Genomic DNA, 925,551 nt, shown 5'->3' with positions numbered 1-925,551 from the left:
GAACTATACAGAAGCCCTTACTGAGTTGTCTCTGATGAGAGGAATGTTATCAAATGATGTGCTCCAGCTACAAATCTTATAGTTTGATGACACTAATAAATAGCACGTTTTTTTTTTTCACCTGAATCCCATGCCAACAGAGAGAGGCAAAAAGAACAGAATTGGAAATCAAAACACTCCTTTTAACATTGCAAATGTCTAGGCTGGAAACATGGCTGAGAGATTCCAAACAGTGGGCTTCCTAATTCTGAACTCCAGAATTAACACACCCAGTCACAGGAAATGCAGGAAAATTTACCAGGCAGAGGTAAATTTCGCTGCCAGGCTTACCGCTGAGCCCAAGGTGACCAGAGGACATGCTCCTGTAGCTGAGACCGAGTGGAGGGGGCACAGTGCTCTACAGACTCAGTCTGTTATCCTCACCTGCCTGTCAGAGAGTGGACTGATATCCTTTCATATGGAAACACAAACTCAGGAGTAAAAAGCTACCCCAACCCCAAACACTTGGCATCTTTTTTTCTTTGCTTAACCCATTGAGCCAGCCAGCCAGGAGTATGGCCATCGTTGAAGGTACATTTGGGGTGCGGGTGGGGTGGAGGGAGGGAAGCCTGGATTTTCTGGACTGTCTTGCCACTAACTTTCATGGAGTCGCTCCTCTAATGCCAACTATGTTCTTTTGTGAACTATTTTTTAATCAACAGAGGTCAATGTTGATTTTGCTCCAGAAAGCTCTGCAATGGACCAGAAGTGTATTTAAATGGATTCTAAGCCATTCTAAACTCAAACCCTAACATTTACTCCCCAGTCTAATTCTGGTTCTGTATTATGTGCAGCCATATGGCCCAAATCTGCTTATGAGAGGTTCTCTTAGGTAGCAGCTAGGAATGAGTGGCCAGAGGGGAAATAAAGGCAGAACCCTCGATATTACAATCTAACAAGGAACTTAATACAGAAGGCTAGAAAGAAGCAAGAGGAACACATGTCCCACCAACTAACTCGGCAGTCCTGAGCTTGGTCTGCTAAGACTGCTTGCTGGGTGTCTGGAGCATTGCAAGCAAAACAGCACAGGAGGAGGGGAGAGTCCTTGGGACTGTGCTGAGAAAAGGGGCTTCTGTAACAATCTTAGTAAGATTGCCAGGTGTTCCAAACATCACAAGCAGGAATAACACAGGAGGGAAGGAGGGGAGTCCTTGAGATTCTGTGAAAGGGAGCCTTTGTAGTTATTTCACGAAGACAAAGAGACTTTACTGAGAAAGAAAGCCTCTGTAGCTGCACATTATTCCCAAGATTTAGAGGGGCAAGGAGGGAGAACCTAGAAGCCAGCTGAGTTATATAACCTCTGAACCCCAATAGTCGGTGTACTTAGATTACCTAAGTAGCCACTTGTAGCCTCAGCTCAAGTGTACAGAATAAACTTACTAACAACTTTATTTCCTCTATAAATGGGGCATTTAGATTAGCTGGGGGCCTGCTTGTAGATTTGTGCTCGTATGTGTTTCATAAACTCGCTGTCTCATCTCCACTAAATGTGCTTGTCTCTTTGACTGAGTTATTCTCTTGTGTGTGAGACAAGAACCAAGGCAGGAGAGGGAGTCTCTTGAGTCAGGTCTCTCTCTCCCCATCTATAACAGTTCTTAGACATGAAACAACTAAATTAAAATACTGCAATAAAAAAATGTCCAAAATATAATGAACACAGACTGCTTCTCATTTTAAAATTTGCAGGGTGAAATTAAAGACCAAAGATTATTTGAAAATTAAAATCCAAAGTTATAAAAATGGAAAGGAATTTAAGTACATCAAATTCCCTCATCCAAAGAAAACTACCCAGACATTTGTTTTTCTGACTTGTCTCATGGAGATTTCCATGGTGACAAATATGAAGTCAATATTTCTAGGACAAAAGCATTCACTGTTTAAACAATCTTTCTCACCTTTTTCTATTTAGGATAATTATGCCCAAGAGACAGTTCTATCAGACCGATATGTACCAGGCCAGAACTCTTCTTGTTCTTCCTGGAACATCTTTAATATGACTCATTTTCCCTGTGACTTCCTAATTTCTCAGGCATATTCCCTTAGGAATCAGGCAACATCTGTGTCCACACCTACAATAATTGTCTCACCTTGAAACTCTACAGCGAGCCAATGAGTCTTCTGTTTTTAAACAGCTTAATTGATGTGTAACATATGCCATATAATTCACTCCTTTACATTATACAATTTGATAGTTTTTACTATATTTACAGAGATTATCACCACACTCTAATTTTAGAACACTTTTGTTTTTGTTGAACTTTCTTGAAGGTTCCATTTGCCATGCCAACTTTTAATTTAGATTAAGTTCAATTTACTTAGTGTTTTGGTCATTTGTGCTTTTGGTATAGTATACAAGGAGGGTTTGCCTAACTCAAGGTCACAAATACTCCTATGCACTTTGTTTTGCAAGTACATTTTTTTGTTTTTATTCAATTTTTTTCCAATTATGTTTTTCATATTACATTTACAATATTATTTTGTATCATTTTCAGGTGTCCAGCATAGTGGCTAGATGACTGATTTTATTTTATGGATTTCTTAAGGTTTTCTATTTATAAGGTGAAGTCATCTGCAAATAGAAACAGTTTCACATCTTCCTTTCCATCTGGATGCCTTTTCTTTTCCTTGCCTAATTGCCCTGGATAGACTGTCCAGTATAATGTTGACTAGCAGTGTGAGTGGACATCCCTGTTTATTCCTAATGTGAGAGGGGAAAGCATTGACTCTTTCACTATTACATTTGATAGTAGTAGTATGTGTTTTGTCAATGTCCTTCATCTGGAGGAAATTCTTTCTATGCTACTTGTTTTATCATTAAAAGGTGTTGGATTTTGTCAAATGCTTTTCCTCAATCTATTTATATAATCATGTTGTATTTGTTATTCTCTTGACATAGCATACTATATTGATTTTTGAATGTTAAACTAAGCTTGCATTCCTGGGATAAATTCCAGGAATTTATCTGATAATCAAGAACTCTGAGCTATTTCAATTTCTCAGGTACAAAAAATGGGATAGGCATCAAGAAACAGAACAGGAGAGGCTGAGGGGCAAAACGTTCTGTTTATGTGCACTGTGCAGCAGGTGGGACCCCCCGAAGTTGTCAGGTGCAGAGACCCCACTGCGGTGTTGTGGAGAAGGGCTGGGCCCCCTACCCCACCGCCACGCGGATAACACACTCCTTGGTGCATCTTCTGCACTGTGCTGACTCTGTGCTCACCTGACATCTTTCAAGGGATTCAGTGTCTCTGGAAATCTCAGTCACTGGAAAGCAGATAGGGTTAGATACAATATCTACATAAAAAGCTACAAAAAGTCAAATCAAAGTTGAAGCTGGTAATATGACTAGAGAAACTGATATTTTTCAAAATCTGGTATTCAAAATCTGTAATAATAAATTATTAGTGAAAAGTCATCCAAATAAACACTGAACGTGAGCTGGGAGGAGTGCAGAGTGGCCCTCTGCAGAGCACAGGCTCCCCTCCCACGTGGACCCCAGGGAACCCCACCCACAGCCAGCCAGTAATCTGTTGTCATGCAACCATCTCCTCCAACCTGAGCAGCTTAAAACAGTAACAAATGCTGATTACCTCATAGTTTCTGTAGGTCAAAAATTCAGGAGTGGCTTAGCTGGGTGGCTCCTGCTTAGGGTCTCTTCTGAAGTTCTAGTCAAGATGGCGAGGTTCCAGTCGTCTCAATGTTAACGTGGGCTGAAGGGTCCGCTTCTAAGATGCCACAGTCACACTGCTTGTGAGTTGGGGCGAGGTACTGGCTGTACCTTAGGGCTTCTATGATGCCCTCACAATACAAGTATGGCGTACTCAGGGATAACTTACTTTTAAAAGAAAATTATCACTCTTGAAAAATTGTTTTTTTGTGTGTAAGTATTTTATTTCTTATTATGAGCCTCTTAGACACCAAATGTTATTTATTATCAAATAAGCCACTTATATACCATCTAATATAAATTAACATAAGCATGTATCATCCCTAAAGCCCTGTGGAGCAACTGACAGTTCTATAAACACAAAAACCAGACTTTATTCACAGCACCACCTTGTGCCCTGCTCCACACGGTATTTTCGATTAAGCACCAGCCCCTTAAGGCATCACTGTGACATTTGGTTAACAGAAACTGACATATTTACATCACGACAGCTGATTTTCACATAAGTCTTCACAAACAGTCTAGGGATTCTGGAAAATACTCTGTGACTTTGAAGCATTTTAAAGTTAGGAATATTTTCTTCAAGACTTTTCTATTCTCCTTCACCATTGAAAGTCATTTTCTAAGAACATCACCCAAGGGCCACTCTCTAGGCAGTGAGCTCCCCGAGGGCAGGGCCTGGGCCTGCTGCATTCGCCGTGACTCCTCAGAGCCCCGCAGGCTTCACAGTGCATTTCACGAACGCTGCGCCGTGTAGCTCCAGACTTGTTAGACTAATTTATATGGTCAGAATTTCTTATTGACCACTAGGTTACATGTCTACCAATGGAGACATTTCTCTTATCAGAACACCTTAAAATGTATTTTAACATTGAAAATGTTAAAAAAAAAACCCCAACCCAACAATAAAATGTGGTCAAGAGAGGTTCAGAGACCCATGAACGTCCTATCATTTGACTTAAAACCACCCACCTTCCACTCAGCTCAGTGTACTTGGAGCCCCACTCTGTTGCTCCTCCCTTATGATTTTGTAAAAATCAAATTAAATTAATCATTTTCTTTTTTTTTGGAAAAGACTATATTTTCAGGTTAAGAAAAACTAAAAACTAGTTTGTAAAAGTCTTTTATTGTATCCGTGCCACACATAGTAGTGAAAAATAACACTCCTAAAAAAAAGAATGCTACCTTTTGCACAACATTTTATTTTAAATAAAACTTCAAGTACTCTTACATAGGTACAAAAAAATTCTGATCTATTTGCCTCCAACAGGCCACCACAACACACAGTAGATAAAACACAGTGGTTACAAATGTCTTTTAAATTTATTTCTGAGGCAAGGCAAATGGGAGGGAAATGTTTCTATGAAAAAATACTGTGTGTGTAGGAAATTGTCACAATTTTATTCCACATGGATACAAATGATTATACTTTAATTTAGGCCCTGGTGGCTTAAAGTTATATAACAAAATAGAAAAATGGAAAAACTAATATCCCCTACACCCTGTTTCAAAGGCAGGCACTACCAAGATCAAGGAGACGCCACAGTGTCGGTAGAGGATAATTACTGTACAAGCTGTACAGCGATAATTACCTTCAGACTAAAATAAAATGCTACAGTCCTTCTAAGGCATAAACAATAATGTCTGCAAACAATATATACACATAATACATATTTAAAACAAGACTTAATATAAACAATAATGAACAGTATATACATGTCAATTTTTCTTCACTGTCTTGAAATACAATTTAACTACACAAGTGATGCAGCAACATATATATATATAAATGTACTTGTAACTCTACAGTAAAGTTTATTTTTGGTGCTTTTATAGCACATTAGTGTAAACAGTTTAACTTGGCTTTGTTTATATTTTAAAACATTCCTTGTTGTATTTTCAAGGTTTAAAGCAATTTTCTAGTTCTTCCTTTTCACAGAAAACGAAGATTCTGGATGTGGTTTAATCATAAATAAGTCATAAAATTAAATACATTCACTAAAAAATAAACTACAAAGTAAAAAAATGAAAAATAGATATTTATTGAGAGGGAAAGGAGAACCATTTCCCATGTTAGAGCTCTGGTGTTGAATATTCAGTGCGATTTGATATATTTTAATTGCTATTGCACTATAACACCCTTTCCTTTGAAAATTCTTTGGGTGTGCTTCCCTGTTCTACCTAAATTAGCTGATAAATCACAAAAATCAATAACCAAGGGTCTTGGTTGTTGTAGGAGTGAAGCCTTTAAAAATGGTATCATTCTTCTGATACTTTTTTTGTGATACTTATTTTAAGGAAAAAAAGTAGTTATGTATGTGCCTCGCACATTCATGTAAATATGGTTCACATTGCTGGTCTCATTTGTCCTTGTTTGAAAAGAAAAAAAAGAGCTCGATTATTATAACTTCAGCTCACTTTGAAAGTATCTGTCCACTTTTTTTCAAAATACTTCCTCATACTGTGGCCAGCTCTGCCTATGTCAGAATCATCTTCATTAAATGTTTCACAGTTGTCAAAAACAAGCCTGACATCCAGAGCAAAGGATTCAGGGTTCGGATACCTGAAAGAAAACACATGATTTAGAGGTTGCTTTTGTCAAATACCTTTGTTTTGTAACCAAATGAAGAGGTAATCAAAGGTAAAATAGAATGTAAAACTGAAAGGAAAAAGAAAAAGGTTAGGATAACTGCCTTCAAAGTGATTTAAAACATTATACCCTCTTATACATGGAACTTTTAAACTACATAGTTGCTTGTGGTCTGAACCAGATAGTATTAAAGATAGATGAAATGGAAAAACACATATCTCTAAAGATCAAGACACATTACAACAAACATTTTCCCCACATCCAATTGCCTGTTTGATCTGCACCACAGTGCTCAGTTATAGGACCCACCTGCTGAGTTTAACTCCTTTGACCAGTGGCATCACTTGTCGTAACCCTTCTGTCCACACCCCAAACTGTTTGGGTGTGCTAGAAATAACAGAAATGCTTCCTCTGAACTACAAACACTGCAGTTACCCTGTGGCTTGTACCTACATCCCAGGATAGGCTGCTCTGTGTTAAATCTTCCTCAGTTCCCATTTCTCTTCTCTCTTCAAATATACTCTTTTGCTTTGAATGTGATCCAAAATGAGCAAAAAGCATGCGCTACCCCTTTACCTGAGATAACATTTTGAGGAACTGACTTTCAACAAGAAGCACTGTGGCTTCAGTGCTTGTTTAGTGGGATCGCCCACTTCTCCTTTCTCTGTAAGAACATGAAGAACAGAACACAAAAGTTGAATCTGCCTTAATTTATTGGTAAGATAGGAGTGGTCTGTTTCAAGCCAACTGAAGCCAAATCAATACATTTTGAAAGAGGGCTTTTAGAAATTGAAATATAAATCAATTCTCACTTATGATAAGATAGATGTTAAAATAATTTTCCTGTTAGAAATATCTGTGAAGCATACACTAAAGTTATGAGACCTGATGAAAGTGGAATTATTTGATGAAATAGCTTGTACAGTTTCCATTCCCTCTTTCTTTTCTTAATATATGCAAAAAAAGAAATAAAATTTCTTTATCTGTAATGAGCTCACAGAGTTAATTCAGGCCTTATCTTACCTTATCCATTCCTGTTCTTCTGGAACTTTTTTTTATTGAGGTAAAATTCACATAACATAAAATTAACCACTTTAAGTTAGACAATTCAGTGGCATTTAGTACATTCACAACACTGTCCTATAGCCACATCTTTCTAGTTCCAAAACATTGTCATTACCTCAAAAGGAAACCCTTCATCCATTATGCAGCTACTCTCTGTTCCTCCCTATTCCCGCCCTGTGGCAGGCACCCACCTGTTCTGGATATTTCACATAAACAGGATCATATAACATGTGTGGGAATGATTTTTATAAAACACTATGAAGTTACTTTGGGAAACACTTATCTCTTTAAGCTGTTCCTTACTATAAGAAAAGGTTAATGATTAATGCTAGGTAGTCTGGAGCCCAAGAGAGAGTTCCAGATGAGATTCTAGGTGAAATAAGGGCAATACCCACTCTGTGCCCTTCTTTTATGGAAGGATGGGCAGTTGATGAAATCCAGAGTGTTTCATTAAAGTAGGCACTTCCCCCAATCCTCTGATCTATCCATTTATAGTTTAAAATTCTGAAAGGCTGTTTGTGGATTTTGGTGCCAGCACACCAATTTGGATTTAACTGCACAGAGCAACTTCGAGGAGACGGAGTGCACTGAACATGGCCCCCCACGCAGCCGGCCACACATGCAGGATGACAGGGACTGTTTCGCTCTCTGCCTGCCTCCACGTGATCTCCTCCAACCACCAGGATTCATTCTCAAATGGGAACGTCAATTACATAACTCTTTTGGTAAGTTTGTCTTAATGTGTAAGCCTTTTTGTTTTGGGGACTCTGGAGGCTGAGGTTCACCCTCTCTAGAAATTGGAGAATCGTGGAAGTTAAAGCCATGAGCTAGCTGACACACAAGTCAAGTCTCCCTGATAAGTCTGGTCCTGGCAACACTGCTGTCAAGTCCATTGTGCTGCCCTCTAAACCTCCGACTGATTATTTGGACATTGAGAAAAAGCAAGAGAACTAGTCCATATCTAGACCACAGCTTTTCCTGTTTGGTTCACATTAGAACCAATAGTTTTAATGATTATAAATGTTTTCTGAGTTTGGGCATCTCCTTTCTGTACTTTTTGAAAAATAAAAAAAAAGAAATAATCCTTTGAAAGACTGACATTTCAGCTTTTAAAGAAATAAATTAGTCATTTGGTCCATCATTTGCTATGGGAGGGACATTGATCATCATGAGTAAAGTTCTACTCAACTCTTCTAAAGTGAGTATAAATTATGGAGCACGGCAATTTTCACCAAAAGAATGCCCAGGAAGAACTAAATAATATACTGTATAAAAATGAGTATCATAAGAACAGCAACAGTGTGACTAAACTATATTTTGTAGTTATTCTTTCATGTAAAGTTCCTTCTCTCCCCATATTTCCTGTGACTTTGCTTGAAGTGATGGGCACAGGCTACATGAAGCTAGACCGGGATGTAGCATAAAGGGAGCAGGGGAGAATGGAAAAGGAAACACAGCTCCGCAGCTCCATTCACCCATGGGATGCCTTTGTGTGGGCTCATTCTGTTAAGTGAATGGCCCCATTCTTATGGCTCCAAGATGGGCTAGTGCCGAGAACCAGTTAAATCCCATTAACAGTTGCAAGTCTCTGTCAGGAGTCTGACACAGTCTAACAAAGACCATGAACTGTGGCAGATCATGACAGGAAGCCACTCTTCTTATCAGAAGAGATAGGATCACAAAGAGAATATGGTAGAAAGTAGCAAATAATAGTTTTCTTCCACACTTAATACATATATTTTTAGTTTTCTCAACAATTAATAGTAAAGCTTTAAAAAATTGTATTTATTTTTGAGAGAGAGAGAGAGGGAGAGAGATGCACTTATGTATGCATTTGTAGGTTGATTCTTGTATGTGCCCTGACTGGATAATGAACGTGCAACCTTGGCGTTTCAGGATGATGCACCAACCGAGCTACCTGCCAGGGCATTATAAAGCTTTTAGTATTTAAAATTTCCAATGATTTTCTATCTCTGCATTGAAATAATCTGAAAATATTACAGAATTAATTGTTAATAAATCCAAATGAGATGATGTCATTACTCCACTGATGCACAATACAAGCTCCAGCTTACATGCTACCTACCTACTTTGGGAGACTTCCTTGATACTTTTCTTTACATCCCAGGCTTAGTGTAGTGTCCTTCCAGTGTCAAAAGCAGCTTTATCACACTTCTCTTTAGTTGTTTAAATAATGTTGATTGACTTGTCATCCATACCACACCACCACCCTACCAAACATACACACACACCCCCGTGCACACAGACACACACCCCTCTCCAAAGTCAGGGCTTCTGTCCTGGATGTAAATTAGTGTATTTCTGGCTCAGTAGATAATTACCTGGCACATATCAAGCAATCAAAATTGAAATGAAAGGATTTACTTACTGTCCACTACTTAATTTTTCTCTAATTGTAGAAAAATCCATAGGCTTCTTAATAACTTTCTTATAACCAGGAACAAGTTTCAAGTTTACAGGAAGTAGAAAAGGCCATGCATCCTCATGAGTTTCCATTTCAGTAAGGATCATACTAAAGAAAATAATGTTTGAAATCAATATCTATGCTTTAGAATTACCTGTTTTGTTAAAAATTTAGCTTTTATAATCTTTCAAGAAAGGCAATGTAAATTATTTAAAAGAATACATTACACTATAAACTTTACATTTTCCTATTTGTCCAAATTTTCAGAAAGTCACCTTTAATATGGTAGAAGGTTTCTAAACAAAAAAAATGGGGTAACATGAATATAGAGTACATAAAAATTGAAGTAATACCTGCAAAGAGCTGAGTCCTTGGAGTCATCTCTTTTAGGTTTCTTAACAGAAGCAAAACTCTCCTGTTTTGACAAGTTAATGGAAGTGTTTTCCTCCATTTTTCTTTTTTTAACATCTTTGCTTCCTCTTTTTAGTGAGCTGCTTGTGGATGCAGAGTCTTCATCTTCGGTATCCCCTATTAAAGTTCCTTTCTTTCCTTTTTTTGAATCATTATTCTTTTTTCCTTTGACATGAAGTTTTTTGAATTTTAGAGTTTGACCACTTGCCTTTAATTTAAAAAAATAAATGAAGTATAACAAAAGATGTTGGAGGTTAATAATTTTATCATTTTCAAAGAGATCTATGATTTTGTTCTTTCACAATATAAGGCTGAAACCTGATAAACCATGAGAAGTTTATCTTAAGAAACCTTAAAAAACTTGAGGATGCTGATCTCATGGTAATCCATCCTTAGTGTAGAGCTTATCAGCAGTATTCCTTTAGTCCAGGTCACTGACTGAATGAGGTTAAATAATCAAAAGGACTATCTTTTAGAGAACAATATAATTAAGAACAAAGATGAACAGAAATAAAAATAAAAATAGAGCTTGTTACTAAGAAAGTTGAAGAGGTAATTAAAAAGCTAGGTTAAAACATAAAAATAGCTCATGAAGTATCACATAGAGAAAAAGTCCCTTGTAAAACCAAGTCTATTGGAAATTGATTTTTTTTTCTGGATAAAGAAAAAAGCATTTGCTGTAAGTAGATTATTCCACAAACTTGTGGTTCCCAGGTGTGAAAAAAAAGTGGTTGAAGGCTGAGGAAAAAAGAAGACAGAAAAGATGTCTGTTTTGAGGAAAACGATAAGGAAATAGTATAAAAGATTATATTTGGAATCAAAGGATATACATTCCAGCTATACTCTGTCAGTAACTAGCTATGGAACTTTGTACAAAAATATGTATGAGGCCCTATTTTTCTCAGTTACAAAATAAGCAACACAATCGGTAAAGTCATTCAAGTTCTCAAATTAAATGAAAAAAAAAAAAAAAAAAAAAAAAGTCAGTGAGGCCTGATGCAGGTAACCACAATTGATGTAACAATGAACCTCCCTTTCCCCAATTTAGAAGTAGGGAAATAAGACTGAATTTTGAGTTAAATATCATGGTAAAAATAATAGATTTAGAAGAGTGATATGCAAAGTCACCAGTAATACACAGTTTTTGTTTTGATTTTCCAGAATAGTGTTTATTTACCCTCTTTTAAAAATTTATTTCCTTTCCTACACAAACTGTTAAGAAATCTTAGATTAGAGAGTCAATATTTAATCTCGCCATAATTTAAAGTTAGCTATATCGAAATAAATTTGGCTGGAAACATGTCTTTGGAATATTTCATACCAATTTCTTTGAGGATCTCATGATCTCTTCTAGCAATATATTTTTTAAAGTTGCCCTTCATCAAGAAATTAAAAATATGTGGTTCTAGGGAACATTTTATAAAGTACATGGTTGTCTCACCAATGTGTTGTACACCTAAAACTAGTACAAAATAGTGTGAATGCAAACTAATTGAAAAATAAAATAAAATAAATCGATTCTCTATTGGGGGGATAAAAGTATACTTGAAATATTTTAATTGACTAAAATAATAAGGCAAACCATAAATCTAACAGCTTCCCCATACCATATCAAAGAATCACTACCCTTTGTCGCTAACTGAAATAATGAAAATGTTTCTCTTCTCCAATTAGTTTATTAATTTTTATGCACTAAAATTTTCTTACTTTGAAACTTTGTAAAACACTGAGCTTTTAGCACTCTGAAATTATAAAAGAGAATGCTTAATATAATATGAGAAAAGTACATTTAACTAAGATTAATGTTAAATGTACTAGGTTAAATTGAATAACAATTGTGTTACTTAAAAAACACAAAATTTTGTGAATTTTGGGCCAACACTTCTAGTTCCTACTTGAACTAAAATATTACTTGGGGTCATTTTCTAACAAATTAACGCTTACAGTAAGAAAACATGAAGTTTGAACCACGAAATCAAAAAAATTTTCTGATGTTTTAAAAAGACAATAAAGTCTCTGTGTTATTTCTTAATAAATGACATTTATCACCTTACCTCAATAGACCATGCACATACACATACTTTTAAAAGTAAGTTTTTATAGTGTTACTCTGTTACCTAATTACTTTGTTCTTGGACAAAGCTGTTCCCCTTGCCACCTTTTCTCTCTATTTTATTAAAAGCCCAAATTCAAAAAGGAACTGCAATATGCCTTAAGCAGAACTCATCGAATTACACACACAAGAAGCACATCTCTATTATGTTTGTATATTTATATACCAGAAGTTATGAACTGGTGGCTCACAAGCTGTAAATAGCCTACTGCCCATGCTTGCTGCTTTGCTCATATAGTGCTTGTAGAAATTCTGAATTTGTTGCCAACATTTACATTGAGAGGAAGTGCCTAAAAATCTCAGATCCTGAAGTACTGGAAGGTCCTGAACAATGGCCCATGTTGTCTCTAGGACAACGGTTGGCTGGAGGTGAGTGATGACTACCATTTAAGTGGGGGTGTGACTTTCCTGTTTGCCACAGTTCCAGCTCTTCTGTGCTATTCGAGTGGCTTTAGTAGGCAATGCAGTTTGAAACCTGTATGTGTGTTTGTGTGTGTGTCTATGAAGGTATATAAATATGTATATATTCAGTTTATGTACAACATCTATTTGAGTCTGTGATTCTGTAATCATATGTAAGTACAATAAAGTACCTATATATACTGGCATGCACACACACACACGGAGTAAAAATGATCACAGTGATGTACGCAGAAAAGCCACTTGAGAGTTATTATTGTAACTTCAGAGTTGTTGTTATTGTAAATAACAAAAAATTACTGGAAAGATTTTAAAACCTTAATTTTTAAAATCCTTATATCAAAATCAAATGTCTATAAATTGTTATATTGCTATAAAAAACATAACATCTAATTCACCACATTTACAAAACAAAAAAAAGCAGTGGCTTAGAAAGCTGCATTTACATAGAAGAGCTTGGATAAGATCATAGAACTGATATCTCCTACTCTGCTCCTTCAATGACAGATAGCGAAAATTCTAAATAAAGCAAATTTATTGTAAACAAAACCTCCTATAACCTGTCAGATATTTCAAACACTTAAAATGCCTACCAGATGATATCTCTAATACTTAATACACTGACTTGTTAATAATTCATAAAGTATTAGAGAGAAACTGTCTATAACTTAATAGTTATGAAACTAAAAGATAGTTTTCATACAACCAGTGAAGCTAATTACTGAATTACAATTATCTATACATAACAAAAATGATCAAGTACTGAGAAGTAAAAAGCCATTATTAGTGAAAATGATGCCATGTGGGACCTTCTGTTATTTTGTAAAATATAGTCTATATATACGTCACAGGTTTTCAACCAGTTCACATCCATGACCATATTTGATCCTCACAAATTCCCATAAAGCAGGTACTGTCCCATCTTACAGACGATAACCCTGAAGCTAAAAAAGCGCTCTAAGGTCGATAGATGAGGGCGGTGAGAAAATCAGTGAGACAGACTGAAAAGGGGCAAAGGCAAGAAGAAAACCGGGTGAAAAACTGGGTCAGTGGGGTTTCCCAGAAGCCACGGGGTTTCAAGAAGGAAGGAGTGTTCCCTTTCATCAACTGTGTCTGATAGGTCTGATGGGGCCTAAGCACCAATCACTGGACTGAGCAATAGGGATGTTATTTGTAGCCATGGTAACAAGAACTCTGGAGAAGCTGTGCTGGTGAAAATCTGACTGGAGTTCAAGATTGAATTGAAGGAGAGAAATGGGCGAGAATCAGGACAGAATTTTCTAGCAGTTTTACTGTAAAGGGAAGGAGAGAAATGGGGGAAGTGGACCAAGGAAGAAATAAGGTTAGAAAAGCATTTTTGTTTAGTTTTCTTAAGGTAGGAGAAGTAGTAGCATCATAGTAAGCTGATGACAAGAGCCCAGAGGAAAAAGAAAGATTGATGCAGGAGAAGAGAGAACTGCTGGAGCCACACTCTTAGGGAAGTGGGAGGGGATGGGATCTGAGGCACACCCTTGGGGAATTGGCTTCATAGTGGCACTAGCAGCTTATGGCAAGGGAGACACGGATGGATGCAATGATTGGGTTAGGAGAAATCAGAGGACATGAAGTGGTAAAGGGACCGTGAAAAGGTCTTAAGATAAATGCCTTGAAGGTCCTGTTGAAATCAGAGAATTGCTGAAGTGTTAGAGAGAGCAGACAGGAAAGAAGGCAGTGCACAGATGGATGTTTGAAACTGAGTTTATGAAGAGGCAGTAATTACTGGTAACGATCAGGTCAAGCGATTAAAAAAGACAGTAACTGAGGTAGGGTACACCCAGCAGAGTCTGGCCCTCCATACATGCTGACCCTTCCATATTTGTTATCTTTATAACTTTAAAACCCACTTTTTCCTGTTTTGTTGTATTGCTTCTCTTTAATCAATGGTGTGAGAGTCCAAAGGCTGGAGAGTGATTTAAAAGACCTAGCAATTCTACTCCTAGGCATATACCCAACAGAAGTTAAAACATATATTCATACAGAAACTTGTGTATGAATGGTCCTAACAGTATTATTCGTATCAGCCAAAACATGGAAACAACCCAAATGTCTATCAAGTGATGGATGGATAAACAAAATGTTGTATATCCATACAATGGAGTATCATTTGACTATTTTAAAAAAGGAAACACTGATACATAGTGAAACCCAGATGAACCTTGTACTAACTGAAAGAAGTCAGACACAAAGGCACATATTATTTGATTCTATTTATAACATAATGATCAGAATAGGAAAATTCATAAAGACAGAAAGTAGACAAGTGGTTGCCAAAAGCTGATGGGAGAAGGGGAATAGGGAGTGACTGCTAATGGGTACAAGGATGCTTTTTGGGGGTCATGAAAATGTTCTGGAATTAAACAGAGGTGATGGTTGTACAACTTCAGGAATATATTTAAAAAACACACTCAGTTGTACACTTTAGAAAGGTGAATTTTATAGTACATGCATTATTTCGAAATATTCTCATAAAATGCCTGTAATTAACATAGATAAACTCATAGACACAGACAACATATTAGTGGTTACCAGAGAGGAAGGGGAGTGGGGAAGGGAGAAACAGATAAAAGGAGTCTAATATATGGTGACAGATGGAAACTAGACTTTTGGTGGTGAGCACGCTATAGTGCACACAGAATTAAAATGCTGTCCACCTGAAGCTTGTAAAATGTTAGTAACCAATGTTATCTTGATTTAAAAAGAAGTTTTAGATCAGTCTTACCTTAGCAATGCAAGCTGGACAAAACCAGTCCCCATCTGGTATGGTTGTAATCTTGGGCCTGTGGCAGTAGGTATGACAGCCTTTGTCACAGCCGTCACATAGGAGGAGCAGTTCTTCATTATCTCCCTTTCGACAGATTTGGCAGTACTATAATACATGAAAAATCACTTAAAGTTAATATTCTGCTATAAATAATACTTATCGGGATATTAAACAAACCATAATTCCTAGTTTATATTAGTAATGAACATTCCGCTTGCTAACAAATATACAGTAGCCATACACATCTATGTATCTCTCATTACACAGATATGGACCACATGATGGGGTGAGCAGTTCAGTTGGGGTAAATGCACATTTCAGGTACACTGCAAAGAACAAAGCTAGAGGTCAAGTGCCTGCACACACTTCAGAAGCAAGTACACATTAACATATGAAATAATTAACATGACATTGGAGCACATAAAGCAATGAATAGCTTTAATACATGGTGTTTTAATTTTTTAATATATTTCATCTTTTGCTTATCTTAGCATCCTCATGACATCCTGAGAAAGAAATGAGTAAGAGTTAATTATGATCAAAATTAGAATTAGCATTAGTATCAGTTATATATAATAAAAATATGCCCCCATATTTTCACTACATTATCCATCTGTTCTTTGAAGTTGATTAAAAAAATGTATTCAAACTAGGAAACTTTGGATATTAACCCAAATCGAACATGTATCATGAGTGTAGAAGACGGATACTATAAAATGATTTCTAAGGTAAAAAATGATACAATAGATTAAATTAAAGAATTTAAGGGGTAACAATTTATTTTCTAGAACTAAAAATAATTTCTTCACTGATAAAGTTTCTAATACCATTAAGAACTTTAAAATCTATAAGAAGAGGATTTTTTTCTCATGCATACATATTCTGAATAGTAAGTTTTGCAAAGGAAAAGAAGGAATGTTAGACAAGTAAAAATTTTCAAATGGTTTTAAAAAATGGTATGTACTAACTAACATCATATTTTGACAGTAAATTTATATTCCCAGTCATAGTGGAAAATGTGCTGCAATCAACATATTTAAAATGAAAACACTTAAACTATAAATTATTTATACTAATTTATAGTTCTATATTTATGTACTCTTAATAACAAAGTAGCTTAACTGTTCTAACTCCATTTTTTTATTCTCAATACAATTAATCAGTTTGGGAAGGACTACAATAGTCTTACACAATATAACTCACTATATACACCAATGATAACTTAAGAATCTTATCAAAACGGCAGGCATGCACTCTTCAATAATAACAAATTTCTATCGCATACATGTAATAAATACAACACTAAAATTGGACTGCTTCTGAGCCTTTTGGCTACGATCAAGTACAACACTATAATCATTATGTGTACCAAGAGCAGCAGCAGCAGCAGAGTGTGATGTTCCAACAGTATTTATTTTATGATTTCGCCTAATACTACACTGTTAAATACCTAAAGAGGTGTTGCTTTTCCAAATTTAAGTTACATTTTTAAAATTTTTACTGTAAAAATATTCATTGAGAATTAATATTTGGAAGGCTATATTTAAATCCCTGTAACGATTAAATTTGAAAATCAGATTAATGAACATTAGGTAAATTCTCACTATTTTTATAATAAAATACTTTATAAAGTCTATCTAACATTTCACGTTTATGATTTAAAAATAATTTTTTTCTGACACTTATTAAGAAAGGGTGATAGATATTGATCTCCTAACACTTTTGAAAAATCACAGTAATGGCTCAATATGTTAGAACAATTGTATTAATATTTTCTTTTAACTCCTTTGCTCCTAGAGCAAAATACAGCAGATGGTACCTATTGTTTAACATTAACAATAATATAAAGCATATCTGAAGACAAATTATAACAGCCTCTTCTGTCCTAGTAAGCTTTGTCTCCTGCAAAGAAGGTATTTCTAAACATGGTGAGCACTTTAACATTTTGTTATGACTTCTTTTATGAGGATTATTAGAGGTACTGTTACATTTCTAATTAAAGGTTACAAACTGTTCATTAATCTTCGAATATGAGACTCTGCCCTCATTTTAAGGTAGTTTCATAGCAAACCATGTATTGTTAAGCATTAAGAAAAAGAAATGAAGATTATTAGAGATGTAGTTAAATAATGAAAAATGTATGTTAATAATATGGCAAAGGTTTATGAATGTGTAAAAACTGAAGTAAACCTTTAGATAGCAGACAGTAGCTATACTAATATAAAGGCAGATTTTGGTACAAGTTTTGGGTTCCTGTGTATAGGTTATAACAAAACTAACCACAACACAATGACTGTTTTGGTGTAGGTTAGAAAAATAACTATGAATTTAATTTTGATGTAGGTCTTCAATAGTTTTGACTCATTATAGCCTAGATTTCACCAAATATATTTGAGTGGGTGACTTGACAACTTTAATACTAACTTTTAGAAGAATAATTTTTACCTAGTAAAAATGCTACTAATGCCACTGGCTTTAAATAATGCCTTAAAATTTATGGTAAATTATAATCTGGGTTGGGAAAGATGTAAATTTGAAAATGATGTGAAAACTCCAGATTCAATATTTCATGGATATTTTAGGAAGAAGTGGAAAAGCACAGAAGAAACTAAATTTATTTGTACAGAATGAATAAGGCCCTAAGGAGTCTAAGCGTAACAGTAAAAATAAAAAAAAAGCTAAATTATTTAAGGATCATTTCTTTTCTTTGGTGAATGATTATTTTAAGTAAATCCTTAGTCACTCATGAAAACAAATCTTATATATTTGGATTTTAAAGCAAACCTGTAATTCAAAAGCAAATGTTAAAGTAATTAGTAAAGTCTACATATAACAGATATTTTTATAAATGATATTTAAGAGGAAAGAGGGACATGTATATGATTTAAAATAGTATCTCTCTGAAAATATATGAAAGATAGCTTTTATTTTGAACACATATCATTTGGTGTTTGGTACAAAGTAGAAGCTGCTGTTTGATAATAACTGATTGGGCTTGAACAAACACCACAAAAAGCCAGTTTTAGTTGGAGTAAAGAATAAAAAAGATCTACTCTTCACGTCATCTGCATCAAAGGCCAAATACATTATATCAATGTGTGAAGGAAGAACTCTCTGCCTGACTTGTGTTTACTTATCTAAGTATTTCTTTGGATTAAAAATATGAAAATTGATGGAAATATAAAGATATTTTGGGAGTGCAGTGAATATATGTAGCAGGTAATGTTACTAACTATAATGTTTACAAGAGTGAAAGGGCCCTCAAATACTTAGATTAACAACTGTTATGTTGACAGAATGTAGAAGACAACTTTAGCCAGAGTCATAAATAATATTCAATGGAGGGAGAACCAACATCTAAAAAAAATAAAAGATAACACATTTGGTAGGTTCCTTCTGAAAGCTCAAAATAAGGAAGAAAGTATTAAACTATGCAGGATAAGAACAAGCAAACTCTCAGCATACGTTATTTTGACAATAACTATACATAATTAAGAAAGATCTGAAGGTTGGAAAAACAGGACAAAGTAAATTAGTTATAGTATTTCTTAAATGAAAACACTTACAACTTTCATAATTGATTTTTCCCATGCTATTGATTTCTGTAACTGCTGAATGCACAGAGCTACCTGTGCAGCACTGCGAGCTTCTGACAATGCCCTTCTCCATACCCTGAGCCCTGGAGCAATATCCTCTTCAATTCTGCATTGAAATATAGAAAAATTAAGTAGGTCATGTCCACATTTATGGTCACTGAATGAGAACAATCATCACACTGAAAGCCAAGCAATGACAAAAACATGGAACAGCCAGTAAGTATAAGGTTTAAGCAACTAAATTCGATGTAGTGCACAGACTGTGGCTACGTGCCTCAACGCTTAGTCACAACCAGGTAAATGTAAGATCACTTTGCAGGATTATCAACGCACATAACAAAAATAATGTTTTTACAAAGCACCATGCAAAGAGCATGATCCATATGGATCAAACAGCATGATCCATATGGATCACAGACATACAAGAAGATACATAGATAACAGGCAATAGAAAATAGGCTCCAATTAGCAAAGAAGCACAATAATTTTTCAAGTTAATCTCAATAACCTACCCGTCACCATCACCACTAATGGATGGTGCAGGAGCAGGGACAGTAACTGTGCCCACATTATCCACTTTGATCTGAATGGTGGTACTTAAGGGGCTCTTCAGATACCTTCTTTCAATGTTCCGCTCCAAATCAGCCAGCCTGGTTACAGCTATATCTAGGGGGTTGTCACTCTTCCGTTCCAGTGCATGTGCACTGCTTTCTTCTTCGCCAGTAAATTCTCCATCATGCTCCTTGCACAACTTAGAGAATGACTTATGTTCAAAATATACCAAGTCCTCCCTTTCTGATGCAGGCTCTGGACACATCCAACCCTATATATCAAGAGAATAATGTTATTACGGTTTTTTCTTAAAGTCCCTGGTGGGTGAATTACCTTTACTTAAAAATACAGCAGCAGACAGCAGCAGATCTCAAGGACCTTTACTAAAGGTTTTACCTTGTGTTTCCTAATGGAGGTAGGTAGAAACAAGAACAAAAAAATTAAAATAAGCAGTTGTAAGAAAAATAAAAAAAAACTTTAGACATATAAAAGGTATAATGAAATCAGCAAATGTTTATTAATTTCACAGGACCATGTACATGGAAACTTCTCGGTAGTCTCTGAACTCTGCTCTTCCTTTTCATTTGCATTCCTTCCACCACTTTTGTACAGGTCCTTGTACTCACCATTTTTCCTTCAGCTGCAGGAGCTATGCACAAGCTGTTATGTTTGTGTTTATAGCTTTCCCCCATTCCTCTTCACCTACTTAACTTCACTCATCCTGCAGCTCTCAAGGTAATATTTACATCCTCAGGGAATCCTTTCCTGACCTGACCTGTTAGGAGGTAAATCTCCCAGTACAGGCTTCTCATAGGACCATATAATACTAGCCTTGTGATAGTCACAATTTTATACTACTGTTATTATTTAACATCTTTCTACCTCTAAATTCCCTGAGTGCAGGGGCCATGTGTACTTTTACTCATTTTATTTGCAACTCAGTGAAAACAAATAGTACACACACACACACACACACACACACACGATGGGGAACCTCAAAAATTAGAATTATTTTTTGGAGGGTGGACTCCTTGTAGTACAGGCTTCCTTTGCTGGGTGAGTGTTCTAGGAGCCCATCAGTATCAGTGTACGTACTGGCTTTGTTGTGAGAGGCTGTAATTGGTTTCAGTGAATTTTCTTTGACGACTCAACACGTTTGTTTATTTCATGATGGGTGATTTATGAGTGCACCTGCCCACACCACGCTGAGTGTTCAGCAGTTTTTGACAAAAAACGACATGACCCCCAGCTCCATGCCCTATCCTCCCTATTCCCCTGATTTTGATCTCAGCAACTTTTTTTGTTTCCCCAGATTAAAAAAAGCCCTGAAAGGGAAACATTTTACCAATGGAGAATAGGTGAAAGAAAAAACAGCAAAAGAACGAGAAGGCATCAGAATTGACAGGTTCAAAAACTATTTTGAGCAGTGAAAGAAAAACTCTCAATAGGTATATTACATCAAATGGAGAGTACTTTGAAGGTGACTGAAGCTTAAACATGTAATAATAAATACACAATTTTATATAAATAAATTCTGGGTTTTTTGGGTCCCACCTCATTAATATGTAAATATAAATGATATTATTGTATAACTCAGTTTGCTTATATTGATCCTCTAACTCAAAATCCTTCAAAGACTCTCTACTGTTTAACAAAATCCAAATTTTTACTATGACATGCAGGTACTGTGCTCTACCTTTTCTCCCATGTTCCCATCCATGCATCCTACATTGCAGTCAAATTCCATGTCTTGTCACTCCACAGACAAGTCCTGAGCTTTTTTTTTTGAAAAGAATGCTTTATTTTTTAATATATTTTATTGACTATGCTATTACAGTTGCCCCAATTTTTCCCCCTTTGCCCCCTCCACCCAGTACCCTCTTCGCTCCAGCAATTCCCCTTATAGTTCATGTCCATGGGTGGTGCATATAAGTTCTTTGGCTTCTCCATTTCCTATACTGTTCTTAACATCCCTCTGTCTATTCTGTACTTATCAATTTGTAGTTAATACCTGCACCTTTTCCCCCATACTCCCTCTTTCTCCTCCCAGCGGATAACCCTCCATGTGATCTCTGTACCTATGATTCTGTTCCTGTTCTAGTTGTTTGCTTTGTTTGTTTTTGTTTCTATTTTTTAGGTTCAGTAGTTGATAGTTGTGAGTTTGTCATTTTAATGTTCATAGTTTTGATCTTCTTTTTCTTAAATAAGTCCCTTTAACATTTCATGTGGTTATGGCTTGCTGCTGTAGAATTCCTTTAGCTTTATTTTGTCTGGGAAGCACTTTATCTTCCCGTCAATTCTAAATGGTAGCTTTGTTGGATAGAGTGATCTACGTTGTAGGTCCTTGCTTTTCATCACTTCGAATACTTTTTGCCTGTCTGTCCCTTCTAACCTGCAAAGTTTCTTTTGGGAAATCATTTGACAGTCTTATGGGAACACCTTTGTAGGAAACTCTCTTAAGATTCTTTCTTTAACTGTTGGCATTTTAATTATGATGTGTCTTGGTATGGTCCTTTTTGGGTCCATCATGTTTGGGACTCTCTGTGATACCTGGATTTGTATGTGTATTTCCTTCACCAAATTGGGGAAGTTTCCTTTCACTAATTTTGCAAATAAGTTTTCAATTTCTTCCTTTCTCTTCTTCTGTCACTCCTATGATTCAAATATTGGTGTGTTTGAAGTTGTTCCAGAGGCTCCTTAGTCTATCTTTATTTGGATTTTTTCTTCTTACTGTGCTGATTGAATGTTTTTTGCTTCCTTACACACCAAATCATTGATTTGAATCTTAGCTTCATCCCCTCCACTGTTGGGTTCCTTGTAAATTTTTCTTTATTTTACTTAGTGTAACCTTCATTTCTACCTGGGTGTTTTTTAGCTGTTGAAGTATCCATTGAGTTCCTTGAGCATTCTAATAACCAGTGTTTTGAACTCTGCATCTGATAGATTGATTATCCCCATTTTGTTTAGTTCTTTTTCTGGGGTTTTGTTCTGTTCTTTCACTTTGGCCATGTTTCTTTGTCTCCTCATTTTGGCAGCCTCCCTGTGTTTGTTCCTATGTATTAGGTAGGGCTGCTTTGACTCTTTGTCTTAGTAGCGTGGCCTGTTGTAGAATAGCATACCTGTAAGTTGGATGGGGTGCAGACTTAGGTAATTGCCAGGGTGAGGCAACCTGTGTGAACCAGTTGATGGAGTCCCCACTCTGTGACTCTGCATGCGGGAGGGCTCAGAAAAGGGACAATGGCCACTGCCTCGTTTCTGGAGTTTTGTCCAGAAGGAAGCTGTCCCTTGGCACTCATCCTGATGCTAGACACTTCAGTCTCTCCCCATATGCCACTGGTGCCCTTCCAGCTGCTGCTCCAGTGCTGGAACCCAGAGGCAGTGAGTCTCCTTAAGTCCTAAGTCCATTGTGGGCCATTTAAGAGGAGACATCTGAGAATCCTGCAGTTTCTTCTGCTGCCCTAACCCCGGAAGTTATAGGGACTTATTTTCCTGGCAATGGAAGCACAGGCTGGGTGGTCTGGTGGGGAGCTGGGATCCCTTGCTCCTGAGGTATCCCTCCTGATTTTTATCTATCACATATGGGTAACGGACTGTCTATTCCACACCTCTGCCCCTCCTACCTGTCTGGATGAACGTGATTTCTTTAATTTCTTGGTTGTCAGACTTCCATACAGCTTGATATTCTGATGATTCTGGGTGATAGTCTTTTGTAATTTAGTTGTAATTTTTGCTGTGGTTGTGCAAGGAGATGAGTCATGTTTATTTACACCTCCATCTTGACCAGAAGTCTCATGAGCTGAGCTTCTTGATCCTGGAACTCTGCTCATGCTGTTCACTCTCTCTAGTATGGCATTCCCTGTCCTTGGATTTTCAAAAGCTTACTCATCTTCTCAAATTTCATCTCAACTTCTCCATGAAAGCTCTCTGACATTTTCCATATTTCTACCAGAAATTGTGTATTCTTCTTCTAAATTCATGTATGATTCTACTTCTCCATAGAGATGTATATACATGTCTTATCTCCCAATCATATGCCCAGCTTTCTGGGGGTAGAAACCATATTTTTTAAAATTTTGTGGTGCCCATTGTCTGATGTGGAATAGGTACTTACTAAATGCATATTAAAGGAATGAACATAATCTTTTCTAAAAATTTTAGGAGATAGTTATTTTATCTTTATATTAGGATCAATTCCACATCTTTAAATCATCAGAACATTTGGAAAGTAAGGATGGAATTATGAATAGTACACAAAAGTACATTTGGCACATGTCACGTTAAACAAACCTCATTCCCATACTTTGAATACTAAATAGCTAAATCAAGGCAAGGAATCCTGTAAGCACAGTATATCTTGATTTCTACAAGGTAACTAATGAGACCCCCCCCACCCCCCAAAAGAAGACTGGATTACAGTTAGAGAAGTCTAAGTGGTTAAAAACTATATCTGAAGAATGGTGATTGATAAAGCTTGTCATCTCAGGAAAGGTCACTGACAATATCCAAAGGCTCTGTATTTGGCCAATACATTTATGAATAACTTGGCTGATGGTTATTCAAACTGCAGGAGACTTAAAGTTAGGAAGGAAGTTTAAGATTCTGTGACAGGACTAAGATTAAAATAGTTTTAAAATAATTTAAAATGTGCTGAAAAAGGTATCCAAATGAGGTTAATAGAAATAGAACAATGATAAATATAAATTTTAGCTTTGAAGTTTAAGCGACTATCACAGAAATACTACATGATAGAACTCACTTAAAAGCACTCTAAAAGAGGCCCATGGATTTTTTTTTTAAAGTGCGTACTCATGAAGCAATAGTATGATGTGAAGCTAAAAAGGTAACAATGCAGATAGCACTGACAGAAGTGTAGTGCTGAATTAAGGAAAGTAAAAGTCCCATGAACACCTCCAGACTTCTCCATGTACACTTACAGGTATAACATTTTTAGAATGGTATTGGCATTATTGTTTATTCAGAAAAGAAACATGGACATGTAAACCATTTCATAGGACTAATGGTTGAAAGAATTAATTATCCACTAAAAGAGAAAACTCAGAAAGGGACAAAGAATCTGTCTTTTGAGGAGCTGGAAGAATAATTAGGCTTTCTGTATACTCTTCAGCAATAGAAGATTACAGACTTGCAGATTTTCTTACAAATATAAAAAATTCCAAATTATTAGCAAAATAATTTCTATATTTTTACTAAAAATAAAAATGAATGTTCCACATGCTTAATGTGTCTTCACAATAGTTAGTTCCCAGTCTAAACATATAACTCTATTTTCTTTGTTTTCTTTTTTTAGGTAATTTTTATAAGTTTGTTTATCTGACCAAGCTGACAACATATGCTGGGAAGCAAAATCTCAGCGGACTGAGGAAATGCTCCAGAGAATGGCAGTTTTGTAGCTTGTTTTACACATTAGATTCAAAGAAGGAGATGCAAGGAGAGTTATGGGAAATCCACTGGTAGTAGATTAAGGGGAGGGAAAAAGCATAGTGAGGAAATTGCTAGTATTGGACACAAGGCAAAATGGAAAACTTACACTTCTTTTACACTGGTGGGTACGGATCAGAAAAAATTCACTAAATTTTTATTCATTGGTTTTAGGGAGAGGGGAAAAGAGAGAGAGAGAGAGAGAGAGAGAGAGAAACATTGATTTGCTATTCTGCTTATTTATGCATCCAGGGTCTTCATTAAATCTTCATAAGTGTTAAAATAATGTTTTATGGTTACTTTCATCACTTGTATTTTCAGACTCTTCAAGACTACTATAATTCATTTCTTAGAATGATACAGAATAATTCAGTAATGCCTTATTAATAGGATGTTAAACATACCCCACTTACACAAATTGCACTAATCTTAGCTACAGAGAACACAGCTCAAAAACATCTAAGCAGCCAGTAATATGATCAGGTCAATGCACCAAAAAACTGAGCATGTCTCCAGAAAAGCGCTTCAGGCCCAAGACGCTTGATGATATGCTTCCCCAACAAATAGCCAATTAGAATTGGAAAATTGGATGAGGGGGGTGTTGCAGGAAAATAGGTTTGGTAGAACCAATAAAATTAAACTAGCACATAGCAACAACTAACCACGAGAGAGGACAGCGACAGACTATAGCAAGCAGATGAAGTAGTTTAAAAAGCATTTAATGTAGGGGCAAAACCTCTTTGCATTTCCTGAGGGAATCATTTTCTATTAATTGGTCATCATACTGACAATCCTGTGCCACCACGATAATTTAAATCAAACTCATTATTCTTAATTTAAGAAGGCAGTGCAATGCATAACATAAGCCATCCAACAATCATGTTTAAAAATTATGGCACTAAATGGAATAATTTTTATTTCTCCAGAAAATTAACTTGTGTGGAAGAGTTCATTTGTTGAAGATGCCAGGCAAATGAGGCATTTTTATATTGTATTATAGTACCAGAAGGAGGATACACATAGTTTGCTGGCAAAATAGTTTCAGCAAATGATAAATTTTTGCTTCCCAAAGCTGGTAATTATGTTTGTGGCAAAAAAGGAATATTTAATGCTCTAGAAAATGACATTTTTTTGGAGATGCTCAGAAAGTTCCAAAGGACAGCATTAAAGTAATTATGAAGCAAAAATTTAATCATAGGAAAGAATAGCATTATGGTATATGTTTTTCATTCTGAGTAAATATATCAAATGTTTATTTAATATATTTATTTGATAATATATCAAATCTAATTACATGGTGACTACATTTTATAAAGCTTTTCAGGTGTCTGTTACACCCTTGTTCATCATCCATCCTTTTATTCTCAGAGATAATCACTACACTATCAACTGAGGAGAAAGACCTTTACACTGCTCTTTACAAAACTAAAAATTCTTGCACAAAAGTATTCTTTTGCCTGTCCATTGGAAGCTAGTTCAATCACTGCTTTGTGACCTCGTAATGTTCATTAGATAAATAAATTAATTAAAACTTTACATACATATATATAGTGTGTGTGTGTGTCATAATACAATGTACATTTGAATATCTCCATATGCTCCAAGTTTAAATTACATAGAGTGAAAATGCGACACATAATGTGGTTTGTATAGGAAGGGTCCCTGGTCCTATATAAAACACTGTTGTCAGAGTGTGATAAAGCTTTACATTTATAGTGGGAAAAACTGTGATATTCTGCTGTGGTAAAGAACTACATACCAGAAATGAAATTTGTGAATACCACAAAGGAGGTAGCAAGATTTAGTAAAAAGAACATGGGCTTTGGAGACAGATACATTTAGTTTGAGTCCACATTTAGCCACTTACTACACAACCAGTGGCAGGTCACTTTACTCCGAGCCTTGTTCCTTACCTGTAGCTGTAAGATGGGGAAAATTAATTCAGGGTTGTTTTGAGAGTTAAATAAGATAAAGTGAAAACACTTAGCATAGTAACTGGCACATATTAGGCATATAATAAATATTAGTTACCTTCCACTTTCCTAAAGACACATTTCATCCAAGTCAATTTTACCTTTACTTGCAAACTTGCTGATGCAACTCTCCTTTCTAAATCTTCCACCTGCTGAAGAATACTCAAATCCATTTCCATTGCTTGTTCTTCTACAGACCAGTTCTCCACAATATCTCGAGTTACCTGGTTTTCTTCATTTTCATTTAATTCAATAATAGCAACTACATTTGAAAAAAAATTAATTTTAAAATTGACTTTATCCCTTAGTGATTTCTTCCAGAACATGAATAAAATTCCAGAGATAACATGTACATGTAACTTAATACACAAATGTTACATGGGCATATGCATGCAGCTTACTCTTTTTTAAAAGGTTTTATTTATTTATTTTTAGAAAAAGCGGAACGGAGGGAGAAAGAGAGGGAAAGAAACACCAATCTGTGGTTGACTCTTACATGTCTCCTACTGGGGACCTGGCCTGCAACCCAGGTGTGTGCCCTGACTGGGAATCAAACAAGCAACCTTTTGATTCATAGGCTGGCACTCAATCCACTGAGCCATACAAGCTAGGGCTACAGCTTACTCTTAAAAGTAGGGATATTCTTTTTCAGAAACAAAACAATATGTCTGCAAGTTGTAAAAAAATGTAGGAAAGCAATACCAATTTAATAAATGTAAACAGTGACTGTTCAGCAAAATAGAAAAAATGAGCAAAATAGAATACATTAAGAGTCAAGACATACAAAAATATGTCTTAAAAGAATTAATTCTCATAACTAAGCAAAACAGCAGAAATCTCTTTTAGGTACATACCATCCTTATTCCTAATGCAGGCTTGAGTAATATAATCCAAGTGTTTCTGAATTTGTTTTTGTAATGCCTTTTCCCTTATTCCTCTGAGATGTAGCACTTTCAGCAAAGCTTTTAAGTCCTCTGGGTCAATAATTCTCCACCAGCCAAACTGCATTTCTAATTTAAGATAAATATGTAGATCTTTTACAAATATTTTAAAGATAAATTAATGGCACAATGCAAATAAAAAGATTTACAACTATATATAAAGCCATTAAAGAAAGATTTAGTTATAATATAGAAATCTGTAACAATGAAATAAAGCCGATGTACCTACCATCTCAATGTACCTACCTTCTGGAATAGGTTTTGGACTAGGAAAATCTACTGGTTTTGCCACTTCAACAGCTGCAGGTTGAGCTGAAGAGACTTTTTCATTTTGTGGTACTGGAGATTCACTTTTACTTGAAGCAACATTGGGAATCAAGAATGAATTACCATTTCCTTCAGATAATCCCAACCCTGCTCCCAGATTAGGTAAAGGTGAGGTAAATGGAATATTGGAAGTAAGCACACCAGTGGGCCACCCACACAACTGAAGTCCCATCACAGATACTCCACTTTTCATCTGCAAAAAATAAAATAATAAAATAATTTAAAAGTAGGATAATCTAAGAAGTTCAAAAAAATGTTTAGAATCTGAATTTTTTTAATTTTGAAAAAATATTCTTTCACTTATTACAATTACGGGAGAACTAAATATAATGACAATGTTGAATTCCATGTTTTTTTTATGTGTTCCACAAAGTAATTTCCTTTTAGATATACTATAGTGATAAGTTAAAAAGTAATTTAAAATGCCTGTCTTAAACTAGAAATCAGTAGTTTTGGCGAAGCTTGGTGATACCAAATCTGACTCTCCTCAGTTTTCAAACTGTAGCAAGGATAATATTACAAATATTCGACTGATTGCCCTTGAGTAAAAACCTTCATGGGGTCAAAGATTAAATAAGCAACATGAAAATGAGCTGCATTTAGCAGTACTAACCTGAAGAGGTGATAAAGCAAATGGATTTAGGCCAACAGGATTCTGGGCAGAAGATGATCCAAGAGGAGGAGCTGGGGCAGGTGAAGGTGACTTAGATGGTGGCTGAGATGGAGGAGTCACTAAAGAAGCAGTTGATATATCACCATGGGTAAGTGAAGTGTCGTCACAAGGGGTTCTTGGCAAAAGGCTAAACCACTGTCTATTCTTTTCAGTCAGTGCTTTTAACAACTGGTCACTGGGAAGAGGACTGTAGAACTTCCCTGGACCACCTGAACCAGTATTGAACAAATTATTAGAGTCTGTCTTTTCCACACTGCTTTGTGTTGCTGTTGATGGGATGCTGCCCACTGAATGTTTCCCACTATTTTGGTAAGACAGTGTGCAACCGTTTCCACTACTGTTTGGTTTTGAGGCCATTATATCTGACTCAGGGGGCATCTTAGCTACTTCTAAAAGCTTGCTCAGTTTTGAAAAAGAGCCAGGTTTTTGAAGAAATAGATTTGTGTTGTCTTTTTCTTTAGGCTCTTCTTTTTGTTCACAATGATCTGGATTGGAACAATTTAAAGTGTCCTCAGAAATCTCAAGTCTTTCTTCTTTGATCTGCATACTTTCTGCCTTTTTTAGTTTTTCTCTTTCCTTTGCAATTTCTTCTAGTCCTAGGAAAATTGAAAGGTATTATGAAGATCAATTATTCCAGATCAAACAGTACTATAATTATATTTTAGTACTATTTATCAAGTTACATTCATAAAGATTTTAACAAACTTTTCTAGATATTTAATACTTTACATTTTTTTCTTTTTTATAGACTAACTTTGTTGATCATTGAAAAATTAATGTGATTTTATAATTAATCATTAAAATCTTAAAATATAAAGAATATTAAAAGCCTTAATACATAGCAAAATACTATCAACATTTTTGTATAAATCCTTCCAGCATTCCTCTGTGCACACAGATACACACTTAAACCTACACATTTAAAAAAGGCAATCTTATTATATATACAACATTCTAATCTACATGTTTTACTGAACAATATTCTGTAAAGATCCTGATGTGTCAATTAATATATAATTACAACATAAATGCTAATGGCCACAAGTGAGTATTCAACAGAATATATTACAATTGAAATAATCGGTTTTCTATGGATGCCTGCTAGTGGGTCCCAGTTATTTATTAATATAAGCAATGCTTTAAATCATATCTGTATCTTTGGATTTAATTTTTCCTGATTTACTTCCTTAGAATAAATTTGTAGAAAAAAACTTACTGAGTCCTAAGATACATATTTTTTAGAGTTCTTGAAATATACTCTCAACCTGCCCTCTAGAAAGTCTGGATCAACACATATTCACACCAAAAATATGCACACAAGGGCATCTGTTCACCTAAACCCTCAATGAAACAGAACACTACATATATTTTCTGTCTTTGCCAATATCTAGGAGGTGAAAATCTAAATTGTGTTTTTTTCTGATCACTAGTAAGGCTGACTACCCTTTTACAGTTTTACTAGCATTTCTCCTTTGTCAACATCTTCTTCATATTTTTGACCAATGCTTTAAAAATAATTTATATGAACGCTCTTAAAAATACAGATCCATTACTTTATTCAATTTGAAAAGTAATATACATTTCAAGGTAAAATATTCGTAGTGAGAGGCATAAATTAAACCCATCTGCCCTACTCCCTCGGTCCCTATTTTCTTTAGAGGTAGCCATGGCTCATCAATCATTTCCACGTACCCTCACAGAAAGCGTATATGCATACATGTGACTATCATTTTACACTAGTACCAAAATGGCTACTGCTCTTTACTTTTTGCATCTTAGTGTAAAATCCACACTCCTGAGCAAGACCTGCAACCCTGTATGATGTAGTTCCTGAAAACCTCTACAAACTCTGACCACTTTTAACCTTGTTCTTCCTTTCTCCCATTTTTCAGCTTCGCCACATGCTGTTCTTTTCCCTCCTGGGGCCATTGCACTTGCTGTTCCTTCCTGCAGGACACTGTTTTGTTGACTTGCTCCGTATCCTTCATGTTTCAAATGGTCATTTCCTCAGAGAGGTTTTCTCTCAAAACCTTATCAAAAGTTGGGTCCCCATCCCATTCATCTTGTAAGTTCATTCTATATATTTCCTTCCCAGAATTTATCATTACACTCATACCAGTTTATTTTTTATTCTATTCCACACCCACATACTAGAATATAAATCAAAAGACACTACTTAAAGGCAGAGCAATGTTTGTCTTTACTGCTTATTAGATCCCAAATGCTTAACACGATGGTGCTGTAAAATAGAGGCTCAATAAATATTTCTTGAATTATAAAAGGATGAATTTAATATTTTTCTTATGTACCTTAGATGGCTTTCCATGACAAAACATATAACTGTACTTCCGTTTTCTCAATTGGCTACATAATATTCTACTATATGGATATAATAATAATTTTATAACCAGTCCTCTATTAACATTTGAAACAGCTCTCATGTGCTTCTCTTGAAAATAGTTTTTACCACACATTAAAATCTTATACTTCAGACCTATGCTTCTGGCCACTATGGAGTAACAGAGACTAAATTTACCCTCTCACATGAAACAACAAAAATAAACAAAATATATAAAACAACAGTTTGCAAGAAACTAGACATCAGGTAAGAAAGACAGAAAACTAATGCAGTAAGTCCTATAATTGTCCCGGCTTAATGCCTTGGCATAGTTTCCAAGTTTAGGGAGGAGGAGTCCAGGAGAAGCCTGGCAGAGTCCCTGAGCAAGGAGATGAAATGAGAGTCCATCGGACACAGAAGTGGCTAGCGTGCTCAGGGAGGAGTCCTACAGAGAAGAAAAAAATCAGAGAAATCAGAGGGACTCCTCAGGTATTCAGTAGAACAGTGACTAGTGCATATGTGTGAGGAACCTACCTGAGATCAGTGGGTGAAAACACCCAAAAGGATCAGAGGTGACAGTGTCAGGTGCTCATACAGGCTGGGAACAGCATTTGTTCCTTCAACCTCAAGATTCACAGGCATTAGGGAGAGAACTCGGGAGGATCTATTTCAGTAGTTAGGGGGTAATTAGCCTAGACCAAACAGTGTTCTAGTCCTGCCTAACAAATTTAAAGAGCAAGACCTGAAAAGATCAAACTTCCCCCAAGTAACTTAACTGTGTTTCAGTTAAACAGAGCTCAAAAATATTCATAGGAATTCAGAAATACACAGCACCTAACAAGGCAAAATTCACAATGTTTGGGATCCAACCCAATTTTAAAGGCATGCAAAGACTCAGGAAAAACTGCCACATAAGAAAAAAAAAAAACAATGAAAACTGCTCCCAAACTGACAAAAGAGTAGAATTAGCACAGACATTAAATTTGAAACAATAATGGCTGAAATTTTTCCAAATTTGATGAAAACTATAAATCACAGATCCAAAAAAGCTCAATAAACTCTAAGCAAAAGAAACATAACTACACCAACACATGTAATTAAACTGCTCAAAATCAATGATAGAAACATGCCATACCTCATATGATCTTTATGTACTTCTGCACATTTGCCCCAAAAAGACTACCCTACTTCATTACCTCCTATTAGATGCATGTGAAAAGAATCATAAATATTCTCATATACTATTCTCATATACCTGTGCTCATTAATTTACTTAACTTTCTACAAGTTACTAGCTAGCATGGAAGTACTATTATTTAGGCTGGATTAATTCTGTGAAGCAGTGCTCAAACACTATTGTCATATATTCAAAAGTAAACCAATCAATCAAGTAACCAATTTTCACAGGTTTGAGACCAGTAGATGACTTTCCATTTGCATCAACAACGTAGATTGAGATGGTGATATATTTTAATAGCTTATTTGTGGCTGTCTTTAACTTTTACATTCACATTGCTTAATTATATACAGCTACACCTCCAATTAAAATGTGAAATTATTTTTAAAAATTCAAAGAAATATATAGGACGTTTAGTATAAAAAGATTATTTAACAGATATTTGGAAAAAATGAAACTGCACCACCTTCTTACACCATATACAAGAATAAACTCAAAATGGACTAAAGACTTACAATGTAAGACTCAAAACCATAAAATTCCTAAAAGAAAAGCTAGGCAGTAAAATCTCTTCATAATATTTTTTTCTGATATATAATCTTGGGCAAGAGAAACAAAAGAAAAAATAAACAAAAAGGACTACATCAAGCTAAAAAGTTTTTACACAGAAAAGGAAACCATCAACAAAATTAAAAGACAACACACTGAATGGGAGAACATATTCACCAATGATACATCTGATAAGGGCTTAATATCCAAAACTTGTTGAGAACTCATACAACTCAATGAGAAAATAAAAACAAAAAAACATCTACACAATCCAGTTAAAAATGGGCAAAAGACCCACATAGACATTTCTCCAAAGAGGACATACAGATGGCCAACAGACATATGAAAACATGCTCAATGTCACTAATTATCAAAGAAATGAAAATTAAAACCACAACCACACTGAGATATCACCTCACATCTGTCAGAATGGCTATCACCAACAAACCAGCAAACAGTAAGAGTTGACAAGGATGTGGAGAAAAGGAAACCCTTGTGCACTGCTGGTGGGAAGGCAGTTTGGTGCAGCCACTGTGGGAAACAGTATGGAGGTTCCTCCAAAACTTAAAAATGGAACTGCCTTATGACATAGAGGTTCCACTTTTGAGTATATACCCAAAGACACCCAAAACACTAACTTGAAAAAATATATGTGCCGCTATGTTCATTGCAGTATTATTTACAACAGTAAAGCTGTGGAAGCAACCCAAGCACCCATGAATAATAGATGAGGAGATAAAAAAGCGGTGGAACATATATATAATAAAATATTACTTGGCCACAAAAAGAATGAAATATTACCATTTGGGACAGCATGCATAATTCTAGAGGGTATTGTGCTAAGAGAAATAAGTCAGAAAAAGACAAATACCGTATGATTTTACTTGTATGTGAAATTTAAAGAACACTATAAATAAACAAACAAAACAGAAAAAGACTGACAGATACAGGGAACAGACTGATGGTTGCCAGAAGGAGCGGGGTTAGGGGTTTGGATGAAAAAGGTGAAGGGATTGAGAGGTACATATTGGTAGTTACAGAACAGTCAGCAGGATGTAAAATGCATCATAGAAAATATTGTCAGTAACATTGTAATAACTATGTATAATGCCAGGTGGGTACTGGAAATATGAGAAGGACAACCCTGTAAAGCACATGAGGGTCTAGCTACTATGCTGTATACTGGAAACCAATACAAAATAATACTGACTGTGAACTGCAATTAAAAAAACATAAATTCTTTAATATTAGTTTTCTATCTATTTCACATAATCTCTTGTTCTTCCCAGATCTTGCTTTTTTGACATGTGTTAATAAGTATTTTCTAAACATTTTTATTTATTGATTTTTAAGGGGGGGAGTGGGAGGGAGGAGGGGGAGGGGGAGGAGGAGGGAGGGGGAGAGACAGACAGACACTAATTTGTTGTTCCACGTATTTATGCATTCACTGGTTGATTCGTGTATGTGCCTTGACCAGGGATCAAGCCATCAACCTTGGAGTATCGGTTCGAAGCTCCGACCAATTTAGCTACCCGGCTAGGGCCTCAATGAGATTTATAAACATCTTTAAAGCAGACTAAAGAAGAGGAAGACAAGCAAGAGATGCAACAGGGAGTGCTGTTCAGTTGATTAATTTTTCTGGCAGTAACTACAGCTGCATAATAACAAAGAAAATACTATCATTTCCCAATTAAAACAAATCCTAAAAGTAGCAAGTTTGCTATTAGAAAGAGACTATGTCTTCATGAGTCTTACCAGAATCAATCTGAACTCTTTCATTTCACCTAACAGTTATCACTGGATCCTAGGGATCCATCACTCCTATGTCAGGTGAAAATTTTTCCTATGGCTCTTCTTAGTTGGGTTGAAGCAGGCTAAAACTTTCTAATAGATTTTACTAAACTCTAAATGAAACAAATAAAGAATGAAAGGAATGTAAAAACACTGGCATTTAGAATATAGGTGTCCCTTTAAGGGCTTCCTCCCAGGACCCAAAGGTATAACCTTGGGTATACTTCCATAGCTCCTTAAGTGTATTTATGTCAGTGGTGCCACAACAACCTGGTTCCTAAGAGACATCTTGCTGTTACTGTGGAGAAGACTGAAGTAAAGCAGACTCATACCAGCTGTCTATCTAGAATATTCCTAGAATGTTCCTTCCTAGTGTGACCCACACATTTTTAGAAAGATGACTGATACCATAACACCTTCACCCTTTAGGTAAAATTCCCCCATATCCATAACAGGAACTGTTTTTTATTCTTATAGACCTAAGGCTGTAACACCTTGACCTAATGTCAAACAAAACAGTATCTTTCACAGCACAGTATATACATACAATTAACTTGTTTCATTTTCCTTTTAATACTGAGTAAATCTACTATAAACTAACATACCACAAAAGGTTAAAAAAAAAGATAGTGAATTTAAGGGGAAAATTCCTTGGTTTAGCTGAGTGACCACGGGGGCTTTCTTCTTCCCAACTTTCCTGAGGGCCAGAGGAAAAACAGCGGGGCCTTTAGAAGCTGCTGCCAACACCAGTCTCAGGGTCCTCAGTAGGCTCTGACTTCTGTATACACACCGGCAAGCACCATTTCAAGATCTGAAGACCTCTTAAGGGCTTTCTACCCTTTCTCACACTAACCCATAAGTACAGGGCAAGAAGGGGGTATGTAGTGTTTTGTCTCTTAGAGTGCTCTGGTCATACATCCAAGTCCTGTGGAACCACTATGGGAGCTGAGGGATCCGTGAACTGTTACTCCTCTGCCTATAAATTGCCTTCACTGTTAGACTTTGCTGCTATTAGCACTGTGTGTTATTAGAGGTCTTTGTGATCATGCATCTTATATAACAGTTGGTGTCCAACAAAGTCCTGATGTCACAGATTTCTGGAAGGGGAGCACCCAGGGGTGGAAGGATTTCACCTTGGGATCAGTGGTAACTCACTGGGAGTTAGGATGATCTCAGTAGTGTGCCCAAGGGTGGCAGATGCCTTAAAGTGGTACCTTAACAAGGGTGACTTGAGATTTTCATGAGTCCTGAGGAGGAAGGTGAACTAGAACAGATGGTGGCAGCCCCTTTAGAGGGGAAAGTGGAGAAAACACCTATCCTTCTGTTATATGAGGCATGTATGGGGAAAGTGACCCTGTGGATGTGAAGCCAGCAGTTATTGTGAGCATGCTCTGTAGGAGCCTGGGCGGGCACATCAGGTGAAAATCCAGCAGAATCAAGACTAAGCTAGGCTCTCAACAGATCAAAAGCACTCAGAAAGACCCTTAGAGGCTGGGCTTCCTTGTCTGTACAAGGAAGGGACAACAAATAGTGGAGTAAGGGGAACCACATGCCCTGATTACAGAATGAGCAGTCTGGGCTGACTAATAACGCTGGGACCGGCAATGCTACCCTATTTCCAAACTGATGCTTGGAAACATTGGTAAAACATATCCCATTGCAGTGGTTTTCCTGAGACTCTTGAATGTGAATTGGACTAGACCATACAGGATGCAGCTGCTCTGAGATTCTGGCTATACTAGCAAGATTACAAGAAAACTGAGGCCTTGAGAGTGGAAGGCCTGACAGCATGCCCTTGGTGCACTGAATACTGGATGATTAAATCAGAACAGGCCCACCTAAGTACACAAGGGCTTTGACTTTGCACTGTTAGAAATGAAATTGTACTTTTAGGTCATATAAGCCCCATATTAGGGGAGGAAACTGAAAGGGAGAGCCTAATAAGTGCCATAGGTTTCTGCACAAAATACATGAGAAAGGAACAAAGAAAGGAGAAGACAGGCTAGGGTTTTTTGTTTGTTTGTTTGTTTGCTTGCTTGTTTGTTTTTTGCAGAGGCTACCTCACACCAAAAAATAGAAGGACTGGTAAGAGAGAAGTTGATGGGTTGTGTAACCTTAGAGAGTGGGGATGTGGAAAAGAGGCCTGTGAGATTAGTGGTTGGTTCATAGGCTTGAAAAGTTGTTAGGAGAAAGGGAGTCACCAGAAGATTAGGTGGAGGAGATCTCTGGGAAGGGATCTCTTTCAGAGATTAGAGCTACAAAGTCTCAGTTCCACAACCTTCTGTAAGATCTCACCACCTCTAGATCTCAGAAAATGACTAGAAGAATAGAACCGAGGGAGTATCCTACATCTTCTTGGCTATCATTTTGAAATGAGTTCAAGGCTGGGAATACTCACAGTTATCAGCTCCATCATATGAGTTTAATTTGCCTCCTGAAGACAGGCTTCTCTGGTCCCCGATTAGGGATCTTTCAAACTCAAGGACAAGGGCTGAGCTCAGTCCTGGTCCCACTCCAGGAGATGGTGCTAACCATGCTCCTCAGTTCATTATGCAAGAAAGAAGGGCCTCAAACATTTATGAGCTTGCTAGAAACGAGGGACCAAGAATCTACTGTTTCAGAATGCAAATAAATTCCTTTATTGTGGTTGAGATTTGGTGCTATCTATGGCTAAAACACCAGTATCACAGTCACTGCAGAGGCTTTTTGACCTTTTGCGTGAACTCTAGTTAGGTGTTCCTTCATCAAAATGCATAACTGGCATGGAAAAATACTAGGGTATTTAAATTCTTCACAAGCATGTCCACCTATCATCTGGACATATTTATTGTGACCCCTACTGGCAGCTTCTATAACTGTTGACCAGGTATGTTGCCAAAACCCAGCTGTACTTTTAAACCTGCCAAGGTCGTGCAAGTGTTGCATACCTGAAGGAGAAAGAGATTGCACTTCTTAAACAAGAACAAATTCAGGAAAGGGTACTGAGCAACACCATTTCACTTCAGTGACGTTCTTTGGCATCCTGGAGTTAAAGAGAAGGGAAAAATACATGGTATGCCGGGCCCTCTCAGTATTCCTCTCCTTTGGTACCCGTCACAATTCCAACAGGTGGCTGGGAGGTTCCTGTTGTTCATATTACAGATGAATTCATAGATACAAATGTCCACATTCTCCTGCTTTCCAGATGATATTTGCTAGCTACACCTACAGGAGGGGCAATTTTAATTCTCTTTTTATTTCAGACAGTTCTAAATTTTTGTTGCATCCTCCCTCTATAAACAGGCCTTGAATGCCAGGTTACATACAGACTTATATCATCTTACAGGTGATAGGGAGTTGTTCAAGGTTTTAGAGTAGAGACATAACAGAAAGAGGGGACTGTATATAAAGAAGTCACGGACAGCTGAAGTAATGCAGGTATGTATTGATAAAGAACTGATTTCAGTAGTGTTGCAGGGAGATTGACTACAGACATTTTGAAGGAAAAGCTGATGCCTACGTAACTTCAAGTTTACGTGCCCAGGTGGCTGACAATGATGTGGCCCTTAACCAAACTGAAGAACATTTCATTAGTTTGGGGTACAGCTCAGGTTTTGTTTGTTTTTTTTTTTTTTAGCTTTTCAAATGATTCTTATAGCTAAGTTAAAGCCACTTGCCTGGACACTGCTTTACTTGTTCTTAAGTGTTACCATGGCTCTCCACCTTCAATGACTCACAATTTTGTCATTTTAAATTATATTTCTATACTAAAACTTTAATTTCATTTCAATCAAACTTCCTCTCTCAATTCTTCTGATTAAAGTACAGCAGAAGGAAATAATATTATAATAATGATGCACAGTGTCAGGTATCAGATTTATTGGGGTCATCATTTCATAAGTTATATAAATGTCTAATCACTATTGTACACCTGAAACTAATATAATATTGTATGCCAACTGTAACTTAAAAATAAACAAATATTAAAAAGGGAAAAAAAGTATCACAATTTTTCCACTGAGGATTAATTCATCAAATTTGCTCTGATTCCATTTTTCTTACATTGTATTCAATGATTTCTTACAGTAATTCTACCTTCAAGATACCTGTCTCCCTGTTTGTGCCTGAGTTCAGGGCCTCCACACTTCTTACCTAGGCTACTGGAATGGTCACACCACTGAGTTCTCCACCCCTTTTTTCCCCAATCCAATCTCTACTTTGCTCGCAGGTACTTTCATGTAGTTTCCCTGCCTAAATTAGTCTTTGCCTCTAAGAGCTCACTCAGTCTACTGGTAGAGATGACCATGTATGCCAAAAATTATAATAAAATACTAAGTAGGCTATATGACATTTCCCTGTTTTGATCCCTTTAGATGCTTTGACGGCTCTGACTTTACTTTCTGATCTGCTAAGTCCTAACATTTCTTAGAGTTGCCTCTAGAGCCACCCCTGGATTGGAAAGCAAGTATACAGGATAAGGGTGTATCTGGAAAGGCTAGAAGTTCCCCCAAATACGTCAACCAGAACAATGCTATTTTTGTTAGATAGTGGGTTTCTCTGTAAGATTTTTCATTTAAACAATTTATTTAAACTAATCACCCCCAAAAAGGTACAGTTTACCCATCCCACCCCCCCCCACCTCCTCCATCAATTACAACCAATCTGTTCTCTATATCTACAACTTTGCTTTTTGCTTTTTTTGTTTGGAGGTGGGGAGAACATTATGTCTGTTTTTTAACAAAAAAGATTCCACATAAAAGACAGATCACTTGGTATTTGTCTATCTTTAACATTCCATTTAACATAATGCCCTTGAGGTCCATACACAGTGCTGCAAATGGCAAGATTTCATTCTTTCTTATGGCTGAGTAGTATTCCATTGTGTGTGTGTGTGTGTGTGTGTGTGTGTGTGTGTGTATAATATTACTTTATCCATTCACCTGTCCACTCATCCATTGATGAAGGGATTAAGTGTTTCCATATCTTGGCTATTACAAATAATGCTACAATGAACATGAAGATGCAAATATCTTTTCAAATTAGTGTTTTGGATTTCTTGAGATAAATTTGCAAAAGTGAAATTGCTGGGTCTTATGGTAGTTCTATTTTTAATTTTGGGGGGAAGAACCTCCATCCTGTTTTCAACAGTGGCTGCACCAATTTACCAACAGTGCACTAGGGTTCCCTTTTCTCTACAACTCCAGCAATGCTTGGTATTTCTTGTGTTTTTGGTAACAGCCATTCTGACAAGTGTGAGATGATATTTCATTGTGGTTCTGATTTGCATTTCCCTGACGATTAATGATGCTGAGTATCTTTTCATGTACTTGTTGGCCATCTATATAACTTCTCTGGAAAAAATGTCTATTCAGATCTGCATATTTTGTAAATGAATTATTTTTTTGGTGTTGAGTTACAAGTTCTTTATGTATTTTGGATATTAGCCCCTTACCAGATATATGATTTGCAAAAATTTTCTCTCATTTCGTTGGGTGTCGTTTCATTTTGTTGATGATTTCCTTTGCTGTACAGAGCTATTTATTTATTTATTTATTATTTTAATTACTTATCATTTTATCCTTCTATACTTAAAACTACTTTAAAATATTTTAGATAAACAATTAAAAGGAAATACTGCACCATTTTGTAAATCAATAAGCTGACCCACTTACATCAATTTTTAAAAAGAAATAAAACATAACTGAAGCTTCCACGTGCCCTCCCTGATTATATCAGCAACCCCTGCCTAGGATGGCAGAGCCTGACTCACACACTCTCATACATGATCTCATACTCTTATTTCATATAAACTGAATTCACAGGAAATATATTATTGTGCAAAACAATAACAACACTGTTTACTGTATGTATGCCAATGCTTACCTGCCATCCAGTATTTTAAGTACTTTACATGCATTATTTCATTAACTACTGCCCATTGCCCATGTAAAATTTTTATTTTTAAAAAGGGTGGTTCCCTTGCTAAAAATAAAAAGCTTAAAAACAACTGCTTTGCATAAATTCTGTCTGATTAATCAATCCCCTCTCCCCTCCAATGGATCAGTAAACTTCCACATGGCATGGACTGCGTTTTATGTATATGTGAACCTCTATGGTGCCTAGAAATGCCTGGCACATCGTGGGTATTCAAAAATATGTTGAAGAAACTTTTGCCTCCTGGTACCACCATGGGGCAATAGCTGCGTCATGAAACCCATAAGCACTCATAGAACACTTTTGGCCATATCAGAATTTAAATATTTGGAAGTGCCCAGTCATAGAGTTCTGAAAAATTCAACTTAAGATTTTTTTATTGAGCACATAAATGCTCTATGTACTGTACTAGTTAATGAAACAGAAAAGAAGCCAGCGAAAGAATAGTTAAGTGGGTAGAATATCATGAAATGTGTGGTAACTGAAAACTCAAAAAAGGAGGAAGTTTAATGGAAAAGGAAGTGATCACAAACTTCAAACATGAGTAAGAGCTCAAGATGAATGAGGAAGATTAAAGGAGCCTCAAATTTGAGCAGGTTACCTCCAGGGAGACTGTCAGGATGGATGCTTATTGCCAAGGTTAAAGAATAAAGCACATGTTAGATAATTTGACAAATGGAGCAGAAGCTATAAAGGATAATACTGGTGAAGATCTTTGTCCACTAAGTAAAATAAGAATAGTGTATGTTTGATGTTGAAAAAAGCAACAAAAGAAACATCATGGGCAGAGAAGGAATATTTGTGAATAAAAAGGGCATTATGAGTTCAAAAGAAATATGAGTTGAAGTATTATAACATTATCCATAAAGCAAATTGGATTCTGGAAGCACAAAATATATTGAAGAAGTAACAGGGTTTCAAAGATACGATTTCTTATACTTTTTGTAACAGATTTAACATTTCCTACCTTCACCACTCTCCATGCCTTCTACAAAAATCCCCCCACACTGGGGAAGAATCCAGTACCGGCGTCTGTAACGATCCTGGCCGAACATCATGGAACGTAGAGAGTGAGAAGCGTCAAAGAGCTTCCTTCTGTACTGACACTGTTGCTGTTAAAAAATGATGCATATGGTTAACCTATGGGTGTTAAGTGCTTTAAAATTTAACAAATAAGTAACTTTACACTTATTATGCCTTTAGAGCAGATAAATTTCACTACTGGGAAAAGAGAGCAAATAAACTAAGTATTACATGTCTGATTTCAATTTCAGTAACATTTACATAGATTGAAATTATTTTGAGGGTAATTAGAATATTTTTGATGCCATGAAATTAAAAAGATAAGTTTTATTTTATCAAGTATCTTATGGTAGCATGTCCTATACTTGATAATAAACAATGTGATCAAATATTGAGATAAATTTGTGAAGTTAACATTGATACAATCTACAGGTATCTCATATTAATCTCATAATACTTTTAAAAACTCATTTTTTAACAAGAAGTTCATCTAAACTTCACTAATGCCACCAAAATTCAAGTTTTAATGAGAAGTACACAAATATGGTTTATAAATTCAATTCAAATAAAATTCAAATAGTCATGTAAAATAAAACATAAGATGCTGAAACTTCTACCATAAAATTTGAGTGAATTTTAAAAGTAATTATTGCTAAGAAATAAAACCACATATTTGTCGATTTTTAAAAAAATTTAAATAAAGAGCTGAAGACTATAGGTCCTGATTAAGTTTAGTGCCATGACTTAAGAAGCAGGCTTTTAACTTTGGCATTAAACTTATAAGGTTTAACTGAGAATGTTTCTAAGGTTCCTCATTTTAATTAATTATAAAAAGCTTGTTAGCAGCCAGAAAACTAATCTCATACAGGCCAGTTTTTAAAATACTGCAAAAAAAGATAAAAACTATAATCTGAAAGTGCTTACTTTACTCAGTTTTTCGATCTGCTTTTCTAGCTCTTCAACACTTGCTGCTTGGTCACCTTCATCCTATTCATAACAAAATACAGTGTAATTTACCCACTTTAAGATTTATTTGTTCAATCGATCAGCAAATATTTAATTAAAGCCTCCTATATGCAAAGCACTAAAACAGGCCCTATGGAAATGAATAGAGTCAGTTCTTGCTTTTTATATACTAATAATCTTTCGGGGAACACACAAAACATTATACTAAAAGATGAAAAGCACTCAACATTAGGAAGCTGTAAGGTCCTCCCTCAGAGAGGTAGGGATTAAGAATCAGAGAGTTCAGGGGAGGGTAAGATGACTTCTACAGGGAAATCTATACCAAGTGAGGCTATGTGGGAAAAGCTGTGTTTTAATTAGCTATTAAATAATGCTTAGGAACAGATTAATCAGAGAAAAGAGGACAGGGAATACTAGAAAAAGTTTGATATATCTTCACACAATAGGTAAGAATAGGTAATCTGGGAGATAAGACAAAGACGAGTTTAACAGTGAACCGTCTAGTGCTGTGAATGCTTTGCACTGATCCTTTGAGGGAGACTGAGCATCAAAACTAGCTTTGCCAAGATAAATATGGCAATAGTTCTAGGATGGCCTGGAGCAGGGAAAGGCCTAGAATTGGCAAATCTAGTTAGTAGATTGCTGCAATGATTAAATAGAGGGAAAGGTTGTGGGCCTTATTAGGGAAAAAGAAATAAAGAAAAGCAAATAAACATAAGAGATATTACATAGCTAAAACTGTAAAGCCCTGGCAACTCATGGACGTGAGGCAGAGAGGGGTGAGGGAGATAAAAAAAGGAGTAAATTATGATGTTAAGGGTTTAAATTTGGAAGACTGCAAAATATTAGTACCATAAACTGAAAAAGTCATTTTTAAAGATGGTTAAGTTATATTTTGAACATTATATATAGAACTAATTTAATAAATGGAAAGTTTACATCTGATTAAATGAAATGTTTCACTCTAGGCCATGAATATAGGAAAACTAACCCTAAATTATGTTTCAGAGGTAATGCATGAAGGAATAGAAGGTACATGTGCTTCTTTGGATTTCAGCCACACTATGTTACATAAGCAAATTATTTTACTCTTCTAAGACTTCCCTTAACTATAAATTGGTGATAACATTGCCTGTAACATGGGTTTTTGTGAGAACTAAACAAGAACAGATCTGAAATCAAGTAGCAGAGCTGTTGACACATAATGTGTAAATATTCTTTCTCAAACTGTACTTTAATGAGAAGCTTCAGGTACACCTTAGTTTTAAAAAAATAAGAACTTGTTTTTGATGTTCACCTTCTATGAGCCTTTTTCAAAAGCTACATTGACACAAACTAATCATAAACTGATATTTCCAAATCACTATGATTATTTCCCCTATAAAAGTGAAAGGAAAACCTCAGAAGTATTACTATTATGTATCACTTACCCACTCCTCATCCTAATTTAGGGGACCAGGTTACAAAGGTATTTAGGCATGTTATTTGTGCTAAAAGTAACATGATTTCTATTGGGGATTAAAAGAACCCTTAAAAGACAATAGCCTCAGGGACCCTCGAGTCTTGAATCTCACACATAGATGTTTTTATATCTATATGATTCTCAAGTGATAAATGTTTAATAATTTTCTCTCATAAAATACAATCCAATCTACAAATATCTGAAAGAAGACATCAGAGTTGCTAGGAATCAGCCAATTTAACTGACTGCCATTTCTAAGACTCTTCCTATGATGCAAAAGAAGTGAAATGTCTACTTAAGTTTACCACAGAATCAATTCTAGCCATGGTTCTCTCCATAGTTTCCCAAACAAAAGAGAAGGCCATTATATGCTCCTATATGTTGGAATTTACATGGCTACTTTCAAGGTTAATGCTCCCATAAGTTTCAACACAAATCTAAGTATAAGGGAAACTGTTCATATGTTGAATAGGAGTGAAGAGAAGAGGGAATCATCTTGAGACAAAGGGCTATGACTTGGTCAAAAAGGATACATGACTCTCACTGGAAAGGTTACCTGCAATTAGTTTTTTAAGTAGTTTAACAGACACTGTACCTATCAAGCAGCCAAACCTATTTTTGAAGGAATAATGTGCCTATTTTATCAATCAAGTTCATTAAATAATTAAAATTTTATTAGAAAATTGGTAAGTGAGCCCTGGCTGGCGTAGCTCAGTGGATTGAGTGCGGGCTGGGAACCAAAGTGTCCCAGGTTCGATTCCCAGCCAGGGTACATTCCTGGGTTGCAGGCCATAAACCCCAGCAACCGCACATTGATGTTTCTCTCTCTCTCCCTCTCTCTCCCTCCCTCCCTCCCTTCCCTCTCTAAAAATAAATAAATTAAATTAAAAAAAAATTGGTAAGTGGCTGCCAATTCTTCATTACAAAGATTACTGTATTTTTCAGACTATAAGACACACCCCTTTCCTCCAAATTTGGGAGGAAAAGGGGGGGTGCATCTTATAGCCGGAATGCAGCTTCACATTCACATTGGTGAAATATTATGATATTTATGTTATCAAATATTTTACCACATTTTTTGCTTCAAAAATTTTTTCCCTCCTCTAAAACCTATGGTCTGAAAAATACAGTAACTCTCAATTCATTTAAAGGAAATGCTAATTTGGCTTCTCAGATACCAAAATAATTATTATTTTTAAAAGTTTTAGAAGTTTTCTCATATTAATAATAAGATATACATTTGCTAGGATCTTCATCAATTAAATCCTACAATATAATTAACTCTATAATTCAACACTCATTAAAAAAACAAAACACTAGATTAAATGACATATCTGGTCCAAGAAACTAATACTTTTTAAATAATTAATGAGAATTTAGTCTTTATTTCCCTTAAAAAATGTACGGTTTGTTAATTCATGTGAAAAGAGGAAGCCAGATGAAACAATTTCTGTAAATAAATTCTAATTTAGTGGGATAACTACCCAGTGAAATACACTGAAATCTCAATGACATGATGTCAATTTATGAGTCAACACTTTAAAACAATTTGTATTAAGTGCTGAAAAGGGATGCCAATTCTGTGAAAAGCTTATTAACACTGATCAGAAAAGTTTAATTCCTGCTATGGTAACAGCTCCACTTGCTAAATAAAGTAGATTGGTTATAAATGGTATCTTTTGTTTGGATAATCACAATTTTAATACCCAAATTATATACCCTTCACATTATTTGCAATGGAATACAAATATATGATCAAGTGGTTTCAAAAGTATAACATTATGCTCTGGCTGGTGCGATCCAGTTAATTGGAGCATCCTCCCATAGACTGAAAGGTCTCAGGTTCGATTCCTGGTCAGGGAACATGCCTGGGTTGCAGCTTCGACCCCTAGTCAGGGTGCGTACAAGAAGGCAACCAACTGACTGATCTCTCTCTCTTTCTCCTTCTCTCTCCCTGCCCTGCCCTGCCACTGCTCCTCCCTCTTTATCTAAAAAAAAAAAAAAAAAGGTAAATGTCCTTGGGTGAGGATTTAAAAAGAAGTAGCACATTATGAAATAATTTCAGCAAGGAATTTCAATGTGATAATTAAATCACATTGGCTTTAATTTTTAAATCACATTTAAATCTGGTTTAAAATATAACATTGGGGAGGGATTTATTAAAATATTTTACATTTAATGATATTTTTACTTAAGGGAATTGGGTAGTATGTGATCTTACAAGTACCTCTATATTATTACCTAGATTCAGTCAAAAATTTGATTTCATATTTATCATTGGTCTTGATTAAATATTTTCACATATTGTACCAACAAAATTATCTAGCTATGGGTGGTGTGGCTCAGTGGATTGAGTGCCAGCTTGTGAACCAAAGGGTTGCTGGTTCGATTCCCAGTCAGGGCACATGCCTGGGTTGTGCGCTAGGTTCCCAGTAGGGGTCACTCAAGAGGCAAACACACACTGATGTTTCTATCCCTCTCTATCTTCCTCCATTTCCCTCTCTAAAAATAAATACACAAACAAACAAACAAATAAATAATTACAATCTTTAAAAGTTATCTATCCCAGCCCAGGCTGGTGTAGCTCAGTGGATCGAGCACGGGCTGTGAACCAAAGTGTCGTAGGTTCGATTTCCTGTCAGGGTACATGCATGGGTTGCAGGCCATGACCCCCAGCAACCACACATTGATGTTTCTCTCTCTCTCTCTACCTCCCTTCCCTCTCTAAAAATAAATAAGTAAATAAATAAATAAATAAATGAATGAAATAAAATCTTAAAAAAAAGTTACCTATCCCTCCAGGCCTTCTTCCTTTATTTCTCTAGCAGTACTGATTTGATGCAAGAAAGGACAAGAGTTGTTTCTAGCTTTCCTTAGCTTAATACCCCTGGCATTGAGGGCAGCAGTGATAGGCTGTATATTGTTTTTTGAATACCATTTTATAGCCTTATGAATATTTCTAGAATCCTTAAATTTTTTTTTCATTGACTTCAGAGAGAAGGGAAGGTAGGAAGAAAGAGAGGGAGAGAAACATAAACTTGAGGGAGAAATATCAATTGGTTGTCTCTTGTATGGGGCCTAACTGGTCACCAAAGGTGCAACCCAGGCATGTGCCCTGACCAGGAATCAGACCTGCAACTTTTGTTTTGAGGGATGGCAACCACCCAAGTGATCTACACTACCCAGGGCAATATTTCTAGAATTCTTTTTTGGTGAAAGGTAAATTTCAGCTTTAATCTCCCTTTTACACATGTCCATTTCCATGGCTTATGGTAGCTTCCCTCAAACACATACAGACATACACATACCTCTATAATCTTGCCTCCTTCCCTTTAGCCTGCTCTGCAAAGCTAGGCCCCGTTTACCATGACTGAATGTCTTCCACTAACTTTAGGGACTTATATCGTTAATTATTCTCTTCTTCTTTTGAATCTTCAACCCCCCTCTCTCATTTTATCTACTCTTTCCCTTCAACCAAAAATCATCTCCATCTTTCTACATCTGACAAGTCCTTGGTCTTTGCTCCCCTCCAGGAACCACCTTCCCTCCAAGGCACAGTGCCTGAAACGGCCGTCTCCACTTTCTCCCTTTCTGTTGTTTGAGCTCACAGCTTGGCTCACCCCTCTGATGAAACAGTGCTGACCTCTGTGTTTCCAAACCCACTGAAAACTTTCAGTCCCTGTCACACTAGACTCAGCTGCCTTAATGTTTGTTTATTATACCCTCATTTTTTGAAATGTTCAATTTTTCTTGATTTTTGTTATTACTCCACATGTAGAAAAGAGTTAAAATTGCAGACCTGACTATACTACCTTTTGAAAGGTTGGCACTCGGCTGGGGTCTGGAACTTGGATTTGAGGGTTCCCTGACCCCAGCCAGACCCTAATTGATAAAGTGGGCTCACTAGACTTACACTGTGCTAACAATGTGGTTTATACATCTACATTTCTTCCGGGAGTCTGGAATTTTGGCACATGCTGTACAGAAGGTGTCTTTGTGACCAGTCCCCTGCAAGAAATCTGGCAGTGAGTCTCTACTGAGCTTCACTAGTACACAACACGTCACATGTGTCACAACTCATTGCTGGAAGAACTGCTGTATGATGTCACTGGGAAATAAACTCTCCGAAGTTTAAGTCTGGTTTCCTCTGAACTTTGACTCATATGCCTTTTCTCTCTGCTGGTTTGCTTTGTTTCCTATTGCTATAATAATTCATAGACACAGCATGACTAGATGCTGAGTTCTGTGCATCCTCCTAGTGAATCACTAACTCTGGTTCTCCACAGGAATCTTCCACCTCTTTGTCCCATATTCAACAATAAGCCTTTTGGGCTCTCTTAAATATTCATGTTGCTAGGGTCCCAACCTCAGTCCACTACTTGATTCATTAAAGCAATTCTCTCATGCAAACTTATCTGCCTCATGATTTTAAGCTATTGTCTAAGCTATTGTTCCACATCTATATTTTCAAGACTGAATTATTCTTCAGTCTTCAGCTTCTTAAATCCAATTGAATGCTGAACTTCTGTATAGGTACCTCAAACTCAACATGTCTAAAATAAACCCACCCTCACTTCCTGTCTTCAATAACCTGTTCTTCCCATCATCCCCTATCACCTATCTACTCTGCTCCTCATTTCTCTATCTCAGGTAAGGGCAACAAGAGCATCAGTCTCTCAAGCCAGATAGGTGAGAATTAATCCTACCTCTCCTTCAACCTACACAGTCCATCTCAAATACTACTCATTCTTCCTCTGAAATATTTACTGAATCCTTTCCTGCTGCTTCATCCCAGCTAACACTGGTCTGGTTTCAGACCTCTTACAACTCACCCAAACTATTGAATATCTCCTGACTAATCTTCCCATCTCTGATCTTGCACTACCCAAATCTATTTTTATCTTCCACAGAGCTACACAGTGAGCTACTTAAAAATCAAGTCTGACATGTCATTCCCTTACTTAAAGCCCTTCAATAGCTTCCTATCACCACAAAAAGTATAAAATCCTAGTTCGTAGCTGGTGCATATAGGCTCTCTAGTCAAAACAAATCACCTGTAAGTCCCTTAAAGCAATAATCCCCAACCTCTTTGGCACCAGGGGCCAGTTCTGTGGAAAACAATTTTTCCACAGCCCAGGGTTGGGGGGACGGTTTCAGGATGATTCAAACTCACCTCCTGCTGCAAGGCCTGGTTCCTAACAAGCCTGGACCAGTCCCAATCCATGGCCCAGAGGTTGGGGACCCCTGCCTTAAAAGCACATTGTGGTTTCAGGTTTCTGTGTGTCTCTCCCTGGAAAACTCTTCCCTGTATTCCTACCCAGGTTAACATTTAGCCCAGCTTGTAGCCCCAGCTAGTAATGGGTCCAGAAAGCCTTTGTGAGAATTTATTCCTCAGAATGGTTAAATGCCTTTCCTTTCTATCGGCCTAGCGCACTGTAAATACCTCTATTGGAAGCAGTTAACACTTAACACATTACACTTTCTTACTGCAAATCTTCCTCAGTAAGCCTGTAAATTGAGAGGAGATTTTTAGTGCCTTCTTATATATCTTTGATCAAAAGTGCCTAAAGCTGGGCATATAATACTGGTGTTTGAGATCACCAGTGTTTGGTATCAGTTTCACAAAACCTGACAACACTTTTAAGGCATGAAGTATTGTCACTGGAATGAAAGAGAATACCCAAAATTAAGAATCAGCATAATTCTTTAGAGAACTCTCAAGTCATTCTATAAAAAGAAAAACTTAACTTTTTTTATTCAAGTATGTACCTGCTCTCTCTAGGCAGTCTATTCAATGTTTATTTACCCATCACAAAATACTTTATATGTGAATATTATAATATTCAGTATTCAGATGAAGAAACTAAACAAGTGTCAAAATGAAATTAAAACCCAAATCTGCTTCCGGCAAGATGGAGGAATAGGTGGATGCACCGTACCTCCTTGCACAACCAAGAATAGAACAACAATAATTTACAACAATAATTTACAGACAGAATTAACACCCAGAACTGACAGAGGATTTATCTGAATGGAAGTTGGACAGCCAAGAAGTTGAAGTAGACCCGTACATCCAGACCTGTAGGAGAAGACGAGCCGGGCAGGTGCGGGGCTGGCTCGGGTCAGCGGCTCGAGGAGGTCGGGGAAAATTTGGCTTGAAATCGGCGTGACAGCCATCCAGGGTGCAAGAACGCAGCGGTGAAGCTGCGGCTGGGGGACCCAGTGAGGCAGCGATTGTGGACCAGGGCAGAGCTCGCAGCCCAGGATCCCAGAGAAGGGTCTGAGCCCAGGAGAACGGAACTACCGCCATTGTTCCCTCCTGTCCCCATCCCCGTCCCCGCCCGCACATATAACGTAACAATCTAGCGACTGGGGTGCCCAGCCCCGGTGAACACCTAAGGGTCTGCCCCCCACCATAACAAGAGTGACCAGACTGGAAAAAAAAAGGAGAGAAAGGGAAAGATGTTTCCAACAGAACAGATCAGTCCCCCAGGACTCATCCTTTTGAGCGACTAAGAAATAGCCAATCTATCAGATGCACGGTTCAAAACACTGGTGATCAGAAAGCTCATGGAATTGGTTGATTTTGGGCGCAAATTAGATGAAAGGATGTAGGTTACCATAAAAGAGATGCAGGAGGATATACGGAGGAGAGCCAATAGTGAAAGGAAGGAATCTGAATCTCATAGTTAAATAGTGAAAGGAAGTTTTCCTTCAGTGGACCAGAAGGAAAATAGAATCAACCAAGCAGGAAAGCATGATGAAATAAGAATTCAAAAAAAACGAGGAAAAGCTTAAGAGCATCCAGGACACCTTTAAACGTTCCAACATCCGAATTATAGGGGTACCAGAATGGGAAGGGGAAAAGCAACAAATTGAGCACGTATTTGAACAAATAATAAAGGAGAACTTCCCCAATCTGGCAAAGGGAACAGTCTTCCAAGAAATCCAAGAAGCTCAGAGAGCCCCAAAGAAGTTGGACCCAAGAAGAAAAACACCAAGGCACATCATAATTACATTAGCCAAGGTAAAAACGAAGGAGAGAATCCTAGAAGCAGCAAGAGATAAGGGGACAGTAACCTACAAAGGAGTTCCCATCAGACTGTCGGCTGATTTCTCCAAAGAGACCTTACAGGCAAGAAGGGGCTGAAAAGAAATATTCCAAGTCACGAAAGACAAGGACCTACATCCCAGATTGCTCTATCCAGCAGAGCTCTCATTTAGAATGGAAGGGCAGATAAAGTGCTTCTCAGATAAGGTCAAGTTAAAGGAGTTCATCATTACCAAGCCCTTATTTTATGAAGTGCTAAAGGGACTTATCTAAGAAAAGAAGATAAAGAAAAGACATATATAGTAAAAGGACAGCAAACTCACAATTATTAACAACCACACCTAAAGCAAAACCAAAAGAAACTAAGTAAACAACTAGAACAGGAACAGAACCACAGAAATGGAGGGCACATGGAGGGTTAGCAGCAGGGGGGTGAGAGGAGGAGAGAGGGGAAAAAGGTATAGAGAATAAGTAGCATAGAATGTAGGTTGAAAATAGATAGGGGGAGGGCAAGAATAGTACGGGAAATGTAGAAGCTAAAGAACTCATAAGTATGACACATGGACATGAACTAAAGGGGGGGAACGTGGGTGGGAGAGGGGGTACAGGGTGGAGGGGAGAGAAGGAGGGAAATGGGACAACTGTAATAGTATAATCAATAAAATATATTAAAAAAACCCCTAAATCCACTTGACCCCAAATTCTGTGTTATGTTTTTCCGTTTTATTAAATTTATTTAAGTGACACTGGTTAACAAATTATACAGGTTTCCGGTGTACAATTCTATTACACGTCAACTGCACGCTGTATTAGGTATTCCCCAACCCAAGTCAACTCTCCTTCTATCACCATTTATCCCCCCTATACCCCTCTTCTGCCCCCTTCCCCCAACAATCACAACACTGTTGTCCATGTCCATGAGTCTTTTTCTTTTTTCACTTTTGCTCAATCTCTTCATCCCCCTCACCCAGCACTGCTCAACCCTTTGACAGCTATCAGCCTGCTCTCTATCTATAAGCCTGTCACTATTTTGCCTGTTCGTTTATTTTGTTCATTAAATTCCACATATGAGTGAAATCATGTGGCATTTGTCTTTCTCTGACTGGCTTACTTCACTTAGAATAATGTTCTCTAGGTCCATCCATGCTGTTGCAGAGGGTAAGATTTCCTTCCTTTTTATGGCCAAGTAATATTCCATTGTGTAAATGTACCATAGCTTTTTTGTCCAATCATCTGCTGATGGACACTTGGGCTGCTTCTAAATCATGGCTATTGTAAATAGTGCTCAGTGAACACGGGGGTGCACACAGTCTTTCAAATCAGCGTTTCTGTGTTATTTTTCAATGTTATGCAGTCTTAGTTAAATATTAAAATCAACCTAAATTTTCTTACCTCATCTTCACAGATATCAGCCTTCTTTCCTTTTTTGTCTTCTTTATCTTCTTCATCTTCATCATCTTCATCAGCTTGGTCATCACTGTCATCATCATCATCATCATCATAATCACTGTCTCCTCCCTTCCGTCTTCGCTTTCGCCCTGGAGTGGGTGTCCCTAATGGATGCTGCTCTTCTCCAAGATCAATGCCACCTGCAGTGTCTCTTTTGCCTGTTTTCTTAGCATGAATGATTCTGAGCCTTTAAATATACATAAAATGATGATATAAAAGGAAAGGCTTCTTTCTATGCTTTTTAAAGAGTTTTAAGCAAAAGTACCTAATGATATTTTATTTTTGTCACAGTAAACAATAAATCAATGATAATAAAAATTAGAATTAAAAAAAATTAAGAAATGGTGTTTCTAAAAATTGTAGAACATATTAACTTTCAAGAATAATGCTTTGGAATTAGAACACTTTAAAAAAAGGAAATGTTAGAAAGTTGGAAAGACTAATTCTAGCAATGGCCAAGTGACAATTCCTGATCCCCTACTATCAGATTGAATAAATTTCAATGCAAATTACCACAAAAAAACCACCTTCTTAACATAGAAACTGAATAATTTCAGCATATTTCCTGGCAGGAAGCTAATTAAGTTTTAATGCTGAATATATCTGAGTATGTTACATGCTCTATAAAAGTAAATTTTAACTAGAAAGCAATTAAGAAAAAGGGTGGTAGTTCTAAACAGATTCTATTTATGATAAAAGTAACCTGATAGCAACAACAATCTTAGAAAATGTAATTACTTGACTTCTTTGAAAGAAAAAAGACAAACGACTTTCTTCTAAATTTGAATTTTATGAGCTCAATAGATCTCATTATATCTTTTGTCCATTGCAAATTCTGGCCTTGAGTTATATTAATTTCATATCTTATCTTAATTTTAAGCTTTACCAGTTCTACTTCTTAGACAAAATAAAGTTTAAATTCTATCTTTCCAATTTATATGTTTTATTGGGGAACATGTACAAAGGGAAAGTATATTAATTTTAATAAAACAGGACTTACTTGCGAAGTTTACCTTCTACCACCCATTTATCTCTCCTCAAGTTTGACATATAATCAATATTCTTGTCAATTTCACTGCCAATGCAAAAAAATATTAGAAAACATAAATTATCCATCATGCAATACATTAATCTGGTAAGCAAATTAATGTAGTTTTTTAGTAAGTGAAAATGATGATTATCATGAATAACAAAAACAAGTGAAAAATTATATCAATACAGTATCATAGCTAAAATGTCCACCCTAATAGAAATACATGACTCTGAAATACTTGAATTGATCCTTTTCGTAAAAAGGTAAGGAATTAAAAGTAACATAATTAAAAACTGTAACATAGCAAAAACAAAATGAACTTGGATTTGTTCACCAAATCTTAAAATACTAGACTGGAAGGCTTACTTTGACTTTTAAATGCGATTAAGTATTTTTTAAGGTACAAATTAATATATCAATAAACTAATAATATTAAGGTTGCATTAGAGCATAATAAAGTAACAAGTAGCTGGATAATTCTGTGCATGCATACTAAGGAAAATTAGTAGTCATCTATCATTATAAGATGTCAAGAAAACAAAAATTCTGGATTCTTCCAACAGTGCTCAATCCTGGGACTATAGCAAGAAACATTATTTTTACATTTCAGTATATATATTACAAAATTATTAAATGAACAAAACAGGTTACAACTATTATATACAGTATAATACAAATTTTCTTTTCAGTAGACTACAAAGAAATACATTAAAATTTATTAATAGTCATCGCTGAATGGGAAGATTAAGTATAATTTTAATTTTTTTCTTTGTGCTAGTTTATAACTTTGAAATTTTCTATAAGCAATCTGCATTACTTTGTGATAAGACAAATTCAAAACAGAGAATAATAGCCGGAAAAGTCTGGCCATATGCTTACCTCACCACACTCTTGCTGCAGGCCAGTTCATTGATGAGGAAAGCCAGGACAGAGGCTTTCTGCGCGGGAGTGTGAGCTTGAAAAGCTTTGGTCTTCAGGCTTTCAGTAAGCTCTGTTTGTCCACAGTGGGCTTCCATAAAAATCTGCAAAATCTCGGAAACATTGTCTCGATTTACACCAACATTCAGCAAATGTTCTCCAAGAGCTGTTTTGGCCTACAAAATGTTGGCATTTTCATCAGTATTGGCATATTCATTCATAGCATAAGACAATATAACTTTAAAATGCTAGCATATAATTATATATTCTGACAACAGCTTTATTCACATTTTTGATCAAGTAGAGATAAAAATAGGCAAGAGATGATAGACGATTCATGTATTTGTAATCTTTCTATTCCTCCTCCAAACTCTTGCTTCAAAGTCAGATGGGGAGAAGAGTATATAAACTCACGAGTAGGAATCGTCTACCATACCTTCTTTCACTTCTTTCCCAAGTTTTTCCAGGCTTTATGTAGACATTCAGGACAGGGAAATAGGAGATTCAAAGCACTGTTATTGTGTTGTCTGGCTCTACGGTATCATGGATTTTACTGCCTGATACATGGAGTGACAGGGAGATGAAGGAAAATATAACAGGTGCATCTCTCTACAACACTACCTATAGCAAAGCTGACTGAAATATGTACCTTAATTGGAATTAAGATAACTGAATTTCTGAGTATACACTGAGCAGTACAGAGTCTTAACATGCTGGTCTGTAGGTGCCTTGATTAGCCTCAAGTTACTCACAGTGATTCAGAAGGAACACAGTATAATTTCAGAAGGCACGCATAAGTTCTAATTGCTTTATGATTTATGAATACTCTGTTTTTCTTAATATCACTTAGTATCTTCTTAAATTAACTTGGCTTTTGCTGAAAGAGGAATAAAAAGAGGAATTTGGGAATAATCTACATTCCTTAGGCTTTATAAAGCAGATTTTTCTAGGTGTGTGCCAACTGCAACTTAAAGCAAATATACATTTAACATCATGTAGAAAAAAACTGGATCATTCTGTACAAACTTCTGCTAATAAGTTACAACCAACTATCAATGCACTGATAATACAAATTTAAAATATACTTTTATATATATATATATATTTTTTTTACCTTGTATCCCGTAATTAGACCTGGGTCACATACAGCAGCTGAGAGGAGCCTCACAAGCAGGTCTTGCACCTCACCCATGCTGTCCCCTATGTTTAGCAGTCCCTCTTGAAGGACGCTCAGGTTTGGAACATCAATATTCACATCAAAGCCCAAAACTTTGCCAAAGTTTCGTAAGAACTGTACCACCATGAGACAGTCTGAAAATGTACTTCCAGAGAGAACAAGTCCTGGAATACGAGGCAACTCTGGCAAAGGCTGAAAATAAAGTAAGATTTAAAGCTGTGATTTAGTATCTTCGGAAGCAAATTAAGTTGCTATCTTTCTTTCTCTGGAGTTGCACCGTGGAGTTCCCTCTAGACTGTAAGTTCCCTGAGTATATTTCTGTAGCCCTATGGTATTAAGCATATGATGTTGACTTCAAGTAACCGTCAACAAGTTTTGGTTGAACATAATGTAAACTTAAATCTCTCTAAAAGAGAAGACTAATTTTAATTAACTTACAATATATTGATAAACCATGGGCTATATAACTGGATCAAAATTTAGATAACATTAACAAACATTTCCACACAGCCAGCAGGAAAGGGGGTGACAAGAGAGAGAAGATGGTAGGGGGATAAATGGTGATGGAAGGAGACTTGACTTGAGGTGGTGAACACACAATACAATATACAGATGACATGTTATAGAAATGTACACCTGACACCCACATACTTTTATTAACCGATGTCACCCCAGTAAACTCAATTAAAAAAAAAGAAATAAGCATTTCTAAAGTATTGTGGACATACTTAGTAGAGAAGATGTGCTGAGTGTAGAGACTAATTTATAAGTCACACTTTTGGATCGCTCAAATGAACAGTGTGTACCTGTGGGCTGCAAGGCTGGATGGAAAGACTGGTACAATCTTCAGCTAATGAATGCTGATAAATTACTAGGTCCACATGACCAGAACCTATGACCATACCAGGAACTGCTTTATACTGCAACTAAATCTTTAGATTTCCTGTACATAGTGCCGTGTTAATATTGTATTAAATTTCAGTACTAAAACTAGAAAGCTGCCTCTTCTGCTGCTTCTGAAATATGCCCACATATTAACGTTTTACTGACTACGTTGTAGTAACAGTTGTCATGGATGTTTGAACAATAAATAGGTAATCTAAATTAAAAATTTTTTTGTCCATGAATGATATTCAATAACAGTACTTTAAATTTTGATTGGAAAAAAACTGTGACTTGTGTTTCTATGTATCTAAATTGGTCCTTGTTCAGAAATGTCCCCCTACCTGGCACCTACTTGAATCAAAGACTTTTGTGCTAACATTGTGTGGGAACACAGCGCAGGACACCACTTCACATGCCCATTTGAAAACCATTTAGCTCTGAGTTTTCTTTCATTCTAAACATACACATATCCACATGGTTCTAAAAGTTTATATAACAAAGCTAACAAATCTAAATTTACAGTGGATTTATATGTTTGATATAGTGCATATGGATTTAAATAAAAATGAAGGATGCAAGAAAATAAAGCTTACTTAGGGTAAAAAAAAAACCACTCACCCTGAACTTTTTAAATGTGTTAACTAACCTATATACCCATTCTGTGCTTAGGAAATTTTATACATCCTATTGATTAAAATTAGTATGTATACTTTCATTTTATTTAAAAAATATTAAATAGAATATTAATTTAATGAAATCCCCAATAGGGTATTAAAAGTTTGCCTTAAGCATTTTAGAAAAGAGCTTACACCCTGGCTGGCATAGCTCAGTGGATTGAGCTCAGGCTGCGAACCAAAGCATCGCAGTTCGATTCCCATGGAATTGGGGCACATGCCTGGGTTGCAGGCCAGGTCCCCAGTGGGGGCCACATGAGAAGCAATTACACACTGATGTTTCTCTTTCTCTCTTTCTCCCTCCCTTTACCTCTCTAAAAAGAAATAAACAAAATAAAAAAAAAGAGCTTACATGAACCAAGAAACAATCATATTTGTGTATTAGATTAATATAGCATATAAGTACATATAGATACTTGATCAAATGTTAGTGAGACAGTTACAGAGACGATATACATTACTGATATAATTACCTAAAAATACAATTTCTTATTTATAGTCAAACATAATTGATTTCTCCTCTTAAGTGTGTAAAATCATGCCAGTAACCAAGATTATTTTGCTCTTTCTAAGTTTCATTTATGTATTTAGCAACATTGTATTTCTGTGAAACAGGATGGAAGAGAAACACATATGAGGTACTACAGTTGGATGTATTTCTCGGCTTTTAAGATGTCCTAAACAGGATGGACTCTGGAGTTAACAAACTGAGGCTTCAAACCAGGCTGATGTAATAGTGTGCAATCTTGGGCAAGTTCTTTTACCCCTTTGTGTCTCACTTTTCTCATCTGTAAATTGGCATAAATACCAGCTCCACAGGATTGTGGTGAGAATCCATATAAAGCACTTAGCACAGTGCCCAGCATGGAGTAAACATACTCAACCATTACTAAAGCATAGAAGCAGATTATAAATTATAAATTCTAACTTAAGTATCTATAGGGTGTGGGGAGGAGTTAGATCTTTCTGTATCTAAATGCCTGGGAATGACCAAATGGAAATAGAAACAATAAAAATCCTATCAACTTTTACAATCCACATTTGTAGATTTCTGTAGTATTTCTACTGAAAATTAAAATGGTTTACAGTACTCCACTCATATATTAAGAACTGCCACTATCCACACAAAAGCTCTAGAGAGGTTTATCGTTGCTCATCCAAGAAAGGCAAACTGACTTAAACTCGGAAATCCACTGTTCTAGTTAAAAATGAAAGGCTTTCATAATGGCAGTAGCTCTGGCCATGAGAATCAGGTGAGTGAGAACAGAGGAAAAGTTAAATTCATTAATAAAAATGTTTAGGATAGCTCTGGGGGGCATTCGGCGGGGGAGGCATAGAGCAAAAGAAAAAACACATGACTAGAGTCTGGTGGTTGCAGGGGGAGCGGGGTGGGTGGAGGTAGAAGAGGGTATAGCGGCGATAAGTGGTGATGGAAAAATACCAAAAAAATGGCTTACATAATAAATTACCTTTTGATCTGCTAGGCACATGTCTTCATTAGGCTTCTTTAGTTCCTTTGCCATTTCTAATTCTAATCTTCGTTGCTCTAGTTTACGCTCTTTATTTAATCTTTTCTCATCACGTTTTTCTTGCTTCAACCGTTCTTTCTCCTTAAAAAGAAAACCATGTCCACACATTTTCTTTAATGATGGTATGTGTTTGAACAACTCCAGTTAAAATTTAAAAAGTGGTCAAATTGTTACTATTTCCATCAATGGAATCCTCTTAGGAGATTTAGAAATACACTTGGAATTACATAGAAACAATGACATTAGTTTTCACCGTTTTCTCCTTCTGAATAATCTTATGACTATATAAATATAGAGTATAAATATTGTATTGAACACAGATTATTCTATTATGCAAAATTTATTCAATCATTTCCCAGGTTATAATACAAGAATAAAACATCTATTAATAAACAGACACATTTCTGCAATGGCTCCAGGAAGCAAGGGAGGAACTACAGAAGGAGAATGGAAACATCTTTGACTATGCAAAATTTCTTTCAAAGCGATTAAGTTGTTTTAAGACAGCACTTGTCATGAAATAAAAATGTTATTTACCACTATAAATGACATATTAAGAGAATGCAAAATGGGTTCTGAAGGCAATTCAAAGCTTTCAAAATATATTGGATAATGGCAACAATATGAAAATAATTGTCTTTTCACCCTGTTGTAAGGATGACATTCAGTAGGAAAACGTCAAGATAATACAATAATATCAGTGTCCTTACTTTATTGTCATGTCTCAAATACAATTCTTATTTATTTAGAGGAGAAATAACAGTAGAATCATCAGTCAAGTCAAACCAACCTCACACATCTGACACATTAATGATGGGCTTACTTTCATAAGGCTGATAATGTCTTTTCTTAATTAAAAGTTTTATTTTTTTATTTTTATCATAAAAAGTATAACTTCTTATTCTGGATTCAGTACTCATTTTTCCAAATTATCACTCATTTTTATATTTTGTAGATTTACATTTCCTGCTCCTGACCAACATCTCCCTTACCTCCTTATACTGGCACACCCCAGTCACAGGGTCATCACTCCCATCCTGCGCATCCAAGTCTTTGGGAAACATTACGCCCTCACCCCATTACCAAGTTTTCAAATTCTCACACTTCTTCCCTATGATTTTAACATTTTCATTGTTTTTAATATTTAAAAATTGTTAACATTTTTGTTGCTTCCTGTACTGTATTAGCATTTCTGTCCACATCTTAACCATCTCCATTTCAGTGACCACCAGTAAGACTGTATACTGACCACGGGGGAGTCCCGCCGAGGGGAACATGGAGAGGAGTGGAGCAGGATGTTCCAGGCAGAGAGCTGAGAAAGCACAGTGTGTTTAAGGAACTGCTAGTAGTTTCAAGACTGTAGCACAGGTTGCAGATGTGAATAGTTGCTGAATATTACGATACAGAGCCAGAGCCAGGGAATGAGAGCCTTTTTATACAATATACTCAAGCTAAATTAGTCATTTTTATTCTGCCTCTAAATTTTTAGGTTACTCATTCACGCAGACGTTTGGGAGGGAAATGATAAGAAAGCTATTATTATAAGATTACTGACACCAAAAAAGTTCTTCCATTAATCTTAGCAATTATAAACTAAAAGCAATTTCCAAGGGTTTGAAGGCATAAAATACACACAATTACAGTATATGTGACATTCCCACAACAGAGTATATATAGATTTTCACATCAAATTATCATGGGCAGAACAGAACAATTTTTTTCTAGAATTAGATTTTCATTTTTCAAGCACATGAAATGTTGCTTTAAGAACTTTTTCAAAGAAGGAAGACAACTTTTTGGCCACTCACCAGAATAATGAATTAAAATCATCAACAGAAAGAGAATATGAAATGTCTCTTACACATTTCAAAGTAGCTGGTATAAATTTTCCTACTATGTAGGACTAATCCAGAATTCTTCATTATGTTTATAATAGTAATAATAAATATAACTAAGAATACTCTACTATTCACTAAAAATTGCTGAAAATGGCTACCTTTTTTTTTCCAAAATGAGAGAAAGGACTCACATGACACTAAAGCTCTTTTCACTGTGCAAATTTCACATTGTTGACAATCTGGGGGTGCATAAAAACTTCAAGGAAATGTAGACAGGGAAAGAATTAGAATGCACTTAATGCCATGGGATAAACACCGCTTATACTCTTGGATCATTTTACTTAGTGATATATATTTCCCAATTAAAAAAGCACAGCTAGCCCTGGCTGAGTAGCACAGCTGGTTGCAGCATCATTCCATACATCAAAGGTCGCAGGTTCAATTTCTGACTGGGGAACATACCTAGGTTGTGGGTTCGATTCCAGTTGGGGCACCTATGGAGGGCAACCTACCAATGTTTCTCTATCTTTGATGTTTCTCTTTCTCTCTCAATCTCTCTCCTTTTCTTTCTAAAATCCATAAACATATCCTCTGGTGAGGATTAAAAAAAAAATGGTGCCCTGGCTGGTAGGGTTTAGTGGATTGAGTGCTGGCCTGCGAACCAAAGCATCACTGGTTTGATTCCCAGTCAGGGTACATGCCTGAGTTGCAGCCAGGTCCCCAGTAGGGGGCATGTGAAAGGCAAACACACACTGATGTTTCTCTCCCTCTGTTTCTCCCTCCCTTCCCCTCTAAAAATGAACAGATAAAATCTTTGAGAAAAATGGGTACAATATGAAGTAAAATGTAAAGTGACATCAGCTTTTAGGATAAAATGAATATTTCTAAGCAATCAAAGAAATTTGTAGGATATTTATTACTTAAAGACAATCATCCATTCTTGTCTACTATTAAGAGATTATTGTTTGGGAAGTTCTTTATCTGTCTAATTGTATGATTTTGCTGTTGGTGACCCTACCTTGGTTTTGAATATTAATTATAGCTTGCTAATAATAAAAACCCAAGTATATCTTTTGTTTCATTCCCAAGTTGTAGATAAGGTTGTACTTTATCTGTATTTGAGTTATTTGTTTAGATTAGAACCTGAGACATTTAATTTTCCTGCTTTTGTCAATCACTGGGTCATAAACGAGGTATGTTCCCATGACAGCAGAAGTCATCTGTTGTTCTCCTATGTACAGAGATAGGGCTAGAGTCCTGGGCTGAGCACAATCAGTCTAGAGCTTCATCTTAACTGTTCAAGTTGTTTATATATGTGTATGTACGTGCATCCATTTGGTATTGCTGTTACTAGCATTAGCAGAGAAAGCATTATTTTCATAACTTTATCTGTCCAATTCTAAATGATAGCTTTGCTGGGTAGAGTACTCTTGGTTATAGATCCTTGCTTTTCATCACTTTAAATACTTCTTGACAATCCCTTCAGGCCTGCAAAGTTTTTGTTGAGAAGTCAGCTGACAGTCTTCGCGGCGCTCCCTGGCTGCCTTTAAGACTCTGTCTTTAACCTTGTGCATTTTAATTATGATGTATCTTGGTGTACCTATGATGAATCCTCTTTGGATTCATCTTGTTTGGGATTCTCTGTGCTTCCTGAACTTGTATGCTATTTGTTTTGGAATTAGTTTTCTAAATAGGTTTTCAATCTCTTATTCTCTCTTCTCCTTCCTGAACCCCCATAATGCAAATGTTGGTACAGTTGAAATTGTCCCAGAGGCTCCTTACACTACCCTCATTTTTTAAAAATTCTTTATTCTTTTGCTGTTTTGATTGGGTATTTTTTGCTTCTTTTTATTTCAAATCACTGTTTTGAGTCTCAGCTTCATCTACTCTATTGTTGATTCCTTGTAAATTATTCTTCATTTCAGTTGGTGTACTCTTAATTCTGACTGGTCCATTTTTATGCTGTTCAGGTTCTCACTAAGTTCAATGAGCATCTTAATAAGCAGTATTTTGAACTCTGCATCTAGTAGATTGCTTGTCTCCATTTTCTTTACTTCTTTTTCTGGAGTTTTGTTCTGTTCTTTCATCTGGGCCATGTTTCTTTGGCTTCTCATTTTGACAGCTTCCCTGTGTTTGTTTCTATGTATTAGGTAGAACTGCTACATCTCCCAGGGTTGGTGGAGTGGCCCAATGTAGCAGGTGATCCACAGGATCCAGTGACACAGCATCCTCTATCACCTAAGCTGGGCACCCTTCATATGGGCTGTGTATACCCTTCTGTTGTAGTTTAGCCATGCTGACTGTTGTCATATCAGTGGGAGGGATTTACCCCCAGGTCAATTGGCTGCAAGGACTGGCTGTTTACACTGACCACTATGGAGGATCATCTGTGTAGGGTCCCACCCTTGGAGCAGGACTTACTTGGTGGGGCTCTGGTGTCTACTGAGTCCTCCCCTTGAGTGTGTCCATCATGGAGGAGGCTTGGTGGTGCTTCACTGTGGTCTGAAGCTGTCCACTGAGTGAGCTGGCTTTGTGGCCTCCCTGGAGGTACAGGCCAACGTCAGCAACTGCCTGGGTTCTGTCTGTAGCCTCCTGGCATGAGCTACCAAGCAATCTGCAGATGGGTGCTACTTGTGCCAGGCTTGGAGGCTCCCCCAGCAAAGCTAAGCTGTAAACCAGGGTTAGCTGGTGCTAGTGCCAGGCCTGGGGCCACTTAGTGAGAGGTATGAAGTATGCTGAGGTCAGATGCTGCTTGTTTGAGAGATTTTAGGAGAATCTGAAGCATGAGTCAAGACTGGCCACTCCTATGGAAAAGCCACTGGAAATTACTTGGGTGGGCTAAAAATTGGTGGGGCAGAGCCTCAAGGACTCACCAGGATGGGGCAAACAGTATGAGCCAGGTTGATGGAATTTCTAACAGGGAGCATGCCTACTGGCTATGTCAGGTGAAGGCTAAGGAAGGGAACAATGGCCTGTATCAGCACTGGTTTTTGGGAGAAAGCTGCCCCCTCCCAGCTCTCACCCTGATGCTGGACAATTCCATTTTAACCCGTATGCCTCTGGTGCCTTTCAAGGTACTTCCACAGGGCTATAGCTCAGATGAAGGGAGTCCCAGTAAGTCCACGCAGGGGTCCTTTAAATTAAGAGGAACTGCTTGGGACTCCAAAAGCTCTGTCTCATTCAGCCTCAATCCCCACTGATTTTTACAGCCAGATGTCACAGAAACTTCTATTCCTGTCAGTGGACCCTGGGCTTGGATCTAGATGTGGTGTTGAGACACCTCACTCCTCGGGCTGGGGAGGGGGGAGAAACCTCTGCAGGCAAGCTATCCCTCCCAATATTTATCCACCACACATTGGTGTGGGACCAGCCCATTCCTTGTCTCTGCCCTCCTGAGTCTCAGTGTGGCTTCTTCTTTAATTCCTGGTTGTAGGACTTCCATTCACCCGGATTTCCTGTGGTTCTGTGTGATGGTTGTTCTGTAGATTTGTTATACTTTTGATGTGGTTGTGGTAGGAGGCAAGCAAGTACCACATTCACCTACACTGCCATCCTAACTAGAACTGTTCATGAGCCTTTTCTTGACAAATTAAGTTACCATGCTTAATTTTACATCTAATTTCTACAATATATACATATGTATATATTTGTTTATATGTCAAATATTAGGATTTCACAATGGAAGTTCTTGATTTTGCAAGATCAGTTCACAAAAAAATGTGTGACCTATCAGAGATAAGACTTATTAAACCTAGCATAATATAAAATAAATATTAAAATGTATTTTACATTTCTAATATTGGTTAAATATTGGGGCACTAACTTAAGACTGCCTACAAATGACTGTAAAATATATCTCTTGATTATATTTTAGATTGATTATAAATAATTACAAGCAAATTAGTATGCCTCCTACTAATTGAGTTTTGGCCTTCATTCCCTTATACATCCCCCCCACACACAGTTTTATAGATGCAGGAATTCTTGAAATAAATGTTAATTATTGGAACATAAGTCCTTTATAATAAAAAATATTTTCATCATCTTAATTATGGTAATATAATTTTCTGTAACAAAATATTACTAATGTCTTAGTTAAGAAGTAACTTAAATTTCATTTCAAAGTTGAAAGCCTTTTGATAGCAAATATATTAATTTAGAATATCCTAGACAGCTGTGAATACATAGGTAAAAATTTAAAATCACTTTTTTATGTACATAAAAATATTATTTTGGACTCTAAAAGAATAGATGAAATACTTTTAGAAATCTACAGAGTAATAACAAATGTATGAAATAAATTTATTCTGTTTTGGAAATATAAAAGTTTGAAACCAAAACAATGAATGTGGTATAATGACCTGTTATTGTAAAGTTTTATGACTCATTGGATTGCTAAACAGGCCATTTTTAAGAGACCATGTTGCAAAGATGCCTATGATTTTTGCATTTTATGATTCTACTGGGCCTTTTAGGTGCTTGTTCTGAGCATAATTAGAAGAATACATTTCTTTTGACAGCAACTTGTACTTAAAATTTCAAAAACATAAATATAATTTAAGAGACACAGGTTTACCTCAGGGTGCAGGAGAATAAAGGTGTAAATAAGATTAATAATAAAGCCACTTATAGAAGATAAATCTAAAGAATAAAAATGATATTGTTTTATGGTCACATACTGAGTATGAGTAAATCAGGGCAATTTTTTAAAGGGGCCTATTTTAACATTTAAAGTATTATAAATACTATGAAAATTAAGTTTACAAAATGGAAAAAAATTATGAACACGTGACATACATTTATATGCATATACATATTTAATATTCACATGAGGATATATTTATGGATTTTATTTTATTTTTTTATTCTGATTGAGGATACTTTTTTTCATTGCTTCTTTTTTTTTTACTGTTTTGTAAGATTTTATTTATTTTTTTTTAGGGAGGGAAGGGGGGGGGGAGAGAGAGAGAGAGAGAGAGAGAGAGAAACATCAATGTGCGGTTGCTGGGGGTTCTGGCCTGCAACCCAGAATGTACCCTGGCTGGGAATTGAACCTGGGACACTTTGGTTCCCAGCCCCCGCTCAATCCAGTGAGCTATGCCAGCCAGGGCTTTTTTCATTGCTTCTTAAAGAAAGAGAGGAAAGAGGGAAGGAGGAAGTGGGGGAGAGACAGAGAAACACTGATGTGAGAAGAAATATCAACTGGTTGCCTTCTCATATGTGACCTGAACTGGGATGGAAACAGCAACCTGGGTATGTGCCCTGACCAGGAATCAAACCTGAGACCTTCTGGTCAATGGGATGATGCTCCAGACAACTGAGCCATACTGGCCAGGGCATATGTTTACTGATTTTTAGAGAGAGAGAGAGAGAGAGAGAGAGAGAGAGAAACATCGATATGAGAGAGAAAAATCAATGGGTTGCCTTCCGTATGCACCCCAACCAAGGATGGAACCTGCAACTGAGGTATGTGACCTTTTGGTGTGTCGGTCGGATGACACTCTAACCAACTAAGCACCTGGCCCGGGCAAAACACTTATTGTTCATATTTTAATAAAAATTATTTTATTTATATTGCAATTTACAGGTATAAAGTAATATTTAAAAAGAACCAAACCTACCAGTTATCATGTTTTCTTAAAATACACCAAAACATTACATTAAAATATGAACTTAATTTAGATTAAATATCTTTAAGTACTGTATAGAATAATTACTCTTATACAAATATCTCCCATATTAAAATCAAAATTATTAATAACTCCTGAGTAAAATAATTAAAGATTTTAATATTTAAATTAAATTGATAACAATTCTTTAAAGACTCTACTCCCTTATATGACATTTAATAGTTCATATAAAATATTTTTACATTTGTTTTCAAATATAGTTATTCAAGTACAATATACAAGTATGTCATATAAGTACACTTACTATGTTTTCAACTGAATAATAAATTGCTTAAATAAAACTGCCCATATATGTAATTTGCCTTTATCTTTTTATTTTTCACTAAGTAATCATCAGTATAAGATTATAAAATATTCTCATGACTTGAATCACTGGGGAGGGGGATATTATACATTATTTCTGCTTTCACATTTTTTATTAGATGAATTGTGAATTGTTGATTGGATGACTTCTAAAACCTGAACTACCCTCTTCCATTTTATGGTTCTGTTTTCTAAAGTGCTGACATACTCATTCTGTGATAGATGCATGTTTAACAACTTTTTGTAGTTTACTGATCCTTGGAGAGACATACAAAAGACTGTGTTACAATTCCTATGGCTGTTTATTCTGTTAATATGATTAAAGTGATTACAGTTTTAAGTTTTTATAAAAGAAACAGGAGATCTTGAGTTACTTTGTCACATTGCTTAAACCAAACTAGGTTTCCAGTGATTAGTAATGTTAATAATAAGAACAGGTATATTTTATGTTACTTGATTATACTTGGAAATAAACCTGTTTTATTTGAGACTAAGTAAGGACTATTCATTCTCACATTATGTTATGAAAGTAGTTATAAACTACTATGATATACTGATATTTAAAATTAATAAAACAGTAACAAGTAATTTAAATGTCTAAATAATATTACTAATTATAGGCTTATATAAAGAAAACCTATAAAAATTAGATTTTTAAATTAGGGAGCCAATAAAATTTGGAATTATATTTAGTAAAAATTATACTGAATTAATATTAAAAAAAAAGAACAGTGTAATATACACAAAGAAACATAAAAGTAGTGTTTGTGTTACCTTCTTTGATGGATACAGAGAGTTTCTTAGAATAATTTCAGATGTTACAGATCTTTAATTAACAAGGTGAAAGCAACTCATTTTTTAACATCGTGATTCCTTAAACATTACTCATAACTCATGTGCATTTTTGATTATCCTGTTTTTCTTTTTTCACAGTACAATAATTAAGTGTCTAAATGTATTAAGGTTTAGAATCAAGGGTTACACATAGGCCAATTCAGAATTCTGAGCTGATCTTGCTTAAGTATCACTTGGACTTAACTTTACAGTAAAGTCTGTTCTCTTAGTACAGGGAGAAAGATTTATATGATCTGAAGACAAGCCAGAACATATGTTCTTTTAATAGTAGTAACAGAAAAATTATAGATAGGGCTATTAAGAACTAACAGGAGACAGAATATGAAACCAACATATACCCATGATGGACATTAACTAGTTACATCATGTGCATGTTAAGAAATAATAAGGAAAGGAACAAGTATATACAGGAATGCTTTGCTAATATTCATTGAGGTGCAAATGTACATAAATGATTTGGTGAAAGTTTGGATTGTCAGTAAAAACATATGTCTAGCCCTAACTGGTGTGGCTTAGTGGGTTGAGCGTTGTCCTGCAAACTAAAAGGTTGCAGGTCCCTGGTCAGCGCACATGCCTGGGTTGTGGGCCAGGTCCCCAGGTGCGGGTGGACAAGAGGGTGATCAATGTTTCTCTCACACATCAATGTTTCTCTCTCTCTTTCTCCCTACCTTCCCCTCTCTCTAAAAACAAATAAAAAATATTTTTAAAAAGTATATCTAATTACTGCTTAACTATTTATACCATAAAGTTTTCTCTCTCTGATAAGCATCTTTAATATTATTTTGTTTTAAACATAGTATTTAATTTAATGCTGTGCATACTAGTAGTTTAAACATTATTTAAATATTTAGTTGATGACAGATGTATAGATATCATTCATTTAACAGATGAGCACAATTTAAGTTGAGAAAAACTGGTAAATTATCTAACCCAGTTCATGGGTCTATAGTTAGCAGAATATAGCAACTTTTTAAGAACTCAGTTTTACTTATGGGATTCTCTCCAACATTCTGATAAAAGATTATTTATGATATATACTGTTACACTGTTTTTTAAAAACAACAGTTCTATGAATGTTAAACTAAAAAAAATCTAGAGTAAAATGATTTCATTATTATTTAATTTTTATTGTATTTTTTCCATTACCATTTAGTCCCCTTACATCCCCTCCCCGCAGCAATCACCACAGTGTTGTCCATGTCCACGAGTCCTTTTTCCTTTCTGCTTAATCCCTCCACACTCCCTAACCTCCACATCCCCCACTAGCTGTCATCCTACTCTCTATCTATGAGTCTGTCCTGATTTTCCTTGTTAGTTCAGTTTGTTCATCAGATTTCACATGAATGAAATCATACAGTATTTGTCTTTTTCTGACTGGCTTATTTCACTTAGCATAATTTTCTCCAGGTCTATCCATGCTGTTGCAAAGGGTAAAAACTCTCTTCTTTTTTACTGTGCCCAGGAGAGGCCAAGCTGCAAACCAAGGCTGGTGTGGCTAGTGCCAGGCCTGGGGCTACAGAGCAAGAATTGTAAAGCATGGGCATGTCAAGGCCAGATGCCATTTGTTTTGAGAGAGTTTAGGAAAGTGTAAAGCCTGATCCTAGATAGTCCAGTTGTACAGAAACGTCACTAGATCAGCTTGGATGAGCCCTCAGGTTGGTGGGGCAGGGTCTCAAGGAATCACCAGGGCAGGTGAACAGTGATAGCCAGGTTGATGAAAATTCAGATATGTTGTCTGCCTGCCAGGTCTATGGGTGAGGGAAGAGGGTCTCAGAAAAAGAACAATGGGCTCTCCCAGCACTTCTGTCTAGGAGAAAGCTGCCCCTCCAGCTTTTGTCCTGATGCCAGACAGTCCAGTTCCTCCCATAAGTCCCTGGAGCTTTTTGAGCTGCTGCCCCAGCACTGGAGCTTAGAAGGAACATGTCCACAGGTCCTTTAAGAGGACCTCCTAGGACTCCAGGAGCCCTCCATGTCACTTAGCCACAATCCCCACTGGTTTTTACATTCAGAAGTTATGGGGACTTCTTTTCCCAGCATTGTAGCCCTGGGCTCGGGGCCTAGCGTGGGGGGCCAGGGGACCTGATGTTGGGTTGGGACTCCCTGCTTTTCAGGGAGGATCTGCAAAGCTGAGATATCCCTTCCAATTTTTATCGGTCACACATTGGTGTGGTATTGGTCCATTCAATGTCCCTGCCCCTCCTACCAGTCTCAGTGTGGCTTCTTCTTTGTACCCTTAGTTGTTAACTTGTGTTCAGCTAGATTTCAGACAGACGGTTGTTCTGTAGTTTAGTTGTAAATGTTGATACAGTTGTGGGAGGGTGTGAGCACCACATTTACCTATGCCTCCATTTTGACCAGAAGCCCCTTATCAATTCTAACTTACTAAATGCTTAGATCACTTGATAATCTTACAATCCTAGAAGCAGCTATCATTATCTCAAGGTTAAAAAAGAAACAGCCTGCTCTAGCCAGGTGGCTCAGTTGGTTGGAGCATGGTCCCATGCACCAAAAGGCTGGGGGTTCGATCCTCAGTCAGGGTACATATATGGGACACAACCGATCAATGTCTCATTCTCTCTTTTCTTCCCTCCCTCCCTTCTTCCTTTAAATCAATAAAAATATCCTTGGGTATGGATTAAAAATAATGAAATGAAATGGCCTGCAAAGGTAAAGAAAGTTGGTTCAGGTCCAAGATGGGAATCTGGGTCTTTTAAACTGTAAAACTCTAGTTATAATAAGCAATTGTTTTAATGCAGAACATATTCCTTTGTAACATAGCTTTTAACCTTTAACTGATTTGTATTATATTCCAAATGAGCTCATTTTGACTTATTTCAATAATTCTCTGTTAAAACTCTATTTTAAGGAAAGCACTTAGGTCTACTTTTACCTGTAGGACACCCACAATAATTCAGAGGGCAGAAGTCCATAGCTGGACTGACTAACATTTTAATGACAACACACAAGACTTGTGTAGGCATGTTGTCATATTAGTTTTGTGAAACTCTGATTACAGTGATAAATAGCTATTTTTATTTGAATGAATGGCGTTCTCTCCATTAAAACATGATGAATAAAATCTCAGTACAGAAAATTGACACATACACTGGATTCCTCCTTGTATGCTTTTATGTTCTCATACTTGATTACTATCTCTCTAACCTTTGGTTTGTTTATGAAAGCCAATAAATTCGGACAAACCCATACTCTGAACTTTCATATTCAGAAGAGCCAATGCTTTTAGAAAAAATATTAATTTATGACATGGCAATATTTTCACAGAAACTTATACTTACTTCTGCTTTCTTACGAGCTTCCATAGCTTTCATAAGCATCATATGTTGTCGCCTTCTCTCTCGTTCCTATTAGGCCAGATAAAAATAGGAAAATAACTCAGCTATTATTAATTTTCATAGTCTGATTTTCAAATAAAAAAAAAAACAAAACAGAACAAAAAACTCCATATAGCATGTTTAGCATTTATAGACAAGTCACAGTAAATACTAAATATATGACAAGAATGGCCAGTCTGTGCATGTTTTAGTTCAGGTTTAGAAAGCAAATACAAGAACAATCAAAAGCAAAAAGATAAAAGCAATGAACATGGAGACAGTGTAAACAGAAGCATACAAGATTTACTCATGGTCAGTTGTGATGCTCCTTCAAAAGCTGGCAGAACAAAAAGCATAATGGTTGGCTGGAACAGGTCAGTTACCTTACATCTGCTATTAGAAAAACCACAAATATGTACTGTAGCCAATTAAACTAAAGGTAGTGTTGTTTGTAAATTTTTAGATCAGGCAGAAATTGATTTTATAATCACTTTAACTTCATGATTTTAGAATAATTTTTATTTCAACTACACTATCGTTTTGTAAATCCAATATGTCACCAATAAATTAAAATTTTTAAAAAGTTTTTATGTCAATTTAAACTAGTCGTGGTTAATACACCAACACCAATGAAATGGGAAACTCCTATTTACTGATGTCTGCCACTTGATGCACTATTTAAAGCTACAAAAGCTGCACCATGGGCTAGTAAGTGGAATCTAAAGGGCACAGTATAAAAATAAGGTAAGCACCAGCTTATTTTGATAATCTCATTGTCTTAAAGGTAAAAAATATCAGTGATAAGATTTAATCAATTTTTAGTCTACACATGTGATCCCCTAAAGGGATATTTCTAAAATTAATTCTGAAATTTGTCTATTAAACCAGAATATATTTCATATTCTCTCATCAACCTAACTCAAAATTCCCATCATATTCAATGGCAGTTTTGTGTGTAGAATGATGGGAGAATATGGGTCATAATTGTCTCAAATTGTATAGGAATCTAACTTTCACTGTGACATCAGTAATGTAATTTTTAGACAGCAGCCTTATATAAGGCCTGCACAATTCGATGAAGAATCTTGGAAATGTACCGTACTTCTTTGTAGACAGACAAGCAGATGTATGCAATGCACTGTGCTGTAAAGCCATGCAGCAGTATGTAATATGACAGCAGCCAGTGCTACACTTTATGCATTGCTATGACAACCATATATCACAACCAAATCACAATGCGGTGTTAGATGTACAAAAATAAACATACCCATACCATATCTAGTCTATGCCTCTCCAACTCCTGGTAGAAAGAGTTGGCACAACATTATGAAACAGAAATCACAGAGTCACGAAACCAATTTTTAACCCCCCAAAAGACACCAATACCAAAGCAAGGCAATAAACTGTAAGATGAAGGAAAAACTTAGGCAGGAATTATATTGGAACTATTTAAGAAATTTCATTGAAGATTTTGTCCAAAATTGATTCAATAAAAATTATACAATGTACATTGCAATGTTTGTGTAACTGTATGTATACAGACCTGATGCTTCAGAAGAACAGCTTGCTGTCTTCTCATTTCTTTCTCCTTAAAGATAAGAAACTTTTAATATACAATTGAGGGAAGATTAAGAACATGTTACAAGTATTAAAAATTCCTTTTCTGAGATTCTGTAGTCTTCCATTTGATTGAAACATACAAAATCGCAAATATCCAATCATTTTTTAATTATAAAATGACAATTTCATGTGGTGACATAAAAACTGTATGACAACAGCAAAGACTTTCATTCAGTAGCTGTTTAAACTTTAAATTCAGTGACCTAATAGCGCACTTCAATGGCACATTCATTGAACGGACTAAGTGATGAGAACTCTCTAAACTCTGAATATAAGTTCCAAAATACATTCCACACCTCACAGCAGCTACATCATTTCTATAGACTGTATATTAGTGAGCGTGACAAGAGACAATGGGGTCAGTTTGAGATTTTCATGCCCACCTATGATTCAGGGAACCATCCTGAGGGGATGTTACTTAAATAAACAATTCTATGAATGTCACCAATTTAAATAGTTTTATAAAGGTAAGGTATGAATAAGAATAATGTTAAGGACAGCCATGAAAGGGGGTAGAAATCTAAGAAAAAAGTTGGAGAGGCTATGTGGAAAAGTAGCAGTTCCCTGGCTTTATAAGAGAGAGTGTAGTGGCTATTACCAGAACCATAGGATCACTCAGCTATTCTGTTTCAGTAATCAATTATTTTAAAAAAAAAAGTGGAAGGTAAGGAGTAGAATATGTATGGTACACGTGTCAAAGTCTCTAATACTTCATGCCAGAAAATCAAAACACACCCAAACACGTGAAGTTACAATAGTTAATAGTGGCTAATTTTATTATTGTAAACAATAGTTGATAAAGTTAGGTTTCCGTTTCTATAGCCTTTTCATTTTTAATCGTTAAAAAAGGACATTAACAGAGAAAATTATAATCTAAGGAGCGAATCAGATTTTGGACACAATTTTAAACAAACATAAATGACACAAAATAGCTTTAGAGAGATCATTCTTATCTAGCAAAAGTATACACAGGTATTATGCAATAGCTTGCATATCTGATTTGATTCTGCTATTTAAGGAGCTCAAATCATCACATAAGACGTGTATAATGAAATAAAAATACATGAACATACACTATACATACCATAAAAGCACACATTATACACATGTATCTGTGCTAAACACTTTTATAGTCATTTTGAGGAGAGCTATTTTTTTGTTGTTGTTGTATAACTGATACTGGTATAACAGCATAGTTTTTATTTTTGAAAAACAAAAACTCTCATTCTCATCTAAACTAACCTTTATTCGTTTTTCAGCCTCCAATAATTTGGCATTTGCCGCTTCTTCCTTCTTTTTCTTTTTCGCCTATGCATGCAAAACAGGTCTCAAAGTCATGCAACAGCATCACAACATCAAAATAATCTCAGACTTGAAAATGGAGCTACATGCCTCACAAGGCACAAAACAATATGCAACATGTATGTAGACAATAACGGATTTCCCACAGTTGACATATTTACAATACTAATGTTATTTATAATATATACGCATTAAGATATACAAAAAGTTCTTAAATTCGTAAGAGTCTGTCAGCTTTTCTTATCTTTTTTCTTATTCTGTTAACAGTCTAAAATGAATGTCTGTTCTGTTGCTTTAAAATTTAATCCCAGGAAAAATGATTCTGTCACTTACCTTTTCTTATTTTTAAAAGTGAAACATGATCACAATAAAAATTAAGAAAACATGACAGATTTTAACTGATAAAGGTGACTTAAAAATAATTAGTCATTAGAAAATTTGCACATATGCACTTTATTTAAAATTTCTTTTTTAATACTTGAAATCTGAGTTAAAGAAAGCCATTACTCAGTATCCTTTAAATGAAACATAGTAAATCTGATTTTCCCTAGCTGTACATTGAGGTTAAATTCAATTTTTTTTTAATAGAATGGAAATGCAATTTTTCGTGAAGCACATTTTGAATACCAAGATCATGCTATCAAATTTGAGCTTCAAAATCTTGAACATGAACTACTTAGTAGTTATTCTCAATATACTTTAAGATAGGAATACTTTCTATTGGAAGGGTTTAAATCAATGTGAAATAGGAAAGAGAAATATGTACCTATTTCTAGAAGGAAAAGCCTGTGACATGGAAAACTATCCAGACACCTCAGGGAATAAATTGTTCTATATAGCAACAGTTTCCTGACAAGGTGAGAGATTAATAACTTTATATATTAAAAGTTTAATTTCATTATTTTGGATGGAAATAATTTTGAGATGTGCTTGCTTAATTAGAGTACACTAAATATTTGGATTTTTCTTGCTGACTTTGGGCAATTATTCTAAACATCAGTTATTATATGCACAGTTTGATAGAGTAATGCTTTTCAACTATTAAATTGTTGACAATTGCTTGCTCTTCAACTAAAAAGGTTACAGACTGCTACTAGGCTTTTAAATTCTTAGGTATTGCTGGGTGGAGATTTTCTATTTTCTCCTTTGCTGCTGTCTTTTAGCTATGACTTTTGCTGATGCCAAATATGTTCTCTAGCCCTATCACTTTGTAGGGAAGAGGATATATTAGAAGCCAGAAAACCAAGCTGGTTAAACATTTAAAATCTACTGTTGTAATGTTTCATTTCTGAATTAAAAGAAAACATCTGACTATAAGTCCTCATGACTTTTCTAAAAGTAAAGAACATGAGTTTTAGCACATAGTCTTTATAATAACCATATTGTCTTTTCAGAAGTTTCCTTTTTCTATTTTCTCTTTTGTCTGATTTCCTTGATTTGCATTGCTAGGATAAAATGAGCTTGCTAAATAAGGTTCAGAGTAGGTCTTACTACATATACTATGTTTAAAGAGAATTTCTGATGGACATATTAATGTATATAAGAGAACAGGCATGTAAACTTTTTATTTTTGCAGACTTTAAACTATATAACTATATTACTTTATATTGAAATTTAAGAATTCTACCTCCAGAATTTGCTGGGCTCGAAGTTCTTTCTCCATTCTGATTTGTTGTATTCTCTTAATTTTTTCCTGTAGGAAAAATTATGATAGAGATAATAAACAAAATATCTAGATGAAAAGTATTTAAGTAGAATCAAATAGTTTATGATATAAGAATTACCAAAGGTTCCTATGGTGATAATATTTAATTATTTAGTTTAACATTATATATATGTTCATGTCAAATTAATGTGATTCTATAAAATTTTCAAAACAACTTATAAAATACAAGTGCTAAATAAGTATACACAAACTAGGTAAACCAAGCTGATTTACTGATTTAACTCATTTAACCTGTAGATCTTTATAAACAGTTGCAATTACAAATAATACTTAATTTGAAATAAATATAGGACAGAATGGTAGAAAAATGGTGTATCAGAAAACCTCTGCTAGTTCTGTGTGTTACTCTCATTTATCACATGGTCTCAAGCAAACAACTTCTCTTGTACGAGATAAGGACGGTTGCTTGCTCTTTCTCAGTGTGTCATAATTTAAAATGCTTTAACAAAGGATATGATGCCACACAATTGTGATACATTGTTATTAACAACAATTTCCATAGCATACTTTTTTATTTAACATGGTGAATGCCATGATAGCATCATCGCTTTTAACTATTACAATTAGCCAAATTCAGAAATAATCTGTAACATTATTTTAAATGGATTAATTACAATTGTATATTCTTTTTGTTTGTTTGTATTTTGTTTTTTTTTTAAATATTTTATTTATTTTATTTTTAGAGAGGGAGATAGAGAGAGAGAGAGAGAGAAACATCAATGTGCGGTTGCTGGGGGTTATGGCCTGCAACCCAGGAATGTACCCTGGCTGGGAATCGAACCTGGGACACTTTGGTTCCCAGCCCGTGCTCAATCCACTGAGCTATGCCAGCCAGGGGTTACAATTGTATATTCTAAAGAAAGATTCATATGAAATAATTGGTAGCTAGACTGTCTAAATTTAATGTATCAGTTATTGGTTTAGAATTTAGTGATCACTAAAATTTTCAGAACTTTACATTTTGAATAGAAAAAATTATCTCATATGCTATAAGCATATCATTAACAATTTCATATTCATAAACCCCTTTGAAGATCCCAAATTGGCACTGATGAGAATATAGGTTTTAAAAAATCATCCAAATTTTCCTACTTGTGAATTGCATTTGTCCTAGGATTTCCAGAGCCAATACATTTTATATTGCTGTACATTACAATACCTGTTCCAATTTTCAGATGCTAGTTTACCTCTTGAAGCTATACTTAAACTTGCTTTTAAACATTTCTTTTTTGCACAATGATGTTACTGATTCACTATAAGGGTCTGCCACAGGATAATAAGACTTCGGGAATTACTGTTTGATAGTAGAAAACTGATTACATTCTACAATTTTGCTGCTGGCAACCCTACCTTGGTTTTGAATATTAATTATAGCTTGCTAATAATAAAAACCCAAGTATATCTTTTGTTTCATTTCCAAGTTGTAGACAAGGTTGTCCTTTATCCGTATTTGAGTTATTTGTTTAGATTAGAACCTGAGACATTTAATTTTCCTGCTTTTGTCAATCACTGGGTCATAAACGAGGTATGTTCCCATGACAGCAGAAGTCATCTGTTGTTCTCCTATGTACAGAGATAGGGCTAGAGTCCTGGGCTGAGCACAATCAGTCTAGAGCTTCATCTTAACTGTTCAAGTTGTTTATATATGTGTATGTATGTACATATATTTGGTATTGCTGTTACTAGCATTAGCAGAGAAAGCATTATTTTCATAAATTATTATCATAATTGAGTACTGAACCACTGAACTGGGCACTTTACATAAAATATCTTTTGATCATGAAAAACCACATAGGAGTTGCAATTATCTTCTTTTTACCTAAGAAAAAAATGGAAGTTCCTAGAGAGTAAATATTTTGCCTAAACTGAAATATAAGTACTGAGTTGGGGTCAGATTCCAGTGCCTCTGTCCTTCTGCTTCATAATACTGTACTTCTTCTGAAAGCTTCCAGAAAACTACCTTGAGGACTGTCCAGTGATATTTTTGGCCTACTAGGTGGAAAAAATGACCCGGAGGATGAGAAGCACATGCCATCATTTTATTCCAGATCTAATGCTGACTTTAAAATAGGCAATATGTAATTCACTATGTAAGTAAACCTATGCTATACTTTGATTCACTTTGTTAGCAATAAGGAGTAAGTCAGATTGTATTCTGAAACTGGCCTCATATAAATATCTTGATGAGCATCTAAGATCAGCTCATTTGTATTAACGTTTATGGAAACTGGGACCTCTGTGTTTTTGGTGAGCAGCAAAAACCATGTTTACTTGGGTTGTAGCCATTTCAAGACTTTAGGATTATATACAAAGCTGGATTTAAAGTGCTGATGGGATTTGACAGGTCTCTAACCATTAGGATAAGATATTAAAATATAACAGAAACACTAATATTTAACTTTAAAATGAGATATAAACTTATGAGTGCATATATATTTAATATGTATGCTTTAATAAAGGCACTCATTAGATTACATATTTTAAAGATAAACTTACAATATCCTTAGCAAGAGCAATCAACAAACTGAGGAAGGAATTCACATTTACACCTGACTACTTTACACTGCAGTAGAAGAATGAACCACACCATTTGGTGTTTTATATTTGTCTTTAAAAAAGTGAGCATTTGCTTTGTGCCAGGGACTATATACTGGTAGGCACTTTACACTATTTCATCTGATCTTCAGATAATGCAGTTATGTTTCTTTTTTTTTTTAATATGGAGGAAATAGAGACTTAGAGGTTAAGTAATTTATCTAAGGTCTCACAATTCTTGAGTAGCACAGCCCATATTCAACTCTAGGCTGCCTGACTACAAACTCTAAATTCTGAATCTTAATTCTTTAGCAACTTTCTCTAATCATACTTCTTTATATCAATACTGGAAGGAACCTTAGAGATAACTACATCAAATCCAACCCAAGCCATTTATTTATCAGCTATTTATACGATAACACAATTGACTTCATTTCATATTCAAAAAAACTACTTGCTGTTTAAAATTTTTTAAAGAACAGTATTTTCCCCAATTTCCTTTCTGTTTTAATGATTATGTGACTATGTGGGAGATGGGAGAGCAGTTCACATATTCCTGCCTTGAATGAAGTTGAGTATCTTATTCTGTAATGCTTTTCCTATTCAGATTTAAAAGTTACTTCATTTACCGGTATTTATTTTTAAAACTACATAACAGAAGGATATTATACATCAATAGCAGAATGCTACATATCCTGAAATAATGCTTTCTTCATTTTTGTTGAAGTAGTAATTTATAATTCAATTTTTAACTCAGAGCATTCAGAAGCAATGGGTGCAAATTTTATTCTATATAACTTGAATTTAATTTGTTACTAGTATTTTACATATTTTAGAACAGCTTTTGTTACTGAAATTTTTATTCACTGAAACATTTAAGTATTATCCTTCATTACTCATACATTAATTTTTAAAATAATTTTATTTATTTATTTTTAGAGAGGGGAAGGGAGAGGAAAAGGGAGGGAGAGAAACATCAGTGTGTGGTTGCCTCTTGAGTACCCCCTACTGGAGACCTGGCCTGCAACCCAGGCATGTGCCCTAACTAGGAACTGAACCAGCAACACTCTGAGCCACACCTGCCTGGGCTGATACATTAATTTTAAAAGTTTGGTAGTTGTTCAAGATGGCAACTTACATTCAAATTCTATTGGGATATTAAAAGTACTTACACAAATTTATGTTTGGTAATCCTTTCTTAAAGACTACTTGGAAGTAAGAGATGTGGGTTTAAAAATAAGGTGAGTTTTAACTAACGGAAAATAAAAACTTTCTAAATAAGATATATAACATTAATATGAAATAGTTATTTCAGAAATCAAAATGAAACTAATGTATTACATATACAAATAGATTCCTAAAATAACACCTGTGTTGTTGTTGTTGTTTTTTTAAAATATTTTATTTATTTATTTTTAGAGATAGGAAGGGAGGGAGAAAGAGAGAGAGAGAAACATCAATGTGTGGTTGTTTCTCATGTGGCCCCCACTGGGGACCTGGCCCGCAACCCAGGCATGTGTCCTGACTGGGAATTGAACCTGCGATGCTTTGGTTTGCAGCCCGCATTCAACCCACTGAGCTAGGTTACACCAGCCAGGGCAACACCTGTGTTTTAAAAATCAATTCCAGTGTATAAACTTACCTGTTGTTTCATAATCTTTATCTGTTCTTTTTGCTTTCGCTTCTCCTCAGCAGCCATTATTGCTATGATGAAAAACCAAAGCACAGATATCATCAGAAGAGGAATAAAGAAGAGAAGCCTTTTATAATTTGCCTATTACTTACTCTTTAAGTCTATGTCATCATTGAAACCACCCACCTTGTTGTTTTTTAGCTTCTTTGGCAACCCGAGCCTGTTCCTGCTTTTGCAGTTTTCTCAAAAGCTTTATTTGTGCTGCTTGCCTGGCTATTTCTGAAAAACACAAAATTTCAAAGAACATCATTAACAACTTTATACAACTGCCAATCTAAAAACCACCTAAAAACTCTGTGAAACTGATATCATCATGAAGGACATAATTTTCAAGAAAATTGCCTAAGGTCAGATACCAAGTAGGAGAATAGTGTGGCAGAAAATGTCATGTTCATTTCCCCCAGAAATTACCAATCTATTTCATCAAATATGATCCCATACACTGAACTACCCAAAAATGATGCCTCTCTTCATTCTCATCACAGACAACAATCTAAGCACATTTTTTCACATTTCATGTAATTGCCACTTAATAGGAAAGTAGCTGCTAATGTGCCAAAAACGTGAGTTAGCTGTTCCATCATAAAAACAAAATGGCCCTGGCTTGTGTGGCTCAGTTTGTTAGAGCATTGCCTTGCACGCCAAAAGGTCACAGGTTCGATTCCTGGTCAAGGCACAGGCCTAGGTTGCAGGTTCAATCCTCAGCTGGGGTGCATTCAAGAGGCACCCGATTAAAGTTTCTCTCTCACATTGATGTTTCTCTCTCACATTGATGTTTCTCTTTCTCTCTTTCCCTCTCATGGGAATACCAATATAAAGCCATCCCAAACTTAATACTTTAATCAGCTATAGAAACGGTAAAGTTTCTAAATCCAGGGAAATTTTCATTTATGAAAGAGAGTGACTAAATGTCCCAGATAAAAAGAGCCAGGGCCATTTTTATCTGTAAAGGACAATTTTTCTTTCATAATTTTAAGGACAAATGTACGACTGGAATAGACTGATATAATTAATGATCCCAGTTCCTGATTGCTCCCTATATCCATGTCATTTGCCATATGACTTTGAAGCTTCTCTTAACAAGACATGGAATATATTTTCTTGCCCCTTGATCCTGAGTTCAGCCAAGTGATCTTCTCTGGCCAATAGGATGTTAGCAATTGTGATACAAGAGAAGTTTGCAAAGTGAACTTGTATTTTTTCTAGTGTTAGTCCTGTGACTTGCCCTTTACTACGAGGACACGTTTGGCCTGGGCTGCTGGGGGTTGCTCAAGGAGCCAGTGGACTCCCCACATGTGAACAAGAACAGCCATGATCAGCAGTGCTGCCTAACTCACCTCCATGTGATTCCATCTGCACAAGCAAGTAATGCTTAGTATTGTACACTGATGAGGCTTTGTGGTGGTTGTTTCCCAGCATTATTGTGGCAACAAGTAACATGCAAAAAACATGTAATATCATGCTTTCTCTGCTAGCAAAGTTGGTCAGAATACCTCTAACTATAAAAATGGTATATCATGATACCACTTAACATTTCAGAAAACACCACTTTACATTAGACACTGTTTTAAACTATGTAGCAAATAAAGTTTTAAGAAATTTATACATTATATTCATCAATAATGAATATGATTGGGATAACACCTGAATTACTTGAGCTCTATTAATAATTTCTACCACTTATTGAACATTGTATAAAATTTACATAATCTTGCTTAATCTTCATAACACCTTTATAAGACAGGTAACATTACATCCAGTTTACAAAAGAAATAACTAAGGCTTAAGGAAGTTAAATAGCAAAGTCAAGATATAAACCCAAGTTTTCCTGACTCCATAGTCTATATGCTACTACTTCTAAAAAGCTTTAAGAAAATCGGAACACCTTAAGATTTTGGATAAGAACTTAACTCTCTGTCCTTATGACGACTGAGGTGAAGGTGGTTACTATGGCTGATTTTCTATCGTCAAGACTTAAAAGAAAGAGGAGGGGAATGCAGAGTCTAATTTTATCTAGTACACTACCAGTGTTAATGAAAGATGAAAAGGAAACTGATGCTAAAGAGGAGCTTCAATCTAACAATGGTCATCATTAGGGGACTATACGCAGCATCAAAAATTTCTGAGCTACATAAAAAGGATCTCCTGTTCACTGAATACTCTGGGAAATAAAAATCGATAAAATGACCCACAGTCAGCGAACTCTGAAAACAATACACATCAGGAACTGTTCTCATCTCTGATAGTACCACGTAAATATTTAACATTCAAGAACTGAAAGTTTTTACTGAATTAGATTATAACTCAGTAAAGACCTAAATATGTCTTAAAATGTAAGACGTATTAAGTATACTATAATACATACAGGTATATATTTGTGTATGAATGTATCAGTTAATTTTAAACCCCACACAAGTACACAGTAATTTTTATTTTTAAACCCCTAGGACAGAAAAACATTAAAAAATAGAACTCAATCTTTTCACTTTAGCAAGGAAGATAAAAATGATACAATTTTGATTAATTGAAAAATTAGGTACCTTAAATTTTATATTACGAACAACAGAAAATGTGAAGTGAAAAAATGTTAAAAAATTAGGGACATAATGGAGTAAGAATGAATAAGAAACATACAAAAATAAATCAAGCTCTAAAGAATAAACTGTTCCAATCTTATAAGAAACCTAGAAAAATTCACTCAGCTCTGAGAAATCAACTGCTCCCATATTTTCTCATTTATTTGGTTTATTGTTACTGAAAATATTATCTATTATACCCATCTTTTGAAATATTAATTGAAAAATACCTTTTATGGTGGAAGAAATTATTTGTGTGCTTAGATTTTAAAGATAAAAGTTTATTTTCACACAGAAGTAGGTATTTTGAGTATAACACATTTCTGATTCTAAGACGTATTTTTAGACACATCTAAAATCTGCATATGTCTGATTTGCATAATCAAACTGCATCAGACTCTTATCTGTAATCTCAGAGTGTTCTGCTGTCACAATCCTTGAATAAAGGTTCAAAGTTTACATTTATTTTACTGTCCTGAACCTCAAATTAAGTCCAGTTTTTCAGTCTAGTTGAATCCTAGCAACATAATGCTACAAAACAGAAACATGTAGAATCTCCTCAGTTTAACTCCCCAAAGCTGTTAGTGTATAAATAAAAGGTGGTAACGTGATTCATTCCTATGCTCTTTTCTGACCAAGGGGGAAAAAAAGCATGCATATTATACCCCATATACTCATAAATATTAGTAATAATTATTCATTTACTGTTTTATATAAATGTTGAGAAAGAATACATATACACATATATACATAATAAGGTCAAAGGTAATCAAACTAGCAAAATGCAACATAATACAATAGAGGGGAACTACGTAACAGAATACAAACCAATTTGAAATCTAGGGGAGAAAAATCATTGGGTAAAAGATTATAAATAATTAACTTCTACTAAAATAACTAAATAACATTTAGTTAATTTTGCAAATATAAAGTTGCCATTTTGGACACTAAGTATTAATATTTGTATCAGACATGAAAAACATGCATGAAGAACCCATGTTTGGGGTATCGGTTAATATCAAACTTTCTTATGCAAACAATACACATTCCCTACTATTATACATTCTTCAGAAGAATCAGTGGCTTTTTGGCAATATTAACTTTAAAAACTCATCATGTATTGCTATATCTATTAATTATTGTAAAACTTAAAAAAAACCCTTCACTAGTATCTGTTCAAAGGAGATAAAATTCTTTATAGAAACCACACAAAATAACATAAGTATTTAACATACTAAGGCAGAGAAAAACTTATATAGGACATTAAGTTATATGCTAGCCAGTTTACTTGCATATCATTGTTAGAAGTGTAAAATGGTACCTTTTCAGAGGCAGTATTTGCCTGTTATTTACTAAGACTGAAAATGCACATATCCTTTGATTCAGAGATTCTGTCTGTAGGATTTTATAGTAAAGACAGCTATACCTATAGAAGGATATGAAGATATGTGTAATATATGTATTGTAGCGCTGTTTGTGATAGCAAAGATCAGAAAACAGCCTACAGAGTCATCAAAGAGAGATTGATCGAATGAAGTACGATAAAGCAATATGTGGGTATCTCTTACTACTTACTATTTAGTCGTTAAAAGCATAAAGTTGATTTACAAATGTTGATAGGGAAGGACGTTCAGGAAAAATTATATGGGAAAAGGGTCTGGCAGAAGTCACGCCTGCTTGAGTGTGGCTGGTAGGGGAATGATATTGGTGTAATAATTTATAGTTTTAATTTGAACATTTCACCTAAAATGTCATATGGTGTGCTTGAGTGTGATATTGTTATGTAACAGAATTACACGCTTATAATTTGGTAATAAAAGGGGCATTATTTGTGCAAGACCCTGTATATTGATATATATTCAGACAACCTTAAGAGGCTTCACATTTGTAACTTTTATAACTCAAACTCCTAGAAGCACTATTTTATTATGGTCAACATTCTCTGTGTGAGACATAACGAAAATTTCACGTTGAAAATTCACGTATAATTTTAAATTACAAATACATTTGAGGTTAATATGAACACTTTGTGCTTGATAAAGTGATAATTTTTTGTTGATCCTGAAATGATCACATTTCCATTTAAATCTATTAGCCGGGCATTTTGAAAATATATATAATATATCCAAACTACAGCGGAACCCAAACTAAAAGAAATTTCCAGAAGCACACTGGAAGGTTGTGCTTCCTTAACACAGAAGGTTGGCACAACCTTAAGGTGTATGCCAAGCGCTGGTTGATTCCTTTCTGTGTGAGTCTTAAAAATGTTTTGCCCACATTTGTGATTCTAAACACACAAAGTGGGATGTGTTTATAAGTGTGGCTCTTGAATGGAGCTTATCTAATCAAAGAACTCCAGTTACCAGTGGGACTCCTTATTTCCTCATTTTTATTAACACAAATACCTACATTTTAGAAATTCAGAGCAGTGTCAATCACTCATACATCAAATACATAAGAAACATACTTTTCAGTATGATTATTGCCATGCCGAATACATTGTTTTTTTACCTTGAGCTTGCAGTTTTCTCAGCAATTTGGCATCTGTGTTTTCTAGAAATTCAGCACTGCCAACGTTCGGAGGTCGACCCTTCCGCCGTCTCGCCCTGGATTCCTCTCGTACTCGCTGTCTATCTGGATTTGGTGGTCGTCCTCTACGGCCTTCCATTGCTCTGATGCGAGGGATGACATCCTCTTCTTTCAAAAGACACCACTGCATTCCCTTTTAATCAACATTGTAGAGAAACATTGTTACAAAATAAACACAGTGATCAATCTGTCAGAAAATTCTAAGTAAATTTACAGACATTTAAAAATTTATAAAGGAGGTACAAACCTCAGGAATTGTATTTTTTAAATTAAATTTACATTTATATTTGTTTATAGCTTTGCCTATATTTGTTATTCTTGCTTTAACGATTTGAACTTTAAATACCTAGAGAATTATATCTATATATATAAACATATAAAAAGATATATGTACCTTAATCACCATTTCTGATCTAGGATGACCATAATGTTGGCAGATAACTGAAAACACTAGTGTGATGAGACCTTATGGATTTTTCTCATGGGTTATCAGTACAAACATTAGGTTATTTAAACAACAGATTAAAGTTTCTCTTTAGAGAAATATTGTAGCCAATAAATCAAGAAGAAATGTAAGAGTTAAAATATCAGTGTTTTGCCATATCTGATGAACAGATCTAAGCATTAAATTCGAGTGGCCACCAATCACCAGAAAGAGACACAATCAGACAGACATTAGCTTCCTGACAGAAGTGCACTCCACCACCCCTCTAAATTAGTCTGGCCTTACCAAGATTTAATTACTGTAACTTCACAGGATAATAGGGTGAGAAGTGTATGTTAAATTACACATAAAACCCAGTCTCCAGGAAATTCTACAGATTACCCAGTTTCTTCAACAAATACATTTTAAGAAGTAAACAGACTGTAAGGAGGTTTACAGTATGTATTAAACAATCCTGAGGATAAGTGTGGACTTTATCTAGATACTGATTCAAACAAAAGTGGTCAGAAAGTTATAAAAAGTATGAGACAACTGAAAATTTGCACAAGGACTGATATTTGAGGATCTTAAAAATTATTATTTTAAAGTGTGACAATGGTACTATGGTACACTTGTACAAAATAACAGTCCTTATCTTCTTGAGAAATAAATTGAAGTATTTACAGATGAAATAAGAAAAATTTTTCCCAACAAATTATGGAGGAGGAGAAGCAGATGGGTGTATATATGTAAAACAATATTGGCCATATGATAGTTTCTAAGCTGATGATGGGTACACAGTGTATATTATTTTGTCTACTTTTGTGTCTATTTGAGATTTCTAATTATATGTTTCCTGACATAAAGACACACAATAGAATAATGCTACTGAATTATAGGAATATTGTTGCTCAGTGCATAGATACAATCTAAATCTGGTTTCCATTATTCTCCATTTGTCAATCAAACCAAATACAATGTTATATTACCTTACTTATAGTAATATATCCAAAGTAATATGTTCATATATAGAAAAGGTATCTTTTAAAATAATCCTTCTATTTCTTACTTATTTTTTTAAAAAGATAATTCATTTAGTATGAAGGTTAAGAAAATTCTGTAAATGTATCTTTTTTCTTAAAAGAATTGAAAACTAGGAATTTAACCTGAACCTCCCTGGGTAATTTTGTAACCAAAAGCAATAAAAAGTTCTTGAGTTCTATTTTTTGCCATAATTCCTAACCTGGGCAAGGAGTCTATGAATATCTCATTTAATGGGTACTAAAAATACAAATAATATTCCTGCTACCATAACCAGGCCACCTACATCCCACATTCCAAGCAGTGTGCTTTATTTCAGGCATGCTGAATAAATAACATACTTTAATACTAATAGAGCTACTAATAGCTCTATTAGTACAGTGCTTGTTGTACCTACAGTACAACTGGAGGAATTCAGACCTAGTGAGGTTAAATGATGTCCTGAGGAATGGAGGCAACAAGAAACAGAGCTGTGATTCAAATCCAGGACCGTTTCACTCCAAACCTGTACTCTTTAACTGCTACATGTACTCCTCTGATGTTACAAACATGTTCTTATGTTGATAAGTGACTGGTAACAAGAGACAGCCATGAAAGCACAACCAAGATTAGGTCAACAGAGTTGTGTCGGAAAAAAAAAACATTAAAACATAGAGTCCGTATCTACATGTTCAAAATAATAACTATACTAATTCTTTTTAATTATTTCCATGTTAAAAATAATTTTAAAATTAATTGAGGAAAATAAGACATTTTCTTCTGAGATTTGAAATGAAATCAATAGGAACAATAGTTGAACTAAGTGTATTTTTAGGCCATAAACTAAGAAGGAACCCATCAAAACAATTTTATGTTCACCAGAATAGGAAGCTTTTGATCAGTTTAGGTTTTCATTTTTCTATTATACTCTTAGGCACCAAGGCAGCACACATTACATAAATTGAAAACTGTAAAAGTGACATTTGTGTCACTTGGGATAAGAGAGAGAGGCTAATAAAAAGTGTCTGTCAAGGAATCTGCATTCAGTTTTTAAAGTATCTTATTAATAATAAAATCAACTTTTAGCCAAGATTTAAAAGGTTCAATCAATTTATCCTTTTTTTATACAGTTACAATTTTTAGTTATGTTTTTATTCATCAAGGAAAACATACTTTTGTTAAAAAAGAAATAGAATATTTGGGGCCCCAAATTTACCAGACAAATATAGTGACATTATCATTTACATTTTGCCCTTGACATTTATAAAGCAAATATTTTCTAAGGGAATTGCATTTATTGGGCTACATGTATAATGTCTTCTGACTCCTGGACTTTAGAAAACGAGAAATGGATTGTTAGAAAAATCAGAAGCTTGTATCAATATTAATCAACTTAGCGTTAATTCACTGAGTAGCCAAAATAATTGTGAGCATAAAAAAGGTTATTTTTCCTCAATAACATTTCTCTGAAAAAAGCAAATATAATTTATATCACTTGATTCATTTGCTATAAGCATTTCTATCAATTAAAAATTATGTATAAAAATGGTTAATTTTTTTCTTAATTTCTGAGAATAAGATAGCAAATGGTTCCCGAAAATAATATTTCTTTACTAAGACTTAAAAGATACAGATAAAAAGAAAATCAATGATCGACACTGTGGAGATGGTAACAGATTAATTCCATTATACCACTGTAAATTTCAAGACTTACTAATTTAAATCTTTAGCACTAACATATTCACTTTTATAAATACTATAAAGGGAGAGAAGAAAAAAGGGTTTATGTTTTATTTTAGAAGATTAAAAGTAATTAAGGTAAATAATTATATGAGTACACTATATACTGTCCACAGTAATACATTATAAAAGTACACTGTACTTCCGGCAAGATGGAGGAATAGGTGGACGCACCGTACTTCCTCCTACAACCAAGATTAGAAAACCAATAATTTACAACAATAATTTACTATCAGAATAACACCCAGATCCGGCAGAGGATTTATCTGAATGGAAGTCGGGCAGCCAAGAAGTTGAAGTAGACGCATTCATCTGGACTGGTAGGAGAAGACCAGCCAGGCGGGCGCGGGGCTGGCTTGGGTCGGCGGCGCGCGGAGGTCGGGGAAGGTTTGGCGCGAAATCGGCGCAAAAGCCATCCGGCGCGCAAGAAGGCAGCGGTGATCCCTGAGTACGCAAGCTGCGGCCGGCAGACCCAGAGGGGCAGCGATTGTGGACCAGGGCAGAACTCGCGGCCTGGAAGCCCAGACAAGGGTCTGAGTCCAGGGGAACGGAACTACCGCCATTGTTTTCGCCCGCCCCGCTCCCGCCCCCACATATAACGTCATAATCTAGCCACGGGGGCGCCCAGCCCCGGTGAACACCTAAGGCTCCGCCCCCCACCGTAACAAGAGCAACCAGACCAGGAAAAAAAAGGAGAGGCAGGGGGGAAAAAAAAATATGTTTTCAACAGAGCAGATCAGTCCCCCGGGACTCATCCTTTTGAGCGACCAAGAATTAGCCAATCTATCAGATGCGCAGTTCAAAACACTGGTGATCAGAAAGCTCACGGAACTGGTTGATTTTGGACGAAATTTAGATGAAAGAATGCAGATTACCATAAAACAGATGCAGGAAGACACGCGGAGGAGAGCCAATAGTGAAAGGAAGGAATATGAGTCTCAAAACAATACAGTGGACCAGAAGGAAGATAGAATCAACCAAGCAGGAAAGCAGGATGAAATAAGAATTCAAAAAATTGAGGAAAAGATTAAGAGCATCCAAGACACCTTTAAACGTTCCAATATCCGAATTATAGGGGTACAGAATCAGAAGGGGAAAAGCAACAGATTGAGCACATATTTGAACAAATAATAAAGGAGAACTTCCCCAATCTGGCAAAGGGAACAGTCTTCCAAGAAATCCAAGAAGCTCAGAGAGCCCCAAAGAAGTTGGACCCAAGAAGAAACACACCAAGGCACATCATAATTACATTAGCCAAGGTAAAAACAAAGGAGAGAATCCTAGAAGCAGCAAGAGGTAAGGGGACAGTCACCTACAAAGGAGTTCCCATCAGACTGTCAGCTGATTTCTCCAAAGAGACCTTACAGGCAAGAAGGGGCTGGAAAGAAATATTCCAAGTCATGAAAGACAAGGACCTACATCCCAGATTGCTCTATCCAGCAAAGCTCTCATTTAGAATGGAAGGGCAGATAAAGTGCTTCTCAGATAAGGTCAAGTTAAAGGAGTTCATCATCACCAAGCCCTTATTTTATGAAATGCTAAAGGGACTTATCTAAGAAAAGAAGATAAAGAAAAGACATGTATAGTAAAAGGACAGCAAACTCACAAATATTAACAACCACACCTAAAGCAAAACCAATGCAACTAAGTAAACAATTAGAACAGGAACAGAACCACAGAAATGGAGGGCACATGGAGGGTTAGCAGCAGGGGGGTGGGAGGAGGAGAGAGTGGGAAAAGGTATAGAGAATAAGTAGCATAGAATGTAGGCTGAAAATAGATAGGGGGAGGGCAAGAATAGTACGGGAAATGTAGAAGCTAAAGAACTCATAAGTATGACACATGGACATGAACTAAAGGGGGAAATGTGGGTGGGAGGGGGGTACAGGGTGGAGGGGAGAGAAGGGGGGAAATGGGACAACTGTAATAGCATAATCAATAAAATATAAAAAAAATAAATAAAAATAAACAAAAGAACTATTAAAAAAAAAGTACACTGTAAGACTAAAATATATTATAAAAAGTTTACTTATACATTTGTTGATGTACCTATTCTATATAAGGCATAACATTTTCTAAAAGTAAACTGCAGAGTCCTCTCCCCAAAAGGACCAACATTTTTAGCTAGGACATTAGCTTAGCTAGTCTAATACAGGTGGCTAAGTTGCAATGAATTCAAAAGGGAGTTTAGAGGCTGGGACACAAAGTTCTCTCCATTGTCTACTTACATGATGATGGTCATCTGGATTAGGGCCTGAGAATTAGAGTTAGAAGAAAAGGTGAACACATCAACCTTTTATAGAGAGAGGACTGCCAGGGTATGAAGGAAAAAAGTCTGAATGAAGACCAAAACAGTCTGAAGTAGTCTCTAAGCGACATGGGAAAGGGAAATGGTAGCATGGATTTCTTCCTGAACTAAGTTAAGATACAAGATGGAGAAAAACTTAAAAACTAGCAAATAAATTTATTGGTCTGTCTTTCACACTTTAAAAACTAAATAAAGCTTAAAGAAAATGTTTATTTTAAATGAATTACTTTTTAAATGTTTTCTGTATTCAGAAATTAAAAAAAGATATGGAATTTAATGTAAGTAAAACTTTCTAGTTTACATTTCTATTATTGTTCACAATGGACACTCTAAAGTATGGCTGAAGAACTCATGACCAATTGGTTTATTTTAACCTTATCTTATGGACCCAGAATGGTCTAATTAATTGGTTTTCCTACATATCACAAAAAATTAAGTAAATTTGTGGTTTACCAGAAACTTGTTTAGGTCTTATTGGGACGTATTCTCAAGTCTCATTCCTGCTTCAATTTTATATCCTAGATTGTCTTTTTCTTTTGTAGCTCTCATTTTATCTGATTTTATATACTTGTAAGTGAATTTACTTGGGGGAGAAAGCAGTATATAAGTAAATGAAACGAGCCAGTCCACCAAAAGCTAATTCACTGAACTATCTATTTGCCAAGTTACTGAAGATTTTTACTTTTTAAGTTTTAGTATCACTAAGACTTTGCTGCAGCAGTTTTCTGTGGATTTGTAGTTCTGGGCCACCATCAGTTTCTCCTGTTCACGTCTGAGATCGTAGTGCTGCTCATCTGCTCAATTTATATAAATGGAATGGAGTAAATGTTACTCATATTTTGTAGGTTGGGAACTGTGTACACCCCAGTGAAACACCTGTGGTGAATGTTTTACATCTGGGCTAAGGTATTTGGCCTGACTTTAGGTCTGTTAGTCATTCAGCGAACTGATCCTTTACCAAATAGTTGGGGTTAGATACTTTCAGTAAAATTCAACCATGGCTCAAGAAAACAAAGTTATTTTTCACTACCTTTCTCTTTGAATCCTTAACTTCTTAATAAATAGTTTACTTAAAAAATACTTTTAGAATTTTATATGTAAAAGGCAATTATTATTAAAGACCTTCTCTTATCTATATTTTATGTGTGTGTATGTATATATGTATATGTATACACAGACACACACACACACTCTTCATATCATAGAGGAGGAAATTAAGACCTAGAACAGTGGGCTTCAGTTTTCCAAAGTTAAACAGGACACTGAACTACCCTGCTAGGAATCTAAGAAAACTTTCAGGGCACAACAAAGGAAGGGCAACAAATAAATAGTTTTAACAGAACTTGACATTTCACATTGTAAGAAAAACATTCAAGTTAATATCATGAGAAAATAAAAATTTTGTTGGATTTCCTTACATCTATTCCAAAGTTTAGTATTATGCTTAGCTTTAGCTACTTTATGGTGCAAGAGGCAAGTAGTGAGAGTTTTATATACAATAAACTTTTACCATTAGAGATTTTTAATTTACTCTAATCATACAGCTTAGTACTATCATACACTGAATAGCATTTTAAAGATGTGAAACAGTAGAAGCAGCCATCTATGCTGAGAGATGGTTGTCAACTATTAAAAAAGTGGAGAAAGATGTGTTCTGACACAATCATTTCCACACTGCTGACTATGCTTCCCAGTTACACGCAGTCGTTACTTTCAAAAGTAACTCCTTAGCTCCACACTTGGATTCATACATTTGGCCTTCTAGTGTAGGCCTGTGTCTACCCATCAAAAATCCTACCTCGTAGATTAGTGACATGAATTTCCAGACTTTTAGATTTCTGGCTGTGATCTCTCATGTTCTCAGAGCCCCTCTGCCCACAGCTATGTTGAATTAGGTGTGACAGTTAACAGCAGAGCTGAATTAGAACCCTGGTTGCTGACTCTGAATCTTTTGTTCTTTACTTATTTACCAGCATTACAATCTTGCCAAAGATCACATGTTGCCTGCTTTACTGTGAAGACTTTATTCCTCATTAACAAAATCCTGACTTTTAGCAGGACAGCATTATGTGTAGTGTTTTGTCTTCCCCAAACAATGGGGAAGCAATCTCTAGGCCAGCAATCATAATTTCTATTTCTTTCGTACTCCTCAGTTTCTGTACGAAGACTAATTTTTCCTCAAAGTCAGTCTTTGCAGTTCATTTCTATAGTGAAATATGTTCACAATTTTCTTTATGGAAAATGTCTTTAGGGAAAATTTATTTGGAAAAAAAAATGCCTGGCGCATTAAGTATTTGCCACAAATATTTACTGACTAAGTGACAAAGAAAAAGGGCTCTTTCAGGAAGACTTATAGACATTTTTCTATTCTCATGGCCTTATGCCATTAAATAGAAATACCTTTTTTAAAAAAATTCTTCTTGAATAGAGGAAGCAATATTTTCTTAATCACTTTTAAATTCTACCTGTTTGTATCTCTCCTTTTCTTTGCTTTTTTAGCCTCAACACAGAAGATATTCATTACTCTATGCTTGTGAACTTCCTGGTTGAAAAAAAATAAACATAATTGTTATACTTATGTTTAAATGTTTTTCTTCTCTACAATTCACAGAAAACATTTTTCATTGTAGATTACCATATATTTCAAGATAATCTTTGTCATTAACAATTTATTTTGAAGCCTTCATATATACCTAATAAAATGTGAATACTTTTTACTTTTTTACCTAAGTATCATATTCACATAATTCAAAGTAACCCTATTTTACATTTACCAAAAAAAAAAAAAAAATCTAGCTTGACCTTACTTTCTATTACTCTGACACTCAAAAACAAAATAAAATAAAGAAAAGGATAAAAATTAAGCTAAATAAGTTCATTATAACATGATGAAAAGGTCTGTACTATTTATCTTACACCCTTTTCACTGGCTAAATAGTTACCAGTTTTGGTAGCAGGTAGCAAACCAGTAAAGCATGGATTTATAAATACTACAGAGTTCCTTTTGTTCCATGGAGTCTATCATCCCTATAATCATGGTTTCTTTAGAAGCTGGTGGGAAGTGTTTGCTGTCTGAATAGATACTGACAGTAGAGGATTCTATGTGTCACATTTATAGACTGAAATAAATATAACTGGTAATGACTAGATTAAAGTCCCACCCCCACTTCTTGGGTTAACCTTATCAATCTACTTGAAATAACAGCGTCTCTTTATTTATTATCTTTGAAGGTAATCATCAGATTTTTGTCCTACAGTTAATGATAAATTTACTTAAATTTCAATAAATATGAGCTCTTATACCTCTACTTCTAATATTATTGTATTAAACACTAAGTTAGCCAGTATTTTCAACAAATTTTTGCTGTTTGTAAGTATATGTGTAATTACTTTCTTAACCTTACAAATATATTGAGTAAAAATTGATTAACTTATACAAAACAAGTATGGTTACCTACTGCAGATATTATCTTCTAGCAGAGATTATCATCTCCTAAATTTCATTTGTAAAATACAAAGGTTTGAAATAGCAATTTTTGAAATACCTTTAACAAAATTAGAACTTGCAGGACTAATATTAGTGGGGGTTTTTGGTACGTTATAAAGAGAATGACAAGTGTTATGGAGAAAATATATTTTCCAATGCAAATGTTTTGTAAGGACAGTGATTAAGAATACTAATGAAGCCCTGGCTGGGTGGCTCCGTTGGCTGGAGCATCGGCCTATACACCAAAGTGTTACAGGTTTCATTCCTGGTCAGGGCACATACCCAGGGTACATACCTGGGGATTGAATCTGTAGGTTACAGATTCAATCCCCAGTCAGGACATGTATAGATATATCTCTCTCTCCCTCCCTCCCTTTCTTTCTCTCTCAAAAATCAGTAAACATATCCTTGGATGAGGATTAAAAAAAAAGAATACTAATGAATTTCTAAATATTGCATTTCATTTGTCATCAAACACCCGAAAAAGATATATGAAGCTTGGAAAACTCTAGCAGTAGTATTTAAAATCATTGTACACAGACCTGGCCAGGTTGCCCAGTTGGTTGAAGTGTTGTCCCATGCACCAAAAGGTTGCTGGTTCAATCCCAGTCAGAGCATATGCCTAAATTGTGGGTTTGATCCCCAGTTGGGGTGCATACCAATTAATGTTTCTCTCTCACATTGATGTCTGTCTTTCTGTCTCTCTCTTCCACCCCCTTGCTCTCTCTCTAAAAATCAATGAACGAATCCTTGAGTGAGGATTAAAAATAAGTAATTAACATAAAATCATCCCCATGAATTGGGAAAGCTGAAATATTAACCTTTATTGGATTATAAGGGATAGAGATATTTTTAAAATAAAAAATTGTTTTTCACATATGTAACACAAGCAAATTTTAGAAAATATAAGACACATAAGAATAGAGAAGAAGAAAAAGACCCACTGTACCACCAACCATTACATCCATCATTAAACTTCTAAAATATTTCCTTCCCATCTTTCAATATGCATAGTTTTGTTTTTCAATATATACAGGTGGTGCAAAAGTAAGCTTACATTTGTTCATATGGAAGATAATACAATAATTAATAAATAATGATATGAGAGTAATATACTCACAGCTGTGAACCTTAAATAATTTGTATGAAGGCACATACATTGTGAACACATACAGATAATCACTGCATGGTAACACATCTGTTCCTGACTTTATTTTACATCTTCTATAAAATGTAGGCCAATCAAAATTATTACACATCATATTTACTCTAATAAAATATACATTTGTTCATTTTCATAGGATATAATTATATATTTCTAATTAACTATATGCTTATACATATTAATCATACCATACATAGAAATGTGAATGTCTCTACAACTATATCACCTCTAATTAAGTTATTTTTTGGATTACTTACCTTTACTGATATCCTCTAAAAGTATCTTAAAATGAATCCAGCTAATTTTTTTTAACTGAGAGAAGTGCTCTTAAAACTGCTAATATTTTTCCTCAGGAGTCTGCTGCAATGTTGGCAGCTTAACTAATATATTCTGGATTTAGTAATTCATCATATTTCCTTGATTGGAACTGATGTCTCAACAAGACAATATGCATTTGGAAAACACTGATTATGTTTAATAAAAAGTGAATGGATGGCAAAGAATAGTCTGCTATGCCCAATGAGGCTTTAGAGATTAAGTCTAATTATCACTGATACAAAACTAAAAATCCTTTATGTATTGAACAGCAATTAGCTTTGCTCTCAGAACAAAGTCTATTGGTCTGAAAAACATGATGCTACCTTTGGCATAAATAAGTAAGGATTTGATAACAAGAACCAAAATATTAAAAACATCAAGAATTTTTAAGTAAAATAATTATTGCCTTCTAATATGCTTTGTGGTGAAGAAACTGATCCAGTATATACAGAGTGTGTTAAATACCACTGTGGTTCTAAAATTTGGAGAATCTGTTTGGTGACAGAGCTAGTCTGAGTAAAACTTTTTTTTTAAACATTTTATTTATTTTTAGAGAGGGTAAGGGAAGGACAAAGAGAGGGAGAGAAACATCAATGTGTGGTTGCCTCTTGGGCCCCCCCCCCGCACTAGGGACCTGGCCCACAACCCAGGCATGTGCCCTGACTGGGAATTGAACCGGTGACCCTTTGGTTAGCAGACTGGTGCTCAATCCACTGAGCCACACCAGCCAGGGATGAGTAAAACTTTTTTTAATTAAAAATAAAAATTTAAAAATATATGGAGTATATTTTCATAAAGATGTTACACCTCAGATAAATCCATTTTGGCATTTCAGAATTACCAGCAAAGAGACAAGTAGATTTGGACATAATTTGTTCCTTAAAAAAGTACTAAACAATGGAAAATAAGATATACAATGAATGCAAACAAACAGAAACCTTGAGTTGCAGTTATGTCCAGCTTGTTTGAGCCTGTGTGAGCTTGGAAAATTCCCTTAGTCTCTGAGCTCTCAAAATAAACCTCTTGCAGAATGAGGAATGTCTTTTCTATTTCTCTAACTATAAAACTAGAAGGTAAGATAGAATGGAAAAGCCTGCCTAATCACAGTAGAAAAATAATCAATTTCCAGAAAAGATTCTCTCTGTGAGCTATATTTGGCCAATGAAAGAAATGTTCAATCAAGAAAGAAGGTATCGACTTCAATTGGCAGAGCATTTTAACCCTTTGAGATATTTTCATGCATATTATCTCATTTTAATTTCACTATAATCCTATGAAATAGACATAAAATTATTATTGGCTCTATTTTCCAGATAAAGAAGTTGAGGGAAAGGGGAACATTATTTGTTGTTTGAAATCACAAAACCATTTCATGGATTAACAAGAATCTAGGTCCTACCACTCCTTAACTAGGACTTTTTTCAATGGAGCTGATAAAGTTAAAGGGAATCATGAGGATATGCAGCTGTATCCAAGTAAGATACAAAGGCAAAACAAAAGAAACGAGGTCCCCCAGTAGGGTTTTTGTTCTGATTAATGAGGTTGTATATTCAACTCTCAAGCTGAAAAGGAGCTGTGGTGATATTTTCAGAACTGCGTAAAATTAATTTAAAAATTCAATTTCTGCCCTGGCTGGTGTGGCTCAGTAGACTGAGTGCTGGCCCGAAAACCAAAGGGTCGCCAGCCAGTCTGATTCCCAGTCAGCGCACATGCTTGGGTTGCAGGCCAGGTTCCTAGTTGGAGACAATCAACAGGCAACCACACAATGATGTTTCTCTTCCTCTCTTTCTCCCTCCTTTCCCCTCTCTCTAAAAATAAATACGTAAAATCTTTAAAAAAATGAAATAAAAATAAAGAAAATAAAAATTCAATTTCTGTGGAAAGTAGAAATGTTACTTACCTAACATTAAGTTAATCTGTACCCCCCTCAAAATTACATTGTGAAAATGGATCATGTGGCATGGCATAATCAAATAATAAGATCATTCCCCAAAACTAAGGCATATTTGTCCTCTTTTAGTCTGACTTAAACAGCATGTTTTCCCTATTTAAATTAATTCTAAAAAATTTGTTTACCTTTCAGGGAACTAATGCTTTTCTATATTTCACATGAACATGCAGATACTTTTACACCTGTATAAACTATAAAATTATTAACAGAATTAACAAACAGGAAAAAGTTTACTTAAAAATTTGAAGAAGACATCTATTGTGTCAAAGCTCCTTGCTACTCAAACAGTAAATTGAGAACTCAGTGAGGGTCTACCATGAAGTTATATGAATAGCTATACCAATTAACTAACAGAGTGTAGTGAGATTTAATTCATGTAGGTATGGTACTACTTTTTGGTTCAAAGACTATACTTTTTAAAAAGTGGATACCTGCGGTCCATCTCTGGCTTCATAGAAGTCACCCACTCTTATTTTTGCACTGAAGCTGAAATTGTCCCTTGAGATATCCATTATTCCATTTCTGCTGAGATACTGAAAAAATCACATATTTTTCCACTTCAGGTTTTAATAATGACAACCCAGCTTTGATGTATAGCTATCTTCAGGACACTACTGTTTTGCATATTCTATCAAGGGGCTATTGATTTATAAGAGTTCAATTTAGGTTAAGTACATTAGTCCCATACAGAGAATATTTTGCATCAAGGAACTTATCTGAGAAAGGAGTGAACCTTTTTTCCGTAAGCATGCGTAATAGGCACCAAATATATGTTATTTGGTGAAAAGTATGTACCTTTATTACTTCAGGGTACTGCCTAAGTTTCTTTCCACATGGAGCATAATACGCTACTTCTCCTTGAAGGCGCCCTCCAAAGTTTCTTATTCTTGTCTCTCTCTGCCAGCTACACATAACAGAAATGAGAATTATAACATACTTATTTAAAAAAACTCCTAAAAACTAAAAACAACTTTTAAGAATACATGCTCTTTAGAAAACATGATAAGCACAAAGAAAACAAATATGAAATCCAGATTACACAACTCAGATGCATTTACTATTAAACTTATTTCAATTTTTAGGTAAGTAATTCAATTAAAAATTAATCAAAGATTCAAGTTACAAATACTAAGCTCTATTAAATTTTTTAGAAATCACAACTGGTATTAAATTGAGATATATTCAATAACATGTGTCAATGTTTTCCGATTTTTTTAATCTGAAAAGCTTTAAGGGAGAAGAGGAAAGTAAACCTGTTCTTGGAGAATTATGCACTTTCCGTGTGAAACGTCTCAGTCCCAAGTAAACCATGTTAGCCAAACTGGTAAAGTTTCCTCAGTCTTGCTCACAATGGCTTTCCCTGTCCACTGATTCTATATTCACAAAAACTGTATCACTCTTAACTGTGTTCCTGCCCTTTGCCAGATGATTTGCTCGTTTCTTTTTCAGTCATATTTCCACTTGGATGCATGATCCCATCCCAGCTGCCACATTTCAACAGAGCAGTTAGCCTTAATTTCAGTTTTCTGAAAAATCATCTTATTTGCCCTTTGTTCTATCTCTTCTGCTCTAATAAATACTATTAATATTCACTTTATTACTCACTTTATTGCATATTCACTTTATTAACAGTAGAGACTAAGAAATCAAGCATGCATAAAAACGTGTGGGAAAAGCAAAAAGAGAAATCTAATTTTCCATACCCATATTCCAAAGGAATGTGCAGTTCACGTTCATCTGTTACTCTTCTTCGTTTAGAAGTGCCTTTGAGAAAATTCAGTCAGTTAACATAAAAGACCAGTTTATACACATGACAACTTTTTAAATAGTTTTGAAGCTTCTCTTTAAATATCTTAATGACTTGGATTATTAGTGATGTTCTGCAACTTGTACATTATTTTTAGATGGTTCAACAAAACACACTGTACAAAGTAGAGGGGTTCTTTTTTATTTCCTTTGGTCTGCATGACAAAAACTAGTCTTCCTCTCCAACAAGAATACAAACCAAGGTAAAAATGTATAGCTTTCCTCTCATTTTGTTATTTAAAATTGTCTAAAATAGTAGGAGGGAAATAGAAGTTTAGACAACTATATACAGTCGTTTTCTTTGAAAATGAGTTTTAAGATGCTGAAAATTTCAAAAGCTGGCTCATACATTTAAAAATAATGTAATGTCTAAGTTTATATAAATCCGTAGTCTTAAAATGCTACTAATTCTTTTAATTAAGGTACAAAGGAATCGGTATAATCCGACATAATTATAATATTACATGTAAAATTTTTCAGATGACAACCAAGTTTCACAAATACAAATATATATATATCAACGCAGTGTTTCACTATACACCTCAATATATTCTTAGCTATTAAAATGAGAATAGAGGATAGTTTTAGAATATTAATGTAAAAACTTTCAACAAAGACCTCTAGCAGTTTATAAAAGGTCAAATAGAAAAATAAAGATGTGGTATGTTAATGAATAATAATGCTACCCACTAATACAAATGACACTGACCATGTGTTGGGCAGATATGCAATTGTATCTTAAGTAACCAAGCGAGCTCACTTTTTATAAAGGACAAAAGAAGTCCACTGTCAACCAAATACTAAATTCTAGAAGCATAAACTAAACACAGAAGCAGGAAAGAATTCAAAATCAAGAGCTGTCATTGAGCAGGTTCTAAAATTGCAAGCACAAAGAATAAAAATGGTAATGGGTCATAGCCTTTGAAAATACATGCCGACGTTTCTTAGCCAACCTAAACCTAACTGTAACTTGATTCCAATGAGATCATCCTCAGAATACTGTATAAATAAGAATTCTTGCTATGGTTTGCCTTCTACTTTACAATAATAAAAACAAAGTGTAGGTACCAGAGTGTGGACTTGAAGTAAGTGTGGAAGAAGGTGTGCCAAGAAAAGCAGGTGACTGGGATTCAGAACATAAGGCAGCAGGAGCAGAGCCTGGGGCTTTTGCTATGTGGAGGTTACGAGGTGTTGAGTGAGCTGTGAGACTGATGGAAGGGCTTTTGACAGAGGAGGTTGTTTTATTCAGTTTCATTGAAGTTTTCTCTCCTTCAGTATCACTATCTGATTCATCTTGGTCTTTATCATCATCATCATCTTCTTCTGATCCTTCTGTATCTGATTCTGAATTACTATCTGATTCTGGGAAGTAAAAGAAGCATTTGTATATTATAACTAGATTAATCAACAACAATTTTCAGTTTGCACCTAAATGGAATAGTTCAGGAACCAGCATCTGTGAATGAGAACTCAAATGAGCAATCTTCCTGAAGAGTAAATTTTTATTACTATCTTGTAAGCTATTAGAGTACAGGGTATGCAGCCTATAAATCCTCAAAATTCTTCATTAAAAGTATCCATTTTACTCAAAACTTTACTCATAAAACAGTTTTTCTCATATGACACTATTCACATGATGAGTTCTGCTTAGTGGCTGTAAATTACTTTTAATTTAATGGAAAAAGTACAGAGGGAATAGAATTGATTATTTAAATTAATGGATCCCAATAGGTTATGAACTATATTAGGTTTAGTATGAGGAAGAGATGGGGACTACCATCACCCTTTCATCTGGACTCTGAAATAATAGAGAACAATCCTCTGGAGGAGAGTCTTGGCTCTTTCGGCTGCAGTTACTTTACGTACAACTCCATCAGGCTTCTCAGGTTTCACAAAGACTAGAATTACTGAAATGATTGTGTGGGGTAATTTAATGACTCAGTAATTAAAGTTTGTTCTATCAATGTGGCCCTATAAATGCATCCATTCCTACAGATATGTAAAATCTATTCCTGGATTAAACTTGATAAACATAAGACTGATATTTGTACTGTATCCTAATGGTTTCCAGAACAACAGCTTTTGTGGAATTCTGTTTTGTGTAGTATTATCTGTATACATTAAAGTTCATTATAAAAGCTGTCTTTTAAAGTTTAATATTGACATTCATCGTCTTTTAGGTAAATTGTCTTTATGGGAACAACAGGAAAAATATTACAGAAAAAGTTGTTCTACCCTGAGCAAGAAGGTTGTTTCTACCTTATAGATACTTTAATTTGTATAACTAACTATTTTCCTATTCACAGTGGCAGTTAGAAAATTTACAAATGGATTTGTGGCTGACTTAGTAACAAACCCCAAAACTCTGATAATATATGTTTCATATTTGTATTTAAAATTTAAGCTATCTTATATTTTCAGTCCTCTGTGGAACAAGAAGGAAAGGGGCAGAAAAATAAAAAGAAGATAAAAACAACAACAACAAAACCCACGAAAACCAGAAAGTGAATCAAAATAAAATCAAGAAGTAGCCTATATGTTATTAAATAAGTTCTGTGTTGCTAATAGACACTCATAGGGATTTAGGTTTTTGGTATTTCTGAATGATGGTGACACATTTTATCAAGTAGCAGAAGAGATGAAAAAAGAAGAAATGAGTGGCCCTGAATTAAATGAAAATTAAGCAACTTTATGAAATTCATTCATCATTTATACTCACTTTGAAGTGTTATTTGTTTAATGTTAAGTGAATAACAAAGCTGAAAATTTTACTTAGGATTTCCAATTTCAGTTACTCCTATATGTCACTAGTTCACTACAGAAGCACACACAGCTATGTGAAACAGTGAATGACGTCAATTTTAAGGCTCTGACTTAAGAACCTCTTTAAAATGTTTTCTTTCATGTAGCATTTACTGAAATATTTTAAATTTTAAAATTGAAAATAACCTGATTGGCTGTCATCAGATTCATCATCTTCATCATCTTCATCCTCTTCCTCATCATCTTCCTCTTCATCTTCATTTGAATCTTCAGAATCTTTACTACTAGGAATGTCTGAATCTGTTCCTCTAAACTGTTCCACTAAAGATTTTGCAGGATGAGAGTGATGTTGTGTTTTCACTGGGTTCACATTATTGCTAACTGCTTTTTCCTTCCCTTGACTAGGGAGTACGGGAGAGGCAGAGGGCATTATAGCTGTCTGACTGCCAGGGGTCCTTCTCCCACCCATACTCAAATTTACAGGTGAGGAAAAAGGGGTACTACTTGCAGTAGCAATGTTTTCACTTATCTTACTCTGCATTTTAGTTTTGGTAGTAAGTGCTAGAGGAGCTTCTTGAATGACACTTTGAATAACTCCATTTGGTTGGTGATTACTTAAAAGTGCATTTGTCAAGAATGGATTAGGGTGGTTATTTTCTAATGTTGGTTTTGGATGTGCTGGTGAACTAGAGGTTCCTTTTGGATTTGACAAAGCTGCAATAACCTTCTTCAGGCTCTTGGATGACTCCTGTTTCTTTAACTGTGCTGGAAATGTCTGTTTATATTGTTCCTGTTGAAACATAAGTTAAAAGAACAAATCACTAATGTACTGTAAGAACAAAGATTACTTTTATTTTCCTTCAGTATCTGACAACCATGCTTATACACAAAGTTAAATCATGATTAAAACTGCTATAAAAGTAGTGCCTGTGATGACTAGCTGGTTGCTAAACCTTGGCTCGACATAATATATTTAAGTTCAATTAGCCTTTCTCTCTTAAGATGCTTCCTGATTCCCCCCCCCCCCTTTCCTATTGCTCCCATTTTCTAAATAATGCAAGACTGAAGCTCTAAAATCACCCTTTACTTTGCTTCAAGTCAGCCATATTACTATATCTTTTGGAGTCTTTCATTAAAATATTGCTCAAATTTAAGCTATATTATCACTTCTTCATAATCAACCCTCAATATATGCTATACGCTAATACCAATTAAATCTTAATGTAAGTCTAATATTATATATTAGCTCCCCAGTCAAAAGCTTTAGTGCCTCCTCCATCATTGCCAACTTTATAAAGCCTAAATACTTCTGATATACAGATTACTTTTTAGGTAGGCACTAACCTACCGTTCTAGTCTAACCAGACTGACTACCTGGCACGCCCTGTGCATGTCATACTTTTACTATGCCATGTTTTGTTACAACTATTTTCTCTGAATAAAATACCCTCTATTTATAAATATTAAGCTGACAAACTGCTGCTCATTCTTCAAAATCTAACCCAAGAAGCTTTCAATGTTTGTCCCAGCCAGAGGTGCTCATGGCCTCTACCCTTTGAGTATCTTGATTGCCTTATATTCTATCCTGTACAACCTATAGTACACATGATGCAAAGCTGATGGAAGTGCTGGCTTGGCATTCTGCAGGATCTACTTTAGAGTGCCTTCAGCATATTAGCATTGGAAAGAGTACAATAAAAGTTTAGAAAAATTATCCTTGAGAAAAGTTAATAATTTGTAAAGCATTAAGCCGTAAAATTTACATCTGTAAAGAAGGAACAAAAATTTACAGAATCTTCTTGAAACTAATAAAATCATATAGTTTTATTAAAATAAATTAAAATTATCAAAAGTAAACTGAAGTAGAATGATTAAAACATTTTAAGTTATAGAAACAGAAGGTAAAATTCTGTAATGAAAATTGTTGCCTTGAGCCCTTGCCAGATACCTCAGCTGGTTGGAGAGTTGTTCCAGACACCAAAACATTGTGGATTTGATTCCTGGTTGGAGCACATACCTAGGCTGAGGGTTTGATCCCCAGTCAGGGAGTATTCAGGGGAAGAGGGCAACAAACATATTGATATTTCTTTCTCATATAGAGGTCTTTCTCTCTCTCTGCCCTTCCTCTCTCTTAACATATCTTTGGGTGAGGATTAAAAAAAGGACCCAGGTTTTGGTCAAGGCAGCAAAGATTTATGGGGGCATTTCATAGGATAAATGTAGATGAAATGGCATACAAAATGACTTACTAAATATTTTAAACACAGGTACTAATTAACAGCATGCAATTCCTATACAAGTTTCTTTAGTATATTAATATCTTCACTGTATTAATTTAAAAAATTATTAAGATAATTCATTGTAAACAGAGAGTATCACATAATATTTGCACCTAAGGGAACACCTCAAAAAGAGAAAGTGTTTAATCAATATTTAATCACTGAATAAAATATGAAAATTATAACAAATAATTGCACTTACCTTTTAAAACTAATTTTATAGCAAGATTCTTAATACTTTAATATACTTAATTTTCATTAATATTTATGACCCATATTGCATGCTATAGCATACTGTATACAAGTATGTATATATAGTACTTAAGCTTCACATTTATATATGCTATTATAATTTAAATTTTCAGCAGATAAACTTGGTATATTTTCATTTCCTAGAACACAATTATGTCACATAATCATTTTGTAGTTTTTCTTATAGGTAGTAATTTTTCCTCTAACTACACAGGATCAAAAACAATCATGAAAACAAAACACATTACTTAAGTTTATATTTTATTTTTTAATTTTCTGAAATTGATCCTTACTTTATAGTTCTGAAGAATCTCTTCCCATATATTGACATCTGAAGGTTTTCAAAAATAACCAAAGGTATCTGCATTTTGTATCCCAGACTAATATCAGTTACTCTTTTACAGGAAACATGCTGTCATTTCTGATACGGGGTGTGGAACATAAACAGGACTACAGGAAGACACAGGTTTGAAACTCTCTATTCTGTCTCCAAGCCCTTGATCCTCAGCCCCTACCTGAGATTCTAAAGATGACAAAAAATCCTCCAGGCAAAACTGGTAAAGAAAATTCACTCCTGGTCTATATATCCAATTAATGTATTGGGTTGACCAAAAAGTTCATTTAGTTCTTTCCATATGATGGCTCTAGTAGTGCTTAGTTGTCTTTACCTTCATTTGAAACAATTTTGTTAGATTGTATTGTGACAGCTGTCATATCAGCGTGCATTTAAAAAAAGCTTATCAACATTGGTGAATTTTTGTGTAGCCATTTTAATATTAAACATGGAAGAAAATACACAACACTTTCAGCATCTTATGCTTTATGTACTCTGACTGATCGAATGTGTCAAAAGTGGTTTGCGAAGTTTCTTGGTACTATTGACATTCTGTCCACAGTTCTTTGCTGTGAGGCTGTCTTATGCATTGGAAGATGTTTAGCAGCAGCCCTGGCCTCTACCACTAGAAGACAACAGTGGAAAACAGTCGACATGCTTAAAACATTCAAATCTGTAAAGTTACTGGTGAAAATGGGCCTTGCAGATGCCACTGCCACCCCAGATCTTCCAGTGCCCAGCCATGGTCAACCTCACCATGTTCTTTGACATCGCTGTTGATAACCAGCCCTTTGGCCACATCTCCTTTGAGCTTTTTGCAGACAAAGTTCCAAAGACAGCATAAAACTTTCATGCCCTGAGCACTGGGGAGAAAGGTTTTGGTTACAAAGGTTCCCTCTTTCACAGAAGTATCCCAGGATATATGTGCCGGGGTGGGGGCTTCACACACCATAATGGCACAGGTGGCAAGTCCATCTACGGGAGAAATTTGTTGATGAGGATTTCACCCTGAAGCACGCAGGTCCTGGCATCTTGTCCACGGCAAATGCTGGACTCAGCACAAACAGTTTCCAGTTTTTCATCTGCATTGCCAAGACCGAGTGGCTGGGTGGCAAGCATGTGGTATTTGGCCACGTGAAAGATGGCATGGATGTTGTGATGGCCATGAAGCGCTACGGGTCCAGGAATGGCAGGAGCAGCAAAAACATCACCATTACTGACCACAGACAACACTAATAATGTATAATTATGTTTTATCTTACCCACCAGACCATTCCTTTTGTAGCCCAGGAGAGCACCCCTCCCCGCCATCTGCTGGGAATGTTCTATAATCTTCATGCTCTCGCTGCAGTTCATTGGGTTCCATATTTTCCTTACCCTTCCAAGTTGAGCTGGATTGCAGAGTTAAGTTTATGATTATGAAATAAAAACTAAACAATAGCAAAGAAGTTATTGGTGAAAATGAAAAACATCTTTTTTTCAATTTTTTAAAATTGCTGTTCAAGTACAGTTGTCTCTGTTTTCACCCCACCATGGCCTCCCACTCTTGAAGCTACCCCACTTTGGCTTTGTCCATGTGTGCTTTATACATGTTCGTTCATGGACCTTTCCCTATTATCCTTCTCCCCCCTCCTCTCTGGTTACTGTCAGTTTGTTCTTCATTTCAATGTCTCTGTATTTTGCTTGCTTGTTTGTTTTATTGATTAGGTTCCACTTGCAGGTGAGATCATATGATATTTGTCTTTCACTGCCTGGCTTATTCTCTGGCTTTTCACCACCTGGCTTAGCAAAATGCTCTCCAGTTCCATCCATTCTGTTGCAAAGGGTAGGAGGAGTTCATTCTTTCTTTTTGCTGAGTAGTATTCCATTGTGTAAATGTACCACAGGAAAAATATGTCTTTTATTTTATGGAAAAACCATATGGACTTTTTGACCAACATAATATATTGATTTGAATTAAATATCCACAGTGTAAGAGTATGAAAGGACCTAATGATTACATAGCACTTAAGAAAAGCATAGACTAGTGAGAGAAGCAGATACATAGTGAATATCATGAAAAAAATTGAATCCTTCATAAGAAATAAGGCAAAACTATTTTTATTAGACATTCATGTAAAGAAAAAGAGCTGATGTAGAAGAAGTATTTATAAAATACCTTTAAGTTAATACTAGGTACTGACAGCAACTAGATAAAGTCATTTTAGAGTTGAGTCTAATGTGAATGTCCACTCACATGAATATTTCCCATTAACTCCTATTATTTCAGAAACACTAAATTATTTCATTTTCATCATGGGCTTTGAAATCAGACAGCCCTTGGTGTAAAACACTTCTGCTCTTAAGTTGTTAGGTGATGTTGGCGAGTGGCTTAACATCTCTGAGACTTCATTTCTTTTTCTCACACAGCTTTATAAGGATTACATAAGACCATATATGTAGAAAGCCTAGCATGACTACATTTATTAAGCAAGTATTTAACAAGTGACTTTCTCATAAAGAGTCATATAAAATTCTTTAAATAAGACATTCTTTGAAGAAAATTAAAAAGCCTTTCATAATGCAAATATTTCTTGATGTTACTCAGTAAATTCATTTACCTTAAAGTAGAATATATATTAATGAGAATTAAAATACCTCCAAAATTTCTGGACAAGATAGCAGCATAGGTAAATAAGGCACTCGCCTCCTTCCACAACCATGTCAAAATTACAAATAAACTACTGAACAAACATCATTCACAATCACCTGAAATTTGGCTGAATGACAGTCCTACAAGTGGGGAATTAAAGCAGCCACATCAAGATTGGTAGGAGGGGGAGAGACATGGAACAGGCTGATCCCACACCCACATGTGATAGACAAAAAGTGGGAGAGAGATCTCCACTGCAGAGGCACCTTGAGGAGCAAAGGGTTCCAGCCACATACCAAGCCCCTCATCCCAGGGTTCCAGTGTAGTATCAGGATGAGAAGTTCCCATAACTTCTGGCTGTAACAAGCAGTGGAGATTTAGGCTGAGGGACCCAGGCTTCTGGAGTCTTAGGCACTTCCTCTTAAAGGACCCATGCACGGATTTACTTGGACTTACTCCCTTTGAGCTCCAGCACCATGGCAGCTTGTAAGGCACCAGGCATATGGGGAGAAACTGAATTGTTCAGCTCCAGGGTGAGAACTGGAGGAGCAGCTTTCTCCCAGACAGAGGTGTTGGCAGAGGCATTGTTCTTTTTCTAAGTCTTCCCCTGCACAGAGCAAGCTGATGAGCACCATAACTGAATCTCTATCAACCTGGCTCACACTGTTTGCCTGACCCTGGTGATTCCCTGAGGCCATGCTCCACCCAAATTGCTTCCAATGGTGTTTCCATACAAATGGCCTATCTTGATTCCTGCTTCAGATTTTTCTAAAATCTCTCAAACAAGCAGCATCTGGCCTCAGCATGTGTCAGACCTCTCACTAAGTGGCCCCAGGACTTGCATTAGCAGCAGTTGGTTTTAGTTAATAGCTTGGCCTTGTTTGGGCACCTCCAGGGCCAGCAAAAGTAGCAGCCATCTGCAGATAATGTACAGCTCATGCTAGGTGGCTGTGGGCAGAAAACAAGTGGCGACTGACCTTGGTTGGCACCTCCTGGGAGGCCCAAGAGCCATCGTACCCAATAGATAGCTTAAGACTACACTGAAGATCACCACCCAACCACCACCATAGGTGACACACTCAAGGGGTGGACTGAGTGGGAACCAGAGCCTCACTGAAGTAAATCCTGCTCAGAGGGGGTGGGCCCTTGCATAGCTCATCCTCCACCATGGTCAGAGGTTGTGGGTCACAGCCATTCCTTACAGCTAATCAACCTGGGGATAAATCCCTCCCACTTACGTGACAACAGCAATTAAAGTGAATCTACAACAGGAAGGTATACATAGACCACATGAGGGGTACACGACGAGTGCCCAGCTTGGGTGATGGGGAGGCTGTGTCACTAGAACACCTACTACATTAGGTCATGCTACCAAGCCTGGGAGATGTAGCAGTTCTACCCAATATACAGGAACAAACACAGAGAAGATGCAAGAATGAGGAGATAAAGAAACATGTCCTAAATGTAATAACAAAACTCCAGAAAAAGAACTAAACAAAATGGAGACAAGCAATCTATTGCACGCAGGGTTTAAAACACTGCTTATAAGGATGCTCAATGAACTTAGTGAGAACCTCAACAACATAAAAAAGGACCAGTCAAAAGTGAAGGACACACTAACTGAAATGAAGAATTATTTACAGGGAATCAACAGCACAGTGGATGAAGCCAAGAATCATTCAGGGATTTGGAATATAAGGAAGCAAAAAACACCCAATCAGGACAGCAAAAAGAAAAAACAACCTAAAACAATGAGGATAGTACAAGGAGCTTCTGAGACAACTTCAAGCATATCAACATTTGCATCATGGGGGTGCAAGACGGAGAAGAGAGAGTATAAAAAAATTGGAACTCTATTTGACAAAATGACAGAAAACTTCCCTAAGTTGGTGAAGGAAATAGACATGAGTCCAGAAAGCACAGAGTCCCAATCAAAATGAATCCAAAGAGGCCCACACTAAGACACATCATATTTAAAATGAAAAGGGATAAAGACAAAGAGAAAATCTTAAAAACAGCAAGAGGAAAGCAGTTACCTACAAGGGACCTCCCATAAGGCCATCAGTTGATTGCTTCTTGGCCTTTTGGCTAAGATCAAGTGTAGGATCTGTTCTTATCAGTTTAATATCTGATATATCCTCTATCTGAGGACAATATAGTGAATGGATTTTTGGAATTAGAAAATGGAATAGGAGCTTGCTTGGTCCATTCCACACATCAACCTAGTATTGCTGTACTTCCAGGATTGATGCAGACATACACACACAAAGACTGTCAGGTAATGTCTCAACAGAAACTTAGCAGACCAGACAGGAATGGCACGAAATATTGAGATTCATGCAAAACATGGACCGACAACCAAGATTACTATACCCAACATAAGTATCATTTAGAATCAAAGGCCATATAAAGATCTTCCCAGACAAAGAAAAGCTAAAGAAGTTATCACTACCAAACCAGTATCACATGAAATGTTAAAGGGTCTTAATCAAGGAGAAAAAGATTTTTTAAAGATAAATATGAATAATAAAATTACAATAAATACATATCTATCAATAATTGAATCTAAAAAACAAAACAGATGAACAAGCAGAACAGAAACAGACTCATAGATATAGAGAACATTTTGACAACTGCCATGTGGGAGGGGGTTGTGGGGAAATGTGAAAAAGGTGAAAGGATTAAGAAGTAAAAATTGGTTGTTACAGAATAGTCATGGGGTGTAAAGTACAGCATAGGGAATAGAGTCAATAATATTCTAATTACTATGTATGTCATAGGGTGCGAGATTTATTGGGATGATCACTTAGGTATATAATGTCTAATCACCGGAGTGTATACCTAAAAATAATAAAATAATGTATGTTAACTGCATTTTGAAAAATAAAAATGATTTGAAAATGGGAAAAAATTAAATAGCGCCCAAAATGTAATTTCTCATTTGCTTAATTTACTCATGTAGAGTCAATAATATGATGCCAGTAATAATACCATTTTATGATTGAACAGTGCACTACAAATTATCACATGCATAATGTTATGATACCATTGGTTATTCCATTTAGATCAGTGGTTCCCATATCTGGCTGTACTTCTGAATCACCTGGGAAGCATTTTAGACATGTAATACCTTAGTCTCAACACGAGAGATCCTGATTTAATTGTTCTGGGGTGGAATTTCTTATTTAAGTTTCTCAGGTGATTCTAATGTATACTTATATTTGAGAACTACTCATTTAGATTCTCAAAAAAGCCTGATTTGTTCAAGTCGTTTTTTCTTTGACTCTGTTCTTAAAGTATTCATAGTAAAGTAAGAGTTAATGGACTAGAACGTTGTGACCTTTTAAAGAAAGGCAGAATATCATAGTGGTTAAGAAAAAGCACTCTAGTTCCATACTCCTGGGTCTGAATTCTAGTTCTCTGACTGACTAGTAGTGTGATCCTGGGAGAGTTAAAGTTTATATATCTCAATTTTATCATCTGTTAATGGTCATAATAACACTTAGAGAACTAACAGATATTAGTATCCAATGAGTAAATGCAGGTTCAACACTTAAAACAATGCCTAGCAAACAGTAAGCGCTCTATCAGTGTTAGTTAATATTTAGCGTGTATAATAATAATTTTTGTAACCAAAAGACAGGATACTGTGTTCAAACATATATTTTTCCTCTCCGCTCATTCTAGGATAAAAAGTACTGATCATTTTATCTCTAGAATTCAACTGAACATATGGATATAGACTATATAGTGATATAAAATCAATACTAAGAAAATCAAGTTGGAAAACTGTCTCTAATAAGTGCTAATAAGTAGTCCTGGTGTTCATGTAAATAAAAGTTACTTAAAATATTTTGTATTTCATAATTCACTAAGTATGGCAAGCAAAGGAAATAAGTCTTTATAAAATATTTTTACACTTAAAATTGCTAAATTATAGAACTACAGAGGTAAATTACTGAAGAATCTATTTCTTTAAAAATATATTGATATTAGAAAAAAGGACACAGAATTTTAAACAAAAGTAATTGTGAAGTATGTCTTCGAACATACTTCTCCCCTTACTGATAAATCATTAAATCAGAGGAAGAATGACATCATTGTGTTGCCAAAATATATACTAAGCAGAACTACATGTAAATACAAAATCACAGAAATTTAGTTTGCTGATATGCATTTTACTTCCTGGTGACTTAAAAAAATAAAAGTAATTTAAATCTGTACATTATAAAACTATATGAAAGCTCTTTTTTCTAACAATAAAACTCTTCAATAAATAATTTTTAACTCACCCGTTTAGATCGCAATTCACTGGTCAAAGGACTAGATTCTTCAGAGGTATTTTTATTCCCTGCTTTAAGTACATCAGGAGAAGGAACTATGAGTTTCGTGTAGGTTTCCTTTTTGGCTTGATTTACCAAAGATAAAGGTTTCACATTGGACACCAATCCCGTAGACTGTATTACACTTGTGTGTTTGTTCACAGATTCCTCCTTTGCCTGAGAGCTTTGGAAAATAAATGGAAGCTGCTGTGACAAAACCTGAGGCTGCTTCTGCTGGGATTGGAATGATGAGTGAGTCTGGGATTCAGACACAAGAGGTAATGGCTGGTGTATTCTTTTTTCCTGGGCTTTTTCAGTTGCTTTCTGTCCATCTGCTTTCGGGTCTGAAATACCATGTAATAGCACCTGTAAATAAAAGTTAAAAGGCAACAATTTAACATCTATTAAAACAAAGAACACCAAGCAGGATAAAAGGAAATTTAAGGTTTTCCTAGTGACTTATTGTTACAGGGTGCAGCCAAGAGGGGGGACCCCAAATGGGCATTTAAAATGGGGTCCAGAACTCAAGGTGTCTAGGAGATTTTAGGATGTCTTCACCCCTCCCGCAGGGTGTGGGTTGGGGGAAGGGACAAATGGAGCAGGGCCTTTGAGAGCTGTTTGGCATAGCAACAGCCTTGCAGCTAACCTCTGGTGTGGTCATTTAACATACCTATAGCCTTTGGCTGGTCACTTAGATATGTTAAATAGCTGTGGCCACGCTCTGAGCCAGGGGAATGGAAGTAACTTCCCCACCAAGTTGTGACAGGGGGCAGGTCCCCCGAGTTACAGCACCTGCATGGGAGCTTGGAGATGATTGGCTCCAGGACATGGAGCCACACCTGCCCAGACTCATGATGGCAGCCCAGTAAAGCTGGAAGGATATGAGTTCTGGCATGTGAGGCCGAGTGTAGGAGGAGTCAGAAACAGGGCTGCAGAGGAAGACTGGTGCAGGGATTTATACCCAGAGGCGACAGCCATTGAGGAGGAGAACCGTGTGGCTGTGGAAGTGCAGAGAAGATCACAGCCATTGGGGAGAGAACCACACAGCTTTAGCAGAGTGAGGATTTCATAATTCGCTAAGCCCACAGCCCAGCGAGAGAGAATTACCATGCGGCTTTAGCAGAGAACGGCCACTCGGCTTTGGTGAGTGGCGACCCCCACCCCTTGCAGCCATTGTGCAGGGGGAGAAGCACTCAGTTTTGGCTGAGTGGGGACTCCCGTGGCCCTGGGAGAGAGAACCATGTGGCCTAGACAGAGTGGAGACTCCTGTAGCCTTGGGAGAGAGGAGCACATGCCTTTGCCAGAGTGGGGACCCCCACAGCTTTAGAAAGGGGAATCACCACCTGGTTTTAGCAGAGATTCCGGCGACTCAGCGGAGGGTGCTGGGAACCCAGAGAGGTCTCCCAGTCGAGATGGAATACTAACTGGGAAGAACCAGAGGACTGCCCGAGCCATGGACTTCTATTTCCTTTCCTGAGATATGGTACTCTGGACTGGGCAAAGGGGCAAGGAAGGAAGGAAGGACTGCGTCTGTTTGTGGGGGTCTTTTAAGGGACTTTAGGATTTTTTTATAAAGACACTAGGTCACTACTGTAAGTTTGTATAGCATTAAATAAACATTTCCTTTCCTTTTCACGAATCTCTGGCATTAAGAGACGCCCAGCCCCCCCCTTGTTTGTTCTGTAACATTATGATAGATATATAAAGCTCAGGAGAAATACACTAAATGCCTTTTTAAAAATGTTTTTCCACTTCATATTCCTTCTTTTGCAAAAGTAAGAACTAAATGCAACAATTAAACTTCATAGACTTTGAGCATCAGTATAAACAAGTTAATCCAAAAACATGAATAATGTGTGGATATTGCTAAGGGAAGTATTTATACCTGGTTGTTACTTTCATGTTGTGCTTCACTCTCTGAACCAGAATCATCATCTTCACTTTCTTCAATACTTTGATCTTCCTCTTCTTCATCTTCTTCTAGGTCATCTGAATCACTACTACTAATGCCTTCACTTGAAGTGTCTGATGACGTGCCCGAATCACTATCACTGTTGCTAGAACTTTCTATAGCTTCCTTCCTTGGTTTCTGGATAAAGACAAGATTTTTAGCAAGACTTTAATTTTGGAAAAAATTCAAGTTTCACTAAAAGGTAGGTTCTTTTAATTTTCAAATGATATTTTCAATTTCAAAATGTCATTTTAGGAAATAGGGGAAAGCCACATGTTATAAGGGTAATTATTCAACAAACCAATCAAACCAACTTATGTAACAGGAAGTCTCCAATGAAATATACAAGCTGTGACATGTACAGAGTACTGGAAGCCTCAATATAGTATATTACAAAATACAAAGAGTAATTTACAGAATAATAATTCCAAGTATAAGGGTTACATACATTAAAGTTCTCTATTTAGCTTTAGTTTTCTTTATCAGATAGTGAGTCAGTAATCAATTACTTATAATACATATAACAGGCCAAATACATCTTTCTTGGTCCTGGACTATAATTGTAGGAAGGTGCAGCCAGGTGGCACCCAAAAGAAGGATTTCTAACGGGGTCCAGAACTCAAGGTGTCCAGATTTTAGGATGTCCTCACCACCCACGCCCCCCCCATCCCCCGCCCTGCCCCAGGTATGGGTTGGGGGAAGGGACACACGGAGCAGGGCCATTGAGAGCTATTTTGCATAGCAACAGCTTTGCAGCTAACCTCTAGCATGGTCATTTAACATATCTATAACTTTTAACTGGTTGCATAGATATGTTAAATAGCTGTGGCCATGCTTTGAGCCAGGGAGAAGAGAGTGACTTCCACCCAAGATATAACTGGGAGGCAACTCCCCCTAGTTAGAGAGCCTGTGTGAGAGCTTGGAGATGAATGGCTCCATGACAAGGGGCCACTCTTGCGCAGACTCATGATGGAGCCCAGTAAAGCTAGAAGGATATGGGAGTGCTGGCAAGTAGAGTCGATTGTAGGAGGAGTCGGAAATGCGGCTGCAGAGGGAGATTGGCTCGGGGATTTAAACCCAGACTTGGCAGCCAATGAAGGGAGGATCGCAGCCAGTGCAGACAGAGCCACAGGGCTGTGGCAGTGGAGAAAGAACCACATGCCTTTGGCAGAGTGGGGACCCCCTGCAGCCATGAGAAGAATCACCACGAGGCTTTAGTAAAGAATCACCATTCAGCTTTAGCAGAGAACCACCACGCAGCTTTAGCTGGAGATCCTGGCAACACAGCTGATGGTGCTGGGAACTGAGGTAGGCCTACCAGCTAAGCATGGATTACTAGGAAGAACCGGGGGCTGCCTGAGCCATGGACTTCTATTCCTTTTCCTCAGATACAGTATCCCAGACTGGGCAAAAGGGGGAAGGAAGGACTGTGTGTGTTTGTGGATGTTTTAAGGGACTTTGGGATTTTGATGAAGACATTAAATCATTACTCTTAAGTCTGTATAACTTGAATAAATAACTCCTTTCCTTCTCACCAATCTCTAACATGGAGAGCTATAATTCTCTGGTGAACAGAAGGGTGAACCTGGTACAAGGGAACCCCAGGAGAAACGGGTGTCAATTCGGTAGCATTGTGGGACCCTCTTCCCTGGTGGCCAATCAGGGAAAATCATGGGAGACCACATGTGCAGTAGCTTTAAAGCAATACAACTACTTGTACATGTGCAATAAAAGCCCACCAAAACTAGCCAGGAAGGATCTTCCCTTTAAGAATAGAATCCCTCCAGCCCATGAGGTCAATCTCTGCTTGGAGTTGGCCTGTTCCCATGTTCCCTGCTATAAACTCTGGGTGTTTGGTTCAATTCTTTGTCCTGATCACCAAGAACCTGGCTACCTGTGCCCACCTGTGACAGTTTTATTCTGCTTTTATGTTATGGTACTGTGTTAGCTGCTCCAAACTACTGAATGTAATGTTTCCTTGAAAGACACACCTTCAATAAACTAACAGTGACCATCATTCCCTGAGCTATCTTCTCTCACAGCAAAACGAAGAATGATGAGGAACCAAAGCAGACATTAAAGGGAAAGAAAAGTAATATAGTAACATTAAACATACCATTTGTTAGAGAAACATCTCCATCCTTGTAATCAAAATCTGTTGTGGGTTTTTAAGCACCTATAGCAAGACTATGAAAATCATAAGAAATCTAAACTGAACTTATCGTTTTTGGCTTAAGTAGGGGCTAGCTATGAAAGGAAAGGAATGGGAGCCATAGAGATTTAACAGGGAGAAATAAACTCCCATTCTAATGCCCAAGTAATCTGTGTAGTTTTTATTTAAAGAGGGCACTGAGAAACAGGGCATGCACTCCACAAGAAAGGGGTTTAAAAGTGTGGATCCCAAAGCTTTACGGTGCATGGTATTCACTTGCAAACCTTGCTGCAACAAGCATATTCCTGTGTCCCAATTACAAACAGCACACAGAGAACTGCATTAACAAGCCCTTAATGTTATTCTGATGCAGGTGGGTTTGGGTAGCGTATTCTGACAGTGTGCAAAAGTCTGTGCTTTTATAAAGTAACAAATTCAATTCTTTTTTAAAAATCCTCACCTGAGGATATGTTTTATTGGTTTTAGAGAGAGAGGGAGAGACAGAGAGGCACAGGCACACGCACACACAGATATCTATTGGCTGCCTCCCATATGTGCCCGGACTGGGGATCACACCTACAACCTAGTATGTTCCCTAATCAGGGCAGAAGCCCACAACCTTTTGGTGTACATGACAATACTCCAACTAACTGAGCAACCCAACCAGGGCAAAATAACAACTTTAGAACCCATTAAAAAGAGCGAGATATAAGCAGACAAGTCAGGGATTAGGGGAAAAAAAACAAAAAGGAAAATGCATATCAATATCATCAATTTCATCTCCTTAGTTGCTGCATGTGTGTGTAGGTACTTCTTTTCTATTCGTAGATAATTAGGTAGGGTGTCTCTTTTATCTCATTTAAACATTTTAAAAATAAGGCTTAGATTCATCAAAAAATGATCAAAGAAGAGCTTATTCATCCACCCTCCCCCATCCAATCTGGGAAAGCATTTCAGAACCCTTGCTTTGAACTTTCATTTCACTGTATACTTCCTTCTCCCAATAACAAAATAAACACATATTCAAGGCTTTATATACCCAGTATAGTTGTTCTAGTCTCTGGGAATAAAGGGGTGTGACAAAGAGACAGCAATCTGCTCTAGTGGGACATGTGGGTGCAGAGAATCAACGAACAATATAAATCAGTGTTTTTAGAGATAAATACCATAACTAAAACAGGATAACTGGAGAGACAGTGTATGTCGGGGGTTGGGTGAGATGAAGATTTAGATGCAGTTATCAGGCAAGATCTTCCTCTGCTGAGACTTGAAGGATGAACAAGAGAAAAACCTTCCAAGACAGGAAACAGTAAAGGAAAGGAGTCTGATGTGTGTGGAGGAAGGAGAGGTCAGCTATCCCAGCTACATGGCATAGGGAACCAGGGACATAGCTCATATGTAGAGAGGGACTGGGGGGGTCTTATCATACCAGGTCTCATAGGCCATGGCAAGGAAACTATTTCAAGTGGGATAGGAAACTGTTGGAGGAAGTGACAAGATAAGAGGTTTTAAAATCCAGAAACCACTTTTGTCTTTAAAAGATTGTCTTGGCTGCTGTGGTAACAATCTTTTATACTTTATATGGCAGCAGTAGCGGAACTCACCCAACCTTGAATTGTTTTATTTTTTTCTCAATGAGCTGTACATTTGTGTATTTTAATTTGTGACTTATTTTAATTTAAAATATCTAACTTTATTCTGCCCTGACTGGTGTGGCTCAGGGGGTTGGGTGTCCTTGGTAAACCAAAAGGTCCCTGGTTTGATTCCCAGTCAGAGCACATATCTGGGTTGTGGGCCAGGCCCCCCAACTGCGGGCATGCCAGAAGCAACCAACTGATGTTTCTCTCTCACATGGATGTTCTTCTCCCTCTCTCACTACCTTCCCCTCTCTCTAAAAACAAATGCAATCTTTAAAAAAAAAAGGTATCTACTTTTATTCTAAATATACATGCAAAATGAATTATTTTGGGGAACTGGGCTTAATCAATGATTTTCAATGAGTAGTACAAAGCTGTGTGATCCTTCTGGTACCCCCCAGGAAGGATTATCAAAATTAGCTGAAGAACATTTTTTCAAACTGCACAAAAGTGCTAGTGAAGCAAATCAGTATTACGTGAAATGTTAAAGGGTTTTCTTTAAAAAGAAGAAAAGTTTTTAAAAGGATAAAAAATGAACAACAAAATATCAATACATACCTATCAACAATTTAATCTAAAAAACAAAATAAACTAACAAGCAGAAAAAAAACAGACCCACAGATACAGAGAACTATTTGATGTTTGCCAAATGGGAAGGGAGTTAGTTAGAGGGAGAGGTGAAAAAGGTGAAGGAATTAAGTATAAATTGGTTGTTACAGAATAGCCATGGGGATATAAAGTACAGCAAAGGGAATACAGTCAATAATAATCTCCCATCCATACCTGAGGGGCCCAACCCTGCTTAGCTTCAGAGATCAGCTGAGATCAGATGTGCTCAGGGTGGTATGGCTGTAGACTCAATAATATTCTAATAACTATGTAAGTCATAAGGTACGAGATTTATTGGGATGATCACTTAGTTACATAATGGCTAATCACTGGGCTGTACACCTGAAACCAATACAATACTTAATGTCAACTGTACCTGAAAATCATTTTTATTTTTCAGGTACAGTTGATATTAACTATTATAAAAATGATTTAAAATAAAAAATTAAAAAGAGAAAGCAGGGAACAAGAGGGGGGTGGTGGGAAGAGGAACAGTTAGAATGTGACCCTGAAACCTCTGTCTCTGGAAGGAAATAACCAAGAGTCCATCACATTTGTCGAAGGGCAAAGGGAGTGTTTGTATTGAAGCCTAAGTACAGTCCTGGTGAGTTTTCCATGACTGGGTACCATGAGGTTTCTTGGCTTTACCAGATGACCTTCCCCTAGGCACTTACATGTCTTGCCATATTCTGGAAAACATTTATTTTCTGTTAGACAGGGAAATGAAATATATATATAGAAGAAGTATTTCTATGAAATATGTAGGACAAAAGAAAAAAATCTTTCTTTGTTCTGTTGATCTTGTAGAACATATGGAGTTTGTGATGTCTTGGAGAAGAACAAGGAAAAGTTGACAAAATAGTTCCTTAGGATTAAAAATTAGAGCCTGGGTGGCATGTTGTTCAGATTTAAAGTTCAAATAAATGCTACTTATCATCAGTGGTTACCCATATCTGGCTCTTCTTGCTATAGTGTGTCAACAGCTTCCCAGTCCCCTTGATATTCCTGAGATGGTAGGAAAAGTGATGCAGGATCACAAGCTTCTGATGCTTTTACCCAGAAAGCCAGGTCCAAAGGTGGTTTTCATAAAATGTAGATGAGAAGAAGACATGGCTCTATTTATTATCTTTGTTCCCAGAATGTTTGCAATTGATGCTAAGCCTTTAACTCAGAATAAACCAAGATTTCTCAATCAAGTGGAAACTAAAAATGGGACCAAATTCACTGATAAGGGTGCACTTACTGAAAATTCTGCATATAATGTGTTAATTCATATATGGGGGGGACCCAAAAAACCCAGAATTTATTTATAAAAAATTGTGTATTTAGTCTTACATGTTTAAACTTCAGTCACCTTCAAAGTATTCTCCATCTGATGCAATACACCTACTGAGAAGTTTTTTCCACTGCTCAGAACAGTTTTTGAACTTGTCAATTTTGATACCTTTTCAGTGCTTCTGCCATTTTTGGTTTCACCTCTTCCACATTGGCAAAACATTTCCCTTTGATGACTGTTTTCATCCGGGGAAACAAAAAAAAGGTCGCTTGGGGAGAGATCAAGTGAATAAGGTAGGGTGGAGAATGAGAGTCGTGCCATTTTTGGTCAAAAAGTGATAAACACTCACCATGGTGTAGCCAAGTGTGCTTGTAAATTAGCCATCATGAAATAGGCAAATGTGTGGAAAGAGTCTTCAGAAAAATTCACTGAAGCTGAATGCAGCCTCTTACAATAACGCCAGCTGGTACACTCATACAGATGGGTTCTTAGAACACTCACCTAGCAACGGAAACCTGTACTACAAGGAGCCTGCCCTCCAGAAAATAATTATGGATTTTTCTGGGTCCCTTCTTGAAAATTAGGCATAGTAGGAGACCAACAATAACAAATAATAAAGTAGAACAATTATCTATGTGAATGTGGCCTGTCTCTTCCTAGTACTTTTTATATTTTCCAGTCCAACCCTATTCCTGAATCTGTGTAACCATCCCTTACTTGCAAAAAATGGTTGTTGTCACTTGTTTCAGGGGATCCCTCGCTGAAGGCTTTGTATAAGCTTGATATCTAGTATAACACATTGCTGTCAACTGGAACGTGTTTTTTTGTTCATATCTTCCACCCACAAATTTAATGTCTTTTCTCTATTTAAGCGCTTAATCACACATTGTGGCCATAATTTTTGCAGTTTAAGGCGCAACAGCAGAACTAGCACAAATTTATTTTTCCTTCACAATTTCATGAATAAAAGATCCATTTTACTATAGATGTTAGCAACCTCAGAATAATTTTTTTTTTGGTTTCTTATGTCAAGAGCTTTCACCTTTTCACTAAAAGGAAGCACTTTACAGCTTCTCTGTGGCATATCCAAATTGCCAGCATCACTGGTCTTGTACTTCAGGACCATTATTACGTAAAACAAGAGTTACGGAGCACAAACACTGGGACACCATGACAGTCAATTTGATGACTGAGATGATTATCCAGTGACTCACAGGCCAGCAGTACAGCCTAGATATGCTGTGCAAAGGGATAATTCACATCCCGGGTGGGATGAAGCAGGACAGTGCCAAATTTCATCACGTTCCTCAGAACAGAGCACAATTCAAAACTTATGAATTGTTTATTTCTGGGATTTTCCATTTAATATTTTCAGATGGTGGGTAACTGACCACAAGGAACTGAAACCACAGAAAGCGAAACCACGGGCAGACAAGGCAGGGCCTACCATAGTGAGCTGTCTGCTGGGATGCCAGTGAAGCTCGCTGGATGATGTGCACTACTGAGTCTCCTACACACAGGTGGCAGCCACAGCGTAAGAGCAGGAAGAAACACTGGAACCAGCAACAGAAACCCCTTCTTCTCCCAGTGATTCTCCAGGACCCCTGACTGACAATATCTAATATTGTGCCAACTGGCAAAAAATAAAATAGAACTGAGAGGCATTCAACTGATCATCTGTACAGTTGAAATGAAATTGTCCACAAGGTGATAGCTACTGCACCTGAATAATGGGTACATAAGATTATTATGTTATTCTGTCTATTCTGTATATTTGAAAATTTCCATAATAAAGGGTTTTTTTCCCTAAAGCATGGGATCTGAAGTCAACCCACTTGATGTCAAACCTTGACCACTAACTGGCCAACTGTTTTAGAGGTGTTCCCCATTTGTAATAATGGTACTTACCTCATTATGGGGAAAGGGAGGATTGAAATATATTTTATATACAAAGCAAGTAGTGCAGAGCTGGTATATTCTCAATAATCTTAGCTAGTATTATTATTTGTATTTTTGACTCGTGCTGACAGTTTCAATTTTTAAGATACATAACATGAGTACCATGCCATAAAAACAAACATCTGTAAATACAGAAGTTGGTAATTCATAAGAAATTATCTCACAGATTTGGGTGGTTTGACTTCCAGAATGCTACATATAGATCTGTTATAAATTTGTCCTTCAAAGAGTAACTTACCTTATCCTTGATTTTGTCAGCTCTAGCATCCAAAGGCTGGTTTTTGTTTTGATCCTGATTACATTTTCGATTTCCTCCACCTGAGCTTATACTTTTAGTCTGTCCCACGGAACTGGAAGCAGCAGTGGACAGTACAGATGTGTTGATACCAGACACAGATGATGTACTGTTACCATTTATTGACCCATTTACACCTTGAAAATAAAAATAAAGATGTTCATACAAAAGAATTTATTCAACCATATAAAAGAATGAAGTAATGACATATACTACAATGCAGATGATTCTCAAAAACATAATGCTAAGTGAAAGAAGCCATGTACAAAGGTTGCAACTGTATGATTCAATCTGTGAGATATTCATTACATATAAATCCTTTTGGGGTGACAAAATGTTTTGAAACTACATGGAGGTGATGGTTGTATAACAATGTGAATGCATTAAGTGCCACTGAATTATTCACTTTAAAATGGCTAACTTTATATTTATGTGATTTTCACTTTAATTTTTTAAAAATGTTTAAAGGATAATTATATGCAAAAATTCATCCTTTCACAACAAACTCCGCTAAATACCAACCCAAGCGAAAAGAGAGATAATAATAAACCATCTAAAATGCAATTATAATTTGCAAATGATAGCCTAACAACTGTTAACTACAGAAATATTAATGATCATTTAAAAGAAAAAAGGAATACTAGGATATTAGTCTTAATAAACTTAATGCCTAATTACAGTACAATAATTATATTGAATTATACAACAAGGTTAATGTGATACAAAGAAAAAGCAGTAGAGTCTGGAGTTAGAAGACCTGGGTTTAAATTCTGCTATGCTATGTCAATCTGTAAGTAACACTTCCTTGAATAACTTATTTAACCGTGGTTGCAAAAAAAAAAATACTAAGTGGTATTTAATGCTGGTTGCAAAATGAAAATACTTTCAGTCTTGAAGAGTTACTATAAGAATTAAGCAAGACAATGTGAAAGTGTCTAATGCAATGTTATTTACGTGGTGTTGAACTCTACTGAAAATAGGTAGTGAAACGTAGGATTTTTAATACTGCATTTAAGTTAACATGGATACCTTTTTCAGGACCATTTCGGTTACTTTTTCCTGAAGTCCTTGAATGGAATGAAGAAGAATCATGATTCTGGGTTGGAGGAGCAAACAGTGGTGGAATTCCCAGCAACGGTGGAAAGAAGGTTGCCCCTGTACGAGTATGAACATCTGTTGTTCGCCACCATTCTGCACCTCAAAACCAAGCACCAAACAAACACATGAAAATATCTGAATAAACTTTCTAGGCAATGCAACAATGCTTTTTATATTTTATTCTTCAAAAATAAATTTTATAGTTTCAATATGGAACAGAATTGCTGAATTATACATAGTTCTGATCACCTTTTTTTCCTGATCATCTTTCTAATTTTAGGATTGCTAATTAGAAGTTATACACTTATCATTACTCTCAAGGCAGTATCCAAGAATCTTCTTCACTAGGCAGCCTCTCTGGATTCCAGTTTATAAAGAACAACGGTAGTCTATGGGTTTAAAAATAAACTGGAAAACTGGAATATTAAACAATTATCTGACTCTTTGATGACTTGTACCATAATTTTCTAAAATAGTAGAGAAAAACAGTTAAGATTATACCAATCTATTTTAATACCTTAGAATTTAACATTACTATCTACAACCAATGATTAAAATTCCTCAAAATACATACATTATAGATCTGGCTCTGACAAATAAGATTGTTTAAACAAGGATTACCATAATCCAGTATATCTCAGTTGAATTTACGGAGGAAAATGTTCTCTTACTCAAAAACATAAAAACAGCAAAATCATTAAGACTTTTTCTTCTTTCTTTTTTTTTTTGTACTATGAATGAAAAAGTGCTCAAAGATTTCAAAACAAGTCACATTAAAACAAAAGATTTGTAAAGTTTCTCCCCTTAAATTAATGAAAAAGCTTAAATTTGGTCATACTTCCTTTCATAAATTATGAATAACAATCACTGTTTTATAACTGTAAAATGACTGAATGTAGAAAATCATCATATGTAATTTACATGCTCAAACTGTGGCTCTCAGTTAAAACTTTTAATGAAGAAGAGAAGCCAAGTTTTATAGAATACACTTTTCAAGGAAGGGTGAATATTAAGACCTGAAAATAATCCAAAGGCAAGCCTTGTATTGTCCCTTCTAAAATAATCAGAAACGATCTTTTCCAACTAATTAAACTGCTAGATTATCAAATTAGTTATAACCTTTGAGGCTAATCTTCCAAGATATAGGCAATATTTTTCATTGATGCTAACAACCATAAGGAAATTAGAGAGAAAAAAAAAATAATAATATAGCATGGGAAAATTTCAATATTGTCACTATACTATATTATATGGTCTTTAAAGCTTTTCTCACTCTACATTAAAAATATGATATAAAGCAATGTACACCTTCATTATCTAATGGCAAACTAATTATCTAATTATTATCTAATTATCTGTTTTAAAAAACAGACTGTTTTTTTACAAAAGTGAAACGTTCATGGCGGCTGCCATTCCAACAGGTTTAAAAGACAGGGTAAGCAGAAAACTGCAAAAGCTCTTTTGCACTGCAGGAAGGTGCTGTGAGTGAAACGACACCAATGTATATTCAGCAGTGCCTGAAAGACGGGAACTCAACCAAGAATAACTACACAAAAGCATTAATCATTTATCCACTGTTTAGATGAAAGAAGTGTATTTAGACAGGAAGAAAAACTGTGTGTTTTGGGCTTGTATCAGCATAGTTGGAATCTATTGTTATTTATAGGTTTAATAACTAGGTTCCACATAGCTGACATAAGGGGACTGAGGTTTTCCAAGCATATTTGTGTTATTTAATGTAGAGTCTATAATTAAAACATTGCAGTTGAATGTATAGACTTTGTAAACAACCAACAAATTGACAAGGTAATCAAAATGAAGTAAGATTCAAATATTTTAGACATAAACTCAGGAAAAACAGGAAAATGTACTTTAAAAAATACCAATGGTAAATAAGTACATGATAGAGACTAGAAACAAAACAGTTGGAAAAAGCATGTAATAAATAAGCTGACACCACAGGCAATAAAAACAAGTAAATAAGAACAACCAAATAAAAAGATAAAAATGGTAGGGCTTCCAACTACAAACTTTAAAAATGTCTAATATTTCATAGGAAATAATACAGTTTTTGTTAAATAAGAGCTTATCTATCTTCCAAATTGACAAAAATAAAAAAATTTAGTCACTTCCAAACTAGCATGTTTATACAGCTATACATATAAAATAAGGATTACACAAATCAGCACGTGATGAATTTCTAAATATATTGAAAGGATATAACCGCATAGAAGCAATATTTATAATATTAAATTGAAAGATTCTAATATTTTGGAGGCTATGCTAAATCTCAATTTTATCTAGAAGGTATAGTAGAATTTAAAATTTTTTCATACTCAATAGATCCAGATACTTCAAAAAATTCATGGTAATGTAATATGAAAATATAATAACTAACAGTTGTATATATTTTTAAAGAAATTAAAATGAAATACAATTTCAACATTAAATAAACATAATTTTTATTATACTAAGGTCCATTAAAATAGTGCATCTGCTGATTTAATCATCTGACATACAGAATAATTTACATGTCCATAAAATTTAAAAATAAAGTCTTACTCATTTAAAAATCCTAGTATTTTCTTCCTTGTGTGCTTTCATTTACTTATTAGATAATTTCAAAATTTTGGCATTTTGATTACTCTTGTAAATAAAGCCAAGAAATACACTTTGGAAAAAAAATAAAATAAAAAAAATAAAGCCAAGTACAGAGAATTAAAATTTGTTGTTATACCAAACCTACAACTGAAATAAGCCCTCTATAATTAGGCACAATCTCCATTCATTTGGCCAAACAGTATGCTTCTATAGGCATACGTTTATCATTAAACACTGTGACTTGTGACTGTTTATCCATCTCCTAAAAACTATTAACAACATGACATATACTATGTGAGTGTATTTCTAAGAGCCTGGCCCAGTGTACGAACACAGTAAATGCTCAAAGAATTATGTACAATAAATGAGTGAGTGAAAAGTTTATGGACAACAGGTTAAAGGAATTTTTTTTCTATACAGTGGAAGTATCAACAGTTTTGAAGTTCAGATGAGTAATTCTTCATACTTATTGACCATCATTCCAGTGCAGAACACATTGGATTTTAATAATACAGTAATTTCACTATGGTTTAGAAATGCTCCAAAGCAATACTATAATAAACCATAATGAAGCTATCAGTTAACTATCTATATTCATATCACCTATTTTGATTTTTATTCAGCAATCCTGTATTTCAGGAAATATCTATTGAATGCTCATCTTACTAAACAACCATTCAAGAAACTGACAGAATTAAATTTGTATTAGTATTTTTAAATCAAATGTTAAGGTAATTTAAGACTTTATTTTAACTTTCTACTTACAGTACCCCTCCCCACCATCCCTTCTCCTCTAGACAACTGAACTGAAGGAATACTATGATTCAAAAAACAGTACTTGAAATATATAGTTAACCATCTTCCCACCATACATATATGTGTGTATATATACATATATGTGTATATATGTTTATATATAGTCAAGTGCTTATATATGTACACATGAATATATATAAGCACTTGCCAAGTTATTACCCATCAAAGTGGGCAAGAGAAAAATAGTAACAAGTTACCAATTATGTGCTAATCACTGCATTCGGTGTTAAACAGGGCTTATCTCCTTTAATCTGCACAGGAATCCCAAGAGCAGGTACTATTATTATCATCCTCATTTCTCACATAAGAAAAACTGTGGCTGAGAGGTCAGATACTTGTTCAAGGTCACATAGCTAACATGTTGCAAAGGCAGATTTAAATTTGGGTTTATTTGTGTCTACAGTTATGTTCTAATTTTTAATATCCCTTACTAAAATTTATTAAAATAAAATTAATCACTGGAAACACTCAAAGTTTAGTCTTTCAAAATAATATAACAAGACGAATAATAGAATGTTTGTGTAAGTTAAACTTTAATTAGTGTCTTAGTAAACTCCTGAATTCTCATAGTCTGTAGAATTTGGGATAATTCTGGTCTTCCTGCCACATTTGTGGTATAAATCTATAGTTGTTTTGACTGAATATAAAAATACAGAAATTCCAAGCTTATCTTCCTGACAACGTACAGAGAAGTGAAAATTCAAAATGAAAGTACAGAGATACTCATTTTAAGAACTAGACTTTAGTTTTCCAACATGAGGTATATTTTCAAAATCAAACTGAAAAAGAATTCATCAAATACTACACTTACAATACATACACCTTTTTGCATATTATACTTAAATAAAAAGCAAGAGGAAAACTTAGCTAGTTACTCACTTTTGGTGCAGATGCCTATTTCTCTAGCCAAATACTTGAATACCTAATTAACAGCAATGCCGCCAAGTACATGTGCTATGGGTTTCTTTGCACATAATAAATAGGATTGAGCAAATTCTTGTACAAGAGTTTTAATATATCAGGCATTAGACTGTTCTTTTTGTTCAATTTAATAAACAAATTACTGCTTGAACATTTTCAAGCTTTCCTCCTTTCCTTGAACAGTTTGTAACAGATGTTTACCTGGAAAAGATGCTAGTTGGGGATGTGCGGCTAAGGCTGTGGGTGTACCAAGTGTCCCCAAACCACCAAATTCTGAATGCCCTGAGCTGGCTGAATGTAGACCAAAGACTGGGTGGCTGACCATTGGGAAGGCACTCGACACTGTGGACAGGTTAAACGGTTGATCCCCAGCTGCTCTGAATAAATGTCCTGGGAGGGAAAAGAACACACTTAAAGTTGTAGTATAAAAACAGGTCAGATTTATCTGATTTCAGCATTCACAACTTAAGAGAAAATCTGTAACTTCTTATATATTAAAATTTTATTTTACATTTTTTTTTGCATTTCTACTATTTAAACCCTATAGAATATGTTTCTAGAAACATTAAAGTACTCTAATAAACATAATTAAAATGAATGGTATAGCTGTATTTACTTTGAACTTGAGAAATGATGCTTTAAGTAAATAATGTTCACTAATTATAATAGTTTGACCTGCAGAAGTGAGGCAAACTTTGTCATGTTAATATATGTACATTAAATATATTGTCAATTCTTCAGTCATAAGGAAAATGAAAACATCTTATTAACATAAGGTTCAAAACCAATGAAATACATCCAGAATCTGTCACCAAGTCATTTCTCAAATTATCATACAACTAGGTAAAGTGCTTCCAGTTTCCATGTGCCAGAATTGAAGCTATGTTCTCTAATACCTCGTAGATGATGAGAGTTAATACCAAAAAGGAATTATATTCTAACCTAATAACACAATGTATAATACAACATAAAGATTTAATGAATATACTAAGATTATTTCTAAATACATTCACAGGTATTTATCAATATAAAAATCTTTTTTTCATTTTGTGGTGGAAATATCATATTCAATTCTAACAATCTCCATATTATACTCAATTCAAATGTGTGAATTTATAATCTCCAGTTATACCTTAAGCAGAATCTAGCACTAAGTGTCATAATCCCAAGTGGGAGTGTTATACCATCAAACACAAGACCTGTTTTGTATACTTTGCAGCGATTTGGCAGAAAATCTGTTAATACTTTGAATCTTCCTTTTGCTTCCAGGAAATAATTAAGTTTCCCTGGCTTGATACTACAAAAACAATATCAAACCCCACACTCCAGGCTATTTTAGGAATTCACCATGGGAAAGGTATTGCTCTCTGTGTTAAAATAAGAATAAGGCTTTCTTACTAACACCTGTTTATATCAGACTTGGTTCTGCATTTCAATTGTCACTTTTAACACAAGATATTTGAAGTAAATTTTAAAATATAAGTTAAAAATAAGTATGCTTTTTATTAGCTAGTTAGAAAGTACAAAGTTATGATTGACAGTCAAGGCTTCACTACAACAAAGCAGTAACCAGGTCTCACAGGGAAGATTCTCCAGGTCGTTATGACGCAGGCCCAGAAAGGAACTGCCAGAGGGGAGAACAGGAAAAGGACACAAACTGAGGTATTTTTCTAAGTCAGCCAGTCTTTGTTTCTGTTCACCAAAGCCTAAACAGAAAATTTGTGAATTTCATGCTTTTGCATTACCAGAGTTCAACGCTGCCTTAGCACTGAAGTGGAGTTAAACACAAACGGCATGCTACTGGGAAAAAGCATTACTCAAATACCACTATCTTGAAAACCAGTGATAGGCCTCAAGAAAGACTGTGTGGTTTTGTTGTTTTTTTTTTTAGAAAACTCTCTAAAATCCTGCTCCTTTCTTCCTTTCTTTCTTTTTTAAAGAGCCTGTACACTGTTAAGAACCAGTATTTAGGCTCACATGTTATTGCATATAAAAATCACTGATTCTCACCAAACCAACTGCCTGAATCAGGGGTCCTTAATCAAATGTTTTATTTAACACCCTATTATGATCAGTCACATTTCCTTCTATATCAGTTTTCTTGATAAGCAAGCTGAACTGAACACTCACTCTAGTTTGGGGATTTTAGAATCATTTGTCCTTTATATTTTACAAAGTAGCAGTTCTTGAATTATATTTGTTATAAATATAGAAGTGATTTAATACAAAGAAATTGAGGGATAAATGCAAAGCTACATAAAATATAAAAATTTATTAGAGATTAAAATTATGAAGGGTCAGAAACTGAGAAATAACTCTACCAAAAGCTAATAAATTAGTAGTATGCAGCATTCTCAGATGCATAGTCAAAACATTAATTTTATTGTGAAGCAGTCAATAAGCTAAACCTTGGAGACTCATGGACAGAAAATATGAGCAATACTTAAATAAAGTCACTTTGCAGCAACAATTAAGAACTAGTCAGTCATACACAATTTGGTAACAAAAAATTCTTTTTTTAATTCTAAAAAGAGTGACATCTAGAAGGAACTGAGTAGAAAATTCATACAAAATGTAAGTGTATTCACCATGGACTCAAATGGGGAAAAAATAAGTATAATCCTGTACACACAATTACATCTATGGCTGCCAACATTACAAAGAGGCTATCTTACTCTATTTTGTTATTTTTTCTTATAAATTTAATGGAGGAAATAAGTAAAGCACAGAAAGCATACAAGTAACAATGGAATATATAGGGCCTATTCCTCGTTGGTGAGAAAAGATTCACTTTTGTATTTAGTGAAGGAGACAAGGGCCACCTGAGAACTAGAGCGATACCATGCAGGGTCAAAAATACACATTAGAGACTTTCTCTGGTATATATAGGTAAAGCTGTATCACAGAAGGGAATAATTTCATAATACATCTCGTAATTTCTACTATTTTTGCCTTTATAGCAAGAATCTACCATCAGTGAAACAAAAAATATTTCTTATTAAAAGGCTCTGAAACACTATACATAATTTTAGTATTGTTCTACCTTTTAAGAAACATAGATACTGATTTCATTTAAAAATCTTCCAGAACTCCTGATATTTATTGAACAGATTCAGTAATTCAGACATTTCATAAACACACCTATTAAGTATCAGGTGCTACGTTTAGTCATCAACACACAGGGATGAATAAAAAAGTCTTTGACCTCAAGGAACTCATGGTTTGACCATAATTAGTATGAATATTTTTTACACTATAATGTACAAAACAAGTCAGTTAACATTTCATTACTATAAACTGGTACTATCATATACAAATTAAGTAATAGATTCCAAATATCTAAAAGAGTACATAATACATAATAGATATACATAATAAATATCTGATGAGCGAATCAATTCACTACTCATTAAGAGCAGAAGTCACATCCCTGCAACTGATTCCAAAGGCCTTCAATCTAAACAGGACGTTGTCTTGAATCTTCATGTAAATTTTGCAAAGATGTTTCCTAGTTTCCTTTCACTTTACTTCTCCAACTCTTCTTTACTGACTTAAAAAAAAAATTACCACTTGGCCCTTTGTTCCTCCTTGATTCCATTTAGACCACGTGTTGAATTTGATCACACAAAATTCTACCACCTCCAATATCTTAAATTCTCAAATTTCACTCTAACCACAGATTTCCACATTTCCATTTCCTTCTTTCTCAGCATGACCTCTGGTCTCTCCTAATTTTCTACCACTCTCCTGACCGTTCTCTCCTTTCCTCTCAATCCTGTCACCCCTCCCCTCCTCTGTGACCTTTTAAGGGAAAGTCTTACACCTATATATCAACTTCTTCCCCACTTCTCAGAATCTTTAATATTTCTGCCAAGTTTCAAGCCTCCCCTCCATTTCGTCTGTAAAGTGACTAAAGTTTTCCTAATCATTAGAGCCCACTAATCTTTACTCTTCTCATTCTTAACTCCTCTATGTAAATCTGGCATTGCTGATTGCCTCTTCTTATTAAAACCTTTGTTTACCCTTAAGCTTCAGATCATGGAACTATATTGACCCTCTTCTTAACTCTACCTATCTTTCAATAATACTACTGTCTGCTTTTTTGGATTTGTTTTCTACATGGAAGCATTTCTAAAAAATTTTGTCCAGCAACAACCTCTTTGTCTTCATGCTTTCTTCCTCAGTTATTTTAAGTTCTTTCACTGTTTTAACTAACACTTCTATGATGGAGTGAATTCTAAATTATGAGTTTCACTCCTTGAGAGCACACACTGAATCTCATTCATCTTTGCACTCCCAACACCTGGCATAATATGAAACACAGTAAGTAGTTAACAAATGTTTCCTACTGTTGGATTTTGGTCACATAATTTCTCCTACTTCATGCCTATAAAACATGCTCTTTGCCTATGTAACATGCTCTTTGACTTTTGCCTTTTATAATCCAATGTATTCTTTCCTAATCATCTATAAATATATATTGCCCAAGAAGTATTCCTGAATCTCTTGGACCAATATGTTTTGATCCTCCTTTGAAGACTCCTGATTATTTACAATCTGTGTGTTATCATATCATTACTGAATACAAGGTTATGATGAAAAGAGCCATTTCTTAATCATTTTTACTTTCTAAAATATATACTATGTAAAGCAAACCATATTCAGTTACAGAGACATTTCCTAATACTGCTGTGGACAGCTCTAAAATGATAGACTTTAATTTTATGTTTCTCTCTTCTTTTAAAAGACTAGAATAACCAGGAGTCATCCTTTAAAATGATTAAAAACACATCTCACTTTTTTCTCACCTCCAATTATAAATGGCATTCATAATGTTACTAAAAGCTCTCTGGGTAATCACGAGCTGGTTTAATGACATCCATGTGTGGCTTTAATATTTATACAACAGGGGGTGCTGTTTAGATAATACCCTTGGCTCCCCTGTCAGGAAAATGCCTTTAGTCTTCTTCGACTGTCTTGAAATTTCAAGCTACTGTTCATGGTGATTTTTTATCATAAATTGGTGAGGGTTCAGTTACTATTGTAACTACATTTAAAACAAAGCATATTCTGTATTAAGAATGGGACAAAATGATGTCTTCTTACATGAAACAAAACATGACACAAGTCAAACTAGCTATATTAACCTTACAACTAAAAAATAATTTTATTTGGATAGTGGAGCATTCCACATTTGGAGAAGTAACTTTTTTCTACATTAATATACCTAATATTAGAAGATGCTCCCAAATAAAAGCTTGTTAAAATTAAAACTCTTAAATTTTGCTTACAGAAAACACTTGTAAATTGATAAATTATATTGTAAAATGAAAATACCTTTAGAAAACCACAATTATTCTTTTTAACAGATATTAACATTCAAACATAGTTCAATATGTTGAATGCAACTTTTATTTTAGTTTCTGTTTTAAGTGATAGGTAATAAGGTACTCATTTTACATAATAAAGACTCATATACATCTTTATATCTAAGTTCTCAACTTATAATATGCTGAATACTTTTTATCAGAGTCAAATTCTACTAGTCAATCCGCGTATAAGCAATTAAATGTAGTCACACATAATAGCAGTGTCTCAGTAACAAGGCATGGTAACTGCCAGTGTCTTTATTAATGTTAATGAACTTCACGCCAAAACACAGTAAGGGTACTTTCTCCCACAAGAAAACCTAAACTACCAGTGAACAAAATCTCCCATCAATCAGGAAAAGTCCAGATAGCAAATTAAAACAAAATAGTTACACAGAATAAGAATGCTAAATCTTCTAAAAAAACCAAGGAGAGTGCTTCTTATGACAGAACTCCATATATGCTGTTTTTGTGTGCTAAAAATGTCTTTAAATGTTTTACTGCTACACCGATGTTACAATATGTCCTCAAACTCATCTCTAGCTCTTTAGAATTGTAAGCATAATTTTACAGCATTGTAAAACTAGCCTTTGGCATACAACCTGTAAATCCTCTAAAATGGTAGTGCATTAAAATAAAAGCCATATGACCACTAGTAACAACTGAGTATAATAATGAAAAGAAAGAGCATCAAAATTTCTATAAAAGAAATGCTCAAATTACTGGCTCACATATAAATATCCTGAAACTCAAAATCTACAAATTCTATAAACCTGAACTTTGATTAAAGAACATACAGAAATATATAGTTAATGGTGACAAAATAGTTTCTACCAAATAATCTTCATTTATTCCTGTATTCTTGTAACTTTTTCAGCCAGTTAACTTTTATATTTTAACAGATAAAAACATGCATGCTATGGAAATAAAGTATTTTACTTATATGTATTTATTTTGAGATTATTTTAGAATAAAAAGAGATACAAAAATAATCCAGAGTACTAACGTCCCCTTATGTTAACATCTTACCTGACAAAAACAATTTTCAAAACCAAGAAATAAACTTTAATTAACTAAAATAAAGAATTTATTCAGATGTTATTAGTCTTCCCACTAATTTTTCGGTCCCCAAATCAAATCCAGAATCCCACATTACATTTAGTTGCTGTGTCTCCTCAGTCTTGTTTTCAGGACCTTGATACATTGACGAGGACTGGTCAGGTATTTTACAGAATGTTTCTTAACGTGGGTTCCCAATGCTTTCTCATGATTAAAAGAGTTTAAGCCTTATCAGGAAGGGTATCCAATGTGCCCTTCACAGTGAGACAAACCCAGGGTCCATGACGTCGCTCTGCAGAACTGGTGCTATTAACTTTGATCACTTGGTTAAGTTGGTATCTGCCAGGATTCTATGTAAACTTACTATTTTCCTTTCAGTTGGTCTTTTTTTATTAGGAAACATGCCATTAAATGCCTAGGTAACCTTGGGAACTAAAATTGTCACTCTATAACATTGAACATGGTGAACAAGTTTTTGATTCAGTTCAGCAAAAGAGCTATCAATCCTTAGGGAAATGACCATTCTTAAAAGACAGAAGAAGCTTCTCTTTTAAAATAAACAATTTTTGTTAGATGTAATGAAAGGATTTAGAATTCTAGATTAAAATGCTAAAAATAATATTTTATACATACTTCTATATTCAAATATAGACGTATTTTATTTTGATAATGGAATAGAAAAATGTAACTTAATCCTAAAATCTTGTTTTGCTTATATTTTAATATATTGTCTTAATTTTCCCATAATGAACAAAAATTATTAAAATCAGCTTTGTACACATACTGGGCATATTGACTTGCTGGGGATGCTGTAACAGAGTACTACAAACTGGGTAGCTTAAAGAAACAGAAATTTATTGCCTCACAATTCCAAAGCTAAAATCAAGATGTTGGCAGCGCCATGTTCCCTCTGAAGGTGCTAAGGAAGAATCTGTCCAAGTTTGTCTCCTAGCGTGTGGTATCCTCAGGCTTTCTTCCTACATCTTCATGCAGGCATGTCTCTGTGCCCCAATGTTCTCCTTTTGTAAGGATACCAGTCATATTTGTTAGGAGCCTACACTAACAACCTCATTATAACTTGATTACCTCATTTTTACCTTGATTAACTCTGTAAAGACCCTATCTCCAAATACATTGTGAGACACTAGGCATTAAGGACTCCAACATATTTTGGAGGAAAAAACACAATTTAATTCATAATGCTGGCTTTAATTTTAAGAGCACTTAATCGATTTGAAGTCATTACCATTTTTTAGTAATTTACTGTTAAAATTCTAAATTAAAACTACAAACTTCTCAAAAGTTAAGTAAAACAATATTTCAAAAATAGTTGGTACCTTGTGATCAAACCCCTCATTAAATAAACTCACTGAGGGGGAATAAAAGCTAGACAATTTAATATTTGAGGGCCTTTACTTATAATTTATAGATATCTACAATTGTACAACTCAACTAAAAAAGTAAGTATTGTTATCATAGTTCATACCGTAACATAAATTCACAAAGAAACTAAAATACAACCTAAGCATTATCCCAAAAACTCTTAACAAGAGTCCTATTTCATTCTCTTAATGATTTTCTATAGACTGTAAACTGAAGCCCCAGTATCTTTTAAATAAGAAGTTCTAATTAAAAATAACTTTGGACTTTCAGGGTTTTACTTATTCACTGCCTCTTGAGTAAGGCCAATTGATCTTTTAAGATTCCTTATCCGATGGCTGATAATGTCCTTTTCCAACCAAAATTTGCATAGTGATTTGGTATTACCTGAGTAAAGCAGGTAATAGCTTAGAAAACTTATTAGAGTTAATTTATCATCTAATTTTCAGTCCTAGTCTTGCAAGTTCATCTTTCCTTACTTTCCTTTCTTCAACAATTATTTCTTGAGCATATATTTCTGTGCCAGGCACTTACTAGAGTCTAATAATAAAAGGAAACAGATATGCTCCCTGCCCTTTAAATGTAGATGAATAGACAAATAAGCAAAATGCCACCAAATTATAAATTATATAATTATGCCATGCATAATTATACATTATGAAGAGTACTATGAATGAAATTATTAGGTTCAAAAAGATAACAGTGTGGAACAATTACACAGACATTATGTATGAAGAAGACTTCTCTAATTAATGTCTCAGGACATTTAATCTGAGACAAAGCATAAGAAAGAATCAACCTTAGGAAGATCTTCCAGAGGGAGAACATATTTGAAATCCTTAGTTGCGAAAGAATGTTTGTATCTAAAGAAGCAAAAGGGCAGGGAGGCTAGAAGATAATAGAATAGAGTGAGAACAGTACCACAAATTTAAGTAGGCAGTGATTAGATCATGGAGGGTCTATCAGTTAGGGTAAAAAGTACAAAATCCCCAATTCAAAATTAGTAAAAGGTAAATGTATTGGCTCACATAAGGCAAAGACTTTTGGAAAAGACTGACTGAACGTTTGCCAGGATCAAACTTCTTTCTTCTTTTGGTTATACATCCTCAGATAGGCCCTTCCTCCCAGATTTGTGGGACTAAAGGGTATCCTTCCTCACCAGCCCCAATAAAAATCCCAGAATGGAATCGCTTTGATTCATCTGATTTGCACCATGTGCCCATTCCTTAACCAATCACAACTGTCTGGGAAATACCATGTTTGGATTGGCTACACGGGGTCACCTGCCATCCCTAGAGTTCTACATGAAAATTTTTTTTAAAGAAAAGTTACCTGGTGGGTTTGCCTGGGGTATAGTTGGGGGAGTGGTGGTGGTGGTGGTGGGGGGGGGAACACAGACAACTGTAATTGAATGACAATATAATAATTTAAAAATATAAAAAAGAATAAGGTGGGCTGGGATGGGAGTAAAAGACAGAAAACTGTGCTTGAACAACAATTAAAATAAAATAAAATTAAAAAAAAAAGAAAGTTACTTGTTTTGGGAGGACAACTTCAGATAATGGTGGAGTGGTAAGAAAGTAGTTGCATGAATCACCCACAGAGGATAATGATAAAAACTGGATTTAAAACAACAAAACTAAAGATACAGGAAGGCATCTAAAAGTAGAGAAAAGCCAAAGAAGGAAGGGGGAAGGTAGGGACTAGTTGAAAAAGGGGTAGGGATTAGTCAAAGAACATATACAAATGACCCATGGTCATGGGCAACTGTATGGGAATTGCTTTTGGGAGTGAGGCGGGGTCTGGGTGGAGGAGGGCAAAGGGGAATAAAATTGGAACAACTATAATAGCATAAACAATAAAATATGTTTTTTTTTTAAAGCAGAGAAAAGCCAGAGGAGAAATTAACCTGAAAAAATGGTAATGAGAAGGAGTAAAAAGTGTGACTTGGTGGTGTTCTGGTCTGCTAATGCTATCTAAACCTCACAGCTACAATCGCAAAATACAATGGAAGAAAATGAACAGGCTTATTAACTAAAGGTGCTACAAATCAGAATCCAGGACTGAGAAAACATCAGAAAATTTAAAGAGGAAATCCTGACAGTGAGGAAATCACAAAAAGCATGAGACCAATATTCAGAGCTTAAGCCATCCAAATGGCTAGCTGTAAGTACACTGTGAATGAATTGGGAAAGACTACAAGGACTTGGCAAAATAGCCAGCAGAGAACATAGAGAAATCTACTCTTGAAAGACAGGGCTACACACAGTAGAGTTGTTGAATTTGACATATTCCATTTTTAAAATTTTTATTATTTTTATTTATCCTCACCCAAGGACATACTTATTGATTTTTAGAGAGGGGGGAAGGGAGGGCCAAAGAGAGGGAGAGAAACACTGATCTGTTGCCTCTCACAAACACCCCAAATGGGGACTGAACCTACCATCCAGGTATGTGCCCTGACCAGGAGTTGAACCCACAACCTTTTTGTTTATGGCACGATGCTCCAACCAACTGAGCAACACTACCTAGGGCTGATGTATTTCTTAACTGAACAAATTCCTTCACTATGAATGGCTTAGATAAAAGAAAACCTTCAATATCAGAGTACAGAGTACAAAGCTGGCAGAGCAGCTGGAAATTAGAGGGTAATCTTAGAAGCAAGGAAACTACACAGAAAGAAACTCATTCTGCCTAAATTCTTGGCTAATGCAACAAATTTCACAGGCACAAAGAGGACACACAGGAGGACAGTCTAAAAAAAGCAACAGTGAGGAGCCAAAACACAGCACACAGACTATCATCAGTATGTTTTTAACCACAATGTAACTAAAATGGACATCAATAAAACAATTTCAGTATGTAGATTGGGGTGGGGGGGGTGTATAAGGGGACTAAATAGTAATGGAAAAAATACAATTTAAAAAATCAAAATATTTAAATGCTAAATTACTGATCTCTAAACAACCAACCAAAGAATTCATAAAGGAAAATAAAACACATTTTAACTAGAATAATGAAATGAAAACATACCAAAATTTGTGAGATATAATCAGAGCTGTATTTAAAAGGGAAATTTATAACAGTAAATAGATAATATGAGAAAAAGGAGAAAGGTACACACCAAATAAATATAAAGGAACCGAAAAAGATATTTCATGCAAATGGAAAGGGAAAAAAAGCTGGGTAGCAGTACTTGTACCCAACAAAATCAACTTTAAAACCAAGGCTTTAGTAAGAAACAAAGGATACTACATAATGATAAAGGTAACAATCCAACAAGAGGATATAACGCTAGTAAACATTTACTCATCCAATAGAGAAGCACCTAAATATGTGATGCAAATCTTGATGGACATAAAGGGAGAGGCTGACAGTAACGGAGTCAGAGTCAGAGTCAGAGTCAGCGACGTTAACACCTCACTGACTTCAATGGATAGATCTTTCAGATCGAAAATCAACAAGGACAGACACAGCTGCATAAAACAAACACTAGATCAAATGGATTTAATAGCTATCTTCAGAGGATTTCTCCCCAAAGCAGCAGAATATACACACTTTTCAAGTGCGCATGGAACACTTCCTAGGATAGAACACATGTAATGACACAAAGCAAGTCTTAATAAATTTAAGGTGACTGAAATAATATCAAGCATCTTCTCTGACCACAATGCTATTAAACTAGACAACAATCACAAGAAGAAAATGGAAAAATAGATAAAGAAATGGAAGCTAAATAACATGTTATTAAACAATGAATGGGTCAACAATGAGATCAAGGAAGAAATCAAAAGATACCTTGAAACAAATGAAAATGAGGACATAACAATTCAAAATCTGTGGAACACTGGGAAAGCAATCCCAACAGGGAAATTCATAGCATTACAGGCCGATCTTAAAAAAAAAAAAAAAGAAAAGAAAACGGAAAAGCCCAAATAAACAATCTAACTTGACACTTAAAGGAACCTGAAAAAAAACAACAAACCCAAAGTAAGTAGAAGGAAGGAAATAATAAAGATCAGAGCAGAACCGGGTTAGAATCTAAAATATATATATATATATATTTGAAAAGATAAACAAGATTGACAAACCTAATCAAGAAAAAAAGAGAGGACCCAAATAAATACAATGAGAAATGAAAGAGGAGAAATAACAACTAACACCAAAGAAATACAAAGGGCTGTAAGAAAATATTATGAACAACTATATGCCAGAAAATTGGACAACCTGAATGGAATGGATAAATTCCTAGGAACATCAATCTTCTAAAAATAAATCAGGAAGAATCAGAGAATCTACATAGACAGATTACACCTAGCGAAATTCAAGCAGCAATCAAAAAACTCCCAACAAACAAAAGCCCTGAACTGGTGGCTTCACAGGTAAATTTACCAAATATTCCATGAAGAACTCACACCTCTCCTTCTCAAAGTATTTCAAAAAATTCAAGAGGGTGAAAGGCTCCCAAACTCATTTTACAAGACCAGCATTATCCTAATTCCAAAATGAGATGAAGACACTACAAAAGAAAGAAAATTACAGGCCAATATCCCTGATGAACATAGATGCTAAAATCTTCAATAAAATATTAGCAAACCAAATACAGCAATGCATCACAAAGATCATACACCATGATCAAGTGGGATTTATTCCAGCGATGCAAGGTTGGTACAACATTCAAAGATGAACAGATATGATTCACCATCTATAAACAAAATGAGGGGAAGAAACATATGATCTCATCAATAGATGATGAAAGAGCATTTAATAAAATCCAGCACCCATTTATGATAAAGTCTCAGCAAAGTGACAGTAGAGGGAACATACCTAAGCATAATAAAGGCCACATATGACAAACTCACTGTCAGCATCATACTCAACAGGCAAAAACTACAGACCTTCCCCTTAAGATCAGGAACAAGAGAACGATGTCCACTTGCACCTCCCTTACTCAACATGCTACTAGAAGTCCTAGTCAGAACCATCAGACAAGAAGAAATTAAAGACATCCAAATTGGAAAGGAAGAAGTAAAGTAGTCTTTGTTAACTGATGAGAAGATTCACTACACAGACAACCCAGATCTAGCAGGCAGAACAGAACAGTTCTGAAGCCAGTTGTGTCAATGGCTCCTGATCACTGGTACAGCTGAAATGGTATGATTCATGGAGCCATCAGCCAGAACAGTGGTGTCCTCATTGAACCAGAGGTAGCTTCCTTAAGCAGTACAATTCAATAGTAATGCTCTGAAATCATTCATGGTGGTAAGGTATCAGCTCCTCAATAATTTTGTAAGTACCTAACTCCCTATATTAAAGCTTAATATAAAACTTTCTGCTTAAAACAGCTTTACTGGTTTATGTTAAGTCTAGCTGAACTGACTGATATATCAACCAACAACTCCAACTGGTGATAGCTCCCAAACCAAAGGATTCTTCATTCTATTACAAGTAGCTTGATACACCTGCCATACACTTTTCACATAACCATACACTTTTCAAAGTAATACTAATTGAGAGGTAAGTGAAATCTTAAAAATAACATGTATAACTTTGGAGGTAAAGGAGGATTTCTTAAATAGGCAAAAAGCATAATCATAAATTTAAAAATTGATAGATCTGACTATACTAAAATTAGAAGTTCAATTCATCAGAAGACAATGTAAAATAAAGATATACCATAGACTGAGAAAAAGATATCTCCCACACAGTGAAAAAAGATCAGTATCCAAAATTTTTAAAAAACTCACAAGTCCATTAAAAAAAGATAGACAACCCAATACATATATGCACCAAAGCCTTAAATAAACACTTCAATAATGAGGAAAGCCAAAAGGCTAAAAACTTATAAAAAGGCACCTTAATAAAACACTACTTCATATTCATCATTGAAAAAAATCAAAAAGTCTGGTAATGACAAGTGTTAGCATGGCTGATAAGCATCAAAACTTCTAACATATAGCTGGTGGGGAAATAAATTGGTACTAGTGATAAAGTTGAAGACATCTTCAGAAAAGGATGCTTATTTGCACTAGGATCCATGTAAAATAATGGTCATAATTGGTCATGTTTTTAATTGGCAAACGTTGGAAATAACTCAAATATTCATCAACAATAGTGTAGATATAAAAATGGATGAATATTCCATTCAAATGCAACATGCAAAAGGGTAATGAGCCTTTTACCCTTAAAACTTTTTTCTCCACATTTCTCATTACATCTCTCCCTCACCCAGTTGTTCAAGTCATGTCAGAGCTTCAGTCTCCCTCTCCACATCACTTCATATCCCATTAGAATCTACTCCCTAAATATTTTCTGGAAGCTTGCTTTTTTCTCCACCTCTAATAATTCCTTAATGTGGGCCCTCATCGTGTCTTACCCAGTAAATATGAGTACCTCCCTAAAGGCCTTCTTTATTCTAGTTTCACCCCCTTGCAAAGTGGTGAGCTACATGGTGCTAGAGCTGTCAATTTCAAAGTAGTATGATCATATAAAATCCCTCCATTTGATGACATATGAATAAAAATAATGCTTACAGTTTACTAGGCACCTACTATATGCTAGGCATCACTATAATGCTGCAAAGTGGGTGTTTTTATATCTAACTTTATACACTAGATGAGGCAATGGAACCCCAGAAAGGGGTAATTTACCCAAATTCACACACCTAATAAGTTGATAAGCCAAGACTCAATTTCAGGGCTTTACAATCAAAGACTCCTTGCTCTTTAATCAACACATTATTCTACCTAAATTCCTAAGCATGGTATATGAAGTTATAAATGACATAACCTTAGCCTACTCCTGAGGTTGAAATCCTGTCCTCTGTCCCTCTGTTTCACTTAGCCTACAGCAGATACTACCTATCCAGTCCCTCTTTTTCCCTTACTAATAATTTCTATTTTACTTAAGGCAGCAATACATTAATCTAAAAACTATTTTCCCTGGCCTCCCCTGAAGCTGATACTACCATTTACACAATTCCAGCAAAAGATATACAAGGCAGAAACTCTACCGGGTGGTATTTCTGGGAAAGCTCTTTAAAAGGGGTCAAAGCAAGCAGGCATGCTGCTTTTGCTGCCTCATGCCCACCCCTTCTTCCTTCCTGGAAAACAATGCTATAAGTGGATCAGGCCTCTTACAGACAGGAGAGACCCACGTGAACATCAGAGTTCCTTACTTCAAAGAAATGATTTAAAATTAGAAGTTCAGATTATGTGATGGCATAACCCACCCAGCACTGCCTATCTATGGGCTGGTGTGTTGATTTGCCATGTCTTCCTATTCACAGTCAACCACCATCATAACTGACACCTGCTCTTAGTTGTGGCCTTCCTGATTAACATGTGCTTTTCCCAATACACCATGATTTGTCACACTTGTGTAGAGATAGGTGGTCAGCAATTGTAAGATACATATGTAAATGGGTCTCTTTAATTTTAAAAAGAAAAGCAGGAATACTCCAGCTTTAACTAGAAGTTTTAAACAATTTACCTATTTTATTTATTCAGCATTTTTATTTTTATAAGCTTTGGTTTGAAGATGATTACCTAAAAAAAAAAAAAAAATAGAAAAACCACGGGTCTAAGACACAGCTGAACTATAACTGAAATTTCCCAAATTCCTATCTTTGTATGATTTCAAATGACCACAACTCTCAAGCTAATCCACTCCGTAAAGTTTAATTATGCAACTATGTTTAAATACTATTCTCTCAGCTTTCACTTAGAGCCAGTATGTGCAGTCTGAGTATCTGTGAAACTCGCAAGTAGGATACTGGGCAGCATTTGGTTTTTCACACAAAAGTTCTGGTAGCATAATTGCTACATCGCCCAAGGCCAGGATAAAAGTTCACATTTTCCTGAGGAACTTTCCTCAGGAAATGATATGCTGACTAGCACCAGTATATGAGATATATATGTATTTTTCCCTTTTATTCTTAACAGTTCATTTGTTTTTTGTTTAATATTGGTGGCTTTCTTTAGTTAATATCTTTTTAGGGCCTATCTTTTGATATTTTAGTTAATGGTTTTGTTTACTATGTCAATACATTTCCTGACAGCTGTCCCAAAATATTTATTAGAAGCAGGCAAGTTATTTTTAAATCATAACCTAAACAGAAATACTGTATTCCTTATATTCTGCTAAGGCCAACAAAACATATATATGCAGATGGCCTTAGATTAATTAATCTTTACTGCAGTGTTATTTTCTATCCAAGTTACTGTAATAAAAATGACAGGTGTTTTGTGAAAGGCAATCCAGCATGGTCCCTCCCTACATGTTACTACTGAGTACACCAAAAATTCAAGGCCTTGACCGCTCTTTAAGTAAGCCCTTTCTTAGGATTGCATTTGCAGTGGTCAGCCTTGAAGGATGAGGTAACATTTGCCTCTAGATAAAGGGTTTGTTTTCATTTACAATAAAAGCAGTGGATTCTCTAAGCTCAGTATTCCTAAGCTGTGACACAAACCCACTGCATGTACAAGATTCAAGATGGCTGGAACTTGAGAGGCATGGGAAGCCAGTGCCAACATGATGTTCGTGCTGTTTGCTGTGCTGTAAGTAATGAAATCTCTGACCCAGGAGACAGCAGGCTAACTTGTGGGTAGGTACCATCTCAAATCCTCACAAGGTACTGATTCCAAATAAATGAGTTAGTTAATCATTCAATGTTGAAAAGCAGGTTTGAATTATATCCCATGTAACTCAGTGGAATTTCTGTAGACATACCATTAATAAAGAAGACAGAATGGTCTATTAAAATAAATACTTAAAACAAAATTTTCTGGCCCTACTGTTGTGGCTCAGTGGATTGCACGCCAGCCTGAAAACCAAAGGGTCATGGGTTTGATTCCCAGTCAGGGCACTGCCTGGGTTGTGGGCCAGGCTCCCAGTAGAGGGCATGTGAGAGGCAACCACACATTGATGTTTCTCTCCCTCTCTTTCTCCTACCCTTCCCCTCTGTCTAAAAATAATAAATGAAGATCTACAAAAAAAAAAAAAGGAAAGAAAAGAAATGAAAAGAAAAGAAAAGGAAAGAAAAGAAAAGAAAGGAAAGAGAGTCCATCCTCCAAGGGGTCATTAAAAAACTGTTCAAGTTTTGACATTTTAAAGATGAAAATTCTGTTTGACTCTATACACCAAAAAAAAAGTGAGGAGAATCACATTGTTTAAGATAAAGAGGCCAAGGTCTATTATGACTCTATGATTTTATTTTAAAGTGGACAGAATTATTAGGCAATGAATAGGCTAAAAATATCACATCAAACAAGACAGAAAAATGTGGTAAACTGAGTTATGCTGGACAATTGAGCATTCTCTTACATAAGTTGTGCATTGGAAGTTAATACTATGCTTTACTTTAAACATAATCTACAACAGTGTGAAAATTAAAAACGAAAAAGCATTTTCCCAGTCAGTGAAAATGCCCTTCAATACCTAGTGAAATATAGGTATTCAAATGTGTTAATAGGTGATATATTTCTGAATAAGCATAGAAATAAACTATACTTTCATTCAATATAAGTAGCAACATAAAAACTCTACAACCTTTTAAACTGGTAAATAAATGACAAAAACTTATTCCTTTCCAGACAAGGAAATTTCTAACAATACTCAGCAAGCTAGCATGCCCCACCCACTTCTGCAATTCCCAACTATCACGAACAAAAAATGGTGTCCCAATGTGACTAATCAGAATCACAAACAATTCAAGCATCACCTGTGAGAAACAGGTGATGGCAAAACTTCCAGAAAACTCAGGGCTCTGAATTCAAATACAATAAAGAACAGTTATAAAAAGCAGGAAAGAAAAATTATAAAAGTACAACTCCTCAATCATTTAGACAAAGTCAGTGGAAGTAAAATGCCAATCATGGCATCATCTTTTCTGAATACAGCAAATCATCAAAGGCATTCTTCAGCTACACATCATTATCATTTTATACACCAGGGAAGTGTGGATCAGGTTGTTCAATGTTAACTTTAACCCAGATTGTATAGGGTGCAGGACAACAGAGATTTCATTTATTTACTTTTTAATGTTATGCTATTTTATTTTAGCTATTTTGTAATCACTAAGAAAATTTTAGAAAAATATTCTGATAAAACAATGACAAAATGGCATCCTTGTTGTTCCATTGATTAAAAAAAATCAAAATAATTAAATATATACTTGGCAATTTGCTAGGGTATTTGTTTGCAAATATTCCATATTTATGCATTTCACTTACCCCAAATTACAACCTAATCTTAAAAAAAGTGAAATACCATTTACTTGTACTTCTCATAAACATATAGAATAATCTATAAGATTATTTGAAAATATTTAAGATTAAAAAGCTTCCTATTGATAAAGAAATGAATTAATCAAGTTCAACTGTAAAAAAAAAAAAGGATGTATTCTACCAAATCTGTGTTTGGGCAAGAAGTGATTTGGCATGGTTATTAAAAATACCTCCTATGTAATTAATGAAAATTAAGGGTATTTTCACTTCTGAAATAAAGCTCTCTTTTTAGCAATATAAACTTTAGTCATATTTAAGAGAAACTTTAAAAGCTCTAAGCTTTTAAAATATTTTCCAACAAGTAAATGATCTAGACGCCTGTGAGATGAGACAGCTGGAGTTTGGTGAAGGTCATTTCAATACTGAAAGCAGATTTAGGGCAAAGGGATCACAGCATTGGTACCTTCTCCTATCACCAAGAATTCCTTTGTATTTCTTCATTCCCTCATGGGTGTAATGTTTTCAAAAGACTTTGAATATATTAATTTATTAATTGAAATGGTGACATTAATATGAAACTCACAAAGAGAGCTTCTAATAAGTATGAAATGCATGGAATAACCAGTGCTACCCAAGTGTCCTGACAGAATTCAAAAAAGCAGAGACTAGATGTTTAACGTAGCCATTGTTCCACAGGTCAGTGGAGGTAATGAGAGCAATTTATTCAGAGCTGCATAAAACACTACAAACACAAATTAGTAAAAGAATGGCATTCTAAAATTGAGTTAATAAGGATATTCACCACATGGGTTGATTGTAGAGCTAAGCGAAGCAGCTCCAGTGGAAAGGCCGCCTTTTGACACCGATGAAGCCACAGAAGGCATAGAAGAGGAAGTTGGTACAGTAGAGGAGGCTGTTGAGGATGGTAACCGTTCTCCAGACTCCATATCTACGAGAGGGAGAAAAATATTAGTTCTCAGTGTTAGACAGAGGAAGTATTCAAAAGAGTTATACACACTTAAATTAAGTCAAATATTTAGGTATAGTTTTTAAAGTTAGGAAGTTTAGAAGATGTATTCTTCAGAAACATAAAATATGGAATAAAAAAACAAAATAATTAAAAATACCAATTTATGAAATAAGTTTAATGTTAAGTATACCAAATCCCCTCTATTAGGATTGTAGAGTTTCCTTATGTCAAAAAATTAATAATGATATAACTATAGTAATTTCACACTTGTGCCACAACCTTAGGAAAATTAATATATCAACTTCTTATCTTCTACATCACTTTATTATCCATTCGCTTACAACACAATGCCCATATTGTTTTAATAAAACAAGAAAATACCATTACATTTCAATGGACTGTAACCCTGTCTTATTAATCCAGATAGAAATATACTTGTTGGACTCCAGAATCCAAGAATATGACCTCATAATCCCCAATACAGTGAGACCCTTCCTCAAAAGACAAATTACATTTCATAGTTTTTACTACAATCACGTTTGAAGGATGGCCTCAAAATGACCTTAATATGACCAATTTATTATAACCACCTCTAAGCATCTTCATTAATCTGCTTGGCTATTTTGGGTACAATACTACATTGATCTTATTGTAATAGTTTATGTTGATACAAAAAAATCTAGAATAGAAATGAGTGAAGGAGGTCAAAGGTACAAAATTTCCATTTATAAAATAAATTAAGTCATGGGGACATAATGTATTGCATGGTGACTAATATTAGTAAAACTGTACAGTATATTTCAAAGTTGCTAAGACAGAAGATCTTAAAAGCTGTCATTACAAGGAAAAAAAACTATAATTATGTGTGGTGATAGATGTTAACTGGGCTTACTATGGTGATCATTTCACAATATATACAAATACAGAATCATCATATTGTACAACTGTAACTAATATAATGTTACATGTCAATTATATGTCAATAAAAATTTTATCTGTATTAGTTTATGGTCATTTTAATACTCTCTGCATACCCTGATCCCAAAATTAAGCAAGGCAATTGTGAAGTTCACAATTTATAAGAAGAAACAAAAAAAGATACTGCTCACCTGTGAACTTAAAATTAACCAAGAGTAAACTTTCACCATTTAAATAATCTAAACATAAAAAGATATCTGTAGGGAATTCTACAGTCAATTCACATAATTACTATATATTTTCTAAGAAAAAAATAGTTTGATTTAATTTTAAATATTGACAAATTAAAATAATGCAGGGTTGATGTTTAAATATCGATTGAACCCATATGGTATTTAGATGATTTTTCTCTTAAAATAAATATGTATGGTAAAGATAATCTCATGGTGATACACAGGATCATTTGTAAGACAATTTCAATGAGTTTCCCAATCACATACAATTAAAAAACTTCATGTTCTGGCATTGTCAATTATCTCCACAGGGACGGTACTGCTGTAATGAGTGTGGGCATATTCTTACAGAACTTTTCTTACTTTGTATCAGCATTCATCAGGGAAAGGCATGGTTAGTACTGATGGGTACGTGGAACTAATGCTTAAAGCACAAGTTTTAGGTCTTTGATCAAATAGTAGCTAACGAGCTTTGAGGCATGTGACTATCTGATGGCAAGGCCTATAGGACACATCTTTACAAACTATTTTCAGCAACATCCCATTTCACTAAATACAAAAAAATGTAGATTTTTTACTTAAATAGATTTTACCGAAAGACTTTTTAAAAATTTATAGCTAATAACCACATTGTATACAAAAATTATAAAATGTGCTATTTATTGCTACTTTAAAATATTTTTATTTATTTTATTTTTTAGAGAGAGAGGAAGGGAGAAAGAGAGGGAGAGAAACATAGATGTGAGAGAGAAACACCGATCAGTTGTCCCTCCTAGGCACTCAGAACTGGGAACCCAACCCCAGCACAGGCATGTGCCCTGACCGGAAATCAAACCCAAAACCTTTCACTTTGAGGGATGCTGCCCAACCAACTGAGCCACACAGATTAGAGGTACTGAAATATACTACTATTTAAAAATAATAAAAGGTGGATTTATTTTAAAAATCGCCTTTGTACTGCACAGCAAAAATACCTTTGTAATATAGATAAGCACGTTAGCTGAGTACTTCAATATAAGAGCTAAATAATAGTCATTACTTTTTAATAAGATAATAAATTATACACCCTAGGTATATTTCTTTCTGTTGATATAACTTAATTCAGGACTATGGTTAAGGAAAACCCAGAAGGCATAATAAGCAGTCTCTATATATTGCTCACTGGAGATTACTTTTCCTGGAAATATTTATTAAGGTAAAAAATAAGCATACATTTGGATCTTACAATCTTTTAAGAATCTACTTTACGGATAAAGTACAAGTAGAAACTTTATTACAACATTGTTTAAAAGTCAAATAAACTTTAAACCTGACAATAAAAAATGGAACTAGAGCCAGTAGCTTGAGGTATGGGGGCCTCTTTTAGTTTCAATAAAAATGCAATTTTCTCTTATTCTTTGTTCTTTTTGTTCATATAAGTGCAAATGGGCTTAACTCATTTTTTAAATGTGTATGCAGCCATTATCCTTAGTTCTACATATACACTATTTACGTGTCATTTTATTTTAACTATTTTGATCCTAGATGTATATTTTCATTTTTTAAATTCTAAACCAGTGGTTCTCAACCAACCGTACTTGACGTTTTTGTTTCTATTTTTAAAATTATATTTTGTTGATTATGCTATTACACGTATCCTGATTTTTCCCCATTTGCATCCCTCCACCCAGGGCCACCTACTCTCTCGGGAAATCCCTGCACCATTGTTCATGTCCATAAGTCATGTGTATAAGTTCTCAGGCTACTCCACTTCGTATACTGTACTTTACATCCCCATGGCTATTCTGTAACTACCTATTTGTATGTCTTACTCTCCTCACCCCGTCCCATCTGGCACCCATCAAAATACTCGGCATATCCATGATTCTATCTCCGTTCTTCTTGTTTATTTACTTTGTTTTTTAGACTCAATTGCTGATCGATATGTATTTCTTGCCATTTTATTGTTCATAGTTTTTATCTTTTTCTTGAATAAGTCCCTTTAGCATTTCATATAATAGTGTTTTGGTGATAATGAACACCTTTAGTTTTTTCTTGTCTGGGAATCTCTTTATCTGCCCTTCAATTCTAAATGATAGCTTTGCTGGATAGAGCAATCTTGGCTGTAAGTCCCCACTCTTCATGACTTTGAATATTTCTTACCAATACCTTGTAGCATGCAAAGTTTCTTTTCAGAAACCAGCCGACAGTCTTATCAGAACACCCCTAGAAGTAACTATAGATTCTTTTCTCTCATTGCTTTTAACATTCTCTCTTTATTTTTACTCTTTATCATTTTAATTATGATGTGTCTTGGAGTGGGCCTCTCTGCACTCATCTTGTTTGGGACTCTCTGTGTTTCCTGGACTTCCATGTTTATTTTCTTCAGCAAATTAGGAAAGTTTTCTGTCATTATTTTTTCAAATAGATTTCCAATTTCTTCCTCTTTCTCTTTTCCTTCTGGCACCCCTCTGAAGTAAATGTTGGAACACTTAAAGTTGTCCCAGAGGCTGCTTATACTATCCTCATTTATTTGGATTCTTTTTTCCTCTTGTTCTGATTTGGTTGTTTTTTGGTTCCTTATGTTCCAAATCATTGATTTGACTCTCGGCTTCATCCACTCTACTGCTGTTTCCCAGTAAATTGTGTTTTATTTTAATTAGTGTATCTTTCATTTCTGACTGGATCTTTTTTATGCTGTTGAGCTCCTAAGTTCCTTAAGCATCCTTATAATCAGTGTTTTGAACTCTGCATCTGATAGATTGTTTAATCTCCATTTTGTTTAGCTCTTTTTCTGGAGTTTTAATCTGTTCTTTCATTTAGGCCATATTTCTTTTGTTTCCTCATCTTGACAGCCTCCCTATATTTGTTTCTATGTATTAGGTAGAACTGCTTTAACTCTGTTGTGATAGTGTGGCCTAATGTAGTAGGTGTCCTGTAGAGTGCATTGGCACAGCCTCCCCTATCACCCAAGCTGGGTACTCAAAATGCACTCTTTGTGTGGGCTGAGTACACCCTCCTGTTGTAGTTGAGCCTTGGTTGCTGTTGGCAGATCAATGGACAGGATTTACCCAGGCTGGTCAGCTTCAAGGATTAGCTGTGACCACTGAAGGCCAACCTCCACTGTCTGTGGAGGATCAGCTGTGCAAGGGTAGTGTGGTGGTACTCCGATGTGGTCTGCAGGTGTCCACTGGGTACACTGACCCTGGGGTTTCCCAGGTAGTGCAGGCCAAGGTCAGACCCCATCTGTGGTTTGCATGGGGCCACCCTGCCTGAGCTATAAAGCAATCTGAGATGGCTGTATTTGTGCTGGGCTTGGAGATTCCCAGGGGAAGCTAAGCTATGAATCTAGGTTGGCTGCTGATAGTCCCTAGCTGTGGGCTCATAGAGGCCAGCTGTTGCTTCTTTGAAAGGATTTAGGAAGTTGTGGAGCATGAGCTAAGACCAGCCATTCATACAGAAAAGCTGCTTGGGTGGATCTATAAGTTGGATGGGGCAGAGCCTCTGGGGATCTCCAAGGCAGGTCAAACAGTGTTAGCCAGATTGATGGAGCAGCAGATATGGTACCAGCTTGCTGGTTCTGTGGGCGTAGGATTTAGAAAGGACAATGGCCTCTGTTTACCTTGATGACAGACACTTCAGTTCCTCCCTTCATGCCACTGGTGCCTTTCAAGCTTCTGCTCTGGTGCTGGAGCTCAGAGGAAGTGAGTCTGAGTAGGTGAGTTGTGTGTAGGTTTTTAAGGGGAACTACTTGGGGCTCCAGAAGTTTCTTCTATGAACTCAATTCCTGCTGGTTTTTGCAGCCAGAAGTAATGGGGTCTTATCTTCCTGGCACTGGAACCCTGCAATGGGGGCATGGTGTGGGGCTGGGACTCCTCGCTTGCAAGATATCCCTCCCAAATTTTTATCCACCACACGTGGGTGAGGAACCAGCCCATTCTGTGTCTGGATGGATGTGGTTTCTTTAATTCCAAAGTTGTCAGACTTCCATTCAATTCGATTTCTGACATTCCTGAATGATGGTTGCTCTATTTTTAGATGCAATTTTGATGTGGTTGTGAGAAGAAGAGAGCTGTGTCTGCCTATGACATCTTGACCACAAGTCAGACATATTTTTAGTCAGTCAATATGACCTCTTAGGTAGCTGAGTATTCTCTTTGTATATAAAGTTCTTTTTTTTAATACTGGAACTAAGTTTAATTTTTTTCATGTTTTAATAGGAATTTTGAAATTCTAGTAGCCCCAAATGGTCAATTACTCTATGTTTATCTTTTACATATCTTTCTTTTCATTTAAAAAAGATATTAACAAGTCAACTTTAGCCTTTGTTACTCTAGAATGAAGATTGTTTATGCTTGAATTAACAAGGATTAGCTTTTTAGGCTAAATATTATTGAATATCCATTTTACTTACTATTGTGCCCTGCTAAATAAAGCACAAACATACCACTGGAAGGAACTCTAGTCAATAGGAAGTTAAAAGGTAAGAAAGCAATGCCTTTGTAACTGTGAAAAAGCCACAAAACAATCATTAGTTTACTATATTGTAAGAACTGGTCAAAGAAGAAGGTTTAAAATACATGAGCACCAAAGGATGCTAAAAGTAGTAGCGAAAAGTATGAGGAGAAACAAGATATTTGAATAGATTCAAAGTATAACTTCCCAAATATTTACAATTATAGGGCAAAAGTGAATTTCACAGTGGAGAAACTATATAACCTGTAATACAACATACCTTTTGAAGGGCATATCATTTCTGTGGTATTCTTCTCGATCACATATAACATCAGTCAAATCATGGCAAGCCCAGAGAAATCCAAGTTGAGAAAGTACATACACAATTATTGACTACTATTCATCAAGTGTCAAGATCATGAAGGGAAAGGAAAGACTGAGGAACTGCCACGGGTGGAAGGCTAAGGAGATACAACTAATGTGATATGGAATCCTAGGTTGGATTTAGGAACAAAAAATGGACATTAATGGGAAAACTAAGGGAATTCATATAAAGTCTACAGCTTAGTTAATAGCACTGTACCAATGTTAATTTCTGATTTTATAATTTCAATAGGAGAATCTGGGTAAAAAATATATGTGTATGTTCTGTTTTTGTTTTCTAACTATCTTTTATAAATCTAAAATAATTTCAAAAGAAAAGAAAAACAAAAACACAAAATCTGGCACATAGTAATCACATAAAAAAATACATATGCCTTGGGGCTAAAGAGTGTAAACTTAAACGTGAAAGAAATGAAGACAGATTACATATGACAACAGACATTATCTGGATTCAAAACCCGTGCCTACAACTTATTAGCTATGATCTTGTTGAAATTATGTAACTTCAGTGAACTTTTGATTTTTTCATAATAATATAAAGATATAGTTGGAAGGATTAAATGAAATAATGCAGGTAAAGTGCTAGGTACCTAGCATTCAACAATTGTTAGCTATTATTATTATTATTATTTTTTAAAGATTTTATTTATTTATTTTTAGAGAGGGAAGGGAGGGAGGGAGGGAGGGAGAGGGAGAGAGAGAGAAACATCAATGTGCGGTTGCTGGGGGTTATGGCCTGCAACCCAGGAATGTACCCTGGCTGGGAATCGAACCTGGGACACTTTGGTTCCCAGCCCGCGCTCAATCCACTGAGCTACGCCAGCCAGGGCTTGTTAGCTATTATTTTTAATAAGTGAATGTTTGTGGGTATGATGAGCCATGTGGCAGTAAAAGAAATTTAATGTACTTTTAGATTATGCATTTCAAGTAAATATTTTAGGGTAATATCTATTTACAGGTTATATATATCTTAGTGTGTTATTATATTTTTTACCCAAATAAATTTTGAATTAAGAATGAAAAATAAGGGCCTTGTGATTTAAGTACCAATGGTATCATGTTTGTGAAATTTTCAAAATAAGCTGGAACATAAATTTAAATAAAATATCATAGAGCCAGACATTTGGACATGTAAGTAAACATGCCTCAGCTCCTTGTACAACTACAACAAAAATTACAACTACAAAATAAATATCACTGAGAATCATCAGAAAATCAAGCTGCATGGAAGTCTGATAACCAAGGATTTAAAGAAGTCACATTCACCCAGGCAAGTACAAGGGGCAGAGATGCGCAGATGGAGTGGAGAGGTGTGGAGACACATGGAGACGCTGAGCAGCATGGAGAGGCGCGGAAATGTGGAATGCATGGCCCCACATCCACATGTGGTGGATAAAAATTAGGAGGGATACCTCAGGAGCTAGGGATTCCAGCCCCAGACCAGACCACCCAACCCAGGGTTCTCGTGCTAGGAAGATAAATCCCCGTAACTTCTGGCTGTAATACCCAGTGGGGAATGGGCAGCAGAAGAAACTGTGGGATTCTCAAGAAACTCTTATTATGTCATGACCCATGGATGTGAACTAAGGGGGTACTGCTAGAGGGAATGGGGGTATTGGGTAGAGGGGACAAAGGGAGAAAATTCAGACAACTGTAATAACATAACCAATAAAATATTTTCAGAAAATAAAAAGAACTAGATGCTTCTGGGAAAAAATCAATAATTTTTAGTTGAAAAACAATTACTCTATGATCATATGAGTTATTATTCAATATTGATGCATACTACATAAATCAGTGAGACCCATTTATTCAGATTATTTAAGAAAAATGTGTTCATTAAAATAAAAACAATTCAGATATCTAAGAACCATTTATTCCCAGATTTCTGTTATGGCTAGAACATCCAGATCTGATACTTGCACTCCTGGAATAGCCTCTCATTTTGAGGTTGTATATTAAGAATACCACTTTCTTCTAAGTTCCAAGTCACCACTAATCAGCTGACTCTTTTTGGCCCACAACAGTCCATATACCATGAGAAAAAATGAATAAAATATAATAACATGACTACCCCACCCACAACACATCCACCTATGGAAGAATATCAATTAGTGGGTACATCTTTTAGTTTAGGACATTTTTGAGAGTATATTTTCCAATGTATAACTTCAGAATAATTTACTTACAAAGTCAACCAGGTAAGATAAAGATTACTACAACTTACAATTAACGTATAACACTATACTAAAAAAATAAATAAATGCGTTGATGTGAACAACAGGGGAAAAAAAACATGCAGAAGATGATGTTGCAAGTGATTGGATTCATTACAGACCTTTCCCATGTTCTTAAGCAGTAGTTCTTAACCAGGGGTGGCTTTCCACTAGAAAACATTTTGCAATGTCTGGGGACATTTTTGACTGCTACAACTGACAGGGTGCTACTGACTAAATATCCCTTTTTTTCTATCCTCACCGAGGACATGCTTAGTGATTTTACAGAGAAGGGAAGAGAAGGAGAGAGTGAAAGAGAGAAACATTACTGGTTGCCTTCTCCCACATGCCCCGACTGAGGACCAAACTGCAACCTAGGCCCTGACTGGGACTTGAAACCATGACATTTGCATTTACGGGATGACACTCCAACCAACTGAGCCACACTGGCCAGGACCAGACATTATTTTTTAAATGTCCAACTCAGTCTTTAGTGTCTATATCACCTTGGGGCCACCAAGTGCTAACAGGTGAAAGGACGTGGGACACCTTTATGTGTATCAAGGACCCCAGAACACCTCTCAAAAGAGAATAAATCCAGTTACAAAACTTCTGTAGCAGTTGATAGGCATGGAGGAAGGGGCACTGTGTGTACAGAAATTTAAGGGGATATTGGAGGAGGTTCTTCAGCAATAGGGCATGGTCTTGCTGAAAAGGCAAACAAGTAGGGTCAGCCACTGATCTGGGCCCTCAGCCAGAGGGTAGATCTCTGTGACTTCCACCAGGGAAAGCGCCTCCACTGCAGTCTCCATCACCACCAACAGCAGCCTGACTCTGCCAGCTGCTACTGTAGAGCTGTCTGTTGTTGGTGCTGGTAGGTCTTGCATTTCTCCACAGGTTGGAGGACAGTAGCTCTTGCCATAGTTGGCCCTGGAGTGTGGCAAGAGCAGGGCTGTTTGCTTGTGTGAATACAGCACTGTTCTGGCAGGTCTATGGAGATTAAAATGTACAAAACTGCTGCACCCCCCACCCCCACCAAGAGAATTAACTACCTGGCCCAAAATGTTAGTAGTGCTAAGGTTGAGAAATTCTGATCTAAAGTATCAAAAACTGCATTACTTGGAATTCAGTTAACCAAAACACTATTAAGTAGTAATTCTATATAATTATTATAATAAAATGATTTTTGCTTATTTAGTACCACTGCAATAATTTAGAACATTCTATTCAAACTATCTTTTATGTCAGCATTCCTCTAGAGTCTATTGTTTTACACTTCATCCTAATTGTTTAAACCTGATAATGTATGACATACAATTTGTGCATATAATAATGCTCACTCATGCTGTGTAGCATTAATTTAGTGCATTTGACTAAGACGTTATTTATATAACAATTGTGAGAACAGACAAAAATCAGAATTGCCACAAACAACTATGGTACTTCCCTGCCTGATGCTTTTCTATACACCAAAAACATTCAATGATCAGTTATTAATGATAACATTGTTCAAATTCATGCATATCCAATGTTCTTTTTTGTGATCACGTAATTTATGAAACACTGACATCTGTTAGATGTAAACCTAAACAGGTACAAATAAAGAAGGGCAAGGTATGATGGCTAAGGAATACAAACACAGTCAGCTGCCCTGTGTTTCAATCACAGGATTCCTTCACTATTGAAAATATAGCTATAGGCCCTGGCTGGCGTAGCTCAGTGGATTGAGCACGGACTGGGAACCAAAGTGTCCCAGGTTCGATTCCCAGCCAGGGTACATTCCTGGGTTGCAGGCCATAACCCCCAGCAACTGTACATTGATGTCTCTCTTTCTCTCTCTCCCTCCCTCCCTCCCTCCCTCCCCTCTCTAAAAATAAATAAATAAAATCTTAAAAAAAAAAAAGAAAATATAGCTATAGAATAGATTGACAATTCAGAAAGGAAACATAAAAATAGACTTAGATATTTCTCCTGGAAAAAAGTTTTCTTATCGAGTGTCTTTATTTTTATTAACAACACCAAAAGTTCTCCGTGGGAGTTCAAAGCACACAAGTAGAGCTGGCAAACCCTTACTTCTCCTTAGAATGGAACCTCAAGTAAAAAAGAGTAACTGGGAAGAATATCAGGAGATAGTCACTATGCTTTCTCTTTTGGTTTAGTAGGACCACTAACAATAGTGATTTGGAAGTCTGTTATTTTCTAAAAGTTCTGACAAAGGCTTTTCTACAAGTATCTCTTCAGATACTTTTCAGGCAACTGAATACTTAGACAAATAATACTTTGATATTAAGTAGCAATACAAAAGTAAAAACCAAGCAACAACCAAAAATTATTCTGTTAACGGATTTTGAGAAATAGGAAATGATGAGGTAGAAATACCTTATTAGACAGAAAACAAAATTCTCCTAATTAACATGTTTGAGGGGAAAATGATACTGTTTATAAATTTTTTACTTACCTACATTTTCAGAAATAGTTATTTCAAGTCATTAATATAGTACATTGTAATTTAAAATATGAACATATAAAATTTCATTTGTTGTCTGATTCATTTTAACTAGCACTGTACGCAGTCATAAAATTATGTGTGCGTGTGTCCCCTCACCCCACCGCCAAGAACGTGGGCTGGCAACCAGGGGCTCTGAGCTGCAGCCGGTGATCTAGAGCTAGCCTCCTACTCCACTCAAGACCAGTTTCCTTCTCTGAAAACTGAAAGGATTGGATTATACCAGCCTTCAATAACTGAATTTTATGAAGTTGATGGTTAAAAAAAAAACCCTTTACTTGCATTAAAAATATTTAACAATTTAATTCTTTTTTCCTTGTCCTCCTTTCCACTGGCTTTAGTTCTACCTCTAAAAGATTTGTTAAATCTTTTAAAAATTTACTCTTGTCTTATTTATACCTCAAGAGACTTTATAATGAGAAAATTATCCAAGAGTAAAGAACTGATTTTCCCTCTGCTCAGTAAATGTCTATTCAGGGAGAATTTTTTTCCATCCAAAGGATTAAGTATTCTCTTGCAATGACGTATCTGTGAGAAAAAGGTTATCCTAAGGATGTAAAAAAAGGTATAAAAGAATATTAAAGAAGATTTGAGCAAGATTTAACATGTATGAATCAACTGAAGCATAGGTGGAATCTATAAATTTAAATAATGATTAGAATTAGAAATTCCCTTTTTAAAAAAATTGATTTGAGAGAGAGAAAAAAATGGAGAGAGAGAAGGAGGAGGTGAGGAGACAAAGAGAACGAGAGTATGAGAGAGAGAGAGAGAGATCTGTTTTTCCACTTAATTTATGCAATTCATTGGTTGATCCTTGTATGTGGCCTGACAGGGATGAAACCTGCAACCTTGGCATATCAGGACAATGCTCTAAGAAACTGAGCTACCCTGCCAGGACCAGAAATTTCTAATAAGGATACAAAGGTTAGAAAGATAAAAAGAGAGATAATGTCTGGTTAATCAATCCTTTCATCTACAAATGCAAGGAATCCAAAAGAACAAGCAAACAGACCTAAAGCTTTGCTTAAACTAAGAAACAGTGAAATTTCTAAGACATTCTGTACAGCAACTATAGCTGATGCTTAACAGATTGAGAAAATAAAGCAGGGTGACAAACAGAAATCATGTTACTCTTCGTAAGATATCCACACGTATTTGGAAGCCAAGAAAAGATGCCAAGAACTACGTAACTGATGAACTGGAATAAAAACTCCTTTTCAATGGGGAAAAAGCAGAGTTTCCCTAACAGAGAAAAAAAGACACCTCTTAAAGAACAAAATGAAGATAAGAGTTTGTGAATAACATGCAAAAAATACTTTTTGTCCTGGTAAATAGTTACTGGTTACTCTATATTAGGTTTCTCTTTCTAATATTATCACTCCCCATTCAAAAGTATTCAATTTATCCAAGAAATATAGTCATACCTATGGGTAAAGATAAATGTAAATGATATTTATTAAACATATTCATTGCAAAAGACTTTTAAAAACAAAATATTCCATCAGTAAGACATTGTTAATTTGTGGTACCTTCTTTAATAGAATAGTATGCAACCATTATAATATTATAAGTAGAACTATACTAGCTAATCTGTTAAAAGAGTAAAGTGGGGAGAAATAAAAACAGCACGATCTTATGTATGACAAAGAAAAGAGAGGATATTATCTTATGCCTGTGCTCAGAATATTTCTGGAAAAAATATATGAGAAACTGGTAACTGTTTATTACTTTTTTAAAAGATTTTATTTATTTATTTAGAGGGATGGGGAAGGGAGGGAGAAAGAGAGGGAGTGACACCTCAATGTGTGTTTGCCTTTAGCACACCCCATACTGGGGACCTGGCCTGTAACCCAGGCATGTGCACTGACTGGGAATCAAACTGGTGATGCTTTGGTTCACAGGCCTGCACTCAATCCACTGAGCTACACCAGCCAGGCCTGTTTACTTCTATATAAAGTGACTGGGGAAAGTCACTTTCATCCTAGATTGAAATCTAGGATGGAAAAATGCTTTTTCACAATATATCTTCTGCCACTTGAATGATTTACCATATGCTAGTACTGTTAACAGTTAAATTTTTAAAACGAGAAAGGCTTCTAATGGTTTGGTGTTGTCAGAAATTACCTTTCAAAATGTTCTGCAGAGAGTACAGGTTCAAGGTGATACAGTGGGAAGATCCTGAACCTCCCCAAACACTGAGTCTGTGGCTATGCATGGAACAATTTCCTGTCAATAAAACCTGAGGGCTGGCTGAATGATGACAACACGTCAGGCAACAAAAAGAAAACCACACTGGCATGGTAGGAGAGGCTGGGACACATCTGCACGGGACAACCCGTGGGCAGGGACAACCATGCTATAGGTGGCACCGATTAAACAAAGTCTAACCATTTATGGGAACATCATATGTTCAACCTTTCAGACAGCATTTATTAATTCATGAAGCATGCTAGGTTGTGGGATATAATGACACAATTAGGTTAAGTAGTCTACCTTAGGGTTTATAGTCTACTAGGCTGGAGCAATGATGGAAACCTGATCATTTAAATAATGAAAGGCCTACACACTAAGGCACACACCCAGGATCCAGGTTTGATCCCTGGTCAGGTGTGTAAGAGAAAGCAACCCAATCACGGTTTCTCTGTTTCTCTGTTTCTCTCTCTCAGCAATGAAAAAGATAAACGTTATTGGTGAGGATAAAAATATTAAATAATAAAAGATGCTATGATCTAATGAAATGCTCTCTGACATAGACATTTTAAGTAATAGAAACAGGGGAACTTGTTGCTGAGTGGAGATCATAAAGGCTGTGATCCTAAGAATATGCAAACTACAAAAAAGTGGGCTGGAGAAAATGTACAGAGAAGCTGAGTGATCTTGAGAGAAAGAAGGTACGAGTATGGCCAATCTTAGGTTCCTTTCCTTAGACATGCCTTTTTTATTTTCTCACATTCCCTGAAACTCCTATATGTCCTTTTTAATTTAATTTTAGTGGGTTACTGTTCCCTGCAACTGAAAGAGAACAGACAGTAAACTTCCTAACAAATGTCATGTTTAATCTTATCTTCTCTCTTCTTATCTTTGTTCATGCTATCTACACCACTGACCTGTATTCTGTTTTTCCCTCTTAACAATCCAAATACAAGCCCAAGAGTCACTTTACCCATAAAACTGTATCAGACTAATATGAGACCATGACTTCTTATCTATGAACTGTACAGCACTTCAGCTTGTACCCAGAAAGCTGCTCATCACATTGACTTTTTACTGCTCCTTCTTTGCTTTATGAATCCACTGTATAATTCAGCACATAGCCACTATGTCTCAAGTCTTAGTTTCAGAATCGGTATTATGAGGTTAATTACACCCACTTCAAAGAGCCACTGTAAAAACAGCATCTAGCACACTTCTGCTAGGTATTTTGACTTTATGTGATTGGCCAGAATTCAGAAGAAAATATATTTAATTTAGCCCTGGCTGGCGTAGCTCAGTGGATTGAGCACGGGCTGGGAACCAAAGTGTCCCAGGTTCGATTCCCAGCCAGGGTACATTCCTGGGTTGCAGGCCATAACCCCCAGCAACCGCACATTGATGTTTCTCTCTCTCTCTCTCTCTCTCTCTTCTCTCCCTCTACCTCCCTCCCTTCCCTCTCTAAAAATAAATAAATAAAATCTTTAAAAAAAAAAGATTAAAAAAAAAAAGCTGCTAGCATCTTTAAAAAAAAAAAAGAAAATATATTTAATTTCTTCAAACCAAATATACAAGAGTGAGAAAACAGCTCATTGGAAGTCAACACAGTTTCTTTCATAAGTTAAGTGTGAGCAAAAGAAAGATAAAAATGTCAAAAGCACTTACACTTCCAGGCAAATTTTTCACAGGTACACCTCAGAAGATGTTCAATAAGTTCATTAGGCTATCCCTGTCAACCTGCCTCTCAAAAGAGTGTTGTTATCACTAGTTTAACTGTAGAGAATAGTATAATTTAAACTTTTGTTTCAGATAACACTGATAATTTCAGTTCAGTTTTTGGATAACCAAAATAATAAAACTTTTTTCCTGAGATGTTCACATGATTTTATAACTTCCATGATTCAAAAAATTTTGTTCAGACTATAACTTCTCTTTTTACTAATTTAGAAACCAATTTTCTCCTTTATGAGACTGACCATCTCCAAAACTTCAGTTACAATAATACGCTCTACCATTCTCTTCACTATAAAATTTAGTCAAATCACCTAACTTATCCTTTCAAATATGCCTCTTCTACTTTTCTCCTAATTTATTGTTTTCTAAATATATCTAATTTGTCCATGTCTTACTATACTAATGGACCCAAATATTAATATAATACTCTTAGTTTTTATTTGGAAGATTCAAGACCCTCCAAAACACGGCTCAGAGAGAATTTAATAGCCTGCCTTCATACTACATGTCCTTAGGTACATTCCCACACATGTCTTAACATAACCTGTGCTAAACACGAGAACAATGAACAATTCAATACAGTGAAATAATGAATATAACTATGAACCAGTTATTTTAGTATTTCTGCAAAGTAAAACAAAGTACCTACTCAATAATGAAATCATTCTAAAAATGAGCATTGAGATGAAAAAAAAAACATGCTTTATAAATAGCTTACTGATTACTAAAATAATACGTGTAGTATAATGATAGAATGATATATGACAAGGTATGTCCAGAAAGTATCCAGCATGTACTACAAAAAATAGAAGAATTTACTGAAGAAGATACAAGATATAAGAAACATTGTACATAGGACAATGACGCCTTAGTCCCCTTCAAAGTAGGCACCTAGGGACCTCACACAGTTCTCCCAGTGTCTCCCACTGTTCAAAAGACTCTGTAAAATCCTTTGTTGGAATCACCATCAGGTGCCCTGTTGTATTTTCCTGAATCTAATCAACAGTCTAAAATCTCTTCATCTTCAAAGGTGATTTTAGTTTTGGGAAGAGCCTAAAGTTGCAGGGCACAAATCTGGGCTATAGGGGTCTGAGTCACCTGTGTGATCTGATGTTTTGCCCAAGAACTCTGCACAAGCAGTTTGAATCAAGCCATTAGCAGCTGCAGCACAATGTTCCTTCTGTCTGGTAGCAGAAGCCATGGAATAAATTTTGCCATCACTCGTTTCATGCAAGATCCTGCATCAAAATCTAGAACACAGTGGTATTTGGAATTCCCAGATCATCTAGTTCTGGCACTGTCAGTGGCTGATCTTTGTTGATTGCAGTATGTACATGTTCAAGATTCTCAGGTGTTCTGTTTGTTGCAGGCCTTCCAGAATATGGATGACTTTCAACAGTGTTGCATTTCTGCCACACTTTATATTTGTGCTGTATTCATGTGCTGCATTCATTGCATCACCCCAAAAAGCCTTCTGAATCATCCTAATAGTTTCCACGGATCGATGTTCCAGCTTAATGCAACAAAGAATGTAGATTCTTTGCTGTACTTGCTCAGTCATCTTGAATGGGATGGTCATACAGTACACATGCTCACTCAACAGCACCTACCACCCCCACTGACTAGTACAGTGAAGTTGTCATTACTCATGCATGCGTATTCCAGTCCACTCTCCTAGGCTGCCAGGTTACATCAATATCATGCAAACTGTTTTGATTACATTAACAATGGCTGAAGTTTTTCTGGGACAGACCTTGTGTACCTATTGGAACTATAAAACTGTCTGCACTTTAAATGCTCATCTAAATATTCCACCTCAAATATTCCAAAGTTAAAAATATCTGGGTTCCTCAGGGCATAGGTAAACATGGCTCACCTCCTCTCACAACGACATCAAAATTACAACTAAATTATAGAACAACCACCACTCAGAACCATCAGAAATATAGTTGAATAGAAGTCTGACAACTATGGAATTAAAGAAACCACATCAACCCAGACTGATAGGAGGGATGGAGATTGAAAATGGGCTAGTCCCACAGCCACATGTGATTGATAAAAATTCAGGAGTGATATCTCAGGAGTGAGGAGTTCCAGTTCCACTCCAGGTCCCCCAGCCCACAGTTCCAGTGGCAGGAAGATTAGTCCCTATAAATTTTGGCTGCAAAAACCAGTAGGGACTATCAGCTGATTTCTCAAAAGAAACTTTGCAGGCTAGAAGAGATTGGCAAGAAATATTCAAAATTATGAAAAGCAGGGACTTACAGCCAAGATTTCTCTATCCAGCAAAGGTATCACTTAGAATTGAAGGGCCGATAAAGAGATTCTCAGACAAGAAAAAAATAAAGGAGTTCATCATCACCAAGCCATTATTATATGAAATGTTAAAGGGACTTATTTAAGAAAAGGAAGATCAAAACTATGAACAATAAAATAGTGATAAATACATATGTACCAACAATTGAATCTAAAAAACAAACTAAGCAAACAAGAAGATGCCAGACAGACTCATGGATACGGAGAGGGTTTTGATGGCTGCCAGGTGGGAGGGGGTGGGTGATGGGTGAAGAGGTGAAGGGAGTAAGAAATACAGATAGGTAGTTACAGAATAGCCCTGGGGATGTAAAGTATAATACAGGAAATGGAGCAGCCAAAGAACTTACACACATGACCCATGGACATGAACAATGGTTGGGGATTGCCTGAGGGAGTGGAGGATGCTGTGTGGAAGGGGATAAAGGGGAAAAAATTGGGACAACTGTAATAGTATATCAGTAAAATAAATTTAAAAAAGAAAAAAAGGTAAGTAAAACTTGCCATTAAAAAAATAAGAATATTTGAGTTCCTCAAAAGGGTAAACATAGCATTACCATATGCCCCCAGGAAATCTTTTCCTAAGTATGGAGAAATGAAAACATGTTTTCACTAAAACTTGTACATGAATATGAAAATAACCCAAAAGACTCTTAGCTGATAAATAAAATTTGGTATATCCATACAATGAAATATTATTAGGCAATAAAAAGGATTGAAATACTGACTCATGCTTTGACTCTGAAGAACTTTGAAAACATTATATTAAGTGAAAGAAGCCTTTCACAAATGACCACATATGGTATGGTCCAATTTATATTACATGTCCAGAAAAGGCAAATCTATAGAGACAGAAAGTAGATTAGAGGTTGCCTTTGGCTGTGGGAAAGGAGGAAAAAAATGGGGAGTGACTGCCAATGGGTACTGGCAATGTGAAGAGGATTAGGAAAATACTTAGTTGATTCTGAGAATGGTTACACAAGTCTCTGAATGCACTAAAGACTGAATTGTATATTTTAGAAGGGTAAACTGAATGGCATGTGAATTATGTGTTTATAAATCTGTTATATATAAAAAAGAAAAAAACTAGATCTCATGTTGATAAAATGCTATTAAATTTAATCCATACTCTACTGAAAATTTAAAGTTAGTATTCTCAATTCTAGCCTCTATAACCAAAACTAAATGTAGAATGTCCCTTGTATGGTCTTTCAAACTCTCTCAAGTACTTATCCATTTGGTTAATTTTGAATCTCTCTCTCTTGTTCCCCATACACAGACACACACACACTAATACATTAAAACTATATTAATTCAGTTTGGGAATTAACAGGTTTATCAAACATTATAAATTTCTAAGTACTTACCAGACTTCTTCTACAACTTTATTCCAATTATAATAGAGGGATGTAGTAGAGATAAATAAGTCTGAGATTCTAAACCACACCAACTATTCACTCTCTTCTGCTGGTTCTGCTTCCTAAACAGCTTTTCTCTATTCCTACCTTGTGTTAGTAAAAACCTACACTGGGGGAGTTCCAGCCAAGATGGAGGCATAGGTAGAAAGAAACCCTTCACCTCCTTGCACAACTAAAAAGAGGATAACAACCAATTTAAAATCAACAAACAACCAGAAGCACCAGAAAAATCAAACTGCATGGAACTCCAACAAGCAAGGAATTAAATAAAAAATCAACCAATACAACCATACCTGTAAGGCGGCAGAATGTATGCACCCTGCCAGCTCAGAAACACTGAGGCAAAGTAGTAGACTAGATTGGACTGGTTGGCGGGGCTAGCTGAGGCGAAGTGGTGGACCATGCAGGTGGGGCTGCCTGAAGGGAAAACTGAGCCTCAGAGCTGACTGTGGACTACGGTGGGGGTTGCCACGGTGGGAGAAACTCCCAGTCTCACAGGCGAGTCGGGTGAAAGTGCGCTCAAGACAAGCAGGCGAGCTGCATTGTTCCTTCTCTGGCCCCTCCCCCACAGGCAGCACCTCAGTGCTGCAAAGAGGGTTGCCCCGCCCTGATGAATGCCTAAGGCCCCACCCCCCGTACAACTTATCAGGTGCACCAAGAAAGGAAATATGGCCCAAACAAAAGAACAGAGCAAAACTTCAGAAGGAGAGCTAAGCGATGAGGAGATAGCCAACCTATCTGATGGAGAATTTTAAAGCCCTGGTAATCAAAATGCTCAAAGATCTGATTGAGCTTAGTTGAAAAATGAAAAAACAAATGAAAGAGAGCCAAAATGAAATAAAGCAAAATATTCAGGGAACCAATAGTGACAGGAAGGAAACCAGGACTCAAAGCAATGATTTGGAACAAAAGGAAGAAATAAACATCCAACCAGAACAAAATGAAGAAACAAGAACTCAAAAAAGTGAAGAAAGACTCATAAACCTCTGGGACAACCTGAAAAATTCCAATATCCGAATTATAGGGGTGCCAGAAGAAGAACTATAGGGAACTGGTCCCTATGGCAATGGTGAATGTGGCTCGGCCCTGGTTCAGAAAACCGACAGGCCCACACATTGGCTTTCCCGTGGGGAACCAGGCCTGCATTATTTCTAGGCTGCTTTGAGGCTTGCTTTTCCTAAAACTCCCACACCCTGAGTTAAGGCAGCAAATGTTTAGTGTATATCTTTGAAGTAACTTCCTAAAGTCTATGCTAAACCTCCCAAGGAGGGAGTATAACCAGTTCAACCACTTTTTCCCTTGCATTTGCAAGTTCCTTTTCCTTGTTATCCCTAAGAAGTAATCGGCAACATCCTTTTCTTTATGTGTAAAAAGTAGTCACCTAAAGCAAACCTCTGCATAATGAATGAGGACCTTCCTTGATGTAATGCTCCCAGGAAAGCAATAAAAGCCTGTCCAGGCAAGGGCTGGGGCACTCTCTCACTTAGAGAGTGGCCATGCCATCCCTTTTCTCCACAGGACTTCTGTAGTCCATGTGAATCTGTTCATTGCATCCACAACACAGCTGGTCAGAGTCTGCATCAAAGAACAGCAAGAAACTGAAAACTTACTTGAACAAATAATGAAGGAAAAGTTCCCCAATCTGGCAAAGGAAATAGACTTCCACAAAGTCCAGGAAGCCCAGAGAGTCCCAAAGAAGTTGGACCCAAAGAGGAACACACCAAGGCACATCATCTTTAAGTTACCCAAGATTAAAGATAAAGAGAGAATCCTAAAAGCAGCAAGAGAAAAGGAGATAGTTACCTACAAAGGAGTTCCCATTAGACTATCAGTTGATATCTCAAAAGAGACCTTGCAGGCAACAAGGGGCTGGAAAGAAGTATTTGAAGTCACAAAAGGCAAGGACCTACATACAAGATTACTCTATCCAGCAACAAAGCTATCACTTAGAATGGAAGGGCAGATAAAGTGCTTCCCAGACAAGGTCAAGTTAAAGGAGTTCATTATCACCAAGCCCTTATTATATGAAATGTTAAAGGGACTTATCTAAGAAAAAGAAGATAAAAAATATGAACACTAAAATGACAACAAATAAACCTAAAAGAAAAGAAAATCAACAAAAACAAAAACTAAGCAAACAAGAACAGGAACAGAATCAGAGAAATGGACATCACCTGGAGGGATTTCAGTGGGGAGGGGGAAGAGAGGAATGGGGGGAAAAGATACAGGGAAGAAGAAGCATAATTGGTAGGCATAAAATAGATGGGGGGAGATCAAAAATGGTATAGGAACCAGAGGACTCAAAGAACTTATATGTATACCCATGGACATGAACTAAGCAGGGGGAATGCTGGAGGACTGGCAGGGCAGGGCAGAGGGGGGAAAAAGAGCAAAAAATTGGAAAAACAGTAATAGCATAATCAATAAAAAATGCTTTAAAAATAAAATAATCTTTGTAAAATAATTTAAAAAAAAACCCTACATTGGTTCTTACTGGAAATACTGCAATCACCTTCTAAGGAGTCTGTCTGCTTCTCTTTTTCTCCAATCCTCTTCTACACAACCATAATAATCCTATTTTTAAAGACAGTAATCCTTTTCATATAAAAGTCTGATCCTGCCACTACCCTATTTGAAATCTTTCAGAATCTTTACATCACATTTACAGCAAAATCCCAGGCCTTCTGTTTGTCATAATTAATGTGGCCTCTGACCTTCTCCTCAGTCTCACTCACTTCTCATACACTGAGTGGCCAGACTTCTTGCTGTTTGTCAAATGTGCCACGATATCCGTTGCATTCATGCACTGTATTTAGTACATGATATTCACTCTCCCTCAAATGTCCTTCTCTTATTTGCTGCCAAATTCCTGTACATATTCTAGGTCTCATCTCATGCATTACCTACTCTGGGGAACCATTCTGATCCACTGAGCAAGTTTTAGGTACACCTTTCTTATTGTTCTTGTATATTCCCTAATGAAAGCACATATAACACTGTACTATGCTGCAAATTTCTGTTTTTATATCTGGCTTTCTACTACACTGTGAGATCCTTAAGAAGCACAGACAATTGTTTATCATCTTCAGAGGTTTATAACCTAGAATACAAGATCTTAATAAAAGGCTATGAATGAAAATTCATAACTATCATTAAAATTTATATGTAATTTGTAATTTGCAAAAAAAAGTTTGTACATATATTCTCATTTTATCCTAAGATCAAATCTGAAAGGAGGAAGGTCTGGTATTATTATTTCAATTTCACAGATAAGGAATTATGAGTTAATATCTATTATCATCAATTTTCAGTCACTTTTTAAAAATGAGAAAACAAGATATAAAAAATCTCTCACTTCTTACACATTTTTAATAAGAAAAAATAAGAATAGCTTATTAAGTTTTCTAAATATACTTGTCAATAATTAAACTCCTTACCAATTTTCAATTTCTGAAGTGGAAAAATGTTGGCTAATGAGTCCTACATATTTTCTTTAATCTATCTTTCCAAATTAAAAACAAATATATTAAGGGTATGTAAATGGGACATACATTTGTCCATCACAATCCTAATTCTGAACCCACTCTATTTCTATTTGATTCTACTCTCGTTCTGTCACAACTATCACCTTTTTATTCTTTCTCATTTTTCTGATTGATGGTTCCATTTATGTTTTGCATAAAACTTTAGCTTCTCACAATAACTATTGTTTCTAATCCTCATCCAAGGATACATTTTTATTGATTGTAGAAAGAGGAAGGGGGAGAAAGAGAGAGAGAAACACTGATGTGAGAGAGAAGCATGGGTGGGTTGCTTTCCATATGCACCCCGACCAGGGATCAAACCCACAAACTTTTGGTATATAGGACATGCTCCAATGAATTGAGCCATACAGCCAGGGCTCCATTAATAACTATTTTAATACACTTACTAACTCCAATGTTTCCGGATGCTTTTATGGACACCTCCCCCATATCCTTGTTAAAATTAATGCAAAGTAGTCTTTATCTTGCATCCCACATCTTTCTCCATTAACCCAATCCCACTACCATAATAGTAGAAAAGTCACTTCGCCCTTACCCTGAAGCAGTCTCACTGTTGGGAGTATGAATATCAACTTACTCAAATGATCCTTTTTGGTCTTCTGTAATTTTGTACTTAGAAGCAACAAATTTTATCATGCCTTATGTTTTGTTACCCATATAAAAACCTAAATTTCTATTATGTGATTTTAAGTATTCTAAATAAATAGCAGAAAGGTATAACAATAACCAACCATATCTTATCTTCCTTTTCCCAAATAAAAGTGCCAAAAAACAAGGACAGGAAAAGCAGTGGGCATAAGGAGGCCTGGATTCCATTTCCAGCTATGGTACTAATTAACAGCATCTGACACTAGGCAATTTAACATCTTTAAATTATAGTTTTCCCACATGCTTTGGCTCTACTTTTTAAAATACATCTGTAATATGTTTTTCAAACCTTCCCCTGTAAGTTTAATTCAGAACGTGCAAATGTCTTATCACATTGCCTTCTCCATGAGGCATTTCTTGCCTGTATTATTTCAAAATCATCACCACATCACCAACACCATTTCTCCTTTAGATGATCCAAATTACTATTTTATTTTTCTTGTTTATTGTCTGACACTCTCACAAGACAATTAATACATCTATTTTGTTCACTACAGTACCTTCAGAAATCTACAACAGTTCTGCCACAGAGAATATGCTCAATAAATATTTGTTTAATGAATGAGTAAATGGCCACCCAAGAGGATTAACAAGTTGAGGAACTCTTTGATCCCCAAAAGTTACCAACCTAAGGAAGTAAATCAGAAAATCTTTTTGAAGAGTTTCCACAAACTGGTAAGGTAAACTGAACAACAACAACAAAAAAAAAGCAAAAGCATCACTCTTGATTAATACTTTTAACCTATTATGCAATAAGCCTGACTTATAAGCACACACTACAGATTCTTCGCTTGGCACTAAGACCTCTTCTAATTTTAATAAACTGTTAAAACCTAAAAATTTAACTTAACATTCAAGTCATCTATTTGTGCCATAAGCTCTTTCCCATATTTATATCAAACTTCTAGCATTCAAACTTCTCAAATGAACAGTCTACTAGTTCACTTATGTTAGCTAATTTTATTATAATTAAAACATAGCAACACCCTGGGGTCAGTTGAGTAACACTTGCTTTATGAGTCTTATATTGAACACCTTTGTTAAGACATATATCTAAGTGAGATGCCACTTAGGTTATACAACAAGATAACTTTTATATAAATATGAACTACCATTTACAAATATATAAAAGCACAGGACTAGAACATTCTTCTAACAATGCTTCACATGACTTTATTTGGTTCTGCTATTCAATCTGTATATATGTTATATTTTAAACAAAGGTGCAGAGAGCAATTGTTTCAAAATCTGCCTTAGTGACTACAACCTGATCTATAAACACAATAAATTTATTTTACATCTTGATAGACAGGGATAACATTACAAATATGACTTAACAATATCCTCAGATAAAAGTACTCAGCACACTACAAATGGTGTTCATCCACTTCGAGCACAATCTGGCCAATACCAGTCTTAATTTAGAATTTAGTGAAACAAGGAATGGGTGTATACCTATTTCAGAATAGAAGAGAAATCCAGCATAGTGCCTCCACCTATCAGGTTTTCAATATTTACTGTCAATATTTACTATCAAATGAATTCTTTACTATTAAATCAATTCTTTACCCTACATGACTTCATGCTAATAAATATAGAAAAATATATTTTTACTCAGTATTGTGGATCTTTTAGGTCAAAAGACATTAAACTGGAGAACACAATAGATATTTTAACTAACTATGAGGATCAGTGTATGAGCTAAAGATAGACAAGGAGGTTACCAGAAGGGAAGAGGGTGAGAGGAAGATGAAGAGAGTAAAGGGGGTCAGATATACGGTGATGAAGGAGACTGGACTGTGGGTGGTAAGCACGCAAGGCAATATAGATAATATATTATATAGTTATACAGATAATGTATTATATAATTATACACCTGAAACTTATATAGTGTTATTAACCAATGTTACCCCAAGAAATTTAATTTAAAAAACAAAAAGAAAAAAGAGTTTTACCCTACTTTTCCTTCAATGCAGTAAACCTCAATCCTGACTATCTATTAGAAACACCTGGGGGATCTTACAAATATAGGGTTGGCAAAAGTAGGTTTACAGGTGTGAGTATGCAAAACCCGAGTTTATTCATGTATTATCATTTACTTACTAATTATTGTATTATGTATTATTATTAATATTAAGCTACATTTGCCTATCTCTGTTATTTATACTTATGCCAAGGCTCCATGACAAACTAATTATATCAGAATTTCTGGGAGTGGGAGCTATGCATGAATAGTTCTGGAAAGCTCTCTGGGACATTTTAAAGAGCAACCAGGATTGAAAACCACTGCCATAGTACTTTAAAAAGCTTCAGTTCAACATTGCTATATTATACCAATTTTGAGTGGCAAAGAAAAATAATAATCAACTAATGTTCCCTGCACTGTTGCGCCAATACATAATATTAAGAATATTGTAAGACTGATTAAAATGATAACAGCAGAAAAACAGGAAGGAAGAAAAAGACCTGCTAAAATGAGATGTAAGGAGAGATTAAGATTAACAGAAGAAGAGAAAAATACAGACAGCCTGGATAAGAAGATCCCACAAACTTCTGGTCAAGATGGATGCATAGGTAGATATACTTTGCCCCCTCGTACAACCTAAGAAGGGCAACAACAAATTTAAAAAGGAAAAATAACCAGAAATGCCAGAAAATTGAACTGTATAGAAGTCTGACAACCAAGGAATTAAAGGAAAAAACATTCATTCAGATTGGTAGGAGGGGTGGAGATGGGGCAGCCAGGGTGAGAAGACACAAAGCAAGGCTGGGCTGGAGGACAGGAGCGGGCAAGGCAGTGGCTGGAGGACTGGGTGGTCCCACATTCACGTGCAGATGAACCAGGAGGAACAACTGGGGAGCAAGATGAATTACACAACCCAGGATTCCAGCACTGGAAAAGAAAACTTCTGGCTAGAAAAACCTATGGGGGCTGCAGCAGTGGCAGAAACTCCTAGCCTCATACAAGAGATCAATGGAGAGACCCACTGGGCTCTACAGAGTACACAAACCCACCCACCCAGGAATCAGCACCTGCAAGGGCCCAATTTGCTTGTGGGTAGCAGAGGAAGTGAATGAGTGCTGGCTTTGAGCCAAGCAAACAGCATTACTCCCTCTCTGACCCCTCCCCCACATACAGCTCTACAACGCGGTGATGTGGGTTGCCCTTCCCTGGTGGATACCTAAGGCTCTGCCCCTTACAACATAACAGGTACACCAAGACAAAGAAATATGGCCCAAGTGAAAGAACAGATCAAAACTCCAAAATAGAACTAAGTGATGAAGAGATAGCCACCAATCAGATGCATTGTTCAAAACACTGGCCATCAGGATGCTCACAGAAATGGCTAAGTATGGTTGCAAAATAGAGGAAAGAGTGAACGCTATGAAAAGTGAAATAAAGAAAAATATACAGAGAACCAACAGTGAAGGGAAGGAAACTGGGACTCAAACCAATGATTTGGAGCAGAAGGAAGAAATAACATTCAACCAGAACAGAATAAAGAAACAGGAATTCAAAAAAAATGAAGAGAGGCTCAGGAACCTCCAGGACAACTTTAAACTTCCCAACATTTGAATCATAGGGGTGCCCGAAGGAGAAGAGGAAGACCAAGAAATTGGAAACTTACTTGAGAACATACTGAAGGAAAACTTCCCCAATTTGGCAAAAGAAATAGACTTCTAGAAGTCCAGGAAGCTCAGAGAGTCCCAAAGAAATTGGACCCAAGAAAGCACATACCAAGGCACATAATTACATTACCCAAGATTAAAGATAAGGAGAGAATTTTAAAAGCTACAGGAAAAAAGGAGACAGTTACCTACAAAGGAGTTCCCATAAGCCAATCAGCTGATTTGTCAAAAGAACCCTTGCAGGCAAGAAGGGGCTGGAAAGAAGTATTCCAAGTCATGGAAGGCAGGAACCTACATCCAAGATTACTCTATACATCTAAAAGAAAAACAAAACAAACTAAGCAAAGAACTAGAACAGAAATAGAATCACAGAAGTAAGTGTACAGAAGTCAGTCAGTCAGAAAAAGCTAAGAACCATATGAACTCACTGATGATATGTGGGATATAAAACTGAAACCCAGAGACACTGACAGACAATAGCATGGTGGTTACCAGAGGGAAGGGGGTGGTGACAGAAGATGATCTGACTTTTGGTGGTGGGTACACAATGCAATATACAGATCATGTATCATAAGACTGTATACTTGAAAACTATATGACTCTATTAACCAATGTTACCACAATAAATTTAATTTAAAAAATGGCAATAAAGAAATTAACCAAATGACAAAATTACATCTATAAGAATATCGATTAATTCCAAGTATTAGGTAAAAACTAAGACTTGGAAAGATATTCTTCCTAGAAAAAAGCAGTGGTATCTCTAAAGTAATTTCATTTGAATTTCACATCTACTAGCTCCAGAAAATTCTAAGGCATTAAGTCTATTTGAACATGTGTCTGGTTTTGTATCAGGGATTAATTGGATTTTGGGAAATTAGATGTGTTTCTTTAATCAGTGCACTAAGATACTAGGAATCAAATTAGATCTAGGATTCATTTGAGCTTCTTACCAGATGACAACTCATCTAAAATTGAATGATAAAGGAATAATTAAAAGAAGAAGACTGAGAAGAGACAGAGTAGATAAGAGTTAGTTGTACTAAAGGCACAAATACTTTTAAAAAAGAAGAAACTTAAAAGTTAGAAAAACTGAGGTTTGAAAGGGATCATATTGCTTTTAACTGTAAGTAGAGAGATTCTGAAGTAGAAATATCTACTATAAACTATTAAACAGCCAAATAAATAAATAAATAAATACATACTCCAATCATTAGGGTTCAGCAAGTACCCTGAAATGAACATTGACTTTGGTATTTGTTTCTACCCTCTTTAAATTTTCTTTTTCTAAAAAAATTTAATTTTATTGTCATAGAAACACAGTGTGAACTCTACCCTCTAAAATTTGTAAGCATACCAGGCACTCCTGTTGCCTACAGGTACAGTGTTGCACAGCAGCTTTCCATAGCACATTCACCCTGCTTAACTAAAACTTTATGCTCCATTTCTCCCTCTCTTCATCCCTGGCAATGCCCATTCCACTCTTTGATTATGTAAGTGTGACTATTTAGATACCTTGTATAAATCAAAGTATTCAGTATTTGTCTCTTTGTGACTGGCCTATTTCACTTAGAATAGTGTCTTCAAGTTTCACCTATGTTGTTGCATATTGTAGAATTTTCTTTTTTAAGACTGAATAGTATTCCACTGCATTCATTTAACTATATTTTTTTTGTCATTCATTTGTTGGTGGACATTTAGGTTGTTTCCACATCTTGGCTATTGTAAATAGTGCTGTAATGAACATATCTTCAAGGTTTCCTGATCTGAATTCTTTTGGACAGATACCTAGAAGTGCAATTGCTGGATCATATGGTTATTCTATTTTTAATTCTTGAGGAACCTCTATACTATTTTATATAGTGGTTGCACCATTTTACATTCCCACAGATTGCAAGGGTTTCAATTCCTCCATATCCTAGCCAATACTTGTCTTTTTTTTCTTTTAAATAATAGCCATCTTAAAAGGTGGGAGATGATAGTGCATAGTGGATTTGATTTGCATTCTCTGATGATTACTAACATTGAGCATTTTTTCAAATGCCTATTAGTTGTTTATATGTCTTCTTTGGAATAATGTCTTTTGAAGTCTTTATCCCACTTTTTTAATCAGTTTACTAGGGGTCTTTTTTTTACCATTGTATTGTAGAAGTCCCTTATATATTTTGGAAATTAACCCTGTATCAAATATTACAAGTATTTTCTCCCCTTTGGTTAGTTGCCTTATCTTTCTGATTGTTTCCTTTGCTGTGCAGAAGCTTTTTATTTTGATATAGCCTCACTCATGTATTTGTTTTTTGTTGCCAATGCTTTTGATGTCATGTCCACGATATCATTGCCAAGACCAAGGTCATAAAGCTTTTCCTTCAAGTTTTCTAAACAGTTTTCCAGTGTTACTCTGATATACAAGTCTTTAATCCATTTTGAGTTTACTTTTGTGTATGGTATAAAGAGTCCAACTTCATTCTTTTGCATGTGAATATGCAGTTTTTTCAACACTGCTTGTTGAACTTTTTTACTTGTGTATTCTTGGCACCCTTTCTGAAGATCAGCTGACTATACACAAGTGGTTTTTTCATGCAGTTTTTTCAACACTGCTTGTTGAACTTTTTTACTTGTGTATTCTTGGCACCCTTTCTGAAGATCAGCTGACTATACACAAGTGGTTTTTTCATGCAGTTTTTTCAACACTGCTTGTTGAACTTTTTTACTTGTGTATTCTTGGCACCCTTTCTGAAGATCAGCTGACTATACACAAGTGGTTTTATTTCTCCCTATTCTGTCCCATTGGTCTGTAAGTCTGTCTTTATGCCAGTAGTATACTGTTTTGTTACTATAGCTTGAAAATATCTTTTGAAATTAGAAAGTGTGATATCACACCTGATATCCAGTCTTGTTCTTTCTAAAGACTGAGTTGACTATTCATGGTCTTTTGTAGTTCCATACAAATTTTAGAGTTGTTTCCTCTATCTCTGAAAAAAAAAAAAAAGCTACTGTGACATTGTAGGGATTGTACTCAATCTGCAGATCACTTTGAGTTCTAAGCACTTTAATAATATTGTTTTCTAATCCCCCTCTTTAAATTTTCTATTTCATTTATGTTTTAATCCCTTTACATTTTTACTTTCTTAGCAGCTCAGCAAAATCATTAAAAACATCTAAAATATTTTATTTAATTTTCAGTAGATATTCAAAATATTTAAGTCTACCATAATTTTGGGATCAACTGATTATTGTTTGGGTTTTTTATTTTATTTTCTTTTTATTTTTTGCTTTTAACCATGTGGAAACTTGTTTCCCAAAACTTCTTCCCAAGTCTAACCTTTACTGACCACTTAGAAACCCTATGTCATTCTCAGTTCCTATTTAGGTATGGAAAGATTCACTGGAATCAAATCAATATTAAGGCAACTTGCCTCAAGTTTGAACAAAGAAAACAAAATGATTCCATGAACTATACTGTGTCAATTTTCTCAAAATTGCTGGCTATTTTAAACTCCTTATGCATCGAGTGTTCCTTTGTATACCCTTTGATAAGAAATTCAAAGAAATCTTCTGATTAGTCATCTTCTTTATTTGCAGAAACTACTTTTCTGATGTGTTAGACAATATTCTTCTCCAGATGACCTATTATATCTGTTATTATTTCCATACTGAATCTATAAGTAATTCATTATTGTTTATGTGCTTGTGATATTATATATCTCTCCTACAAAAATTTGTAATTAGGTCAAAGCATTTCCTTATTCCAGAGTTACTACCCATTTCCTTGGACATATGGTCTTATCAAGCCAATAAAATAAGGCTGCCTTTTGGCTCAGTGATTCTTCACTGATCTATGAACACTGTAGTAAATGTTATTCCCCTAACTCACACTGAATTCCAGAATTTACACTAATAAGAGTCATCTTAAAAATGTCAAGTAAAATGCCTCTAGCCTCCTTTCAGACTTATAAAACATAAATGTTAATGTATAGTAAGTACAATAAACTAATATAAAATGATGAAAAGAATATATTGAGAATATTTTCCAGTTAGATATAGTAAAGAGTGATTTTATTTTATAGTACAAAAGGGAAACTAAAAAATAAATATCTTTAAACTGGGCAGAAATAATGTAAGTTGTACTAATTACTTGCAGAAACATCCATATTTACAGTTTTACAACATATTTCTATAGGCTGAGAAATAGAAATTTCATGACCACATTCTATAAAATATCACAGCAAAATTGGGACTGCATACAACCAGACAGCTTAATTATTTTATTAAAATTCACTTTAAAATGTGACTCTTTAGCTATATACATGTTCTCACACCTAACACACGGCTGATTCTTTTTTTCCTTTCAAGAAAAGTATATGGTATATACTGAAGCAAACATCCATTTAATCTAATTTTTATGTACTCAATAGTATATTAGAATAAAAATTAATGCTCAATGAAGGAACTATGGAAAAGTTTGATAGTTTTTCACAAAGCTAAATGGAAAATTACCACATATATGATCTAGCAGTTCCACTCCAAAGTACACACATATCCAAAAGAAATGCAAGCAGAGACTTAAACAAATATTTGTACATCTAAGTATCCATCAACAAATAAATGATTAAATAAATGTAATATACATATAAAAATATATATATATATAATTTATTCAGGTTTTTGAGCCCCAAAGAGCAACAAAGTTCTAGTATATCCTATACTATGCATGGACCTTGAAGACAAACACTATACTAAGTGAAATAAATGTGACACAAATGGACAACTACCACAGGATTTCACTCACAGGAGATACCTCAATTAAGCGAATTCAAGGGGACAGAGAGGACATAGATTCAAGTTTACCAGAGGCTGGGAGGCAGATGAAATGGAGAGTTAGTGCTTACTAGTAAGAGAGTTTTGTTTGGGATAATGAAAAACTTTGAAAATAGTGATGCTGGTTGTACAACATTATAAATATAATTAATGCCAATGAATTACATACTTAAAAATGATTAAAATGGCAATTTTTATGTTATATCTTTTACAACTTAAAAAACTTAACAATGTAATATACCAAAACCCACTGGACAGTACACTTTAAATGGGTGAACTGTGTGGTGTTAATTACATTTTAATAAAGATGTTATGAAAATTAATTAATGTTTGAAGTCCTTTAATGCTTGAAGCTTGGGTCCCTTTTCCTTAAAGGAGCCATCCCATATCACTTCTTTTATTGTCAACTCATGGTATATGACTTTATCTCACTCTTTTAGTAAGTAATTTTATCCTTCATTTGACATCTCTGGTATTTTTAAATTACTATTACAGAATTAATATTTGATGATGCTTTGTTTACAAAACTAAATTAGTTGCTTGAATTATCAAATCTAGACCCATATTTAATATTTGTATTTTGTTTACCAAACAACATAAGCAGTAGCTCAAAATGTCAAATCAGGACCTAGTCCTCTACCATTGTCAGATCATTAAAAATAATTAAATTTCACACTTGTACAAATACATTAAGTAAAAGTTTCTATACAAATGTTAAGAAAAAGCATTCTGGAAAAAAATAATGAAAACACTAAGTCCCCAAGCATGCTAATTAACCAGGATGTAATAGATTTAGTTCAGTATAATTATTAAAAATAGGCAATAATAAAATACTTCTGACAGAAAATTTTGACTGGCCAGTCATTTTTCTTTTTCTTCAACTGAATCAAAGAGAAAACACTGTCAAAATAAGAAATAAAACAAAACAAGAGAGAAATATACTAACACTTAACATACAGCAATCCCCCAATCCATGGGGGTGCACTCCCAAGATCCCTGTGGATGCCTGAAACAATGGATAGCACTATTTTTTCCTATACATACATACATACATACCTATGATAAAGTTTTTAAGCTAGGCACTGTACTAGATTAACAATAATTAATAATAAATTAGGATGATTATAACAGTGAACTATAATAAAAATAATGTGAATATGTTTTTTCTCACAGCAAAATAGCACAAATTTCTTCACAATTTCAAGGATAAAAAATTCATTCTTACTATAGACTTTACCAACCTCAGCATATGATTTCTTTCCTTATTAAGAATTTCACCTTTTTACTTTAAAAAAGCATTTTACGACTTCTCTTTGGCATATCTGAATGGCAACCATGACTCCTCTTGTGCTTTGGGGCCATTATTAAGTAAAGTAAGGGTCCTTTGAACACTGTGAGATGAACACAAGCACTAAGAGACCTAACAGTTGATCTGATGAGATGGTTACAAAGTGGCTAACAGGGGGGTAGCATATATAGCACGGACTGCTGGAAAAAAGGATGATTCATGTTGTAGGTAGGATGGCAAGAGATTAGAACACACAATTCAGAATGGCGCACAATTTTTAAATGTTTGTTTGTGGACTTTTCTATTTCATACTTTTGGACCACACTTACCATAGGTTACTGAAACCATGAAAAGTGAAACTGAGGATAAAGGGGGACTACTATGTACATTATTTATACTTAAGAAAAATTGTTCAGCCCTGACTGGTGTGGCTCAGTAGATTGAGCGCTGGCCTGTAAATCTAAAGGTAGTGGGCTCAATTCCCAGTCAGGGCACATGCCTGGGGCCCTGGGAGAGGCAACCAATCAATGCGTGTCTCACACATCAATATTTCTTTCCCTATCTTTTTCTGACCCTGCCCCTTGCCCTAAAAATAAATGAATAAATAATCTAAAAAAGAAAAGAAAAGAAAAATTGGTCAGGATATATACTTCTAAAACCTTAACAGAATTAACTAAAATATAAAATTACACAGGTACTTTAGTTACAACAAAAAAGGGTGTTTGGGGTTTGGGGAACTGGGTGAAAGAGGTAAAAGGATTAAGAAGTACAAATTGGAAGTTACAGAAGAATCACAGGGATGTATAGTACAGCATAGGGAATACAGCCAATAATACTGCATTAACTATGTATAGTACCAGGTGGGTGCTGGAAATATCAGGGGAACACTTCATAAAGTATGTATGTGATTGTCAAATTACTACATGCTATTCACCTGAAACCAATACAAAATAATACTGAAAGTAAACTAATTGAAAATTTTTTCAATGATTATTTAATTATTATAGTGATCTTAAAATAAGAGAAATGAATAAAACAGCACATATGAAGTAAAGTCATATTTAAAAAACAGAAATATAAAGGCTAGGTCAAATTTCCTACCTATATCATTAGTAGATACTTAAAAATGACCTTTTAGGCTAATTGACTGTTTTAATCCACAGGTTGGTTGTTTTTAAATCAGTACTTTTAAAATTGTGTAACATGTTTTTGCTAAAATATTTCTTTCCTGCAGAATGTTTGAATGACTTGCTCTTAATAGTGACTTTAAAACATAACATAAATGTAAACAGTATTAACTCACATGAAATTTAAGAAATAACACATATTTTGACCTAAAGGCAAAAGTGTTATGGTTTTAAAATATGGCATCATTACCTCAAAAGTAAATTGTTTCAATGAACACCTATATTTCTATTCCCTCCTGAAGTAGAACAACCTATGTAGAACAATCTATGTCACTTTTCCAGTGAATATACCCACTGGCACCTCAGAGAATATTGCTTTTCCAGCCCAAAACACAACTATTTATCAAATTCATTTCCCTAGAAAACAGCCAATAAAGGAAGCAAACAAAAAATGGTTTCCATCAGACAAAATAAGTACATGAGTTAAAATGCATTCTTCATTAATTATAAAATCCTCATGCCCTCAACCTCTGAGGTTTTATAATTTACATGATTCCAAAAAGCTTGCATGATGATCCCCAAGGTCACAGCATCTTAAGAGGAGGGATAAAGACGATGACAGCACCTGTAATTTTTTAAGCACATACTAAACACTGTAATGGGAATGGGGGCTAGGAGCGGAGGCGGTGTCTGTAATAGGTAACTGCATTGAAAACGATGCAGTAATTCACAAAACCAACAAACGGCTTGACTTCATGGTCAAGATCTATAAACCATACGTCCCAGGGGTATCACTCTGTTATGATACAGGCTAATGTTAAAAAAGACATTTTCTTGAAACCTTGTACAAAATTTAAAATTTTACAAAATTAAAAATATCATACATTTTTATTATTTTTATTTAATCTTTGTTATGATTTACATTTTGTTTGTTATGATTTAGCATACATTTTTAAAATAAGGAGCACAGACAACAGAGTCTAAAGACCTAGATTTTAACTCAAACCCATCACCTAATATATGAATGACCTTAGACAGTGTTATCTCAGTTTCTCCACAAATATAAAATGGGACAACACTTACCTTACGGCACTATGTTGTAAGATCAAAGTATGTAAAAGCATCCAGTACAACTCATGAATATAATATCCACTGGAACACTCTGAAAATTTAAGTATTCCCCAAAATTTGTTCTTTGAGATAAACAATTTTATTATTTTTAAATGTTATTACTTTTTAGATGTTTAGATGTTACTCTGTAGTTCATAATACATAAAGTAAAAAATGCCAAGATTCTTTTAAGTATATAGAGAATGTTCTCAAATCTCATCATAAAGCATCTCTTTCACTGGATAAATCCAACTCATCCTTCAGCCTCAATTTAGACAGTATCTCCACTGGAAAGCCTTCTCAAAATCTCTACTTGCATATCTAAGAGACACCTGAAAACTACCTCAGCCCCCAATTTTTATCCCAAACCCTACTTCATCTGAAAGCCTTCCCTATCTCACAGGTGACTGCAACATCCTTCCAGTTGTTCAGTCAAAAATGAGGGAGTCATCTTGTCTTCTCTCTTTCTAATATCCCACATCCAATCCATCAGGGAGTTTTTGGTTGTACCTTAAAAACATCCAGAATTTCACTGCTACCACTCTTATCCAAGCTACTACCCGCAATCACTTAGCTTACTCTAGCTTACTCCTTACCAGTGGTCAAAGCCTCATTATGATCTATAGTTGATCCTTGAACAACATGGGTTTCAACTGCAAGGTCCACTTACATTCGGATTTTTTTCAATAAATACATACTGTATTGTAAGTGTATTTTCTTCTCCTTATGATTTTCTTAATATTTCCTTTTCTCTAGCTTAGATTACTGTAAGACTACAGTATATAATATATGGAATACATCAAGTATTTGTTAATCAACTGTTTATATGATCAATAAGGCTTCTGATAAATAGGTTATTAGCAGTTAAGTTTTGGATTAAAGTTATACATGGATTTTTGATTTCACAGTGTTTGGTGCCCCTAGCCCCTACTTTGTTCAAGGGTCAACTGTATTCTCAACATAGCAACTGGAATGATACTTTGAAAATATAAGCCAAATTACTAAAAGCCCAGCAATGGCTCCTCTAAGTCCCTCCCACCCACTAACTCAGTCAATACCCACCCCCTTCTCCTGAACTCTGCTCCAAACACACTTGGCCTCTGTTGATTACTCCAAACACACCAGGTATGCTTCTTGCCTCAAGCCCTCTGCTTTGAAGGCTCTTCCCAAAGATACACACATAGCTAACTTCCTTGTTCGTGGCTCAAATACCACTTTTTCTTTTAAGTCCAGACTCTCCAACCCATCACCAACACAGCCTTCTTTTCCTGTTCTACTTTTTCTTTCCTCCATAACACTTGTCACCTTCTAACATGCTATATATTGAATATTTTACTTATTATGCTTATTGTTTATCTCCACCCCCACTATGATCCACAAGACCAGAGACCTTTGCCAGTTTCTTTACTGATATACCCCACATACCTAGAGCAGCACTCAAAAAATGCAAATTAAATACATATATAAAATAATACACTGGATACTTCTCTGTGTTTCCATCCTGTGCTCACCCCTGTTGTATCAGGTAACACACTGTACTGTGAGAGCCTGTTAATTTTCTGCTGCTTCCACTAAAGTGTGAGTTTCTTGAAACAATGAATTTTAATTTGCTTTCCAGCAACTAGTCATTCCTTATAGTGCCTGACATTTAGTAATCACACCATAATATTTGATAAATTAATGAAAAATAAAACCATGGAAATCAAAGGTGTAAGCACCCTTATTATCTCCAAAATATAAACACAATGCTTAAGGCATGACATTGAAGACTGAGTTCCTGATTCTAGATTTTGTTAGAACTGGTCTGGCTCTGGCACTGACTAGCTAAAAGACATTAATAAAATTATTTAAATTCCGCCCTGGCTGGTGTAGCTCAGAGGATTGAGCGTGGGCTGCGAACCAGGCATCGCAGGTTCAATTCCCAGTCAGGGCACATGCCTGGGTTGCAGGCCACAGCCCCCCAGCAACCACACATTGATGTTTCTCTCTCTTTCTCCCTCCCTTCCCTCTCTAAAAATAAATAAATAAAATATTTTTTTAAAAATTATTTAAATTCCCTACAACTATCTACTTTTCAGTGAAAATGGGTGTAATGATGTTACCTACACCTCAGGTGATTATTAGGAATATAAAGATAATAAAAAGTGTGCCCTTGGCCAGCTTGGCTCAGTTGGTTGAGCATCATCCCACAAAACAAAAGGTTGTCAGTTCGATTCCCAGCCAATGCAGGCAACCCATTGATGTTTCTCTCCCTCTTTTTCTCCTTCCCTTCTATAAAAACTTAATTAACTAATTAAAAATAGTAAAGAGTTCAGAATACATCACTTCATGCTGCTCTGGCATATTGACTATTTTTAGTTAAAGGTACTCAAAAAAAAGTGAATATAAGAAAAACACTCTGACCTTCCCCCTTTTGTCTTATAAGCAAGAAATGAAATTCTTATATGAAAGCTATACCAGAGGTAAAGTAACGTTCTTATCACCAAGGACAAAAGGTTGAAACCAAGAGAGTTCTACACAAAAAGACCTTGTTAAAATAATTCCTATCTTCCTTTAGGCTCCCCACATAGCTGAGTCACTTTTCCACAACTGCTTCTCTTTGTTCTACCTACCAGTAATATAAAACAAGCAGGTTTTGCCATTTCTTTGGGTCTTCATTCCTTATACAGACTCCTGGTATCACATAAAACTTGTATTAAATAAACTTGTATGCTTTTCTTCGGTTGATTCATCTTATATCAACTTAATTCTCAGGCCCGGCCAAAAAGAACTCTGAGAGGGTAAAGGTAAAAGTTTGTCCCTCCTACAATAGAATTAGCCAAGTGGTTTGCACATATTAAGTATTAAATAAATGATATCATTTGTTATTACGAATTAGACACAGGAACTACTATAAGTCCTACTTCAGTAACTTGACTAAACTAGAATATTCACTAATAAATCTTGAAAATCTCCGTAGAATGTGCCAGTAATTTTTATTAAAAATTACTGAGTTACCTAAAATAATTTTGATAATAAGCATTTGGGGGGAAAAAAGGGGTACCTTAACTCTCAAGAAAAGTAGCATTCTATTTATATTATCCCAAAATATTTTAAACTCTTTCTGGATGTTTGGTTCTATAACCATCTTCAGTAACTGCCTTCAATGTTTAATAATTTCATAATGTCTCCTTTAATATAACCAGGATACCTAATACTAGAGTTTAAAAATTACATACCTTACTATTTAGGCAAACTACAGTTAAAGGCTATAATAGATATACACATTCTTCCTTCTACTCTGAATAATCTCCTTCCCAGGACTAAGACTTTTGAGAATAAGTTAAATAACATAAATGTATTTGTGACTCCTTATGATCACCTCCAAGCTTTCCACCCCTCATTTCAGTCATGTAGCTAACAATATGTCTAGCCCTTTGGTAATGAGATATTAAGAACTGAGCATGACTAACAGTTCTGTTCAAAGTAAAAGGCCAGTTCCATCATACTTACTTTAAACTTTACTTTCTATTATTTTCTAAGTAATTTTTCTGTTATTTCCCTATCTACTGTGACTTCTAAATGTTTTCCTAGTCTATCTTCAGAGTCAGCTCTCCATCTTATAAAATACTTGTGAAAACTCATTTTCTATATAGTTTGTACTATCGTAAAGAAGTAAACAAACATACATATTTTACTTAGCACTCATATGAACAGCAGGCCAGGAAACTTAGATAAGCAGTTTAAATGACTGTCCTACAACCACAGATGGAGTGACTGCCAGCGTGAGGATTAACACTAAAAAGCTCATTATTCCCTGAGTACTTAATGCTGGTTTCACATCACAAGGATCACTGAACTAATTTAAGAACAATAGTTTAATAAATAAAACAATTATAAAAAATTATGGCAATATATGTAAATGCATTTATGAAATTTATTAAATAAAATATGATTACTTTATCCAAATATTCCCTGAATAAACAAATCTGATTGACTACTTGTTATTTTTAAGATTTTGCTTACAGTGCCAAGAAAGTAAAAGGTTAATATAATTTATCATTTCACTGCCTTTCTGAAAAGCTACTTGCTTTAACCAAAATCTACAATAAGTACATGAGAATGAGATAGTTGAGTTTGATACCAAACAAATACTTCCTTTTTTCATTAAAAAAATCCTCCAAACTTAAAACAGTAGTTTCTACTCTAATTGTAAACTTCAACTTCAGGATATATTTATAAGAGATATATCTGAGAAAAGACAATGATAAAAAGTAAAGAAAACACCAAATACTATTATTGCATTTACAGGAGAAAAAGACATACAGTGTAACATTAAGAGCTTACTGTAGAGAGTGGGTTTAATCAGGAAGTAGCCATTATCCTTTCGATTCAGAGCAGTGACAGCACTCCAAAACAACAAGCCGTGAAATTTTTCAGTTAAAAGGCATGAAAGAATACCTAATATTGTGTCCTAGCTGTGCTGACCCCAAAGGTCACCATATGTCTTTTATCAAAAGCTATCGTGAAAACATAATCCAAGTAAGCATTTACAATGCTGTATTTGTTGAAACACCTAAAATCTACCTAATACAACCTCTCTCTCTGTTACTCACAAAACATGGCTGTCTTATTCAGAGATTAGCAATTATTGTAATGAGATACTGTCGGAGAGGGTCAAATAGTACTTCCTGCAGTTTACACATCTTGATTTCCTGGCAAACAAACTGAAAGGCAGGTGGAGCACTTAGATCACCAGTAAACGTGAATGCTCACGTGACAAAACTAAAGCAGGTAAGGTGGACGTCTAAAGAAATCATTCTTAATTTTATTAATGTCAAAATAAACAAAGAGTTCTGTCATCCTTCCTTTTTTTCAAAGGATTGTTATTCGTGACAGGCATAGGCACCCAGTTTATACGGAATGCATGAAGAATAAGTCTGTTTAAACAGGTTTTAAAAATTACTTCTGGCAACTAAATTGTAAAAACAAGGCAATGCTAATAAGGTTAAAAGAAAACTAAGAACAACTGCTTAAAAACCAATATAAAACCTGATAAATATAAGGAAAAGTCTTTAAACTACTTCAGGAAAGTAGGTAAGTTTCTGGGTTAAAAATCAAAATTAAATTTTTAGTCAAAGCATAAGCCTATTCTTACTAGGACAAACTCCTGCAAAATATGACCACTTTATATTTTAAGTGGCAGCCTTTGAAAAAAAATTCGATTATATGAATCAAAAAGGTTACATAACTTAAAGCTTTCTTGTCACCATTTTAAATTCCTATTTCAAAAAGAAAATATTTACCAGTGAGCATTTAGAAAAATATAGCCCTAGCTGGTGTAGTTCAGTGAATTGAGTCCCAGCCTGTCAATGAAAGGGTTTTAGGTTTGATGTCCAGTCAGGGCACATGCCTGGGCTGTGGGTCAGTCCCCAGTAAGGGGCACGTGAGAGGCAACCACACATTGATGTTTCTTTCCATCTCTTTCTTACTCCCTTCCCCTCTATAAAATTATATATATGTAAAATTAAATAGATACATTTAGCTTGAAAACTAAGTTTTCTTGTCCTTAGTTTTGTTCCACAAACTGCTGTTTTTTCACTCTTTAAAATTTCTAGTATAGTTGAATGAGGGCTGACTTAAATTAATTAAGGGTATAAAACAAATACACACTCTATCAAAAGGATAAACTAATTCACTACTTCAAAAATATTTAGATTATTTTTTAATCTACAAAATTGCATTTATCTTAAATATTCTATATATATTAATGCCATTCACCTATGTCCTATTATGAACATATCTGCTTTGACTGTATTGCAAAGAGCTCTTAAAAGCCCTTTATGACAGTATAACCATATCAAGGCATTATTATTATACTACTTTAATCAGATTTATATTTACTCTTTTGCAAAATGAAATTCTAATATACTTAAAAAACAAAACAAAATGATGATAAAATCAGTAATTAAAACAATACCCAAGTAGATAAATAACAAGACTACAGAATCTCAGAACAGGTCTCATTATAAACTTAGTATGTATCATTTGAAAGGAGTATTTTTCAATACTGAACAACATTAATGCAAGTCACTAATCACAACCTGTACTACAATGACACATGAAATAGCAAATTTTCAGAAAACTATGACTAAGGAGTTACTTCAAGTTGGATTTCTTGGTCAGATTAAATAATTCAAATGTGTAGAGTTACCTGGAATGCTAAACATAGCCCTTTATTTCCTTTATAGAAAACTTAAGATATTAATTGCTACTAAATAGGTAGTTTTAACTATGTAATTCAAATACAAAAAACCCCACAAAATTTTAAATTAGAATATTATTTCAAATATCCATGGCCATCTTGGTTTCCCATGATGTGTCAAATGTATGGAATAGAATAAAAAAAATAGAGGTAAAGAAAATAAATTTAAAATTTTGTTTCACTCAAGGTAGCTAGCTCATCAGCAAGTTTTAGTATTTAGAGTTTTACAATTTAAAGAGCAGGGGGGGAAAACAGTGTCATATATATGATAACAAGAATCCCACTGAGCTGACATATAAGAAAAAGGCATCTTTCCCTCCTCTAGGATATATTTCAACCCCATCAGTTGTCTCAACGAGGCACTCTTTTGTAGGGCACACTTGGCACAACAAACTATACGTTGGTAGCTCTGTAAAGGCAAAAAATTTTGGAAAGGATCCCCCTTTCCGAAAGTGAGACCCTTTGTGAGACCCTAGCAAGTCTAAGATCTCACAAAGGAGATTAAGAAATTCATGCAAAATGAAGAAGGAGGGACAGGAAGCTCTTCATTGCAATACATAAGCTCTATATGGTTATTTATATCCCATCTTATTCCAAAATAATTTTAGGATGACTTACAGAAATATGAGTAGTACAACAGAATGCTTTCAAAAATATAAATTAATATAAATAAAGGGAAAGTAAGAGAAGGCAAGAAAGATGAAACACAAGATAAATATGGAACACAGAACATCTATAATAAAGCTTTGCACAATTGTAAGATGTAGGTGGTACAGCTCTGAGCTTTCTAGCAATCAAAGTGGGAAACAAGATCAAATTAGAAAATACTTTTGATATGATGTATTTTGTAAAATACATCAAGTATCAAAGCTCTTCCTAGTACTCAAAATAGAGGGGAATTTCGTGTATACTTTTCAATAATGCAACATTAGACAATACAATAATTTTCTCAATAGCATTTTATAAAAATGAAATAACAAACGTTACATGACAGTTTCTTTTAACATTTCCTCAGCACAAGTCGGGGCCATAACATTATGTAAGGTTACCCATAAAATAAACCGTTTTGCTAGGGAGACGTATGCAATTTGTCTAATCAGGGTCTTTAAACAAAAATAACAATCTCTAGGATCTTATTAAATGCATCATTTATTTTCATATTCCAAATTCATATTTCATTTTCTAAATGCAGGTTCTTCTGCTGGATAAGTAAAATGGGCATGTAAGTGATAACCGGCTCTAGGTTGGGTGAAGGAGAGAGGACACTGCTGCGTAGGTCCAGACTAGAATGGGACCTCTCTTTTTAATTTAAAACAGCTCCTCTTTTACTTGTTGGTGACCTTCTATGATCCTGCTAAATTCAACAGCTTGGGAGCCCAATATATGATGATTTCTATTCCTTCTCAGCTTGGTATTTCTAACTAACTAGATAAATCTGACTTAGAGTTTCTAGATTCCTATATTCTCATTCAGTCTGCACCAATTTAGATTCATTTTAGAGCATGAATGTTTGCATGCTTTTACAGCATTTACTTCTTACGTTAATAAAGAAGGGGGAGGATGGTGACATTAATATAAAGGTAATTTCCCATCTCCTATTGTATTATACAAGAAAAATCAAAGTCCACAATGGTAGTATCTCAATACACCATGTATCTGGACTGAATACTACTAAAATTTAATAATGATAAAATTTTATTTTCATGTGAGATAAATAGGTCACAGCAAATCATATCTTCTATTACAGCTGGGTTGGTCTCTTCCTTGTCTCCCAAAGATGCCAAGTATACATTCTCCCACCTCCCAAATTATGTTTATGTTGTTTCTCATTGCTTCCCCACCTCATTATCAGTTTAGATCTCATCACTTTCTGGATGTTCCTCTACTTTCACAGCTCACTATCTGGGCCCATAAAACCTCCTTCTCTACATGACTTAGCTCCATAGTACAACTTAATCATTTTAGGGATCTCCTCTACTAGATTTTAAAGTCCCTTGTTTTCTATTAACCACTGTGAAGAATAAAATGCAAAGACTTTAAGTACAAATTAACTCAATATGATGTGTTAGTAAACATACATATTTATAACAGTTCATATTTTCCCAAAATGAGCAAGATATTTACTAGGATTGGATCAAGTAAGCAAGAAGGCCAATTTTTACCATACAGATCATTTCTCAATGGTTTATCATCAACCCACAGTAAATAAAACCTTGGGCTTTTCTATTTTCAAGTTTGTCAAAAGAACTTCAGTTGTGAGGATAACTTTTGAGAACACTACCAAAAACTAAAAATACTTTATAAATTATTTTCAGACCTCAAAATAATTAAAACTAAATGACAATTGTTTGATCCATAATTGAACTCATATAAATAACCCAAAGAATCATGTAGTCTCTTAGTAAACAAATTCTTCCAAAGCATCCACTGAGAGTTGTTATTTCTGAATTTCCTATTTTATGAAAATTAAAAACTATTTATAGTAATCTTAACATACAATTTTTGCTATTGCAAAAGGTAACAGTATTTGCATTTGTCATAATACACTTGCTCAACATTTTTCTTGCAATAAGAAAACCACTGCTGACATTTAAAAATACGTTAGAAAGCATATGCTTAAGAAGTTCATATTAACATGATCTGAAATGAATCAAGATATTTTGTTTATTTTAAAAGTTATAGGATAATTAAATGATAACATTGTTAACCACCTTATCATTACTTCAGAGAACAACAGTAGGAAACACATCTGTAATATAAATTGAAAAGCTTTTGGACTAGTTTAACAACAAAAGAGAAAAATATAATGCAATTTTCTTTTTCTTCCTAAAAGACAAATTGAAAAGAGTAAACCAAAAAGAGCTACAAATACATATTTTTTCATTTATTTCAACATAATAGATACACACAGAGCCTGTGAGAAACAATATTCACTTTGCTGCAGAAGAACAGACATTGCATAACAATGAGATTTGCTAATGAAATCAACCATCAGCCTGGAATACATATGTATTAAACCAAGACCTCAGTGTCATTTTCTTTTTGCATCGTTTGTTCTTTCTTTCATTTTTTCTTGACCTTGTCAGTATTTTTGTCCCTTATATTTTGGAACTTTGGTGAAACAAAATCAAGACTATAATGGTATAGTGGACTGCTTTTTATTCATAACATTTATTTTTAATGTAAATCCCAACTGTTCTGCTTCTATAAGCACTATTAATGTACCTTCAGGGGGAAAAAGAAATCAATGGATGCTACCAGAAGAAACAAAGGAAGTTTGTTTCTACACAAAATTTTTGGGTCAGGTCCGAAAAAAACTTAATATTTGATGTGAATTTCACATGAAAACTCTTACAGTAATGCTAGGGCTTACTTAATATATAATAAGAAAACAATATATTTTAATTATAATTCCTCTAGCAATTTCTACTACTGATGAGTGAATAATATAGGGTGGATATAACTATCAACATGAAAATTATTCTGATATTTTTTATATAATAATCAAATCCCCCCCCATGCTCTACTCTCCTGGTCTACAAAGTTAATTACCAGTTTCCATTTATCAAAAATAAGCAATTCTGAGAATTTTATTAAAGATTTCTGATTTTAATTTATGATTTAGTTTTAATTTTCTATGTAAGACTAAAAGACTATGAAAGTAATATTATACATCTTAAAGAAAAGTATTAATGTCCTTCAGAAATTATTTAAATTTTTTACTATAAGCCATCTAACTAAATGTCTCCATGTCCTAGTGGTTATTTGCTTACACAAAATAGGCTTTGAATCATATGTGCTACAGATAAAATTAACAGCTTAACCTGCTGTGGTATATATTTGCTACTAATTCATGAGAAAAAGAACAGCTTTTTTAACAAAGCAGTACTTATACCAACTGAAAGAGCATTAGCTAAACAAATTTGTTTCCTATTTTTATAATACGTTAATGTCTAACCTAAAACAATATCCTTCAAAATAACAAAAAGTCAATCAGTAGTGTAATCAGTAGTTCCGTTAAAAAAGTAAACCCAACAGATATTTCTTATTAAGCTTAAACTCTCTGAAAGTTGCCAGGCAGTCTAACAGTTCTCAAGAGTAACTAATTTTAAAATCTTGAAGGATGATTTTAAGCAAAGAACCATATAATCACAGACCAATCAATCATTAGTCCGCACACAAACTATTTCCTTAAAAAAAAAAAAAAAAGGCCAGGTATTTCTAATTAAAATGGCAAAATGTAAACCAGACTGTAGAGAGACAATCTAAAAATTGTCTATGGCAATACCAAAAAGCTACATTTTCTAGGTTAAAAAATGTAATACTAAAATGTGGTGATAGGCTTTGGAAAGTCATCCAGCTCCCTGCTACTCAAAGTGTGGTCTACAACCAGCAACATTTAAATTGCTTGCCAGATATGAAGAATCTCAATCTCCTACCCAGATCAACTGAATCAGAATCTTATGCACATAAAACTTGAAGAAGTCATGATCTAAAAAATTCTTCAGCCTACCTAACAATTTTTCTACCAATTTCAGTAACTTCTGACATTCTAACTCCTCAAAAATCCATATTAAAATGTAGAATATTCAGAGTATAAATGATTTATTTTTTACACATAAAGCCAATTACCTACCATTTGCTTAATTATTTGAAGTCGTATTTGTTAGGACTACTGATTTTAACTTTGTGGTAATACAAGAAATAAAAGAGCAGGAAGAGTATCTTTTTGTAAGATTGACAAATATGTAAATAAATGGATAAAACTGAAAAGCATTTACACTCTCTTAACAATTATTTCAAATTATATTAGCAGAAGAGTCCTTTTTTAAAAAAATCATGTGAAAACACCCAGTATATGAAAAAAATAAGTGAAGGGCTATTCTTTGGGGGAGGGCAAGCACCCAACAGTAGTCAAGTCATCTCAATGGAACCAATTTATATGATTCTTGTGAGTAGAGGATGAAAAACTCTGACTTAAGAGTTACTTAAAAGTCTAAAAATAAACTGAACAACTGTTATATTAATCATAAATAAACCTTACTATTCATCAGAGCAAGTCCTAAAGGTCACTACAGAGAAACCCACTATTTAAAATTTATCCTACAGCGTTTTAAATACTAGATAAAATTCCATATATTAAGCATCTTTTTCTATTTCAAATTGATCTTTCCTCAAACAGATCTAATTGGTGAAGTGGATTTTATTAATGTTACATTTAATTAAATCATTATAATCAATAGTATGCTTACCATAAGCAAGACATTATATGAGTGCAACAAGGGCAATAGAGATGAATTGACAAAGCACTCTACTTATCACCTTGGATGAGTAAGACATATGCATGGAATGTAAGTGCTGTGAAAGCAATATACAGTTGACCCCTGACCAAGGTTTTGAACTGCATGGGTCTACTTCTCACAATTTTTTTTCAATAAACTGTACTGTAAATGTATTTTCTCTTCCTTATAATTCTCTTAATAAGATTTTCTTTTCTCCAGCTTACTTTATTATAAGAATACACTATATAGTACACATAACATACAAAACATGTGTTTATTGACTATTTAGATTATCGGTAAGGTTTCCAGTTAACAGTAGGCAATTTGTAGTTAAGTTTTGGGGGGGTTCAAAATTTATATATGAATTTTTGACTGAGCAAGGGTTGGTGCCCCTAACCTCTGCATTGTAATATGGGGCCAAAATTAACTGAGGATGTCAGAAAAGGCTTCACTGAAAAGTGACATCTTAGTGGGCCTTGAAAAGTGTGTAGGATTTTGAAAGGCAAAAATGGCTATGTGGAGTAACCAAGAAAAAAGGCATCCCAAGTGGAGGAAAAACATGTGCTGAGGACCAGAGAATCAAAAGCATTGGGTGTATTCGGATAATAGCTTGAGGTAGCTTGCAAGCTCCTCAGGAATCAGTTGTTCTTTTTATAGTGCTAGCTATAAAACTATAAAACCTATAAAACTCAAGTGTTAATATGCCTGCATAGCATAATAAGATCATGAAATATCTATGCTTGAATGAATTAATCAATAAATGAATGTAATTTAGTCTGGCCAACATATAGGGCATACGTAGAAAACAAGAGAAGACACGGCTAAAATAAAGTTCAGGACCTTACTGAAGACAAGCTTGGATAGCATATTAAGGGGTTTAATTTAACATGGCAAACAATGGTAAACTACTTGCATTAGAAATACTGATCCACTAGTTTTAAACAAAATGGACTGGAGCAGAAAGAAACTTTCAATAAGGATCTTGCAATATTTGGTCTGTTGCAGTAGTTTAAGCAGGAGGTAAGGGTTCTGAATTAAGGTGGTAGACTCAGAGATATGGAGATAAACACAAATTTAATAGAGAAGATAATTCAAAAATGTTTTTACTTCTTGGCTAGTCAAAACACTGCCAGAAATTTTAAAAAATTATTGTGATGTGAAATTTGTTGGGATTCATAGCAAGTTCTATACAGAGTGCAAAAATTAAGAAAATCCCAAAGGCTGGCAAAAATGTACAACAAGAAATCTCCTACGCACTGGGGGTGTAAAGCGGCATAACCACTGTAAAAAGAAATAAAGCGTAAATAAGCACTAGTATAGTGTAAATAAGCACTATAGTAAAACCAAGGCTATATGTAGTCTGTATCAGAGCGATTCCACCTTTAGGTATATAACCCAGTCAAGTTTTTATACATATGCATAAGGTGTCATATACAAACATATAAATTACAGCACTATTTGTAAGTGAAATATGGGAAAATGAATTAAAAGATTGTGATATGTTTATGTAATAAACATAGATAACAGTATACAGCAGTTAAGATGAATAAACTAGAGCTACACATTGTTAACATGAATATGTTTAATATATAAACATAGTTATTTGAGGGAAGTAAAGATTTTGTTTATCTGTTTAGTTATTTTGTTTTAGATAGGACAATCCTAAATAAATCAAGAAAGAAGATGTATATGTTTTATAATAAATAAACTTCGTCTCTGCAGTATATAGAAAAGAATAAAAATCAAAAGGCATGTAAGTTTTAATGAGGTATAACAGTCTTTTGTTTGCTTTTACCAGGACTTATTTTATAACTGGAAATTTGTACCTTTTGACCACCACCACTCATTTTGCCCAAGCCCCACCACCCACTTATGAAAACCACCAATCTGTTCTTTGATCTATGAGTTCAGTTTTGTTTTGTTTTAAGATTCCATATATGAGTGATATATTATGATGTGTGTCTTTCTCTGTCTGACTTATTTCACTTAGCAATGTCCTCATGGTCCATCTATGTTGTTGCAAATGGCAGGATTTCTTTTTTATGGCTGTATAACATTCCACTGTGTGCAAATACACACATGCACACACACCACATTTTCTTTACCCATTCATCCATCAATGTACATAGGTTGTTCCATGTCTTGGGGATAGAAGAGAAAGACAAAATTTTAAACTTTTTAATTTGAAATAACTATATACTTATAGAAAGTTGAAAAATAGTACAGTGAGGTCCCATGTATTCATCACGCAGTTTCCACCAATGATTACACTTTACATAACTATAGTGCAATATAAAAACCAGGAAACTACAAAATGTATGTATAATTCTAAGTCATTTCATCACCTGTGCAAACTCATATAACCAACAAGGCAACAAAGATGCCAGTCCTTTAGTCACACCAGCTCCTCTCCTCCACCATCCCTCACCCAGATAATCAGATTTGTTGTCGATCTCTGTAACTTTATCTTTATAGAAATGGAATCATGGAGTGACATTTTGAGATTAGCTTTTTGTACTCAGCTTAATGCCCTTAAGATCTCTCTGACTGTTATATGGTTCAATAGTTGACATCTTTTATTGCTAAGTAGTACTGCATGGTGTGGACACATCATACTGTGTTTGGCCATTCACCTACTGTAAGACATGTTGATTGTTTCCAATTCAAATAAAGCCGCTGTACACAAACACATACAGTCATTTTGCTGGGATAAATGCCCAGGGGTGTAATTGTTGGGTTATGTAATATGTGTATGTTTGTTTAAGAAGCTGCTGAACTCTTTTCCAAAGTGGCTATACTATTTTGCATTCCCACCAGCAATATATGAGTTCAATTTCTCCACATCCTTGTCAGTATTTGATATTGTCAGTGTTGTTTAATTGTTCTGATAGTTCATTTTGGCATTTCTCTGATGGGTAGTGATGTTGAACATCTTTTTTTTAATGCTCAGCTTTAATGCTCATTGCATTTTTTTAATGCAATCATATGTAGATTGACATCTACATATCCTCTTTGGTGAAATGTTTCCTCGTGTCTTTTGCCCATATTTTAATTTGACTGTTGGCATTTTTACTTTTGAGTTTTGAGAGGTTTTATATATTCTAGATATGAGTGAGTCCTTTGACAGATATGCGGTTTTTAAGTATTTTCTCCTAGTACATACCTTTTCAATGTCTACACAGGGTCTTTTGCAAAGCAAAAGGTTTTAGTTTTTATAAAGTTCAACTTACTGATTTTTCTCTTTTATGGATTGTGTTATTTGTGTTATGTATAAGAAATCTTCACCAAGGTAGGTCCCATAGATTTTTCCCTTATGTTTTCTTCTAAAAGTTTTACAATTTGAAATTTTACATTTAAATATATAATCTAAACAGATTTTGGACTGGAAAGGGGGTAAACTGCTAGATCTGTTTATCATAAGGCTTCAACTACTTAGTAGAGCTAATTTCATCATTTATTTAGCGTCTGCAGAGAGTATGAAGTACTTAAGATGGATACTAGCTATAGGATATAGACAGTACAGGAAACACAATCACATATTTTTGTTTCATTTTTTAAGTGCTTTGACAGAATTATACATCAGTGTACCTGACTAGCCATGAAGAGCTTCAGTGTTCCTGGAGAAAATTATGACTGTTCTAAACCTTTAAGAATGGAGAAATTAAGCTACTCACAGAGGGATGGCTGTGTCAGGAAGTAATAATAATATTAAACAAAGGCAAAAGGACTATATACCCACTGTCTGCTTTAAGGAAGTTTAAATGGTTTTAACATTAGAAAGCACTAAGGGTGGATGATTTAGGCAAAATTTTAGAAACAGGCAGGAAACAGAGTGTAGAAGATTTCATTTGCCCTGTAAATGAGATTAAATTTTATTTGTAGTGATGGGAAGCTAGTAAAGGATTTTAAGCAGGACAATCACCTAGTTAGGTTTATGGTATCAATTAAATCATCACTAAGAGGATGATGAATTTAGACTAGCGGCAGAGTTCCAGTTAAGAGGCTACATAATGACAGGTGAGTCATGACTCAAACCTACATAAAAATGTAGGCATTATGAATCAAGAGCAAAAAGTGGATTTGAGAAATACTTAGGAAGAAAACTGTAGTCTTCAGTGAAAAAGCAGGCAGGGAGAGGTACTGGCTTAAGGAGAGCAGAGAAATTATGAAACAGCAATTTTGGAGAATCCTTTTACAGTATTAATTTATAGTTAACCTTTAGGACTGCATAACAGCATTTACCATAAGACGCTTATTAAAGAAGGATCAAATATGTGGGAGATTCATAAAACACATCAGCACATTAAAAGATGCACAGGAACCACTGTTAAACCAAACCAAATCTATTTAACACTAACCCAATGTTTTGCAAACTTATTTGACCATGGACCCTTTTTTCCATACAATACTCACACTGTACAATCAATGCTCTACAGAAACTACTTTGGGGCCTTCTGGTGTAGCAACAGCATGGGCTTTGGTTAAGCTTAGAGCATAAGCTTTTTTCAATCTCCTCTTAAAAATAAAAAGACAAATCTGAAATGTAGGTGTATGTGAAATTTTTGTGGCGTCCCCTGTTACTCACTCTCCTTTATCACTCACGCCACTCCAGCCTTCCTTAGTGTTCTTGGAACATACCAAGCACAATCTCCCTCAGTGCCTTGGCATTTGCTATATTCTCTGTAATACTCCTCATCCAGACATATGCATGACTTGCTCCCTCACTTCCTTGAGATCTCTGTTAAACTGTCATGTTATGAAAGAGGCCTTCACTGACCATTATATAACAAATACTAACTCCACAACCCTGGCACTCATAATCCTTAATTTGTTTTATCTTTCTTCACAGTGTTGATTACCATCCAGCATACTGAATATTAATTTATTAACTATTCTTTCATTCACAGAGTGTATATCCCATGAGTCTAGAGTCTGTTTTCTTAACTGCCTATCCTCAGTGCTTGCATGGACAAGGCACTCAATAATTAGTTGTTAAATAATTTAGTAACCATCATTTAACCTTTCATCTGAGTGTATTTACTTCATATTAAAGTAGATAATAAGTGAATATTGCTAGCTACATAGCAACATATCCATAGACAGCTATAGTATTCTCTTTTATGATATTGTGGTTAATATTTTCCTTGCCTACATTCTGTCCTACAAGTCTGATCAATTTTATCCTTAAAAAAACAAACACACAAACAAAAAAAAACCCTTACTTCAGGATTTCAGAAGCTTTCAGCTTCTAACCTTTCCATTTTTTCTCCTAATCCAAAACAACTGTAAAATTGTTTTGTAATTTTATCTTAAGAAAATGCACAAACATCATTTTGTATAATTGTTATTAAATACCTCTTTAACTGTTCTTCTTTAGACACTGATGTTTGAAAGGCTATATAACCTGAAGCACTAAATGTAATAACCTTGACTCTCTAGAGCAAAGGGTTGTTTTCTTCCATGATATACAGTGCTTCCTTTCTATAACTTTAGCAATTGTCAAACGCTTTAGTAGGTTTTAGGTGTATAATCCTTCTAACTTTAACTTTAGCCATGACTTACTACTTTTCATTGTAAGTCAGCTGTCCAAGTGAACATACTCCACATGATAATATAGAGGAATATAATATATTCCTCCAAAAATTGAAAAAAGTTCTCACTGACATATGCAACAATTTTTCAAAACAGCCCAGTATAAAAGCTACAAACCTTTAAATATTTTAATATAAAATGCAGTATTTCTAAAAGAAAGAGCTTTTTAAAATACTCAAATAGGTCAACACAAGATATATATTTGAATGGCCCTGATTTAAACAAAATATTGTTTAAATATATTCTTATTAAGAAATCAGGACATAGCTCATGCATATATATCTTTGCAACCCAGGTATAAACATTCCATTTAACAAAATTTTTTTTTATACAGCAGTGTAGTGATGACAGAATAAAATGAAAAACTTGAATTATTTTCAATAAAAATGTGTACAGTTGAACAGTAAATAAAAGTCTCTCAAATTATGTACTATCAATATGCAGCTGTCATGAATAAGTAGATATATTCTGTGATATTTTAAGTTTTATTCAGAGAGTAGTTTTTTACCTTCATTACTAAAGATATTTTATATATATAACAAGTAATAATCTAAGAGTCATCTAATGTTCTTCATGAACTATTTTAGTGACTTTGGTTAAATCAGTCTCTGAGAGTTGGTCTCTTCAACTGTAAAATGAATGGGTTTGTCTAGAAATTTTAACATATTTTCTAGCTTTAATAATATGTGATTCTAAGAAAATATTTTTAAGCTAAACTCCATTGTTTTTACTCTTAGAAACTGAGAAATATTTCTGATACCAAAAAATTCATGTTCCCTTAAAAGCTTACTGGCACTTCTTTGGAAACTAGATAATAAAACATATTTGTTTCTCTATAATGAAACACCTCAGTTTGTTCCGAAATACCAGTACTGTTTATCTACTTTAGGTGAATAAAAGCTCAATTTATTAGAGCATAAGAGAGTCCTGAATACTAGAAGGTCACAGCCTGTGTGCTGAGCTGCTAGCAAAACATCTATGATGCTCCAAAGCTGCCATTTTTCTTCCTTGACAAAGACTCCATCTGCCACTGAGCCATTTACAGCCTCCAAGTCAGAATATCAATGATTTCCAACCATTCTGTAAGCCTGCTTTCACCTTGACATCACCTCTGCAATACATCTGAAGCAGATGATACATATGTCCCCAACTATACGCATGAAGCCTGTGCTTTATTTCACCTGATAGGTATTTAAGCTGCCCTCTAATGTGCCATTTTTATTCATGCTGAGTTGCAAAAGAATTTTAAAGTGTATATATTTGCTATAATTCTTGTTGCTTTACTTACATGCTTTAAATCAGATACATTTGTAAAACTTTAAAACCTGAAAGAATGTACTAGGTAGTTTTCAATAATGACTTAGTGACTAAGACAACAAAACTATATCATACTGCCATTTAATACAATCGGCTACAAACTTCCTGCATATAAAACATTTTATTTCCTTAAAAATTGAACACAGTAAAGCAATGAAGAAGTGCTGATAAAAGTTCTAGTTTTGTACTTGAATCAGTGTTCTTAACATTTTAAACAAGTGAGACTCATTTACCCAGCAATAAAACCCAAAGTATTTTCAATTTTATTCTATTTCCCACTATTTATTTAGTAAAGTCTTAGAAATAGATGCAAACTACCAAGAACTATTAAAACCTCCTCTTCAATCATTTTAAAATAAAATCAGTAAAATCTTTGGCCATTAATATTTATAAAAATAGAAATAATACCTTATCTAAAATAGTTCTACTTTTATCTCAAAGTAATCCTCTACAAGATAAAGAATTAAAGCCTTTTAGATGCTAAACATTAAGGGCAATATAAACAAGTTTAAAACAAGATTCTTGGCCTCTTTTAGAGGAAATAAATGCACTCATGAAAAAGACCTAAAAAGACAAGGCACTATTTAGTGAGAGGAAGTATGTTACACAAGAAGGAATTCTGGATTACAGGTTAGGAGATGTAAGTCTAATTATATCTCTGCTCTGAACCTTCCAAGTTCTCATGTTAGTCATTTAACTCGAGTAAAACTGTCAAGTGAAACCTAAAGTCTCTTCCTGCTCTAGCACTCTTTGATAATAGGATATCACGAACCCAGATGTGAAATGATTCCAGACAGCAAACTGCCCCTAGATTTTCTAGTGGTACTTCCTTTAGTGGGCAGTACTGAGAAGAAAATCAGATTTGAGTCGACTTTTGAAGGATGTACAGTATTTGAACATATATATTCAAAAGTAGTAAAAGAAACTTCAAAAAAAGGGAATAGTGTAAACAAAGGTGTGGAAAAAGAAATCATGACTTCAGATAAGTCAATATGGCAATGTTATCCACAATGAAAAAAGAAAAAGAGGCAAGAAACTGGAGGCAGAGAAATGAGTAAGTAAGCTAGTGTAGTGATCTACAAATGATCTAAATAGGGTGGTGGTAGGAATGAAAGAAAACAAAGGATATACAAGGCACTGAAGCTAGATCACAGGCCCTTTGAAATTTTGATTATCTAGAGCCAAGGAACAAGAGCAATCCCAAATGATACCATGTTCATAGGTTCATAGTTTTATGTAGAAAATAATGATACTGTTAACAGAAATAGGCCTGAAATGTGATACTCTTCCTAAAACAACAGTAAAAATAGAACGCATTAAAAAGAAATAAAGTCGCCTAATTTTCAGAAAAGAGCACTGAACACTGGGTTAGGAATCCTACGCTGATGCTGCAGCCTCTGCCACAAACTGGCTGTGTAACATGGTGCTAGTCACTCTGAGGTTTGGTTTTCTAAAATGAGTACCAGACTTAATGTGACTGTACATTTCTTCTTTTTTATACATAACACAGCACCTTAATTTCTGAGCAAAGTTGTATATTCAGGTAATATTTTGAAATAGATTTAATCCTGACTGGTTGAAGAGTTAACATATTTTTGCATATGTGAAAAGTTGAGAAAAAAATAACTTCAACCCAAATAATAAGAATGATTATATTCAGTTAACAGGTACAAACCAAAACACAACTAACAAAAAACTAAACGCAAAAGCAGCAATTTCAGAATGAATCGTAAATTTCTGATACTGTAGTTGTCACTAGCTAATTCATTAAACACCTTTTACTAGGAACTAGGGGAAAACCAAAAGAGGATACAGTTGCCATATTGAAGCATATAATTTTTATTTGTAAGATAAGATGAATATAGCCCTAACCAGGTAGCTCAGTTGGTTAGAGCACCATTCCAATATGTCAAAGTTGTGAGTTCAACCTCCAGTTAGGGCATACATAAAAATCTCTCTCTCTCTCACTCTCTCTCTCTCTCTCTCCCCATCTTCCCCCCTCTCTAAAATCAATTTTAAAAAAGATGAATGTGAAACAATAAAAAAATTTCTTTTTGATGTAGACTAATCCACATACCAAGGACATCATTACTTAACATCATTTCAAAGGAGAGATGAATCCAAACACATAATGTAAAAAACATAATGAATATGAACTTGGTTAAAGGAGAAAATATTTGTAGAGTGTTTCTTTTAACCAGTGAGACTATAATCAAATTAAAATTTTGTTTATATTTCACAGTCATTTTTGCGCATAATTACTCATGATTTCAAAAGAAAAAAACCCTCATTTTTATTCTGATGTCATGATGCAAATTATATGGAGAATTTATAAAGTGTGTTTCTGGAAGAACGTGTCAAACAAATAAAAATATTTCTCTAAACATTAAATTAGAATTTAAATCATACTCTTTAATAACTTATTTTCCAAAAATTATTCTGAAATTAAGTAATAACTAATTTTTTCATTATATTAATTATATTTAATAAACATATAAAAAGGAAAGTTAACTTCTAGTAACTTACCTTATTTCTTCCATTCAGTATGCTTATAATAAATAATTAAAACAGCATATTAAGGCTTATTAGTCTTAATTTCTTAGTACTTATACTGAAAAAATTAATTATACTGAAAGATATAATTAAACTGTCAGGTGCTGCACATACTACAGTACGGTAAATTTTTATTCTTTGAAAAAAATACCTTTATGCACTCATGACTTTGATTTCTAAGATGACTTATGAAAATACACCTTTATTTTATTTGAAGAGTAAGATGACTCATAATAAACTTTATTTTGCCTAGTAAGTCCAATATTCTGTATGTAAAAATGATCACTTTATAGTACTTCAAATAAGACAAAGAAAATGGATTAGAAATAATTCATGTTATCTATGAAATGCAAGTACAAACTCAGATAAGAATGAGCCCAGCTCGCTATAAAATATGAATATTCTTTTTCTCTTTGTAGATGTTTCCTGCATGATTTTCTCTTCAGTCACTGTTCACAGGACTAGGAAGCTATAAACTTATGCAGGCTATTCTCTTTTCATTATTGCCATTTAACTAAACTAAAATCAATTCTTTTTTCACCTTTCCAAGTAAAATCCACAGGAAGAAATGGTCTGAAGTTACTGGAATTGTCCGGCGGAATTTTTAGCCAATGCTGTCCATATCTGTGCAGCAAAAGTATAAATGAGTTATTGCTGCGATAGTTATTTGATCATTGTTTTGGTCCCCAAGTCTTAATATACTAACCTGTCTTTAAATGGTGCTTTAGAAAGAACAATTAATAGAAAGAACTGATTCACAGTATGGGTAAAATTGTATATAGATAGACTTGTTGGACACATGAGCAAGCAACTACACATACACATTAAAAACCTACTGAATCCAACAAATACTTATTGGAAACAAGACTGAGGGTATAAGTTCCAACATTCTGAACAGACACCTGAATAAGACAGTTCTCTCCACAAAGACCTTACAAGTAAGTACTATAAATTGAAATTTCTCAAGGAGTTTCACAAAATGCTTCAAAGTATCTGTATTATTAAATGAGAAAATAACATATTTAAATACCTATTTTAAATAATAAATAAAATGACATTTCTCAGAAGCACAAAGAATAGGCCAACAACCTTAAATACACATTATTTGTGGGGGTGAGTAACAACTGGATGATAGTGCCCACGATATAACACTTGTATCCCACAATGGAGCACAGACATAGGTGCCATGATGGCATTGCTTTTTTTACATTTCTTAATCTGTTACAGAAGAAAAGCATGAGATGAACTGATAGGGAAAATGAAAGCAAATGACATAAAAGCACAAAGTGAGCTGATAGGGAAACAAAAGCAAATGTGGATATAAAATGATAATTCACCAAATTCAGCCCAAGATCTTCACCAGATCCTTCAGTTGTGTTCATCTGATCAAAGTTTCTATATAGCACATCAAGAACTCTTTGTTATTTTGAAAACCAAAGTAAAGAAGAGGAATTGTAATGGCCATTCTTTTTATATGAAACCCCAAACGGGATTCAATGATCTCTTTTCTGAATTAAAATTAAAATTATAAAACTAAACCAGAATATTTACTGATAGTGTAAGAACAACACACACACACACATACACACACAATCAGCTGTTTCTCTACTCTAAGAGTGAACAACCCAGAAAGTAAATTAGCAGTTCCATTTACAATAATACTGAAAAAGAAAAATACAGTTGGAGGACTTACACTTCCCAATTTCAAAACACAACAATCAAAAAAAAATGTGGCACTGGCATCAGGGCAAAGAAAACAGTGTCACTGAGTTGAGTGTACAGAAGTTAAACCCAGCCCTGGCTGGTATAACTCAGTGGATTGATGCAGGCTGCAAACCAAAGTGTCGCAGGTTCGATTCCCAGTCAGGGTACATGCCTGGGTTGCAGGCAATGACCCCCAGCAACCACACATTGATGTTTCTCTCTCTCTCTCTCTCCCTCCCTTCCCTCTCTAAAAATAAATAGATAAAATCTTTAAAAAAAAAAAGAAGTTAAACCCATACATCCATGGCCAACTGATTTTTGACAAGGGTACCAAGACTATTCAATGGAAGAAAAAAAGAGTCTTTTCAAAAAGTATACTGGGAAGACAATATCTATATGCAAAGTAGTAAATAAAATTGGAATCTACCTCCTACCATATAAAAATTTTTTCAAAAAAGATTAATGACCTACATATGAATAAAACCATACAACTCTTAGAAGAAACACAGTGGTAAATCCTCATGAATTTGGATTTGGCAATTGATTCTTAGATATGAAACCAAAAGCACAAGTAACAAAGGAAAAGATAAATTGGATTTCAAACAATTAAAATTTGGGGAGCATTAAAAAACATCATCAAGAAAGGAATCTATGGCCCTGATTGGTGTGGCTCAGTTGGTTGGGTGTCATCCCATGAAGCGAAAGGTTACTGGTTTGATTTCTGGTCAGGGAACAAGCCTAGGTTGCAGGTTTGGTCCGTCAGGCACATAGGAGAGGCAACTGATCAATGTTTCTCTCTCACATCAATCTTTCTCTCCCTCTATTTCTCCCCCCCTTCACCTCTCTCTTTTTTAAAAAAAGTTATCTACAGAATGGGAGAAAGCATTTGCAAATCATACATCTGATAAGGTCTAGGATCCAGAATATATAAAAATCTCTTGCAATACAACAATACAAAGACAACCCACATTTAAAAAATAGGCAAAGAATGTGAACAAATAATGCTCCAAAGAAGATATACTAATGGCCAACACTAATATAGCAGTAATGTTAAAAAAAGAAAGAAATACTGGCAAAGACATGGAGAAACTGGAAAACTTGTACATTACTGAAGGGTAGGGCAGAATGGTTCACCTGTTGTAGAAAATGATCTGGTGTTGTATCTAATGGTTAAACATGAAAATAACACCTAATCCAGCAATTCCACTCCTAGATATATACCCAAAACCTCAGAAAACAGGTACTCAAGTACATTTATATGCATGTTCACAGCTGCACAATTCATGATGGTCAAAAAGTGGAAACAAACGAAATGTTCATCAAAGGATGAATGGATAAACAAATTGTGCTACATATGTAAAACAGAATACTATTCAGATATAAATTAGTATGAAATACTGACACAAGCTACAAGGTACAGGAACCTCCAAAACAAGGGAACAAAGCCAGTCACAAAAGGTCATATATGTATTATTCCATCTTTATTAAATCTTTAAGATAGGTAAATCTTAAGAGACAGAATGCAGATTGCTCATTCTGAATGGGAGGTTGGGAAGGAGAAATGGAGAGCAACTCATTAATGCATCTGAAGTTTCCTTTCAGGGTGGTGAAAATGTTTTGGAACTAGCTAGAGATAGTGGTTCCACAACATTGTGAATGTGCTACATTGTTCACTTCTAAATAGTTAATTTTATGTCATGAATTTCACTTCAATAAAAATAATTTTTACAAAATATTACTTAAATCTTAAGTTCTTTTCTAATGGGAAAAGGGAAAAATTACTCTGGAGTAGGAACACTAAAAAAATGCAAATTTTTTTTTTGCACAAGGAAATTTTTTTAAGATTTTATTTATTTATTTCTTAGAGAGGGAAGGGAGGGAGAAAGAGAGAGAGAAACATCAATGTGCGGTTGCTGGGAGTCATGGCCTGCAACCTAGGCATGTACCCTTACTGGGAATCGAACCTGTGGCACTTTGGTTCACAGCCCGCGCTCAATCCACTGAGCTACGCCAGCCAGGACTGGAATTTTTTTTTTAAATTACTTACTAAAGATCTCAATTTTGCCCTGGCTGATGTGGTTCAGTGGATTGAGCACTGGACTGCAAGGCAGTGGGTCACTGGTTTGGTTTCCGGTCAGGGCACGTGCCTGGGTTGTGGGCCAGGACCCCAGTGGGGGGTGCACAAGAAGCACATTGATGTTTCTCTCCCTCTCTTTCTCCCTCCCTTCCCCTCTCTCTAAAAATAAAATCTTTTAAAAAGTTGTTTTTTAATCCCATTTTTTCTTACCTCCTTGACTCCCCACCTTTCCTCTCCTCTTCCCTTTACTCTACTGGCCTCCCGTCCTTCCCGCATTTCTATATCATATATCTCTCCTATTATTTAGGTGTTATGCCTCTGGCAAGGTCCTGTAATCATCTCTCTCCTATTTTCTATTTCCTTTTACCTATTTTCCATGAGATGTCCTCAGTGTGATCTTGTAATCCAATGTTGATGTCTCTGTCATTTCTAATACAGGATTTCCTCAAATGTCTGATGACCCATGCCCATTCATTCATATTAGAGAGTGGAACTTGTAAAACCTAATTTAAAATTTTGTGAACCTGTATGGCACTTGTCAAGCATAAATTTCACTGTAGGGTGATCTAGCTAAGCCATTCAGTAGAGAACCTTGATGACGTTTCTACCTTTAGTTCATTTTTGCATAAGCCAAGAGAGCAAAGCTTACTGGGGGATCACAATATTCAGTACACAATAAGCTTTCACTCAGTCCACTTTTTCCTATGATTACTCTTGCCAACAGAGGTGTTTCATTTACCCAAGTCCAGAGATGCTCAGCTTTATACACTCCAGAAAATAAATAAACCTCCAGTTTTGTACTGGGCAATAGAGGCACCCAATTGTGTTAAGTAAAGAAGACCTAAAAAATACAAGAGTTAAATAGACTTTTTATGTTTAATGAATGTGCAGTAAACATTTTCTGTTTTCATACAGTCTATGTATTTAGAGCTTTACCTGCACCTGTAACTTTCCCCCTCCACTGCAGCTGCCCCTTCCAGAGATACTGGAACTGATCAGTTTCATTAAAAGGTTATGTTTCTTTTTTGCTTTCCTTGTTGTCAGCTGATTATTCAGTTCTGTTAATATGCTAAATCAGTTACCATTCATCTGTCTGCTCTCCAGGTTTCAGCTTATTTCTTTGGTTATGCCTTTTTTAAAAAAATGTATTCTCTATCAAATCAGTGGTACTTTAGCAGTTAGATGAAGTTAAGTATATATATTCAAGCCAGCACCTTACCCAGAAACCTGTTTCCTTAGCCTTGCAGTTTTTTTTCTACATTAAAAACCATCTACTATAAGAAGATGCTGGTCTTGGTTAAATATTCAGGTATAATTAACTTTAAGATCAATTTTTATTATAAAAAGACAATTTTTTTTAGTCCTTGCTATCCTTACTTGAAATTCTGCGGCTACAACTGCTAGTTTGCTATTTATACTCAGTCTATACAATACTGCACTGTGTTTTGATTCAATAATTAAATTAACTGCTAGAAGGAAATACCCCCTTCTCCTTCAGTTCCTTCAATACTCTCAGCACACTTAAATTACATTGTGCTGGCTTCATTTCTCTTCATGTCATACCCTAGCATGAGGGCACTCTGCATTTTTTTTTAGTAAGTTTGTACTTTCTCTTTAGGTGCCTGCCTACATTTCATACAGTTTAATTTTCTAGGAAACTTTCCTCTAATTCTAATCCTCCAAAAGAGTTGCATAGCATGGCTAAGTTGTCCTCACATTAATTTCATTATCACTCTGGTATGTATTATTAGTGAGAGCAACCTGCTTAATACTATGGTAGAAACATTATATATCTATCTGAAAGTTTGAATAGTGGAAAGATCGAAGCTCCCAGTTGAGAACCAACAGAAGACACTAGCACCAGCTAATACATCAATTTCCTTTTTATAATGACACCTCTCCTTCACAAAACTTCCCAAATTTGCATAAAGCCTTCCTTCAGAACCTTTTAAATGTTATCTTCTCTCCGCCTCTTGTACAAGTACAAAAGTGGAGGGCAGTGGGTGAGAGAAAATAGAGGAGGAAAGGGCAGCAGTAACAATGAGCACCGCTATGCGATTTTACCCTCCGCTTAGAAGAGAAATTCAGCTTTTTCACATATACTGAGTCAGATACCATGTACGTATTTTGCTATATAGGTGGAAACTATAAATTCTTTATGAAGATTTTTTGCAACATAAGCACCTCTGTACAAATAGTGATACCTAGTCTCTACTATGTTTCAAAAGCGAGAGAGAAAATCTTCCTAGAATATGCTATTATTGATGAGGCCTTCCTCATCCCTAGGGAACACATCCCTATATTCACAAAACGCTGTACAAAAGCCTCTACTATGGCATCTACGATGTCTGTGCTGACTGTTTTTTGTGTCTGTTTCACCACTAGACTGTAAACTCTTAAAGAATAGGAACAGTATATTCTCCATCTTTATACGTTTCCTAAATAATTCAAAAGGCATTATGTAATGTCTCTTAAATCGAGAAATAATGCATATCCATTTCCCTTTAAGATGATGGACCCTTCATAATTATGATAGCAAGGGCATAAAATTTCAGAACAAGATAGCAGAATGCTTCTAAAAATATAAATTCCTATAAGAGACAAATAATTTATTTAAAATGTTTTAATACCACCAATTTCTCAACATGGCTTCCTCCTTAACATCTTCCAACAGAAGAAAAGTTGTGGAACATTTTGAAATTAAAGATGGAATGCAAATGAAATCAACCTATAATCAATACTTCCAGCGACTTCTCTTCACATTAGAAAGTTCTAACCACTTTCGATGACATCTGATTACCTCTACACCGCCAGCTTGCAATGTTCTAGAGTCACTGGCACTATTTCCTCAGGTCCTCACGTGGCTGGCTCCTTCATTTCTCAACACTCTCACCACATCACTGAGGCCTTCTCCAAGTTTCATCTGTAAACTGCTGCCACTTCTACCCTGTCCCTCCCATATACATTACAACATCTCCCCCCCTCCTCTGGAACTCTTACCAATATATTTTTTTAAAATTATTGATTTCTTTACTTCTACTCCCCTACTAGAAAATAAACATAATGAAGAAACTTTGTCTTATTGACCATAGTGTCCCCAATAGCTAGACAGTGGGAGCTTGTAAGTCAGTGCTCCATAAGTGTTTGCTGAATGGATTAATAAATAAGTGACTGACAGAATGTGAAGCACATACTATATTCACTGATTAAATAAATGCTCACAATTCCTAGCTAGGGAATACTTTGTCAGGCAGAATCGTTCAGAACAAGAAACTTCCCATTTACAGCATATATCATGTCTCTTTTCTTACTGAGAATCAATATTATAAAGAGGTATACAAAAATGAAGGTAATTAAATAAAGGAAAGGTTGGCATTATATAAATTGCTTGAAGGATGAATTCAGGAAGTCACTTCAGGGTACACACTGACTGATACTATAACTCTCTCCTCCCATAATCTTGCTTCTGCCATTCAGTGAGCTAACAAATATATATTGAGCATTAAGCACTTTATTTCTAAATATACATACTAAGTTCATTTGGACATAAATTAGTTTCATAGTCTCTGAATACATTATAGTAGAAACTTCCTTGTCTTCAGTTAGAAAAACATGAATTTGAATCCAAGTTACTAATTTTGTCAACTTGGAGCAGTTATTTAATATCAATAATTCTAAGATTAAAGTCATACTTGGAAACAGTCTGGCATATAATTAGGTTTCACTGTTAATTTTCCTATAGAGGACAGGAATTGAAAGGTGGAACAAATCATACAAAACACATCAAATATGTTTGTTCCAACAGTCACTGTTAAACACTGAATTCACATGTTCACTGGAAAAACAAGTAGAGCAAACAAAATTAATATAACCATAACTGGGTTTGAATAGGGTAAAAATCACATCCCTGACTGGTGTGGCTCAGTTGGTTGGGCACTGGCCCATGAAGTGCAAGGTCAGCAGTTTGATTACTGGTCAGGGCACATGCCTGGATTGTGGAACAGGTCCCTGGTTGGGGGCGTGTGAGAGGTAACTGATCGATGTTTCTCTCATACATGGATACCTTTGTTCTTCTTTTTTCCCCTCCCTTCTCCTCTCTCTAAAAATAAATGAATTCTTTAAAAAAAAAAAAGGATTAAATCGCATCCCTCAAACACAGTAGACATTTAGTTATAATCTGTTGAAATAATAAAGCAATGAACAATTTCAAGTCACAAAAATTTCAGGGTTATAATTTCTTAAACATTTCTTTTTTTATAGATTTTATTTATTTTTTTAGAGAGAGAAGGGAGGGAAATAGAGAGAGAGAGAGAGAGAGAAACATCAATGTGTGGTTGCTGGGGGTTATGGCCTGCAACCCAGGAATGTACCCTGGCTGGGAATCGAACCTGTGACACTTTGGTTCATAGCCCACGCTCAATCCACTGAGCTATGCCAGCCAGGGCAACATTTCTTATTTTTAAGATTTTACTTATTTATTTTTAGAGTGGAATGGAGGGACAAAGAGAAGGAGAGAAACATCAATGTGGAAGAGATGGTTGCCTCTTGCACGACACCAAGTGGGGACCTGGACTGCAACCCAGGCATGTGCCCTGACTGGGAATCGAACTGGCAACCTTTTGGTTCACAGGCTAGCATGCAATCCACTAAGACACACCAGCCAGGCAAACATTTCTTAATTCATAAGAAATGGGGTAGTGATGATGTTAAATCAAGATGTTCCTGGATTATAGTCATCATTCTATCTTTTAATCATTGCACCACCTTAAGCAAGTTATTTAACCTCTGTAAGCCTCAATTAAAGTTGGGTCATTCACAGTTTAAGCTTCAGTTTGAACTTCAAACATTTCTCATTGTTCTTAAAGTAAAAAAATTCTTATCATACTTTATTGTGCCCTATATCTACTGATTGTTGATCTCAAACCATACTCTTTCTCTCTGTCCTCTAGCTACATTGACTGGCCTTCTATTCTTTCCTTCAAAGTATTATATCCTTACCTAACTACCTATGTAGTTACCTTTATTGGAGTTCTTTATTTCTTCTTATGACTTCTAGTTACCAATTAGCATCCTTTCATTTCAGCCTAAAGAACTTCCTTTAGCATTTCTTGTTAAGCCAGATCTACTAGCAACAAATTCCTTGTCTTAAATATGCTCAAAGAAGTAAAAGAAACCATGGACAAAGAACAAAAGGAAACCAGCAATATAAAAACAAAATAAAATATCAATAAAAAGATATTAATTAAAAAAGGAACTAAATGGAAATTTGACCTACAAAGTACAGAAAGTGAAGTAAAAAAAGTCACTACAGGGGTTCAGCAACAAACCTGAGTGGGTATTAAAAAGAACCAGCAAACCTGAAGACAGGTCAATTGAAATTATCTGGTCTGAAGAGCACAAAGAAAAAAGAATAAAGTGAACAGAGCCTATGGGATCCATGGGATACACTCAGGAGTACCATACATATGCTTTATGGCTATCTCAAAAGAAGAAAGAAGGGGACAGAAGTGATCTTTGAAGAAATAATGACTACACACTTCCCAAATTTGGGGAAAACCATGAATGTGCTCATCCAACAAAATCAATGTACTCCAAACAGGATAAATTCAAAAGAGAATCATATTAAGACACATTATAGTCAAAGTGCTGAAAGACAAAGATAGAAACTTGGAAGCAGCAAGAGAGAAACAACTTGTCATGTACAAAATGAAATTAGTAGCCGATTTCTTCTTAGAAAGCATGGAGGTCAGAAGGCAAATGGGTTTACATATTAAAAGTGGTAAAATAAAAACAGCTGTCAACAAGGATTTTATATCTGTCAAAACTATAGTTTTAAAATGAAGAAGTACCTGGCTGGCGTAGCTCAGTGGATTGAGTGCGGGCTGGGAACCAAAGTGTCCCAGATTCAATTCCCAGCCAGGGTACATTCCTGGGTTGCAGGCCAGAACCGCCAGCAACCGCACATTGATGTCTCTCTCCCTCTCTCTCTCTCCCTCTCTCCCTCTCTCCCTCTCTCCCTCTCTCCCTCTCTCTCTCTCTCTCTCTCCCCCTCCCTTCCTTCCCTCTCTAAAAATAAATAATCTTTAAAAAAAAACTTTAAAAAAAAACTGTGAAATTATCTATCAAAAAAAATGAAGAAGTAATTAAGACATTTCCCGATAAATGAAATGAGATAAATATTAATAACACCTAGCACCATGGATGGCATAAAGAGAAGCTGTACAGCAGATAGTTAAGCCCTATGTCAAAAGGCCTGGGTTTGAACCCTGAACTTCACTGATTAATAACCATGTGAACCGGGCCAAACTGCTTTACCTCTCTATAGCTCAGTTTTGCCAACTGTAAAATGAGGATAATAATACCTCCCTCATGAAGTTAGGATGATGAAATAAGTTAAAACAATAAACTCATGACTAGTGCCCGGTACCTGAATGTTGACTATCATCATCATCTTTATAGAGTGTCTAAAAATATTAGTTCTTATCCCCTTGAACTTCGCATATTTCTATGAAACAAATACTAAATTTTAAGAAAATATGACACAACAGTAATTTTTGGTAGAATTATGGATTAGGAAAATCACAAAGCATATTTTATGACTCATAATGATACTGAGCTAAATTTCTGTCACCATCTTTAGCAAATCCTCTTTTATCAGAGGTGCCAAGCAAAATACAGTAATTGGAGAATGTACTTTTTTTCTCAATGCTCAGCCTTTGACAAAGACACTTATGTTTCTATGGCACAGATTTATGTTTTTTACATCAACAATCAGCCCAGCACTACTATCATATCTGGGACAATTTCAAACAAAATTATTTAGCATTAAATATCTGGTCATTATATGTACATCTGTGTCATATAATATTTTTAAATTGTTTCTTTTAACTATAAACCATATATTACAATTGGCTTACATGTCTCTCAATCTTTTTAATCTCTAACTACTCCTATGCCAATCTACTGAAGAAAACAGGTCTTTTGCCTTACAGAATTCCCCAGTCTGGACTTTCCTTATTATATCCTCTTGTTATCATTTAATATGTCTCTCTGTCCCTACTATAGTTCTTATAAATTAGGCTCATTCATATCCAAAGGCTTGTTCTTCCTTCCTTTCTTTTTTTTTTAAATATGGATGGAGACATTCATGGTACTGGTGTGTAGCAAAATACATGTCTTTCTTACATAAAACAGGAAAGATAAATAAAGTTGTTAGAAAAATTAAGTAAGTTACAACTGGCAAAATGCTTAAATTAGTACCTGGCACAAAGCAAGCACTCCACAAACATTAGTTCTTATTATTACAGTGCATGTAGAGAATCAGTAGGATTTGATGTCAGAATAGATGACAGTTTTTGAAGAAGTAGTTGAAGATAACTAATATTTTTAGCTTTAGTAGCAAGTAGATGTTCATATCACTAACCAGTATAGAAAACATGTAAAGAGAGTAAGGTTTTAGGAAATTGGAAGAAAATGAGTTCAAGTTTAGACATACTGAATTTAGTACCTGTGGCATAGCACAGTCAGGAACCAATGTCACATACAGAGCTGGAAATATAAGTTCTAAGTTTTAAAAAGAGGTCTGTGGCAGAACATAAAGATTGAATGATAAGAGGAAAAGGAGCTCAGTGAAGGAAACAGTTATCATAAAAGACTACAAGACCACTTGAAGAATGCATTGGTATTGAATAAAGAGAAACTACTTCAAGAACATGAAATGATGTACTGTATGTAAAAAGATATGCAGACAAAAGCATCAGTATATGTTGGCTATAGAAGTGGTATGTCTAAAAAAACAGTCTACGTGTTAGAAAGTAGAGGGAAATGAAGTTATGTAGACAGGACATGGCTACCTTTGAATGACCATGAATAGGTAATTCAATTTAAGTGGAAAATAAGAAGACACTGAAGAAGTTAGCAAGACAAGTGACGCCATGCTATGGCAACATCATACAAAAATATACCATAATAGAGTTGGAAAATTGGAAAATGTGTTTAAATTTATGCCAATTTTACTTCCATCTAATCTAAACAAAACACTGCACAGGTACTGTGGCTTCAGGCACTGACCCAAAGGTAGGAGCTGGTGTCTTTAGCACCTTTCCATACCCATTTTCCCTACCACTCTTCTCTAGTGACTCTTCCACTAAGGAAGCCAGTACTCTGATGTTGCCATAATGTGTAAAACTACATTTTCTGCCATTGTGCCCTGTTTTGTTTCCTGAAGCATTCTGGTTACATTTCCACATTCCGTTCTGGCCTGCCATGAAATCTTTCATTCCCCCGTTGTCACTCTACCCACCCTCTGATTATCAAAAAAAGTCTTTAAAAATACAATAAAATTTCTCTCTGGCCTTTAAAAGATGTTAGACTTAAACTGTTTTTCCAAAAAATATTAAAACATAAATACAAAGATTGTCTATATATAAATTTACATTTCTGATAATTACTGCTTCTGTACTTAACAAACAATTAAAACAGGATTAAAGCAGATTTGAGTAAATAATTTACTCAAAAACTTTACCTATTATTTAAAAGTATTTTTCAAAAATGCTATAAAATATCATTATTATAATTGAGAATTTACTGGTTAGAATTTTATAATATGGAGGATCAAAGCATTAAAGATTTTCATTAACACATTTCCTTATACACAGTAGAAATTAACACTTTAAAATTAAAAAGTAAAAGTATCAGTTATTTTTTCAACAACTCTGCACATTTGGAAGACTTTATAAATCATTTAAATATCAATAAAAGTTTTAATTTTTTTATTATTGATTTTAAGGGAGAGAGAGAGTAACAGACAAAGAAACATCAATATGTTGTTCTACTTATCCATGCATTGATTGGTTGTTTCTTGTATGTGCCCTGACCAGGGATCAAACCGACAACCTTGGTGTATGAGGACAATTGCTCCAACCAACTAAGCTGCCCATCCTGGGCAATAAAAATTTTAAGTGAGAAACCAAAGAATCCTTTCAAGACTGTTTTGTTTTCACTCTAGCCTTAAAAAGTGATTACAGTATCAAATAATCTTATTTTTATAATTTTTCTAATGTGGAAGCATTGTAAATGTTTAGTAAAAACAAAAACTAAAAAAAGGTGATGTTCCAATTATAATTCACACTAAGTTAATAAAATTTCAGTTATAAATTAAAAGTAATTTTCATTTTAAATGTATTTAAAGCAATACTTTTAAAGTACTTAGTAACAAAAAGTGTGAGATGTGATTCATTGAAAATATAATGGTCAATTAGCTATTGAAAAAATAATCATATTTTAAAATTAAAAATATTTTCTAACTCAATTATCATTTTCAGAGAAAACAAAACATTCTTAAAAACTTAATTATCATTTTGTTCTTACTGTGATCAATGTGGTCAGTCTTGCGACATCACTGTTGAGAAAGCTGCAATAGGAAAACAGAAATAGAATTCAGCTGAATCATACTTGAGTAGGTAATTTCATGAACTAAAATATTTGTTTAGAATTTGTCTTTCTGTATGCCATAAGTCACACTTAAACTAATATAAAGTTGCCAGGATAAGTACAATTAGCACAATACAAATAAACATTAAATGCTTGAAGTTTATTTATAGGTCATTATTATAGTATGATAGATTATGTATTGTTTATAATCAGCAACACCCAGTGTTAACATAATATATTAGTAAATAAATGATAGGACATTTGAGTTTTATTTGTTTTCAACTATTTACAAGAAAAAATTACAGTATCTTAAACATACTACAGAAGACAGGTATCATTTGTACCTTTTCTTCCATTATTAGATTAGCAGCTCAGTTTATGGCCAGAATGTGATCTACTTATTATCAATTAATACGAAAAACTGCTTCCTGGCAATCCTTATGAATAGCGATAAAACTATTAAAACTTGAAAATATAACCCTGGCTGGTGTGACTCAGTGGATTGAGTGATAGCCTGCGAACTGAACAGTTGCTGGTTCAATTCCCAGCCAGGGTACATGCCTGGATTGCGGTCCAGGTCCTCTCAGTAGGGAGCGCATGAGAGGCAACCACACATTGATGTTTCTCTCTCCCTTTCTTTCTCTCTCCCATCCTATCTCTCTAAAAAATAAACACATAAAAAGTCTTTTTTTAAAAAAGAAAGAAAATACAATTGGGAAGAAACTATACACTATAAACCCAAGGAAAGTTAAGGTTCAAGTATTTCCTGGGTTCTCACTCACCAGGGATGCAAATAAAGAAACCTTTATTTGGGATAGTAAGGGAGTTCAGTGTAACTATAGGATACTCAGAAGGAGATGTTTCCCAACAACAGGTAGAAGTTGCCATTTAGAATAGTCCAAGATTTGTGAAACAGTCATATAAAAAAAGTACAATTCAAACTAAGAGTGTGGATGAGTTCACAAAGGGAATGAATATGGATGGAAAAAACACCCAGCAGAAACTGGGGGATATCTATAATAAATAAAGCTCATGGGAAACAAGAGAAGTGTTCGTGGTATTTATTTAGCCCAAGAAATAGAGAAATTGAAAATACACTGATTGAAGGCAAAAAGAAAGATTTCTATGGAGGGCAATGCCTTACATGACACACAGAGGAGTCGGAGAAGATAAGACAGGAAATTTACTCTCACTACCCACGCCCCCACTGTATCAAATCAGTTGGGAAGGCTACACAGATAAAACACATTACTCTCTATATCCAAAGACGTGTCTTTAAGAAACTGCTTCCTAGCATTATGCTCTTAACACAAAAAAAATCAGTGGTGGTAAAGTGTTAAACAAAAAGTTTTCTGAAAGAAGCAATTATACTTTCTCTAAAATTCTGTAATTTAAATAGGTATTAATTTTTAAAATTCTTACATTCAAACATTTGTTTGAATTGTAACAAAAATAAATTTACCTCTGCAACTAAAAAATAAAATTACTTCTGCAACTAAACAGACAAAAGCAAATGTTCCATTTTATATTTTATTTTGAGGGAAAAACACAAGATAATTAAAATAATCAATAGTTTAAAAATACATACTTCATTTAAAGCCCTTAAGTTTACAGTACAAAAAAACTGGTAAAAGCATTCTTTCATCATGGTAGCAATTTTTGCAACGATTTACTGGGTACTTGCAATTCAGAAGAAAAAAAGTACATGAAATTAAAATGACACTAGAGGTTAAAAGCAGACAAAAGTTAAGCCTCCTCATAAAAATCTTAAGTGATTTTTACATGAAAGGTAATTCTTAAAAGTCACCTAGAAATTAGGAAATATAGTCCAGTTATACAAAGTAATACTACATTTTATGAAAATATAGTTCAACTAATATATTGGTTATATACTATTTCTCTACAAATCACTGTTTCAGTAAATGTGAACAGAGAAAATCTCAACTCTATTTAGTCACAGAAAGCACCTACCATTGCTGAACTGTGTGTGTGCAGGGGGGGAATCTTAAGTCATGATAAACAATTATGTGAGTCTTTTACCAGTAACCAACATGTAACTCTCTTTAGGTTTCCTCCTCCTCTGTCAGAAAACAGAAAAAGTCTCTCCATATATAATCAATTTTAGCATACAAATCTTAACCTTCACTTGACAACACTACGTAAGTTTCAAAATATAGAAAGTAAGGATATTCATCCCTATCTAGCTTATTGAAGATTCAAAAATAAATAAAGGAGCAGAAAAAATAAATCTACCTTCTTTTTCTCACCTCACTCAATCTGAACATAGAAAGATATGCTAGAGTTCCAACCATGATGGAGGCACAGGTAGAGATTCTTCCTTGCACAACCAAAGAAAGGATAACAACTAATTTGAAATCAATAAACAACCAAAAGCCCCAGAAAATCAAACTGCTTGGAACTCTGACAACAAAAGAATTAAAGAAAAAGTCAATCAGAACAACCAGACAGGTAAGGTGGCTGACCACGCAGGTCACCTCATAAAAACCTCCCTGACACTATGGACATTGGGGGCGGAGCTGGCTGTCAAGCTCGGCAGACTGTGCAGGAGGGGCTGACTTAAGGGGACTTAAAAGGTGGCTGTGGGCTACACGGTTGGAGAAGCTCCCAGTCTCACAAGAGAGTCTGTTGAAAAGTGCACTAGAGACAAGCAGACTAGCGGCACTACTCCCTCTCTGGCCCCTCCCCCACAGGCAGCGCAGCCCAGAGAGTTGCCCGCCCTGGTGAATACCAGAGGCCCCAACAGCCATCCACAAGAGTTCAGCTGAGACAAGAAAAATAAATATAGCCTAAATGAAAGAACAGAGTAAAGCCTCAAAAAGAGAGCTAAGCCAGGAGGAGATCGCCAACCTATCTGATGAAGAATTTAAAGCCCTGGTAATCAAAATGCTCAAAGATCTGATTGAGCTTGGTCGAAAAATGAAAAAACAAATGAAGGATACCCAAAGTGATATAAAGCAGAAAATTCAGGGAACCAACAGTGACAGGAAGGAAACCAGGACTCAAAGCAACAATTTGAAACAAAAAGAAAAATAAACATCCATCCAAAACAAAATGAAGAAACAAGAATTTGAAAAGGTGAAGACTCTTACAAACCTTTAGGACAACCTGAAATGTTCCACTATCTGAATTATAGGGGTGCCAGAAGGAGAAAAGGAAGACCAAGAAACTGAAAACTTATTTGAACAAATAATGAAGGAAAAGTTCCCCAATCTGGCAAAGGAGACAGACTTCCAGAAAGTCCAGGAAGCCGAGAGAGTCCCAAAGAAGTTGGACCCAAAGAGGAACACACCAAGGCACATCATCATTAAATTACTCAAGATTAAATATAAAGAGAGAATCGTAAAAGCAGCAAGAGGAAAGGAGAGAGTTACCCATTAGTAGTCTAATGGGAACTCCTCTAAAGGAGTTCCCATTAGACTACTAGTTGATTTCTCAAAAGAAACCTTCCAGGCAAGAAGGGGCTGGAAAGAAGTATTTGAAGTCACAAAAGGCAAGGACCTACATCCAAGATTACTCTATCTAGCAAAGCTTTCACTTAGAATGGAAGGGCAGATAAAGTGCTTCCCAGATAAGGTCAAGTTAAAGGAGTTCATCATCACCAAGCTATTATTACATAAAATGTTAAAGGGACTTATTTAAGAAAAAGATGATCAAAAATATGAACAGTAAATTGACAACAAACTCACAACTGTCAACAAATGAACCTAAAAAAAAAGAAAAACAATGAAAACAAAAACTAAGCAAACAAGAACAGGAACAGAATCAGAGAAATGGACATCACCTGGAGGGATTTCAGGGGGGAGGGGGGGAATGGAGGAATGGGGGGAAGGTGCATGGAAGAAGCAGCATGGTTTGTAGGCATAAGGTAGACTGGGAGAGATAAAAATTGGTATGGGAAACAGAGGACTCAAAGAACTTATATGTACAACCCATGGATGTGAACTAAGGGGGGAGGCGTTGCTGGAAGGTTGGGGGACAGGGTGCAGGGGAGATAGAGGGAAAATTGGGAAAACTGTAATAGCATAATCAATAAAAATATTTAAAAAAGAAAGAAATACTGATTAATTCTAAAATTTATTTAAAATAATAGTCACTAAAATATGTAATCATTCATTTACATATCCATTTAATGTTTTCTCTGTGTTCTATGCTCTTTTCAAGGTGTGGTCTTATAATAAAAATTATTTTAAAAATCTGCATATGAAAACTAATCTCATAAATCATATGCTACTTATAGATATTTCAGTGCTGCAATCTTGAATTATACAGTGGAAAGTAAGTGTCTATCATTCTCTTTTTAAAGTACAAAAACTACATATAATTTGGCATATACTTTTAAGGCTTTTTAAAAATCTACACATGCGTCTACCATCATCTAGTTATTGCCAATTTTAACCATGTTTTTAATTACTATTACTTGGGGAAATTGAGAAGGAAAAAAGCAAAGGCTTTGATAAGCAATACTTCTTTGGGAGAAAATAAGCACACTTGCACAGGGAACCGTTTCGTGTAGCGTGGGAATGCAGCCCAGCTCCCACTAGGAAAAGCCAGTGGGAAGTGAGGCCCAGCGCACAGGAACCACGCCCACAGATAGGTTCTCCAGTGGGAAATCAGGCCTGCATTCTACCTAGGGTGCTATGAGACTTGCTTTTGCTAAAACTTCCTCACCCTGAATTGAGGCAGCAAAAGCTTACTGTAACTTCCTAAAATCTGAGCTAAACCTCCCAAGTATGGAGTGTAACCAGTTCAACTACTTTTCCCCTTGATCTGCAACATTCTTCTCTTTGAAGTAATTTAGCAACATTCTTTCCTTTGTTATCTATAAAAGGTAATCCCCTGCAGTGAACCTGTGTGTAGTAAATGAGGACCATCCTAGATGTAATGTACCCAGAAAAGCAAAAAAAGCCTGTCCAGGCAGGGGTTAGGGCTCCTATTCTAAGTGATAGCTTTGCTGGATAGAGTAATCTTGGATGTAGGTCCATGCCTTTCATGACTTGGCATACTTCTTTCCAGCCCATTCTTGCCTGTAAGGTTTCTTTTGAGAAATCAGCTGACAGCCTTATGGGAACTCCTTTGTAGATAATGGTCTCCTTTTCTCTTGCTGCTTTTAAGATTCTCTCCTCATCGTTAACCTTGAGTAATGTAATTATAGTGTGCCTGGTTGTGTGCTTCCTTGGGTCCAGCTTCTTTTGGGACTAAGCTTCCTGGACTTTCTGGAATTCTATTTCCTTTGCCAGATTGGGGAAGTTCTCCATATGTTCTCAAGTAAGTTTTCAATTTCTTGGTCTTCCTCTTCTCCTTCATGCACCCCTATGATTCAGATGTTGGAATGTTTAAAGTTGTCCTGGGGGTTCCTAAACCTCTCCTTGTTTTTTCTTAATTCTTCTTTCTTCATTTTGTTCTGGTTGAATGTTTATTTCTTCCTTCTGCTCCAAATCGTTGATTTGAGTCCCGGTTTCCTTCCCTTCACTGTTGGTTCCCTGTATATTTTCCTTTATTTCACTTTTCATAGCCTTCACTTTTTCCTGTTTTTCAACCATACTCAACCATTTCTGTGAGCATCCTGATTACCACTGTTTTGAACAGTGCATCTGATAGGATGGCTATTTCTTTGCCACTTACTTGTATTTTTTCTGGAGCTTTGACCTGCTCTTTCATTTGGGCCATAATTCTTTGTCCTGGCACTCCAGTTTAGTTGTAAGGGTTGGAGCCTTAGGTATTTACCAGGGTGGGGCAAACCACATTGCTGCATTGTGGTGTTGTGAGGGAGGGGTCCGAGAGGGTACAGTGCCACTTGCTCAGCTCTCCGCCAGCTTTTACTCACTTCTCCCGCTACCCATAAACAAACTGGGCCCTTCTGGAGCTGATTCCCAGGTGGGTGGGTTTGTGTACATCTAGGACCCTGTGGGTCTCTCCAACAAACTCTCCTGTGAGGCTGGGTGTTTCTGTCACTGCCATCATAAACCCCACAGGTTTTTCCAGCCAGAAGATTTGAGGCTTTATTGCCCTGCACTGGAATTCCAGGTTGTGTGGTCTGTCTTGTTCCCTAGTTGTTCCTCCTGGTTTATCTGTACGCAAATGTGAGACAATCTGCTTCGTGAGCCACTGCCTTGCCATGCGTCCTCTCCACCCCCAATGCCCATCTCCACCCCTCCTACAAGTCTGAATGAATATTTCTTCTTAAACTCCTTGGTTGTTGAACTTCCATACAGTTAGATTTTGTGGCAGTTCTGGTTGTTTTTTGTTTTTAAATTTGTTGTTGCCTTTCTTTTGGTTTTGCGAGGAGGCAAATTATATATACAAACGCCTCCATCTTGGCTGGAAGTTCCTCACAAAAAGTTTTATATATTCACCAACTCAAAGCCATCAATTTTGTTTCTGAATGTAACATTTTGACTAAGATCATCAAGATCATCAATGCCAAGGTTTTATACACCCACACTATTTGGCTTTGGAGACCTTACCAGGCTTTCTGGTAGGTTACATGGACACTAATTCAATACTACCTGCTGTTGACTAATTCAACACCTGTGGTTAGACTAATACTCATAACACCATTATCTATACCAATGATATTTATTAAGTTAGAAAACGATGACTCTACATCCAGTCTTCCAACAGAAGCCTAAAAATAAAGTAAATGACAGTTTCTCATTTTAAATCACTTAATTTGTCATATCATCACCTAAAACAAAGTGAGGCCCGTAAGAATGCTTTCCTTAATTACTAAAGAAAACCAAAAGCAAAAACAAAAACAAAAAGCATGTACAATCTTTTAAAACCTTAAAAAGATGATTTACCAGGATCCTCCTTTTTATCAACCTGTCCACAGTAACACTATCTCCAATGAAATAAACTCATTGTCAGCAATATTACTACTTAGGTAAAATTACATATAAACAGATGGCATTTAAAAAGCACTTCTTGTATTGGCAATGATTTCACATTTCTTATAAAATAAATTTACATTTCCATAAACTACTAAAATGTATCAATAATTTCACTAATCTTACTGCAAAAAGCTGTCATCCCCTCAAAATGCATGAGTCTTTATTTGTACACTTGTCCTTATTGTTCTGTGTGACTGAAACTTCTATAGAAGAGAATTCCCATAGGAAAACACAAAAATTTGGACAAGCAATATAAGCCATATAACATGAAATTTAGCAAGAGCTCAGATGGTAATTTCCTACTCTGTTGATAATAAAAACCATGCAAACAAAGCACAACTGTCTATTAGATTTGGTAAATTATTTAAAAGATTTTATTCATTTACTTTCAGAGAAAGAGGAATAAAGGGAGAAAGAGAAGGAGAGAAATATCAATGTGAGAATGAAACATCGATCCAGTGCCTCTGGCACATACCTTGACCATGAACTAAACCTGCAATCCAAGCATGAGCCCTGACCAGGAATTGAACTACTGACCTTTTGCTTTGTGGGACAACATCCAACCAACTGAACCACACTGGTCAGGGTTGACTTGGTACATTTTTTAAATAATTTAAGTCTCCATAAGCTGTGTCTCTTCCCAAACTTCATTACCCTATTCTTCCAAAAATGAATTAGCACTTCTCAACATCTTTGCTCACTAAGTTCATAGGTTTCTGCTTTGGAACCATAAATGGGCAACCGGTAGAGGAAGAAGGTGGTAGCACAATCAACATATGTTGAAACATTCTTGGGGTTAATATATACACAATATCCAAAAATGAACTAATCTTTTGGATGAAGTAATAAAGAGCTCCATTTCAGAAAAATCATATATTGTTTTAGCCATACTTTCATTTTTCTGACTATAAGTTCTTAAGAAATTCAACTCAAATTGAAGGAACACAGAAGTAAAGCTTTTAGGAATTACTATTAACTAAGTTAAAATGATCTGAACATAAAATATGAGAAAATTTTAATTTTTATCAAAATTAGAGTCCAGCTTAGTCCTGCAAACAAATGCCACATCAATCAAGCATTTGGTACTTATGACACAGCCTTTAAAGAAGACCATCTCACTTGAACAAGACAGCAATAAAAAAAAAAACATAAACTCATAATTTTATAAAGGTTTCATGTTCCATAGCTACAAGGCAAATGAAATTATTCCAATTCAAACCCTCAAAGATCCAATTCAGACTATGGAATGAAGACTGGTGAGGCAATTAAGCAATTTAACAATACACTGTGAAAAAAAACATTTAGTTAGATCCAATAACTAAAGCTGCCATAACCAATAACAAATACTAGGTTTCAAATAATATATATTTTACTCTATTCTATTAAAAGAACTTTACCATGAATATTTAGGGATATTAAATATTATTAACCACTATTTTTTCGTAGGATTCTTAGAATGACTTCATCATAAAGAAGAAATGCAGTCTAATATTTTCTACAAATGACTGTATAACCCTGGTCCTTATTCAGAATTTTGACACATATTCATTATGTACCTTAGATAATATCTCTTAGTACTTAAGTTTTCCATACCATAATTTTGTATTTCACAGGGATATTGTGTTTAGCTAACTATGCTATAAAAACTTTTGAGGTACACAGATGACAGGTGGAAGGCATAGATATAATTAATTGCTATGTACCTGATGAAAAAAATGCCACTTAAAAGCATTAAAATCAGCACAGGTGAATCTCAAAGACACTATGCTAAGTGAAATAAGTATGTGCTATAGACAATGTTTTTGTCCTTGCCTGTAATTCTCATGTTGAAATCTAATCCCTGATGTGATGATATCTGAACTCAGGGTCTTTGGGGATGATTAGGTCATAAAGGGAGAGCCCTCTTGAATCGGATTAGTGCCTTTATAAAACACATTCCAGAGAACATCTTGCCCCTTCCACCATGTGACAGCATAGCACAAAGAAGACCATCTATGAACCAGAAAGCAGGCTCTACCCACAAATCAATTCTGTCAACACCTTAATCTTGAACTTCCAAGCTTCCAGAAGTGTCAACAAAAAGGTTCTATTGTTTATAAACTACAATCTGTGATATTTGCTTATACCAGCCTGAATAAACTAAAATAGCCAGTCACAAGAGGACAAATATAATATGATTCTTGGAAGTCTAGTCAAGATGTTGATGTAGGCAGACATCACTTGCCCCTTTGCACAAACACATCAACATTACAACTAAAATATAGGACAACCATCACTGAAGAATGTCAGAAATTGAGTTAAATAGAAGTCTGACAACTGAGGAATTGAAGAAACCACATCCATCCAGACTAGTAGAAGGGGTGTGGATACGGAACAGGCTAGCCCCACACCCACATGGATAAGAATTCAGGCAGGATATCAAGGGAGGAAGATTCCCAGACCTGTATCAGGCCCCCCAGCACAGGATTCCAGTGCCAGGAAGGTAAGTCCCCACAACTTCTGGTTGCAAAAAGCAGCAGGGATTGAGATGGTGAAGGAGGTTGCTGAAGCCCTAAGCAGTTCCTCTAGGGGAACCCACACAGACTCACCTACTCAGACTCACTCCAAGTTCCAACACTGTAGTGGAAGCTTGAAAGGCATCAGTGGTATACAAGGAGAAACTGAGGTGTCTGGTACCAAGGCCAGCAGAGCCCACTGTCCCTCTGCTGAGCCCTCTTCCTACACAGCTCGGCTGGTGCCAAATCTGAGACTCCATCAACCTGGCTAACACTGTTTCACCTGCCTGGAAATCCCTAGAGACTTTGCCTCACCCAATTTATGGACCCACCCAAGCAGCTTATCCATGTGAATGGCTGGTCTTAGCTCATATTGCACAACTTCTTAAATCCTCTCAAACAAGGAATGGCTGGTCTCAGTGGGCCTACAGGCCTGGCACTAGCAACAGCCAGCCTGAATTCACAGCTTGGCTTCATGTGGGAATCTCCAAGCCCGGCACAAGTAGCAGCCATTTCAGATTGCTTTACAGCTCAGGCAGGGTGGCCCAGGGCAAAACACAGGTGGGGGCTGACCTCGGCCTGCACCACTGGGGAAACCCCAGGGCCAGCACAACCAGTGCACAGCTACAGATCACATCGGAGCACCATTACCATGCCCCTGTACAGCTGATCCTCCACAGAGGGCAGAGGGTGGGGATCAGTGGTCACAGCTGAGTGGCGTGGGTAAATTCTTCCCATTGAACTGCCAACAGCAACCAAGGCTCAACTACAACAGGAGGGTGTACTCAGCCCACACAAAGGCTGCACCTCAAATACTCAACTTGGGTGATAGGGGATGTTATGTGACTGGACCTTACAGAACACTTACTACATGAGGCCACACTACCAAGACATGAAGTCAAATCAGCTCTATCTAATACAAAGAAACAAACACAGGGAGGCTGCCAAAACAAGGAGCCAAAGAAACATGGCCTAAATGAAAAAAACTGATCAAAACTCCAGAAAAAGAGCTAAATGAAATGGAGATAAGCAATCTATCAGATGCATAGTTTAAAACACTGGTTATAAGGATGCTCAAGGAACTTAGTGAGGACCTCAACATCATAAAACAGATCCAGTCAGAAATGAAGGATACACTAATTGAATTAAAGAACAATTTACAAGGAAACAACAGTAGAGTGGATGAAGCTGAGAATCAAATCAATGATGTGGAAGATAAGGAAGCAAAAACAACCAATCAGAACAACAAGAAGAAAAAATCCAAAAAAAGAGGATATTATAAGCAGCCTCTGGGACAACTTCAAGTGTTCCAACACTGACCTCACAGGGGTGCCAGAAGGAGAAGAGAGAGAACAAGAAATTGGAAATCTATCTGAAAAAACTGTGAAAGAAAACTTCCCAATTTGGTGAAGGAAACAGACACGCAAGTCCAGGAAGCACAGAGAGTCTCAATTATTATGGATGCAAAGAGGTCCACTCCAAAACACATCATTATTAAAAGACCAAAGGTTAAAGATAAAGAGAGACTGTTAAAAGGAAGAGAAAAGAAGTTAGTTACCAGAAGGTTGACATATGAGAGAGGGTGGGGGGAGAATGGGTGAAGAGGCAAGGGGATTAAGAGGTACAATAGGTAGTTACAAAATAGCCACGGGGATATAAAGTACAGTATAGGAAACAGAGTAGCCAGAGAACTTATACCCATGACATGAACACGGTGGGGAGACTGGCTGAGGGAGTGGGGGCGCCGAGTGGAGAGGGGCAAAGCGGGGAAAATCAGGACAACTGTAATAGCATAATCAATAAAATAAAATTTAAAAATATGATTCTTATGATATGAGGCACTTATATGAGGTACTTCAAGCAGTCAAATTCATAAGACTGAAAGTAGAATAGAGATCGAGACCTGGCCATTGTGGCTCAGTTGACTGGAACATAGTCCTGTAAATCAAAAGGTAGGGGGGTTCGACTCCCAGTTAGGGCAAGTGCCTAGGTTGCAGATTCAGTCCCCATTCAAGGACCTAACGGGAGCCAACCAATCAATGTTTTTTTCACATCGATATTTCTCTCTCTCCCTTCCTTTCTCTCTCTAGAATATACATATTCTAAATATATGTAAATATATATAGAGGGTTCTTTTTTTAAAGAGTACTGATTACCAGAAGCTGGGGGAGGAGAGAATGGGGAATTACTGTTTAATGGGTACAGAGAACTTAATGCCACTTAACTGTATACTTTAAAATGGTTAACATAGTAAATTTATTATGCATATTTTAACACCATAATAAAAATTTAACAAGTGTGAAAATCAGAACATAAGTAACAAATCAACATTAATTTTTTAATCACTAATTCACTCATAAAATGTTAACCAAATCAAAGAATTCATTTGTTCATTCATTCGTAACTCTAAAGTGGCTTGTATGTGGCAGGTACCATGCTAGATCTGAAAATACGGCAGGAAAAAAAGACAGTCTCTGTCTTCACAGAAATTATGCAGAAATAGTAGTGGCTAAAAAACAATAAAAAAGTACAAAAATACTAACTTTCTCATAGTGTTAAGTACTACAAAAAGGAGGGTAAGGAGATGGAATGATGGCAATGAAGGCCTTCTCAGAGAAGATAACTGTCCTGGGACCAAGAATGAAGTAAGAAGAAACACTTGAAGTACAGAGAATAATAGTAAGTGCCAATGCCCTGAGGTGGAAAGGCTTAGTGTTTTCAGGAAAAAAACAGAAAAAAAAATGACAAAAAGGCACAAGACTGCTGTACAGTAAGTTAAAAGACAGGGGTAGAAGAATTAGATAGGCACAGATGATGGAGGGCCTGGAAAGTACCAGTAATATTTTGGATGTTATTCCAGCAATGTTGAAAGTCATATGTGATACTTTCAATAAGGGAATGATGTGATCTGATTAGAAAAGACACTCTAGTCATTATATTCCGAATAGTCTTGGGAATATGGAAAGAATCAAAATACAGAAACCATTTTAGAAACACTTACAGTAATTCAGGTGGAAATGACAGATGGCAATCACATGCTGGTGATAAAAAGTGGTTGGATATTTGGTTGCTGAAGAACTAAACAGGAAAAGAAACCATCATAGTCAAGGATGATTCCAAGATTTTGAACTGATCAATTGGGTCAGTAATGCTATTAAAGACTGAGATGGAGACACTGTGGTATGAATAGGTTTGGTGTTGGTGCTGGTAATTATATTAAAAAATTAAGCCCTGGCTGGTGTGACTCAGTGGATTGAACGCTGGTCTGTGAACTGGAAGGTTACAGGTTTGATTCCCACTCAGGGCACATGCCTGGGTTGTGGGCCAGGATCCCAGCTGGGGTGTGTGAGAGGCAACCAATCAATCTTGCACATATTTCTCTCCCTTTCTCTTTCCCTTCCTCTCTCTCTAAAAATAAATAAAATCTTTAAAAAATAAAAAATTTAGACAATTAAAAATCAAGAACTTGGTTTTGGCGAGGATAAATACCTAAGTGAAGAGTTCAGGAAAAATGACATGATCAATTGTGACAACTGCTACTGGAATAACACTTGACCTTAAGGCTGAGACATGACCATTGGATTTATTGAGGCAAATTTCACTGGTGCCCAAGAAAAGAATGTTGTCAGTGGAGTGGTGAAGACAAAAGCATGAATAGGATAAGTAAGCCAAACAAAATCTGATGAGGATATATAACTGTATATATGAACAACGCTTTCAAGCAGTTTTGTTATAAAGGTTTGTGGCAAAATGACACTGTACCTGGAGGGGAATGTCAGGTCTTGAAAGGTTTTTGTATTTAAGGGGAATTGTAGAACATGTTTATATGCTGATGAGATAATATAGAGAAGGAAAAAAGTATGGGGAAAATTACAGAAGGAAACTCAATGATTATTAAAGATCTAATAAATGCATGTCTTCCCTTGCTGCTAGAAATGCAAAGAAAATATAAGACATATAACTAATTTAATGATATATGGAAACTATATTGAAAATTGTAAAGAAAAATGCTATATACAGATAATTAAATTAAAAATCCTTTACTAAAAATATTTTATAAGAGGCTGCCATGTTAAATATTATGCAAAGCAATGTTGATGTATTTCATGATGTGACAGCAACATCCCTCTGATCTGCACATGTGCAGCTGCACAGTGGTAAGAACGATGCCAGGACAGCTTTCATCTCATCACGCACAGTGGGGCTCAGACAGGATCAGAGTTAGACAAAGAGTAAAGCTAGCAATTTTAAAAAAACACCTCTACTGAACTTTCCCATTTCCCTCCTCTATACTGACCCATTTTCACTTTTGAATTTCTAGAACCCTACTCTTTTATAACTCGTCACTTCAATCAAAAGAGAAAGCAATTCACATTTCAATCATTTACACAAATGTTCATTTCCAAAGTTCCCTCTCTCTCCTTATTACTTTCTACCATGTTCCCTTGCCCCCTTAAAAAGGTAAAATTAGATGGTTAAAAGAATTTGAAAGACATAAAGACAACTGACTAATTACATATGAATGCAAACTAATTTATATAAGTTAGGCATTTTGCATTTTAAGCTTTTTTCCCTTTTACTTATAAGATACTTTACCTTCTGTATATCTTTATACACTGTCCTACTCTAAAATAAGATATGAGGTAATATACTAAGATACATAATATACAAAAAAAATAAATTGACAGTGAGGAAAATAATATCAGGCCAAGAATGAGATTAGTTTCAAAACTGCATGCCACAAGGCCCAGGTACCTTCTGTTATTGTGGGATGAAATATATAACTTCGAGTTTCCTGATAACCACAGCAAAGAAGAAATGATTGTCATACGTAGCTTTTGTTTGTTTATATTATGTACAATATTCATGAAGTGAAAATAAATCAATCATTTTCTTAAAAGAAGCACCGCCCTATTTGTTACTGAGACTGAGGAAAGTTGTCCTACTGAATTGTCAAAAATATGCCAGCAATAAACAATTAGTTCTGAAAGACTACAAGACGAGACACTCCAAAAATGAATTATCTTCTAGAGGGTGAGCTCCTTGTAGTACAGGCTTCCCCCAGTAGATGGGTTCTTCTAAGAACCCATCTGTGTCGGTGTACCAGCTGGCACTGTGAGAGGTTTTGTTGGGCTTTAGTGAATTTTGTTTTCAAGATTCTTTCAACATGTTTGACCATTTCGAGATGGGTGATTTAAGAGCACAAGTGCCCATTCTACCCACTCAGGGCAGTTAGGCAGATTTTGACCAAAATCAGCACAACCCCCATGTCTTACCCTCCCTATTCACCAGACCTCCTCCTGAGAGACTTTTCTTTTGTTTCCCAAGGGACAAAAAAAAAAAAAATCTTCAAAGGGAAACATTTTGCTTCTGTGAAAGAGGTGAAAAATAAAACCCAGCAAAAACACTAAAAGGCAACAAAATCAATGAGTTCAAAACTGTTTGGAGCAGTGGAAAAAATATCCCAATAGGTGTATTGCGTCAAATGGAGAGTACTTTGAAGTAGACTGAAGTGTAAAAATGTTAGAATAAATACACAATTTTACAAATAAATTAGTTATTTGGGGGCCCCCCTCATACTTATTTCACATCCCTCAGTAACTGGTCAACGGCATAATACGTAAGCATTTCAGTCGCTAAAAAATATAGTTTAAGTATCTCATACATAACTCTAATTCAAGGATAAGATATGAAATATGCAGAGGAATATTCTATGTGTTTCATGTATTCCTCCCCCAAATACTATAATTTTAGAAATCACAACAAATTTTTTGACATGAAACTCATTAAATTCACCACTTTAGGGTACAAAATTCAGTGGTTTTAGTGTATTCACAATGCTGTGCAAACATCTTCACTATTACTTTCAGAACATTTTCATCAGCCCAACAAGAAACACACCAACTAAGCAGTCATTACCATTCTCTTCCCATTTTCCCTTCCAGCCCCTGGCAACCACTAATCTACTTTCTGTCTTTATGAAGTTCCCTATTCTGGACATTTCATGCAAATGGAATCATATAATATATGAACTTTTGTGTGTGCCTTCTTTAACTTAACATGAAGTTTTCAAAATTCATCCATATTGTAGCATATATCAGTACTTCACTCTTTTTTATAGCTGAATAATATTCCATGGTATGCACATTTTACTTATCCATTCATCAGTTAATAGACATTTCACTTGTTTACAACTTTTGGCTATGATGAATAACAATATGAACATTCATGTCAAGTTTATGTTTGGACATAAATTTTCAGTTCCCTTAGATAGACATGTAGGAATGGAAGAGCTACTGAAACATACAGTAGTTCTATGTTTAAGTATCAAATTTTCCCAAAGTGACTTCATATAAATAGCATTCCCACAAAATTTCCACTTTTTCACATTCTTGCCAACACTTATTATTTTTCCATTGTTTTGTTTTTATATAATAATCTTAGTAGATGCAAAATATTATCTCATTTGTGGTTTTGATGTATATTTCCTAATAGCTATATGATGTTGAGTAGGTCATAGCACTCATTGCCATTTTACATCTTCTTTGGAGAAATATTCAAATATTTGTCCATTGTAACTGGGTTATTATTTTGTTCTAAAGTCCTGTTCACAGTGAATCTTTAAAAACTGTCATCTGCTACCAGTTTTCAGCTTAAGAGTGACAAAGAGGAGATTATGATTTGTGCACATGAAGATGGCAGATCAAAACTACCTGGAGGCAGGAAAGAAATCTCACCTTATAAGGACCTGTTGTATAGTACTAACAGCAAACACTAATCCTTCCACTGCCTATGAATTCTCTTCCTCTTCACCAAAAGATGTATTGCCTACTAAAAGAACAGTTGGTATCTATAATGGGGCACATTGTTTTAACACTGAGCAAAAACTGGCAATGGTCAAATAATCAGAAAAAGAGGTAGATATTAAAAACAGCTTGGAGCATTGCAAAAGGAACTAACAAAATAAATGGGTTACAGCTTAACAAAGTAAAAATATATAACATCTGCATGCTCACAGAGTTCTTCATAGAGGCTGAACAGTTAAAAAAAATTAAAAGTGGGCCAAGATGGAGGCATAGGTAGACACACTGTGGCTCCTCACACAACCAAATTAAGGACAACAAAAATTTAGAAACAAAGAAACAAAAAAACCAACCAGAACTGACAGAAAGTTGAACTGTACGGAAGTCTGACAACCAAGGAGTTAGACACATTCATCCAGTCTGGTAGGAGGGGCAAAGTTGGGTGCCAGGCCGAGAGGGGTCGCCGTGAAGGCTTGCAGACCCTGGTGCACAAGGCAGCAGCTGATGGACCACGGGGTGCAGGAGGCGGCAAGCAGACCCTGGGTGCGGGGTGGCAGTGGGCAGACCCAGTGAGGCACACGGGGTGGCTGGCTGACCGAGCGGTCCCACATTCGTGTGCAGATAAACCAAGTGAAGTTGGGCAGCAAGACAGACCATGCAGCCCAGGGCCCCAGCTCTAGGAAATAAAGCCTCAAAATACCGATTGAAAACACCTGTGGGGGTTGAGGTTCGGGGAGAGACTCCCAGCCTCACAGGAGAGTTTGTTGGAGAGACCCACAGGGTCCTAGAACATACACAAGCCCATCCACCTGGGAACCAGCACTAGAAAGGCCCAGTTTGCTTGGGGGAAGCGGCAGAAGGGACTGAAATCCGAGAGAGAGGAGCAACCACCATTGTTCCCCCTCGGGCCCTGCCCCCACATAAAGTGCCATGACCCAGTGACTAGGTTGACCCACCCTGGTGAACACCTAAGGCTCCGCCCCTCATATGTAACAGGAACGACAAGACAGGAAAAAAAAAGGCCCAAACAGAAGAACAAATCAAAGCCTCAGAGTAAATACATTTAAGTGACGAAGAGATAGCCAACTTATCAGATGCACAGTTCAAAGCACTGGTGATCAGGATGCTCACAAAATTGATTGAATCTGGTCGCAAATTAGGTGAAAAAATGAAGGCTACGCTAAATGAAATGAAGGAAAACACACAGGGAACCAATAGTAATGGGAAGTAAACTGGGTCTCAAATCAGTGGAGTGGACCAGAAGGAAGAAACATCCAAACAGAAAAGAATGAAGAAATAAGAATTCAAAAAAATGAAGAGAAGCTTAGGAACCTCCAGGATATCTTTAAACGTTCCAACATTCGAATTATAGGGGTACCAGAAGGGTAAGAGAAAGAGCAATGAGTGGAAAAGTTATTTGAACAAATAATAAAGGAGAACTTCCCCAATCTGGCAAAGGAAATAGACTTCCAGGAAGCTCAGAGAATCCCAAAGAAATTGGACCCAAGGAGGATCACACCAAGGCACATCATAATTACATTACCCAAGATTAAAATGCAGGAGAGGATTCTAGAAGCCTCAAGAGATAAGGAGACAGTCACCTACAAAGGAGTTCCCATCAGACTGTCAGCTGATTTCTCAAAAGAGACCTTACAGGCAAGAAGAGGCTGGAAAGAAGTATTCCAAGTCATGAAAGGCAAGGACCTCCATCCAAGATTGCTCTATCCAGCAAAGCTTTCACTTAGAATGGATGGGCAGATAAAGTGCTTCTCAGATAAGGTCAAGTTAAAGGCGTTCATCATCCCCAAGCCCTTATTACATGAAATGCTAAAGGGACTTATCTAAGAAAAAGAAGATAAAAAACATGTATAGTAAAAGGACAGCAAACTCACAATTATTAACAACTACACCTAAAGCGAAACCAAAACCAAACTAAGCAAACAACTAGAACAGGAACAGAACCATGGAAATGGAGATCACATGGAGGGTTAGCAACAGGGGAGTGGGAGGAGGAGAGATGGGGAAAAGGTACAGAGAATAAGTAGCATAAAAAATAGACAGGGGGAAGGCAAGAATAGTATGGGAAATGTACAAGCTAAAGAACTTATGACACATGGACATGAACTAAAGGGAGGGAATGTGGGTCAGAGGAGGTATGCAGGGTGGAGGGGAATGAAGGGGGGGAAGTGGGGCCACTGTAATAGCATAATCAATAAAATAAAAAAATAAAATAAAATAAAAATTTAAAGCTCTCCCTATTTAAAGCTTTAAAGGCAATGCTGGTTTGCTTCTTTCCTCAGTAGCCAATGATAGGCCAGTACCTTAGTACTCAAGTCTGAATAGGCAACATTTTTCTTTAAAGTTCAAGGAACAGAAGATATTGATGATCAAACTAGCTAATCAGATTCAATCAGCAGCTGAAATTCATGGTAAAAATGATGTGAAAAGAACACTTCTAAGTTTCCTGATTGTGATTCTTAAAAGCCTGAACTTGAAACAAAGATAATACTGAATTTGCTGGGAGAAGAGAATAAGATTATGAAAGGTTGCCAAGCTTAATCACTGGAATATCCAAGTTTTACTAGATATAATTTTAATTCATTATTGTCCTAGTAAATAAATTTTATTATACCATTTACTACTTTTTTCCTTATATGAGGGTTTCCATGGCCTACCCTCTAACATTACTAGGCATAATCTCTGTTCTACCTAGTGATATATAGGCAGCAATTACCAAAAACAATATATGACCTCTATTCCTTAACAAATTATGTCTTTACTTGTAATTTCAACATATATTTATGACATTATCAATGATACATAAGTATTACATATTAATGCCATGAGCCTTCTTCTCAAAACAGAAATGATTTAAATAAAAAATAGATTCTTGTTCTCCAACTACCAGTAAATTAAACAAGCATTAAAATTAGTATATTTCAAAGAAAACAGCTGCCATCAGTTTCTAAAAATGGAAAAATACTAAAAAATGTGTAGACTGTATTCTTCCTTTTCCTATCATATACCTAAACAAAACAGGCAAACAAGTAAATATGCAATCAATAAAAATAGAGATACAGACAATGCTGTACTTCTATAATTATTCACTTCAGCAAGTGTTCTAATATTAAGCAGAAAGTATAAAAACATGTGAATGTGTTTGTGATATTCAAGTTGGTGGGACTTCCGGTCAAGATGGAGGCATAGGTAGACACACTTTACCTTTTAACACAACTACAAAAAGGAATTACAACTAAATCAAAACAACACCCAGGACTGTCAGAAAGTCAATTGTATGGATATCCAACAACCAAAGATTTAAAGAAGCCACATTCATCCAGACAGAAAGGAGGGGTGGAGACACAGAGATGGATGGAGAGGCGAGGAGACTCAGTGGGGTGCGGAGAGGTGGTGGCAAAATGGACTGGGCAGTCCTGCATTCACCTGAGGTGGATAAAAATCTGGAGAGACATTGGGAACAAGGGATCCCAGCCCCAGGCCAGACCATACAGCCCAAGATTCCAGCTCCAGGAAGATAAATCCCATAAATTCTGGCTGTGAAAACCAGTAGGGGTGGGGATGGAGGAAGGAACTGCCAAATATTGAGAAAACTTGGCTTAAAGGGCCCCAAGGTCTTAAAATATACACAAGCCCACCCACTCTGAGATTCAACACCAAAGCAACAGCTGGACAAACACCAGTCGCATATGGGAAGTGGATGAAGTGACTGGAAAAGGGGCAAGTGCCAGGCAAACCTCCAGAAGCCAGGCAGTGGCACAGTGCCCTCTCCAAGACCTCCCCCGCACACAGAGCCACAAAGGAATGAAGAGGGTTGTCCTAACCTCGTGATTACCTAAGGCTCTGCCCCACACATTTTATAGGTGCATTTTACAGGGAGTCAAAGTACCTCTCTCAAATACAAAGAAACAATACAGGGGCCTGCTAAATTGAGAAGACAAGAAATACAGCCCAAATGAAAGAACAGAGTAAACTCCCCACCAAAATAACTATATGAAACAGAAATAGCCAACCTATCAGATGCAGAGTTCAAAACACTCTGGATGTGTGTTTTGAAACACACAAATCAGGATGCTCAGAGAATTCAGGGAACCAACAGTGAAGGGAAGGAAGCTGGGATTCAGATCAACAATTTGGAATGTAACAAAGAAATAAACAGAATGGAAAGAAACAAGAATTCAAAAACACGAGGAAGTATAAGACGACTTTGGGACATCTCCAAATGTGCCAACATCTGAATCACAGGGATGCCAGAGGAGAAGAGGAAGACCAAGAAATTGAAAACTGATTTGAAAAAACAATGAAAGAAAACCTGTGTTAATTTCACAAAAAAAAACAGAGTGCAGAAAGCACAGGGAGTCTCACACAAGTTGGACCCAAAGAGCACCGTACCAAAACATATCATAATTAAAATGCCAGAGGTAAAAGATAAAGAATCTTTTTTATAAGTGGTATATTCTTTTATTTTTTCATATTTTACTTATTTATTTTTGGAGATAGGGGAAAGGAGGGAGAAAGAGAAGGAGAGAAATATCTATGTGCAATAGAGACATCAATAAATATGTCCCCACTTGGAGCCCTGGTCTGCAACCCAGGCCTGTGCCCTGGCTGGGAAATATAACCAGTGACCTTTCAGTTTGTAGGCTGGCACTCAATCCACTTAGCCACACGAGCCAGGGTGTAAACAGAGAATCTTAAAAGCAGCAAAAGCAGAGAGCTACCTACAAAGGAGTTCCCGTAAGACTATCAGCTGATTTCTCAAAAGAACCCTTGTAGGCAAGAAGGAGCTGGAAAGAAGTATTCCAACTCATGAAAGGCAAGGATCTACATCTAAAATTACTCTATCCAGCAAAGCTATCATTTAGAATGGAAGGGCAGATAAAGTGCTTCCCAGATAAGGTCAAGTTAAAGGAGTTCATCATCCCCAAGCCATTGTTATATAAAATGTTAAAGGGATTTATCTAAGACAAAGAAGAAAATCAAAACTATGAGCACTAAAATGACAACAAACTCACAACTATCAACAACTAAACCTAAAAAACAAAAACAAACTAAGCAAACAACTAGAATAGGAACAGAAATCACATGTAGGGTTATCAGCGGGGGCGGGGGGGGGAGGTGCGGGGGAGGAGAATGTGGGAAAAGGTACAGGGAATAAGTAGCATAAATGGTAGGTACAAAACAGACAGGGGGAGGTTGAGAATAGTATAAGAAATAGTGAAGCCAAAGAACTTACATGTATGACCCATGGTAGTGAACTAAGTGGGAGAATATTGGAGGGTTGGGGGTGCTGGGTGGAGAGGGATAATGGGGAGAAAAAAATGGGACAACTGTAATAGCATAATCAATAAAATATATTTTTAAATTAAATTAATTGATTTGAAGGCAAGCGCTTGAGAGGACTGGGCATTCTAAAATTCTCTGGTATACAGAAACTAACTCAAATGCTTTTCAAGTTCACATGATCTAAGATTAATCATTAGTAAATAAAAGCTAATTTAAGTTGGTTTGGTTCAAGTATAGCAAAATAAGTCATGGCTTTCAAGTTATTCATATTACATGTGATATTTATATTTTACTCAGACATTCCTTTTGAGTTATTGATATTATATGTGACATTTAGTTTTTACTCAGGATTTACAAAATAAATCCAAGTTAGTGATTGAATTTGCTGTGTATGAAATATGTTGCTAGAATTATAAAATATTCATAAATTTGACTGGATAGTTTTTATTAAAAATTGAAGTTTTTAGGGATAAAATTTGAATATATATAATTAAAACTACTAGGAATAACTTTAAGCACACCTCAAAAAGGTTTGTTTTCTCTTCTCACACCAAAGTATAGACCTGGCTGGTGTAGCTTAGTGGATTGAGCGCAGGCCTGCGAACCAAAAGGTTGCCAGTTCAATTCTCAGTCAGGGTACATTCCTGGGTCGCAGGCCAGGTCCCCAAGTAGGGGCATGCAAGAGGCAACCACATATTGATGTTTCTCACCTTCTCTTTTCCCCTCCCTTCCCCTCTCTCTAAAAATAAATAAATTAAAATCTTTAAAAAAAGTGTAAACTAATCAGGCTTGTTTTTTTCTTAACAGTTAACATTGCATGGGAAGCACTGTAAAGCAAGTAATGAAAAACTAAGGTATATTATATGGGTAAACAACAGTCGTAAAATAATTGGGTCTATGGGAAACTCAAGACAGTTCCCTGGCAAACTTCACTTTTCAGTTTTTATATTCCTCATGCATCACAGTGCATTTAAGATGGACCTAAATTATATGAGGGAACTTAGGAGCTGATATTATTTTCTTTCTTAAGATTTTATCTATTTATTTTTAGACAAAGGGCAAAGGAGGAAGAGAGGGAAACATCAATGTGTGGTTGCCTCTCCAGTGCCCCCTAATCAGGTCCTGGCCCACAACCCAGGCACGTGCCCTAACTGGGAATCGAACCTGAGACACTTTGGTTAGCAGGCCAGTGCTCAATCCACTGAGCCACACCAGCCAGGGCTGGAGATGACATTATTGTATGAAGACATCTTCTACTGTTGCCAAAGAAATTCTGTCTATTGGAAAGGGCATCGAATAAAAGACACTCTCCAATCTCTCTGACACCTCCACCTACAACAGACACCAAAGACTCCTCAAGGATGAGAAGCTGTGAATGTGGGAAGTAGACACCTATCCCAATACATTAGCAATTTCTGTATACCTATGGATTGATGTCGAACTCAAAAACCAATTGTTTGTCTTTATCTGTCTGCCAATGTTAGTCATAATAGTAATTACACTTGTTCTTTAGGTTTTTCTGTTTAGTCCAACTGTTAGTAATTACTATCAATTGAATAAGGCAACTTTTAATACCCTTTTTATGCTTATATAAATGTTATACTAGATGTACAATATAGAAAAAAAATGAGACAGATGGCAAAACTCAGGTGATACTTTACAAGATAGAATTGATCCAGAGTGTTTTTTCCCAGAGGGGGCCATAAGACCTGACTGCTTTCCTTTTACCTGCTGTCAATACTGAGACCTGCTAAGAATGAGTCTTACCAGTGCTGTGAGACAACACTATCTGACTCACCGGCTGGTCACCAATGAATGCATCCTTCTATGACCATAAATTCTTTTTTTTTTCATTTTCATTTATTGATTTGAGAGAGAGAGAGAGAGAGAGAGAGAAATCAATTTGTTGTCCCATTTACTTGTGCATTCATTCATTGGTTGCTTCGTGTATGTGCCCTGCCTGGAAATAGAACCTGCAATCTTGGTTTATCAAGCAGGCGCTCAAAACAACAGAGCTACCCCGAGGGGACCCTGATCCTAAATTCTTAACTGCAGGGGAAGCGTAATCAAGCCCCAGGCATTTAACTTCTTTAGGATAAGTTTTGTATTTGCCTTAAGCAAGCCCTGTCCATTGCTCTTATGCATCTAGGTTAACAGAGGTTAAACCTAGGCAACTAGGTTTAACACCTTTAAAATAACCAAGTAATCCTCTTACTCAGATCTCTCAACAGCCACGCTCAAGGGAGTACATAATCTCATTAACTATCCTGTACCTCACTTTCTCCCTCCTTCAAGTGATCTTCCCTCTTTAATTCCAAATGTATAAACGAAACTGCAAAAGTATGATTCTCCAGGGCATTTGAGATCTTGTTTCCCCTAATATCATCAGTTCGGTTCAAATAAACTCATAAGAAAATCCTCTACAGGTCTGGATGTTTCTTATGTTGACAGAATGAATCAAAATTTGGAGATTTAATCTAATCCTAATCAAAACCCAAAGGGTTATTTTCTCGAACTTGACAAAAAGGTCCAATTATACCTGAAAAATAACTAACAAAAATTCTGAAATAAATGAGCAAAGATGCAAAGTCTGCCCTAAGAAATATCAAAAGTTATATACCTAGCAATTAAAACTGAGGTACTATGCTGGCTGGTGTGGTTCAGTCGGTTGGAGTGTTGTCCTGTGGGCCAAAACAATTGTGGGTTTGATTCCTGGTCAGGGCACATGCCCTGGATGTGGGGTCTGTCCCCAGTTAGGACGTTTCTGGGAGGGCCACTGACTGATGTTTCTCTATCCTGTCCACAGGTGAGGATTAAAAAACAATAAAAATAAATAAAAATAAAAAATTTAGGAAATAAAAAATAAAAACAAGATACTGAGGAAGAAATAGGAAGACGAGAGAAACAATTCAGAGTGCAGAAACAATCCTGTGAATTTATTTAGTATGTATTTTAAAAATATATTTCAAATTACTGAAAAAAATAGGTATTCAATAAGTAGTGTTGGGACAACTGACTAAGAATATGAGAGAAAAATTACATTGTATCCATGACTCAAAATTCCACATTTCCAAATCAGACTAAAAGGAAACCATTTTAAATATCAGCAGAAATATTTTTATCACCCTAATACAGAATGACCTTCTTCTAGGCATAGCACCTGTGTCAGAGACTACTCTTTATGGCATCGATATCCACTTTCTTCTTTTATCTTAGTGACAGAACACCATCGACCCCAGCATTACACAAACACCCAAATTTTAGCTGGGCACTTCACAATTAGCTGTTAGTTTCATTCCCCAATGCTCACCTGTAGCCTTGTGAAAAAGTTCTAGATAACTTGATATGAACAAAGTGATCAGTACAACTTCCAGATTATATTCTTAAAATAGGCCTATCTTCTACTTCTTTCTCCCTTCCTGAAGCCGGGAGAAAGCAACAACCAGTGCAGCCACCTTGGGCTCACAGGTGGAATTCACAGGGTAGAACGACAAAGCTATCCCTGGACCACGCCCCTCTGGTCTGTTATGTGGAAGAGAAAGAAAGCTTTTATCTTTTTTAAGCCACAGCAGTTTGGTCTCTGTCATAGTAGTTTAGCCTATATTCTAACATCAAACCTGTAAATCACAGAGGAAAAGATATATCTTAGCACCCATAAAGTAAAAATCTTTCACATGGAATATGTATAATTACATTTATATTGTACAAAGTTAATTTTGCAAAGTTAAAATATAAACAATAAGCAATGAAAAATATGTTTCTATGTGATATGTGATAGCTATGTGGTAAAAAAAAATTTAAGTTAAAAAGGACATACACCCCAAAGAGGACAAAACAAGTGAGTAGGCATTTCTAGAGAAAACATAAAAACCAAAGAAAACTGACATGATTGTAGCTCTAATATTCTAATAAACATAAATCAAAATAAGATATATTTTTCTTAATTATATTTGTAAGGATTAAAGATACAGAAAAGTGGGAACTCACACACAATTAAAGAAAATACATATAAATTGGTACAACTTTTCTACAGGAAAATTTGCCAAAACAGAAAAAATTTATTTTTAAGATTTTGTTTATCTATTTTTAGACAGAGGGGAAGGAAGGGAGAAAGAGAGGGAGGGAAATATCAATGTGTGGTTGCCCCACACACCCACTACTGGGGACCTGGCCTGCAATTCAGGAATGTGCTTTGACTGGGAATCAAACCAGCAACCCTTTGGTTCGAAGGCCGGCACTCAATGCACTGAGCCACACCAGTCAGGGTCAAAACAGAAAAAATTTAATGTACATATTCTTTTATCCAACAATTCCACTTAATACTAAGGAAATAAACAGGTATGCACGTACATGTGAGCACATGTGTACATCAAGACAGATGAGAACTGAGAAACGACTGAAGCCAAAGAGGTCACCAGGGTAACTGGTAAGAACAGGTTCTGTGGAGTTGGTATGAAGCCAGATCAAGGGTAGAATAGTAGGAGAGCCTATATGTAGCAAATACATTTCTACAAAACAAAAAGCAGAGAATGAGGACAATAATAAGGGAAATGAAAAGGTTGAGAGAGGATTTTTTTCCCTAGAATGTTAATGGTAATAATCTGAGAAATGGAAAAATGATGATACAGGAGGGAGACATTTGAGTAATATGAAGGGACTATAGAAAAACAGAAGCAGTTATTCTCCAACTAATAAAACCCAGGTTGAGGTTTGGGGGGATCAGAAGGGGAGTATACTAGGGCTGCCCTCCCAGAGCTACCTCAGGGCAAATCTCTTTGAGATACCATTCAAAGATGGTTTAACTTGGTGTGGGTAATACTAGACATGTGGAACAAAAAAGTTTTGCAAAAGCAAATCTTAATGGCAATTATTTCTTTCTCTTTCCAGTAGGCCCCCAGAGTTTTGTTTCCATTATATGACTTGCATGTCCTAAGAAGTCTTATTTGTTCTTAAACCTATTAAGGCTAGTTATATTTGATATTGTATTTATGTAATTAATTATAACATAAAACAATGAAATGGGTGTAAAAAGAAAGGTTATTTCCCTAAAAATTAAATGTTACTAAAAAACTTGATAGAAGTGTTGTGGGTTTTTTTTTTAAGTTACTGTTAAATTAGATGTAGGTAAGACTAGTATAAAATATTGGCAGAAAACACCATAAAAAATGCACAGGCACTCTGCACACAGAAAACTTTGTAAATGTCCAAGTTCTTGCTATACTTTAAAGAATTGGACTTAAAACTATTTTGGAGGTTTGTGTTCAAGAAAGACATGGTGATTTCTAATTGGGGGATCCATCCTCAAAGAAAAAGCACTGGTTGGCAACCCCCATAAACAAATTTTAAAAAATAATTGCAGAAGCCCAGGCCAGATAGCTCAGTTGGTTAAGCGTCATCCTGATATGTCAAGATTATGAGTTCAATTCCCAGTGAGGGCACATACAAGAGGCTGCCAATGAATGTATAAACAACTGGAACAACAAATCCATGTTTCTCTTTCCCCCTCTCTATCTTTTCTTCTCTCTCTTTAAAAGTCAATAAAAATGTTTTTAAATTGCAAATGAATGTACAAGTTATTTAATGTTTACATTTATATGTATGTGTATTTTTATGATCTTCCATTTTGACCTTTTGATTAAATTAATAGCTATAAGCTCCAACTGCAGTGGCTAAGAAGTTTCTGTCCCTGTAAGTTCTGCAAATAACAGTTACAAGCCATTTTAAAAAATGTTAAGTATCCACATTAAAAGTATTTTAAACAAAATGATTAATAAAATTTCCCTTCTCTTTTATTTAAAGAGTCTGCCTTTTTTTCTGATACTCAGGATCATCTAACTAGGTAATCAACTAGATATTTCCAATGTGTTAGTTTTACAGCTATAGTACAGTGATGCCCTCATTGGATGAATGACTAGGACTTTGTCCCCATGCTAAATGGCGCCAGCCTAACTGCTTCCAAGTGTTCCAGCTCTCTATCTTATCACAAGGTTTTTCAGCTGTGACCTGTGTTGCTGTTTGAATGCTTCCTTAAAAATAAGTAAGCATTTTCACCATTACTGGCATAAATGATTTTTTTCTTTACATGCCTATTAATTCCATATTTTTACTGAAAGTCATTTGTCACTGCTTACTCAGAGACTTTAAGTATGAGTAAGGCAAATTTAATACTAGAATTAAATACAATAAGTCATTTTGTGTGGCAAAGATGCAGATTATTGTTCTGACACCAATATAATTATTTATTTCACAATTCCAGCCTTAACATTAAAATAACATTAAAACACTCAATGCAATGTAATTGTTACTTTATCAAAGGTCTAGAGTTTGTGGTAATTATATCATGATCAGAAGTTTACATGTGGCACAGCAAAAAAAGATTTGAGAGGATCTCAAAATTAAAAGTTATTATTTAGCTCTCGAAAGTAATCTGCTTTCATTCTGACACCCAAATAGTTCTGTTTGGTTTGGTTTTTGTGTAGATGGCACAGCAGATTATACACTAATCTGCTGAGTAATCAAATCACCTAATCCTATATAAAAGTCAGAATTTTTCTTGCAAATTACTAAGATTTTTATCTAGTTACATTAAAAGTGTTAACTAGGCCCTGGTCAGGTAGCTCAGTTGGTTAGAGCACTGTCCTAATACCCTAAGGTTGTGGGTTCAATCCCTAATCAAGGCACACTCAAGGCTAATAATGAATGCACAAATAAGTGGAAGACCAAATCGATGTTTCCTCTCACTCTAAAATAAATTTTTTAAAAATTAAACTGTCATAATACAAACTCTAGAACTAAATAATATCAATTAATGTATAAAAACTTGAATCTAGCTTTTCAGTTAACATTTTTATCCTACAAGGTCTTACATGTGTGAAATTCACTAAGAAATAACATCTCTTCTCCCTCAACTGTATCTTCCAAAACGCAAATAGAGATACCTGTTTTAAAACCTAAATGATTAACAATAATTATGTCTCTCACCCTTTCTAAAAACTTAATGAAAAGAACCCACAACTTTAATGATGTCTCATTACTTGCAAGTCTCTTCATTACTTGTCTAAGCTTTATCTTCTGACATTTCCTAGCATTTCCTGCAATACCTGAGTATGTTCAGTCTGCCTGTCCTTTCCTGCTTCACCCACCTGGACATACTTCAATTCACTCTTCAAAAATTTGCTAAGATATTAACTTGTTTAAACACTAATAATTATTGACTATATTACCAAGTTTAAAGTCTAGTGCTATGTGTTATAAATACGTAACTTCTTAAAAAAAGATTTTATTTATTTAGTTTTAGAGAGACAAAGGGAGGGAGGAAGAGAAGGAGAGAAACATCAGATTCTCACATGCCTCAACTGGGGGCCTGGCTCAGGCATGTGCCCTGACTGGGATTCAAACTTGTGACCTTTCAATCCACAAGCTGTAACTTAATCCACCGAGTCACACCAGCCAGGGCCTAACTAAATATGTAACTTTTAGATAAAAAGATGCAGTCTTTGCTCTCAAAGAATTTGACAATATGGTGACTTTCTCCCTAAAACCTTACCCTTCATAGAGCTACCTTTTTACAGTAAATCTCATTCTTCTGATGTACTTATCATACACTATTCTATTTACATGACTGTTGTCCTCTACTAGCCTGTGAACTAGGGGACAAGTAACTGTTGTTATTCATCTCCATTTTATCAGCACTTAGTCAATGAACTACCAACAGTAGTTGCTTAATGGTGCAATGAATTGTATTCAGTATAGCATGAACAACAACAACAAAAAAGCCAATGAAAGAAAAGTGTTTTTTACAGCCACATCTTATTATTTTAAAAACATATTTAAATCAGATTTCATTTTAATCTATAGCATAACTTTGGCCAAATTTTTGCATCTTATCTATCTATAAATCTCAAATGTACCTCCATTTAATTCTGTGCATCTAATTATTACCCCTTTTTATAAGAAAGTTCCTACAAGAAAAAATTGTAAAAGAGTATAACAAAGGCATAAAAAATTACTGATGTCTTATGTACAACATATTACCAAGTTACCTGTGTCTTTCACTTTTTAAAAATTTTGTTAAGTGTACATTTCAGTGGTACTAAGTATGTTCACAATGTTATACAATTATTATCACCATCCATTTCCAGGCATTTCACTGTCTTTATACTAAAATTCCCAGAAAGTAAATTAAAGTTGTAGTATGTTAAGGTTTTATGTGGTCATTAGAAAACAAGCAAAAAAAAAAAAAAACCTTAGAAAAACAAAGGACCTCTGAAAAACTCAAATTTGTGTAATTAAGGCAAGTCTTTAGTAAATTAGATGAATTTATAACTTTGGTTTTTAAAAAGTTATGGCTTTAACCAAACAAGCCATTTGGTTTTTAAAAAGTTATGGCTTTAACCTAACATTAATCACATACAATGTTTACAATTTTGAAAAATATAAATTCCTATGCTCAACTAAATTGAATCATTATTCTGGCAATTTTTTACTTCAACAGTAACTACATTTTTGTGCAGCTTGAAGATAATTTTTAAGATCTTTAGGTAACTTAAACATTGGACTGATATTAAAGTGAGTTAAATCACGATTATTAGATACCAAGATAATTTTTTAGTAAGATAAAATAGTGAAACACTGATTAGTAAGCATACTTTTAAGTTTATATACCCTTGTTTCTTATTTTAATATTAACAAGATGTAATTCTGGGTCAGGTTAATGGAAGTGTTCATTTTTGCCACTTTATGGTACAAAAAGGGAATGTGTAGCTGTAAAAAGTTGTGTTATGTGTGCTCATGAGCTCTGCTACTCTGATGAAATGCTGGTGTATGAGACAGTTCTCAATTCACCCCAAACATTCTCTCTGAAACAGAAATTAGTTTGGCTAAAAGTTACAATCAATGTGAGTAGTAGAGACTACACTAGGAGCAACAGTGACAGAGAAGTACAACGGCATATATGCATTTTATAAGAAGGGCTTTGTCCCAAAGGTGGGATTCTAGGGCTTTTTGGTCCCTTGACCCCTTTCCACTCCTAGAACTTACTGAGAACTCCAACAAGCATTTTTTTATGTGGATCACAGCTATTGACATTTACTACATTGGAAATTAAAACTTAGATATTATTTTAAACATTTATTAATGCATTTGAAGACAGAAATAAATACATTGCATATGAACACAAATAACATCTATTATTATGAAAACACTTTTGATCTCATAGATCTCCTTAGAAAGAACCACTGACCTCAAGTAAAGTATACATTTGTTCCAGAATATGAAAGACCTATAATGAAGGAAGGTCTTAACTTGGAAAGCAAATTTTATATGTCTTGATTTATAATAGCCAATTCTAAAAAGAAGTTATGAAACATTTTAAATTTTAGCAATTTCATTCAATGTTGATGGGTCAGTCTGCTTCCTTGGGGGTAACGATTAATACCTTCATCTTCAATATCAAAGGCTATCCTATACCTTCTGTAATGTGCCTAAATAACAGAAATGCTGTATCCTACCAGAATAATTTTCTGTGCTTTACAATGACTTTATTACATCCTTAACTGTCTAAAGAAAAAAGGAATAAGGGTTCTCTTACTTACAAACCAGTTGTTCATGAAAAAACCACAAGCCCCAAATGGATTCGCTTTGTGCTAATGCCCATAATATTAACACCCATAATACCGAACACAGATTTCATAACTGACCTAAATGTGCAGGAATTCTCCTTCATCAGCCTGGCCCTGGCTGGGTTGCTCAGTTGGTTAGAACACTGTCCCAGTACTCCAAAATTCTGGGCTTGATCTCCAGTCATTGCATGTACAAGTGAATGCCCAAACCAATGAATGTCTCTCTCTCTCTCCCTCTCTCTCTTCCTTTTTCTCTAAAATCAATGAATCAATCAATAAATCAATTTTAATAGCAATAAAAAAAATTGGTCTGGAATTTTCTGGTCAGTACCAATGAGGTAATTTGTCACATGGGCCCTTTCTATCTTCCCCAAAAGAAGCTGAGGCTGTCTGCTGGATAAAACTGCCACCTTGTCCTAAGGGAAAATAATCCTGTTTCTTCTGCTGATATCTCTCTTATCTGTCCAGTTTCTGCCTTTAAAAGTCTTCCATTTGCATAGCTTCTCAGAGTAACTCTCACTGCTGCCCAATTAGTGAATTATGCAATAAAGCTAATCAGATCTTCACAGTGACTGAATTTTTGTTCTTTAACACAGCAAAACTATTATCTTTTATGTTTATTTATATTGTTACTTTGACTAAATAGGTAACCAAAAAATGCTTTACATGCACCCATGATTCTACTTTATTTTTGCACTTTATTTTTTAAAGTTTTAATTGAATTTATTGGGGTGACATTGGTTAATAAAATTATATAGGTTTCAGGAATACAGTTCAATTCTACAGTACATCATCTGTATATTGTATTGTGTGTTCATCACCCCAAGTCAAATCTCCTTCCATCACCATTAATCCCCCTCCCCACGATTCTACTTGAATCAAGCTGCAAATCTTCCAATAACTCTTAATTTTCCATTCTCCTAATCATATCCTAAAAGTAGAAAATAAAAAACTTACAATATTACACCAAAAGTATCTTTGCAATTTGCCAGTGTGACTCAAGAAAATTAAAAAGATTTGTTACTTCTACTAGATTACAACTGCTAGAAAGAATTAGGTTAGTCTGATATGTTACTATTGTAAAAGCACATTAGATAAGTTGTCAAATCAAGACATGTGTCCTTCCTAGGTTAAGTTTGTATAGGAAAAGTGTTATTAATAAACATTTCAAAAATGTTATTTTGTGAGAATTCCCCAGAGATATGTCAGTGTTCTCATTGACCATTATATTTTTACCCTCAGGGGAAATACTGATCAAAATTTTCATGAGTTAGATACTGTACTCCAATAGAGAATTTTACACTCCTCCATCCTGATATTATAAATTCCAGTAATGAATTAACCACAGCCATTAACTCTCTACTTTTCACAGATAGCTTTTATTTTATTCTGGTGTTTTCTTGAAAGTTCTGCCACAACATACACACAACAGTTCGTGTCTTCAACAAAAGGGAGTTTCAGAGTCTGGGGAAAAGACTGTACCAGATACTTCAAACTACTGACACTCCAAAGATTAGAGTATCAGTACAGGCTCCTAAGGTGATATATACCAAACAACTTTAGGACCATCTTTAAGTCAAGATTTCCAGGACCCTTTTAAATTTTTTTTTAATTTATTGTTTTTACAGAGAGAGAAAGGAGAAGGGGAGGGAGAGAAAGATTGATTCATTGTGCCACTTATTTATGCATCCATTGGTTGCTTCTTTATGTGCCCTGAGATTGATCTGGCAACCCTGGCGTATCTGGATGAGGTTCTAACCAACCAAGCTAACCGGCCAGGGCCCAGAACGTTTTCAAGTCTAGAAGCAAATACCTTCATAACAGTAGTCAACTAACCCAATCTCCAGAGAAACAAAAACAAAAAGTACAGAGTACTGAATAAACTAACAATGAAAAGTTTATTTGGTCAGAATATTGCTGATACTATTTTAATGTTTTATTTTCCTTCTTCTTAGTCTACCTTTAACCACAACAATTTAGTAAACTCTGCTTCTGTAAACCAAAAAGGAACATTTGAAAACACTAACTCTCAGAATTCCAAAACTCTTTAGAGACTCTCCTTTTCATAGCAATAGAAATATTTGCATAGATTCAATAATAATTCATCCTCCTTTCCATCAGGATATATTTGGACAAACTTACTGAACAACAAAAGTTTTACCTGGAGTGTCACATTTGAGAACAATACTCAACAAAACACATATGACAAGGTACTTGTAAGGAACTAAGGTTGACTTTACTTATAGATCCAACACCTACAAAGCCATACCAGGAAAACTGGTCTGCTCCCTGGCTTACAGGGCCTCAGCCTTACAGGTGTTAAGGAAGGTCACATCCTGGCAGACCAGGAACCTTAAGAAGTTTGAGGAACATTTAAGGATACTACTGTAGGTAAAATCTTGTACTGTTCTGGGCTTGCTTTCCTAGTCTGAGAAAAACAAGTAACAGTGGCTTTTACATGTGCTAGCTGAGATTCCTTATGAAAAGTTACAGTCACAGTTAAGTCTGCAGCCTCAGTAAATATACAATAGGATATAGGTTACAAATATTCAAAAACAAATTCAAGGAACCCTTGCTGTACCTAAGAAAATAATCAGACATATCTCATAATGAAACCAGCCTTTTGTAAGGCTCAAGAAAAATCTTTGCCCTCACTGGTGTGGCTCAGTGCATTCAGTGAGGTTCCCAGTCAGGGCACACGCCTGGGTTGCAGGCCAGGTCCCCAGCTAGGGGTGCAAGAGGCAACAGATCAATGTGTATAGCATGTTGTTTCTCTCCCTCTCTTTCTCCCTCCCTTCTCCTTTCTCTAAAAATAAATAAAAATAAAATCTTTAAAAAAGAGAAAAACCTTTAAGATTATCATGATCACAAACCTATAAAAATCTTACCAAAACCATTTCTTCTAAACAATTCAAACACAAATATAATTTCTCAATAAACTTAGGAACATGTGGTTATCTACAATAATTAAATATATGCAAATTAAAATGAAATTATTCCCATTAAGAATATAATATTTTAAAAAAATTTTCAGAGTCCAGTGGCAGAAGTATAAAATAGTACAACCACTTCCAAAGAGCCTTTTGGGAAATATAAATAAATAAAAGCCTTAAAATCTGAAAAAGATACCATTGATCTGCATTATCACTCCCAAAAATTCACCAAAAAGGACCGAAATTAGTGAGTGAAATATCACCATCAAAGAAGCCAGGGAAAATAACAATATTATAACAAAACTGATTCTATAAACATATACCCCAAGAGTACTAAAAATGTACAGATTTTAGGAAATAAATGAGAATATTCTGTAATACCCCAATCCATAACTTGCAGAATTGAAGTTTAGGGAATGGAAGGCATATAAGAGAAGTGGGAATCACAGATCTTGGAACCCATGTTTCTATAGCAAAGAAAAAATCATGGGCTACCTTTGGCCTCATTGTTTTAATTTCCCTTAACCTATCATTAGTGCTGAAAAGGAGCCACCCAGCATTGCAGGTGATTATCAGATTTGAGTATACAGGCATAAGTAAGCACTGCCTCACCATACAAAACTCATAATCCATACTAGTACAGAGTGGCCATTTTCCCTCACCCCACCAGCTGCCGGTTTGCCAAGATCTCCATGAAGCAGGGAAACTCCAAAAATCAATGGTTGGCCCTTAAATATAAGATCACAGGTATTCCCATAACACAGACCCCAAGAGATTCAGAGGGAGAGTTGTAGGAGAAAATATATTTGAACTCTATTTTCTGTTGCCCAGCTCACCATGATGCTTACCTCAAATATTAAAAACCATCAACATCTAAGTGTTTTATGTTACAAGAGGTAGTAACAAAACAACAAAAAATTGACAGTGCTTTAAAAAGTTGATCATTGCTTAGATAACATTCCTTATAATAGATTTTACAGTATACAAATGAAAATGTGATACAGATAGCAAGTGCAGATGAGAAGCTGGGCCTTAACATGGGCATTAAAGAAGAGTTTTACTAGCAAAAAGGAACAGGAAAAAAAATCACATGTCAAAAAATATATACCATATTTTTAGGACTATAAGACAGACCAGACCATAAGACACACCTAGGTTTTAGAGGAGGAAAATAGGAAACAAAAATTTTGAAGCAAAAAATGTGGTAAAATATTTAATAACACACATAACACTTCATCAATGTAAATGTAAGCTACATTTACCAGCCAGCTAAGCTACATTCAGACTATAAGATGCACCCCGCTTTTCCTCTCAAATTCGGGTGAGGGGGTGCATCTTATAGTATGAAAAATACAGGTACATAAGAAGTGACTATAAAAACTCTGGTGAGGAAGAAACTTTTTCATCTTAAAAATAGAAAGAAAATCTTTTTAAAAGTCTAAGGAACTTATATGTTAATTTCCACATTTCTGTAAATAAAAAGCAGTGTTAAAATGCAAAATAATTATAGTGAATGTAAAAAAAGCATAATATTAATACTTAGAAGAATTTGTAAGTAGCATATATATTAAGATTTCAGTGTAATAACAGACAAATGTCAAAGACATAACAAAAAAGAAATATAACAGGTTAAAACACTGAAAAAAGTTTACTAAAATTAGTCACAGAAGTGCAGATTAAATAAGATACAATTTTTTGCAATGGAATTGGCAAGAACTAAAAATGATGAATATACCCAATGCAATAAAAGTATGGCAAAATGTATATATTTTAGTGAGATATAAATCCATATAATTCTTTCAAAATACATAATACATATATAAATAATACACACAAGTTCACAATACATGTATTGAGAGCTTTAAAGTATCCTAAGTCCTTTACCCAGTAACTGCATTTCTGGGAATCTATCCTATGGAATAATGTCAAACAATAACATATAAAAGCAGTATGCATTAAAATGTTCATTGACACATTATTTATAAAAGTAAAGGGAAGGAATCAATCAGTCTACCTATATGCACAACCATGCACTCCACTATTATTCTATTGGAACAGAGAAAAGAATCAGATGACCCTGTATGGAGGTAGAGGGTTGGGAAGATTTCAAAAAAACTAACTCTTCACAATGGCATTAGAAATAAGCAGATTTTACCAAGCAAAAAGAGAGGAAATAAGAACTGCATACAGAGTACATCAGGTACAGAATCATGGAGTCATGAAATTCTATACTCAAGTATGCTCTGTCTGTAATATGTTTCAAACATGCTGCCTCTGGTCTCCTAGTGGTTTTCAGAAACTGATGTTTGGCAGTGGTGTAGGTATATACAGAACAATGCACTCAAACACAAATAAAAAATATGAGGCTAACTGGATATGATTACTCATCCATATATAATTTGATATACCAGGAAGCAAGTAGAAGGGTTTTAAAAAACATATGAGAGTGTGTCTTAGGCTAAACTCATCCTGACATTGCATGATGTGTTAGAAAGAATATCTAACTACAAGCGGTAAGCCACAGCCAATCTCTCTAGTTCTCACTTGCATCATCTGAAAAGGAGGATATAATTGTCCAACTCATGAAATTATTGTAATAACCATACAAAATAGATTTGCGCATAAGATAATACAATCTCCTACCTCCCCAAACTAGTTCAACCTCATTCCTTTAAATTATTATGTACCTCATATTTATCCTTCTGCCCATTCACATCGCTGTTAGTCTAGTCATTAACTTCTGACAATTTCTGCAATAAGCACTAGTCTTGCTTTCCATTTAACAGATTTCTTCCAACTCTGTCTTTCTAAAACAACTTTTTAATCATGTCACATCTCTGCTTAAAAATCTATTAGCTGACCCAAATTTCCCTTTCTAACTTTGTCTCCCATTATTTTCAAACAAATTTTAGGTAGATTTCCTTCCATCCTCTTCTTTGCTCAGGATGTGGTAGTATCTACAACCTCCCTTAAATCCCAACTGAAGTTTCATCAAATCCTTGAAACCCTTTAATTCCAAACCTTTTTTTTCTTTACATTAGAGGATATCAATAGCAATATTTAAGCATATGCACTATCCTGAACCATGCTACCTTCATATACAGTAGAAACTCTTATTATTGGGAGATGGGGGAATATGGGTAGTCAGTAGATTGTATTAAAATATATTGATGGTAAATAAAATATAGTAAATATTATCTTTGACATGGATGACAATGGAGACAAATAATACTGTTTCTCAACAGATTCAACACAGTCAGTTTGACTACTAGTATTAAAGCAGCTATCATTTATTAAGCTCCAAATACCCATAGCTGGCCTGCATTTAGGAGCTATGATACACACAAAAAAAATATTTATATTAAAACCTAACAGCCATACCATACTCAGTGTAAGATGCTCACACTGTGAGAGCTACTGAGGAACAGAACACACTTGACTCATGTACCCACCTAGACCAGAAGTTCACTGATTACTATTAAAATTGTTTTCTTTCCCCATCCCCTGTTATTTTTCTAACATAAATAACTGAAGTTCCATGAGTTAAATTCACAAAAGATGAAGCTTCACTCTATGTACACCCTTTCTCTCTAAGTAAATTAAGAACTTGAGCATATTACAGTGCCATGTATTTTATTCTGGGCATGCTGAATTGTTTCTAGTTATTAAGATAGATGCTGACCTGATTCTTGTTCTCAGTTGAATGATCAATTTATTTAACTAACACTACTGTCTGATATAAGACTATCAGCACATCAAAAAGTACTAAACATAAGAAACTAAAAACTGCTTTATATTTGTTTCCATGGGTAACTAAAGAATATTTTTAGCTTACTTGTAAAATGCTAAGGTTGCAAATTCAGAAACAAACATGCCAGATACATGTAATTAGTTTAGTTGGTACCGCTGGACTTCAGCTACAACACATCAAATGCTACCAACTAAGAATAAAATATTTGCAATGAGTCACAAAAAATGACCTATTTCAAAAGGTGTCTCACATTAAGATGAAAAGGTCAAATTCAAGGTACTATATATCATAGAACACTTCGTTAAAAAACAAAAACTGGGAAATTCTGGTCATATTCTATTAATTTTTTTTCCTGAGCATACATTGCTTCTATCCTATTTCACACATAGTACAAAAGCATTTATACATTCTTTAAACAAATTCTTTTCTTTTATGAGCTTTGGCACACACACACACCTATGAACAGACTTTCTGGAGAGGGAAGGGGAAAGAGAGCATTTACCCAACCTGCCAAAGTTACTACATGTTCTCTTCCGGAACCAACTGTTTACTGTTTACACAGCCCTTCCCTAACCCTTTAACTTCCTACTTCAAGTCCCCAAGGTATGATTATAGAGTTATTTCCTCAACAAGCTTGCAGAAAATATTAATGACAATGTAAAGAAATTCAATGCTGAGATACTGAGACCACAATGGAGAAAATCTTGATAATTAATTATATAACAATGTTCCATTCCTCTTAACCTCATTTAAAAACCTTCATTAAAATTGTTTATCTTTTTTTTTGTTTCTACCCACCTCCTAACAACACTTCCATGCTTCCAACAGCCCTGCTGTAGCCCTTCTTTTAGAAGAGAGATTTGACCCACAACCTCTGTTAGTTACTGTTGCCTCACAGACTCTATTCCTTTACACTAACCCATAAAAGGAGAAACACATCATCCTTACAGGCTCTTTCTGATTTTTTCAGATCCTCATGATGGGCTTTTTTCTGCTTCTTATGTCACCATAACGGTTTATGCTGTCAATAATATTTTTGTAAGGAAGTACAGAACTATGTTTCAACAACCATGTCATCATAGAAACTGGAAAAGATATAAATAACTATGGCTTCTCTCTAAACTCAGAGGCTACATAGAGTTCTGTTTCCATTTGTTTCCATCTTTCATTTACCTCAAAAATCATCATATATACAAAATACCAAAAAATCATCATGTGACATAATTAAGGTAAAAGTTTTAAGGTTTTCTTCTTAACATCTCTTGCAAGTAAATGTTCATCACAATACAGCAAATAAGGAAAATTAGACACATTCCATTATCTTAGTGCATCAGTAATAGTTAGAAAAAGTGTAACCACTAAAAATTAAGACCTTGTATTTGAATTTTTTAATCCTTCCTTTTCTTTTTTTAAAAAAAATTTATTGTATTTTTTCCATTACCATTTAGTCCCCTTATATCCTCTTCCCCAACCCACCCCCAGAAAATCCTTCCTTTTCATACTCTCTATTTTTAGTGGAACTCAGGACTAATGTAATTAAAAGTAGAGACTACATATTTTGTTGGTTTTTGTCCTTAAGAATATTACTATTATTGCCTATCTTCATTCATCCAAAGGAAATGGAAAAAAAAAAGTAAGTTTTTTGAGTCAATCATCATCAAATTTCCTTGGAAAGCTAGTTCCTTACCACCAAATCAGAAAAAGGGAAACAGAGGTGATAGTCTCCCTGCTCAATGTTGTTAACAGGTGTGACCATGCATTAGAGTTTAAGAAAAAACATTTACAAAAGCACAGGAAAAGGAAGAAAAGGGGAGTGGTTCTGCATAATCCCACATGAAACACACCATTTGAATAACTCTGACCAGAAAGGGCCTTCACAAGCAAAAAGCCTATGAAATGGATAATCTGAAAGTGATTAACTCACATTCTCCAGAAAAAGCCAAGCAGTCAATTTTGAAAGCTATGAAGGAAAAAAGGATCCCATAACATTTTCTTTTCCTTCTAGAAGTGGTGTGAAATGGAGTGACCTCAAAAAGGCTGCAGAACCACAACCACTCCCGATGCCCATTAGCACTGGCCTTAATTTATTTGTCATATAGGGGACTCACAGTGTCTGTGGTTGGATCCTTTCTTCCTGATCTCCGAATATTCAATTTACTCATTCTTCTTGGTCTAATTCAATGCTTCTTAAACCAAAGAGCCTTTTCTAATGATTCCAATCAGAAGTCATCTGTGCCCTAGTCTGAGATTTCACAAACTTTTATCCACAGCTCTCCAAGAGTATGCTTGAAGACAGCACTCAGTACTAACTTGTTGAATAAAGGAAGCTGCCCCCCTTTTTCCTCTTTAATTAGTACTAAATGAGTATCAAATACCTGTGATTCTCCTGTGATTGTCATTAGTGGGTGACTTCATTTTTCAAGGAATAGCTAAACTGTCTACTGTTTGGTTGGGTTACTAGTACTTTTAAAACTGAGTCTATTACCTCATATTCCTTTTTATTCTAAATATAATAATCTCAAACAAAATCTCAAACCTTCATTTTGGTGAACATCTAAAGTCTTTCCTCCATCTGATCCATCAAGAAGTTAGGGAGGAAGGGAAACTAGATTTATTTGAATTTTACTTTCTTTTATTTCCTCATCTTATTCTGTGATGAGATGCCAATAGCTGAAGGCAGAGAAAAAGCGCATAGAATAATTCACAAAATGACTAATTTAACCTTGATAATGGCAAGTTAACTATATATATAAAGTTATAATCCTATGCAACTCAAAGCTAAAAGGTAACACATCGTCCTTTAATAACCTTTGAATTTATTATTTAGGAAAAAAGTGCAGCCTACTATCAGGTAGATTAAATTTGGCAATATATTCTGTTATATTACCAACATAGCCAGCCATTTGTGAAGCCAAGAAAGAGTAAAATGTACTCTTAGGACTGGTACTCAACCTTGAAGTACTGAAAGCTACTTCATCATCTAGTGTGGGGACAAACACATGTATGCACATGCAAACCTAACACCGTGTTGTGTGGAAAGCTCAGCATAATCACCATCATTGTAAATCACTCAGGTATCCACTCATTTTAACATACACAAATCAAGGCAGAGCTATTAGCTCCCTGTGATTGCCACAAGGATATCTGGAATCACATTTAACTTTTCTCCTCTCACTGTTCTCACTGAAAGCCTGGGATGGAGAGGTTTTCCCTCTACTTTTCATCCTATGCCACACAACATACAGGAAGCTCTCACAGCTGGACTAGTTTAGATATTATCATTTAAACACTGTAAGAGCACAGCTATACTTCATATTCCAGAAATGACCCAAACCAGAAGAGGCTTCTCATTAAGATTTCTTCTAAAAAATTAAGAACATCTTTCTAGTTTTAGGTTTGGCATTATTCTAATCCAATTATTATGTCTATTTTGCCTATGGCACTCATAAGCTAGAAGTAGTCACTTTTCTGCGTATTAGAATTTTTTACAGGCTAATCAATCACAATCTATTGCTTGTGTTGTGTCCTAAAACTATACATAACTAATAGAATACAATTAACAATACTTTCAAATCAAAGCTAATTCAGTTATTTATGGACAAAATCATATGACATATGACATTGTCATATGACAATGATCTCGTAGGAAAAAAAAAATCAAAATCTCTGCAGCATACTCAAAGTCTTGACACCATAATGCTTTCTTATTTCAGCCAATCAGATTGTCAGAAGTGACCTACTAGACGACAAAAACAAAATCATATGATTTTGTCCATAATTGTCCAAAAATTACAATGGCTATGTAATCTAGGTTTTGTTTTGGCAAAGATGAAATATATGATGGGTAATACATTATTGACCTTTTTACACTTGATTCCTTAAAAGCTTCTTCATTTTATTCAGCATTTAGTTTAAATTAAATATTTAAAATTGAAGCTGTTCTATGTTGCAAACACAGCTAAAATAAAGAGCTTCTGTAGCAGTGGTGACCAGATTTTAAATGCAGGTAGATCAATAAAAAAAAAAAATTCCACCAAGCACAGGCTCCATGTGTGAGTGGAATGGTTTATAATAGCTTGCAAATGACTATGTGCTTGCTGTAACCAGCTGTTCTTAAATTATGAATATGCAACCAATTCATGTTAAAGTCAAATCCCAGCACTATTTCTACAGAGAAATCCCAGTAGTTTTGCTTGTTCTACATGTTAGCTCTGTTAAAGATACAAATAGCAGTAAGCTTCGGAACAAATAGGACCAAACTATTGGCATTTCATGCACTGGGTCCATTATCACAGCAGGGGATGTCAATCATTGGTACATTCCTATAACAGCTCAGGCAATATGACAATGATCTCGTAGGAAAAAAAAAATCAAAATCTCTGCAGCATACTCAAAGTCTTGACACCATAATGCTTTCTTATTTCAGCCAATCAGATTGTCAGAAGTGACCTACTAGACGACTTGCATCGAGCTTGGAACATTTAAAAACATCAATCATAAAAACAAAGACAGGACATTGAATTATACAGTATTAACCTCCAGGGTTTGCATACAAAGACCTTAGATTTATTTATGTCCCAGTGAGTTAAGAGCTTCAGTACACCGTTCTTTACACCAAACTGACTGCCAATTTGATGAACCTCTCTGCCCTCAGCAGGAGTGCACTGTCTTTGATTAATGAGTGCATGCTTGTGGAAAAGTGTTAAGAGGAGAAAACAGAGGAAAAACACACAATTATGTCTACACATAGCTTAAGTACCAATGCAATGGTATCGTCAAACCAAATACTCATTTTTCCCAATATACACGTGCATACATGTGAAGACACAAAATTAGTAAAGTTTCTTATCTATAACTTTCATTATTAGTAGCATTGCTAACAATTTTTACTTTGAAAAAAAGGCATTCAAAAACCTAAGTACAAGCCAAATTTCATTTATTAAAAAAATACTATTTTAAAAGCATTATTTTAAGAAACAAATTGAAAGTACCCTGTCTTGCCCAGTAAATATTGAAATATGTGAGATAAAAACTATACTTTCACTTCACATTCTTACAGAAACCTATTCATTTTAAAAACTCAATGTCTAAAAACTCACAAATATCAGGACTACTAAATATTTTATATCTCAAATTGTACTAACTTGTCACAAATCAGATAAGATTCAAAACTGATTTAAAAATCACGTAAATTCATTTTATTTTTCCTTCAGCAAAGATATTGTATAATTCCATATATAACTGTAAATTAAATATATTTATTGCCTAATATGTCAAAGTTATATGAATTAAATACTTATGAATTAAAGTTTAAACTTTTTATGACTCTTGTGATCAGTACTTCCCCTTTAAGAAACCCAGTAAGGAAAAATTTCTACTTAAATTATGGGATACTTATTTGCACTACAATTAAAACAGTATTATCTCTAAAAGTAAGCTAAGCATTGAGATTTTTTTTTAAAAAAAGCTTACATTTAATGTATAGCTCAATTTACCACAATTTAGTTCATATGATTATCTGCCTTGATACAAATATGAGTAATATATTTCTTAGCAATTTTATCATAGGCTAAAGTAACAGTTTTCTTTTTAAGGAACTTTATGGCTATTATATAAAAGGGTGGAGAAAGCATATTACTTCAATGTAAATCTCAGTTTTATATTGAGATAATATTTAGTTTCAGTAATATATGATGTATAGACTTGATTTCAGGAAGTTAGTCCTGGCATCACTCAACAATGTATGATAAGTGTTTAAAATTTGTTTATATTGTATATTAAGTCCTTTTAATGGGATTTAACTCAGCAAATTATATACTCTAATCTTCAATTTCACATTTTAAGTATTATAAATGCAAATCTTTTTTGAAATTATAAAAATTTTATGGTCTTTAGAAAACTATTTAAATGCATAACATATTTATGATTTAAAAATTAAAAATCAATAAATATTTGGACTAGAAAAACCTCTTAAAAGAGTGATAAGCTACATTATATCCTTAAACTTATGATCCTAAGGCTTTTATACACAATTTTTTTTTAAATGTGGTTTTTTTCCCCTGTTGGGAGTATCATGGTTCTTCCTCTTTCCTCCTTCCTGTCTCTTCTCCCACCAAGAAAAAAAAAAAGGGCAGCAAATAATTAGAAAAAGTAGAACATGCTTAGGCACCAATGGAATGATCTGATGCCATATTATTACCACAGTTTGATAGGTCAAACTATCAAGAGAAGTTGTTAATGCAATGAAAATGATTTCAATTTTAAAATTAAATGATTCTTTAATATCTTCACCACCTTATGAAGAAAATTAAACACAAAGCTGCCCATTTCCTCAATAATTCTTTTCTGATTACCTTCTGCAACAAAAGTTTAAAGAAATATTTAATCAAATGAGTAAACATTAAATAAAACACAATATTTTAAAGACCTTATGGTATAAAATATTTAACTTTATAATAAAAAAAACTCTTAAAATAGATCTAAGTATTTTAATTAATACTTCAGGATACCAAGTTAAACTTTCTTGATGGTATAATTTCATCTTAGTCAAAATCACCACACTACTTCAGTTTGTGATAAATCATACCTTATTTTGCTAGTTTTAGCTAGGACTAGGTCAAAAGGCCTCAGAAACTATAACTTAAAGTCTTTTTGAGAAATATTTAAACCTAAAGGTAATCAAGTTCTAACACATACTTTCACTAATTCAAGGAGCTAACACAGAAAACATGAACTTTCATGCAACTGTGAGATCCTGCATCTTGTATAGTAACACAAAAGTAGCAACAAAGACATTAACAATTGCAGTTCAAGCTGGGAGTGACTGTTCTGTTTCAATTCAATGACACCACTAATGGCTTCTTAGCAGCTCCATGAAATCAACCAGCTGTCAAGTTGATGCATCAGAAGGAACAGTTATGCACTCCCATAAGAAAAAGCAACACATCAGGATGTTTGGCAAAACATCTGCTCCTTTACACTGTAGTTCTATAATAAACATGCAAACAAAGAAATAGGAGAAAGGGCAACAGAATTAAAATTCCAGGGTTCCCATTACAGTCTTATATGCATTTTAAATAAATGGCTTATAAAAATAAAAACAAATTTCTGCCAAGTTGAATACTTTAAATTACTCTATATCTCTTGAAAATGCTAAATATAATTATTCACATTCTTCTACAAAGGCAAAAACTACATAAAAATCTTTACATTTTTAAAAATTGAGAGTAAACTACATTCACCAAGTAAAATCATTGTTATGCATAAAACTCAAAATTACTAAAATATATCCTTCATTTAATAAGTATTTAGTAAATTATGTCAACAGCAAATTCTAATAAATGCATTTCCAAGACTGAGCAGTCTAAAAATATTTTTCAGTAGTGTTTGAAACAGTAAATGTGTTATATACTTCAATGCTATTTTAACATATGAAAATAGTAAAGATACTATTCTCTGGATTTTAAAATATTCACCTACTTCTCTCCAAATGTATTAAGTTCTCATAAATAACTTCTTATTTTTAATGCATATAATGTAATTTCATAAACACAAACTTACTTGTCTTCATAGGCTTAAAATAATTTTATATTCAACCATTCATTTCAAAAATTTGTAAAATCTTACTTTTTTCTATTGAAGCTTGTAAGTACCTCAATGTTCCCCAAATTATTGATTATGCAGCACAGTAACAATGTGTATAGTGTTTACAATAGGTGTGAGACATCAAATGTACTTAACTACCATTTTCTTAAACTGCTTATCCTCTCCTGCTTGCCATTTATAATCTGCCAAATCTTCTAGTCCTTTGTTGCATGTATAATTTAGAACCATCTGTTCTATGTGCTTTTAACTATTTAAACATTTTTTACCTATCTACAATTCACATAAATGGCAGACATTCAATTCAGTCAAGCTTTCTATATAGCATTTTACATAAAGCAAATTCCTAGATAAAAACCATAGCAGATAACACCAAAGAAGACTGCTAGAGATAAAAACATACCACATACAAGTTTTTATGCCTTAGACAAACCTTTTTCAATATATTCAGAATTGTTTCTATTAATGCTTTATTTTTTTGAGTTAATTGTAGTCAATGTTTTTCCCCCAACCCAGAAGACAAAGAGAATGCAAATTAAATACAGACAGTTTCATGCCCTTGTTAGAAGAGAAGTAAATATGCTGACTGCAAATGATACAGGAGAGATTCCCACTTTCCCATTCAATTTACAGTGCCTCTTATTTATATACCAGTCAGTGTATCATTAAGTTTGGTCATGTGACCAACTAAACTGTAGTGAGGTGAAAAACTATTTTAGACAAGAAAATTTAAACACTAGTTTTTACTGTTTATCTTTTCATAATGGCTGACAGAACTTACAGCTTGAGGTTATAAAATAGACTTTAAAATCAATTCTGCCTTTTTAAATACTAACCACATTTTCGCCAATCACTTGACTTTCTATCTGCTACTAAAATTTTAAAGTATCCAGTTTTTCCAAGTATTTTCAATAGTTTTTATATATTTTCGAAATGTAAACAACTATGTATAAAATGGAACATTTAATTACAAAAGGGAATCTAGGTAATCTAAAATAAGCATAGCTAAATATTAATAAAGCTGACTAGAGAAAAATCCACAGCAGAGTGAAGTAAATAAAAAAGGGAATACACTGATTAAAAATAACATCTGAAACCCTCAAAGAATAAAAAGCATGCAGACAAAAGGTAAATGTGTAACAAATGACACTATAAAAGTTTATACCATTTTTTTGCACATAATTTTCCACCTGTTACCAAAGCATAAAATGTGTAGATGTTGCAGGTTCATTTTGAGAGCAGGACACAAAAATAGCGCAAGTTATCGTTAACCAGTAAGTTATATGGTCCTTTAAAACACAGGAAAAAAAGAGAGAAATTTACTCTAGGGACAATTTCTCGATAAAGTTTACATGACGTCACTGAGCCCCCTGAACATTCCCTAAACTTTGAGTCTTATGCAGACACACTTTCTGCCTTTGTAAGGCTTCTTTCCCTTTCTCAAAAATAAAAAGGAGAGAGACTTGGGAATAAAAATTGCCCAAGATGGCGAAACGCTTGTTGTTTAGAGGGCAGAGGGGGAAAAAAATGGAGGATATTGTAATATACACAAAGGGATAAATTTCAACAACTCGGCCAACGACTGCAGCTGCTTCTCCCTTTATAAGGAAGCAACACACAAAAGATAAATACACAGAGCAAGAAAAGAGAAAATCTCCTAAACAGCAGGGACAACTCTGACTCTCCAAACATTTCCTTCCTTTCCCAAGTCCCAATTCTCGGGTTCGTGGAACTACTTTAAGGGGAAGGGAGCCACGAAAGGGAAAGGGGGAGGGGGAGAGACAGAGAATTAAAAGAGCGAGGAAGAGTTGAGAGCTGGCGGTTGCTCCCGGGGTAGGACTGCTCTGAGACAGACATTACTGTAGTAACAGCTTTGCTTCTGTAACCCAGTGTGTAGTGACATATAGATCGTCCCAGGTATTTTTCCCAGTCTCCCCTCCCACCCCATTTAATGTAAACTCTAGAGGTCCAAGCTGTGCAGGGCAAGAGCAAAAGAGGCCCGAATTGCGGGGAGGTAGGAGCAGCTAATCAGTCCTGGAGGAAAGAGGGGGCGGAGGCAAAAAAGGGCAGCAGTAGGCGGAGGGGGTGGGGGGGGGTAATCTTGAAACTACCCAGGCGAGAAGGGGGAGCAGTGGATACACCCGGGTAGGAACAGCGATCTCAGCTGTGCCAGAGATTTTTTTTTTACGAAGCAAAACTGTTGGCGGCGACCTGAGCGCTGGAAGCCGAAGGAAGAAAGAGACACGAAGCCAGGCGGCGGGGCAGGGAGGCCGGCACAAAGGAGGCAGACTCCCGGTGGCAGCATCTGCCGGAGCTGGGGAGGCACTGCCCGAGGCCCTGCTGGACCGAAGTCCCGCACCGGCAGCTAGGAATAAAGTTTACATTCGCCTGAGACCTCACCCCCCCACCTCCCACCCAGGACAGCGCATCTCCGCATCCTGCTCCCCCCTCCCCCAAACTCCACTCGGGACCCCGAGCACCACCCCAGCCTTGCAGCCAGCACAACAAAGAGACACACCGACCGGCGAGAGTAAACAGCCGCGGCAGGGCGAGCAGGTCCAGCAGGGCGAGCGCCTCGAGATAGCAACTCCGAGTCTTCCCAGCTCGCAGGAGCGTAGTTTCTCCTTTTCTGATTCAACCAGCTTTTTAACATTTGGAATTTTCATTTTCACCCACACCCCTCACACCCGAGGATTTTTAACTCACCTTTACTTTCGAACTGAGAGTTGCAGTGGATGGGATTTTTGCCTTCCCCAGATGAAGGTTACGATTTTGTTTTTGGAAAGCCCAACACCTCCTTATTCCTATTACTATTTTTGCAAGAAAAGTACAGAGTTGGAGGGGAGGTGAGATTTGTGATCGGGAAAGCCCTGGACTCCCTCCTTCTCCGTCTCCGTCTTCCGCCTCTCGCTCTCTGATTAGTTCCTATCCAGCAGCCGATTGAAGCAGGAGATGATTCTTCTCAAGGTTTGTTCAGCAGCTTCACTTCTAGGCGAAGGCTTCATGAACCAAGTGACGTCAACCAACAAGGCTTCTCTCTCTCTCCTCTCTCTAACAATGAAAGTTGCTGTTAACAAGGGAAAAAAGAGAGAGAATTGTTTATACCATTTCAGTTCCAATAATAAATGACCTATCAGCTCCTAAAGGAGCCAAGGGAGGGGAGGGGGTTGCTTCTTCCTCCCAAGAATACTGTAGCTTTGAGTTTGCACCATTCCTGGTCCCAGGAAAAAGTTAAGAAACTTAAATGTTTTGTTTTGCTTTTAAAAGTAGAGAAGACAGAAAATAAGATTGAAAATGGAATTTTTCAAACACGTAACTGGAGAAAGGGAGCATTAGACTAACCGCTTTCACCTAAACTTTTTTTGTCCGCAAACAAATTCGGTTGAAGTCCACAGACCAACTAAATTAATAAGCCAAGAATTCGTGGATGTTTGGAAATCAAATAAAATAAAAGACAGGACGCAAGATGGTCCAAGGATTAAATGCTACTGCCCTAACACGGACGAGTTAAACTAGCTGAAATGTTTTTGCACGGCGTTAAAATTTAAAACACGTTAAAATAGCCATTTTAAAATTACAAATTAAAACTTTAAAAGGTAATCTCAATAGTCGTTCCCCCTCCCCGCTCCAATTTCTGAGAAGTTAAAGGGAGGAAAGGGGATAGCTAACTAGGAATTGAACACTTGTAAAAATATCAAGTTAAGACTGGTAGCTCATTGCTCCATCTTTAAACTACACACGAGGTATGCTATTTGTCTACCCCCAGAATCTCTTCCAACTTTGTTTTTAACCCTACTATTTTTCCCAATTCCAACAGCCTCAAAACAGTAAAGTTAAACTAAAGGTAAAAGTACACTACATTCCCTGTTCCTGAACACCGCATAAATTCCTAAAAATGATTTTAAAAAGAAGTCTTTACCTAGGTAACACTTTATTCCAAGAATATACATAATTTTAAAAATTTTTCATTGAGGTAGTTCCCCCCCAATACATTAAAGTCTCAAAGCTCATATAATTAGAAATTGCATAACTTAATTTTTGGGATGAAGAGCAAGGGAAAGGCAAGCTTCAAAAGAATAATTTGACCATATATATTTGCGCATATATATGTGGATAAATATAACTTAAAAGACACTATTGTTTTCTGTTTCCTCTTCAGCCACTGGCTGTGAGTTTAATTGTGCTGGAGGATCTTCATTAGTATTAACACATGGGGAGATTTCACAAAGCTGCTTCATTAGGGGGAAAAAAAAAGAAAGCTTGGCAGACTAGGTCTTTTTGCATGCACTGAGAATGTCAGCCTTACCTCGGTCATTTGTAACATAATAAGTGCAAGTACAATGATTGCAATGCAGGAGCACTGGGGGAAGGGCAGAAATACTGCCTGTCTAATAGGGATATCTGAAAAGAAGGCTGCTCATTACATAGTAAAATATATGCTAAAAATTAGTGAAGATGATGTCTCAGGAGACTGATGCTAAATAAATTAATGTGCTGATATGTTTTTAATTATTATTTTTGTAGTAGTTTATTTCATTCTCAGGATTCACATTGAGCAGCAAAGCTGTGCTAGCACTTATTGATTTTTTTTCCCTGCCACATTCCCGGAATACAGATTTTAATCATTTCACTACACCACACTCAGTAATTTCATTAAAAACTGGAACCTTCCATCCCAGAAAAGCATTTAATTTCAATGACATACAATTTCTCTCTTAGCAGAAAACTGTCTGTACAGTAAAAGCTGGCCTAAGGTTCAAATGCATAATTTAATCCTGAGTTTTCCATGCTCTGCATTCCTTTGAAGCTATAATTTGAGTAACTACCTAATAACTGTAATAAGGACAATAATTTCCTTTAATATATTATTAACTCATATTTAATTAACTCCGAGGCCAAGCTCTGTACATGTATGTCTGGGTCAACAGTTCTATAATTTCAAAATTTACTAATAATGTTCCAGAAGAAAAATGAAGATTAAAATATAAGTATGAATGCTAGCATTTAGATATGTTGTTCAAAGCAACATGCAAAAAAGTTTGTAGCAACATGCAAAAAAACGTGTTTTTATATAATAGTGGTCATTACTCAAATAAACAGTATTTTAAAACAATTGTAAAAAAGGCTATTCACTGATATTTCTAAATATAAAGTATTATAATATTTCAACAATCCATTGCCAACAGTTTCCCTAATCACTAGCATAACTACTGAAAATATTCAGTTTTGAAAGGATAAAACATGGGCTAGATTCAAGTTGTCTCAATTGTCACAAAGAATTCCTTTAAAACATTTTTCTTGAAATAAAGTTAAATGGCATACTTAAATAACTAAGGATATATTTTACTTAATTGAATTTATTGGGGTGACACTGGTTTATAAAACCATACAGGTTTCAAATGTACAGCTTTGTAACATATTATCTTCATACTACATGGTGGACCCACCACCCAAAGTCTAGTGTCTTTCTGCCACCACTTATCCTCCATTTGACCACTTTACACCAAGGATGTATCTTTTACTTAAAGCCTTTAAAAAATATACTGCAAAGCATGAATCAATTTTTGGTTTGAGTAATATTCTGAAATAATATTGGATTTAAAAATGGCACATTGGTTTTCCAAACAATAGGTTTCATGAGTATATTTAATTTACAATGCCTGGTTTTTGAAGACAAACTCTGTGAGGAAAATATTTGACATAATAAAATTCACTTATTAATTTAACATTTAAATATATGCCTAACCAAAAGAAAAAAAGGTACACATATAATGAAAGTAATTAAATTATAAAAAGTTGTATTAAAAAATTTCAGGACAATTATAATTATATAACAATACAAAATAGGAAAAAATAATATTGTAGTAGTGAAACTGAAAAAAAAATCCCTACCATGATCCTGGGTAATTTTTAGACCACAGTTCAAAAAAGTTTTAAAAGACTATATATATATAATTTCATGTTGAAGCCACATACAAACAAAGTTATCTTTTCCTTTAAATAAATGATGAAGTAACTTAAAATAAGTGCATCCTCAAAATGTTGGTATAAAAATAAAAGTGATAAAAAAGAACTTGATTTTGCTGTCTTTAAAATATTTTAAAACTATATTTCTATGGTCATCAAGGGCTATTTATATAGTTTGGAAAATATTTTTGCAACATTCTCAACAATGCAGTTAAATAGAAATAAATTAATTAACAAAACAATTGGTAAATTAAAAAGCCACATAAATTGAAATCTAAAATTCATAAGATTGCCCTGGCAAGGTAGCTCAGTTGGTTAGAGCATCATCCTAATACCACCAAGGTTCTGGGTTGAATCCTGGGTCAGGGCACATAAGAATCAATCAGTGAATGCATGAATAAGTGGAAAACAATTCGAGAGACAGAGATGATATCTTGAGAGAGAGAGATGTGTCTCTCTCCCTCTAAATCAATCAATAAAACATAAATAAAATTCGTAAGATGAATTCCTATATTTCAACAAAATACAAGCTTCAATTTTTATACTAAAATTATTTGGCATTATTTGGTAAGTCAAATATATTGATTTTCTAACTTAATCTATACTTTTAAAAGAATCTTTATTTGTATTTTTTCCATTACCATTTAGTCCCCTTGTACTCCTTTCCCTAAGCAATCACCATAGTGTTGTCCATGTCTATGAGTCCACTTTCCTCTTTGCTCAATCCCTCCATCCCCCACTAGCTGTCATCTGCTCTCCATCTATGAGTCTGTCTCTATTTTTCTTGTTAGTTCAGTTTGTACATTAGATTACACATGTGTGTGAAATCATTAATCTATACTTTTAAAACTGACTATTAAAAATAATGGTACACTAAGGCCCTGGGATGGTAGCTCAATTGGTTAAGAGCATCATCCTGATATTCCACTGTTTTGGGTTGAATCTCTGGTCAGGGCATATATAAGAAGCAACCAATGAATGAAACAAGTGGAAGAAGGAATCGATGTCTATTTCTCTGTCTCTCTCTCCCCACCCTCCCTCTCCTTCTCCCTCTTTCTTTCTCTAAAATATCACTGAATAAAAATAGTGATACTCTAGAAATTTAAAACTGGATTACTTCAATATTTAATACCCTCTTACTAAAAAGTTGTGCTTAATTTTTTTTTGATATTCCTTCCCTTTTTTCATGTTATCACATTTGATTGTCTGAGAGATCAAAACACAGTCATAGAGTTAGGGGGGGAAATTATTATACTTCCAAAGAAAACTTGGCTCCCATATCACTTAATCTTCTGCCTAAGATCATCATCTTAATTATTACTTCATCATGTACAGAACTGGAAAAGAATTAAATGATCAAATATCTTTTTCAATATTACTAGTAATTATTTTTATATATGAGATATACCTATCCTTTAGACTAATTATCTTACCACTATAGATTCAATTGTTGCACTTTCTTCTTTAAAGCAGCATCTATTTTTAGGACTAAGAACTTCATAAATAAGTATAGAGGAAAAATGGAAATCTCATTTACAACTATAGGTATGGCACATGGATCTTCAAAGAGCAAGAAATTGCCATGTACAGAGAACGTCTAGGAATGTGGACTACAAAAAAGCCCAAAGAACAAGAAATCTAAATAGCAGAGCAAGCTGGCCACTGTCCTGTCTTATTTCTGTTTCATAGGTACAGACTAATGAAGCTCTGTTTTCATTCATTGAACAAATATTTGAGTGCTTGCTATATGCTATGCACTCTGCTAGAGGCTGGAAACCCATAAAAAGCTCACATTCTGGTTGATGTTGAAAGTGTGAAATTCCTGGGAGATTAGACACTCACATAAATCATATTATAAAGATACAAATAATAAAGTTTTGCTAGAATAAAAAAGATGGGGCAACTAATTCTGACTGGGAGTTTAAAGCAAAAAAAAAGCTTTATCAAAGAGAAGCCACTTGAACTGCATCTCAAATATAGAGAGCTTACCAAGCAAAAGGAGGAGGGGATGGTTTAAGTGAAAGAAAACATGTAAGTTTAAATATAAAGTGCTACTAGGTCTGAGATCCATCCAATTGTGAGAAATTTAGTGTAACAGTAATACTCAGTGTGAGGTGTAGAATAATATGGATGAAGGAGGAAAACGAGGCTGTGGCTGGGACATGAGAATGAAAAGTTTGATGTACCATTGATGGTAATGTGGTTGAATTTAACCTGAGAGCGAACTATGGTCAGCAAAGAAGTGACAGGATCGACCTTGTTTTTAGAGAACAACAACTGTGAAGATAGTGTTGAGAGACTGCTAAAGCCCTGGCTGGTGAGGCTCAGTGGGTTGAGCACCAGTCAAGGGTTTCATTCTCGGTCAGTGCACATGACTGGGTTGCAGGCCAAGTCCCAAGTTAGGGGCATGCAAAAGGCAATTGATGTTTCTCTTGCTCTCTTTCTCCCTCCCTTCCCCTCTATCTGAAAAATAAATAAAATCTGGAGGGAGGGAGAGGGAGAAGGAGGGGGGGGAGAGAGAGAGAGAGAGAGAGGGAGGGAGGGAGGGAGGGAGAGAGGCTATTTCTTAATAGTTGGTGAAAAAGATGGTAAAAGACAGTGGCAGTGGAGACTTAAAGCCAGGTATTTTTGAGGTAAAATGTGGACTTGGTGACCAACTGAAAACAGAGAGTGTAAAGGGAGAAGGCAAACTAAAGGAAGACAAGAGATTTCTGCCTTAGGGAATTGGGTAACAACTAGTCATTAAATACCGTCCATAATACATAAGGGGAAACAAATCACAAGGTAGTCAGGAATTAGAAACTGAATTTACACTGTATAGGTCATTTTAATAGGGTAATCAGAATCGACTGAAGAGCTTTTTCAAAATGTACATGCCCAGGCCCAACATCCAGAGATTCACTGGGTCTGAGGTGTGACTTAGTTCATCTTCTTAAAAAGATTTTATTACTTGGTTCCAGCCAAAATGGAAGCATAGTTGGATACGATTTGCTTCCTCACATAACTAGAAAGAAAGATAACAACCAATTTAAAAACAAAAAAAACAACCAGAACAGCCAGAAAATTGGACTGTATGGAAGTCCGACAACTAAGGAGTTCAAGAAACATTCACCCAGACTGGTAGGAGGGGTGGAGATAGATAGCTGGGGCTTCGAGAACATGGAACAAGGCAGTGGCTGGGGAACTAGGGTGGGCAGGGTGGCGGCTGGCAAATTATGATATCCCACATTCACATTAGGATAAGCTGGGAGGAACAATGGGGGAGTGAGACAGATGGCACGCTCAAGGGTCCAGCACAGGTAAATAATGCCTCAAAACCCCTGGCTGTAAAAACCTGGGGGGTTGCAGTGGCAGGAGGAACTCCCTGCTTCATAGAAGAGTCTGTTGGAAGGGCCCACAGGACCCTAGAATGTACACAAGTGCACCCACCCAGGAATCAGCACCTGAAAGAGCACAATATGCTTGTGAAAAGGGAGGGAAGTGACTAAAAGCGGGGCAAGAGCAAGCACATGGCACTGTTCCCTCTCTGACCCCCCCAACACATACAGTGCTACAATGCAGCAACCTGGGTTGCCCCACCATGGCAAATACTGAAGGCTCTGGCCCTTAAAACATAACTAGTGTGCCAAGACAAACAAATATGGCCCAAATGACAGAACGGATCAAAACTCCAGAAAAAGAACTAAACAATGAGGAGACAGCCAACCTATCAGGTGCAGTGTTCAAAACACTGGTAATCTGGATATTCACAGAAATTATTGAGTATGGTCACAAAATAGAGGAAGAAGTGAAGGCTATGCAAAGTGAAATAAAGAAAAATATACAGGGAACCAAACAGTACAGGGAAGGAAACTGGGACTCAAATCAACCATTTGGAACAGAAGGAAGAAATAAACATTCAGCCAGCATGGAATGAAGAAACAGGAATTCAAAAAAACTAGTAGAGGCTTAGGAACCTCCTGTACAACTTCAAATGTCCCAACATCTGAATCACAGAGGTACCAGAAAGACATGAGGAAGAGCAACAAACTGAAAAGGTATTTGAAAAAATAATGAAGGAAAACTTCCCCAATCTGGCAAAGGAAATAGACATGCAAGTCCAGGAACCTCAGAGAGTCCCAAAGAGATTGGATCCAAGGAGAAACACATGAAGACACATCATAATTAAGTTTTCCAAAATTATGGAAAATCTTTCCAAGATTAAAGATAAGGAGAGCATCCTAAAAGCAACAAGAGAAAAAGAGAGAGTTACCTACAAAGGAGTTCTCATAAGACTATCAGCTGATTTCTCAAAAGAAACCTTACAAGCAAAAATGGACTGGAAAGAATTTATTTAACGTGTGAAAAGAGACCAATAGAACACCAGAGAAAACTGAGAAATTGACCCAAGTGAATATGGAAATTTAACACCGATAAATGCTGTATTTCAAAGTGAGGAAGAGATGGCTCTTTAACACATAGTGGGATAAAAGTGTAGTCATAAGGAAAAAGATGAATTTGAATCTGTTCCAAAAATAAATTTTAAAAAGAGCAGATATTTAAATGTAAAAATTTGAATCTCGCAAGTACTAGGAAAAATTATAGGTCAATCCCTCTATAATTGGAGAGTTGGGGACATTTTCCTCACAATGGTCAAAACTAGATCTAATAAAGTAAAATACTGGTAAATCTCAATACATAAAGATGAAAAACTGCCCTGGCTGGCGTAGCTCAGTGGATTGAGCACGGACTGGGAACCAAAGTGTCCCAGGTTCGATTCCCAGCCAGGGTACATGCCTGGGTTGCAGGCCATAACCCCCAGCAACCACACATTGATGTTTCTCTCTTTCTCTGTCTATCTCCCTCCCTTCCCCTCTAAAAATAAACAAATAAAATCTTTAAAAAAAAAAAGATGAAAAACTTTTGTATGGCAAAAAAAATAATATAAGACATACTACAAGCAAAGTATGAAGTCAAACAAGAAACTGTGAAAAAATATTTGTAACTTACATGAGACAATTTAATAACCCTATATATAAAGAGTATCTAAAAATGCATAAAAGACCAACACCCTGATAGAAAAAAGGCATGAGAGATGAACAAATATTTTACAGAAAAAGAAAATGCAAATGTCTTTTAAATAGAAACATTCTCAATCTTGCTCAAAAGAGAAACGCAAATTAAGAAACACTCAGATATTATTTCTCACCCCCAAAAATGGCAAAAATCCAAACGTTTCACAACACAGCCTGTCACTGAGGCGCTTCTGGGAAACAGTGACACTCTCAAATATTGCTTGTTCAGAGTAAAAAGTGGAAAACCCAACAAGAGAGAATTTGACAGTATCTACCAAAGTTAATACATATGCATTTATTTTTCAACTAGTAAATCCCACTTCCAGGAATCTGACCAACAGTAAAAACTATGAAAATTGGTATATAAGAAGTTATTCATTGAGGCATTATTTGTTATAGCAAGAGTCTGGAAATAACCCAAGTTATCCTTTATAAGGAAATGGTTGAATTAATCATTGTATACATACACAGTGGAGTACTGTGCAATTTTTAACAAGGAATGAAGACTATAAGTAGTATAAAGTATTTCATAGTCAAGCCAAGCATAGGTTATTAAATTTAAAAAGCAAGTGGAGAAAAACACCAATGGTATGCTATCATTCATCTACATACTTGTCTAATTTTTAAAATGAAAAGAAAAATCAAAACCTTAAAAACAAACCATTCCTTATAAGGAGGAAGGTAACAGAGTAGTAAAGATAGAATAGTAGGAAGATTTCTCATAAAACTTGTTTTGTAGATATTATTTTAGAACCATATATAATCATTTACATAATTATAAAACAAATTTAATTTAAAAAGCAATGCCATCAAAATGAAAGCTATATAAAATAAATGAACTTAATTATATTTTGAGTTGCTGGCATAACTATACGGAGAATATTCCAAGTGACATTTAACACAATAATTTTTTAAAAAACACACAAGCAGACAGAGTAATCGAACAGCATATCCCTCATAGGATATATACTAAGAAAAAGAAATTTAAAGCAGCAGCAACAAAAGAGAAAATTAAATTGTTATCAATAACCATTTTTTGGAATTAATTAGTGTAATATTGTTGCATGTATAGACTGAGAAAAAGCAAATAAGTTATGTTTTTGGAAATTAATTTTCGGTATGTGACAAAAAAGAAACATATAAAACCAATGAGTTACATACAATACTCTGTAATCCTGAATTTGAACTGGGTATAACAGAATGAATTCATTACATATCTTATATTTCAAAATAGAAATTTGTTAATTTAGCCCACTGTACATGCTTTAAAAGTGACAGGGACCATTGGAGTAGCAAGAAGCAAATACCTGTGTATCCAGCTTATGGTTTCTAAACACCATTTACCCCTGAAAAGAATTCCTTGAAGCAAAGGCTGAGTCCAGGTTTGGGATAGAAAATATCTAATAAGCCTCAAATACCCTATGGTACCATTAAGCATGAAAACTATCAAAGATTATTGGGGTCATATATCAAGTCCTGAGAGCCAATCTGAAGAGGCCACTTGAAGTGTTTCCCACTGGTCAAAACTGAATAAATACAATGAATTGAAACATAATAAATATATCTTAATATATGAGCTCATAATGGTAGTTTAAAAATTCACCATTTACCTTTGAAGGACATTAGGAAACAAACTTATTTTGAAAATTGGTAAATCAAGGGAACAAATTAAGAATTATTCAATCTTTCCTATTAAATGTACCTTAGGGAACCTAATTTGAAATTATATTTGTACATACATATATATGTATATGTGTGTGTGCATTTCATGTGGTATACATGTATGTGTACATATATGTGCACACATATATATCTCAAGCATCCAACTTAAGATTTCATTTGTTTAGAAATTTTAAAATGTTACTGGTATGTACTAACAGATACTGTGATCAAGCATAAAATTTACCTATGACTTTCAAAGCAGACCAAACAAAGAAGGAATACAACACCATTATCCTTATCTGGTAAACAAAAAACTTAACCAATTCATTAAGTTAAATTCATTAAACTTAAAACATTAGAATAACATATCAAAGTTTTTGAAGTAATTTTATAGCAGATGTATAGGTATTATTTCTATGGTCCTTCACATAATAATCCTCCATGAACACGGGGGGGAATGATGAATATAATTACGTTGATTAAATTAACCCAACAGACTGTTGTTCACACAAGTCAATCTTATAAGGCTGTGTAGATTATACCCAGAACCACCCCATGGGCGATTTCAGCAATGTAGTGAAATCAAGGTCATACTAGTTCCTGAGAGACAAAAGTTAAATTTTCAGGTAATGACTATGTTGTCTGCTGTTAAACAGAGTCATTACCATAAATAAATATTTTCAAATTTAAATAACTGATATTAAAAATAAATACACAAAACTTATACATTTTATTTTTATTTTTGCACTTTTTAATCCTTGCCCAAAGATACATTTTTTAATTTTTTATTTTCTTAAAGATTTTCTTTATTTACTTTTAGAGAGTGGGGAAGGGAGGAAGCAAGAGGAGAAAAAAACGGCCACAGAGGCTGTACCCCCGCTGCAGCACAAGAGGCCGAATGTTCACGCTGGCAGTCTCTGGGAAGAAGCACACCTGACCCCGCTGCCCAGAGACACCTGGTGCCAAACCCTAGCGCGCTGGGCGCAGCAACAGAGGAGGCACCTGCCTATATCCACAGTGGCAGACACAGTGGTGCCAGGGCCCACTGGTTCTCTAAGAGGATGGTGGAGACACCCCCTAAGAGGACAGCTGCAGGGCTCAGGGAGTGAGCAATCCTCAGAAAGACTTAACTCCATGGGGACACTGAACTAGCCCTGAGAGTCCCTACCATCGATGACAGCAAAGAGTGAGAAGGTGCTGTGTGAGTTGCTGCTAATTGGTGAACCTCAAGGACAGCACAACTGGTGCACTGAAGGCGTAGGCCAGCAGCAGAAGGGCACTGGGGGCCCAGCAGTGAACTGAGGAACTGGACTGGAGACTGGGGAACTGTGAGAAGAGTGTGTCTCAGGAGGGGAGAAAAGTGAAACCAGTCCCCCCTCAGCCTGCTGCAGTCAGGAAGACCAGCAGAACTGGCTTGGCCAGTTTAAAGCCAGCAGGAGGCTTTTTTATTTTTTAATTCCTTCTTCCTTTTTTTTTTTTTAATTCTGACAAGTGAGATAATAAAACTTGGAACTGTGAAAGAACCAGAATTAGACCCAAAGAAGGGTCATCCCAACAACTAAAAGAGACAAATTTCACTTTTCTACTCCAGAGAACTTGCAGGATGTTGTATATTTATATTATTATCATTTCTCCATTATTCTTACATCTTTTTTAAACTAAATTTTAATTTATTTTTTTATTTTTAAAAATTTATTGTAGTTCAAGTACCATTGTCTCCATTCCCCGCCCATTACTACCCCCTCTGACCCCAGACACCCCCACATCCCTCTCTTGATTCCATCCCCCTTTGGTTTTGTCCATGTGACCTTTATAGTTGTTCCTGAGAACCCTTCACCCTTTCCCCTCATTATCCCCTACAACCTCCCCTTACATCTTTTATTTTATTAGAATTTTTTTCTTTCTCTTCTTTCTGTTTAGTCTTCTTCACTTGGTTTGTTAAATTGCATTGTTTGACTGGCTTCCCTTGTTCTCTCTTTCATATTGTGTTTTTAATTTTCCATCTTTCACTTCACTTTTGATCCTATAGCACACTACTCTAGGTCCTATATGTCCTATTCTTATTATTCAGATCACATAGATTCTGTCATATGATTGTTGCTCCATTACTATTGTAAATAATTGCTGTTCTATACAACTGTAAATACTACACAACACCCCTCCTAGATCTTAGCTCACCTCACTGTTTTTGGAAATTTATTAATGTTGTGGTTAATTCTATTCTCTTGCACCCTACACCTATTTTCTATCCTTTACTGCCACTATATCCCATAATCTCACCTTCCACAAGCTCACTGCTTTCTAGATCCAACTCATAATCCTTCCCCCGTCCAAAAAAGAGTCTTAACTTTTTTCCACCCATTCTAAAAAGTAGGTGGTTGGGTGAAATATCATGGTTAACACTACACATATCCAAAGGATTTCCTATCTCTTCTCTATGGGTTGGTACTTTAAATATCATAGAATACACTCCCACTAACTTAAACTATTTTGCTTTCCCCCTCCAACTAATCACAAAAAAGAGTAGGTGGGAGCTGTGAACACCAGTATACCTACTACAAGAGGAAACCCACCAACAAAGGAACCACCAACAAATAACAATGAAAGAAGGTGACGGAGAGAGTGGAAGCCACACTAACCTCAATCCAGGACCTATCTGGAAATACAACTAAATGATGGAGAAATTACCCAGAACAAACAACTGAACAAGAATGAGGAAGAAGCCTCAGAAGCTCATACAGACAGATGAACCAGCTTCAACACAACCTGTCCACACCTGCATAACAGAATACAAGATGTGGTGGATGGAGTGACCCTCAGTTAACCAGCTGAAGGAAAGGACCCAACAAAGAAAGACAAAACAACAATCAAAACCCAAAGACATACAGAGAGCCAACATAAATGACAGCCCATGACCCGCGAGCTCAGGAGATGAAGGAGACTACACCACTAAATCACACAGGTATTCTACCTCAGAAGTTCACACTATAAACCCAGGGAGCCAGAACAGATCAATTTAAGAAACTGAGGTTAACAAGATGAGTCTCACAAACAATAAGAAAACAAAGAAACAATCTCCAAATGAAAGGAAAGGTGGAAGCCTCAGAAAGAATCTAAATGAAATAGAAGCAACTCAACTATCAGATATTGAATTCAAAGCAATGGTTATCAGGAAGCTCAATCAGGTCACACAGAATTACCAAAAACTACAGAGAAAATTTAATGAACTCACTGCAAACTATATCAACATGAAAAAGGAAATAGAAATTATCAACAAGGGCCAAGATGAACATGAAGAATACAATTTCCAAACTGAAGAACACAGTACAAGGAATCAAAAGCAGGCTATATGAAGCAGAGGGAAATAACCAAGATCACAGCAGAATTAAATGTCACAGAGACTAAAAGCACAACTCTAAGGATCAATAAAACCAGGAGCTGGTTCTTTGAAAAGATAAATAAAGCGACAAGACTTTAAGCAGACTCATCAAGAAAAAAAGAGAGAGGACCCAAATAAACACAATCAGAAATGAAAAAGGACAGATTACAACTGATACCATAGAAATACAAAGGATTGTAAGAAATTACTACGAAGAACTGTATGCCAAGAAATTTGAAAACCTAGGTGAAATGGACAAATTTCTAGAAAAATATAATCTTCCAAACTCAATCAAGAAGAGACACAAAGCCTCAACAGACCAATAACAACTGATGAAATTGAAGCGGTAATCAAAAAAACTCCCAACACACAAAAGCCCTGGACCAGATGGTTTCACAGTTAGAATTCTATAAAGTACTTAAGGAAGAGTTAAGCCCTATCCTTCACAGATTATTCCAAAAAATTAAAAAAGATGGAAGATTCTCACACTCTTTTTATGAAGCCAGCATCATCTTAATCCCAAAACCAGATAAAGACATAACAAAGAAAGAAAACTTCAGGCCAATATCGCTGATGAACACAGACGCTAAAATCGTCAACAAAATATTGGCAAACCACATACATTAAAAAGACCATACACCATGATCAAGTGGGATTCAACCCAAGGATGCAAGGATGGTTCAATATTCGTAAATCAATGAATGTAATACATAACATAAACAAAACGAAAGACAAAAATCACATGGTCATATAAATAGATGCAGAAAAAGCATTTGATAAAGTACAGCACACATTCATGATAAAAAACACTTAGTGAAATGGGAATAGAAGCATTCCTCAACATAATAAAGGCCATATGGGAGAGACCTACAGCCAACATCTTACTCAATGAGCAAAAACTTAGAACTTTCTGAGATCGGGAACAAGACAAGGAGGCCCGCTTTCACCACTCCTATTCAAGGTAATATTGGAAGTCCTAACCTCAGCAATCAGATAAGAAAAAGAAATAAAAGGCGTCCAAGTTGGAAAGGAGGAAGCAAAACTGTCAGTCTGCAGATGACATGATGCTGTACATAGAAAGTCCTACAGACTCCACCAAAAGAGTACTCAACCTAATAAGTGAATTTGGCAAAACAGCAGGATACAAAGTCAACATTCAGAAGTCAAAGGCATTTTTGTACACCAACAATGAAATATCAAAAGCAGAAATCAAGAAACAAATCCAATTTTATATAGCAGCAAGAAAAATAAAGTACCTAGGAATAAATTTAACCAAGGAGATAAAAAACCATACAACACTGAAGAAATAAATTAAGGAAGACACAAACAAATGGAAGCATGTACCATGTTCATGGATTGGAAGAATTAACATCATCAAATGTCCATATTGAGAGGAGAAAGATGGTGGCGAAGTAGGAGGGAGCAGATTCCACTTTCCACTACACACGGGAGAAAAACCTAGTTGATATACAAAGGAACAGAGCAAACAGCCAACAGTACCCCATCATATATGAAAATAGGAGACCAAAAATTGTAGAGGACACTGAAAAACCAGATGGTAAGGAGAGTGCTTCAGGACAGTAAGGTCCCAGGGACCAGCGTGAGGACCAGAGCAGCTGCAGCCCCCAGGCCCGGCACCCACGGGGGTCTGCCACAGGGTCCTTGGAAGAGAGCCAGATCAACTGCTCCCTCCTCAGCCAAACAAAGTCTAAGCAGAACGGAGAGAGACCTGGTTGCTTGAAGTCTCAGAGAGGGGAAAAAGGACTAAGTGGCAAACACACAGGGGCTGTGAGCACCCATGGAGACTGTGGATGCCAGTTGGGGACAGTTGAGAGTTGGGCTATGATGGCCCCAGACCCCGATAGTCCCGTCTGGCTGGAGAATTGGGCTGTTCGGAGCGGTAGGCTTGAGTAGGAGGAATTTCTCAAAAAGAAAAAGTGAACAAAGAGACACTATTTGGGGAATTCTCCTGCAGCAGCCACTATGGCCTCCCCTCCACCCAGTCAGGCAGCGATCCTGAGGTTGTGCGGAAGGTTGCTTGGAAGGCCCTGTGCACCCCGATAGCACTGTAAAGGGTACCAGCCCAAAGCCATGGGGCCGAGACAGCCTGGCCAAGTGCCCTTACACCCGCAGCCTAGCCCACAGCAGTAAACCAGGGGAAAGTTCACTCTCAGGAGGGCCTGGATCCCACACCCATGGCACCGGGGAGAGGCGCCAGGCTGGCTCTGGGCTGATTGAGTGCAGATCTGGAGGTGAGAAAAGCCATACCAATCTCCCCTCAGCCTGCTGCAGCCAGCAAGACCAGAAAGACTAGTTTTGCCACTTTGAAACAAACAAGAGGCTTTTTTGTTTGTTTTTTCCATTTTCTTTTAAATAATTTTTTATTTTTTAATTTTTATTTTGTAATTTGTTTAATCTGTTTTTAATTCGTTACTTTTCATCTTTCAATTCCTTTCGCCTTTCTTTTTTTTTTCTTGTTTTATTCCTTCGTCTTTTCCAATTTTATCTCTTCTTCCTTCCTTCTTCTGCCTTTTTTCTTTTTTTTTTAAATATCCGAAAGTGAGACAAAAAAAAACAAAACTGGAACTGTGAAAAGACCAGAGTTGGACCCAAAGAGGAGGAATCCCAACAGCTAAGACAGCAAGATAAATTTCACTTTGCTATTATAGAGAACCTGCACGTTATTTAATATTTGCATTATTATTTTTCATTATTCTTACATCTTTTATTTTAATAGTATTTTTGTATTACTCTTCTTTCTGTATAGTCTGCTTTGCTTGGCTGACTATATTGTATCATTTGACAGGTTTCCCCTGTTCTCTCTTTCATAGTGTATTGCTAATTTACTGTCCTTCACTTCACTTGTGTCCCATTAGCACACTACTCAAGGTCCTATAATCCCTATTCCTGTTATCCAGATCACATAGATTCTGTCATATGATTGTTGATCTAATATTATTGTAAATAACAGCTGTACCATACAATTGTAAATACTGCACAACACCCCTCCCAGATCTTACCCTACTTCACAAGTTCCTGAACTCTATTACTGTAGTGGTTAACTCTATTCTCTCACACACTACATCTGTTTACTATCCTTTACTCTCACATTACCTCAGAATCTGACCTCCCACCACCTCACTACTTTCTAGATCCAACTCACAATCCTTCCCTCCCCAACAAGAGCCTTATCTTCTTCCCATCCTTTCTAAAGAGTGGCTAGTTGGGTGGAAGATCATGGTTAACACTATACATAGCCAAAGGATCTCCTATCTCTTCTCTACCAGCTGCTAATGTAAATATCATAGAATGCTTTCTTGCTGTCTTACAACATTTTGCCTTCCCCCTTCAACTGATCACAAAAAAGATTAGGTGGAAGTGGTGAACACCAGCATCCCCACTGGAAGAGGAAACCCAAGAACAAAGGAACCACCAACAGATAACAACAGAAGGAAGTGAAGGAGGGAGTGGAAACCACATAAACCTCAATCCAGGACCTATCTGGAAATACAACTAAATGATGGAGAAATTATTCAGTACAAACAACTGAACAAGAGCAAGAGAGAATCCTCAGAACCTTTCATACACTGAAGAACCAGCTTCAACACAACCTGCCCTCACCAGCACAGCAAAATACAAGAGATGGTGAACAGCGTGACCCTCAATTAACCAGCTGGTGGGAAGGACCCAACAAAGAAAGACCCAACAACAATCAAAATCCAAAGATAAACACAGAGCCAACTTAAATGACTGCCCAAAACTAGTGAGCTCAAGAGACCAAGGAGACTGCAGCACTGAATTGCACAGGTATTCTACCTCAGAAGTTCACACCATAATCCCAGGGAGCCAGAACAGATCAATTTAAGAAGCTGCACTGAAGAAGAGTCCCACAAACAATGGGAACACAAAGAAATAATCCCCAAATGAAAGGAAAGGTGGAAGCCTCAGAAAGACTCTAAACAAAATAGAGGCAAGTTAACTATCACATATTGACTTCAAAGCAATGGTTATCAGGAAGCTCAATGAGCTCACAATGAGCTACAAGCAACTACAGGGAAACTATAATGAACTCACTGCAAACTATATCAACATGAAAAAGGAAATAGAAACTATCAATAAGGGCCAAGATGAAAATGAAGGATACAATTTCTGAACTGAAGAACACAGTAGAAGGAATGAAAAGCAGGATCGATGAAGCAGAAGACCAAATTAGCGAACTGGAGGACAAAGTAGAAAAAGACACCCAGAAAGAGCAAGAAAAGGAAAAGAGGCTCAGAAAGAATGAAGAGGGGTTAAGAGAAATGCAAGACAATATGAAACGTATTAATATCTGTATAATAGGGTACCACAAGGAGAAGAAGAAGAGCAAGGGATAGAAAACCTATTTGAAAAAGTAATGATGGAAAACTTCCCTAATTTGATGAGAGAAAAAATCACACAAATCCAGGAAACCCAGAGAGTCCCAATCAAGAGGAACACAAACAGACCCACTTCAAGACATATCATAATTAAAATGGCAAAATTCGAAGACAAAGTGAGAATCTTAAAGGCAGCAAGGGAGAAACAGGAAGTAACATACAAAGGAGCCCTGATAAGGTTAGCAGCTGATTTCTCAATGGAAACGCTGCAAGCCAGAAGAGGATGGCAAGAAATATTCCAAGTAATGAGAACCAGAGGCCTGAAACCAAGGCTACTTTACCCAGCAAGTCTTTCAATCAAGATAGAAGGCCAAATAAAGAGCTTCCCAATAAAAAGAAGACTAAATGAATACACCTCCATGGCACTAGCTCTGCAAGAGATGCTAAAGGGACTGCTTTAAGGAAAGGAAGAAAAAGAGAGAGAGAGGGGAACACAAGTACAAAAATGGCAATGAATAAGTACCTATCAATAATAAACTTAAATGTAAATGGATCAAATGCTCCAATCAAAAGACATAGAATAGCTGAATGGATAAGAAACCACAGCCCACACATATGTTGCCTACAAGAGTCCCACCTCAGGAAAAAAAAGACCTACAAAGGCTGAAAGTGAATGGCTGGAAACAAATTTTCCAAGCAAATGGACAGGGAAAAAAAGCCAGAGTAGCAATACTCATATCAGACAAAACAGACTTCAAAAAAGGGCCATAAAGAGAGACCCAGAAGGTCACTACGTTATACTCAAGGAAAGAATCCACCAAGAAGACATAAACATTGTAAATACATATGTACCCAACATAGGAGCACCGAAATACATAAAGAAAATCTTAGAGGACTTCAAGAAAGATATTGACAGCAACACAATTACAGTAGAGGATTTTAACACCCCACTGTCAAAAATGGACAGATCTAGTGTCGCAGGTTCGATTCCCAGGCAGCGTACATGCCTGGGTTGCAGGCCATAACCCCTAGCAACCACACACTGATGTTTCTCTCTCTCTCTCTCTATCTCCCTCCCTTCCCTCTCTAAAATTAAATAAATAAAATCTTAAAAAAAAATGGACACATCTTCCAAACAAAATATCAACGAAGATATTGTGGCATTGAACAGTGCCCTAGATGAAATGAACTTCACTGATATATATAGAGCCCATCATCCCAAAGAAACTAAATACACATTCTTTTCAAATGCACGTGTGGTCTATGTTTTCAAACATAGACCACACGACAGGACACAAAACAAGCCTCAACAAATTCAAGAAAGTTGAAATCATACCAAGCATTTTCTCTAACCACAAGGTACTGAAACCAGAAACCAACCCCAAGGGAAAAAACCCAAAACACTCAAAATCATGGAGATTGAATAGCATGCTATTAAACAATGAATGGGTCAAGAATGAAATTAGGGAAGAAATCAAAAAGTTTCTGGAAACAAATGCAAATGAACTCACCACAACCCAAAACTTATGGAACACAGCAAATGCATTCCTCAGAGGGAAATTCATAGCGATATAGGTCTACCTAAAAAAGATAGAAACATTTCAAACAAACAACCAAACCCCACACCTACAAGAACTTGAAGAACAACAACAAAGACAGCCCAGAGCATGTAGAAGGAAGGAAATAACAAGATCAGAGCAGAATTAAATGTCATAGAGACTAAAAGCACAATTCTAAGGATCAATAAAACCAGGAGCTGGTTCTTTGAAAAGATAAATAAAGCGACAAGCCTTTAAGCAGGCTTATCAAGAAAAATAGAGAAAGGACCCAATTAAACACAATCAGAAATGAAAGAGGGGAGATTACAACTGACAGCACAGAAATACAAAGGATTATAAGAAATTACTATGAAGAACTGTATGCCAAGAAATTTGAAAACCTAGGTGAAATGGACAAATTTCTAGAAAAATATAATCTTCCAAAACTCAATCAAGAAGAGGCACAAAGCCTCAACAGACCAATAACAACTGATGAGATTGAAGCAGTAATCAAAAAACTCCCAGCCCTGGCTGGCATAGCTCAGTGGATTGAGCATGGGCTGTGAACCAAAGTGTCGCAGGTTCGACTCCCAGTCAGGGTACATGCCTGGGTGGCAGGCCATGACCCCCAGAAACTGCACATTGATGTTTCTCTCTCTCTCTCTCTCTCTCTCTCTCTCTCTCTTTTCCCTCCCTTCTCTCTAAAAATAAATAAAATCTTAAGAAAAAAAAACTCCCAACACACAAAAGCCCTGGACCAGATGGTTTCACAGAAGAATTCTATAAAGTATTTAAGGAAGAGCTAACCCCTATCTTTCACAGACTACTCAAAAAATTAAAATGATGGAAGACTCCCAAACTCTTTTTATTAAGCCAGTATCATCCTAATCCCAAAACCAAATAAAGACATAACAAAGAAAAAGAAACTTCAGGCCAATATCCATGATGAACACAAACAATAAAATCCTCAACAAAATATTAGCAAACTGCATCCAATAATATATTAAAAAGATCATATACTATGACCAAGTGGAATTCAACCCAGGGATGCAAGGATGGTTCAATATTTGCAAGTCAGTAAATGTAATACATCACATAAACAAAAGGAAAGACAAAAATAACATGATCATATAAATAGATAGAGAAAAAGCATTTGATAAGGTACAGCACCCACTTATTATAAAAACACTCAGCAAAGTGGGAACAGGGGGAGCACTCTTCAACATAATAAAGGCCATATATGAGAGACCTATAGCCAACATCATACTCAATGGGCAAAAACTAAAATCTTTTCCACTAAGATCAGGAACAAGACAAGGTTGTCCACTTTCACCACTTCTATTGAATATAGTACTGGAAGTTTTAGCCACAGTGATCACAAGGAAAGGAAATAAAAGGGATCCAAATCAGAAAGGAGGAAACAAAACTGTCATTATTTGAAGATGACATGATAGTGTACATAGAAAATCCTACAGACTCCACCAAAAAAGTGCTTGAACTAATAGATGAATTTGGCAAAAGAGCGAGATACAAAGTCAATATCCAGAAATCAAAGGCATTTCTGTACACCAACAATGAAACAGCAGAAGCAGAAATCAAGAAAAAAATCCTATTCAATATAGCAAAAAGAAACATAAAATACCTAGGAATAAACCTAACCAAGGAGGTAAAAGACCTGTATGCAGAAAACTACACAACACTGAAAAAAGAAATCAAGGAAGATGCAAACAAATGGAAACATATACTGTGTTCATGGATCGGAAGAATTAACATCATCAAAATGTCCATACTACCCAAAGCAATTAACACATTCAATGCAATACCTATTAAAGGACCAATGGCATATTTCACAGACATAGAACAAACACTTCAAAAATTTATATGGAACCATAGTTGACCCCGAATAGCTGCTGCAGTTTTGAGAAAGAAGAGTAAAGTAGGAGGGATCACAATACCTAATACCAAACTCTATTACAAGGCCACTGAAATCAAAACAGTCTGGTACTGGTATAAGAACAGACGCATAGATCAATGGAACAGAATAGAGAGGCCAGAAATAAACCCAAGTCTCTACAGTCAATTAATATTTGACAACGGGGGGAGAAACATAAAATGTAGTAAAAATAGGCTTTTCAACGAATGGTGTTGGGAGAGCTGGACAGCTACATGCAAAAAAATGAAACTTGATTACCAACTTATACCATATACAAAAATAAGTTCAAGGTGGATAAAAGACTTCAATATAAGTCATGACACCATAAAAGTCCTACAGGAAAACATCAGCAGGAAAATCTCAGACATTCCACGCAGCAACATCTTCACTGATATGTCCCCTAGAGCAAGGGTCATAAAAGAAAGAATAAACAAAAGGGACCTCATCAAATTAAAAAGCTTCTGCATGGCTAAAGAAAACAGCATTAAAATGAAAAAAGAACCAACTATATGGGAAAACATATTTGCCAATGATAGCTCAGATAAGGGTTTGATCTCCAAAATATATAAAGAACTCACACAACTCCACTCCAGGAAGACAAAAAACCCAATTTAAAAAATGGGCAAAAGACCTGAACAACCACTTCTCTAAGGAGGACAAACAGAAGGCACAGAGACATATGAAAATATGCTCAGAATCACTAGCCATGAGAGAAATGCAAATTAACACTACAATGAGAGACCACTTCACACTGGTCAGAATAGCCATCATAAACAAATCAGCAAACAAGTGTTGGAGGGTATGTGGAGAAAAGGGAACCCTAGTGCACTGTTGATGTGAATACAGACTGGTGCAGCCACTGTCATAAACAGTATGGAAATTCCTCAGAGCTAAAAATGAATCTGTCTTTTGATCCAGCAATTGCACTGCTAGGATTATATCTTAAGAACCCTGAAACACCAATCCAAAAGAACCTATGCACACCAATGTTCATAGCAGCACAATTACAATAACCAAGTGGAAGCAATCTAAGTGCCCATCAGCAAATGAGTGGATAGAAAAACTGTGGTACATTAACACAATGGAATTCTATGTAGCAGAGAGAAAGGAGGAGCTTATACCCTTTCCGACAGCATGGATGGAACTGGAGAGCATTATGCTAAGTGAAATAAGCCAGGCGCTGAAAGACAAATACCATATGATCTCACCTTTAACAGGAATTTAATCAACAAAACAAACAAGCAAAATATAACCAAAGACACTGAAATTGAGAACAGCCTGACAGTCACTGGAGGGGAGAGGGAGGGAATTTCAGGAGCAGGGGGCAAGGGTTGGAAGGAACTAGTATAAAGGACACATGGACAATAACGAGGGGGGGTGGAGACAGGAGGGAGGTGAGGAGGACTGGGGGGTGGGCTAGGATGGGGGCAAGGGGCAGAAAACTGTACTTGAACAACAATTAAAATAAAATTAAAATAGTCATTTCATTTTCATCTTGCTCATTTACTTAAACAAAAGTATCAATGACCATTTATGTCAGAACGACATTCTTCCACAATTGCAACTACAGGTGGGCTACAGATACAGCTACAGACACAAGAGTTTGGTAAAAATCAGCTTGAGCATTCTGTGATAATCAATTGGCTAAAGGGATTTTACAATAAAGTTTGTAACTTGTGTTATTATTTTTAAATTGTGCATATACATATATAAATATACAAGCAAATGTGTGTGTGTATGTGTGTGTGTGTGTATATATATACACACACATACACACATACATATAAAGCATAAACCTTTATTCCTAGCAAGATACGTGCCAGCACACCTCTGTTAGGGAGGACCACAATCACTAGCCCTTGAGGAGTGTACAGTCCAATTTAAAAATGTTAACACTCCAAAATACCTGATACAATGTGATAATACTCTAATACAGGTATTCAAGTAAAATGAGTACACCTGAAGAAGGAGTGATTATTTTTTCTGGGCAGAGACGGGGGAAGGAGAATGTATATACTAATTTGTGAACAGGTCCATGTCATAGTGATTAGTTCTTCTTTGCATTATAGTTTGTCCTGAATATTATTTTCATCATTAAACTTCATTAATAATTTGGCACTGAAGGACAGTATCAAGCTATTGAAGGTAGTGACACATGCCATTTGGGAAAGCCCTTAGAAATCACAGAAATGGTCTTTTTTAAGGTCACAAAGAAGTATTCTTATCTCATATATGATTTCAAAAATCCATAGGACTACTTCCCTCTTTCTTTTCAGCCATCATCTTTCAAATTGGAACACAAGAGTTTTAAATTTAACTGCTCACTTATTTTTATAGAATTCTCAAAAATATATATTCAAGGACCAAAATTCAATCAGAAGCACAATTTTCACTACTTTTTTTAAAAATTCTATCAAGATCAGAGTCCATTTGTTTATAGACAGCTGCACTCTGGGGATAATGCAGTTGGAGAAATAATATTCAAGTGTCAAACTTTAACTAGTATAGTGATGTTGTTGTTCCTTGTACTCTGCCTAGACTGATTCCAAAACATCTTTTCCAGAAAAATTTTTGTTTCACAATATAATCATAAACAAAAATTAAAAAATTTCTTTCCCTTTAGCATGGATATTTAGTGATTACAAAAAACAAACAAACAAATGAGATGCCAAGTACTCCTCCCTCATAAATAAACAGCACATGGGTGAAAAGTTTATTAGTATTCTCATATAAGTTTTATCCAACTGCAAAGCCAAGTATCTATTAGCATGTACATGTTAGAGTAACTGTGCTTTCCTATTGTATGTTATTGATAGTATAGTGTCCAAAGTATCATGTGAAAGGAATTTTGCCAGCAACGAATAATTCTGACTTCTTGCCAGACATAGTCATTTATTATTTTGTTGTTGGTTAATAAACTTGGCAACTGTGTAGTTTTGCATCTTCTTTTGCCCTGAGGAGTGCAACACAATTAAATAGTTCCTGAGCTTTACTGTCTTTTCCACCTAAGACAAAAGTACTGCAAAGCATTATTTTGTGCTTATTTTGAGAAGCTTTTAAAGCTTTGAATTTTAGCAGAAAAGTTTACCGAAAATAGTCATTAAATTTTGTGTAAGAGAGAGCCAATGACTTTAAAATATTCTTATCCCAAATAAATTTGAATTATTTTTCTTTCTTTTTTTAATCTTTTTAAAAAATATTTTATTTATTTATTTTTAGAGAGGGAAGGGAGGGAGATAGAGAGAGAGAGAGAAACATCAATGTGCGGTTGCTGGGGGTTATGGCCTGCAACCCAGGAATGTACCCTGGCTGGGAATCGAACCTGGGACACTTTGGTTCCCAGCCCGCACTCAATCCACTGAGCTACGCCAGCAAGGGCGAATTATTTTTCATAACTCCTCTCTTTCCCCCATTCTCACTGAAGAGTGGTAATCCAAAAGAAAGAGAAATTACCCTCTGAAAAGCAAAGCAAAAGACAAAAATCACCTGTAAACACGTTAATATAAACTGGATCTTTAAAAATTACAGAAGATAAATTTATAAACTGTGAGCTACTTAATATGGCTGAACTATGCAAAGAAGGGGAGACAATTCACCTGGAACTTTTGAGGCAGCTTTTTATTTGCAGCTTTTGTAATGGAGGAATTAGGTTCAGCTCTTTGAGCTTTTCTGTGGGGTTCATCCTAACTACTCATGAAACAACATCTTATTTCCAGAGGAAAATAGCTCTTGGGAGTTAGATCATTCCCTCAGTTCAGGAGTTCTGAAGTCTCTTTCTGCCAGGAAATCATTCCTAATCCTTCACTTTTCACCTTTTTCTTCATGTCTTCTCAGCAGATATTGATACTGTCACATATCAAGAAAAAAAAAAAAACATTGTAAGGAGACCCAAGACATCTATTCCTCTAGTATTTTAGGTACATTAATGATGAATCTCAAATTCACCATTAATCTTGAGACTAAGATCTACTTTTTGAGAGTAGATGTGGGGTTGGATGCCATACTATGCTTCAGCAAATCTTCTGTTTATTTCTTTGGCTATCATCTTTTGAAATCTATGACATGAGATTCTATCCTATTTCTCATTTCTGTTTACTGCTGATAAATGTTTTGTATTGCTTCCTCCCTCTAGTTGTGCTGTTTTTACTATAAAAAAAAATAGCTGTAGTTCTCCTATCATTAGGTAGCAGAGGGGGAAAACTCTGTAACTTCTACAATATTCACATAGGAGTCTCTTTTCTTAATCGAAAACATGCTTAATTGAAAGCATGTTAATTATTTTTACATGATAATGACACATAATAACAAAGCTTATAATCTAGAGAAATTTTTTGTTTCTAAGCCTAAAATCCTTTAATTACTATACGATACCATGTCTTTTCTTTCATTCGGTCATTTAATTGTCCCAGAAATACTTATTGAACACATATTATGTACTAGGTACTTGTCTAGGTGCTAGGAATATAGCAGTGGAAAAAAAAACTTGCCTTCATAGGGCTTACTTTATTGTGGGGAAAAACAGGTAATAAACACATCAGCAAATACATAGTGTATATCAGGGTCAGCAAACTTTTTCTATAAAGAGCCAAACAGTAAATAAAAATGTTTTAGGCTTTGTGGGCCACAAGTATTTACTCAAGTCTGCCAATGTGGTGAAAGATGTTGAAGGGATTAATGAAAGATCATTTATGTACACCCATAGACAAGGACAACAATATGGGGACTGGCCTGGGGAGAAGAGAAGATGGGGTTCTGAGGGGGTGGGGAAAAGGAGAAAAAGTGGGAACAACTGTACAGCATAAACAATAAAAATACAAGTTAAAAAATGGGGACAATTGTGATTGAACGACAATAAAAAAATTTTAATTAAAATAAAGGAAAGAAAAACCAGCCATAAGCAACATGTAAAAGAGTGTGCATAGCTGTTTTCTAGGAAAACTTTATGTACAAAAACAGGTGGTAGGTAAGATTTACCCCCACCCCCCGTTATATATGATTGTAACAAGTATTAAGAAAACAGTAGTGGAAAAGATGTATAAGAAGTTTTAGGAACAGTGAAAAAGGGCCTCACTGATAAGATATCTGAGCAAAGACTGTTTAAATAAAGTAATGGAATAAGCTATGTAGATATATGAAAGGGCTTCCCACACAAGAGGAAACATGATCTACAAAGGCCCTGTGGCAGGAATATGCTTAGTTTGTTAAAGGAACAGTAAATGGGCTGATGTGGTCAAAAACAAGAGCATCAAGGGACAGGGTTAGAGAGTACCATAGATGCTGCTATATTTTGTAGAACTTTTTAAGCCCTTATAAAGACTTTGAGTTTTTACCCTGAGTAGAAAACCATTGAGTGGTTTTGAGCAAAGAAATGACATGGTCTGACTTACCTGTGAAAAAATCTCTCTGGCTACAGTGTTAGAACAGGCTGTAGTGAAGCAAGAATAAAAGTTAGAGGACCATATATAGGAGGTTGCTAAAAATTCTAACAAGAAATGATGATATTAAGCTTAAGAACTAATGGTAGTGATGTAAGTAGCGGGAAGTAATCAGAATCTGAATGTGTTCTGAAAGGTAGGGCTAAAAGATCTGTTGATAGATAGGACATGTATTCATAAGAGAAAAAGGAGTGAATGGTGGCTCCATACTTTTTGTTCTCAGGTACTAGAAAACTAAAGTTAGCATTTATTTATAACTCAAAAATGCTGCTTTGGGTGAGGGAGTTGGGGGATTTGGTGCAAATCAATAAATTAGTTTAGTACTTGTTAAGTTGAGGATGCTAACTAAACATTCAGGTGGTTAAGTACAAAGATGGCTACATAAACTTGTGGTTCATGGAAAAGGTGCAGGCTGAAGAAACAAATTTGGTAATTACTTCCTTATACTATTTAAAGACTTTCTAGTGTTTATTGCTTTAAAAAGTCTTTCTAGTGTTTAAATATGAAATGATTGCTTACATTGTAAGACAGGTAAATGTCAAATCACTATGTTGTACCCCTAAAATTAATGTATTGTATACCAACTACACTTTAAAAAATAAAAATAAATTAAATTAAATAAATATGAATGGTTTTGATCACTAAAGAGTGACTTAAAAGTTAGAATTATGTGGAAAATTCAGGAAAGAAAATTAAGAAGTGACCAGTGAAAAGAACAGAAAAAAAGAGTAATATTCTAAAAATCAGGTAACAGAAAAAAAAATGTTCAAGAATAACATAGTGATGATGAATTATTTCAAGTAAGCATTGGTAAGCTGAGTAAAATAAAAATTACATGGCATAAAAACGGACACACTAGATCGATGGAATAAGTAGAGAGCTGAGAAATAAACCCACACCTATGCAGTCAACTAATATTCGACAGAGGAAACAAGCGTATGCAGCGAGCTAAAGATAGATTATTCAATAAATGGTGTTGGAAAAATTGGACAGATACATGCAGAAAAATGAAACTAGAATACCTTCCTACACCACACATAAGAATAAATTCAAAATGGATCAAGGACTTAGATGTTAGACACAAAACCATAAAAATCCTAGAAGAAAACATAGGCAGGAAAATCTCAGATATTCCTCATAACAGTATTTTATTGGATATATCTCCCCAGGCAAGGGAAACAAAAGGAAAAATAAATAAATCGAACTACATCAAACTAAAAAGTTTTTGCACAGCAAAGGAAATCATCAACAAAATAAAAAGACAACCCACAGAATGGGAGAACATATTTTCTGATATATCTGATAAGGGATTAATATTCAAAATTTATGAAGAACTTACAAAACTCAACACTAACAAACCACCCAATTAAAAAATGGGCAAAGGATCTGAATAGACACTCCTCCAAAGAGGACATACAAATGGCCAATAGACATGTGAAAATATGCTAAATGTCACTCATCATCAGAGAAATGCAAATTAAAACCACAATGAAATGTCATCTCACACTTGTCAGAATGGCTATCATCAATAAATCAACAAATAACAAGTGCTGGCAAGGATATGGAGAAAGGGGAATGCTTTTGTAATGTTGGTGGGAAAGCAATTAGTGCAGCCACTGTGGAAAGCAGTCTAGAGATACCTCAAAAAATTAAAAATGGATCTGCATTTCAACCCAGCCATCCCATTTCTAGGAATATATCCAAAGGAACCCAAAACACTAATTCAAAAGAACATAAGCACCCCTATGTTCATTGCAGCATTATTTATAGTAGCCAAGATATGGAAGCAGCCCAAGTGTTCATCAGTAGATGAGTAGATAAAACAACCATAGGATATTTATACAATGGAATTCTACTGCACCATAAAAAAGAAGAAAATTTTACCCTTTGTGACACTATGTATGGGCCTAGAGAACATTATGTTAAGTGAAATAAACCAGTCAGAGAAAGGAAAATGCCATATGATTTCACTCATATATGGAATCTAATGAACAAACTGAACTAACATGAAAAATGGGTACAGACTCATGGATGGAGAGCAGCTGACAGCTGGGGGAAAGGGAGGTTAGGAAGTACAGGAATTGAGCAAAAGGGATAAAGAATTCATGGACATGGACAACAGTGTGATGACTGCTGGGGGAAGAGGGTAAAAGAGGACTAAATGGTAATGGGAAAAAATACAATAAAAATTAAAAGCACATTAGAATATTTAAAAATAATAAATAAAAACTAAACATTACAAATTGACAACTAGATATGCAACACAGACATTATAGCTGGTTTATTGATGCATTTGGAGTTTTAAAAAATCATCTTTCAGTTAATTATAGGGAACTGTTTTACATGGCATGGGAAATGTAGCCCAGCTTTCACTCAAAAAGGCCAGTGGGGAGCAAGGTCCCAGCACACAGGAGCCACGCCCACAGATAGATTTTTCCGGTGAGGGGGGATCAAGCTTGCATTCTTCCTGGGCTACTATGAGACTTGCTTTTGCTAAAACTCCCTCACCCTGAGTTGTGGCAGCAAGCTCTTACTGTAACTTCCTAAAATCTGAGCTAAACCTCCCAAGTATGGAGTGTAACCAGTTCAACCACTTTTCCCCTTGATCTGTAACATCCTTCTCTTTGAAGTCATTAGCAACATTCTTTCCTTTGTTATCTGTAAAAGGTAATCACCTATAAAGAACCTGTGTGTAGTAAATGAGGACCATCCTAGATGTAATGTACCCAGAAAAGCAATAAAGGCCTGTCCAGGCAGGGGTTGGGGCTCTTTCTCTCGCTTAGAGAACGGCCATGCAGTCCCTTTTTCTTCACAGGACTTCTGTAGCATGTGTGAATTTGTTCACTGTGGCTACAACACATGGATCCTGCTGGCCAAGACCCGCATCAGTTAATGAATATGTCTTCTTAAAGGTTTTTTCCTATAGGTGTTTGGGAAATATATTTTTTCTGAGGTCTTGAATATCTGAGAATATATATTTCTCTTCCTTTCATACATGAAAGACAAGTCAGTTGAGCACAAAATTCCTAAATATCCTTACTCCTTAAAATTCTGTTTCTTCCACCCTGGTCAGAGTAGCCCACAAACCAAAAAGTCATGGGTTTGATTCTAGATCAGGGTACATGCCCAGATTGCAGGTTCAGTCCCCAGTTTAGGTATGTACTAGAGGCAACTGATCAATGTTGAGAGATCTAGTACAATGATAATTTTGAGCGTTAAGACTCTGTCAACTTTGGAAATAATGTTCATTTTCTCTTGTTCTATAACATGTTTTCCATAGATTGCTTACTAACTCTTTTATATATTTTTTCACCTTAATCAGGTGAAAGCTGTACCAGCTAAGTGTTTGCCATAGGCTATTGTACGAACTTCCTCTGTGCACACTTAAGTGATTTTCAGCTTCCCAGATTATCGTTCAAAAGCAGATTGATAAATATATTATACCTATGTGTTTATATATGAGTATATGGGTGTGTATACTTGTTATTCAATTCCCAGTATCAAACAGGTCTTCATCAAGTGTTGAAATCTTTCAGCCATCAGGTGCATTCACCAAAAATCAATTTATTCGGAGTTAATACTCTATTTACTAAATTATTGATTTTATAAATATATCAAACTTATTAACAAGTGGCAGTAGTTAAAAGCTTTAACATATGGAAGAATATGATAAAAATTCAGAAAATAAAATCTAAGTGTTTCATATGGAAAAGTTTTAAGATATTTTTAAAAACACTTTTTATTTGAGATTGGGCTAATTCTGATTTTTTTCAAAGCTTTGAATTTAATTGAATGAAACTTTTTAGTAATTTATAATTAATATTCCAACTTCTTTCTCTTGCCTTTGAATACAATTAAATTCAAAATCAAAATTTAAATTATTGCTAGTTCAATTTTTAGCAGTTTTAACTGAGATATACAAGCAATTTCACTTTGCACAGTAATGTGGGATTGTAAAAATGACTGTGCAGCCTTCACCAGGTAGCTTCTTGGTTGAAGCAACTTTCTAATACACCAAGATTGTGGGTTCCATCCCAGGTCAGGACATGCAGAAATCAACCAATGAATGCATGAATAGCTGGAACAACAAGTTGATGTTCTCTCTCTCTCAAATCAATAAATTAAAAAAAAATTTTAAATGACTGTGCAACTTGCAATATACAATGCTTTTCTAATAATTAATGGAAAAAGTATAATTGTTCTATAAACTCTCCAAATATTTGTCAAAACATTGAAAATTCTTACTGTTCACTGTACATTTATATGAAAATAAAACATATTAAAACCAATATTTATTAAAGAGTAATTTTTAAAAATTAGAAACTGAGATTAAAATGTTTTCTTACTTCCTTGTTAAAAAAAAAACTATTGAATACCACCTCACATCAGTGAGAATGGCCATTAGAAACAAATTAACAAACAAGTGTTGGAGAGGATGCAGAGAAAAGGGAACCCTAGTGCACTGCTGGTAGGAATACAGACTGGTGCAGCAACTGTGGAAAACAGTATGGAATTTCCTCAGAAAACTAAAAATGGAACTGCCTTTTGACACAGCAATTCCACTGCTAGGATTATACCCAGAACTCTGAAACACCAATTCAAAAGAACCTATGAACACCAGTGTTCATAGCAGCACAATTTACAATAGCCAAGTGCTGGAAGCAACCTAAGTGTCCATCAGCAAATGAGTAGATAGAAAAACTATGGTATATTTACATAATGGAATTCTACGCAGCAGAGAAAAAGAAGGAGCTTATATCCTTTGTGACAGCAGGGATGGATCTGGAGAGCATTATTCTAAGTGAAATAAGCCAGGTGGTTAGGGACAAATACCATATGATCTCACCTTTAACTGGAACATAATCAACAAAAAAAAAAGGCAAACAAAATATAACCAGAGACACTGAAATTAAGAACAATTTAAATATAGCCAGAGGGGAGTGGGGAGGGGACAGTGGGGAGAAGGGTTTTCAGGAACTACTATAAAGGACACACAGACAAAACCAAGGGGGAGAGTGGGAGCAAGCGAGGGAGGGGGGTATGGATGGGGTGGGGGGCAGGGGTGGGGAGAAAATGCAGACAACTGTAATTGATCAACAATAAAGTAAAAAAAAACAAAACAAAACTATTGAGTGGTTGGAAAAGTACCTGCCTTCTCCTCTTATAAATTAAGGTAAGGAGTGAGTAGCTTTTCTACACCTTGATGAATTTCACATACTTTTTATTTTATTCTCACCTGAGGACATTTTTCATTGCTTTTTAGAAAGAGAGGAAGGGAAAGAAAGAGAAACATCAGCTGATTGCCTCCTGCACACACCCTGACAGGGGGTTAAATCCACAACTTAGGCATGTGCCCTGACCAGAAATCCAACCTGCACCCCTTTGGTGTATGGAATGATGCTCCAACCAAAAGAGCACACAGGCCACAGCAAATTTCACATAATTTTAAAATCTGGATTATCTTCTAACATGTTAATTAGTTTTTACTGGATGATCACCTCTGGGATATCTTAATCCTTTTCGTTTTTCTTTTTTAAATATTTTATTTATTTATTTATAGAGTGGGAAAGGAAGGGAGAAACAGAGGGAGAGAAACACTGATGTGTGAGAGATGTATAGATTGGTTCCTCTTGCATGCCCCCAACTGGGGGCCTGGCCTGTAACCAGGCATGTGCACAGACTGGGAATCGACCAGCGACCCTTTGGTTGGCAGTCTGGCACTCAATCCACTGAGCAACACCAGCCAAGGCTCTTAATCCTTTTCATTATATCCACTTCCTTCATTTAAGTTGATAAATGTACCTTCCCTAAATTCCTCTGACTTAATACCTAGAGTCTTTTGAATGACAGCAGAATCAACATTTCCATGGTCAGGTATTTCACCTACAACTCCATCTAAAATTGAATAATGGAACCTAATCAACAAAACAACCAAGCAAGCAAAATATAACCACAGATGTTGAAATAAAGAATAAAATGACAATAACCAGAGGGGAGGGTGGAGGGGATAACAGGGGGAAAAGGAGAAGGGCCATCAAGGAACATGTATAAAGGACACATGGACAAAGCCAAAAATGGAATAGGATTGAGGGTGGGGGTGGATGAGGTGGGGAAGAGTGGTGGGAGGGAAATGGACAGCTGTACTTGAACAATAAAAAAATAATTAAAAATAAAATTGGGTAGGAGACAGACTTGTTTCCTGGGCCAATAGTAAGAGTAGCATCCATGATGATCTCTGAATCTCCTCTAGGGTCATTCACTTTTCTTTAAGAACAGCATATATTTGAAGTTTAATAGTTCTATGGTCCTGACCTGCAGAATCCAAGAAATCCTACAGTCATCCTTCATTCCATCCTGCTTTCAAAACTCAAACTGACAGGGTTTCTGCTAATATATTTGCATCTCTAATTACTGGCTTCTGCTGAAGTGGCTGAATAAATCCACTTGTTGCACCCATAATCTCTTCATCAAATGGTTGTCCAGCAACAACCTTAGTATTCCTCTCACAACGAGGTTTTCAGTTTTACAATATGGATAGCCTAAAAAAAAATTTCAATCTCCAAATTTTCATTACTTTTTGGTTAAGAAATCTATCTTCAATTCATCTCCCTCTTTTCACATTTTACAAGGAATAAGGACTCAAGCCACATCTTTATTACTTTGCTTAGAAAGCTTCTCTGCTATACACCAATTTTATCACTCACAACTTGTATCTTCCACAAAACCCAGAACATGATTCAACCAAATTCATAAAACTGTATCACAAAGACTGCCTTTCCTCCAGTTTCCAAAAACCTGTTCCTTACTTCCATCAGACAGCTCATCAGAATTGCCTTTACTGCCTATTTTTCTACCAGCATCCTGTTCATGATTATTTATGCATTCTTGAAAAACATGGAAACTTTAACTTTGACTCTTCTCTTTTCTTTCTGAGGCCTCACCAGAATGGTCTTTAATGTCTGTATTTCTAGCATTCACTTCAAAACTCTTCTAGTCTTTACAAATTACTGAGTTCTAAAGCCACTTTCACATTTGTAGATATTTGATACAGCAGGCACTCCACCTCTCCAGAGATCTCCAGAGAAATAGAACTAACACCATATATATAGAAAGTGATTTATTATAAGAAATTGACTCATGCAATTATGGAGGATAAGAAGTCCCATGATCTGCAATTGGCAAGCTGGAGACCCAAGAGAGCTGATGGTGTAGTTCCAGACCAAGTTCAAAGGCCTAAGAACCAGGATAGTCCGTAGTGTAAGTTTCAGTCCAAAGGCTGCTGGATCAAGACACCAGAAATGCTGAAGGCAGAAAAAGACATGTCCCAGCTCATCATCAGTCAGGCAGGAAGGGTCAGTCTTTTTGTTCTGTTCAGGACTTCATTTGGATCAGGGCCACACCCGTTAGGGAGGCAATCTGCTTTATTTAGTCTATTGATTCAAATGTTAATCCCATCCTGAAACACCCTTACAGATATACTGAGAATAACATTTCACCAAATATCTGGGCTATTATGGTCTTGTCAAGTTGACACATAAAATTAACCATAGCACTCAGCCAATTACCTTGTCTTTTGATGATTCATTTTGGTAAAGTGACGATTCATGTGGGAGGCAAAGAGGCAATACAAGTACATGCTTTGCTCTCTGTACATGAACTGAATATCAGATGCATGGTGAAACATCATCAATAGACTTTGAGAACAGTAGTAAAACTGATCACTGAACATAATGTGCATCTGTGTAGTAAACATATGTATTACCCTCAAAAGATTCCTTCCTCCCACTCATCTGTTACCCAACTCTGTGATCCCAGGCAACCACTGATTTGCTTTCAATCACAATAGATTAGTTTTCATTTTCTAGAATTTTATGGAATTGTTGTGGGAGATAGATAGCTTAATCATTAATATGGAAGGAAGCATATGAAAGGATGCTCAGTATCACTAGACATCAGAGAGACTCAAATTAAAACCACAATGAGATATCACTTTACACCAGTCAGAATGGCCATCAGAAACAAATCAACAAACAAGTGCTGGCCAGGTTGTAGAGAAAAGGGAACCCTACTACACTGTTGTTGGGAATGCAGACTGGTGCAGCAACTGTGGAAAACAGTATGGAATTTCCTCAGAAAACTAAAAATAGAACTGCCTTTCGACCCAGCAATTCCACTGATGGGATTATACCCTAGAATCCTGAAACACAATTCCAAAGAACCTATGCACTCCAATGTTCATAGCAGCACAGTTTACAATAGCCAAGTGCTGGAAGCAACCTAAGTGCCCATCAGTAAAAGAGTGGATCAAAAAACTATGGTGCATTTATACAATGGAATACTATGCAACAGAAAGAAAGAAGGATCTCCCACCCTTTGTGACAGCTTGAATGGATCTAAAGAGCATTATTCTAAGTGAAATAGCCAGGCTGAGAAAGACAAATACCATATGATCTCACCTATAAGTGGAACTTAATCAACAAAACAAGCAAGCAAAATATAACCAGAGACATTGAAATAAAGAACAAATTAACAGTGACCAGAAGAGAGAGGAAAGGGAGGGAGGGGGAAGGGGAAGGGGGAAGGGGGAAGGGAAAAGGTCACCAAGGAACATGTATAAAGTAACCAAGGGCAAAGCCAAAGGTGGAGTAGGATTGAGGGTGGGAGGTGGGGGTGGGAGGGGCAGGGGAAAGAAGCAGAGGGAAAATGGAGAAAACTGTACTTGAACAACAATAAAAAAAAAAAAAGGAAGGAAGCAAAGGGAATTGGATATTGTTGAGCCTAATAGGCTAGGGAGCATGAGCCTGTTTCCTTCACTAGGAAGCTACAGCTTCACACACAGCAAGGGGTCACAGCATTGTCCCTCTGAAGGGATTAACATCCCCTCCCCAACTCTGATACAGGGTTGTTGGGTTGGGAGCTTCTGCAGGTATGCAATAAAAGTAAAAATGGTGCTGGGGGAGGTGCTTGACCATAAAAGCCTATCTATCAGTCTAACCTTGGAAAGGGATCTGTTGGCTACAGGATGGACTTATCTGAAACCTGAAAAGCCTGGGAAGTTGATTATTTATTCTGAAAAAGGTCTTGGTCCATCCCAAGCCAAAGATAATAAAATATCAGGGAACAAAGAAGAGCTCCCTCTCAGGGACCAGGCCTCCACCAAGTGCTTGCACACATTCTCTCTCCATAACCATGGGACCCTAGCAGCCACATGACTAACTGCTTCACAGATTCCAAACACAGGGTCCAGATGGGAGCTTAGATACCACACCACAAGAATGAGTTGTGTCTGGGAACACAAGCTATGCTAGCCAGATGGTGAGAAAGACTAGCCTAGACTGGACTAAGCTTTAATATGCCACAGAAACTGTGGACACTGGTCTTTGTTTTGGCCTTGATGAAAACTAGACTGGACTTTTCCATTGTGGAACAGACAGAGATGGGCAAAAGGGCAAACTTCTACCCAAATAAATCTTGCAACACCACAGTCTCCCATGTGAGGATCCATGAAAGAGCCCCACTTCCACTGGCAACAGAATCATGCAGTATGTATTTTCTTTTCTCTGGCTTCTTCCATTCAGTGTAATTATTCATCAATTTTATTACAGATATCAATCATTCATTCCTTTTTATAGTTGTATTCTGTTGTACATATGTCAGATTTTATCTATTTATCAGTTGATTGACATTTGGATTGTACTAGCCATTTTTTTTATCTATTAAAAATAATGCTTTTTAACTTCCAGCCAAGATGGAGGCTTAGGTAGACACACTGTGCCTCCTTGAACAACGAAAAGGACAACAAATTTAAAAACAAAAAACAACCAGAACTGATAGAAAACCGAACTGTATGGAAGTCTGACAACCAAGGAGTTGAAGAAGAAACATTCACACAGACCAGTAGGAGGAGCGGAGATGGGCAGCCAGGTAGAGAGGACTAATGGCAAGGTGGCAGCTAGAGGACCGGGGTGGGTAAGGCAGCGGCTGGCGGAAACCCTGAGGCGGCGGCTGATGGACTGGGTGGTCCCACATTCGAGTGCAGATAAACCAGGAGGAACAACTGTGGAGCAGGACAGACCTCATAACCCAGGGTTCCAGCGCAGGGAAATAAAGCCTCATAGCCTCTGACTGAAAACACCTGTGGGGGTTGAGACGGCAGCAGGAGAAACTCCCAGCTTCACAGGAGAGTTTGTTGGGAGATGCACAGGGTCCTAGAACATACACAAACCCATACACACAAGAATCAGCACCAGAAGAGCCCAATTTGACAGTGAGTAATGGGGTAACTGACTGAAAACTGGCAGAGCGGAGCAAGTGGCACTGTCCCATCTCAGATACCTCCCCCCCATACAGCATCACAACAAAGTGACGTGGATTTCCCCACCCTTCTGAACACCTAAGGCTCATCCCCTCACTATGTAACAGGGGCAATGAGACAAAAAAAAAAAAATGGCCCAAATGAAAGAACAGATTGAAGCTCCAGGAAAAAAAATACAACTAAGCGATGAAGAGATAACCAACCTATCAGACACAAAGTTCAAAACAGTGGTAATCAGGATGCTCACAGAATTGGTAGAATATGGTTGCATATTAGAGGAAAAAACGAAGGCTATGCTAAGTGAAATAAAGGAAAATGTACAGGGAACTGACAGTGATGAGAAGGAAACTGGGATGCAAACCAATGGTGTGGACCAGAAGGAAGAAATAAACATACAATCAGAAAAGAATGAAGAAACAAGAATTCAAAAAAATGAGCAGAGGCTTAGGAACCTTCAGGACATCTTTAAATGTTCTGCCATCTGAATCACAGGGGTGCTAGAAGAAGAGGAAGAGTAAGAAATTGAAAATTTATTTGAAAAAATAACAATGGAGAACTTTCCCAATCTGGCAAAGGAAATAGACTTTCAGGAAGTCCAATAAGCTCAGAGAGTCCCAAAGAAGTTAGACCCAAGGAGGAACACACCAAGGCACATCATAATTGCATTACCCAAGATTAAAGATAAGGAAAGAATCTTTAAAGCAGCAACAGAAAAGGAGACAGTTACCTACAAAGGAATTCCCATTAGGCTATCAACTGATTTCTCAAAGGCAACCTTATGGGCAAGAAAGGGCTGGAAAGAAGTATTCCAAGTCATGAAGGGCAAGGACCTCCATCCAAGATGACTCTATCCAGCAAAGCTATCATTTAGAATGGAAGGGCAGATAAAGTGCTTCTCAGATAAGATCATTAAAGGAGTTCATCCTCACCAAGCCATTGTTATATGAAATGTTAAAGGGACTTATCTAAGAAAATGAAGATAAATCTTAACACTAAAATGACAACAAACTCACAGTTATTAACAACCTAATCTAAAGCAGAAACAAACACAAACTAAGCAATCAAGTAGAACAGGAACGGAATCACAGAAATGGAGATCACATGGAGGGTTATCAGCAGGGGATGGGGAGAATGGGGAAAAACGTACAGAGAATAAGTAACATAAACGGAAGGTAGGAAATAGACAGGGGGAGGTTAAGAATAGTATAGGAAATGTAGGAGCCAAAGAACTTGTATGACCCATGGACATGAACTAAAGGGGGAATGTGGGTGGGAGAGGGTGTGCAGGGTGGAGGGGATTAAAAGGGGGAAAATGGGACAATTATAATAGCATAAACATTAAAATATATTTAATAAAAAGTAATGCTTTTATAAAGTGGTCATGTACAAAATTTTATGTGGAGGTATGTTACCACTTTAACTTCTTTTGAGTATATAATGAGGGGAATGGCTAGAAAACACAGAAGGTATTATATATTTAATTTTTAAAGAAAATGCTACACTGTTTTCAAAGTGACTATACCATTGATATTCCGACAAGCAATGAATGAGTGGTCCAGATATTCCATGATCTAGCCATTACTTGGTGTCTATCTTTTCAGTATCAGTCATTTTAAAAAGTATATAGTGGTGTCCCTAAATTGATGTTTTCCTATGACTAATGATGCTGTTTTTTAAAATTTTTAAAAATATTTTATTTATTTATTTTTAGAGAGAGGAGAAGGAAAAGAGAAAGAGAGGAAGAGAAACATCAATGTGTGGTTGCCTCTTACATGCCCCCAACTGGGGACCTGGTCCACAACCCAGGAATGTGCCCTGACTAGGAATCAAACGAGCAACCCATTGGTTGATAGGCCAGCACTGAATCCACTGAACTACACCAACCAGGGCTTATAATTTTTTAATTGAGTATATTTTCATATGCGGTTTACTATGTTTATATCTTCTTTGGTGAAGTATTTGTTCAAAATGCCCATTTTTTTATTGGGTTGTAAGTCTTCTTATTATTGAGTTTTGAGTTCTTTACACATGCTGGAAACAAATCCATTTATTGGATATGATTTGCAAATATTTTATCCCAGACTGTAGATGGTCTTTTCCTTGCCTTAAGAGTATATTTTATTGTATTATATTTTCTTATGTAAAAATTTTTACAAGATTTTATTTTTATTTATTTATTTTTAGAGATAGGGGAAGGAAGGGAGAAAGAGAGGGAGAGAAACATCAATGTGTGGTTGCCTCTAGCACACCCACTACTGGGGACCCAACCTGCAACCTAGGCATGTGCCCTGACTGGGAATCAAACCAGTGACCCTCTGGTTTCAGGTCGATACTTAACTCACTGAGCCACACCAGCCAGGGCTTAAGAGTATATTTTAAAGACCAGAGTTTATTTTTCATCTTGATGAAAACTGATTTGTTAACTTTTAGCCTTACAGATCCATCTTTTGGAAATCTTTGTGGAAAATTATAAAAATTTTCTACTTTTCTTATGATTTCATTTACAAATTTTATAGTCCAGGTTTTACATTTAGGTCTATATTTTGAATTAGTTTTTACATATAATGCTAAGTGTGGATTAAAATTCATTCTGGCATACGGATTTTTTACTTTTCCAGCTCTATTGAAAAGACTATCCTTTTTCCATTAAATTAACTTTGCACCTTTATTCTTAAAGCAACAACATTTTTCTTTTGGCTTTTCTATAACTACAAATGACTTCAATTTAATATTTTAAAGATTTTTGCTGGGTACAGAATTCTAGGTTAACAGGTTTTTCCTCTAAGGATTTTAAAGATGTTGATCCCTGTTCTTGCTTACACTGTTTCTTATGATAAATTTCCTAAAATTCTTATGTTTTTTGCTCTCTAGGTCATGAATCTCTTTTCCTCTTTATCACTGGTTTTGAATAATTTCATGATGACCTATCTTGATGTAGTTTTTTTTTATGTCACATGGTTTTGGGTTTCATTGATCTACTGTTAATCCCATCCAGTGTGTTTTTCCTGAGTTAATAGTTACCAGCACTTGAAGTTCATTTTGGGTCTTTTCTCTATATTCCATTTTTCTAAGAAAGATCATTTTCATGTTCAATCATTCCTCTAGCTTTGTTTTATAAGTGGGATATATGTATAATAACTTTTAATATTCTTTTTTAAGTATGTTTTATTGATTATGCTATTACAGTTGTCCCATTACCCCTCCTTCATTCCCTCCACCCTGCACACCCTCTCCCACCCACATTCCCCGCTTTAGTTCATGTCCATGTGTCGTAAGTTCTTCAGCTTTTACATTTCCCTTACTATTCTTGCCCTCCCCCTGTCTATTTTCTACCTATCATCTATGCTACTTATTCTCCATACCATTTACCCCTCTCTTCTCCTCCCATACCCTGTTGCTAGCCCTCCATGTGATCTCCATTTCTGTGGTTCTGTTTCTGTTCTTGTTGTTTGCTTAGTGTGTTTTTGTTTTAGATGTGGTTGTTAATAATTGTGAGTTTGCTGTCATTTTACTATACATGTTTTTTATTTTCTTTTTCTTAAATAAGTCCCTTTAACACTTCATATGATAAGGGCATGGTGATGATGAACTCCTTTAACTTGATCTTATCTGAGAAGCACTTTATCTGCCCTTCCATTCTTAATGAAAGCTTTGCTGGATGGAGCAATCTTGGATGGAGGTCCTTACCTTTCATGACTTGGAATACTCCTTTCCAGACCCTTCTTGCCTGTAAGGTCTCTTTTGAGAAATCAGCTGACAGTCTGATGGGAACTCCTTTGTAGGTTACTGTTCCCTTATCTCTTGCTTCTTTTAAGATTCTTATCTTTAATCTTGGGTAATGTAATTATGATGTGCCTTGATGTGTTCCTCCTTGAGTACAACTTCTTTGGGACTTTCTGAGTTTATTGGATTTCCTAAAAGTCTATTTCCTTTGCCAGATTGGGGAAGTTCTTCTTTATTATTTGTTCACATAAGTTTTCAATTTGTTGCCCTTCTTCTTCTCCTTCTGGTACTCCTATATGCTCCGATATTGGAACATTTAAAGATGTCCTGGAGGTTTCTAAGCCTCTCATCGTTTTGTTTTTTTTTTTGAATTCTTGTTTCTTCATTCTTTTCTGATTGTATGTTTTTTCTTCCTTCTGGCCTACTCCATTGATGTGAGACCCAGCTTTCTTTCCATCACTATTGGTTCCCTGTGCATTTTTCCTCATTTCACTTATTGTAGCCTTCATTTGTTCATCTAATTTCCAACCAAAATCAACCAATTCTGTGAGCATCCTGATCACCATGTTTTGAACTGTGCATCTGATAAGTTGGCTATCTCTCCATCGCTTAAAAGGATCGGTTCTGGGGCTTTCATCTCTTCTTCTGTTTCAGCCATCATTTTTTCTTTTTTCTTTTTTCTTTTTTTTTTTGGTCTCCTCTTGCCTCTTATGTATGAGGGGCGGAGCCTTAGGTGTTCACCAGGGTGGGGAAACCCAGTAGCTGTGTTGTGAGCTGTATGTGGGGGTGGGGTCTGAAAGGGAACTATAGTGCTCGCTCCACTCTTCCTGGACTTCAGTCCCTTCTGCTGCTCCCCCCAAGCAAATTGGACCTTTCTGGTGCTGATTCCTGTATGGGTGGGCTTGTGCACCCCGTGGGTCTTTCCAATGAGCTCTCCTGTGAGGCTGGGAGTCTCTCCCTGGGCCTCAACCCCCACAGGTGTTTGGAATCAGTGCCCCGAAGCTCTATTTCCCAGCACTGGGATCCTGGGTTGTGCCCTGTGCCTGGCTTCACAATCGCCGCCTCGCTGGGTCTTCCGGTTTCTACCCCTCAGCTGAGGTTTGCCAGCCGCCGCTTGTGTGCCCAGGGTCCACCCACTGTGTTCTTACGCACCCAACGTTCTTTGTGCCATGCGACCCGTCTCCACCCGGCTGCCCGACTCTGCCCTTCCTACCAGTCTGGGTGAACAGGTCTATTTTAACTCCTTGGTTGTCCAACTTCCATACAGTTCAATTTTCTGTCAGTTTTGCTGGTTATTCTGTTTCTAAATTGTTGTTGTCCCTATCTTGGTTGCTCGAGGAGGCACAGTGTGTCTACCTATGCCTCCATCTTGGCCGGAAGTCAAATTGTATCATCTCTGTTAATCATGAATCAGTTGCAATTAACTGATTTATTTCTTCATTATATTCTTGTTTTGTTGCATGCCTAATAATTTTCTACTGTGTGTCATAAATTGTAAGTTTTACTTTGTTAGGTGCTGGACATGTTTCTATTCTCATATTCTCCAGGGTCCCCCCACCTTGGATGCAATTGAGTTACTTGGAAACAGTATGATCCTTTCTGGTCTTGCTTTCAAGATTTGTCAGGCAGGAATACATCAGCATTTAAGTTTAAGGCTAGTATTCCAAAGTACTAAGACATGATTAAGTATTGTACCTAATGCTCTATGAATTGTGAGGGCTCCCCTCCTTCTCCTTTACCTTCCCCTTTCTTTTCTTTCTTTTGTCTGGCAGGTGGGAACAGGCACTATTCATATCCCTGTGAAAGCTCCATACACTCTTCTTCTAGCACTTTTTGATGGTTCTTTCCCCAGCCTCATGAAGTTTCTTCATATGAATATACTGATCAATACTCTGCTGAAAACGTTAAGGGGATCCTCCGCAGATTTCTTGTAGTCACTCTCTCCACTTCAGTAATTCACCCTATGAATTCTGGTCACCTTTATCATCATAGACTCTCATAAATGTTTTCTCAACTCAAGGAGACCTCTAAGCTCTAAATCCATTGTCCTGTCCTATGAAAAAGCCTCGAAAGTCTCAGTGAAACAAGCTGAAGCAAGAGAAGGGCCCATCTTGTTTGATTCTTGTCTTCTCAGGAAACAATGTCCTTTGTTAAGTAATGTACAGTGTCTTGAAAAGCATTTTTTTGTATATTCTTTCTTTCCATTTATTTCAAATAGGAGAGCAAATATTGTCCAGTTACTCCATTTTCTTTGGAAATGATACATTTTTAAAACATTCCTGTTAAAAATCACAGTAGGTATAATCCTGACTACATAATGCTATCAAATTACTTCCTTTCCTCATCTCTGTGGAGAACCATATATCCAAGAATTCAATGCCCTTATTCTGCTAGTTACCTACATTGTGAATATAGAAAAAAAATGGAAAAGGGCTGGTGTAGTATAGGGCCATCTCAAAAGCAGTAATGGAATGGTTGTACAGCCTTCTAATTAAAACAAACCTCATTTCAATCATTCCCACATTTCTTCCAATGACTAGAACTGTTTTTTTTTTAAGATCATCACCCAAGGATATGTTTATGGATTTTAGAGAATGGGGAAGGAAGTGAGAAACATCAATCAGCTGCCTCTGGCTTGCACCTGGATCAGGAAATGAACCCACACCCTTTGGTGTATGGGATGATGCTCCAACCAACTGGCCACCCACCCGTGGCTAGAACTGTTTTTAATTTATGGAGGGGGGGCATATGAATTGTTTTCTCATTCCAGCTCACCCTAAATTTAGAGTTAGTGAATACACATTCTACACTGTGGTAATCACTCTACTGACAATATTAATTTATGGCACCAGTGTAGGTTTTCATGTATTGCTGTTTCACAATCACACTTGCAGGATCAGCTACAAAAGGGTTGTTAGATACATGCCATTTTTAGATGTTTTTAATTGGATTATAATTCCCTTGCCATAAAATTCACCCATGAAACTGTGCAATTCAGTGATTTTTAGCGGATTCCCATATTTGTGTAATCATCACTACTATCTAATTGCAAATTTTCATCACATTAAAAAGATACTCTTTAGCAGTCACACTTGCCCCAGTTCCTAGAAACCACAAATCATTCTCTCTATAGGTTTGCTTATCCTGGACATTATATTTAAATGGAACCATACATTACATGGTATATTGCGACTAGCTTCTTTCACACAGCACAGTGTTTCTGAGGTTCATAGTCTAGCATGTATCAGTACTTCATTCAGTTTCATTCTTGCATGGATATATATATATAACTTGCTTCCATGCTTTGGTAATTATAAATAAAGATACCATAAACATTTGAGTGCAGGTTTTTGTGTGGACAAGTTTTTAACTAATTTGGGTAAATATTATGGAGTATAACAGCTGAATCATATGATAAGAGTATGTTTAGTTTTGTAATAAACTGCCAAAGTGTCTTCCAAAGTGGCCATATCATTTTATATTCCCAACAGCAATAAATGAGAGTTACACTTGCTCCACATACATGTCAGCATTTGGTATTGTCAGTGTTTTGGGTTTTGACCATTCTAATAGGCATGTAGTGAGTGGTATCTGTCTTAACTTTCAATTTCCTAATGACAAATGATGTTGACCGTCTTTTCATATGTTGATTTGCCATTTATATATCTTTTTTGGTGAGGTATCTTTTCAGGTGTTTAGCCTATTTTTAAGTTGGGCTGTTTATTTTCTTATTGTTGAGGGGTTTTTTGATGATTTTTATTCACTTACTTAGAGAAATAAGAAGAGAGAGAAACATCAATGTGTGAGAGATGTGTCAATTGGTTGACTCTTGGGGACCGGGCCTGCAACCCAGACATGTATCCTGGCTGGGAATCAAACCCACGACCTTTTGGTTCACAGGCAGGCGGTCAGTTCATTAAGCCACACCAGCCAGGGCTTATACTTGAGTTTTAAAGAGCTCTTTTTATACTTCGAAGAGCATTAACTTATCAGATGTATTTTATAAATACCTTCTCCCAATCTGTGCTTTGTCTTTTCATCTCTTAATGGTGTATTTTTCAAAAAAAAAAAAAAAACCAACGGTATCTTTTTCAGAGCAGGTTTTAATTTTAATGATGTCTAACATATCTATTTTTTACATATGTTTTTCTTATTATATCTAAAAATTCACTCTAAACATAAGGTCACCTAGATTTTCTCATGTTATCTCATTGGAATTTTTGTTTCAAACTCAAGATGTAGGTTATGATTGATTTTTAGTTAATTTTTGTGAATCTTGTAAGGTCTGTGCTAGATTCAGTTTTCTGCCTGTAGATGCACAGTTGTTACAGCACCATTTCTTGAAAAGGCTGTTATTTCTCCACTGACTTGCTTTTGCTCCTTATTCCAAGGTCAGTTAACTACATATGTGTGGGACTCCTTCTGGGTCCTCTGTTCTGTTCCATTTATCATTTTCATCAATACCACACAGTCTTGCTTATTATTGCTTTAGAGTAAACCCTGAAACTGAGGAATGTCAATCCTCTGACTTTTTCTTCTCCTACAATTGTGTGTTGGCTATTATGAATCTTTTGCCATGCCATATGAACTTTAAAATCAGTTTATTAAGATGCACAAAATAACTGGCTAGCATTGTGATTGGAAGTGTGTATATAAAAAAAGTTAAGCACTGATAGCTTGAAAACGTTAAGTTTTAATATCCATGTACATGTATGTCTCAAAAACTTTGATCATTTTTTAAAATTTTTTTATTTTTTATTTTTTAAATATATTTTATTTATTATGCTATTACAGTTGTCCCATTTTCCCCCCTTCACTCCCCTCCACCCTGTACACCCTCTCCCACCCATATCCCCCCCCTTTAGTTTATGTCCATGTGTCATACTTACGAGTTCTTTAGCTTCCACATTTCCCATACTATTCTTGCCCTCCCCCTGTGTATTTCAACCTACAATCTATACTACTTATTCTCTGTACCTTTTCCCTCTCTCTCCTCCTCCCACTTCCCTGTTGTTGACCCTCCATGTGATCTCCATTTCTGTGGTTCTGTTCCTGCTCTAGTTGTTTGCTTAGTTTCTTTTGGTTTTGCTTTAGGTGTGGTTGTTAATAATTGTGAGTTTGCTGTCATTTTACTATACATGTTTTTTTTATTTTATCTTCTTTCCTTAGATAAGTCCCTTTAACATTTCATAAAATAAGGGCTTGGTGATGATGAACTCCTTGAACTTGACCTTATCTGAGAAGCACTTTATCTGCCCTTCCATTCTAAATAAAAGCTTTGCTGGATAGAGTAATCTGGGATATAGGTCCTTGTCTTTCATGACTTGGAATACTTCTTTCCAGCCCCTTCTGGCCTGTAACGTCCCTTTTGAGAAATCAGCTGACAGTCTGATGGGAACTCCTTTGTAGGTGACTGTCCCCTTATCTCTTGCTGCTTCTAGGATTCTCTCCTTCATTTTTACCTTGGCTAATGTAATTATGATGTGCCTTGGTGTGTTTCTTCTTGGGTCCAACTTCTTTGGGGCTCTCTGCGCTTCCTGGATTTCCTGGAAGTCTATTTCCTTTGCCAGATTGGGGAAGTTCTGCTTTATTATTTGTTCAAATACGTGTTCAATCTGTTGCTTTTCCTCTTCCCCTTCCGGTACTCCTATAATTCAGATGTTGGAACGTTTAAAGATGTCCTGGAGGTTCCTAAGCTTCTCCTTGTTTTTTGAATTCTTATTTCCACATTCTTTCCTGTTTGGTTGGTTTTTTTCTTCCTTCCGGTCCATTCTATTGTTTTGAGTCCCAGTTTCCTTCCCATCACTATTGGTTTTCCGTGCATCTTCCTTCATCTCTTTTATGGTAGCCTGCATTTTTTCATCTAATTTGCGCCCAAAATCAACCAATTCTGTGAGCTTCCTGATCACCAGTGTTTTGAACTGTGCATCTGATAGATTGGCTATCTCTCAGACACTCAGAAGGATGAGTCCTGGGGCATTGATCTGTTCTGTTTGAGACATCTCTCTCTCTCTCTCTCTCTCTCTCTCTCTCTCTCTTTTTTTTGGTCTGGTCGCTCCAGTTATAGTGAGGGGTTAAGCCTTAGGTGTTCACCCGGGCTGGGCACCCCAGTCGCTAGATTGTTACGTTGTGTGTGGTGGTGGGGGTGGAGGTGGGGGAGGGAGGGAACAATGCGGTAGCTCCATTCTCCTGGGACCTCAGTCCCTTCTCTGGGATCCTGGGTTGCACGCTCTGCCCTGGTCCACAATCACTGCCTCACTGGGTCCGCCAGCTGCCACTTGTGTACTCAGGGTCGACCCGCTGCGATCTTGTGCTCCCCAGATGCCTTACACGCTCCCGGTTGCCTTATGCGCCCAGTTCTCCCTGTTCTCCGCGTGCCACGACCCGAGCCCGGCTGCTCCTCTCCACCCCTCCTACCGGTCTGGATGAATGGGTCTACTTCAACTTCTTGGCTGTCCAACTTCCATTCAGATAAATTCTCTGTCAGTTCTGGGTGTTATTCTGCCTCTAAATTGTTGTTGTTCTAATCTTGGTTGTGCGTGGAGGTACGGTACGTCCACCTATGCTTCCATCTTGCTGGAAGTCTGATCATTTTTAATTTAGTGTTTTACACTTTTCCTCATGTAGATCTTAAACATATGATGAGGTCTGTCTAGAAGGTATCCAGCCATGTAATATGTAATATGACACAATTCTCCCAGCATCTCTTCCACTGTTGAAAACACTCTACAAAATCTCTTGTTGAAATCTCCATCAGCTGCCCCGTCAGATTTTCCTGAATCTCATCAACCATCTGAAATTTCCTCCCTTTCAAGGTGATTTTAGGTTTAGGAAAAGCCAGAATTCACAGAGCACCAAACCTGGGCTATAGGGGGGCTGAGTCACCTGGGTGATTTCATATTTCACCAAAAAACTCTGCACAAGACATGATGCATGAGCAGGCACATTATTGTGATGAAGCTGCCAATCACCAGTTGCCCATAGCTGCAGCCTTCTGAATTATGTGAATAGTTGCCATGGAGGAATATTCAAGTTTAATGCAAAATCTGGTGCAGATACATTGCTCTACTTGCTCAGTCATTTTGAATGTGATGGCCACACAGTACACATGCTCACTCAACAGCATCTCCTGCCCCCACTGACAAGTACAGTGAAGTTGTCATTGTTCACACATGCACTTTCCAGTCCACTCTCCTTGGCTGCCAGGTTACATCAATGTTGAGCATGCAGTGGGGCAGCTGATGGCAATTGGAAGAACTGTGTGAGGTCTCAATGTCCTTACTTTGAAGGAGATTGAGGCATCATTTGTCTATGTACAAAGTTTCTTGTGTCTTCTTCAATAAGCGTCTCCACTTTTTATATTACACATTATATATTACATGGCTGGATATCTTCTGGAAAGATCTCATGTTAACAATGGCTGTATTTTTTCTGGACATACCTTATATTTTGTTATATTGCATTTAAGTATTTCATATTTTGGTGGTATATAAAGCTATTGTGTTTTTAATATAAAAGTGAAAGTACTCATGCTTGTATAAGAGGACAATTGGCTTTTGTATATTAAGTTTGTATCCTTGCTATACTTGGTTATTAGTTCCAGGAGTTTTTTGTTATTGTTGATTCTTTGAATTTAAGAACAAAACAGTTTTGTTCCTTCATTCCCAACCTATGTATATTTTATTTTCTCTTCTTGTCTTGTATTAGCTAAAATCTAAAATATGATGATGAATGGTAGTGGTGAAAGTGAACATGTCTGCCTTCTTCCTGATTTTATGGGCAGGTACATAGTTTCTCACCATTAAGTATGGTGTTTGTTATCTGTAAATTTTTAAATACATGCTCTTTGTCAAGTTGAGGAAATTCCCTTCTATTCTTAGTTTAATGAGTTTTTATCATGAATGTACGCTGGAATGTTTCAAATTCAAATTCCTTTTCTGCATCTATTAAATGATCATATGATTTTTCTTCTTTAGTTTGTTGATGTAATGGATTACATTAGTTGATTTTCAAATATTTATACAACCTTATATAATTAGAATAACATCACTTGGTTGTGGTACATAATTCTTTTTTATACATCGTTGGATTCAATTCGCCAATATTTTCTTGAGAATTTTTGCATCTATGTTCCTGAAGTATATTAATCTGCCTTTTCCATTTTGTAACCTGTTTGTCTGGTTTTGGTGTTAGGTTAATATGGGCCTCACAGAATGAGTCAGGAAGTATTACTTCTGCTTCTATTTTCTGGAAGGAGTGATAGGCAATTGTTATAATTTCTTCCTTGAATGCTGCTACTCAGTTTATTATGCCTATTATTATTATTATTATTATTATTATTATTTTGTAATACAGCTTCCTGGAATTCTCCTGTATTTCAGCATAACTTAGTGGTCAGTCAATGATTTAGCCAGAGGTTTCGTACACATACTTTGACTTTATAAGGTACTTCCATTTACCAATTAATCTGTGTGTGGGATGCAGAACACTTTCAAAGAATGAGCCAACTCTCTAGTTTTCTTTGCCTTTTCACTTTCTACTAGGTACTCCTGGCCTTTCCCTGCATATGTGTAGTTTAGCCAAGTTATGTGCGGAGCTTACCTTAGCCCCTATATACTTATCTGATTTCCAGGATCACCCATCAAATTTCTGGCTGGTTCACCTCTGTCCCCAACTGGAACTAGAACTTCTGGCTAGCAAAATGGAGATTTCTGCCCATCATTTCCAACCTCATTTAGCAATTTTAGTGGGCACACATGGGTTTTTCCTCCTCACCTTTGAGTAATACTCTAATATCAAGTGTGACAGTTTCCATGACCAGTTAAAAGTTAGTAAAACTACCATTCTTGTCCACCAAGTCATGGAATGGGGTACAGAAACACTTCCAAATAAGAATGCCACAGCTTCCTACTATCAGCTGAAATTGTATTAGTTTCTCAGGATGAAGAGTTGCTCAAAGTATTGTCAGCTTGTCACTGATTTCCAGTACTCTGATATAGACTTCTAATTTTTTTCACTTAAAAAATTCAGCTTTTTTGAGGTATAATTGAAATATAAAATTGTAAGGTATTTAAAGTATACAATTTACATTTTAACCACTTTGAAGTATGTAATTCAGTGGTACTAAGCATATCCACAATAGTGTGCAACCAAAAGCACTTTCTATTTCCAGGACTTTTTCATCATCCCAAATAGAAACTCTGTGCCCATTAAAAAATAACTCCAACCCTCCCCCATAACCTCTATTTACTTTCTATCTGTATGAATTTTCCTGTTTTAGGTACTACATATAAGTGCAATCCATACAGTGTTTGTTATTCTCTTAGGACTTATTTTATTAGCATAATGTTATCAACGGTCAAACATGTTAAAGCATGTATCAATACTTCATTCTATTTTTGTGGATGAATAATATGCCTTTGTGTGAATATAACACATTTTGTTAATCCATTCATTACATGATAGAATTTGATTTGTTTCCAACACTTAGGCTATTATAAATAGTGGCGCTATGAAAATTTTCTGAAATTTCTTCTACAGTTATGTTTTCACTTCTCATGAGCATTATACTTTGTTTAGAATTGACCAATGTATGTTTAACTTTTTAAGAAACTGCCAAATGTTTTCCAATGTGGTTGTACCATTTTACATCCCTACCAGCAGTATAAATAGTTCCAATTTCTCCATATTGTCACCAATATTTATTTTTAAACAGCATAATTAAGGTATAATTAATATACAATAAACTGCATATCTAAAGTATATCATACGATAGTCTTGCTATATAAATATACCTACGAAACCATCAGGACAATCAAATAATGAATTTATCCATCACCCTACAAAGTTTCCTCATCCCCTTGGTAATTCTTTCTCTCCCTTTGCCCCATCCCTAACTCCAAATAACCATTTATTTACTGTCATATCAATTTGCTTGTATTTTTAAGAATTTAAATGAATGAAATCACATGGTATACACTTTTTTTTTGGCTTGCTTTCCTTCCCTCTATATTGCTGAGGAGTTTTCCATTTTATGGATATATCACTATTTTTTATCCACTAACCTGTTGGTGGGCATTTCGGATGTTTCCAATTTGGGGCTATTACAAATATAGGGTAGGCCAAAAGCATGGTTACAAATGTTTGAATGGAAAGTAATACAATAATTAATAAGTAATACTACAAGAATAAACTCTGTGTTTCTCATACTCACAACTATAAACCTACTTTCGCTCCACCCTGTAAAGCTATATACATTGTAGTAGAAGACTTCATGTAAATAATACGCTCTTTTCTTGTGGGCAAGTTCCTAAGAGTGGATTGGTTGAATCATATGGTACGTGTATGTTTAACTTTTAAAAAATTGTCCAACTATTTTTACAAAGTAGTTTTACAATTTTACAGTCACACCAGCAGTAAATGAATGTTCCAATTTCTCTACAATCATGTTAAAACTTGGTATGGTCAGGCTTTTAAGATTTATCCATTCTTATTGGTGTGTGTATGTTAGTTACTATAGTTCACAGAACATAAAATTAATTTTTTAAATTTATTGATTTGAGAGACACTGAGAGAGGAACATTGATTTTTGTTGTTCTACTTCATTCATTCATTCATTCATTCATTGCTTGATTCTTGTATGTGCCCTGACCAGGGATCACACCCACAATTGGTGATTGGGACAACACTCCAAACAACTGAGCTGCCAGGCCAGGGCCTAAAATTAATTAGTTTAAAAGGAATGATTCAGTGGCATTTAGTACATGTTCTGTAACCACCACATTATCTAACTGGAAAACATTTTCATCACCAGAAAACCCCATAATAACCAATTATTCCTTATTCTCTTTTTCCCCTTATCAACTCATAACCACTCATCTGTTTTCTGTCTCTGGATTTATACATTGTAGATATTCCATATAAATGGAATCATGAAAAACTTTTGACTTCTGGTCAAGAAGGAGATATAGGCAGACATGGCTCACCTTGTCACACAACCACAACAAAATTACAACTAAAATATAGAACAACCATTGCTCAGAACTGACAGAAATTGAGTTGAATGGAAGTTTGACATTACGAAATTAAAGAAACCAATCCCATCCAGATTGAGCCAGCAGACTGGTGACATACCTAAGATTCCCATCAAATAGGCTAACACTGTTTGACCCACCTTGGAGATCCCCAGAGACTCGCCCCACCCAATTTATGGGCCCATGCAAGCTGCTTTTCCATGTGAAAGGCTGGTCTTGGCTCATAATTCACAGTCTCCTAAATCCTCTCAAACAAGCAACAACTGGCCTCAGTGAGCCCCAGGCTCAGAACTAGCAGCCTAGATTCACAGCTTGGATTTGCCTGAAAATCTGCAAGCCCAGCACAAGTAGTAGTCACCTCAGACTGCTTTATAAGGCAGGGTGGCCCCAGGCAAAACACAGGTGGGGGCTGGTCTTGGCCTGGGAAACCCCAGGCCAGCACACTCAGTGGACAGCTACAGACCACATGGGAGCACCACCACATGCCCCTGCACAGCTGATTCTCCACAGACAGTGGAGGTTGGTGGTCAGTGGACACAGTCAGTCCTTGCAGCTGACTGGCCTGGATAAATCCTGTCCATTGATCTGCTAACAGCAACCAAGGCTCAACTACAACAGGAGGGTGTACTCAATCCCCATGATGGGCACACATCGAGTACCCAGCTTGGGTGATGGGGGAGGCTGTGCCACTGGACCTTACAGGACACTTAATATATTAGGTCACACTACCAAGGCATGGAGTCAAAGCAGCTCTACCTAATACATAGAAACAAACACAGGGAGGCTGCCAAAACAAAGAGACAAAGAAACATGACCCAAATGAAAGAACACGATTTCATTTAAACAGATTAAAACTCCAGAAAAAGAGCTAAACAAAATGGAGATAAGAAATCTCTCAGATGCAGAGTTAAAAAAAAACTGGTTATAATGATTCTCAGGGAACTTAGTGAGGACCTTAACAGCATAAGAAAGATCCAGTCAAAAATGGAGGATACACTAACTGAAATAAAGAACACTTTACAGGTAAACAACAGTAGAGTGGATGAAGCCAAGAATCAAATCAATGGTTTGGAACATAAGGAAGCAAAAAAGAATCAAACAGAACAAGAAGAAGAGAGGTTCCAAAAAAAAAAACGAGGCTAGTGTAAACAGTTTACATGAAAACTTTAAGCAATCCAATATTCACTTCAGAGGGATGCCAGAAGGAGAATAGAAAGAACAAGAAATTGGAAATCTATTTGAAAAAATAGTGAAAGAAAACTTCCCTAATTTGGTGAAGGTAATAGACATGCAAGTCCAGGAAGTACAGAGAGCCCCAAATAGGATGGGCACAAAGAGGCCCACTCCAAGACACACCATAATTAAAATGACAAAGGTTAAAGATATAGGGATGGGAGGTGGGAGTGGGAGAATGGGTGAGAGGTGAAGGGATTAAGAAGTACAAATAGGGAATTACAGAACAACCACAGGGCTGTAAAGTGCAGTATAGAAAACCGAGTAGCCAAAGAACTTACACACATGACCCATGGATGTGAACAAGAATGGGCAGATTGCCTGAGGGATGGCATGTGCTGGGTGGAGGGGGACAAAGGAGGGAAAATCATGACAACTGTAATAACATAATCAGTAAGATATTTTGAAAAAAATAAATGAAATCATACAATATGAGGTCTGTCCAGAAAAAGTATAGCCATTATTAATACAATGAGAACAGTTTGTGTGACATCAATGTAGCCTGGCAGCTAAGGAGAGTGGACTGTACATGAGTGAACAATGAAAACTTCACTGTACTACTTAGTGGGGGTGGTAGACACTGTTGAGTGAGCATGAGTACTGTGTCGCCATTGCACTCAAAATGATCAAGCAAGTAGAGCGATGAATCTGCATCAGGTTTGCGTTAAGCACGAACATTCCTCCATGGCAACTATTCAGATAATTCAGAAGGCTGCAGCTATGGGCAACTGGTGATTGGCAGTTTCATCATGACAATGTGCCCACTCATGCATCATGTCTTATGCAAAATTTTCTGACAAAACATCAAATCACTGAGGTGACTCAGCCCCCCAAACCTCAGACTTGGTGCCCTGTGACTTCCGGCTTTCCCCAAAACTAAAATCATCTTTGAAAAGGAAGAGATTTCTGACCATTGATGAGATTCAGGAAAATACAATTGGGCAGCTGATGGAATTTAGGAGAGCTGTATGAGGTCCCAAGGTGCCTACTTTAAAGGAGACTGAGGTGTCATTGTCTTATGTGTAATTTTTCTTGTATCTTCTTCAGTAATGGCTCTATTTTTCATAGTACATGGCTGGAGACCTTCTGGACAGACCTCATACAATTTTCTTGTGTTTGGTTTCTTTTACTTAGTGCGATTTTATTGAGGCTAATCTGTATTATAGCATGATTCACTACTTCATTCCTTTTTAATGGCTGAATAATGTTCCATAGTGTGGATATTTTTAAATCCATTTGTCTGTTGAAGAACATTTTGGTTGTTCCATATTTTGACTAGTATGAATATTTCTGTTTTTGTTTAAACATTCATCTATTAATGGACTGTTTTTCCCCACATTGTGGCAATTATAAATAGTGCTGCTATAAACAGTCATGTAAAAAAAGTATTTGTTTGAGTATCTGTTTTCACTCCTTTAGAATACATCTGAAAAGTGGAAGTGCTGGGTTATATGATAATTCTGTTTCACTTTTTCAGGAACTGCCAAAATGTTTCCTCAGCTGCAGAACCGTTTTCTATTGTCAACAGAAACTTACCGTATTTTTCGGACTATAAGATGCACCCCCCACCCCCCAAATTTGGAGGAATGATGGCTGTTAATGCTGCTGTTGAGTTCTGTTTACATTTACATTGGTGAAATATTATGTTATTTATGTTATTAAATATTTTAGCACATTTTTGCTTCAAAAATTTTTTTCCTGATTTCCTCCTCTAAAACCTAGGTGCATATTATAGTTTGAAAAATACGGTACATATAAGAGGTTCCTATTTCTTCACATACTCAGCAATGCTCATTTCTTACATTTTTTATGGTCAATCAAGTGGGTATGAAGTGATATCTTGCTGTGGTTTTGATTTGCATTGCCTTGAAAACTAAATGATGTTGAGCATTTTTGCATGCTTATTAGCTATTGATATATCTTTAGATATATGTCTATTCAGAACCTTTGTTTTATAATTGGCTTTTTTTGGTCTTATATTGAGTTGTAAGAGGTAATTATTCAAGAGACAAGTTCCTTATTATATATTTAATTTGAAAATATTTCTCCCAACTTCTGGCCAAGATGGAGGCATACTTGGATATACTTTGCCTCCTCACACAACCAAAAGAATGACAACAAATTTAAAAACAAAAAATTACTAAAACTGCCAGAAAATCAAACTGTGTGGAAGTCCCACAACCAAGGAGTTAAACAAGAAACATTCATCCAGACTAGTAGGAGAGATGGAGACAGGCAGCCATTGTGGAAAGGACTCGCAGAAAGGTGGCAAGGACTGGAGTGGGCAAGGCAGTGTCTGGCATCGAAGGAGGTGGTAGCTGGAAGACCAGGCAGTCCCACATCTGCATGTGGATAAACCAGAAAGAACAACTGGGAAGCAAGACAGACCAAGAAACCCAGGGCTCCAGTGTAGGGAAATCAAGCCTAAAAATCTCTGATTGAAAATATCTGTGGGGGTTGAGACAGCAGGAGAAACCTCAGTCTCATTGGGGAGTTCATTGGAGAGACCCACAGGGTCCTAGAACGTACACAAAACCACCCACCTGGGAATCAGCACCAGAAGGGCCCAGTTTGCTTGTGGGTAGTGGAGGAAGTGACTGAAACCCGATGGAGGGCTGAGCAAGCAGCATTGTTCCCTCTCGGACTCCTCCCCCACATGTATCACCACAACACAGCAATGTGGGTTGCCCTGCCCTGGCGAATACCTAAGGCTCTGACCCTTATTACGTAACAAGTGAGCCGAAACAAAAAAAATATGGCCCAAAGAAAGAATAGATCAAAGCTTCGGAAAATATACAACTAAGTGATGAAGAGAGAGCCAACCTATCAGATACAGAGTTCAAAACACTGGTAATCTGGATGCTCACAAAAACGGTTGAGTATGGTTGAAAAATAGAGGAAAAAGTAAAGGCTATGAAAAGTGAAATAAAAGAAATGTACAGGGAACCAACAGTGAAGGGAAGAAAACTGGGACTCAAATCAATGATTTGGAGCAGAAGGAAGAAATAAACCTTTAACCACAACAGAATGAAGAAACAAAAATTCAAAAAAATTAGTAGAGGCTTAAGAACCTCCAGAACAACTTTCAACCTTCCAACATCCGAATCATAGGGGTGCCAGAAGGAGAAAAGGAAGAGCTAGAAATTGAAAACTCATTTGAACAAATAATGAAGGAGAACTTCCCCAGTCTGGCCAAGGAAATAGACTTCTAAGAAGTCCAAGAAGCTCAGAGAGTCCCCAAAAAGTTGGACCGAAGAAAGCATGCACCAAGGCACATTATCATTACATTACCCAAGATTAAAGATAAGGAAAGATTCTTAAAAGCAGCAAGAGAAAAGAAGACAGTTACCTACAAAGGAGTGCCATAAGACTATCAGTTGATTTCTCAAATCAACTTTTCAGGCAAGAAATGGCTGGAAAGAAGTATTCAAAGTCATGAAAGGCAAGGATCTGCATCCAAGATGACTCTGTCTAACAAAGCTATTATTTAGAATGGAAGAGGAGATAAAGTACTTCCCAGATAGGGTCAAGTTAAAGGAGTTCATCAGTACAAAACCCTTACTATATGAAATGTTAAAGGGACTTATCTAAGAAAAAGATAAGATAAAAATATGAATAGTGAAATGATAACAAACTCACAACTATCAACAACCTAATCTAAAACAAAACAAAAACAAACTAAACAAACAACTAGAACAGGAACAGAATCACAGAAATAGAGATCACCTGGAGGGTTATCAGTGGGGAGGGACGGGGGGGAGAATGGGGGAAAAGATACAGGGAATAAAAAGCATAAATGTCAAGTACAAAATCGACAGGGCATGGTTAAGAATGGTATGAGAAATGGAGAAGCCATAGAACTTACATGTAAGGCCCATGGACATGAACTATGGTGGGGGAATGCGGGTCAGAGGGCAGGTGTCGGGCAGAGGGCAATAAAGGGGAGAAAAAAATGGAACAACTGTAATAGCATAATAAAATATATTGAAAAAAGAAAATATTTTCTCCCATTTTGTAGGCCATCTTTTGACCTTCTTGAAAATGCCTTTGGAAGTACAGAAGCTTTTATTGTTGATGAAGTCTAATTCATCTACCTTTTTATTTTTTTGGTTGCTAATGTCTAAGAAAAGTGTTAAACCATTTCCAAAAGTAACTGTACCATTTTACATGTCCACCAGCAGTATTTGAGAGTTCTAGTTTTGCAAATCCTAAGCAACATTTAGAATTTACATTTTTTTAACCTTAACAAGATTAATGAGTGTGAAAGGGCCTCATTTTGATTCATTTGCATTTTCCTGTTGTCCAATGATTTTGAGCATATTTTCATGTGCTTATTTACTCAGTCATACACCTCTTTTTGTGATATGCCTATGCAAAAATGGATCATTTGTCCTATTAATGAATTGTAAATGTACTTTTTTATCCTGGATTGCCTTTTCATTTTTTTAATGATGTGTTCAAAGAGCAAAATTTTTACATTTTGATTTCTAAAAACCAATTTATTATATTTTCTCTTATGGTTAATGCTTTTTGAGTATTACTTAAGAATCATTTTCCCTTTCCAAATCAACACTTTTCACCTATATTTTTCCCCTAAATATATATTAGGTTTACATTTAAGTCTATCATTCACTTTGAGTTAATTTTTCCTCATGATGTAAAGTATGATATAATAATTTTCTCCCATATAAATAGCCAGTTGTATCCACATCATTTACTGAAAAGATTATCCATTCTTTCACTGAATTACCTTAATACCCTTGATGAAAATTAGCTAGTTATGCATGTTTAAGTTCATTTAAGACTGAATTCAGTTCCTTTTATCCTTAGACCTATTATTTCACAAGTAACAAGTTATCTTGATTGTAGTAACTGTTTCCAGTCCTGAAATCATTATGAGTAAGTCCTCCTATTTTGTTTATCATTTAAAAAATTGCTTTGCCTACTCTTGCTTTTCTCTGCATTTCCATATAAATTTTAGACTCACCTTGTCACATTGTACTAAAACAGTGAAGTTTTGGTTAAGATTGTGTTGAATGTATTGATCAGTTTGGTTAGAAGTGACACCTGAATAACCTTGCATGTTCCAATCCAAGAACATGATATAATTCTCTATTGATTCAGCTGACCTTTTAATTCTCTCATCCATATTTTGCAGATTTTAAAAAAGATTTTAAGCCCTGGCTGGTGTAGCTCAGTGGATTGAGTGCGGGCTGGGAACCAAAGTGTCCCAGGTTCGATTCCCAGCCTGCGTACATTCCTGGGTTGCAGGCCATAACCCCCAGCAACCGCACATTGATGTTTCTCTCTCTCTCTATCTCCCTCCCTTCCCTCCCTAAAAATAAATAAATAAAATCTTAAAAAAGAAAAAAAAAGATTTTATTTTTTTATTTGTAGACAGTACAGGAGGGAGAAAGAGAGGCAAAGAAACACTGATGTGTGAAAGATACATCAATCAATTGCCTCTGGTACACTCCCTACTGGGGGCTTAGCCGGCAAGCCAGGTATCTGCTCTGACAGGGAATTGAACTGGTGAACTTTCGCACTCTATCCAGCACTCTATCCACTGAGCCCCACCAGCCAAGGCCATATTTTTTAGTTTTAAGGGTAGATGTTGTGGATATTTTCTGTTATACTTACTCTTAAGTATTGCCTTTTTTTGGCTCAGTTGTAAATTAAATTTTTAAAAATCTTCCAATTGTTTGCTACTAAAATACAACTGACTTTTGTATCTTAACTCTGTATTCTATAATATTGTTAAATTTTTTTCCTTTGTTCTGGTTGTTTTGCAGAATTCTTAGATTTTTCTAGTAAAAAATCTTACAACCCAAGAGTATGGACATCTTCATTTGTTCCTTTATGAAATTTATGCACATTATTGCATTATTATTGTTATTATTTGCCTTAATGCAATGCCTAGCACAGTGATACAATGTATAATACAAGGGGTTAAAGTGGTCATTCTTTCCAAGTTTTCAGAATTGTGAGGCAAAATATTCATTCTTTCACCACTAAATATAACACTAATTTAGAGTTTTCAGTAGAAATATCTCATCAGCTCAAGAAGTTCTCTATTGCTCATAGTTTGCTGAGTTTTATCATAAGCGTATATTGAATTTCATCAGCTGCTTTTTCTCACATTGAAAATGATTTTTTTCTGCTTTATTTTATTAACACAGTAAATCAGCACTGATAATGTATTAAATGAGAGGGTATAGATCTAGCCTTGAATCCCTGGACTAAATTTTCTTTGTTCATGATATATTATTCTTTTCTTTTTTTTTAAAAGATTTTATGTATTTATTTTTAGAGAGAGAAGGGAGGGAGATGAGAGAGAGAGAGAGAGAGAAACATCAATGTGGTTGCTGGGGGTTATGGCCTGCAACCCAGGAATGTACCCTGGCTGGGAATCAAACCTGCGACACTTTGGTTCGCAGCCTGCGCTCAATCCACTGAGCTACGCCAGGGAGATATATTATTCTTTTCATACACAATTTAATTTAAAATGCTCTTACTTCATGATGTATTTTTGTATTTAAATTCATGAGGGATACTGGTATGTAAATGTCTTTTCTGTAATGTCTCTGTAACATTTGGTATTAGGGCTATGCTTACCTAATTATGTTGGGCAGTGTTCTCTGTTTTCTGAAAAGATTATGAACATTCGGCACTAGGATTTCCAAGATTTTTTTCCTTGTATCAAGTTTGGCAAGCTACTTTCTAAAAATTCATCCATCTTACATAAGTTACTGAATTTGATACATTAAGTTGAAAAATATTCTCTTACTACTCTTTTATGTCCATTGTAGTGAAAAACCCTTTTCATTCTTTATATTGGTGGTTTTTAATTCTTTTTCTTTGATCATCTAGGTTAGTATGTATGAATTTTGGTTCTTTTTAATTTATTTTTATATATAGTTTTAAAGATTTTATTTATTTATTTTTAGAGAGAGGGGAAGGGAAGGAGAAAGAGAGGGAGAGAAACATCAATGTGTGGTTGCTTCTCACGCCTCCTGCTGGGGACCCAGCCTACAACCCAGGCATGTGCCCTGACTGGGAATCAAACTGCAACCTTTTGGTCTGCAGACCCATGCTCAATCCAGTGAGCTACACCAGCAAGGGCTGTTTCTTTTTTAAAAATTAGTTTTTGGTTTTGTTAATTTTATTTTTTTCTTTTTAGGTCTAGGTTTCTGTGGTTAACTTCTGTAATCTTATTCTTTCCTAGCTCTACTTACTTTGGATTTACTTTTTTCTTCTTTTTCTACCTTCTCAGTGTGGAATTTAGATGACTGACTCTAGAATTTTCTTATTTTCAAATTTAAGGAATTAAATCTGTGTTGCCTCTGTAAACACTGATTCATCTGCTTGCCCCAAATTTTGATATAATGTATTTTCACCATTATTCACTTCAAAGTATTTTCTAATTTCCCTAGTGATTTCTTTTTTGCCCTATGACTTGTTTGGGAGTATGTTATTAAATTTCAAAATATTTGATATTTTCCTGCCTTATTGTTACTAGTTTTATTTTAATTTTGGAGGCTAAGAATACATATTCTGCATAATTTCAATCCTTTTAAATTTGTGAATTTGTTTTATATTCCATCATATGATCTACATTTGGTAACATACCATATACATATAAAATATGTGTCTGACAGTTTTCAGGGTGTAGTGTTCTACAATATTCATTACATCAAGGCCACTCATAGCATTGTTTAAATCTATATCTTTACTGATTTTTTTCTAGGTGTTCTATTAATTACTGAGAAGAAGTTTTTAAAAATCTCCTGTCATTGTGGAAGCATCAATTTCTCACTTGAATTTTCTTGATTTTTGTTTCTTGTATATTCTTTGTAAGTTGCTGTTAAGTACTCAGACATTTCTAATTTTGTCTTCTTAAATGTTCTTTTTTGCCTTAAAAGGTGCTTTTATCATTATAACATATTCTTCTTTATCTTTGCTAATACTCTCTATCTTGAATGTTATTTTCTCTGAGGTTAATATAGTTATTTCTTGGTTTTCATACTTACTAATTGTCTGGTGTAGTTTTGTCCATTCATTTAATTTTAACCTATCCATGTGTCTTTATATCTAAAGGGTATCTCTTGTAAGCAGTGCATAGTTTGGTCTTCCTTATTTATTCATTCGGATAATCTCTGACTTGTAATTGCTGTGTTTAGAACTTAAACATTTCATATAATTATTATTACTAGATTTCATTCAACCACTTATTTTCTTTTTGTTCACTCTACTGTTGTATTGCTGTTACTCTTTCTTTCATATCATTTAATAATATAATTTAAATAATTTTTTAGTTTAATATTTCTACTGGCTTTTGAGTTGTAGCTCTTTGTATTTTTTTAGTAGTTTCAGTAAGGAACATAATATATATCTCCAATCTTTTAGAATTCAACCATAATACTTTTTCATGTAAATATAAACACCTCTCAAGCACATATGTTCCATTAATCATGTATCCTAGCAGTTTTATATATTTATTTTATCACCCATATATTTATTATATCCGCATACTGAAAACCCCAAAGGACAATGTTGTAACTTTACTTGAAACATCCATGTCCTTGTAAAATACTTGAGGATAAAAAAACTTTTTAAAATTTTTATACAGATATTTACCATTTCTAATGCTCTTCAGTTGCTCCTGAAGATCCAAGTTTTCTGTTAATATTCTTTTCTCCTTTGAAGAACTTCCATCACCATATCTTGTGGTGCAGGTCTGCTGGAGACAAATTTCTCTTAGTATAACATTTATAAAATTGTCTTGATTTCACCATCATTTCTGAAGAATATTTTCACTGGGTACAGCATTTTGACATTTGAATCATTATTGTTTTGCCTTCATGATTTTCTCATTATCTTAGGGCTTCATATTATAAAGTTGCTAAGGCACAGTTTTCCTCAAATAGCCCTCATGGTTCTAAACTGCACTTTAAGATGCCTCATCCCTTGATTTTCTGTTAAATCCAACATATCAGCCCTCTAATTCTGGTTCTCCCTTACTATCTACTTTTTTCATTCATAAGCTATCAATGTTGGAATGATTAGAACCACTGACTTACAAGTTGATGTTTCATAATTCAACTGAGACATCAGAGCTCCTTGGCAATACTTTAATTCTCCCAGAGGACCATTCCAAGTAAAAATATGCATGAAGGAGAGACACACATTAAGGCAGAAAAAAGAAACTATACAAGATTTCAAAAACTAGCCTCCTACAAGGCACTATGTCAGATTCTTTTTAAAGTAAATAGTATAATATCTTTTAAATAAGTTCAAAGGTAAAAGTTTCAATTTTTAAAAGTAGAGAACAGATCAGATTAGATAGTTATAATTTAAGGGGTAATTTTCACCAATTAGACAGCAGACAACTGTGCAGTCTTTCTGAAGTTATCAGCATCCTATTAGATTCATGGGTTATCATGAATCAGTAACATGAACTCTATTCGTCAGGGATACTTAAGATACTGGCTAAACTAGGAGAAACACAGTGTTCACATAGTCTTAGTAAATAATCTGATGTATTTATGTCTTTGAGATCAAAGGCCAGAAATGCTTATGCTAATTACTTTTCAGCATGTATTTTCCCTGCTAATGGCCACTTCTCAGGGATATATAGTTTGTAATCATAAAAGCAAATTCTTTTATAAAACAATTAATGCTAATTTACATAATATTGTTAAACTACTCTTACAATGGTTCTCTTGGTAGCTGCCCAAGGATACAGCCATGCTATCAGACTTCAAAGTGAACTGAAAATTAAAATTCTTCAACTCACGTTCATCACAGAAATGCTTTTCATGTTTTTTTTAAATATCGTTATCATGGTATAGTCAACATTACTATTTCATTTTCCATATAAGTAAACATTCTATATTTTTATGTGATATAAAAATAGTTCTCTAGGGGCAAGAAAGTAGTAATTTTTCTTAAAAATATAAGACTGCTCAAAATTAATAAAAAAATCAGGATTTATGGTACACACTTCAAAAATAAAGATGAACTGTGAATATACTTAAAGATTATAATTTAGATAATTTATATTATCTTACTAGTTAAATACACAAACTGTAACCTAAACACTAGTTCCAAGGGATCACATTCTACATAAACAATCTTCAACTGTCAATATTATCTACTTCTCCTTTCCTAAAGTTCTCTCAATTGAGAAAGATAAACACATAAAAATTGAATTGTATGCTTTCATTAAAATATAAAAGATAGAAACTTGATAACACTGCATCCTGTACAGCATCCTGGGTTCCTAGAATCCTCGTGGAAATACAGATTTGCCAGTGAGATATCCAAACAGTAAAGGTTATGCATGGATAAGCAGTACCTACTTTATTCTTGTGGAGGAAGGAAAGTGTTATATAGTTTTCTGACTCCTCCCATTGCTTAAGATTCTGGGGAGATTCTGACAGCTAACCTGGTATAAGTGTACAACACACACCTAGCATATTTCTGTGAGTTTATTGGAAGGCAGGTGAGTTACACACCAAATGCCAAGCTTTGTCTAAACCCAGGCCCCAGACTTCTTGAAGGTTCTCTTAATATACCTGCATCCACATTTGTATTTGGGAAGTTCTTACATTAAATACAGCTTAAGGACCATAATCACCAATCTGTTTCTCCACAGTCCATTTCTTGATCCTTGGTGAGTTATCATGTAGCCAGCAACAATGAAGTATATTTCTGTATTTTTTGTAATTGGGGATCATGGATACCGATAAATATATAGGAATAAATTTACTGAATATAGTTTGTTCCTTTTAAGCATCATCAAGGACTTAGGGCTTTTACAGATTCAACTGGTTCCAGTTATTATAATCATGGTCTTCTTTTTCATATTTTAAGTATCAATATTTAGCCAACAAAGGGTCTTTGAAGCTGGAATCTTTGCCAGTATTTCCAGACATCTTGGAAAGTATTCCTGCTTTCTCACAATAATACATTCCAGAGCACTATTATTTTTCCTGACTGCAAACATGAAAGAAGTATTCTCCAAAAAATTCTGGCTCATTGCAGTAGACAATAGTATTTGCAGAAAGCCAAAAGACAAAACATTTAAACCCAGATGGCTTTAGTTTCCTCTCTAAAAGGAGTATTTTAGAACACACTGAGCACCCATGGCTCCTTGGAAAAAATGGTTCATTTTTAAGTTTGGGAAAAAAATTACAAGACAAGCATAAAATATGTTTAAGACAGAGATTTTATTTATTTATTTATTGTTAGAGAGAGGGAAGGGAGAGAGAAAGAACAAGAAACATTGATTGGTTGCCTCTCGTAGGTGCCCTGACAGGGACCAAACCTGCAACCCAGGTACATGTCCCGAACTTTTGCATTGCAGAATGACACCAAACCAACTGAACCACGCTGGCGGGGCAAGCATAAAATGTCTCGTAAAGGAAAGAAATGAAATGCTCAAAAAATGAGATACCAATAAACAAATGTATCAAAAGAAGTGTAACTCTTGTACACTTGAAATGACAAATCATTGTCGAAAGAAATTAAAGAAGATCTAAGTAAATGGAAAGATAGCCACGTTCATGGCTTCGAATACTTAACATTAATAAAATGGTAATATTCCCCAAAGTGATAAAGAGATTCAGCACAATCCCCATTCAAATCTGATCTGTGTTCCTGCACTCCCACCCCCCAACCCCTGTCCCTGCAGGAATTGACAAGCTGACTGTAATTTCCATATGGAACCCTCAAGGGACCTGAGGAAACTAAAACCATCTTGTAAATAAAGAAAAAGGTTGTAAGACTTACACTTCCCAAATTTGAAACTTACTACAAAGCAACAGTAATCAAGACAGTATGGTAATGGCTTAAGGAAAGACATAGAGATCAATAAAAAAAGTTGAGAGACCAAAAATAAACACTAACATCTGTGGTAAATTGGTTTTTGATGAGAGTACTGAGAGAATTCAGTGGGGAAAGAAGAAATGGTGTTGAAAACTGAATACACACATGCAAAAGAATAAGTTGGACCTCTACCTTATACCGTACACAAAAAAATTCACTCAAGATGGATCATAGACTTAAAAATAATAGCTGAAACTATAAAACTCCTAAAAGAAAATATAGGAATAAATCCTCATGGCTATGGATTAGGCAATGGCTTCTTAGGTGCAGCACCAAAAGAGCACAATTAAAGAAAAATAGACTTCATTAAAATGAAAAACTTTTGTGCTTCAAACCACATAAACAAGAAAGTGAAAAGATGACTTACAGAATAGAATAACATGTTTGAAAATCATATACCTAATAAGGTATTTTTGTCCAGAATACATAAAGAACTTACTATTAAAAAAATTAAAAATAGGCAAAGGATCTAAGATATTTCTTCAAAGATATACAAATGACCAAAAAGTATATGAAAAGATGCTCAATATCATAAGTTATTAGGGAAATCAAAATCAAAACCAGTAAGATACCACTTCATGCCCACTAGGATAGCTCAAATAAAAATGACAGACAATAACAAGTATTGGGGAAGATGTAGAGAAATTTGCTCTGGCCAGCGACCTCATTTGGTTAGAGCATCGTCCTAGTATGCCAAGTTTGTGGGTTCAGTCCCCAGTCAGGGCACATAGAAGATTCAATCGATGAATGCATAAATAAATGGAATAACAAATTGATGTTTCTCTCTCTTTCAATCAATCAAAAAAATGAAAGTTATTTTAAAAAGAAAAGATGTAGAGAAACTGGAAACCTCATACATTGCTAGTGGTAAGGTAAAATGGTACACCTGCTTTGAAAACCAGTTTGTCAGTTTAACAAAATGCTAAACATATAGTTACCATGTGCCCCAGAAATTCCATTCTTATACCCAGAAGAACTGAAAACATATAATCACACAAAATCTTGTACATGAATGGTCATAAAAACACGAGTCACAATAGCCAAGACACAGAAACAACTTGTCCATCAACTGATCAATTAATGAACAAAATACAGTATAATCCATAAATTGGGATATTATTTGGTAATAAAAAACAATGATATAGCAATACATGTTTCTACAAGGATGAACCTGGAAAACATTAAGTCAAAAAATACCCATATTCCTACGATCCAATTTATATGTAGTGTCTAGAATAAACAAATCCATGGAGACAGAAATCAATTAGCCTAGCACTGGGATGGTAGAGGTAAGGAAAGAAGGAGGAATTGGAATGAGCAGTAGTTTCATTTTGGGGTTTGAAAAATGTTCTAAAGTTAGATAGTAGTGGTGGTTGTACAACTCTAAACATATTAAAACCCACTAAACTCTACATATTAAGTGGGTTTATTTTATGAAATTTGAAATGTATTTCAATAAAGCTATAAAAAATACATAATCTGAGTTTAATGAGAAAACAAGACAACTATAAAACAAGACAACTCAATTTTAAAGAAACTATAAAACAACTGGATTATACACTTCAAAAATGTCATTTTTCATAAAAGACAAAAGCTAAGGAAGTAAGTAGTTCAGATTTTAAAGACAAACAAGATATGAAAATTAATGGAATGTGCAACTATATATGAGAAAAATAATTGTTATAAAGAATACTTGGGACAAAAGTGACAAATGTTGAAAGAGAACTATATATTATTACATACCAATATTGTGTCAATAATGAATTTACTGACTTTCATAATTATATTGTAGTAATGTAAGAGAATATCCTTGTTTTCACAAGATAAACATTGAAATAAAGGGTCATGATACCTGCAGTTATTCTTAAATAGTCCAGCAAATTAATAACAATAATAACAATAATAATGTACATGTGCATAGAGAAATAAAGCAAATGTGAAAATGCTAAGTTATGAACTGAGGTAAAAAGCACAGAAGAGAAAATTCTTCCCTAAATTAAACTTTATACTTTTTAAAAAACAAATACTTATTATTTGAAAGATAAGAACTTATTTTCTTGTTTTTCTATAGTCAATTTTATCAAGTTCATTTTTACTATCATGGTTAAAAAAATATTTCCCCTTCTTAGATAATGCAGGAATTCATTCATGCTTTTTTCTAGTATATACATGGTTTCATTTTTTACATTTCTATTTTCACAGTTCAATTTGAAATTTATTCTGGTGTATGGTATGAGAAATATTTTATTTATAGCTTTCCCTATATGTCTGTCTAGTTTATCCCAATAATACTTGTTTAAAAGCAGTGACTTTAAATACTGTTTTTAGACATATACTTGGGACTAATTATGAAATTTTTATTGTATTTCAGTGGGCTGGAACTACTATTTCAATGACAGCAGCCATATTATATTGATATATCTTAATATCTGGAAATGATGGCCTCCCTCATTTCTCTTCATTTTCAGAATTTCATGATTACTCTTGTTTTTCTGGTTCTTCCTAATAAACTTTATAAAGCACCTTTTCTTGTTACAAACAAACAAACAAAAAGTCCAGAGGGTAGTTGTATTGAGGTTTAAATTTAAATTTATAAATTAAGAAAAAGTAGGAAAAATTTAGATGGTTTATATTCAAAAAATAATAACAGTGTGCTTTTCTATTGGTTCATGTCCTCTTTGGTATCTTTCTGAGGGTATTATATTTTATCTCATGTGGTTTTAGGCACTTTGTATTGTTTATGCCTAGATCTTTTTTGCTGCATTTTTTTTCTTGCTATTGAAAATTTAGTCTTTTAAAATTATGTCTCTACTTATTTGTGTTTATGTGATGTTGTTTTTATCTTTATTTTTTTCCATTACCATTCAGTCCCCTTATACCCCTCTGCCCCCAGCAATCACCACACTGTTGTTCATGTCCATGAGTCCTTTTTCCTTTTTGCTTGATCCCTCATATGTGATGTTAATTTTATGTTTAGTTTATAACCTTGTATTTAAATTCTCTCTCTCTTTTTTTACTAGTTTATCCACTTAATTTAAACCTTTTGGGGGTTTTGGGATATGGAATGACACCATCTGCAAACAGAAACAGTTTACCTCTTTTTCTTTCCAATATTTATGCCCATAAATTCTTAAGCATTGTCTAAAATTTGCACAGCAATATTAGGGATCCTTTTCTTTTCCTAGAATTACTGGTGATGCTATTGTTTTCCTATTGACAAAGGCATTTGACAGAGGAAATTAGATGAATACAAAATCGCAGGAAGGGCTGGAGGAATACATTCTATAAAAGACATTAAAAATGACTCCCAGAACAAAATCACTGAACATCTTGAACCTGGTGGCTAGTAGCAATAGCCAAAAGGAGCAGAAAGGTAGTCCTCATTCACTTCTTCTGCCTTCCAATTTTGCAGGAATGCATCTTCTTAGAGAGACCTAATGTGTAACCAGAACCTTAGCAGAAAGAGATTCAGAAAATGCAATTCTTAGCTTCTCAGTCTCTTCAGTACAAGAAGGCACAATAGAATGTAATTTAATAAATGCTGAAAAAGGCAAAGAACTCTTAGTTCTTTGATTTTAGAGTTGATTTGATTGCTCAATCAGAAACAGAAAAAAAATGTACACATTAGTGAACTATTCTCCATTTCTACACAAGATTGGATATGAGGGAGTGGGTTCAAGGTAAATAATGTGATGGCAACATAAATAAAACATTATAATTCCAATTATGAAACCTAAGAAAGTCCATCTCAAGAGACAGTAAAATACGATCAAGTAAATATTTTTCTGGAGTAATGAAGGTACAGTTTTATCTAAAATGATGTATAGAAAAATGATTCTCTAGATTTCCTGAAATAATTTAATTATTTCCCATTCTTTTTATATTTATGAACATATCTCTCAATAGAGAATATAAGGAAATATTAGTTTTTCCCAATGAAGGTTTCAATTATCTCTGTCTACCAGTATAGTTCAATTCATCCAGTTAGAATAAGAAATCAAGCTATTAATTTTATTTTTGACATATTATCTCACTTTAGTGCAATCACACATGGTCCAACACATTCAAATAATGAAACAGAAATAAACAGATGTTAGATATTGCTCTTCAAACATTATAGCCTGTGATGCCACACTTGCCTATGATCTCACTGACATAAAGCCATATCCACATCTCAGTGGCCACCAAAATATTCAGCAGAGCTGTTTCAAGCTACCAGTTTGAGCATTATTAACTAATTTTTTTTCAAGGTCTGAATAGCTATAGGTATTTCAGCAGGCATTGGAAGAGCAAGTTAAATCCTGGCATGGTGCCAAAATGTGGGCAATTGAGGTTTCAAGTAAGTCACAGCAGGGATAAACTGTTAATTTTAGTACAGAAAGTTCTATAATCCCTGTTCACTTGTTGGTCTATTTCTATTTAGCAACACTGGAATCTAAAACCTTTTATTAAATAATGAATCAGTAGCTCAGTGGATTGAGCATGGGCTGCGAACCAAAGTGTCGCAGGTTCAATTCCCAGTCAGGGCACACGCCTGGGTTGCAGGCCGCAGCCCCCAGCAACCGCACATTGATGTTTCTCTCTCTCTCTCTTTCTCCCTCCCTTCCCTCTCTAAAAATAAATAAATAAAATCTTTAAAAAAATTATGAATCAGGCTTAAATTTCCTCTTCAGAAAATTCTATATGTGGACAGTTAATGTTGACAGAAATCTTTCAAATTCTTTATTTACTCTTGTTCAGAAAAACCCAGTGGCTATGTCTGGCTTACAGTGCAAGCCCTTTTTTAAAAAAATTGTATTACTTGAGAGGCAGATTTTTAAGACCAGTAAAAATATTTTATACAATTTATTTGCTGCTTCAGTTGATATTTTTAAACAAATGTGACTTGAGTATGGCCTGAAACTGATAAATCAAACCTTTAAAACAAAACAAGTTTTAAATCCTTTTCCTTCTAATTCATATACCTCTATTTTATGTTATATTATTTCATTATATTTGTCATCAGGGTGTGAATAAAATGGGGATCTTTTTTTTTTTAAAGATTTTATTTATTTTATTTTTAGAGAGGGAAGGGAGGGAGGGAGAGAGAGAGAGAGAGAGAGAGGCATCAATGTACGGTTGCTGGGGGTTATGGCCTGCAACCCAGGAATGTACCCAGGCTGGGAATCGAACCTGGGACACTTTGGTTCCCAGCCTGCGCTCAATCCACTGAGCTATGCCAGCCAGGGTTTAAAATGGGGATCTTAATTGTCTATGTACGTTCTTTGATTTTTGTCTAAGAAAAAACATATCACCATACAAAACAATTCTAAGCTTTCTTCTTCCTGCAAATACTTGGGAAACACTAACAATGAATGTTTAGTGAACTTACTGATACTAGTGACTTATTCTTTGTGATGCTTCACAGCTATTTGTGTCTGTATTCGTACATAGTCCTGTTCAATTGTTTTATTTTATTTCTTCTAAATGACAACAGCAGACCTTAAATGTTTTTCATCCAAGTGGAAAAATTAAAAATATGCAGTCATTAGAACTGAGTCCTTCAAGCTAAATCCATACAGACAGAAATTAGATTAGAGGTTACCAGTGGCTGGGGGAGTGGGGAGTTACTCGTGAATGGTTACAGAGTTTCTGTTTGTGGTGATAAAAAAGATTTGGAAACAGCAGATGGTTGCACAACAATTTGAAACTTAAAACTGGTGAAAATTATAAAATTTATGTTATGGATATGTTACTACAATTTTATAAAATGTTTAGAATGGTAAATTTTATGCTACATATATTTAAACAGTTTCAAAAGTGGTCATTCATTTACAAGAAGGGTACCTCAGTTGAAAACTGTTACATTTAGTTAACTACAATGTAAATATTAAATGTATCATAGCCTCAGATCTCCATTTCTGAGCCAAATTTTACCTGAGAATTTCAGATAATTCATTCCAATTATGCTAGATAAATCTTTAAACTAAAATAAATATGGTAAAGCCCTTCAATTTTAGCTGAGTCATAATACTGAGGATGAGGCACTGAACAACTAAAAACCCAAGACAGACTCCTGAAAGAAAATGGGTGTCAGTCCTTATTGGACAGAAGTCCTGTACTGTGCTGCAAGGTAAGCTTCAACAGTGATATGACATATAGATACCAAAACTCATATAATTATCAGTAACCATGAACTTGCCTGAAAACTAGTAAAATATAAAATCTGGAGTAAGAAAATTCTCAAGAAAGAAGGCAATTTTAACTTCTGACTATATACATAGCTCCCTCATTTTAGCGATAAAAGAGAAAAATAAAACTCCTTCTCTAATTTTAAGTACTCTTTAAAAGACTGCAAAACAGCATGATGGTATTTCATGATAAAGCAATTCCTTAAAAATATGCTTAATGTTCTGTGTAGCTATGTTTTTCCTAATTATATGTAGAAGTCTAATATCATAACATATATCTTTAAAAAGAGGCAAATGATCACTCACTCTTTTTCATAGTATCAAAAAGAGGATAGAAAATCCCAAAAGAAATTGTGTCTCTTGTTAATTTTATTTCCCCTTTGTTGCTAAATTTTATTTCTGATTTCACATCTAACTTTAAACATCTAGCAGGACAAAATAAACATATAAAACAATGAATATCACATATTGTGACAATAGAGTCATTCAAGGAAACTGTAGTTTTATAACAAGTGTTATTTGAGCACAGATGACCTCATTCTTCATTCAGAAGCTTAATTTTTACTACTTCTAGATTACCATAACAGTTAGAACAATGAAAACAAGTACTTTTGTGGATTTTTTTTCTCTCTTCCTTTTGGGGAATTACGCTGAAGGCTATATCAAATTATTTCCAAGTACAAGAGAAACAACAAATGCTGCATTGTTCACATCCCCACCTAGTGGTCTAAAGTTGCTGTTCTGCATAGTATTAAAAATAAATACTTAAAATATAAAAACTCAAAACGGTTATCTGGCAAAAATTAAAACTAAAGCTGTACAGCTAAGAGAGATATTATTAGATTTTCTAGCATTACTAATAGGTTATCTAGTCTCAAGCTATTCCAGCTAGACAATGTAATGTTATATCAGGAACTATGTGAAGTCAAAAGGAAAAAAAAAAAAAAAACCCCACACAGCATGTTCCTAGAACATATATTTTACTTAATGCTATGTATTAAAGTAAACACATTTCTGAAGTAAAATGCTTATTAGGAGTATTTCAGTTTGAAAAGCACAGGATTCAAACCTCTCATTCTATAGAAAAAGAAGCTGATGACCTGAGCAATTAAATGACTTGCATGAGTTCACTCAAGCAAATAGTGATAGAAAGGTATCAATAATGCAGAAGTTTTATACCCTTTCCATTACACAATACAAATCAAGTTAATAAAACACAAAGTACTACCCCAACTGCCAAACTACTATGCACTAGGGTGGGGTTTTTTTGCATATAGAATTTTTCAGATTTTTTATTTTAAAATTCAGAATTTTCCATTTATTTCCTATAGCACATTTACAACCTGAAGCTAGCTCAAAATCCTATTCTACATTCTTTCATAACATTTGTTTAAAAATATAATATTAACTTGAGTTTTCGGAAGTAGTTATATACATTTTAACACATGTACAGATTCATGAAACTACCATCACAGTCAGCACACAGAACTCTCCTATCACTATCCTCCACCACCAAAGTCCCTTCAACTGTACCACTATAGGCATATATACCCATAATCCCTAGACCTTGACAACCACTGATCTGTTTTCTATCAATATAGTTTTGTCTTTTGAAATGTAGTTTACAAAGGGAATCAAAGAAAATGTAACCTCTTGAGATTAGCTTCATTTCAGCATGTTGCCTTTTAGATTCATTCAAGTTGTTTTGTGCATCAATACTTCATTCCTTTTTATTCCTGAATAGCATTCCATTGTATATATTATATGGGATGGTGTATAATGTAAAGAGGATACTGGAGTTTGTTTATATACTCATGCATTGAGGAACTTTTCAGTTGTTTCCAGTTTGGGGTGATTATGAACAGCATGTCCATTAGCATTTTTGATTAGGTTCTTTCTCATTTTTATGTATCATTTTCACTTTTTAAAAACTTTTCACTGATTTATTTTAGAGAGAGAGAGGAAGAGAGAGAAAGAGAAACACTGATTTGTTGTTCCACTTATTTATGCATTCACTGGGTGATTCTTGCATGTGCCCTGACCAATGATAGCACATGCAACCTTGGTGTGTTGGGACGACACTCCAACCACTAGGCTACGCAGGCATGGCTCTTTCTAATTTTTAAAGGTAGATGACTTACTATTAAGTAAGACTTTTACTATTAAAAGTCTTTCATTAGTCAGATATTTATACAGAAAGTAATAAAAAAAGCAACTTTTATAAAGTAAAAATGTAAATACTTTTTTTTTCAAAGATTTTATTTACTTATGTTTAGAGAGAGAGGAAGGGAGGGAGAAAGAGAGGGAGAGAAACATCAATGAGTGGTTTTCTCATGTGCCCTCTACTGAGGACCTGGGCCACAACCCAGGCATGTACCTGGCTGGAAATCAAACTGGTGACTCTTGGGTTCATAGGCCAGCACTCAATCCACTGAGCCACACCAGCCAGGACTAAATACTTTCAATGCCAAAATAACATCATAAGTATTTTGGAATTACCATTGAGAAGACAATTATTTTGAGGTGGGGATTGGTGGGTTTGGGGGCCATGGTGGAGTGAAAATAGAGACAACTATACTTGAACAACAATAAAAAAATAAAATAAATAAATAAATAAAATGTAAAATTATGTGTCCCCCCACCCAAAAAAAGGAGACAATTATTTTGGCTTCTGGCCAAGATGGAGACATAGGTAGATATGCTTCACTTCCTCACACAACCAAAAAAAGAATAACAACCAATTTAAAAAAAAAACACAAACAAGCAGAACTGCCAGAAAATTGAACTGTATGGATGTTCAACAGCCAAGGAGTTAAAGAAGAAACTTTATCCAGACTGGCAGGAAGGGAAGAGACAGGAAGCTAGGGTAAAGAGGAACTGCACAGCAAGGCAGCAACTGGTTGACTAAGTGGCCCCACATTTGCATGTGGATAATCCTAGAGGAACAATTGGGGTGTGAGACAGACCACACAACCCAGTGTTACAGTGCCAGAAAAATAAAGTTTCAAAACCTCTAGCTATAAAAACCTGTGGTAGTTGCAGAGGAGGGAGAAACTGCCAGTCTCACAGGAGAGTCCATTGGTGGGGCCCATGGGGTCCTAGAACATACACAGGCCCACACACCCAGGAATCAACACCAGGGAAGCACCTCAAAGGGTGCAATTCACTTTAGGGTAGTCAGAGAATTGACTGAAAGTGGGGAGAGAGCCAAGCAAGTGGCATTGTTCCCTCTCTGACCATTCCCCCACATATAGCACCACGGGGCATTGAAGTAGGTTGCCCTATCCTGGCAAATACCTAAGGTTCCATCCCTTACAACATAACTAGTGTGCCAAGACAAAGAAATATGGCCAAAATGAAAGAATAAATCAAAACTCCAGAAAAAGAACTAAACAACAAGCAGATAGCCAACCTATCAGACACAGAGCTCCAAACACTGGTAATCTGGATGCTCACAGAAATGATTGAGTATGGTTGCAAAATAAAGTAGTGAAGGCTATACAAAGTGAAATATAGAAAAATATACAGGAACCAACAGTGAAGGTAAGGAAACCAGGACTCATATCAATGACTTGGAACAAAAGGAAAAAATAAACATCCAACTGAACAGAATAAAGAAACAAGAATTCAAAAAAAATGAGGCTTAGGAACCTCTGGGACAACTTTAAACATTCCAACATGTGAACCATAGGGGTACCAGAAAGAGAAGAAGAAGAGCAAGAAATTGAAAACTTATTTGAAAAAACAATGAAGGAAAACTTCCACAATCTGGCCAAAGAAATAGACGTACAAGTCTAGGAACCTCAGAGTCTCAAAGCGGTTGGACCAGAGGAGAAACACACCAAGACACATCATAATTAAATCATCCAAGATTAAAAATAAAAAGAAAATCTTAAAAGCAGCAAGAGAAAAGGAGACAGTTAACTACAAAGGAGTTCCCATAAGACTATCAGCTGTTTTCTCAAAAGAAACTTTGCGGGCAAGAAATGGTTGGAAAGAAGTAGTCAAAGCATGAAAGGCAAGGACCTACATCCAAGATTACTATATCCAGCAAAGCTATCATTTAGAATGGAAGGGCAGATAAAGTGCTTCCCAGGTAAGGTCAAGATAAAGGAGTTCATCATCACCAGGCCCTTGTCATATGAAATGTTAAAGAGACTTATCTAAGAAATAGAAGATCAAAAACTATAAACAGTAAAATGACAATAAACTCACTACTATGAACAACTGAACCTAAAAGAACAAAAACAAACTAAGGAAACAACTAGAACAGGAACAAAATCATAGAAATGATGAGCACATAGAAGGTTATCAGTGGGGAGGAGGAGAGGGGACAGTGGGTAAAAAGGTACAGGGAATAAAAAGCATAATTGGTAGGCAGGAAATAGACAGGGGGAGGTTAAGAACAGTATAGGAAATGGAGAAGCCAAAGAACTTATATGTACAACCCATGGACATGAACTAAGGGGTGGGGAATACTGGAGGGAATGAGGGTACCAGGTGGAGGGGGGGAAAAAAAGGGACAACTGAATAACATAATCAATAAACTACACTTAAAAAAAAAGAAGACAATTGTTTCTACTGAAATATGGGGAAAATGAAATAGAAAGATTGAATAAACTAAACATGGGCACTTATCATAAATACTTAAAAACTTTGGAAGAAAGTGGCAAATAATTAAGCCACTATTCCCTCTTCCTCTGTGCATGGCTTATATCAGTAAATCAGTCAGGCACACTTTGGTGTACAGCCTTGATGTGGCCTCAGAATGCTCAAGGCATAGCTCTAGGCTGCCACTACCACATAATCAGAGCTGGGACTCCAATAACAACAAATTTTCCATGTCTAGTTTAGGGTTAATTATTCTCAACAAACTACAATATCTATAAAATTATTTTAGCTTTAGGAAAAAAAATGGTGTGTAGCATTCTTTTTTTAAAACTAAGTATAGTTGACACACAATATTATATTAGTTACAGGTATATAATATAGTGATTCAACAGTTACATACCTTATGATGTGATAAACATAGTAAGTCTAGTAAGCATCTATCATCGGGCAAAATTAATATATGACTGACTACATTCCCTGTGTTGCACATTACATCCCTATGAGTTCTTATTTTATAACTGGGAATTTGTAACCCCCTCCACCTTTTTCATTACCCTCTCACCCCTCCCCTCTGGCAACCATCAGTTTGTTTTCTGTATCTATGAGTCTGTTTTTATTTTATTCTGGTTGTTCATTTTTTAAGATTCCACATATATGTGTCAAATTATATGGTATTTGTCTTTTTCTGACTTATTTCCCACAGCATGACACCATCTAGGCCCATCCATGTTGTTGCAAATGGCAATATTTCACTTTTTATGACCCAGTAATATTTCATTTTGTGTGTATATGTGTGTATCTCACATCTTTTTCCATTCATTTATTGAGGGATACCTAGGTTGCTTCTGTATCTTGGTTATTGTAAATAATGCTGCAATAAATATAAGAGAGCATCTATCTTTTCAAACTCACATTTTTGTTTTCTTCAGATAAATACCCAGAAGTGAAATTGCTGGGTTGTATGGTAGATCTATTTTTAAGTTTTGAGGAACCTCTATATTATTTTCCATGGTGGCTGCATCAATTTGCAACCCCACCAACAATGTGCAATAGTTCCCTTTTCTCCACATCTTCACCAACTCTTGTTGTTTGTTCTTAATCCTAGGTCTATTACCTTACAAATTTGTGATTTTTCACAAGACAGAATAAAAGAAAGACTGATGGGGTAGTTCTGGGCAGCCATTAGTACCACGAAAAAATCTAAAGCATACGAGCAAAAGGAGCCTGATCTTAGAATAAAAAGGAAGAAGAAGGGGAAGACGGTTACAGTCACTTAAGTAACTGTTAAAATGGTATTTGTCACCCATTGTATTAAGCTAATTCTTCCAGTTAATGTCTGGCACATATTTGATGATAAGTCTATGTTTTATGTCTTCATACTACCTATTTGTTAAACATCAATGTTAGATTCTGATATTGTAAGTACATATTTGGACTCCCTACATTTGAAACACATTACAAAAGTAGATAAAATTTTAGGAGAGGTTATGGGTAAAATGGTGGCATTGGAGTACCCAGTTTTCCCATCCCTTCAAAAAGATCAAGGATTTGGACAGCTACCCACACACCAAATCAACTCTGCAAGAGTTGAAGTGTACTCTTCAACTCTTGAAGTGTACTGAGATCTCTGAAGTGTACTGAGAAAGTTTTAGCAACACAGTGGAATAATAATCACACAAGAAGAGAATGAAAACAAATTTCATTTTGCCTACATCATTCCATCCCCCAAGCACCCAGAAGGAACTTCCCAGATAGAAAGAGTTACTCTCACCAGGAAAGAAAGAGCAGGGTGAGCGACTAGCTTTTCCATCATCTTGGGACACTGCATGAAGGTACTGCTTCAGTTTCAGCCTGCCCAGACCAGCAAACCTGATATCTATAGAGACAGCTAAGTGTAAGGAAGAAGAGCAGAGGCTATTACTAATAGATAAGCAGCACGAGTGATGTAGGTTCACAGAGAACTGCTCTGCAGTCAAACTCAGTGGATTTTACCACTGACAGAGCCAAAAGCCAGCAGTCTCCAAGGATCTCCCCAGCAGATTTTACCAGATTCTGCCCCCCAGGAATTAGCTAACAATAGCCCACTGCACATGCACAAGTGTATGACACTAGATTCCTGAGTCCCTCTCTCTCCCTGTCCTTTGACAGTCTAGTAGCACAACCACAGCCAACTTGGACTTCTACAGCTACATGAGTGCAAGACACCTGCCTAGACCCACCTGGCTAACTCACACTACTGTGTTGAGGACTAGCCCCTCCAGTTATGCACCTGCATGCCACTGGTCTGACACCTATCAACAGCCTCCAGTGTAGTCCCCAACCTGGGGGCGTACAGGCATTTATAGATGAGCACACAGGTAGCCAGGGCCCTACAGCAGCTTGTGGGCACAATTCAGACCCTGCCTGTCATTAGCTGGCACCATGATGCTCACCTGCAGTTAGCCACTCCAGCTGTGCGTTTATATATCCCCAGCCCAAACCCTATGACCAGCCTCCACTGGAATGTACACAACCAGCATAAGAGTGGGAAGCCACAGGACAGCACACTGACAGAGCCTCTGCAGTTGCCAGTAAGCCTATAATTGGCCCCAGCCCTTGCTACCTGCCCTGGCTCCATCACTATGTGTATGTTTACAACTGGCCCTGCCACTACATAAATACACACAGCTGATCCTGCAGCCAAGTGTGTGCATACCACTGGCTCCAGTGTCCACCACTGCCTGCCCTGGTCCCTAGCTGCCAGATCTGAAAAGCCAATGAGAATACCAACAGCCCTTGCTGCCACTGCAGACCTCCTATAGTGCTCAGCAGGCCAACACAGTTGTCAATGCTATGGACCCCAGTGGCCTGAACCAAAGAGATATCATGCCCTTGCTGGACTTTGTACTGCTACATATCCTATACTTGTCACCCTGCACCACTAGTACCAAGGTTACAACATGATCCAGCATGCCCCTACCCACAAGTGAAAGGCTTCCCTTAACCAGAGTTGATCTGTAATATCTGGAAGAGGTGACTCCTTCTCCAAATAAGCAGATACCTTCACAAGGCTACAGGGATCAAAAAAAATAAGGCGAAAATGTCTCCACCAAGGGAATACAATAAACTTTAGTAACTGGCCCCAAAGAAATGGAGATCCAGAAATTACCCAAAAAAGAATTCAAAATAATTGTTACACAGATGCTCAGAGAGCTACAAAAGAACATAAACAATTTTACCTCTATATGAAAACAAAAGAACAAAATGAAAAGTTCAATATATAAATAGAAAACACAAAAAAGTACCAAACAAAAATTTGGAAGCCAAATAATACATTGACTGCACTGAAGAATTCAGTAGAGACCTTCAGCGATAGACTTGAACAAGCAGAACATACATCTTGAAGACAGATCAATTGAAATGTTCTAATCACAGAAGCAAAAATAACACAGAATGAAAAGGACTGAAGAAACTCTATGGTAATCATGGGACATCATCAAATAACTTAATGTATGCATCACTGGAGTCCTAAAAGGGGAAGACAGGGAAAATGGGGTAGAAAGCTTATTTAAAGAAATAATGAATACCAACTTCCCAAATCTGGGGAGATATTTGGACATCCAAGTTCACAATGCTAAATTTCAATATAGTATAATCTTCAAGACAATAAAAAAAAACTGGCCAAAACCAAAGACAAAGAAAATTTTAAAAGCAGTAAGAGCAAAAAATGCTTTCATACAAGGGAACCCATATAAAGCTATCAATGGATTTCTCAGAACAGACCTTGTAAGCCAGAAGAGAATGGGATGATATATTCAACGTACTAAAAGAAAGAAACTGCCAACTATGAAACTTTACTCAGTAAACTTGCCCTTCAGAATTGAAGGTGAAATAAAGACTTTCCCTAGTAAACAAAAGCTGAGGGAATTCATCACCAGTACTCATGCTTAACAAGAAATGCTGAAGGGAGTTCTTCAACCTGAAAAGAATTAAAAAAGAAAGAAGGATGCTACTTAGTAACATGAAAACATTGGAACATACACAACACACTGGTAAAAGTAAGCATACAGCCAGATTCACAATACCCTAATACTGAAATACTGTGATGTGTTAACTACTTAACTCTAGTATAAAGATTACAGTGCTAAAAACAGTTACAGCTTTGACAATTTGTTAAAGTATAAACAACACAAAAAGATATAAATGGTGGTATCAAAAACATAAGTTGAACTGTTATCAGAGTTAAATAAACTCTTATATATATAAGATACTTTTATATGAGCTTCATGGTAACCATATATTAAAAACCTACAACTGAAACACAAAAAGATAAAAGAGAAGGTACTCAAAACATAACACTATAGAAAACCATAAATCCACAAAAATAGGCAGCAAGGAAGAAAAAAGGATAATTGAACTAAATAACAGCCAGAAAACAATATGATGACACTAATAAGATCTCACCTATCAATAATTATTCTGAATGTAAACATTGAATTCTCCAATCAAAAGCCATACAGGGTCTGGATGAACTAAATACAAGATCCAACTATAGGCTGCCAGTAAGAAACTCACTTCAGCTTTAAGGGCACAAAGAGACTCAAAGATAAGGGATGACAAAAGATATGCCATGCAAATGGAAACCAAAAGAGAGCACGTTAGTTATGTCAGACAAAATAGGTTTTAACACGAAAACTTTAATAAGAGACAAAGATGGTCATAACATAATGATGAGGAAGTTAATTCATCAAGAAGATATAACAATCATAAATATACTCATATATGCCCTCAGTATCAGAGCACCTATATATATTAAGCAAATACTATAGGTCTCTATGGAGAAATAAATGGTATAATAATAGCAGGGAACTTCAATAGCCCATTTTCAACTATAGATCATCCAAACAGAAAATCAGAAATAAAACACTGAACTTGAACCATACTTTAGACCAAGTGGAACTAATATATTTACAGAAAATTCCTGCCAATAGCAACAGAATACACATTATTCTAAAGCACAAAGGGAACATTTTGTGCTTTATACAGGATACATCATATAATGGTCACAAAACAAGGTCATCTTACAAATTTTAGATGGAAATCATACCAAGTATCTTTTCCAACCACAATGGTATGAAACCAGAAATCAGTAACAGTTGGAAAGCTGAAATATTCACAAATATGCAAAGATGAAATATATGTTCCTGAATAACCATGGGTCAAAGAATAAATAAAAGGCAAATCAAGAAATATCTTGAAACAATAATAAACCATATCAAAACCTAGGGGTTCTAGCCATGTACTTCAGTTGGTTAAAGCGTCAACCCAAATAACAAGGTTGCAAGTTTAATCCCCAGTTGGGGCACATACAAGAAGCAACCAATGGCATAAATAGGTAGAACAACAAATCAGTGTTTTACTCTCTCTCTCTTTCTTCCCCTCTCTCTCTAAAATCAACAGATAAAAATTAAAAAATATATTTTTAAAAACCTATGGGATGCTACAAAAACAGTTCAAAGTAGGAGGTTTGTGGAAATGAACACATTAAGAAACAAGGCAGATCTAAAAATAATAACCAAAAAACCCTTCAATCTTTAACCTGAAGGATATAGAAAAATAAACTAAGCCCAAAGTAGGTAGAACGAAGAAAATAACAAGTAGTAGAGCAGAAATGAATGAAATAAAGACAAGAAAAATAATACAAATGGTCAATGAAACAAAGGGATGTTTTTTAAAAAGATAAAACTGACAAAACCTTAACTAGATTAACTTAGCGTGTGGAAAAAAGGGAACCACTGTTCGCTGTTGGTGGGAGTGTATAGCTAGTATGGCAATCAGCATGGAAGTTCCTCAAAAATCAAAAATAGAACTACCATATGATCCTGCAATCCCATTTCTGGGTATTTATCTGAAGGAAATAAAAACAGGATCTAGAATGGATACTTGCACCCCCAAGTGCATTGTAGAACTATTCACAATAGCCAAGATAGGACAACTTGAAATTTTATTATCCTGTATGTCCTTATACTGTCTATATGAGATGTTTTTTCATACCTGAGATGAACCTTCAAGAGCATATTTGAACTCCACTGGTGTTCTGGGGCAAAGAGCTATTAAGCGAAATTGATGACAGATGCACTGCGACTGTAGTGGAAACTTCTAGCTCTTGCAAAACAGAGGTCATTCTTATAGGGCTATTGATATTGACACTAAATGGACTGGCTCATCAGCCTCTTACTGTCTTAAGTGCTTAATTTGGAATAGAGAAACAATATTTTTTTAAAAAGTGTTTTTTGTAGCAACTATAAACTATCCCCCATTTTAACAGAGCTCCAATAATAACGCATAGGCATGTTAGGTTGCATCTGTGTAATATCTGTTTATGTTAGTACTAGTGACATAGAGTGGGTGAAAAAGAGAGCCCCTGGAAAGTGAATGGCCTTAGCCAAAATTTCAGACGGAAACCATTAGGTAGACTTATGTATCTTTCAAGTACAGTTTTTAGTTGGGATGTGAACATAAAATTTCACTGAAAATAGTTTAATTTTTATATATAAAGTTCTGTAGATAATAGACATCAGTGAATATTTTCAGAAGCATTTCACCAAGGTACCATTTTTTCTAAAACAGGTATGGCATAAATATATGTGTGTATACATGTCCTATGAAGATGGCGGTGTAGGCAGACATAACTCGCCTCTTCACACAACCACATCAAAATTAAAATTAAAATATAGAACAACCATTACTCAGGAATGTCAGAAATCGAGCTGAATGGAAGTCTGACAACCATGAAATCCAGTTGAGTGGAAGTCTGACAACTACGGAATTAAAGAAATCACAACCATCCAGACTGGTAGGAGGGGCGCAGATGCAAAACAGGCTGTTCCCACACCCACATAGATAAAATTTGGGAGGGATATCTTAGGAGCAAGGAGTCCAGACCCACCCAGGCCACCCAGCCCTGGGTTCCAGTGCCAGGAAAATAAGTCCTCACAACTGGCATCAAAAACCACTGGGGATTGAGTTGGTGGACAAAACTCCTGGAGCCCCAAGTAGTTCCTCTTAAAGTACCCTCATGTGGACTCACCTACTCAGACTCACTCCCTCCGAGCTCCAGCACTGGGACAGAAGCTTGAAAGGCACCAGTGGTATACATGGAGAAACTGAAGTGTCAGGCATCAAGGCCAGCAGAGGCCATTGTCCCTTTACTAAGCCCTCACCCAACAGAGCTGGCAGGCTGGTACCATATCTGAGACTCCATCACCTTGAGTACCCAGCTTGGGTGACTGGGGAGACTAAGCCATTGGACCCTACAGGACATCTACTATATTAGGCCACACTACCAAGACACAGAGTCAAAAGCAGCTCTACCTAAGGCATAGAAACAAACACAGGAAGGCTGCCAAAACAAGGAGACAAAGAAACATGGCCCAAATGAAAGAACTGATCAAAACTCCAGAAAAAGAGCTAAACAAAATGGAAATAAGCAATCTATCAGAGGCAGAGTTCAAAACACTGGTTATAAGAATGCTCAAAGAACTTAGTGAGGACCTCAACAGCATAAAAAAGACCCAGTCAGAAACAGAGGATACACTAATTGAAATAAAGAACACTTTACAGGGAAACAACAGTACAGTAAATGAATCTGAGAATCAAGCCAATGATTTGGAACATAAGGAAGCAAAAAACAACCATACAGAACCAGAAGAAAAAAGAATATAAAAAAAATTAGGGTACTATAAACAGCCTCTGGAACAACTTTAAGAGATTCAACATTCTCATCATAGGAGTACCAGTAGGAGAAGAGAAAGCAAGAAATTGGAAATCTGTCTGAAAAAATAGTGAAAGAAATCTTTCCTAATTTGGTGAAGGAAATAAACACGCAAGACCAGGAAGCACCGAGAGTCCCAATTATGATGGATGCATAGAAGCTCACTCCAAGACATACCATAATTAAAAAAGCCAAAGATTAAAGATAAAGAGAGACTCTTCAAAGCAGCAAGAGAAGAGACGTTAGTTACCAGATGGTTGCCAGATGGGAGGGGGTAGAGGGAGAATGGGTGAGGAGGTGAGATAATTACGAAGTACATAAAAAGGAAGTTACAGAATAGCCACAGGGATATAAAGTACAGTATAGGAAATGGAGTAGCCAAAGAACTTACACACACGACCCATGGATGTGAACAGTGGTGGGGGGATTGCCTGAGGGAGTGGAAGGTGCTGAGTGGAGGAGGTCAAAGGGGGAAAAATTAGGACAATTGTAATAGCATGATCAATAAAATATAATTTAAGAAAGAAAAATATGTGAGTACACAAACACACTTTTGGTATAATGTTAGTTAGGTTTGATTATAAAAGTGTTGTCAAATCTGTTTTATTTATCCGCTTGTAGCAATGATTGGCTTTTTGGGATTGAAATTTTTGCACCTTGATGCATTAAAATATGGAAAATGCTTTGTTTCTTGGCTCTGAATCTCTTTTTATTTTTGCACATTTCTCTAATACTGCAATCCCCAGAACCAGACTTTGGGGAAGGGTAGCAAGGCATTGATTTTGTGTTTGAACCACTGTCAGAACACACATTACAAAAAATTTTTTAACAAACATTGCGCTGTACAGCAAAAAATCTGAATATTTAATATGACTTGGATGTTTTAACATATTTTACATTTTAGTATGTAAATATTAATGAACCACTGGAAATTTGTAACACATCGGTTGGATAGGAGTTTAAATGCATTGCCATTGTATCCATTGTCTTCACTTTGTCCAGAGCCTATCATCAAGTAAACAATAAAATTTATTGTTAGTTGCTTTAAAAAAAAACCCCACAAAGTTCTAGTTCTACATGTCAGAAGTTTGAAATGAGTTGTATAGGGCTAAAATCAAAGTAATGACAGGTTTGTTTCCTTCTGGGAGCTTCAAAGCGCTCCTGGCTTCTTTCAGTTTCTGAAGATTGAACATTCTCTGGTACCTGACCATAGTACTCCAATCTCTCCTTTGTTGTCCCATTGCCACCCTCTCCCCTCTTAACCCTTTTGCTTCCCTCTTATAAAAACTCCTGTGATTACATTTAGGGGTCATCCATATAATCCAAGAAAATTGCCCCATCTCAAGATCTTTAACTTAATCATATCTGCAAGTCCCTTTTGCCAAGTAAGGTAACATTTTTAGGTTTTAGAAATTAGGATGCAGCTATTTTGGGAGACAGCATTATTCAGCCTGCCTCTCTATTATATAGCCTACTACTGCTATAAACATTGGTGTAGAGGTTTTGGGGTAAACATAGTTTTCATTTCTATTTGGGTAAACAACTACAAATAGGGTAGCTAGTTTGCATGAACATGCATGTTTCACTTTCTCAGAAACTTCCAAATTGTCTTCCAGTGTGCCTGTTGTACCCCTTACATCCTTTCTGAAGCACATAGTTACCCATTGCATAAACAAAAAGTATTCATTAAAAAAAAGTGGAAGAGATACTTCTGGGTTAGACAATACTGTTTACCAAAATGATAGGATAAATTATCAGTAGAGAAAGACATAGAATTAAAATAGAAAAACACATTTAAGAGTCCAGAAAGTTTTAAATAATTTTTTTTTTAGATTTCATTTATTTATTTTTAGAGGGAGGGTAAGGGCGGGATAAAAAATGGGAGAGAAACAACAATGTGTGAGAGAAACATCCATCAGTTGCCTCTCACACACCCTCATTTGGGAACCTGGCCCACATCCCAGGCATGTGCCCTGACTGGGAGTCAAACCTGTGACCTTTTGGTTCACAGGACGGCACTCAATCTACTGAGCCATATCAGCCAGGGCAAGAATCCAGACAGTTTTAAAGGTCCCAAAATATACCTAGTAGTCCCAGAAATTACTTAGCAAGTAATAGAGGAATAATATTGAATTGATAAAAGCTGAAAATTTTTCAGAGTTAAGGAGATACTTAAATCCACAGATTGATATCCACAGAATGCATACGTAGAATAAAGAGAGTCACGCCCAGACATATCATGATGAAAATGTGGGATATTAAGGATAAAGAGTAAATCTTAAATCTATCAGAAAGAATAAGCAGATTAATTAAAAGAATAAAAATTAAGATTGAGAGCAGGCATTTCAACAATAGCAGAGGCCCAACAATAATAAATAAAAAATTTTTACAACTTTAAAATGTGAAATATTGGGATAAAAATTATTTCATTATTTAGATTTTATGGGGGCATAAAGAATGTTAGAAAATTAATATGGCCCACTTTATATAGTATCCCCAATAGCACATTTAGCCAGCTCTAAGGAATGAGGCTTATGTAAAAGGCTAGAAGCAAGCTGATTTCAAGCTCCAGAAGCCTGCACAGAAAAATGATAAGGCAGAGACACCTTGGGTGAAAAGACCCAACAGCACTGTACTTTGGAAGCTGTAAATTAGATCATCACTTTACATGATTTTTGCTTGTCAGTCTGTACTGGTTGTAAACATGTATAAAGAAGTTAAAGAAATTAGTTTCCAGAACTTTTCTCCCCAAACCTCTCTCATATTCCCCAAAGTTTACTCTTCAGTGTTTCTGGTCTGCAATTATAGAACCACATTTTTCAAATTTGACCCCCGTTCAAAATAAGAAATATATTTACAACCCAGAAATCACTTGCTCAGGCACATAAACATCTGAAATCAATGTTTCAGTAATAGTAATTACATTATTACATGCAAACACTGACATTTTTCTGTTCTATTTACCTTGAAAAAAATGTTCATTGTGACTTACTGAACTGCTTTTGTAACACACCAAATGGTTTCAACCTACAGACTGACAATGATTCAGAAATTTTCTATGTATGTACAAATATGTATATAAATCTTTTATATAAAAATGAAATTAGGCCATACAAGTTATATTATGTATTTGTTACCTTAATTGTCTTTATTTATATTACTTTTTACATTAGTTGTTCATACCCTTAGTGTCACTAAGAGTTAAAACATAGCTATATTCTCATTTGTATACTTTCCTAATTGATTAGTCTATTTTAAATATTTTATTTATTTATTTTTTAGAGTAGGGAAGGGAGGGAAACATCAATGTGTGGTTCTCTCTCAGGCACCCTCTACTGGGGACCTGGCCCGCAACCCAGGCATATGCCCTGACTGGGAATCAAACCAGTGACCCTTTGGTTCACAGGCCAGCACTCAGTGCACTGAGCTACATCAGCCAGGGCTGATTAGTCTATTTTAGAAAAAATAATTTATTCTGTAAAATGGTCTTCTATGCTACAGAATGGAATCATCCGATGTAGTAGTATTCTTGTATGTTGCAGACCAATGCGGTATTTTTAAAACCTTCCCTAAGAAATGCTACAATTTCATATACAGAACTTCCTGTCAAACAGGCCAAGCTGTTCACATCATACTAACTCACTAAAGTGGAATTTGAGGTTGGAGGTGTCATTGCTTGAGTTATGAGTAATGTCAAGATATCCTTCCTTTATGCCCAGGCTGTGCCCTTTTATGTATGCTTGTTGAACTAGACTGCTCACTTATTAGTTTTGTTATGTGAAGTTTTATGAATTTAATCACAGACCTCTCTCTGTTTTTCATAAGAGGAAAATATGACAAAGTGTTTCCACTCTTTAAAACATGCAAATAAAACATACAAAAATGTTCTACTGAGGTTATGGTATAATTTTATAATAATTTCCAGATTCTAAGTAAAATATAAATACAATTTTATTTAAAAAATAAACATCTCAGAATTTAAAAATGTAACATTTGGTAACTAACAATAGTTTAACTAAGGTGGAACACTTAAGAAAAACAAATAGGACATGTAGCTTACAACTTTTAATTCATTTTTAAAAACTCTTTATTTTGAAATGATTTCAAACTTACAGAAAAGCTACAAAATGGTGCAAACCACTCAGTGCCAATGCCAAGATCCTGGTTTCTAAATACCATTCTCCAATAAAAGGAAAAATAATTAATTGTTGGGCTATGGCAGGGAAAATATGACAAGGCAAAAAGCAAGGAAGTGCTCAGAAACCAAAAAGACAGCAACATGTCAAAAGACCATAGGACTCCTGACTGGTGTAGCTTGGTGGGTTGGGCATTGTCCTGCAAACGGAAGAATCACTAGTTCAGTTTCGGGTCAGGGCACATGTCTGAGTTGCAGGCCAGGTCCCTGGATGGGGGCATGTGAGAGGCAGCCAATCGATGTTTCTCTCGTACATTGATGTTTCTCTCCTTCACTTCCCCTCTCTCTAGAAATAAATGAATAAAATCTATTTTTAAAAAAGCCATAGGAGTCTAACAGATCTCCCAGTGGTCAAACTGGAATTATTTGAGTGACAAAATAAAAAATTTGTCAGATTATAAACCAAAGAATAAAATAAATATACAATGAGTCCATACAAATAGAGTATGTTAAGACATGGGTTATGTCATTTGTTGTTCTTTACTGTTTTGGGGAGGATGTGTGGGGAGATTCAGAATCATGCATTTGCCATTACTTCCATTATCCAATCTTTTAATCCTTTTGTAAATATTTTGTTTCTTTTTCCTGCATGAAATTCTGTCAGATTCTTAATGGTCTGGGGTATGTCTACTCTAGTATTGCAATGATGAATACTGCTTGATGATAATATTGCAACTGGCTAATCGTAACTGACTCAATGGACACTACAATGTAAGGTGAATTCTTATTAAGGTAGTCCCACTATGACATTCAAACAATCTATAAACCATGTGGTATCTAATCAGTGATGATAATACTAGAAGAAAAAACTGTTAATTAAAATACAAAATAATGCAAAGGTCTTATATGCAAAAGGAGCTACTTATTTTGTTTAAGGTTCTCTCTCCACTAGGAAAATTATTTTTCTTTAAACCATCAAATTTAATAAACTAGTAGTTTATCATATTGCCTATATGAGAGAGTATTTGATTCACAGTCTACACTACTTTTGTCTTGAGCTTTGCATACCAGAACAGAGCTCATGTGAAAAACTTAATGACCATGATATTAAAAATAAAATTCAAATTAAATTACTACCCCTTTAAATACAAATATATTTTTAAAATATGTTTATCTATACTTAACAGAAATTGACTTGGATGGAATACTTGTTTTAGTAAAGATAATTCTTTACATTGCTGTTAGTATTTTTTAATTTATTTTAATTACATTTTACATTCAGTATTATTTTTGCATTAGTTTCAGTCGTATAGCACATTGATCAGATAATCATAACACTTCACAAAGTATTCCTCTTGACATTTCCAGTACCCACCTGACACTATACATAGTTGTTACATTATTATTGACTATATTCCCTACACTGTACTTTATATACCTGTGACTATTTTGAAACTACCAATTTGTACTTATTAATTCCTTCACCTTTTTCACCCAGTCCCTCAATCTCCTCCCATCTAGCAAATATCAGTTTGTTTTCTGTGTATATGTGTCTGTTTGTGACCTAGTGTTTTTATTCTTAGAGCTCCATTAGCATTTCTTAGGTATTACTGCACCAATTTTATTTTGAATTGGATTGTGAGTTGATCAATGGGAATTTGGAACTATTCAGTTTCCATCAGTTAAATATGTGATTGTAAGTAAATTAATTCAGTAATACCTATTATGGAAGGTTTCAAAAGGTTTAATTAGTTTGTAAAATACTTTAAAAAATTTTTTTACTGATTGATTTTTAAAGAGAGAGAGAGGAAGGGAGAAAAAGAAAGTTCAACTTATTGATCCATTTATTTTTGCATTCATGGGTTAGTTCTTAAATGTGCCCTGATCAGAGCTGGAACCCACAACCTTGGCATATTGGGACGATGATCTAACCAACTGACCTACCTTAGCTAGGGCCTTAAATACTTTGAAATTAAGAATGAAAAGCCTCAATGCAAATAACCACTGATTATAATTTTGCCTAGTACATATTACTATGCTAACAACCAATGCCAGAGTATTCATTGTGGTATCTTATGAAGCTAAGCATACCTACAACAATCTTCTGTTATCCTCAATATAAAATACTTTACCAAAAGGCACTGCTGTATCACATATATAAGAATGTTTACCCCTTTCTATCAAACACTTTGTATTGTACTGCAGTCTACTTTTTTCTTAACATAAAAATATTTTAGTATGAGCTACTGCTACTTCTTGTGATAAAACTGTTTAGTCCTTCCCATCATATTTTTATATAATGGTGAGTTGATTTTTAATATTACCCTGAATCACTGCTTCCTTTTTTAATATTTCCTGGGAGTTACAATCTGTCTATTCATTTTATAATTGTATCTAAAAGCATTAATAATTTTTAAATTTCTAATGGCTAAAAACATTTCTTACATAATTAAACATTATATGAAACTAAAGATTTCTCAGCAACAAGACAATTTTATTCTATCTATGGATAATTACAACTTAACTACTTCAACAACTTATAAAAACAAAACCCTTTGGTAGGTCTGGATTCACTGGCATTCCAATGATGATTGCAAAAGCCCCCACCTCCCAATTTTTTAAACTTTCCAAAGCACTATCAAGTTTGATCCTACAGGTCTTATTTCATGTTTTAGATCTGAAGCAAAACACCCTACCATGTTCACTTTTTTTTAACATTTACTGATTGCCTACAGCTTGCTCGGACTGTCCTCTGGTTACCCTAGACACTAGAGAGAGTGTGTGCTGACAGAACAAGGAATAAAGAATGGATTTAGACATACCCAGTATCCTCACAGCAGATGACAGCATACAACTGAGGAACTCTCAGGTATCCCTCATAAAACTGTATATGTCTTTTTACTGGAGATTTTTTAATTATATAGACTAAATCAATATTTAAATTGGCCCAAGCACATCAACACTATTATTTAAAAGCTATGGTTAAAAACAACCCTTTTCAAGGGTTGAAAATTCATAGAATTTTCAAGTTCTATTCCTCATAAAGTTTACAATAAATTTCAGCAGGATACATGTCCTTTATTATTTTGCCTCTGTACTTTGATTAACCAAATCACATGAATGGTGGTTCTGACTACTTTCTATTTGATCCTATACTTCTGGGCCCAGTTGTAATGCCACATCCACAAAGTTTACAGTGGATTTTATTCATCCTGTATTATAATGTATTCTGTCAACTCAGAATTTCTAGAACCTTGTGTACTGATCTTAGCTATTCATCTCAACTACAGAGTCAACTTACCATGTGATCTCTACTCACATAGTGTTACAATGCAAACTTCTTACTGGTAAAAATTCAAGTTAAACATATAAGAATCCTTAAAACTATTAAAAAATTAAAGGTGTCAGTTAATGAAAATGTGACTATCTTCAAATTTTCCGTCGCTGAAATATATGATATGTCAATACTATCTCTTATTACTAATATAAATTACTTAATTAAGTTATCCTAATAAAATTTTCAAAGTGTGGTAACCAATGGAATGGGAGAAACTATTTGCAAAGAACACCTCTAATAAGAGGTTGATATTCAAAATACATAAAGAACTCACATAACTCAACAACAAATAAACAAGCAATCCAATTAAAAAATGAGTAGAGGACTTGAACAGACATGTCTCTCAGAAGACATACAAGTGGCCAACAGATGTATGAAAAGATGCTTAGCTTCACCACCTATTAGGAAAATACAAATCAAAATTTCAGTGAGATACCACTTCATACCTATTAGAATGGCTATTATCAACAAGACAAGTAATAACAAGTGTTAGAAAGGTTGTAGAAAAAAAAGGAACCCTCATACACAGCTGGTGGGAATGTAAACTGGTACTGCCACTATGGAAAACAGTATGGGAGTTCCTCAAAAACATTAAGAATAGAGTTTCCATATGACCCAGCAATGCCTCTTGTGGGTATCTGCTGGAAAAATTTGAAAACATTTATTCATAAAGATATATGTACCCCTATGTTCATTTCAGCATTTCTTATGGTAGCAGAGACATGGAAACCAAAGGGTCCTTCAATAGATAATTGTATTAAAAAGATGAGGTGCATGTACATAATGGAATACTACTTAGCCATAGAAAAGATGAAATACAGTAACATGCATGGATCTTAAGAATACCATGCTAAGTGAAATAAGTCAGATAAAAAATTCAAGAACCATATGATTTCATTCATGTGTGAGATATAAAACTGAAAACAAATGAACCAATAAGACAAACAAAAAATCACAGACACCACAACAGTATGGTGATTAACTGAAGGAACTGGGGTAGGAGGGAATTAGTAAAAGGTAAATGGGGTTAAACATATGCTGATAGAAGAAGATTTGACTTTGGGTGGTGAACACACAATACAATATACAGATGATGTATTGGAGAATTGAATGCACAGTTAAAACATAATTTTATTGACCTACCTCACCCCAAAAAACTTAAAAAAAAAAACTGAAAAAATTTCAAAGTGTTTAAAACATGAACCACTATTTTAAAGATTTTTAAAAAGATTTTATTTATTTATTTAGAGAGAGGGAAAGGGAGAAAGAGAAGGAAAGAAACATCAATCAGTTGTTTCTCACACAACCCCAGCACACCCCTAACCAGGGACCAGGCCTGCAACCAAAACATGTGACCTGACCTGAAATTGAACCAATGACCTTTCGCTTTGAAGTATGATGCCCAACCAACTGAGCCATGCAGGTCAGGGCAGAAGCCACTACTGTAAGATACCTTTAAAATATCAATAAAAAGCATACTAAATGTGTATTAAATTATGAAATCCCATAACAAGAAAAAATATGACCATAAGTTTTCAAATTCAGTATCTTTCCAACTGCCTTGAAATAATAAGAGTATTTTCAATGTATACTTATTTGTAAATTTATTTTAAATAAATCAAAAAACATTAAGTAATCCTAGATAGCCAGCTGTTCACCTTTTGGATAAATATTCTTTTTTTAAAAGATTTTATTCATTTATTTTTTTAGAGAGAGAAGGGAGGGACATAGAGAGAGAGAGAGAGAAACATCAATGTGCAGTTGCTGGGGGTCATGACCTACAACCCAGGCATGTGCCCTGAGTGGGAATCGAACCTGCGACACTTTGGTTCGCAGCCCGCGCTCAATCCACTGAGCTACGCCAGCCAGGGCTGGATCAATGTTCTTTAAAAAGCTTCAAGAATTTGGCATTAATACTATATTTCTATCTCATATCTTTAAAATCTATGAAAATGTGAATGAAGTACAGAAAGTTTATGCGTATATTGTGAAAAGTCTGTCTTTTACATTGAATATAAAATGTAAAAATGCTGTACAGCTCTCTTAAGAAAAAGCAATAATGCATCTTAGAATTAATTTATATCTATTTTTAAGATACATAAAACATAAATTGTATCTTCAGTATAACCATTTAAAAGGCTTTTTCAAAACAGATGTCTATAAAAATTTAAATGCCATTTTCTTACTTTTAAATTATAGAAAGACATATGATTCAACCCTTGAATCATAACTCAATAATTTGCTAGTCAAATATTTATAACATAAATATTATACTTCAATTCCCAGTCAGGGCACATGCTTGGGTTGTGGGCCAGGTCCTCAGCAGGGGGCATGCCAGAGGCAACCACACATTGATGTTTCTCTACCTCTCTTTCTCCCATCCTTCCCCTCTGTCTAAAAATAAATAAAACCTTTAAAAAAAGTATTAATGTCAGTCACCAGCCACCAAGAAAAAGATATGTCTATTATAAAACAAAATTTAATATATATTTTATAGTACAATATTAAAATAGAGAGCATTCGCCCTGGCCAGCTGGCTCAGTTTATTGGAGCATTGACCAGTACACCAAAAGGTTGTAGGTTCCATTCCCAGTCAGGGCACATATCTAGGTTGTGGGTTTGATCCCCAGGTCAGGGTGCATACAGGAGGCAATTGATCAATGCTTCTCTCTCACAGTGATGTTTCTCTCCCTTTTGCTCACCCTTTCTTCCTCTCTAAAATCAATAAACATATTCTTGGGTGAGGATAACTAATAAATAAATAGAATACAGAGCATTCAGTTATACATACATAGAACCTGATGGTTTTTATTTTTTCTCTAATACTATATATTTTAAGACCAGTTTTAGGATTGAAATTGAGAGAAAGGTACAAACATTGCCCATATACCCCAGCACCATCCATCCATTGCCTCCTCTACTGTTAACATCACTCTCCAGAATGACACTTTTTTAAAACCAAGGATGAGCCTACACTGACACCTAAAGTCCACTGTTCAATTTAGGGTGTACTCTGGACGTTGTATATTCTATTGGTTTGGACAAAAATATTGACATAAATTCATCATTGGAATATTATACAGAGTATTTCCCTGTCCTAAATATCCTCACTGGTATGCCCATTCATCTCTCATACCCCTTGGCAATTACTAATCTTTCTTTTGTTTTCATGGTGTTGCCTTTCCCAGAGTGTCACATACTTGGGATTATATAGTATGCAACCTTTTCAGATTGGCTTCTTTGACTTAGCAATATGCACTTCAGTTTCATCCATGTCATTTCATGGCTTGAGAGCTCATTTCTTTTTAGTTTTACATAATATTCCGTTGGCTGGATGTACCAAAGTTTATTTATCCATTCACCTACAAAAAGGACATCCTAGTTGCTTCCAAGATTTGGCAATTATAAATAAAGCTGCTATAAACATTGATGTGCTGGATTTTCTGTAAGTATAAGTTTTCAGCTCCTTTGGATAAACACCAAGTAGTGTAACTGTTGGATCATATGATGAGAGTAGGCACATTGTGTAAGAAACTGCTTTCCTTTTCAAAGAAACTGTCTTAGTGTGGCTGTATCATTTTGTATTCCCACCACACCTATGGATTTACATCCGTACCAGCATTTGATGTCAGTGTTCCAGATTTTGGCCATTCTCATAGGAGTAGAGTGGTATCTCATTGTTGCTTTAATTTGTATTTCCCTTATGATATTTGATGTGAAGCCTCTTTTCATATGCTTATTTGCTATCTGTGTATCTGCTTAGGTGAAGTGTCTGTTAAGATCTTTGGTCCACTTTAAAGTTAGGTTATTTTCTTATTGTTACGTATAAGTGTTCTTTGTATATTTTAGATAAGTTCTTTATTAGATGTGTCTTTTGCAAACATTTAATCCTAGCCTACAGCTTGACTTGTCATTCTCTTTGCATTGTCTTTCACAGAGCAGAAGTTTTAAATTTTAATGAAGGACAGTTTATCAATTATTTCTTTCATGGATCATGTCATCTTTGGTATTTTATCTAAAAAGGCATTATCATACCCAAGGTCATCTGGGTTTTCTCCTGTGCCATATTCTATCATTTTACAGTCTTCATTTTACATTTAATCCTATAATGTAAATTTCAGTTAATGTTGATGAAGTGTGTAAGGTCTTTGTCTATATTCATTTTTCTGCTTGTTGATATCCAGTTGGTGTGGAATCATATATCAAAGGGACAATTTTTGTTCCATTGTACTGTCTTTGCTCCTTTGTCAAAAACAGTTAACTCTATTTATGGGGTATATTTCTGGGCTCTCTATGCTGTTCCATTGAATGATTTGTCTATTATTTGGCCAGAACCACAGACCTGATTACAGCTTTATAGTAAATCCTGAAATTGGACAGCATCGGTCCTCCAACTTTCTTCTCCTTCAATATTGGGTTGGCCATTCTGAGTCTTTTACTTCTCTATATAAACTTTAGAATCAGTTTGTTGATATCCATGAAATAACTTGCTAGGATTTTGACTGGCAGAGTATTGAATATATAGATCAAGTTGGAAAGAACTGACACCTTGGCAATATCGATTATTTCTATCATGACAATGGACTCTTTCCATTATTTAGTTCTTCTCAGATTGATTTGATTAGTTTTACAGTTTCACTCATATAGATCTTGTACATATTTTGTTAAAGTTATACTCAATTATTTCACTTTGAAGAGTGCTAATGTAAATCATATTGAGTTTTTAATTTCATATTCTACTTGTTCATTTTTGGTGTATAGGAAAGCAACTGACCTTTGTATAATGACCTTTGTGTATTAATCCTGCAACTGTACTGTGATTACTTATTAGTTCCAGGAGATTTTTTTTCACTGTTGCTTCTTTAAATTGTCTACATAGACAATCATATCATATGCAAATAAATAACATTTTATGTCTCCTTCATCAATCTATATACCATTTTTTTCAAATTTTAGCTTTATTTACATACAACTGACATACAAAATTGTACGATATTAAAGTATATACCATGGTGACTTGCTTTACATATATACATTGTGAATGATTCTGTGTATCCATTGCCTTATAGCGTTAGCAAGAAGTTTCACGGCCACATTGAAAAATACTGGTGAGAGAAGACATCCTTGCCTTGTACCTGATTTCAAATCTTCAAGTTTCTCATCACTAAGTGGGACATTAGCTGTAGGTTTTTTGTAGTCTTTATCAAGTTAAGAATGTTCTTAGTTTGCTGAGTTTTCATGAATGTGTGTTGGATTTTGTCAAATGTTTTTTCTACATCTATGGATAGGATGTGATTTTTCTTTTTTATTGTGTTGATTTAATGGATTGCCATCAGCTTTACTGTACACAAGGTAAATCCCACTTGGTCATGATACATAATAATGACTTGTGTATCTTTGTGGATTTGATTTGTTATTATTTTGTTGAGAATTTTGCATCTGTGTTCATAAAAGATATTGGTCTCTACTTTTATTTTCTTGTAATGTCTTCATCTGATTTTGGTATTAGAGTACTGTTTGCCTCACAAAATGAGTTAAGAAATATCCCCTCTGCTTCTATCCTATGAAAGAAATTATAGAGAATTGGTGTAATTTCTTCCTTAAATGTTTGGTAGAATTCACCAGTGAACCCATGTGGGCTTAATGCTATCTGTTTTTGGAACTTTATAAATTATTGACTCAATTTCTCTAACAAACATAGGCCTATAAACATCACCTATTTCTTTGTGTGTGAGTTTTGACATATTGGGTTTATAAAAGAACTGGTCCCTTTCAACTAGGTTATCAAATTTGTTGGCATAGGGCCCTGGTTGTTGTGGTTCAGTGGACTGAGTGCTGGCCTGCGAACCCAAGGGACACTGGTTCAATTCCTAGACTAGGGCACATGCCTGGGTTGTGGGCCAGGTCCTCAGTGGGGGCCACTTGGGAAGCAACCACACATTGATGTTTCTCTTCCTCTCTTTCTCCCTCCCTTCCCCTCTCTAAAAATAAATAAAATCTTTGAAAAAAAGAGAAAAAGAAAATATTTGAAAAGTTCTTTAAAAAAAATCTATGGGCTTAGGGTTGTTCATGGTATTCCTCTATTATCCTTTTAACTTCTATGAAATCTGTAATGATATCCTCTCACTTCTGATATTAATTTGTGTCCTATTTCTTCTTACTTAACCTTGGCTAGAAACTTAACAATTTTATTGATCTTTTAAAAGAACCAGCTTTTGGTTCTTTTTAAAGATATTCTCTTAATTTGTATGATTTCTTTTCTTCTACTTTCTTTGGGTTTGATTTGTTCTCATTTTTCTAGTTTCCTAAGTTGGAAACTTATTGATTTTATAACTCTTATTTTCTAGCATATGTATGCAACACTATAAATTTCTCTCTAAGCACTGCTTTTGCTATATGCCCCACAAATTTTGATAAATTGTTTTTAAGTTCAAAAAATTTCTAAATTTCTTTTGAGATTTCTGCTTCAAGCCATGTTATTCAGAAGTGTGTTGTTTAATCTCCATGCATTTGGGGATTTTCCAACTATATTTCTGTGCTTGAATCCAATTTTAATTCTATCATGGTCTGACAGCAGACATTGTATGATTTCTGTTCTTTTAAATTTGTTAAGGTGTGTTTATGTCCCAAAATGTGGACACAATATAGTGAGGAAAAGGAACTGCTATAAACAGGCCTTTAGTAATATGGTGAGGTGAGGGTGGGTGGGGTTGTGGTTATAGTCCTATAATTAAGCCTCAGTCATTCAGTGAGTCAATGCCTCTGGACTATGATCTTTCCAAGAGTTTCTCAGGGGGAGGTTCCTACCACCTTAGGTGGAACAAAATGGCTAGAGTTGGCCAGAGTTGGGTATTTCCCTTCTTCTACATGGAAGGTTAGAGCTGGCTAGAGTTGGGTATTTCTCTTCCCCAGTCTCTGATAAAACCTCAGCAGGTTAGGCTCTGGTTAATCAGTTCTACCTGAGGGCAGGGTTTCTTAAGAACAGAGCAGTCTGATATAATTCAGAATTGTTCCATTCCATTTCCGCCTGCCAGATTCCAATGGGTTTTTTAAAAATATATTTTATTGATTGTGCTATTACAGTTGTCCCATTTTTCCCCCTTTATTCCCCTCTGTCCTGCACACCCCCTCCCACCCCCATTCACCCCCTTTAGTTCACATCCATGGGTCATACATATAAGTTCTTTGACTTCTGCATTTCTTATACTATTCTTAACCTCCCCCTGTCAATTTTCTACCTACCATTTATGCTATTTATTCTCTGTACCTTTTCCCCCTCTCTCCCCATCACACAACCCTCCATGTGATCTCCATTTCTATGATTCTGTTCCTATTCTAGTTGTCTGCTTAATTTGTTTTCATTTTTCAGGTCCAGTTGTTAATAGGTGTGAGTTTGTTGTCATTTTACTGTTCATAGTTTTTTATCTTCGTTTTCTTATGTAAGTCCCTTTAACATTTCATATAATAAGGGCTTGGTGATGATTAACTCCTTTAACTTGACCTTATCTGGAAAGCACTTTATCTGCCCTTCCATTCTAAATGATAGCTTTGCTGGATAAAGCAATCTTGGATGTAGGTCTTTGCCTTTCATGACTTGGAATACTTCTTTCCAGTCCCTTCTTGCCTGCAAGGTTTCTTTGAAGAAATCAGCTGACAGTTTTATGGAAACTCTTTTGTAGGTAACTGTCTCCTTTTCTCTTGCTGCTTTTAAGATTTTCTCTTTATTTTTAAGAGAAGAATTATTCAAGATTTTTAATCTTGGATAACTTAATAATGATGTGTCTTGGTGCATTCCTCCTCAGGTCCAACTTCTTGGGATTTTCTAGGCTTCCTGAAAGTCTATTTCCTTTGCCAGATTGAGGAAGTTCTCCTTCATTATTTGTTCAAATAAGTTTTCAATGTCTTGCTCTTTGTCTTCTCCTTCTGGCACCCCTGTAATTCACATGTTGGAACATTTAAAGATGTCCTCAAGGTTCTTAAGCCTCTCCTCACTTTTTTGAATTCTTATTTCTTCATTCTGTTCTGGTTGAATGTTGCTTCCTTCCTTCTGCTCCAAACTGCTGATTTGAGTCCTGGTTTCCTTTCCATCACTGTAGGTTCCCTGCACCTTTTCTTTTATTTCACTTTTTATAACCTTAATTTTTTCCTCTAATTTGTGACCATATTCAACTAAATCTGTAAGTATCCTGAATACCAGTGTTTTGAACTGTGCATCTGATAAACTGGCTATCTCTTCATCCCTTAGTTGTATTTTTTCTGGAGCTTTGATCTTTTCTTTCATTTCAGCCTCTTTCTTTTATTTCTATATTTCTTCTTCTTCCTCCTCCTCCTCCTCTTCCCCCTCCCCCTTCTTCTTCTTTTTGTTGTTGTTGTTGTTGTTGTGGAGCCCGTTACATACTATGGAGTAGAGCCTTAGGTGTTCGCCAGGGTTGGGCAACATGTCACTTCCTTGTGATGCTGTACATGGGGGAGGGGTCTGAGAGGGAACAGTCTCGCAGCCCTCTGAGTCAGCTTTCAGTCACTTCCCCTGCTAACCACAATCAAATTGGGCCCTTCTGGTGCTGATTCCCGGATAAGAGGGTCTGTGTACATTCTAGGACCCTGTGGGTCTCTCCAACGAATTCTCCTGTGAGGCTGGGAATTCCTCCCACTGCCGCCACAACCCCCACAGGTGTTTCCAGTCAGAGGCTTTGAGGCTTTATTTCCCCATGCTGGAACCCTGGGTTGCGTGATCTGTCTCACTCCCTAGTTGTTCCTCCCAGTTTATCTACATGTGAATGTGGGACCGCCAGTCCTGAAGTTGCCACTTTGCCTGGTCCACCAGCTGCCACCTTGTTTACCCCATCCTCCAGCCTCTGTCAAGTCCTCTCCACCCAGCTGCGCATCTCTGCCCCTCTGACTGGTTTGTATGAATGTTTCTTCTTTAACTCTTTGGTTGTCGGACTTCCATACAGCTTGATTTTTTGTCAGTTCTGGTTGTTTTTGTTTTCAAATTTGTTGTTGTCCTTCTTTAGGTTGTGCGGGGAGGCACAGTGTGTCTTTTAGGTTGTGCGGGGAGGCACAGTGTGTCTATCTATGTCTCCATCTCTGCCGGAAGTCCCCAATGGGATATTTACTGTAGGAAAATGGTGGCGCTTCTAAAGGTGAATCTCACAATAATGTGTGGTCCTCCGTGACTGGGTCTCCCTGAAATTTAAACTCTGAGTTGTCTACACTGACACTCCAACAATTCATCAATTACAGTTCAGGTTTTCTTGCCCAGGTACTATTTCCTGTGGTTGTTTCAGTTCCTGAGCCTGCTCCTATAAAGCAGAAAATCCCTGAATCTGCCTGTTGCTAATCTTGGGGCTATTGATTTGCCTGTGTCCTCCTCTCTCTTATAGCTCCAAGAAGAGTTGTTGATTTTTCAGTTTGTTCAGCTTTTTACTTATTGTTAGGATGAAGTGGGGACTTCTGAGCTACTTACATGTAAAACTAGAAACTGGACTTTTAACAAGAATTTATGGTCCCATTCTTAAGAACTGAGGATCTGTATCATTTGTTTTTTCATAAATAAAGGTAATTTACTAATTCATTTGTTTGAATTGATGAGAAACTACATTTAAAATATTTTTTTAAACTTTACGGAAAAAGGGGAAGATTCTTTTACTACTATTTGGGTCTGTATTTTAAAAATGCACTTTACATTCTATTCTCAAAAGTATTTTTCTTTTTCATCTACCTTATATTAACTTTTGTTCATTTCTTTTCCAGTATACATTATTTTACTAAGTAAATGAGAAATAGTGCAAAGATAGTCTGTGAACAATTTTGCTGTGAATAAAGCAAAAAAAATTGCACATGTGGTTCTGCCAGCAAGAAAACAAAAAGCTTCTAAATAGGGTGAATAAAAATGTCTATTCAACATCTAAGAGTTGCTTTTCTCTCATTTTGGTTGATTCAGAAGCAAAGTGTTGTAGTACACTGCTTCCATCTACCCAATTAACTTCTTTAATTTTTTTTTTTGTGAGAGAAAGAAGAGAATGAGAGAGAGAGAGCGAGAGAGAGAGAAACACTGATTTGTTGTAACATGTATTTATGCATTCATTGCTTGCTTCTTGTGTGTGCAGTGACTGGAGATCAAACCTGCAACCTTGGCATATCACGACAATGTTCTAACCAACATAGCTACCTGGCCAATGCTGCAGTTAACTTTTTATTGCTGTAATTTGATTAAAGTCATATTTATTCAGTTTAAAAATAGTATAAGGCTTATTAAAATCCTGATATACAATTTTACAAAAATAATTCTATTTTAGAAGTATTCTAGCAATGTGTATTACTATGACTAGCAGACAACTGATGTACTAGGACAAAATTGTTTTTCAGCCCAAGGAAGTAAAGTCTAACACAAAACAGTCATATCACTATGTTTATAAAACTGTCCTGATTGGTGTGGTTCAACTAGTTGGGCACCATCCCAAAAATCCAAGGGTCTCCAGTTTGATTCCCAGTTGGTGCACATGCCCAGGTTACAAGTTCAGACCCAGGATGGCGAGCATATCACAGGCAATTGATTGATGTTTCCCTCCCTCTCTTTCTTCCTCCCTTCCCACTTCTCTAAAAATAAATAAATAAAATCTATAAGTAAAAAAAGAATTAAAAAATATATACTTATAAAACTGTTATAAGTTTTACACTTATAAAACTTGTAAGACATAAGAGGGAAATAAATATTCGTTAAAACTATATATTGTATTTTCATTTATATCTTAGGACCCTAATATTTAACCATGTTCAAAACCATCAATTCAAGTTATTATTTGAGGTAAAGTTCATAAGATTAAAAAATACCTTAATAAATGGACATGAAAACAATGAAGTAATCACTTTTCTGAGAAAAGCCTTCCCACAAATTTAAGCACAATTAACTGTATACAAAAAAAATGTATTGAATTAATACCCACTACATCTGAATTAAAACAAAAATAAATTTGAAGTTCAGAGTTCTTAGCTTGGGAGGGGCAAATATTCAAACTGCAACAAAATCAACTATTAGGTAATGCTACTAATTACAAACATTAAACATAAGTGAAATATTTAAAGTATATCATCATTCTCACACCATTTATGATGACATAATTGGGAAAAATGGAGGATTCCTTATGTATTGTCCATTGTAGAAATGGCCAACTTGCTATCAAGAGTGGCTAAGGTTCCATGGTAAAAAAACTTACATTGGGCCCTGGCTGGCATAGCTCAGTGGATTGAGCGCGGGCTGCGAACCAAAGTGTCGCAGGTTGGATTCCCAGTCAGGGTACATGCCTGGGTTGCAGGCCATAACCCCCAGCAACTGCACATTGATGTTTCTCTCGCTCTCTATCTCTCTCCCTTCCCTCTCTAAAAATAAATAAATAAAATCTTAAAAAAATACTTACATTGGACCTTACAATAACGAACAGGGTTATTTAAGAAACTAAGTAGAATCTATATGTGTATAATTTTTAAAAAATTATTATGATATACAAAGTTTTGATGCTGTGTTTTTAAATAACTGAAGTATATTCAATAGCTGTAGCAAACTTCTGAGAAAGGAAAACAAGGATAATAGAAAAAAGAAATTAAGCTCTGTCTTAGCAGGCTGATAGTGTAACATGCAGTGTATAATGCAAAGCTAGTAGAGTGTTTTGTTGATCCTGGAAGATACTTACCATTACTACAATTGAATAAGTAGGTGACAGAAATGCAAAATACTGTTAATAATACATGAATAAGATTCGAAAGTCAGCTAAATAATATTTAGTTGTCTGCATAGTTTATAGTTTTGAATAGTTTAGTTTTCAAGATAAAAAATCTATAAATAAATCCAGTATAAATGTGAAAAAGCAGTATATGACAAAGGTAGCTTTTCTAATCACAAATAACAAATTATTCAAGAAATTTTACTGTCACAACTGACTATGGATTGAGAAGAAAACAAATTGGATCCTATTATATTCCACACACAAAAATTAATTTGAGTTGAATTAAAAAGTAATCTAAAAAATCTAGGCCACTACATGATACAATCTAGGGATAGGTAAGACTTTTTGAGGTAAGCCAGAAACCCAAAACTTATAAAAGAAACCACTGACACATTTTACTATATGAATGTATCTATGGCAAGTGGTATTAAATGGCAAGTCAACAGACAGATGACAGAGTTGAAAAACTGTGAAGACAGGAATGGTAATATCTATTACAAATTGAAAAGTAAGGGTAATTGGCCCTGGCCAGGTAGCTCAGTTGGTTAAAGCATCACCTGGACACACCAAGGTTGTGGGTTCAATCTCCAGTCAGGGCACATACAAGAAGCAACCAGTGAATGTACTAATAAGTAGAACAAATCAATGTCTCCCCAATGCGGACTCCAGCCAGCGGGGTCCGTGTGTTGTCGCTGTGATGAACAAATTCACACGGACTACAGAAGTCCTGTGGAGAAACGGAATAGCACTACTACTCTCTAAGTGAGAGAGGGGCACCTGACCCTTACCTAGACAGGCTTTTATTGCTTTTCCGGGTACTTTACATCAAGAATGGTCCTCATTTACTAAGCACAGGTTCAGTTTAGCTGATTACCTTTTACAAATAACAAAGGAGAGGATGTTGCTAATTACTACAAAGAAAAGGATGTTTGCAAATGTAAGGAGAAAAGTGGTTGAACTAGTTACACTCATACTTCGGAGGTTTAGCACAGATTTTAGGAAGTTACTTTAAAGATATGCAGTAAATATTTGCCTCCTCAACTCAGGCTGTGGGAGTTTTAGCAAAAAACAAGCCTCAAAGCATCCTAGGTACAATGCAGGCCTGATTCCCAACTGGAAAACTGATCCATGGTCCAGGTTCCTGTGGGTCAACTTGCTCCTACCAGTTTTCCGAATCAGGGGCTGGGCTACAATCCCCACTGCCACACAGACTGGTTCCTTATATCTCCCTCCTGCCCTACTTCCTCCCTCTCTCTCTCCAATCAATTTTAAAAAGGAAAAAGGAAAGGATAATCAACCAATATATGTGTAAATAGGTATTAAAGAGGTACTTTTGCCTGAAAAAATATGAATATTCATGTTGAAATTTGATGTTGTTTTATTAAATGGTAAAAAAACCCTACATATATAATAATTTCTATGTGTGTATGTGATATAACTATTCTTTTAAGAATGTATGACCATGAAGAAAAGAAAGCAGCAGGATGCTCACTAACTTTGCAAGAATGTTGTGGAGTAGTAAATAAAGACAGGAGAGCCAAATTAAAAAAAGAAAAGAAACAAATGAAAAAAAAAATGTGGGGGGATAAAGCCAAAAAAAGTAATAGGACTATACTAAAATAGCTAGTATGTATGATATAATCAACATATACATTGTTATAAAATTGTACACATGTGGACATGAACTTTTTAAAAAAGACTTTATTTTTATTTATTTTTAGAGAGAAAGGAAGGGAAGGAGAAAGAAAGGGAGAGAAACATCTATGTGTGAGAGAAACGCTGACCAGCTGCCCATTGCACACCCCCAGATGAGGACTAGCTTACAACCCAAGTGTGTGCCCTGACAGGAATCAAACTGATGACCTTTCAGTTTGCAGGGTGATGCCCAATCCTCTAAGCCTCCCAGTCAGGACTGAACATGAAAAGTATTTAAGATAAAAATGGGGTTGCAACCAAACTTGCCAAAGGAAATGGTCAAAAAATTTATCATTATTTGGATGCTCTTCTGCTTCCACTCATAAAATATAGTCTGAAGTGACTGAGGAGGCCAAGCATAGTACTTGATTATTATCATTCTAAAGTTGTGTGTGAGTTTGCATGACTGTATTAAAGGAACAGGGGTCAGTTCAATCTGGTTTTACAGGTTACTCTGGTAGCCAGCAAACTTTCTGTAATGAACCAAATAATATTTTAGGCTTTTTGGGCCCATGTAGCTGCTATCACGACTACTTAACTCTGCACTTGTAGGGTGAAACCACTCATAGATTTTGATGGTTTATTTTGTGTTAACTTGGTGAGTCTAGAGTATCAAGTTATTTAATCAAACACTAATTGAGACACTACAATGAAAATAGTTCGTAAATGTGATTCATATTTATAATGTGTTGACTTTAAGATTGCCCTTGAAAATATGATGCACTTCATCCAATCAGCCTTGAAAACAACAAAAACAGCTTTTCTAGATAAGAAATTCTGCCTCGTGATGGCAACATCAACTCCTTTGAGTTTCCAGCCTTCAGATCTGACCTACATTATTTCAAACATGACAGTCCCCATAACCCTGTGAACTAATTCTCTAGATAGCTAGATACACTAGATTAGGTAGGTAGGTAGGTAGGTAGGTAGACAGACAGACAGGCAGAGAGATTGTATACTATTGGCTTAGTTTCTCTATAGAACCTGTGCATAGATGATATATAAACTAACGTGACTAGCTGTGTTCTGATAAAGCTATTTACAATAACAGGTGGTGGGTCAGATTTGGCCTATGTGTCACAATTTTCAAACCCTTAATATCAACAATAATAAAATATAGTTGCTTTTATGAAATACTCTCTGTGTTTCAGGCAGTGTGAAAGGTGCTTCACATACATATGGATTCAGGGTGATCCATTAATTGGGAATTATTCCTGACCAGGGCAGATATTCTGGAGAAGTTATGTAAGCAGGAATGACTTTCCTAGAACCAGTGATATACAGACCATAAGCTTAAGTGTAAGAAGTTTCTCAGAGAGGATTTCATGATGGTATGCTCTTTACTTGTTGTATTTTTTCATCTGTAGCCTTTGGAGATTGAACATTTTGCTGCTAATCAAGCAGAAGTCAAGCAACAGAATGCCTTAAATATTCACTTATTAAATGTGGTACTTTTCAATTAAATTTGATAATGGGAAATTAAAATTCACAAAATCACTACATCAGGGGGTTAGTGATTGTTTACATCAAAGGGATTCTTAACAACAAAGATTTAAAGCAAAGGACCTTTAATAATATTTCTTAGAAGAAAGAGTCCTCTACAGACTATTGTTAAGTAATAATAACTACTACACATTTAATGTTACCTATAACTAAATAGCTGATCCTCAAGTTGGATGATGCCATAAGGTTTCCTTTTTCCAGGGATGAATGAGATTCCCATTTGAGAAGAAACTGGCATCCTTTGTTTTCAACTAAAGGACTCCCTGTAAGCACTCTCATCTCATCCCAACTATTACCTCCTGTTCCTCAAAAGTTTAATAGCCTACATTCAAAAAATTTTTGATTTACAAAAAGCAAATATAACCACACCTTTTCAAGATCACACCAGTATACAAAGTAAAGGATGTCTATAAGACTGCCCTTGCCATAGAGAGGATTCTTAGGTTAAGATGAAATATGATAAAAAGTAGGGGAAACAGGAAGCTTGAAATTTAATATAAGAAAGAGAACTTTAACAGATAGCTGAAGAAATAAATAGTTTTATATAAATGTAAAGGGCTGGAATGACCACAAACAAATGATAAATTTATAAAGTAGAAAGGGAATAAATAAATAGTAGTTAAGACCCTAATTTAGAGAAGAAGCCAGGTTAAAATGTAAACTAATGTGAGTATGTGGGCAAGTGGTAAACAAAGATTTACTTACCAAAAAGTGTGTCTTAAGGAGAAAAAGTCAGCAAAGGAAGGCCCGGTAAAGAAATACTATATAAAAAAAGGCAACCATGGAATCTGAGTTGGTCAGAACAGATCTAATTTCAAATGTTTTGCCTATCAAATCATTTTGTTTTGATTTTTCGTTCAGAAAATATAGTCACTATTATACCTATTTATATACAGAATTCTCATAAAATTGTTCTTAACATAGGAAAACCTCAATTATTTATTGAATAATGATGATTTCCTGGAAATTCAAATCAGAGAAAGTACATTAAAAAATAACTAACCATTCTTAAAGAATAAAACATACTTATCAGTGGTCTTTATCTATTTACTAGTATCAATAAGAAACTAGAGTCTGAAAGTGGTGTTTAGCTTAGAAAACTGGTGCCACACTCACCTCTGCTGGTAACTTCAATGTTGGATGGGGATGAAGCCATAATCTGCCAAAATCTGAATCATCCTTGCCAGGTTTGGGTGTTCTGCAGAGAAGTTACTGATACCAGATTTGACTGCCATAGCTCAAGAAAATGGTGCAGTCATTCCTCTTAGTATATAATATACCTGAGAAGAAGTTTAAAAAACCTATATAATATCAAATCCCAGAAAGACAGTATTCGCCATGGTTTTGATACTGAATGTAAGAGCTAACGATCATCAAATGCTTATTGTTTCAGGAACCGATCCATTATCTCTAATCCTTTTGAGAACCTTATGGGGTATCGGTATTGTTCTTAGACCTAATTTTATGGGAAACCCAGGCTTAGAAAGGTTAAGGACTTGCTTAAGATAACAAAGGTAGTAAGAGGCAAGGCTGGGATGTGAACTCACGGAGTCTGGTGTTTTTGGGTGTGTATATCCATAACCACAAAACCACAGGTATACTCAGTTTGGTGGAAAAAATCCATTTTCTAAAAAGGCAAACTGATTTCCTCAAAAGTAATCTGTGTTTCCTTTATCCTATACCACATGCTTTATCTTCAACTCATATCCTAAAAAGTTAGACTGACATTTATGTGCCAACTTTAATAATAATTATTCAACTTTATATTTTTAACCTTTATAATATTTTACAATTAACAATAGTGAAGCATGGATAGTCTCTTACTCTCCAAGAGAGAGAAAAATGGGGATGACAGTAATGGTATATTCTCTTCTGATGAGAAGACAAAGAAATACATGTAAACCTCACACTTTATCAGAATTATTTGAATTCAATGAATTGCTTAAAACAACGTAATGACATAGGTCACTTTAAAAATCAAGAGTTGTCAGTATATCTTTAAGTTTCAATCTGTTTACTGGGAAAGAACTTTTGTTTGATAAATTACTCAAAACCTGCCCTGGCTGGTGTGGCTCAGTGGATTGAGCGCCTGTTTCTGAACCAAAGGGTTGCTGGTATCAATACCAGTCATGGCACATACCTGGGTTGCAGGCCAGGTCCCTGGATAGGGGCGTGGGGACATGTGAGAGGCAGGAAGCTCATGTATTTCTCACACACATCCATGTTTTTCTCCCTCCCTTTCCATCTCTCTAAATCTAAATAAATAAAATTTTTTAAAGAAAAAATTATTCAAAACACATGTATCACCTCAATCCACAATATTATCAAGTCCACATAAATTGTGGCTTTTCCTTTAACTTAGTTCCTTTGTATTCCTTTGTATTACTATTCATTTACATCTTACTTTACTACTTGGGTTTTTTTTTAAGTTTCATTTAATTTCATCTGACAATTTTTTTTTAAAAAATCATGAGACTATATGCCTGACAACTTGCCTTCCTCTTTCTAAATGGATGAAATTTTTACTGCAAAGTCTGTTGCTACACTATGAAATATTAGTAACACTGTCTACAGAAACATTGACTGTAAAAGTACACCAACACCAAAACTGAATTAAGGAAACACCCGTACAGTCTGCTTCCACCCCGAAAAGGGGAGGGGTCACAGACATTAAAAAGGGAGGGTAGGGAGTAGGAGGATAGGGGGTCGGGAAAGGCAGGGCTTGATTCAAATCATTGCTAAACATTCCCTGCGCCACTAACCAAGAGAGAAAAAGAAAAAAAAAAGGGGGGCAGACATTATTTCGAGTAGGGCCCTGCAGTTTTGCAGGAGGCAGTAAAAGCGTATAGCCGGGACTTGGGTGCCAGAGAGCCGCAGGGCTGGATCAGAGCCCCTTGCCACCTAGGCGAAGGAGACCAACCAGGGCCGGGCCTACAACGCCTGGCTTCCGACGCCCACACCTTCGCTGGCCCAGCCGCCAGCCCTTGGGACGACCAGACGCGGCTGCTTACCAGTGGCGTCTCGCTGCCTCCTCCGGGGCAGCCCTTCAACGGTTGCCGCAGTCAGAGCACCACCCCGCGGTGGGGTACGTCGAGTCCGCGGATAGCTCTCAGATCCCCACAGCGCCGCCACTCTCGCGAGATGCCGGTGAAGTCCGCGACCTAGGAGGAGGAGGAGAAGGGAGGGGCATTTAACGGTGGCAGCTAGATCTGTGCCGGATCTGGGAGAGGGGCGGGCGCCATTGTCCTTCGCAGCCGACTGCTCTGCCTCAAAGTCCTAGAGTTCCCAGGAAGAAGGTGGTGGTGTGGTCATTAGCGAAACACACCTTGTTCAGTGCCAGCTCCGGAGCGGAGGTAATAAGCTGCAGAGCTCGGGCTTCTTCTAGGGGAGGTGGTTCTCGCTGAGGCCCTGGGTGGGGGAGGGGAGAGAACGAAGTGCAGGCCTGGGGACGCGGAGGTCGCTTCCTCCAAGGCAGGATGGGGTGGAGGAGCTTGATTCCTGATCGCGGGTACGGAGGGATTCTGGTCGCAAGCCTCCTTTGCGGGTGGCCTTCTTTTGGGAGTTTATGCCGGGTTGAGGGGAGCAGATTTGTAGCCTTTTTGTGGCTGGTGGGTGAGGGCTAGGGGCTTTTGCCATAGGCAGCGGCCTTTTCGTTTAGGGTAAGCAGGGTCCCGCCAAGCTCAGCGGGCTGGTCACGAGGGTGGTACTATATTTACGCTGGAAGGCGGGGAGGCTTGGGGCTCTGCCCACCTAGCCTCGTATTGAAGGGGCTTTCTCAGCCCCCAAGTGCGGTGAGTCTTTGGGTTGCTCAGTGATCATTCCTGTTCTTGAATATCGTGATTCTTGGGGAGTTTTTTTGTTTTGTTTTGTGGTAAATTATGTGTATTTCAAATTGAAATAGGTGATGATATGTATAAAAAATGGACCTGTTGATGTAAGAAGTAAAAATACGGAAGCCACCAGTAGTAGAACACTCCCTCATTTTGATGAAACTGCGTAGTGAAGACTTGAGAATGTATACACACGCACACACACACACACCCCAAAAATACTACAATTGATACTTTTTTCCTATATTCAGAAGTAGGTAATATATATGGAAAAATCTCTGTCTTGGTAATAAATTCATCAGTAGAATCCTTTGGCACTTTTAAAAGTAAATGTGCCAAATGATATTAAATTCGGTAAGATTTTTTTCCGATTTTTGTAAGTCTTCTTAGGTATTTTCCTTTGTTTATTGTTTTAAATTTCCCTTTTTCCTATTCTCATCCATCCATTTCTGTACAGACCTAAAAGGTAGGGTTAAAGATGAATTATTGACTTAAAAATCAAAAACAGTATACTGTTAAGGCAGACACAAAGTGTAGGTTTTTTCGTGACCATTTTATTTTATACTTGACGTTATTACTATACCCTAGAGAATTTTATTTTATACTTTAGAGTTGGAAGATCTGGATTTGAGCCTTAATTTTTCCGTAACTTAAACTTCTTCATTTTCCTTAGAAATACAGCAGTTAATTCCTAGACCAGAGGTAAGGATTAAGTTAGATGGTACAGTGTATAGCAGTCAACATACTGGGGGACCTAATACTTGTAGAGTAAATTTTAAATGATTACAAACAATTTGAATTGGTATCTGAAGTCCAATTGATTATATTCATGACTTCTTGTCTGAATAACCTTGAAATTTTATTCTGCCTGTGATGTCCCCCATAGATTGCTGACAGCTTCACAAAATATATATTTATGTAAGTTCTCTGCTACAAATGTGTGAAATTCCCGCTTAAGTACAAGTGATTTCTTTTCCGCATTAGCAAGAGAGTTTATTTTTCAAGGTAAAGCACAAAAATGTCCCCATATAGAATGCACATATGCTTTACTTGAAGTCATCATGTAATCAAATTGGATGTAAAAAGTCATCCATGGCACTCATGCATCTGATTTTTAATTAATCCTGTATCTACTTCACAAGTGTGTATTCAAGAGTTACTCACATTTTACTATTATATTTTAGAGAAAATAGTTGTAATAGTACAAATAATGTTTTACATTATTTGGTAATTTGTTATTTGTTGTATCCTGGCTTCTAGATTAGGGCTTCACATTTCAAGAATGAGCTTGACACACCATCTGCCCTCCACAACTTACAGTTTAGTCATCAGACTAAGGTATAAACAACTGCTACTATCTTAGTGTAAGAACACGGTAGTACCTTGGGAGCACAGAGGAAGTGTGTTTAATCTTGGGAAAAATTTAGCAGGTATTGCTTTAACTGAGATGAGAAGGATGACTTAAGAGGTTGATAAGGAAACTGTAAAGTCATGGTATCATGATTTGTTTTAGTAGTGGACAGTTTGTTCCCAATAGCTGAAACAAATTGAATGGAAAGTTAGAGCAGGACATGAGAGACTTTCCGTAGTGTTTTACAAAGTTAGTGCTCTGTGCTGTTGGGCATGGAGAGCTATTGCATCTCTAAACCAAATAAAAATGGTTTTTAGATTATCTTTGCTGATATATACTTGTTACTATGTATAATTAAGTGCCAGTGCTAATAATAGTGGGAAAGACATAGGCCTCCATCAAACCTTGTTTTTATTTTTAAAAGTTTTTAATTTTAATTTTAATCCTTACCAGAGGATTTATCTACCAATTTTTGAGAGGGAGAAAAAGAGAGAAACACTGAAACATCAAAACATCATCTTTTGGCCAACTCCTGAATGCACCCCGACCAAGGACCAAACCTGCAACCTAGGCACGTGCCTGATCGGGAATTGAACCCACAATCTTCTGGTGGAGGGGACACTCCTGCCTACTAAGCCTCCAGACCAGGGCCAAACCTCATTTTTTTTACCAACAAATTAAACTTAAGAACTAAGGAATCTAAGTAACAGAATCAATAACTGATCACATTAAGATGATTACAATTTAAAATGAGTAAGATTTTCAGTTTCTCCTAAGACCTACTTGAATGCAATTCACTACAGCAGAATTCTATTACAGTGAAATAGTTTATCTTCTCACAAATCATTATTTATGCCCCCAAATCTGTCTTTAATACAGTTGCTAATCATAAGATGAACCCAAAAGGGGGCGATAAAATTATAATTTGAGAGTTGGCTGGGGTTTAATTTTCATTGACCTTAATTTTTAACTTCTCTGGTCTGAACTCATGGTCAGAGCTGGTTTTTCTTGCTCTCTTTCTCTGTGGCTCTACCGGTTAGACTAGATAAGTTGAATACCTGGTTTTAAAATCACTACTGGCCTACATTACATGTACCCACTGTTGTCCTCAGGTTTAAAAGAGGACAAATTTTTAACCTCTAAAGCTAGTTCTAATCTTTCCATATTGATTATTATACTTGAGTGTAATGTATTTCTCAGTTTTCCAGAAAAACCCCTAAAGTTGTGTCACTCACAGAACGAAGATTGAACCTTGAGACTTAGGGATTTTAAATACACTTAAAAGGAGAACAGATTATCTCATAAAGTACTAGAGAATAGACTTAACATCATATTCATATTTTCTCATGGAAATATTAAACTTCTATCTGGTTATTTTTTTCAAGATGGGCATATCTTTATGTCTTAAATATTTGTCAGCTCAAAACCTGTTAAAAACCCAAAAGACTGCTTTCTTCATGTGACCACCCATAGCTTCCCTATCTCCATGTTCACTAGGATCAATAAAATAACTAGGATTTCTTATTGAGAAAAAGTTTCCTCCAAGAAGCAGATTTTTTTAAACAAAAGAATGTACCAAGTACAAGTAAAGAATGGAATTGTAGCTATGTTTGTACTCCTGGAATGTGATTGGCAATCATGATACATTAGTATTTTTGTAATAGCTCTGGCATTCATAATATGAATTTATTGTATAGTAATATTGGGCTTTAGGTAATTCAGCAACTGCAACTCGTCTGGATATCTAAGACATTCTAAGGTACACCCTGAAATTGAATCAGATTTTTCTTAGAAACTGATGTGATACAAGGAAAATGAAAAGTTAGGATAAGTTTTGAAGCTTTATCACTTCATAGCAAACCTCAAAATCTGGTGGATTAAAACTCACTATTTTTTTTACAGTTGTGTGTGCCTGTTGGGCGATTATACTGGTTTTGCCTGGGTTCACTCACGTACCATCATTCAGCTGGAGGATTTTGAAGGCTGGGAAGTTCAAGATGGCATCACTGACATGACTGGCAGTTGGTGTTGCTTAATATTTAGGTTTTGCACCATATAGTCTTCTATGATTTGACTGTATTAAGACAGCAACCCAAGAAGGCAAAGTAGAAGCTACTAGACTTTTTACAGCTTGGAAAATCATATAATGTCACTTAACACTGCACTTTTTTTTTTTTTAAGTTTTCTTTGTTTACTTAATGTTCATTCAGGGATATGTTTTTATTGATTTTAGAGGGAGAGGAGGAAGGGGGTGGGGAGAGAGAGAAACATTGATTGGCTGCTTCCCACAGGTGTCCCAACCAGGGGGTTGAACCAGTAACCTAGGTACTCCTAATGTGCCCTTACCTGGAATCAAACCCAACAACCTTTTGGTGTTTGAGATGACGTTCCAACCAATTGAGCCACCTGGCCAGGGCAGTGCTACACATTCTTTCAATCAGAGTAAATCTTACAAGAGGATCCCCCACTGAAGGGGTGAGGAATTAAGATTTTATTTCTTCCTGGGCAGACCAGGAGCATCACAATACGAAGGGAGTGTACTTACAACATTTCAAGAACAGGCATCCTTAACAATGTTGTGATTGGGATTTGCTTTAAAATAAAGGTTGGTCAAATAAGCAAGATAGGTTCATTGTTGATTGGTACATGAAGGTTCATTATTATCTCTACTTTTCCGTATGCTTGAAATTTTTATCTTCCGCTTAGTATTTACCAGAACAGTACTTCATTGTTTAATATTTATTACTTCCTTTGTGGAATGTAAATAGTAAGGAGTGTAAACAAGCAGTATAGAAATTTAGAAAGGGAATTATTCTTAGTTCTTTATAGATTTTGTAATATAAATTGCAAAAAAAGTCTTTTTCATTTGCAAATAACTGTTTCCCTTATTTATCAAAGTAAGACCAAGTACATTAAAGAAATTTGGGAAAACTAGGTATAAAGAAGGAACCAAACCCACCCAGAGACACAGTAACATGTTAATAATGGCTATTTTCAAATTTTTATACATGTACTTATATAAATAAGGTCTATAAGTTTCTTTACTGTGTAGTGACTGTCTTCCTGTACATAAACCTGAATGACTTTATAAAGTCTTCTTTTTTTTTTACATTATATGTTAAAATAAAAACTAAATAATGAAAGCCATTAGAATTTCTACTAAGTTGTTTACATGGAAATCTTTTAACACTGGTGGTATTGCTTAATAACAACTAGTGTTTGCTAAATACATACTGTATGCCAGCAAAGTTCATATTACCTGTGAAGTTGGTACTATTATTATGCCCCTTTTATGGGTGAAGAAATTAATCACTGTAGAGATTAAACCTAGAGTCACATCAAGTAAAGGACAGACTTCAAAGCTTGCACTCATAACTGTCATATTTCTACAAATAGTTAGAAATTGGCTTATGAGCTAAAAATTGGGCAGTGCTTAATTTATCTTGCCTAGCCTCAGTTTCTTGTTTTGGAAAAATTACCTTTATTAATGCATATATTCTAAATAAAGGAAAAGTGTTAGGTGTGGTCTGTAGTATTTGGATATGACGGATATTATATGGATAGGACCAGGGTTCTTTTGATAGTCTGGTTATTTCATTTATGACTACTGTGTGACTCTTGACAGATCCTGAACAAGACTGTTACTATAGTAACGGAACACAGCAATCTAGAGTGATGGGAGACGATACATACTATTTGAGAGGTACCTTTTTTTAAAGATACATTTTATTTTTATTAAGATTTTATTTATTTATTTATTTGAGAGAGGAGGGGAGGGAGAAAGAAAGGGAGAGAAACGTCCTTCTGTGGTTGTTTCTTGTGTGCCCCCTACTGGGGACCTGGCCTGCAACCCAGGCATGTGCCCTGACTGGGAATCGAACTGGTGACCTTTTGGTTCACAGGCCAGCACTCAATTCACTCAACAGCACCAGCCAGGGCTGAGAGGTACCTTTTTTTTTTTTTTTAAGATTTTATGTATTTATTTTTTAGAGAGGGAAGGGAGGGAGGGAGGGAGGGGGATAGAGAGAGACAGAGACATCAATGTATCAATGTGCGGTTGCTGGGGGCCATGGCCTGCAATCTAGGCATGTGCCCTGACTGGGAATCGAACCTGTGACACTTTGGTTTGCAGCCCACACTAAATCCATTGAGCCACGCTAGCCAGAGCTGAGAGGTACCTTTTTAAGCAGAGTAAACAAAAAAAAAACATTTGAGCATTGCTCTGCTTTTTAAAACTCTGATCTTCAGAATTAACAGCCTTTCAAATTTGGTAAACTAAAAATCCAAACCCTGTTTAATAGGCAGCTTGTGGTGCACAAAGAAAGCTTTACTCTTTGGTTCACAGGCCAGCACTCAGTCCATTGAGCTACACCAGCCAGGGGAGAAAGCTTTACTCTTAATTAGGGTAGTAAGTAGACTTCTTTTGTTCCTATATACTGCCTGAAGTTTTTTAGTTTACTTTTTCATAGTGCCCCAAATTCTAATTATGTAATCAGTGGAGGGGGGGGGGGTGGAACTAAGACTGACTAGAAGGTACATTACAAGCAGAAGGCACTAAGATATATGTGTATGTGAAAAAGCAAATAGATCAGTGTCAATGGTTGAAAATATATTCAAAATATCTGTCATCCCAGACTGCTCTTCTATGTTTTCAAAACTATTTCCAACATACTTCTAGACCTCTTTTGAGCGCTTCAGACTCCTCATTCTTTAAAAACCAACTTATCTTGGTGTATTTCTTTGGCCTCCACTGCATAGACATATATATTTGTTCTTCAGTACTCTGAATAATTCCTCCCTCCCCACCATTCTTTTCTACTTGAGATGTGTTGAATCTGCCTCCTATCCATTTATTTTGGGCCCTTGGTAATTTGTCTTGGAGCCACTGTGTCTGTTCGTAATAACTTGTCCTTAATACTGATTTACTTTGAGTTGGTTTGTTTGATTGATTTTTACTGATGTAGTTTCAAAATCTTTAGTAGCTCCTAAGCCTATAGGTAAAATCAGTTTTTCCCCATGGTTTTACAAGGACGGTGTAATTAATTACTGAGTTTCAGTATTGCAAGAAATGCAGAAAGCTGTGTATGAATCTATACTATTGAGGGCTGGCAAAACTAGGTAAAGTTTTGCTAAGACTAATGGTAGTTTCCTTTTTGTAAACTAATCATCAGGAACATACAATTTCTGGGATACTTGAGAAAAATAACTTGCAAATTACTAATGGTGAAAAGCTTCAAAACCATTGCCTTATTAAAGCACAAACTCCTGAGCAGGGGATACAGGATTGCCTTTACAGTCTAGATATAATCTACTTTTATTTTCTCAGAGTCCTTTCTGTTCTTCTCTCCTCTTTCATGCCTTTCGTTTCACTCATACTTACATTCTTCAACATGCTATAGTATTTTTATGCCTTCCTCTTTTTTCTGTTTTCATTCTTCAAAGGTCAACTCATATGTTACCTCCTCTGAAGTCTTTTTCATCTGGGACTTTTGGCTGCTCATTCAATACTCCCATAACACTTTCAGATTTTTCTTAAGTATGATTTTCCACAGTCAGATATGAGTATCTAATCTAGTGATTAGTATAATTGCTAGTTATTCTAGTTGGTGTTTATTGGGCTTTTGACACTGATCCTTCATCAGTTTTGGAAATTTTTAGCCAACATCTTAATTTTTTCTCTGCCCTAGTTCTTTCCTTCTATAACTCCAATTAAATGTACAAAAGACTTTATGACTCTTCTCTCAGTGTGTCTTAAACCCTGTCCTGTATTTGCTATCATGTGTTTTTCCATGCTTCAATCTGGATAGTTGGTTTCTAGCTTATTTCCCAGTTCCCTAGTTTTTCCAATTTTGCCTTGTTTCCTGTTAAAATCATCAGTTTCCCACTTTGCTAACATTGGGGCTATCTCTTCTTCTGGTTTCATTGATTCTTATCTCTTGACATTCTTGTGTGTGTTGTAATTTTTTGTTGAATACCAGACATTGTCAATAAGACCAGTAGAGACTGTGTAAGTAAAAAAAAAAAAAAAAAACCAGTCGAGGCTGTTTATTAGTTTTGCCTGAATATGGACACACTCTACTTCTGTCAGACTGTTAATGTGATGGGTTGAGTTGGTTTTGTCTGTACTTGAGCTGGATTTGAGCTTTATTATTGCCTTTTTTTTTTTTAACCTTCAAATTACTCTTGTTAGTGGACTGCCACTGTGTAGTGCTTAATGTGAGGCCCAGAATGCTGGAGTATTTCTTTCAGTATTCTTTCACTAGCCTCAACTTCCTGCAAGCCCTGCACATCTGTACCACAGAGGGGTCAGGCTGTTTTAAGTTCCTTAGCAGTAGACTGCTGTTGCTTATTTGGACCAAAGCTCATGGTGTTCTTAGTTCTATGCATCCTCTTCCAGTCTTAGGCAGGCTCTGTGTCTTATTCTCAAAGATGGGGTTGTCCTAAGATTCTTGACCTTTCCCTGCTTTTTAGAGTCTAGAGTGCAGGCAGATGCCACTGTGCGTGTCCCTTCTAGCTGATCTCTGCCTTTTGTTGTTAGAAGATCCTGGGCAGGTGGGTTTCATAGCCCTTTAGGGCCTAAAGACAACTGCCTTGTATTAGTGCAGAATTCTTACAGAAAGTGGCTTTCCTACCCCTTTCCTAGTAACACCTGATACTACCTTGTACTCAGTCAGGTTTTGGAGTGTGTATGAGTGTCTTCAGGTTCTTCTTCTCTCAAACATAGGCAGGACCCATGTGGTCAAATTATAGAAAGTAGGACCTCAGATCTGCTGTTTGTCCTCATTCTTTCTTATGGGCACCCAGTGGAGACCTATAGAAAAGATATGTTAGGGCTCCCAGATTTTCTAAACTGTCACACTAGCAAACATTTGGCTTTTAGGGATTTAGGAACTCAAGAAAATTTGGCTGTTTCGTAGCTGTTTTGGTGGCCACCTTTGTCCTATCTATCCTTGTTGGAGGGGCTTACCATTCTGTGTAGTTCATTTCACTGGTTGCCTTGCAACCACAATTCTAGTGTATGTACTCAGGTGATTTAATAGATTGTCTGGTTTACTCTTGTTATGTTAGAGCAGGACTGATGTTCTCTTGTGGCTGTCTATATACCAAGCAGAGATGAAACACTGCCAAATTTGTTTTGTGTGCTTGAAAGTACTCAAGTAGAGAAAAGTTGGGATAATAGTAAAATTAATATCCATATAACCTCACCTACATTCAGTATAATCATTTGCCTTATTGGCTTTATATAGGCTATATGTACTCTTACATATAGTACTTACTTTCTAAAATATGTTATTTAATACTAAGTTGCAGACATAATGACGTTTTACTAAAATTCAGTCTACATTCATACTTTCTGTTGTATGAATCAGGATCCAGCCAAGGTTTATACATTGCATTGGAGTTTGTTTCTTTAGTCTCAAACTGGAATAGTATGGTACTTCCATACTTTTTTCTTTTCTTTTTTTTTTTTTAAGATTTCATTTATTTATTTTTAGAGAGGGAAGGGAGGGAGAGAAACATCAATGTGCGATTGCTGGGGGTCATGGCCTGCAACCTAGGCATGTGCCCTGACTGAGAATCGAACCTGCGATGCCTGGTTCGGAGCCCGCGCTCAATCCACTGAGCTATGCCAGCCAGGGCCATATTTTTTCTTTGTGACATTTACTTTTTGATGAGTCCAGACCAGTCATCTTACAGAATATCCTGTTTTGCATGCCTTATCATTGTGGTATCATTTATGTTTAATTATGTTTAGTGTATGTTTCAGTTCTAAAACTTCAGTCTTTTTTTCACATGTGCTTTTTGCATTGTTCTCTTCCTTACACGTATTTTTAAGCTTTCTCTTTATTTAAACATTGTAAATATATAACTGTTTTATATAATCTACCTGAAATACTTGATTTAACATTTTTTGTCTTGTATATTGCATCTCAAGGACTTTGTTTTGATGACCCCTGCTCATTATATTTGAAAGATTATAGAAATAATCTGAAGACTAGTGTGAAGTCACATTCCTCCACAAAGATTTGTGTTTCCTTCTGTCTGGTTCTTGGTAGCTTACTAGGATGACACCACCTTAAACTAAATACAAGGTTTGAACTTCTGTTTACTGTTCAGGAAATAACAGTGTTAGTTTCAAATCTGTACAAGAACTAGTTTGCATCTGATTTAACTTTTAACCTGTTTTGGCAGACTTTTTGGAGTTCAGCTGACTAAGATGAGGTGGCCTATTAGATTTCTAACCTTGTGTGTGTCCTGAGCTTTGATTTCCTTCCATGAGATTGGCAAAAAATTTAAATTTTCTGAAACTTACAAATACCCTTAGGGCAGAAGAGGCTTTTGTACTTCCATAACTTTTGGATTCCCATTTTTCCTTTCATTATTGACCTAGTAATTCCTTATTATCTTGTCAACCCTTCATTACTTTTAAAAGAATGTTCTTTATATTTAATATAACATTTTTTTATTATTTTGGGGGGAAGGCTTGATTTGAGTAATCTGCCATTATCAAGAACTGAAGATTCTTTTCTGTAGCATTCTATTTATATGTATTTACTATTATATGCTATTGTAGTTACTTATTTAATTCCATTCACTCCTCTTATCCCTGAAATACGAGTTTGGGAAATAGGCTTTACTACTGCATTCCTAGAACTTAGCATCCTGTCTGGTGTATTAAAAATGGAGCTGAGCCAAGGGTTTTTTTCAGGTGGTAGTTGGAAATTAGGTGGGGAAGGGTAGGTTAGAGTTCTGGATACTTGGCCAAAGAATTTAGAGTTCCTTTTACGATAGTAGAAAACAGTTGAAAGTTTGATTGGGAAATGGTGTTATTACTGGTAGAATAAAAGACAAAAGAAGAGCCCTGGCTGGTGTAGCTCAGTGGATTGAGCTTGGGCTGTGAACCCAGGTTCGATTCCCAGTCAGGGCACATGGCTAGGTTGCGGGGTCAGGTCCCCAATGGGGGACCATGTGAGAAGCAACCACACATTGATGTTTCTCTCTCTCTCTCTTTCTCCCTCCCTTCCCCTCTCTAAAAATAAAATAAAATAATAAATATATATAAATCTTAAAAAACATACAAAAGAAGAAAGTGTGTGGATTAATGATGACTTCCCTTTGGACAAAGCTTAGCATGGTTTTATTAGAGACGAACTTTGTTGGTTTGCCCAGCCTAGGCCTGATATCCAAGTAAAGCCTTGTTGAAAAACATTATAAAAATAAATATAAAATTGTCTGTATTCTAGTGTTGGTTGTGAGATAGCTTTTCAGTTGCATTTAACGTGATTATGAGATCTTGGTAACTTGCAGATAATATCAGGCAGAGAACCACTTAGAAAATTTTGCATATCAGGTAATGATATAGAATTCCTTAAGGTTTTTTACGTAGATTAAGAGAAAATTTAAGCTAAGATTATCTCCACAGAATAGATTTGAATTGTGCTGTTTATCACTAGGGAAATCTTTTTTTGTTTGGTGTAAAGATTCTTTATAGTGTTCAGTAGGCCACCAGAAACATGAACTTGCTTTAAAGAGCTCTTCAAAGAGTTTCCTTAGGAAGCCAGCAGAATGAAATTATTTATGAAACAAGTAGTCAGATTTTTTAGTAGCTAATAAGTCATACATTTATGAGATGGGCAGAAAGCACAGATTGTGGGGTTGGGCCCTGGCCAGATTGCTCAGTTGGTTGGAATGTTGTCCTGTGCACCAAAAGGTTGTAGGTTAGATTCCTGGGTGGGGTGCATAATAGAGGCAAGAGAGTGGTGTTTCTATCTCTATCTCTATCTCTGTCTCTCAGTCAATAAGCATATCCTTTGGTGAGGATTTTTTAAGAAAAATATGGAATTGGTATAAATACCTGTTCTCCACTGCTGTTGCTTATGCCAGCCCTCAGTGTGAGGACACATTTAAATAAAAATATGAGAATTAGGTAAACTAGTAGTTAAATATCAGCTTTTTCCAAAAGACTTTATTTCCAAAGTTGAAAAATTCAGTAAAGTAACAATCTCCAATATTGACCATAAGATTTTTGTGGCTTTGTAGCTGGTCTTTCTGCACTTGAAGCAAGTTCTGGCAAATGGAAAATGTGATCTCTTGCTGCTGTCAGTGCCTCAGCATAGTCATAGATTTGCTGATAAGGAACTTGGGCACAAATTCCAGTTGGACTCACGATGCTCAGGACTTCAGTGAGTCTCAAGAGACTCAAAAGAGTGCAAATTGTGTTACGGAACTTTTCTTAGCAGTGATGAGTACTGGATGCAAATTGAGTGGCAAGGCATGGCAGACAGGCACATACTTGTAAAGTCTACATGGGTCACAGTCCTGGTGTGTTAAGTTTTTATCTTAGAGAGCTTGACTGTCCAACTGTGGAATCAAATCTAAATTTATTTAGAAAACAAATTATATAAAGCGACAGAAGGAAACTAAGATACCATTCTGTTGACCATTGAGGAAATGTAATGTGGACTTTTTGTGTTACACTTACCAAGTCTTGGCTAAAAGCATTAAACTTCAAATACCTTTTTCCTGCTGGTGTGTTATTTTTGTTTATACCTTTTCCGTTACAGCACATACAACTAAGTTATGTGGTTATTTGTGTGGCTTGTTTGTTCTATCTGTTAAATAAATGAAAGAACTTAAAATTATGCCTCTTGCAAGTGGTCTGTTAGAAATTTTTTAAGGGCTGAAATGTAATTCTCTCTCTCGCGCTCTCTCTCTTTTTTTTTTTTTTACTATTTTTTGTGCTTTTGACCTACATCTTATGCAACCGAATTATATAAGTTCTCTGGTAACACCTACATTGTCAAAATTCAATCAGTTTATGTAGAGAAGTTGCCAAAAATAGCTTACTTAATACAGGATAAATTGTATCTCTCAAAGGACTCTGCCTCTTTGTCTTCTCTCAAGAGGTTTGTTTTGAGCAGATTTCCTACTAGGTTAGTTTAATTCTGCAAGTATGCAAGTAAGAATTGGACATAAATGTAGTCAAAGTAAACCACGAGAAATATGATTAAGAAGCATTATTGTTATTGAAGAACCATCTATAGGCCTGTATCTTAAAAAGCATTTTGTCTCCCTGTTAAAATCCTCATGTCACAAATACAGTCCCTTGTTTAGTATTTTCATAGCCTTCTTTGTAAAATAACAAAATGCTGCTTGTTAAATCTTTTGGGTTTTTTATGAGCCTTTGCATGCCAGTGTTTAACCATTAGTCTTCTTTCTATTTGTGTATGCTTTCTTTTAAAAGTCCACCTCATAATACACCTCTTTTTAGTAAAAAAAAAAAAAATTGTGTGGACATATGTATATAGCTTATAAAAAGCTGAAGTGATCATATATATGCTCTATCATCCAAAGTAGGCCACTTTTAAGAAAAACTCAAGAACTATTAATAATTGTCCTGAAATAATGAGCACAAATTAGGACTTTTCTGGCCATAAACTGGGACTTCCAGGCTTACCAGGAAATATGGTTATCCTACTTAAAAGGAAAACAGTAGTTATTTGCCCCACCCTTTACCTCATTCCCAGTCCCACTTTCCAAAGGCAGCAGCCCCCAACTTTTAGCTGTTTTAGGATATATCTTTATATTTATACATGATATATTTTATACTGTTAATGGTTTTTCAATATTGTATGTTTTCCTTACCATTGTTTTTATTTCCCCTATCCACCTCCATCCCACAGCATGTATGTAGCAAAACCTGCAGTTTATATTAATAAAACTAAATATCTTGAGTTCACCCAAACATAATACCTCCTTTCTTGAATAATTGTTTTCCCAAGTCACAAAATTAATTTATTAAATTAGTTTTTCCAATTGTATCATCTTTGCCACATTCCAAAATAGTTTTTGATACTATTTTTTTCTTAGAACTTTGCTTCCTTTATCTATGATCGTACTCCATGCTTCCTTAGCTATGATTGTACTCCAGTTTCAGCAAGTGCTCCCTATGCTTTCCTCCTGTATACCTTTGTAATAGTTGCCTGGACATTGTGACTGGTTCTTTAGTTTCTTACACTCCCATTTTCCTAGCACATGCTCTTCATTTAGCATCTTGTGGTTTTTGTTTTGTTTTGTGATTTTTTTTTTAAAGATCTTGCATGCCTGAAAATGTGTCCTATTCTCTATCTCACATTTAGTTGTCAGATTGGAACTCAAGGCTAAACATTTTTCTCAGCGTTAGTTATTGTGTCATTGTCTTAAGTTTTTAAAGTTTAATTAAGATGCCATTCTGATTACTTTTGTATGCAACCTGCTTTTTCACTCTTTTATTTCTGGTGTTCTGAAATTTCAAGATGATAACCTGTGCTTAGTGTTGGACTCTTTTCATTGATTTGCTGAGTGCTCTTGAATCCTTTCAATGTGAAGATGTATATCCTTTAATCCTAAAAAGATTATTTTCTTTCTTTGGTAATATCTTTCTTTATTTTATTTTCTTATTCTATAACCATTATTGTAGTCAAATTGATAACTCCCAATGACAGTTCTATTTTTAAGGTACATTTTCTACTTCAGGGAGGTTTACTTAATTTGCTTCTAAGCCTTATGTTGATTATTACAATGTATCACATTTTTTTAAAAAAGTGTGTTACATTTGAATATCCACAAGCTTGTCATTATACTTGGATTGCTTTCTCAAGCTTCCTGTTATGTGAATGAATGTCTTAATCATTTGAGGATAGTTATGAGCTCCTTTCCTCACATTTTCTCTAACCGTTTTTTGTTGTTGATTACTTTGGTGTCTTTCATATTGGAGGCCTTTCTTGAATGTTTAATGACCCTTGATGTTTGCCTATTAGAGGGAAGCCCTAAAACAGTAGATTAGAAGCAACTATTGGTTACTAGTGAACTTAGTTGTGGGGTAGGGTTATCAAGTAGCACGCTAGTTTTGTAATTAGGAACATTCCAAATGTTGATATCCAGAAATCTTATCTGGTGTTTTGTTTGGTGATCCAAGAGGAAAATCCCTTAGTGTTTGAACAGTATTGTAGAAACAAAGCCAGGAAAGCGTCTTTGGGTCTCAACATTGAGTACAGTATATATGTATTTTCTTTTATTCCTTATACTTAATTCCCACAGGTATTTCCTTAATATCCCATATTTAAGGAAGATGATTGCCTGTGAAATCCTTTTAATATATTTTATTGATTATACTATTACAGTTGTCCCATTTCCCCCTTCACTCCCCTCTACCCTGTACACCCTCTCCCACCCACATCCCCCCCTTTAGTCATGTCCATGTATTGTACTTATAAGTTCTTTAGCTTCTACATTTCCCATACTATTCTTACCCTCCCCCTATCTATTTTCAACCTACAATCTATGCTACATATTCTCTGTACCTTTTCCCCCCTCTCCTCCTCCCACTCCCCTGTTGCTAACCCTCCATGTGACCTCCATTTCTGTGGTTCTGTTCCTGTTCTAGTTGTTTGCTTAGTTTCTTTTGGTTTTGCTTTAGGTGTGGTTGTTAATAATTGTGAGTTTGCTGTCTTTTTACTATACATGTTTTTTTTTATTTTATCTTCTTTTCTTAGATAAGTCCCTTTAACATTTCATAAAATAAGGGCTTGGTAATGATGAACTCCTTTAACTTGACCCTATCTGAGAAGCACTTTATCTGCCCTTCCATTCTAAATGAAAGCTTTGCTGGATAGAGTAATCTGGGATGTAGGTCCGTGTCTTTCATGACTTGGAATACTTATTTCCAGCCCCTTCTTGCCTGTAAGGTCTCTTTTAAGAAATCAGCTGACAGTCTGATGGGAACTCCTTTGTAGGTGACTGTCCCCTTATCTCTTGCTGCTTCTAGGATTCTCTCCTTTGTTTTACTTTGGCTAATGTAATTATGATGTGCCTTGATGTTTTTCTTCTTGGGTCCAACTTCTTTGGGCCTCTCTGAGCTTCCTGGATTTCCTGGAAGTCTATTTCCTTTGCCAGATTGGGGAAGTTCTTTATTATTTGTTCAAAAACGTGTTTAATCTGTTGCTTTTCCTCTTCCCCTATAATTTGGATGTTGGAACATTTAAAGATGTCCTGGAGGTTCCTAAGCTTCTCCTTGTTTTTTTAAATTCTTATTTCCCCATTCTTTCCTGTTTGGTTGTTTCTTTCTTCCTTCTGGTCCACTCTATTGTTTTGAGTCCCAGTTTCCTTCCCATCACTATTGGTTCTCCGTGCATCTTCCTTCATCTCTTTTATGGTAACCTGCATTTTTTCATGTAATTTGCGCCCAAAATCAACCAGTTCTGTGAGCTTCCTGATCAGTGTTTTGAACTATGCATCTGATAGATTGGCTATCTCTCAGTGGCTTAAAAGGATGAGCCCTGGGGCATTGATCTGTTCTTCTGTTTGAGATATGTCTGTCTGTCTCTCTCTCTCTCTTGTTTTTCTTTTCTTTCTTTGTTTTTTTTTTTTTTTTTTTTTTTTTCTTTTTGGTCTGGTCACTCCTGTTATGGTGAGGGGTTAAGCCTTAGGTGTTCGCCCGGGCTGGGCACCCCAGTCGCTAGATTGTGACATTGTATGTGGTGGCGGGGGTGGAGGCGGGGGAGGGAGGGGACAATGGTGGTAGCTCCATTCTCCTGGGACCTCAGTCCCTTCTCTGGGAGCCTGGTTGCGCGCTCTGCCCTTGTCCACAATCACTGCCTCACTGGGTCCCCCAGCTGCCGCTTGTGTACTCAGGGTTGACCCGCTGCGATCTTGTGCGCCCCAGATACCTTACGCGCTCCCGGTTTCCTAATGCACCCAGTTCTCCCTGTTCTCCGCGTGCCACGACCCGAGCCCGGCTGCTCCTCTCCATCCCTCCTGCCGGTCTGGATGAACGGGTCTACCTCAACTTCTTGGCTGTTCAACTTCCATTCAGATAAATTCTCTGTCAGTTCTGGGTGTTATTCTGCCTCTCAATTGTTGTTGTTCTAATCTTGGTTGTGCATGGAGGTACGGTGCATCCACCTATGCCCCCATATTAGCCAGAAGTCCGAAATCCTTATGTCCAGAGAATAAATACCCTAATTTTGGAAGACTGGAGCTTGCGGAAATATCTGGGGTTTTATTGCTCCAGCTACAGATTTTAATTCAGCAACTAGATTTTCAACCATTTTTATTGTACTTTATGCCTCCAGGTCTTGATTCTCTCACTCTACCTCTTTCTAAATGTCTAGGGTATAGTTTAATTTTCTCTGCTGATTTCTCCTACTTTGGATTTTCCAAATATACATTGAAATCTTATGCCTTCTGTGGTCTTCTTCCTGTTCTTTTCATGGTTAAAGCTTTGGATTAATTTACTGTCATTTTATGGAGATTCTGGAAAGGGGGGTCAAAATAGATGCATAAGGATAACTCATCATGTTTAACTAGAAATTTAAAAGTGACCTGGTTTCTGAGTGTCTTTTTTTTTTATTTAATTATATCCCATAGTATAACTTTTACTCTGGTTTCTCATTAGCTACGTGGTCTTGGTGGAATTATTTTAATTGATATTAAAATACCAAATAAAATGAGTTTGTGTTATATCTTTTGTGTTTGTTATATGTCTCCTACTGCAATATATACCATATGTTTTGTTAGTTTTTTGCGCGCTCGTCCTCTTTCCTATTTTCCTGATACCATGTTTGAATGTTTTAATAAAGTGGGTAAGTAAAGTGTATCCATACTCCCCTTAATTACAGTCTACTTCCAGAACAATAAGGGAATAAATACTTGACCTCGAAAGTTGATGACTGGGAAAAGTTGAAGAGGTGATTGTGATTTTTTTTTTCATTTGATACTTGCTTTTGTCCTCATTTCCTCTCTCAGTTATTGAGGCCTCTTTGTAAATCCTTTTGCCAGGATACTTAAACATTGTTGTTCTTTTAATTTATAAAAGTGATCTTGATGGCAGTACTATTGTAATAGCCTAAAACTGGAAACAATCTAGTGCCCGTCCATAGTAGAACAGGCAAATATGTTGTGTATGTTGATACAGTGGAATACTGTAGAAACCAATTCAAGTGGACTTACAACCAATTCAAGTGAAACAACATGAATAAATCACACAAATACAATGTTGAGCAAATGAAACCAGATAGAAAAGAGTACATATTGTATGATTTCATGTATATATAGTTAAAAATCAGATATAGCTATGGTATCTTTTGGAATAGGTTTAGAGGAATGTTTTAATGAAGAAAACTTAGAAATTATTTTTACTTTGAGAAGGGGAGATAGGAAAATGAATGATAGCATAAGGTAGTATGGTGTCTTAATAAAACTATGTATAAAGTCAAGGCACACGAAGACAAAGCCTGTTTTAAGACAGGCTTTGACCAGGAATTAAATGGGGAATGTGAAAGGGATGTGAGAGCATTTTGTGTTAAGGGGTGTGCAAATAGTACAGTATAGCTAATGTTTATGGAATGAGTGTTGAACAACAAAAATAGATAAGAATAGAAAGATAATTAAGAGCAAATTAATGTAGGATTTCATATGGAGACAAAATTGATCAAGGAAAAGAGCCCAGGCTTTGGAAACAACAAACCTCAGTTCCTCATCTCACTTTTATTAGGTGTGCTTCATTTTATGGATAGTAGGGAACCTTTACTTTATATCTCTGCCTTGTAGAAGAGGGGTGATGATAGTCTTATAATTCACTATGCCAGATATAGTTAATTTGCATCAGTGATTATGTCTGCTGATGATTAAGGAGGATAAAGAACAAAAAGTCAGAATATTTTCCCAAAGGCCACTAATCAAAATTTGATTTCACAGGAAGTGTTAAGAATGGAGTCTAAACCTTCAAGGATTCCAAGAAGAATTTCTGTTCAGCCTCCCAGCTCTTTAAGTGCTAGGATGATGTCTGGAAGCAGAGAAAGTAGTTTAAATGATACCTATCCCTCAAGAGACTCTTCATTTAGACTGGATCCTGAATATCAGGTAACACCTTAATTGGAATATACAGATAGTCTCTTTTTCAGAATTGTTGGGGCCACGTGTGTCTTTTGGATTTTAGATAAGTAATATAATATGTTTATGATATTCAGCAGAATTTGAGGCATCAAAACATTTTTATGTCTGCAGCAAAATGAATTACTGTTCATGGCAAGTAGCAAAAACTTAATGTTTTCAAACTTCTTGGACCTCAGAATTACGAATGGGGAATTACAGAAAATGATCATACTGGGCTGGCCAAAAAGTTAGCTTAATTTTTCCTGTGTGATGGTACTAGTAGTGCTGAGTTGTCTTCAAAACAATATTATTAGATTGTATTGTCACAGCTGTCATATCAGCGTCACTTAAAAAACATAAACTTATGAAAGTTGGTGAATTTTTGTTTAGCTATTTTAATATTGAAGATGAAAGAAAATACACATTTTATGTTTTATTATTTCAAGAAGGATAAAGATGCAACTGAAACTCAAAGAAGATTTGTGTAATATATGTATGGAGAAGGTGCTGTGACTGATAAATGTGTCAAAAATGGTTGGCAAAGTTTCTTGATACTGTTGATGTTTTGGCAGAATAATTCTCTGTTTGGCTGTCGTATGCATTGGAAGAATTAATAGCACCTGACTTCTACCCACTTGAAGCCAATAGTGGAAGATAGCTGACACACTCAAAATATCCAAATCAGTAAAGTTATTGGTGCAAATGAAAAATATGTCTTGTATTTTACAGAAAAAACCATACAGACTTTTTGGCCAACTCAGTACTTCCCAAAGCCCTGGAAAACTTTTTCCTTAAAACCATAAGTATCAATTTAAGTGTAAGTTTCACTAGGTTAATCAATGTGAATGACTTTGTCAAAGGACAAAAAATTTCATCCTTTTTTTTTAACATTATATTCATTTATCTGACTTTTCTTTGCGAGCATACAAAGTAGTGGTGGAATAATGCTTGTTAAGTGGTTTGTGTGTTTTGTTTTGACAATATGATATCTAAATATTTTGCTTTTAGATGAATTTGTAGATTATTTTAATGGTTAGTAATGACTGCACTGATTGATAATCTACATAATGCTACACAAGCTACTCTTACCTAGCTAATTTTAAGACTGACAGTACTATGATTTTTGAAAAGGTTCATTAGTGTTGTAACAATAGTTGTAACATAAAACTGTAAATGTTAGAAGCATAATTTGTAGGTTTAGTGCAGTTTATTGTCTTTCAAGTTTAAATTTATTGTATTATTGGCTGAACAGATAATTAAATCACATGTGGCTTACTAAAGTTGGAAGTTTAGGTAACTGAGTCTTAAGAGAATCATTCTGGCCCTGGCCTGGTAGCTCAGTTTAGATAGAGCATTGTCTGGATATCCTAAGGTTGCAGGTTTGATCCCTGGTCAGGGCACATAGAAGAATCAGCCAATGAATGCATAAATAAGTAGAACAACAAATTGATGTCTGTCTGTCTGTCTCTCACTCACTCTCTCAAATCAATAAATTAAAAAATTTCATAAAACAAAAAATCCTTTAGTGAAAATTTCTATCTTAAATATATATCTATATATCATGTAACATATTATATGACAAAGTCATTTAAAAACATTTCTGCACGTTAAGCATTTTATAAAATATTCAGAGGAAGACTGAACTAAAATAATTTCTCAAAAATATCAGTATCTACCTACATACTCATAAGCTTTATGTGAATTGTTTGGTCTCATTTTCATGTTAACGTTTCATGAAAATGTTTGGTATTGTGTGTTTCTTTTTTTTTTTTTTTTTTCCTTTTGCCAGATAAGAGTATGCTTGCCAGAGGTACAGAATCCTATCTTTTGTATTCTGCAGAAATGTTGTGTGTTAAATGATGTGACCTATTAAGAGCACAGAATTGGTTGTTTACCTATATTTATAGAATTTTTAATTCTATAAATTTTTCATACAGCTTATTTTGAAGAACAGAATACTCTAACATCAGTCTATACATCCTGGATTGGAGTATTGTTCCACTAATAGCTATGTGAACCTGGGCAAGTTACTTTATCGGATTGTTAGAATTAAATGAATTAATAAACTGAATGAGAATAGTGCCTGCCACATGATATAATATATAAAGAAAACCCTAAAGACTCCACCAAAAAACCATTAAAACTAATAAATGAGTTCAGTAGACTTGCAGAATATAAAATCAATATGCAAAATTAGTTACATTTCTATATGCTAATGAATCACCATCAGAAAGAAAAGTGAAGAAAAAGTCCACTTACAACTGCATGAAAAAGAATAAAATACCTAGGAATTAATTTAACCAAGGAGTTGAAAACTGTGAAGTATTGGTGAAAAAAATTGAAGACAGAAATAATGCAAAGCTATTTGATGCTCGTGGACTGGAAGAATTGATTTTGTTATAGTGGCCATACTATCCAAAGTAATCCATAGATTTAATGCAGTCCTTATGAAAGCACCTATGACATTTTTCTGTATAAATAGAAGAAACAATCATAAAATTTGTGTAGAACCACAAAAGACCCTCCCTCCACAAAGCCAAAGCTATCTTGAGAAAACAACAAAGCTGGAGGCATCATGCTCCCTAATTTCAAATTGTATTACAAAGCTATAGTAATTAAAACAGTGTTGTAGTGGCAGAAAAGCAGACACATAGATCAGTGCAATTGAATAGAGAACTCAGAAATAAACCCATATATATATATATATCTCATATATGTAGTCAGCTAATTCATTACAAACAAGAGAGGACAGATATTTCAATAACTGGTTTTATAAAATAAGAGAAATAAATACTGTATTTTGCTGTGTAAATGTACTCCTATGTATAGTGCACACCCATGGTTTTGGCCCAAACTTTCAGGGGAAAAAAATCTTCTGCTTTAATTTTTTGTTTATTTATATTTAGAAACAAAAATCAATTATTGTATTCCAGGGTATTATTTTGCATATAGATACCATTATTGTTTCTAGAGTTATACTTTTAATGCATAAATAAGCATACAAGTATAAATAAAAGAATTAAAAACATAGATGTGGAATTAGTACTACCCATGTGTAATGTGCATCCTTATCTTTTTCTCAAAAATTTGGGCAAAAAAGTACGTATTATGCACAGCAAAATACAGTACCATACAATCTTACTTGTATGTGGAATTTTTAAAAAGAAACCCAAATTTGAAGATATAGAGAACAGATTGGTGGTTGCCAGACGTAAGGGTTGGGGAAGGGAGTATAAGCAGGGCAAAATGGGTAAAAGAGGTCAAAAGTTACAGATACTCAGTTAATAACTAAGTTTTGGGGATATAATGTATGACATGGAGACTCTAGTTGATATTGTATATTTGAAGGTTTCTAATAGAGTAGGTCTCAGAAGTTTTTTGCACATGAAAAAAATTATAGCTATGTGGTTGTGGATATTAACTAGATTTATTGCAGTGATCATTTTATAATATGTACATATACATCAAATTGTTGTTTACCTGACAAAGAGTGGTGAGAGGGGGCATCCTTGCCTTGTACCTGATCTTAGCAGGAAAGTTTCAAGTTTCTAACTGTTAAGAATGGTGTATGTTTTTTATAGATCTTTTCAAATTAATGAAATTACCCTTTTTCTAGTTTGCTGAGAGTTTTTATCATAAAAGGGGTGTTGAATTTTATCAAATGCCTTTGCTCCAACTAATGATATAATCATGAGGTTTTATTTATTTCTTTTCTTTTCTTTTCTTTTTTAAGGTTTTATTTATTTTTTAGGGAAGGGAGAGAGAAAGGAAGGGAGAGAAACATCAATCTGTCGTTGCCTCTTGCACGCCCCCTACTGGGGACCTGTCCCACAGCCCAGGCGTGTGCCCTGACTGGGAGTTGAACCAGTGATCCTTTGGTTCACAGGCTGTCACTCAATCCACTGAGCCACACCAACCAGGGCGAGGCTTTATTTCTTTAGCTTACTGATGTGATAATATTAAACTGATTATCTAATGTGGAACCAGACTTATATAACTTGGTTAAATTCCACTTGGTCATGGTATATTATTCTTTTTATACTTTTTTGGATCTCATTTGCTAATACTTTGTTGGGGTTTTTTGCATGTATGTTCATGAGAGGTACTGCTTGTAGTTTGTTCTTTCTTATATATTTCTCTGGTTTTGTTAATTAGGGTAATGGTGGCCTCATAGAATGAGTTAGAAAATGCTTTCCCTGCTTCTATCCTCTGAAAGAGTTTGTAGATAATTGATACTATTTCTTCCTTAAATGTTTGGTAGTGTGCCCGGGCTGGGTGGCTCAGTTGGTTGGAGCATCATCCCATACACCAAAAGGTTGCAGGTACAATTCCTGGTCAGGGCACATACCTAGATTGAGGGTTTGATCCCTGGTTGGGGTGTGTATGAGGGGCAACTAATCAGTGTATCTCACTCTCTTTCTTTCTCCCCCTTTCTCTCTCAAATCAGTGAATATATCCTCAGGTGAGGGTTAAAAAAAGAAAATGTTTTGTAGAATTCACCAGTGAACCCAGGTGGACCTGGTGTTTTCTGCTGTGGAAGCTTATTAATTATTAATTCAGTTTATGAGTTGTAAGCGTTTTTTTTTTTTTAATTTTATATATTCTAGATATAAGATCTTTATAAGGTCAGTTCTCATTAAGGATCTTTTTAAAAAATTTATTGAGCTCAGAGAGAGAGAGAAACATTAATTTGTTGTACTACTTATTTACGCATTCATTGGTTGATTCATGTATGTGCTCTGAGCATGGATCAAACCTGCAACCTTGGCATATTAGGATGATGGCTTAACCAACTGAGCTACCTGACTAGGGCAAGGATCTTTTTCACTGAACTCTTTGAAGAGCATTTGTCTTAGGGATATTTTTTAAAGTCAATTTAGAAATAGTTCTCTGAATGCAAATATTGATTTATATAAGGCTGACAGTAAATGATTAATAATATAATTGACTGTCCTTCCATGAAACCTCTTGTTGTAAGGGTAACTTAGGGAAGTACTGTGAAGATACAAATAAATAAATGAAATGAGAAGTGGATGCCTGCTAGTTATAGAAAGTTTGGAAAATTCTCTTCCATCCATTGTGCATACTTTGTAGTAATTACGTTTACAGACTTTTCATATAGGATTTCTCAGATATACAGTGTAGTAGTCCAGCTACTTTGTGCTAGATAGGCCTCCTCTCATTGAGTTTATAATGTACATAACGTACAATTTACATTTCTTATCCTAGACAGCCTTGTGAATTGAAGTAACTTATGAAAAAGGTTTATCCCAGGAGTTGCCTATTCTATGTAGAGACTGGAATTTATTTATTTATTTATTTATTTATTTATTTATTTATTTATTTTTAGAGAGAGGAGAAGGGAGGGAGAAAGAGAGGAGGAGAAACATCAGTGTGTGATTGCCTCTTATGTAACCCCTAGGGGGGACCTGGCCAACAGCCCAGGCATGTGCCCTGACTGGGAATCGAACCAGCCACTCTTTGGTTTACAAGCCTGCGCTCAATCCACTGAGCTACACCAGCCAGGGTGAGACTGGAATTTAATGAAAATAAGAATTTCATGAAACATGAATGGAGATTTAATAATTCTTAGCTTCTTAGTTTCTTCTAAATGTTCATAATCTGAAGGTGACAAATGAAAAAAGATTTTATTTGGACTTACTGATTTTAAGTACTTTTTGTGTCAGAGAACACCATAAAGAGTGAAAGACAATGAATTCTTACATCAAAATAATAAGACAGCCTACTTTAAAGTGGCAGAGGACCTGAATAGACCTTTGTCCAAAGATGTACAAGTGGCCTAGAATCACATGGAAAGATGTTTAACACCATCAGCCATTAGAGAAATGCAGATGTACAATAGTACCATGTTATACCCTCTGGAATGGCAAATAGAAAAGACAGTAACCTTGGCCTGAGCACCATCTTAGATGGCACCCGCATGCTATGAGAACCGAATGGAGGAAGAAGCAAATGTGCAGGCCAAAGCACAAGAGAAGATGAGGCAGAGGTCCAAACAAATTACTAGCTTGTGTACTTGTGGAAGGCACAGGAGCAGAAAAGGGAAACCAGAGGCCAGGGACACTGGTACCAATCCCTGGACTGCATGCCTGCTCTCTAGAACTTCTCAATGGATATAGAACATAGATTGCTATCTGATTGAAGCAACCACCTTTTGAGAGACCCACCTTGCACCAAAAACAGTCCCTTTTGGTCCTTTGTTCTGGACATGTGACTTTCTGGACTAGTTCTGTTCTCAGTTGTGGCTAAATGTAACATGTACAATAAACCATCTCTTCTGCTATCTTACGTGAAGAAAAGAAATGAGAAGCAAAAAGAAAATGAGTTGGCCAGGTTGTGAAGAAATTGGAACTCTTCTACATTGTTCATGGGACTATAAACTGGTACAGCCACTTTGGAAAAAGTTTAGTAATTATGTCAAAAATTAAACACTGAGTTACTATATGGCCCATCATTTAGACCCAAGAAAATTAGAAACGTATCTACACAGATCTTGAATATGAATGTTTATAGCAATGTTATTTAAAAGATAAAAACAATCCAAAAGCTACTTAAATTTCTTTCAGTCACATAGCTGGTATACAACTTTAGCTTCAGGTGTATAATACAATGATTGACCTTTATATACCTCTTGATGTGATCAAAACAGTAAATCTAGTAATCATCTATCACCATGCAAATCACAGTATTAACAGTATTTTACTTCAACTTTTCCACCCACTACTATGCCACCTCTCCTCTGACAACCATCAGTTTGATCTGTATCTATAAGTCTGGTCTGTACATATGTTTCATTTGTTTTGTTTTAGATTCTACACACAAGTCATTTGCTATTTGTCTTTGACTTACTACACTTAGCATAATACCCTGTAGGTGCACCCATGTTGTCACAAATGGCAAATTTCATTCCTTCTTTTTTTTTATGGCTGAGTAATACTCCAAGGTATACTACATTTTTTCCCATTCATCTATCAATGGACATCTAGATTGTTTCCATATCTTGGCTATTGTAAGTAATGCTGCAGCGAACATAAGGGTGCATGTATCTTTTTTAACTTGTGTTGTTTTCTTCAGATAAATATTTAGAAGTAGAATTGCTGGGTTATATGGTAGTTCTATTTTTTATTTTTGAGGAACTTCCATACTGTTTTCCATAGTGGCTGTACCAATTTACAACCCCACCAATAATTGTGCACAAGAGTTCCTTTTTCACATCCTTGTCAACACTTGTTACTTGTTGACATTTTTAGTAATGGCCATTCTGACAGGTGTAAGGTGGTATGTCATTGTGGTTTTCATTTGGATATCCTTGATGATTCGTGATCTTGAACATTTTTTCATATGTCTTTAGCTATCTGTACCTATTCTTGGATAAATGTCTCGTCATGCCCTCTGTCTATTTAAAAACCAAGCATTCATTGTCTGTAATGTGGTATACTTTGGAGACAGACTCACACCCTGATTTTATTTGACCACCAATGGTTTTAGACAGTGGAATACATAGTATATTGTTACATGAATCCCATGGTTTAATTGATAAAAGCATTCAGAAGTGAAAAAATTCATTGCTTTGCTTCAGACTGAGAATTATTTGCACAACAGACAAATTTGATTGGTAGGAACCTAGGAAAGGTTTGATTTTGAATTTAAGCCAGCAGAAAAAGTTATTTTACCTTTCCATATACTGATATTAGCATGGATTTTTGTCTTGTAACAACATGTATAGGCTCCATAGGCTATCTTTTAGAGCTGTGAGTCATCAAAATTGTTTCTTGAGTAGTAACTGTGCCTTTATCTCACCAGTAGCTAAGGCTGGAAACTAAGGCTAGAAACTGGCATGATTTTAGACTTTTTATAAATTTCTCACATTGTCTCTAAATTTGAATTTTTGTCTTTTATAATTGTTCTCTATTCCCATTACTTTTGTGATAAGAACTTCTTTCTATTTCATTGACTTTATTGTTGATTTTTCTGCTTTCTGTCCATTCTACCTTTTTCATCTCCCACAATGTTCTAAGGATTTTTCTAAGAAGTTGATGTGATGGTATTTCCCCCTTGAGTGGTTTCCACAATCACATTTGCAAAGAGCTATTCAGTGACTCTTTAGTCCATGTAAAGTTAGAGAATAAGGACAAGTTATTTATGGATTTTGTACAAATAAAACCTATATTAAAAGTCTATTGTATTCTGCCATATCCTTCATGTTTGGGAGATACATAAAATGCTCCTTTTAAAAAATTGGGGATAAGATTTAGGTAGTATTTGCTATTTTAGATTTCCTTGTCAAAAATGGCCACTTCATAAATTTTAAATTAAAACACTTTTTATTTCGTTCTCTGATATCTAAAGGGGTTAAGTCACTGGCATGCAGGATAATTTTACTAATGCCCTGATAATGGCACATAAGAGGGTTCTATTTTGAAATATCTAATGAATTTCACCTCTTATGCTAACTTAGTTTATTGACTGGGGACTCTGGAGTACTCAGTACAGAAGGCTGTGAGACCACGTTTGTGCTAAGCTGAGAATGCCACATTCAATTAGCAACATAGTCTCTCGACAACGGATAGATAAAATCCTGATCTAGCCTGTTCCTGCTCTTCAGCTTCGTTATCTTCTGCTTTTCCATATATGTGCAATTCATACTCCAGAATTCCCTGAATGTATACAGTGTGCTTCCAGTAATTGAAGCATAATAGAAAATTAAGTAAGCTGTAATGCTGTAGAAAATTCACAGGATAGAAGGATTTATACATCTTTTTGTGTTGTCTGCAATCTCTTTCCTCATTTGCCTGTAGGTGAACTCTCACATTTTGTAAATTCTCTCCTGTTTTCTTCAGGCATAGTTAGGCTCTTGCTTTTCTGTCACAATACCTCCTATTATAGCCTTATTTATATTGTAATTGTTTATTGTTTGTTGTCTTATGTTTATCATGTGAATAATAGATTAACATAGATTGAATTTACAACTTGGGTTATATTCCATTTTTAACTTTGTTGTCAAGAAATAGAACATTGAAAATAGAAAATAACTTCCTTTAATATTCTTTAATATTCTTTAATAACTTCCTTTTTCCTTTAATATTCTTTAATAAAATGAACTGTTTGCCCATGCATGTTAAAATTATTATATAATGTTTAAGGAAGGAAAATTTCTTGTAAAATAAAAGGACAATTTCTGTCATTGTGGTCGAAATATTAAGTTCTTATTTAAACCTATATTTTTAAGGAGACAAACTAATCTCCCTTTTATGCACTATATTGGGCATACTGCCTAATCAATTAAAAAATTAAAAAGTAAAATAGTTTATATACATTGTGAGTGACTTGTGTTTGGGGTTTTATTTTGTGTATGTATGTTTATATGCTAATAGTGAAAGCATTGAGCTAAGTGTTTTAAAATCTGTACTTATTTTAGCTGTTTTTTGTTTGACCGATAAAGAAATTCCAGATATTAAGATATTTTTAAAAACATAATGTTTATAGTATTGTATGACCACAGTCTTAAGAATGAGCATTAGAACCAGGATAAATTTTTTTCTACTTGAGAAGAGTGTTCACAGTTTATATATTAGTGCCTTTCTTGGCATTCTGTTTCTCAACAGGAAACAGGTTACTCAGAAGGTCGAAGTATTAAACCGGGGACCAGGGAATGAATTAAATTTTTGCTCTTAAGTGTTTTCTAACCAGATGATTATATACAGTTCCATAGAATAATTAATTTAAATCAGGTTTATTATGCAACAAAGTACAATTATAGTATAAAATAAAGGGACTCGTGGGCAGAAGGGAACAAAGATTATGAAAAACCTACATGGTAGAAAAATTTGGTCCTTGGGAATGTATTTGAATATTGTAAATTAAATTTGATAATGAATGTGAGCATTTTGTTGTTCCTTTAATTTTTTTTTTAAACTTACAGTCTACATCTGCATCATCGCCTGCATCTCCATTTCAATCCACGTGGTATAGTGAATCTGAGATAACTCAGGGAGCACGCTCAAGATCACAGAACCAGCAACGGGATCATGATTCAAAAAGGCCTAAACTTTCCTGTACAAACTGTGTATCTACCTCAGCTGGGAGGAATGTTGGACATGGTTTAAATGCAGTATCAGGTGAGAATTAAATTTATGTAGGAGTTACTTCACATGCGTCTTGTACTGAACCCCTTTTCCCAAGACAAGGTATATTAAGTAGATAGAGCAAACATAAGACAGAGGGGTCAGAAATGTAGTGGTTTCCAACACCGTACCGTAAGTTAGTGCTAGAACTGAAATCAGCTCTTTTGAAATTTTCTGAATTTGGTAGAAATGTTTTACACAAATAAAATATTAACAGCGTTAATTAGAATAGCTACAAATATATGGTGATCAAATTGGTAAAAGTGACATGTATCTGCTAGTTGTTTATAGGAGGTAAATTTTTTAAAATTGTTACTAGGAAAGCCAATTTTTCTGAGGTAGGCAATAAAGCATTTTCAAAGAATATCTTTTATAAATGAGAAACATTGCAGTATATATTTATTTTCAGAAAATATAGAAATTCTTTATTTAAAAATAGTTATTGGTATTCTACTGGGAGTTCTCTACTGGGAATTAGAAAGCTATGATTCTAGCCCTCTTGTCAGATGTGTAGCATTGAATAAATCACTTAACCATTCTGGGATTTAGATGGCTTATCCATAAAGCTTTATGATTGGTATTTTGTACTCACAGACACATTTGTTGACAAATTGAACAGAATTTTTGTTGAGAAGGCAGGAGGCTCCCTCCTTATACTCCTCTTCAAATGAAACAAACGAATGCTTAAAATAATTTTAAAGTGAGATAGAACTTCAGATGACACTATTGGAAATAAAATTCTTGAAATGCATATGTATTACCAGTTGAATTTAGTGTCAGACAAACACCACTGTGCAGAGTTTTGTTCTCCCCTGCTCTGTCAAGGTATACCATTAAAAACCTTGGGTCATTTTTATTGATGAACAGACATGATTAAGGCTCTTGGGACTAAGAGGAAAAACCCAAATTTCAGGGTAAATAGTAAGAGGGCTAAAGTTTCAAGACTTAATTTTTAATTTATTTTTTATATCTAACAAAATTTCAATTACAATTGCAATGATGTATTAGTTCTTAGAATAGGAATGAACCAGTTGTAGTGGCAGTGATATTTCTGAGTAATAGTATTATATAACCTACAAGAGCTTGTATTACAAGATGACTTTGGGTTTTTTATTTTGATTTTGGCCGTTTTCCAATATAACTTGCATTGACTTTTAGTGAAATTCTGCATCTTTGGCAAGTTTTGTGGTTTTTGTTCTGTACTCATTTTATTGGGTTGGCTAAAAAGTTCGTTTAGTTTTTCTGTGCAATGGCTATAGTAGTGCTTAGTTGTCTTTAACTTCATTCAAAACAATTTTGTTAGATTGTATTGTCACAGCTGTCATATCAGTGTGCATTTATAAAATCAAACTCGGTGAATTTTTGTGCAGTTATTTTAATATTGAAAATGAAAGAAAACACACAACATTTTTAGTATGTTATGCTTTATTATTTCAAGAAAGGTACTACAACTGAAACACAAAAGATGACTTCTGCAGTGTATTGAGAAGGTGCCGTGACTGATAGAATGTGTCAAAAGTGGTTTGCAAAGTTTCTTGGTACTATTGACATTTTGGCCAAATAATTTTTTGCTGTGGGGCTGTCATGCATTGAAAGATGTTTTTTTAGAAGCACCCCTGGCATCTGTCTACTAGAAGCCAAAAGCGGGAGATAGACAACGTATTCAAAATATCCAAGTCAATAAAGTTATTGGTAAAAATGAAAACTGTGTCTTATTTTACAGGGAAAAACATACAGACTTTTTGGCCAACCCAGTGTATCATGTTTTTACATTGTGTATAGTCAGAGAACAGCTAAGAAGACATTGACAATCAAGTATGGAGATAGAGTTTAGTGTTAGAGAAGAATGTGTTTTAGTAGGAAATAATTTATAAGTGATGAGTTCATTTAGTGAATAATTTTATGTTTTGCTAAATTTTGCTTCTGATTACAACTTTGTAACTATGGGAGTTTCTATAATAAATCATAATCTCCCTGTGTAATACTGAAGATCTGTTGTTGTCAGAAACTTTGAAAGCTTTCTCTGAATTAAAATTTCTTTGATTATTTTAAGATTCTTCTTGGAGGCATAGTCAAGTTCCCAGATCTTCATCAGTGGTACTTGGATCATTTGGAAGTGACTTAATGAGAGAGAGGAGAGATTTAGAGAGGAGAGCAGATTCCTCTGTTAATAATCTTATGGATTATAGTCACCGCGGTGGTGATTTCACAACTTCATCATGTATGTATAAACTTACCTAGTAATGTCATATTTTCTTATTTATAATATCACTAAAATTACAGTACAGAAGAATAAATGAAGTACACCTTATGAATATTTCAAATAGCTTAATGTTTCCCAGTACCTTGTTTTGCTTTTAAAAATATAAATAATGTAAAGTAAATGTCCACATTTTCTGCTGATAAACTTTTGACTTGCTTTCTTAAGAATATATGTCATAAAGTACACTAAATCTTGCATCCCTATATTCCAGTATAATTTGCCTTACATAGTATAATAAGTAATTATAAATTCTAAACTAAAGCTTGACATCACCATTTTAAGACAATTTAGAATTACCTTCATTTAACATGAATGGTTTGGTTTTCATTTAGTTGAAATACCCTTTAAACTTTTCAAACATAAGTACCATGAAACAATAAGTAACTGATGACAAAAGGTGCTAATTGAAGTAATAGCAGGCAGAAGTGGAGTTTGATTTACATAGAAGATACATTTGTTTCTTTAAAGTTTATTTTATTTTTACAGAGAGGGAAAAGAGGGGAAGAGAAACATCTATTACTATTATTTGCCTTTTTGCCCCAACTATGGGGCCAGCTGGCAACCTTTTGATTTGTGGGAAGACACCCAACCAACTGAGCCACACTGCTCAAGGCTTAAAGGTTTAGTTTTTTAAAAATAATCGTATTGGGGCAAACTTTTGCTCTAATGTCTTTTTGTCGTTGTTCTTTTTTAAACCTCACCCAAGGGTATGTTTTTATTGAGTAAGAGAGAGAAACATCAGTTGCCTCCTTTACATGCCCCAACTGTGCCCCCACTGTCTGTCACTGGGGTTGGAACTCACAACCTAGATATGTCCCTGACTGAGAATCAAACTGGCAACCTTTTGGTGTGCAGGATCACGCTCCAACCAACTGAGTCACCCAGCCAGGACAAACCTTTGCTTTATTTAACGCAAATGAAAACATCTTTTTATTTGCTTGGCTTTGAGTGGATGACTTTGAGCAGACGGTATCAAGAGCTTCTAGGTTTGGGAATATAAAGTACAGAATAAAATAGATTTAGCCCCTAACAGTTTATTCTTTCATGAGGTTCCATATATTAGCACAGTAGTAACCTATATTAAACTAGGTGTATGGATAAGTACCGTATTTTTCATAAAGGAATCATGTAGTATTTCTCATCCCTTTGAAGTTTAGAACCACCAGTGGTGTACTTAGGTGTCAGGACTCCTACTAGATATCAGGACTCTATTCTAACTCAGTGCTTCCAGCCAGTATTAGAAAGCAAAGGTATGTTTGATGAGTAACCAGGGATAAGAATCACTGCCATTTCCTTGGAGGAGGAAAAAAATGGAGAAATTTTTTAGTTCTTAGCAAGGTTTGTCATATATTATAAATATGATAATACTATATTAAATAACTTTTATACTATTGCAGAGTAAGAAAAATCTCCCCAACACTTGTCTCCCTAGGATTATTTTGCTTTTATTTGTTACAAGAGCCATTTACATTGAATTATTTGGCCCCTTTAAAATTCCTTATCCATTTAGTTATTAGATATTTTACCATATCAGTTACTGATCAACAAATTCAACTATTTTACATTTATTGAATTGATAGATTGATTTTTGCTTCTCATAAGGTCTCATTTCATTTTAGTTTGTAATGTTAACTTTATACGGAAATGCTAGATTTTATCAAGGGTATAGAAAGAGAAAGTACATTTATGTTTTTTTCTAAAATAATAGTTAAGCTATGTAGTTATAATGTAGCAGTATTCAGTTTGAAACCAGTGTTTCTTTTTGGGAGTAATTAGTTATTAATCTATGTAAATTTTAATAATAGTCAAATTATTCCATGTAATTGGTTACTTTTCCTTTTCTTTCAAAAATAGATGTTCAAGACAGAGTTCCTTCTTCATATTCACAGGGAGCAAGACCAAAAGAGAACTCAGTGAGCACTTTACAATTGAATGCATCATCCACAAACCACCAAATATCTTCTCAACATCAGACCATACCATGTTCTAGTAGAAATTCTTTGAGATCAAATTTTTCACCAAGAGAATTGGAATCTCCCCAAAGTAATACACAGCCTGGATTTTCTTTTATTTCAAATAGGGATGAAACCTCAACTATAAGCAATGCAGGTAGGGTTGGTTCATCTCAAAGATCATTTCAAGAATCTTCTGACAATGAAGGGAGACGTACGACCAGGAGATTGCTGTCACGTATAGCTTCTAGTATGTCATCTACTTTTTTTTCACGAAGGTCTAGTCAGGAATCCTTAAATACAAGATCATTGAGTTCTGAAAATTCTTACATGTCTCCAAGAATCTCGACAGCTTCACAGTCTCGTAGTAATGCAGCATCAACTTCTGACGTTCCTGATAATAGGGCATCTGAAGCTTCTCAGGGATTTCGATTTCTTAGGCGAAGATGGGGTTTGTCATCTCTTAGCCAAAATCATAGCTCTGAGCCAGATTCAGAGAATTTTAACCAAGAATCTGAAGGTAGAAATGCAGGACCATGGTTATCCTCCTCACTTAGAAATAGATGCACACCTTTGTTCTCTAGAAGGAGGCGAGAGGGACGAGATGAATCTTCAAGGATACCTACCTCTGATATACCATCTAGATCTCATCACTTATTTAGAAGAGAACCAAATGAAGTGGTTCACCTTGAAGCACAGAGTGATCCCCTTGGGGCTGCTGCCAATAGATCACAAGCACCGGCAGCATCAAGCAGTGCTGCTACAGGTGGCTCCACATCAGATTCGGCTCCCAGTGGAAGAAACCCAGGAATAACAGGAATCCTTCCCGGTTCTTTGTTTCGATTTGCAGTCCCCCCAGCACTTGGAAATAATTTGACCGACAATGTCATGATCACTGTAGATATTATTCCTTCAGGTTGGAGTTCATCTGATGGAAAAAGTGATAAAACTAAAAGTGCACCTTCAAGAGACCCAGAAAGACTGCAGAAAATAAAAGAGAGGTAAATTTGAATACCTGTCTTAAGCCCATAAAGGAAGAGCAGATGAGAGAAAAAACTACCTAAAATGACTTCTTAATAATGTCAAATTTTTTCCCTTGAAATTTACAGTAAGATATTACCTCTTAACTCAGAGGTAAAATGGGTAAGAATTAATAATGAAGGTAGGCACTGGGGTATAGAATGAATCAAGAAATAATCTAAAGATTATTTTTAAACAGAAAATGAAGACAAAGGTCTTAATCTCTTACCCTATTCCTTGGTAGACGAGTGCTAAATTGAATTTGAAGGAGACCCGAATGGTCACGGGTTATTAAGATGGTTACTAACATGATTTATTTGTAATTCTCACTTAAAACCTTTTGGAAGTAAAATAATTTGTACGTATTTTTAATTTTGTTTTTGAAGTCCCAAGTATATGCTGAATAATTTTTATATATTGTGACTATTTGCTGGAAAGACCAGTTTAAATTTCAGATTTGAAGAATCTTTATACAACCCTGGCTGGGTAGCTTAGTTGGTTAGCACATCATCCCAAACACCAAAAGGTGGCAGGTTTGATCCCTGGTCAGGACATATACCTAGGTTGTGGGTTGAGCCCCCTGTTGGAACCCTGATGAAAGGTGACTGAAAAATGTTTCTCTCTCTGTGTGTCTCTGTCTCTTTATTGCCCCTCACCCCCCAAATCTATTGATTCTCTGGTGAGGATTTTTTTAAAAAAGAATCTTGATATAAATGAAATGTTTTGTACAGTTGAAGTTTGCTTAAAAATCTCTGGTAAGAATGGTAAAAGTAAAAAGGTGAAAGATCAGAGATTTTATTCCCAACTTATTTATTTTCTTCTTAGTATAGTTATTTGGTTTTTCTATCTAGTAAATTGATTTTAATGGTGAAATGGGATACAGTAATACATGTAAAATATAGGAAAGAAAAGACTGTGCAGCTAAGGTTGTAGGGTATTTTTCTTGTTCATAAAGGAGTAATGTAATGGGATTTGGTGGGAACATAGCTAGCACTGTCATTTCAGAGTTTTTTATACTTTTAAGAAGAAATACATTCAAATTCAATTTTGGGAATAAAGGGAACTTCGTAAGTTGGGCATTAGACTACTATATTCCCATTTTTCCTTATATAGGACAGTTTGTACCATGTGACTGTTTTCTTCCTGCTTTTATAATTCATGGTTTTTTCTTTTTTGTAAAGATATACTCTCTGCCCTGGTAGTAGTAGCAACTCCCTCTGATTGCATGGTGTCTGCTGAGGGATGTACTTAAAACTATTAACAGCTATTAACAATTAGTTGCAACTATTAAGAACTATTAACAATTAGTTGTAACTAATTGTTGTAACTGGAGTAGTTATAAATGTTTCTTGCCATCAAGTTAGGTTAATTTGAGTGCATTGGTGTAAGCAGCAGGCAAAGCATTAAATTTAGTGATTTCCAGAGAGAAACAAATTAAGTGAGCACCATTCACTCTATCTGGTTAGATAATTTAAAAAGAAGCATTTGTTGCTTTTTTTGCCATCGAGTTTGTGTGTGTATTCCTTTATTATATTTTTTGCTTATGAGGATTTTAAGGCACTCTACAATTAGTAGTTCCCCCTTATCTGCAATTTCATTTCTCATGGTTTTAGTTACCTCTAGTCAACTGTGGTTCAAAAATATCACGTGGCAAATTCCAGAAGTAAATAATTCATAAATTTTACATCGTGTGTTTTTCTATCGTGATGAAATCTCACCACACCTGGCTATATCCAGCTCACAGTGTGACTCATTTCTCTGTCCAACACATCTACCCTGTACAGACAGTACAATAAGACATTTTGAAAGAGAGACCACATTTACATTACTCTTTACGGTATATTGTTAAAACTGTTCTAGTAGTTGATGTTACTCTCTTACTATGCCTAATTTATAAATTAAACTTGATCAGCCTAGCCAGGTAGCTCAGTTGGTTAGGGCGTTTTACTGATACACCAAGGTTGCATGTTAGGTCCCCTGTCAGGGCACATGAAACAATCAACTAATTAAATAAGTGGAATAACAAATTGCTGTTTCTTTCCCTGTCTCTCTCTTCCCCCACCCTCTTGTCTTTCACCTTTCCCTCTACTCCCTTCTCCCTTTTTTTCTTCCTTTCTCTCTCTCTCTAAAAATCAGTAAATAAATTTATTTTAAAAATTAAACTTTTACCATAGGTATATACAAGAAAAACATAGTATATAGGGTTCAGTACTATTTTTGGTTTCAGGCATCCACTGGGGGTGTTTGAATGCGCACCCTGCAGAAGGGGGGTGGCTACTGTAATGAGCATAAAAGAAAATTGAATCTCCCAAGTAAAAAATAATTGAAACTATGAACTGTAGAAAGTTAAATCTAAAGATAAAACATGAAGATTTATACTTCAAGTCATACCTCTGGTTACACCAGGGCATGAAAGTTACCCAACAGCTGTATACCTATTCCTCTTTCCACATATCTATTGCTAAATTTCTTAGTAACCCATACAATGCACATTTTATTTCAGTAACAATATTTGGTATCATCAGTTTATGGAATATCTCTTTTTTATGTCAGCAGTGGGCTAAGCCAATAGAGATTTTAACAATTAATTTCTTTCTATATAGCTGTTCCACATTTAAATCATTTTTCATGTTGGCCTATTAAGTGGAGTACATAAGTTAATGGAAACTGTTCCACACTTAAAGTCTTACCCTTGTTTGAACCAGGATGATTTAATAACATTGATGGGGTTGAGGAAAATGGAGAATTTTTAAGTCTATTATTTTGGTTTTTTACTCTGATTTAATACAAAAAGCTTATCAGTTTGAACATATGTTGTTCTGGCAACATGTAAATGAGAAGTCACTAGTCTGTATTTAAGTCACTTCAGTTCTAAAAGATTTTGGAAGAAGTGAGGGGTATTGAAGTAGACTATAGTACTGTTGAAATTACAATCTCTTAGGGATACATGTAAAGTGATTGTGAAAAATATGGAACTTAAACTGTAGTACCAAAAACAAAATTATTTAAATGATTTAAAGAAAGCAGTAAGATAGCTTATTTCATTTACTTTTAAAGTATTTACTATATTTTTTTAATTTTCATTGTAATAGTTTTTCCTCTTTATTGTTGTTTTTTCCTAGCTAGAAATAGTGCAAGTAGAAATAACAAAAAAGGTATCATTTGAGATTATGCATGACTGGAAATAACCTGTTACCTCTGCTTTAGGAAATGTGCTTTCTTTTTCAGCCTTCTTTTAGAGGACTCTGAAGAAGAAGAGGGTGACTTATGTAGAATTTGTCAGATGGCAGCTGCATCATCATCTAACTTGCTAATAGAGCCGTGCAAGTGCACAGGAAGTCTGCAGTATGTCCACCAAGAGTGTATGAAAAAGTGGTTACAGGCGAAAATTAACTCTGGTAAGGTTTACCCTTTTGTGTATTTTGTTTTCAGTTTTTCCCAAGAGAGGCATGTATGTATGCATTTTAATTAACAATTCATTAGAATTTATTACGGAAGTGTCTTGCATCATAAATTTAATTTATAGTGATGCTTCTTATATTTCATTTACCCAATAAACCATTTACTTCTTCATAGGTATAATACAACTATAATTTGTTATTGTTGGGTAACCTTTGTATCGTGTAATACATCTTTGGATCAAAGAAATACTATTTACCAGCTATGTGTTCTTGAAAAAGATTTATTGTTTCTAATGCTGTTGTCTAAAAAGTTACACAGTAATAGAAAGGTTACTGTAGAGATTCATTTGTTCATTGAGTTCCTGTTACGGAACCAGGCACAGTTCTGGGTGTGAGGTACAGAATGATAAGACAGTAGGTGTTTGTTCTTGTGGTAATATTGAGTGTTAAAAGAATGCTTTGTTGAGATAAGGACATTGAAACTGAACAAAGAAGAGCTAGCTAATCCAGAAAAGGGCAAGACCATTCCAGCAAAGGAAACAACTAGTACAAAGACTTTACGGTGACCATGACTTAGAACTGAACGAAGCTTGGTGTGTCTGGATTATAAGTAGTGGACAAGGAAAGGGATGGATTAGCAGAGGCTAGCTCATTCAAGACTTATAAAGCTAATGTGAAGTTAGATTTTTATCTAAGTATGAAGGGAAGCCACTGAACAGCAGGGGAGTGAAATTATGCTATTTCTATTTTGGCTGCTTTGTGGAGAGTAGATCTTAGGGGGGATGGAGAAGAAGCAGGGAAGCCAACGAGTAATCTGCCTTGCAAGAGGTGGTGATTGTGGTAGACATGGATAGATTCTGGTATGTTTTAGAAGTAGAGTCTATAAGACTTGCCAGTAGATTAGTGGCGTAGAGTGAAGGAGAAAGAACAATTAGGGGAGCATATAAGGGGTTTTGTTTTAGTATATTTTATTGATTATGCTATTACAGTTGTCCCATTTTCCCCCCTTTATTCCCCTCTGCTCTGCCCACCCCCATTCACCCCCTTTAGTTCACGTCCATGTGTCATACATATAAGTTCTTTGGCTTCTCCATTTCCTATACAATTCTTAACCTCCCCCTGTCAATTTTCTACCTACCATTTATGCTACTTATTCTCTGTACCTTTTCCCCCTGTCTCCCCCTAACACAACCCTCCATGTGATCTCCATGTCTGTGATTCTGTTCCTATTCTGGTTGTTTGCTTAGTTGTTGTTGTTGTTCTTTGGTTTTGGGGGTTTTTTTCCGTTTTGTTTTGTGTTTTAGGTTCAGTGTTAATAGATGTGAGTTTCTTGTCATTTTACTGCTCATCTCTTCTTAGATAAGTCCTTTTAACATTTCATATAATAAGGGCTTGGTGATGATGAACTCTTAACTTGACCTTATCTGAGAAGCACTTTATCTGCCCTTCCATTCTAAATGAAAGCTTTGCTGGATAGAGCAATCTTGGATGGAGGTCCTTGCCTTTGATGACTTGGAATATTTCTTTCCAGCCCCTCCTTGCCTGTAAGGTCTCTTTTGAGAAATCAGCTGACAGTCTGATGGGAACTCCTTTGTAGGTAATGTAGGTAACTGTCTCCTTTTCTCTTGCTGCTTCTAGGATCCTCTCCTTAATTTTAACCTTCAGTAATGTAATTATGATGTGCCTTGATATGTTCCTACTTGGGTCCAACTTCTTTGGGACTCTCTGGGCTTCCTGAAAGTCTGTTTCCTTTGCCAGATTGAGGAAGTTCTCCTTCATTATTTGTTCAAATAAGTTTTCAATTTGTTGCTCTTCCTCTTCTTCTGGTACCCCTATGATTTGGATGTTGGAACGTTTAAAGAAGTCTTGAAGGTTCCTAAGCCTCTCCTCATTTTTTTGAATTCTTGTTTCTTCATTCTGTTCTGGTTAAATGTTTCTTCCTTCTTTTCCAAACCATTGATTTGAGTCCTGGTTTCCTTCCTGTCAACTGTTGGTTCCCTGTAGATTTTTCTTTATTCCACATAATGCAGCCTTCATTGTCACCTGGATTTTTTTCATGCTGTTGAAGCACCCAGTGAGTTCCTGGAGCATCCTGATAACCAGTGTTTTGAACTGTGTCTCTGATAGGTTGGCTCTCTTTTTGTTGCTTAATTGTATTTTTCCTGGAGCTTTGATCTGTTCTTTCGTTTGGGCTTGTTTTTTATTTTTATTTTTTTTTTGCTCTTGGCGTTCCTGTTATGTAGTAAGGGGTGGAGCCGTAGGTGTTTGCCAGGGCTGGGCAACCCTCATTGCTGCGTTGTGACACTGTATGTGGGGGAGGGGTTGAAGGGGGAACAATGGCACTTGCTCACTCTGCCAGTTTTCAGTCACTTAACCCCACTATCCACAATCCAGTTGGGCTTTTCTGGTGCTAATTCCTGTGTATGGGTTTGTGTATGTTCTAGGACCCTGTTAGTCTCCCAATGAACTCTCCTGTGAGGCTGGGAGTTTCTCCTGCTGCTGCCTCAACCCCCATAGGTGTTTTCAGTCAGAGGCTTGGAGGCTTTATTTCATTGTTCTTGGAGCCCTGGGTTTTGAGGTCTGTCTTGCTCTCTCATTGTTCCTCCCAGTTTATCTGCATGCACATATGGGACCACCCGGTCTGCAAGCCCCTGCCTTGCCACGAGTCTTCTCCTCCTGGCTTGCCTGCCTTTGCCCCTCCTACCGGTATGGATGAATGTTTCTTCTTTAGTTCCTTGAGTCAGGCTTCCATACAGTTCAGTTTTCTGTCAGTTCTGGTTGTTTTTTGTTTTTAAATTTGTTGTCCTTCTTTTGGTTGCGCAGAAGGCACAGTGTGTCTACCTGTGCCTCCATCTTGGCTGGAAGTCCTCAGGAAGCCCATATTTTTTGCAACAAGAAACTAAGTAAATGGTAAGGTCCTTTACGGAAATAAAGGAGACTGGGATTGGAATAAATTTAGTACAGGAAATTGAGAGTTTTGGAAATATATATGAACTGCTTATTAACTCTCTGGAAATGTCAACTGGGCAGTTAGCTGAACAAGCCTGATGTTTCAGGGGGTATTAGCATTGGACAGTACAGTTTTGAGAATTATGAACACATATGTAATATTTTTAAGTATTAGGACTAAATAAGATCACTTAGAACAAGAGCAGATATCAAACATGAGCACAAGGACAGAACCCTGGGACACCCAAACGTTAAGTGGGAGAAGAGAAGCAGATTTGAGGAGCAACGTCAGTTTGGTAAGAGGAAAACTAAGAAAATGGTATATTGTGCAAGCCAGAAAAATAAAATGTTTTAAAGAATGTGTAATCAACCCTGTCAAATACACTACAAAAAGATAACAAAGAAATGATAGTTGGATTTGGTAGCATGAATGTCTCAAAGCTTGTCTCTAGAATGGTGGTATGACAAACATGACTAGGTGGGACTGAGGAGAAAGAGAAAGATGATATCCAGTGCACAAGTCAAGTAGTCAGCCTTTAATAGGAAAAAGGATACTTAACTGTAAGAAGATGAGTGTAAATACAGACAGATGCTTTGGTGAGATGTTGAATTCCTATGTAATTGCTTCTGTTCTCTTACTTAATGGGGAGGTAGGATCTTTATCTGATTAGGAGACAGTTTAAGAGGATTTGATCTGTGGGGGAATACCATTCTAAGATAGTGTCAGGAATTACCAGTTTTAATAAAATTCAGTGGCCATGAATATGATTCACAATGGAGATACTTGTACTGTTTTTTTTAGAAGCAGTTTTTAGATACTTGTATACAGCCACAGATTTGAGTTCAAATGGGGTTAGGATCTTAACCAGACAAACAGGATAAAGGAAATTTAGGGTATTTGTAAGGACATAATTGTGTTCATGATAATTAAAACCAGGAGGGAACAAGTACAACAAGAAGTAGATAGTGAGAAAGTGGTAGGGTCAGAGTCTTTCCGTCTGACTGACTTTGAAGAGAATTGCCAGGATAGGTGAGCAAGTTTTAGAAATAGAAAGTACACAAGTGGAGAGGACACCTAAAATACAGATACCTAAAAATTATTATGGGTTGTGCAGTAAACTGTGATGACAGGGTCAAGGGTATGATGATATAATAGGTGACTCCTTGGGGTAGAGGGGGTTATTTTTTCTTTTAAGCCGGACTGATCCCAAAGCTGTGGGATGGGTCATGTCACCTATAGCCTCCTCTTGGCTGTATGGTGTTTTGACAGCCTCATGGGCTTTATTAGTCACTGCACTGGAGTGTTACTAAGATTTAATGAGTGCCCAGTGTGGTTCTTGACACTTAATAAGGGCCCAGATACGTTAGCTATTACCAAAATGTAAACAACTTGACTTACATTCTGATATATTTGCAATTGGATTGTTAGTGTTGTATATATAAGAAAACATAATAAATACAGTGTATTGTTTAAGAACGTTGACTTTTTGCCCTGGCTGGCATAGCTCAGTGGATTGAGTGCGGGCTGCGAACCAAAGTGTCACAGGTTCGATTTCCAGTCAGGGCACATGACTGGGTTGCAGGCCATGATCCCCAGCAACCGCACATTGATGTTTCTCTCTCTCTTTCTCCCTCCCTTCCCTCTCTAAAAAATAAATAAATAAAATTAAAAAAAAAGAACATTGACTTTTTGTAGTTAGACAAGCCTAGATTGTAATAATGACTCTAATACTTAACTATAGGATCTTGAGTAATTCTTATTGATTCTCAACCATGACTACTGATCAGAATTATCCATTGAAGTTTTTTAAAATACAGATGCCTCAGATCCACTCCTGAATATTTGTAAGTAGGTCTGAGGTGGGGCTCCAGGTCCATGGTGACTGAAATTGGGTAATACTTACCTCATAGAGTTATTGTGAAAGTCGAATGAGATGATGTTTATAAATGGTTCCTCACAGTACTGGGCACATGGTAAGTATTCATATGAGTTTTATAAGGTTACAGTATGTACTTTTTTAAGATAAGTACTTTTAAGAAATCATCAAACAACTGTAATGACCTCAAGAACGGAACCATTCTGATAAATTTCACAAGCCTTTCTCATACTTACCATAAAGACGCCATCTGGTAGAAAATTCATTTTCATACATAAACATATATGAAACAGTTGCCATGTAGAGACTGTTAAACTCTACAGGATGTACAAAGATGAATAAAGGAAGTCTAGTGCAAGTTGAGGCAAATGTAGTCAGGGCCTACTGCAGTGAGGTGGGATATAATGGTAAAAGAATAGATTAAAGAATATAGGGATAAATGGGCTCCTCTTAGCTGGGTATGGCCTTTTGAACAACTTCTATAAGTTACTCATTCCATAGAAGAGAAAAACAAAGCCTTGAGATGTACAGTAAAATCTGTATTGAATGATCTCCAAGTTCCATATTGGTGATCATCAAAGTTTTTCTGCTTCTGAATCAGAGAATAGTTTTAAGAAATGTGTGATAAGACAAAGCCTTTTAAATGTCTTCCACAGTTTTATCAGGTGACATTATGGACTTAACCTGACTTTTAGTTCAGTGGTACAATTATAGTGACTATCTTAAGTAATTTGACTAAGACATATTTGAGACAATATAGACAATATATTACCTCAGAATAGCATTCACTTTCCTTTTAGATATTTTCCAGAGAATGCATGTAAGTTACTACTGCTGATTTGGACTTATGCAAAATTTTATTATTTAAAAAATTATTAAATTCTAAGAATGTTATGAGCTCTTTGGAGACAGGGGTTACTACTTACTCTTTTCTTTCTGAATCTCCAAGACCTGTAATATTGCTTGCCACACAGTAAGAACTCAGCAAATGTTGAATCAAATCTAAACTTCTATCCTGTTACTCACTTGACTTCCTTGAATTTTTAGAATATTCTTTCCATTTAAAGCCCTATGTAAAAGGAAATATAGTGAAGAAAAATGGTTTTATGTTTAATTAGACAACACTACCACCTATGTAATTGGAACCAGAAGCTTAGGAGTAACCAAATGTTGAATGTGTGTGGGACCGAAGGAGCTTTTTTAAAAATAAAAATTGTGGTTAAAATATGTATAATATAAAATTTGCCCTTTTAACTGTTATTAAGTATACAGTTCAGTGATGTGTACATCCAGAATGTTGTCCAACCATCACCATTACCTGTTTCTACTATTTTTATCACACAAAACAGAAACTCTGTCCATCAAGCAGTAATGCCCTCTTCCTTCTCCTCTCAATCCCTGTTAACTTCTGGTTTCCTTTCTTTCTGAATTTGCCTGTCCACATATTTCATAAATGGAAAGGACATGTTTGTCCTTTTTGTATCTGCCTGATTTTGCCTAGCATAATGTTTTCAGGATTTATCTGTGTTGTGTCATGTATCAGGACTTCATAACTTTCATGGCAGAAAGGAGCTGTTTTGATCCAAGACAATGGTAGATTTCTCCTCTCCGCCCCCCCCCCCCCCACACACACATAGGATGGCACATTCCTTAAACCACAAAGGTCTTAGGTATGTATTTTCACATCCAAGATACTGGCCTGGGTATATGCAATTAGTTGTTTGAGACACTATGTTATTAAACATTGCTTTAATACCATCTTGCCAAGGCACTTAAGGAGGAAATAGGAAGTACAGATGACATTCCAGTGTTAGCTCCCCAGGATCTGTAATGTATGAGTAAATGGGAGGGGGGAAAACAGGTATCTAAATGATGGGTGGAGGCTTAAATATACCATAAAGTAGGAGCTGACACATAAGTTGTGGCTGATTGCTATTTTAGGTGACATTACTGGTTTATGGCAGTAGTCCAGTCTACCTCCTTTCCTCCCTTACTTTTAATTTTCTGTATTCTGAGCTTAAAACTTACAAAGAAAAATGTTTTGTGGAGACATAGAGAAAACTAAGTTTTACTTGCAATTTAATTTTTACCAGGTTCTTCATTAGAGGCTGTAACCACCTGTGAACTCTGTAAAGAGAAGTTGCAGCTTAACCTGGAGGATTTTGATATTCATGAACTACACAGAGCTCATGCAAATGAACAAGTTAGTATATTTTGCTTAATTGGGTAAGTGTCCATTCTATGCTTAAAGGACAACTGTTGAAGAAAAGATTAAAACATGGTCAGAAAACTGGCATTAAAATAGTAAAAATAATATTTTTAACATAATGTTATGTTACTGCATTAGGTATTACAATTTTATAGTTTTTCTTATTTTTCTCATAACATTTTGTAACTGAAAGGCAAATAACCAACTCACAAGTTGTATATTTATTAAGATAAAATACATCATATGCTTCCTAAATAAACCCGAAAATAATAAAAGCTTAGGAAAGTAGTCCCAAAGTAGGCATGCTGAGCATATCTCCCCAGAGATGTCTCAGCTACAAATGCCTCTGAGCTCTGGGACATGATTAAAACACCAAGCCCTGGATTTGCCTCCTGTATCTGTGTATTTTATTTTAGGAATAATTTTTATGTGCATGTTGACCACATGTTCTTACTATCCTTTTTCTCTCTACCCTCCCCATTTCTGCTTCTCAACTCTGTTGAACGGGTTATTCTTTTAGATCTTTTACTCCCAAGTTCATACTGCTCTTCTTTCGTTTAGTATTTGTGCTATTAAAATCTAGCTGTTAATTATATAATGAATAATGCCAGAGTTTCTCTGATCATAATAAGATTTTCAGATAGTTTCTTCTTATTTCTCAGGGGGGGGGTTGGAATGTATTAATAATGCCTGCTCCCCCCAGTAATTTTGATCACTAATTTTTGTGGAAGAGCTTAAAATTTTTTTTTAAATTTTGAAATGCTTAAATTGAGTAGTTAGAATGAAGAGCTCAATGTTTTTCCCTTCTTAAAGGAAGATTGGGGGGAGGGGTGAAAAAAAAGATGTTAAAGGAGATTACTAGGATGATCCTAGAAACATACTATCCAAGTATGCTTAGCATATTATAAAAAGAAATATGTAATGGTGAGAGAATGCATGAATCCTTTAAAAACACTTTTTAAATGGGGGGTAATGGACCCCCCTTTTATTCACACGACGTTCACATAACATAAAAATGACTTAAAATGAACAATTCAGTGGTATCAGTACATTTGTGATGTTGTGCATCAGTCACCTCTGTCTAGTTCCAGCATTTTCATTTGTCTGAAAGAAAAACCCATACCCATTAAACAGTTTCTTCCCATTACAGCCCTTTCCATATCCCCTGGAAACCACCAATCTGCATTCTGTTTCTATGGGTTTATCTGTTTTGAATATTTCATATAAATTGAATAATGCAGTATATGGTCTTTTGTGGACACTCTTTACTTTTAAATATGGGAGTAAATGAATACCCCTTGAAAATCTGATTAAAACCATGAACACTTCTTACAAAGTATACATAGACAAAATCTGTAAATGATTTAAGGGATTCCCAGATCTCTTAAAGCTAGTTGCTAAGATCCAGATTAAAAAGTCCCTGATCTAGTGAGTGAAATATTAGGCAGTTGATGTACTACAGATGCTACTCTAATACTAATTATTGTGTTCCTCTCTAATGAGTCACTTGTCCAAAAAGAAGGCCATGTTAAGCAGTGACTTCTTTTTAATCTCCAAGGAGTATCTCAACAACTGAACATTAGTACTTTAAAGAATATGGAAAGATAGAATAATACAAAGAAGCTTTTTTTTTTTTTAATTTTTCTCAAAATGAGAGTAGGTCTCAAAGGATAATTTTCTTCTGCCATTTTTCCTTCTCTAGGCATTTTCAGTTCAACCAAAATGTTATTATTGACAGTTTCTGCTTCCTGGCTTTGACTTCTCGCGCGCACGTGCGAGAGGGAGAGGGAGAGGGAGGAAGAATATATCATAGATTCTGGTGGCCTGACAACTGCCTCCATTTTAAGTGGTTAGTTTAATACAGTTTAGTATTTCATTATCCAGTAGCTTCATCTTTGTCAAGATGATAACCATTAACTTTTTAAAATCTTATCAATGTATAATTTCCTTTTAAATTAATAAAGAAAGTGACACATTTAAAGAAACTTTTAATAAATCAATTTAAAATTTTTTAAATACTCTAGCTGATAACTTGCTGAATTTGATACTAAGAATGTACAGTTTTTAACTTCAGATAAGTTAAATATCAAAAAATGGTACAACTTAAAGGTAGTTTGCTGTATAAAACCTATAGGACAGTTTAGACTTTAAAAACACTATATGATTTGTAGTCTTAGCTTCAAAACAATAGAGCAGTTTGGAATCAAAGAACTGTTTGAGAAACAGTTACTGTATTTCTTGTTTTAGTTTCTTTTTGTAATTAGTGTTGCTTTTAAATTAACTATATTACATAAAAAAACACTTGGTCTGTCCGAATAGCTTTTCATTATGCAGTGTATTGATTTAGCTGTAGGTAAAATGGTCGTTTTTAAGTAAACATTTATAGCCATTTGTGCAATGAAATCTTTTATGAGCTTTATATAGAACCAGGGCATTCATTCTACCACCAGTGGTTTTATATAAATCAGGACATAAAGGAAGACTATAAGAGACTAAAGAGGATAGTCACACACCTATTTTGACTCGTCATTGGCATTAGTAAAAATTTATGAAATTATGAAGGGTGGCCCTTCATTTCTTGTTTTAACAGGTGGCACCATATCTCTTAACTAGGATCTAGACATGAATACATTTCCTCTAGTTTATCAGTATGCTATCAATCTCAAGTTTACTAATTTTTCATTCTCCATATTCTTTTTTTCTTCTCTGCTTCCCAATTGAAGGCTGAATACGAGTTTATCAGCTCTGGTCTCTACCTTGTTGTGTTACTGCACTTTTGGGAACAAAGCTTTTCAGATATGATGGGAAATACAAATGAACCAAGCACACGAGTCCGAGTGAGTAATATGGGAGTGGGGGAGAAGGGAGGATATGATGCACCAAGTATTTGCTTTAGAAAGCAGTTTGTTTTGTATGTCAACATTCTAGTTACTTTGGTGAGCTAGATAAAGATATTATAGGTTTAATAGAAATTGCTGTCTCCTATATGAAAACAGCCCAATTTTCTCACAAAACTATTTTAGAGAAAGAAGTAATTTTCTAGCTCTTAAAGGTTATTGTAATATGTATTGGTGAGAATCGGAGAATTGGGAACACAAAGGGAAAAACCCCTCTTTTTAATTGGGTGGGATGTGGCAAGTGAATATTATAACCTGAAATTGAACTCCAAAAACCAAGATAGTATGGGAAATTCACTGCAGTTTATTTGTTACTGTCATGTAAAAGCTTATCAGTGTACTGATTTTAAGTGTGTCCATAATATAAATTTAAGATATGGACTATTTGGTGTTTGATCTGCACACTATTACCTTAACACTTAAGCCAGCTGTTTTTTGTTAGGTATTAGTAAATGAATGAGTTAAGAATTAGTAAATGGTTTTCCTTAGTGTACCAGAGGAAATTTGTATGCTGCTGCCTTACCCATTTTGTGTAGCAGGGCTAGGGCCACCTACATCTCATTACTGTAATAGTCTGAACACTTCGTGTTTTTAAATGTGGTCATAAGCATATTTAAGCTTTTTATATAAATGTTCATTTTAGTGATGAAAATTTAGCAGTTTATGGTATTTTTAAAAATTAACAAATATTCAGTACATAATAACATTTTTCTGAAACCATCATGTGGACATTATTATACCTGTGAGCCAGTTGACAAATTATTGTCATTGAGGGATAAGAGAGTGAATTGTCTTAAGACTACTTAGAATTTGAGCAAAGATTCTCGTCTCCTGAGTACTTTAGAAATCATAGTACTTAAATTTAGTTAATGCCATAAACTGACTTCTGTCTTAAGAATGAGTAAACCATAAAGCATGTCAGGTCTGTTGAATTCATCATGTCTTTGTAAAAGCTGTAGTCAAATTAATATTAAAGTGCAAGTCATTTTTATGATTTAAAAACAGATAGAATTAAGTGTAATAATACTTCTAAAGCTATCAAATTTAGATGGGAAAAGATTGATTCTTATTTCAGTTTTTTAAAATTAACCACTAAAATAGAATTCATATGAGTCCAAATTGTAAAGCTCTTATTTTTCTTTATAATTGTTATGTGTTACATTTATGCAAGAGGAATGTTATTTGATAAAAATACTGCATTTGCACTAAATTTCTACATGATAAATACATGATTTCTACATGGCTAATAATTAAAAAAATTGAAAAGAATATACTTAAGCATTGTAATTTTTGATGTGGGTCAGGGGAGAAAGACCCCTATTTAAAGGCTTAAAATGGTGTTTGACATTTTAATAGAAATGAAACTCCTATACTTATTCTCTCTTTCGATCCATTTGCAACATTTCAACTACTGTATTTTTTTCTGCATTGTTTCTAGTTTATTAACCTTGCAAGAACTCTTCAGGCACATATGGAAGATCTCGAAAGTAGGTGGAATTTCTCCTCCCCAGACTTGTTGAATATACTTTTGCAAATTAAGCCCACAGAGCAAAACCTAAGTATACACTCTCAAATTAGAGCTTCATTTATAAGCTTAGTAATAGAAATTGATTTGGGAAAGATTGGCTGGGCAACTGACATTAGTTTATTAAAAACATTTTTTAAATAGTATTAATTTTAAGGTACAGAAGAATCTCAATTTTAATCATCGGTATATTCTATTTTGAGTAAACTTTTGGTTTTGAGCACCTTAATTTTCACACTTAAAAGAAGACATTTGAGAAGTAATCAGACTGCACTTACTAATCTGTTAGATTTGTGTGTGTGTGCGCATGAAATTTTTTACTGGTTACTCAGTTTTATTAGTTCATAAAAGGTTTTCCTGGGTTTACATATAGCTCTAGGAAAATAAGGGTAGAAGAGCCCTAATTTTAAGCCCATAACAGAAGCCATAGTGGTAGGCTGGTGGTTGTTGGGACTGTTTTAGTTTGTTCCTTGTTCAGGTTCTCATGGACCTTTAATAGGTAGCCAGCTCCACCGGCAGCTTGTCTTTTAAGATCACGTTCCAGCATTAGGACTTCTGCCTGGGCTCCTATATGAAAGCATTTAATGCCCAAGTCTTTATAGACATCTGTGCAACATACCCTCTTAAAGTCCTTCAACTTCCATGGTGCTTCATACCAGGAGATATTGGTGGCTCTTCCAACAGTTCCAACATTCCAAGATTACCCTGTTTAGTAGTACTTTTTCAACCAAAGCAAGTGGTTCCCCATGATCAAATTCTAGTATACTCTTTGAAGTGTTTTAAAATAATGTATTCTCCAATTGATTACCTTCTATATTGTCTTCAAAGTACTTGAAAATGTCTGTAGTGTGCATAACATTTTCATCTTTAGGGAATGCTAAGCATTTTTTGAAGGTGTGAGAAGGACTTAGTCGTCATAAGAACCTTTCATTCCTTGATTACTCAAAGACATGGATTTTGTCATTCTGTATTTTTAAGTTTTGAAAGCAGTAGAAGTATAACCAGATAACGCATGTTTAGAAAAGTATGTAAAGTCATATTGCATATAAGATAGGAAGTCATTTGTATGAGAGGGAAAAGATGGAGGTGAAATACACTCCAGCTCAGCTGAGAATGAAAGATGTTGTGGGTGCTACAAGTTAACTCCCAAGTACCAGAGTATTAATATACTGTGAACATGGGTTCTGACTGTAATTTTCTTCTGTGGAGTGAATCAAATAGAAAACATGAAAAGTTCTCTGAAAAGCTATTTTATTTTTTAGTTTGATACTGCTCCATGATATAGTATAAAACTTAATCCTAGGATTCACTCATTCATGAGCTAAGTGTATGCTTGATATCATTTATTAAAAATGAGTTAAGTTTTTTGCAAGATAAATAGGCTGAAATATGGAAAGTAAGTTGCATCTGTACATGTAGCGTAATTTTCTTGTTGATTTCATTTGCTGAGTGCTCTTAAGTGTATACAAGAAGAGTATACATTTAACCTTTCTGCCCTTGATAATAGGGGGAAATGCTAGTTGAATGTTTATTTTAGTGAACTTCTATTTTCCCCAACATGCAGAGCAGTTTACAGAATACTTAATGTTATTTCAAAAGACATTCCAAGATGTTTCATATTAAACTCTTGAGCCACTAATGACTCTAAAATAAATTGAGATAAAAAATGTTGCAAAAGTGATGTTTCTGACAATATGATGTCATAGGAGTAATTTCAACAAGGTTTTTACTGAATCCAGTTATTTTAACTTAGGCTGTGTCTATATAAAGCTATTTTGACTAAATAGAGCTTTTTCTTGGCATTATACAGACATAGCTTTGATGTAATTTGCAAGAATACCCATAACGTATTATTTGTGTACATTTTCTTTCATTCTCACCGGATGCATCAAAACATGCAGAGGTAATAAGCCAGAGTGTACTCGGGTGCGTGAGAGCACTTGCCTTAAGTCCACTTTTTCTGTAGTGTAATTGGCTACTGTGAACAAAAACTGATCTCAGAAACTTTTTAGAATGTTCTTGAATCATATTTGTAAACATTTTCATTTTTATAAAAACTAACACAAAAAGATTGGGGGTGGGGGTATTGTGGATGGGCATTAACCACAGTCAGACCACCCTAACCTTGTCATAATTTGCCATTTTGACCAAACAGTATACTAAATTGGGATTTTATTTTACAAGTCATTGCTATTCTGGCTTCATATTTATACTTCTGCTCTCACCCCCCTTAAAATCATTCTTGATCATCCTGTTTTCTTTCAACAGCTTCAGAGGATGATTCTGAAGAAGATGGAGACCATAACAGAACATTTGATATTGCCTAACTTCATATAAGACAAATGGATGATCTGTTAACAAGTGTTTATTAAAACTGGCAATTAAGGATGAATCAATTTTGTGGGGGAATGCCTATTGAATACATATATAAAATGAATATATATACACATGTAATCATGTATGTATATATATATTCATTCTCAAGTGTTGCTGAATTAAAATTCTATTTGCTGGACCTTTTAACATGGCCAGTGACTCTGATGTTTATAAACTGGTAATCAAAAGTATTTTTCTTTTAGGTGAGTAGGAAAGTATTACATTATTTTAAATATCTTAGCAATGCCTACAATGTTTTTGTGTTCTGATTATTAGAGTCATATTTATGAAAATGGTTCGTGTTTTAGTCTTTTGCTAGTGAAAAAAGTAAGACAGAAATATACTTTCAAAATAAAATGCCAGATGGCACCTAATTATTTTTCCTTTTAAAATGCCTTAAGTTGCAGCATCATTTTCATAATCATTTGCTTCCAGTGTTTAAAAAAATAAAGAATGGGGAGTAAGTTGTGAAGACCATTATATTAGGTGTCCAAATTTAATTTAAATTCTAAATTCACTTAGCCATAAATTTTTTTTTAAAGTATATAAATATAAAATGTATAAATTATGGATAAAGTTTTATAATGATTTGGAAAGGGCAGATTATATTTGATAGGCCATAGTATGTGGACATTCCTTTTTGGAATATTACAGCTATAAATTATACCAGAATTGCCAGTCAGATGCTATTTGGTAAATTTAAAAAAGGGAAAAATATTGCAATCTCAAGTTATTGAATATTTTTAAATCCCACATTCAGAGTTTAAAACACTGGTTTTCAATGTGTTTTTTTAGTGTTGTCACTTTTTTGTAGATAAATATGATATAAATAACCTGTTTGAATCCTGGTCGTTTTTAACTGTTCCTTGCTAATCTGAGCATTTATTTGGTAAATTACTATTTTTCACTACCTTTGGAGAACAGATGAACTTTACCCGCTCAACATCAGTAGATCTATACTGTGGTCATGAGTTGTGTATAGTTCCAGAACAGTATATTTTCTTTGTCAACACCCTTAGGATACATTTAAAAAACACCTTCAGGTGATTTTAGGTTAAGTCTTATGTCATGGCAACAAACTTCTTTTTTCAGAACCTAAATAGAAACCATGTAATTTCTCAAATGTAAATCAACAGTTTGCCCACAATTATTTTGTTGGTCTTAATGTAAAATCTTGGCTTGAAATAAAGTGCATACTGATTGATTTACTTTATAGTTTGAAATGTTTCCTTTTAAACTAGTGCTCAAAGTAGACATCAAACCTTACATGCAAGAATTTTACTAAAATTTCAAATTCCACTTCATATAAAAATATAAATATTTCTAAAACATTTGCTCAACTTTTACCTGTTAGCTTTACATTCATTGCCTTATTTAAAGCAAAAATACAGAATTTAAGGATGTCAGTTTCACTATCTATTCTGTGGGTCCTTGGGGATGCTTTGAATTTGAAACAGTTATACTTTTAATAGAACTCAGTATGAAAATTAAGTGTCTTCTGATTTAACCAACAAAATCTTTTATTTAAAGAAATTAATTAGCCCTAACTGGCATGGCTCAGTGGATTTTGTGCCAGCCTACAAACCAAAGGGTCACTGGTTCGACTCCCAGTCAGGGCTTATGCCTGGGTTGCTGATCAAGTCCCCAGAAGGGGGCACATGTGAAGCAACTACACAATGATGTTTCTCTCTCTGTATTTCTCCTTCCTTTCTCCTCTAAAAATAAATGAATAAAATATTTTTAAAATTAATGGTAAAAATCATTCCATTGGTCCACATAAAATGTTTATATTTTTAATATTAAATATTAAGTGACAGAGACAGTGACTTGAGCTTAATAGTAGTATTCTTATAATTTCTTAGTACTACATATTTAATAGTGTATAGCTTCTGAATCCTGTAAATGTGAATTAAAGGAATTGGAATAAGAAAAAAAGTCTTTACTTTGGTTATCACTTTTAAACTCTGAACAAAAATAGAGGACCATACATTATTCACTATGAAGACTGCAAAATCCTAGGAAAAGTAATAGTTCTTTAGATAAATGCCAAACATAATTTATATTGTCATTATTAGCTAGAACAAAGAGGTTGAAAAATGCAATTTATACATTCTGAATATAGGCAAGCAACCATGTGTAATTTGTTATCTGTTGACCACCAAATTCATACAAGGCCCTATTTACAAGTGTCCTGATACTGGGTTGGCCAAAAAGTCTGTTTAGTTTTTTCTATAAAATAAAAGACACACTTTTCATTTTCACCAGTAACTACTGATTTGGATATTCTGAGTATGTCAGCTATCCTCCACCGTGGTATGTTAAATATTCTCAATGTCTTAATTTGATCTCTATCAACTTCAACTGGTCTGCCTGATGGTGGAACATTGTTCAGTGAGAAATCTCCAGCACAAACTTTGCAAACCACTTTTGATACATTAAGTCAGTCAGAGGACTTTCACCATACACTGCACAATTTTTTTTTCTTTGCTATTCAGTTGTGTTTTTACCTTTCTTGAAATAAAGCATAATATGCTGTGAATGTTGCCTTCTTCCATCTTCCGTGTTAAAATGGCTATACAAAAATTCTTTGATGTGTTTTTTAATGCTGATATGACAGTTGTCACAATACAATCTAACAAAATTGTTTCAAACGAAGTTAAAGACAACTTGCACTAATAGGCCATCCTATAGGAAGAAAAACCTTTTGGCCAACCCAACATACAAAGAAAATTAAGATTTAGTATTTCATTACCAGGGTCCTCTGAGAACTTGTTTAAAAAATGAAATTGAACATGGGGGATAAATCACTTTAAAACAGCCACTTTGCAAGAGCAGCCATTAGGCAGAAGTTATCAAACAGAAGAAAATTAGTTATATGGGAGCTGAATAGAAGGGGAGTGAGTCGATAGCAGCACTGACCAGCAAAAATGGAAATATGTAATTTGCATTGTTCAGTATGGTAGCTATTAACTGCTTATGTGATTTGAGCACTTGAAATTTGGCTAGCACAGTTGAGGAACTGAACTTTTAAGTTACATTTAATTTTAATTTAAATAGCCACATATGGCTACTGGCTACCATATTAGATGGTAGAGATTTGTGACAGTAAGAAAGTTTTGAGAAAGAGGTAAGAATTTGAATAGGAGACTAAGAAGGAATTCTAATGTTCACTACTATTAGTACCACTTAGTAGCTTACTAATAACAAAGTAGACTTCTTCTAAATCACTATGAAAAGTCTTACAAACTTAAAGCTCTTACAGAGCATAATTGTATAATGGAGCTGCTGTAACATTTTTTTAATACCATATAGCCACTTTGTATAGTCCATCTGTCATTGCTATAGTTACTCATATCTCATTAACAACAGTGCTATTAATTGTGATCAGGGGTGTTTTTGATTTGTGGTGAGGCCAAGGGAAACTGTGATTTTGTTGCCTTTGGTCAAACAGAGATCATGTAAGAAAAGTATTCTCCATAAGTTAATGCAGTTGATTAGGGAGACAGGATACTTAATTGAGCTTCGAGTTTCTAAATAGAGCATAATTGGTAATAGTTTTTTTAGTTGTAAAGAATACTTAGAAAAGCAACTTCTGTTTTCAGCTTTTCCCCATTTTTATTTTTTGCCCCTGAAAGATTATTTTCAGCCTTCTCTTAAATTGTACATTAAGTGTGCTGAAACCTGAAGCATCATCACTATAGTAGTATATATTGTTTTTGTGCATTTTTTGCTTAGTTTTTATGTCATTGAATGATATGGTTCATCAGTGCTGGGGGAGTATGAGACAGCTTTACCAGAGTAACAGGTGTGGTGATAGTAGAAAAATCCTTAGAGGTTTTAGGATACAAGTGTTATTTTTACTACCAGCCTCCCACTACTTTCCTGGTATGACTGTAATTGTTCTTTCAAAGGGCATAAAATTTTATTAAAATTCTAACCATTTTTGATCAGTGCTAAATACTGTTTGTTGTTCAAAATGGTGTTCTAAAAGTAATGAAATTATAAAATGTAATTTATGTGGAATTTAGGGTGTTAAAAATCTCTAAAACTTTCTAAATCTTAATCATAAAGATGAAAAGCATTAGAGGAATTACATGCCAGAGTAACAAGTTTGCACTCATATATCTAAATACATAGTATCTATTTAAAAGGTTTATTTCCCATGTCATGTTTATTAATAAAAGGGCAAGCCTAGTGATGAGTAAAACTGTAGTGGTAGGTAGAATTTCTTTCCCCCAACTGTAAGTTTCAACTAAGTGAGAGGATAGGGGAGATAGAGCAGGTAAGACAAGTAGAGTGGGGGGGTTTTGTTTTTGTTTTTGTTTTTTTTTCTGTGTGGGCTTTAAGCTTTCATTCAAGTGAAAAGTAACATTTGGGAAAGTGGTTAAAACCACTAACATCTGAGATCATTTCCAAATCAGATGAGGAATGTTACTGAAATAAGGATATATACAATAAAAACTCATTGTCAAGTTTTATATTAAAATCTTGAACATGAATCACTGTCCGTGTGTTTGATGTCTTCATCTGGAATATGCAAAATTTCATTCAAATTAAACACACTCATTTTCTTCTGCCACTACCAAAACACAGTCATCGTTATAAGGTGATTGGGGTGCAGTTGAAAAAACTGTGGTGAAACCAGAATTCAAATTTCTTTTGTACAGGAACCACACAGTTGCTCCCAAAACTGTCAGAATTGCTGTGCTAGCAATCACCAACGCTGATATTAAAATGTGGTTATCTGAAAAGGAAAAGACAAAATATGGGAATCAGGTTACATAAGTTGTTAGTATTGTATGTTATGGGCGACACATAGTTTCTTCAAGTAAATATTTGCCTATTTTGAGAATTTCCCACATTGGTGTGAAAAGAAGTATATACTTACTACTGTCAACATTTAGCTTGAACAATTGCCATAAAAATTTTCAAGTACATTTTGCAGTTCTCCACTCTTAGATCCTAAAAATCTCTTGTTATTTGAATTTTGGTAATTTGATTTTTGTATTCCTGAAGTAATTATGTACAACCTTTCAGTTTGGGGCTATTCAAAACCCTTGCAATCTTTCTGTAAGAATTTAGTTTAATAAGCAAAATTACTATTGTTAAAGCATTCAAAGGAGGACAAGTGGTTTGAGGAAGGTATTTGAATTTAGTAGTAGAAGTGTTACGGGAAAACTCAGAAATGTGTTTTCTTTACAGATGTATTTTTGCATTGAAATTATTTGAATATTTCTCATAATGCTCTTTTCAGCTAGTGCTTGTTAAGATGAGACTTGGAAAATGTAAAGCTCAGCAAGAAAAATCTGGCCAAAAGTTATCTGTTAAGGTGAAGGAAAGTTACTGATACATTATTTTTTAAATACTGACAGGCTTCTTTTAAATAGGTGGGAGAAGTGAGGAAATGGCCATAGCTGAATTCTCTCTTCTTTTCAGTCCTAAAATAGGTTAAGTTTTGTAGTGGTCACAGTTTATTAAGGTGTGGGTGTGTTATTATTAGAGACATTTAAGTGAAAAAATGTTAATTCTATAAACTGCAAATGGGATTTTTCCTTAGTTTTTATTAAACTTAACACAGTCCATTTGTAGTATAGTACTTCGACTTTACCAGTGTGAACATATTTTATATCAGTAATTTTATTTGTCTATTGATGAATCTATAATATATTCATAATCAGTATAATCTACTTTAAATAGTGATTACATGGCAATAGCTTATTAAAGAAAAAATACATTTTAGTCTGAGAGAGCATGGCAGTTGAGACAGTGGCATAACACATAATCACACACCTTAAGTAGTAAATTAAAATAGTATCCTAAAAACTGAACAGCTTCCTGACACGTTGGTGGGGCACAGTCAGTATATATGCTCTTTGTTTTTTCGTGTTCAGCAAGTGACCCTTGGCCAAGCTGCCTCCAGGACCTTTGGTTGGCTAGCTTCATACTGCGATGTGCAGGAATGCCAATCTTGAGGCAACTAATGAGTAGTGTGTTAAAACTATGCAAGGAGCAACTGTCTATTTGGAGTAAAGGATAGTTCTACATTAGAAAACCAGTTACCTACTAATTACAGGAAAAATTCATTGCTCATTTTACTGACTAAATACTAATTAAAAACAGTGTTTAGCTAGGAAGATAAGTCTTGCTTAGCCTGATAAAAGGAAATTTAGGAAACCTGTAACAAACATACTTGTATTAAAACAGACATACACTCCACTCGAACACAATCCATCTCTAATCAAAGGTCACTAATGACCTTTGTATTACTAAATGCAGAAACACATGTACATTGATTCTTGTATCTACTGCAGCTGGACTAACAGCCACTCAGCCTTGACATGCTATCTCCTTTCCCTTTTATTTTTCAGACTTCTTGTCTAATCATCTTTGTGGACTCAGAATTCTGCTTGGTTGATCTAAGTCATTTGAATCTTTTACATAAGTACTTATAGTTAAGTATGTGTATAGTTGGTGCTGCTTCCCACTTATTCCCAAATCCATTTTACCACAAATTCTCTTAAATGATACCAATAGCCACTGTTGAATCATCTAATATAGGAATGACCCTAGATTTCACATTTGCTAATAATCAATACTACATGTTATGTCCTCTTTCCAGTTTCATCATTCCTCTTGTCACCATCATACACTAGTTGTAACGCTGATTGTCTAAGGCCCCAACTTACATAATTCACTTTAAAAAAATACAGTGTTGGACTGGCTGGTGTGGGTCAGTGGATTGTGTGTCAGCCGGCAACCCAAAGGGTCACTGTTTTGATTCCCAGTCAGGGCACATGCCTGGATTGTGGGCTAGGACCCCAATAGGGGGACGAGTGAGAGGCAGCCACACTGATGTTTCCCTCCCTCTCTTTTAGTCTCCCTAAAAGTAAAATCTTTAAAAAAGATTGTGTTGTTGGACTACGATAATTATAGTCTGATTTGAGTGCCTACTATGTATGTACAACTCCCCCCTTTTTACATATGAAGAAATAAACAGTTCAAATGATTTGCCCAAGTCCTTTTAGAAAGTGGCAGGACAAAAATTCAAACGGTTCACCTTGGTTTATGCTGATCATCCCTCTGATAACCTTTCCTTTCTTTCCTGCTTAATATCTACTTGTCCTTCAAGATCTGACTCATGTATCATCTCCTGTAGGTCGTTGCTGAATCTAGCTTAGGCTAACTTCCCCTTTCCTGCCTGTTTACTACATTAAGTACAGCCACTTGTGACAGCATTCTTCCCAAAGTCTTACACTTGAGTGAAAGGGATCTTCCTGTTTGTCTGGAGTGCTACTCCACTTCTATTCTGGTTGCTTCGGCTCACTGCAACCATTCTTAACTTCACAAAGTCATAAACATAATCCCTTTATGACAAGCCTTTGAACATCATTCTGTTCAAATATGGCCTTCCCTGGCAACCCTATTAAAAAAAAAAACAAAAGACACTTCCCTTTCTTAAATAACCAGTTAAGTAAACAGGTCAGTAGCACTAAGTACATTCACATGGTTGTGCTGTGGTACCACCATTCATCCATAGAACTCTCGCAAACCTGAAACTTGTATTAAACAGTAACTCCCCATTCCTTCCACTGCCCCAAGGCCCTGGCCCTAGTGACCACCATTCTACCTTGTATGAGGTGGACTACTTCAGGTACCATATACTTGGAATCATACGGTATTCTTTTGTGACTGGCTTATTTAGCTTAGTGTCCTTCAGGTTCATGCGTGTATAAGGTGTCAGATTTGCCTTTTTAAGTCTGAATAATGTTCCATAGTGGTAATATATAGCACATTTTGCTATCCATTTGTCTGTTGATGGACACTTGGGTTGGTTCCACCTTTTGGCTATTGTAAATAATGCTGCTATAAACATGGGTGTACAACGATCTCTTGGATCCCCCCTTTCACTTTTTTGGGCATATACCTAGAAGTGGAATTGCTGGATCATATGATAATCTACTTTTAATTTTTTGAGGAGCTGTCATATTTTCCACAGTGGCTGCACCATTTTACATTTCTACCAATAGTGCACAAGGTTTCTACTTTTTTTTAAAGATTTTATTTATGTATTTATTTATTTTTAGAGAGGGAATGGAGGGAGAAAGAGAGAAACATCAATGTGTGGTTGCTGGGGGTCATGGCCTGCAACCCAGGCATGTACTCTGACTGGGAATCGAACCTGCGATGCTTTGGTTCACAGCCTGTGCTCAATCCACTGAGCTATGCCAGCCAGGGCTCTACTTTCTTTTTTTTTTTAACCTTTTTAAAAATTATTTTAATTGTTGTTCAAGTTCAGTTTTCTGCCTTTTACTCCCATCCCAAGCCACGCCCCCTCTACTTTCTTCATATTGTCAAAACTTGTTGTTTTCTGTTTTTTAGATAGCCACCTTAATGGGTGTGAGGTTGTGCTCTGCCTGATTTTTTTAGATGTTATATATTGCTCCTATAGAAGAGCGAATTAAATATGCATGAACTTTTAAAAGCTCTTTCATCATAGTGGTTCTATCAGGGCAAGCTATAAACAGAAAATAGTCAAGATACACATACCTGAAAAAAAAACTTGTATCCAAACTTTTAAGAATAAACTACCGATAAACACAGTAACCCAGACCAGTGTGCACCAATGTGGTTCAGTTGGAAATTGTTCTTTTGCAAAGCAAAAGGTTGCTGGTTCGATTCCTGGTTAGAGCACATCCCTGGGTTGCAGATTTGCTCCCCGGTAGGGATGTGTATGAGACACAATTGATAGGTATTTCTCACATAAATGTTTCTCTCCCTTTATTCCTCCTTCCCTCTTAAAAAAAGTTTAAGAAAAAGGAAGCAAACCTAACAAAAAATAAGGGCAAAAGACTTCAACAGACATTTCATAAAAAAATATCCAAGTGAATGATAAACATGTAAAGGTGCTCAATATCATTATTAATCAGGGATAGGAGAAAAATACACAATAATTACACATCTAAGTGGCAAAAATTAAATAGGTTGACAGTACTATCCTGGGATGGATGAGCAAATGGAACCTGAATACACTAGCAGTAGGAATGTAACATGGTACAACCACTTTGAAAAATTATTCAATGTTTTCTACCCTATGACTCTGCAGTTCCACTCTGGAACTTTTTTAAACACCAAATTGTATCTCCTCATTGAACTCCATTATTTGTTGTGAGAAATGACGGCAATCTTTTCTTTTAAAAAATTTGTCCTCAGTTATAATTACAATTCATGAAGCATCTGTCTTAAGTGCTTACTAAATGCATTTTTTTAAAGCTACAGGTAATGTATTCACATGGTTCAAAAGTAAAGCCATACAAGACAAACACTAAAGTCTGTCTCCCATCTTGTTTCTCCCACTCGAGGAAAGTGAGAATATAGGTACACAGAAACGAGAAATTTCATACACAGCTCTATCATATTAGTGCTAAACTGCAAATGACCCTGATACCCTTAAAGTAATAGAATGGCCCTGGCTGGTGTAGCTCAGTGGACTAGCTGCCAGCCTGTGAACAAAAGGTCACTGGTTCGATTCCCAGTCAGGACACATGCTTAGGTTGTGGGCCAGGTGCCCCACTGGCAGTTTGGGAGAGGCTCCTGATGAATGTATCTCTCACACATTGATATTTCCCTCTTTCTCCCTTTACCTCTCTAAAAATAAGATCTTTAAAAAAAAAATAGAGTGGATAAAGTCTTGCATATTTATAGATATACTACACAATAGTAGAAAAAAGTACAATAGATATGCATAACATAGATAAATAAAAGTTCCTGATTAAAAGAAACCACTAGAGTTAAGTTTATGTAAAATTCAAGAAAAGCAACTGTAATATATGGTGATAGAAGGCGTACTGGTTACCAGTGGGGTGGATGGGGGTAGGGTGGGCATTTATAGGAAGGGGCATGAGGGAAATTTGTGTGATGGAGATTGTATCTTCATTTGAGCAGTAGTTAGATGTATATACAAGCAGTCATCAGGCTGTACATTTCAGGTTTGCATTTTACCCTGTTTATACCTCAAATGTGGAGATTAAAAAACACCATCCAATTGGCAAAAATCCAAAAGTTTCATAAGACATTCATACATTGCTTCTAGAAATACAAAATGCTATGATATTGATAGAAGTTACACCTCACTGTCAATTTAGCAATAACATTTTCAGGGAATTCAGAAAATACGCATTTATGCAAGGTGACTGATTCATTGTTATTATAAACAAGGACTTGGATTCATTGTTTATGATAACAAAAATTTGAAACGACTCGATAGTTAAGCTGGTTAAATAACTATATCCATACAATGGAAAAGGGTGTAGTTATAAAAAAGAAAAAAAAAAGACCAATATTGGTAATGGTATGGAGAGATCTAAAATATATTTGTGAATAAAAGATGCAAAGTAAGTCATATCAATTTGCTTATTGGCAAAAGAAGCACTAGGCAGTTGAAGAAATAGAAATGGTGCCTAGTGAATACAGAATGGGGACAAAAGGGGAGACAGATTTTTCAGTGTTTAGTTTCAGTGCCTTGTATAGTTTTTCTTTTGAACTATGTAAATACATATATTTGGTTGGCAAAATAGTTCCATACAATGGCTCTAGTAGTGCTTAGTTGTCTTTAACTTCTTTTGAAACAATTTTGTTAGATTGTAGTGTCACAGTATGTACATGTACATGTGTACATGTCACAGTACAGCTGGCATATCAGTACGTTTTTTAAGAAACTTACCAACATTGAATTTTAGTGCAGCCATGTTAACAATGAAGATAGAAGAAAATATACAACATTCTCGGCATATAATGCTTTATTTCAAGAAAGGTAAAAACACAACAAATGCAAAAAGAAAGATTTGTGCAGTGTATGGAGAGGGCTGTGACTGATCAGATGTGTCATAAGTGGTTTGCAAAGTTTCTTGGTATATTTACGTATTGAACAAAGAATTCTTTGTTGTGCACTGTCTTATGCATTGGAAGATGTTTAACAGCACTCCCAGCTTCTACCCACCAGAAGCCAATAGCAGAAGATAGCCGACATACTCAAAATATCCAAATCAATAAAGTTACTGGTGAAAATGAAAACCTTATCCTTTATTTTACAGAAAAAACTAAACAAACTCTGTGGCCAACCCAATATTACTAGTAGCTTTCAAAAAAATGCATTTAGTAAGCCCTTAAGACAAATGCTCTATGAGTTGTAATTATAACTGAGTTAATTTTTTGAACAAAAGATGTAGTCATTTCCCACGAGCACAGATAATGGAGTTAAATGAGAAAATAAAATTTGGTGTTTTGAAAAAATGTTCATTTCATACCTAATTTGGAGTTAATCATATTTAAAATGTCAAGTCTTATTATTAAGCTAAAAGACCTTCATACATTGGTATAAAACTTGTTCTACTTTACATTATATGAAATAATTTTTAAAGGGTATCCTTAGTAGTATTTTAACATGTAGATTGTTAGTACATTTGTACTTATGGAAAAATTTTAACAAAAGAGTAATACTTACCTGATAAATATTTCTTTTCATATGGAACTAAAATACAAAAGAAACCCAAAATTAAAATTTAAGTATGCTTTATTCTAAGTTTGCCTTTAAACACTTTCAAAGCAGCTAAAAATGAACCCTTTAATAGCTCAGTAGGATCCATAATTCTGTTGTTTGGTATTGCATGTGTTACCTGTTTCAAACTTAGTTTCTTAAAAAAGATGTAGGGGTCTGATAAAGATGCATTAGCTTGGTTGGTGGAAAAAGAATAAGGAAACTCAGACAATGAGTAAGGGAAAGAAGAGGATTGTGGTTGGAGAGTCTGTACAAAACACAGTAAATTAAAGCACACATTCGTGCAACTCATTAGTACCACAGCTGTGACCTTACTGCATTAGCGTGCATTTACTCATGTTCTCTGATGTTTCAAAGTTTAATTAAAAATTTGGCTTATGTAATGTCGCCCTGAGGCACAGTAAAGGACCCTATATTTTAAAAGTCCAATAAATAATGGAAGTTAAAGGCTACTATCCTAAAACTATGACATATTTTATATAATCATTATAAAACTGTAGTCAAAAACTCCACTGAAGCAAGTAAAAAATATCTACTATATTTTGCCATGTATAATGTGCACCCACATTTTTGTGTGTGTGATACACGGGAGTATTATATCCATGGTATGTAATCATTATACCCATGTATAATGAACATCCTAATTTCTTCCTCAAAAATTTGGGCAAGAGGTGTGCATTATACATGGCAAAATATAGTACTTTCAGATTTAAAGAAGAAATAAACCAGAGAAAGTGTACAGTTTTTGATTTACAGTTAAAGTGGAAGGGAATACTAAATGCAGAGTGAGGAAATGGCTGTGTTATGTTTCAAGCACTCCAAAATTGTATTTTGAAATTTTAAATTCCTTAAATGACAGAACAGTTCTTTCTAGAACTTACAACAGACTTCATGTAATGTTTTAGTAATAACATCAAAATGCTGTGGTTCAGAATTATGTCGTTCACTGGGAAGTATTATGATAGATCAAAAGAAAAGCTTTTAATTCAGAAAAAATTATAAACTACAAAGTAATTTTTCTTTGCCAAAAGAAATCAGTGCTTGCACAAAATCAAATTATTTGTAAACTAACATTAGAATCCTAGAATCATTAGAATTCTGGAATCAGACATGATTATTCACCACTTCTACTGTTCAATCAAATCACATGTAAAGAGGCTATGAACTGAATACTTTCCTCTGGACAACAGAAAAAAAAAATTGACCTTGAAAGCTCTAAGAATAAGCAATACAATCAAGTATGTGTGGTTCACCTAATCTGGCTGTACCTTTGAAATGTAAGAGAATTAATATTTGAATTCTAGAGATGTGAGAACAAACCATCCTAATACTGGGTTGGCCAAAAAGTTCCTTTCTTTTTTTTTTTTTTTTTTGGTAAGATGGCTCTAGTAGTGTTTAGTAGTCTTTAATTCCATTTGAAACAATTGTGTTAGATTGTATTGTGACAGCTGTCATGTCAGCGTGAATTTTTTAAAAAAAATCAAAATTGGTGAATTTTTGTGCAGCCATTTTAATATTGAAGATGGAAGAAAATGCGCAACATTTTTAGCACATAATGCTTTACTGCTTCAAGAAAGGTAAAAACAACTGAAACACACACACACACACACACACAAATTTGTGCAGTGTATGGAGAAGGTGATGTGACTGACCAAACATGTCAAAAGTGGTTTGTGAAGTTTTATGCTGGACGTTTCTCTCTGGATGATGCTCCACGGTCGGGTAAACCAGTTGAACTTGATAGCAATCTAATCAAGACTAATTAATGAAAATCAACCTTATACCATGCTGGAGATAGCCAACATACTCAAAATATCCAAATCAATAAAGTGACTGGCGAAAATGAAAAATGTGTCTTATTTTATAGAAAAAAAATAGACTTTGTGGCCAACCCAATATATATTCTGGTCTTATTCCCTCTCTTGAGGCATACTTATCTCAAAGAAAATTATTTCAAAACCAGCCCTACTTTCCCCCTGCTCTTCAATTGGAAAAATGCCTTTAATTATACTTACTGGCTGCTTTACAAAGGGTTCCTTGCACAGAAGTAACTTCACAATTTCCTTTTTTCCATTCACCAGTCGTGGTGTGCAAAAAGGCACAGGTGTCAACTAGATCCTCATCATCATCTTGGTCTGTCCACTTATGAAATGTCATATTTGAATTATCAAACCACTTGAAACTCGCATCTGTTAGTTAAGAATATTCTTATCAGTATAAAAGCCAAAAGGTCTAGGATTAAAGGTGGGAAGTTACTAAGGTATGTCTAGGTCAAGCGTTTGGTTGTGGGATTTAAATTAGAAGAGGAATATATCCCTTGTACAGGTAAATTAAAGGTATTGGTTCAAGAAGGTTCTGAAAATCTCATGTTTGTAAAGAAAAATATATCATTTTATGGAAATAGCCAAGAAAATAGTTAAATTATTAACAATAACCTTCACTTCATTTTGAAAGTAATTATATATTTTCTATAGTAACAAATACATTTACATGATTATATAACCTTTATATATCTGTATCCTATTAATCATTGACACTAACACTGATTTTGATAATCCTGCCATATTATAACAATACTGAACCCAGACTGTATTTTTATCCAGACGAGAGAATCAGCTTCAACTGTCACATGTGAAACACATTGAGCTGCTCAGGGAAAAGCTGTGGTACAAGACAGGGGTGCATACTGAAACTGCAGTACCTGGAGACCAGAGGAAGCCAACCTTGAGCTAGGGAATCGGAGAATCTAAAAGAAAGTAATCAGTTTTATTAATATTAAGGAAAAAAGTGGTATCTCAAGACAAATATCACTTACCATCTGTATCATAAAACATGCCTAGTAGGATATCATCTGGGCCTTTCCATTGCTTTTTCAATGTATCCAGTATGAAAGCATTTTCTTCTTCATTGTGTATGCTGATCATATCTGCTCCTGAAATTATTTTAGGAAGGAAAAAAGTCTCCCCAGAGCCAATAAAAATCACGTGAAATATAAAAGTATATATTATTAAAATACATGTTACACAATTACATTAAGTTTAGCTTGAAAATATGCATGTGTGAAAAGAATGTAATCATGAGAAAAGTAATGTGATATAAATTGGATAGAATCATTTTATACTCTGATTCACCTAGAGTTCATAATCTCATTTTCAGGAAAACATCATGGGGAGGCTGAGCAATAAAACACACTATGCATCTCTACTTTTTTCCACTACTCACTTTCCTTAACAATCACGGCCCTATTTCACAAGGGCAGAGAGGAGTAGCTCTTATCAACCCACACCCAGGAGAGCTAGAAAGTATAAGGGCCACTTCCCAAAACAGTCCCAAGACCTGGTCAAGTTCAACTAACAAGTAGTGTGTCTGACCTGCCTCACTTAACTGGCATTCATACCCCTGCTGCCCAAAGCCTATTCCCATATTTTCTGGTCATCCTTAGAACTAAGTCCTGGTTAATGACAAAGGAGGTCCTCATTCTCACTGGGTAATTAATTGAATTTTCCTGGGACTCACCAGGTTCAAGGGTAAAGAGCAGCAGCCATGTATATTCTTGTCTTGCATATATTAACTTTTTTATCCTTAAAATCTATACGTTACATAGCACCCTATAAATATCAGCAGTAACTCCACTTTTCCAGGAGATATTTAACCTTGTCCCTTAACCCAAAGTTTCTCTCGAAAATTAAAAAGTAATTCCACAGTCTTCATTGGTTAATACATATGAGAAACTAGTGGAGTTAGTTTCTGTAGTGATATTACATGTTTTTGCAAACTAAAAAACAACTATGACATCAAAACTTGTAGAAACCAGAAATCTGTTTGGAAGAGTACATCTAACCCCTGGTGAGGATAGAAGTAACAACATCCTTTCAGCTGTATGTAGCTACATGAAGAATATATAACAATGTCCCTAAGAAAATGATTTTCCAGTCTCAGTAATTATAGAAGCAACAACTTTTCTATTTTCCAAGGATAAGTTGTTTATCCTACTCATTTTAAAGTTGGTTTGGAGGCTCTGTGTACTACAATGAATTCAAGTACATGAAGGGATGAGGGAAAAGCCTTTTCTACTATTATTCCAAAATCATCCCGATGGCAAGGGCTCCTGAAAATCTCAGTACAGTTACACTAAGGTGGTTCTCCAAACTGTAGTCTGCATCAGAATCACCCGGAGAGCATGTTATTACAGAGTGCTGGGCCCAACACCAGAGTTTCTGATTTTGTGGGAGTGAGATGGGGCCTGAGAATTTACATTCCTAACAAGTCCCAGATGATGTGAATACTGCTGATATAAGAGACCACACTGAGAATTATAGGAGGCTTAAACAGTAGACTAGTATACTTACATCACTCTAAAATAATACTTTTTGTAATAAGTTAACAAGTGGGGAAGAGAAAGGGTTCCTGTTATGTCCTAATGTGATAAGAAAATCTGTATTAGGTTATTGTTTTCACATCTTTCAAAAGAGGCTTAATGAAGAAATGTAATTACAGAGGAAAAAGAAAACTATAGAGCCAAAAATGTCCCCCCAAAGCATACCATATTGTTAAAAAAACCAAAAGCTCTATTAAAATTCAAAGGCAAACATCTTAATTAAAAAAATTGTTCTCAAACTGAAAAAGGCAATTCACCCTCACAAAATAAAATATAACAAAAATATGTGAAAAATGCAATCTCACCGGTAAAGAAATGAAAATTAAAGAATAAGCACATGTTCAGATTCAAAAGTGTCCACCTTGGGTGTAGGAAAATATTTAGGAACTCATAAATGGGTAAAAATTAGTACATAGTACAACCTTTTTGGAGACGATGTGTAAACATATATCAAAAGCCCTTTAAAAAGTACATACAGCCTTGACGAGTGTGGTTAACACGCCACAGAACAGGTTACCATTTCGGTTCCCAGTCAGGATACATGCCTGGGTGGTTGATTTGGTCCCCAGATGGGGTGCACACAAGATGCAACCAACCAATGTTTTTCTCTAGAAACATCAATTGTTTCTTTACCTCTCTTGCTCCCTCCCTCTACCTCTCTAAAGGTAAATAAATAAAATTTTGGTGGAAGTTTCACTACCTACCAGAACAAAACTGGAATTACAACTAAAATATAGGTAAATCGTTTTGAATAACTAACTGAAGAGTAGCTGGAGAGTAGCCGGAGAGTAGCCTTATAACCAAAGACTTACAGAAGGAACCACATCACCATGAGACTGGTAGGAAATATGGAGGCATAAGAAGACTGGCTGGGCTCCCAGAAGCAACAGTGGAAGTTCCAGGGGGATATTTCAGCAGCTGTGTGGGAGGTTTCCCTGAGAATTGTCAGGTCTAAACCCCAAGCTGGGCTCCCCAGCCTAGAGCACCAAAACTGGGAAAGGAACCCAAATAATATCCAACTACAAAAAGCAGCAGGATTTTTGTCTACCAGGGAGACAAGGCTACAGACACAAAGAGCTTCTTAAGAAGCCAGTGAACAAATTTTTGTTTGCAACCACTTAACCTGGGCTCCAGCAGAGGGAAGGCAGAACATAATACTAAAGCCATGTTAGGAGTCATGGGTTGGTGACTCTGGCAGAGAGATGAAGATGGGTCAGCTGCCAAGGTCTCTGTACTCAGTCATTGCCCATACTGCAGAAGCCATCTGTCTCAGGGCAGAGTACTCCCCTCCATTTGGCATCAGCCTGGGAGAAAGCAATAGCACTACCCACAGAAATCCGTCTCATGGAGCTTAAGCCTGGCTGCTGAGGCATACAGCTAGAGGGCCTTTTAGTGATAAAGTCAAACAGAAAGCCGGCAGGCAGAGACAGATCATTGGGAGCTTCAAGACTTTGGCTGACTCTTACCCACAGCCCAGTGCTGGTAAAAGCCAGCCTTGCTGCACAACTTTGTTCTTTATACACACAGACAGGCCCTGCAGAGGGAGCCACAATCTGGATCACTGATAGCTCCAAACAGGTTTCTCAGGGCCAGTCACAGACAACATCTAACACAGGTCTGCACCAGTGTCTTTGCAGATCTACCGAATACACAAACAAATATAAAGAGGCAGCCAAAATGGGAAGACAAAGAAACAGGCTCCAAATAAAAGAACAAGGGAATTCTGAAGACAAGGTAAATGAAATGGAGGCAATCAATTTAACAGATATAAAGTTTAGAGTAATGATTACAAGGATGATCAAATCATGAAAAAATGACAAAAAATTAAAAAGGAGCAGTCAGAAATAAAGAATCTAATATTTGAAATAATACACTGGAAAGAATAAACAATAGCTTGCATGAAGCAGAGTATCAAATAAGTGATTTGGAAGACAAGGTAGAATAAAACAGCCAAGCAGAGCAGCAAAAAAAAAAAGGGGGGTATTTCAAAACAATAAGTAGAGTTTGAAGGACCTTTGGGACAACATAAACTGTTAACAACATCAACATCATGGGGATACTAGAATGAGAAGAGAGTGAGCAAGGGATCAAGAACCTACTGGAAGAAGTAATGACTAAAAACTTCCCTAACCAGCTAAAGGAAAAAGACACATAAGTATAGGAAGCACAGAAGACTTCCAAACAAGATGGATCCAAAGAAGCACACAAGACACATCATAATTAAAATGGCAAAGCTTAAAGACAAGGAGAAAATCTGAAAAGTTGCACAAGTAAAGCAGTTACTTGCAAGCAATCTCACACAAACTGTCAGTTGATTTCTCAAAAGAAACATTTTGGGCCAGAAAGGATTGTCATGGAATATTCAAGGTGATGAAAAGCAAGGAGCTACAACCAAGGCTATTTTATTCAGCAAGGCTATCATTTAAAATGGAAGGAAAAAGGAAAGCTTCCCAGACAGGAAAAAGCTAAAAGAGTTTGTTACCACCAAAGCTGTATTGCAATAAATGTTAAAGGGCTTGCTTTAAAAAGAAAAAATAACCCAGAAGAAAATGGCAATACATACGTATACATCAATAAGCACCTTCAATGCAAATGGCTTAAATGCTCCAATCAAAAGACATAGAGTAGCTAAATGAATAAGAAAAAAACAACAACAACATACATATGCTGCTTCCAAAAGACCCACCTCAGATCAAAAGATACACAGAGACAAAAAGGGATGGAAAGAGATATTTAATGCAAATGGAAAGGAAAAGAAAGCTGGGTAGCAGTACTTACATCCAACAAAATAGACATTAAAACCAAAGCTACAGTAAGAGACAAAGAAGGACATTACATAATGATAAAGGGAAAAAATCCAACAAGGAGATATAACCCTAGTAAATCTTTATGTACCCAACATGGGATCACCTAAATATGTAAAGCAAATCTTGAAGGACATAAAGGCAGAGACTGACAGAAATGCAGTCCTAAGAGGGGATTTTGACACTCCATTGAATTCAATGGATAGGTTGTCCAGGCAGAAAATCAACAAGGAGACAGCAGCCTTAAATGACACACTAGACAAAGTAGACTTAACTGATATCTAGAGAGAATTTCACCCCAAAGTAGCAGAGTATACGTAATTTTTGAGTGTACATGGAACATTTTCTAGGATTGGCCATATGTTAGGACACAAGTCTCAATAAATTCAAAAAGACTAAAATCATATCAAGCATCTTCTCTGATCATAATGCTATGAAACTAGAAATCAATCACAAGAAGAAAACTGAAAAATACACAAAGACATGGAGTCTAAATAACATGTTATTAAACAATGAAAGGGTCAACAACAAAATCAAGGAAGTAATCAAAAGATACCTTGAAAAACAAAAATGAGAATACACAACCTAAAGTCTGTGGGACATTGGAAGAGCAGTGTTAAGAGGGAAATTCATAGCATTACAAGCCTATCTTAAGAAACAAGAAAAAGCAGAAAGAAAATCTAACTCTACACTTACAGGAACATGAAAAAGAATAACAAAGTCCACAGTAAGTAGAAGGAAGCAAAAAATGAAGATCAGAGCAAAAATAAACAAAATAGAGTCTTAAAAAGGTATAAAACTTAAATGAATCCATGAGCTGGTTCTTTGAAAAGATAAACAAGATTGACAAACCTTTAACCAGACTCATCAAGCAAAAAAAAGAGAGAACCCAAATAAATATCAGAAATAAAAGAGGAGAAATAAAAACTGAAACCAAAGAAATACAAAAGACTGTAAGAAAATATTACACACAACTATATGTCACCAAATTGGACAAACTGGATGAAATGGATAAATTTCTAGAAATATACAATCTTCCAAAACTAAAGCAGGAAGAATCAGAGAATCTGAATAGACAGATTACACCTAGTGAAATTGAATCAGTAATCAAAAAACTCCCAACAAACAAAAGTCCTGGACCAGATGACTTCACAGGTGAATTTCACCAGAGTCTGAGAAGAACTAACACCTTTCTGTAAACTATTCCAAAGAATTCAAGAGGAGGGAAGACTCCCAAGCTCATTTTATGAGGCCAGCATTATCCTAATTCCAAAGTCAGATAAAGACACTACAAAAAAAGGAAACATATAAGCCAATATCCCTAATGAACATAGATGCAAAAATCCTCTGCAAATTATTACCAAACCGAGTACATCAATGCATCAAAAGGTCATCCAACATTACGAAGTGGAATTTATTCCAAGGATGAAAGCTTAGTACAACATTCGCAAATCAATAAATGTGATACACCATAAAACAAAATAAAAAAATCTCATGATCATATGATAGATGCAGAAAAAGCATTTGATAAAATCCAGCACCTATTTATGATAAAAACTCTCAGCAAAGTGGGAATAGAAGGAATATACCTAACATAATAAAGGCCATAAATGACAAACTCACTGCCAGCATCATACTCAATGAGCAAAAACTACGTCCCCTTAAGATTGGAACAAGACAGGGATGTCTGTTTTCATCTCTCATATTCACCATATTGGGTTGGCCAAAAAGTTAGTTTAGTATTTACCATAAAATAAAAGGCACAGTTTATATTTTCATCAATAACTTCATTGATTTGGATATTTTGTATATGACAGCTATTTCCTGCATGGTATAACATTGATTGTTCTCAATTAATGTGTTGATTTGCTTGCTATCAACTTCAACTGGTCTATGCAACCATGGATCATCATCCAATGAGAAATCCCCAGCACGTAACTTCACAAACCACTTTTGACATGTTTGATCAGTCACATCACCTTTTCTATACACTGCACAAATCTTTTTTCACATTTTAGTTGCATTTTTACCTTTCTTGAATTAAGAAAGCATTATATGCTGAAAATAGTGCATATTTTCTTTCATCTTCAATATTAGAATGGCTATATTTAAAAATCACCAATTTAATGTTTTTTAAAAAATGCACATTGATATGATAGCTGTCACAATACAATCTAACAAAACTTTCAAATGAAGTTGAAGACCACCAAGCACTACTAGAGCCATCTTATGGAAAACCAAAAAACTTTTTGGCCAACCCAATAGTATGGACAGTCCTACTCACAGAAATCAGACAGGAAGAAGAAAAAAAAGTCATCCATATTGGTAAGGAAGAAACAAAACTGCCATTATGCAGATTACATGATACTGTACATAGAGAATCCTAAATATTCTACCAAGAAACTATCAGAACTGGTAAATTAATTCATATAAGTAGCAGTATATAAAATTAATATCCAGAAAACAGTTGTATTTATATATGCCAATAATGAACTATCATCAGAAAGGGAAATTAAGAAAACAATTCCTTTCAAAATTGCTTCCAAAAGAATAAAATAGCTAGGAATAAATTTAACCACTGATGTAAAAAAACCTGTACTCAGAAAATTGTAAGACACTCGAAAGAAAATGAAGAAGACAAATTAGTGGAAGCACATACCCCATGTTCGTAGATAGGAATAATTAACATCATTAAAATGTCCATATTACCCAAGGCAATCTACAGATACAATGAAATTCCAATCAAGATACCAATGATATATTTTACAGAACTAGAACAAATATTTCAAAAATTTAGATGGCACCACAAAATACCCCAAATGGCAACAGCAATCTTGAAAAAGAAGAACAAAATTGGAGCAATCACTCTACGTCTATCAAACTACACTATAAATCCATAGTAATCAAAACACTATGGTACTGGCATAAAAACATACATGTAGATCAATGGAACAGAATAAAGAGCCCAGAAATAAACCCACACCTTTGTACTCAATTCATAAATGACAGAGGAAGCAAGCACATAGAATGAGCTAAAGATAGTTTATTCAATAAATGGTGTTGGGAAAATTGGACAGATATGTGCAGAAAAATGAAACTAGACCACCTTCTTATACCACAAGAATAAATTCAAAATGGATCAAAGATTTAAATGTTAGATCCCAAACCATAAAAATCCTAGAGGAAAGCATAGGCAGCAAAATCTCAGACATTACTCATAGCAATATTGTGTCTGATATATCTCCTTAGGCAAGAGAAACAACAAATAAACAAGTGGGACTACATCAAACTAAAAAGTTTTTGTACAGCAAAGAAAAACATCAACAAAATAAAAAGACAAACTCACTGAACAGAACATATTCACTGATACCTCTGAGAAGGGGTTAATATCCAGAACTTACATATCAGTTATAAATTCGACACCAAAAAAAAAAAATCAAACAATCCAATTTAATAATGGGCAAAGGAACTTAATAGACACTTCTCCAAAGAGGAAATACAGATGGCCAATAGATATATGAAAAGATACTCAACATCAGGAATCATTAGAGAGATGCAAGTTAAAACCACAATAAGATGTCACCTCACATCTGTTAGAATGGGTAGCTTCAATAAGTCAACAAAGAACAAGTGCTGGCGAGGATGTGGAGAAAGGAGAACCCTTTTGCACTGTTGCTGGGAATGCAGATTGTTGTAGCCACTGTGAAAAACAGTATGAAGATACCGCAAAAAATTAAAAATGGATCTGCCTTTTGATCCAGCAATCCCACTTCTTGTAATGTACACAAAGGAAAACAATTACAGTACATTTACACAATGGAATACTCAGCTGTAAAAAAGAAGAAAATTTTACCCTTTGCGATAGATAATATGGATGGACCTGGAGAACATTATGCTAAGTGAAATAAGCAGTCAGAGAAAGACAAATACCACATGATTTCACTCATATGTGGAATCTAATGAACAAACTGAACTAACAAGAGAAACAGAGACAGAGTCATAGATGGAGAACAGGCTGAAAGCTCGGGGTGGGGGATTTGGGTGGTGAAGGAATCAAGGAAAAAAGAAAAAGGACTCATGGGCAGGGACAACAGTGTGGTGACTGCGGAGGAAAAGGGGGGTGGTGGAGGTGGGAGAGGGCATAAGGGGAATAAATGGTAATGAAAAAAAATGAAAAAAGTTACACCTCAAAAAGTTAAATTAAATTAAAAAGTACACACAGTATTCTTTGACCTAGCAATCCTTAACAATCACGCTGAGGCAATCATCCGCTACGTGCTCAAATCAAATAGGCACAATCACTGCTGCTCCTCATATGTTGCTTACAGCACTGAGAGGCTTAAAGTAATTAAATAATCAATATAAGAAGAGTAATTAAATCAATTATGTCATATACAATAGGAAAATGTACAGTTATTAGAAAATATATATTCTATATTTACTGCCATGAAAAGATATTGCTAAAGGAAAATGAAGATTACAGAACAGTTTGCCTAATATCCATATATGTTTATGTCAAAAGGAAATACTTATTAAAATACATTTGCTGGGTTGGGGGGTTGTCTAGAAGGACACTGAACCACTAAAACATTGACAGTCATTACATTTCTTTAGGATGTTCCAATTTTAAGTGATTTTGTTTTATTTTTTAAATATTCACATGTGTTTTTCTGAGTTTTCTACAGTGGTTGTGCATTAATTGTGTAATTAAGAAAGAACTTTGAAAAGAAAAGAAAAATAAGACTAGACTTTAAAATACTTAATAATATTTTAATTAATCCAAAGTCAAGGTTCATCAAGATTCTCTCTGAGTCACATCTCCATTTGTAAAATCTGAGATGGTCTTCTTACCAGTTCCATCTGCCATCCTGTCCATTACATGTCATTTAGACTTGGAGTGTGTTTTACCCTGGTACTTCTTGTACTTATGAAATGTGACCAAAATGCCACACTAGAAAAATCCTCAATGGAAATATTTTATTGCATTATACTTTAGGCTTAAGTGTTCAGCGATGAATTTTTCATCCTTGTCTCTGACCTTGCAGCATCCAGTGGAACTTTAATGACTTTGAACATTGTAATCTAATTAAATACTGTATAAACTTATATTACTGTCAGGCAAATAAGACACATTTTCATTTTCTTTAACAAATGACAGTTTAAAACCCTGAAGAATACACACACATAAGCAATTCTTTTTAGCAATGCATTACCAGTGACACTACCTGCTGAGATGTAATTTAGGCATTTAATTCTTTTTATGGCTAGTGACATAGCTCATAGATCATACAAAGGAAAGGCTGAAAATATTTTTTCTCTTATAATGATAATATATAAATTAAGGGTAAATGTTGCAAAGTAAGAAAAATTTTGGCCTCTCACAAATATTTTCCTAAATGAATAATATTATCAAGAATAAACAGAGGTAACATCAAGTAAATTAGCACAAAGCACAGTGAATATTTCTAAATATAGCTCTCTGTAGCCCAAAAAGTAACAGGTCACTTATTTTCTATATGTATAGGGAGGTGGGCAGAAAAACCTGAATTAACTTCTGGAGGGTGGGCCCCTAGCAGTACAGGCTTCCCCTGCTCTAGGGGAACTCACCTGTTTTAGGAACCCACCTGTATCACTGAACCAGCTAGAATTGTGAGAGGCTGCATTCAACTTCAAAAAAAAAATCAACTGGACTTCTTTTGAAGACTCTTTCAAATAGGCTTTTGCCTATTTCATAATGGGTGATTTACAAGTGCACTTGCCTAAACCACGCTGAGTGTTTAGCAGTTTTTGACCAAAACAGCATGATTCCCGTGCCCCACCCTCCCCATTCACCTGATCCTGCCCCCGAGCAACTTTTTCTTGTTTCCCCAGATAAAAGAAGCCCTCCAAAGGAAATGATTTGCTGATGTGGGAGAGGTGGGTGGGGTGGGGGGGGAGGGGGACACAGCAGGAACACTAAAAGACATCAAAATCAATGAGTCCAAAAACTGTTTTGAGCAGTGGAAAAAATGTCTTGATAGGTGTATTGCATCAAATAGAGAGTACTTTGAAGGTGACAGAACTTTAAACATGTAAGAATAAATACACATTTTTTATAAATAAATTTCATGGTTTTGGGGGTCCTCATACTTTAACAATAGGTATAAGATATAATTTTGCGGCCCTGGCTGGTGTGGCTCAGTGGATTGAGTACCAGCCTGTGAACCAAAGGGTCACTGGTTAGATTCCCTGTCAGGGCACGTGCCTGGGTTATGGACCAGGTCCCCAGTAGGGGGCATGTGAGAGGCAACCACGCATTGATGTATTTCTCCTTTTCTTTCTCCCTTCCCCTCTCTCTCCTTTTGCCTCTCTCTAAAAATAAATAAATGAAAATTTAAAAAAAATACATGATTTTGTATAGCTGAGAAGATTTAATAAATCCTAATGTAAATATTCTGGTATTTCTTGTGCTTTCCTTCTACGTACATAGCAAATAGTGAATTAATGGCCACCACTGTTCTAAACCAAAACACTATCCTACCCACTAATAAGTAATAACAGTATTATAAACTAATTTTAGCTAATTTTCTTACTTATCAATGCAATGATATTTCCATGGTGTAAGCAAATGAAGAGGATTATCAAATAAATGGTGAGGTTATCAGAAATGTATGAGAAATTTTTAAAAATCAGTAAGACAAGCTATATTTATATATTTTAACTTAGGGGAAAACCTATTTTTCTTTAGACACAGGACAAATGATATAAGCAAATTTACATACAATAATTTAAAATTCCTAAGTGGTTACCCTGCTTGAACAAGTAGAGTTAATGGACATTGAAACAAGCAATCAAAAATCAAGCCACAGAGTTGCTGGGTGTTTTCAATTTTGTTTTGCATTGCTAAAGAAAAACAGTTAATACAGCTAACTACAATTGAGTTCTAGAGGAAGTCAGTCACAAGTATGAATTACACCTTTGTATAGTAAGCAGTTACTTAACTGTGTAAGATGAGTTAAGCTGCACCATGAATTTCCACCTTGTGGTTCATACAAGCTATTAAGAGTATAGTAACGTGTCTTTTCTTGGCTATCAGCCTCCATTATAATGTCTGTAATTGAAATCTGTGTTTATGTCTAAGTATACCTAATATAAAGGGATTTTTTAAAGACATAAAATAGTTGTGGGAGAAAACTCATTTTCTGAAACTTGTAAGACCAGCAAAATTCCTATTATTCAATTCCTTTTAAATGAAACCAAATTGATATATTGGCAATTTTATCTTGTTTTCAAAGAGCCAATGTTCAACACCACTTAGCAGGTTAAGAGTTTTTCAAAAGGAAACAATAACTATGTATTGCATACTATGTGACACTAGGATTAAAAACTTCTATGCTTCCTTTATTCCTTCTCTAATAAATGAATATGATTTTTTGTCCTTAACAGAAGACATTTTTTCATTGCTTTTTAGAGACAGAGGGAGGAAGGGAGGAAGGAAGAAAGGGAGAGAGGGAAGGAGAGAGAGTGCAACACTGATGTGAGAGAGAAACATCAATTGGTTGCCTTCTCATATTTGCCCTGACTAGGAATTAAACACACAAACTAGGTATGTGCCCTGACCTGGAATAGAACCTGCAAACTTTTGGTTTATGGGACAATGTTCCAACCAAGTGAGCCACCACTGGCCATGACAGATTGATTTTAACTAAGGTATCCCTAATATTATACAATTTGATATTCTTCCAAAATGTTATATTTTGTGGGTCGTCAGAAATTGTATTTTTTAGGTAAAGGGCATTTCTAAATGTTGGAGTGATAAATATGCCTAAGTCAAAATGTAATGAAATCATCAAGAAATCTTTTATCTCAAACAGTAACAAAAAGTACCTTTGAAGAATCAGGGACTCACATCTCACCATCATACATATTTCAGTTGAAAAAGACACCAGCTCACATCACAGTTGGTTAAAAATCATTTTCTGTTTTTTCAACTACAGCTCATATACAGTATTACATTAGTTTCAGGTGTACACTCTAGTGATTACACATTATATAACTTAGTAAGTGATCATCCCAATAAATCTCATACTCATCTGACAGCCATACATTTTTAGTAGAATATTATTGACTATATTTCCTATGGTGTACTTTACACCCTCATGACTGTTCTGTAACTACCAATTTGTGTTTCTTAATCTCTTCACCTTTTTCACCATCCTCCCAACACTCTTCTCTGTCAACTGTCAAAATGTTCTCTGTATCTATGAGTCTGTTTCTGTTTTGCTAGTTAATCTATTTTGTTTTTTAGATTCAACTGCTAATAGATATATATTTATTGCCAATTTATTGTTCATATTTGTTATCTTTTAAAAATTTTTTCTTCTTGAAGAATCTTTAACATTTCTTGTAATACTGGTTTGGTGGTGATGAATTCCTTTAGCTTTTTCTTGTATGGGAAGCTCTTTATATGCTCTTCCATTCTAAATGATAGCTTTGCTGGGTACAGTAATCTTGGTCGTAGGTTCTTGCTGTTCATCATTTCGACTATTTCTTGTAACTCCCTTCTGGCCTGCAAAGTTTCTATTGAGAAATCAGCTGACAGTCTTATGGGAGCTCCCTTGTAGGTAACTAACTTCTTTTCTCTTGTTGCTTTTAAGATTCTCTCTTTGTCTTTAACCTTTTGCATTTTAATTATGAGGTGTCTTGTCTGGGCCTCTTTGGATTCATCTTGTATGGGATGGTCTGCGCTTCCTGGACTTGTATGTCTGTCTCTTTCACCGGGTTAGGGAAGTTTTCTCTTATTATTTTTCCAAATAGGTTTCCAATGTCTTGGTTTCTCTCTTCTTCTTTCAGTGCCCCATCATGGGAATGCTGATATGCTTGAAGCTGTCCCAGAGGATCCTTACACTGTTCTCATTAAGGGGGGTCCTTTTTCTTTATGCTGTTTTGATAGGGTGTTTTTTGATTCCTTATATTCCAAATTGCTGATTTGATTCTCAGTTGCATCTACTCTACTCCTGATTCCCTATAAATTATTCTTCCTATCAGTTGCTGTATCCTTCATTTCTAACTGGTTCTTTTTTATGGTTTCCCTGTCCTTTTTCATGCTGTTGAAGTTTTCACTAAGTTCCTTGGGAATCCTTATAACCAGTGTTTTGAACTCTGCATCTACTAGATTGCTTGTCTCCATTTCTTTAATCTTCACCTGTACTGGTTTTTTTTTTTTTTTTGTAGAGAGAGAGGAAAGGAGGAGCAAGAGAGAAAGTTTGATGTGAGAGAGAAACATTAATTGGTTGCCTCCCATACTCGCCCTGGCCAGGGATCAAACCCATAACCCAGGTATGTGCTCTGACTGGGAATCGAATCCACAATCTTTTGGTGTATGGGACAGTGCTCCAACCAACTGAGTTACCCAGCCATGGCTCCACATTTTGTTTAGTTCTTTTTCTGGAGTTTTGTTCTGTTTTTTTTTTTTTTTTTTTTCATTTGGGCCATGTTTCTTTGTCTCCTTATTTTGGCAGCTTCCTTTTGTTTGTTCCTATGTATTAGGAAGAGCTGCTTCCTCTCTCAAGCTTTGTAGAGTGACCATATGTGGTAGGTGTTGTGTAGGATCTAATGCACAACTTTGTCAGTCACCCAAGCTGGGCACTCCAGGTACTTCTCTCCCTCCCTGTGGGCTGTGTACACCCTTCTGTTGTAATTGAGCCTTTTTTAAAGTGTATTTTATTGATTATGCTGTTACAGTTGTCCCAATTTTTTTCTCCCCTTTCTCTCCACTCTGCTCTGCACTGCTCACCCTCCAGTATCCCCCCCACCTTAGTTCATGTACATATAAGTTCTTTGGTTTCTCCATTTCCTATACTATTCCTAACCTCCCCCTATCTATTTTATGCCCACCCATTATGCTGCCTATTCCTTGTACCTTCCCCCTCCATTCTCCCCCTCCACCTTCCCACTGATAACCTTCCATGTGATCTCCATTTCTGTGATTCTGTTCCTGTTCTAGTTGTTTGCTTAGTTTTTGTTTTTTAGGTTCAGTTGTTGATAGTTGTGAGTTTGTTGTCATTTTACTGTTCATAGTTTTTGATCTTCTACTTCTTAGATAAGTCCCTTTAACATATCATATAAGGGCTTGGTGATGATGAAGTCCTTTCACTTGACCTTATCTGTGGAGCACTTTATCTGCCCTTCCATTCTAAATGATAGCTGTGCTGGATAGAGTAATCTTGGATGTAGGTCCTTACCTTTCATGACTTCACATACTTGTTCCAGCCCCTTCTTGCCTGCAAGATTTCTTTTGAGATATCAGCCGATAGTCTATGGGAACTCCTCTGTAGGTAACTGTCTCCTTTTCTCTTGCTGGTTTTAAGATTCTCTCTTTATCTTTAACCTTGGATAACTTAATTATGGTGTGTTCCTCTTTGGGTCCAATTTCTCTGGCACTCTCTGGGCTTCCTGGACTTCCTGGAAGTCTATTTTCTTCAACAGATTTGGGAAATTTTTCTTCATTATTTGTTCAAATAAATTTTCAATTCTTTCTCTTCTCCTTCTGGCACCCCTATGATTTGGATGTGGGAACATTTAAAGATGTCCTGGAGATTCCTAAGCCTCTCTTCATTTTGTGAATTCTTGTTTCTTCATTCTGTTCTGATTGGATATTTATTTCCTCCTTTTGTTCCAAATCATTGATTTGAGTCCTGGTTTCCTTCCTGTCACTGTTGGTTCCCTGTATATTTTGCTTTATTTTCCTTTGTGCAGCATTCACTTCTTTCTTCATTTTGCAACCAAGCACAATCATTTCTGTGCACATCCTGATTACTAGTGTTTTGAACTCTGCATCAGATAGGTTGTCTATCTTCTCTTCATTTAGCTCTTTTTCTGGAGCTTTGATCTGTTCTTTCATTTGGGCCATATATCTTTGTCCTAGCACACCTGTTATGTTGAAAGGGGGTGGGGCCTTAGGCATTTGCCAGGGTGGGGCAACCCTCTTTGCTGCATTGTGGTGCTGTCTGTGGGGAGGGGTCAAAGAAGGAACAATGCTGTTTCCTCTAGCCCCACTTTTCAATGAACTCTCCTGTGAAACTGGGAGTTTCACCCACCTTCACAATCCCCTACAGTCAGAGGTTTTGAGTCTAGTTTCCTGGTCAGCCAGCCCCACCTACATGTGGCCCATATGGTCCACAGCCTTGCTGCAGGTCCTCCCTGACTGGTTGTCTGTCTCTGCCCCTCCTACCAGTCTGGCTGAAAGTTTCTTTAACTCCTTGGTTGTCACAGTTCCATGCATTTTGATTTTCTGGTAGTTCTGGTTGTTTATTGTTTTTAAATTTGTTGTTATCCCTCTTTTGGTTGTGTGAGGAAGCAAAATGTTTCTACCTATGCCTCCATCTTGGCCAGAACCACTGCATGTTTTTGTTGTAGTTGATGAGCCTTGATTGCTGTTGGCATGTCAATGAGAGGGATTTACCCCCAGGCCAAACAGCTGCAAGGACTGTCTGTGACCACCAACCACCATGGAGAATCAACTGTGCAGGGGGCCAACCTACTGAGCAGAACATACTTCAGTGGGGCTCTGGTTCCCACTGAGTCCGTGCCTTAAGCATGTTGCTTGTGGAACTTGCTGGGTGGTGCTTCAATGTGCTCTAAGGCTGTCCACCAGATGCACTGGCTCTGGGGCCTCCTGGGAGGGGCAAGCCAAGGTCAACTGCTGCCTATATTCTGCTCAGCGCCACTCAGCATGAGTGACAAAGCAATCTCCAGATAGTGTTACTTGGGCTGGGCTTGGAGGTGCCCAAGTGAGGCCAACTTGTGAACCAGGGCTGACTGCTGCTAGTTATGGGTCACTTAGTGAGAGGTATGCAGCATGCCAAGGCCAGATGCTGCTTGTTTGAGAGATTTTAGGAAGGTCTGAATCAGGAGTCAATACAGGTCATTAGTATGGAAAAGCCACTGGAAATAGCTTGGGAGGGCCAGTAAGTTGGTTGGGGTAGGGTCTCAGGGAATCATCAGGGCAGGATGAACAGTGAGGTTGATGGAGACTTAGATATGGCGTCTGCCCACTGGCTCTGTGGTGGTGGTGGTGGTGGCATCTCAAAAAAGGAACGATGGCCTCTGCCAGCACTGTTGTCTGGGAGAAAGTTGTCCCCACAGCTCTCGCCCTGGTACCAGACAACTTCTTTCCTCCTTATATGTCCTTGGTTCCTTTCAAGTTGCTACCCTAGTGCCTGAGGTAGGCACTAAGTAGAAGGAATAAATCCAAGTAAGTACATGCACATGGGCCCTTTAGGAGGAACTGCCTGGGACTCTACAAGCCTCTGTCTCCCTTAGCCTCAATCCAAGCTGGTTTTTATAGCCAGAAGTTATAGGGACTTCTCTTCCTGGCACTAGAACCTTGGGCTGGGGGCCTGTTGTGGGGGTGAGACACCTTGCTCCTCAAGGGAACCTCATGAGCCAAGATTTCCCTCCTGATTTTTACCTGTACCACGTGTGTATGGGACCCTTCCATGTCTCTGCCTCTCCTACCATGTGGCTTCTTCCTTAAATCCCTAGTTTTAGGACTTCTGTTCAGCTAGATTTCAGGCGGTTCTGCATAATAATTGTTCTGTAGTGTAGTTATCTAAATCTTGATGTGGTTGTGCAAGGAGGTGAGTACATTTACCTATACTGCCATCTTGACTGGACGTCCACATAATACTTTAATTTTGAGCCAATGATGATCACAACAATTAGAAGCTTAACAACAGGATGTACTTTGGGCTAAACGAAATATATAGAGTACCCAGGCCCTGGCTGGCGTAGCTCAGTGGATTGAGCACGGGCTGGGAACCAAATTGTCCCAGGTTCGATTCCCAGCCAGGGTACATTCCTGGGTTGCAGGCCATAACCCCCAGCAACCTCACATTGATGTTTCTCTCTCCCTCTCTCTCTCTCTCTCTCTCTCCCCTTCCCTTCCCTCTCTAAAATAAATAAATAAATAAAATCTTTTAAAAAATTATAAAAAAAAGAAATATATAGAGTACCCAAACACATCTTTTTAAAAAAATACCATTTTTATTTATAATATTTCACAATGTGAAATTACAAATATATTTCCCAGAGAACACTGAGCATATCCTCTAGCAAATAGACTTTTCTCATTTTTCTTTAATATATACTTCTTTACCACAGTCTTTACCACCATGGTCCTATGTAACCTGACTTCTGTCCACATACATGCCTGAAACAGCACTTTCAGGGCTGAATAACAGTCATTAAAAACTCTGGTCCTGCAGTCAGAGAGACCCTTGTTTGAATGCTGGCTCTGCCAATTCCTACCTGTGTGACCTCAAGCAAATAACTGAACTAAGTTTTTTCTCTTGACAGAAGGAGGTTGATAATAAACTACTTAACAGGTTTTTCATAGTAACTGAAGTCATTTAAAACATATTAAGCACAGTGCCTGGCACAGAGCAGGCACATTACATAGACTCTGCTGTTGCTAAAGTTCTGTCACTCTGCCAGGACTTTATTGTCTAATGACTGTCTCGGTGCCCAAGAGTCAAATGTACACCCAATTCCACTGCCTGTGGCTTGAATATTGTAGAATAAAATTATTGTAAGGATCCAGGTCAAAGAGAGCTACAACAAAACCATTGTTTTAAAAGAAATTAGTGGGACTTCCAGCAAGATGGAGGAATAGGTGGACACACCGTACCTCCTTGCACAACCAAGATTAGAACAACAACAATTTACAGCTAGAATAACACCCAGGACTGACAGAGGATTTATCTGAATGGAAGTCAGACAGCCAAGAAGTTGAAGTAGACCCATACATCCAGACTGGTAGGAGAGGAGGAGCCAGGTGGGCACAGGTCAGTGGCGCGCGGAGGTTGGGGAAAACTTGGCGTGAAATGGGCCCCAAAGCCATCCGGGGCACGCAAAAATGCAGTGGTGATCCCTGAGTACGCAAGCTGCGGCTGGCAGACCCAGTGAGGCAACGATTGTGGACCAGGGCAGAGATCGCAGCCCAGGATCCCAGAGAAGGGACTAAGATCCCAGGAGAACGGAACTACCGCCATTGTTCCCTCCCTCCCGCGCCCCCACACATAATGTCACAATCTAGCCACTGGGGTGCCCAGCCCCGGTGAACACCTAAGGGTCCGCCCCTCACCGTAACAAGAGCGACCAGACCGGAAAAAAAATTTAAAAAAAGGAGAGACAGGGAGAGATATGTTTCCAACAGAAGAACAGATCAGTCCCCCAGGACTCATCTTTTTGAGTGACCAAGAAATAGCCAATCTATCAGATGCACAGTTCAAAACACTGGTGATCAGAAAGCTCACGGAATTGGTTGATTTTGGGTGCAAATTAGATGAAAAAGTACAGGTTACCATAAAAGAGATGAAGGTAGATACACAGAGGAAAGCCAATAGTGAAGGGAAGGAAACTGGGTCTCAAAACAATACAGTGGACCAGAAGGAAGATAGAATCAACCAAGCAGGAAAGCATGATGAAATAAGAATTCAAAAAAACGAGGAGAAGCTTAAGAGCATCCAGGACATCTTTAAACGTTCCAACATCTGAATTATAGGGGTACCAGAAGGGGAAGAGGAAAAGCAACAGATTGAGCACGTATTGAACAGACTGAACAAATAATAAAGGAGAACTTCCACAATCTGGCAAAGGAAATAGTCTTCCAAGAAATCCAGGAAGCTCAGAGAGCCCCAAAGAAGTTGGACCCAAGAAGAAACACACCAAGGCACATCATAATTACATTAGCCAAAGTAAAACAAAGGAGAGAATCCTAGAAGCAGCAAGAGATAAGGGGACAGTAACCTACAAAGGAGTTCCCATCAGACTGTCAGCTGATTTCTTAAAAGAGACCTTACAGGCAAGAAGGGGCTGGAAAGAAATATTCCAAGTCATGAAAGACAAGGACCTACATCCCAGATTGCTCTATCCAGCAAAGCTCTCATTTAGAATGGAAGGGCAGATAAAGTGCTTCTCCAATAAGGTCAAGTTAAAGGAGTTCATCATCACCAAGCCCCTATTTTATGAAATGCTAAAGGGACTTATCTAAGAAAAGAAGATAAAGAAAAAACATGTGGAGTAAAAGGACAGCAAACTCACAATTATTAACAACCACACCTAAAGCAAAACCAAAAGAAACTAAGCAAACAACTAGAACAGGAACAGAACCACAGAAATGGAGGTCACATGGAGGGTTAGCAACAGGGGGGTGGGAGGAGGAGAGAGGGGGAAAAGGTACAGAGAATAAGTAGCATAGAATGTAGGTTGAAAATAGATAGGGGGAGGGCAAGAATAGTATGGGAAATGTAGAAGCTAAAGAACTCATAGGTATGACACATGACATGAACTAAAGTGGGGGGCTATGGGTGGGAGAGGGTGTACAGCGTGGAGGGGAGTGAAGGGGGAAATGGGACAACTGTAATAGCATAATCAATAAAATATATAAAAAAAGAAAAAAAAGAATTAGTGAAAACTATTTGCTGATTTCTGAGAGAAACAAAAAAGAATAGGTTCCTTACCATGGTCAGTGCACTGATTTCTGACATCCTCTAGGCTTTCTACTTTGATATTTCCTTGAAGAAAAGTGTAACAGCTGTCTTGGAACTGAACCCAGGAGGATGAAGGACAGTCTATATGGGAAAAGAGAAAGAAACGCTGTTAAGTAATTTGAAAACAAGAATTTCATGAATTCCTAAAGATAAGGATATTAGTTCTTCGATTTTCATAGGAAAAAAAGAAAGGCAGTTGCCCTTGTTAATCTAGCCCCTCCTGAATGCCGTTCAGTGGCTGGGTAAAGTACCAGAAGGAACAAGGGCTTTCAGTCTTTGTTAAAATAAGTTGATGAGTGTGATAGGAATTTATTTCTCTCCAACATATATGTGGAAAAGAGAACTGAGCAAATGACTCTCTTCTGATTTTACAGAGTAAAGTTCAAAGTCTTTGGGTTGCTTAGGAATTCAGATGTAAATTACAGCATTATTGCCAAGACAACAAACTATTAAGACAAACAGAATTACAAGCCCTCTTCAAAGTTATCTTTGCAGTATGCAGTAATAGTTCCAAAAGTCTTAATTTTACAATATCTCTTGTTAAAATTATACTTTCAACAACAGAGAAGAAAATATGTTTCTGGGTTATGAATATTCATAGAAGTTTTCATATTGCACAGGAAAACAAGACTGATATTCTTATGAATGTTCTTAATTTAGCACCTCATCAAAGGAGACTCTTTGAATTGGTCCTATGAAACAGAACCATATCTCTTCCTCTACTGCTGTGAGCTAGAGGTGCATTTCCTTTGTATCTTGGTCTTTTCTGTTGTTGTTGTTCATTATAAAGGTATGCCTTTTTAAGCCTTAGTTCTGAAAATTCATTATTACCATTAGAAGCAAAAGTAGGCCTGTAAGAGCTTGGTTTCACTGTCCAGAATGGACAAAGGATGTGATGAATTCACTGAATTCCAGTGAATAAAGGAGTACAAGGCATTAATCTTCCATATTCTCTCAGGTCTATACAGGGAAAATCACTAAGATTTTACCTAGTTTTAAGATCTGTAAGTATTATCACTTCAACACAAACAAGTAGAAAAATGCTGTACTACAAAGATCAGAAGTTAACAATGTGCTATGTTAGTCTAAATTCAGCAACCTTGATTTTGTTAAGCTCACAATATGATGGGGGGACCATGAGCTGTCCCCTATACTAGACCTCAGATTTTTATATAGCCCAAAGTACACCATGGTCAGCAAGCTAGAATATTTTCCAGGCTTCTAGTAACTTCTAGACAATGAGGTGTGGAGAAGTAAAATGTGTAAAATGTGCCTTTAAGAGGAAGAAGTGTACATTCTGAAACTTATTGCCCCTTTCCCACTGGCTGGAATGTCGTTAAGCCAACTTTAATCCTGGAAATAGTGGAAACAGCCTGGGAATAACAGGACGATGAGATGGAAGGATCCTAGGTGGAGCCATCATATCATATTCAGATTGTACCGAGAACAAAAGGAAACTTCTACCTATCAAAATCCACTGTTAATTCAGGTCATTATTTTAGCAGCTGGATCAATAACCTAATTAATACAATGGGCTACTTAAAATTATCTGATGTATGAGGCCTGAGTTTTTCCCTGGCCTCATACTGCGTGCTTCATGTAGTAGTTAAACCATGCAAGACGCATTAGCATGAGGGCAGGTATTCCAACGTACAATTTATTCTGTGTTCAGGTTTTTCCTTTCCTGCTGTTTTTTAAACATGCGTTACACGTGTGACTACCTTGGCTTAAAATCCTGGGAATCCAGATCTTTCCTATTATGGCTGAAAGGTATTTGAATAGGGATGCTTTATCAACAAGCACTTTCCTTGGGGAAGATGCTCTTGATAAAATATTAAATAAAAATAATTCTGGCAATAAAATTGTGTGTACACTATGATCTCAACATTTAAAAAGCAACAAACTCCAGAAATGTTCAGGAATTGGAGAGACCAGACACCTTTATAGGAGGAGGGTTCAGGGGCAGCTTGAAAACAAGGCTCTTGTTGGAAAGTCTGTATAAGGAGCAGCTAGCCCCTCGATCCCCTTCCTGAGAAACAGCACTTCCCCACCTCACTTTCAGTATACATCTCTGCTGCCTTCTTTGAAAGGCTGGCCCTTACTCAGAACAAAAGACTTTTGTTTCTCTAAATCCACTTTCAGGTCATCAAACATTATTCCCTGTCTGCTCATCCTTTGAGGTCTGGGCCTACCATGTATACCGTCTTCTCCAAGGCTTCACCACTGGAATTTATGTTGACTTCCACTTGAAATCTAATCACATAGTTCCTTCTCTTCTGAAATGCCATCCAATGGCTGGGTAAAGTACCTAAAGGAACATACATGGCTTTGATGTCAAACAGACTAAGGACAACTTATTTCCTGTTTCCTCAAGGGGGAAAAAACCCCTCAATGAATTGTTGTCAGCTTTAGATAAGAAGCTACAAAACTGCAGAGCTTAGTGCCTAATTCAAGGAAGGTGCTCAAATCACATAGTTTCATTGTTACGTCCAAGAATGGTCCCTTTCCCACAACACCAGTGACCTTTCTGACAAGGGGACCTATTAATCTTTGGATTTCCAACACCTCAGAAAGCTCTTGGACTGTAAGAATTTAAATATTTCGCTGAATGAATGCTCTCTCTTCATCCTTAAATAGCTTAATTTATCATCTTTTTGGCATCTTCAGACGCTCTTTCCAGAGTATTCATCTTTTCCTTCTAGAAGTACAATAAGTTTCTTATCTCTTATAACTGGACTGAACTTGCTGCCAATTCTAATACTTTTAATATGATTTTTAAAAAGTAAACTTTTAATTGAAATATACCATACTATGTGTAAGTCATAAATACACAGCTTAGCTTGGTGAATGTTCGTAAAATGGATATACCCATATAATTATCAAGATAAACAGAATATGAACTTTTTTTGGTCACCACTCCCCTTCAAAGGTAATCATTATCCTAATTTCTAGCACCATAGATTACTTTTGCCTATTTTTGAATTTTATAATAATGAAATCAGGCAGTACGTACTCTTTTGTGTCTAGTTTCTTTGGAGAAACAGTACTTATATGAGATTCATTCACGTTGTAGTGTGTAGTCATAGGGTGTTCTTTCTCACTGCTATATTGTGTTGTATGAATTTATTCGTTCCTCTGTTGATGAATATCTGGGTAGGTTCTAGCTGGTGGCCAGTACAAGTAACCCTGCTGTAAATGTCCTGTGCACTTCTTTTGGTGCACATATGAATGCTTTCTTGTGATTATATTTCCAGAAGTGAATTGCTGGGTTGTAGAGTGTATACATGTGTCTAGGTTTGGCAGATAAGGCCAAACACTTTTCCAAAGTAGTTATAATTTTTATAAGCAGCAAGCAGGGTTTTAAAAAATTGTTTGATAATCTTTGCCTTTAATTATAATAATATAATATTTAATGAAGTTACTAATGTATTTGAGTTTATATTGACCATCTTATGATTTGTTTTCTATTTGTCCTACTTGTTTTGTGTTCCTTTTCCCCCTTTTGTCTTCTTTTTGGATTACTAAACATTTTTAATTACATTTTTCTTTTATCGTATTAATTATATATTCTTTAATTTTATGTCTGTAGTGAGTAACATGACAACTACAACATGCCACCTTACTAGAATTTATTAGCACCTAAAATAAATTTGTACTTTTACCACTTCTTAGACAATGCTAGGATCTTGTAACACTTAGTTTCATGGACTTCCCCTCCTTGGTATTACTGTTTTATTACTATTTCAAATGGTCAATATTCCTTTATATTTAAACACATATTAACCTACTCTGTTGTTCTTCATTCCCCCTTACATTTTTCTGTTACCAACTGGGATCATTTTCCATTTGAAGAAATTCCTGTGGTGTTAATTTTAGGTGTAGGTTTACTACAAACTCCCTCACTTGTTGATTTTTTGTAAATGTCTTTATACTCCCATCATGTTTGAAGGATATTTTTGCAAGTACAGAATTCTACAATGGCAGTTTATCTGTCATTTAAGATGTAATTTTATTGTTTTGACTTTGATCATTCCTACAGAGAAATCTCATCAGTTTAATTGTGGCTCTTTCTATCTGCTTTCAAGATTTTCTTTGTCTTTGGTTTTTAGCAGTTTGACAGTGATATGCCTCGTGTTTTTTTTTTTTTTAATCTTAATTATCAACGTACTAGTGGATTCTGTAGCTTATTTTTATTGGTCACTTTTGGAAAGTTCTAGGCTATAATCACTTCCAGTAGCACTCCATTTTCTCCCTCTTCCCTTTCTGGGACTCACATTATATACGTGTATGTTAGACTTTTCACCATGTCCCATATGTTCTCTTCAGTCTTTTGTATATTTTCAATACTTCTGACTCTCCATACTATAATCTTGTTCTTTCTGGTTTACTAATCTACTCTTCAGTTTTAACAAAAAGGTTGTGAAACGCATCTACTGAGTGCATAATGTCAGTGATTTTTCAGATACAGAATTTCAATCTGTTTATATTTTTATAGATTCTGGGTCTTTGATGAAATTCTCCATCTTATTATCTACATCCTTGGACTTATTATAATTATTTTAAAGTACATTCCTGATAACTCTAATTTCTCAGTCCCTTAACAGTCTTTTTTTATTTTTGTTTTTCCCCTTTTGTTTGTTAGTCTTTTGTTATGCCTGGTAGTTTGTTTTATTTTATTTCATTTTTTAAATCAAATACCAGAAATTGTGTAAAAAGAAAACAAAACATCTGTAGAGACTCCTTATGATGTTATTCTCCTCTACAAAGGAACCCAGTGGGCAGCTAGGGTGTGGAGGATTGCCTTCATGCGGTTGGGGCTGAGCTGACCGGAGCAGGTGCTACAGCCTTTGTGAGGCCTGGTATCTACGGACCTCATTTGAAAACGTGGGTCTTAACTAGAGCTCCTCCTCTCTGGCAAGTTAAAACTCAAAGTTTTGCCTTCTTAAACACCATGAGACTGCCCCAAACTCTGCTCTGCTTTGAGCTGCTTTAAATGTTGGCAATTCTCCTAAGGGGGGAAAGTAACACATTATTAGGCTCGTGTCAACCAACAGCCACAGCAGCAATCTGAGCTGTAAATACAAGTCTTATGGGATTTGATCTGGGTTTTCTAGTTGTTCTCAGGGCAGCATTAGTCTCCCACTCTGTTAGAGTCAGGAGCAGAATTCCCACTTTCACACTTTTGGACAAGTCGTCAACAACCGTTTGTCCATCTAGCCATCATCCATCCAACAAATATTTGCTTAGTAACTCCTGTGTGTCCGGTAGAATGGGTAGCGCTGAGGAGGAAGGAGAAAGGGATATAAAGAGGAATGAGTCCCACCCTAACATGTTCAGTCTGATGGGAGAGTATGATGTATAAACATGACACATATAGCAAATGTCTGATAGGCAAAATGCTATAAAACCATTGAAGAAAGAACAAATAACCTACAGAGTAAGGGACAATTCAAAAAGGAGACAATATTTGAGCGCCGACTCACAGGATAAATGAGTTTGCCATGCAAAAAGGGGAAAAAAGACAAAAAAATACCTAGCACAATAAGAGGCACCAAGTAAGGAATCAAATATTTGTTGATTGAGTAAACTAGACAGGTCTCTCCCTCCTTCCTCTTCCTTCTGCCACCAGATAATGTTTTCTGTATTAGACATAATAGACAAAACAGTCATTTCCAGAGTGAAACTCAGATTGTCACAGGGCAAATATTCTAAACTGGAAAATTTGATTTTTTTTCTTCTATTTTTTCCTGGTTCCATTTGTTATATTTTCTTTAGCTTTATGGAAATTTTTTAAAAGATTAAAAAGGAAACAGACTCCATTACACTTAATGACACTTGAGACACCTTTATAAATCACTGGAAGTTCTTGAACCACAAATTAAGAAATGTTCTCTTCTATTATTCCTAGTCAAAGCTATACATAGTATTTTATTTTAGTTTTTAAATATTTTATTTATTTATTTTTAGAGAGAGGGAAAGGGAGGGAGAAAGAAAGGGAGAGAAACATCAATGTGTGGTTGCCTCTTGAGCACGCCCTACTGGGGACCTGGTCTGCAACCAAGGCATGTAACCCGACTGGGAATTGAACCAGTGACCCTTTGGTTTGTGGGCTGGTACTCAATCCACTGAGCCACACCAGCCAGGGCTACAAATAGTATTTTCTATTGGTAATAAATAACTCAAGAATATTGAAAAATGAAAATAAATATTAAAATCAATAATTTAAAAATACTGTTTATGTGGAATAAAGCATATCTATTAAGTCACAAAAATATATTCAACACCAAGGTAAAATTTACAAATTACTTTTGTGTATTTGTAGTTCTTATACTTTATAATGAACTCTGATACATAAAGTATCTACTGATTAAAATACATTCCTATTTCGTTGCTAGCTCATGTGACAATTCTCCGGACATGTCCAACCTTCTCTGTAACCTCTGACTCCTCGAACTTCTGCAGGACTGTGCACTGTACTGGTGTGAGAGGCCCTTTCTGGTTACGAGATTACAGACTCACTCAGTTACCCTAAATGACAGAGATCTATTGTGAAGATACATGGGGTAGTAAGCAAGGCAAAGCTCTTATCTCAGCAGTCACATGGGCCTCTTAGGGTTATTATACCAGTTTCCTACCTTGGGCCTCTGCCCAGCCTTTGATTTTGGAAATCCTCCCTATTTTGATCAGTATGGTTAGAGTGGTGAGCTCAATATGGCACAAACTGTGAAGGTCTATGATTGAGAACCACAGGTAGCCATTCTTTTTGAAAAAGGGGCATGTTGCCCTTTGGTGACTTCCACACACTCACATGGTACTCACCAAATCCTGCCCTGTGGGCTCACTATCTGATGTGATGTTTATCTTGGTTCCCAACTGGACTGTTAACTACATGGAAACAGAGACCTTGTCTTAAATTTAGCTTCCCGGCACCTCCCCCCCCCCCCCCCCCCCCCCAGTAATAGCTATCACAATGTCTCGTCCGTCTGTAAAACGAGAGCAGGCAGAGAAGCAGAGAAGCAGGACAGTGCAGGGCTCTGATCAGGCTTGTTCAGCTGTGGAGACAAAGTCCAGCTCTAACCACACATTCCTGGCTAAGTAACTTAACTTTACTGTGCTGCAGTTCCTTATTTGTGAAATGGGTATGATAACAGCACCTAATCTCAAAGGGCTATTGTGAGAATTTGCCTAGGGGCTACAGATTCCACAGTGGACAAAATGGAAAAAAATTCCTGCTGTCCTAGAGCTTATACTAGTTGAGGCAGACACACAAAGACAAGTAAGTGAAATAATATGTTAGAAGCTGTTTTATATTTAGATGGTATAATAGCAATCTATTGCTAGGTAGCAAATTAGCAGCTTAAATGAACAACAACAACAACAAAAAACCCCACAGTATTTCACACAGTTTGTCTGCGTCAGGAATTGGGAAGCAGCCGCTTAGCTGGGTGATGCTGGCTTGGGGTATCTCATGGAGTTGCACTCAAAGATGTTGGCCAGGGCGACACCCACCCAAAAACCAAGGAGGCTCAGCCTCTAGGAAGGCTCCCTCATGTGGATGGTGAGCTGGTGCTGGTGGTGGGGAGGAAGCCTCAGTTCCTCACCATGTGACTTCTCCACTGGGCTGCTCAAGGGTCAAGTGACTCAAATGAGAACAAGGTAAAAGTGCAATGTCTTTTATAATCCAGCTTTGGAACTCATGCTGTTATTTCCACAATATCCTGTTGGTTATAAAGGTCAGCCCTAATCAGTGTGTGGGTGAGCTACACAAAGCACGAATGCCAGGAGGCATCATTTGCCAAGATGGCCCATCTTGGAGGCAAGCGATCACAGATAGTCCCAGGTACTAAGGAGAAGTAAGAGAAGTAAGATCCTTAGTGTAGGGTAGGTGTTATGGTTGCAATCTTAGAAAGGTGTCTAAGGAAGGTATCAGAAGACATATAGCCCTGGCTGGTGTGGCTCAGTGGATCGAGTGACAGACTGAGAAGTGGAGGGTCACCGGTTTGATTCCAGGTCAGGGTACATAAAAGGGGCAACCAATGAATACATAAATCATAAATAAGTGCAACAACAAATCAATGTCTCTCTCCCTCAAAATCAGTTTTAAAGAAAGAGGAAGAGTTATAGGCAGAAAAATATAAAAACTGGTGACTCACTTCCTCAAATCTTTCAACTGCGTTTCCCTGAGGCTCATTTCGGCACTAGCAGTAATTCCAGTTAGTTTATTCAGCACTGAACCCTTCTTCTCTTGCTACAGGTCACAGGAACAAGCTTTAAGCATTAAGAGATAAAGTTAGTTTTATTTTGAGAACAATATTCAAGTAGCACAGGTGGCCAACACAAGGCCCACGGGCTGAATCCAGCCCTCCACCTTGTTTTATACAGCCCAGCACTTTGTTTCCACCCGGCGGCAGCACTGAGCTCTCAACTTTTAAGGAGTAGTTACACTTACACAGTTCTGAAATTACATTTGGCCCTTTGAAGGCAAGTGTGGCCCCTGGTGAAAATGATTTTGACTGAAGTTGAGGTTGAGTATTTTCTGTGAGTAAAGTCGTTGAAGTTCATGTACTTCATGAGTGGAATGCTGAACTGAGCCTCCTTCAATGCTAACGACCCCTGCTATAATCCCGCCTCCCCAAAATATTGCCATAAGTTTTCAATTACAGGTTCTGTAATATTTCCATAAAGTATATCTCAATAAATATACTCTTCTAAAAGAAAAAAACCCTGCCCGCAAAGCTCTCTTCAAAGTCCTTTTCTATTACTGTTACTTTTTTGCAGCATTCCTAAAAGATAGATTGTTATTAATAATATACCTATATAACTCTTTATGGATTTTATAATTTTATAATTCTATTGATTTAATTAGTACAGAAATTTTGGAGCCTGATGACAATTTTAAAGCTTGTACTTAACTCCAAAAGTTTTCATATAGTTGCTCTACCTAAAATTACCTTGTACTAAAATAAAATGGCATATCTACAGGAATATTTTACATTACTGGTTAGTTCTCATAGAACTCTCTGTTCCCTTATAATTTCTTTTTTTAAACAACCAGGCACAGCATAAGAGGAAGTGATCCTTGGGACATACTTGTTCTAAATGTTAACAAACGAAAGGCAAAAACTGTATTTTTTTTCTTTGTCACCAATAAGACCTTTGCCCCTTCTCCCATTAAGATATGAGCTTCAGTCACTTACCTTCCACAGGGCAACGGTGGCATAGACAAAGCAAGAGGAGAAGCTGTTTATGACATTTACCGTGTATATAGGAGGAGGCAGTGGCTGTTCCAAGTCTCTGACTAATCCAGAGCCTGGAGGCCCTGGCTTCGAGATCTCCCTGAATCTCAAGGAACTCCAGTCACCCTGCGACCCCGTCTCCTTTCCACCTCACCCTTCCCACGCAGCTTCCAAGATGTCCACCTCCCCCTTGTCCCCTCACACTCCTTCTCAGAAGAGTTCTCATGACATTTATTCATAGAATGGGGATGCCAGTCAGTGTCACTCTGCTCCTCTTCGCTGGGTCACTGGGCAGCCCTGGTCCATTTTCTTAGAGAATCAGTCTCAAGATTTACCCTCAAAATATAAAATGACCCACAAAAGGAATGAAATACTCGATATGAATTATAAAATTGTCAATGACACTTGTAAAACTAGTTTTTAATACATGAGCACAGTTTTTACAAGCTTCTCAATAATGACAGAAGTCCTGAAATAAGACCTAACTGCAATTTTACTTTTTCATTGGAAGAAAAGTAAGCATTTATTAACATTTGAAATTTAGAAAAACTGTATGTGAGGAAATTTCCCCTGAAACATAACTGTGCCATCCACAAGGGTCAGAAAAAGTCTCATCAACAGATTAAGATGATTCAGTGCTTCAAATTCAATTGTGAGATGAGTTCAAAGCAGAAATAAAATAATTTGAAAGAAATTACAATCCCATTATCCCGTCTGCTTTTTGAATTATTTATCTAAAAATTTTTTGTTCTTTTATTATAAATTAGAATAAAGTACAGAGACACTTATCAAAACAAAACAAAAACCCACAAGGTAGTAAAGTCTCTGCTATGACAGAGTTTCCTCTTGGTAGGGGGAACGACAAGCAAGAAAACAGTGAGTAAACAAGATGTGTTCAGACAGAATTGAGTGTTTGGGAGGAGAAGGAAATATGGGCTGTGATAGAAAATGTGAGCTGTTCAGGGAAGACGTGGGGAGGTGACACATGGATGGAGATCTGAGGGGTGTGGGTTAGGGCCGCCCTGACAAGCACTGGGGAAGGGGAGGGTGGTCTGGGTGGAAGAACTGCGGGGGGCTGACTCCCAGCAGGTCAGTGTGGGTAAACAGAATGGCAGGAAGCATGGTAAGAGATGACACCAGGAAGGCAAGGGCACCTCACCTAGGGCTTGTAGGCTGTTTCAATTCAAAATTAATAACCTACATCTTTACAAATCAGTGTTTTCATATTTTTCAGGTAAATACCCAGAAGAGGAGTTGCTGGAACATGTGGTAGTTTTAGTCTTAATTTTTAAAGGAACTTCCAAACTGTTTTTTCCACAGTGGCTGTACCAGTTTACAATCCCACCAACAGTGAGTAAGGATCCCTTTTCTCCACATCCATGCTAACGCTTGTTTTGTTTTTTGTCTTTTTGATAATAGCCATTCAAAAAGGTAAGCATGGCTTTTGATTTGTAGCTTTGATTTGCATCTCCCTAATAACTAGTGATGTTGAACATCTTTTCTAGGTCTATTAGCCATCTATACATCTGCAAAAATATCTATTCAGATCTTCTGTCCATCTTTAATCTAATTGTTTTTTGTTATCATTGAGCCATATGAGTTCTTTGTAACATTATTACAATAACCAAGGTGTGGAAACAACCTAAGTGTCCACTGATGGGTGAATAAAAAAAAGAAGGTATGGTATAAACCATATGCACAATGGAATACTACTCAGCCACAAAAAGATGAAATATTGCCATTTGTGACAACATGAATGAATCTTTAGGACATTATGCTGAGTGAAATATGATGGAAAAGGACAAAAATCATATGATTTCACTTATATGTGGAATATAAAGCAAAAAAGTAACAACAAAACAAAAAAAAACAAAAAATAAACAAACAAAAAACCTCATAGACACAGATGACAGAATGGTGGTTACCAGAGGGGGAGTAGGGGATGGGGAGAGGTGGATGGGTTAAATGGGGGAAATACCATATATGGTAATGGAAGGAAACTAGACTTCAGGTGGTGAGCATGCAATAGAGTACACAGATGGCAAATTACAACATTGTACACCTGAAATTTATATACTGTTATTAACCAATATTACTGCAATAAATTTAATTTTTAAAAATGTAAAATAAATACAAAGAGGACACCTTTCACAAGTAACTAAAAAAAAAAAAATGTAGTGACCTAGATTCTGATTCACGTGATAACTAAAGAATGAGGGTTTACCCTGAACATGCTTACAGTCAATTATCTTATGCCACCCTTAGGAAATCATTGATCCAGTAAACATACATTGATCACCTACTATGTGCAAAATACACCATTTAAATAGTTTTTTTAGCCCTGTATCATTCACATGTATGTGAATGTGTTCGGTAACCATAAACATCCAATATACATCCACATAAAGTGGCACTCATGCTATTTTCTACTTGCAACAAATACCCTTCATTTTGTATGAAGACGACAAAGGGGAGGAACCCCCTATTTTCCATGCCCGAACAGCTACCGGACACAGAGTTTTCACTTAATGCTCGCAGCTACCCTATGGGGTGTTATCTCCTTTTTACTGAAGTAAGAAGTGTTGAGTAACTTGACCAAGGCCACACAGACTGCACCCAACTCCAGAGCACATGATCTTTCTAAACCCATCCTTAAAGACTCCTTACTGGGAGGACCTGACTGATTGATAGCATTAATTCATTCAACATGCACTTTATCTTAAGCTCTTGAAAAGCCTGTTAATTGACTTTGGATGGTGAACATACAATATAATATACAGGTGATGTGTTATAGAATTGTATACTTGAAAGTTATATCATTTTATTTACCAATGTCACCCCAATAAGTTTGATAATTTTTTTTAAAGAAAAGCCTATTTAACCATACTGGAATTACAAAAAGGAAAGAGAACAAAACTTTCCTATAATAGCTTGTCCTCTATTGCTGATCAAAACAGTTTCACTGAAGGGAGATATCCAAATCTAGAAATTGACTTAAAAAAAAAAAAGTCTGACAAGTATTTTTTGACTAGCCTGAAGTATGAAGTCATGGCCACCCAGAGGGTGGATTAACCAGGCAGTTAGATGCTACTGGCAAACGGGACCAGGGTATGAAAACAGTCCAGTCTTCACTGAAGTGCTAGTCCAGCCTTGTCTTTGACAAAACTAGTGTGCTCAGTCTGAACAATGTGAAAATCCGCACATCTGTTTCTGCTGCTTCGCAGGCATCAGATGACATACTGTAAATGCTGGTGGACAAAAAGTTTCAGGAAGGAGCTTTGGGTTTGTAAGCAAGTTCTGAGCTGCTTACTTCATCACTGAGATCCATTAAAACAAGCCTGCCTGTCAGCAAGCTTCCAGCAAGAACTTAAAAATGGTAATGAAATTCAGGGAAAGAAAACACCAAACTCTTGCATAATCATTTTATTCAAACCCACACAAGTATTCACTTTGTTCTAGTTTATTTTGCTCTTTAATTCCTGGAATTGTTCATTTGGTAGTGTTTGGGGATGGAAGGCTTTCCCCAGAGTTTATCGCATCAACATTTTTGACATGCTTGACAGGAAATCTGTTACTAATTGGAAAATGACTAATTATGTAATTTTTCAGATGTCACTTGCACAACAGCAGACTAGACTTCTAAAGATTTTTAAATCACACGACTTAAGTGAAATCCAAGCTTAGCCTGTTCACATCCCTTCGATCCAGGGGTTATTTGGCTGAACTGGCTTCCTGTTTCAACAACTTGAATACCAACCAACTGGACAAACAGCGCGGTGAGCAGAAGAGGGCCTGCATTCTCCTACCCCTACCCTCCATCCCTGCGGCGCACATCTGGGGCAATCTCCGCGGCCAACTTCCCCGCCTCTCACTTTGGCCCCCGCCTCTCACTTTGGCCCCCGCCTCTCACTTCGGCTCTCCGCTGGTCCAGTCCGTTAGCCCCCTTCGGTGCTCTGCACTGGAGCTTGGACACCGTGGAACGGAGAGGGGTACTCCAGGTGCTCGGCAACCCCCTTCCTCTGGGCGCTGTCCCGGAACCCACTGAACAGGGAGGGAAGTGAGGAGTGACCCCACGCGGGGCCCACGGGGAGCACGGGGTGGGTGCGCAGGTGAGCTCAAGAGACCCAGTCCGTCTGCAGTCCCCCCCGGGGTCGCCCTCCGGAGTTTAGCCGGTGGAGAGCGCAGAGGGTCTCTGCTGGGCACCGGCCGAAGACAGACTCCCAGGCCCAGCAGGGGTCGCGCAAGGGGGCGGCTTACCCGCGACGGCGGCGGCCAGGCACAGGAGCGGCAGCAGGAGTGCAGCCAGCGCAGCCCCCAGCATGACTACGGGTGCGGGCGCCCCGCCGCGCGGCTCGGAAGTGCGGGACGGCCCGACCCCTCCCACCGAACGGCCTGCGGGAGGGGCGGGGGCCTAGATCGCCCAACCCAGGGAGAGATCCCCGCGGCCTGCTGCCAGCTGGAACGGCTCTGCGTCTGCTCAGTAATTTTTAAAAGTTTTCATTTGAACCGAAATAATTTCAGAGTCTCAAAAATGTTGCAAAAATCGTACAAAGAATTTCCGTCACCCCTTCAGCCAGCTTCTCTAATTATAAACATCGTATATAATTCCAGAAACATAATCAAAGCCTGGAAACGATCGCTGGTAGAGTACTAATCTTCAGCTCTTGTGACATTTCGCCAATTGTCCCTCTAATGTTCTTTTTCTGTTCTCAAATCTAATCCAGAATCATACACTGCACTGAAATGGCATGTCCTCTTGGGTCTCCCTTAATGTGGAACAGTTCCTTTGTTACTCTTTGTCTTTCATGATGTCGACAAGTATGAAGAAAGAGCACTGGCCATTTGTTTCGTGGAATGTCTTTAAGGTCCGGTTTGTCTGATGTTTCCTCTTGAGGGGAATTGGAAGAACACGATTCAGGGTGTTTTCTTTTCTGCAAGAGTGCCACAGAAGTGATGTGCTTTGTCCAGGAGGGAGGCGATGTTAATGTGTCACATCAATGGTGATGTTAACTTTGATCGCTTGGTTAGGGTGGTGTCTGCCAGGTTTCTCCTTTGGATGTAATAGCCAGAAACCGTTTCAAAGGCTCCTTCCAGTGGACTATGTCCCTCAGATAACTTTCCTCTGTCACCAGAGTTTGGATTAGAGTTCTTTAAAGTATGTTTGCACAGCTCTTGGAAGAAACCAACCCTGTGGATACTTTGATCTTGGACTTCTAACTTCCAGAACTGTGAGACAATACATTTCTGCTGTTTAATCCAAACTAAACAAATAAACAACAAAACTAGGCTTGCTCTGACGCATTTATAAACTGCACCTATACCTGGAATGGTGAGGGCCGCTGGGCCTAGACAACACAATGCAGGATCCTGGGCCAGGACAGGCTGCTTGTTTAAGCTCTGACAGGGCCTCATGTCATTAGCAAAAGAGTCATCTAAAATCCAGTCTAAACTCAAAATAAAAACACAAATAGCTCAGTTAAAAATGTACAAATGATATGAGCAGATGCAAATAAGGATCTGAAAAGACACTCATCATATATCATCAGAGAACTGCAAATTAATGGAAAATGAGATACTACTGTATACCTATTAGAATGACCAAAATCGGGAACACTGACAACACAAAATGGTAGTGAGGGTGTGAAGCAAGAAGAGCTCTCATTCACTGCTGGTGGGAATGCAAAATGGTGCAGCCACTTTGGGAGACAGTTTGGCAGGTTCTAAGAAAAATTAAGTGTACTCTTAACATGGATTCAGCAATTGTGCTCCTTAATAGTTACACAAACAAGTTGAAAACTTACATAAACACAAAAAACTACATACGGATGTTTATAGCAGCTTTATTCATAATTGCCCAAATCAGAAAGCAACCAAGATATCTTTCAATAAGTGAATAAATAAACAAATGGTGGTACATCCATACAATGTTTGTTTGTCTTTTAAAATTCAGTGCTTAAAATAAATGAGAATTCAGCCATGAAAGACATGGAAGAACCTTATGATGCATTGCCAAGTGAAGGAAGCCAGTCTTAAAGGGCTACATACTGTATGATTCCAACTATATGGTGCTTTGGAAAAAGACAAAATTATAGCAATGGTAAAAAGATCAGTGGTTACCAGGAGTTGGTGGGGGGCGGACAAGGAGGAGAGGAAAGGAGGCATGAACAGGGGGAGTGCAGAGGATTTTTAGGTCAATGAAACTATTCTGTATGATACTGTAATGGTAAACACATATCATTATACATTGTAAAACCCATAGAAGGGGCAACACAAAGATGAACTGTAATGTAAATGATAGACTTTAGTTAATACTGTATCAGTATTGCATCATCAATTTTAACAAAAGGTAATACAATAATGCAAGATGCTAATAATAGGGGAAAGGGGGGAGAGGTAAGGAAGTATATAGGAATTCTGCACTTTCTGCTCAAATTTTTAATAAACCTGAAACTCCTAAAATAACAAAAGTTTAAGTGTAGCCCTGGCTGGCGTAGCTCAGTGGATTGAGCACGGGCTGCGAACCAAAGTGTCACAAGTTCTATTCCCAGTCAGGGTACATGCCTGGGTTGCAGGCTATGACCCCCAGCAACCGCGCATTGATGTTTCTCTCTCTCTCTCTCTTTCTCTCTCTCTCTTTCTCCCTCCATTCCCTCTCTAAAAATAAATAAATAAAATCTTAAAAAAAGCAAACATTTAAAAAAAAAAGTTTAAGTGTTTTAGAAGGAAATCAAGCCTAATCCTTTCCTATCCTTTCTAGCCCTTTCTGTGCCTGTGATAGTCCAGTCTGAATGGAACGATTACACAAAAGAAATCTGACCAATGGGGGTCTGTAAGGAGAATCATAGAGTGTTAGAAGTGGTAGAAGCCATTTTCATTTACTGATAAGGAAACTGAGGCCTGAAGAAGGGACATGACGACCCATGGGCACTCAGTAAAACCTAAAAATGTACCAGAGCCCACGTCTTCTGCTGAGCTCTCCCATTTATTCCAGGTTCAGCCCCTTTGCCAAAGGATTAAGATCTGGCTCAATGTATTTGCTTCCATTCTTCTTCTCAGGCTATCAACAACAGGATTATATGCTAAACCCATATCCAAAGTGAATCCTTCCAAAGGTACACCATGTTTTTGTATTCAAAGATCCTAATTCTGGATTCTGCTGCCTTGCTAACTACACAAGGGAAATGAACAGTTCTATGCAATTGTGCAACTGGAAAACTTCTCTTCACCCCCCCCCCACTTCCACCTCAGGCACCAAAATATATTTGTATCCTTGTGGGTTACTTTGCATTAAAATGATATTCAAATAATAGTAAGGTTTACAAAGAACTGGCATCCTAATGAATCAGTTTACTTTAAGCAGATAATCCATTTCAACAGTGTTTTGTTTCTAAGTTGCTTGAACTAAGGAAGGTATTTTTTTTTCCACTGTTAACTCTGGTGGACACTTCCTCATTTTTTATGCTAATATGACAAAATAGACTACTTACTGCCACTGCGTGGAATAACATGGTATTTTATTAAAATCTCTCACGATGATGTCCTACTTTCCAATCATACTGCATAACTTTTACTTTTCTGTCTCTTACACTCCATTTACCCCCTCTTTGACCTCATTTCAGACTCCAGTTCCTTAACTTCATTTTTGCAGGGCTTTCATTTCTTCCTTCTTCATCCAGCCTGGACACCAAGCCCTCTCTTATTCCTGTTATACCTACCTGGCTAACTCTGAAACTGCAGGCTCTTCTTCCTTTCTCTTTTTAAAAATAAAATTGTTTTTCCAGCTTTACTGAGATATAATTGACATGCCATTGTAAGTTTCAGGTGTGCATGTTGACTTGATACACTTAAATAGCATAAAATGATGACCACTTTTATGCTGTCACAGAATTACCACTTCTTTATTTTTTTGTGTGTGTGGTGAGAATATTTAAGATGAACTCTCTTAGCAACTTTCAAGCACACAATGAAGTTTGTTCAACTATAATCACCAGGCTGAATATTGAATCCCCAGAATGTATTCACCTTAAAACTGGAAATTTGTATCCTTCGTCCAACACTTCCCCATTTTCTCCAAGCCCCAGTGACTGGCAACCACCACCCCATTCTCTTTTCCTGAATTCATCTCTTTCAGATTCCACATATAACTGAAGTCATACAGTATTTCTCTTTCTCTGAGTTACTTCACTTAGCACAATGCCCTGGAGCTTCATCTATGTTATTGCAAATGGCAGAGTTTCCTTCTTTCTCATGGCTGAATAATATTCAATTGTATGTATGTATGTATGTATGTATGTATACCACATCTTCTTTATTCATTCATTGATGGACACTTAAGTTGTTTCCCTATCTTGGCTATTGTAAATAATGCTGCGATGAATTTAGGGGTGAAGGTATCTTTTCAAGATCCTGTTTTCATTTCCTTTAGCCATGTACCCAGAAGTGGGATTGCTGGATCATATGGTTGTTCTATTTTTAATTTTCTGAGGACAAGGTCTCATCTTTCTCCTTCACATCTATCTCCTTTTCCTCAACTTGACTGAGGTAACTGAGGACAGAGGGAATCTATTAGTTCTCCTGGTAGTTGTCAGTACAAATATATGGCTTTTAACTTCATCTGGGCCTTGTATGCCCCTTCTACAGTTTTTCTTTTTTATCTTGGTCATTATTCTCTCCCATTCCCCTTATCAGGAGGTATTTCAATTTTTAATTACTCTCTTCAGGTTGAGACCCCATTTGCTACTCATCTTTCCTATCAGGCATAGACAAACTTTTTCAAATACTTATCTGTTCTCACCTTCTCCTCAATGCAGGCTTTACTCTGTGGCCTGAGAGTTTTACTAATTCTTAAGAGTCAGTTTTATCTGACTTTTCCTCTCTATTGTTTAGCAGCTGGAACAATATTGACTTGATTATACATTGTATTAAAAGGGCATTTGGCTAAGGAACCCAAACCCTAGGACTTCTCAGGATGGATCGCCAGCCACTGGGGTCCCTGGGGCCCCATAAGGTCCCTGGGGAAGGCCCCTGGGCTGGGCATGGCTGAGCTCCCTTTTGGCCTGACATAGTCAGGCCTAGATACCTTCAGAGCAAAAACAAAGGGTGAGTCCTCCTCTAGGTCTTTTAGCTCCCTTAGGACTCGGGGTGGGGAAAATGGGATGAAGAGGAAAGGCTAAGAGGAAGACCAGTAACGAGGCTGCTGCAAATTATTCAGGGGATTGAGGGGAGATAAAGGCCTGAAATAAGACAGTTAATAATGGAGATAGCCTCTCTGTGAGAAGTCTGAGGTGAAATTGATAGAATTGTTGGATTAGGAAGATGAGAAAGATTTATGGATGACTTCTGAGTTTCTAACTTGGGAGACAAAGGGAAAGGTGTTTTCATAAAACTGAAAGAAAATATAAGAAAAACTGGTTGGGAAATAGAAAAAAATTTCCAAAATTCTGTTTGTGATTAATTTAGCTTGAAAAAAAGAAAAACATGCAAAGCAAATTTGTTGAGCTGTAGATATTGACAGAATGTTTTAATTTAGAATATACAGGGAGTTAGAGATAACTTTGTACAGATCATAGGTTTCATAGAAAAAATATCTTTAAGATATGGTTAAAATTTGTCTTCTTAAGCAAAATAAAATAGTTACTAATGACAATTAGGCCTTCATTTCTTTAAGGGGGTTTTAGGATTAAATGAACTTAAGGTAAAGGAATCTGAATCTCTTATTTTCCCTATCATAAACCCAGCAGTGGGGTCAGGACTGGGAGTTAGCAACAACACTGCCGTAGTCATCTGCAGAGAATTCTCAGGGAGTGAAAGGATCTTCTTGCTCTAGGTAGGATCAGGGAAGGGAACATGCCGTGTGTGGGGGTAAGGGGGAAAGAAAAGGGTGACCACTGTTACCACTTCTGAATTTGTCTACTACACCTTGGTCATTAGGTCTATTTGCTTATATTTTCAAATGCTTGGTTTTGAGAGATCAATTTTGTCAGATCACACGTGGGAGTTGGGTAAGTTAGGGAAGACTGGAAAAGGCTGTCTGCAGTTCTCCTGACACATCTGAATAGGAGGAAATGGGAAGGGAACGCCCTATAGGCCATGTTGAGAAGGACTTTCACGTAGATTGTCCAGTGGGAGTTGGAAATATGAATGTGGAACTAGCTATCTGAGCTATTGACTTAGAAGAGGTTGATGAATTCCTTGGGGTGAGAGGTAGTGGACAAGATCTCCTGAGGGGAGGACAAAGAATGAGAAGTAGATCATAAATGGAATTTCTACTGATCCAATAGCTAAAACACATGCTGATTCAGAGGAATCTGAAAAAGAGACTAAAATCAAACATTCAGAAACGTAGGATTATATTTATTTTTTAATTGTTTCTTAAAATTTTTTAGAGAGGAAGGAAGAGACAAAGAAGGGGAGAGAAGCATCATGTGTGGTTGCCTCTCACAAGCCCCCTACTGGGGACCTGGCCTGCAACCCAGTCATGTGCCCTGACTGGGAATTGAACTGGTGACCCTTTGTTTTGCAGGCCAGCATTCAACCACTGAGTCACACTAGCCAGGGCAGATTATATTTATTCTTTAAAAAATACACACAGAATCTAAAGGATGCCTTGCTTTACAATAGCTGGTCACTTTATTTCTTATTATACTATATACCTAACATGATAAAGCCCAATCTTGAAAAATTTTTTTAAACAAGAATCAACACTTTTTTTAAATTCATTTTTTATTTTTGATTTTTAGAGAGAGAGGAAGGGAGAAAGAAACAGAGGGAGACAATCATCAATGTGAGAGAGAAACATTGATTGGCTGCTTTCCGTACATTTCCTGACCAGAGACTGAACTTGCAACCCAGGTCTGTGCCCTGATCAAGAATCAAGACTGTGGTGACCTTTTGCTTTGCCAGATGACTCCCAACCAACTGAGCCACACTGTCTGGGGTGGATCAACAACACTTTTACTTATAAAGGCAAATTTATTGCAGCATAACTACTATATATAGCTGTACTTTTCCCATCAAGTTGGTTTAGTTCTTTGAAGAAAGTCTTCCCCCTCCCCAGGCCTCCTCCACCCCCAGCCATCCTGAAGAAAGTCTTAATACCTAAAATTGTACAGATTATAAGGCTAGAGTACTAGTCTAACAAATTCAGTAAAAAATATTTTAGAACAATTATACTATAGTTTGACTATACTGAAACTGTCTTAGATAATTATTTACAACTTCATCATAGTATAAACACTCTAAACTTTAAAACAAATCTATGGATTTTACACAAAAATATTCTAAAATACAAATATAAGTTAAAAACTGAATAAAACATTCACCAGGTCCAGTGGAAATTATTATTAAGAATATATTCTAGGTGGTAAAATTTAAAGTGATAACCACAAAACAGTGTTTCCTTAATCATTCATGGTTTTAAATATTTTGGTAGTAATCACAAAGTTTAGAATTTCATTGTACAATTTTCATGTTTATAAATACAAGATACATAATTTCTTTTACAGACCACTTCTCTTTAGCTCATGTAAAAAGTCAACAATGTAATAAAAATTTCTTAGTCAAAAAGCTGATATGCCATATAAAGTATATAAAGTATAAAATTTTAAAAAACTTTTAGCCTATTCCCTTTAAAAAGGAAACAGGTATACATTGTGCGTAAGGAAAGACAAAAACCACACTGCTACATGGTATTTGATGAATCTAATAACATTCTCATTCTTTAGAAAAATACAAAGTACTAAATCTTTTTTAAAAGCCACATTCTGAGCCCTGGCTGGCGTAGCTCAGTGGATTGAGCGCCAGCTGCGAACCAAAGTGTCAAGGGTTTGATTCCCAGTCAGGGTACATGCCTGGGTTGCAGGCCATGACCCCTAGCAACCGCACATTGATGTTTCTCTCTCTCTCTCTCTCTTTCTCCCTCCCTTCCCTCTCTAAAAATAAATAAAATAAAGTCTTTTAAAAAAGCCATATTCTTATGAATAATTATGGGCAGAATAAAGCTTTCACATTTAAATAATTTTGGCATAATATATATATAGAATACTAGAAGAAGCATCTTGCCAAAAGGTATCATTTTGCTGTGTAAAAAATAAGCATGCCTCTCATTTAATAATTTTCCCCAAATGCTACAAATGGCATTTTAAAACATTTTATTTATTTATTTTTGGAGAGAGAGGGGAAGCGAGGGGGAGAAACATTGATGTATGAGAGAAACATCGACTGGTTGCCTCTCACCCCCCCCCCCCCCCCACCCCTGCCGCCCCATGGGAACCTGGCTCACAACCCCGGCATCCAACTGCCATTGGGTTTGCAGGAAGACACCCAACCCACTGCACCACACTAGTCAGGGCTATAAGTGACATTTTGAAATGGTGTTGATATTACTTTCAGTTCTGTTTTTACCTTGAGGTACTAATTTTGCATTTAGCCAGAACTTCATAAAAATTAAAAGGGAGATGTGTGACCTAATAATATGCCAATTTAAATTTTCTGAGAAATTGTGTTAAAGTGTCATTAAAACGTACATATTCTAGTTACCTACCACACTCTTACAGGGAAAATGTACATTAAAATTATTGCTCTATGAACACAATTTAGACTTCAGTTTCAGCTTTGATTCCTTTCCATTCTGTTAAGTAGAGTTATAAACATGGCATTTTTGGATAATTAAATGTGGATACTGGAATAACAACTAGACAATTAAAAAAGTACTTAAGATTTGTATTTTGGAACAGAGTAAATACTGACACTGGGAAACTTTTAAATGGCTCATTTTTCCTAAAATGTTAGTGCAAATTAGCAAACTTTTAGAAGAATTTAGTCATGGAAAGAAGGAAGCATAATTTCATCTTCATTCATTCCTTTTTCATATCGAACTGGAGAGAAGCCTGCCCAGGGCAAACGGTTCTTTTTGGAGAGGAACCAGATCAGTCCTACGATGAGAGCTAAGATGACTACCACAGCAACCGCGACACCTACTCCTCTGTAATCAGCACCTGGAAGAGGGAAAGGTTTGACATTGGAGGATCATTATTGATTCTATACGTTTGGCTGTGCGTCACATAAGTGAAGCCTGTGCAAAAATTAGATGCAGTGAATAGCTGATTGTTTCACAGCATGAACACAGAATTAAAAAATCACCATCAAACACCTTAAGTGCTTTTCCACCCAAATTTAAGTGTTCCCTTTCATTCAAATCCTCTTCACTGGTATAGCAATTTTCTTCCAAAGAAGCCAAAGCACTGTCACTTTTCTCACTTCACTTCTCATCACTCTGTTGAGAATATTACTCTCAGTAAATTTTCCCTACTTTAATGGCAAATTGCTAAAAGCTGTAAATTTCTGTGCTTGACTTACCTAGAGCCAAATAAAAATATTATTTGCCTTAAAATGATTTAAACCTTTGGAATGACCTCAGTTCCTAGCTCTTCGAATGCTGTCCCTGGCCCCTGTCTGCACGCTGCCAACATGGACACACTCTGTCCCGTGGCTTCACTGTCACCTCTGTGCTGACCTCCCTTCTGTCTCAGATGTCCAACAACATACCATACACCCATATGGATATCTCTTCTCCAAATGGATAGTTCAAAATGGCCCAAACAGAACTCTAGGTTTACACCACCCTAACTCTGCTCCCAGTTGTTTTCCATTCTACTCAGGATAGACCCAAACTCCTGACACTTGTTTCCAGAGCCCTAAGTCCCTGACCCTGGCCCACCTTCCAGCTCTTCCCTGAGTGCTCATTGAGACTGTTCTGCCTTATGTTCTTTGCTGCAACTGGTACTTCTGCCTGGTGAGCCTCTTCCCCTGATATTTTCTGGGCAGATCTCAGCTTCAGTGATTCCTGCTCTCAGGCGTCTTCCCTAATAACCCAATCTAGCATGGCCATCCACTGGCTCTTGATCACATAGAGTGTACAGCTATTTGATATTTTCCTCTCTTTTAATATGAACCTGCTTGGTTACTATCTGTCTTCCTCCATCAGATTGCAGATGAAGAAAAGGTTATTGTATTGTCTCGTTCACAAGGGCACCCCAGCACCTAGAAAAGGGCATAATGTAGAGAGCCAAAATATCTGCTGAATCAATAAATAACTACATAAATACTGATGACCTAGAACTGGGGCCTTATCTTTGATATTTGTACACCAAAATGGACACTTTCGTGCCAGACCTTTAAAAATGTTGCTGTGAAAAAATTTAGAGCCCTTTTGCTAGAAATGAAGTTTTCAAGATTTTTATGATTATTTTACATATCAGCTCATGATGAAACATAAGCTTAAATCATGATTTCCTATTGAAACCCAGGTTATTTCAATTAATTAAATCAAGTTTTATAATGTTTTTAACTTAATCATGAGTTTTAAGGGAATAAGGAGAAAAATACATCTTAAGAACATTTTAAAGAAACCACCCCTCTAATATGCTGGCAGCTTCTGCTTTTCTTAAGAAAGAATGGTACAAAATTTAGACTTTCAGTCATTTCTTCTGGAAGTCCTAGGCACTTGTGATCTATTCTATTTTTCCAAGGGAATGACTCTCTATGACTTAAGATTTTTAAAGTACATATTAAGTACTAAATACTTTAGGAACAAGTACAAAACTTCATATTATTAAATTGTACACTTATTTCCTAACTAGTTCTGCAAAAATGTTTCTTTAAGGATAGGTTGCACACTTACCCAGAGGAACTTTGCAGACAACTCTTCCATAGCCACGTGAACATTCAACTTGTATCCAAGTTTCATTTGAAGCCAACAAAATGCTACATTTTCCACCATTGCTTTTATGCTTATTTTCCCATTTAGCAAATGTCACTTTTGATCCATCTAACCAATTCCAAGATTGACCTAAAGAAATAAATACAATTATGTTTCTTGCCACTAAAGTACTAAGGTAAAAAGATGTGTGACTCATACAATGTTGTGCCACTACTTAAAACAAAATTCATTAAAAGTGAAAAAATTTTAAATCAGTCCATCAGTTGCACTAGTCACATTTTAAGTGCTCAATAGCCACATGTGGCTAGTGACTGCTATATTGGACAGATACAGAACAATTTCACCTTTGCAGAAACTTCTATTAGACAACACTGATATAGAATGCAGTGTTTTCATTACAGTGCAGAATCCTTGCACATTTATTGTGTGAGAGACAGATTTCTAAAGACCTGGATCTCCCTCCCTCTCCCTCCTGCAATGAAAAAATTCCTATCATTAAAGGTATGCTGGTGGGGAAGAAGGGTCCAGGAGGGTCTCCCCACCATGACTCCATCTTTATTTTCCAGCCAAGGTAGCGCCACCTTGTGGTGGTAGTGTAAACACAATTTACAATTGATAGATGGTCAGCTTGGAATCCAATCTCTTTTTGACAAGTACGTAACATTTCGGAATTCACGTTTATTTCAGATATTTAGAATTAAACTTTACATAAAATGTGAGACAGACTTCCTATTATTCTATTGCATGTGTACCCTGAATTCATTCTTTATCAATTTCACTCAAACCCTATACTTCTTATTCCTTATGGAAAAATTCTTCCACAGATCTTTTTGAATCAATTCTTTGCAATCTTACTAAGCTAGTTTGAAAGAAATTACTATGAAGATTTAATTTTTCTTTATGGTAAAGTGTTCCAACAAGAAAGGAAACAAGAAGAAGAGAACTTTCTGAATAAACAGACGTATAAGCTAGAAACCCTCCGGGAGATAGGCAGGAGAATTCTAAGGGAAGTAAGTGGCAGAACCTTTGAAGCAGAATGGGGGACACAGATATTGCTGGGGAAGAAAAAAATCCTGTTGATCCAATTATCTTCAATCTCTAACAAATTCAGTTGGCTTCAACTGGTTTTCTGTTTCATTAGTATTTTCCATCATTATTAATAAATTACTTATTCATTAGGAATTTATAAGCCTGCAAAACAGCCAGCAGACCTAGCTTATTCATCAATAAGAAGCATTTGAGTTAGAAACCATTTGACATTCTTAGCAAGGCTGATTTGGTGTTTAAGACAAGTTAGAACTCCCCTTGTATGCTGCGTACACAGAGATGTCACTTACCGGAAGGATGCTGAGATAATCCAAGCCAAACTCTCATGGTAATATTATTATTTTCCCTCATCAGTCTGCTCACAAATTTATTCTCATCTTCATCCTTTATGGTAACAATAGCTGCAGAATGATCTGTTGAAGGAAAACAATCCCAAACAAATTAACTTTATGTAAACTGCGTTAGTGGTTTATTCTCAATTAGCCATTTAAAAAAATTTCATAATCAAGATCACTGAAAATTCAAACTTTACACAGAGAATATGTTAAAAATCTGATATGTCAGATATTTAAAAGTTAGAAATATTTCTGATATAAAGTTTACATAAAGAAATTTTTTTTTAAATTTCAGAGGCGTCTAACCAGTGAGACTTTTGTGTATGAACAGCCTGTCATAAGAAGTGGGGTATGTGATGGTAGAAAGATGTATTTCCCTATAGATTTTTAGCACTCTCTCTTCAACAACAATTTTTGCATGAATTTATTTTTGTTAAAAATTAAGTCAAATAGGTATGGGATATTGGGGACCACTAGCCTCTCTTTCAAAATTATTTTATACATATGTGCATTTGGTCATGCCCATTTGATCATCCTAAATATAGTATGGAATTGAGAGAGTGAATATTCTTGAAGTTGGGTAGGTTGCCCTTAACCCACAGAAAACATAGTGCTGTCACCAGCATCAGGCAAGGGATGGAAATAAAATAATAACTAGACTCGGACATCAATCCTAAATGGAATCAAACAGTTTTCAGAAGCAACAAGCTCCTGACTCTTCTCCAACACGGGGGAGAGTCAATCATTGCTGCTCTCTAAAATATTCAGTTTTATCTGAAGAGAACAGTCCTGTTCCTTATCCTATTCAGGTGATGTGAGCCATTGCTATTGCAGAATAGTTAACAGCCCGTGTTTCTTTGATTTTGTGACCCTGGTCACACTAAGCTTATTTATTAGTAACTAAGTAATGGAAAACCAACAATTTTGTGTTTACTACCTAACCAAGTTTATAAAAAATTTACTTCTTGATCCCTTCATCCAAGCGTACCTAGCTATATTTAAAACCATTTTCCTTCATAGTATTTTAACATAACAATTCACTTAGCAATTTTTATTCTACTTCCACCCACTTACTTTTATTTTCCTTGTACTTATTCTTAGATTCATTATTTTTAATGGCTGTTCCAATATTCCACTGAGGTCATATATCATAAAATATGGACCCACTTTGCCACCACTGGGTAATTAGGTTGTAAAGCTGTTATAAAAAGTGAGTGCTAGGTCAGCCATGGTATCACCAGGGTAAATGCCTGATACTCTACCTGCAATGTAGCATCAAACACATTTTTGACGTAAGGTACAATATTTTCATTTTCATTTATTAGAACATAATCCCATTGTAAGTAGAGGAATATCAGCATAAGAATGTAGTAACTTTACCAAACAGGGGAACATTCTAACCCTAATTTATATATTTCCATCAACTGCTATTAAATACATAATACTCTAAAATATATAAATATATATAATCATCATTTCAAATTATTTCTTACAAAAACTCCAATGATTAAAACATTGAGTGAAATAAAATCAATGAACTTTAACTCACCAAGTGCTGAACAAAACTGCTTGGCTTCCGAGAAACTGTGCAATGCCTGGTCAGATGCGTAGCAGTGGCCCTTGTACTGGACCCACTGCGACCCGTTGGCTTTTGGGCATCTCGAGGAGTATGTTTGAGAGGATGCCTCTTTAGCTATAAAATGTAAGACAAGTGTAAAAATGCACAGAAAAAGATGACCGACTTTAAAAACCTCATTAAATGTTCCCATTTGAAACTGGTTCCTGAGGTTAAGAAGCATTCAACTCAATACACACACCAGAGAAAGCTATAGCTCATACTCTGGGAGTATATATTTTGATTAGCTTTTTGGAATATCATTTTTTAAAAAGATTTTGTTTATTTATATTTAGAAAGAGGGGAAGGGAGGCAGAAAGAGAGGAAGAGAAACATCCATGTGAGAGACAAACATTGATCGTTTGTCCTTTGCATGCCCCCAACTGGGCGCCTGGCCTGCAGTGCAGGCATGTGCCCTGAGTGGGAATAGAACTGGCGTTCTCTCGGTTTGCAGGGTGACACCCAACCCACTGAGCCACAGCAGTAGGGCTGGAATACCATTTTTAAAACTTGGAAGATAAATGAAAGTACTTGCCCCTCTAAGGTGGATTTAGACTAAATAAAAAACAAATGTAACAGCAATAGGAAAAGCAGCAAAGACAGGCTAGGCAGGCCTGTAACTACTTTGAAATAATAATTAAAATTCTTTTTTTCTTTGGATTCCTTTTTATTTTGATAATACAAAATAGTTTTACCTTGTCATAATCAGAACTACTTTAAAAAATCACAGCCACAAGTGAAAATTTGGTAATGTATTTACAAAATGCTATCCGTCATCAAAGAATAATTTGTTTCAAGCACAAAAAGAGTAGGTGTAGCTTCTCTGCTTTTAAAAACTTCCCTGGTTTTCATTTAAAATATTCAATTTTTAATTGGGCTACATAAGACAAGAAGCCTGTGTAACAAAGCCTGTGCCTCGTAACACGATTCTAACCTGCACAGAAAAGAGTGTGAGAACTGGAAAGTAAGTTTTCAGCATCCTACCGGGGGTACAGGCTATCGGAGTTAAGATGAAACCTGGGGTGGTCAGTGGCCCCACGCAGCCTATTCCTGTGTATGTATTACATATGGTCTACATGTCTCTCAGTTACTGAAGCCTTTTCCTGCTTTTCCCCTCCAATCTCAGTTAGCTAGAGCTCTTATTTTGGGTCCCTGTGATTCCAGAAGAATGACTGCTGCCATTTTCTTCCTTTTCAAGAGGTTTTCTACCCTGGCTGTTGTGGCTCAGCTGGTTGGAGTGTCATCCCATAACCGCAGGGTTGCGAGTGAGATCCCCCATCAGGGCACATATCTCGGTTGCAGGTCAGCCCCTGTCCCAGCATGCACAATCCCAGGTTCAGATGCTTACGGGAGGCAACCAATTGATGTTCTTGTCTCTCCCTTTCTCCCTCTCTAAAGGCAATGAAAAAACATATTCTTGGGTGAGACTAAAAAAAATTTTTTTTAAGACAGACTTTCTGACTGCTCTTAATTCCTTCTTTTGCTTCTCCATCTCCTGTCTCTCTAGCTGGGCTTGTTCTTCTTTGAGCTTTAGTTATTTGATTGGCTTTTGCCTCCATTCTTCCCGTTAATGCCCTTGGTTTGAGCCATAAGTCTGATTTTAAAAAAAGATTTCATTTATTTATTTATTTTTAGACAGAGGGGAAGGGAGGGAGAAAGAGGGAGAGAGAAAGGTCAATGTGTGGTTGCCTCTCATGCACCCCATACTGCGGACCTTGCCCAAAACCCAGGCATGTGCCCTGACTGGGAATTGAACCAGCAACCTTTTGGTTCACAGGCCAGAGGTCAATCCACTGAGCTACAGCAGCCAAGGCATGAGCCCTAAGTCTTCATTCAGTTTGACAGTTGATAACTCCTGGGTAAGTTTCCTAATGAGTGATGATCAAAGTTCATTGCCAAATTCATCTGTAAAGTCTGTAAGACTTGTGACAACTCTTTGTTAACACTGCTGATGGAGGAAGATGTTCCTTGTGAAAATATACTGCTGATGACTCCTTTGTTGCACAAGGCAATGATGTGTGTTGCTTCATTAGATGCAAAACACATTAAGCATTGGCTACCAATGCATGGCTAAGGCTGGTGGACCTTTCTGAATGGCTTGGCTTTTAGTAAAAAGTTTCTTCTTATACTCGGAACATATGGAGATACCTCATCTTCAAAGTCTCTTTATTTCTAGTCCACTCTGCATCTGGGCTGTCTTAGGCTGAATTCATTTTCTTTCTTTACTGCTACTCATGGAGTTTTATTTTCAACTTGTGCAATTTTTTTTCTGCAAGGGTCAGCACTGAGGTAAGTTTGTTATATTTCTTTTTAAGAACATTTAATTTTTTTTATTGTGGTAAAATACACATAACTTAAAATTTACCATTGTAATTATTTTAAGTGTGCAGTTCAGTGGCATTAAGTACATCTGCATTATAGAACCTCTTCATCTTGCAAAACTGAAACTCTGCACTTATTAAGTAATAACTCCATATTCCTTCCACTCCTTTAGTAAACACCAATCTACTTTCTGTCTTTATGAATTTGAAAGTTATAGGTGCCTCATATAAGTGGAATCATATAATATTTGTCCTTTTGTGAGTGAGTTATGGTTCTTCAAGTTTCATCCATGTTGTTTTATGTGTCGGATTTTTTCCTTTTTAAGGCTGAAGAATATTCTATAATATGTATATACCACATTTTTGCTTATCTATTCCTCCGTCAGCGGACACATGGCTTGCTCCTACCTTTTTCAGTATTGCGAATAATGCTTTTATAAACATGGCTGCACATATTCTGTTCAAATTGCTGCTTTCATTTCTTTTGGGTTTGTACACAGAAGTGGAATTGCAGGATCATATGGTAATTTTATGTTACATATTTAGAGAAAACACCATTTCCACAGTGACTACACACCATTTTATATTCTCACAAAAAACACCCAGTAGTTCCAGTTTCTCCACATCTTCACAGACACTTGTTTTTTCCTTCCTTCCTTGCTTTTCTTTCCATTTCTTCTTCTCCTTTTCCTTCTCCTTCTCTCTCTCTCTCCCTCCCTCCCTCCCTCTCTCTCTCTGTCTCTGTCTGTCTCTCTCTCTCTCTCAGGCCCAGTTTTATAAGTTATCTCTTGTATCAGTTTCCCAGGGCTGCCATAATAAATGGCCACACACTTGATGGCTCAAAACAACAGAAATTTATTTTCTTACAGTTTTGGAAGCTAGCAGACTGAAAATAGGGTGTTTCTTTCTGGAGGGTCTGAGGGAGAATCTGTTTTGTGCATCTTCTATTTCTGGTGGCTGCCATCGAACCTAGGCTTGTAGCTGCATTGCTGCAACTTTGCCTCTGTCGTCAGGGCCTGCTTCCCCTGTGTGCCTCCTCTCCTCTTACAAGGACAATGCCATTGGATGTAGGGCCCATCCTGGTTGAGTATGGCCTTATCCTAATTAACTGCATCTGCAAGGACTGTTTCTAAGTAAGGTCACGTTCTGAGTGGACATAAATTTTGAAGGGACACTGTTCAACCCAGTACAGTAGTGAATTTGTGTTTGATTATGTTGTCATTCCTCTTCAGCCTGTAAAGTCTGTTTCTCTCACACAGATGTACTCCCCATTTCTGTATGCAATATCCTATTTCTCATGTATTCTAATTTTTTAAAATCCTCACCCAAGGGTATGCTTATTGATTTTAGAGAGAGGGGAAGAGAGAGAGAGAGGGAGAGAAACATCGACATGAGAGAGAAACATCGACCAGTGGCCTCTCATATGCACCCTGACCAGGGACAGAACCCACAGCCCAGGCATATGTCCCGACTGGGAATCGAACCATGACTTTTCAGTTTTATGGGATGATGCCCCAACCAACACAGCTATACTAGCCAGAGCTCTAGTTGTGTTGTTGTTTTTAAAGACCATATTTATTTTCTGTACCTAACAACTGAGATGTCAGTTCTTGATTGTGCCTTTATTCTTCAAGCTTTCTACATAAGGTTTTCATATTTTCCTCTGTTCAGTTCTGAATGTTACATAGTCTCTGGAGGATTTTTCGGAGCAGAAAACATGGCAAGCACTGAGAACCAGAAGCTTCAAAGACCAACACCCCCACCATGCCTGGGCTTGCCCAACATGCCTCTGCAGCTCCTGCATGGTCTAGGTTCTTGTGCTCTTCCTCAAGTTCATGCTCTACCCACCAGGAATGCACTCAAGTCCAGCCCCTGATGGACGGGGACCTTGCCTTAGATTTTAAGGATCTTATACTATATTTTGCCATGTATAATGTGTACTTTTTAACCCAAATTTTGGAAGGAAAAATAAGGATGCACATTATACATGAGTAGTACTAATTCTGTATCTATGTAAATGTTTTTAATTCTTTTGTTTATGGGTATGTGTTAAAAGTATAACTCTAAAAAGCAGTAACAATATCTATATGCAAAATAATACCCTGTGATATGATAATCAGTTTTGTTTCTAAGTACAAATAAATATAAATTGAATTAAAATATTAAAATGAATTTATACAAAATTTTCCTGAAAGTTTGGGCCAAAAACATGGGTGCGCATTGAGCACAGGAGCACATTATATGTGGTGAAATATGGTAGGTTTGGAAAATGCTTGGTTACACAAAGTGCAGCAGATTTCTTTACTATAGGAACTCTCGCTGCTACCATTGTGGCAGAGTACCTGAGGCATTTCCCAAATTCACATGCTGTGCAACACTTTTTAAAAAGAAGTGTGGTGCCTGGACTGCTGTGGCTCACTTGGTTGAGTGTCATCCAGCAAAGCAAAAGGTCTGCAGTTCAATTTCCTGGTCAGGGCACATGCCTGGGTTACGGGCTGGTCCGTGGTAGGGAATAAGAGGCAACTATTGATGTATCTCTCACACATCAATGTTTCCTCCGCTCTCTTTCTCCCTTTTTTCCCCCCTCTCTAAAAAAATAAAAAAGCGTGGTGATGGCCTGAAGGAAGTGGGGAGTATGGGGACTGGGTGGAAGTGGATAGAAGGTGGGGAATGGGGACATCTAAAATAGTGTCGATAATAAAAATAAAGAAAAAAAAAAGAAGCATCTTAGCCTCTGAAAATACTGCTAAGTGAAATTAAAATGCACAGATTCTAGGGTTAAAACTTACCTAGTGATATAACTGAATGTCTTTGAGAATAAATTCCCTGAATGGGTATATTGTATTTATTTCTCTTTACAAAGTACCAGTTATATTTATTGGATTTGTGAATAAACCTTATTTAAAATCTATAAAAATTCCTTTGAGTACTTAATCAAATGCATAAAACAAACATCACATTTTAGTAAATATACAGTTATTTGAAATCAGGTCTTACATTTTGTAGGCTTGTAGCAAATAGCGCCATCCTTAAAAGAATTACATTTTTCATGTTTCCAAATTCCTTTCGGATCCAAGAGAACACAATTCCCAGCAGATTGCTTGTCTTTCCATGGTATGTAGTCAAATGCACTGCCGTCAGACCACTCAAAATCTGATTCCGTTCCCTGTGTTAAGAATAATGGAGAGAACTTGAATCTAGACGTATGACTTAAAAGAAAACATAAACAAGAACATATATACTTTAAGAAATATTGGAATGGAGTGTTAATTATTTGCTCACAAGTATAGTTCAGGACCTATTTGTAAACTCAGGGATTTACTTTTACTGCATTGATTTGAAACATTTGCTCTGGCACAAATTAAGTAGGAACTTAAATCTAGAAACAGAGTTATTACACTGTGTCTCCAAATTTATTCTGTTTAAGGATGAGTTTATATAACACTTGAAATTAAGTGACATGGCTTCCACTTGTCACAATTACAGATTTACAACTCCAACATTGATATTATTGTAAATATTATTTTTTATATTTTAGAGTTTGTGGTTTGTGTCTCTGGCTACATTTTTTTTTTTTAATTACAGAAGCCAGCAACCAGCAGAGAGTTAGAAGGGGAAAATACTTCCTAAGAACCTCATACGTGAAGATTATAGTTTTCATTTTTCCTTAATTCTCTAATCCTATTTTGCCATCCTTTGTTTTACTTCCCCCACTTTGTTTAAAGACTATTTCAATTCTAATCTGAATAGAGTCTATTTTTTGTATACTAGACATTTTTATAGGTACACAAAAATACTAATTAATAGGACTTAGATAGTGGCACAAAAGATGTGTTTACCAGCAGATTACTCTCAAATAGTGTTAATTTTGAGGGGGAAAGCTGAAAGAAAATATACATTTACTAGCCCTAATGTTAAGAATTTTACGTGTACTTTATGTCAATTTTTATGTTAATTTTTACTATAATCCTAGATTAAGGAAAATATTATCACTCCAAAATGTACAGATGAGGAAATAAGCTTGGGAACACCAAATAACTTGCCCACGACCATCAGGCATGTGAATGGACACTCCGCCACTAGCTTTGGAACTCAGGGTGGTTCTGATTCTGGACTATCACTCTCTCTTCAGGAGAGTTTCGATCAGTCCCCCAACCAGATTACAGGGTGTGACTGAGTCGGTAATCTACTGGGGCCCGACAGTGTTCAGGGTGGCTGCGGTCCTGGGCATCTGCTGCAGTGCACTCTACAAATATAATTTTCTATTTGTCCTATGTCGTAAAAAGTTAGGCAAATTGAGCCCTAGGACTTACTCTGATGCTTTACTTTGAATTAACATTTTAGGCTCAAGTTTCCAAACCTCTCACACATTTGGAACATTTTTGGAAAATAGAACAATACTCACATCATGACTTGAGAGCCCGACCCACAACGGAAATCCATCCCGCTTCACGATATCTTCCAGGAAGAGCTGACCATTTTGGTTGTGAACACTTGCCAAATACCCTCCGCTTTGAGAGCACAGGTTTATTGCTTCATACCATGTTACTGTTTTTTGAATAACACTGTAAATACCATCTTCATATGGAATAAACTGTGGCAGGGTAGTATTATATTCTTCCTGGTAGTCAACTATAATATTTAAATGAAAAGTGTTGGTGGTTAAATTTAAATTATTTAAAAAACATACTTTGGGTAAGACTGGCTACATAATCACTTCAAAAGTTACATAAAACTGGGTTTCTGATTAAGAAGTGAGGTCAACTGCATACTTTATTTTTCTTACTGCCATGGCACGTTTAATAGGCTCTTAAATATTACAGTGGTCTGGTTAATTGAAAAAAGAGGCATACACATCATCTTTCATTTAAGGAGCTCACATATTACTTGTGGACAGAACAAACCACCACCTGAAATGTGGGCAAAATAATTACCCACCAGAACACGTGTGCCTGACCAGAGGAGGAGGGGTTCCTCTGCCTTAGGGGGGCCAGAGAGCCTGCTTGAAAAATTAGGTGTCCAGAGGTAGGGTTAGTTAAAGTTAGGACTAAAAAGAAATACAGTAACTAGAGAGTGACTTAAAAACAAATAACAACAATAACAAAACCATAATAGGAGAATATTTCGAAAAGACACAGAAGCCAAGTGAAAGAGCTCCTAATCTGAGCAAAATATAAACAATGTAGTATATCAAATTATATTCCAAGTATGAAATAAATAACCATGAGCCCATACTGATCTAAACGAATGAATAAAAAGTTTTTTTTAAATTAGAGTTTACACTCAATATTATTTTTTAATTAGTTTTAGGTGTGCAGCATAGTGGTCAGACAATCACATACTTTACAATGTTCCTTCTGATATTTCCAGTACCCACCTGGCACCGTACATAGTGATTACAATATTACTGACTGTATTCCCCATGCTTGTTTTGTAACTACCAACCTGCTCTTCTCATCCTTCACATTGTTCACCCAGGTCCCCAATCCTCTCCCCTCTGGCAACCATCAGTCTGTTCTCTGTATCCATGAGTCAGTTTCTGTTTTGTTTGTTTTTTTCATATTGTTCTTTTGATTCCATGTATAAGTGAAGACACAGGGTATTTTTCTTTCTGACTGATTCATTAAATGACTATACATTTTAAAATGGGGGAAAATAGATAAGCCTTCAGTGTGGTAGAATTCCAAATAATTTACATTGATACTCCCCCCTTCAGGAAGGTGGGCAATAACTCTCCACAGTCACTGGGTACAGTGACTTCCTTACAAAGCATGGAAAGGGGAAAAAAGAGTAACTTTGCAGTGCAAAACCCTGACAAGCATTACAAAATGTCCCAAACTGAGGGACATTCTACAAAATACATGACCAGTGCTCCTCAAAACTATCAAGGTCACTTACAGTAAGAAAAGTCTGAGAAACCATCATAACCAAAAGGAACTGAAGGACACATGGAGACTAAATGTAACATGGTATCTTGAATGGAACCCCAAACAGAAAAATGATATTAAGTTAAAACTAAGAAAATTGGAGTAATAACTTATCCATATTGGTTTCTTAGTTGGGACAAAGGTACTATATTAATATAAGAAGTCAACAATAGGAAAAACTGGTTATGATAATATATGGGAACTCTATATACCATCTTTGCAACTTTTCTGTAAATCTAAAACTATTTTAAAATGAAAAGTTTATTAAAGTTATAAAAAACTGAAAGAAGGTGAAAGACTTTTTGGCAGGAAAAAAACATAAATAAAGGTACAAATGAAGATGGGCATACACTGCCTGTGGGACAATTAAGAGATCAGTATGGCAGCAAACGTCTTCACTGAGCCAAGAAAGGAAGAAAAATGGGGGTGGGAGAAAGCCTAGACTTTTAGAATAGAAAGTGGTTTCTCAAGAGCCTCAAAAGCTTACATGCACTCAAAGTAGTTGGTAATAGAAAATCCCTGGAGGCTGTCGATGGAACGATGCTTTGGGAAGTTATCTGCAGCACCTCGAAGGGAGACCATCAGCCGGGATACGACTGTGAGAGGCTCCCTGTTAGCAGAAGGCTTACAGCAGAGTGGCCATAATATTTAACAGTTTTAAGCTGTGAAGAATTCAAAACTGACATGCATTTAAAAATAGATTTTTAAAGGAATTAGGCAAGGTTGAGAGATATTCATTTTTAGCCCACAATGTCAAACGAAACTCTACCTAAATAATTTCTTTTTTTCCTTCATTTTTAAGGATTGTATTTATTTATTTTTAGAGAGAGGGGAGGGAGGGAGAAAGAGGAGAGAATTATCAATGTATGGTTGCCTCTCAAGTGTCCCACGCTGGGGACCTGGCCAGCAACCCAGGCATGTGCCTTGACTGGGAATCGAACCAGTGACCTGTTTGCAGGCCGGTGCTCAATCCACTGAACCACACAAGCCAGGGCCACTTTCTTATTTATAAAAATTGTACCCATCCTTCAAGTTGCAGGCAAGTTTTACCTGCTCCATGAATTCCTTGTTTTCATTGATCTATTCTGACTTTCTGAGTAAGCTAAGAGTAATCTACATAAAAAATGATAAAGAATTTAGTGCTGTCTCCTTGGCTACATTTTACTCATTGAGATCAAGACTATACACCAGGGATGGTGTCTCTTCCCTGATCTGTAACTTCTGTAGTACCTCCCATAGGGCTGAATCCAGGGGAGGCACTCAGAAAATACAGTTGCGAGATTTCCACTACTTGTGGAGCTAATGACTTTATATTCTCCTTCCCTGGAGTGCAAGCTCTATATTAGCATACTTACCCATTTCAATCTTACAAGCAAGAATGCTGTGCTGATGAAAGTAAAGTATTTCGTCAACAGTATTAAAGGCCTGAATATCCCAGAAGCCATCAGTACTTAAGCCAGCAAAAAACTGGCCATTTTTTACAGCTGGTCTTCCTGCTCTCCAGTGCGTATATGACAGCATGGTCTTGTCAGACCACATAAGAGAATTATCTAGAGAAGAAACAGTTATTTCTATGCTTAGAGATTAAATCAATACTTGAATTACAGTTATGAGGTTACTATTTCAGTCTCGACTTTTCTTTCTTCTTTTTCCATTTCCTAAAAGATTATATGATTATGTGTATCCCTCTAAAACAATTCTTTTTTCATGCTTATTATTAATTTGGAAGGTACAAATAATAAACACAAAAGTCAAAACTTATTGCAGAATTATAGAATTCTACCATTCTGCAATAACTTTACATTTTGTAATCTTTCATCAGTCATTACTGATATATTACCTACATATATGTTTAATTGTAATGAAAATTAATGTAGTTATTTTATAAAAAATGTATTATCAAACTAGTGACAGAAATCTCTTCTCTGGACGTGAACCATACACAACTGTGCCCATTTATGTCAACTGACTTTTTGACAAGGATGCCAAGACAATTGGTGAAAAAATAGTTCCTGGGAGAACAGGAATCTCTACATTAAAAAAATTAAGTTGGATCCTTTCCTTCCACCATATACAAAATTAACTCAAAATAGTTCATAGATCTAAATGTACAGCTAAAACTATAAAACTCTTAGATGGAAACAGAGGAGTACATCTTCATGACCCTGGGGTAGGCAAAGCCTTCTAATATATGCACAAGTGATAAAAGGAAAAATAGATACATTGGGCTTCATTAGAATTAAAAGTTATGTGCTACCAATTATACTATCAACCAAGTGTTACAAATTATACTAAATTAACATTTTGGGTAAATGCATACTTTTTATGATTTATACCCATAGAGTGACTTTTTTCTAATTCCAAACTTCTATGATGGTCAGAATATCTCTAATTCAGTATCTTTCTAAGTTGGTCTTATGTACCCTATTATTAGAATCTGTGTTTTAAAACATTTTATAGTGATTATATATTGGAGTTGTAGTATTTAGTCCCAATTTTAAATATTCTACCCCATTGTCAGACTGGGTGCCTCATTTTGCTAATGTATACCCCAAGCCAGTGCTATAAATGCACGGGATTTAACATTAGTAGAAGTATAATTCTGTTCTCACTCACCCCACATACCTAGTACAGACACAAATTAAGTATTGGAGATTTATATGGGAGTGTGATCATTTTTAGTCAGTCTTGAACTGCTAGGAGGGAGAGCAGAGAAAAAAAATTATTTTCTACCATTTAACTCTAAGCTTGGTGGTAAAGACATTTTAATGGCAGAAAAGAGACACAAAAACTGTCTTGGTATTTATATGCTATGCTAAGTGTGTAATTATAATTTTGCATATTAACAAACACATGCTTTGAAGAACTATACTTATATAACTTGATAAGTAGTTTATAATGAAGTATGAATATAGAGAAAATTATCATATTTACAACTTACTTTCATAAATCACACCTAACATTACCCATGATGCCATATAATTAAGGTTCAGAAGTTGCTCAAGAACGAAATTATTCTCTTTTTCATCTCGAATACTCAGAATATGTGATTTTGGATCTGTTAAATAAAGAAGAGTCAATAATTTAAATAATTATTTATCTAGAACACTTTATTTTGTTTGATTTAGAAAGTTTGTTTCCCAGTTTAGTATACTCCCAAACTTAAATAATAGCAGAAAGTAAGAAAGATATGTCAATTAAAACTGTCTCATTGTATAAAATGAATAGGTTAGGAAGTCTTTAAACATTCTGATGTTAAATTGGGTCTTATAGAATAGTGACAAGCTAGTAGCTGAGTAGAGACTTTAAAACTGATTCACTTCATTTTGCCTCATTTAAAGCTTATTTTGAATTGGCACAAGTTCACCTACATTAATGATGCATTATCAGAGACTATCATAAATAAAACCTCTTGGAGGGGCTATAAGACAGATCTTCCTTTTTCTTAGCAATCACTCTTATATTAGGGTTAAAGGAGTTTGATATTTCCCATAGTATGATCCTCCAGGAGTTAGTAGGGGTTACCCAGAAAAGAGCTACATGGATAAAAACACTGCAAACACTGGATAAACAAATCAAGTTCATTCGATTCATTTATGCCAGTGTTCCTTAAAGAATATGCAAATGCACATTGATCATCTCTAACAGGAAGTGATCATGTGTAGAGATGCTTAATATTGTTCTTTTTCTAAGGATCCTTTTTGTGTAGAGCATCTCTTAAGACTAGTGTTCTATGGAGCACAGTTTGGGGGATAATGGCTTGATATTTTCCACAGGAACTTTCCACAAAATTCATAGGTCCACTGTTCAGAAATTGCAAATCCTCAGTGGGTCTCATAGGAAATATCTGAAGAGTCTTCAAAGTGTAAAATATATTTTGTTTTGTTTTTTAAAAAAGCAGCCTGCTTCTTTGTGGCTTATTTAAGCTTTTGATTATTCACATTAACTTTTTTTGAGTCCTGTTCCCTTACTTTATTTGAATGGTATCCTTTTTCCTTTATGAAATTAAGAACTGAGGAGGAATTAAAGAAAGCCTCAATATTACATTAAAATAAATTGTTTGAATTAAAAAATAAGGGCCAGTTGGAAAGGCACAGGTTGTGGGCCTTGTTCCAGCAAACAAAGGCACCATGACAGCCCTGTAAATGAAGGAGGATGGCAAATCCATTTCTTAAAAACATGTTCTCAGAAGGTGCCCTGACTGGGGTTCGAACCTGCAACTTTAGCATATGAGGATGACACTCGAACCAACTGAGCTACCGGGCCAGCACCAAATTAATTTATTTTCATTTTTTCCAATAGCTGATTTAACATCCAGTTTTCTGCTATCTAGTGTCATTTCTTTTCTTTGTTAAGTATTATAGAACCCATTTTATTTCCACATATAAAGACAGACTGGTTCTCTGATGTATGAGTAAAGAAAGAGGCAACTCCTATACCTTCCATTTTAACTAAACACAAATTTTAATACTCTGTTGTTGATAATGTATAAATTAGGTGGTGAATATTTTTGAGATCTTGTTATTAGTGCTAATTAGAAATATTTATTACATACTCAGCAAGATATTTTAAAATGAGCACAATGCAATATAGAGTGGCCATATAATTTACTTACTCAGTTTTTGGCATCTAGAATGAACATCGTCTTGTGTTACTGGCATGAATCTGTTCTTTGCTATCATGAAGTTGTAGCAATAGTTCTGGAATGGTATCCATGGGGTATTTAAAACAGGAGATGGACAGTGAACACTGCTAACTGGTTTGACCTCTCTTTCAGTCTCATCTAGAAAAAAGAATTAATGGTATAAATACTAATTTTAGATATAAATGCTCAATTCTGTTTATAGTAATTACAATTGATTAGTAGGAAATATTTATTCAGGAAATGAAGAAATAATAGCCTGGTGATGCTTGTTCTGTTTATACTCAATATAATGTGATCTCTTAACTGGCTTTATGTAGGGAATAAATTATTTAAAAAACATTTTTAAAAGATTTTATTTATTTATTTTTAGAGGGAGGGGAAGAGAAGGAGAAAGAGAGTTAGAGAAACACTGATGTGAGAGAGAAACACAATGGGCTGCCTCTCACAGGCCCCCAACTGGGAATGCTGCCCACAACCCAGGCATGCACTCTGACTGGGAATCCAAGAGGCAGCCCTTGGATCTGCAGGATGATGCCCAAGCCACTAAGCCACAGCAGTCAGGGCGGAAAGAAATTATTTAACACAGTAATTTTCTTTCCCCTGCTGCGGAGTGAGTAGAAGAATGTAAAAGATGAGGTGCTATTAAGTTAAATGTAGTTTTTGTCTTTCTGCATCTCCAAACTTCAAATACAAGAGTCCACCTCAGAGAAACTATACAAACACAGTAACAGGCATCTAACTAGAACTTTCAGAATTCATCTTCAAGTGTCTGGTTACTGGTATCTTCTCCAGTTTTAAAGGAGTTTTAAATATATTTGACAAAATATTTGATGGACTAAATTATTGCTTTCCCCAAAGCAAACAGAAATAGTTTAAAATCTGCCCTCTAGAAAATCTGACCTTTTTTTTCCATTTTGTGAAAAGGACATGCATTCAAGTGTTGGGAACTGCCCTGCCTGGTATCAGAAGCTGTAACCCCACCAAGGCTAAGGTTGAGGGAGTGGTCTTGGACAATAAGCCAGCAAGGAGACAAAAGCTTATCTCCCTGGCAAGAGCACTGCTTCTGCTGCTTCATTTATAACTGAACCCCAAAGCTTGGTTGGTTAGCCAATGATGGATAAGATTCCCCAAGAGGGGAACGATCTAAGACAGGCACATTCACGTGGGAGGCCCCCAAGGAAGGACTTTGGGGGCTACAGCAAAAGGGGGTGATGGGCCCTCGCCCCTCGGCTTTGACATAGCCTGAGTCCTCATCATCTGGGAGAAAATCTCCTTATCTCTTGGTTGCCTTAGTTCCCTTCCTCCACCTAAGCCTGAAACAATGACAGGCTGGTGCAGCTCTGAGCTGAAAAGGGCGGGTTCCCTGGGCCATCAGGCCTAAGAAAGAATAAGTAAGATCCTGTGAAACCTGCTTTGTTTAGAATGCTCTCAGCTGAATGATAAGGGTCCAAGGAAGAAATAAGTTTGTTCTTTAAAGTTTTACAGCTGTTTGACCCTGACTCAAAATAGGCCCTCAGACTTCCTTGTTATCTATTGTTTGATCCTTACTTCCTAGCAATGAGTAATGAGCTTTTACCCGAATTCTTATTCAAAGGAAACCAATAAAAAGCCTCTCCAGAGCAGGAATGAGGTGCTCTCCCCACGTGAGGAGTAGCCATGGTGCTCTCCAGGAGAGAGGGTAGCCAAGGTGCTCCCCACGTGAGAAGTGGCCCTGTTGTTCCTATTCCCCCACAGGACCTGGTTGTCTCTGTGTATGTTTTTCTCGCGTGTTGACGAACATCCACAGCCAAGATGGATACTGCTGGCCAGTACCATCTACATTCAAGAAGATGCAAGTATAAACATACTCTATTTAAAGCCAGTCAAACAGCTTTAGTATGTGGGAGAGACCATTCCATGTCTCTCTCCACTCACGACTAGCTTCTTTGTCTGTGAAGTAGTGCCTTCTTCTTATTCCAGACACACAAATGTGGACCTCTGGCTGTTGTAAAACCACTTTCCTCTGACTGAGCTAGAAATTGCATACCTGACTCAAGCTGAGTCCTTCAGACTCTCTTTAAGAAATTGAAAAGTGGAATTCAGAGACAGTCAGTTCACCTCCAGTGATGGTTGTAAGTGGAAGGTGCAGAGCCGCCATGTGTCCCCGCATGTAGAGAGAAGCAGAAAGTGGATAAAGGGAGGAGCGCACATTACAGAAAGGACAGGTAGAGGACAGTACCAGTTTCTGGTTCTTATTCCTCAGGAGGCTTAGCTCTACCCCCATTTTTGAGAATCTAAAATACTTTTTAATGTTAGGCTAGCTTGAGCTGGATGCTGTTCCTTACAACCAAAAGAATCTTAACAGTGACTCATAGAAGAAATTTTAGTCAATGGTAAGAATTATAAAAGAATCCCCACAAATATAAGATTTTCTATAAGAATATAAACAGAAAATATATGCAAAATAGGGTAATGGAAGCTTAAAAGTTCAATTACCATTATCATCTGACAAAGATAAAACATGTGTAAAATAAGAAATTAATGATAAAATACTTAATATATAATCTAGTTGGATATAAATTTTCACAAGTTTTGTTGTTAAAAGGACCTGTATGATTTTACAAAACTACTTCCCTCAAATTCCACTACTCATGAGACTTGATAGTAATTTAAGAAATAACATATTTGAATTTAACATACTTCCTGGATAGTAGCAAATTGCACCCGGTTGATTAGCATCACAATCAGATGTTTTCCAGAATCCATCAGTGTCCAAAAACACACAGTTCTCAAGTTGCTCATTATTTTCAGCCCAGCGACTAAACTTAAGATGTTTTCCATCTGACCAACCAAAGTTGAGTTCATCCTGCAAGGAGAAGAAATACATTTCGCATGGCAACACTTTGTTATCTCTTTGTACTGCTTTGGCCCTCGCGGTCAACCTCATGGTCAATCGGACTTTTAATTTTATATTTAACATACCCTTACATAGCACTTACTATATGCCAGGGACTGTTCTAAATAAATTAATATTTAGAAATATTAATATAACAATAATATTATAGAGGTACTATTTAGCCCATATAACAGTCATATGAGAGACGTATTATTATACCCATTTCACAGATGAGGAAAATGAAGGCAGGTAGTGTGTGCAAAGTCACATAGAACATAAACTTCGGTGCTGAGATTCTAATCCAGGCTGTCACACCCTAGCATCCATGGTCTGAATTACTACATATACTATGATGCCTCACACATTATCAGCATTGTTGGTTGTTAGAAATCAGAAAGCTAAAATGGAATGAGGACCATTGGAAGTATTGATAAAGTTAGAGACAGTATGTAGTCATGGAAAGAACATGAGCTTCAGAGATAAGCACACCTAGTTTTGAATTCTGGTTTGGTCACTTACTAGTTCTTGATCGTGAGTTTACCTCACCAGTTTTCCATCCCCTCAGACATTAAATGGATGTGACACCTAAACTTATGGCTGGAACTAATAGCATAACATGTGCAAAACACATAACTCAGTAGCTAGCTGCTACACACAGAGAGCCGCATATGCCAGCTCACTTCTCCTAACCCTCAGAACCATGTGGATGTCACATCACTGCTTTCACACTTGACTGTGGGGACATGCTTCTTTATCACTATGTTCTGTTGTGCACTCAGAGTCTGTGAACATCTGTCGTTACATCTGGACAAGGGCCTGACCACCCACCTGTCTTGAGGAGGCTTTGCAGAGTAGGTACAGAAGTCTAGAAGGTGGATTGTGGGGTCCAGTCCTCTTAAGCTTCTCCATGGTGCTGCCAGAGCCCCAGGCCTCACACAGTGACTCACGGAGCTAAACTTTCCTGAGGCCCAAGGTCACTTTGTATCACTGATTTATTTGGAATATTGGGCAAAGGCCACAGTGTCCCCTTAGTGAACCATAAATAGCAAACATGGTCAGGCCTTGACACTACCAATGTTTCATTCTGAGCTGTTCTCCACCAGAGTTCCACTTACAGTTTGTGTCTGGTGAGCACCCAGGCCAGGTGGCTTCCAATGTGGCCCTTTGGCCATGTGATGTTGCCTGTTCTCTGGATCCCCCTGAATTCTGCCCCCTCTGCTTCACTCCCAGCTAACCCAGGTCGCTGGGCCTCTGCAACTTGTATTCCTGTAGATATATCATCCCACACCTGCTGTCTCTTTACTGAATACTAAGTCTCTTTATTAAAACTATACATATCTCTATACTAAATTCTTGACCTTAATTAAAACCTGTCTTTTTCTAAGAGAATAATTTCCCTTTAGCACCCACAAGGGAAGCCTGTTTGTTTTTCCATTGTCAAATATCATAGGGCTATGAGAATGGGGTAGGAGGTATTTTTATCCTTCAGTCATTTCTCTTGAGGACTATGCCCTTCTTATCACCGCAAACTCCAAATTCCTTGCCTCTCTGACAGTCACTGAGGATCTGGCCCACTTGATCCTCCTGACATTCACAAGGGAGAACCTCCATGCCTTGCTCTGCCCTTGGTCCTACCACAGATTTAGGGATGCCTGTACCTCGTAGATGATTCACGCAGTTCCCGAGCTTTCTTGATTTCTTCTACTTCTATATACTTGAGTGACCTAGTGCCACAGCCACACTCTGGACTTCATATGTCCCAGATGGCACACTGCAGACATTGTGAACATGCTTTAGTTCTGGCTGCAGTACTTCCTGCATGACTCAAACAAGTCTCCTGTCTCCAGATCGCTCACTTCCTCCCCAATCTGCTGCCCAGCATAATTTTTCTTAACCAAAAAACTGATCTTGTTACCATGCTTGGAGTTTTTCCTTTAATGTATCATGAAAGGAAATGCCTTTCATTGAAAGGTATTCAGTGAATACCCTTCACTGAAATACCTTTCAATGTAAAGTTCTATTTATTTATATATTGTCATGTTCTAAAGATTTAAGGCAGCTTATGAAGATGCATAGAATTTTTAAAAAATAAAAAGTAATAGGAAAAAAGAGAAACATAGGTAAAGACTGAAAAATAGGATAAGAAACAAGACCCAAATCATTAAGTGGGGAGAAAAGAAGCTACAAAACAGTATGATCTCAGATATCTTAAAAATAAATATGGCTACAAAGAAAAAAATAACTTGAAAGATACACATCCAATGATTGAACTATATTTATCACTAGGTACTAGGACTATAGCTAATTTAAATATTTTATTTTCATTTACTATAACTTTATAAATTTTCTACATGGACAATATTGCTTTTGTTTCAAGAGATTTAAAGTCAGTGCAACTAGGCAATATAATAACATTACTACCCTCATAAGAAACAGAATGATGGGTCTCACATGATAACAAAAACTGAGGGGAAAGTAAGTAAAAGCAATGTTGCGAAGAAACTGATATTGTGAAGTCTGGGGAAGCAGGTCAAACTGATGATCTGGCCTGACTTGGGGTACATTTTAAAATATCCTGAGTCTCAGAGAAACTATTTGTCAGCAATTTCTAAATACTCCTTTTAACTGAGCTTCTGGTAAGTGCTAGTGGTAGTAAATCCGAAGTTTGTTCAAGATAATGGTTTCTTGTGAGTCTGTTTTCTGGTTTGGCTCTGGGTTTGCACCAGGACCAACTGTCTTCGATCACATATCCATGCAGCCCCAAACCATCCTGGTGCACTGACAGTTATCCTAAGAGCTGCGAGACTTTGGGTTGCTTTCCAAGGCAATGGGCTCACTCCTCTCTCCCACGCTGCCAACCATCCTCTTTCTCAGAGTGAATCAGGAATACTGGTCTAGGTGACATTTATTTGACTAGGGCTTCTCCAGTCATGCACGGTGTAGATGTAGGGGGCTAACTTCACATTGCAGCCTTGGTAAAGGGCACCCTCTGTGTACTGCATAACGAATGCAGCCTTATATTCCACCCCTACATCTTACTCTTTAATACATCTCAGTGGGTAGAGTATCAAAGTATTATATAGAAGGCCTAGAAAAGAGGTAAAGTGGCCTGTAACACTGAGAAGAATATTACTGCTTTAATTTTAAAAAGGCCCTGCTAATTATAACCAAAAGCTTTAGCAGCATAAATACTCCCATTTGTGCTACCTGTGTGTAGTTATAGGAGACTAGCATTCCTTGCTGGGCTATGAAATGAATGGGAGTACCCAAGAAATCTGTCCAGGATAGGGCTAGAGATGTGGAGAAACAATATTCTAATCTCTTCTTAGAGTGCCTTAATTTCATTCTGCTGATTCTGGAAGTGATACAGAGGACTCTTCAACAACATCTGCAGTGATTCTACACACCCGGCCCCACCAGATTTTTTAATTCTTCCCTTTCTCTCTTTTCCTCATTGGCTGAGGAGACACAGCAGCTCCTGACTCCAGCCTAGTCTTTGATTGCATACAGGAAAAGAAGTGATTGACTACATGTGTCCACAAAAACTTTTTCTTTTAATCTAAAAAATAAAGCACCAGATCTTTCAACAGTGGAAAGATGATTCTCACTAAAAGTTACATACTTCATGAAACCCCTTCACTGGAATAAGGTTTTATGACTTCTGATTTCTTCTAGTCTGATAGGAAAGATGCTGTGCACAATAAACACATGTCACACCCCACCACCCAACCCTGGCAGTTGGGACTGAAAACTTACGTCTTGACTGGAGAGTCCAATCCACAAGGAAGAGTTTCGAAGGACCGCCTGCACAGTCAGGAAGGCCTGCTGGAAGGGGTCTGTGATGCTCACCAGGTGCATGTGATCTTTCTGACATTCCCTCAGAGCATCGGGCCAAGACAGAGTCTTCAGGATTATTTTGTACAAATTATTTAGATACTTTACAGTTTCTGAAGTATTGTGTAGGGTCTGGCTGCTTTCCATTTCTGTGTGTAAAAGAAAAAAAACCCCAAAACCACACAAGTCATATGATATTTAAAAATTTTCCCCAGTATAATGTACTGTAGATATTATACACTTTATCTACTCATTTATGTTAGATTTTGGGTGGGAGAACTAGCTATATATATCTAGCTATATCTTCCTGTATACCTTAGGTAAAATGTATGAGCCCTAACATTTGTTTTCTAAAATCAGAAAAAAATTCTGTTTTAGTTGATGTGTTTTAGGAAGGAGATAAGCTGTAACTAAAAGTAAGCTGTGAGAAAACCACCATTTCAGGTTGGTGGCAAATACTTCCTTTGTTTGACCTGCTTCAACAAGAGGTGTTCCATTACAAAGCTTTCATCTGAGGAAGTTCCCATGAAAAAAGTACAAAATCACCCACAAAAGCATATATATATATATATTATAATTCCTTTATAGTACTTTTCTAAATGGAGCAGTTACTAAAAAATATGAAACAAATGAGCAAAGATTAATTTAGCAAAAAGTTCTTCAGCAGTTCTTTAGCATAAAAGTTCTTCTTACTACATACAAAATTTAAAAAAAAATTATTTGGCCCTGGCTGGTGTGGCTCAGTGGATTGAGTGCCAACCTGCAAACCAAAGGGTTGCCAGGTCAATTCCCAGTCAGGGCACAAGTCTGAGTTGTGGGCCAGGTCCCCAATTGGGGGATGAATGAGAGGCAACCATACTGATATTTCCCTCCCTATCTTTCTCCCTCCTTTTCCCTCTCTCTAGGAATGAATAAATAAATAATCTTTAAAAAATTTATTTGTTGAAAATTTACTGTGATCAGTGCAAACAATTTAATACCTTTTTAAGATATCTTTTTGAAAATATTAATGATTCCTATTTTTAAGTAAACCTTTTAGTTTCATTTGGCTTATAGAAAGTCATAGTGATCCATTTATAAATGTTTCACATCCTTTTTTAGTGCTAAATTTAACTGTGAATGTTTATACTGAACTAAATTAAAAACATTAAGTTTTCCTCCTCCTTTTCCCATGATAGAAGGTAAAACCTGAAAAATGCCAGAGTAGAAAGGAGAGTAAAATTCAACTATAATTTATTATCATTACACATCTCTAATTAAGAAATTCCATTTGATGCTTAATTTTGATATTTAATTAAGTATGCCAGTAATACTTGAAAAAATCACATTCCACTTGAGATAATCTGTCTCACTGAACCAATATGAATTTAGTCATGCTGAAATTTTAAGAAAGTTATACAATGAAAAATTAATATTAATTCATTTATAATATTTTTATAAAAAATACTGTACATATCTAACATCATGAAGTGCCACAGTTATCTAGGTAATATCTATACCTGAGTATTTCTGACAGAGAGACAGAGTGTGGCGTTCACTGCAGGAAGTGAAATTCCATGTCCCAGCAAAAGGCGACTTGCGGTGGTTGAGCATCAGGGCGCAGTGGTAGCGGGACTCGTCATCGAACACCTAAACAAAAGGCAGACAGATGCACGCAATCATGAAACCAACATTTTGAAGACCTGAGCAAGAGAACTTTATGTTCCAAACTGGGTATCTCCTCCTATAAAAATTCCACTAAGGAGCTGACCATGAAGTCACTAGGAAAATCCTGATGAACTTCCAAATCATGAGAAAAGGGCAAGTAACTTTAGAGAGTATAAAATAAAATAATGGCAACATTAATAAATATATCTTAAAAATGATAAATTGTTAGAAATGAGACAAAACCACAATTATACTAATATTAAAATATTTTTATTCACTTTTTTTTCAGAGAGAGGGAAAGGGAGGGAGGAAGAGAGTAAGAGATATATCAATGTGAGAGAGAAACATACGTGCCCCAACTGGGGACCAAACCCTGCAACCCAGGCATGTGCCCTGACTGGGAATCACACCAGTGACCTTTCGCTGTATAGGCTGGCACCGACCAACTGAGCCACACTAGCCAGGGCTTTGCTATCATTCTTGACATTTCAAATAAGTAAAAAAAAAAAAAAAGTAATGGTTATTAACTCAAATTATTAGATTTTTATAAACTTTTAACAATTTTTTTTACTACACGTGGAGAACTCACCTTGAAACTTTAATCCTATAATAGTCACTATAAAAACTTCCATAAATAAAAGTACCTACCTAGATTTCATTCTCTGGCCAAAGATCAGTGATAGTACACATGAAAATTTATTCAAAGTATATTGTCTCTATGCTTTTTTGTATTTTTGAAACATAACACAATTACAAAAATAAGAAAGACTTATCCCAGGATATGCAGATTAAAAAACAACAACAAATATGCTACATAATAAACATTACACAAGAAATAAAAAATATAGGAAAAAATAATATGAGCAATATTCCAAGGGCTATGAGTAAAACTTTATGTGGAGGGAAATGTGATTATAAATGTATTCTGTTTTTTAAAAAAAAGATGGACTAAGGTTAGGAAATCAGCAAAAATATAACTACAATAAAACCAGGATAGAAAAAGATAGTAGTATGAATAAATACACCCCAAGCAATAGGGGTAGAGGATAAAAAAGAAGGAGCAGAAAACCAATAACATACATCAGTTTTTATAAAAATCTAAATAGGAAAAAAAATCAAAATTAGATATAAAGATTTAAAAAGATAATAGCATATACAACTTTATCTATATATTTGAAAATGTAAATGAAATAGACAACTCTCCTGAAAAATAAAAATCAGCATAATTGTTATATGATGTAGAAATACCAAAATGTACCAATACCTTTAGAGAAAATTAAAAATTAACCATAAGTAGCTGATTTAAAAAATCATGTGCCAGGTATCATACTAAAGGCTTTTAATGAGTTGCCTTATGTAATCCTCACATTGTATGGCAGGCTCAATAGTATCAGATGAAAAATTACAGATGAAAAAAATGTTAGGTGAACTCCCAAAGGCACACCAAATGCTTAAGAGAAGTTAAGTGAACTTCCAAAGACATACTAAATAGCTGAATGGAATTCTAACCCAGACAATTTGCCTCAACTGCACCAAATCCCTTTATTATTAAAGAACGATCTCTGAAAAGGTTTCCAACATCATGTGGTTTTGTTGGTAGTTTCTTCAAACCTTCTGAGAAAGATAAGTCCCCAGACTGAGTCCTACTGAGTCCTAATTTCAACACACAAAGGCAGAAAGCTGCTGAGTTCATTTTATGAAGCCCACATGATAAAAAAAAAAAATCTGACAATATGGCATAAAAAAATTAACTCTATGAACAGAGATAAAAACATTCCAAATAACATTCTAACAAATCAAATTCAGTTGAACAGTAAAATAATAATCCACAATGAGCAACTAGACTTTATGAGAATATAAAGACAGTTTAATATAACATCTATTAACGTACTATACCATATGCCAATAGGCTGAATGGGAAAAGCTTTTTGACAATTTCAACAGATGCTGGAAACAAGTTTTAGACAATCGGTACTTATTTCTAAATAAAAATTCTAAATAAGCTAGTTGTACAGTGAATGATATACCTTAAATAATGAGACAACATCATATATAATACTCAGTATAACAATGAAAGCCTGCAGACAGGCCCATTGAAGTGTAGACCAAATCTAGAATGGAGTTTATTACTCCTGGTATTTGCCATGCTTCTGGCATTTCTACCACGTAGAGTCAAGCATGAACTGCTACTTGCAAATTATAACTGTCTCATTCAGAAACATTAGAAAATCTGCTGAACATAAGAAACCTGGTTGGCCAGAGGACAAGAGTGAGAGTCCTTTATTCTGAGGATTTACGTAGTTGGTGAGATGGGGGTGAAGAAGTTACATATTGATTGACAAGTAAAGGTGATACTGTTACAGGGTGCAGCCAAGAGGGGGGACCCCAAATGGGCATTTTAAAATGGGGTCCAGAACTTAAGGTGTCTAGGAGATTTTGGGATGTCTCCATCCCCCCCCCCCCACCCAGGGTGTGGGTTGGGGGAAGGGACAAATGGAGCAGGGCCATTGAGAGCTGTTTAGCATAGCAACAGCCTTGCAGGTAAGCTCTGGCGTGGTCCTTTGGCATATCTATAACCTTTGACTGGTTGCATAGATATGTTAAGTAGCTGTGATCAGCTCTAAGCCAGGGGAATGGAAGTAACTTCCCCACCCATATGTAACTGGGGGGGGGGGGGGCGGGTCCCCTGAGTTAAAGCGCCTGCGTGGGAGCTCAGAGAGGATTGGCTCCAGGACATGGGGTCACACCTGCCCAGACTCATGATGGCAGCCCAGTAAAGCTGGAAGGATACGAGTTCTGGCATGTGAAGCCGAGTGTGGGAGGAGTCGGAAATGAGGCTGCAGAGGAAGATTGGCCGCGGGGATTTAAAAACCCAGATTTGGTGGCCATTGAGGAGGAGAACCATGCTGCTTTAGGAAGGAGAAGCACGCGGACTTGACGGAGTGTAGACTCCTGCAGCCCTGAGAAGAGAACCACATGGCATCCCTGAGGAGAGAACCATGTGGCCTGGCAGAGTGGGGCCCCCACAGCTTTAGAAGGGGGAACCACCACCTGGTTTTAGCAGAGATCCCGGCGACTCAGCTGAGGGTGCCGGGAACCCAGGGAGGTCTCCCAGTTGAGATGGAGTACTAACTGGGAAGAACCAGAGGACTGCCTGAGCCATGGACTTCTATTTCCTTTCCTGAGATACGGTACTCTGGACTGGGCAAAGGGGGAAGGAAGGAAGGACTGTGTCTGTTTGTGGGTGTTTTAAGGGACTTTGGGGTTTTGGTGAGGACATTAGGTCACTACTTGAAGTTTGTATAGCATTAAATAAACATTTCCTTTCCTTTTCACGAATCTCTGGCATTGAGAGATGTCTTTCCTCTGGCGGCGGACATAACGGACCCGGGGCCTTCTTTCAATAATAGTATATCGTCCCAGGCCCCCCCTTGTTGTGTTCTGTAACAATACCAACTTTCCCGGGACTGTGGGGGGACATGAATACCCAAAGGTGTTTATGGGCTTCTTCCTTTGGGCATTGTGGGCCCTTTCCTGCCTTTGAGGCCTTGGGATGAGGGCATAGTTTCAAAGGCTTTTTTTCCCAGGTAGTGGAGACAATGCATAGAATTTCAAGGACTGCCCTTCTTCTGTATTAGCATGGTACTTCTTGTGATGTTGTAACACCTGGCAGATTATCCAACCAGGCTCAGGACTGCTGAGTTAGTGGGTGAGACATGTCTCCCTCCTCCTCCCTGCCTTGGTTTCCTATCTGCCCTACCTAACAAAACTATTGTGTCAATGCAATATTATATTTATACCTATGTGCTGGATGGTGATTTAAGTGTATTTCTTACTATGGGTCATGGTTAAAAGTTTAAAAGCCACTGGTGTAAGTATAAGTGGGATAAGGATTTATGTTTTTCTTTATTGTGTCTACTTTTCTATAACTGCAAAATTTTCTATAATAACTGAATTATTTTGATATTTACTTTGTACATAATTACATATGATTCAGAGTTCCCTTTGCCAGCATCAACCTTGAGCAAAGTTGCATTGCATCAGGAACATTAAGTGATTATTGTCTAGGATGTATTTTTGGAATTTGATTTTGAAGTTAATTTCTTCATCTTTGCCCTTTGTGCAAAAGGGGCCTTGCATCCAGCAAACAGGGAGGACAGAACAATGGGCAGCAGTTTTCAGGGCTCAGTGTAACACTCGTTAACATAATGCCTAATCTTCTACAGCTTCTTTACATTTATCCCTTATGGAAGAATGATTACTAATCACCAATTTTGTACTTTTTGCCTCAAGAGACTGAGGCTAACAGGTCCATATCCCAGAATGTTAAATAAAGCATTTATAATTGCTTCTGTTTGTAACGCACTGCTTGATGGTTTTACATAGTTGTGATCTAATGCTGTTGTGGAAAAGCAGGGCACACACATGGTATAATTGTTCTCCTTGTGACAACTTTACTGAGCCACAATTCATATGCCATATAATTTACCCACTTAAAGCATAAATTCCATAGGTTTCAGTATACTCACAGAGTTGTGTGACCGTTACCCCGCCCAATTGATTTTAGAACATTTTTACCACCCCGAAAAGGAACTCCATGCCCTTTCACAATCACACCCAATCCTTCTGTCTTCTTCAGTTTCTGGTAACCACTAATCTATTTTCTGTCTTTATAGATTTGCCTCTTCTGGGCATTCTATATTAAATGGACTCATATAATAGGCCCTTGTTCTTAATCCAATAATTTATTCAAGACTCGAGGATTTCATAGAGCTACATAGATTATTGATTTTAAAAAAAACTTACATTTTTTGGTATTCTCATCATGCGACCAACCAATAATGGGTGAAAGTTATTGTATGTCAGCTCTCTGTTATCTATCCATTTGTTTATTCTTTCATAGGCTGTCCAGCGCAAACCAATCCACAAAGCATCTTCCATGTCCGGAAGCAAGGATATAATGAAATCTGTCAGAAAGAGATTAAAAAAAATTTTTCACTTATTCAAATTAAACATATACTAAATATGTCAATGAATACCTGTTGCTTATCTCACTACCAAAATAATCTTTCATCTACTGTGTACAAAAAAAAGTTTCCTAAGATTTACAAACATGTTAATTCCCTTCAGCATCCCCAAACTAAGCACCAAAGATCAGAATAAAACGTTTCCAAAACAAGTCTCCTACCTTGTTCTCTCTGGCTCAACACTGTAGGAAGGGTGCCACCGTAGGTGTGACAAGTATCACTTGCTTCAAGAAATGTGAGAAACTTGGGTTTGACCATTAGAAAACACTGCAAACGAAGAACATACATGAAGCATAAGATTCCAAACACAGGAAATCTCACATAGGAAATAAATACCTCATCTTTTAGAGGGTTGCTAATTTTTGGCCTGTGAGATATGGAAATTTATGAAGTAGTACCATAAAAATGCCAATCAACACTCTCTAGCAACTTGAGTGATATTTGAACTATTTTAAAAAATATATCCCTTTTATTGAGTGTTTTCTCTGTGCTAAACAGTTTGTTTAGTATTATCTCACTTAATTTTCACAACTTGGAAAACTGAGGTACAGGTAAGTTAAGCAACTTTACCCATAAGTGAATAGTCATCGAATGGTATAGTCAGCATTTAAACTCTGATTTCAAAGTCTGTACTCTTAATCATCACCTTCTTATATTTAAAAAGAAACCCTACATTAAAAAAAAAAGCATATTCCTGTCCCTTGGCAGAATATTTTAATCCAATTTACATTAACTGTGGAAATTTAGTCCCAGTACCTTGGGGGTAAAAGATCTCCCTAATTTAAAAAAAGTCAAGATGTACCCCTAATGTTTTAACGTTACTACAGATGCTTTCAGCTGTCAGACAAATCTCTCCCTTTTTCTTTTTGATATTATGATCATGTTAGTGTGGAGTAATATGTTTCCAAATTGTGATCCTTGAAATAGCCTACAAAATGCTTTTATTTCAGCTTCCATACAGAATGAAGTGGCCAATGAGATATAAGTCATTCAGTGGCTTCTAGAACACTCTAAAGAAAACACCCCAAATTTGAGCTTTGAAGCCTTACATTAAGGGTGGCAGAGGGGAAAGACAAAAGGACACTGGTTTTGAAGAATTCACAGACTTGACATACCAACCCCAGCCTGCTTACCTTCAAACTTTTTTTATGCACTAGAATAAATGTTTCAAAATACTGTAGAAATCTCTCTTTTCAGCATCCAAATACATTCCATAATAGACATGTATACCAATATGGATTATCCATCTCAAAGAAGCAAATATAGAGGGTCCAGCACAAATAACACCCCCTTTTTATTACAAAAGATTTTATTACAAAATCATAAGCATGTAATTCTATAACATAACATCACACTCAAGCACACCATATGATATTTTTGGTGAAATTTAAACTAAATTATTACACCCATATTATTACCCTACCAACTATACTCAAGCAGGCCTTACTGCTATTGGACCCTGTAGAATAAAGCATTTCCCAAACCTATTTAACCATAAATTCCACTTTGGAGGCAAGATCAATTACTAACATTTGGTTCGCATATGTATAGTTCCCAAAAAGTAGTTTGGAAAATGCTGGTCTCATTTGATTGGGAGATGGTGGTTGTATGTTCTCCTTAAGGGAGAAAATTTATGAGTCAGAAATTAAGTAAATTTCTTATATGCCATAGAAATAGTCTTGACCTCCATGTATCACACTATCCATTGACACATCAACTTCAGCAATTTAAGTGTTTAGTGTCAACGGAATAGGAGCACAGTATTTGGAAAGACCAGTGGGCACGACCAACTTGAGCGTTAACTTGCTTTCTGACAATGCAGAGGACCAGGTGAGATACTGAAATGCACAGTCTGTCTTAGTGAAATTACTGGATGGGCTGCCATTCTATCATAAGCCATACCACCACCATGAAAGCAATCATCATTTGCACAATGCAGCAATTCTCTTTTTACCTTATTCTGAAAAGTACGCCAATCCCCAGAGCATTGTGTTTTAGCTGCAGAATCTGGACTATATTTCTCCAATGAAGATACATTATATTTTTCACAGATGAAGGGCAACTTGGTAGTACAGTCTATTGGTTTATTTAAGTCTGAGAAATGAAAAGAAGGATTACTCTGGTGAGAATTTCCATTCAGTACACTTTAAAAATGTTCCAGTAATAAAGAAAGTCTCTTTAAATCAATCTTTCCCAAAAGATTACAATATATTCCTTTTCTTCTCTAGCCATTTATATTTTCTAGTACTATTCGCATCAGTAGGTTATAACATACAATGTTGCCTATAAAAAGGCATGCATATGGTATAGCGACCAGTTACCACAGTTCCTGATGGCAGGAAATGGAACTGGAGAAGGCTAATGAGGGAAAAAGGGACCTAAACTATATTCTAGAATCGCTGCCTGTTTATCTTGCAAATTTGTCTATATGCTTATGAGTTATGAAAGTGCCGAGTTTATTTCTAAGTAATTACTTTAGGGTAAAGGAAGTCAAAATAGTCACAGTGAAAAGCATCTTTACTTGCATTTGGAATTTGAGCTATAGTCATTAGCAATAAATCAGAATAAGATGAAGCTACCAGACACATAGTCAAAAGGAAAACAAGATTAAACTAGTAACTGAACCTGAATTTCACATATGACATAATCAGCATGAAAGGATTTGGAATTACTGTTACCGTTAAGCCAGGTCTTGGCAGATAGATATACACATTCTTCTCCATTCATTACAGGAAAGTGATGATGCCACGGATGTCGTGAGCTGGAGAAAATGAGAGATCTGACAACTCAGAATGCAGTTACGTGCTCCATTCTGGTGTTTACCGTAAGAGATTTTAATTCTACAATTAATGTTATGCCATTGTTTTATACCACTTCATTCTGTGAATATGCAAAAGGACTTGGTTTCTCAAGTCTAGGCAGTTAGGCAGTCTATAGATTAATGTTCCAAACTAATTATAAATAGTAATCCATTTAGTAAAAGGGAATTTGGGGCTGCTTGTTTTAAATGATTTTATAAATGATTACACATACAATATAGAGCGACGATCTATCATCGGCTGCTCAGTAGTTTTCAGCCACCATTTCTGTTCTTCACCAGATATCTGCAAAACAAAGCAAACACTTATCCTGACACGTGCTGAGTTTTCTAAGAGAGCTGTGACTGCACCCCATCCCACCACAACCACAAACCGCCGACATTTCCGGACATTTCGTTACTTTGATATCTACAGTACACAAACCAGGTCCTTAGACCAAAAAAGTGGTTTGAAAACTCTTTGTATATTCACAGGCCCTATTTTGCATACAGAAATATGGTTGTTGTAATTATGGGCATACATTAATTGGACAGTGTCCTATTGCAACTGATTATAAATTTAAAGATGCACAAATTATTTTTCCTCCAAAAATCTATTTTGCAAAATTAGTTATTAGTAGAAATAGATACACAGGTTAACTACAAAGTTAACTTTTAGTAAAAACAATAAGGTATTAGAATAATTTATACTATGTATTGATGCTCATTTTATAAATTGAGAGTTATAATTAACCTTGAGTATTTTAAAACATCCAGCAATTACATTTAACATTTCTAATGAGAAATGATGAATTTGAATGTTGCTGGGGAAATTCCACTTGAGAGGGACATTTAACTTTTATGGATTTCAGCAAGATTTTTGAAATATTTTTTAATGAAATAAATATAAAAATAAGGAACATATTTTAAAATACATTCTTTTGAATTACATTTGCTATTTTGTTTTTGATGGCTTTTAGTCCTGCAAAAGATGTTAATGTAGCCAGGGTGCTGTGATTGCTAGCACAATACAGGACAGCTTCTTCATAGTTTAAGTGAGGGTCAGCAACGAACCAATATTCACTCCCTTCTATTATGACTGAAGGTCCGTGAATTCCAGCACGCTCTAAAGAAGAAGAATATCAGAGTTATGACTGTGTAAACCAAACTTCACCCTCAAAGCCTAGATTAATGTTTAAAACTGTTATAAATTATAATCCATTTAGATTACTGGTTCTCTCTGGCCAGAAAAATGCTTCCTGAAAGGAACCAAGGACTCCTGAGCCAGTGAGTGACCCTGCTACCCAGAGTCACAGAGAAAGACAAATCCACCCTCAAGACCTCTTTCCACCCCAGCCAATCACCTTCCCTGTCTGGAGATACTTCATCTCAGCTGAAGATGTGGCCGAGCAGAAACTGGCCTGGGTTTAAATAAACTAAATGTATTCTTGAAAAAGTAAAGGCAGCTTTGACTAAATTTCAGATTTATTAACTCACCTGGATTGTACCAGTCTGGTGTTTTTGGAGTACGACCTGTATAAGGAAGAAAATAAGTGGCTTTAAGTTTAGTGTCCAATTATACAGATCACCGTGTATTGAAGGAAGGGCCTTTGATCTAACTCAAGAGGACTTGCAGTATTGCTGAGGTCTGCCCATTTCTGGCCAGACCATGTCCTTTCATGTTATGATCATTTCAATTTGAATTTTGTGGGGTCTATCCTAAAGCTGTTTTAGCAGCAAGAAAAAAACAGCTCTGTTAAATATTAATTAACACAGTATTACTAGCAGTTCTCTATCTTATGTCATGGAAGTCACAAAGGAAGACCAGATGGATAAGTACAGCTAATAATTAGAAAGCATAAATAAATAAATGAACACCGTGTACACATTACACGGAAGCACTAAGGAATATGATCAAAAATCCTCATCATGGTAGGGTGAGGCTATTCAAGAACTACCTTCTCCATCTGATGCAATTTGAGCCATTGTTCTGTAAACCTGGGTGGGTAGAGTTTACTGTCTCCCAGGAGACCCTGGGAAAAAATGTACAATGATCCAGTACTGAACCTTTGAGAAGGTGAAAGATAAAACAGGGAGAAAAAATAATAAAAATCACCCAGGCTTCCTGGATGGAAATAGAAATTTGTATGTTACAAAGAATTATGGGCTTTGAAGTTGGATGGGCCAGTAGTGTCCAAATGCCTTCTGGCCCTTCGGTGTTGTGGTACTTTGATTCAGTTGTTTTAACTCCCTGGCCCTCAACTTTCTACCCTATGGAATGTGAGACTCTACTGCCTAACGCACAAAGATGGAGTGAAGATCCACCCGGTCAAGTTGGCCCTCTGGAGGCACCCACTACGGTTCCCGGCACAGACAGCCCTTCCAGCATGCCAGGGTGCTCTCTTCCCTCTTTTCTTTCTGCTCATAGGTCACCCTGGTTTCAAGTCAAAGGCACAATTCTATGAATCTTAGAAATCACAGGGTAACACAGCTATTCCTAATTTTGTTGTTGTATCCTAATACAAAAAATGGCCTATATCCCCAGTGTTTCTGTTTTTTTTTGTTTTTTTTTTTTTTTTTTGGGAGCCAGTTCTCTGTGCCTTGGGTAATTTTTACCAATAATGCTGCCTACTAGTTTAAAATACACATAGTTTCTTGTTTGTAATCATGTGTTACGAGGGTGCTATGTCTAACCTTTAAATTTCTTTGAGCTAGTGAGAAAAGCGGAAAGCATTTTTTATACAAGATTACAAATATGTTTGTGTGTATGAGGTATCAAAAATATAAAATATTATATTTGGGTTGTGACATTATAGGTAATTTTCCTAAAAACATTTCTATGACTCTTACTTTTGATACTGTTTTCTCAATTAAAGAAAGAATATATCTTCACACTGGTTATGACTGTTTAAAATTTTTAGGCAGTCCACAGACAATGAATGGTATGGTGATTGCCAGAAGGAAAGGAGGGTGGGGAGACAGAAGAGGGTAAAGGCGGGATAGATGGTGATGGAAGAAGACTTGCCTTGGGGTGGTGAACACACAGTATGACACACAGATGATGTATTATAGGATTGCATACCTGAAACCTATGTGATTTTATTAACCAATGTCACCTTGATACATTCAATAGCTATTTCTTTAGATTGCCAAAATATTTCTTTTAGAGAAGAGAGGACTAATTAGAACTGGCTACACAGGTAATAAACAGGCAAGAGATAGAAAAAAGGTACAGTGACTTAGGTTACTGAAGAGGTGAACTGCTTTAAGAAAACCAGAAAATACAGATTAATACAGAAAATAAAGATTAATACAGATTAGTTGAGCAAACTTTGGTTGTTCTAAATATATATATCTCCAACCAGGTGAATGTGACACACTGTAACTTAGAAATTTAAATTTAAAAACTATCAAAGGGGAGTTAACATAACATTTAAACCCTGGATCATGCAATCATTCATTGCTTCAAATGATTGGGAATAAGCTGAGAGAGGAAGTTCTGCAGTTTTTAATTTTGTTTCTGCATGGGGAGAAAAGGGGTGCAATCATTTAGAAGAATTATTTGGTTGATTTATGTTTGTTACATTAGTTAATCCCCTTCTCTTTTGCTTAAAATGAAAATATATATAATAAAGAAAAAGTACCCAAATGCTCTTTGTAAATACTTCCTGTGGCTACTGGTTTGTCATTCCTAAGGTTGCTGTGTTGTGAACTCTTGCGTTTGCGCCATCACTCGAATAGCAGGCAGGGTGGCAGCTACCCATGAGGGCACACTTTGGAGGGAGCAAGGACACTTGGTGGCAGGCTAGCAAGCTGCCACAGTAATGGGAGCATCACCACTGATGCTTCAAACAAGAGTCATTGTCCACATTAACGATATATATTATTTATTTTTCCACTTGCTTAAGGGTATCCATACTGGTTTTCCTTTGTTCTTCCTTCAGGTTGAATCAATAATCAGGCATAACTCAGGTATAATGTCTTCTCTGGAAAGAAGACACCCCCGCCCCCCAACATGTCCCCTTTTATTAATGGACTGCCCGTTTGTCATTGTGAAAGAGATTTGACAGTTTCTGTACCAAATGTCACACCTGAAGCTCTTTTAAAGGCCATAGGGTAGCCTTTTGTTAAGGAAAAAGAACATTTTTCTTACAGGCAGTTCCATGATGCAGTCTTTGGGTTCTTTGAATACCTTTGGTTTCAATGAACATGTTTACATGGAATTCAGAAATTCATTTTGGAACTTTCTGTACACCTACCACTAACAGTTTCATATATGTAGTGTCTGCTTAAAATAGTTTGGGAGTTAAAAATCTTCTTAAGAGTTTCCTTAACTATCCCTTGACATTTTCCTAATAGAAAGCTAAGTAAAAGACACCTATTTATTCTCTTTTCTCTCCTGTTTGTCACCACTCTACTAATCAAGCTGTTTCCTGAATTTGAACTACATAAACTATTACCGGTTTTTGAGTTCACTGAAAATTGTTTCTAAAGTTTTCAGGAAAATGCTTAAATTTTATTTCCTGATTCTTATTTCTTTTCCTTCATTTTGCCTCAAAATAAAAATGATCCGCTCTGCCATGTTGCTTCTTTTACTTAAAATAATCTTTCATTCCAGATCTAATTATCCCCAATTAGCCTTAAATTGTATCTTCTACACTAAATCTTTCATAATAAAAGTGGAAGATACCATTGAATTTCAATAATCCAGCATTCTGAGGGGTAGTACTCAGGCAGGATGGAACTTAATATATTAACAGCAACTTCAAAGGCTTTTTAAAATTATAATTATAGACTAAAATGTTCTCTTAGGTACTTGTGGTTCATCATTCACAATGTTCACATGAAAAGGCTATGAAAAGAAATGACTACCATTTACCTTTTGGAATCTCACACACCCATTCCAGTTTTGTATCACAAGCAAAAGGCCTTAAATAAATAATTTCTCTGTCATTATAGAAATACCAGCTTCTTCGCCATAGCCTCTGTGTAACCTAAAGGAGGAAGAGGATTGCACATTATTTTGAGGTTGATGAAACCTTTATAAAACACTAAATGGTTTTTTAAACTCTACTATAGCTCTACTGCCCAAGATATTTATTTAATGAATGGGACACATGAATGAATACAGTGTTTAACAGTAGCAGCCTAAGCAATAGGCTGATAAAGGAATATATAAGATCCTGTTGATGTTCAAAATGCAAATTATTGTTTTTTTCTGTTTTGTTGATATGAAGTTGTAGAATCTTGTACCTTTAAATTTGGGGTAGAACAAGCTAGAAAAGAGTGTTTGGTTCAGTGGTTTCCGAACACCAGGCTGTGCTAAAGCAGGTCTATGAACAGTGATATAAAAGTTTGGCCTCAGGGGCCCAGGCTCTTTCTTCAAGCATTGCTCTGCATTCCTAGCATGTTGCCCTTCTCCACATGGTCCAAGATGGTGCTCTGCAAATTCCAGCCAGCAAGCAAGGAGAAAGGAGAGGAGAGGCACGACCTGGGAGGAGCATCCATCCCTGTTTGGACTGGACGTTTTCTCTTAAGGCCAAATTCTCGTGGGTACAGAGGCAGGCGAGGTAAGATTCTCCTACAACACCACTCTGGCTGGCCTTATTCCTGATACAAAAGGCATCAGTGTCTCTTTTATTTGTTTTTTTGGTAGATTTTTCAATCTTTTCACACATGGGGCCTCTGCTTACAGAGAACATAGTATATTGCATCAATGTTGTGGAAATTTCACAGGCTTCTCTGAAGTTTTCACCTTTGCATGTGCTAAATTGGGAATTCCATAAAGATGACATGATACTAAACAGTTTGTTACTAGAACAATTACTTTGAAAATAGTGCTTTCCAATGGCCTTCTCAATTCTTTGTCTCAAACTTCCTGTAACGTTTCTGGTCAGTTTCCTTCTTGAATCTTTTTTTCCTCATCTTACATTGATATATTGGTAATTCTCCCAAATCTACTCCTTGGTCCTTTGATCTTTCTTTTAATATACATTTTCCCTCCAATTCCAGTCTCTTGGTTTCTGCTTACTATAGGATATTTCTTACTGCTAGCTTGGATTCAAAATATCTGAACTAAAATGCACTATTTTCTCCATAAACCAGTACCCTTTCTGACTGTTTCCATAAATGTCTAGTCATACAATAGGGTGAATCCAGACACGTGGGTTTAATTTTTAGTTCAGTGATTACATAAGTTACTCAGAATTCAAATTTCTTCCATGTAAGACAAATACATTAACAGTACCTACCTCACAAGCTTGCTTAAGCATTCAGTGAAGTACTCTGTCTATGTGACATGCCTAACACTGGGCTTAGCTCTGGAATCAGCAAGTGTTAACAGCTGCATCACCACCACCTTCACCATCTCTATTCTCCCATAAAACTTATACTTTGCCCTTGCATAAAACAGGCTTTGCCTGCTATAACCCTTGTCATTCCTTGTTTACTTGTGTTTATCTCTAAATAGACTATAAGTTCTGTGAAGACAATGACTGCTTTATACCTTGTCATAACTGTACTTCCAGAGCGTCACAGGCTTCTTGGATATATTACTTAATGGAATAAATAAATAAACCAATTCTGCAAAGGAAGATGCCTGTTTTTTTTTAATGTCTTTTGGCCCTATCTGTTGCATCTTGAAATCTGTCTCAAGGTGAATCTTCTTATACCCTCTTTAGTTCATGTCAAAAATTTTGGAAAATACTGTGTTGCCTACCCAAAAAGTATACAAACTCCTTAACCAGGCAATCATCCTATTTCCCAACTTTATTTTTCAACAAACACCACCAATGAAAACTTCCTGATCTGTATTCTGTTCTCCTCATACCTCAGCCTCTCCCTTGCACTCCTACTTTATTTTAGGCCCCTTCCTCATATCACATCCCCATTAGAAAGCTTTAACCTACCCTACCAGACCGAATCCTATCAGCCCAATTCAAATCCCAGCTGTTTCTGGAAATAGGCCACCAGAATAATTTCTTCTGAGTTTCATTAGCCCTCCTTAGCCCACTCATTTGGAGGTTATTACTACATAGCAACAAGAGCTTTCTTGAATATAATTTTTATCTTCTCAAATGAAAGATAATTCGATTTCTTGAGGGCTGGGTCACGGGTATACTTCTTACCTCCCATCACACCTAATATACTCCACACACAAAAGGCGCTTCAAGGATCTGTTGCCTAAGTGTGCATGATACCAGATTTGTTTTTAAAATATGCAGATTTTCCAGCATTGTACTGACCTTGATGGCAGCACAGTCTCTGATATCATAATCCTGCAGAAACTCATTTTCCATGATAATAGTAGACACCTGAAAAGACAAGAGAGGCTTGAGAATTTACGACTGATGTATAAATACCTGCAATGTAGATGCAATTTAGGCAGCTTTAATAACTCAAGAGTGTTCCTATGCCATGGAAGGAAAACTCTGTTGTCTCCTTTTTTATATGAGGATGCTAAATCATGAGAGGACTTAGAAAATGTCATAATGTCATCAGTTTCCAAACAAAGGAATAGTTTTGGAAGTAGAGGTGAGTGGTGTTATTAAATTTGCAATTGGAGTCATAGAATCAGGAGCTTGCAAAATACTTTTTTTTTTGCATGTGTTGAAATGCTAATTATTTGATGAACTATTCTCAGGTATGCTCCAATTTGAGAATGAAAGTCAAGGAATTTTACATTTAGAAAGAATACAAAATGAATTGACACAATTGATACTGTGGAGTGCATTTTTAATATTTAAGAATTATCTGTTTTTATAGGCATTACCTAAAACCTCTCTTTAGAATAATATAAACATTTGATATAATATTGAAGGACTTTTTAGGGTTCCCACAAATTATTTCCTCTAATAAAGGTGCTTCCTTTTTTATATAACTCATATGGTTAAATAACAAGTAAAAGCTTCCCATTATGAAAAAAAATTAGAAAAAGAAAAATTCAGTCGTACTACCCAAAGATGACCACTATATCTATATACAACATGTCTACATATCCTATGTATATCTATGTATGTTTATTTATCTGTATTACATCTACATCTATATCTATTGGATTATATAGAGAAAGCCTAAACATATATTTATTTTTATAAATAAAATTAAAGTTAGTAACTTGTTTTATCTATACTTCATATTTGTGAACCTATTTCCATTTCATTAAAGATACTTCTACAAAATTAATTTAATAGTTGTTTGGTATGTGGATATATTATTTAATATTCAACTTACTTGTTATTGAAGCAAATGCTCTTTCAACATTACCCCAAACAAGAAAGTTTAAACTCACTGGTGTATAATCACTCCATTGCCAGGATCCTTGTAAATCTGGGCTCCTTTTATTCAAACCTATCCACAGCCAGCGTTCGCTACTGCATGCAAAAGAAGGGTTAAAAAAATGAGCATAGCCTTTAGCAAACTTAGTTTATTCAGAAGACCTGTTACTAATTGAAAAGCACAATTTCAAGCTATATAAAGTCTTCTGAAATGAAACCAAACCCTACAGGTAGTGTAGCTATGGAAAAGTACCATAGTTTTAAAACTAAATTTTAAGTCATTTCTGTCACATGAAAGGCAAAAACTATTTCACTTTGAACTTAAGAGGAAAAATGTATATGATTATCCTAAAATTTTTACTGTAGAGCTTCAATATTAGACAATGTTGTCAGATACAGTTAAACATGACAATGGCATTTCTTCAAAGTGTCTGTCTACAATACTGTCAAATATCTTCTTTTCAAAATACAGAACAAGCCATTTGGCTGCATTTTTATTAAACAAGATTTAAAAAAAATTCCCACTGCCCATTAAATTCAAAGTAAATAAGTATTTTCTAAATGCCAAACTCCATGGGCTATAGCAGAGCAATATAATTACACAATCACTTATGTGATTATATTTAACACATAACTATTATACTTTTATGTACAAGGTATTGAGCTAGGTACAATGGTGTTACAGAGAAGTACAAGTACTATCTACTCTTAAAAGGCATATAAATTACTCAGGAAGACAAAATATATATGAACAAAGAAAATATAAGACCATTTTTGAAAGACACCAACAATATAAAATTTTTGCACATTTTAGGCGCTACGGAAGTTCAACTGCAGGAAGTCAGAAAACAATTTGTGAAGGTTGGTGGGGAAAAGGACAGTCCTCAAAGGACGGCTAACATTTCTTTTGAGCCGTAATCTGAATGTTTGCCACGTGCTGGTGCTCAGATTGGCGGAGAAGAGAAAGGATAAGCGTTTTAAGGAAAGTATTTACAACAATATATAGAGTCAGGGACATACATTGTAAATGATCCCTTTTCCTCAATGGAAGTTATGCTCTAGTCAGGGAGCTAGTGCCCATATAAAAGGAAGAGATATGACTATAAGAAACTTTTTTCTACCTGTAACACAACTTGAAGAAATTTTGTAAAATGTACTACACATTCTAGGTCTTAATAAGTACTCCATTTTCCATGTAAGTTTTTTAAAGTATATTTTATTAATTATGCTATTATAATTGTCCCATTTTTCTCCCGTTTATTCTTCTCCACCTTGCACCCTCCTTCCCACCTACCAGCATTCCCCCACTTAGTTCATATCTATGGGTCATACATACAAATTCTTTGGCTTCTCCATTTCCTATACTATTCTTAACCTCCCCTTATTTTCTACCTACCATTTATGCTACTTATTCCCTGAACCTTTTCCTCCATCTTCCCTCCCCTTCCCTGCTGATAACCCTCCATGTGATCTCCATGTCTGTGATTCTGTTCCTGTTCTAGTTGTTTCCTTAGTTTGTGGTTTTGGTTTTTGTTTTTGTTTTTTTTTTAGGCTCAGTTGCTGATAGTTGTGAGCTTTTGCCATTTTACTGTTTATATTTTTGACCATCTTTTTCTTAGATAAATCCCTTTGACATTTCATATAATAAGCACTTGGTGACAATGAATACCTTTAACTTGACTTTATCTGGAGAGCACTTTATCTGTCCTTCCATTCTAAATGATAGCTTTATTAGGTAGAGTAATCTTGGATGTAGGTCCTTGCCTTTCATGACTTGGAATACTTCTTTCCAGCCCCTTCTTGCCTGTAAGGTCTCTTTTGAGAAATCAGCTGACAGTCTGATGGGAACTCCTTTGTAAGTAATTGCCTCTGTGACTGCCCCATTCCAGATATTATTGTTATGTTGTATGTTCCACAGAGAAAGAGTACCAATTTTTAGACTTAAGAAAATCCCGGTGGACACAATTAAGCCCAGTGTGAATTTAATAGCTATAAGAGGAATCTGCAGTTTGTGTCTACAACTAATCAGAACTTTCTTAGAGCCTTCCAAATTTATCATGTTTCCTGGTTGTTGGATATCTAAACCACAGCGTTGAGCTAATTGCCATATATAGTGTAATTATAACTAGATTGCTAAAGTAATAAGGAGGTTTAGTTTTGGGGTATTTATGCAGAATTTTTTTTTCTTTTTGTCTTTTTAAATATTTTATTTATTTTTTGAGAGAGAAGAGGGGAAGAGGAGGAGAAAGAGGGAGACAGACATTAATATGTGGTTGCCTCTCATGCATCCCCTACTGGAGACCTGGCCCACAACTCAGGCCTGTGCCCTGACTGGGAATCGAGCCAGCAACCCTTTGGTTTGCAGGATGGCACTCAATCTACTGAGTCACACCAGCCAAGGCTAGAATTTATGCAGAATTTTATGTTGCCCTAAAGTAGTTACTAGGTAGTTTATCTCCTTTACACAATCAACAGTACAAACAGAAAGATGATCAAAGATCATTTGTCAAAGATGCTAGAGATCTGTCTCTAATCTGTCTACCCAGTTTTCTCTTGGCTCCACCTTTTCCCACTCAGAAACCTGTGCCTTCAGGCCAAAATTTGCCTCTGCTGCAGCATCTTGAGAACAGTTTCCTAGGGAGCTGAGTTTGTCCTATTGTCCAAAATTTCTAATTTTCACTACTTTCTGAGGTCAAACTTCATTTCTACCCAGACATTTATTAGTTTTCAGCTTCCATTTCAAGAGATACACTCGTGTGTTATAAACACAGAAAATAGTAGTTACTTATGTTTATTTTCTATGTGATAAGGAGTGGAAAACATTTCCTCAATTACAGCTTATTTCTGGTTTGACCTGATTTATCTGTAGGCAGATAAAAAGAAGAAATCGGAAATCACATTGATTATTGCACATCTCTAACATGGATTTTAGAAAATTTGAGAATAATCATAACTAGGGAATCAAATCAATTGAAATTTGATCTCTCTTTATAAATATCTTCTACTGTGAGCACTAAGTACATGATTTAAGGCTGTTAGGTTAGGAAGGCATTGCATAAAAGGTTACTATGTGTATTTGTGCTAACATTACTATTCTCAATCAAATTTCCTGCTGCATCTGCATCTGGTTTCTAAGGAAAACAGTATCTCAGCCATAACCTCCAGTAAATGCTATTTGATGAAGGTGTTTAGTTTGCAAAGCCCTAGATTTATATCTGAATCCATTCATGCCACATCACAGGGGGTGGTGCACCAGCAGCAATGGCATCGCAAACAAGGCTTTCTTCTCTAATCCTATGACTATTTTTGCTCAATGGCTTTCCCTGGTGAGTTGCTATTAAGAGTTGCAAAGACCTTAGAGCCTTAATGACTTGGTATACCATGAATCCTTTTCACTGAAATACAAATAGAGACGTGGAATGTAGAATGTGAATGTACAGCAGTAATCTGACTTAACTCCTTGGCAGGCAATATACAATTTCGGCAATGGATATCTTGCTGAGAAAGGTCAATTCCTGCAATAAAAAGCTACGGTGTTCAGGGAGTACACTTTAGAATCATTTTTCTAATATAAATAGGTTTGCTTCCTTCCCTCCCTTCAAGCCACGGTCACAATATTGCTTTTAGAATGTGCTGTCTTTTTAAGTATAGCATGGGCAAACAATCTACTTGTTAATGAAGTGCATAAGCAGACAGCACAGTCTGCTTAATATGGCATTGTGTTAGCTGCTAGGATAAAGGTATAATAAAATATAGTTCCTATGAGTGAAAGGATTATGGTGAGTTTTTTCTTGTGCTTTTCTGTTTCCTAAATTCAATACGCACTACTTTTGTGATCAGAAAAAATTAAACATTGTACATTCTGTGTTACACTAAATGTTAATTCTGTATAAATGGGAGCTAGGATTTGAAGTGATTTTTATTCATCATCACTTTTTATATTTCACAAATTAGGTAATGAACTTGCATTACTTTTTTAATTGGGGTGGGTAGAACCTCAGCAAATGTGATCGGAAACTAAGAAGCAAATCAAGAAAGATTCCTTAATTACTTCTCAGACTTTAGGTTTCTTTTCTAATGTAATGTAATTTGTGTATAGAAGCTCTTATGGACCATTTATATCATATATGATATTCTATTTTCCATTAATTGATTCCCACAAATATCTACAACCTCACTGCTTAGTATTTATCCATGGCTCTCTGTTCCAGTTAAAGATTCTTAACTTTTTGCTTGGTGTTATTCAAAATCCAGTTTATGTCAGTATTTTGCTTAAAAAAATAATTTAGCCTAGACAGCATGATATTGTGTGTTAAACTTGAGAACTAGGGGCCTGTAAGTTACCCTGCTTGAAATTGTTACTTCAGGGAGGATCAGCAGGGTATTAGTAAGTCCATGTTAGAAGCAGCCACCACAAGGACATCGGTCATCCAAAGCATTGGTAATCAGTAGAGTGAATGTCAGAAATGGGTTTATATCAGTGAAATTAAAAGCTTGTTAATCAGCACATTAAAATGGACTCTCATTGATGAAACTGAAGTTATTCAAGACATGAGGAATGGCTAAAAAATTTTGAGACTCTCATCCTTCATGAAAGGGTATCAGAATCTGGTGAGGCCAGTAGTCTATGCTATTAGAAATGGACCTAGTGCTTAAGCTCCAAATAGTCCCATGCCCTGTCATTGGGTCAAGTGACTGGGACTGCATGATTCTCGCAATAATGGGAACAGAGTCCTACCTCTGCAATATTGTCACATTGTCCTCAAATAAACCTTCCACTCAAGATGGTAGTTAAAACATCTAAAAGGACAGACTGCTGGGATGTTGTCAAGCTTACCAAACAGGTTTTATGAAACATTGTGTGCCTGTTTCAGTGAACATTTATTTAATAAACATCTGTATGTGTGGAAAGATTTGGTCTAAGTTTTGCATTCATTAAAACCTACCACCAAGGTTGTGGGGAGTAGCTAAGAAACACTCATCTCAAAAAGAACCTGCCCTGGCTGTGTGACTTAGTGGATGAATGCCAGCCTGTGAGCCAGAGGGTCGTTGGTTCAATTCCCAGTCAGGGCATATGCCTGGGTTGCAGGCCAGGTCCTCAGTAGGGGGCGCATGAGAGGCAACCGCATATTGGTGTTTCTCTCTCTCTCTTTTTCCCTCTCTTCCCCTCTGTTGAAAAATAAAGTAAATAAAATCTTTTTAAAAAATAAAAAGAACCCAAGGTTAGTATATCCAAATAGGCTTAGGCTGGTCTGCAATGGACTTTTGTATATTAATTTCTAATGCTAGAAAATATACTCTAGAATAACTGAAATTCTATAATAGATACTTAATAAATGAGTGAAACAGGTATTTTATTTTACATCAGGTTTCTAGCACACTGTAGTGAAACTTTCTTTCATGAAGAAAACACAATAGTGGATATATTAATACATATCTGGAAAATGTGGAAAATGTTTAAACATTTAGAAAATCCCTCAAAATCTTATCTCCCAAAGGCAACAATGATCTTTATTGAGGTATTTTGTGGTCTAGTTTGAATATAAATAATATATTTTTACACTTTCATAATTTGCTTTCCCCACCACTAAATATATTATATTTACATGTTATAGTATTATTTTTTAAAAATCTTAGTGCACAGGGGCTAATTCCAAATGAAGATCAATAATAGTGATGATACTAGAGATCTTTACCTTTTTCTCACTTTCATGGAAATGCATTTAATGTTTAATCATTAAGTATAATATGGCTATTGGTTTAACTATTCTTCTATTACTAATTTAATAATAATTTATATAATAGTTATATCAATTAAATATGTTAAGTGTATGATATATTTACATATTAAGCCAGGAATCAATAGTGAATTTTACCAGATGGATTTTTAGAACTTATTAAGATGATCATATGATATTTGTCTTAATAAATAGACCCAACCTTGTATTCTTGAAAGAAACCCTAAATTGTCAAGGTGTTTTACTCTGAGACATTATAATGTAGTGGGTTAAAAATGTGGGCTGTATGGGTTCAACTATTAGATCCTTTCCTTATAGCTATATAACCTTGGATAAGTTTTACTTCCCTGTGTTTCTGTGTTCTCATTTAGATGTAGTGGGCATAGTAACAGTACCTGCTTCATAGGTTGTTCTAAGGATTAAAAGAGCTCACACAAAACACTTGGGACATTCATTATTTGGCAAATAATAAGCATCATACAAGCATTTGTTTTTATATAAGCAGTTAGTATTTACTTTTTGAAGTCTAGTCATGAGACTAGTCTGTAATTCTTTGTGCTATTGTTAACAGACTTTGATATTAGAATTAGACTAGTTTGTGAAAAACCTGCTTGCATTAGTTTTTGTGTGATGGAGTACAAGCTCTTGATTATACTATTGAAATACTGTACATGGTAGTGATCTCTTTTGTAAAATGTGAAGGAACTTATATACAGAACTACATAGTTCCCATTTGTTTCTTGGAAGATATCCTTGGTGAACTTTTTCAGTTCCTTCCATGGCTACTGGATTATTGGGTTTCTACTTATCAAATCATGGGAATTGACTGTGGGAGTTTGTGGAGGTGGGATGGGCAGAGGAGGGCAAAGGGTAGGAATTGGGATAATTGTAATGGAATAACAACAACAAATCTAAAAAAATTTTTAAAATTTTAAAAAGACTCAAAAAAAGAATTTATATTTCCCTAGGTAGTATTCATTTCATAATTGCAGGTAAAATAGAATAGGATTATGCATAGCATTCTCACCAATTAAAAATTTTCTTCATGAAAAGAGTTGTATAATCCCATACTCAGGATTCATTTTACCTATCTGTTTTCTTTTATTTTCATGGTTTAATCATCAGTAGATTTTTTTCCCCTGTACATTCTGGTCTCAGTACCTTTGCTTATGAAAGGAGCCTGTTTTCCCTGGCTCCTTTTCCTACCTTACCTTTCAAAATATTACCTTCTCTTCCAAGAACATCCTTCTTCATAACATTTTCCCCAATTAAGAGATCCTCCCAGAAACACCTTCTCCCTCCTTTGAATTCCCATCATCCCTCCTTCCTGTGTACCAAATGATGCACTATAATTCCCTTATCTCCACAGTTGGACTTTGCTGTGCTATGCAAAGGGTGGGGCCTCCATCTTCCTCATCTTTGAATCCCTCAGTGTCTTACAAAAATACTTGATGTTCAATGATGCTAAGTACTGAATTACCCATGTTAGATAATAAAACGTCAATTCTGAATGCGTAGCAGATATCCAATTTAGCACAGAAAATCTCATTCTAAAAACATTACCTGAACTGGTCCATTAAAAAGTGAAGAAATTCCTTTATTTCATTCACATGATGGAAGCTAGCAAGGTGTCCTCCAAGTGCTTGGCAGAATCTCTCAGCTTCTTCCCAGTTCCTCTTTCTTACAATTCTTTCTATATGAAATAGCTTAAGACAATATAATGTTAATTTGTTTTCAGGTATAATTTTAAAATATTCATAATTTTAAAATCAATTACAGTAAAATGTTATGGGCCCCTGAAATGGATTCTTATAGGCATAGTGAACATGTAGGTAAATGCACATATACTGTCACAGACTGAAAGTGTCACTGAAAGCCAGCACAGGTGCCAGCCACTGCTGTAGAGGCATGATCTTCCTCAGGCTAGAGAATTGCTCCAATAAGATGTGATGCTCTCCTGCACTCCTAGGACCTGGAGAGATCAATTGAACCAGCAGATGAGGCCACACATACTTATGAATGGTTTCAGAGGGGACTTCTGCAAAGAAATGTGCTAACAATATAATGCTGAACATAATACACTGAGATCTGCACAAGTACAGAACTCTTTTCTGAAGTACGAGAATCAAAGGGCAGACTGCACTGATGTGCAAAGATTGACAGAGGATGGTAAAACAAAACTTGCCACTTAGGACTGTTTCTTTGGTTTGTGATGACTAATTTTATGCCAAAAGAATGACAGTCATTGCAAAAGAAGAGGAGGAGCAGATGACACATTGGTAGATTGAATTACTGGTCCTGATTTTTCAGTTCCCTGTGATATAATTATATATTCTTGTCATGGCCTTTCCAGCGGGTAAAGTACACTTCTCTGCATAATACATTCACTTGGGGCTCCGCCATGTGACTTGCGGTGATCAATAGGACATTAATGGAGGTAAAGTGAGTGGATGCCTAAAATGTTCTTACACAGCTGGGCTTGCCTCTCAGGCTCCAGTGGTTGACTGTGAAAGGAAGAAACCCCTGACAGCTGCTGCCCACTCAGCCTGAGACCCAAACTGAAGGACAGCCTGGAGACCAGCAGAGTGACACCACAATTGAAAGCAGAGCTAACCATTCAAGACCAAAATCTGTGAATCAAACCATATCTGATCTGTAGATCTGTGAACATGAGGTTAAATATTTTTGTCATAGCCCCTGAATTTTAGGGTGGTATATAATGATTTCTTTGTGGAAACAATTAACTGATACAAACACTAAAATAATGTTTTTTTACATTGTAAGAAGTGATAGAACTCTTCATGTGATAACAAGAATTAGAGGGATATAAGAATCATAAGCTAAGTTTTAGCATGGCATGAAGGCCACCCAACTTCCCAGAACAAAAGAACCATAGGAAAGAGCCAGTTCTGACTCTGGCCATGCTCTTTTGGGTAAGACATGAGTTGATGTGGGAAGAGCTGTCTGTTGCCACAGATTCAACAATGCCCTCCCTGACAAGGACTCTGTGCTCCCAACCACTTGGTAAGTTACTGTCACGTCTCGGGAGGAGTATAATTTGCACAAGGACATGGACTTGGATTATAGATAAATAACTTTATTGAAGGATTGAGTGAGAATATTATATTACCTTATAGCAAGAAAGGCCCAAGGGGAAATTATACCAGCCTTCGGGACAGGGGTCTTCAGGCTTGGGGGTGGCTTTTTCAGGCTCAGCAGGCTCAGTGATTTTCTTGCATATTGAAAGTGCTCTGAAGCTTTTGCAGTCTTTTACTTCCCATTTCCCAAGAGACTTTTCAGTAGCCATAGCTACGCACCCGCCTCGAGATGCTGGGGTTAGATGGGAAAGTTTAATTAAACATTACATTTTAAAATTTAAAGTCCAAACATTTTCCTGTGGCCTTACCCTTTCTTTGAACCCAGGCAGGAAGTGAGAATAGGAAAGAAATGTGTTACTCATAATAACGATGACGTGATGATGACAACGAGAATACAAAGGAGTGTTTGCTCCTTGCCAGGTACTCTTCTAAGAGGAGTCAATGAATTGAATCCTCATACACAAAAAAAGCTAGAGTGGATTTTGTTGTCATGCTGAGGTACAGTGAGGATTAGTGACTTGTCCAAGGTCACATGTTAGTAAGTGGTCACTCCGGGACAGAAATCCAGATGGTTTGTGTGCAGAGTTGTACCCTAAACCACTGTGCTGCTCAGGAAAGCCTAAGTGGTTCGTAGTAACTTTGAACCAATTTCAGCAGTATTTTTTCATAATCCTCACTCAAGGACATGCTTGTTGATTTTAGAGGGAGGGGAAGGAAGGGAGAGCGAGAGGGAGAAAGAAACATCAATTGCTTGCCCCTCATAAGCGTTTCAAACAGGGACCAAATCCACAATTCAGGCATGTGCCCTGACTGGGAATGGAACCCATGACCTTTCAGTTTTATGGGATGATGCTCCAATCAACTGAGCCACACTGGCCAGGGCCACTCTGAACAGTTTTTAAACAACTTGGTACACCTCCAAACAAAACTCATACAAATTCAAATCCAAAGGAAGGGCTGAAACAACAAAGGTAGAGGATGCATATGTGTCTACTATTAATTTTATGACAGCCAGAATTTTATTTATTTACAAAAACATTAAAAGGTAGTTTGTATTATCAGATACATCAGGTAAGAATAAGTGACTTGCCCAGAAGCAGAGTTAATGAGTGGAGGAGTCAGGACTCACACCCAGATCTGTCTGATGAAGCACCATGCCCCCTTTCCCATTCCGCCACACTGCCTGGAGTGGGTGGAAGACAATAACATACACTGGAAGCAACAAGGACACCTTCTATTCCACCAGACAGAGGAGCCACATGGTTCCATGTCTCATACTTATACCTGAACAGCAAGAGGAACACGGACCTGGGGAAAATAATGCTGGGTTACCCTGGATGAAAGGGCTGCTTTTCTCTGGTTCTCCCTGCTGTCCATGGTTTGCCCATAACAGGAGAAGCTGACTGAAGCTGGGAGTAATAATGGTAAAACGAGCTTCATGTCAGGCTTTCTGGCTACAGGAATGACAGGACAGACATTGTGGTTATGTCCTGGCACCTCTCCAACCACTGAGGCTTATCTGTAAAGAATGTGACATTGGTTGTGAGATGTCTGAGTGTCTGTAAAAGAAATCACATGTGTTTTACATATTAGAAAATTTTGATTTAAGATGAGGTTTAAACAGGATTAATGTCTGTATCTTCCATTGTATACAACTAAAAAGATGACTTTGTTACCAATACCACTCACATTTATGATGATGACCATGTGTTGTGAATTTTGTGGGCATTCTTTATATTTCAAATATAGCATTTAATTATACATTCATATGTTTTAATTTCTGTACTATGAAAATTGGTCTTTATAATCACATTATATAAGAAAACAGAAATAATTCAAAGGGAAAAAAGTTGGATTCTTTATAATTGCTGCCTTCTACAAGGCCAAAATCCTTTAAAAAACATTGAATTAGTAATCAGGAGATCTGGATGAAAGCCATTCAACAATCAGGTAACTTCTGTCAAATAAATTGCCTTTCTAAACCTCATCTTCTCAAATCTGAAAACAGAAGGGACTTCTGAGGTCCTTTGAATTAAATGTTTTGCTTCTAAGGCAAATGACAGTCAATGCTTTAGGCTAGTTAAAGGAGGATGAACTAACTTTCAGAATAAATAATACTTACAATATATTGCTTCCTTAATTCTTGCCCATTGAGGATAATAGAAGTAAACACATTTAATTTTGGACAAAGAAGTTAAAGAGCAGAGAGATGAAAATATGACATACTTTGCAATGAAGCTTCTAGATTCTGCTTGAGACTTATATGGAAAGAAAAAAAAATACTCACATTGAGCATTCTGGCTCTATGCCATTAGAAGGTGGTTTCTGAGAACTGAGTTTTCTAGCTTCTTATATTGGGTTATTATTCCCAAAGTTTTAACAGGGAAGACATAGTCACTGTTTCTATTTATGGTCCCAAGATTCTAGTCTTAAAGATTGTAATTTCCCTTACATTTCAAAGGTAAGCAAAGAAAAGATTTGGCAGGGATGCTGCATTTCACAAGTCACTGAATTCTATTATTTTAAAGGCCAAGACACTCACCTGGCTGAAGAAAATTCCAGTTGGAAAAGGTTACAGACCGCCTTACTCCACCGACACTTGCCCAACTATACTCTCCTTGTGAATCCACATCTCTCAGACCAGTCCAGAAGTATTTTCCTGGAGATTTGGTATACTTTCTGATCATATCATTCAGGAATTCTTGCTCAAATCTATAAAACAAGAATCAAATTAGTAGGTGTTTTTACAATGACTAAATTACTATATACATAGAAGATTCACTTTTTCCTGAGGAAGATTATTTAGCAAAGGAACCCAGAGTTGAAAGTACACTAGTACATGTTAACTAATAGTCCCACCTGCTAGTTATAGTCAGATTGCAGTTGGTTCCAAAAGGGACCTCATCCTTGTAAATCTTGTAACAGGTTTCTCCATGTCTCTTCCAGCCCTAAATCAGAGTAGAAATACCGTCACACTGTCTTCCAGACCTGCTGCTGATGCCCCACCCTTGACGAACAAGGTTCTGCTGACACCTCACAATTATGGAAATTAGGGATGTGGCCAATGAATTCATGCACATGATAAGGGTGGGGTACAATTTCTTAGAAAACGTCCACAGGACTGTGAGCCTGTGTCAGACAGAAGGTGTTTTAGTTCTCTTTAGCTTCAGTGCCTAGCTCACCAGAAGAATAATGTTGTTGGATGAATTGTTTTTGAACAGAAATAATATAAGTAAGGGAAGTAAAGATATCAGCATTGAGGATAGTAAACATATACATTTTTATAGAAATTCATGAATAAGTAATTGTTTTTCCTATAACTCTTTTTCTTCTGTAAGAACATTGATATGCTATGATTCACTGTACTCTGGCTTGCTTTAATGTAAATGAACGGAAGCTAGCAGTCTTCTATTTTCCAGGTCTGAATTGTTGGTGTCTCAATTGCCATCCTTTACCAAGAAGGTATCATACTGCTCAGAAACATATATGCAGGAGTTTCACATACCTCATCTGGAGGACACATCTTATCAGATCTTGTATCACTTATATTTTCTCCCTTTTTCTTACATACATATTTCAGTTTCTCTTCACATGATTGGACTTTCCACTGACCTAGCTTTTAAAAAATAGAAAAAAAATTCCACAAGAGATATTATTTACCATATATTTAGAATTGAACTCTAACTTATTTTAAATCAAGATGGTTTCTTCTCATAAAACTATAGGGGACAGGGGAGGAGGAGTAGAAAGAGGGGGATAGGGAGAGGAGGAATATAAATGAATGATGAAATCTGAGAACATACTCCTAGAAAATGCTACCCAAGCAGGCTGCATCATTTCAGAATCACCTCAAGGTCACAAGGGGGATGAATTTCATTTTCTTATAAGAGCAAAAATAAAACCATCAAAGGATAGAAGTTGGAGAGAAAAGAACTCAGCCCACAAACAGCTACCTGTGTTCTGGTCTTCTTCCACATGCCATGGCCAAAGTTGGTCCCACAGATTAAAAACTTTTGGGCACATCAGCTAACCCCCCTGCCTGTCTCCCCATATATAAAATGATAATGGTTAGAATAGCTACTCTCTAAGAATTCTAGAATTAAAAATTTCTTCCAACTCTACTTCAGCTTTGACTTCAAAGTTCTCCCTTTCAAACATACTACTTAACATTTATTTTGCTTAACTGAATAATCCATCCTGCTTTCTTCAAGTTGAATTTTAGTAAGTCAGTTGTGATTAGGTTTCTGAGAACTGAGTTTTCTAGTTGGACACTAGAATGCTGCCCAGGTGTGCCATCACTTCACTCCAGCCTAATGAAAGCCATTTCTACTTTTGACACTCTGCTAAAGAAATCTTAGATATCCTTTTAAATAGAACACTGAAAGTGACAATCTTCTAAATTAATCTCTGACAACTTTCTAAATACATCTTTACCCTTGAAACACTTCTAAATAACATACCACTAATTGCTTCCACTTAATTCTCTAGAAGTTTGGGTGACATAGTCAACACTCTAAATAATTAGGAGCCTACAGGAAAGTGATATGAACAAAATATAGAGGTACCTATGTCCTTTCTGCTCAAGATTCAGTATATTTTGAACTCTTCACTAAAGCATGTTCAATAAGTGTTTGAGCATTTTATAGGAGTAAGATGTTCTCTGAACAAGTTAGACCTAAATTTTAATAAAGATATATTTTTTTTACTTCTTAAAGTAGAATTAATATGAAACTTAATCTGAACATGAATTTGGAAGATGAGATATTTCAGATTGGCTACACGTTACATATCACATTGAGGAGAGAAAGCATCTTATTAGATCAAATCTGGCACAAGAATTTGAGTTCCAAAGGGATTTTCCAGATCTGTTTCAGACCAGATCAGATACTCTCAGGCAGGAAGTGAATTGCTTACCTTTTTTATTTACCCTTTTTCAGTAGCTACCAGAAAGATACTCTACAAGGCTCTTAACTTTCATTTTCTTGTCAGCTTAAACACAAACATTTCCACTAAATATTGCATTAATATTAGAATGTAAGTAAGCCTCAGGAGGTTTCTTACCTGTCCTGCATAGGAAACACAGTTGGGAGTCTTATTGTAGGGAACATTTGGCTCATTCTCATCCCAGTATGTTAGAGTGACTTCACTACCATCTGACCACTGAAAGAGAGCTGGTGTATTTATGTTCTTAAGACCTGTCCATGTTTCTTCTTTGGCATCTAGAAGAAAAATGTTTTACTTGTTTGGTTTTATTCAATTAATACAATACATACTTCAAATTGTTACTGAATTTTACATTGTGATTTGAGGTTTTAAAAACCTTGATAGTATTTTTTTAAAGTTTTAATTCAGAACATGGTATTTTTTTTTATTTATTTTCAATTTAATTATAGTTGGTATACAATCTTATATTGCATCCAAATTGGAAAGGAGGAAGCAAAAGTGTCATTGTTTGCAGATGACATGATAGTGTACATAGAAAACCAAAATACTACATGACCTAATAAGTGAATTTGGCAAAGTAGCAGGATACAAAGTCAGTATACAGAAATTGAAGGCATTTTTGTATACCAACAATGAAATATCAGAAATAGAAATCAGGAAAAAAAATCCCATTTGATATAGCAACAAGAAAAATAAAGTATGTAGGAATAAACCTAACCAAGGAGGTAAAAGACCTGTACTCAAAAAACTAGATAACACTGAAGAAATTAAGGAAGACACAAACAAATGGAAGCGTGTACCATGTTCATAGACTGGAGGAACTGACATCATCAAAATGTCCATACCACCCAAAGCAACTTACGGATTCAATGCAATCCCTGTTAAAGCACCAATGACATATTTCACAGATACAAAACAAACATTTCAAAAATTTATATGGAACCATAAATGACCCCAAATACCTGCAGTAATTTTGAGGAAGAAGAGCAAAGTAGGAAGGATCACAATACCTGATATCAAGCTGTATTACAAGGCCACTGTAATGAAAACAGCCTGGTACTGGCATAAGAACAGACACATATACCAATGAAACAGAGAAATGAAGAGCCCCCAAATAAACCCAAGTCTCTATGGTCAATTAATATTTGACAAAGGGGGCAGCAGCATAAAATGGAGCCAAAATACCCTCTTCAACAAATGGTGTTGGGAGAGCTGGACAGTTACATGAAAAAAAAATGAAACTTGATCACCAACTTACACCATATACAAGAATAAATTCAAGGTGGAAAAAAGACTTAAATATAAGTGATGACATCATAAAAGTCCTGGAGGAAAACATTGGCAGGAAAATCTCAGACATTTCATGCAGCAGCATCTTCACTGATATGTCCCCTAAAGCAAGGGACATCAAAGAAAGAATAAACAAATGGGACTTCATCAAATTAAAAAGCTTCTGCATGGCTAAAGAAAACATCACTAAAATGAAAAGAGAACCAAACATATGGGAAAACATATTTGCCAATGATATCTTGGACAAGGGTTTGATCTCCAAAATATATAAAGAACTCACACAACTCTACTCCAGGAAGACAAAAAACCCAATTAAAAAATGGACAAAGGACTTGAACAGGACTTTTCCAAGGACAACATACAGAGGGCCCAGAGACATATGAAAAGATGTCCAGTATCGATAGCCATCAGAGAGATGCAAATTAAAACCACAATGAGGTACCACTTCACACACTTGAGAATGGCCATCATAAACAAATCAGCAAACAAGTGTTGGAAAGGATGTGGAGAAAAGGGAACCCTAGCACACTGTTGGTGGGATTGAAGATAGGCGCAACCACTATGGAAAACAGTCTGGAATTTCCTCAGAAAACTAAAAATGGAACTGCCTTTTCACCCAGCAATTCCACTGCTGGGAATATGCCCTAAAAATCCTGAAACACCAACCCAAAAGAACCTATGCACCCCAATGTTCATAGCAGCACCATTTTGTTGGGAACTGCCCTGCCTGGTATTAGAAGCTGTAACCCTGCCAAGGCTAAGGTTGAGGGAGTGGCCTTGGACAATAAGCCAGCAAGGAGACAAAAGCTTATCTCCCTGGCAGGAGCACTGCTTCTGCTGCTTCATTCATAACTGAACCCCAAAGCTTGGTCGGTTAGCCAATGATGGATAAGATTCCCCAAGAGGGGAACGATCTAAGACAGGCACATTCACGTGGGAGGCCTCCAAGGAAGGACTTTGGGGGCTACAGCAAAAGGGGGTGATGGGCCCTTGCCCCTCGGCTTTGACATAGCCTGAGTCCTCATCATCTGGGAGAAAATCTCCTTATCTCTTGGTTGCCTTAGTTCCCTTCCTCCACCTAAGCCTGAAACAATGACAGGCTGGTGCAGCTCTGAGCTGAAAAGGGCGGGTTCCCCAGGCGATCAGGCCTAAGAAAGAATATGTAAGATCCTGTGAAACCTGCTTTGTTTAGAATGCTCTCAGTTGAATGATAAGGGTCCAAGGAAGAAGTAAGTTTGTTCTTTAAAGTTTTACAGCTGTTTGACCCTGACTCAAAATAGGCCCTCAGACTTCCTTGTTATCTATTGTTTGATCCCTACTTCCTTGCAATGAGTAATGAGTTTTACCTGAATTCTTATTCAAATGAAACCAATAACAAGCCTCTCCAGAGGGGGAACAGGCTCGCTCCCCACGTGAGGAGTGGCCCTGCTGTTCCTATTCCCCCACAGGACCTGGTTGTCTCTGTGTATGTTTTTCTTGCATGTTGACAAACATCCACAGCCGAGATGGATACTGCTGGCCGGTATCATCTTCACCATTTACAATAGCCAAGTGCTGGAAGCAACCTAAGTGCCCATCAGTAAATGAGTGGATCAAAAAACTATGGTACATTTACACAATGGAATACTATGCAGCAGAAAGAAAGAAGGAGTTCCTACCCTTTGTGACAACAAGGATGGAACTGGAGAGCATTATGCTAAGTGAAATAAGCCAGGTGGTGAGGGACAAATACCATATGATCTCATCTTTAAATGGAACACAATCAACAAAAGAAAAAAGCAAGCAATATATAACCAGAGACATTGAAATTAAGAACAACCTGACAGTAACCAGAGGGGAGAGGGGAGGAGATAATGGGGGTAAAGAGGGAAGGGTTTTCAGGAACAACTATAAAGGACACATGGAATTCTTAATTAACCTGTTAAAATGCTGATGAGCTAGGCAGTCTGAGTAATGAGGGCTTTTCAGATCACTCATGCAGGTAGAGCACACAGGTAGAACAGCTGTACTCTGACCTGTAAGCTGCATGTTCCTGATGTCTGGGTTAGACAATTCTTGCTTTATGGGGAATCATAAAATATACAGAAAGACTCATAGATGTGCCAGTTAGAATAAGAATATTATCCATTGCTACCCTGGAATGAATACAAGTGCATGCTACTTTCCTAAGTAAAACAATTGACACCACACTGACAACAGAATAGGTATCTACTATTAGCTATCATTATTAGGGAATCCTAGGAGGAGGTTATAATATTGGAAGTGTAGTATATTTTTGTTCTTCAGTCTCTAGCTTTCAAATAATTACAAAAGTAATTATTAATAATCATTACTTAAGTGTTTGGAGAACTTAAATAGAATTTAGCTTATGAAAAGAGAAAAATTATTTAATCATAGCTACCAATGTGGCTATTTAAATTTGTACATTAACTGAAATTAAATAAACATAAAACTTCAGTTTCTCAGTTGCCCTAGCTACATTTCAAGTCTCCAATGCCACAGGTTGCTGGTGGCCACCATACTGGACAGCTGGGGTTATAGGACACTTCCACCACCACAGGAAATTCTACTGGATGTGCTGGATGCAAAGATCAAGTTGTACACTTTTCATCTCCACTAAGAGTATGAAAATAAGAATACTTTAAAATATTTTGAACCTCTCAAAAAGGATATTTTAAAAACTTACCCCCATTATGGAGTTTTGTCACAACCACTTCCACATCTGCTAAAGAATGAACGCTGATGAGGTGGCTGCTGAAGCCTTCACATTTCATGTGTGCCATATCCCAGGAATCAGTTTCATTTACCAGCAAATAGCAAAACCCATTATTTGGCAGCCAGTCTGCATCACAGCGGGTATCTGAATATGTCCAAGTATCTAGGAGCAAAGCAGCTATTTATATTCCAGTAAAGTTACATCTATTTTGAATCAATAACATTACAAATTCTTCTTTCTTGAATCATAAGGCTTCTGGAAAACTGGGGAATGTGATGTCAGACAGAACAGTGACATGAATGTAAAGGTGGCATGAATGATGCTCCGATGTATACAGAGCATCATAAGAGGGACTGCAGAGGTTCAGATAATATGACTTTAATGCGATGTGAATGTGCTACAATAGCAGAAGAAAGGCATCGGGTAAGCCACTTGCTCACAGATCTCTTCATTGGCATGGGATTTGTTAGGTTTCCCCTCCAGTCTAGACCTCTGAGAGATTATGAGGTTGAGCCTCCTTTTCATGTATAGTCAGCTTAGCAGGAGATGTGCATTATGCCACTGTTCCAATTAATGCTCCTTTTGTTCAAAAAGATGGGCAGAAATTTAAACACTCCACACCAGGAAGGGGCAGCAGTCCTAATGGAATTACTGATTCTTTATTTGGACCATGATAAAACTTACCCAAATGATGGTTAAAAAGATTTGAGGCACAAAACCATACAAAATACAGTACGTTTACCCCTCTCAACAGAACTAGGAAGTAGTTTGCTTACTCTGATTTCCTGGATTCAGAACTGTTTGGAATGTGGACAGTTTGCTTTTACTGAAGAATAAAATTCAGGTTCAGCTAGCTCCTCACACTTGCAAGATAACTCAATTAACTGTGAGGTTCTAAAACTGCTCTTATTATCATATTTTACAATTATGATAAAGAAACAGAGGAAAAAAGTCACCCAGAATTGAACTTAAAACAATAATTTTCCTTAGCTAGTCTTTGTCTCTTCAAATTCATATTTTTTCAAGATTAAAATGATAAGCAGGCATATCATTTTGTTCTGCTCTTTTTATTTCCCTGCTGGCAGAGTTACTTTAATAAATGCACATTACTCAATCATGTGGAAACATCATGATACAGCTAATGACTACTACTATAGGATACTTATTTCATCTTTCATTAGCCCCTCTGGTTTATGTTCATTTGTGCTCTTTTCTATGTTCATTATGCTCTTTGTTACATAAGCTAGATTTGGTATGCATCAACTTGGAAGATAAACATTCATTTTCCCCTAATCTTTCAAATCATCCCCCTATATTCTTGATTCTATACACTTATTTTTTTAATTTTAAAAAGACAGGTTTTGCCCTGGCTGGTGTGGCTCAGTGGACTGAATGCAGGTCTGAGAACCAAAAGGTCACCAGTTCGATTCCCAGTCAGGGTACATGCCTGGGTGTGCGAAAGGCAACCACACATTGATGTTTCTCTCCCTCTCTTTTGCCTTCCTTTCTCCTCTAAAAATAAATACATAAAATTTAAAAATAAATAAATAAAAAGCTTTTTGCACCTATGTGGATAAAAAAATTTGTGCTTTATTCCCTATTCCCAACATCCCTTAAAACATATTTAAAATCTCCTTTTCTCCTCCCATTTTTGAGTGTTAGTTTTTCTTATTCAGGATTTCATCAAATACCAGGGATCTGGTGGACATTCTGTAAGATAGTTAGGGCACTCCTCTTCCCCATTCTGTTCAAGACTCTGCAAACTTCTCTGCTCCTCAAAAAGTTTAGCTGCCCTGTGTCCCTTTTGCCCTGACTCCCTGAAAAAAAAACTCATCCTTGTACACATACTGTCTTTCTGTACCTCTCCTTTTCTACCCAACTTATGAACACAGCCTGGCGAAGGATGAAGAGGGTTGGGCACTGTGGGGCGGGAGGTAGGAATGCCTGGGGGTGTTCTCGTGTTTGTCATTTTTGGCATCTCATGGAGGCAGGTAATAATATGTAAGATCTAAGTGCATCAGCATGGCTGGGAAGCTTCATGAGACACAGAATGTTGGGTATCCCCCCTCCCCCGAGACTTTCAGGAAATCAGTGCTAGGTCCTGAGAATCTGCATTTCTAACAAGCACAGGCACTGCTGATGCTCTTGGTCTGGGGACCACTCTATGAGAACCCTTGCTCCACAGGAAAGAAAGCCACCTGTGAACAGAAATATATTTATCTAGACTATCTCTATTTTCTTATGGGGAAATACAAAACCAAAACTTTATTCATATATAGTTGATAATATCTAACCACAGGGTCAAAATCAATACTTTTCAGCACAGGCAGCACCAGATAAAAGAAGAAAATAGCTATCGGAAATAGATTTACTTAACTTCACAAAACTGTAATTTTAAGAGCTATTTGAACAAGTAAATGAGAAAGATACCTGTTAACTCCACTGTGTTATTTAATGACTTCTTGCAGACGTAGGGCAGCTGAGCTTCACAGGAAAACCTCTGCCACAGACCAGATGTGGCATCCATGACTGCGCAGCTGGACCCACCTATTACAGGTGCACTGGGCATATCTTCAATGATCAAATTGTCACACCGTTTAAAGGAGAAGATTAGAGCCAGAGTGATAGTTAGAAAAAATATTTTGTAATTTCTAATTTTCTGCTTTTATGGGAAATCATAAAATATTTAAAACCTTCTACTAAGTTGAAATGTATAAACCTCAATGGACAATCATGTGCTTAAATATGTCTTTATTCTAAAATATAGAACATGGGGAAAATACTTGGGTATACTGTAACTAATTTAAAAACCAAACCAAGAACCAAACCTCTGCCCCCAATCGACTTCCATGTCATAATCCTGTGGCCAGTAGCTCTTCATCTGCTACTCTATACAATAAATATTCTAATTTATGATTCTGTAATGGCTCTAAGGCCTTAAGTTACTAATAATTAAAATTCATTAAAGTAAATTGACCTATTGGTATTTTATTGTACTTAATATTTTTCTCATATGTGTGCAGAATACTTTCGTACTGAAGTTAACTGTTAACTTTTAGGTTTCACATGTCAGAAGCCTAAGATTTTATTTCTTAAATAGGTATCTAAAGTTTCATTTTGTGGGGAGGGGATCTTTTGGCTAACTAAAGTTGTATTTGTGTTATTCACTATAAATTTTTCTTTAGGGTAATTATTTGTGTAATAAAATATAAGCATCATGTTGTCAGTAATTGAGTGCTACAGAGCAAGACCCCAAGGGCTTGAACATGAAGGAATATTTCCATGCTAGGGTTCGGCTGCAGATGAAGCACAACATGGGTCTGTCATAGGCACATTAAGTCCCCTAGGGACACAGAATGGTTCCTGGGGCCATGTGATGGGGCTCATTCTGCTCTTAAAAATGTAGGGTTGCTCTGAAGGTTAGAGACAGATGCTCAGCTGCCCATGGTGTGGCTCAACTTTGCTAGAATAGTCTCAGCTTGACTATAATGGCATAAGGGCTAATGACTAAGCCTAAGAAAGGCTTAGGGAAAAATTCTTCTGAGAGCTAACTATTATGAGAATTGTCAAGATTTGAAAGTTCTATAAGGTCTCAATGAGTGGGAAGTTCTTTTTATGTATTTTTTGAGGATTTTGCTCTATGCATAGTAGACAGAAGAGAGAACAGTTACCTGGACTCCAGTTGAGAAAGTTTAATGGTGTGTGGTCTGACCATTCCCAGCCTTTAGAAGAGTACAGCTGATTTAAGCCAATCCAGAAAATTCTTGCAATACCTTCTTTTTCTGTAACAGTTACATAATTTTAACAAGTGAGAAAATTTACCTAAGTCATTATCTAGGTCACACTTAAGTTTCTGCTAACAACAAATATATCTAAAGGCCTGACCATAAGGCAAGAATCCCTGTTGGAGGGTACGAATGCCATAAACGCAAGTGATGCTGAGAGACAACAGAACTTCAAGCTACCAAGAAACCCAAAGGCTGACCAGTTAATTCAATTCTGTTTTCCCATTAGCATGTGCAATTCCCTTCCTTCTAAGGTAAGCTCTGACTCTTCTCAGAATAGCCATTTCACTACTTTAAACCCTCTTGTCAGAAAGCAGTTGTATGGTCAGGAAATGTAAAGTATAGCATAGAAAATATAGTCAATCATTTGTAATGACTAATGTATGGTGTCAGATGGCTACTAGACTCATCAGGGTGATCACTTTGTATAGATGTCTAATCACTGTGTTGTATACCTAAAACTAAAATAATATTGTATGTCAACTGTAATTGAAAAAAGAAAGCAGTTATATATAAAAAATAGTTTCCATTGCAGATCTAGATTTTGAAGATCTGACAGTATTCTAGACTGACAGACTAAATTCATTAAGCATATATTATTTGCCAGGCACTAAAGATACAAAAACCAAAATGACTGTCCTGCCCTCATGAGGATTTGAGCCTAGTAGAGACAGATGTGGATTCCCCAAATGGTGAGGCGTTACCAGTACTGTTTCAGAAATAAGTACAGGAGCTGTTTGGGAGGCAATGGAATACACATCTGCAGAGCCCAAAGGAGGTATTTTCAGTGGAGACCCAGAATGGGAGATGCACACAAACACAGGCACACACAAACACGCATGCCACCGCGAGGGGTGTCATTCTCATTTATTATTCAACAACAGGATGCCATCAGCAAAAAAGACAGAAAGACAGAGAGGCAGAAATAATTTAAATAGTGGGATTAGCCCTGACACGTGTGGCTCAGTTGGTTAGGCATCAGCCTGTAAAGCAAAAGGTCAAAGGTTGGACTCCCGATCAGGGCACATGCCTGGGTTGTGGGCTTGGTCCCTGGTCAGGGCGTGTTTGAGAGGCAACTGATCAATGTTTCTCTTCCTCTCTTTCTCCCTCCCTTCCTCTCTCTCTAAAAATAAATAAAATCTTTAAAAAACATAAAAATAAACAAACAGTAAGGCTAATTGTAGAAAAGCCACACAATATGCACATGCCCATAGGCAATGAATCTGATCATGCTCACATGGGTCCACGTGTATCAGAAAAACATGCGAGGAACTGTGAATTATTGTAAGGATTTTCATACCACTGTCAAGAAAGTCAACAGAATTATTTGAGAACCTGGTAAGACTTTATCAACACCATGAAGGAATAATTTGAAGCCACTTGGGGCCAGGTAGAAGAGAGAACAACTGGTGAAATGGTCTATAGAAGGCGAGGATGGTATTGACAAATGGGAAGACCTCAAAGGTTGGAATCACTGTAAATTTGTTGAAATATTCTCAGCAGCAAAACACTAAATAACAGTTTCTTAGTTCTGCCCAGGATATATGGTGTATTATAATAATTTATCAATCATATTGATATAATTAATAATTATTAACAAATTATATTAATATAATTTATTATATTATATGCAATCTATAGATCTGTACATATACATATAAAATAGTTATATTTTATATCATTTATATGTACATTATATTATATATACATAAGTGGTTCTTAAAGTTTAGATGTGTTTCTACATGCAAATCACAGGGACATAGCTGATACATATATCATTTTGTTCCATTATATTTATCAAATAAATCTGTGTAATTTGCTTGTAGAAAACTGTATGCAAACTTTACTTTTTATATAGAGATATATCTGTCTGTGATTTGTACAGAGAAAACTATACCCACATTTTATATACACGCATTTATTATATCTATATTTATCTGTCTATATATACATATTTATTATATATGTCTGTGTTATTTACAAAATCAAACCACATCCATACTTTAAGGGCTTTTTTAAAAAGGGTAGTTTTGACTATGTACAATTTTTGCCTTACTGTAGACTTTAGAACTCAATGCCTAAAACGGGTGAGCCCACTGAAAGTAACATGAGGGAATGGAAGAGTCCCCCTGGGTAGAGCGGAAATAGCAAAAGCAAAGGCAAAAGGAGCCAAGGGCAGTCGCAAACACCAATGCTCAAGGGAGCCTGAAGAGAGGGTGGTAAGGCCGAGGCCCAATTATTGCTTCACCAAGGGCAAATGTGAAGTTCAGAGTGAATTGCAAAGACACACTGTGCTTTCCAGGACCTTGGCTGTGAGAGAAAGAGACAGGGCTTCAGGAACTAGGAAATATAAATATGTGTCTATATTAATGGTAAAAATTTGAACAAGTTTTAGCCTTTTGGGGGAGAATCAGAGAAAGTTGATAAACATACAAGAGACAGAAGAAACTACTGGTGAGTATACAAAGAGCTTTGGAGAAGCAGTTAACCTTGAACAAGCTGGAATGTTGACTGCAGATACAGACAAATTTGTAAGTATTAGGGTGAGAAACTAAGAGTTTACCTCACTGTTCTCAAAGAAATAGATGGTAAGGATACCCTGCTAAGGAAGGAGAAGGTGGGTATTTGAGGAAATTTTAGATTCATCCTTTTCTTTCACAGGCTGCCAACACTAGTGTACAAAGACCTTGAGGATTTAATCTAATGTAAATTTCTCCCTATTAGTAAAAGCAATTAATTTTCCATCTTACCTAAAGAAGTCCTGGAAACTACAACATATTTATGGTACTCCAGACTCAACCACATCCCAACATTCAGAATTCCTTTTATTTATTTTTAACTGAGGATACCACAGAGGGTCAATCCTTCCCATCCATCCCAAGTTCAATGCCCTACTTTCCATGAAGTCTTTTCAGATATCCCCCAGCAGGAAGTCCAAATAATCCTACTGCTCCTTCTAAATTATCCTATTGTTTATCTGCACATGGCAAGTACACATTTATGATAGAACAAAATGACCTTTGGAAGCTGTCAGGCTCCTACTTTGCTTTATTACACTGTCCTATTTGTGATTTGCATCATTTACTTATTCTTCAGTAGAGTCATAGGATTTTAAAATTGTGACTGGTTTGGCAAACAGGATTACTCTTTATGTGTCTTATATCAGGTGGATGTGAATGGGGATAAATTCTAAAGGGCAGGAATTTCCTTTATAGCCTGGACAATGTGGAGCTAGGCTCTTTTCTACATATAGTGCAAGCAGGAAGTTGACCAATTTGAGTCTACTTTGCCACCAAGAAATAGATCATTGTTAGCAGAAGTCCCCACACCTAACCAAATAGGCAAGCACACTGAGGTAGATATTTCTTTTTTTTTAATTAATTTATTTTTTTAAGATTTTATTTTTATTTTATTTATTTTTAGAGAGGGAAGGGAGGGAGAAAGAGAAAGAGAGAGAGACACCAATGTGCGGTTGCTGGGGGCCATGGCCTGCAACCCAGGCATTTGCCCTGACTGGGAATCGAACCTGCGATGCTTTGGTTCACAGCCTGGGCTCAATCCACTGAGCTACGCCAGCCAGGGTTGAGGTAGATATTTCTTGATTGTCCCTGAGACCCCTGGTCAGATCTGACCTGTATTTCTATTCCTCTCCCTACAATGAAAGACTACAGGGCCTGATAATGGTCATGCATCTGGGACCAGCCAGATGACAGCCTCTTTACTGCGTCAGAAAGGCCACAGTCAGCAGGGGTCCTGATTTAGAAGTGTCCTAGCCCTGGGGCACCTGACGCGATGGCTCAGTGTGAAAAGCTGCCTCAGAGTGGAGGCAAATTAGGAAAAATAAAAATGTGCTGTCCCTGTTCTGGGGACTGTAGGACCCTCTTTTTTCACTCTGGGGTGAGTCTGTGCTCAGAGGTCCCATGGGAAGCCCAGAGTCATGGAAAATCTGTCTCCCAAACAAAATCTAGTGAATATAAGGAAACCAAGTCCTCCTCCCCCATGCCTCTCTATCTGTAAAACAAAACTGAAACAAAACTAATTAGGTGCAGGGCAGGCAGAAAGGAAAAAGAAACCTCTTTCATACTGTATGAGACTTAGCTTCCAGGGGCTGCTTCTGTTTTTTTTCTGGCAGCAGATTTCCAGGCCCCACCCACTCACCAGCTAACAAGAGGTATTTGGGGAATAACCATCTACAATATGCCTTGCATATGTATGACTCTTATTTCCCCAACTATATTAAGCACTTTGATCATAAATCTGTGTGATTCACTTTTGTTGGCTTCACTGCTCCTAGCCCAATGTCTACATGTGGTGGATTTCAATGAAGGATTGCTTAATGGGAACTTCAAGAAGTTTTTAAGATTTGGATACTCTGAGTTTCAGATGTTAAAATACAGCTTTCTTGGGTCTTGGGAAGCCAGATAATATTATAATTAGCCATACTGATATGCCTAAATAGCATTTCATAATAAAAGAGGTGTTTGAAACATAGGGCCCTTTAACATATTATCTCACTTTTATGAGTTATTAAAAAGAAAAGAAATCCTGCAACATTCATTCTTCCAAATACATCATTAGATTTTTAGGGTGTTGGTAGTCACACTTTGACACTTCTCTTTCATTATAACCATCACTTTCCAAATAATACTCCAGGGGGCTTAAATTTATTGGCATTTTCACTCTCAACAGTATTTTTTGTAAGGTTTCAGTGAGGTCTGAAGTAGAACTCCATGACCATACACTAGCCCATTAGGCTTATTTGACAGACTTCCATTCTAGACATCTGATAACTCAAGTATGAAACAACACAGAAAAAGGTTAAAGGTGTAAGTGAGAAAAGAGGTGTGCATGAAGCTTTAGCCAAAAGGCATGATAAAGGCCAGCTGACTGGCAGAAAGTAGTATACAAAAGGAAGGGCTCCGCAGTCATAGGTGTTTATACTCAAATCCCAATTCTGGCACTTCTTGGCTGTCTGGGTATATTATTTCTAGGCTTCAATTTCCTTATCTGTAAGTGGGGATAAAATACTTGTCTATGATGTTGTACTGATATAAAATCATTTAATGTATCTGGAAATATTAGGGCTTTGCTCATAGTTAGCATTTAGCAAATATTTACAATTATTATAAAACAATGTGATGGGACTTATTGAATTAGTCAATTTGCATTTAATACAAAGCAATAATGCTTAGAGTTTTGTGCAAAAGGAAAAAAAAAACAATCCATGAGGCCCATCTCTGCCTGCAAAGAACTTAATAGTCATATAAGGTGAATGCAGGTACATGTACATGCCTGATACAACTTGTTTTCAAGTCAGACTGTATTCAAATTTTGGCTCTGCTAATTATTTTGGGTAACCTTGAACAACTAACATTTCCTCTTTGAGTCTCATATTTCTCATCTGTAAAATGAGTATAATAGAAATAACACCTACCTCACACAGTTGTTATATGGGATTAAAGATGGTAATGTATGAAAAACATTTAGGACTCTGTGTAGAACATCATCATCATCATATATTATGATTTCTTTTTATTCATTGAAGAAATCATCAGGGACTCTGTAACTTGGGTTTCTTGATTTTTAAGAATAATATAAAAACTTTCCATTTATATACTATCTAGTAAAAAGTGAGCAATACTCTTATAGAAAAGCATACCATTTTTATGGATGAGAAGACTTAATAATGTAGTAACAACAATGACTTCCTAATTAATTCATAGTTCAATGCAATTCCAAAGTCCCAAAAGGGTTTTTCATTGAGATTAACAAGATGATCCTTAAAGTCATATGAAAGAATAAATGGTCAAAAAACAGCCAAAGCAATTCAAGGAAAAAGAAAAGGAATAAGGGAAAATCTGCTCACCCAGAAAACAAGATTTATTATGTGAGACAGGACTAATTAAAACAGTGTAGAGACCCAAGAAGGAAGAGGAGTACGTGGAAGCTACTTACTAACCTCCTCCCAGGACCACTCTGCAATTACAACTAAACTATAGAGAAATTATCCTGAATAACCAACTGAATGCTCACTGGAGAGAAGCCTTATAACCACAGACAGACAAAGAAACCACTTCACCACAAAATGACTGGTAGGATGTATGGGGTGCAAGAGGGCTGGTGGGACTCCCATTGATGGTAGCTGAAATTCCAGAGGGGTACTGTAGCTGAGGGGTCTCCCCCTGAGATGTGTGGGGCCTAAACCCCAAGCTGGGCTGCCTGGCCTAGAGCACCAGAGCTGGGAAAGGAACCCAGATAACATCCAGCTGTAAAAAGCAGTGGGGGGTTCTGTGCCCAGGGAGAGATGGCTGAAGATGAAGAGAGCCAATGCACAAAATTTCATTTGCAGCCACTTACCATGGGCTCTGGCAAAGGGAGGAGAGAGTAGACTAGAGATGCCTGAGGAGACTCTGGGGCCTGTGGCTCTGGGGAGAGATCTGAACTCACAGCTGCTATGATCCCTGTGCTGAGTCATTCCTCATACTTCAAAGAGGCCATACTCTCAGGGAGATCACAACCCCTCCAAGTGGCATCAGCCTGAGGAGAAGCAATAGCACTGCCCACAAGGATTACTCTGCAATATCCTGTGAAGCTTAAGCTGGGCTGCTGAGTACAGCTTGAGGCTATATCATTTATTAAGTTTAACAACAAAGGTGGATCTCTGGGAGCTCTGAGACTTTAGCTAACCATCTCCCAGGCCCAGTGCTGGTAAAACCCAGCCTTGGTGCACAGCCTTGTTCTTTCTGCAGACTAACAGGCCCAGCAGAGGGAGCCACACACTGTGGATCACTGATAAATCCAAACAGGTTGACCAAGGCCAGTGACAAGCAATATCTGACAAAGGACTACACCAGAGTCTTTGCAGATCTACCTAATACATAGAAACAAATAAAAAAGAAAATAGGAAAAAAAAAGATAACAGAATAGGAAGACAAAGAAACAGACCCCAAATGAAAGAACAACAGATTTCTCCAGAAGAAGAACTAGATGAGACGGGTGCAAGCAATTTATAAGATAGAGTTCAGATTAATGATTATTAGGATATTCAACAGCATTTAAAAAGACATAAAACCCATAGAAAAGGACCAGACAAAAATAAAGAATGCAATATCTGATATAAATAATACACTGGAAGAAATAAACAGTAGGTTAGATGAAGCAGAGGATTTAATCAGTGTTTGAAAGACAAGGTAGGAAAAAACACCCAAGCAGAGCAGAAAAAAATAGAATAAAAAAATGGGGAGAACTTAAGAAACATTTTGGAAAACATGGAGCACAACAACATCCACATAATGAAAATACCAGAAAGAGAAGAGAGTGAGCAAGGAATAGAGAACCTATTTGAAGAAATAATGACCAGAAAACTTCTTCAATCTGGTGAAGGAAAAAGACACACAAGTCCAGATAGCTCAGAGAGTCCCATACAAGTTGGACCCAAAGAGGCATATGCTGGGAGACATCATAATTAAAATAGCAAGGCTTAAAGACAAGGAAAGAATCCTGAAAGCTGCAAGAGAAAAGCAGTTAGTGACATAAAAGGGCACCAATTAGACTGTCATCTGATTCTCAACAGAGACATTTCAGGCCAGAAGGGAATAGTGTGAAATATTCAAGGTGATGAAAAGCAAGGACTTACACCCAAGGGTTCTTTTATTCAAAGCAAGGCTACAATGAAGTGAGGCTATCATTTAAAATAGAGGGAGGGATAAGGAGCTTCCCAAGAAAAATGCTAAAGGAATTTGTTAAAACCAAATCAGTACTGCAACAAATGGTAAAGGCCTTGCTTAAGAAGAAAAGAGAAAGAAAAAAACACACAGAGGAAAATAGTCTAACAATAATATGGCACTAAATACGTATCTATCAATAAACACCTTAAATGTAAATGGCTTAAATGCTCCAACCAAAAGACATTGGGTAGATGAATGGATAAGAAAAAACCCCTATATATTTGTTGCCTCCAAATGACCCATTTTGGATTGAAAGATACACACAGACTAAAAGTAAAGGGATGGAAAAAGATATTTCATGCAAATGGAAAGGAAAAATAAAAGCTGGAGTAGGAGTACTTATATCTAACAAAATAGACTTTAAAACCAAGGCTATAGTAAGAGACAAAGAAGGATACTATGTAATGAGAAAAGAAACAATCCAAAAAGAGGATATAACCCCAGTAAACATTTACACACCCAACACAGGAGCACCTAAATATGTAAAGCAAATCTTGATGGGCATGAAGGGAGAGACTGACAGAAATGCAGTCATAATTGGGGATTTTAACACCCCATTGACTTTAATGAATACATATTCCAGGAAAATCAACAAGGATGCAGCAGCCTTAAACAACACACTAGATCAAATGGATTTAATTGATACCTTCAGAACATTTTACCCCAAAGCAACAGAATATACATACTTTTCAAGTGTACATGGACCATTTTCAGGATAGGCCACATGTTAGGATACAAAACATGTCTCAATAAATTTATGAAGATTGAAATCATATCAAGCATCTTCTCTGACCACAATGCTGTGAAATTACAAATCAATCACAAGAAGAACACTGAAAAACACACAAAGACATAGAAGGAAAATAACATGTCATTAAACAATGAATGGGTCAACAATGAGATAAAGGAAGAAATAAAAAAAAAAATACTTTGAAACAAATGAAAATAAGAGCACAAAATCCAAAATCTGTGGGACACAGAGAAACAATCCAAAGAAGGAAATTCGTAGCATTACAGGCTTAACTCAATACAACAAGAAAAATCTAACTTCACACTTAAAGGAACTTGAAAAAGAATAGCAAAACAAAGCCCTAAGTGAGTAGAAGGAAGAAAATAATAATGATCAGAGCAGAAAAAAACAAGAGTCTAAAAAAAGGATACAAAGGATCAATGACTCCAACAGCTCATTCCTTGAAAAGATAAACAAGATTGACAAACCTTTAAGCAGACTCATCAAGAAAAAAAGAGAGGGCCCCCAAAAATAAAATCAGATATGGAAGAGGAAAATAACAACTGGCACTAAAGAATTACAAAGAGTTGTAAGAAAATATGAACTATATGCCAACAAATTGGACAACCTGGATGAAATGGATACATTCTGGGAAATGTAGAATCTTCTAAAACTAAATCAGGAAGAATCAGAGAATCTGAATAGACAGATTATGAATAGTAAAATTGAAGCAATAATCAAAAAATCCCCAACAAACAAAAGCCCTGGACCAGATGGCTTCATAGGTAATTTTTACCAAACATTCTAAGAAGAACTAATACCTCTCCTCAAACTATTTCAAAAAATTCAAGAGAAAGGAAGGCTACCAAGCTCATTTTATGAGGCCAGCATTATCCTAATTACAGAACCAGATAAAAACAACACACAATAAAGAAAATTATAGAACAATATCCCTGATGAACATAGACATAAAATCTTGAACAAAATATCAGCAAACCAAAGACAGCAATGCATCAAAAGGATCATACACCACAGTCAAGTGGGATTTATTCTGGGAGTGCAAGGTTGGTACAACATTCACAAATCAACAAATGTGATTTATCACATAAACAGAATGAAGTATAAAAACCACATGATCATATTAATAGATGCAAAAAAAAAAAAGGATTTGATAAAATCCGGCACCCATTTAGTATAAAAATTCTCAGGAAAGTGGGAATACAGGGAACATAACTAAATATAATATAGGCCTTATATGACAAACCCACTGCCAGCATCATAATCAATGGGAAAAAAAACTACAAGCATTATCTTTGATATTAGGAAAAAGATAGGGATGTTTGCTTTCACCTCTCTTATTCAACACAGTATAGGAAGTCCTAGTCATAGCAATCAAACAAGAAGAAGAAATAAAAGGCATCCAAATTGGGAAGGAAGAAGTCAAACTGTTTTTATTTGCAGATGACATGATACTGTACATAAAGGACCCTAAAGTTTCCACCAAGAAACTACTAGAACTAATAAGTTAATTCAGTAAAGTAGCAGGACACAAAATTAATATCCAAAAATCAGTTTCATTTTTAATATTCCAATAATGAACTAACAGAAAGGGAATTTTTAAAAATCCATTCACAATTGCTTCAAAAAGAATAAAATACTTAGGAATAAACCTAACCAAGCATGTAAAAGATCTGTACTTGGAGAATTTTAAGACACTGAAGGAAGAAGTTGAAGAAGATATAAATAAGTGGAAGCACATACTGTGTTCATGGATCATTAAAATGTCTATGCTACCCAAAGCAACCTATAGATTCAAAGCCATTCCTATCAAGATTCCAATGACATACTTCACAGAACTAGAACCAATATTTCACAAACATATATGGAATCACAAAAGGCCTGCATAGCAACAGTGAACCTGAGAAAGAAGAACAAAGTTGAAGGAATCACGCTACCTAATATGAAACTATACTATAAGGTTACAGTAATCAAAACAGCATAACACTGGCATAAAAACAGACACATACATCAATGAAACAGAGTAGCAAGCCCAGAAATAAACCTATACATTTGTAGTAAATTAATATTTGACAGAGAAAATGAGTCTAAACAATGGGCTAGAGATATTCAATAAATGGGACAATTGGACAAATGTGCAGAAAAATGAAACTAAACCACCTTCTTACACCACACACAAGAATATGTTAAAAATGAATTAAAGACTTAAATATTAGACAAGAAACCATAAAAATCACAGAAGAAAACTTGGCAAAATCTCAGACATTGCTTGCAGCAACATATTATTGGATATATCTCCCCAGGCAAGAGAAATAAAAGAAAAAATAAACTAGTGGAACTACATCAAACTAAAAAGTTTTTGCTCAGCAAGGGAAACCATCAACAAAATAAAAAGACAACTCATTGAATGGGAGAACACATTCGCCAATTTCATATCTGATAAAGGGTTAATAGCCAAAATTTATAAAGAACTTACAAAACTCAACACCAAAAAACCCACAAACATTCCAATTAAAAAATGGGCAAAGGACCTGAGTAGATACTTCTCCAAAGAGAACATACAGATGGCTAATAGACAAATGAAAAGATGCTCAATGTCACTAATCATCAGAGAAATGCACATCTAAACCACTGTGAGATATCACCTCACAGCTGTCAGAATGGCCATCATTAATAAATCAACTAACAACAAGGGCTGGTGAGGATGTGGAGAAAGGGGAACCCTTTAGAATTGTTTGTGGGAATACAGACTGGTGCAGCCACTGTGGAAAGCAGTATGTAGATTACTCAAAAATTTAAAAATGAATCTGTCTTTTGACCTATGGGAAAACTGTGGGAAAAACTGATCCCACTCCTGGGAATATATCTGTAAGAACCCTAAACACTAATTCAAAAGAACAGAAGCACCCCTATGTCCATGGCAGCATTATTTACAATTGTCAAGATATGGAAGCAACCCAAAGATCCATCAATAGATAAGTGGATAAAACAACTATGGGGCATTTATACAATGGAATACTACTCGACCATAAAAAAGAAAATTTTAGCCTTTGTGAGAGTATGGATAGACCTGGAGAACATCATACGGAGTGAAATAAGTCAGTCAGAGAAAGCAAATACCACATGATTGCACTCATATGTGGAATCTAAAGAACTAAACTAACAGCAAAATAGAGACAAGCTCATAGATGGAGAGCTGTTATGATAGCTAAGGCTGGGGTTAAATTAGGGGGGTAGAGGGACTGAGCAGAGAGGAAAAAGAATTCATGGACATGGACAACAGTGTGGCAATTGTGGGAGGGGTATAGGGGTTCTAAAGGGTAAGGGGAAAATACAAAAAAATAAAAAATAGAAATAAATAAAAAAAACAGTTTAGAATAGATACAGAGACAGATAAATGGACCCAAGGAATGCAATGGAGAACTTCTGAACAACCCTCACATAAAAGGTGTTATATCTATTAGAAGTGACTTCACAAATCAGAGGGGATAATGTGAAATAAATAGTGTTTGGTAAACTTGACTATCCACATGGAGAAAGATAAATGAGATTCTCAGTTCTGCAAACTGCATTACAGGTGGATTAAGGATATAAATGTGAAAAGCAAAATTATAAACTTTTAGAAGAAAACATGAGAGGACATCTTTATCATTTTAGGGCTAAGGAAGGATTTGCTAAATAATATAAATAAGCATAAAACATTAAGGAAAAGATTAGTAAGTTTAAACAAATTTAAACTAACATACTTTTTTATGATGAGGCAACAAAAATGAAGTGAGAAGACCAAAGGGTAAAAGAAGATATTTGGATGAAATGTTACAAGGTCTACTTTAAGAAGAAGAATATCAAAAACATGAACAATAAAATGGCAATAAAAATATATCTATCAACAATTAAATCTAAAAAACAAACAAATAGGCAACACAGAAACAGAATCATAGATACAGAGAACATTTTGATGATTGCCATTTGGGAGGGGGGTCAGGGAGCTGAGTGAAAAAGGTGAAGGGACTAAGAAGTATAAATTGGTAGTCACAGAAAAGTCACAGGGATGTAAAGTACAGAATAGCAAATGGAGTAGCCAAAGAACTTATATGCAGGACCCATGGACATGGACAATGGTATGTGGATGGCCTGAGGGAGTGAAGCACTGGGTGGAGGGGGAAAAAGGGGAAATTTGGGACAACTGTAATAGCATAAACAATAAAATATAATAAAAAATAAAATAAAATAAAAGACATTTGTAATCTTACAACAAAGGATTAGTATCCAGAATACATAAAGAGCTATAACAAATCAATAAGAGAAAGGCCAACAATTCAATAGAAAATAAGCAAAGGACACAAAATGGCAAATTATAAGGGGAAAACCTGAACGCTTAGTAAATACAAGATGCAAAATCATATAAACTATCAGGGAAATGTAAATCAGAAATGAAATACCATTACGCATTCATTGTACTGGCCATTAATGTCTGTTAACGCCTAGTGCCAGTGGAGATGTAAACTGATACAAACACTTTGGAAAGCAACTTGGAAATTTGACTAAAGGTGAAGACATGTGCACCCCATGTGTCATCAATTTCTACCCTAAAGAAACTCATACATGTCCACTCAGTGGGGCGTATACAAAGATGTTCCTTGCAGAGGTGTTTGTAACAGCAAAAGCTGAAAACCTGTTTCCAAGTAGGGGAATAGATAAATTGTGGTTTACTCACATAATGTAATACTATACAGTAGCAGCTGACAATGAATAAACTTACATATGGGCATTATTTTAAAACAATAGTATAATAAAAACATATATAGAATTTATACATATGTATGTTATAAGCACTCAAGGGATGGTTATTTTGAAACGTGGGCATGGGCCTTGAACTCTGCTAACATTTTATTCTTTAAAGGGAGGGAAGTAGGGAAGGAGAGAGGGGTAAAGAGAGAGAAAGAAAGGGAATCAACCCACATAAAGCAGTGACAAAGTGTTAGTGTACGCAAGTATATTTAGGCAGGGTGGTGGTTGCACAGGTCTCCATTAAGCTATTTTCTATTTTTGTCTATAGGATGTTTTTAAATTATGTTTTCCTAATTAAAAATTATCATCACCACCCCACAAACAAAACAAAATCCTATTCACTCCATGTGTCCATGCCATTAAACCACTTTAAGGTTTCTTAAAACTCTCCTTGCCCCTGAAGGCTGCACCTGCTTACCCAACATGAGGCCTTCCACGGAGGCCATCTAGTGTGCCTCAGCCGTCTACTTTACCTTCCTCACATTCTCTGCTTTTCAGGGTTGGAACAGTTTAATGTTCACCTTTTTAAAAATCCTGTCACTTTGTCTTAGAGTAGCAGCTTAATCTTGCAACCTCACCCCACTTGCTGAACATTAACCTCTTTTAGTCTCCATCACAAGATGCATTTTCCAATGCATGGAAGAGGATTATATTCAGTACATTTTTGCTTGTGGGTTTCAGTGCTGAAGTTTAAATTCCAAGAGAAGAGAGAAAAATATATACACAAAACAACATGCGTGGATATGAAAATAGAGGAAGGGAGACAGCATCTTTATAAATTTGGCAATTTACTGTTTAGCACATGCAAGTTAAACCTACCTGTAAGATATGTTACTTCAGCAGCACTGCTGAGGCTCAGTAAGTCAGCTCCTTGATTCTGACATGAAACATAAGCTTCTTTCCAAGAAAGAGCTGCTTGAGTATTAAATTGGTAGCAAATCCCAGTCTGCTCATTCTTTTCCCAATTATTTTCACAGCCATTTTCTGTTGATAAAAAGGCATGTTAGCAATCATAAAGTAAGGGCATAAGGTTTTCTATTACTTAGAATGCTTATAAATACTGCAATTCAATTTGCATACTCAGGATATGCTTCAATTGGGGCTTGTTGCTTGACTAGACTGCATTTTGATTCTTTGGTTACAAAAAGAATTTGAAATCACAGGACACCAAGTGACTTGGGCTGATTAAAGTTTCTACTCGCTTCTTGTCCACCCTCCCTTTATACCCCATCAATTACGAGGCCATATTTTATCTCACACCTGCCTTGTGCCTACGACTAGGAGACTTCCACTGTGCTCACCTTGTTAAACCCCCAAGTTAATGGAAAACGAGCTCATTTGAAGACGATGGCCACCTGCGGAGGGGTGCACCTGTGGCCGGCGGTGAAACTGCTGTGTGTGGATGTCTGCATGCAGACATGCTGCTTAAATGCTCGGGATTTACAGCCCAAGTGACTACATTATTTGGGAAACTCAGTCTGAGTTTCTCCTTAATATTTTAATAGATAATTCAATATGTGGCATATAATTAATATTACATAATCATATTTATATGTGCATGTGTACATATGTGTGCATATATACACAAACATATATGTTCATTATATAATGTACATATTATTTTCTTTAATGAATATTTAAAAAGCATATATCATTTCAGGGGAAAATGTTCAAAGTTATTTTCTGGACAAGACACATGGGTTTTGATGCAATTGGCTCAAAAATACACTCAGAGATTCCCATGTGCTCTTTACAAGAGGAAAAAAAAATACAGGCGCCATTGAGTGTGTCGCAGACTTCACTCTGGGGATTTCCGAGGGGCCTTTCCATAACCAGTCACACATATCACATGGCCTTTCAAGCTGGAAGAGTCCTTAGATACCATCTTGGCTAATGTGCAGAGGTGTCTGTGGCAAAGCTATACTGAGAGCTCCAGTCTCTGAGTCTGGCCCATTGATCTTCTTAATGGCTGACACTACTCCTTTGGCCACTTTTGAACAGTCTAAATAGCAACAGAGGTTGCTATGACATGTGGTGAAAACAAAATAGGTGGATTTATAAGTATACTGCCTAAAGGTTCCTTATTACCACTGAGGCCCTATGCTTATAAGTCCAGAAGCTTCCAATGGAATAGCAGTGTATTTACTATAAAAGAAAATCTCAGCCCTGGCTGTCGTAGCTCAGTGGATTGAGCGCAGGCTGGGAACCAAAGTGTCCCAGGTTTGATCCCAGCCAGGGTACATTCCTGGGTTGCAGGCCATAACCCCCAGCAACCGCACATTGATGTTCCCCTCTCTCTCTCTCTCCCTTCCTTTCCTCCCTACAAATAAATAAATAAAATCTTAAAAAAAAAGAAATTAATGAAAAAAAAAGAAAGAAAATCTCGATGGTTTAGCAGTGCTTGGATTTTAAAAAATTAAAGTCTTGCTTCTTCCTTAAAGATAACTCTGGGACTACCGGCCAAGATGGAGGCTTAGGTGGATGCACGGCACCTCTACGCACAACCAAGATTGGAACAATTTAGAGGCAGAATAACACCCAGAACTGACAGAAAATTTATCTGAATGGAAGTCGGACAGCCAAGAAGTTGAAATAGACCTATTCATCCAGACCAGTAGGAGGGGTGGAGGGGAGCAGCCGAGCTTGGGTCATGGTGCAGAGAACAGGGAGAGTTGGGCGCATAAGGCAACTGGGAACACGTAAGGCATCTGGGGTGCGCAAGATCTCAGTGGGTGGACCCTGAGTACGCAAGCGGCAGCTGGCTGACCCAGTGAGGTGGTGATTGTGGATCAGAGCAGGGCACGCAACCCAGGATCCCAGGGAAGGGACTGAGGTCCCATGGAGAATGGAGCTACCGCCATTGTTACCTCTTGACCCCGCCTTCACATAAAACGCCACAATCTAGCAACTGGGGCGCCCAGCCCTGGTGAACACCTAAGGCTCTGACCCTCACCGTAACAGGAGTGACCAGACTCCCCCCACAGAGAGAGAGAGAGAGAGATGGCTCAAACAGAAGAGCAAATCAGTGCCCCAGAACTCATCCTTTTGAGCAACCAAGAGATAGCTAACCTATCAGAGGCACAGTTCAAAACACTGGTGATCAGGAAGCTCACAGAATTGGTTGATTTGGTCGCAAATTAGATGAACAAATGCAGGTTACCATAAAAGAGATGAAGGAAGATGCATGGGGAACCAATAGTGATGGGAAGGAAACTGGGTCTCAAAACAATACAGTGGACCAGAAGGAAGAAAAAAAACAACCAGACAGGAAAGAATGGAGAAACAAGAATTCAAAAAAAATGAGGAGAAGCTTAGGAACTTCCAGGACATCTTTAAACATTCTAACATCTGAATTATAGGGGTACCAGAAGGGGAAGAGGTAGAGCAACAGATTGAACACGTATTTGAACAAATAATAAAGGAGAACTTCCCCATTCTGGCAAAGGAAATAGACTTCCAGGAAGTCCAGGAAGCTCAGAGAGGCCCAAAGAAGTTGGACCCAAGAAGAAACACACCAAGGCACATCATAATTACATTAGCCAAGGTAAAAATGAAGGAGAGAATCCTAGAAGCAGCAAGAGATAAGGGGACAGTCACCTACAAAGGAGTTCCCATCAGACTGTCAGCTGATTTCTCAAAAGAGACCTTACAGGCAAGAAGCGGTTGGAAAGAAATATTCCAAGTCATGAAAGACAAGGACCTAAATCCCAGATTACTCTATCCAGCAAAGCTTTCATTTAGAATGGAAGGGTAGATAAAGTGCTTCTCAGATAAGGTCAAATTAAAGGAGTTCATCATCACCAAGCCCTTATTTTATGAAATGTTAAAGAGACTTGTCTAAGAAAAGAAGATTAAAAAAAAACATGTATAGTAAAATGACAGCAAACTCACAATTATTAACAACCACACCTAAAGCAAAACCAAAAGAAACTAAGCAAACAACTAGAACAGGAACAGAACCACAGAAATGGAGATCACATGGAAGGTTGGCAACAGGGGAGTGGGAGGAGGAAGAGAGGGGGAGAAGGTACAGAGAATAAGTAGCATAGATTGTAGGTAGAAAATAGACAGGGGGAGGGTAAGAATAGTATGAGAGCTGTAGAAGCTAAAGAACTTATAAGTATGACACATGGACATGAACTAAAGGGGGGGAAGTGGGTGGGAGAGGGTGTACAAGGTGGAGGGGAGTGAAGGGGGGAAAATGGGACAACTGTAATAGCATAATCAATAAAATATATTTTTAAAAATCAACTAATAAAAAAAAATAACTCTGGAAGGCCCAGGAATGCATTTAAAATCTACCCATTGCGACCCAAAGGAGGCTACAGGCATCAAGACACATGCTAGTCAAGGCAGCCAGGCAGAGTGAAATAACGATGTTGGGGAATAAGAGCCAGGAATCCTGGGATGTCCTGCAGATTCTACACGAATGGGGTCCGATGCTGACTGGGTTTGTTGTCCCTCACCTGAGAAGTGAGGCTTTGCACTGGATAACCTTGGAGCTCCCTTTCACATCTAAGCTTTCTGATCCAGACTATTGGGGTATTTCAATGAAACTGGTGCCCGGTTGACCAAACTCTGCTTATCAATGACAGAGGAAGAATATACAGTATTGGTTTTTTACCTTTCAGGTGTTCCAGGGGTTTAAAAGCCTGTGCCTCTGCCTAAAAAAGTGATTTTCAGAATGTGGTCCCAAACCAGCACCATTAGTATAATCTAGGAACTCATTAAACTGCAAATTCTTGGGCCTTACCCTAAATCAATAGAATTATAGTTTCTAGAGGTGAGCCACAGAAATCTGTGTTCTAATAAACTCTCCAAGAGATTCTGTTTCATCCTGAAGTTTGAGGACCATTGGCTCAATACAAACTCAAGTTGTTTAGAACTCTGCATTTTGAATCTCAGCTTCCCTCAAAGGGGGATCCACATTACTAGAACACCAGGTTGGCTGTTGAATAAGGCAGAACACTGTATTTGTTTAGGACAGGACCTCAGGGCTGGATTTCCTGGCCTTAAGTCTTAGCACTGAAATTTATTAGCTGTGTGACCTTAGGCAAGTAACTTAACTCCTCTGTGCCTCACTTTGCTCATCTGCAAAATGGGATGTGTGAGGCCTCCAGGCATGAGTACAGGTTGAGTGCTTAGAGTAGTACCTAACACTTGGCAGGGCCCTATAAGTATTATTACTTAGGTCTGGAGCTGTTCACTTTTTATTTACTACATATTCTTCTAATCTATTGCCCTTTAAAAATAATTCTTAAGCACCTACCACATGTCAGTTACTGTGAGTCCCTGTAACACTCACCTGATTGACAAGAAAATTCGTCTGTTGTATACAAGATAATGATGCAAATTGCTACTTTGGTGTCTCCCCCACCCTGCTCCCTGACCTCCCTCCTCTAGGAACAGTCAGTTTTTTAGCACATCTTGAATTGTTTGTGTCAAGTTAGAAGCAATTAGAAAAAATGCTTTGATCAATATATAGGAGTCAAAGGGAACAATTCACCAATATTGAGAGACTCAGGGATATGTCTCTTTTGGCCCCCGCTCTTTGCTTCAGGCCATAAACATATAAGTGTCTGCCATCCTGAAAGTGTTTCCTTAGCCTACCTCCCCCTGAGACCACCTTCTTCCCTCTACTTTTTTTCCCATAAAACTTAAGAGGCTTACTCACCTTCTGTTCACATTTCAGCCCATTATAAGCCAGCTTCTATGACCACTAGTCTTTTGAAACTGCTCTATTAAAGGTCAGCAGCAATTTCCTAACTGCCCATGCCTTTTCCACTTTCACTCCCTGAGGTATCTGTGCTAAAGAACACTCTCTCATTGTTTGTCTTCTAGGACACCAACCTGTCTTTGTTCTCTTCCCAGGCTACTTCTGAAAGCAGGTTCCTGGCCACACATTAGTTCTTCCTCTTTCCTCAAATATATACTCCTTGTCTAAGATAATATTTGTTGCAGCCATTTTTGAATCATTTTGGACTCTTCCTTTTCCATTTTGCCTCTTGGAAACGATATCCTTTTCTTTCCATATATAAAGTTTACTAGCCCATACATACCTGGGTTTAAGCAGATGCCCCACTTTAGGTCATATTCGTAATTTAAGGTGGTTGCACACCACGGCTCATGGCGATCTTTGTCAGTGATACACTCGTGGTGCCAGGTCCCAGCAACTAAGAATGGAAATTCACAAGGTCTCCCATACGAGTTCCCATCTCTGGTATATATCTCTGTGGGTTGGGTGGAAATAGAGGAAAGGAGAATTAATAACTGAGTAATTAGCTTCAGTTAACTAAGTTCTAAAAACCTGCTTGGAAAAAAAGATAGCTGTTTTCATTTATGAGAATACAGTATTTGGATAAACTGCATGGTGTGGAAATTCAGAACACAAATGCTGACTGCTCAGGTCTGGGCTTGAATGCTGGCTCCCCCACTGACCAACTATGCGGCTGTGGACATGAGCATTCATTGAGATAATACACATGAGACATCACTTATTGTGATATGATGAACAGCTGAAAAACCATGGCTTGATCAAGTAAGGATCAGCTGACTACTGTGGTTGGCAGAGTATTTCCCCAAAGGGGGTGCCCTGCCTGAGCTTAAATGTACACTCTAACTTCTTTTCTTTAGTAAGAATGGGGTCAGAAAAACTCCTTGGAATCACTGAAGGTAGCTGTGGACTTTGGAACCAACTACCGAGTTGTTCCCGTTCCTCACAGACTGGTGGTAGAAGTGAGGCTGTGGGTTTTGAGGAAGTGGGGGGAAGAGCTGCTGGGTTTCAGAGTGGGTTTTTGGAGAGTGGAAGGACACGATAATTCAGATTATGAAAGAAGAACCAGCTTTTACCGCGCAGTCACAGGACCAGCTGGTAACCTGCAAGACTGTGGAACTGGCTTTTTTTTTTTCCATTTTAATAATTTTCCCTGGAACACACACACAGAGGAACTGAAAAATTATTCTAACCTGTTAAAAATTATTTTTAAAATTACTCCAAACATGCCTGGGAATACTTAGAGGAAGTGCTCAATACTTAAATGTTGATAACAGATCTCTTGGAAAGGTGTTTTTATAGAACAGCTAACTCTATAACTAATTCAGCCACTTTTTTCCCACATCTATAAATTGTTTAAAACTATGGTCATTACCAGATTAAATAATAACTATTTAGATCTAATAACCATTTACCAGGCTATTAGGGTCCCTCAGAATGTCTGCTATATTTGCATAAAAGTGTACTTAGATAGTATTCAATTCAACATCCTTTATTATCCTCAAATGTCCATTTAACTGAAGCATGAGACTTAACAGGTTAGAATGTATTAAGCAGCAATGTATCCAAAGATACAAATAATTTAGATGTTTTTATTTGCAAAAAAAAATTTTTAAAAGAACGTTGGTTTTGTTTTCCCTTGACATATTAATGGTTCTGAATATGGTATTTCTGTTAAAGAATAAATTGCCCTTATATTTTATAAGGATCCTACTTATTACCTAAGTTTTGTTTTTAACCATACCCAGACTCCCAAAAGATCATGACCAATTTCTCTTTTATATTATAACACTTAATAGGAGAGTCCCTGAGCATAATGACAATTACTTTGAGAAACATCAGCGTTTTTCCCCCCAAATTCTTGTGTTTCTCATACAAAGTGCTTTCACATACATCTCTTTCACTTGCTCTATACTGTAAGCCTCTGAGTTCAGTAGGGCAAGTGCTACACTGGTTTGTGAAATCCCCAGTTTATGAGTAGTTAAGCAGATCTTCCAGTCACTCAGCTGACAGTGACAGGAACAGGCTCTTTGATTAGAATCCTTGACATATAAGATTGTTGTGAACTCAGTGGCTGCCTTCTTAGGCTTTTCTGAGAAGAATCTTCTTGGAATCTTCTTGTGTAGACTTATGAGGATACAGCCTTTAAAAAGATGAGACACTTACATGGAAAACTAATATAATTTTTTTTAGGTATTATTATACAAAATATCTTCAATGCTTAAAAAAGTTGGCAGGCTTCTGAACTGCTCAAAATCCAGAGCGCTCTTTAGCCATGACTCCACTAAAAGTCCATTTCCTTTGCATAATTCACCAAATATTCAAAATGTGAAGAGGGCTAGCAAGACCAAGATATCTTAATGAAATAAATGTATATGTGGAGGCTATTCAAAACAGTTTATGCTTAAAATGTCTACAGCTAAAGTTTGCTCTGATGAACATGACTCACACAGGATGGGGTTTGGGGAGAGGGGTAACCCAGAACACAATGGCAAATAAATGTTCTTATATTAGAAGTAAAAAAAAATTATATAGCAAAAACCATGTCAGAAATAAAGTAGCTATATTTGGGGAACACAGTTCTGGTTTTGAGCTGTGGCTTTGCTTTGCTGTAACAAGTTTGGTAACTTTGGACTTCACTTTGTTTTGACTCAAGTACCTTATCTTTCTTGTCTCTATATAGTTAGGGATAGCAGAGGGGGCAGGGTCCAATGGGGGGAATCTGGGAGAGCAGTCCTAGAGAAGGTCCCTAACAGAAGACAGCAGTCTCTAACCTCACGACAGGCAGGGACTACATAAATTTAAAAGGGTAAAATTGCCAGGACTTAACATTTGACTGAACTTGAATGGTGGCAGAGGAAATCAGGACAACTCTAGGGCGACTTACACATTTCTGACACATGTGACTTGGATGGTACCAGTCACCCAGAGAGGAACGGAAAGGAAGAGGCAGGTTTGGCCCTGACCTCTGTGCAAGTTAAAACCTGAGGAATGTGTTGACAAGTCAGAACTACATGTGCCTTCTCTTAGAAATCTCTAACTCTCTTATTTCAAAGTATAATGTTCCAAATATTGTATTTGGTAAGGTCAAGAAAACTTTATACCTGTTTGACTCTTTCAGGGGTGGTGCTCTAGGTGGGTTCTTAACCTTTTGGGGGCCACTGATCACTTTGGCAGCTGTGGGAAGTGCTCAGGCTCCCTTCTCAGAAGAATATTATAAATGCACAAAATAAAACACACTGGATTATGAAGAAAACCAGTTATATGGAAATGGAGACATTTGGGGGACCGAACGGACTTATGATTATGATTTTGAGGGGACTGTACCCCTCAAGAGACAGTGGCAAGAGACAGAAAGAGCCCTGCCAGGAAAATTATCCTTTCTGATCCTTGAACAAATAGAATGAAACAAGTCAAGTCCAGTTCAAAAGGTATTTTGTTTGGTTCCATGTTTTCTCTTAGTTGCCAAGTTGGAAAAAGGCTTTCCAGCACAAAATTCAAACCTGCCATTGAGTGGTATCAGGACCGCACTTGCTTTTTAAGGTTACAAGGAAGCTGACCAGCAGAAACAGGCCTGTGCAACTACTCAAGGGTCAAGGATTGAAGAAGAGAAAAGCCCCACCCCAAACTTGCTAGTATTTCCCTGTGACAGTAAACCTGACTTCTCAGAGGTAGCTGTATCTTCACTAGGAGGTGCGAATAGGTAACCCCAGACAAAAACCTGTGGGGAGAAGGGGAGGGATAGGAGGCCAGGTTGTGCTTAAATAAACTTTAAGAGAAGAGGAGAAAGTCTCTGTAAAGCTATGTAAATTTACAAAGAAGAGCAAAGGTGAAATAATAGTTAAGACTTATAAGATAATTAAAGATATATATCTCAAAACCAACAACAAAAAAAGAAATATTTATATCTCAATATCTGATGTAATTTAGAGCAACATAATGAAAAAAGATTTGCTTATGTGAGAGCCATTGACATTTAGAGGTTTAAAAAATAAATCCACTCATTCTTTTTAAACTTGGAAATTCCTGATGACCCAGTTTCTAGATTCAGAACAAAGTTCACAATCAACTCACCAAAAGGTAATAATCATGTACTCATTTGTGAAAGCAACTGAGACAAGGTCCAGTCTTAAGAGGAGGAATCATCAACATAAGCACCAAAGTGTAATAGCTATACCAAAAATAACAATAAGTACATAAACCCACAAAAGGCTCTAAAACTTTTCCATTACTTCAAAATCTGCAGATAATACAAAGTGTATGTGCTTTCTCTCTTTTTTTCCTCTTCTTTTGTAACTTAGAATAGGTTTAACTTTACTGTATCATTTACTGGGTTTTTATACTGTATGGAGGCTTTCCTATCACTCTAACTTTCCCTGGAGTTCAGCATGCAATCATAGGAAGTATGTAAGCATATACTCTGGCATCAGGGAGATTTTCAATCCCAGGGGGCCACAGAATGGCTGTGACCTGTGATAGGCATGTACCCTCTCCTAGCCTTGCCTGCAACAGGGGACAAACAGCACGGACCTCACAGGGGTAGTTCCGAGTTACTGCCCAGTACCTGGAACTGAAGTCCGGCTCACAGCCCTTACCAGTGTGCAACTTCCCAGCCAGTTGTTTAATGTCACATTTACCAAATACAGCAGCAAATGCATCAAAGTCCTTCTTCAACACTCACCGTGGTAAGGCTGGTCACAGAGGCTTTCCTTGGAGCCTCCTTTCTTCCAGACATCAGATGAATTTGTACTTGCTATGGCATGTCCATCCTTCAGAGCCAACCTGGACTGGGCAGCTCCATACAGAGAGTGGCGCTCACATTTCCACCACAGCATGGCATTGGAGTCACAGCTGAACATTCTCAAGGAATCCATGGGTTTGGTAATATCTAGGCCTAGGCACTTCTGGGATTGCAAGTGAAAGAGCCGATGCTGGGACACCCACTTCCACAACATGTCCGGGGTTGTGTCACAATCCGTTGCTACTATCCAGTCATTTAGTGGCTTGATGCACTTGCCCGTGTTTTCATTGATGATGGTGAACGGATCATTACCTGAGTTGAGACAGACAATCAAAGAAGACATTTCAGGATTCTGGATCATGTGGCTGATGTGCTTTGGACCCTGCTTGCTGAGGAGAGTCTGAGCACTGTGGGACCGTCCCTACCCTCCAAGCTGTATAAACTGGAGTGTCCTGCACAGGGTCAGAGGGCAGTAGTGGCCAAAGAGGCAGTATGTGGGAAGAGCCTGGGCTCTGGAGCCCATCTGCCTGTGTTCACAGTCTGCTTCTGCTACCTGTTAGCTATCAGGGCAAGTTATGTAGCTGCTGACCCTCAGTTTCTTCCTTTGTAAAATAGTACTTCATACAGTAGGTGTGAGGATAAAATGAGCTCATACATGCAAGACACTTAGAATGGTATATATATGTATTATTGTTATTCTATGAAAGGGTTTCCCCCTTTCTTTAACAAGATAAACTCCTTAGTTTTCATCTCCTTTAGATAGGTGGTCTACAGTCAATGAGAACTGTCCTTAGTCTATCCAGGACCACAATTCTGTCTTGCTTACACTTTACCATGACAGGATAAATTATTGCATGACATTATTGTGCCTCAGAGGACAGGGGTAGCCTCCTGTGGGTTAACAGGAAACAGAGGTCTGGGTTCTGAGGGTAGTGGGGAATCTGTGGCCGACTCCATCGTGGCACCTCCAGGGAGGTGACAGCAAACCCCTGGGGAGGGGCTGGGGGTAGGAGGTTTACTCTGTGGGTCACCTGGGGACCCCAAACCTGAACTCCAGCAACCACCTGAGCCATAGGATGCAAGCAAGACCCAGTAGGTGTGGACAACAGAAAACAGAAGTAATCAGTGTGAGCTGAAGGCTAAAGAGAGGAACCTCCCCGTACCTCCCCTCGCATGAGCTGGGGAAGACTTCAGTAATGACAGAAACTGCAGTTCTGGTAACCTGGTGAAGTGGGGCCTCTGAATAAATTTTAATTTGACGTTATGAAAATAAATTGTTTCTTGCACACCTAAGTTTGTGGAGTAAGGGTCACATCTGCTACAACAAACAACTGAATAATTTGATCAGTGCTTTTACAAAGAAAAAGTTCTTGAAGTTATACCACAGAACTTCATGTTGATGAGAGTAAAGCTGAAATATTTCAGACAAACTTAAATAACTGTTATCAACGAACCAAATTATTCAGAAGGACCCATGAAATTTTAGTTCCCAAAAGGCACTTTCATTCTGATGCTTGTTTCACAATTACTGGCTTTACTAATACTAAACACCTTTTCTAATAATAATTCATGGCTTTCAGAGTTAAACACTTTCATACCAAAGACTTGAGGGAAAGTTTAACTATATAAATAATAACTATAAAATTAAATCCAATTCCAATTTGGACTTTGGACAGACCTTCATGTTTTAAATAGCAGCAGCAGCAGCAGTGACAAGAGAAACAACAGAAACAACAAAATCCTTTAAAACTTTAAGTTATTTCTGTATTTTAAAATATTGCATAGGGTTGCAGCTAAGGAAGTCTGCCATAGCGGCTTCCATCCCTCACTCTTTCTTCCTTGACATCACTCTTCCACTCTCTGCTTTGTGGACACAGTTTGGGAAGACTGTAAACAAAGAAGAAACGGTTCTGTCTTAGAAGATTATCACTCACACTTTCTCTAATGTCCTTCTCCCACTCATCAAACAGCCGCTCAGTCCCAGGATGTACCTCTTTCCCAAGCTATTCTCTCTCATATCACCAAAATAAATCTTGTGCTCCCAGGTATCAGGAATTGCTGCAGGAAAAAAAAAAAGTCTGCTCCTACAGAAAAATGGGTGGCTGCTACCCTTGCTGAAAACTTTCCCTCTCATGCAGTCTTAGTTCTCTCTTTCCTGGGTCCTCAGTTCTGTGGCCTTAACCTCAAACAGGTGAACTGGGCTAGCAGCAGCTTTGCCTACCTTTGCAGTTTGGAATTCTAGATTTTTCAAGGTGCCTTTGCAGAATCCAAAGGATTAGCTATGGCTCTTAGTACAGTGGCAGTGCAATGAGTTAGGGATCCTAGATTAAAGACCTATCTCTGGGTCTTTGTATTTCCAAATGTAAAATGAAAGTAGCAGAGCATAAAATATCTAAGCCACTTCCAATTCTAACATCCTATACTTCCACAAGATACCAGTTTTCTTAGTCTTGCAGGTTTTATTGGTCTCTGCTAAGTTCACTGCATTTGTTCTTTTAAAAAAATTTATTTAAGTTATTGGGGTGACATTGGTTAATGATGTTATATAGATTTTAAGTACACAATTCTACAGTACATCATCCGTATGTTGTACTGTGTGTTCACCACCCAAGTCAGGTCTCCTTCCATCGCCACGTGTCCTTTTCCCCTCTCCCACCTCCCCCACCCCCCTCTCCCATGTAGACTCTGTACTGTTGTCTGTCTCTGGGAGCATTTTTTTTTCTTAATCTCTTCACTTTTATCACCCAGCCCCCAACTCCCCTCCCCTCTGACAGCTCAGTCTGTTTTCTGTATCTATAAGTCTATTTCTATTTTGTTTGTTAATTTTGTCCATTAGATTCCACATATAAGTGAGATCATGTGGTATTTGTCTTGCTCTGGCTGCCTTACTTCACTTAGCATAATACTTTCCAGATCCATCCATGGTGTTGCAAAAGGTAAGATTCCCCTCCTTTTTTTTTAATAGCCAGGTAGTATTCCATTGTGTAAACGTACCACAGCTTTTTTTATCCCCTCATCTACTGATGGGAACTTGGGCTGCTTCCAGATCTTGGCTGTTGTGAATAATGCTGCAGTGAACATGGAGGTGCACACTGCACATTGCTCTTGAACAGAGGTGCACAACTTTATTATGTTCATACTAATGCCAGCAGCGTTTTAGGTCATTCTAATCCCATCTGTATTGAGCATGCTCACTCAGGTGACAATGCTGCTTTATAAATATTCTTTGGAAGAGAAAAAATATGTACTCTTTTCTATTTATTCTGTTTTATTCTGGGACCCCCTAGAGACTTGACAAGCTGTAGGAACTCTTGCTGAACCCTTGCTGAAAACTTCCCCTCTCATGTAGTCTTATTTTTGTCTTTGCTGGGCTCTCAGTTCTGTGACCGTAACCTCAAACGGGAAAGTCACAGTCATATGGAGTAGTTATGTTAAAGAGGAGTTGCCAGCTTCTTACCTTATTGCAACACCTATGTTTCTAGCTACTTGCCTCACTCTAAACCTGTCTTTTACCCTTGTGTGAACACCACTGTTTGACACCTACACCGGTCACTTGGCACAGGTATTAATTACTGATATAATTTAAGGAAATGTTGTTAGTCTTCATATATAATATATGTGTAAGTGTTCGTACATAACATCTAAGCTGGGGAGAACCTTGTCTTCTTGTGATGATTCCCTATTACCTTTCCCTCCCCTTAGCAAGAGCTGTCCAGTCTGCCTCGTCCTGTGACTCTGCAGGGATAGTAGGTTGTAGTATGGGAAGAAAAACTGAGAAAGTGTAAAAATATACACTTAAATACATTATACTGTAAATACATAAATAATGTATTTAGAAAATTTGTTAAATAAGAATGTATAAAATATTTCACAAATGCATTGCACTTTAAAAACGTAATTATAGAGCAACTTTTAAAACAGATTTTTTATTAATAGGTTTATATTGTATCTTATTCACTAAACAACTTTATACTGGTACTAACTGGAGTTTTATTGATTTATTTTTAAAGATTTTGTTTATTTATTTATTTTTAGAGAGAGGGGAAGGGAGGGAGAAAGATGGAGAGAAACATCAATGTGTGGTTGCTTCTCACATGCCCCCTATTGGGGACCTGACCTGCAACCCAGGCATGTGCCCTGACTGGGAATCAAACTGCAGACCTTTTGGTTCACAAGCTGGCACTCAGTCCATTGAGCCACACCAGCCAGGGCCTAAATGGAAGTTTAATGTTTACCTCCAAATATAATATCGAGACAAGCCTAAAAGGCAAGGTTGATAAAAACAAGCCTCATTCTCCCAGTAGCACCTTTTAAATGCATCATTTCATGTAAACACTCTAGTGGTGCTTGAGAGGAAATGGCTAAGTCAGCATTATCAGAAATGAAAATGAATTTTCAGTATTTCCACATCCATCAAAGGAAAACTAGCTCTTATTGTTTCATCATTAAGCAATTTCTATCTTATGAGACCTAAATCAAAGAGTTTTGGACATTCCAAAGAGAAGCTGGACATCAATGTTTTATAACCACAGGCAAATGGAGAGGAAGATTCCCCAGAAGGCCAGAAGGAAAGACTTCAACATGTTTAATGTCAGGGGAACTTACACAGCCCACACCGTGGAGCTTTTTGTGGAGTCACTGCCATGTGTGCAGGTGTAAAGGTGCAGCAGGCGACAATTGGAAGTCTGGGTTTGCCAGTTCAAAAACAGGCCCTGAAGTGATGGCTGGGTCCATGGCAGTCCACTAGGAGTCAGAAAGTCATGGAGTGCAGATTGGCTGGTATGGGCTGGTGAGAGTTGCAGTCCTTCCTGAGAGATTGGTTTACTTCAAGGTGTTAGATCTCCAAGGAGGCAAATAAGTAAACTAAACAATTGGCATTTCCCCAAGAACACCCGAGGAGTACCTCAAATGCTACAGGTACTCCTCAAACATCTGAGCAACCAAGACCACCTGCACAAGCCTAGCTGCGTACATGTGATGAGAAACACGCCATTACCAGCATCATGAAGCTGACAGGCTGCCAAACAAGCTACCTAAATGGCTGGGGTTTCAAAATTCCAGTGCTTTCTGTAATAGGGCCACAAGTCTGTTCTGAGGGTATGAGAAAGCCAACCAGAGCAGCTATTGAGAGGGAGAGAGGATGCAGGAAAACAAATATGAGGACCTAGAGTAGAGCGAATGGAGTTAACCCCTTGCTCTTTGTTTTGGGTTGATGTGAAAGGCCAAGGATTGTGCAGATTGCAAAAAGGAAATCTTGAATTTTGTGGGGGAGGCAAGATATAGATAAAGCTACAACAGATGTAGATGAAAACCAGGAGGTTAGTAACTGAAAGGTTAGTGTGTTTGACTGTAGGTAACTTGCTGCAGTAAAAAATTTCCCCATGGATTGTGAGGCAGGCAGAATAGAATTCTTAGGACAATAAATGATTTTGGGTAGCTTCCAACATGGGGGGTCAGAGGCAGAGCAGGGTCCTTGCTGTAGATAAGGTGATGCCACTCACTCTTAGAAACCTCTTCCAAGCACCCTCTGAAAAAAGCCTAACTCAGATAGTAGCTTATTTTAGCTGCCAATAAAACAAGAGCCACAAGCAATGTGAGGTTTTCAAAAGCTTCCTTAGTCATCTTTTACTTACTCATACATAAGTGATAACAGAATTGGTGGGTGAGGACTGCTCACTCATTGCACACTGGTCTTCAGCCAAGGCAAAAACAGAAAGTAAAAGCAAACGCAGGTCGCCGCCAAGGGTGCTGGTGAGGCTCTCACTAGCTACAGCATCAGCTAAGGGCGTCGTTCCTGGTCCTGCTTCCGCAGAGAGAGGCAGGAAACTCCGGGCGGGCAACCTGCCTTCCTTCCAAAGTGGTGATCGTTTGGAGCTGATAAGCCAATTAGAAGAAAAGGTCGCTGCTCCAGGCATTGGGGGATGATATCATAACAGAGTAATGGTCATGATTACTTTAGGAGACATGGTTTAACCTGACTTCCTTATTCACGTGCATCCGTGGGCACAGTTCAGTCGGGGGATCATTATCATCGTTGGCGCAGTGAGTGAACGGCGCCTCTGGACACTGAATGGCAATGGTGACCAAGGGGCGAAGGAGTAGTGAGACAGGCGGGATGGGACGACAGGGGTACTGAAAAGCCCTATTCTCCAGGGAAGCAAGTTAGAGGGGAGAGAGTGAGGAAAGGACGGGGGAGAAGGGGCACAGAAGAGACTCGGTGCACCTCCCCTCCCCTCCCCTGGGCTCCTAGTTCTCAGCCCCAGAAAGTCCCTGCATTCCCACGCCCCACCCCGCCCTGCCCTCCCCCCTCCCTCTTCCTCCCAACCCCTTTCCTCCTCTCGCACGCAGGGTAATGGAGTTCCCGAAGCCGCTCCCTGTGACGAGGGCAACCGAACACCTTCTCCCTAGACCACTCCTTCGGCTCACTTGTCCAGCTCCAGACAGCTTAGGAAAGCAGACGTGTGTCGCGACCTGGAGCTCAGCACGAATCCGAACCGGGGTAAATCGGCAGATCTAGCAGCGTCGAGGCCCATAGCTGATTGGTGGGCGGACACACCCCACGGTTACCTGTGTGGCCAGTGGACTCCACCAGCTCGAAGCACTGAAGGAGCAGCACGATGAGCGCCGCTGCGCGGTGAGGGGTCGCCCAGCGGGTCCTCATTCTGAGCCGGCCCCAGCGGTCCAACTTGGTTCTCGGGCGCAAGCGGAACGCAGCCCTCTCGGTGCGCCCAATCTGCCACACCAGCGCGTTTGCTTTTAGGCTCCCAGAACGCCCCAGCTCCACCCTCGACGCCCTCAACCAATTAGATCACCGTGTCTTGGGTCGCAGGCAGGGCAGGGCGGAGCACGGTTAGGAGGCGGGAAGATGACGCACCTGAAGCTCCGCGCACCTGCTACAGGCAAGACCCACTAGGAGGCGGGAAGTTAGCATACAGCCAGAGAGCTGAGCCCAGCACAGACTACTCGGCATGAGGGTCCTGAGTCCCTCCTCTTCATCAGTCAAGCCCAGGAGACGGAACACTTGCTGGGACTTGGCACGGCCCGCGTGGGTGGGTTCCGTCAGTTTAGGGCCTGGTTCTCTGCCCAACGCACCTCTGTCAGGGATGTCTTCTTCATTGCACGGCTGGGTTGGAAAGGCACCCACATCCTCTCCTACCTCCAAGGGGGAAATGTGCATCCTTCCTAGTGCAAATGTGGACAAGCCAAATAATTCAGTCGACCTTGGCAACATCTTGCACATTTTGATAAAACAAACAAAGGTGAGGTAATGCACACTGCAGGTAACTCGCAATTATTAAAGCATTGAAAGCAAGATCCCCAGCCGCTGAAGCTCAGTTGATTGGGCATGGTCCCACAAACCAAAAGGTCGCTGGTTGGATTCCGGATAGAGGCACATGCCAGGCTTGAGGGCTTGGTCCCCGTGGGGGCACATGTGAAAGGCAACCAGTAGATGTATCTCTCGCATAGATATTTCTCTCCCTCTTCCTCCTTCCCTTCCCTTCCCTTCTCTCTAAAATAAAAAAATAAAATAAAATAAAATAAAAAGAATTAAAACCAAGAGCTATTCGAGTGACCCTACAATACTTACAACGATGATTTCGGCTTTATAACCATTTGATATTTGCAAGTAAGGTCTTTTAAAAATAATTCAATAATAATAATTAATAAGAATCCATCAGAAATGTGGAAGTCTGCACCCAAAACAGGCAATTGTGAGAGTAGGATTTATCCTCTCCCTGTGGGAACCGCTATCATTACAAACAGGTGACCTGAGCTGCCTGGACATGAAGGTTCTATATTTTTAAACCCTATGCCTACTGAACACCTGGTGTGTACTGAGCATGACCTCCACCCCTCTCTGGCAAGAGTGAATTCTTTCACAAAGAGGTGAACATCTACATTGTCTTTCCTGATTCCAAATGCCAAGGCTTTGCTGATAACTCCAAACTTAACCTTGGCTCTGTCCTTCCTTCAGGCTCCTCCACCTTTCAGTTAGGTACATGCTTTCAGCATTAACCATCACAGGAACTGGGCCCCTCCCAGGGCAAGATAAAAAGACAACATCCCTGCCCTCTCAACCTTACTAAGTACTAGGGAAGCCTGAGAGGCATACACAGTAACTCAGGGCAGACTGAATGGGGAAACTGGACAAAGCTGCCTTCCTTGAAGATTTGAGGAAGCTTTAAGGAAGGCAGCATCTCAGCTGGGACCTGAAGAATGGGTAAGTGGTAGGAATTTGACCAGGCACAGCTGGTGGGAAAATGTAATGCAGTGTCAGAAGATAGTAAAGTCCACTGAGGCTGCTCTGCAGGGAGCATATGTGTGGGTGTATGTGTGTTGACAGTAGTTGTAGTGGGGGCTCTAAACAGAAAGGACAGCAGAAAGGTGAGTTGTGGCTATTTTTTGAAGCGCCTTGAATGTAATGTAAAGACTTTGATTTGATTCTCTAGGGAATGGGTGGTGGAAAGTTCTGAGTAAGAAACCTTGCTACTGCTCTGATTCCTCCGCACCTATGGCTGCTTGCCTTTCTGACCCTGCCCCGTTTGGACCTCCTTGAGGGCAGCTGTCTCATCTGCTTTATTCTCATGTTTGAACACTGAGCACCAGACCAGCCCCAGAGTAAACTCTCAATAAATATTGCAAAGTTAATGAATTCTTAGATCTCCTGCCTTAACATAGGGGCGTATGAGCTCCTGCTTGCATTATATTGCAATAATTTGTCACCTGACCTCACTGCCCACAGTTGTTATCCTCTCAGGCCTATGAACCCTTCTAAACACTGTTTGGAACATGGCACCTTTATTTTACTCAAATCCTTTCAATGCTACTCGCTCATAGAAAGGATTTGTAATTAAGAGTTCAGGTGAATCTGCACCCCTGAAATTGTAGGCAGCTTTGTGAATGCACTTTTAAAAGAATAATAATGCTGCCTATAATTATTATTTAAAATAAGAACAAACTTTTAACTACATAAACTAGGCAAATGGGGGAGAAAGACATCTTTCTGATAAGTGCGTTCCTGGGAAACGACAGGAGGAATGGGTGAGTGGGAGGAAGGCGAATGACTGATCACAGCAGTGATTCTGCCTGTGGTGCTGCAAGCTAAGGAGGGCAGAGTCTGGACCTCAGCAGACCTGCCAAGTGGGCCAGTGGGAGGTGACCTGGTGGAATCCTTGACTCATGCAGAGGTAGAGCAGGGCTCACCAGGGTAAAAAAGCGGTGGGTTTGAGTGTCAGGAGGTGATGGTGGCATGTCCATATCCCTTAAGGGGAACCTAAGGCCATGGGGACACCAGACTCTCAATTCTCCAGCTGGAGCTGTGACTGTGTGGCCTGGGCCAGTAGTGTCCTTGCATCAGAGTGGGCAGCAGACAGGGAAGGCTTCAGTGAGGGTGGTGGTCAGGCTCTGGGTCAGTGTCCTTTTGTGGACACTGTTGCACCAAGAGCAGAAGCCCAGGCCTGGGCACAGAGGAAAGGACCGCTACATTTCTTCCTAAGGGCTTTAAGGCAGATGGTCATGCTGTGGACTCTGCCTCCTTCACTTGATGTCCAGGGTTTCAGACCAGAGGGGTCCATTGCACTTTCTTTTTCCTTTTTTGCATTGGCTGTGAGTCCTAGGTGCAGGGGTCAGGGTGCTCTCAGGTGGGTGGACACCTATAAAAGCTCCCTCTGTGCTCAGGAGGAGCAGCTTTTGTGGTCACCAGGCTCCAGAGGCATCGAGGTAGTGGGCATTCCAAAGCTACCACTTCATGATAATCTTCTGATTGTTGGAAGATTCCAGCCCCATGAGGGTCTGACAGGGCGGTTGTCTGGGAAAGCATCTTCAAACTTCAGGCACCATTGCCTTTCAGACTCTGGCATGGTCCCAGCCAGATGGTGTGGTGGGCAGGGGCTGGGTCCAGACCCAGCACTTCAGGTAGGCATAGGAGGTAGGGTATTGTTCCCTGCCCTGCTGGTGGTGGGCAGGCCTGGGCTGTGCAAACTGGCACACCCTGTGGAGGGCCGTAGTGTGGGTAGTATGGCTTTGGCTCTGCTTCAGTACCTGCCCATGTAGCTTGCCCATGATCGTGGGTGTAGCAGGGCGGGAGGGTAGTCCAGGAACAATTGGGCTACCGGACATTTCTGACGTTTAGAGATTGGATCGGGTAGGACTAAGCTGATCCTTGGCATCCTGGTGCAAGGACAGCATGTGGGGTGTTGGCATATGGGGACCATCTATGCACAGGATCCTGCATGTGCTAGGCCAATGACCTTGCACATCAGGAACTTAGGACCCCCCCCCCCCCAACACACTGCTCTCTGAAGCCAGAGGAACCTGCAGCTTCCCACTGCTGGCCCCAGGTGCCTGGCTCTCAGCAGAGGAGCCTAGGTGTGCCTTGACTTCTTCTTATTCTTTTTTAAAAATTATAAATAATTTTTAAAATTTTTAGTTACAGTTGACATAGAGTATTATATTAGTTTCAGGTCTACAGCCCAGTGATTAGACATGTAACTTACTAAGTGATCATCCTGATAAATCTCACGCCCACCTGGCACCACATATAGTCATTAGAACACCATTGACTGTATTCCTGCTGCTGTGCTTTACATCCCCATGACTTCTCTAACTGCCAGTTCGTACTTCTCAACACATTCACCTTTTCTCACCATCCCTTGAACACCCCTCATGCCTGGTAACTGTCAAAATGTTCTTCTCTGTATCTATGAGTCTGCTTGTTTAGTTATTTTGCAGTTTTGTTTTTAGATTCAGTTGTTCAGAGATATGTAATTTTTGCCATTTTATTGTTCATATTTTTTATTATTTCTCCTCTTCCTTCTGGTTCTGCTTCTTTAAGGAGGTCCTTCAACAATTCATGTAGTACTGGTTTGATGATGATGAACTTCTTTAGCCTTTTCTTGTCTGGGAAGCTCTTTATATGTCCTTCAATTCCAAATGATAGCTTTGCTGCATAGAGTAATCCTGTAGGTCACTATTTTCATTGCTTTGAATATTTCTTGCCTCTCCCTTCTAGCCCACAATGTTTCTGTTGAGAAATCAGCTGACAGTTGTATGGGAGCTCCCTTGTAGGTAACTAACTTCTTTTCTCTTGCTGCCTTTAAGATTCTCTCTTTGTCTTTAACCTTTTGCATTTTAATTATGATGTGTCTGGGTGTGGGCCTCTTTGGATTCATCTTGTTTGGGACTGTGTGCTTTCTGGACTTGCATGTCTGTTTCCTTTATCAATTTAGGGAAGTTTCCTGTCACTATTTTTTCAAATAGGTTTTCTATTTCTTTCTCTGTCTCTGCTCCTCCTGGCACCCCTGTGATGTGAATGTTGGTACACTTGAAGTTGTCCCAGATGTTCCTCACACTATCCTCATTTTTAAAATTCTTTTTCTTTTTTTCTGTTACAGCCAGAATTTTTTGCTTTCGTATATTCCAACTTGCTGTTTTGATTCTTGGCTTCATCTACTTTACTGCTGATTCCCTGTATATTATTCTTCATTTCAGCTGGCATATCCTCCATTTCTGAGTGGTTCTTTTTTTATGGTTTTCATGTCCTTTTTTATGTTGTTGAAGTTCTCTCTACATTCATCTAAATCTTCCCCTATGTTCATTGAGCATCCCTATAAACAGTGTTTTGAATTCTGCATCTAGTAGATTGCTTGTCTCCATTTTGTTTAGTTCTTTTCCTAGAGTTTTGTTCTTTTCTTTCATTTGGGGCATGTTTCTTTGTCTCATCATTTTGGCAGCCTCCCTGCATTTGTTTTCAGTAGAGTTGCTACATCTTCTGGGCTTGGTAGAGTGGCCTAAAGTAGTAGGTATCCTGTAGGGTCCAGTGGCACAACCTCCCAGTTCAACCAAGCAGGGTGCTCCAGGTACACCCCCTTCCCATGAGGGCTGTGCACATCGTTCTGTTGTAGTTGAGCCTTGATTGTTGTTGGCGTGTAAATGAGAGGGATCTACCCCTAGGTTGATTGGGTGCAAGGACTAGCTCTGACCACCAACCACCATGGAGCTGTGGTTGTGCAGGAGCTCACCTCATGAAGCAGGACTTACTTCAGTGGGTCTCTGGTTTCTTTTGAGTCTGCCCCTTGAATGGGCCCATTGTGGAGGTGGTTGGGTGGTTGTGGACATGGTCTGAAGCTGTCCACTGGGTACACTGGCTCTGGGGCCTTCTAGAATGTGCACACCAAGGTCAGGTAAGTTATCACTTGTGTTCCACCAGGGACTAAATAGCATGAACTACAAAGTAATTTGCAGATGGCTGCTACTTGTGCTGGGATTGGAGGTGCCCAGGAGAAGCCAAGCTGCAAACCAAGGATGGCTGCTGCTAGTGCCAGGCCTGGGGCAACTTAGTGAGAGGTACAGGACATGCTGAGGCCAGATGCTGCTTGTTCAAGAGATTTTAGGAAAGTCTGAAACATGAGCCAAAACAGGCCATTGGTACAGAAAAGATACTGGGAATAGCTTGAGTAGACCTGCAATTTGGTGGGGTGGAATCTCAAGGAATCACCAGGGTGAGGCAAAAAGTGTGAACCAGGTTGGTGGAGATTCAGATATGGCATCTGTCTTCTAGGTTTGTGTTGAAAGGGCTCAGAAAAGGAACGAGAGCCTCTGTCAGCACTTCATATGGGAGAAAGCTGCCACACCAGCTCTCACCCTGATACCAGATACTTCAGTTCCTCCCTGCATGTCCTTGGTGCCTTTTGAACTGCTTCCCCAGTGCTGGAGCTCAGAGGCGGTAAGTCCATGCATGGGCCCTTTAAGAGGAACTGCCTGGGACTGTGGAAGGCCTCCATCTCACTCAACCACAATCCTTGCTAGTTTTTACAGCCAGAATTCATGGGGCTTCTCTTCCTGGCACTGGAACCCAGGGCTGGGGGGCTTGGTGCGGGGTTGGGCCCCTCACTTCTTAGGGGGGACCTTCACAGATGAAATATCCCTCCCCGATTTTAAACCACCAAAGGTGGGTGTTGGACAAGCCCATTCAATGTCTTTGTACCAGTCTCTATGTGGCTTCTTCTTTACATTCTTAGTTGAATGACTTCTGTTAAGCTAGTTTTAGGTGGTTCTGAAGGATGGTTGTTCTGCAGTTTAGTTGTATTTTTTGATGTGGTTATGAGACAATGTAAGTACCACATTTACCAGCATGTTGACCAGAAGTTTCCACTTTTTTCTTCTTCGATGAGAAGATGCACATGCTATAAAAAGAAACTCCATCTAAGTGAAATCAAACTCCTTTATGATTTGATCCTTTACCTTTAATTACTTTCCTATGTCATGCCTTGATTCAAGCAAACTATCTAAATCTGTCTGGCTGTTTCTTATTTCTGCCCAAGCATTTGTATTTTCCCTATGCCATCCCCAGAATGTCTGTCTCTCCTCCGTTGTCTCAGTTCTACCTTTCCAGGTAAGGCTTTGCTCATATTTCACACTTTATATAAAATATTTCCAAGAAGGACCCTAACACTTGAGGATTCCAGACAGCTGTATAATATAATATATTGTATTCACTTGGTATTTAACATGTGTCTCTTCCTGCTCCTATTTTTTTTCTGTAGGTACATGTATATCTAGATTATTCCATTAAATTATTGATCCTCAGTAAATATTTATTATCTATGGTGACAATCAAAAGCAATATATCCTATAAATTTCACCTTGAATGTCACTTCCTCAAAGAAATCTTTTTTGACTTGGCAGTCTAGGTGAGCTTCCTCTGTGAAGGTTGCCAGTGCATCCCATAATTTGTGTTGAAGGCATTTAGCAGAGCTGAATTAAATAATTATGTGCTTGCTCATTTGTTGAATGTCGACCTCCCTCCCCTGGTTGCAGGACCCATGAATGTGGTGACTCTGTCTATTTCAATAATTTCTGTGTGCCCAGTATCAGGTCCATGATTTGTTGGATGAATGAATAAATAATTACATGGTAGAGGCTTCATGAATTGTACAGGGAACAGGAGGTCTAGGCATTTAAAAGAAGGAAAAATCAGCTAGGGAGGGAGGGTCATTAGGAACTGGGCTGACTGTCCTTGGATGTGTAACACTCAGTAGATAGAGGTGATGGGGGATGCACAATGAGGGGATCCAAACTGAGGCAATGATGTGAGCAAAATAACAGACATCTATCCCCACTGGGTGCCAGGCCTCTGTGCTCAGCATTTCCTATGTGCTCTCCTGTCTAATACTCATCCTATTATCCCCATTTTATGAACACATACAAGGCAGACAGGAGAGATAACTTGGCCAAGGTCAATAGCCATAATTGAAGATACCAAGATGGAAATCTAACTTATAGAATTTGCATGAATGTGTGAAAGTATTACTATTATTTTTTTCTTAGTTACATTTAGGGAGAGGGGAATGAGATTTTAGGACCTCTAAAGTCATGTTTTTAATTGTATAATATAGCAAAAACAGAGTAGCTATGCTTGTAAGCCTCTTCCTCATCATTTATTATCTTACTCCCACACAGAAGGAACCACTCCTCTGAATTGTTTATCATTCTTTTCTTTACAGCTTTCCCATCTATGTTTCATTCCTCAAACAGTATATATAACTCTGTATATTTTTGAATTTTATGTAAATGGAATCATTTCAAGCTGTTGCTTTTTCCCACTTACCCTTTTTGCTCCAAATTATATCTATGGCATTCATTTATGTTGGTGTGTGTAGCTATAGTTCATTCGTATTTTATGTGATATTCCATTATAAGAATAATGCACACTTTATGCATTCTCTTGTTTGTGGACATTTGGGTAGGTTCCAGCTGGGTAATTCGCTGTCATTAGCAGTGCCTCTGTGACCATTTTTGTTCATGTCTCCTGGTGCACACTGCTAGATGTTCATGAGGGTATGTTCTTATAAGTGGAATTCTTGGAGCATAAGGTATCAACATTATCAGACAACACCATTGTGCATTGCAATTTGCACTCCCAGTGGTATAGGCAAGCACATGCACTGCTGAACATTTTCATCAACATTCAACACTTTAAAGTTTTGGTGTGGGGCAAAATAGTATCTCATTTTGGTTTAAAATTGTATTTCTTTGATCACCAATGAGGTTGAGCATACTCTTCAATATTTATTGGTTATTTATTTTTCCTTTTCCAATTCTTGCACAGGTTATTTGCCTAATTTCTCCTAGATACATTCCCTGCTCTTCTTTGCTTTGAATCCCAAGGGACTATTTCTGCATTTCTGCATTTCTCAGGTTCCCTAACCTACTGCCTTCTGGTTAAGTTCAACCAATGGAAATTCCTGGCAGGAGATGAAAATTTGGGAAGGTGAGAGCCCAAGGTGTTTCTCTTATCTCTGCTTTAGGAGTATGTAAAATAGTGGCTGTGTCTCTTTGGTGGTTCCAGCTCTTGCCTGGAATCTTCACCCTTCATGGCTCAGACCCACCAGGAACCCCCTGCTGTGTTTCCAGCTCCTTTTGATTGGTTCCTTTTCCAATGTTCTAGCTTCCACAGGGTATCCCTGGCTGCTATTCAGATAATACTATCTCTTCTCTGTCCCTCACGCACCATGGGCAGTAAGTAGTAGCTTCTTATACTTGTTACATTCTGGGTAGCCTCATTAGCACTTACTATTAGCACTTATAACACTCCTATAACTGGTTATTTCCCTATATTAAATTTATTCCATTGAACGAGCTAGCATATGTTTTGTTCTCTTTATTAGATCTTGACGATATTGATTCAACATACGAACAAAAATAACTGTACCTGAGACAGCATCAAATATTGAGTAAGATATGAACAAGAAAAACTATAAATGCAGTTATGTTCAACTGCATGGGGAATTGTGGTATAAGAAGAGCCAGCATGGGAGGCATTTAAACTGCAGTTTTGATGATGCCCACAGATGGCCCCAGGTGTAGTCAGAAGTACCCAGGAGGCCCAGGCAAGGGCTTGGTCTAAGAATAAATTTGTTTTTTATTTCAGAATCACATGCTATTTTACTTAAACAAAGCAGAGTATATATATAGCAGACTATATATATATATATATAGTCACTTTAAACAACAATTGAAAAAAGTGAAAGGAAAATTTTAAAGGTACAGCCTTGCAAGGAAGGTTCTGCAAGGAAACAGAAGGCCCTAGAGAAGATGACAGCAGATAAGACATAACAACAAAATTTTGAAAGCTGGAAGGTGGATAGCCAAATGGTATATAATATAATGAAGCAGAAACAGCAAGTGCCTATGAGGTGCAAATCCAAGAAAAGTAACACCATCCATGTCACAGAACCCCCAGAAAAGCTCAGGAACTAGAGGGAGAAGGGTGTCTAAAGGTAGGATGCAGGCAGAGCCCAAAGCAGAGTGGGTGAAAGTTCTTTTAGAGGTACAGCTAGACCCCAGATCTTCATCCTAACCCCACCCATTTGCAATATAGAATGAATGTGTGTAAAAATTTTACCTACTTTATAATGAAGAAAACATATCTATTCAAACAGAAAAAAACATGCTGACATAAGTTTGTTAATTTAGCAATGAAACTATTACTATCCTATAAGCCAATAAAACCATAACCCTTGGAGTTATTGTTTCTATTAGGCATCTCTGTTAACAAAAATCTACAAGTTAACATGTACATGTACAGAGTATGAACCCTAATCAATAGAAAGTAATACACCCAACAAAGATCCGTAGTGCAGAGAATGAAGTAATCCCTGGGCAGACCGTTGGGCAGTGCTGCAACACGACACCAGAAGGACATCCAGCCACCCTTTTGTCTTGTTTGCATATCTTGAATAATTTTTCTTTTTTTTTTCTTTTTAAACAGTTTCCACAACACTATGATGACAAAGATCTGCATTTATTCCTGGTTATAACTAAACTTATAAGGACTATAGTCATGGACATAGACCCCAAAAGGCAAATGTGAGGTTGCAGTTCATCCACTTAAACAACAACAACAACAAACAGAATTAAACAGCTCATCTTGTTAAACTGAACTTCTTCCACGGACTTTAAACTGTAAAATTCTCAGGTAAGGAAACGCTTTGCTAGGATGTCTATGGAACATTGACACAAGAGACTGGACAAGAAGCCAGTGTGATGGAGTTATTCACTTACTCAGCTTAATCTCAGGTCCAGATGCCAAGGAGCTGTGGGATTACCGAGCTCAGAGAAATGGACTCTGTAACTGGAGTCCATTATCTGCTTTTCTCACATTGTAGACAGAGAAACTGAGGCTCAGAGGGTTCAGTGACCGTTACAGATATGAGAAGCATTAGAAAAGTTAGATGTAGGCCTTTGAGATTCATAGGAAGAGTCCATAAACATCAATGAGAGCACCTTAAGGTTAGTTACCTGCTCCTGACAGGGGGCAGAGGTGAGATTCGAGTGTGAGATGATGATGCACAAGTGGATCACAGGGCAAGAGGATGCTGGTATTGGGAAGAGTTGTACGGTTGGTAGGAATGTGTTGCAAAGGTCAGTAATGTATTTTTGGTAGGATTGCAATCTCTTAAGCATGGTGGGAATTCTTTAGAAAACATTTTCATCAAAGGTGTGTATTTGGAGAATAAAGAAATAATATTAATGATACAGACGATTTTCTGGACGTGTGAATGTGATAAAAGGGTAAGTTTTGACTTGGTCAGAGACGTGTGTCACCATGTTTTAGCAAAGAGACAAGAACTGGGTTGATGTGTTTGGTTTTGACTCCTGTAGTTGGAGGCTCTTTTTTCAGATGAACTAAATCATTGCCAAAATCTATTCCAAGGAATCAACAGGTTGAATGATAAGTAACCAAAGGCCAGGAGTCTTTGCTCCTCAGCGGAACTGATCAGCTTTACACTTTTAGTATAATTATTTTCCTGACATTACCAGAAGATAGAGAAGGTTTTTCAGCTTTGGAAATTAGAGTGTGGTGTGACCCTGTATCAAAGCTGACCTATAGTTGAGTGACAGAATTCTGGACCACCTAATGTGTTTGTTAAGGATACAGTTAAGAATGCTGGCTTACTGATTTTTAGAAACATCTATAAAGTTATAAAGTGTAATAGTGAAAATCCTATGAAGAAATTTATGGAAAGATATGACACTATGACATTACTGTATTTACTAGTTTCACTATTTATTTGTCTTTTGTTAACTCCTTAGTAATATCTCCAAGATCCAAACCTTTTCCTCTTCTAGTACCAGTCCCATCTCCCCTGGGGCTTCCTGCAGAGAGGGGAATGTGCTGTTCACTTTGCTGGTAGGCTGGAGGCCACTCGATATAAGTCAACCATGTCTTCATTTTTCTAGCTGTAAAGTTATCTTTTTTTCAGCATTGGAGGGAAAAACAGGCCCCCTTTTGTTAATATAACTGCTGTCATTTATGTTACTTCCTCTCTAGTATTTTTTTAATCTTTCTACTAGATTATACTATCTTAATACTAGATTAATACTAGATTATACTATCTAGTATTTTTATATCTCTCTCTGTCCATGAATCACAGGAAGAGAGACTCTGAGCACATTATAAACATTTTGTTTTTATTTTTAACTTTACCATTGAATATAAAAACTACACCCAAAGCAGAGCCAATAGTGTAATGAACTTGCTGTTTCCATCACTCTCTTTCAACAGTTATCAGTACATGACCAGTCTTGTTTCACTTTTACTCCAGTCCACACTCCAGTCCTCACAGATTATTTTAATGCAGACCTCAGACATCAAGTATTTCACCTGTAAGTATGTTGGTATGCATCATTAAAAGATAAGATCGCATGAAAGATTAACCACAGTACAAGAGTGGACAAAAGTAGGTTTTAAGTTGTGAGCATGTGAAAGTTTATTCTTGTAGTATTGTAACTGAAAAAGGTGGTGTTCATGCTGCCTGTCACCTACCAGACCCAATAAGCAGAGACAGGGATTGAATCTTCATGGGTGCTTTATGCAGATGGTAGTGATCTGAGAAGACAGTAAGTTTATACCCTAATAGACCATCTTAAATTCCATTTTAAAATGACCGTTTTTATTGGTAAAACAAGGTGTAGGGAAGGGCTTTGGACTTCAGGGAAAAGTTAATTGGATTTAAAAAACTGCAACATTCTCACCCTGGGTGGTAGTCTTTAGCTGTGTCCTGGGAGGTGGTCATCTCACCCTGGAGCACAGTGGCTCAGATATCATCTTGATTGCTTGCAGTCCTCCTGAGGAACAAAGGTGGAATTGCTTATGGTCTCCTGGAGTCCACGTGTGTCATACCTTCAGTGCCTGGAACAATAGCTTTTACATGTATTGATTACTAAGCTTATTAGCTATTGCTTAAACTAAAATTTTCCAACTTTGGAGTCCCCCACCAGTATTAATTAATAATTATTGTATTATATTCCATATGAACAACTCTAAACCCACTTTTGCCCCATCCCTGTACATTATATCACCTAAAAACATTTAGAGTAATTCCTAATACTGTTAAACATCTAATCAGCAAGTACATTCCCCAATTATCTTATAAATGTTTTTATTTTGCTTTTACAGTGTGTTTAAATCAGAATGCAGATAAGCTTTTTACATTGACACTGGTTGACATTTCTCTTAAATCTTTTTTCATTTCTAGGCATCCTGTCTTTTTTGTCTTTTTTCATTGTAATTGTTTTGGAAAACATCAGCTCATTTGTATAATTTCTCACACTCTGGATTTAGCATCACTGCTATGTAAAAGTTCCGCTATCCTTTATATTTCTTATAAATTAGTAGAGGCTTTATGAGATTCAGATTCAATTTTTTCTTGACAGTACTAATTCATATATGTTATACTTTTCTGTCAGGAGGTACATATGTCATATTTTTTTCTTGTTTGGTTATATTATCAACCATTGATGATCATCATGTGGATCCTTTAGTTCATTAAGATTAGAAAATAGAGATACCCTAATTATATCATTTTTTTTCTTTCTTTATTAGCTGGATGCTTCCATAGACAGAAATTTTTCCCTTATTAACTATTTGGTTACCCACAGCTACAGATCATATAGAAAAGACAGGAAAAAATCTTGATTCTTTCCCTTTATCAGTTTTGAAAATAAGAAGGTGGTTCCCTAGCATCTTCCAAAGATGACCAATGAGATTTTTGTTTTTTATTAGTATTTGGAAATATTTAATGTGTTTCAATGTCTTGCAGTTTTTATATTTTTGTTGTTCCACTTTCACCAGGGAGCCATGGCCATAGGAATCCTCCATTGTTTCCTCATGATCTGGAAAGTCAAGATGTTTTAGTCTCAACCTGTATATTTTCTGTCCCAGACCTGAAGTCAGCCATTACTTTAAAGATCTTTGCTTCCTTTTAGTAGGAAATGGTATTTAGAGACCACAACTGGGTACCAGGAGTACTTATTTCTGATAGGTTAATCCTTATTTCCATCATGGATTTTGATATCAGTCATGTGGGTTTTAATCTTCACAACTTGCTAGCTATCTTATTAGGAAAGACACTTAATTTGATCCTCAGTGTCCTCATTTGGAAAAAAGAATAGATAACAACACTTATTCATAAGACTTTTGTAAGCCTTAAATTACCTAGGACAGAATAAGCAACCAATAAAAATAGCTACTAATACTTAATACTTTTCATTTACATGTGTGTACATATTATCAAATAGAGTGGTCTCAAACTGATTCATTGTTAGCCATTCAACCTTATCATTCATTATCTTTTCATACTGAACCTGGAGATGTGAATATGCAAATTTTATTCACAATATTCCTCCAAACTGGACTGTCCTTTTTCTTCTGTACAGATTTTATCTCTTCAAGCCTATCCTCTTTTAACTTCATTTTTTAAAATATATATTTTATTGATTGTACTATTGCAGTTGTCCCAATTTTTCTCTCCCCTTTATCCCCCTCCTTTCTGCTCCCACCACCTACCCTCCAGCATCACCCCCCTAGTTCATGTCCATGGGTTGTACATACAAGTACTTTAGCTTCTCCATTTCCTATGCTATTCTTAACCTCCCCTTGTCTATTTTGTACTTACAATTTATGCTTCTTATTCCCTGTATATTTTACCCCATTCTCTCCCATCCCCCTCCTTGCTGATAACCCTCTATGTGATCTCCATTTCTGTGATTCTGTTCCTATTCTAGTTGTTTGCTTAGTTGTTGCTTGTTAGGTTCAGGTGTTGATAGTTGTGAGTTTGTTGTCATTTTACTGTTCATGTTTTTGATCTTCTATTTCTTAGATAAGTCCCTTTAATATTCCATATAATAAAGGCTTTGTGATGATAAACCCCTTTAACTTTACCTTATCTGGGAAGCATGTTATCTGCCCTTCCATTCTAAAGGATAGCTTTGCTGGTTAGAGTAATCTTGGATGTAGGTCCTTGTCTTTCATGACTTTGAATATCTCTTTCCAGCCCATTCTTCCCTGTAAGGTTTCTTTTGAGAATTCAACTGATAGTCTTATGGACACTCCTTTGTAGGCAATTGTGTCCTTTTCTCTTGCTGCTTTTAAGATTTCCTCTTTATCTTTAATCTTGGGTAACTTAATTATGATGTTCCTTGGTGTGTTCCTCCTTGGGTCCAATTTCTTTGGGACTCTATGGGCTCCCTGGAGTTCCTGGAAATCTATTTCCTTCACCAGATTGGGGGAGTTCTCCTTCATTATTTGTTCAAACAAGTTTTCAATATCTTGCTCTTTCTCTTCTCCTTCTGAAACCACTATGATTTGGATGTTGGAGCACTTAAAGTTGTCCAAGAGGTTCTTAAGCCTCTCTTCATTTTTTTTTTTTTTTGATTTTTTGTTTCTTCATTCTGTTCCAGTTGGATGTTTATTGCTCCCTTCTGCTCCAAACTGTTCATTTGAGTCCTGGTTTCCTTCCCTTCACTGTTGGTTCCTTGTATATTTTGCTTTATTTCATCTTGTGTAGCCTTCATTTCTTCCTTCATTTTTTGACCATGTTCAACCAGTTCTGTGTGCATCCTGATTACTAGCATTTTGAACTCTGCGTCAGAAAGGTTGTCAATCTCTTTGCTGCTTAATTGTATTTTTTCTGGAGCTTTGATTTGTTCTTTCATTTGGGCCATATTTATTTGTCTTGGAGCACCTGTCTACATCATAAGGACTGAAGCCTTAGGTTTTCACCAGACCTAGGCAACTCACTTTGCTGCCTGGGGGTGCTGTCTGTGGGGGAGGGGTCATAGAGGGAACAGTGTCACTTCTTTGGCTCTTGTCCCACTTTCGGTCACTTCCCTCACTTTCCACAAGCAGATTGTGCCCTTCCAGGTGCTGATTCGCAGGTGAGTGGGTTTGTGTACCTTTTAGGACCCTGTGGGCCTTTTCAACAGACTCTTGTGTGAGACTGGAGTTTTATCCACTGCTGCAACCCCCACAGAGTTTTTACAGCCATGGATTTTGAGTCTTTGTTTCACCACACTGAAACCCTGAGTTTTGTCATCTGTCTTGCTCCCCTGTTGTTCCTCCCAGCTTATCTGTGCTTGAATGTGGGATCACTGGCATGGTCCACTGCTTGTCTTGCTTTGCATCCTCTCCACTCTGGCTGCTCATCTCTGCTTCTCCTACTAGTCTGGTTGAATGTTTCTTTAACTTCTTGGTTGTTAGATTTCCATGTAAATGATTTTCTGGCAATTCTGGTTGTTCTTTGTTTTTAAATTTGTTGTTTTCCTTCTTTTGGTTGTGCAAGGAAGCAAAGCATTTCTGTCTATGCCTCTTTCTTGGACGGAACTCTCTTTTAACTTCTATAACAGTTCCTTTAATCTTTGATATTTCATTATATTTTGTATTGTTTCAATAATTTCCATAGATATATGTCTTCTCCCCAGGAATGCTGTCATATTCTGATAACAGAGATGTTTTTTTTTTATTTTGACATATAGCAGCATATATAAAAAAGCATGTAAAACATAAAGATATAATATGATTAAAATACAAGATGAATATCCATGTAGCCACCTCCTAGGTAAAAATATATAGCATTATCAGTACTCCAGAAACCCTCTTTTTTTTTTAATTACACAATCCTCCCTCCTTTGTAGAGGCAGTCACTATTGGGATTCTTATGGTAATAATGTTCTTGCTTTCTTTTATTGTTGGACGTCTTACAAATAGACCCCTCAGTGCTGCCCGTTTTTGAACTATATATGCATGGATTGATGATCTATGTATCCTTTTTTTTTTAAGATTTTATTTATTTATTTTTAGAGAGGGAAGGGAGGGAGAAAGAGAGAGAGAAACATCAATGTGCGGTTGCTAGGGGTCATGGCCTGCAACCCAGGCATGTACCCTGACTGGGAATCGAACCTGCGACACTTTGGTTCGCAGCCCGTGCTCAATCCACTGAGCTACATCAGCCAGGGCTGTATTCTTTAGTGTGTGATTTATTTTGTTCAACATTGTATTTGTAAGATTTATTTACATTGTGTATAGCTTTGCTTTTTTTCATTTTCTTTGCTGTATATATCCCATTGTATGAATATACCACAATTTCTTTATCCTTTGATGATGTCTCTACTTTTTGACAAATACAAATAGGCATTTTTAGAATTATTGTGCAAATATTGTGATGTATAAGTGCATTTTTTTAGTATATTACAAGAAGTTGGACTGGTTGGTTACAGGTTATGCATATATCAAATTTTAGCAGATAATGCCATGCTATCTTCCAAAGTTGTTTTGTTAATTTTCTCTCCCACCAGCAACATAGAAGAGTTTAGTAGCTCTGCATTCTCACCAACACTTATATTTTCTGACTTTTTATGTTTTTGCCAATTTGATGTATGTTTGGTGGTATCTTACTGTGATTTTAATGTGCTTTTCTGTGATGACTAATTAGACTGTGTAATCCTCCATATGTTTATTGGCTGATTGAATATCTACTTTTGTGAAATATCTATTTAAGTATTTTACCTGTTAAAAAATTTAGCTCTCTATCTTTTTCTTATTGATTTATACAAGCTCTTTGTATTTGGAAATGAATCCTTTATCAATTATAAATATTGAAACTACCTGCCATTGTGTGGTTTATACATTTTAAACTTTAAAAAATAATTTGTATGTGTTGTGTGTGTATATACATTCCCATCTTTCTACTGACTTTGTGTTTGCCTTTTACTCACTGTTTCTTTGGAGTTGTTCACATATTCTGGTCAACCAAATCTTTGTCAGTTATAGTATTATGGATACCTTTTCCAAATTTGAGGTGTATCTTTTTTTTTAATTAAAAAATTTTTTAGAGAGTGAAAGAAGGGAAAGGAGGGAGAGAGAGAGAAATATTGATATGAGAGAGAAACATCAAGTGGTTATCTCTTATACACATCCTGACAGAGGACTGACGTACGACCTAGGCGTGTGCCCTCATTGGGAATTGAACTGGTGACCCTTTGGTTTGCAGGACGATGCCCAATCAACTAAGCCACAATTGGTCAGGGCAAGGTACATCTTTTTCTTTAAGGTATCTTATACACTTGTATTCAGACAAATGTATAAATCTTTTTTTCTTGATGAATATGTTTCACTCTTGTTTAATGAGTACTTTTTTTGCACACATTAAAATTTTTCATTGACACATTTAGATCTTTAATTTACTTCAGGTGCATTTGAGTATATGGTGAGAAATAGGAATCACTTTTTCCTATATTTAGTTATCCCAACACTATCCTTTTCTCATTGATTGAGAGTGCCACCACTGTATACATATACACTTCCATAAATTCATAGGACAACATCTGGGCTCTGAATATAGATGCAAAAATATTTTTCCATCTGTGCACCAATAGTAGCACATTATTTTTATCTTTATATTATACTCTTAAATAAGTCTCACTTTCGGGCAAGGGAGACATTTCACTTGTTTTTCCTCCTCAAAATTATGTTGGCTATTCTTGCCCATATGCTCTTCAATATGAACTTACAATTAGCTTGTCAAGTTTCATGAAAAACCTTATTTGGCTTTTTATTAAACTGTATTTAACTTGAGGACTAATTTGGAGAGTGATAATGTCCTTATGATGCTGGACTTTCTACTTTGTGAACATGGTATTGCTTTTTCTTTAGTTTGGTTTTTAGTTATGTCATCTGAATGCTAAACCAAGAAATATGTACCTGATTTGGCAATTGTTTAGGTTCCACCGAAGGTTTTTTAATGGAAGGGCTGACATGATCAGAGCCTTGTTTTGATGAATTGGTTTGAAACTAGTAGCAATTTGATTGGAGACCAGAGAAACTGATAGAGAAGTGGATCAGGACTCCTGCAAAGGTTGGGAACAATAATGAAAAGTCTGAATTTAGTGATGAAAGTGGCAATGGAGATAAGATAAATGTGAGAGACTTCTCAGACAAGTAATTATTCCCTTCTGTAAGACAAAGCCCATTTGGGCTTCCTGTTTTTCTTCTTAAAGACAGATGAATGAGAAGCTCTGAAAAAGAAAGAAGCTAAACCTAACAGAGGTTACTCTAGCTTGTGATGGTGAAAAACAGTAATCACAGAAATAAGTCCTTGCAGCTTCCTGTTCTCTGGCTTTTCTTTTGAAAATTGTATTGTTTTCTGCAGTCTAGTTCAAGTAGACATGTTCCTTGGAGCCAACCCTGATTCTGTCAGCTAGAATGAGAATGGTTGGCAGGTTTATCTTTGCATTGTAATTGTGTGCATGTTCAACGTTCCCTCAGAAGTAGGCACTAAGTCTTAAGGGTCCTACTTTCTAATACAGCTATCTATTTATTTATTTATTTATTTATTTTTCCTTTACCATTTATCCCCCCTTATACCCACTTCCACCTCCATCCACCTCTCACCCCCCACAATCACCACAAAGTTATCTATGTCCATGAGTCTTTTTTTCTCTTTTGCTCCATTCTTCTACCCCTTTAACTGACCCCCACTCAGCTGTCAACCTGCTATCTATCTATGCAAGTTGCTTTATCCACTCATTTACTGATGGACACTTGGGCTACTTCCAAATCTTGGCTATTGTAAATAACACTGCAGTAAACATAGGGGTACTTATATATTTTTTTAATTAGTTTTTCAGGTTTCCTCGGATATATTCCCAGAAGTGGAATTGCTAAGTCGAAAGGTAGTTCCATTTTTATTTTTTTTGAAGTAACTCCATATTGCTTTCCACAGTGGCTGCACCAATCTGGTTCCCACAAATCCTCACCAACACTTGCTGTTTGTTGATTTGTTGATGCTAGCTATTCTGAGAGGTGTGACAATACCTCATTGTAGTTTTAATTTCCACTTCTTTGATGATTAGTGACATTAAGCATATTTCATATGTCTATTGGCCATCTGTATGTCCTCTTTGGAGATGTGTCTGTTCAGGTCCTTTGCCCATTTTTAATTGGATTGTTTGGGTATTTTGGGGTGTTGCATTTTGTAAGTTCTTTATAAATGTTGGATATTAATTTCTTCTCAGATGTATTGGTGAATATGTTTTCCCTTTCAGTGAGTTTTATTTTTATTTTGTTGATGATTTCCTTTCCTGTGCAAAAATTTTTTAGTTTGATGTAGTCCCATTAGTTTATTTTTTCTTTTGTTTCCCTTGCCTGGGGAGATATATCCAAAATATATCACTACAGGCAATGTCCAAGATTTTACTGCCCATTTTCTTTTATGATTCTTATGATTTTGGGTCTAATATTTAAGTCTTTTGTCCATTTTGAATTTATTCTTGTGTGTAGTGTAAGAAGGGGGTCTTATTTCATTTTTCTGCACATATCTATCCAATTTTCCCAACCCCATTTATTGCGTAAACTATCTTTAGTCTGTTGTATGCACTTGCTTCCTCTGTCAAATAGTAATTGATTATAAAGATGTGGGTTTATTTCTGGGCACTCTATTCTGTTCCATTGAGCTCTATGTCTGTTTTTATGCCAGTACCATGCTGTTTTGATTACCAAAGTAAGTAGAAAGAAGGAAATAATAAAGATCAGAGCAGAGATAAATAAAATAGTGTCTAAAAAATGCAAAGCATCAATGAAGTTTTTTTTGAAAAGATAAACAAGATTGACAAAACTTTTACCTGACTCCTTAAGAAAAAAAAGAGAGAAGACCTAAATAAATAATATCAGAAATGAAAGAGGAGAAATAACAACTGACACCAAAGAAATACAAAGGATTGTAAGAAAATATGAACAACTACATGCCATCAAATTGGACAACCTGGATGAAATGGATAAATCCCTAGAAACCCACAATCTTCTAGAACTAAATCAGGAAGAATCAAGAATCTGAATAGAGAGATTATACCTAGTAAAACTGTATCAGTAATCAAAAAACTTCCAACCAACAAAAGCTCTGTACCAGACAGCTTCACAGGAGAATTTTACTAGACATTCTGAGAAGAACTAACACCTCTCCTTCTCAAGCTATTACAAAAAGTTCAAGAGGAGGGAAGACTCCAGAGCTTATTTTACAAGGTGAGCATTATCCCAATTCCAAAATGAGATAAAGACACTACAAAAGCAGAAAATTATAGGACAATATCCTGATGAACATAGATGCAAAACTCCTCAACAAAATAATAGCAATCCATATATAGCAATGCATCAAAAAGATCATACACCATGATCAAGTGGGATTTATTCCTGGGATGCAAGATTGCTACAACATTCACAAATCAACAAATGTAATACACCACATAAAGAAAATGAAGGATAAAAACTACATAATCAGCCCTGGCTGGTGTGGCTCAGTGGATTAAGCACTACCGAGCAGACTAAAAGGTTGCTGGTGCAGTAGGTAACCTATCTCTCACACATATTTCTCTCCCTCTCTTTCTCCCTCCCTTCCCCTCTCTCTAAAAATAAGTAAATAAAAAATTTTAAAAATACATGATGATATCAATAGATGCAGAAAAATCATTTGATAAAATCCAGCACTTATTTATGATACAAACTCTCAACAAAGTGGGAATAGAGGGAACATACCTAAACACAATAAAGGTAAACCCACTACCAACATCATACTCAACTGGCAAAAACTATAAGCATTCCCCTCAAGATCGGGAGCGAGGCAGGGATGTCCGCTTCCACCTCTCTTATTCAACATAGCACAAGAAATCCTAGCCACAGCTGTCAGACAAGAAGAAGTAGAAGGCATCCAAACTGGAAAGGAAGACGTAAAACTGTCATATTTGTAGATGACATGATACTATACTTAGAGGACCCTAAATATTTCACCAAGAAACTACTAGAACTGATAAATGGACTGCTTCAGTAAAGTAGCAAGATATAAAATTAATATCCAGAAATCAGTTGTATTTTTATAGGCTGATAATAAACTATCAGAAAGAGAAATTAAGAAAACAATCTCATCCACAAATGCTTCAAAAAGAATAAAATAGCTAGGAATAAATTTAACCAAAATGTAAAAATCCTGTACTTGGAAAATTATAAGACATTGAAGACAGAAACTGAAGATACAAATAAGTGAAAGCACATACATGGACAGGGAGAATTAACAACATTAAAATGTCTGTGCTCCCCAAAGCAATCTATAGATTCAGTGTAATTTCTATCAAGATTCCAGTGATGTATTTCACAGAATTAGAACAAATATTTCAAAAGTTTATATGAAACCACAAAAGGCTCCACATAGCAGCAACAATTCTGAGAAAGAAGAGCAGAGTTGGAGGAATCATGCTGCCTAATATCAAACTGTACTCTAGTACAATTACTTTTACTGAAAAGAAAATAACAGTGTATGACAATTCAATAATAAAAATGTAAGCCTGTGTTTGATGCATAAAGGACACTGTTCCCCGCCCCCCCCCTTATTTTGTTGGTAGAATTTGCACCACTGCGCTATGTGAAGTAAATCAAATTTGGATAGAATATGTATAGTGCTCTCTCTTTTCAATCCCTTCAAAGGTGCCTTGCATGTTTTGTGATTTTATTCATTGTATGGCTTTTTATAGATAGTTTTACTATTATATTGTGACATCTAGGTGTAAGTTAATGTAAATAGTTATGGAGTTTAAAGGGTTTTTTTAGTGTTTTATTATTTATACAGTAAAATAATTTAATCTATAATCACCTACCAGGTCACTGTATGCAATTTACAGAGTCAAAGATAGATGCCTAACAGTTCAAAAATTAAAAACAATGCAGCTGTAAATAAAAATGTACCCTTGATACTTTGTAAATAACTGTAATCTTTCTGCCCCATGGGTGGTCAGACTTCCCCTATGATTGAGTCAATGGAAACCTAAGGAGTTACTGTTAAGATTCTTAAATGTGGTTCAACCTTACCTTTTTTTAGTGAGAAAGGTTGATTCCTGGAGTATTTGTGTGTGTGTATGTGTGTGTACATGCATACATGCATGCATGTCTGTAGGTATATTGTCCTATTGATACTATACTCTCCCATTTTTTCCTTACATCTTTGTCTTCCATATTTTAAGGTACTGCTTTAATGATTACAAATGACATATAATTTTCACACATGGTATGGAGAGTACTTCAGTTTCTGCAGTATAACACACACAGTTAGCAATTGTTGCCTTCATTTGTTATCATCTTTTCATATTTATGCCTACCAGGTATTACTGAAATGATATGAATATAGACCAGGAGAGATCTCTGGCTCTGGGCTTCTGCTCCTCATACTCCTCATAGCCAGGAGAGGCTATGGTTCAGGCCCAAAGCTCCTGATAAAGGGCACGCACAGACTATGGTGTTCTGTGCCACATGACCCTGCAACCCAGCTCACATCTGATTAGACTAAGGATGGACTCCTGTTTGAAAGATTGCCAGTCTCCCTGTGGCTTAGCAGAATATGAAATGGCCTCTTCTGACATAGGCTTCTCAGAATCAGGCCTTATATATGATTTGTGTGAAAGTGCCCCAGTGAAAACAATGTGCAGATAAAATCTAGAGTTTGCCTTGCTGTCATAGGACTTTTGAGATAGAAAGATTCCCAGAAAAAAACTAGAGTAGTGGGGACATGAGACAGGGAAGAAAAGTAAAACAAACAAGGTTGGCATATCAAACAAGCCCTACAGAGGTAACTTGTCATAATCCTGTAGAGAGGTTTTGGAGACAAAGTAGGTCACATCACAGACAATCCCATCAGGGTCGAGGGAGCTGGGGTATTTATACTCCCCTATTTGTCCATCATTGGCTAGGGGCTGACTTGAGGGGATAAATTCTAAGGCAATGTCTTCTCTCCATATGTGCAGAAAAAGCTGGCCTTATGGAACCTGAGGGCAGCCCTCCAACAAAGAGATGCAGGTGCTGGCTGTTGGGAGTGAAAGCACTGCAGGGCTGAAGTGCACTAACAGAGCACAGACATTGGAGGGGACAGGCATTGTCGTTGGGTTCTACAGGGACTACTATGATTCATGAACCTGATCAGAGCTTCTCTCTGAGGGATCTGGGTTTGACATACACAGCAAGTCAGGAAGAATTTTCAAGGCAGCAGGATCCAAGAACAAGAGAGACACTGAGAGAATTGAAAAGAATGGAAGCAAAGGTATACAGAATGTGTATTCTCTGGGTGTGGACATGTGCCCTGGTTTCACTCAGCTGTACTCTTTCATTCCCCTGGGAAAGTGGTCTTTCATTTTTCCATTAACTGCTTTTGTAATGACAGAATTCTTTAAATATTAAGGAAAGACAATAGACATGACCCCCCTCTCCAAACCCTTGGGTCCCACTACTTTATTATTGTTCTTTCTTCTGTTTTCTTTTCTCTTCATTCATCTATGTCAGGTGAGGCGTGGATTCTACCTGGGAGGCTGTGATTTTCAATGAGTTGTGTGTGTCTCTGATGAATGAGTCTAGAAAGTGAAGGCGTTGTCTGTAACACTCTTCTACCTCACTGGCAGGGCCAACCTCACTGTGGGCATAGATACTTGCTCCAGACTGTATGATTTGACACCAATCCTTGGACTACACATACCTCAGCCTCTTGTCTTCCATCCTGCCCTAAATCCCCCCATTTGAGCTCAGCATACTGGAGTTGTTAAAATGAAAATGTTTTCTGGAAGTAACTCACATCACTTAACAATCTGTCTAAGTTTATGTGCTCATGAGCAGTGATGCAGCTAAAGAATTGCAAAACTATAGTTCCAGCGAACAACTATTCCTTATAAATCTAGGATACCTCTCAAATCTCTGTTAGTACTGAGACTTGCTGGAGACAGGAAATAAACAGATAAACATTAAATTAGCACAAGAACTGCCCACTGGACATTTTTTCTTCCCACACCTGGCAACCTTATCTCTGTATCTGATGTTTTAAGAAGACCCACAAGTAATACTAATACTTATTCATGTAGATAATGGTTAGATATAAAAGAGATCAGGAAAGGAGGAAATGATTTACAAAGCCAGTATCGCATGTGATAACAAACATAAACATGAAATAAAGCAATCAATCTTGAAATCCAGTGTAAGTGGAGATGAATTCAGAATGGCAGGTAATCTAGGTCTTCCCAAACCACATACACTGTAGCTGTGTTTGTGCCACTGCATACACCTCACATTCCAGTTAACATAGTATCTGGGAGCCCTCAGGAGTAATGATGATATGACTGCATTAAATTTTTCAAAAAGCAACAATGTTCATTAACTAACATTTATTGAGCTCCTATTCTGTGCCTTATTTTTCTTATCTATAAAATGGAGCTAACAATATTATCCACTTCATAAAGGCATGGCGAGAATTAAATGAGGAAAGCAGTTGGATTAGCACCTAAAAGCATTTAGATGAGTCCTAGTGTACAATAACTGGTGTTTATTATTATTGTCATTAGGTACTGAAGTCAGAATTGGAGATAAAAAAGAATGGACAAGATATGGTCCTTCTCTTCTAGTAGCTCTGAGCGCAATGGAAAGTGACACACGTGAAGAAGCATTTATGATTTGGTAGGATTCAGGGCAACAATAGAGATACGTTCACTCCAGGGTCCTGGCTTAAAAGAAGGAGTGACTCATTTTGCTTGGGTAGGAAATAGAAGATTTTCTAGAGTAGGAGGCCACTGGTAATTTTTGACTCTGGGGCCTGAGGAGGTTGCTGTGTGGGAACAGAGGCGAAGGGGCCTTCTAGTAGTGGGACTTGTGTAAGTAGTATCATGAAGACACGTACAGTGCAGGGCATTTGGGAGCTTGAGTGGATGCCAGGAGAGGAGCAAGACCTGTCTGTGCAGACCTGTGAAGACAGTGCAAAGGTGGTGCTGAATGGTAAGGTGGAGCCATGACCAAAAAGTCCTCTGTGCAACAGTGAGGAATGTGGGCTTTATCCTCCGGGCACTGCAGACCATTGAAAGGGTTTGACTAAAGACAACAGCAACGACAAAAGGAGATAATCAGATTTCCATTTTGAGAAGGTGACAAGGCAACTCTGGCAGCTATGGATAAATTTAAAGTTTTGACACTAGAATAGCTGTTAGGAGAGTCCATAAAAGAGATAAGAGACTGTTAACTAGGAGAGTAAGGATGGGAGTAGAGAGGAGCTAAGAGATTAGGGAGGTTACAAAGGGATATAGACTATAAGAAGCTACAGTTGGAAAGGTTAGATGTCTAATTACTATTTATAGTATAATTAGTCCCCCCCAATAACTCTCAATCTTTTCACTTTAATAACTTTTCATTTTTGTCACTCTTAGTCCATGTACAATTGAGAATCTTTGCATTTCTCTTCAAATTGTATACAGTCTTGGGTCTTGGGTTTTGTACTTTTCAGTGAAACTTGTTGTCTCCATTTAAATTGTAAGTATTAGAAAAAGAGAACAAAGTCAGCGATGAAGCTGCAGTGGTCATCAATTTGTATTTGCCACAGCCCTTCGTCCCTGAAAGGTGTCAGAATGAAGAGTTTAGAAATACAGTCAAGGTAGAAATAGGAAATTCTGGAGATAAAAAGAGAAAAAGAAGTGGTAATGGTACTATATAAGGATCGTAATGCTAGATGTCAGTGAGTTTCTCGGTTTCAAGTATCAGCGCTATTCAGAAAGCTGTCAATGTCACCTCATATTTAAACCATTAAGTGCATATTTAAGCGGGGCAAATCACTTGCATTCATTTCATGGCTAATCAATCCAGTCTGAAATTGTTTGCCAAAGAGTAATGGGATTTTCTCTAACAGCCAGATACTTAAGTCACTAGACACCAAATTACAGGATAAAAAAAATTAATTCAGCATCCCAGGTAATTATCAGCTTAAAACAATATTGTGTTGAGTCCTGGCATGTTCCTTCCAGCAGCAGATGTCTTTGTCTTGGACCACTCTGATGCTCTTGGTAACTCTAGCGTGATAAACTAATGATGCAAATGATTTTTTTTTTCATTTTAATTTCACATTGTAAATAGAGCTCTTGGGCTTTAATGTAACATATTATTTGTTGCAGCCAGGGCCTAAATTAAAACAGTAACAGTGGAGAAAGAGAGCAGGTGACATATTCTAGGGCTATTTGGAAGGTATGATAACTGGAAGTAACAAGTGGGAGTTGAAAGAATAAATGCCAGGCATCTGATGCGGACAACAGACAGATGATGGTACCATTTGCTGTGATAAGGGAGACAGGAGGAAGGAGAAAATTTAAGGAGAAGACAAAGTCTGTTACCAATTTGATGAATTTGAGGTGCCTATGATGCCTATGCCTTGAATGTGTGGAAATTCACAACCCATTAAGTCGAGGAGGGATCTATGTTGGAGACAGAGATTTATGAGTCATCAGTGTGCAGGAGGTACAAAAAGTTAGGGGAGTATCTAAGCAATGAAGAATTTTAGGGAATACTAACATGGGGGGGGGAGAAAGGAGAGAGGAAGAGAAAAAAAGGAAACCTGAAGAAAGTCAAGAAGAAAAGGTGGAGGAAAACCATGAGAGACTCTTACTTTATAGAGAAATGGTTTAAAACAAGTGGTCTCCAAACCTGTTTACTAGTGTATCTAAGCAATAATTTTTTGAACAATCTCTATATATGTATGCTTACTTATGAATTATTTACATATATTTTAATCTATATAGTAACTATTAGTAAGTTTTAGATATAATGTAATTATTTTACTTAGCATAAAATGTATATTTTCCCCATTTTAATGTCTTTTCCATCAGGGAGCTGAAATAATATCAATATCTACACATATGTGAGCTTAGCCACAACGAATCATATTGTCATTATTTGTAAGTTTAAATGAACTTATAAGTTTAAGTCTAAAATAGCTCTTGTAATAAATATAAGTAAATGACAAGAAAGCTATGCCATGTTGAATTGGCAGTGTTTTCCTCTCTCTCGGTGACACATACAATAACGATGCATTTTATAATTCACAGAAGTTGCAATGTGTTCTTTTCCCGCCCAAGCAAATCATCTTGTGCGGCCCACTTTGGAGACTGGGTTTAAATCAAGAGGGAGGGGTGAACAGTGTGGAACACTTTGAAGAGATTAAATAAAATATCATCTTTAAAAATGGAAAAAATTAATTACCTTTAACGACTCAGTCATTGGAGGGCTGGATAGAGGCGGTGCCAACAGTGGAAGAGGGGCAGCCAGGTTGTAGAGGTTCATGGCCTGAGCGGTGACAGGTCACCTTCCACACACACTCACTACACGCCAGATACTGTGCTAATGAAGCACTTTTTTATACAGTCTTGAGAAGAAGTTACCACTACCCCTGATTTAAGATCATCAGAGACTTGCAGACTCTAAGTGACTTACCCTAGGTCTTGAGAATCGCCTACTATGGAGCTTCAGAGGGCTGCAATCCTCAGTTGTGGCTTGTACCATTTATTGAATTCCAACAGTGGCTTCTCTGACCTTTGTTTCCCAGTACTCTGAGAGACTGCGTAATCCTCTAATTTTCTGTGTTAAATCCATTTACTTGACTTGCTTAGAAAGCTTTCTGTTTTTCTGGCATAACCTTGGCAAATACACTCCCTGCCCTAGCCCAATTATTCCTTCATGCTGGATTATGAGCTTTTCCACCAGTGCAACAGTATTGGTCAGGATCATATCTGTTTGTCAGGATTTTTAGTTGCAAGCAACATAAAGAAAATATAGCAAAGTTAAAAAGAAATTTATTGAAAGGATTTTAGATAGCTTATGGAATTGCTGGGAGGGCTGGCAAACCAGGCTCTGAGAATGAATCTGAGACTGTAGATGGGACACAGATAAAATCATGCGGCAGAACCAGTACAACGATGGCCAATGCTGACCGCAGAGCAGTGGGCATGCCCACCTGATGAGTCTAAGCCATGCCCCTCTGCCCTAGAGGTGAAGGTGGTGGGGAAGATGAGGGTCTGACCCTTCAGCTTTTAGAGTGGAATTCTAAACAAGAAATTCAGGTGTTGGGAAGACTCAGTTGATAAATGTCTACTCTAACACTGTTTGTGTGTGTGCACTATAGTTTATGCTTTTTGTTTTCTCTGGCAAACCCTCCAAATGCTCATTGTCCCCACTATGTATACTTATCCTTTAAGATCCAGCTTTGTCCTTGAAACTTTCCCAGCTCGGAAGTGTCTCTTTCTTGTCCTGAACTTCCATAGCAATTTGTGTCTTGTTTGACCTTATTTTAACTTGTTTGTATGAATATTTGTGGTTAAAAATATTCAAGTCATAGCATACTTAAGGCTGAATGAACATTCAAGATCACTTAATGTGGCTAGATCAGCACTTTCTTGAGGACATGGCTCGCCTTACAAATACTTGTATAGCCCACAGTTCCCAGCAGAGGACTTGCTTATGATAGATGTCACAAATATCAGTTCTATTGAATTAGAGACCCCACCAAGCTTTGCTTGTCCCCATTTCCATTCTCTCTCCCAGCCACTAGCCTCTGCCACCATCCACTTATCTTTGATCCCACCCCCACCCCCAGGATCCTATTTCACTCCTTTTCTTTTTCTGAATTTTCAATCATCTTCTTTCCATATTTCTGCCCAGTGGCCTGAAATATGTTCAAATGTCACTTGTTCTAAAACACCCTTTTTGGGGCTATCTACTGTCTCCATACTTTTTAAAAAGAAGAGTTTAGAGCTTCCACACTGTCACCTCAGTCTGCCACTCTCTTTTTCTTAAGTCTGTTTTATTTCCTCTTAAAGGTACCCATGACTGCAATGGCCTGGCCCGGAAACTGTTTGCCCGCATCCTCTTTAGCCTCCTCTTGTTTGCCACAGGTGATTGTGTGACCAAAGATCCCTCTCCCCCTCCCCCTACTCTCCCACTTCCTACTGGTCCCCTTCCCCTCCCCCGCTCCTCTCTGATGAGACTGTTCTTCCTTCCTTGTTGCTTTAGTGAACTTTTGTCAGTTTTTGGCTACTTCACATCTGGATCCCTGTCTGTTAGGGGAAATCGTGGGGGCAGGGGTGGAGAGGCAAGCAGAACCCACCAGTGAAGTGAATGCTGGGCCTCCCCTCTTTCCCCCCATTTCTCCCCTCAGGATGCCAGCCTACTGACATGTGGCCCGTGCCCTGCCAATCAGAGTACTCCTGTCCAGGACTGTCAGGCGTGATCTCTGCAGGTGGAAGTTGCACTGAAAGTCTCACACCCTGGGCAGCAGTGCTGCGCCAGCACGCCCTGCAGACAGCACTGTGGTGGCGGTGGTCTCACCAGACTTCCGTGGCTGGCATGAGCTTGTCCTGGCTCACAGCTGCCAGCCTCATTTGGTTCCTTCTTGTTTTCTGAGCCTGCTTTTCCCCTTTTCACTCACTGTGAAGGAGCCCATATCCCATGGGCTGATATCCCATCAGTAAATTCCTTTTCTGCCTAGATGAGCCAGAGTTGGGTTCTGTGGTTTGCTCCCAAGCTTCCTGGCTAATACATTTTCTTCCTCCTTCCATTCCCAAGATAAAGTTGTTATTCCTGGCTCTTTCTTTGCTTGCCCCCTGCTTTTGCCAAGTTATACCTCTTTCCTGAGCTCTAATCTAATGTCACATTTCCAAATGGACACCTCCTGCGTGTCCTGATGCACCAAATCAACATGACTAAACCTCAAACTCAGTAAGTTTCATCTTGGTAATAACCACTTCTTCAAATTTTTCTCTTTCTTGCTGGACACCTAGGCTTTGGATTTTTCTGTCTGTGCTGTCTCTTACATCCCCAAACAGTAGTAGGATCTTTGTATTTTTTCCAGGCCAGTATTGCTCATGTCCTTCCTTTCTGTCACACTGTCATTACCTTGTTGTTACCTGAACAATTGTCATATGCTCCATACTGAGCTGTTACCTCTGGTTGTCCCCCTGAATGAACTTGGCATACATGGCCAGATTAAACTTCCTAAAACATAGTTCTGGTCATATCACCCTCTCCCCTACCCCTTTAAACTCCTTCAGTGCCTCCAGGCTATGGTTTTCTAGTGAAAACTCTAGAGCCTGACTCTCAGCCATCCACAATCTGATCTTAACCCATTTCCCCCTATTTATTTTATATATGGGATATCTTTTTTTTTCTTTCACACTTTATAATGTGATCATATTCTATACTGTCCCACCCTCATGCTTTTGCTTAGGGTGTTTTCGTGGTGTGTCTTTCTCTGAAGCTCAGCCCAAGAGCCTCCTTAAGTGCCAAATCAAGTGCCACCTTCTCCATGGATCCTCTTCCTGTTCCCCTCTAAAAGTGCTTTTCAACTTTTAATGTTTAATGCATATGGATCTGCTGGGCATCTTGTTAGACTGCAAATCCAGAATGAGTAGGTCTTAGTTAAGGTCTGGGATTCTACACTCCTAACAAGTTTTTTTGTTGATGTTGAAGGTCCCTGAGCCATACTGGGAGTAGCAAGGTCCTAGAGAGAAGCATATTCTTTCACTAAACCACAGGGTGAAATTCCAGAGTAAGAACAGTTTATTGTTCGTTTACCATGTTCTACAGTCTTACAAGTACCCATTTTGTCCCCTCATAAATAGGATTGGATTTGTCTTATTGCTAATTTGGTTAAATACAATTACTTGATCAATTTATTCTCAATTTATTTTAAATGAATTGAATATGCTTCTCGTATCACCTTCTTTTCTTTTCTATACCCTGGTTACCCTCTCTTTTTCATTTAATTGGATATTATATATATAGATATACACAAGTATATTTATATATATATGCATATATAGATGAAGTCTGTGCCAAAAAAGTCAAGCCACTGTTAACATAATGAGAATGGTTTGCGTGACATCAATGTAACCTGGCAGCCAAGGAGAGTGGACTGGAATGTGCATGCATGAACAACGCTGACTTCACTGTACTAGTCAGTGGGGGTGGCAGACACCATTGAGTGAGCATGTGTATTGTATGGCCATCCCATTCAAAATGACTGAGTGAGTAGAGCAATGAATTTGCATCAGATTTTGCATTAGGCTTGAAGATTCCTCTGTGGAAACTATTGCGATGATTCAGAAGGCTGTAGCTACTGGGGACTGGTGAGTGGAAGCTTCATCACAGCAACACACCTGCTCATGCATCACATCTCATGCAGTTGTTTGGTGAGACAACAAGTCACCCAGGTGACTCAGCCCCGCTACAGCCCAGATTTGGAGTCTTGGGACTTCTGGCTTTTCCCAAAACTTGAATTGCCTTTGAAAGGGAAGAGGTTTCAGACTGTCTATGAGATTCAGAAAAATACGATGGGGCAGCTGATGGCGATTGGTAGAGCTGTGTGAGGTCCCAAGGTGGCTACTTTGAAGGGAACTGAGGCATCATTGTCCTATGTACAATGTTTCTTGTATCTTGTTTCTTATACAGTAAATATCTCTATTTTTCATAATACATGGCTGGATACCTTCTGGACAGACCTTGTATATATATCCCCACACAAACTAGAATTTAATTATAAAAATTGTATATTTATTCTTACATGTTTAAACTTCAGTCACCTTCAAAGTACTCCACATATGATGGAATACAAGTGTCAAGATGTTTTTTCCACTGCTCAAAACAGTTTTTGAACTTGTTGCTTGATGTCTTTGAGTGCTTCTGCCGTTTCTTGTTTCATCTCTTCCGTATCGTCAAACCGTTTCCCTTTGAGGATTTTTATTTTCATCTGGGGAAACAAAAAAAAGTCACTTGGGGTGAGATTGGGTGAATAGGGAGGGTGGGGCACAGAGATCTAGCAGTTTTTGCTCAAAAACTGCTAAGCACTCAGCACAGTGTAGGCAGGTGCGCTTGTAAATCACCCATCATGAAATACGGAAACACTATGAAAAGGTCTTCAAAAAAAAACATTCACTGAAGCTGACAGTAGCCTCTTACGACAATGCCAGCTGCTACACTGATACAGATGGAATCTTAGAACACTTGTCTGCAGGATAGGGAAGCCTATATTACAAGGGGCCCACCCTCCAGAAAATAATTCCATTTTGGGGGTCCTCCCTTATATATATAATATTCTTCTTTACTCCTCACTCAAGGATATGCTTAAGAGGAAGAGAGAGGGAGAGAAACGTTGATGTGGGGGGGAAATATCGATTGGTTTCCATTCACATGTGCCCTGACTGAGGATCAAACCTGCAACCAGAAGATATGCCCTGACTAGGGATTGAACCCACAACTTTTTGGGTTATGGGACAATGCTCCAAACAACTGAGCTACACTGGCTAGGGTAATTGGATTTCATGAGGATAAATATGTGAGAAGGAAGAGGTCTGCTGTAGGTTAGGTTGGCCCAACATGTTTAAGATAATGTTAATTTTGTCCTGGCTGGTGTGGCTCAGTGGATTGAGCATTTGCTTGTGAACCAAAGGGTTGCTAGTTCAATTCCCAGTCAGGGCACATGCCTGGGTTCAGTCCAGGTCCTCAATAGGGGACATGCAAGAGGCAACCACACATTGTGTTTCTCTACATCTCTTTTTCCCTCCCTTCCTCTTCTCTAAAAATAAAAAATAAATAAACAATCTCTAAAAACAAGATAATTCTAATTTTGTTAAGATAATGGCTATTATTGTTATAGCTAGGGTTTTTAAATGTAAGAAACAGAACCCACTCTACCTCAAGCAGAAAAGTCATTTACTGGTGATTGCTGGGGGAAAGGGATTATTAGGGAACTAAATGGTAATAGAAAAAATACAATAAAGATTAAATTTAAAATAAGAAAAATAATTTATGAAAGTGTGTTAGGTAGCAGAATTGTTAAGAGAGTCAGAGGCTACCCAGTAAAAGCAATGCACATATTATACCAGAGGGTTCCACAGCCACACCCTTTGGGCATTGACTCTGCAGCTCACCAGGTGCTTCAAGTCCTGGAACTGTGGCCACTACTGCTTGCGAAAACTATATTCACATTTGCTGCATGAATTCTGGCTTCATTTTCCTTTTTTAAAATTATACTTTATTGATTATACTATTACAGTTGTCCTTATTTTCCCCCTTTGCCCGACCTCTACCCAGCATACTCCACTCCCTCAGGCAATCCCCGCACTATTGTTCCTGTCTATGGGTCATGTGTATGTGTTCTTTGGCTGCTCCATTTCCAACACTGTACTTTACATCCCCAGGGCTATTCTGTAGCTACCTAATCATACTTCTTAATCTCCTCACCTCTTCACTTATTCCCTCAAATCTCCCTCCCACCTGGCAACCTTCAAAACGCTCTCTACATCCATGATTCTGTCTCTGTTCTTGTTTGCTTAGTTTGTTTTTTAGATTCCAATTGTTGATATATTTGTATTTCTTGCCATTTTATTGTTCATAGTTTTGCTTTTCTTCTTTTTCTTAAATAAGTCCCTTTAACAATTCATATAACAATGTTTTGGTGATGACGAACTCCTTTAGTTTTTTCTTGTCTAAGAAGCTCTTTATCTGTCCTTCGATTCTAAGTGATAGGTTTGCTGGGTTCAGTAATCTTGGCTGTAGGTCCTTGTTTTTAATGGTTTTGTATATTTCTAGCCAATCCCTTCTAGCCTGCAAGGTTTCTTTTGAGAAATCAGCTGACTGTCTTATAAGAGCTCCCCTGTAGGTAACTAAATTCTCTTCTCTTGCTGTTTTTAAAATTCTCTCTTTATCTTTCACCTTTGGCATCTTAATTATGATGTATTTTGGGGTGGGCCTCTTTGCATTCATGTTTTTTGGGACTCTCTGTGCTTCCTGGACTTGCATGTCTATTTTTTTTTCACCAAATTATAAAAGTTTTCTTTCATAATTTTTTCAAATAGATTTCTAGTTTCTTGCTCTTTCTGTTCTCCTTCAGACACTCCTATGATGCAAATGTTGGAACTTGAAGTTGTCCCAGAGGCTGCTTATACTACTCTCTTTTTTTTTTTTTGATTTTTTCTTCTTTTTGTTCTGATTGGTTGTTTTTGCTTCCTTATGTTCCATATCATTGATTTGATTCTCAGCTTCATACACTCTACTGTTGTTTCCCTGTAAATTGTTCTTTATTTCAGTTAGTGTATTCTTCATTTCTGACTGGATCTCTTTTATGATGTTAAGCCCCTCACTAAGTTCCTTGAGCATTCTTATTACCTATGTTTTAAACTCTGCACCTGATAGATTGCTTATCTCCATTTCATTTAGCTCTTTTCTGGAGTTTTGATCTGTTCTTTCATTTAGGCCATGTTTTTTTGTCTTCTTGTTTTGGCAGCCTCCCTGTATTGTTTTTATGTATTGGATAGAGCTGCTATGACTGCATGTCTTGGTAGTGTGGCCTAATGTAGTAGGCATAGCCTCCCCTATCACCCAATCTGGGGACTCGAGACATACGCTTTTTGTGGGCTGAGTACATACTTCTCTTGTATTTGAGTCTTAGTTGCTGTTGGCAGATCGATGAGGGATTTACTTAGGCCAGTAAGCTGCAAGGATTGGCTGTTACCACTGATGACCAACCTCCACCCTTAGTGGTGAATCACCTGTGCAGGGGCAGGGTGGTATTGCTCTGACCAGGTCTATAGTTCTCCACTGAATGTGCTAGCCCTGGGGTTTCCCAGATGGTACAGGCCAAGTTTAGCCCTCTACCTGTGTTTTGCCCAGGGTCACCCTGCCTGAGCTACAAAGCAATCTGAGATGGCTGCTAGTTGTGTTGGGCTTGGAGATTCCCAGGCGAAGCCAAGTTTTGAATCAAGGCTGGCAGCAGCTAGTGCTAGGCCTGGAGCTCACTGAGGCCCACTGTTGCTAGTTTGAGAAGATTTAGGAAGTGGTGCAGCACAGGCCAAGACCATTCAGCTTGGAAATAGTCATTCCAGCCCATTCCACTGACGTCAGACTTCCATTCAACTTGATTTCTGATGGTTCTGAGTGATGGTTGTTCTACATTTTAGTTGTAATTTTATGTGGTTGTGCGAAGAGGTGATCCATGTCTGCCTATGCCACCATCTTGACCAGAAGGTCCTCACTTTTCATGTTTGTATTCGTTTCTAGATGTAACAAATTACTACAAACTGAATGACTTAAAATAAATTTATTCTCTCACAATCCTGGGGGCTAGAAGTTCAAAATCAGTATCACTGGGTGGAATTCAAGAAAGTGTTGGCATTGCTATGTTCCTTCTGGAAGCTCTAGAGGAGAATCTGTTCTTTGCCTCTTATAGCTTCTGATGACTCTGGCATTACTTGGCTTGTGGCTACAGAACTCCAGTCTTTAAAGCCAGCATCTTCAGATCCCTCTCTGCCCTATTATCACATTGTCTTCTCCTTCTTGTATGATTCAAACCTCCCTCTGTCCACCTCTTATAAGGATACATGTGATTTCCTATAGGACCCACCTGGATGTCCAGATTAATCTCCCTGGCCCAATATCATTAATTTAGTCACACCTGCAAAGTCTTTACCATATAAGGTAATAACCAGAAGTTGCAGGTATTAGGGTCTGATATCTTTGGGGAGCCATTATATAGTCTCCAAAACGGTGTTTGCTTCAGAATTAAAGTCTCACTTCTGTACTTCTTACTGGTAGAGCCTAGGTCACATGCCTTCTCCTGTACTGCTAAGGAAGTTGGGAAGTGAATTTGTCGGGAAAGGTGAAAAGTGTCCAGAATATATGTCAAGTATCAACTAAAATAGCTTTGTAAAAATGAACTTAGTACTGGAATCTTTAAACTGAGAGAAGCTACTTATGACCGAATGTTCTGGGCACCAAATTTCAAGCCACACAGCTATTAACAAGGAAAACAGTCCATCTAGAAAACCATTTTATTTGACTTGAGAGAGTTGGGGTTGAGTGACAAAACGAAACAAAGCAAAAACATTAGGCATGGCTCTGGGGCTGTGTTCCTCTTTTGATCACATGAAAAGTTTGCAGCAGACTGTAATGTGGACAATTTAATTAGGTCCTGTATTTCATTTGGAATGACTTTGGGTTATAATGTCATGGTAAATTCCATTTCCTATCTGGTCTGATGTATAGCACTCCTGTGGTGGCTAGCATTATGCAATACATTTATGGCAATAAGGACTTGGGCAATAAGACATGGATAGCTTCTCTTTCTTCAGCTCTCTGATAGGTGATTTTCAAACAAACTGAAAGGTCCTTCTTGTACCTCCCCTCTTTTCCTCAATACGTGTGTGTCTCCATGTTGGCAGTTAATTTTCCCAGTTCCCCCCATGTGTAATACGTGCTAGAAATAATGGCACCAACTCTTATTTTCCTAGTTTGTAAATAAAAAAATCAAATTATCTGTTAGGATCTAAGAGCTTTATAGTGATTGCAGACATCTTGTAAGAGTAGCAAACTGTAATAGCAGGGAATTGTAAACCACCCCACCATTCTTTTGACACTGTTTCTGTAAGTGCTGATTCTGACTAATATGTAGCTTGCAGATAAACAGCATGTTGGATATAAGAATCCTAGGAACTAACTTCAAAAGATACAGACTCCACCTCCAGGCCTCCCAGCTCCAGAAGATTTGCTGACCTTCAACCACGGAGCCGGCATGATGTGAGGATGATTAAACCAGGAGGATGCACACGAGACCATCACTGTCCTTATCAGAATGAACTGTGCTAGTCTGCACATGGAGAACTTTTCTATCTCCTCCCTTGATCTCCGTGTTCTGCTTCCCCTCTCCCTCCTTATAAACACCTTTGCCTCCACTGAGAGGTGGAGATGGGCTTTGAGACATGAGTCTCCCATCTTCCAGGTTGCCGGCACCTGAAAACAAACCACTTTACTTTATATCAGCACCTGTCTCCCATGTATTGGCTTTCAAAGTGGCAGGCAGCCAGGACCTGTATTTGGTTACAATCTTACAGGTGCACAGTGTCCAAATTGCTGTGGCAGGAACAATAATTCCACATTTTAGGGAGTACCATGCAAGTTATTGAGACTAGCATTACCAGCAACTATGTAGATGCCAGTGTAAATACATCTTGGGCTCTTTTGTGTAAACAGTCTTCTGAGAACATTGTTTTTATTGTTGACACTTTACATTAGGTTTATGAGGCACATTTAAAATTCAGTTTTCTCACTTGAGTGTTTTTTTGTGTGTGCATAGGAGTCTGGCATCAGAATGAAACTTTTCTTTTAGAAGGCCCAGAATCAAAGTAATAAATAAATGAAGTTGTAGACAAAAATTATTTTTTCTTTAACCTTGGAAATTTCCTATTTCGCCTTAAAAGATTTTTTTCAGGGAGAGACTGTAGTATTATGATCTCATTGGCATTGACTGCAGCATCCCCAAACACTGCTGAAAACTTTGGGGCAAATTCCTGACCTTTCCCTGACACTTCATTTCTCATTATACCATGAGAATAATAACCCTGTCACCTTCTTACTTCCCAGCCCCAGCTACTGTCCCCCTTCTTAGATATGACTGGCATTTTAAGAAAAGCATATTTGAGTGCTTGCCTCTCCCTTGGGATACAGAGTGGTTTTGTGTATGTCGAATGTTCATAGCATGTCCATTTCTCTGTTGACCTCAATTCCCCTTGACTTGATGTGACCTTTTTGGTGGGAGGAGGAAGGGTGAAGGAGAATTAGAGAGTTTTTTGGAAGCTTCACTCTATGAATTAATACTTCTGCTTCAGTGTAATGTTGGTGTTTGATCAAACATAAAAAGCTTCAAGCTTTTAATGTCCTGCTGACACCAGTATCAACAAAGCATTGAAGCGGAAGCTTTCTGGCGGCTGATTAGAGGGAGATTTTATTTCACTAGCTTTAAGACTAAGTACACCTTTTAGTAGATCTTTCTCAAGGATAAGCCACATCATACATTATAAATCAAATTGAAGAGCTTTAATAAAGGAGCCTTGATAATTTGGTAATATATTATCACTATGTTTTGGAAAAGCAATAAACGCCTACGTTTTATAGTGTAATTTAAAAAAAATAATATGGATTACGGTTGTGTTCAGTCATGAAAATATAATTTAACAGTTTGGGCTTATAGTAACATTTTTCCCTTGACAGCGTCCACTCTTATTTTAGCTCAGGAAGAGCTTACTTGGGAATGGTTTACTATGCTTGCTTTTAGAGTGTAGCAGGGCTGAACATGTGTTTAATGGGAATTTCATGCTGTTGTTTTGGAAAAGCTTCACACAAAAGTGAAATTGAAAGCTGGCAAATGAAGACTGCTGAAGAATGAGCCATTCCGTATAAAACACAGGGCCCATGTTTGAGAGCCTGCTGTGTCAGCGGGGGCCTCCAGGAAATGGGTCACTCATGAGAAGTGGTAACTGCAGAAAGTTTAACAGAAAAACTATGTATAGAGATGTGGGATTTAAGGGGAGCAGCAAGGAACAGTGAAGCACCCAGGAACTCAAGCAGCAGGCAGCCTTTGCCACCTCAGGCCTGAGGGGCCAAGCAGTCTTGCTGTTGGTCCTGGCTCCAGAAACCCTGTAGCTGCAGGAGAGGGGCAGGTGACAGGTGCTGTGGCCTCAGTGAAAGAAGGTGGCCCACTGCTTGCTACCTTGCAACAAGGCAAGGAGGGAGCCAAGAAGATTAAGTCTCCAATACTTCTTTTTTTTTTCTTCTCACCATTGAATCTCCTTTGGAGTATCCCATTGGGCTGGAGAGCAAGGAGGTCCAAGTGATGCAGTATGGGGCACAGAGCAGGGTGGAGACAGGGGAACGTGTTGGAGGAGTACCCCACACACGTATAGGACTGGAAGTGAGGAAGAATAAACAAAACAGATAAGAAAGTTTGCACTTATTCCTGACATGTATGTGATCAGTTAGAATCTAAACTTTCTAGTTCCCATTTTTCAGCTCTCCCAGCATCACTAATGAAAAAGATTCTTGTAAGGTTTCCCTCTCTCTCTCTCTCTCTCCCCCTTCCCCCTCCCTCCCTAGGATTATGTGATTTTTCAGAGCTGTCTGTTTTATATCTTCCATTAGATTAGAATGCAACTCACTAGTTTTTACCAAGAACGCATCGGTCTCTAGGAGCACAGACCAAGCAGAAATGACCCAGAAGCTCCTGCTACCGCCGGGGACTGCAGGAGGAAATCTTGCCATTCACAGGCTCTATCACACAAAGCAGACAGGTGACTTTGCTTTTGTTTGTCAGGTGTTCTGTATAGCTTGCCTGGGGTTCCAGGCTCCCCCTTCTGCTCCCCACTTTTAGAGCTCTCTTCTTGGGGTTACTTCCCTGCACTGCAGACCAACTTAGACTCCAAAACATAACAGCAACTGTGTCTCACCTTTCCAGGTTTCTGAGTTAGCTGAGAAACCTACTTGCTCTTCTCTGATTTGATGGCCTGTTTTATTATCCTTGGTCCACCTTGCCCTCACTCCTCTGAGCCTCCACCTTTCCTGTACTTTTCAGGGGCAGTTGCACCACAGGCAGCATAGACTACTGACAAGAGCTCGGAGCTGGGCATCACGAATTAGGTTCTGATTCCAACTTTGCCACAGAACAGCCATACCATTGGTTAAATCAAAAACTATTTACTAGACTAGCTTTTGTCATCTGGGAAACAGGGTGCCTGAAGTCAATCTGTGGTTCCTCAGATACTGCCATGAAGTAAGTAGAATGAGAGTGGCTGAGGGAGTCCACCTGTCTCCACAGGGAATGGAGGCTAAGTGGGTATGGGTTGGACCTTGAAGATCACAATTCTGTTCCAGGACCTGGTTTTTGGTTTTAAGCCACAGACACTCACTCTTATTTGGGACCAGGGGTGTCACGCCTTGACTCACCTTAATTAAACACCCACACAGGCTGAGGTAGAAACTGTACTGCCAGTTTGTGGCTGTTCTGCTATCTAAGTAAGCACCGGGCACTTGTCACTGCACAAGGACAGGTTCCCTGGGTCTAGACTCCCCTTCCAATGAGATTACCCACACCTGGGTGCATCCCACTGTCCCGCCCAAGTCACAAAGGAGACTGAGGTAGCAGTCACAAAGCCGATGTATTAATTTACAATTAGAAATTTAAGAGCACTTACACAATCAGCACCTTCTTGCAAGCTGCATGGGAAATTTAACCGCAAACACAAGTCATTTCCTTTATCATGCAATTCATCTCCTGGGGGCCTAATGCACTCAAAGGCTGGGAGATCAGACATTCTCTCCAGTTCTTTCACACTAGGCAGCCCTACACTGAGGAACCAGATCCTAACCAGAGATTTTGGTGAGCACAGAAATGGAACAAAGGAAGTTCTGCTTGATAGCATAAAGAGAGATGGTCTAATAATACATCCATCTTTCCCAGGGGTGTCCTTGGAACCCTAAAATCCTTTAGTCATACTTCTAGAAGCTTTGCCCAAAGGAAGTAGAAATATCGTTTGCCCAGTATGTAAGTCCCTTGCCCCTGAAAATTGCTGAGGATGTTTGTCTCTGAGGCTGTTTCTGCTGGGGACAGATTCCCCTCCCCACTCCCTTCCTCAGCACCTTCTTGATTTCTTTTCTCAGACGTATTTAATCAAGTTATTATCTCCTGGGGAGCTATTTTCTCTCTTGTAGATGAATTGTTTCTTTATGCTCAGATACGACTTGTGTGGATTTTAGAGTTAAGTTCTGAAGGAGATTCTCACTTTAAATTTGGAGTAAGCTTTAAACAGTAACAGCTGAAGAAGCTTCAGATCTGCTGTTGTGCCCTCTGGGAAATATGCTGCTAAAGCTGGAGCAAGGCTGCTGCCCCCATGCCTCCCTCGTGCACTTAGTGCAAGTTGATTGTTTTGGTCCCCAAGTCCGTTTATGTTAACTGTACTGGGTATTGCAATTTTATTAAGTTATATTAAAAATATGAGTATGAAAAGAAAATTCTTTATGAAAACTAAGCTAAAAGCTTTGCAAATAATTGATAAAGTTGAATAGCTAAAAATTCTATTGTTGAACAAAGACAATTATAAATATTGGGGGAAATTATAAAAATTTAGGGCTTTGCAGTCAGATTGGTCCACAGCTACCTTTACATTTTCACTGCCCCCCCAAAGACACTGAAACTGGAGATTGTGAACACAGTCTTATAGCTATGCTTTATGCATGAGACTACCAGAAAGTAATATTAAATGAATGACACTGTCCTTACACAAGAAATTTATGGATACATGTATATTTATGTGGTCTAATAGAAAATAAAATAGTTAAGCTAAGTATTCATCCAGTGATTTTTATGATTCCTCACTTTAATGGGTAATTTTGATTCCCTGACTAAAGGTTTCAACAGAGTAAGATAAGTGTGCTTTAAATATGGTCTGAGTACGGATAATAAGGATATACAATGTGATCATGACAATGGCTACCATGCATGGGACTACATTTTTTTCAGGTGTAGATTGGTTTAAGCTAACTATTGCCAAAGTGAATACGGAACAGACTGACTCCAGATATAGTTCAGGCTTTACACCTGCTGTTCCTGAAACCAGAAACCTCTCTCAGAACCAGGAAACATGGTACTGGATGAACGGAATACATAAACAAGGAAGCCTTCTTGCATACTATCTCTTTCCTCACTAAACTGCCCTTGCGATGTGTAGGTTGCAGTGTTAACTACAGGCAGTTTCTATAGTGAGTACCACCATCGCCAAGCTCTCTGCTTCTTCCCCTGTCGCCAGAAGACGCTGTTTCCTTCCGGATGCGCCCCCTGCTGGGCAGTGTGCGGAGAGACTGGACTGGTTTTCCTTTGCACCTGTAGGTGCCATCTGGAGTAAATGTGAGTAAAACAGTTTCTTGTCTGAACTGAGGAGCCCTTGCTAGAGGGCTACACGTGCCGATAGCCTGGGTGAACGCTGTATTTATTCAAGAATGCTCAGTCTTGAACAAGTTTCTTGTTATTCTCCACGCAAACACATTTTGAATCAGGAACCCCAGAGTTGTTGGTGACCCACTGGGGTAAACACTTCCTGTTAAGTGCCCACCTCTCCTTTTTCCTTTCAGTATTTTCCCTGGTTCTGCCTTGTGTCTTGGGGTTTCCCCTCTCCCCAGAGTCTATAGGGAAAAAGAGACCTGCTGATTCCTACATCTTTGAGTTGGGGTTCCAGCTCCTATCAAGTTCTGTCTAAGAAGGTAAAAAGTTTTAAAAACCTCATGGGGACAGGACCTCCTAAGTTGAGGCTGAAGAAGCTCAAGTTAATTCAAGAATCACCATATAGAAACAATAATAAAGTCATAATTTCAGAGTTGGGGGAGGGTCAAGAGGAAATATTAATATAGTCCTTTAATGACTTGCCATATTAATGTCAAAATATATTTATTTGAAAAATATCCAGGAACATATAATTTAATGTGTTGAATTTAATGTAAATGAGGGACTTAATGGGAGAAATGAAAATGGGCATTTTATATTAGTTTTAAAAATCAATTTCCATTATTAAATAGAAGCACAGGAAACAAATTGAAAATAACATACATAGATTAGGCTGTCTTTTTTATTGCAAAAAAAATGGTATTGCTACTCATAATTACAAGAAATGGATGACAATATTTTAAATGAGTTAACTTTGGCCCATCATGCTTACTTCATGGTGTGAAGAAAACAGCACTTGAATGATTTTGCCTTTAATTTGTTCTAAATTACAGCAAAGTGCTCTGCAAGAAACAAGTGCTTGTGTTAATTAACTCTGAGTAAAGAAGGTCACTGGTATACATAAGACTCATTTTGTGACTTTAGTTATAGATTTTTCCCCTTCAATTAGAGTTCTTCTTTAGGCATTATAAGCACATGCAGATTTTCACTTTTTTATCCAGCATTTCAGATTTAGGCACATTTGTTAATTTTGCCTCTAAAAAATTTAAAATGTAACAATAATAAATGGAATTGATTTAAGAAATGAAACATATGTTTTACATTTTATAAGTATACTTAAAACATTGATCTTTTGTCCTGGATGGTGTGGCTCAGTGGGTTGAGCAAGGGCCTGTGAATCAAGGTTGCTGGTTCGATTGCCAATCAGGGCACATGCCTGGGTTGTGGGTCAGATCCCCGACAGGGGGCACATGAGAGGCAACCAGACATTGATGTTTCTCTCCTTCTCTTTCTCCATCCCTTCCTCTCTTTCTAAAAATAAATAAGTCTTAAAAAATAAAATATTGACCTTTTATCTCAGCCTGAATATTATAGCTGAAGATTTTTCTTTTTTAAGTTTACTTTTGTTGTATTTTTTTCATTACCACTCATCCCCCTTGTTCCTCCTCCCCCACAATCACTACACTGTGGTCCATGTCTGTGAGTCCTCTTTCCTTTTTGCATAGACTATTGTACTTCAATTTTATAAAGAATGAACAAATCTAAGTTTTCAGTCATTTTATATCAAATTGTAAACACCAGAGATAAAATTCTAAATGCTGTAAATTCATGTAAATAGTCCAAGATACCAAAAGTTTTATCAGGCTCTTAGAGAAACATAAACAGCTAAGTCAATATTTCTAAAATGAATATAACTTAAAAGTTTTTATTTCTAATGTTCAGTTATAAAATCTTTAGTTTCTTTGAGGATAAGTCTAAGAATTGTAAGAGAGTCCAAGTGTATGTTAATTATTTGGCTCATATAACATATGCTATAATGCAGATTTTAAACAAATAGTTTACAGAAGTTAATACTCAAATGCCATGGTATGATCACAACATGTATTTACTCACATCTTCCAATCTACTCACAGTGACAACAAGGAATCACTCAATATAAACACGCTGACTTTGAATGGATTTAGCCACAGTATTAAGGTAATAATCTATGCCATTCTTGTGATCATCTGTTTTCCTGAGGACACAAAAGTTAGCTGCACCTGAATTCATTCCAGCTTTTTCTTTATTGTTGGCCCCAAACTAAAAACTTTCTTTCTAACTCAAAAAAATATCAAAGAAAGCTGTTTATCTGATATTTCCTACTATTTAATAGGCATTGCTTTCCCTGTTAAACCCCTTTTTCTTCCTGACAGAATTAATCAGTACCCTTTTTTTCTGATTCTGTTTCTTCTGTTATTATTTGTACCACACTGTATTGCACTTATGATTTATGTATTTCTATGATGATGATGATGATGATTAATGTATTTCTGTCCCACTGAGGCCCTGACAGCACATATCAAGATGGGGTTTCTTCATATTTTCCTGCCCCTCTTGGGGCCATAGTAGGCTCTCAATAAATGTTGTCTGATCACAATTGCTTATCAACACACTGTAAGTGCTGCCCATGTAATATAAGCAGTGCTTATTATGACATTCTAAAGTTTGTTAGACTTCCCATTCAGGTCTTTATTCTCTAAACCAGGGCTTTGCAAACATCTCCTGTAAAGGGCTAGATGGAAACATCACAGGCTTTGTGGGCCCTTCCGTGTGTGTCCCCACCACTCAGCTCCGCCATTGAGGAGAGGAGTGTGGACAGCTGTGTCCCAGTAACTTCATGTACAAAAACAAGCAGCAGGCTGGATTTGGCCCTGCTGATTCCTGCCCAAATCATTGTTTTGAGGTGCAGAGGAGGAGGGGATGAAATTCCAACCATGAATCATAATACTCACTACAAAGTTCCTTATAAATACTGGGAATGGGAATTGTGACAGCTGCAACATTTTTGAAATATCTCCTAATTTTTCCTCCCTAAAAACAAAGAAGAAAGTGAGGTTTTTTTTTCCTCTTGTCTACCCTGCTTACCATGAAGACTAAGCCAGAAGACTGTAGTGGCTAAGCAGGAGTAAAAGAATTAGAAATGCTGACATGACAGAGGGGTGAAATGAAAGAAGAGTGAGGAGGAAGGGGAGCAGAGAGGAGTAAATGTGGCCTACAGCAAGATATAAATATGTTTGTCCAACTCCTTCAGTGGTTGGGCCATCAGGCAGACTGAAGGAAAGAGGGATTGTTCTTATTTCTCATTCAGGTCAAGAGATAAAGAACGTCATAGAGCCGTGGTCCTCACACATGTTTGCTTGCATACTTCCTAAAAGAATTTTGAAAAGATATACGTCGCTTTATACATTTCTAACTTGACATCTGAAATTTGTTATGAGTAAGATGCAATTTTCATATTATAAATAATGACTTTTTATTTTTATTGTTGACTCTATTATAGATGTCCACATTTCCTGCTCCTCACCTTCCCTTTGCCCTCCTCTACCTAGCCCCTGCCCCACCTGCCTGGCCTTCATCACGTGGTTGTCTGTGTCCATGGGCTATGCATATATGTGCGTATGTTCTCTGGCTAGTCTTTCTGTCCCCCCACCCCCACCTCTCTGACCTGTCAGTCTGCTCTATGTATCCATGCTGTTGGTTCTGTTTTGTTCGTTGGTTTATTTTGTTTATTAGATTCCACATAAAAATGAAATCATACGCTATTTGTCTTTCTCAGACTGGCCGATTTCACTTATCACGATATTCTCCAGGTCCATTCATGTTGTTGCAAAGAGTTAGAGTTCCCTCTTTTCTACAGTCATGTAGTATTCCATTGGGGAAATGTACCACATCTTTTTAATCTTCTCATCTACTAACGGGTACTTGGGCTGTTTCCAGAACTTGGCTTTTGTAAATAATGCTGCTATGAACAAAGGGGTGCTTAGGTTCTTTCTGACTGGTGTTTCGGGATTCTTAGGATATATTCCCAGAAGTGGGATTGCTGAGTCAAATGGCAGTTCCATTTTTAGTTTTCTGAGGAAATTCCATACTGTTTTTCATAGTGGCTGAACCAGTCTGCATTCCCACCAACAGTGCACTAGGGTTCTCTTTTCTCCACATCTTTGCCAGCCCTTGTTGTTTGTTGATTTATTGATGGTAGCCGTTCTGGCAGCTGTGAGGAAATAATGACATTGGAAAATAAAAGTGTTATGTCTTTCTTTTAATGTATCCCATAGAATCTAATTTCATATAGTAGATTTTAAACTTTATGATTTTGAAACGATTTTAGGTTTATAGAAAAGTTACCCATATGATACAGAGAATTCTTACACACCATTCACCCAGCTTCTTCTAACAGTACATTTCATATAACCAAAGAACAATCATCAAAACTAAAAGATTAATACTGAAATAATATTACTAACTGAACTATAAACTTTATTCTAATCCCAAATTGCCCATTCTGTCCATTTTCTACCTCAGCATTCAATCCAGGAGTCCACCTTGTGTTTAGTTGTGTCTGCTTATTCTCCTCCAATCTGTGACATTTCCTCAGTCTTTTCTTGTCTTTCATGACTTGACTACTTGAAACAGTCGATTATTTTGTAGAATGTGCCTCAGTTTGGATTTGTCTGGCATTTTTATTATTAAAACGAGATTTTGTGTTGTTGGGGAAGATACTAAAGAAGTTGCACTTGTCTTAGGGCATCCAACTGGGGGTGCGTGATGCGGACGTGGCTGAGCACTGCTTATGTTAACCTTGATCACTTGATTCAAGAGGCATTTCAACTGTAAAGTTTGTACTTTCCCAAACTGTAAAGTTTGTGATTACTGACTTTCTTGAGGGGAACACTTTAAGCCTACTCATATTTCCCAGATATTTATTCTCAAACATTCATTCACATACTAATTTTAGCAGCTACTGGTGGATCTTGCCACAATTGCCACAATTATTACTGTTGTGTTCACCTAATGGGTTTTGTTTCTCTCATTTCTTCTTCATTTATTACTTGAAATTCTTTTGTGGAGAAAAACTTGCTTTTCCCCAATTTATTTATTTATTTTTATCAATATGAACTTAGTAGGTGCTTATTCTATGGGTTGTAATCCAATACAATCATTATTTGTTGCTCAAATTGCTCCAATGTTGGCCACTGGGAGCCCCCTCAGCTTGATTCCTGTGTCTTTTGGACAGGGCCTCATCCCGTTGTGAGCACGTCCTCATTTCCTGGTGCCACAAGATAGTCTATTTTCATCACAAAGTTTTCTTGTGCCAGACCTGTGATTGGTCACTTCTCCAAGGAGCTCTAGTTCCTTTTACTGAAGACACCAAAACAATTTGAATTTCATCTCAATTCATTTAAAAATGGAAAAACACACAAACTCTTTAACATCCAGAGACTTTATTTCTTTTCTCCCTAGTCTTTTATTTCTATTCCAATCTCCCCACAGAATTTTATCCTAATGTAATATATTTTTACTCTTGAAACTATTTTATTTATCCCCTTGTCATATTTTTCTACAGTAAAAAATATGTACATAAGTTAAAATTATTAAAAAAGATTTCCTGTGAACATAAGCCATTATGTTTTTTATATTGAGTTGTCATTTCAATTATTATCAGTATACAATTAATCAGAACAACATAAATATACTATAACAGTTAAATATTATTTAGCAAACTAAAATGTTATAGGTAATGCACGTCTTAGTGAAATAATGTATCATAGATAAATTCACATTAATTTAAAATTGTTAGAATGAGTCAGCATTCAGTGTGGATTCTATTCCTCTCTTCCCCTCCTTTTTGGTGGTTATGTGTGCTGAGAAACTCAGGGTAAAATTGCTGGTGCTCACTGTAAGTCAATTCTCTTCTCCTTGCTGAGTATAATGGCAGACCCTTCAGACTTCCTTAGTTAGGTTGGACCATGTGACTAGTTTGGGCCAATGGTATGTTGAGTGCAAGTGCAATGTATTGCTTCAGGACCCAGGGACTTAAGAGTTCTGTGCTAGCACTAGCATCACTGATACCCCATGTTCCAGGGGTAGGAACATACAGCCTAGATCTATGAGTTAGTGCTTGTAAGTCAGCTGCCCCCAGAGAGCCAATGGAACCATAGCAGGCTTTGTACAACCAAGAAATTGATTTCTGCATTTTGTTTTGAACCCTCAACATCAGAGTATCTGTTCACTTCCACAAGACATCCTAGCCTATCCTAATAGAGAAGCTTTGTTCATATAAATAAGAAGATGGGAATGAAAGGTTTGTTGTAGCAATATAACTCCATTATTTGAATTTTTTCATATGTGCCAAAAATCACCATGATCATGAATTATTTTCATCATCTGTCAACTCACAATTTGATTATGTCCTCCTTGAGTTTTGCTTAAAAAACTGGAAACACTTGACTTGCAAAAGAATTTGCTACCCTGTCATTAGAATGATTCATTGTCAATTTCCCAGAAGTAAAATTAAGAGGCTTTACTGAGAAGTTTTTTAAAAATCCTTACCTGATGATGTATTTACTGATATTTTTAGAGAGAAAGATGGAGAAAGAAAAACACCCATGTGAGAGAGTAACATCGATTGGTTTCCTCTCTTATATGCCCTGACCAGGGATCATACCTACAACCTAGGTGTGTGTATGCCCTGACCGGGAATTGAACCTGCAACATTTTGTTGTACAGGACAATGCTTCAACTAACTGAGCCACCCAGCCAGGGCACTAGAATATTTCAAATGACCATTAACTATGGCTTTTCACTTATGGACACTTTATTTTCCCTGATATACAAGGTAAGTTTGGGAAAAATGAAATATTGTTAATTTCATTAGTTCTGTCAATACTACTTTTCTATTAAAATGTCTTTATCTTAATAAGCACTTTAATCAGAACACTAGAATTGCAAATTTAGTTTATTCAATTAATGAAAAATATTCATTATAAAACTTAATTGGTAAGAGCAATCCTCATTGTCAAACCCGTGAGCCAAATAAGATAATGTTCAGAAAAAGTCTGATTTTATTTTTTAATTCAATAAGTATGCTAATACTCACCCTCACTTAGAAATTTAAGAGAGAGAAGTCTAAGAGCTTTGCCATGAGCTTTTTACTAGGATAAAGTTAAGACATCAGGTTCTTATCAATATCTGTATTGTCCTCCCTTTCACTAGATTCTCTCTCCAGGGGCTGGATGAAATAGAGCCTTAAACAAAGTGGCTATCACCCCTGCTGTTCCACTACATAATGCATGTTAACTTAGAATATCCCAAATGGAATTTCTAACTCGTTACTTCACCCTGAGCAGAAAAACGTATGAGTGCATTTTGAACACAGGAAAAGACATGAAGCTGTAAACTGGTTTGGTAACTCCTTTATTAAAAAGCTTCACTGACATCATTACTTTGACTTTTTTCTTTGTTTGGTGCCATTGAGGCTTTTCTCAAGGTAAGAGGTCACAGTAATATTTGGAGTGAAAGCCATGTCTTTTTTTTTTTAAAGGTAGAGATAAGCATTTGTACAAAGAGAGGTAGGGAATAAGAACCAGTATGACACCATGACCTCAGGGGTATGCTCATGCAAATTAATCCTTAAACCTATGAAGGTTAAAGATTCTGGAAACTGAGCTCCTTAAAATATACTCATGCCCTTGTGTCCCTCGGAAATCTTTATGCACCTTTGGGGTACGTGTCCTCAGTTTGAAGACTTTACTTGGAGAGTGCATTTCAATAGCCCATGGAAGCTACATAATTAATCAAACATGGATGTCAAGTTAACTTCTTCTGTAGGCAGAAGTAGGAGACCCAATGGAGGACTCCAAGGTTCTCGTAGATGGAGGCCCAACTATAGGGAAGAGCTTGGACCTGTGAATGACTGAGTAGAGCCAAGTGCCCTTACAAGCCCATGTCAGTGTGGATGAGAAATAAACCTTTGCTGTGTTAAACCATCAAGATTTTGGGATTGTTTGCTACACCATTTAGCCTCCCCTGACTAACAGAGTAGTGGATGGTGCTGGAAGGGTCTCATTACTGCAGGGTTGAAGGGGTTTATAGCCAAGCACTGCAGTGTCCATGTAGGGAATGGCATGGGAGTCACAGCCAATTCTCTGGGGATCAGGTGGTGCCAAGAAGAGGAGGGATGGGGCCAGATTAAAGAGAGTGGACTCCAGGTTGCACCAACTACAGGCTTCATAGCAGGTGCCAACAGAACTCTCAGGAGTGGGTCCAGACAACTACCTTCAGTGGACACCAGGTAATACACACCAGGTTAGTCATCACCTTCTTTTCCCAGTGCCACCAGGACAGAAGCCACAGACAGCTCTTGTATATCCAGCCATCACTTTCAAGAAGGAAAGAAAACTCCAAAACACTGAATGTTTATCTAAAGGGACCATCTAATCCATGCTTGATAGGGAGTGGACCTTCAACAGACGAAACATTTAAACTGCAAGATTGTTGGGATTGGAAGAGCCATTGGATTTGATGAGAATATCCAAGATTTTCATGGGAGTAAAAGACAGAAAACTGTACTTGAACAACAATTAAAATAAAAAATAATAATTAAAAAGAAAAAAAAGAAAATCCAAGATTTTCCATTACCCAGAGTCATAGAAACTAGTTGATTCTTTCCATAACATTAATTATGGGTGAATGAGTTTGTGACCCTGTTGCTTTTTTCTTTTCATGCTGTAGCTATGAAATCAAGTTCAGATTAAAAATAGATATGAAAAAAAGTTTTTAAAAGTGTACATGTATGAATAAAACAGAATAGCTCAGTACTATTTCTGAAATCACAGCAATGAGAAGCACTGCACAGTCTGCCCCGGGGGACAGAGCCTCTAACGATGCGGTTCCACACTGAACACCCAAGGACAGAGCACTGACCAGGGGCACGGTTTCTTCCTGCAAAACCACTGCACGCATGACAGACTTTGTCAGACTGTTATATGTGACAATTCCACTTCAATATACCTTGGCTGGAAGGATAATTGATTAGCAGTATTTTCTTTCTACAAAGTCCACTGGAAAAAAACAGAACTTTAATTTCAATTTCACATGACAGATTATTAAATTGGGCTTTTATACCATCTGGTTAGTTCAAGCCAATGATTTGTTTGAGTCATAAATATACAAGTCACATATATAATACCTTTTAAAAAATAAAGTCCTCAAATTCAACAAAAATTATGGAAGTTGATCATTCCAGTGTGTAAACCACATGCACAGTGGTGGCAAAGAGCTGCTTTTGGAGCTGTAGTAATTGTTTCAGGCCATGGGTACTCCATCCTGAGGGCGTCCCCTTCTAATGGCATTTCCAATGATGATGCTTTTCCACCTGGAAATTCATTCATACCTTCTCTTGGAGCTCCACCTTGTGACTAGTGGCCACCTGTTTTGAGGCAACTGGTTGTAATAAAACGTACACTCTGGGGAGGCCCTGGCATTCCTCCAGTTTTTCCTCTACCACAGGACCTTACTCAGTTTTCATAACCACCTGATATTTTCTACTCATGCATTTCTTTACTGGTTTGCTGTCGGTTTTTCTTCATTAGAAAAGAAGCGCCATGGACTCAGGGCTCATGGACTTGCTTACCCCCATACTTCCAGTCTCTAGAATGGCACTTGGCTTCTAATAGAAACTCAGAAAACATTTATGTAATGAGTAAACCTTTAAATATTGATGATGAAGTCATTTTTCTTTATAAGAAATTAATGAAAGAAGATAAAATCTGTGATTTTAAATTTATGGACAGCATCATGCTTTTACTCATTATTTAACAACTGCACTTACTAGTCCATTGCAAATGGAGATGGTTCCCCAGAACCATGGTTTACCAACTAGAACATTCCAAATAAACTCACTTAGACTGCAAAGGTATCTAGATTACTACTGGAGAGTAATTTACTGAGTACTTCCAACATGTTTTTTAGTCTGTTTTTAATGGGGCTGTAATTCAGATTTTCAATTTTTCCCCTTTAAATTCAAATTACATTTTATGTTTTTTGGTAATTTAGGAGTGTTATATATTACTTTATCCCTTTAGTTTTTAACAAAACCCTTGAGTTTTATTAAAAGATCTCAATAAATTTTTAAAGCTTACCTATGAGATATTTTTAACTGTCAAACTTAGTCATTAATTAGTAATTGAAGGTTTTGGACCACATTGTGTGGTTGCTTATAAAAGCATGCTGCTAAACAAGAATTTACTATTTCTTCAAATAGTAAGAAGAAATTTACTATTTCTTCAAGGAGAAGAAAGTAAATTTTCTTCTCCTTCAGTTTGAAAAGTCAGACCTAATAAAAATGAATGTCACCCTGAATATTAGTTTAGAGCCCAGAACCTGTGACTTTTAACCACAGAAATCAGTACTTTTCAAAAACTGAGTGAATTAAAAAAGACCGCTTTAAAAACAAGAAACCTCTCAGAAGCTTCCTCCTTTTCCTATCTTGTGTAAGTGTAGGGTTTTAAATTTTGTTTTACTTCCTCTCTTTTAATGGAATGCGTGTGAGTAAACGTCTAAATAGCTTAGTTTTAAATTCCCAAAACATTTTGCAAAAACTATTGTTCACATTGGTTTGAGAGTTTTCAATAGGGAGTTTCTCTTAATAGTTCTTGTTTTCTGATTAAATTGTGTAATTTCCCCTTTTTAAGAATAGATCACAGGTGGGGAAATGAATAAATCAACACCCATCTGATTTGCTTACAATTCAAAACCAGTGATCATTTTAAGAATAATTAAAATAATGACACGATTTACACTAAAATGGCATCTGATCTTTAAGGGAACATACAGAGGTGGCTTCCCTTGAAGTCTTTCCTTGTCCTTGTGGCTCTGGCATCCTCTGCCTTCATCGCTATTGCTCATTCTTCTCAAGATCAGAAATGAGAATGTTTTCTTCCAAATGCACTGCACTGAAGTTGGTTGTCGGGTAGTAAGGGTTCCGAAACTCTGGGAGCCTCCTAAAGACACCACCGTGGCGCCTGTAAATGCAGAAGGACAGCGCGGAGACAGCCAGAATTGCTACCAGCGTCAGTGCTACTGCGAGTGGGACAATGCTGTGGCTCGGTCCTAACAGAAGATGAACAAAGGAAAACTTCAACAACAATGAAGTACTATAGACACTATGACATAGTTACTTTCCACTTTATTATTTCTAAAAAAACTCAAAATGTTCTTTACTGTTCCAAACATACCTTTTTCTAGATGTCCCTTTACCACATGAATACCTAAAATCAAGTACAAATAAGTGAGATGAAGTTTTTCTTTTCATTCAGCAAAATTATGTCATTACTTATAGCAAGGCTCAGCAAACCATGGTCCGTGGGTTCAATGTGCACTTCTGTTTTCATAAATAATGTTTTACTGGAACTCGGCCACATTCTTCCACTTACGCATTGTGTACAGCTGCCTTCATGCTACAATGGCAGCATGGCAGAGACCACAGGGCCCCTGGAGCCCCAGATATTTATATCTGGCCCCTTGCAGCGAAAGTTTGCTGACCCCTGATTGACTGTAATCATTACTACTGCTTGCAAACACACACACTGCTGTTTTTTCTTTTTTTAAGCCAACAAATTCCCATCTAGTCTCCACCCTGAACTGCAATAGAAATGTGAATAAAGCACAGTCCCCGCCTGCAGGAAACTCAGTTTTGTTGGGATCCACCACGGGGTTTGTCCGGCAGTGATAAACTCCCCACCTTCATGCAGGGACTTAAACATCAACATCTTGTCATATTTGGGCTTTCAAGAATCTTGAGAAATGAACAATAGCTCCTCCATCCAAAAAGTTAAAGGATTTTCTATTGTAAAAATGTATTGCAAGTAGACTCTACCTCAAAATTTGAACTCTGCTATTTTTGAGATCTAGATAAAGATGTAGAGAGTGACCCAGAAAAAGGCTAGTGAAGGATTTGTGAGTGGAAGGATTTGTGGAGGAAGTGCCTTGGTGCTCCGCCGATGCCCATTCACTCTTACAGACTTACAAGAAACATCCTTGTTACCAGCAGCAAAGTGCTATGTTTAAAAAGGCCTTGTCTGTGCAATTTAAAAATAATATTGTCCAATTTTGCATAATACAATAGAAACGTATTGTTTTGTGCGTGTGTGTGAAGATACTTTAAGAAAGAGTGCTAAAAGAAAGAGTATTTCAGAATGGAGGCAATGAGAAGGTATAGATGGATCCTGTAGTCAGAAAATTGGGACTGTAATCCTCGATGTAGCCTCAGTTTGGACAGCACTTTTCTCATCTGTAAAATGTGAATATTCTATCTGCTCCTCGGCCCCTGTAAGTTGTCGTGAAGGATGAAAGTGATATGCTATGTGTCACAGGAAGCTTTGAAGTCCTGTACAAACACGAGGTGTTTCTGACTTGTTCTTGGTACTTAAATGCTGCGGGTCACTTGGATGTGTTATCACACAGAGTTGATAATCCCGCTGTTTAGGTTTCAAACATTAGTGTCCACACCTACCAGTTTTTTTCTTCTTCATTACCAGTCTGCAGTCCGTCTCCAAAGCCTGATGATTCTCTTTTCCATTCTCCCTTTTTGTTCCTAGTTCCATTGCTCAAATTAAAAGTGCCTCTCTTTACATTTGGGTGAATGGGACTCCCCTGCAGGTGTCCATGGAGCACCTAGTGGGCTCCTGTCTCCTTCACACAAAGTTCAGCTCTTCCTGGATCCTACTTGATTGTTCAATATAATTCCCATCACCACTTAACAGGAGCTCTTCGCTCCAATCTTAGCTCATTCTCAATTGCTGCTTTTAGTCATTTGTCCAATATGCCTTCCTCCCTCTATTCTCTTCTTTCGGGATTCCAAGGCCTCATCTCTGAAGTCTTCTCCAGCCATCTTTATAACACTGGCACCTAGAAGCTGTTGTAATTATTATACCTACTTTTCCACTGTTAGTGTTCCTTATTAACACCCTATCTAAAAAATCTCTGCTATTGTTTGCAACAGACTAGAATTTTCTGGCTTAGATTTGTAAAATTACTCTTTTATCACTAAAAACTAAGTATGTACCTTAAGATAAAGTTAAAATATGTCTTTTACAATATATTAGAGCTTGTGACAGAGGACCACATGTACTTTTCCACAAGAACAACTAAAGCCTAAGTTGTATTTCTTTAAGATGAGCCTTACAATTCTGAGTAGCAGTTGCCAGAATGAGGGCTGTTGGTTTAGACTTCTAGCTCTGTTCGCTTGAGGTAAACTGTTTTTCTACTTCTGAGGTTAATAGCTAGGGTTAACCTTTGAGTTGAAATGTTCTATGACTTATCTGGTATAGAACAAGAGGATAATGTTATAATCTATCTGAATACTCCTTGAATTCTTGGATTTTAAAAGCTTTAAGTACTAATGAGGTAGGTCAACATTAGTCAGGGTGGAATCAAAATGAAGAATCACCCTTTGACTTTACCCACCTGCCTCCATTTTACATATAAATCCTTGTTTTTCTTGACACGGAGATAACTGCCACACTCCTGTGGGGATCCTCAGGGTGACACACAGGTGGGGTTTGGTGGGGTCTATCTCAGGCTTCCGAATGCCCCAGTTTGACTGGTCTGTGGGAGTCCCGTCGACCCACTTTATGGTTTTATCTGTGGGGAAATTGCCGACTTATAAATTATGTGCATGGTTATCAAACCTACTAAGACTTGAATGAGCCACAAAAAGCAGCCCCTATATTTAATGAGACTCACTCCTTATCTGATGCTTTTAACTCAGTAAGTACAGTTATAAACTGAACACCCAAAGGTAGGTTTGAGTAACACTGCCTTGTGAAGAACTCTCTATTTTAACTTAGTTCTAATTTAGTTCACTTAGAAAACCTCCTAATGTTTCTTAATGTAAGTTTGGATTTTGAAATAGTTATCATTATAAGTAATTTAAAGAAATTATTTAATGAACTAAAATAATCGACATAGAGAAAAAAATCCTTTGAAGTCCTAACATCCATATCATTACAAAATGGCTCACATTCTGAAAGAATTCACAGTGAGTTTCTTTAAACAGCAAGCCTAGGGTGTACCAATGGGTGGGGCCATGGGAGAGTCCATCCATGTGAGAGGCAATATGGAGGTCTAGTGTCTGAAAAGGATTTAAAACCAACACTAAAACCAACTAAAATTCAGTCAGCTTTTTGTTATCACCATGTGCTAGAAATTCTAAACAGCATCAGTGATTAAAATAGCCTCCTAGGCAGTGTAGACGCACCCTCTGCTTTGGTACCCCACTGTAACAAGCTGTCCATACCAGTTCAAATATTTTTCTGCACAAGCGCTTTCAATAACCATCATTTAAATAAAGGAAAGAATACCATGTTCTCATTTGAATATGATCTCTGGTTTTTATGAGAAATAAATAACTCTAATTGCATAATTTCACACTGAGACATTTCCTTAACTCTATTGTACTTTTTAAACATTTAGGAACCTGGGGTATTTTCAAGTGACTATGGTTTTGGCGTCTATGACCCAGCCTGTGAACATGAAGTTCCAGTCAAGCATCTTAATGTAGATAAACTCGTTCACTTTTATTTGGGGTATTCTGGGATTATTCACAGGAAAAGTGGGTATAGAGGGTTAGTAATGTTGTCTTTGGAAAAAACGGCTTTAGGACTCATGCTATTTGTTCACAGCAACTGAGAGTTTTCTGGTTCGTTAAGGCCACTTTCATCAGCTGTGACCACCGTGGGTTTGTTTCTGCCCTCTCCTCTTCTCCACACAGAGCACTTACTGTCACCATCAAACCGAGCATTCAACCAAACCGTCCGCACAGAAGAAGTGAACACAGCAAGCTCTTCTAGGAGAAATGAATTTTCAGCCTCATCCTTGATTGTTAAAAGATTAGATCCTATAAAAGAGACAAACAGCAAATGAAGAAGTATTTGTGTTCACATGTCAATAAGACTTTAAAAATGTCTCTTATACCATCCATAATTTGTAAAGCTCAGGCATTGAAAAATGAACATTTCCATTGTATGTAAGTGATTTTTTATTAAAAGTGTTAAAGAAAAACCACATTTATTAATATCATAAAGAGATATAAGAGATATAACTACTTCAGAAGTGAAAAGAAGTGAAAGCATAGAATATTAATTTTAGGGAACATTAAAAATTTACAATTCAAATACATTCAAAGGGAACATTTTGTGGGGGGGAAGTGCAGAATTCTGAGACATCATCTTAGGTTTTAAAGTTTTATGCTGGACATTGAGTTTCATATATTAGCCATCCCCCAAATAAGCAAATTCAATTATTTTTTTATAAATTTTTTCGTGCTGCTAAAATCACTACATAATCAGACAAAAATTACATTGTTTACTAAATCATCAAGGAGCACATTGAAAGCATTTTATCATCACAAAAGAATTACCTTCCTTTTTGCAAAATTCATGAGCAGCCTCAAAACTCATACTGTCTAGGACTGTAGAAAAACTGTAACAATTACTTTTGAATTTTATCCAGGGAATAGATGTTTCTGAGCACAACTCTGGGTGTCCAAATGGTCTTGTTTCTATAAACAAAAATCAGTTATGATTTCATGTGGTGTTTATCTTATATGAGATAAATATTGCATTACATTATAGGAAAGACCAAGACAAACATATGTAATGAGATTTTCATGATAATACCATGAACAGTGGGTATTACATTGAATATAAATGATTACAAAACCAGGACTGACTTATAGCATTTCTGGAAGAAATAATCTTTACCCACACATAACAGGGCATACTAATGCATATCTTCATAGGCTTAGTTTGGGTGCTGTCCGGGTGATGGTGGCTGACTTTCACATTCACATTTAGTATCATATTGAGAGATGCGATTCATACAAACACTGGCAGCTGAATGAAGCTGGCCAAAGGCAATTCCAAATGTATAAAATGTGTTACATGCAGTGCTGAACAGTACAGTTTTAGCAAACTCTTACCTTCAAATCAACCTGTTAGAGAAAATAATGCTTTCAATAACGCATCACATAACATAGCATAACATAACATAACATAACATAACATAACATAACATAACATAGCATAATCTAACATAACTACCATAACATAACAACACAACACAACACAGGGAAACTGGGGTGGACTTTGCTTCAGAGGGCATGCATGAGAATCAGACACATCCACGCTGAGATCCGGGGTGTATGGCTGTGGGTGCAATACATATCTGTAATTGCAATACCTACAATTTGGTTCTTTATCTACAAAAGAGAGCTAACGACAACATCTTTCTTACAACTTGAGAAGTTTAAATAAGCTAGTGCCTCATGCTTCTTAAACATTCAATATACATGCAGTGTTGTTCAAAGAGAAGGCTAACTTTCATGGTGTTTCGGAAGCAGAATTGGCTTTTCTAATATATGTGGCTATTTTTTACATTTTCATCCTGAATTATTTTGATCTGAAGTTACCTAATGTGCATGGCATTTGACTTAGAATATCCAGAATGTAATAAATAAGTGAACTTTCACTAAATGAGAGATGCAAAAAGGAACCAACCAGTGTGAAGAAGATCTACATATACCACAGTGTCACGGGAACGGGACCTGGTGTGATGGGATAGCTGCCACATTAGAGAGGAGGAAACTAGGCCTCCACTCCTGGGGCTGTGGATGGTCATCTGTGAGATCTTGAAGGAGCTATTTAATGCTCTGAATTTATTTCATCTTTAAAATAAAGTTTACCTGGCCTAACGAGGTGAACTTTAAGTGTAATGAGATGTTACTATCATTTTAACATTTAAATATATGTGATATAGATATAAATATTATTACCATTATTATTATTATGACTCTAGAATCCTATTTGTCCTTGACTTAAACATAAAGCCTCAGTCCAGCGTTCAAGGTCGCCCATGTACCCATGTTTCTAGCCTGATTTCCTACCTCTCCTTTAATCACAATGTGGGATGCAGGAAAATCTCAACACCAGCTTTGCCTTATACATGTCCCACCCTTCCTTCCTTCCATGTCTTTGCCCAACCTTTTCTGCTTAGAATGCTTCTCCATGTCCCTTCATTACCCTGTTTATATACTTCAAGAACAATCTCCACAGTCAAGTCCTTCAAGAAGTCTTTCTACACATTTCTCCAAGTTGATATGATGTGGTTTTTTTTCTTGCTAATCCCCACAACACTTGCTACCTCTCATATTGTTTGGCAGCCCTGCCTAGTATTATAGTTATTTGTCTGTATATTGCCTACCAGACCAGAGGCTTCTTGAGGGCAGATACTCCTTACTACTCTTCCTCGTTGCTCCTGCTTAGCACAGTGACTTGCATACAGCAGGTGCATGGTACATATTTTGGAGTTGAATATGACTGAACCTACCAGTAGGTACATGACAAATGGCTCCTTGCAGAAATGACTCGCAGGTTGTGCTACTCCAGCGCCCAGTGGTGTCAGCATAAACACAGTCACCCTGCATGGATGACTCATCATCTTTCCAAAAGGTAAAGGAGGATTTGGTGCCATCTGACCAGTCAAAATTGAGACCATTCTGTGGAGGGAAATTGAGCCATCACTTCCTTGCCAAGACCGCTGGTGGCATCACCCAGTGCTGTCTGAGCATCTCTCACTTCACACATAGATTTGTATTTCCAGTCCTTAGACTCCTATTTCAGGGGGTCTGGGACAGCTTGTGAACACAGCTTGACAAAAAGGAGTATCTGCCACAATAGATACCTTTTTCAGTTTTGGGGAACCCTTGGCTCCCTGCCACCATAATTTTCCAGCAAGCAATCAGAGTAAAGTTGGATCAATACCTTGTTCTTTATACTGAAATAAATTTCAGATGAATCGAAGATTTAAACATAAAATTGAACATAGAAGAGTACTAAAGAAAACTTGGCTAAATATTTTATACTCTTAGCGTGGGGGAAATCTTTCCAAGTCCGATAGAAAATCCAGTGGCCATACAGCAAAAATAGACTACGTAAGTTAAAATGTTCCGTAATACCAAAACACAATAAACTACCACGAATACCATCTTTTCACTGTTCCCACTGGCAATGATTAAAATTTTCACTTAGATTTGGCAAGGATGTGAAAAAACTAGGTGTTATCACACACCGTTGCTGGTGTGTAAATTAGTGCTAGCTTTTGGAGGGCAATGGCACTCCTCGTGAAAATTTAAGGTGTACTTAGCAACTTCACTTCTGGGAACTCATCCTGCTCACACAAGGATATTTGTTGTGTATTGTTTGTAATTGTGAAAACTGGGAAGAACCCAAATGACCATTCCTGGAATTGTTGCATACACTGTGGTATATCCTTATATGTGTTCAATTTTTAGGTGCTGACATTGAATGCTATACAAGGTATGTTAAATAAAAAAGCAAATTTAAAGAGAGAATGTATAGTAAGTTTTCATCTGTATTTAGAAAACAATACTCATCCATTCCATCTATAAACAGTGCCTATAGAGAGAATTTCTACATGACACACTGGAAACTGTTTACAGTGGCTGACACTGGGGACCAGCACAAGAGATCAGGACAGAATAGATAGATCTTTCACCACTTTGAGTGTGTAATATGTTTATTAAAGAGAAAAAGAAACTAAATCAAAATATCTTGCTCTCCAAGCCACATCCTTGGAGGAGAAAAATAACCTATCTGCTAAATGTCAGGGGATATGGAGTTAATGACCCAATTTCTAGGCAGGAAGAATGATTCAGTTTTGGGGGGGATTTCTTAAATGCAACAAATTAGCCACATGCGGGTGCTGGAGTTTAGCATGTGTTCCAGTGCATGAGGAAGTGTTCCGAGATTTCTCAGAAATTTTCATAGAGCCTTTGAAGAGCATTAGTTTCCAGAAATTAAGCAAGTAGATATTTACTCTTAAAAGGTGTGCACCTTTATTTTGTGGTCATGGGCTTCTCATATGGTTGGTCAGTATTTATTGTATAAACCAATGACTTAATGCTACATTAAGTCATTGCTAGGAGATTTTTTCTGTGGTCATTTCAGTGGCTATATTACTGAGGAAGTAGATGAAACTTAAGCAGGCAAGGATTGTCCAAGGGATTTTAGGGCACCTACATCTGCAGTGAGCAGTCCAATCCAGTGGGCATGTCCCAGCCGGTTGAGCATGACGGTGAGGAAGGACTGGTGATACAGATCTGCAATACTGACTAGTTCTGCTCCGTGCATCAGACAGGTTTTCAGTGCTGTATACCAAGTCATATTCGCACTAATTATTTTGTAAGTTCTGTTTCCATATTGTAAGGTATTGGGGATTGCATACATATCAGATGTATTTACACCATGTCCAGAAGTATCTAGAACAAAAACACAAGAAAAATTATTTGTAGCATCTGGATGCGAAAGGGCGAGGCAAAGCTTAGCATGGAAGCCCATCACAGTGATCCATGCTGGAGTTAACATTAGTGCTTTTCTTCCCAAAATAGACTACTTCAAAAGGAGGACACTTCCTGAAAGCTTAGGTGATGCTAAAGAATGGAAACATGTAGGAAATTTTGTGAATGAGTTTCTTTTTAAAATAGAACCATAAGTGTATATTAAACATTTCTAGAAGGTTTCCCATTTTGGCCATCCTTTGTTAAACCGACCCCTCATTGGTGGAATTCATGGGATCTCCTTGGGTAGGTTTCTCCTGCTGCCTCCACTCCGCCTGACACATGCTGCTCCAGCAGAACTTGCTGAGAGCATGTCGACACACGTCAGACAGTCATTCACTGCACTACAAACATAATTTACAGCTGTGTATTCCCAAATATAACACTTCATTAAACTTTTGAGACTATATGATAGTTACTATCACATTTAATGTTTATATATATATATATATATATATATATACACTCTATAAAGAAGTTTAAAAAATAATGAGCAGAAATACGCTGTTCTTATAAATAGTTAAAGTCATAGGTCAGAGTTGAGATTTATAAATTAAAACGCAAAGTTTTCCCACACGTGATCATTGGTGCTTTCTTGTTCATGAGCAGTTGTGATCACGTAAAAAGCAAGTCTGTGTTTTACATACAGATATTTCCTCTTTAATATGTGCCCTTGCCTGTCTGTTCTGTATTATATTATGTACTTGGATAGGCTAGATTTTGAAAACTTAAAATACAAAAACAAGGTAAGTGTTTCTTAAGTGTCTGATCAAAGTGGCTGGGGTTTATTTCTATATACTTATTTTATTACACTTGGGCTTGAAAAGGAGCATAGTGAGATGTGGATACTCAAAAAACCTGTGACTCAATTCTAGTCCTGACCCTGAATGGCTAAGAAACCTTGGGAATTAGTTAATCCCTCAAAACCTCACATTTATGGTCTTTAAGATTAGTAAGCCCTGCCCTGGTGACAAAGCTCAGTGGATTGGAGTGTTGTCTTGATACTAAGGTTGCAGTTCTCCTGGGTCAGGGCACATATAAGAATCAACCAATGAAGGCATAGATAGGTGAAGCAACAAAATAATATTTCTCTCTCTCTCAAATAAATAAATACATAAAATGAAAAAAGAAAGGTTAGTAAAGCTTTCCTTATAGGGATGTGGGTAGAATTTAATGAGATATTTACAAAGGGCACTTACTATAGTACCTGGGATATAGTAGGCCCTCAATAAATGTTGCTTCTTGCTCCCCTCTCTTCTTGTCACACTCTCCCAAATAAAAATAATAAAGTGGGAATTTGACTTTTATCTGAAAATGTTACCTCAGTACATGTTGTACATGTTGCAAAACCAAATTGAAATTATTTATGTACCAAGTAAATTGTGATGGACCACACTTTTATCACTTATTTTTGCTAGAAGTCTGTTTGCCAGCCTACTTAAAAAGTGTAAGGTTATTTACATAAAACTGATATATAATACCAAGTAGCCATTTAAAAGTGTTAACAATTAGTAAAATTAAAGTAACTAATATTCTTTGTATATGTGACCCAAATGCCAATTTAACTATTTTTTCCACTAAGTTATATATCTGTATTTTCACATTTCTGAATTTCTCCTTATGTAGTTGATTTAATCAACTTTCAAAAATTAAGAGACTTTGAGCAACATGATTTTGTCACTTATTTTTGTGAAAAAGAAAGATCCACTGGAAACCAAGTTCCACATTGGGGGTATTGATTTCGCCCTTGTCTCTCTTTTTATTAAGACATTTTTTTTTAATCTAACGAGATCACAAACTTTAGGCTACAAGTCAAATATAAATGAGTTTATATGGCACATCAAGAAGAGGAGCAAAATTTGCGTAATCATTGTAGACTACTATAAGAATTTGTGTAGTTAAATAATATGGCTTGAAACTAACAATAAAAAGAATTATCCTTTGTTAAACATATGCCGGGAACTTGCTAAGCACTGTACATACAGAAAGTCTATGAGATATTTCATTTTATAGATGCAGAAATCAATGTTCAGAGGAGAAACCTGACTGACAGTGTATTTACAGAGGTGGGGTGGGAAGCCAGGAGTGACAGGGACTCCAGTGCCCACTATTCCATGCTGCTTCCAAAACAACATACACTTTGTTAGTCCCAAAAACATCAAAGAAAGAAAGTGGTTGGGAGTACATTCCCAGAACAGATCAACATCAAAGTTGTGGAATAGTATAATTATGTTTAACTGAGAGACCTTGAGTGTGTTACTTATTTTTTCTAATCTTCAAGTTCCTCATTTATAAAATGGGAAGACTTTTTACCTGCTTTTTAGATTTGTCATGAGGATTTTATGGCATAATGCTTATAAAGCCAAGGCACAGTGCCAGGTACATCATAAGTGTGCAAGGACATGGTATATTGTTATATGTCTTTCCCTATAAAACTCTGCTCTTCTCGTAATACTCCTGATGTAACTGATCTGGTATTTTCTTTCAGTTCCTAACTACTATTGCGATTGATACCTGTGAACAAGGAAACGGGGCTCCCTTGAACTGTTTTTCTGAAGGTGGGTTGATACCTAATATTGTTAAAGGGCTCACAGTATGCAAGAGGAAGAGCTATAACTTGTATTACAATAAGCACATACACTAGGTTGCCCAGAACTCTACCCAGCTCCAGACATAAACTATAGCCTTCTAGGGTAGCATGGTACAGGGAAGCCTAGCATTCAGTGAAACCATGAGATGGGAGCGATTGTTGTTTTTATTACTCAAGATCATTTACGGTGCATTCACACTGTTCATTGACCCCATTGGCTATGTGTAATAGTATGGCTTTGGGACTTCATCCGAAGCCATCGGGTTTCTCATCATCAGATCTGGAAACATGCTGCATGCCATATTTAGCCTCAGAGACCATTTTTAAGGTTCCAAGAAAGAAGTGAGCATTGACTTGGTTTATTTCCTTGACTCTTTTCCAGTATTTTGCAACGCCTTTTTATTGCCTGAACAGACACATAATTCCAGAGCAAAGCAATAAAACCTTTGAATATGACCAAATGGGTGCATAAACTTGGCCATCACTGAAGCAGTCCTTAGGACCCCACAAGAGGGCATAACCCTGGGGCAGTGGAAATTAAACAACTACATGTATAAAAGCTCAAAGAATAGCTGCCTGGCACTGTTAGCAATGGGACTGCCAGTTACACAGCATGTAAAACAAACATGGAAGAGAAGGGCAGGCCATGGAAATGGAAGGAATAAGAAAAGCAAGTATTTCTTACCCTGCATTTTCTCACAAACATATCCATAACCTTCTTTTCCACAGTCTTCAAAATACCATTTTCCAGTAAAATGAAAATTAGGATTATTTGACAGCAAAGCACAGAGAGGAATGTGTTTTTGAACTTTGGTGGTGTTATGACTGAGGATCTTTAAAAGAATACATTTAAAAAATATATAACATATAACATTATTATAACATTGACATTTTTATTAAGGACATAATTTATAAAACTTCAAACACTGTTATTCTTCAGGTTGCATTTAACAAACCTGTTCACAAATCACTTCATAACCTAAACCATAAATAATTCTTGTGAATAAAGTAATTACATTTATGGAATACATGATAATTCTATAAAACTGTATTATTAAAAATTAATATTAATAACTAACTAATAAAAGTGTATGCCTATAAAATATAGGAGGTATAAAAACATTAGTAGACAAATCTTGAATAGAATCTCTTGCCAATTTCTAAGAAAATAAATCTTAAAACTTACATTTATTGTCTCAAATGGAGACCAGTTAGAATAAACCACAGGCTTTCCATTTAGCCATCTTTCATAATCATCATTTTGTAACCCTATCCACACATTAGTGGTCTGGCCAAAAAGATTCATTGTAATGAAAGCTGAAAAATAAGAATACATCATAAAATCCAATACGATGTAAACCATTTGGTTAATCAGCCAATTCTGTTTATAGCTACTATTTTATTTAAATGACAGCAAGACTTAATTATAAATCAATTGTCGGAATTACTTTGTCCTTATTAAGGTAATGCAGTCTCTCTCACTTTTGTTTCAGTTTAAATTGACAGAAGTTGGCTGACTAAGCCTGGGATTTCATCATGTCATTAACAAAACAATTTCCAGTGTTCATTCAATGCCTTTCTTAACAAAAGAGGATTTTATTTGCTACGTTTAAACTAAAGTATATAATTGCCTAAATACCTAATAAAAGTGTGTAGGTGAATCTAAAGGGTCTAAACAACTACGCCATGCAATTATAATAGACTTTGCCTCAGATTATTTTAGCCATTTTGAAATACAGACCACAAATAGGTCCTTATTCTTTCCACTACTACTGGTGAAAAAGACAAAAGTCTCGAAAAGTCAACAGTTTATAAGCAATGCAGTGCACTAACTTTTACGGATGTCATACTATAAGCCTTATAGAAAACTCAGGAAAAATACTGATTTGGAAATGTTAGAATCTGGGGAGAATACTTAATACTTGAATAAAAATGGTATTTTTGCCTGACTGAACATGGAATACCTTGTTCCACCTCATTTTCAATGGTGGCCAGTGTCCCCCCTTCTTCAACACAGAAATCTCGAGCAGATGTCCAGTTCTTCCAGCCACTTGGGTCTTTGTGGATTTTCACCAAAAGGCACTATAAACAATAAAAAAATGTTTACTTCCATATTTTTATAGTGAAGTAAAAATTTCCCAAAGCACTGAGGATAAGCCTTGAAAACGCTGTAATTTTCTTTCTCAGAAATGACTCATTGTTTTCTCTGAGCTGCTCCAAAGGGGAAAATAAAACGAAGTGAACAGTATTCAGGGTGAGTACGTGCCTAGCCTGCACCGCATCAGGCAGGAACAGATGCATTTTGTCACTCGAGGTGTCAGAACAAGGTCTTCTGCTCAAAGAAAAATAATATTCCTTCTAAAAAGGAGCCAGCCCAATTGCAGTTTATAGTGGTAGTTTGAATCTAAATTCGGCTAATACCAACTGAGTTCAGTTTCCATTGCAAATACACTTCTTCAGTTGCAGCAGAGAGAAATACTAGGGAGTCAAAACCAGGTATTTAAATTCCACAGCAGGTGTTTAAATTCCCTAAGAACTTGGAATCAGCCTTGTGGTCAGCAAGCCCATGAGGAAGAGCCAGAAAAGAAAACATGAGCCCAGTGGGAAGGGAAGCTAGGACAGAATCAAGGAGACCTAGGAAGAAGACACAAAGGGAGGGTGGCCAACACTGCCAAATGGAACACAAAAAATGGCTGTGGGATTTGGCAGTTAGAGTGATTGTTACTCATGAGAGAGTCCTGTCTGTGGCGCAACAGGGGTTACTGGTTATGGGAAGAGAAATGGAAGAGTAACTACTAGGCAGGACAGACACCCAAAGCTCAGTTAGATTTAAACATGTTGTTAAGGCCAGACAGAGTCAGGGGAAGGGCAGGGAAAGGCTATAACAGATCAGGCAAAGTTCCAGAGAAGTCAGGAGAGACTCAATGCAAAGGATACTCTGTAAGAATATTCTCTCATCAATAAGCGTAAGTAATGCTGGTTATTAATAGGTCAGATCTCAAGATCATGCCCATCCTTCTCTAAAATGACATCCTTCCTTATTTTCTAAATTTGTCCCCTGTCTCTTCCCCCCTTCATAATCCCTTAAAAAGCATAGAGACTAAGTGTTGTTCCTTTTTGACCACAGCAAAGGTCACCAGTAAATATTTACAGAATGAAATAAACCCAACAGACTCTGTAATGGTTGTCAAATGACATCAGATATTCTAGATTTAGTCCAGTGGTTCTCAAATGGGGTTATTTTGCCCCTCAGGGGATATTTTGATAATATCTGGAGACATTTTTGGTATCAAATCCTGAGGGGTGGGATTGCTATTGGCATCTAGTGAGTACAGACCAGGGAGGCTGCCAAACATTCTATAATGCCCAGGTCAGTCCCCCAGAACAAAGAATTTTCCGTCCCCAAATTTCAATAGTGCCTAAATAACACTTTTCAGAACTCAGTTCTGATAATGTCACTCTTCAGTTTAAACCCTTCAGTGATTTTCCACTGTTCTTGGTACAAAAGCCAGAACCCCTGATCTAGCCTGAAGCTGAGTTACCAACTAAGAGAGGAAGCACATGTTGAATTCTGGTTCTCTTTACCTTGTTTGCTTCACAAAGGAACAGAATTGGCTGTGAAAGATTTCAATTTTGCAACAACTGTCCTTTTATCTATTTCTTTTATTTTTCCTCTTTACTCTCATTACAAATTCCAAAGAGTGACACATACTAATTATTAGGAAGTCTTATCATTTAATGTGAATTCACCTTGTGTTTAGATAGTCACACTAATGAACCATTCATAAATACCAATGAATCTCATTGGTTCAGTTAGCTCAATGAATCTCTCCAGAAAACACACACACACAGATATGTTCCCCTCTTCTTCCACCCCTCTCCCCAACTTTTGCCTCAGCCAAGATTTACCAGCTTGACTGTGACAGTGTAACCTCCCATTACAGGACTTCACTGTTTCTAAAACTATAACATATTTACTAACACACTTCAAAACGGTGTCATTAATAATTAAAGCGAGCAGCAAAATGAAGTACAAATGAATTTAAATGAATAAAATGAATTTAAAACTGTTTATTTACTTACTAATTTGCAAAATGTGATCAAGTTTAATGCATCTCTGATTACGATTGTGAACTGATGATATCCTCCTATATTCCAAACAAGTTTTGAATATAAAATTCTTTTCTTGCATTTCAAAGTCATTTCTAGCTTAAAATACAAAAACAGAATTCCTGATCTATCCCCAAACTTGGTCCTTCCCCAGGGTTCTTACCTACAAGGAGTGGCACCGTCCATGCTGCAATTACACAAGCCTGACACCTGGGCGTCATCCTCGCTCTCCCACTCCGTCACCCCTCCAGCCCTACCATTTGGAAATCCCATTTCTCAGAGTCCCCCACAGTCCCACTGCCCCCCACGCTCTGTCACCATCATCTTAGCTTAAGCTACTAATAATCTTTTGCCTGGACTACTGGAGTAGCTTCCTAACTGCTCTTACCTTCCTCACCTTGCCATCTTCCACTCTTTATGGGCACTGCAGCTTGAGTGATTCTTCTCAAAAGTCAGTCCTGATCATGCCCCTCTTTAGTTAAAACCCTTCAAGCGTTTCTTATTGCCCTTGGCATAGAAGCTAGAAAATCTAAGATGCTTTAACCCCTGTCTACTACTTTCACCTCAACCCTCATATTCTAGATCTGTATGCTTCCTTTAGTTTCTTAACTATGTCCTATTCCCTCTGACCATTGGACCTCAGCACATGCTGTTCCCCCTACTTTTACTGCTCCCTGTCTTTCTAGCCACCTCAGTCAGGCCCTCCTGTTATACATTTTATAGAACTTTGTAACACTTCTTCATCATATGTGTCACAATTTTAAATTACACAATATTTTCCTGATTGATTCATTAATGTTTGTTCCCCCTCAAATCTATAAGCTCCAAAAGAGAAGGGATTGTGTATATTTTTCCTCACATTAACTTACCAATATCCAACATAGCTGAATGAATGAATAAAATGCTGCTAATTTGAATAAACTTTTTAAAAAAGAAGAGTGTTTTTCAAGATGTGTGCAAGAAATAAGATTCTTGCTAATGCTAAACTAGATGGTGCAAAATAGCCATTAGCACTTAATTCATAGAAATGTGTAAGTAGAAGCACAAAAGTTAATCTAATACACACACACACTTAGAATTTCTTCCCCCTATAGCCCTGCTGTGACAAGTACATACCCAGGGTAATCCCCAGTCAAGCTGCTTTTACACCCTCAAACATGGAGAAAGTCATCTATAAACATTAGAAAAGATGCTTAACTTCCTGCATCTCAGTTTTAAAACTCTAGAATGTTGACAATCAGTCAACCACCTGAATCTTTTTTTCTTAGAAATAACCAATAAAAGTTAGTACTAGGAAGCTGACAAACAAGAAACAGAGTTTAATAAGACATAATATTGGAACTCATTCAGAACTGTGAAGTGAATAATGTCTGTCATTGCTATCTCCCAATTTTCCTTTGGTAGCTTTTTAAAAAAATTATTATTATTAAACAGGGGAATGATCCCCATTGGGTTCTCCACTCCTCTCAACTATCAATCAACTTTTCTAATAATCTGATAAACTCACTTATAGGTGACAGATGAGTCAATCTCAGAAATATTTCTCTTAGACAAAATAAAGGGAAGTGTTAAGGTCAATGAGCAAGACTCTTTGGTAGGACTTGAGCCAGCTATATCCATGTTCTCTCTTCAAAAGAAAGGAAACTCACGCATGCTGCAACACGAAGGGATCTGGAGACTATAGTGCTAAGTGAAATATGCTGGTCAGCAAAGGAAAAACACTGTGTTGATCCCACTTATGTGCAGAATGTGAAGTAGTCAAACTAGTAGACACAGAAGGTAGAATGGTAGTTGCCAGGCACTTGGGGGAGGGCGCATGAAGGGCTGCTGTTTAATGTGCTTAGAGTTTTAGTTTTACAAGGTGAAAATGGCAGATTCATTGTACAACATCATGAATATACTTTATCCAACTGTATTATGCACTTAAAAATGAAGATGGTAAATTCTATATTACATGAATTTTACCCCAATTAAGAAACTCAGTGTCAAATATGTTGTGGTGCTCAATTAATACATCTAAAGTCCAAATGACTCCATTTCACAAATTAACAATGAGGGGAAGATCACAAAGGACAGAGTCCCCTGCCAATACAACTGAACATACAAATTAAAAATTGGCTCTTGACAATCAAACAGCAAATATTTATAATTTGGGATGCATTTTAATTACTTTCCCCAAGGCCTTATTTTATTCAACAACATAAAGAGTGGAGGGGAAGGCTCGGCCTTAATTGGAGGCTGTATCAAAAATAATAAATCAGCCTGGCTGGCATAGCTCAGTGGATTGAGCGTGGGCTGCGAACCAAAGTGTCGCAGGTTTGATTCCCAGTCAGGGTGCATGCCTGGGTTGCAGGCCATGACCCCCAGCAACCACACATTGATGTTTCTCTCTCTCTCTATCTCCCTCCCTTCCCTTTCTAAAAATAAATAAATAAAATCTTTAAAAATAATAAATCTGGTTTACAATATCCACACTATCAATTAAAAAAAATCAGTTCTTCATGGAAGCAACCATTGTACGAGTCTCAGGATGACATTGACTGAGCTACATTGTTAGTTGGTCAATTCACAAGGCAGGCAGAGCTCTATGCAGGGAAGTGTCCAGGCAGAGAAGACACAAGAAGGACCTGATGGAGTCTGGGTGCTCTGGAGTGGACAACTCAATTGGGAGCAGGGCAGAGATGCACAGGCATACCTGCACACACCTGCACACACGTGCACACACATGCAGGCATCACATAGGCACACAGCACAATGAGTAGCTGAATATACACAAATTGAATATACACAAATTGAATATACATATGAAAGGTGGTGTTAGAGCTGTTTCTCACAAACACTTCTTATTCCAAGAGGGTTGGCCCTAAATCAAAAACTTCTCAAATCTGTTGAAAGTTGTGACAAAAAAGTTCCAGGTCCAATGGACAAATCATGGTTTTTGAAGCCACACCCACTTTTTGATTACTTTCTACAATTAACATCTACAAAAGAGAGACAAAGGCAACTTTTTGTGAAGAACTTTACCTTATAGTTAAAATATAGCCATCCTTTAGGACACATTCCATGCTGTTTTGGTGTATCTTTCTCTTTCTCTATGACCCAAAACTTTTTTCGCTTACAGATGCTAGGCATAGAAACTGAACACTCTTCACTAGACCAGAGTCCTGGAGGGGAAAATGGGTTAGAAATGAATAGAAACAATGGTGATTCTTTGTAGACTTTGTCTATTGATTGCTACTTTTATGACTACACGGTTTGTCATAACTTGTTTTTTAAATATAGGAACTGAACTAAATTTAACTATGAATCACAGAGTTCTCCAGTGACAAAAGCTAACTGGGCAAGGCGCCAAGTCAGTCATTCTAATTCAATAATGTAAGTGCAAAAAAAAATCTAAACAATCACTACAGTTGAAATCATAGAAGTGATTAAAGTTCTAAGAGTATTTAACTTGGTTAAGAAAAGAATATTTTGTAGGGTAATTGTTTTAAAGTATTAACTTCAGTTTAGGGAGAGAAAAGGAGAGAAAAGCGAGAGAATCTTTCTTAAAGAGAGAGTTCTTAAGCCAGGCCATGAAAGACAAATACCATATGATCTCACCTTTAACTGGAACCTGATCAACAAAACAAACAAGCAAGCAAAACATAACCTAAGACATTGAAATTGGGAACAAGCTGACAGTAGCCAGAAGGGAGAGGGGAGGCCATAATGGGGGAAAAGGGTGAAGGGTTTACAGGAACAACTATAAAGGATACATGGACAATAACAAGGGGGAGGGGGAGTAGAAACAGGGGAAGGAGATGGGGAGGGTTTGGGTGGTGGGGAGGGGAAAAGGCAGAAAACTGTACTTGAACAACAATAAAATCAAAAGTATTAATAAAAATAAAGAAAAAAGATTTCTTAAATCTGTCTTTCTCTCTTAAAGAGAGAAAAGATTCTAAAACAATAGATGACCATTTATATTTTATAATTCCCTCAAAAATATAATAAGCTAGAAAAATAAACCCATGAACTTTTAAGAAAGGAGCTCTTCTTAACACTGACCCTTAAACAAAACAGGCACATATAGACATGCCCTCAGGAAAATATATCCCAAAGCCCTCAGCCTCCTGGAAAATGTCTTTGAATTTAGAGGAGCTATATTTTCAGAGAAGATTGTAGACTGTATTTCATTAGCATTCAAGTTATAATTCCAGAACAGGGCCCTCATACACGTAAATTGCAAGAGCAGATTCAGCTTTCTAGTATGAGAGATATGCGTCAAAAGGATGTTGGTTGGCATTTGAAGGAGGGGCTGGAATGCTATTTTTAGTGCAGATTAGCTGCTCTTCCTCCAGAATCACAAAACAGCCTTTTTGTAGGCTGTTGTGACACCTGCTGGCAAAAGCGAGCTGAATAACCACATGGTTTTTCTCTTCCTAACTTTGTAAGAAACATGTGCATCAAGGATTGCTTTCCATGTTTATTCTGCTCCTGACTTGGGACACAGGTTTGTTGTGAATCTGTTAGAGTTGAGAATATCATTACCTTTTATTGGATAGAAAGATTGGGGTGGATATGAATAGGCAATCAACCCAAATAACAATGTACTAATGAGTAGGATTTAAAAAACAGTCTTCGACATACATGTACTTCTCAATCCCACTGCAAACAGTTGGTGTTCTAAGGTAAGCAGCAATTAATGATGGGTATTTTTTAAAAGATTACTGAATTCAATATAATTTTTTCTTAAGTGGAAAATTGGAAGTAAATTTCTCAGAGGTTAAAGATCTGGCCAATTGTAAACTGGATTCTAGGAAGAGATAAAAATGGGCTCGTAAATTTCATAGGGAATAGTATTTGGCAGACATATTTCTCACCAGTTTGAATGGACTCATTTTTTATGTTGTTTTAGTTTATGAGGCAGGACTTATTTGAATGTAAATTAATTTCAAAAACAGGAATTCATGGAATAAACTGTACAAATGGCCATTCGTAAGCCTTAAGATGGATGAGGTCGAACACATTCATTTTAAAAGGAAAATAACCAAACAAAACTTTCTCACTTGTCAATGCAATGAAAAGGAGATTTCAAGGCTCCTGAGTGTTATTAATTTGTACTATAAACCCCAAAATGGATGAATAAAATAACCTGTTATGGATGAAATGAAGCCACATTTCTGGCTCTGATTTTTCGTAGATCCTTCTTTTCCTTTGTCCCAGTTCTGGTATATTACCGGAGCTCCATCTCTCCAGCTATAAGAAAATTAAAACTTGTAATGTCTCTCATTCTGCATGCTCAATCTTCAACACTGTTCTTGGAATACTGCAGTATGGATTGAAGGCATAATATTTTATTAAATAAAATAATATTCATGCCTTGGGTTAGGAAAATGAAAATTTATAAGCTAAAGATAATGTTTGAAGGCTACTCAACAAATTGATTGCTAAGATCTAGTACAATCATTCTGCAAATAAAACCTGTCAAACAAAATTAAATGCTAATTAATCTAGTTTATACCGAAATTCACCACTGGCTTTTTCTTCTTGAAGTCCAATCCACCAATTGACACCGTACTTTGATAGCTATTTAGAAAGAAAGAAAAGTGTCAGCATTTATTCTACCTGTTTTCCCTTTTCATTATTAAGATTAATGGGGTTGCTGTTAATAGCTTTCCATTCTTCAGTATTTTACCCAATTATCTAAAGAAGAGTACACTAAGGCCTAGCATCTTGAGAAAACTTGAAACTTCATTATTCTAAAATGTTCCCTCCTCATTATGAAGGAAAATTGGAATCAAATATTGAAAATACTTTTAATTTCATACAACATGCAATATCTTTCTTACAAACTTTCCTATGTATTTAAAAGTACATTTCTCTTATAGTACAGATTTAAAAAGGAATATTGTACAGTAAAATATGATGTATATTTTCTTTTTTTGACTGAGAACTTAGTGACTTATCTTCTCAGTGATTTATAGAAGTTCATTGTATATGTCACTCTATTTGGAAAACAATTCAAGGCACAAAGACATCAATACTAGAAAGTTTTTGAATTTTACGGATTAGTCTGGTAAGCTTTTAAACTGAGTGTTAGCACTGTCCCTGGTCTAACCAAATAGCGAGGTGCAAAACAGGCCAAAAGAACATGACAGACTTTCCAGTGTTTGACAACTGAAAAATTATCCTTTGTATTTTTATTGCTTTTATGCTGTTATTTATCACACAGATCTCAGTGTAATAAAGTATAAAATCCAAGCTTGTGCATGCATGTGCGCATGTGCACACAAGCACATTAGAACACGTGTAATACTGGTCTTAGGACCCAGGTAATTGAAATTTCTTCTTCACCCATAAAAGAGGAAGAGGCAGTAAGGATTCTCTAAGACCTTTAAATTAATATACTTTGTTGTTTGTGTGCTATGTGTATAAAATGTAACTCAATATTTTTTATGCTAAAACATTCTCAAGGCATTATATATTTAAATTTGCACTTCCATTTCCTCTGTAAAGACTTGAGAATACATTTTAAGATATATAGATACAATTTTCTCCATATGATTTTCAGGTCATTATAAGACAAAACCTCATAGCTCTCTAACATTCTAATTTATAAACGGGTATTTTTACTCCTTACACAGTGTGGCTGTCTGCCATATCAGCAATTTGAGAACAATGCAAGATGGAGCAACTATAATTTTGTATCCCTGAGGTGTTGTTTCATGGACATATTCTTACACGCTGAGCTTTGATTCCCATTGTCAGGCTTTGGAATGGGTCCACTGAGACTGGTTGTGAACTCGGTGGGAGAACCACAACAATCTCATTCAATCTAAAAGGTCTCATGTGCAACAACAGTGGAAATCATGGCCCATTGTTCACTGCCCCAATTAAGGACCTTTAAAGAGAAATTATAACTACTGCATCTTAAGTGGCATATTTATAACCATCGCATTACAGCATGGTGATCGCCCACAAGGGACATCAGAACCTGGGAGATGTGGAACAGAGTTTCATGGGGCAAGCTAGAAGATACCCAGAGTGAAAAATCCGATGCAAAAAATGGATGTTTTAAATTTTAGCAAAGGTATAAAACCACAACAATAGAAGACATTAATATTCTTTATATAAAAGAATACTAAAAATGTGATATGACCATGGATTTCATAATATCAGTTATGTTTTTTCAAACAGCTATTCTAGATAGCATCATATGGGAAGAACACTGACCAAAAACAAATAAAACACAGCAACAGCCAACGTATTAAATCTCTAAATGATATAAGGAACAAAGGCCTGTCATCTCTTAAAATATTTCCATCAAAATAGCAAAACCGAGTCATCTAAGGATTTAGAATCCCAGCTTTTAGAAAATGACTAATAACTTTGATATATTTTTGTTAGAAATATTAAAAATTAAATTTTAAAAGAGTAAATCAAAATTTCATAATACAAATATTGCATAGCACAGCATAAAAATGTTAGCAGACAAATTGGCTAGTATTTCATGTCAAATAACTCCTAAAGAGCTTGTACCTTTTCACTTTTTCAGGCATTGATCTGATAAACCAGATGTCTCAAAAAGCCGGTACCCCAAGATTCACTTTCTTCCTGCCTTGTGGTCTTTCATTATTTGAAGAGAAAGTATTGACTCATCATTTTTTTAACTAAGTGTTATTTTTGTTTTTTGTATTTCTAAGTTACTATTCTTCATAGAGGAGCTATAGACACGTATGTAATTAAAATAACTTCTGGACTGATTCATTCTAGTAGTACATCTTTACATATGGAATTTCTTACTTATGAAATGTAAATGCTCACTGCACATACCACCACTACCACCAACAAAAGTGCCTAACACAGCCACAGATTATGCAGAAATAAAAATTGCTTTAGAAATCTACAGCTCTCTTTTCTTTTGAATTGCTACCCTTTCCCCGGCCTCTTTCTTAGTCTCCACATCCTATACCACCACACTAATTTTATTCTGTAGCACAGCAGTGTCGTGTTAGATCGGTCAGCTGCTCCCCAGCAACACTGACAGGGCATTCTATATCAACATGGCCACAGGCTGGGCAACAACTTTTGCCATGTAAGAGACCTCACAAAGTTTGTCTGGTTTGAGATCACAACTATATCTAGTCTTCAACTAGATCATGGCACTGACTGTGACTTCTCAAACTGATAAACCCGTGAGTTTTACTATTCCATGTGTGGGAGGTATTAACTCTGCCATCCCTGCTGGCTTCCCAACCACTGACATGCAATGAGGGAAAGCTGGAGAGACAACACCTGCAAGTGTTCGCAGGAGACCTCAACTCTGTTGGAATGATCATAGAAGCCCTTTACTGTTCATGTCTGGGACAGAGCTGGTGCCATCTTCTGGGGAGGGTTTTCAAAAAGCTTTTATCTATTTGTTTTTTAGAGGGGGAGGGAAGGAGGAAGAGAGGGAGAGAAACATCCATCTTGCCTCTTATGTGCACCTGGACTGGGGATGAAACCTGAAACCCAGGAATGTGTGGGGGGTGTAATTGAACTGTTGACGTTTTGCTTTGCAGGACCATGTCCAACTAACAGCCTCAGAGTTAGAGAGGGTTTAGTACTAGCATTTTAATGTAATGGCGACATTGCGCTCTTATATACCCCTGATGCTGCTGTTTTGCTGCCAGCAGAGGGTTTATTTTGTTTTGTTTTATTTTATTTTATTTTATTTTATTTTATTTTATTTTATTTTATTTTATTTTATTTTATTTATGATGAGTTAAATCAGATGGCCTGGGTTCACTTCCAAATTTCACCACTTGGCAGCTATGTAACCAACCCAGTTGCTTCACCTCCTTGAAGTCTTAGCTTCCTCATCTGTAAAATGTATCAATAACACTTCCCACAGAGAGTTCCTGGAAAGATTAAATGCCATGAAACATTAGCACTTAGCACAGTGCTTGACACAATTATGATAAGTATTGGCCAAATATCTGCTCCTTCTATGTGATATGTACTCTGCCAAGTTGATGGGGCAGTTTTGAACTTTGTTATTGCCACCTGGGTGAGAAGTCCGCTGTCTAGCTAAAGAAATACACATATTTTCTAACATCATTATATGTAATTTGTTGATACTTAACATTACAGTTTGCCTTGAGTGTTACATTTGCAGGAGCAGAAGGGCGGTAAAGTAGCACATGGACCAACCAAGAGTGGGGGACACCTGGTTCTGTGGCTGTCTGCCACTGCGTCCCTGTGGGACTGGGAGGCTGACATCTAGCCCTGTTTCTTGGCTTTCCCTCAAAACTCAGCAGCAGTCCTGACCTGCCTGTACCTCACGGGCTAAGTGGGCATCAGACAGGATTACAGAAGTGGGAAAGCCCCAGGAGCTGTGAGGAAGGCATTTCCCTTACAAATGGAGAATGCTTTAATACCAAGCTTCATTTTGAGTCAACTTACAAACATGAAAAGATGATAGAATGAGAAAGGATTCCTAGAGATCATAAAATAATGTTAAATTATAGAAAAAGAAAAAAAAGCCTTTGTCTTACTTTCAAGGATATCGTCAGGGAAGTTGGAATTGAGGTTTTCCACCCTGAGTGCCCCTGGTAATTTGTGCCGCTCCCTTTTTACTTAGTACATCACATTATTTCCAGCTTTTTAAAAAAGATTATATCTCATTTTCATGTCACTGACATTTTTATATCTTTGGCAAATACCCCAGTGTGTGATACATACCTAATGCTCACTAAATACTTCGTAAAGAAGTAAACTGAAAATGTACTCTAATCCCTGGTGGTCTTTCATTACTTAACAGGTTCTATCTGCTTATTTCTAATTAGTGTACCTCCTCAAAAGAGTAAGTCTAGTCTTTTTCTATCTTAAGTTGAAATGGAAAATCTCCTTACCATCTTCTGTATATGGAGTCTTTATAAGCAAAAATTTGTACTCTTGTAAGTAAAAACTAAAACTTCAAGGCAGCCGCGGACCCGCAGATACTCCTTGTCCCTCACATGTGCCCTCATTTCCTCTGGGCCCTTTATCTACTCGCCTTTTCCTAAAACACCGTGTGATGCTGTTTACTTGTGTTCATTATGGTATTCCTTCCCACACTAGACTATAATTTCCAAGAGGGCAGGAGTTTTGGTCTCTTTTAATCACTCACTGATAGAGCCCCAAACTCTAGAAGGATAGACTCTGAATAAATATGTATGATGTGCAAATGGACCTCATGAAAGCAATAAAACTCTACTTGCTCACCACTGTTGCTAGTAAAGCATGAAAGTGAAATGACTGACCAACATAGTAAACCTGTGTTTCCATTATTTTCTCTTAATCTCTATATCAGAAAAAGAAATGATTATTAAATGTGTGTGGCCTTTAATGAAACTTAAATAAATGTCTGAAGTCAAGTAAAAAAAAAAGTCCCCCAAGGACAGCAGAAGGAGCTAAGCTCTACATTACTCATGGTAACTTGTATTGAAGTACCGTTCTTATTTTGTTGTGGATGAATTCTTGCTCACGGGCAGAATGAATTGTGAGAAGATCACTGTGCAGCCAGCTACAGACAAACTCAAAGGTGGACCATTCTGAGGCATATGTATGAAAAAGGTACTCTGCATCCTGATAAAAGAGCCAGGGTGCATCTGAAAGAAAAATAAACAATGCAAGTGATGTAAAAACTATTGACTGATATAATGCGGACTTACATAGGATATGCTATGATGCACCTCAAATTTGTAATTTGGTCACTCAGCATTAAACATGTGTATTTTTTTGTGTAGATAAGTATACTTAAACACTTGCTTATTTTCTTTGGTCTGTCTCATGTAAGAAACCTTCATTTGTGCCCTGGCTAGTGTTGCTCAGTGGATTGAGTGCAGGCCTGGGAACCAAAGGATCGCTGGTTTAATTCCCAGTCAGGGCACATGCCTGGGTTGCAGGCCAGGTCCCCAGTAGGGGGCGTGTGATAGGCAACCACACATTGGTATTTCTCTCCCTCTCTTTCTCTTTCCCTTACCCTCTCTCTAAAAATAAATGAATAAAATCTTTTTTTAAAAAAGAAAACTTCATTTGTAAGTTCTGGGATAGATGCATATTTTAAAAATTATGTGTTGTGAAAACAGAGTTAAGCTGTGATATTGGTCTTTAATCACACTTAAGGAGATGTATTAGATTATTAATTATTAATTCATTAATTTGAACAAATTGGTTCTAGATTAACATAAGAAAAGAGACTCAATTGGAGGGTTGTAATAATAGAGTAATGGTATATAATAGCACATAATTAGAAGTTTAAGAACTGGAAGGACAGTTCTTACCGTACTGGTACCAGGGTGGAATCTTGGGTCTCACATCTGCAAAGTGAGAACAAACCACACTGAGTGACCTTTCTTCACAGATGTGCTAACTCTGAATTGCTTCAGATCTAAACACAATATTTTGTACTTCACCATTTAAAAAACCATTTAAAAACCAGGTTCTTTGTGCAATTTGGAATATGGTTAGTTCTCATACTTGAGGAGGAGGCTCAAGAGAGGACTCTGATTAAAGAAGGAAGGTTGTGGGGCCCCACTTGTTGAGGGCCTACTGTTTGTCACACACTCTGTGAGGTGCTTTCACGGATTCATTTGACAAGGAATTTTGTTTGCTTGTGAGGTCACCATGACATTTCTTCCAGACAAAGTACAACACAACATAGTTATCCTCATTTCCTATAACTAACTTAGCATACTGTACTAATGTCCCCCTTGTTCATCCCCTACGATATACATTCTTTGCTAAAATGGTGCAGTTGGTTCATCATGAAGGTTCCTGGTACTTTCATCCAAGGTGCTTGCATTTTAGATCCCTGTACCTCTTCACTGGGCAAAATGTTGTATAAATTAATAGAAAGCAAATATATAGTAAATATCTTATTAATATTTTTACCTCTTGGAATTTTGCATATCCATTCACGTTCAGCACCACAGTGCAAGGGCAGCAATGTTTTATTTGCTTTATAAATGGCACAATTTCTTGTATCATCTCCAAAATAGGTATTGTCTAAAAATGAAGAGACAACCTGCAGCAGATGAAGTTCATTATTCCTTAATGATGATTCCCTCACAAAAATATCAAAAGATCAAAAAAAGCATCCTTGTAAATAAACCACAGCCGATTTTGGAGGAAGCTTTGGAAATGTCTGGATATGATTCCAGTTAAAGGTTGTTCCCCATTTGTGAAGAGCAAGCTGATCAAGTTTTAGCATTTTTCCTGAAAGATGCTTTTTTCCTTAAAAAGAGCCATGCTACTTCTTTCTCCACAAAAACAAAGCAGATGCATGCTTCTTTCTGAACTTGCACTGTTTCCTCACTGGTGGGATTGGGCTGGTCTGGGGGTCCTGGGGTCCTGGGCCAACTTCTTAGAGGTTCAGGGGCCTGTCAGACTTGGGTCTCATATTTGAGGTACCATATTTTGCCATGTAGAATGTGTACATTTTTGCTCAAATTTTTCAGGGAAAAATAAGGATACACATTATGCATGGGTAGTACTTATTTCATATCTATATAAATGTTTTGAATTCTTTTATTTATGCTTATGCTTTAAAAGTGTAACTCAAGAAAGTAATAGCGATATTCATATGCAAAATAATACCCTGGAATACAATAATCAGTTTTTTCCTAAATAAAAATAAATAAAAAATTGAATTAAAAAACTAAAATGAAAGATTTTTTTTCCTGAAAGTTAGGGACAAAAACATGGGTGCACAATTTACATGACAAAGTACGGTAGGTTCTTTTGTACAGACACTAAGCTTTTAGGTTCTAATTGCTAAACTCTAACTCACCACTAGCTTTAATCAGGAAACTATGCAACTCTTTCCATGAATTATCACACAACAGGGGTATTAAATAAAGACTTAACTTTTTCAGTGATTTGATGACTACCTGATAGAAGAGTAGATGGACCACAGGTGGAATTAGGTTAAGAATTTGGAAAGAAGAGGATGTTTTGAAATCATCTCTACTCCTCTTCAGACATGTACACTGTCATGCAACAATTCCTCTAACTTAAATAAATGTAAACTATGACTCAGAGAACAGCATTGGGTTTGAATATTCATTTTGTTCAGTGGGTAAGGAACTCAGTGCACTGCTTCACGGCTTTATCTCTTTTATTGTGAACCAAATTGCCTATTCCTTTCCTACTACTAATGAGTTTGCTTTACTAAAATGAAATAGAGCATTCTCAACCTCTATGTACACATGCCACTTTTAAGTGCCATACTGATGTCAACCACCCAACTATGCCATGGGGGGAAGGTTGACCCTGTCATACCCCTTCTGCTTTCCAGGCCTCTGTTTCTTCCTCAGCAAAATCGATGGGTGGGGCCAGCTGATCTTTAAGTCTCTTCCCACTCTCTGGTCCTGATGCCGTTTTCAAAGAAGCAGTACATGGGTGGAAGACTTTGTGTTTTTTTTTTTTAATAGCATGCCCTTGTTATTTCTTCTCACTGTAAACATATAGCTTTTCCACAAATCTCTCCCTTGACACAAATTTGAACGCTATGTTGCAGGCCTCAAGATCCCATTTCTCTATTGATCTTTACTACTCCACAGTTTAGCTACTGATATTTGACAACTAGGAGACATTATAATAGGAGACATTATAATGTAAATTTGGCGGCAGACCACCTGTGTACCAATCCTGGCTCTCCTAGATACTATTTTAGGCAAATTAACCAATCACTTTAATCCTCACTGCACTGAATTATGTTAAGGAAGGAAAGAGATGATGCAGCAGTACCCTCAGCTCAGAACTGAGGGCAGAATTGGAGCTCAGTGAACGGGCTGCATTAAATGCTCACTACAGGCTGTTTCTAGCGTCCCGTTTCACAGGTGTAGCTGAATAGCTTGACTTTGCCCGTGCCCTCAGATGGACCCCATTTTAATCTGGGATACTGCTTCTGTTGTTTTTCCCCTGTCCTCCTTAGGAAAATGTGAGAATTCCTCATTGCACCTGAAAAAATAAGTGGTTGAGAGTTCCCTCTTTCCTTCACAGAGGTTTTTTACAAGTGTGAGGCTTAATGAAAAGCAAGTCTTTCTTTTTTTCCTTCCAAACAACTTCCTTTGGCTGAGAAGGTGATATTTTTAAGACAGATTTCTGTCCTTTTAGAGTGAGATAACTAGAAAATGGTTCTTTTCATTTTGATATAAAGGACGAGGGTCCTACACTCACCTAATAAGGTGCTAGACTGTAGGGAGGGTAGATTAGAGGAAGCCTGGTATTATTTTAAAGAACAGCTGCTTCTTTTGTGGAGACTCCTTAGACAGTAAGTGGTTTGAGGACCTTTCTGGAGATTTTGATGCCTTTTCAGGATAAGAGCCTATAGCTGACCACAGAACTATCTGGGTAACAAAGATTTCCTAGGGTGATGCTGACATAACGCTTCTGATACCAAGGCCTGGCATTGTTTCTGATTGGGATCTGAGTAATGGGAAATAGGGTTATTACTTCTAGGTTCATTTGGCTGGTTTACCAAATAGCCCAGGGCCACCTATTTTAAATTCATTTCCTTTTCTCTGGTGTGGAAAGACTTACGGGAGTTCCATCAGACCACTCCCAAGAGCCAGCGGTCAGTGGGTTTCTCTTATTAAATCCAATCCAGAACTGCCTTTCTTCTGTCCTGTGAAGAGAAGAAACAAAAACTTGGCCTTTCCTATTGACTTCACAACGTTATGGAAAAGGTTCAAGTAAGTATTTATGTGTGCAGGAAGCAGCTGGTATTCCTGGCAGGACTGATCAAGTCCAACAAACACGTATTGAACATTTCGTTTGTGCGAAACCTGAGGTCTGAAATGAACTGAGAGATTAGCCTCTCTTCCCCTCCCTCTTGGTTTGCACGGTGTGCTCATTGAGGACACGCAACTGGGGGCAAAGTCAGCCCCTGTTGACAACGTGGCTTTTTCATGATCATTAGGAACGGTAACACTTTTCGGCCAGGACAAGGACAAGTGAAAGCAAGTTGGTAAGAGATTTGGGACTTCTCTTCCCTAGAGAACTTCTTACTACTTTACTATTTATACTATTGTAAAAAAGCTTTGATTTTTTTTGGTCACATGTGCATGTATTCTCTGAAGGTTAATCACCACTACCCCTGTTTTAATAAAACATGGCAGGTGTTCTTTTTTTTTTTTCTAGATCCCAACATAAATGTTTCCACAGCAAATCAGTCTGAGGCACAGTTGGTTAACTTCAGCAGTCACCGCTGGGTTAGACTTGGCAAGAAGCCCCAGAGAATCATCTTCCCTGTGTTAAGACAGAGGACTAATATGTCACACCACAGACTACTCAGTAAATCAAGCAATAAAGCCTAATTGTACAGAGCCATCTCACTAAGATCATTTATTGAATCTGGTGCTATGCTTTTTAAAAGTGTTTTATTAAAAAACATTTTTATTCTATTACAGTTGTCCCAAATTTTTACCCTTTGCCCCTTATTAAGATCATTTTTTTAGAGTAATTTTGAAGAACTAAAGATTTATAAGCCCCGGTCAGGTAGCTCAGTTGGTTAGAGCATTGTCCCCAGTATACCATGGTTGTGGGTTTGACCCCTAGTCAGGGCACATACAAGAATCAACCAATGAATGCATAAATAAGTGGAACAACGAAATCGATGTTTCTCTCCTTGTCTCTCTCTCCCTTCCTCTTGCTCTCTCTCTAAAATCAATAACTAAAAATTTTTTTAAAAAATCTATAAGATTTGGGAGTCATGACAGATGCTTTATTCTCCTTATGCAGAGAAGGAAGCCTATTCTTAGGCAGATACCTGAGCTCCTCTGCTTGAGATACAAATGAAAGTAAAATGTGGCTTAGAAAATCTGAGAGGTCCCTGTGTTACAGGGTGCAGCCAAGAGGGGGGATCCCAAATAGGCATTTGAAATGGGGTCCCGAACTCAAGGTATCCAGGAGATTTTGAGGTGTCTTTACCCCTTCCCCCACAGGTGTGAGTTGGGAGAAGGGGCACACAGCAAGAACATGAAGGGCACGCATGTGCAGCTAATCCATGGCATAGTCATTTAGCATACCTATAGCCTTTGGCTGGTCACTTAGATATGCTAAATTGCTATGGCCATGCTCAAGGCCAGGGGGATGGAAAGGGACCTCCCCCCCACCCAGATGTGACTAGGGGGCAGGTCCCCTGAGTTACAGCACCTGTGTGGGAGCTCGGAGAAAATTGGCTCCAGGACATGGGGTCACACCTGCCCAGGGCCATGATGGCGACCAGAAAAGCTAGAGAAGACAGCAGATTGAGGGCAAGTGTGCCCAAGTGTAGGAGGAGTCGGAAATGGGGCTGCAGAGGAAGATTGGTGTGGGAATTAAAACCCAGACACAGCAGCCACTGAGAAAGAACCACGAAGCCTGGACAGAGTGGGGACTCCCGCAGCCCTGAGAGAGAGAACCACATGGCTTTGGCAGAGTGGAGACTCCCGTAGCCTTGGGAGAGAGGACCACGTGCCTTTGCCAGAGTGGGAACCCCCACAGCTTTAGAAGGGGGAACCACCACCTGGTTTTAGCAGAGATCCTGGCGACTCAGCTGAGGGTGCCGGGAACCCAGGGAGGTCTCCCAGTCGAGATGGAGTACTAACTGGGAAGAACCAGAGGACTGCCTGAGCCATGGACTTCTATTTCCTTTCCTGAGATACGGTACTCTGGACTGGGCAAAGGGGGAAGGAAGGAAGGACTGTGTCTGTTTGTGGGTGTTTTAAGGGACTTTGGGATTTTGGTGAGGACATTAGGTCACTACTTGAAGTTTGTATAGCATTAAATAAACATTTCCTTTCCTTTTCACGAATCTCTGGCATTGAGAGATGTCTTTCCTCTGGCAGTGGACATGATGGACTTGGGGGCTTTTTTTTCAATAATAGTATATCGTTCCAGGCCCCCCTTGTTTGTTCTGTAACACCTAGGGCTTGGTGGGCCATTGCTGTGATTACACCCTACCTTTAAGGTTGTGGAAAGGTGGGGCTGCTGCCTCACGGTGAAGCTGATCCTACTCATCTCAATGTCCTAGCCTGGAAATCCACACTACTCGCTCTGCATTGAGAAGCTTTCATTCCTTTCCTCACTGAATTCACTTCTACAGTTTTCCTGCTATGTACTGGCTCATAGAAGAACTGGTATTTATTTTGCCTCCATCAATTTCCTAAAATTGCATAATTTCTAATAATGTAGTATACTACTATAACTAATAAAATAGAAATAGAAAAGCAGTGCCCTAGGAAAGAGAAGTTTATATGCTAACTATGAGAACGGGTTTATTTGCTATAACTAAGCATTGGGTTTGGCTGAACTCCCTGGCAATCAGGGCAAAGGTAAACATGCATTATATAGCTTTTGTGATTAGGGACTGAAATTAATAGCTTGATAGATGCTTGGCACTAAATTCAACTAGAAATTCTAAGTGTGAGAACTTCTGTAAAGAGAAATGATATTTGATCTTATAGCCAATGTGGAAGCAGTTTGCATGTGGTCGTTTCATACAGGAAAGCTCACTATATGCACATGTGCTAGTGTATTTTGCAAGTGGCTAAAGTCCCGAAGGGAAGTTATAATTTAGGACAACAGAGACTACCAGATACCCCTCGAATCTGTGGCTCCACCCCTGGCTAACAATTCAATTAACCAGGAAACTTCTCGACCTTTTCTTCGGCCTCAGAGAATCTGATTCAGCAGCTCTTGGGCGAGACCAGAGGGTTCTGTATTAAAAGGTATCCCAAGAGACTGTGATAATCAGCAGGTTTGGGAATCCTGGTTTCTGGTCAGCATTTCATGCAGAAACTAGAATTCTATGAAATGCTGCTAAGTGTTCTCAAAAAAAGAGTTTTGTGGTCAGATAAAGTGCTTTCATCTAAAAGCCTTTGTAATAGTAATGTATGTGGCAAATTTCCAAGACTGTATTGGGACATATTGCTTTGCAAACATATTTGACCATGAAACCCACCCTTTTTCCTTACAGAGTGTGACATGAGGCACACATTGGGAGACGGTGTCAGACTGCCACCTTTAAGGTCATTTTTGCAGGTTTTTGAGATGAATAATTTGATACATGTTACATATTAACCTTCTTATGGGAAGGTTAGGATTTTCTTCAAAAAATGGTTCTGGATTTTCTCTGAGATTCAGGTAAGTGTTTCATTAAAACTCCACATTACCAGAGCTTGGAGAAGAGTAGCTGGTGTTACATTTATTTTTGTTAAATATGTGTAGGGAGCCCTGGAGGTATGACCTCCTTTGGACCACAACATCGTAAGGGCACCATTTTTGTCTGTCATGCCTATTGAATTCTCTAGTCTGCTGCACGTGTAACAGCGCCCCTCTCACAGAGGATATGCCCCAAATGTATCCTGACTGGCAAGAGTATTCTAGAGAAAGAGGCCAAGGACTGGAGAGACTTACTATAAGAGGACATGGTGGCTGTCTTCAAATATTTGAGAATAAATTAGACTTTATTTGTATTACTCTGGCTTAGTAGAAATTGATCTTTGAAACAAGCATTTAACAATGGCATGGACTTTCTCCCAAGGAAGGAGCACTCTGAACCTGAAAGGAATCATGCAGACAGTGGATGGTCACAGGAATGTAGTGGAAGGAATTTCCCGAATGTGGGTGGAGGGTAGCTCAAGGTCATTTGTGAGGTTTTTTTTTTCAATTTAAATTTAATTGATTGTGTAACTTTATGGAAGTTAAGATTCTGTAAATTTGCAAGATGGATGCCGGTAAGTAAACATGTTTCCTCAAATGTAAAGTAAGGGGGTTGGGTTGGATTTTTTAGAATTAGTGCGACTTTCATTTATTCAGAGAAAATCTTACATGGACTTTGATTATAGACAAAGTACTAGAAGTGTAGCTGGTTGCAACTGCTCAGTGAGCAAGGCACCAGGAGCTCTGTGTATGTGGCCCTTCCCCCTCTGGGATTCCAGGGCCCTCAGATTCTCCGTCAGCACTTTGCAAACCACTGGGCTCGAAGATTTCTGTGTTTGGCAGAAAAGCTCTAAAATTCTGATTTTAGGCACACAGAAAAAATTTCAAACATGGAAACAAAGACTTCAAACATGAAAAATGCCACTTTGTTCTTCGTTTTATGGAACGAGAACTTGGTGCAATATAAATACAAACTTCTATGTATATATTTTCCTTTCACAACTAGCAGCTTGTGGGTTTTAGGCTTAAAACAATAATTGAGATTGTAAACAACTATTAGGGGTACTCATTCCTAAGTAGCCATTACTGGGGGACAGAATACTTGATTGTAATTTTTCAGAGTTAACAAGTATTTACCAATTAAATTTTGAATGTAAAAGCTTATTCACATAATTCTCTTCCTCGATATGGGCAAAGCTTGCAAGATGAGCTCCAAATTCTTCACAAAATGCTTCAGCTTCTCTCCATGTTCTTTTCATCAATACTTTTTCACTATGGAATACCTGTACAGTAAAAGAAAAAAAAAAGTTGACACTGTCACAGATAAGGTGAGGCTATTTGATTTGAGACAAGAAAATGATAGTAATATAATTGTCATTTTTCTTTATTAAAAGCTTGATCCATTAGGGAGAAATAACACTTACTGAACTGGGATATGTCTATCATAAAACTATTATCTCATTTTATCCTCACAACAACTTTGAGGATATGATAAACTGTTTTATCAATGAGCTCCTGAAGGATTCCTTTTTTTTCCTCCTAAATTTCCTGTGACTTGTCCCTTAATAAATCATTTTCAAGAGATGAGGAGAGTCAGACTAAGACAGGTTACAGATTCCAGGCCACAAAGTGATAAATGGGCAGATCTAGAAATAGGCCCAGGACTCCTTGCTTCCAGAATCTATGGATTTCCATCCCACCAGATTGCCTTCCGACAAATCAGAATCGGCCGAATGATCATGAGTCTGGCTGATTCATGCCAAGAAATGAAAGATGAGACCCGGCACCTGTGGGAGGTATATTGCTAGGGTGTTCGGGTCTTAGCTGTGCCTAAATTTTCTGCTGTTTCTCAGCTGTCCTGCTTTTGAGCTGTCCTCACAGTAGCAAGAAGGAATCAGAAAAATGGAGGTTCTGCTTTTGGTTTTCTTCAAGATCAAGAATGAGGAACTGAAGACCCAGAGCTCTAGATCCTGTGCCTCTGCAACCTCCTCATTTGTTACTTTCCAGCACTAAGCCAAAGCCTCTGGTGCTAGCCTTCGCCACCCTCTGATTTGCTGCGACTGGAATGAATAGGTTTCCCAGTCCTGTGGACAATAGCATAGCCTCTCCATCTTTTAAATTATATGTCAAAACTTGCCTCCTTTGGGCACCTTTTCTCACATCACTTTAAATTAAGAAATCCTACTGCCATGCCCATCAAACACACTGTATGTTTGTTGACATATTAGGGTGACATATAATAGAAAAAGCTCTGGAATAGGAGTTCCAAGATCAGGGATTTATTCCAACTCTGTCAATAAAGAGTTGTGATCTTAGGTCAATCACTTCATCTCGCTAGCCTCAACTTACTCATTTCTAAGGTTAACTTATTGCTCTGTGAGGTCACTCCAGGCCTATTATTCTATGAATTGAATGTAAGATTATACACATGCACATTTAAATTCAGTGTATTCACAGATGGTTCATACCATCTGTAGGTATACAATATCTCTAGAGACAGAGACCATCTCCATTTCTCTGTGCGTGTGCTTGTATGCCAGAGGAGAGCTTTCTCCCATGATTTTGGAAATCTCTAGTTATAAAATGAACCAAAGAAAAAAACCATCCAACAAAAACATCATATTTCAAATATATACTATATTTTGCTGTGTATAATGCACAGTTTTTTGCCAAAATTTTGAGGGAAAAATAAGTATGTGCATTCTACATGGGTAGTACTAAAACACGGGTGCACATTATACATGGGAACACATTCTATTTCCGACAAGATTGTAGGTACTGATTTAAATCTAAGATATAAAGCTGTTTTGCAAAAACAGTCCTTCACACATTTATATACACACACATGCACACAGATCAATCATATGTATTAATGTGTTTGATCTTCAGGTGTCTGGCAAGCTGCAAATACTGTCCTTAGCAGCAGAACCATAGTACAGTGTAGTATTCCATAATGAGGGCTTTATTCATTTGCTTACACATGATATTGCACCATTTTCATCCCCAGAACAATATTGACTGGGACCCCGATATTAATCCTCATGAGGAGGACTTCTGTGTCCCTGTGGATGTCATTCTTTGGACTTGAAAAATATTTTGGAGTACAACTGAAATGATAAAGACAATTAACACATGTTCATCAAGCACCTCTGTGTGCTAGGCACTGTTCTGTAATAACACATTTGGGATACATGAACAAAATGAAAATAATATTGGTCTAACTGAGAATGCCCATATAACCTTGACATCACCTTGAAGCAATTGGCCAGGCCTGGCTCCGACTCCCAGTCCAAATAGCAGGGCTGAACGGGCCATCTCTCTTCATGCTCAGTTTTCTCCTGCTTTTCTACTGGTTGCTTGCACAGGGACATTGCTTTAAAGTGTGTGCAGTCCTTCACTTCCCAGCGGCCAGCTGGACTCCTTCCTCGCATGACAACGCAGCCACCACTGTAGCCTAAAAGCAGAAAACAACACTTTCAATACCAGTCGACTAGAACATTTTGTGCTCAGAAGACTCCTTTAGAGTGTTGAATAATTGACATCTCACAATGAAGCACCCAACAAGAACAGTGAAGGTGAAAAAGGATGCTTTTATTGCCATGATTATTTCATTTCTCATCCTCTCTGGAGAAAAGACTAGAAGATGGAAAACTGAGAAAAGAGAGACTGTGAAGCTTGAAATTTGGGCATTTTGAGCTCAGATGGCAAATAATGGAAAACTAGGAGCTGTTGCAACTTGAAACTGATTTAGGCCCATATCTCATCAAACACCAGCATCCCTCTACTTTGAATTACTGAGCTTTTTAACTGTGCAGAAAAAAGTTTAACTCACCATTTCTTGAGTATGAATATATACTGTGTTTTGAGACTCTAGTATGAAAAATCCACAATGAAAAATGCATACTGCATATCCTCTGGGAAGTAGATTCAGCAGGAAAAAATATGTAAGTGATGAATTTAAGTTATTTGTAAGGTACACAACAGAAAACTAGACTGTAAACTGTGGCAGAGTGGAGAGAATGAGATAAATTCTGAAATGAGGTGAAAGTCTGGGGCAAGAGTAGGGATGGACTTCAGGGAAAAGGGGAAGACCTTCTAGTTATGGACAAAATTCCATTTTATTATTTTCTGTATGTTTGAACATATTGGCAAATGAAACATTCTCTTCCCATGGAAATAATTTCTAAGTTAAGATCCTGAAGTTTGTCATCAAATTGACACAACTTACAAGGCAGCTAAAAATAGACTTCAAATTTCAGTGCAGAGTAGAAAATAATCCCATTCCAAAAATAGAATAAAACCTGAGAATTAGCTTTTTTTCTTGAATCTAGCGTGATCATCTAATTAATTAAAATATTAACAATAACAATAACAAAAATGGTGCATCTACATTTACATACCAGGCCAGGAGGTATATTAGCTGCCAGAGACAGAGGACAACACCAAATCAAACCAAACAAACAAAACCCAATTCCTTATTTAGTGTGAGGCACAGACACATAGACGCTTAATTGCAGTCAACATAACGTGTGAAGTGCTATAGGAATTGTGTGTGTTCTGATTTCTGTGGGGGACTTCAGAAAGATCGTGAAGTCTGCCTCAGGATGTCAGTAAAGGATTTGCAGGAAGTAACATCTGAGCTGAGCTTTGAAGGATGAGAAGGAGAGAAGTTTTCAAGGGATGCTTATAAAAAAAACAAGTGATTATAGATGAAGCATCTGAAGACTTGTGATGATTCTGGACCTAAAGGCACTTTTAAAAATGTAGTCACTCCGTACTAGATAGTTGTATTGCTTAATTTCCCTTCAGAAGTAATGGTTTCAATTTTTCAGATACAGAGCAACAGGCATTATCCTTGTCAGCTGTGGTTTGGTTGTTTTATGCTGGCAGAAAGACTAAAGAGAGGGAAAATGAAGAGTGAGATATGAAAAAAGATAGATAAGATGTACAAAGAACCTCTCCTAAAGAAAAGGAAGAGTGTAAAATAGAGAAAGAATAGGGGATCTGCGCCTTCAGCAATCCTGGGTCCACACTGGGTATCACAGTGGCAAGACGGTCCCAATCTGCAAGAAGCTCCCAGGCCTGTTTGTGTATGCATGCTGATGCATCAAAGAGGCCTACAAAGGTGAAAATGACTCATCATAAACAAGGAAACATACTTAGTATGACTCTCATAGAAGAAAAGCAAGCCAAGAGAGAGTTGGTCCATACAAAATCAGTTCCACTGAACAGAATAGCTAATTAGTGTTAAAGATGGAGGGTTGGGGCCAGCCAAGGGAGAGGGATTATAGCATGCAAGCACAGCCTCCTAAGAATGGAGCTTTGTAGTCCTGTTGAACGTAATTTTGAAATGTAGCTCACAACCTGGTAGGGTCATGAGCAGTAGAGGAGGTGCTGCATGCTCCGTGTGATGAAATTCCAATGAAACTGAACTGTAGAAATCCACATGGAAGCTCAAAGTGACAGATTAATAGGGTTGCTCTAGTGTGCTATAGGAAACCATGCGCTCCCATATGATTTCTTCATCCTTCCTTTCCCAGCAGCATTTGACTTGGAGCTGGAAGTCTGGGGTTCTAGTTCCAGCACAAATATTTAGCAACTTGAAACTTGAACAGGTTATATTAATCACAAAAAAAGTTATCTAAAATATGGAGATAACAATCTCTTCTCATGGGTTTTGATGAAAATCAAATAAAATAATGTATTAAAAGGCACCCTGAAAGATATAAAGGGCTATAACCACCCTTAAAATGTTGCTTCTATTCATATTTTGGCTGTTTTCATTATAAAAGCTGGGATTGTGGCATGAGTTCTGCCTGCAGGTTCAAAGAATTTTTATACAGCTTGAATCAGCAAGTTTAAAATGTAATATGCTTTTTTGTTGGTCTTGCACTTTGTCTTACGTTCCCACATCAGACAATGATTAAATAGCTTTGGTTTTGGATTTTACAGGTATTCAACTCATCTTCATTAGTGCAAAAGAAGATGTTTGTGAACTGCTATGAGGATGAGAAGTGATACAGGAGCGTTACTGCTATTCTAAAGTGGTTAACTTAATGGAACATTTGACCCAAATTTTAGAATCTCAGCCCCAAAGAAGCAGTAAAGTGGTATAATAAAGGGAGACTGGGCTAAGGGAGATATAAATGAAATTTATAATCATATATTATGGGGATGCTTGCAAAGCCAAATAATACAGGTAGGGTGTGGGAAAGAGCAGAGGTGGTTTTCCTCCCAGAGAAATGGTTCTCAAATTCAATAACTGATTTCCCACTGGAGAAGAAAAACTATCATCCTACTCCACAGTGATGAATCTCACATCTCTACTAATTCTCCTTACCTGTCCTATCCTCCCTCTACCTTCCCCCACCCCTGCCATCTCTCTCTGTCAAATATGAATGAGAAAACTTTCAGTCAATTAAGAAATTTCAATTCACTCTTCTAGTCTCTTCCATTTGGCAAAGCTATCTAACCATACAATATGAACTGAGCTGGGAAAGCCTCCACCTTCCACGTCTCTGGACAAATACCTGAAAACAAGCAAGACCTATTTGTGGCCTCATGGCTAGAAGGGAACTGTAGCTGGGCCTTCTCCATGGAGAAAAGTGAGGTTGTTGGGCTAGGGAAGGTGAGCTTTCTGGGAGTTCTATCTGTCTGATATTGTGCTAGGCATTTAATATGGTCTGGTCCCTGTTGAACTTCAAAAATGACTTGAGCAGATACTAGTATTTACAGCTTGCAAATGGCAAAACAGAGGCATAGAGGCTTAATAACTTGCCTAAGTCCACATAGTTAGTGAGGATTTGATCTAGAATTTGGAAGCAGATTTATTTGACTGTTCTGTGAGACAAGGTTAAGATACAGAGTAGGCAGGCATTAAATCATTAGTTATTGAATGAATGATTGAATCTTCCCTTCAAATAACTTGCATCCATTTCCATGGAGCTCCCTCTCATGGTCCTGGTCCTGTTCTCTCCTTTGTGTGGCTATGGCATTTCCTTGAAGATCTATGAGCACATCCTTACCTTGTATGATAAATACCCATATGATTATATAAAGCACCAAAGGATGCTCTGATTGAGTTTGCCCTCATTTATGTAGTGGTCACTTCAGAGCTCCGATGAGCCTGAAAATGGATTTGCCTGTCTATCTCTTGGCTGGACTGGCTCCTTAATCCTCCTCGCTTGGAGCAGAGCACTTTCAAGAAAACAGATCTGACTTGCTTTACTTGATCCCATTTTCTTTGTTGCTGGCAGGTTTCCACTGACTTGGGGCAATTGGGGTAAATGTGCACTGGATTTATCCCATGTGAGTGAAATATGCCTTTTCTGCAGTGTTACCTAGGTCTAGAAACACAAAACTTTTGTCACAAAGCCTGAGCTGTGGATGGATGCAAAACAGTGATGTCAAAGTGTTTCTTTTTCACTGTACAGACATCTATGAAACTCTAATATAACTTGGAAAATCTTTTTTGAATGTCCTAACTAGCATGGACTCACCTGTTTTCTTTCACCATTAAGCAGCCTCCATTTTTACTAAATCTTTGAACTAAGTACAAAGTATGTTTTCGTTTCTAGGCATTAGCTTCCCCCCAAATGAGAAAGGCCCTGTTTATCATTTTCCCTTTAATCAGTGGCACTTGTTAGTAAGGACGAAAACTGTTTTTCCTGTGTTACCTGACTAGTTAGTTCTCTCAAAATACCAAGTACTGTGGAGTCCCTTTGTTGTTGTTTGTTTTAATAAAAAACAGAATTTCCTAGTGTTTTGAGAACAGGAAATTTGGGCATGAAAGAAAAGAAATACAGACATAAAACAGGTTAAGCAAAAATATTATAGTCCTGAATTCAAATTGAAATGATCAGTTTGAACCCCAGAGGTATTTCATCTCCCTCTCTCTCTCTCTCTCTCACACACACACACACACACACACACACACACACACATTTTCTAGCTCTATTCACTGAACTGGCCTAGAAACAATAGAAACCAACAAGCAATAAACACTCCTATGCATGTGTTGTGATACTGAAGTAGTACCATTTCCCAATAAGATGAACCAGGGTTCCTTGGTGAATTGGATGTTTCTTGGTTCAGAGCAGAAATGTACATCTTGTCATACCATATAGCAGGGAAGCTACTAAAGACTACTAGTGTTATAGTAAAAGGATTCAGGAGGTATGCTTGAGATTTTCATTTTCACTGAAAAAGATAATAATTGCAGTGGATTAAAACATATTAAATATGTTTTAAATCCTTACTTTATAATAGTGCTAAAAAACCTGTTCACTGTTGCAAGATACTTACAAACACTCATTTAAAAAAACTAGTAAAAGGAAAGAATTGAGCATTTATTCTGTCTTTTCAATGAAAACTGTATCACAAAGTAACCCCCTTATAAATATATGCCCCTCCCCACCTAAAAAAGTCCTTCATGGATCAGTGGATCCAGGCATTGATCATTAGTGGCTGCGAGCATGGCAAACAGTGAGATACTGGACATTATGGGCCCAACGTAGAACACACAGCCACCTATGAAATGGTCTTTTCAAAAAAGATAAGAAAATCTGAACTGGGTCAGGCCTCTGATTTTAACGTTTTATAAATAAAAATGCCAATCTGATGGAAAATAAAGAGGTAGAGTAACACACTAAACAACATATGGAAATACAATAAAAAAAGTCCAGACAGCAGGAAACTCTACAGGACAAACAACCTTTTTGAATCAACAAATAAAAAAGAGAGAGAGGCGGGGCTAAGCAACAGAGAAACCTAGAGATTAAAACAGATTTTAAAAGACTTATCAACCTATTGCAATGCGCAAACCTTTTTGGAATCCTAATTAAAACAAACTCTAAAATACATTATATTATATTTATGAGTCATTTAGAATTTGAACACTAACTTAAGATCTGTTATGAATTATAGTTGATTATCTTTAGCTATGATAACTGCAATATATTAATGTTTTTAAAAGAGGAGACTTTATCTTTTAGAGACAATATTAAAAATGTATGGATGAAACAATATAATGTCTGGGATTTGCTATGAAACAATATGGGAAGTGTGGGGGGGGTGGCTGGGGGTATAGATGAAACAAAATGGATCATGAGTTGATAATTGGTAACACCAGGTGATGGGTATGTGGTGGTTCGTTATACCATTTGGAGAACATAACACAAAGTTGAAAAAATGGCAGAACCATGATTCCACTACAGATTGACTATTTTGATAATCTGATATAGGAGAGAGTCTTGGCTGAGTTAATTTAAAAAAAAAATCCTGCAGGCCTCCTGTTCAGGGGTCAATTTATATGGTCAGTCTGGGCTGGATTAAAGTTCTGACATGGGGACTAAGCTAATGGATAGTTTTTGTGTAGGTGTGATAGGCAGGAAAAAAGGTGATTTAGAATGGTGTATCTGCAACCTGCAATTTAAAAGAAAAAAGGAAACAGGGGCTTTTATATTGCTATTTTCTTCCCCCAAAGATTTACATTTTCATCTTATTCAGAGACAATTTACTCAATGTCAGTCAGCATGAGCAGCCAAACTGAGCATCACGGTATTATTTTTGCTTCAGGGAAAAGAGAGAAAGAGTAATGTCACTCAAATTACAGCAGAAACTTATGAATGACAAGGAGCTCTGCTTCAACTCTGGATTTTAGACGTCCAAATATGCCCCAAGGAAGGCAACATTAAAAACCAAGAATTTTGTCTACTCAAAATGTATTAATTTATTTTGACAGGTATAGACATTCTTAACTAAATTCCAAAGTATATTAGAAATGATACCGGAGCTTTTTAATTTTTTCAGTAAGAGTGTGACATGGAACCTTACTACTCTCTGCATTTCAATAATATTCCTAGATCTAATATTCATGGATCTTTATTGAGTGAACTAAGATGTTTCTTGGTTAGAGCTATGGAAAGTCACCAGTTACTGTACAAATTTTCTAAGCTGATGCTTATACACACAAAAAAACTTGTATTAACTTCATCTGGTGTACATCTTTAAAAAGCACAGTTTTGTTTTTTAAATCCTCACCTGTGGACATTTTTTCATTGTTTTAAGAGAGAGAGGAAAGGAGAGAGGGAGGGAGAGAAAGAAACATCAGTGCAAAAGAGAAGCATTGATCAGCTGCCTCCCATATAGAGCCAGACCCGGGATCCTACAGGCCTGGATGGGAGATTGAACTCACAACCTATCTATGTGCCCGGACCAGGAATTGGACCAGCAACCTTTCTGTTATGAGAAAATGCTCCAGCGAATTCAGCCACACCAGCCAGGGCAAAACATACAGTTTAAAAAAAAACAATAATAAACTACATATTTTAGAGCATTTTGGGTTCACATGGAAATTGAGCGAAAAACACAGACTTTCCCCTACCCCACATACAGATTTATGCCCCACTTACACAAAACCTCTCCTAGTATTGGCATCTCACACCACAGTGGAGAATTGGTTGAAATCCAGGAATCTGTACTGACACATCATCATCACCCAAAGTCCATGGTTTAAATTAGGATTCACTCTTGGTCAATGTTCACTCTTGTCGAACATTGTACAGGTTTAGACAAATGTATAAAGACATTTATCTACCACTGCTGTATCATATATTGATAGAATAATTTCACTGCCAGAAAAATCCTCTGTACTTTGCCTTTCATCTGTCCCTGCCCACTAACCTCTGTCAACCACTCATCTTTTTACTGTCCCCATAGTTGTGCTTTTTGCAGAATGTCATCTGGATGAAATCATAACAGTATGTAGCCTTTTCAGATTAGCTTTTTCACTTAGTAATATGCATTGAGTTTCCTTCACATCCTTTCATGGCTTGATAGCTCATTTGGTTTTAAGCACTGAATAACATTCCATTGTCTGGATATACTACAGCTTATTTATCCACTCGCCTATTAAAGGATATCTTGATACCTTACCAGTTTGAGCAATTATGAGTAAAGTTTTTATAAAAATCCATTTATGGGTTTTTGGGTGAATGTGTTTCCAACATTTGGATAAATAACAAGGAATGCGCCTACTTAGTTTTGTAAGAAGCTGACACACTGCCTTCCAAAGTGGCTGCACCATTCTGCACTCCGACCAGCAATGTAGGGGGTGTTCCTGTCCCTCCACATCCTCATTAGCACTTGGCATTGTCAGTGTTTGGGACTGGGTCATTTTCATAGGTGTGTAGTGATAGCTTGTTGTTTCAATTTGCAAGTTCCTAATGACATGCGAAGTTAAACATATTTTCACATGCTTACTTGCTATCTACATATCTTCTTTGTTTTAGGTCTTTTATCCATTTTTAAAGTGGGTTCTTAATTTTCTTGCTGAGTTTTAAGAGTTTTTTGTATATTTTGGATAACAGTTTCTTATCAGATGTGGTTTTAGCAAATATTTTCTCCCAACCTGCAGCTTGTCTTCTCATTTTGATGAGAAGACAAACTTCCCATGCTGATACTGGTTTTCTCAGAGTGGAAGTTTTTAGTTTTAATGCAGTCCAGCTCATCAATTATTTATTTCATGGATTGTGACTTTAGTGTTGTGTCTAAAAAGTCCTTGCCACACCCAAGGTCATCTAGGTTTTTTATTGTGTTTTCCTCTGGGAGTGTTATGGCTCTGCATTTTATATTTAGGTCTATGATCCATTTTAAGTTAATTTTTGTAAGGGGTATAGGTCTGACTATGTGTAATATTCCTTTATCTTTTTAATGTCCAGAGGATCTGTAGTGATGTCTCCTCTTTCATGTATTATATTTGCATCTTCTTTCTTTTTACTTAGTGAATCTGACTAGAGGCTTATCAATATTATTAATATTTTCAAAGAATCAGCATTAATAATTTTCTGGTTTCAATTTCATTGATTTAAGCTCTAATTCTTATTTCTTTTTTCTGCTTACTTGGTACTTAATTTTGCTCTGTTATTAAAATCCTCACTCAAAGGCATGTATTTTTATTGACTTTTAGAGAGAGGAAAAGAAAGGAGAGGGGGGAGAGAGGGAGAGAGGGAGAGGGAGGGAGAGAGAGAAGGAGAGAGAGAGAGAGAGAGAGAGAGAGAGAGAGGGAGATTGCCTCTTGAATGGACATCAAAATCACAACCTAGGCATGTGCCCTGCCTGGGGATCAGGCCTGCAACCCCCTTGGAAAATGGTAGGATGCTCCAACTGAGCCATGAAGCCAGGGCTGATTTGCTCTCTCTCCTTTTCCTGGTTTCCTAAGGTGAAAGTTTAGATTATTGCTTTTAGATATTTATTTTCTAATATATGCATTCAATGCTAAAAATTTCCTTTTAAACACTGCTTCCTCCACATCTCACAAATTTTTGATCATTATTTTTTTATTTTCATTTAGTTTACTATTTTTAAAATTTCTCTTGAGATTTCTTTTTTGACCCACATATTATTTAGAAGTATATTGTTTAATCTCCAAGTATTTTGGGAATTTCCAGCTGTCTTTCCATTATTGCTTTCTAGTTTAATTCCAGCATGGTCTAAGAGAAGAAAGTGTATGATTTCTACTCTTTTCAGTTTGGTAAGGTGTGTTTTATGCTCCACAATGTGGTCTGCCATGTGAGCTCTAGAGGAAGGTATAATCTGCTGTTGCTGGATGAAATAATCTCCAGATATCAACAATATCTAGTTGACTGATGGTGCTGTTGAGTTCAATTTTGTCCTTACTGATTTTTTTATCTGCTGGATCTGTCCATTCCTGGTAAAGGAGGGTTAAAGTATTCAACTATAATAGATTTATCTATGTGTCTTTGCAGTTCTACCAGTTTTACCTCATGTATTTCGTCACCCTGTTGTGAGGTGTGTACACAGTAAGGATTGTTATGTCTTAGAATACTGACTCTTTTATCACTATGTAATGTCCGTTTTCTTTTTTTCTTTTTTTTTTAAAGATTTTATTTATTTATTTTTAGGGAGGGAAGGGGGAGAGAGAGAGAGAGAGAAACATCAATGTGCGGTTGCTGGGGGTTATGGCCTGCAACCCAGGAATGTACCCTGGCTGGGAATTGAACCTGGGACACTTTGGTTCCCAGCCCGCGCTCAATCCACTGAGCTACGCCAGCCAGGGATGTCCGTTTTCATTGCAGAAACTTTCCTTGTTTTGAAGTCTGTTCTGTCTGAAATCAATACAGCAATTCTTGCTTTCTTCTGATTAATGTTAGTATTTCTTCATCCTTTTACTTTTAATCTATATGTGGCTTTATATTTAAAGTGGGTTTCTTTTAGACAACATATAGTTAACTCTTGTTTTTGACTTAGTCTGAAAATATCTGTCTTTTAATTAGGATATTTAGCCCTTTGACTAATATTTGATGTAAATAGTTGTTATTGTTATAATGATATTTATCTTTCCTCAGGGAAGAGCATGATGGGGCTCCTAACCCATTTCTTCTAGTTACAAATTTACAGGGAACCTATTGCCTGTCTATAGGAATAGTCCTAATTGAGATCCATAGGCAAAAAAGAAACTATGTCACTCAAATAGGAATTCATGCTGAAGTAACAGGGTATTGAGCCTAGGCTGGTAACTTAAGCTTAATACAAGGGCTTAAGGCCGCTTCCACAGTGCCTGGTTCCAGTATAGGTTGTGGCTAAAACCCCTAGCTTCTCTGAAACTGGTTAAACTGGCATAATTTCATGCTTTGGGATCCAGAGCTGAGCATACAAGAGTGAATTAATAGAGCTGTAACTCTGGAATCCTGCTAAGATACCACAGAAGTCCACAGAGCACAAGGACTAACAAGAATGTTACCTAAGTGATGGGACAACATTCTTCAGAAAGTCACATAGCGGTGGCTATAAACTGACTCAATGTGCCCACGTGTGCCCACTTACTGTGCCTATTCACTGTGAAGTATCAGGAACTATTCTTGAATCAGTAACCCCCTGGGATTCTGGGAAAGAATTTGACAGGGAGAAATTGTACTTCTGCTAATAAAGGCATGTGTGGTCTTGAGCAATAAATTTATACCTTGAACATGTCAAATGACTGACATGTATTCTAAAATGACTGGCCATATGTTACCCTTGGAGAACCTGTGGTAATCATTTAGTTGATTTACTCATTAAAAAAACATTGAGGAAGACTCAAAGGAGGTGGACTAAGGGGTAGAAGGAACTTGGAGCAAAGAAAGCGGAAGAGAATGGTGAGGTCCCAGTCCCTCTACTCACGGGGCTGATGTGCATTCCAATGTGTGTACCGCACGGGCTCCGACTTCTGCCCAGCTGTCTTCCAAGTGTATTCTCCTGTGTCATTTTGGTCCTGGAGAGCTATCCAAAAATAACTGTCCTTTGTTTTTACCACACTACTGATCAAACTGGTAATAAAAGCCTGTTCAAACCTTAAAAGGGGAAAAAGGAAATGTTTATAGTAAACCTCTGGGCAATAAAAATGTCATTAAAACATAATAAGGTGCACAGAATGGTACCAGAATAAACATTTCTCATACATTCTTTAGAACACAGAGCAGAAAATACCCAATGACCCCGAACATTACTAATAAAAGTGAAATGTCAGTGTGATTCCCAGAAATACATGAGTGAGGTTGAGTTTGATTCTTATAGACAGGGCTTAATTCTTTCAAAGAATAGAGTTCAGCTCCCATTTTGAAGTATAGGTGATAAAATTCCCAAAGCCAGCAATAATACATTTTTGGGCACAACACATGCCTTATTTTGCAGTCAGGCCACACAACACACGCCATCCCGTAATGTGCATGAGATGGGGGCTAGATAGAGGGGAGAAGAAAGGATGTTATGCTTTTCTGAATGAGCATCTGCCAGAAGAGTTCACACGGCACTCACCCTCCATATTTGCCTGGTGAGAACGAAACAGAGATTGAAACGGCAATTTTATGTCTCCCAAAGGAGTTTGTTCACAGGCACTTAGAGTCATTGACTTATTCAAACATATTCAGAAGTGCAAATTCACTGGGGATAAATTTAAAACCCTAGGAATAAACCCAAGAAAGTACACCTAGTAATATTTTCTCCAAACAACTGATTGAGTCACTGTTCATTGATTGGTGGAAATGCTCCCTTCCCAGCACAAATGCATCAGAAGCAAAATCTAGAAAATATATGTATGTGCCTTCACATGGCTACCTAAGCAAAAAAAAATTATTCAAATATAACTAACACCAAAATTTTAAGCTAAATTGGAAACTATCTTGAAAAATTTATTTTCAGCACATGTAAAGTTTGGAGGAAAACACTTCAAACAGTGGTAATTTTGGCCAGACCTTGCAGAGTCAGTTGGAAAGGAAAAGCCTGATGAAATTACCCAGGAAATCTAACAAGAAAGCAAATTAGACTTCCTCAATCAATTTTGGGTTTTTTCATTTTCATGAATCCTTAACATGCAAAGGGAAGCACAAAGCAATGGGATCATTCAAGAGTAGAGGAGTCTCAGTGGAAATAGGGGAGGGAAAGAGAAACGAACACAAAGGAGTAAAATTTTAAATAGCCTTATGAACATCACTAGCAACAGGCAGTGGCCTTAGGTGTCTGTGATTCTCATCTCGGCAGAGCATATGCATTTTCATCATGCTTTAGTAAATATCTTCTGCAGGTATCTCAATTAATAGTCTGAATAGCATATATGTGAAATTAGAAAAGTTTTTTTATTTAACCAGATCACAGTGGCAGGGACTTCTGTAAATGTACCTCAAAAGGAAAGTAGATAAAGCTAAATATTGTCCAGATACCATTGTAATTTTCCTCATACTTCCATTGGTTCACATTCTTATGACCTTCTCCTCTCTGAGGCCTAGCTGCATCATTGACACTCCCAGCACCTGAAACTGCTGTGCTAGGAAGTCAGCAAGGCACTGCACCACGAAGGCTATGGACAGGACCACCATTTACTGTGCTGGTTCTAAAAACTCAAGGGGTATCACTGTTTCTTACATTACTGTGTACTAAAGCATTTATCAGAAAATGGAGAGGAATAATATTGTCTGTGAACTTGGACTCCAGTAGCATTATTTATGCAATATTTTGCTTTTGTCCCTTGTTGGTTTTAGACTTATTTAGTACAGTCTGATTTGCTATCTTATCTCCATTTATCATTGCTTAAAACAATAGACACTTTCTGCTTTTTATCTAGCAAGTATATCTTTTAAGTAGTTGCATATAACACTCATATGTTAAATCCTAAAGCTGTTAAATCAAAACAGGACTCTAGTTTTCTTGGTCCATTTTAGAAGATGGCTTTGTTTTGTTTTGTTTTGTTTTTTAGAGATTTTATTTATTGGGTTGGCCATTTTCATTTTCGCCAAAAATCTTTATTGATTTGTATATTTTGAGTATGTTGGCTATTTCCCACATGTTATAATGTTGAATATTCTTAATTAATGTCTTAATTTGATCGCTATCAACTTCAACTGGTCTACCCCACCATGGAACATTGTCCAGTGAGAATATCCAACACGAAACTTCGCAAACCACTTTTGCCATGTTTGGTCAGTCACATCACCTTCTCTACATACTGCATAAATATTTCTCTGCATTTTAGTTGTGCTTTTACCTTTCTTGAAATAAGAAAGCATAATATCCCCAAAATGTTGTGTATTTTCTTCCATCTTCAATATTAAAATGGCTACACAAAAATTTACCAATTTTGATAAGTTTTTTTAATGCACTCTTATATGACAACTGTCACAATACATTCTAACAAAATTGTGTCAAATGAAGTTAATAAGAACTAAGCACTACTAGAGCCATCTTACGAGGGAAAAAGCAAATGAACTTTCTGGCCAACCCAATATTTATTTTTAGAGAGGGTAAGGGGGAGGGGAGAAAGCGAGGAAAAGAAACATTGATGTGAGAGAGAAACATCAATTGGTTGCCTCCCATACACGCTCCAACCAGGGACCAAACCTGCCACCCAAGCATGTGCTCTGACCAGGAATCAAATTGGTGACCTTTCGCTTTACAGAACAATGTTCAACCCAGTGAGCTACACCAGTTAGGGCAAGAAGATGGCATTGTTAATAAAGAAATTCAGCAAATATATCTTTCTTCTAAACCATATATTCTAGGAAATTAACTCTGGATAATAGCATGCAATCTCTCAAGTGTCTATTTCCAACTGATAAAGAAACAAGAGAACAGTTTATATTCTTTAATACTTTATTTGGTTTCAAACACTAGAAGTGTAGATAGAGCAGATGGCCTTTTAAAGTATTTTCTGGGTTTGTGTTTTAAAATTCTTCATTTGAGAATATTCTGGAGCTTTAGAATATCTGGCTTTTTTGTTTGTTTTATCTGAGGTTGTTTAATTCAAATGTTATGATTTAAGGAACAAAGAAAACCATATATGTACATGACTTTATATTATTATTATTTGAATCAGGATAAAATGTTACCTCTATGGAATTCAGTAAGCATTTTTTTTAAATGATAAAATATTTTGATTGTGTATACCTACTTATGAAATCAAATTTTGTAGGGGAAGAATTCTTAGAATCAGAAAGAAATTAATTTTGCCAATCTGCTCCTTTAAAAAGTTAAGACATCAAATGTGCATTTTTAGTGTAAGCAAGAAAAACATATCTTGAACTTCCATCAGCTTGACAGGAAATTGTTGCTCATGGCACTAAACATTAAATTTTAATTTAAAAATGCAATCTGAAGATAGAAATGAGTATTTTTGGCATATATAGACAAATATTTTTATATCAAAATGAACATTTTGCATTTCAAAAGTGTACACTTCAAAAGAAGATATTTTATACTTAAACCTCTAATTGAACACTATATTTTTTTCATCAGTTTAGCCAGCATCATATGTAGCTGAAAAAAGATGTTTCTTGTGTGTGAACAACACAGTACTGAGCAGCAGCAATACTACAATGATTGTGTTTGTATTACCTGAAAAACGAGATTGAAAAAGTAATACATTTGGAAGTACCTTCACTAGAGAGCTATTTCAATTAGAAAACCCCAGTGGTAGTCCTTACATATAATGACCTGGTTAGGAGGGACTCAGTTTTGAATTGAGTCATTGTGCTTGGATTTTTCCCAATAACACAACTGTTAACATTTTTAATGCCAGTTCCAAATAAACAACTCTATTGCTGAACTAATATAAGATGATAAATTTCTTTCTTTTTTCTTAAAATAAAGAGTAGAAATAGGATATCAGTAGTTTTAAAATGGGAGACACACATCATGATCATTATTGCGAGAAGTTTCTGGTGGCATTCCTCAAAAACTAAAAATGTTAAGGTTTTTGAACATTGTTCCTTGCAAAATGCTGGAAGAGAAATGTAGAACTAGAAAATACACACAAGGACTAAACCTGTAAAAGTAAATATCAAACTATTAATGGAAGTTACCTTTCAGGAGTGGATTGGGTTGGTTGGGAAGGGGAACAGTGGAGGTGAGTGTGCACTTTCACTATTTAGTCTACATTCTCTGGCTTGCTTGAATTTGTATCAGTAAGAATGTTTTGATTGTATAATTTCAAAGGGGGTATAATTAAAATGTGTTTTTTAGAAAGGAAGTTAACTGCACTGTACATAAAAACTGTTAAGACTAATAAGCAAATTCTCTAAAGTTGAAGGATAAAAAGTCAACACAGAGAAATCAGTTGCATTTTGGTGTACTAACAATGCACAATAAAGAGGAAACCACAAAAACAATTCCATTTACAATAGCATCAAAAGGAATAAAATATTTGGGAATACACTTACCCAAGGAGGTGGAAGACTTGCATATTGAAAACTACAAAACACTGCTGAAGGAAATTAAAGAAGACACAAATACATGGAAAATCAACCCATGTTGATTAATTGGAAGACTTGTTCTTAAAATGTCCATACCACTCAAAGCAATCTACAGATTGAATGTAATCTCTATCAAGATCCCAATATTTCTCTTTGCAAAAGTAGAAAAATTCATTTTAAACTTCATATGGAATTTTAAGGGAACCTGAATAGTAAAACAAAGATGAAAAACAAGAACAAAGTTGCAGTCCCATGTGTTTACTTTTGTTTGTTTTCCTTGCTTGGGGAGATAATATCTGATAAAATACTGGTATGAGCAATGTCTGTGATTTTGCTGCCTATGTATTCTTCTACAGTTTTTATGGTTTTGGGTCCAACACTTAAGTCTTGGATCCATTTTGAATTTATTCTTGTGTGTGGTGTAAGAAGGAAGCCTAGTTTCATTTTTCTGCATGTATCTGTCCAATTTTCCCAACACCATTTATAGAATAAACTATCTTTAGCCCATTGTATGTGCTTATTTCCTCTGTCAAATATTAATTGACTATAAATGTGTGAGTTTATTTTTGGGCTCTCTATTCTGTTCCATTAACCTATGTGTCTGTTTTTATGCCAGTACCATGCTGTTTTGATTACTATGGCTTTATAGTATACTTTCATGTTAGGTAGCCATGATTCCTCCAACTTTGTTCTTTCTCAGTACTGCTGTTGCTATGTGGGGCCTTCTGTAGTTCCATACAAATTTTTGAAATATTTGTTGTGGTTCTGTGAAATATGTCAGTGCAATTTTGATAGGAATTGCATTGAATCTATAGGTTGCTTTGGGTAGTATGGACATAATGTTCATTCTTCCTACCCATGACCATGGTATGTACTTCCACTTATTTGTATCTTCTTCAATTTCTTTTCCAATGTCTTATAATTTTCTGAGTATAGGTCTTTTACATCCTTGACTAGGCTTACTCCTAACTACATAAAACTAAAAAGGTTTTGCATAGTAAAGGAAATCATCAACAAAATAAAAAGACATCCCACAGAATGGGAGAACATAGTTGCTGATATATCTGATAAGGGGTTAATATCCAAAATTTATAAAGAACTTACAAAACTCAACACCAAATCAACAAACAACCCAATTAAAAAATGGGGAAGAGGCCTGAATAGACACTTCTCCAAAGAGGACATACAGATGGCCAAGAGACATTTGAAAAGATGCTCAACACCATTAATCATCCAAGAAATGAAAATTAAAACCACAATGAGATATCATCTCACACCTGTCACAATGGCTTTATCAAAAAATCAACAAACAACAAGTGCTGTCAAGGATGTGAAGAAAGGGAAGCCTTTTGTTCTGTTGGTGGGAATGCAGATTGGTGCCGCCACTGTGGAAAGCAGTCTGGAGATACCTCAAAAAATTAAAAATGGATCTGCCTTTTGACCCAGTGATCCCACTTCTGGGAATATATCCGAAGGAATACAAAACACCAATTCAAAAGAACTTAAGCACGCTTGTGTTCATTGCAGTGTTATTTATAACAACCAAGCTATGGAAGCAGCCCAAGTGTCCATCAGTAGCTAAGTGGATAAAACAACGATGGGACATTTACACAATGGAATACAACTTGGCTATAAAAAAGAAAATTTTACCCTTTGGGACAGTATGGATGGTCCTGGAGAACATTATGCTACATGAAATAAGCCTGTCAGAGAAAGACAAATACCATGTGATTTCACTCATATGTGGAGGAACCTAATGAACAAACTGAACTAACAAGCAAAACAGAGACAGACTCAGATGGAGAGCAGGAAGACAGCTAGTTTGGGGAGGATATCAGGTGGTAGAGGCATTGAGAAAAAAAGAAAAAGGACTCATGGACATGTACAACAGTGTGGTAATTCCTGGGGGAAGTGAAGTATGAGGGGACTAAATGGTAATAGAAAAATACAATAAAGATTAAATTACAAAAGACAAAAAATTTAAAAAATCAAAACAAAGTGGATGTATCACACTTCTTGATTGCAAAACTTTTAAAAAAATATTTTATTTATTTATTTTTAGAGAGGGAGGGGAGGGAGATAGAGAGAGAGAGAGAGAAACATCAATGTGCGGTTGCTGGGTGTTATGGCCTGCAACCAGGAATGTACCCTGGCTGGGAATCGAACTGGGACACTTTGGTTCCCAGCCCGCGCTCAATCCACTGAGCTATGCCAGCTAGGGCTTTGATTGTAAAACTTAATAAAATGTCTGGTAATCAAAGTAGTGTGGTATTGGCATAAAGAAGATGTATAGATCAATGAAATAGAATACAGAACCCAGAGATAAACCCTCACATATATGGTCAAGTGGTTTTTCACAGGTGTGCCAAGACAGTAGGGGAAAGGACAATATTTTCAGTGAGGATGCTGGGGAAACTGGATTTCTACAAATAGAAGAATGAAGTTGGGTTCTTACTTTACACCATTTACAAAAATTAATTCAAATTGGATCAAAGACCTAAATGTAAGAACTAAAAATATAAAAGTCTTAGAAGAAAATATAGGAAAAAATTTCATGACAATGCATTTGGCAATGACTTTTTGAATATGACACCAAATGCAGAGGCAACAAATAGGAAATGGATAAATTAGACTTAATGAAAATTAAAAGCTTTTGCACATCAATATAGTGAAAAGACAACCCATGGAATAGGAAAAAATACTCGAAAATTATGTATCTGGTGAGGAATTACTATCCAGAATATTTAAGGACATCCTACATCTCAGTAGCAGAGAACAAACAATCCAATTAAAAAATGAGCCAAGGACTTGATGCCCTGGCTGGTGTAGTTCAGTTGGTTGATATGTTATCCCACAACCGAAATGTTGAGGGTTCGATTCTTGGTCAGGGCATGAACATGGGTAATGGGCTCAGTCCCTGGTAGGGGTGCATATGGGAGGCAACCAATTGATGTTTCTCTCTCACGACAATGTTTCTCTCCCTTTCTTCTCTCTTTAAAAGCAATGAAAAAAAAATGTCCTCAGGTGAGGATAAAAAAAACATGGGCGAAGGACTTGAACAGACATTTCTCTAAAGAAGGTATACAGATGCCAATAAACACATGAAAGATGCTCCATACTACTAATTATTACAAAAATGTAAATCAAAATCACAGTGGGATACCACTTCACCCCCATTAAGATGTCTATTATCAGAAAGCACAAAAGAACAAGTGCTGGCCCTGATGTGAAGGAATGGGAACCCTTGTGCACAGCTGGTTGGAATGTAAAATGATGTAGCCATTGTGAAAGGGTGTGGTTGTTCCTCGTAAATTAAAAATAGATGTATCATATGATCCAAAATTCAATTTCTGGGTATATTACCCAAATGAGTGCAAAATGGGGATTCAATAGGTATTCACACATTCAGATTCATAGCAGCATTACTCACAATAGCCAAAAGGTGCAAGAATCTTATGTCTATTGATGGATGAATGGATAATCAGAATGTGGTGCATACATACTATAGACTAAGGCTGAGACATATTCAGCCTTAAAAGGGAAGGAAATTCTGACACATTACAAGATGGAGTAACCTGTAGGATATTAGACTAAGTGTGATAAGCCAGGGACAAAAGGACAACTATTGTGTGATTTCACTTGTGAGGGAATGAGAGTAGTCAACCTCGTAGAGACGGAAAGTAGAATTGTGGTAGCCAGAGCTGGGGGCAAGTGGGAATGGAGAATTAATGTTTTAATGGGTACAGAATTTCAGTGTGGGAAAATAAAAACAGTTCTGGAGATGGGTGGTGGTTACGGTTGCACAATATGGAGTGTATTGATATCACTGAACTGAACACTTAAACATTGTTAAAATTATAAATTTTATGTCATGCATATTCTACCACAATAAAAAAGTTAAGTGCAAATATGTTTGGGGGATATGGTGGTTGCAGGAAAATAGTGGAACTGTAAGTACGTTGGAAAATAATGTATATTTAAACCTAGGAGAAAGTGAGATATTGCAGTATTTCTCACTTTTGGCAAAAATTCACAAAATTGAATGGCATTTGGATTATTTTGTACCCCCTATTCCATGACTGATTGATTCAAGATTTAGACATACATGTGTTTAGCCAATTACCCATGGGACTCAAGCTTGGCATTCATCCTCTGTCTGGAAGCAAAGTGGCCAGGCATGAAAAAACTTGGTAACAGTATGTAAGCAAATAAAATTCTGTTATTCAGCAGCAAGGGTCTGTGTTTCTTCCCTTCCTATTCCACAAAGTGTTAAAAGTTCTAGACCAGGAGCAGTTACAGGATAACAAAAGAAATAAGTAACTTGTAGCAGGTGGTTCTAATTGTGCCTCTCAAACCTGTCGCTCAATTGTGCAGAAGAGTGGAAAATCAATTAGCAACTACAAGGTTGGGTGCTGGTGAATGACAGAAGTGTCTTAACTCAAAGGGAAATCAGTAATGGAAGAAAATGATTACCAAGGCTGCTAGTGGACACTGAGGAGACTTTCCGTCTACTGCCCAACTTTCTCAGACGGAAGATGCTGTTGGAAAATATTTGAACACTTATTGTCACCCAAGAGCAGTGCAGTGTAAGTCTTTATTTCTTAGCTGTTGGGGTCTGAATGAATAAAAATCAGGAGTACCAGGCCCTTCCTTCCCTCAACTTGCATGTCCCATGTTGGAGTCACTGCTTTGGATGTAGGTATGTTTGCAGGGCAGTGCACATGTATGTCACCTGCCTGGGACAGATGCATCCCTGGGGGTAACTTAGGGGCTTGGCTGGTGACTGACAGCATGACAGCACAAGGTTACCTGAGTGGGCCTGGGAGGTTGAGGCTGGGACAAAAATGAACTTACCTCTGCCATAATTCTGCTTTAGAGTTGGACCACACATGAGTACTGACTACTGAATATACTTAGTCAAAGAAAAATTTTAAATATTCATAGGATACTTTTGTATCCAGTATTGAGGAAAATGAAACAGTAGTTTATTTTTCTAAACACTTTCTATCCTTTGCACGAAGTCCCCAAAGGTGTTTAAAAAATTAAGCATTTGAACCCTAACAGATTTCTGCCTTACCTGGGGTCATCTTGGCACTGTGGGTTATCTGTAATGTCACCTTGAGTTTATCCACTTACTGTGTTATTCTACCTTCTTTACTTGTTTTATATATCTATTTTCTATATCTTTAGCTGCTGGCCTGCAAGTAGCATCTGGACAATTACACCATGCCTTTTATGTCTTTTGTACAACATGCCAATATAGTGCCTTTCACAAAATAGGTGTTCAATAAAAAATTTTCTAATAAACTCTTGACTATTGAACATTTACAAAGTCAGATAACATACGAAAAGTAATTAACACAGTAACAGGTATGTGACAGGCACTCAATTAACATAAACATGCACATATACACAAACAAAAAAGAAAGGAGAGTGAATAGGCATTAAAAAAAACATGAACCAGGCTTATTTTCACCAGGGAAAACATAATTAATTAAAAAATAATTAACAAAAGATCATAGTTCCATTGTTCAGGCCCCTAAATAAAGTCCTATGTTGACTCCCTGACTGAAAACTTCCAACCCAAGGTTCTTGAAACCTTACAGGTGGATTAACAAATTGAGGGTACAGATTTTTTTCCCCTGCTAGTAGCTATCCTGGGAAGGACAAGGACAGAACTAAATACAAAACTAGCTACATCAAAAGTAGAGCTCTACTCCCAAGCAAGGGTCTCCTAAGCATAAAATATTCACCAGGCAATTTATTTTGCCAAGTGTTGTCCATTTATTCCTGGATGTCTACGTGCTCATTTACATGTATGAATTTCTGTGCATTGTTTTGAGGACAAACTGGGAAAGAGGGTAAGAAATCAAGAAGGTAAGGGGGAAGGAAATACTGGCAGCTTTTAATATTGACTCCCTACTTGGGGCAAGCAGAGAAAGCATGCATGAATCCCTACTGCAGACCTACATTAAAGGGTCTCTAGATGAAACCATAGCACTATTGTCCCATCTCCTGGTATCTGTAGGTATTTTTAAAGGCAATGGCCTCAGTAAAAAAGTAAGCGATTTGCCTTGCAGATATGGTTTTCCCATGGACCTGCTGAAGAGTTCTGTCTTGCTTTTGTCCTCAGCAGGGAAGAGTCAATTTTACAACCCTCATTGTCCTGATATGATAGTGACACTGAGGTTACTTTGGCTGTTGGTGCATTTATCCTCTGTTGCACATCGGCAGCATGCTGTAACTTGTATGGCGTGTCAAGAGGGCACAGCTCCTCTGTCAGCATCGAGAGGACACGTGTGCACTGAGAAGTCTAGCTCTACACACAGACCTAAGAGCAATAGGGAAGCTTCTGACCATTTGAAACGTCCACAGTTCAGTTATACTTACTTTTGTTCTAAAAAAAAACACAACATGACTCACACACATTAAATTTAAAATATGTAATATTACATAAAATATTTCTTTTCTATTATATGAAGAAGATAAAATCTAAATATAACTTAATATATTAGTGAAGCTAGATAATAAATGTTTATGGAAAGTAAAAGTCACCTTAATTTTACTATTTGTTACTCAAAAATCAATTTAGGAATAACACTGCATAATTTAAATTCATCTCAATCAATAATTTACATAATTTACTACTCCATTGTATAGTACACTTACATTTTGATGAGTTACTGATTATGGCTAGATTTTTATCATTCCAAGAGCCCACTGTCAAAGTACAGTCATGTTTCTGGGGGAAAACTTCTATTTTACCTGTTTATAATGGTTACAAGTGCAGGAGGGCAGTAATAGCCACTGGAGGCATGGTCAAAGTTCCGAAGGACCATGTCAATTTTGTAACAGAACCCACCATGTCTCTCCCATCCCTTAAAAAGAAGAAAGAAAGTTAAGGACATAATCTGATTTAGTAAGATTTTTTTTGGTATATTCTCATTTACCACTTACCTTTCTTCTCTGACCCACTCAAAACTTAATTTTGTCTTAATATCTTTGTATTGACTCTAACTGGTAATGCTATGAGCTATAGCCACTTCTAGATTTATTTAATTCTTAAAACCTAAAACCTTAAAAGCAAATGGAAAGGAAGGGGCACTTTCTCAAGATCTTGCTCTCTCTCTTACATAGACACACACACACTGAGGCAGGAAGGAAGGGAGGGAGTTCAAACCCACAGAATTTCATACAAATAGTTCCTACAGGCTGGTAGAAATTAAGAGTGTTTCCTCTGAAGACAGACTCCATGGGTTTGCATCCTGGCTCTGCCCTTATGTGACTTTATTTGCTCTCTCCATGTCTCTGTGAAGCCAGGTAGTGACAGTGTCCATGGGGCTTCCGTGAAACTCAAAGGAGACAGTGCAGGCAGAGACCACCAAACAGAGACAGGGTCTCAGTGTGAGCAAAGAGGACACACACACCTAGATCGCAACGTATATCTTCCCAACTTTCTTCCCTCTGTTTACTTCATGTTATCCCACTGAGATGCTCTGAGGTTCAGGACTTGGATAAACTCACAGACTCACAGATAAGGGGACCTGGAACCCAATTCTGGGGAAATCTAGGGTAGTCTCAGCTGGATCATAATGCATCCAAATAGAGATTGGCCAGAATATATATATTTCTGGCAAAGATTTTTCCTAAATCGATTGGCTAGCCTTTCAGAAAGGAAGAAAGCAAGCTCTGGCACTCAGACAAAAAGGACAAATGTGTGGTCCATGGCTCCTCCCCGGCAGCAGTGAAGGGTGCTGTTCTTAAAAATCATATGGCACAGGAGACATACATTCATTAGTTTCCTATGTTTCAACTGAGTTATTTCCATTCTTTTTCTTTCAACATGACAAAATCGTATCAGTTATACCTGTTTTTGCATAGCCACCAGTTTTAAAATACACCTTATTTAGTGTCATGCCAATGCTTGCTGGAATTTGATTGGCTATAATATGATTTCTGCTATAATCTTGGTTTTGTAGTAAATTAAATAAAACCTTATTTTAGAAATCAGCTATTTTAGTTCAAAACATATTGTTCAATGAGGTGTGGATTACAGGAGCCCCCAGCCAGCCAGCCAGGCTATGCTCTGAAGTCACTCCATTAACACTGCTCCCCAGCCTGGTCTGCATGGGCACCTGAGAACTGCAGCCAGAGCCCCTCCAGGGATCACCCCAGACAGGACCGGCCAGAGGGGTGGACTGCTTTTGTGTTTGGAAGAACAGGTGGAGAAGCCTGATGATTTGACCTTTCTGACAAAATGTTCTTTCTTCATAAGTAATTTTTAGATCACAGGCTTCTTAGCAAAAAAAAAAAAAAAAAAAAATCCAAGAACCGAACAGGCTCAAAAAAATTGTGGCATAGTAATAACCAGAAACACAAAGACTCTCTACTATAAGCCTTTATACACATAATGAAAGTGGAAAGAAAAATTGATTGTATCCATGAATATTCTTTGTACATGAAGTACCATTTCATTTTAAATGAAATGATGATGACAATACTGAAATAATTGCTCATATTGTACAAGCCCCCCAAAAGTGACTCAAACGGAAAAAGTAAATCTTTTTCTTTGCTTTGAAATGATCAAGACTTATTTTACAAATTAATTTGTATGTGCAGACTGTTTACAGATTTACATTGAAGCAATTGACTAAAAGAAAGGAACCTTTTGAAACCATACTCATAGACTGCTAATGCATAAAGAGATGGAAATTTTGCAATAAAGCTAGAGAACTGGGTCTGAACTCAGAATCTTTACATGCTGGTAGTGCTGGCCGGAGAAGGGAAACTGGACAAAGTCTGAACAGAACATCAGTTCTGTTTCTGCTGTGTAAAAAGTTAATCACCCTTTCAATTGCCTTGAAAGATATATCGAGATAATTTTTTTTCAGTATTTCTGCTTAGATAGAGATTATATTACTGATCAGTTATAACTAATTCAGAAATTATAATTATTAGATAAAATGTTCAGTAAAATGTGAGCTACAGCACGTGTATTGTTCAGTGAGAGTATGAAGATTTATTTGTTTAAATATTGATTAATAAATAAAATGCAGTTTCTGGAGAAATGCAGTATTGTTTAATTGGAACATAAATAATAGGATTAGAAAAGACAATAATTCAAGCAGGAATGCATAGAAATCCAGTTTGGGAAAATGTTGATACTCATATAATCTAAAAACCTCCAATATTTAAATCCAAATTTGTGTGTGTGTATGAGCGAGAGAGAGAAGGCATGTGTTGAAGACACTGATAGGTAGATTTTTTTGGTAACTTTACTGCAGAATATTAAATGTATTTTAAGAAATTTAAAACATAATTTTCTACCTTGTAAGTTTAAACCTAAAGTATTTTTATTACTTAAAGTACTGAAAATGCTTTATTATATAAAATACGATTTTTATTATCCTTTCCCCAAATAATAAATTTAAAAAACACAAAAACAAAAATGGAATTCTCTTCTGGAGGATGGGCCTCATGCAGTACAGGCTTCCCCTCCTAGGTTAGTGTTCTAGAAACCCATCTGTATCAGCGTAGTAGCTGGCATTGTTGTGAGAGGCTGTGTTTAGCTTTAGTGAATTTTTTGAAGGTTCTTTCAATGTGTTTGTCCATTTCATGGTGGGTAATTTACAAGCACACCTGCCCACACAGCACTGAGCGTTGGGCATTTTTTGACCAAAAGAGGCATGACTCCCAGGCCCTACCCTCCCTATTCACCTGATCTCATTCTGAGCAACTTTTTTTTTTGTTTCCCTCAATGAAAACGTCCTCAAAGGGAAACATTTTGCCCATGTGGAAGAGGTAAAACAAAAACTGGAAGAAGCACTAAAAAGCATCAAAATTGATGAGTTCAAAAACTGTTTTAAGCAGTGGAAAAAATGTCTCCATGGGTGTATTGCATCAAATGGAGAGTACTTTGAAGGTAACTGGAGTTTAAACATGTAAGAATAAATATGCAATTTTTTACAAATAAATTCTGGTATTTTGGGATCCCCCCTCATGTATTTTGAGCATGCACTTCTTTCCCTTATTGTATCTAGTCAAATATTTAAGTTTAAGGAAAGTGAGCAGGGGAACAAGAGTTTAGATGCAGAAGTTCACTTTCTGACTCAAAGGAATGCATTCACTGTCACCCTGACATCCCACTGGGCAACTATGAAAACCCCAGTAAGGGAGGGCATTGCATGACTCTCATCGATGTGCGGATGGCATGATAGTATCATTTACATTCTTTTTAATCAAAAGAAAAGCAGCCTTGGGTTGAAGAGGATGGCAAGAAAATCCTCGCAGAGCTGTAAATCCTTCATGTGACTCTAGCTGACAATTGTTTTGTTAAATGTAGCCCACATTCAGAAAAAAATGGAGGAGGGAAGGAAGAAAGGAATAGTGGGAAGGGGGAGCAAAGGCAGGAGAGAGAGGTTCACTTCAAGTTGATGGTGAATACATTATTGTAGTTATGAAGTCCCTGCACCTAAATCACAAAGTTAATAGCACTTACCTCTTGGCAGCCTGATCCAGCATCAGAAAGGACATGTCCTGCTCTCTTACAAATGTAAGAAAGTGTTTCGTCACAATTTTTAACTTTCCAGTGTCCTTCCTGAGGGGAAAAGTATTACAAGATGAATGAATACATCCCATTACTGATGCTGATAGGCAATGCCAATTATTTTGTGTAAAAACATGACTAATAATAAGTGTTACAGGATGGAGTAATGTGTTAGGACCTTGTGTTGTCATTGCAAAGCATTGATTCTCTCTCTACTTGTGAGTGGGAGGCCCTGCTCTCTCTCCAGCCTGTAAACAGTTGGGGGACATACCATTCTGGACTGGTAGGCACGGGGGGAGCAGCAGAAAGTTTTCTGATGTGTGCCAGGCTTAACGTTGAATGACTCTTATATATTATCTCATCATTCCTCTGAGGTATACATTCTTACTCCTACTTCAAAGACTGGGTTCCATACTTTGCATTAAGTAACAAACAGCAGCCCTGCTGACCTTCCCCATGGGGTCCTCAGTCACAGGACAGTGTAAGGCTCACTGTCACTTCTTAATAACTATTGGATGGATGGATGACTGGATAGATAACTTCCCAGGTTCTCATATTTAAAATTAGGCTTCAACCATGTTTAGGTAATTTTGTAATTATAATAATTATATTCATATTAAGTTCTACTTCAAGGGAATAAATGTTACTTTTCATACATCTACTGTTTAAGGAGCTACTGAGCTGACAATAAGGGGCCACCACATGTCACACTTACAGCAGCATTGTCGCCACACACCTGGTGATATTGATACCTATCCTTACTCTCTTAAAAATAATTTCTCTGTCCAAATGTTGGCTCCTTCTCTGTGAGCATGTGAAGTGAAATGTCCACACTTGTCAAATAAAACCTGAGAATGTCAGTAGGAAGTGAAGGTCATCTCTGTTACATCAAAACTAATGAACCAACAAAGCATCAAATATTGTAGAAAAAATTGTGGTGTCTTCCAGCAGAGTTAGACCCACGATGAACATTTAGAGAGGTCATTATTTGTTCTTCCTCAAATGTGACTCTGAGACACTGCTTTACCCCTGTAATTGTAACTACACATGTCTGTGACAGCCTGAAAAGATAGAACAATAAAAGACGTCATAAAAGTAAGTGCTTAGAAATGTCCCATGTTTGGTTGGCACAATTACTTTGTCAAGCTGTTTAAGGAACATGGATAAACTGCTTTTTGGAGGAACTCATATGGTATCCTGGTGGTTTGAAAGACTGAGGACGCCCTCCAAATCCCAGTAAGTTTGGCAGATATCTAATTGAAGAGAGGAAGTCTATTCTTAACATATAAGAAACTCTTCAAATGTCTTGGGATTAAACTAATTCTGTATAATCAGATGTTTTAGATAAATGAGAGCTAAAGAATAGGGCTAAGTATGATATTAAGGCCACTGGGACCATTACATTCACGTCAGGAAAAGAGCAAGATTTTCCATTGATTCACAATTTTCAGAGATTGCACGTACTGTTGAAAGTCTTTTATGCTAAGAAGATAATGGAGCTTAAAAACCATCACTCTCCAGAGTGACCTCTCAACACCTCAGTTCCTCCCCTCATCTTTATCATCATAGACAACGGTGCTACCATCCTCCAAAATAGTGGTTGCTCAAGCTAAAAACCTACCTCTCTCTCACCCCCACTTCTCATTTAGCAACAATTCCTGTCTTCCAGAGGGTCCTGGAATCTGTCTGCTTGTCTCCACACTCACTGCACTAATTCAACCACTGGAGTAGCCTCCAAACTGGTTTCTCTGCTGCCATTTTATCCCTCTCCAATCTGTTCTCTGTGTAGCAGCCACAGTGACTTTATTTCCTTGATGCTCCATAGCGATTCCCATAGTGGACCCACAAGCCTCACATTTTTGCCTTCCTCCACCCCTCCTCATCATGCACCCCTTCTCACCACACTAGTCCTCTTTTTGTCATCAAACACAGCAAGCCTTGGCCTGCCTTTGGGCTTTTGCACTAGCTGCCTCTGTGTGGAATGTTCTTCTTACTCTTCAAGAGGTTTTTGTTGCTGTTGTTGTTCTTTAAGTCCCAGCTGTTACCTCTTCAGAGGGCCTTCCCTGACTGTCTTATCTGAAGCAGCTGTCCCAACCTAAGTTTCTTACCCTCATGTCCACTATTTGCTCAGAACTATCATGACAACTATAATTACTCTGATTTTTCTATGGCCTCATGTTTACTGTCTAGCATGGAAGCTGGGTGAGGAGCAGGGCCTGTTCCTGGCTTGGTCTCTGCCATAGCCCAAGTGCTGGTGTCAGCGGCCCTCCGTACAAGTCCAGCAAAGTGAGCACTGAACAAACAAATAAACTTACAGACTGCTCTGCCGAGACACATAACTGGCTTCTATTTGGAAAAATTTGGGGTTCAAGTGTGTGCCAGTTAGTAAAGGTGACTGAGGAACCATTAGACCATTCAAAGGAAACTGGAATTTTATTGCTGCTCAAACCAATCCATGTTTCTGATGCATTTTCTGTAAGAGATAAATATAAATTACTTACAGGAATTTTATTATATGCAAAGGAGATATTACACTGGGGCTATTACCAAAATATACCACTTTGCAGGAGATTTCTTCATGTGATGAAACCCATTTAAGTCTTAGTAAAAATACCTGCTTATACCTTTCCCCCTATTCAGTACTATCTGATCTGCTTGATGCAGGCTTTATTAAATGAGGCAGAGTGGGATCAAAAGCCCATGCCAGGACAATGCCAGGACCATGCCTGGCAATGCCAGGCAAGTCAGGTTGCTGGGACTCTAGTTCCTGCTACTAGAGGAACAGTAGGTCTGAAAGGTCTATTTTTATTTCTGCCTAGAGAGAGAAAAAAATAGGAAGGTATATTGGATTAGGAAAAGGGCACACATACAAAATAACTTTTAATGGTAGTCTAGCTTTATGATATATTTCTTCTTCTTCTTCTTTTTTCTTCCCCTTAGGAAAAGGGAATAGAAATTGTTAAAAGTGTGCAAATAGGAACAGTAGGCTTGTCTGAAACATAAACGAAGTTAGACTGCCTAGGCAGGGTGAAAAGACCCTGAGTGACTGAGACAGATGTCCAAGTGTCCTGTTGCCATAGAGGCAGCCACAGGGTTCTTTGAAGCCCAAATGGGAAGGGTGAGGAGAAATGACAGTGGCAGATTTTGTTTTCATCCTAAACTAAAACCTAACTTGAGAAGGTCATCAGAGTAGAGTCTAGAGAGGTTTTTTTTTTTTTAATTTACTCTAAGTCAGTGATTTCAATATTCTCTGGCACAGTTCTGTACTAAATATGTGACACAGGTAGAGGCAGACCTACTCTGATGAATGGAAGCTGGGTGGAGCCTAGAAACCTGGATCTCCTGAGCATGTCACAAAGCTTGGAAACCATTGCACCAAATAAATTATCTATTTTTGCCAGCTAAAGTTATTTGAATCTAGTTATTTGTCTAACCAATTCCTTTTATTTCTTAGATTACATGACCACAGTGCATTATTACTATCTACTGGCCATATAACTAAATTACAGGTTTAGGGTTTTTTTTCCTTTAAATTAGAAGTTTCAGAAAATGACATATGCCCCTTTAAAAGTATATATAAAAACATGTCATATATCTGGCATATGTGAACTTTTACAAAGTTTCTGAGTGTTTATATTTTTTAAGATTTTATTTATTTATTTTTTAGAGAGGGAAGGGAGGGAGAAAGAGAGAGAGAGAGAAACATCAATGTGCAGTTGCTAGGGGCCATGGCCTGCAACCCAGGCATGTGCCCTGACTGGGAATCAAACCTGCAATGCTTTGGTTTGCAGCCCGCGCTCAATCTCTGAGTGTATATTTTGTAAAAACCCAATGAATTTGCACTCCTGTATATTGTTTAGAAGCTTTAGATACATATTCCATAAATAATTACTTTTTAATAGCTTGATTTCTTTTCTACTCCACTAATAAAGACAGTTACTACATTGTATTTCATACCGCTTAAAGCAAAGACATTTGGCACTCACCGTCCCTAAGGAGGGTCACAAGGAACTCCACCTCTGCTAATGAGGCTATGTCTATCAGGGCACTGTTATTGGACTGGCAAGAATGCAAAGCCTCGTTCCAGGTTTTTCCTTCTTTCTGAAGTTTATAGCAGTTATGACTGTGAGGATTCCAGTCAGGCTCACAGTGGGTAGCATAATATTTCCAAGCATCTTTTTCTTTTTAAACCAAAAACAATAACAATAACAAAAACAATGATCATTTTTCACATTTAACAAACATAACACATTAGCCTTTGAAAAAATTTTTATTTACTTATTTTTAGAGAGAGGAGAGGGGAGGAAGAAAGAGAGGCAGAGAAACATCAATGTGAGACAGAAACACTGATCAGTTGCCTCTTGTATGTGCCCTGACTGGGGACTGAACCTGCAACCCAGGCATGTGTCCTGACTGGGAATCGAACCAGCAACCTTTTGCTTTGTGGGATAACCCTAACCCACCTACTGAGTCATACTGATCAGGGCCATTACTCATTACTCTTAATATAAAAATAAATATAACCACAGAATATGATTACTTTAAATTTTTTAAAAAATAGAAAACATATGAAACAGTAACATATAAATTATAGGATTTTAGATCTTCAGAGTTCAGAGGAATACAATCTATGATCCAGATCTAGATCTAAGATACAATAAATCTCAGTGCTTCATTTTCCAAATGGAATATCTAAGGCACAAAGCGGTAAGGAAATTTGGTAAAGGTCAAATAGCCAAAGCTGAGAGTCAGGGCTAGATATAAAATTTACAAGTTAGCGTTCTCCATTTTAAAAATATTTTCACACTGAAAAAGGAGTATTATGGGCCATAAATTAAATGGTATGTTATGTACAGTATTCATCCTCAGGTGAAAAGAGTCTGAAACTCCGGCCAATCCCTCAGTAGAGATGACAAAGCTTTCATCTTGAGAGTCATGCAGAGAACCTGTCGTGTCTCTCTGGATTCATATGAACTCTGGGTTAGATTTAAAGGATAATAGTATCATGATGCTTTGTCACTGGAGGGGAAAGCAATGGTATGCATGCAGTTTTGGCTTTCCTCTTCCAGGAGCTTCTCCCAACCTGGTGAGAGAGTTTTTACTTTATTTGATGAACCACAACTGAGTGTCTCCCTTAAGGACTAATTTAGTTACAATTCTATTGCTATTTGGGAAATAAGACATTTCTTTTAAAATTGCTTCTATGAACTCTGACAGCAATTAGCATCACAGCTAAAGAATGTAGGACATTTAGATATCATTCACCCAAGTGGTTTTCAACCTTAAAAAATGAATCACAGAACCCTTTTAAAAATGGGACCTTAAATTTCACTAAAGGAAAGATAAAAAGACAAAGCAGGAGTCTCTCTGACTAAAGCAAAGGTGGAGTTGAGCAAAGAACCTGAGGATCCTGGAAACACGGTTTGAAAATGCTGGACTAGGTCATCTAAAAAATTTGTTGAACTTGAAATGATATAATTGAATCCAGACAAACTTAGCTTAACTACCCTCATTTCTGGTCTCTGACCTCAGTTAGTGGGTCTGGGAAGTAAATAAAACAGAAGAAATGAAGAGAGGAAGGAGGGAGTGCAAGAGGGCATAAGAAAAAAAAAAACCAGACACTTCTCCAAGGAGGACATACAGAGGGCCCAGAGACATACGAAAAGATGCTCAGCATCACTAGCCATCAGAGAGATGCAAATTAAAACCACACTGAGATACCACTTCACATCAGTCAGAATGGCCATCATAACCAAATCAACAAACAAGTGCTGGTGAGGTTGTGGAGGAAAGGGAACCCTAGTGCATTGTTGATGGGTACACAAACTGGTGCAGCCACTGTGGAAAACAGTATGGAACTTCCTCAGAAAACTAAAAATGGAATTGCCTTTTGACCCAGCAATTCCACTGCTGGGATTATACCCTAAGAATCCTGAAACACCAGTCCAAAAGAACCTATGTGCCTCAGTTTCAGAGCAGCACAATTTGCAATAGCCAAGTGCTGGAAGCAGCCTTACTGCCCATCAGTAAATGAGTGGATTAATAAATGTGGCATTTACACAATGGAATACTATGCAGCAGAAAGAAAGAAGGAACTCCTACCCTTCGTGACAACATTTGGATGGATCTGGAAAGCATTATGCTAAGTGAAGTAAGTCAGGCAGTAAAAACAAATACCATGTGATCTCACCTATAAGTGGAACCTAATTAACAAAATGAACACATAAGCAAAATATAACCAGAGACATTGAAATAAAGAACAAACTGACAATAACCAGAGGGGAGAGGGGAGGGAAATAATGTGGGAAAGAAGAGGAAGGGTCATAAATGAACATGTATAAAGGACCCATGGACAAAGCCAAAGGGGGGTAGGATTGAGGATAGGAGGTGGGGGTGGGTAGGGTCGGGGGGAAGTGGTGGTGGGAAAATGGAGACAACTGTATTTGAACATAAATAAAAAGAAAAAATGAAGAAGTAAGTAATGAAGAAAGGAAAAAGACAGGAAGAGAGGGAGAGTAAGAGCAAGTACAGTGGTAGCAATTTCAGCATGTTATTGAAATAATGAAAACATCTCTATATAGAAAAACAGCAAGATGCTTCCTGTAACCCTGTTCCCATATTCTATAATACAGTAAGTACCCTTTAGCTACTTAAAGGGAAATAAAAAATTAAAGCTTAGTTATAAGGAATAATATTTTTTAAATAATAGAGAGTTGTTTCTGATTATGCTGGTAATGATTCTTTTAACATTACGTTTTATCTCTACTTTTATTGTTAAGACATTAATTCTCACAGAAACTAAAAAGAAGTAATAGATCTTAAGAACAGAAGTAATTGGGCTTCCAGGTGCTAGACTGTAATTAGGTTGTATTTAAGTTACACCTAAAAGTTTTGTGTGTTATTTCAGGAAGAGGATGTGTTACTATTAAGAGATATGGCATGTGATAGGAAATCAATGAAGTAAAGAATTTTATACAACTGTTTTCTAACTTACTTTTTTTGGTATTCTTCTCCCATTACCATTCAGTCCTCTAAGACCCCCTTACCTCCTGCAATCACCACACTGTTGTCCATGAGTCCTCTTTCCTTTTTACATTTAATTTCTAGGGCAACTATCAATAAAACTCAAAACTAAAATAGAAAAGGAAGTACATTTTGTTTTTCTAGTGCAGAGTGACTACAAATGTAAATTTTTTATAAAGAGAGGAAGAAAATATTTTCATATGCTTAGGTTACTTTGCTTTAGCTTTTAGTAAAAACCTAAGTGCATTTGTTATATTCATGGTGACTTTTAGATATCAGGTATTATCTTGTTACACATGTTTATTCTTACAATTATAAAGTTAGCCTTAGCTAAATGTAAACTATGAGTTATTAGCAAAAACAGAGGACTTTAAATACATTGGAAGGACAAGTAAGCAACTCCTAAGAACAACTTAAAATGAAAACACTTACCAACTACTTCATGATCAGTGTGGTTCAGGTATTTTTTACACACATAAGGTAAGGTGGCCTCACAGTCCCGACTTCTCCAGGCATTTGGCATAAACGAATTAAATGTTCCACAGTGATATTCAATGAATGGGTCAAAATTTATTTCTGAAATACAGTGTGAGTGTTTGATATTAGAAGCAAAATCAGTTAGTTTAATATATATTGAAATGTCATTTTAGCATCAAGGAAACAACCTTCTCTTTGGCATATATGGTAAATCCTTTAAGATATTTTATTATACTTAAGATTTTGCAGTTGAGCACAGGTATGACAAGAAAATGACTGCCCAAAGTAGGCAGCAGCTGATTTTATTGTTTTAAAGTAAAGAAATATTTTGCTTTTTGTGGCTATTTTTAAGACAGCTGACTAGAATCTTGGTTCTGAGCCGCATCCTCCTACAACCTTAGCTAAATACATACCTAGCTTACCTTCTTGGCCTCCATTTTCTTGACAGGAAAAGCATTACAGGAATTAAGTCAGGATTAAAATTTTTTGTAAGCTACTTTCAAAATAATATGCCTTGTAAAAGTGTGTGGGCAAAGCTGCTGTCCCGCCCAAAAGAAGGGGCCACCTGTTGAAGGTAAATCAAATGCAGCAGGTAGGTACCTGGGCTCCAGTTCAGATAGTTGAGTGGTGATCGGTCAGACCACTGCCAGCCTGCGTGCTCATCCAGCTGATTCAGACCCATCCACACTTCCACTGTTTCCCTGCTTAAGTGCTCTGAAATGAACAGAAATATGGAGTTTCAAAAAAAACCCAGTGTTATGCTTCTTCCTTGTTTTTCTATTCCTGGAGCACAGGGTCATAAATTAACTCCAGTCAAAGACAGAAAAGGGTTTAACTGCTACTAACCCCACCCTGGTGCTTCAGAGTAAAAAGCCAGCCTCTCCTGCCTGGAGAAGCACAGCAGCCTCCCACACGCAGGCTCACTGATGGCAGCTCTGAAGTGTTATCTAAGCGTCTATAAATGCGGCCTCTCCATGGTTGTCAATCCATCCAAGGGTGCATGGCTACAAATCAGAGACCACCTGGTTGTGTGCCCTTAAGGGTTCTATAGGGTGAGGAGGAAGTGTCCAGGGCCGCTCTGGGAAGTCTTTCTTTTCTTGCTGCATGTGACTGGTGACTTCAGCTTGGAGACTCAGGACTCCAGCTGAGGAGTCTGGATTCAAGTGACCAGAGGATCCAGAGGGGTCCACAGCAGGTTGGAACGTAAGGTGAGTCTTCAGCTGTTTTCTGTCAGTTTGGCTCCGTGGCTCCTATACCTAAGCACTGTGCCACAGCTCCTCCTGGTTTCCCTCAGTGCCATTCGGGTTATAAATGCTGTGTATAAACATGTGCACTGACATGCTTGTGTAGAAAAATATGATTATCAAAACTTCAGAATGAAGAAAAATCTTTCGTGGTTTTTCAATTTTTATGCACCCGAATTTAAGAAATTATCCTAGAATAAACGTGTCCTACTTGTATGATAAAATTTGTGGAAAAAAAAAAGACTGTCAGAAACTTTTTGTGAAATTGACTAATTTTGTGACATTTTCAAATATTGTCATTTAATCTTATTTGTTTGTTTCTTTGTTTGTTTAGGTAACATTGATTAATACAGTGTATGCATTTTAGGTGTACAACCTAATAATTTGATATCTCTCTCTGTTATTGCAACAAGTCTAGTTTCTATTCATCATCATATATTTGACCCTCTTTACCCATTTAAACTTTCCATCTATAAAGGAGAGCATTTTTCAAAAAGTGCAATTTTAAAAAAGTACAGGGAAAAAGAGGAGAGCCTTGTTCTCTCATTGTTCCCTGCTTTGAACGCTAATTTATTTGCACCAGATGCAGGGCCCCTGCCTGACATGGAGACTCTGACAGATAAGAGTTATAAATAGGGTGACTGTATGTCCCAATTTGCCTGGAAAGCTCATGGTTTATGTTGGTAGTTCCAGAATAATTATGAATTGCAGCTGCTTTTACTCTCAAAAGAGTCTCAGTTTGGATGTCCACTGTATGGTCACCCAGGTTGTAGAGGTCAGCATATTCACCAACAAGGATGCAGCTTACTCTGTGATCGCATACTTCAATACAATAGTGAACAGCTGGAAGAATCTAACTCAATAAGGAAAGAGAAAAAGGTGCTTTATAATTCTGAGAGCCCAGGAAACACTAAACAGAAACAGCATAACATTCATGGGCCCTGCCCTTCCAAATCCCTGAGGCATTAATACAGAGCCTCTTCCTAATGTCGATTAAGTTAGTCCTTTCAATGGCTTTGATTAGATCACATCCTAATGAGAGGAGGCAGGCTGGAAAATGGACTCACAAGATGGAGACATTTTCACATTTTGTATGGGGGTAGGTACCAAGTGGTAATTTCAAATAATCTACTTAAAATATTTAAATATTTATTATTTTTATCTTAGAATTATTTTGAATACCCTCTGTGTAATTAACAATATACATTAAAAATCATTGTGCAATTTATATCTATGTTTAAAGGCACCCAAACAGTCTATTTTACTTTTAAAATTAAATTGGCTCATAATTCTATAATAACAAACTCAAACCTAAATTCTTTTGGATATTTCTTGGCATTTGTGACAGCTTGGATAATTCCTTATACCACAGTTAATGTTCATTAGTGATTAGCAAGAAACACTAGCCTATTGTCATCGAAAAATACCTTGATCAGAATGGGCTTCCCTATTTATGAACAGACTTCTGTTTTCTTAAACAATCCCCAAAGTCTAATTATAGGATTGTGGTATTTAAATGAAACACTATGGTATTTTTTAATTGTTATTTAAGTTTTATGAGTAAGTCCAAGCCCTCTTATTAGAATTCCTGGAGTCAAGACAGATAACAATTGTCATTCATCTGCAGTGTGCAAAATTTTCTATGAAAATCATTACTTGCTAACAATGACTTTGAAAATGAGTGTTTTTCTGAAATACGACTCAAATCAGTTTTGAATAATTTTCCACTTTTGCATGTCTGTGGGGGAAGGAGCAGGCATGCACTGTTTATGCATCTGTTAAATCTTTCTTGCAGACATTAATGATTTTCAAAAGCATTAAAGTGTACTTCTGCTTCTACTCAGTGAATCTACTTCTACAAACTTATAGAAAAATAATTGGAATCTATGCACAAAGTTGTGTGCAGGGATGGCTTATGATAGTAACAAATAAAAACACAGTAAAGAATTATATCTATCTACCTACTTATTCCTATCTATGTATATCTATGTTATAGACATGGACAGATATTCATTATGTACAGATAAATAAGTGTGTTACCAAACTGTGTATGTGGCTGTCAAATGGATAACACATATTGAATGTTTGTTGTGTGTACCAGACACTTTTCTAAGACTTCACATGCATCATAACATGTAATCCACACTGCCAAGGGGTAGGCATTATTATTATTCCCCTTTGACAGAGGAAGGTAGTTGGGACACAGAGAGGTTCAGCCACTTACTTGGGTAGCCTTGCTAGTAAGTGTAGAGATGGGATTCAAACCCAGGCAGCTGTCTCTTGGGTCCCTGCTCCTAACCACTGTGAAATAGCTGCCTCCTATTGTTATTCAGTACCATTTGTCAGAGATACTATGCATACCTGCATGCATTTGTGCTTTAGTTGAAAAACATGTTTCTATCCAGATTGTGGAATCATGGGATACTTATTTTTCTTTCTGTATACTTGAAATTTTTTAATTATTCTAGAATAAACATGTACTACATATGCAATAAAATTCGAAAAAAAGTGTCAGAAACTTTTAATGAAAGTGACTAATTTTGTGACACTTCTAAATGTTTCCAAAAATTTTAAAAAGCTGTATGTACACATATACAAATAGATTTAATCTTTAAAAGAGGAGTAAGAGGAGACTTTAGGTGACAGGTAAGACACGAGACCCAGCTCATCATCAAAATTCTTTTGACATCTTATATCATTCTCTTATAGTGTTAGTTACCATATGTGTGCTTTTGCTTTTCTAACTAAATGTTTAGTTCTTTGGAATCCACCAGAAGGCCTACTATGTACCTGCACACAGTTAGTAATAGGAAAGACTTTACTTGATAAATGACTATTATTTCTCAATGGGGAATGAATGGCTAAGATCTCTAGCAGACTTTGAAACTTAGGTTGTTGTGTGATCCAGGCACTTGCTCAAGCTGCAAACTCTGGGTCCCTTGCTGGGGCCTCAGCTGCTCTTCTCCAAGGAGAAGAAGATAAGGACCGCTGGGTGCCAGACTGAACAGCCTGGGGTTCAAGTCAAAATTCTGGACATAAGTTTGGATTGTACTACTAAAAGAAAAATATTTTCCAAGGAACGTTTTTTTCAGAACATACCTTTGCATGCTTGGACATAATGGTTAAATCATTTTAATTGTATCAGTATCAATGTCCCCCTACTTACTCCTTATGAAATTTTCTTCAGTTTCATCTGCAATACTTAGTAAAGCACCTCCTTGCATCTGGCACGATGCATGTGCCTCACTCCAGGAGAGAGAAGAAAGCAGGTTGAACTGGTAGCAAATGTGTGAACTGAGATCCTTCTCCCAGACAGCATCACAACCCACCTCTGTGGATGCTGTAAACAAAATCCATCAAAACATTAACTATAGTCTTATTTTATCGAACAGCAATATACTTCTAAGAGGAATTTGAATGGAATGATTCCAAATTGGAACCTCTAAAACTTCAGTGCCTTAGTGATTCTTGATTAGGTCTCTGTGATGAAATCTGCCTTGTTATCCCACTGGTAAATGCTTTCAAGAATTAAAGGAAATTCTAGAAATTATTGATAAAGAAGCTCAGCTCCTTTCTGGAAAAATAATAGAAAACATTTTTAAGAGAAGGGAATAGAAGTGAAGTACTTGTGAAAATAACATCTGAGTTCTTTAAAAAGCCATCATTTAGAACTTTCTACCAAAAGCTGTGTGTATTTAAAGGTTTATCTGAGGTAGATGCAATAGTTGTTTCAAAGCCTGTCCCCCTCCAAATACCAAAATGTTAGGGAGAGATAAAAGGGATAGAGCTAAAATATGAGTCTGTGGTGAACACACTTTTCAATAAAAATTGAGAACAGGAAAATCGACAGTTTTAAAAAGTTGTTTCAGCCAAAAGGAAGAGAAGCAAAATCTATTGTAAAACATCGACCAATGATTGCATAGTATGTTTAAAAGTAGATTTAATAAAGAATGAAATATGGATCTGAAATCTGAAGTTCATTGAAAATGAAGACCTAATCTGAATGCTTTTGCTAAAAGTTTAAATCAAAACCCAAGGTGAACAAAGCAGTTACAATTATTACCTGAAATTAAACTCAGCCAGAGAATTTCACTGTGACCTACGCTACAGCATGAGTATAAGTGATGGATGGTGATCTGCTAAAATCTAGAACAGCCTTTCCCCAGTGATCCACAGAATAATAACTTGTAGAGTTCCCCAGGAACATCCAGGACACAATGCCTCTGTAGCCTCCTCTGAGAAATTCATAAGGTACATTAGTGTCTTAAAGGCTCTGAGAAGTTCTGTAGTAAAGAAACAGCTTGATTTTAATTTAGTGTACTTCAAACTTATTTGACAATAATTTTTTTTGCTTTCCTTTCCCACAATAGTTCAATGGCCTTGCAAAGGTAGAATGTTTGTTTTCACGTCTACATATATAAGTGAGTTAGTTAACCAGAAAATATTATGCTGCATATAAATCCAAGGTTGTCTGTGGAGTTTCCTGATACATGTATTTATAGAAGGATATAAAATTGTGAAAGGGTAGAAAACAAGGTTCTCACCAAGTAAAACTGATGAAAAGGAAGAGCAAAGAAGAAAATTTTCAGACATCATTTTATACCTCAATCCACATTTTATGCTTTGCCCCGGTGGCTGAAATTTCCTGACTGAACTTGAATCCTTAGAAACTGTCTTCAGTTAAAATGCTAGGCCCTGCCAAAGGTGGACAACACACTCAGTATCATCAGACCTGAGTTTATCCCTTGTGACCACTGAGGTCATGAGGGAGGAGTGGGGAATGTTTACAATTAAAGTGTGCATAAGAATCATTTAGCCAGCCTGTAAAAAAAATTGCAGATTCCATATTTTCAGCTCAGAGATTCTGAATCAGGAGGGCTGGAGTGGGATTCTGGAACCTGCATTAAACACACTCCTGATTTTCAGGCAGATGCTTCACGAAGCAAACCCTGGGAAACATGAGCTGAAAAGAAAAAAGTCAAAGGCCTTCCTAGGAGGAGAGGTCTGAGTAGCTTTTAGAAGGCCAGTAAGGTGTGAGAAGGGGAATTTAGGGAGAGGATGTTAGAAGGGGTGATCCGGGACCAAGATTGAGGCAGGAATACCTGCCTGTCATCTCCTGCCCTGGGGAAAGATTTGACTAGGAGTCCTAATTACAAGCCTCTAGGACACAGCCCTCTAATAAGAAAAGGTCTGGCTGAAAGACACTTCAAATGAACTTGTTCCCATTTGTGGCAAGAGTTGGTCCTGTCCTTTCACAGGACATGGATTGAGCTCTGTGGACACAACCTTTTGCAGTAGATTGGTTGAATTCTACACCTTAAAAAGTTAAGCGAGAAGCTTGCTGGTGATTCTATCTGTACTGCAAATTACATAGCCCAGTTTTCTTCGGTTTCCCTTGGTTTTGGATTATCTTTGCCAATTATTCAGATTAATTGTAAGAAAACTTCTAATCAAATGTTTTCAACAGGTGCCCATATTCCAACAACTTTATTTTGTCATTGAAATTTGGTTTTAACTGAAATATAAGAATTTGTACTTCTGCACAGGCAGACACAAGTCCTCTCTCTGCTTCTCTATGTGGGTTGTATATCAGTCACTCCATGAATCTTACTGGAGGGTTGTATGGTAACAAAAGGAGTGGAAATGCCACCCTGGACCAGGGTGGTGTGATGTGCTATCCTGATCTCCCTTCACGACTGAAGGCCTTACTTCCCCAGATGCCAGGAGATACCTCTCAATGTTAAGCCATCTTCAAGCACCACCTTGGCTGAATTCTCTCTGCCTGATGTCAGTCTTCCTTCCCAAAGGCAGGCAACAAACCATGACTGACCAGGGCAGGGTTAGAAGGCCCCTCTCTTCCCAACAGGGGGCAAATCCAGCTTGAGAACACCTCAGAGGGTCAGTCAGGCCCGCATTCCAACCCTGCCAGTGCTCTCTATCCTTCCTTCCACATGTATCGAACCCCAAGAAACCCCCTGCAGGTTCATCAATCTCTGCCTCAGAGACTGCTCCCTAGGAATCCACTTGGTGCAGGCTTCCATCTTGGCCTGGGGTCTTTGCATGTATTTATTCTTAGGTCTTTTGCTTCTTTATATATAATTAATCTCTCTTTCCAAGCCACTGAAAATGCAACATTAAAGGCTAGTATCTCATGTACACTTACCTTGAAAAATTTAAATATAAGGGCTAGAATTATGTTGTTACATTTCTTTGCAGTTTTCATTGCCTTCGTATGACCCCTTCTGTTGCTAAATTATGAACTCCTTGAGGGAAGCAACTGTGTTGTATATATCTGTGAATCTCCTATTACTTGATGAAAAATTACCCAAATCTTTCACATGTTATAAATAGGTAATTTCCCCCCTCCCAAATTACACCACTTTTTAAATGAACTGAAGTATTTTTCCATCAGCACTGATTTTATCATGGACTATGCCTGAGATGCAACCACTCCTTCTCTATTAATATTTTCTTATTTTTCTTTCCTAAGGACACAGCTTTGCTATTGTCCCAGGTGTATTGCCTTAGCCCTGATCTTAGGAGGAAAGCATTCAGTCTTTTATCATTTAAGTATGTTGGTTGTGGGGTTTTTTTTGTTTTGTTTTTTAGATAGAGTCTCTTTGCCAGTTGAGGATATTACGGTTTAGTTTTTTTGAAGGAAGGAATGTGAAATTTTGTCAATATTTTCTCTATTGATAGATGATCATGTGGTTTTTATCCTTTATCCTACTGATATGGGTATTACATTAATCAATTTCAGATTTTAAACCAATCTTGCATTCTGGGGATAAATTCCACTTGGTCATAGTATACAATTCTTTTTATATTATAGTTGCTGGGTTCTGTTTACTAGAATTTTGTTGAAAATTTTTGCATTTGTAGTCATGAAAATATTGATCTGTACTTTCTTTTCTTGTGATGTCTTTGTCTGGTGTTGGTACTGGGGAAACAGTGGCTTCACAGAATATTTGGGAAGTGTTCCCTCCTTCTCCATTTTTCCATTTACTTTTTAAGCCACTCAGTCTGGCAGCTAGAGGATATCTTGTCAAGGCCATCAGTCACTTGACTCATGTCTCAACCTGAATGGTTGGTTTTCTCTTCCAAATCTGTATCTGCAATTAATAGTTATGCATATCAGAAAACTGGGGTCCTAATTAACACCCCACTTTCTCCCTTGTCCTCCAAGTCTGTCCTTACCAGTGGGGAGTTCAACTCCTGGTTAAAAACCTCTATGTAATTTTTTAATCCTGACCATAAGCAATTACAAAGGCTTTATCTTGCTGGTCTTAGGTGGAAAGCTGCCCTCACCCGACTCCTCCATACATTGCCAAGTGTACAAACGTCAATTAGATAATTCCAGAGGTTGATATCCTAAAAATATCTCATACTAACTATGCATGACTCTCTAGCTGTGTATGACATACAGCCAGGAGGGACCTAGCATGGCCCAGAATTGCCTTGAAACAAACCCAGAGAGATCCTCATAAACCATCCTTGTTCCTGAGGATCAACAGTGACAGATGTTTTATCTCATCCTTCACTGCTAGTGTGTTTGTGTATGTGTTTGCTAATGCTAGATTTAAATTTCACTCACTTACAATCAACATTTTAAAACGGCAGCATCATTTTACATCAAGATATTAAAAATAATCCTGTGTAAGAAAGATGAGATACAGAACTATAAATCTTTATTTTATTCCACTCATTCCTGTCTGTCTTATCCACTATTGACTCTAAGGAAAGAGCTATCAGCTCATTAAAATTTCAGTCTCTGACACATCATTTTGAGTTATGTTGGCCAGAAATACTATGTAGAAACCAAACTCTACACAGGGACCAAAAAAAGAAAAGAAAGACAAGAAAGGGAGAAAACTGGTACTGTAACTTAGCACTGTACAAATCAACATGCTCTCTGCTGATGTGGCAAAGGTCAGGAGAGCTAGAGTCTGGTGGGTTGTGAAGCAGAGGAAGCCTTTGAGCTATAGGAAGCTGAACAAATAGATATTCTTGAGATCGAGAGGCCAGAGCACCACTGAACCCAGGCTTCCACCTGGGAGACCACAATTGGCTGAAAGTGACAATGGATGTTGACGGTGCTCTTAGCAGAACCTCAAGGAGAATATTGTAGTTTAAAAAAATGTTCCTAGTATTTGGATCATATGCAATACATGTTAATCTTTTTGGTATTTATTTATTTATTTTTAACAAGAACACTTTTTAGAGACAGAAATGGAAAGAGAAAATGATGCAAAAAAAATATGACATCTAATTCAAGAATCCAAGGAGTGTAGGGATTACATGCACACATACGGACATACATGCGTTCAGATTCAGATAGAGGAGGCTGATGATCTGATAGTATTTCAATAAAGAAATACTTCATGGTGGTTGGTGAGCAGCTGTCCTGAGCTCCTTGAGTGCCCTTTGTTGCCCTAGCCTCTTTTCTCTCTTTCCCCTACACCTCTTCCCATTCCAGAAGCTAAGAGTTTAATAGCAGCGGTAGAAGTCTTAGACACCTAACTCTGACATTAAGGTCTCCACTAGGACTGGTCAATACCCCATGCCATATTGTTGTTTAATGTCTTAATACCACCCCTGTATATTAACATATTTTGCATAGAATTACATCTATATTATGAATTGTCTGATGAAGAATTATCTGCAACAAGATTACCTTGGGCAATGGTTAAAAATGCAGATGTGTGGGTCCCACACACTGGACCCACTGCATCTGTGGGGGTAGGGAGGCTGTGGGGAACAGGTACATCCTATTAAATACAGTCTGCATTTTCTAGCACAGACCAAATCTGTCTGTCCTGTATTTCAACTAGATGCCAAGTTCTTTGAAGGAAGGGTCTTAAGTCCTAACACTCTTGGTATTCACCACTATGCCTACCTAGCTTCGTGCCATTAACAGACAATAAAGAGGAAGGATCATTGATTTAGAAGTATATGCTGAAAAAATAAGTTAGGTTTGATGATGATGATGATGATGATAATGATGATATATGCTTATCATTTGTCAGGTACTATGATAAGTGCCTTAGATGCATCATCTAATTGGTTCCTCTCAATAACACTAATAGTACTGTTATAATCTCCATTTTATGGCAGGAAACTGAGACTACAGATCTCGTCATTGGAAAGAAGAACTCCAATGTTAGTTTGTCTGATTTCAAAGCCTATACTCTTTCTTGTGTACTAAGGTATACTGGGCTGTAAGATTAGAAAACAACTCTACAGGTAATTTATCAGTCAAGTTCTTTGGAGTTAATATCTTCAATTTGCTTTTGTTTCAAATTTATTTGTGTATTTTATTATATACATGGAGGGAAGGTAGGAATAGAAGATGAGGAGATTGTAAAAGCTGTATTCTCTGACTTACAGGAACCAAGGTAAAGAAAATTGAATATAGACAATAAAAAATATATAAATATCCCCAATACATAGGAACCACTGTAAACATTTCATATAAATAAAATAAAGTAGTAAAGTACTAACCAAAAAAAAGTTAGAGTTCCCTGGCCAAGATGGAAGCATAGGTAGAAACACTTTGCTTCCTCACACAACCAAAAGAGGGATAACTGATTTGAAAACAAAAAACAACAGAACTGCCAGAAAATCAAACTGCATGGAAGTCTGACAACCAAAAGAGTTAAAGAAAAAACCTTCACCCTGACTGGTAGGAGGGATGGAGATTGGAAGCCAGGGCAAAGAGGATGCTCTGTAAGGCAGTAGCTGGCAGACAGGATTTCCCACATCTGTGAGCAGATTAGCTGGGAGAAACAACTGTGGGAGCGAGACAAACTGTGCAACCCAGGGTTTTAGCACAGGGAAATAAAGCCTTAAAAACTTTGGTTGTAAAAACCTGTGGGGGTTGTGACAGCAGGAAAAATCTCCCAGTCTCACAGGAGAGTCCACTGGAGAGGCCCATGGGCTCCTAAAATGTACACAGACCCACCCACCTGGGAATCAGCACCCAAAAGAGCACAATCTGCTTGTGGGAAATGAGGAAGGTGAGAGAAGAGCACAGAAAGTGGGGCAAGAGCCAGGCAAGCGAGCAAGCAGCATTTTCCCTTCTCAGATCACTTCCCCACATACAGTGACACAACGCAGCAAAGAGAGTTACCACACTCTGACGAATACCTAAGGCTCTGCCCCTTACAATGTAATGGGCATGCTGAGACAAAGAAATATGGCCCAAATGAAAGAACAGATCAAAGCTCCCAAAGAAGAACTAAGTGATGAGGAGAGAGACAAGTTATCAGATGCAGAGTTCAGAATACTGGTATTCAGGATGCTCACAGAAATGACTGAGTTCAGTAACAAAATAAAGGAAGAAATGAAGGCTATACAAAGTGAAATAAAGAAAAATATACAGGGAACCAAGAGTGAAGGGATGGAAACCAGGACTCAAATCAATGATTTGGAACAAAAGGAAGAAATAAACATCCAACCAGAACAGAATGAAGAAACAAGAATTTAGAAAAATGAGGAGAGGTTGAGGAACCTCCATGACAACTTTAAATGCTCCAACATCCACTTCTGGCCAAGATGGAGGTGTAGGTGGACACACTGTGCCTCCTTGCACAACCAAAATTAAGGACAACAAAAATTTAGAAACAAAGACACAACCAGAACAGACAGAAAATTGAACTGTACGGAAGTCCCGACAACCATTCATTCACACCCGTAAGAGGGGCAGAGTCGGTGTCCGGCAGAGACAGGTTGCGGCAAGAAAAAGTGGCAGCTAGCAGACCCCGGTAGGGAGGCAATGAACAGACCCAGTGAGGCACGCCAGGCAGCTGGCTGTCCCTAGTCACACCTTCGAGCTCAGATAAACCAGGTGAAAACAGGCAGTGAGACAGACCACACAACCCAGGGCCCCAGGGCCGGGAAATAAAGCCTAAAAGCACTGATTGAAAACACTTGTGGAGGTTGAAGTGCCAGGAGAGACTCCAAGCCTCACAGGAGAGTTCAGTGGAGACACCCACAGGGTCTTAGAATGTACACAAGCCCACCCACTCAGGAACCAGCACCAGATGGGCCCAATTTGCTTGTGAGAAGCGGCAGAGGGGACTGAAATCCAACAGAGAGCAGAGCAAGTACCCTGTTCCCTCTCTGACCCCGCCCCCACGTACAGCATCACAACACAGTGACTGGGCTGACCCACCCGGGTGAATACCTAAGGCTCCTCCCCTCATATGTAACAGGTGTGACCAGACCAAAAAAACAAAAATGGCTTAAATGGAAGAACAAATCAAAGCCCAGAGCCAATACTTTTAAGTGACTAAGAGATAGCCAACCTATCAGATGCACAGTTCAAAGCAGTGGTGATCCAGATGTTCACAGAATTGGTTGATTTTGGTTGCAAATTAGATGAAAAATAAGTCTACACTAAGTGAAATGAAGAAAAATGCACATGGAGCTATTAATGATGGAAAGAAAACTGAGTCTCAAATCAATGTAGTGGACCAGAAGGAAGAAAAAAACATATAATCAGAAAAGAATGAAGAAATAAGAATTCAAAAAAATGAGGAGAGGCTTAGGAACCTCCAGGACATCTTTAAATGTTCCAACATCCAAATTATAGGGGTACCAGAAGGAGAAGAGGAAGAGCAACAAGTGGAAAACCTATTTGAACAAATAATAAAGGAGAACTTCCCCAATCTGGCAAGGGAAATAGACTTCCAGGAAGCCCAGGAAGCTCAGAGAGTCCCAAAGAAGTTGGACCGAAGGAGGACACACCAAGGCACATCATCATTACATTACCCAAGGTAAAAATGAAGGAGAGAATTCTAGAAGCAGCAAGAGATAAGGGGACAGTCACCTACAAAGGAGTTCCCATCAGACTGTCAGCTGATTTCTCAAAAGAGACCTTACAGGCAAGAAGGGACTGGAAAGAAGTATTCCAACTCATGAAAGGTAAGGACCTCCATCCAAGATTGCTTTATCCAGCAAAGCTTTCATTTAGAATGGAAGGGCAGACAAAGTGCTTCCTAGATAAGGTCAAGTTAAAGGAGTTCATCATCATCAAGCCCTTATTAAATGAAATGTTAAAGGGACTTATCTAAGAAAAAGAAGATAAAAAATATGAACAGTAAAAAGATAGCAAATTCACAGTTATTAACAACCACACCTAAAACAAAAACAAACTAAGCAAACAACTAGAACAGGAACAGAACCACAAAAATGGAGATCACATGGAAGGTTAGCAACAGGGGAGTGGAAGGAGGAAAGAGGGGGAAAAGGTACAGAGAATAAGTAGCATAGACAGTGAGAGAAAATAGGGGGAGGGCAAGAATAGTATGGGAAAGGTAGAAGCTAAAGAACTTATGATGCATGGACATGAACTAAAGGGGGGGAATGTGGGTGGGAGGGGTGTGCAGGGGGAGGGGAGTGAAGGGGGAAATGGGACAACTGTTATAGCATAATCAATAAAATATATTTTTAAAAAATGCTCCAACATCCAAATCATAGGTGTGCCAGAAGGAGGAAAAAAACAGCAAGAAATTGAAAATTTATTTGAACAAATAATGAAGGAAAACTTCCCCAATCTGGTTAAGGAACTAGACATGCAAGTCCAGGATGCTCAGAGAGTCCCAAAGAAGTTGGATCCAGGGAAGAACACACCAAGACATATCATAATTAAGCTAGCCAAGATTAAAGATAAGGAGAGAAGTTTAAAAGCAGCAAGAGGAAAGGATAGAGTTACCTATGAAGGAGTTCCCATAAAACTATCAGCTGAGTTCTCAAAAGAAACCTCACAGGCAAGAAGGGGCTGGAAAAAAAATATTTGAAGTCACGAAAGACAATGAACTACACCCAAGATTACTCTATTCAGCAAAGCTATCATTTAGAATGAAAAGACAGATAAAGTCCTTCCTAGATAAGGTCAAGTTAAAGGAGTTCATTATTAGCAAGCCCTTATTATATTAAATATTAAAGGACTTACCTAAGAAAAAGAAGATAAAAAACTTTGAATGGTAAAATGACAACAAACTTACAACTATTAACAATTGAATCTACAAAAACAAAACCTAAGCAAATAACTAGAACAGGAACAGAATCACAGACATGGAGATCATATGGAGGGTTATCAGTGGGGAGGGGGAGAATGGGAAAAATGTTACGGGGAATAAGACACTTATACGTACAACCCATAGACATGAAATAAAGGTGGTGGGGGGGTACTGGAGGGTGAGAGGGTGCAGGGTGGAGGGGGATAAAGTGGAGAAAACATTGGGACAATTGTAATAGCATAATCAATAAAATATACTTAAAGAAGAAAAAAAGTTAGAATATGCAGCTATCATTAACTTGAAAGTCAAGTAAAGAAGAGGAAAAGATTTTGAGGTTATACCTAGAAATTGAGTCATAAGAAAAGGGAATTGAGATGAAAACTTGTTAAGAAATAATGAGGGCAACTGCCATTTTAGAAAAGTCCAGCCTAGCTGGTGCCTGAACTTGACAATGACATGAGAAGCAGTCTGGACTTGGAGAAATTCAGGCAGCTCATAAGAGAAAGTGGATTGAAAGGATAACTGAGCTTCACATGCATGCAGTTTTGTTTTAAGTATTTTGTTGGAAGCTGGGGTTAATGAGATCACAGAGTATTAAAATTTGATTCCAGTTAAAGCATCCTTATATACTAAGCTTAATGAAGAATGGCTAATTAACATCTTTTGAATAGAAGGAAAAATGGAATATACATCAGGATTGTCCTTTCAAGGCAAAAACAAATGCAAAATCAAGTTTGGGTAAATGGAATCAGAGTGCTTATTCAGACTTCACTATACCAATCCTAGTGCTCTTCTTTAGATACAGATCACCTTCCAATCATCCTTGATTCATTCGTGACACAGGGGAAGCGAAGATTTCACTCTTACTGGGATCAGGGCAAAATCCCCACTTCTCGTCTCTTTCATATCGGCTGGTTGTGGCGCACCACAGTAAATTGTCTTCCCGCCCTTCCCGGGTACATTCGTGATGCCACTGGTGGTTATACTGGAAGGGGAACATGCATGGCATCCCGTGGCTGTTCCCTTTCAGTGTATACAGATCTAGGAGAAGAAAAGGACAAAGTCAAATAAATATTTTGCCAGCTTGATTTTAATGACTGAACACCTATAATGGGTAAAGCTCTTGCTGTACCACCAAGAACCCTCAGGACCTCACTGTCCAGAGAATGTTAGCATGCAAAGCTGTGTGCTGGGCTCAGAGGATGTGCTCACAGATGGCATGTTTATATATTTATCTGTTTGTTTATTAACTATGGTGCAGTGGTACAGAAGCATACACAGATGTGAAAGGATGAGAAGGAAAATTTAATGGAGGTTTTACTTTAAAATATCACCTACACCAGTAATCAGCACCTGAACATCAAGAGCTTCATAGGCCTTTATTAATTTATTCATCCCACAAATATTTATTGAGCATTTAATGTGCGCAGCACTGAGGATATAACAATGGACAAACTGGTGAAAGTTCCCCTTAAAAAGGAGCTTCTCTTCTAGTGAGGAAAGACAAAAATAAAACAAATGTACAAGTAAACATAATTTCAGGAAATGATGAGTACCATGATGAGAAACAAAACAGAGTAGGAAGACAGAATGACTGTGTCTCTCATGACTGAGAGAGAGAGAAAGGGTATTTTGGATCAGGTGGTTAGAGAAGGCCACTCTGAATAAGAGCTGGGTGAAGTGAGGGAGCAAGTATTTGGAAAAGGGTTGTCTGGAAGAAGGAAGAGCAAATACGAAGAGCTTGCAACAAGATGTGTGTGGGATGAATGAGGAAGAGCATGGGGGGAACAATGGGAAGAGGAGTCAGGGAAGTTCAGCGTCAGCTCGCAGAGCCCTGCTTGCCACATTATGGACTTTGGTCTTTCTTCTGAGCATTGTGGGAAGTCACTAGTGGGTTTTGGATGAGAAATTCACATGATCAGATTTCCATTTTTAAAGCCTCATGGGGGTGCAGTGTGGCAAACAGAACCCACACAGAGAGGGGACAAAGAGGAAGGATGAGCTTGGAGGCCTCTATAGTTGTTTTAGAGAGACACGACAGTGCACAGGTGGCCTGCTGGCTGTTTTCTCCCTTATCATTGGCCTTAAGCAGGAAACAACTTTTCATGATTCAACTGGGGCTTTCTGTGATAACAGAGATCAGGGCCACCCTCAATCAATAGGTCTTAGGGGGAAAGGGCTGGCTGTGGAGATACCCACCCCTTCCTAACAATCAGCAGGGGCTGGACCGAACTCACCAGCATCACCAGCCCTAGAGATTAAGGTTGTTTAAGAACCATTGGTATTTCAGGACACATCCTCTTGTTTTGGTCCCTGCCTTCTACTTACCCTTTCCCTGCATGCATTATGAGTGTGGGTATGTAGCTAAAATGTTAATATAGAGCAAACTGCCATGTTCTCCTTGGAACTGTAGATTATTTGGAGAGCTGGTTTCCAGAACTTGCTTCATTGCAGTGAGTCCTAAAAAGAGCCTGTTTTAGCTCTGTCTCTTTGTTCATTTCTTGTAGGTACAGGATAAAGTCCTGCCTTGGATCTGAGGAGTTCCTTGCTCTGCTTCCTAGGAATGGTATAGAGTTCTTAGAAAGATATGTTCTAACTCTACCAAGCACCATGAAGGTAGGGACCACATCTGTCTTGCTGACCTTTGTAAAGCAAATGCCTGGCCTTCTGCCTGAGAAACAATTAGTGCTCAATAACTGTGTACTAGATGATGAAGAGATGGACAAAAAAATGAAGAGCACAACCAAACAAAACCTGAGAAGCAGGTCTGGGGTATCATAATTTAACTATGCTGCTCTCTTCTTTTCTTTTTTTTTTTTTTTTTACTGTTTCCAAATGCCAAATATTACAGACCTGTGAAAAATAAAAGCCTCTTCCCTACAAAAACAAACAAACAAACAAACAAACAAACAAGCTTTTCTACTCCCTGGCACACACCAAATAATCCCTGACAACAGTCTATCTTGTAACTCAACCATTGGGTGGATGTGGGCAGGGCTTTGGAGGTGCCAAGGTGCCCTGCAGACACACTCCTTCCAGGACGGAGTGCCTGCAACCAGAGAGACGGTGGCCTGGCCAGAGAGGTTCTCAAATTCATCTTGCTAAGTTGTTACTACAATGATCTTTTCCTACCACCTCCATTTTCTCATTTCCTCTCCTCCTCCTATACTTTCTCCTTTCCATTGATTCCCAAAGTTAAGTGTTTTCTCCTCTGGTGTCTCAGAACTTCTACTTCTTTAGGAGAATTCAGCAAGTCCAGTCCAAGACTCTAGTCATTCTTTTGCAGTAAGTGATTAAGCAACTCAAATATATTTAGCAGAAGTTCCTTGAGAGTCCAGGTGCTGTGTATATCTTTCATATATTTTACAAATCTTTATTTATGGCAAACTTTCTAAATATATCATTTCATTAGTACTTTGGTTAATTTTTTTTTTACCTTTGTGCAGATATTCACAAATGCCTCCACCGCCTGATGTGTAGGAAATCCACTTATGAAGATATTTCCAGGAGGCCACCAGCACGTTGTTCTTCACCTGCACCATGTACTGCAGCGGCCCAGCGATCATCTTCCTGTTACAGCGCCACCTCAAGGAAACGTGGGTGGAATCGCACTCATATATGCTTAACGGCTGCTCTGGATCAGATAAATTCAGACCCAGGCAACCGCCGCCTCCAATGTTAAAGAGGCGATGATTTGAAACCCATTTCCACATCATGTACTTGTTGGGTGGTTTGCAGTTCTCCAGGGTCAGTACAGATTTGCCTGCTTGAATGCATTTCTTGACACTCTCACTTTGGATCACAAATATTCCTTTATCTGAAACAGCAAAAGAAAATATATGGTATGGGATTTTCATATGTAATTTTCTAGTGTCATGAGCATCCCATTGTGCATGTGTTAAGTTGTGATATGTCACAATCAGCAGCCATTTTGAACAGATCTGGAGTTGATGGGCAGGGTCCACCAAGAGTGTTTGTTTGCTCAAAACAGAAGTTTCCTAAGAAGCAAAAATGGGCTCATTGAAGCTAATGGGAGACCTCTGATGTAAGACCTCCATGGCCCTATAGTAACAAAGGCTACCTGTCAATCCACTCAGGAATTTTACTGATGGCGAAGGAGCTCTCCACAACTGGATAGAAGGCAGGCATTGGGAGTGACACTTGGGGCTAGAGAAGAAAGACACTGGGTACCCAGAGGCATGGTGACATTTGGTTTTCTCCAGGTAAATGCCTGAATATTAGGAACATGGCAGGCTGGATCAAGAGCCACCAAAACAGAAATTTCTACCATTAAATTCCTGTAGAAAACCCAAATGATAGACATGAAGTACACTTTGTATCTCGATACAAGACATCATACAGATGAGAAAAAAAAATACTTTTCCACATTTGCTTTTTGTGTTAGACCCATCAATAGTTGAAAAGTAGGGACCTTTGATATGGGAGTGCCCTCTTTGCAGGAGCAGCCTTGTTGCGTGGGACCAGCAGGACAGATAGATGCCCAGGACACTAGCTGAGGCCCCATACTTAGATACACAAGAGGGGTAAGAGTGCCATGACGGCAGCAAAAGCAAATAGGCCACACAGACAAGTGGAAAAAGCAAGTGTTTTGTGATATAGCCTTGGGCTTCCAACTTCCTAGAGCAGAAAAAGAGATTTGGGTGAATTTCCTCTGGAAAAGCTGGCAGGGCACAGCTAGGGAATATGTGTTAATTACGTGCTGGCTACATGATTCTACCTCAAGTCACTGGCTTGGAAGACACCTATTATACAACAATCATGAATGTGTTCTCTCAAAGCATGGACTGTCCTGAGCTCATTGACTAAATAGCTGGCAGCTGCTGCTGAGGCCCTGGTACTCAGCCCAGAATGTCTGGTCAGCTCCAAGAGCTTGTTTGTTCTCCTGTTAGTTAGGTTCTCCTCTTATATTTTACTTCCTGGCCAGTCTTCAGATCTCTGAAGGAACATTATCAAGTTCCCTTAAAATAGCTGCAGTTTGGGGAAAGTTGTGTCATATAGCAGGGGGATAGAAGGGACAGGCAAAGGCCTTCTAGAGATTTGGAACAATGCAGAATGAGCCTCCTTACATATCAGTGCATAGGAATAATGTGTTTTTTTTTTTTTTTTTTTTGGTACAAGTTCTTTTGGCTTTTCCAAAGTTACTGAGACCAAGAGAAGCTGATTTACAATAACAAAAATCACAATGCATTATTAAAAAAAGATTGTCAATATATAAATGAAAGTTATACTTAATTTAATAATTGATAACCTTATTTACAAACATATACTGGAGGGATTGAATTAGTTGTTAAAATTGCTTAGTCACCAGACATCAGAGCAAAGGAGAAGAGTGTGTAGTGTAGTGTGGGGAGAGAATGAATAGTTTTAGGGAGATTTCATTTAGATCAGGAAATTTGTTTTCCTAATGAAACCTTTGTCTGTATGTTATTAGTAATAGTCCTTTAAGACTAAATCTACCTCTCTCCAATGTGATATGGATTCTGATAATTAACCTTCTCTGCAACCTTCTTTCTTACCTTTTCATGCCTAGCTAGAAGACACACCTTAATTTCTCTTGTAATCTACTAATTACTTTCTGGCTAGCTCAGAGTTCTATTAATTTTTTACTAAAGAATGTATTTTATAACAATTGTCCTGCAACTAACTGGTTGGACTTCAGCCCTCTGGGCTTCGGTTTATGGTGTATACCTAAGGTAGGTGGCTAGACCACCTCACTAGTGGTTAAGAACTCCGGAAACAGGCAGACCTGCTACAGGCCTAGTCTCATAACTTTGGACAAATTTTTTATTTTTTTAAAGATTATTTATTTATTTATTTTTAGAAAGAGGAGAAGGGAGGGAGAAAAAGAGGGAGAGAAACACCAATATGTGGTTGTGTTTCACATGGCTCCCACTGGGGGCCAGGCCTGCAATCCAGGCATGTGCCCCAACTGGGAATCGAACCGGCAGCCTGCACTCAATCCACTGATCTACACCAGCCAGGGCTGGGCAAATTTCTTGATCTCTGTGAGCCTCATCTTTCCTCTGTGAACTGGAAATATGTGTTAATACTGGTCTCATAAGGTGTTGAGAGTATTCCATTAAAAGCTACATGCAAAAGAATAAAAATAGACTATTATTTGTCCTCATACAAAAAAATTAACTCACACTAGATCAAAGACCTAAATGTAAGATCTGAAACAATAAAATACATAGAAGAAGACATAGATACTAAACTTATGGACCTTGGTCTTTGAGAGGATTTTATGAATTTAATCCCAAAGGTAGGGGAAGTAAAGGCAAAAATAAATGAATGGGACAATATCAAAGTGAAAAGCTTCTGCACAGCAAAAGAAACTGCCAACAAAACAAAAAAGCAATCAACCAAATGCAAGAAGATATTTGCAAACAACAGCTCTGACATCTAGTTAATATCCAAAATATATAAAGAACTCATCATACAACTCAACACCAAACAATCCAATTAAAAAATGGAGAGAGGACCTAAACAGACACTTCTCCCAAGAAGACATACAAATGGCCAACAAATACATGAAAAGATGCTCAACTTCACTACTGTTAAGGAAGTGCAAATGAAAACTACAATGAGATACCACCTCACACCTGTTAGAGGCTATTACCAACAAGATGGATAATAATAAGAGTAGGACAGGTTGTGGAGAAAAAGGAAGCCTCATTCCCTGCTGGTGGAAATGTAACCTGCTACAGCCACTATGGAAAACGGTATGGAGGTTTATAAAAAAAAAATTAAGAATAAAGATACCATATGATACAGAAGTCCTTCTTCTGGGCACCTATTCAAAAAATTTGAAAACATTTATTCACAAACATATATTCACCACTATATTTATTGTAGTATTGCTTATGGAGACTGAGGCATGGAAACATCAATGTGTCTTTTGATAGATGATTGGATAAAGAAGATGTGGGACATATATACAATGGAATACTACTCAGCCATAAGAAGATGAAATACTGCCACTTGCAAAATTGGATGAATCTTGAGATTATTATGCTAAGCAAAGTAAGTCAGATGTAAAATGTCAAGAACCATATGATATCACTCATATGTGGGATATAAAACTGAAAGCAACAAGTGAGCAAACAAGAAAAACAAACAAAAACTCACAGACACAGACAACAGCATACTGGTTACCAGAGGGAAGGGGGTTGGGAGATAATAAGGGGAAAAGGTGTCAAATACATGGTGATGGGAGGATTTATGACTTTGGATGGTGGGCACACAATGCAATATATAGGGGATGTATCATAGAACCCTTCACTTGAAACCTATATAATTTTATTAACAATGCCATACCCAATACATTTTATTTAAAGAAAAAAAAAAGAGTATTCCATTAAATAATCCATGCGAAGCACACCACACACTACCTCGGCATGGGAAGACCTCAGTAAATGTCAGTTGTTATTGTTGTTATCATCCCTCTGGCTTCCTGATTCTTGGTCTGTAGACCCAGCTACAGATCTGGTTGATCACTCTAGAGTGCTAATCTGAGCAACCCACAAAAATCTCTCTTCTTCCATCATCACAATGAAAGCTCATATTTACTTTAGCTTCTGCCGCATACAGTGCATGCAGATTTACTAGTTTTAAACAGTCAGTAAACACCATGATGTCACCTTTCAGGGAGAAGACAATGCTCTTCAAACAACCAGGTAACAAAATTCTTGCCTTGTCTGTTCAAATATAGGTGCAACTCTGAATTAAGATTCTTTGTCTGTTCATCTCTTACACTATCTATTTATAAATTCTATATTGCTGCTCTTCTGTAGGAAAGAGAGAACACGATGTCAACAAGTAGTGTATGGATGGGTGTGATCTGTGAGTAAGTGGACATGGAAATTAAATATCACTAAAAGTGATATTTAGTGAATAGTGTTTTTAAACATCCAACTTATGAAGTGTTAAGAAAGAAGGAGGGATTGAACCAGAACTTCTGTAGTCACTCCAGTGATTGGAAAACTATCTCTCCAAAGCAGAAGATATTAGACAAACTTAATCCCATACTGCACGGTTCTGGGCTGCTCTTACCTTTCCATGCCCAGTTGCCTTTACAATGTAACTTTGGAAAAGTTTTTCAGAATGTGTCAAAATGTGTAACTCTGGTTTAACAGTAACAATAAACCCGTCATTTTCAAAAGAATACTATGTCATGCCAAGCTAAAAATGACCCAAGCCCACTTCCCATTAAGCTGTAACAGAATCTAGTCCTAGCAGCATTACTCTCCATAAATTCACTGAAGAGAAAACAATAGTTTTCAAGTGGATTATGAAGAGACCAATATAGGTATCAATACTCTGGTTATTATTATATGCATGTATGGGTTGTCTGTAGCAAAACATAATGTGAAAATAAACTACCATCCTTAGTGTCTGTAGCCAGACTTCAAAAAGGATGAAAATCAAATATGGGAGGAATCAAGATTGATTACATATGTCAAAGACATCAGTTCTGCTTGAACAGTGATTAAGTGATTAATGAAGTTCTGTCAGAATTACTAAATCTCTTCTCAGTAAAATGTTATTATACTTCCCTTCATGATTATAAGTTTAGGGGGAGAAAAAGGATTAACTTACTGGAAGTGACTTACAAACTAAATTTCATCTTTTTTTTAACAAAATAAAATCCATGGAAGACAGTGGTTCTGCTTTCTACTCCTGAGATCTTTTTAGGAAGCTATCATTTTAGACTCACCTTTTGGCCCCGCAAGATAAGATGTGCTTTTTTAAGGACTGGCAAGAGAATGCTTCCTTGATCAAGTGTGGAACTTAAGTTTAGGGTAGTCCTTTCATGACCACATGTAGACTATTACTTCGTTCATTCATTCATTCACTCATTCTTTCTTTCAACAAGCATTTATTGGGTGCTGGATATGTGGTAGGCATTATGTAGAGTGCTAGAGATATGGAGGGAAATTATTTGCCACAATATCTGCCCCTTAAAACTGTATCTATTTGTATGACCATCTAACCACTATATTGAAAGTAAATTGTAATTGAAAAATAAAAATAAATAAAGCCTCAAAATTCCAATCTCTTTTCCTTTCACTAAACATTGACTACAGCTCAGGCAAATGCTCTTAATATAAATGAAAACAGCCCTGACTGGTGTAGCTCAGATGGTTGAACATTGGCCTGCAAACAGAGGGGTTGCGGGTTTGATTTATGGTCGGGGCACATGTCTGAGTTGTGGGCAGGTTCCCCTTTGGGGGCATGCAAGGGGCAACCAGTTGATATTTCTCTCACACATATTGATGTTTCCCTCCCTGTTTTCCTTCCTCCCCTCTCTCCAAAAATAAAATACTACAAAAAATTAAAACAAACAACAAATAAACAAAAACACTGTATCCATTCTGGAATCATGGGAATGCTCCTAGTTAATGAAATGAAGGGGGCTCCATCTTTTTAAAAATTATAATTGCACTTAAAATAAACTCTTTAAAACAAGTGACTTAACAAAAGGAAAAGAAAATAGATTAAAACTTAAGACACCTGACTGGATTTTTAAGAGACGTTATGTGTGAGGCGGACGTGACTCCCTGGTGTCGTCAGACCCTTCTGAGTGGAGAGTGTGCATGCGCACATACTTGACTGGGGAAGACATGGCAGAACCGTGCTGGAAGGAATGTGGAGAGAGGACTAACTTTACCCATAAATGCAGAACCATGAACTTCAGATCTAGATGAGTCTGTAAAGCTCATTTAATTGAATCATTCCTTTACATTTTTCCCCAAATCTGTTTTGTCTTAGACAGAGCTTAGACAGTTTTATATACTCAGTGAGAACCATATAGGCCTAGGCCTAGCTTTAATTACATCCATTCATTAATAACTCAGAAGACAACGAACGGCTGGCACTCATTGCCATTTAGGATAAGAGATTTGAAATTTCAAGCAAATATTTTTTGAGTATCTAATAGGCATGTGTTAGGAATCCTGCAGATAAAAGGGTATATATAAATCTCATACTGTTTGCCCTCAAAGAACTTATGTTCTCTCTGGGAGTATTTCATGAAATGTACAGAAAGAACTGTAACTTAAAGCCAAAGTATATTTTGACATAACAGGTATAAGCACAATGAGGAAGAAGTCAGGGGTTGAAGGGGTCAGTTTGACTTAGAAGTCAAAGAAATCACTCTCACACACACACATACATACATATTCTCATTCAACAAACATTATTTATTAGGGAACTAATATTTGTCATGCATGCAAGAGCATTGGTGAACTAGACTACCATGGATACTTGCCCTCATTACAGAGTCCAGACGAGTGGAAGAGGTCTGTGGGTGGAGAGGTGGCGAGTCAGGCAAGGGGGCATTCTGGACAGAACAAATGCCACCACAGCTCAGAGGGGATGAGAATAATCAGCTGCAGGGGGCGAGAGCCTAGCTGCATATAAGACTTTGGTAGCCGTAGACTATGGAATTAGAAAGAGGTGGTTTGGAGTAATTTTATAAAGTTGAATTTTATGCAGAAATTTGTATGTTAGTCTTCATATGAAAGGGAGCTTTTGGAAAATGAGGAGGCATGACTGGGGCTGTGGTGTGAAATTCACCCCACAATTGGGCTGGTGAATCATTCAACAAAACATTTATTGAGCACCTACTGTGTGCCTGACATGGTGTTAGAGAGCTAAGAATATAGACATAAAGGCAAATGTCCAAGTTCTTGCCTCAGTGCAGTTCTCATTTAGGTGAGGTGAGACAGCCCATGAGAGGAAATGGAGAGCAGTCTGGGGACTATTGCTATGACCCAGCACAGAAGATGGAAGGTACCAACTCGACCAGTGGAGAAAGAAAGAGAGGGAATGACTGGACTCCAGCCACCAGAGACAGAATTCAAAGGGGGAAGAAATGACAGGATTTGGTAAAGGATGGAAGGTGAGGATTCTGGAAAAAGTAGCTACAATGGCTTGTTTTCTGGCTCTAGGTATTTGATTGGCTGCCAGACAGCTGCCAGACAGCTGCCAGTTCCTAGGATACCCCGAGGTTGGAGTCTAAAGCCTGGGGCTGCTATTGCAGCTTGATCCATCTGTTTGAATGGTGACCATGGGCTCTCGGGGGCGGTTTCTCTTGAGACCCTCCCACTTCACTTTCAGCATCCTTCTGACACCTGCCTTACGGAATCTTCTTCTGCTTTAAATAGCTTTTCTCTTAGAACTGCCTGAAAATTTCAAGTGTTAAGTAAGTAAGCTATGGTTTGAAGTATTAAGCCTTGGTGAGGGTTCTGTACATTTAACAAAAAACACTTGAAACAAACAAAAGAATAATTCCTAAAGAAATACTCTTTTTTAATGGTGGATTTTAGGCAGGCAAAGGGTTTTCTAGTATTCAGTAAATTACACTAGGACAATGGTCATGTAACCTAATACACACACCGAGTCAGAATCTGTGCTGCTCCATGTTAAGGGAACTGAAAGGAAAACTCAAATGCACGGTTCACATCAAGTGCAATGTTTAAGACAAGCTATTAGGAAGCCACAGCTTGCGGACTGCAATCCAATTTCAATCTCCTAGCCCATTCCCCTGGGTTTAAACCTCTTCTACTCCATCTACTCACACAGCTGGTGCTGGGCTCATGCACTTCCTGCCCTGTATCATGTCCTGAATCTGCCCAGTTCCTTGTTGTTCTAACAGTATTTCAGTTTCGGAGCAGAAGGAGTCCAATCTGTAACCAATCTAAAGGTGAGCAGCTTCTCTCTTGAGATGTACTGACCTTTTTTAGCCACACAGATTTGGGTTTGTGCCCTCCAGAAAACAAAGGCTTCAGATCTGATTGTGTTCCTTAGATTACTCTTAGCAGGAAGGGATGTTGTAATTGGCCGAATCAATTCCTGTTCATGGCTGAATGATGCAGAAAATCTGGATTCTTAACATGACTTTCCAAACCAATAAGCAAGGAATTTCTGGTGCTTGCAGCATGCACATTGTACTTGAAAGACCAAAGGGAAAAGTGTGCCTGCCCTTCCTGGGCCTCTCTGGGGATTTGCATTTATCCCAGACCCTCTGAGATTTGGTGATTGTCTTTTAACAAGCTGACAGCTCCTAACAAAGCCTGTGGGTTTCTATCCATTGCCTTCCATTAATCAACTAAAAAGTTCAGTACATTTTAAAACATCTCAACTTGCCTCAGAACTTCCATCTCTTCCCCTGCCCTACCACTGTCCTTCACTTGGAGCCTTCTTTATTCTCCTATAGCTTCCGAACAGGGATAATCACCACCTCCACAGGCCGGTGGACCCCTCTGGCTAAATCTTTTTATGCGTTCTTTTCCCCTTGCTCTCTAATCTCCCCAAATTGTTGCTTCAAGTTCCACAAAGCCTATAGTACTCTGGCTCACAGGTGGGAGAAAAGTGAAACCCAACTTAATCAGCACCATCAGGCTCGGTTTTGTGAGGCTTCAAATTGCCTGTTACCAACCCCTGCGTGAAGTGGATTAACCCTTTCAGATTGTCCTCACCATTCCCTGCCGTTCTCCCTCCCTCTCCTGTCCCTCCGCCCATCTCACTTAGCAGCAGTGACCCTTGCAGAAAATCTTATTATCTCTTTACAAGTTCTTTGTTTTGTTTCTGTATCTTACCAATGAATTTTAAAGCCGAGTTAAAACTCATTACTTCCTTTTAGCTTTTAGTTTATGTCTCCATCATTTTTGTCTTTAATTCTAAAGTACCTAACAGACATTGCCAGTGTAAAAATCATTGACAGCGACTCTATGATCATCTCTCACAGACTGTGTTGAAAATATACCATTTCAGTCGCCAGGGAGCCTCGTTACAAAGAGCAAGTTATGACAAAACGCCGTCAAATAGAACACTGATACACCTCCCTCACAAATGCCTGCGTGTTGAAGCCCCCATGGGGTATCATTCAAGGACTTGGTCATCAAAACAAACACAGAAAAGCACTCCACCACCAATAAAACCACTCTGGGAAAGATGTGACATCATTGAAAGCAAAGTGTTTACAGGAGCTCTCCATTTTAACTGCTTTGAGAATATACCCATTAAAAAAAAGGAAACACCTTTACTTAAATGGGAGATAGACACTGAAATGAAAACAAAACCATCTTTTTTAATGGTAAGTACATTGTTAGTTTTTGTATTCATTCACAGGGCTGCCATAACAAAGTACCACTAACTGAGTGGCCTAAACAACAGAAATGATTGGCTCACAGCTCTGGAGGTTACAAGTCAAGAACCAAGGTGCTGGTGGGGCTGGCTCCTTCCATGACCTGCGAGGGAAGAGTCTGTTGTTCCAGACTTCCCTGCCTGGCCCATAAATGGCTGTCTTCACCCCATATTTCCTTATATCACCTACTCTCTCTGCATATTTCTGTATCCAAATGTCCCCTTCTTATGAGAACACCAGTCTTATTAAATTTGGGACTGCCCTAATCATCTTATTGTAACTTGATTACCTCTGTAAAGACCTTATCTCCAAATTAGGCTTCGTTATGAGGTGTTAAGGAGGAAGGACTTCAACATATAATTTTTGAGGGGGACACAATTCGATCCATACCTCTTCCCATGCTTCTTATTCAGGCTGGCTACCTAATTTGCAGGGCCCAGAGTGAAATGAAAATTCAGGGCTCTGGCTGGGGAAGAGAGGTTGAGTCAATCTCCACTTCCCACTGGTCCACAAGTGATCGTAACTTCCATGCCAGAAAGGACTGGGAACACATTCAGTACCTGGGTTGGGGGTAGGTGATAGGTTCCCACTCGGTCCTCACTGTAGCTACAGAGGTGCTGCCAGCCCAGCAGAGACAGTCACTGCTTTGTTCTTCCCTTAGATGCCACTGGTCATCCACTCCCAGACCCTGGGCCTCCAGTCTCCAACCCCAATGCAACCAGGTTGCCCCATGGGTGTAGGATAGGCATATGAAGGGGGAGGCTGAAAACGCAACCAGGGGGAACTGGGGAGGAGTTAGGAGGTGGGACTGAGCTTGAGGTGTGGCTTTAACCCCTGGCTGTTACCCCATTATCCCATGGGACTTCATGCCCAGCACACAAATTCAAAGATAAAAACGTTTAAGAATTCCAAGACCCCAAACCACAGGGCATTAAACCCCAAGTTCAAGGCCCTATTCAGCATGGGTCCCTATGAGACTGCCAGTGTCACGTGCCTATAAAGCTTGCCCTGTCCTTATTTGTACAAGGCTAACACAATAGGAAAAAGACTGTAGAAAATTGCTTTTAGGGCAGAGCTGCTTGAAGGCAAAGAGTAAGTGCCTTGGTTTTCTCATCTGCATAATGGGTTTAAAATCAGTGCTGGCCTTATCAGATCCTGATAATGATTACCTCAGTCCATAGGGCCACTTTATAAATGTTAATAAGAGAAAAGCAAATGGTAACTTTGAACATGGATAGCTGCAAAATAGCCACAAAATAAGACAATGGTTGTAGTAAGATAATCACTTAGAATCTCCTGTTTATGCTTTCATAATTGAAAAGGAAAGTTCTCAGACTCGTAGTTACAAAGATAGAACTGATGGTTGTTGCCAAAGGGGTGGGGACATGCAGGATAAACGAAAAAGGTGAAGGGATTAAGAAGTACAAGTTGGTAGTTACAGAGTAGTCATGGGGATGTAAAGTGCAGCAAAGGGAATGCAGTCAGTAATATTGTAATAGCCACGTACAGAGCTAAGTGGGCGCTTGAAATATCGGGAGGACCATGTTGTAAAGTATATGCTCGTCTAACCACTATGCTGTACACATGAAACTAATACAAAATACAATTTAAAAAAGAAAAGGAAAGTTCTCAATGCCAAATTGCAGAATGCCAGTTGCAGAATGCCAAAAACCTGAAACAGTTCTCAATGCCAAATTGCACAATGCCAGTTGCAGAATGCCAAAAACCTGAAACAGTAAAAAAATTTTTATTAACGTATTTCTTTGGAACTGTAATAGTCTGGAAAGTATCGTAAATTGAAAAGTCATATGGATGCACATGAATGCAGAAACCTCTTGCTGTTTTGTTTAGCTCTGTTTCATTAGAACCCGATTTATAGAAATTCTATTACTATTCCTTTTTTTGAGTGGCTTTATAAAATATTCTTCTCTAAGTGACTTAATATAGTATTCATAAGGTGTTGTTTTGTTTGTTTTAAGAACTGTAATATTTTTCACTTTGATCAATTAAAAATATAATTAATGTTCCTAGGTTTCTATTGGAAAGTCTCAAAGCCCTTTAAGGATAATTTCTAAAAGAAAACAGCGGCAAAGTCTACAGATGTCTCAACTATATTATTTTGACAGCTTATATAAGGACTCCTCACATAGGGATGAGTTCAAAAGAAGCAAAACAAAGGCATCATTTTTTCAGAAAACCTGATCTAAATAAGCAAATTGTTAGGTCAGGGAAGGGGAGCTGAGAGGATAACTGAGCTCTCTGTGTGGCTCAACCCTTCTGGTCACTGGCTTGCAATCCCCATTGTGTGGTATCAGTTACTGTGACAGCCAACAATAGGAAAGGAGGTTATGAGCTTAATGAGAAAGAGTGAAAGGAACCAGAAAAACTGGAAGTCCATCCTTACTCTCAGATGCTCAGAGGAAAGGAGCTAGTCAAAGAAGCTGAGATGACAACTATAAGAAGTAGAAGAGATTCTGAGAGATGACCAACAGAGACGGGAGAAATAGCATCAGAGGGTTGAAGTGATTTACCGCCAGGAAGGGCATTTAAACCAGTATCGGATATGCTTTTACTTAAATCCCAAATCTCCAGAGTTTAGGAATTACCTAGAAAAAATTTAAAAGCCAATAATAGCTTTGTACATTTCTGCTTATTAAATATTCACTCCTACATGTGGGAAGTACTGGTTTGGAAAAGGAGGAGTTGCAGAAAGAGGCTTACCTCCTGTTCCTCTCGCCACAGAATCAAATTACTGGCTCCCATCAAACAGCAGGATACAGAATGAACTATTTAATGAAGTCACAAGGCTATTCAGCGGTTCAAATTCCCACACTCAAGTTCCTGTAGGTTCAAGTTATATAACCCTCCTTGATTTAGATATTAATATAGTACCTACTTGTGTTAATGTAAAGAGGCACAGAGTAACCACTCCCCAAACATTAGATACTATTGGGAACAGATGAGACCCCTCTCAACTGTGGCTTTTTACCTTTGTATTAGGAATGGAAACTATGAGGAAAATGTCAAGATCACGACTTCTCCCCACTGCTGTTCCTGGTGGTGGCTCTCATCACCCTCCTTCAGAAACCTCTCTCAGGTGGCACCTGTTTTTCCTTCCTCAACACCGGGGTACACCACCCTGAACCCGTTCCTCACATTCACTATGGGATACCAGCAGATTCTCCATTGTTCTCCCCACTCCAAACAAAGCCTTTAACTTGCAACACAGATGACCCAACACTCTGCCCCAGTGTTTTCTCCACTGCATGTTGTGGCTGATTTAATGGGTCATGAGGCCAATTTAATGGTGAGCATTACGAAACAAAGTAGAATGGAACAGAGTAGAAAAGCAGCAGCACATCATATTAAGTAAGGATTATTTTTTGATGAAACTTTGTTCAGACATGCATGTCTGCACTGCCCTGCATGCCAGGTTCCTCAGCCTCCTCTGCTCCAAGGACCCTCCTTCACCTGTTCGCCACTTTGGTGACCACTCCGACAGCCACACCTTGGCTCTGGTCGCTGCTGAGCACGGATCCCCCCCAAGCTCATTTCTATTGCATTCAATATAATCTAATCTACCCCTCCAATTTTGCCATCCCTCCCTTCTCCTTTCACTAAATCTATTATTTTTTATTTTCTTCATCTTTACCTCTTATTTCTGAACCCAAACTTTCTGCTCCTCAGTATTTCTATTGGGACTGACTTTTTTTGTCATCAGCATCTTTCTTTATGCACAAGTGCTTCAACCTTCTAGATGGTCTCTTTGCTGCCCTTCAGAATTACCCTTTTCAAGTCCCAAAATGACCATGGCATTCCTAAACATAAAAGTGTGATCTGGTTCCCCTTTGTCCAAACTCACAAGACCCTTCTCAGCAGTACCCAATTTACCCAATCAGATTTTGTTTCCCCTTTAAGTATAGTGCCTCCAGCCAAAGTGTTCATTCCTCATCTTCTGCATGATTCCAAATACATACATGTCACAGAGTCTTGTCCTGCTGTGACCCTATTCTGGGGGTCTGTTCATCCACAGGACCTGATGGGGCAGCATCTCTGTGTGCATCTTACACCGCTGTAGTCCATGGTTCAAGGACAGAGTACAGGGACTGGCCAGACTGCTATGACTTGTGTGGCCAGATTCCTCTCCTAGAAAATGAAGGAACTCTTCCAAGGATGCTGTGAGAGCTACACATGAAAGATCCTGCAAGTTGAAGCAGAAGAAACCAGTCCACAAAAAAACAACCAAACAGGGACCATCACACAGCCCCTGAGAGAGAGAAAGTAATTGCTTCGTTCCAGTGGCTTGCTCTTGCTTCCTGGGAGACCTAGTTGTACAAGAGAATCTGTCCTTGGGTCCCATTGGGATCCTGGTACACTTACATCTAGCCCCACAGTTGCCTGAGTGACCTTCAGGGCCTACTTTCCTCCATCCAAACCAGTCTAGACTAGAACTTTCAGCCCATTGAACTACTGTTGCCCAACACGTGATTCTGGACCTTTGCACATACTCTCTAGTTTCCTGGGAATGTTCTAGCTCCCTTTTCTCATGTGGTAACTACTAACTTATCCCTCAGGAAAACAAATGCCCTATTGTTAGTCCTCAGCCCCTCAGGCCTGTCCCTCCTCTGCATCCCTTTCCCCAGCTCCTCAGGCCACTCTCCTCCACATCTCTTCATTCCTTATTATCATAACACCTACTGTATTGTTTTGAAATTGTTTGTGTTTCAGAATCTGTGTCTAGACGCTCAGCTTCTTGGGAACAGTACCCCATTCTGCTCATGTTTGTCTCCCCAGTCTGCAGGTGAGTAGATGACTCTTCTGGCTCCCTACCATCACCGCCAACCCTGGAGGTCCCTCACATGGTACAGTTCTCATTTACCCTCACTGATTTTCTGTGTCTTCCGGTCTGACAGAGCTCAGTGCAGTCTAGAGCACCAGGAGATTAATGCCTCAGGGGGGCTCTCCATCAATGACGGGGATGGGGGGCAGGTGGGGAGGATAACTGTCTGTGCTTCCTGCCCCTCAACAGGTCCCCCTGAAGGACCTCTGTGAAATAGAACCCCAGCTGCCTGTACAGCTTTCTTGCATCTCTTCCCTGTCTCATTTTCTCATTCCTTTATTATGCCTTCTAGAATCACCTCCCCAATAAATTACTTGCATCCAAAAAAATGCACATCTCAGAAACTGCTTTTGGGTGAACCTAAACCAAGATGGAGAAGAAGCACATAAAGCCTGGAAGACAGTGAATGAACAACTGAGGCCTCCAGCCCCTTGTTGCTCTTCCTTTTGGCACAGAATGTCAAGAGACACCCCTACTCTCTCCACCCAGGTCACTCTCTTCTCTCCAGACAGGACCCCACGGTCAAGCACTTGGACCTCACACTCATCAATCCTTCACTCCCCTTGGTCACTGGTCATCCAGAAGAGCCTACCCTGACCACCCCCAATAACTGACACAGCCATGAGCTCCCTCTACTCTGGACTCCAGGAAGCTGAATGCTACAGAGGAAACTCTCCTCTGTAGGATGGGGCCATTTCACGTACATAATTTTCAGCCCTCCACATAGCATCAAAATCCTTGCCCCCTCCCCCAATTCATTTCCTTTACAACCTCCACAGAGACTATGCCCGCCTTTCCCCAGAATGCCCCACTTCCTTCTTCATTGTCTCACTGTCCTCCCAGTATCTGGGGTACTTGGGGTAAGTGAAATTGTCCAGTTTTAGCCCTTGTTAGAAGAAAGGATCTGACCCCAGAGCCACAGTGAGGACCCTTGGTATAGCCAGTTTGGGATAGGAAGGCTGGCTGCAGACCTGTGTAGGCAGTTGTGCTCAGGGCAGCAAATAATTGTTACAGGCTGTCAACCTGTTGAAACAATCTGGACTGGCCAGAGAAAAGGGGCACTTTGGTGATACTGAAACAAAAGAACAACATGTAAGTATTATTATTAGGTTCATTTTTATATATGAGGAAACTGAGAGGTTAAGTAACTTGCCCAAGGCCACAAAGCTGGTAAACAGTAGAGCCAGAATTTGAATCCAGGCAGTGTGGCTCCCAGAGTAGTGAAGTTAACTACTATATGACAGTGCCTCTACTGATTTTTGAATATAAAATAGTTGATAAATGATTGAAAAGTCAGTGCAATATCATCAATTATCTGTCTCCCAAGGCTGGGATGTTTGCATATCAGAACAATCAATAACATCTATCAAACATTTCAGATAAAAATACTATGCATACAGTCTGCCTTGCATTATTACATATCATGTATTAGTGGATATGAAACTGAAATACGTGCCTATTTTTTCTTGGTTACTCTGTGGGTGCCAGTCACAGCTAAAAGCAAGTCAAGTGTGGTTCACCGAACACAGTGGTAAACTGAGGCACCCCAAAACACTGCTGGACCTCGGCTTCCACATCTGAAGTGTGGATGGCTAGAGTAGGCATGCGTCAGGTCCCTTCAGCTGCTCAGATTTTATTTTTCCATCTTTATGTAGACAGGAAAAACTTGATTTCAAACCTGTCTAGGTTATACTTGAAACTCACTGATGTGGGTGATTGGAGTCAAATGGGGAAGACTTTTTGAGGACTGGCGCATTCAATGCCACATAATCTCTGTGCTCTTTAGAACCTCAGGAGCAGCATTTTCATAACTGAAGAATCTCTGTGCCAACTATGTCAAACGTTTCAAATATGCAAACTGTCACCTGGAGTGTACAGGAGGTAGCAGGTGGTTCTGGATTCGGAGTGCCCTTGAGTGCCAAAGAGAAAGCACTGATTAGAACTACTTCAGGCCAGGATTTGGGTCTGCTACATATAGAAGGGATTAGCCCGTCAGTATTAACCCTGCTCAGAGGATCAGCAGCGCATGCTCTCTGTGTGGCTTGGTTCCAGCTTCTGTCCTATGGGCGGCTGCTGCCCAGTTCTAGATATGAAGCACCCAGGCAAAGCCCGCGTTGTAAATGGGGAAGGAATAAACCCTGCACGGTAAACTCTTAGTGGAGACGAATCACACTATGGGGTCAGATGTGCATTCACAGGAACATTTTTTACTGAACCGACCACGGAGGGAAGAGGCTCTGATCTTTGGCCACCCAAAGATCATTAGAATTGCTCAATCTGTCCCTGATAAAGCCTCCTGGAAGTGCTAGGGAATACAGTCTAGAAAAAATACCTCAAAATCATATACATGAGATGTTGAGAGGGGGAACATGAACATAGACATTGATGACACCTCGTTTTACCCCCTCTCCAAACTTATCCCCAAAAGCAGAGGATGGAGGCTGCAGGAGGCTCCTTTCCATTGGTTGAACTTCCCCCTGCCTCTCTCCACACCTTGCATTTGGGTCTCTTGTCCTCTCTGCTTCAGAAGCAGCGCGTGCACTTATTCATTACTGTGGGCCCCTGCAGGACAACCTCTTACGTCTCTTTACAAATCTATGTGTAGTAGGTGTTCAACAAATGTTTGAATTTGTTGCCTGTGTGTGCACATACATATTGCAAGGGCAGGGGATTACTTTGAAAAAACTCTCGCTCACTGAGGTGCCACACGCCTTACAAAAGGTCTCACTTCATCCTTAGTGGTCCAGTGGGTACCACAGACCCCATTTATCTTACCGAGAGAAACTGAGAAGCAAACAGGGTAACTTGTTCCAGTTCACACAACTCATCAGGGCCACAGCAGTGCCTCTCCCCCATCTCCTCTGTGAGGCGTTAATACAGAAGATTAAGTTTTCTTTCTCGAAAGGGGTCGAGAGCAGAGGCCCGCTTGGGGTGACTCCACAGGTGGCGGCACACAACCAGAGCACTTAAAGAAAGTGCTTTGGAAGAGGACGAAATAGAACATCCTTTTTGCCACCATTTAGCCAAGAGATGCTGCCCCCAAATAAACAATTCTCGGGAGCCGACGTTTTGAAAGGTCTCCTAAACTCCTTGCCTGGTTCGTGCGCAGCCAGAGTTGAGTCGTGCTGCCTGCAGACCCAGGCCCCGCCCCTCCTCGCTCCTGCTGCAGAAGCTTGGAGGATGCAGGGCCGGGTGCAGAGTTTTCTCAGGACGGCGGAGATGTGGCCACCATCTAAATAGCTGCTATTGTTCGTCCTCCAGCCTGCCCCTTTCTCCACTCCCTTGACCACCCCAGCCCCAATGTGCCGACCTGGTCCCTCCGGCCGGGGGACACTCACCCTGCCACTCGGTGACCGGCTCGGAAGGAAGAGCTGCCGCTTCGCCCTGCGCACAGCCCTGCGGCGCCCCCAGCAACAGCAGCAGCAGCAGCAGCGACCACAACAGCAGCAGCATCGCTAACCACTGGGCTCACGGGCGCCTAGCATGGGAGGTGGAAACTCAGCGCCCTCAGCGTCCCACCCCTCCCGAGGGTCTAACTACCCCTGCACCCCAGAGGCTCAATCCGTAGCCCCTGTCGCCACGGTTGGCATACACTCTAGGCTCCCTGCTGGGAGACTGGAAAGCCACGGAGGTTTTCACCGCCCTACTCCCTTAGGCTTGGAGAAGGAGGAGGCGGGCGGGGGTGGACCATCTGCCCATCCCAGAAATTCCTGCCTCTGGGGTGGAGAGAGGGGAGGGGTGAGGCTGCTCTGTGTATGCTCCTCCTGCTTCCAGTCTTGGGAGGTGAATGAGTTGAGAATCTCTGGGACAGGAAGTCTGACATCTGAGTTTGCAAACCACCCGGATTCTGGTAAATCGTGAGTGTGGCAGCAGCCAGCTTGGAGTCAACCAAGCTGCTCTGTGGCCCTGGCCCTTTTTAACATCCCCTCCTCTGGAATGTGGGCAAGTGGAGATCCCTGGGGAGCAGTGCACCCGGGTCTCCGCCCTCCTCACTGCAGAGTACCCCAAGCGTCTTCCCTTCTTGAGTTCCTTTGCGTTTAAAAAATAAACTCCCCCTTCCATCTCCTTGGCTCCCTCAACCCAGCAGCAAAATAGCTGGGTTATCCTACTTTACAGCCGTTATCATATTATTCCATTTTATAGCTGAGAAAACTCATCCAGAAAGGCAAAGTGATTCTCTCTGTGTTACTCCTTAGTTTAGCAAAAGTTGCTCCTTAAACTGGTCAGCAGGAAGATCCTGACTAGAATGCAGTCCTTCTAACTGTAGTCTTTGAAATAACTAGCAGAACACTAAAATTTTTTGTTATTCGTGAGACCTTTCCTAACAGGACCTTGACGTTAGTGATTAAAGCATAAGAAGAAGAAAGAAAGCAAAAGCAAGCTTTCAAAGATAAGGGAAGATGGTGGGATGTTGGAGAACCTTGCCTTTATCAGTTGCCTATTGGTCAAGACCAAACCAATACTTCTGAGTAACACCATCTGCTATGGACTGAATTATGCACCCCTTCCCCTAATTCATATGTTGAAACTTTAATTTCAATTACAGTTTCTGTGACTGTATTTGCAGATCAGGCTTTTAGGACTTAATTAAAATTAAATAAGGTTGCAAGGGTGGGGCCCTACATAGGACTGGTGACCTTATAAGAAGAGCAAGAACAATATTCCCATCTGCAGGCACCAAGAAAATGTCAGATGAGGACACAGAGAGATACCCACAGAAGGTGGGGATCTGCAACCCAGCAAGAGGGCCCTTGTCAAAAACCTTGATCTTGGACTTTCCAGCCTCCAGAACTGTGAGAAATAAATTTCTGTTGTTTAAACCACCCACTCTATAATATTTAGTTATGGCAGCCATAGTAGACTAATAAACTGCCTTAGCCTGGATCCCTGGAAAGCAGAATCTGGGGTGAGATCCCTAGGAAGGTGTGGGACTGAAGATCAGTGTGAAATAGAGAAGAAGGGAAAGTCTGCTGTTGCCATTACAATAGCAACACATGCTCAGACCTGCAATAACCTCAGAAGACCTCAACACTGTCTGCCCTGGAGATGAAAGAGAAAAACAGTCATCTTTAGGCTCACTGCACTTGCTGGTTAAGGGAATCCTAGGTTTATTAATTACTCTGCACATTTCCACGGCAATGAAAAGTTTCAAGCATGGTCCCATGCCTTGGCATTTGAGAAGCCCGGGGACAGCAACAGGTGTATGGGATGGCCAGAGGTGAAGCACTATCGGGTTGCTCCAGAGGGAACCTGGGGGAAGCCTGTGCAGGTCTGGCTGCCGCAGAGGTGGCTGGACTAAGGGGGGTACGGGGAGGTGCGCTGAGAGGATGTGCAAGATTCCAGTGTATGTCCATAATCAACAGCATTTCATTAAATGTAGAAGTGAGCATCCCTGTCTGAAAACATGTAGAAAAGGGATGCATTCGGTGTACAAAACTACATGCACTTCAATCATGAAACACTTATCAACCTCCCCTAAGGTTTCAGAACTACATTGTGTGCTATGGGAATATTCCCAAAGTAGACAATTTAGCTCTGTCTGAGTGGACTGGCATTGACTGCAGCACTCAGGGGCAATCCATGTGGTATATTCAGGTAATAAAACGCAAGACAGATGTTCATCTTTGCTGAGGTGCAGTGTAGTGAGAGTCAAAAGGAGAGAGTCAGGAGGAGCTAGAGTTATTGCTCAGAGGCTAGTTGTGCTCAGATAGGGTGGAGGACGGTCCAGGAAAAAGTTGCAAGAAAAAATGCAAGGGTTGGGGTGAGAAATGCTTGCATGGAAGACAGCGAGTAGGCAGACCTGGCTGGAGCAAAGGGCAGCTATTGGAGCACCCTGATGAATGAGGGCAGCCATGGGGCCCTGGGCTACCTTCCACTGGCTGTGGGATTCTGCTGAGATAGTTGCCTGTTGTGGGCTTCAGTGTTATCCTCTAAGCAATTAAAAAAAGAAAAAGCCTTCCCTGATCCACAGAGGATAATATTCCAGAGTAGCAGTGCTAAGAATATGAGCACGATAAAAAAGAGAAACAAGCCATATTTTATCTCCAGAGCAATTGTGTAATGAACAAAGGTGATGATAGCTTCCTGGCCTGCTCCTATTACATTTCTTATTCAAGGATGAGGAGACTCAGGAAAGAGCTAATCTCCATGTCTTCCTAAAGTATTGCAGCTCTGAGGGGCAAATTGTGGCGAGAGCCTTTCAGCCTTCAGGAAAACGATCCTTCCTCATGACCCAGCCTTGTGCATGTTTCCAAGTTATGAAGCAGGTGAACATCGTGGTTAAAAGAGGCTCTATGCCACCTACCAGCAGGTGGCTTAGCCTCCCTTAGCCTTAGTTTCCTTCTTCGAAAAATTCGGATGGTGGTCTTTGTTTCATGCTGTTGCTGTATTAAATAAGATAAGCATGTGCAGTGCTTGGCACAGAGTCTGGAATATCGTCAGTGTTCATTCGTGGGAGCTGTGAATGTGGGAGAGAGCGGGGCAGCAAAGAGAAGAACAACAGGGAGCCCAGAACCACGAGCTACAGAGCATTGTCTTGTTTCTGACTTTCTATCGCTCAGTGTGTCGTTTTGAATCGGAATGTGTTATTTAATTATACCTCTCACGTGAATGTGAGTTCCTGGAGAAACCAAATATATTTTTCTTCTCTTTGAATCTTCAGGGAAACACAGTTCCTGGCACTTAGTAAGTTCTCAAAATGCCCCTGCTGAATAAATAAATGAATGAGGAAAGAATGAGGTTGAAAGGAATACAGTATTTGTAGTCATTTGAAACTCAAGAAAACTATTAGAAACCTGAATTATGTTGAATAAAAATGTTGAAGAGATTTCAGGGATTTAAAATTCACTTAATGTATGGGTTATATTGAGGGTCAAATCAACAAATACAGTCATACCTCAGTACTCGTCGGCTTCAGGACTCATCAAACCCTGTGCTGGTCACATTTTGATAAGAGAAAAATGTTTCAGCACTCGGCGCTTGTTCGGGACTCATTGGTGTCAGCACTCATCAGGAGGTCTGGAATGAATTAATGATGAGTACTGAGGAGCCACTGTTTGTGTGTGTGTGTGCATGTAGGAATCAGGTTCTCAGAAACAAAGGGTGAGACCCTGATTTATCGTGAAGGTTTAATGAACAAAACTGTTTACAAAGGTACAGGCAAAGTGAAGAGAACCAGGTCAGGAAGGTGAAGACCTAGTTTCTAGCAAGTGCAGGAAACTGTCATTACTACACGTGGGTCTGGGGGAGCAAAGTCAAAGCAGCCTCCTGACAGCTGTGCCTATGGGACAACGAACATCTATCGAACAGGACAAGAGAACAGTAACTACTACCAAACTGAAGCCTGTCAGGGAGGAAACTGAGAGAATAAATATGCCCTGAATTCTCCTGCCCTCTCATCTCTTCCCATAGCTGACTCCAGCCAGGAGTCAGAGTGCAAGCAGCCCAGAGAAGTCAGCTCCCAGAGCACAGAGCAGGGTGAGAACTACAGAGCGTGAGTCTGGAGAGACAAGCAGAGCATATCCAGCCTTCTGTCAGTCTTCACACTTGTGTGGAGGATACAGCAAAGAACAGGGTACAATGTGTCCTCCCTCACAGTCTCAGAATCTTGAGTCTAGGCAGGGGCATCCAACCTGTGGCCCGTGGGCCACATGTGGCTCAGGATGGCTGCGAATGCAGCCCAACACAAAACTGTAAATTTACTTGAAACATTATGAGATTTTTTGTGTGTGTGTGATTATATGTTGCAATGTATTTAATGTGTGGTGCAAGACAGCTTTTCTTCCAGTGTGGCCCAGAGACGCCAAGAGGTTGTACATCCCTGGTCTAGGGGCAGAAATGAAAAGGTAGTCAGGAACTACCTTTTCAGAAAAGGCATCTGAAACAAGACAAGTTCTTGGAAGGACCACTTATCAAGGCCCAAGTCTCCAACAAGTTTACCAAAAAAAAGTGGCATCTTAACTGACATCTTGAATATTTAGCTGACTTCAAAAGACACGGCTAAGAGAATGAAAAGAAAAACCACCAACTGCAACAAAATATTTGCAAATCATATATCTGATAAAGAACTTGCATCTAAAACATAAAGATCTCTCAGACTCAATAATAAGAAAACCAACAAGCCAAATAACAATGGGAGAAAAATTTGAATAGACACTTTATTAAAAAAAAAAGATATACTTATGGCAATTAAACACATGGAATGATTTTAAGACCACTAGGCATTAGGGAAATGTAGGTTTAAACCACAATGACATACTACTATACATTTATTATAGTGGTTGAAATGAAAAAAAAAGTGGTTGAAATGAAAAATGTTGAAATGAAAAAGGCATACTAAATGTCAGCAAGGATGAAGGATGAGGAGAAGCTGGAACACTGTTGATAGGAACATGAAATGGAGCCACTACTTTGGAAAACACTTCAGCAGTCTTTGAAAAGGTTAAAAAATACAAATATAACTACTCCATTTCCTAGAGCTACTATAACAAAGCACCACAACTGTGTAGCTTAAAACAACAGAAATTTATTCTCTCACAATTCTGTAGGCTAGAAGTGCAAACTCAAGGGGTCAGCAGGATTGGTTCCTTCTTGAGGCTCTGAGGGACAGTCTGTTCCATGGCTCTCTCCTAGGTTCTGGTGGTTGCTGGCAGTCCTTACTGTGACTCAGCTCACAGTCACATCACTGCAATCTCTGTCTCCATTGTCATATTGTCACAGATGGGCACAGGTAACCAGGTTCTTGTTGATCGGGACAAAGAATTAAACCAAACACCCAGAGTTTATGGCAGAGAACATGGGAGTAGGCCAACTCCAAGCAGAGACTGACCTCATGGGCTGGAGAGATTCTATTCTTATAGGGCGGATCCTTCCTGGCTAGTTTTGGTGAGCTTTTACTATGCATGTACAAGTAGTTGTATTACTTTAAAGCTACTGCACATGTGGTCTGCCATACTTTTTCCTGATTGGCCACTGGAGAAGGGGCCACAATGTTATCGAATGGACCCCCCTCCTTCTCCTGGGGTCCCCTGTACTTGGTTTGCCTTTCCCACTGCCAGGGAATTACAGCTTTCCATGTTAGAGATTGGTGAAAAGGAAAGGATTTATTCAAGTTATACAGACTTAAGAGTAATGACTTAATGTCTTCATTAAAATCCCAAAGTCCCTTAAAATACCCACAAACACACACAGTCCTTCCTATCCCACTTTGCTCGGTCCATTGTACCACATCTCAGGAAAAGAAATAGAATTCCATGGCTCAGGTAACCCCTGGTCCTTCCTAGTAATCTGTGCTTGGCTGGCAGGCCTCCCTCGGGTTCCAGCACCATCAGCTGTGTAGCCACCTCAATCTCCAGTTCTTATTCCAAAACCACCTGGCACATTTTCATGGCCCACCAGCAAGAGTCCTTTCATCCCTTTTCTTCTTGCAGCGTCTCTCTTGCAGTCTCCCAAAGTGCTAAGAAAGAGCTCTGCATCACTGCTACATCTTGCTTTCTGGCTTCCTAAGCTGTGTGGCATAGAGAGACCCAAAGCCATGTGGTGATTCTCTGCCAAAGCCACATGGTTCTTCCTGTCATGGATGCCATGCCTGGGTTTAAATCCCAGCACCAATCTTCCTCTGCAGTCCCATTTCTGACTCCTCCCACAATTGGCTATACTTGCCAGCATTCCCATATTTTTCCAGCTATTCTGGGCTGCCATAGTAAGTCCGGGCAGGCATGGCCCTGGGTGTGGAGCCGATCATTTCCAAGCTCTTATGCAGGCTCTGCAACCGGGGGGAGTTGCCTCCCAGTTATGTCCTGGGTGGAAATCACTCCCTTCTCCCTGGCTCCATGCATGACCACAGCCATTTAACATATCTATGAAACCAGTTAAAGGTTATAGATATATTAAATGACTCTTCTAGAGGTTATCTGCAAAACTTTCTATGCAAAACAACTCAATGGCCCTGCTCCATGTGTCCCATCCCCCAATTCAAACCTGTGGGGGTGAGGACATCCCATATTTTTAATATTTTCTGGACACCCTGAGTTCTGGACCCCGTTACAAATCCTTCTGAGGGCCCCCTCACTGCACCCTCTTACAATATGGCCTTCTTCCCTGTATATCTCTCTGTGTCTCCACATGGCCTTGGTATAAGGACATCAGTCATTGGATTTAGGGCCTCCCCTAACCCAGTATGACCTTGTTGTAACCAATTACATCTGAAAAGACCTTATTTCCAAATAAATCACATTCTGAGGTTCCTGGTAAATAGGAATTTGTAGGGACACTATTCAATCCAGTACAATGACCATATGATCTAGACATTCCACTTGTAGGTATTTACCGAAGAAAAATGCAAGCATAGTCCATAAAAGACTTGTACATAAATATTCATAATGGCTTTATTTGTAATAGCCCAAACTGAAAACAACTCAGGTGCCTGTCAAGGGATGAATGGCTGGATTTAGGTATATCCATACAATGGAGTACCACTCAGTAGGAAACAGCAATGCATCATTATTGCATGCTTGCAACAACATGGCTGGTCTTGAAATAATGCTGAGTGAAAGAAGTCAGAGAAAAAAGAGTATATATTTTATGATTAACTTGTATAAAATTCTGGAAAACATAAACTAATCTATGGTAAAAAACGAACATTAGTGCTTGCCTTTAACAGGAATGAAAATGGGGATAGTAGGAGGAGGGAGGCTTGGCTTAGCTAAGAGGTAATGGACATAGGTTCCAGATAGAGGAAATGAGGCAAAATTGAACATAGGTACTTGAGAAACTTTTATAGCAGAGAGATTGTATATTGAGGTAGGAAATTCTGGGACACTAAAGGTAAATGGAAACCTGGGAGTAAGTCCAAAATCATGTTAAAAACCTTTGTGCTGAAGACAACAGGGAGTCAGTAAGGGCTATCATTGTGGCCAGATTTACAGGTTACATTTTCGATAGAATGTTCCTGCTATAGGATGGAGAACGGATTGGAGGGGAACAACACGTAATGGTTAGGAGGTAGCTGCAGGAGTCTCAGTAAAGGAATGGACCTTATCTGGACTAGAAAGGACACAGTGGGAGACTGGGAGACATGAAAACACATTAAAAGGAAGGATCGTCAGGACATAGTGTCTGACTGAGTGTGTTGAGGAGAAAGAGGACTTGTAAAGAGTGATGTCCCATTTCTGACACAGCCAATCTAGCGGCTCCATCTAATGAGGAAGGAGTTTGGGGGAGGAGTACGATTTCAGTTTGCCATATGTGTAGAGGCCTACAGGGCATCCAGGTGGGAATGTTCAGGGGGCTGTTGCATCTATGCTAACAGCAGTAGGAACAGGATGGCAGTACAGATTTTAAGCTTATGTGTGGTTAATAATTAAAGCCATGGGAGTAGATGTGATTGTTGTGGTTGACAGAGGAGTGAAGAGGTCTGAAAAGACTTAAGTGGACAAGTAGGAGTATACAGACAGGAATCTGGGGCCAGATTGGCAGTTTCAGATCCTGGCTCTTTCACTCACTGGTGGTGTGACTTGGGTGAGTTGTATGACCTCCATGTACCTTAAGTGCCTCATCTGCATAAATATTATAATAACAGTGAACTTTCATTGGTTATTATGGAGATAAAATGAGTTAATAGCTGAAAAGTGTTTAGAATAGTGACTGACAGAGTAAATACTCAGCAAAGGTAGTTTTTATTATTAATTGTTATTGATTAAAACAAATAAAGATATTTTCAGGTTAAGAGGGTTGGACTGCCTGGGTGGGAATCTGCTCTGGACTGTGCCAAGGCCCTGTACCTCACCCAGCCTTAGTCTTCTTTCTGTAAAATGGAGTAATGAGTGCCCACCTCACCTTGCAGCATTATTTACAATAGCTAAGATATGGAAGCAACCCAAGTGCCCATCAATAGGTGAGTGGATAAAAAAGTTGTGGTGCACTTATACAATGGAATATTACTTGGCCATTAAAAAGAACAAAATCTTCCCTGCCTGGTGTAGCTCAGTGAATTGAGCAGGAGCCTGCAAACCAAAGGGTTGCCATTTCAATTCCTGGTCAGGGCACATGCCTGGGTTGTGGGCTAGGTCCTCAGTGGGGGCAATCACATATTGAGATTTCTAATCAAGAGGCAATCACATATTGATGTTTCTCTCCCTCTCTTTCTCCTTCCCTTTCCCTCTCTCTAAAAATAAATAAATAAAATCTTTTTAAAAAAAGAATGGAATCTTACCATTTGTGGCAACATGGATGGACCTGGAGAGTATTATGCTAACTGAAATAAGTCAGTCAGAGAAAGACAAATACCATATGATTTCTCTCATATGCAGAATCTAAGGAACAAAATAAACAAACAAACATAATTGAAACAGACTCATAGACATAGAGAACAGACTTATGGTTGCCAGAATGGTGGAGGACTGGGGCACTGGGTTCAAAAGGTGAAGGGATTAAGAAGTACAAACTGATAAAAAATGATCACAGGGACATAAAGTACAGTGTAGAGAATATTGTCAATAATATGGTAATAACTATAGGTGGTGCCAGGTGGGTACTGGGAATATTGGGGGGAATATTTTGTAAAGTATATGACTATCTAATGACTGTGTTGTATGCCCAAAACTAATACAAAATAATATTAAATATAAAAAGTAATTGAAAAATAAAATATAAAAGATTGTTTACATTACACTTGGAAAGCACCCATAATCAAACAACGAATGCTCATGAAGTATAACTATGATTATTAGATAGTACTCACAACAGTTACTCTATGAGGTAGGAATTTACAGTCATTATATTCCAATCAGGGCACTGAGTTTAAGTGACTTATTGTTATGTTAAAGCCCTACCCTGACTACGAATGAACTTCTTGTAACAGGCTATCTCATTAAGAGAAAAGTGTACCACAGATAAAGGAGAATATAAGTTTGTATAAGACATGAGTTTTCTAACCTATTTAACATGTATTTTTAGCAGCTTTCCCCAGCCATTAATTAAACAGTTCTGGTTGTGTTCAAAATAGTGCTTTATGTCATGATTTACAATGGTATTTTAACTAATAAAACCCACAGTGGCTAAGGGGTGAAAACAAGTGAAAACTTATTGGGTCAAGGGCCAATTTCAGTAGTGAGTTAATGAACTAGTTTTTCACCATAGTCCAGGCAGCAATTTATATCAATTTAATTTAATTAATGGCTTTCCCAGTGTGGTATTTAGCCAGAAAGAAAGTTCCACTCCCTTGGAAGTTTCAGTTGAGTCTCTCTCTTGACTGGGCCTGCCAGGGCGTCCTGAGTCTGCCTGTCAGTGCGTGGCCTGATCTCAGCACACTCATGCTCTCCTGTTGCTTCCCATGGGCAGCCTTGCTGAGGCTGTGCAGAGGAGGCAGGCAAAGGGGCGTGCATCCACAAAAGGAAGGGGAGAACCCTCTGCAGAGAATGTCTAACAGCAGCACATGTTCTCTGAAATGTAACTGGCCTGGTAATGCTTAAGCCTCATTGTGGTCAGAGCCCCTCGAGAACTTTTCAAAAAGCAATACCCGGGCTCCCATCCTCAGAGGTTCAGATTCAGGTGGTCTGGGGAGGGACTCCACCACCACTATTTTTTTTAAAGTTCCCAAGTTTATTGTAATGTGCAGTGAAGGTACAGAAATTCTGGATCTGTGCTCAGAACCCATATTAGGTGCTGAATAGTTGAGGGTAGGAGATAATGGTTGGGGTACAAAAAGAAAGTGAAATCTACAATAAAACTCCCAGCTGGGAGAGAGGAGGCTAATTGTAAGAGTAAAAGCTCCAATTGGCTGTGTTGTAAAATTACAAAAGGAAGGAGAAGCAAGCGGTGGGAAGCCATAACAGACATGGCGTGGCTGTCATGGGGGAAAGTTAAGGCCTGGCCCTCTAGGAGCCCCCATTGGGAGCCAGCGAATTGCCTCCTCAGGCCTTAATTTTCTGGAAACTTACTTGGAAAGATTGGAGAGTGATCAGTATTTATTTAACACGTATTAGTCATTTTCTAGCAATTTAGATATTTTATTCCATTTAATATTCAGAAAATTATACAATATAGTTTTTGTAGTCACCAACACTCCTTTTAAATAGAAACAAAATATACTGAAGGGTGGCTGCACCTCCTGATTCTCATCAAAGACATAAATCTAGGCAGAGTCTGGAGGTGTGCTCACCTCTCAAAGGGGTGGGAACACATGATGTGGAGAAGGGGAGGAAGAGAGAGGGTAGGGTAGAGCTGATGGGTTAAAAATCTTTCTTCCATGATTTCTTAGCTGTGTTATTTTGGTCACATTACACAGTCTTGTTGTTTTCTCTCTGCATGTGACACAATAAAAACCTACCTGCAGGCTCATTGTAAGATGAGAAATCATGTGAGTCAAATGCCAGCCACAAGCCAGGCCTCCAGAAGTATAGCCACAGCCACTCTCTGGGAGGGAAGTGATCCTAAGGATCAGGCAAGATGAGCCTCTGGTGTGTTCATACTTGTCTTATCACACAAGTTTTATTTTTAAGCCAATTCAAAATTCTACAGCTCAGGGTAGAAGAGATAATAGGGATTAGACAAGAGATAGTCATGCAGCTATAAAAAGAAACTTGTAGATAAAGGTTTTCACCTACACTTTTTAGGTTAAAATAGTTAAATATTAGAGTTCAGTGTAGCTTCCTGAGAAGGTCCGCAAAGCTCACTGAGTAGAGCACTAAAAACACTTGCAAATCTGTTTTATATTGTTAGTTTGTCTAGTAATTATCCAAGGCATGCTGTTGAGCTTTTCTATAGCTTGGCTTTTTTCCTAGGTTAAATCAGAAATCATGGTGTTATCAGAAGTCTAGAATTTGTAAAAGGAGAAGCTATGGATGGCTAATGACCAGGAGTCCATGAGTATAACTTAATTTTTTCTGCATTATGTTTATAAATCAATATATAGTTTTATTCCTTGGTAATGGCTCTATTTATATTTTGTTACTAGAAAAAGCAGTTTATAAACATAAGGCCAGAAACTTCAGCCTTTTAAACTCAGATCAATCGATTAAATCACATTTTTAATATATTCTTAGTGAATACAGTAAATCATAAAATTATAAAAGGCCTCTGTTGTAGCTTTATTGAGATAAAATGACAAACAAGCAATTGCACACATTTGAAATAAACAATTTGAAAAATTTTGACATATCTATACATCCACAGAACCATTATTATAATCAAAATAATGAACATATCTATCATTTCTACAAATTTCACAATGTTTCTTAGTAGCCCTCTCTCCTATCCCTCCCAGTCCAGATCCCAGTCAACTATTGATCTGCTTTCTGTCACTGTAGATTAGTTTGCAATTCCCAGAATTCTGTATAAATGAAACCATAAAGTATATACTCCTTTTTTTTTTCCATCTGGCTTCGTTCACTCAGAATAATTACTTTGACATACAGCCATGTTGTTGCATGTATTAAGAGTTCATTATTTTCTATTGCTGGGTAATATCTCATTATAAGGTTATATCATAATCTGTTTATGTATTTACCTGTTGAGGGATATTTGAGTTGTTACCAGTTTTATGCTATTACCAATAAAGATGCTGTGAATATTTATGTACCAATGTTTGTGCGACTGTATCTTTTAATTTTTCTTGGGTAAACACCTATGAGTGAGTAACTGGGTGATATTATAACTCTGTGTTTAACTTTTTAAGAAACTACCAAAGTGTTTTCCAAAGTGTCTGTACCATTTTACATTCCCATTGATAGCAAGTGAGAGTTCTAGTTCCACCATATCCTGTTAAGTTCTTGAAGTCTTAACCGCGAATGTGACCTTATTGGGAAACAAGATCTTTCCAAATGACAAATTAAGGTAATGTCATCATGACTGGTGTCTTTATGAGAAGTGGACACTTGGACACAGGGTCAGACTTGCACACAGGGAAGAACACCACGTGAAAATGAAGGCAGAGGCTGGGGGAGAGGTATCTGCAAGCCAAAAAGTGCCAGAGATGCCCAGCAAACACCCAGAGGCTAAGGGAGAGGCATGGAACAGTGCTTTCCCTCATATCCCTTAGAAGGAACCAACCCTTATGACACTGATTTTCACACTTCTAGCCTCCAAAACTGTGAACCGATAAATTTCTGTTGGCAAAGTCACCTAGTTTGTAGTACTTTGTTGTGGGAAACCTAGGAAGCTAATATACCTGCCAATACTTGGTATGATCAGGTTTTTAAATTTTAGCCATTCTAATAGATCACGGTAGTATTTCGTTGTGTTTTAAATGTGCACTTGTCATATAGCATGGTGACTATAGTTAATAAGCATACATTGTACACTTGAAACTTTCTAAGAGAGTAGATCTTAAATGTTCTCACCGAACAAAGAAAGTAACAATGTGAGGTAATATGTTAATGAACTTTATCATGGTAATCACTGTACAATGTGCATGTGTATAAACCATCATGTTTTACATCTTAAATAGATACAATTTTATTCTTCAATTTCACTTAAATAAAGTAAAACAACTTGCATTTTTGTAATGACTAATGATGTTGAAAATCCTTTCATGTGTTTATTTGATATCTATATATCTTTTTTGAGGGAGTATCGGTTTAAATCTTTTGTGCATTTTAAAAATTTTGATTATTTTCTTATTTACTGAGTTTTGAGAGGTCTTTATACATTCTATTTTTTATCATCTTTTTTATTGTCATTCAAATACACTTTGTCTCCATTTTCACACCACTACCTTCCCCCATCCACCTACCTCCACCTCCCACTTTCATACATTCTACTGATTTCTAATGAAATTCCATTATGGTCAAAGAACATAATTTGTATGACTTGAGTTATTTTAAATTTACTGAGCTTTTCTTTCTTGGTGTGGCTTGGAGTTTTGTCTATTCTGCTAAATATTTCATGTGTACTTAAAAAGAGTATGTCTTCTGCTGTTGGTGGGTAGTGTTCTAAAAATGTCAGTTAGGTAAACTGGGATTACTGTAGGGCTCACGTTTTTCCTGTCTCTCAGGGATCACTGTCCTTTGCTGCCCAATGTCCATCACCTTGACAACCCCTGTTTCATGTATTTTGTTTGTTTGCCTCTGTTGGTGTGACAAGTGGGAAGGTAAATCTGGTCCCTGATACTCCATCTTTTTTGGAAGCAGAAATCTCAATCTTTTTTAAGAGATTTTTTTTATATCTGCATTCAACCTGCAAGCTGGCTTTAGAGGAAGAAGAGCAGGAGGGAGAAAATCAAGACTAGCATAAGGAACTCTATCTGTACATTTTAAAAAATGCCTCATGACTGTTTGTTTTTTCCAAGGAGTGGGGGGGGTGTGTGTATGTGCATATGTGTGCGTGTGTGTGGGCATGTGTGTGGTGTTATCTGAATACATTTCACACTCATCTATAACATATTTCAGAACCAATAAGTAAATGTTAAAAACCACAAAATCTGAGCAGCTAAACTACATAATAAATCTTAGAAGCATGTTACTGAAATCTCTGGACTAAACTGTCTCTGATTTATTAAGGAAAATACTTTAGACCCTCTTGTGTAGACCCTTTTATAACACTTGTGTTATGAATGATTATTCTAAGAATGAAATATCAGGTTTTAATACAATGTCATCAAAATGATATCTGAAGGACAAGGAGCTGCTCTAAGTGTTCATGCTGAGAAACTGGCTGAATGGTCCCTGTACTCCATCCAGCAGAGGTGTACTCCATCCACCCCTTTCCAGGCCAGGCCATGCTTGTGTCCTAAGCTTCCTGTCATCTTAGGCATTGGAGGCAAAACACTGACAGTGTGGGAAAAACAGACCAGGTCTCCCCTTTCCCTTTCTTTTTCTGGGTGGGCTCCATGAAGACCACTGCCTTCCATTAGCACTGTCTTTCCTCAACCCATATAGTACAAAATACCACAATTATCTTGTGGTTTTCTTTCTTTTTAATTATATTTTATTGATTATGCTGCTATAATTGTCCCATTTTATCACTCTTTGCCCCCTTCCATCCACAGTCCCCCACTCTCTCAGGCAATCCCCCACCATTTTTCATGTCCACGGGTCATGTGTATAAGTTTTTTGGCTACTCTATTCCCGATAATGTATTTTACAACCTCATGGCTATTGTAGTAACTACCAATTTGTACTTCTTAATTCCTTCGCCTCTTCACCCATTCCTCCACTCTCCTCCCATCTGGCAACTAAAAAAAGTTTTCCATAACCAGTGTTCTGCTTCTAGTCTTCTTGTTTGGTTAGTTGGTTTTTAGATTTTATTGTTGATGGATATGTATTTATTGGCATTTTATTATTCATAGTTTTGATCCTCTTATTATTAAATAAGCCCCTGTAACATTTCATATAATAATGGTTTGGTGATGATAAACCCCTTTAGTTTTTTCTTATCTGGGAAGCTCTTTATCTGTCCTTCAATTCTAAATGATACCTTTGCTGGGTAGAACAGTCTTGGCTGTAGGTCCTGCTCTTCATGACTTTGAATACTTCTTGCCAGCCCCTTCTAGTCTGCAAAGTTTCTTTTGAAAAATTAGTTGACAGTCTTATGGGAACTCCCCTATAGGTAATTGGTTTTCTTTTGCTTCTTTTAAGAGTCTCTCTTTATCATTTAATTATGATACCTTTAGCATTTTAATTATGATGTGTCTTAGAATGGGCCTCTTTGCATCCATTTTGCTTGGGACTCTCTGCTTCCTGGACTTGTATGTCTATTTATTTCACCAAATTAGGGAATGTTTCTTTCATTATTTTTTTAAAAAGATTTCCAATTTTTGCTCTTTCTCTTCTCCTTCTGGCACCCCTATGAAGTGAATGGTGGATTGCTTGAAGTTGTCCCAGAAGCTGCTTATACTATCCTCATTTTTTTGGATTTTTTTCTCCTTGTTTTTCTGATTGGTTGGGTTTTTTTTTTTTTTTTTTGCTTCCTTATGTTCCAAATCATTGATTTGATTCTCAGCTTCATTCACTCTATCTTTGTTTCCCTGTTAAATGTCCTTACTTTCAATTAGTGTATCTTTCATTTCTGACTAGATCTTTTTTATGCTGCTGAGGTTGTCACTAAGTTTCTTGAACATCCTTATAACCAGTGTTTTGAGCTCTGCATCTGATAGATTGCTTATCTCCATTTTGTTAGTTCTTGTTCTGGAATTTTGATCCATTCTTTCATTTGGTCCACATTTCTTTGTCTCCTCATTTTGGCAGCCTCCCTGTGTTTGTTTCTATGTCTTGGGTAGAGCTGCTATGACCCCATGTCTTGGTAGTGTGGCCTAATGTAGTAGGTGTCCTACAGGGTCCAGTGGCATAACCTCCCCTATCATCCAAGCTGGGGTACTTGAAGTGTGCCCTTTGTGTTGAGTATACCTTCCTGTTGTAGCTGAAATTTGGTTGTTGTTGGCAGGTCGATTGGAGAGATTTACCTAGGCCAGTCAGCTGCAATGACTGGCTCTAACCACTCACCACCAACTTCTGCCTTCCATGGAGCATCAGCTGTGCAGAGGCAGTGTAGTGGTGCCCCAATATGGTCTGAAGCTGTCTACTGGGTATGCAAGTGAGGGGAACTCACTTGCCCTGCCAGCAAGGTCCCCCAGGGCTGCTGCAGATGGAAATAAAGAGTCATCCCAGATGCAATCTTGTTGCTCTGGTGGGAAAAGGGGTGGCAATTCTCTCTAGTGGAGAATGCCCCCAGCCCTTCTCTGACATGGCTTTTGTTAGGATTGGGAAGTGCAGGGGGATACAGCACATGTGCGTAGCTTATCAATCAATGTCCAACAGGCTATAGTCATAAAAAACTAACACTATCTACAGATAACAATTAAAGAAACACAGAAATCGTTTCTGGTTGGGGTCTTCGAGACATGCAGGTACCAGATGGCTGTAAAGGCATATATCATGAAGTAGGGAGTTTCACTCCTTATGCCTTGAACTCAAACATCTGGGTTATATAAACAGGATTTATCACTGAGCAGAGCCAGCTTCAGAGGATAAAAATGTACATTTCAGGCTTGATTCCCACAGGACCCTCTGTGTTAGAATTGAGTCATGCCTGCCACCTGCGTTATGACTTGGTTCTCCAGGGAGACTTACTAGCTACTTTCAGAGCTTGCTCTCTTGGGTCTACAATCTCTGAAACCACACAGAGTGGTCCACAATATGCAGGCTCTGGGGTTTCCCAGGTTTTGTAGGCCAATATCAGCCCCTACTTATGTTTCTCCCCAGGGCTACCCTGCCTGAGCTGTAAAGTGGTCTGAGATGGCTGCTAATTGTGCTAGGTGTGGAGAATCCCAGGTGAAGCCAAGCTGTGATTCTAAGCTGGTTGCTGCTAGTGGTGGGCTTGGGGCTTCTTAGCAAGAGTTATGGGGGTCTGAAGGCTCACTGAGGCTAGCTCTAGCTTGTTTGAGAGGATTTAGGAAGTTATAAACCATGAGCAAACACCAGTATTCATATGGAAAACAACTTGGGTAGTCCCACAAGTTGAGTGGGATGGAGTCTCTGGGGATTTCCATAGCAGGGCCAATGGTGTTAGCCAGGTTGATGGAGTCTCAGATATGGCAGAAACCTGCCGGCTCTGTGGCTCTGTGTGAGGAGAGTTCAGAAAAGGGACAATGGCTTCTGCCTGCCTTTCTGTCTGGGAGAAATTTCTCCACCAGCTTTCACCTTGAAGTCAGATACTTCAGTTTCTCCCTGTAGGCCACTGGTGCTTTTCAAGATGCTACCCTGGGACTGGAGCTCAGAGGGAGTGAGTCTGATTAAGTGTGTGTGTGGGTTCTTTAAGAGGACTGCTTGGGACACCAGAAGTTCCTTCCACCAACTCAATCCCTGCTGGTTTTTGCAGACAGAAGTTATGGAAACTTCTCTTCCTGGCACTGGAGCCCTGGGCTTGGGGGCCTGGTATGGGGCGGGGACTCCTTGCTCCTGAGATATTTCTCTTGAATTTTTATCCACCACAAATGGATGTGGGACTAGGCTGTTTTGCATCTCTGCCCCTCCTACCAGTCTAGATGGATGTGGTTTCTTTAAGTCCATAGTTATCGAACACCCATTCAACTCAATTTCTGATAGTTCTGAGTGGTAGTTGTTCTATATTTTACTTGTAATTTTGATGTGGTTGTGTGAGGAGGTGAGCTGTGTTTACCTATGCTCATTTTGTCTTGTGGTTTTCTTACAGAAGTCCCATTCCAGTCCCATTCTAGGTGCCTTACTTCTATTTTTGGATATCCAAATCTTCCTGAACCATTATTCCAAGATGGTCTCTTCGTTTACTTCTATAAGAGGTTAGTCATCTCCAGTCATGCTAATTTTTACTAGTTTTATTTCTAGAGTAATTTAATTTCCTGATTATGTAGATAGCACACTCCTCCTCTGTGGGCTGTGCTGAAACCAAACCAGGCCTTTAGGACAGCAGTACTTTCTGTACCATTCAACTCCCTCCAGTGTGTGAGATCCTCTGTCCTCTGGATTTCTCTCAGTCTTTTGCCTTCAATTGCATTCTCTGAGGGGGTTGTATGACTCACTAATGTGAACTAGGGAAAATCTGTACATCTCTTTAGTGGATCTTTCTGTTTTGACTTGTACTTCTTACTCAGGCAAATTTCTGTTTGTTACTAAGAGCAATTCTTTTCTAGAAAGGCTAACCACAAATCTGAACTGGTTTAGGCTTGTTAGCTCAAGTTTCTTAAAAAATGAAATATGAAATCTGTCACTTGTGTTTGGTATTTGTCATAAATAACTGTGGTCTTGATATTTCCACCAGTAACCTTAATTTTGCCTGTGGGTCCTCATGACCTACATTATTCCTCCACTCCTTGTCCTCAATTTCCCCACTACCTCCCTATTTCTCAGAAAAGCCGTTGATTCATTTTATGAACTGTCTCTCTGGGAGGACTAGCTAGGAAAATGACTGAGTTAGATATATTTTTGTGAAATTATTCTTAGAATTGAACAATGACCTCTACAGGGCCACAAATGTTAATTTAGGAAATGTTATTTTAAATTGTTTTTACTTTGTCTATATCCATATCAGACATTTATCCTTTGAGTCCCAAACCTAAGTGTCAGGACCCAGTGGGTATGAATAAAGTCTAAAAAATTCAGACCTGAATTTTGTCATCTATATTCCTCACCCTGGTACCTGGAAGACTACAAGATCTCTTCTGGGGTTCACATTCACCTCTAGTTTCTGGGAATCCTCATGGAGCATCTCACATGCCCTTTGGCAATTTGTTGGTGCCCTTTGAGGCAGCTGCTTCCACAGCATCATGTCCCAGGTCTGGAAGGCTGCTTCACATTCCACTGACTGAGCTGAGCACCTGCCTTCATGTCTCACCCGAGTCTCTTGTCACTCAATTTGTTCCTGTTTTCAGGCTTCTGTTCAACCTGCAGCCCTGACAGGTATCTTCCCTACTGCTGCAATTCATCTCCATTCTTCAGCGTGAAGCTCTGCCTTCTGAACCAACAGAGTCTATCTTTCTTTGGCCATTGGGAAGCAGCTCTTCTCTTCTGTGTTCTGCTCTTTTCAAAGGGGCGCCACACTAGAATTGCATGAGCCCCCAAAATTTAATAGGTCAGGCTTCAGTTCATATAGAATTCTTTTAAGGCCTGGTTTAAGAAACTGTCACCACCTTTACCCAGAACCAGCATTCTCTTCTTTCAACTTGGTACATGCTCTGAAATATCTGACTCATGGTATCAGACACATTTTAATGTTATTCTTTTTCATACATTTCATGCTTTTTTCTTAAAAACTGTTTTCTGATTAATTTCCCCACTTCCCCAGTTCTGCAATCATGCCTACAACTCAACATCGGATACCCTACTCTTTTTCCAAGAGGGCCATCATTGGAGGCACTCAGGTAAATGAAAATAGTTACCATTCACTGAACATTTATTGAGCATATATGTTCAGTATAGTGATATAGCACAGAATAGGTTTGAGAACAGAAGCACCTATCAGATTGTTCTCTTCCTCATGAAATCCTCATATGTGAACTTAAGGCACAATTAAATATTCACACGCAGTTACTGCCAGAATCTAACCCTGGGATACTGAATGGTAACTTTGTGTGCTGAGAAAGTTGTTCTGCAAAGATAGCATAAAAGTAATAATGTGTGCTTTCCTGTGTTTATCTTGAACTGAAGCAATTTTCTGGTTTTTAAATGAATGATAGAATTTTATTAAAGCATGGGTTGGTTATCTCTTAAAATGAATAGCAGGGAGGGATCCAAGATAGCAGTGGAGTAAGTGGATGTTATACTAACCTTCTCCAAAGACCAATCTGAAATTACAACTAAATTTTAGAAGAATCATCCTGAATAACCAACTGAACACTAGCTAGAGAGAAGCCTTATAACCACGGACAAACAGAAGAAACCACTTCACCACAACGTGACTGATATGGAGTGCAGAGGAGACATGAGAGGGCTGGCTGGGCTCCCATGGGTGGCAGCTGATGTGCCAGAGGGATATTTCAGTGGCCTTGGGGTTTCCCCTGAAAAGTGTGGGGTCTAAACCCCAAACTGGGCTCTCCCCTATAGCTCCAGAGCTGGAGAGAAACCCTGATAATATCCAGCTGTGAAAAGCAGCAGAGTTTCTGTCTGCCAGGGAGAGACAGCTGGAGATGCGGAGAGCCTCTTAAAGGGCCAAAGCACAAAATTTTGTTTGCAGCCACTTACCCTCAGTGCTGGCAAAGGGAGGGCAGAGTGCACTAGGGATGTTTAAGGAAAGTGAGGGCTTGGTGGCTTTTGGAAGAAAACTGAAGGAAGAGTCACCAGGTTCCCTATGCTGAGTCATTCCCCATATTGCAGGAACGATTACTCTCAGGCAGAGCACTCTTCCCTGAATGGCATCAGCCTGAGGTGAAGCAATACCCCCCACCTGCAGGAATTACTCTACCTCACCTTGTGGTGCTTAATTTAAGCCAGGCTACTGATCAGAGATTGATTAGATTAACAACTGATCAGCTTAACATCTCATTAGTTTAACAACTAAGACAGAAAATACAAAGCAGCCAAAATGGGAAAACAAAGAAACACACCCCAAATGAAAGAACAAGTGCATTTTTCAGAAGAACAGATGAAATGGAGGCAAGGAATTTATCTGATAGAGAGTTTAGAGTAATGATTATAAGGATAATCAACAGCATGAAAAAAGACATAGAAACCATTAAAAAGGACCAGTCAGAAATAAAGAATGCAATATCTGAATTAAATAATACACTGAAAGGAATAAAGAGTAGCTCAGATGAAGCTGTATACAGAATCAGTGTTTCGGAAGATGAGGTAGAAATAAAGCACCCAGACAGAGCAGCAAAATGAAAAAAATATTTTAAACAATATTGCTCTCCATGCAGAGAGCTTAAGGAACATTTTGGACAACATGAAGTGTAACAACATCTGCATCATGGGAACACCACAAAGAGAGGGGATTGAGCAAGGAATTGTGAAACTGTTTGAAGACGCAATGACCAAAAAGTTCCTTAATCTGGTCAAAGAAAAAGTCAAACAAGTCCAGGGAGCACAGAGAGTACCAAACAAGTTGGACCCAAAGAGGTCTACACCGAGACATGTCATAATTAGAATGACAACGCTTAAAGACAAGGAGAGAATCCTACAAGTTACAAAGGAGCAATAATTAGACTGGCATCTGATTACTCAACAGGAACATTTCAGACCAGAAGGCAGCGATGTGAAATATTCAAGGCGATGAAAAGCAACGACCTACAACCAAGACTACTTTACCCAGCAAGGCTACCATTTAAAATTGAAGGAGAAATAAGGAGCTTCCCAGACAAGAAAAAGCTAAAGGAGTTTGTTAATACCAAACCAGTACTGCAACAAATGTTCAAGGGCTGGCTTTAAGAAGAAGAAGGAGGAAGAGGAGGGGGAGGAGAAGGAGGGAATGGCACTACATAGGTATCTATCAATAGTCACCTTAAACGTAAATGGCTTAAATGCTCCAACCAAAAACAGAGGATAGTTTAATGGATAAGAAAATAAGACCTATATATATGCTGCCTCCAAGAGATGCATCTCAGATCAAAAGATACACACAGACTAAAAGTAAAGGGTTGGAAAAGATATTTTATACAAATGGAAAAGAAAAAAAACCTGGGGTAGCAGTACTTATATCCAACAAAATAGACTTTAAAACCTAGGCTATAGTAAAAAACAAAGAAAGACACTATATAATAATAAAGGGAACAATCCAACAAGAGGATATAACCCTAGTAAACATTTACTCACCCAACACAGGAGCATCTAAATATGTAAAGCAAATCTTGATCGATATAAAGGGAGAAGTTGACAGCAATACAGTCATAGTTAGGGATTTTAACACCTTGTTGACTTCAATGGATAGATCTTTTGGTCAGAAAATCAACAAGGACACAGCAGCCTTAAATGAAACACTAGATCAAATGGATTTAATCAATATCTTCAGGGCATTTCACCCCAAAGCAGCAGAATATACATACTTTTCAAGTGCACCTGGAGAGTTTTCTAGGATAGACCATGTATTAGGACACAAAACAAGTCTAAATAAATTTAAGAAGATTGAAATCATATCAAGCATCTTCTCTGACCACAGTGTTATGAAACTAGAAATCAATCACAAGAAGACCACTGAAAAACACACAAAGACATGGAAGCTAAATAGCATGTTATTAAACAATAAATGAGTTACCAATGAGATCAAAGAAGATATCAAAAGATACCTTGAAAGAAATGAAAGTGAGGCCACAACCCCAAATCTGTGGGACACTGGAAAAACAATGCTAAGAGGGAAATTCATAGCGTTACAGGCCTATCTCAAAAAAAAAAAAAAAAAACATAAGAAAAAGCTCAAATAAATGAACTAACTTTACACTTAAATGAACTTGAAAAAGAACAACAAAACAAAGCCCAAACTAAGTAGAAAAAAAGAAATAATAAATACCAGAGCAGAAATAAACAAAATAGAGTCTAAAAATGATATAAAAGATCAATGAATCCAAGAGCTCATTCTTTGAAAAGATAAACAAGATTGACAAAGCTTTAACCACACTCAAGAAAAAAGGGAAAGGACCCAAAGAAATAAAATCAGAAATGCACAAGGAGAAATAAAACTGACACCAAAGAAATACAAAGGACTGTAAGAAAATATTAAGAACAATTGTATGCCAACAAACTGGACAACCTGGGTGAAATAAACAAATTACCAGAAATATACAATCTTCCAAACAAAATTAGGAATAATCAGAGAATCTGAATAGACAGATTATACCTAGTGAAAGTGAAGCAGTGATCAAAAAAACTCCCAACCAATAAAAGTCTGGACCAGATGGTTTCACAGGTGAATTTTACCAAAATTCTGAGAAGAACTAACACCTCTCTTTCTAAAACTATTTCATAAAGTTTAAGAGGATGGAATGCTGTGAGCCTCTTCAATTTTAAGAGAATAAAAGGCTCCAAGCATTATTTTAATTCCAAAACCAGGTGAAGACCCTGCAAAAAAAGAAAATTATAGGCCAATAACCCTGATGAACATAGATGCAAAATTCCTCAACAAAATATTAGCAAAGTGAATACAGTGATGCATCTAAAAAATCATATACCATGATTAAGTGGGATTTATTCTGGGAATGCAAAATTGGTACAATATTCACAAGTAAATAAATGTGATTCACATAAACAAAATGAAGGATGAAACCACTTGGTGATATCAATAGATGCAGAAAAAGCTTTTGATAAAATCCAGCACCCATTTATGACCAAAACTCTCAGCGAAGTGGGAATATAGGGAGCATATGTAGACATAATAAAGGCCATATATGACAAATGCACTGCCAGCATTATACTCAACAGGCAAAAACTATAAGTGTTCCCTTAAGATCAAGAACAAGACAGGGATGTCCACTTTAATCTCTCTTATTCAACATAGTGCTGAAAGTCCTAGCCATAGCAATCAGACAAGAAGAAGAAATAAAAGGCAACCAAATTGGAAAGAAAGATGTAAAACTGTCTTTATTTGCAGATAGCCATCTGTATACATTGATACTGTGTATTATAGTATACTGTATAGTGTGTATATATACTATATACACACCTGTATAGTACACATCAATATATACACCTGTATAGTATACATTGATACTGTGTATAGAGAACCCCAAAGATTCCACCAAGCAACTATGAGAACTGATAAATGAATTCATCAAAGTATCAGGATACAAAATTAATATCTAGAAATCAGTGGCATTTTTATACACCAGTAACAAACTAACAGAAAGTGAAATTAATAAAACAATTCCATTCACAATTTCTTCAAAAAGAATAAAATATCTAGGAATAACCCTAACCAAGGATGTAAAAGACCTGTATAATTCAGAAAATTATGACACTGAAGAAAGAAATTGAAGAAGATACAAATATGTGGAAGCTCATATAATGTTCATGGATAGGAAGAATTAACAGTTTTAAAATGTCCATACTACCCAAAGCAATCTATGGATTCAATACAATTCCTATCACTATTCCAATTATGTATTACACAAAACTAGAACAAATATTTCAAAAATTTACATGGAACCACAAAATGATCCTGAGAAAAAAGAACAAAGTTGGAGGACTCACACTACCTAATATCAAACTCTACTACAAGGTCATAGTAATCAAAACAGCATGGTACTAGCATAAAAGCAGACATATGGATCAGTGGAACAGAATAGAGAGCCCAGAAATAAACCCACACCTTTATAATCAATTAATATTTGACAGAGAAAGCAGGCACACATGATGGGCTAAAGACAGTTTGTTCAATAAATAGTGTTGGGAAGTGGACAGATATGTGCAGAAAAATGAAACTAGACCACCTTCTTATGCCACACAAAAAATAAAAACAAAATGGATCAAAGACATAAAAATTAGACCAGAAACCATAAAAATCCTAGAAGAAAACATAGGGAGGAAAATCTTGGACATTGCTCATAGCAAATTTTTATTAGATATATCTCCCCAGGCAAGAGAAACAAAAGAAAAAAAATAAACAAATGGGACTACATCAAACAAAAAAGTTTTTGCATAGCAAAGAAAATCATTAAGAAAATGAAAAGAACACACAGAATGGGAGAACATATTTGTTGATAAGAGGTTAATATCCAAAATTTATAAAGCCATGCATGCCCCATGCTGATGCTTGGGCTCACTAACTTGGTTGGTTAGAGTCCAGTGCCCTGGAAAGGCCTTTATTTTATAGCTAGATGTCATCATAACCCTGCATTAACCCTGTGGTTAAGCCTTCATAGCTCAGTGTTAATCCATTACTACGTCTGGGAAAGCAACTTCTAGACGTGTCCTACCAGAGATGAGTAGTATCACCTTCCTTTGCATACAGAGGAAAGAAAGAGTACAGCAGAAGGTCAACCCAGTCAGGGACATTCAATATAGCACAGTGGTTAAGATTGAGGGCTTTGGAAGGAGAGAGGCTCATCCTTGATACTCAACAAATGGTGGCTTTTATCATTGTTATGTCTTTAGGGTTTATGAGACAATGTGGGATAATGGTTAGGAACAATGGATTTTAGATGCAGGTTGCTTGGGCTCAAATTCTGGCTTCAAATGTTGCTAAGTGTGTGATCAGGACAAGTTACTTAACATCTCTGTGCCTTAGTTTTCTCATCTGTAAAATAAGAGATAATAATGCCATCCCATTGGGTGGTTGTGAGCTCTGAATGAGTTAGATTACATAAAGTACTTGGAACAATAGGTATTACCTATTTTTACTAACAATGTAAGCTATTTAATGCCAGTAAAATAAGTACATGTATATGGAAAGATACATTTATTTCATAGTAATAGATATAAATAAATAATAAGTGATAGATGGAAATAAATCTAGTAAGATACACATGTTAAAATAGGAAATATGAGTGTGTGTATGTGGGTGCTCACACATACCTATACTAAGTATAACAAAACCAATTAGATGAAAAAAATGAATATAGTAACTTTTGACCCAGTAAGTTATTGAGAAACAAATGAAGTATCATGATATACTTACTATCTTAATTTTTTTAATCTTTAAAAAAATTTTTAGGCAGAGGAGAAGGGAGGGAGAGGAGAAGGGAGGGAAAAAGGGAGAGAAATATCAATTGGTTGTCTCTTGCACTCACCCTAACCCCCAACTGGGCACTGGCCCACAACCCAGGCATGTGTCCTGACTGAGAATCAAACTGGTGACCTTTTGGTTCAGAGTGTTGCACAATCTACTGAGTGACACCAGCCAGGGTGTGTTGCACTATCTTTAGATGTTGACTTGGAACAGGATTGGCTGCTATGCAAGGACCATGAATATAAATACATTCCTGGCTGAAAGAGCGAATATTATTTGAGTAGTAACTTTCCTCACAAAACATGTACCTAGGAATTACAGAGGTCAAATTGAAATTTCAAACTGAGCTAGAACCACTTGTAAAGCCTTGAAGTTGTTAATGACACTAGGTGATGTGTGTGGGTAGAGTCTGTGTTTCCAGTGCCCAGTTTCTCTGGAACCTGGCTCTAGGACAAGCTTATGTGATGAAAAACTTCTGGGGTACCCATGCTGCTCTCTCTTTGTTGGTTGTGCAGCCAAGCGGGAGAAAACAGATCACATGCTCTACCTTTGCTCAGCCTATGGTGATTCACTTTTAGATGTTTCCAAAGCACAGAGAAACAGCATTTAACACCCCAGGGTCCAAAGCCCAAAGAATTAATGTCTTGGCCCAAGTTGTGTGCCCACCCTCCTGGGTGCAGAAGCCTCGCCCAGAAGAGCAGGCATCTAGCGCTACAGCACTAGCCTGAAATCCAAACTCCAATATCCTGACCTCTTTAAAAGAGCTATTGAACAGTTAAGGTGGGTTTTTTGTTGTTAGTTTTTTGTTTGTTTGTTTTTGTTTTTGCTTCTTAGCTGTGTTAACTTGAGTCTGTTGCACTATAATGAAATTTAACAGAAGGGAGAATTTTTACTTATCATATTTCATTCAATCTCTGTTTCTCATTCTCTTTGAATAAGGATTTCTTTTCCATTTACATTCCCATAAAGTGAGGAGGATAAAAAACCATAATGAATCATGAACATTTAAATAAATTTGCTCTTTTGGGAGGTCAGCTTTCTCTTGTAGTTAAAAAATATTATTGGTGAGATTGCTTCTCAAGTACCATGTCCCTTCAAGGAGTATTAGAAGGAATGGGTGTGGAGAGGTGAAGGAGAGAGCCAACTGGAGAACTCTGAGTTGCTTTGGGAGGATTTGGGGTCTGCCATTTGGGTGGTTTCACGGGAGTATTTCAGGGCACAATTATTTTTGGTGTTGAAGAATCTTAAAGGGGAATCCAGACCAAGTTAAATCTAACGCATGGACTCTCAGATGAAACCCCCAAGGAGCTTGGCCTTCTCTCTCTCATTTTGAAGGCCTCAGGCTGCAGGCACCAATGAGAACATTTGAATGAATAGCTAACCACCCCTACCCCATATATCTCATTCTCAGTAGCACCCATACATAACTGGTACCCCAAAGACTTTCTTTTTAGATTTTATTTATTTATTTTTAGAGAGAGGAGAAGGGAGGGAGAGGAGAAAGAGAGGGAGAGAAATATCTATCAGTTGCTTCTCCCATGGCACCCACCCTGGCACAACCCAGGCATAGGCCCTGACTGGGAATCAAAGGGGCAATCTTTCAGTCTGCAGAGAAACATTGATTGGTTGCCTCTCAAGCGCCCCACCCCTCACCAGGGACCTGGCTTGCAACCCAGGCATGTGCCTTGACTGGAATCAAACCAATGACACTTTGGTTCATAGGTCAGCGCTCAGTCCACTGAGCCACACCAGCCAGGGCTAAAATTTCTGTATCTTTATAACCCAGATCCAGCTGCCATTTTGCACTTGGGCACAGGACTCGCTCTGGCCACCTAACCCCTGCAGAGTTAGGTGGAAGCAGGGGCTTTCCTACCAAGGAGACTGTGTGGGTCCGCACTGGGGTGACTCCAGCTTAGACCTGGGTGGGGCCAGGTGGACCTGGGATGTTGATAAACTGGACCCCATACCCTGGCATTATACATATCATTGTTTATTGTTCTTCTCCCTCACTTGGGAGTACAGGAGCTGCTTATTTTGTTCATTGTTGTGTCCTTTATCCTAGGAAGAGTCTTGGCATATATTAGATACTTAAAAATACTGAGTGGATGAATTTATTGAACCCCCGATGTATGTCAGGGATTGTTATAGGTACTAAAAGAGATAAGCTTTGACACCATCTCACAGATGGAAAACATTGAAAAGTGACTTCCTCGGTATTATTCAAAATAAGAGCAGTTTCTGGATTCCCAGATGTCTGACCTTAGTTTGTTTCAGCACAAAATTACTCTTTTTTAAAAAGATTTTATTTATTTTTATTTATTTTTTTTAGAGAGGGAAGGGAGAGAGGAAGAGGGAGAGAGACAATCAATGTGCGGTTGCTGGGGGTCATGGCCTGCAACCCAGGCATGTACCCTGACTGGGAATCGAACCTGTGGCACTTTGGTTCACAGCCCGCGCTCAATCCACTGAGCTGTGCCAGCCAGGACACAAAATTACTCTTGACTTGACTTTCTCTTTCCTTTTGTAAGGAATGGTCTTTCTAAGATACAACTTTTTAAAAAATTTTTTCTAGTATTTTTTTCCATTACCATTTACTGCTCCTCCATACCCTCTTCCATCCCTACCCACCTCCACGACTTTTTCCGAACTGACTCCTTGTTTAGTATTTGGTTTCTGTTGTTTTGTTTCCCCCTGATTTGGACAATGGGCATGGTACCATGGAATCTTCCAAATGGATACCCAGAAATATAGCACCATCTAACTACCGCTGTCCATTTGGGCTGCTACACAAAGTACCACAGGCTGTGTGGCTTAAACAACAGAAATTCAGTTTCTTACAATTCCGGACACTGGAAATCCCAGATCAAGGTATTGGCAGGCTTGGCGTCTGTTGAGGCCTCTTCCCTTGGCTTGTCGATGGCTGTCTTCTCGCTGTGTCTCTATATGGTCTTCCCTCTCTGCATGTTTGTGTTCTAATCTCTTCCTATAATGGTAGTAATCATAATGGATTAGGGCCCAATCTAATGACCTCATTTTAACTTAATTACCTCTTTAAATACCTTATCTCCAAATGCAGCCACATCCTAAGGTACTGGGGGTTAGGACTTCAGTACATGAATTTTAGAGTGGGAACCACAATTCAACCCAAAACACTGTTTTAACAAAAATATGGGGTAATGTCCAGATCTTTAAAAGGCTTCGTAATGTGGGTATTATAACCATACAGCAAATTACAGCTCATTTTCTGCTGTCTCTAGCGTTCCAGGGCTGCCTCTTTCTGCCCTTCTCCTTGGCCACAGGCTGAGAGCAGCAAGGCGGTCAGAGCAGGTCACACAGGGCCCCAGAAATCCAAGAAGAGGGTTTTGTAGCAAGTAAATAAAAGAAATTATCACCCATCTAAGGCTCATTGTTTAAATTACCATGTTTATTTATGTCAACACAAAATACAATAAAACAACTTACAAAACCCATTTTATCTTCATGTAACATAACTCTTCAGTGAACAGAAGTACTACTGTTAATGTTTTGGCCTTTTCAAGGTCCAGCCTTGGGTCAAAACCGTATTCAGACAAATAGCAAATTCTTCTCTATATATACACAAGAGGAAAATTTATGTTTTCTAAAATCCCATTCCAGTAATAATACAAAATATCACATGTCAAGGTGAATACTACTGTTGTGTCATCAGAATTGAGACTTCCTTGTCGCTCTCGGTTTTCCCCAGAACTCGGGCTTCAGTCAGGAAGTAGAGGGTATATCAGCCCCTCAGGTTTCCAAGGTGATTTCTTACTAATTCTTTTAATATAGCTGTGTACTCCACAAGTGTTTGATTTACCTGAGTTATTTAGAAACCAGACAAAAAGGGTCTCCAAGTGATTAAGGTCTATAAGATTGACGAAACTTATCATAGATTACTCTGTGCCAATTCAGTGGATAAACATGAAGCCTCTATCACAGAGTCAACTCCTCACCTAGTAAAAGACATTACACTACAATTTACTCAAAGGTAATAATCATGGCACAAAAGTACAAGATTTTGCCTGCATTCCAGTAGTCTAAATGCTGTATGTTCAGTCAAGCAAATGATGGTTACCGCTTAACTCACAAAATCTTCATATCATTTCACTAACAAAGGAGTCAGCCTTGTGCTGTGGGAAGACAATGTGGTTTGGAGCTAGACAGTCTAGATTCTGGACCACTTCTACTTAGACTCGGAACCCTAGTTTCCTTACGAGCATCAAAGGAGAAGAAAGTGCTTTGAAAAGTAGTATTTACTTTAAGAAATATTATTCTACAGAGTTCATCTCTTCAGTCTATGGATCCCTAATTATCCACATGTATTTTGCAAGTAAAATCTTACTTTTTAAAATTAATATATGACACATATTTACCATATGCTGCTGAAATGTCAAGGTAGGTTATACACATGGGAAAAGAATATAGGTCAACAAGCCTATTACTCATGAGGGACTTTTGTACTCTTGATGTGCTTGATTTAAAACCACTTAAAATTTTGTTCCTTTTTGTAATATTGGAGCTCTTGTTAAATAAACTAATCATTTAAAGTGATTCTGTAACAAGAAATTAAAACTTTCACACGACAATTATAAGGGCTAGACTGTGAAACTAAGTAAAATGGATTGAGAAATATGGGAGAAGCTATAGTTTGAAAATTCAGAATCAGGAGGGAAATGGAGTGTAGAAGCATATTTTTGGGTAATCGAAAATAATCTAAATGATACGCTTGTTATTTTTATTTTTTACTAGTGACTTCCTATTTTATAAATTACTTCTTCCTCATCTGTAAAACAAGCTGTACTTATTTATGTGCTTGACTTTTAGGTTCAGACAAATCCATAGAAATTAACACTTCATTTTTTATTCTTATATTTGGAACATCTTTAGAAGAATCGCATTCTTTCAGCTGGAGTAAAATCAGAACCTCACTTTCCATAAACTAAAAAAAACATCCTTTAATAAAGGGCATTTTTTACTAGAAGTTTGGAATAAATCGGCAAGTGTGAGCATTTAATGTGAGCGTGTGGACTCACGGCTTTGCTGAGACAAAGACTTCAGGTGTTCCGGCAGCAGATGAGAGTGTAATTTCAAACATTCTTCAAATGCAAATCAGGCCCCCACAAATCATTTTGATGATTATTTTGAGGCATTAATGCAACAGAGTTAGTGTACCTCAAATAATCCCCAAAGTCACCCCTTTGCTGAAGATATTTCTCTTCTTGATTATTTTGAACCTGCCAACATAGTTTCTAACCTTCTTAGAGAGAATGACTGATCTCCAAATGACCTATTATTATCTTAAACCAACCTCATTTGGAAGCAACAAAGAAAGAAAAATTAAATAGTGCATTAACATTTCATATCAGTGAAACAGACTTTTTTCCATGCATAAAGCAGTTCTATCCATCTGTGAAAAGGTCCACCTTTTGTTTTTCTCTGTGTTTGTAGGTTACATTTTTAAAGGTGCTGGTGGAGCCTCTGTACAGTGGATTGGTTCCCTAAAAAAATAAAGAAAAGAGGTTCAAATGAAAGTATGTACATTTAGTTATTACACTGTTTTAAAATATCTAAATAATTTCATGGTACATTAACAATTGGAAGAAGCGAGTCAGCCTTGAAAGCCATTTGAATAACTTTGATTAATTTTATGTCATATTGTTAGTATTTAAAAATTTATACATCTTCATTTTATTTTTTTAATAATGTGGAACTAGTCCCATATGTTAACCTTTTGGAAATGCATTAATTTATTGACAGAAAACAAGACTAGCTTTTTCATTCACTGCTATTTTACCAGCACTGAAAACATTGCTTAGCTCATAGTAGGCACTCAGTTGTTTATTGGATGACTAGAATGAACCAATAGGTAACTCAAAAGTGAAATGTAAAATAAAAGAGTAAAAAATAGGAAAAATGAACTAGTAGAAGCATATAAAGATGAATGACAGTAGTATGTGCCTTTAAGAAACATGTTTCTGTTGAGAGGCATCAAACAAGAGCACAAATAAATAATCTTGCTAAAAATGAGATCAAAATTCAGAGAGAGGAGCAAATAGCAGCTTGGGAGAAGCAGGGAAAATGAACATTTGCTCTGGATGGTAAGAGAACTTGGTGGGTTTTGCTTACTGGTGTGTGACTTGGAGAGTCACAAGAGTCTGGTGCTTGGTACACTGGGCTCATGAAGGAGCACAGGTCCCAAGGCAGGTCGGGCAAGAAGGCTCTGCTCTTGGGGTGGTGCGGAGGTTGTGCGCCGATGCCTGGATAATTCCGCTGTGTGCTTGGGCTGTAGATGTGTTTGCAGGGGCTGTTGCCAGCACCAGAAGGACCAAGGCTCTCTAGGTGTCTGGAGAAGTGCCCAGCTTGATCCTTCTAATTCTCTTCTTTAGTTTAACTGTTCCAGTCAGGCACAAAACATCTGGGTAAGACATAGTTTCTTCTCTCCCTTTTCCCAAAGTTGACCATACAGGTTTTGGTGTTAGACACGCAGCGGCACTATGCTACCTGACTTAAGTAACTCCAAGCCTCGATGTCCTCATCTATAAGAGGGACCACTAATGTGCCCACCTTCTCTACAAGGTAATGTACTTCAGCACAGTGCCTGGCACCTAGTCAGTTTTCAATACTGCTTCCTCTTATTGGCTCTTACTTATAGCTCGTGTTCATATTTGGAACTTCCTTTTCTTTTATGTCCTGGAGAGTGTAATAAAGATATTTACCTCCAGCTTTTGTACTCTTAACATTTCCAAGTCCATTTCTGAGTATGTATGTATAATACCTCAGACCCTCCAAAGTACTAAATCGTGTACTTTGGTCTCCTTCCATGAATTGTAGAGATAGTAGCAATTTCTAGGTATAGGTCTGAAAAAACATGATCGTTTTGGCTTTCTCAGCACATTTCTCTCAGCATTCAGGAGACTTGAATAAAATTAAAACCATTCCCTGGCCTCTCCCACCTGTTGCCCTTGGATTCACCACAGTATCTTCGCTTGGAGGAGAAATGACATCTGCACCTGTTTCTATGTTGCCTGGAGCCAGTGGCCTGACCTCAGATTGAGTAACACAATATCTTTGTTCACATGCCTTCCGAGAGAGATGCTATCTCAGTCTGAGGGCAAATCGAAAAGAGGCTCCTTGGTGGTGGATAATGAGTGAAGGCCAAGTCACTGTGTTGTCTCTGCTCCTGAGGTCAGCCTGGGTAATCCTGAGAGCCCTACAGTCCTTATTTATCCCTGTTGCCATGAGAACTTGGGGTTTGGAGGGTAAAGGGCATACTAAGGGGGTCATAGATGCAGGTAGAGTATTATTTGCAAACAAAAATCACATATGGAATTATATTAAGTTTAAGAGACTCTATGCTATTAAATTTAAGTTGGTTACAGAAGAATAAGGCACTCAGAGAGGATAGATGGAAAAAAGAAGTACAGGGTGAGGATAATGAGTAGGGCCACTGTCCTGGAAGAAGAGGGTGGCTTAGGGAACAGACAAGGCACCCTGAAATTCAGCGTAAACGGCTGTGAGGAGGGCCAGTTTACATCTGCATAGGACCAGGAACTCTTTTGTGAGCCTCATCCCATGTCATGTTAAACATATTAAAATCCACCTCCATGTTACTCTAAATATCACTTACGTGCACTATTAAAGTGGTGACTTAAGTTGCAACCGACTGATTGATTGCACAATGTTATTTTGTAGACATTTAGTTGAGTGTTTAATTTTGATTATTGTGGTTTTCATCCTGTATTTCAAAGCAACTTCATTCATTTAGGCCTACAATATTTTGGGGTGTCTTGCAAAACTAGTTATAGGGCCTGGGCATGCTGATAGAGGGTGATGGATAAAGCAGACCCCACTGTACTAGGAGGGTAAGTATATACTGGGGATTGGCAGAAGTATTTCCTGCCCTCAATGGATGATCAGAGCTCAGGAGGACAAGTTCAAACTGGGTTTTGTTGACAGTAGAAAGTGTCACAATGTCTAATACTGTCTCCTCTGTGCCATGCAGGTGGCAGCCTCCCACAGAGTATTTCCAGCTGAGACACTGGCATGTGTCCGACTCCATGTCAGATGAGTCTACACTCCTTCACTGTTTAGACAAGCTTGGGTTTTCCCCAACCATCTTGAGGGGAGGTGACCAAGCTAATTCCCCGAGGGACCTGGGGTTACAAACGTAGGCCTAGGATTCTGCAAATGCAATGGCACATTTTTAGAGTTTGAAACAGTGGTAATAAGAAAGCTCTCTGTCCTGACCCATAGCTCACTTAATGATTGCCTAACTGCCAAATGCAGACCTGATTTGCTTAGCACAGTACAAAATCAATCCATGACTGTTAGAAATGTCAGACTGAACATTTTTGCCTCTACTTAATGACTTGTCACTTTAGAAAAAATGTCTAATCAAAAATGAATTTAAATATCTTCCTTTTCTGTTTTCATAAAGAATGTGGATGGGGAGATTATTTTTAAAAGTAATAAAAGGTAACTTTTCTTTACGGCTATGATGAAATGTTTCAGGAAGCAAAAACAAGACTCTTTCATCCTCAGCTCTGTCACCTTTGGAGCCCAACAGTGATCTGTGGGTCGGGAGACCCTTCTATCGCTACCGTCTGTGGATGTCCCTTGGGTTTTAAAATCCAGCCAAATTTGGTTTTTCAAGAAGAAATAGATTTTAGATTTTTTAAAAAAGAATCAAATTGAAGACCTCAAAATGGATACACTGAGCAACATTTTAAAATAAGATATATTAGTGAAATTTGAATTCAATTATTTGAATTAAACCTCTTTTGCATCCAAGTTAATAGTTATTACCCAGTCATTATCTAGTCAAGAACATCAAACATTTGTTATTCAAAGAGACTCAGTTTAACAAGGGAATAACACTTTTCATTCATGCTTTTATCTGTTTAATGCATATTTTTGTTCCATTTTAGATGTAGAAACAGCAAAAATTTAGTATTTGAATTTCAGTCATGTTCTACATCCTGAGGGAAACAATTCATGTTTTAGAGAAATTAACTGTTAATTAAAATGTTATTTTAAAGATATTAATCACTAGTCAGTAATCATGCTTTTGTATGAGAACATTAAAATGTGCTGGTTGGTAGATACACATCACATAATTACCCGGGTGCTTGTTTGTGGAACACCTGCTCATTATTTCCAGGAGGGCTGAGGCTGCAGTTGGGATTGCAGCTCTGCCATGATCAACAGGGTGAGAAATCTCTTCACTTCTCAGAGCCTCAGTTTCCTTACATTCAAACTGTGACTATCAAGGTGACTTCAGAGGGCTGATGGTTGTTCAACCAACTTCTGCTATTGTTCTTTTTGTACCAACTTAACCATGCTCTTTTGCCTGGTTGCCCTTCTGACCATGGCCAGGCATTTGCTTGGCAGTTGGTGAGAGCTGCAACAGCTCTGGCCAGGGATCAGGTGAAGCTAACTGCCTCGGCACTTTGGACTCCTGGCACTGTGTTCTAAGTCACCAGACTAACCTGTCAAGTTACAATGCGACCTTGTTAGGGACAAATAAATTATATACTCAATGCAAATCCATATTTGACTTTCCTAAAGGGTTTTTTAAAATTATGAAAAATCCATACAAACACAAAAGAAGAGAAAAGCTGTCTAATTTACCTCTGTAGACCTATCACCCAGATTTAATAATTAGTATGATTTTGCCACACTTACTTTACCTATCGCTGTCTCTCTTTTGGCTGAATGATTTCAAAGGAAACTCAGCCTCAGTTTTCTTTCACCCCAAAATCTGGATTACTTTTAACAAAGCCATCATGCCATTATATACCTAATTAAATTAACCACAATACATTGCCATCATTTTAATACCCAGTCTACATTAATCTTTTTCCAGTTGTCAAAAAAATGTACTTTTTTGACTCTTCAAATCAGGATCAACAGAAGATCCATACACTGCATCTGGTTGTTGTGTCTAAAGGCATCTTTAATGGGAAGACAAAGTAGATAAAACTTTTTATTGTCCTTTGTCCTGTACCATAATATGATTACTTCAAAAGTACTACATAAGACATAAGCATCCCTTATCAAGGTACATTTATCCAAAACAGAACATTCCATTTGCTTTAGGAATTGAAGATATCACTAGAGACAGAGAAAAAAGTATTATCACCAATATATTTGGGCAGAAAACCCCAAAGGAGCATTGTGTTTCCTTGTATTTTCTCCTATGATATTACTTGTTTTAGGATCAGCAATGTAGGATAATTGCTATTAGCTAGCTGGACACACAATTAGAGATAGAAAGATGAAATTAAAACCATGAAATTGTTTCTATGGGCCTCTAGAAATGTAATTATCTGTCCTGTGGAAAAGAGACACAGAAAATTGGAGTCCTGTTTTGTGTTTGCTTACTGTAAAGAGGAGACACATAAATTACATTTTTTGAGTACATATATTTAAAGGTTGGCACCTTTGGGGTTTTTTTTTTAGGTAGCTGTTTGAAATTTATGCTATTCAGAAAAACTGGATGGCATTTTAAAAGTCTTGTCAACTTTGCTTTGTAACCTATATGAGTAATGTGTATTTTCATGGTAATTGGCATGAACTGTCTAGTATTCACAAAGCTTATTCCATTAGCTATAACATAAACATTTAACGGTTTATCAGTAGGGCCTGAGGGGTCCTCCTGATGGTGAGAAATAAGATACATGCCCTTGATGTCCCTAAGTAACTAACCAAGAAGTTTCGTGAGACTCCAGAGTGGGGGAAACCCCCTCACTGCGCTGAGAGACAAATGGGAGCTGTGAGGGCCTCCCGGGACCCAAGTAACAGACAAAAGCAGAACAGAGATCAAAGCTGTCAGGGACCTGGTGAGAGTGAGAACAGGACACTCGAACTCACTTTTAGAGCAGAAGAAAGCTGACTTCCCGCTTCTTCTACAAAACACTTTTTCCTCTGAACACACAGTCACCCCTAAGAGTTCACATACCGTTTGCCACTTGGCTTTTGACCTTTCTGCTTCAAATTTGGCAACTTCCTTACGATCATGAAATGACACAAGCAGCTTCCAGATGCACAGTAGGACAACCCCAATGAGCAGAATAGCCAGCGAGACCCCCAGCATGATCATGGGGATGTTTGGAGGTTTTGGACACTCTGGAAGCAAAGAAAGTTGCATTAAAATGATGGTACAAGTAACATTTTAATGAGCATTTCTCATTAAATTCTCCAACTATGTTTTTTCTTCAGTAGAGGGAAAATAGTAACATCTTTTGTTTTGCTGATTTTTTAAAAATGAGTTACTTGTTGTAGGATAGTCCTATTCTTTCAAAGTAGAACAGAAGATAAAGAATTTGATTATTTAAAGCAAATGGATATACCCTTGAATGGCTGACTCAAAAAGATTTAGAATGCAAAAGAGTGAAAATTAATGCACATGGAATATCAAAGGGCCATAAGTAAGACTGCAGTTTAGTCACTAAAGGTGGTCTTTTCTGGGTGTACAATGAAGTGGAAACGGATGAGTATGCGCACACACACTTTTTAATGGATTGTTTTGAAACTGTCTAAGAGATTATATTCAAAATTATATAAAACCTGCCCCCTGAAAAGGTTACTTAAATAAATAAGCTGCTGCTTATTTGTTTGTTTGTTTGTTTACTATTTTTTAATGGACAGAAGAGAATCATGGCTTTCGGTTTTATTCTGCTCTAATGCCTGAGGTCCTGGAACATTCCTGGGCTGGAGTCTGGAAAGGTGGGTTCCATTCCCATCTGATGTACAGTAACTGTCTAAACCCATCAAGTCCTCCAATCTCTCTGAGGCCCAGGCCCCTCATCCATGAAACAAAGTTGTGGGGCTTCGGCGTTCCCTTAACTTTCCGACAATAAGATTAAGCCAGGGGCTCATGCTTATGCAACCCACAGCTTCCTAGAACTCTCCCCCAAGAGTCTGATTCAGTGGGTCTCGGATGCAGTCACTGATTTTTTATTACTTAAAGTATCCCAAGGGATTGTTATCTTCAGGGAAGTTTGGGGAATTAGATGTTTTGTATAGTCTTTTTAACTTGAACATTTTATGAAATGTTATTTTGACTATTGATGATATTAATGTAATTTTGCAATTATAGACAAGAGAATGATTAATAATCCTTACAATATGCCTGGGAGATGGTACATTTCTTAATGAAACATTATAATTAAGCTCTTCCCTTGCTTTCCTGTGGAAAATTCCATATAAAATTATCATTAAATATCTGCTTCCCTCTGCAAGAAGTAATATAAATCCGTGGTATCTGGGGAGAAAATAAATCATGCTTACTTTACTTTAACTCTTAGTGCTTTTGGATATTTAACAAGGAGAATTATAGACCCAGGACTACTCAGGCTGCTTTCAAGGTAAGAATCTATTGCTGATCTGAATTTGAGCGGGACTAATGACCTCCTAACAGTGTGATGCCTGGTCTTGGACACCTTTGTGACTTGGCAAAAATACCATGTAAGGAGATTATGCAGAAAGAAGTAAAGGAGCTAATGAAATAGCAACTACAGTATGAAGATCTAAAGACTGTTTCTAGCATAGCAATGAACCATAGCTGCTTCTAATAGGTTAGCAACACTACTGCAAAGAAAGCAGCAGGTTCCTGTCAATGAGGATATATACTGGCTACATCTTTGACTAGGGGTAGGGCATAGCATGCTCTTGTTTCAAGCAAGATGAATTAGGGCCATGAGCCAGAACGTGAATTAGGAAGGCTCTCCACTAGGGAATAAAAAAGAAGGAGCAGGCATGGCTTGGCAGAGATCATTATTTTAAGAATTTAGAGTCATTGGGAATTATATATTTCTCAAGACAAGATCTTGGCCCAAGTACCAAATCAGGTATTACACAATAGAAAAGCCTGGTAAGTGCTCACCTAATTCTAAGGTCCTTAGTCTCTAATGCTGCCAGTCTAGTATCTGCAACATGTGGCTATTGAACATTAGAAATGTGACTTTTCTGACATGTATTGTGCAATAAATGCAAAATGAACACTAATTTTAAAGACTTGGTATGAAAAAAATGTAAACTCTCTCATTAATACATTTTTATATTGATTATAAATTGAAATGACAATTATTTTGGATATAGTAGATTAAATAAAACAATATTAAAATTCACCTTTTAACATTTTTATGCAGTTACTTGAAAATGTAAATTATATATGTGATATATATTTACATCTCCATTGGACAGTGCTGATTTAACATACTGATCTAACATGCTAATATAAGATGCTGATAATATTTTGGGGATTCAAATATTTATGATTATACAGCCAGTAGGAGGCAGTATAGTCCAGTAGTTAAGAGCGTGAACTCAAAGTAGCTCTGCAGTTCCATAACCAGCACTGGGACATAATTGGTGCATTAAACCTAGCAAATTATTTAAATTTTCTATGCCTCAATTTCATTACTTGCAAAATGGAAATAACAACAATACCTTCTTTACATGGCTGTGGAGGACATTAAATAAATTAATACATGCAAAGCAACTAAAATAATACCTGACATATGGAATTAATAAGGATTTAAGTGAGCTGCTATTATTATTAGTACTATTACTACTACAAATTCATTCTTCCCCCTTTTCTAACCTCCAGACATCAAGGGCTTGGAACCTCCAAGCTGGGTGTAGCATCCATACACACATCCCCGCCAGGAAGGCTCCCAACTTTCATTCTTTGTTTTAAAGACTTTATTTATTTATTTTTAGAGAGGGGAAGGGAGGGAGAAAGAGAGGGAGAGAAACATCAATGTGTGGTTATCTCTCATGTGCCCCCCACCAGGGACCTGGGCACAACACAAGCATGCTCCCTAGACTGGGAATCGAACCAGCAACCCTTTGGTTTGTGGGTCAGCAGTCAACCCACTGAGTTACACCAGCCAGGGCCCAATTTTCATTCTTGATTGGTCCCTTATGATTGTGGCTCTTGTGCTCTGAGAGTTTTTCCAAATCTAAGAAAAAAAGATAAGCAAATCTCTCCCTACCCCTGATGACCCTCCACTTTTTCAATTTGTTTGGAGGACCCTGTGAATTCTCAAGCTCCACCTCCTCCTTTTCCATTTTGCCTCTTTTCTAGCCAGTCCTCCCACCAGTGACCCTGGGAGTCTCTGGTCTTAAAGCTGTGAGAGGGGACTATGGACTCCTGGGGATGGGTTCTGCCCGCAGGCCCTGGGAGCTCCTGCCTATATAGGAATGGCAACACTAGCCAGGAAGGCAGCCTCCTTGGAGCTATCAGGTGACTCCTGTTAAGCCCAAGGAGGTAACTTGTTCCTCACTTTTCCCCACTACAAAAAAAAATCAGCATAGGTAGAATAAAAAGTCTTAATAAAAAGGCATTTGGGCATCTGAGTGCTCTTGGAAAGATGGCATTTTGATATGCCACTTGTGTTGTGTGGAAGAATAAAACAAAATAAAAACAACAGTTCAGTATTGAAGAGGCATTTAACAGCCAAAGACATGTTACACACACACACACACACACACACACACACACACACACACACAAATAATAAATAAAATAATATAAAAATTAAACCAGCTATATACAAACACCCTGAATTAAAAACAGACCTTATTCTAGAAATTTGGTTTTTTGGAACTTGTTTTTCCAATGAAATTAATACTATAAAAAATGGTTTTGATTTCAGAAAAACTTGCCAAAGCCACTGCCATGGTCACAAACAGAGGGTGAGGGTGAGCTGAAGAATTTGACTTTATAAAACAGACAATGAGAAGGCAGGATTTTTTGTGTGCTATAAAGTAATTATTCCTTGCAAAGCAGAAATTGCCTTAACTTTTCTTAACTAATGGCCTCTATGATGCATTTTATACATTCATTTGAAAGAAGTTGATTTAAATGAGATTCTCAAGAACAAGTCTCCAGGTATGCTCTGCTCACCTGAGCTTCAAGGTCATGGCCTTGCATCTTGCATTGTGACTACCTCTACCTCTCCCTGACCCTTAGCCCTGCAATGTGATATTTTTCTAATAATGCTTTCTTGGTTGGTTTACAATGTCTTGAAATTACTTTTTGGTTACTTTGGGATACTTTGGTTTTTATACTGTGAAGTGATGGCAGTTTGATACTCTTGGTTTCAAATTCAGGACAATATTTTCTCAGTACACTGATGAGCAAGCACACACAACAAAACAGTAGCCTGCCCTTGCTGCTATTGTCTGGGACCAGAACGTAGGCTCCGAGCATTATGGGGGAGGGGAAGGAGGTTAATGACAAGGTATGAAAAGGTGTAACTTAATGCAGCTATCGTTTCTGCTCGGAAGGGTTAGGGTACATTCTTAACTGAAGATAGAAAAGGCACCTGTGAGTATGAGGCCAATGAGGCCTCAAACAGTGAGGCCAGGGCTGTTAGGGTACAGTCGCTCCAAGGCAGTGCTGAAGCCATCAGTGTCAGAGTTGCCTGGGCCACACATTAGGCCTGCTGATTCAGGATGCAGGTGATTGCCTGCCTCCCAGGTGAGTCTCATTCTCACTAAAGTTTAAGACCTTTTCAACAAAAGTACCTTTCCCACTATCCTATTTTCTTTATGTAAACTTCTAATATAAACTTCTCTCTCCTCTTCACTGAAGAGGTGACTTTTATTTGATGGCTTGCTGAGTCCCAAGCTGACTCCATGAGCTGCTGTAGATGAAAAGCCACAGAAGCAATGGCCTCAGATAACTTCCTTCCTCATTTTCTGTTTCATGTCTTTTTTGATTCAGCAATATCATTTAATGACCCATGACTCTAAGTTATGAACTGGTATATGTTTTATATGCATATTCCATTTAACCCTTGAATCAATCCTTAAAAGCAAGTATTATTCTTTTTCCTACTTTACAGATGAGTAAATAGAGACTCAGAGAGGCACATATCTTCCAGAAGGGCAAGCAGCTATTCAGTGGTAGAGCAAGATTTGAGCCAACTTTTGCCTGATTCAAAACTCATTCTTGTAGACTGTTATGTTCCTTCATGTTAGTCTTTTTTAAATACATACCTTTTTCTTACATTGAATCTAACATTTCTGTAATTCACCAGCAAGCTTTCTGGGAAAGGATGATTGGTACAAATACATCCATGTTGTTATCTGGTCTTAATAAAAGATATTGGAGGTAACAAACTCCTTTAGCTTTTTTTTGTCTGGGAAGCTCTTTATTTCTCCTTTAATTTTAAATGATAGCCTTACTGGGTAAAGTAGTCTTAGTTATAGGTCCTTGATTTGCATCTCTTTGAATATTTCATGTCAATGCGCTGAAATGCTTCTGTTGAGAAATCAGCTGACAGTCTTATAGGAGCTCCCTTGTAGATAACTGTCTTTCTCTTGTGGCTTTTAAGATTCTCTGTCTTTAACCTTTGCCATTTTAATTATGATATGTCTTGGTGTGGGCCTCTTTGTGTTCATCCTGTTTGGGACTCTACACTTCCTAGAATTGTGTGTCTTTTTCTTTTACCAGGTTAGGGAAGTTTTCAGTCATTATTTTTCTTTTATTTAATCTTTATTGGAATTTTTTTCATTGCCATTTAATCTCCTCATACCCCACCCCCAGCAACCACCACACTGTCATCCATGTCCATGAGTACTTTTTCGCTTTTACTTAATCCCTCCACCCCCTAACCTCCCTTTTCACCTAGTTGTCATCCTGCTCTTTAGTCATTATTTCTTCAAATATGTTATTGATTCCTTGCCCTCTCTCTTCTCCTTCTGGTACTTCTATAATGTGGATGTTATTATGCTTCATGTTGCCCCAAAGGTCCCTTGAACAATTCTCATTTTTTCAATTCTTTTTTCTATTTGCTGCTCTGATTGGGTGTTTTCTGTTACCTTGTCTTTCAAACTGCTGATTCAGTCCTCTGCTTCATCCGACTTACTGCTTATTCCTTCCAGTGTATTCTTCATTTCAGATAATGTATTCTTCACTTCTGACTGGTCCTCTTTCATGGCTTCCATATCCTTTTACATGCTGTTGAATATCCTTACAACCATTACTTTGAACTCTATATCTGATAAATTGCTTGCTTCCATTTCATTTAGCTCTTTTTCTACAGATTTCTCCTGTTGTTTTTTTCTCATTTGGGGCTATATTTTTGTGTCCCCATTTTGGCTGACTCTTTGTGTTTGTTTCTAAGTATTAGATAGATCTGCCACAACTCCCAGTCTTCATAGGGTACACTTATATATTAGGTATCATGTGGGGTGCAGTGGTGCAGTCTCCTTGATCATCTGAGCTGGGTGCTCTAAGTATGTTCCTTGTGTGGGTTATGTAGTCCTTCCCATTGTAACTGAGTCTTGATTACTATTGGCCCATTCACACATGGGATCAACCCTCAGGCTGGGTGACTGTTAGGCTCAATCCAAACCATGATGTATGAGCTGCTATGTAAGTGTGGACCACATGAAGTGGAATTTGCCTTAGAAAAGTCTAGTGCCTGCCACAATCTTCCTTTGGATATGCCACTTGTGAACTTGCTTTAAAATTTAGAATTAGTGTTCTAAATTTTATAAACACTTATTGGGTCCTACTCTGATGTTGTCTAAAGCTGACCCCTGGGTGTATTGGTTCTGGGCCTCTTGGGAATGACTCTGGTTCAAGATGATGTAGATGTTGCCTGTGACCGGTTCTCAGCAACCTGTTTGGAGCTACAAGCAATCCACAGTTTGTGGCTGCCTCTCCTGGGCCTTGGTGTGCAGGGGAAGGACCAAACTGTGCATCATAGTTGACTTTTACCAACCCTGGGACCGGGGACAGGTCAGCAAAAGTCCCAAGGCACAGCATGGTACTGGCATAAAAAAGACATATAGATCAATGGAACAGAATAGAAAACCCAGGAATAAATCCATACCTTTATAGTCAATTAATATTTGACAGAGGAGGCAAGCACATACAATGGGGTAAAGATGATCTATTTAATAGATGGTGTTGGGAAGACTGGACAGATACATGCAAAAAAAAACAAAGAAGAAACTTGACCACCTTCTTACACCATACACAAGAACAAATTCAAAATGGATTAAAGACTTAAATGTTCAACCTGAAACCATAAAATCCTAGAAGAAAACTTAGGCAGTAAAATTTCAGACACTGCTCATAGCAATATTCTTTCTGACATATTACCTCAGGCAAAGGAAGCAAAAGAAAAAATAAACAAATGGGACTATATCAAACTAAAAAGTTTTACACAGCAAAGGAAACCATCAACAAAATGAAATAACAACCCACAGAATGGGAGAACATATTTGCCCATACATCTGGTAAGGGGTTAATATCTAAAATTTAAAAAGACCTTAGAAAACTCAATACCAATAAAACAAACACTCCAATTAAAAAATGGGCAAAGGATCTGGATAGACAGATATCCAGCAAGGACATACAGATGGCCAATAGACATATGAAAAGATGCTCAATGTCACTAATCATCAGAGAAATGCAAGTTAAAACCACAATGTGATATCACCTCACACCTGTCAGTATGGCTAGTGTCAATGAATTAACAAAAAACAAGTGCTGGCAAGGATGTAGAGAAAGGGGAACCCCTTTGCACTGTTGGTGAGGATGCAGATTGATGCAGCCACTGTGGAAAGCAGTATAGAATTACCTCAAAAAATTAAAAATGGAACTGTCTTATGACCCAGTGATTCCTCTCCTGGAAATATATCCAAAGAACCCTAAAACACTAATTCTAAAGAACATAAGCACCCCTATGTTCAGCAGAGTTCTTCACAAGAGCCAAGATTTAGAAGCAGCCCAAGTGTCCATCAGTACATGAGTGCATAAAAAAGCTGTGGTACAGTTACCCAGTGGAATACTACTCAACCCTGGCCAGGTGGCTCAGTTGGTTAGAGTACCATCCCCAATATGCAAAGGCTGCAGTTTTGATCCCAGGTCAGGGCAGTTATAAGAAACAACCAATGAATGCATAAGTAAGTGGAACAACAACTCATCATTTCTCTCTCTATGTCTTTAAAATCAACCAATAAAATGTTTTTAAAAGGTATAAAATGTTGACAAAGTACTTCCCACTCCCAAAAAAAAAGAAATATTACCCTTTGCAACAGCATAGAAGCACCTAGAGAACATTTTGCTGAGTGAAATAAGCCAGTCAGAGAAAGACAAATAACATATGATTGATTTCACTCATATGTGGAATCTAATGAACAAAATGAACTAACAAGCAAAACAGAGACAGACTCATTGGTAGCAGGCTGACAACTGTGGGTGAGGGCATTTGAGGGCTAGTTGGGGTTTGGAAGGAGTGAGCACCAAGGAATAAAAGAGATAAAATACTCATGGACACAGATGATAGTGTAGTGATTGCTGGAGAGAGACGGGTGGGGAGAGATGGGGAAGTGAATGGTGGGGATAAATGGTGATAGAAGGAGACTTGACTTGGGGTGGTGAACATACAACACAGTGTACAAATGAGGTATTGTGAAATAGTGCAACTGAGACCTGTATAATTTTGTCACCACAAAAAAAAATTTAATTAAAAGAAAAGAGATTGGAACATATCAAAACTTTTAGTCATTGGGAAAGTAGAGGCACTCATCATAAATTTGGAAATGTCTTTCCTGGCAAGCCTCCAAAGTGTCTTTCTGGTTGTTTTCTCCTCTCTCATGTAGTATCACTTACCGTCGACAATGGAAGTCATGCCACTCACCTTTCTCGTTAATGCTGTGAATGATGGTTTTTCCTTCGTTATCTGCAGTTATTAGGAATGTAATAAGACATTCATTTTCTCCTTGCAGAGAACAGGAAACAGAACTATCCTTTGAGAAATCTATGGATAAAGGAATCATTCATTAGGTTAAGTGAGTTTTCAAAAGAGATTATTTTTGAAGCAAAGTAGTATTGAGTTTTAATATGCAAATAGGAAATTTCAACATTGCAGAATAAGAACAGAAAAGACATAGGATTTTTTTCTTACAAATTGAGGTTTTAGTTTCTACTCACATTCCAGAAAAACAGTTCCAGGTGTGGTCAATCAGGACTGACCATCAAATGCACCTATCAAACTAATGGGGGCAGGATTTCAATAGAGTGAAATACTTCAAGGCAGGCATGCCTAGCTGTCTTGGGAATAGAATGGTCCTGACTATGGTAATGAGAGGGCTATATGTTCTTCTTGGCTGCAAGCATCTGGGAGGAAGCCTAGATTACATTTCAGAAAGAGACTACACAGTCTAAACAGATACTGATACTTCTACGGGGGCCTTTCCCACAATGCCATAGCCAAGATTGCTGGCCATGTAAGTCACAACAGTAAACATAGATTAATATTAGGGAATGAAGACTGAAGTATTGTGTAGCTCAGGGGCCAGCAGGATAAAGGTAAACCTCAGATCAAAAAAGCCTGGGATGACAGTTGCTTAAACATTCAGCATAGCCTCTTTCTTAACTAAAAAAATAATAACAATCCAGTTTTCCTTAAATCTTTTCCAAATAGAAATTATTTTCTTACTGAGCTTATTCAAGAGGCAGAAAATGAATGTCATATCAGAAATTAAAAAGATAGTAAAATGGTCAACCTAAGATATTAACACTATTTATCAAAGATTCTAGTGGTCTGGTACAGATGCCAAAATTAGGTAGCATTTTCCCAGTTTAAAAACAACTTACTTAGAGTTCCCCTATCTTATAAGCTGGAGACTTTTCATGATACAGTTACACACATTTTTACTGAAACCTGTAAATACAATGATGTTTGTTATTAACCTAAAATTTAAAACACATTTGTCTAAGTGTACTGTGACACAATGGATCAGAATATTAAAACTGGGATTGTCCCAGATAACCTTGAACATACTCTTGCTAAACTTATAAATTTCCTAATTAGCTTCAATATAAAAAAGTTTTAATAAAAGAGAATCTATATGTGTTGCTCTGACTCTAACAAAAAAATAGGCTGTTTTTTGGCTCAAGAATGTCATAGCCATAGAAAGATAGAAATATTAAGTATGTTTGCCTTTAATGTTTAAGATAAAAACTTCATGTCAGGGTTTGTGAGAAATATGCCTATATTATCTATGAAAACAGGGACTAGTAAAATATTTAGTAATATTAATAAAATTTCAGATGATTGGTTTAAGTGTTTATGAATCTATTACAAGCACCTGTGTACATAGGAATATTGAGCAAACAAATTACAAATCATTCTAATTTGGTCATTCCCAAATGTTTATGCAGAGCAAAGGAAATCATCGACAAAATAAAAAGACAACTCACAGAATGGGAGAACATATTCACTGATATATCTGATAAGTGGTTAATATCCAACATTTATGAAGAACTTATAAAACTCAACACCAGGAAAAAAAAGCCCCTCAAAACCCAAAATAACCCCATTTTTAAAAGGGCAAAGGCCTTGAATAAACACTTATCCAAAGAGGACGTACAGATGGCCAATAGACATATGAAAAAATGCTCAACGTCACTAATCATCAGAGAAGTGCAAATTAAAAGCACAACAAGATATCATCTCACACCTGTCAGAATGGCTACCATCAATAAATCAACAAACAAGTGCTGGTGAGATTGTGGAGAAAGGGGAACCCTTTTGCTCTGTTGGTGGGAATGCAGACTGATACAGCCAATGTGGAAAGCAGTATGGACATACCTCAAAACATTAAAATGAATCTGCCTTTTGACCCAGTGATCCCACTTCTGAGAATATATCCCAAGGAACTTAAAACACTAATTAGAACATAAGCACTCCTATGTTCATTGCAGAATTATTCACAATTGCCAAGATATGGAAGCAGCCCTAGTGTCCATCAGTAGATGAGTGGATAAAACAACCATGGGACATTTACACAATGGAATTCTACTGAGCCATAAAAAGAAGAGAATTTTACCCTTTGCAACAGTATGGATGGACCTGGAGAACATTATGCTATGTGAAATAAGCTTGTAAGAGAAAGACAAATATTTATAATCTTACTCATATGTGGAATCTAATGAACAAACTGAAATAACAAGGAAAATGGGGACAGACTCATAGATGGAGAGCAGGATGACAGCTCATGGGGGAGTTGAGGCTTGAAGGGATTGAGCAGAAAGGAAACAGGACTCATGGACATGGACAACAGTGTGGTGACTGCTGGGTGAAGGGGGTGTAAGGGAACTAAATGGTAATGGAAAAAATACAATAAAGATAAAAAATGCCCCCTTCCCCCACCAAAAAAAGAAATCTAATTGCAAACCATTCTCATTTGGCCATTCCCAAATGTTTATGATTATCTAAATCACCTCGGAGTTCTGAAAATACAGATTGTAGAGATCCACCCCTGGGCATTCTATTTGAGAGATCAGTAATATGTACAGGTGTTTGTATTTTAGTGAGGTGTTTAATAGTATTTTTAATAAAGTGGTTCTGATAAAGAGATTTGGGAACCTCTGGGCAACAGTTGATTAATGAAATTTGTGTTATTTCACATGTTTGATAGCAACAGACCTAAATATATATAATTCATACTTTAGTCATTTCTTAGACAGCCTTCAACACATTTCCTCCTGCCAAGGCACTCCAATGAACTAAGATTCATCAAGTTTTGGGGAATATGCCTTTTCCTGTTCAGCTTGCTTTTTCCTTCCCTCCTTCCCTCCACCATGACAGTGCACACCCACTCTGTTCCTCTTGAACTTACTTGATGGAACATTTTATTCTCAGGCAGAAAATATGTGGAGAGCTTATAACACTCTTTTCAGTAATATTAATCCTGCTTTTCTATTTTGTTTTAAATAGCTACACTGAAGCACAGGGAGGCTTAGTTTACTTGGCCAGGATTATTTAAGTTTTAATGGAACTGCTCATACGACCTTTAAATCATGACTCCCTTCTTACTTTTTAATTAATTCACTACTCCTTTTCATGATGCTTAGGACTCTAGACTTGGCCTGTTTTACAGTGTTTGGGTATTAAAATGGTATTATTGAATGTGTAATGAAAGGGTCCAGCTTGGGCTGGAGATTTGCATAATTAGCTGCTAAGGTTTTCTTTTGTTGTTCCTAAGAAATGAAACTTTCTTTTTAACCCACCTTTATGAGTGCCAGCAGTGCTGCTGTTCTAGAATAATACAATGAAAATAAGATCTCAGGCACTCCAGGAAATCATACTTAGATAGAAAGGAAGAAATGTGAGAATGGGGGTGAGGAGGCCCAGGTCTAGCAAGGTCCAGGAAAAACGGGGAAAATATAAACTGTCTGTACCATTGAACCAAGATAACTATGTGTTAAAGACCTCTGCTCCAGGGCCAAGTCAGTAGTTTTCAGAGAAAACAGTTTCCCAAGGAGGAAAAAAAAGGGTTCTGTGGTCAGATAAGATTGAGTACCTAGAAAACTGTGTATTTATCACAGCCACTTCCCTTTGCCTCTCCTGAAAATTTGCAATGCACATGTAAATTACTGTGCATAAGAACTCACAGGAGTCCTTCAAGAAAACAAAAGGCTTAGCTTCCTATCTCTGAAATGTATATGACCATGGAGATTTATTTTGTTTGTTTAGCACTTTTAGAATTAGCATCTGATGGAACACATGGAACACACCGTGAGCAACAATGCTCTGAGTACATGGATGTTGGGGTAAATTAATGATGTCTCTTTCAGTAAAATGAATTGAATAAAATTAAGCCATGCTCTCACAAGTCATCACTGAGCAGTTTGAGAACAATTTATTGGGATTATAAAGTTATACTCATTTTACTCTCCCCGTCTTTGTTGGGGAGGGTGAGCTGATAAAAGACCATATGGAAGAGCAAATATGTCATGATAATTTCAAGGAGATCTGATCAATAGCATAACTGGGTGAGTAAGTTGAAATAGGACTCATAAACAGGCTCATTACAAAAGTGACTTTCCAATTCATAGGCTGACAATTATATATCTTTCCCAAATTCATCAAGATTAGTGCTTTTAAATAGTATTAGTAATCCAATTATTATTTTTAACTCCTGAGTTAGAAATAGTTGCATTTACCTTTCTTGAAGATGATTTAGTCAATTACACAAAAAAATAATGCAAATATTTTAAATGCCACTTGGGACCTAGTCTTCATCTCAAATCCAAGCATTTATGATAAGGTACTGAGAAAACTATGTATTTAAATATAGTAGTGCCCTGGTCATGATTTACATGTTTCCAAGGTTCACTCCCTTTTTCCCCTTACATATTAGATTTTCCATGCTGCTACTGAATTGAGTTCTAGTGATTTGTAGGGCATTTCCTACAATTTTTAGTCATTTCTTGGACACCCCTGGCAAATATCCCAGATGTTTGCTGTGAAATTAAGCCAGAAGGATATGCCGAGACCTTGCACTAGTTACTAGTGTGGACAGCCCACGAATGGCACTTTACTCAGTGCTTTGCGGGCATCTTACCTTTGTTATTAGTATAAGGTACACACCATTTTGTCCAATTTACAGCTATTTGACATATTTTTCTTTAGTCAACAGAAAAAAGACAGACGAGGGGTTTTATGAGTGCTTAATCATGCCCCTCCATATGGGGTTACTCAACTGGGTACAGTCAGAAATCTCAATTTTGAAACAATGTAGGTAATTTTCAAAACAATATAAATGTCACTAACTTATTTCTCCTTGAAAATGGATTAATTTTGGTATCCTAATTCCATCTATTCCAGACACATATCCTAGAGGGTCATGAATTAGTGTCTTGATTATGCCACCCCACTGGAGATACATCTTGGTGGCCCTCTGAAGCGTGCAGAGCAGCTGTCCCCCCCGAGCAGCATGACAACGCAGAGGGTTTGCGGTGATGGAAAAACCAGTTCCCCCAGATTGTCCCTTTAGGAGGAGTCAGTCATCTTCTTGGTTTTAATGTTCACAAATTATCTTTTAAATGGCTTTCCCGGCTAAAATACAACCCATTTAAATATTTGAGATGTCAATTTGCCAGTAGAAAAAATATGCTTTTAAGTAATTATATTTAAAAATGACAGGCGGAAAGCAAGAGCTGGGATTGCTAAGCAGTTAAAGGTATCAGGCTCTTCTCGTATTTGGGGGTGAGACAATGGGGAGGTAAGGGTGGCCATGCAATGCTCATGTTTGGAAAGTTGGGAGTGAAAACATTCTGAGGGGAGGGGAGGAAAAATGGTCCCTAACCAACAACTGCCTGGTGTCTGAGGACTTACCAGGAAACTCATGTTACACTCTGCACTGTCCTATTTTGAAATAAGGCAATGATAGAGGATGATTTCAGGCTTGGGGGGTTAACATTTAGACATTTCTTCAATGTTTTTCTTTCTAATTCAAACAATATAGCATTCTGGAATTCTCTACAGTTGCATTTGTTAAGCAGAGGTGAACTTGCAAATGGAGCTGAAGTCAAATGAAATAGCCTTGACTTTAAAATTCTTGTATCCCCAATCATCAAGATTTAGGCTTATGGAATACATTTCCCTTTAACAACTAGAATGAGTGAACTAACACTGTGGTATAAATGCAGTCAAGCTACCCAAAACCCTAGCACAGAGTTTCTGCCTCTCAGGAACTATGTAAAGAAAAGGAAAACAATTTAAGACAAAGACAACCTTCTTCTTCATTGATGGTCACGCCAGCTAGTTTGCATTTGTCAGCACATTCTTCACGGGCCTGGGCATCTTCAGACAGGTGGCATTCAATGCAGCTCCTGTGAACATTATTCAACAGAGCTTATCAGTTCATGCCGGCAGCTGGGATGTTGCTTTAATGCTGTAGCAGCAATTCATGCTACAGGAGTGTCTCATACAGGACGATGCCTTTTGTTACTTTCCTAAGATAGTTGGGTGATGTCCAAGCGGAAGCTGCTTTATTCTGATTTCCACTCAGTAATCAATGTTCCCTGAGCCAGCCTTGATAATAATTACTAACCTCATTTATCTCTAATGATTGCTTAAGTTTTTTTTAAAAAAGTCAATTACAAAGCCTCCTAATTATTTTGGTATTTGATTTAGCTGTGTTTTCTTTTCTGATTTTCCTGGGAAGGGTTTATGCTGCTAAAATGTAATTACAGATTAGACAAAGTTTGAATTTCTTAACATACGTGGTCCATATTTTAACAAGAATTCATACATGTCATGAATGACTATTTTTAAAAAAAGGTTCACTTTTCTGCAACTCTTTAAAGTTAATCCAAACAGTGATAGGGATATTTTCAAAAGCTGAGTATTACAGGCTGGATCCTCATTAATGCAGGCTTTTAAATAAAAGATTGTTACTTACAGAAAAGTGTGTTTCTAAGAACATAGCCCAGAAATTAAGTTATTGTAATGATGTCTATATAACAAAGTAAAACTTGGACCCTGAATTAACCTTATGCTGAAAATCACTTCACAAACACATTGTGTGTGGAGTAAGCCAACACAGCAAAAGTTTTCTTACTGTGCACATACATCATGGTGCCTCTCTCTTCCGCTGGCCATGGAAACATACACTCTTCTCAGCGTCCATTCTCCACCCTCACCCATGCCTTGTCACATGTCAGCTGAAACCTCACTTCCTTAGGCAAGTCTTCCATGACTCTTACCAGTTAGTTCCCTACAGTGGGCGCCTCTGAGTTCCTCTGAAGGAAGGGCTTGAGAGCAGCAATCTGTGTGGGAGTGGGGATAGAAGTCTTGTCTGAAAGCTTCCTTGCATTGTATGCATACTGCATTTATCTAAGTTCTATATTTATTTGGAGTGGCTTTGCAGGATGTTGCTGCAGATGGTGGAAGCCCTTAGACCCTCCACCCCTTTGTGTGTCTCACTGATGGCTGCCCAGTCCAGTCTGGCGGGCCTGTCTCCTGCCATATATGGAGTTTCTGCCTTAAAGCACCTTACGTATCGCCTATTGTAACTGTCAGTCTAGGTATCATCATAATTACTTTTGTTTTTTTAATTTTATTATTCAGTTACAGTTTATATATGATATTATTTTGTATTAGTTGCAGGTATACAGCATAGTGGTTAGACAATCACATACTTTCACGAAGTGTTCCCCCTGATATTCCCAGTACGCTAATCATAATTACTTTTAAATATGTGCTTTCCCACTAGATTCTCATCACCAGTGATGGTGGGAGCTATAATAGTTTTGGCCATCACTCCGTGCCTGTGGCCTAACATGGTTCCTGGCATACTACTGTGCACCTCCTTGGTAAATGAATGCGTGAATGAATAAATGGAAGTATGGACTCATTTCAAAACTAACATAAACACCACAGAGATCACTGTGATCAACCTGATTCCTCAAATTTAAACTACTTTGACTATTAATTTCTTATCTTATAAACCAGATTTGAGATTGAATCATGTTAACATAACATGTTAACACAGAAAACAAAATAGAAAAATAATAGAAGAACCAACTTAAAAGGACATTTTACATTAAATTCTATTCAGATAAGTCTATGTCTCCATCTTCTTGGCATATGTCCAGGCACAGTGACAGACAACTTTTAACACCTGAATGGTGAGCAACCACTGGGCAAATATGGGTTTTCTTCATTCACATTGGAAATGCAAATGCCACCACTTTGGGTACCAGAGTTAATGAAAATATGAGCTATTTAAACATCTTGGCTGCACAATGTATCATACACTAATGTCATAACACAACCAATTTGGAGACTTGTTTCACTTAACCTATAAGTGTTGCCCCACTTCCATTAAGAAGTTAGCTGCCCACCAAAAAAACCAGTTTCTTTTCTGGAGAATAAGAAAGTATGTTTTGTTGTTGTTGTTGTTCATATGGTATAAAAGGAAATATAATCTGCAATAGTTGTACAGAATGACAACTAAAGGAAGGTGCCAAAGAGCGTGAGTGGTAACGAAGTGGGAAGAAACTGAAAGCCGGGATTGTCTTTCTGCCTCTTTGCCTCCAAGGGTCTGTAGATAAGAATGAATCAGTATGGTCAGGCTTATAAACTTGTAGATAAGAAAGAAGCTTATCTGTTTCCCCTGAAGAAGTACTGAATGTAGGTGTCCTCGTCTACCCCCAGGGTATTCCTTATGTGTGAATGGCTTTGTAACTGAGAGGCTATCTGATGTTATCAGTGTGGGACATCAGCTCAGCTTCCCTTGCTGGTCTCTAGCAGGAATGTAACATTGTGGTCCTGAGGATCACAGGGGCCTTAGGGCTTATGTATTTTGATGGGTGCTTGGAGACCAAACCCTGCAAAAGCAATCTGACATCTGAGTTTATCAAATGTTATTATAACTTTGATCATCATGAAATATGTGGACAAAGGGACTGAAGAAAGTAGAGACCTTACCGTTTAGAATTACAGAGATCACCACAGGTAGGACAACGTTCACAGGTCAGCCCTGAGGCTCCAGGGTGCGTGCAAACACATCTGCCACAAATGCAGTCCCCTCGCCCACTGCAAAGCACCCCATCTTCAGAGGTGCACGAGTCCATACTGGTTGTACAGTTACAGTACTCGCCGGTCCAGCCAGCCCTGCACACGCATTCGCCACAGTCACAGTCGCCATTATCTGTAAAACAAAGTGCCCTGTGTTTCTTAGGGTCAAAACCTCATTCAGATTTTTGGGACCATCATTTCCGTTTGCCTTTAAACATCGTGAAAATGACTGAAGAAATCAAATGAGTGTGTGTGGAGAGAAAAAGGCAGTGAGAACAGATATTTTATGGAATATGTTCTGTTAACTGTGTATATTTATTGATTTGGCCTCTTAACTGAAGACCAACTTGATTACTTGATGTTATATCAAAGAGAATTCATAGCCAGATGAAAGGAGATTGTTGCTTTCACAATATTTTGTTTTAAGTTAAGGTGCCCTAGGATAGAGATACAAGACAGACCTGGATAATACCCCATATCTACAACACTCAAGCTCAATAATCATGAAAACCTCATCTATAAAACAGAAGGAATAAGATCTACTTCCAATGGTTGTGATCAAATGAGACAACATGTCAATCTCCTAGCTCTGCATCCACTCATTAGATGTCCTACAGACAAATTCTCAATTTGTGAGTGCTCAAAAAATTCGTTTATTTAACAAACTTTAATTGAGCATATATCATGTGACAAAGATTGTATTAGGCATAGAGACACAAAATTAAATAAGACAAGGTCGCTGAGCTTATAGTCTAGTGTCATGAGACAGACAAATAAATACTACTATTAATAAATACAATACAATATGATAACTATCATACTCACAAGGGAAGAGTTTCCAAATTAGACTAGAGATTTGGGGAAGTTTCCAGAGGAAGTGATGCTTGAGCTGAGTTTGGAAGATAAAGATAGAAGATAGAAGAGGATTACATGCATTTTAAGCAGAGAAAAAAAAGCATAGTTTACACCAGAAGTTTGTCATTGTGTGATCTGCCTAATACCCTCGGTAGTTTCAGGTGGATAGGGCCAAGGGTGGGGCAGGAGGGGAAGTGGGGAGGAGAGAAAGCCTGCAAAAAAAGTCAGAAATCACATAATGTAAAGCTTTGTGGACTAAAGTAAGAACTTTTGTCCTGAAAGTTATAGAATTTTAAATAGCGGAGAGACCTGAACAGACAGATATGTGTCTAGAAATATTCTGGTATCAGTAGAGTGGGTCAAACTAGACAGGAAAACCAGTTAGGAAGATTTAGGACCCTGGGACTTTGAGAATGGAGAAGAAGGGGTATGCAATCAGGCAACGGGCTGCTCCAGGTGTGGGTGTGATTGGTGCTGGATAGAGGGGGAGAGGAAGAGATAGAGGGATAGAACCCTCCCCAGGTGACGAGACTGAGCTGTTAAATGGGTGGTGCAGCTTTTCACTGACCTAGAATGAAAGTTATCTCATGCTCTACCTTATCCTCAGTGCCTGGCATAAAGTAGTGCTCAATTATTGAATGAATAGACTGTTCTGAAGCAGAGGAGGAAGAGAAGCCTTTGAGTGGGAACAAAACAAGGTCAGTTCTGATTCTGTTGAGTTTCCACAGGATGACCTGCGGGACATCCTAGTAGGCAGTTAAATACAGTTAAACTTTGAACAACATAGTGGTTAGGGATGCTGACCATGTTTTCCCCCCCACATAGGCGAAAATCTGTGTATAATTTTTGACTTCCATAAAATTTAACTAACAGCCTACTGTTGACTAGAAAGAAACCTTATTGATAGCAAAAGTAGTCAATCATCACATGTTGTGTATGTTATGTGTATTCACACAATGAAGTACACTAGAGAACATAAAATATTATTAAGAAAGTCATATGGAAAATACATTTACAGTATTTATTCCAAAAAAACTATACATAAGTGAACCCACACAGTTCAAGCATGTGTTGTTTAAGGGTCAACTGTATATACAGGGTAGGGCAAAAGTAGGTTTATAGTTGTGAGTATGCAAATCACAGAGTTTATTCTTGTATTATTTATTAATTATTATATTATTTTCCATACAAACAACTTTCCCCCCATCCTGTATATGGACCTGAAGCTTGCAGTTTGGGATCTACTAAAGATAGATGGCAGTTGAAATTGCTGTGGATCAGGTCATAGGGGATGCAGATTGTGTGACAAAATCCCTGTAGAGCACTTAAAATGTGATCAGAGAAAGGGATCCTTGCAGAAGGGGCTGGGAGGTAAGAGGGGAAGGGGGATGTTGCAGAAGCCTAGGGCAGAGATGGCTTGAAGAAGGAGGGTATAGAGACTTGCTACAGGTAAGAATCGCATCCAGTCCTGAAAAACTCCTCGTGGATCTGGACACATAATACTGTAAGAAATACTATGAAATAATAAATAAAGTGCTTAATATAATGGGCATGTGTATTCTTTCCATAATATTTTTGGGGGTTCTTGCCCTGCCCAAGATACTAAAATAGGCATTTATGTTCCAAACAGATAATATTTAGTTATAAATTTTATAACTGGTACTTTTCTTCAAGAAAAAAAAAATGTGTATCAGGCATTGCCTCATAGGTTTTGCTCTTCTAGCAACTTTCTGAAGGTACATAGGAGAGGTGGTGTAAGTGTGCAGATCTAGAGCCAGATAGCCAGAATCCTGGCCCAAGTACTTCCTGGCTAAGTGAACTTGGGGAAATTACTTAACCTTTCTGTGCCTTAGTTTCCATCATTAATAAGGAGGAATTATTAATATCTACTTGACAGGATTATTATTAAGGTTACATAAGATAAGCTTTAGGAAAAATAAAACTAAGTGATGAAGAGATAACCAATCTATCAGATGCAAAGTTCAAAACACTGGTAATCAGGGTGCTCACAGAACTGGTGGAATATGGTCACAAAATAGAGGAAAAAGTGAAGGCTATGAAAAGTGAAATAAACAAAAATATACAGGGAACCAACAGTGAAGGGAAGGAAACCAAGACTCAAATCAACAGTTTGGACCAGAAGGAAGAAATAAACATTCAACCAGAACAGAATGAAGAAACAAGAATTCAAAAAAATGAGGAGAGGCCTAAGAACTTCTGGGATAACTTTAAATATTCCAACATCTGAATCATAGAGGTGCTAGAAGGAGAAGAGAAAGAGCAAGAAATTGAAAACTTATTTGAAAACATAATGAAGGAGGACTTCCTCAATCTGGCAAAGGAAATAGACTTCCAGGAAGTCCAGGAAGCTCAGAATGTCCCAAAGAAGTTGGACCCAAGGAAGCACACACCAAGGCGCATCATCATTACATTACCAAAGATTAAAGATAAGGAGAGAATCTTAAAAGCAGTGAGAGAAAAGGAGACAGTTACCTACAAAGGAGTTTCTATTAGACTATCAGCTGATTTCTCAAAAGAAATCTTGAAGGCAAGGAGGGGTTAGAAAGAAATATTTGAAGTCATGAAAGGCAAGGACCTACATCCAAGATGACTCTATCCAGCAAATCTATCCTTTAGAATAGAAGGGCAGATAAAGTGCTACCAGATAAGGTCAAGTTAAAAAAGTTCATCATTACCAAACCTTTATTATATGAAGTGTTAAAGGGACTTGTCTAAGAAAAAGAAGATCAAAACTCTGAACAGTAAAATGACAACAAACTCACAGCTATCAACAAACAAACCTAAAAAAACAAAAACACACTAAGCAAACAACTAGAACAGGAACAGAACCACAGAAATGGAGATCACATGGAGGGTTATTACCAGGGAGGTAGAGGAGGGAGAATGGGGGAAAAGACACAGGGAATAAGTAGAATAAATGGTAGGCACAAAATAGACAGGGGGTCGTTAAGAATAGTATGGGAAATGTAGAAGCCAAAGAACTTATATGTATGACTCATGGACATGACCTAACAGGGGGTAATGCTGGTGGGATGTGAGGTGCAGAGTGGAGAATAAAGGGGGGAATGGGACAACTGTAATAGCATAATCAATAAAATATATTTAAAAGAAAAAATGCATATACACACTAAAGGCGTATTATATCTTTGTAATGAAAGGTAAGAGTTGAAATTTATATGTAAAAATATGAGCATAAATATATATTTACACACATTAAAAAGAAATATGGTTTGTAAATGAAAGGTAAGAGTTTAAATTTATCTGGATCCATAACATTAAGACATATTCTGACTGCATTTCATAACCTATTTAATTCATAATTGAACTAATTAATTCAAAGCTAAGAATAGTTAGGTGATTTAGGCCAAACCATTATTATACATAAGTTATCCTCTAAACTACAATTGCTCTTTGTTCTTCCTCAGCAAAAGAGGAAATTTACTTGCATGATAGGGAAAGATTGCTATAGTGAAGTTTATCCTTAAAAATAAATACAATTTATGAATATTGTCAAGTGCAATGCGCATGTCCAGATGCTTTGGGAATGCCCAAGTGTATCATTGCATAAGAATTAGTTGGCAGAAATCTAGAATATCTCTCAGGAGCTTTGTTCAGAATTAAGAAACCTTTTTGTTTGTTTGTTTGTTTGTTTGTTTTTATTTGTTTTTTTCTTAACAATTTTCATTTTATTTTCTTAATTTAAATATTTTGTTTATGCTATTATAGTCCCAATTTTTCCCCTTTCCCCCCATCTGCCCTGCCTGCCCCTCACTCTCACAGTCAATCCCCACACTGTGGTCTATGTCCATGGGTCATTCATATATATTCTTTGACTAATCCTGAGGACTTCTTGAAAGAAGGTTGAAGAAACCCTTCTTTCTGTGGGTCTTCTACAACCACCAACCTAGTCATAAAAGTTGTTAATTGATGTCCACAAATAACTAATTATCTTAAATACCTGTTTATAACACCACCACAACAAAACCTTTATGATAGCTTCATGTAGAAGCAAGAAGAAAACTAAGAATCACGAAAAAAGTATCAGGCTCTTTCAGAGCAACGGATCTTTCTGGAATGCCACTGACTGATAACTGTAAGTGCATACTGGCAGGAAGATTTTATTTGCCTATTAGAGTTTCTAGCCTCTTACAAGCAAAATATAAAAGACTAATGGAATTTGGGCAAGAAATAAAAGGAGTGGAGTCCTGTATCTGTGAGTGCCTACAGATGGAGAGGAGCACTGTGATAACAGCCCTTTGGAGAAGCGGCACATCGTTGTGAAGTAAGTGAGGTCTACACAAGAACTGAAGCTGTGGCATACTCGGGGCTCTGCTGTGACCGACAGTGTCCATTCACAAGACCAGGCACATAGTAGGTACTCCATAACTATTTGTTGAATTTGGATAACTGTACTGAATTTTATCATACCTTCTAATAAGGGACATTACTAATAATAGAGTAACATCCTGTGCAATATTACCAAAAAAACAAAATAGCTTTGAGAAACAGTAATGGTTGGGTACCATAAATTACCCCAAAGAATGAAGGCAATTAGCACTGGTGAAGTTTGGAGTCCAACTGAAGTAATCATTGTATTTTCTAAGTAGAATTTCTTTAGCAATCACTGCATCTGGTACAAAATGGCACTACTGTCAGACCTTGGGAACTACAATGCACAGATCAAATCCCAGTTTTTTTAGTTTATTTCTGTTTGCATGCATGGTATAAAACAAAATGAAAGACCATCAAGAAAGTGGAAGAACTGTGTTGCTGAACACAATTCAGCAATTTGTACTGCCCTAGATCTCTTTGATCTAAGATTTAAAGGGTGAAATATAGGTGGGATTAGTATTGCTATTATATTGTATTAGGTTACACTTAGGATTTTTTGAAAGGCAATTTCAAATGTTTTGAGCACATATATTATCGAAAGATTTTTATTAGAAATGCAACCTGGGGTTCTGCTGGAAATATGCTTCCCAAGACATGGCAGTAGTCTTTGGCTTTAGATTTCGTCCTGTGTACATGCTGTCAAAAGGAGACTAATGTGGGTTTGGAAACACACCCACTAAATAAAGAAATACACCTTGCAGTGAAAAGGGAGAAAAATGTGTCTCATTCTGGACAGACCCTAGATTTTTCACTCCCTGGGGGAAGAGAGAAGGCAGCCTCAGAGGGACCTATTCCTAGCAAAAGCAGCAGCAGAGAAATGAAGTGTAGGTACACTTCTAAGGGTATCCTAGGGTTTTCAAAGAGTGTGGAATACTTTGTGGTTTCTTTTCTCAGGCCTCCTTTCCTGAAAATCAGTCTCTTTCATATGATCCTGACACTGTGGTTTGGAAAACACAACTTGCTTAGTTTTCTCTGAAGATAATGGCTTTCTGTTTTAAAAAGCTGCCTGCTTACACAATGTGAAAAGGGAAGACATGAGAGCTTAAATTCAGCACTTACTATTTTGACTGTGATCATTTTAGGGTATATGAACACATTTGTAAATCTTGTCTTAATAGATAATCTTTAAATACATACACACATATCTGAATGATGACATAGCAGTCATGTTATATATATTATATTCTTTGAAGTAGTTTTATATCTACAAAGAATATTAGAACATGAGTATTTCTATTTAAAAATTTTCTGTTTCAAAAAATTTCAGAATTTTATTTTTTACCCTATCAAAACCATCTTTATTATACCCAGTTTCTAACTTAGTACCTATCACATAACGGATGTTAAAAAACATTTGTGAAAATAAAGGCTCTGAAAAATCCCTTAAGGCTTTTTGTGTCCTTTGTTCTTGACATTATGCCCCTTAAACAGCTTGTTTTTAATGTTTTCCAAAGTAATAGGCATTTAAGAGTTGGGTGTGATACCCAGCAGACTGATCCAGAAAAGTCTGAAACATAATGAAGTTCAAATTACATGAAGTTGTGCGGAGTCTGTGTAATAACCAAAGGGAAGGCATTTTCATCTTTTACCTGTTTACTATTTGGGAAATAATAATAGAGATGCAAATTGAATTGTCAGTTATCTCTCTCCAAATGAATGCAAGAACCGGAAAAAAATAGAAAAGATCAGTTACTTTAGGTCTAAAGATTAACCCATCTCATCTGATCAGCAAATATTTATTGAGCATCTACTATGCCCAAGCAACTGTGGAAGTTTTAAAAGATGAAGAGCCCCTTCTTGACACTTACCTAGCAGAAGAATAAGGTGGACTTAGATGTAACCTACCTCCGCAGAGCAGCCCTTTGTGTCTCACGCAGGAGAAATTGTCACACTGGCAGTAAGGCCCGTAAATGTTTCCATAGGGAGACAAGTGGCAGATGCACTGCCCACAGTAGCAATCGCCTCTTCCACTGCATGAGGGGTAATCTGGGGCCTCCTTGCAGGCATTTGTGCTCATGATGTCCTCCCCACACTCGCAGCGAGGACCCATGTGGCCGGGGTTGCAGGCACACACACCACACTGGAAGGAGCCGTTCCCATTGTGGCATTTGGAGCTGTTCACTTCCACTTCTTTTTGACAGTCACAGATGCATTCTGGAGTGACAAGTATTTCTAGGGCATCCCCAAGCCCTACAGGCTTTATGATAATGTGCCTGCTTCTTTTCTCACAGTTTGGTATACTCACAGTCACGTTGAATGAAGCCTGGAAAAGAAAATGCTAATTATCTTCTATGCACCAAAATGCATGGGAGGAAACCAAGCCACATGGGAATCTGCTTTGCCAAAAGCATTTACATGTTAGAAAATCTTTATTAGGAAATTCTTGAAGGGAAAAGTCCAGCTTCAGTGCATTCAGGTAACTCCTAACTTATCCTAATATTTTTTCAGACCATCTATGGGCCATCTACTTACCGTATCTCCCACTTTCATGTGAGAGCATTTCTTTTGGTGTGGGAAGAAGGTGCTGTTGTTACAGATTGCCGTGAATGACAGGTTAAGTCCTTCTGTGTCTCCTAATACTTCCAGCTCCACCTCAGATCGTAGTTCCTTTCATTAAGACATAAAGAGTTAAATGGGGTTGCAACTGGAAAACACAGCCAGAAGAAGAATCTGGGAATCATGTTTATTGAACTACAGAAGAATAAAATTAGACTGTGCATAAAGGAAATTCACAATATCAGTCAAGTAAGCAAGATACACACATACAACCATATTTTATCAAATCTAAGATGTTAGCAATTATAAGATTCACCATTATTTGATAACAAACTGTGACAGAATGACCTCAAAGTCATTCTGTACAACATATGAATCAATGCCATAAGTTTGTCATTGCTTTGAAAATTATTTTACCTATTCTGAGAGATCTGGAAAATTCTCTGTCCCTGAGTTGCATTGTTTGGCATATAAGAGACAATTCTTTCACTTGTACTGAGCAACAAAGTGTAACATCTTTTTCTTGTAACTGCCATAATTTTTCAGTTCCCATAAAGCAGCTGGTGGTTGCTTTGCAAGGAATACAGAACTGCAGTCATTCCTCCAATAATGAATACTGTATTTGCTTCCCTGATATCAAATGTATGCCCTGCAGCTCTGTTTTGGTACATTTCTGCATATATAATAACTTTTCATTTTAATATCAAATCAAAGTGTATACTTTTAAAGATATTTTACAATGACAATTATTCTCAACATTTATAGTACAAAGAGTACTCTTAAAAAATTGGTGTAACTATATAGTTATGCCCAGTGCATATATACATGTACAGGAAATGAAAACTACAGCATGACTTCTGCCCACTGCCAGCATTTGTGAGACACCATTAATTATCTAAAATGTATCCCAGTTCTAGAGATGTTAAAATTTGGGAGAGACTGTGCCTTGAATTCGTTAAGTACCTATTTTATATTTAGTGTCGAGTCAGGTCTGGGGGAATGAGTCTAAGTCCAGATTTCTTCAAGTGCACCTACCTTCAAGATGATCATCATCTTACTCAAAAAAACAAGATGGATAGAGTGTCAATCAATGTGCCATTAAATTGAAAAGCATTATATAATACAGATGAGAGTTTAAGACAGTCCAGAACAGTGAAAGCTGAAGTATTAGAAGACTAGTCCTTAACAGCTGTTGGATTTAGATGTGTGGAGGGGATGACAATGGTATCTCAGGGAAGGAGCTCAGAAAAGAGAAAGATCAGTGCCAGGAGTGGTACAGAATGAAGACAAGGGCTTTCAGACCAAGCAAACATTCCAACTGTCCTGGGAGACACCAGACAACAAAGAGGCCTGCGGTTTAGAGAGGTGAGTTTAGACCCATGGTAAACATCATCGACAGCTTTTAAGCAGGGGTTCAACCCACTGAAGACACAGTGAGAAGGTAGTTTTCCAGAAGGTGTGTGCAGAACAGACTAGTGGAGGGGATTGGAAGACGTGAGTCAAGAAAGCTGATATTGAGCATTCACCCTGGCCTGAGGCATGAGGATGAGGAACTGAGGCTGCTTGGTATGGATGGTGTAGATCGAAAGGAGGAAGACTAAATATGAGGCATTTAGGTTAGAGCAAAGGGGGAGATTAAGGCAAGGTTTTTCAGGAGAAAGAATGTCAAAGAAGGCAGAGGGAGAGCTGTTTTTTTGGGGGGGGGGAAGTTAGTGTTACTGTTCAGACTTTGTTCCTCTTTCTTTTAAAAATAAGTCTGTTGACATTGCTCTTAGCAATATTTTTTGATATTTCTACTTGGGCAAGGGAAACAAAAGAAAAACAAACAAATTGGTCTACTCTACATCAAACTAAGAAGTTTTTGCACAGCAAAAGAAACCATCAACAAAATGAAACACAGCCTTCCAAATGGAACAACATATTTGCTAATGATATATCTGATAAGGTGTTAATATCCAAAATATAATATATCAAGAACTCATACAATTTAACACCAAAAAAACCCAACAATCCTATTAAAAATGGGCAGAGGACCTGAATAGACATTTCTCTAAAGAGGATGTACAGATGGTTAATAGACATATAAACAGATGCTCAACATCACTAATGTTTACAGAAATGCAAATCAAAACCATGAGATATCACTTCACACCTATTGGAATAGCCATAATCAATAAATCAACAAACAATAAGTGCTGGTGAGGATGTGGAGAAAAGGGAACCCTTGTGTACTGTAGGTGGGACTGCAAATTGGTATAGTCACTGTGTGGAAAGCAGTATGGAGTTTCCTCAAATAATTAAAAATAGATCTACCTATGACCCAGGAATTCCACTTCTGGGTATTTATCTGAAGAAATCTAAAATACTAATTTGAAAAGATACACACATTCTTATGTTCCCTGCAACATTATTTACAGTAGTCGAGCTATGGAAGCAACCTAAGCATCTGTCAATAGATGAATGGGTGAAGAAGTCATGCATAGATACAATGAAGTATTACTCATTTATAAAAAGAATGAAATATTACCATTTGTGACAACATAGTTGGACCTAGACGGTATCATGCTCAGTGAAATAAGTTGGACAGAGAAAGACAAATACATATGATTTCACTTACATGTGGCATCTGAAAAGGCAAAATAAATGAACAAACAAAATACAAGGAGATTTAGATACAGAGAACTAACCGATGGTCCCTAGATGGAAGGAGGGTTGTGGGGTTGGGTGAAAAAGATGAAGGTGACAAGAAGTACAAATTGGTAGTTACAAAATAGTCCTGGGAATGTGAAATACAGTGTAGGGAGCATAATCAATAATATTACAATAATTATGTGTGGTGTCAGTTGGGTAATAGACTTATCGGGGGAATCACTTGAAGTTATATGTCTAACTTATATGTCTGTGTATAAGTTATATGTCTTACTGTGCTGTGTACCTGAAGTTAATATAATATTGAATGTCAACTGTAGCTGATTTTTTTAAATTAAAAATACCACATGACATCACCTTTCACAGGAATCTAAACAACAAAACAAAACAAAAAAAAAACTAGCAAAATATAACCAAAGACACTGAAATAGGGGATAGTTTGACAGTGGCCAGAGGGGAGAGAAGAGGGAATTTCAGGGGGGAATGGGTAGGGATTACAGGAACAAATTTGGAGGACACATGGACAAAAACTAGGGGTGGGGGGTAATGGGGGGAAGGGGGGAGGGTTGGGTGGAGGGGCTGGAACGGGAGTAGGGGGGAGAAAACTGTACTTGAACAATGATTGAAATAAAAAATATATATATAAAATAAATAAATAAATAAAAGCGTGTACTTGGGGGGACAAAGCCCAATTATTAAAAATAAAAATAAAATAATATACATTATGAAATATTATAAATTGTTATACTTGAGTTCATCTAAAAAGATTTGAATTCTTATACTCACTTCATTGCTGGGATTTTGAAAGCATATTCAGCTTCAAATTTTCCTTAAGTATAATTTTGCCACCTGCATAGTAAAATTACCTTCCACCAAATTCTTAGTTGTTCACTAAGTCGCTCCTCTTCCCTCCCTGTTTGTTTTCCCATATTGTCACTCCTTCAGCAGATAGACATAGGCTAACTTTTCAGAATATGCACAGAGACTGAAGTGTCATTTCTCAGTCCTGAAGATTATTTCTATCATGTCTTAAGATTTTAAATTCGGCTAATGTAGCAATAGCATTTACTCTCTGAATCTGTTTTATTTCAACTAATTAAGTTTATTCATTCAGAAAATATTTGAGTGTCCACTGCTAACCAGACACTGATTTAAGTTCTTAGAAGACACAACCACTAAAATCGCTGACCTTTTGTAGTTTATATGCAAGAGTAGGAAGACAGGAAAGAAGAAAAGCATAATAAATAAAATTACATAGCATGCTAGCAGGTGATAAATGCTATAGAAAAAGAGAGGGAGAATGAAGAGTAGGAGAGTGTGTGCAGGGGTGGTAGGCTGCAATTTTTAAAAACTGGCCAGGAGAGGATTCATTAAGAAGCTGGCATTTGAAGGAAGTGAGGAGAAATTAGCCATTCAGATACTTTAAAATGAGTGTTCCAGGAACAGGGTACAGCCAATGCAAGACCCTAAGACATGAGTATATCTGGTTTGTTCTGGGAACAGAACAGCAAGGAGACTTGGGCTGCTACCCTGGAGCAGAGAGTTAGAGGCGGGTAACAGGAGGTGAAGTCATAGAGGCAATGGGATGCAGGGAAACAGACCTGGTAGGGTCCTGGTGGGTTGTAATAAAGAATTTGGTTTTTATTCAACATGAAATGAGAAAGACAGTTATGGTTATGCACAGGAGAGTAATATGATAGACTTTGTATTTTTAAAAGAAAACTCTAGCAGTTTTGTGAAAATGGAATATAGGAAATGGAAGGTGGAAATGGGAAGTAGTCTTTAGGAGGTTTTGCGATAATTGCGGTGAATGAGGATGGTGGCTTTGACCAGTGTGAGAGCAGTGGAGGCAGGGACTAGATCAAACTTTAGATGATTCTGAAGACAGAGCCAACAAGATTTTCTGATGAGTAAAATTTGTGGTGTAAGAGAAAGAGGGGGTCAAAGCTGATTTTAAGGTTTTTGGCCCAAGCAAGAAGAAGGATGGAATTACTATCAATTTAGGAGTAAACAATTAGTGAAATATGTTTGGGAGAGTACAGGTTACTCTCCTGATTGTCAGCTCACATATTAACTGACTCCTAGACATCTCTGCTTGGGTATACACTACAGAAATACAGTCTGGTTGCTGGGACCCACTTGAGGTCCATCTATGATCATGAATTTAAAGTGAGGCTTGTTAGCATGATTGCATGTTTTTTCCGTTCCCATTCAGCTGTGCAGAGTGAGGGGACAGTTGGATTTAACCAGCACCACGTTTGGCCAAAGAACTTCAAAAGAGCCATAAGGGGCAGAGGAGTTGAAGGTGTGTCTAAGGAGTGAACATAATGATTGAATCTAAGCTGGGGTTCCTGGCAAGAGAAACATGAGGCGGATGAGGAAATATAAAGGGTGGAGGGGATCAATTAATTGGAGATCCTGATGGGTTGAAAGAAATATTAGGAGTGAGCTGGAAAGAAATAGTAGGAGTGAGTTGAAAAGATAGGAAGTGGTGATCAGGAATGGACTGCACGCAGTTGAGATTATGGAGTTTATAAGCAACAAGAAGGGCTAGGACAAAACACTGCAGATGTGAGAAGGTAATTCAGTGGTAAGTGGACAAGATCATTGTTGAAACAGAGTTCAAGAAACTGAGAGGGCAGGTATAGGAAAGATTTCACACACACACACACACACATACACACACAGATTGAAATCTTCGAGACAGGAGTAGTGCCGAAGACAGTAAGTAGCACAGTGAGTCAGGAGCTAAATGAGAAATGATCGATATGTTCTGAAAGTCTGTAGATGACAGAAATCAGGAGTAGGGGGTGACATAATCTGACCAAAATGAAGTTCTCAGCACTGTATAATTGAAGTATCAAATTGCAAATTTCACCAGGAATATTTTAATGTGAATTTCCCAAAGAAAGGACATAAATGTTTATTTGCATATATCATCATATTCTTCATTCATTTATTGGACATCTACCATGAACCAGGCAAAACAAAACAAACCAAGTCACTTTCTTTCTGGAGCTTAAATACCAGCAGAGAAACTTAGCATTGGGAGCATTAATATTTCAGTAGCTTTTATTATGTGCTTAGGGAAGGAAGGAAATTGGCAAATGATAGTCAGATGAATGCACATCTGGTAGTTAAGGTTTTTTATGTCAATGTGGCACTGTAAAATATTGAGCTGAAGCTTGTCATCACTGGTTATAAACCACAAATTCTCTGCCTCTGCCCCACTAGAAATCAGTCAGAAGCAGTTCCTGTTTTCTCTCAATATATTCTCATTCCTTTTCATTTATAGACTGGAAAGAAATTCATTCAGTCTATGGATCTCATATTTTAATGTCTTTTTAGAATACATTTAAAAACAACAGAATAGAAAAATAATTTGAACTGGTGCCAAGATCTGTTGCATACTTGATCCAGTAAATCATGAAGTTTCCGTTATAACTCCAGAGCAAGACTGAGACAGGAGATTCACTTCAGACATGTGATGCCTTGATTTCAGGAGCCCTGTAAGTTATGTAAGTGACTTGTAACCACAGAGTGAGGCATGTCTCTGACCGAGCAAGCAGGGACATGGACCAGGCTAGTCAGACAGGAAGAGGGAGATATTTTTGACAATTCGCTGTTTTCTAATTTGCTTAATTTCTTTGAAGATCTTAGTGGCCAGCACTTTTGAGTGAGCTGGGTTAAAGAAAATTGTGTGTCCTCATTCAATGAAGGACTGCTATGTGATTTTCTTTTATTCTACGTGTTAAAACTTCTAATTACTGATAAAGGCAGGGAAAGCTTTTAGTATGTTGTTGACAAGCTTTCCTGTCTGGAAGAATTTCAAGCATGAGCTAATATGGTGATTAATTTTTGATGTGAACTAAGAAAACTGAAGTTTCTGAGAATATGAGTGAAAAAAACTCATATTATAATTTTGATGGACATATCTATCTTTTATTCTCTGAGGAAATGTATTTGAGCAGTAATACTTTGCTTTTCCCACTTAAGGTGAGTTTCAAAATTGGTGAGGCAATATCAAAATTATTGGGGAATTTTTACAAAATATGTTGTTCTTCTTCCCTTAAGGTTCTGAGACATCTGTGAGAGGAATCTGGACACACTTGTTTTCACAAAGCTTCCGAGATGATTCTGAAACATCATGTAGTTAAGGAAAACTGGTTGGGATATGCTAAGTATTGGGATAGGGTGGATATAAGAGTTAAATGTAATTTCAAAACATCAAAGGTTAGAATTTTATTCATTAGGCATTATGTGACTGTCTTTAGAGCAAATATGAGAGCTTAGTGCTTTATAAAATTTACTTTTTTCATTCTTGTCCTAATTTAGACCTTTCTCACTATCTTCGTGTGTGTGTGTGTGTGTGTGTGTGTGTGTATTTTTACTTTGAAAGTAAACACAAGAAAGAAGGATAATATTTAGGGATCAAAATTACAAAGAATTGGCAATTGGCCATCTGCCACTGATGAATTGAGTTATGAAGCAGGGACAAAGAAAGAAAACGGCAACTCTGTAGGAATGTACGTCATTTTAAGGGAGGAATTCTGTCCTCAGGTACTAATGAACAAAGTTAAGGCAAAAAATATATGTGTATATATATAATAAAACTATACATATATTATATATAATGATAATATATATATGTGTAATGGAAAATTTCCCTGGTTCCCCAAAGCAGAGACTCTACAAAGTGTACAAAGTGGCATTGCTCCTGGTGTGCTTTGTGTGTGGGTTTTTTTGTTTGTTGTTTTTTCTTTTTTTTTTGAGTTATGATGTAGTCTCATTAAACTTGTGGAGCTGGCAATTTAAACTCGTTTTTTTTCCTTTTCTTTTTTCAGGCAAGGAAGAGGGGAGATTAATTGTATGAGTCATGGATTCTTTTCAGTAGGCTTAAAACTTTGCTGTTGGTTATTGTTATAAAAACATCCTCAACTTTATGATCAGGTGTATGATTTTTCTACCTTTGGCCCCACCTCTCAGGAACACTATCTGCAAATAAAATGAACAAAATTCATATTTCGGCTGCATTAATGCAGAGATTTTTCTTTGGAAAAGCCCTCCCTCCACCAACAAACTAAAGTGCAGCTAACTGCCTAAAACACACCTCAGTTTTCTGAATATCAAAGAAATACAGACAACAGAAGCCAACTGTAAAACATCATACTTCATAAGCGGAGATGATCAGCTGCAGAATGTTTCCAGAGTCTTTCTGAAGTAGCCCTACTGTAGCTCCAGGAATGAGTTTTGCATAATTCTGTAAACAGAAAAGAACAAGTCAACCTTTGCTCACTGTAATTGAGAAATGTCAAGTGTGGGGTTCTGCCTGCTGGTTGAGAATGCCTTTATTTAACTGGCTGCAGTCAACAAGACCTTTAAGAGTAAACAGACCTCACTCTGCAACTGTAGCCATGCCTCCTGCGTGCTGCCTCGGCACTCTGGTGGGAAATGGACTGGCCAGGGTGCTGCTGGGGAAATCGAGTGTCAGTGATCGCCTTAGTCTAGGGATGTGATTTATTTCATGACAGGCGACAAGTCTCAAATAATAGTAACACATATGTCCTTTGTCCAGAAAATCCTGGGCATACCACCAAGAACTCTCTTCCCTTTGTTTGAAACATTGCAAAAACCAAGATTTGGTACACATGGGCCCCTCACCGCCATCAGGTCGCTTTGTAAGTCATCTAGTTCACAGGTGTTAATTGTGAATCGCTTGGCCGAGAAAAAAAGTGAATTATTGGCTGCTTGCTGTAAATTCCCCCCTTCCTAGCGGTAATGGGCACTCTTTTGGGATGTCAGTAGGCTGCTGTGGTTCTGCACTCATCACCATTGAGTGAGTCAGATCCTAGCTCTACAGTGGCTGCATTCTCTGCCTACACCGCTTCTCCTGAGATGTGGTTCCCACCTGAGTAGAGCTCACAGTATGAGTTCTTCAGCGCTACAGATATTGAGCTTGGCCAGGGAATGAGGCATTGCAAAGAATGGAATTTTCCAGATAGCTGAAAATTACCCCTCCCTTAAGTTTTATGTTTAAAACTATTTTCAGACAGAAAGGTTTCTAAAGTATACTGTATATACCTTATCTTCTTAAATAAAGACTCCAAAGCATACTTTGACTTTTTTTCTTGAAGAAATAAGAGTCACACTTCTCATTTTGACTATAGCTCTATAATCATCAAAGGCTTCTAAAATCCATGACAGATCACTCCCATACTGAGGGGGTCCCAACTGCTATGCTTTTGTTTCTTTTAGAACAGTTTCTATGTTCTTGTTATGCTGTAAGGTACCACTTCCTACCAATTTCCTCTTTTACTATTGTACCAACATCTATTAAGTAGGCTTAATACGCTGTGTGACATCAAGAAGAGATAATCACTCTTTTTGTCAGGTGAGGTCTTCTAAGTTGCTGTGTTGTGAAATCAGATGGCTGAATTTATTAAAATTGTACATAGAAAATAGAAATAAGCTTTGAGTGAAGGATTTAGGGCGTCTCTTGGATAAGCACAATAACCAATCTTATTCCACAGAAGATTTAAGTAGCTTGGGAAATGCACAAAACTAATTTAGAATGAATAATTATTATCCTTAGTGATAACTGTGATACTAAGTGAATAAATTGGGACAAGGGGGACCAAGGAGAAGAACCAATATAGCCAGGGTGATGTTAGAACAGGTCCTATGCACTTGCTAGAGGTGGTCGCCTGGGTTAAGTCCAAATTCTCTACATCTCTTGTATTGAAAAAGGGGGCTTTTGTTTTAATTTATGGGTTTTGTAATGTTCCTCTTATTTCATTGTTCATGATTGGATTTCAGTTTGAATTTGATGGAAATCTGAACCCTTGAAAGTGTCAGCTCTTACTGTGCCTTGATGCTGTGTTTTATCATTGAAGAAGCTGTGGGCAGTAATCCAGGTAACGTTCTTCCTGTTACCCTGTGCCCCGTATTGCTGCCCACTGAAGGTGGGCCCCACTCTGTTTCCCTGAGTCAGGTAGAACTTGTCAAATACAAGGAAGGCCCTGTTTGATCAACTTACTTTTTTGAATAAACACATGTCAAAAGGTCCATGAAGCATGAGGCTTGTGGTTAACAGCAAATACCTAAATAGGAACTTGAGTTTCACTCAAGTGGAGCTGGAATGTGTATAAATTAGACTAGTTCCAGAAGAGAAAGCAGAGGGAATCTTCAGAGCTTGACAAGGAAATGTTTAGATCCTTTTGAAAAAGAATGTTAAGGCTCTTAGCTTTGCATAAAACTACTATCCTTGAAAAATCCTGGTACCCAGAGGCTGAGGTGTGATGGGTATTTTCCATAAGCACTAATTCAAGTGGCCTCCAGATTTGGGGTTAATTCTTGGTTAACAAAGCCAAATCCACCTCCTTCCTAAAGCATAATTATGATCCTGCATGTGGTATGACATTGGGCATTTGGCTATTAGGACAAGTGCTTTAGCACTAATTGTATTTGCTGATTGCCACTAGAGCCAGGGCAGAAAGGGGTTGGCAGCCAGCAGCAGTGCATGGTGATAACACTGACAACTGTGTAGAGGAAAACTGTTAATTAATTTCTGGATCCTTATCCCCATCCCCCAAGCATTGAAAATAACTAACTGGAAACATGGGCAATTTGGCTTCCTGATCTAACACTGTAAAAAATTATACTTTAAATCTTGTAGTGTTATGATTACTGTAAATATCATGTGTCGGATGCCTTTCTTTCATTAAATCCCTAAAGTGCTATTATAAATTGTCCTGATTAAACATGTTTAATGTTAGAAAAAGGGTGCTTTTGCGTGCCTGGATGTGGTAAATTATAGCACCGTAACTATAAAAGATGATTGTTGGATATTAAAACTGGTGTACTCTGAAAACACGATGTTACATGAGATGATGAGAAATGCAGACTCCTATGCTTGGGCTTGAATTTCTTGGGTTTGAATCCCCTGTTATCTGTCCAAGGCTTATGCTAATTATGGATTTTCTTCCCTCCTCCCCACCATGCCACCCAGGAGTTTCTGAGGTTGCTTTTCTCATCCATGTTTGCAAGGTTATTTTTTTTCCTGATTGCCTCAGTCTTTTTAACTTCCTTTGTCAAACCCTATTTATTTTTCACTCTGCCCTTATCTCAAAAAATATTTCTTTTTTGTCCAAAAGTCTGCATTTGCTCCCTGGAAATCTCCGGTCAAGGCCAGATGTTAAGAAATAGGGGGTCATTGAGCGGGCAAGCATCCAAAGTTAGATACTTAAGGAAGTGCCTGAATTCATACTCCAAGTTCCTCTCAGATGCTGTCTGCAAGTTTAGTTCCTCTCGGTGTCTGACTGCCAGAACCAGCTGTCAGGCTTGTATACCTGCTCAGCTGGAGGCAGAGAACCATGCAGACACATCTGCTCCACCAGCTAGCCATGGAAAGGCCGTTGGCTGGCTTTTTCTTAATTAAAAACAAACAAATGAACAACAAACAAACAAGTAAACAAACAAACTTCAGGCTGAAGACTCTGGCAATCCCTTGGCTGCTTTTGGTGTTCCCTTGGCATTCTTGCCTATAGAAGGGATAGCTCTTGACAGTGACTTTCCTTCCTGCTTTGACTGCACTTCCTGTTGAGTTAGCTCTCATCTTCAGGTTCAGAGCCTGGCTGTGTTCTGGGATATGGTTTAGTATTAACTGTACCCTTGTCTAGCATTGTGATTGGGTTTCTGTCTTGGATGGTGACTCTGCTGGACCTCTTTGTCCTACTCTTGTGACTTTTCTGCTATCGTCTCAAAGACTCTTCACCACCTCAGACTCATTAGTCACCATTTTATGCAGACCTCACTACACATGCTCCTCATCAGAGGGCAGGAAACAGAACTGGACTTCCCATATATCTGCTAGCAACATCCTAATAAAGAATTTGTAAAACCAAATATTTAGAACAATCTACTCCTTCTTAGGCTGCTTGCATAACTCTTTCTGTGAAGCCTCACTGATATTGAGGGATTTTATGTTCAGCTCTGTTTATTTTCAATGTTATATTATTAATGAACATCAGTGCTCTGGTCTTAAACTATACTTACTAAGTGTATTTTGCAAAATACATTTACTAAAATGTTGGCTTGTCGAGACTCAGAATCTATGATACTAAATAATTTGTTTACAAATATTCCTCTAATCTCTCAAAGTACTTCTTTTTTTGTCATCATGTTGTACTTCTTTACTTAGTGGCTCCTGTTTGTGCATTCTTGTTCTCTCTCACTATTTTAAAAGTAGTATATAACACATGCACAGTGTTATAAGTAATAAGTATACAGTCCAATGAATACTTAAAAAGAAAACAAGCACATTTAACTCACCAAGATTAAGAAATAGCACATAATTAGTGCCCTGGAACCCTCCCTTCCTTCCAGGGTCCTTGCCTCCCCATCATTATCACTTCCCAAAAACCCTAACCACTGTTTTGACATTTATCACTATAGAAGTGTGGGGGGGGGGTGTATCTTTGTTGCCTGAAGGCAAACAAAAATGGGTTAAGTAGGACACCAAAAATACTACCTATAAAGGGAAATACTGATAAATAGGACATAAAATCAAGAATTCCTATTCTGAAAAGATGCCTTTAAGAGAGTGAAAAAAGAGCCACTAAGTTGTAGAGAATACCTATAATACTTGCATTTGGTTTGGTACCAGGATAAACAACTTCTGTGAGGGCCCAGAGACATATGAAAGGATGCTCAGCATCACTAGCCATCAGAGAGATGCAAGTTAAAACTACAGTGAGATACCACTTCACACTGGTCAGAATGGCCATCATAAACAAATCAACAAACAACAAGTGTTGGAGAGGATGTGGAGAAAAGGGAACCCTAGTGCACTGTTGGTGGAACTGCAGACTGGTACAACCACTACAAAAAACAGTATGGAATTTCCTTAGAAAACTAAAAGTGGAACTTCTTTTTGACCCAGCAATTCCACTGTTGGGTTTATACCCTAAGAATCCTGAAACACCAATTCAAAAGAACCTATGCACCCCAGTGTTCATAGCAGCACAATTTACAATAGCCAAGTGCTGGAAGCAACCTAAGTGCCCATCAGTAAATGGAATGATCCAGAATGGATCAAAAAACCATGGTACATTTACACAATGGAATACTACATACCACGTACACAGCAGAAAGAAAGAAGGAGCTCCTACCATTTGCAACAGCATGGATGGAACAGAGTGCATTTATGCTAAGTGAAGTAAGCTAGGCAGTGAAAGACAAACACCATATGACCTCACCTTTAAGTGGAACCTAATCAACAAAACAAACAAGCAAGCAAAATATAACCAGAGACATTGAAATAAAGAACAAACTGACAGTAACCAGATGGAATGGGGGAGGGAGATAATGGGGGAAAGAGGGAAAGGGTCATCAAGGAACATGTATAAAGGACACATGGACAAAGCCAAAGTGGGGTGGGACTGAGGGTGGGAGGTAGGGGTGTGTGGAGAGGGGAAAGTGGTGATGGACAAATGGAGACAACCATTCAAACAACAATAAAAATGGATTAAAAAAGAAAACAACTTCTACATATCAACAAGGAAAAGCCATCTTGATAAAAGTAGACATGCGAGTGGCAAAAGACTATGTGAAAATAAGGCCGGACAACTAGGAAAATTCCTGGCAAATGGAATAGGGAAACTGAGACATGTGGCTGGAGCAATTTGCAGCCACATACAAAATGTCACCTCCCTAGAGATAACATCTATGCCTCAGTTGTATTTCAGCTCCAGGCCCAGAAAAGCAGAAAACCAGGTGGGGAAGCCAGAACCAGCTGCAGTGACTGAACTGCCCTGTCACTGACCAATCAGTGGAGACCATGTCCCTGAAAGAGCGCACCTGAAAATTGATATTCTGCTGAAACCTTCCCCTGAGACCAGCCCAAAGATTCCCACCTGCAAGAGAGATAAAAGCCTCAAGACAAAGGACCCAGTGCTCACACTCTCCCTCTGGGGAGCAGCCCCTGCCATTCCCTTTCCCTTCTGCTTCCCCCACTTCTTTCTTCACAGGCATGCATCTCCTAGACTCTGCCCTAAACTCTAACACAATGGGCAGCTGTCCGCTTGTCCCAGGATAATTCCCTGAATCTGTCTCCAAAGCCCCCTTTTCTCTGACTTCCCAGTGAGCTAAGGTAGCCCCACCCAAGCTCTCCCTTTGCTTCTTTTATGCTAAGCCCTTCCTTGTTTCACTGTCCCCAGCTTTAATAAATGTATCCTCATAGTCATCTGACTCATGTTGTGAAACCTTTCCTACATGAAGTCAAGAACCCACACACTACAACTGGCCCTAGGCAACCCTCCCAGGGCCAGGTCCCTGTCTGGTAAGACCAGAACCAAGTCCTCATGAGCAAGTGCCACAGTTACTAATTTAGAGGGCCTTACAACAGGATGCAGAGGTCCTCACACGCCTCCTAACACCCCCAAGCATCTCCTGCCTTTGACACATCCTCAGAAACCTAAGCTCCCAGAAGATAATGTTGTCATGGGGACTCAGGCCCAGGCTTGGGGAAGTAGGAGGAATGCCCGGAAAAGGGACCACATTGTTCTTTATCTCCTCAGTTCCCTATAGCTTGCTGCTCTGGTGCAGTGAGCCCACGCTACTGGTGGGGCCAAATGTGCCCAGAACTCTCCTCTTACCATCAGCTGGGGAAGAATAACTTGCAATTAGCAGCATCATCTCTTTCATTCTTCAAAGAAGAATATTATATAGTTATCATTATATCCTTGTTTTACTGCCAAGATACTGAGGCCCAGAGAATTTTGTTAACTTGCTCGTGGTCATCCAGCCAGGAAGTAGCAGACCTGGACCCACCTGTCAGGCCCTAGAGCCAAATCTCTTAACCAGGCCACCAGTGGGAGATGCCTAATATGGGCAACAGGTGTCATGGTCTGGTGATGTCATAGGTGAGCCTGAGAGAGGTTAACAAGTAAGCCTAAGTTAACTGGATGTATTTGTTTCTGACAGCTGCTGCAACTAAGTACCACAAACTGGGAGGCTTAAAACAACAGAAATGATCATCTCATAGTTCTGCAGCCCAGAAGTCTGAGATTCAGGTGTTTTTACACCTGAAACCTGAAGAAAGAATCTGCCCTTGCTTCTTCCTAACTTCTTGGCTTGACTACACATCACTCTCATCTCTGCCTACATAGTCACATGGTTTTTTTCCCCTGTCTCTATCTCTGTGCCTCTTCTCTTCTAAGTGTACCAGTCATATTGGAGTAAGGGCCTGTCCTTAACATGACCTCATCTTAACTAATTACATCCAAAAGGCCCTATTTCCAAGTAAGGTCATATTCTGAGGTGCTAGGTGTTAAGAATGTAACATACCTTTTGGGGTGGCCACATTTCAACCCCTAACATTCTGCTTGAGTTCTTTTGACATTTTAACCTGTAAACCCTTAGTGTGAGCTGGAGAAGTGAGTACCTTGCACTGTCTCAGAGCTAATAAGTGGCAGAAACAGTGCTCACCCTGCTCCACCAGACCCTGCCAGAACCTGGTGCAAATGTCAACAGCCGTCAAGGGTGAGTCTCATCAAAAGCCACAATAATAATGCCTTGCATTTATAAGTAGGGGCTTAGAGATTATAGAATACCTTCATACCCAAAGCAAAAAGATAGGAAGAAAAAATGTGGCCATAATCACTTTAAAAATGAAAGGCTACCTTTTGAAAGAAATGTGGGAAATAATGAAACCATAAAGGTAAAAAAAAACTTTTTTCCTGGGGAGTGTATTGTGCTGCTTATCTGGTCAAAGGAAAATAGCTCTTTGCTGGTGAAACCTTGCTTTTGTCAAGCAGTGTGCTTCTTCCAGAGCTAGGGGCGGACTGGGCTGGGTTTGCTGAAATAAGTCCTTCTTCTGAAAGCAATCAGAAGGCTTTCTTCCCGTGAGGTCTTTCATTCTTGTGAGGTTTTATTTGGTTGGTTCTCACGTTCATGTTGGTAAATGGGGGGCTCCCAGTATTATGCAAAAGTTTACCCCCAGGCTCGGCTGTGTTACTAGGACACTCAAGATTCCAAAAAGAATATGTAAGTGTTTCTGGCATGAGGTAGTGGGAATGTCTGTCTCTAGGTTGCCTGATATTTGCTTTGCCTTCAGGCTTTCAATTGTCAGCATTCCGCAGTCAGGCAGGCAGTGATGGGAGTGTGCTAATTAGATCAGGTGCTTGATCTTGAAGTCTGCACCGGCAATGACTAGTAGTCGGCTTCAGCTTTGGAACTTTTGAGCACTACCTGTTTTTTCTCCCAGTCTGCCAGGGAATGTAATTATCTTGTCAGCCAAGAAGCTGTAGTACAGAGCTGAACGAGCACTCAAGCACTCGGCAGCAGTAACAGAGTGATAAGAAAAGACAAATGGACCCACCGTGTGTGACTATTCTGAGACAAACAAGTGCAGAAAGGCATTGGAGAACAGAGACGTAGAGAACAAAGAGGCTACATGGAATATTTGTTACTGAGGATTTCACAGATCATCTCTTAATAAGATTACTTGGCCTTTTGAGAGGAATTGCAGACCTTTGTTGGTGAAGGCAAATCCCAAACCTTTAGGGAGCTCTTTTAAAATGGAAGCCATGTTGAGTTCATTAGCATGCTTTTTTACTTTGCCGACCAAATGGCAGGTAATAAAACTTTGAAAGATGACTACTAGGAACACAAAGAAGGGGAGCAGAAAAGAGAAAACAGGTGTATGTACAAGGACTGCTAATGAGGTACTAGCCCTCCTACTTCAAGTGTGGTGGATGGACTAGCAGCATCAGCATCAGCAGGGGGCTTGTGAGAAATGCAGAATCTCAGGTTCTAGTCCAGACCTGGATCAGTCTGCATTTTAACAAGCTTTACAGGTGACTGCATACACCAGGGGACATTTTGAAAAACTTGATGCCTGGGTCTCACACCCAGAGATGCCAATTTAATTGAATCAGGGTGTGGCCTGGCCACTGGGTTTTTTAGAAAGCTTCACAGGCATTTCTAAAGAGCACCAAAGTCTAAGAATTGCTGGTATAGTATGGTCTCTCCAGGAAGGGCCAAGGCAATTTGAAAAATAAAGGTGTTATATATTTTAAACCTGTATACCCATTATTCAGAATGTGTTCTCAATTATATACAATATTTTGTTGACACCTAAGACATCTATTTTCTATTCACCAATAAAAGTGGTGTTTTTGAATGTCTGTTGCCCACAGAATAGCACCATACTTACTACTCTTGGTCTTCAAGACTGATGGTCTGGTTTTAGCCCACCACTCCCACTTCCTCTTGTTTTACCTTAGCTCACATCAACTGACTAACCTTTTTTCAGTTTCTCAAACACACTAAACATTGAGTCCTTTACTGCTTCAGGGCCTTTGCATATACTTTCTCCTCCTGAAAACTCCTCAGCCTTCAGGCTGCAGCTTTATAATTGCAAGAGTAATATGGTTGCTTTCTCTGACTCTATCTTAATTCTAGCCTGAATTTCTTTCATGGCTACCAGGCTAACAGGTCCTGATATAGATTTGCTAGTTAACTAGAGGAATTCTGCTTGAGGCTTAAGTTTTTGGAAGAACAGCCCCTTGCCAAAAGGCGCCCTTTCTAAAGAATTAGGGAAATATATACAAAATAATGACTGTTTATCAAAGACTTACAGGAGCCTTCAGACTGAACTTCAAGGTGAACTATAAAGGTCCTTGCATTAGGATAAGGAGAAATTAGTTATAGGACAAAATAAACTAAATACAATTGTGGCTTTTATAACTTTTTTGTTGAAAAATACTAGTAATTTTTAATCAGTTGTTTCTCAGATGTAAGAAAACTTTCTGTTTCTTAAAGCAATTTGGTAAAGTATACTTTCATAATCAATACTAAGTATTGAGGCATTTATATTTTTCTCCCTACATAATCCCTCTGGAATTTGAAGCTCTTAACAAGTGGGTATTATTCTTTCCATAGCAATATGTTTGTTTGCATAAGTCCAATAGAAATCTGATTTCTTTATAACAGGACGCATGAAGTCAATTGCCAAAGGTGATTTTATCAACAAAGTCTTTTTCTGTTATGTCATGATCACAGAAGTCTTGCCTCAACTCTGCATGTCATAGGAAAGCTGTAAGGAATTAAGATTGACTTTGGAGCCAATAAAAGCTGCTTGGGGAAATGGCTTGGTACCTTGCTTGGTCATGTGGTTCATGAAAGTCTTTCCAGGTAAGGAGCAAAGGTTACTTTCTTGAAAGATGGCATGGTAAGAACCTCAAGATATTTTGGGGACCTCCAGAACTTGAAAAACTCACCCAAACTGCAGATACTGTAGGCAAAGCTTGATGGCAACTGTGTGACTTGGCTTCCTAGTCCTGAGGGGCTAATTAAAACTCAAGCTAGGAATTCCTTATAACATTCCAGTAAAGTAAGTTTAAGAAAGCCTATGTGATCAATTGCTATTCCTGTTGTGCTTATACAAATAACCAGGCCAAACTGAAACTGGACTTAATATAGTAAATGAATTGGTCTTGATTTGGCTCTTTGATAAAAATGAGGATGATTTTAGGGGAAAATTATGTTTCAATAAAATCTATTATACATAATTATGGAAATTCACTCTAATTCAGTGAATTGTCTGTAAAATTTTATTTCTCACCTACAAATTAGACTGGATCCTGAATTTCTCCAGTTTTCTTTCAAACTAGTGTTTCATTTTTCCTTCATCCTTTGGTTTTGAATTATTGAGAAATACTGATGCAGTATCAACCATACAGAATTTACCTGAGTACCTAATGATATCACCAGAGACATTTACACTACAAATAAAAAGAAGACATATCAGATTGTCACTGCTTAATTTCATTTCATCAAAAGCCTACATTTGGATTTCTTTTCATCTGATACTCTTGCAGACTCAGAAATTGGTTTATGGTTTGCTGTATTCATTAACCTTTGTGTTCTTTCTATTTTCGTAGAATGTATACTATGACCTTGTTTACTTGGTTTATTTGTCAAATTCTTGGGGATTGTCTGGTTGGATTCTGTAGAGGCAACACCTTCCTCAATGGATGGGGATGCTGGCTGCTAAGAACAACTGCTCAGACTGTTGGGTCTGTACAGAGTTCCTGACCACAGCCTCTGCCAACCTGTTATGCTGGATCCACCCTATGAGCCAGACATGCTGGGACTGGCTGCAAATCTTGAACATTTCTGACCCCCTCTTCAAGCAGACACTTGAGAAGGTGTTTTACCTCATGAGAGAGAAGGCTAACTATACCAAGCCATAGCTCACATGTGCAGTTTGGGATGGTGTGGGGTGGCTGTCAGCATTATAAGTAGAAGTGTGATAGCCCATATCCATATGTATTGAATGCAGAAATGAGACTGAAAATGCAACTGCAACTCATGGGGTGGATGCCACCAACCCTTCACAAGAATATTATGGTACTGACTGCTACAGACTGTTGGTGGCATTCCTTCCTCTTGGGTCTCTTTGGCTTCTGCATTGCACTTTTAGTCTTAGGGTGTAGACTTTATCTGTGGTATGTGGATGCAATGTGCCAGCATGCTTACCACACAGGTCCCCTATCAGAAGAATTAACATGAAGAATATGGGGTAGAAGAGGAATGTTGGGGTGGAGTGTGGGGTCAATAGACATGGCCCTTCCTCCTCCTGTAACTGAGGGCTGATCAGGAGGCCCCTGACCAGAAGGAATATGCATTGTTTTGGAAATGGACTATAATTCTCTTCTGATCCCCTTTTGGGAGTGGCTTCCTGTCCTGTGACTGCTTCTTGACCTTTTTCTTCTGCACATACACACTGATATAATGTAGCTCTGGACCGCAGGTAGGTTTGTGCAACCCAAACCCATGCTGCCTTTGTCTGGGACCCCTTATAATGGGCCTCAGACTGGAGGGGGTGTGGTCTCTCTTGCACTGACCTGCTGCCATCAGTGCACTCTCCTGTTATGTGAGTAATGGCATGTCCACATCCGCTAGCCCTCCGGGTGGTGTTTTTACAGGATATCGCAAACAATTAAGCAACTCCCTAGTTTGGAGCTTCTATATTACACACACAAACCCTGAATGGCAACATAATCATTTCTTGAAAGGAGTCTTCCCTGAAGATCCTATTGAAGTAAGATCTCCGTCTCTTCCCTTTCATTATTCTCCATCCCTACCCACTATTTTTTATAGTTTTCAGTAAATTTTCCAAGTTTTTAGTGTAAGTATGTCTCAAGTGTGCCCAAATTGTTCAAGCTCAACAATATTTTCTTTTTCTAAAACTTTCTCTTTACTTTTTGAACATTGAATATACAGGGACAACAGAATATTGAGCAATTAATTAATTAATTAATTAATACTAGCCCCTTTGTAGCATATTTCAGGCTCTTTCAGATAATTAGGTGCAAAATTAAAATATATAATACTCCCAAACTCTTCTTATGTCCAGGGGGCTATCGGTTTTACTTGTCTGTCATGCCTTGATGCCATAGGCAACTGTTTAATAGGTTCTGCCATATGGAGAATGATTGCTTGCAGTTAGACTTCTGCAGGGCAATCTCAGCCAGAGTGAGCTTCCTTTAAGCATAGCTGTAATTTGGGGTGGCCAGAGTGGTCAATTGCAACCTCAGGAAAGGCTTCAGGGAGCATATGAGTAACAATTAAATAGGAATGTCTGCATCCTGTGGGGCTCTGAGATAGCATAAAGAAGGGAAACTACACAGCTTTGAGCCCTTTGCAGTACAGAGAGGAGCCTTTGGAGAAACTGAGTTTATTCACAGGTGTTGGAGTCCTCACAAAGGGGGATATGAAAACATATACCAAAAATAATCTTTTGGTCCTGTTAAAGTTGTCACATAAAGGTGTAAAAAGTAATCAAGAATCATGGGAACATGTAAAAAAGTAACCTGGTAAGTAAAAATGTAGTAATTGTGATGTTCTGGAGCTGCTGGTAGGAGGAGAGCAAGTTTGCTTTTATTTTAAAGCAGCCACCCTATAAGTACAGCAAACACAATTCCGAATTTGGTGGAATGACCTTGATTTCATTCAGTTATTCTTGTCAATAAAAGTGATTGTTTGACATGTAATTAAATGCAATTTTTATGCCTTTGTAAGAATGTAAATATATAAACTCATTCAAAAAATGTGAAAATACTTAATATGTACAGTATGATGCCAATTATGTTAAAATATGTAAATGAATGCAAAGAAAAATGAGAAGACTTATTCTAAAATGTCAGGAATGGTTAGCTATGTCTGAGTGGTGAGTTTTGAGTGATCTTTATTTTCCTCTTTGTGATTTTTTGTATCCCTACTCTTTTCTTTCCCTCAAATAATGTGTTAGTTTTACTATCAGAAAAAGTAATTTAAAGTGTGTGGTGAGTTTTTGGGGGGTGTCACAATCTCACCTTGTCAGTAGGAAAGTAACTGATACAACCACTTAGGAGAGCCACTTGGACACACCCAGGAGACTTGAGGATGCCATTCCCTGTGACCTGGGGACTTCATGTCTACAAATGGATCCTGAATAGAGAACACGTGTGCAAGGATGTGCATGGCTGCACATTTGTGATGTTGCACAGTGGAAGAGGTTGGATGCCCTCAGATACAGAATGAACACATTGTAGCAAATATACTTAATGGGACATGCACAGCCATGGAAAGAGTAAATGGGAGCTACTCGTCTCTCCATGGATAAGCCTCAAAAACATAACACTGAGTATAACAATGTGCATGTACTTACTGTCACTTAAACATGGTTAAAATGGTCAATTTTGTTTGTATATTTTACCATAATTAAAAAAAATTATATCAAACTGTAGAGATAATACGAAATTAAACTTGTAAGAGTAAAAGGCAGAAAACTGTATTTGAACAACAATTAAAATAAAAATAATTTCTACAAAGGAAAAAAAAAGAAATTAAACTTGTAAGCCAAAAAGATGTAATTATTTATGGATATACATATAATTTGGTAGTACAAAAAACAAACATGGGAATAGTAAACACTTGAGTTTAGGAACATGGAACTTATTTCTATGGAAAGAAAGAGGGGGTGGGGTCAGACAGAGCTGGACATGTTATACAGCAGAGAAGTGCATCTGAAACATTTTATTTATTTAAAAACCCTGAAGCAAATACGGAAGCAAAATGTTAAGATTTGAGAAATTTGGGTAGTAGAATATACATATGGATGTATATTGTATTACTCTATTTTTCTCTGTGCTTGAATTGTATCATAATGAACCTACAGCCTTTGTCAGAGCATGTGTCTCCTTTCCCCCTTTGGTTGAAACTGTAGATAGTGATTACCATAGACAGGAGCTGTTTTAGATGGTTGGCCAATGGCATTGTGCTTCCTAGCCTGTTCTTACAAACAGAGCTTAAATAATCCACAAGGCAGAATCCAAATGTTTCTCTTTTTTCCACACATTAAAAAATTTCTGTAGTCGTCTAAATTAACAGCAACATCAGAGGACCCTAGTGTTTACCGGCCTTGAAGGACTCCACCATTTAAAAGAACTTCACCTTTCTCTTCACCTGTCAGACAGCTCTGCTCTACCCTTAGGCCCTGAGCTTTCACTGCTCAGTGACTTTCGAAGTCAGTTACTTTACTTAAAAGGTTACTTTATTTAAAAGATTACTTTATATAAAAGTCTAGTGGCTGTAAACTACCATGTTCTTTCACTACAGCAGTTCAGGTTCAATTGCTTCTTAAGCTCAGTGGTTGAACCTGTGGTCTCAAACTGCCTAGGTTCAAATTCTGGCTCTCCCATGTAACTTGCTTTGTTATTTTGGGTTCTACAGCCACCAAATGGAGATTAAGTGATAAAATGAGTTCAAATACCCCCAGGCTGCCACATAATGAACCCTCAGCAAACCTTCCCTATTACTCTTATAATCATAGTTGCATATTATCTCTGGCCCTCAGTTTCCACCACTGCAAAGTGAAGGAGTGCTTAGTGCAACACTGTGGGACTATTAGCATCAAAGGTAGTTTATGATTGCCACTTAATTTGCTGCCCTCTTTAACAAATAGAAAATAATAAAAATAGAGATAGATATGAAAACTCTAGCCCTTTGGCAAAATTCTGCCTTTGGGTCTTTTCAGAATGCAACTTCTAAAATGCTCTTATCCTGTTTATCGGTCTACGAGTTTGTTAATGTTCTATGAGACTTACTGGGGGAGGCACTGTGTCTTATGCTTCTCTATAGTCAGAAACCCTGGTTCTTGGGAGGAGAGCATGAAATGTTTGCTGAATGGATGAATAAACGAATGGATGCAACCAATAGTGTCTTGGTTCCAATCATATTGTAAATCTTGAAATATGGAGGTCTTGCATTGCTGAAATTCCATGTTGTATTTATACATGGGTTGGCTGAATAGGGCATCAGTCAGTATTGTTTTCTGTGTTTCCTGCCTGAATTATGAGCCTGTACATTCTTTAGAAGAAAAGTACTACATGGAATCTAAAGGGTAGCTACCGATGAATCTCATGATTGCAATTTATTAATAAGACTGGAAAATACTTCTAAGAACTTTGCCTTGGTAATCTGAAGACGTGAGTCTTATGTCCAAATCGTCCCTCCCTGAGAGAGGTTTTTATTAATAAGGGAAAGTGTAGGCAGCTGGTTTGCCTCAGTCTTTGTTCCCAGATACCTCAATTAAAAAGAGATCAAAATCCTTCTTCATTATACCTGAATTAAGAGCAATTTATTAACTCCATGGATATTTCTCATGATCCACAAATTTTCTTTATATTCTTAGATGGTTTTATTTTTTCTAAAAGCATAAATTTGGAATACTCCATTATGGGATGGAGTTGATAGGATAAAACATAGTAACTCTCTACACCATGCCCTAAAACGAACTGCATCAGAGGTAACTCCATGCCGTCTGTGAGCAGATCACTGGAATTCGTGGTGATGTTCCCCTCTAGACCGAGTCACTGACCACTGAAACTGGAAGCCATTCTGTGTGTGTATGGGGGGGCTAAAAACTGGGGCCAGAGATGAAGGGATTTTCATCCGATCAAAACTGTTTTGATCTTTTCCAACAGTGAACATTATAAAACAAAATAATAAAACAGCTAACAAATAGCAAAAGGATTCAATTTTTGTTTTATCTTCCTCCCTAATTTCTCTGCCTCCTTTCAACTCTCTTGCTGCAGTGAAAAGCTCAAAAGATAAGCAAAAAAAAAAAAAAAGGAAAGAAGGGGTGAAATAAAAACTGGGTTATTGATTCCTGAAAAATTGAAATTCATATATAGTCAATACTTTTCACAAGCTACAACAGAGCATCAGGCTCAGAATATATTGTGGCTACTCTCTATGCTTGTTTTTAGATATAATGACTATCAAGAGGGTAGTTGCTCAAGGGTTTTTCTTTCAAGGCCTAGTAAGGAGACTCTGGAGCTTTTCCAACCAGTTGGTCCTAAGGTTGATGGCAGAGCATTTGTTTCCTCTCCAGTGCCACCTGTGTCAAAGTGGAAGGGAAGGGAGGGCCTGGGACAGCCAGGGCTGCAGGGGTGGTAGTAGCATTGGGTCAGGTACCCCCACCTGTTCTTGCACATGGGATCCCTCAACCTTGACAGGTATTTGTCACCCAAAACTCCAAGTCCCTATTTAGAAACTTTCACTCAATTTGAGAAAGATGAAGTACTTACATTATAATTTTTAAAGAACTCATTCAACAAATACTTACTGTGCATATACTATATGGAGAATTGGCCTAAACAGAAAGATGAGCAAGACTCACCATTCTCAAAGAGTGATAATTGAGGGCTTTTTACCTTCACAGAGAGGGGTCCTGCCTGTGGTAACATAAATACCTGCATGGGTCCCTTGTCCCCATGCTTTAGACACATGACTCTGTCCTAATAATCATAGGGACATCAATTAGTGGTCATAGATGTTAGTGACTAAATAGGATGTGTCTATTACCAATATATCTCATTTACTTTCTAAATGCTGTGCGTCAACAGTATATCATGAATACCAGGTCATATAATAATTATTGTTATTAACTTCACAAAACTCATTTTTTCCAGGCAGTTGTAGACATTTTTAAATATATAGGATATTTTAAAGCCTTGAAAATAATCCCAGGTGATTAATAATATGATTTGACAATGTAGCAAAGAACAATGCTTTAAGTGCTTTTTGTCTCAGTATCTCACTAAGAAGGAAAGACCAGTCAAATCAGATACTTGGGGTTTAGTAGCCTGATACTATCTTAATGTAAATTAACAATAAATATTTGAAAACAACAGAAGAGATTGAAAATATTTCTAAACTTGGATAATTGAATCCTGAATGAAAATGGTATTTAGATGGTATAAATATACTATCTACTGCTCGAGGTATTATCTATCATTATCTTTTGAACCCTGTAATTGAACAAACAGGAAACTATTCATAATAATAAGTTTGTTCAAAATCATGTGTTTGCTGGAGTCTGGGGTGCACACTCCAGTCAGATTGAACTGAAAGCAAAACTGCTTACGTCATCCTTTTGATTGTTTACTCATCCCTTGTTACCACAAAGTACAGCAACACCACACACCTGGGCAGTCCAAAGCATCTTACCAAAATCACTGAAAAAACAGTCATTTCCCCTGCATTCTGTGAATGGGAGGCATAAATCTCATTTGCTTTGCAAGAGGAGGTGCCATTGAACCTGATCCATCCCCTGCCTGGGGAATATGCACCTAACTACTCTTAGCACAGAACTGGCGCAAGCAGTTTGCCCTCTGGAATTTCTATTACAGTCAACCACTTAGTTGCTTTATTAATCCTAATGCTGGTTTTATTTTTCAGTGATTCTTTGGTAGTTATGTTCTTCTATCCAGACATCAGGTTGCACAGAGTTCCTGCGCACACAGGGATCCTTCTAAAAGGTTTAAGTGGAAAAGCAACGCAAGCCATTATTGGTCTATTTTCAGTTTTCCTTATCAATAAGGCAAGAGATCAGCATTTTCATGCTGTGTGAAGCCTTCAGGGAAGTGCAATGTCGCTGTCATTATCTTTAGACCTCGCTGTGCCTGCCTCCACAAATGCAAATGGAATGGAGAGTCCAACAAAATAAAAATAAAACAATGAAAGAAGGGCAGTCATAGAGTGGGCTGCTGACCTGGTCCCGATCTGAGGGACCTGCAAACGGCCCTTTGAATTTATCGGAGCCTGGATACTGAAGACCACAGACCATGACAGAACATAAATTTGCCTTGTAATGAGATTAGCAGGCAGGCCAAATAAATGTCCTGCTGTTACTTCAGAGGCAGGCTGTAATCTGTGTTTTCCATGGAAATGATCATTTTCTTTGCAAAATGGGAACTGTGGATACAACAAGCTTAAATCCGACAGGGTCTGTTTCACCATGTAGTTATTTTTCACCTTCCTCTGTCTTTTTAATAGCAGTTTTGAGGAGGTGTATAAATGAGTTGAAAGTCTTAAAGACTATTACCAATGTGAGTTATAGTTGTCCATGCTCACAATCATCAGTCGTGTTTCTCTGACTCTCCTTTTAAGAAAAGTTCTGTGTAACTCCTCCCACTTCTAAACCAGGAGCCTTGGTGAGGAGGTGTTGAGACCCCCAGGGTCCTCTCAAGCTAGCCTTAAGGATCAAAGGCAGAATAGACTCACTATTGTATTTGCGGTATATTGCAGCTCTACTGCTTAAAACCACTGGAAACAAGTATCACATACTAAAGAGCCTTAAGAAAATGCCCAGATCAGGTGAACCCACATGGTCTTGGAGTAGAACAAAGGGTTCGAGTATGCAGCTTTATTTCAAGGGACTTCCTTGGTTTTCAGCAGACGGCAATCTCACCTGGAGCACAATACCCTCCTCTCATTAAAAATGCAAGATAGGATCTCCTCCTGAATCCTTTCTACAGAACCTGATGCAAGTTCATGGGCGGCACCGACCTTAGCAGTGAGTGGCATTTAATCAAAGCCTCTGTGAAATAATGTCAGAGTTTCCTGAGCCCTGTAAATTCACCAAGCTTGTTAAGAGGTCCTTTCAAAAGGAATGGGAGATCAGACTGAATTTAGACGTATTTGAAGTTTCTGGGTGGAAGTCAAAGACTTTAATATACACCTATTTTCTCTACATTTTCTAGGGCCCAGGCTAGAGACCCCTTACTTCTCTGTGACATTGCCCATTAGGAATAGACCATTTGCTAGCTACTCATTTCATGACATTTTGACATAATGTTTTTCTTAGGCTCCAAAGAAACCACAGAGATCTTTTGTGTATGCACGGGTATCTTACAGTTTAAGCATTGGTTATCAGATGTTATTTCATCTAATGAAACCGTTCTCTTTCTGCAGTTGGTGCTTCCATCCCAAAACTTGAACTGCAAACCCAGCTGCTTTAAGGGGAAAATTTTTTTTTGGCCCAGTTTAACAAGTTTTTCCTTCAGCTTTTCATTTCTCAATAGCTGCTTGAATTGTGCCTCTATGTATGTATTCTTTATGTATCTAATTTGCAAATGTCTGGGAATTTAAAGTCAATTCTCCCCCCATCCTCATAATTTTCTCTGCTTTCTGTTTACTCCTTCCTCATCAGATGAAGTAGTGCAAGGAAAAATGGACTATGTTTCCATTAGGCAGGTGGTCCTATGTTTATTGGTAGTCTTTTTCAACTCACCTTTTCAATTCCATAACTCCTTCTTCCTGGTCCCACCATATTTATCCCCCATTCTTCTCTGCACCTCCATGTTTATAATGTAAATTGTAAACAGTAACTGAGTCCACTTTGCCAAATATCCAGTATATTTGGCACGTGTTAATGATTTTCTCATGGTTTTCTCAAGCGTTAAACCCACAGAGTTAATGTTCAAGTTTTATGTTGAATAATCTCGCTAAAGGAATTTCCTGAATGATGTTTGCTTACCTCATATAAGTGAACTTGCTCTTTGGTTACAGCAAAGATCAGTAGCACATTATTTTGTACCAGTTTATCAATGAGTTGTCCAATTGTGGGATATTCCTAAAATTAACATATAGATTTTAAGTATCATCTTAACAAAAATATGCAAAATAAAGAAAAGAATGTTTCTTTCAAAGATATCTGTTTGGCATTTCAAGGTTCATAGGCTTTATTGTATCTATTACTCTAAGTAAACAAATATACAATTAGCATTATTTACTTAATTAGTTTAATAATTGTTTCTTCAATTTTGTGAATCCCCTTAATTCCTAAGAGTCAGTGCCTATCAATATGGTGTGATGTGTTTATGCTCTGTTCTTCTAAAGAGATTACTTGAAATTTATTTAATGACTGGTAGTGTGTCATTATTTTCACATTTCCTCTTCTAAGAGCCATTTACCAGCAGGCTCAAGTTAGAGGGAATGTCAGAGTGGAGGAAGGAGCAGTTAGACGCAGTTTAACTGGGTGACTCTCGTAGCTCTGAAACTGGTACTGGAATTGAATGAGGTGGCATGAGAGCTGAGAAAGGGGCAGCCTGCTGATGAATCACACACTACAATTCCTATCTGATTTGAGACATTCCTGAACCAGTTCTTGGGTTTGGTCTTATTGCTTCTTTGAGGTCACTAATCAGTTTTATGGGATCCTGCAATAGTTTTACAGGACAGTTGAAAACATATTTTACTGCTGTGCCATCGACACATCATTCCCAAGTGCTACAGATACTTTGAAAAATAAAGAAGTCATTTATTATCAAATCTGAAGATGGCCTTTATTTCCCTAGGCTGAAAATCATGCAGTACCTTTGCCTTGTACATGAATCCAAATGTGGATAATGTGATAATGTACCAACAGGAAACTCAAATGGAAGATTAGCCTGCAAACAAGTGAACTAAGATATTGTTGATGATGTCTGAAATCAGCCCAAGTGGAGGGACACTGTACACTGATGTGACGTGTTCACATATTCTCAGCACTTCAGGCAAAGGACCCAACTGCCAATCTGGCTGTGTAATACGTGCTTTCCAGGCCATTTGGATTTTTATTAGTAGGTACTGTAAAATCCAGATAATATAAATATTCCTCAGTCTGACATTTTCAATCTCCTCTGCCATTCAAGTGCCCAAACACTAAGCATCCTTCATCCTTAAGCATGAATTCCTCCAACGCTGACCCCTCCTCATCTCCACATGTTCTCAAACCTTTCAACGGCTGTGCATATATAGCATATATATTGGTTTAGTGCCCACAATAATCTCATAAATTCCTCAAGGTCCACAGGGACCCTGTCTTATTATTTTGTGGCCCCAGGAACCTGGCCCAGTGTTGAGTGCATAGAAAGTGCTCAGAGGACCCAGGGGGCTGTGTTACAGGCATGGAAACAGCTCATGGCTTCTGTGCATGTGTAGAAACTCAGCAAGGATGAATTAAGTATTTATTAGATGAGGTGGTCATATTAAGCAATAGGTAGTGTTTGCTTCCATGTCCTACTTTTCTGAGATATCTATTAAGGAGCATTTGAATAATTGCAAAAAAGGGGAGGGTCATTTCTCACAATTTCTTGTTCCTTGTTGGCTAAAAGACAGTATGTGGCTACTCTCATTGATCTTAAAATATGGAAAGGCAATTTATATAATTAAATAAATTTGGGAAATACTATTAATAAAAAGTTATAGGAAAACATTCATGTTCAAGTTTAGAAATTTAGGCAAGGGATGGAAGCAGATATTTTACGAACCATTAGATTTTTGAAAACTAATTGGCAGCACTGTATTACCTCACTGAATTCTTTTCTTAGAGAATAGCTTTTTTCCCAAGCTGATATTAGAACTCTTTCTCTTTTTCTTTTTCTTGTTGTCTTTCTCTTTCTCCTCTCTCTCTCCCTCCCTTTCTTCCCCTATATACACTTTTATGGCATTGTCATTTTAAGAAGTCAGTTAAAATCTCTGTACCATATTTTTCCAGATATTAAATGGGGATAGTATAACCTTCCCATGTTGCTACTTCATAATTCAACTCTATTTCACTGAGTAGCCAGTACCCACTGTGTTCCAGGGACTCCTGGCCCTGAGGAACACTCATTAGAGAAATAGAGACAAACATGAGCAAACACATTTCTGCACAGCGATGGGCAAGGAGACGTGAATGTATGAGAGCAAGGGGAGAGGTGATCACTACCTGGCCCAGCAGAGATCCAAAAGGGCTGCTGGGAGAAGTCATGATTCAGCTGAGTTTTGAAAAATAATTAAGAGTTTCTCAGCAATCTAGGAGGGAAGAGCATTCCAGACAGAGGAAACAACACATGCCCAAACATGGCAGCCTTACCATCTGTTTAAGGAGAGTAATTAAATACACAATATTCTGGTGAGAACTAAATGAAATAATGTACATAGAAAGAACTCTGAAAATTTTACCTTGTTTAAAAAAGTCAAGTGTTTTTTTTCCTAGCATGTTACCAGCATTTTTTGAATGACAAAAAATACACTGAATATTAACAAGCACCAACCAAGCAGTACTTGACTCATTGTTTCCTGCACAGCCCAACTGTCCATGAAAACATGGCATTATTTAGGCAGCATGCTCTGGGACCATCTTTCACAGCAACTCCTAGGTGATTGTGGTGTTGCTCTGAGCCCTCCATTCTGAGGCTGTGGTTGAGAACAGAACAAGCTAACTGTTCCACTTTTTGCTGGCCTCTGGCTCTTTGAAAAATTGGGAGTTCTGGGATCCTCTGTGCTGCAGCAGATCCAGACTCCTCACATAGCCCCACTACCCACCTGTACTCCTGTGGGAACCTCTAAGGGTGATGAGGATTGAGACAGGGCAACTTCTTAACTTCAAATCAGAAAATGTACAGTTTTCAGCAAGTGTGGATTATTCTGCTGTGTGCTACAGCAATCATTGCTTCATTTGCTTTCTTATAGCCCTGAAAACAGTGTAGAGTGCAGATTACACACCAAGACAGTTGACATGGAGTATTCATTCTTGCTGTCCAAGTGGCAAAGCCCATCGTTAGGAATGACAATGCCTGCCAGTTTGCTGTCCATTCCAAAATGAGAATCAGCATCGCTCACAAAGACCAGGAGATGGAGGGAGTCATTCCGCCAGCCAATTTTTTCCTACAGTGAGAAAGAAACATTTGGATTGTATTGGATAGAGGCAGGCATTTATCGAGAGTGAATCAATTATGATTGGACACATTCAGATTATAAAATTATATTGCTGGTCTAGTTTAGCCTTTTACATCTGCTGGGAGTTAATAATAATATTAATGTAGTAAACACACAAAATTCTTTTTATTTATTTATTTTTAATTTTATTGTTGTTCAAGTACAGTTGTCTCCATTTTCCCACCACCACTTTCCCTCACCCCACCCACCACCACTTCCCACCCTCAATCCTGTACCCCTTTGGCTTTGTCCATAGGTCTTTTACAGATGTTCCTTGAGGAGATTCTTTCTCTTCTTTTCCCTGTTATCCTCCTTCCCCCTCCCCTCTGGTTACTGTCAGTTTTTTATTTCATTGTCTTTGGTTATATTTTGCTTGCTTGTTTCTTTTGTTGATTAGGTTCCACTTACAGGTGAGATCATATGGCATTTGTTTTTCACTGCCTGGCTTATTTCACTTAGCATAATGCTCTGCAGTTCCATCTGTGTTGTTGCGAAGTGTAGAAGGTCCTTTTTTCTTTCTGCACCATAGTATTCCATTGTGTAAATGTACCATAGATTTTTTAAGTATTTTTTATTGATTATGCTATTACAGTTGCCCCATTTTTTCTCCTATTTACTCCCCTCCACCCTGCACCCTCTCTCCCACCATCATTCCACCCCTTAGCTCATGTCCATGGGTCGCACATATAAATTCTTTGCCTTCTCCACTTCCTATACTATTCTTAACCTTCTTCTGTCAGTTTTGTATCTAACAATTATGCTTCTTATTCCTTGTATCTTTTCCCTCATCCTTCCCCCTCCCCCTTCCCATTAATAACCCTCCATGTGATCTCCATTTCTGTGATTCTGTTCCTGTTCTAATTGTTTGCTTAATTTGTTTTGTTTTTTTGTGTGTGTGTGTTCTTTTTAGGTTCCGTTGTTAATATTTGTGAGTTTGTGGTCATTTTACTGTTCAGAGTTTTGATGACCTTCTTTTTCTTAGATACATCCCTTTAAGATTTCATATAATAAGGGCTTGGTGATGATGAGCTCCTTTATCTTGACCTTACCTGGGCGGCACTTTATCTGCCCTTCCATTCTAAAGGATAGCTTTGCTGGATAAAGTAATCTTGGATGTAGGTCCTTACCTTTCCTGACTTCAAATACTTCTTTTCTGACCCTTCTTGCCTCCAAGGTTTCTTTTGAGAAATCAGCTGACAGTCTTAGCGGAACTCCTTTGTAGCTAATAATCTCCTTTCCTCTTGCTTCTTTTAAGATTCTCTCCTTATCTTTAATCTTGGCTAACTTAATTATGATGTGTCTTGGTGTGTTTCTTGCTGCTGGCTTTGCTCTTGACTGGTTTCCAGTCACTTCCCCCACTACCCACAAGTGAATTTGGCCCTTCTGGTGCTGATTCCTGGCTGGGTGCATTTGTGTACATTCTAGGATCCTGTGGGCCTCTCCAACAGACTCTCCTGTGAGGCTGGGAGTTTCTCCTGCTACTGCAACACCCAAAAGGTTTTTTACAGTCAGAGGTTTTGAGGTTTATTTCCCTGCACTGGAACTCTAGGTTACTCGGTCTGTCTTGCTCCCCAGTTATTCCTCTCAGTATATCCGCACACAAATGTGGGACCACCAGCCACCACATTGCCACACATCATATCTACCCGGGCTGACCATCTCAGCCCCTTCTACCAGGCTGGATGAATGTTTCTTCTTTAACTCCTTGGTTGTGGGTCTCCCATACAGTTCCATTTCTGGCAGTTCTGGTTGTTTTTTAAATTTATTGTTGTCCTTTTGGTTGTGTGAGGAGGCAAACTGTATGCCTCCATATTGACCAGAAGTTCCTGAATCCGTACCAGAGATTTTTGATCCACTCATTTACTGATGGGCACTTAGGTTGCTTCCAGCACTTGGCTATTATAAATTGTGCTGCTATGAACATTGGGGTGCATGGGTTCTTTTGGATTGGTGTTTCAGGGTTCTTAGGATATAATCCCAGCAGTGGGATTGCTGTGTCAAAACACAGTTCCATTTTTAGTTTTCTGAGGAAATTCCATGTTGTTTTCCACAGCAGCTGCACCAGTCTGAATTCCCACCAACAGTGCACTACGGTTCCCTTTTCTCTACAACCTCGGCAGCACTTGTTTCTTTATTTGTTTATGATGGCCTTTCTGACAAGTGGAAGTAGTATCTCATTGTGGTTTTAATTTGCATCTATCTCTCTGATGATTAGTGATGTTGAGCATCCTTCCATATGTCTCTGGACCCTCTGTATGTCCTCTTTGGAGAAGTGTCTGTTCAGGTTCTTTTCCCATTTTTTAATTGGACTGTTTGTTTTCCTGGGGTGGAGTCTTGTGAGTTCTTTATATATTTGGGAGATCAAACCCTTGTCCGAGGTATCATTTGCAAATATGTTTTCCCATACGGTTGGTTCCCTCTTCATTTTTCTGATGTTTAGCCATGCCAAAGCTTCTTAGTGTAATGAAGTCCCATTTGGTTTTTGTTTCCTTTATGTCCCTTGCCCTAGGGGACATATCAGTGGAAATATTGTTGCATGGTATATCTGTGATTTTCTTGCCTGTGTTCTCCCATAGAACTTTTATGGTTGTGGCCTATATTTAAGTGTTTCATCCGTCTAGAGTTTATCTCTGTGTATTATATAAATTGATGATTGAATTTCATTATTTTGCATTATCTGTCCAGTTCTCCCAACATCATTTGTTGGAGAGGCTATTTTTACTCCATTTTATATTTTTCCCCCTTTGTCAAATATTAACTGACTGTAGAGAGATGGGCTTATTTCTGGGCTCTGTATTCTGTTCGGTTGATCTATGTGTCTGTTCTTATGCCAGTACCAGACTGTTTTGTTTACAGCCCCCTTTTAATATAGTTTTGTGATCCCTCCTACTTTGTTCTTCTTTCTCAAAATTGCTGATACTATTTGGGGTCATTTATGGTTCCATATAAATTTTTGAAATATTCATTCTATGTCTGTGAAATATGTCACTGGTATTTTAATAGGGATTGCATTGAATCTACAAGTTGCTTTAGGTAATATGCATATTCTGATAATGTTAATTCTTCTATTCTGTGAACATGGTATATGCTTCCATTTATTTGTGTCTTTCTTAATTTCTTCAGTAAACACACAAAATTCTGTGATGTTTGCTTTTTCCTGGATAACATTTTTAGATGATTAATGCTTCAGAAAAATATTTTCACTACAATCAGCATCCACTTGATCCCAACTTTCACATAGTTAGTTTTACTGTCCAGTTTCAATTTACCAGAAAAATGAACGGAGGGATGTCATATATTATCCTAAATTGAAGCTGAAGCAAAACTAGTCAGAATACAGCACAAAATGGACTCTGAGTAAGGCTGTTTTATTAAACTGTCACCTGACATTTAGGCACATATTTATCTTTCTACCATATCATTAAAAATTTATAAATGTAATAAAAGGAAAAAAATTGCTTATCAAAGTATCACCCCACACTATTGCTAATTAAGATCGTCTGTTGGCTGTTCCTTAGCAGAGCTCTCCCATTTAATTAACATTAATCCAGAATTAGTTGGGCAAAAGCTTATGCTGACTATACCATTCCACCTTATCCTTTTCCTTCCTTCCCTTATTCCTTGGCTCTCCCACCTTCTAGGAGCTTCAGCCTTGCCTATTTCTTGGTATTTTCCATGAGGAGTTGTCATCTGAGGACAAGACTCATTCCTGTGGATGGATAAGTGTGGGATTATCAAGGAGGAGGGGTGTTCCTGCATTGCTGCATGGACAGTGTGGCTTTGGATGCTTATTTTGTTGGTTCCTAACAATGGATATCTAATCATATGTAGAAATTTATACTGATTCAGGGCATTTTTACTTTTTAAATTATTTCTGCCTTTGATATTGTTTATCATGATTAAATAAAAACCTGATTAATCTGGTTTTTCCCCCAGTTAATCTGTAAAATTCCCCCAGTACTTCTACAATTTTATTAAGATATTCAAATATTAAGAATAAAACTGTCCCATTATAATATGATTCAATTTAAAATTTTAAAGAAATTCTGTTTTAAGAAAAATACCAATGTAGAAATATGGCAATTAAAGAAAAGATAAAGCTAGCCAAGCCTTTCAAAGTAGATGTGGTAATAAGAGATGAAATTTGTGTTATCAGAGTAAAACTCTCTTCCCCTCAGCATACCTTACACACAGCAGCTTGCATAATTGCATCAAATCCACCTTCAGGTGTGTCGATATTAGCAGAAATTTTCTGATTCTTCACAATTTCATTGAATCTTTCAGCATCATTTGTCAATGGCAAAATGTGCTTGAATCCAAATGTAGGTAAGCAGAAATATGGAATACTACTGCAAAGGTGAAATATGAAAAGATTCTTGATGAAATATTAATAGGTCTAATAGTCTGGCAACATTTTCTTAAATGAAAATAAATTTTTCTGAAGTACCTGACTCTGACCTGGTTATGAGTCTCACTGCTAAGGTTGTTGTTGTTAACTCCCATGCACCCCTTCCAAATTAACTACATTAGCTAACACTTAGAACTCACCATGTCTTACACAGACTCAAGCTCAGGTAACAGATAATCAGGTGAGCAGACTCCTCACTCCTCTGTGTGCGTGCATGTGTGTGTGTGTGTGTGTGTGTGTGTGTAATCACTACCTCTTATTGCCTCTCAACCGAGATCCACCGTTAGGTTTACATGATGACAACAATTCCTTTGTATTCCGATATCCTAAGCTGTCATCAAGTATGAGTCACTGTGTAGCAAAACTAAGAGTGAAACCTGTCTTTTTCCTCCTCTACTCCCTCCTGTACTCCCATCGGTGCCTGCCAAGGACCCAAAAACCAGAGGAGAGCTCTTGGTTCTAGATCCTCACTCTACTATGACCGAGCAGACTGTTGTGGACCAGCCTAGGAATAAAATGACCACTTAAAACAGTTTACATATGGGGAAAATGTCATGTTAGAATATTTATCCCCAAATATTGCAGTAGAACAGAAAGAGCTGATCATCAATTCAGCCACATCTTATTCTGAAAGCCACTTAGTAACTGTGCATAAAACTTGGCACAGGTTACTCAATCCACTGAGTTTCATAGAATGGAGACAATAGTATAGAGCAGAGGTTCTCAAAGAGTAGTCCCTGGACCAGTAGCATGATCATCCCTTGTTGTAAATGCAACATCTGGGACACTACTCCAGGCCTACTGATTCAGAAATGTTACAGGTGGGATCAGCAATCTGTGCTGTTCTAAAGCTTGAGAAACACTGGTGTAGAAATAGGGACAAACTCTGCAGCTCCAAGTGAGGTTGTGGTGTGCTGCCTGGCGAGAGCTGTTCGCCTCTTCTCAGAGAAGCTTTGCAGGATCAGAAGCCTGTCTTGTCAACACAGAAAGAAACAGTACATCTTTCAGGGTCAGGCTCCTGTTCAACAAGTTTATCTACTTGAGGTATACAGTCAATCCTCGTTATTCATGATTCCACATCTGCAAACTCACCCACTTGCTAAAGTTGTTTGGTAACCCCCAAATCAATACTCTCAATACTTTCTCGGTCATTTATATAAATGCACAGTGTAGCAAAAAAATGAGTCACTTGATACACATGTTCCCAGCTGAGATCAAATAAGGCTTTGCCTTATTGCTTTAGCTTTTGTGCTATAAATGGGTGTCCTTTTGATAGTCTTTCAGTGCCATGTTTTTTGCATCCTTGTGTTTTTTGTTGGTGGTTGTGCTGTTTAGAATGTCTCTCAAGTGTGGTGCTGAAGGGCTGTCTAGTGTTCCTAAGTGCAGAAGGCAGTGATATGCCTATGGAAAACATAATTGTCTTTGATATGATTTGTTCTGGTGTGAGTTATAGTGGCTGTCATCTATTAGTTCAATGTTAATGAATTAGCAATATATATTAAATAAGGTGTTTTTAAACAGAATTATGTATTAATGAGCTGGTGAAAACATGACCAGTGGCTCATAGGAAACTAACTCTGTATTTCCCCTAGGAGCAACGGTTCAGCATTTACTAATGCAGCGCTCAAGGAGACTATACAATGAGACCCTTGTGAATAATGAGAATCAACTGTATGTACAAATTAGAATGACTATGGATTCACTCACACAGAATAATAGAGCTCTACTGGGACCAGAATGCTACTGTCTGCCAGGGTAGTCATTTTCATACTATCAGTAGCCTTTCACAGAAAGCAGGTTATAATCTGATGTGTCCTTGGGGTTCAGAACAAAGGGAATTAGAGGACCCCCGCACAGACTGGTACAGTTTGAGATGTCCCTATACAGCCATCTCCAGAATGGATGCTCCTGGTCACACTTGGCTCTACTCTAATCTGTAGTCAGCTAAACAAAAGTTTGGGAAGCTATGAAATTTCATGAGATTAGAAACTGTAAGTGCCTTGGCTGAGGCCCTTGGATGAACGTGGCCCATACTTGCTTCTGCGCCCCTTGTTTCTTCACACTCCTCTAACCTCCCAGGCCTGTTCATTCTTTTAGCTCCAACAGGTTATCTGGTCTGGTGGACCCAGGAGCCAGCCTATCACTTCCAGAGAACTTTTTATATTTCCTTTCTGATTCATGTGTTTAACTTTAGCTCTGGGAAGGCAATTTTATTCCCTCATTTTTAATATCTTAAATGGGCTTTCATTGAAACTCTGAAGAGTTGACCACAGATAACATCTACCTAGCAGAATAGTGGAGAATCTTGAATGAGATAAAATGTGCAAAACACACACCACAAATGAGCTTTTCTGGGTATGTGCTTACTAAACATTGGTGTCATTTCTTACATAAATCACTTCACAGAGCCTAGAACTAACCTAAGGGCAGATCATAGATTTGGCTAATAATATTTCTAGAATCAGATGGGCTTCTCCTGATTAAGATAATAATGTCTGTTAACTGAAGAAAATTTGGGTTTTATATAAAAGTGTAAATAAGGAAATTAAAATATAAATTTCAATGGTTATGAGATGTATCATAGCTTGACAATCTATTACTGAAATTTATTTCAGAATTTTTTTGTAATTAAATAGTGTAGTAATCCTTCTACATACATCTTTGCAAACTCCAAAACACATTACAGATTAAATTAAAACAGGTTTTACAAGTGTAGTGCACAGACCCATAGACGCCCATCCCTAAGACCTTTTCAGAGTCCTTAAGGTCAAACTTTTTCACAATAATAAAAGACATTATGTGTCTTTTTCTTTTTTTACTGTGTTGACATTTGCACTGACGATGCAAAAACCATAGTCAGCAAAACTGCTAGTGCCTTAGCATGGATCAAAGCACAAAACTGTATAGTTATCCTTATTTTTTTTTTACCAGCAAGTATTTACCATAATAATTTTTAAAATGTAAGTCTTATTGATTATCCTTGATACAGCAGTAAAAGCTATTAATTTTATTAAATATACACCCTTGAAGACATGTTTTTAAGAAATATATCTGTGTGACCCCATTGGAAATACCCATACAACATTTCTGCTGCATAGCAAAGTACAATGGGAAAGCACTTTGTGATTCAGCTGAACTGGCCCTTTTTTCATAGAGTACCATTTTCACCTGAAAGAATGCTCAACAGTCAAGCTGTTATTCTAACTTAGGTATTTGGCAGACATATTCTTAAAAATGAGTACAGTGAGTCCTGACTGGTGTGGCTCAGTTGGTTGGGCATTGTCCTACAAAGTGAAAGTTTGCCGGTTTGATTTCTGGTAAAGGCACAAGCCTTGGTTGTGCGTTTGGTTTCTGGACAGGATCCATACAAGAGGCAGCCAATCAATGTTTCTTTCCCTTTCTCCTCCCCTTTTCCTTTCTCTAAAAATAAATAAATAACATCTTTATTAAAAATGAAGAAAGTGAGCCTGTCACTTCAAGGAAAACAATGCTCTGTATTTGTTACCAAAGATAAAATTTGAGAGTGCTAAAAAGTTAGGGTTTTGGAAAACTTTCATCCACCACCTATGAGATTAATAGCTGCCCAATACATCAAGAACTGTCTGATGATATTGATGGTGATATTAACAAATACCATGTTTATGATAATGCATTATCAAATTTGGGAGATCTGCATAACTCAGTGAAACAATGTTTTCCAAAAGGCCAAAGCGTTATATTACAAAATCATGCACATTAGTAAAAGTCATTCAAAGAGCAAGACAGACCAAGGGCTTTTAGTGTAACAGAATATGAAGAGTTTGTTGATATTGTTTAAGATTCCATAATGAAGCTAAATTTTACCTCTTGTTTAGTGTGAATGTAGTGTCAAAGAAGAACATCCACAGCCATGAGAAAAAACTGTTAAATGCATCTCCCTTTTCTAACTATATATGTGAGGTTTGACTTTCCTCGTGGAATTCACACAAAACATAATATTGCAGCAGATTAAATACTGAAGCAAGTGTAAAAATCTAGTCATCTTCTATTAAGCCAGGTGTTAGGAGACTTGCAAACATGTAAAAACAGTTATTCTTTTAGCTGATTTTTGTTTTGGAAAATATGGTTATTTTTTATAAAGATGTGTTATAGTAATATACAGTACATTTCTGATTGTAATTGTTAAATAATCAATAACCAATGACTTAAATTTTCTCAGTTTTATTTTTTAATATGATGAATATTGATAAATGTAACCCACATGGATTAAAGCTCTTGGGAGGAGGTTTTAATTTTTAAGAGTAAGAGAGTTCTGATATCTACAAGTTTGAGAACCACTAGATTAAAATAATTAAAGATAATAAGTGTTGATGAGAGGAAGAAAATTAATACTTATTTTGAATGTTTGTTATGTTCTGGGCTCATTCAATTCTCATGAATGCCCTAAAAGGTAGATATTATTATCTCCATTTATAGGTGGAGAGAATGAGTTCAAAGAGAGTAAGCTTTTGTCCAAGGTTATAATTTAAACCCAGGTCTGAAAAACTCTGTGCTCTTTCCTCTTACATCTTATTGCCTTTCTACTAAATAACATTTTTATTCCATAATTACATGGTTTAGAGTGATCAAAGGATTGACTTTTGTGTTCAGTGTTTGAGTTCTTGGTGTGTATTTGTGTGGGGGGAGCTATCTGGACAAAGAAACCAAGAGAATTAAGGATGTAATAGGAAGTGAAAAAATATAATGTTGCAGTAAAAAATAACTTTATATGTAAGTTTAACTAATGGTAATTTTGCAAATAAGAATAAAAGAAACATTTTACAAAAATAGGAAAATAATGACATTTTCAAGAGATCAAATACATAATCTTTTGGACCCCCATTCACTGTACTCTTGTTAATACTAGCTACCATTTATTTAGAGGTTCAAGTTCAAGCCCAGTAGCAAATGCTTCCATTCATCATCTCAGCCAGACTTGACACCCACTCTGTGTGATCAGTATTGTTATTCCAAACTGAAGCTTTGAGAGGTGAAATGATTCACCTCGGTTGACAGTGGGAGTGAGTTGGTGAACCAGGACTTATTCAAAGGCTGACTCAGAAGCTCATGATCCGTCTGCTACACCATGAGCCTGCTCCCCAAAGAATTTTAACTCCTTGAGGACTGTGCCTGGATCTTTTCCTTCCAGAGATCCCATGCCTAACATAATACTTGGAGCTCAGTAAGTTTTTACTGAACAGATGAATGAGTAAATGAATGCTATAAAAAACCAGACTGCTTTTCTTTTCTGGAAGCTGATTAAGGACAGGGTCATATTGTTAATTCAAGATGCTGGGATGCCAACTTAGTCGAGCCACCCAAGTTTGTTAATTTTATTTTTTCTTCTGGCAACATTTCATACTTATTGTTTCCCATGGTCATTTGTGTACTTTATGTCACTACATCTTATCTGGTCTGTGATAAAAGGAATGGTTTTAAGCAAACCCATTGGGGCAGCTTGCACTTTGTAATGCTAGGTAGAACTGCTCTACTGGACTCTCTACTGAAGCTTCTTGCAGGAGAGAGACACATAATACATACAAATTTCAGACTGGTACAATATTCTTTGATTTTTAAAAGAAAGGCCAGAAGCATTAGAAATGCTTTTACATTAAATAGTTAGGAGGCTGTTAATACCAAGCTTATTTCCCTTTACAAGCAAATCAAACAACTGATAACAATAATCACAACTTACTATTATATATCATTTTTGAAGGTACAAGTCATTAAATTTCTATAGAAATCTGTTTGGTATTGCAGGAATTGATAGATGTTACTCAGAACCCTTTCTCTTTTTTTCTTCTCTACTGACGACAGAATTCTGATTTTATTTGAGGTAGCAATGTGCTTCCTTTGCAGCTAGCTGTGGCCATGTTACTAAGTCCTGGCCAATGAGACACTAATATAAAGGGTTGTATAAATTTTGGGGTAAAACTCTTTAAATTGAGGAAATAAAATTCAACATCCATTTATAACTTTTTAAAGAAATCTTACCAAGCAAGGAATAGAAGGAAATCTTCCTGATATAAAAGGAATCCAAAAAACTAATAACTAACAACATAGTTAATTGTGAAATGTTGAAACTTTCTTCCTAAGATCACAAGCAAAATAAAGTGCCAGCTCTATCCACTTCTATTTAAAACTGTACTAGATGTCCTAGCCAGCATGATAATGTAAGAAAAAAAAAGAGGAGGAACAAATACTGGAGAGAAAGAAGTTGTTATTCACAGATGACATGATTATGTATATGGAAGATCCTAAGGAATCTACAAAAAAATCAGACTAGAACTAATAAAAAAATTTCTCAAGTTTGCAGGATACAAAATCAATTATGCAAAATGAATTGCATTTCTATGTGTTATCAACAAACAATTAGAAAATGAAATTAAAAAATAACATTAACAATGGCATTCAAAACTCCATTGCAATAAATTGAACAAAAGGTGCATAGGATCTCCACCCTGAAAATGATGAAATGTTGCTAACAGAAATAGACTATCTAAATGAATAGAAATATATGTCATGTGTAATAATTGGAATATTCAATATTTTTAAGATGTCCATTCTGCCCAAATTGACCTGTGGTTTCCATGCAATTCCAATAAAAATTTCAGGATATTTTTGAAGAAATTGACAAACTGATTCTAAAATTACTATGGAAATGCAAAGGATCTAGGATAGCCAAAATAAAAGAACAACAAAGTTGGACTTACACTCCAGATTTCAAAATTTTTTATAAAATTATGATTATAAAGATTATAAGGCATTATTGTTACATGACTGTATTGGAAGGAACAGAATAGAGTGCCCGGATTAGATTCCCACACACTCAGTCTATTGCTCTTTATCAAAGGCATCAAAAGAATTTAACGCGGAAAGGAAAATCTTGCTTAACAAGTAGTGCTGGATATTTTCATGGAAACCAAGGTTGAACCTAGGTCTTTTCCCTCCTTCAAATACAAAAAACTATTTTGAGGTCATAGTCATTACTGTAAGAGCTTCAACCCCAAAACTTCTAAAAAATATATAGCAAGAAGCTTTGTGATGAGAGGGTATGCAAGGATGTTTTAGGACAAAAAATGAACTAACCATGACATAAAAAGTTGATAAATTGAATTTTATCCAAACTAACAATTTTTGTTTGATCAAAGTCATTGTTAGAAAAATAAAAATACAATCCACAGACTGAGTGAAAATATTTGCAAAATATATTTGTCAAGGAATGTCCAGAATATGTAAAGAATACTAGAATGTTATGAAGACAAACAATCCAATCTTTGAAAGTAGACAAAATATTTGAAAAGATAGTTTACAAAATAAGATATAAGAATTGCAAATAAACACATGAAAAGATGCTCAACATTATTTGTCATTAAGGAAATGCAAATTAAAGCTATAATGAGATACGTACTTATTAGAATGGCTAAAATTTTAGTATATGTGCTGCCGAAGCGAGCACAGAATGGCTAAAATTAAGGAAACCGACAATACCAAATATTAGCAAGAATACTGAATAACTAAAACCCTTACACATTGCTGATAGAAATGCAAAATGGGGACTTACAGCCAAGATGGAGGAGTAGGTAGTTACACTTTGCCTCCTCACACAACCAAAAAAGGACAACAACAAATTTAAAAACAAAAACAACCAGAACTACTAGAAAGTAGTTCTGAACTGTATGGAAGTCTGACAACTAAGGAATTGAAAGAAGAAACATTCATCTAGAACAGTAGGCAGGGTGGAGACAGGCAGCTGGGGTGGAGAGGACTCATGGCAAGCTTGCAGCTGAAGAACTGGGTAAGGCAGCAGCTGGTAGAGTGGGCAGTCCCACCTTTGCATTCAAATAAAATGGGAAAAACAACTGGGGAGCAAGACAGACCACATAACCCAGAGCTCCAGCACAGGGAAATAAAGCCTCAAAACTTCTGATCAAAAAAACCTGGGGATTGAGGTAGCAGGAGAAACTCCTAGCCTCACAGGAGAGTTCACTGGAGAGACCCACAGGGTCCTAGAACATACACAAGCCCACCCACCTTGGAATCACACCATAAGGACCCAATTTGCTTTCGGGTAGTGGCAGAAGTGACTGAAAGCTGGCAGAGAGCTGAGCTAGCTGCATTGTTCCCTCTTGGACCCCTCCCCCACATACAGTGCCACTAGCAGTGACCTGGGTTACCCCTCCCTGGTGAACACCTAAAGCTCCACTCCTTGCTATGTAAGAGGAGCACTGAGATTTAAAAAAAAAATGGCCCAAATGAAAGAACAGATCAAACCTCCAGGAAAAATACAACTAAGTGATGAAGAGATAGCCAATCTATTAGATGCACAGTTCAAAACACTGGTAATCAGGATGCTCACAGAATTGGTGGAGTATGGTCACAAAATAGAGGAAAAAGTGAAGGCTATGAAAAGTGAAATAAAGGAAAGTGCACAGGGAACCAATAGTGAAGGGAAGGAAACCAAGACTCAAATAAATGGTTTGGACCAGAAGGAAGAAATAAACATTCAGCCAGAACAGAATGAAGAAACAAGAATTCAAAAAACTAAGGAGAGGCTTGGGAATTTCCAGGACAACTTTAAACGTTCCAACATGCAAATCATAAGGGTACCAGAAGGAGAAGAGGAAGAGCAAGAAATTGAAAACTTATTTGAAAACATAATGAAGGTGAACTTCCTTAATTTGGCAAAGGAAATAGACCTCCAGGAAGTCCAGGAAGCTCAGAAAGTGCCAAAGCAGTTGCACCCAAGGAAGCACACACCAAGGCACATCATAGTTACATTACTGAAGATTAAAGATAAGGAGAGAATCTTAAAAGCAGCAAAAGGACACAGTTACCTACAAAGGAGTTCCCATAAGACTATCAGCTGATTTCTTAAGAGAAACCTTACAGGCAAGAAGGGACTGTAAAGAAGTATTCAAAGTCATGAAATGCAAGGACGTATATCCAAGATTACTCTCTCCAGCAAAGCTATAATTTAGAGTGAAAGGGCAGATAAAGTGCCTCGAAGATAAGGAGTTCAACATCATCAAGCCCTTATTATATGAAATGTTAAAGGGACTTATCTGAGAAAAAGAAGATAAAAAATACAAACAGTAAAATGACAACAAACTCACAACTATCAACAACCTAACCTAAAAAGAACACACACAAACAAACAAAGCAAATGACAGGAACAGATTCACAGAAATGGAGATCACATGGAGGGTTATCAGTGGGGATAGGGTGTGGGAACAATGAGGGAAAAGGTACAAGAAATAAGAAGCATAAATGGTAGGTAGAAAATAGATAGGGGAAGGGTAAGAATAGTATAGGAAATGTAGAAACCAAAGAACTTGTAAGTATGACCCATGGACATGAAGTAAGGTGGGCAAATGATGGTGAGGGGGGTACAGGGCAGGAGGGAATAAAGGGGAGAAAATGGGACAACTGTAATAGCATAATCAATAAAATATATTTAAAATATATTTTAAATATATTTAAAATATATTTAAATTTTTTAGAGAAATGCAAAATGGCACTTCCTCTTCAGAAAATAATGATAGTTTTTTAAAAAAATTAAAACTATATATATAGTTTTAAACTGAATTGTATATATATACATACAGTTCAACATTTCCAGTTCTAGGTATCTGTTCAATAGAAATACAAAATTCATTCATCCACACAAAGATTTACATGCAAATAATCATAACAGAATTTTTCATGGTAGCCAAAAAAATATGGAACAACCCAAATGTCCATCAATGGAAGAATGAATAAACAAAGTGTAGTAAATTTATGTAATGGACTATTAAAACAAAAAGGAACAAACTGCAGATAAACACAAAATCATAGATGAATGTCAAAAACATTATTTTGAGCAAAAGAAGGCAGACACAGAAGGTATATACTACATTATTCCATTTATTTGAAATCTGAAAATAAGCAAAACCTATCTAAATTACAGAAATAAAAAAAGTGGCTATCTCTGAAGTAGAACAGATAGTAATGAGGCCTAAGGGAACTTTTTTGAAATGATCAAAACATTCTATATCATGTTTTAGTGGTAATTACATTGGTATATTCAATTGTCAAAATTCATCAAAATGAACATTTCTGATGAGTGTGTTGTAGTACATGTCAATTACACCTCAAAAAGGCAGTGGTGGGGACAGGCACTATCTCTGATACTTGAACGCAAACACAATTCCTAAGAGTTACAATCAGTGATGAGTTCAGTTCCTTTTGTGGCCAAAGTATTCTTGGTTATGTCAGATTCTAGTTGTAAACCACACTGAAATGTCTTAAAATGATATTATAAAACTTGTTTGTCTAAACATAGGTTGATGCCCTGGGTATATATAAGTATTAAAGGTCCATGGAGATTTGGAAAGTCATTTTATATATCCTAGATTTATAGTAGTAAAAGGCTTGGTTTTGGACCATCCCAGATCTCAGCACCAATCACTAATTAGTCATGTAGCCGTGGGCAAATTCCTCACTTCTCAGAGCCTCTATTACTTCCCTTACATGTAGAAATAACATAATCTGCTTTGACTTGCTGTTATTATAAAGACTGAATGAAGTCATGTATATAAAACCTCCAGCATAAGGCCTGGCACTAAGTAAATGATAGCTTTTTCATTAGAAAGATATTAAATAATTTTATTTAGGACATGCCATTGACCATATAGTTAAACCATCACAATGCAGCTTACCTCCAACAATCATTACCTGAATGATACATGATTTTAATAGCTGATTACAGTATATTATAATGGAGTTACTGTCTAATTGTTACTGAATTAGGTAGAAGTGAAGGCTACAAAGGCCTTCTCCAAGCAGTAGGAGAAATCCCCATTTCCCAAAGTGTGTCAGAGGAAGCTTCAAAAGATGTTATTTTGGCAGAAGTTTTTGTAGTGGAGAAAGACATTTTGAGAAAATGTGGGTTACCATCAAATTGTCACAGAAAGTGCTGGTCATTTAGAATAGATGGTCTCAAAGGGACTGGGGATGGGCACAGGTCAGTGGAACCTATAGTGAAAGACTAGGTCCCCTTGTCTGCAGAACATAGACCCAAGTTTGTCATATCTTGACCTACCCAGGGCGACAGGTGCTGCAAGAACCCAATGCTAAGAACCATGTATTAAGATGACTTCCCCTTGGTTCTGAACAACTCAGGCAACTGAAAAAGCTGCTGAAATTCAACCAGGCAGGAGGTAAATGCCAGGGAGTGAGCAAGCTCCTGCCAAGTGCAGCTCAGAGGGGCTATCTCTACAGAAAATCAGTGTTCAAATATGCCAGAGAATCATTTACTTACCTGCAAGGGTTGGCGATTTCTTCTGGCGTTGTTTTTATAAAAGGGGAGACAGGTTTTTCCACAAAGGAGCCAAAGCCCAGTCTAAAGTTGCTCGTTAATTTAGACATCTCCTTGGAAAGCAGGGAACCCAGCTCTTTGATTGTGTTGAGGTCATCATCCATGGAGGCTGAGAGGTCCATGAGGTAATACAAGTCCACAGGGTAGTCTTCGGTCTGGCGGACTTGCACTTGCAGAGTCTGTTCGCCACCTGCAAATACCCCACCAGAAAAGTAAATCCATAAATATGCATTGAGACTTGTTTGTGCCTGGGCCAGCTGGCTAGTTCATTTCAGTAAGAATGTACTGAAGACACTAATAATTTCATAAACTATGTGGCAAGGTTTATGAATGAATGAGCCCATGAAAATCTTTCAGCAGTGTGTTTAGAGCTACTGAAAGAAGTAAGAGTTAGGATATTTTATATCTCCTTGGGAGAGCTGGCATCCATTTAGATGGGAGATAAGCTGAATTTTTTGTATGTGGTTTTAGAAAAGGGGAGCAAAATAAAAAGGAGTTTAAAGCTACATTAAACTCGAAGAAATGTGAGGTAAACCTTAACAACATTGGAGCGATTCAAATGGTTACTATTAGATAAGGCTTTTTCAGTAACACATTTGGAGTGCAAGTAACTAATACGAATAAAGAAAAGCAATTCTCTATTTCCTAAAGAATGAGAAACCTAAGTGATTATAATCAATGATATTGTAATATGTGGTACAAGATATATTAGCAGAACAGTGATATTACCACATGACATTAGAATTATTTACATGATCCAGTGCTCATGTAAATGATAACGTACCTGGTCTCAATTTAAGAATCAAGCTTTGAGGTGCAATCTGAACAATGTCAGAACTATTTTTCTGCCTGCCTACACTGAGAGGCTTATTTGTAACTATTTCTACTTGAGAGACAGGGTTTTCGATGAAGTTGAGTTGACATCCTTTTGCGAGAAGATTTGCTGGGGTATCACATCTTTCACCAACTCCAGAGGGCTGGGTAAAATTCTAAAAAAGAAAAACAATAAAGAGAAAAAGAAGACAAATCTTTATTTCTTCATAAGGTAAAATTTATTCTGCTTGCTTTTCTAGTTAGCAGCTTGTCATACTGAGAATATCATATCCCCCAATAAAAAATTTTTTAAAAGAATATCATATCCCTGACAGCAGGAAAACCAGAGAAGTCTACCATTAAAATTCTGAGAAAAATTGCATTCTTCTTTTAATGATATTCAGTTGAATTTACCTAAGAGTTTTGTGGTTTTTAAAAAATCCTGGGACTGTCCAAGTTCTCAGTTGTCTATTACCAAATCCAGCCTTTTCTGTGGATTTCTACATCGCCTTATCTAGCTCTCCATCCTGGTTTAATTCACGGCTGTGTCATCCTTAAATTACAGCATAACTACGTTGATGTTCACCTCTTGGAGGCTTTAAACTCAGTATCTTAAAGTGTTCAGTTTAAGGTCTTTTAGGACTTTCTCCAAGGTCTAGAAGTGGAAAATGAAATGAGAGAAAATGTGGTATAGGGGACTGCTTTTCGGTGTAAGACCGAAGGAGTTGCCAGTCCCTCTCTGATTCATATGGGTAGAATGAGGCAGGGAGGTGAGTGTTGCAGGCAGAAATGTAGCCGTTCCAACCTTGCAGCTCCTGGGGACAAGGGAGGTGGAGGGAGAAGTACTTGTCTTGCCTCACATTGAAGGCTGCTCTAGGGTTTGTGAACAGGCTCTAACTAAGCAAAGTCAAACGAGGCCCATCGACTCTCATACTTGGAAAGCATGGAAAGAAGCAAACCAATGCTCATTTTTTTTTTATTCCTTAGGATTCTAATCCCCTATTGCTATTTTTACCAACTAGGAAAGTTATATTTCTTCTGAAATTGATTGTTGAGACTATAATTTGTTATATATCAGTCAGGTCTGTGCATATTTGAGACACCAGGCTAGGTGTAGCAAACTAACTTTTATGATGTGTCCAAGGTAAACAGTGGTTGGACAAGGCCTCAGAATCCTCCTCAATGTGTCACTGCTACCACCTGTAATTACCATCTTTGCCCAAAGATGAGAGTCAGTGTTACTCATAGAAGCTGTTTTTCTATCTGCTCAAAGTGGAAGGCTAATTTCTTTATACTTCAACTGCCTCAACTGATACAACTACTACCACTGGAGTGACCTTTTAGAATAATCTGGCTTTAAAAATTTGACATTAACTGCCTATCAAGTATCATCCACAAGTAAAGCTATCAATAGTAACTTAAGAAGCTCTCTTAAATGGGTGCTAAAAGATGCATTGAAATAAAAATTCTAGGGGTGAACATTTTGTTAGACTTATTTTTTGTTTTATGTTTCTGACATGAAACTAATATTATCTTTTTCAGGGAGCCAATGTACAAAATGTAGGTTTTTCCCTCTTTGCATATTCTCAAAGCTACTTTTAATACATATGCTCAGAAAAGTGTAATTGTCCAGAGGCTGAGTGAAAAAAATGAAGGGATTAAGAAAAGAAAAAGAGCCTCATAGATAGACAACAGTATGGCGATGACCAGAAAGAAGGGGGTGGGGGAGGTAGAAGAGGGTAAAGAGGGGATAAATGGTGATGGAAGGAGATTTGATTTGGGGTGGTGAGCATACAATAAAATATACAGATGATGTGTTATAGAATTGTGCACCTGAGACCTATATAATTTTATTACCCAAAGTCACTCCAATAAATTAAATTTTAAAAGAATAAAACGGCATAATTCCCTTGCACTGCACTTTTGTTTGTGCCTCACCAGGCAAAGCCGCTGGGGAGTGAGCTGGGTTTTCGTTCTGTGAGGTCCTCCTCCACAGATACACATTCAACTTGGGAGGCAGGTTTTAACAGTTCTAACCCAGCGAGCTGGGCATCCAGGTCTGTTCCCCTTGAGCACGCTACCAGTCTTTGCTGAACTTGGCAATAGCATGTTTTGATTTGTGTTTAGGTTCTATTTATGAGATTTGGTAGAGAACTATTCTAAATCCATATAAAGCTAAGCAGCTTTTTCTTACCAAGAATCATTTACCGGTTGCTCTCTAGTGTCCCAGGGGGCAGTGACTCAGGCTACTTTGTAATACATTCCCCAGTCCCTCTCACACGACTTCCACATGCTTGACCCTTTGATGATGTAAGGAATGTCTATTTTGGGCTATGTCATTGTGGTGCAGTCACCAAGCTCACGAAAATGCAATATGTAACAGAACTGGATAATGCCTGACTGGTAAAGTTTACCCCAAACTTACAATTTTTCTCTTAGAACATAGCAGTGATTCCGAATGGATCATTGTTCCCAGGCTGAATACAATTATGGCACCGAAATCAAATATATGTTTAACTTTAGAAAATACCGTCTCCATGACCTCTGATGGCATTTGACATGTAAGCAGCTAGAAAGGGCTTTAATGTAAGAGAAGGAATCAGCTTAAATAAAGGATCCCGAGTTAAATATTTTTTCAGAACAATATGACATTCACTGCCTCCTCAAATTGCCTGGGAAAGGAATCCTGTCAGTGACTTCTTTGATCTACTAATGCAAACATTTTTCCTTCTAGATTTGTTTCACTTCTATAACCCCATAGTAAACAGGATACTATTAGAACAGTCACCAATGAAATCAGCATAGATGTAACTGCAGTTTTTAAAAACATGTTGAGGTCATTTGTTTTACCTCCTGAGAACACCAGGCACACTGAGGTCCCATGAGTAAGCAGTCTTCACAGGTTTCTGCACCTCCCGTGGCACAGCCACCTGTGTGTAAACCCAGCAAGATACAAGGGATTCAGCACACTCTCAGTCACTCCATTTTTGAGCCTTCTGGCTCTTAAAGTACTTGAGTGAAGCAATATTGAAGTTTGTTTTTGTTTTCAAAAATCAGTCCTCAAAATGTTAGCAATTCATAAAGTTTACATTTGACGTCAAAGTTTATATTTGAAAATATATGTCGTCTTAGCCAAAAATGATCATTCTTTCTTCTTAAAATACAAAAATATTTCAATGTTCACAAATATAGGATCGTCATATTTATTGTCCTCATTCATTCTCATCTGCTTTAATTTTTAAAACTTATTTACACCCATTTAAAAATACTTCTCTCTTAAATATAGTATAATTTCATTTTAAAAATAAATACCCCTGCCCTCTCAAGGTTATTACTCTTGTTTTCCAAAAAATGTTAGTAAAGTTAACAAAATGATTGTCACAATCGCATTAAGAAGTTCTATTGTGTAGTAATACTGTTTAATTGTCCTCATTAAAATGCACATGCAACCTTTGTATTTATTTACCTTAAGCCTAGCGCATTTGCTATGGGAACAGCCCTGTGTCTGCCTGTAATTTGTTAAAGGGTTCACTCAATGGCAAGAAAACAATCAAACAGATCGAATAAAAAATGACTTCAGATCTAGTTTCTGAACCAAATGACAGGTTTGTCACAAGCACACCACGAAAGCAATATGTTGCCAAGCTCAGGTCTTACCTTGTACGTGATCATTCCTTCCTAGAAATAGAAAGAACAGGCAAAGCAGTTCAATCCCCATTCGTTTCAGTTCTCGCTGTGCCGACAGATTAAAAAATGAATTAGCTTCAGCATTACAAGACCAAAGCTGAACATCGTTAAAAGTCTTTCTTTCTCCAAGTGTAAAATTTTAAATACTACTTACACTGCTTTGAAAAGAAACTTGAGATGTAAATAAAAAAGTTGAGACTGAAATGAAAACAGAGGCTACCTGGACAGGTAAAAAAGAAAAGCTGTGTTTAAAAGCAACTTCAACATGATTTACTTCCTTGTTCTCCTTATAAGGAAGGCAGGTGTACGATCACCAAGAAGGTGGGGAAATTCATTCAGTAGAAATTTTTGTGTAAATTCTACTACTCTGTCTGCATCCTAGAGAGAGTCAATACCTTTAGTGAAATATTGATCAGTGAAATGTCAAAAGAGGATTGAAATGATTTTAAGTTGTTTCTAAAAGAATTTTAACTAAGTAAAAACAATAAAAATGATAAATAAAACACAAATATGTAAGTTAGAGGTAAGGAGAATTTTAAAAAATGAGCTAAAGAAAAATACCTGAGATTTTTGCATTCCTTTGCATTTTAAATCCTTTGCAGAGAACTGAAATGAACTCTGAAAAATATAAACCATTATTTTATAGTCAATTTAGAAGGCAGGCTAGGGAAAGCAAAACATTATGCTCCCTTGTTTTTCAAATTGAACGAAAGATATTTTTCTATAAGTATAGAATTCTTATTTTTAAAGTAATATTGGAAATAAATATACTATATTAAGATTGAATAATGATGCCCAGGATTCTGAGTCCCTCTTCATAGGGACCAAGTGCCCTTTTTAGTGTGCTGTCCCAGCTCCTAGCTCACCACTTGGAACATAGGAGGTACTTACTTGTTGAACAGAAGAGTGACAAAGTTAAAAGCTATACAATCTATGGCTAAATTCATGAGGTTGATTACATATATTTTCCTAATGTATTCAAGAAGATGTTTTGGGATTTATGAAGACTACAAACAGGTAAGAATAAAATATTCACTTTGCTACTCTCCAAACTTAAGTTAGGCAGGTTTCTTTATGTCTGGGCTTACATCCTGGGAGATTATCTTTTAAACATGGATTTCTAAGTGAGCATATGAAACCTGTGAAAAAAAGGAAAACTAATTATAAGTTCTTCTCAGAAGGCTATGTTCAATTTGAACTCTATCATATACAAGAACCTGGAAGAACATGGCAAGAATCCTGTGGAGAGAAAGAATTATTGAAAAGTTGGAAGTATACCTTTTGGGAGAAAAATACAGTTATATGAAATAAATTGATTTAGTTTGAAGAAGAAAGATTGATGCACAAATTATCTGTGTCCCTGATGTCACCTCTATTTTTGTATCCAGTATTAGCTTTCATTCACTTATTCATCCAACAAATATTTATGGAATATCTACTTTGTGTAAAGTATTGTTCTAGAAGAAGAGACTATGTCAGTGAACAAACCCAAGCTCTTGACATATGAAACACTCATATATTGTAGGCTAGAGAGCAGTGGTAGGGAGACAGGTTCTTAAAATTAGGCAATGATAAGGGCTATGAAAAAATATAAAGCTGGGTAAAAGGAAGAGGGAGAAGAATGTTGTGTTATTTTATTTAGGACAGTCAGGGAGGACTTCTCTGCTGAACCGACATCTAACAGAGCCCCAAATAACTTGGGCAACAAAGTGCAAAGGCCCTCAGACAGCTTCATGCTGAACATTTTCAAGGACAGTAGAGGGCAAGACAGGAGATGGAGAGTAGTGAAAAATGAGGTCAGATTGAGAGGCAGAGGTTAGATTGTATGTAGTCTTGACCTTGAATTTTATTTTAAATGTGTTGGAATGTTATTGGAAGGTTGAAAACAGTAGAATGGTATTATTTAATTTACATTTTAAAGCAATCATTCTGGTTGCCACTGAGGTCAAGATTGGAAGGAATTTATGGCTGTTCTCTAGGACAACAAGGTAGCTAGGTAGTTACTAGGTAGTTAGGACTAGGATGTTGGTAATGTAGAAAGACAGGGCTGGTCAGATAAGATATAATTTGAAAACAGGATGTGCTTGTGGAAGAAAGAGATTTTTGACCTGAGTAACTGAGTGTATGATACTTTTTCTTGAGAGAGGTTACTCTGGGGAATGATCAGTTTTCCTGTGGAGGATGGGGCTCAAGAACATGTTAATTTTGAGATGTCTAGAAGATAACCAAGTGAAAATGTCCTATGGGCAGTTTGATATTGAGTCTACAAATGGGGTGATATAGGTGTCAACTGAATTTTAAGGTCATTAACATAAGTTCAAAGATATGACGCCGATGGCATTTAAATACATAAGGCCGAATGAGATCCTTAGGGAAGGGAGGGGCTCTATGGACAGAACCCTGGGGCTGGCCAGTGTCTAGGGGTCAGGAGGAGAAAGATCAAATAAAGAAAACTGCTGTCTAAAGAACACTCCTACTTGCTAAAAAGGAGCCTACCTTTGTTGGAAGACGATTCTCCGAATATCTCTCACATTTCTGCCCATCTTGTAAGCAAAGGCATCAACTGGCTTTTTTCTGGGTTATCTTTTTAAATATGTTTGTAAAGTGAACAGCTTTTGAAGGTAGAGATGATCTCTCTTTTTGGATTAAGGAGCAGATTTGCTTATACCTTGGGAAGATAGAGTGTCACCCTCCTGAACCAGAAGCAGCACATTCAGTGCCTATTATAAAAGATTCAGCTTCCCTAGGCTTGGGGTTTCTAGTTCTTTCTTGTAACAAAACCCACCACATGTGCAGGTGTCACCTCTTCCCATTTGGATCACACTTTGGGAATTGGCCTTGGGAAACTGGTGAAAGAAAATGCTGCCCCTCAGGCCACTGATATTGCTATGAATCCTTCATATCTGACTGAGGAATCTCATATCTCTACTAGCATCTATGAATCTGTATTAATCTAACTTGTCAGCTAAGCAAGTAAAACCTCAAGCCCTTCACAGTTCTCAACAATTTCCTACTTAAAAACTGACCTCTTTCTATGGACTAAACATGCAATTTTCCAATTGCATTTTGGAAGACAAGAAGTTGCATTTTTTAAGACTGCCTGAAGTGCCTTGGCATGAACAGCACTGTCCTGGGCTCCAGAGGTTTCCTCAGGTCCTGGGTTGGCTGGCTGCCCACCACCCTCTCTGGCAGCCACGGTCAGACAGTTTGGATGAGCTGCGACCAGAGAGGCCTGCACAACTCTCCATCTGTCCACTCCCTAGAACCTTCTTTGAGGTTCCTGCTGCCATCAAAAGCTCTTCCTCCTGGTAATATGGTTACACTACTTCTTCCAACCTGTCTTGTAGTTAAGAAGACCTCAGTGACTTAGCTCTTGCCAATGGAATAGGAATGTGAGTGGGAGTGACATATACCACTGTCAGACCATCTCCATGCCCCTCTGACAACTGGATGCAGGCAGCAACAACGTGTCACTCAATGTGACCTTCAGTTTAAATCGGGACCTTGTACTACCCCAAGTGCAGAATCCCATCCGCTTCCTAAAATCATAATTACACTGCTTTATTTGCTCTCCCTCCCCAGTTACAGCCCCTCCCTTACTTCTAAGTGTTTGCACCCATTTGTGCACCTAGAGGCCCTTGCATCCTTCTTATTCCTCTCACTTGGCTTACTCACTATCTAGGCCTCAGTGTAGATATCACTGGAACTTTCCATAAGAAGACATTTATGGTCTCTCCAGGCTTCTCTTCTGAGACTTCCCCCAAGATAGCCCCTTTCCCTTTCCTTGTAATTGCCTAATCCTTCCCTCTCTTGTCCACTAGGCAGCATTTATTGAATTCTTTCTAGGTATCAGGCAGAGGCTGTCTTAGCTGTTCTTATACATATGTCTTTTAATATTTTAAAGAGGGTAAGAGATGGAGAAAGAGAGGGAGAGAAACATTAACCTGCGAGAGAGACACTAAGGAGCTGCCTTTCACATGCCCCCAGTGGGGGACCTGGCCCACAGCCCAGGCATGTGCCCTGACTGGAAATTGAACAGGTGACCTTTTGGTTCACAGGCCAGCACTCAATCCACTGAGCCACACCTCCTTATATTCCCAGAAAGCAGTATAATGCTTGTTACTTTGTATTTAAGTATCCAATTGATATTTACCAAGTATGGATGAATTTTGTCTTCATTGTGTAGTATTTCACATGTTACAAAACAAGTACTCCGTGAATATTTACTATATAGATGGTTAAATGAATAAATGGTTTTAGAAAGTACATAATGCGTTTAGGAGAGGGAAAAGGTGTTCCTCACTTGGGTTGTCATGAAAGCTGGAAAAAGTCTTAAAATGCAGTGTGGAGAAAGGCAGCTGAATTCAAGAGAAAATACAAAGTAGAACAACGCTACAATTAAACATCCACCCACTCTGTTTTTCGCCTTGGCACCATGCTGGGTAATTTGCATCAGACTACATGGCAGTGGGAACACATTCTGATTTCCTGAAGATGCGGTGCCTGGTGCCCTCTCCTGGAAAGTACCTGTCCACGCCTCTTTTGTTCCATGAACTGGTCAGCACCTGATAAAGCACCTGAATAAAAACTGCATCCCTTTATCCAAGCCAACCAGATTAATTACCTTTGTGTGTGTGGGTACACATATATAATTTAAACTGGCAAATACAGATCAAAATCAGGGTTTTGATCATGGGGTCTGAAGCTGGCTCAAAGAGGACATGAGCTTAGAGGAAACGTGATGATTCACAAGTGAGACTGTGTTAGGAGGAATCTGTAGCTATAAGGATTCAGAAGCCCAGGCACAGGGAAACTATGATGTGTAGATGAGGTGGTGGATGGACTGTACCCACAGCAAAAGCAGCAGAAAAAGAAGGGGGGCCCTGAGACACTTGAACTGAGGAATGCTAGAGTCAGACCCACAAACTCATTCCATTGAGGGGACAGAACATGGCCCAGGCTGAGAGCTGTCTTGGACCCTCAAATACCCTTCCAGATCAGATCTCCCTGAGGCCTGGCTCTTCCCGAGTTTCCCCTGCATTCTGTCTCTTTTAGAGCAATGTGTATTCTTGCAGCAAATTGCCATCACTTGTGGATCATTGAAGGGGTCCCTATATTCCTTAAAACCAAGAGATCCTAAGTTACACCATCTATATTTTTAGATAGGCTGCTGAGGCCCATAGGATAGAATGCTGCCCTCTCTATGAGGGTCTGACTCTTCTCAGAGGGTCTGACTTTTTTCAAAGGGTCTCACCTGGGGGCAGGTGGACTCACAGAGTACCTCACAGCTGGGAAAGCAGCACCTCCTGCGCTCTGCCTTTCAACTGGTCTTCACTTCTGAGATGTAGAAATGTAAAATGACAACAAACTCACAACTATCAACAACCAAACCTAAAAAATAAAAATGAACTAAACAAACTAGAATTGGAACAGAATCGCAGAAATGGAGATCACATGGTGGGTTATCAGTGGTGTTGGGGAGGTGGAAATGGGGGAAAAGGTACAGAGAATAAGTAGCATAAATGGTAGGTACAAAATAGATAGGGGGAGGCTAAGAATAGTATAGGAAATGGAGAAGTCAAAGAGCTTATATGTACCACCCGTGGACATAAACTAAGCAGGTGGAGGGGGTGGGGACTGCAGACGGGAGGGGGTATACAAAGTAGAGGGGAATAAAGGAGGGAAAATGAGACAAATGTAATAGCATAATCAATACAATATATTTTAAAAAACAGCAAAAGAAAGAAAGGAAGAAAGGAAGAAAGGAAGGGGCTTTCCTCAGTGGAGTCCTGACTTCAGGAAGCCGTATGAACCCATCTGACTCACTGTGTTTGACTTGGTCTTTCCAGGACCCAGTCACTCATCCACATCAGAGAATGACAACTAGGATCCAGCTGAGCCAGCCCCAGGGCACCTCGAACACACCTAGGAGAGTAAATACTGAGTCAACTTGGTTGGGAGCCAATTCAAACCCTAGGGATTTTAGTAATGACTGCTAGTTCTTGGGATGGCCTTGCTGTGTTTACCTGCTTTATTTCAAGCCCTGGTGACAAGTCCATCTCCTGTTGTCTTTTATGAAAATGTCTCAGAATGAGTAGCTAAAAGAAGATATTGGTAATGGGTGCTTCGCGTTTGGGTTTGGCCCTGATGTAACTGAGTATTTGATGCGCTGCACAGTGGGCTGTTTGCAGATGCTATGGCTGACTTGCCGGTGTCACCAGGGACGCATGAAATCTAGAAGTGATACCTTTGTTTCACATTTCACTACCTTCAGAAAAATTCTTTTCAAGAAGGATGCACAACTGTTTCCTGTCATCTTGCTGTACATACCCACAATGAACTGAATGCTGGAGAAAATTTTTGTGGCTAAAGTCTCACATTCTAGCCTGGAGTTTACTTTTTATTTATTGTGGTAAAACATATATAACAAAATTTATTATTGTAACCATTTTAAGATATAGTTTATTAGCATTAAGTACATTTACACAGCTATGCAATTTTCACCACTATCTCCCTTCAGAACTTTTCTTCATCTCAAAATGAACCTTTGTAACCATGAAACAATAACTTCCCATTTCCCTGACCACTGGCAACCACTCTTCATTCTGTGTTCTATCTCTATGAATTTGACTATTCTAGGTAACTCGAATAAGTAGAATCACATAATAAACCCTTTTGTGTCTGGCTTATTTCACTAAGTATAATGTTTTCAAGGTTTATCCAAGTTGTAGTGTGTATCAGAATTTCATTATTTTTTAAGGCTGAATAATATTCCATGTGTGAATATACCACATTTTGTTTATCTGCCATCTATTCATCCACTGATGGTCATTTGGGTTGTTTCTACCTTTTGGCTATTGTGAGTGGCATGAAATATTCAAGGTGATGAAAAGCGAGGACCTACAACCAAGATTACTCTGCCTAGCAAGGCTATCATTTAAAAGGACATACACAGTTTCCAAGAGAAGAAAAGCTAAAGTTTATCATGACCAAATCAGTATTACAAGAAATGTTAAAGGTGCCAGAGATGATCAAGGCTTGGAGAAGAAAGAGAGTGAAAAGTGGTTGGATTCTGGATACCCTTCAAATATAGGCAGAGCTTACAGTTGGATTGCTTATAGGGAAAGAGAAATTGAGGGCTCAGAAATGACTCCAAGAGTAATGGAGACTCCTACTTGGGGTAGCCCCACCATCACTCACAGGTTTCTCCAGACACATTAGAGACACATTGTACAATATCTGTCCATCATGAGCATGACAGTGAGATCTAGGCAACTCTGATGACTGGAGGAATCCAGTGGAGCCGTAAGTATAAAAGGTATTCTGTGGCAGAACAGCAAATGTCGAAACTCTTCAGGCCACTGCTCTGTGATAAGACTATCCACACACTTATGTTGTTAACATTCCTCCAGGCCAGTAAAAGACCAGTTAGCTGATATCTCTTTTCTGGGATTTCCCATAACTTGGCACTTGGAGAGAAAAGGAAGACATGGAAAATCCCCGTGGTCCTATGGTTCTCTCTAGATGTGCTGGGTCACTTTCAACAGCAAAGGATCTCCCCTGAGAGATTTTTTAAAAAATGTATTCCTCATCAGGCCACTGTAAAAAAGTACAAGAAATGGGTTTATTTTATTTTTTAAAAATCCTTGCAAAGTGGAAGGATTTCAGATTTTTTTTTTTACCTTAGAGATATAACAGTAGGGAAGGTTGTTGTTCTTTAAAAAGCTGGGGAAAATGGTAGTCAATAATTATGTCTGAGGGATACCTTTGAAGAGCTATGTAGGGAATTTATTACTCTCAACTGCCATTTTATGGACTTTTCCTATTGCTGCTGATGGCCACTCACTGAATCCTATCAGTCAGTTTACACAAAATGAAAAAGGGGAAGGGACTGAGTGTGATGCAAACACTTTAATTGTTAGAAAGACTAAACAATAAATTATTCTAACAACCTATTGAAATGTCATTGACCTGGTGATATCTCAAGAACTGGAAGAAGAGAAAGCAGAAACACCCTTAAAAGCAAATTTAGGCGTCATCTAATGAAAGGTGATATGTTGGATTTTTATATAATAGAAGTAATGAATCTGTATGTAATTGGGCATAATTTCTGTCACGTGGAAAGTAGCTCCAATGAGCTGTGGGATGTGAGAGGCTTGTCTGAGGGAGTATGAAAACCACTACCTCTCTTGCAAACCATCACCTCAGAACTACTTCGGGTGAAGCTGTGCTTGTAGATGCTCCCCTCCTGGCACCAGGCAGCTGCAGAGAGTGTAACAGGGCTTCCTCACGCATTGCACAGTACCTCTAATGGCTCAACAGTAGTTTCAACATCTACTAAAGTAGTGAGTAATTTTCTTCATATCAAGGGGTTCAGAGTTTTAAAATTCTAACCAAAACATATATAATTAAATTTTGGACAGAAAAAAATTGCTGTTACATTGGTGAAATTATGATATCTTGGGCATCAATAGAGTAATGCCCAATAGCATGGAAAATGCAGTTGTCAGCCCTGGTCTCACTCCAGGCCTTGGTGGATTATTGGACATTTGTTGCCTAGTGTAAATTAATTTTAAAATGGTTTAGAGCCTAAACTTTAGGCAATCAGGAGTAGAAAGACGGAATTGAAATATTGTCTCTACCAACAGAATGATGTATTTTCATGTATGTTATTGGGGGAAGAGCACTGAATAAAATATGGGCTTTAGATAATAATAATTATCAGTACTATTTCCCAAACTGCATTCTGAAGAAAGCTGTTAATCCCTGCCCTGGTAATGAAATGCTCCTATGGTGTTATAGGGAATCTATCCATATGGCATGGCGAATGTAACCCAACTCCTGGTTCAGAAAATTGGCAGTGAGCAAGTCGGCACACAGGACCCAAGCCCACGGATTGGTTTTCTCAGTGGGGAAAAAGGCCTGCATTGTACCTAGGTTGCTTTGAGGCTTGCTTTTTGCTAAAACTCCCTCACCCTGAATTGAGGCAGCAAATGTTTACTGCATATCTTTAAAGTAACTTCCTAAAATCTATATTAAACCTCACAAGGATGGAGTGTAACCAGTTCAATCACTTTCTCCTTTGCATTTGAAAATATCCTTTTTCTTTGTAGTAATTAGCAACTTCTTCTCCTTTGTTATCTGTAAAAGGTAATCACCTACAGCGAACCTGTGTATAGTAAATGAGGACCATCCTTGATGTAATGGCCCAGAAAAGCAATAAAAGCCTGTCCAGGCAGGGATTGCTCTCTCACTCAGAGAGTGGCCATGCCATCCATAGGACTGGCATAGGACTGGCATAGGACTGGCATTTCTCCACAGGACTTCCGTAGTCCATGTGAATTTGTTTGTCGCAGCCACAACACATGGACCCTGCTGGTCGGAGTCCACATCCTGGTGTAGTTAATATAGACTATTAATCTCTCCCATCAGAAATTCATGATGAACATTAACCTATTAAACACTTGAAGAAGCTTCATAGTGAGGAAAATTTGCATACCTTTGTTTAGCAATTAAAGAAGCAAATATTTGCTTAGGAAAAGCCTTTTTTTTCATGCACTTTTTAGCATCCCTGAATCCATTCCCATCTAACACAGTTTCAGAAGTGCTATAGGACAGGTCTAACAAAGGTTTAATGTCCAGAATATATAAAGAACTCACACAACTCAACACCAAACCATCTGATTAGAAAATAAGCAGAGGACCTCTTCCAAGAAGGCATACAAATGACAAGCAGATATATGAAAAGATGTTCAACCTCAGTAGCTATTAAGGAAATGCAAATGAAAACTACAATGAGTTACCATCTCATACCCATTAGAATGGCTATTATCAACAAGACAAATAGTAACAAGTGTTGGAAAGGTTGTGGAGAAAAATGAATCCCCATTCACTGCTGGTGGGAATGTAGACTGGTACAGCCACTACGGAAAGCAGTCTGGTGGTTTTCCAAAAAGTTAAGAATAGAGTTACCATAATACCCAGCAATTCCTCTCCTGGGTATCTACCAGAAAAACTTGAAAACAAGTATTAGCAAAGATATGTATACCCTTATGTTCATTGCAGCATTATTCCTGGTGGACAAGGTAGAGAGACAACCAAAATGTCCTTCAATAGAGGATTGGATAAAGATGTGGCATATATATACAATGGAATACTATGCAACCATAAGAAGAGACAAAATATTGCCATTTGCAACAACATGGATGGACCTTGAGAATATTATACTAAGTGAAATAAGTTAGTGAGAAAAAGCTAAGAACCATATGATTTCACTCATATGTGAGATATAAAACTGAAACTCATGGACACAGACAGCAATGTGGTTGTTACCAGAGGGAAAGGGGCTGGGGGCTGGGGGCTGGGGTGACAGAAAATGGTTTGACTGTAGATGGTCAGCAAACAGTGCAATATACCTACCTAGTGTCATAGAAATGTATGCTTGAAACCTGTATGAGCCTATTAAGCAATGTCACCCCAATAAATTTAATTATTTTTTAAATGAAGTGCTACAAGAGAGAATAGATATACAGTAGAACCTCGGGTCTCAAACTGAATTCATTCTGGAAGGCTGTGTGAGAATCACATCATGTGAGATGGGAGATGTTTGAGAACTGAGGTCTGGCCACACTAAAAGCTTATGAAATTTGACCTAGCCTGCTGTCAAAGAGACCAAGAATCAAATTTAAAAATCGTAAACGATTTTAAAGATTTTTTATGATCGTAAAAAATCGTAAAAGATTTTTAAAGAAAATCCAAGTGTGAATTCATTTATTTCCTGATGCATTTTGAAGTCATTGTCCAAAGTATTTTCCTAGAGAAAATACTTTTTCTAAGGGAAGTCAAGAGGGCAGCTCTGTTTAGATAATAGTTCAGATAAAGCACTTGAGAGAATGGATGACTCATTATAAATCTCTAAACTCAGACCCACCTCTTTGACCTTGGTTACTTAAAAAGCCCAGATATTACAGTCTTAGTACTGAATGACCCAGGCTGCTTTGCCTTGTGAAATGGATTCCAAGCACAGCTGTACATTGCTCTGACATACTCTTCCCTGGGCAGAGGACCTGGTTGCTGCTTCAGTCTGCCTTTTCCTTGTTCCTCAATATTACAACAGCCCATACTGAAACTCTCATTTGTTTATCAGCCAACCCGTTTTGCCTCCAGGAGTTCTGGAGGAGTAGTACCCTTATGACAGCAGCATTCTGTTCTTTGGGTAGGAAGCATCTCTTCAGGTGAGGAGATGTGCAATGTTTTGTTCCAAACTTGTTTTTTTTTTTTTTTTATCCCCCTGCTTTCTCAAGTTTTTAGGAAGCACAATTCAGGCAAGGATGGAATAATCTGCTTGAATCTGGATCTCCTCTCTTATAAAACCTCACTTCTTACAATGAACAGTTTTGTGTCATTCTCTAGCAATACAAGTGTTATTTTTTCATTGGGGTGAAAATCTAAGAACCATATGAAATAGGTCATTTGTCTACCTTGTGAAATGGCAAAATAGCAAAGAATGAGTCATGTAACTCAGTTACTTGATTTCCAAGGAAAGAGTAAAATATGATACAGGTATTTTTTTTAAAATTAAACCCAGTAGCAAATAAAACAAAAAAAGAAGCCATGTTTCAAAGCTACATTTGCAAGTTTTTTCCATGTTTGAACTGTATGCAAGTAGTGGAATGGATCAGAAATCACATTTGAAAAAGTCCATAAAATGGTAGTTGAAAGAAATAAATTCTTCACATAGCTCCTCAGAGGTATTACTCTAACCTAATTATTGGCCACCATTTTCTCCAGTTTGCATTCACTATTATTTTGTATTAGTTTCAGGTGTAAAACATGGTAGTTAGACTATCACATACTTTATAAATGTTTCCCTGATATTTCCAGCACCACACATAGTAATTACACTATTATTGACTATATTTCCTATGCTGTAATCTTTTGACTATTTTGTAACTACTAATCTGTTCTCAATCCCTTCACCTTTTTCACCCACTTCCCTAAACCTCCACCCCTCTGCTAATCTTCAGTCTGTTCCTTGTATCTATGAGTCTGTTTCTGTCTTGTTTGTTCGTTTATATTTTTCTTGAGATTCTAGATATAAGTGAAATCTCTAATATTTGTCTTTCTCTGACTGATTTATTTCACTTAGCATAATACCCTCTAGGTCCATCCATGGTGTTTTAAAGGTAAGATTGTATTCTTTTTTAATGGCCATTTATTATTCATACTTTTAATCTTTTTCTTCTTAAAAAAGATCCTTTAACATTTCTTATAATATTGGTTTAGTGGTAATAAACTTCTTTAGCTTTTTCTTCTCTGGGAAGTTCTTTGTCCTTTGATTATAAATGATAGCTAACTGGATAGAGTAATCTTGGTTGTAGATCTTTGCTTTCCATCACTTTGAATATTTCATGCCAATTCTTTCTGGTCTGCAAAGTTTCTGTTGAAAAATCATCTGATAGACTTATGGGAGCCCTCTTGTAGGTAACTAACTGCTTTTCTCTTGGTGCTTTTAAGATTCTCTCTTTGTCTTTAAGCCTTCTTGTTTTAATTATGATGTGTCTTGGTGTGGGGTTCTTTGGGATGATCTTGTTTTGGACTCTTTTGCACTTCCTGGACTGGAATGTCTATTTCCTTCACTAGGTTAGGTACGGTTTCCATCATTATGTTTTAAAAGTAGGTTTTCAATTTTTTCACTCTGTCTCTTTTCCTTCAGGCACCCCCATGCTGTGAATATTGGTAAATTTGAAGTAGTCCCAGAAGCTATTTACACGGTCCTTATTTTTTTTTAGGTTCTTTTTTCTTTTTGCTGTTTTGACTGGGCGTTTTTTGCTTCTTTATATTCCAAATCACTGATTTGATTCTCGTCTTCATCTGTTGATTCCCTGTGAATTATTGTTCATTTCAGTTACTGTATTCTTCATTTCTGACTGGTTGCTTTTTATGGTTTCCATTTCCAGTCCTTTTTTATACTGTTGAAGTTCCCACTAAGTTCATTGAGCATCCTTATAACCAGTGTTCTGAACTCTGCATCTACTAGATTCCTTGTCTCTATTTTGTTGTTATTTTCTCCTGGAGTTTTGTTCTGTTCTTTCATTTCATATATGTTTCTGTGTCTACTCATTTTGGCAGCCTCCTGAGTTTTTTCTATGTATTACATCTCACAGGCTTGGTAGAGGGGCCTAATAGAGTAGGTATCTTATAGGGTCCAGTGGCACAGCCTCCCTATTCACCTAAGTTGGGCACCCTAGATTCCCTCCCTCATTGTGTGGGCTATATACATCCTCTTGTTGTAGTTGAGCTTTGATTGCTATTGGCACATCAATAGGAGGGATTTACCCCAAGGTCACTCAGCTATAAGGACTGGCTGTAACGATCATGAAGGATCAGCTTTGCAGGGGCCTACTCCACAGGGCAGGACTTACTTCAGTAAGGTTCTGGTACCTGATGCATTTACCCCTTTTCTATGTCCAATGTGGAGGAGGTTGGGTGGTGCTTTGATGTGGTCTAAAGCTGTCCACCAGGTTTACTGGCTCTGGAGACTACAGGGAGCTACAGGTCAAGGTCGGCCACTGCCTGTGTTCTGCCTAGAGCCACCTAGCATTAGCTACAAAGTGATCTAATGGCTGCTACTTATGCTAGGCTTATGGTGCCCAGGAAAGGCCAACCTGCAAACAAAGGCTGGCTGCCATTAGTTCCAGGCTTAGGGCCATTTATCAAGAGGTATGGGGCATATCGAGGCCAAATGTTTCTTCAGAGATTTCAGGAAAGTATGAAGCATGAGCCAAGACAGGCTATTCATATGGAAAATCCACTAGAAACAGGTTGGGTAGGCTTGCAAATCAGTGAGGAGGGGTCTCATGGAATCACAATGGTGGGGCAAATTGTGTGAGCCAGGTTGATGGACACTTAGATATGGCCTCTGCCTACTTGCTCTGTGGGGGAAGAGCTCAGAAAAGGAACAATGGACTCTGCCAGCAGTTCTGTTGAGGATAAAGCTGCCCTTCCAGATTTTTCCCTGATGCCAGACACTTCAGTTCCTCCCCATATGTCCCTGGTGTCTTTCCAGCAGCTTCCCCAGTACTGGAACTCAGAGCAAGTGAGTCCAAGTAAGTCCATGCACAGACCCTTTAAAAGGAAATGCCTGGGACTCTAGTAGACATCTGTCTCCTTCAGTCACAATCCCCTCTGGCTTTTATAATCATAAATTATGGGGACTTCTTTTTCCAGCACTGGAGCCCTGGACTAGAGGTCTGGAATGGGGCTGGAACTCTTACTCCTCAGGGGGGACCTCTACAGCCAAAATATCCCTCGTAATTTTTATCTGCCACAATGAAACCAAACAATTCTATGTTTCTGCCCCTCCTACAAATCCTGATGTGTCTTTTTTTTCTATCCTTAGTGGTAGGACTTTTGTTCAACTAGATTTTAGGCAGTTCTGAATGATGGTTGTTCTGTAGGTTAGTTGTGTTTTTGATGTGGTTGTGGGAGGATTTGAGTACTGCATTTACTTACACCACCTTTTTGTTCAAGAATCCCATCTAGGAAACCACATTATATTTGTTGTTACATCTTCTTAAGTTCCTCTTGAATTCTCCCCAGTATACAAAATAAAAAAAAATGTGGCACAGAGAGAGGTAAATAACTTGCCTATGGTCTCATAGTTACTATGTGGAAAAGTTGGCATCAAGTCCATGCAGTCTGACTCCAGGTGTGTGGTTAACTCTTGTACTAAATTATTGTTACACTAATATATTATTTCAAGTTGAATTACTTATTTGTCAGTTCAGGCAGCAGAGTAGCAGAATAATGAGCATACCTGACCCAGGTTCCTGCTACTCCATTTCCTAGTCAGTGACTGGCCATAGTCACATGGGTAGTTTTCAATAATAGAATACTAGGTCTCTGACTAGTGTTCTTGACTAGTTTTGAGTAGATCCTTGAAGGAACTGGGCAGCTTAAAACAACAGAAATTAATTTTCTCACAGTTCAGGAGGTCAGAAGTTGAAAATGAAGGTATTGGCAGGTATCTGAAGGCTCTGAAGGAAAATCTCTTCCATGTCTCTTTCCTAGCTGCTGGTGGCTGCCAATCATTGGTGTTCAAATATACTTCAAGAGTACTACTGGCTTATAGACACATCATTCTTTGTAGAATGTGATGTGTAGACACATCACATTTGCTTTGCCTTCACATGGTCTTCTCTGTGTTTCCTTCCTATCTGTCTGTGTCTTCCCCTCTTCTTATAAGGACACATTATTGGATTTAAGGCCCACCCAAATAATCTAGCAGGATGATCTCATCTCAAAATCCCTAACTTACTACATCTGCAAAGACCCTTTTCCAAATAAGATTACATTCATTCACATATTCCAGGTGAACATATCTTTTGGTGGGACACCATTCAACTCACTACACGGTCTAGTAATGCACCCAGGGTTATTGTGAGGATTTAATGAGATAAAATAGCATATGCACCTGATGTATGGTAGGCATGTTTAAAAAATGACAGCCATTTTTGTTATTACCGTTTTGTACAACATGGGCCTCTCCCCCTCCATACAAAAGGGTTGACTAGGGTAAATGCCTCTAAAGGTATTTATCTGTGTCTAGTTCATGCAACTGTTATTCACATAACAATTGTTTTATATTATAGTCTTAGTTTCTTAGTCTTGCCAGGAACTTTACAAGGTCATGTGAATTACATCTCCCTTAGTTCTTTTTCAGATGGTAGGGGTGAAGGGACATCCTCAGTGAGCACTTTCTGCTAGTGACAATTGTCAGAAACACAAAAAGACTTTAAGTTTACAAATGATCTCCTCATCAAGAGAGCTATGAGCCAGCATCCTGATGAATGAACTTCCTGTTCATTGACCATGCTGATAGACATGGAACCGAAAAAACAGCCGGGCAGCCTCAGCTGTTTCTCTGCCCCTTGGTTAACCTCTGTGGTCACTGGATGGAGCATCCCCATTTTCTCTTCTGGATCCTTATCTCAGGGACAGAGTTACAACTCAGGGCTGAGTGTTCAAACCCCACCCAACTCCACACCCACTGCATTGCATGGCTATTCCATCCCTTGCCTGCAGTGTTTCCTGTGGTCACTTCCTGGTGGCCACAGAACTCTGAGCTGGCTTCAGTGAATTCCTTTGGCATTTATCAGAGAGCCACTGAATCTCAAAATGTAAGAGCATCAGGAAGAGCCTTTAGTAAGCTGGGTCCAAATCCACTCCATTTTCTCTCCAACCCTTTCTTCATACAGTTGATCAATAGATATTCACTGAACATCCACTCTTGGTAAGGCATGACTCTAGATGAAAGTTATAATAGCAAGCTTGATGGGCAGCTTCCTAGAGTGACAGTGAGTCACCTCCACAAGGCCTGAGTGGGCGTGTCTGTATGATCTTTGGTGAGTACTCATAGGCTGTGTTTTACTTAGAAACAATTCTTTAATATTTATATTTTTAACCTGGGGTCTATCTATTAACAGAACCTAGAAGAGAAAGGAGGGCCTGTGTCCTTGGAAGGGAAAAACTAATTCATCTTCATTTGCACTAATCCCAGATTGAAATCAAACCTTTCCTTCCGTTGATAATGTACACAACAAACCAGGGTTATAGTAACAGGGCCTGTAACTCTCACTATGAGAAATCACACATCTTTTTCATACCTCTTTATAGATGGTAAAGATATCTCAAAATATTGTCAATACTTATCATCATATCAAAATCACAGTAGTTATTAGATCTGCCATTGGACTTTGTTATTTAGGGTTATTAAGAGAAATGACTTAAAAGAATCAGCTTCAGACCTGGCTGTGTGGCTCTGTTGGTTGGAGTATTGTCCTATAGACCAAAATGTCACAGGTTCAATTCCTGGTCAGGGCACATGCCTAGGTTGTGGGTTTGGTCCCATGTCAGTGTATGTATGAGAGGCAACCAATCAATGTTTCTCTCTCACACTGATGTTTTTCTCCCTCTTTTGCCAACCTTCCCCTCCCTCTAAAATAATAAGCATGGTCTTCAGTGGGGGAAAAAACAGTATAAGCCACTGGGTGGAATTTTGTTTCTCCAGGGATGTTTGCTTTTAAACAGAACTTTGTCCTGGGAGATCAAAAATAGCAGCAAAGTAGGTAGAAGTTATACTTACCTCCTCCCAGGACCAAACTGGAATTACAACTAAAGTACAGAACAATTAAACTGAATAACCAACTGAAGAATAGCTAAACAGAAGTCTTATAACCAAGGAATTATAGAAGAAAATGCATTGAGACTAGTAGGAAGGGTGAGACACTACAGGGGCTGGCCTTGCTCCCACAGGCAATCACTGAGATTCCAGAAGGATATCTCAACTGCTAAGGGCCCCCATGAGGAGCATGGAGACTCAACTCCATGTCAGGCTCCACAGCTAAGGGTACCGAAGCCAATAAGATGCACTCATATAACATCTGGCTTTGAAAATCAGCAGGGATTGTCTGCCAGGGAGAAAAAGAAGGCTGTTAGGGACACAGGTGGCCTCTTGTAGACACATCACTCCAGTGTCTCAAGGGCAACGCCCCAAACCTCATTTGCAGACATTCACCCTGAGATGGATGGAGGTTGGAGCAGACTGAAGTTGTGTGAAAAGATACTGGGGTTTGAGGCTCTGAGGAAAGAGCTGAAGGAATAGCTGTCAGGATCCCTGTACTGAGTCCCTCTCCCACACTGCAGACACTTTCTTGGTGGAGCATTCCTGTCCCTATGGCATCAGCCTGGGGGAATGTAATAGCCTACCCTCTAGACTTTCTGTCATCCCACCCTGTGGATGTCCCACCCTGCTGAGTACTGAACTGCCTGGGCCAGGGTGTAGAGGTCTGAGCAGACTCAGGGGGTATCAGTGACTGATTTGTGTGATTTTGGGGTAGGGGTCATTACCCCCACTTTCCTGTGAACCTGACCAACACTTCCCCATCATGGGAGATATGCTAACCCGTCTCCCAACTCCCAGTGGTCCTGTCCTGCTGAGCCTGGGCTCTTGGCAGAATGTGGGACAGACTGAGTTGAGTGGCTCTAGGACAGGAACCACATTGCTGTCACATGCCCAACTGATGCAGGACCTTTCCTTTATGTGGCCAAATCTTGGTCTGCCTGAGCCTGAAAAACCCTGCTGGCCTCACCCTTGTGACTCCCCTGAGACCCAACTCCACCACAAAGTCTGTGAGCACAAAGTGGGTAGCAGCTATGTTGGTATACCCAGTGACATTTTCTGGGTGGACTCAGACCCATCACTGGCACCAAATTTGAACCTGTATCAATCTGGTGGACACCACTTGCCCCTACCTGGTGACTCACTGAGAACCTACTTCATGCAATTCAAATTCCAGCTGAAATTCATTCAGTGACTGAGCCTTTGCAGGATTTTTTGCAAAATTCTCAGCAACACTTTACTTTTGTTCTTAAGACCTCTGCTCATCTTACCTGGACTTTATCACCATCATGGCCTTCACAAGTACTTTGAAAACTGTTTTAACAAAATTATTTTTTAGCTAACAAAACCGTCTCCCGTAAGTTACCTCATTTTATCCTCACTGAAATCCTTCCATGTAGGTAACTGTTATTGAGGGCACAGACTCTGGGGTCAGAGTGCCTAGGTTTAAAGCTGGTTTTCCAGCTTTATGCTGGAAAAGTGTAAAATAAAGTTGTTTAGATGATTAAATGGATTAATACTGGTAAGGCATTTAAAATAGTGCTTGGCACAGAGTAAGCACTATGAAAGTATTAATCATTATTAGTTATTTTATGTATAAAAACAAGACTCAGAGATAGTCAATATTTGGTCTGAGGTAGTTCTTTATGATAAGCTAAAAATTTAAAGCAAAACCACAAGACTTCTGATAGTAAAGGCCATATATTTCATAGTGTTTAGTGCTCCTCTCCTATTTAGATCAAGTTTCCTTTAAGATTCCTTTCCTTCTCTTTTTTCTCCCTTTCCATCCCTTTCTTTTTTTCATCTCTTTCTTACCCTTCATCTTCTCCTTCCCCTCCTCTCCTTCCTTCTTCCAGCCCTACCATCACCCTCATCACCTCTTCCACCACCTCTGCCACTGACATCACCCCTAGAAACACTAGCAATAATGAAATAAGTTGCCAGCAAATTAGAAAAGAACTTATGTTGAAGAATTTGTTTTTAAGGGATAATGAAGAAAAAAGGAGGGAAGGAAGGAAGGAAGGAAGGAAGGAAGGAAGGAAGGAAATATATGTGTATAATAGCATGAATGAGGCACATTTTAGCTGAAAACCACACAATGTTGTATATTCAACTTACAGTAATGCTCTGTACTTATTTATATGTAAAAAAAAAAAAAAACCCAAAGAAAACAACCCCATTCACAATTGCTTCAAAAATAAAATACCTAGGAGTAAATTTAACCAAGGATATAAAAGAACTGTACTTGGGAAATTATAAAACACTGAAGAAAGAAATTGAAAAAGATACAAATAAGTGGAAGCATATACCATGCTCATGGGTAGGAAGAATTAACATCATAAAAATGTCCATTCTACTCAAAGCAATCTATAGATTTAACACAATTCCTATAAAGATACCAATACCATATTTCACAGAACTAGAACAAATATTCTAAAAATTTATACAGAACCACAAACAATCCTGAATAGCAACAGCAGTTTTGAGAAAAAAGAACAAAGTTGGAAGAATCATGCTACTTGATATCAAACTATACTACAGAACCATAGTATCAAAACAGCATGGTACTTGCATAAAAACAGGCATAGTGATCAATGAAACAACATAGGGATTCCAGAAATAAATCCACACTCTTATAATGAATATTTGACAAAGGGGACTAGAACATGCAATTGAGTAGACAGTCTATTCAATAAATGGTGTTGAATAAATTGGACAAATATGTGTAAAAAATTAAAGTAGACCACCTTCTTACACCATACATAAGAAGAAACTCGAAATAAGTCAAAGACTTAAATGTAAGACTCAATACCATAAACATCCTAGAAGAAAATATATGCAGTAAAATTTTGGACATTTCTTTTGGACATGTCCTAAAATCTTGGACATATGGCAACAAAAAAATTGTTGCAATATTTTTTCTGATATATCCTCTTGGGCAAGAAAAACAAAGAAAAAAATAAATGAATGGGTCTATATAAAACTAAAAAAATTTGCACAGCAAAGGAAACCATCAACTAAATGAAAAGACCATGCAGTAAATGGGAGAAAATATTTGCCAATGATATAACTGATAAGGTGTTAATATCAAATTTATAAAGAATGTATAACACTCAACATCAAAAGCCAAACAATCCAATTTAAAAATGGCCAATGGACCTAAATAGACAATTCTCCAAAGTGGAAATACAGATGGCTAATAGACACATGAAAATATGCTCATCAAAGAAATACAAATTAAAACCACAATGAGATATCACTTCATACCTGTCAGAATGGCTATCATCAATAAATCAATAAACAAGTGTTGGCAAAGATGTGGAGGAAAGGGAACCTTTGTGCACTGTTGCTGAGAATGCAGAATGGTGCAGTCACTGTGGAAAACAGTATGAAGTTTACCCCCAAAAATAAAAATGGAACTGCTTTATGACTCAGTGATTCCATTTCTGGGCATATATCTAAAGAAATCTGAAACACTAATTTGAAAGAATATATGCACCCCCATATTCACTACAGTGTTATTTAGAATAGCCAAGATTTGGAAGCAGCCTAAGTGCCCATCAATAGATGAATGGATAAAGAAGCTGTGATACATTTACACTGTGGAATATTACTTGGTTTTAAAAAAGAAAATCTTACCCTTTGTGACAGTGAGGTTGAACCTGCAGAGTATTATGCTAAGTGAAATGCCATATAATTTCACTTATATGTGGAATCTAATGAACAAAACCAACTATAAACAAAATAGAAACAGACTTATAGATACAGAGGACAGACTGACAACTGTTAGAGGGGAGGAGTTTGGGGGAGCTGGGTGAAAGAGGTGAAGGTATCAATTTAAAATACCTTATAGACACAAACAACAGTCTGGTGATTACCTCTAGTACAGAGGTACAGGGAGTTTGGGGAAAGTAGAAGAGGGTACAGGGGTGATAAATGGTGGAAGGGGACTTAACTTTGGGTGGTGAACACACAATACAATGTACAGATGTCATATTATAGAATTATACACTTGAAACCTATATAATTTTATTAACCAATGTCACCTTAATAAATTCAATAAAAATTTAAAAATTAAAAAATAAAGTGTTAATAAAGAGATATTGTATTTTATAACATAAATATGTTTTCAGTATGTTTCTATTTCATGCACTTTCTTTCTAATCATATGTATTTTGTTTAATGAATTTAAAACACTTTTTCTGAAAAAGAAACCATAAGCTTCATTAGAATGACAAAGGGGTTCATGCCATACCCAAAAAGTTTACAATCCGGAAGTAAGGAAAGGACACTAGTCATGCAGCCTGGAGACCATTTTTCTAGACCTTCCAAGATCCATTAAAATCATCTTCGTATTTTATCTCTGAAATGAGATTGAAACACTAGGTATACAGAGGTAGGCCACATAATTTTTCTGGATCACCTACTTAAGTGTACAAGTTGACCCCATGGAAGGTAAAATGTATAAGATTTGTGGTTTTCAGAATCAGGTATAGTATTTACTTATGAAAAAAGAACAAAATTAAAGAACATATGAACTATATCACTGAAGACCAGGTAAAGGGTAGGATGGAATTGGGGGTATAAAGCTCTTTAACTCTCTGGAAACAGAACTTCCCTCATCCACCTCAATTCTGATTAGCTTTTGTACCTTTAACTTCCATACATGTATTCAGGAAAACGGGACTCTGCTTTTGGTCAAGTAACTTGAAAAATTTAGATTTCACTTTTCCATCTCCCACCTCCATAAACAATGGTAATAATTCTTATACCAATAACAACATTTTCATCACCCCCACAACATTCCCAAACCATGCCAGGCTTCTTAGTTCAAGAAGAGATGAGCAAAATAGTCTTTAATTCACTTTGTGAGGTTGTTTAAGTGGCTGTCTCCTCTTAGTTCTTTAGCCTCCACTCACATATTATACATAAAACACTACTTTTACAGGTGAGCCATCTTTGGTGATTCCCTAGAAGCTACAGAATAAAATCCAAAATACCTTAACACCATATTCAAAGCTTTCCATAATATTGCCCTGATTTATTATTATGACTTATTGTGCATGGCTCGCCTATAAAAATAGGGCTTTTGCCAATTGAGATTTCCCCCATTTCCCAATAACCTATTTTTATCAGATTTTGCTCACTCCCTTGTCCTTGTTGGGAATGCCTAAGCTCACCCTCCATGTCTGCTTAGACTATACAGATCTTGTGCATCCTTAATTGCCAAACTCAATCTCTTTCCCAGTACCTTGGCTACAATACCTCTTCCACTTGACATGGATTTCCATAGCCCTGAAAGTAGTACTCATTAAGGATTTATTATGGACTTCATTGAAGTTATGGCATTTATTTTTTAAGTAAATTTTATTTTAATTTTTGTGAGAAACAGCACAATTTCACACAAACAGTAAGCATTCAATCAACCCTGGCTTTGCCATTTATTGATTATTTGGTCTGAGGTCTTTCTAACTTTACTTATAAAATCCTTAGTCTTCTTACTGGTAAAATAAGAAAAATTGCTGCCTTACAAGGGTGTTGTTAAAATTAGAAATAATGTATGTCAAGGGTCTTATAATATAATGAGGCATCTCCACCCTAAAGCAGATTATCATCTATATTGAGAAACAGATATAAATTAAAAGAGGCATCAAATAATACAGGGGAAGAATAATAACAAGGAGCTAGAAGACTTAATTTTCCTACCAACTTAGCCTCTCCATAGTGACTTTTCTCCCCATTTTTTCCCTAGGTCTCAAATCTCCTCATATCTAAATTCAAAGGATGTGGTGTGTGTGGAACAGAAAATCCCCAAGGTCTCTTCCCACAATAGTACACAACAATTCTAGAAGAAAATAAAAACAAGAGCATAGAACTGTAATTTTGAACTTTGAAAAGTGTAGAGAGGAAAGTTATTCAAGGACACTTTTTGAGGATGAGGTTTGAGACAACTCAAAGAGAACGAATGACATAAACTGGTTGGAAACGAGAGGTGGAGGGGCCAAGAAGAAACACAAGGAAACATTAACATCAGTCAAAATCTTGGAGTAGTTATGAAGACAAGCCTCAGAACCCTGGCTAGATCTGAGGAGTTGGGACTAAGTTGTACTTGAAAGGAGGGACCAGTTGATGGAAGCATTGAACACCTGGCTGCAGAACTTAGGTTTGAACAGGTAGCTGCTGAAGGTCCTGGGCCAGAGGATGGCAAGATGATAAAAGCATTTAGGAAATAACATCATGGCAGCTACTCCACTCTTGATGTAATATAGAGACACTAGTGGCAGGGACACAAAAAATGATCTGTGGGAATACTTCCTTTGAGGCCAGATTAGATTAGAAGTCAGCATCCCTGTGATTTAATAATCTAGCTGTGAGGTGATAGGATCCTTGGCTACGCTGGTGTGGTACATTGTTTCATTGATCGAAATACTCATTTTATGAATTCAAGACCACTGATGTCAAGCTTGGTCATATGACTTGCAATTCCCTTAATGTAATGAATATCATACATCTCATCCTACTGAACTCATCATCCTATGGAACTCAGAAAACCCATGTGACTTTCTTTGGCCAGTAAAATATGGCAGAAATAATATATGGTATTTCCAAACAGAAGTTCCTAGAGCCACTGTGAGGTCCCACTATATCCTCTTTTCTCTCTGTCATGAAACTAGTAACGTTCCTCAGAGGAGCTGCTGTATAAGCATAGATATTGCAGTGAAAAGGGAGGGGACTAGAGCTGCCTGTGACCCAGAGCCGACACTCACAGATATGGGAATAAAAATTGTCATTGTAACCTACTGAGATTTTGGAGTTATTCCATACTTGTTACCACAGTTTATTTTAGCCTGAGCCAACTGATGCAGATAACTCTAAACGAAGACTCCATCACAGAGAATAAAGAGGGAGAAGGGAGTTCTTGCTAATTTAATGAGGAATAGGAGAGCAGCACCTCCTAAGCTCAGGGCATCAGGACATTACCTCAGCACTGATGAAGACCTCATTAAAGATTTAGAGGTAGGTGAGAGGCAAGGGGATCATTAATACTGCTTTTGACATTCTGAATTAGAGCTGACATTAGGTGTCAGGCTTACCCTGACCTCCCTCCCTTCTCTCATTTTTCTAATTTGACCCTAGCATAGGGAGGGCAGTGCCAGATCCGATGAAAAGGAGCATTTCTGCAGCTCCCAAACCAGATCACTGAGTGTGTTAAATGTTAGTCACAGGAATTTGCTTTTTAACTTGTAAGTGATGGCAGTCTAATGAGATGACAGCAGTCAGTAGGAATGACGATAGATTCGTAGCAGTGATTTAGATGGACAGAAGGTGTGAGAACGGACCTAGGCCAGAGGTGAAGGGGGTCTGATCTACTGCAGGGCTGTGGGAATGAAGGATAGATGTTTCAGAGATCAAATTCATGTGACTAATTTACCAACTTGCTACTATTTGATAGCATTTTATTCCTTTATATTTTACCTGAAATCAGTGAAACTGCCAAAAAGGAATCCAGGAATTAACCTACAGTCTCATAGTCAACCCCTTACAGAGTCATTGCCTTATCCTCCATCTAATTGCCAACCCACTTACCTATCATAATGATGACAGTGACAATGATAATAAAATAATACTACTAATAACAACAATAGCAATAACACAATAGTTATTCAGCCTCCACTATGTGCCTGGCACTGTGCTGAGTATTTTGCACACATTTTTTCATTCATTCCTAATTGTGAACGGGCCATTTGTTAAGTTAATGTCTCTGAGCTCCAGCCCCCAGACATCGTGATGCTGAAATGGAGACTCTGCAAACCACATTTCTGCTTTGCCAGATGGTTCATGTTTGGCTCTGCCAGAGGGAAGCTGCAAGGTGCGGGGAGGGAAAAGGGACCTGCTGCTTCTTGTTTGCTTCCTGTTCCCCATGTCTCCCCAGCAATACCTCCTGGCCCTGGTAGTGGAACTAATTCCAGCAGCAGAGTCAAATCAAGTTTGCTGTTTTGTCAGCGCTGACGGTACCGGCCTCGTCATGCCCACTCAGAGAGCTGAGAGCCAGCCCAGCAGTGCCCTCCTCAGAGGTCTGAGTCCCAATTGTGTGTGAACCCTCCTTCAGTTTCTAAATTTTAATAATTTCAGGTCCTTCTCTTTTTTTTCTCCCAGCCCCAAGGGTGGTAGCTACCTTCCCCAGTTGCTACCTTAGTGACAGCTTACACATATCTTTTTACCCTTCCAGTTGCCTAGTTAACAACTTTGTACCACGTCAACAACCCTTTTTATTTAATTCCTTTTGTCAAAAGAACTGGTGTCATTTCTGTCTTCTGCTGGGACCCTGAGTGGTACAGTGAGGTGAGTATTATTCTTCCTTTTTCATAAACAAGGTAACTCGTACTTCATATTAAGAGAGATTAAGTAACTAGCCCAATGTCATGCTGATAATAATTGGATTCAAGTCAGAATTCAAATCCCCTTTTTACTCCAGAGCACTGGTGATAACTGGTTCTGTCTCTGCTTGAGACTCAGTATCTCTCTCACTCTCATGGTCTTCTCTCCTTTGCATCTCAGCGTGCGTCATCACTGGGCTCACTGCCTTTTTCTGTCCTCCAGGTGCAGGTGGAAGGCTGGGGGCAGTGGTGGAGACATCATCAGGGCTGGGACCAGAGAGATGGCTCAACCAGTGCTGCTGGTGCCCGCACCTGCTGTCATGAGTTCAAGCCTTGGTATCTCAGGAATCACTTTCAAACCTCAGCTGGAAGTTCCCTCTACTCAGCGTCTCCTAAACAGAACTCCAGGGGTGGTGACAGCCTAGTGGCCTGGGGCAGGAACAAGCCTGGCTGGAGTGAGCAGGCAGTGGGATCTGCCTGGAGGGCCCAGTGTTTGGCCTGTTTATTTGGGAAAGAAGTGGAAGCTTTAAATCTTGGTCCTCCATTAATAAAGTCTTCCCAGGGTGATGTAGTTTTGCTTAGCACCATTGCTGGACTGCCCTTCTTTAAACAAAACAAACAGAATAGTGCAAACAGTTCATCCTCTCAGCCACCCATATCTAACCCTGGGAGTCTCCTGCAGGTCTGAAGTGGCTTCTGCTATGGGTGAGGCCTAGTGGAATGAGAGAGGAGGTGAGTCGGGGGCCAGCTGCTCCTTCTCTGGCTTCCAGACAGCATGACCTAAACCCTCTCTGCTGGCTCCTAAGTAGAAAATGCCAATCTTAGCACCAGGCCTACCCCAGCCCACCCTCTGCCTCATGCCTCTCTATCTCACCCCAACTGGCCCTGGGTGAGATGATCTGCTGACTTGTGGAAGGTGACGGGGAGTGGTGGGGAGCCAGGCTGGACCCTCTTGTCCTTCACAATGGCCTTGCTTCGATTTTATAGATTGAGACAGAGGGGGTGGGAAGATAGATCATCTGCAAATGGCTAGGAATGGTGGGAAGGGCTAGACTATTCATTCTGCTTCTGATGTTCATGGACAGTATTCACTGAACAAGCCAAAGTTTGCCTATGGTGTGCCAGGCACTGGGATGAAGGTGCTACCCTAACTCTGATAACTTGCGTAGTAGGGCATTTGTGTAAACACAACTCTCATTGTTGGATGTAGATTTGTCTATTTATTAGGACAATTTTCTAGGAGATGGAGGTAAAGTATGTTGAGGAAAGGGCACCTTCTTTTCCAATTTGCATAAAGGCTCCACATGGGCACTTTTAATCCACTCAGACCACCCTGCTTCCTCACATGTGCACCCCTGCTCTTGATATCTGTTTGCATGTATAGGTATCTATACACACTAGATGGACAAGGGCTTTTCTTTCCTTTTGGAGAGAGAATTGAGGAAGAAGCTGCTAGAGAAGGGAACAAAGTAGGGAAGATGGAAGGACTTGCATGTTCTTCTCTCTTCATCAAGCTTGGAGAACTCTGAACTCTGGTCAAGGAGCAGATGGCTGAAGCAGATGAAAATTCAATAAATATTGGGGAGGCAAGGCCTGGTCAGTGAACTGCTGCAGGGTCCAGTGACAAGACCCCAGGAAAGGAGCTCTTTCCTTATCTGCATGGCAGGAGGGACTCTTCTGGCCCCTGAGAACTGCAGGCCTCAAAGCCATGCAGCATGCACCCTTGCTGCGGGAACTCTGACCACCCAAAGATAGGTGGCTGCAGAGAGGTTCCACACAGCTTTGTAACACAGACTAGTGGGCACCCTGGATGACTGATGCTAACTGTGTTTGTGGGCACAGCGGCAAACCTCACAGACTTTGGAGACAACCACCTGGCAACAGCAGGGAGACCTGTGGGGGAAGCAGTCTGCTGTTTTTCATTCACCAAATATTCAGGGAGAGCTGGGAGAAGTGTCATTGGTTTTATCCAGTGTTATCAGGGTGGTCCTCTCTAAGGAGGTGATATTGTCTCTCAAGTGACTCTAAAGGAGAAGCTTTACATGGGGGGAGGAGGCATTTCAGGATGAAGGAGCAAGTTCAAAGGCCTTGAGGTTGCAGTGTGGCAGGCTCCTCTGTGTGCCAGGGTAGGGCCAGAGCCATGGTTATGGGGAGAGTGGTGGAGGTGAGACAGCTAACTGGGAACCAGGACCTTGAATGTCCTAGAGAGCACTTGGGTTTTCCTTTAATTGAGACTGAAAGTCATGAGAAGGTTTGGAACAGAGGAATGCTATGGTTTAATGGATGCAGATAGGCTGTTAAACCAGCAACCATTTGAGGTTTGCTTATGGCAACCTCTGCTGGAAGTACTATTATTATCCTTGTCCTAAAAGCAGGGAAACTTTGCTTAGAGAATTCAAGAAACCTATCTAAGGTCAGCCAGTATGGATCAGGAGCTGGGATTTGAATGCAAGCAGAAGAAACCATGCTTTTTACTGCTAATGTGTACTGCCTTACCATTGTTGAAATAGCTCATCATGCTGCAAGAGCCTTTTCCTCCCAGTAGTAGATATGACTGAATCCTCTAAGCTGCCAAGTCCTTGCTGACCACCCAGGGATTTCACTCTGCAATCATTCTTCCCACATGCCCACCTGTCGGTGTTCTCTAGGGGATGTGAATGCTTTTGGTTAAGGATCTTATCTGAATTTATTGGGCAACACTCCGGGATTCCAGAGATCTTGTCCTATTAAAGCCTGCACATTTATTTAATTAAAAAGAAGTCCAAATGCTGAGGCTTGGGAGATTGCCTGCCTGGTAATACAAATCTATAAATCCCACTTCCTGCTGCTTCCTGGCTGACTGTAAATACCCTGAAAATTCAGCTTCACTGGAAATGTTTGGACTATTCTGCTTCTGACTCAATGGGTAGTAATAAATAAAAAATGAAAAGTGGTAGAAGAAAAATTGGATTACATTTATTTAAAGCTTAACATGGCTCAGCTCATGGAGAGTGCTTAAGGACTTCTGGTTCTTTCTCTCATGTCTGACTTGGTCCTTTCATTCCTGAACCCAAGCCCTCAATGTCTGGACAGCAAGTCCTTGTTTCTGAGATGACTCACCTTCAGCTCTGAAGGTGGTGGGGAGAGATGAGTCAGCATCATTTCAGAAGCAACAGTGGATGGAAAGAACTTCAGTTTTGCTATCATTAAGGCAGTGACATATTTGCAGCCCAAAGCAAGCACCAAGGGCAACTTCATGGGACAAGGGAACAAGATTTCTGAGAAGGAAGGTACTCTAGGAAACCTGGATATATGGCTGAACATGTCGTATGAATTTGAAGTCAGAGTGTTGGGGCAGTGTGGCTTCTCTAAATGGATGGTACATTGCTCTCCTGGTCATAGCTGCTGTAGTGATGCAGCATGATTACAGTACACCAAAGAGCCCCAAATGCCACCATCCTATGGCCTCCTGAGCTCACCTGAAAACCTCTGGGAGATCCATCTGTGAAGTTAACTCTGAGATAGGCAGACTTCCTGGAGCTGATGGTGAGGCTGCCTAGAGTGCACACAGGACCAATGGGACCAGCTGGTCTGCTGAATGGCCCCAGAGAGGCTCATCTGAGTGGAGATACATGAGGTGGGCCTGTGAGCTCCCTACTGTGTCACAGCAGACATCTGCCCACCCTGAGGATATTCTCACCCTCTAGTCACAATACCCATGCTGCCCCAGGGCTTTCTTTTTGACCATTCAGAGGTTTCTGGGCTACTCAAGGATGGTAATAGTCTGTTGCTTCTGGCTCAGTCTTTAAGTCTTCATCCTGCCAGGTGAAGAGTTTTTATTCTGTTTGCTCAGCAGTGGCATTCACAATGCACACCTGTGGTGACTGTGGCCATAGATTATGATGATTTCTGTCCTTTTTCTCACATAGCACACATGTGGGCATACACATCCTGCAGTCCATATGTACACAGAGCCTTTCAAAGAATAGGATGAAAGCAAATGTGTGGGTCTTTTCTCAGGTGGGGGTGGCTAGGATGCTACAAAAGGTAGAATTGTTTCATTAACTTATTTAACCTTGCATGCAGCTCTGTTTAACTATTAAGAATTGTTTTATATTTCCTGAGAGTATTAATGGAGAAGGACATGATTCTCTCCATGATATTATAAATGTGCCTTCTGCTTCCAGTCAAGATGGAAACATAGGTAAACTCACCATGCCTCCGTGCACAACTATAGCAAAAAATACAACTAGACTACAAAACAAATATCACCCAGAATGGTCCAAAATCAAGCTGTGTGGAAGTCTGACAACCAAGGACTTGAAGAAGTCACATTCATCCAGACAGGTAGAGGGGCAGAGATGCGGAGAGATGCCGAAGAGGCACAGAGATGGGAATGGGTGGTCCCCCATCCATGTGTGGTGGATAAAAGTTGGGAGGTATCCCAGCCCCTGTCCAGATCCCATCCCATCCCAGGGTTCAAGCACCAGGCAGATAAGACCCCATAACTTCTGGTTGTAAAAACCAGTGGGAGTTGGGGTGACAGAAGAAACTGTGGGATTCTCAAAAAATTCTTTTTAAAGGGCCTGCCTTAGGACTCATGCAGACCCACCACCTCTGGAATACAACACCAGAGCAACAGCTGGAAGGGCAGTAGTGGCATATGGGGAGAAAGTGAAGTACAAGTGCCAGAAGACAGCTTCCTCTTGGGAAAAACTCCAGAGGCCAGGCAGTGGCATTGTTCCCTTAGTGAACCCTCCCCCACACAGAGCCACAGAGTGGTAACACAGGCTTCCCCACCCTGGCGATTACCTAGGGCTCTGCCCATACAACTTAACAGGTACAATTTTCTACAATAGGCTACACTATTAAGACAGGGAGTCAAAGCAGTTCTACCTAACACACAGAAGCAAACACAGGAAGGCTGTGAAAATGAGGAGACAAAGAAATACGGCCCAAATGAAAGAACAGAACAAAACTCCAGGAAAAGAACTAAATTAATCAGAGATAAGCAACCTATCAGGAGTACAGTTCAAAACACTGGGTATCAGGATGCTCCTGGAACTCATTTGTTACTTTAGTGGCATAAAAAAAGACCCAGGAAAAAATGAAATTTGCATTAAGTGGAATAAAGAAAAATTTACAGGGAACAAACAGTGGAGGGGACAAAGCCAAGAATCAAATCAATTATTTGGAATACAAGGAAGGAAAAAGCATTCAATCCAAAGAGCAGGAAGAAAAAAGAATTAAAAAAAAACAAGGAGAGGCTTAGGAACCTTTGGGACATCTTTAAACATTCCCACATCTGAATCATAGGGATGCCAGAAGGAGAGGAAGAGCAAGAAATTGAAAACTTATTTGAAAAAATAATGAAAGAAAACTTCCCTAATTTGCTGAAGGAAATAGACATATAAATCCAAGAAGCACAGAGAATCCCCCAAAAAGATGGATCCAAAGAGGACCATACCAAGACATATCATATTTAAAATGGCAAAGATTAAAGATAAACAGAGAATCTTAAAAGCAGCAAGGGAGAAAAAGAAAGTTACCTACAAAGGAGTTCCCATAAGACTGTCAGCTGATTTCTCAAAAGAAACTTTGCAGGCAAGAAGGGACTGGCAAGAAGTATTCAAAGTGATGAAAAGCAAGGACTACAACCTAGATTGCTCTATCCAGTAAAGCTATCATTTAGAATGGAAGGGCAGTTTCACCCCTACAAGGTGAAACTAAAGGAGTTCATCATCGCCATGCCCTTACTAAATGAAATGTTAAAAGGGACTTATATAAGAAAAAGAAGGTTAAAATAATGAACACTAAATGACAATAAATTTACAACTATCAAGAACTGAATCCAAGTAACAAACTAAGCAAACAAACAGAACAGGAACAGAATCATAGATATGGAGATCATTTGGAGGGTTATCATTTGAGAGGGGGAAGGGGAAAAGGTGCAGGGAATAAGTACAAATTGGTAGTAACAGAATCAGCAGAGGGATGTTAAGAGCAGTAGAAGAAATAGAGAAACAAAGAACTTATATACATGACCCATGGACATGAACTAAGTGGGGGGATGACTGGAGGGAATGGGGGTACCAGGTAGAGGGAGGCAAAGGGGAGCAAACTGGGACAACTGTAACAGCATAATCAATAAAGTATATTTAAAAAAGAAATTTGTTTTATTCAGTCCACATTTATGGGTTTCACTACAGAAGATAGGCTCCCGAGTCAGAGAGGGTACTTACCTCACTGGAGTTCGATTCTTTCATGCAACAGATGCTAAGTACCTACTATTTGCAAAATCATAATGAGGCTTTTAAGGGCATAAGAATGTATAAGTTACAGTCTCTGCTTCTAATAAACAAGGATAAATTTCTTTGTTAGTGATATGGAAGATAATTACATACACTCATGTTTAACTTCTTAATAGATAATTTCACAGACCCAGTCTGAATGGGGACCTTTTGCCATAGACCTTTTGATAATCTGGGGCTCCTTTCTGTTGGGGTTACAGTGTCATTGCAGGGCAAGAGACTCTTTTCTATACTTTGTAAACTTATGCAGAATGTGGCTCTAAGGCAGAAGTGATTACAATTAGTTCCTGTTAATTAATTATACCTAATTAAGTGCAGAAGCTGTGCCACCAGCAGGCTTGGAACACCACCCCAGAAGTCCAAGAGGCTGGGTGCCACAGTAGGGCCATTGTCCTGCCCACTGTTGCCTTTGGCTCCCCCTTGGCATCGGTACTTAATTGCCTCCCAACTGATTAGGCCTGAACCTGTTCACTGAGCCTCCTTGGCAGGGATACAACCAAATGTCTCCAGGCCTCACCAGCCTTTGGGAGGCAATTAGATCACATTTTCACTCAAATTTTGCTAGCTGATTGCTCCATCTTCATAACTCTGGTCCTCCATGCCTCCCCTTTCTCAAAGTCTCTCTACTTATTTTGGCTGAATCTGTAGGATATATCAAGCAGGCTCAGAAACCATTTGCAACTCTCAGAGATTCATGACTTGGTCATTTGAAGCTGCCACTCTGCCAGTGTCCTGTGTGAGCACACTTCTGCATGGGGCCCAAGTCTCTGCCTCATTCAAGGGCAGTCTTCTGGTGTCACAAAGCTGCTGCTTGACCCCTGCCCCAGCTGAAAAGTGTCACAGAGCTCTGTGTTTCCTGCCATTCCTCTTCACGCTGCAGCCACACCACATTCCTTGCGGAGGAAGGGACGACATGCTCATCCACTGTGTGCCAGTTTTTATATTCTCAGTTCCAGAGCTGTGTCTGAGGATCTAACATTCTCTTGTGTAAATAGCTGCTCAGCTTCTGGTTCTGGTTTCACTCCCCTAGGGGCTCAAGCCTTGCTGGGCCTCCATTCATGGTCCTGAACCACACCCCTCCTTGCATTTTTTCCTACGTCTCCACCCCCCATTCATTAAACTCTTCCTAGCTTCTTCAGTGGAAAAACAAGATGATGCAAATCAACCATAAACTCTTGGACACTGTGGGCGGGTCCTAGTCTCCTGTGTCTGACTTCCCCTCAGGCTCAGCAGGCCTTGCTACAAGTAAAGCATTGAGCCTCTAACATGCACACTCCTTTTTCTGGCATCAGACAGAGGGGAGCTTATAGCTTCTTGGCAGTCAGGTCCTTTGATTCCTTCTTGATTTTTCCCATTTCCCACAAGGCTCATATGAGAAAATGTGGTGAAAGTTATACTTACATTGACACTGGTCATGTCAGCGTAATATGAGGTTAAACCATTACTAAATGGCTATTGGCCATGACATTTACTGGTATTTATCTAGTCATATATTCAAGCATATTTATTAAGCACCTACTCTCTGACAAGTTCTGTTCTAGACACTGGAGATATAGGAGTAAGAGAATGATATCCTAATGGGGAAAGATGAACGCTAAATAAATTAATTAAATAAGAAAATGTCAGCTGTGACAAGTGCTGTGCATATTGAAGGTGATGCAGTTGAGGGTAACTGTCTACTTGTGAGTGGGACCCCAAGGAGGTCCTCCCTGAGCACCCTGAGCAGGTGACTGCAAGTTGAGATTAGAACGAAAGAGGAACCACCCCTGTGAACAGCAGATGAAAGAGGATTCCTGACAGAGGGACAGCAAAGGCAAGGGGTTGGGGCGACACCACGAGCTCCAATGCTGGAAAGAATGCAGGTCTTCTAGGAAACGGGGGTGGTGCCAGAAGAGCTCCGTCTGTGGGCAAGAGAGGGCCCAGATGACGGAGGGCTGTGCAAGGCAGGAGAGACATTTGTTTTTCTTTAAGCAGAATGGGAAGCAATTAGAGTTTGAAACTGGAGAGCCACGTAATCTGATTTATGTTTTGCAAAGATAACTTCAACTGCTGTGGGAGGAATGAACTCTCATGGGCAAGAGAGGCAGGAGGGAGACCGGACAGAAGTCTGAAATGTTAGGACAGAGGGGAGGGGCTGGTGATCCAGAGACTGTGGTGGACCTGGAAAGCAGACACACAAAAACAGACTGGGGGTTTTTGGAAGCAGAGCTGAGAGGACTTGCTGATCCATTGGATGTAGAGAACTAAGAATGATGGATTCTGGAAGGATCCCTAGACTGCTAATGGAGAAAATCAGCTCAGGATGTGGGTGGCTCAACTAGGGTGGTTGTCAAAATGTCTGGAAGGAGGTTTATTCTAGAAGCGGGGAGGGGAAACAAGTATCTCCCCCCATCATATACAGGCACTGGAGAAACATGGAGAAAACCTGCTAGAGAAATCAACTGGTTCCAGATTCCTTTTTTAAAAGCAGGGTTGAAAACAAACCATAGCAAATTGCGTGGGCTAGAAAGTCAAATAACTTTAAAATAACCCAACGCATGTAGAGTGCATTAAAGTGGCCAGCAGTTCTGTTTACCCAGTGAAATATCCATAGCAGTGAGAGGGAGAGTTCAGGAACTGGGCCGGTCTTGGCAATTTCTGATAACAGTCTTCATGCTGGAATTTAATTTGTTTTACTTAAAGGTAAACCCCAAGTCTTTATTCTCACAAACACTGCCTGCCCAGTGTATTTGCCAAGGACCTGAAAACCCAGACCCCAAAGGAACATTCTACACTGCCAACATCCTTTGTGCCCTGGTGCCTGCTGACCTCACAAAAACATCTTGATGGAAATATGAAAAATCTCACAAAAAGGGTATATGTATGAAGTAAGGACTCTCTGAGAACTCTGAATTTACAGATCTCTGAATTTTATCACTATACTTATTTTTTTTCAATTAAAGACAATAACTGCCCCTTACAGGTTCTTACTGACAAATAAAAATACTGATGTCACTGAAGTCTATGACATAATAATCTTTCCCAGAACTGGGAGTGTTCAGATCTAGCTAGTTATGAGATCATCTTTCCCAAGGTCTAAGGTACTCTTCTAATTCTGTCTTAGTCACCTGAAGTTACTCATTACCTTGAAGGGCATAAAGAGTTTGTCCACGACTATAGTACATTTTGTGCTGTTCAATTGAACCAGGAAAAATGTAGATGGTTGAGTCATAGTTTTCAATTAGTTTTTTAATATCACCTGGAGCAAAGTTTCTCTATAGCCATACTAATTTTATTGCTTTCAATATTACTCTGACCATATACTTTGCAAGATAATTCAGTCTTTTGCTTGAGGATATTAATAATACATATTGTAAATTGGGAGTAGCATTATGAAAGTACTCTTAAACAGATGTAAAAGTGAAAATACAGCAAGACTTAGCAACTCACAGTTAGGGCCTAGAGATGTGACAGGAAAGGGAAGAAGATAATTAAGAACCTGGAAATCATGGCGGAGCTTTGCTACCTCCAGGAGAACGATGCCATGTGATTTTCAAATCTAAAGTTTATTTAATTCAGCAGGTATTACATCACTATTATCAACCCAGCTGCATTATACAGAATAAGTACATTCAAGCAGCTAGTAAATGAAGTAGTTGAAGTACTGCTGAAGTGGAGAACACTGCAGATACCAGGGCCTGTCTTCAAGGAACCTTTATCCAGTTGGGTGAAAACGCACACATGAACTGGCTCAGTGACAAAACAAGGCGGCCTGTGAGGTGGCCTAAAATGGGAGGTGCAGACAATATGTGCTCAGACAACAAGATGTAGAAACAATGCAGCTGAAATCATCAGATTCCTGACTCCAGCTAGTGATCCTTGTAGGGTAAGCAGGATTTGGATGGGAACAACGGAGGGATGAGGCACTCCCAGCGGTGGGAACAACACATGCAAAGGTTCTGAACTGGGACTGATGAGGGTGTGCATGCCAGGAGGAGGGCCCACCTGGTCAAAGGATTTGGTGGGGACACATTGACAAAACTGTAGACTGACATAAATCATGTGTGATGGAAATGATATCCTTTTGGAGGTCGTGGTGCCTCAGCTCACCCTGAGTTTATGTGCTATTGTGGAAGAACTGAATCACAAATAATCTTTCTTATCTGTATTTGCAAAAGTCAGGCTGGAGCTAAACAAGTTGATGATAAATCATCTCTTTAAAGGAACTCATTTCCCAAGAAGTAGGAAGAATTGGGCTGGACTAATATTTATTGAAGTGATTTGAGAAAAGGAGGGGCAGAATCACCAAATGGTAGCCACTTTCCTTACCAGTCCTATGCATTCATTTCCTCCACTGATGAGACCCAGCCTCAAGGGGATTAACTCTTCATTTTTGGAATTAAAAAAAATCTTAATAATCAGGAAATTCCTTTGGCTCAGAGGGTTCAATTGACTTAAAACCAGAATGACAACTCTAGAGATTGTTCAATTCTAAAATTATCCAGGCCATTAATTTGCCATGTGTGTGATCCTGGACATAATTATAAAGCCCTAATTTCTTCATCTTTAAAATACTAAAGTGTCTCAGAAAATGAAAGAAGATTTGTTCTCTCACTTGCTCACTCTCCCTAACTAGAATAATGCCATGAATAAAATACAACATATTTTCAAAGCTATAGCTGGTTTTGCCACTTACTACCTGTGTGACTTTTCACAGATACTTAATTTCAATAAGGCTCAGTGCCTTCCTTTTAAAATAATCGTAATAATACCATTTGATAGAGGTATGGTAAAGGTTAAGACAGCATGTGCAAAGTACCTGGCACAGAGGCTAACGTTCAATAAAGTACAGCTCTTTTTCTTAAAATTAAAATTTAGTTACAGTTTGTGGAGCATTTTTATAAATCTTACACTAAACTTTTAGGGTAAATACAAAAATTACCAGTTTTAGAGATGAGAAAACTGTAGAGACTGAAAAATACTAAGTCTAGGGACATGCGATAGTAGCAGACATAGCTGAGATGCCAGTTGAAGTACCATTTCAACGGTATTTACCCCCTGCTCTAGCTGCCCTTGTTAAGCAGACACACAAACTAAAAGAAAACAAATTGTATTCGTAGTTCATATAGTGCATAGTGAGGCCCCAGGAAACGTGGCTCCTTTCTGAATCTCATTGGGTAGCTAGAAAGCGCTCCAGGTAACACTGGCAGGGTGATTTTCTACCTCTGTGCTGTCCTCCAGGGCAGCTGCTATATGTGGCAATTGAACCCTTGAAATATGATGTCTGAACAGAAATGTGCTATAAGTATAAAATACATGCTGGATTTCAGATACTTAGTAAAAAGGAATATGTAAAATAGCTCAGTAAAAATTCTAAATTGACTACATGATGCAGTGAAAATATTTTGCATATGCTCAGTTAGATATTTAAACTAGCTCCCATTAATTCCTTCTAATGTGGCTACTAGAAGATTTTCAGTTGACTATATGGCTCACATTTGTGGCTTGCATGATATTTCTATTGTACAGAGCAGCACTACCACATCCTTTGCCTTTCCACCCAGCCCTCCTACCTCCTCACCAAGACTCTCCAGTCCTCCTGTCTGGTGAGCTGTAACCTACTCACCTACCCCATGCCAGGGTGTTAATGATCTTTCTCTGCAAAAAATCAACTTCCCAAAAACATACTGAAAGTAGAAGTCCATACATCTGGGGTGGGTAGAGACATTAGGGCAAAGATCACAATTTCAAATTCTTAACAGGGGTTAGGAGGGAACCATAAAGTAGACCAGGTGTTGGTGGCAATAGAGAGTGGTGGGGACTGTGCCAAATCAAAGAACATGTGCCTGATCCAAAGAGAACTACAGCTCTAGCTAATTGTTGCCATATTGAAATTGGGCCCCATGTAGCCAGATCTTTTGATTTTTCAAGAGCAGCCAGAAATCTAGATTCTTATGTAATATTTCTCCAATTTTTGAAAATTTGTAATGAAATAAAAACTTTTAACAAGCATTATAAAGGGCCTATAAAATCTACATTAGGGCTCTATTTGGTTCAGTTGGCCTCAGTTTTTACCTCTTTATTTACCTGGTGTGTGGTAAGCTGGACAGGTAGAGTATGTAACACTGGCTTTGTCTCTCGACATTTGTAGAGCTGGAGGAGTCCCTCCCTTTACAGGTGAGACACTGAGGTCCAGAAAGGATAAGTACCTCACCCATAGTCACACCGTCACCCACTGAGGACAAGAGGAAGAAGTTCCTGGTTCTCTGTCCACTGATCCTTTAAAACAATAGATGGTGTCTTTTGTCTGCCCCAAAGTTTACCTTTGAGAAAAGAGTCTTGAACTGCAACACTACCAGGCACATAAGTGAGTCTTAGAGCAAGAGGGGCTGTGCCCATACTGGCCTCTGTCTGGCTGGTGGTGGTGGGGTGGGCAGTGGGGAAAATCGTTGTTGTCCTTTATGAATCTCTCTCACACGTCATAGCACTTATTCTACAAGGACACACACTAATTATTTACCCAGAGTGAACTGAAATCCCTGAACAACCCAGGTGGAGAAAAATAATCACAATGCTGAATACTCCTGTTATTTGTGAACAAATATACATTCTAGACACCTGAGTCAGGCCCCAGAGGGAGAAAATTTCCTTATTCTGCAGTTGATGTGGAAAGATTTCCATCTGGGACATACTTTAAATGCATGTGCCCTCTTGCCACTTCTAAAGTGAGAGTAGCCCCAAACCTAGTCAGGAAAAAATACAGCTATAAAATTTAGCATTCACCCCACACAGCAATTGTGGGGGTTTTTTGTTGTTATTGTTGTTTTTTAGTTTGTTTTTTTTTTTTTTTTGGCTTTCCTTTTGCAAATACATTTTACAGCACCTAAGACTAAACTTCCTGTTTATTTTACTGATGATAGTTCCCAAACAAATATGAGATTCTAAGCGATTTCAACCTTCTTACTTAGAACCTGGGACTTTCCTGGGTGAGGTAAGAGGACTGAATGTTTCCAAATTATCGAGGTTATGATAAGAACACAGAGATTGCCAGAGTTAACATTTTGATAATTGATAATAACATAGCTTCTAGGGCTTTTTAGTTTTAAGAGCAATGTCATTTCTTCTGTATTATTTGTTTCTGTCAATAGTCTAATGAGACTGGAAGAACTGATTTACTGTTCATATTTTCAAAATGAGGAAATGGGGTGTTGGGGGACTGACTCAGTGACTAGACAATGACAGAGCCAGGTGTCTCCTGGCCCCACTTAGGCTTCTTTCCATTAGACCTGCAGCAGCGAGGACTGAAGCCATCTTCAGCCTTCCTTCCTGGGAAGGGTTGAACCCCATTAAACACAGTACATTATTACATTGCCTTAGGTATTTTGTGAGCAAAATAAAAATAGATATAAACCTTTATACTCATATTGATCTCATCTTCTGAGTCATAAAGATTACTTACACTATTTTTTAAAAAAATCAACCAACCCCCTCAAAACAAACAAGAGTGTTGAATTTGCCACAATTCCTGATATCTTTGAATGACATGGAAATTTTTCCTTCAGTCTAGAGACTGAGGGAAATCCAGACAAGAGACCACATCCCCTCAAACAGGAATGGCCAAACAGGTGGTCTTGACAGGCCCTCTTCCCATGTATCCTTTTCTAGTTTAAGTAAAAAAAAGGCGGTGGGGGGAAAGTTTTGCAAAGTCCATAGTGTTCAAGAAATTGAGAGGCATCCACAGTTAAAGAGAGAAGGCAGGAGTAGATGAAGAAGTATACAAGTGGCAAAAGGAAAGAGGAAATGGCAAAAAGTATAAAAAAGACCAAAGAAAAGTCAAGAGAGGGAAGGACTGAGGGACAAGGGCACTGTCCCATGGTGGGCCATCAGATGGCAGGTCGCTAAACTAAAATTCAGGTTTCCATTTTCCCCTGAGAAATCTAAAGATCCTTTTGACATGTTCAAATGCTTTTCTCAAGCATGGTCATCCAAGGTATTAACAATGCATTTTCTAACTCAATTAGTAATCCAACAGTGTTCTTTTCTATAGGTTTTCATCTTGAATTTATGATGTCAGTTTCAGTGTTCTTAAATATACTTTTGTGGCCCTGCCTAAGAAAATTTCACCCATTTATCATAAGAATTCTGTAAGACAATGTGTTCCAAGTTCTATCAGTTGACGTAAAAATGAGTCTTAGGACTGCAACCGGTCTGTCAGCTGGGGGCTGTCTCTAAGTACAGTGATGCTGTGGGAGTGAGTTGCACAGGTAGGTTGAGCATTTTAGAATTGTTTTAAGGACATGAAAGACAATGGAATTCGGTGTTTTATCAAATTCACTTAACACTGCCACCGTGCCTGCATTTGTCAAAAGAAATCTCCCATTTGCCTATGCACTAACATACCCCTTGTTTAGCTTATTTTTTCTATTTTTAACAAGTCAATGAATAAAATACTTATTTTCACATCACTACATGGCCTACTGTAAGTGTGTTTTTCTGCTTTAAAAATAAATGTAACAAATTCTCTGCAAGGGAAAATCCTTCCTTCATTCTATAAATCTCAATTATGCCAAGCACCGTTGCAGGCCTTGGAGATATGAAACAAGCAGAAGTCCCTGTTATCATAGAGTGGAGAGGAGAGACAATAAACTATGTTTAAAGTATAATAGATAGTACATCAGATAGCAAAGATTGCTAAGGAGAAAAGAAAACAGCAGGGTAGGGAGCTAGGGATTATCAAGGAGTAGCATATGAAGACCTGAAGGCAATGAAGAATCAGCTATATGGCAGAATGAACAACAGGTGCAAAGGGCCTGAGGCAGAAGCATTTCTGATGTCATCAAGGAAAATAGAGGAGGCCAAAGAGGCCGGCAGAGTGAGGACAAAACAGTGGTTATAAAGCCTAAGGGGTACTATGTAATATGTGGAGACAGGGAAGAAAGTCTATTCCAACCATCTGATATTATTCTCAAAGCTGAAATTACCCTTCAGCCTTCCCCATCTTCATAATGGCCACCCATTAGAAACCATTCTGCCCCCCAAATCCCTAAGATGGTCATCGCTTTGGCTTATTCCAAGGCATACTCTTACTTCTTACTGGTTATGCACAACATAGGCATACACTAGCCCGGAAGGATAAGCAGAACAGACCCGAGTTACTTAATCAGTTCTGCTCCTCCATTTCCATTCCCCTTATCCTAGCCTAAGGCCCCAGTATTTTTCCTCTGGGTTACTGGACAGCTTTGATTGAGCTCTTGTCCCGCCTCCAGTATGTGTAGGTAGTAGCCCTCCTACACACCTGGCCCAAACAACCTCCAAATACCAAGAGTTCTGAGGGTTCCATATGTCTCTGAGGAAGGCAAGAGAAGGAGGCAGTGGTTGGGGCCCTGGACTCCCACCCCCACTTTGGACAGAGCATCCCTTGTGTATTGGAATTGTGTATTGGAATGTAATGCCTCTGTGTAAGACTTCTTTATGCTCCCCCAATGGCAAAGCCACTGACCTAAAAGCAGCTCACATCATACTGCTTGGTCACTCTGTTGCTCCAAAATCTTTAACACCCCCTTGTCTGTGGAATAAAGCCCCAGCCCACGTCACATTTCATATAAAATGCGAAGTTCTCAGAGTGGCCCATTGGGCATGGCACAGTCTGGCCCTTGGGGCCTCTCTCTCTGACTTCTTTCCCTCCTCATCCCCCTAACACAGCCCACTCCAGCCACTGCTGGACTTGCTCCAGGGCCTTCCAAGTTCACTGCCTGCTCAGGCTTTTGTGCTGACTCTTCCTTCTGCTAGGAACATAATTCTCCCGCATGACTTCTTGGCTGACCCCTTCACTTCATTCAGGAATTCAGTCAAAGTCCTGCCAATTGTCATCTCCTTTTGGCCACCCCTGGCCAATCTAAAATAGCTCCCATTCACTCTCTATTTTCCAACCCCACTTTATTTTGCTTTATAGCACCTATTATTCCCTGGCTTTGTATTATATGGTTGTTTATTTGTTTACTGTTTCTCACCACACAGGATTATAAGCTCTATGAAAAAAGGAGCTTTGTTTTCTCACTGTTCTATCCCCAAAAATTTAGTATAATGTCTGGTGCAAAGCAGATGCTCACTATATATGGGTTGAATAAATGATAAATGGAGCAGATAAGCATGACCTTCAAAGCTCTCCAAGTCTTGTCAGGGCAATAGCCTCCAGTTCAAACTCGTGGCTGTCTCTGCCCCATCCCCACACACCTTACCCAAAGTCACCATTCACCCGCCCCATCTGCAGCCAGTATTGTTTTTCTTTTGCCCTTATGCTGGAAGGCCCTTCCTTTCATATCCACCTGACATAAGATGCTGTTTTTAGGATGAGCTCAACAAACACCTCTTTCTAAGCTTTTCCCCAGCCCCCACCCCTGAAACAGGTTTTCCACCCTGGTCCCTGAAGCCATTTATTCTCTGCTGTTTCCATAGAGCTCTTCTCCCTCTCAGCCTGCCTCCATTTGCGCATGCATTGGCACACCTGGGCACATGAGGTATTCTGCATCTTGGATCATGTGTGGGGTATATAGTATGTGCTCAATAAAAGGTTGATTTTAGAGCCACAAGAAAAAATAACTATTGAGTAGTAGCTAACACAGCCTTCTTGTCTTTCTTACTTTTATTTTTTTAGTTGCTCTAAGTTGCAGTCTGATGTATCCTCTGGTCATGCTATTTCACAACATTGTAACTTCTGTCCTTCCCAAGCAAATTCTGCCAAGACCTTCCCAGAGTGGCTTTTCCTGAGCTTCTACTCTCCGATATGCCCGACAGCACCTTTCCTACACCCCTGCCTTCCACGCTCACATGCTTCCAAGGCCAGCCAGAAAGTCTTGTTGACTTGAATCCAAATTATTTTTCACCTAATCCTATGCTAGCTCTTCCCAAAGGGTGCCCTGGTGACACCATTTCTGGGAGGGAGGGGGTGTGGTGGAAAAAAGGCTTCTGCCTACAATGTGCTCAGCATGTTAAATGTTCTGCATACTCCTATGGTAATATGTGTTTAGTACCATTAAGCCAAACATCACATATTTCTTTGACTACTGAAGAATTTTTTCCCACAAAGCACCTGTTACCCTGAAAAATTATAATTTGGCATAGTGTAATTGTACAGTGCTATCCCAGATGACATAGGTATGCAAGGATATTTGTAAAATAAACTAAGGAATGAACTGAGGATGGTGTTGCAACTCTTGCCTATGCAGAAGTAAAATAATGATCATTATAAAAAATGAGCACACATAACACAGTATAATAACAGTTGACATATGTATATGTTCCTTACATACCAGGCACGGCTCTAGAATTCACTTAATTTTCACAAAAAAAGTGATATTACCATCAGTCCCGTTTTACAGATGGGGAAAGAAGACACAGGTTAAGAACTCTACTAAATTCACACAGCTATTGAATGCTGGATAAGTGCTTCAAGCCCAGGGGTCTGTCCCAGGATCCCACGTTCAGCACCCCCGCCCCCCCTCTGGTGAGGCATGCCTCATGGACCTTTCTATAACTCAGGTCTATGGGAAATTTTTCTAAGAGCAGGAAACTGGTACTCATTTTGCTCCCACTGAGCATCAAGCCTTTTGTGTACATCATTCAACGTTCTCAGCAACTTGAATCAGGAATTATGTTTAACATCTCATACCATCCTGTTAGCAAGGGATTCAGCTTGACATTGCCTTTCCGTTGGTGTCAGTGCTCAAAAATGGTGTGGGACCCATTCTCCCAACCACTTGTCCCTATATATGGCCACCCCTTTGCAGCAACTCTTTCCAGAAGCCTGGGGGAGAGCTGAGGGAGAAAACCCCTCCTGGGAACTGGATGCAGGCAGAGACAATAGAGTCATATACTCATATTTTTTCCATAGAGACTTACAAGCATCAGAATACCATATTCCTTTACAACTGAATTTAAAAGGTGCCACTTTTGGAAACTCTGCAAAGAGCAAAGGCTCTTCCTGCTTTTCCATCATCCAGTCTTCTGGTCAAAAGTATTTAAGGTGCAATGACAGAGCCCAAGGTAGCCCTTCCCGGAAACTTCTGGACTGATGAGAAATCCCCAGGGCTCTTGAGAAAGAAGTGAGGTCACAGCGAGGTCATCCCATCACAACAGGAAGGGGAATTCTTAGGTATTCATGCCTGCCAGGAAGAAAGTGTTTTCACCCTCAGGGTTGCCTCTAGTGGAAAAAAATACAAAAATCCCTCCCCGTCTTTCCCTCCCCCAAGCTTTGTGTTACCAAGCTTTTTTTCTTTTTGGCACCATGAAGCCTGGGTGCGCTGGACGCCCGGGCAAATGTGTTTTATTCCCACTTGACTCTGTGCCAGTCCAGGCTGTTCTTTCTCCTAGCCAAGGCAGCTGCAGGTGACTCACTGTCTGAGTCTAGTTCCCGCAGATTCACTATCCTGGACCTGCCTTAAATTAAACTGCTCTTTGAGAGTGGAGACTGCCTCCTCCTGTCATTACTTGTAGCACTTAGCACAAACCCAGTGTGTGGCAGGCACTCAAAAAATATTTGTTGAGTGAACCGAAGGAATGAATGAATAGTATATTTTATACAGATTTAAGTATATCAGTGTAGGTTCTCCAGAGAAGCAGAGCCAATAGGAGAATATATATATATTTTTTTTTTTTCTTTTTTAAGGAATTGACTCATACAATTGTGGGGCTGGCAAATCTGTAAGGTTGGCCAGCAGGCTGAAACTCAGGCAGGAGTTGATGTTGCAGTCTTAAGCCAGAATTTTTTCTCCTCCAGAAAACCTCAGTTTTTATCTTTAAGCCATGCAACTGATTGGATAATAACCATGCCTATAAAATACCTTCACAGAAACACTCAGTGTTTGAATAAATGACTGGGTACTATAGTTGACACACGTAAAACTCACCATCATATCCTGTACCACATTATGTTAATAGAAACAAACAACCATCACCATAAAAGAACCTGCCAACAAACAAATACTACATAGTACAAGCCCAGGAAAACAGGGTTAGCCTCAAACCTGTAACTCAGTTCCAACCAGGTGCTGGCAGTACTGAGATACTACCCTCAAGGAGAAAAAATAACTTTAGTAGAGAGACAGTCACGTAGACAGTAATTACAAATGGGTATAAAAATGCTATTATCAAAATGTGGACCAAACTCCCTTACTGCTGTTTAGAGTTAGGTGATCTTTAGGAGGAAAGAATGACCTTGGTAACCAGAGACAGGGTCTGACGTCAGCCAGGCTAATATTACAATCTTAGCTGCTCGGTACAGAGAGTTTAAAATACCTTAAATAAATGGATTGTGAAATGGCCAAAGTGTCTTAATGCCAGCAATTGTCTACACACCCAAGGCAATGTGGGTCTTTGGGGAAAGCAGGGCCAGGCAGCCACTCTTGTTCCACTGCCTGCAGCTTTTCCTGAATGCCGATCAGATACCCCAGCCCCGCTCAGCTTTAGATCTGAAGTCATGTGGATAATCCCCCGAGAAAGGGATGCCTGGGAGGGCAGGTCAGAGATGTGGCTCTGCTGCCTGACCTATGGTGAATGAGACCCTGGGCCACCTTGGGCAGCGTTTGTGCTTCTGGAGGAGCAGCACTGTGTCTTGTTTCCCTTTTCCCGGTGGGCGTGAGCAGACCACAGGCATCTATTTACTCCAGCAGTGCTGGTGGCTTTTGTAATGTGCATGTTCTTCTACTTTCCAACACTATCTGTTGTCAAATTCAAGACTGAGTTTAATGTGGTTAGTGGCAGATGCATTGCTAGGACCACGATGGGGATGTTGGATTTAGCTCTTGTCTCCTGCACACAAACGTTAAGATTGTACAATTAAGTGTCAATGTCACCCTGTGTTCTTATGCCAGCCCTGTCATTAAATCCAATGTAATGGCAAGACTCCCAAACCAGGGTTGCCGATTTTAAACCTGCCACCGAGGCTTGTGCAAGCAGAGACTCAAGAGGACAGTAGAGGATCTTATGGGTACAGAAAAGGCAGCAGGGGTGCTGAACATCAGGATTTGGCTGGTGAGAGAAGTATTTAAAGACTACAGCCTGAGGCATGGGGTAAGTCTGGAGGGAAAGACCTCAGACCTCCTGGCGGCACTCTCAGGAGGATGGGGTTGGATGGCAGCACACGGGAGCCCTCATTCTTTACTTTATAGACTTCTACATCACTTAACATTGATACAAAGGAGAGGTATTACTTTGTAATTTAAAAAATATTAAAAATAAAGTTCTTTAAGAGAATTGATTGCTGAACCCTGTAACAACAATGGCAGCAGTGACAGTAAAGAGTAGCCATCATACCCTGATGTAATGCTCTCGACCCCACCAAACTTAAACTTTGTAAGGGTAGATTGCAGATGACTTTGATCTTATGTTTCTCGATGTGGATTTTGAAAGCCCTGCCTATCCAGGGTAATCCATTCAGAACAGTGTCAGCCTCCTGGGTCCCTGTGGGGGAAGTCTCATGACCCCACCTAAACCCAAGGGGTGGTGGAAGGCAGTGGCCATTCGAGTGTTTATTTGCCAACCCACATCAAGCTTAGGACTGACACACAGTTTAATTATCATGCAGAGCTGCAGCTGGAGGCAGCTGGAGTGAGCTGGCATCTGCTTTTGCAGAGCACAATTTCTGCAAATAATTAACCACCAGAACTCTTGATTCTCTCTAATTAATGAAGAGGAAGCCTGGAATCTTCAAAGTCCACGAATGTCATGCTGCCATTGTGTCAGGATTGATCTCCTTTGTTCTAAACTGAAGAGCATGCCTCTCCTGCCTCTCTGAATTCCTTATAAATTGAATTTTTCTATTACTAGTTGTGACAGCTAAGTAACATGACTTCAGAAATTCACCCGCAGTTCATGCCGGTATGAGAAGCCTGAATAATAATAATTTTTAAAAAGAACCATCATGGAACGAGTTTTCTGTCTGCCCCAGAATTAATCATTTTGAAGAGACACCTACTGAAAGGAGGGTTGTTAATTAGCTCTAATGGATCTTGCTAGGTGGAGTCAGAACTACTGGGAAGTCTGCAAATGGAGGGAAAGAAGAGATTCTTCCTTTTCTCTGTCCATCTCCATGCGATGCTGGGACGAAAGATAAGCAGCCTCGGGGGGGAAGGGAGGCATGATGGAGGCCACAGAAGGTTCTGTTCGGTGGGGGATGCTGGTGTGTGAGCCTGGAAGCCTGCCAGCTCTGAATGTCTTGGAGGAAATAAATGGAAGTGGGCAAATGGCCTATTCATGTGGCCTTATCTGAGCATATAATGAAACCACCACACAGAAGCCAGAGTGTGATCCTGTTAAAACCTAAATTAGATAATGTCCCTCATCTGTTCCAATAGCCCCATCTCTCTAAAGGAAAGCCAAGTTTCTATACCAGCCCATCAGGGCACTGTTTCCTTTGTGACCTCATTTCCTCCGTTTTCCTCCTGACCACTCCACTTCAAACAAACTGCTTCCTGGGTGTTCCACCAACACTCTAGACATGCTCCTACCTCAGGACCTTCGTATTGGCTATTCTGTCTATAACACAACTTGCCAGGTATCCACTTCATTCTCTTCTTCCTTCCCTTCAGGACTTTGCTAAAATGTCACTTTCTTAATGAGGCTGACATTGACTACAGCATATAAAATGAGACTCCCCTACCCCTAGCACTTCCCATTCCTCTTACCCTATTATATTCCTCTTACCTCCTAACCTACCATATAATTTCCTTATTTATTATGCTTATTGTTAAATGTTTGCCTTGCCTCTTCTACATCCCATTAGAATCTAACCTCCATAGGAACAGGATTCTTGTCTGTTCACTGCTATATTCCCTGCACCTAGAACTGTGAGAGTTCAATGAATATTTGCAGAAGGAATGAATCAGACATCACACTTTGGAGTGTTTGCTGGTATGTGTGAGGACTGCGTGTGCCCATCCAAAATGATTGCTCAGACATCTTATGAAGGTTGGAGTATGAGGTGTTTCTTTTTGTTTCTCAAGTATCTGGATGAAGTACTGTTGTTGCATTGACTGCCAAACGTTAATAATTAAAGCAAACAGTGTGACCGGAGTTAAATATTACTTGAGGTGTTTTTTTTCTTTCCCATGGCTTCTGACAGAAGAAACCTTGTGTGAGACTCCAAAAATTGTGCTTTTATGGGAAGAGGGTTGGTTTTTATCCCCAGGGGCCCCTGTTCTTCCTCCTCAAGGCTACAGAATCTGGGAGGTCATTAGAGGCCCTGTGCAGCAGGAGTCATGGTTTGGGGGAGGGGTGTCCCTGGTGTAATTCAATAGTGACCCTATGGGGGGAAGCATTCATAAGCACCTAGGGAAGAAGGAAGTCTGCTGAGGATACAGGGCCAGGGCCAGAGCAGACAGCTTCAGGCAAGGATTGTAGTAAAGTCCTCACATACAGATTGCTGCCATCTCTATGGATTATTCTCAAAGCCTCTTGTGCCCTTCTCACTCATTCTTCCCAACAATGGGGCCATCCTAGATTCCTGCACTAGATTCTTTTCATCAAAGAATGCCAACCAAGTCCTTCCCGTGGCTGTGACTGGCTGGGGGTTAGGTTACTCTGGCAAGGGTGGCAGTGAACACAAATTAGAGCCGTGGGAAGTGGATAGATCCAGCCTTTCATGCTCTACTTAATTCGTGTCTCAAATCGATGCAACCCTTAGCTAAGGGGGGCTGACCCCAGAGAAAAACAGGTATGCTTTTCGTTAACAAGCCAGCTGGTGCTGGGCTAAGTGCTGAGTCATGAAACATAGGTTCTAGCCGTGATTCTGCAGCTGCCGGTTTAGTGACTTTGGCCATTTATCTCTCTGCACCATGGTTTCTAACTCAACCTTCTTAATACTTCACAAAATTTTTTCTCATTTATTCCTCTGAATAACACTGTATCTTAAGTTTAGAGATAAAGAAGGGAAGGCCCAAAGAGGTCAAGGTACTTGCATAAAGTTGCACTGTCATTAAGAAGTAGGATGAAAGTAACTTTAAAATTGAACTACTGTATGACCCAGCAATCCCACTTCTAGGTATTTATCCAAAGGAAGTGAAAAAAGGATATCAGAGAGATATCTGCACCCTTATGTTCATTGCAGCGTTATTCACAATAGCCAAAATATGGAAACAACCAATGTCTTTGCCAAAGAATAAATGGTGAAGAAGATGTGCCATATATTATTTAGCCATGAGAAGGAAAAACAGGATTTTCTTCTCTCTCATGCAGCTATAATAGGTGTTGTTTGTTAGATACCAGTTTCTGGGCTGGTCCTCCTCCCTTTCCAGCTTCACTGGCAACGATATGGATAGAATTTGAGGGCATATCATGCTAAGTGAAATAAGCCAGACAAAGAAAAACCAATACTGTATGGCATCACTTATATGTGGGATCTTAAAAAGAATATGTCAAACTCATAGGAACAGAGAATAAAAAGTAGTTGTCAGGGGCTGGAGGATGGGCAAAATAGGGCAAAGGTAGTAAAAAATTAAAAAGAAAATAGAACTGGGACCCGAACTTAACCTGCAAACCCAGCTTCTGTCCACAATGTCTGTCAGGTCAGAACGACACCCTTCCCATTTTCCCCTCGAAGCAACAAATAAAACTGCTCTTATGGATAAAGAGGGATTTTACCAATGCAAAGTAGATTATTATTAAAGTGGTCTCCCCAATTTAGAGGATGGTCAGAAGTCAGAGCTGCAAACCTGATCTAAGTCTCATGGGGATCAAACTATGAATTATTGTGTTTTTAGATATTCTACATTCAAATTCCAAGGCTGACATTTAGAACAGCCCTTCAAAGCCCATTTTGGCATAGTGCTCTGGTTCTAAATAGCAAAATTGACCTTCCCTTTTAGACTCGTATTCTAAATTATTCTGAAGATTCTTCCCCCTAGACTGCTCCCGACAGCCAACCTGAAGCAGCCTTTAGGACACTGCTGCTGATTTACAACTGCAATCTTGCTAAAAGGAATGGAGAAAAGCCAGGATGACTTTCCGTTAGACAGAATTACTGGCATGAAATACTAACATCGCTACAACTTGGCATATAACTGACTGACTGACTGCATGACTGCCCTCCCTTTCTTATTTCACTGAAATAGGTCATTTGTTAGAAAACTGAGGAAACCTTGTTCCTCAGCCACCCTACCCTGCACTGACCCCCACCCTCCTCCAAGGATGAAGGAAGAAGGCGGCTTACTATGCTACATGGTGTGTGCCTGCACGTGGCTCTCAAAAGCCAATGCTGGGCCTGCAACCCTCTTCTGGTTAAGTTCCCATGTCACTGGTTTGTCTTTGATGAGGGCCTGTGACTGCTGTGTGCAAAGTCCTTCTGTTTCCTGCCTTTACTGGAGGAATAAACACTGGGCAGGATGCAAGCAGTAAGCTCCAGCTGTCTCTGCTTAAAATAGGATGATTAGATATGAACCAACCATTTGGGTTTCATAAAACATTAATTAAATGAGGAAGATAGACCTTTTCCTGCATATTTATTCTCTCCCAGGACTTGACCCATGCTATCAATTAGCCAATCAAATATTTGTGGACAATGCTCCCCACCTAATCTTGCATGAAGTGAAGAGTGCAGAGAGAAGTGAAGCCTTACAAGTTATTAAAGAGTTAACTTGGAAAATGAAGTAAATACTTGTACATCAAGAGTGGAAAACTCAAATGGCTTCATGGACCAGGTGGGCAACATGAATGAGTGAGTGAATGAATGAAGCCATTTCATAATAGCATCTTAAGGTACATGCTTTTTTTTTGACACAGATATACTTTCCTTGTATAAGAAGTCCTCACTTAATGTCATCAATAGGTTCTTGGAATTTGCTGAAATGATGTATAATGAGACCAATTTTACCATAGGCTAATTGATATAAAGAAGAGTTAAGTAGCTGCAATATCTCATGAACGTTATAACAGGACAACATTGAACAAAATGATGTTATTTGAGGATCTGCTGTATATTTAATACACAGGAATATTTTTTCTTCTACAGAATCATAGCCCTGCTGGTCTATCTTCAGTTTTCCCATTTTTGATAGAAAAAAGGGTATCTTTTTGAACTCTTCAACAAGACAGCAGGATAAGTGCTGATTCAAATGGCAACTGACAGCAGGGTTCCGTGTGAAGAGACATTTGGAAGTGCTACAAGGAAGTGGTGGGGACTGTCCAGTAAGAGAGCATGTGGGTTATCAGAAGGGAGTAGCTGCTTACTAAGTGCCATGTTGCCTTATTGCTGAAAATGGGGGCTCAGAATATATCTTCAAATGCTCCTAAAACACTATTCTTCCCCAAACATGACATGGAGTTTGTTGCCATTTCTGTCCCTTAGATATCTTTAAGGTTTTGTAAAAATATATTTTATTGATGATGCTATTACTGCTTTATTCCCTTCCACCCTGCACACCCCCTCCCACCCACATTCCCCCCTTTAGTTCATGTCCATGGGTTGTACATATAAGTTCTTTAGCTTCTACATTTCCCATACTATTCTTAACCTCCCACTGTCTATTTTCTACCTACCATTTATGCTACTTATTCTCTGTACCTCTTCTCCCTCTCTCCCCCTCCCATTCCCCCACTGATAACCCTCCATGTGATCTCCATTTCTGTGATTCTGTTTCTGTTCTAGTTGTTTGCTTAGTTTTTTTTTTTTTTAGGTTTGGTTGTTAATAGCTGTGAGTTTGTTGTCATTTTAATGTTTATGTCTTTGATCTTCTTTTTCTTAGATAAGTTCCTTTAATATTTCATGTAATAAGGGTTTGGTGATGAACTCCTTTATCTTGACCTTATCTGGTAGCACTTTATCTGTCCTTTTATTCTAAATGATAGATTTGCTGGATAGAGTCATCTTGGATGTAGGTCCTTGCCTTTCATGACTTCAAATACTTCTTTCCAACCCCTTCTTGCCTGCAAGGTTTCTTTTGAGAAATCAGCTGATAGTCTAATGGAAACTCCTCTGTAGGTAACTGTCTCCTTTTTTCTTGCTGCTTTTAAGATTCTCTCCTTCTCTTTCATCTTGGGTAATTTAATGATGATGTGCCTTGGTGTGTTCCTCCTTGGGTCCAACTTCTTTGGAACTCTCTGAACATCCTGAACTCCCTGAAAGTCTGTTCCCTTTGCCAGGTCAGGGAAGTTTTCCTTTATTATTTTTTCAAGTAAGTTTTCAATTTTTTGCTGTTCCTCTTCTCCTTCTGGCACCCCTATGATTCAGATGTTGGAATGTTTAAAGATATACTGGAGGTCCCTAAGCCTCTCCTCATTTTTTAAAATTTTTGTTTCTTTATTCTGTTCTGGTTGAATATTTCTTTCTTCCTTCTTCTCCAAACCATTGGTCTGAGTCCTGGTTTCCTTCCTGTTACTGTTGGTTCCCTGTAGATTTTTCCTTATTTCATACAATGTGACCTTTATTGCTGCCTGGGTTTTTTTTTTATGCTGTTTGAGTACCCAGTGAGCTCCTGGAGCATCCTGATAACCAGTGTTTTGAACTGTGTCTCTGATAGGTTGGCTATCTCTTGATTACTTAGTTGTATTTTTTTTCTGGAACTTTGATCTGTTCTTTCATTTGGACCATTTTTTTTGTCTTGATGAACCTGTTACATAGTGAGGGGCAGAGCCTTAGGTGTTCATCCAGGTGGGGTAAGCCACGTTGCTGTGTTGTGATGCTGTATATGGGGAGGGGGTCCGAGAGGGAACAATGGCGCTTGCTCCACTCTCTTCTGGCTTTCCATCACTTTCCCCACTTCCCACCAGCAAATTCTGGTTCTGCTCTTCTGGTTCTGATTCCTGTGTGGGTGGGTTTGTATACATTCTATGACCCTGTGTGTCTCTCCAATGAACTCTTCTGTGAGACTGGAAGTTTCTCCCACTGCCTCCTCAACCCCCATGGATTTTTCAGTCAGAGGCTCTGAGTCTTCATTTCCCCACACTGGAATGCTGGGTTGTGTGGTCTGTCTTGCTCCCTAGTTGTTCTTCCTCACTTATCTGCACGTAAATCTGGAACCATTCACTCCACCAGCTGCTGTCTCGATCAGTCCTCTAGCCACCGCCTTGCCATGAGTCCTCTCTCCCCGGCTGCTTTTCTCTGCCCCTCCTACGGGTCTGGATGAATGTTTCCTCTTTAACTCCTTGGTTGTTGGACTTCCATATAGTTTGATTTTCTGTCAGTTCTGGTTATTTTTGTTTTTAAATTTGTTGTCCTTTTGGTTGTGGGAGGAGGCACAGTGTGTCTGCCTATGCCTCCATCTTGGCCAGAAGTCCTATATTACCGATATCTTTAGGTTTGTCTTATCCTTCTTTTTCCTCAGTGAAGGTTGAAAATTTTCCTCTTTGTCTACTCACAGGGATAGTCTGAGCTCTTTGCACATGGCAGCTGGGCAGTGACTACTACATGTCATCACTGGGCTTACCATGACAGAAGAAATCCTCGTTGTGGTCTGGTCAAAATTATATAGAGTAATACATGATGCATGAGTTTTGATTAAACTGGAGGAATCTTTGAAGTGACATCCAGGTGAAATTCACGTAATTTTGAAAAGGTCTCTGTGGTCATTTGCAACATGACTGCAGATACCTTCCTTCCTTGTATATTAACCTCTGACACTCCCCCCATCAACAAGTCTATTTCTTCACTCCTTGATTCTGGGTTGAATATGTACCTTGTTTTCACCATTGCAATATTAGCAAACTTGACACAAGTTGGGACCTGAAAAGCACTGACACTTTGAGGTATACCAACTCCTGTCATAGTGGATCCATGAGGCCACAGTGAAAATAAGCCCAAAGCCCTAGCAGACAACCTGTTAATCACCAGACATATGAGTAAGGCTCATCCTAGACCAACCATCTGGCCCAGATGGGACTTGCAGAAGGACCAACAAGCTAAACCTAGCCCAAATCTCCAATCATAGAAATGCGAACTAATAGATGATCATGCCATGCTGGCCTATTGAACTAGAGACAGATTGTTCCCACTACTCTCAATTTTCTCCTTGTTGAGGTAATGATGACTATGTAACTACATGGGAGAAGTGCTTGTGAGATGAGATTACAGAAATTTTGTGCAAAGCTACCATATCAGTTTCCTCCTTCTACACCCCAAGTCAGCCCTCAGACAGAATACCTCTTGTCACAAGAGTGACCATCTAAGGCAGCTGCTTTCATATTAGGTCAGCTTTGACTCTTAGAACTGTCTTCTTTACATTGCTCCGTAGTGTTTCTTCTGTGACATCAACCCATCGGTTCTGGGCGTAGTACAAGAAAAGCAGGACAAATCTATGTCTGTATGTGAAAATCCTTCACATTCTTGAAGACAATAGCCATAGCATTTCTAAGATTTCTCTGGTCTAAACTTCTCTTTTCTTCCTTCAATAACTTTTTATAGGACCACCCTATTTGCTGTCTTCCATGTGGGCCCCAGTGCGTTCCTCCACCCGGTGCTCCAAACTGAATATAGCTCTCCACCATGGTCTAACTCTGACACAGTAAAACAGACATGACACACTTCCTCATCCCATATGACACCTGGTTCTTCATGTAGCCTAGGATCATGCTGACTTTTGGAGAAGGGCCACATTGAACTGTGTGAACTAAAACCCTTAAGGATCTTTATTCAGACTGCTACAAAATTATTATCTTTCACATGCTGGATTTAGAACACAGTTCCAATCGTCAAGATTATTTAGCAATTTCAGTGGTCATATTAAAATGTTCACAAAAATTTTGAAACTCTTGCCTTCAAGGGGTGAAGCCTAATTTCCCTCTTTTGAGTATAGACTGGACCTAATGGCTTATTTATAACAAACAGGACAAAATAGAATTGATGACGTGTGACTTCAGAGACTAGGTCACAAGAGGTACTGTGACTGTCTTTTCAATCTTGGATTGCTGTCTCTGAAGAAAGGTGGTTGCCATGTCTTGAGGATGCTCTTGCAGCCTATTGACAGGAACACACTCTGAGGAACTGAGCTGTCCTACCTGCTGCCTTGTGAGTGAGCCAGATTGGAAGTGGATCCACCAGCCCCAGATAAGCCTTCAGATGACTGTAGCCCTGACCTATATCCTAACTGCAACTACATGAGAGACTCTGAGCCACAAACACACAGCTAAGCTGCCTCTGACTTCCTGAACTAAGTGTGATGTGATATGTAGCAACAAATAACCAATACATCTTATATTCCCAGGGGAGAGAAGATACTGGCGAAGTAGGTGGAAGCTGAGTTCACTTGTTCTTGTCCCCAACTTGGATATTTGGGTGATTTTCTGAAAAATAAACTGATCATTCAACAGAATCTTAGCTTATATGAAGTTTATTGGGAAGAAGACACTTCCCAAAAAGTGGTAAGGAAGTTTTATAGGTTGAAGAGGAAGTACCTGGGGCATGGTGCCTGTGGCTACAGAGAACCTAGTCAGAGATTGCAGCTCTGCAGCTCCCTCCCCTTCCAAGGCAGAGAACCCCCAGACCCAGGCTGGCAGTGATTTGGATCCACAAAGTTGGGGAGATGTAGGCTACACATACACACAGAGTGAGCAGCATAGCTCACCATAGCTGCAGTGGCAAATGCCAAGCAGGAGAGTGCCAGAGAGAGAATGGGATTCCATCTGCACTAGGGTCAGACAGAGGCAGGGTCAGACAGAAGCAGGGTGCAGCCAACTGTGACTGTGAGAGACTTTTGGCTTTTTGGAGAGGTAATGTGTGAGGAAATCTAGACAGTGACTCAGTGCTGCAGTGGGAGTGCCTAGAGAGACTTTTTAAAAGGGGAGATGAGGCATACTGGGCAGGGACCCTGTACGCAGCTGCCCTGCTAGCAAGGGGAAAGGATAGAGTGTACAGTTTGCTCCCACTGAATGCAGCTGTGCAGAGAAAGTAGAAAGGTGCACAACAAGGGAATTTCTCAGCCCCAGCCCTGTGCAGCTAGCAGGGTGGAGGCTATGCAGAGTGGAGAGTTTGGGACTGAGTCTGCTATGAGCGAAGTGAGCTAGGAACTGGATAGGCAGGAGTGAAGCCCCTGAGATTATTTATAGCCAGACAGAACCACCTTTCCCCTGGTGAGATTGAAACTCTAGGAAGGAAAGGACACACCCAGCCCCTACCTCCTGTAGGATAACAAGGAGGAGAGGCTCAAGAACCCTCTGCAGGGTGCATATCCACAAGAAAAAGACAGAAAGAGAAATGCCTGAAGGACCCATTTTGAACTTCTCTCAGGGAGACAAAATACACTGGTTCCTAGGGTCCTGTACCACCAAGGCCAGCAAAGCAGGGAGATCAGAAATCATGCAGAAAGGGGGAATCATGGCCTTGCCCAGCCTTAGCTACATAGAGTTGCCTTCAGCACCAAGCAGGAAAGAGTTGACCCTCTTACATAGATTGGCTCCTCTCTTGAAATGGACAGTTAATTCAGTACGAACTATACATTAGTGGAAATAAGCTGGAATGTACCAAGGTGGATGGTGTGGGGTCAGGAGGAATATACTCACAACTTTCCCAGAAGACTGAACAGCTCTGCCAAGAGATCCAGGAGATCCACCCTCCTCATCACAAGAGAAGCCTCCTCAGGAGGCAGGTGAAGGTGATACACGCAGTGTTGCCAGAAGTTGGACAATCGACCCTGGGGCTTTGAGCTGATAAAAAACCAGAGGTGGATCCAGAAAGAAAAGACAGAAGGCAAACACCAAACTCTGATGAGACTAATTCCACCACATTCCTCCTCAGAATTTGCATTATTTTGTTTTTCTTTTGCATAGCCTTATAAGGCTTCTTTTGTGTCAATTGTATTCCACTAATTCACTATTCTTTGTCTATTATTTATTAGTCTTTTTATTCAGATTTCATATTATTTTTTATTTCAAATCTTACATTGTACCCTTTCCTTGTCTTACTCTATTTTGCCTTCTTCCCACCTTTTCATATTTTCATAGTAAATCTTATTTCCCCCTGTGCTACTCCTTGTTCCTATTCTGTATACTTACTATTTCTCCTCCCTCTGTCCTCTCAAAATCATTCTTACTTCCTTTAGTCAGTTCTCATTCTTTTTCCCCTCTTATAATACTGTTATTTTCTTTCCACCTTTATAAATTGTGACTTGTTTGGAATAGATATTATGATTATTGCTGTTCCTCAACTGTATTCCTATTTGTTCACTATTTTTTAAATTTCAAATCTCATAGGTTACTTTGCCCCTGTCTTACTATATTTTGTTTTTCTCCTGCCCATGCTTATTTGAGTTTGGAATTTTATTATTTTTATTTTTTAGCCTGGGTTCTATTGCTTACTCTCATTATTTCTCCCCCATCTATCCTCTCACAACCATTTTTCCTTATTGTAGACATCTCATATTTTCTTTTCTCTTCCATGTAATATTCTCATTCTCTTACCACCTTTACTAATCTTTGCTCAGTTGTCATTGTTATTGACCCTGTTGTGGTTTTTCTGAAATTTTGTTCCACTTGGTTCACTACCTTTTAAATTTTATTTCAAACCCACATTATACTCTTCCCTTTTCTTACTGTATTTTGCTATCATCCTTTCCTGTTTTACTTACATTTTAAATTTTATTTTCTCCCTTTCTTCACCTCGTTTCTATTCCTTACTATCATTTCTCCTCCCTCTTCCCACTCAAAATCATTTTTCTCTCCTTTAGTCATCTCATATTCCCTTTTTCTTGTCTTATATTATTCTTAATCTCTCTCTAGCTTTATTAATCTTTGCTCAATTTCTGTTGATATTGTTGATGTCGTAGGTGGGTATTTTTTTTGATGGAGAGGGTTTGGTTTTATGAGTAACATTACTTTGTTAACCAGTACATGTATAACAGCATACAAGAAATGGCAGTGGTTGTGACTCCCAGTCAGCCAGTCAGAGGGCAGAACCCAACAACAAATGAACCATCAAGAATCAAAGCCCAAATACAACAAGAAAATCCACATAAGCTTAAAGAAAACCTTAGAGCATACAGATCAGAAGATCAAAGAAACTGTACCACCAAGTCCCATAGAACTCCTACCACAGAAGTCCATCCCATGAAGACAGGCAGACAAAGCAGATAAACCTGAGATGCAGAAGCAAACAAGAAGAATCACCTAAAATGAGGAGACAAGGAAATAACCTCTGATTGAAAAATCAGAAATTCCCAGAAAACTAGCTAAATGGAGTTAAGACAAGCAACCTATCAGACATGGAATTCAAAATAATGTTTATACGGATGCTCAAGGAACTCAGTGAGAATGATGAGGAACTTTATGGGAGCTACATGGAATTCAGTGGGTATAGCAGCATGAAAAAGGACATAGAAACTATAAATAAGAACTAGGAAGAAATGAAGAATACAATAGCTAAAATGAAAAATACACTAGGGTGAATTAAAGCCGGCTAGACAAAGCAGAGGACTAAGTCAGCAAGCTGGAAGACAAGGTAGAAAGAAATACCCAGCCAGAGCAACAAAACAAAAAAAGACTGAAAAAGAATGAGGATAGTTTAGGGAACATCAGGACAACATGAAACATAACATTCACATCATAGGAATATAAGAAGGATTAAAAAAGGAGCAAGGGATAGAAACCTGTTTGAAAAAAGTAATGGCAGAAAAATCCCCCAACTTGGTGAGGGAAAACATCATGCAAGTTCAGGAAGCACAGAGGGTTCCCATCAAGATGAACCCCAAGAGGCCTACTCCAAGACACATCATAATTAAAATGGCAAATTTTAAAGATAAAAAGAGAGCTTAAAAGCAGTAAAAAAGAAACAACTAGTAACATCAAAGGAATTCTGATAAAGCTACTAGCTGATTTCTCAACAGGAACACTACAAGCCAGAAGGGATTGGCATGAAACATTCCAAGTAATGAAAAGCAAGGAAATACAAGTAGGACTACTCTACCCAGCTAGGTTCTAATTTAAAATGGAAGGTGATATAAAGAGCTTCCCAGACAAAAGAAATCTAGATAAGTACATCTCCACCAAGCCAGCACTGAAAGAGATGCTAAAGGGTCTGCTATAAAAAGAAGAAGAAATAGAACCAAGATTAGAACAACAATAATTTACAGACAGAATAACACTCAGAACTGACAGAGGATTTATCTGAATGGAAGTCAGACAGCCAAGAAATTGAAGTAGACCCATATATCCAGACTGGTAGGAGAAGACAGGCCGGGCGGGCATGGGGCTGGCGTGGGTCAGCGGCGCGTGGAGGTCGGGGAAAATTTGGCGTGAAATCGGCGCGACAGCCATCCGGGGCGCAAGAACGCAGTGGTGATCCCTGAGTACGCAAGCTGCGGCTGGCGGACCCAGTGAGGCAACGATTGTGGACCAGGGCAGAGCTCGCAGCCCAGGATCCCAGAGAAGGGTCTGAGCCCAGGAGAACGGAACTACCACCATTGTTCCCCCCGCCCCCGCCCCCACATATAATGTCACAATCTAGCAACAGGGGTGCCCAGCCCCAGTGAACACCTAAGGCTCTGCCCCCCACCGTAACAAGAGTGACCAGACCGGGGGAAATAAAAGGAGAGACAGGGAAAGATATGTTTCCAAGAGAACAGATCAGTCCCCCAGGACTCATCCTTTTGAGTGACCAAGAAATAGCCAATGTATCAGATGCACAGTTCAAAACCCTGGTGATCAGAAAGCTCATGGAATTGATTGATTTTAGGTGCAAATTAGATGAAAAAATGCAGGTTACCATAAAAGAGATGCAGGAAGATATACGGAGGAGAGCCAATAGTGAAAGGAAGGAATCTGAGTCTCAAAACAATACAGTGGACCAGAAGGAAGATAGAATCAACCAAGTAGAAAAGCATGATGAAATAAGAATTCAAAAAACGAGGAAAAGCTTAAGAGCATCCAGGACACCTTTAAACGTTCCAACATCTGAATTATAGGGGTACCAGAATGGGAAGGGGAAAAGCAACAAATTGAGCACATATTTGAACAAATAATAAAGGAGAACTTCCCCAATTTGGCAAAGGGAACAGTCCTCCAAGAAATCCAAGAAGCTCAGAGAGCCCCAAAGAAGTTGGACCCAAGAAGAAACACACCAAGGCACATCATAATTACATTAGCCAAGGTCAAAACGAAGGAGAGAATCCTAGAAGCAGCAAGAGATAACGGGACAGTAACCTACAAAGGAGTTCCCATCAGACTGTCAGCTGATTTCTCCAAAGAGATCTTATAGGCAAGAAGGGGCTGGAAAGAAATATTCCAAGTCATGAAAGACAAGGACCTACATCCCAGATTGCTCTATCCAGCAAAGCTCTCATTTAGAATGGAAGGGAAGATAAAGTGCCTTTCAGATAAGGTCAAGTTAAAAGAGTTCATCATCACCAAGCCCTTATTTTATGAAATGCTAAAGGGACTTATCTAGGAAAAGAAGATAAAGAAAAAACATGTATAGTAAAATGACAGCAAACTCACAATTATTAACAACCACAACTAAAGCAAAACCAAAAGAAACTAAGTAAACAACTAGAACAGGAACAGAACCACAGAAATGGATGGCACATGGAAAGTTAGCAGCGGGGGGGTGGGAGGAGGAGAGAGGGGGAAAAGGTATAGAGAATAAGTAGCATAGAATGTAGGTTGAAAATAGATAGGGGGAGGGCAAGAATAGTATGGGAAATGTAGAAGTTAAAGAACTCATAAGTATGACACATGGACATGAACTAAAGGGAGGAACGTGGGTGGGAGAGGGGGTACAGGGTAGAGGGGAGAGAAGGGGTGAAATGGGACAACTATAATAGCATAATCAATAAAATATATTAAAAAAAGAAAAAGAAATAAAGAGAGAGAGGAACATAGGTATAGGGAAAATGACAATGAATAAATACCTATCAATAATACTTTTAAACATAAATGGATTAAATACCCTGATCAAAAGACATAGATAAAGTGAGTGGATAAGTAAACATGATCGTCATATATACTGTCTACAAGAGACCTACCTCAGGACAAAAGATCTACGCAGGTTGAAAGTGAAGGGATGGGAAAAAAATATTCCAAGCAAATGGATATGAATAGAAGGCTAGGGTAACAATACTTATATCAGACAAAACAGACTTCAAAACAAAAGGGACAAAGAAGGTCACCACATAATACTTAAGGAAGTAATCCAGCAGGACAATATAACCCTTGTAAACATATATGCACCAAACATAGGAGCACTTAAATATGTAAAAAAAATCTTGGGGCCCTGGCTGGTATGGCTGAGTAGATGGAGTATAAGCCTGCAAACCAAAAGGTCACTGGTTCAATTCCCAGTCAGGGCACATGCTTGGGTTGCAGGCCAGGTCCCTAATAGGAGGCTGATGGGAGGCAACCACACATTGATGTGTCTCTCCCTCTCTTCCCCTATATCTAAAACTAAATAAGTAAAATCCTAAAAAGAAAAAAAAAAATCTTGGAGGTCTTTAAGAAAGATATCCACAACAGCACAGTCATAATAGGGGATTTTAACATCTCACTGTCAACAATGGATACATCTTTGAAACAAAAAATCTGCAAGGATATTTTTGACTCTGAAACAAAGAATCAACGAGGATATTTTTGACACTGAAAGACACTCTAAATCAAATGAACTTAATTGATATATATATATATATATATATATATATATATAGAACCTTTCACCCAAAGAAGCAAAATATACATTCTTTTCAAATGCACATGGAACATTTTCAAAGAGAGACCACATGGTAGGACACAAAACAAGCCTCAACAAATTCAAGAAAACTGAGATCATATCAAGCATGTGCTCAGATCACAATGGCTTGAACTAGAAACCAGCCTCAAGGAAAAAACTCAAAAACAGTCATATACATGGAGACTCAATAACATGTTATTAAATAATGAATGGGTCAACAATGAGATCAAGGAAGAAATCAAAAAGCATCTGGAAAAAAATGAAAATGAACACACAACGACCCAAAATCTATGGGATACAACAAAGGCAGTATTGAGAGGGAAGTTCGTAGCAATACAGGCCTACCTAAAGAAGATAGTAAAATCTCCAATAAACAACCTAACCCTACATCTACAAGTACTAGAGAAACAGCAACAAACAAAGCCCAGAGCCAGTAGAAGGAAGGAAATAATCAATATCAGAGCAGAATTAAATGACATAGAGACTAAAAGAACAATTCAAAGGATGAATAAATCCAGGAGCTGTTTCTTTGAAAAGATATGCAAAACTGACAAACCTTTAACCAGACTTATCAAGAAAAAAAGAGAGAGGACCAAATAAATAAAATCAGAAATGAAAGAAAAGTTATACCAACATCACAGAAATACAAACAATTGTAAGACATTACTACAAACAACTATATGCCAAGAAATTGAAAACCTGGGTTAAATGGAAAAATTTCTAGAAAACGACAATCTTCCAAAACTGAATGAAGAAGAAGCAGAAAGCCCGAATAGACCGATAACAGCTGACAAAATAGAAGCAGTAATCAAAAAACTCCCTGCACAAAAAAGACCTGGACAGAATGGCTTCACAGGTGAATTTTACCAAGCATTTAAGGAAGAATTAACTCCTATCCTTTGCAAGATATTCCAAAAAATCCAAGAAGAGGGAAGACTCCCAAACTCTTTTTATGAGGCCATTATCATCCTAATTCCAAAACCAGGTAAAGACACAATAAAGAAAGAATACTACAAGCCAATATTTCTGATGAACACAGATACTAAAGTCCTCAACAAAATATTGGCGATCTGGATTCAAAATACATTAAAAAGTTTATACACCATGATCAAGTGGAATTCATCCCAGGAATGAAAGGATGGCACAATATTTGCAAATCAATAAATGTAATACACCACATAAACAAAATGAAGGACAAGAATCACATGATCATATCAATAGATGTTGAAAAAACATTTGATAAAATCTAGCACCCATTTATAATAAAAAACACTCAGCAAAGTGGGAATAGAGGGAGCATGCCTCAGCATAATAAAAACCATATGAGAACAGGCAAAACCTAAAAGCTTTCTGCTGAAGATCAGGAACAAGACAAGTGTGTCTGCTTTCACCACTCTTATTCAACATAGCATTGGAAGTTCTAGCCACTGTGATCAGACAAGAAAATAAAATGCATCCAAATTGGAAGAGAGGAAGTAAAACTGTCATTATTCACAGATGACATGATGGTGTACACAAAAAACTCTATAGGCTACACCAAAAAACTACTCAACCTAAAAAGTGAACTTGGAAAAGTAGCAGGATATAAAGTCAATATTCAGAAATCAATGGCATTTTTTGTGCACAAACAATGAAATATGAGAAAGAGAATCTAGGAAAAAAGTCCCATTTACTATAACAAGAAAAAAATAAAGTACCTAGAAGTAAATTTAACCAAGGAGGTAAAAGACCTGTACTTGGAAAACTATGGAAGACTGAAGAAAGAAATTAAGGAAGACACAAGTAAATGGAAGCATGTACCATGTTCATTGATTGGAAGAATTAACATCATTGAAATGTCCCTACTACCCAAAGTAATCTATAGATTCAATGCAATTCCTATTAAAATAGCAATGGTATATTTCACAGATCTAGAACAAATATTTCAAAAATTTATATGGAATAAAAAAAAGACCCTACATAGCCTCAGCAATCTTGAGAAAGAAGAACAAAGTTGAAGGGATCACAATACCTAATATCAAACATTACTACAAGGCCACTGTAATCAAAACAGTCTGGTACTGGCATAACAGACACATAGATCAATGGAACAGAATAGAGAGCCCAGAAATAAACCCATGTCTTTATGGTCAATTAATTCAACAAAGGAGAAAGGAGCAAAAAATGGAGCAAAATAGCTTCTTCAATAAATGATGGTGAGAGAACTGGACTGGTACATGCAAAAAAATGAAACCAGAACATCAACATACACCATACACTAGAATAAACTCAAAATGGATAAAAGACTTAAATATACATCATGACACCATAAAATTCCTCGAGGAAAACATAGACAGGAAAATTTCAGATATCCCACATAGCAGTATATTTGCCAATAAATCTCCTGGGGCAAGGGAAGTAAAGGAACAAATAAACAAATGGCACTATATCAAATTAAAAAGCTTCTGCATGGCTAACAAAGCCATCATCAAAATGAAAAAGGAACCAGCTGTATGGGAGAACATATTTACCAATGATACATTGGACAAGGGTTTGATCTCCAAAATACATGAAGAACTCATTTGACTCAATGCCAGGAAGACAAACAATCCAATTAAAAATGGGCAAAGGAACTGAATAGACACTTCTCCACGGACGACATACAGATGACCCATGGACATATGAAAAGATGCTCAACATCACTAGCTACCAGAGAGATGAAAATTAAACCAAAATGAGATATCACCTCACACCAGTCAGAATGGCTATCATCAATAAATCAACAAACAACTGGTACTGGTGAGGATGTAGAGAAAAGGGAACCCTGGTACACTGTTGGTGGGAATGCAGACTGGTGCAGGCACTGTGGAAAACAGTATGGAATTTCCTCAAAAAACTAAAAATGGAACTGTGTTTTGATCAGGCAGTTCCACCGCAGGGAATAAACCCTAAGAATCCCAAATCACCAATTCAAAAGAACTTATGCATCCCTATGTTCATAGCAGCACTATATACAATAGCCAAGTGCTGGAAACAGCCTAAGTGCCCATTGGTAAATGGGTGGATCAAAAAATTGTGGTACATTTACACAATAGAATAGTACACAGCAGAAAGAAAGAAGGAACACCTTCCTTTTGCAACAGCATGGATGGAACCGGAGAATATTATGCTAGGTGAAATAAGCCAGTTGGTGAAAGGCAAACACCATATGATTTCACCTATAAAAGGAATCTAATGAATGAAATAAACTAATGAACAAACTAGAACCATGGTCGTGGATACATGGAGCAGACTGACAGTGACCAAAGGGGAGGAATAAGGAGATAATGGTGGAAGGAAGGGGAAGAAGGGACTAGTCAAAGAACATGTATGAATGACCCACAGACATGGACAGCAGTGTGGGAATTGACTGTGAGAGCAGGGAGATGGGATGGGTGGAGGAGGGCAAGTGGGAAAAATTGGGACAACCATAATAGAATAACAATAAAAATGATTTTAAAAAAAGGAAAAGAAAAAAGTAACTAATACATCTTGATTCTGTGGTTGGATATCTTTCTTACCCATCCAGCTTCATGTTGTTCACACAAGGAGTAAGTCTGCCCTCTGTATGTCTATCAAAACTCCAGTTGATAAAATTACAGGTATGACAGAGAGCCCTTGGAGATACTACTAGAAGTCTTCTTAAGGTCAGCATTGGTTCTCTGTGCACCACCCTTATATACGATCCTTTAGCTAGATCATAATAAAGCCTGCTATAAGAGACACCACCAGACATAGGTAGAAGACTCACATAAAGCCTTAATAAATTATATGAGTTCAGAAATGCCCAGAGAGGTGGTAGATGGGAGAATATTTGGTGCATACAGATTCCTGTATATTGGGGAGATTCAAGGGACAATGAAAAAACAGCTGGATTGCCAGTTTGGGGGGGAAGGGCTGCATTTGTGTTGTTCACTGCCTCCATTTTAGGTATGGCATATCAACTTTGCTCGTCAACTTTTTTTTTAAAAAATGAGGTAATAAAAACATGGAGAGTTAGTATAGATGAAGAGTAAGAAAAGTTTAGATATGGAGTCTAGCTAGATTTGTAAAGAGTTTTATGGTCAAATTTTTTTCTGGGAGTCAATTTTTCACAGCTGGTGAGGGATCTGCATGGGTCTAAGCTTTGAGCAGAACTTAAGGAGGGTTGATATTTGGTGTGATAAGGAGATGTAGAGAAGACTGCAAGTCATGAACTGTGGTTCCCAAATGTCACCTAAGGTAAGCATAGATTTGTTAAACCTCAGCAGCCTCTTAAAGAAGTGTTTGTGTTGAGGGAAAACTCCATGGGAAAAGCCTCTAACCTGGAAAGGCAGATGTGGGAAGTGTGCTGATAAGTGAACTTGAAGTCAAGGTTATGAAGTTAGGCCTGGACCCAAGCTGAGAATTTGCAGAGGTGAACAGAGAATATAAGGATGTAAGTGAGAGAAGAGACAGCCTAGAGGCATACAATATGTATGAGCCATGCATACTGTCTCTCTCAACTTTAACAGCTGCTTTGGTTCTGAAGTCTTGCAGAGTTGGACTGTGCTTACCAAGCAGCAAGCCGCAGCCCCAGCATGTCCTTGCTGCTCATTCCTTTTCTCTGACTGTATCCCCTAGTTCTCAAGATTTTTCTAGTTTATCTCTTGGTAGAAGCATCAGTTTTCCTGAAATTCAGGTATGGATTCTTAGACAACAATCCATCTTGCAATCTGGTAAATCTGGCTCTGTTTGGCAAAGGGGAAAGGTCAAGACAGGATTTGGATTAAAGTACACTTTCTGAGATGAACTGGCTCCTTTGTTTATAAGATTTATATTTTTAGTAATACAATGAAATTTATTTTCTGCTTGAGTTTAAGTATAGCACTGGATGTTGGGAACAAAAAAATCAGTAATGTAAGGTTGCTACATTTAAGTCTCACAGCCTAATGGGAGAGTCCAAAATGTGTGTGTGTGTGCATGTGTATACGTGTATAGTTATACAAGACTAAGAGTGAACTTGGCCTATGGAGCATCATAGATGGTGGGACTGTGTGTGTGTGTGTGTGTGTGTGTGTGTGTGTAAGCTGTGTGGGGAGATTTGGAAGAGTCTCAGGGAAAGCTCCATCAAAAAGGTGATGCTCAACTGAATCTTGATGGAAGAAATATAGAATTGTTAGGTAGATGAGATCACTAGGCAGATCTAGATGCATGGAAGAGCATGATGGATTATAGAAGAATAAATATTTAGTTTGCCCAAAGTATAGGGTGTATTTATGTGATGAAGGGAAGGATGGAAAATGGCCTGAAGGAAATGATAAGAGATGAGCCTTGAAAAGTAGGCAGGCATCTCCAGATCTTGAAGAATTTTGACTGCCAGTGTAGGGAGTTTGATATTTATGTTGTGGGGAACCATGGAAGAATTTTAAACAGAAGAGAAATGCATTCTGATTGGTAATTTTGAAAGATAACTGATGGCGGAATGTTGGTGAATTGGAGGCAGAGAGATTGGCTGGTAAATTATTCCAGCAGTCTAGGCAAAAGTGGATGAAATGTAACGACAGTGGATATGGATGAGGAGAGAATCAACACCAGTTCCTTAGGCATCTGAACGGACAAGGTCTGGCAAAGTCTGGAGGTTGGTGGAGGGCTGCAGTGAGGAAGGAAGCGAAATAAGCCTGAGGTTTGCTGCTCAGGCTCTTGATTGAAGTAATTTGAAATAGTAGAGATGCATATGTGGGTGAGCTTTTTATTGTTAAGCAAAAGATGAATTTTAATGTTTTACTTTGACGTTTATCAACCTCCTATAGGGGTCTCGAAAAGGTAGGATGTTGTGATGGAGAGAAGTCAGAGTATAGAGAAAATTACGGTTCAGAATGGTTAGGTGTAAAATCAAATACCAGCAGCATGAAGGACAGTCGAGGGCCTTTTTTGCTGGAACTCCAACTGAAAATAGCCCCTGGGCTGGGCTGGCTGGACTGGCAGACTCATGTGCTCTGGTAAGGTGTGGCTGCCATCCCTGTGAGCTGGCTGCGTGGATCCTCAGATGACCTCGGTCTATAGTTAGCTCTCACAATCACCTGTGCCTGGTTTCCAAAGTAGCAGCAATGACAGTGAACAACAAAAGTATATTTTCTTCTCTCTAAAGAAGTGCCCATAAGCAATACTATTCCTACTTTGACTAAGGATTTCTGTGGAGGAAAATAAGCCAACAGTATTTGTAAGGCTATTAAAAAATTAATCACTTTTCTTTTGAGTCAAAATATCATGAACCTCTTGGGTAACCTAGAAGATTCAAAGTGTATGTTCTACCCCTGGAAAATATGCCAAAGAAATGTCTGCTTGCATGCTTTAGTTCATTAGAGAATCTTTGCTCCCTTTGTATATCATAATAAAAGCAAGTAGAATATAAGGATTCAAAGGCAGAGAAGGAGTCTAACCTTAACAGTAGAGGAAGTCAATGACCCCGCTTGGGATCTGAAGTTGGAATATGAAAATCTAACTTTGACACTCAGATAAAAAATTATCTCAGTCACTTAGAGTTCATGTCAAAACTTCTGGTGGTAAGTTTGCTTTAGTATATGGTAACTGGGGAAAATAGAAGTTGTAATAATGTTTTTTGTTTGTAAATGGAGCTTTAGTTCCTGTGCTTCATCCAGTAAACACTAGAGGGAGGAAGTCAGATAGAGGGAAAAGGCCACCACAAGAACAAACAGGAATGAAGAGGAAGAAAGCATTTCTGAATTGCACTAAGGCATAGAACTGTGCTTAAGTATACACTAATCTTTATACTATGACCAAATATCTTAATGTTTGAGATCCAGTACTGAAAAACTTTATGATCTGCTGAGCCTGTTCAGAATCCCAAAACATTACTCTCTGACCAGAATCTATATTCTGCTCATTTTAGGCATTTTTGAGAGCCAATGTGATATAGCTCTATCAGTGAGTCTTTAATTTTAGAGGACACAGTATTTGGATTAATAACCTTTCACAGATATTGGATTTTTTTTTTTCAGCACTGGTAATCATACTTCCAGTGCTCAAAGTGAGTAGTAATCATAGCAGGCATTCCAGACTCTTGTAGGAATAAAATGTACTTGTAGACGTGTTAGATTCACTTTCTCCATAGCTCTCATGAGTTAGTTCTATATTAAAACATCATTTTACAATCCAGAAACACTAAAGTTAACTGACTCAGTGTCACACATGCCAATGAGAACTGATATTTATTTCTTTTGTTTAAATTCTCAACTCCTTACTGGCTTTGTGCCTTTTGAAAATACCAAAAGAGGTAGTGAAGGCTAGAGCTAAATCACCTACCTAAAAAAAATTAACAATCAACCACTATAATTAGAAACAAATATCTTAAAAGGCTTGTTAAGAGACTATTCAACTGAATATTAAAATATTTCACTGGAAGATGAACTAATAGTTCTATGAAATATTATCTTTAATATACTATAGCAGACATTTAAAGTACAACTGATAAAGTGTGTGTGAATTCAAATGTAAGAAAAATCACAATGAAACATGCTAAGTTAATAAGGATCTGCCCTTTTACAAATGGTGGGGTCAGCCTTACCTGGATGTTAATATCAAGAGAGTAGAAATAACATTATGAACTTCCTAAGGCAATATGCTGTTGGAAACGATCAATTACACTGACAAGGAAAGCTTAGCTCCAAAATTTGGGTTTGCATTTTGTTAGTCATGCATGATACTACTTACCTCTCAGGGCAGACCTTTAATTTCAGAAAGTGCTGAGATTCATTACTGTACCGGCTATCAAAAGTCTTTGGCAGAAATACCATTTATCCTTGTTGTGGTAATGAACAGATTTATAACATTCTGGTGTCACCATTCCTGAAAAAGCACATTCATTTGAATATTTCTTCCACAAACATAGTGAAATATTTCATGAAGGCACATGGGTGTAGAATACTATGGAGAGATATTGCCGGTGAATGACAGAACGTCTGGTTGATTTACACGAAACCCCAAGTGCTCGTATGAGAATAGGTTAGGTTTAGATTGACGAGCAAATGTGTAACCAGACTTCTGGCTGACAAATGGCAGAACTATGCCAGCGCATTAGCTTCTCTGGAGAGAGACCAAAAGTAAGGCGGGAGGATCAAGTTCATTCCATAAAGGACATTCAAACCTAATGGATGGCAGGGCTGCTGGGATATTAAGCACATATAGATTTTAATACCCCAAAATAGTACTGGGCAAGTTTAGAGTTGAGCTGGCATTCAAGTCGGTGACCGCACTCTTATCAAATCTTCCTGTATTATGGGTGCTTATATTTATATTCCTTCAGAAGGATCCCGATGTTTTCAGTATAAGTCTATTTTATTGGCAGCTTTGGTTTAAAGTCATAAGGCTATAAAAATGGCTTGTTTGGGTAAACTAGAAAATGAAAATAAAAACTAATGAGATTTGTATTAAAAATGGTGCCAAGCACTAAATGGTGCAGATTGGATTTGATTTATTTCGGTTCAGCACAGCTGAGGACAGACATCCACACAACTTTTGTGAAGCAGGATGAAGTGTATGGATCACACTCCTTTCCAGGCTGAGGCTGCAAGTTCACGAATTTCAGCCTGCCTCCAAGGAAGTGGTGTGGTAGTAACAGTTGACACTGTCCGTTGAATTTCTGTGGTGTGCCAGGATTACTGCTCAGCACGTGAGGTGCATTGTCTCATTTAATTCTTACCATCACGTTGTGAGGTTGGGTTTGTGATCTTGCTTTATAGATGAGCCTGAGGTTCAGAGAGATTAGTTGACTTGCCCAAGGTCATGCTACACTGCTCCTTGAATGTCTGATAAACAGCACTGGAGGAGGTTTGGTAGCTTGCAAGCCCTGTGGTACTTGAGTAGTATAAAAGCACGACCAAGAACCCAAGAGGCCTGGGTCTGAATCCAGCCATTTACTGGCTGTGTGATATCAGAAAAATTCCTAACCTCTCTGAACTGTCTCCTTATCCATAAAGAATATATGTCTTGTGTGTGGTAAAATATTAGAAGCTTTTTAAAGCAACTTTCATTTCTAACTTGTAATTGCATAAGCCCTCAAGGGGCTTTTCATTCCCTGCAATTGTGGTGCATGATTGCTCCTTTGCTCTTTAAGTGAACTCAGATGTGAGGAAACACTTTTTTTGAAATTCAAAAATGGACTCGATTTCGGCCGTAGAGATATTATTCCTTTTCTGCCAAATTTATTTCCTCTAAGGGTTTCCATAACACAGACTCTTCTGTTTCCAATAGGGACGGCTCCATTGGGCTGAGTGTGGTGCTCTGCTCACTAGTGAGCTGTATAGCGAGGCCTGTAGACAAGATAGGAACACAAAATGATATTTTATATAATCACAAAAAAAGCCCCCATGAAAGTTAGCTTCCATCTGAAGGCAATAAAAGTTACTTCTAATGGGTTAGAGAATCAGGTATCCATGTAGTTACCTATTTTGAATGTTTTGCTCTATTTCTGTAAATGAATGAGGTTTGACTGATTGTAACCCTCTTCTTATGTACAGCTCACTATGAAATGCCAGTAAGTTTTCCTTCAAAACTGCTGTCTACATTTATAGCATGCTACCCCTTGCTGGTGGCTTGCGTCTATTCTCCTGTTGATGGAAATATATACATTGGCTCCCCTGCCATGGGCATCCAGCACCCGCTGCTGCTCACTCTTCAGCATTCTTGAGGATCAAATGACATGGGTCAGGCGGTATTCAGGGAACAACTTTGGAAAATTCCTTTGATGTTGCGCCTTGTAACACTCAATGGCTAAATCCAAGATTTGCTGTTTGACCAAATGCCAAACATGCTAGTTACTGAATGTCTATGATCTTACAGATAGTTGGATGGAACAATAAGAATAAATCACTGGAAAAATATCTCAAAACTATTTTGCAGAGCTAATTAAGATAAAGCTTTCATTAGTTGAAAGTTAGTTGAACAGAATGTTCTACTTAATTAGGAACTAAGGTATAACCCTTTACAAACATTCATAACTATATAGTGTCATCTATGTATAAGGTATTAGAAAATGCAAATAGGACCAAAACTTCATATAGTGCTTCTATACAAAGCATCTTCTGGTTTCCTCTTACCTGTTGTTGCTGAAGCTTTTGGTCTACTTCCTTCCAATTCTTTTTAATGCTCATGTTGATTTTTCATGTTTTTTTTGTACTAAGTTGTAATTATATAGAATATGTATTTTGACCCCATTTTTATTCACTTAACATTATAAGAATTTAATCTAAGCATTATGTAAGCATGTAATAATGTACTTAAACATTTTCTCATTTGCTTAAAATTTAGGTTGTTTCCACTTGTTTTTCCATGACCAAAAAAAGCTATGAATAAAATCACTACTCAAAGAGGTTTGCCTTACTATTTTTTGTTTTCCTATGACAAATTCTCATATGTAGAATTATTAAATAAAAGAAGACAATTTTAAGTACTCATCATTATCAATATGCATTGCAATTGCTTTCCAAAGGAGTTATATTGATTTATACTTGAACTGCCACTGTTAAACTATAAGTTTCTCCTTACTATCTGCATCAGTATTAGGCTTTTGTGCCCTGGCTGTTCTGGCTCAGTGGATTGAGCGCTGGCCTGTATACCAAAGGGTTGCAGGTTTGATTCCCAGTCAGGGCACATGCTTGGGTTGTGGGCCAGGTCCCCGGTAGGGGGCACATGAGAGGCAACCACACACTGATGGTTCTCTCCCTCTCTTTCTCTCTACCTTCCCCTCTGTAAAAACAAACAAATAAAATATTTTTAAAAATATTAGGCTTTTTTGTTTCCAGGTTTTGCTTATATAACAGTCAAAATACAAAATTAACACCCATTCATCTACTGATTTTACACAGTAACCTTGTAAAAGTCAACAGTTTACAGACAAAAAGATACAGGGAAAGATTATTAGAGCTGGAACTTGATTTTGCTTCTTCTGGGTCCAGGCCTGTTGTGTTCTCCACTCTACCACAGCTGCCCCATAAATAACCAGAGAGGTCCAAGCTAATGAGGCCTCCAGGATATGCTTGGAGAAGCTCGGTGGTTGGTGTGTATAAAGATAGATTTGATGATCAGAATGGCTTTGTGTCCTTTTAAACAAAACATTTCCTCAAACTGAGTGAATTTTTTTTTGTTAATTTACACATGCTGTTTCACTCTCCCACATGCACATTAAAAAGATTTTTTAAAAAGAATATTATTTAATAGTGCCTGAGATATACATACATGAGTAATTCTAGTGGAAGTTGCTCATACAAATCTGATGTAGAATGTGGCCTTTGACTTTAGCCTGTTAAACACAAGAAAATTCATAGTTAAAATTCCACTCTTAGCTCTCCAGCCAAGATAGGAATGGCCCAGACACAAAACATGAAGTACAAGGCTGCCACAGGCCTAATAATCTCTTGGCATTATAGAATAGGGTAGGCAAACCTCAGTAAATCAAGGCCTCACCTTCATTTTTCAAAAAGCTGAATGGATTAAAGTGTGTGCTTCATTTTTTACAGTGAGAAGTCTGGCTTTGCTGGAGTGTGCCATGTGGAGTAAATGACAAGTGATGTTATGGACCGAAGTCTGTGTGCCCGATGCTTTGAAAGACCAAAACTCAAAACGTCAGTGTTTGGAGTGTGGCCAAAGCTTTTAATGAGCTAGAGAGCAGGTATGCGGAAGTGCTGGTGAGGCGTTTTAATTGAAGAAACTTGGAACTTGGCCATTTACGATAAAGGGGTGTCAACACTGGATTTTCTTGGACAATGGACTCCTGGCTTCTATAAGGGTTCCAGTGTTGAAATTCCAGTTATGTCCTGGTTTTTTGGTTTGGTTCCTTGGTGATGGGGGAAGGTAGGTGCAGTGTGAGACTTTGATTCTGGGTGCAGCTTGAGGCCAAAGTTCTCTCCGCTGCATGCACTTAAGCTGTATAACTTTCAGTCTTGGTTGAAAAACAGCTCGTTATCTTATTAAACAGAATAGGGCCCTTTTGACCTGGTTCTGAGGTTACAATTCCTCCATTTGGAGGGTGTTTGGATACCCTAGGCATCCATTTGGAAGATCATCTTGGAAGCATGATTTGGGAGCACTTGACCTTAGGTTTTGCAGAAGTGCAGAGAAGGGAAACCCAGTTTGGAGGCCACAGTTGTAAAATGGCAGCATCTGCCAGCTCTGGCTCTACTAAGTTGCAGTAGAGCAGTCTGTGCTCGCTATTCAGCTGGAGGTTTTGGGGGTTTAGAAGGGCCTCTGTGAGCTGAGCAGGAGGCTGAACGATGGGGTTTAGCAAAGTTTAGGGATGGGGTTACCTCACCTGGATTACAAAATGCCGTTAATTTCTAATTTCTAATCAGACCACCATTTAATGGACACTAAGAACAAAGCAATAACAAACCACTGGTATCTATTTCACAAAGGAACGATTGAATGTGGATAGCAGAAAGGATGCCTTGTTAACATCAGCCGATATCTCCTTTTAGATAATTGCAAGGAGGGCTGGCTTCTTCAGGCATTTAGATAATCTCCTGTAGAGGCTTCTGCAGGGCGATGAAACTGCTTCGGTGCCTCCTTCAGGGCTGCGAGGGCGATTTAGATTCATCCTGCCTTTAAGGTGTTCAAGAGAAAACCACAGGCCCCAGATGGCGTCACTTGTGCTAAAGCCCATACCAAATCTAGACTTAATACCTGGCCTAATCACAGTTTTGATCTTCATCACCAGAAAGTAATTTTAATCAACCATCAGGAATTTTCAAGTTAAAATCGATGAGGTCATGTGTCACGTGGGCCCTCTCCATCTGTCCCCCTTCCCACCACCAGCAGGAGGAAGAGGCAACGTGCACGATAACCTGCCTCCCCCTCTCCCCACCACCAATGAAAGATGTCTTGGTCTAAATGTAATTCTTTTTTCTTTTGTTAATCGCTCCCCTATGTGGACAAAAAACGGGCCGCATTCTAACCTGACAAGCTCAGAAGGGGCCTGCGTGGCAGCCTTACAAACTCAGAGAACTAAAGTAAGCACAAAGGATGGTCTGAAATGAAAACTTATTAACCAAAAGCGGTTCATGGAGGGTAGTCATATCCTAGGCTTGAATCTTCTGTAACAAAAGTCAGTCTTTAGCTTAATTAAGCCTGTTTATTGTCTTTTTGCATCTGTGATAACATACCTTTGGAATGTTAAAGTAGTTCCTTTTCCTGGACTCCTCAAAGCACCAGCACTGCATCAGAGGGAGACCACAAATTCTCACTGTATTATCCTACATCCACCTATGCAAAAAACGTATGTGTTTATCATTTTACTTTTTATCCAGTCTCCTGCTTTGCTTTCTCTGTCCTCCCTAATCTATCACTAGTAGATTTCATGTAACCCACTTACGGCTTCTCTTTTGATTGTATTGTATAAAATAAGATGCAAAACACCATTCTCTGAGCATTTTCTCAATCCGTTGAGAGTTTGCTTCTCGTCAGTTGTTGACTCAAATAAACTCATAAAAATTCTTACAGGTTTGGACATTTCTTACATTGATACCTACCACTCCCTTCTTCCTCTAAAAACCTGCTTTCTTGTACAACCCCTCCCTCGGACTGCCTTTCTAGTTGCTAGATGGGATGCTGCTCGATTCATGAATTGCCTAATAAAGCCAATTAGATCTCAGAATTACTTGATTGACTTTTGTTTTGTTTTGTTTTTTGACAAAGGAGAAAAGCTGGAAGCAACAGGATGCGTCTGTGGAGATGCAGAAAAGTGAACGTCTCTCCAGGTCCCCTGTTTTGTGACCAGATTTTAATTTTAATCAGTGAGAAATCCTGAGAAACAACAACAATAATGGAAAATGGATCAGAAAAAGCAGCTTTGATTTAAAAATCCATCCTGCCATCTCCACTCTACCAATGTATTTTTATAGCCTTTTGTGTGGAAGGCTAAGCAATAAATATACATATCAGCTAGAGCTCTGCCGGGAGAAGGCTTCTTGTTGTGCTGGTGGCATCAGAGAGAAGGCATGCTGAGTTGAGCTCCAGGGCATTTTCCCCTAGTCTAGTCTAAATGGCCATCAACAGAACCGGAGTGTTTTCTGTCACCTCCCAGCAGTACACACTGTGATAGCATGATTTCCAGGGCTCCTGGCCTCTGTGACTCTCAGGGAGGCATGCGAGGTGCAAGCGGACTTGGACTAGATGGCTGACCCCTCCCACCCAGCCTCGACCAGGAGGTGCAGCTGGGGAGGAGCTGACCCTCATTTTGCTCCCTGTTGTTTCTGGAAGATTTTCATTTGGGTTTTTACTACTGGGTGGTCCTTTGGGCCTCACATTACATTCCAAATATTTCCAAAACTTTCTGAGATGTAGCGATTCAGCCAGATAAGCATACTGTTCTCCTGGCTCATAAGGGAAGGCTGTGAGGCACTGACTGTCCCCCAGGCATGCATTTCTCCGCTTCTTCCTTTGTTCCTTTAAAGCCAGTTTGAATAAGGTAGAAATTCCAAGGTTCTGGATACAGTGGATTTTTTTTTACAATCCTTGTACTTTAATATTCTGTGGTCTCCTGGGTCTTTGGGTGGTTCACCAGATTAAAAGATTTTAAGCAGATACTTTACTTGATATTTATTTATAAACATGCATGTAATGTTAAACTAATATGTATGTTAGTTAAAAACATACAAAGAGAGAATATTTTAAAAGATGAAACAATATCAAGTTGTTTATTTTCTCAGTGGTACAAAAACCTTATTGCTTTTACTATGCTAACAATTTTACATGCTCATTTTATATTTATATGTGATCTAACAAAATATGCTTCACTTGAAAAGGTTGCTTTACCACTCTGTGATATGATCCAAAAGTCTGATTCTAAGCACAGTTTATTTTGATACTTGGTTTTAGTGGCTCTCATGGTACAATGATAATACAGGAAGGGCACTGTCATCTGTCATTACCCTGTAGTGAGTGACTCACATCTTTGGTCACACCCATCAGCTATGAAAAGATTCTGTTGAAAGTTTACTAATAAATTTCCCTCTTCCTTAACATCAATCATTCTTATAATCTAATCAAAAAGTGCTTCCCATTGGCCAAACCCAGAGAAAATCAAAGGCAAAGAAGCCTAAATAATGCACTGTTTTTACAGATAAGTATATAGACACACAGCTAGATTGATAGATATGTAATAGATAGATAGATAGATGATTGATAGATGTTCAAAATTCTCTGAAATGACACATTTGAAAGATTTTTAAATAATTTAGAAAAATTCCACTTTTCAGTTTTTCAAGTTTGTACATATCAGAATTCTTAAGAGAGAACATTGTTTTCAGAAACAAACGTATACAATGGTGGAAACAATTCTAAACTTCCATTTTCAAAGCATTCTCTCCATAGCCATCACTTACTGTCTCACTCATTAGAACTACGTCAGCGTGGTCTTGGCTAGATAGGTTCGGTGTCTATTTTTGTGGAGCTTACTACTAGGCTGTGTATTCCAGTAGCTTCTCACCACAGGGGATTTCAGAAAAGAATGTTTACACAGTAAGATGGTAGAAGGATTCACCTCACCCAATGAGCCATTCTGGTCTGTTTCTGCTAGGGAGGATTATGTTCTGGGAACAACTCAGGCAAATTGTGAGGGGAATAAGTGGATCAGTGTTGCTGCAAGTAACTCTTGGTGCTCCAACAGGTTTAACAGAAGCGGATAGCAAAGGGACACGAGCTGTAATATGGCAGCAGTAGCAGGGAACCATTCCTTCCATCCTGAAGCCTGGAGTCGAGGGATGGGGATAGGGGGAGCATGACTCAAGCCCAGGGCAAGGATGTGGTCCAGGACAGGGAGTGTGGTCTACACCTGTGATTTTTGGTAGAGGGACTGTGTCAGTATGTTCAGAATGCCCAAAGTTCCATGACTAGGTGGCTTAAACAACAGAAATTTATTTTCTTGTAATTTTAGAGGCTAGAAGGTCAAGATCCAGAAGCTGACAGGACTGGTTTCCTTTGAAGTCTCTCTCCTTGGCTTATAAATGGCTGTCTTGTCCCTGTATCTTCACAAGGTCTTTTAATGCATCATATCTTTGTCCAAATTTCCTATTCTTATAAGGACACCAGTAATATTGGATTAGGATTCATCCTAATGACCTATTTTAACTTAATTACCTCTGTAAAGGCCCTATTTCCAAATAAAGTCATGTGCAGAGGTACTGGGGGTCAGGACTTCAACATATGAATGTTATAGGGACACAATATTCAACACATGATAGGGGCACTGCCGATCTGTGGCCCACAGGGAAGAAGCATGGGCCTTAAGCCCCATTCCCTATTTCCTTCAGCCTGCCAGGGGTCAGCAGGTGCCTCAGTCTGACCACACCCAGGTGAAAACCAGAGCCAAGGAAACCTGTTGGATGCCATTCCTAAAGTTCAGGCTCCTGGAACACAGAGAGTTAAAAAGAGCAATCTGGAGAAAAATATCAGCTCACAGAGTCACTGTGCTGAGTTTAGAATACAGAGATTTCATTGACCCATCAGGTTATAAATAATTTAACACAGAAAGAAGGAAAGAAGTAATGATTAGATAAGTCAGGGTGTTCGGCTTTGTGGATCGCACATGAGATGCTCATTTCAGAGAATTGCCATTACTAGGCTCAGCTTTGTGGAAACAATTTGAATATCTTGCATAGGACCAGTCCTTGTGAGAATTAGAAAGAAACGTCCCCTGTGGGCAGACAAATTAGAAAAATGAGCTTTCCACTGGACCTGGCAGTCCTTCTGGCGCCTGGCTTTCGGTGCCCTCCTCAGCCACATAACCTTTATCACAGACTCCGATTTAGAGGCGGCCTGCCGTCTGTCCCCTCTCCGGCCCCTCACTGCGAACAGCTGCAAGGACACACTGATGTTGTGTCTGCTACACTCTGTAAACTGGCAGCTTTCGAGTTCCACATGGAAATCATTAGGATATGGATAATTTCAAATTTATTTTTTTAAAAAATCAATCTGGCTCTTTTATTAAATCAATCAAGATACATTTGCTGGCAGAATTTGGCTGACTTGAACTTTAACTGTTTGGTGGCTCTTCCACCTAAAAGACTCAGTTAATGTTCATTTAGATATTTGTTCCTTGTTAGCACTTCGGGTAATCCCATTTATTGGCAAACATGAGATTTGAGGTAAAGCATCAGATTTTATTTTTTTTTATTTTTCAAATATTTTGTTTATTTTTAGACAGAGGGGAAGGGAAAGAGAGGGAGAAACATCAATGCACAGGTGTGGTAACCTCTTGTGTGCCCCCCATTGGACACCTGGCCTGTAGCCCAGGCACGTGCCCTGACTGGGAATCTAACCAGTGACCCTTTGGTTCATAGGCCATGCTCAATCCACTGAGCCACATCAGCCAGGGCCAGATTTTATTTATTCATCAAACAGATTAACAATTTATGGTGGGAAAGACATGTTCTGCACAACAGCAGAGGGCGCCATTCACATGGTTACTGTAGATCTGTATGGTCATTCTGACATTCTTGGCAGACGGCAGTATAAAGGTCTAAGAACAGGTACCTCTTTTGTCTCCAGTTGCTATACAGTTTTGGATAAGTGGCAGTTAGTACCCATGTGTGTGAAGGACTCTGCTAGGCCCTGGAGTGGGACTAGAGAAAGGGAAGAACCTAATGAAGACTAAGAAATGGTCCCAACTTCTCCGTATTATGAAGAGGAGGACACATAGGTATCCTCTCAGCCTCAGCTTCAGATTAATGCCCAGATGTAGTGCCCTCATTGCCGCACCCTCTCGGGCTAGGTTCTATCAGTGAATGAGCAGTGAAAGACTCAGAAGGAGAATGTTCCACACCCCCTGCAGGCGGCCACAACATAAGGCTACTGCAGCTATTCTTTGGGCTGGAAAGTTAAGACTGTGTGAGACCCATGATAGCCACTGCCAGGCCAGGAGTGGAGAAGTGCTGTGTGTGAGGGATGGAAGTCAGTGGGGACTTTGGGTGGGTGGATGGTAAGGAGGACTGACCCAGGAGCAGCTTTGTCATTTCCTCAGCTGTTGTTGATGTCCATGAAAGCCATTAAACCAACACTCAAGACACAAGAGCACCCTGACAATGAACTACATCCTTGATTAGACAGACAGCTCCTCCTTTTCAGGAGAAAAGAGGGGAGCTCTTTTTCAGTGGTCACATGGGAAGCCATGCAACTCTACATGGGAAACCATTTGTACTGGTACCTCTGTCCCAGCGCCTCCCCTTCTGATGAGGGCTGGACCCCTCAGCTGTGGCTTCTCATCCTCACTTGTCAACAGTTACAGTTTCACCTCGTGGCTCTAATTAGTGCTTTGTTGTTGTGTGGGGTTTTTGTTTGTTTTTTGTTTTTTATAAATCTCAAATAGAGATATTCTTTGCAAGAAAGAGAGTTATTTTGTCTAATCTTAGGGTCTGTGATTTCCACTTTGAAAACATCCTCGCATACTTTTGTAAAACTGAGAAGAGTCATGCAACCCAAGA

At 37.4% G+C, this 925,551-nt stretch overlaps 5 protein-coding genes, 3 long non-coding RNA genes, 1 other non-coding gene and 1 pseudogene across 40 annotated transcripts; 6 read left to right on the top strand and 4 right to left on the bottom strand.

Moving 5' to 3' along the window:
* Positions 1-4,775: 4,775 nt before the first annotated feature.
* Positions 4,776-371,787, bottom strand: BAZ2B (bromodomain adjacent to zinc finger domain 2B). 20 transcript variants are annotated; one of them, XM_036023418.1, is made up of 40 exons: positions 371,735-371,766; positions 369,840-370,003; positions 324,545-324,644; positions 262,984-263,344; positions 214,796-214,838; positions 145,978-146,124; positions 127,343-127,531; positions 122,735-122,902; positions 121,649-121,842; positions 113,712-113,915; positions 111,797-112,192; positions 102,194-102,797; positions 99,142-99,202; positions 98,234-98,342; positions 97,870-97,971; positions 84,948-85,158; positions 79,987-80,079; positions 79,810-79,871; positions 75,534-75,599; positions 73,847-73,912; positions 72,528-72,572; positions 72,252-72,284; positions 70,949-71,014; positions 58,907-59,047; positions 55,816-56,070; positions 54,663-54,877; positions 53,751-53,825; positions 52,694-52,937; positions 42,747-42,809; positions 41,767-41,911; positions 28,972-29,627; positions 28,278-28,551; positions 27,945-28,100; positions 27,192-27,352; positions 19,639-19,949; positions 19,097-19,232; positions 15,489-15,635; positions 10,140-10,405; positions 9,751-9,894; positions 4,776-6,269 (listed from the first exon to the last, which is right to left on the bottom strand). In XM_036023418.1, exons 6-40 carry the CDS (start codon positions 146,120-146,122, stop codon positions 6,116-6,118), a joined length of 6,357 nt encoding a protein of 2,118 aa, XP_035879311.1. In that variant the 5' UTR covers positions 146,123-146,124; positions 214,796-214,838; positions 262,984-263,344; positions 324,545-324,644; positions 369,840-370,003; positions 371,735-371,766; the 3' UTR covers positions 4,776-6,115. The 20 variants fall into 20 exon arrangements, with proteins under 20 accessions (XP_035879311.1, XP_035879313.1, XP_035879298.1 ...); XM_036023420.1 differs by lacking the exons at positions 72,252-72,284; positions 97,870-97,971 and having other exon boundaries at positions 19,744-19,949; positions 122,735-122,896; positions 371,735-371,787; XM_036023403.1 differs by lacking the exons at positions 324,545-324,644; positions 369,840-370,003; positions 371,735-371,766 and adding an exon at positions 100,313-100,606 and having other exon boundaries at positions 4,778-6,269; positions 262,984-263,183.
* Positions 66,352-84,284, top strand: LOC118500097. Its single transcript, XR_004902627.1, has 2 exons — positions 66,352-66,391; positions 84,091-84,284. It is a non-coding gene; the product is annotated as an uncharacterized LOC118500097 (long non-coding RNA).
* LOC114494192 lies at positions 105,392-106,310 on the top strand (annotated as a pseudogene).
* LOC114495917 lies at positions 109,573-109,763 on the top strand. The gene has a single exon (XR_003684573.1). It is a non-coding gene; the product is annotated as a U2 spliceosomal RNA (small nuclear RNA).
* Positions 371,788-371,859: 72 nt separating the features above from the next.
* Positions 371,860-424,640, top strand: MARCHF7 (membrane associated ring-CH-type finger 7). Of its 7 annotated transcripts, XM_028510497.1 has the most exons (11): positions 371,929-372,076; positions 377,530-377,607; positions 390,642-390,806; positions 400,762-400,957; positions 403,017-403,184; positions 405,081-406,179; positions 409,427-409,596; positions 416,519-416,628; positions 419,358-419,471; positions 420,970-421,018; positions 423,325-424,265. In XM_028510497.1, the coding sequence occupies exons 3-11, from the start codon at positions 390,654-390,656 to the stop codon at positions 423,381-423,383; spliced, it is 2,118 nt and encodes a 705-aa protein (XP_028366298.1). In that variant the 5' UTR covers positions 371,929-372,076; positions 377,530-377,607; positions 390,642-390,653; the 3' UTR covers positions 423,384-424,265. The 7 variants fall into 7 exon arrangements, 6 of the variants coding, with proteins under 6 accessions (XP_028366296.1, XP_035879318.1, XP_035879319.1 ...); XM_028510495.2 differs by lacking the exon at positions 377,530-377,607 and having other exon boundaries at positions 371,860-372,076; positions 423,325-424,640; XR_003684405.2 differs by lacking the exon at positions 377,530-377,607 and having other exon boundaries at positions 371,899-372,076; positions 416,519-416,651; positions 423,325-424,640.
* Positions 424,641-425,175: 535 nt separating this feature from the next.
* On the bottom strand, positions 425,176-574,112 carry LOC114494221 (CD302 antigen). 4 transcript variants are annotated; one of them, XM_036023423.1, is made up of 39 exons: positions 573,921-574,102; positions 567,294-567,665; positions 562,899-563,069; positions 557,659-557,823; positions 543,460-543,570; positions 542,219-542,359; positions 539,759-539,950; positions 535,900-536,057; positions 534,344-534,454; positions 533,698-533,786; positions 533,381-533,550; positions 530,871-531,070; positions 529,304-529,446; positions 522,017-522,098; positions 520,971-521,039; positions 518,606-518,720; positions 515,224-515,259; positions 514,677-514,852; positions 513,963-514,033; positions 513,608-513,690; positions 512,884-513,023; positions 511,091-511,196; positions 510,709-510,869; positions 505,755-505,884; positions 504,178-504,404; positions 500,226-500,391; positions 497,517-497,684; positions 495,843-495,959; positions 494,257-494,451; positions 491,380-491,606; positions 489,972-490,140; positions 484,588-484,731; positions 482,994-483,116; positions 481,618-481,785; positions 457,672-457,782; positions 437,802-437,918; positions 437,002-437,175; positions 434,933-434,959; positions 425,176-428,176 (listed from the first exon to the last, which is right to left on the bottom strand). In XM_036023423.1, exons 1-39 carry the CDS (start codon positions 574,012-574,014, stop codon positions 427,986-427,988), a joined length of 5,610 nt encoding a protein of 1,869 aa, XP_035879316.1. In that variant the 5' UTR covers positions 574,015-574,102; the 3' UTR covers positions 425,176-427,985. The 4 variants fall into 4 exon arrangements, with proteins under 4 accessions (XP_035879316.1, XP_028364962.1, XP_035879315.1 ...); XM_028509160.2 differs by lacking the exons at positions 425,176-428,176; positions 434,933-434,959; positions 437,002-437,175; positions 437,802-437,918; positions 457,672-457,782 and adding an exon at positions 479,709-479,932 and having other exon boundaries at positions 573,921-574,112; XM_028509161.2 differs by lacking the exons at positions 481,618-481,785; positions 482,994-483,116; positions 484,588-484,731; ... (29 more) ...; positions 567,294-567,665; positions 573,921-574,102 and adding an exon at positions 471,195-471,341.
* LOC118500099 lies at positions 434,051-434,893 on the top strand. The gene is made up of 2 exons (XR_004902630.1): positions 434,051-434,083; positions 434,120-434,893. It is a non-coding gene; the product is annotated as an uncharacterized LOC118500099 (long non-coding RNA).
* LOC118500098 lies at positions 468,333-477,727 on the top strand. 2 transcript variants are annotated; one of them, XR_004902629.1, is made up of 3 exons: positions 468,333-468,368; positions 470,162-470,313; positions 477,677-477,727. It is a non-coding gene; the product is annotated as an uncharacterized LOC118500098 (long non-coding RNA). The 2 variants fall into 2 exon arrangements; XR_004902628.1 differs by lacking the exon at positions 477,677-477,727 and adding an exon at positions 470,547-470,830.
* A 52,788-nt stretch (positions 574,113-626,900) lies between the features above and the next one.
* On the bottom strand, positions 626,901-733,141 carry PLA2R1 (phospholipase A2 receptor 1). Of its 2 annotated transcripts, none has more exons than XM_028510129.2 (30): positions 732,759-733,141; positions 714,846-715,226; positions 712,277-712,450; positions 701,554-701,727; positions 697,744-697,857; positions 697,099-697,242; positions 693,630-693,824; positions 691,959-692,116; positions 689,596-689,694; positions 685,863-685,975; positions 674,539-674,708; positions 663,609-663,811; positions 661,495-661,640; positions 656,755-656,839; positions 654,103-654,235; positions 653,493-653,528; positions 652,660-652,817; positions 647,708-647,772; positions 647,339-647,442; positions 645,232-645,371; positions 640,062-640,179; positions 639,284-639,414; positions 638,783-638,930; positions 635,191-635,429; positions 633,479-633,647; positions 631,512-631,652; positions 630,873-630,989; positions 629,558-629,734; positions 627,328-627,360; positions 626,901-627,202 (listed from the first exon to the last, which is right to left on the bottom strand). In XM_028510129.2, exons 1-30 carry the CDS (start codon positions 732,871-732,873, stop codon positions 626,988-626,990), a joined length of 4,395 nt encoding a protein of 1,464 aa, XP_028365930.1. In that variant the 5' UTR covers positions 732,874-733,141; the 3' UTR covers positions 626,901-626,987. The 2 variants fall into 2 exon arrangements, with proteins under 2 accessions (XP_028365930.1, XP_035879295.1); XM_036023402.1 differs by having other exon boundaries at positions 631,587-631,652.
* A 28,743-nt stretch (positions 733,142-761,884) lies between these two features.
* On the bottom strand, positions 761,885-915,269 carry ITGB6 (integrin subunit beta 6). Of its 2 annotated transcripts, XM_028510994.2 has the most exons (18): positions 914,792-915,269; positions 846,182-846,238; positions 845,775-845,840; positions 845,591-845,666; positions 844,784-844,863; positions 841,905-842,109; positions 841,064-841,310; positions 829,519-829,684; positions 825,123-825,284; positions 822,130-822,225; positions 802,429-802,518; positions 794,586-794,720; positions 793,959-794,376; positions 786,756-786,978; positions 784,056-784,153; positions 778,170-778,289; positions 769,460-769,626; positions 761,885-763,997 (listed from the first exon to the last, which is right to left on the bottom strand). In XM_028510994.2, exons 2-18 carry the CDS (start codon positions 846,194-846,196, stop codon positions 763,899-763,901), a joined length of 2,463 nt encoding a protein of 820 aa, XP_028366795.2. In that variant the 5' UTR covers positions 846,197-846,238; positions 914,792-915,269; the 3' UTR covers positions 761,885-763,898. The 2 variants fall into 2 exon arrangements, with proteins under 2 accessions (XP_028366795.2, XP_035879292.1); XM_036023399.1 differs by lacking the exon at positions 845,775-845,840.
* Between the last annotated feature and the right edge of the window lie 10,282 nt (positions 915,270-925,551).

The sequence above is a fragment of the Phyllostomus discolor genome, chromosome 4 (genome assembly GCF_004126475.2).
Source record: "Phyllostomus discolor isolate MPI-MPIP mPhyDis1 chromosome 4, mPhyDis1.pri.v3, whole genome shotgun sequence".
NCBI classification, from domain to species: Eukaryota; Metazoa; Chordata; class Mammalia; order Chiroptera; family Phyllostomidae; genus Phyllostomus; species Phyllostomus discolor.
This window is presented reverse-complemented; position numbering and strand designations above follow the sequence as displayed.

Coding starts and splice junctions, on each gene's coding strand:
- BAZ2B (XM_036023403.1), bottom strand. CDS start 146,122: ATGGAGTCTGGAGAACGGTTACCATCCTCAACAGCCTCCTCTACTGTA. Junction 72,573..73,846: donor AGGCTGAAAAACGAATAAAG/GTTAGTTTAGAT, acceptor CTTATCTTTAAG/GAGAAAGAAATGAGAAGACA. Junction 28,552..28,971: donor TTGCTTTATCACCTCTTCAG/GTTAGTACTGCT, acceptor TATTTTTTGCAG/ATGAAAAGTGGAGTATCTGT.
- MARCHF7 (XM_028510495.2), top strand. CDS start 390,654: ATGGAGTCTAAACCTTCAAGGATTCCAAGAAGAATTTCTGTTCAGCCT. Junction 390,807..400,761: donor GACTGGATCCTGAATATCAG/GTAACACCTTAA, acceptor TTAAACTTACAG/TCTACATCTGCATCATCGCC. Junction 403,185..405,080: donor TGATTTCACAACTTCATCAT/GTATGTATAAAC, acceptor TTTCAAAAATAG/ATGTTCAAGACAGAGTTCCT.
- LOC114494221 (XM_036023423.1), bottom strand. CDS start 574,014: ATGAGGACCCGCTGGGCGACCCCTCACCGCGCAGCGGCGCTCATCGTG. Junction 521,040..522,016: donor AATGGAGTGATTATACACCA/GTGAGTTTAAAC, acceptor TTGTCTTTTCAG/GTGTCTACTATTATCATGGA. Junction 500,392..504,177: donor TTGGACTCTCCAGTCAAGAC/GTAAGTTTTCAG, acceptor TTCTCCTTGCAG/GATGAACTCAACTTTGGTTG.
- PLA2R1 (XM_028510129.2), bottom strand. CDS start 732,873: ATGCTGCTGCTGTTGTGGTCGCTGCTGCTGCTGCTGCTGTTGCTGGGG. Junction 647,443..647,707: donor AAAGCCAGTGGTGAATTTCG/GTATAAACTAGA, acceptor ATTTTCTTATAG/CTGGAGAGATGGAGCTCCGG. Junction 630,990..631,511: donor TGAATTTTGCAAAAAGGAAG/GTAATTCTTTTG, acceptor TCTCTTTTATAG/GATCTAATCTTTTAACAATC.
- ITGB6 (XM_028510994.2), bottom strand. Junction 794,377..794,585: donor ACATGAAAGTGGGAGATACG/GTAAGTAGATGG, acceptor TTTCTTTTCCAG/GCTTCATTCAACGTGACTGT. Junction 778,290..784,055: donor GACCATCAATGAAGAAGAAG/GTTGTCTTTGTC, acceptor CTTTATCCATAG/ATTTCTCAAAGGATAGTTCT.